The sequence below is a fragment of the Pleurodeles waltl genome, chromosome 4_1 (genome assembly GCF_031143425.1).
Source record: "Pleurodeles waltl isolate 20211129_DDA chromosome 4_1, aPleWal1.hap1.20221129, whole genome shotgun sequence".
NCBI classification, from domain to species: domain Eukaryota; kingdom Metazoa; phylum Chordata; class Amphibia; order Caudata; family Salamandridae; genus Pleurodeles; species Pleurodeles waltl.
The window spans coordinates 208,197,117-209,215,395 of NC_090442.1; the positions used below are offsets into that span (position 1 = coordinate 208,197,117).

General features: G+C 46.3%; 1 protein-coding gene and 1 non-coding gene across 2 annotated transcripts; one reads left to right on the forward strand and one right to left on the reverse strand.

Moving 5' to 3' along the window:
- Positions 1-33,142: 33,142 nt before the first annotated feature.
- Positions 33,143-33,245, reverse strand: LOC138288638 (U6 spliceosomal RNA). The gene has a single exon (XR_011202499.1). It is a non-coding gene; the product is annotated as a U6 spliceosomal RNA (small nuclear RNA).
- Positions 33,246-378,053: 344,808 nt separating this feature from the next.
- LOC138287583 (sodium- and chloride-dependent GABA transporter 1-like) lies at positions 378,054-974,618 on the forward strand. The gene is made up of 15 exons (XM_069228141.1): positions 378,054-378,188; positions 560,235-560,581; positions 663,532-663,663; positions 690,810-690,910; positions 732,117-732,226; positions 760,193-760,325; positions 808,205-808,339; positions 809,234-809,337; positions 809,609-809,733; positions 829,332-829,444; positions 864,243-864,374; positions 874,840-874,942; positions 890,364-890,464; positions 893,708-893,875; positions 974,225-974,618. The coding sequence occupies exons 2-15, from the start codon at positions 560,353-560,355 to the stop codon at positions 974,330-974,332; spliced, it is 1,794 nt and encodes a 597-aa protein (XP_069084242.1). The 5' UTR covers positions 378,054-378,188; positions 560,235-560,352; the 3' UTR covers positions 974,333-974,618.
- The last annotated feature ends 43,661 nt before the right edge of the window (positions 974,619-1,018,279 follow it).

Consider the following 1,018,279-nt stretch of genomic DNA (forward strand, 5'->3'; position numbering starts at 1 on the left):
AGAGTCATGACATTCACTGGTATCTGATTCTGTTCTGACATAGGAACTGGACATGGATTGATCCAGGTAATGTTGGTCACAGATTTAGAGTGTATGAGTCCTGTGCCAAGGCAGCTTGGACAGTGTGTGGATGGAAATCTTAAGTGCAGGATACACTGGTTTGATGTGGTCCAGTTATCACATGTATGCGATCATATGGCCTTGAGATATGTTCTAAACAAGTGCAATCCAGGCATTCTCCCTTCACATTGTGTTGACAACGATCCTGTATGACCTGTTTGTAGCTGTAGATTTGTTTCCTTATTGCAGGCCAGAGTGCCTGTGCCACAACACTGACCCGGATGCTTTGTCAATTTAATGGGATGTACCCATGATTAGGGACTGTTGTACTGCCCTTTGTCTGTGTCATGGCTTATGTAATGTTGGCAGATCTGGTTTTGGTATGTGATAAGGCTAAAGCTGATTACAACATCCACTAATCTGTTAGCCTATTCTACGGGACAAGGTCTGACAAAGCCCTTTCTTATGTGGTCTGGGGGACGGTACTTTGGCATATCTAGCTTGATTCAAAATGGTTCAATCCTTGACTATGACAGTCCAGACATTTTGACAGCATATGTGCTGTACAGTGCACAAAAATGTTTGGTGTCACCAGGCACTTGTATCATTGTTTTGCTATTAATCCTCAGCATGACACTACCTGTGACCCATCCGTCCTTCCATTACCATCTTGTGTCTTCCTCATGTGCATCACAAGGGCTTATATGTCAACATTTCAACATGTGGAACAGAAGCAAGTAGGCAATGTTTTTCTGTTTGGTGAGTTTATTCACATAGGTGTAGGACATAAAAAACTGATGCTACAGTAGGTGAAAGTGAAAGGATTAATCATGGTGGATGTCGTCATATTAGAAGGTGCCACAACATTTCAAGTCCAGTGTCCTACTACCAAAGAAGATGGAACGTGTTTGGAGAACAGTCAACAGAGTGAATAATTGACATTAAAGGAGTGAAATCAGGAAGAGGTCACTTGCTGGCGGTGGTTGGTGTCTTACCATCTGCATTGCCTGGAGTCTTGGGTGGACGTCCCCGCTTGCGGGGGGGTCTGCAGCTACAGAGGCAGCAATGTCTAAAGCAGGGCTTTCCCTGGCAGGGCCTCCCTTCCAGTGGCTGCCACCGATATACAAGGGCCTGGTGTTGCTGGGCCAAAGCATGGGGTGTGGTGTTGCTCACGGTCGCTGATCAGGGGACTGCTAATCTCCCTGAAGATCCCTGATAGAGAGTCCAGAATGGTGTTTGTGCCCTCCCACTTTTCCAATTACTTTCGATGGAGGTCCCTCTGTAGCTGCTTGATTTCCCTGAGTTCGGTAAGTACCTAGCCCATCATGCCTTGGGATTGTTGATAGGCTCCCTAGACTTGACCAATGGTGTCGTGGGCAGGACCCTCCCCAGGGGCTTCATGCCACTTGTCCACAACATCCCTCCAACGCACCCTACCCCTGTGTGTCAGCATCCTTGGCACAGTTTGCCCCCTACCACTGGTTCCAGGACCATTATTGTCGGAGGTCTGTTGCTGTGACTCAGGATCTTGGACTGGGGGCACAAGATGGTAGTCACTGTCCTTGAGACACAGGTTGGTGGGTAAATGGCTGCCTGAGATGTAGATGCAACGTAACTGGGAGGAGTTGATGTGGTCATGGTGAGGCTCACTGGTGTTGTTTGACCAGGTTGCCCTGATGGTCCAGAACTGTCCTCAAACATCCAGACATCCAGGAATGTTGTTGTCACTGAGGGATTCATCCCTGGGGGTAGTGACAGTCTCTTCAATGGTCTTGGTGTTCCCAGTTGCAGCTCAACCTGTTGACAGTGACACTTAGCCAAGGCCATATACATGTTGGATTGGCAGCTTTTCCTTATGTGACTGATACACATGCTATCAATTGTATAGACCTGACATTTCTGAGATATGGCAATTCTATTTCCGTCAACCAGCTGCAGAATGTATGAGCTTATTAGCACTTGGGAGGATGGTCATAGACTTACATCTTGCCAGCAGTGCAGGCAAAACACTGGCTGGGCAGGATGTGGCTTTGATCCTTTTAAGTCCTAGTTGATTGTCATGCAGGCAGACTCTGGACATTGTTGTACATTTGATTGTAGTCATCATGTGTTCAGTGCATTCTGAATGTGTCTGCTGCCAATACCTTTCAGGTGATGCATCTCAAGGCCTTTGGTTCATGTTTTTTTGGGTGCACAAAGGTTGAGCTGTCCTTCGTGACCAGAAAAATGTTATCTTGGCTTACCTGCTCAAGATGGATCTAGGTGTTTAGCCACATCACAGAGTGTACCATGATCTGTCTCTTGGTCTCTCCTGGGTGAGTAAAATTCATGAGAGTTTACAGACAGGTGCATTGTGACATATGTACAGGGTCCTGGTGATTGGAGTTACAGGGACTGGCCCTCCTGGAATTTACAGTAATGTTACCCCAAGTACTACACGGGATACATAAGTTATGGGTGTGTACACTTCCATTGCAAGTTCACAAACAAGGGTACTGGGACAGATGCACACTGGGCTTGTGTTTGGATTTTGTGAGGCTGAGCCTTCTGGCCTTAGCAGACATGTCCCTCCCTGCACGTCATGCAGTTGCTATATGTCATCTCCCCAGATGAGTGTACTTCATGTGGAAATTCCCAAAGAAGGATATTTTGGCAAGAGTATACTGGACTGCTATTTGCAGTCACAGTAAGGGAGCCTCCTGTGAGTTGCAGCCATGTAACTCACTGTATTACACACACTATACTGATGGATTCCTCCCAAGTGAGTACACTTCAGTGATGATTTGGCACACAGGGTATTCTGGGAAGGACACCGTTTTGAAGTCTTAATTTGGGGCAGCAGTGCCTGCTGTGAGTTGCAGTCCTGTCACTCTCACTGCTTCACAATACCTGACAGCTGCAGACTACCCCAGTGAGTACTCAACATATGAGGTTTTAGATACTGTTGTCCTCAGGGAAGGAGACACTGTTCTGGTGTTTGTAGTGTCAGTGACAGTGCCTTCTGGCCTTATCGATTCTGTCAATGCTTGTACTAACTACACACTATACAGATATCAACCTCTCAGGTGAGTAATCTTCAATGGTGAGTTCAGGGACAAGGGTCATTTGAGCAGAGGACACTGTGTTGGCTGAGTGGAGTGATAGTAGAAGTACCTCCTGGCCTTAGCAATCCTGTCAGTGCTTGTACTACCCACACATTATACAAATGTCAATCTCTCAGGTGGGTACACTTCGCTAGGGATTTGCCAAACAAGGTACATTTTAGAAGGATTGTTGGAAATGGCCTTTCTGCAGGGTCCCCCCCAAACATTTTGCCTTCCTCCTTCTCTTTTTCTGACCTAATTTCTGCTGGCTTTAGGACTCTGCACACTTTACCACTGCTAATCTGTGCTAACGTGCATATGCTCTCTCCTTAAAACATGGTGACATTGGCTCATACCCAATTGGCTCATTTAATTTACTTGAAAGTCCATAGTCAAGTGCACTACATGTACCCAGGGCCTGTAAATAAAATGCTGCTAGTAGGCTACAGCACTTGTTGTGCAACCCACATAAGTAGCCCCTTTATCATGTCTCAGGCCTGCCTCTGCAGTGCCTGTGTGTGCAGTTTCACTGCCACTTTGACTTGGCATTTAAAAATACTTGCCAAGCCTTAAACTCCCCTTTTCTACATATACGTCACCCCTAAGGTAGGCCCTAGGTAGCCTATAGGGGAGGGTGCTATGTAGTTAAAAGGCAGGACATGAACATGTGTGTCCTATATGTCCTGGTAGTGTAAAACTTCTAAACTCGTTTTACACTGCTGTGAGGCCTTCTCCTTTCATAGGATAGCACTGGGGCTACCCTCATATACTGTTTGAGTGGTAGATTCTGACCTGAAAGGAGTAGCCAGGTCATATTTAGTATGGCCAGAATGGTGATACAAAATCCTGCTTAATGGTTAAGTTGGATTTTATATTACTATTTTAGAAATGCTACTTTTAGAAAGTGAGCATTTATCTACACTTAAATCTTTCTGTGCCTTCCAATCCACATCTGGATAGGTTTAGTTGACAGCTCCCTTGTGCATTCACTCAGACAACCCCAAACACAGGATGCTCAGTCACACTTGCATATATATGCATATTGAATGGGTCTTCCTGGGCTGGGATGGTGGAGGACCTGACAATTACATGTCTAAGGACAGTAGCCTGCCCTCACACAAAGGACTGCCACACCCCCTACTGGGGCTCTGGCAGAAAGGATGGAACTGAAAAGGGACCTTGTGCACTTCTAAGCCACTCTTTAAAGTCTCCCCCATTTCAAAGGCACATTTGGGTATTTAAGCAGGGTCTCTGGCGCTGCCAACTTAGACACTTCCTGGAGAAGAGAACCTGAACCAGAACCTGCAACCTGCCAAGAAGAACTGCCTGACTGCCCAAAGGACTCACCTGACTGCTTTCTGTGAAGGGCTGCTGCCTTTCTGTTGCCCTGCTGCCTTGTTGCTCTCTGGCTGTGCTGAGAAGTGCTCTCCAAGGGCTTGGATAGAGCTTGCCTCCTGTTCCCTGATGTCTCAGGACCAAAAAGACTTCATTCCTGCAAGAAGAACTCCCTGTGCGGCGGAAATTGATGCACAGCCGGCAGAAAACTACGCACAGCCTGCATCGCAGTGAAAAATTTGCCGCACTCCACACCTGAACTATGCAGCCCAACTTTACAAGGAGAAGATCGATGCAGTGCCAGCGTAGCAACCAGAATTCGACACATGGCCCACTGGATCCACGCACAGACAAGCCGGAATGGCGGAGCCCAACCTTTTGAGTGGAATAGACGCAGCGCCTGCTGTGCGGTAGAAATTTCCACGCAACGTCCACCGGACAGATGCAGCCCCTATGACTTTGTCCTGCCAGCGCTGGATTTCAACGCATCGTCCATGGGGCATCTGAAAACCCTGCAACACGAAGAGGATCCAAGGCCAAGCGCCGGAAATCAACGCAAAGCTTTCCCTCTGTGAAAAATAAACGACGCATCGCCGTGTGTGGCCCGAGAAATCGATGCACACCTCCATGTTTTCCACGCATCTCCTCCTCTGCAGTTCCTTGTGGAGATTTTGAACGCAAACCAGGTACTTTGTGCTTGCAAAAGACATTTATTGCTTTTAAGAGACTAAATACACTTTATATAATGTTTACAGTGATATTCCAAAATATACTTATTGCATTTTATTTGTTTTGACCTGCATTTATCCAGATACATATGATACATTTTTCTAAACACTGAATGGTGTATTTTTGTGGTGTTCTACTGTGATTTATTGCACAAATACTTTACACATTGCCTTCTAAGTTAAGCCTGACTGCTTAGTGCCAAGCTACCAGAGGGTGGGCACAGGATAATTTGGATTGTGTGTGACTTACCCTGACTAGAGTGAGGGTCCTTGCTTGGACGGGGGTAACCCGACTGCCGACCAAAGACCCAATTTTTAGCAAGGATACACTGTTCTGGTTTTTGGAATTGTAGAACAGTGCCTGTTGGGAATTATAGTGATATCAATTCCCCCAGGTGATTCTAGTTCACATGTGAGATGCCATACAGTGGTCTATGGACAGGGATTGGTGAGTGAGGTGACAGTGGAGATGGTCAAAGGCGAGCAGTAAGCATGCTTGACAATACATTTTAGTGATATTTTTGTGTGGTGACTTACCCGACTCTACTATCCCAGGTATTTTTGTCAAGCCCTCAGAATGCAGGATGGGCAAGACCTTCTCCTTCCAGGATGTGAGTTGTAGGGGAGGAGCTGGGGAACTACCGCCAGTCTTCTGGACATGCAGTTGGTGTCTGGATGCCTGAGGTTGTACCTTCCCCCCGAGGTTGTTCCACTTCTTCCTGATGTTGTCCATTGTGCGCTGGGTGGGGCCTACAGAATTCACTCTGTCGACGATCCTTTGTCACATTTCCATTTTCCTGGCGATAGTAGTGTGCTGGTTTAGTGCTCCAAATAAATGTGGCTCGACTCTTATGATTTCATCCACCATGACTTGTAATTCATCATCAGTAAAACGGGGATTTTTCTGGGGTGACATGATGGTGCTAAGTGAAAGGATTGAAATTAACAGCTGGCGGTGAGTTTGTGAAGTTTTGAAGTACGAATGGATGTCCCTTGGAAACAAAAGTGTGAAGGGTGTGGTATGTGATGTGAGAAAAATTGCAGGGATGCCTATTCCAATTCTATATTTTTCCTATTGTGCACTGTGACTACAGTGTTTGGCATTGTAGATGCAAAGGATTGTGTTGTGTGAAGGGGTGTGTTTTACAGTGTGCTTTGCAGGTGTGTTGTGTGTGGCAATGTGTGTCAGCTGTGTTGTTTTCAAATCTATCCTATGTGGTGTTATATATTAGTTTGATAATAGTGAACCGCCGTGGTTCGGACCGCCATTGGTTGACCACCATGTCTGAACAGACACAGCGACTTTTGACTTGTAATACACTCAGTGGTTGGTCGAAGGGCTGTTGGTGCTGGTGGTCGGTCCTCCTCTTTCACGCCCTCCACGGGGCTGACAGTCTTGTATTTTTGGCTAACTTTTGGAGATCATACCTGTGTGACTCGTAATACAACAATCTGTATGAACACTAACATGGCGGTCTTTTTGTGGCAGTCAAAATGTCAGTCTGATGGTCGGACTACCAAACTTGCAACGAGGCCCTAAGTTTAGCTGAATTGCAAAACAATTCAAATATTTTCAATGGCTCAGAAAACCTACTCTCACCCTTCTTCAGTATGCCAGTATTCTTATTGTGAATCCATTCTTCTACCTTCAAATCAACTTCCTTTCCCTGCTGTCTCTCATCATAATTATTATTATAAACTATGAGCATTTGTAATGTTTTTCTGTACTACTTCAGGGGACCATTCTATCTAATTCCAGGCATCCATACTACATTCTCCTCAGTAAATGGCATTCTCACCTTCATGATAACAAATGGACTAAACACACTGACATTACTAGGCATTATTCTATACAACCACAACTTTTTAAAAACCTCTCTTGCACAATTGGCTTTACTTTTCAGGGGTAGGTGAATGACACACTTAGGGGGTGATTCTGACCCCGGCGGTTCCTTACCGCCAGGGCCAGGGTCGGCGGGAGCACCGCCAACAGGCTGGCGGTGCCCCGCAGGGCATTCTGACCGCGGTGGTTTTGCCGCGGTCAGAAGTGGAAAACCGGCGGTCTCCCGCCAGTTTTCCGCTGCCCTGGGAATCCCCCATGGCGGCGCAGCTTGCTGCGCCGCCATGGGGGATTCTGATAGCCCATACCGCCATCCTGTTCCTGGCGGTTCTCCCGCCAGGAACAGGATGGCGGTATGGGTTGTCGTGGGGCCCCTGGGGGCCCCTGCAGTGCCCATGCCAATGGCATGGGCACTGCAGGGGCCCCCGTAAGAGGGCCCCACTTTGTATTTCAGTGTCTGCATTGCAGACACTGAAATACGCGACGGGTGCCACTGCACCCGTCGCACCTTCCCACTCCGCCAGCTCAATTCTGAGCCGGCGTCCTAGTGGGAAGGGTTTTTGCACTGGGCTGGCGGGCGGCCTTTTGGCGGTCGCCCGCCAGCCCAGTGCAAAAGCCAAAATACCCTCAGCGGTCTTGCGACCGCGGAGCGGTATTTTGGAGGGGGGAAGTCTGGCGGGCGGCCTCCGCCGCCCGCCAGACTTAGAATGACCCCCTTAATCACTTTGTTGAATCTCTCAAAATTTCCATTCAATTATGGATAGTAAATAGACTTTTTTTGCACAACTCCATTCCAAGTGTGCATAGGAGAGCCAAAATGGATCCCAGATGCTTGCACAGACCCCAGGAAGATGACATCAGACCAGGAACCAGCCAGGAGGACCCACAGAAGACCCAGGACAGGGAGAAGAAGAAAATAAAGTGTTGCTTCAGTGCAGAGGAGCAGGAAATTCTGGTTAAAGAGGTGACAGAACACCAGCACCAACTGTTTGTCACCTCAAAGTTGCCAATCAGTAGGAGAGAGGCAATATGGCAACAAATTGTTGACAAGATCAACAGTGTGGCAGAGGTACGGAGAACAGTCATTGAGTGCAAGAAACACTGGCATGACTGCAAGCGCAGGACCAAGGAAAAGATGGCCAGGAACAGGAAGGCAGCACTGCAGACTGGAGGTGGGAGTCCAGCACCGCAGGAGGCTCTGGACCACATGGAGGAGATGGAGGCAGCCGTCATCCCTGAGGAGATCGTCACTGGGATTCAATGACAGGACAGCGCAGACTACCAGGAGACAACACACATGCAGGGTAAGTCGCATGGAGAATTAAAATGCACAAATGTTAACTGTAAGCGGGGGTGGACATACCTACTACACAATGCATGTAAGTCATAATATTCTGGGAGTGGAATGGGTAAATGGGCAACGCACGGGGGCATGGCCCGTTCAGAGGAAACCTGGGGCACACTACTACACAACACCAACAACCTTTGCATGGGGGTATACTGCCATGCCAAGGATGTTGCAAAGGTAAAGCCAGGCCAGGAAGGCAGGGTACAATGTAAAACTGGCAGCCCGTCACACGACAGCCAGTATTCTCCCTACAGTAACTAGGGCCCCATTAACAACCTCTGGCCATACCTGCAATTGGAATATAACATTGCCAACAGTTGCCACTACCACCTCTGCTCTGTGTGCAGGTCAAGTAGCTAATGGCAGTAACGTTCCTATGGATCAAACACACCCAAATTAGATGGTTCAGGATGACAACGTTATCAATCCCCTGAAATCAATACAAATGTTCCAATCCAGTCAAATGTTATTTTCCAAAGTTGCTACAAACATCAGCCATTGTCATAAACATTAGGAGGTACACAGCACTAATGCCATACCCATGCTGCATATGTCAGGGTCCACCCTGTAGCCTGGGTCACAATAGCTCCAATGCCACCATGTAACATCCCAAATGTCATACTGCTCAGACAACAGCATTGAGGGGGAGGACACATGTAACTGGTTACAGAAATACACCTGCACAGTCAGAGGATTAAATGGAACACTGCTAGGGCTATCAGTGCAATCCAATGTACCACACATTCCCCAACACCAGCAGTACACATTACCAATGCGGCATCCATATTGTGCCATAACAAAGCTATACATAGTATTTGCTAGATCTCAACAACATATAGGTGGATGTGAAAGATCAGAGACTGGGGCAGGTCCAGATTCTTAAGTGCAGTGCTAGTGCCATCAGAGCACCCACAGCCAGTGAAAGGCCTCACCATGAGAATGGAAGAAGACAGAGGGTTGAGTAGGACAAGAAGATGGCAATTCACAATTTGGTCTGAACCAACACCTAGAGGATGTGATGCTGACAAGTCCACAAACTGACCACAATACATGTGACATGCAGGTGGGGCATAGGCCTGGGAGAATGCTTATATTATGGACATGAACAATGAACAGGAACCAAGATCAGAATGTGAAAATAATAGGAAGGGAGGCATGTCACATTACAAAGCCCACAACATAGACACACTAATTGTACCATATCTCATTGCAGAGGACGAGCTGACAAACATCAGCCAGCAGACCCTCCAAGATGTCCTTGGAACCCTCCAGACCCCACCTTCAGTCACAAGGAGGAACACAGAACTAGCAGCCATCACAGAGGACCCACCCACCACCCCAATTGTGTGACCTGCCAGCTCCAACACAGCTGAAGACTCTGACGACCTTGGCACCAGCTTTGAGAGAACTGTAGTTGGAGTACAGCAGGAGCTCGCCAAGGAGGTGCGGGTGGGGATGCAAACTATGGCAGCCAGCCTAGAGGGGGTGTGTTTGTGCATGATGTCAACTGAAAGACAGGCAGCAGCTATGCAAGGGTGAACAACAATCTTGCAGGAACTTGAAAAAAGGTTGAATAAAATCAGCACAGCTGTAATAGAGTTGGCCCAACACCTACAACAACAATCCTGTTAACGTGTGCACAAATGCAATATTGAACCCCTCAGGGCCGACCTGGTTGCCTATCACCATGATGTGGCTGCTATTCTTAAGAACCAGCAGCTCCTCCTTGCTGCAGTACTGCACTTAAGAGCCCCACAGTTGGCAACTACCGGGATGTCTAACTCCACGTCTTCAAACACTGAGGTGTGTGTTGCCCCTTCACAACCACACCCACCAAGGGCAGAGGAGACAACACACTCATCAGAAGATGAAGACATGGAACAGATCACCTTCACCTGTAAGAGTACCTGGTAGCACTAGGCCCTGCCACATGGCCACTTATTACCAAGGTCCTGTGCTTTGTAACATACCAGTCTTGCAACAACTGTACTCAAGCACTGTTCTTCAACCCACTGTTTATCCTGTCAGCCTGCCCTGAGATTGTCTCTCACTAACTCATTGGCAAATCCTGTCCCTCTGCACTGTCTGACACTTCACCACAGCATGTCCAATGACATGTCCTTTTGCACTTGTATAGGATCACAATGGAATATGTCACACTAATGGACTCCCAATCATGGACAATGTACATATAGCACTACAGCACTTTTAAATAAATAGCACTTACACAACAACTTTGTCTCTGTGTAATGTGACACATCAACCGTGATGGCCATCAGTGATGTTTACATCAGGTCAATGATCATTGATTGTCAATGCACCTGACCTGAACGAATCTTGGCTGATAACTATGCATAGTGGCCTGGATTGTACCATCATCTGCCCTCCCTGAGGGTTATTTCCTAGGAAAATATAAACTATACACCATAATGCTGTGTTGTACAGAATAACGCTTCCTCAAGGGCTGTCTAAGCCAGAAAATAGTGCCTTCAATTTTTACTGAAAGTCAAAACTTACGTATGTGACATTTGCCCCAATTTTTTGCTAACACACACCAACCAGCATGATTGGATGTGTATGAGTTTCCATACAAATAAGTCACTGGGCTGAACATTGTAATAAATGTTAGGTGTGAGTTATGTATACCATACTACATGAGAGCATACTACCATTCACCTTATAAGGATTTGCTTGGACATCAGGCTGCAGGCAGACTTAACACAGTGTCCCCCATACCAAATCTGTGGCAAAGTATGTGACATTGAAAACATACATCACAAAATAACCACACTTTGGGATCCATAGTAACCGTGAGTGGTGGGTGCAATTGATGGCAGAATTTTAGCTAAGTAGCTTTGGTGTAGCTGCCAATGTAACAGCTCAGTTGGGATATGGTGGCAGCATTGGACACAAAAGCTGATACAAAATAGACACTGATCACTCATGGCACGGCCCTGATCTACAAGCATTTGACACATACTGTAAAGGGTTACCTAGATATTTATTAAACAGTAAAAACAGAAGCTATAACCAGGGGAAACACCTTACCTAACCTAAACTACTCTAACTACACATTACCCACAACTGTCCCTAACTAACCTAAGCTAAGCTAAACTTACTCATAACATTTAACGAAACGATCTAAACATCAACCCCGCCCCTCTTATAAGACGGCACACATGGAGGACAACATATACTAACCTAAACACATACTATCTTATACTAAACAAATATATATATTTTTTTGATATATACATTTTTTTTTTAAACACCAAACACCAAAATCCCATCTTCGTCCCCAACCCACCCACCCACACACATAATAAAAAACAGTTGTAAAAAGTATGCTATCCCCACCCCCCACCCACTACTACTAACTAAACTAACAGCCTATACTAACCTAACACTAAGGCCCCTAAACCCACGCATTTAAATAACCAGGAAAGAGCAGGGAGGGGAGGAAATCATGGTTGATTATAAGCCTTCAAGTTGGCCCTCCGCAGGCTCTTTTTGATGGCACGCACCCTCTGATTCACTTGTGCCACCTCCTGCTGCAGCCTGGTTATTTTACATAACACACAGCCCAAGTTCCGTTGCATCTGGTTAAAAGCTGCAGAGTCTATGACTATAGCAGGGGTGGTCTGGGTGCCAGTGGAGGAAGTATGGGCCCTTGTCGGTGCCATGTCTGTAGGCTGAGGTGCAGGTGGTGCTGTGACAGGTCCTGGAGCTGTCGATGGTCCGGCAAAGGCCCCTGCTACTGTTGGTGCCACCTAGGTGTAAGTGGTGGTGCTGGTGGTGTGGACACGGAAGGGCCCCTTGGGCAAATTCCCTCCATACTCCGGAGGCTCCTTCATGGCGATAATGCCTTGCCATGTTGTGGAACCCAGACTCCACATCGAGAATATGGCCGTAACGCATTGCCCTGCGTTGAAACTCTCGAATCTGGATGGGAGTCATATTGGCAGCTGACAAATAGAAAACCAAACATTAGGGGCCATATTTATACTTTTTGACGCAGTTTTGCGTCAAAAAAATTAGCGCCGGCTAACGCCATTTCAATGCGCCGTGCGGGCGTCAAATTTATACTTTGACGTACGGCGGCGCAACCAACAGGTGGGAGTCATTATTTTGTGACGCACACAGCGGCGTTACGTCGTAAAGGAAACCAACGTTAACACGACGCAAATCACTGTGGGTCGATTTACGACAGCGCAAACCGGAAAGCGTTGTTTTTCTTGACGCTATTGCGTCAAATGTTAGCGCGAAAACTGCCCTTTCAGCAGAGGAGAGCCAAAATGGATCCCAGAAGCCAGTACAGACCCCAGGAGGATGACAGCAGACCAGGAACCAGCCAGGAGGATCCATACCGGAACCAGGACATTATTAGAAAAAAAAGAAAGTGTCGCTTCAGTGCAGAGGAGCAGGAAATCCTGGTGAAAGAGGTGACGGAACACCAGCACCAATTGTTCATCACCTCTAAATTGCCACTCAGTAGGAGAGAGGCCATATGGAAACAAATTGTGGACAAGATCAACAGTGTGGCTGAAGAACGCCGCACAGTCCCCGAGTGTAAGAAACGCTGGCATGACTGCAAACGTAGGACAAAAGAAAAAATGGCCAGGAACAGGAAGGCAGCAATGCAGACTGGAGGGGGGTGTCCAGCACAACAGGAAGCCCTGGACCACATGGAGGAGATGGTCGCAGCCGTCATCCCGGAGGAGATCGTCACAGGGATTCAAGGACAGGACAGCGCAGACTACCACGAGACAACGCACATGCAGGGTAAGTCGCATGGGGAATTAAATTGCAATAATGGGGACTGTAAGCAGGGGGGGGGATACCTACTACACAATGCATGTAAGTCAGCACATATATGAAGTGGCATGGGTAAAGGGGCACGGCAGGGGGGCATGGCCAGCACAGACTGAATCTGGGGCACGACAAAATACAGCACCAACAACAGTCCCATGGGGCCATCCTGTAAGTACAACAATAGAGCCAAGGGAAAGCAGCGACAGGTGGGAAGGCCACTACGTCAAACTCACATCCAGGCACTTGTCTTGCAAAATCTATCCTACATCAACTAGGTCCCTATCAGTAATGCAGTAGCCAAAACAACAACTGCAATGTAACTGCCACAACAGTTGACAATAACACCTCTCATCTCTGTGCAGCTATAGTACCAAATGGCAGGAACCTCCCCATGGAACATACATACCTAAATTAGGGGGTGAGGATGACATCTGCAACTATTCATAGAAATAAGACAAAGGCACCAGTACACTCAAATGCCGAATGTCCATACTTGACACATACATAAGGCAAAGTAAACAGCAATAGGAGCCACACAGCACTAAGGACACACACATGCTGCATACGTCAGGGTCTCTCACGTGCCTGGCTAACAAGGCTACATCACTAATGTCATACTGCTCAGACAACAACATTGAGGAGGGGACACAGGCAACTGGTCACTGAAACACACCTGCACAGTCTGACAACCAAATAGAACCTTCATACGATAAACAGGCCAATCCAATTAAACACGCATGACCCAACATCATCTTCAAACATCAACAATGTTTACATCCATACCACATCCTAACATTGACATGCATAGGACATGCCACGTCACATGTACATTTCGGGCAATGTGAATAAAAAGTGTTTGGGGCAGGTCCTGAGAGGCAAGTGTGCTGCCAGGGCATTCACAACACCCACAGCCAGTCAAAGTGTAGTGTTGTAAGTGTAACGTATACTTTGCGCATTAGCTTCAGGCTTTAGGCCTTTGTGCACCTTGCCCTGAATGTACTTTTACTCATTTGCTCACATCTAAGAGCCTCAGAGCACTTTGCACTAAATGCTTATTATTGGCCTTCCTATCAGTTAATTTAGCAAATAGCCAGTCCTACGGTGTTGTTAATTAGTCAAATCACACTGTTTTGCCTACTTCTGCACTGGAGTTTGCCAGAACATATTCACTCTGTGTCCCAGTCAAGGATACAGTCTGGTACATTGCCGATAGACGTGGTAGGGGTTAAGATTTGGCATTCCTGCGTAGGGACACTTTGTCATCACGATGACATATGACTCATAAAATCACTTCCTTGTCCCAAGACACGCAAGAGGCAGTTTCCAAACAGAGAACCACAACTAGACGCTGCCTGCCTTGCTGCAGATGCAGAACCAGATCACAGGCCATTGCTCTGATATGAGGGATGATGTCTCCCCAGTGATTCAGACAGGCAAGCTCCAAGCTTAACATGCTGTGCTATAATAGAACAAGCAGAGGGATAGTAGAAACAGTTAGGCTGCATGATAGCTTTGTACAAATGTTTTACTCTCCTGCTGACTATTCCAATTCTAACAGTTTGTATTATTTGGGTTATTGTGGCTCACACCTAAATATGTACAAGTCAGTTGTACAATGAAATCATCATATTAAACAAATACTGTCGTTGTCATTTGTGTATGAGAACATACTGGAAAAGAGAGAATTGTGTAGGATCTGAGTGACCACGACTTCCCTGAGAAGTTCCAAAGATGTCATGCGCTCGGATGTCTAAACATTCCTTTGCTGTGGGAGACCAGAGGCACTGCTAGTTAGCCAGAGCAAAAAGAAAGAATCAGGGTGACAGAGTTAATTACAAGTGTGTCAGACTTAGTCCCCCACACCATTAGCTATCCTGCTGCCTAGAAAGCCAGTAATCTCATGTAGGATAATGAGAGCCCACCCAACAAAATGTCCCTCCATAAGAATAGTTAAACACGGAGGAAGGAGTAGGACAAAAACATGCCCATTCCTAAATTTTGACAAAGCAACACCTAGAGGCGATCAGGCAGACAAGTCTGATAGCTCCATATCATACATGTGACACACAGGTGGGCCATAGGCCTACAACAATGCCCATATGAAGGACAGCAGATACCAAGACAAAAACAGAGCACAAAGTTAAGGCATCCAAAGGCTTGTATCTTAGTGCAAAATTGTCACAACACAGACACACTAATTGGACCCTGTTTCATTGCAGAGGAACATGGATCTCCTGATGATATGCCTGTCCCTGATTTCCCTGATGACATGGATGACGAGCCCATAAACATTCCACAGGAGACCATCCAAATGGTCCTTGAAAGCCTCCAAACCCCACCTTCAGTCACAAGGAGGAGCACAGAAGAAGCAGCCACCACAGGAGAACCACCCGCCACCCCAATTGTAAGACCTGCCAGCTCCAACACAGCTGAGGACTCTGACGACACTGGCACCAGCTTCGAAAGAACCGTTGTTGGGGTACAGCGGGAGCTGGCCAAGGAGGTGCGGGTGGGGATGCAAACTATGGCAGCCAGCCTTGAGGGGGTGCGTTTGTACATGATGTCTTCTGCTGATCAGGCAGCTGCTATGCAAGGCCGAACATCTCTCTTGCAGGACTTGTCAAAACACAGAAGGAAATCTGCACAGCTGTCATCCAGTTGACACAACAACTACAACTGCAATCCAGTCAATGTGTGCACGAATGCAACATAGAACCCCTCAGGGCCGACCTGGCTGCCTACCATCGTGATGTGGCTGCCATTCTGAAAAACCAGCAGGCCCTCCTTGCTACAGTACTGCCCTTCATAACTCCACAGGGAGCAGCCCCCGGGATGTCTGCCTCCATGTCTTCTAACACTGAGGTGTGTGTTGCCCCTTCACAACCAACAACAACAAGGACAAACCAGGCAACACACACATCAGAAGAAGAAGACATGGAACAGATAACATTCACACGGAAGAGTACCCGGAAGCACTAGTCCCTGCACCGTGGCCTACTTTGACCAAGGTCCTACGTTTTGTCAAATGCCAGTCTCACTACAACTACACTCAATGACTGTTCTGCAATCCACTGTATGACTTGTCCCCATTGCCAGTGAATGTCTCTCTCCTACTATTTGCCAATTCCTGTCCCTCTGCAGTGTCTGTGACATCACCCCAGCATGTCAGGAGCATCATCCACACCCCTTCTGTAGGATCACCATGTAAGAATGCACCAGAACGGACTCCGCAAACATGGTGAATGGACATTTTGCACTACAGCACCTATAAATAAATAGCACTTGCACACCTATTATGTCTCTGTGTTATTTCACACTTCAACTGTGCAGTACCTAACTCCAAAGTGCCTGTGTGGCAACCATGTAGATTCTCAATACTACTGTCCTGATTTCATGTATTCTGAAACATCTGTGCAGTGGCCAGGATTGCATCATAGCCTTACCATCTTGATGAAAATAACTGATGAAGGGACTAACCACACACAATCATGCTGTGTTGGACAGAATGATGCACCGTCTATAGCTATTCTAGACAACTAATGGTGGCTGAGAAATGTAGGCACCATGCAATACTAAAATAAGAAATAATGCTGCAAAATGTAAGGAAACATTAACAAATTACACTGCATCAATCACCCTTACGGAGTATACTTCCATGAAGGAAAGTCATGCAGAATCAGTACACACATGATGTAGGTCAGCAATGAAAGCAACAAGACAAGAGTGTGAACAACTCCTCATCTACAAAGATCTCTCTGAACTTCACACTGCTGTCCGACCTCTCAATTTACCCACAATAACAAGTCTGGAAGCACTCTTTGTGAAGTAGGATACATACCAACACAAAACCTTGGTGATCAATGCACACTACCAATGGTGGGTCTCCCAAATGGTGGATACTTACCAAGTTAGCACACGGGTAGCTGGCATGTTAAACCTCAATTTCCTGGGGATGGCGAGCATAGGACACAAATGTCATACTAAAACATTCAGCTACACTGATGTCAAGGCCATGATAAAGTAGCACCTAACGCATCATGTAAAGGGTTAACTATATATTTATTTCTATTGAGTAACACAAGAGGCAACTAAGGGAAAGGTAAACCTACACTAATCTAACCTGACTACTACTAACCCACAACTGTCCCTAACTAACCTAAGCTAAACTTACTCTACACATGTAACGAAACGATCTAAACATCAACCCTCCACCCACCATTATGAGACAGGACACATGCAGGACAACACTTACTAACCTACACACATACTATACTATCCTAAACAAACATATATTTTTTTGTAATTTTTTGAAAGTTTTTTGTATTTTTTTTTGTTGTATTTTTTTATTTATTTTTAACAGGAATCCCAACATTGGCGTCCACCCACCCACCCACACAAAAAATAAAGATAGAAAGAATAAGGACCCCCCACCCTCTTCCCTAACACTAACTAAGTTAATTACCTATACTTACCTAATACTAATCCCCAAAACCCAACTAACAGTAGAAAATAGGAAAGAGGAGAGAGGGGAGGGGTAAAAGTTCTACAGGGCAAAAGTCCTACAGGTTCGCCCTCCGTAGTGTCCGCCTGATGGAGCGGACCCTCTTTTTAATATAGCCCATATCCTCCCTCAGGTTGTCCACCTTCTTGACAAGCTTGTCCATTTTTCTTGTTAATGCCAGGAAGGCAGCTGGGTCAACAGGAGGGTCTGAGGTTGTTTGTGTGCCGGCGGAGGTTGAGGTTGTGGCAGGAGTTGGTTGCACACTGGACTGTCCTGGTATCACAACACGGCTGGGTCCAGGTCTGAAGGAAGAGCCAGGGTCTATTGTTCCCGACGTTGCTGGGGCCACTTGGGGAGACCTGGTGGATGTGGTGTTGGTGGCTGTTGGTGGCAATGTAGGGGGAGCCTGTGGTGTGGCCCACCACGCCCCGGAGGCCCGATCCGAATGATATTTGCGGGCCATCCTCCGGTACCCACACTGCACTTGCAGGATGTGCCTGTATCTCATGGCACCCCTCTCAAAATGGTTGCGATCTGCGGCACTCATGTTTGCAGCTGTGAAGAGAAAAGGCAAATATTTACCTTTGGAATTGCATTGGGTGGAATAGCACAATGGGTTATTTGTACATTACTAGAAATGTATTGGTTGCAGCAATTGTCACAACATAGTTCACTGAAAGGCTCAGAGGAAGTACATGTGAAGCATGCATACATAAGGCCATCTCACACCTAACATATCCATGTCTCTACGTGATGGATGACATCACCCTAAACTACTCATCCAAATTATACCTAAGGCATCTGACGTTATGGCTGCACCTCTTCCACATACTGACTTCACTAGATATGTCACTCTATGTGATAACTATCACAATCCTCACTCAATGCCATTTGTAATTAGTTGTGTGCTAATATTGAACCCATGGGCCATAACCGAATGTGTACACTAGGGGCCAGATGTAGGAAGATGGAAAATTGCGACTAGCAATTTGCAATGCAGAACGGTGTCTCCGACACCGTCTGCGAGTCGCTATGGGGTCGCTAAGACCCACCTCATTTACATAAATGAGGTGGGTTCCAAGTTGCGCCCCCTTAGCGACTATGGGCACTCACGGGGATGGAGGCCTGCTGGGAACAGCAGACCTCCATGGCCGTGACTGCTTTTAAATAAAGCAGGTTATTTTTTCCCAAGTGTAGGCCGTTTACCTGAAAGGAAAACGAGGTGCACTTAGAAAAAAATACAAAATCTTCAATCTTGGATTATTTCAGGGCAGTTAGTGGTCCCTTGGACCACTGGCTGTTTTGTACATGATGATTTAGGTCGACTCACAAAGGGGAAGAGTTCCTATGGGGACCCCTTCCAGTTAGCAAGTGGGTTACCATCCACTTCAAGTGGATGATAACTGCGACTCCCTTTGCGACCACGTACTCGGTTGCAAATGGAATTGCATACCACTGCGAGTCGCAAATAGGAGGGGAAAACACCTTCCTATTTGCGATTTGGAAAAGCATTTTGCAAGTATGTTCAGAATCACAAAATACATTTCTGAATAGCAAACAGACGTTTGCAAATCACAAAGAGCAATTTATGACATTTGCAACTTGTAAATAGTTTGCTACATCTGGCCCTAGGTTCTAAATCAAGTCGCAAAAGGTCGCAAGTACGTGTAACATACTGGTTGCTACAGTCCTAGGTACCCTGTTTCACATTAACATGGCAGTCTTTGAGGGTGGTGTGGAAATAACAACCAACAATCCCATGTTCAATGCACACCCAGGAGTGTATAGATAGTTCAACAAGTATGTGCCTTCACACACAACACCTATGAAGGGCTAGCAACACGTTGGAGTCAGCCAAACATTGTCACATCCAAGGTCCACACATGTCCAAATGCCATGACTTAGGCCAACATCACATACTATCAGTGAGGCATGTTTTACAACACACACAGAGGAGCAAGAACACCCATTATCATGAGTCGACAGAACACCTAGGCCATTGCACTCAAGTCACACACACTTCTAGTTCACCTTGTGGCAGTACATGCCCCCGGAAGATCCTACCTATAGTGTACACAGTCCATCCTCAACTAGGAAGATGCACTTTTCATCAAAGCCATTTGCCAAAGCTATATGGGAGAATGTCAGTCTGATATGCAGACTCAGTTCATGGCAAGTCCCCGACCAAGTCTTACATTGACCAGTGTATTCCAAATGACTCATCCCATTCCCCATTGCGGCCCAACTGGAATGACCTACAGCCCCTAAATCTGAAAGATGGCTAGGTATTGGTTTACAGAAACAGAAGTGCTATTTGATATCCCACTAAAGCAACAATGCCAATGAACGGCCAGCGCATCAAATCATGAATTCTGTTGAACACACAGTAGTCCATCATGCATCACTAGCAAACAATAAAAATAGCACTCAGGCCACACTCACTGTAGGTATCTGGGTCCTCAAAATGTGCCACCTCTCCCACGGTGTACGGGGCTGGTCCACCTGTAAAGCATGAAAGGAAGAATATACTCAGACTGGGTGCACTGACAAATAATTGCAGTTACAATGACACTGTGTGAATATGACATGGTAATGATACACTTTCCCACATGCTCATACTGCATGGATGAATTTGTATTCAACATTAACATTGGATGAGTCTCCTGCTACAACACCCTACTACACACATGCAGTGGCCAGGACAGTCAGGTGTTGTCAAAGATACCCCTCCATTAGTATGCCCCAACAATAATGTCTTCCATACATCTCAGCATGTGCATCCCAGAGAGACATCCAAAAGCTGGTTACTTGAGGACTGCATGACCCCTCACAATCAAACAGGCTAGGTGGACATGTTCAACACACAGCAACCAGACACACATGTGACATATGTGTGGCCAACATATCTAACTTCATGTGACGTGAAGGCAACACACATTTATAGCATCATCATGGGTTACAAATTTTCTGTCTAGCTATGGCGTCAACATATGTAGGTATGTTGTTTCTACATGACTTACTCACTGGCCAATATGACCTGTAGAGTACAAATAGAGGCATTAACGTGTCGCTTGTCTGACACAAATGCAACACTACATTACATACAGCTACTGGCATCTGGTATGTGTTGAAAACATGAGCCATCTGACTGCTAGCATTGGTCTTCCTACACATTGTGCAACAAATACACATTAGGGCACATATTTATACTTTTGTAGCGCAGCATTTGCATAATTTTTTGACGCAGAGACGGGGCAAGCTAGCAAAATACAAATATATTTTGTAAGATGGCGCCGTTTTTGCGTGAAAATGTGGCGCTAAATCGGGGATAGAAATGTATAAACATGGGCCTAGGTTTCCCTAGCATTACACACAGTCAGCTACTTATCTAGCAGATTGGGTAACTATCATCACATGTCCTCACACAGATTTCTATTATTCCCATGTAATTGATTTGTACTCACCAACATGGCCACCAATCCTGAGTCCAAGGTGGTCCAGCAGGTCCTGTTCCCTGGATATCAGATCTGCCCAGCGGTGCTTTAATTGATGGACATTCCGCATGCTCCCATACACCCGGACCAGGTGATGGCGCACCTTCCCCCACCGGACTTTCCGTGCCTCCGTGTGATACCCCTGTATCACACGGCCCCCAGCCTCCAGCATCAGTGGGAGGAAATGGCAAACTAGCCAAATGAATCCCCCCAATTCATCCTCACCCATCCTGGAAAGGCGAGGCCTACCTGACATATTTACTGAAAAAATTAGACAAATGAAATAATAAAGTAAAAGTGGGAAATGGGGAAAGGTAGAGTTGTGAAGGAAAAAGAAAAATGAGAAAAATAGCCCAACTAACCCCAAAATTATGCTACCCAGAACAGACTCCCACAGACAATACAAACAAAAACAGGATTAGACAAAACTAGACTAAACAGACTGAGACAATATTATGCAACAAGACTAGGATCACAAAAAGACAAAATACAAGGTACACAGGACACAAAAGCAGTTAAACACAGGACAACACCTTTCACACAACCACACAGTCTAGATAAATCTGAGACTGCAAAGTGAAAGTTAACTCCCAGTACAGATTTAGTAAACAGGATATCCTATTACATCACTTCCTGCATAAAATGGCCGCCGTTTTTATTTTCCCGTTATGCGTCATATTTTCACGCATACACAATGTGCATCATTTTTTTATGACGCATAACATTGCACATGATGCTGAGTCAAAAAATAGGATATGAAAATTAATAATTTAATAAGGTACATGAGATGTCCAACATATTGTCCATGTTGCGTCATATTTTCCACGCATACATCATGGGCGTCATATTTTTTCCACGTACAGGAGTGCACATAATGCAGAGTCGAAAAATATGATATGAAAATTAATAATTTAATAAGGTACATGAGATGTCCAACATATTGTCCATGTTGCGTCATATTTTCCACGCATACATCATGGGCGTCATATTTTTTCCACGTACAGGAGTGCACATAATGCAGAGTCAAAAAATATGATATGAAAATTAATAATTTAATAAGGTACATGAGATGTCCAACATATTGTCTATGTTGCGTCATATTTTCCACGCATACATCATGGGCATCATATTTTTGCCACGTACAGGAGTGCACATAATGCAGAGTCAAAAAATATGATATGAAAATTAATAATTTAATAAGGTACATGAGATGTCCAACCTATTGTCCATGTTGCGTCATATTTTCCACGCATACATCATGGGCGTCATATTTTTGCCACGTACAGGAGTGCACATTATGCAGAGTCAAAAAATATGATATGAAAATTATAATTTCATAGCTAAATATGAGAAACAGTTATGAAAATTTATATTTGACTCTGCATTCTGTGCACTCCTGTACGTGAAAAAATTATGTTGCCCATGCTGTATGCGTAGATATTTGAGCAATTTTTAAATTATGTCTTCATTTTTTAAACTTGGGGAAGGTGATTTGTCATGGCCAAACGGTGCTATGTGATACACATTTGTGGTTAGCTATGACACATGTCCGTTGTTGTATGTATAGAAGGCATTCACACTGTAATATTTATGATACGTTAAATAATGTATTAACCATATTTGTCCACATATTTTGGGTAATTGCTGATGGCTATTTTGGAATGATGGATGGGGTACCATGATGTATTCCTTCTCCAAAATGTGTCCACAATTATGATGGTAATGCTTTTATCTATAGTCCGAACAAGGAGTGCAATAGTCACTTACAGTTTTTATGGGGCTAACCATGTCCCATTATGAATTTGTGTTTCTGATTTTTGTTTTACTTTTGACATGTAGCCCACACATGTGCCTTATGCATGTGTTTAGTTCACAAGCACAAGGTTCTTGTATATTTGTGGGGCGGTAGAGGTGGACTTAGGCCCCCAGCACCCTAGGATTTGCCCATCCAGATTAGCTAATGTATCCATGGCTTTTATTTGTTCTGTTATGCAAAACCTGCAGCATCAGGCTAATGTAAGGCCATATGGTATGAATCACTGTTAACCATTCATTCATCTCATTAGCCCATTTGACGTTTGCACTATTGATGAGTTGGAGCAATCTGGCATACCATTTTCCAATGACTATGTTTGCAAAATCTCAGCGTTCCTCATGTGCTGATGACAAATATTTAGTTGATGTCTGTGGCCCTTTCGGCATTACCTGGTTTAGTGGCATGTTACATTCTTCCTGCTAGGTTCAAACTGGGACACTACTGTGATGGGCTGCTTTCAAATATTTGGTTGATTGGATGACATATGTGTACATGTGTGTGGGAATGTGGATCCACTATCACCTGTCTGGGTGTATGTTGTCACTGTAACTTCAAGGTCTCCTCATGAGTTAGTGGCAGCTAATGTTGTTCCAATTGGGTATTGCTCATATCACACACTTGAGAGAAGCTATTGATGACATGGTCACGTACACATGGATGGTCCCACCATGTCTCTGAACACGTGTGATGAGACTTTCAAAAGATCTACATTTTTGGGCTGGGTGAGAGACTGTCTCAGGTGTCTGGATCAGGCATGTGTAATTGCCACATTTGTACTCCTGTTGGCCTCTGTGTATGGTAATGTATCATGTCACATCCTACCCTCTGTGCATACATTTGTGATGTTTATTTTTGGTGTGATGATTGGTATAGCATTCTTGCTCAATGAGATGACATTCTTCTTCAGCAATTTCAAACTAAAGGTGGTCAGAAATGAATAGGCCAAAGCATGATGTGGTGTTTGTTATCTGTGTTTATTTACAATTGTGCAATACGAGTTGTTATAAGAAATTATGAAAAAAAATTATTGACAAGCTGTTGGCGCCTACGCACTCCTGCTGCCGTGTTAGGTTGTTCCCCCTCCTGTTGCAGGGCAGCATCCTCCTCTTCGTCATCCTCAGGCATGTCTGGGGCCGGTTCAAGGAGGGGAATGTTCCTTTTTACACAAATATTGTGCAATATGGCACAACTGAGTATGATCTTACAGACCATCTCTGGGGAATAGAGTAGGCTACCGCCAGTTATGTCAAGGCAGCGGAACCTTGACTTTAGGATCCCAAAGGTCCACTCCACAATGCTGCGTGTCCTCTTGTGAGCGTCATTGTATGCCCGCTCTGCAGCAGTATTTGGGTTCCCAAATGGTGTCATTATCCAAGGCTGGATGCCATACCCCTGATCAGCTGAAAGAAAAACACAGAATGGGATCAATTAGATGTAGGAGGCACTGTTGTACAGATCTTTGATGGCAGTAGTTGTCTTGTGTTGTCTGTGACTCTTTTGTGTACTAATGTGACAACCTATAGTTGTTGGTGAAAACTTTTGCATTGATTTTTTTTCCTTGGCTGAGCAAGTGTTTGTTGGCTAACCGTTTGTCAGCAGTATGTATTTGTTTTTTCAGTACAGTGTGTCCTCCCTAGCATTGTGACTTGTCATACAGGTGTCCGTGTGTCTTCACTGGGGGTGAGATGATAGTTCCATGCAGAGTTGAAACATGAAAGTGTAGTTAACACGTTCATGTGAAAGTACCCAGGCCATCCCATACCTTAAAACTTATGCAATGTATTAGTGTACAGGTTATTGTGAGACTTCCAATTTGCAAGGTGACATTTAGGCAACCACACTCATTAATGTCTTCACATTAAGCTGTGGAGTAAAATCAAATGTGTGACAGGTTCAATGGTGACTTCTGAAACATGGCTAGTGATGTGAGTACCTCAGTGTGTTACTGTCTAGGTGTTGCTATTGTGGTGTATGTGTTGTATGTCCTAGAGGTTTGCTGTGCAGTGTGTATATAAGTAGGATTTTTGTCCTTATCAACAAGTAGTCCATTGCCATACCGTCCATCCTGGAAGTGTTGGTTGATGGTAGAGTGACGGAAGATGAATGCGTCATGTACACTCCCAGGATATTTAGCCACAATGTTGCTGATCAATCCTTGGTGATCGACTATGGCCTGCACGTTGATGGAATGTGTGTGCTTCCTGTTGCGGTAGAGGTGTTCAGTCGCAGCAGGTGGCACAAGGCGTACGTGTGTGCAGTCGATTGCACCAAGGACGTGCGGGAAGCCACTGATGGCGTAGAACCCCTGTTTAGTTTCCTGCTGCTTCTGCAGTGTGTTAGGGAAGCAGATGTGGAGGGGTGTCAGTCGAATGATGGCATCCAGTACTTTTGGCAGGAATGCAGAGAATGATGGTTGGGATATTCCACCAACCAGGGCACCAGTTGTCTGAAGCGAGCCACTTGCCAGCAGGTGAAGTACGGCAAGCAGCTTTGTTTCTGTTGGGATAGTGTGGGGAGTCACTAAAGTGGGGGCCAACTGCTGTTCAATATTTCTCAGCAGCTGCTGAATGGCCTGCCAGTTCAACCGGTACCTCTGGATGATGTCCTGTTCCCTGAGGCCATGCAGGGTTGTTCTTGGGCGGAATATCCTCTCCTGCCTTCTGCGCTGCCTTTGGGGTCCCTGCTGTTGTTGTTGTAGCTGCTGTTGTTGCTGCAGGGCTCTGCGTCTACGTGCACGCTGAATCAAAATCACCTCCATGTCTCCCTGTTGCTGCTCTGCTGCTCTGCTGTATGTTCTGTGTGTTCTGATTAGATACAGGTGTGTTTGCCCCATTTTAACACCTGCCCTGACCCAGGCGTTAAATTTAGACGCTATTCGTGCTTTGCGTAATTTTTTAGCTCCGCCTACCGGCCGGGAGTCATTTTTGCCCAGAAGCATAAATACGACGCATGGCTGTGTGCGTCGGTTTTTGGACGGGAACGCCTACCCTGCATGTCATTAACGCAGGGCGGGGTGCCGCTTCCAGAAACTGACGCACATTGCGGAATTTTCCTTTGCGCCGGCTCGGGCGTCAGTGTTTAAATATGGGGCAACGTTTGCGCTGAATGTGCGTCAAAAGTTTTGACGCACATTCGGCGCAAACGGAGTATAAATATGCCCCTAGGTACTTCATTGTGTGAAATGGCTCAAGAAGTAAATCAGATAATACATCTAATGTACCTGAAACAGCCAATATCATCATACAGATCACTGATTGTCCCTGAGGAGGTACATGCCAAGCCAGCCTACACATGTTCTATCATCAAACAGCACATCAAAACCCTAAAAGATGGGTAACAACTGGAATGACTTTGGCATCATTGTTCAGCCACTTGTCAGGTAAAAACCATGCTGCAAATCCTCCACTACTGACAGGCCAATAAATTACTATGTTCTTGATGACAATCTAGGGCCACAAGATCTGCGAGTTGTAAATGAAATGGCAGTATAGAATGCAGGTGCTAATCATGAGTGGGTATCCTAGGTTTGGACAAGTGATTTACAAATGTACATGTCTGTGTACTTGTCTGTGTACTTGGATCATCAGTCCTAGGTTCACTATTCACAACCCTACACCTGTGCCTGATAGGGGTGGACAAGCAACTAATAATTTCTAACAACAAGGACACCCATGAAGCTTTGGAAAGCTGTACATGGGTTTGGCCAGCACACCACAGGTAAGGAGGAAGTCCAAATAGGATACACCCTAACCTTGGACAATCCCATCAACACTTATCTTTGGAAATGCAGACCATTGTCAACATCATTTACTACCAGTAACCCATTACTTACAACAAACAGATAGATGCAAGCACACCTCTGGCCATGAGCTGCATGCACACCTAGGCCATTGTACTCATGTACCTCATACTCGTAGCTCAACATGTGGAGCTACATGCTGCTAGGAAGTTAAACATACAGTCAAACATGTTCATTATTGAAGAAGGAAGCTGAAGTCTGTGGGTAAGACTTTGGCATCCCTATTCTGGGAGAATCAGGGTCTGACTGGCTGACTAAACCACTAATATGGTCCACTGCTACATTTTCTGATTTCAAGTTTTATCCACATAACTCATCCCTATTCATGTTGCCGTGCCTACAGGACTGACCTACAATCCCAAATTAAGACAATACGATAAGGATTGGCCAACTCAAAGATGGGGAAAATATGATACTCCACTCAAGGAACAAAACAGATCATTGACCAGCACATCACAGCTTGCTATGTGTCTAAGACACAGGAGTCAATCACACATCATCAGCAAACACAACACAGAACAGAAATATCAACACTTACTGGAGATGTCTGGGTCCGCAAATCGAGCGACCTCTCCGATAGTGTAGGGTGCAGGTCCACCTTTAAGGCATGGAAGGGAGAAATGTGCTCAATGTCTGTGCACTGTACAACACTTCCAAATACAATACTATGTCTAATATTAACTCAGAAAGTCAAGCCTCTCAGACATGATAATACTGCATCCTACATACCACTGCAAACATGTACAGACCCGGGGACACCAGTGAGTGATACACACATATCTGCACACATGCAGTGGCCCTAACTATCATGTGGTGGCAAACATGCTTCTTCATTAGTGGGTAGACAAATTCATGGAGTGTATTCCTTTCATCATGTGTATCCATGAGAGACATGCAAAGCCACTTTCCGTGAGGACTGCAATACCAGTCACCCAGACATTCTGACGAAGACCAATTTTAGACACACAGGTAAAATGTACAGAGGGCCAGGGACAGTTGTAAGCCCTCAAGTTGTATCATTTTCTTCATTTGATGTGCCACAGCTATGGTAAGTTGCACCAACCATAGAGATATGAATGCGTGTGCATACCTTTTGCCAGCCATCCCTATTTTAAATGTGGCACTACAAACTCAAAATATCAGTCTAAGATGTTACCTGAGGTAAGCTATAACTTGTTACGTATGTGTCAGAATCCAGTTCAGACATGTATCCGAAAACAATTGAGGGACACATTATTTCTTGAAAAATTCTGGATTTCCAAGATATGTTTCCTGATACACTCACAGACCACACATGAAACATATGTTAGAGCCACATTGCCATCATCAATTGGCGTGAAGGAAGCACTAATTTACAGGCTCCTGTTGTGTTTTGAAAGTTAGTCTAGCTGTTGCCTCAACATATGACGGTAAGTGTAGGAAATATTGTATACCTCACAGGCAACTGTGGCCCATATTTATAAAAAAATTGCATCGCATTTGTGTTGCTGTTTGACACAAAGGTGGCGCAAACTTACAAAATACAATCGTATTTTGTAAGTTTGCGCCACTCTTGCTTCAAAACAGGTCGCAATTGCGGTGCTAACAAAGTAGAAATATGGCCCTGTATGTTTCACTAGCATTCCACATGTTCAAAAACATTGCCAGCAGCATATGAACAAGTCAGCTACTGTCACTACAGAGCATTTAAACGTGCACATTACTCTGATTTGTACTCACCAACAGGGCCACCAATCACAATCCCCAGGTGATCCAGGAGGTCTTGCTCCCTGGCAACAAGGTCAGCCCAGCGGTGCTTCAGCTGGTGGTCATTGCGCGGTGTTGTATATTCTCTGCAGATGGTACAACACCTTTGCCCACCGGAGCCTCCTTGCCTCTGTGTGATAGCTTTGGATCACACAACCACCTGCCTCTATCATTAAGGGTAGGAAGAGGCACACCAGCCAAGTAAACCTACCCAGCTCCTTCTCTCCCATCCTGCCAAGACGAGGCCTACCCAACATTATTGCACCCAAAAATAGAGGGAATAAAGGGGTACAAAGGAGAATAGAGGGAAACTAGGACAGTGAAATGCAAAATAACTAAGAACACAGCCCAACTCTACCCAAACTACCACTACCCACAACAGACTCCCAACACAACAAAGACAAATGTTGACAACACAGATGACCATAAAAACACTCAGACAGGATACTACAGACAGTTATGAAACACAAAAAGACAATTTAAAGACGACAATGGAGACAAAATCACAAAATGCACAGAGATACAAGTCTAAACATAGCCACACAGTCAGGAAATATCACAGAGTGCAAAGTGAAAGTGAAAGTACAACCACTGTACCAATTCTGTAAACAGGATATCCTATTACATCACTTCCTGTCTCAAATGCAGTGCGTTTTTCTTGTTATGCGTCAAAATATTATGACGCTTACAGTCTGTGCGTCATTTTTTTTTAACGCACATGATTAGAAATAACCCTGCATCTATATTGTTAAATATGTTTCATACTTACCCAATTTCCGGGGATACAGTGTGGGAATTATCGCTCAGGGCCAATGGATGTTTCATGGCAATGTGCGTCATATTTCGACGCATATGGGTCATTTTTTGACGCATGTGTGTCTTTTTTGATGCGTATGCGTCACAATTTCTGTCATCAACTGGGTTTGGGTCATTTCTCATTTGTAATGGTACATGGCAGTTGGGACAATACAGAGATAGGCTGATTGCACCCACATTGGGCATTACAGTGTATATGCACATGTGACAGATCGTACTACTGTGGACCATGATCCTCCTGGATTTGCACTGTTCACTGATGCAATAGATGGCCAAACGTGTGGGATACAATTATGTATTACCCAGTTTGGGCATGTTTTGCGTCAAGAGAGGATATCAAGGCGGCCCAACTCAATACAGTAACTCAATGCCTATGGGTCAATGTGTGTGATTTGGCTACTACTATTGTTGTTGTCCCACTGTGTGACCATCACAAGATGCATTTTTGCAAATCTGCTTGTATGCATGTGGAGTCAATGTGTCCAACCCTCAGATGCAAATCAGTGGGGAAATGAGAGAGGACATGTTTTGCTCATACACATAGCAACAACTGCTGTGTGCACTTCCTAGGTTTTTTGGAACATAAACACCACCAATGACAAAGCATGCACAGGATAGATAGCAGATGGTTGTTCATGGCAATGTTCCAAAACTTAGCCATCACATGTCCTGGAATGTTGGATACTACTTCCTAGGCACTTGTTTGTTTACCATCCATGAGTCAGGCATGGTATAATACTATGTGGGTACCGTGTTTGTGACACCGAGCCCCAAATATAATACACAATTGTAATGTTACGCCACAGTTGGAGTCATATAACTGAGCCATGTCTCTCCTGTGGCAGTGGAGGACCAGCAGACCAAGCAGCACGTGTTCACATATTTCCAGTGGAAAAATGCACAGAAGTGTCTGGTTCATGTGTGTGGGCCAATGCTTAGCCTGTATAATTATTTGGGTCTATGTTGTCACAGTTACATGCAGGTCTAGTCATGAGTCTGTGGAGCCATTTCCTGTATCTACAAAGTATCCTTCACAGATGAATAGAAGGAAAGCCAATGAGGAATTGAGAAAACACATGGGGATGGTCCAGCCCTGTCACTGCAGATGTGTTATGAGACTGTCAACAGGGCAACCTTGGTGTGCTGACAAAGTTAATGTCTCAGGATTCTTATACTGGCAGGTGTCCTCACAACATTTGTACACAGGTTGGCCTCTAAAATTCCCACTGCATCTGGGAACATCAGTGCCTCTGTGCTGATTAATCTCACAGCTATTCACCACACAAGCCCCATCAATATGTTGGGAGCAATGTGAATCAGCATGTGAACTGTCAGGGTCCTAACATGTGTAGACATTTCATGCACATTATCTGATGTTGTTTGTTGTGCTGGAGGCACCATACCCAATCCATGCATACAGCCATGGTACACTGTCACTATTTGTCACTCATGCATACATGAAACCCAGACAAGGGATAGGCCATGAATCGGCTATTTGGAGACAAGTTCCCCCCCCCATGGTACGACAAATAAACTGATTATGCTATACAATATATTTGAGTATGCATTGTAGACCCACCTGACACAATACCCCAGGAGGAATATGAGGGTTGGGAAAGCAACTATGATACAAATGTAGGCACAAGGAACCTTTAGGGTAATGCTAAGACAGGAGACAGTCAGGCTAACAGGATGTAGGGTCAATCAGGATCCAAACATTTCACAAGGTGTCCTGTGTGTTGGAACGTAGCGCATTAACCCAAGGGCTGTGTTACACAGCTGATTTATACAGCAGTGCATAACAGTGTTATAGATAAAATTGCAGCTTCTATGCTGTTCCAGGCAGCTGCAAGGGCAGTGCATGTTCAAATGGCTGGTCTCCATGGAGGTGCTCACAGGTGTGTGCAGCATCAGTCTCTCACAAGTAATTTCATTTTATTTAACTTTATTTCGGCAAGTAAAAACATACCATAAAAGTATAGTACAACCATCATACATTTTTGATTTTTTTAAGATTAGTAGAACACTAAAAATATAAGCACAATAAAAATTTAAAAAAGATAATAGGGAGTTAAAATCCAAACAAAATAATCAAAATATATGTCTCCTAAATTTGGAATGTACCACACAGCAAGGACCCTATTTCCTATGCCCATAGGTGTTCAATAATACAATAGGACAATGTAATTATCCTAAAAATTAAATACTAAAATCAGACATCAAAAAGTCAATAAATATACATACATAGATCTAAAAATTAGCTACCCAGTCTTATTCTTTAAAATTGCTAATCTAAGGCGCCAGATTGATTCGAGAAATTTTGCCACTGGTAAAACTACCTGGGCAGATGGATCAGATTTTAAAATTCTCTCAAAATGGAGATAGGACCTGGCGCCTATAGATTTGCAGAGCGGGATGATCCAAAAAGCTCTTTGTTTGTGATATGTATAACAGTAAAAAAGAACATGTGAAATAGACTCTTCACATTGGCAGCCCATCGGACAAAGCTTGGATCTATTAGTGGGACAATGCCATTTGTACGTTAGGGAACACAGGGGGAGGGACCCTATTCTGAATCTAACAAAAAGAGCTCGCGCAAATGGAGATTGTGCTATATCCATGTAAGGCTCAAATTCGTAATGGCATTTAATTGATAAATAATTATCAGACATAGACAGCGGGGCAATCTTAGTAAATTGCACAATCTGAACGTTATGCCAAAAAGCATCCTTCAATAACTGCACAGCATTTTTAGGAATGGAAAGTAGGTCCAACCAATAGGACCCTAAACCTAGATGGGTAAGGACTCTTTGACATAGGCACACCATTTCGTTTTACTAATAGTGTTGCTGCCCACCAGTTTGAGAAGCCCACAGCGAAATGGAGAAAGGGCGTCTATTATCCAAAGCCGGATCCAATATAATAAAGGCCTTCTTAAAGCGGCAATCTGCGAGATAGAAAAAAGATTTAAATCTATACGGATAGGCAGAGATGGAGTGCTAGAGGGAACTTTTAACAATGATTTCAAAAATTTATTTTCCGCCCTTGCCAGATCCACCAGGTTGCAATGGCCCCAAAGTTCGGCACCGTATAGGGCCCCCCCCCGGGCTTGAGATTTGCATATTTCGATGGCGGGGACATTGCAAATTTGGGAGATCTAGAAGCAAATCTTACGATGCCACCCGCCCTTTGCTTCAGGCACAATAAAGATTTCTGGCGGTGTGCATGCCAAAGGTGTGAGTCTTCCAATTTAATACCTAAATAGTCGAAAGTGCCCACTCTTTCCAAGGGAGCGCCATCTAGGTATACCGGTCTCTTCATTTTACACCTATTGTCCCCAAAGACCATATATTTAGTTTTTACTGAGTTAATTTCCAACCCATGGTCCTTGCAAAACTCCAAAAATTGTGATAGCAATCTGGAAAGGCCCATGGCAGTTCGCAACATTAGCAGGGTGTCGTCTGCAAACAAAAGACCGGGGAACTTCTGGCCACCCAAATTCGGAGCATCACCATAACAATCTAAGAGGTATGGGATACAGGCATTAATAAACAATAGGAATAGGGTGGGTGCAAGAACGCACCCCTGCCTCACACCTCGCGTTGTAGAAAAAGCTGGGGTCAGGTCACCAGCCGAACCCCAGCGAACTCTGGCATAGTTATCAGAATAAAGATCTTTGATAATATTAATCAGAGAACCCGGAACTCCGATATTGCTCAAGACCTCCCAAAGCTTAGCACGCGGGACAAGGTCAAACGCAGATAAAAATTATGGAACGCTTCACGAATTTGCATGTCATCCTTGCGCAGGGGCCATGCAAATCTTCTCTGTATCGTTCCAATTTTAGTATATGTGCCGCCAAAGCTCTCACAAGTCATGTAGGTGAGATTCTAGTTCAAAGGGCCAACAGTACCTTTCAAATAGGAAGCAATGTACAGGTGATTACAGGTCCTACAGACTACAAGCCAGTGCATTATTTAACCTGACGTCCATGCAGACAGAAGTACAATGACTATGGCATACCATACTAAAGAGAGAAGAACACTGTATTAACATTGTGAGTCTAGGTGTGTGTAGAAGAGGGATTATCTGGGGACACATATTCCCATTCCAGAGACCTCTGAAGAAGGGTGGGCTGAGACAGGGAACATGGGTGTGGCTGGACTTAGGAAAGGGCTGCCATGTGCAGGGGATGTCATGTGAGCAATGCTAGTCATACCTGGGGCACTTGTGCTATAAATGTGCTGCTTATATGGAAATCTTGTCACACATAGTCCTTGCAAAGATAGGTGATATAAGACTGCTGCCAAGGGTCTGGTCATACATTCCTGTTACCAATGCAATAGCACATCCACTGCCTCATGTATGAGGCATTTTTTTCCCTTATTGACTGATGGTCTCTTAGTTGTGTGCCATATGCAGCGATGACCCATGTTGCCAACATGTATGTGTGAAATAGGTGTGGTCCTCTGCTACTGCCCTTCAAATGTGAAATGTACATGATATATGTAATTTACAGTGTGAGTGAATGTGGCTGTACATTCATACGCATCAAAATAGGATGCCAAAGGTCCTCTCGACTATGGTGCGTGTCCTCCTATGTGCCTCATTATAGGCACACTCTGCTGCAGGGCTTGGGTTTGCAAATGGGGTCATGATCCATGGCTGGATCCCATACCCCTGATCAGCTGAAAGAGAAAATGAGAGAGAACATGTTGATGTACCTTGCACCATAAATGTCACTTTGCATGGCAGTTGTTCTCTTGTGTTCTCTGTGACTCATCTGTGTTTGTGTTATTGTGTGGAATCCTAGGCTTCTAGGATGTACCATCAGCATTGGGTTGTTTCCTTATCTGAACGGCTGTTTGGCTGTTGACCGGATGTCCTCAGTATTTCCGTAGAGTTGCAGTACAGTGTGTACTCCCTTGCATTGTATCATGTGAAATAGGTGTCCCTGTGTCTTAACTGGGGGTGACATCATACTTCCATACACAGCATCAATTTGACAGTGGTGGTAACACGGTTGCATCTATATACCCTGGACATCCCATCCTATTTCACATATGCAATAGAATTATTTAACTATCAGTGAGACCCTTAGATTTTGCAAGGTGACAATGTGCAACACATGTCCGTACGTTGTGAGCACTGACGTGTTAACAATTGACTATGCACTAATTTCTCATGTGTGACAAGTTCCCTGCAGACCTATTTCTCTGCCCTTACCAAGTCGACTCAGGTTGTAATGTGTACCTATACTACTGAACATGCTCTAGTTCAGATGGCTAACTTGGTTGTGAGGTTGTCATTTAGAGTTTCAGAAGGTCCGTATGCCTGTACATCTGTTGTGTGTGTGTTAATTTGTCGCAATGCGTATGTGTAGGAATGTGCACTTTCAATCTTGTCCCATCAAGATGTGTTCTTCGCACAGTCCACTTGCTTATTGTTATTGGGCAATGTGAGAGTAGGAGTGATGTGAGATATTGGTACAGCCTCAATGATTGCATGTGACCTTAATTGGAGTCATCATCATGCTATGTGTGCCATGGTGTTTGACTTGCAGCAAAAAACATTACACACCCCTTACACAGTACGTATTGGTTTGAAGGGTGTTGGATTGAGTGTTATTGATGTGATATTGAAAGATTAATCTTCCAAATTGTACTGCCAGTTGGGGAAATGTCTTTGTCATTGTGTGGTTTTAAATTGTCCCCTTGTGGCTCTGGAGTAGCATCTGTTGTTATTTGGAACTGTCATTTGTCCCTAGGTGTGTATCCCATTGGGTGAGGATATCAAACATGCCTAGCGTTGTGCAGTGTGTATATAACTGGGTTTCTGTACTTACCAACAAGTAGTTCATTTCCATATCGTCCATCCTGGAAGTGTTGATTGATGGTGCGGTGACGGAAGATGAATGAATCATGTCCACTCCCAGGATACTTTGCCACGATGTTGGTGATCAAACCCCGGTGATCATCAATGGCCTGCACATTGATAGAGTGTGTGTGCTTCCTGTTGCGGTATAGATGTTCGGTTGCAGCAGGTGGAACAATGCGGACATGTGTGCAGTCAATGGCACCAGGGACGTGTGGGAAGCCATTAATTTGGTAAAACCCCTGTTTTGTCTCCTGCTGCTTCGCCTGTGTTTTGGGGAAGCTGATGTGGCGGGGTATGAGGGAGATGAAGGCATCCAGTACCTTGGGTAGGAAGGCGGAGAATCATGGCTGTGAGATCCCAGCAACCAGGGTGCCAGTGGTTTGAAAGGAGCCACTTGCCAACATGTCAAGAACAGCTAGCAGCTTGGTTTCTGGTGGAATGGTGTGGGGTGTCTGCAAGCTGGGCGCCAACTGTGGCTCAATGTTGCGCAGCAGCTGCGGAATGGCTTGCCAGCTAAGCCTGTACCTCTGAATGATGTCTTTTTGTCAAAGTCCCAGAAGGGTTGTCCTGGTGCGGAATATCCTCTCCTGCCTTCTGCGTTGCCTTTGGGGTCCCTGCTGGTATTGTGGAAGCTGCTGTTGTGGTCCTGTGGTCTGCGTGCATGCTTGGATGAAAAGCACCTCCACGTCTTCCTTTTGGAGCTCTGCTTTTGCTTCTGTGTGTTTTCATTAAGTACAGGTGTGTTTGCCCCATTTTAACGCCTGCCCTGACCCAGCCATTGTTTTTTTACACAAATGGGCTGTGTGTCATTTTCTGACTCCGCCTCCCGGCCGTGGGGCGTAGGGGAGTTTAAGTCATTTTTTGGACGGGAACACCTACCTTGTATGTCATTAACGCAAGGCGGTTTCCCGCATCCAGAAAATGACGCACACGGCGTAATTTTGACATTCACGGGCTCGGGAGTCAAAGTTTAAATATGGCGCATGGTTTGCACCGATTGAGCATCAACATTTTTTATGCACATTCGGCGCAGACAGAGTATAAATATGTCCCTTGATACTCTTGTCATTACTGCGAGTGAGTCACATAATATGAAGTCACATAATATGAATCTCAACAGTTTCCCAAAACATACTAAGACTTTTAATGGACAAAGGCCCTAATTACAACCCTGGCAGTCGGTGTTGAAGCAGCTGTAATACCGCCAACAGGCCGTTGGTAAAAACAATGGGATCACGACCACGGCGGAAACCGCCAAAACATACAGCCACTTTTAACACACCGACAGCCACGGAGGTAGCAACAAACACCGCGGCGGTAACCGCCAACAGCCAGGCAGAGGACAATGTACCGCCCACCCCATCACAACCCGCCCATCCACCAGATTTTCCGGGGTGGTACCAACGCCATTGAAGGAAAATGGCTCCCTGTTGCAGTTACCCCCTACTTTTTGCCTGATATTGATGCTGACTTGACTGAGAAGTATGCTGGGACCCTTCTAACCAGGCCCCAGCACCAGTGTTCTTTCACTTAAAATATACCATTGTTTCCACAATTGGCATACCCCTGGCACACAGATAAGTCCCTTGTAAAAGGTACCAGTGGTACCAAGGGCCCTCTGACCAGGGAAGGTCTCTAAGCATGTGTTGTGCCACCCTTAGGGACCCCTCACCTAACACATTGCAGATTGTGTGTGTTGGTGCGGAGAAAAAGGCAAAGTCGACATTGCATCACCCTTAGGATGCCATGCACACAAAATGCTGCCTGTGGCATAGGTAAATCACCCCTCTAGCAGGCCTTACAGCCCTAAGGCAGGGTACACTATACCACCAGTGAGGGCATAGCTGCATGAGCAATATGTCCCTACAGTGTCTAAGTCCATATTAAGTATATGGTTTGGGAGTTTGTCAAAAATGAAGTCCCCAGCTCCATAATGGCTACACTGAATACTGGGAAGAATGGTATCAAACTTCTCAGAATAATAAACCCACACTAATGCCAGTGTTGGATTTATTAAACAATGCACACATAGGGCATCTTAGAGATGCCCCCTGTATTTTAACCAATCCTTCAGTGCAGGACTGACTGGTCTGTGCCAGCCTGCTCCTGAGAGATGAGTTTCTGACCCCATGGGGTGAGGGCCTTTGTGCCCTTTGAGACCAGAAACAAAGCCTGCTCTGGGTGGAGGTGCTTCACACCTCCACCCTGCAGGAACAGTAACACCTAGCAGTGAGTCTCAAAGGCTCAGGCTTCGTGTTACAATGCCCCAGGGCACTCCAGCTAGTGGAGATGCCCGCCCCTTGGACACAGCCCCCACTTGTGGCAGCAAGTCCAGGAGAGATAATGAGAAAAACAAGGAGGAGTCACCCACCAGTCAGGACAGCCCCTGAGGTGTCCTGAGCTGAGGTGACCCCTGCCTTTAGAAATCCTCCATCTTGATTTTGTAGGATTCCCCCAATAGGAATAGGGATGTGCCCCCCTCCCCTCAGGGAGGAGGCACAAGGAGGGTGTAGCAACCCTCAATGACAGTAGCCATTGGCTACTGCCCCCATACCTAAACATACCCCTAAATTGAGTATTTAGAGGCACCCCAGAACCCAGGAAATCAGATTCCTGCAAACTGAAGAAACAAGACGGATTGCTAACCTACCAGCCTGTCTCCAACTTCGAAAACCTGCAACCAGCGACTCATCCGACAGGGACCAGCGACCTCTGAAGCCTCAGAGGACTGCCCTGGACTAAAGGACCAAGTAACTCCTGTGAGCAGCGGCCTTGCCCAAAACCAGCTAATTCTTTGCAACAAAGAAGCAACTTTCGAAGACTGCACGTTTCCCATCGGAAGCGTGAGACTTCACACTCTGCACCCGACGCCCCCGGCTCGAGATCCAGAGAACAAACACCACAGGGAGGACTCCCCGGCGACTGCGAGCCCATGAGTAGCCAGAGACAACCTATGTGAACCGCCCAAGCAATGCCTGCAGAGAGAATCCAGAGGCTCCCCCTGACCGCGACTGCCTGTAACAAGGGACCCGATGCATGGAACTAGCACTGCACCCGCAGACCCCAGGACCTGAAGGAACCGAACCTCAGCGCAGGAGTGACCCCCAGGCAACCCTCTGCCTAACCCAGGTGGTGGCTGTCCCGAGAAGCCCCCCCTGTGTCTGCCTGCACCACTAGAGTGACCCCTGGGTCCCTCCGTTCTTTTCTACCTGAAACCTGATGCCTGCTTTGCACACTGCACCCAGCCGCCCCTCTGCCACTGAGGGTGTGTTTTGTGTGTCTACTTGTGTCCCCCCAATGCTCTACAAAACCACCCTGATCTCCCCCCGAGGACGCAGGTACTTACCTGTTGGCAGAGTGGAACCGGAGCACCCCTGTTCTTCATAGGCGCCTATGTATTTTGGACACCGCTTTGACCTCTACACCTGACTGGCCCTGAGCTGCTGGTGTGGAATCTTTGGGGTTGCCTTGAACCCCCAATGGTGGGCTGCCTATGCCCCAGAACTGAGACTTGTAAGTGTTTTACTTACCTCCTAAACTAACCTTTACTTACCTCCCCCAGGAACTGTTGATTTTTGCACTGTGTCCACTTTGAAAATAGCTTATTGCCATGTTTACAAAGACTATATATGATATTGCTTTTATTGAATGTTCCTAAAGTATCTAAGTGAAGTACCTTGCATTTAAAGTGTTTACTACAAATCTGGAACCTGTGGTTCTTAAATTAAACTAAGAAAAGATATTTTTCAATATAAAAAACTATTGGCCTGGAGTAAGTCTTTGAGTGTGTGTTCCTCATTTATTGCCTGTGTGTACAACAAATGCTTAACACTACCCTCTGATAAGCCTACTGCTCGACCACACTACCACAAAATAGAGCATTAGAATTATCTAATTTTGCCACTATCTTACCTCTACGGGGAACCCATGGACTCTGTGCACACTATTTCTTACTTTGAAATAGTATATACAGAGACAACTTCCTACAGCCATCAAAAGCACGGCCGAAATTGTACGTGGAAGGGAAACCACTCACCTCTCGACACTCAACTAAGAACCAGGACGCCATGAGCCCGAGCTGTAGGTCCTCCCCATGCTGGTCTACCTCCTCATCCAACAGGAGTACCAACGGTGGCAGCGACGATGACGGTGAGTACTGCGCCTAGGAGACAGGGGAGGGGGGGAGGAAAAAGAGAGTGAGACACACACACACGCAACACACCACACCCCACCCCCACCCTCACACACAACACCATACACATAAACACATGCAGCAACATTACATTTACACCCCGTAACCCCCTGGAAGAATGCAAGGACAAAAGGAATAGAGTCAAATCAGTGGTATTTTAGAAATAGTCAGATATATGTAATAATTTTAAAAACAGTATTTACAAAAATCGACAATATGTACATGAGGCAGTACATTGTCCACTTAAAATGTCTGTGGGCTACTGGGCTAAAACTCATAGACCAAGCCCACACTTGACTCCTGCCTCAATACAGAGAGAACACTGCAGGGGCATCAGGTCGAAAACACACAGGCACCTCAGGGGGAGGGTGAAGGGGAGTGCACCTCAGCCGGAAGATGGGAGAACACTACTGCTCCTGGAGGGGGCTCCATGCCCACATCATTGTCCTGGGGAGTGCAAGGCCAGTCTCTCATGCTGGTGGTTTTCCCACTGCTTGCTCCTGGGGAGTGCAAAGCCACAGTCTCTCAAGTGGGTGGTTTGCCCACTGCTTGGTCCTGGGAAGTGCAAAGCCACAGTCTCTCAAGTGGGTGGTTTGACCACTGCTTGGTCCTGGGGAGCGCAAAGCCACAGTCTCTCAAGTGGGTGGTTTGCCCACTGCTTGGTCCTGGGGAGTGCAAAGCCACAGTCTCTCAAGTGGGTAGTTTGCCCACTGCTTGCTCCTGGGAAGTGCAAAGCCATAGTCTCTCAAGTGGATGCCTTCTTCCACTGGCTCTGGAGGGGGCTTTGTGCCCAGTGTGCTTCATTCTTCTAAGGATAGGGTGAGTGGATGCCTTTATCCACTGGTTCTGGAGGGGGCTTTGTGCCCAGTGTGCTTCATCCTGGCAAGGATAGGGTGAGTGGATGACTTTCTCTACTGGGTCTGGAGGGGGCTCTGTGACCAGTGATGCAACACTTGGGATGTGGCAGTTCACAGTCCCTCACCTGGGTGTCTGAGGCACAAAATTTTCAGAGACCAGGTTGCATAATAGTCCATGGAGGCAGGGCTAGACTCCACCCAGCGACGGCTATGGCTGCAAACTGGTGGTAATGCCGGGGATGGTGGGGGTGCTGCCAGTGGTGGAGGGACGCTCCATCCCTTCTCCTGCAGCCTTGGAAGGCTGCCCACTGGGGCTGCTGCTGCTGCCAGTGGTGCTACTATCAGCGGTGCAGGTGGTGGTGCTTGTGGCGGGGCCTGCGGCGGTGCTAGCAGCGGTGTAGGTGGCGGTGCTGGCCGTGGTACAGGTGCCAGTGCTGCTAGTGGTGGAGGGAGGCTCGAGCCCTTCTCCTGCAGCCGCAGACGGCTATCCACTGGGGCTGCTGCTGCTGACAGAAGTAGTGCTTACAGTGGTGCAGGTGGCGGTGCAGGTGGCGGGGCTTGCGGCGGTGCTAGCGGCAGGGCTGCTGGTGGTGCTGGCCATGGTGCAGGTGGCGGTGCTAGTGGTTGTGCTGGTACACACCAGGCCTTCACCTCCAGCATCGGACGGCTGAAGTGCCTTGGCTGTTTATTTCTGCCCCTTCCTCACCAGATGGTGGTGTGACCTTCAGTCTGGCAGCTGAAGTCTTTGAGGTGGCATTGCTAGGTGGTTGTGGCTCCTTCCCCTTGCTGGATCCTGTCCCCCTCTTCACCTTGCCAGGTGGCCGAATGGCTTTGGCCTTGACAGGGGTTGGTGGCATATTGGCTGGACTGACGGGTGCCCCCTTTGAACCTTTGATAGCTTCAGGAACCACAGCGGATGACGATTTGGTGGCTGAGGTGCTGGGCTGGGTTCTGGCCACCCCGGCCCGAGGGGAAGGACGTGGGGGTGAAGGGTAGATAAGAAGTTAATGTTTGCCAGGAAAAGCTTCTTTGGGACACTAAGGCGGGAAGAGGGAGAGGGTTTGGGAGTGGAGGAAGAGGGAGTGGTTGTAGGAGGTGTCTGTCTGCTGAGTTTGGGTGCAGATGCATGGGCTGGATGCTGTTGTGAGGTGGATGGCTGTTGGGTGGGTGGGTGCTTGCGTTTGTGTACTTTGGGAGGGGGGGTCACAGACACACTGGGAGAGGACACAGGGGACGGGTGCATGGATGTGGGGGTGGTGACTGTCAGTGAGGGGTGTGTAGTGATGGGCGTGCTGGTGATGGAGGTAGTGGATGAGGATGTAGTGCATGCAGGTGTGAGTGGGGATGCTACTGGGAGGGAGGTGGAAGACGAGGAGGAGGGGGACACAGTGGAGGCAGTAGATGTTTTTGTGTGCATGGGGATGGTGCTTGTGTGAGTGCCTGTGAGATGAAGTGTGGTGCTTGTGTTTGCCTGAGCCACTTTTGTGTGGTGATTTGGGTGAATGCTGGTCTGAAGGTGTGCTTTGGATAGGTTGAGGTTGAGGGGATTGGGACTGGGTAGAGGAAGTTAGAGGGGGGAGGCTACAGACAGGGGCAATGGTTGCCATCAGTGCTGAGGCCAGAGCCTGAAATGCTCTCTGTTGGGCCGCCACACCAGAGTGAATGTCCTCCAGGTATGCATTTGTTTGTTGCATATGCCTCTCGACACCCTAGATGGCATTCAGTATGGCTGACTGCTCAACAGTGAGGGATCTCAGGAGGTCAATAGCCTCCTCACAGCAGAACTGACTGGGGCAGGGCCTGAGGTGCCTGGGGCGAAGGAGATGCCCACCCTCCTGTGTGAGCGGGCACAGGAAACACACTGAGGGGCTGCTGGGAGGGCGGTGCTGGTGGGGGGGTAGCGGCTGTACCTGTTGTTGGGGTGGGCACAGAGGTGTCTACCACCACCATGGAGCTTCCATCTGAGGAGGAGTTGTTGTCTGTGGTGTCCCCACCTGTCCCCCTCGTGGTGCTCCCCTCGCCCTCCGTCCAGTAGTAGATGAACACTATCACTATTGGGGGTGGAGTGCTTCAGAGCCTGCCTATCAAGGGACCTATCCTGCCATGTTAGCCATGGCCTAGGGGCACCCACAGCCCACATCCCCCACCCAGGTGAACCTTAAAGCGCTCAAAGTCATGATTCTGAATCTGTACTCAACCCCTTGTGGCTGCTGTGATGCCTTCAAGCGCCCATCCAACTCTGGCTAGGCCACCGCCAGGATGTGGAACATCAGCGGGGGGATAGGGTATGACGAGCACCCCTTTCTCGTTGGGAGGCCAGCCCCAGCTGGGCTTCCGCTGTCTTCCTTGCCCAGCGGCGCAGGTCCTCCCACCGTTTGCAGCAGTGGGTGCTCCGCCTGTCAAAGACCTCCAGGGTCCACACCTCCTTGGTGATGGCACGCCAAATTCTCTTTTTCTGATGGGCGCTGACCTGCATGGAAAAAGACAGGAGAAAAGGGCATTAGTTAACCGTCCAGACACTCACACTCATGGCCCACCAGATCTCTCCCATCCCCTGACGCACATACATTGACCACCATGCATGCATCACCCTGGCCAGGACGCCTCAGCCCCTCCCTACATGTGGCTTACACACACAGCAATCCATACATTCATGACCCACGCATCATGCTCACAGTGTACTCACCTGTTTTTCTGGAGGACCATAGAGTAACGTGTACTGAGGTAGGACCCCATCCACCAGTTTCTCCAACTCCTCCGCAGTGAAGGCAGAGGCCTTTTCCTCAGACACATGAGCCATTGTCACTTCCATACACAGGCCACAGCAGCACTTGCAGTGTATGTCCTCTCCTGTTGAAGGTCAGGTAGCAAGTGAGTGAACAGATAGAAAATGGCGGTCACGTCTGCGGCGGTGCGTACCGTCAGTGCCGGCGTACATCGCCATTGGCTCCTGGAACCCATAGGGCCCAATAATAACCAATGCTAAGTTGTGCATCGGTCATAGACCGCCGACTGCAACGGCGCACAACACCAGCGGAATTACCTAATTTCTACTTGTCCCTCCTCACAGATCAGGCAGCTGCCATTTCAGGGGGGCACAGGCCATGGCACCTAACTGCGTCACAGCAGACATTTTCACAGCAACTGACTCTCAGATTCACATACAGGTTCTGTAAAGTAAAAGATGCATCATTATTTCAATTGATGTGTGAATAGGACCCTCTGGTCACCGTTTTCCTCCATAGGCTTCTGCCGCTGAGGATGAATATGAGATGGCGACATCCTCCGGTGTACAGACCCCTAGTGGACAATGCGACAATGGAGGACAGACACATTATCCTAACCTACAGACTTGATCTGACCACAATCCAAGAACCATGTGCCCAATTGGAGCCAGACCTGATGTCAGCTATCCAACAGCCCACAGGTATTCCCCCTCTAGTGCAGGTCCTGTCAGTGCTCCATTTCCTGGCAAGTGGTTCATTCCAAACAACAGTGGCCATGGCATCAGGGACGTCTCAGCCAATGTTCTCAAACGTGTTGACCAGAGTGTTGTCAGCCCTGCTGAAACACATGCACAGCTACATTGTATTCCCCCAGGTAGAGGATTTGGCCACAGTGAAAGCTGTCTTTTATGCTGTGGGACATATCCCCAACTTCATTGGTGCCATAGATGGTACACATGTAGCATTTGTCCCACCCTGGAGAAATGAACAAGTGTTCAGGAATAGAAAAAGCTATCGCTCTATGAATGCTCAGATGGTGTGTTTGGTGGACCAGTACATCTCCCATGTGAATGCCAAGTTTCCTGGCTCTGTGCATGACGCCTTTATCTTGAGGAATAGCAGCATCACATATGTGATGGGCCAACTCCAGAGGCACCGGGTGTGGTTAATAGGTGAGCCAAGGTCACCACCCAGTATAAGTTTGTGTCTGGGTATGTGGTTGTCCCTAAGGGTTAGTGTGTGTATAACAGGTATCCCTCTATCTACTGACCCCAGTGAGGAATGCCAGGACAAGTGCAGAGGAACGTTACAATGAGGCACATTGGCGGACAAGAAGGATTATCGAGAGGACCTTTGGCCTGCTGAAGGCCAGGTTTCGTTGCCTTCATCTACCTGGTGGATCCCTGTACTACTCACCCAAGAAGGTCGCCAGGTGCCTTTTCTGCAGGAGGATGAACCTGGAGATGGTCTTGTGGCAGCGGTGGAGCCTGTGGACAGTGAGGAAGAGGAGGCAGAGGACGAAGATGTGGACAGCAGCAGTAATATAACACAGCAGCACTTCCAGTGACACACAGGTAAGACACTGTAACTTCACTTTACATTTCAGTTTTCTGTTGGACATTGTACATGGCAGCCTGATTTCCCTATGTCTATGGCCACTTACTGTACCCTTTGGCTTCTCTATTTTCAGATCTCTGTGGCCCACTCTGGCTCCTGGTATGTTTACTGCTGCCCACTAAAGATCATACTAATGTATATATAACTATATATATGAATTGCAATGTTTTCAGACTATTGTACTAATACATGATTCAATCATTTGATAGACTCAAGATTAGTATTTGTTCCAAGAGTGTTTATTTAAGTACTCATACGTAAAGGGGGATGTGCAATGGGCTTGGATGATGGTGGAGGAATGTCCAGTTAGAGTCCAGTCTCTTTGTATCACAGGTTGTAGGAAGTTGGCTCTGTATATACTATCTCAAAGTAAGAGATAGTGTGCACAGAGTCCCAGGGTTACCCTTAGAAGTACGATAGTGGCAATATTAGATAATTCCAATGCTCTATTTTGTGGTAGTGTGGTCGAGCAGTAGGCTTATCAGAGGGTTTTGTAAGCATTTGTTGTACACACACAGGCAATAAATGAGGAACACACACTCAAAGACAACTCCAGGCCAATAGTTTTTATATAGAAAAATATATTTTCTTAATTTATTTTTAGAACCACAAGTTCAAGATTTGAAGTAAATACATAAAATGCAAGGTACTCCACACAGGTACGTTAGGAACTTTGAATTAGAGAAATAACATATACAGTTTTTGGTAAAATGGCAATAAGCTATTTTAAAAGTAGACAGTGCAAAAATCAACAGTTCCTGGGGGAGGTAAGTATTGGTTAGATTGTGAGGTAAGTAAGACCCTTACAAGTCTCAATTCCTGGGCATAGGCAGCCCACTGTTGGGGGTTCAAGGCAACCCCAAAGTTACCACACCAGCAGCTCAGGGCCGGTCAGGTGCAGAGGTCAAAGAGGTGCCCAAAACACATAGCCGCCTATGGAGAACAGGGGTTCTCCGGTTCCAGTCTGCCAGCAGGTAAGTACCTGCGTCCTCGGGGAGCAGACCAGGGGGATTTTGTAGAGCACTGGAGGGGACACAAGTAGGAACACAAAACACACCCTCAGCGGCACGGGGGCGACTGGGTGAAGTGTGCAAAGCAGGCGTTGGGTTTTGTATTGGATTCAATGGAGGGACCCGGGGGTCACTCTAGCTGTGCAGGCAGCGCACGGGGGGCTTCTCAGGTCAGCCACCACTTGGGCTAGGCATAGGGTCACCTGGGGGTCACTCCTGCACTGAGGTTCGGTTCCTTCTGGTCCTGGGGGCTGCGGGTGCAATGCTTGGTCCAGGCGTCGGGTGCCTTCTTACAGGCAGTCGCGGTCAGGGGGAGCCTCTGGATTCTCCCTGCAGGCGTCACTGTGGGGGTCCAGGGGTGTCACCTCGGGCTACTCACAGGGTCGCAGTCACCTGGGAGTCCTCCCTGTGGTGTTGGTTCTCTGGATCCCGTGCCAGGGGCGGCGGGTGCAGAGGGTGAAGTCTCAAGCTTCCGGCGGGAAGAGTGAGGTCTTAATGGCAGTTCAAGGTGGACAGAGTGGGACAGAAGGGTGACAATCAGGAGAGTCTAATTTCCTGGCGGGGTTCTTGGCAATGTTCTCTGGCTTCTGCTTGGATCGCAGGGACCATTTGCGGGGTGGTTCTCCTTCTGCAGGGAGTGGGGTGCTGGTGGCCTGTTGCCTCCTGTCCACTATCGCCAGCGGAGGTGGAGGGCTGTTCTTCGGTGTGGCTAGTGTCAGGGGCCCATTGGTGTGCACTGCCTCCCTCATGCCCATGTCTGGCAGCACCCCTGAAATGGTGACCAGGATGGTGTAGATGTTTTTGAGGTCCTCACTGCTCCCCTGGTACTGTCCCTCCTGCAGCCGCTGGGTCTCCTACAACTTGTGCAGTATCTGGCCCATGGTCTCATGGGAATGGTGGTATGCTTCCAGGATGTTGGAGAGTGCCTCCTTCAGAGTGAGTTCCCTGGGCCTGTCCTTCCCCTGTCACACAGCAGTCCTCCCAGTTTCCCTGTTGTCGTGTGCCTCTGTCCCCTGAACCGTGTGCCCACTGCCATTGACCCCAGGTCCCTGATCGTCCTGTGTTTGTGGGTTTGCCTGGGGTCCCTATAGTGGTGGACACACTGCTGATTGACGTGTCCTGGGGACAGTGGCATGGGCCCGATGGGTGGGTGCGGTGCTGGTGTTTCCTGAGGAGGGAGGCTCTGTGGTGGGTTGGGACTGTGCCTGGGTCACCCACTGTCCAGAGGTCTCTTATGGGCCAGGTTGGTCATCGTGATCCAGGCGTGCAGAGCTGCTGTCATCACTGTGGGCCTCCTCTGGGGGGGGGCTGGATGTCGATGGCAACTCCTCTCCAGTGACGTTGAGTAGGGGTCATGTGGGGATGAAAATGCAGTGTTATTGTACAGTATCTGCGTGTGCCATCTTGTGCATGGGTTTGTTTCCCTGTATGGTTGGGGTAGCCCTGGCAGCTTAGGCTTGTGTGCTTGGTGATTTTGTGGGCTAGGTGATTCTCTCTAATGGGCACGCTGTGGTGATGGGTGTCCATGCAGGTCTGTGATGGGGGTCCATGGATTGGTGTTATATGCAGGGCTTGGTTTTGGAATGGGTGGGCTGTGATGGTGGGGTATATGTGAGGTGGTGGAGTGATGGGGGTGAGGGTAGGAGTTTGTGATGGCATGCAGGTAGGGTGGGGGATATAGTAGTAAAGATTTGACTTACCAGAGTCCAGTCCTCCTGCTACTCCTGCGAGGCCCTTAGGATGCATTATTGCCAAGACTTGCTCCTTCCATGTTTTTAGTTTTGGGGGAGGAGGTGGGGGTCCACCGCCAGTCCTCTGTACGGCTACCTGGTGTCTTGCAACCACGGAACGCACCTTCCCCTGTAGGTCGGTCCACCTCTTTCTGATGTCATCCCTTGTTCTTGGGTACTGTCCCACGGCGTTGACCATGTCCACGATCCTCCGCCATAGCTCCATCTTCCTAACAATGGACGTCTGCTGTACCTGTGATCCGAATAGCTGTGGCTCTACTCGGATGATTTCCTCCACCATGACCCTTAGCTCCTCCTCTGAAAACCTGGGGTGTCTTTGGGGTGCCATGGATGTGGTGTGAGTGATATGTGTGAGGATGTGTGGGGTGATGTGTGGGGTGATGTGTTGTGGTATGTGGTGTGAGGTGCGTGGATGGTGTGTGGGTGATGGTGTTCTGTGACTTAGATTGAGTGGGTCCTCCTAGCTTGTGTCTCCCTTTGTTGGCAATCTTTTTTTTCATGGAAAGGGTTGTGGGTAAGGGGGGTGTGTGTTTTATATTGGATTGGGTGTGTGGGTGTGGTGTGTGTATGGGTGTCAGGTGTGTGTAGTTTGAATTGTCCAATGTGGTGTAGTTTTGTAAGTGTGTGTGTATTTTGAGTGCGGCGGTGTGTACCACCAATGGTTTACCGCGGTTGAAAGACCGCCGTGGTGATTCATGGGTCTTGATACTGTGGGCGTATTCCTGTTGGCGTAACGGTGTGGGTTTTGATACCGCCAATTTATCACTCTCCTGTGTGTGGCGGACTTGTGTGGGTGTCTGGATAGTGGGGGATTTCTCGGTGTGGGTCTGCGGTCACCATATCTTGGCGGCGTCAGCATGGCGGTAGGCGGCATTTACCACTAGGGTTGTAATGAGGGCCAAAGTGGTGGCCAAAAGGTTACCTGTCACTTGTCAAAATTCACACACCGTACACAATTCCTACAAACCTTCTCCATGCACATATTCAACCCTGGCCACTAATATAAATCTTTAACTCATCTCTTGGTTTTGACAATGCCAAGGCAAGCTTTATAACAAATGTCAATAATTTTCTTATCCAGCTCAACTGGTGGCAGTATCCTAACACCACTCAATAATGTGTCATTATCATAAATAAGCAGTTCTTCCTCATCTGTCGCATTAACAAACCATTCCTCTTCAGTGATACAGTCTGCATCATCAGTCACTGGCACCTTGAAACTCATGCCATGAATTTGTTGCAATTTTGTTTGTAGTTGTAGGCATTCTACTACAAAAATCTGCAATTCTGTTTTTTTCCACCATGAACATACCCTACTGCATAATTGTAATCCAGTTATCTTAAAGATATGCTTTCAATTTGGGGTGTGGTATTCAACATACAAGTAGTAGCCAACACCTTCACTGCTGGTTTATAATCTGATTCTAAAATCACTAAAGCTCGCCACACATATTGTCTAAAATGCTACAGTCCCCATAGACATGCTAAGATTTCTTTTTCAATAGCATCTTTCCTCAGCAGGGTCAAGTAACATGACCACATGCAATAATAAACTCACTGCCATTTCCTTTCTGTATTAGAACTGCTCCTAAGCCCTTATTGCTTGCATCCGTCATCACAATACTGGGGAGATTAGAATCAAAACCCTGCAAGGGTGATGCTGTGCAGATTCGTTTTTATAAGATGAAAACCCTGCTAATATTCTGAAGACCATGCATCCCAGACATGGGTCACTTGCTCACTGTACCACTGGACTCAAGGTAGCCTGGCTGATGAGGTGTGATACCCTGAAATTGGTCCCAGGATGCTTGTTTCCAGTCCAGGGAGGTCCTGGCCTGGAAGTTCGAGCTGGACTGTTCCCATGGGAAGCAGGGTCAAGACTGATTTGCATATGGCTGGGTCCAAACTGGGGTGGCATGCTGAGCAAAAGAACAATGGATTTAACCCAGATCTGTGACGAGGGTGAGTGTTTGAAAAGTTTCAGCACTCTGTCCATTATCCTTTTGGGTTGCTACTGTCGCCCTCAGTGGTCAATGTATGCTCAGATGTGGGTCCCTTGCTCACTCTGCCACTAGATTCAAGCTAGCCTGGCTGATGAGGTGTGATACCATGAAACTGATCCCAGGATGCTTGTTTCCGGTCCAGGGAGGTCCTGGCCTGGCAGTTCGGGCTGGACTGTTCCCAGGGGGAGTAGGGTCAAGACTGATTTGCATATGGCTGGGTCCAAACTGGGGTGGCATGGTTAGCAAAAGAACAATGGATTTAACCCACATCTGTGACTGGGGGCGAGTGTGCGAAAAGATTCAGCACTCCGTCCATCATCCTTTTGTGTTACTAAAGTTGCCATAAGTGGTCAGGGTATGCCTAGACGTGGGTCCCTTACTCACTGTGCTACTGGCTCTAAGCTAACTTGGCTGATGAGGGATGATACCCTGAAACTAGACCCAGGATGCTTGTTTTTGGTCCAGGGAGGACCTGGCCTGTTAGTCTGGGCTGTATTTTTCCCATGGGGAGCAGGGTCAAGGCTGATTTGCATATGGCTGGGACCAAATTGGAGTGGCATGGTCAGCAGAAAAATGATAGATTTAACCCAGAACGGTGACTAGGGGTGAGTGTTTGAAAAGGTTATGCACTCTATCCATCATCCTTTTGTGTGACCACGCAAATTTAGACATATTCTTTGTTAACTGTCTAAACTCTTTTGCTTTTTCTGCAAAATTCTCCACCAAATTCCACTAAATCTAGAAAGGGTGCTACATCATATTTTAATCTTAGTTAAGGTGCATTTTGTAATCCCTCTATAATCCCTCCAAGTAATTACTTTTTCTGTTTAGTCCCAGGTTCATCCATTTCATGACCAAGAGAGGTAGATCACTTTGGGGGTCATTCTAACTCTGGCGGGAGGCGGAGGCCGCCCGCCAGAGTTCCCCCCTCCGAAATACCGCACCGCGGTCAGTAGACCGCGGAGGGTATTCTACGTTTTTCCCTGGGCTGGCGGGCGGTCGCCAAAAGACCGCCCGCCAGCCCAGGGAAAAACTCCCTTCCCACGAGGATGCTGGCTCGTAATCGAGCCGGCGGAGTGGGAAGGTGCGACGGGTGCTGTTGCACCCGTCGCGTATTTCACTGTCTGCCAAGCAGACAGTGAAATACTTGTAGGGGCCCTCTTACGGGGGCCCCTGCAGTGCCCATGCCAGTGGCATGGGCACTGCAGGGGCTCCCAGGGGCCCCGCGACCCCCCCTACCGCCATCCGGTTCCCGGCGGGCGGACCGCCGGGAACTGGATGGCGGTAGGGGGGGTCGGAATCCCCTCGGCGGCGCAGCTAGCTGCGCCACCTTGGAGGATTCCAAAGGGCGGCGGTACACTGGCGGGAGACCGCCAGTGTTGCCGGTCCGACCGCGGCTTTACCGCCGCGGTCAGAATGCCCTGCGGGGCACCGCCGGCCTGTCGGCGGTGCTCCCGCCGACCCTGGCCCCGGCGGTCTTAGACCGCCGGGGTCACAATGACCCCCTTTATGTTTTGTACATTTACATTCGTTAATTTCTGCAGTGAGCTTACCTTTTGTTAACAACTGTTCTCAATGACTCATCATGTTCAGAACATGTGTTTCCCATAATCAGTATGTCATCTTGAAAAAATACAATGAGAACATCTTCAAATAATAAGACAAAGAGCTCCTGCAGCAGCCAAGCCAAATGGTACTCTGCAAGACTGGTACCACTGAAATGTGGTGATAAAGGTAGTTAATCTTTACTTTTTCTATATGGGGAACCAGGTGATAGGCTGATTTTAAGTCTACTGTGGAAAACCACTTAATATTTTTGGTCATCAATAAACTCTCTTGTTTCTTGGGCAAAGGAATTGTGTCAATAAAGATGATTTTATTAAGTTTATGAAGGTCCACACACAATCTAACATTTCCATTGGCGCAGCGTGCCTCTACAAATGCAGATACCCAATTTGATAATTCTACAAGTTCTATTATACCAGCATCTTACGTTTTTTTTAGATCAGAATCCATCACCCCCCTTAACAGTATGGGTATACCTATGACTTTTTGCACACTTGGAACTGCATAGTTTTTTCACACAATTTTACGTACAAACCCATTTAATATTCCAATTTTGTTAAAAAACACCAATGGTAGTTCTGATTTTATACGCACTTCCATCAGGTCACCATCCACCACTGTTAAAATATGTTCTGGACTATTAGGAGTTAAGATCACTCCTAACTCACCTATATCCATTCACCCTAGCACGGAGGGACCTTTAGCAGCCGCATATAACTTCCTTTCTGCTTTTCTCTCTTTAAATTCAAGTAAAAGGCTCCTATAAAAAGTAGTTTTATAGGTTCTGCTGTTAAACTTTCCGGTTTAATCTCTGCAGGCTTCATGTTTTCCCTAATTTATTGGTAAACCTCTCCATCCATACATTTTAATTTATGATCATGTATGGTGAACCTGAGTCTGCTACAATTTACATCCTGCCACAACCCAAAGGACATTTCACACAAATGTGCTTTAGAGACTTTGGTGGCCGTTATGGCATTGGCGGTGACTGGTAATACCGCCAACAGGCTGTCGGTAATTACTGCCAAATTATGACCATGGCAGTGATAAGTCTCACAGACAGCCAATGTACAACACCAACCGCCAGGGTGTTAACACCACTGACTACGGCGTAGCTATCAACAACCAGGCGGAAGACAAAGTACCGCCCACCATATTAAGACATTGTAAACCGCCACAATTTCCGGGGCAGTACCAACGCCATCAAAGGCCTGACAGAAACAGAACACAGAAGACGAAAGACTCACTATCAGAGACACAGAGAAGATCAACGCCTCAATGGACCGGAACTTCAAGACTTCCCGATGGTCTTCTATGCCATGCTCTCCACCTGGAACACCAACACCGACGAAGATGACGACGGTCAGTACAGCCGCCTAACACACAAGGGAGGGAGGGAGGAAAAGAATAGTGACACACGCACAAAATAAACCATTCACATACACACCATACACACAACCAGCTGCAGAGGAAAAACAATGTCATAGGACAGACGTCATAATAATGCAAGGACAACAGTTAGGCAGTACTGATATTGTAATTGTATGCCAACAGTCACCATATTGTCCAAAGTACAAAAGGCCCACAGTCCAGGCGCAACTAGTTCCCTGATGTAATCCGCACTACACTGTGCAGGGGCATCATGTTGTGAATGGCCAGGCACCTCAGGGGGAAGGGGCGGTGAGGGGGTACCTCAGCTGAAGTTGGGGACTTACCCACAGGTTATGGAGGGGGTTCCAGGCCCATTACAATTAGCTGGGGAGTGCAAGGTCACAGTGTCTGAGTTGGGGGACTTGCCCACTGGTTCTGGAGGGGGCTCCATGCCCATTACAATTAGCTGGGGAGTGCAAGGTCACAGTCTCTGAGTTGGGGGACTTGTCCACTGGTTCTGGAGGTGGCTCTGTATACAACAGTCCCTGGAGGGTGGCCTACATGCCCTCTGCTGGTGGTGAGGGCTGATGTGTCCCAGCTGGAGGTGAGGGGTGCTGTGTCCCAGCTGGAGGTGAGGGCTACTGTGTCCCAGCTGGAGGTGAGGGCTGCTGTGTCCCAACTGGAGGTGAGGGCTGTTGTTTTTCAGCTGGAGGTGAGGGCTGCTGTGTTCCAGCTGGAGGTGAGGGCTTCTGTGTCCCAGCTGGAGGTGAGGGCTGCTGTGTCCCAACTGGAGGTGAGGGCTGCTGTTTTCCAGCTTGAGGTGAGGGCTGATGTGTCCCAACTGGAGGTGAGGACTGCTGTTTTCCAGCTGGAGGTGAGGGCTGCTGTGTCCAAACTGGGGGTGAGGGTTGCTATTTTCCAGCTGGAAGTGAGCGTTGCTGTGTCCCAGCTGGAGGTGAGGGCTGCTGTGTCCCAGCTGGAGGTGAGGATTCCTTGCCCACTGCTGTTGGAGGGTGTCTCTTGCCTCTTTTAGTTGGTGGAGTGGGAACCTTCCCTTTCCTGGGTGGTGCAACGGGATCCTTCCCTCTCTTGGGTGGTGGAGTAAGATCCTTCCCTCTCTTGGGTGGTGGAGTCCTCTCTTGGGTGGTGGAGAAGGATCCTTCCCTCTCTTGGTGGTGGAGTGGGATCCTTCCCTCTCTTGGGTGGTGAATTAGGATCCTTCCCTCTCTTGGGTGGTGGAGTGGGATCCTTCCCTCTCTTGGGTGGTGGTGGAGAAGGATCCTTCCCTCTCTTGTTGGTGAAGTGGGTTCCTTCCCTCTCTTGGGTGGTGGAGTGGGATCCTTCCCTCTTTTGGGTGATGGAGTGGGATCATTCCCCCTCTTGGGTGGTGGAGTGGGATCCTTTCCTTTCCTGCCTCCACAACTAGGAGGTGCCTCCACTGTCCCCTTGGACTGTTTGGCTGAGGTTCTGGGCTGGGTAATTGTGACCCTGCTCTTACGGGCAGGACGGGGTGGAGGGGGAGAGAAGAGGTCAAGTTTGGCAAAGAAAAGCTTCTTTAGGATGGTGGGTGGGGATGACGGAGGAGGGATCGGAGTGGAGGTCGAGGGAGTGGTTGTTGGAGGTGTATGCCTGCTGACTTTTGGTGCTGTTGCATGGGCAGTGTGCTGATGTGACGTGGATGGCTCCTAGATGTCTGAGTGCGTGCATTTGTATCTCTTAGGAGGTGGGCAGACAAGGTGGGAGAGGACACAGGGGACGCGTGGATTGATGTTGTGGAGGTGTCTGCAAGTGAGGTGTGTGTGCTGCTTGGTGTGGTGAATGTTGATGCAGTGCATGCAGGTGTGAGTGTGGATGTGACAGTGAGGGAGGAGGAGGAGGGGGAGACAGAGGAGTGAGTGGATTTTGTTGTGTGTGCAACTGTCTGTTGTTTGTGTGAGTGCTTGTGGGCAAAGGTATGCTGCCTGTGTTTGTCTGTGCCACTCTCGTGTGATGTTTTGTGTGCATGTTTGTCTGTATATGTGCATGGGATGGGTTGGGGTTGAGGAGACTGCGACTGGGAAGTGGTAGTTGGAGGGGGGACGGTAGAAACAGGGACATTGGCTGCCATCAGAGAGGAGGCCAGAGCCTGGAACAATCTCTGTTGGGCTGCCAATACACTGTGAATGCCCTCCAGGAATGCACTGCATTGCTGCATCTGGGATGCCAGCCCCTGGATGGCATTCACAATGGTTGACTGCCCTACAGAGATGGATCTCAGGAGGTCAATAGCCTCCTCACTCAGGGCAGCAGGGCTGACTGGGGCAGGGCCTGAGGTGCCTGGGGTGAAGGAGATGCCTACCCTCCTGGGTGAGTGGACACTGGCAACTCAGTACGGGGCTACTGGGAAGGCGGTGCTGGTACGGGGGTGGCAGCTATACCTGTAGCTGGGGTGGTTCCAGAGGTGTCCACCACCACCAGGGAGCTTCCATCGGAGGAGGTATCTGAGTCAGTGTTGTCACCTCCTGTCTCCGCGATGGTGCTCCCCTCACCCTCCGTCCCACTGGTCCCCTCGGCATCAGTGGACTCTGCCTCCTAGATCCTGTGTGATGCAGCTCCCTCTGTCACCAGTGCCCCTGCTCCTCCGCCATATGATGCTAATGCACATATGGACCGGATGACAGAAGAAAAAAGGGGTGAGAGAGAGAAATGGAGCACTGGGTCAATTAAAGCACCAACACCACAGATGGCATACACATTACAGTCACACATAGGGATCAGGATTGAGCACCGTGCATCGCACTGACAGTACATTTGCTAGGTACCACAGCAAGATGAGAGCAAAACACCGCCAACTGCACCCCTCCTGGGAGTCACTAAGCCCTGTCTGACATGGAATGCAACCTAGCTAGGTTACCAGATTTAGCAATACGACCATTACCCTTGAGATGGATCATGCTGCGTTTCCTAAGCTGGCATTAAGGGGCACCCACTAACTGACACCCACCACCAGGTTCCCATGCCACCTACCAATCACAGTTGTAACGCACACTGTACTCACCCCCTTGTGGCTGTTGTGATGCCCTCAAGCTCCCATTCAGCTCTGGGTAGGCCATCAGGGGGGGTCAGGTTCCGACGGGCACCCCGTCCTTGTTGTGAGGCCCTCCCTAGCTGAGCCTCCGCGGTCTTCCGGGCCCAGGGTCTCAGGCCCTCCCACCTTTTCCTACAGTGGGTGCTCCACCTGCTGTAGACCCCAGGGTCCGCACGTCCTTGGCGATGGCATGCCACAATCCCTCCTTCTGATGGGCGCTGACCTGCAGAGGAAACATAGACAGGGGGACACCATTCCCCAAACAATCCAGCCTGTGACACATATGGATCACAAATCCCTTTCTATCCCCATTGGCACACACATGACCCGGGGCCCTCCATGTACACCACCACCAGACATACGACCCCCCAAATGGCATGATGTTTGCACACAAATCTCCATGCAACCTTGTCACATGCCTCGTGCCAAAGGTGTACTCACCTGTTGGTCTGGAGGCCCATACAGCAGCCCATTCTGGGGTAGAACCCCATCCACCAAGTGATGCAACTCCTCCGAAGTGAAGGCAGGGGCCCTTTCCCCAGTCACACGGGCCATGGCAGGATCCAGATACAGGTCACAACGGCACACGCAGTGCAGGTGTTGTCCTGTGGAAAGTCAGGAAACAAGTGAGGTCAGAAAATGGCAGTGTACACTGTCACCGCCTCCGGTGAACCCCATTGGCCACTGTACTCCATAGAGGCAGATGTTACCCAATGAGGAATAGCATGGAGGTGCAAGACCTCCTTCTGCCATGACGTGTAACGCCTGCGGATTTAGCTCACTTCCACCTGTACCTACATACAGGACAGGCGGTCACCATTTTATGGTGGTAGACAATATTCAGATAATCCAGAACTGCGTCATATTTATAATTTACAATTTATGTAAGCATGAAATACGTATGTACTAATTACAATTTATGTAAGCATGAAAAACGTTCAACATCTGCGTTCCTGCCTTCTCAACTTTGCACAAATTTCCCATACTCCATTCTCTCCCATCATCCAACCTAACTACAGATTTAAATATTTTCACTACCTTCTGCGGCTCATAAAATTTACTTTCTCCATTCTTTATTATACCACACTTTTTTACTCTCACCCAATCACCTACCTCTATTCTAATGTCTTTCACCTTTTTTCTCGTATCATAGTTGAACTTGTTACGTTCTTGACAACCCATCACTCTCCACCTCATCCTTTCACGTTCCACCCACACTGGTTTCTTTTCGAGCAACCACCAAGGAGACTCTTTTGTCGCCGGTTCTCTCCCTTTAAGGCCAACAAATGGTGCCACCCCCGTCACTGAATGCGGTGTCACTCTATGTGCCCACATCATCTTATTCAATTCTTCCCTCCATTCCAGTCCATTAGCTAGAGATAATTGAATATTTTCCATAACAATTCGATTTATCCTTTCTACTAAACCATTAGCTTGCGGTCGAAATAAGGCAACATTCTCGTGTTTAATTCCCAATCCGGTGAGGAACTCTGTCATTCTCTCAGACACCAATTGCACCCCATTGTCAGTAACTAAGACTTTGGGTGCACCTTCCTCCAAAAACATTTCCTTAAGGAATTCAATAACATTGTTAGTCGTAATGTGTTCCATGCTCTTAACTACAAACCATTTACTGTGGTAATCCACCAAGACTACTAAGAACCGATTTCTTCTTCCAAGTTTATCCACAGGACCAATAAAATCCAAAGCCAATTTCTCCCATGGTCTTGCAGGAAATTGTACACACCCCAAAGGTGGCTGCCTAACAATCCTAGATTTGTCACTATTTCCACACGCTACACACTCACTCACAATTCACTCTACATCCTTATCCATCCCGGGCCACCAATACGATTGTCTCAATCTTCTCTTTGTCAAACTTCTTCCTAAATGGCCCTTGTGAACAATTTTTATCAGCCTCATTCTTAGCTTCATAGGTGGTATCACTTTCCCTCGTCTTATACCTTTTGACCATGCACACTTAGTTCATCTTTCACTTCTAAATATTGTTTCAAATTCTGCAGATTACCTCTTACATGATCAGAACCACTTATAAATTTCTTTAGCTCATCATACTCCTTATCATCAACCATGGCATCCTTCCACTCTTCTTTTTTTAAGGTAAGTTCATCATCTATCAAAAATGCTTCTACTTCGATCTCACTCAATACTGAAGCTTCCTCAGGATGCTCATCAATCGGCATGCGTGACAAGCAATCAGCCACAACATTCTTCTTGCCCCTCACAAATTCCACATCAAAATTGAAGTCAATGATATTAATCAACCACTTAGAAATTCTGTGCGTCATACTTCCTTCCAAACCTCGACCACTCTTGAAGACTTGAAGCAGACGTTTATGATCTGTATGAAGCACAAAAGGCAGTACCCACAAATAGTATCTATAATGATTGATACCCCAACAACAAGCTAATGCTTCTTTCTCAATTGCAGAGTACGACCATTCTGCCCCTTGTAACCTGCGAGACACAAACCCGATGACTCTTTGTTCCTTGTCCACTACTTGTATGAGAACTGCTCCCAGCCCTACGCCACTGGCATCCGTCATTAAGATTGTTTTCTTGTTCACATCAAAATGTCCTAGAGTGGGCGCACAAACAATAGAACTCTTAATCTTTTCAAACAATCTCATGGGTTCCACAACTCCAGCAAAATCATGCACGAATTTAGAACAATATTCTGCCAACCCCAGAAACAATTTAAGTTGATCCTTATTACTTGGCCTCAGGGCTTCGCTAATCGCCCTCACAATACTCTTTTTTGGTTTTATGCGTTCTGCAGACACTACATGACCTAAATAGTTCACACTACTCTTTCTCAACTGGCACTTTTCCTTCTTCACAGTCAACCCATGATTCTCAATCCTTTCTAACACTCTCTCAATCAATTCATCATGCTCTTTCATAGACCTTCCAACTATTATAATATCATCTTGAAAGCACAAGACATTCTTCATGCCCCCAAAAATGTTATGCATAATACGCTGAAACACAGCAGATGCGGATGCTAGCCCGAAAGGCATTCTACAGTAACGATAGGCACCTAAAGGTGTTACAAAAGAAGTCAATGGACGCAAATCTGGGTGTAGATTAACTTGGTGGTAGGCTGCCGACATGTCCAGAACGCTAAATACTCTGCCACCTCCCATCATACTTTACATTTCCGTGATGTTCGGCAAGGGTTGCCTATCAACCCAAATATTTTTTATAAGGTCTCTTAAATCTATGCACAAACGAATCTTGTTCCCATCCTTGGGTGCTACGACGATCGGTGCCAGCCACTCCGATGATTCTATTGGCTCGATTATTTTCTCCTGCAGCAATCTATCAATTTCTTGTTGAAGAGGTCCTCTCATCATAAACGGTATTGATCTTACTTTGTGAACAACTGGAACAGCGTTCTTTTTTAAATTATTCGGTGCGTAAATTTTTTCAATTCACCTAGTTTCTCAGTAAAAACCTTCGGAAACCTTTCCATTCATTTCTCACTCCATTCCTCTGCAGTTCCTTGAGTTCCCATATATTCTACATTTGATTCTTCTACAACTATGACTAGTTCAGTTGCATTGGGGTTCAGTACAATATTTAAATCCTTCTGATGTCTCCATCCTAATAAATTTGATCCTTCATGAGTCACATATACTTTCCCATGCACTCCGTTCCCTTTGAAGATAATGTCCATCCATTTCATTCCCAGAATGTTGATTCTCTTTCCACCATACCCAACCGCTTTCACATCTGTAGTCTGCAAATCTTCAATTTTTTCCCTCAAGGTTCCTTCATATATGTTTCTAGATATTAAGGTATACAAACTTCCGGAATCAACTAGCATCCTTACAATTTTAGTTTTCAGTGTTATATCACAATTTGTACAGTTTTCTGATTCAGCACCACGCAGATTGTCTTCTGACATGCTGTTGATGGTTAGAACAATCTCTTCCTCGTGTTCCCCTTGTATGCTATCTATTGATTTAACACTTTTATTCCACACCTTTCCTTTTGACCTGCATACTTTGGCCAAATGACCACGTCTTCCACACATTCTGCATGTCAAAGTACGCGCAGAACATACAGGACTTGAAGCGATATGTCCCGGACACCCACATCTGTAGCACAATATATTGAAATTCTTCTTCTCTCCCGTGTTACTACCAGTACCTTTCTCATGTTTTATTGTCTTAAGTTGTTCTATTTCTACTGTGCTCTCTTAGGCTGATTCTCTCATGTGTGTTTTAGATTCAATTCATTTCGTCCAAGCTTCGATATGCTCCATACTTCTTGCTATTTGTATTGACTCCTCTAACGAAGGGTCAATAGATAGTAATCTCTCTTTCACCTTCTTGTTATTTGTGCATCGCACTAGTTGGTCACCGATGAGAGAATCAGTTAAATCATGAAAGTTACATGTTACTGCTAACCCTCTTAGTGCAGCCAAATAAGTCATCACATCTTAATCCAAACCTTGAACGCGCGAAAAGAACTTATGACGTTCGAACACGACACTCATTTTTGGCGTAAAATGCTTTCCAACATTTGTAAAGACATATCATATAGATTTATGGGTTGTCCCTCGCCTATACCCAAAGATACTTCTGGCAAGTCGTCGTATATCCTCCTTCCTTCAGTACCCAAATGATGCAGTAAGATTGCCTGTTTTCTAAGAGGACTATAATTGTCTCCTCCGATTGCTAACAAATAAGTAGTAAAAATGTTTTTCCACCTCTTCCACGGAATGGACGGTTCGCCTGGTATAGGTAAGAAGCATGGTGGAGCGGAAATACTTTGTTCAGCCATACCTGTAAACAAGATAAAAATAACAAACTACCAACATTTACTAAAATAACAATTCAAAATAATTAAGTAAAATAACAATCTAAAATAAATATCTGAAATAATAGTTCTTGATAATTTGCTATTGATCTTATGAGTAGTAAGATCTTTTTTTTCTTTTTTTTTCTGATCGTAGTCTTTCTCTGTAGTCTTTTTTCCTTTTTTATAGAAGTTAGTTCCTGTAGTCCTTCGTTTGTTTCTACAGATGTCTCCTAGCCTTCAAACTGCTGAGAGGAGATGTTTCAATTAGGTAAGGAGCAACGTTTGTTGCTTATTTGAACGTGGTATTTATTTATATTTCTGCTCACTGTGTGTCTGCTTCGCAAAATATTTGCTGCGAGTATGGTAGAATCAAAAATTAAAATCATGGAGTGCACGCGTACCTCACGCATAGTTGCACGCGGTTCTCTTCAGAAGAACTTGCGTCTCTACACACTCTATGGCGCGTGTCGAAATAATCGTTTGCAGCGCTTGTTATTGTTCGAAACCAATCTTGATCATATAAACAATACACAAAGCTTTAAATATTTTTTGAAAAATCACAATCAAAATCGGCATAGTGGCAGCAATGCGAAGGACATTTTATGAAGCAATTAAAAAAATTAAAACAGAAACATCGTTCTGTACACAAAACTCCAACAGTTAAAAGCTTAATCTTAACAGTTCCCTTCCGGAGTATCAGAGTAATGAAAACTCACGATTATGTACACTTCTCTAATAATTTTTGCTTTCGTTTTCTTGGCATGCTGTTCGAATTTCTTTCTTCATTGATCCTTCCTTCTTCCAGGTGGCTGATCCAGGGGTTGGGGGTTATCAGTTCCTTATATTCTCTGCCCCTGCACAGAGTTCCTCGTCCCCAAAATATGTATGAACTCCACAGCACATGGAAAAGATAATCCTCTATTTGAAAATTCTCTGAATAAAGTAATATTGCGATAAACCCCCAGCAAGGGCTCCTCACCCTCCAGCTCCTTCTCTCACTCTCCTATTCTAGAATCTCCACTCTCCTACTATTCTAATCTCATCCTCTAAGATCATCACTACACTGGACAGGCCACAATCACAGAGCTGTGTGCTCAATTGGAGCCTGATCTGATATATGCTATCCGTCATCCCACTGGGATCCCCCCTTTTGTGTAGGTTTTATCTGTGCTCCATTTCCAGGCAACTGGCTCTTTCCAAGTGACAGTGGGCTTGGCAACAGGAATGTCACAGCAAATGTTCAAAATCGTGTTGGCAAGGGTTTTGTCTCCCCTGGTGAAACACATGTGCAGCTACATTACTTTCCCCCAGGTGGAAGATTTGGCCACTGCGGAGACTGGATTCTATGCAATGGGACATATACCTAACATTATTGGGGCGATTGACAGTACACATGTTCTGTTTGTCCCCCGCCAGTATAAAAAGTGTTCGGGAATCGGAAGAGTTTCCTCTCACTCAATGTGCAAATGGTGTGCCTGGCTGACCAGTACATCTCCCATGTCACGGCCAAGTATCCTGGGTCGGTGCATGACGCCTTCGTCCTGAGGAATAGCAGCATCCCAAATGTGATGGCACAACTACAGAGGCACAGGGTGTGGCTAATTTGTGAGCCTGACTCCCCACGAAATGTATGTCAGTGTATGCCTTCTGGTGTTGACCTTATACCATTGTGTAAGGCTAATGTTTGTCCCTCAATACTTGCAGGTGACTCTGGCTACCAAACCTATTGTGGCTCCTGACACCTGTGAGGAATGCCAGAACAGGGGCTGAGAATCGTTAAAATGATGCACATGGATGAACCAGGAGAATTTTTTAAAGGACCTTCGGCCTCCTGAAGGCCAGGTTCGGATGTCTCCATCTGACAGGTGGATCCCTGTGGTACTCACCCGAGAAGGTCTGCCAGATAGTAGTGGCATGCTGCATGCTGCACAACCTGGCCCTCAGACGACATGTGCCTTATCTGCAGGAGGAGGAGACTGGAAATGCCCCTGTGGCAGCAGTGGACCCTGAGGACAGTGAGGATAAGGAGGCAGAGGATGAGGATGTGGACAACAGAATATCAGTTATACGTCAATACTTCCAATGACACACAGGTGAGACAGAGGACCTGACCACTCCTCTGATTAATGATGTTTTCTGTGAGGCTGTAGCAGGATGGCATTCACTTCCTTTGCCTCTCTACATACTGTCCCCTATGGCTTATCATTTTGCAGCTGCTGGTGATCTGACAAGTGTACTGATGTGATGACGAAAGACAGATACAGGTCATAAAATGTATGCTATCACAGTGTTCAGATCATTTGCACATGATGTGACTGTTTCCATATATGCACATTTTCATCACATAAAACACTTTCACTTAGGTTGTGTTCAAGGCTGTTTATTGTAGTGCAAATTATTGACGGAAAAGTGCAAAGGAATGGGGTGATGGTTGAGGAAAGTCCAGGGTATTGTTCCAGTCTGTTTGTACCACAGGTCCAGTGTCCAAGAGGGCATCGGAAGGGGAGCAAAGGCAGTTCAAGTGGACAAGGTGGGACACAAGGAGGACATTCAGGAGGGTCTCATTTACTGGCGGTGGTCTTGGTCTTGGCAGGTGTCTCTGGCTTCTGTCTGGGTCGCAGGGAACGTTTGCAGGGTGGTTCACCTTCTACAGGAGGAGGGGTGCTGGTGGCCTGTGGTTCCTGTGGCAGGGCTTCCTGCCCACTAGCTGCAGTGGAAGTGGTGGGCTGGTCAGTAGAATGGTTAGTGGTAGGGGCCTGCTAGTGTGCTGTCATTCCCTCATGATGTTGGCCATATCTGCCAGCACCCCTGCTATGGAGACCATGGTGGTGTTGAGGGCCTGCAAATCCTCCCTGATCTCCTGAGGGTGTACCTCCTGCAGCTACTTCTTCTCCTGCATGCTGGTAAGGATCTGGACCATCTTGTCCTGGGTTTGTTGGTAAGCCCCCAGGACTTTAGTGAGTGCCTCCTGGAGAGTCGGTTCCCTGGGCCTGTCCTCCCCCTGGCGCACAGCAGTCCTCCCAGTGTCCCTGTTCCCCAGTCCCTCTGTCCCCTGAGCGGTTTGTGCACTTCCACTGACCCCAGGTCCCTGATTGTCTTGGGGGTGAGGTGTGAACTGGGGCCCCTGTACAGGTGGGCACACTGCTGATTGATGTGTCCCGGGGGCAGAGGTGTGGGGACGTTGGGTGGGTGATGTGGTGTTGGATACTGATAAGAGAGGCTCTGTGGTGGACTGTAAGTGGGCTGGGGTGGCCGACTGACCAGTGGTCCCTAATGGACCAGGTAGTTCATCCAGATCCTGAAGTCCAGAGTCATTGTCATCACTTGGGGCACCTTCTGCTGGAGGACTGGTTAGTCGTGGCACCACCTCGCCGCTGAGATTGGCTGGGGCACCTCTGGGGGTGAAAGTGATGTATTATACTTCATGTCTGTGACATATTGTACATCCCTTGCTTCCCCTCTATTGTTGCTGTTGCCCTGCCACCTTTGTTTGTGCATGGTGATGTATTGTGGGATTGTTAGTTTTCCATGCTGTGCATGCTTTGATGATGGGTGTCCATGCAGGGCTGGGAGGGCTGTCCATGCATTGGTATAGCATGCAGGGCTTGTCATTGGGGTTAGTCAGATGTGTAGGTGCAGGTTGTGGGATGGAGTAGAGTGATGGAAGTGAGAGTGAGGGGGTGTGATGGCATGCAGGTATGGGGGTGATAAGTAGTAAATCTTGAATCACCAGTGTCCAGTCCTCCGGCAACTCCAGTGAGTCCCTCAGGATGCAGTATTACCAAGACTTGCTCCTCCCATGCTGTGAGCTGTGGGGGAGGAGGTGGGAGTCCACCGCCAGTACTCTGGATGGCAAGCTGGTGCCTTGCAGCTATGGAATGTAACTTCCCCCATAGGTCGTTCCACCTCTGCTTGATGTCGTCCCTTGTTCTTGGATGTGGCCCACGGAGTTCATTCTGTCCACGATTGTCTGCCATAGCTCTAACTTCCTGGCAATGGATATTTGCTGTACCTGTGCTCCAAACAGGTGTGGCTCCACCCTGACTATTTCCTCCACCATGACCTGCAACTACTCATCAGTGAAACAGGGGTGCCTTAGTGGGGACATGAGTGTTGTGTGGTGTGTGTTATGCAGAGGGTGTTAAGTGATGCTGTTGGGTGTGGGATATGGGGTGTGTGACGGATGGATGGGTGTTTGTGGTCTGTGTGTGTAGTTGTCTCAGTGGTCTTCGTGTTAGTCTTGAGGCGCTTTTTTGGTATTCGTAAAGGGTGGTGTGTAATGTGGGTGTGTGTTTTATAGTGCTGATGATGTGTGGATGTGGTGTGTGTATGAGTGTCAGGTGTGTGTTTTTTGTCTTGGCCAATGTTGTGTTGTTTTGTATTTCGGTGGCCATTGTGAGTGTGCCGATGTGTACCGCCAATGGTTTACCGCCATTCAATGGCTGCTGTGGTGATTCATGGGTCATAATGTAGTGGCCGTTGTTTTGTTGGTGTAACAGTATGGGTGTCTGTACCGCTACTTTAGCACTGACCTTTTGGCTGGCAGATTTGTGTATGTCAATACACATGGAGAGAGGATGAGGGAGAAAGAGGGACAAGTATGGAGGAACCCACCCGTACTTAGCTCCCTAATTCTATAACTCAAAGTACACAAGAAAGTACGGGGTTCTCTAGAGAAGGCGTCGCGGGTACCAGCGTTGCCCTAGGTTGTACGTGTTCCTATTTGGAAAGGTAATGTCAGTGAAATGTCAGTAAGTAACTGCAGAGTGCGGGCGTGGGGAGAGAAACCGGGGGGAGTTGCTTTTACGTGGCTAGGTGGTCTCACACACTATATAGGGGGTCATTCTGACCCTGGCGGCCGGTGACCACGGGAGCACCGCCAACAGGCTGGCGGTGCTCCCACGAGCATTCTGACCGCGGTTCAGCCGTGGTCAGAAGCAGAAAGTCGGCGGTCCCCCGCCGCCTTTCCGCTGCTCGGGGGAATCCTCCATGGCGGCGGTGGGGATTCTGACACCCCCTACCGCCATCCTGTTCCTGGCGGGTCTCCCGCCAGGAACAGGATGGCGGTAGGGGGTGCCGCGGGGCCCCTGGGGGCCCCTGCAGTGCCCATGCCAATGGCATGGGCACTGCAGGGGCCCCGTAAGAGGGCCCCGCAAGGTATTTCAGTGTCTGCTTTGCAGACACTGAAATACGCGACGGGTGCAACAGCACCCGTCGCACCTTTCCACTACGCCGGCTCCATTCGGAGCCGACGTCCTCGTGGGAAGGTAGATTTGCCCTGGGCTGGCGGGCGGCCTCACAGACTACCGTAAACATGCTGATAAACTGGCTATTAAGCTACAAGCCAAGGACTTCCCTACATATCTGGTCAAGAGAGCTTACAAAAGAGCGCGCAATAACAACAGGGACCAACTATTGCAACCACGCGCTAGGACATCTGACACTGAACAAATAGTGTGTGTGACCACTTTTAACCCGCTCTCCAACAAGATTCAGAAAATCATTAAAGAGGAGTGGAAAATCCTCACATCTGGGGGTTTACCTTTTCAGCAGCCACTACATGCCTTTAGGAGAGCCACAAACATACGGGACATGGTTGTCCACACAAGACCCAAAGAAAAAATCAATTCCCTCACCACACAGACCACACTATGGGGTCTTCCACCACCAACAGGCCACTACCCATGTGGCAACTGTCGTGTCTGTCGTTTTACTCAAAACTCGACAACTATAGATCTAGACCTTAAGACCCCATGGGTACAAAAATCTCTAACCAACTGTAACAGCAAGAATGTGATCTACTTGATCAGATGTCCCTGTAACCTCAAATACGTGGGAATGACCCCGAGAAAGGTCGCCACAAGAATCTGTGAACATAGAAGTACGATCCGTTGTAAACGAGAAGCAACGAAATTGACTAACCACTTCCTTTTGAAAAAACATTCTGCAGATGACTTAAACTGGACGGTCATAGAGCAATTACCTCCGTCGACCTCTAATATGACACAGAGATTGCTCCAGACCGAACAACGTTGGGTCTGGAGATTACACACGGACACTGACGGTCTTAATGACGAGATCCCTTGGTTCGCCCTCAATAAATGAGTCCTTTTACAAATCAATGAGTCCTCCAATCTTTCCTCCTCCTCCTGTGCCTTCCTTGCTCCCCCACACCCCTCTTTCCTTGACCCCATGCACTTGTTCTTCCCCCTCCTGGCTTTACTTCCTCCCCCTCCCCCTTTCTGTACCCGGGTCCCTGTTCTATGTTTCCAATCCTTCGACTCCCCTGTTCCCCTGCTCTTCTCTCTCACCCCGTTTGTCAAACCCTCTACCTCGTCTCCTTTGCCCGCCCTCCCTTTACCTTTGCTCTTTCCTTTCTTCTTCTTTTCCATTATCCCCTTCCTCGTCCCCTGACACCACCACCCTACCCTCATTCCGCTCTCTAGACCTCTCCCTTTTGTCTCTCTCCTCGCTCTCCCTTTATTAATTATTATTTTTCTCTCTATCTTCTTTGCCTTTCCGCTGTTTCCTCCTTCTCCTTATTTCCCCACACCGCGTTCCACCCCCCCTTTGCTCCACTCTCCCTACCTCCCCACCCTTTGTTTCCCCCACGTTCCTTTTACCTGCTCTCTCAACTTTCTCTCTCTCTCTCAGCTTTTTCTTCTTCCTTTTCCCTTTCCTCCTTTCTTTCCTTTTTTCTCCCCCTCTCATTACTCTCTTTTGCCCTCCCCATGCCACCCTATTCCCTTCTCGGTTGTTACCCCCTCCCTCCCCTTTCTTTCCCCCCTCCCTCTTCTGTCCCCCGCTTTCTCTTCCCCCCCCCTTTGCTCCTGGCTCCTTTTCTCCTTTATTTATTTCTTTCCCCACTCTTTTACTCTCCGTTTTCCTTTCTTTCCCCGCACCGGGTTATGGGACCGCTGGGAACTACGTTTCCCAGCGGCCCCGTACGGAGCGCGAGGCTTCCGGGTGTGACGCTCCGGCCAGAGGCTTCCGGCCCGGGCTCCACCCGAGCACTCGCATGCATCCATGCCGGCGCCTCGGCACGGCTGGGGCTATTGTGATTACGGCGACCACACCGAGGCTAGAAACGCACCTAAAGGCCCGCGGCGGTGATTCACTCCACATAATCTCTAATTACCGCGCTAATAGGGCGCACCTGGAACATCAAGCAGCCTTAAAAAGACCGTTTTCCTTCAACCACTTGTTCCAAGCGGTCCAAGGAGAGGACGGCATAGGCGCACGGCGAGCGCCCCCTTTGATGTAGTGAGTGACTGAATGGATCGCAGGCAGCACAGATAAGACTTTTCTTCTTCCTCCCCCCTTTCCCTCTATTTATTATCTGTTTTTACTACTAATTGTAGCCATCCCTTGTGACTACTTTACTCACAATGCAGTATCTTTTTATTTACTTTGTAATGACAGTGGGTTCCTAGTGGGAACCTCCTCCACTAGTCCTGTTCTCTCCTTCATCTTTACTGGTTACACCTGTTCCCTTCCCTTTCTCACCTTGTCTTTGTGTCCATTTCTTTCTGTGTTTCTCCTTAGTGTTTGACTATAAGGGGACACTCCCCCTCCTGGATACCAGAGGCCAGTAGCCTCTATGAAAGGAGGGGCCTCTGGTGATAGGTATGCAGTGATAGGACTGTCCACATGTCTAGTTAGATGTACCCACTTGGTCACTCTACGCATGAATATTGCCTATTATGAACATATGTGTTATGTGCATGAATGCATCCCCTTGACACGTGTGTATTTGGTTTGTTTTTGCAGTGTCGTGTGCCACGATTGTTCTAATTGTCTGTTCATTCCCCACAGGCCACCTCAAGGTAACTCCTTGGGTAAGGTAGACCTTTTACTTCACACTCTTTGACCTTTACATAGAGTAAATTTCCTCCAACGTGAGACTTAGGGATCCTAGGCCCTGACGAATGCCCCGAGACCTCTATTGGCTCACTTCTGAGGGCAGAAACATGTTGGCTATTAGTTAGGTGACCCTGTGAGTCCTTATCCTCACAGAGGTGTCCCAACCCCTGTTTTAACCACACCAATCAGACACCACCATTAAATTTGTCACTCCTTACAGGTGTCTGCTTAGGTGTTTTTATTTTTCACTAGATTAGCTGGATCCCGATCTTTCCAGAAACAAGTTTATTTACGCACTCCCTCCTGTTCCTTTAACAGTGAGGTTGAGTCCGCCCAGGTGGCACTGTCCTACATGGGTGGGTCTAGGTGGTCAAATGATGAAGCATGACACTATATAGTGTGTGAGACCACCTAGGGCCAGATGTAGCAAAGGATTTGCGCGTCGCAAACGGCGAAAATCGCCGTTTGCGAGGCGCAAATGCCTCTTTGCTATGCAGAAATGCATTTTGCGAGTCGGAACCGACTCGCAAAATGCATTTCCGACTCGCAAATAGGAAGGGGTGTTCCCTTCCTATTTGCGAGTCTGAGTGGTATGCAATACCATTTGCAATCGTATCGCAGTTACCATCCACTTCAAGTGGATGGTAACCCACTCGCAAATTGGAAGGGGTCCCCATGGGACCCCTTCCACTTTGTGAATGGACCAAAAAATATTTTTTCAGGGCAGGGAGTGGTCCCAGGGACCACTCCCTGCCCTGAAAAAATACCGAAACTAAAGGTTTCGTTTTTTTTTTAAAGTGCAGCTCGTTTTCCTTTAAGGAAAACGGGCTACACTTAAAAAAAAAAAACTGCTTTATTGAAAGCAGTCACGAACATGGAGGTCTGCTGACGACAGCAGGCCTCCATGTTTGCGAGTGCCTATACTCGCTATGGGGCTGCAATTTGCGACCCACCTCATGAATATTGATGAGGTGGGTCATTGCGACCCCATAGCGAGTTGCAGTCGGTGTCTGAGACACCGTACTGCATACCAATTTGCGAGTTGCAAATTGCGAGTCGCATGGACTCGCACTTTGCAACTCGCAAATTTTTTATTTGCTACATCTGGCCCCTAGTCCGTAAAAGGAACTCCCCCCGGTTTCTCTCCCCGCGCACGCACTCTGCAGTTACTTACTGACATTTCACTGACATTACCTTTCCAAATAGGAACACGTACAACCTAGGGCAATGCTGGTACCCGCAACGCCTTCTCTAGAGAACCCCGTACTTTCTTGTGTACTTTTAGATTTGTGTATGTGGCAGTATTCTGTCGGTTTGGTGTGTGTGTGTGTCATAATGTGCCGAACGGATATTCGCCACCGTGGCGGTATGTTGGCGGGCGTCACTGCGGCGGTAAGCGGCATTTACCGCCAAGGTCATAATGAGGGCCTTTGTTCTTAACAGCTTCAATAACTTCAGCTGCAACAACCAGGACACATTCTTTCTCCCAGCCATTATCAGAATCACTACAAGACTCCTTGTCATCTCTAGTACATCTGACTTTAACATATCTTGTTTCTGTCAATAGTGCTCCCTCTTCTACACACTGGAGTGTAATGCCCAATGCTTCCACAAGCAGAATACTTTAAATAATAGTTGTCAACACCCTTGAAACTGTTCTTACCTTTTCTGCATGATCTCTGTACTTTTTAACTGATTATTTACTATTCTTGCAGTCACACTAGACTTGTTTTCAGTAACCGTATTATTATTAATTGCAACTTTGATTGACATACCCTTTAACTCAGCCTTCTACAAAATAACTACTACATTTTTTCAAGTGTTCCTGAACTCTAGTATCATTAAAATGCATTATTACTTGATCCTTTTTCAACTCATCATGCATCCCTCCAAATGTAAACAATAAGGTGAGTTTTTAGGAGGCTACATAATCATCAATGTTTTCATTTGTTCCTTGCTTTCGTTGAAAGAATTTGTAGCAACGTACTGCTATACACACTGAAGAAGAAAAGTACACATCTAAATCCTCCAGGGCATACTGAAATACATCCCCTTACTTCACCTTCTTGTCTACGATTCTTATCCAAAGGAGTGGAGCAAAATTATTTTTTTCTTATCAGGAGGCATAGCTTCATTAACCCCTTCGCTGCCAGGCCTTTTCCCCCTCCTGTGCCGAGCCTTTTTTTGGCTATTTGGAGCAGTTCGCACTTAGGCCCTCATAACTTTTTGTTCACGTAAGCTACCCACGCCAAATTTGCGTCCTTTTTTTCCAACATCCTAGGGATTCTACAGGTACCCAGACTTTGTGGGTTCCCCAGAAGGAGTCCAAGAAATTAGCCAAAAAACAGTGAAAATTTCGTTTTTTTAAAAACAATTGGAAAAATGGGCTGCAGAAGAAGGCTTGTGGTTTTTTCCCTGAAAAGGGCATCAACAAAGGGTTTGCGGTGATAAAATCACCAGCTTCCCAGCTTTCAGGAACAGGCAGACTTGAATCAGAAAACCCAATTTTTCAACACAATTTTGGCATTTTACTGGGACATACCCCATTTTTACGATTTTTTGTGCTTTCAGCCTCCTTCCAGTCAGTGACAGAAATGGGCATGAAACCAATGCTGGATCCCAGAAACCGCAACATTTCTGAAAAGTAGACAACATTCTGAATTCAGCAAGGGGTAATTTGTGTAGATCCTACAAGGGTTTCCTGCAGAAAATAACAACTGAAAAAGAAAAATATTGAAATTGAGGTGAAAAAAACATAAATTTTTCTCTAAGTTTTACTCTGTAACTTTTCCCTGCAATGTCAGATTTTCGAAAGCAATATACCGTTACGTCTGCTGGACTCTTCTGGTTGTGGGGATATATAGGGCTTGTAGGTTCATCAAGAACTCTAGGTACCCAGAGCCAATAAATGACCTGTACCCTGCAGTGGGTTTTTATTCTATGCCGGGTATACAGCAATTCATTTGCTGAAATATAAAGAGTAAAAAATAGCTATCAAGAAAACCTTTGTATTTCCAAAATGGGCACAAGATAAGGTGTTGAGAAGCAGTGGTTATTTGCACATCTCTGAATTCCGGGGTGCCCATACTAGCATGTGAATTACAGGGCATTTCTCAAATAGACGTCTTTTTTACACACTGTCTTACATTTGGAAGGGAAAAATGTAGAGAAAGACAAGGGGCAATAACACTTGTTTTGCTATTCTATGTTCCCCCAAGTCTCCCGATAAAAATGATACCTCACGCGACAGGATATGCCCCAAAACACAACGTGGACACATCACAGAAAACAGACCTGTTTTTAGCAAAGTGACTACCTGTAGATTTTGGCGTCTAGCTCAGCCGCCACCTAGGGAAACCTACCAAACCTGTGCATTTCTGAAAACTAGAGACCTAGGGGAATCCAAGATGGGGTGACTTGTGTGGCTCGGACCAGGTTCTGTTACCCAGAATCCTTTGCAAACCTCAAAATTTGGCTAAAAAAACACATGTTCCTCACATTTCTGTGGCAGAAAGTTCTGGAATCTGAGGGGAGCCACAAATGTCCTTCCACCCAGCGTTCCCCCACGTCTCCCGATAAAAATGATACCTCACTTGTGTGGGTAGGCCTAGCGCCCGCGACAGGAAACGCCCCAAAGCGCAACGTGGACACAGCCAAATTTTTGAAGGAAAACAGAGGTGTTTTTTGCAAAGTGCCTGCCTGTAGATTTTGGCCTGTAGCTCAGCCGCCACCTAGGGAAACCTACCAAACCTGTGCATTTCTGAAAACTAGAGACCTAGGGGAATCCATGATGGGGTGACTTGTGTGGCTCGGACCAGGTTCTCTTACCCAGAATCCTTTGCAAACCTCAAAATTTGGCTAAAAAAACACATGTTCCTCACATTTCTGTGGCAGAAAGCTCTGGAATCTGAGAGGAGCCACAAATTTCCTTCCACCCAGCGTTCCCCCACGTCTCCCGATAAAAATGATACCTCACTTTTGTGGGTAGGCCTAGCGCCCGCGACAGGAAACGCCCCAAAGCGCAACGTGGACACAGCCAAATTTTTGAAGGAAAACAGAGGTGTTTTTTGCAAAGTGCCTACCTGTAGATTTTGGCCTGTAGCTCAGCCGCCACCTAGGGAAACCTACCAAACCTGTGCATTTCTGAAAACTAGAGACCTAGGGGAATCCAAGATGGGGTGACTTGTGTGGCTCGGACCAGGTTCTGTTACCCAGAATCCTTTGCAAACCTCAACATTTGGCTAAAAAAACACATGTTCCTCACATTTCTGTGGCAGAATGTTCTGGAATCTGAGAGGAGCCACAAATTTCCTTCCACCCAGCGTTCCCCCACGTCTCCCGATAAAAATGATACCTCACTTGTGTGGGTAGGCCTAGCGCCCGCGACAGGAAACGCCCCAAAGCGCAACGTGGACACAACAACATTTTTGAAGGAAAACAGAGGTGTTTTTTGCAAAGTGCCTACCTGTAGATTTTGGCCTGTAGCTCAGCTGCCACCTAGGGAAACCTACCAAACCTGTGCATTTCTAAAAACTAGAGACCTAGGGGAATCCAAGATGGGGTGACTTGTGTGGCTCAGACCAGGTTCTGTTACCCAGAATCCTTTGCAAACCTCAAAATTTGGCTAAAAAAACACATGTTCCTCACATTTCTGTGGCAGAAAGTTCTGGAATCTGAGAGGAGCCACAAATTTCCTTCCACCCAGCGTTCCCCCACGCATCCCGATAAAAATGATACCTCGCTTGTGTGGGTAGGCCTAGCGCCCGCGACAGGAAACGCCCCAAAGCGCAACATGGACATAGCCAAATTTTTGAAGGAAAACAGAGGTGTTTTTTGCAAAGTGCCTACCTGTAGATTTTGGCCTGTAGCTCAGCCGCCACCTAGGGAAACCTACCAAACCTGTGCATTTCTGATAACTAGAGACCTAGGGGAATCCAAGATGGGGTGACTTGTGTGGCTCGGACCAGGTTCTGTTACTCAGAATCCTTTGCAAACCTCAAAATTTGGCTAAAAAAACACATGTTCCTCACATTTCTGTGGCAGAAAGTTCTGGAATCTGAGAGGAGCCACAAATTTCCTTCCACCCAGCGTTCCCCCACGTCTCCCGATAAAAATGATACCTCACTTGTGTGGGTAGGCCTAGCGCCCGCGACAGGAAACGCCCCAAAGCGCAACGTGGACACAGCCAAATTTTTGAAGGAAAACAGAGGTGTTATTTGCAAAGTGCCTACCTGTAGATTTTGGCCTGTAGCTCAGCCGCCACCTAGGGAAACCTACCAAACCTGTGCATTTCTGAAAACTTGAGACCTAGGGGAATCCAAGATGGGGTGACTTGTGTGGCTCGGACCAGGTTCTGTTACCCAGAATTCTTGGCAAACCTCAAAATTTGGCTAAAAAAACACATGTTCCTCACATTTCTGTGGCAGAAAGTTCTGGAATCTGAGAGGAGCCACAAATTTCCTTCCACACCAGCGTTCCCCCACGTCTCCCGATAAAAATGATACCTCACTTGTGTGGGTAGGCCTAGCGCCCGCGACAGGAAACGCCCCAAAGCGCAACATGGACACAGCCAAATTTTTGAAGGAAAACAGAGGTGTTTTTTGCAAAGTGCCTACCTGTAGATTTTGGCCTGTAGCTCAGCCGCCACCTAGGGAAACCTACCAAACCTGTGCATTTCTGAAAACTAGAGACCTAGGGGAATCCAAGATGGGGTGACTTGTGTGGCTCGGACCAGGTTCTGTTACCCAGAATCCTTTGCAAACCTCAAAAGTTGGCTAAAAAAACGCATGTTCCTCACATTTCTGTGGCAGAAAGTTCTGGAATCTGAGAGGAGCCACAAATTTCCTTCCACCCAGCGTTCCCCCACGTCTCCCGATAAAAATGATACCTCACTTGTGTGGGTAGGCCTAGCGCCCGCGACAGGAAACGCCCCAAAGCGCAACGTGGACACAGCCAAATTTTTGAAGGAAAACAGAAGTGTTTTTTGCAAAGTGCCTACCTGTAGATTTTGGCCTGTAGCTCAGCCGCCACCTAGGGAAACCTACCAAACCTGTGCATTTCTGAAAACTAGAGACCTAGGGGATTCCAAGATGGGGTGACTTGTGTGGCTCGGACCAGGTTCTGTTACCCAGAATCCTTTGCAAACCTCAAAATTTGGCTAAAAAAACACATGTTCCTCACATTTCTGGGGCAGAAAGTTCTGGAATCTGAGAGGAGACACAAATTTCCTTCCACCCAGCGTTCCCCCACGTCTCCCGAAAAAAATGATACCTCACTTGTGTGGGTAGGCCTAGCGCTCGCGACAGGAAATGGCCCAAAACACAACGTGGACACATCACATTTTTTCATAGAAAACAGTGCCTACCTGTGGATTTTGGCCTCTAGCTCAGCCGGCACCTGGGGAAACCTAGCAAACCAGCGCATTTTTGAAAACTAGAGACCTAGGGGAATCCAAGATGGGGTGATTTGCGGGGCTCTGACCAGGTTCTGTTACCCAGAATCCTTTGCAAACATCAAAATTTGGCCAAAAAACACTTTTTCCTCTCATTTCGGTGACAGAAAGTTCTGGAATCTGAGAGGAGCCACAAATTTCCTTCCACCCAGCGTTCCCCTAAGTCTCTCCATAAAAATGGTACCTCACTTGTGTGGGTAGGCCTAGCGCCCACGAAAGGAAATGGCCCAAAACACAACGTGGACACAACATATTTTTTCACAGAAAACAGAGGTGTTTTTTGCAAAGTGCCTACCTGTGGATTTTGGCCTCTAGCTCAGGCGGCCAGGGGGGGCAGAAATGGCCTAAAATAAATGTGCATCCCCAACCCCCACCCCCCCACCAGGAGCGACCCTCACCTACGGGGTCGCTTCCCCTGCGTGACATTGGCGCCAAAAAACAAATCCCCGGTGCCTAGTGGTTTCTGCCCCCTTGGGGGCAGATTGACCTCAAATCGACCAATCTGCCCCCAAGGGGGGCAGAAATGCTCTAAATACAGTTTGCCCCCCAGGGGAGCGACCCTTGCCTGATGGGTCGCTCCCCATCTCTAAAAAAACAAACATACAAAAAAAAAAACCACACAAAAGAAATTTGCCCTGGCGCCTAGAAGTTTCTGCCCCTCCCCCCTGGGGGCAGATCGACCTAATAATAGGCCGATCTGCCCCCGGGGGGGGCAGAAATGGCCTAAAATAAATTTGCATCCCCAACCCCCACCCCCCCACCAGGAGCGACCCTCGCCTACGGGGTCGCTCCCCCTGCGTGACATTGGCACCAAAAAACAAATCCCCGGTGCCTAGTGGTTTCTGCCCACTTGGGGGCAAATTGACCTCAAATCGACCAATCGTCCCCAAGGGGGGCAGAAATGGTCTAAATACAGTTTGCCCCCCAGGGGAGCGACCCTTGCCTGATGGGTCGCTCCCCATCTCTAAAAAAACAAACATACAAAAAAAAAAAAAACACACAAAAAAAATTTGCCCTGGCGTCTAGAGGTTTCTGCCCCCCCTGGGGGTAGATCGGCCTAATACCTACAGGGGGGGCAGAGATGGCCTAAAATAATTTTGCCCCCCCCACCTTCCCCCCCCCGGGAGCGACCCTTGCCTACAAGGTCGCTCCCCTTGCGTGACATTGGCACCAAAAAAAGATCCCTGGTGCCTAGTGGTTTCTGCCCCCTTGGGGGCAAATTGACCTAAAATCGGCCGATCTGCCCCCAAAGCGGGCAGGAATGGCCTAAATACATTTTGCCCCTCCAGGGGAGCGACCCTTGCCTGATGGGTCGCTCCCCATCTCTAAAAAAACAAACATACAAAAAAAACAACCACACAAAAGAAATTTGCCCTGGCGCCTAGAGGTTTCTGCCCCCCCATGGTGGCAGATCGGCCTAATAATAGGCCGATCTGCCCCCAGGGGGGGCAGAAATGGCCTAAAATAAATATGCATCCCCAACCCCCACCCCCCCACCAGGAGCGACCCTCGCCTACGGGGTCGTTCCCCCTGCGTGACATTGGCGCCAAAAAACAAATCCCCGGTGCCTAGTGGTTTCTGCCCCCTTGGGGGCAGATTGACCTAAAATCGACCAATCTGCCCCCAAGGGGGGCAGAAATGGTCTAAATACAGTTTGCCCCCCAGGGGAGCGACCCTTGCCTGATGGGTCGCTCCCCATCTCTAAAAAAACAAACATACAAAAAAAAAAACCAGACAAAAAAGATTTGCCCTGGTGCCTAGAGGTTTCTGCCCCCCCCCCCGGTGGCAGATCGACCTAATAATAGGCCGATCTGCCCCCAGGGGGGGCAGAAATGGCCTAAAATAAATTTGCATCCCCAACCCCCACCCCCCCACCAGGAGCGACCCTCGCCTACGGGGTCGCTCCCCCGCGTGACATTGGCACCAAAAAACAAATCCCCGGTGCCTAGTGGTTTCTGCCCCCTTGGGGGCAGATTGACCTAAAATCGACCAATCTGCCCCCAAGGGGGGCCGAAATGCTCTAAATACAGTTTGCCCCCCAGGGGAGCGACCCTTGCCTGATGGGTCGCTCCCCATCTCTAAAAAAACAAACATACAAAAAATAAAAAACACAAAAAAAAAATTCCCTGGCGCCTAGAGGTTTCTGCCCCCCCCTGGTGGCAGATCGGCCTAATAATAGGCCGATCTGCCCCCAGGGGGGGCAGAAATGGCCTAAAATAAATTTGCATCCCCAACCCCCACCCCCCCACCAGGAGCGACCCTCGCCTATGGGGTCGATCCCCCTGCGTGACATTGGCGCCAAAAAACAAATCTCCAGTGCCTAGTGGTTTCTGCCCCCTTGGGGGCAGATTGATCTAAAATCGACCAATCTGCCCCCAAGGGGGGCAGAAATGCTCTAAATACAGTTTGCCACCCAGGGGAGCGACCCTTCTCTGATGGGTCGCTCCCCATCTCTAAAAAAACAAACATACAAAAAAAAAACACACAAAAAAAATTTTCCCTGGCGCCTAGAGGTTTCTGCCTCCCCCTGGTGGCAGATCGGCCTAATAATAGGCCGATCTGCCCCCAGGGGGGGCAGAAATGGCCTAAAATAAATGTGCATCCCCAACCGCCACCCCCGCACCAGGAGCGACCATCGCATACGGGGTCGCTCCCCCTGCGTGACATTGGCGCCAAAAAACAAATCCCCGGTGCCTAGTGGTTTCTGCCCCCATGGGGGCAGATTGACCTCAAATCGACCAATCTGCCCCCAAGGGGGGCAGAAATGGTCTAAATACAGTTTGCCCCCCAGGGGAGCGACCCTTGCCTGATGGGTCGCTCCACATATCTAAAAAAAAAACATACAAAAAAAATACACACAAAAAAAATTTGCCCTGGCGCCTAGAGGTTTCTGCCCCCCCCTGGTGGCAGATCGGCCTAATAATAGGCCGATCTGCCCCCAGGAGGGGCAGAAATGGCCTAAAATAAATTTGCATCCCCAACCCCCACCCCCCACCAGGAGCGACCCTCGCCTACGGGGTCGCTCCCCCTGCGTGACATTGGCGCAAAAAACAAATCCCCGGTGCCTAGTGGTTTCTGCCCCCTTGGGGGCAGATTGACCTAAAATCGACCAATCTGCCCCCAAGGGGGGCAGAAATGGTCTAAATACAGTTTGCCCCCCAGGGGAGCGACCCTTGCCTGATGGGTCGCTCCCCATCTCTAAAAAAACAAACATACAAAAAAAAAAAACACACAAAAGAAATTTGCCCTGGTGCCTAGAGGTTTCTGCCCCCCCCCGTGGCAGATCGACCTAATAATAGGCCGATCTGCCCCCAGGGGGGGCAGAAATGGCCTAAAATAAATTTGCATCCCCAACCCCCACCCCCCCACCAGGAGCGACCCTCGCCTACGGGGTCGCTCCCACTGCGTGACATTGGCGCCAAAAAACAAATCCCCAGTGCCTAGTGGTTTCTGCCCCCTTGGGGGCAGATTGACCTAAAATCGACCAATCTGCCCCCAAGGGGGGCAGAAATGCTCTAAATACAGTTTGCCCCCCAGGGGAGCGACCCTTGCCTGATGGGTCGCTCCCCATCTCTAAAAAACCAAACATACAAAAAAAAAAACACACAAAAAAAATTTGCCCTTGCGCCTAGAGGTTTCTGCCTCCCCCTGGTGGCAGATCGGCCTAATAATAGGCCGATCTGCCCCCAGGGGGGGCAGAAATGGCCTAAAATAAATTTGCATCCCCAACCCCCACCCCCCCACCAGGAGCGACCCTCGCCTACGGGGTCGCTCCCCCTGCGTGACATTGGCGCCAAAAAACAAATCCCCGGTGCCTAGTGGTTTCTGCCCCCTTGGGGGCAGATTGACCTCAAATCGACCAATCTGCCCCCAAGGGGGGCAGAAATGGTCTAAATACAGTTTGCCCCCCAGGGGAGCGACCCTTGCCTGATGGGTCGCTCCACATCTCTAAAAAAAAAACATACAAAAAAAAAACACACAAAAAATATTTGCCCTGGCGCCTAGAGGTTTCTGCCCCCCCCCCTTGGTGGCAGATCGGCCTAATAATAGGCCGATCTGCCCCCAGGAGGTGCAGAAATGGCCTAAAATAAATTTGCATCCCCAACCCCCACCCCCCACCAGGAGCGACCCTCGCCTACGGGGTCGCTCCCCCTGCGTGACAATGGCGCCAAAAAACAAATCCCCGGTGCCTAGTGGTTCCTGCCCCCTTGGGGGCAGATTGACCTAAAATCGACCAATCTGCCCCCAAGGGGGGCAGAAATGCTCTAAATACAGTTTGCCCCCCAGGGGAGCGACCCTTGTCTGATGGGTCACTCCCCATCTCTAAAAAACCAAACATACAAAAAAAAAACACACAAAAAAAATTTGCCCTGGCGCCTAGAGGTTTCTGCCTCCCCTGGTGGCAGATCGGCCTAATAAGAGGCCGATCTGCCCCCAAGGGGGGCAAAAATGGCCTAAAATAAATTTGCATCCCCAACCCCCACCCCCCCACCAGGAGCGACCCTCGCCTACAAGGTCGCTCCCCTTGCGTGACGGCGCAAAAAAAAGATCCCTGGTGCCTAGTGGTTTCTGCCCCCCTTGGGGGCAGATTGACCTAAAATCGGCCGATCTGCCCCCAAAGCGGGCAGAAATGGCCTAAATACATTTTGCCCCTCCAGGGGAGCGACCCTTGCCTGATGGGTCGCTCCCCATCTCTAAAAAAACAAACATACAAAAAAAAAAAACACACAAAAGAAATTTGCCCTGGCGCCTAGAGGTTTCTGCCCCCCCCTGGTGGCAGATCGGCCTAATAATAGGCCGATCTGCCCCCAGGGGGGGCAGAAATGGCCTAAAATAAATATGCATCCCCAACCCCCACCCCCCCACCAGGAGCGACCCTCGCCTACGGGGTCGCTCCCCCTGCGTGACATTGGCGCCAAAAAACAAATCCCCGGTGCCTAGTGGTTTCTGCCCCCTTGGGGGCAGATTGACCTAAAATCGACCAATCTGCCCCCAAGGGGGGCAGAAATGCTCTAAATACAGTTTGCCCCCCAGGGGAGCGACCCTTGCCTGATGGGTCGATCCCCATCTCTAAAAAAACAAACATACAAAAAATAAAAAACACAAAAAAAAAATTCCCTGGCGCCTAGAGGTTTCTGCCCCCCCCCTGGTGGCAGATCGGCCTAATAATAGGCCGATCTGCCCCCAGGGGGGGCAGAAATGGCCTAAAATAAATTTGCATCCCCAACCCCCACCAGGAGCGACCCTCGCCTACGGGGTCGATCCCCCTGCGTGACATTGGCGCCAAAAAACAAATCCCCAGTGCCTAGTGGTTTCTGCCCCCTTGGGGGCAGATTGACCTAAAATCGACCAATCTGCCCCCAAGGGGGGCAGAAATGCTCTAAATACAGTTTGCCACCCAGGGGAGCGACCCTTCTCTGATGGGTCGCTCCCCATCTCTAAAAAAACAAACATACAAAAATAAAACACACAAAAAAAATTTGCCCTGGCGCCTAGAGGTTTCTGCCTCCCCCTGGTGGCAGATCGGTCTAATAATAGGCCGATCTGCCCCCAGGGGGGGCAGAAATGGCCTAAAATAAATTTGCATCCCCAACCGCCACCCCGCACCAGGAGCGACCCTCGCCTACGGGGTCGCTCCCCCTGCGTGACATTGGCGCCAAAAAACAAATCCCCGGTGCCTAGTGGTTTCTGCCCCCTTGGGGGCAGATTGACCTCAAATCGACCAATCTGCCCCCAAGGGGGGCAGAAATGGTCTAAATACAGTTTGCCCCCCAGGGGAGCGACCCTTGCCTGACGGGTCGCTCCACATCTCTAAAAAAAAAACATACAAAAAAAAAACACACAACAAAAATTTGCCCTGGCGCCTAGAGGTTTCTGCCCCCCCCTGGTGGCAGATCGGCCTAATATTAGGCCGATCTGCCCCCAGGAGGGGCAGAAATGGCCTAAAATAAATTTGCATCCCCAACCCCCACCCCCCACCAGGAGCGACCCTCGCCTACGGGGTCGCTCCCCCTGCGTGACATTGGCGCCAAAAAACAAATCCCCGGTGCCTAGTGGTTTCTGCCCCCTTGGGGGCAGATTGACCTAAAATCGACCAATCTGCCCCCAAGGGGGGCAGAAATGCTCTAAATACAGTTTGCCCCCCAGGGGAGCGACCCTTGTCTGATGGGTCGCTCCCCATCTCTAAAAAAACAAACATACAAAAAAAAAACACACAAAAAAAATTTGCCCTGGCGCCTAGAGGTTTCTGCCCCCTCCCTGGGGGCAGAACTGGCCTAAAATAAATTTGCATCCCCAACCCCCACCCCCCCACCAGGAGTGACCCTCGCCTACGGGGTCACTCCCCCTGCGTGACATTGGCGGCAAAAAACAAATCCCCGGTGCCTAGTGGTTTCTGCCCCCTTGGGGCAGATTGACCTAAAATCGACCAATCTGCCCCCAAGGGGGCATAAATGGTCTAAACACAGTTTGCCCCCCAGGGGAGAGACCCTTGTCTGATGGGTCGCTCCCCATCTCTAAAAAAACAAACAAACAAAAAAAAAAACACAAATTATTTTTTTGCCCTGGCGCCTACAGGTTTCTGCCCCCCCTGGGGGCAGATCGGCCTAATAATAGGCCGATCTGCCCCCAGGGGGGGCAGAAATGGCCTAAAATAAATTTGCCCCCCGAACCCCCACCCCCCCCGGGAGCGACCCTTGCCTACGGGGTCGCTCCCCCTGCGTGACATTGGCGCCAAAAAACAAATCCCCGGTGCCTAGTGGTTTCTGCCCACTTGGGGCAGATTGACCTAAAATCGACCAATCTGCCCCCAAGGGGGGCAGAAATGGTCTAAATACAATTTGCCCCCCAGGGTAGCGACCCTTGCCTGATGGGTCGCTCCCCATCTCTAAAAAAATACCAAAAAAACAAAAACACAAAAAAAAAAATTGCCCTGGCGCCTAGAGGTTTCTGCCCCCCCCTGGGGGTAGATCGGCCTAATACCAATAGGCCGATCTGCCCCCAGGGGGGGCAGAGATGGCGTAAAATAATTTTGCCCCCCCTACCTCCCCCCCCCCAGGGAGCGACCCTTGCCTACAAGGTCGCTCCCCTTGCGTGACGGCGCAAAAAAAAGATCCCTGGTGCCTAGTGGTTTCTGTCCCCCTTGGGGGCAGATTGACCTAAAATCGGCCGATCTGCCCCCAAAGCGGGCAGAAATGGCCTAAATACATTTTGCCCCTCCATCGGAGCGACCCTTGTCCAAGGGGTCGCTCCCCATCTGTAAAACAAAAAAAGAAAAAAATCCCTGGTGCCTAGTGGTTTCTGCCCCCCTTGGGGACAGATCAGCCGAATCAAAATAGGCTGATCTACCCCCCAGGGGAGCAGAAATGGCCTAAAATAATCCCCCCCCAGGGAGCGACCCTTGCCTAAGGGGTCGCTCCCCTTGCGTGAAATTCACGCAAAAAAAAAACTCCCTGGCGTCTAATGGTTTCTGCCCCCCTTGGGGGCAGATTGGCCTCATCAAAATAGGCCAATCTGCCCCCAAGGGGGGCAGAAATGGCCTAAATATATATTGCCCCCTAGGGGAGCGACCCTTGCCTAAGGGGTCGCTCCCCACCTAAAAAAAAAGAAAACATCACAAAAAAAAAAAGAAAAATAAAAAAGCTCCCTGGTGCCTAGAGGTTTCTGCCCCCCCTGGGGGCAGATCGGCCTAATAATAGGCCAATCTGTCCCCAGGGGGGGCAGAAAAGGCCTTCCTAAAAAAATGCCCCCCCCTGGGAGTGACCCTTGCCCAAGGGGTCGCTCCCATTTGACAGTTTCATTCCAAAAAAAAAAAATCCCTGGTGTCTAGTGGGGTTTCAAAAGCCGGATTGCAAGCAATCCGGCTTTTGAAACCCTGTGAGAGACTTCAAAGGGAAGGAAATACATTTCCTTCCCTTTGAAGCCTCTCGGGGCCTCCCCCATGGGATTGAAAGAGAAATGCAAAAGCGATGGGGGAGACCCTCTGACTAATCAGCGCGTCACAGGGGGGGTTGGGGGGGTGGGGGGTGGGAGGGGAAGGGCTTCCCCTTCCATCCCTGACTTTGGGGGTGTGGGGGGAAGCACACAGAGGGAGCGAGAGCACTCCCTCTGGGCTGTGTGCCGAGGACGTAGTGGTTACGTCCTCGGCACAGCAGCACTGTGCCGAAGGACGTAACCACTACGTCCTCGGCACAGAAGGGGTTAAATGTCAAAGTATAATTAATAAAATATGCCTTACATTCCTGCCATTTCATTACAGGTTCTGGTCCGGAAAACATAAAAGGCCGAGGTGTACTTAGATTCAGGCGTTGAGCACACATATTTGATTTGAAAAATCGAATACAGTTGCTTCAATAGTCATTCTAGACACAGTCAAAACAATTACGATATAGAAGAATAAATAAATATTGAAACCTTATAACAATAATAAGGAAGCATCAAGCGGAATACTCAAATCGTCGTACTCTGGACAAACAGATGGAAATGAAGTACTGCATAGTAGCGCAAAGAGTAGGTAAGTTGGTTGGTCAGTTGACCATTTATATGCAAGCTTGAAAACCAATACGCTATGATGAGAATATTGTTAGTGTTATATTCATGACTCAAAATGGCAACACATATGGTCACACAATGTGTTCTTGTTATTTTGATGCAGAGGACAGACTCTGATTTAACCTGATATGTAGTTGAATTGGTTATACCACCAAGGTGGTAGCACATAGGGTCACAAACATAAGTTTGCAGCGTGCTTACTTTTGGGTGGATTGCGCAGAAGCCATGGGAATGCATGCGCCGAAACTGGTATCGCTAAAGTTCTTTTGAAGTAACGGTAAATATATTTTAAAAATTCCAATACTCTTAGATAGCTGATTCATGATAAATGTGAAGTAAAATGAATACCTATCCGCTGCACTCACCGCAACGCTCAGCAAAGGAATGCACACAGTATTAAGTCTGACCAGATACTTACAGGCTAAAACTTTGGCCCATTTTTATACTTTTTTTGCGCTGCATTCGCGTCATTGTTTGACGCAAAAGCGGCACAAACCTACAAATATCATTGAATTTTGTGAGATTGTGCCACTTTTGCATCAAAAAGTGACGCAAATGCAGCGCAAAAAAAGTATAAACATGGGCCTTTGTTTTTAGACTATGGGCCTGATTATGAGTTTGGCGGTCAGAAAACCCGACCGCCAGACCTGTGGTGAGGAGACCGCTGTGAAGCTGGCGGTCTACCCACCGGCACCATTACGAGTTATCCACTGGGCTGACAGGCGGGTCAGCCCAGTGGAAAATGTGCGGTTTGATTGGACTTGGCTCCACATGGAGCTGAGTCCAATGCTGTTGCACAGGGGGGCCCTCTAGCACCCTCGGAATGTGCACTGTCTGCACAGCAGACAGTGGCATTCTGAACGTGCTGAGGAGGCGGGCCCCTGCACTTGCTCTCCGCCAGCCTTTTCATGGCGTTTGAACCACCATGAAAAGACTGACGGAGAAACTGTTATAATCAGCATGGTTGTACTTCAGCACCACTGTGGCTGATTACAACCACGACAGCTGTCATCCCATTGGGCAGAGATAGCAGTCTTTTGAAGGCACCGACCGCCAATCTTGTAATATGGTGGTCGGACCGCCACAGCTGCGGTGGCCTGACCTCTACTGCAGGTCCGGCAGTCTTCAGACGGCCAGACTAGTAATCGGGCCCATTACGTAGAGTAGAACTCAGCAACACACTTACTTGCAACTGAGGCATAGATTATTTTTCGGGCTGCTGGATCTCGTCACCAGTCTGTTATGAAGACGCTGCTCAAGCAGCTAGTAGTAGTTTATTGCAGCCCTGACAACACACATCCTTTCATCTTCTAGTCCACTGCCAACTGCCCGGTGTCCTGGAACTTTCAGCCCATTGAATTTTATGACAACATAGGCCCTCATTCTGACCTTGGCGGTCTTTTCGCAAGACCGCCGAGTTACCGCCACGGTGAAGACCGCCGACCGCGACGGTATGCCGCTGTGCGCATTCTGACCGCTGGGAGCGTTCCGCCGGAAAACCGCCAGCAGCCACACTGGCGGACGGCGGGAAAGTGGAGACTGGTCAACCTCCACCGCCACGCCAGCAGAACACCGCCCACAGAATTACGACCCACATTTCTGTGTGGCGGTCTTCTGTTGGCGGTCTTCTGTTGGCGGTCACCTCCCCATGGCTCCCGTCGCCTCCCGGAGGACCAACGCACAAGGTAAGTTGACCGTCCGTGAGGGGAGGGGGTGGGGGGGTGTTGTGTGATGTGGGCGTGCATGGGGGTGTGCGTGTGAGTGTGTAGAGGGGGTGTGTGAGTGCGTGTATGCGGGCCGGGGGTGCTGCTGTGTCTATGGGTAATGTGTGCTGTTCGGCAGGTGCGCATGTCTGCATGTATGTGTGCGGGTATGTGTCCCCGTTGTGTATGTGTGTGTAGGGGGTGTGTATATGTGCATGTTGGGGGTGTGTGCATGTCGGGGTGCATGTATGTGCATGTCGGGGTGGGGGTGGGGAGGGGGTTCGTACCACCTCTGGGGGGTGGCAGGGGGGTGGAGGGTGTGGGGGGAGGACTCGGGTGGGTAGTGGGGGGTGGGGGAGACCCCTATCAGTGCCAGGGAAGGAATTCCCTGGCCCCGATAGTGCTTACCGCCATGGTTCGCACGGCGGTTCCCGCCCGCAAGAAACCGCGGCGGTAGGCAGGGTCATAATACCCTTGGCGGTCTTGGGACGACCGCCGGGCCGAAGTGCGCAAACTCCAGCCCCACGGTCATGACCGCCGTGGCGGTCGGAGTGGAGAAGTGGCGGTCGGTCGCGGCGGGGACCGCCGCGGTCAGAATGCCATTTTTAATACCGCCGGTCTGTTCGCGGTCCGACCGCCGTCTCTCCGCCGACCGCCAGGGTCAGAATGAGGGCCATAGTCTGTTACATATGTACATTCTACTTCTGCACTACTTTATTATCACTGTTCACAGGTCAGGGCTCAGCTTGGTCTCACCCCTCCTCAGGTGCCATAACCAATAACAGCTACCACTGTCTGCCAGCTCTCTTCCAATATCACTGAGCCCTTTAGTGAGGTACACTCGCCTACTTATAGCCTAACATCAGGGCAGGGAACTGGAATCTGTAAAAATACCCCCACCAAAGCTATAAAAATGAACTGAGGTTTCCACTCACTGAGCCAATTTCACTCAATAAGGATGGTGTCAAGTTAATATTTTTTACACAAAGTCCTGTTCACTATCTAGAACAGTGATACTCAAAGTACAGCCGGGGGGGCGCATGCAGCCCTTCTGACCTTTACACGCGCCCCGACCCCCAAAAACACCACCCAGCTAGAACCAGTGCAGTCCTAAGTCTCACCACAGACCAAACTTTTTGGCCCCTGGGAAATTTTTGGGGAGTAATATCCTTTTGATGCCAGAGCACTCGCCGTCCTCTAGTGGAAAAAGCTGCTTTCGGGACTTTTCTTGTAAGTTGCCATCACTTAGTGGCATGATCTCAGGACTATTGTCTTATCTCGCCATATTTAAACGTGGGCCCTGCTCTTCTGGAGAACACCAATCATCTCAAGCCCTAAGCATGTCATCACGTCAGTCGCTATTCGAACCTGAAATTACGTACTGTCGCATCACGCTCCAGCTTCCCAAAACCCTCCCACTATGTTTAACTTGGGGTCCTTTAACTCGCCGCCTAGCTGTCCGTCATGCATTACTTTTAAAAGGGCTGCTCTGCAGTTGGAAACATTTCTATCACGGTTCATATTGGCAGCTGTTCTCACCGTGGCTTATCAGAGAGGAGAAATTGTGATTACAAGTCTACAAAAGGTCATTTAGAGCTGACTCTGACACTTCCTAATCTTACGTTTCTTTTCCCGAAAGCTTTGAAAAAAGTCCAGAACAAGCCGTTTCCCCTTTCATATTTCAATTTGCAGAGCGCAGCGCTCTCGGGGAGTGCTCGCTGCTGTTGCCTTTAATGAACTGTGAAAGAACCTGCATTGGCATCCTGTCAACAGAACGGCCTCATTCCATTGCTGTTTCCTCTGCACTGCCTCCGAGCTGCAGACTCTGCACTACGCGTCGGTATTAATAGGACCACTGACGTCACCTCTCGCGCACATCAGCCCTCATTTCGACCCAGCCTTATGCAAGGCAGGCGTGCTGTAGCACATTATTTTCGAAGGTTTTTCAGTGTAGAAAAAGGTCGTCGTGGTGTTCAATATATTAAAACTCTGGTCCACGTAGAATACAGCCACAACACTTAAAGAAAGGTGAAAAAAAAGAACATTCTGAGAATTATACAAATCAGATAACATTCACAATGCGAACAACTTTGCTCTCTGAGTTTTTCATTCAGGGTAGATGCAATTCTCCGCTCGGATCAGAGATGCAGAAAACATGTAAATCATGGCTTATAAATTAATTACCAGCTTAATGGAAGTGTGAATTTCCATTCGGATGTTATTTTCATTACTCTTCTATTAAAAGCAGACATTGGTAAATCAGCTGATCTTGGTTTCTGAATTCTAGTCCTGTGTCGGTATTGATTTTGCCAAAGCAGTTCAAGCCATGGTAAAGCCAATAGTTGTACTAGGCATCTTGGAATGTCAGGGACATATTTACAAGAAAGGGGTGCATCAGCTCTGATGCACCACTTTTCTTGCGTCGCCCTGTGTCCTCACTAACGTCATCATGATAGCGCTGTATTTACTATACAGCACACCATGGGGCACGTTAGCACAACAGTGTCATAATTTATGCCGCTATTGTGGCGCTTTGCTGGACTAGCGCCATAAATTATGGCTGCCCTTGGTTTAGTCCATTCCTTTGCCCTGGTTTGGCCCCTCCAAACGAGCAGCAAGAAAACCTAATCGGAGGCCCTGCCCGGCAGGGAAGTGATGCACGGTGCCCCCGAGCTAGGAGGAGGCACCAGAGAAGCAGGACACTGGGGCGAGGGTGAGCCCCTCTCCCGCTGTCACTGCGTTAGGAGCAGGATTGCTCGTGTAGTGTTTTTTTTTGTTTTTTGTTTTGGCCCCTGTGAGGGTTGGATGAGGCCCTTGCTGTTTTGATTTCTTGGGTCACCTAAATAGGGGGGGGTGGTGACCCTCGACGGAGTTCCCCAGCCTGCTATCTCTCCTATGGAATGGATCGCCGGAGTGCCAAGTGTGGGACACATGAGTGCCGAATCATTGCCTCATCGCCCCTAGTGACCTGTTAGGCTTGATGGACATCTGCGCCTTGTGGTATGTGCATTTGTCTCTGTATCATGTGTTATACCAGGATGGGAGCATTCTTGTTGATGGGGTTATGGCCAGCTAATGTTCCTGTTATGCACATTTATGCTGAGATGTTTTTACGACTTGCTATGTATTATTCTGATGTTCCTTTTATGGCATTCTGGGATGATTTCATGACCTGTGCATTATACTAGTAATGTTTTTCCTGACTACTCCTTATGTTGCAGAATAATAGGTAACTTGTGTGTTATATGTGACTACTGCTGATTTCTGCAGGGTAACAGTACGGTGTAATGGTTTGACTTGGGTAACAGGGTATTACTGACATGTTGTGTTTGGTCTAATAATGTTGTGTACAATACAGTTTATTTTTATATTACTGGGTGTTATGTTTCCTTTATGGTGGGGATAATGCGTAACATGCGTTGTGTGTGTTGTGCAATCGCTTTACATATTGCCTCTGGGATAGGTCTGACTGCTCGTGCCAAGCTACCAAGGGGGTAAGCAGGGGTTATCTTGGGTGTGTAACTCCCTCGCCCTGGCTAGGTTGGGTGGGTTCTGCCTGCATAACCTAGCAAACCAGAAACCCCATTTCTAACAGGCGCCTTCTCCCTCCCAACAGGGTTTATGATTTAAATATCCAAACATAGAGCACACTATTAGTGTTATTTTTTGGGATGAACTTAATTGTGATATCCTATTGGCAGAAAGAGACTTACCACCCGAATACGTCCGTAAGCTTCAACATGAAGAAAATGTCATTTTGCTTTCTTTCTCAGACCTTGTTCTGAAAGTGGTAAAAGAAGCCTATGCTGTTGACTGGGCTTTGATGCAGGAACATGCGCTATTCTGCAACCACTTAGGGTGGTATAAGGATTCACCCCTACTATGTAATACCTATGAGGTCTACAACCCAGCCTCAGCCCTAATATCCTGTTAAACATGAGGCTAAAGCCCTAGTGAGAGAGATCCTCACCCAGCTCGAGTACCAGGGAGTAATAGAGTCCTGTGTCTCTGTAATGAATAACCCGTTATTCCCTGTGCAAAACCAGACCATACATATAGAATAGTATTAGATTGCAGACACTTAAACAATTACACACAAACATATGCAATACAAAATGCACACAGCACAACACTGATAAACAACATAGTGAGTAAAAAATACAAAACAACCTTGGATATTTCCAATGTTTCTGTCTGCCAAAACTTAGTGCTTGAAAGTAAGGACCTGAGTGCATTCTCAGTTGTCTCACAAAAACGGTTTTGCTGGCTTTAAGAACAACCCTGGGATGTTTTACGCCAGTGTAACATCAATATTGTATGATATTGTTCCTGCGGCGCTGTCCTATGTGAATGACATCTATCTCACAGATGACGACCTCAACATTTATCTTGCCAGGGTCGACTGGATTGTTTTAGGATTTGCAGCCCTTGGTTATAAATTTAATTTTAGGAAAACAAAAATAGCCTTTCTCAATGTATTGTTCCTGGGATACAAGCTATCCAATGAGGGTAGGAGCCTGGCCCGCACTTTTTAGAAAATTGTGCTCAACTTCAACCACACAACATGATCAAGAAACTACAGTCTTTACTTTAATTTTGGCAGAACTTACATTCCAGATTATGCGCAACACATCAAACCACTGTATGATTTGTTCAGATTTCTCAAGCATACAATGGACTGTTGAATACACACACATCCTTAGAGGATTGCAGCAAGGCATGCTAGAAGCAAAACACTTACACACACATGAAAACAAAACTAATTTGGTCATCAGAATAATTGCTGGTGCCATCGGGTTCACCTTTGTCACCTTTAATGAGGATGACAAGGTGCCCACAGCGTACAAATCACATTTATACTCAAACACAGAACGAAGTTTTGCACTCACAGAAAACATTCTGACTGCTGTACAGTTGACTGTCATCAAGGAGAGGCCAACTGTGCAAGGGAAACGCATTATTGTCGTTACCTCAGTGCCAGCCACGGAGGCTGTCACCAAAGGAAGCGTACCTAATGCTAAAGCATTGCATCCATGTTGGATTCAATGGGTAACCTCCCTGACTGCCACTGATATTGATTACATCTTTTACCCAAAACTTCAAACACAAGAATTTCTCCAATATGAACAGGAGTACCTCACACCTCTTAACATCTTGCCATTTGACAGATACCAAACTGTCATTTACACTGATGGATCAGCACAACTAGCTGTAGGTACAAAACAGCAATAGTCAGCGGCTTGCGCAGCCGTAAGCGGAGTGATGAAGGATGGTGTATTCCACCCTCAACATACCTTCACACCGACACTAGGGGACTGCACATCACATTTGTCGGAGCTTAAAGCTCTTATCTTGGCAGTGGAACATACATATCCAGAACAGCTCACATTGATCATGTGTAATTCGTACTATTGCGTCCAGTCCTACAATGATTATCTCAATCATTGGTGGTTGAAGGGTTCAGAGACTCAAAGGGGAACACCATAAAACACAGAACTCTGTAGGGGAGGGTGGCTGAACTTAAGGATAAGCAACCAAATGCTCATGTAGTACATACATTGGGCCATCAACTTGTGGAGTACACATTATTGAAAACACTTTGGCTAATGAAGCGGCCAAATCCACAGTAGCTAGGGCTCCTGTTGCTACAGTGACTCGTTCTCACATGAGATGGGATAATGAAATTCAGGCTGTCATGAAAGCTTCGCCTGAGGAAAAGCCTCTTCTAAAAGCATACTCTCCAAAATATTCCTATCATATCAGTGCACAGAATGTTTCCTTTGTGACAATTCCTATGGTGGGAGATCAAGTGATCCCCAACCAAGACCAGAGATTAGATCTCATCAAAGCAGCGCATGAATGTGTTGCATCTGCTCATGCTGGTGTCATGGTCACAATATCACTCTCACAGAAATGCTTCTGGGGGCCGGGTCCATACAAACAGACCAAGCAATATGTCCTTTAAAATGACATTTGCCAGCAAATTAAGGGTTCAAACATCAAATCCCCACAGCAGACATCCCTCTTAGTGTCCAATAGGCCACCACAATGTGTGTACCTGGACCACTGTGGTCCCTTATAACCTGATGGTGCATACAAATACATCATAGTCGCTGTTGATTCTTGTTCTAGATTCCTGTGAGTATTGCCCCAGCGGTCTGCTGATTCTCAAACTGTTATAAAAGACTTGCTGATCTTTATTAGTACATATGCCGTTGCAGCCTTCCACTTGGAATGCTTTGGGGCATTCAGGGACACCATGAGAACGATGGGTGTTGAACTCCATTAGTCTTCCCCATACCATCCCGAGGGTAATAGTATTGTGGAGAGGAGGAACCGTGACCTAAAGCAGTCCTTAACAGCTAGAGTATTAGATTCAGGCCGCAGATGGCTTCATCACCTATATGGGGTCCAGAAAGCATTGATAATCTGCCATCACGGTCCTTGGGAGGATGCACTCCTTATGAGGTCCTCTTTGAGATAGCTATGTATGTCCCAGATCTAGATGGCCCTGGTATGGTGGCAACAGACACACCTTTTGACATAAATGAACATCTCACTGTCTTACAGGAGCTTCAAAAATGTGTGATATAGTTCATCCACCAGTGCTGCCACCTTAGAAATAAGGGATTTGCCAACAGCTTTTACAGGCTGGATTCCTAAAGTTGGGGATCTAGTTTGTGAGAAGATTGCTGTGAAGAAGGAATTGAGCCCATTCTAGGGAGCACTGGTTTCAGCCGTGGGAATTCAAGGCACCAGAACTGTCATCCTACCACTGCTGCCAGGTTCCAAAGGGAACAGATTTGTCTCTATCAACAGCATCAAATTGCATCATGTGGCCGATCTTGCAAAGTAGAGCTAGGGGTCCCTTGGGTACTCCCCAGTCCCATCTCACTACCCAACAGGATATACCTCTTCAATGAAGAAACAACAACTCTTTCCAATACACCAGCTTGTACAACAATGCTAGAAATGCCTCCTTGAGCATGGGGATGGCAGAGAATTAGCTTCTGCTGATTTTTATTACCACTTCACCAACAAGAACTATCCAATATGTGGCTGTATTCTACTCCAACACAACACAAACTGATGATACTGTCTACGAACCTCCACACAAAGTGGATCCATCCACCAGTAATGCGCCAGCTCCTGTGTTTGCAGAGACTGCTTCTGGTTACTTCATTGACATTGATGACTTTTCTTCAACTTCATCTGCACCTGTCTCTGAAACTGTTTCAAAGACATGTAAGTTGTACACATGGCTTGAAAATAACTATTTGGTTTATCCATGGTATTACCTGTGGATATTTCTGACATTGCTTGCCTTTCTGTTACGGCCTGGTTTTGTGACTGTTTTCTTTCTCCAGGTAAATGGCCGTTATCTTCCTGAACGCTCTCTTGTCGAGCCAGTGGATGAAGTTCTAACACCATATCTCTCCTCACATAAGGTCCAAAGAGACTTGTCCCTTTTGAACATTTTGGCAGTACCAATTCTAGATGTAATTATTTGGGATAAAGTTCTTTTTGATAAATGGGGCCTACTGAGGCTATCCAAATTCCACATGTATTCAAAATTTCAATGACCGATGTAATTACACCTGGTGTTTTTTCTGATGACCGGGATGTTAAAGCAGTTGATTCTATGCTTGCTGAGCTGAGGGGAATTACACTGTGTTTGAAAGTGATGATGTGTGCATGAGCACAGCGAATTATGGGGAAATGTTCTGCTGTAATAATTGGGGACATTACTATCTGCACCGAGCATCTAGACATAGATCAGTATTTAATTACACACAGTTTGAACACTGTTCAACTCCACCTGTGGGGAGCCCAATAGCATATATAGACACATTTGCATACTTTTCTAGGCATGACACTACAAATGTGAAGACATATTATTTCAAATTACCACCTTCTAAAATTAGGAGAATTTTGCTAGCGGACACCAAATCGATCTATTCAGATTCCTTTGTTTCCCGACTTGCTGTTGATGGTTATGAATACTGGAAGTGTGCTATTGATGTGAAAAGTGTGTGGGGGACACAAGATTGGAAACTTTAGGGTAGGAAAGCTTTTTTTAGAGCATGCCTTATTCCTGGTCAAATGATATTTTTAAATGACATGGTTCAATGAACATCCTGCCTAGGGTTAGAAAAAACAAAGGAAATTAATGCACTCAGTCTCCCCAAACCAGCCAAATTCACCAATTGGCAATCATTCCTAAATGTCACTGACAAAGAACTGAATGCTTGGGTTCAAGATGGTACCTATAATTCCACACTTTCCAGTCCTGATGGGTGGGTATTGTGGCAATAGACACAAATGGGTGTCTAGCATGTTTTGTTAATTCTTCAGGGGTTTTCAAAATTAGCCAGCCGAACCCTTGCCATGTCTCGGGTGAAAACTCAACTATAGTTACTGCATACAGTGGGGGTAAATTGTGCCAACAACAGTTACACACTAACACCTTAGCAGCAGTTAAAGAACACCTTAGTCTCCTCTCAGATGAAGTAGACTTTCAGGACGTCTTGCTAGTTCCAAAAAACATGCTCAAAACGATTCCTGTATACCATATACAATGAAATATGGACGCTTTCTCAAATGGAAGCAGCTGCATGTTTAAGGCAGATAGATAAGGAAAACATAGAAAAGGCTTTAGCTGTTGTCGATAATGGCATGAATACTCTGTCCAACAGAACACACATTCTGCAATTCACATCTTTCAGAACGACATGTCCCTTTTACAACATGGGCAAACTCAGCTGCGTTCCATCATGCAGTTGGGTTGGACATTACAGATTCTGAAAAATGGTCATGTCCCATGGAAACACATAACAATAGTGACTTGTTTGCTGCTTTTAATTTGTCCAGGGAGCAACAGATAATGGCTAAAAAGGAAGCGAGTTACACCATGCTCAACATAGAAAAGCTTTTGTTTCACAAAATGTTTGAAACATTTTGCTATGGGCAGATACTAGCGGCTAGGCAATAGCTAAATGAAAGAAGAGTGGGAGTTGCCTTTCGATTTCAAATGTCTGAACAGCAAAACAGAGTTCAAATGTCTGAACAGGAAGAATCCTTTCTGAGTGGGAGCGAATGTGAGACTACAGTTAGTCATTCAATGATCTACAAACAGGTATCACTTCACAGCTTTTGAAATATGAAGGTCGCAAACTAAGCATGCTTTCTGAAGGGTACTTCCGTCCCTTTGATTTGTCCAGCATTTCATATACTTTCGAATGAAGTTATGTGGTCCCAACCGATCAGAGATGCTGCGAAATGAGATCAGGAATTGCCTACACAATTTCAGTCTCCCAAATTGTAACCTGCTGTGGACATGTTCTATTCCCCCCAAACAAGAGATGAGAGTAGTAGAAATGTGGCCTCACATTGATACTGCTAATGTAAATTATGACAAGTTGAGCAGACCAAAGGCGCTACTGTTCCAAAAACAAGTGGCATTCACATTGTCCAGAGAGCCGTATGCTCTCCAGATAGTAAGATCATCAGCCGAGATACAATCCCTATTAAATACCAACTTCCTCAAGCATTTTGGAGAGCTGGTCTTCAGAATATTCAACGCTATGAGCACTGCAGGGATTGTACACTTCTTTAAGGCTGTTGAGTCTGGATTTGTTTCCATCTCCCAGACTGTCTTCGGAGTAATTCCATCAGAAATCCATTCACTCTTTTCAAGTGTGTTTGGTGGCTTTCATGTGACTTTGGCACTGAGTGGCTGGATGCTGCTGTTGCTGTTCCTAATATGCAGTGGTTGTGCCTTCTCAGCTAAGTGGAGTGATGGAGCTACTATCACCTGCCCAGCTGTGCTATGATCGCATGGTGCAGTTCTTTGGTGCTCCGTTGCTGGCGGAATTGGAGCATGATTGGTCTTTGTCATTCCAACCAGTCCTGTTGTCCTTGCAACCAGTGTTTCATTGCACCTGGTGCCTCTTCAAAGGTCTACCACTGGTGTGTCTTGCTGTTCAGCCAGTGCCTCCTGTGGACAAGGAACTGCTGATGTTCCCAGTGAGGATTCACTCACGGTGGTGCTACATGGGACTGAGGTTGATTCACAAGGCCACCTATGAGCCACCTCTTGTGAACTATTTGGCTTCACCAGGCACTATGGATGATGCTGCCTTCACGGGCGATCCTGCGCTTGAAGATTCTGCGCACTTCTGCTACATGGATCCATCTGCCAATCCTATAATCGATCTGACATCTGACGATGTGGAGTCATTCCTGGATGCACTCCCATTCAATAACTTCTGAGACATTCTTCAAGATCCCGATTACTGTTAATTAATCTGACTATTGGCCTTATTCAAAAGTCTTAAAACTGTAATGCTAAATTGCCTTATTACATTGATTTGCATTTGGCCTGCTGTGCGTATCATGGTCGACATGTTAGCTCTTTTTATGTTTTTAGACTAGTTTTCGATTGGATTTTTGTGTGATTTTAGCCCAGAGCATTTTAGCTTGGACTCATGCACCCTCAATGGCGTTTGAGCATCCTTGTCATAGCAATGGGGATAGTGTGGTGAATCCATATTAGTTTTTACTGGGAAGCAGGAGATTAGCTTAGCCCCTTGGCTTGCAGGCCTGTGCCTACGTCAATTAGTGACTTTTTAACCTACTTAGATTGCTCTGTTTTAGTCCATTTATTTTATTATTTCTCTTAACCCCTTCGATGCCTGGCCTTTTCCCCCTCAGGTGCCAGGCCTTTTTTAGGGTATTTGGGGCAGTTCGTGCTTAGACCCTCATAACTTTTTGTCCACATAAGCTACCCATGACAAATTTGTTTTTGTTTTTTCCAACATCCAAGGGATTATAGAGGTACCTAGAGTTTGTGGGTTCACCTGAAGGCGACCAAAGAATTAGCCAAAATACAACAAATCTTTTTTTTTTAATGACAAAAAAGGGCTGCAGAAGAAGGCTTGTGATTTTTTTCCCTGAAAATGGCATCAACAAAGGGTTTGTGGTTCTAAAGTCACCATCTTCCCAGCTTTCAGGAACAGGCAGACTTGAATAAGAAAACCACATTTTCAACACAATTTTGACATTTTACTGGGCATACCTCATTTTTACTATTTTTGTGCTTTTAGCCTCCTTCCAGTTAGTGACAAAAATGGGTGTGGACCCAATGCTGGATCCCGGAAAGCTAAACATTTCTGAAAAGAAGGCAAAATTCTAAATTCAGAAAGGGGTCATTTGTGTAGATCCTAAAAGTTTTCCTACACAAAATACAAAATATTGAAATTGAGTTGAAAAAAACAGCAATGTTTCCTCACGTTTTGCTCTGTAACTTTTTACTGCGATGTCAGATTTTTTAAAGCAATATACTGTTACGTCTGCTGGACTCTTCTGGTTGGGGGGATGTATAGAGCTTGTAGGTTCATCAAGAACCCATGTTCCTAGAGCCAATAAATGAGGTGCACCTTGCAATGGGTTTTCATTCTGTACCGGGTATACAGCAATTCATATGGTGAAATATAAAGACTGAAAAATAGGTATCCAGAAAACCTTTGTATTTCCAAAATGGGCAGAAGATAAGGTGCTGAGAAGCAGTGGTTATATGCACATTTCTGAATTCTGGGGTCCCCATACTAGCATGTGAATTACAGGGCATTTCTCAAATAGACGTCTTTTTTACACACTGTCTTACATTTGGAAGCAAAAATGTAGAGAAACACAAGGGGCAATAACACTTGTTCTGCTATTCTGTGTTTCCCGAAGTCTCCCAATAAAAATGGTACCTCACTGGCATGGGTAGGCCTAAAGCCCATGACAGGAAATGCAACATGGACACATCACATTATCCCAAAGAAAACTGACATGTTTTTTGGAAAGTGCCTAGCTGTGGATTTTGGCCTCTAGCTCCGCTGGCACCTAGAAAAACCTGTGCATTTTTTAAATCTAGATACCTAGGGGAATCCAGGATGGGGTGACTTGTGGGGCTCTAACCAGGTTCTGTTACCCAGAATCCTTTGCAAACCTCAACACTTGTTCCTCACTTTTCGGTGACAGAAAGTTCTAGAATGTGAGAGGAGCCACACATTTCCTTCCACCCAGCGTTCCCCCAAGTCTCCCGATAAAAATGGTACCTCACTTGTGTGGGTAGGCCTAGTGCCCATGAAAGGAAATGCCCCAAAACACTATGTTGGCACATCACATTTTCCCAAAGAAAGCAGAGCAGTTTTTTCCAAAGTGCCAAGCTGTGGATTTTGGCCTCTAGCTCAGCCGGCAGCTAGTGAAATCTACCAAACCTGTGCATTTTTTAAAACTAGACACCAAGGAGAATCCAGGATGGGGTGACTTGTGGGACTCTCACCAGGTTCTGTTACCCAGAATCCTTAGCAAACCTCAAAATTTGGACAAAAAAACACTTTTTCTTCACAATTCGGTGACAGAAAGTTCTGGAATCTGAGAGGAGCCACACATTTCCTTCCACCCAGCGTTCTCCCATGTCTCCCGATAAAAATGTGCCCATAAAAAGAAATGCCCCAAAACACTATGTGAACACATCTAAATTATCAAATACCTGTTTTTGCGGGGGTGGGGACCTGCGTTTTTGGTCCTGGGCTCAGCAGCCATATTGGGGAAACCTACCAAACCCAAACATTACTGAAAACTAGACACCCAAGGAAATCCAGGGAGGTGTGACTCATGTGGATCCCCCACTATTTTCTTACCCAGAATCCTCAGCAAGCCTCATATTTAGCTAAAATATCAATTTTTCCCACATTTCTGTGTGGGATCACCGCACCGGGACAAATTTCCTACTACCCAACGTTTCCCTCAGTCTCCAAGTAAAAATGATACCTCACTTGTGTAGGTGGGCCAAGTGCCTGTGACGAGCCAAAAACATGTTGAAATTGAGGGGGAACCAAACGTGTCTGAAAGGGCAGTTTGAAGAAAACATTTTTAGGCTGACAAGTGCGGCAGAATCTTTATCGATATAGATGAGGCAATGCTGAGTCTGCAGATTCCGGAAGGTTGCATCACAAAAATGTGGGAAAAATGTGTGATTTCCAGCAAAGTTGGAGGTTTGCAGGGCATTCTAAGCAAGAAAATGGTGTGGGGTGCTTGTGAAGCCCACCACCCTGGAATCACCCAGATGTTTAGTTTTTAGATGTGTCTACGTCTTGTGGATTTCACTACATGGCAGCGTCCCAAAGTCCAAAAAGTTCAGCCCTCACCATTCCAAGTGGGACAATTTTGAGAGTTAGACAAGCTCTCATGGTCCAAATATAAAAACAAAATCCAAAATAATCAAATATCCTCTTGTTTGCCGGGGGTAAGATGTTTTAGTGTGTGCGGGGAGAGCTGAAAGACGGTTACCCCTTTCAGTTGGGGGTGGGGGCATAACCAGGTCCATACTGGTTGGTAGCCACCACCCCACTATTTTTTAAAAAATTCCCTGTCATCTAGTAGACTTTCTGCCCCTCCCACCGGGTTGGGGATCGGGGGTAATTGCCCCATCTGCCCACTGGTGGGCAGAACAACTTTTGCCCCATTTATTTGGGGTTATGGCCACACACCCCCCACCCTCTTATTTTGAAAAAAACATCATCCCTGGTCTCTGGTGAGCTTTCTTCCCCCCTTTGGGGCAGATGGGCCTTCCAAAAATAGGCCAATCTGCCCCCAATGGGGGCAGGTATGGCCTACAGTAATGTGCCCCCATGGGGAGTGACCCTTGCCCAAGGGGCTGCCCTCCAAACAAAACACACACACACCAATCTCTGGAGCCTATTTGGTTTCTGCCCCCCCCCGGGGCAAATTGGCCTAATAGAAATAGGCTGATCTGCCCCCAAGGGGAGCAGAAATGGCCTAAGATAAATTTGCCCCCCCAGGGGGGGTGACCCTTGCCTAAGGGGTCGCTCCCCTTGCGTGAAATTGGCACAAAAAAAAATCCCCGGGCCTAGTGGTTTTTGCCCCCCTTGGGGGCAGATCGGCCTGATAAAAATAGGCCGATCTGCTCCCAAGGGGGGCAGAAATGGCCTAAAAGACATTTGCCCCCCCCAGGGAACAACCTTTGCCTAAGCGGTCGCTCCCCTTTGTGTGAAATTGATGCAAAAAAATAACAATCCCTTGTGTCTAGTGGTTTCTTCCCCCTATGGAGCAGATTGGCCTAATAAAAATAGGCAAACAGATTTGCCCCCTTGGGAGCAGATTGGCCAAATATAAATAGGCAAACAAATTTTCCCCCTCAGGGGAGTGACCCTTGCCTAAGGAGTCATTCCCCTCCTGTGAAACTGACAAAAACAAATCCCTGGTGTCTAGTGGTTTCTGCCCCTCCCCCAGGAGCAGATTGGCCTAATAGAAATAGGCCGATCTGCCAGCAATGGGAGCAGAAATGGCCTAAAGTAAATTTCACCCCCCCTCAGGGGAGCACCCTTGCCTAAGGGGTCGCTCCCCTTGCATGATATTGGCAGAAAAAAAATCCCTGGTGTCTAGGGTTTTCTGCCGCCCTCCAGGGGCAGATCAGCCTAATTACAATAGGCCAATCTGCCGCAAGGGGGAAAGAAATGGCCTCAACAAATTTGCCTCCCCAGGGGAGCGACTCTTGCCTAAGGGGTCACTCCCCTCACGTGAAACTGACAAAAAAAAAATCCTTGGTGTCTAGTGGTTTCAGCCTCCCTTGGGGGAAGTTTGGCCTAATAAAAATAGCCTCAAAGGCCTTAAAATGGCCTAAAAGTAATTTTGCCCCAGGGTAGCGACCCTTGCCTAAGGGGTCGCTCCCCACATATAGTAAAAAAAGAAACAAAGAAAATAATTATCCCTGGTATCTAGCGATTTCTGCCCCCCGGTGGCAGATCGGCCTAATTATAATAGGCCAATCTGCCCCCAGTGGGGGCAGAAATGGCCTAAAAATAAATTGCCCCCGTGGGGAGCGGCCCTTGCCCAAGGGGCCGCTCCGCTTATTCAATAATAAAAAATAAAAAAAGATTCCCTGGTGTCTAGTGGTATTTCTGATGCCTGATCGCAACACTCCTCCACTTGATCGGAGGAAAAATGCTTTTGCATTTCTCCTCCGATCTGCGCTGGAGGGGTAGGTCTCTGATGAGGTCAGAGCACAATTGCATGCTGATGTCATCAGATGCCTCTGGGGGATGAGGGGGTGGGGGTGGAAGGGGAAGCGATTCCCCTTCCATCCCTGCCCAGAGGAGGGGGATAAAAGGCCCTCGGGCGAGCACTAGCGCTTCCCCCGAGGGCCCCTACTTGGACGTAACGGTTATGTCCTGGGAAGCACCCGAGTGGTGCTGCCCAGGACGTAACCGTTACATCCGAGGCACCCGAGGGGTTAAGGTAGCTGCCATTGTTTATCGTTATAGAAAAGTTTTGATTTGCTTTATCAATGCCACTCTATGAATGCGTCACTATCAGCGTCGTAATCAAGTGATGTATGTAGGTATTCACATCATGTCCCTTTCTCACTTAAGTGGGCAGGAACATAATGTACACTTCTTGGGGATTGTTTGCATAATTACTGCCACTAGTCTGCTTCCTCATCATTTGTTTGGGAACATACCTGCATCAGGGGTCACACATGATCTGTATAAATACATCTCACACAGACAAGGTTAGCAGAGGGATTTCTTCCAGATGCCATTTACTCTGCATGTCACCTTGCTGCAGAAAGCAGCCTTTGTGTCACCACGGAGTCGGACCTAGAGACCTCCTTCCAAGGTAACAAGGGTTGGGGGGTGCTTTTCAGTGACACGGTACTGGAAGATTAGATTTATCACACCTAGCTCTTGTTAGGTTGGAGAGTAAGGGCCAGACGTATCAAAGCTCCATTTTCCATTACCTAAAAAGCAAATTTTAGGTAATGTAACAAATTAGCGATTCCCTAATAGCGATTTCTTAAAATTCGCTATCGCTATTAAGGAATGAGACTCAATTAGTTCCTATGAGGGGGCGTGGCCAAGATGGCGACCGGAGCAGTTGTGTAATTCACAGCTCCGTCGCCCAGCCCGCACAACTATCCTGCCATCGCGGTCCTTGCCCCCCCCGGGGCAGGGTGAAGAGACCGTTCGGGGGGCCCCGCAGGGCGGCATCAACAATCGGGACCGGGAGCGCCGCGGTCCTGAAGACGAATAAAAAACGCTGCCGCGGTCCGCGCTTACCTAGCAGACCTCGGCGACCGCCTGGCCCAGCTGTACAGGGCGGCGCTCCGGACGCGCCGGTGCTGTTACCCGGACCCCGTCGTCAGAAACGAGGTGAGGGCTTGACGCCGCGACCCCGCCGCGTGGGTTGGAGCCGTCCGCTAGTCTGCGGGGAGCTGCCTGGCGCGCACGGGGCCGGCTGAGCCCTCTCGCGCATAGCCCTGCCTCACTGCACGGTGCGCCGGAGCGCGCCTGATTAGATTGATTTCCTTCTACCTGCTGGCAACTACTGTGCTCTTGCGCTCCGTCCTGCGGCACTGCCCTACAACTGGGATCTGCAAAACACAATATAGGCGCTGTTGATGGCCCAGGAGGCAGTCCGGGTAAAAGATATAACCGAACACTTGCAAAAACGGAAGCCGCCATTTTGAGAGCTTCAGACGTAGTTGGGAGTGTGTTCTTGTAGCCCAGGGATACTGCTTCTACCCAACGACATTACCCTAAACTCCACTGCACCTCCATAGAGCATTAGGAAAGCCAATCTGAATGAAACAAATGTAGCTGGTGCAACGGCGCTACGCCAGTGGCAGTGTAAATCGCGCACGTATTACTGGGCCGCAAGCAGTGCAGTTAAAAACATTAGCAGTGTCTCCTGGCGATACTTCCCGTGCTGGTGCTTTATAATACGCACAAACACAGCCCCTGCATGACCTGAAAGCGCCAAATATACGCCTCCTCAGCACCACTATACCCGGCTGACACCACTAACTGCAACTTCTTTAAACAGCTGGCCAACACTTCTAGCTGCTCCTCCCCCAGCTAATCACCAGACGCAAGATCCGCTCGACCGGCTTGTCACACCATCAGATTTGGTAGCTTTCATCGCAGTGTCCTCCAATGTAATACCAACTTACAGACATTGCCGCATCTCTCAAATGGTGAAACCAAAGACCACCCGTGCACCTCTTACCAAAATGGACCACACTACAACACCTCCTCCGGAAAATCATCCCAATGCACAATCAACACTACAGAAGTTGGAACTAACCTTGCAATCACATACTTCACAATTTGAGAAAATCCTACAAGCTATTCTAGACACTAAGACCACCTTGGAAGCCAAAATAGGCTCGGTAACAGAAGAACTCAATATTCTTCGCACTGACCAACACGCTCTAGCTGATAGAGTATCCGAACTTGAAAAAGACACGGCGTCCTTACCCAGCTCTATGAAAGACATGCAACTACAGCTAACGCAGCTGTCAACAGAAGTTGATTTCTTAAAACATAGAACAGAAGATGCAGAAGGGAGGTCTCGCCGCAACAATATACGACTAGTGGGATTCCCTGAACGCGCAGAGGGCTTAAGTGCGGAACTGTTTATTGAACAATGGCTCATAGATACAATCCTTAAAAACAAAATCCCTAAGTTCTTCTCGGTTGAACGAGCACACAGAATCCCAGGCAGACCTCCAACACCTGGTTCGCAACCACGCCCCCTGATAATAAGACTCCTTAACTACCGCGACAGAGATCTTATCCTTCAATTATTCCGCAAATCAGGCTCAGTGTGCTACGAAAATGCTACGATAACAGCTTATCCAGACTTTACAGCAGAAGTGCAAAAAAAACGCAACTCCTTTTACCGAGTTAAAGTATGCCTTCGCAAACATGATATCAAATATGCACTGATGTTCCCAGCCAGACTTCGGATACAAGATGACTCCCGCTCTCTCTTCTTCACCACCCCGGAAGATGCCTGGACCTGGCTAAACGCCAAGGGCCTGGCGGACCCGTTAGACACAAGCACTCAAAGCGACAATAGATCCCTCTCTACGCCGCACCGTAAACAACGCAAGAGACAGGGAGCCAGACCCTCACCTGAGCAGGCAAAATCCGAGCGCTCTCGGCTCCTTCGAACGACATCCAATTTTGTCAACGCTCCCTCCGCCGCTCTACCTCTGCAAACGGAAACTGAACAGGAACAAGATCTAAACTCTGACTCAACTGAGTCCACATGTGGTCTGCTTCTTACACCACGCACAGCGGACGACATCTGATGTATGCACGAACTGGCTCACTCACTCCCTAAAAACCTCATTACAGCTTCTTCATGGCTTCTATACGCTGTCCTGCAATCAACAGTTGCCCCTCGCCCGCCGCGCTTCGCCTTTTAAACCATGTGTAACCCGGGCAGGGTAAGACCGGACCTTGGCATCAACGCTATCTGGCATCCCCCAGCTCCATATGGACAATTACCTCACACTGGAACTTTCCGGTATTGTTTTTCTATATGTTAATAGTTTATTTGTTTTGTGCCGCTTTAGTGTGCATCTTCCCATTAGGAGTAGAGATCTATGGTAGGCGCGACAAGCATAAAAGCAGTAGCAGACACACAAGCGACGCCAATTGCAGTAACAATAACACAGCTCGCAGCTTATCTCCTGATAGCTGGCCAATCGCAGCAACTGAGTCCCATAATAATGTTAACATAGGGTCACCAGATAATTATGATTCCAATTATGTAATGCACATAAACAACAACTATGGCTACTCACAAGCACCCAGGTACCCTAAAATTTAAAACACTCACATGGAACGTTAAGGGTATGGCAAATTCTCGGAAGCGCCAAAGGGTTCACGCCTTTCTCACAAGACATCAAATAAACATAGCTCTGCTACAAGAGACACATTTCACCAAATCTATCCTGGACACCACACGTTCAAAATGGAAGGGGCAACTATACGGCACCACTTTTTCGTCCTTTGCTCGTGGAGTAGCCATCTGGATAGCACCCAATGTCCCGTTTGTACCTTCCCGCACGCAATGTGACCCGAGCAGTAGATATGTAATATTGGAAGGTGCTTTAGACGAGACCTCATTAGCCCTGATCGCACTATACTCCCCAAACACGAATCAGCGTGACTTCTTATCCACGTTAACTACTGGTAATCTTAGCGACCCTACATTGGAATGCATATGGGGAGGTGACTTTAATAGCGTTCCGGACACTCAAATGGATCGTTCATACCCCCCACTCATAGCAGCCCCCGCCAATCGCGCGTCAGAATCTTTGGCGCAATGGGCATCAAACAATGGCCTGAGTGATATATGGAGGGTGCATCACCCCACTCACCGCGAATACTCTTATTTCTCCCCAGTTCATAAACTACATACCAGGATAGATATATTCTTTGTATCCGCCACTGTTAATCACAAAATATGCTTATCTGAATATTTAGCACGCGCGATTTCAGACCACAATCCATTATGTTTGACATTGGTATGGGGACACATACATACTCGTATACCAACATGGCGGCTGCAACCAGAAGTCCTCCTAGATCCTCCTTTTCAAAAAGATATCTCCAAAAGTGTAACCGATTATTTTCTTTCAAATAAAAATACAACATCATCCCGTGTCATAGAATGGGATGCTCATAAAGTGGTGATAAGGGGTCACTGCCTCTCGGCCACAGTTGGGGTCAGAAAGGTACTCATTAAGGAACTACAAGACTTAGAAACAAAGCTTTGTAACGCAGAAAATGCAAATGATAATAGTGAACCTGCATTAGCAACACTGCACTTGCTTAGAGCCTCTCATAAGGAGTTAGATAATAGATTGAGCAAACACGATTACAGACACTATATGACCAGACAACACGCTGAAGGCGACAGATCTGGCAGACTATTAGCTTGGCTGACTCGACAAGCACCACAATCAACACCCATTGGTGCAATTCGCTTAAACCTGGATACGATCGTTAATACCCAGGCAGGCATAAATGACGCCTTCTCCACATATTATCGGACCCTCTATACGTCCCCTCCACAACCTCCAGAACAACATATTATCAACACTCTAAGCCTGGTCCCCAAGAGTCAACTTATCCTTGATAATATTGCTGCACTAGATGGTCCCATCACTATTGAAGAATTGCGTCTTGCACTATCACAAATGGCACGTAATAAAACACCCGGCTCTGACGGCCTGCTGATAGAATATTACAACTCTCACGCTGCCCAATTATTACACCCACTCACAGAAGTATTCAACGAAGCACACAATAAAATACAATTGCCGGACTCAATGCGCGAAGCACTGATAGTCGTCCTTCCAAAAATGGGCCGCGACCCTTTAGATGTCAAATCATATAGACCGCTCTCCTTGCTGAATACAGACTGTAAATTATTAGGGAAAATACTCGCAAACCGCCTTCTCCCCTACTTACCGGCTTTAATACAGCATGATCAATCAGGCTTCATTCCTGGCAGAAGTACTTTCCTGAATATTAGGAGACTCTTACACATAATACATAGTAACACAAACTCGGAAGCAGTGGCCCTATCTCTAGACATAGAAAAGGCATTCGACACACTCAGCTGGAAATATCTTCTACACACACTCAAAGCATTCGCTTTGGTGCCGGCTTCACTAACTGGATTAAAACGCTTTATTCTAGACCCACTGCTCGGGTAAAAAATGGACGTATTATCTCTGAAGCATTTCCTATAGGCAGAGGCACCAGACAAGGCTGCCCACTATCTCCATTGCTGTTCGCTCTTGCTATGGAGCCACTAGCGATTAAACTTAGGAGTTACGCACACATATGGGGTATCCCGGAAGTTAACACCCACCACATTATATCTATGTATGCGGATGACGCCTTAATATATCTGCGCGACCACTCGGCTTATATGGCTGAGGTCTTGCAGCTACTGGACTCCTTCGCTGTCGCCTCTGGTCTACACGTCAATTGGTCCAAATCAAGTGTATTCCCGATTTCTACGTCCCCGGTAGCACACCATATGTTACTGCCGCAATACAAACTACCCTGGTCACACATAACTTTTAAATACCTGGGGGTGCAGATTTATCACTCCATCACGGATCTAAAAGAAGGAAACATAGACAGGGTCCTTGGGTCCGTCCGTGGCTCAATACCCTTCTGGAGTTCACTTCCCCTATCTCCAATGGGCCGAGTGGCAATAGCCAAAATGCTCATCCTTCCAAGGTTTCTGTATTACTTTACAGCACTCCCGTTGTGCTTACCACGTTCCTTTTTTCATAAGCTGCAATCAGTACTAACAGATTTTCTCTGGGGTAAAGATAGACGCAGAGTAGCGCTGTCAATAACACAACATCCGTTGGAGATGGGCGGATTAGGTATGCCTAAATTCGAAAGATATTATGCAGCAGCCCAATTATCATGGCTGTCTAAATGGTTATGCGACACTGCGTCTGCTGAAAGCAGGATGCTACAGTCACATATAGCACCACAGAAGTTGTTACTTTCGATACTAACCAGCACCCCCCACACATCTCCTAGACTAATATTGCTAGTGGTAGCCCGATTTTGCTGGCGTAGATATGTCCAAACAAAGTCCACATCCTCCCTCTACTCGCCTCTGTTTCCACTACTCCAATTGCCGGGCATTCAAGCCCTGTCAATGCACCATGATACACGTGAAATGAACACGCTCCAACTTGGCGATTTATATTCTAGCTCTGAGTTGCGCACTTTTACCGAACTGGTGTCAGAGGGCATTATGCAGAAAGGGGCTTTCCTAACATTTAATGCCATAAAGCTGCTGCTCAATAATATTTGGGGCGCAGGAGATTCGGAACCTCCCGAGTCCTCGCTTCTCCACTATATTGACTATTGGCAGCTCAAAGAGCATTATTACCATATTATATAAAGCATTGCTCGGAGCAATATGCACAACACTGCCACACGCAAAGGCTCGATGGGATGCTGTCCTTCCTACCCCACTACCACAGAAGACTTGGATTACTGCCCTTGCAACAATCAAATCAATATCTCGCAATCCTCGTTTGCGGTACACTCAATTTAATTACCTCCACCAATCATATCTATCGCCAGCCCGCATTCAAAAAATATACCCCAATACAACACCAACCTGCCCTAGATGCGCTACACCAGCAGCTGACTTCTACCATATGGTCTGGAGTTGCCATTCAATACACTCGGCCTGGCAACGAGTGACGGAGGTCACAGCAGAGATCTCCTCTCACACCCTAGTGCCCACTCCTGACTCCTGCTTACTTGGTATAAGACGTCGCACTAAAGCAGACAAACATACGCAAAGATTCATTGACCTGGCATTCGTAGTGTATAAACGCTTGATAGCAATATATTGGAAAGCTCCACACGTTCCCTCTCACGCGACATGGCTACATGACTTACACAGCCGATCTCAAGCTGAAGCCCAGACACTTCACCTGCTACAACAAAGAGGCCTCATCCTAGATGGCCCGGAGGTCTGGGATACATTTGTGGTGGCAATAGAGGCCAGAGACGACATGTATCCCCCATGAACGGGTCTCAACTCACGAACATTACAGTCTGTGCTGATGCTGCTAATACCCTAGCCGCACGGCACTCACTCTGACTGTCCTCACATACACTCATTGCTAATATCCCTCTTCCTACTCAAAAGACATCTCTCAGCTGCGCCTAACTACTCCCCATACGTTCATACAAGCATGAAACATACAACCATAACAGGTAAAATGCTCTTGCCCCTGAACCTGTCAACTCCACAGACACCCTCTACAGCCTGGTAGTGTTTTCTATAATAATCACGGATATCGTCAATGATTGGCCAATCTTATTAAGCTGTAATTGTTTATCATAATAGCTTGCATGCTAAATGTTGTCGCGCTCTCCTTTTATTATGCCCTTAACTCCTACGTATTATTAGGTTTAGTTGTAAAAATCTCTCCTCCCAGCTACCCTTGTTTTTCCCTTCCAATCTCCCTTCTCCTCCTCTCATTTTACACCTTTTGGTGTGGTATGCTGTGTAAATTTATACAAGTATGCAAATATATCGCAAAAGAATGCACAGCTGGTATTGTTGTGTGGAATTTGTGTTCAATAAACAGATTTAAAAAAAAAACTAAAATAGTTCCTATGAGCCTAAGTGTGAATGGTTTTGCATTTCCTAATTTGAGAATTCCTTTTAGGAATTAGGAAATTAGGAAATGCAAAACCAAAGGTGCTGATGGACCAAGGCCCCCTTTGATGCACCCCCAAATAAAATTGTGCACATGTAAAGCACACATATGACTGAGGGGCATGTGTGCACTACATGACACTTTAAAAAATGCATTCCTAATGCATTTTTTAAAATTGCACATGGTTACCACCAACTTGGAGTTGGCCATAATTGCATTTCCTAAATGCCTAGTTCTCATTTAGGAAGTGCTTGCTACATGGGCAAAGGGAATCGCAAATAGGAATTCCCTATTTGCAATTTCCTATTTAGAGAATCACAAATTGAGATTCCCTAAAATGGGACTGTGATGCCTTCCATATATCATGAAAGGCTATTTTGCATTTGCAAATGGTGGAATTTTGCGGTTCGCACCATTTGCGAAAGAAAAATAGTTTGATACATCTGACCTTTAGTACTCTATGCTACGGATTTTACATTTTATGCTTATTGCAAGATGTGGGGGTCTTTGTATTCACGACTCTCATCTTCACAATTATGCTTCTTTTATTTTTTTCTTATCCTAATCATTGCAGCTCATGCATTTTATCGTAGATTGCAGTCTTTTCAATAAACATATTGAAAACTTTCCCGCATCTCCTTTATTGCATGTGTGTGACTGATACTTGTTACTAACATGAGAAAAGGATAAATTCCGTTCCACCACGACTCCTCTGAAATGTCGCAATATAGAGTCCATGTGTAAGGCTGCCAGAAATCACCTTTTACTGTCTGGGTTTTTGGTGAGGTACTGCTTCTGAACCAGGAGAGCTGGGCCGACAGTTGCGACCAACTGTCATCCTAACCCAGATGTGCATTCCACAGACAGGTATAGGCACAGTATGGTTGAGCAAGAAAATTGCCGCTTTCTAAAAGTGGCATTTTCAAACTTACAAGTCAAAAACCAACTTCACCAAAAGATGTATTTTTAAAAGTAAAATATTTTGATAGTGCACCAGTAGTTACAATATATCACAGGAGTCCAAAGAACATATAGTGCCACTTCTGATCATTCAATTTTCTTCTTTTTATTCAACTTCTCATTGGAACAAATTCATAAAAACAGCAGCCACCGTGTTTCGTCCTCAACACAGGACTTCTTCAGGGCTGCAATGCAATAAGAATAATATCCTCAATGCAATTACTTATATATTTATTTAATTATTAGAAAAATATATTATTTTTCTAAATTATACAAAGACAACCATCCTTGATCATATGAGAAGGTAACACATACTTACTAATTGTACTAAAAACAAACTGAAGAGCAAAATGGTGAGGAACAACTATTTGAATATAAAACACCAAGACACACTTGTTAGACCTGACATGCCTTAGGGTGGTCATCCCTAACTTTTTGCCTGCCTCCCTCCACTTTTTGGACCTTGTTTTGCTGGCTTTTAGACTCTGCGCACTTTACCACTGCTGACCAGTGCTAAAGTGCATATGCTCTCTCCCTTTTTAAACATGGTAACTTTGGATCACACCTGATTGGACTATTTAATTTAGTTATAAGTCCCTAGTAATGGGCACTACATGTGCCTAGGGCCTGTAGATTAAATGCTACTAGTGGGCCTGCAGCACTGGTTGTGCCACCAACTTAAGTAGCCCCCTTAACCTTGTCTCAGGCTTGCCATTGCAAGGCCTGTGTGTGCAGTTTCACTGCCACCTCGACTTGGCATTTAAAAGTACTTGCCAAGCCTAGAACTCCCCTTTTTCTACATATAAGTCACCCCTAATGTGTGCCCTAGGTAACCCCTAGAGCAGGGTGCTGTGTAGGTAAAAGGCAGGACATGTACCTGTGTAGTTATATGTCCTGGTAGTGTAAAACTCCTAAATTCGTTTTTACACTACTGTGAGGCCTGCTCCCTTCATAGGCTAACATTGGGGCTGCCCTCATACACCTTTGGAGTGGCAGCTGCTGATCTGAAAGGATCAGGAAGGTCATATTTAGTATGGCCAGAATGGTAATACAAAATCCTGCTGACTGGTGAAGTCGGATTTAATATTACTATTCTAGAAATGCCACTTTTAGAAAGTGAGCATTTCTTTGCACTTAAATCTTTCTGTGCCTTACAATCCACGTCTGGCTGGGCTTGGTTGACAGCTCCTTGTGCACTCACTCAGACACACCCCAAACACAGGGTACTCAGCCTCACTTGCATACATCTGCATTTTGAATGTGTCTTCCTGGGCTGGGAGGGTGGAGGGCCTGCTCTCACACAAAGGACTGCCACACCCCCTACTGGGACCCTGGCAGACAGGATTGAACTGAAAGTGGACCTGGTGCACTTCTTAGCCACTCTTTGAAGTCTCCCCCACTTCAAAGGCACATCTGGGTATAAAACAGGGCCTCTGCCCTACCTCATCAGACACTTGCTGGAGAAGAAACCTGAACCAGAAACTACATCCTGCCAAGAAGAACTGCCTGGCTGCTCAAAGGACTCACCTGTCTGCTTTCTACAAAGGACTGCTGCCTTGCTGTTGGCCTGCTGCCTTGCTGAACTCTTGTCTGGCTGTGAAAGTGCTCTTCAAGGGCTTGGATAGAGCTTGCCTCCTGTTCCCTGAAGTCTCTGGACCAAAAAGACTTCTCTTTTTCACTTGGACGCTCGGTGCGCCGACATTTTCGACGCACAGCTTGTGCCGCGGCGAGAAAAACGCCGCACACCGACGCTGATCGACGCGATGCCTTCGGGACAACCGGAACTTCGACGCACGGCTTCGCAAGGACAACACCACCCGACCTCCAGAGGAGAAATCGACGTGACGCCTGCCGTGAGATCGAAATTTTGACACGCAGCCCCGCAGAACGACGCGCAGCCGGAAAACAAGCAGGAAAATCCACGCACAGACCTGGGACATCTGGTAATCCCCGCGATCCACAGAAAGAGCCTGTCCGCGCGCCGGAAAACGACGCACGACTTCCCCACGTGAAAAATAACGACACAAGTCCGTGTGTGCTGGGGAGAAATCGACGCACACCCCCTTTTTCCACGTATATCTTCTTCTGTGGCCCTCTGCGGAGATTTTCCACTCCAAACCAGGTACTTTGTGCTTGAAAGAGACTTTGTTTGCTTTTTAAAGACTTAAGACACTTTGGGGGTGATTACAACTTTGGAGGAGGTGTTAATCCGGCCCAAAAGTGACGGTAAAGTGACGGATATACCACCAGCCGTATTACGAGTTCCATAGGATATAATGGACTCGTAATACGGCTGGTGGTATATCCGTCACTTTACGGTCACTATTGGGATGGATTAACACCTCCTCCAAAGTTGTAATAACCCCCTTTATATCACTTTTCAGTGATATCCCTCCAAATTCACATTACAACTTTATTCGTTTTGACCTACAATTATCCTGATAAATATTACATATTTTTCTAAACACTGTGTGGTGTATTTTTGTGGTGCTATATGGTGGTATTGTATGATTTATTGCACAAATACTTTACACATTGCCTTCTAAGTTAAGCCTGACTGCTCGTGCCAAGCTACCAGAGGGTGGGCACAGGATAATCTTGGATTGTGTGTGACTTACCCTGACTAGAGTGAGGGCTTTTGCTTGGACAGGGGGTAACCTGACTGCCAACCAAAAACCCAATTTCTAACATTGGTGATCAGCGGTGAGGATAGGACTTGTGTTTGTGCAGTGACATACAGTAGCTAAGTATTTCACTACCTACCCACAGTTGAAGGTCAACTTGATTTTTTTGCAAAATTTCGTTTTTTTTCTTCCTGACAATTTTCAAAAACTAAATCCTCACTCAACATGTCTCTGACTGGGTCTCAAATGGGAGACTTTGACCTAGTCCTGTTGGATACATATACGGTCAAACAGCTAAGAGCGTTCTGCAGGACAATGAGGGTACCCACCCAAGGGGCCTCCAAAAAGGAGGACTTTCAAGTGGCACTGAGGGCCTGGGCAGAAGCCCATTTAGAAGAGGATGATGAGGAAGAGGAGCCAGAAAATGGCCCCTCAGAGGATTTGTTGCTATCTGTGGATGATGTTACCACTGCAATTGTGCCCCCTTCCAGACCAGGGAGCAGTGTCTCTGTGCAAAGCCTGACCGCAGAGGAAAGGAAAGAGGAAAGGGAGTTCCAATTGCAAATGGCAAAACTGAAAATTGAGGCTCAACAGGAGGAAAGAAGGGCTGAGAGAGAAGCCAAGCAAGCTTAGGCTGAAAGAGCAGCCAAACAAATTGAAGCTGAAAGAGAAGCCAAACAAGCTGAAGCTGAAAGAGCAGCCAAACAGGTGGAGGCTGAGAGAGCTTTGGCTGAAAAGAAACTATTGTTGGCTCATGAACTGAGTCTCAAGGAGCTGGAGATCAAGGCGAGACAGTCTGAATCCAGCAATAATGGTGGCAGCATACAGACAGGACCTGCTGGAGAATAGAAGGTTTGTATACCCAAAAATGTGGTGCCCAGTTTTGTGGTGGGAGATGACATAGATAAATGGTTAGCTGCTTATGAAGTTGCACTAAGGGCTCATGAGGTTCCTGAAGGGCAATGGGGGGTAGCTATGTGGGGTTATGTGCCGCCATTGGGGAGGGACACACTTCTCACGTTGGATCAACCTGATCAAAACACATACCCACTTCAGAAAGCCACTTTACTTGCCAAGTTTGGGCTGACCCCTGAGGGATACCGTCAGAGGTTCAGGGACAGCACCAAACAAACCACACAAACATGGGTAGATTTCTTTGACTTTTCCAGTAAGGCACTGAATGGATGGGTGCGGGGCAACAAAGTAGATGATTATAAAGGGTTATATGACTTGATTCTGAGAGAGCATATGCTTAATACTACTTTTACAGAGTTGCGCCAGCACTTGGTAGAGAGTAAGCTGACTGATCCCAGGAAGCTTGCTGAGGAGGCGGACCTCTGGGTTAGCACCAGAGTGTCCAAAAAGGTACCTGGGGGGGACTCCCACAAAGGTGGTCAGGGTTCCCAACAGAAGAAAGAGGGGGGAGATAAACTTACAGATAAGGAACTCTCAAAAGGCCCCCAAAAGAATTCCCAGGGAGGGGGTGGCAACCATTCCTTCTCCAGATTTGGGAAAAAGCCAGGGACATATGATAGGTCAGGGAAATCCAACCTCAAATGTATGGAGTGTTACTAGTATGGTCACTATAAAGGCGACCCCCAGTGCTCCAAAAGGGCACCGTCCACTACCGGACAGACACCTGGGCTGACTAGTGTAGCGCTTGGAGGGGAGATGGACCCAGATAGCTTTGGGGAGCAAGTAGAGATTTCCCTAGTGTCCTTGGGAGAAAGAGAAATGGTGCCCAAAGCCCACATGCCCTGAAATACTTCCAAGTACAGGCAGTGGGTCACCATTAATGGGCAGAAGGTGGAGGCTCTGCGTGACACAGGAGCCAGTATGACTACTATCAAGAGTCAGCTGGTGTCTACAGAGCAGATAGTCCCTAATACATTCCACCAGGTCATAGTCGCTGACAATCGTGACAGTCACCTACCAGTGGCTCTGGTTCCCTTTGAGTGGTGGGGGGTCTCTGGTACTCTGAAAGTAGCTGTGAGTCCTGCCATGCCTGTAGATTGTCTGTTAGGCAATGATCTTGAGCATACTACTTGGAAAGAAGTGGAGCTCAGATCTCACCTGGAGATGTTAGGGTTACCTGAGTGGGTCTACATGACCACACGGTCCATGGCTGCCCGGGAATGGAGTCAAGGTCGCCTGGAGCCTGGAAAGATGGCCCAGACAGCTGCCAAAGAGGGGGGCCTGGGGCGCGGGGAACCCGCCTCCAATGTTCCCACGGTGGTAGACGAGGCCCCTGAGGAAGAGGAGGCCCCTGAGCCAACCGGGGAGGACATAGCTGCCCTGGGTAACCTACCTGAACTTGCTGGCTGGCAAGTAGAGGGGGGGGCAACCAGGGAAGCATTCTGCAAGGCGCTTAAAGAATGCCCCACCCTTGAGGGTCTGAGGAAGCAGGCCACAGACCACGCAGCAGGTGATGCCTCTGGCGCTCACCATATTTACTGGGAGAATGATCTCCTTTACAGTGAGCGTAGGGTTCCAGGTCCTGGGGCATACCATGTGCTGGTGGTCCCCCAGTGTTACCGGAAATTCCTACTAGGCTTGGCTCACGACATTCCCCTGGCAGGACACCTGGCCCAAGACAAGACCTTTGACAGGCTTAACACCCACTTTCATTGGCCCAGAATGAGGAAAGCCTCAGATAACTTCTGCAGAGCTTGCCCCACCTGCCAGGCTAGTGGGAAGGCAGGGAAACGGCTTAAAGCTCCCCTGCTCCCACTCCCAGTCATTGGCACCCCCTTTGAAAGGGTGGGCATCGACATTGTTGGTCCCTTGGACCCCAAAACTGCCTTGGGCAACAGGTTTATCCTGGTTTTGGTGGACCATGCCACCCGCTATCCAGAGGCAATCCCTCTGAGAACAGTGACTGCAAAGGTGGTGACCAGAGCCCTGTTGGGAATATTTACTCGTGTGGGATTCGCTAAGGAGGTCGTGTCTGACAGGGGCACAAACTTCATGTCTGCATACATGAAGACCCTGTGGGATGAGTGTGGGGTGACCTACCGGTTTCCCACCCCTTATCATCCTCAAACCAATGGGCTGGTTGAGAGATTCAACCAGACCCTGAAAGGCATGATTGGTGGCCTGACTGAGGCCATGAGGCATAAGTGGGACGTCCTCTTACCCTGTCTGTTGTTTGCTTATAGAGAAGTGCCCCAGAAAGGGGTGGGGTTCAGCCTCTTTGAGCTTCTCTATGGTCACCCTGTCAGGGGACCCCTAAGCATCGTTATGGAGGGCTGGGAGAGAGCTCCCCAGGCCCCTCCCCAGGATGTGGTCAGCTACATGCTGGCCCTCCGCAAACAAACCCAACGCTTCTGGAAGCAGGCCCAGAGTAACCTCGAGGCCAGTCAAGTGGTACGACCAGAAGGCCACTTTAGTTGAGTTCTCACCTGGAGACAAAGTTTGGGTAATGGAGCCAGTAAAGCCCAGGGCTCTCCAGGACCGCTGGACTGGCCCCTTTGAGATCAAGGAGCGTAAAGGGGAGGCCACTTACCTAGTGGACCTTAAGACCCCTAGGCAACCCCTAAGGGTCCTCCATCACAACCAGCTCAAACCTCACTTTGAGAGGTCTGAGGTCAGCATGCTCCTAGTCACAGATGAGGCCATGGAAGAGGAGAGTGAACCTCCCCCCGACCTCCTCGCTGTCAAAGAAGGGGATGAGTCAGTAGGTGGTGTCATTCTCTCTGAATCCCTGACTCCAACCCAGAGAGGGGACTGCTATGAGCTGTTAGAGCAGTTCTCCCCCCTGTTCTCCCTTACTCCTGGACTAACCCACCTCTGTGTCCATGACATTGACACAGGTGACAGTGCCCCTATAAAGAACAAAATTTACAGGTTGTCAGATAAGGTGAAGGCCAGCATCAAGGAGGAGGTCTCTAAGATGTTGACTTTGGGGGTTATTGAGAAATCCAGTAGTCCATGGGCCAGCCCAGTAGTATTGGTTCCCAAGGCTACTGCCCCAGGTGCGAAGCCAGAACTCCGGTTCTGTGTGGACTACCGGGGTCTCAACTCAGTCACCCGGACTGATGCTCACCCCATCCCCCGAGCTGATGAGCTCGTTGACAGGCTAGGCGCTGCCAAGTTCCTGAGTACGTTCGATCTTACTTCCGGGTACTGGCAGATTGGCCTGACTGAGGGGGCGAAAGAAAGATCTGCTTTTTCCACACCTGATGGCCATTACCAATTCCGGGTGATGCCATTTGAGCTGAAAAATGCCCCCGCTACCTTCCAACGGTTGGTTAATGGGGTCCTAGCTGGTAAAGATGCCTTCTGTGCAGCTTACCTAGATGACATCGCTGTCTACAGTTCCAGCTGGGAGGAACACCTGCTCCTCGTCAAGGAGGTGCTTCAGGCCCTGCAACAGGCAGGCCTCACTATCAAGGCTAGTAAGTGCCAGATTGGGCAGGGTTCCGTGGTGTACTTGGGACACCTAGTAGGTGGTGGCAGGGCTCCAGGCCAAGATTGAAACTATCAAGGCCTGGCAACCACCTAGAACACAGACTGAGGTGAGAGCCTTTTTGGGCCTCACTGGATACTACCGCAGGTTCGTCAAGGGCTATGGTACCATTGTGTCCCCCTTGACTGAACTCGCTTCCAAGAAACAACCTAGGTTGGTGAATTGGACAGAGGCCTGTCAGAAAGCCTTTGATTCTTTGAAGGAAGCCATGTGCACGGCCCCCGTGCTCAAGGCCCCTGACTACTCCCAGGAATTTATTGTTCAGACAGACGCTTCAGAGCATGCCATAGGGGCTGTTCTAGCACAGCTGAATGAGGAGGGCTCAGACCTACCAGTAGTCTTTATTAGCAGAAGACTATTACCACGGGAACAAAGGTGGAGTGCTATTGAGAGAGAAGCATTTGCTGTGGTCTGGGCACTGAAGAAGCTAAGACCCTACCTGTTTGGGACTCACTTCCGGGTTCAGACAAACTACAGGCCCCTCAGATGGCTCATGCAGATGAGGGGGGAGAATCCAAAACTCTTGAGGTGGTCCATTTCCCTACAGGGGATGGACTTTACGGTGGAGCATCGCCCAGGGGTTGACCACACCAATGCTGATGGTCTCTCCAGATACTTCCGCCTTAACGATGAGAGCTCCCAGGAGGTCGGGTAGCTCTCCCCACTTTCAGCTGGGAGGGACACATGTTAGACCTGACATGCCTTAGGGTGGTCACCCCTAACTTTTTGCCTGCCTCCCTCCACTTTTTGGACCTTGTTTTGCTGGCTTTTAGACTCTGCGCACTTTACCACTGCTAACCAGTGCTAAAGTGCATATGCTCTCTCCCTTTTTAAACATGGTAACTTTGGATCACACCTGATTGGACTATTTAATTTAGTTATAAGTCCCTAGTAAGGGGCACTACATGAGCCTAGGGCCTGTAGATTAAATGCTACTAGTGGGCCTGCGGCACTGGTTGTGCCACCCACTTAAGTAGCCCCATTAACCTTGTCTCAGGCTTTCCATTGCAAGGCCTGTGTGTGCAGTTTCACTGCCACCTCGACTTGGCATTTAAAAGTACTTGCCAAGCCTAGAACTCCCCTTTTTCTACATATAATTCACCCCTAATGTGTGCCCTAGGTAACCCCTAGAGCAGGGTGCTGTGTAGGTAAAAGGCAGGACATGTACCTGTGTAGTTATATGTCCTGGTAGTGTAAAACTCCTAAATTCGTTTTTACACTACTGTGAGGCCTGCTCCCTTCATAGGCTAACATTGGGGCTGCCCTCATACACCCTTGAAGTGGCAGCTGCTGATCTGAAAGGAGCAGGAAGTTCATATTTAGTATGGCCAGAATGGTAATACAAAATCCTGCTGACTGGTGAAGTCGGATTTAATATTACTATTCTAGAAATGCCACTTTTAGAAAGTGAGCATTTCTTTGCACTTAAATCTTTCTGTGCCTTACAATCCATGTCTGGCTGGGCTTGGTTGACAGCTCCTTGTGCACTCACTCAGACACACCCCAAATACAGGGTACTCAGCCTCACTTGCATACATCTGCATTTTGAATGGGTCTTCCTGGGCTGGGAGGGTGGAGGGCCTGCTCTCACACAAAGGACTGCCACACCCCCTACTGGGACCCTGGCAGACAGGATTGAACTGAAAGGGGACCTGGTGCACTTCTTAGCCACTCTTTGAAGTCTCCCCCACTTCAAAGGCACATTTGGGTATAAAACAGGGCCTCTGCCCTACCTCATCAGACACTTGCTGGAGAAGAAACCTGAACCAGAAACTACATCCTGCCAAGAAGAACTGCCTGGCTGCTCAAAGGACTCACCTGTCTGCTTTCTACAAAGGACTGCTGCCTTGCTGTTGGCCTGCTGCCTTGCTGAACTCTTGTCTGGCTTTGAAAGTGCTCTTCAAGGGCTTGGATAGAGCTTGCCTCCTGTTCCCTGAAGTCTTAGGACCAAAAAGACTTCTCTTTTTCACTTGGACGCTCGGTGCGCCGACATTTTCGACGCACAGCTTGTGCCGCGGCGAGAAAAACGCCGCACACCGACGCTGATCGACGCGACGCCTTCGGGACGACCGGAACTTCGACGCACGGCTTCGCAAGGACAACGCCACCCGACCTCCAGAGGAGAAGTCGACGCAATGCCTGCCGTGAGATCGAAATTTTGACGCGCAGCCCCGCAGAACGACGCGCAGCCGGAAAACAAGCAGGAAAATCCACGCACAGACCCGGGACATCTGGTAATCCCCGCAATCCACAGAAAGAGACTGTCCACGTGCCGGAAAACGACGCACGACTTCCCCGCGTGAAAAATAACAGCGCAAGTCCGTGTGTGCTGGGGAGAAATCGACGCACACCCCCTTTTTCCACGTATCTCTTCTTCTGTGGCCCTCTGAGGAGATTTTCCACTCCAAACCAGGTACTTTGTGCTTGAAAGAGACTTTGTTTGCTTTTTAAAGACTTAAGACACTTTGGGGGTCATTCTGACCCTGGCCGGCGGCGGAAGCCGCCGGCCTGGCTGGAACCGCCAGAATACCGCTGCGCGGTCAAAAGACCGCCGCGGTTATTCTGAGTTTCCCGCTGGGCGGGCGGGCGACCGCCAGAAGGCCGCCCGCCCGCCCAGCGGGAAACCCCTTCCCACGAGGAAGCCGGCTCCGAATGGAGCCGGCGGAGTGGGAAGGGTGCGACGGGTGCAGTTGCACCCGTCGCGATTTTCAGTGTCTGCATGGCAGACACTGAAAATCTTGGTGGGGCCCTGTTAGGGGGGCCCCTGCAGTGCCCATCCCGTTGGCATGGGCACTGCAGGGGCCTCCAGGGGCCCCACGACACCCCTTACCGCCATCCTGTTCCTGGCGGCCAAAACCGCCAGGAACAGGATGGCGGTAAGGGGGTCGGAATCCCCATGGTGGCGCAGCAAGCTGTGCCGCCGTGGAGGATTCCCCAGGGCAGCGGAAAACCGGCGGTACACCGCCGGTTTTCCGTTTCTGACCGCCGCGGTCAGAATGCCCATGGGAGCACCGCCAGCCTGTTGGGGGTGCTCCCGCGGTCGTTGGCCCTGGCGGTTTTTACCGCCAGGGTCAGAATGACCCCCTTTATATCACTTTTCAGTGATATCTCTCCAAATTCACATTACAACTTTATTCGTTTTGACCTACAATTATCCTGATAAATATTATATATTTTTCTAAACACTGTGTGGTGTATTTTTGTGGTGCTATATGGTGGTATTGTATGATTTATTGCACAAATACTTTACACATTGCCTTCTAAGTTAAGCCTGACTGCTCGTGCCAAGCTACCAGAGGGTGGGCACAGGATAATCTTGGATTGTGTGTGACTTACCCTGACTAGAGTGAGGGCTTTTGCTTGGACAGGGGGTACCCTGGCTGCCAATCAAAAACCCTATTCTAACAACACTTATATACAAAATCACTCCAAAGCAAGAAAAACACAATCATTATAACTTCCCTACATCCATATTTATAAAAACAAACACATTTATATATTACAAAAAAGGAAGACAAAACATTTTTTTATATGTAAAAAGCAAATAACAAACATATATATACATCAACCATTGAACATTCAATAAATGTCATACATAAAACATATAACAGATACAATACATCACCAATTAGCTATAAACACAATCAGTTAAAAATTAAAAATTAATTAACAACTCATCCAAAGATAAATGTCTCCACAAGAGCCACTATTGATAACCATGCAGCTTCTTGCTCTGCTTAGTTATACAATGTTGTGTAACCCAAACAAATTATTACCCAAACTGCCCTAACCAAAATTATTTTTGAAGACTCCATACCTTGTGTATCTGCAGTTTCCATGTTTGTCATCAAAGATTAGATAACAGAGTAAGTATAGCTGGTGTGGTATGAACCGGATGTGGGCCAATTCATACGTATTCTGTGGTTCTCAGCAACTCACTTATTCTTCCTGTGCCTACACAATGAATAAAGAAAATATGACCCATAACCACTTGAGAAACAAACAATACCGCTCCATGAAACAATTTTAATGGGGTTGGCTGTTTTGGCTGAGGAGATACCTCTACCAGCCAACTGAAGTGCAATATTAGAAAGGGTCTGGCGAAGTCCTCCAACAACTAATAGGAGAGCAATACAAGCACTCTTTTAGAGAAAGCCCAACATTTTGCCCAATACAATTGTGTAAACATGGCTATCTACATGTGGGTGTAGCCAAAGCACCTACCCTGGTGATTCTCACATTATTATCCAGGGACAGTTGCTCTAACAAGGTAGACTATAAGAACTTCCTAAAAATACAACAGACAGCAGTATAGAATAGTTAGCAGTTTATCCTACTAAAAGGCTCTAAAGTGACCAAAAGGCGGTCAGTATCAATAAGTAAAATTGCTTACTATACAAATAAACAAATACAAGTTACAGCACCCTGAGGAAGACACATATATTTTAGGACAATGCATTAAATAATACAAATATTCTTTGAAAATTAGAATTCTCCATTTGGTACTGTCATCCATTATGCCTGCTAGATCACACTGACTTATATCTCAAATCGGAAGGGTGTGACTTAGTTGTTCTTCAATGCAGTGTTAACTGGACTGGCCAAGCTTTTTATTCCACTGGCATTTCCCCAGTGAGCTGGAGCTGGTGCCTTTGTCACTTTGTACAGCTCCCGGATGTTATTTGCAGCAGCACAGGGAGGCTTTGAGAGAGAGAAGGAGAGGGTGAAGGTAGAGAGAAAGCGATCAGAGATGAAAAAGAGAGAGACTGGATGGAAGGAGAGAGAAAGCATGAGGAGACAAGGGAAATTGTGGTGTTTTAAGCATTCTTGCCATGGCTGCTTTTGGTTCCTCCTGAATGTTAACCTCAACATACTTTGAGTTATCTTACCTAAACAAATAATCTTGCTAACCACAAGCAATCGTTAAGAATGTGGGAAGACTGGATTGTGACCTGTGTATCCAAATAAAGGGAGTGATGTAAAGAATACACTTAGGGGCCAATTCACAAAAGTATTTAGGAGTATGTGAAGAAGTGCTATAGAAGGACTCATTTATGTATTCATAAATGCCTATGTGAACCAGCCCGAAACATCCTACTTCTTATTGGATCTAGTAGACAAAGGGCACACGCCTTTCTATTTGTATTAATAATACATGAATATTCCCTGAATATTCCAATTTTATTCTCATTTTAGACGTTATCAGCCAATTCACAAAGGCACGTAAGGTACGTAAAAGAGCATTACAGCAGTACTACTTAATATACACCAAAATGCCTTTATGAAGAGGCCCCGTGGTTTCACAAATGAACATCACTTTGTTGAAAACAATTCTTTGTGTACGTATCACAAGCTAACACTGCACTGTGGACTTTGCCTTTATTTACTATTCCGTTTGCACCTGCAAGTCTGCCTCATAGATGCACATTGCTCAATTTACTATTGAAAAGTATCCACAAAAGGTGACCTTAAACTCGTAAAAACTTTTCCTCGTGCACAGTAATACCCCAATATGGAGTAATATGCACATGAGAAGATTCTACTCAAGGAGTGCAGAGTGGGTATTGCGGGGTGGGGCTTCCTTACAAAGTTTGGGAACACCCATAAATTTGAGACTTTCTGCAGGTATTCTCAAAAATCTCCCTGACCACGCCTCACCGTTGAGATTATTAGAGATTTCTTTCCAGTGTTGAAAGCGTGAGTGAACACACTTAAAATTGGAGGGACATAGTAGATAGGGTTTCTTCTTAGTGAAACCAATTTTCTCATGGGCAAACAAAAAAGAAAAAAATGGCCATTCTATAGTGGCATCTTATCATGCATAACATTACAATATATACAATTATTCATGTGAAATTTCCTTTTTAGAAGAGTGTTTGGAAGTCACCGAAATGAACAAAAATCGTAGATAGGTAACAGAGGAAAGAGAAAATTGAATTGTAGCCACCATTTTATTTTGGGGGGATAAAACGAAAGCACGTTCTCCTGGCGTTATGTTTATAGGTCCTCTGCATTATAGTATGAACATGTGTTGGTTCTCGGGGTGTAGTTGAGACATTTGACCCTGTTTAAGGTATAGTTGCCATTTTGAATTCTCTATGAATTTTAAAAAAATGTGGACCTTTGTAAATATATGTGACGTCTACAGTTGTTCCATTGACGCATGTATGGGATTAAAGTGCCATCACTCACTTTAATTAGAAATATTTTTTTGCTGCATTTATGACATGCAAACTGTTACAAAGAATCAAACTCAATTGACACATGATCTGGGTGCAGTGATGAGGCAGGAGTTAATTCCTGTTTTTAGGCTTCGTAATTTATATTCTTGATGGGTTAGTGCCACACCCCTTTGCCTTTAGTGTCAACTTTGGTTAACAGCTGAATCACCCCAAATGTATTATCCAGGGTTATCATACCCAGTCCTTAAGTTGTGAGGATGATTAATATTAGTGTGACCACCGTCTTATCTTGGTATTTTACTTTATGAGAAATCTACCATGACATTATTACAGAAAATGGAAAATGTTAACCAGCATGTCCTCAAGTAACTAAAATGTATGTGCCCATCATGTAGGTGGAACGATGCACACAGTGAAAAAGTTCATAGACTTTAGGGACTAGGGACTCGTTGTCCGAGGTCAACAACTCAGTTAATGTGTGATTAGATACATGCTATTTTAGATAATTTAGTGGTATGTTGTTCATTTAGACAGGTAGAAAACACTAAGGCCCTCATTACAACCCTGGCTGTCGGTGATAAAGTGGCAGTAATACCGCCAAAAGGCTGGCGGTAAATACCGCCAAATTATGACCATGGCGGATAGATCTCAGATAGACAGCCACTTTACCACACTGACCGCCAGGGCAGAAACAACAGCCACCACGGCGGTAGCCGCCTACAGTCAGGCGGAAGACAATGTACCGCCCACCGTGTAATGACAATCCAATCCATCACATTTTCCGGGGCGGTACCAACAACATCAAAAGGCTGGCTGAAACACTGCACAGAAGGGAAACAACTCACCTTTGGAGACACCGGGAAGAACCACGCCACCATGGAGCCTGAGCTGCAGATCTTCCCAGTGATCTTCTACGTCCTGCTCCACCACGAACACCAACGATGGTGAAGACGACCACGGTGAGTACAGCTGCCTAGCACACAGGGGAGGGGGGAGGAAAAAGAGAGTAACACACACACGCAACACACAACACCCCCCGAACACCATACACACAATCAGATGCGGTAAGAAAACATATATACCCCGTGCCCCTCAGGAATAATACAAGGACAACACTAAAAGATGAAAGTAAGTGTAATAATATAAATACATCAAAAATATGTACATCCAATCTAAAAGTATATACATATGTACAAATCAAGGGACACTGCCCGGTCCTCAATGTGCGTGGGCCACAGGGCCACATGGCAAAGTCCAAGGCCCCACTTGTCTCCTGCAACAACACGGAGAGAACACTGCAGGGCCATCAGTTCGAAAATAGGCAGGCACCTCAGGGGGATGGGGAATAGGGAGGGGCACCTCAACTGGCAGATGGAACAACAGCACTGGTCCTGGAGGGGGCACCATGGCCATTGCTCTTTGTCCTGGGTAGTGCAAGGCCACAGTCTCTCAAGTGGTTGATCTTGCCTACTGGCTCTAGAGGGGACAACATGCTGTAGGAAGGTAGCCTCTTTCTAGCCTTGTTACACCCACTTTTGGCCTGTTTGTGAGTATATGTCAGGGTGTTTTTACTGTCTCACTGAGATCCTGCTAGCCAGGACCCCAGTGCTCATATGTTTGTGTCCTATATGTGTTCCCTGTGTGATGACTAACTGTATCACTGAGGCTCTGCTAACCAGAACCTCAGTGTTTATGCTCTCTCTGCTTTCTAAATTTGTCACTGCAAGCTAGTGACTAAATTTACCAATTCACATTGGCATACTGGTGCACCCGTATAATTCCCTTGTATATTGTACTGAGGTACCCAGGGTATTGGGGTACCAGGAGATCCCTATGGGCTGCAGCATTTCTTTTGCCACCCATAGGGAGCTCTGACAATTCTTACACAGGCCTGCCACTGCAGCCTGAGTGAAATAACGTCCATGTTATTTCACAGCCATTTTTCACTGCACATAAGTAACTTATAAGTCACCTATATGTCTTACCTTCACTTAGTGAAGGTTAGGTGCCAAGTTACTTAGTGTGTGGGCATCCTGGCACTAGCCAAGGTTCCCCCACATCGTTCAGGGCAAATTCCCCAGACTTTGTGAGTGCGGGGACACCATTACACGCATGCACTATACATAGGTCACTACCAATGTATAGCGTAACAATGGTAACTCCGAACATGGCCATGTAACATGTCTAAGATCATGGAATTGTCACCCCAATACCATTCTGGTATTGGGGGTGACAATTCCATGATCCCCCGGGTCTCTAGCACAGAACCCGGGTACTACCAAACTGCCCTTCCGGGGTTTCCACTGCAGCTGCTGCTGCTGCCAACCCCTCAGACAGGATTCTGCCCTCCTGGGGTCCAGGCAGCCCTGGCCCAGGAAGGCAGAACAAAGGATAGTGTTACACCCTCTCCCTTTGGAAATAGGTGTGAAGGGCTGGGGAGGAGTAGCCTCCCCCAGCCTCTGGAATTGCTTTGATGGACACAGATGGTGCCCATCTCTGCATAAGCTGGTTCAGGGATCTCCCAGCCCTGCTCTGGCGTGAAACTGGACAAAGGAAAGGGAAGTGACCACTCCCCTGACCAGTACCTCCCAGGGGAGGTGCCCAGAGCTCCTCCAGTGTGTCCCAGACCTCTGCCATCTTGGAAACAAAGGTGTTGGGAGCACACTGGACTGCGCTGAGTGGCCAGTGCCAGCAGGTGACGTCAGAGACCCCCTCTGATAGGCTCTTACCTTTCTTGGTAGTCAATCCTCCTTTCTTGGTAGCCAAAACCTCCTTTTCTGGCTATTTAGGGTCTCTGCTTTGGGAAATTCTTCAGATAACGAATGCAAGAGCTCACCAGAGTTCCTCTGCATCTCCCTCTTTGACTTCTACCAAGGATCGACCGCTGACTGCTCCAGGACGCCTGCAAAACCGCAACAAAGTAGCAAGATGACTACCAGCAACATTGTAGTGCCTCATCCTGCCGGCTTTCTCGACTGTTTCCTGGTTGTGCATGCTCTGGGGGGTCGCCTGCCTTCACCCTGCACCAGAAGCACAGAAGAAATCTCCAGTGCGTCGACGGAATCTTCCCCCTGCTAACGCAGGCACCAAAAGACTGCATCACCGGTACTCTGGGTCCCCTCTCATCCTGACGAGCATGATCCCTGGAACACAGGAACTCTATCCAAGTGACTCCCACAGTCCAGTGATCCTTCAGTCCAAGTTTGGTGGAGGTAAGTCCTTGCTTCCCCACGCTAGACTGCAAACCTGTGTATTGCATGATTTGCAGCTGCTCCGGCTCCTGTGCACTCTTACAGGATTTCCTTTGTGCACACCCTAGCCTGGGTCCCCAACACTCCATCCTGTAGTGCCCAACCCTCTGAGTTGGGATCTGACATCGTGGGACCCTCCTTTGTAACTCTGCATGGACTCCGGTTCACAAATGATCCAAGTGCCTGTTTGGGCACTTCTGCGGGCGCTGCCTGCTTTTGTGGGGGCTCTCTGAGTTGCTGAGTGCCCCCTCTGTCTCCTCCTCTAAGGGGCGACATCCTGGTCCTTCCTGGTCCTCAGCAGCACCAAAAAACCTCTACTGCAACCCTTGCAGCTAGCAAGGCTTGTTTGCAGTATTTCTGTGTGGGAACACTTCTGCAACCTTCATCGCGACGTGGGACATCTTCCAACCAAAGGAGAAGTTTCTAGTCCTCTTTGTTCTTGCAGAATTCCAAGCTTCTTCCATCCAGAGGCAGTTTCCTTGCACCTTCATCCGGGGTTTCCTGGGCTCCTGCCCTCCTGGACACTGTCGCAACTATTGGACTTGGTCCCCTTGCTTTGCAGATCCTCAGGTCCAGGAATCTGTTTTCAGTGCACTGCTGGTGTTTGTTGTTCTTGCAGAATCCCCCTATCACGACTATTGTGTCCTTTTGGGGTAGTAGGTGTACTTTATTCCTACATTTCAGGGTCTTGGGGTGGTGTATCTTGTACACCCTGTTTTCTTACAGTTCCAGGGACCCTCTTTAAGCTCCCATAGGTCTGTGGTCCATTCGTGATTCGCATTCCACTTTTGGAGTATATGGTTTGTGTTGCCCCTAGACCTATGTTCACCCATTGCAACCTATTGTAATTCTACACTGTTTGCATTACTTTTCTGACTCTTACTTACCTGTTTTGGGTTTGTGTATATATAACTTGTGTATATTACTTACCTTCTTACTGAGGGTACTCACTGAGATACTTTTGGCATATTGTCATAAAAATAAAGTACCTTTATTTTTAGTAACTCTGTGTATTGTGTTTTCTTATGATATTGTGCATATGATATAAGTGGTATAGTAGGAGCTTTGCATGTCTCCTAGTTCAGCCTAAGCTGCTTTGCCATAGCTACCTTCTATTAGCCTAAGCTGCTAGAAACACCTCTATTCTACTAATAAGGGATAACTGGACCTGGCACAGGGTGTAAGTACCTTGGGTACCCACTACAAGCCAGGCCAGCCTCCTACACATGCCCTGTGCTTGGTCCTGGGGAGTGCAAGGCCACAGTCTCTCAAGTGGGCGACTTGCCCACTGGCTCTGGCGAGGGCTTTGTGCTCTGTGCTTCATTGTCCTGCTGAGGATGGGGTGAGTGAGTGCCATACCCACTGATTCTGGAGGGGGCATCGTACCCTGTGCTTCTGATCCTGCTGAGGATGGGGTGAGTGAGTGCCATACCCACTGGTTCTGGAGGGGCATCGTGCCCTGTGCTTCAGATCCTGTTGAGGATGGGGTGAGTGAGTGCCATACCCACTGGTTCTGGAGGGGGCATTGTGCCCTGTGATGCAGATCTTGGGGAGTGCAAGGTCACAGTCTCTCAGCTGGGTGTCATAACCACAGGATTTGCAGGGTGCAGGCCGCACAACATCCCATAGAGGCAGGACTACAGACTGTCCGCCGGCGGTGATGGCTGCTCAGTGGTGGTAGTGCTGCTGCTGCTGCTGCTGCTGATGGTGGTGGGGGGAAGCTCCAGCCCATCCCCTGCAGCCTCGGCCGGCTGCCCACTGGTGCTGCTGGTGGTGGTGGTGGTGGTGGAGTGAATCACCTGCCCATACCCTGCAGCCTTGGACGGCTGCCCACTGGTGCTGCTGCTGCTGCTGATGGTGGTGGGGGGAAGCACCTGGCCATCACCTGTAGCCTTGATGGCTGCCCACTGGTGCTGCTGCTGGTGGTGGTGGGGGGAAGCACCTGCCCATCCCCTTCAGCCTCGGATGGCTGAACCACCATGGTTGGTGGTGGGGGCTCTGACTGAGTCCATGCACCAGGCCCCTTGTCCTTCCTGCCTGCTGGTGCAGGCTCCTTCCCCTTCCTGGCACCAGCTGGGGATGGCTCCTTGCTCTTCAGGGCAGCAGCTGGTGCAGGCCCTTTGCCATTCCTGGCAGCAGATGGGGATGGCTCCTTGCTCTTCAGGGCAGCAGCTGGTGCAGGCCCATGCCCTTCCTGGCAGAAGCTGGGGATGGCTCCTTGCCCTTCTGTGCAGCACTTGGGACGGGCACCCTTTCCTGGAGGCCTCCTGGTGCCCTGGATCCTTTCCCACCACGAGTTGCTGTGGACACTACTGGGCCAGTGGACTGGGTGGCTGAGGTGCTTGCCTGGGTTTTAGCTACCCTGGCCAGATGTGAATGACGGGTGGAGGGATAGGGAAGAGGTCAATGGTGGAGAGGAATAACTTCTTAGGGACATTGGGGCGGGAAGAGGAAGAAGGTTTGGGAGTGGAGGAAGAGGGAGTGGCTGCAGGAATGGTCTGTCTGCTGTGTTTGGGTGCAGGTGCATGGGCTGGATGCTGTTGTGAGGTGGATGGCTGTTTGTGTACCTTGGGGGGGGCACTGACACAGTGGGAGAGGACACAGGGGACGTGTGCATGGCTGGTGGGGTGGTGTCTGCCAGTGAGGTGTGTGTTCTGCTAGGTGTGCTGGTGATGGCGGCAGTGGATGAGGATGTAGTGCATGCAGGTGTGAGTGTAGACAGAACTGGGAGGGAGGTGGAGGAGGAAGAGGGCGACGCAGTGGACGTTGGTATGTCTTCATCTGGATGGTGTTTGTGTGAGTGCCTGTGGGATGAAGTGTGGTGCTTGTGTTGGCCTGAACCACTCTTGTGTGTTGTCTTGTGTGCATTCTGGTCTGCCTGTGTGCTTCGGATAGGTTGGGGTTGAGGAGAATGGGATTGGGTAGAGGAAGTTGGAGGGGGGGAGGGTGGAAAGAGGGACAATGGCTGCCATCAGAGAGGAGGCCAGAGCCTGGATTGATCTCTGTTGGGCTGACTAGACAGTGTGAATGTCTTCCAGAAATGCATTGGTTTGTTGCATTTGGGCTGCCAGCCCCTGGATGGCATTCACAATGGTTTACTGCCGTACAGAGATGGATCTCAGGAGGTCAATAGCGTCCTCACTCAGGGCAGCAGGGCTAACTTGTAAAGCGCATGGCTACCCTGAGGCTTCCCAGCGCTAGCGGACCAGACCAAAGATCAAGATTAACATAAATAACAGTCAATTCTAAAACAGCCAAGTTTTAAGTTAATTACGGAGGCTGTATTCCTGTCTTATGAGCCGGAGTCTAAGAGGAAGATAATTCCACAGCTTAGCCCCCATATAGGCAATCGTTGCACCACCCCATCTAACTTTTTAAAATCTTGGTAGGGAGGCCAGAGCTGAGGAGGCTGACTTGAGAGCTGTATTGGGCCTGTAGAAAGAGGCGAGGGCTCTTAAGAGCGGTGGCCCACAATTGTGAAGAGACCTGTGAATACACCACAAAGCTTTGAATTTGATCCGCTGTTCAACCGGCAACCAATGTAGTGAGACTAATGCTGGTTTCGCAGAGGTATGTCTAGGGATATCTAACAGAAGGCGTGCCGCTGCATTTTGTACCCGCTGCAGCTTCTTTATCACATATAGGGGAGAACCAAGAAATATACCATTACCATAATCAAGTCTCGAAAGAATGGTGGCTTGAATGATAAGCATTTTTGCCAAATAAGGAAGAATTGTAAAAACCTTCCTCAGAAGTCTCAGTATGCCAAAGCAAGTGGCCGATATATGTTTGGCATGCTGATCCAACGTTAGCCCGGGATCCAGCCATATCCCTAAGCTCTTAATGCATTTCTTCGGGGATAGAAAGTCAGCTAGGGCACTAGGAATCGTGAGTGACTTACTAGGGCCAGGGTCATACCCCAGAATCATAAGTTCTGTCTTGTCACCATTAAGTTATAGTCTGCTATCCATCATCCATCCTGTAACTGCCTGTAAGCAAGAAGTCAGTGAGGAGCCATCCAAATTGGTGTTATCTGAGAAGGATACCACCAGCTTGGTGTCATCTGCATACGATACCATGGATAGGCCAAAGGATTCAACTAAGTCCGCCAGAGGTGTCAAATATATGTTAAAAAGCATAGGGCTAAACGTTGAGCCCTGTGGTACACCACAACTGGAATAAAATTTGTCTGAGTAATAAGATTGATCAAGGACCTGAAATGTTCTGCCCTCTAAAAAGGAGGTCAGCCATGCATGAGCGCCCCCCTCTATTCCCGTGTTTCTCATCCTTATACTCAACACTTGATGGTCTACGGTATCAAAGGCCGCACTCAGATCCAGAAGTAGAACTGCAGTTGTATGACCAAGGTCCTTGGCCTTCCTTGCCTCTTCCATAACTGCAATCAATGCAGTTTCTGTGCTGTGCCGGGGTCTAAAACCCATCTGTGTAGGATGGAGACAGTTATGTGTTTCCAGAAAAGTAGAAAGTTGAGTATTAATGTTTATCTAGAATTTTGGCCGGTGTCGGTAGTAAACATATTGGTCTAGGAACTAAACCTCTGGATATTGAGGCATTCAGCATGTCCGTAAGAGCCGCACCAATCACTGTCCAACCCTGTGCAATTGTCTGTGGGGGAGCTGGGTCCAAGGGGGATCCCGACTTAAGTGACTTGAGCAACACGTCCGCTTTCTCCTGAGGAAGGGAAGCGAACTGAGCAATCATAGCTATGCCCTTCCTTGTGCTAGTAATCCGCTCTTCTGATATGGGTGTATTCTTAGAAAAGTTGGAGTAGATATTCAAAATGTTATGTTGAAAGAAACTAGCTAACTGATTGCTGTATACTACAGAGGCTTTAGTAGGATTCTCTTCAACCGGGACTTGGAGAATTTCTTTTAGCACCTGAAACACCTCTTTGGGGGAGTTGGCAGCTTCTCCAATTCTATCAGCATAGTAGGAGCTCTGAGCTATTTTTATCTCCTTCTGATACACTATAATAGCTTTCCTATAAATATCTCTATCCTCTGAAGCATAAGATTTTCTCCACTTTCTTTCCAACTGTAGGAAGTTGGCTCTGTATGTACTATTTCAAAGTAAGAAATAGTGTGCACAGCGTCCAAGGGTTCCCCTTAGAGGTAAGATAGTGGCAAAAAGAGATAATTCTAATGCTCTATTTTGTGGTAGTGTGGTCGAGCAGTAGGCTTATCAGAGGCTAGTGATAAGCATTTGTTGTACACACACAGGCAATAAATGAGGAACACACACTCAAAGACAATTCCAGGCCAATAGGTTTTTATATAGAAAAGTATCTTTTCTTAGTTTATTTTAAGAACCACAGGTTCAAGATTTACAAACAATACTTTAAATGAAAGGTATTTCACTCAGGTATCTTAAGAACTTTGAATCATCACAATAGCATGTACAGTTTTGGCAGAAATGGCAATAAGCTATTTTAAAAATGGACACTGCAAGAATCAACAGTTCCTGGGGGAGGTAAGTATTTGTTAGTTTCACAGGTAAGTACAACACTTACAGGGTTCAAAGTTGGGTCCAAGGTGGCCCACCGTTGGGGGTTCAGGGCAACCCCAAAGTTACCACACCAGCAGCTCAGGGCCAGTCAGGTGCAGAGGTCAAAGTGGTGCCCAAAACACATAGGCTTCAATGGAAATAGGGGTGCCCCGGTTCCAGTCTGCCAGCAGGTAAGTACCCGCGACTTCGGAGGGCAGACCAGGGGGGTTTTGTAGGGCACCAGGGGGGACACAAGCAGGCACAGAAAGTACACCCTTAGCGGCACAGGGGCTGCCGGGTGCAGAGTGCAAACAGGCTTCGGGTTTGAAATAGGATTCAATGGGAGACCCGGGGGTCTCTTCAGCGATGCAGGCAGGCAAGGGGGGGCTCCTCAGGGTAGCCACCACCTGGGCTAGGAAGAGGGCCGCCTGGCGGTCGCTCCTGCACTGGAGTTCGGATCCTTCAGGTCCTGGGGGCTGCGGGAGCAGTGTGGTTCCCAGGCGTTGGGTTCTTTGAAGCAGGCAGTCGGGGTCAGGGGGAGCCTCTGGATTCCATCTGCAGGCTTTACTGTGGGGCCTCAGGGGGGTCAACTCTGGCCACTCAAGGGCTCGCAGTCCCCAGGGAGTCCTCCCTGTAGAGTTAGTTTTACGCAGGTCGAGCCAGGGGGCGTCGGGTGCAGAGTGGAAAGTCTCACGCTTCCGGCGGGAAACGTGTGGTCTTTAAAAGTTGCTTCTTTGTTGCAAAGTTGCAGTCTTTGTGGAACAGGGCCGCTGTCCTCTGGAGTTTCTTGGTCCTTTTAGATGCAGGATAGTCCTCTGAGGCTTCAGAGGTCGCTGGACCCTGGGGGACGCATCGCTGTTGCAGTTTTTCTTGAAGTGGGGAGACAGACCGGTAGGGCTGGGGCCAAAGCAGTTGGTGTCTCTGTCTTCTCTGCAGGGCTTCAGGTCAGCAGTCATTCTTCGTCTTCAGGTTGCAGGAATCTGTCTTCCTAGGTTCTGGGTGCCCCTACATACTCAATTTAGGGGTGTGTTTAGGTCTGGGAGGTTAGTAGCCAATGGCTACTAGCCCTGAGGGTGGCTAAACCCTCTTTGTGCCTCCTCCCGGTGGGGAGGGGGTCACGTCCCTAATCCTATTGGGGGAATCCTCCATCTGCAAGATGGAGGATTTCTAGAAGTCAGAGTCACCTCAGCTCAGGACACCTTAGGGGTTGTCCTGACTGGCCAGTGGCTCCTCCTGGTTTTTCTCATTATCTCCTCCGGCCTTGCCGCCAAAAGTGGGGGCTGTGGCCGGAGGGGCGGGCATCTCCACTAGCTGGGATGCCCTGTGGTGCTGTAACAAATGGGGTGAGCCTTTGAGGCTCAGCGCCAGGTGTTATAGTTCCTGCAGGGGGAGCTGAGAAGCACCTCCACCCAGTACAGGCTTTGTTCCTGGCCACAGAGTGACAAAGGCACTCTCCCCATGTGGCCAGCAACATGTCTGGTGTGTGGCAGGCTGGTAAAACTAGTCAGCCCACACTGGAAGTCGGGTATGTTTTCAGGGGGCATCTCTAAGATGCCCTCTGGGTGTATTTCACAATAAAATGTACACTGGCATCAGTGTGCATTTATTGTGCTGAGAAGTTTGATACCAAACTTCACAGTTTTCAGTGAAGCCATTATGGTGCTGTGGAGTTCGTGTTTGACAGACTCCCAGACCATATACTCTTATGGCTACCTGCACTTACAATGTCTAAGGTCTTGCTTAGACACTGTAGGGGCATAGTGCTCATGCACCTATGCCCTCACCTGTGGTATAGTGCACCCTGCTTTAGGGCTGTAAGGCCTGCTAGAGGAGTGACTTATCTATGCCATAGGCAGTGTGAGGTTGGCATGGCACCTTGAGGGAAGTGCCATGTCGACTTAGTCATTTTCTCCCCACCAGCACACACAAGCTGGCAAGCAGTGTGTCTGTGCTGAGTGAGGGATCCCCAGGGTGGCATAAGACATGCTGCATCCCTTAGAGACCTTCCCTGGCATCAGGGCCCTTGGTACCAGGGATACCAATTACAAGGGACTTACCTGGGTGCCAGGGTTGTGCCAATTGTGTAGACAAAGGTACAGGTTAGGGAAAGAACACTGGTGCTGGGGCCTGGTTAGCAGGCCTCAGCACACTTTCAAATCATAACTTCGCATCAGCAAAGGCAAAAACTCAGGGGGTAACCATGCCAAGGAGGCATTTCCTTATACCAACCTTTTAGAATTTTTCTTAAGAAGGTGCAAATTGGAGGTGTACCACTGAGTACTGTCTTTCCTACGCGGGCCGTTTTTAGCCCTTAAAGGCAATACTGCGTCCAAACTCTTGATGATCCAATCATTAAAAGTCTTTACATCAAGGCTCATGTTATTAAGGGGCAGAGGTTTACTATTTTCAAATTCCCTAGTCCAATCCATGATACTAAGCTTATGCCAACATCTACCCACCTGAGCAGGAGGCTTGGGGCTATTCCAACTAATGCCAGTGGCTAAATCGAGTGTGACTAGGAAATGGTCTGACCAAGCCAGAGGCGTGGGGGGTGTAGCGGTGAGGGAGGTCAAGTTACTGAACCCTAGGTCAATAGTATGACCATGTTCATGTGTAGGGCCTTTCACCAATTGCTTTAGACCCAGCGCCTCCATATCACCCATAAGACGTCTTGCTGCTAGCTGAGCCAGGTTCTGGGCATGAATATTAAAATCACCTAGGACAGTAAAATTAGGTCTCCTACATAACAGACCTGCAATATTACTAGAAAGGGAAGTTACAAAGTCCTCTGGTGGCCCCGGGGGCGGTAGAGGAGAAGTCCTGAGAATGTGAATGAGGGGTTGAGCTCCCTGGAGAAGAGCATAGCTTCCCCTTCTACTACCTGAAAAGACTGAAATTGTATTTTCAGGGAGTCCCTGTAGATAATTGCGATTCCTCCCCCTCTAGATATAGTCCTATCTACCCTGGCTATTAAATATCCTGGGGGTAGAGCCAGAGTGATGTACAGCCCTGACCCTTCGTGCAGCCAAGTTTCAGTAAGAAATAAGGCTGAGGGTGCCACTTCACTTAATAATAGGTTTATATCCAATTTGTGGACTGGCATTGATCTAGCATTACTTAGTAAGAGTGTGCTATGACACGTTTTATCTACGTGAGGTGGTAGCTCGTTGAAATGAGGCTTCCATTGACAGGCAGGGCAGCTCCAAATTTTCCCATTCCAGTTTGTACAGACCTGACACTCCAAGAACAAAGGGGGCCTCAAAGCTTGTAGCTCTTCTGATGAGTAAGAGGTAGGGGAAAGAACAGACCCATTTTCGCTGATTTGACCAGGGGGACTGGCCCCATAGCCCGGTCTGGTGCGGACGGGAGCAGACTGGCTTGCCTTTGGCGCACCGTTGGCGCGCCCGCTGAGCGCTGCCGCCACTTCGCAGATTGAATAGGGAATTCCTGGGCTGCGGTATCCAAGAAAACTAGACCGCTGACCCAGAGAAAATGGTGGCCGTACCCGGAACTGGCCCTCTCAATAGAGTGAAAGCCGGTTCGGTGTAGAAAATAGCTGAAAGAGGTCAGAAAACCAAAACTGCCCCCTAATAACTGACTGGCCACTGAACAACAGCCCAATCACACCTACACATAAAAAGTGTACAGCATGTTAAAATTTAAAAAAGCTAAGCTTAGTAAAAGTAAATGAGAAAAGACTGTCGCCTGTTACTTAAAATCTCCTGAGTCCGCTGCGCTGCCGCCGCATCGCGGATTAAATAGGGAATTCCTGGGCTGCGGTATGCAAGAAAACTAAGCCGCTGACCCAGAGAGAATGGGCACCCAGAGAGTTTGCACGGGCAAGTCGCTGAGGGGCTGTTGGAGGGAGGTGCTGGTACGGGGGTGGGTGCTGTACATGTAGCTGTGGTGGGCACAGAGGTGTCCGCCACCACCATGGAGCTTCCATCCGAGGAGGTATCTGTGTTTGAACTGTCCCCTCCAGTCTCTGCCGTGGTGCTCCCCTCAGCCTCCGTCCCACTGGTGCCCTCACCGTCGGTGGACTCGGCCTCCTGGGTCCGGTGGGATGCAGCTCCCTTCACTGCAGATACCTCTGCTCCTCCGCCAGATGCTGCCAATGCACATAAGGACAGGATGACAAAATAAAAAGGGGGGGAGGTAAAGGAAACACTTGGTCAATGGCTGCACCAACACCACCATTGCGCACTCACACACAGGGAACAGCCCTACGCACTATGCAGTGCACTACCAGTAACAATGCTAGTCACCAGGGCATGGGGATGGACACATACTGCCAACTGCAGCATACCTGGGACCCACACAGCCCGGCTCAGTAGTGGATGCCTACTAGCTAGGTAGGAGGAATATTACATCAAAACCGTGCCCAACATGGGACCTACTCTGCGATATCAGGCCTGGCCTAGGGGCACCTACAGACACACATCCCCCACCCGGATACCACCCTACCATGCGTAAGTTGTAATGATGGGAACCGTACTCACCCGCTTTTGGCTGCTGTGAGGCCCTCAAGCACCCATCCAGCTCCGGCTAGGCCATCCCCACTATGCGGGCCATCAGGGGGATCAGAGTTTGACGGGCACTCCTTCCTCATTGGAAGGCCATCCCCAGCTGGGCCTCCGCCGTCTTCCGTGCCCAGCGTCTCAGGCCCAACCACCGTTTGCGACAGTGGGTGCTCCACCTGCCGTAGACCCCTAGGGTCTGCACGTCCTTGGCAATGGCACGCCATATACCCTTCTTTTGATGGGTGCTGACCTGCGGAGGAAATACACACAGGGAAAGGTATTAGTCAGACCGCCCTGCCTCTTAACCACTACAAGTGTCCACTGGTTGACAACTAAATACAGATGCCACACCCATAACATCTAACAAGGAATAGCTCAGCTATGTGAATGGCATTGGCCATGTCAACATAAAGAAAGTCACATGTAGGCAAAGCCCCACATTTGTCATGGTGTAGAAGCCTCTGGCAGCAACAATATCAAATGCCATCCAAGTGTTGCCATCACCAACTACCTATCACCTAGACATACCAGACATACCCATTATTTCCACCTTCACCTGTCTGGTGCATTGTGCTGCACACCTAGGAATACAACATCACCAGCCATGAAAGACCATGTGGAGGGATGGACACCTCACAGCATAACTACAATCATACCAGGTGATTTCACAACTCCCTAACATGATACCAGGGTACCAACAGGGCACCGTGGGAGCTGGACTACTGAAAATGTATTGCGAAAGGCCAGAGATGCATGTGAATGAGGAGACATGGGATTTAGCAGGCATGATCATGCACTGCAGGGCATTGCAGAAAAACATGTCATTACCTCTCCTTTCACACAGGTGTCTGAAAACGCGTGCATACATAACTAAACATACCATACAACGGTGCCACTCTGTGCCCATGATCCACATGCAGATACATTTGCCAGTCAGCAATTGCCAACAACAACACTTTGTGCAAGGAAGCTTTTCCAAGGGAAAACGGGTGGGAATCACATGCTGCACACAAGACACAACACCTGTGTCATGGCACACAACACACAAAATAGGTTCAAGGTCCCAGAACATCACTTTTCTGTAGGTCTAAAGGGAAGGGACTGAGGGCTACATGTCAGGAAAGTGGTACAGCATCAACACCAGCACCATTGTAATTGTGCCTCTTTGTCACACCCTACTGCCACCATGTGGTCCCCATATACAATACGCAGCTCACTAAGGTGCAAAGTAGGTGCAATAGAGTCAAGATAATGGATGCCATAGCTGTACTCTGTAGGAGTATTGAGAACATACCTAACCATTTCATGCACAGTACATATGGACCCATTCAAAATTATGGTGTGCCCCCTCCGAACGCCTGCTCTGTGCAGGTGTTGAAAGTTTCTGTGATAAATCATGTCTAGGAACCCTGGAAAATCCTTTGCATCAATTTTGCTAGTCCTCCTGTTGTATGAATCTCCCCCTTGTACACATGGTGGCTGGCACAGGCATAATCTGCCACAAAGGGTCACTAAGTGTTGCACTCCATGCGTAGTGCCACATGGTGACATGGTGGCCTGAGTTTAACCTTGTAGGGCTACCATAGTGTCAATACAAATGTCGCTATTGGGGTGCAAGGAGGTGGTAGCTTCCTCTAACATTAGGACACAAATATGGACAACACAACACATGATTTGCATGGTCGAACTGTCAGTACAGATTTAATTTTACAATCACCAGGTCTCTGAGCCACAACCCAGATAGTAATGTCCATCACCACACACCAGTGCAACCATTCAACAAAACAGGAACACACACAATACCAGATGCAAGTCTGAGTCACCACTTCACCTAAAACTAACATTTGCCATGGCACATATGAAACCACAAATATGCATGACAGACACATGTTCTCACATTGGTTTGCAGCCGACCAAGGTTACGGCATCCAGCCATGGGTGATGACTCCTTTTGGCAACCCGACAACGGAGGAAGAGCGGGCATACAATGAAGGGCAAAGGACACAAAATGTGATGGAGAGGACATTTAGGCATGTGAAGTCAAGGTTCAGGCCCTGACAGGAGGAAGCCTGCTGTATGCACCACCCCTTGTATGCAAGATGATCCTTGTATGTGCAATCTTGCATAACATATGTATGCAGACTAATGTCCCATGGGATTAACTGGTAGATGTCCTCAACGAGGAGGACAATGGTGCAGCACAGGTGGAGGGGGGAACAAAACTGTCCTGAAGGAGTTTGCAGGAGACAACAAATTGTACTGAACTTCTACACCTGAACACTGTACAACAAAAGTCACCCTGTAAATAGCAGAATTAAATCACTTTGCACCAGGTTGTTCATGGTATACTCATTCTCTGCTATCTATATCGCTTTTTTTTTTTTTAATTATTTTATTCATTTAAACACAAACCAAAGAAACATACATTGATACAGCAGATCTCTCGACGAGAGGGTAAGGATATATGAGAACCATTACACATCATATAACTACTGTGGTATCCCAGATCGCAGACGGGTCTCTGCCAGTATCTCTCTCTATATGCTGATATCAAGGGATCCGTTCCAAAAAAAAACCTCCACACCGGAGGAGCGCAAAAGTCCGCCACCCCAGAGTAGGGCAAGGACAGACACACTCAATGGTATTAATAAATAAATAAATAAATAAAAACAGGCAGGTGGAGCACACAGTCACATCGCGCAGGATTATCATACAACAAGGTAACTTGCATGATCCGGGGGGAATGGAACGCGTTAATGGGAGACATCAGTCACACAGCACCCTGAGTCTGCGTCGCCAGATATTCATTTAGAGGGGCCCAGATATCTTTGGGGCGGGATCCCTCTGGCATAAGTTCCCAGAATACTAACAGCTGATCATGACAAAAAAGCAGCATCACGTAACCAATCAGACCTACGGGGGGCTCTCCCCCGGCCCCAGCACATTGCGACTCTACGCTTAGCCAGCAGCATGAGGAGGCCCACCAAGCGTCTATGCGGGCCCTGAACCTCGTCCATATATCCCAGCAGCGCTATCTTAGGGGAGAGGGGTACCTCCACCTCTATCATTTCAACAATCGACCGTCTTATCTCCTCCCAAAACTTATACACTTCCGCGCACTCCCATGCCAGGTGAAAGAAGCCCGCGTCCCGAGCCCCGCAACGAGCGCAGCATGTATCCGCTAGCAGCCCCATGGAATGTAGTTTCTTGGGCGTATAATATAGTCGGTGCAGAAACTTAAAATGCAGCAGGCGCAGTCTATAATTCGGGGACAGTGTCCTCATATGAGCACAACAGCTACGCCACATTGCCTCCGGGATAGGCTCCCCCACATCTCTCTCCCATGCAGTCCTAGAGGGCACCACAAGGCCACTCCCCTGCTCCTGCACAGCATTATACAGCTTAGTTATCAGCTTGGAGGGGGATCTCGCACTACAAAGTGCCTCCAGAGCACGAAACTCCAAGGGAGCATCCGACACTTCAAAAAATCGATCTCGCAGCAAAGCGCGGACCCGGAGAGCACAAAAACATTGCAACGGGGTGCCATCGCAGTCCAAGAGTGCATCGGGAATATCCAACAGCCGACCGTCCACTACCCAGTCTCCCAGCACCGTCAAGCCAGCGTCTCGCAGAAACCCGCGCACCCCTCCATCACGAAACATCTGGGCATCAGCCACTGCCATAACAGGCAGAGATGGAGCAAAGGGTGCAGGCATCCCAGCCCGCTGCATCAACGCTCTCCATGCTCCCGCAGTGCAGGAGACTGTGTCAACTCCTCTAGAACGGGGACCCGCCCGCCGAGCACGCATACCAAGCCGTCAGGCCAGACAGAATCACTCTCCGGTGCAAGGTGTGGCATATAACGGGTCGGATTCAGCCAATAGTACGCAAAATGCGCCTGTGCACAGTGATAATATAACTCCAGGTCTGGGGCTGCCAATCCGCCCCGCTCAAATGGCAGCGTCAATTTCTCCCAAGCGATGCAGGACTGTCGCCCCGCCCACGCCAGCCGAACAAGCGCAGATCTCAGGCGCCGGAAATAGGCCCTAGTAAGTGGAAGGGGAAGATTCACGAATAAATACAAAAATTTTGGGAGTACCACCATCTTGGCAATAGCAATGCGACCAGTCAGCGAAAGGGGCAAAGCCTTCCAGACCTCCACCTTTTCCTCTAGCCATGTCAGCACTGTCCCATAATTAGCAAGCCGAAGCGATTCCGCGTCGCAGCACAGGTGTATGCCCAGATAACGCACCGGTCCATCTGCCCAAACCAAAGGATATCGCGAGTCAAATCTCTCCGCACTAGGAGTTAGTGGCAGGATCATTGATTTCGACCAATTAATAGTGACCCCAGAAAAATTCCCGAAGCGAACAATTTCATCTAATAAGATGTCTAATTTCTGCCCGGGGTTTCGCACGTATATCGCGATATCATCTGCATATAAAGATATCAAGACAGGGCGTTGCCGGAACTGTAAGCCGCTATTGCTATATTTCTGTCGCAGTCCCGCCGCCAGAGGCTCCATCGCAGCCGCGAAAAGAAGCGGAGACAGCGGGCAGCCCTGTCGCGTACCCCGCGAGACCAGGAATGGGGCCGATACACCTCCGTTAAGGCGTAACCTGGCAGTGGGCAGGGTATACAGCAACCTGATCCAGTTCACAAAACGCGTGCTGAGACCCACTCGATTCAGAAGCGCAAACATATATTCCCAAGCCAGGGAATCAAAGGCCTTAGCTGCATCAAGAAACACTGCACCTACATCATCGTCTGTCTCTAATGATCCCAGCACCGCAAAGAAAGTACGCAGATTATGGCTCGTGGATCTCCCAGGAATAAAGCCTGATTGACCGGAAGCACCATTCTAGAGAGTAGTGGCTGTAGTCGAGTCGCTATCATTTTTGCAAGAATCTTGTTATCAATGTTTATCATGGAAAGTGGGCGATACGAATCGCATCGCGTCGGGTCCTTCCCAGGCTTCAAAACAGTTATTATTAAAGCCTCCCGGAGGGAGGTCGGGAGTGACCCAGTCGCCAGAGACTCCTCATACACCTCCAGCAAATAGGGAGCAAGGATGTCCACATATTCTTTATAAAAGCAGGGGTTAATCCGTCAGTGCCTGGAGACTTATCTCCGGGTAGGCTTCGAATCGCCGCCGCCACCTCCTCTACTGTGAATGGCATATCCAGATACATCCTGTGTGCCTCCTCAAACCATACTAGCGCAATGTTCTCAAAATACTCCTTCATATCTGCCTCCCTAAGACCCACCGGTGGCGCGTATAGCTGTGAGAAATATTCTGTAAATACCTGCATCACGCCTCCCGATCCGGTCACCCTGCCGCCCTCAGTATCTATCACCTCAGTAACGTAATTACTGGCCCAGGGGCTACGCAATAATCCCGCTAGTGTCCTCCCGGCTCTCTCACCCTCACCATACCTGCGGGCCTGTGCGTGTCTCCGAAGGAAACATACCTCTCTTAGAGAGGCCTCCTCATATAGGGACACCTCACCCCCGATTTCGGCAAGTACCTCGCTTGACCATGTCACCTCTAAGCGCTGTTCCAGATCGCCAAGCCTCCTTTCGATATCAGCCATCTCCCGCCTTAAAGCTTTCACTATCCCATGCTGCTTTGCAAGACACACCCCACGGGTAACCACTTTAAATGCCTCCCATACAGTGCCGGGGGAGTCCACCGAACCTCGATTCTCCTCAAAAAATAACCGAACAGCCTCCCGTACTTCCTCTCAGAAGATGTCGTCCCGGAGAGCACCGCTGGGCAGCCGCCACATCACCATCGATTGTAGCTCACTAGGTATCGCCAGGTCTAATAACACCGGTGAGTGGTCTGACAGCGTACGGGGAAGATGGTCTATTGCTCTAGTCCAAGCCTCCACATCTCTAGTGCCCAGCCATCGATCAATACGGGACCAACTGCTATGGAAGTAATTCAAGCAGGTGCCCTCATGCACTCCTATATGTCTCTGCCTCCACAGATCCACCAGCGCACCGCTATCCATTACTGCTGTCAAAGATCTCGCTGAAGAAACATGTTGCATCCTAGCCGCACTCTCTCGGTCCAGCCAAGCATCTAGGACTACATTAAAATCACAGCCCCAGATCACAGCTCCAGCTCCCAGCGACTCCACTAGGCGCCATACCTCCAGGAAAAACTCCGGGTCATCCACATTCGGCCCGTACACAGCCACTAGCCGGCAAGCCCTGTCCAACAACACTCCACTCAGTATTACGTATCTGCCATTGGGGTCAGAAATAATTTCGCGCGTACGCCACTGCAACCCCTTACGGATAATGATTGCAACCCCACGAGCGTAGCTAGAGTATGTAGAATAGTGAGCCTCCCCGACCCAGCCAGCTTTCAGCCTGCCAACTGTCGATGCCATCAAATGCGTTTCTTGTATCATACAGATGTCAATACCATGACGATTAACATAAGCCATCACCAGCCGGGCCTTTCGGTTATCATTAAGTCCCCGCACATTCCATGTCAAGCATCTCACAGCAGAGGTAACATCATCCCCCATCCAGAACCGCAGTCATACAACACTGCACATGAACACAGCTCTCCACCTGCCAAGAACTTAACAAAAAGGGAACCTGAAACATTCCCCAATTAGCCCCATCCTCCCACCACCCACCCAGGCCCCCCAATCGGACCCTCGTAGTGACCCACCCAACCAACCCCAAAGCCCACACTGCAAACATAAAGCAGGTAGTAACCGGACTCATCCGTGGGGGCAGAAGCCTGCCAATCGACTCTCCACCCAGATGTTCTAGGGGAGAGGGGCCCCAGGCCAAGCAACAGCTATACATCAGGGGCCAGATCGCGGAGCGGACCCACACGCCCCCACAGCTTCAGACGTAATGGTGTCCCGCACATGACACTTAATCATTGTCACTGAGAGAGGCGTCCTCAGCACCCACCCCTCTGACCCCCCCGACTGCCTGGGTAATCGTCTAGCGAACTTAGTCGCCTGCTTTGGATCCGAGAAGTACAGCACTTTGCCTTCATGTCGCACCCTCAGTTTAGCTGGGTATAACAGGGCAAACCCAACTCCAGCCTGGCTGAGCAGGCGCTTTGTCGGTAGGAAAGCCCGCCTCTGGGCCTGTACACCTGGGGTATAATCGGGAAAAAAGTTAATTTCGGAGTTCTTATATACTAGAGGCCTTTTCTCCCTAGCTAACCGGAGCACAGTATCTCGGTCCCTATAATTCAATAATCGTGCAATAATTGGGCGTGGAGGAGTGCCAGGAGGGGGGCGAGGGCCCAAGGAGCGATGTGCCCTCTCAATCACCAACAGCCGAGAGAGCTCGCCAGCAAACAGCTCTTGTAACATATTCTCGACGAAGTCCTCCATGCGGCCCATGTCGGTTGCCTCCGGCAGCCCCACGATACAGATATTGTTGCGTCGGGACCGGCCCTCCAGGTCCTCATTTTTGTTTCGTATTACCTCCAGGAGACGCTCCATCTGCGCAATCTGTTCTCTATCACCACTGCGCGCATCCTCTATCTCAGATGTGCGAGTCTCCAGAGTCTCAAACCTGGCATCGTGGTCATCCACCCGGGCTCTGATGCGGTCAAGCTGCTCCGATACATGGTCCAGCTTAGCGTCTATACCTGCCAAGCTGGTCTTAAGTTCCATGAACATGGATCTCACAGACATCTCTGGAGACTCCCCTTCGGCGTCTGCGTCTCCAGGCTGGGAGGCGGGAGGGGCCCCGCGTTTTTCTCCTCCAGAGAAGGAGAGTTTAGCCTGTCGCTTATCTGCCTTGCCCATCTTGCAATACTTCACGAATAGTGCAACTAGCGCCAGTCTAAGTGAACCTAACCAAGACTGCGGGTCTCTGTCTCCGAAAACTCACCTGGCCGGCTACTTCGTTCTCCTCACCAGGCCACCAGGCGGCCCCCAGGCGCACTTAACAATCTCTTCACCTCCCAGGTCAAATCCGTTTCCAGTATATGGGTTCCACAAATCCCACCAGCAGCAGGGAGTTCCACACTGCACAGAAGGAAAGGGGGAGGGGGGGCCAGCCGGGCACCAGATTCCAAAACCTGGAGGTTTAAGCCCCACGAGCCAGGGGAGAACTCAGGAGCACGCTGCCGTACCAGCCGGGGCCTCCGCCCCACGCCTCACCCCTCGCATCTCCCCTCACCTAGTTCTGTGCTGCCAATGCAGTGCAGGGCTCCCGAAGCAGTCCGCAGGAGGCAACCGGGGGCCAAACCGAGGTCCCCCCAGGTCATCCCTCCACCAGGCCCCGAATTCAGGCCCTCGCCTCCTCCAGTCTCAGCGCGCTCCGAGAGCGCCTATTGTCGACCGGGCCCAGCGCGCACCTGCCGGGGGCCCAGGAATCGGAAAGCCCGGAAGGACTCTCTTGTTGAGGGTCGGGAGAGGCCCAGGGGGCCGGCGCCCCCAGCCGCCGCGCACACCAGAAGCAAAACAGCGAAAGAAGGGGGGGGGGAGCCGCGGCCGAAGCAGCCGCCGATCAGGCTCCCCGCGCTCCCCCGCACCCCTGTCTCCTCTCCCCTCGGCCGGGAGCAGCCGCAGCGTCTCTCATCTCCGCACGCACTGCAGGGGTCAGCGCGGGCGGGCGACCGCCGTCGCCAGGCCCCTCAGCACGAATCCAGCTCCCGGGCGCCCACAGCAGCCAAACCCGGCTCGCGTGGCGTCGTTGGGGTCCCCAGGGGGGAGTCTCAGGGGTCCGCTCCCTTCACCGCCGCCTGCAGGATAAGTTATTTCGCATAAATTGCCCGGCCCCGGCAGAGCCTCACAATGTGATGGCCATCTTGCCCGGTGGCCAAGCCACGCCCCCATATCGCTAGAAATTTGCTTACACCTCAGCGAGTAGGAAAAGACCACAACACTTACAAAGAATGTTGGAACATAGATTGTGACGTAAGAGGGTATAGCGCTTCCATGCCACACATCAGTATCACATTACTCACGCTCATCTGGGTCTCTAAGGCCTAGATTCACACACCAGAAATACTAAGTCGAGTAATGTAGGTATTGCGCCAATTCCAACCCCTTGCACCACATCATGGCTACACCAGGCAAGATGTATGCAACGGGTGGACATACAGTAGGGGCTGTTTCAAAATGGTGTACATGAAAATGAGGAACTGAACTGTGTCACATCTCAGGCGGCTAGCTGTAATGCCAGCACTGAGCAGGTCTGACAAGGAGGAACACCATTGGTATCAATGGGCCATCATGGACTGGTCAGGGTAAAGGCCAAAAGTTTGACCCTAACCCTGCACCGTATATCAATGGTGTTAAGTACCGTGCCCTATTGGCCCCAACCCTGCCACATGGTGTGCTGTCTCTTAAATATAGCACACACATGTTGGCTGTGGAGTGCACTAAGGGTCACAAGACAAGTGGAGCAGCAATGAGTGCTGATCCACTCTCCACACATATACCCCATAGCCAGGAGTGATCAATAAAACGGGAGAATGCACCACCACATGAATGTGTGGGTGGAATGTAGGCAGAGTCTACAATGTACATTCTTAGACACATGACACAATTGTATTTTCTTGACATATGCCTGCAGCTAATCTAGAAATACATTTGCAGGCTGCTCTACCGGTGTATGGCCTAGGTAGGAAAGGGTTAGCAATTACCTACAATGGTTGGTTTGTGTCTGCAAGGTAAGCCAGTGTAGTCTGTATGATACCATCACACACCACATTTGAGAACACAAAGTGGGATCAAAACCCTAAAAAGTCTAGGTCTCCCGCATGCCAATCTGGTTTGGGATGTGCATGTAAGTCTAGTAATGTCCAAACATGCCACAGACCCATCCAAAATTGTATGGGTGAAGAAGGAGACAGAAATGTTGCATGTGGCAAATCATATAATCATAGCTGAGATGACTTCACACACTAACAAGATATACTCATGGTGAACGTGACATAGGTTGTGGAATGCAGATACGAGTGCATGCCCATGTACATCAAAGGATGTGGAAGAACAGTTGAGAGACTCCCTCATACACTTGAAGATACATTATAGGGCGGTCACTTGGACACTACACAAGTGCTGTGGCTGGTGTACTGTAATGTGTGTGTGGAAGGCAAGTAATCTAACAAAGCCTGGAAATGGAAGGGATATTATCACATAGCCAGTAGAAGAAGATGTGTACATCTACAAAGTACACAAGTCTCACATAGCATCTTGTCCATGTATGACGGACAATGTTGCAGTAGAAGATGTGTACAAAGGGTAAACAGTCTAAAGAATGCCAGCAATATAGGACCACATCAATTCCAAACAAGATATGCCATTAATGTTGGAGAAGGTACACACATAGACCAAAACTGACTGTGCAACACAACAATGTTACCATGTGATCACCAGACATATATTCATAGAGGATGTCTAGGTCAGTACATAATTCATTCATGTTTGCAACAACAACGATGTAGTTGCCCATCACATACTATTGTGACAGAAGGCAGTGACAGACATAGGCCCTCATTCTGACCTTGGCGGTCGGCGGAGAGACGGCGGTCGGACCGCGAACAGACCGGCGGTATTAAAAATGGCATTCTGACCGCGGCGGTCACCGCCGCGACCGACCGCCACTTCCCCACTCCGACAGCCACGGCGGTCATGACCGACGGGCTGGAATCTGCGCACTCCGGTCCGGCGGTCGACCCAAGACCGCCAACGGTATCATGACCCTGCTTACCGCCGCGGTTTCTGGCGGTCGGGAACCGCCATGCGAACCATGGCGGTAGGCACTATCGGGGCCAGGGAATTCCTTCCCTGGCACTGATAGGGGTCTCCCCCACCCCCCACTGCCCCCCCGAGTCCTCCCCCCACACCCTCCACCCCCCTGCCACCCCCCAGAGGTGGTACGAACCCCCTCCCCACCCCCACCCCGACATGCACATACACGCACCCCGACATGCACACACCCCCTACATGCACATATACACACCCCCTACACACACACATACACAACGGGGACACATACCCGCACACATACATGCCGACATGCGCACCCGCCGAACTACACACATTGCCCATAGGCACAGCAGCACTCCCCGCCCGCATGCACGCACTCACACACCCCCTCTACACACTCCCACGCACACCCCCATGCACGCACACATCACACAACACCCCCCCACCCCCTCCCCTCACGGACGATCAACTTACCTTGTGCGTTGGTCCTCCGGGAGGTGACAGGAGCCATGGGGAGGTGACCGCCAACAGAAGACCGCCACACAGAAATGTGGGTCGTAATTCTGTGGGCGGTGTTCTGCTGGCGTGGCGGTGGAGGTTGACCAGTCTCCACTTTCCCGCCGACCGCCAGTGTGGCTGCTGGCGGTTTTCCGGCGGAACGCTCCCAGCGGTCAGAATGCGCACAGCGGCATACCGCCGCGGTCGGCGGTCTTCACCGCGGCGGTAACTCGGCGGTCTTGCGAAAAGACCGCCAAGGTCAGAATGAGGGCCATAATCTGTCCCCTGGGTTGGAAAACATAAGCAAGTTACACTAGAGATACATGCCCTAAGCAAGGTTGATATGGAAACTACAATGTATAACCATTTGTGTCAAACCATGCAAAATGATGACACATGTTCTACATGAACAAGCAGCAAGTCCCCTGTACAGGATAAGGCAAGCCTGACATCAAGTACCCAAAAGGAAAAAAAAACATGCCAGGCCATGGGATCACATTTGTGCAGGTGTCTGTCTGCAGGGGACTGAGCAATGCGCTGCTGAAGAGCTATCATGATGAAGTTAGATCCCTGCCCTACACCTCCTAACTCCCCTTCTGAGGCTACATTGACTCTTAACACAGTCAGGGGCCTGATGCTTGTTCACAGTGGACTGAGCTGACTGATACATACAGCCATGGGTCTGTGTGGGCACACAAAGTGCCACAGGAGCACTAGGGTGCCATTACTGCCTGACAGCAACCCTGCTATACAGTTGTATGCCAATGTATGTGTTAGAAATTGGGTCTTTGGTTGGCAGTCAGGTTAACCTCTATCCAAGTAAGGACCCTCACTCTAGTCAGGGCAAAGGAGAAACACACCCGGTTAGCCCCCACTCACCCCCTTGGTAGCTTTGGAAGAGCAGGAAGGCTTAACTCAGAAGCTATATGTAAAGTATTTGTACCAACACACACAGTAATACACTGAAAACACTACAAAATGGACACCACACCAGTTTAGAAAAATAGGTAATATTTATCTAAAGCAAACAAGAGCAAAATTACAAAAATCCAACATTCACAAGTCAAGATATGAATTTTCAAAAGAATAAGAATCTTACTCCATAGAAAACAATGGAAATGTTGATTTTACACAAAGTACCTGGTTTGCATCCAAAATAAAGCTGCACAGGTGAGCATGCATCGGAAAACTCAGTGATGCGTTGATTCCTTACTTGCAAGCAAGGCCTTGCCTCATTTCTTCTCCAGTTGGGCCGGCGATGCGTCGTTTTTCTCCTTCGCAAGAAAGTGATGTGTTGATTTTTGGACTGGGCACTCTGATCCATGTAGGGGTGGGATGACTTTGACGCCCATGGATGATGCGTGAGAAATCCAGTCGCACAGTGTTAGAAAACCACACTGCGTGGGGTTTGCGTCGTTATCAGCAGCCGCAAGGAGGTGCTGTGTGTCATTTCTCTAGCTGCAATGCGTCGATCTCCCAGCTGCAATACAGGTGGAGCGCCGGAGATTTCCCCACACAGCATTCTGTGCGTGGATTTCAGCTCTTGTTCCGCCAGTTTCACCTTCAAAGGGCTCAGGGACTGGATAGGACACCACTTGGCAGGGCAGGAGTCTCAGTAGAGAGTCCAGGTGCTGGCAGAGGAAGTCTTTGATGGCCCTGAGACTTCAAAACAGGAGGCAAGTTCAGTTCAAGTCCTTGGAGATTCTTCTCAAGCAGGAATGCACAACAAGGTCCAGTCTTTGTCCCATTTTAGAGGCAGAAGCAGCAACTGCAGGATAGCCCAACAAAGCACAGTCACAGGCAGGGGCAGCACTTCTCCTTGGCTCTTCAGCTCTTCTCCTTGGCAGAGGTTCCTCTTGAATCCAAACGTGATCTTGAAGAAATCAAAAGTAAAGGCTTTTGTGTCCACTACTCATATCCCTTTCTGCCATTGAAGTAGGCAAAATTCAAAGGAAAGTCTGTTGTTCAAAAGATCCTGCCTTGCCTAGGCCAGGCCCCAGACACACACCAGGGGGTTGGAGACTGCATTGTGAGAGGGCAGGCAGAGCCCATTCAGGTGTAAGTGACCACTCCTCCCTCCACTCTAGCACGGATGGCTCATCAGGATATGAAGGCTACACCCCAGCTCCCTTTGTGTCACTGTCTAGAGGAGATTCACAAACATCCCAACAATCAGTCTGACCCAGACAGGGAATCTACAAACAGGCCGAGTCACAGAATGGTTTAAGCAAGAAAATGCCCACTTTCTAAAATTGGCATTTTCAAACTAACAATCTTAAAACAAACTTCACTAAAAGATATATTTTTAAATTGTGAGTTCAGAGACACCAAACTCCAAATTTCTATCTGCTCCGAAAAAGGGAATCTGCACTTTAAAGTTATTTAAAGGCAGCCCCCATGTTAACCTATGAGAAAGATAGGCCTTGCAATAGTGAAAAGCTAAATTAGCAGTATTTCACTGTTAGGACATGTAAAACACATCAGTACATTATCCACCTTTAACATATACTGCACCCTGCCATGGGGCTACCTAGGGCCTACCTTATGGGTGCCTTACATGTATTAAAAGGGAAGGTTTGAGAGTGGGTACACTTGCCAGGTCGAATTGACAGTGCAAGACTGCACACACAGACACTGCAGTGGCAGGTCTGAGCCATTTTTACAGGGCTACTTATGTGGGTGGCACAATCAGTGCTGCAGGCCCACTAGTAGCATTTGATTTACAGGCCATGGGCACTTCTAGTACACTTTACTAGGGACCTACTAGTAAATCAAATACGCCAATCAGGGAAAAACCAATCAACAATACAATTTACACAGAGAACATAGGTGGTATTGTGTATTGGAGTATGCACAACAGCCAACTTTCCACCAATCTGACATTCAGATATATTCCCCTAAAGGGAAACATAAGAGGAAATGATATGAATACACAGCCATGAAACAATGGCCAACATATGTCCATGCTGGAAGATAGATTTGGGAGGTTTCATATTCCATTAACACACCACTTTGGCATTCATTATACATACTACACTACATATATCTTTCCACTCACACGTCACATACCAACATTCATTGGCACATGTCAGTACACCCTCTCCTGCATCATAGATGCATGGGGAACCATATGTTACACATGTAGCATAGCATCATGAACCCTGAACCATACAACACACCACAGTGTGGACACACATTCACTCACATTGCCATGGGTTATGTGAAATCAACCCAGCCGTAGACCACTGCATCCTTTGAGTACGATTGGTTAAGTGTATTGCATGCATGAAAGTGTATTGGACATAGTCCATCATTTCTAAAGTGGTGTTGTCAAACGTATATTTGGAAATCAGACATTACAATGTGGTAGACCCACAATTATGTGTTACATCCCATAAGTACACTTCCAGTACACATGTGGTAGCATGTATGTGAAAAAGTCTACCAACACATGCACATATGCAAACGGTATCAGTCATTGCATGCATCACACACACACATCCAAAAATATGGTAACAATGTTACTGTTACATATATGAATGCACATGCACACACACGTAGCCATGCCATACTGACTACATACATTCATAGCCGCTGTAAGAAGGTATGGGACTTGGGTGCACTGTCAGTCTTTCCAACAAAATCCATGCATTCCCGTTATGCGTCTACATTTTTGACGCAAATGGCAATATTCCGTACTTCACTAATCAAAAAAAAATTACGCCTGGCTCCTGCACGGCAATCGCAAGTTGACAGGCCTTGTCAGCTTTCATGGGAAAAAAATATCACTCATGGTCATCATGTGTCAAATTGTTTCACGCAAATGGCAATACTCCATACTTCACTAATCAAAAAAAAATGACGCCTGGCCCCTGCATGTCAATCGCAATTTGACAGGCCTTGTCAGCCTTCATGGGAAAAATACCACGCATGACCGCCATGTGATGCACACACCCAGGAAGTCATGAAAGAGGACACCCTTGCTGCAAACATGGTACAGTGGTTTCTCTTTCACTTTTACTTTACACTCTTTTTGTCTGTGATTGTGAGATGGTGTGTGGAGCTGGTGCTGGTCGAGGATTGGTGGTTTTTCAAAGTTTTGTGCTAATTCCTGTTGCTGTCCTGTCAATTTTGTCATTTTGCTAAGCCTTGTATAGTGTTTTTGTCCTGTCATACTAATTGTTTTGTTGGGTGTTTATCTTGGGGTAGCGTAGTCTGTTGGGGTATTTGGGGTTAGGTGGGGTAGTGCTTTTTAGTTTTGGGGCTATTTTATTTGCACTGGAGGGAAACTGCAAATTGTTGAGGAAGGGGAGAGCGCAAACAATGAGTGGAGATGAACTGAAAAGGTTCATCTGGCTGGTCAAGCACTACCACTCCATGATGTTGAGTATGGGTGGTCGGGTCATCCAGGGCTACCCAATGAAGGCACAGAAGCTGTGGTGGGGCAAGGTGGTCCACCACCCACGGCGGATCTTTGGTGTTGTGCATACAGACCACCAAATCATACACTATTGGGCAGACCTCATTCCACGAGAGGGAGATGTATTGGATCACCTGGTGATTCGGATTGGTGGACCAGTTGGTAAGTACCCCTTTTGCATTGCAGCATCATCGTTTGCATGTGCATGACAGGGAGACATAAGGTTGGCTGCAGAATGTTTTGTCAAGGGCCAGGACAAGAAGTTTTATGTCATTTAAGAGAGCTTAGCTATGCACCAATTTCAAACAAATTGCACATTCATCTTTGTGTATATTGTGTATCATATATACCCCATAAAGTGTCAAATATCAGACACACATGTACAATGGTGCAAGGGTACTTACATGTTTCCTATGCATAAAATTACATCTGTGTAAATGGTCATTACAACTGTGTAAATGGGGCAAGTAAAGTTGAAGTGATGGGAAACATGATGCAGGAGTATTGCCATGGGTGTGTATGTGTCATGTATGTGCAGAGTGTCATGACAGTTACACAATTGTAAGCAGGAGTGATTGCCTCATGATGCTACATCTGTGTCTAATTTGTTGTAGGTAATGTTGCCAATGGAGGCAACTACTACCTAACCATATGACAACAGTTTGACAAGTGGCAACATTGTGGCAGTGTCAAAGGCTGGGGCCACGTGACGGCAGAACCAAGCCTGAGGAATGCAAGGTGTGTATTCCTGCTGTAGGTTGCAATCAATCAATCAGGGAATTTGTAAAGCACACTACTCACCCGTGAGGGTCTCAAGGCGCTGTGGGGGGAGGGGCTGCTACTGCTCGAACAGCCATGTCTTGATATGTCTCCTGAAGGTAAGGAGGTCCTTGGTCTGACGCAGGTGGGTGGGAAGAGCATTCCACATCTTGGCGGTGAGGTGCGAGAACGATCTGCCGCCAGTGGTTGTTCTGCAGATGCGTGGGACGGTGGCGAGGGCAAGGTCGGCAGAGCGAAGCTGCCAGGTCGGGGTGTAGAAGGAGAGCCGTTTGTTTAGGTATTCTGGTCTGGTGTTGTGCAGTGCCTTGTGAGCGCGGGTGAGGAGTTTGAAGGTGATTCTCTTATTGACGGGGAGCCAATGTAGGTCTCTCAGGTGGGCTGTGATCTAGCAGTGGCGGGGATGTCCAGGATGAGGCATGCGGAGGCATTCTGGATGTGTTGCAGTCTTTTCTGGAGTTTGGCCATGGTTCCTGCATAGAGGGTATTGCCATAGTCGAGTTTGCTGCTTACGAGGGCTTGGGCGACTGTTCTTCTGGTTTCAGTGGGGATCCATTTGTAGATCTTCCGAAGCATGCCGAGGGTGTTGAAACAGGAGGAAGAGATGGCGTTGACTTGCTGGGTCATAGTTAGTGAAGAGTCCAGGATCAATCCCAGGTTGCGTGTGTGGTCGGTGGGTTTCGGTGCGGTTCCCAATGGGGCAGGCCACCAGGAGTCGTCCTATGCGTTGGAGCCGAAGATGAGGACCTCAGTCTTGTCGGTAAAAAATATAGCCTCAATATCAACTTGGTTACACTGTTCCTTTATTGGAGTCAACTTATATTTCTGCCTAAGGCTGGTTGATTACATGACTGTTCCCTTGTTATCAAGAAGCCAATTTCTACTTTGCGCATCTAGCATATTTATGTATGGTGCCAAACATGTCAAGTGCAACCATACTGGCACGGTTCCCAGCATCAGTGTCCTGACATACACCATGGGGTGCCATATGTTACATATTGCATGCACATGATGGAGGTATGTGTTGGTGCTATGTGATTGAAAATAGGCAAGCATCTGAGTGGTTGCCTGCTTCGTCACATAGATCAACTACAAGAGTCAATGTTTTAGCCAATGACCAGTATCCTGTTACCCTATATTGTTATAGATATGTATCTGGCCTGCGTCTACGTGTGCACTGGCACATAACTCTGCAGCCTGCGCCAACGCAGTGTAAGTGTGTCTGCGTTGAGGGGAGTGTATATATCCAGGTAGGTAACCCTTCCTGGACATAAACAGTCTACAATGGTGATATGCCACTTCTATGTGTGCTACAGAATGCAGCACACATAGTAGTGCCAAGACATCTGTTATGATATTTTGTAAATGTGCAGGAAGGGACACCTACGTGAACATAAGCAAACATCCATGGCCTTCAAATGGCGCACACATATAAGAAGCAAGAATCAAGGAGGTATCAATGCATTCCTCAACTCTTTGACATGCTTACACCACCTCTGGGCTATTGTCAGTCTTTTGGTGCTGGCAACAAGTAAGATGTCTTGAAAATCTGGGGCAGCCTCAAAAGCAATCGGTGTTACAATGGGGCGGACAGTGCAACAACCATTGCATGCCCCTCTGACGCAAAATACTGTGTCATGCTGCCCCATATGTTCATGGAGGCTTTATAACACAAAAAGCTGCATAACAGCTCCTTGTACATAGGGAAAGTGATGCTTTGGTGGTGACAGGGCCTCTTTAAACTGGCAGAAATGTATAGGTTGGCAGTAGTTCAGTCCTAACACAAAGTTTACTTGCTAACTCAGCTTAACAAGTTGAATGTGTAACAGTTGTCCATACTCATACATGTTCAAACATCACTGATCTATGTGTTCCTGTCATGTCTTGCAGGTGTCCCTCCACCCCACACAATTGGAGAGGTGTTCCAGTTTGAAGACCCTGGTGCAGCCAGTGTCACTGTGTGTGTCACGTGTCATTTCAGGGTTTTTTTGTGAGACGGTATGATGTGTATAATGCATTGTTGAAATGGCATGTGTGACCAATGAGATAACACAATCTGAGTTAGGATATTGACATCATATCTGATGCAATGTTGAGGATGAAGATTAAGTTGATTGTTCCACAAGTGCCAACCTGTGCTGTTATGGAATTGTGGATTTAGGAAAAGGAAAGCATGCCCACATATACAATCAGTCAAGATATTTGTCAGAGGTGCTGTTTATTTGATTAGCATGTCTGCTGCCAACATATTTGTCACAGCACATTTTACAGCACTGTGTGCCACATGTTGCTTTAAGTTACTTAGGACATGGAATAAATGATGTACATGTGTTGAGGTCTCTAGGCGCTTATGAAGGAGACACTTGCACCACTGGTGCCTCACTACTCTTCAGAAATTAAAGGGCATATTTAAGAGCCACTAGTACCATTCGAATGCCACATTAGCGTAATTTTTTACGCTAATGGGGCATTCGAAGGCAAAAAATGCCACGCCATGTTTACAAAGTGGCGCAATGCATGCATTGCACCACTTTGTAAACTTTTGCGCTATATTATGTGGCAGGCATAATGTATGCAAAGGGGACGTTCCCCTATTAGGGCGGCCAAAAAAATGGCTCAAGGAAATCTAAGAGATTTCCTTGCACCATTTTTTTCATCACTTTTAATGCCTGCTGAGAGCAGGGGTTAAAAGGAGGCTTCCATTGTTTACAATGGGTGTCTGGGTGCTTTGCAGGATTAGCATCAGAATTTATGATGCTAATCCTACAAAGTGGCAGACAGGCGTAAACAATTCTGGCTCTAGTCACCTAACTACCACCATGGTGCACCATATTTTAAATATGGCACACACATGGTGGTGTTAGGGGGTGTTAAGGGGTGCAAGAAAAGTGGCTCTGCACTGTGTGCAGCACCACTTTTCCTAAATATGCCCCCAAGTGAAGCAGCAGCCGTGCAAGAAGCCCTATTGTGCTGAGCAACAGTCAGTTGAGTACACAATGAGATTTCAACTCTGCTCCTGATGGATGTGGGACATGTCTATGGATTGTAGCAAACTAGATGTGTGCAGATTAACCAACATGATCTACCCATCATGATAATTGTGAGTGAGTTTGGTCAAATCACGTGTGTATAGAATGTAGATGCTGAGTGTACACCTGGTACTTAGGAGATGTACAACTTGCATGTGCACAGGTAGTTCAATAAGAAGAAATACTGTTGCTGCACCCAGTGCAGTGACACTCTTCCTTAGGACACCCATACAGCCACCATGTGTGCGCCGCATAAGACATTTTGCACACCATCCCACAGGTTAGGGGGCATAAGGTACAAAATCTGTAGACAATATAGATACACTGTTCAGGCTTAGGGCAAACAATATGGGCACTAAACCTGAACAGTACATAGGGGCCCATTATAAACAATGGTGTGCCCCCTTGTAATGCCTGCTCCGAGCAGGTGTTCACCGAAGGAAACATGAATAATGCATTGGCATTTCTTGGAATTCCCAATGCCATTTTTCCTGCCCCCTAACGGGTGAACCCGACCTTGCATCCATGATGCCTGCCCAAGGCTTAATGTAGCTCAAGGGATGTCAAAGATGTGGAATGCATGAATTGTGCCACTTTGTGACTATGGCACAGGGATTGGGGACTTGTTGGGCCACTTGATCCTTACAAGTATGATGACACAAATGTGGCACAAGGAGGCACTAGTCCACTTACCTCTGGCCCTAATGGTCAACAATGGATAGCCGTTAACCCAGTGACATAAACATGATACCGTAGACGGCTGGTAGGAAGTTTAGTCTTGAATTGGTAATTGACATTGTTGTGGAATGTCTGGTGGGCAGCTTGTGTCATCTGAGGATGCTGTATTTATTGCATGTTTGTTCTACCTCTACCCAGTGCAATATTTGATGCCATACACTCCTCATGTTTTAGCTGTCACTATGACCACAGCACAGAAGCATACTTTTGATAAGAGGGCAGAGCGTTTCTGCCACATCATGGATATACAGGCAGGGTACCAGAAGATGGCCAGGAGATATTGGGGCTTGGCTTGTTTTCCCACATGGAGGGACCCCCGAAATAGGCCGCAACTGTGCAGAGCGCATCAGGGGTGCCTCAGCTGGTTCAACCCCCTCCACATCAATAGCCTACACAGCCACCGCAACAGCCAACTGCAGTAGCCACATCTTTAAACTTTGAGGCGGACATGAGGAGCGACATGGCAGCCATTAGGGCGAGGTTGGACAACTTGAGCAGGACAGTGCTTGCAATTTCAAGTTGTTGAAATATTGCAAAAAAATGCAGAAGAACCTGTAATCATGTAAATGCACAGCCTCCCAGTTCCTTCCCTTCTCTGATTGTATATTGTAATTAGTTTTAGTGGGTTTTAGGTGTGTAGTGATAGGTTAGTTAAATAGATTAGGTTAGTTGTAGGATAGAGTAAGTATAGTTGGGGGGTGGGTTTTAGTTTTTGTTTTTGTTTTGGGGGCTAGGTTGGGGGTTATGCATGGGGCTCTATGTTAAAAAAATAAACATAAAAAAGAAACAATCCATTAAAAAATGTACAAAAACATTCCATATGTCATACTACGCCCACACAACACACAATGCATATGACAGAGCCATCACCACATACACTGACGCATATACAACAACCACCAAGGGTACACAACACCACAATGACACATAGCTACACCAACAATGCATAATTGAGCTACACACATGCATGTACCAAACACATATTGTCAGATGATTACCCATTAAATCAAACTTCCACAGGAGCAGATGCCTTTTACCCAACTCCCTCTAACAAATGTGTGGTCAGACTTTAACTGATTATCTAAACCCTGCATCCGCTATGGGGAAAGGGGAATGGGAATAGAAAATGAGAGACTGCCTCCAGATCCAGATCCAGTTCCAGCCTGTGTTTTCCAGTTGAATATAGGATATTCAGTGTGTGTCTCTGAAAACCTGCACCCTTCTTCTTATTGGGATTTCTTTAAAGGAAGGACCTGCAGTCGGATGATAAGAGCATAGATAAGTACATCCTACTGCGCATTCAACTGTTCAGCCATTCACATTCACCCAATTCTATTGTTCTCCTAACCTGGATCTTTTGAGAGACCAGCCTCTTTCTAACAGAACAATGTTAACTTAATATCTTCTTTTCTCCAGGAGTCAGAGTTTTCCAAGAGTCTCTGGAGAACAGTTCAAAAGTTCACAAATATGTAAACTACTAATGTCTTTTACAGGAAACGAAAACTCCTTCTCAAGGTTAAGGTTTCTCAATTACAGTCTCTAGGAATTAGTCTGAGCACTGAGATTTGTCTCTAAGACTGACAAGTCTGCAAAGTGAAGAGTTCTTGAATATATATGTACATATGTATATTGGCAGGTCTGGAAATCATACAAAAGGATTCCTTACTACAGTTGCTTGAAGTTCTGTTAATTCTCCTCAGAAAGCCGATAGCCAGTTGTTGGAAGAAGGAAAAAGTTCAGCTTCTTCAAAAGGGAAAATGTAGCTTCTTCAAAAGGGAAAAAGAAGCTGGTGTGCACACCGTAACAAGAAAAAGAATGAATTACTCAGAACTCGAAGAATTTTCTATGAAACGAAGTGCCTTAGGAACACTGCTCATTCTCCTCAGGATGACAGTTGAAGTGAAGGGCTTCCAGAGAGAAACAGCTGGAGGGAAGCTTCAGCACGAGACTAAGGTAGAAAAACTAAAGCACTGACCTCACACAGATTTGCAGCCACCATCTTGAGTGACAGTTAAACCTGAAGAAGCTAATTCTAAGTATAGCCTCCGCAAGAGCCACCGGGAGTAAGGACGCCGCTGTAACCAATGTGGGTACAAGGAAAAGGGGAATCATTTTTGCTGAGGGAAGAACTTAACAACGCTGGCAACAGTTTTCCTGATACATATCCTACACACAATACACAGCAATGAAAGTGGGACTAATGGCAGGGCCACACACATGCATCCCAGACACAACAGCTAGCACAACCAACACACACACACATTTCACACACAAACCAAAGCCCACAAACACTAAACAGACATGTAGAAAGAAAGGTAGAACAAGTATGCTTCCATTGAATATAACACCAAGTTGGCCCAGATGTATTATTAAGGTGCAATGGAACAGGTACACCAGTTATTTACAGTCATAAGGCCATTGGCCAGTCCAATATTCAACATGCCAAAGATACAAATGGTTCGTCACTGTATCCCTATTTGGCTCCTGACTACGAAATGACCTCCACAGGGTAGGGGAATCAAGGGGACAGGAAAGCACCTCAGGGATGGGGGGTGGATAAAGGTGGGGGTTTGGCCTTTGTAGGGGGGTCCTTGGGCTAGGGTCTGGGCTTGGCAGGGGGTGATTGGGCTAGGGTCTGGGCTTGGAAGGGGGATCTTTGGCCTTTGCCATGGGAGGGGCAGGCGTCTTTGCAGGGGGAGGGGCATGAGCACTACCAGGGGGTGCATGGGAGGACTTGGAGTTGAAGGTTCTGGTCTTGAGGAGGGAAACCTCCTCTTAGGGGTTTCGCGGGGTGGGAGAGGGGTAGGGAACAGGGAAAACTCTGCAAACAAATGTTTCTATAACACATGGGCCGGTCATGGCAAAATGTTTGGGAGTGGAGGGAGAGGGAGTGGTTGTGAGATGTGTCTTGGTGGATGTCTTGAGTGCAGGTGTGTGCATAGAATGCTTGTGGGTGCTGGGTGTCTGTTGGGTGGATGAGTGAGAGCATTTAGGTGTCTTGGGAGGAGGGGGGAGGAGGTGCAGGGAGATGTGGTGGTGGATCGATGGCTGTCTGTTGGGGTGGTCTCCGCAGGTAAGGCCCATGTGCTGCATGTGGGGGTGTCGGTGGTTGTGGTGGGTGCGGAGGTGGTGATTGCGGTGGATGTCTGTGGGTCTGCTAGAGTGCTGACTATGGGAAAGATGCGACTGGTGGCTGGATCCGTGAATGATGGTGTGGTGGCTGCAGGTATGTCTGGTATAGTGTCTGTGAAGGATGGGGTGGAGGGGGAATCAGTGCAGGGAGTGGATGTTATTGTGTCTGCAGGTGTGTGTTGCTCGTGTGCATGCTGGTGGTGGGTCTTGTGGTCCTTGTGTTTGTCTGAGCTACCCTTGTCTGTTGAGATGGATGCATGCTTGTGTGTACGTGTGCTTTGGATGGGTATGAGGAGAGGGGTTTAGGATTGGATAGAGGTAGTTGGAGGGGGGGCGTAAGACAAAAGGATACTGTCTGCCATCAGAGTGGAGGTCAGAGCCTGAAAGCATCTCTGCAGGCCAGCCATGGCACAATGAATGTCCTCCAGGAACGCATTGCTCTATTGAACTGCCAGTTCCTGGATGGCATTCACAATCGTCGACTGACTCACAGAGATGGACCTCAGGAGGTCAATAGCCTCCTCAATGAGGGCAGCAGGCCTGACTGGGGCAGAGGTGCCTGCGGTGAAGAAGACGCCCACCCTCCTGGGTGAGCTGGCATGGGCAACTGGCTGGGGAGCAACTGGGAGGGTGGTGGTAGCAAGGGGGGGTGGCAGACAAAGATGGTGCTGGGGTGGTTCCAGATGGGTCTGCCACCGCCATGGAGTGTCCACCAGAGGAGGATTCTGAACAAGAGGTGGTAGATCCGGTCTCCCCGTGGTACTCCCCTCACCCTCCATCCCACTGAGTCCCTCGCTGGTGCCAGCTTCCAGGGTCTCGTGGGCTCTTGCTTCCCCACTAGTCTGTGCCCCTTCACCAGATGATGCTGATGCACACAAAGAGAGAGCGAGAGAGAGAGAGGGAGGGAGGCAGGGGGAGAGAGACAGATAGAGGGAAAAAGGACAACACTTACCTCCCATTGACACAGCAAAACATGTTCATTTGTGACAGTACATACCATAGTTAGTCAAGGCCACTTGCAATTACACGTCATCTATGTCATGTCTTTACATGTCACTTCTACCCACACCTGTATGCCATTCCTCACACCTATATCAATACCTAAGTAGGACAGCACTACAAGAGTCAACCCCATGAAGCCACCCAAAGCCCTCTTAGCTGGCACAGCATGGCCTGGATGCACTGTCAATAGCATGCCTGAATACACATCTTAGCTCGCTACACCCCTACACCCATAGGGTGTGCAGCTGACTCAACACAACACATCAGGCCTCTACAGTAACAGCATCTGAAAAGTCCATGTCCTCTGTGACATGTCAATCACAGTGAAGACAACTCAACTCACAGACCACACTGCACCTACCTGTCTCATTACATGGTTGGCCTCAGAGTTTGCTCAAACAGTGGTGTGTACTATGTGAATCTGCGGTATAGCCATGTGATCAGTCAGACTCATCACAGAGCCAGTGCAGCTGACACCCTACATATATAACACTACCAAGCACACTGCTAAGTGTACCAACAATGTGACATGTATCACATATAACACATCCATACACATCCACTGAGTGCAGTATCACTACAGAAGTACCACTGGAACACACATGTAACATCATGGACCACTTCCAATGCCACCACACATGCAGGTACACCAGTTAGACTACACACCATGACAACTCCAGCCTCACACACACCATTGTACATATGGCTAAACAGTCACAGACTCCAGACAACAAACATCTCAGAGGTCTAAGTTTAGCATTCATTAGGCACACATGGACAAACAACACCGCCTGTACACCATTTACACATCCCACTACCACATAAGTCAGTCTGAGGAGACTGAATCCAAATTGTGAATCACATCAACATGCCATGTGTCATGCAAACCCAAACCAATCATTATCTGCCACTACCAATTGGCCAAGTCAAGCTGTAAAAGTCACAGACCATCAGATGTGCCCCCAAATATCCATCTTGACATGATGTAGGCAGTTACTCAGCATTGCATCATAGGAATTACTAGGCCTTTTACATGCATGCCATGTACACACCATGCCGACAAATTAGGGATTCCCAGGGCACTTAGAACCTCTAGTACTATCCCATAGGTGTGAGGGCCACATACCTCAAAGTATAGCTTCTAGTAATGCATGATCTGTGCATTCAGGCCACATATATTCTACATATTGCAGTATCCCAGTTTGGCTACCTACACAAACCCTACAGTCAGCAGATCACTCATATATGCCAAGTCAGCTATCAAGCCTACACTCCTGTCCCATGAGGGCCATTTCTGTGGTGGAACTGTATTGGCATTCCCACAACCTGTCAATAGCAGATACATTACATGATGTACATAGTCCCAGTGATAAAAGAAAGGAGAGTCACACAGTAGCATTTACAGTTTGGCGACACATATGGGAGTGGCCTGACACCTCATAGCCACTAATGCAGATGATGGAGCTGGTCATACACAATGCCTAGGGTAATCCAAACACTCACATCCATTGCACGGCAAGGATGGAGTCAGACATGTGCCTATATCCTAACTGCATAGCCACATTACAGACATGGAGAGGAATGGAATTGTGAAATTTACATCCACTGACAGTACAGCATGGCAACACATCTACTAATGTTACTCTACCAGGTTACTAAATACCCATTGTCAATCGACGATGATCATGTAGCATAAATGACAATGTAAAATTGCCTGCAGTGAGGCACCCAATCCTATTCAAGGGCAGGCAAGTTCCAGGATACAGTCATTACTCACCCCCTTGTGGCTGCTGTGCTGCCCTCAAACACCCATCCACCTCAGGGTAGGCCAGCACCAAAATGAGGGCCATTAGGGTGGTCTGAGTCCGACAGGCACCCCTCGCTCATTGGAAGGACATCCCCAGCTGGGCCTCCATAGTCTTACAGGCCCAGCATCTCAGGTCCTCCCATCGCTTGTGACAATTAGTGCTCCTCCGGGCATGGACTCCCAGGGTCTGCACTTGCTTGGCGATGGCACGCCAGATCCCTTTTTTCTGATGGGTGTTTTCCTGCATGGGTGACACAGACAGAAGGAGAAAGTCATGTAGACTGGCACCATACCAATAGCAGTGGACTACATACAGCAGACTCACCAAATGCCCACACATACCCATTGTCACGGTTTGCACAACCTAACTCCATGCACCCTGCATGCATGTACTCCCAGAGTGCCACACTTATGCCCTTTGCTCTCACACACACTCCTATCACACATGGCTATGGCATTGGGTTCATCTGCTCCTCTGGTGCCCATACTGCTGTTCATACAGGGGTAGGACTCCTTCCACCAGCTTGTCAAGCTCTTCTTTAGTGAAGGCTAGGGCCCTATAACCTGCAGGATGTGACATGATGGCTGGCAGAGACAGTACACAGTAGCTCACGCCGTGGAGGTCTTGCTTGCAAAAGTGTCAGGAGTCAAGTGAGCAAGCCTACACAAAATGGCAGTCACAGCCGCCACGTGCAGAACTGTCACCGCTGGCAGTGATCGCCATTGGCCCAAGTACCCCATAGGCAGCAATGTTAACCAATGAGAGGTTGCATGGCAGTTGCGACTGCCTACCACCATGATGACATACACCGTCTGACTTAGGTCACTTCCAACTGTCCTGTGCAGCAGGACAGGCAGCTGCCATTTTATGCACATATCACGCCTTGCTGCACCAATATAAGTACGCCATACATTTTTTTTTAACCAGAACGCGGGGTAGGCCTACATTGTGCCATCATGGTTAGGCTGATACATGTGAAATGCAGGACACAGTGACGTAATATAGCCGGTACATTACGTGCATGTCCAGATGCTCTGAGCCTCATAGGTGGCGTAACAATACAGGTATATAGCATGACTACATACATGCTCAGTGCAGGACAGCTCAGTGTAGCCTATTTTGAACATTACACAAGTGATGTGTGTCACAAGCTATTGATCTGGGCCAGCAATGTACAACAAGGATAGTAGCCATGCTGCACAGCATGCCTAATATAGTGTGTGTCAGCAGTGCAAGGCATGTTTACAGTGTAAGATGTGTGCGATGAGGACATGTTCAACTGACATGTGTAGAGTGCTTCTCACATTGTACCTCCTTTCCTCTCTATCCTACATGGCCTTTCAGGAGGAGATTGAGACATGCACCAGTGTACTGTCTGCCAGCCAACCTATCATCCAGACCTATTGTCTGAATCGTCACACCATAATGGATCTTTGTACCCAGTTGGAATCAGAACTATTGCCTGCCTTTCATAATACGTATGCCATCCCCCCTCCCACAGTCCAAGTCCTGTCAGTGCTACACTTTCTTGCCACTGGGTCCTTTCAGAATCCAGTGGGCTTGGAAGCAGGGATGCCACTGCCCATGTTCATTCTTGTTTTGAAGGATGTACTGTGTACTTTCTTGAAACACTTGGACAGCTACATCAGGTTCCCCCATTGCGCGGATTTGGCCTATGTGAAGGCAGACTTCTATGAGATGGGAAACATCCCTCATGTGTTGGGGCAATAGATGGCACCCATATAGCTTTGGTCCCTCCCAGCGCCAATGAACATGTGAATAGAAATAGAAAAAACTACCACTCCATCAATGTTCAGGTGGTGTGTGTGGCAGACCAGTTCATCTCCCAAGTGACAGCCATGTTTTCCGGATTGGTGTGTGACCCCTACATTCTGAGGAACAGCAATGCCCCACACATGATGGAACATCTACACAGAGAGAGGGCTTGGCTCATTGGTATGTATGCATTTGGATGTATGTTTCTGTTTTGGTACCTGTCATCACAAACTTCCCTGTATCTGTACCTGTATTGTAACAGATCCCACCTCTGTGCACACAGGTGACTCTGGCTATCCTACCCTTCCCTGGCTGTTGACACCAGTAAGGTACCCTGCCACAGAAGGGGAACTCCATTTCAATGAGGCCCACGGCCGGGCGATGATGGTAATTGAGAGGACATTTGGCCTACTGAAGATAAGATTTAGGTCCCTGTACACTCCCCAAAAGGCATTCCAGATCATAATTGCCTGCTGCATGCTCCTCAATCTAGCCCTGAGACATCAGATACCAATACTAACTGATGAGGAGGAGGCAGCTGCACCAGTGTCTGGTGATGCAGACATGGAAAGTGATAAGGAGGCACGTGAAGAAGGTGCAGATGACTACATGACTGAGCTCATCAATCAGTACTTCCAGGAACATACAGGTATGTTGTGTGTGTACTTGCAAATGTTGAATTGCCACATTGTTTGGTGTCAATAGTCATCCTGATTGGAATCATCAGTGGTGATGTAATGTGTTCCTATCTCTATGTGTGTGTTGTTGGAGGTGACTGATTGCATGTAAGGTGCAGAGTTACAGTGTCAATTCTCTAACATGTGTACTCTATGCAGGTTGCAAAATTGACATTCCTTATGACAGGCATGTATTGTGCTATATGTGCTATATGTCTACCATTCTCCTGTTCGCATGTCATTCCAGCATGCAACTGTGTACTGTGAATCTGTGCATCACCTGCATATTGAGGCTTGAGGCATATGTGTTCATTTGCCTTTGGTAACTGTTTACAGAGTACAGAATAGACCATGACAGATGCCAGCTACATTGTCATGTGATGTATTTCCTGAGACAGGTGATAAAGTATTGTCATCTGTTGTGCCCTGCTAAGTTGGCAATCCACAATGGGCACAACAACTATGATCTGCATATGTGCTTTGTGTGCCACCATGCCTACTATACTGATGGGAGTTTCTGTCATGGTCTTTTTTCAGGTTGGATCAGTCGATTTGCTATGGTGTGTGGCTGGACTAGTGACTCCCTTACATCTGCCATGGAACATGTCGGTTGTGCTGTGTCTCCTGCAGAGGATGTCTCCCTCTGCTGTCCATTGCACTGCCTCTTGGTTTAGGGGGCAAATATATTGCTGACCATACTTTTGTATATGTACAAGTAAAAAAACATATTCATTTGCTCTGTGTTTATTGTGCATAAATTGTCATACAGGTTATGAGCGGGGTCATGGTGGTTGTAATCATCAGAGTAGGTGGCACAGCTGCAGGTAGCACAGGTCCATTGTTCAAGGGCAATGGGAAAATGGAGAAATGTAATTGAACAGTCAACAGGGTGTCTCAGTGGCACAAAAGGGAGAACAAATCATGAGAGGGTTACTTCCTGGCAGCGGATTTTGTCTTGGCATCTGCTGCTGCCGGATGTCTGGATGGACATCCGCATTTGCAGGGGGTTCTACAGCTACAAAGGGAGGGGTGCCTGTGGGCTGTGGTTCACCTGGCATGGCTTCTACTGCACGAGGTGCCACAGATGTTGACAGCTCAGATGTAATGTGGCTAGTGGAAGGGGCCTGCTGGCGGATGGAGGATGCATGTAGGGTGGTGTTAATGTCCTTGAGCACCACTGCAATGGAGGCCATGGTGACACTGTGGACCTGCCAGTGCTTCATGACCTCCAGGTGCTATTCCCTCTGCAGCCTTTGGTTTTCTCCTAACATGTTGATGATCTGGCCCATCCTGTCCTGGGATTGATGGTATGCTCCCAATACTTGGGAGACGGCTTCCTGGTCAGGTGCATGCCTTGGTTGCCCCCTCCTCTAGCCCACATGTTCCCTCCCACATCCCCTGCCCTCATGTGCCTGTGACCCTGGAACGGTGTGCCCATTTCCAGTGTCAGCAGGACCTTCATTGTCTTGGGTGTGAGGGGTCAACTCCGGTCCCTGTACTGTGGGGGCACACTATTGATTGAACAGGTTTGGGGACAAAGGGTTTGCTATGATGTTGGTGCCACAGGGTGGGGGTGGTTTGATGTGGGAAGGTTGATACAGGGAGTAGTAGACTGACCAGGGGTCCTAGATGGGCCAGGTAGCTAATCAGTGTCCAGACATCCAGCAGCGTTGTCCTCACTTGGGCCTTCATCCTGAGGAGGGCTGGCAGTCTCTGGTATCCTCTCCATGGTGGCACTGGCAGGGGTACCTGTATATAGAGTGAGAGACGGTTAAATGGTAGAGGTGTGAATGGTTGTGTCTTAGTCTGACGCATACAGTAGCTTGACTTGATTCCCAGCAATAGCAATGACAGGTGCAGCACTCCTACCACAGTTTGTGGATGTTGGATTGTGACATATGTACCATGCTCCATAGGAGTTGTTGTGGGTCTGGCTTGGTTACTTTAGGACGGTGGTTGGGTTCTGTTCCTGTGTGATGGTTCACATGACAGGTGTGCACTGTTAGCATGTGGCAATTCAGGCTTGCTAGATGTGAGTTGGCATAGCTGTACATTGAAGCATGGTGTCCAAGTGGGAGGGGGCTATGTATGTGTATGCAAGATTGCTTGTCATGTCTGTGCATTTTGTGCACGGTATATCCCTTGTCACCTACAAGCCCATGTTGAGACCATTTCTGGGTTGTTCTTCTAGATAGGTGGCCCTTAGGTTTGGTGACAGTGCTGTGTCTGTGTTTGGTGTGGTTTGACATTGTGTTGTGCCAATACATTACTGTCGATGCCATATAGTGGTCCTCAGTCAAAGCATCCATTTGGTGTAATTGGTGCAATACTCATATGTGCAAGAGATGTGATGTGAGGTGCCCATTGCAGGTTTTGATGGGGATTGGCAGGTGCATTGTGGGAGTCATAGTGATTGTGATTGGCAGTGCTCTCCATGCACTTGGCAGAGACTGTGTGGGCATTGGGGCTGGGGGTGGTGTGGCATAAAGGAGAGGGGCCTTAGGTGATTAGGTAGGAGGTATAGTGGGAGATAGGGTGTACTGGGGAGTGATTGGGTAGTGAGAAGGCATGCGAGGTTGCACAATTTAGTGCCAGAAGAGTGTTAGTTACTTACCAGAGTCCAGTCCTCCGGGTATTCCAGTCAGGCAATCTGGATGCATGATGTCCAAGACCTTGTCCGCCCATGATGTGAACTCTGGGAGAGGAGGTGGGGGCCCACCTCCAGTCTTCAGCAGGGCAATTTGGTGTCTGGAAGTCATAGAACGCACCTTCCACCGTAAGTCATTCCACATCTTCCTGATGTCCTCCCTTGTGCGTGAATGGTTGCCCACTGAGTTGACCCTGTTGACTATTCTCTACCATAACTCTATTTTCCTGGAAATGGAGGTTTGCTGTACCTGTGCTCCAAACAGTTGTGGCTCTACCTTGACGATTTCATCGACCAGGACCCTCAACTCATCGTCTGTGAAGTGTGGGTGCTTTTGACAGGATACAGTGGTTGTGTTGTGGGTGGGGCTGTGTGTTGTGTGTGGGTTTTTGGGTGTGTGGTGGTTGGTTGTGGTGTTATTGTGCAGTTGTGATGTGTGTATAGTGTTGACCGTGCAGTTGTGTGGTGTGTGCTGAGTGTGAGGTGTATACGTGTGTATGGTGCAAATGTGTTAAGTAATGAGTTTGTGGGTCCTCACTGTCTGTGTATGTGGTGTTTGTCGCAAAGGATTGTGTGTTATATAGTGCTGTGAGTGGATGTGTGTGCTGTGTGTATGTGTGTCAGGTGTGGGGTATTCAAACTGTCTAATGTGGTGTTGTGTTCTGTCTGAGGTGAGTTCTTGAGCACAGCGGTTCAGAACGCCAAGGTTTTCCGCCATGTTAGACCTGACAGCCTTAGGGTGGTCACCCCTAACTTTTTACCTGCCTCCCTCCACTTTTGAGATACTGGGGGTTATTACAACTTTGGAGGAGGTGTTAATCCGTCCCAAAAATAACGGTAAAGTGACAGATATACCACCAGCCGTATTACGAGTCCATTATATCCTAAGGAACTCGTAATATGGCTGGTGGTATATCCGTCACATTTGGGACGGATTAACACCTCCAAAGTTGTAATAACCCCCACTGTTTTTGCTGGTTTTTAGACTCTGCACACCTTACCACTGCTAACCAGTACCAAAGTGCATATGCTCTCTCCCTTTAAACATGGTAACATTGGATCGCACCTGTTAGAAATGGGCGACATACACAGGTCAAGTTATGAATTTTTAAAGATTAAACTCAAAAATAGCGCTTAGAAACACAAAGGGGGTGATTCTGACCCCGGCGGTCAAGGACCGCCGGGGTCGGCGGGAGCACCGCCAACAGGCTGGCGGTGCTCCGCAGGGCATTCTGACCGCAGCGGTATGGCCGCGGTCAGAACAGGAAAACCGGCAGTGTCCCGCCGGTTTTCCGCTGCCCTGCTGAATCCTTCATGGCGGCGCAGCTTGCTGCGCCGCCATGGGGATTCTGACACCCCATACCGCCATCCTGTTCCTGGCGGTTCGGCCGCCAGGAACAGGATGGCGGTAGGGGGTGTCGTGGGGCCCCCGTAAGAGGGCCCCACAAAGAATTTCAGTGTCTGCTTCAGCGGGGCTGCAGTGGCGTTGGGCCTGCGAAGGTCGTCGCGTTCCAGTGAAGATCACGGAGTCGGTTGCAGGCGGCGACACCGGATTCACCAGCTTTCCTCTCAAGGGTCCAGCGACTGGATAGGGCACCCCTTCAGGTGCTGGCAGAGAGAAGTCTTTGCTGTCCCTGAGACTTCAAACAACAGGAGGCAAGCTCTAAATCGAGCCCATAGAGATTTCTTCACAAGATGGAAGGCACACAAACTCCAGTCTTTGCCCTCTTACTCTGGCAGAAGCAGCAACTGCAGGATAGCTCCACAAAGCTCAGTCACAGGCAGGGCAGCACTTCTCCTCAGCTCTTCAGCTCTTCTAAAGGCAGAGGTTCATCTTGATTTCCAGAAGTGATCTAAAGTCTGTGGTTTTGGGTGCCCTTCTTATACCCAATTTCTCCTTTGAAGTAGGCCTACTTCAAAGTAAAGTCTCTTTTGAATGTGAAATCCTGCCTTGCCCAGGCCAGGCCCCAGACACTCACCAGGGGACTGGAGACTGCATTGTGTGAGGATAGGCACAGCCCTTTCAGGTGTAAGTGACCACTCCCCCCTCCCTCCTAACACAGAAGGCTCATCAGGAAATACAGACTACACCCCAGCTCCCTTTGTGTCACTGTCTAGTGTGAGGAGCAACCAGCCCAACTGTAAAACTGACCCAGACAGGGAATCCACAAACAGGCAGAGTCACAGAGATGGTATAAGCAAGAAAATGCTCACTTTCTAAAAGTGGCATTTTCAATCATACAATCTTATAATCAACTTTACTAAAAGATGTATTTTTAAATTGTGAGCTCAGAGACCCCAAACTCCAAATGTCAATCCACTCCCAAAGGGAATCTACACTTTAATCAGATTTAAAGGTAGCCCCCATGTTAACCTATGAGAGGGACAGGCCTTGCAACAGTGAAAAATGAATTCAGAAATATTTCACTGTCAGGACATATAAAACACATTACCATGGGCCTGATTACAACTTTGGAGGAGGTGTTAGTCCGTCCCAAATGTGACGGATATACCACATAGGATATAATGGACTCGTAATATGGCTGGTGGTATATCCGTCACATTTGGGACAGATTAACACCTTCCTCCAAAGTTGTAATCAGGCCCTATATGGCCAACCTTAACCATACACTGCACCCTGCCCTTGGGGCTACCTAGGGCCTACCTTGGGGGTGTCTGACACATAAGAAAAGGGAAGTTTTAGGCCTGGCAAGTAGGTACACTTGCCAAGTCGAATTTACAGTTAAAACTGCACACACAGACACTGCAATGGCAGGTCTGAGACATGATTACAGAGCTACTTGTGTGGGTGACACAACCAGTGCTGCAGGCCCTTACTTACTAGTAAACCAAATATGCCAATCATGCATAAGCCAATTACATACACATTTTATAAAGGAGCACTTGAAGTTTAGCCCTGGTTAGCAGTGGTAAAGTGCCCAGAGTAACAAAAACAGTAAAATCAGAGTCCAGCACACATCAACAACCTGGGAACAGAGGCAAAAAGTTAAGGGAGACCATGCCAAGGATGAAAAGTCTAACATGTGTCCCCCCCAGCTGAAAGTGGGGAGCAACTACCCAACCTCATGGGAGTTCTCATCACTAAGGTGGAAGAACCTGGACAGACCATCAGCACTGGAGTGTTCTGTACCAGGACTGTGTTCCACCCTATAGTACATCCCCTGTAGGGAAACGGACCATCTCAACAGGTTTGGATTCTCACCCCTCATCAGCATTAACCATCTGAGGTGCCTGTGGTCGGTCTGAACTCGGAAGTGAGTCCCAAACAAGTAGGGTCTTAGCTTCTTCTGTGCCCAGACCACAGCAAACGCTTCACGTTCTATGGCACTTCACCTATGTTCCTTGGGTAGTAACATCCTGCTAATGAAGGCTACGGGTTGATCTAGGCCCTCTTCATTAAGCTGTGAGAGTACTGCTCCAATACCATGCTCTGAGGTGTCTGTTTGCACAACAAACTCCTTGGAGTAGTCAGGTGCCATCAGCACAGGTGCTGTGCACATGGCAGTCTTCAGGGCATCAAAAGCGTTCTGCCAAGCCTCTGTCCAGATCACTTTCCTGGGTTGCTTCTTAGAAGTCAACCCAGTAAAGGGGGTAACAATGGTACCATATCCCTTAACAAACCTCCTGTAATATCCTGTGAGGCCTAAAAAGGCTCTCACTTCAGTCTGGGTCTTGGGAGGCTCCCAAGCGAGAATTGTGTCAATCTTAGGCTGTAGGGGTGCCACCTGGCCACTCCCCACCTGGTGTCCTAAGTACACCACAGAACCCTGCCCTTTTGGCACTTGTTTGCCTTAATAGTAAGGTCTGCCTTCTGCAGGGTCTCTAACACTCTCCAGAGGTGTTGCAGGTGTTCCTCCCATGTGAAACTAAACACAGCAATGTCATCCAGGTAGGCGGCACTGAATTCATTGAGTCCTGCCAACAACTGGTTGACCAACCTCTGAAAGGTGGCAGGGGCATTCTTTATCCCAAATGGCATCACTTTAAATTGAAAGTGGCATTCTAGTGTGACCTTTCCTTGGCCCCCTCAGTTAAGGCAATCTGCCAGTACCCAGATGTTAAATCAAACGGACTGAGGTACTTGGCAGCTCCCAGCTGGCCAATGAGCTCATCAGCTCGGGGTGTCACGTAGGCTCTTATTATTCTAATGAGACTACTGGATTTGGAGCAGCAAGATCGCCCACGGTGTGGGAGACTGAGTCTGACCCACTGCAGGTAACACCTGTCGCTCTAAATCCGGGTTTTTCTCCGGCTAACTAGCAGTGCCTCATCTCCACCAAGAGATAGAGATGATTGGGCACCTGGGCGCATGACATATTATACTTCTCAGGGAAGTCGTGGTCACACAGGTCGCATCCGTTCTCTCACTCACAATTCGGTCTCATATATAAATGACAATAGGAAGCAGTATGAGTTTTAAAGACTGGTTTAATAAAACGACTGCATTTTAAATACCAAAGCGTGAGCTGCAATAACCAGGACGACACAACATGACAATATTAAAATGGTGATGAGGAGAGTGAAGCATAAGAATAACGCTATCATATTGTCACTAGAATCTATTGACTATTTCCTATCTAAGTCATAATCTGAGCACAGCATGTTAAGCTCTAATTCTGCCTTTCAGGTTCTCCCGGGAGGACATCAACCCTCATACCTGAGCAAAGGCCTGTAGTCTGCATTAGCATCTGCAGCGAAGCATTCAGCAACCAGCAAACAGTTGTGGTTCCCCGGCTAGAATCTCCCTCTTAACGTGTAATGGGACTAGGAAGTGTTTTTATAATAACACAGCTGATGTTCTAAGAAAATGTCCCTATGTAAGGATGTGTATTTCCTATGAATGTTGAAGACTAAACTTCTACCACGTTCACCGGCAATGTACCAAACTGTAGCCTTGACTGAAGCACAAAGTGATCAAGAATGTCTTGTTTGAGAACACAGTCCTGGGCTAAGCAAAAACAGTTAGATAGATGAAAATAAAACAAGACCGTAAAACTGGTTATTGTAATAATAACAATGCGAAGCCGAATAAAATATATCTAGGTCAAAGTGCACAGCGGCCTAGTGTGTTAAACTAATGTGCATGGAGCTATAACTAAAATGGCTACACAACAGGGGGATAGGGTGTGTGTCAGTCTTGCTGACCGCATTGAGTCCATGGTAGTCCACACAGAACCTGAGTTCTGGAGTGGCACCAGGTGCAGCAAGCCTTTGGGACCAATACCACTGGGCTGGCCCAAGGACTGCTAGAGTGCTTAATAACCCCTGGGGCATGCATTTTGAATACCTCATCCTTAATGCATGCCCTGACCCTGTCACTCACCCTGTAAACCGTCTGTTTAATGGGTGTACTGTCCCCAGTGTCCACATCATGTGTGCACAAGTGTGTGACTCTTGGGATCAGGGAAAACAGTGAGGAAAACTGTCCGAACACGTGGCGACAGTCACCTTACTGCTCCTCAGTCAGGGAGGAGGAGAGGATCACTCCCTCCACTAACCCATCTTTTTCTCCTGCAGACAGGAGGTCAGGAAGAGGGTCACTCTCCTCTTCTACCCCATCATCTGTCGCAAGGAGCATGGACAGTTCAGTCTGCTCAATGTGAGGTTTGAGCGGGTTGACATGCAGGACCCTTAAAGGGTTCCTTGGAGACCGCAAGTCCACCAGTTAGGTGACTTCACTCTTGCGTTCCACCACCTCAAATGGCCCAGTCCACTTATCCTGGCGCGCCCTAGGCTCCACTGGTGCCATCACCCACACTTTTTGACGAGGTTGAAACTCGACCAGAGTGGCATTTTGGTCATACCAGCGTTTCATATCCTCCTGGCTTGCTCCCAGGTTCTCCTGAGCGAGACTCCTGAAGCGGGCAGTCTGGTTTCTTAGAGCCAGCATGTAACTGAATACATCATGGGGGGGTTTACTAGGAGCTTTCTCCAAAGCTTCCTTAACCAGACTCAACGGTCCCCTCACAGGGTGGCCATAAATCAGCTCAAAGGGCCTAAACCCAAGTCCCTTTTGAGGCACCTACCTGTAGGTGAACAGAAGGCGTGGCAAGAGGACGTCCCAATTCCGCATCAAGGGCTCTGACAGGCCCATGATCATGCCTTTTAAGGTGCGATTCAGTCTCTCAACCAGACCATTACTTTGGGGGTGGTGAACTTGTAGGTTACCCTACACTCTTTCCACAGAAACTTCATATACGTGGATATGAAGTTGGTACCCATATCAGATACCACTTCCTTGGGGAACCCCATGCAGGTAAAAACCCCGTCAATGCACGACCCACCACAGAGGAAGTGATTGATCTCAAAGGAATGGCTTCTGGGTACCGGGTGGCGTGGTCCACCAAGACCAGGATAAACCTGTTGCCCATGGTTGTCTTGGGATCCAGAGGCCCCACAATGTCAATGCCTACCCTCTCTAAGGGAGTACTGACAACAGGCAAAGGCTGGAGGGGAGCTTTACATTTCCTCCTTCACTTGCCACTTGCCTGACAAGTCTGACAAGACATGCAATGCGCAGCTGAGTGCCTGCACATTAGGGGCCAGTAAAAGTGGGTGACAAGCCTCTCAAAGGTCTTGTCCTGCCCCAAATGTCCAGCTAAAGGCACATCATGAGCCAACCCCAGTAAGAAGGCCCTGAAGGACTGGGGTACCACCAGCACACGGGCTGACCCAGGCTCAGGAACCTTAGGCTCGCTATATAGGAGGTCATCCTCCCAATAAATCAGGTGTGATCCTGGCTCCTTGCCAGCCACCTGGTCTGCAGCCTGCTGCCACAACCCCTCCAAAGTAGGGTATGTCTTCTGTGATGCACAGAATGCTTCCCTGGTGGGCCACCCTTCCTGCTGCCACTGCAACAGCTCAAGGACCTCCCCCAGTTCAGTCATCTGTTCCCCTGTAGGCTCTGGGGCGTCACCCTTAGGCTCCGCCTCCTCCCAGACCGTGGGAACTTCTGGGGCCGGTTTCCCACGCCCCATGCCCTTCCTCTTCTTGGCGGTACCCTGGGCCACTGTTTGAGGCTCAAGGGGCTCTTGATTACCCTGACGGGCTGCCATTGACCGGGTAGATACGCATACCCACCCAGGAAGACCCATCATCTTCAAGTGAGACATGCGTTCCACCTCCTTCCAAGGGGAATCCTCCAGGTCATTGCCTAGCAAACAATCAACAGGCATGGTTGGACTCACAGCTACCCTCAAGGAACCTGAGACCCCTTCCCCCCATTCAAAGGAAACCTGCACCACTCTGCACAGGCACTCTGAGTTGTCCACTGCAACTACTTGGTGAAGTACCCGGGGATCTATCTGCTCTTCAGACACCCGCTGACTCCTCACTGTAGTCACACTGGCTCCTGTATCTCTCAGAGCCTCCACCCTCTGTCCATTGATGGTCACACACTGCCTGTACTTCTTAGTGTTTTCAGGCACTAGGGTTCTCTGGACCATCTCACTGTCCCCTAGTGAGACAAGGGTCATCTCAGCTGGTTCCCACCCACCCGAAACCAACTCCTTCCCAAGCGCTACACTGGCCAAACCCTGGGACGGCGCACCAGTGGGTGCTGGTGTACTTTTGGGGCATTTGGGGTCCCCCCTCACATGACCCACCTGGTCACATGCATAGCACTTACGTGGGGGACCACCTGCCACTGGCTTCCCTTTGGAGAACCATGGCTTCTTTTCACTGGGGGGTTGGGAATCCTTACCCTGGGAATCAGTTTGGGCCCTTTAGAGAACTCCCCCTGTTTACCTTTAACCACCCCTTTCTTCTGAGAGGGACCCTGCCCACCCTTGGCGTGGTCTCCCGCATATCTCTTCTGGACCCTGGTGCTCTCCCAGTGGTCCACTTCTGACGCAAGCTTCCTGGGGTCAGTCAGCTTGCTGTCAATCAGGTGCTGGCGCAGCTCTGGAAAACATAAACTGTCCAAGTGCTCCCAAGCAATCAGATTGTAAAGCCCCTCATACGTAGTTACCTTACTGCCCTTCACCTAACCATCCAGTGACCTGCAATAAGAATCAACACATTCCAACCATGTTTGGGATTCCTTCTTCTTGTAGGACCTAAACTTATCCTTGTACTGCTCAGGGGTAAGACCATACCTTGTAAGCAAGGCTTCCTTCATGCTAGTGTAGGTGAGATCCTGAGCATCCCCTAAGGCTGCCAGTGTATCCCTTCCCTCTACCTCAAAGTGCTTCCACAGACCCGCCCCCCAATGAGCTTCAGGGACCAGATTCATGTGGAGAGCAGACTCATACCCCTTGAACCACAAGTATATGTCATCCTCCCTCTTGTAATCTTTCACAAGGTCTTTAGGAATGTGCACCCTCCTCTCAGGCTGCATTGTAGGGTTGCTGCCACCACCTCTACTGGACTGGCTTCTATGATCCATCTCTCTCAAGCTAAGCTCATGAGCCATCGCTCACTTCCTCTCCTCAAGGGCTAGCCTTCTCTGCTCCAATTGGTACTCCCTTTCTGCCTGTCTGTCTTGTAACTCTTCAGGTGTCAGACCCTTAGATGAGACACTGCTACCTGCCCTGGAGACGTTCTACCTGGACATAACAGGCCCACCCACAATACCATTGTGTACTGAACACTCTTCCTCCTCCTCCTCATCTCCCTCATCCTCTGTGTGCCCTTCAGTGCTCTTGGCTGTCGCCCAGGCCATCAGAGCCTTTTGCAGCTCCTCCTTCCTGGACGAGCTCTTAATGGGACAGTCAAAATGTTTACAGAACTGCTTCAACTGAGCCTTGGTATAACTGTCCAATTTCTCAAGGTCAAAGTAAGCTCCAACTGATGCATTTCCAGCTTGGGACATGATGAAGATTCAAAAACAAGTGCAAAGTTCCAAAGGCAGAAAAGCAAGTTCCCAAATGAAGTTTCAAAGAAAGTCACTCAAGGAATCAGCGAAAAAATGGAAGCAGAGCAAAAACAGTCCCAAAGAGAAAAAATCAAAAGATCACCAAACAAGTAGTATGTGGTCACGTAGTGGTCTGAATTCAAACAGTACTGTACACTTAATCACTGTATGTCAAGTACAAATACAAGTCCAAATCCCAACCGCTGATCACCAATGTTAGAAATAGGGTCTTTGGTTGACAGTCAGGTTAACCCCTGTTCAAGCAAGGACCCTGTAGGAAAGTACCATCTTGCCTGGCATGTTACCCCCATATTTCACTGTATATATGTTGTTTTAGTGTATGTGTCACTGGGACCCTGCCAGCCAGGGCCCCAGTGCTCATAAGTGTGCCCTGTATGTGTTCCCTGTGTGATGACTAACTGTCTCACTGAGGCTCTGCTAACCAGAACCTCAGTGGTTATGCTCTCTCTGCTTTCAAAATTGTCACTAACAGGCTAGTGACCATTTTCACCAATTCACACTGGCATACTAGAACACCTTTATAATTCCCTAGTATATGGTACTGAGGTACCCAGGGTATTGGGGTTCCAGGAGGTCCCTATGGGCTGCAGCATTTCTTTTGCCACCCATAGGGAGCTCTGAAAATTATTACACAGGCCTGCCACAGCAGCCTGAGTGAAATAACGTCCACGTTATTTCACAGCCAGTTACTACTGCACTTAAGTAACTTATAAGTAACCTTTATGTCTAACCTTCACCTGGTGACGGTTGGGTGCAAAGTTACTTAGTGTGTGGGCACCCTGGCACTAGCCAAGGTGCCCCCACATTGTTCAGGGCAAATTCCCCGGACTTTGTGAGTGCGACACCATTTCACGCGTGCACTATACATAGGTCACTAGTTCCTCTGCATCTCCCTCTTCACCTTCTCCCTCTTCACCTTCTGCCAAAGAATCGACCGCTGACTGCTCAGGACGCCTGCAAAACCGCAACAAAGTAGCAAAGACGACTACTGCAACATTGTATCGCTTCATCCTGCCGGCTTTCTCGCCTGTTTCCTGGTGGTGCATGCTCTGGGGGTAGCCTGCCTCCTTCTTGCACCAGGAGCTCTGAAGAAATCTCCTGTGGGTCGACGGAATCTTCCCCCTGCAACCGCAGACAACAAAAGACTGCATCACCGGTCCTCTGGGTCCCCTCTCAGCATGACGAGCGTGGTCCCTGGAACTCAGCAACTCTGTCCAAGTGACTCCCACAGTCCAGGGACTCTTCAGTCCAAGTTTGGTGGAGGTAAGTCCTTGCCTCCCCACGCTAGACTGCATTGCTGGGTACCGCTTGATTTGCAGCTGCTCCAGCTCCTGTGCACTCTTCCAGGATTTCCTTTGTGCACAGCCAAGCCTGGGTCCCCGACACTCTAACCTGCAGTGCACAACCTTCTGAGTTGTCCTCCGGCGTCGTGGGACTCCCTTTTGTGACTTCGGGTGGACTCCGGTTCACTCCTCTTCTAAGTGCCTGTTCCGGTACTTCTGCGGATGCTGCCTGCTTCTGTGAGGGCTCCCTGACTTGCTGGGCACCCCCTCTGTCTCCTCATCCAAGTGGCGACATCCTGATCCCTCCTGGGCCACAGCAGCATCCAAAAATCCTAACTGCAACCCTTGCAGCTAGCAAGGCTTGTTTGCAGTCTTTCTGTAAGCTTCTTCACGACGTGGGACATCCATCCTCCAAAGGGGAAGTTCCTAGTCCTCTTCGTTCTTGCAGAAACCAAAGCTTCTTCCATCCGGTGGCAGCTTCTTTGCACCCTCAGCTGGCATTTCCTGGGAATCTGCCCACTCTCGACATTGTAGCAACTCTTGGACTTGGTCCTCTTGTTTCACAGGTACTCAGGTCCGGAAATCCACTGTTGTTGCTTTGCTGGTGTTGGTCCTCCTTGCAGAAACCCCCTATCACGACTTCTGTGCTCTCTGGGGGTTGTAAGTGCACTTTACACCTACCTTACAGGGTCTAGGGGCGGGCTATTTTTCTAACCCTCACTGATTTCTTACAGTCCCAGCGACCCTCTACAAGCTCACATAGGTTTGTGGTCCATTCGTGGTTCGCATTCCACTTTTGGAGTATATGGTTTGTGTTGCCCCTATACCTATGTGCTCCTATTGCAATCTACTGTAACTTTACACTGCTTGCATTACTTCCTTTTGCTTTTACTGCATATTTTTGGTATTGTGTACATATATCTTGTGTATATTTGGCATCCTCATACTGAGGGTACTCACTGAGATACTTTTGGCATATTGTCATAAAAATAGAGGCCCGTATTTATACTTTTTGACGCAAAACTGCGCTAACGCAGTTATGCGTAAAAAAAATTTGCGCCGGCTAACGCCATTCTGAAGCGCCATGCGGGCGCCGTATTTATTGAATGGCGTTAGCCGACCAGCGCTGCCTGGTGTGCGTCAAAAAAAACGACGTACACCAGGCAGCGCCGGCGTAGGGAAAAATGGCGTTTGGGCGTCCAAAAATGGGGCAAGTCAGGCTGAGGCAAAAAAATCGCCTCAACCCGATTTGCGCCATTTTGTTTTGGCGCCCAGACGCCATTAACATGACTCCTGTCTTAGCAAAGACAGGAGTCATGCCCCCTTGCCCAATGGCCATGCCCAGGGGACCTAAGTCCCCTGGGCATGGTCATTGGGCATAGTGGCATGTAGGGGGGCACAAATCAGGCCCCCGTATGCCACCAAAAAAAAAAAAAAACTTACCCCAACTTACCTTTTCTTCCCTGGGATGGGTCCCTCCATCCTTGGGCGTCCTCCTGGGGTGGGCAAGGGTGGCAAGGGGTGTCCCTGGGGGCAGGGGAGGGCACCTCTGGGCTCATTCTGAGCCCACAGGTCCCTTAACGCCTGCCCTGACCCAGGCGTTATCTGTCTCTAAACCTTTTTCTATTATGTCTGGTGTAGGAACTACTCTTAATTTGGTCAGTACAATTTATGACAATCTTAACTTTAAGAGCCTAAGGAGTCTCTGCATTGATAGAGGTTTAGTGGAGGAAAGAACCCTTCTAGAGAGTTACTGTCTAATATGCTTATTGAGAATGATAAGGCCCAGGGTGGCACCTCATCTGAACAGTTGATAGATAGCTCACACTCTGACTCAGGGGAGCCCATTGAGAGAGTGTTACAGGGTTCCCTTCTTAATCTGCCCCTTAGCAGACCACCTAGCAATGCTGGTAGTAATAGAAGCTCCCATCACAGTAGGGATGTTTTTGTTCCTGTAGGCCAGGTTGTTAGGGTGCCAACTGTTAGGGACAGGTCTCCCTCTGCTCATTCCAATATTTCTTCTGTGTCAAAACATTCCCAACACACCCACCCAGATGACAAAATGTTAGAAAGGGAACTCAATAAGTTGAGAGTGGAAGAGACCAGGCTGAAGCTTAAACAGCAACAGCTGGCTCTAGACAGGGAATCCCTAGACTTAGAGAAGGAAAGACAGAGGTTGGGCTAGGACCCCATGGTGGCAGCAGCAGTATTCCTGATAGTAATCCTGTTAGAGAGCATGATTCCAGGAATCTGCACAAGATAGTTCCCCCTTACAAGGAGGGGGGTGACATTAACAAGTGGTTTGCTGCACTTGAGAGGGCCTGTATGGTACAGGGTGTCTCTCAAAGACAGTGGGCTGCTATCCTATGGCTATCTTTCAGTGGAAAGGGTAGGGATAGGCTCCTTACTGTTAGAGAAAGTGATGCCAATAATTTTACAGTTTTGAAGAATGTACTCTTGGGTGGATTTGGCTTAACCACTGAACAATACAGGATTAAGTTCAGAGAAACCAGAAAAGAGTCCTCACAAGACTGGGTAGACTTTGTTGACTATTCAGTGAAGGCCTTGGAAGGGTGGTTACATGGCAGTAAAGTTTCTGACTATGAAAGCCTGTACAATCTAATCCAGAGAGAGCATATTCTGAATAACTGTGTGTCTGATTTGTTACACCAATATCTAGTGGGCTCAGATCTGACCTCTCCCCAAGAATTGGGAAAGAAGGCAGCCAAATGGGTCAGAACAAGAGTGAACAGAAAAGTTCATACAGGGGGTGACAAGGATGGCAAGAAGAAGGATGGTAAGTCTTCAGACAAGGTTGGGGACAAATCTAAAAATGAGTCTTCATCAGGCCCACAAAAACACTCTGGTGGGGGTGGTGGGTCCAAATCCTCTTCTAATCAAGTAAAAAAAAACATGGTGCTATTTATGTAAAGTAAAAGGCCATTGGACAACTGATGCCAGTTGTCCAAAGACAAGCACCAAGCCTCCCACTACCACAACCCCTACTGCAACCTCTAGTGCCCCTAGTAATAGCAGTGGTGGTGGGAGCAAACCTACTAATAGCCAATCCAAGGGAGTAGCTGGGCTCACTTTTGGTAATTTAGTTGGGGTTGGTCTTGTTAGGGAGACCACAGAGGCTGTGCTAGTCTCTGAAGGTGCCATTGATTTGGCCACCTTGGTTGCTTGTCCCCTTAATATGGATAAGTACAAGCAACTTCCCCTAATCAATGGTGTTGAGGTTCAGGCCTACAGGGACACAGGTGCCAGTGTTACCATGGTAATAGAGAAACTGGTACACCCTGAACAACACCTACTTGGTCACCAGTATTAAGTGACAGACGCTCATAACAACACTCTTAGCCACCCCATGGCTGTTGTGAATCTCAACTGCGCGGGGGGTTACTGGTCCAAAGAAAGTTGTGGTTGCTTCAGATTTACCTGTAGACTGTCTACTAGGAAATGATTTAGAGACATCAGCTTGGGCAGAAGTGGAGTTGGAGGCTCATGCAGCAATGCTGGGCATTCCTGGGCATATTTTTGCTTTGACAAGGGCTCAGGCCAAAAAGCAAAAAGGACAGGGTGACTTGGATCCTGGAGCAATGGACCAAGTGCTCCCTAAAGCTAGGGTTAGTAAGGGTAAATCCCTACCCACTATCCCTCCCTCTACAGATGATTCAACTTCTGAGGAAGAAGAATTTCCCCCCTGTGCAGAACCTTCACCAGAGGAGCTGGCAGCAGACACTGCTGAGCTTTTGGGTGGAGGGGGGCCTGCCAGGGAGGAGCTGAGTGTGGCACAGCAAACCTGTCCCACATTAGAGGGTCTCAGACAGCAAGCTGTCAAACATCAAAATTTGGATGTCAGTGACTCACATAGAGTTTACTGGGAGGACAACCTCTTGTACACAGAGGGAAGAGACCCAAAACCTGGAGCAGCCAGGAGATTGGTCATTCCCCTGCAGTACAGAGAGTTCCTCCTAACTCTGGCACACAACATTCCCTTGGCTGGACATTTGGGTTAGATTAAAACATGGAAAAGGCTTGTCCCCCTGTTTCACTGGCCTAGGATGTCAGAGGACACAAAAGACTTTTGTAAGTCCTGTGTGACCTGCCAAGCCAGTGGCAAGACTGGTGGCACCCCAAAGGCTCCCCTTATTCCACTGCCTGTGGTTGGGGTTCCCTTTGAAAGGGTAGGGGTTGACATAATTGGCCCCCTTGACCCTCCTACTGCTTCAGGCAATAGGTTTTATCTTAGTGGTAGTGGACCATGCCACAAGATATCCTGAAGCTATTCCTCTAAGGACCACTACAGCTCCTGCAGTGGCAAAAGCCCTCCTGGGAATCTTTTCCAGGGTGGGTTTCCCAAAAGAGGTTGTATCAGACAGGGGTAGCAACTTTATGTCTGCATACTTGAAGGCCATGTGGAAGGAATGTGGTGTAACATACAAATTCACCACACCTTATCATCCACAAACAAATGGACTGGTAGAGAGGTTTAATAAAACTCTCAAAGGAATGATAATGGGACTCCCTGAAAAACTCAGGAGGAGATGGGATGTCCTGTTACCTTGCCTCCTTTTTGCTTACAGGGAGGTACCCCAGAAAGGAGTGGGCTTCAGCCCCTTTGAACTCCTATTTGGGAACCGTGTAAGAGGTCCTCTAACACTTGTAAAGCAGGGTTGGGAACAACCTTTAAAAGCTCCTAAACAATACATAGTGGACTATGTACTCGGCCTAAGATCCAGAATGGCTGAGTACGTGAAAAAGACCAGTAAAAACCTTCAGGCCAGCCAAGAGCTCCAAAAGCAATGGCATGACCAGAAGGCTGTTCTGATTCAGTACCAACCAGGACAGAAGGTGTGGGTATTGGAGCCTGTGGCCCAAGAGCACTCCAAGACAAATGGAGTGGACCCCATCTCATTGTTGAAAAGAAGGGAGAGGTCACCTATTTGGTTGACTTAGGCACTGCCAGGAGTCCCCTTAGGGTGCTCCATGTCAATCGCCTAAAACCCTACTATGACAGGGCTGATCTCACCCTGCTCATGGCAACAGATGAAGGACAGGAAGAAGAGAGTGACCCTCTCCCTGATCTCTTCTCTTTCACAGAAGAGGATGCTATAGTGGAAGGTGTAGTTTTGGCAGACTGTCTTACTGCTGAGCAAAAAGAGAGCTGCATAAATTTTCTAGGTCAGTTTTCTGAACTCTTTTCTACTATGCCAGGCACCACTTCTTGGTGTGAGCACACTATAGATACTGGAGACAGCATGCCTGTCAAAAGTAAGATCTATAGGCAGCCTGACCATGTCAGGGACTGCATAAAACAAGAAGTTCAGAAAATGCTTGAACTAGGAGTGGTTGAACATTCTGAAAGCCCATGGGCCTCTCCTGTGGTGCTTGTACCAAAGCCTCATTCCGAAGATGGAAAAAGGGAAATTAGGTTTTGTGTAGATTACAGAGGTCTCAACCAGGTAACAAAAACAGATGCTCACCCTATACCCAGGGCAGATGAGCTCATAGATACACTGGCATCTGCCAAGTATCTAAGCACCTTTGATTTGACTGCAGGGTATTGGCAGATCAAGTTATCAGAGGATGCTAAAGCAAAAACTGCATTATCGACTATTAGAGGGCACTACCAATTCACAGTAATGCCCTTTGGTTTGAAAAATGCACCTGCCACTTTTCAGAGGTTGGTGATTACAGTCTTGCAAGGGTTGGAGGCTTTTAGTGCAGCATATCTAGACAATATAGCTTTCTTTAGCTCCACCTGGAATGATCACCTGGTCCACCTGTGGAAAGTTTTGGAGGCCCTGCAGAAGGCAGGCCTCACTATCAAGGCTTCAAAGTGCCAGATAGGGCAGGGGAAAGTGGTTTATTTGGGACACCTGGTAGGTGGAGAACAGATTGCACCACTTCAGGGGAAAATCCAGACAATCATGGATTGGGTTCCCCCTACAACTCAGACCCAGGTGAGAGCCTTCTTAGGCCTCACTGGGTATTACAGGAGGTTCATTAAGAACTATGGCTCCATTGCAGCTCCACTTAATGATCTCACTTCGAAGAAAATGCCTAAAAAGGTATTGTGGACAGCTAGCTGTCAGAAAGCTTTTGAGGAGCTGAAACAGGCCATGTGCACTGCACCTGTCCTAAAAAGCCCATATTACTCCAAGAAATTCATTGTTCAAACTGATGCATCTGAATTAGGGGTAGGGGCAGTCTTATCACAACTCAATTCTGAGGGCCAGGATAAACCTGTTGCTTTTATCAGCAGGAGGTTGACCCCTAGAGAAAAGCGTTAGTCTGCCATAGAGAGGGAGGCCTTTGCTGTGGTCTGGGCACTGAAGAAGTTGAGTCCATACCTGTTTGGCACTCACTTCATTGTTCAGACAGACCACAAACCTCTACTTTGGCTAAAACAAATGAAAGGTGAAAACCCTAAATTGTTGAGGTGGTCCATATCTCTACAGGGAATGGACTATACAGTGGAACATATACCTGGGAGTACCCACTCCAATGCAGATGGACTCTCCAGATATTTCCACTTAGACAATGAAGACTCATCAGGTCATGGCTAGTCTTATTGTCCTTCGTTTGGGGGGGGGGAGGGTTGTGTAGGAAAGTACCATCTTGCCCGGCATGTTACCCCCATATTTCACTGTATATATGTTGTTTTAGTGTATGTTCCTCTGCATCTCCCTCTTCACCTTCTGCCAAAGGATTGACCGCTGACTGCTCAGGACGCCTGCAAAACCGCAACAAAGTAGCAAAGACGACTACTGCAACCTTGTATCGCTTCATCCTGCTGGCTTTCTCGCCTGTTTCCTGGTGGTGCATGCTCTGGGGGTAGCCTGCCTCCTTCTTGCACCAGGAGCTCTGAAGAAATCTCCTGTGGGTCAACGGAATCTTCCCCCTGCAACCACAGGCAACAAAAGACTGCACCCCCGGCCCTCTGGGTCCCCGCTCAGCACGACGAGCGTGGTCCCTGGAACTCAGCAACTCTGTCCAAGTGGCTCCCACAGTCCAGGGACTCTTCAGTCCAAGTTTGGTGGAGGTAAGTCCTTGCCTCCCCACGCTAGACTGCATTGCTGGGTAACGCTTGATTTGCAGCTGCTCCGACTCCTGTGCACTCTTCCAGGATTTCCTTCGTGCACAGCCAAGCCTGGGTCCCTGACACTCTAACCTGCAGTGCACAACCTTCTGAGTTGTCCTCCAGCGTCGTGGGACTCCCTTTTGTGACTTCGGATGGACTCTGGTTCACTCCTCTTCTAAGTGCCTGTTCTGGTACTTCTGCGGGTGCTGCCTGCTTTTGTGAGGGCTCCCTGACTTGCTGGGCGCCTCCTCTGTCTCCTCATCCAAGTGGCGACATCCTGGTCCCTCCTGGGCCACAGCAGCATCCAAAAATCCTAACCGCGACCCTTGCAGCTAGCAAGGCTTGTTTGCAGTCTTTCTGTGTGGGAACACCTCTGCAAGCTTTTTTACGACGTGGGACATCCATCCTCCAAAGGGGAAGTTCCTAGTCCTCTTCGTTCTTGCAGAAACCAAAGCTTCTTCCATCCAGTGGCAGCTTCTTTGCACCCTCAGCTGGCATTTCTTGGGCATCTGCCCACTCTCGACATTGTCGCGACTCTTGGACTTGGTCCCCATGTTTCACAGGTACTCAGGTCCGGAAATCCACTGTTGTTGCTTTGCTGGTGTTGGTCTTCCTTACAGAAACCCCCTATCACGACTTCTGTGCTCTCTGGGGGTTGTAGGTGCACTTTACACCTACCTTACAGGGTCTTGAGGTGGGCTATTTTTCTAACCCTCACTGTTTTCTTACAGTCCCAGCGACCCTCTACAAGCTCACATAGGTTTGGGGTCCATTCGTGGTTCGCATTCCACTTTTGGAGTATATGGTTTGTGTTGCCCCTATACCTATGTGCTCCTATTGCAATCTACTGTAACTTTACACTGCTTGCATTACTTCCTTTTGCTATTACTGCATATTTTTGGTATTGTGTACATATATCTTGTGTATATTTGGCATCCTCATACTGAGGGTACTCACTGAGATACTTTTGGCATATTGTCATAAAAATAAAGTACTTTTATTTTTAGTATATCTGTGTATTGTGTTTTCTTATGATATTGTGCATATGACACCAGTGGTATAGTAGGAACTTCGCATGTCTCCTAGTTCAGCCTAAGCTGCTCTGCTATAGCTACCTTCTATCAGCCTAAGCTGCTAGAAACACCTCTTCTACACTAATAAAGGATAACTGGACCTGGTACAGAGTGTAAGTACCCCTTGGTACTCACTACAAGCCAGGCCAGCCTCCTACAGACCCTCGTTCTAGTCAGGGTTAAAGAGAATCACCCTCAGCTAACCCCTGCTTACCACCTTGGTAGCTTGGCAGAGCAGTAGGCTTAACTTCACAGTGGTGTAAAGTATTTGTACCACCACACACAGTAACTTAATGAAAACACTACAAAATGACACAACACCAGTTTAGAACAATAGGAAATAATTATATCAACAAAACAAGACCAAAACGAGAAACATCCGACATACACAAGTCAAGTTATGAATTTTTAAAGATTAAACTAAAAAATAGCACTTAGAAACACAAAATGCTTCGATGTGGTGTTAACACGGCATCGTGACGAAGTAATTCCCAACAGTCCGACACCAGCGGCGCCGGACATGGAGTCGTGTAGACCCCCAAGTACAGTACTTTTGGAGTTCCAGGGAAGATCACGGAGTCGGTTGCAGGCGGTGTCACCGAATTCAGCAGCGGCGTCGGTTCGAAGTCGATTTCCTTGGATTTCCACCAGCTTTCCTCTCAAGAGACTCCAGAGACTCCAGGTTCTGGCAGAGTGAAGTGTTTGCTGTCCCTGAGACTTCAAACAACAGGAGGCAAGCTTTAAATCAAGCCCTTGGAGATTTCTTCACAAGATGGAAGGCACACAAACTCCAGTCTTTGCTCTCTTACTCTGGCAGAAGCAGCAACTGCAGGATAGCTCCACAGGGCACTGTCACAGGCAGGGCAGCACTTCTCCTCAGCTATTCAGCTCTTCTCCAGGCAGAGGTTCCTCTTGATGTCCAGAAGTGATCTAAAGTCTGTGGTTTTGGGTGCCCTTCTTATACCCAATTTCTCCTTTGGAGTAGGCCTACTTCAAAGTAAAGCCTCTTTTGAATGCGAAATCCTGCCTTGCCCAGGCCAGGCCCCAGACACTCACCAGGGGGTCGAAGACTGCATTGTGTGAGGACAGGCACAGCCCATTCAGGTGTAATTGACCAGTCCTCCCCTCCCTCCTAGCACAGATGGCTCATCAGTAAATGCAGACTACACCCCAGCTACCTTTGTGTCACTGTCTAGTGTGAGGTGCAACCAGCCCAACTGTCAAACTGGCCCAGACAGGGAATCCACAAACAGGCACAGTCACAGAAATGGTATAAACAAGAAAATGCTCACTTTCTAAAAGTGGCATTTTCAAACACACAATCTTAAAATCAACTTTACTAAAAGATGTATTTTTCAATTCTGAGCTCAGATACCCCAAACTCCACATGCCCATCCACTCCCAAAGGGAATCTACACTTTTAATCATATTTAAAGGTAGCCCCCATGTTAACCTATGAGAGGGACTTGCAACAGTGAAAAACGGATTTAGAAATATTTCGCTGTCAGGGCATATAAAACACATTACTATGGTGGTCATTACAACCCTGGCGGTCAGTGTTAAAGCGGCGGTAAAACCGCCAACAGGCCGGCGGTGAAAAAAAATTGGAATCACGACCGTGTCGTAAACCGCTAACATAGACAGCCACTTTAACACTCCAACCGCCAAGGCGGTAAAAAACAAACACTGCGCTGGTAGCCGCCAACAGACGGAAGACAAGGTTCCGCCCACTATATTACAACAGGCCAATCCGCCAACTTTTCCAGGGCGGGTTCACCGCGAACAAACACACAGCAGAAACAGGACTTGGAAGGGAAAACGCTCACCTCTACACACCCCACGAGGAATCAGGGCGCCATGGAACCCGAGCTCCAGATACTCCCAGCCTTTATTTTCCTGCTTCTCTACCAGGAACAACAAAGACGGCGGCGAAGACCACGGTGAGTACTGCACCTACGACACAGGGGAGGGGGAGGGAAAAAAAAGTGACACACACACACGCAACACGCAACACTCCCACCACCACCCTCACCCACTACAACACACACACAAGTACATGTTGATACATTACATTAACAACCCCCAACCCCCCCTGGAAGAATGCAAGGACAAAAGGAAATGAGTCGAACGTTTGTAATCTATTCAAATACAGTAATCAAAAATATATATATATATATATTTTTACACTACAAACAAATATATACACCAAGAATACAAGTCCAAGGTATTCCACCATCATAGTCCGTGGACCACTGGGCCCAAAATGCATGGGCGAAGCCCACACTCAATACCCAATCAAAACAGAGAGAACACTGCTGGGGCATCAGATATTAATACAACAGGCACCTCAGGGGGTAGGGAAGGGGGGGCACCTCAGCCGGATGAGTGCACAACGCCAGATCCATGAGGGGGCTCCATGTCCACTGCTTTATCCTGGGGAGTGCATGGCCACAGTCTCTTAAGTCTCTCCAGTGGGTGGTTTGCCCACTGCTGCATCCTGGGGAGTGCAAAGCCACAGTCTCTCAAGTCTCTCCAGTGGGTGGTTTGCCCACTGCAAAGCCACAGTCTCTCAAGTGGATATCAATCTCCCCTGGTTCTGGAGGGGGCCTTGTGCCCACAGTCCTTCATCCTGCCAAGGACAGAGGTAGTGGATGTGATACTCCACTGGTTCTGGAGGGGGCTTTGTGCCCAGAGTGCTTCGTCCTGCCAAGGACAGAGGTAGTGGATGTGATACTCCACTGGTTCTGCAGGGGGCTTTGTGCCCAGAGTGCTTCATCCTGCTCGTGGCGGCCTCAGTAGCGAAAGAAGCTTTGGCGCTCACTGGCCGGCAGTGCTTGTTGCGGCGGTGTCCTGTTCAGCGGTGCTGGTAGCGGCGGTGTTCTTGGCTGCGGTGCTTGTTGCGGCAGTGTCCTGTTCAGCGGTGCTGGTGGTGGCGGTGTCCTGTTCAGCGGTGCTGGTGGTGGCGGTGTCCTTGGCAGCAGTGCTTGTTGCGGCGGTGTCCTGTTCAGCGGTGCTGGTGGCGGCTGTGTCCTGTTCAGCGGTGCTGTTGGCGGTCTTGTCCACCGTGCAGGTTTTCGCAGACTTGCCTGTTTTACTGTGCCCCTTCCCCACCTTGGATGGTGAAGCAGCTGTCTTCACACTCCCACCTGTACCCCTGGGAGAGGCTTTGGTGGAAGATGTTTTGCCTCTCTCCCGCCGGGCACTGGCCAACTTTTTGTGCTTTTGAGGTGGGGGACTGTTCGTGGTCTGGCTCCTTGGCACACTGGCTGCCCTGCTGCCTGGCGCACTCCAGAAGCCGGTTACTGCTGGCACCACTGTTACCGCTGATGTTGTGGCTGAGGTGCTGGGTTGGGACCTGGAAAGGCGGGCCATAGGAGACTGAAGGGGTGGGGGAGGTGAGGGGAAGAGGTCAAGGTTGGACAAGAAAAGTTTTTTGGACACACTGGGATGGGTAGATGGAGGGGGTTTGGGAGTGGAGGAAGAGGTAGTGGTTGTCGGAGGTGTACGTTTGGTGACTTTCGGTGAAGGTGCATTGGCTGGAGGCTGTTGTGAGGTGGATGGCTTTTGGGTGGGTGTGTGGCTGCGTTTGTGTACCGTGGGAGGTGGGCTCACAGACACACTGGTAGAGGACACAGGGGATGTGTGAATGGTAGTGGGGGTGGTGAGTGCACATGAGCGGGGTGTGGTGGTGGGTGTGCTGGTAATGGAGGTAGTGGCTGACAATGTAGTGCATGCAGGTGTGAGTGGAGACGAGACTGGGAGGGAGGAGGGAGATGAGGAGGAGGGGTACACAGTGGAGGCAGTGGCTGTTGGTATGTCTGCATGGGTATGATGCTTGCGTGAGTGCCTGTGGGATGTGTGGTGCTTATGTTTGCCTGAGATTCCCTTGTGTGTTGATGTGTGTACATGCTGGTCTGATGGTGTGCTTGGGATAGGCTGAGGTACAGGGGTTTGGGTCTGGGTGGAGGGAGTTGGAGGGGGGAGGCTAGAGACAGGGACAATGGCTGCCATTTGTGCTGAGGCCAGAGTCTGAAAAGCTCGCTGTTGGGCTGCCTGACCAGAATGAATGCCCTCCAGGTAGGCATTGGTCTGTTGCAACTGCCTCTCTACACCCTGGATGGCATTCAAAATGGTAGACTGCCCAACAGTGAGGGACCTGAGGAGGTCGATGGCCTCCTCACCGAGGGCAACAGGGCTGACTAGGGCACGGGCTGAGGTGCCTGGGGTGAAGGAGATGCCCTCCTGGGTGAGCGGCCACAGGGCACACGCTGAGGGGCTGCTGGGAGGGCGTTGCTGGTAGGGGGGTGGCGGCTGTACCTGTAGACGCGGGGGGCACAGAGGGGCCAGCCACCGCAAGGGAACTCCCATTAGAGGAGGAGTCGGTGTCGCTGGTCTCAGCTCCTGTCCCCGCCGTGGAGCACCCCTCGCCCTCCATCCCACTGGTGGCTTCTGACTCCGTTGTGTCACCCTCCAGGGCCATGTGGGATGCAGCTCCCTCCTGCTCCGGTGGCACTGCTCCTCCGCCTGATGAAGCTAATGCACACAAGAACAGGGAGACCACAAAACGGGGGGAAAGACAGAAGAAAGACATGTTGAGTGCATCCAATACCTCTACCGTTGGCGAACACTACAGACACAAAAGTCCCCTGCACTACACCGTACACTTAGAGTTCCCTAATTAATCACAGGGACATGGCTTACAAGGCCTTTGCCCGATTGCTGCACACATGAAAGTCACAGGAGCCTGACTAGGTGTAGTTGGCTCTGAACACAGGTGGGGTGGGGTGCCACAGGGCCTGCCTTAAGAAGGGACCAAGCCTACTAAACCCGCCCCTTTCAGGGGAACCCACAGCCCACCTCCCCCACCCAGACATCTACAATGCACGCTGAATCAGCAGAATGAGAGTGTACTCACCCCCTGGTGGCTGCTGTGATGCCCTCAAGTGCCCATCCAACTCTGGATGCCACCGCCAGGATCCGGAACATCAGGGGGGTCATGGTGCAACGGGCACCCCTCCAACGTTGGGAGGCCATCCCCAGCTGGGCCTCTGCCATCTTCTTGCTCCAGCAGCGAATGTCCTCCCATCTTTTCCGGCAGTGGGTGTTCCGTCTGTGGTGGACCCCCAGGGTCCGGACTTCCTTGGCGATGGCACGCCAAACATCCTTCTTCTGGTGGGCGCTGACCTACAGGAATAGTACAGGGGAAAAGGAGAAGATATAACCGTCCGCACCGTCACAGTCATTGGCCCGCATCCCTAACCTTGCCATGACGCACATGCACTCACCATCGTATCACGCACGCCTCATTCTCCCCCCCACTATCTTTCATCAACACCACTCCAAACATGCATTGCCCATACAGCATGCTCACAGTGTACTCACCAGTTTGTCTGGAGGACCGTAGAGTAGCGTGTACTGGGGGAGGACCCCATCCACTAGTTTTGCTAACTCCTCCGTGCTGAAGGCAAGGGCCCTTTCCCCAGACACACGAGCCATTGTCTCTTCCAGACTGAGGTCACAGCAGCATTTGCAGTGTAAGTCCTCTCCTGTCGAAGATCAGGTATCAAGTGATTGAACAGAGAGAAAATGGCGGTGACGTCCGCGGCGGTGCGTACCGTCACTGCCGGCGTACATCGTCATTGCTCCTGGGACCCATAGGATCCAAAGTTAACCAATGCAGGATTGCGCTGCGGTCTTCGACCGCCTACCGCGACGGTGTACAATGCCAGCGCAGTTACCTCATATCCCCTTGTCCCACATTATAGGTCAGGCAGCCGCCATTTCAGGGGGCCACATGGCATTAATTTTGACTGCGTCACACATATCTAGGCCTTGCTTAAACACTAATACAGCCATATGTCGATTTTCAAACATTTTCTGATAAAGTTGTGTTTACCTACCTCAGTGTTCATTGACTCTCTGCTCACTGTTCTCTTCCATAGAGCACATCAGCTGGGGCAGGTGAGGAGATGGCGGCATCCTCCGGTGTAAAGACCGCTGGTGGACCTGTCGACAATGGAGGAGCGATATGTAATTATCACCTACAGACTTGATCATACCACAATCCTGGAACTGTGTGCCCAGTTGGAGCCAGACCTGATGTCAGCTATCCGCCATCCCACAGGTGCTGTCAGTACTCCATTTCATAGCAAGTGGGTCTTTTCAACCAACAGTGGCCATAGCATCAGGGATGTCCCAGCCTATGTTCTCCAACGTGTTTTCCAGAATGTTGTCTGCCCTGCTGAAACACATGGGCAGCTACATCGTTTTCCCTCAGTTGGAATATTTACCTACAGTGAAAGGTGACTTCTATGCCCTGGGACATATCCCCAACATCATTGGTGCCATTGATGGGACACATGTGGCCTTGGTACCCCCACGCAGGAGTGAACAGGTGTACAGAAATCTGTGCAGATGGTGTGTTTGGCCGACCAGTACATCTCCCATGTAAATGCCAAATTTCCTGGCCAGTGCATGACGCTTACATTCTGCGGAATAGCAGCATCCTTTATGTGATGGGGCAACTCCAGCGGCACCGTGTGTGGCAATTAGCTGAGGACATGGACCCAATACAGTGTGACTAGGTGTCTGGGTATGGGGATGTCCCTAAGAGTTCGCGTGTGTCTAACAGTTGTCCCTCGCCATTTGCAGGTGACTCTGGTTACCCCAACCTGTCATGGCTACTGACCCCAGTGAGGAATCCCAGGACAAGGGCAGAGGAACGCTACAATGAGGCCCATGGGTGGACTAGGAGGATTATAGAGCGGACCTTCGGCCTCCTGAAGGCCAGGTTCCGGTGCCTCCATATGTCAGGTTGTTCCCTATTCTACTCACCAAAGAAGGTGTGCCAGATCATCGTGGCCTGCTGTATGCTTCACAACTTGGCTTTGCGACGACAGGTGCCTTTTCTGCAGGAGGATGGTCCAGATGGAGGTGTTGTGGCAGCTGTGGAGCCTGTGGACAGTGAAGACGAGGAAGCAGAAGAAGAGGACATAGACAACAGGAACACGGTGATCCAGCAATACTTCCAGTGAGACACAGGTAAGAAGACAACACTGCCTGCTACATCTGATTTAATTCTTCTACCTCTCAACTGTCTGTCATTTTCACCCAGTGTATGGACACTCAGTTGTCACTTTCCCTTTCGAATTCACAGATGTGAGTCCCACTGTGTGACCTCTGCTTTGTTTCCGCATGGACTAGAGCTGTGTGACATAGGTATGTTGACATTACATTGGATATAGCATTTTGCCACAGTTATTGCTAATACACATTTTCGAAAGCACAGACTGACTCTAGATTGTTTTGTGATTTAAGGGTGTTTATTTAAGTGCTAAATAGTGGAGGTGGTTGTAAAATGGTCAGGGGTGATGGTGGAGGAATGTCCATGGCAGAGTCCAGTCTATTAGTCTCACAGGTGCATTGTCCATTGGTCTCATTTCTTGGCGGGGGTCTTGGCATTGTTCTCTTTCTTTGTCCTGGATCTCAGGGACCGCTTGCGGGGTGGTTCTCCATCTGCAGGGGGTGGGGTGCTGGTGTCGTGGTCCTATGACGGTGCCTCCTGTCCACTAGCGCCGGCAGAGGTGGTGGGCAGTTCATCATCCAGGCTAGTGTCAGGGGCCTATTGTGGTGCCACAGTGTCCCTCCTGGTGTTGATGAGTTCCTTAGCACCCCTACAATGGTGCCCAGGGTGGAATTGATGGATGTGAGTTCCTCCCTGAACCCCAAACACTGTTCCTCCTGCAGCCGCTGGGTCTCCTGAAACTTTGCCAGTACCGTTGCCATCGTCTTCTGGGAATGGTGGTAGGCTCCCATGATGTTGGAGATGGCCTCGCGGAGAGTAGGTTCCCTGGGCCTGTCCTCCCCCTGTCACACAGCAGCCCTCCCAGTTCCCCTGTGCCTCTGTCCACTGAACTGTGTGCCCACTACCACTGCCCCCAAGTCCCTGGTGTTGTTGGGGTGGTGGGTTAGCCTGGGTTCCCTGTAGTGGTGGACACACTGATGCTTGACGTGTCCTGGGGACAGAGGTATGGGCCTGCTGGGGAGGTGCTGTGCTGGTGTTTCCAGAGGGGGGAAGCTCGGTAGTGGCCTGTGCCAGGGTGAGTGGAACCGACTGTCCCGAGGTCCCAGATGGGCCGGGCTGCTCATCTAGATCCAGTTGGACAGAGCTGCTGTCATCACTGTGGGCCTCTTCTGTGGGTGGAGTGGACATGTCTGGACCCTCCTGTCCGGTGACGTTGCGTAGGGGTGCTGCAGGGGTGTAAAGGCATGATTATTGCATCTGTGTGTGCCATGGTGTGCAATGGGTGGGTCACCCTGTACCACAGTGCTTCCATTCTTGTGTGATGGGTATCCATGCTTTGGTGTTACATGCAGGGCTTGGGTTTGGGATGTGTGGTTTGTGATAGTGGGACATGTGTGAGGAGTTGGAGTGATGGGGTGAGGGCGAGGGTGGGGGTATGTGATAGCATGCAATTGTTGTCGTAGGGGTTTGTGGGTGATGTGGGTGTGTGTTTCATAGTGTATTGGGTGTGTGGGAGTGGTGTGTGTATGTGTATCAGGTGTGTGTATTTTGAATTGTCCAATGTGGTAGTGGTTTGTAAATGTGTGTGTATTTTGAGCGCGGCTGTGTGTACCGCCAATGGAATACCACGGTTGTAAGACCGCCGCGTGGATTTGTGGGTCATGATAGTGTGGGCGTATTCCTGTAGGCGTGACGGTGTCAGTTTTGTTATCGCCAGTTTATCACTGACCTTTGGTGTGGCGGACTTGTGTGGGTGTCTAGATTTTGGCGGATTCTGAGCTGTGGGTCATAACGGCAGTGGCGGAATTCCGCTGCAGTGTGTTGACGGTATTCTACACAGCGGTAAGTGGCTTTTACCGCCAATGTTGTAATGAGGGCCTATATGTCCTACCTTAACCATACACTGCACCCTACCCTTGGGGCTACCTAGGGACTACCTTAGGGGTGTCTGACATGTAAGAAAAGGGAAGGTTTAGGCCTGGCAAGTGGGTACACTTGCCAAGTCGAATTTACAGTTAAAACTACACACACAGACACTGCAATGGCAGGTCTGAGACATGATTACAGAGCTACTTGTGTGGGTGGCACAACCAGTGCTGCAGGCCCCCTACAGGTCCTGGCACCTCTAGTGCACCTGACTAGGGACTTACTAGTAAACCAAATATGCCAATCGTGGTTAAGCCAATTACATACACATTTTGTAAAGGAGCACTTGCACTTTAGCCCTGGTTAGCAGTGGTAAAGTGCCCAAAGAAACAAAAACAGTAAAATCGGAGTCCAGCACACATCAACAACCTGGACAACAGAGGCAAAAAGTTAAGGGAGACCACGCCAAGGATGAAAAGTCTAACAACACCCAATTGGGCTATTTATTTTACTTATATGTCCCTAGTAGAGTGCACTATATGTGCCCAGGGCCTGTAGATTAAAAGCTACTGTAGAACTGGTTGTGCCACCCACTTCAGTAGCCCCTTAACTCTATCTCAGGCCTTGCAAGGTCTGTGTGTGTAGTTGTACTGCCAATTCGACTTGGCATTTAAAAGTACTTGCCAAGCCTAAAACTCCTCTTTTTCTACATATACGTCACCCCTAAGGTGTGCCCTAGGTAACCCCTAGAGCAGGGTGCTGTGTAGGTAAAAGGCAGGACATGTACCTGTGTAGTTTACCATGTCCTGGTAGTGTAAGACTCTACTGTGAGGCCTGCTCCCTTCATAGGCTAACATTGGGGCTGCCCTCATACATTGTTTGAGTGGTAGCTGCTGTTCTGAAAGGAGAAGGAAGGACATATATAGTATGTCCATAATGGTAATACAAAATCCTGCTGACTGGTGAAGTTGGGTTTACTATTACTATTTTAGAAATGCCACTTTCAGAAAGTGAGCATTTATCTGCACTTAAATCTTTCTGTGCCTTACAAAGCACGTCTGGCTGGGTTTAGTTGACAGCTCCTTGTGCATTCACTCAGATACACCCCAAACACAGGATACTCAGCCTCACTTGCATACATCTGCATTTTGAATGGGTCTTCCTGGGCTGGGAGGGTGGATGGCCTGCCCTCACACAAAGGATTGCCACACCCCCTACTGGGACCCTGGCAGACAGGACTGAACTGAAAGGGGACCTGGTGCACTTCTCAGTCTCCGCTACTTCAAAGGCACATTTGGGTGTAAAAACAGGGCCTCTGCCCTACCAACTCAGACACTTGCTGGAGAAGATACCTGAACCAGAACCTGCACACTGACAAGAAGAACTGCCCGGCTGCCTAAAGGACTCATCTTACCGCTTTCTGAAGAGGACTGCTGCCTTGCTGCTCTCTTGATTTGCTGCACAAGGGCTCTCCAAGGGCGTAGATAAAGCTTGCCTCCTGTTCCCTGAAGTCTCAGGCCCAAAAAGACTTCTCTCCTGCAGCTGAAATCCCCATGCAGAGAAAATGTGATGCACAGCCTGCTTGCGATGAAAAATTTACCACACGCCGAGTCCGGAATGAAGCAGCCCAACTTTGCAACAGAAGATTGATGCAACCGGAACTTCAACGCACAGCCCTACTGGATGAACACAAGCCCACTCAGAATGATGTAGTCTGACGACGCAGCGCCTGCTGTGCAGAAGAAAATTCCACGCATCGCCTACCAGAATCGACGCAGCCACTGTGACTTCGCTCCACAAGCCCAGGATTCCACACATCGTCCCCGGGCCGTCTGAAAACCCCACAACCGAAGAGGATCCGAATACGCGTGCCGTAAATCGATGTAATGTCTTCCCCGCGTGGAAAATAATGACGCAAGTCCGTGTGCGAAGGGGTAAAACCGATGCACACTCACCGTTTTCCACGCATCCCCTCCTCTGCGGTCCTTTGCAAGTGTTTTTCAACGCAAACCAGGTACTTTGCCCTGCAAGAGACACTTGTTGTTTCTAGGAGAACTTAACACACTTTTTATTTCTTTTACAGTAATATTTTAACTCTAAAGACACTTTCAGTGATATCCCTACATTTGCTTTTTTCATCTTTAATCGTTTTGACCTGCATTTATCTAGATAAATATTATATATTTTACTAAACACTGTGTGGTATAATTTTGTGGTGTTATATTGTGGTATTGTATGATTTATTGCACAAATGCTTTACACACTGTCTTCTAAGTTAAGCCTGACTGCTCAATGACAAGCTACCAGAGGGTGGGCACAGGATAATTTGGATTGTGTGTGACTTACCCTGACTAGAGTGAGGGTCCTTGCTTGGACAGGTTGTAACCTGACTGCCAACCAAAGACCCCAATTCTAACATTGGTGATCAGCGGTGGGATAGGACTTATATTTGTGCAGTGACATACAGTAGCTAAGTATTTCACTACCTACCCACAGTTGAAGGACAACTTGATTTTTATCTCTTTTTCCAAATCTGTTTTTCCTGACAATTTTCTAAACCTAAATCCTCACTCAACATGTCTCAGGCTGAGTCTCAAGCAGGAGGTTTTGACCTGGCCCTGTTGGAGACATATACTGTCAAACAACTAAAAGGGTTCTGCAAGGAGATGAGTGTTCCCACCAAAGGGGCCTCCAGAAAGGAAGAGTTTCAAGTGGCGCTGAAGGCCTGGGCAGAAGCCCATTTAGAGGATGATGCTGAGGATGAGGAGCCAGAAGATGGCCCCTCAGAGGATTTTATGTCATCAGTGGATGAAGATACCACTGCGATTGTGCCCCCTGCCAGACCAGGGAGCAGTGTCTCTGATCAAGGCCTGACCGCATAGGAAAGGAGAGGGATGAGGGAGTTCCAATTGCAAATGGCAAGACTGAAAATTGAGGCTCAACAGGAGGAATGGAGGGCGGAGAGAGAGGCACAAGCAGCTGAGAGAGCCTTGGCTGAGAAGAAACTCCTGTTTGCTCATGAACTGAGTCTCAAGGAACTGTATCTTAAGGTGAAGCAGTCTGAGTCCAGCAGTAATGGTGGAAGCATACAGGCAGGATCTGCTGGAGAAAAGAAAGTTCGTATACCCAAAAATGTGATGCCCAGTTTTGTGGTGGGAGATGACATAGATAAATGGCTAGCTGCTTATGAAGTTGTACAAAGGGCTCATGAGGTTCCTGAAGGGCAATGGGATACAGCTATGTGGTGGTATGTGCCAGCACTGAGGAGGGACACACTTCCACGTTGGACCCAAAGGATCAAAACACATATCCACTTATGAAAGCCATTTTACTTGCCAAGCTTGGGATGACACTTGAGAAATACCGTCAGAGGTTCAGGTACTGACTCTCAATTTGCGAGTCGCAAAACCTGTATTTCGTACATGTGGCCCTTAGTGTTTTAAAAAGAGCTTGTTATAGCCATAAACAGGGTTAATTTGAGAAAGATCAGGCTTGTTGATGTCCGCTATTCCAGATTTGCCTAGCTCAGCAGATTCAAAAATGTAAATACTACTCGAACCTGAATGGCCAAGGAAGATTTTGCAATCATTGGCCATATTCGGAGTCAGATCTACAAAGTCAAAACAATCTGATTGGATGCATCGGAGAAAAACATTGTGACTGCCATTACAGGTTGTAGAGATTCAAAGGCCGATTAACGAGGCAAAAATTGCAACTTTACGACCGCAAAAAAAACAGGTGCGTTCTACCATCCCTATTTTGCGAGTCAGTACGCAGTTACCAACTTGCTAAATAGGGATTGTGTTTTACAATTAGGAATGGGTTCCCGAGGGCATCCCGAGGGCGTCCCTTCCTGATTGCAACTCGTAGGGGATGTATGATTGTTTTGTGACCGTGAAAGCGGTCGCAAAACAAACACAGTTAACACTAATTTCCAATTGGTGTTAACCCATTTGCAAACTGGAAGGGGTTCCAATGGGACCACTTCCCCTGTGTGAATGCATGTGAAAATATATTTTCCTACGGACCACTGCTTACTCTGAAGAAATGGAAGGAAAACTTTTCATTTTTTTTTTTTAAATGCATCCCATTTTCCTTTAAGGGAATCAGGCCTGCATTTAAAAATAAAACTGCTTTATTGAAAAGCAATTACAGACATGGTGGTCTGCTGATCCCAGCAGGCCACCATCACTGTGAGTGTAGTCATTCCCAGTGGGGTCACAAATTGCTACCTACCTCATGAATATTAATGAGGTACGTCATATGCGACTCCATTAGGAATCGCTAAATGTGTCTGAGACACATTTGTAAATTTCATTTCATGAGTCTCTAATCGCAATTCCAAAGAATCACAATTAGAGACTCACAAAATAAAATGGTTGTACATCTGGCTCTCAGTCCCTGCGTTTTGATAAAAATGGAAATGGCAAATTAAGGGGCATGGTAATTACACCCAGACCAATGGTGAGTTCAAAGAGATCCCACTTCCAGCGTTTGAAATGAAAAAATATAAAGTTTGCTTCGGGGTTCCCGATCCTCTTGCTGGTTTCACAGTCCCCACCATGACACCCAGTTCAGCGGATCCCAGCTGGGGACTCCAAACCTAGTGCAAGCTTCATAGGCATGCAACTGTGAATCCAAAGCAAGTTTTCTGACCAATGCTGACCCATTTTTGTATTGACAGATCTGGTTTCTGACCTGCGCATACAGCAATGGTCAATGAAGCTTGGCCTGGTGTCACAGTACCAGACATTGAGGCCCTCATTATGAGTCTGGCAGTCCTAGGACTGCCAGACTCGCAGTGGCGGTCCACGTGCAGCCAATGCAGCGGTTCGTCCTCCACATTACGAAGGTGGCGAAAGCGCCATGGTCGGACCCCTGGCACTGCCACATTTGTACCGGCGGACGACCTGGCAGTGCCAGCAGTCTGAAACCACCAGCACAGCGCTGCTAACAGCGCTGCCCTGGAGATTCCGACCTTTGTGTCCACCAGCTTTTGCATGGTGGTTCGACTACCATGCAAAGGCTGGGGGAGACGGGGTGCCGGGGGCTCCATGGGGGACACTGCACTGGCCATGCACTTGGCATGGGCGGTGAACGGGCCCCCATGGACAGCCCGTCATGTTTTTAACTGCCTGATTTACAGGCAGTGAAAAGCAAGATGGGTGCTGTCGCACCCGACGCAACATTGCTACTGGGTATATTACGAGTCTGCGTCAATGTTGTGGGTGGTTCCTCCTTGGGGCCGGCAGGTGGAAACGCTGTTTCTGCCCGCTGGCCCAGCGGGAAACTCATAATAGGGCCAGTGGGTGGAAAACCAAACTGGCAGTCTTCCGGATGCGCCAGTTTGGCGAGCGGCCTCTGCCGCCCACCAACTCATAATGAGGCCCTGAATCTTGCCAAGGATATTGCTCTATGTACCACAAATGGATCCACGTACCAGGGGTGGGCTACCAGCAGCAGGTGGGTCACAGTGCCTAACTAGAGGCCAGAACCTGCAGCCAGCCCCTGCTGCATATGGTCAAAAGCTGTGCACAAGTGGTTTGGCAGCTCACTGCAGGTTGGATGTAGGTTTAGCCAGAATCTAGCTCCTGTAGCTAACTCTTGCTGCACTCAACTGTGTTAAGAGGTGGTTGTGCACCATGGAGAGTAGGACGTGGGGCTTGCCAAGAGCCAGGCCCTGAGGCCAACTCTCTCCCCCTTTAGCGTTGGGTCTAGCAAAATCTTGAATGTCTTTTCTGGGTAAAAAAAACTAAAAAACTAAAATGTTCACAGATAAAAATCAAAGCTAAAGTGAAGTCAAAGTTGGCATGGTTATCACACCACAAAGTATAGTTAATAAATCACTTAAACAAAAACTGTTAAAGTTCAGTTATGGTTATGAATTAAAACTGAATAATCACTTAAATTCCAAGTATTCGTTAGGACCACGGTCCATTACTCGCACAATTGTAATGCAGAATATAACTTGCACACCAAATGTAATACTTATGATCTCACAATAAATATACAAATAAATAACAACACGAGCAAAATGTGCTTAAACAACACATAAACCAATAAACGATACTATATTCACAATTGTCTCTGTCAAAATGGTAAGCCTATTGGTAGTAGGGCAGGCCTCCATGCTCCAGTGCTTGAGCCTGTGTGTTAAATTGGTCAGAGACAAAAGATATCTGACTGGCAGTTTCTTCACTTCTAAATGATGCGGGAAAACCACATTTTTTCAGAGCTGTGCAGCAACTTTTTTATAGCAATTGTGCCGCTTTCGCCAAACCCTACATGCGTAAAAAAATGGCAGCTCTAAAACGCCGCTGTTCAATACTTTTCAAAGCATCAGTCATCAGGGAGTGTCAAGTCCTCCATCTAGGCGTCTAGACTTCTCTATTCAAGGGAGTAGCATTCACCTTTTATAACTGATTATCAAAAGGCTCCAATCTTGTGACAGCAGAAAGGGCAACAGCGTAGTATGGAACAGAATGTCCTTGGTGTTTATCATCAAGGCATAGAAACTGCAAGAAATCTTCCAGGTAGGATTAAAGCTCAAAGAACAAATTGGGCAATTTAGACTGTGCAGAAGCTACAATCCTAAAAAGAAAATATATGCACATTTTCCTCGAGGTAATGTGGCAGATGCTCCCGAAATGAAATCATTGAACGACGTGGATGACATTATGATTTATAAAATATTCTCCCTTTCCAATACAGTTTTTCATTTGACATCATAAATATTAAATATTTCGTTTTAAATTGAGAGAAAACGAGGGGTAAGGTCACAATGCGGTTTTGCATGTTTTATGGAGTTAAATTAAACCGTGTCGATGAATCAAACCCTATTTTGCAGCAGGGACAATGGTGCCGAGGAAAGGTGCTACCAGTTTGAGGAGGCGTCAATGTGATGGGCTCTTTTTGCCACAGCTGGCGGATGATTAAGTTCTAAAATTGAAGGAATATGAAAATAGGCTCACTAAAAAAACAAGAGCATCAGAAATTATGTAAATTCTTTGGGCAATTAGATGTAGCAATTAGTGGTAATGCAACTAATTCTGAATAAATGTTTTGCTGGGAGATCACATATACGCATCTAAATAGCTTTGTTTGTCATTCAGACATACTCCACTTCAGAAAAGAGCTTAAGAGTCGTTTAGGGACAGACAGTGATGAGGCATCTGGGAACAATGGCAGGGACCTCGTACTCCAACCTCTCACATTTTGCATTGTTGTAGGACTTAGGACTTACCTTTAGCCTCCATTTTCGTTTTCTTTTCTTTTTAGCTGCACAATCATAGGTGCTGAAAGTAGGTGTGCTGTGGGTGGTGAAGCAGCCCCAGAAATAATCATGTTGGAGTTCAGAAGGTGAATGAGCAATTAAGATGCCTTTACATTTTATATTTATCTTACCACATTTGCTGAGAGTTCAAAGACAAAGTTTAAATATCAGCTATGTAATCTGGCAAATTGCTACCTATTTAGAAAGCGGAACGTTCTTTTATTTTTCTGAGTGCAAAATTAGAGGATTTTGTGAGAGTGATTTAGCGGACAATCCTATTAAGTACAGGGAACAAAGAAAAGGCTACAATATGTCACTTTTTTCCTAAAACTCAACATTTAAATATCAAGGAACTATACGCATGTATTAAATTATATAAGCTATTAGAAAAGCACAAATTAAGCATTTTTTGTATTCTAAAGTGTGACGGAAACAAATATTTTAATATGATCAAAACAAATCAAGACTCTTTAATTGGTGATGCACACATGAAAAATAGTCACTGAATCCCGATTGCCGCTCATTTCCACTTTTGTGCTATATAAAACTGCATGTCTTTGTAAATTTTGTGGCTAATTCAATAGAAAATGTGCTGTATATAAGTGAAAGTGTGCAAACACACAAGTACCCCAAAATGCACCACTGGCTAAGTACCACCCCCTACTACTCTCATGCTGGATGGGTGTGGCATATTTGCTACACTTGTTTTTGGTAGGAGGGGGATTTTGGCCAATTCCTATGAATTTAGTGATATGCCATTAATAGCAGTGTAGTGTTGGGGGCCTTAGCCACTCAAGAATGTCCAAACGGACACATACTTAGGGTGGTGGCAACTGGAACTGGCCCAGGGCACAGGGCACATGCACCCGGACCCTTTTATTAGCAGGGTCACCTGACTGGTGACACCTGTGATGGATGGGTGTTGGGTGAGTGTGGAAACCAGACCTCAAGGAATGTCCGGCAAAAACATATCATCGTGGAGCAATGGTATGAGTCCGGCCGGACTCTACATCCCTCCCAAACATTATTAAGACAAAACAAACAATTCCAACATGCGGAAGAGAATAAACACTAAAATAAACACCACTGAATAATTTCAGGCAGTCCGCCGGACATGATGAGTGGACAGGTACTGCTGGGGCACCCGGCATCATGGCACGCCTCCGTAGATTAACCGGACTACTCTGGGCATGAATGGCAGTATTGATGAAGTCCGGATCCCTCAATAAACTGTCCATAAGATTACAGTTAATTCGGGCAATGTTGGTCCTGTCCAGCCTGGGCTCACGGTGTTGGAGTCTATTTACAAAGCCCACTGGGATGTTGCATCCTGAGCAGTAGTGAAGTCTATCTACAGAGTTCAAAGTGGGTGCATCAGGAGTGGTGGGGAGTCCACTGCAGGGATCTCTTTGAAGATATTCAGGTTCTATGGATGGCAAACCTACAAAGATGGAGGATGACATGGATGAAAGGGCACCTTCCCTGAAGGCCTTGATGCTTCCTAATGTCCGCTGGTAGAGCAGCTTATGTCTTCCCTCTCATGCCAGGACTCCATTGCATAGGAGCCTCCTGTAGGCCCTTTTGACGAGCTGCCACAGGACCCTGGGGACTCAGCAGGGCCTTTCGCAGGCCAAGCAAAGGTGTTGCTGAGAAAAAAGTCAACAGGACCACATCCAAGTCGCTCATGCAGCCACAAAGGGTGGCTTTCTCAGGGTCTGTTTGCTCTGGCCATCATGATTCAGGTTCACAGGCCTTCATCAGATAGTCTTTGGGTTACCAGTCTCAGTCCCCGACCTCAGTGCTTCCCGGTGCCTCTGACACATCTCTCTTGTTGGGATTCCCCTCTTACTGAAATACCCTTGAGGCCCTTGCCACTGGATTGTCACGGGACTGCATGGGCTGTGCGGGCCTCTCGTATGCCGCACCAAGGGGGTCACTGAGGAACTCCCAACAAGGCCACATCCAAGCCTTGTGCAATCCCAAGGGCGGTGGATCCAAGTATGCTCTCTTCGGCAGGTCTCAGGTTCACGGGGGCACATGGCAGATTTCTGGGTGGTCAGCCTCCCACAGTGCAGGGGATGCCTTGTCAATCTCTGGTCTTTTGGCAGACATGCGGCTCCACTCTGTTGGTGCAATGCTCCTTAGGTGGTTCGGGTGATGCACCTGGTAATGATGATGATCTTACCAACTAAAAGTTTGATCAACAGGTGGCGGTGTCTTGCTTGTAGAAGGGATGACTCGAGGAACTTCGTAGATGCTTGCGGTTCTCCTTCAGGCTGTGCAATTACTCGCAGGGATGCCATCTCTGTCAATCAGCCAGTAACGTGTGTCTGGACGGTTGCACTCTGAAGCATGGGGCCTGGACGCAGTTCACGCTTGCTGGCAGCTTATAGTCGGTCTACCTGCGGGGATGTCTCCATTGATGTCTGTTCACCGAGGTGGCTGGTTTGTGAAGGAGGATGCCCTCTCCAGTATGGTATGAGTCCTTGGTCTTATCGCCCTTCTCCTTTTTCTCTTGCGCACCTGTGGTGTTCCTTATCTTATGTGTGTCAGGTATGTCACACACTTTTCTTTGTCAAAACCTTCTTTGCGTTGTGGCATCATGCCACTTTCCTCTCTCTTCTCCTCTCTATTTTTGTTCATGAGGTGGTGTTGTGCCACGTGTCACATGTTGTGTCACATGGACCTCTCGTTGGTTGTGTGCTGAACCTCGGACGGTGCATCATCTTTTGTTGAGGCCTTTCACAAGCTTAGTCCTGTTGATAGGACTTGATTCCTTCTCCTTATGGACCTCTCGCAGGTCCTGTTCCTTCTGGGATCTTCTTGGTGGGCCACTCCCTGACTGAAGGGTCGCCTCTTCCTTCTTCCTATCTTTACTCGAGGGCACATCGGTTGCGCCTCAAAACTGCACCGTCGCATCGCTGGTTTTGCCTCCATTCCAGTTTGTCTGGCAGGGTCTGTCACTCCTTGTGACATGCTCAAGGATTGGCCAATGCTAGCAATCCGTTGCTTGTGTGTGGCGGGCTGGTGCGTCCGTGTTCTCTCAACATTTCTTCTCACTCTCAGAGGGCTCTCTCTTTTCCTGGGTTCCTGTCAGTTCTGTCATGTTCGCTGGTCTGGCCCTCTCAACACTTCTGATGTGCGCTCTCTGGGATTCTTCCTTTTGGAGAGCTCCCCTGTCCAGGGCTTCTCCCCTTTCTGTCTGATTGCCAGGTGCGGCCGTCTGTGCACCTCTGATAGTCGCTCTGTCTTTCTCCAAGGGCACCCTCTGCTGGTGCCTTACATGCCTGTTTTTGGGCCTTCAGTGGTGCCTATGTACCACCAGGGGCATTTGGCGCACTCATACGTGACTTCGAAGTGGCAGACAACTACAAGGGTGGGGTTTGCACGCTTTGCTCATATCCTTCTTGTGCTTTACGTGGGGTTTGCTGTCTTCTTAGGCTTTGCTGCTTGGCTGGAGCAGCTTTGGGCATCTTGAGGGTATCAGCATTCTCTCCCCCCACATCAAATGGTAGCTACTGAGGCCGTGTGGAGCTTTCTGTCTATGGAGGTTCACAGTCTCTCCACTATCAAAGTGATATGCAGTCATTATGTGGAAGTTGTGCTCTTCTGGCTAGTCTCCTCCTGTGGTGTAGGAGACTGGGAGTAGCTCACTGGGTGCAGTAATTGCAAATGGCCCGTGGGTGGCACTGCAGCCCTCTCTTTGCAAGCTGCAAAGGCCTCCATGTTGCTTCGGGCTGGAAATGCTGATGTGAGGCTTCCTACAGTCTGGTGTGGCCATCCGGGAGGAAGCATATCTCGCACACTCGCCTACAACACACAGCTTCTCTCTGAGGTGGGGACGGCAGGAACAGGCGCTGGGCTGCACTGTGCCGGTACAGCCTCAGGATGTTTTCTTCTTTCCTCGTTGTGGGAAAACGGTGCTGCTTCCGTGACTATAAGGGCTGTGGCACCCTCACAGTGTTTTGAGCCATGCTTTCCTTACCAGCTCAGTTCCACTCGCTGCAGGGAGCTGTGCTGTGTGTGTGGGCATTCACTGTATGCAGCCGCTCTACTTGTCCCTCTCCTTCAGGGCGGCAACCAATGGTCGGTGCTCTGTACCATTCTTACCTCTTACCTCAGGGCTGCTCCTGCAGAGGTGGCAGTAGGATGGTCTGTGACAGACTTATTTCTGAGCCTTGTCTCACCTTGAAGGGGTTCAGGGTGATTTCTGTTCTTGGCATCTATTTCTTTTTGTCGTCTGCTTGTCTCGTTGGTCCTAGATTTATGCAGTCACTCAGCAGATGAACAAAAGTGGTGGCATCAGACAGTTGCTGGTCAACAGACTCTTCTCTCTCCTCTTTTCTGGCAAGGAGATGATTCCCCCTCTCTCCATGGGGTATTGTTGGGGTGCCTCATGCTCTGGTTACTCTTCCCCCCCACAAACAAGAGCAGAGCAGCGGCCAGCGTGCACGTGGGGTTGGACCCATTTGTCATCACCATTTTAATGTTGGAGGACCTCACACTACTCAAGAATGACCACATGGACACATACTTAGGGAGGTGGCAACTGGAACTGGCCCAGGGCAAATGTGCCCAGCCCCTTTTATTAGCAGGGTCACCTGACCTGTGACACCTGTGATGGATGTGTGTGGGGTGAGTGTGGAAGCCAGCCCTCGAAGAGTGACTGGTGGAAACACTTCATCATGCAACACTGGTATGAGTCCAGCCTGTCTCTACAGGCGGCACCCGGAATCTATAAGTTGTTCCAGCACCACTGTGCGCAATATTTACTTTAGGTACAGAATATTCCAGTCATGATTCACAGAGCAGATGTTTACACTCTCAAAGAGCAGCTGTCGAACTCCATAAGAATAACAGTGTCAGAAAGAGACTAGGGGGACATACATAAAAAGACCAATTAGCTATTACCAAACCAAAAAGTGAATCCTTGCAAATCGCTATTTGATAATCGGTAATTAGTATGTATGTAATAAATAAAAAATTGTGATTTGTGATGTAGTTGTTCGGCATTTAGAAAATCATTAATGGAGTTGCAAATAGTGACCATCACATTTGCCATACAGTGGTGGAATCAGCAGTAGGAAATAGACCTCACTGTAAAGCTGGAGAGAATTGGTTGTGCAGCTCCCTAGGAAAATCCATTTTGGATCCCAGCATGTGTTTGCTATCCAAACTTTTACCAATAGAATATGTCCTGAAAGGACAATGAGAAGGATGCTGGCAACAGGAGACGAAATTGAAGTTTTTCAAAAAAGGACATGAAATCCTCACAGAGGAATGTGTTGGGTACCTTGACCAACTGTTTTGTGAGTCATTGCTTACAGTTCCTGACGCCCAGAAGGAAAAAATATGGAACGGAATGCAGGTGAAGATCCCAGAGATCAATTGAAGAGATAAGAAAGAGATGGTATGATCTCAAATCTTGCCCCATAGACAAGGTGGCAAAGCGCATGCGTGAGTCATGAGGAACAGGAGGAGGCCCCCACTGTCCCACCACCAACTGCCATAGAGGAACTTCTGCAAAGCACCCTCCAGCCAGAAGCCATCAGTGGTTTTGGTGCAGTTGATACCTCAGCCCTTCTTGGAACTTCACAAGGTCTGTCAAACATGGACTTGAAATACTAAACAGTGTATGTGAGGGGTGTCAGTATGACAAAGCTATTGCTAACCCATAGTAATGAAGTGACATCAAAAACCTAAAGTCCCAATTTTAGATGTACAATAGTGCTAGGCAATGTGCTTTCAACGTGCATTATGGGATATGTAGTATAACAGAAAAAACAGCAAATAAAAGGACAATAAAATACAATAGTAGATTTTATAAATATAGTTAAAGTATAAATCACTAAAGTCTTCTCAATCGATGTTTACATAGAAAATCCACATCCAGAAACCGACCACTCAGAAGGGGAATGTCCAGAAGACATACACTGCATGTAGCTGTTTCCAATGATAGTTACAGTCAGGCCAGTCCAGCACATGCTGTGAATCTAAGCCCTGCAGCTATAGAGCACAGAGAGACAGTGGAAGAATGGAGTGAGGACATTACAGCAGTTGTTGCACAGAAACCTGTAATGAGGCCATGACAAATGCAGGGAAGATGTTGACTTGGCACTCGATGTCCTCCACTCACGTAAGCACAGTTCTTTGTTGCAAATATGATAAGCTCAGAAAAACAACAATTGCTTAGAGGTTTAGAAACCCCTCTGCTCAAGGTTCAGTGCCTAAAACAGAAGCAGATCAAAATGATTAAACAAAAACTGGTAACCCTAGCTAAAACAATCACAATTGGGTTTGAAAGTGTCACAAGTACCCTAACTGCCAATCAAATGGCAATGAATGACAATTGCTCAATTCTCACATATGCCAGCAAACCCTTATGCCAGCAACTGTACCATGAAAGCATCCAGCAAAGGCGTAGTGAGCGCTATACAATGTCTCGCATTGATGGGGTAACTCATGCCATCAGCTGTCTGGCAAAAGCCACAAACACCTTATCTTGAGACCCATTAGTTTACAGGTGGAAATGAGGCACTAGAGTGTGGATGAGACAAGAGGCCTAATCCAGGTGGCCAATGCAGTGGTGACAATGCAAACAACGAGAGTTGCAAGTGGCATACAGGATGGAGTAGAAGAAAGAGGGGACAATAAAGTGTCAGCAACATCTCAGCTACAGACAGTCTAAATCTGCAGCGAAGCAGGAGTCACAGTGGTGCTGCTGAAATTATTGGAGGAAAAACATCAGCTCGCAATGAAAGCAAGCCTGACTAAAAAGGAGAACTGTTACATCCTAACATAGCATTTACATTTCAGATCATTTTGTTTCTCAAAAACAACCATCTGAAATAGAAGCATCTATTCAGGTTGTTACTTGAAAATAATTGTATATTCAGTTACACAGCCTACAATCGCTCTTTCGAATTCTGTATGTAAGATTGAATGTATTTACATACTTAGGTGGTCATTCCGACCGTGGCGGTTGGCGGTGAAGCGGCGGTAAGACCGCCAACAGGCTGGCGGTCTTTTTTCATGAATTCTGACCATGGCGGTTACCGCCATGGCCAGCCGCTGCTTCACCGTTCCGACCACCAAGGCGGTAGCGACCACCGGGCTGGAGACCTGGGTCTCCAGCCCTGCGGTCGTCACATACCGCCAGCGGTATTCCAACCCACCTGACCCCGGCTTACCGCCATGGATTTCATGCGGTTTGGGACTGCCATGAAATCCATGGCGGTAAGCCCTATCGGTGCCAGGGAATCCCTTCCCTGGCACTGATAGGGGTCTCCCCCACCCCGAACCCCCACCCCGACTCCCTCCCCTACCGCCCTCACCACCCCTGCCACCCGCAAAAGGCTGCAGGACCCCCGTCCCCACCCCGATCCCTAACATATACACACACATGCACACACCCCCCCCGCATTCATGCACGCACTCATGCACATACACACCCCCCGCATTCATGCACTCACTCATGCACATACACACCCCCTCCTGCATTCATGCATGCACTCATGCACATATACACCCCCCCGCATTCATGCACGCACTCATGCACATACACACACCCCCACGCCCCCTCTACATACACACACGCACACCCCCATGCACGCACACAACTCACAACAACCCCCCAACCCCTTCCGTAGCGGACGATCACCTTACCTGTTCCGGTGATCCTCCGGGAGGGAACGGGACCCATGGGGGCAGCTCTGCCGACACCGCCACGCCAACAGAACACCGCCACAGCGAATCACAGGTCGTGATTCGCTGGGCAGTGTTCTGTTGGCGTGGCGGTGGAGGTGGAGCTACCTCCACTTCCCCGCCTGCCCCCAGTATGGCTGTTGGCGGCTCTTCGTCCAGAAACGGGCAGAGCGCTGCCAACGGTCATAATGGCCCGTGCGGAAGACCGCCAGCACTGGCGGTCTTCCGTACGGCGGTCCCTCAGCGGTCTATTGAAAAGACCGCAGAGGTCGGAATGACCGCCTTAGTGTGAAAAGTAATCTTTGGTTACATTGGCACTTCTGAAATGCCCTTCTTCAGTACGGAAACTGGAGGGACTGACTCTTTTTCTTCATCTGAGTCTGTATGAGAGTTTTGTAGGGCACTTCCACTCTTATGCAGACAAATAAAGATACTTTTAGTATTCCAAATGTAATTTTCATGATGTTTCTGTTTCTATGGTGTGCCACATTGTAACAACGTTCACTGGGAGTAGTGGCCAACAGATATGGTGTCATTATCCAAAGGCATATGCACTATGACCTAAAACAGACAAAACATACTTAGCTATAGAATAAATTGAAATTTAAGCTCTATATTATATAATTCTATGTGTATTTACCCAATAAATATTCTTCATCAAAATCTCCTCTTTGTAACCTTTGGAAAATTCCTCTATGTCAGAATATGAAGGAGTTGTGGGTGCTCCCTGGAATTCGGGCAACAGCATCCGTTATGACACATTTTTGCATCACAAACAACTCGAAAGTTCAAGGAATGAGTATTTTTGTAATTCCTGAATAAATACACAATGTCAGATGGTGGGCATGTACGCACATGTATACCATCTATACATCCAATGGAATGCAGAAAGTTGGCAATCCTGTAGAACTGGATTTTGGCGATGTTCAAATCCTGTGCATTTCTGGAGAAATATATAAAGGTCAGAAGGTCAGTTAACATTGCATTTAGAAATGCACAAAAACTGGAAAAGGACACTTTATCAGCTGCTGCAATCCCACCTTGGCAGCTACAAGAAGCAAAGAGATGCAAACTACACAACACCTGCACATCAAGAAATCAATCAATCAATCAAGAAATTTGTAAAGCGCGCTACTCACCCGGAGGGTCTCAAGGCGCTGGGGGAGGGGGAACCGCTACTGCTCGAACAGCCAGGTCTTGAGTTGCTTCCTGAAGGAGAGGTGGTCTTGGGTCAGACGGAGGAGGATGGGGAGGGAGTTCCAAGTCTTGGCTGCCAGGTAGGAGAAGGATCTTCCTCCCATGGTGGCTTTTCTAATGCGTGGCACGGCGGCGAGGGCGTGGCAGGTCGATTGTAGCTGGCGGGTGGGAGTGTAGAAGGTCAGGCAGTTGTTGAGGTACCTGTGGCCCAGGTCGTGGAGGGCCTTGTGTGCGTGGGTGAGGAGACGGAACGTGATTCTCTTGCTGACGGGGAGCCAGTGCAGGTCTCTCAGGTGTCCGGAGATGTGGCTGTGTCGGGGGATGTCAAGGATGAGGCGTGCGGAGGCGTTCTGGATGCGTTGGAGTCTTTTCTGTAGTTTGGCCGTGGTTCCGGTGTAGAGGGTGTTACCGTAGTCCAGTCGGCTGGTGACAAGTGCCTGGGTGACCGTCTTCCTGGTTTCGGTGGGGATCCATCGGAAGATCTTTCGGAGCATGCGTAGGATGTTGAAGCATGATGATGAGACGGCGTTGACTTGTCTGGTCATCGAGAGGGAGGAGTCCAGGATGAAGCCCAGGTTGCGTGCGTGGTCCGTTGGTTTGGGTGCGCTGCCCAGGGCAGGGGGCCACCAGGAGTCATCCCAGGCAGAGGGTGATGATCCAAGGATGAGGACTTCCGTCTTGTCTGAGTTCAGTTTCAGGCGGCTGTTCATCATCCACTTTGCTACGTCTTTCATCCCTTCGTGCAGGTTGGTTCTGGCGGTGGTTGGGTCGTTGGTGAGGGAGAGGATCAGCTGGGTGTCGTCGGCGTAGGAGATGATGTTGAGGTTGTGTTGGCGTGCGATGGCTGCGAGGGGGCTCATGTAGACGTTGAAGAGGGTGGGGCTGAGTGATGATCCTTGTGGTACGCCGCAGATGACTTCGGTGGCCTCGGATCTGAACGGGGGGAGGCGGACTCTCTGGGTTCTTGCGGCGAGGAACGAGATGATCCACTCTAGTGCCTTCTCTTGGATTCTGATGTTGCTGAGGCGCTGAACTAGGGTGCGGTGGCAGACAGTGTTGAACGCTGCGGAGAGGCCCAGGAGGATGAGGGCCGCTGTTTCCCCGTTGTCGAGCAGGGCTCGGATGTCGTCAGTGGCTGCGATGAGGGCGGTCTCGGTGTTGTGGTTGGCTGGGAAGCCGGACTGCGAGTGGTCGAGGGATCCATTAGTCTCGAGGAAGGCGGCTAGCTGTCGGTTGACGGTCTTCTCGATGACTTTGGCCGGAAACGGGAGGAGCGAGATGGGGCGGTAGTTCTTGAGGTCGGTGGGGTCTGCTGAGGGTTTCTTCAGGAGGGCGCTGAGTTCGGCATGCTTCCAGCTCTCCGGGAAGGTGGCGGTGTTGAAGGAGCAGTTGATGATGTCCCGGAGATGGGGTGCGATGACGGAGTCGGCCTTGTTGAAGACGTGGTGGGGGCATGGGTCGGTTGGTGATCCGGAATGGATGGTGTTCATCGTATGGATGGTGTCTTCGGTGCTGACCGGGGTCCAGGCGCGGAGGGTGGTGTTGGGGGGCGTCGGTTTGGTGGTTGGGTGCGTGGTCTGTGCGCTGAAGCTGTTGTGTATGTCGGCGATCTTGCGGTGAAAGAACGAGGCGAGTGAGTCGCAGAGGTCTTGTGAGGGAGTGATGTCGTTGTTTCCGGCGCTGGGGTTGGAGAGCTCTTTGACGATGCTGAAGAGTTCCTTGCTGTTGTGTGCGTTGTTGTCTAGTCGTTCTTTGAATGCTGTCTTCTTGGTGGTGTGGATCAGCTGGTGGTGTTTGCGGGAGGCGTGCTTGAGGGCGGTCATGTTGTCTGTAGTCGGGTTTTTTCGCCAGGCTTTCTCGAGGGTGCGGCAGTTCTTCTTGGAGTTCTTGAGGTCATTGTTGAACCAGGAGGCTTTCTTGCTGTTGGGCCTGATGGGATGGGTTTTCAGAGGTGCGAGGTTGTCAGCGCAATTAGTGATCCACTGTGTGAGGTTGTTGGCTGCTTGGTTGGAGTCCGCTGAGCTGGCGGGAGGGTTCTGGCTCAGTGATGTGGAGAGCTGGTCGGTGGTGATCTTGTTCCAGCTCCTGCGGGGAGCCTGTTGTGGGTGGTGGTGAGTCGTGGTCCTTCTGAAGCTGAAGTGGACGCAGCTGTGGTCTGTCCAGTGGAGTCCGGTGGAGTGGCTGAAGGAGATGTACTTGCTGGAGGAGAAGACTGGGTCAAGCGTGTGTCCGGCGTAGTGGGTGGGGGTGTTCACCAGTTGCTTGAGTCCAAGGTTGGCGAGGTTGTCCAGCAGGGTGGTGGTGTTGTTGTCGTTGTTGTTCTCCAGGTGGAAGTTGAGGTCCCCTAGGAGGATGTAGTCAGCGGAGGGGAGGGTGTGTGGGCTGATGAAGTCTGCGATGTCTTCGCTGAATTGTGTGCGGGGTCCTGGGGGTCTGTAGATGAGGGTGCCTCTGAGTGTGGTCTTGGGGTCGGTGTGTATCTGGAAGTGAAGATGTTCGGCGGCTGTGAGGGTGTCGTCGGAGTTGGTCGTGATGCAGATGGTGTTCTTGTGGACGATGGCGATGCCTCCTCCTGTCTGGTTGACGCGGTCCCTCCGGGTGATCTTGTATCCGTCCGGGATGGCGATGGCGATGTCGGGCGCTGAGGAGGCGTTCATCCAGGTTTCTGTGAGGAAGGCGACGTCTGGAGATGTGGTGTCGAGCAGGTTCCAGAGTTCCACGGCGTGTCTGTGGATGGAGCGGGTGTTGAGCAGGATGCACTTCAGGGGGTTGCTGCTGGTGCTTGGCTTGACGGGTGCGGTGCGGGTCCGGATGCAGGAGAACTTGCAGGATTGGCAGGCGAAGGGTCCGTGGGTGCGTCTTGGGCCGGTTCGGCAGCACCCGGGGATCCGGCTGGTGTTGAGTGCGAGGAGGGTGGCGCCGTCGTAGGTCCGGCGGGTAGGCTGGCAGCGACGGGGGCCAGGGGGTCTGGCGCTGGGCGCGGTCGGGCGCAGACGGGCTTGCCTTTGGCGCGCCAGCGGCGTGCACGTGGCCGCTGCGCGGCCTCCATATGAGGGGAAGAGGGAGGGAGGAACAGCTGGGAGGTGGAGCGGGGTGGCCAATGGGGTGCAAGGGGGCAGAGCTACCGGGACGCAGCGGCGGGAAAACGGGCGGCGAGGGGGTGACGCGGCGAGACGAGGGAACAGAAAGTAAAAGGGAGCACAGAGAGGGCAACAAAAGTAAGGGAGAACAAATCAGGGCAACAATACCAGGGACACAGTCACTCGGGGTACAGAATAAAAAAAAGCGGACACAGGCACTCGGGGCACAAGTCAGAGAGGACACTGGCGCTCGGTCACAGAAGGCAGGCACAGGCAGTCAGGGCACGGCAGCGAGAGCGGTCACACTGGGGGCTGCGTGGCGGTGAGGGGAGCGACCTGCCTGGGAACCAGGGTCAGAGGTCGCTCTCTCTACCGCTGCGCGGCCTCCATATGAGGGGAAGAGGGAGGAAGGAGCAGCTGGGAGGTGGGAGTGGGGCAGCCAATGGGGTGCAAGGGGGCGGAGCTACCAGGACGCGGCGGCAGGAAAACGGGCGGCGAGGGGGTGACGCAGCGAGACGAGGGAACAGAAAGTAAAAGGGAGCACAGACAGGGCAACAAAAGTAAGGGAGAACAAATCAGGGCAACAATACCAGGGACACAGGCACTTGGGTACAGAATAAAAAAAGCGGACACAGGCACTCGGGGCACAAATCAGAGAGGACACTGGCGCTCGGTCACAGAAGGGAGGCACAGGCAGTCAGGGCACGGCAGCGAGAGCGGTCACACTGGGGGCTGCGTGGCGGTGAGGGGAGCGACCTGCCTGGGAACCAGGATCAGAGGTCGCTCTCTCTACCGCTGCGCGGCCTCCATATGAGGGGAAGAGGGAGGGAGGAGCAGCTGGGAGGTGGGAGCGGGGCGGCCAATGGGGTGCAAGGGGGCGGAGCTACCGGGACGCGGTGGCGGGAAAATGGGCGGCGAGGGGGTGACGCGGCGAGACGAGGGAACAGAAAGTAAAAGGGAGCACAGACAGGGCAACAAAAGTAAGGGAGAACAAATCAGGGCAACAATACCAGGGACACAGGCACTCGGGATACAGAATAAAAAAAGCGGACACAGGCACTCGGGGCACAAATCAGAGAGGACACTGGCGCTCGGTCACAGAAGGCAGGCACAGGCAGTCAGGGCACGGCAGCGAGAGCGGTCACACTGGGGGCAGCGTGGCGGTGAGGGGAGCGACCTGCCTGGGAGCCAGGGTCAGAGGTCGCTCTCTCTACCGCTGCGCGGCCTCCATATGAGGGGAAGAGAGAGGGAGGAGCAGCTGGGAGGTGGGAGCGGGCGGCCAATGGGGTGCAAGGGGGCAGAGCTACCGGGACGCGGCGGCGGGAAAACGGGCGGCGACGGGGTGACACGGCGAGACGAGGGAACAGAAAGTAAAAGGGAGCACAGACAGGGCAACAAAAGTAAGGGAGAACAAATCAGGGCAACAATACCAGGGACACAGGCACTCAGGGTACAGAATAAAAAAAGCGGACACAGGCACTCGGGGCACAAATCAGAGAGGACACTTGCGCTCGGTCACAGAAGGCAGGCACAGGCAGTCAGGGCACGGCAGCGAGAGCGGTCACACTGGGGGCTGCGTGGCGGTGAGGGGAGCGACCTGCCTGGGAACCAGGGTCAGAGGTCGCTCACCTGGGTGGGTATGGGCTCACTTCTCAAGATGTGTCTCTTAAGCTGAGGCTTCAAATCAGATATGAGCTCCAGGATAACCTAGCTTGTACTTAACCTATATATCTTCCTCAGTTTGATCCAATAGTGTAATCCTCAATCTGAAGATCCTCTCCCGTTTTCTAATCCTTCTCTGCAAACCAGCCAGAATATGCAATCTCCTTGTCATTACATACAGAGCAGCCAGTTTGGAAAACCACGGATGCCTTCTAAGCTACCCTTTAATGGATTGCACACATTTACCACCTGGTTTGATATGGTGGTGAATTGCATGCTCAAAATGGTATTTGTGAACACGATGAGCATAAGAATAGCGGTTCGCTAATAATGATTTCGTAATAGTGAATCTTTATTTGGAGTCAGTAAAATGGCAAATAGTTATTCATTTGCATTGCAAAGGTTACGGATGTAAATGTATTTCTTATGAAGCAAATATATGTTTTAATGACCATTCACCAGTCTGTGCCTTATTACCGAGTCATAAACTTTTTTTGTACATATTGACCTAAATGCCCACCTAGACAAGGTCCTAAATCCAACAAGAGATAGATTTATGCTAACTACAAGGAACCAGGGGCCAGATGTAGAAACGAAACATTTTGCGACTTGCAAATAGCAAGTCATAGCGACTCGCTATTAGCAACTCGCAAAATGTTATGCAGTACGGTGTCTCAGACACCGACTGGGACTCGCTATGGGGTCGCAATGACCCACCTCATGAATATTCATGAGGTGGGTCGCAAATTGCGGCCCCATAGCGAGTCAAGGCACTCGCAAACATGGAGGCCTGCTGTAGTCAGCAGACCTCCGTGTTCGTGACTGCTTTAAATAAAGCAGTTTTTTTTTTTTAAGTGTAGCCCGTTTTCTTTAAAGGAAAACGAGCTGCACTTAAAAAAAAAAAAGAAACCTTTAGTTTCGGTTTTTTTTCAGGGCAGGCAGTGGTCCCTTGGACCACTGCCTGCCCTGAAAAAAATGTTTGGGGTCCATTCACAAACTGGAAGGGGTCCCATGGGGACCCCTTCCAATTTGCGAGTGGGTTACCATCCACTTGAAGTGGATGGTAACTGCGATACGTACGCGGTCGCAAATGGTATTGCATCCCACTCAGACTCGCAAATAGGAAGGGAACACCCCTTCCTATTTGCGAGTCGGAAATGCATTTTGCGAGTCGGTCCCGACTCGCAATATGCATTTCTGCATAGGAAACTCACATTTGCGACTCGCAAACGGCAATTTTTGCCGTTTGCGAGTCGCAAATCGTTTCCTACATCTGGCCCATTATTCTTTAGTCCACATTTTGAGATATCCTGGCTGAGTGTGTAAAGTGTCTCTTGGAGGGGCAGAGTGTCGAGTGTAATACAATTTTATAGAACAAAAATAATTATGCTTTGAGTAAATGAGACTGAAAAGTGGTATTCCAAGACGCATGGAAGGAAACACGCTCCTCACACCAGTAAAAACCTTACTAAATGATGTGTATCTGCCATATTTTGGGGTGTCAATCTAATGTGCTGTTCGGAATTCTGTTAGATTTGTGATTTTTTTTTATTTATCAGATGTGATAACTGTTGTTAAAGACCTTCCCTTAGCCCTGAAGAAGTCCCTCTTTGAGATGAAATGCGTTGGCTTTGCATTCAAATGTTTGGTGATAAGAAATAAAGAATACCTTTAGAATCACATATGTTCTTCTGGACTTGTGGATTTCAAACTTGAACTGCTGGATTATAATGTGAATGGACTCTGTTTTGGTGTAGTAGCTTTGTGGTGTGCCCTTCCCACCCTCTTGTGATTTCTGTAATAAAGGATGCCCGGGCTAAATAGCACTGAGAAACCAACAAGAGTAAGACCATTAGCGTAGCTCCTACCCAAACACTCAGATTGCATTGCATTGGCCCTTCAATTTGTTTTTGAATTTGTAAATATTCTGTACTCTTATTGTGATCTGTTGCCAGTAAAGACTACTTAGAAAGTGGGCAAAATGTTCTATATATAGTGGCAGAATTGCTGCATTTATTAAGGCGGTAGACAACTTTGACAGACTATCAGTGTCATAAAATGGAATTGTTCTGTACCTTTTCAATCACATATAAAGTGTTCATTTGAGATCTTTGGTACATGGATTTTGAACCCTGGTCAGAGATAGTCCTCGGCTGCAGAACTTGCTTACAATTGTCCCCTCACCACCCTAAAGGTCTCATATGTGGATCTTTCTCTCCGCCAACCCATATACAGTGCTGTGTTTAAGGAATGTTATTAACCCTGTTTTGTGAAAGTTTAAGAGTTGAGGTTGGCTCTTTACTGCATTCCCCTCCCCATCCAGGTGTGGGGATTAAGCACTGGACTATGGCTTAGACTGCCAGCAATGGCCTCACGTGCTCTAACAAATGGTTGCAAGCACGCTGGTGTCTTGTTGACCTTTCACCCCGTACATATTCTGGAGGTAAATGCTGACCACTTAACTTTATGCCATCCTTCCTTTCAGCAGTGATTGTTCATTCGCAGATGTGTGCATGCTTGCCATTGCACTTTCAGCAGGTTGTTCCTGTATTCAGTTTTATTTGGGCAGAAACTGAGATCTGTTTCTACTTATATGTTGTGCTTTGACGCCACATTATCTCTCAGTAGTCTTGGCGTCTGAGAGCTCCCAAGCTCGTAGTGTTAATTTCTTCACTGATGATATTAGGTATAGGTTCACATTTTCCTTATTTTGGCTGCTGGTCAGTAGCCTCCATGCACTTCTTCGGGTTAATGTTTAAGAAAATGAGAGGTTGCTTTTGAGGTGTCCTGGGAGTGTTTAGGGCATTCATGGTAATAGAAAATGATCTCAGCTTTGCATTCTACCAGGTAACTATGCTTGATGATACCAGACTGTCTGGGTGGCAGACTTGATATGTATCACTATACATACGTCAAAAGTTATGCAAAGTAATATTATGCATGCTTTTTCTACTTTGCTATTAGTTTGTAATATTTTTCAGTAAAGATGTTGTGTGAAATAATTATTTTTTCTTACTTCTCCCTCAGGGCCCAGGGGTTTTACTCTCATGTGACATGTTCATGATCAGCACAACATGTGTATCACTGGCTCACGTGACTACAAAGCATGTGTTGTTTGGATGTCTTCTTGATGATGAGATCTTCCATCTTGGACACTTTGGTGTGGTTGCAGCTTCTACCTTTCTGGACATTTAAAGTGTATTCACCTTCTGGTAAAATGATTGGTTTATGCCCTGTGAACTAAACTGATATGTCAACTTTGGATAACACTCTCCTCCTTTGACAGTGTTTACAGACCAGAGTCCTACTCTTTCTTTTCATAGTTGTGTGTTCTCTCATTCCCACCCTCCTGTACAATTTGTGTTTATAACCATTAACAATATCGGGTTAATCATACAGGCATCCTTCCTGTGGTCAAGCGTGCAGCTTAAAAATGCCTTATCTCTTTCTACATGTCATAGGCATCAACATACAGGTTTTATTTGATATGGAAAAGTTCTGGATTACACCCCATTGTATTGCTGCTTGCTAGACCAACAAGGTGCAGCCATGCCTTTTTTAAACAGAAACCCGTGTACTTTTCTGATACACAACAAGCTGCAGTGCATGCCCTCAGTAAATTAAATCCCACCTCCCCACCCCCCCAACAATAATAGATACACACGTCTCAAATGCTGGTATATACTTCTGGAGTCCTCAAAACAGATTTAGGGAGCACAGTTAAAAGTTGACCCTTGAGGACAGAGACAGGAGGCTAAACATATTCTTCATATGACAGTTTAAAGTATGTTTTTATTCTTCATGAATATTGATCCAACATTTGCAGTCATGACTGTGTGACAGTAAAGTCAACAGGAGACCTATGAGTACATAATGTGCTTGTTGAACATAGAATCCCCTAACTTCCTGGAAATGTAGCATTATTATGAACTATTAGTAATTTCAACACTCAGATTTCTCCCAAAGTACAGTCTGTTGTCCTTTTCTTTCTTCATTGGGAGAAGTAACACACTTCTTGCACTGAGATTTCAGGATATGTGAGCCAAAAGGTCTACTTACACAGCTGGATTTTTTCCTTGATAAAGTAATTCAGATGAAACACGTGTCAGATGCCTTACTGCTCAATTGTGATAGTAATTGTAAATCAGCCTACATGAAGAATAAACAAATACTTTAAACGATTACATGAATGTGTTGGCATGCATGCATATGTTACATCTGTTATTTCATTTATTATTAACATTTTAGTCTGCTTCCTGCTTCCCATCTCAAAATGTTTGCCCCTAAGGTCTAGCACAATTAGGACAATATTTATAAAAAATGACGCACAACTGTGCTAGCGCGGTTGTGCATCAAAACAATTAGCTTGAGCTAGCACCATGGCGCTAAGGAATGGCTAGCGTCATGAAAAATGACTCTAGCCAGAGTTGGATGGCAGTAGAAAAAATTGCGCTAGGCAGATTAGTGGCAAAATATCTGCTGCTAGTCAGTCTAGTGTCATTTTTTCATGCACAAGCAGCCAAAAAAATTACGCCTGTCTAAGTATAGATAGGAGTCATTACCACAACCCCAATGCCCAACTCTGGGGACCAGGGTCCCCAGGACAACCCCAACATACCCAGTGCCAGGCAGGGGACTACATGTAAGTGGCCCCCAGTGACACATAATAGTAAAAAATATACTAACCTAAACTTACCTGGGATGGGCTACCTCTACCTGTAGTGTCCCTGTGGTGTGGGTGGGGGTGATGCGGGTGGGCGGTTGGGGTGGGAATCTATGTGCCCAAAATAGGGCCACCATGGTGTTTCCCTAAGGAAATGGGCCTACATGCACATTTACGCCTCGTCTGACCAGGCGTTAAATAATGGTGCTAAGCTGGCTTAGTGGCATTATTTAGGTCCGCCTCCTACTTGAGCTTCGTTTCAGTGTCAGGAGTTAAATATGGCGCTGGGGGGCCTGCATCTTTTTTAGGAAGGGAACACCTAACTAGCATCTGATTGATGCAAGGGTGGGTTGGCGCTTCCTAGAAATGCTGCTAACTCCAATATTTGGACGATAGACAGGTCTAGCGTCACAATATAAATATGGAGTTTGGTTAGTGCCGCTTTAAAGTCAAAATTAATGACGCTAGGGTGACGCTAACCTTCCATAAATATGGGCCTGAGTTTGTGGCCACAGTGTGTAATTGGATACCTTTAAGCAACAGGTTTCTGTTGGGTGCAGCACCATGAACACCTCATTACTTAACTACAACACTGGGACTTTGTAGTGAATGCGCTATTCTGACCACTCACAGCTGTTTTTCTTGCAATAGTTTAAGCTTCCTCAAAACTCTGAGTGAGATCATTACACTGGGTCACTAGGGCAAAAGTCAATGTACGGTATGCTGATATGGCAATTTCAATCACTGGTGTGTTTGAAGTGTGTTCACCATCACCCAGCATTAAAACCCAAAAACTGCGAGTAGGATCGTGTAGAGCACAACTTCCTCAAAGTGTTGATGTGACTGTGGCACGATGAAAATGTCTCTGCTAAAACTGTGTTGTATAAACAGCCAGGTTACTGCTCTTTCTCTCCCCTTATACTTGTAGACGGCCGCCACCCTCAGCAGATGTCAGCAGAATGAGTGTAACATCATCTGATGGTTCTCCTGGGGAAATAAGAATATCTAATGATGAAAAACATCGCTGAAAAGGCCAGCGGGTAACGCAGCTTACACAGGATGCATAAACATTCCACTGGAAAAGGGAACATGCATGCAGTTACACAAAATATCATAATGCATTATCCCATTTTGAAAAGGTTATTTCAATCCACATTTTTGAAACGCACACAACCCAAAGCTCGTGGCCTGGCACAATAAAATAAAAGATGCACACTGCGATTCACCACAAAAAACATATATTGTAAATAGGCATTTCCATAACCTCTTTACAAACTAACTCTGAACATTTCAGAGTCATAGCAAATGTTCACCCCATATATTATCGTCATCCTTTCATGTCCTTGAGAGTTGATTAAATGTGTAACATTCTGTCGATTAAAAAACATGTTAGCAGGAATAAATATAAAAAGGGATCAGGCTGAGACCTTCAGTTAAGGTCTGCCATCTCTCAGAAAAACTCATATAGAGCATGTTTGCTTTCTTTTATTTTGTTGATTAGGACATTATTTTTTCAGAGCTAGGGTCCAATTTAGAGGAAGTGGACAGGACACCAAAACCTTTCGTTCACCCATCAGTTGCCATGGAGGTCCTTCCATCCTATTTAGGGCATGGCGGTTTGACAGACCAAATTTCATCATCCGTCTGCCAACTCCGCTGCAGTTTCCTTACTCCTTCAATAGTGGAACTTCCTAAACACATCAGAGACAGTGATGGAAAGTCAATACTCCATCCGCCGTACATAGGGGCATATTTAAGAGACCCTAGCGCCTCCTTGTGCCACATTAGCATCATTTTCTTAATGCTAATGTGGCCCAACAAGGCCAAAATCGCCGCACCAGGGCCAAGATTTAAGGAAAATGATGCACAACTTCGCTATCACAGTTGTGCGTCAAACAAATTACAGCGAGCTAACACCGTTCTGTAGCGCCATCTGTGCACCATATTTACAAAATAGCTCACAATGGCGCTAAGGAATGGTTAGCATAAACAAATCACGCTAACCACAGTGACATGCTGTAAAAAGTGGCATTAGAACGTTTTGCGGCACGTTTTTTAACACAAAACAGATTTGCTCCATATTTAACAGCATTAGTGTAAAAAAAAATGCACTAGCAAGAAAAACATTTGGGAAGATAAGATGGAGAATGCAGGCCAGGAGAGACCCCAAGGAGAGCCCAGTCAGCCAAGTACCAGCCAGATGGGTCCAGAAAAGTCCCAGGAGAAGGAGAGTGAGGAGGAGCATGACATCTTGGTCAGAGAGGTGACGGAGCACCAACACCAGCTCTTCGTCACCTCCACATTCCCAATAGGTAGGAGAGAGGCTATATGGAAGGCAATAGTAGATAAAGTCAACAGCATGGCTGAGGTGAAGACGACTGTCACCGATTGCAAGAAGCGCTGGCATGATTGTAAGTGCAAAATTAAGGAGAAACTGGCCAGGCACCTAAAGGCAGCACTACAGACTGGAGATGGAAGTCCCGCACCCCAGAGGGACCTGGATGAGCTGGAGGAGATAGTGGCAGCATCATCCCGGATGAGCTGGCCACTGGAATCGCAGGACAGCACAAACTACCAAGAACTACCACAAATGCAGGATAAGTTGCAGGGGGGAACTATCTGGAATCTCATAAATGTCAGAAGGGTGAGGCACATAGGGCACACTCAAAGCATGCTAAATGGTTGCATTGGGACACATAGGGCCAGAATTAAAATGCCCCATCGCCACCCAAGCCTCACTTATAGTGATGCTCTGGTGGCGCAATTCACTCCAACATATACCCAACGTAGTCTTAAGCCACTTATTGTGGCTTTACACCACCTTGAAAGTATGCAGCACATTGCCTGGAAAGGACATGCAATTAGTGTGGCTGTGCCACAACAACACCCACTGCATATTGTTGTTGCCCCAGATCCAAGACATGTTCACCAGAGACTGTGACTGAAGTTAACACCACCCCAGGGGCGGTGTCTGGATGGCGCAGCAAGGCAAAATGCTTTCCATCCTCCTCGTGTCATTGCCCTTCTCATATGTACTGCATCTTACAGCACACATAGAAATGCCACCTTGTCATAATAGATGGTTTATGTGCAAAAAGGGACACTTTCCTGCATTTAAATGATCCGTCCCCTTTGGTGCAAGGATGCCTGTGTTGGTGCTGGGAGAACAACTCTGCGCAAGCTCTGGGGAAACGCAGGGGTGTGCTGTATTCCAGTAAACATGGCGCATCCCTGCATTTCAAAAGTGGCACAGCACCATGCAACAAATATCGCTGCTTCATCAAACTGTGCCACTTGAGAAAAGTGTGCAACCTGTGAAACACAAACTACACAGGGTGGACCAATAACAACTCTCACCCATCTCCATGCACCATTTGGGAATGGGCACAAAAGTGAACTCATACAACACATGGAGCATGTCTGAGACTATCATTTGGGCTGCTGTAAAAGTGGCTTCAATGTTACCAGGTAACAAGGTTGTCTGTGTTGTGTGAATGGTTGATGCTCTGCATAAAGGGACATCTACATGCATAAGAATTGCCACAAGTGGCATCAATGTTGCACTACCCGCACAATTTTACTATCCTATAATGCAACTGTACAATCATACAAATAGTTGCCCATGTGGATCCAAGCTGCACGTTCCCCTTGTGCCACATAAACAAAGTCTCAAAATGCATGCATTGATCCACATTTTACATATTTACACAAACATGCCTATGGCAGATGTTATGTACAAAGGAAAATGTCTCAAATGTAGTGAGGGACAAACGAATGGGGCAGACAGTCCATAATGGTTGCACTCTCCCATCCAATTAGCACATGTGTGGGGCCTGCTAAAGGCAGATGACAAAGTAACACAAGCATTGTAAACATTGGACTTACCTGTGCTTTGCTGCACTAGGGCCATCATTTGTGGTGCCAATGCATTATAGCACCAAAAGAGGGACAGCAACATTACACTACTGTGGAAATGTCCATCACGGTGAATAGGAAGGTAAATGACCTATTATCATGGTGACAGTGGCAAGGGGCCTGCAAAGAAGATGGTGGAGTGGGATCAATGCACAAAATACCTTGAAAGTTTCCCCATTTGTGATGCACAATGCAACATATAATTTACAACTACAACCTAGGGTCTGTAACATGTCACTGAGTCTCCGGTAGCAAGTAAATGATGAGCCATGTCAACAGCAACAACAGTCAAAAATTGACATTTCATTATCTCATTGCAGAGGATGATGCCTTACCTCCTGCCAACGTGCCTGTCCTGGATTTTACAGATGACATGGATGACCAGCTGCCAACCATCAATGAGGAGATTCTCCAGGATGTCCTAGGTTCCCTCCAGACACCGCCTCCAGTCGCAGGAAGGACACACAGCATTGCGGGGTCTCCACACGAACCACCCAGCTACCAACACAGAGCATCAACCTGTCCTGCCACAGCCCTGGACTCCTAGGACCCAGACATCACCTTTCAGACAACAGTGGTAGGAGTCCAGCGGGAGCTGGCCAAGCAGGTGCAGGTGGGGATGGAGACCATGGCAGGTGGCCTATAGGGAGTGCAGAGGTGCCTCAGTCCAAATAAGGACAACTCAGCTGCCATCAGAGGCACCCACTCCCCATTACGTGGACTCCAGCAGTCTCTGGCCAACATGGCTGCTGTCATGAGGCAGAGGGTTCAACAATTGCCCTCCCAAAGTGGGAGTAGCATGATAGACAAAAGGCCGGGGGCTATTCAGATTACCTTGGTGTCCATACAGTGGCAAGTGGCCTCCCTCAGAGAAAAAATGGCTGCCTACCACCGTAATGTAGCTGTAGTGTTGGGAAATCTGCGGTTCCTCCTTGCTCCAGTGATGCCTTATGTGTTCCCACAAATGGCAGCTGTCAGGATCTTTAACTCCAGGTCTCTATCCCCCGATGTGTGTGTGGCCCACTCAACTTCAACAACAACACCGCCCATGGCACAGGAGGTACCATACACACCAGAGGATGAAGATGTGGAAGGAACAACATTCACACGGAAAACCACCCGGTAGCACCAGTCTGTGCCACATGGACAGTATCTCCTTAGTTCTGTGCCTAAGATCCTGACAGTGTTGTGACAGCTGGCAAAGTGCCCTCTTCACTCAACTACTGTCGACGTTCCTGCTATGGACAGTCATTGTCTCAATTCCTACCTATTGCCTATTTGGACACCTCCTCATGAATACACACTTCTCCTACTCATGTCTCAAGACATGTCCCTCTCCCTTCGACTCTGAACGTTCAACAAATGGCTCAGGATCTCTCATGGGGCTTGTGAACTGGACATTTTATTGCACTGGAATATACACTTGCACATGTAAATAAATCTCCATAATTACATGTATCATGTCAACATTTACTGTGATCCATTAACACATCTAAATGTATGCATTGTGTGAAGCTATGTCAATGAGAACAGAACCTAATTAGCTTACTGTCAGACACAAAGCCACACACTAGGCCTGATGGTGTTGTGGGCTACAACCAAGTTACAGAGCCTTAAAAACATATATTAAACAGATATCCATGCAAGTTGACATATGGCGTTTATGGGTCAGAATGAAGTGTTTGGAACTTTACCGAATGAGAGCACCGGTACAACTAATATGTGTGGAACGAAAGAGGTCAATTTAATCAGTGACGGGCAGCTGTCGGTGTGCCAGGATACATACCTTAAATTAGTTGATGTAATATGCGCTACACTTTCTAACATTATTTCTGCCACACCTCAGTGATGATAGTTGAATTTCCATACTTACCTATCAAAGATTCTGTATACATGCACAATGTGAATGTCTGGGACTAGGGATGACAAATGTTTTGAATAGCAGATGTCATATTGCAGCCAATCTGATAGCTCCTTGGTTATAAGGGATACACATTGTCATACATGTAAATCAATACAGAAAGCATACCCTGCGACATTCCTCTAATTTGGCCAGTGCACACATGAGAACATCCAGACACTGAATCAATATGGAGACATAATTGTCTAAAACTAACTGGATTTATTTTAACATAAAAAGAACACCTTATTAAAGCCTATTTAGACACTACCTTACACTAAACTAACCTATACTAACTTTTCTTAACTTACCCTACAGCTATCTATCCTATTTTAAACTTATCTTAAACATTGAACGCCACACACTAAACATTTTCCCCACTCCCCTTAATAGATACGATTAGGACAACATAAACTAAGGCTACACATATACTAACTTCACCTATATCCTAAACAATTATATATGTATATATATTGTTTAATGGAATGTTTTTTTTTTTTTTTTTTTTTATAAACATAGAAACTCATACATAGCACTCCACCCAACCCCTCCCAAAAAATATTAAAACTTACCAATTATACTTACTCTATCCTACAACTAACCTACTCTAAATAACTATCCTATAACTAGCCACCTAAAACCCACAAAAAACTGTAACAATGTAAAACGGGAGAAGAGAAGGAACTGGGAGGCTGTGCAACAACATTTTTACATTCTTCTTAATTTATTTTGCAATACTTCAACAACTTGTACTTCCTAGCATTGTCCTTCTCAAGGTGGTCCAACCTTGACATTATGACTGCCACGTCCCTCCTCATGTCCACCTCAAACGTCGATGATGTGGCTGCTGCAGGTGGTTGTTGCGGTGCCTGAGTACTGATAGGTGCAGATGAAGTGAAGGGCGTTGGACCAGCGGAGGCCCCCCTGGTCCCAGATGTTGTGGTCAATGTGGCCTGCACAGTTGCAGCCTGTAGCGGACATTCCCCGTGTTGGAAGGCAACCCATGCCCCTGAAGATCTCTCCCAGCGATACTTCCTGCCCATCTTGTGGTATCCAGCCTATAACTCCGTTAAGTGGTGAAAAGGTTCTACCCTTTTTTCAAAAGCATGTTTCTGTGCTGTGGTCGTAGTGGCAGCTAAAACATGAGGAGAACATGGCATCAAATACAGCACTGGGTAGAGGTTGAACAAACATGCAATTAGCATAGCATCTTTAGATGACACGTGCTGTCCATCAGACATTCCACAACAATGTCAATCTATAAATCAAGGCCAAACTTCATACCAGCCAACTACGGTATCATGTACATGTCAGTAGGTCAATGGCTATCCATTGTTGACCATCAGGACACAGAGGTAAGTGGACTACTGCATCCTTATGCAACATTTTTGTCATTATACTAGTGAGGATCATGTGGCCAAACAAGTCCCAAGTCCCCGTGCAACAGTCAAAAAGCAGCACAATGTAGGCAAGCTCCCACTTTGACAACCCTAGCACTACATCAAGGCTTGGCCATGCATCATGGATGCAAAGTGGGGTTCATCCGGTAGGGGGAATGGAAAATTGGCACCCGGAATTCCAAGGAATGTCAATGCATCATTCATGTGCCCTTGGGTTAACACCTGCTCACAGCACGTGTTTCAAGGGGACATGCCATTACTAACAATGAACCCCTCTGTACAGTTCAGGGTTAGTTCCCATACAGTTTGTCATAAGCCTGGACATTATATCTATATTGTCTACAGACTTGTACCTATTGCCCCCTACCCTGTGATATGGTGTGCAACATGTCTAATGCGGTGCACTCATGGTAGCAGTATGGGTGCCCTAAGGAAGAGTGGCACTGCATTGGGTGTAGCTACAGTATTCCTTCTTATTGAACTACCTGTGCACATGCATGTCTAACATCTCCTAAGTACCAGCTATACACTCAGCTTTCACATTTATGCACACGTGATGTGACCAAGCTCACTCACAATTATCATGATGGGTAGATCATGTTGGTAAATCTGCACACATCTAGTTTGCTACAATCTGTTATCATGTCCCACATCCATCTGGAGCAGAGTTGTATTCTCACAGTGTACTCAACTGACTGTTGCCCAGCAAAATAAGGCTCCTTGCACGGCCGCTGCTTCACATAAATTCTGAAGAGTAGTGAGGCACTGGTGGTGCAAGTGTTTCCTACATAAGTCCCCTAGAGACCTCATCACATGTACATCAGCTGTCCATTCCCTGAGTAACTGAAAGCAACGTGTAGTACACACTGCTGTAAAAAGTGCTGTGACAAATATGTTGGCAACAGGCATGCTATTCAGATAACCAGCACCTCTGACACATATCTTGTCTGACGTCACTGTGTATGTAGGCATGCTTTCCTTTTTGTAACACCCACAGTTCAAAAGCAGCACACGTTGGCACTTGTGCAGCAATCAACTTGTTCTCCAGCCTCAAGATTGCATCAGACATGATGTCCACATCCTAACTCAGATGATGTAATCTCATTGGTCACACATCATATTTTAACATTGCATTGCACACATCTTGCCCTCTCACACCAAACCCTGGAATGACACATGTGACGCGCAAGGTGACACTTACTGGCTGCATCAGGGTCTTCAAATTGTGACACTTCTCCAATACTGTAGGGTGGTGGCCCACCTGCAAGACATGACAGAAACACTTAGCGTACTTAGCGTGTGCATGGACAACTGTTACACATTCAACTTGTTAAGCTGAGTAAGCAAATCATCTTTGTGCTAGGACTGAACAACTGCCAAACATTAAAAATCTGTTAGTAAGACAAAGGGCTAGGTAATAGAAGCCCTGGCACCACCAAAGCATCACTTTCCCTGATGCTCCAATGGTGCTTTTCAATGCGGCAGATGTACAAGGATTTGTCATGCAGATTTTTGTAGCATTACACCTCCATGTACATATGGGGCAGCATGACACAGTATTCTGCATCAGTGGGGCGTGCAATGGTTGTTGCAGTGGTCATCCCATTGTAACACCCATTGTTTTTTAAGCTGCCCCAGATGTTGAAGACATCCAGGGTTGGTGTAAGCATAGCAAAGTGTTGAGGAATGCATTGATGCTGCCTTGTTTCTTCCTTCTAATATGAGTGCCATTTGAAGGTACACACAGTAGAGCTAAAATGCCAAGGATGTTTGCTTATGTGCATGTAGGTGTCCCTTCTTGAACAATAACAAAATACCATAACTGATGTCTTGGCACTGCTATGTGGACAGCCATTGTCATCATTGTAGACTGTTTAAGTCCTGGAAGGGATACCAACCTGCACATACACACTCCCCTCAACATAGATGTTGGACTTTTTCCCTTTTGCATGGTCATCTCCAATCTTTTTGCCCCCTTCCTCCTATTTTTTCTGACCTGTTGTTGTTGGCCTTAGGACTCTGGGCACTTTATCACTGTTAACCAGGGCTAAAGTGCATAAGCTCTCTGTGTAAATTGTATTGCTGATTGGTTTATCCATGATTGGCATATTTGATGTACTAGTAAGTCCCTAGTACAGTGCACTAGAGGTGCCCAGGGCCTGTAAATCAAATGCTACTAGTGGGCCTGCAGCACTGGTTGTGCCACCCACGTTATTAGTTGCCAGGGCTAAACCTTTCCCTTTTTATACACATAAGGCACCCCTAGGTAGCCCCATGGGCAGGGTACAGTGTACGTTAAAGGTGGGACATGCACTTATGTGTTCTACATGTCCTAAAAGTGAAATACTGCCAAATTCGGTTTTCACTGTTGCAAGGCCTATCTCTCTCGTAGGTTAACATGGGGGCTGCCTTTAAATATTATTAAAGTGCAGATTCCCTTAGGGAGCAGGTAGAAATATGGAGTTTAGGGTCTCTGAGCTCACAATTTAAAAATACATCTTTTAGTGAAGTTGGTTTTTAGATTGTGTGTTGGAAAATGCCACTTTTAGGAAAGTAGGCATTTTCTTGCTTGAACCATTCTGTGACTCTGCCTGTTTGTGGATTCCCTGTCTGGCTCAGTTTGACCGTTGGGCTGTTTGCACCTCTCTCTAGACTGTGACACAAAGGGGAGCTGGGGTGTAGCCTGGATATCCTCATGAGCCATCTGTGCTAGGAGGGAGTGGAGGAGTGGTAACCTACACCTGAAAAGGCTGTGCCTGCCCTCACACAATGCAGTCTCCAAACCCATAGTGTGTGTCTGGGGCCTGGCCTGGGCAAGGCAGGATTTCACAAACAAGAGAGACATTCCTTTGAAGTAGGACTACTTCAAAGGCAGAAAGGCGTATAAGAAGAGCACCCAAAACCCTTGAAAGTTAGATCACTTCTGGAATCAAGAGGAACCTCTGCCAAGGTGAAGAGCTGAGATGAAGTGCTATACTGCCTGCGACTGTGCTTTGTGGAGCTATCCTGCAGTTGATGCTTCTGCCTGTAAAAGGGAGCAAATACTGGACTTTGTGGTATATTCCTGCTTGAGACGAATCTCCAAGGGCTTGGACTGAGCTTGCCCCCTGTTCTGAAGTCTCAGGGCCATCAAAGATGTCCCCCATCAGCACCTAGGCTCTCTGCTGAGACTCCTGCCCTGAAAAGTGGTGCCCAATCTAGTCCCTGGGCCCTTGAAAGGAGAAGCTGGTGAAAATCCAAGAAAACCGATTTCGGACAACTCCGGACCGACGCCGCTGCCAAATCCCGTGACACCACCTGCACCCGACTCCGTGGTCCTTGCTGGAGTGCCACGACCCTCGCAGGCCCAACACCGTTGCGGCCCCACCAAAGTCAGACACTCCATGGAATTCATTGCACCACGTCGTGACCGCCGGATATCGACTCCACCCGAAGTGTGCTGATTCAACGCTTCGCACCGCCTCACGGCCACCACACATTTCTAACAATAGACAAATTTGCGTTGGCACAGGCTGCTGACTTATGTGCTGGTGCAGGCGCAGACTCAGGCCCGTACTCTTGGTAATGCGGGGCAGGCCTGTGTTACTAATTCAGCTCATGTTTCTGATATTTGACACTTTATGGGGTGTATGTGATACACAATGTATGCAAAGAGGAATGTGCAAGTAGTCTGCACCCAGTGCATAGCTGATCTCACTTAAATGTTGTTTGCTTAAGACACAAAGGGGCAGATTAAAAAAAGTGGTGATGCACCTTTCATGCCCCCCTTAGCGACCACATATCACCACCGTGTGTGTGCCGTAATTACACTACGGCACACCATGGCACAGGGTAGGGGGCAATAGCGTAATTCTTTTTTGTCGCTATGGATGTACTCTGCAGGAGTAGCGCCATAAATGAGGCGCTACTCCTGCGGAGTAAATAGAGACCCATTATACATAATGGTATGCCCCTTCTTCATGCCTTCACTGAGCAGGCATTAAAAGTGCCCAAAAAAATGGCACCTGGAAATCTCTTAGATTTCCTTGTGCCTTTTTCGAGCCCCCTTAACGGGGGAATGCCCCCCTTGCACACATAAATTCTGGCACAGGCATGGTGTGGCACACGTGTTCACAAAGTGGCACAATGCATGCATTGAGCCATTTTGTAAATATGCGGCATGGAAAATGCCATTTTAGCGCCACCTTAGTGTAAAAAATAATGACGCTAAGGCGGTGCTAAGGGGACACTATGGGCTCTTAAATCTGCCCCAAAATTTCATGTCCTGACCCTTGACAAAACATGCTGCAGTAAACCTTATGTCCCCCTGTCATGCACATGCAAATGAGGATGTTGCAATGCAACTGGGGTATTTACCAACTTGTCCACCAATCTGATTCCCCAGGTGACCTATTAGATCTTGCTCTCGTGCAATCAGGTCTGCCCAATTGTGATTGATCTGGTGGCTGGTGCGCACTACTCCAAATATCCTTCTTAAGTGGTAGATCACCTTGCCCTACCGCAGCGTCGGTGCCTCTTTTAGGAAGCCCTGTATGACCCGTCCACCCAAAGTTACCATCATGGGAAGGTAATGTCTCACCACTTAGATGAACCCTCCCAGTTCATCAGCACTCATCCTCTGAGCTCACCCTATCCCTGACATTTTGCAGTATCCCCTTACTACAAACCAAATAGCCCCAAAATAAAATAATAAACTACCGCACCTAACCCAAACAGAATACACTACTCCAAAACAAACACCCCACAATACAATTACAATAACAGGACAAATACATTACACAAGACTCCGTAAAATGACAAAATGCACAGGACAGCAACAGGACACAGCACAAAACTCGCAATAACCACCACTCCTCCACCAGCCCCAGCTCCACACACCCTCTCACAATCACAGACAAAAAGACTGTATGGTAAAAGTGAAGGGGGAAATCACTGTGCCATGTATGCAGCAAGGAAGTCGAATTTCATCACTTCCTGGGCGTGGGCATCACGTTTTCTGCTATGCGTTGGTTTTTTGATGCATGATGGTCATGCGTGGGTTTTTTCCCTTTAAGGCTGACAAGGGCTGGCGACTTGCAATTGACACACAGGTGCCAGGCGTATTTTTTTGGAATAGCGTTGTATGTAGCATTGCCGTTTGCCTCAGAATTTTTGACGCATAACAGGAATGAGCGATATCCCTTCCCAAGAAGGTTGAAAAGGCCTGTTGATCTGCGATTGACTCGCAGGGGCCAGGCGTCATTTTTTGGAATAGTGTAGTATGAAGTATTGCTGGTTGTTTCAAACATTTTGACACATAACAGGAATGTATAGATTTTGTTGAATAGACTGACAGTGCACCCATTCACATACCATGTCACAGGGGCTATGCCTGTATGTAGTCAGTATGCTATGACTACGTGTTTGTGCATGTGCATTCATATTGTAACAGTAACATCGGAATGTCTTACCATATGTTTGTATGTGTGTGATGCATGTGATGACTGTTATCATTTGCATATGTGCATTTGTTGGTAGACCTTTTCCACATACATGTTACCACATGTGTACTGGGAGTATATATATTTGATGTAACACATATGTGTGGCTCTACCACATTGGCATGTCTGATTTCCAGATATACTTTTGACAACAAGACATTACATATGGTGGGCTATGTCCAATACATGTTCATTCAATTGATATCCTTAACTATTTGTACTCAGAGGATGCAGTGGACTATGGCTGGGTCGATTTCGCATAACCCATGGCTATGTAAGTGCATGTGTGAACACACTGTGGTGTGTTATATGGTTCAGGGTTCATGATGCTATGCTACACGTGTAACAGATGGTTTCCAATGCATCTATGATGCAGGAGATGGTATACTCACATGTGTCAATGAAGTTTGGTATTTGACGTGTGTGTGGAAAGACATGTGTAGTGTAAAATGGTAAAGAATGCCAAAGCGGTGTGTTAATGGGATGTGAAACCTCACAAATCTATCTTTCTGCATGGGCATATGTTGGACATTGTATGATGACTGTGTAGTCATATCAGTGCCACATGTTTCCGTATGTCGGAATTCATCTGAAGATCATTTAAGTCTATGTATGATCATGTGATACAAATACACTTTCATGAGTAGAAAGTAGACTTTTGTGCATACTCCAATACACAATACCAGGCCTGTTCTATTGATGTGGTATATGTGTGCAAATAAATCAGACATATGTGTGCAGGGCAAAACCTAGGTACATGCAATCAACCACAACATGTTTGATGTGACTGTTACATACAATGGCATACAATTGTGTAGAAGGGATGCAGCCAGGCAATGATGACACCCTAGTCATCAATACTCCTGTGGGACTTTGTGTGCCCACACAGAGCCATGGTTGCATGTTTTGATACAGATTGATGGTGATCCACTCAGTTCAGTCCACTGTGCACATGCATCAGGCCCCTGACTGTGTCAAGATTCAATGTAGCCTCAGCATGGGAGTTAGGGGGTGTTTGGCGGGGATCTACCATCATCATAATAGCTCTTCAGCAGCACTCTGTGAACATATGTCAGGTGCTCACATGGTAACATTGTTGTGTTGCACAGTCAGCATTGGTCTATGTGTGTACCTTCTCCTACATTAACAACATTTCTTGTTTGGAATAGATTTGGTCCTACATTGTTGGCATTCTTTAGGCTGCATACACTTTGTACACATCTTCTACTGCAACACTGTCCGGTCATACATGGACAGGATGCTGCATGTGACTTGTGTAATTTGAACATGTGCACATCTTCTACTACTGGCTACATGATAGTTTCCCTCCCATTTCGAGGCTTTGCGATATTACATGACTTCCACACACAGATGACAGTGTACCAACCACAGCACCTGTGTAGTGTCCCAGTGCCTTTCCCATGTTGTATATCCAAGTGTCTGAGGGAGTCTCTCAACTGTTCTTCCACATCCTTTGGTGTACATGAGCATGCTCTCACATCTGCATTCCACAACCTATGTCACAGTCACCATGAGTGTATCTTCTTAGTGTGTGAAATCATCTCAGCTATCAATTTTTGATTTGCCACATGCAACATATCTGTCTCCTTCTTCACCCATACAATTTAGGGTGGGTATGTGACATGTTTGGACATTGCTAGACTTCCATGCACATCCCACACTGGATTGGCATATGGGAGACCAAGACATTTAGGGTATTGGTCCCAGTAGGTCACTTTTTCTTGGGCAGGCATGTGAGTGTCAATGAGCTGTATATTTTCACATGTGGTGTGTGATGGTATCATGCAGATTATACCGGGTTACCTTGCTGACACATATCGACCATTGTAGGTAATTGCAAACCCTTTTCCTACCTAGGCCATACACCCGTACATCAGTCTTCACATGTATTTCTGGATTACCTGCAGGCATATGTCAAGACAGCACAATTTTGTGACATGTCTGTTAGAATGTACACAGGAAGTGCTACAGACTCTCCCTACATTCCACCCACACATGTGGTGGTGCATTCTCCCATTTTATTGATCATTCCTGGCTATGGGGCATATTTGTGGAGAGTGGATCAGCACCCATTGCTGCTTCACTTGTCTAGCGACCCTTGGCGCACTCCACAGCCAAAATATGAGTGCTATATTTGGGGTACTGCACACCATGTGGCAGGGGTGGGGCCAATAGCACTCACGGTACGTGATGCCATTGATATACGGTGTCCCTAACCCTGTTCAGTCCATGAAGGTCCATTTATACCAATAATGTTTGCCCTTGTCACACGTGCTCAGTGCTGGTGTTACAGCTACCCGCCTGAGATGTGACACTGTTTATTTCCTTATCTTCAAATACACCATTTGGAAACAGCCCCTACCATATGTACGCCCCCCTTTGCTTACACCTTGTCTGGTGTAGCCATGATGTGGTGAAAGGGGTAAGAATAAGCACTTTGCCTACTTAACACCACTTACTTTTTCTGGTGCGTGGATCTAGGCCTTCGAGAGCCACATGAGCGTGAGTTATGTGTCACTGATGGATGGCATGGATGCACTAGACCCTCTTACATCACAACCTATGTTCCAACAACCTTTGTAACTGTTGTGTTTTTTTCCTGCTCTCTGAGGTATGAGCAACATTCCAATAGTATATGTAGTAGAGAATTAGTACACCATGGACAATCTGGTGCAACGAGATTTAATGGTGATATGTACAAGGTGATATTAGTTGTACAGTGTCTAGGTGTAGAAGTGCTGTACAATTTGTTATCTCCTGCCAACTCCAGCAGCAGTGTTTTGTTGTTACCCCTCCACCTGTGCTGCACCATTGTGATCCTCCTCCTCATTGGGGACATCTACCAGTTCATCCCAGGGGAAATTAGTCAGAATACATATGTTATGCAACATTGAACATACAAGCATCATCCTGCATACTAAGGGTGATGTATACAGCAGGCTTCCTGCTGTCAAGGCCAGGCACCTGAACCTTGACTTCAGAAGCCCAAATGTCCTCTCCATCACATTTTGTGTCCTTCTGTGCCCTTCATTGTATGCCCGCTCTTCCACTGTTGACGGGTTGCCAAAAGGAGTCATCACCCATGGATGGATGCAGTAACCTTGGTCGGCTGATAAGGAATGAAAGAACATGTGTCTGTCATGCATATTAGTGGTTTTGTATGTGCCATGGCAGATGTTATTTTTAGGTGGAGTGGTGACTCAGACTTGCTTCTGGTATTGTGTGTGTTCCTGTTTTGTTGATTGGTTGTATTTGTATGGTGGTGGTGGACAATACTATCATGGGTTGTGGCTCAAGGACCTAGTGATTGTCAAATTAAACATGGACTGACAGTTCAACTATGCAAAATATATGTTGTGTTGTGTTGTAAATATTTGAGGCTGTATCCTATTGTTAGTGGAACCCACCACCTCCTTGCACCACAATAGTGTCACTTGTATTGACACAATGCTAACCCTACAAGGCCAAACCTCCAGGTTGCCATGTGGAACTAGGCATGCAGTGCAACACTTAGCAACCTTTTGTGGCAGAATATGCCTGTGCCCGCCATCATGTGTACAAGGGTGAGATTCACACAATAGGAGGAGTAGCAAAATTGGTGCAGAGGAATCGCCAAGGTTCCTCAACATGATTTATCACAGACACTTTCAAGACATGCACAGAGCAGGCGTTAGGATGGGGCACACCGTAGTTGTGAAAGGGACCCTATGTACTGTGCATGAAATGATCAGGTATGTTCTCAATACTCCTACAGAGTCCTACCATGGCATCCATTATCTTGACACTATTAGACCTACTCTGCACCATGGTGCGCCATTTATTGTAAAGGGCGCACACATTGTGGCGTTAGGGGGGTGCTAATGGGTGAAACAAAAGTGGTGCTGTACTAGGTGCAGCGCCATTTTCATATATATGCCCCATGGTCTTTCATGGCTGGTGATGTTGTATTCTTATGTGTGCGGCACAATGCACCAGACAGGTGAAGGTGGACACAATGGGTACGTCTGGAATGTTTAGGTGATATGTAGTTGGTGATGGCAACACTTGGATGGCATTTGATATTGGTGCTGCCGGAGACTTTGACACCATGACAAATGTAAGGCTGTGCCTGTATGTGACTTTCTTTATATTGACATGGCCAATGCCATTCACATTGCTGAGCTATTCATTGTTAGGTGTTATCTGTGTGGAATCTGAATTTAGTTGTCAACCAGTGGACACTTGTAGTGGTTTGGGCCCAGCTTCTCAATGCAAAGATGACATACCTCGAACCGTCCTTCACGTGCTGTGCCAGTCAGGTTCTGGCTGTGTTATGTAGATGAGCTAAGAAGGAAGGTGGTTATGCTTTAGGGTTCACACTTCCTATATGTGTATATACTTTATAGGGAAAGTAGTGTTTAAAGGTCACAAATAGTACTAAAAGGGTGCCTTACCCAACCACCTCAGGTACGGTTGTGCAGATTGAAGGTCCAATCAACACTGAAAGGTTTATTACTGAATTACCAAGGTACATCAGAATAGTCCATAGAGTCCATATCGTAGTGAAGTATATCAATCAAAGGTCTGAAAACGTAACTTTGAATAGTTGGAATTCATTTATCCAAGGCACAGTGAATCCAAAGAACAACAGACGACACGTGTTTCGTCATCAAGACTTTCTCAAGGCTGCAAGATGGATATGCAAAAAGAGTAAAAATGAGATATAATGTCAGTAAAAAGGAATCATGACTGTTGTTTGAGTTTCCATCACAACCCTTGTAAAATTACCAATCGTGTGAGAAAACTTTGAAAAAAGAGAGGGGGGATGTACAAGAGTCCCTCAAAGGTTTTGGTTTATAATCTCACGAGATGACAGCACTTAGTTGTTGTGTCATGCTTGTGCACGGTAACACTGAGCAGGAGATTATAAAGATCCTGTGTACATGCAAAATAAGTAATGGTGTCTCAAATCTTTAAGGCCGTAATACCGGTAAGTCACCAAAAAGCAAGTAACAGTGATGTTAGTCATAAGCAAACCACACCCGTCCCTAATAGTAATTTTGAAGTCCTCATATTGTAAACCCGGTGAAGTCAAGTCAGAAGATGTATTATATATGAAAAAGGGACATACCGCAAGATAGTAGGAGCAATACCCAAAAAATAAGGCAACATTCATGGTAGCAAGATAATGTTCTATAGTAGGCTGTCTTGCCAGATACGGAAGGGTTAAAAAGTGTTCCATGCAGACATGGCCATGATAAGCCTACAGTAGAACAAAATACCCACAATAAGAAGGGCAAATGTGGTAGTGAAAATACACTCATCCCTTGTTGCAGATGATTGAAACTTCTAGCATTTCCCATGGCTATAAGGACACATGAATTAGAGTGTCCTAAACCGAAAGGTATGGCACAAACAGTCATCCATGCCTACTATAAGAGAGGCCAATATGTTACTGTCCCCAGTACACTCAATCTTGTCTATCATAAATGAATCCAGAGTTATAGGTATAGCTGAAAACATAATTCACAATTAAAATGTCAGCATTGCTAGGAGGTGGACACAGTGATTAAAAAAGAAAGGTAAAAAACACAAAATAGTAGTATCGTACTAGTACTAGGACTAGTATCCTTGAGACCCTCACAGGTGAGTAGTGCGCTTTACAAATTCCTGATTGATTGATCCTAATAAGTATGTTTCGTGCAAAAAAGTGTTAGAAGTGCCTCCACTTGAAAAGCCCTAATTTATGCCCGTAGTACCATAAAATCATAAAATCATAAATAAGACCAAATATAAGGCATTCTCCAACTAGCATATCAAGCATATGGCTTTTGAGATGCTCGTTTCACAGTGCCCGACTCACAGGTAAAATAGCGCTAGGTGAAGAGAACAGTGGGTGAGGCAAGAGGTGATTTGTATTATAATCGAAAGTTGCCAGTAATGCTGAACCCGGGGGGGATAGCACACCGGTATTTGAAACCCCAGGGGCAGGAAGATAAAATGTAGTCAGTTGATATGGAGATATCGCGTTTATACAACGAAGCATCATCAGCAAAGTCAAGAAGTAAAAAAAAAAAAATAGGGACTGTAGGGTCGGTAGTAGAATGTTCACTGTTCCCGAATGCCTTGCGCTGGGATTTCTGCACGCGCTGGTTGTTGTTAGAGGCATTCGAGAACGATGGGAGAGAGACGGTTACTGAAGCAGACGGAGCAACTGCACGTCTCCCTTCTACGATGTATCTGGAATGAAATAAAGTAATTTCTTAACTCTCACATGGTGTTGGCAGATTCCTACAATTGACGACGAGCGGTGAATAAACCCATCCACCTCCATGTCATCAGCGCGACGAGTGTGCCACATATTTGAGAGCTGCCATTCCGGTGAGTCAGGGGCTGTGCAGTATTCACACTGCAGCTGCAGATCGTCTTGGAGTGGCGCAGTGGCAGCACTGGGTGGGTGTGCACTGCTACCGGTACAGCCTCTAACTTTTACGTTATTCTTAATCAGCAGCCATTTAAGATTGGTCGAAGCGGCAGCCATTTTAAATTGGGATAGTTCCTGCTAACTAAGAGGCAGCCATTTTAATCCACACGCCATCTCAAAGCGACAGCCATTTTTAATTGGGACAGTTTCTGCTAAGAGGCAGCCATCTTAATGTTGGTCTAATCTAGCGGTCATTTTGACCTTTCCTAAAGGTGATAATTCTAGCAGCAATTTTTATTTAGAAATTGGCTCATTAGTGGTTTAAATACATCATTGGGCCATCGATTTTATTTCTAACATATAGGACAAGTGGACAATTCTAGTAGGGAGGCGGTGCAAACACATGGCGGCGAACAATCCTTGGAACTTATCACCTCCTCAATCATTTATTCCTGTTTCTGGTTCACCAATATTAAAATGGGAGGAATGGAGTGAATATTTCAGAAATTATATCTCTGCCATTGAGGAAGAAGAGGAACCTTCTGCTGAGAAAAAGTATAGGATCCTTTTACATTGTTTAGGACCAGGTGGTCTGAAATTTTTTAAAAATATTAATAAAAAACCTAGGCAAGCGGTGATGGCGACCTGTATAAGAATGCGCTTGAAGATTTAGATAACTATTACAGACCTAGAGTTTGCATAGCTGTGGGTCACTATAAGTTTTTTCATCGGAAACAGGGGAAGGAGGAACCAGTAGAGGATTACGTGTCTGCCTTAAAGAATTTAGCAATTAATTGCAGATTTGGTGATTTACATGACAAGCTCATTCGTGACCAGATTGTTATGCAATCGTCAAACTCGAACATTCAAGACAATCTGTGGGCCAAAGGAGAAAGCTCTTTGCAAGAAGCCATTGACATTGTAAAAAGGGCAGAATTGACGGGAAGGTGTGCGAAGGAAGTTTTAAATGAAAATAAAAGGGAGGAGACCATAATTGCAAGAGTGAAAGGAAAAAAACACACTAAAGAATTTAAAAAGAGAGGCACAGGAAGAACAGGAATTGAACCAAAAAATTATAAGTCAGATGATAAAAAGAAGTGTTACAGATGCAGCAGTTATGACCACTTGGCGAATGATAAATTGTGTCCGGCAAAGAAACAGAAATGTTTAAAATGTGGAATTGTAGGTCATTTCCAAAAAGTGTGCCAGAGGAAGAGTGGATGTAGTAAAGTTTTGGATCTAGAAGACACAAACTCTTCAGAGGATGATGATTTGAACATGTGTATTTTGTGTGTAAATTCTTCTGACGAAGACACTATTCTATGCACGAAGCAAGAGGAGAAAAATAGAATGAAAAAAACAAGTTGTGAGATTGTGTTGGGAGGAGTGACTATGCGCATTGTAGTGGATTCGGGGTCTCCATATACTATTATTAATCAAAATGTGTGGGAAAGCAGTCTCAAACATATTGTGAGTGAAGAGTTATGCTGACCAGACATAACAATCAAGACATTTACTGGTGAAATTATCAAATTGTTAGGCTTCAAGGAATTGGAATTCCAATATAAGGACAGACAAATGACCGGAAAATTGTATATTGCAGTCACTGGTCCTTCCGTTTTGGGATGGATTGATCAGAGGAAATTGGGTATAATATTAGACCCCAACAATCCTGAACCAGTATTGTCTATAGAAAAAGGGTTAGGAATTGGTCAACTAGTACGGCAGAGATTCTCCAAAGTATTTACGGTTAAGAATGGAAAAATGAAAGGCTTTATGCACCTTATTCATTTAAAAAAGGATGCTGTGCCACAGGTGCATAAAGTAAGGAACATTCCCATTCCCTTAAAGGAAGATGTTAAACTGCAATTGGATAAATTGCAAGAAGAGAAAATTATAGAACCCATTGAATCATCAGAGTGGGTGGCCCCATTAGTCGTGGTGAAGAAAGCTAATGGGAGTTTACGATTATGCATTGACTTGAGAGATCTTAACAAGAACATACTAGTTGATCAATTCCCCTTACCACATATTAGTGAAATGTTATCACGCACTAGGGGAATGAAATGGTTTTCCACCATTGATTTAAAAGCGGCCTATCATCAGGTACGGTTACATCCCAGTAGTAGGGACCTGACTGCTTTTGTTACACCCTTTGGGTGTTACAGATTTCGGAGAGTACCATTTGGGTTGGTGTCAGCAGCAGCCATGTTCCAAAGGTTAATGAGCTCAATCCTTGCAGGAACAAATAATACGATGGTCTTCCAAGATGATATCCTGGTGATGGGGAGGTCAAGGGATGATCATGATCAGACTTTATTAAATTTAGTAAATGCAAATTTGCTTGTGACCATGTCAATTACTTGGGGCATGTTGTCTCCGCTCAAGGAACTAAACCTAAAGGAGGAGTTATTGTCTGCAATAAGCAAGGCACCTAATCCTCACAATAAGGATGAGGTCCGTGCTTTTCTAGGTTTAGTAGAATTCTACTCCAAATTTGTCAATAACTTTTCTACGAAAACGTATGATTTAAGGCAATTGCTTAAAGCAAGAAACAAGTTTTTGTGGACAGATGCGTGTCAAAATGCTTTTGACTTGTTGAAAAATGATATCTGCAAAGCTCCACCATTGCAAGGCTTTGATTCAAGTCTTAAATGTGTTATTACAACTGATGCTAGTTGCAAGGGAATAGGAGCAGTTCTTACCCAAATTAATAAGGAAGGGTATGAAGATACAATTGCCTTTGTCTCACGTTCATTAACTCCTACTGAAGAGAAGTATTCAGTTATTGAGTGTGAGGAACTTGCATGTGTATGGGCACTGGAACACTTTAGACAGTATGGCCCTCATTCTGACCTTGGCGGGCGGCGGAGGCCGCCCGCCAAAGTCCCGCCGTCAGGTTACCGTTCCGCGGTCGAAAGACCGCGGCGGTAATTCTGACTTTCCCGCTGGGCTGGCGGGCGGTCGCCTTCAGACCGCCAGCCAGCCCAGCGGGAAAGAGGCTTCCACGATGAAGCCGGCTCGGAATCGAGCCGGCGGAGTGGAAGCTGTGCGACGGGTGCAGTTGCACCCGTCGCGTATTTCACTGTCTGCGCAGCAGACAGTGAAATACATGTAGGGGCCCTCTTACGGGGGCCCCTGCAATGCCCATGCCAGTGGCATGGGCACTGCAGGGGCCCCCAGGGGCCCCGCGACCCCCCCTACCGCCATTCAGATCTCGGCGGTCCGACCGCCGGGATCTGGATGGCGGTAGGGGGGGTCGGAATCCCTGCGGCGGTGCAGCAAGCTGCGCCGCCGCGGAGGATTCAATGGGGCGGCGGTACACTGGCGGGACCCCGCCAGTGGTGCCGGTCCGACCGCGGCTTTACCGCCGCGGTCGGAATCCCCATTGGAGCACCGCCGGCCTGTCGGCGGTGCTCCCGCGGTCCTCCGCCCTGGCGGTCAAAGACCGCCAGGGTCAGAATGACCACCTATGTGTGTGGTACTACAGTCATCTTAAGATGTGACCACAAACCACTTGTGAAGGTTTTAACCACGAAGGGGTTGTATGAGGCGTCTCCTAGGCTTGCGAAAATGTCTGTACGCTTGTTTGACTACAATTATGTGGTGCAATACTTACCTGGAGTGAAGAATACAGTTGCAGACTTCTTAAGCCGCATGCCCTTGCCATCCAAAGATACCGATGAGTTTCAGAATACCGATGAAGATGGAAAAGAAGACATGTGGGTGGCTATTGTGGAGGAAGGTATATGCAAGGGAATCATGCGAGATGAATGGAATACAGAGCAGAACTCGGATGAAGTGATGAAGGAATTGAGTGTCATGATTACTAAAGGGTGGTTGTTAAAGAAAATGGTTAATAAAACTTGTTACCTTTTTGGGAAGTAAGGGACGAACTAACCATGGAAGAAGGTCTATTTCTTAGGAATGGAAAGGTAATACCTCCCATCACCTTAAGGGGGAAAATTCTTGAGATTTGCCATGAAGGTCATCTAGGCATCGGTAAAACTAAGAATAGAGTGAAACATTGGTACTGGTGGCCGGGGATAGATAAGGAGGTAGAAAGAATGGTGAGAGATTGCCTTGTTTGTGATAATGCTGATAAAACGCATGTGATGTTAAGACCGCCTTTACATGCCATTCCTTCTCCCAACATGTCATGGGAAAGAGTAGGTATTGATGTCATGGGACCTATTGGTGAAGGTGATGAGCAGACCTTCCTATTAGTACTTGTGGATCACTTTTCCAAGTGGCCAGAGGTAGGAATTGTAAGGAAAGCTGATGTAAGCAGTATCATCAAATTTATGGATAAACTTTTTGTAAGAGAGGGTTTACCAAAATGTATTGTGTCGGACAATGGGACACAATTTACGTCTTCTGCTTTCCAAGATTATGTGGGAAGGAATGGAATAAAACATCATACCACTTCAATTTACCATCCTGCAGGCAATGATTCTTTAGAAAGGTTTAACCGCATACTGAATGGAATGATTCAATGGTCTAATTGCAACAATTTGGTTTGGAAAACAGAATTATGGAAAACCCTGTGGGCTTTTAGGATTACTGCATGTAACAGTACGAATGCTAGTCCGTTTGAACTCATGAGGGGTAGACCTCCCATGTCAAAAGATAATGTTGGTTGGCTCAAAGATGCCAAAAGAGTAGAATGGTGTCCGGAGGAAGTGAAGACAAATATTGAGAAAGCTCAGGATAAATATAAGAAGCATTATGATGACATCCACAAGTGTAAGGAGTTTAACTTATGTGTTGGTGATGTTGTGAGAGTCAAGAGCAATAAACACACTATCAAGGGCCAAAGTAAATGTTCTTCCCCCATGAGAGTAATTGCAGTATACAATAATTCAGCGCGACTCAGTGATGGTAAAGTGTGGCATGTATCCGCTTTGTCACTGTGTAAGAGTACCAGAGTTGACTCGGAATGGAGATTAGTAATCCGAAGAGTTACATGTGGAAAGAATGGTTGGAAGGGAAGAATGAGGGGAGAGAAGAACATGATCATCAATGTCAACAAAGAGTTGATTCAGGGAGCACCGGTGATCGCCATCTTCCATCAAATGACCTGAGGTCATCTAACAGTTCCAGAGACTCTAGGAACTTGGAGGGAATCCAATGTAGGAGTGGAAGGTGGAGTAGATCTGGCAGGAGAATTGTAAAACCAATGAAGTTAGATGACTATTATTCATAGTAACGTTCTTCAAGGTGGAGCAGATCTGACAGGAGAATTGTAGACCAAAGAAGTTAAATGACTATTATTCATAGTAATGTTTTTTAAGAACTGTTTATTGGGATATGTTCAACTGTTTTGTTTATAGGAATATATATTGTTTATTCTCATATTGTTTTTATTGTAAAGAGAGACGATATGTAGTGTCGGTAGCAGAATGTTCACCGTTCCCAAATGCCTTGCGCTGGGATTTCTGCACGTGCTGGTTGTTGTTAGAGGCATTCGAGAACGGTGGGAGAGAGACGGTTACTGAAGCAGACGGAGCAACTGCACGTCTCCCTTCTACGATGTATCTGGAATGAAATAAAGTAATTTTTTAACTCTCACATGGTGTTGGCAGATTCCTACAGGGACAAAAAAAGCGAAGGACTTACCACAGAAAGTTGGTGCCACATAATGCGAGGAAATGTAATTGTGGTCATGCAGGAGACGCCATTGTGCACGTTGTAATTATATGTGCCATGGTGATAGAAAGAGGACTTGGCTAGCAAACGGACCCATGTAGTCAGGTTCGCGAGTGCTGAGGCACCATATTAAAATGTGTCTAATCACATGCAGAGCTATAATTATGTATCATAGCTTGTAAAATTAGAGAATGTGCAGCAACGTATTTCGTGTGTGTTGGACCAAATAACAAACAGGTTTCCATGTTACTCGTAATTCGTATCAACAACAAATGAATGCAAACAAAGGTATCTCAAACACAAAGAGCATATTCAAGGCATGAAAAAAATGAAAAAATGGACGAGAAAGCATACATCTTAAGAGAGCATTCCAAGTATACAAAATTGCAAAGACCTGTTAATTGCACAAATCATTGTAGTAAGTACTCAATATGTTATCTTTGTGTGGCAAAAAAGGGGTAGAAAGTGGTAACGTACACATGCATATGTATGGAAAATTGTACGTAACATAGAGATAGGAAAAGATATTGTCCCAAGTGTCGTAACAGAACAGTAATAACATGAAAAATAATATGCACATATAGGACGGAAACTAACAAAATAGTTCTAAGGGTTGATTGCTTTAACCAGTAACAAAAGTCCATCTATGATGAATAATCTGAGAGTCCTCATTGCAATATAACATGAAATTGTAATGGCAAATAATGCTTATTTTTAGGTTCTAATACACTGCATCATTTGTTATGACTTTTACAAAAAGACAATGTGAAGGGCTGAAGATAAGGTGGCATGTAACAAAACACATACATTGCTGGACATACAATTTATATGCTTCATAGAAACACATGCACGTCTTTCTCAATGTTAAGACCCTCTTCAACCGCTCTGAGTTTAATGATTCATTTACTTTCCATATGCCTTAACATTAAAGTCCTGTCTCCACCCCATGGACAGGCACCTATTGTGTCGATGCCATGAAAAGTAATCCCCAAGACCTCTCTTTGTCCATGGACAGAATTGTAATGTGTTGCTCAGGGATAGTCTGTGTTGTTATTTATATGTTCTTGAATTCTTTCTTTTAAAGGCTGTATGGTGCTGCCTACATAAATGTGCATGCAAACACATATTAAACAACAAACCACATATTTGGTGTTACAATTCATACATTTTGAGATCCTATAGGAAACCTTGGTATTATATTGAAAGGTAACAGTTTTGTCCTTGGCATAACAACAAATATTGCAATGTCCACATTTCTGAACGTACCCCGCAACCCCGCAACAGCCACATCTCCGCACACCTGAGACACCTGCACTGGCTCCCAGTCAGCAAAAGGATCACCTTTCGACTTCTCACCCACGCACACAAAGCCCTCCACAACAAGGGACCGGAATACCTCAACCGACGCCTCAGCTTCTACGTCCCCACCCGCCTCCTCCGTTCCTCTGGCCTCGCACTCGCTGCCGTCCCTCGCATCCGCCACTCCACGGCGGGTGGGAGATCTTTCTCCTTCCTGGCGGCCAAGACCTGGAACTCCCTCCCCACCAGCCTCAGGACCACCCAGGACCACTCCACTTTCCGGAGACTCCTAAAAACCTGGCTTTTCGAGCAGCAGTAACCCCCTCTTTCCCCTAGCGCCTTGAGACCCGCACGGGTGAGTAGCGTGCTTTATAAATGTTAATGATTTGATTTGATTTGAAAACCACAGAGTGGTTTGGGAAACCAGGTTCTGTTGATCTCAGGTGGTAAGAAACTGGGGCATAAATAGTTCAGTGACGTGCGGCCCCTACTGTGTGTAATACTTATACTAGCAGTGATCCCATTGTTTAGGGTGTTGTCAGCTAATAAAAAGGACCAATGTTTGAGAAGAATCTTGTAAACCTGAGGACTAAGGGCACGGTAGGGGGTGGTGAAGGACAAATTCTTGCATTCCTTGAGTTTGCCTTTACTCGGGTAGTAAGGAAAACATCACCTTTTTTTTTTTATTGTATTACTAGCGTCCAGTAAAAGGCCCCGGGATAGCCCCGTCTTAAGAAGCGCTGTTCCATCATATGTAGTTCACTTAAGAATTCATTATCCTGACTGCAGTTCCGTCTAATCCTAGTAGCTTCTCCATAGTGGATGGCCTTGATTTGTGAATGAGGATGAGCACTCTTAGCATGTAGTACAGAATTACAGTCTGTCGGTTTCCTATACATCTTGGAACATATTCTTTTGTTACTAATGTACAGGGTAATGTCTAGGAAGTCAACTCGAGTAGTGCTATGTTGACTGGAGAATTTGATATTAAAGACATTATTGTTTAGATGTTGAATAAAATGACATAAAGAATTGAAATCACCAGACCAAAAAATGAGTACATCATCTATATATCTGCCCCAGTATACAACATGTTGAATTAGTTCTGGAGAAAAGTTCTGCCATAAATACACTTTCTCAAAAAAGCAGATGTAGAAATTAGCGAAAGATGAAGAGAATTTTGCCCCCATAGCTACTCCTTGTAAATGATGGTACCATGAACCATTGTGTGTAAATACGTTATTGTCTAGAACAGTTTCAATGAGATCCATCAACATACTAGAATGTTCCAGCAAGGTCGCATCCCATTTGTCTAGATAATGTTGTATGGGGACCATGCCCTCAGCTCTGGGGATGCTGGTATATAGTAAGGCAACATCAAGAGTGACTAAAAATGGCCTTCTGTCCACTCAAAGTCGCTGACTTTGCATAATAGATCCTTCATATCTCTAACATATGAGGGTAGATTGCATACAAATGGTTGTAGAAAAATATCAATAACTTCTGGGAGTTTTTCTGTGGGAGATCCTATCCCTGAGATGATAGGCTTACCTGGTGGAAAGGAGTCTGTTTTGTGTATTTTAGGAAGAATGTACATGCACTGTGATTTAGGTGTGGGATTATAGATGTAACAATATTGTATTATGTAGATATGGGCGTGTGTGAGTGTGATGTGCAATGAATGCGGTGTAGTGTGGCATGTGGCATTTGTGTTGTGGTCTGTCCATGTGTGTTTAGTGTGGTGTATGTATTGTTTGTCTACAAGCTTGGTGTGTTGTCTGTGTAATGATTGGTATGGTGGCTTACCTACGAGTATCCCATTGCCATATTGTCCATCCTGGAACCGCTCATTGATGGTGCAGTGCTGCAATATGTAGGGCATCATGGACGCTGTTGGGATATTTGGCTAGGATGTTTGTTATGAGCCCACCGTGGTCCACAATGGCCTGCACATTTATAGAATGGATGTGTTTGTGGTTCCTGTAAGGTGTTCTGTTGCAGCAGGTGGCACAAGTTGGACATGGGTGCAGTCCATTGCACCCAGTGCATGCAGGAACCCAGCAATTTGGTGGAAACCTTGCTTGGTCTCCTGCTACAGTTACTGGGTGTTGGGGAAACAGATGTGGTGGGGTGTGAGGTGGATGATTGCATCCAGAACCTTTGGTAGAAAGGGTGAGAAGGATGGCTGGGAGATACCAGCCTCTTGTGCGCCCGTTATCTGTAATGTTCCTGACGCCAGCATGTGGAGGACAGCCAGGAGTTTGGTCATGGGTGGAATAGTTGTAGGAGTTTCCACCCTTGCTGTGAAGTCTGACTCAATGTGGTGCAGCAGGCGTACAATGGACTCCTGCTTCATATTGTAGGTTCTGATGACATCTTGTTCCCTGAGCGCAAGCATGGTTGTCCGCTGTCGAAATATCCTCTCTAGCCTTCTGTGCTGCCTTTGTGGCTGCTGTGATAGTGTTTGGGGTTGCTGCAGAGGTGCTGGGGGGACCTGTTGTCGTTGCTGTCATCTTCAGCGTGTGCCAAGCTGAAACATTAACAGTTCCATGTTGTCCAGGGGGTTGCCAATGCTCCTACTGTGTGTTTTCCTTGAGTAGTAGTGTGTGGGCCTCATTAAAATTTGACGCTAATCAGACTTTGCATCATTTTTTGAGACTGGTTCCTTTATGTGCGTAGTTTTTGTGTCGAGCAGTAAATATGGTGCTGCACGGCTAGTGTCATTTGTTGGGAGGGAATGCCTACTGTTAGAAATGGGGTCTTTGGTTGACAGTCAGGTTACCCCCTGTTCAAGCAAGGACCCTCAATCTAGTCAGGGTAAAAGAGAATCACCCTCAGCTAACCCCTGCTTACCCCCTTGGTACCTTGGCAGAGCAGTAGGCTTAACTTAAGAGCGCTAGGTGTAAAGTACTTGTACCAACACACCCAGTAACTTAATGAAAACACTACAAAATGACACAACACCGGTTGAGAAAAATAGGAAATATTTATCTAAACAAAACAAGACCAAAACGACAAAAATCCGACATACACAAGTCAAGTTATGTTTTTTAGAGATTAAACTAAAAAATAGCGCTTAGAAACAAAAATGCTTCGATGAGAGGTTAACACGGCGTCGTGACAGAGTCGATCCCAACAAGCCGACACCAGCGGCGCTGGACACGGAGACGTGTAGACCCCCAAGTACAGTACCTTTGGTGAAGAGTGAAAACAAGCCGATGCGCGAAGTCGGGGATCGCGTCGTCTGTGCGAAATGTTGAATTCACGCACTTCGAGCGGCATCGGTCACGACGTGGTGCGGCGACTTCCACGGAGTCGCGGACTTCAGCGGGGCTGCTGCGGCGTCGGGCCTGCGAAGAGCGTCGCGTTCCAGCGAAGGTCACAGCGTCGGGTGCAGGTGGCGTTACCGGATTCAGCAGCGGCATCGGTCCGGAGTCGTCCGAAGTCGATTTCCTTGGATTTCCACCAGCTTTCCTTTCAAGGGCCCAAGAACTGGATAGGGCACCACTTGTCAGAGCAGGAGTCTCTCCAGAGACTCCAGGTGCTGGCAGATAGAAGTCTTTGCTGTCCCTGAGACTTCAAACAACAGGAGGCAAGCTCTAACTCAAGCCCTTGGAGATTTCTTCACAAGATGGAAGGCACACAAAGTCCAGTCTTTGCTCTCTTACTCTGGCAGAAGCAGCACTGCAGGAAAGCTCCACAAAGCACAGTCACAGGCAGGGCAGCACTTCTTCCTCAGCTATCAGCTCTTCTCCAGGCAGAGGTTCCTCTTGGTTCCAGAAGTGTTTCTAAAGTCTGTAGATTTGGGTGCCCTTCTTATACCCATTTTAGTCTTTGAAGTCACCTTTCTTCAAAGGGGACTCACACCTACTTGTGAAATCCTGCCTTGCCCAGGCAAGGCCTCAGACACACACCAGGGGGTTGGAGTCTGCATTGTCCGAGGCAGGCACAGTCCTTTCAGATGAGAGTGACCACTCCACCCCTCCCTCCTAGCAGAGATGGCTAATCAGGAAATTAAGGTTACACCCCAGCTCCCTTTGTGTCACTGTCTAGTGCGAGGTGAAAAACAACCCAACTGTCAAACTGACCCAGACAGGGAATCCACAAACAACGCAGAGTCACAGAATGGTTTAAGCAAGAAAATGCTCACTTTCTAAAAGTGGCATTTTCAAACGCACAATCTTAAAATCAACTTTACTAAAAGATGTATTTTTAAATTGTGAGTTCAGGGACCCCAAACTCCACATGTCCATCTACTCTCTAAGGGAATCTACACTTTAATCATATTTAAAGGTAGCCCCCATGTTATCCTATGAGAGAGACAGGCCTTGCAACAGTGAAAAACGAAGTTGGCAGTATTTCACTGTCAGGACATATAAACCACATTACTATATGTCATACCTTATCCATATACTGCACCCTGCCCTTGGGGGTACCTAAGGCCTACCTTAGGGGTGCCTTACATGTAAGAAAAGGGAAGGTTTAGGCCTGGCAAGTGGGTACACTTGCCAAGTCGAATTTACAGTGTAAAAATACACACACAGACACTGCAGTGGCAGGTCTGAGACATGATTACAGAGCTACTTATGTGGGTGGCACAACCAGTGCTGCAGGCCCACTAGTAGCATTTGATTTACAGGCCCTGGCACCTCTAGTGCACTTTACTAGGGACTTACTAATAAATCAAATATGCCAATCATGGATAAACCAATCAACAATACAGTTTACACAGAGAGCATATGCACTTTAGCACTGGTTAGCAGTGGTAAAGTGCTCAGAGTTCAAAAACCAACAGCAACAGGTCAGAAAAAATAGGAGGCAGGAGGCAAAAAGATTGGGGATGACCCTGCATAAGCAAAAAAGTCCAACACCTACCTTGAATATCATAGTCGCATAACGAAGCAAGATGGGGTAGCGTTCCCAAAAAATGACGCTAATTTAGTAATTTTGTCACTAGACGGGTCTAGCAACAAAATACAAACATGGAGCTAGGTTAGCGCCGCTTTTGCATCAAAAAAAGGCACTAAAGTGGTGCTAACTTTTCTTAAATATGGACCCAGATTTACAAAGTGGCACAATGAATGCATTGCGCCACTTTGTAACCCCTTGTGCCACATTATTCCTGAGCCAGGCATAGTGTATGCAAAGGGGGGCTTCCCCCATTGGGGGGGCTGAAAAACGGAACAAAGAAATCTACAAGATTTCTTTGAGTCATTTTTTTGGCATCTTTAGCACCTGCTCAGTGCAGGCGTTAAAAAGGGGCATGCCATTTTTTTCAATGGGCTCCTATGTACTGTTCAGGATTAGCACCAAAATGTTGGCACTAACCCTGAACAGTACATCAATAGGGTCAGAAATTCTGATGCTATTTCCGCCTACCCTGTGCTATGGTGTGCTGTATTTTACATACGTTGCATACATGGTGGTGGTAGGAGGGTGCAGGGGGCCACAAGAAAAGTGGTGCTACATGTGTTATAGTGCCACCTTTCTAAACTCTGGCCCATAGAGTATAATGTCTGTTGACAGGAACATGCCAGTTTATCTTCTACAACTGTGTTGGAGGTAAAAGTCCATAAATAGTCAAACCCTGCTCACAGCAATGTCAAAACCTACTCATTCGATTTGCCCCTGCTACTCCAAGCTCAGGGACTGTATCTGGCAGAATGGATGAATAGCAGCACAATGCATTAACTATTTAAGCTGTTCTAAATGTACTTTGTTAACTATCAATTGCACTAAACTTAAGTTTATGTACACCAATATCTAACATCAATTTACCCTGTCTCCCTGTCTAGCCACACACCTAAAACAACTTTACAACACCCACACCTTAAATCAGTAAGTGAATGCACATTTTTTTAATTTACATGCTCAATCATATAATGCTAACACTGTATATCAATCTGTCTAATTTTACAAAAATGTATGTGTACTATAACGCTAAAATGAAGTGTTACACAAATCACACAACTAGTCTGAGGATATCATTCATCTAAGTTTACCCAATTATCGCACACTTCGCAATCACATGATGCACCCATGTATCCCAAGTTGAAAGTTCCACAACACAATCACTGCTATGTTACATCTTTACATCTTGCACATAATATGAAGGGCGAGACACACACTCACATGGTAGAGACTGTTTTAATATGATGTATAGCATGTACTCCATGTGCACCTCTATATCTGCGGTTATTCCTACATTTTAACATACAAATAATGAAGTAAAATGTAGTCTCACACACACACACACACACACACACACACTGAATGTTGCACACATTAGTCTCACTCAACACCACTACCTGTTCTTTCTCCTATAATGCAACACATAGAAAATTGCAAAACCTGGAAATGGAAGTACATGATTAACGTAGGTGACATGTTGAAATAGCACTTACATATGAAAAACATTATAACATGTTCAAAAACAAACTATGGGGGTTATTCTAACTTTGGAGGAGGTGTTAATCCGTCCCAAAAGTGACGGAAAAGTGACGGATTTACCACCAGCCGTATTACGAGTCCATTATATCCTATGGAACTCGTAATACGGCTGGTGGTATATCCGTCACTTTACCGTCACTTTTGGGACGGATTAACACTCCTCCAAAGTTAGAATAACCCCCTATATCTGCAAGTAAACAACATACACAAAAGGTTGAACTTTAGGTTTTTGTAAACGTGAAATGAAAAGAGACAACAAAAATCAGGAGGAATAAGTCTTTCAACAAAAAATGAATACAATTAAATGTCCGGGAGTGGGAAGAAAAAAGTAGTGCCAACTCACAGTTTTTTCATCAGTCTCCAGGTCTTGCGCATGCCTTCACACCTTTGCAGCAATGTCCTACTAATGGGGCTCCCCAATCTTTTTGGGTTGGAGTGGGGATTTAAGAATTTTATTTAGAGAGAAAAGATCCTGGGGCTTCTGGGGAATAATATCTATGGGAATGGTGAGCTTTATGGGTATGCAGTGTTTCGGGATATAGAGTGATTTAGGGACAGGTGGAATAGTGGGGGGACGTGGAAGAGCTGGATCAGCAGTAGGAATTGGAGTGGACTTTGGAGGAGGGTCATGGTTTTTAATGGGGTAAGAAAGAATGGGTGATAGTTTGGCATGGAGACAGAATGAGGAATAGAGGCAGATTTGCCAAAAGCATCGGTGTCAGCGTAGCCAGTATCACAGACACGATTCCTCTGTGTGGCAGACAGGGCGAGGAGGCCCCAGTCCATTTATCAGTGCTGTCTTGGTACCAGGGGAACAGGAGCACGTGTTGTACTGTGGTGGCCGAGGTGTAGTGTGTTGTGATGTTTCAGCAGCTACCACAAAGGGCTGGCCTCAGAATGAGATAGTAAATTTGCCTCCTAGCGAGGCCCTTAACCCCCAGGCCAGCGTCTCCCTTGTCTGTTTCAGAGGAAGCTGAAAGCAGACGATTACACACATCTGTTACATATTACAGATGGAAATACCAGAATGTGAATACATCAGAGGTCAACAATGTATACATTGGAGGCTAATAATCTCAAGAAAAGGCACACAATGTCACATGACAAAGGGCCTTATTTAGAATTTGGCAGCCTGATTGCCCATTATAAACGTTACGGATATCCCGTTTGCATCATTGCAAGTATTTTATAACACTAGAAAGAAGGTGGATAAGATATTCGTCACTTTTGTGATTTAGTATTCATCTACAAACTCTAAATAATGCTCAACATCTTTTAATGTACCAATTCCAAGCAAAGCTAAAATGTACTAACTGTTTACCAGTCTAAAACACTGTGTGAACGGGACGCTCCACCACAAATGTGAGTCCAACCGGCACTTTATTACACTTGTAATACAGTGCTGTGTGTGCTGCCATGTTTGTGAAGGAATAACTCATCTTCCAAACTTAAAATCAGGCACATATTATTATTTTTATATTAGAAATATTCTTAGCAGCAATGCTAATGCTAATTTCTTTATGCACCAGAGGAATGTGAGTCTCAGGAACCACTTGACGAGCCTGGTTTCAAGTTGGGTTAAAGTTTGAATTCTTTTTTCCCCAAAAATGTTCTTGTAGGGCGAGAACGCCCCCCGCACCCTCCTTTTGCACTTCACGCTCCCTCGCTTTGATCGCTAGCTTATTATAATTGGGTATCTGATTTCCACAACACCACTTTGAAAATCCACCAGCCATCACTGAACAGTATATCATTAAACTTTTCATGCACCATTCCAATCGTAAAAACTGTACAGAAGGCTTAAAAGTAACATATTTATTTTTTCAAGTGATTAAACGTAGGCACTTGTCGTTGCTCCATGACCTTCAGCTTGCCATCCAAGTAGGGGTATGCAGCTGCCAGAATGGGACACATCATGGTCACAGTGACCCACGCAGTCACTTTTTTCTGCCGAGAGGACCGTCCCACTTGGTTTAAAGCAAAGAGGCAGGTCCACCTCGAAAGGTACTCCCAACGTTTGCAACAGTAGGTGGTGCAATACCTCAACACCCCTTGCATTTTTTAGAATTGACTGCCCAATCTTTTTCTTTTGATGGGTGCTGGCGTACACAATGGGGAATGAGAAAACAAAATAAAATGCTATGATGGGCTATCTGTCACATTGCGATGGAGAAACATTTCTGGCAAACTGGAAACTCAGGGCCTTTGGGTTATATGGAGGGGGTGTTCCCTATCCACACATATTACAGTATTGTTGTTATCATTAAGAATCGCCCGTGTTCTGTGCAATAATAAATAAGATTACTTTCACAGCCAGGGCCACCCCTGGCTCATATAGTGGTATGTCCTCAATCACTAATGAAATTAGAAAAAACATTCGATGCAAAACATAACATGCTCGTGCTTTGTGAGACTGTGAATGTTATTTAGTTCCTCCCTGGATTGCTGTTGCTCTGGTCGACCATACAGCTTTCCCACTCCAAAGAGAGCTTTGCATGCCCTAACCAATGTTGGACAAATTAAATTTTTGTGATCATTTATCCAGTTTCTGTTGTGCAATCGGTAAGGTTGGGGGGTACATTACAAATCCTGACCTGCTACTGTCTAAAAATATAAATTGGGCCTAGATTAGAGTTACCGACAGATCTTTATTGCCTGAAAATATTTCTGTGGGCATTTTGATCAGGCATTGGATTTTAATTGTGAAAGCTGGGCGGTCACTCAGAGCACTATGTTTTGAATATTTCAAAGGAAAAGTAAATAAAGTGATCAGACCGAAATTCTAGGCACACGAGATACCAGCAATTAATTGTTTGCAGTATCTTGTGTGTAAATAGCACATTTGGTGAATCATTGGGTATATGACACTTTTAATATTTCGGATATGGCATTCAATACTTTACGGTATGAGTGTACAGACACTGACAATATTCTTAATAACAAATTATATGTGACTTTGGGTAATATCCATGCATGTAGCTTACCTGACTATCCTCTGGTCGATCCATCTGGCTATAGTTGGTCAGGACTCCCTCTGCAAGGATGTTGAAATCTTCAAGAGTGAAGTTGGGGCCCTGTCAACTGCACCTTCAGCTACGGTGGGTCCCAGCAGAAGGGCAACTGCGGAGGAGATCTACTACCAATGGTGGTTAGGAGGTAAAGTAACTCTTGGACTTAAAAACATGTAGTGATGGCACAATAGGTGCATTTGAATGGGACTCCTCTGCCTCTCTGACAACGCAGCTGCCCATGGTGCTCCCAGTGCATCCACTTCACCCCCTGGAGAGCTGAGCGTGCGGGGAGCCTGGGGGTGAGCCCCAGGGACCAGAGGAGATGCGCCCCCTGACAGAGTTCTAGCCCTGTAATCTAGCAGAGGAGATGCGGGGCCCCTCGGCCGGCTGTCTAAGCGTGACCCGACTGCGCCCCTGTTGCTGCAGCTGCCCACCTGCCGGTGCTGATCATGAGGGTGCTGGCTGGGCAGTGTGCCACTGACACCGCGGCGCTACACAGAACAGCGACTGAGAGATGGCCTGTGCATACTGGCAGCCCGCCGGCGTGGGGTCACTCCCGACGAGGCCCTGCCATCTTAAAGGTGGGCGGAGAAGACCCCAGTAGGCTGTGATTCGACGACGGGCGCCTCCCACAACTGACAAAGTGGTGGGAGAGATGTTGGAGGGGAATCGAATCGGCGACTGGTTCCTATTGACTCACTGCGTGCGCCCTCACAGATGACAGAGTTGTGGAGGGCTCCTGTGGCCTACTAAAGTCTACCTTGCATTGCGCGAAGAGCCCCGCTTTGGAGATTCCTACCCTCCACTTTGTGAGTGGGAGAGTGACCCTCAGGGGCTGGTAGGCTGGGGACAATGCTGCCATCCAACCTGACAGGCCCGTGCCTTTGCATGTACACCGGAACGCTTCTGGGATGGTGGTAGTGATATTGTCTTGGCCCTCTTGGTAACCCCTCTGCAGACGCATATCGAACTATGGGCCATATGTACTAAAGCATTTTCCCATAGCCACAGAATGGGTAAAATCCTTTGGTACATCTGGCCCTATATACCTTCACCACCGGGGCTCAGGACCAGGACCAGCACCGGAAGCAGGAAGGATGCTGCATGACGAGCCGCACTACAGGGAGGAAGCATCCCACTAGGAGTGGAGGGTCCTCACAAGAATGGTCCTGCATGCTATCCACCCCCCCCATTATCTACATCCTAGCCTTTCCTCACCGAGAGGGAGCAGCTGCCACCTCGACGCACACCGGGTGCTGGACCCAATGACCTCCATCGTGGCCCATTGACAAAAGAAAGATTCCTCCCTGAAGGACCTACTTTCCAAGGCTGCTACTAAAAAACAGGATTTTCAAACTTTCGGCCGCCATGGATGCACGGCACTGGCGATGCTAGAGGTCACACCCAAGGTCAGAGAGACTCCAGCCCTCCTCACTTGCACATTTATGGAGGCGCTCTTCAACAGACTTTGGTAGGACATAGCCATCCTTCGGGAAGAGGTCTCCACAGACCTTAACGAGGTTAAGAAGGATGTGATTAAACTGGGCCAGTGGGCAGTGGCATTGGAAACCAGTGAAGATGCCAGAGAGGAGGAACTGGAGTCCCATAGACACAAGCTGCTGGAGATGCATGGACGGAATGAAATTCTGCAGCTCCTCCCGGAGAATCTGGAGAACAGGTCTTGCTGATCCAGGATCAGACTTAAAGGGGTTCCCCTCCAGGCAGACTCTGGGGACTTCGAGGCCTATGTAATTTGACTCTTTCATCATATAGTCCCCGACCTAGCCAACAAAATAATTGTTCTGGACCATACACATGTGGCTGGCTGGCCCTCCAATGTCCCTGGCTAGCCTCAGGACATCCTTACCTGTGTACACAGCTACTGTCTGAAAGAAACCATTCTGAATGCTGTACGGGAGAAAAGCTCAATGTCGTTCAAAGGTGTCAAAATATGGCTATACCAGGATCTGACCCCCTCCACACTGCAGCAAGGCGTAGCCTCAGAGTGACAACCACCTTCCACAATGATAAAGGGGTCAGATGCATATGGGGCCATCCTCTCCGTCTGACCTTTTTTTTGTTGCTATAAAGAGATCCACACTATTCACACTTTATAGGAGGCCAACTCTGTCTTGGGTCTGCATTCTGTGCTGAGCAGCTGTGACTATGCGCCCCCTGCATGGCACCAAACAGCAGAAATCATCCCATAACTACCAGAAGGGGCTCAATCAAACTTTGACAAGAGGATAGCCATCTGGAATGGCCACACTACTTCAGCACCTCCAGGATTGCAGCAAAGGCCAGGATCAGCAGTCAGACTGAATGCTGACCACCCATCATTATATACTGCCACCCCAATGCACCTAAAGGGCGACCAAGGTGGACTATGCGCATGCCCTCACAGCAGCCCGGAAGGTGGCCATTGCCATTGCATGTTCCCTTTCGACACTGCCTGGCTGCAGGAGCCACCTCAGTCCAGAACGACGATTCATCTTATGAATGACTTCATACCCCTATTCCTGTATAGAGGCCTGAATGTACGGACGAAGCAGCTGGCCCTCCTGTCCCTTCTTTGAGACTCTGCCTGTTACTTAGCACTCCTACAAGAGACCCATCTTTAAAGAAATGACTGGAACCAATTACAGACCAGGTGGTTTGTTAGACAGCACTTCTCCTCAGGTCTTAACAAGAAAGCAGGGGTTGCAATTTTGCTAGTCAACAAATTCCCCGGCCAAATCACACAGATGCAAGCAGATAAACCAAGAAGGTTTCTCTCCCTGAGAGTCACTGTAGCACATACTGCTTCACAATAGGCACACTGTATGCCCCCAATGACTACCAGGAACAGTTCTTGCTCCAGGCTCTGGGCCTGGTAGCAGCTTCCCCGGATGTGGACATAACGGTGGGGGGGCAACATTAACCTTGTCATTAACGGGGCGTGGCCAAGATGGCGGCCGGAGGGGCAGCTTAATCGCAGAGATCCGCTCTCGGCCCACCGTTATACCAAAATCCTGCGCCCTGCTATGATCCAAAGAGCCTGGGATCACAGCGTGATCATTGCCGGGCATAAATAAAAGCTCCAGGGGAGCGGCGCCTCGGAGGGCGCGGCCGCCACGGAGGACCCGGCGTTCCCAGATCGGAGCGGCCGCTATCGGAGGGGATCGCGGCCGTCGCCCGAGCGCGTTGCGCGCAGAACAAAGAGGAGGTAGGGAGAGCGCCCGGCCCCCTCGCCCCTCGTTGGGCATCTCCAGACCCCAGCACCACGACATTAGAAGCGGGAGGCGCCCTTCGTGCCGCACTTCCCCGAGGAACATTGGGGAGCGGTGGATGCCGGCACCAGATGCTCGGGGCCCGTCCTGCTGCCTACGCGGCACCGTCGCTCGAGCACACAGTGTGCCGAATTAAGAGGGGGTAGGGCGAGCGCCTGGCCTTCTCGTCCCTTGTTGAACGTCCCCCGAACCGACGCCTGAATAGGGGAGCGTGAGACACTCCTCGTCCGATTGATAGTGGTAGATGCCAGCATTGAATTCCCGGGGCCTACCCAGCTGACCACGAGGGGAGAAACATCGTTCCCTATCACGGCGCCACATGTGAGCCCTAGACCCAACGTGCATAGATTAAACCTCCCAAATGATGAACACCTAATGCACGGCCTCCCACAGCCCACAGATTTCAATGGTGGAGCCCTTGGTGGTCACTGCTACAGGCTCCCCCGTAGCATCGGTTTACGAATAGCCCCCCCACCGGGCGCAGGGCACTGCACGGGGCGCCGGATCCAGCCGAGCTTTTCACACTGCCCGGGAGGCCCGCTGCCGCACCGCTAGGGGCATTCATGAAACAAATAGGGCCCTAGCCCACGGAGGTGAAACAAATTCAAGAACATCAAAATGGAAACCATAATAGCAAGAGCCATGGAACTCCTTAATAAATAAGGAAACGACTGGAAAGAATATCGGAGGTATAAGTGGACCCTCCCAGCAAACCCCCAACCACCATCCCCAGTGGAACGGCTCAGTACAGAACAACAAGGAAACATGGTCAAGCCAAAACACCCCAAGACAGGGCCGATAGGAGATGGCGATCCTTCCCCGCCAACCGGCCACCCAGACATGCAACTGACCACCTCCCTGCAACTCGCTGAAACACTCCGTACGCATTCCCTCCAATTTGATAAAATAATCCAAGCAATAATGGACACTAAATCCTCGTTGGAAGGGAAAATTGACGCTGCAGTACTGGAAGTCTCACTGCTACGCGCTGACCACCGCAAATTAGCAGAAAGGGTCCACAACACTGAAACGACTCTGAAAACCGTCCAACCAGAAGTATCGGAAATGAAAACTAAAATGCAACAAATGGAACTGGACATAGCTCAATTACAACGCAGAGCGGAAGAAGCTGAAGGACGCTCCAGACGCAAAAACATCAGATTCCTTGGAATCCCGGAGCATATGGAATCCCCCAAAGCAGAGGTGTTTTTGGAGTCCTGGCTGAAAAACATACTCACAGAACAGTTCCCTGGTACAACACCAGTGATCGAAAGGGCGCACAGAATCCCGAGCAATCCGGCCCCGCCCTGGGGCTCCGCCACGACCACTAATAGCACGCTTCCTAAACTATAGGGAAAGAGACCTAGTGCTCCAATGCTTCAGAACCTCAGACCAGATCCAGCTGGAAAATAGCAGGGTCACAGCTTACCCTGACTACACTATGATGATACAGCGCAGAAGAGGGGCGTATAACAAGATCAAGCAGCTGCTGCGTGAAAAAAGCATTACCTACTCTCTCATGTTCCCAGCACGACTACGCATAGTAATGGGCGAGACAACCCTAATGTTCCCTACACCTGAAGATGCATGGACATGGATTCACGCAAAGGGCTTGGTAGACCCAACCAAAGAAGACACACCAACCGAAGAATGGACTACCGCTCGCCCCCGAAAGAAAAGGAAAAAACCTAAAACGTCCTCTCGCCCCACTAAAGCGCAAATGGCGTTAGACCAAGCACAAATACTAAAAGACGCTAACTCTTTTGCCCGTGCGATGACGGACGCTAGGAGCGAATCGGATACCAATGACACTACCTCACATGGGGGAGACACAAGCCCGACCCCCTTCCCACTGCTGGTGGGCCCAGACCTTACCCCACGATCTGCTGACGAACTTTAAATTAAAGGATCGGCGTCCGCGGTTCTCCCCAAGCGGCGGCGACAACTGAGGTGCAACCCGCCTTCTTCATCGGGGCTTACTCCTGGGAACCTTCAGCGGACTGCAGCCCTCAACCTAAGAGGCAATGACTGAATCCTTGAAAAACCGAACAAACGCGCTTGGTACAGCAGAGGCAGAGGCATATCCTGAAGGTGGGTCTCTCATGGGCCCGACCTCATCCAATCCACGACCCCCTAAACCTGAACGGTTTCCGAACGGACCTGACTTCCCTGAAAGTCATCTTATGCACCGGTTGTGCCACTTCGTTTAACGATCGGACACTGTCCGTAATATCCTTTTGGTTGGAATATTTTCTCTTTTCTCTTCCACTCTTAACCCACTATGGGTTTCTTCTTCCTCACTGACACGCGGGAGATGGTTGGGCACTGGATGGGGCTATTTGGGACGGGCGGGCGCGGGCGGGGCGCGGGGGCCCCATGGGGTGGGGGGTCGAGCTAACACAGATTGGATGGCCCCCTTCAACTCCCATACAATGCAATGAACAAGGAACCTATTTATAACATAATAACCTGGAATGTGAAGGGCATGGCCGGCGCTAGCAAACGTCATAGAATCCATGCATTTCTAAAGCGCCACCATACACACATAGCAATATTGCAAGAAACTCACATTACAACTGCTGAGGCAGCCCGGTTGGAAAAATGCTGGTCGGGCTCAATATATAGCGCGGGCGACTCATCCTAAGCTAGAGGAGTGCTGATCTGGTTGGCCCCGGGGGTCCCCTTCACAGTACAACACAGCATAAAAGACAAGGAAGGCAGGTTCATACAATTAAAGGGGTTGTTGGACGGGGAGGAGCTCATGATAAATGGACTATATGTCCCGAATATCAAGCAAGGTGAATTTTTACAATCGATGATATCACAACTAACCAACGATTTAACATTTGGGGAGGAGACATGAACTGCGTTCCACAAGTTGATAAAGATAGATCTCATCCCCCATTAGTGGCCACCCTTCCAACGAAAAATTCCCTAGCATTAAGCACATGGATAGAAGAGCGAAGGCTGACTGATATATGGAGGCACGTACATCCACATAAGAGAGAATACTCTTACTATTCCCCAGTACACCAATTGTTTACCCGGATAGACCTCATCCTCACCTCACAGAACATAACACATAAAATAACGAATGCAGAGTACTCTGCCAGGGTACTCTCGGACCACTGTCCACTCAAAGCACAAATCCGATGGGGCAAGCCCCGCTCATGTATCCCAACCTGGCGACTGCAAACGCAATTATTACAAGACCCGCCCTTCAGGAAGGACATAGCCACTCATATATCAGCATACTTTAAGTCGAACGCTGGGACAACTAGCTCTAGAGCTATTGAATGGGACGCACACAAGACAGTCATAAGGGGGGGTTTGTATCTCAACCACAGTCGGAGTACGTCAGACTTTAGTGTGCAATCTCCAAACATTGGAACAAGAAATCCAAACCTCTGAATGCGAACTTGCTAAAGGCACCATAACTCTAGCGAAAATTACTGACATGCGCTCTAAATGGACCGACACAGATAGCCGCCTCAGGCATTACGACTATCGTCACTATTTAGCTCGCACACACGCTGAAGGTGACAGATCTGGCAAATTATTAGCATGGCTCATAAACAATGAACGCCGTAATCTCCCCATAGGAGATATTCGCCTGGAATCTGGGCTGATAGTGAATACGCAGGTAGAGATAAACAAGGCTTTCCGAGAGTACTACAGCTCACTATATCAACCACGTCCACCTCCCTCCAATACTCAACTAGAAGACTTCTTCGGTGGTATTACCCTGACTTGTCTATCTGCCGCCCAAGCGACAGAGTTAGACAGCCCAATAGAGATAGTTGAAATTCAGCGCGCACTACAACAGTTAACGGATGGCAAAGCACCTGGCAGTGACGGTATTCCCATCGAATACTACACCACGTTTCAACCCCAGACTTTGACTCCATACCTAGCAATGTTAAGGGAGGCTCTAGATCGAAAACAGCTCCCCGACACGTGCCGGGAGGCGCTGATAGCAGTACTGCTGAAGGCGGGCCGCGATCCATTAGATGTTCGCTCATATAGGCCATTATCACTGCTAAATACTGATTGTAAGTTACTAGGCAAGATCTTAGCCAACCGCCTGCTACCACGCATAGCTGAACTGGTCCATCAATATCAGGCAGGCTTCATACCCGGGCATAGCACCTTCAGCAACATCAGGAATCTGCTACGCCTAATGGGAAACTCCCCAGCAAACGAGGAGATGCAAGTCTCCCTGGATATCGAAAAGGCGTTCGATACATTGGGATGGCCTTTTCTAATAGAAACACTTAACCGAATGGGCTTTGGGCGAATATACATTGGCTGGGTGGAAACGCTATATGCAGGCCTAGTGGCTAGGGTTAGGACAGGGGACACGATTTCAGATAAATTCAACATCGGCAGAGGTACCAGACAAGGATGCCCACTATCCCCCTCTTATTCGCACTAGCCATCGAGCCCCTGGCCGCCAGACTACGGGTAATGGCCCCTATATGGGGCATCCTAGATGGCCAGTCACACCAGATAGTCTCCCTATATGCAGATGATGCGCTGATTTTTCTACGCGACCATGCTATGTCCCTCCCGGGCTTGCTGGAACTTCTCAAAGAATACAGTGCAGTAGCCGGGCTAACAGTCAATTGGGCAAAATCCTGTATATTCCCCTTGCGCCCGGTTACCGAGATACTCAGAACGCAATCAAGTCTGGGGGGCCTGAAATGGTGTTATATCACATTCAAATACCTAGGTGTAAACATATATCACGACAACCAAGATCTAAGAGATGGCAACCTTGGTCAAGTGATCAGATCAACGAGGGGTTCCTTGCCCTTCTGGTGCTCACTCCCATTGTCTCCTATGGTCAGAACCGCCATTGCAAAGATGATAGTACTCCCACGCCTCCTTTATTATTTCAAGGCATTGCCCTTAATACTACCGAGCTCCTTTTTTAAACAACTGAATAGCCTATTAACAGACCTAATATGGGGCAAGGGACGCAGACGCGTCGCATTAGCAAAAATAACTCAACCACTCAATCTAGGGGGGCTGGGCGCACCCAAGTTTGAAGCGTACTATGCAGCCTTCCAGGTACAATGGATAACCACCTGGATGGGAAACCCTACCTGCGCGGAGGTACAGAAGGTGCTGGCGGATATCGACGGTACGGAAGTACTGCAATACCTTATGAATCGGACAAACCCTAGACACACAAGTAATATGCTACTGACCACTGCACACTGGGCCTGGGGACGCTATGCACTGCGAAGCAGTAAAGACCCGCAGTACTCTCCCAGGATACCACTATTGGCACACCCGACGCTGGCGATTATTGCGGTCACTCTGGGTTTGAACGCCTGGGTCAGCAGAGGTATACACACACTTGGAGACATTTACCAAGACGGGCAACTTCAACCATATGAAACATTAGCCGACAAACACGAATTGGGTCAGGGGGGCTTCATAGCCTATGGTGCAATCAGACAGGTAATGCGCGAGTCATGGAAAAAAGGCAACGCGGAACCTGAGGTCTCCCCAATGCTCCATGAGCTACTGGGGAACATCACCGTCTCATCAAGCATTTCAAATATATATAGCATCCTCACCACCCAAACCGAACACAAACAGGAACAGGCAAAAAACAGATGGGATAGTGTGTTACCAGAGCCTGTAACACTTAATTCATGGGATCAGGCGATGAGAATGACCCGCGAGGTCTCGCGCAATCCCCGCTTTCGATATACACAGTTTAACTATGTACATCAGACTTATTTAACTCCACACCGTATAACACGCATGTTCCCCCTTTCACCCCAGACATGTCCCAGATGCAATACCGAAGAAGCCTCCTTTTATCACATGACCTGGAAATGTCTCCCTGTCAGGAACACATGGATAGCCATAACTTAGTTATTGACTGAATGGACGAATATCACGCTATCCCCCACTCCTGAAGTATGTTTACTGGGTATAACACCACACTCCAAGAAACACAAACGATCATATAAATGCATCGCCCTGGTCTTAGTGCTATATAGATGCCTTATAGCCATGCACTGGAAGGCCCCGGGCGCCCCTACGGTTGCCCAATGGCGAGAAGAGGTAATACGCTGGGCCAAGGCAGAGACGCAGACCCTACAAAATTTGTCGGTTAAAGGTATTCTAGTAAAAGGCCTAGACGTATGGAACACATTCGTGATAGCTGCAGAAAACAAAGATGACGTTCGCCCTCCCTAAAATAACTCAATACCAATTCCCCCGTCACTTCCGCGGAAAATGGAATAATTACCACATTGGTTGACCGACACGCTCAGGGTAGTGATACACCAATACAGAATTTGCAATAACCCGCGAAGGAAGCCCCAGAAGGTTCGCTGGAGAATAGGAAAACGAGTGGCGCTGCCTCTTCCCCTCCCGGCATCTGGCCCGCCCCACTGCGGCCTGCCCCCCCCCCCACTCCCGTCTGCCTCCTCTCCCCTCCCCTCTTCGGCTGTGCCTGCCGTCCCCACTCTATTTCTCTGCTTAATGTCCTTTGCTACATTTCTCTGTTCAACTACCAACTTTGCACATACTAAAATTACTGTATAATTCAAAAATATAATCTGTAATGCCCAAATTGGGTTGCGGTTGAACTGAGACATGCAATATGTGCATATAACGTTTGGTATGAACAACGCGTGTCGAATATACTGTAATCTCTGTTATATTATTTGTAAGTTACCACCTGGTTGATAAAACAATAAAAATATATAAAAATAAAAAAAAAACTTGTCATTAACAACACACAGGATAGATCAACTCAGAGAAACAACTAAACTGGGGAATTCTCAGACTCTGGCAAACATTGGCTGGAAGACATTGGATTGATTGATGCCTGGTACTCCAGGCACCCCTCCATTATGGTCTAAACATTCTTTTTGGCCTCTCACCAGACATATACCCACATCAATTATTTTCTAGTCTCCCCATCATTCTATTCACTATAGACCATACAGACAAAGAGGTGGTGGCGCTCTCCAACCACTCACCCATCACACTCACCCTCTACATTCCAGGCTACTCTACTCCCCACATCAATGGTGACTTAATGACAAAATACTTTCCTGTGACTCCACCAAGAAGGAGATCATTGCAGCTAAACAACACTTTTAGACTGTTAATGACATGCCAGTCAATCTCATCTCCCTCCTTTCGGAGATGTTGAAGGTGGTATTCTGGGAGACATTAATGGCTATCTTTGCTCACCTCAGCAGGGAGTGTTGAGATAAGAGGGCTGCCATGGAGGCCACTGTGAGGGCTTTGGGGGAGTCTCATAAGTGTACGAGCTCCCATAGAATTTGGCGACAACTTACATCGGCCAAGAATCAGCATAAATGGTTGGACTGGAATAGGGCTGAGTATGCCCTGCTCCACACTAAACAACAGTGTTACACAGGTGGCAACAACCCCAGTCACCTCCTCACCCATAACCTGTGGCCCCAAATCCAACAGCATGAAATCTCGGAGATCCAAGGGATTGTGGGTCCTGGGGGACAAAGTGGCACTGCAATTGCTCAGGCATTCACACAATTTTTTGAGAAGAACTTATATTTAACAGAAGAGTCAGACTTTGAGGGGATCCAGAATTTCCTTAGCACCTTACCTGTCACCACACTGCCTGAGAGGAGCACCCTCTTCCTGGAGGCCAAAATATGCAAGGCAGAGGTTCTAGTGGCTATCTCCAGGTTTTTCAAAAGACTTTGAGTCCCAACTCACCTGCATTCACAAGCATCTGTATAACTTTTTTGGCGAGACAGGTACTCTCCCCACCACGATGTGAGAGGCCATGAAGATGACGCTATTGCCTAAGGTCATTTATATATCATGCAGACCACTAGAACACTAGGTAGACTCCAGCACTTTCTGGCCTTTAGCTCACATAGGAAATGGCCTTGAATGTCCTGGCAGTAAGCATACCTCCCGGTAGCAGGCGGAAGTTTGTGTGAACCCATCCTACTTATAATTACTTGGTAGATGAGCTCCACTACCTGGTGGAGTGGAACAGGCTAATGACAGAAAAGCACTGGTGCTTTTGCAATCAATCTGTAGCAGGAAATCATACATGGAAGGTCCCTTGGTTTCTCGAAAACAAAACGCCCGATCAGGGTTTACATCTGGCCCATGGCAGCCTGGGACAGTGGCCTTCACCATCCCCATCTCCCTCCTGACGCCCATAATTGGAAACCCGGAGTTCCCACCAGCATACTAGAACTCAGTCTCCCTGTTAGAAATAAGGGTCTTTGGTTGGCAGTCAGGTTACCACCTGTCCAAGCAAGGACCCTCATTCTAGTCAGAATAAAGGAGAATCACCATCAGTTAACCTCTGCTCACCCACTTGGTAGCTTGGCACGAGCAGGCAGACATAACTTCAGAAGCAATGTGTAAAGTATTTGTACCAACACACAAGGTAACACAGTGCACACACCACAAAACGAAAATCACAACAGTGTAGGAAAATAGATAATATTTATATAGATCAAATAAGACCAAAACGACAAAACTCCAACATACACAAGTCAAGATATGAATTTTAAAAAGAAGAGTCTTAATCCTTAGAAAACAGTGAGAATGCTGTTGTTACACAAAGTACCTGGTTAGCATCAAAAATAAAGTTGCACGGGTGAGCGCGTGTCAGAAAAGGGTAGCGATGCATCGATTCCTTACTCACAAATGAGGCCAAGCGTTGTTTCCTTCTTCGGTCGGGTTGGCGATGCGTTGTTTTTCTCCCCCGCAAGAGAGCGAAGCGTTGATTTGCAGACAGGGCACCTTGGATCCTCGCAGAGTAAGGTTGACTTGGACACCCATGGACGAAGCGTGGAAAATCCGGTTGCACAGTGTCAGAAAACTGCACTGCGTGGGGTTTGCGTCCTTATCAGCCTCCGTTAGCCGGTGTTGCACGGTATTTGTCCAGCCGCGATGCATCGATCTCCCAGCCGCGATGCAGGTGGAGTGTCGACTTCAGCCACGAAGCTGGTGGCCCGTCATTTATCAGCCGCGTTGCGGGAGGTGCGTCAAAAATTTCACCGCACAGGGTTCTGTGTGTGGATTTTCAGTTCTTGTCTGCCAACTTTACCTTTCAAGGGCCTAGGGACTGGATAGGGCACCACTTGGCAGGGCAGGAGTCTCAGCAGAGAGTCCAAGTGCTGGCAGTGGAAGTCATTGATGGCCCTCAGACTTCACCAACAGGAGGCAAGCTCAGTCAAGCCCTTGGAGATTCTTCTAAAGCAGGAATGCACAGCGAAGTCCAGTCTTTGTCCCCTTTCACAGGCAGAGGCAGCAACTGCAGTCACAGGCAGGGCAGTACTTCTCCTCAGCTCTTCAGCTCTTCTCCATGGCAGAGGTTCCTCTTGATTCCAGAAGTGATCTAATTTTCAGGGGTTTTGGGTCCACTACTTATACCCCTTTTTGCCTTTGAAGTAGGCAAACTTCAAAGGAAAGTCTCTCTTGTTTGTAATATCCTGCCTTGCTCAGGTTAGGCCCCAGACACACACCAGGGGTTTGGAGACTGCATTGTGTGAGGGCAGGCATAGGCCTTTCAGGTGTGAGTGACCACTCCTCCCCGCCCTCCCAGCACAGCTGGCTCATCAGGATATGCAAGCTACACCCCAGCTCCCTTTGTGTCACTGTCTAGAGGAGAGGTGTCAACAGCCCAACTGTAAAACTGACCGAGACCGGGAATCCACAAACAGGCAGAGACACAGAATGGTTTAAGCAGGAAAATGCCTACTTTCTAAAAGTGCCATTTTCAAACACACAGTCTAAAAACAACCTTTACCAAAAGATGTATTTTTAAATTGTGAGTTCAGAGACCCTAAACTCCTCATTTCTATCTGCTCCCAAAGGGAATTTGCACTTTAATCATTTTTAAAGGCAGCCCCAATGTTAACCTATGAGAGAGATAGGCCTTGCACGGTGAAAACCGAAATTTGCAGTATTTCACTGTTAGGATATATAAAACACATTAGTATATGTCCTACCTTAAACACACACTGCATCCTGCCCATGGGCTACCTAGGGCCTACCTTAGGGGTGCATTACATGTAGGAAAAGGGAAGGTTTAATCCTGGCAAGTGGGTACACTTGCCAAGTCGAATTGGCAGTTTAAAGCTGCACACACAGACACTGCAGTGGCAGATCTGAGCCATGTTTATAGGGCAACTCATGTGGTTGCACAACCAGTACTGCAGGCCCACTAGTAGCAATTGATTTACAGACCCTGGGCACCTCTAGTGCACTGTACTAGGGACTTACTAGTAAATCAAATATGCCAATCATGGAAAGCCAATTACACATACACTTTAGATAGGAGCACTTGCACTTTAGCACTGGATAGCAGTGGTAAAGTGCCCAGAGTATCAAAAACAGCAAAAACAGAGTGCAGCACACATCAACGACCTGGGAAACAGAGGCAAAATGTTAGGGGAGACCACGCCTAGGATACAAAGTCTAACACTTCCTGACAGGGAAAACTGTCAACTGCAAGTGCATCAGTGACATATTTGATCATGGGGGACTGATCGTCTTCCTCCAACTTCAGTTCAACGACGGCCTCAGTGCCAATACACAGCAGTCACGCACTGGGTTGCTCTTCATTCTCCCTGACACTTCCAGACCACTCACAAAGTTTTAAAAGTGTCTGTTCACTAATTTGAATGACAAGCGTCTACTTTCAGAGATACATAATTTTCTGAACTTGATACTGGTGGCTAGCAAGTTCCCAGCCCAGAGTTGCTGGGTGGGGGAGCTGGAGTGCATGTTTACACCTAAAGAGTGGACTAACATCCTTCGAAGGGCTTTTACTTCCTCCATTGATGCCTAATGGGAAGTGATCTATGTTGAAGTTTGCAAAATATTGGTATCACACTTCTGCCCACCTGTCTAGATTGAAACCTGGAGTCATGGCTACATGATGGCGGCGCTGTGGCCAGACTGGGCATTCACACAATTGCTTTGGCACTGCCTCAAACTCCAGGGATATCAGGGGGAAGTGCTTAGGGACATCGATAATATCTATGAGACAAATTACCAGCTTTTCCAGCTACATACTATTGGGTCTCCCGAACCGACTAACACACCCACTTCGCTCTGATAGGGGGAGGACAATGACACTGGTGCTCTGTGTTTCCAGACAGGTGATCACAAATTAATGGGGCCCGGATTCCCCTCCCTGCTCACATGGACTGGCTTCATAAATTGTGGGACACCATGGCCATGGAGAAACTCACAGTCTCCCTAGACCAAAACTTGCCTCACTTGAACAAAATGTGGGTCTCGTGCATTCACTTCCTCGCCCAAGAATTCACTGAACGCACATGCCCCCACTACCTCTGAGTACTCCGGCTCACAGGGAATGCAACTTCTCACACTCACTGAATGGACCCATACCAATGAAGGGAGGGCCCTTGTAGCATACTCCGACAGTGCTAATCATGGTGCTTCCTCAGAACAGATGGATGGGACCGCACCACACAGCTGTTATCCATCCTGAACCCACTCCTCCTCCCACTTCCTCCTTAGTTATGACCTCTCCTCCTGGTCTCCCTCCCCTGATTCTCTTACTTTTGTCTTTCTCTCTCTCTTTCCTCACCAGCCTTTTGGTTGTAGGTGAGTCTTTCTGTTCTTTAAAAACCAGTGAAAAGATTTGAAATAAAAAAAACACTCACACCATTGTGGCAGGTTCTGTGTCAGTGGACGCTTACATGGTGGACAATGGATTCCATCAATCACAAACCATTCTAACCAATGGGGACAACGGCTGCCAGAGGAGTAGTGACTAGTCCATCGTCCACATCGATGCATCAGGCATCCGCCATATTTGAACTCCCATCGCATTCAACATTTTAACTGGTTCTGTGCCGAGGACGTAGTGGTTACGTCCTTCGGCACAGTGCTGCGGTGCCGAGGACGTAACCATTACGTCCTCGGCACACAGCCCAGAGGGAGCGCTCTCGCTCCCTCTGTGTGCTTCCCCCCACCCCCCCAAAGGCAGGGATGGAAGGGGAAGCCCTTCCCCTTCCACCCCGACCCCCCCACCCCCTCTGTGACATCAGCGTGCGAGCGCGAGCTGTTTGTCACAGGGCCTCCCCCATCGCGCTGGAAGCTCAGCTTCCAGCGCGATCGAAAGAGAAATGGTTGCACGATCGAAAGAGAAATGCTTTGTATTTCTCTTTCGATCACGTGGGAGAGGCCTGGAGAGGCTTCAAAGGGAAGGAAATGTATTTCCTTCCCTTTGAAGTCTCTCCAAGTGTTTCAAAAGCCGGATTGCTTGCTTTTGAAACGCCCACTAGACACCAGGGATGTTTATTTTTTTGGGGAAATAGACATAAGGGAGCGACCCCTTGGGCAAGGGTCGCTCCCAGGGGGGGCATTTTTTGGGAAGGCCTTTTCTGCCCCCCCGGGTGCAGATCGGCCTATTATTAGGCCGATCTGCCCCCAGGGGGGGCAGAAACCTCTAGGCACCAGGGATATTTTTTTTTGTTTGTTTTTTGTTTACTTTGTTGTTTTAGGTGTGGGGAGCGACCCCTTAGGCAAGGGTCGCTCCCCTAGGGGGCAAAATATATTTAGGCCATTTCTGCCCCCCTTGGGGGCAGATTGGCCTATTTTGATGAGGCCAATCTGCCCCCAAAGGGGACAGAAACCACTAAACACCAGGGAGTTTTTTTTTTTTTTTACGTGAATTTCACGCAAGGGTCACTCCCCTGGGGGGGAAATTATTTTAGGCCATTTCTGCCCCCCTGGGGGGTGGATCAGCCTATTTTGATTAGGCTGATCTGCCCACAAGGGGGGCAGAAACCACTAGGCACCAGGGATTTTTTGTTTTTTTTGTTTTACAGATGGGGAGCGACCCCTTGGACAAGGGTCGCTCCCCTGGAGGGGAAAATTGTATTTAAGCCATTTCTGCCCCCTTTGGGGGCGGATCGGCCGATTTTTGCTACGCCAATCTGCCCCTAAGGGGGGTAGAAACCACTAGGCACCGGGGATTTTTTTTTTGGCGCCAATGACACGCAGGGGGAGCGACCCCGTAGGCAAGGGTCGCTCCCGGGGGGATTGGGAGGGAAATTTATTTTAGGCCATAGGTGCCCGGGCAAATTTTTTTTTGTTTTTTTTGTTTGTTTGTTTCTTTCTTTAGAGATGGGGAGCGACCCATTAGGCAAGGGTCGCTCCCCTGGGGGGCAAATTGTATTTAGACCATTTCTGCCCCCCTTGGGGGCAGATTGGCCGATTTTAGGTCAATCTGCCCCCAAGGGGGCAGAAACCACTAGGCACCGGGGATTGTTTTTTGGCACCAATGTCACGCAGGGGGAGCGACCCCATAGGTAAGGGTTGCTCCCGGGGGAGGTTGGGGGTGGTGGGGGGGGCAAATTTATTTTAGGCCATTTCTGCCCCCAGGGGCAGATCGGCCTATTGTTATTAGGCCGATCTGCCCCCAAGGGGGCAGAAACCTCTAGGCGCCAGAGCAAATTATTTTTGGTGTTTTTTTTTTTGTTTGTTTGTTTTTTTAGAGATGGGGAGCGACCCATTAGGCAAGGGTCGCTCCCCTGGGGGGCAAATTGTATTTAGACCATTTCTGTCCCCCTTGGGGGCAGATTGGCCGATTTTAGGTCCCACTAGGCACCGTTTTTTTTTTTTTTTTTTTTTTTTTTGGCGCCAATGTCACGCAGGGGGAGCGACCCCGTAGGCAAGGGTCGCTCCCGGGGGAGGGTTGGAGGGGCAAATTTATTTTAGGCCATTTCTGCCCCCCCGGGCAAAATTGTTTTTTTGTGTTTGTTTGTTTTTTTAGAGATGGGGAGCGACTCATTAGGCAAGGGTTGCTCCCCTGGGGGGCATATTGTATTTAGACCAAATGTCACGCAGGGGGAGTGACCCCGTAGGCAAGGGTCGCTCCCGGGGGGGGGGGGGTTGGAGGGTGGGGGACAAATTTATTTTAGGACATTTCTGCCCCCCATGGGGCCGGCTGAGCTAGAGGCCAAAATCCACAGATAGGCACTGTTTTCTATGAAAAAATGTGATGTGTCCACATTGTGTTTTGGGCCATTTCCTGTCGCGGGCGCTAGGCCTACCCACACAAGTGAGGTATCATTTTTATCAGGAGACTTGGGGGAACGCTGGGTGGAAGGAAATTTGTGGCTCCTCTCAGATTCCAGAACTTTCTGTCACCGAAATGTGAGGAAAATGTGTTTTTTTGGCCAAATTTTGAGGTTTGCAAAGCATTCTGGGTAACAGAACCTGGTCAGAGCCCCAAAAGTCACCCCATCCTGGATTCACCTAGGTCTCTAGTTTTAAAAAATGCACAGGTTTGGTAGGTTTCCCTAGGTGCCGGCTGAGCTAGAGGCCAAAATCTACAGGTAGGCACTTTGCAAAAAACACCTCTGTTTTCTTTCAAAAAATGTAATGTGTCCACGTTGCGTTTTGGGGCATTTCCTGTCGCAGGCGCTAGGCCTACCCACACAAGTGAGGTATCATTTTTATCAGGAGACTTGGGGGAACGCTGGGTGGAAGGAAATTTGTGGCTCCTCTCAGATTCCAGAACTTTCTGTCACCAAAATGTGAGGAAAACTTGTTATTTTAGCCAAATTTTGAGGTTTGCAAAGGATTCTGGGTAACAGAACCTGGTCAGAGCCCCACAAGTCACCCCATCTTGGATTCGCCTAGGTCTCTAGTTTTCAAAAATGCACAGGATTGGTAGGTTTCCCTAGGTGCCGGCTGAGCTAGAGGCCAAAATCCACAGGTAGGCACTTTGCAAAAAACACCTCTGTTTTCTTTCAAAAAATTTGATGTGTCCACGTTGCGTTTTGGGGCATTTCCTGTCGCGGGTGCTAGGCCTACCCACACAAGTGAGGTATCATATTTATCGGGAGACTTGGGGGAACATAGATTGGCAAAACAAGTGTATTGCCCCTTGTCTTTCTCTACATTTTTCCTTCCAAATATAAGAGAGTGTGTAAAAAAGACATCTATTTGAGAAATGCCCTGCAATTCACATGCTAGTATGATCACCCCGGAATTCAGAGATGTGCAAATAACCACTGCTCCTCAACACCTTACCTTGTGCCCTTTTTGGAAATACAAAGGTTTTCTTGATAGCTATTTCTCACTCTTTATATTTCAGCAAATGAATTGCTGCATACCCGGTATAGAATGAAAACGCACTGCAGGGTGCAGCTCATTTATTGGCTCTGGGTACCTAGGGTTCTTGATGAATCTACAAGCCCTATATATCCCCGCAACCAGAGGAGTCCAGCAGACGTAGCGGTATATTGCTTTCGAAAATCTGACATTGCAGGGAAAAGTTTCAGAGTAAAATGTAGAGAAAATTTTTTGTTTTATTCACCTCAATTTCAATATTTTTCTTTTTCAGTTGTTATTTTCTGTAGGAAACCCTTGTAGGACCTACACAAATGACCCCTTGCTGAATTCAGAATTTCTGGGATCCAGCATTGGTTTCACGCCCATTTCTGTCACTGACTGGAAGGAGGCTGAAACACAAAAAATTGTAAAAGTCTGGTATGTCCCAGTAAAATGCCACATTTGTGTTGAAAACTTGGGTTTTCTGATTCAAGTCTGCCTGTCCCTGAAAGCTGGGAAGCTGGTGATTTTAGCACCGCAAACCCTTTGTTGATGCCATTTTCAGGGAAAAAAACCACAAGCCTTCTTCTGCAGCCACTTTTTCCTATTTTTTTGAAAAAAATGAAATTTTCACTGCATTTTGGCTAATTTCTTGGGCTCCTTCAGGGGTACCCACTAATTCTGGGTACCTCTAGAATCCCTAGGATGTTGGAAAAAAAGGACGCAAATTTGTCTTGGCTAGCTGATGTGGACAAAATGTTATGAGGGCCTAAGCGCAAACTGCCCCAAATAGCCAAAAAAAGGCTCGGCACAGGAGGGGGAAAAGGCCTGGCAGCGAAGGGGTTAAGCATAGGGTATGCCTGACAATATGGCAGATCATTAGTATGTTATTGACAAGAGCATCCCTTTTCCTCGATGTTGCTTCTGTCAATATGTCCGCATCACAAGCAATGGATTCATACCATCTGTTGCACAGTATTTTTTAACTTTGATGGATTTCTCCTAAAATGATGATGAAATTAAAAACCTGAAATGGAATATTTGTCAATACATACTATCAATCAATCAATCATTAAATTTATAAAGCGCACTATGTACCTGTTAGGGTTTCAAGGCGCTGAGGGGGGGGCAGCTGCTATTGGTCGAAGAGCCAGGTCTTGAGGAGTCTCCTGAAGGTGAGGAGGTCCTGGGTCTGGCGCAGGGGGATCGGAAGGGAGTTCCGGGTCTTGGCGGCGAGGTAAGAGAAGGATCTGCCGGCGGAGGTCTTGCGTTGGAATCGGGGAACGATGGCGAGGGCGAGGTTGGCAGAGCGGAGTTGGCGGGAGGGGACGTAGAAGTTGAGTCTGTTGTTCAGGTAGGCGAGTCCGGCGTTGTGTAGTGCTTTGTGCGCGTGGGTGAGGAGTTTAAAGGTGATCCTCTTGTCCACGGGGAGCCAGTGGAGGTCCTTCAGGTGGTGGGAGATGTGGCATCGGCGGGCTATGTCGAAGATCAGGCGGGCGGATGCGTTCTGGATGCGTTGGAGTCGTTGGATGTCTTTTGCTGGGATGCCTGTGTAGAGTGCGTTGCCGTAGTCAAGTCTGCTACTGACGAGGGCCTGGGTCACTGTTTTTCTGGTTTCCGTCGGGATCCACTTGTAGATTCTACGGAGCATGCAAAGGGTGTTGAAGCAGGAGGAGGAGACTGCGTTGACCTGTTTGGACATGGTGAGGGCGGAGTCGAGGATGAAGCCGAGGTTGCGTGCGTAGTTGGCTGGAGTGCGGGGGGGTCCCAGCACGGTGGGCCACCAGGAGTCGTCCCAGGCCGAGGGGGTGCGTCCGAGGATGAGGACTTCCGTCTTGTCAGAGTTTAATTTCAGGCGGCTGTTTCTCATCCACTCGGCGATGGATTTCAATCCCTCATGGAGGTTGGCTTTGGCGGTGTGTGGGTCATTGGTGAGGGAGAGGATGAGCTGGGTGTCGTCGGCGTAGGAGAGGATGCTGAGGTTGTGCTGACAGGCCAGTTGTGCGAGGGGATGCCATGTAGACGTTGAACAGCGTTGGGATTAGCGAGGAGCCTTGGGGGACGCCGCAGATGAGGTTGGTGGCTTCGGAGCGGAAGAGTGAGAGTCGGACTCTCTGGGTTCTGCCGGAGAGGAATGAGGAGATCCAGTTGAGGGCTTTGTCTTGTATTCTGGCTTCGTGGAGACGAGTTAGTAGGGTGCAGTGGCAGACCGTATCGAAGGCAGCGGAGAGGTCTAGGAGGATGAGGGCTGAAGTTTCGCCGTTGTCCATTTGCTGTCTGATGTCATCTGTGGCGGCGAGGAGCGAAGTCTCGGTGCTGTGATTGCGTCTGAATCCGGATTGGGAGGGGTCTAGGATGGAGTTGTCCTCGAGGTAGTGGGTGAGCTGGGCGTTGACGGTCTTCTCGATGACCTTCGCTGGGAAGGGGATGAGGGAGATCGGGCGGAAGTTTTTGAGGTCGTTGAGGTCAGCCTTGGGTTTCTTGAGGAGGGCTTGGATGTCGGCGTGCTTCCAGCTGTCCGGGAAGGTCGCAGTATCGAAGGATAGGTTGATGATCTTACGAAGTTGGGGGGCGATGGTGGAGTCGGCTTTGTTGTAGACGTGGTGTGGGCAGGGGTCTGAGGGGGATCCTGAGTGGATGGAGTTCATGGTCTTTCGGGCTTCGGCGTCATCTACGTGGGTCCAGTAGGTGAGGCGGTCGGCGTAGGAGGAGTTGTCGGGGGTGGGGTCTGGCGGAGGTGTGGTGTTGAGGCTGTCATGGATGGCGGCGATTTTCTGGTAAAAGAAGGTGGAGAGTGCGTCGCAGAGTTTCTGGGATGGTGGGACGTCATTGACGTTGGCGCTGGGGTTGGAGAGCTCCTTCACGATGCAGAAGAGCTCCTTGCTGTCGTGTGCGTTGTTGTTTAGGCATTCTGTGAAGTGGGAGCGTTTGGTGAGCCGGATAAGTTGGTGGTGCTTGCGGGTGGCTTCCTTGTGGGTTGCCAGGCTGTCGGGTGTGCACTCGAGAAGCCATTTTTTCGTAAGTTTCTGGCAGGTGCGTTTGGAGGTGATCAGTTCGTCTGTGAACCAGGCTAGTTTTTTCTTTTCTTGGTTGACGGTGGGCCACTTGAGTGGTGCAAGGGTGTTGGCGCAGTTGAGTATCCACTGTTGGAGGTTGATGGCGGCGGAGTCCGGGTCGGTAGGGTCGGTGGGCGGGTTCTTGGCGAGAGTGCTGGTTAGTTGGTCCTCAGTGACTTTGCCCCAGCGGCGGTGCCGTGGTAGTGGGGTGCGGTGGTGTTCGGTGTGTTTCTTGAATGTGAAGTGGACGCAGTGGTGGTCGGTCCAGTGGAGTTCGGTGGTGTGGCTGAAGGAGATGTGGTTGCTTGCAGTGAAGAGTGGGTCTAGAGTGTGACCGGCGATGTGGGTGGGTGTGTTGACCAGTTGTCTGAGTCCGAGGTTGGAGAGGTTGGTGGCCAGTGATGCGGTGTTGGCGTCGTTGTTGTTCTCCAGGTGGAAGTTGAGGTCTCCAAGGAGGATGTAGTCCGTTGAGACGAGGGCGTGGGTGCTTGCGATGTCGGAAATGGTGTCACTGAAGGGGGCTCTTGGTACTGGAGGTCGGTATATGAGAGTTCCTCTGAGGGTAGTGTTGGGGTCCGTGTGGATCTGGAAGTGAAGGTGTTCAGCTGTCTTGAGGGTGTCGTCCGTGTGGGTGTTGATCTTGAGGGTAGATTTGTGGACAATGGCTATTCCTCCACCGATTCCATTGGTGCGATATCTTCTGGTGATCTTGTAGCCGTCAGGGATGGAGATGGTGATGTCTGGGGCCGAGGAGTCGTTCCACCAGGTTTCGGTCGGGAAGGCTACGTCTGGGGCGGTGGTGTCGAGCAGGTCCCAGAGCTCGATGGCGTGCTTTCGTGCGGAGCGTGTGTTGAGGAGGATGCAGTGGAGGTGGTTGGTGTTGGTTGTTGCAGGCTTCCTTGTTCTGTTACAGGTGAAGTTGCAGGTGTGGCAGGAGAAGGGTCCTTTGGTGTGCTTCGGAGTGGCCTGGAAGCAGTCTGTGGAGGAGCCAGGGTTGAGGGCGAGGAGTTCGCTGGCCGAGTAGCGAAGGCTGATGGTGCGCGGGGCGTGCGGGCCAGGGGGGGTGACGCTGGGCGCGGTCCAGGCACGAACGGGCGCAGACGGGATTGCCTCTGGCGCGCCTCTGGCGCACCAGCGACGCGGACGCGCAGCACCAGCCATTAAGAAGGGAGAGGGGAGGGAGGAGCAGCTGGGAGGTGGGAGGCAGGAGTCGGGAGGGAGCGGCGAATGGGGGCGCGAGGGGGGTGGGCCACAGGGAGGCAGCGGCAGGGGAAGCGGCAAAGGGGAGCGCCTAAGGGGCGAATAACCAGGTAAAAAAGGCACAAAAGTGAACGATAAGCACAAGTCAAAAACAGTCACAAATATGGTAAAAAGGCACAAAGTACAAGCGGAAAACAGCAATCAGAAGGGGCACAAATGGGGGCAAGAGCTCAATGAGGCAAGGCGCTGAAAAGTAAAAACACTTACAGATACGGCAAAAGCGGCAGATTGCACACGGGTCTAGCGAAGCTTACCAGAGCCCACTAGACACCAGGGATGAGGCGCAGGAGGATGCCTGCGGGTTGAGGAGGGCCTCGAACACGCTAGGAGCAGAGTGGGCGGGGGTCAGGGTCAAGAGACAGCAAGGTGGTGCTGCGGACGTAGGGGGCGAGCTCTAGACCAAAAACAGGTCAGAGGTCGCTCACCCTCGACGGTCAGCGCCAGCCATTAAGATGGGAGGGGGGAGGGAGGAGCAGCTGGGAGGCGGGAGGCAGGAGGGAGCCGAGAATGGGGGTGCGAGGGGGGCGGGGCCGAAGGGAGGCAGCGGCAGGGGAAGCGGCAAGGGGGAGCGCCTAAGGGGCGAAAAACCAGGTAAAAAAGGCACAAAAGTGAACGATAAGCACAAGTCAAAAACAGTCACAAATACGGTAAAAAGGCACAAAGTACAAGCGGAAAACAGCAATCAGAAGGGGCACAAATGGGGGCAAGAGCGCAATGAGGCAAGGCGCTGAAAAGTAAAAACACTTACAGATACGGCAAAAGCGGCAGATTGCACACGGGTCTAGCGAAGCTTACCAGAGCCCACTAGACACCAGGGATGAGGCGCAGGAGGATGCCTGCGGGTGGAGGAGGGCCTCGAACATGCTAGCAGCAGCGTGGGCCAGGGGCACGAGACAGCAAGGTGGTGCTGCGGACGTGGGGGGTGAGCTCTAGACCAAAAACAGGTCAGAGGTCGCTCACCCTCGACGGTCAGCGCCAGCCATTAAGATGGGAGGGGGGAGGGAGGAGCAGCTGGGAGGCGGGAGGCAGGAGGGAGCGGCGAATGGGGGTACGAGGGGGGCGGGGCCGCAGGGAGGCAGCGGCAGGGGAAGCGGCAAGGGGGAGCGCCTAAGGGGCGAAAAACCAGGTAAAAAAGGCACAAAAGTGAACGATAAGCACAAGTCAAAAACAGTCACAAATACGGTAAAAAGGCACAAAGTACAAGCGGAAAACAGCAATCAGAAGGGGCACAAATGGGGGCAAGAGCGCAATGAGGCAAGGTGCTGAAAAGTAAAAACACTTACAGATACGGGAAAAGCGGCAGATTGCACACGGGTCTAGCGAAGCTTACCAGAGCCCACTAGACACCAGGGATGAGGCGCAGGAGGATGCCTGCGGTTGGAGGAGGGCCTCGAACACGCTAGCAGCAGCGTGGGCGGGGGTCAGGGGCACGAGACAGCAAGGTGGTGCTGCGGACATGGGGGGCGAGCTCTAGACCAAAAACAGGTCAGAGGTACTAATGCATACATTTTTTCTAAATATGCATGTGACTAGTTAAAATGAAATATTGTTTCTAAAAGAAAAAAAAGTACAGAAAATGTATTTATTTTTGTTGAGTTTTGAGATATTTGATGAAGTTAAATATATTTATGTATATCCCAAAATATTTTTGGAAACAAAATGGTATATAAGTTGTCATGCTTACCATGCGTGTCTGTATTTACACATATGGCTAAATGTGTTAATATTTTTATTTGTCCAGCAAATGTGTGTCTATCTATAACATTACACATTGTAGTCATATGTTGCCGACATGTCCATTAACCAAACCTGTTAAGGCAGAGAAGGAAATGTCAACTTAATGCACATGTGCACAAACCCCATCTCGATCTAAAACCATGCAGGAAAAACAACATCAAGAAAAAGTGCAGGCTGAACTGTCATGCAATTGGGGGTTTGGCCCAACAATTTCAATCTAACCTTTCACTGAACATCAGAATTCAGACTATGGTGAAGGTTATGGGAGTGCTATGTTTCTGTGCCTCTACCTCTTTCCAGTACACAGCACTGAACTCAGGCCTGAACTCATTAAAATATATTTGCCTGGTGCTATAAAGTAATTTAGGAATGAGAATAGTAAATTCAAGCTATACAATGTCCAACAGTTTCCCTACTGTTGTTTAGGGTGCAGTGGGAATATTAAATCTGACCCCTCCAAAATCCAACACTTTTCCTACTGTTACTAAGGTTGCATTGACAATATTAAATCAAAACCCTCCAAATTCCAACATTATCCTTGCTGTTGTTTTCATTGGAGTGGGAGTGGTAAATCCCAGAATCCAACATATTTTCTTTTTTCGTATAACCACATATTATTGGTTTTCAGCTTTAGACTAGTTCAGCATACAGAGTACAGATGAAGTAGCTTTACATATATAACAGAATTGTGATCAAGCCGTTTACTTTCCAGACCCACAGATGTGTCTGAGCATTCTTATATTATTTAACATTGATGATGAACAGCAAAACCCTATCCCTCTCCCCAATCCCCTCTCTGCTTCTGTCATTTAATTATAGGAGTTAAGCCATATGGGTCGCAGTTAACAATGAGCTTCTCCGGAATACATCTCCTTGAAGGGAGGGCTGACGTATGTAATCTTCTTAAGAACAATACCACTCCTTGCAAGACATATGCGGGGAAGGTGAGGATGTAAACTCCCTGGGTCGAAATATGTTTAAACCTCAGATTTTCTGCTCACATTCTCCTCACAGCAGTTTTAAGGAACGCTGCTTGCCACAGTGCACTTAATCCTGTGTCTCACTCTGTGCCCTAAATGCTTCCACTAGTGCGTCCCACTGTAGAGATACTGGTTTTCTTCTCAGCCCTCTGTATTCTTCTCTTCTGAGAGCCCAACTTTCAGCCTGGCTCCAGCGTAATACTTCTTACCTCCATGAGAGGAGAGATGGGGCATGGGGAGAGTTCCAGTGCCTCGTCAGCTGTCGTTTCGCCAAGAGCATAGCCAGGCCCATGAGGCGTAAAAGTACCTTAGAGCTACGTATTCTAGGGTGTAGTCCCAGGAGGAAATAAGTGGGCGTCAGCTCCACTGTCACCTCCGTGACCTCTGTCAAAGTGGCTCCTATTGCAGTCCAGTACTGTGAGCGGGGCGGACATGTCCAGATCATATGGAGAAGGTCGGCATCAATGGTCTGACACTGAGGACATTGCTGTTGTAGTGTGATAAATCCTATTGAGCCTATGCAGAGTGAGGTACATTCAATGAAACAGGTAAAATTGTATCAGCTTAAACCTAGAGATACTTTTTTAGCATATAGTAATAGGAAAGTCCACTCTTTAGCAGTAATGTCTCTACCTATATAATTTGCCCACTTAACCTTCAACCTATCTAAGGATGTGTGGAGATATGCTCAGACCCCGCGGGATAACCATCTAATAAGATGCCTGCTGTGTCTCATTGTGTGAAGAGCCTGAAGGGCTTTGTGTGTTACTGGTTCAGTACCCTGTGGTGCCCGATGATTGCGTATGTATGACAGTATTTTAGCATGGGTTAAAAAGAGAGTCTCAGATAAACCATGGACTTGCACAAAGTCTGAGTGTGGCATTAACATACCATCTTCAAACAAATCTCCTAATGTAAGTGGACGCAGCTGCTCCCAAACTCTAAGCATAGCTGCTGTGATAGTTTGTGAGGGTGTAGGGAGCCCACACAGTGGTATGTTGGACGCATAGGGGGTTGATAAGGCTGTGTAATGTATAGTTAGTTTCTAATAAGCCAACGCCATTCGCAATTGCAAGGCAGCCCCGTGGGGTAATTTTGGGGACCCAGGACAGAGAAAACGATGAATGAAACCCTTCTTCCACATCACAGCTGTACAATTTATGTCTTCCAGATTATGGCAGGCTAGCCAGTAGGACAGCCATTGGAGTTGACCCGCTATACAATAGGCCTTGAAACCTGGAGGGCCCAAGCCACCCATGTCTGGGGGTAACTGTAGTTTTGCCAGGCCGATTTGACGGTGACCCCTCCCCTGTATTAAATCAATCAGTAAGGAGTTCAATGCTCTGAATATGCAGGGTGGTACCATAAGCGGCAAGTTCACAAAATGGTATAAGACACAGGGTAACAGTACCATTTTCGCCATTTCTACCCTCCCTGCCACCGAAAGGGGTAGAGTGATCCAGAAGTCGACCTGGGACTGGAGCAATGCAATCGTCCGGCTCAAATTACCTTCTAGCAAATCCGCACGGTCCCGGTATACACGAATACCAAGATAACGGAAGGATACAGGTGCTATTGCAGTGGACATGGATCCAAATCGGACTTCAGGTTCCGAATTGGTGCCCCGGAAGGGGTATGTATATGATTTATCTGGATTAATTTGGAACCCTGAAATGAGTGCAAATCAAGAAACAATCTGCGCTGTCCTCTCCATGTCCTCTCTCAAATCCCTATATTAAAGTATCATATCATCTTCATATAAGGAGCAAGAATGGGTAGTGGGGTTGACCACAATTCCCCAATCATTCGTGCTGTGGCGAAGGTGCTGTGCCAGGGGTTCCAATGCCAATACAAACAAGAGGGTGCACAGAGGGCGGCCCTGCCTAGTTCCACGGTAAATGGGGTAAGAGGCAGATATATGTGCTCCTGTCTTGGCTCTAGCAGTCGGGCCGTGTATAAGAGCTTAACCCACCGTATAAAATCTGGGGGTATGCCACAGGCTTCCATAGAGGCCAACATATATTTCCAGCTGAGTTTATCCAATGCTTGTCGCATGTCTAAAGAGATGCAGCCAGCATGCGGATATTGGTGTTTTGTCTCATCTATCAACTGAAATAGGTGGCGGCTATTCATTGATGTATCACGAAGTGGAACAAATCCACATTGGTCCATGTGTAGTAGACGCAGAAGTAGTGGGAGTAGTCTACATGCTCATACTTTACTGAGGAGTTTATATTCTGTATTTAAAATAGACAAGGGTCTATAAGAGGACATATGTGTAGGAGGTCTATCTGGCTTAAGATGCGAGGTCACCATTGCTTCTCGAGTTGTGGCTGGAAGCATTCCTTCTTCAAGAGATCTCTTATATAACTTCTCTGGCAATCTATCAAAGCCGGGGGTCTTATTACGTGCCGTATCTTCCAGTGCCTCATAAATCTCAGTGATCGTGATTGGAGCTCGCAGCGCCTCTAATGCTGTCACCTGCGAAAGCGGATGTTGGTGCGGAACGGTGTATATGGTGTGGTGGTATACAGGCGGAGGTGCAGCGTACAGCTCAGTATAGTATAGACGAAAGACATCGTTGATGGTAGTTTGATTATTTACTGTACCCAACTGTGGAGATTGTATCGTTAATATAGGCGTAGGAGATTGCTATGGCCTGATTAGCTTGGCAAAAAGGGCACCCAGTTTGTCTACCTCTGCATATGTCTTCTTGGTGTAAGATCTGTTGTCTACCACACGACACGCAAGCGCTCTAAGAGTTCCGCAAGACGGATCCATACTGTTTGTAATTGTGCTGCCTTGGTGTCGTCTAGAGTTGCCTCTTGTTCCAGAGCACCCAGATTATTTTCTAGGTGTGTGAGGTCTTTCAGAATTTCGGCCCGTACTTCCACCCGCATAGAAATGGAGGATCCCTGTATTATCACCTTAAAGGCCTCCCATTCAATCAATGGAGAGGAGGCAGTGTCTGTGTTTTCTGAAACTTTTTTGTCTATCGTAGTAGGTAGTGTATCTCTTTATACCGTGTCTTCCAAGAGCATAGGCTGTAGGTGCCATGTTGGTATCGGGGTGGGTACCTGTCCCCAGTCCAGCTGGATCTTGAGCGGATTATGGTCAGACAATATCTTACCTAAATACGTAGCATGAGTTATGTGGGATTGCAGGCTGGAAGTGCACAGGTATCAGTCTAAGCGGGAATTAAAGGAATATTACTTCACGTCCTCATTATGGTTCAGCCATACATCCACCTGGTCCCACCCCTCAACCCATTGTCGCAATGCTCTGGCCTGGTGAACCGGTACGGCGCTCGGAAGGGGTGGGTGTGAGTGGTCGAGGAGGACATCAAGTTCCGCATTCGAGTCCCTCCCAACACCCATGGGAGGGGAGCCCAGTCCGATAACATGGTAGATAAGCGTGCATAGAACGCATCTTGTTCTTGGTTTGGTGCATAAAAGCCTCCTAGTACTATCTGCTCTCCATCCAAGAGTCCCATGAGTGGTACATATCTATCCTATGAGTCAATTTTTGTATCTTGGACTGAAAACGGAATCTCCACCTTTATCCACATGGCTGTCCCCAGGTGTACACCAAGAAGGAGGTATGAATCAATTGTCCCCGCCACTTGTGCTGTAGTTTTAGGGCTTCTGGTGTAGTAAGGTGGGTTTCCTGTAGGAAGGCAAGGTGAGCGTGGCATCTGTGCAATTGTGCCAGCACCCTGTGTCGTTTATAGAGTGATCCCAGTCCTCTAATATTCCAAGTAATTATATTGTATGACATAGTGATCGTGGCCATTGCAATTAATTTAGGGAGTGTCAAGCAATTTCAACCCCATGGCTCTACTGCATTCCCCCAGTGTTTCAGTGAGGATGGAAGCATACCAATAACAAACAACAACCCTACCCAATACGCGGTCCAGCACGGGCAACTGAGCTCGACCAATGTAACTAATACAACAAAACTGTATAAACATCAAGATAGCAAGGCGTACGCTAGTGGGGTGCCGTGGCTCATACACCAAGATATATATTTTGCACCACAAACATAACACATAATAAAGGTCCGGACCCAGGTCGCATCAGTAATTATTTACTGTTGGATGGCCTTCAGCTGACTATTACGTGCCTGCCGTGGGGACGGGACTCCTCCTCTGTTGTTTGTGGCTTCCTGTTTACGACAGGCGCGCTGAGTTCGACGGTCCAAGTTCTGTGATGTAAACTCCTGGTGTTGGTCATTCCATGTACAATGAAAGGTCAGATCTAGCCATTCTCTGGCTGCCGTTGGAGAATCAAAAAAATGAGAGTGTCATTCATGTATAACTTTCAACTTCACCAGAAAGATCAATGCATAAAAAAGGCAGCGTGCTCTGAGGTGTTTCTTAACTTCTTGGATAGAAGACCAGCGCCGTTGTACTAAGATCATGTAATGTGGATAAAGAGATACTCTGGAGCCATCAAACATGATCGGCGCACGTTCCTGTGCAGCCCGAAGTAAGATGTCTCCGTCTCTGTAGTTCAGTATTTTCGCCGCTATTGGCTGCGGTGGGGCCCCCGGGATGGGTCTCCTAGCAGGCACACGGTGCGCCCGTTCTACTGTGAAGTGGGCAGATAGGCCCTCAGGCACCACCTTCGACTGTAGCCAGGTCTCGATGTAATGAGTGGGGCGATCTCCCTCAGTGCCCTCCGGGATGCCCACTATATGGATGTTATTCCTGTGTGCTCCGCCTTTGGCATCTTTGGCTCGGTCTTGGAGTAGTTCCACTTGTTTGTGCAGTTGTTTCAACATTGAGTCATGCTCTGCTTGCTCCAGTTATAAGGTGGCCAATGTTTGCACCGTCAATTTGACTCTGTCCGCCAGCTTGTGCTGGTCATCTTTCAGCAGGCTGAGGTCCGTAGTAATAGCGGCAAGTCTCTCTTCCACAATTACTCTGGAGTCACAGATTTCCTGCAAAACAAGATCTAGCTTGTCCCCTGATGTCTCTGCTCTTGTGGGGGAAACACATTCAGATGGCGCAGAGGCAATCGAGTCTTTCGAGGGTGAGAAGTGCTGCTGCTCATATTCTTCTAACCTAGGAGGCTTGTTTTTGTTGTGCCCCATCTCAACAATGAATTGTCACTGTAAGGTCAGGGGGCCCTTCTCACTGCTCCAGATGTTTGCCCCCTAGCGTTTTGTGTGGGCCCTCCAGTAGACCTCAGTAAGTGCTCCATTCCCAACATTGGTGTAGGCACCAGGCCCTCCTCTAGCCTATCTTTTTTAGAGCAGGCAGCCGCCAGCACCCCCAGGGGACGCAACAGGCTGCAGCACTCCACTTGCGGAGACCCGTGTCCCTCTGAGGCCTTCCGCCATATTACCAGTCAAACAGGTATGACCGCCGACTGCCAACCAAAAAAGGCAGACCACTAGTGGCATGGAGACCCGGAAATAGGCGGTCCGATCACCAGCCCCGTGGAGTCTGGTAAGTAACAACACTAAAAAGGTCACAAAAAAGCTATGTCATGTATGCTCATAGCTCACCTTTTTCCTAATTTACTTTTAACCCACTCACCAGCCCTTCAAATACTCCAGTATGTGAACTCCCAATGGAAGTGTACCCACCTGGGGTATATCTGTATGTATAGAGTGCGTAGTACAGGGAGTGACAGGGCTGCAAATCCCTGGAGGCATTGTTACTGTAACTCCAAATATCAGCACATTGTTCTCTTGTCCAAATACTTTTTTGGTAATCTGTTGAGTGAAGTCTACTCACCTGCGGGGTTCACATATTTATAGTGTGTGCACTAGAGGGACTGACAGGACTGCAATCCCAGTAGGCACTGTTTATATAACTCCAAACACAAGCACAGTGTAAATTGCTTCAAATTCCCTTGTCTGGCAAGTCTCAAATGAAGTCTACTCACCTGGAGGAACAACATTTGTAAAGTGTGTGTACTACAGGCACTGATAGAACTGCAAAGGCAAGGAAAGCCCTGTGTCTGTGAATCCGACCATCACCATAGTGTTCACTGCTACGAATAACCTTGTCTGGCTAGTGTCAAATGAAGTCTACTCACCTGGGGGTTTCACATCTGTATAGTGTGTGTACTACAGGGACTGACAGGACTGCAACTCCAGGCAGGCACTGTTTCTGTAAGTCCAATCACCAGCACAGTGTACACTTTTACAAATACTCTTGTCTGGCAAGTCTCAAAAGAAGTCTACTCACCTGGGTGAACAACATTTGTATTGTGTGTGTACTACTGGGACTAACAGGAATGCAAAGGCCAGGAAGGTCCTGTGTCTGTGGATCCAATCACCAGCCCAGTGTTCACTGCTACAAATAGCTTTGTCTGGCAAGTCTGAAATGAGGACTACTTCCCTGGGTTGGGGGAGTGGGGGAGGTTCACATATGTATAGTGTGTCTAGGAAAGCATGCTCCACCTCGACAACCACAATAACCCAAACACCTCATCCCTCTTGGAGAACACTGCCACCCTCGGACTCAAACAGCTGGTCAACCTCCTCACACACTCAGCATGACACACCCTCGACCCCGTCTTTTCAGCAGGAAACAGTGCCTCCATTTCACACACCTCAAACACCACTGGACCAACCACCACTGCATCCACTTCTCATTTACTAAGACCACCGTATGCCACCACATCCTCCCTACAGAAACTAGAGCAAGGTTACTGAAGCCCAGCTCACCGACGCACTCAGCCATTCCCCACCTCCAGACTCTACGTATGCTAATGCCTCGGACTGAAACCTCCACCACTGAATCGCCGACCGTGCCATCACCCAACCCCTCCTAAGGAAACTGCCAGCACTACAGGAAACCCAGTTGGTTCTCTTCCGATCTCCAAGAATCAAAGTGGACCTGCAAATGACTAGAACGAAAGTGAAGAAACAGCAAAAGCATGACAGACCGCAAAGCCTACAAAGACGCAGTCACCTCACACGACTAGTGCATTAGATTCTCCAGAAAGTCAGCCATTCAGGAGTGCATTAACACCAACACACACAAAAGCAAGGAGCTCTTCACCATAGTTAAGGAATTCATGAATCCCAGCACGTACACCACAGACATCCCCGCTTCTCAGGACCTCTGCGACAAACCACCACCCACAGCTCTGAAGATCTTCAAGTGGATCCCCATCCATGCAAGAAGGACAGTCATCCATGCACTCATCAGCAGCCAATTGGACTATGACAAAAGAATCTATGCTGGCATCACGATGAAACTTCAAACAACACTTTAGAGAATACAGAACGCAGCAGCCAGACTCATCCTGGGCATCTGCCACCACAGCCACATCTCCACCCACCTGAAAAACCTGCACTGGCTCCCCATCAACAAATGCACCACCTTCAAACTCCTGACACACGTTTACAAGGCCTTGCACAACATCGGACCATGCTACCTCAATCACCGCCTACCGTTCTATGCCCCCTCCACACAACTCCGCTCTGCTCAACTGGCCTTCGCTGCCACCCCTATAATCAGAAAGAACACAGCAGGAGGTGTATCCTTCTACCTCACCGCGCAGACCTGGAACACGCTGCCACTCTACGTTAGACAGCCCCCCTCGCTGAATCAGATCAAGAAGGACCTAAAGACCTGGCTGTTCTGCACCCCCTCACCAGCGCCTTGAGACCCCATGTGTGAGAAGTTGTGCTATACAATGACTGATTGATTGAGTGTGTGCATGACAGGAGCTGACAGGACCCTAACTCCCAGCAGGCACTGTTTCTGTAACTCCAAACACCAGCACATTGTACCCTTGTCTAAATACACCTGTCTGTCAACTCACAAATGAAGTGTGCACTGAACTCCTCAAAGTGAAAACACTGCACCCCTACCTGGAGTTCCACTAGCAGGTGGAGTGCTTGGTTGCGCCCGTTGCAGTTGACATCACACACAACGCGAAGTGTGTACTTGCTTTCAAAATCTGGCACAAACGGCACCATGTGGTTTGCAAGGGTGTGGCCATCTTGTTTTTCACTCTATTTATGGTGATGGGACGTCTACTTCTATCTACCCCCAATCTTTGCCATCCTCTACCCCATCCTTCATCTACACCTCTTTTTTTTTATTGTATTAGTGTTTCTTTTGTGTCTCATTATTTTTACATTGTTTACATTTTTTGGTGTTTTTTTAGATGTTTTGTATTTTTGTCTATTTTACCCTTTTTCCTTTATATTCCTCCTGTTTCTTTTTCTTTTCTCCTACCCTAACCACCCAGCACCATGACAGAGCAGCAGCGGGACAAGAGCAGCAGCCTGCCTTGTAGCCGACGCTACTGTAAAGGGGTGCAGCGTTGCCTGATCTCCAGCGAGGAGGAGGTGACAGCAGTTGTTTATTATGTGCAGCGCCACCTTCCCTCCATGCTGGCAGCGGCCCTGGAAGAAGGTACCCCCTGCTGGAGCATCAGCAGCGCTGGGCTACAGTGTGCCAGTTGGTCAGGGCTGCCACCCAGGCCCAGCACACCACCCAGCGGCTGATGCACCACTGGCCAGATATCGACTGCAAGAAGGATCTGCCTACCTGCTATTTGTGGAGATCCCGGGGAGGTTGGTGAGTATTATATTTTTATTGTGTTCTACAATGCTTACTTTTTTTACTGAATAGCATGCAGCCTCCATTCAGAGGTAAGTTACATTTAGTTTAAGTTTGATCATTATTTATTATGTGATTCAGTAGAAAGAGTTATACAGGTGCTCTGTGCTACATCGTTGAGCTTTATACTCATAGGCAGGCACTCACTTTGACGGATTATTTAAAAAGTCATTGCAAAGCAGACTCTTCTGTCATCCTCCTAACTCCATAGTGGATTAGTGATATCAGTAAGTTAGCATTCTTTGTGACTTTATATAGTGCGTACAGTCTCAAGCAATTTCACATTGATGCAAGTATGCATGCATTGCAAAAAAGGGAGACTGAGTTGGTGGATCAAGAAGCCTGAGAAATGTAAATAGAATGAAAGATCATTCATTGCAATGCATTTGTTCTAAATGTAGATTTTCTTAAGGAAATTTGGATAGTGATTTTAGGGGTATAGCCAACTCAACAATAGTTGATCATACTAGTATGGTAGCATAGGCGATCTGATTTAAGTGAAATGGTATTGCATTTGCCTGTTATATAATCATTTTGTGGAGATTAACAGTGCAACTAATGTATTTTTTCTTATCTTCTTTCTAATCTTACATTAGCACTCAAGGGCAAGAAGAAGGGCACTGCACCAGCGGGTCTGGCAGGAGATGGGGAGGTGCTGACCACCAGGGCCGATGCTGATGGCTCTGCTTATCGCAGTAAGTCCTATTATTTAAAATTATTATTATTATTATTTCCCTAACTTTTACCTCTCTCCACTTTTATACTACTTTTTTTTAAAATTCCTGTTGTCCCTGCATTATCTTTTCTCCCTGTCTTTCATAAAAATAGAGTTAGAAAACAAATAATCAACAATTAACAATGTTTGTATGTGAGCCTATGTCAACCCGAAGACACACTGGGTGCACACTGTACGCACAAAATGTCTAACAGCAAGCCACATGGTCTAACAACAACAACAAGGAGAAAGGAGAACAAAGAAACATACATGCAAGCCTATGGCAAAGGGACACTGGCTGCATGCACAAAATGGCTGCTAGCCACAGGGTCAAACAAAAACAACAAGGAGCAAGGAGGCATGGCAAACAAAGAACACATACAACCCTATGGCAAAGGAAACTGGTTGGATGGACAAAATTGATGCCAGGCAGCCACATGGTCAAACAGCAACAACAAGGAGGAAGGAGGAAGCATGGAGAACAAAGAACACATGCAAGCATATGGCAAGGGACACTGGCTGTATGTACAAAATGGCTGCCAGCCAGCCGCATGGTCAAACAACAAGAACAAGGAGAAAGGAGAACATAGAAGAACACATGTCAGCCTATGGCAAAGGGACACTGGCTGCATGCACAAAATGGCTGCCAGCCACATGGTCAAACAAAAACAACAAGGAGTAAGAAGGCATGGCAAACAACAACAAGGAGAAAGGAGAACAAAGAAGAATGCATGCAAGCCTATGGCAAAGGGACACTGGCTGCATGCACAAAATGGCTGCCAGCCACATGGTCAAACAAAAACAACAAGAAGCAAGGAGTCATGGCAAACAAAGAACACATACAACCCTATGGCAAAGACACTGGCTGGATGGACACATTCGCCGCCAGCAAGCCACATGGTCAAACAACAAGGAGCAAGGAGGAAGCACGGAGAATAAGGAACACATGCATGCCTATGGCAAGGAACACTAGCTGCATGGATAAAATGGCTGCCAGCCAGCTACATGGTCAAATAACAATAACAAAGAGCAAGGAGAACAAAGAAAAACATATGTGAGCCTATGGCAAAGGGACACAGACTGCATGCACAAAATGGCTGCCAGCCACATGGTCAAACAAAAACAATAAGGAGCAAGGAGTCATGGCAAACGAAGAACACATGGAAGCCTATGGCAAAGGACTCTGGCTGGATGGACAAAATGGATGCCATCCAGCCACATGGTCAAACAACAACAACAAGGAGCAAGGAGGAGGCAGAACACATGCAAGCCTGTGGCAAGGGACACCAGCTGGATGGTTAAAATTACTGCCAGCCAGCCAAATGTTCAAACAACAACAACAAGAAACAAGGACAACAAAGAAGAACACATGCAAGCCTATGGCAAAGGGACACTGTCTGCATGCACAAAATGGCTGCCAGCTACATGGTCAAACAACAACAACAAGGAGCAAGGAGTCATGGCAAACAAAAAACACATGCAAGCCTACGGCAAAGGACACTGGCTGGATGGACAAAATGGCTGCCAGCTAGCCACATGGTCCAACTACATTCTCCTATGCCTTCAAATATTAGCACCCCACAATATATAAACTTTTTGCAAAAAAAATGAAATGCACTCAATAGTCAACATGTTAAATGTAAATTAATCCAATGCCATCCCTGCTCTAAATGAAGTTTTAAAAACATATACCCCTGAAAACATTTTTCATGCACTGATGACTACTAGTACTGGCCTGAGATGACTGGCTTCATGGAGCTTTTGGAAATCTAGGCCACATACTAAATTAATATTGCAAATGGAAACATGTAGAAAAGATACTGAGCTGTGCAACAATGTTCCTTTACAAATGGTGAAAAATAAATGAAATGCAAAATAAATAATAGCTAGGCCCATATTTAAACTCCAGGCTACCCACCACTATACATTTTTATATCACATTAAAGTATAAAGAAATACTGGTGCATGCCCAAGCAAACAAACAACAACACCCTTATTCAATATCGTTTTAGAACTTACTTGTGTGATGATTTCACAAAAACAAAGTCCTTAAATCCAAAAGTATATCTAGGACACAAAGAAAGTGATCCTTCCACCTTGAAATCCAAGTGAAAAGTGACCAGGATATGGACAAAGCACTGGGAGGAGCCTGCTGGACAGGAACAGCGAGTTGGAGTCTCTGACAATTCCTTCCTGTTTAAAAAAAAAGGCTTCTTAATCTGAAAAACAAAATGCAGGGTCCATTAGAGAAGAAAATCTAGTCAAAAAGCTCTTTTTAATTAGATTTAGTGGCTCTGGGTTAGAAAATCTACTTCAGAAGTGAGTTTGCGCTCCTGAGCAGCCCGTTTTGGCCCCTGTCATGGCTGGAAGCAACGCAAGAGAACAGGAGGTCCCAGTGCGCTCACTAGCGGCCCAGGAGAATCGTCACTCCTGTGGGAGAGCACAAAAACCCAATCTCAGGAGCGCAAACTAACTCTGCTCTGTGCCAGAGATCAGAATTTGGGAACTCTACACTACTTCACATAGTGTGAAGTGCCCGATTTCCGCAAACTCCAGCATTGAAGCGGAGCTCTACGCCCAGGCCTAATGTAGTGCACTCACCTTGGGGGATGACATTGGTCAGGTGTGTCAAGTACCTAGACTTACCTAATTTCAACTTATAGGAGGCACTGACTACAGCACACACATTAACACTGCACTCACCACATGATGAATACTGACACTCCTCTGTCTGCCTGTATCACATTCAACTAGGCCTCAAAATGCCCAAAAACCTAACTTGCCTAACCACTGTGCAGCCTGCACTTGTGGAAAGGTGACAGATCTAGGCCATCGCCCCCAAGGGACATTGTATTGCACATCTCACCAGCACTCAGCTGTGACAGTCAAGGAGAGCTGGCATGCTCGACAAATGTTGTGTTAAAACAACCATCTCCATGTGTACCTGTCACAATATGTTTACATGCTACACGATTATATATAAGGTCTCTGAAAATACACTTTAAATGATTATAGGTAGAAGACAGTCCTGGACATATGGACATTGCGAACGGTTCTGGCCCATCTGGGCAACCTGGCCAGGCGCCAACAGTGAGTCTCACTGTGGCCACATCAACACCTCCCTGCCCTGTTGCCTCAACATTTCAGGCAACCATATGCCCCTAACCTTTGCCCCAGAACAATGAAAAACATATCATGCCCCTCAGCCCAGATCCTGAGACTCAACACAACATCTCTGAGAATGATGGCCCAGGAACCAGTGGGAGAGGGTACACTGTGGCAAGGACACAGACATGTGGGGGTAGGGTACATGGGAAGGATGCTGTGTGCCAGAGGGGTAAGGCCACATGGGATGCTCCTGGCCAGGGTACCTTCAGCCATGTCTTGGGGGTCTATCAGGAGTCCCAAGGCCTGATGGGCCAGGTAGTATTGATCTCCGTGAAATGAAGCAGCTGCGGAGGGAATTATTCCAGGAAGTGCATGCACAGTGGGAGGTACACAATACCAACATGGCCTGGGAAATCAACACCACCCTGAGCAGGGATAAACAGCAAGACTCCTTACCTTCCCATGTCTACATGTGGCACCTCAACATCGATGCCAGCCACTGGAAGGGAGGCCCTGCCAGTGGAAGGACCCACCTCAGACACCCCTGCCTCTGTAGCTGCAGATTACATCCCATGCAAGTGGGGACGTCCAATGAAGTGTCTAAGAGGTATGGATGGCAAGGCATATACCACTGCCAGCAAGTGACCTCTTCCTAAATTACCTCATTTGTGTGCCATATGTTCACACTGTTGACTGTTCTTCAACCACCTTCCCTTTCCAATGTGAGGAGTACACTGGACTTTGGACTTACAATGCTGTGGCATCTACTACAATGCTTTCATCCACCATGACTGAACCCTTCACTAATCTGTTCCATCATATACCAATGGTTTGATCTATTCACACATTTACAATAAAAACCACATATCACAAAGTTTGTGTCAGTTTGCTTCAGTTACTACATTTGCTATGTTGAGATGTAAGACCAGGTGAAGCAAATGATGAAGACAGAAGATACTAGTGCAAGGAGGAATGTGTTACAGGTACAGTGTCCTGCTAAGGATTAAAACCATCACATACAAACACATTGGTACAAGTGTCTGGTCACACCAAACATTTTATTCCACTGTAAAGCACATAGGCTGTCGAAATGTCCAGACTGTCAAAGCCAAGAATGGGTGACTCAAGTTGTGTCAGGGTACACAGACTAAGGTACAACTCCCCCCAGACCACGAAGGGATGGGCCTTGTCAGACATTGTCCTGTAGAATAGGCAAACCGAAAAGTGGATGGTGATACCAGCTTGAGCATTATCACATACCACACCAAAAGCAAAACATCACATATCCCAAAGTACAGACAGGAGGCAGTACAACAGTCCTTGATCACAGGCGCATCATGTTGCAATCACCATGCATCTGTTGGTGTGACACAAACATACGTCAGTGTTCTGGCACAGGCTCTGTGGCCTGCAACAATGAAACACATTTACAGCTACAGGTCATACAAGAAGAGTGATTAGCCTATATGAAGGGTGAATGCCTTGCTTGCACATGATGACAACAGATTTCATGGCCAAGTGATCACACCCCTGATGCAGGTGACCAACCACAGAACACTAAACAAGTACAATCTGCACTTCAGACCTTCCACCCAAACATTGTACAAGCTGCCTGGCACAGGTCTCGTACACCCCAAATCTGTTACCTACATTACCTGGAACAATCAATGTCCACTTTCAATAAGGGATGAGCATCAGAAACTTGCCAATGTCACAACTCTGAAATGCCCACATGAGGATGTCATGGTGAAGTTACACGGACAAAGAAAAAGCAAGGAGTATGTGTTTTAAAAATGTCTATTAGCCAATTCATATGGCAAGCTTCAGGAGAGGAACTTACATTGCAATGAGAATGACACAAATGATGTAGCTACATCAAGGTGGGGATATGTCATAGACTAACCCTTCACACACCCTTTGGCTGAACATTGTAGAGTAATAGCTCCCCAGTTCTTCTAAAAGTACTCTGCTAAACAAATTTTAAGAACTACAGTTCTTTGTACAGTCACAGTCATTATGTCACATGACATACTTACACTCAAGAAAAGTAATTGTCAATGCAATCTTCTCACAAGTGAACTCCCTCCTTTTCTGCATTGTCATCCTCACTCGGCATTTCATGGGTTTCACCTGGTGGCACTGCAGGCTGCCCCTCCTCTGGGATGTACGGATATTCCTCCTCAGGGTGAGGTTGTGGAGCATGCAGAATGTCACAGTGATCATATACACTTTTTCGGGTAAGTAGCGGAGGGCTCTATCAGTTCGGTCCAGACAGTGAAATCTGGCCTTCAGGAGCCCAAAAGCCCACTCCACTACCTGCCTTTGTTCTTGCATTGGCCTCATTGAAGCAAACTTCCCCTGACATAGTGGGATTCCTCATTGGTGTCAACAACTCTGGGTATAGTCATGACATCGGCTGGGGGATCATGTTGTTCCACCTAATGAAGGAATTAGGGACTAAACCTGGATACTGGGAACAGACCAGTGAAATGTATAGGTACGCCAAACATACAACTTGGACGTTGATGGAATGGAAGTTCTTTCAGTTGCAGTATACTTGTTCATTGGCATGCGGACCAAGCCAACGTGTGTGCCATCAATAGCCCCACCACATGTGGGAGGGCGTGAAAACCATAAAAGTCAGCCTTCATATGGGCTAAATATTCACTTTGGTGAAACTGGATGTAGGTGTCAATGTGTTTTAACATTGCTGAGAGGACATCCTTCAAGACCACACTGAACATAGGTTGGGACATGCCAGCAGCTACGGCCACTGTATGTTGGAAGGACCCTGTGGCTAGGAAGTGCAACTCACATGACTTGTACAATGGGTGGTATGATGGTTGGATAGCTAATAGTTGGCATCAGCATTCTTCCATGCTCTGTAGATCTTGCAGTGGACAGTAGGCAGGTAGTTGACGCATCTTTCCTCGCCCTGGGTACCTATATAGGACAAGAAATGAGTTCTGACATTAGTCATTGTGTCCCCAGCTACATACATGATGCATGTAAATGATAACATGTGACAAGACATTTTAGAAGGGATGAACATGGCTACCAGTACACACCACAACTGCTAATGACACAAGGATCACATGTGACCCCCTCCCATGGTTTTCCACGCATGTGTACACATCATGTATCTGTACCTAACTCAAAGATGTGCATCACAAATGCCCCCAAAATGTGGCTGGGTATCCGTGCTCTGCAACATTCTACAATGGAGTTTGAGTAGTAGGACTTACATGACAAGACAGAATTAGCATGTTTGTGAGGTCAAAACAACAGTTTCCGAGGTGTGACACAGTTTTTGAAGCCCAATACCTCATTTCAGGCCTCTAAAATTGCAGATGCCTGACCTACTCCACTGGATATTAGAAACTGCCAGCGATTGCTGGCGGAAGTGGTCATGGCAGTAGGCAGTTGCAACCGCAGCGGACACAGCGCAGACTAGCATTTTTTGCCAAGGACGGTCACAGGCCGACAACCGCATACGTGTCGCAGGTGACCACCATGTTCCTCAGATTCCCTCACTTGACTCCTGACACTGCTGCCAGTCATACCTCCACTACCTGAGCTGCTGTGTCCCCTCTCTGGGAGCAATCATGTTACATCCAGCAGGTGATAGGGGCTCTGCCTTCTCTCCAGAGGAGCTGGAGAGGCTGGTGACTGAGGTCCTTCCCCTGTATGGACAGTTCTATGGTGTACCAGAGGAGCAGGTAAGTGCCTCATGTGCACATATTTATCTGCCCTTCACCATCCTTTCCCTCCTCATAGGCTAGATTGTGCCAATGTTTACCAGATTGACTACTCATTTGCCTGTAGATGCAGTTTGGGTGGTATCCATTGGGTGTACAATGTACAGGTGTTTCTGGCCAGTGCCATATGTTTAGTTCATTCACATTGTGGTGTGTGTGTGTGTGATTTTGTGTTCCTAGATCCACCTTGTTATGGATGCACATAACTAGGTAAAGTGACATTACAGCCATCCACTGACCTCTCTTTCCTCATGAATGTTGTATATGTGAGACAACATGAATGTGCATGACAGCAGGAGCTGGGTATGATGTATGAGTCAGTTGAGAGTAATGTGAGCAATGTGTATGGTGCGCCAGAGATTTCTTTACACTTCTGCCCTTGCTGAACTGTTGTTTGAAAGGCATATCATGACTGACTCTGCCCTTCAGGTTGCCACACAACCGACAAGTCAAATTGCTGTTGGCTACTTGATGTACTGTCATGCATGTGAGTAATGGAAATAGGGTTTCATGTAGTTTCTGTCTGCTCAAAAATTTATCTCCCAGTATGGGTCCCAGTCTAGGCTGAGGTAGAGTCACTGTGGCTATGCAACTGTGGCATTGTGCCCACTCCCTGTACCCCAGCAGATCCTGTCATGTGGGAAATATGAGTCTCTCGTGTAAAATTGTGCCCAGACTGCCTCATTAATGTGATTAGATTAGGAATGGGTACGGAGGTAAGTCATTAGGCTAGTCCATATGTGCATTTTGCCTCATTGTCAATGTGTCTTTGGGTCATGACAGGTCCCTTACTCCCACGGTTCCGTTGTTACCTTCCCACAGGTCATATTTTTTCTTATATAGGCTTATTGCATAAATGACAGTCCCACAGTACAAACAATGTTTTGATTCCTGGGAGGCCATGGTATGCGACTCAGTAGTCTGGTCACATGGAAGAAACTGGACAACACATGCCTTTGTATTTTTTAATGTCACCTCTTTAGGATGGACACACATGTCCAAAGGAATGTTCTGCACAGCTGCATACCACAGAATTTCACCCCCTGAAGTGGCATGAGTATGTATTTGTTAGTCAACATATCCACACATGGACAGGGATGACACTTTCTGTACCCACCATTCTAGTCTCTTCATTATTACCCATGTGTGATGTTTGAGTATGTACTCTGACAGTACCCTGTAGGTACTGTATGCAGAAAGTCATCTTCACAGAGTGTGAATGTGTTTTTCCATTCATGCCTCAGGAGTTTACCCTTCAGAATCAACAGAGGTGTGATGTATCTCATAGTGGCTCACATCTCAGCCGGGTTGCCAGAGCATGGGCTAGATGATGTCAGAGAGCTTGCTTAGTCATTGTAGGGCCTGAGGAGGGTGTTGGGTTGATCTGCAGATTGTGAAATGTATGTCTGTAGTCATGGCCCTGTTCTTCTTGGCTTGTATGTGTCACAAATTGACAAATTGGAAGGTTCTAGTTTGCTGTTTCAGACATGTATGTGATAAAACTTGTGATCATAATCTTTTGATTTGTCTTTTGCATCCATGCAGGTCAACGCCCATCAAAAAAAGGGGATATGGAAAGCCATCGCCAAGAAGGTGCAAACTTTGGGGGTCCACAGCCGGCAGAGCGTCCACTGCAGAAAAAGGTGGGAGGACCTGAGACGCTGGGCCCGGAAGATCATGCAGGCCCAGCTGGGACTGTCCTTCCCAACCTGGGCAGGGTGCCCATCGGACCATGACCCCCCTAATGGCCTGCATCCTGGCGGTGACCTATCCAAAGCTTGATGGGTGCTTGAGGGCAGCACAGCAGCCACAAGGGGCTGAGTACAGGGCATATTCCTGCCTGTGCCATTGCCTAGTGATTGAGTTAGGTTCTGACAGCCCCCCTGACAATTTGAGCTGAGCAATGTGTCACACAGTAAATGAGAGACTGTCTGTGTTGACATATCATGTGTTTTATATTGATGTACCTTGTCTATTGGACCAGGGACCTAGGACACAACTGGGTGGAATCTACAAACCACTTGCTCTACAGGGTCCACATATGGCTGTGTATATGGATCAATCATATAATGTTTGTTGTTGTAGTAGGTGTAATTACAATGTAACAGACCACTACCCCTCTATGCCCCAGGCCAAAGGTAAGTAGGTGATGGATCACTGCCCTTTGCCATGTATCTGGGTAATTGTGTATATTGGCATCTGCCACCCAGAAGATAGTTTTCTTCAGCATATTATGAGTGCTGTTGCCTCACTGCAGTCTGTAATGTGAAGGTGTCCAACATACATGTGACAGGACGTACATTGTTCTTTGGATGCAGTTATAGGTCACTACTTTCCCTTGGTAAGTGGCGACTTTCCATTGACATGATTCATGTGCTATCACTGTTCACGACATTCCTTGTGCCTGCATGTCAGCACGTGTCACTTTCTCTTGAGGAAACATTTGTAACCTGCAGTTTCAGGCATGGTCTACCTGTGTCAGTGTTGGCTTTAGCGCTGGTGGCGCCCTGTGAGTCAGTCTTTTTTGGAACCCCCACCCCATGACCACCTCCTCGGATTCACTCACTACTACCCGGGGCAAATGTGCCCCGCATCTCTCCACAGCCCAGTGTTGTAACAAAAGCCCCTGTAGCCCCTACAGAGTAGGGGTGGGGCAGCTCCTGGGGCCACCTTCAGCACATTACACAGAGCTAGGGCTGCAGGCCCCTGACTGGGTCCAGGGAGGAAGGAGCCCCGTACAGGTACTTTGCAGGGGGCCACTGCCATAGCCCCCCTTTCACATACATCCAATTTTTTTAAAGCAACTATAAAGGCTGGCATTAATCCACTCAGCTATCCACATAAAATATAGTTCTGTTCTTTGCAGCAGGCATATTAACCCTTTACACTACTTTGTGGCGAGTGAAAGCTGCACTAGACAAAACTCCCATCTCTCTCCCTAGTAGGAACATTAATCACAAAATGTTTCTTGACATTTTAATTGTTTCCTGAAGGCTAGATGCACAAGGAACTTTACAGCAGGTGCTTTTAAATCGCAGGTATTGAATGTTATTGCTAAACACAGTGCCCCCCTGAGGTCAGCACCGCTCACACACCCCTAAAGCCGGCCCTGACCTGTGATGATGTCTGTATTCCCTCAGATATATGGCATGGCAAACTGTTTGTGGAAAAGTACATTTACAATGGGGGTACATTTCAAGTTGTACCACAGACATGATTGTGTCACCATTGTTTATTGGTTGACACATACCTTCACCCGTCACAGCATGACGTTTGGCATGTACAACTGCAGTAGCAATGAAGGAAATTACTGGGAGGCCTAGAGTATAGAGCCACAATTTGAATATCTACGCCCTTGATGTGGCATCATGTGGCAAAGTGCCTTGCACATGTGCAATAGTTAAGGTTTGTAACCTGACTGTTGGTATGCATCATGGAGTGACTTGCGGTTATGTTGAAATCACATGTGTTTGGGTACATCCATTCATTCACAGACATCTGGATTTTCATGCATGAGCAAAATGGGGACAGTGATGTAGCTTCCCATTGTCAACATGCTGAGGGCCTTCTACAAGTCCTTGCAAATTTCTGTCTCTCTCCAACATGCAATGGACTAATGACTTATACTGAAGCACTCAGAGTAAGGAGTGCCAGGCATTAGTGGTTATGGCCATAGGGCTTGCTGATTCATTGTGTTGTATATTTTGAGGACATTTCTTCCTGACATCTTGCATATGATGTCCACAGTGTTCATTTCCATGCCACGTGTGGCCAATCTGAGCAACAGTAATACTACTTCCTTGACTCCACTGGGACAAATATCACTAGGTGAAGTGTGCATTGTTGATATTTTTCCAGTGTGACATGGGTATTTCCATGTCACCTTCTCGAGGATATTGTACTGTTGTCTTCAACATGGCATGCTTTTGTATCATCAGTCTGATTGTTGGGTCATCATGTATGTGACAAAGAGATGTGTGCATGACTTCATGTGGGATCTCTGGAAATGCATTTTGTATTGGCCTACTATTGTATGCCAACAGGTGACTGTGGTCTGCTCCATGGAGCAAAGCTTTGAGGGTCATGGTGTCTCCTGCATAACTTCAGCCAAGCAATTGTAGTTGTGTGAGATCCAATTGTAGTTGTGTGAGATCCTGCATTTCCTGTGGGCAACAGTTGCCAGTTCAGATGGCATTTATGCATTTGGTATGGCACATGTATGTGCCGCTCAGGTGGAATTTGTTGCTGGGCCAACTTTACCTGATGGTAATGTTTGCTAATCTGAGCGGGATCATGGACATTCGATTACCCTATTTCTCTTTGGATTCGCACCATAAGCATTGGCAGCAAAGGAGATAGGGCAGAGCTGAGTGGGGAAGCATCTGGACACTGGACCTCAGGTCAAGACACCATTGACACAGAGGGACTCAGTGGCCCGGAGGGCGAGAGGAGTGCCACGGGGGAGACTGCAAAATCATCCTCATCATCATCAATCCCTCCTCCAATAGACACTCCATAGTGGTGGTGGACCCATCGGGGCATCCCCAGTACCATCCTTGTCTGCCACCGCCATTCTATCACTGCCCTCCCTGTTGCTTGCTCCCCACCCAGTTGGCGGTGTCCGCTCACCCAACAGGGTGGGCATCTCCTTCACCACAGGCACCCCAGCCCCTGTTACACCTGCTGCCCTAAGTGAGGAGGCTATTTACCTCCTGAGAAGTATCTTTGTGGGTCAGTCAGCCATTGTGAATGCCATCAAGGGACTCCACACTGATGGCAGCCAGTCACCCCCCACCTCCAGTCCTCCCTCTACCTCCCTCTTCCAAATCCAAATCCCCACTTTCCCTACCTACCCAAAGCACTCAGACAGATCTGCACGTATCCACATCAACACACAAAAGAGCACACACAAACACAAGCACCACAAAACACACCAGCACATAAGAAAACTACATCTACCCACAGACCTAACAACAGTCATGAATTCCCCACACACCCCTACCACCACCAGCATCACACACATGGCATCAGGCATACCAACAGGCATAACACTAACAGTCACTGACACACCCACAATACTCATCATACCCACAGCCATCACCCCAGCAGACCCCCAGACATCCACCACAGGTACCATACCCACAGACACCACAACTATAGACACTTACATCTACCACTCCATCACCAGCACCTCCACCTCCCAGTCCCCCAAGACACACAAACACACTCTCTCACCCACCCAACAGACATAGACCACACATCCACACCAACCCTTCCCTTGACCTACAAATCCTGACACCCTTCTGATGACCATCCCCCTGTCCCTAAGAAATTATTTATGTTTTACTTTGCCCTTTCCCCTGTTCCCTCCGCCCCTCGCCCCAAACCCAAGTGCCCGCCCACTGCCAAGCCCCTCCTTTCCACCTACCAGGCCTCTCCTGCCCCCCCTGCAAGCACCCATACCTCTCCCCCAAGAAGAAGCCCACCCCTCCCAAGAAGAAGACCACACCTCCCAAGTCCAAACCCAATACCCCCTCCCAAATCCAACCCCCCAGATAATCCCTGAATACCTGCCTGCCCCATTGATGCCCCTTCCTGTTTAGGTTCCCTGGCAGTTGGGAGTCAAGTTACAGCACAATGATGTGCCTGTGCAGGACCAAAAGGACTGTCCAACTGCCTTGGACTATGATACCTTTGTATATAATAAACCCAAATAGTTGTTTGATTGGATATACATTTGCCCTGCAATTCTGTTTCTACCTTACTGTGGTTCCTGTGTGACTTGTGTTGTTTGGCTACAGTTGTATGTGTTTGAGCCTGCGTGCTGCTCCATTTGCTGTTGTTTGCAGTGTCTGACTTTGTGGACTGTGTTGGTGTCCACCAAGAGAAGGGTATATGTTGGGTATATAGATATGTGGGTGCAAATGCAATTGTGATGTCACGGCATTGTGCACTGTTTGTTATGGTAAGTATTTCATCTTATGTGGTTCAATGTGAGCATGTATGGGTAAGACCTGTCCCCTGACATGGCTTATGGATTCATCTGATGTGTGCTTGAGTTTTGATTGTGCAGACATGGTGTGTGTTCAGTTGCGTTAGCTTTGTTTGCATTTGAGTGTGCATGTGTCCATTTAGCTGTGTGTCCCTTGCACCTAGTTCATGTCAAGGTATGTCCCATGCATTTGGAGTTGTATGTGCTTTTTTGACTTGCTCTTCCACATTGTGCATATTGTCCTGACATTTGGGTCTAGTACTGTTTGTCCATGAGATACATGTAGGGCCATTTCCTCTGCACATGTTTTTTTTAGGGGCCTGTGTGAAGGTATATGTGTCACAATGCAGCCTCCTTCCATAAATGCTCCTGATGCCCCATCCCTATTGTGCAGGTATTGTTAGCATAGTAATGTTTGTTTTTTTGTCTTTGTAATTATTGTGCATCCCATTGTCCTTCCATTGTGTTGCAATGTGGCCGATGTGTGTGACCATTGCAGGGCTGTTTGCTGGTAGTGTTGTTTGTGTTCCATGCCACATTGATACATATGTGTATTGTCTGTGATGACAGTCCCTGGCCTCTGTGGAATGTGAGTGTGTGAGTTCTATTGGTAGATCTGATGATTGTCTGTTGTTGGTGATGCGTGTGGCAATATTGTGTAGCCTTCACTATCCCTGTGCCTGAGATGTGTGGACATGTGTTTTTGTGTAGTTTTGTTGTGCAGGGTGAGGGCCCAGCCCCAAGGGGACTTATAGTGACTGTGAATGTGCCTGTCTTCATGTATGATTTGGACTGTGTACATAGTGAGATGTGTACTTCATGCCCATACCTTGACCCCATATGATGTTGACGATGGAGCTATGATCTGCAGTGAAGGTTGATGACAAAGGTAGGTGTATGCACTTAGGTCAGTTTTGCCTACAGTGGCATTGATTTTGTGCTTCATTGATGATCAGCAACAGCAGCAGAAAGTGTGTGATGAGTTCCATGGCGTCACCGGACTTGTGAGGCTGTCTGCAGGTGAGTTTCTCCCTTTATAGCCCCCGTTTTGCTTTCTGGGATGTGGTAGTTGGACCGCCACGGTCACATTGGCGGTGTGCACCCTCATAATGTGTTTGATGGAAACACAGGCTCCGCCGGCCTGTTTGTGCTGCCTCGTGACCGTGGTGGTCTATGCTGCTTGGCGGTGCTGGCAATACCACTGTAGTCATTGCTTCATAGGACCTCATGATTCATAATACGGCGGTCTGATCGCTATCTCGGCGCCGGCTGGCTTCCATCGCCATCCATGGCGGTCGGCGGACCGCCAGACTCGTAATGATAAGACTTTTATTCACTATATATTAGATTTGCTATTTATTCATTTATCTTAAAGTAGATATTTTTATTTTATATTTATAAGTTATAAAATTTAATTTTATCATTTATATATTATATGTATTTTTAAATGTATTCAATTAAATATATTTTTTAAATCAATAGAATGTTTAATATAAAAAAATTGATATATCCACCTATTTTATGACAATATTTTGCTATTCTGTTTTTTTTTATAGTCACTCTACTACCGTGACCTCCCACACAACCCTACTAAATTTTCCCACATTTATCTCACCCTGCTACTATGCTCTCCCTAACCCTTCCACATACTCTTCCCTCCTCCATCTCCCTTTACTCATCCCAAGCCACTGGGTTGAGTAAATTAAGGATATACTCCCAATTAACACTTCTGGATTTCTTTCCTCCTCCACCCCTCCATTACTCCAGTCAATCTAACTAACAAACTCTCACATCCGCGGCTCAAATTAACTCATAATAATACTAAAACTGTACTAATTATTTCCCGATACTAATCCATCACTAATTCTTGTTGGGTTCCAGAATAGCGTGCTACTCACCGAAAAGTGCTTCGACGCCTCGTCAGGGGTAGTGAGCGCTATATAAATACGATTACAATACAATACAATACAATACAATACAATATTGTGTCCTTTACATAAAACTAATACAAAGTCACTTTCTTTGCCTCAATACTCTTTGAATGAGACTTTTGTATTTTGGTAATTTGGCTCTGATATTCCTCCTTCTCCCTTGCTGGGCTTTTGGTTGCCTAACATTTTCATAGTCAAATTAACATTTGTCAAGCCAGAACTTATGTTTTTGTATATGTTGGTCTTTCTTTAATTATATTTTATCATGAAATGTGTATTATGTGTATAATCTAATTGAGTAGCAAAAACAGCAATTTGCATGTCAAGCATGTATGAATTGATAACAAAGGGTTTTTATTTATGGCCATTATATTAAAAAGAGCTAATTTCACACATTTCTGATCATTGATGTATTTTTTAATAATGCTCACAAATGAATTGTAGCATAATTTCAAACCCATTAAAAATTCTCAGAAAATAAGTTAATTTCTGTAAGAAATTGGGTTACTGGTAGAGGGGGGTGAAGCCGTAGTCAAGCAGGAACCACAATCCTTGTCAGGTTGAAGCCAGAAGTGAACCCTAAATGTATCTGTGCTCAACCCTCTGGTAGCGTGTAACAGAACAGTGTGGCTTAACTTAGAGGCAATGTGTAAAGTATTTAGGCAACACTTTAAACAGTAATAAAGTTGAAAGACAACACAAGTACAATTTAACACCAGATTAGAATAGAGTACATTTTATTAAATAAAACAAGAACAAAACAACAAAAATACAACCAATAGAACTGGAGAAATGCAATTTTAAAGGTTTGAATGAAAATAGTGCCGAAAAGCACAAAGCCCCAACTGTGGCTAAGCTAGACTGGGACAAAGTCAAGCCAACTGCGATGGAGCATGGTCCGACTACAGGGATCCACTTATGTCCACTGAACAGGAGTACCTTAAATCCTGATTGTGGAGTGTTGCAAGGTCCAGTGTCCAGGATGTGTCATGCAGCCGAAGCAATGCGTGCTCCGGGTTGTAGATGCATCATGCAGCGTTGGTTCCGGGGAGGTGAGAGGCTGTGGTGTGAGGTACTGCATCATCATCGAGGAGGCTGTTGACCTGGCGGGGCTTGTAATGCGAAGCCCCACATCAAGGAAGTGTTGCACACAGGCTGGTTCTGAAGAAGCTGCAGGGCTTGGAATGCAAATTTCTGCATCGTTGTTGAAGCTACCGTCGATGAGGGGTTTGCAATACCAGGGTCTGAATAAAAGATGTGTCATATTGAGGCGGTTCCGATGAGGCTGCGGGCTGCAATGCAAAGTCCTGCCCCTGGGAAAGTCTATGCAGCAGAGATGGTTAATCGGTTCTGCTCAAGATTTGCTACATAGCAGAATATATGCATAATTTCAGCTGGATCCGCAGCTGGGCTGGCAGAGCACCTTTAGCTCCCCTTCCAAGGGTCTAGTACTGAGGTGGCACCACTTGGCAGGATAGACCCACAGTTGCAGAATCCAGGTGCTGGGTACAAGAGACTAGCCCTTGGAGTCACTCTGGTGGTCCTGGGTACAGGTTGCAGGTCCAACCTTTCTGAGCCAGGCAAGAAGGCAGCAGACAGCAGCCAACAGTCTTTTAGGGCTGCAGTCCATCAGAGTGGCAGTACTTTCAGCAGCATAGCATTCCTTCTTCCTGGCAGAGTCTCCATAGTTCCAGAAGTATACTGAAGAGTTGGTGTCTGAGGTCCAATATTTATAACTAGGGCCTTATTTGAAGTGAGAGAAACTTCTAAAGGATTCCCTTTGAAGTGCTCAGGTTTCCTGCCTCCCCTGGCTCCAGACTAACTAGAGGTGGTATGTGATCCTTTGTATGAAGGCAGGACACAGCCTATTCATGTGTGAGTCTGTGCCTAACTCTGCCCTCCCATCCTGCTACCACACCTATGTTCTCCAGAGTGGTAACGGCCGCTGGGCTGGAGACTTCGGTCTCCAGCCAGGCGGCCGGCACATTCCCACCCTCGGGATTATGACCCCCCGTACCGCCATGGTTTTTGTGGCAAGCGTACTGCCATGAAAACCATGGTGGTAGGCACTATCAGTGCCAGGAATTTCCTTCCCTGGCACTGATAGGGGTCTCACCCGCCCCCGTCCCTCTCCCCAGAACCCTCCTCCTCCCTCTCCTGCCCCGCACATTTACACACCCACATACTCACACATACACAATCATACACACACGCATTCCCACATCCACCCACGCATGCACTCATACACACCCACACACTGCAACACACACCAACATACATTGTCTCACACACACGCATTCACAACACACAACATACACGTACACTCACATTCAGTCATTCACACACACATTTCACGTGACTCACACCCGCATGCACGCATACAAAAACAAACACACACACACAACACCCCCATACACAAACACACCACCCCTACCCCCTCCTCTGTCAGAGATTCTGACTTACCTGCTTGCAGGGGGTCCTCCGGCAGGAGACGGGCTGGCAGCAGCGTCCCCCAGCAAAACACCGCTAGGCCGTATCATTGCTCATGTTTTACTGGTGTATGTTGATGGCCGTCGCCCTGGCGATAGGCGGCAGTTACCGCCAAAGTTGTAATGAGGGCCTAAATGCCGTATGCCGGAAAATACTAACTTTCTAAAAGTGACACTCCAGAGACACCGAACATAAACTGTGTACTAGCTCCCATTTGGACAAAACAGCTTAATAAATGTAATAAGGTAACTTCAATACTATCTTGTCGGAGAAGCAGGCCTTGCAGTAGTGAAAAACTAATTTAAAGGTTTTTCAGTACAAGAACATGTAAATCTTAAAATGGCATGTCCTACTTTCTCAATACATTGCACTCTGCCCTGTGGGCTGTTTAGGGTCTGTCTAAGGGATGACCAATATGTATTAAAAAGGCATATTTGAGCCTTGAAAAAGGTTTACATTGTCAAATCAAAATGGCAGTATAATGCTGTACCTGTTGGATATTTGTTGGAATGTTGGGTATGTAATGTTGCTGGGCAACATAGTGGGAGGGAATGTTGAGACACTTCTATCCTGGCAGTTGTCCTTTGTATCTGCCAGGGTTGGTAGCATCTTCTTGACTGAAATAAAGCTTTGGAAAAAGGAGCGCTGGTGGCGTCTTTTTAGTGGCAACGAGGTTGGGATGCCACAGGTGACCAACCCTGGTGTAGCTACACCCCTATGTCACGAAGAAGAAGGTGTGTACGAGTTTCATTGCTCCAGCTTACGAGTCCGGCGTCTGTCAAAATTTTTTGGCTGTTGATAAGCTCCGTGTTGTGTAACTTGGGCGACTTCTAAAGATATTTGCCTGAGGAAGGATAACCGTTCTGGACCTGGATGTGTCCGTTGGGGTCAAGTATGCCGAAAAATTAAGGTACTGAAGTGCAAGACGGCCATCGCTGTAGTGTTTTTTTGTTTGACCATTGATCACTGTACAACTGTGAAATATTCAATTGCCGACTTTTACTTACGTATGGAGCAGCCGCTGGAGTGAATCAGAGTGGATTGTTTGCCTTTAAAAGCTGACCGTTAAGTACAGGCGCGCGCTGCGGATTTGCTCACGCCTGTCCTACAGGCGTACTGCAACCGCGCCCCGAGACTGGTCAATGCGGTTTTCGATCTGCACACGCGCACTGGATTCATGCGCACCTGATTTGTTTGGAGAGTCACGCTCTAGAAGCTTCACGCGTGCGCTGTTATTGACGTAGTCGGTGTGTCTAGGCAGCCACGTTGGTGTCACGTTGTTTCTCGCTACTTAACAAGACAAGGGCAACTGACTGGCGAAAACGATACAAGTCTTCCTTTGAAGTTGATGTCGACGCCATCGAATTTTCCTGGATCGATAAAGGATTGAAAGGGTACATTTAAACAAGCAAAGAAAAGGAGCATTTAGACAAACAATAAGGGACTGTAAAGGTACATTTAAACAAGAGAAGGAGCATTGAGACAAATAAATACTAAGAAAAAAATGGGGGGAAATGTGTGTCTGATTTTAGCAGCTGTATAGAGGTAACATATTCACACATCATTCACCATGCAGTCCATAGCGCCCCCACCTGCATTTTTACCGCTTCCAGGTGATCCCATTATGCCATGGGAAGATTGGCAAGAGACTTTTGAAACGTATCTGGAGGCATTAGGAGGAGCCATATTCACTGCAAAGAGGAAATTAGCCTTATTGAAGCATAATCTAGGTGTTGAAGGCAGGAAAGTATTGAAAACCTTGCCATTTAATGCTGTTGTTGAGAATGATGACGGTTCTGATGAAGAGGGTGAGGGTGATGATGTGTATGTGAGACCTATACAAGCGTTAGAGTGTCATTTTAGTAGAAAAGTGAGCATTGTGGTTGAACGCCACAAGTTCTTTTCCAGGGTACACGCTCATGGTGAATCGATTGACCAATTTGTGAGTGCATTAAGAACTTTTGCTAATACCTGCAAATTTAGGGACTTGCATGAGGAAGTAATAAGAGACCAATTAATTAATCGCACAAAGAATAAAAAATCCAAGAAAAACTTTTGAGTCTAAAGGACCCATCCTTGGAAGAAGCTATACTTATTGTACGACGTATCGAAGACACATCACGTTATATAAAAGAATTGAACAAAAACACAGCAGAGAATGTGACTGTGCAAGAAGTAGACAGAGTTAAAAGCACCAGTAACGATTGTAAATTGAAAGAAAAAAGAAAAAAATGTTATAGATGTGGTAGCGTGAAACATCCAGCATTTTCTGGAAATTGTCCAGCTACAAATGCAAAGTGTTTCAATTGTAACAAAATTTGTCATTTTGCTAGAGTGTGTAACCTGAAAAAGGGGGGATGGGAGTAAAAAAGAAAAGTGTAAATTGTTTGCAGGGGGACAGTAAAAAGGTGGAAAGAACATCTTTGGATGATGATGAAGATCACATACAAATATTAATATTGAACGATGCCCCTACGGAAGAAGTCACACTTGGGGACAGTGTAATGCAGTTAAGGAATGAATGTTATTGGCCTCCAAAATGCAGTGTAAGCTTAAATGGTGTAGTAGTTGATATGTGGGCGGATTCGTGTTCTCCACATACACTGATTGACAAGGACACATGGTTCAAGTTAGGAAAGTTGGAACTATCCAAATCTATGATTGAACTAGTGGGATATGGAGGTACTAAATACCGGTTGTCGGATTTTTTCTAGGGAAAATTGTTTTTAAACATAGGGAGATCATGGCTTGTGTGTATGTTGTGGAGAAAGGGAGATGCTTATTGGGCTGGAGTGAGCAAAGAGCATTAGGCATAGTGCTGAACCCTAATTCAGAGGAACAGGTATTAACTGTGTTACATGATGACCCTAAGGTGGAGAAATGGAGGTCGAAATTCCTGTTGTTGTTCAGGGATAAGTTGGGTTGTCTTAAGAAATTTCAACATAGGATTGTCTTGAGGGACGGTGCGGTACCCAGAGTGCACAAGGAGAGAGCTGTACCATTGGCATTAAGGGATGCGTTAAAGGTTGAGCTAGCAAGGTTGTTGCAGTTGGGGGTAATAGAAGAAGTGTAATCTTCGGAGTGGTTAAACCCAGTGGTGCTAGCTCGAAATTCGAATGGCAAAATCAGGATGTGCATTGATTTGAGGGATTTAAATGAGAACATATGGATAGACAGACATCCCATTCCGAACATAAATGAGTTGCTGGCCAGTATTCATGGGGGGAAGGTGTTCTCCACCCTTGATTTATCAAATGCATATCACCAGATTTTATTACATCCAGATTCTAAACATCTCACGTCGTTTATCACGCCTGAAGGAGCATATAGATTTGTGCGGATGCCATTTGGCTTAGCATCTGCTTCTGAAGTTTTTCAAAGAGTGATGCAGCATTTATTGGGCAAGGTTAAGAATGTAACATTTTTCCAAGATGATGTGTTAGTGTGGGCAGAAGATGAGGTGGAACATGATGGGGTGTTGAGTAGAGTGTGTTCAATTTTTGGAAAAAGCGGGTTTGAGTGTTGAGACGAAAAAATGTAAGTTTGAATGCCATAGTGTGGAGTATGTGGGTCATACGGAGTCTGGTGAGGGAATAAAACCCAGGATACGATTGTTGGATGCTATTGAGAAAGCGCCGAATCCGAGGGATAAGGATCAACTAAGATCATTCTTGGGTTTAGCGGAGTATTATGCAAAATTGGTGAAGGATTTTGCAGACATGACCCATCCATTACACGCATTAATGAAGAAAAAACAGAAGTTTGAGTGGTCGGAAGTATGTCAACAGGCATTTATAGAGCTTAAGAAGAACATTATGAACGCCATTGAACTAAAACCTTTTGTCACAAATGATCATACCATTATTTATACTGATGCTAGCATGTATGGTTTGGGGGCGGTTTTGGTACAAGTGAGAAAGGGCAAAGAAAATGTAATCGCATTTGCCTCAAGGACACTTAGGGGGGTGGAAACTACCTACTCGGCTATCTAGAAAGAAGTTCTTGCTTGTTGGTGGGGGGTGCAACATTTCAGGAACTATGTATGGGGAAGAAAATTTGACTTACGGACTGACCACAAACCATTAGTGGATATTTTTACAACCAAAGGTGCCAGCCGTGCATCACCTCGCAGAGCAAAGTGGTTATGTAGACTTCGGGAATATGATTTTGCTGTTGAGTATGTTCCGGGAGTGGCAAATGTGAATGCCGATTGTTTGTCTCGATTACCAATGGAGGGTGTAAAATATGATGAGGGTGAAGATTGGGTTGTGGCGGACATACACCCTGTAGTGACAAAAGCTATAAAGGAGGAAGTTTGGAAGACAGCAGTGTTGGAGGATGTAGTGATGCAAATGATATTAACTAACTTGGATAAACATTGGGGGGAATTGGATGAGAATGTTGTGGAGATGGTATCAAATTTCAAATTTGTGTGGTCAGAGTTGTCTGAGCAGGGAGGAGTGTTAAGAAGGGGCGACAAGATGGTTGTGCCGCACAGGTTGAGAGAAGATATTTTGGAAATCCTGCATGAGGGCCACGGGGGTATGTCAGAGAGGAAGGCGAGGGAGGATTTTTGGTGGCCGGGAATGGATCGAGATGTGGAGAAGTTTGTCAGGAATTGTTTGAGTTGTGCGTGCAGTGACAAGACGCTTATTGGCAAGGGTACTTCTGTGGTTCCCCTACCTTTTCCACATAAACCATGAGAAAGGGTAGGTATGGATATGTGTGGTCCACTTAATTTGGAGGGGGAAGGAAAAACTTTTGCCATTGTGATGATGGAATACCACTCGAAATGGCCTGAGGCCAGTCTAATTTGTGACGTCAGATCTAGTGTGATGATTGAGATGTGTGAAGAAATTTGGAGGCAAGAAGGTTACCCTGAGGTACTGGTGACTGACAATGGGCCACAATTCACATCTGGAGAGTTTGAAAATTATTTGGAATGTAGTAGGGTTAAACACATCAAGACGGCTATAGCGCATCCTAGGGAGAATGGATTGGTAGAGAGATTCAACAGAGTGTTGGGGGAAAACATCCAGTTAGCGTTGCAGGCCCACCAGTAGCATTTAATTTAGAGGCTGCGGGTACATGCAGTACCACATTTATTTGGGATGTATAAATAAATTAAATATGCCTATTGGAGAAAACCAAATGCTACCATGCTTTAAGGGGTGAGCACACACACTTTAGCACTGGTTAGCAGTGGTAATGTGTGCAGAGTCCTAAGGCCAACAAAAACAGGATCAGAAAAATATGGACGAGTAAGGCAAAAGGTTTTGGGGAAGACTACCCTAAGGCTCACAGTCTAACTAGTTGTATGTTGGATGTGAAATATTAATGTTCCAACAGTTGCTTCCAGACAGCAATAAATGAATGGATGTGAAATATTTGGACATCAAGAGGATAAGACGAATAGTTCAGAAGTTCACATTAGGACATCACTTTTTTTAGCTCTTGCTGTTAGGTTTGTTGTGTTGTTCTTAACCAGGCTATATTATTACACCCCTTCTGAATGTTCAATAGGGGTGATGATGACAGATTGCTCCATGGGCAGCAGTTTTCCTCTTTCATTGGAGCTGACAATTTTAGATGCTTCTAAGACCAAACTGGCAGCAGGTGGCACTTGATCATGGAAAGCTGCAGGTAAATCAGGCACTAATGCAGTCAATATTCTGAAGCCATCCGGCACCACCCAAGGCATTTCAGGAGATAATTTTAAGTTATTTGGATACCATTCAGGTCGGTGGGAGAACCGAGGTTGTCACGTGGGGTCTCATTATCCTAATGAGACTGCTGGATTTGGGAAGCAGTATCACCTGAACTGTGGGGAACTGAGTCAAATCCCACACTATGTGACAACTGTCGGCCTAATCTGTTTCCGGCAAACTAGCAGCCCCTCATCTCCGCCCAAGAGCAGGGATGATCTGTGTCAACTGGGCACATGACAATAACGACTTCTCAGGGAAATCATGGTGTATCAGATCTCATCCTTTTTCTCTCAGTTACATTAGTCCCACACATGCAAAAACAGTGGCACAAAATGATGGTTCAATAGGATTTATTAAATCAGCTGTGTCTTCGATAAAATGGTATGTATTGCAATAGTTAGAATGATGAAACATGCTAGAAGCAAAATGGTGATGAGCAAAGTCTAACACAGGAAAAGTCCCAACATACTGTCACTATGCGTGTAATAAATGTGGTTCCTACATAAGCTATGTTAGAGCACAGCGTGAAAAGTCCTAATTCACCCTCAGGACCCCCCTGGGAAGACATCATCCCCCATACCTGAGCAAGGAAGCCTGTTGTCTACAGAGACACAATCCCCACGTAGGCCAGAAAACCTGTAGTCTCAGCAAGCAGCTGTAGCAAAGTCGATCAGCATGCGGTCGTGGGTGGAATCTCCCTCTAACATGCATGGGACAGAGAAGTGTTTTTATAATAAAACAGCAGATGTTCTGAGAAAATGTCCCCATGTAAGGGTGTGTATGTTTCTGTGAAAGTTGAATACTCAGTGTACCACGTTAGCGGCGACCCTATCTTGGTGTAGCCTTGAGGAAAGCACAAAGTGAAAAGAATCTCTTGCTAAGAAATGCAATGCTTTCACAGGCTAAAGAACAACTAGATAAAGAAAATGAAACAGCACCGCAAATGAGGCTGACTCTGAAATAATAAAAATGAAGCAGAATAAAATGAAACTGGGCTAATGAGCACAAGTGTCAGGCAAAGTTGCTAAAATAACCTGCCTAGAAACATCATTAAAATGTTAGTACAACACGTTAGCTAAAGGAGATAGGCCTCTGCTATACATTACAGGTCTTACATCCTCAGGGAGTAGGAGAAGCCTATGGCACTGGCCACACAAACCTGATGGGTCAGGCTGGCCTTCAACATCAAACTCATTGGCAGGAGTGCTACTCCCACTGAAGGCTTGTGATCTTGTTTCCTCCAGCAGAGTGGACAGCACAATTGACGATAAGAACTATGATCTTTCTGTTTTACGTTTAATAAAAATGTTTAAAAATATATTTTTTGCTAAAATTATATTTGTTGCTATATACATGGCAATTCTACGCTAAAGATTATTTGCTCTTTATTGTGATTTATTATGTTAAACTGTTAATCAATGATTTTGCTCAACGTACTGATTGAATTGATGGGCCTGATTTAAATTTTAAGCTTTATAGCAAAACAATGTTATGTAAAATATTTGTGCTAAGTGAGGTGAAGTGATTTGGTGGTCACAGGACAGTGGTGCCCTTGTGTGTCTGCCAGGGAATCAAGGGCTTTTGGTCTCTCTTGTTTCAGGGTGCATCGTACTATGTCTCAGCAACACTATGCGAAGTAGAATCCCTCAAACACCTTGCTGCCATTATTATTAATGTGAAACAACTTTAGGCCTCTTAGAGAGGTTAGTGTGGGCATTCAACACACTCATACTGCAACATACGGGCTAAAGTCCATTACAAATATTTAGCTTCAATCGATCTCATCAATAATGCATGGCAAGGAAATAAGGAATAAGGTAATGTGTGGCGCCGCTGGGGCCCATGGCGTCTTACTCGTGGGCCGCAGTGGGATCGGCGGGTACACAGTGTTGGGTCTCGGGCCACGCCTCTTTCAAAGTGTGGCCTGACGGTTGCTGCTGGGTTCGGGCGGAACCTCTCTCCATCTGTTGTCACTTACCTGGAGTCTTGGCATGTGACATTTTCTTCCTTCTTTTCCTTCATTTTTCTTCTTGGGACATGTTATCTTTTTCCCAGGAGTCTGTGGTTTTCCCTGCATGCATGCTTTTTTTACCTTTCTATGATGGTGTGTTTTCCTGTTTGTTCCTATGGAGTTATAGTTACTTGAAATAACTATAACTGGTGAATTTCTAAGGTTTTGTATGAGTAAGTTCAGAAGCTAACTATAACGTCCCTTTAATCTTTGTTTTCTTAAGTGAATTTCTGTGTTTTAAAAAATTATATTTCCTAACTATAACGTCCCTGTAACCATTGTTTTTTTTCAGTGAATATATATATTCATAAATTATAATACCCTTCCCCGCCCAATACACCTATATCCCTTACCTCTGTCCTTAATTGTTAGCTTTATAGACTGTAAAATAATTTTTAATGTCTTAAAAATTAATACTAGGGTATTAAAATAAATATCTCAGTTTTAATATGCTTCACCATGCATTATCCCTATGTCCCTTACATCCCGTCTCTAAAGGTTAGTTTTCTAGTTTCTAAAGTATTTTTTATAAATATTTATTGCATTTAAAAATATCTTAATTCATAGTTTAAAATTAATACTCAGGTATTAAAAGTAATACCTGGGTATGAATATACTTCGCTACCCAATCACCCTATTTCCCATACATTCCATCCCTAAAGGTTAGCTTTCTGGTTTCTAAAATAATTGTTATAAATATTTTAGCAATTCAAACCTCTAAATTCATGTTTTGAAAATTAGCACTCAGGCATTAAAATAAATACCTCAGTATTAATACACTTCCCTACCTTCTACTCCATAAACCTTACTTCCCATCCCAAACCTAATTTCAAAAATATTTTTTTTAAATATTTTTGGCATTTCAAAAAATATAAAATCATATTTACAAATTAATACTTGGGCATTACAATCAATACCTGAGTATTAATACACTTCCCCACCCAATACCCCTATATCCCTTACATCCTGTCCATAAATGTTGTTTTTCTAGTTTAGAAATTATTTTTACATAATTTTTTGCTGTTAAAAAATCATAAATTAATATTTTAAAAACTAATACTCAAGTATCAAAATTAGGACTGAGTATTATTACACTTCCCCACCCAATACCCCTATATCTCTTACATCCCATCACTAAAGAGTAATTTCTAGATAAAACAAAATCCTTAAAAATAACTAATGTAGAGATATATAGTGGCGGTTGCCACTAGGTAGTTATAGTTAGGACCTGGTTTCAATATAAAAAGTGTTTTATTACTTGCCTATATTTTTGACACTGCTTGACGAATCTTCACAAAACTTTCCAAACAAATTTGGCAGTCAGGTCAGCTGCTGTCTGGAAAGTTTTTGGGTGATCCGTTCAGTGAGGGACAGAGAAAAAGGGGGGTCCCAAAACAGATTTTCCCCATTCATTTTTCAATAGGGATTTTAAACAGCAATAGCGCTGAAACAACTGGACCGAATTACACCAAATTTGACAGAAATTTAGATACTGGTCCAGAAAGCGACCTTTGTTTGATTTGGTGTAATTCTGTTCAGTAGTTTCAGAGAAATTTAAGAAAATCCAAATTTGTAGATACTTAGGGGCACAAAGGATTTGCAACCCCTCCCGATCTCGAGCTGAGATCTGATTGGCTGATAGCACTTCACCTACAGAAGCCGTTGAAGTGTTGTTAGCCATTTTGGGACTCGGCTTCAGCCAAGTCCCAGAAAAAAATTATTACAAAATAAAAAAGGGGCCAGGGTATGAACACCCTGCCCCCGATGCTAAAAATAGTTTTTAATTATTTTTTTTTACCGCGAATGCATGACATGGGTCATGAATGCATCCAATTTTTTTTTTTAAAGTGTGGCCTCCCGCGCTTTTTTTCAATGAAGACCCTAGGTGGAGCAGGTCCGGGGGTACTTTTAAATGGAGGGGCCTCCTGGCCCCTCCACAGCCCCGGGGACCACCACCTCACTGGAGCAAATTGTAAAATATGAGTGGGGGGCTGCAGGGCCCCCACAGCCCCAGGGACCACCACCACCCGGGCTTTATGAATTATAAGTGGGGGCCCCCCACCGCACCATGGGGTCCACCACCGCCAGGGCAAAAATGTTTTTTACAGATGGGGAGGCGATGGCCTCCCCCACAACCCTGGGGACCACCACCTCCCCTGGGCTACATTGAATTATGAGCGAGCAGCTGCACAACGGAGACCAACACCCCGGAGACCACCACCCTCTGGGGCAAAAATGTTTTTATATGTGGGGGGTGGTGCCTGATGGCCACGCAGGCCCCTCATGGACCCACTGATGACCCTGGGGACCACCACCCCCTAGGGCCAGCTCCTGCTATGTCATGAGGTGCCGACCCCCGGATCATAGCTGTTTGCTGTGACTCGGCTGCAGCTCTGCAGATGCACCTAAGCCACAGTAAACACTTTGGGTTTTGTCAGAGGGACCTGTAAAGCCGGTCCGGCTGTAAAAAAACTGCGCTTTCATCTCTTTCCCCTGCACGCATGCAGGGGACGGAGATGAAATGCTTCAGCAACCACTGAAGCAATGTGAACACGGGAGAGGCCTTGAGGCCCCAGATAGCCCATAAAGCCCTAAAAATAACAGGCTGAAAAATAAAAAAGCAACAGCTCAGCATGAAGGTCAAGGACTTTCACAGTGAGCACTGAAGGTTTGAGTCCAAGAGGACTCGTTTCCATCTTTTTTTTTTTTTATTCAAAATGTTTAAATAAAAAATAAAAGGTGATTTTTGAAAAAATATATATTTTCATTTTTGAATTAAACTAAAATAGTGCAAGTTATAGTTACCTTAGGACACGAGTTAAAGTTACTTGAGGTAACTCTAACCATAAATGGTGACTTTCTATGGTTTCGTACGTTTAAAATGTGAGCCTAACTATAACGTCCTTGTAGCCTGTTTTTTAAAGTGACATTTTATATATATATATATATATATATTTGAAAACAAGTCTGGTAACGTTGTATCACGCGCACTCCAAGCGCGTGCTAGCCCTACCGCGAACCAGACATAACGCGGAACAAAAATATTCAGAACAAATGGTGCATTTTAAATCGCACACCAAGGGCTGCACATCATCCAATACCAGCTGGTAAAATACTCAAAAAACCACTTTTATCGATAAATTCATCGGCTGCTATTTTATTATAAAAGGATTAGATTGCAGGTAAATCAGAACCAGCAAAAATTGGTACAGAAAGCACAAAAATCCAATTTGGTTGGGACAGCGTGTGTGTCTTTTTGAATGGTGAGCACATTGTCGATTTTCTTTTTGTGCTTTCTGTACCAATTTTTGCTGGTTCTGATTTACCTGAAATCTAATCCTTTTATAATAAAATAGCAGCCGATGAATTTATCGATAAAAGTGTTTTTTTTAGTATTTTACCAGCTGGTATTGGATGATGTGCAGCCCTTGGTGTGCGATTTAAAATGCACCATTTGTTCTGAATATATATATAAATATATATATATATATATATATATATATATATATATATATATATATGTAAATATATATATATATATATGTAAATATATTTATATATATATGTACATCTATAAATGAAATATAACATGTATAACTATTTTTTTTAAATATTTCCCAATACACCCCAACATTTTTAATCAGACACCTGCCCCTACTAACAGATACTTAACTATATACTTGGTAAAGGTATGTGTGTTAAAGACCTACGTGGTAAATGCATTTGTGGTAGAGTTATGTGCCTGGTAATGGCATATGCATTAGAAAGACTGTGCGGTAAGTGTAAAGCGTGATAATGACTATGTTGTAAAGATTGTCTCCCACAGAGTCCTAGGCCAACAAAATAGAATTCAGCAAAAAGTCAAAAAGGTACAAAGTTTGGGGGTGACCCTACAGAGATGGTCAGGCAGTTCTTAATTTAAGCCAGTGGTTTCTGGTGCTGGGCACCAGCACTTAATTGTCAACACTGACACTTATGACAGTTGCCACATGGCAGTGTTGGTTGTGCAATTTAGATATGAGTGGAACAACAGTTGTTTACTAATTCAAAATATATTAAAAACAACTGATACCTGCCACCCAAGCCGTTCTTATAGCTTTGAGTGTCTAGAACAATCTGGACTGCCACACTTGTAGGTGTGTGCCTGTTAGTAGTTGTGTAGGTACTGTCATTGGCAGTGGTGGCAATGGGTGGTGCAAGCTACTGTGGCCTCCTCACGAGGGCCCTGGTACTTATCTTTTTACAAATTAGGCACTGGGGCCAGGTCCAACACATGTACATGAATATGAAACAACTTTACAATGTCTTGGCTTGTACGTATCATTTGAATCATATGCTTTAGTTCAATAGTCCAAATACAATAATACAATTAAACACCCAGAATGTAGCGATGTGTTACTTCAAAAGCCAGACCTGGAACATTTTTCCCTTTATCACATGGATCCACCTGATCCAACATGTGCTACCAGAAACTTTTAATATGACCTTGTAGCATATCAAAGTATAAAAAAATTAATTACAGTGTTATGAATAACTTGATAAAAGCTATTTTTACATATGGGGAGGTGATTTGTGGCCCAAATGTAAGATTACACTTGTTTAATTGTATTTCCAATATGAATTGTGTTAGGGAGAATGGTGTGCCAGACTGAGTAAATGGTAGATTGTGATTACTTGGGAAATATAGTGAGTTGTCACAGACATCAGGTAGCATACTTGTGTGAATAGATTGTCATTAGTGAAGAGATCTGATTTACGGAATAGCGGTGGCAGACTTTAGGAGGGGTAAAGTAAAGAGTAAATGAATTATTGGGAGAGAGGGATGGTGTTGGACTTGGCCTTTTCTTTCGGGTCATCCTCAAACTTTTCGCCCTCAAGCTTATGTTATTTAAACTCATTTGTGTTTGTTTTGAGGACTCTGTGCCCTATTTCACTGGCTAGCCGGTACTAAAGTACTTGTGCTCTCTCTCTTAAGCATGGTAAAACTGGCTTACACCCAATTTCCACATTTAATTTACTTGTAGGTCCTTAGTAAAATGGTACTATGTGAATTAAATGGACCACAGGACCTGTGAATTAAATGCTACTAGTACGCCGGCAGCACTGATTGTGCCACTCACTTAAGTAGCCCCTTGAACATTTTTAGGGCTGCCATTGCAACTTGTGTTTGCTGTTTAAAATGCCATTTTGACCGGCAACATAAATGTTTTGCAAGTCCTAAAACTTCCTTTTAAAATATATGTCACCCATAGGGCAGGGCCTAAACAGCCCATAGGGCAGATGTGTAGTGTATTTAAAAATTTGGAAATTAACTTCTCTCTTTTTCTAGTTCTTTTCAGTACTGTGAGACCCACCTCTCCCATAGGATAACATTGGATTACCATTCTACATTTAACAAGTGAAAAGTTTTAACTGAAAGTAAGTATGTCGAGTTCAATGTCTACATAATTGTAATTTAAAACCCTATTTATTGGTAAAGTTGGATTATACCTGACAAATTTAAAAACCGCACTTTCAGAAAGTTGGCATTTTCTTGTCCCAACCATTTGGTGCCATGCTGGGTCACATGACTAGGTGTAGCTGTCGGTTGGTCTTTGTGTACTGTTCCCAGATATGAGACAAATGGGTAATAGGTGTTGGCAGGATGGGCCATCTCTGACTTGATGTGAGGGAGCAGCTGTCACTTATACTTGCACACCCCAAAGGCTAACCTTGATGGAGTGGTGTCTGACAACAGAAGACAGGAGCACCAGTGACAGAGGTCTGAAACTCAGTCAATGAATCTTCTTTCGTCACAATGGATGGCAGTCTGTCAGGCCAAACTATAAATAGGGAGGACAGGGAGACAGATCAGATCCTCCATAACAGAGGAATTACAATCTGTCCACCATACTCTAGATTAGGCCCTTAGTGTCTCCTAGATATTTTTGTGCATACTTCTAATGATGGGACTGAACCTATTTCCTAAACTAGTGTTAGGCATATGTAGGTTATTAGCTATCAGAGCCTTTTAGCATTTCCTTTAATAGTTTATGGACTCATAGCTTTTGTATCTTTAGTCTTTGCTTTTTGGCTGTTGTCCTTTAGCTATGAACATAGAGGATGAATTTACACAAAAGTAGGGATGTTGTTGAGTCCGGTGTTTTTTCTCTGTCACGTTCACCTTAACTAACCCCAGGGCCTAAGTAGAAGGTGGGTGCCTTTACCATTATGAGTAGAATCACATACTAGTGTCATTCATTATAAAACTATTCTCAATGAAAATCATTGATTTGTTGTGACGGGGATTTGTGATTGTTGGGCTGGACTTTGTACCAATTATAAATCCACCTCACAGACATAGTCCATGACCACTGGGCCATCAGAAACTAGACCCTCATACCTGAAAATGAGTCATGCAAAGTTGTTCTTATAGCCACAAGTTGTGCAACAATTCATAAACCACTGCACGTATTCATACAATGCCTTTTTTTAAATAAAGTATGTTAAGACTTCATTCCAGGCCCTCCGGTGGTGTTCCAGGGTTTTCTTAAAATATTATGGCTGTATAGAACTGTTTTTCCTGATAGAAAAAAGCCAATTATTAGGTTTTGTGTTATGCTGAGTGACCTGACCCACTCACACAATCACATAAAGAAGAACTTGCACGCATGCAGAAATTCAACAAGACACTGATGCACAGAAAGTGGCACACACACGTTCATAGACACATACGTCTGCAAAAGTGCTAGTGTACATACACACAGCAACACACAGAAACACAGAAACTGACAAATAATAGAATCACACATTCTGGCTCTATCTTCATTCTACTTGCAGACTTTTACTGTGGCTACTCTGACACTATAGGTAGTGGTGGAGGAATGTTTCATTACCCTTGTGGAATTGGCCACATTTTGTTACTTGTTATTCTTGTAACAGAGAGTTCTGGGAAAAAATGTCCTGCTCCAGAAATCCACATGCGAGAGAGATTTGGCTACCCTTGTACCATTTTCTAATGCAGGTGGTTGTGGGAGGTAAATTTCCAACTCGAGCATCAGCAAAATTAACTTGATTGGCTGTGTGTGCTTGTGCACCACATGGTGTCCTACCTGCTAATTTTCCAGTGCTGCTTGTGCTACTGGTGCTAAATTGCAGCATAAGCAGCGCAACATGCATATTTTCTGTCTGCTGACAGATCTGTTTTGAACCTTGCCGAGTTTTTATAGAACACAGTGGTATTCCATGGAGTGAAACTCTGTGAGTTTCGCCCACTCCTAACAGTAGGGTGCTCAAACATTCACCACATACTTAACCCCATCCGAAAAAAAACTCTCTAGTGCAGGCCACAACCACTAGTGGACACCAGGGAGGGCTTTTAACAGGCAGATTTAAAAAAAAACCAAAGGGAGACACGTAAGATTTTCCGTGTCTCTACCCGCACCCCCCACCCCCATCTGTGATGTCACCACGTCAGGAGGCACGCTGACGTCATATTTGTTTTTCCCATCGGAGCAGGAAGCAGCAGGTACAGCCACTTTCTACTCTGGTGGGGAAAACAAGCTCAAAAGGACCTCCTGAGCTTTCAGGAAGGCCTTGTTTGAAAGGAGAGGCTCTCCACTTTTAAACGTATCCTTTCTGAAAGAGTTTTCTGGTCAGGGATCGCGGCCGCACTTTGATCCAAGGGCAGAACACACCACTAAAGAGCAGGGATTTACTCCTGGGGGTCGTCCCTCATAGGAATGGGCCGGCCCCCCTCTGGGGAATACGTTAGCTTACCTGGGGGGAGGGGGTGCGATCACCCCTTCAGGGGTTAAAAATAAAAATTAAGATAGAAAAAAACTGAAATTAACAGGGGTTTACCATGAGCAGGCTTGACCTCCTGTGGTTTCCCTGGGGGCCACAATCTACACAAAGCTATAAAAAAACAGTGATCTCTGAAGTTTGTGGATCCCTGTATATTGCTGTAGTTTACGTCACAGAAATGCAAGGGAAAACACTGTTTTTATTCAATGTTTTACCTTTGCAGGGTCATTCTGGATAAAAAAACTTTGGGTAAGCCCCACAAGAGATATCTCCCTGCACTCCCCATGATGCCTACTTATCAGAAATATCTGGGTTTGATAGGTTTCTCTAAATGGTTCCCAATCCCAGGACTAATTAGTACACGCACCGTAGTCATCATTATCACCACAATACATTTTGGCCCTTCCCTGTCGTGGGCACTTGGCCTACCTACACAAGTGAGGTACCATTTTTATCGGGAGACTTGGGGGAATGCTGGGTGAAAGTAAATTTGTGGTTCCCCCAGATTCCATAACTTTCTAGAGCCGAAATGTGAGGAGAATTTGTTTTTTAAACATAGTTGAAGTTTGCAAACGATTCTGGGTGGCAGAACCTGGTGATAGCCCCACAAGTCACCACATTCTTGATCTCCCTATGTGTCTAATTTTAAAAAATGTATAGGTTTGCTAGGTTTCCCTAGGTGCAGGCTGAGCTAGAGCACAAAATCCACAGCTAGGCACTCTGCGAAAAACAAATCTATTTCCAGTGGAAAACTGTGATGTGTCCACGTTGCGTTTTGGGGTGTTTCCTGGCACAGGCACTGGGCCTACCCATACATGTAAGGTACCATTTTAATTGGAGGACTTCCGGGAACACTAGGTAGAAGGAAGTTTGTGACTTCCCTCAGATTCCAGAGCTTTCCATCACCAAAATGTGAAGAAAAAGTGTTTTTTAGCAAAATTGTGAGGTTTGCAAAGGATTCTGGGTGACAGAACCTGGTAAGAGTCCCACAACTCACCCCATCCTGGATTGCCCCTGGTGTCTAGTTCTCATAAAAGTACAGGTTTGATAGGTTTCCCTAAGTGCCGGCTGAGTTCTAGCTCAAAATCCAAAGCTAGGCACTTTGCAAAAAATGTGTTGGTTTCAGTGTGAAAATGTGATGTATTCACTTTGTGTTTTGGAGAGTTTTCTGTTGCGGGCACTAAGCCTACCCACACAAGTGAAGTTCCATTTTAATTGGAAAACTTGGGGAATCGCTGGGTGGAAGGAAGTTTGCGGGTCCGCTCAGATTGTAGAACTTTCTCTCACCTAAATGTGAGGAAAATGTGTTTTTAGCCGTATTGTGAGATTTGCAAAGGATCCTGAGTGACAGAACTTGGTGAGAGCCCCACAAGTCACCCCATCCTGGATTCCCCTAGGTGTCTAGTTTTCACAAATGTACATGTTTGCTAGGTTCCTCTAAGTGCCGGCTGAGCAAAAGCCCAAAATCCACAGCTAGGCACTTTGCAAAAAAAGCATCATTTTTCAGTGTCAAAATGTGATGTATCCACATTGCGCTTTGGGGCATTTCCTGCCGCAGGCACTAGGCTTACTCACACAAGTGAGGTACTGTTTTAATCAGGAGACTTGGGGAAATGCTATGTGGAAGGAAGTTTGTAGCTTCCCTCAGATTCCAGAACTTTCCATCACTGAAACGTGAGGAAAAAGTGTTTTTAGTCAAATCTTAAGGTTTGCAAAGGATTCTGAGTAAAAGAACCTGGTGAAAGCCCCACAAGTCATCCCATCCTAAATTTCCTTAGGTGTCTAGTTTTCAAAAAGGTACAGGTGTGCTAGCCTTCCCTAAGTGTTGGCTAAGCTACAGCCCAAAATCTACAGCTAGGCACTTTGCAAAAAAAACGCCCGTTTTCAGTGTGAAAATGTGATGTGTCCACATTGCGTTTTGGGGCGTTTCCTGCTGTGCGCACTAGGCCCACACACACAAGTGAGTTATCATTTTAATTGGCAGACTTGGGGGAATACTGGGTGGAAGGAAGTTTGTGGCTCGCCTTAGATTCCACAACTTTCCATCACCGTAATGTGCGAAAAAAGTGTTTTTTAGGCAAAATTTTGAGGTTTGCGAAGGATTCTGAGTGACAAAACCTGGTGAGAGCCCTGCAAGTCACCCCATCACGGATTCCCCTAGGCATCTAGTTTTCTAAAATGTACAAGATTGCTAGTTTTCTCTAGGTGCAGTTTGAGCTAGAGCTCAAAATCCACAGCTAGGCACTTTGCCGCAAACGCATCAGTTTCCAGTGGAATAGTGTGATATGTACATGTTGCGTTTTGAGGTATTTCCTGTAGCGGGCACTAGGCCTACACACAAAAGTGAGGTACCATTTTAATCTGGAGACTTAGTGGAATGCTAGATATATGGAAATTTGTGTTTGGAAAGGATTCTGGGTTGCAGAACCCAGAGAGAGACCCATAAATTACCTTATCCTGGATTGCACTAGGTGTCTAGTTTTCACAAATGTACAGGTTTGCTAGGTTTCCCTAAGTCCTGCCCTTGAGGTTAACTAGGGCCTACCTTAGGGGTGACTGATTTGTAGAAAAAGGAAGTTTAAGGGTTGGCAAGTACCTTTAAATGCCAAGTCGAAGTGGCAGTAAAACTGCACACACAGGCCTTGCAATGGCTGGCCTGAGACATGGTTAAGGGGCCACTTATGTCAGTGGCACAATCAGTGCGGCTGGGCCACTAGTAGCATTCAATCTACAGGTTCTGTGCACATGTAGTGCACTTTACTAGGGACTTAAAAGTAGATCAAATATGCCAATTGGGTATGAGCCAATGTTACCATGTTTTAGGGAGAGACCATATGCACTTTAGCACTGATTAGCAGTGGTAAAGTGCGCAGAGTCCTAAAGACAGCAAAAATGAGGTCAGAAAAAGAGAAGGGAGAAGGCAAAAAGTCTGGGGGTGACCCTGGATAGAGGCCATTTCCACAACTCTCTATACAATTAAAACCCATTGAAATGTGCAGCTGATTTATTGGGTCCGGGTACCTTGGGTTCATGATGAACTCACAAGACCTATATATCCCCACAACCAGAAGGGTCCAGCAGACGTAACAGCTTTCAAAAATCTGCCACAGCTGGAAAATGTTTTTTTTCAACTGCTACTTTCTATAATTTGAAGGATTTACATAAATGACCCTGTGCTGAATTCAAAATGATTTCTACTTTTCCACTGCCTGGGATCCACCATTTGTTTCACACCCATTTCTTTCACTAACTGGGAGGAGGCTGAAAGTACAAAAATAGTAAAAATGGGGTAAGTCCCAGTAAAATGGCAAACTGAGTTGAAACATTTGGTTTTCTGATTCAAGTCTTGCTGTTTCTGAAAGCTGGGAAAATTGTGATTTTAGCCCTGCAAACCCTTCCTTGAGCCCATTTTCATGGAAAAAACTGGTGTTTTCTTCTGCTGCACCTTTTTCACATTTTCCCCCCAAAAAACAATTTTAGCTGTATTTTAGCTAATTTCTCGGTCTCCTCCAGGGAAACCCACAAACTCTGGCTACCTTTAGAATCCCAAGGATGCTGGGAAAAAAGGATGCAAATTGGCACGGAGAGCTTATGTGGACAAAGAATGTCAAAATATTAAGAGGCTGCACTCTGACACAATTCACATATCACTGACAAATTGTGACACTACTGTCCTGATACTACTAACTTTGATACTCTTGGAACAGTACCATTGAAGTGTGCATTCACTCAGGGCACAACTGTGCTCCTGTTTAATGCAATTGAACTATCTATAGGTCATATAATTAGGTTGAAGGTTATATGCCTGGGTTTAGAGCTTCACTCCACTGGCAGAGTTTGTGGAATTCGGGCACTCTGCGCTACGCAAAATAGTGCTGAGTTACTGAATTTCGCTCTCTGGCGTGGAGCGGAGTTAGTTCGCGCTCGTAAGATTGGATTTTGGTGCTCTTTCATAAGCGCAACGATTCTCCTGGGCCACTAGCAAGCTCGCGCAAGACCTCGTGTTCTCCCCCGTCGCTTCCAGCCACGCCAGTGGCCAAAACGGGCTGCTCGCAAGTGCAAACTCACTTCTGAAGTAGATTTTCTAATCCAGAGCTACTAAATCTCGTCAAAAAGAAAACAGCTTTTTTGATTAGATTTTCTTCTCCAATGCGATTTGTTCTTCAGATTGCGAAGCCTTTTTTTTCAAACAGGAAGGAGGTGTGTATTAGAGACTCAAACTTCCTGCTCCTGTCCTACAGACTCCTCCCAGTACTCTGTCCATCCACTGGACACTTTTCACTTGGATTCCGAGGAGGAAGGATCATTTTCTTTGTTTTCTGGATATACTTTTGGATTTAAGGAGTTTGTTTTTATGAAATCATCACACAAGTAAGTTCTAAAACTATATTAAATAAGGGTGGTGTTTTTTGTTTGCTTGGGCATGCACAGTATTTCTTTGTACTTTAATTTGATTCAAAACTGTATAGTAGTGGTGGGTGGCCTGGAGTTTAAGTATGGGCCTAGTTATTATTTGCTTTGCATCTCATATATTTTTCATCTTTTGTAAAGGAAAAGCGTTGCACAGTTCAGTACCTTTTCTACATGTTTCCGTTTGCAATATTATCTTAGTATGTGTCCTAGATTTCCAATGGGCCATTAAGTCAGTCATCCCAGGCCAGTACTAATAGTCATCAGTGCTTGAAATAAATGTTTTAGTGGTATATGTTTTTAAAACTTTGTTTAGGGCAGGGATGGCACTGGATTAATTTAAATTTAAAATGTTGGCTATTGTTTGCATTTCATTTTTGTACAAAAAGTTTATCTATTGTGAGGTAATAATATTTGAAGGCATAGGAGGATGGAGTTTGATGATGTGGCTGGCTGGCAGCCATTTTTTCCATCCAGCCAGTGTCCTTTGCCATAGACGTGCATATGTTCTTTGTTTACCATGCCACCTTGCTCTTTGTTGTTGTTGTTTGGCCATGAAGCTGGCAGGCATTTTGTGCATGCAACCAATGTCTCTTTGCTATAGGCTTGCATGTATTATTTGTTTGCCATGCCTCCTTGCTACTTGTTGTTGTTTCACCATGTGGCTGGCTGGCAGCCATTTTGTCCATGCAGCCAGTGTCCCTTGCCATAGGCTTGCATGTGTTCTTTGTTCTCCATGCTTCTTCCTTGCTCCTTCTTGTTGTTGTTTGACCATGAGGCTGGCTGGCAGATATTTTGTCCATCCAGCCATTGCCCTTTGGCATGGGCTTGCATGTGTTCTTTGTTTGCCATGCCTCCTTGCTCCTTGTTGTTGTTGTTTGATCATGTGGGTGGCTGGCAGCCATTTTGTCCATGCAGATAAGGTCCCTTGTAATAGGCTTGCATTTGTTCTTTGCTTCCTCCTTGCTCATTGTTGTATGACCATGTGGCTGGCTGGCAGATATTTTGTCCATCCAGCCAGTGTCCTTTGCCATAGGCGTGCATGTGTCCCTTGTTTGTCATGACTCCTTGCTCCTTGTTGTTGTTTGTTTTACCATGTGGCTGGCAGGCATTCTGTGCATGCAGCCAGTGTCCCTTTGCCATAGGTTTGCATGTGTTATTTGTTTACCATGCCGCCTTTCTCCTTTGTTGTTGTTGTTTGACCATGTGGCTGGCAGACATTTTGTGCATGCAGTCAGTGTCCCTTTGCCGTAGTCTTGCATGTGTTCTTTGTTTGCCATGCCTCCTTGCTCCTTGTTGTTGTTGTTTGATCATATGGCTGGCTGGTAGCCACTTTCTCCATGCAGCCACTGTCACTTGTGATAGGCATGCGTGTGCTCTCTGTCCTCCATGTTTCCTCCTTGCAACTTGTTGTTGTTTGACCATGTGGCTGGTTGGCAGCCATTTTGTCCATCTAGCCAGTATCCTTTGCCATAGGCGTGCATGTGTTATTTCTTTGTCATGCCTCCTTGCTCCTTGTTGTTTGACCATGTGGCTGGCAGCCATTTCGTGCATGCAGCCAGTGTCCCTTTGCCAGAGGCTTGCATGTGTTCTTTGTTTGTCATTCCTCATTGCACCTTGTTGTTGTTTGACCATGTGGCTGGATGGCAGCCATTTTGTCCATACACACAATGTCCCTTACCATAGGCTTTCATGTGTTCTTTGTTCTCCATGCTTCCTCCTCACTCTTTGTTGTTGTTGTTTGACCATGTGTCTAGCTGGCAGCCATTTTGTCCATCCAGCCAGTGTCCTTTGCTGTAGACTTGCATGTGTTCTTTGTTTGCCATGCCTCCTTGCTCCTTGTTGTTGATGTTTGACCATGTGACTGGCAGACATTTTGCGCATGCAGCCAGTGTCCCTTTACCATCGGCTTGCATGTGTTCTTTGTTTGCCATGCCTCCTTGCTTCTTGTTGTTTTTGTTTGACCACGTGGCTGGCTGGCAGCCACTTTGCGCATCCAGCCAATGTCCTTTGCCATAGGCTTGCTTGTATTCTTTGTTTGCCATGCCTCCTTGCTCCTTTTTGTTGTGTGTGCATCTGAGTGCCACTGCCAACCTACAGCAAGTTAATATGGTCCCAAAGAAAGGTGCTCCCCAAAAAGTGGCCAGTGAGAAGAAGCACCTTTCCACCATTGGCGTTGCCAACCCCAACCTTTTTCGGGAGACGTGTGCCTGCTGCCACACCTGCCTCCGGGTTGGAACCTTGGAGCACTCCTGTATCAACAAGAGCACCACCCCAACCCATGACGGTATCTGTCAGTGAGGCAGTCACTGCAATCATGACAACCCCAACGAGGAGTTATGGTGAACTGGATTTGTCCCTTTCACAATCTAGTACCCAATCAGTTCAGGAAATAGAGCAAAGTACACAACAGCCGCAGCCAGATCTTCCTGGAGTTGGAGCAGAACAGGAGGCCGAGCTTTCTGTCAAGCAAGAATCGCCTCTTTTAGAATCAAGGGCTCTCAGATCTCCAGCAAGAAAAAGGAAAGGTAATACTCCACTGTCTTCTCCAAGCCCCACTTCTAATGATGATGATAGGGACATGAAGTGGACCCCGTCAGAGTCCAGGAGATGCCAGAAGAGGCAAGGGAAAATAAAAGTTCCAAAATGCCTTAGAATTATGGAGGGGGATGATGAGGAGGATGTTGTCCACGCCAAGGTCACTGTAGAAGCTGGCACAGAGGAGTCCGACATTATTATCCAACCTGCTCCGAGGGATGTGGCACAGGCAGCACCGCCAGCTCCCATATTTGTAAGACCCCAGCAGTGACCTGCACCAACCCCTATCTCAGTACAAGTATGCACTGCAGAGATGCAATTGACATACCCACAACCACCTGCATCCAGTCCTTCTTCAGGCATTGGCAGTGGCCCAATAAGAAAGTTCTCTTCCACAGTTTGGGACTTTTTTACAATTTGCAAACAGGAGGAGAACATTGCAAAATGCTCCATTTTCCACACAAGTGTTTGTCGAGGTAAGCCTGTTTCACATTATGGTACTGGAGGCCAGACGACTCGTATGAAAAATCATCATGCAATCCGGTGTGAGTAGCACCTTAAACAAAAGGCTCAATGTGGTTGCAGTGAAGGTGAGGCGAGCCAGGAAACATCAGCTACACCTGGACAAATCACAGTGGAAGGTGAGGAAGAAGAGGGTGACATAATCTTCATACAAAGCAGCCCTGTCCCCAGCAGTGCGCCATAATCACCCACCTCATCAACTTCACAATGGCACTGGAAGACTCAGAGTCAGATGGATACACCACAGCATATGGTGACTCCAGTACTACAATGTGCATTAAGTCTACCACCACCTACATCTGAAAAGTCAGTGGCCCCACAAAGGAGAAGAAAATCCTGGCTACGATTAAGAACATGTTCAGGCAGGAGGGGCCATATGACTGCAACTACCCAACAGCACATTTGTACAATGGCAAGCTGGAAAAAGTGTTAGCTCTGGACCTCCGCCCTTTTTCTTTTGTGGAAGAAGTGGGATTCTTAGAGTTTTTGGCAGCCCTCTGCCTGAAATGAAAGGTTCCAAGCTGGACCTATTTTGCCAGAGTTGCTGTTCCAGCACTGCATCATGATGTGCTGCAATGTATTGGACAAGCTTTGCAGCAAAGTGTTGTCCACACTATCCACCTGATGAAAGACATGTGGACCAGTTGTCCGGTGAATGATTACATGTGCATCACTGCACACTTGATCTCTATTCTGGGGGTAAAACAAAAGCTATCTACAGGTCTTGGCCCTGAAGAAATTTTTAAGAGGGTTTAGGGCATGCTACAATAGCCATGTTCACCATGGAAAAGTCACACACAGCTGCAAAAATCTTGGAGGAATTTAATAGCAAGATGTCCGAGTGTCTGCGACCCAGAGGTCTTCCAGTTGGATTTGTTGCCACAAACAATGGCTATAACACAGTGAAGGCCATGGCAGACAGTGGCTATTTCAGTGTTTGGCGCAAGGCATCAACCTGGTTGTGCAAGACTTTCTTAAAAAAGAAGATATATTCAGCAACACACTTACCACCTGTAGACGCATCTGCAACCATTTCAGCCATTCTTTCAAAGCCTGGAAACAGTTGCGGATTATTCAGTGTCATGACAGAGTACCAGTTAAGACCCTGATACAGGAGGTGCCAACACGTTGGAACACAACCTATTATATGTTGCAACGTCTGTTTGAGCAGTACAAACAGATCAATGAATATGTCATTGAAAGAAGAGCTGATACAATTAGAAAAGCTATGACCATGGATGCGGACAAATGGGGCCTAGTTAAATGCCTCAAAGAGATGCTGCTTCCTTTAGAGGTTTTCTTGCAGGAAGTTAGCAAGGAGGACAATACAATGGGCCAAGCTATTCCATTATTGCATCTGCTACAGGAGCAGCTAAAGAACATGTCTGAAAGGTTTGCATTCGGTGGTGAAAACAAAAATCCAGAAGCGCATGTCTTGGTTACTAGCCTAAGCGATTGCTTGACTTGTAATGCAAGGCTGCAAAATGACATAATCTCATCCAAAGACCAAATCTGCGGCAGCCTACTTGATCCATGCTACAAAAAAATTCTTCCCACTATCATTCTTTTTTCTGAAGGGGATGTTTCACAATACATGAGATGGATTGTTGAGCAAGCAGGAGAACTGGAAGAAGAATGGCTGGAACTTAGAGTCCTACTCCGCAGTTCTGGGGTGCTGCCTTCGACATCCAGAGAGGGCAATCTTGTCTCACATCCACCAACCCAACCAACAAGAAAACCAACAGCAACAGAAGAATCAAACCCAACCTCTGCCTTGGCTTGGTTTCAAGTGGCAGGTTTTAAGTCCAGTGCAGAGGCAAAGGAAAAAGCGGTTGAGCAGGTGGCTGCACCAGTAACCATTTAGAGGATGTTCCAGGAGTATGTGGATGACCCAAAAGAGGTGTATGTGGATCACAACCCATTGTTGTATTGTTATGGGAAGATGTCCCAATGGCCAGAGCTCAGTAGGCTGGCAATAAAGTTTCTGGCTTGTCCTGTAGCCAGCAGGTCTGCTTAAAGTGTGTTCAGTGCAGCTGGTGCAGTTGTTACAGTAAGATTGACCAGTCTCTCTCCTCAAAACGTGGAGAGATGGACCATGATCAAAATGAACCAGCATTTCATACCACCTGATTATACCATTCCTGAAACACCACAGGAGGAGGAAGAGGCTGATTGGTCTAAATCAAGTGTGTTAGCTGACCAACTTCTGGGTGAACTACCAGAGTTTGAGGACAAAGTCTATTTCCCGGACTGAGTATGCCAGTTCCACCACAGAACTTTTTCATTATTTCTCGATCAGCTTCTTTTTCTCTTTCTTTGTTTAAACAAAATGCTAGTGCAACATTATGTTTGTGTTGGATTTATGCTGCACCACGATTGATTTTATAGTCACATACAAGCCCGGAACGTTGGAGATGCTGCCTGCCTTCCTCACATGCCATCACCTATCTCATACATCACCTAGCAGGGCTGCCCTAGAAAATCATTGATTAAAAGACTGCGAGTGTCAATGTCTAATTCCAATGTGTGGATACCATCAAAGAGGAAGTATTTTCTTCAACCACTGTGCTTGGATTAGAAGAGGTAACTAAGTAATTATTGTACCAAACAGTGGTGATATGTTGATTGATTGTGATTGTGGATTTGTGAGTGATAACGGATGTGGTGGCTGACAGTGAGGTAGCGAGTTCAACAAAACTGTAAACTTGTTTCTGATGATTTGCAATGTTTAGGGGCTGATGGGTGATCACTTTTTCTTCAAAGTGAATGGCCTTTCAAAAGTAGTGAACTTTTCTTGCAGGGTCTACTCCTTTATTCTGGTTCCTCGCAACAAACAAGCCACTTTACTTACAAAACACAAATCTGCACAAAAAAATACAAGTTCAGTTTCTCTATTTGTTCTTCAACAGTAGTGTACTTCACAAGTCTACCTGGCTCGGGTTGGGACTGGGACACAGTTACTCTGAATCTGGAGGAAGAAGATGATAGGACTCAGGGGGGTACTACCTCACCAGTTAGAAAGGAGAAAGTTTTCGACTTCAAAGATGATCCATTATGAAGGTAAAGACTCTGAGGCCTAGTACTCACTCAGCTCAGTGAACTGAAGAGAGGTGCGTTGATTTGGAAATGCTGTATGTGGTTGGTGCATTGCTATCTCAAACATGAAACTCCTCTTATGTTCTTGCATGCCTCTGAGTCTTCTTGGTACACTGTTCAGTCCTCCTGACTCCTCATGAAGATTACCTTGTTTTATTTTGTTCTTTTCCTTTACTCTATAATACAGCTACTGTTTTTTTCAATACACAGGCCTTATCTTAGTCCTCTCCTGCACAAACAAAAATTGCAAACCTCAAGACTCCAGCTTTCCTACCAGACAGGTTCAGACAGGCACCACAGTGATGGACATTCCAAGAAGAATGGTGATGCATCACCAAATTTGGCATTACAGTATAATTCTCCATTTAAAAATCATAATTTTTGGCACTTGGTGGGTTATATTCAATCTTCTATATTTCAAAACTAGAAGACAGACACCTAAGATATACTATCTGGGATCTCTCTGGGACAGAAGGTCTGTTTACAATGAAATTACTGAACTGTCTCATACTTCCTTACTTATCCCTTTGTTTCCTTCCACAACAGATTGATGATGGTATGTTGCTCAGCTGTCCGACGAATATGGTTGTGGTTTCTTTTGTGATGTGTTTGTCTTTGTCACACCTTTTCCCAAATCTCTTTTCCCATCCTTTCATTGAGCCCCTAACCCTCTTCCCCTGGGTTGTGTGACTTATTGAGGTGTGACCTAATGTTACACCATAAATGAATCACACATTTGCTGCGGCAGATTTAGTGAAAGCAAGTAAGCAAAACCAACTCACTGCATGACCTTCTACCTTCTATTATCTGGGCAATATTCCATACCGGCCCCAACAACACCTTCATTCATGCCTTGCGTGTATGTTCCAAAAATGCTTAACCTGGTCCAAACACTCTTGAGTCTGAGCCCACATCTGACTCCATTATCTCATTTCCTAAGTTTAGTTCTATTATACTACAGCTCTCCACCGTTGCTTAGAAGGAATTGATATTCCTATACTTTCTTATCATATCAGGTCTTCTTCTTTGCTGTGTGTCAATACTGCCATTGTGGTAGTCAGGTCTCAGTCTTCCTACAGTTATGATATATGATGATAACACACTAATGCTCTATTTTCTTTCAATCAAGTTGACAGTGATGGATAACCCTTTGATTATTCATGTATTTGGAGTTTGCATAGGTGGAAGCGCCACTTTTTGTAAAGTTCTGTATTCCCTATTAGTGTGCTAGCCTGATACTACTACTACCTACCTACCACCCCCTTAAGATGCCATCTTGGGAAAACCCTTCAGTAAGAAGAAGACTCCCTCACTTCATCTATTCAGGTAGGAGAAGTACTACGGATTGAAGTAAACTTGTTTATTTAGTATATGACTCCAATGAAGAAGATGTTGTCTGTGTGTACTGGTTTTTTGTAGGAAAAATAGGCATGGGCAATCATCTCCGAGTGGTCAATAACAGTTGCAGGTGACAATAGAGCAAGCGTCTAAGTAAATTACATTCACTTTTTTTTAGCAGATTAAAAATAACAGACTAACCTAAAAGACAGCAGTTCAAACTAAAAGTCTAAAAAACCAAAATAAAGATTTGAGACGCAAATGAAGTAAAAATATAGGCCCTCATTATGACATTGGCAGTAAATCCCGCTTACCGCCATGGTGACGGTCGTCAACATACTTCTGCGGTGGCGGATATCCGTTTGCCTTATTATGACACACACACACCAATTTGACAGAATACTGCCATGTACACAAATCCGCCAGCCCAAAGGTCAGTGCTAAAGTGGCGGTATCAACACCCATACAGTTACACCAACAAAACAATGCCCACCACATCATGACCCACGAATCACCACGGCAGACATTCAATGGCGGCAAACCATTGGCGGTACACACCGGTGCGCTCAAAATGGACAGCCAAATACTAAATTACACAACATTGGCCAATACTAAATGCACACACCTGACACTCATACACACCACACCCACCCCCCACAGCACTATGAAACACACACACACATCACTCACAACCCTTTACAAATACAAATTATTGCCACCAGACTGGCATCAAGACCACTGTTACAACTAGACACACACACCCATACATCCCTCACACACCCCACTTCGCACACCCAACCACAGTACCCAACACCCACACACTTACACACACCACACAACACCCATGCCCCACAAAGGCACCCCTGTTTCACAGATGAGGAGTTGCGGGTCATGGTGAAGAAAATAGTCAGGGTAGAGCCACAGCTGTTTGGGGCACAGGTTCAGCAAACACCCATTGCAAGGAAGATGGAGCTATGGCAGAGAATCGTAGACAGGGTGGACAGCGTGGGACAGCATCTATGTACAAGGGACGACATCGGGTATAGGTGGCTGCAAGGCACGAGCTCGACATACAGAGGACTGGCGGTGGACCCCTAACTCCTTCCCCACAGCTCACAGCATGGGAGGAGCAAGTCGTGGCATTACTGCATCCTGAGGGACTCACTCCATCCCACACACTGCACCTACACATATGACTAACCCCAATGCCAAGCCCTGCATGCTATACCAATGCATGGACAGCCCTCCCAGCCCTGCATGGATGCCTATCACAAAAGCATGCACAGCACATTGGAACTAACATTCCCACAATATATCACCATACACAAACAAAGGTAGCAGGGCAACAGCAACGATAAAGGGGAAGCTAGGGATGTACAATATGTCACCGACATGAAGCATAATACATCACTTACATCCCCACAGGTGCCCCAGCCAATCTCAGCGGAGAGGAGGTGCAATGACTAACAATTCCCTCAACAAAAGATGCCCACTGTGATGAAAGTAACTCTGGACTTCAGGATCTGGATGAACTACCTGGCCCATCAGGGACCACTGGTGATTCGGTCACCCCATCCCACTCCCAGTCTACCACAGAGCCTCCGCCATCAGTATCCAACACCACAGAACCCACCCAGCATACAAACACCTTTGTCCCCAGTACAGGTCAATCAGCAGTGTGCCCACTTGTACAGGGACCCCTGTCCACACCTCACACCCAAGACAATCAGGGACCTAGGCTCAGTGGCAATGGACACACCGTTGAGGGGACAGAGGCACAGGGCAACATGGACACTGGGAGGACTGCTGTGCGCCAGGGGAAGGACGGGCTCAGGGAATAGACTCTCCAGGAGGCACTCACCATTGTCCTGGGGGCCTACCAAAATCCCGGGACACGATGGTCCATATCCATAACAACATGCAGAAAAACATGCGGCTGCAGGAGGAACATCATCTGGAGATCAAGGAGGACTTGCGGGCTCTCAACACCACCGTGATCTCCATAGCAGGGGTTCTGGCAGACATGGCCAACATCATGAGGGAATGGACAGCACACCAGCGGGCCCTACCACTAGCCAGTCTATTGACTAGCCCTCCACTTCCGCTGCAGCTAGTGAGCAGGAGGCCCCGCCCTCACCCCTCCCCCTGCAGAAGGTGAACCACCCCGCAAATGTTCCCTGCGACCCAGACAGAAGCCAGAGACACTTGCCAAGACCAAGACCACTGCCCAGAAATTAGACTCTCCTGATTGTCCCCCTTGTGGCCCACTTTGTCCACTTTGAACTGCCTTTCTATGGCCACTTGGACACTGGACCAATGCTACAAACAGACTGGAACAATACCTGGACTTTCCTCTACCATCACCCTATTCCATTGTACCTTTCCCTCAATTATTTGCACTACAATAAACACCCTTGAACACAATTTGAGTGAACACGTTTTATGTGTTGAAAATGTGGATTTTTGTGAACCGTCACATCTAGTGCAAATTATCTGAAAACAGTGAAAGCATACAAATAATGACCTGTAGCTGTCTGAAGTAAACACATCAGGACACTGTTGTCATATCACCAACATCTGTAAAAGGACAAGCCATAGGTGACAGTAAGTTGAGATGCAAAGGACGTGAATGCCTTCATGCTACAGCCACACAGAAAACATCAATAGTAGAGTACTGGTTAGTTGCACTGTCTCACCTGTGTGCCATCGGAAGTATTGACATACAACTGATGTTCTGTTGTCCACATCCTCATCCTCATCCTCTGCCTCCTCATCCTCACTGTCCTCAGGGTGCACTGCTGCCACAGAAAAGGCACATGTCATCTGAGGGTTAGGTTGTGCAACATGCAGCATGCCACTACTATCTGGCAGACCTTCTCAGGTGAGTAGCACAGGGATCCACCTATCAGATGCATGCATCTGAACCTGGCCTTCAGGAGGCCGAATGTTCTCTCAATTATTCTCCTGGTTCGCCCATGTGCATCATTATAACGGTTCTCAGCCCCTGTCCTGGCATTACTCACAGGGGTCAGGAGCCACGACAGGTTTGGGTAGCCAGAGTCACCTGCAAATATTGAGGAACAAAATGTAGCCTTACACAATCCTATGGGGATAACACTTGAAGGCATACACTGACGTACAGTGGATGGGGACTCTGGCTCACCTATTAGCCACACCCTGTGCCTCTGTAGTTGGGCCATCACATTTGGGATGCTGCTATTCCTCAGAATGAAGGCGTCATGCACCGACCCTGGATTCTTGGCAGTGACGTGGGAGATGTACGGGTCCACCAGGCACACCATTTGCACATTCAGTGAGTGAAAACTCTGGCAATTCCTGAACACCTGTTCATTCTGGCGGGGGGACAAACGCAATGTGTGTACCGTCAATCGCCCCAATAATATTGGGTATATGTCCCATTGCATAGAATCCAGCCTTCACAGTGGCCAAATCTTCCACCTGGGGGAAAGAAATGTAGCTTCACATGTGTTTCACCAGGGCAGACAATACCCTTGGCAGCACAATTGAGAACATTGGCTGTGACTTTCCTGCTGCTAAGCCCTCTGTCACTTGGAAAGAGCCAGTTGCTAGGAAATGGAGCACAAATAGAACCTGCACAAGAGGGGGGATCCCAGTGGGATGACGGATAGCTGACATCAGGTCAGGCTCCAATTATGCACACAGCTCTATGATTGTGGCCCTGTCCAGTCTATAGGTGAGTATAATGTTCCTGTCCTCTAGTGTAGCCAAGTCCACATGAGGTCTGTACATGGGGGTTTTTCTCCTCCTCCTATTAATCTGCAGTGGTAGGTATCTAAGGGACACAAGAGTGGGTAGGCTGTCAAAATTTGAACAATGGAACCACCACCTCAGTGTGCATACAGCATTAATGCGATGGGACAGTGGGAATGTCAATGTATGTGCAATTTTCGGCAATGACGCAGTTATGGAAGATCTGTATGTAGTCCACCACTATGAAATGGCGACCGCCTGTCCTGTACCTAGGGAAAGGTGGAAGTGAGGTAACTCCGCCAACGTTGGGCGCCGTTTAGGAGCGTGTTCTTCCACGGCCGTGCAATTCCTCATTGGCTAATATGGGTCCCTATGGAGTACAGTGGCCAATGGAGATCAGCTTTGGCTGTGACGGTGTACACTGCCGTGGACGTGACCGCCATTTTCTGCCTATACCCTCACTTGATTCCTGACTTTCCACAAGAGAACACCTACACTGCGGGTGCTGCTGTGACCTGTGTCTGGAACCTACCATGGCCTGTTTGACTGGGGAAAGGGCTCCTGCCTTCACTTCGGAGGATTTGCAGCGCTTGGCGGATGGGGTCCTACCCAAGTATAGACAGTCGTATGGGCCTCCAGACCAACAGATAAGTACACCTTGGGCCCGATGCATGTGGGAAGGTTGCATGGATATGTGTGTGCAGGCATCGTGTCATTTGGGGGGATGTCTGTAGGTAGTGTATATGGTAGGTGCCGGGCAATGTGTGTGCCAATGGATTTGGAAACGGGATTTGTGCGCCATATCTGTGACAGGCTGGATTGTATGTGTAATGGTGTCATCCTGTCTGCATTGCCTCTGCAGGTTACCACCCATCAAAAGAAGTGATTGTGGATTGACATTGCCAAGGACGTGCGAACCCTGGGGGTCTACATCAGGCGGAGCACCCACTGCAGGAAACGGTGGGAGGACCTGAGACGCTGGGCACTGACGACCGCAGAGGCCCAACTGGGGATGGCCTCCCAACAAGGAAGGTGTACCCTTCGGAATATGACCCCCCTGATGGCCCGCATACTGGCTGTGGCCTACCCAGCGCTGGATGGGCGCTTGAGGGCATCACAGCAGCCCAGTGGGTATTACTACATAAATTGGTGGGTGGCATGGGATCCGGGTGGTGCACGTGAGTTAGTGTGTTCCCCTTAATGTCAGGCCAGACATTGCAGCATGATCCAGCTCAAGGGTAATAGGTGTATGGCAAATGCAGGTAACCTAACTCGGTTGCATTCCATGTCAGTCAGGGCTTTGTGGGTCCCAGGAGGTGTGCAGTTGGCGGTGTTTGGCCCTCATCTTTCTGTGGCATCTAGCTAGTTCAATGCCAGTGCAATGCATAGTGCTCTATCCTGACCTCTGTGTGTGACAGTGTTGTATATGGCACCTGTGGTGTTGGTGCTCTAATTGACCCAGTGGTCCCTTTCTCTCTGTCCCCCCTTTCTCCTTATGTCATCCTGTCCATGTGTGCATTGGCCTCATCTGGCGGAGGAGCAGGGGCACCGGCGACAGAGGGAGTTGCATCCCACAGGACCCAGGAGGCAGAGTCAACCAACGCCGAGGGAACCAGTGGGATGGAGGGCGAGGGGAGCATCACAGCGGAGACAGGAGGTGACAACACTGACTCAGATACGTCCTCCGATGGAAGCTCCATGGTGGTGATGGACATCTCTGTGACCACCCCAGCTGCAGTTACAGCCACCACCCCCTGTATCAGCATTGCCCTCCCCGTAGCCTCTCAGAGAGTTGCCTGTGCCCGCTCACCCAGGAGGGTGGGCATCTCCTTCGCCCCAGGCAACTCAGGCCGTGCCCCAGCCAGCCCTGCTGCCCTCAGTGAGGAGGCTATTGACCTCCTGCGATCCATCTTTGTAGGGAAGTCAACCATTGTGAATGCTATTGTGAATGCTGGCATCCCAGATGCAGCACTGCAATGCATTTCTGGAGGGCATCCAAAGAAGATTGGCGGCCCAACAGAGATCGATTCAGGCTCTGGCCTCCTCTCTGATGGCAGCCAGTGTACCTGTTCCTACCGTCCCCATTCCAACTGCCACTTCCCAGTCCCAGTCTCCTCAACCCCAAGCCATCCCATGCACACATACAGACGAGCATGCACACAAGACATCCCACAAGAGTGGCACATTCAAACAAAGGCACCACACTTCAGTCCACAAGCACTCACACAAACAACAGACAGTTGCACGCACATCCACATCCACTGCCTCCACTGTCTCCCCCTCCTCCTTCTCCTCCACCTCCCTCACAGTCATGTCTACACTCACACCTGTATGCACTGCTTCAACAGCCACCACCAGCATCACCACACCCAGTAGCACACACACCTCACTAGCAGACACCTCCACAACATACATCCACGCGTCCCCTGTGTCATCTCCCACCCTGTCTGTCCCCCCTCCTAAAGGACACAAATGCAGGCACTCAGACACCCAACAGCCATCCACCTCACATCAGCACATTGCCCATGCTCCTGCACCCGAGACATCAGACATACTCCTCCAACAACCACTCCCTCAACCTCCATTCCCACCCCTCCTCCCTCATCCTGCCCCACCATCCCTAAGAAGCTTTTCCTTGCCCAACTTGACCTCTTCCCCCCCGTCCCGCCTGTAAGAGCAGGATCCCAACGACCCAGCCCAGCACCTCAGCCAAACAGTCCATGGGGACAGTGGAGGAACCTCCTAGTCGTGGAGGCAAGACAGTGAAGGATCCCACCACACCAGCCTGGAAAGGGAAGGATCTCACTCCACCCACCAGGAAAGGGAATTTTCCCATTCAACCATCCAGGAAAGGGAAGGATCCCACTCCTCCAGCCAGGAGGGGTAATGTTCCCACTCAACCACCAATGCAAGAAAAGGTTCCCACTCAACCAACAATGCATAAAAAGGTTCCCATTCAACCACCAATGCAAGAAGAGGTTCTCACTCAACCACTAATGACAGGCAAGACACCCTTACCTCCAGCTGGGACACAAAAGCCCTTCCAGCAGAGGCTGCCTAGGTGACACATCCCCCAACAGATACCATGCAGCCCTCACCTTCAAATGAGACTAAGCAGCCCTCACCTTCAGCAGAGGGCATGTAGGCCACCATCCAGGGACTGTTGTACAAGGAGTCCGCTCCAGGAATAAGCGGACAAGTTCCCCACCTCAGTGTCTGTGATCTTGCATGCCCCAGCATTGGGAAATGGGCATGGAGCCCCCTCCAGAACTAGTGGGCAAACTCCTGACTTCAGCTGAGGTGCCCCCATACCCCTTCCCCCTGAGTTCCCTGTCCACTTCTGTGATGATGCCCCTGCACAGTTTTGTGCATAGTTAGTCAGGATCAAGTTGGGGCTTGGGCTGTGGCTATGTGGGCCTCATATACTTTGGACTGGGCATTGGCCCTTTCTGGACAATTGTTTATGTCTATCTGTTCAAAATTGGTTCATATGGTGTTTTTGCCTTGCAAATACATTTTCATTACTTCCGAACTCTAGTCCTTGTATTAATATGCCGTGTGTCGTGTGCCATTGGTTATCCTCTGCAGCTGGTTGAGTGTATGGTGTGTGTGTATTGTGTGTGTTGTACTTCTGTGTTTCACTCTCCTTTTCCTCCCTCCCTCCCTCCCTTGTGTGCTAGGCATACTCACCATCGTCGTCTTCGTCGGCGTTTGTGTTCCAGTCGGAGCATTGCGCAGAACAGCATCGGGAAGACTTGAAGTTCCGGTTCCATGGCGGCGTTAAGCTTCTCTGTGTCTCTGTTGGTGAGTCTTTGGTCTTCTGTGATGTGTTTCTGCCAGACTTTTGATGGTATTGGTACCGCCCCGGGTATCGTGGCGGTGTGGTGTGTCATAATGTGGTTGGCGGTACCTTGTCTTCCGCCTGGCTGTTGATGTCTACCACCATGGTGCATGGTGTTTACACCCTAGTGGATGTTATGTTATAATTGTTTATATAGCGCCTAACTGCCCGGAGGCCTCGTAGCGCTTATACTGCCATAGCGGAAATGTACTGTTTATGTTCATGAAAAAGTTTAGGTTTTACATAGCCAAGTCTTCAGATCCTTCCTAAAAGAAGTCTCTTGTGAATTTGATCTTATATTGATAGGAAGGTTATTCCAGAGCAAGGCACCTTGATATGCCAATGATCTTCCTCCCCATCTTGCTTTCTTCACCGTTGGCACTATGATCAAGTTAGCTGAGGAGGATCTGAGTGGCCTGGCTGGAATGTAGACCTGTGCCAGCGTTTTAAGCATTTCAGGACCATTATCAAATATGGCTCTGTGAATGTGGCATAGGGCCTTGAACTGAATCCTTTCCTCTACAGGGAGCCAATGTAGGGACGCGATTCCTGCCCGTATAGAGTGTTGCTTAGGGGTATTTAAAAGCAGACGTGCAGCTGCATTTTGTACCCTTTGTAATCTTTGAATCACATATCTGGGTGATCCTATAAACAGGGCATTACCATAATCAATCCGAGAACCTATCAATGCCTGAATAACCAGTCTTCTGGCCAAAAACGGTAATATAGTTAACACCTTCCTCAAAGTCCTGAGCAGGGCAAATGAAGTTCCTGCTATTCTATTGGCATGTTGGGCCATTGAAAGTAGGGGGTCCAACCATATGCCCAGGCTTTTAATGAGACACTTAGGGGGGGGAAGGGAGGGTGCTCCTCTTAATAGGCTAGAATTAACTAAGGGCACTTTTTCCCCAAAGAACAAAACCTCGGTTTTTTCGTCGTTGAGCTTCAGTTTGCTTCCCGACATCCAGGTAGCAACTGCTTTCAGGCAGGGCCCTAGTGCCGTGCCCATATCTGGGTGAATATTGGAGAAGGAGACGACCAGTTGAGTATCATCTGCATAAGATACCAGGTTCAGTCCAAATGGCTCCACGATCCCTGCTAGAGGCCGCATGTAGACGTTAAAAAGTAGCGGACTCAAAGCCGACCCCTGAGGGACACCACAACTACTGAAAGTGCGCCTAGAGGTATATGATCTATCCAGTACCTGAAAGGATCTTCCATGTTTAAATGAAAGAATCCATTCTAGTGCAACTCCGGCGATTCCACATCCCCGCAATCTGTCTTTGAGGATATTTAGATCAACTGTGTTGAATGCCGCACTCAAGTCCAAGAGGAGGATTGCGGTTTCAATTCCTTTGTCCATCCTCTTTTTTGCTTCTTCTGTAATGGCAATCAATGCGGTTTCTGTCCCATGCTTAGGCCTAAAACCCATCTGGGTAGGATGTAGAAGCTTTCTTTCTTCCAGAAGCGTATACAACTGAGAGTGTACATGCTTCTCCGTAAGTTTAGCCATTAGAGGCAGCAGTGAAATTGGTCTATAATTACTCAGTAGCCTGGAATCCAGATTGGTTTTTTTTAGGAGAGGCTTAACAATAGCCTGTTTCCAGGAGTCTGGTACCATGCCAGAAACTAATGAAGTGTTAATAAGTTTAGTAATTATTGGGCCTAATACTGATGTTCCCATGGATAGCACCTGGGGGGGGGGCAGGATCCAGCGGGGAGCCTGATTTCGTTAAGTTCAATAGTTTAACAACTCTATCCAAACTAATGGGAGTAAAGTTTGTTAGGAAGATTTCCTCTCTAGCCTCCTGGTTCATCGTCCCCTGATCTTTGATTGGGGGGTTGGGAAAAGCTTCATAGATGTTCTGAATTTTACTTAAAAAGAAGCTTGCCAGATTCTCTACATGTTGCTGTGGGAAGTCCCTAATTTCTGACTCCTCAGTAGGATGAATAAGATCTTTTAAGGCGTTGAATATCTCCTTGGGTGAATTAGCTGCTGCTTCAATTTGTTCAGAATAGTATGCCGCCTGTGTTTTTTTAATTTCTAAGTGGTATTCTCGAATCATATTCTTGTAATCCCTTTTCACAGAGTCATCTTGAGTATATCTCCATTTCCTTTCTAGCTTCCTGCATCCTCTTTTCTTCTCAAGAAGGCTTGTATTAAACCAGGGAGCCGATTTCTTTCGGGGTATGTTTTTGGTATAGGAAAGGGGTATGATTTCCTCCAGGCTATCCTCTATCCATTTATTCACGGAGTGCGTGAAATCTGTTATATTGTTTGTGTTTATATTTCCTTGTCCCTTTTTCTCCAGTGCGTTAATAAACTCTGTGGCCTTTAGTTTGTGTCACTTCCTTCTGCGTGGAGGGTCAACAGTATTCATGCTCTTATAATGCGCAGTGGATAGTTCTAACTCTAGAAGGTAATGATCCGACCATGCTAGCGGACGTGAGGATAAAAATTCTAGACCTGGTACATTAGAAAATACCAGATCGAGTGTATGTCCTCTATTATGAGTAGGTCCCTGAATTAACTGCACTAGGTCACATGCATTCATGTCTGCTATCACAATCTTAGTAGAAGCATTATCTAAATTTTCCGCATGTAGATTAAAATCTCCCAGCACTAAGAAGTTTGATTTAGTATATACTGATTGCGAGATATATTCTGCCAGTGAGATCATAAAATCTCCCATTGGACCTGGTGGACGGTAGATCAAAACGCCGGATAGGGTGTAATGAGGATTCACGCTAATGGAGAAAGACATACTCTCGCAGTCTTTAATTAAATTGGGTGCTGTAGTGATCTTACATGTGTCTCTATAGATAACTGCTATACCACCTCCTCTATTAGGTCTATCAATTCTGCGGATCTTATAGCCAGTAGGGCGTGCCATTGCAATATCTGGATCAGAGCTTTCATCCAGCCACGTTTCTGTCAGAAATAAAGCCAGAGGTTCTATTTGTTCCACCAGAAGGTGAATATCCATTATATGAGCTCCTAACGAGCGACAGTTAACTACTAAAATGGGTAGTTTGTCAGAGTCCTTAACCTTTTGAGAGTCCGTATGCATTTGGAAATGCCAGGCACAAAAAGGGCATCTATACTTACCAATATAAGGGTCTATGCTCTTAACACACAACTTGTGAGATTTAGGGGGTCATTCCGACCCCGGCGGTCAAGGACCGCCGGGGCCGGGGTCGGCTGGAGCACCGCCAACAGGCTGGCGGTGCTCCACAGGGTATTCTGACCGCGGCGGTTCAGCCGCGGCCAGAAAGGGAAAACCGGCGGTCTCCCGCCGGTTTTCCGCTGCCCTGTAGAATCCTCCATGGCGGCGCAGCTTGCTGCGCCGCCATGGGGATTCTGACCCCCATACCGCTTCGGCCGCCAGGAACAGGATGGCGGTATGGGGTGTCGTGGGGCACCCGTCGCACATCCTCCACTCCGCCGACTCCATTCGGAGCCGGCATCCTCATGGAGGGCTGTTTCCCACTGGGCTGGCGGGCGGCCTGTTGGCGGTCGCCCGCCAGCCCAGTGGGAAACCCAGAATACCCGTGGCGGTCTTTTGACCGCGCAGCGGTATTCTGGCGGTTCCCTCCAGGCGGGCGGCTCCCGCCACCCGCCGGGGTCAGAATGACCCCCTTAGTGTTTAAGATGAATAATTCCTCTTCGGAGTAGGTAATAGTTACCTTCTTTGAGGAGTTTTGGGCATAGTTTCTTCGCTCTTGGCCGCGTTCGTGGCGTCTATAAATAGCTCTCTAACAAAAAGAGGCTAGAGTGCTAACCCTCAAAAATGGCGGCGGTTTTTCTGATCTGTATTGGAAGGGAGTGTCCTATTTTTAGTATTGTTTTACCCCCGATAGTTGTGTAGAGGATAAGTTATTTAACTCAAGTCAGCTTTAATTATACCAGCATGCCTGTCTATAATCTAAAAAACGATTTCATTGTGACTAAAAACGACTAAAAAACGAGCGTGTACATCGGCAAAGTGCAAAGTGCCTAAACATATAAAATTCAGTACATCAGATTCAATGCTAACTTTTCACAGATGAAACTCATACAAACAGTAGCTTGCCGCAGGCAAAAAGCGTAGGTAGTAAATCAGAAAAACTCTGCCTACCTTCTGCTGCGCGCCGCGTTCATGGCGTCTATAAATAGCTCTCTAACAAAAAGAGGCTAGAGTGCTAACCCTCAAAAATGGCAGCGGTTTTTCTGATCTGTATTGGAAGGGAGTGTCCTATTTTTAGTATTGTTTTACCCCGATAGTTGTGTAGAGGATAAGTTATTTAACTCAAGTCAGCTTTAATTATACCAGCATGCCTGTCTATAATCTAAAAAACGATTTCATTGTGACTAAAAATGACTAAAAAACTAGCGTGTACATCGGCAAAGTGCAAAGTGCCTAAACATATAAAATTCAGTACATCAGATTCAATGCTAACTTTTCACAGTTGAAACTCATACAAACAGTAGCTTGCCGCAGGCAAAAAGCGTAGGTAGTAAATCAGAGAAACTCTGCCTACCTTCCCATGGTGTGGTACATTGTCATAATTTGGCAGTAATTACTGCCAGCCTGTTGGCGGTATTACCAGCACTTTAACAGTCACCACCAATGTCATAATGACAACCATAATATCCCCTTCATTCTTTATAAATATAAAACCCTCCCTCTCCACCCACAACAGTCCCCCCTCTGAACAAATATAACATTGTCCTCAAAAAGTCCAATGAAAAGTCCAAACTTGAAGTCCATCCCAACTCCACCCCCTCCCTCTCCACCCACAGCAAGTTCCTCCCACTAAAACAAAAAATGTAAAAACAGGGCTTAAGAAAGGGCACTGTCTATAGGGGTCCGGAGCTGGTCGATGCTCTGCTCTCTCCTGATGAGACGGCTCTCAAATGGTCAATCTGCTGTAGGATGTGTCTTTGAAATGCCCTGGTGGAGCAGAAGGGTTAAGCAGCAGATGTAGTCAGGGACCCTGACTGCTTATGGCGGCGCCGGTGGTGTAGTGGCTGGGAGGCTGGGGGATGGCGTGCTTTTCAGCCTGGTCCTGGGTCCGAGGCAGCTGTTTCGGCATCTTCCTCCTCCAGGATCACCAGGTGCTGGTACTCAGCCTGAATATTCCCCAGCCTCTGCTGCCACAGACGGGCTGCTACCTCCTGCCTAGTTGGTGGTGGACATCAGCAGGAGTAGCTATATTGAGAAAAAGAAGAATAACAAAAGACAAATTGTAACCAATGGTCTGAACAAACACTTGTTCAAATGAAAGATAGTGGGTGGCACAGCAGCACTACATTGCTGGTTCCCTATAGACAATGGAATTTTTTGTGATTATTATTTATGATTAGGAGAGTCACAGGACCAATATTTTATTTATTACCTACACATGCCTCACATACGAAGCACTAACTCTCTGGTAGAAAAGAATTCATGAAGAATAAGACCAGATCAAAAAGCTGGTGATTTCCTTTTTTTCTTTTAAAGGCTTTTCTAGTAACTCATTAGACTTATTTAGTGAAAAAATAAAAAATAATTTCTTCTTATTATAATGAGTAAGCCATTATGCACTATGGAGTACAAGTCGCAAAATATTGGAGAAATGCTAGCCAGTGCTTAAAGTATGTTGCTACTGTCTGCAGCCTGGGCAGCTGTAGCTGACAATTATCTATCTTTCATTCTGATGTCCCTGCTTATCCCCACATGCCTTTCACTTAGTTTAGATTCTACCATGACTCCAAAGAGGCAGATGAATAAGTATATAAGATACATTACACATGTCAAATATAACATTCAGACATATTTTCCTGTCTCCCGTAAGTAGATGGGTGGAGGTGGATGTTGCACTGCACTACAGGCAAAGGAATGGGCTACATTGATTGTATTTGGCACATTCGTCACAGAGTATCCCCTGCGCCAAACATGAAGTCAAATCAGGCACTTACTAGTCCCATTTTACTCAGTGGTCTCGCCCACCATCACAAATTCTTTCCCAAAAAATTGATTTGTTGGGCAGTAAGGAAAGAAAAGAAACTTGACTTACTCTACCGCAGAGTAAGGCAGATGGATTAGGTAGGTAGGTAGAGCTTTTGCTATAGAAAAATAGAGGGACGTCACAGATCTGTCTACAAAAGAACAGCTCCCTTCTTTATTCATCCAAGCAATTATTCAATCGTACTTGTGTTCTTCCCCTATTTACAGCATACACCCACAGCAACCATGAGTTAACCTTTACATTCTCTTATCCAGCCTTCCACCCAAATTCACAATCCTTTATCCATCCATTCAGTACCCACAATATCCACCATGTATTTCAATCATCCTTTCACTCATCCATCTATTTACCCAATACCAATACTCACCCGCATCCTTTTTCATCCACCCATGCATCCTTGCCTTTCACTCTTTTCACCCATCCATTTCTTTTAACCTTCCGTTCTTTCCCATTTCCATTAAGCCATCATTTTTAGCATATATTGTGTGTGCTTTTTCTGAGTTGCAGATAGAAGAGGCCCTAAGTAACCCAACCACCTTCATAGCTGTAATGCAGGGGGTTCATGAATCCGATCATGAAAACACCCTTTAAGCTAGTGAGTAACAGTAATTGTCAATAAGCAAGCAATTTCACTTACCAGCTCCTGTCCCTGCCACTGTGTCTCCCCCAGCTGCAGCATCGATTAAGTTGAGCCGGCTCCTCCTAGTCTACTGGTGGTTGGTGTGGCTATAAAAAAACAGTATACAGTTTTTAGATGCCAGATCTCATTCTTAATTTTTGAAATAAAAGAAATGCAACCACAATTATTACAGTTTGGTAAGCACTGCAGAATCTTCTGTCAAAAATATCACTCTGGGCATTTTGTTGGAATATTAGAAAAGCCAGGTAGACAAGCCAACCAAAAGCTTTGTGTAATAGATGGGCAGACAAGCCAACCAAAAACTTCACGTAATAAAGGGGCAGAGCTATTGCCTATGATTTACAATGGCACGAAATCATTGAAGAGCAACAAAGGGGTGGAATACAAAATGGTCAATGAAAGACAAAACAAAAAGATAATGCAAGGATAACAGGAATTAATTAAACAAAACTTGGGTGGGGAGTTGAAAAAAAGGGAGACGTTTAGAAAATGTAAGCAAGGCAAAATGAAAAGTAGTATAAAAGTGGGGAGAGGTAAAAGGTAGGGAAATAATTATTATTATAATAATTATAACAATTGTCTGAACAACTAATTTTAAGGTAAGGTTTTCTTTTTGGTTTTTATGGTTTATTAGTTGTTTAGTATATATGTATATATATATTAGTTGTTCAGGCAATTGTTATTCAGGCACAATTGTTGTTTAGAAAGTAGTTGTTCAGTACTTAGTTGTAGAGACTTTTTAGTTGTTTAGCATTAGTGGTTTAGGCTATAGTTGTTTAGGACCTAGTTGTTCTGTCACATATTCGAGCCATCAACTTCAGCGCTGGTAGTCAGCGCCTCCTGAGCTCCTGCCAGACTCGCTGGTGCAGCGCCCTTCTTTTTTCAAAATTAAAAGTAGTATAAAAGTGGGGAGAGGTAAAAGGTAGGGAAATAATTATTATTATAATAATTATAACAATTGTCTGAACAACTAATTTTAAGGTAAGGTTTTCTTTTTGGTTTTTATGGTTTATTAGTTGTTTAGTATATATGTATATATATATTAGTTGTTCAGGCAATTGTTATTCAGGCACAATTGTTGTTTAGACAGTAGTTGTTCAGTACTTAGTTGTAGAGACTTTTTAGTTGTTTAGTATTAGTGGTTTAGGCAATAGTTGTTTAGGACCTAGTTGTTCTGTCACATATTCGAGCCATCAGCTTCAGCGCTGGTAGTCAGCGCCTCCCGAGCTCCTGCCAGACTCGCTGGTGCACCGCCCTTCTTTTTGCCCTTGCGTGCTGATATAAAATACGAAAGAAGATTTAAAAAATACATTCGTGGTACCGTTAATCTCCACAAAATTATTATATAACAGGCAAAGGCAAATGCAATAACGTTGTACTTAAATCAGATCGCCTATGGTACTATACTAGTATGATCAACTATCGTTGAGTTGGCTATACTCCTAAAATCCCTATTCCAAATTTCCTGAAGAAAATATACATTTAGAACTAATACGTTGCAATGTTTGATCTTTCATTCTATTCTCATTTCTCATGCCCCTTGATGGACCAATGCACGCACACTCGCATCAATGTGAAATTTCTTGGGATTGCACGCGCTACATAAAGTCACAGAGAATGCTAACTCACTGATATCACTCATTTACTATGGAGTTAGGAGGAGGACAGAGGAGACTGCGTTGCAATGGCTTCTTAAATAATCAGCCAACGCAAGTACCTACCTACGAGTATAAAAATCAATGATGTAGCACTGAGCACCTGCTAGCTCTAACTGGATAACATAATAAATAATAATCTAAATGTAACTTATCTCTGAGCGGAAGCCGCATGCTATTCGGAAACAAAAGTTAGCATCGTAGAACACAAACACAATATAAACATAATACTCAGCAAGCCCTGGGATCTCCACGCCTATTAGGTTGAGCAGATCCTGCTCATGGTTGATGATATTCACCCAGTGGTACGTCAGCTGCTGGGTGGTGCGCTGGACATGTATGGCAGCCATGACAAATCCGGCGCGCCCTAGCTTATCGCTTTCAACGCTCCCACAGGGTGTACCCACTTCAGGTCTACCATCTGCTGCTAGCGTGGCGGGGAGGTGGTGCTGCACATAAAAAAACAAGTGTTGCTACCTCCTCCTCGCTGAAGATCAGGTGAGGCTGCACCCCGTTGATGGCGGCACAGCCCACTATGCAAGCGGCCGCGGTTACCCCCCGCTGCTCTGCCATGGTGCAGGGTGGGTAGGGTAGGATAAAAGAAAAAGGAACAGGAGTAAAAGGAAGGGAAAGGGGAAAAATAAACAAAAATACCAAAACACAAAAAAAAAAACAACGTAAAAATAATGAGACACAAAAAGAAACATTAACACAATAAATACAAAAATAAGGGTAGATGAAGTATGGGGTAGAAGATTGCAAAGACTAAGAGCAGATAGAAGTAGAAGTCCCAGCACCATAAACAGGGTGAAAAACAAGAAGGCTGTGCTTTTGCGTACCACCTGGTGCCATTCGTGCAAGATTTTGAACGAAAGTATGCACTTTGCTTTGCGTGTGTCATCAAATGCAACGTGAACGGGCGCAATGGAGAACTGCGCCTGCTACCACTATCTGTCCACCAAAAATGCTGCATTGAAGTTAATAAAAGAAACTACAACCAATGAGACATTTTTCTAAATTATATATGACAATAAATTTATGCCAGAAAATATTTCTGTCCACATAATTCGTACATTAAACCTCATGATATGAATCGTGGCCTTAACACTGCACATTGACACTGGTCACCTTGACACAGTGCATTCTGCTACTATTTATATTTTACATACACTAGCACTTTCCACTTTTCTTGCAGTCTTCAAGACACCAACCATCTTGACAGTATCTATCCTGCCTCTGCGCACTCTGACATCACACCTAAACAAAATATAGGGCCTGATTATGAGTTTGGCGGTTGCATCGCCCTACAGCTGTGGCGGTGATCCCACCATATTAAAATTTAACAGCTGGCCTAGTGGTGGTGTTTGTGATAGTGGTGGACGCGGTCAGCAATACAAGGTATATTTCCATATACGTTGATGCAAGTGTGTACATTTTGACCAAATAATTCCAAAATATACACATATGCATAACACATGTGTTGCTGGAACCTGGGCAATATATGCACAGTCCAGTCAATGACAGAAAATGCGACAGGTACTTACCTGGATTTTTTAGTCTTTTGTTTTGGGGTGGAGTTGCTGATGTGAATGGGGGTGGCTAGACAAAGGGGTCCATGTCGGAGACTGAAGAGAATAGAAGGGAATGGAGGAGCTAGCACCCCATTTACTTTTATTACGCCATCTCAAAGCAGGCAGTCTTCCTGCCACAGTCGACTCGACTGGAATGCACATCGTTATCTGGATAGCGGTCCCCTTATCTGCACCGCCCTCTGACAGCTGCTATTTCCAGCTGCTGTCTAGGTGGTCGGAAAATGGCTGGTGGTGTCGGCGGAACTCCGGTGGTCTGTAGTTCAGCAAGCCAGCATCATTGCAATTCGGTTGGCGCACCGCCTAGTCTGCGGTTTGGTTTCCAATGTCACTTTGATGGCAGTGACAAGACCCTCAATCTCATAATCTGGCCCATACACTGAAAATGTCCAGTTGCACAAAGGGGGTCGTTACAACCCCAGCGGTTGGCAATAATGTGGCAGTAAGTACCACCAACAGGCTGGCGGTACTTACCGTCACAATATGACATTGGCGAATTGGCTGAAGCCAGTCCGCCAATGTCCCACTCGGACTGCCAAGGCGGTAACAGCCCCTGGGCTAGAGATATCCATCTCCTGCCTAGCAGCTGCCATTGGTCCGCCTGTGGGATTATGACCCCTCCTACCGCCTTGGTTTTCGTGATATTCATAACGCCACTAAAACCATGGCGGTAGGCCATTTCAGTGACAGGGAGTTCCTTCCCTGCCACTGATATGGGTCTCCCCCCACCTCTCCAGTTAACCCCCCACCTCTCCAGTCACACCCCACCCCCTACATCCACACCCCCTTCACACACACACACACGCATACACACACTCATTCACACATACATACACGCATGCATACATCCAATCACACACACATCCACGCACACTTCCAAACATACAAGCAGACACGCATTCACATTTCACAACATACACGCACTCACAGGCCCGTACATGCACATGTGCATTCAACACTCATCACACATCCGTATTCACGCACACACATACGTTCCCACCCCCCTACACACACACAACACCCCCATCCCCCTCCCTGTCAGAGGTCCGACTTACCTGGATCCAGGGGGTGCTCCAGCAGGAGACAGGACAGGGTGCTGCTGCCGCCAGCAGCACCCGCCAGCAGAACACCGCCAGGCCGTATTATTTCTCATAATAAGGCTGGCGGTGGTCTACTGGCGTGGTGCTGCTGGTGGTAGCAGGGCCACCTTACCACCATCCGTCGGTATGGCCACAGCCGGATTTCTGCCATTCTTGTGGGGGAAATCCAGCTGTGGTCATAATCTGACGGACAGCTGGAAGCTGCGGTGACGGTCTTTTGGCGTCCGTCGCCGCGGCAGTAGGTGGTTTTTACCGCCATTGTTATAATGAGGGCCAAAGTCAGGTATGATACTGCCAGTGTAAAAATGCAAACATGTAGGAAACTGGCTTGTTAAATAGGAAACAAGATACTTTTGCCCTGATTTATATTTTTTGACACAAACCTGCGTTAGCGTAGGTTTGCATCAAAACGTTTACCGCCGGCTAACACCATTCCTGGACGCCAGCCAGGCATCATATTTAAGGAACGAGCGACAGTTAACTAATAAAATGGGTAGTTTGTCAGAGTCCTTAACCTTTTGAGAGTCCGTATGCATTTGGAAAGGCCAGGCACAAAAAGGGCATCTATACTTACCAATATAAGGGTCTATGCTCTTAACACACAACTTGTGAGATTTAGGGGGTCATTCCGAGGGGTCCAACAGGCTGGCGGTGCTCCACAGGGTATTCTGACCGCGGCGGTTCAGCCGCGGCCAGAAAGGGAAAACCGGCGGTCTCCCGCCGGTTTTCCGCTGCCCTGTAGAATCCTCCATGGCGGCGCAGCTTGCTGCGCCGCCATGGGGATTCTGACCCCCATACCGCCATCCTGTTCCTGGCGGCTTCGGCCGCCAGGAACAGGATGGCGGTATGGGGTGTCGTGGGGCCCCTGGGGGCCCCTGCAGTGCCCATGACAATGGCATGGGCACTGCAGGGGCCCCCGTAAGAGGGCCCCACCCTGAATTTCAGTGTCTGCTTAGCAGACACTGAAATTCGCGATGGGTGCCACTGCACCTGTCGCACATCCTCCACTCCGCCGACTCCATTCGGAGCCGGCATCCTCATGGAGGGCTGTTTCCCACTGGGCTGGCGGGCGGCCTGTTGGCGGTCGCCCGCCAGCCCAGTGGGAAACCCAGAATACCCGTGGCGGTCTTTTGACCGAGCAGCGGTATTCTGGCGGTTCCCTCCAGGCGGGCGGCTCCCGCCGCCCGCCGGGGTCAGAATGACCCCCTTAGTGTTTAAGATGAATAATTCCTCTTTGGAGTAGGTAATAGTTACCTTCTTTGAGGAGTTTTGGGCATATTTTCTTGGCTCTTGGCCGCGTTCGTGGCGTCTATAAATAGCTCTCTAACAAAAAGAGGCTAGAGTGCTAACCCTCAAAAATGGCGGCGGTTTTTCTGATCTGTATTGGAAGGGAGTGTCCTATTTTTAGTATTGTTTTACCCCCGATAGTTGTGTAGAGGATAAGTTATTTAACTCAAGTCAGCTTTAATTATACCAGCATGCCTGTCTATAATCTAAAAAACGATTTCATTGTGACTAAAAACGACTAAAAAACGAGCGTGTACATCGGCAAAGTGCAAAGTGCCTAAACATATAAAATTCAGTACATCAGATTCAATGCTAACTTTTCACAGATGAAACTCATACAAACAGTAGCTTGCCGCAGGCAAAAAGCGTAGGTAGTAAATCAGAGAAACTCTGCCTACCTTCTGCTGCACGCCGCGTTCATGGCGTCTATAAATAGCTCTCTAACAAAAAGAGGCTAGAGTGCTAACCCTCAAAAATGGCAGCGGTTTTTCTGATCTGTATTGGAAGGGAGTGTCCTATTTTTAGTATTGTTTTACCCCGATAGTTGTGTAGAGGATAAGTTATTTAACTCAAGTCAGCTTTAATTATACCAGCATGCCTGTCTATAATCTAAAAAAAGATTTCATTGTGACTAAAAATGACTAAAAAACTAGCGTGTACATCGGCAAAGTGCAAAGTGCCTAAACATATAAAATTCAGTACATCAGATTCAATGCTAACTTTTCACAGTTGAAACTCATACAAACAATAGCTTGCCGCAGGCAAAAAACGTAGGTAGTAAATCAGAGAAACTCTGCCTACCTTCCCATGGTGTGGTACATTGTCATAATTTGGCAGTAATTACTGCCAGCCTGTTGGCGGTATTACCAGCACTTTAACAGTCACCACCAATGTCATAATGACAACCATAATATCCCCTTCATTCTTTACAAATATAAAACCCTCCCTCTCCACCCACAACAGTCCCCCCTCTGAACAAATATAACATTGTCCTCAAAAAGTCCAATGAAAAGTCCAAACTTGAAGTCCATCCCAACTCCACCCCCTCCCTCTCCACCCACAGCAAGTTCCTCCCACTAAAACAAAAAAATTAAAAACAGGGCTTAAGAAAGGGCACTGTCTATAGGGGTCTGGAGCTGGTCGATGCTCTGCTCTCTCCTGATGAGACGGCTCTCAAATGGTCAATCTGCTGTAGGATGTGTCTTTGAAATGCCCTGGTGGAGCAGAAGGGTTAAGCAGCAGATGTAGTCAGGGACCCTGACTGCTTATGGCGGCGCCGGTGGTGTAGTGGCTGGGAGGCTGGGGGATGGCGTGCTTTTCAGCCTGGTCCTGGGTCCGAGGCAGCTGTTTCGGCATCTTCCTCCTCCAGGATCACCAGGTGCTGGTACTCAGCCTGAATATTCCCCAGCCTCTGCTGCCACAGACGGGCCGCTACCTCCTGCCTAGTTGGTGGTGGACATCAGCAGGAGTAGCTATATTGAGAAAAAGAAGAATAACAAAAGACAAATTGTAACCAATGGTCTGAACAAACACTTTTTCAAATGAAAGATAGTGGGTGGCACAGCAGCACTACATTGCTGGTTCCCTATAGACAATGGAATTTTTTGTGATTATTATTTATGATTAGGAGAGTCACAGGACCAATATTTTATTTATTACCTACACATGCCTCACATACGAAGCACTAACTCTCTGGTAGAAAAGAATTCATGAAGAATAAGACCAGATCAAAAAGCTGGTGATTTCCTTTTTTTCTTTTAAAGGCTTTTCTAGTAACTCATTAGACTTATTTAGTGAAAAAATAAAAAATAATTTCTTCTTATTATAATGAGTAAGCCATTATGCACTATGGAGTACAAGTCGCAAAATATTGGAGAAATGCTAGCCAGTGCTTAAAGTATGTTGCTACTGTCTGCAGCCTGGGCAGCTGTAGCTGACAATTATCTATCTTTCATTCTGATGTCCCTGCTTATCCCCACATGCCTTTCACTTAGTTTAGATTCTACCATGACTCCAAAGAGGCAGATGAATAAGTATATAAGATACATTACACATGTCAAATATAACATTCAGACATATTTTCCTGTCTCCCGTAAGTAGATGGGTGGAGGTGGATGTTGCACTGCACTACAGGCAAAGGAATGGGCTATATTGATTGTATTTGGCACATTCGTCACAGAGTATCCCCTGCGCCAAACATGAAGTCAAATCAGGCACTTACTAGTCCCATTTTACTCAGTGGTCTCGCCCACCATCACAAATTCTTTCCCAAAAAAATGATTTGTTGGGCAGTAAGGAAAGAAAAGAAACTTGACTTACTCTACCGCAGAGTAAGGCAGATGGATTAGGTAGGTAGGTAGAGCTTTTGCTATAGAAAAATAGAGGGACGTCACAGATCTGTCTACAAAAGAACAGCTCCCTTCTTTATTCATCCAAGCAATTATTCAATCGTACTTGTGTTCTTCCCCTATTTACAGCATACACCCACAGCAACCATGAGTTAACCTTTACATTCTCTTATCCAGCCTTCCACCCAAATTCACAATCCTTTATCCATCCATTCAGTACCCACAATATCCACCATTTATTTCAATCATCCTTTCACTCATCCATCTATTTACCCAATACCAATACTCACCCGCATCCTTTTTCATCCACCCATGCATCCTTGCCTTTCACTCTTTTCACCCATCCATTTCTTTTAACCTTCCGTTCTTTCCCATTTCCATTAAGCCATCATTTTTAGCATATATTGTGTGTGCTTTTTCTGAGTTGCAGATAGAAGAGGCCCTAAGTAACCCAACCACCTTCATAGCTGTAATGCAGGGGGTTCATGAATCCGATCATGAAAACACCCTTTAAGCTAGTGAGTAACAGTAATTGTCAATAAGCAAGCAATTTCACTTACCAGCTCCTGTCCCTGCCACTGTGTCTCCCCCAGCTGCAGCATCGATTAAGTTGAGCCGGCTCCTCCTAGTCTACTGGTGGTTGGTGTGGCTATAAAAAAACAGTATACAGTTTTTAGATGCCAGATCTCATTCTTAATTTTTGAAATAAAAGAAATGCAACCACAATTATTACAGTTTGGTAAGCACTGCAGAATCTTCTGTCAAAAATATCACTCTGGGCATTTTGTTGGAATATTAGAAAAGCCAGGTAGACAAGCCAACCAAAAGCTTTGTGTAATAGATGGGCAGACAAGCCAACCAAAAACTTCACGTAATAAAGGGGCAGAGCTATTGCCTATGATTTACAACGGCACGTAATCATTGAAGAGCAACAAAGGGGTGGAATACAAAATGGTCAATGAAAGACAAAACAAAAAGATAATGCAAGGATAACAGGAATTAATTAAACAAAACTTGGGTGGGGAGTTGAAAAAAAGGGAGACAGTTTAGAAAATGTAAGCAAGGCAAAATGAAAAGTAGTATAAAAGTGGGGAGAGGTAAAAGGTAGGGAAATAATTATTATTAAAATAATTATAACAATTGTCTGAACAACTAATTTTAAGGTAAGGTTTTCTTTTTGGTTTTTATGGTTTATTAGTTGTTTAGTATATATGTATATATATATTAGTTGTTCAGGCAATTGTTATTCAGGCACAATTGTTGTTTAGAAAGTAGTTGTTCAGTACTTAGTTGTAGAGACTTTTTAGTTGTTTAGCATTAGTGGTTTAGGCTATAGTTGTTTAGGACCTAGTTGTTCTGTCACATATTCGAGCCATCAACTTCAGCGCTGGTAGTCAGCGCCTCCTGAGCTCCTGCCAGACTCGCTGGTGCAGCGCCCTTCTTTTTTCAAAATTAAAAGTAGTATAAAAGTGGGGAGAGGTAAAAGGTAGGGAAATAATTATTATTATAATAATTATAACAATTGTCTGAACAACTAATTTTAAGGTAAGGTTTTCTTTAAATTATTTTAAATGTTTTATTTAAAAAATACATTTGTGGTACCGTTAATCTCCACAAAATTATTATATAACAGGCAAATGCAATAACGTTGTACTTAAATCAGATCGCCTATGGTACTATACTAGTATGATCAACTATCGTTGAGTTGGCTATACTCCTAAAATCCCTATTCCAAATTTCCTGAAGAAAATATACATTTAGAACTAATACGTTGCAATGTTTGATCTTTCATTCTATTCTCATTTCTCATGCCCCTTGATGGACCAACCTTTTTGCAATGCACCCACACTCGCATCAATGTGAAATTTCTTGGGATTGCACGCGCTACATAAAGTCACAGAGAATGCTAACTCACTGATATCACTCATTTACTATGGAGTTAGGAGGAGGACAGAGGAGACTGCGTTGCAATGGCTTCTTAAATAATCAGCCAACGCAAGTACCTACCTACGAGTATAAAAATCAATGATGTAGCACTGAGCCCCTGCTAGCTCTAACTGGATAACATAATAAATAATAATCTAAATGTAACTTATCTCTGAGCGGAAGCCGCATGATATTCGGAAACAAAAGTTAGCATCGTAGAACACAAACACAATATAAACATAATACTCAGCAAGCCCTGGGATCTCCACGCCTATTAGGTCGAGCAGATCCTGCTCATGGTTGATGATATTCACCCAGTGGTACGTCAGCTGCTGGGTGGTGCGCTGGACATGGATGGCAGCCATGACAAATCCGGCGCGCCCTAGCTTATCGCTTTCAACGCTCCCACAGGGTGTACCCACTTCAGGTCTGCCACCTGCTGCTAGCGTGGCTGGGAGGTGGTGCTGCACATAAAAAAACAAGTGTTGCTACCTCCTCCTCGCTGAAGATCAGGTGAGGCTGCACCCCGTTGATGGCGGCACTGCCCACTATGCAAGCGGCCGCTGTTACCCCCCGCTGCTCTGCCATGGTGCAGGGTGGGTAGGGTAGGATAAAAGAAAAAGGAACAGGAGTAAAAGGAAGGGAAAGGGGAAAAATAAACAAAAATACTAAAACACAAAAAAAAAAACAACGTAAAAATAATGAGACACAAAAAGAAACATTAACACAATAAATAAAAAAATAAGGGTAGATGAAGTATGGGGTAGAAGATTGCAAAGACTAAGAGCAGATAGAAGTAGAAGTCCCAGCACCATAAACAGGGTGAAAAACAAGAAGGCTGTGCTTTTGCGTACCACCTGGTGCCATTCGTGCAAGATTTTGAACGAAAGTATGCACTTTGCTTTGCGTGTGTCATCAAATGCAACGTGAACGGGCGCAATGGAGAACTGCGCCTGCTACCACTATCTGTCCACCAAAAATGCTGCATTGAAGTTAATAAAAGAAACTACAACCAATGAGACATTTTTCTAAATTATATATGACAATAAATTTATGCCAGAAAATATTTCTGTCCACATAATTCGTACATTAAACCGCATGATATGAATCGTGGCCTTAACACTGCACATTGACACTGGTCACCTTGACACAGTGCATTCTGCTACTATTTATATTTTACATACACTAGCACTTTCCACTTTTCTTGCAGTCTTCAAGACACCAACCATCTTGACAGTATCTATCCTGCCTCTGCGCACTCTGACATTACACCTAAACAAAATATAGGGCCTGATTATGAGTTTGGCGGTTGCATCGCCCTACAGCTGTGGCGGTGATCCCACCATATTAAAATTTAACAGCTGGCCTAGTGGTGGTGTTTGTGATAGTGGTGGACGCGGTCAGCAATACAAGGTATATTTCCATATACATTGATGCAAGTGTGTACATTTTGACCAAATAATTCCAAAATATACACATATGCATAACACATGTGTTGCTGGAACCTGGGCAATATATGCACAGTCCAGTCAATGACAGAAAATGCGACAGGTACTTACCTGGATTTTTTAGTCTTTTGTTTTGGGGTGGAGTTGCTGATGTGAATGGGGGTGGCTAGACAAAGGGGTCCATGTCGGAGACTGAAGGGAATAGAAGGGAATGGAGGAGCTAGCACCCCATTTACTTTTATTACGCCATCTCAAAGCAGGCAGTCTTCCTGCCACAGTCGACTCGACTGGAATGCACATCGTTATCTGGATAGCGGTCCCCTTATCTGCACCGCCCTCTGACAGCTGCTATTTCCAGCTGCTGTCTAGGTGGTCGGAAAATGGCTGGTGGTGTCGGCGGAACTCCGGTGGTCTGTAGTTCAGCAAGCCAGCATCATTGCAATTCGGTTGGCGCACCGCCTAGTCTGCGGTTTGGTTTCCAATGTCACTTTGATGGCAGTGACAAGACCCTCAATCTCATAATCTGGCCCATACACTGAAAATGTCAAGTTGCACAAAGGGGGTCGTTACAACCCCAGCGGTTGGCAATAATGTGGCAGTAAGTACCACCAACAGGCTGGCGGTACTTACCGTCACAATATGACATTGGCGAATTGGCTGAAGCCAGTCCGCCAATGTCCCACTCCGACTGCCAAGGCGGTAACAGCCCCTGGGCTAGAGATATCCATCTCCAGCCTAGCAGCTGCCATTGGTCCGCCTGTGGGATTATGACCCCGCCTACCGCCTTGGTTTTCGTGATATTCATAACGCCACTAAAACCATGGCGGTAGGCCATTTCAGTGACAGGGAGTTCCTTCCCTGCCACTGATATGGGTCTCCCCCCACCTCTCCAGTTACCCCCCCACCTCTCCAGTCACACCCCACCCCCTACATCCACACCCCCTTCACACACACACACACGCATACACACACTCATTCACACATACATACACGCATGCATACATCCAATCACACACACATCCACGCACACTTCCAAACATACAAGCAGACACGCATTCACATTTCACAACATACACGCACTCACAGGCCCGTACATGCACATGTGCATTCAACACTCATCACACATTCGTATTCACGCACACACATACGTTCCCACCCCCCTACACACACACAACACCCCCATCCCCCTCCCTGTCAGAGGTCCGACTTACCTGGATCCAGGGGGTGCTCCAGCAGGAGACAGGACAGGGTGCTGCTGCCGCCAGCAGCACCCGCCAGCAGAACACCGCCAGGCCGTATTATTTCTCATAATAAGGCTGGCGGTGGTCTACTGGCGTGGTGCTGCTGGTGGTAGCAGGGCCACCTTACCACCATCCGTCAGTATGGCCACAGCCGGATTTCTGCCATTCTTGTGGGGGAAATCCAGCTGTGGTCATAATCTGACGGACAGCTGGTAGCTGCGGTGACGGTCTTTTGGCGTCCGTCGCCGCGGCAGTAGGTGGTTTTTACCGCCATTGTTATAATGAGGGCCAAAGTCAGGTATGATACTGCCAGTGTAAAAATGCAAACATGTAGGAAACTGGCTTGTTAAATAGGAAACAAGATACTTTTGCCCTGATTTATATTTTTTGACACAAACCTGCGTTAGCGTAGGTTTGCATCAAAACGTTTACCGCCGGCTAACACCATTCCTGGACGCCAGCCAGGCATCATATTTAAGGAATGACACTAGCCGGTGGTAAGGCCCGGTTAGCGTAAAAATAAATGACGCTAACAGGATGGGGGAGGTGTAGGGGAAACAGGAGGTTGTGCATCAAAGAGTGGCACTAGTCAGGTTAGAGTCAGAAAAATTACTCTAACATGACTAGAGTCATTTGTTGACACACAACACCCATGGACATGACTCTTGTCTAAATAATGACAGCAGTCATGCTCCCCTGCCCAATGGTCATGCCCATGGGACTTATGTCCCCTGGGCACCATGCCAGAGGGCTTATGTCCCCTGGGCATGGCCATTGGGCACAGTGGTATGTAGGGGGGCCCAAGTTAGGCCCCCCTATGGCACTTTAAAAAAAAAATGAAAACCTACCTGGACTTACGTAGGATGGGTCCCCCCCATCCTTAGGTGTCCTCCAGGTGTGGATGAGGTGTCCCTGGGGGCAGGGATGGGCACCTGTGGGCTGCTTCCATGGTCTCCGACCATGGAAATGAGTCCACAGGTCTCCTAATGCCTGCCCTGAACCAGGCGTTAAATAATGGCGCTAAGCAAGCTTAGCGCGATTATTTAAGGCCCTCCTCCTCCTGTGCATGATTTTTGCACAGGAGGATAAATAAGAGGCCTTAGAGTCATTTTTTTCTTGGGAACGCCTACTTTGCATCTCATTGACACAAGGTAGTTTTCCCCAGGCAAAAAATGACGTGAAGTCCAATATTTTGATGCTAGACAGGTCTAGCGTCAAAATATAAATATGGAGCTAAGTTTGCACCAGATTTGCGTCCAAAAAAATGACGCAAATTCAGGACAAACAGAGTATAAATATGCCCCTTCATGTGAGCTGTAATGAATCTTGCACAAACTTTAAAACCTAGGGGTGTGATGTACAAAGTCATTTTGTGGTCGCAAAGTCTGCGTGTTACACAATCACAGGGTTTGTGACAGCAAATTAGCTTTTTAGTTTGTCTGTTCTAAACCCATATTCTAGTTTGGTAACATGTTACTGCATCACAACATGGGTTTAGAAACCCATGCCAAATCACTATTTGGAAAGGGTGTGTAGGGCATCCCTTCCACATAGCAATTCATGAAAGTAAAAATCTGATCGCAATACATTGAAATTTTAATGACATCTCAAAGGAGGTGTATGACCATTTGCAAATGGGAAGGGCAACTTCCCATAGCTTCCATTACTGCAGCAGGAGCAGATGCCTGAGGGACCCACTGAACCCTGATTATTGTAGTATTTTAGAGGTCAAACACCAGCCATGGTGCCCATTTCCTTCTTTGCACTAGGGCCCATGACACACTGGCTATTCCACTGGGGGTTGGGTTCCTTCTCCTTTGTGAATGCTATAAAAAAGCTTGTTGGGGTGTGGGCAGTGGTCTATGGGTCCACTGACAACTCTCAAACAAACAAAAACCTTTTCTTTTAAATGCAGTTCTGTTTCCTTTAAAAGGTTGATTTTATTTAAAATGCGACACAGATATGATGGCCTGCTGACCCCATCAGGCCATCATCTCAATGATGACATCCAAGTACAGTGAGTCACAATTTACAACCTACCTAATGAATATTTATGAGGTAGGTCACATTACGATCACATTACCACCCACTGGAATTTGGAATTTGGTGAACTGACCTACGTGTACATAGGTTGGTTTACAAACTCCCTTTCTTTTCCACTTTTTGTGAATGGAAATTTTGTGCATTATTTTGTAAGTACCTAAAAAATTAAAAGCTGGTTTCTGTGAACAATCTTGGACTTACAGTTAGTAGCTGCATGCTTAGCATGTGAGTGAGGGTTCTTTAAGAACACATGCTATGTGCCTGGTAGTGAGCACTATGGAGGAAGGCATAGTGACTGCTTGTTTTGGGAGACACCTTCTACTTTTGGTTTATGTATAACAGTTCAGGGAAACTAAAGGCCTTTCCCATTTAACTGTTCCCCTCCCTCTCCTTGGTTTTGTAATGCTGATTATACACACAACAGTAAGTTTCTTGGCTGCTTGAAATGTTCCTTAAAGCCCCAAATCATGAACAATCTGTTCTGATATCATAGTTGTCTCTATGGTATTATGAATCCAAGCCCCTAATATATTTGAATTATACTAAGTGGCTAGAAATTGCAAAAAAAAGTATCTGTCCTCTCTACCCAGTCTCTAGACCAAGATACGTAACTATGTGGTTTGAACACAATGCATACTTTGTCAACAGGCCTCTGCCATCAGCCTATGCAGTGAGGAACTTTGAGTGCAGTTCCCACTGAAATGTGCAAGCTTAACATAACTTGCATACATCATTTCTGAATATTGTGAAACTGGTCATAGCGTGATACAAAGCACCTAACACTGGTGCTATATGTCATTTTGAAGAAAAGCTTACATATGTCAAATACACTTTTCATCTGGAATATTAGCACATCAGCTTGATCTTCATGTGTTCAGTGATGCTTACCAGCCCTTCAATGTATTTTTAAATCCCACATACGAATGGTGTAAAGTCACAATTCATCTCGCAATGAGGTTTGACATTTATGCCCCCGTGCATGTTGAAGTTTTTACAGTGAGCCTACCTAAAACTTAAATATGCCAGTTATTAAGTACCAATTGTGAGTCATGATTTGACAAAAAAGCTCACAATGAGAGTAGTGTGGCATAGCTAAATTCCCTGAAGGTCCAAAATGCTCGCAATATAGGGTCCTAAAATATAAAAATTCAAGAGAAACTACACAGAAAAGTGGATCCCTACAGCTCCCTGCAATTCAGCCCTTCAAACTAAACACCCCCATACTACACACACATTGAAACACTCTTGTGACTTACACTTGTGAACAATTTACGCATGTAATTTACTCTTCCACTTTTGATTAACTTTAATATTTTTGGCTATTATCAAAATCAGAGTGTTAAGTTACCCAAAGTGCAGATCTATATGTCTCCACCCCCTGAGAAAGGGGATGCAACGAAATTTATGAGTGTAAGATACTTCTGCCAAAAAGGAAAGTAAGTCCAACACCACAAATCAACAACCACTGGTACTACAGCTTCTGCCATACAAATTAATGGAGATAGAGACATAAAATAAGACTTGCTAGGAAATAATACTGAATTAAATCAAGTTATTTACAATGGTTAAAATACAAAAAATAAAACAAAATCAATGGTAAAACATATCTAAAAACAGTACATACTTATTATTTAGTTATAACATATTGTGTTTTTTTTAATTTTAATGAAAATAAGTGACAAATTAATTGTATACAGCATTTTAAATAATAATAAGTTTAACCTTTGGTGGGAAAATATTTTAATATAAACTTCAGAAAAATACTTTTTAATTTAATTTATTATATTTAAATTACATAAAGCTTTAAGTAAAAATTAAGTAAGTACTGTGCTATTTTCTTTTTGTTCTACAATTAAAATAAATATACAAAATTAATTTGCAATCACTCAGAAGAGTTCTGGGTTCATACTACTGCCCATCAAGGCTAAAAACAGCTCCATGCCCATCAACAGGAAGAAGATAAGCATAGTTTATGTGTTTTTACCATGAATGTAATATAAACTAATATACTCGATTATTTGTGTTGAATGGTGATGTTCTGAATCCTCTTCAATAGGGACTGTACAAAAACACATCAAAGGAAGCATGGTAACAATCTCACCACTATACCAATCTGTTGGCTATACTGCATATATTTTTCTTTGACTTTAACTTCATGCTGGTTATTTTGTGCGATTGTTAGATTGTTTAAAAATATGACTTTCGGCTATTGTGACAAGATGTGAATTACAAAGCATGGTGAATCATCATTTATATAAGCCTAAATGCACATTAACAATTAAAAGTCCTTTTTAACATACTACCAGAATCACTATATACATCACTTGGCAGGTATACAAGCTGCGCACATTGTCCAACAACTAAGTGAAACACACCACAGACTCTCTTGAACTCCCTTCAATAGATCAAATCGTCACTCTCCTGCAGTGCTTAATTTGTGACTAAAAAGGTCCGGGGGCCCAGAGTCCTCATCTTAAACACATGGCTGCTGCAATTATACGTGCGAACACGGAATACTGAGGCAGCGTAATCCCAAAGTCATCTTGGACCTCTTCAATCCATTTACAGCCACTCCCTGCCCCTGCAGCTCACACCTGCAACTTTCTGCTTTCTCTCAATTGTGACGCTTTTTTGTTTTTCTCTTGCTCCATTTTTCCCAAACTTGTCTTTTGCTTGCAGCAAATGCTTGAGGCAGAAGACTAAGCACCGGCCCTCAAAATTAAGTGCCGGTGCTCAGCACCGGAAACAACAAGCACAAATTAAGCACTGCTCTCCTGTGACCTAACCCATGATTACATTCCTTTCTCAGGCTTAATTTCACTGGGTACGATGTATTGTATTAAAATGGTGTACATCCACAGTTTTGTATATGTCTTTATTAACACTAACCGTCCAGGCTCATTACACAGCTGATTCTAGCCAACACGTGTTTCTTCTAGTCAACTAAGACCTTGACTTCCTCAAGACTCTTCTTGCTTGAGCCTTAATCTTAACTCTAGATTCTGTGACACATGAATGTATGGTGACAATATTTTCAAGCATTTTAAGGCGTCATTAAGGATGTACTTACATCCCGAATTACTTCATATTGCAAAAGTTACCCGTTGAGCAGGGAAAGTCCAAAAAACTGCACTTCACTGAGTTACAGATAGTTGGAGGCACATGGAAACCACTTCCTGGTTACACGAAAATGTGTACTTGCAGATCGAAGCACTAAAATTTGAGGTACATAATTTTTGACTTTCCAGCTTGATGTCTGTTGTTGAAAACTTATTGTGTACAATACAATTCATGGAGTGGTCTTTGGGTCATTCACTTTCTCATGATTGGAGAGTTTCAAATTGTATCTCTGTTATATGATCGTGATTGGTTAGCTTTCTTTCCTATTTTCGTGTTTGTCCCACCCCTGTAGTACGTCTTCTTTGCCATCTGCTTGCCGTGAAGATTTGTATCCTTCCACTGCTGACAGAATTATTTTATCCTCTTTTAGCCCCCCCCGTAAAAGCATGGCTATCTTCTCTCTTTTCATTTGCCTTTTAGACTTCTGTTCTAGCTCATCTCTCTCTCTCTCTATCTCTCTCTCGCTCCCTTTCTCTTTTTCTCTGTCTCACACATTTCCAAAGTCTAAATACAATCCCTTCTCTCCCCTTACACATCCATTGGCCCTGCCCCTACCTCCATCTTCATTTTTTTATTTTAAAATACTTTGTGCAAGAGGCCAACGGATTCACACTATTTTTAGCCCGCTTGCTTCCCCATTTGTCACTGCTATCCACCACTAATCTTCCATCCACAGGTGTTTTCTTTTCAGTTGGTTTTTCCACATTCTTTCAGCAAGGTCCTGGCAGCAGCACAATGCTGCCAGGCTGTTCCCTTCTCTCCTTCTTGTTGCTATCCATCACTTCTTTTCAATTTGTGCTTTCTTTATTTTATCATTTCTTGTACATTCCTTCAGCACACTGCTACCTGGTCGTGCAATTCTTTTGTTTTGCGCGATATCTTACGTCCATGTAATCAAGCTTTGCGAAGATAATAGTTCAGACATTTGGTTTTGCCAATGCTTATTTGCATTTCCATCACAGACTGTGGAGACTGTACATTGACCAATCAAGACTAAAAACACCAGGTTACAACTGTGCAGGGTGAGGGAGGGCCCTGCTGGGGAGCCTGTGTGTGCACTGTATTGAACATTGGGAAATAGAACATTTAGCGCCCAAACGAATTACTACAAGGGTGAAATGAAGTGAGTTGAGAAGTTTTAGGACTTTGGTGAAAATGTAAAGGCAAGTTTGCCATGTGAACTTGTGGTAGAGCCGGATGAATACATCCCTGATTGCCTTGGTATAGTAGATGACTTGTTGCAGCAAAGCGCTGGACTTCCTTTCTCAACAAAGAATAAATTCCTTCCCTATATTTAAATAGAGCAAAGAGCAAACTAATCAAATGAACCGCATTTTGAGTAGAATATGGGGGTACCTTTCCTCATCAAACTCAAAAGTGACAGATGCCCTGCCCAGAAGTGATGTCACAGCAGGTTACCAGGACTTCCGGTCCCCTGAGACCCCGCTCCATAACTGTTGTAGGTGTAGGCAGGCCACGTGGGTTGTGACATCATGCCATCACGTGATAGTCATATGTCAGGGTCCTACCACGTGGTTGGGGTGATGCATCAACCCTCAGCGAATCAGAGATACCATGGAGAGTAGGTGTCCGTGATGAGCTATTGAGGAGTATGCCCGTTTTGATCCGTAGAATGCATATAAGGAGCCTCCTAAGCAGCCTATGCCAAACCCAGAGCCCTAGCCTGAAAGAGATTGCCATGTCATTATGAAGAGATACAACCCCATCACCAAAAAGGCATCCTCTGCGGACAGCTTGAACACTATTGATATCATCATACTCTAATACAAACAGTATTGGATAAGAACGCGCAGCAGGGAGCCCGTAAAGATGGGGGTTACGACATTACGGGTTTTCAAGAGGACCTCTGCCATAGGCTTGAAAAGCTCAGCCTCAAGGATTTAACCCATCTGATATCCCCAATTAAGGCTGGCAGCAGCGGCAGTATTGCCTTGAGCGGTGAATTAAATGTTGGGAACAAGTTAATGGGCAAGGAAGATGATGAAGAATCTACAGCGCATCCTAACTCGCCGGTCTATGAAGATATGGGGATTCAGGAGGAAACTGCTCTTGAGGCAGTTGTTATACAGCAGCCATGTGTAAACTCCGATGCCACTTTTACATTGATGGACCTATGAGACTCTAAAGACTTCAGAGCAACCACTGAGTGCCACGAAAATGAAGAGGTTAGTAAAAAAAAACTCTATAGACAATTAATGTATATACTGCGATATTTTACTTTTAACCAATAGTTTGTTTTACTTTCTTTTTGTTCGCACTGTAGAAAGCAACAGAAAAAAAAAAAGCGGTAAAGGGGTCGTTGTGAAAGGTTGTCCTAACTGATGGGGCTAAGGAGAGGTCTGCATTCTCCACACCAGATGGGCACTATCAGTTTATGGTGATGCCCTTTGGGATGAAGAATGCCCCTGCCACCTTTCAGAGGTTGGTCAACCAGGTGTTGGCTGGACTGGATGATTTCAGTGCCACCTACCTGGATGACATTGCTGTGTTCAGTTCCACATGGGAGGAACACTTGCAGCACCAATGCAAAGTGTTGGAGGCCCTGCAGAAGGCAGGCCTCACTATTAAGGCAAACAAGTACCAAATAGGGCAGGGTTCTGTGGTGTACTTGGGACGCCAGGTGAGGAGTGGCTAGGTGGCAACCCTACAGCCACCAATTGAAACTAATCTAGCTTGGGAGCTTTTGAAGACACAGACTATGGGAAGCCTTTTTAGGCCTCACTGGATACTATAGGAGGTTTGTCAAGGGGTATGGCACAATTGTTGTTAATTGAGTTAACTTCCAAAAAGCAGCTCAGAAATGTGATCTGGACTGAGTCTTGTCAAACGGCTTTCGATGCCCTGAAGGCTGCCATGTGCACAGCACCTGCGTTGAAGGCAACTATTACAAGGAATTTGTTGTGCAAACAGACACCTCGGAGCATGGTATTGGAGCAGTAATCTCACAGAATAAACAAGAGGGCCTAGATCAACCTGTAGCCTTCCTTAGCAGGAGGTTACTTCCCAGGAAACGTAGGTGGAGTGCAATTGAGCGGGAAGCTTTTGTTGTCATCTGGGCACTGAAGAAGCTAAGACCCTACTTGTTTGGGACTCACTTCCGGGTTCAGACAGACCACAGGCCCCTCAGATGGTTAATGCAGATGAGGGGTGAGAATTCCAAATTGTTGAGTTGGTCCATCTCCCTACAGGGAATTGACTTTAGGGTGGAACACTAACCTGGCAGTGACCACGCCAGTGCTGATGCTCTGCCCAGATTCTTCCGCCTTAGTGATGAGAACTCCCAGGAGATTGGGTAGTTGCTCACCACTTTCAACTGGGGACACGTGTTATACTTGGCATCATTGGCATGGTGTGTGCTAACTTTTTGCCTCTACTTCCCAGGTTGTTTCTGTGTGCTGGACTCTGTTTTTGCTGTTTTGTTTGCTCTGGACACTTTACTACTGCTGACCAGTGCTAAGGTGCAGTGTTCCCTGTATAAATTGTATGTGTACATTGGCTTATTCATGACTGGCATATTTTATTTACTAGTAAGTCCCTAGTAAAGTGCACTAGAGGTGCCTGGGGCCTGTAAATCAAATGCTACTAGTGGGCCTGCAGCACTAGCAGCCCTGTAAACATGGCTCAGACCTGCCACTGCAGTGTCAGTGAATGCAGTTTTAAACTGCCAATTCGACTTGACAAGTGTACCCACTTGCCAGGCCTAAACCTTCCCTTTTTATACATGTAAGGACCCCTAAGGTAGGCCCTAGGTAGCCCCATGGGCACGGTGCAGTGTATGTTAAAGGTGGGACATGTACTTATGTGTTTTACATGTTCTGACAGTGAAATACTGCCAAAGTCGGTTTTCACTGTTGCAAGGCCTATCTCTCTCATAGGTTAACACGGGGGCTGCCTTTAAATATTATTAAAGTGCAGATTCCCTTTTGGGAGCAGATAGACATATGGAGTTTAGGTCTCTGAACTCACAATTTAAAAATACATCTTTTAGTGAAGTTGTTTTTTAGATTCTGTGTTTGAAAATGCCACTTTTAGAAAGTATGCATTTTCTTGCTTAAACCATTCTGTGACTCTGTCTGTTTGTGGATTCCCTGTCTAGGTCAGTTTGACAATTGGTCTGATTGTACCTCTCCTCTAGACAGTGACACAAGGGGGGCTGGGGTGTAGCCTGCATACTATGATGGGCCATCTGGGCTGAGGGGAGGAGTGGTCACTTACACCTGAAAGGGCTGTGCCTGCCCTCACACAATGCAGTCTCCAACCCCCTGGTGTGTGTCCGGGGCCTGGCCTGGGCAAGGCAGGATCTTGAAAACAACAGAGACTTCTCTTTGAAGTAGGCCTACTTCAAGGGCAGAACGAGGTATAAGAAAAGCACCCAAAACCCCTGAAAATCAGAGTACTTCTGGAACCAAGAGGAACCTCTGCCCGGGAGAAGAGCTGGAGAAGCTGGAGGAGGAGTACTGCCCCTTTGTCTGTGCTTTGCTGGGTTGGCCTGCAGTAGCTGCTTCTGCCTGAGAGAGGGCAAAGACTGACTTTTGTGTGACTTTCCACTGCTGAAGAATCTCCATGGGCTTGAACTGAGCTTGCTCCTGTTGTTGAAGTCTCAGGGACAACAAAGACTTCTCTATGCCAGCACTTAGGCTTTGTGCTGAGAGTCCTGCCTGCCAAGTTGTCCCCTTATCTGCCTCCAGGCCCTTGAAAGGTGGAGCTGGTCGAAAAGGACAGAAATCCACGCAAAGACTGCCGTGCAGGGAAACTTTTGACACACCACCCGCCTCGCGGCTGAGAATTTGATGCACTGCCTGCCTCATGGCTAAAATTGCCAAACCATCTGCATCATGGCTGGAAGATCGTTGCAACTCAGCTGGAGAAACGATGTGTGACACCCGCAATGGCTACTGTTAACGATGCAAGCCCCCATGCAGCGCAGTTTCTTGACACCGTGCAACCGGATTTTGACGCAACATCGCTGGGCATGGAAATTCAACGCAAAGCCTGTCCGGACCCGAGGTGCCCGTTTGGATCAACACATCGCTCTCTAGCGGAAGAGAAGAAACTGCGCATGGCGACTCTACGCAAAGACTGCCGTGCAGGGAAACTTTTGACACACCACCCGCCTCACGTCTGAGAATTTGATGCACTGCCTGCCTCACGGCTAAAATTACCGAACCACCTGCATCATGGATGGAAGATCGATGCAACTCGGCTGGAGAAACGATGCGCAACACCCAACGGCTACTGTTAACGATGCAAGCCCCCATGCAGCGCAGTTTCTTGACACCGTGCAACCGGATTTTGACGCAACATCGCTGGGCATGGAAATTCAACGCAAAGCCTGTCCGGACCCGGGGTGCCCGTCTGGATCAACACATCGCTCTCTAGCGGAAGAGAAGAAACTACACATGGCGACTCGACTGGAGGAGGAGCGACGCACGTTCTCGCTTGCGACTGAGAAATCTACGCATCGCTGGCCTTTTCCGACGCACGCTCGCCCGTGCAGCTTTATTTATGACGCTACCCAGGTAGTTTTGCACACTAACAATGTTCTCACTGTTTTCTAAAGGATTTAAGACTCTTTTTTTTTTTTTTATTCATCACTTGACTTGTGTATGTTGGATTTTTGTCATTTTGGCCTTGTTTAGTTTGGCTAAATATTACCTATTAGTTCTAAACCTGTGTTGTGTCATTTTGTAGTGTTCTCACTGAGTTATTGTGTGTGTGTGTGTACAAATCTTATACACCTTCCTTCTTAAGTTAAGCCTGCCTACTTGTGCCAAGCTACCCAGGGGGTGAGTGGGGCTTAACTGAGGGTAATTCTCCTTTACCCTGACTAGAGTGAGGGTCCTTGCTTGGATGGGGGGTAACCTGACTGCCAACCAAGGACCCTGTTTCTAAAATGTATGCTGTTCAAAACAGTCTGAAAGTTTTATAAGCCAAAACAAAGATCCATGTCAGAAATGTGTTTGTGTCTATAATAGTACAAATTTTGAAAAGGAAGCTCTGAGCGTCCCCTACAATGCCATTTGGCATGTTAAAAGATTTGCTGCGACTGCTGTAAATACATGTGTTAAACATGACTGTTATAACCTTTGTTACAATCATAAAATTAATGATCCACAGAAGGAGGCTCACAAGTGTCTATACAGATCGTACACATCAAGAACAATCAGCCACATATGTATCAGGCTAAACCCATACAAGGTATGTAAGCTGTTAAGGATTGTGTATGGGCTGTATGAGGAAAAGAAATATGTCCACCCTGATATGATTAAGGTCTTGTCAACAACGCTCCAAAGAGATCCCATATGCTCAAAACTCAAGCATATGCAAGGGTTGTGTATGTATTTTGATAGAAGTATGATAGAAAAGCCCATAGAAAGATGTATGTGCAATATTTATTTAAAAAATAGAAAAAATCGACTCTTTAGCCCCATGAAGAATGTCTTATTTGACATTACATACTTACTCACTTTTAGGACGAGCATCAGAATGTTGTGGCCCAAGATGCAGTTGAGTTACACCCAGGATGCATATGTATTGCCAGATTGGTATATGTGCTGCTTAAAGAAAGAATAGCTGAAATACACCCTGTAACGTTGCAGTATCTGAAGCTTTCTGAACCATCTGCAGCGATGCTGTGCGACAACGGATGAATACTGAAGTGAATACAAAGGTCGTATGCGGCAGTTAAGACTGTCGCCGATGACAGGGTTAGGTAGCACCTTGGAGCTTCTGAGTGAAGATTATTTCATAATTAAAGGTTTTGTATTGTCCAGCGTAGAACTGTACGAACTTTTGAATGCCTTCAGTATCCTGAGTGTACAAATTCATTGGAGGGGGTGAGTGGGAAGTCTTGTCTAGAGCCATTGAGTGTATATTTGTAAAAATATCAAAACTTGTCACTCTGAGGTTGGTTAGCGACCCGGCCCCAAATGTAATGTATGTAGCTTGTGTCATACTATGTATACGTAGTGAAAAAAGGACAGCAAACTGTTCAACAACAACGAGTGTACCAAGAAACTGTACATTATGCCGTATTTATGTTTTGCTAGCATTCTTTATTTTTAACAAAATGTCCTCCACAAAACAAGCGTCTTTCATTTCATGGGTTGTAGCGTCTGATAACATGTCGGTGGGCAGGTTAAGGAAGCTTTATTATTACACAAGAGGGATTCAGCAACTTTGGGGGCGTTGAAGCATTATTTAAAAGGGCTCTAGTTGAAAATGAGCAAGTAAACAGAGCACAGGTGAAGACCTGGTTATCTTTGGAAGAGGGGTATTCACTTCACAAACCAGCCAGGAGACGTTTCAAGAGGAGACCTACCATTGTTAATGCACAAATAGGTTATCAGTTGCAGGCGGACATAATCAGTCTTCAAGATTTAGCAAAGCATGATAATGGTGATCGATATATATTAACAGTGATAGAGGTATTGTCCAAGTATGCCTTTGCAGAAGCGCAAAGTGATAAAAGTGGGACTGACGTCATAAAGCCTTTAAAGCCATCTTGAGGAAAGGTCGAACCCCTCAAAAACTACAAACAGACACAGGAAAATAATTTTTAAACAAATTGTTTCTGAAATTATTAAAACATCACACTGTTCACCATTCTGTTATGCACACGGAGGTAAAAGGAGCTGTTATAGAGTGTTTTAGCAGAACCTTAAAGTCTAAGATGTGAAGATATTTCACGGCCTACAACACCTACCGATACGTGGATGTTCTACAGGCTTTTATAGATGTTTATAACGCCAGTTACCACAGAATCATCAAAACGTCTCCCATAGACGTAATGCCAGATAATTCTTTAAAGTTATGGAGAACGGTGTATGGGAGCCAGTTTGCCACAGTTGTAAAGAAGCCTCTTCAAAAAGCACATGACCATGTTAGGGTTTCAAAGTTGAAAGGGGTCTTTGGGAAGGGTTAGCAGCAGACTTTTAGCAATGAGATAGTTTAATTGGAAAGTGTGGGGCTTAAAGAGGATGCATATATTTACAGGTTAAAGGACTACAACGGGGAAACGGTGCTGGGAGTCAAGGGGGAGTTACAAAACGTACCTGACGGTCCGTACAGGGTTACAGGGTTGATAAGATTCTGAAAAGGAAAGGAAGCAGGGTTAGCAGGCAGTTCTTTGTCAAATGGAGGGGATGGCCTGAGAAATTTAACAGTTGGTGTTGGCCAATTCCCTGCAGGGTGAGTGAGTACGGGGAGATATTGATGGAGACGTAAAATTTGGATATGATGTCATTTTATGTTACTCTGCCATCCAACACCTCAAAGGACATACTCCCTGACAATCAAATTTCTAATTAGACATTGAAATTAGCTAAACCTGTTGACCTGAAAGGGAATGGGAGCTACCCCTAAAAGAAATCCAGCACCCTAGAACATGGAATACATTTTCAATGCTCAAGTCCAAAATTACTATAAAGCGTGATCAGGACCCTTTCAGAAGCCACACCAGCTTTCCTCACGGCTATTACCCATCTGTTGGTGTGATGGTTAAAGCCATCAACATATACATAGCTAACATTGAAACACATACAAATATTCAGCTAGTGTTAGGCAACGTTAGAAGGAAGGTGTTTCTTAAAGCTCCAAATTGCGATAATGTGTTTAGCTGTACAGGTAAATTAAGGAGGTTTAAGAAACAGTAAAACATATAAAATGTCAAGTAGAAGTGGACCCATCATGCCCCGATATTACCAGCGGCTTCTATACACTCTACATGTATAGGGACATTGTAGAGCCGCAGAGGATAGGTGTAGGAGGCTGGCCTGGTTTGTAGTGGGTACCACAGGTACTTACACCTTACACCAGGTCCAGTTATCCCTTATTAGTATATGTAGTCAGTGTCTAGAAGCCAGGCTCTCGAGTGGTAGTGTGGATGATCAGCCAAGGCCTAACTAGGAGACAGACAAAGCTCATGCAATATCACTATAGTCATACAGTACTTACACACAAGAAAGAAAATACTCAATGGAACTAAAATAAAGGTACTTTATTTTGGTGACACACTTTTCCATAAATACAATAGAGATAATACTCCCTTAGAAGGTAAGTAAAATACACAATATATACACTAGTATCCAAAAACAGGTAAGTAAACAGTTGGAAAACAGTGCACATAGTGAAAATCACAATAGTTAGAAATGGGCCTGGGGGAACACAAACCATATACTCAAAAAAATAGAATGTGAATATCGGTGTCCCACCTAGGCAAGTGCAGTGTGTAGAGGGGCGCTGAGAGTATTAGAAAACACCAAAGGTAAGTAATAGAACTCACCCCAGAGCCCAAGAAAGTAGGAGTAAATCACAGGAACTTTCTGAGAACACACAAGAAAATGAAAAAGAAGATAATGCAAGAACAAGAAGAGACTGCAAGACACCAACAGTGGATTCCTGGACCAGAAGACCTGAGAAAGAAGGGGACCAAGTCCAAGAAGTACAGAAGAGTCCAGGAAGAACAGGAGTCCCTGCTAACCCAGATGAAGTTGCAAAAGAAGAACCACAGGTGAAGAACAACAGTCTGTACTGCACCCAAGAAGATGGATGTGGGTTTCTGGTTGGTGTAGATGATGTCCCACGATGGATGGATGAATGCAGTCTGATTTGCATTGCTGGATTCTGCCAACAAGCCTTGGTAAACGCAAAAGTCGTGGTTAGTGTTAAATGGTGTCCAGAGAGCCCACAGGAGACCAGGCAGCATGCACAGGAGTCCCTCAGCCGGGGGACAAAGAAGGTGCTAATGGATGCCCATGCAGCATGACACAAAGGGATACCACGCTGCCGGAGAACCACTCAGGAAGCTGTGCGTCACCGGAAGGACTGCTGGGGCCTGGAGCTGTGCTGAAAAACTTTGTGGTGGGTCACACACAAGCCTTGGCAACTGCAAATCACGCGGTGCACAGAGGTACTGTCTTGAGTGGGGAGGCAAGCTCTTACCTCCACCAAAGTTGGACAGCTGGATGGTAGGACCGTCAGGACCACTTCAGTCCATGACCCATAATGCTGGATCCATGCACTTTGTCAGGAAAGGGGACCCAAGCCACCGGTCGTTGCTGCAGAGGGGTGCCTGCGGAAGCAGGGAAGTGACTCCTTCACTTCAAGGGAGATTCCTTTGTTCTTCTGGTGCAGGCTGAAGACAGGCAGTCCTCGGAGGCTGCACGACATGGAAACAGTTGTAGTTGCTGTCAGGAGCTGAAGATACAATGTTGCAGAAGTCGTCTTTGCTTCTTTGTTGCAGTTTATAGAGTTCCCAGAGGGTCCAGATGCAGTTTCGTCGGTAAGATGGTGAAGTAAAGGATGCAGATGATTCCTGCTGGAGTCTTGCAATCCGAATCTGAAGAACCACCCAAGAGAGAGACCCTAAATAGCCATGAAAGGGGGATTGGTCAGCTACACAGGTAAGCACCTATCAGGGGAGGGCTCTGACGTCACCTGCTGGCACTAGCCACTCAGATGCTCCCAGAGTGCCCTGCCAACTTGGAATCCAAGATGGAAAAACCTAGGGACACTCTGGAGGAGCTCTGAGCACCACCCCTGGGGTGGTGATGAACAGGGGATTGGTCACTCCCCTTTCCTTTGTCCATTTTCGCGCCAGATGAAAGGACTGGGGGTCCCTGAAACGGTGTAGACTGGATTATGCAACAAGGACACCATCTGTGCCCTTAAAAGCATTCCAGAGGCTCTGGGAGGCTACCCCTCCCATGCCTGTAACACCTATTTCCAAAGCTAGAGGGTGCAAGACCCCTCTCCCAAAGGAAATCCTTTGTTTCTGCCTTCCTGAGCTCGAGCTAGTTGAGCAACAGGAGGGCAGAAACCTGTCTGTGAGGTGGCAGCAGCTTGGGATGTCTGGAAATCCTCCGAAGGCTGGTATGGCAGTTCTGGGGGTCCACTGTGGAGCCCCCAGAGTGCATGGAATCATACAACCAAGCCTAGAATTTGCATTGGAGTATAATTCCAAGATGTTAGACACCTTACATGACCATATTCGGAGTTGCCATTGTGAAGCAGGACATAGGTATTGACCTAGGTCCACTGCACACATAAAATGGCATCCCGCACTCACGAGGTACGGGAAAATGGTCCTGGATGACGTCAGGCACCTCTGTTAGTGCATGGGTGCCCCCACACACAGGTACTCTGCACCTAGCCTTCAGGGCAGAAGGCCTAACATATAGGTGATTTATAAGTGACCTGGTGCAGTGTAAATGGCAGTGAAAGTAGTTTGCAGACTGTTCCTCCTAATTCTGAAATACTGTTATTTTTCCAGTTTCATGCATTTTGCAGAGTTTTGATATAATACGGGAAACTTTTCAAAAGTGATAACTTGCAATTTTTCCACAAACCTACGCCACCCTGAGTTTCTGATTTTAAAAGGGTGTAAAAAGAGAATAGGAACAAACCTGTGTATTTCAAAATGTTAATTTACCCTTATTCAGACTTTGAAGCCCAGACACTAACATGGTTATCTTTGGAGGGTAACCTAGCTAGACATGCACTTGAATAAAGCGCTAGGAGGATTGTCAGCTAGATACCAGGGACTAAAAAAAGCTTTGTGAATGTCCATTTCTGTGTGATTCTGTCATTTGCCCAATGATGCGAATGTCCTTACCAATGATTTGATCAGACATGAGCCCGGATCTCATTAACTTCTCGCTAATAATAGTATTGATGGCCAAGAATATGGGCTGGCGGGTGGACAGTGGCTCACGCAAAGAAGTAGTTTGTCTACAGAAGGGGTTCAAAGTGCTCCTGTTTAAGCTCACCAAGGTCAATGAGGATTTAGTCCTGGAGGAAGCCTTCCAGAGCCGCGATCACCTTGTTCGGTCCGGGATATACTGACTGGTACACTGAGAGGTAACCTGGTCTACCAGAAATCTTACCGGTGGGGGAATTAGAAAGGGCGAGGAAGTAGAAGCATAGAGCAGGCCAAACATGTAATTTTATTCAAAGCCATGTTATGATATGTTAAGTTTTATATTTTCCTACACTCTGCTATATTTTATTTCGAGCTATGATATATTATACCCTCATGGTAGGCTATGCTATCTTACGTTTGTTTTATGATATGCAGTGCCATATTGTGTCATGCTATCCTGTGTTAGTCTATAGTGTTATGTTGTGTTAGACTCTGATCTTTGAGGATGTTAATTACATTTTGTCACATATATGCTATTCTAGGCTATTTTATTATTACATGATGCTATGTTTATGTTATGTCGTTTGGATATTATTAGCCCGTATCATGTCATGTTGTCAGGTCATGTGTCTTAATATATGCTACAAAACTGCATTTTTAAAATACCTGAACAAGACATGAAGCAGCAATGTACTTTTGATACTGTCTCCGTAGTGTGAAGTGTTGCTTTTGCAGAATGATTATTAATGCGCTCTCACGTAGGTAACTAGAGATAAACAAAACTTGTGTTATTTTAACTGAGGTTTGTGTAGCATTGTACGGCCGTCACTGTGTCCTCTCCGCACTGTCGCGTTCGGCTACTATCACCTGAGTCTGTTTTCTGTTTCAATGGGATCATCCGTCGTGTCGGTGTTTGTGGGTATATAAATAGCAGACCCCTCAAGGTGATCGCTTATCAGTTGCTTTGACACGGGTTCCCTAAGTGGTGCACTTGTGGGTATGGTCATGGCACGCTCATGATGCCATGCTTTTCACGAGCTTCTAGACCCAAAATGTGCAAGTCTCACATTCTCAAAATGTCCATAAAGAGGTTGTGAGTCATGTGCATCAATTAACTAAAATGCCAGGGGTAGGTGAGCGAGATCACGGAACCCTTTAACTCAAGATGACGTGAGAGGGTTGACGCCCTGTCCCATACTTAGCACCGCAAAACACCTCCTGTTTGCAGCTTTGGGGCCGATTGAAGAGCATGGAAATTGGGCTCAAAAGTCCATGTTTGCTCTCTACCCCATCCACGGGTTTCTTGACCCATGGGACCATGGATTAAAAATAGAAGCGAGATGAGAGTTAATGGATACGCAATAGGTAGCAACTATCAATTTACATCTATGCCATGAGGCTTGTCACTCTTTGGTCAAACAGGCTATCCGCTGCATTAGCATACGCTTGCATTTTTAATGTTTTCTCCTCAGTCATGCACGAACACACTGGTCACTGAATTGCTTGGTGTATGATCTTGCAGTTTCTGTAAAGAACTGAGGGCCAGATGTAGAAAGCGCAGTTTGCGCCATGCAAAAAGCCTTTTGGGATGCACATTCACAATTTGCGAGTCGGTACCGACTTGTAAATTGTGAATGCGGCTCGCAAATAGGAAGGGGTGTTCCCTTCCTATTTGCGACTCGCATCGCTATGCTAAATTGCTTTGTGACCGCGAATGCGGTCGCAAAGCAATTCGCAGTTACCACCAGTGTCAAACTGGTGGTAACCCATTCGCAAAGCGTGAATGTGAATGTTGCCCAAAATGTTTTTTCAGAGTAGGCAGTGGTCCAATGGACCACTGCCTACTCTGAAAAAACGAAACCAAATGGTTTCAGTATTTTTTTTATTTTGCAACTCGTTTTCCTTTATTTAAAAAGCAGTCACAGGCATGGAGGTCTGCTGTCTTCAGCAGGCCACCATCCCTGTGAGTGCAAGGACTCGGTATGGGGTCGCAAAATGCGACCCACCTAATTATTAATATTAATGAGATGGGTCTTTGCGACCCCATAGCGAATCGCAGACGGTGTCTGAGACACCGTTCTGCATCCGAATTTGCGATTCGGAAATTGAGAGTCGCACTGACTCGCAATTTCCGAATCGCAAAATCGGAACTTGCTACATGTGGCCCTGAGTTATTTCCTTTCCCTGAGCGGTACATGTTTAAGGGTCTAATTCATTGGTGGGGCACAGCTTGCATGAGCAGAAAAGTAAAAAACTGATGAATCCCTCTAAGAGGTGTAAGGTTGCCTCTTATGCCAGAGAAGTCCCTCTAACCAGCAAGTTCAAAAACATCGGGAAATAAACTAGCAGCATGTCCTCTATAAGTAGGTATATGTAGGTCATTCAGCTGTACCTGTTAACATACTGGCCACAAACCAGTTGCATAATTAAACATCTATATATGACAGCAGCGTTAAACGTGTTAACATCAGAGACACGAGTAAGTACTTGTGCCAGGCATCAGTTAAATCAATGGTAGAACCAAACCCCAAGACCAAGGACATTTGCAGAAGGTAGACTATTGTTTTAGTGACTGTTCTGAACTTGTCAATATCATTACCTTTCATTTTTGGGTTTGCTCTGTAATGTTTTACCCTATTCCTCACGTGTTGTCATGTCAATATCCCCTTTTTATCAACACGTATGAGATTAAATGCTTTATTGGACCCAGTGAGATTCATATTTTTAGCAGGTAGGCTACACGTTGAATTCTATGGCAAATTCGACAATGCACAGTGAATGGCTATGGCTCCAGCTTAAATTAAGCTTCCATTTCTCGAAAAGTTTTGAGTGATGGGAGGCTGCTACTCAAAGAAGTTGCAGTTCCTAAAGCTTGAATAGTTTCACTTAAGTTCTTCACTCAGACCATAATCTTAACTCTCTCACTGGACGAGCTAATGCTTTGGTGCCTTGTAATAGAGGCTGTGAGGAGTGGGTCAAAGGCCAGCAGCAGCTTGAGGTAGGGCCGGTGCTGCTGCACAGCGACTTGATGTTTAAGAAGAAAGCAGGGAACTAGACAGGTGGTGGAGACCAGGGCTCTGAAGGTGAAGAAGTTGAAGCTGTGGAAACTGAAGGGAAATTAACTGATACCAGCAATAAATGATTTTTAAATAGAACTCCATGAAAAAGGAAAAGACACAACACTTATCACAACAGGGTGACATTAAGATCACCAAAAGTGAATAAAAGTGGGCTTTTCGCAAGATCCACAAAATGTATTAATATGGGGTACCAGGAACCTGATTCTAATGGGATAGCCTCCTGGCCTTCTCAATTGAGTGAAATGTATAAATGCTGAGGTACAATACTGTTAGAAATGGGGTCTTTGGTTGACAGTCAGGTTATCCCCCTGTCCAAGCAAGGACCCTCACTCTAGTCAGGGTAAAGGAGAATCCCCCTCAGTTAACCCCACTCCCCCCCTTGGTAGCTTAGCACGAGCAGGCAGGCTTAACCTCAGAAGCAATGTGTAAAGTATTTGTACCAACACACACAGTAACTCAGTGAAAACACTACAAAATGACACAACACAGTTTTAGAAACATAGAAAATATTTATGTAAACAAAACAAAACCAAAATGACAAAAATCAAACATACACAAGTCAAATTATGAATTTTCAAAGAATAAGAGCCTTAATCCTTAGAAAACAGCGAGAATGCTGTTATTTCACAAAAGTACCTGGGTAGCGTCAAAATAAAGCCACATGGGCGAGAGTGGATCAAAAAAGGCCAAGGATGCGTAAATGTTTCACTCGCAAGTGAGACTGTGCGTCATTCCTCCTCCGATCTGGGTGGCTTGTGCCATTTTTTCTCTCCTGCAAGAGAATGATGCGTCGATCTGGGCAAGCACCTCAGGTTTGGGCAGGCTTTGCGTTGTTTTTCTGTGCCCAGCGATGTTGCGTTGAAAATCTGGTCACACGATATCACAAAATCATGTTGCGTGGGTTTTGGGTCATTATCAGCCTCCATTAGCGGGTGCTGCGTTTCTCCAGCCTAATTGCGTCAATCTTCCAGCTGCAATGCAGGTGGAGCATTGATTTCTGCTGCGAAGCCGGCGGTGCGTCGATTATCAGCCGCGTCACGGAAGGTGTGTCAAAAATTTCCCGCAAAGCGGTCTGTGCATGGATTTTCAGTCTTTGTCTGCCTACTTCACCTTTCAAAGGCCCAGGAACTGGATAGGGCAGGAGGGCAGGTGTCTCAGCAGAGAGTCCAGGTGCTGGCAGGGGAAGTCTTTGATGGCCCTGGGACTTCAACAACGAGAGGCAAGCTCAGTTCAAGCCTTGGAGGTTCTTCACAAGCAGGAATGCACAACAAAGTCCAGTCTATCCCATTTCACAGGCAGAAGCAGCAACTGCAGGATAGCTCCACAAAGCACAGTCATAGGCAGGGCAGCACTTCTCCTCAGCTCTTCAGCTCTTCTCCTTGGCAGAGGTTGCTCTTGATTCCAGAAGTGATCTAATTTTCAGGTGTTTCAGGTGCTCTTCTTATACCCCTTTCTGCCTCTGAAGTCTCTCTTGTTTGCAAAATCCTGCCTTGCCCAGGCCAGGCCCCAGACACACACCAGGGGGTTGGAGGCTGCATTGTGTGAGGGCAGGCACAGCCCTTTCAGGTGTGAGTTACCACTCCTCCCCTCCCTCCTAGCACAGAGGGCTCATCAGAATATGCAGGCTACACCCCAGCTCCCTTTGTGTCACTGCCTAGAGAGAGGTGCAAACAGCCCATCTGTCAAACTGACCCAGACAGGGAATCCACAAATAGGCAGAGTCACAGAATGGTTTAAGCAAGAACATGCCTACTTTCTAAAAGTGACATTTTCAAACACACAATCTAAAAACCAACCTCACTAAAGATGTATTTTCAAATTGTGAGCTCAGAGACCCTAAACTCCATATTTCAATTTGCTCCCTAAGGGAATCTGCACTTTATTAATATTTAAAGGCAGCCCCATGTTAATCTATGAGAGAGAAAGGGCTTGCAACAGTTAAAACCGAATTTGGCAGTATTTCACTGTTAGGACATGTAAACACATAAGTACATGTCCCACCTTTAACATACACAGTACCCTGCCCATGGGGCTACCTATGGCCTACCTTAGGGGTGCCACACATCTATGAAAAGGGAAGGTTTAGGCCTGGCACGTGGGTACACTTGCCAAGTTGGATTGCCAGTTTAAAACTACCCACACAGACACTGCAGTGGCAGATCTGAGCCATGTTTACAGGGCTACTAATGTGGGTGGCACAACCAGTGCTGTTGGCCCACTAGTAGCATTTGATTTACAGGCCCTGGGCACGTCTAGTGCACTGTACTAGGGACTTACTAGTAAATCTGATATGCCAATCATGGAAAGTTAATTACAAATATATCTTACATAGTTGCACTTGCACTTTAGCGCTGGATAACAGTAGTAAAGTGTCCAGAGTAACAAAAACAGCAAAAACAGGGTCCAGCACACATCAACAACCTGGGAAACAGAGACAAAAAGTTAGGGGAGACCACGCCAAGGATGTCAAGTCTAACAAATACAATATACATTGATGTGGAATTGGGCATTTTGAGCACAGTGCCATTTCAGATCAATCAGAAACAACAGATATTCTAGAATATTCATTCACTTGATGATGTCATTTTGGGTTCTGAGACGTTTTGTGGCATCATTCACCGGATGAAGACTGAAAGTAAAAATAATTGTCCTAGAAATTCCTTTGTGGATGGAGAAATTGCATTTTATAAACAAATCGTAATGGTTACCATTAGGTAGATAAATAGTTTCATTTTTCATTTTGTGTTCTGTAAAAGCTATACAATAGCTTTACGAATTGGACAGATTTTGGTTCAAAAGGGAATGTGAGGTAAATTAGAATCTCCCTAAAATATGCATTCGTAAAGAGTAATGGAACTTTATTTTGAAATACCAACCATTTAATTTAAAAAGCAATCATTTATTAAAAAAACAATCATTTATTTAAAAAGAATGACTCCCTGTAGGGTCCAAATTCCATGACTGCATGTTAGCAGTCAGTCGCTGGATGAATAGTAATTGTCTACAACTAAATTCGTAAAACCGAAGTCTTGCACTTTGGTACCTAAACTGCCTTCTTGTCCCCGAGCTGGTGGCCCCATGATCTGGGGGTACTCCAGTCACCAGTGAGGAAAACCCGCAATCTTGGAATTGTCTTAGAAGATAGGTTGACGTTCACTGACCAGATAAACTCAGTTACTTTATCTGCATTTTATGCACTTAAAATAATAAAGAAAATTCTTCCCTACATTCTTCGGGATTGCATAGGTTGATGGTTTCATCACTCATTCTCTCCAAACTAGATTACTGTAATAGCCTGCACGCTATACAATAGCTTCACAAATTGGACAGATTTTGGTTCAAAAGTGACTGTGAGATAAATTAGAATCTCCCTACAATATGCATTTGTAAATAGTAATGGAACTTTATTTTTAAATACCAACCATTTAATTTAAAAAGCAATCATTTACTCAAAAAGCAATCATGTGTTTAAAAAGAATGACTCCCTATAGAGTCCAAATTCCATGACTGCATGTTAGCAGTCAGTCAATGGATGAATAGTAATTGTCTATAACTAAACTCGTAAAACCTAAGTTTTGCTGTTTGTTACCTAAACTCCCTTCTTGTCCCTGAGCTGGTGGCCCCATTATCTGGGGGTACTCCAGTCCCCGGTGAAGAAAGACCGCAATCATGGAATTGTCTTAGAATATAGGTTGACGTTCACTGACCAGATAAACTCAGTTACTTCATCTACATTTTATGCACTAAAAATAATAAAGAAAATCCTTCCCTACATTCCCCGGGACTGAGGAGGTTGATGGTTTCATCACTCATTCTCTCCAAACAAGATTATTGTAATAGACTGTACGCTTGTTTGCAGCAGCAACTAATAAACAAACTACAAGTTATTTAGAACAAGGCGGGCCTGCCTTCTTTTAAACATGTTTACATTTCAGTCAGCCTCTAAGGCCTTGAGGGATCTTCATTGGCTCCCAATCAAGAAAAGTGTTATCTTTAACGTCTTATGTATTACATTTAAGACATTACACAGTTTGGCTCCCGCATTCCTGAAGGAATGTCTGGAGTGGTACACTCTATCCAGAACACTCTAGTCAGCAAAATCTAAACATCTGTGAGTCCCTAGGATTAAGAAAGCTTCTTGGGGTGGAAGAAGTTTCTGTTTTATGCTCCCAAGGAATGGAAAGCCTTACTCATGGAAATTAAGGAGTTACCCAATCTCTTGATATTCAGGAATGCCTTAAAAACTTGGCTTTTTAACCTTTAAATGTGGCTCAGTCTCTTGGTTCAGCAGTTCAGCACCAAGACACCCTCTGGTATTTGAGAGCTTTATAAGTCTACCTAACATTAATATAAAACAAGTGTGACTCAATTATTCAAATAACTAGTTGATTAGTCAAAAAGGTATTCACTTTACCAATGAAAAAATTGCTGTTAAAATTCTAAATATGGCAGAAAAAAAATCTCCAAGTAGCAATGTTGTTGTCATTCAGCAGAATGTTTTAGAGTAATTCACAATTGACACTATTCATCTTACTATGCTAATTGAACAAAGTGCTTTAAATCGTGGTTTACAGAGCTTTGCAAGGGTCTGCATTGAAGAGGCGTCGCACAGCTGAAGGGATGCGTCGGTTCCTAGATGTGATGAGGCTGTGGTGAGAGGACTTGTGTCATTGTCGGTGATACCATAGATGACGGTTTATGATGAGAAGTCCGACGTCGAGAAGACATCGCACAGTCAGGGATGCATCGGTTCTGAGGAGCTGTGAGGCTGCAATGAGGAGTCCAGCTTTGTTGTTGAGACTGCTGCCGATGAGGGATGTGAGGGTCTGTGCCGGGAAATCTTTGCACAAGTGGTGGTTTCAATGTGGCTGACGGGTAAATCGTAATCCTTTGAGTCGGGTGAACCCTCGCAGCAGAGGTGATGCGTATGTTCTGCTCAGGTTTGCACCACATAGCAGAGCTTTTAAAAGCACCTTCAGGCTCACTTTAAAGGGTCCAGGCTGGCTCCACCTCTTGTTGTTCATGGAGGCTTCACTGACGGGCCAACCGTTCACAGTGAGTCCATTTGTTGGAGTTAAATTGAACACTTTTTGATGTTATCGACACAAACATTTTCGTATTCACGGCAGCAGTCTAATTGCTGCACCGTTTCACAGAGTTGTTTGATTTAGTGGTTAGGTAAGCTTCACTTTTCACTTTTGACATGGAGTTCACATATTGGTCCTCATTGGTTACAGTTTTTAATCAAGATGAAAATGTACATTTCAGTAGAACCATTCATTATATGTCAATTTCATCATTTTTCCTTGGGCTGGTCTGGCGTCTATCACTTAGTACTGTTTTATAATGCATAGTATATTACATAAACGTATTTATATTTTAGGTTATTGTGCTCATTGGTTTGGATGAGGGTTTTATGTTAATATTTTAGAGCTGCATAGGATGCATGTGATACTGATATTGGTACAATTATACTATTTATAATTGATTAACAACATGTTGTCTACTGTTGGTTCTGACAGGACCTATATTCATGTTTTTTATATCACAGTTACCCCTGACGAACAGTTCGTCCCGAAATGCATTGGGTTGATGATATTATGTTTTTTTCTGATGAATCTTGAACACGTCACATGCTGCAGAAATAAGTTTGAAATGGCATTTTGCACAATGTGTTACTTTGTGATCACCATATTTCTAATAAGGTATTGAAGTTTGAAAAAATTAGACTAAGTTGCACACAATGGGCCTGGCACACCGCCTGGGCACCAGCTCATGTTAATAGTCATGCATGTTTTGGCCAGAGCACGCACCAGGGCTGCACACCAAAACTTCACCTTTGAGCATCTGAAAAAGGTAATTGATAATTTCATGTTTCTTATTGGTATCCATTTTATCATTCATACCATTAATATTAATATGTCAGTCCCATCCACAATTTGCACCTTATAATAGTGTTTCATAAAACAATATCTATCTTTGAAAAGGAAGTAGACACTTCAGTACATATGTTAGAAGAGCACTGCAGATTCACGTATTGTTTCAAATATTGAGCTCATTCAGTACATCAGTAGGAATCATTTATAATCACTTTAACAATGAGCAACTATAGTTTGATTTTTCGGTCGTACATGTTAAACTTATTACCCGTTAAGCTAATATCCACATATGCATTTAAATACGTCAGATGAACACTGTTTAACAGATGTTATTATGAATTTTGTGCCCGGTTCCAATGTTGTTCAAGACAATGTTTGCCATTTTCAGTGTGATTCCGCTATATTGTCAAATTACAGGCACTTGTGTACGCTTTCTTTCACTTTTAAGCATGCAGTGCATGGTGTGATATCAGTATTATGTCTATTCCTATTTTTTCATTGGGCTAGTTCCGGGACATGTGGCATATAGTAACCTCACTGAGGCCTTCATTGCGAGTTTGGCGGGCGGAAAATGCCGTCCGCCAAACTCCCACATTCAGAAGACCACTAGTGCGGAATCCTTCCCGCAGCCTGTATTACCAGTTTCCAGTTGGCCCAGTAGAAAACAACCCACATATTGACACAGCTCATAATCGAGCCGGAGGCAATGTTGCGATGCGTCAGGTGCAGCAGCACCCATCGCGCCTTTCACTGTCTGCTAAGCAGACAGTGAAAAGCATGAAGGGGCTGTCCATGGGGCCCCTGCACTGCCCATGCAAAGTGCACGGGTAGTGCAGAGGCCCCAATGGGGTCCCCGGCACCCCGTCTCCACCAGCTTTTACATGGCAGTGCAACGGCTTGCAATCCACAGGGCTGGCGGATTAAGACTGCCGCCACCACCAGGCCATCAGCTGGTAAAAAATTGGCAGTGTCGGCAGTCCAACCGTGGTGCGTTTGCTGCGGTCATAATATGGAGGCTGGACCACTGCATTGGCGACAGTCCAACTGCCACCGTTAGTTTGGTGGTCCTACGACCACCAGACTCGTAATGACGGCCTGAGTGTTCAGCAGGCAACCAGCACACCTGTTGGTTTTCATGGAGGTCTCACGGACAGGCCGACCGTTACCAGTGAGTCTATTTGTTGAAGTTAATTGAACACTTTTTTGAGTTATTGATGCAAACGTTCTTTGTATTCACAGCAGCAGTCTAATTGTTGCACCTTTTCATACAGTTGTTTGATACAGTGGTTGGATGAGCTTTGCGTTTCACTTTTGGCATGGAGTTGATGTAATGGTCCTTGTTAAAAATGGGGTCTTTGGTTGGCAGTCAGGTTACGCCCTGCCCAAGCGAAGACCCTCACTCTAATAAGGGTAAGTCACACACAATCCAAATTATCCTGCGCCCACCCTCTGGTAGCTTGGCACTGAGCAGTCAGGCTTAACTAAGAAGGCAATTGTGAAAAGTATTTTTGCAATAAATCATGCAATAGCACAGTAGAACTCCACAAAAATACACCACAAGTTGTTTAGAAAAACATATCATATTTATCTGGTAAGATGCATGTCAAAACGATCAAGATTCAATAAGTATAGGTTGAGATATCACTGTAAAAATTATATAAAGTGGCTTTAGTCTTTAAAAAGCAACAAATGTCTCTTGCAAGCGCAAAGTACCTGGTTTGCGTTCAAATTCTCTGCAAGGGACCACAGAGGAGGAGTTGCTGGAAAACGGGGAGGTGTGCGTTGATTTTTCCAGTGCACACAGATGATGTGTCGTTGAGTTTTCACACAGGGCAGGATTTGCGTCGATTTCCGACGTGCAGACTGGAATCCTCTTTGGGTTGTGGAGTTTTCGGATGCCCCGGGGAGGATGCGTTGAAATTCTGAGCGTGCAGGACGAAGTCACAGGGGCTGCATCGACCCGGTGGGTGATGCGTGAAAATTTCTGCTGCACCGCAGGTGCTGCGTTGAGTCCTCTCAGGAAGTCGGGCTGCGTCATTCCGACTTGGCTTTGTGTCGAATTACCAGTTGCAACGCTGGTGCTGCATTGTTCTCCTCTCGGGAAATCAGGCTGGGTCAATCCAGTTCGGTGTGCGGTGATTTTCTCACAGTGATGCAGGCTGTGCATCGTTTCTTGCAGGCTTTGAATCAAAAAAGAGTTATTTTGCAGGAATGAAGTCTTTTTGGTCCTGGGACTTCAGGGATTAGGAGGCAAGCTCTATCCAAGCCCTTGGAGAGGACTCCTCAGCACAGCCAGAAGACAGCAGGGCAACAGCAGGGCAGCAGTCCTTTGCAGAAAAGCAGTCAGGTGAGTCCTTTGGGCAGCCAGGCACTTCCTCTTGGCAGGTTGCAGGTTATGGTTCAGGGTTTCTTCTCCAGTGGTATCTTGTCCAGAAGTGTCTGAGTTGGTAAGGTCAGAGACCCTGCTTGAATACCCAAGTGTGCATTTGAAGTGGGGGAGACTTCAAGGAGTGGCTTAGAAGTGCACAAGGTCCCCTTTCTGTTCTATCTTGTCTGCCAGGGTCCCAGTAGGGAGTGTGGCAGTCCTTTGTGTGAGGGCAGGCTATTGTTCTTTGACATGTAAGTGTCAGGCCCTCCACCCTCCCAGCCCAGGAAGACCCATTCAATATGCAGAAGGGAGCTGTCAACTAAACCTAGCCATACGTGAATTGTAAGGCACAGAAGGATTTAAGTGCAGAGAAATGCTCACTTTCTAAAAGTGGCATTTCTAAAAACAGTAACATGAAATCCAACTTCACCAGTCAGCAGGATTTTGTATTACCATTCTGGCCATTCTAAATATGACCTTGTTACTCCTTTCAGATCAGAATCTACCACTCAAACAGTATAAGAGGGTAGTCTTATTGTTAGCCTATGAAAGGGGCAGGCCAAACAGAAGTGTAAAAGGAATTTAGGAGCTTTACACTGCCAGGTATACGTCCTGCCTTTTACCGCAATAGCACCCTGCCCTATGGGTTACCTAGGGCCCACCTTAGGGGTGACTTTTATGTAGAAAAAGGGGAATTTAAGGCTTGGCAAGTACTTTTAAATGCCAAGTCGAAGTGGCAGTGAAACTCCACACACAGGCCTTGCAATGAGAGGCTACGTATGTAGGTGGCACAATCAGTGCTGCAGGCCCACTATTAGCATTCAAGTAGTGCACTTTACTGGGGTCTTACAAGCAGATTAAATAAGCCAATTGGGTATGAACCAATGTCACCATGTTTTAGGGGAGAGAGCATATGCACTTCAGCACTGGTTAGCAGTCGTAAAGTGCGCAGAGTCCTAAAACCAGCAAAAAACAGTGTCCAAAAAGTGGAGGGAGGCAAGCAGGCAAAAAGTTAGGGGTGACCATCCTAAGGCTGTCAGGTCTAACAGTCCTCACATACGATAGTGGATATTTTTACCACATAACAAATATAACATGAGTGAACTATTTGTTTATATATAGGAGTGTTTCTTTCACCACCACACTTTTTTTGGCACGGAGCATGACTTTCTAAACACAATTGACACAAATGGGTTACATTTTTTATTCACAATGAAGATATACATTTCAGTAGAACTATTCAGTTTAAGTCATTGGTTATTTTTCCTATGGCTGGTCTGGAGTCTGTCAGTTAGTTGTGGTTCTTCATGCATGTTATACAAAAATCTATTTAGATTTTAGGTGACTGCGCTCATTGGTTGCTTTGGTCGAGGGTTTTGTGTAAATATTTTAGAGCTGTATGTCATGCATGTGATGTTGAAATTGGTATAATTAGACTGTTCATCACTGATGAATAACATGTTGTCTACTGTTGGTTCTCACATAACCTGATTTAATATTTTATTTTTATCATAGCTACCCCTGACGAAGGGTTTATCCTGAAATGCATTGGGTTGATGATATTATGTTTTTTATGATGAATCTCGAAAATGTTACATGTTGCAGATTCAAGCTTGGAACTGCATTTTGCATGAATGTCTAATACTGGGGTCACCATGTTTCTAATAAAGTATTGAAGTTTGAACCAATTGGGCAAAAATGTATGAAATTGGACTAATATCGCCTATGGACCTGCCGTTTTTGCATCTTGGGTCGGGTGCACTGCCTCCCCACAAGCTAGTGTTAATACTGATGCATGTTTTGGGCAGAGCAAACACCAGGGCTACACACCAAAACTTCGCCTTTGAGCATCTGAAAAAGTTTATTGATGATTTCATGTTTACTATCGGTGTGCATTCTACCACTGCTTGGGCACCAGCTAGTGTTAAAAAATATATTTTGCCATGTTGAGATCACAGTTTAAAACTGCACACACAAGCTGCAATGGCAGGCCTGAGGCATGCTTAAAGGGCTACTTAAGTGGGTGGCACAATCAGTGCTGCAGGCCCACTGGTAGCATTTAATTTACAATCTCTGGCACAAGTAGTGCCACTTAACTAGGGACTTACATGTAAATGTAATGGACCAATTGGGTAAAAGCCAATTCTACCATGTTTTAAGGGGAGAGCGCAAGCACTTGAGCACTGGTTGGCAGTGGTAAAATGCGAACAAAAATTCAATAAAAAGTTGAGGTTAAATCAAAGTGTTTGGGGGTGACACTGCAGAGAGGGCCAGGTCCAACATCACCCCCCGGCCTAAAGCCAGGAGAAACTAATCAATACCTTGATGGACTTCCCTGCTTAGGCAATAGAACAGTGATGAAGGCCCTGTCATTCAGAGGCACTTGTCAGTTCTCTGTTTCTCTGAATTCAGTAGGTCCACTCTGTATGTGCTATCTTGAGCCACTGGACTGACCCATGGGGATCCCTTCACTGTGGATTCCATCTGTGCAGCACCTAACCTTAACTTGCTCACAGATGCATCCCAGTAGGCAGACAGTACCACCATGGCCCAAAAAGTGATGTGGCTCACTCTACCCCTTGGATCAGATGTCTGTCTCCAACCCAAGGAAAATTCTGTCCATAAACCCCATAAGGAAACAGTCAACAGAGGCCCCTTACAGCTGTCAATGTCAGGAGCCAGGCCCTTGACAACCCACTGCCAGGTGGAAGCTCTAAGCAGGGACATTAGGTAGGCTTCTCTTTCAGACTGGAGGTTAGCAAGAAGTTCCCTATGGGCTCCTGAGGTTTCATTGACCTCTGAGGTTCTCAGAGAGGGGGGCAACAGAAAGGGTATTTGGCACCTGATTTCTACTCAACCTCCCATTATTTCAGGGGTGGTATCCTGAAGCTGGTTCTTCAATCCAGGATCTGTACCCAGAGGCTGAACACGAGACAGGGGTGAGTCTTCCCTCACCCCGATTCTCCATCTGGGCTCCTGTACCCTGTGCTTGGGAGTGGTACCCACAGACAAATGAACTGTTAGGGCACGATGTGTGGTGGCCCCTCTCAGTTCACCTAAAATGAGGGGCACCTCATTCCCCAGAATGCAGCATATGGGCATCTGCGGAATAACTATGACCCTCCTCTGGGTTACCTCCCCACCCACTCCAGGGATACCAGGGCCATCAGGCAGAAAAAGCCATTCCCATGGGCCTGAGCTACACTACACAACTGGCAGCAGTACTGCTCTAGAGAAACTAGCCTTTCCACTATCATGGTCTGGCTAGCCCTGGTGTCCCTCAGAACAGTGACATGGACCCCATTCGCTTTTACCTGGTGGAAGTGATGACTCCCACCCTCAGGGATCACCAGCTCAAACGCTGAGCTTATTTTCCAGCAAAGGGTGATCATGGTATGGTCTTTGACCTGACCCTGGGGATACTTATGCCCTAAGGTCATACTGGCTATCCTTGTAGAGGTCCCATCAGTGAGTAATTTCTTTGGCCAGACAGAGTCCCCCTGCTTGTGTCCTAACTGTGAGCACTCAAAGCAGCAGGGTTAGAAATGGGGCACGAGGGGCCACTGCCCACCAGAACCACCCCCCGTTTCTCAGATGGGGTATGGAAACCATTTCCTCCCCCCTTATAGTGGAACTTGTCTGAGTAATCTTTAATCCCCCCCCTCACACTGGTGGAGAAACCTGAACCACCATTCTTGGGGTCACTCCCAGATACCTTAAAGGACAATCTCGTGCTGAGCCTGAGGTCTGTCTCCTTGGCAAGGTTACAGGTGTCAGTCAGCCTGCTGGCAACTAGGTGCTGGTGCATCTCTGTAAAACATGTACTGAACATGTTCTTTCTTAAAATTAGATTGTACAATCCACTGTAGTCAATAACTTTACAGCACCACATCCAGCCATTCAGTGCCTTGCTAGAGTAGTCCATAAAATCCACCCAAGACTGACTGGGGAGCTTCTTACTGTCCCTGATCCTCTGGTGGTACTTTTCAGGAGTGAGCCCAAACTTAGCGATCAAGATGGCTTTCAAAGAAGTGTTCTTAGTTTAGTCCTGTGCCTCTAAAGACAGAAGTGTGCCCTGCCCCACTTTAAGCATGTGTTTCCACACCCCCACCTCCATACCTTTATGTTGTGCACCCTAAGGGACTTCCCTAAAAATAGCACACAGCTTGCCATTGCAGACTGCGTGTCAGGGTGCAAGCCTTGCGAGAAAACACGACAAGGCACACTCCTTGTGTTCCATGCCGAACTCACTACATTTAAATATATTTAAGTCACCCCTACAGCAGGCATTAGAGCCCTAAGGCAGGGAGCAGTATGCTTGATGGTGGACACAGATATGCTGCTGTAATGTCTAGTTCGATCACTAGATATTGAGAGTGAACAGGAAAGCCATCTCAAGATATGTACTGGAGGTTCATCATTACAAGTTACCCAGCTTCACTGAAACCTACGGAGTTTGGTATCAAACACAATGTTTTAATAAATCCAGACTGATACCAGTTGTGGATTTATGATGACATGCACCCAGAGGACATCTTAGGGATGCCCCATGAGACCTACTGCTCCTCTAGCGTGCTGGCTGACTGGTATCGACCAGCCTGCCACCACAGTCATGTTTCTGACCCCATGGAGGTGGGAGCCTGCACTCTCAGAGGCCAGAAACAATGCCTACTCCGGAGGAAGGTATTATTACCTCCTACAGGAGGATGGGTAGTGAATCTACATACCAAGGCCAGAGACTTTAAAGAGCCCAGCCGCATTTGGTACATGACTCCGGCTTCCCCCAGACCTGGGAGTTGCCACCTCCTGCCCTGAGGCCCATTTGTCTCCAGGGCATGTGGGAAATTAGCTTTGCAGGTAGGTGTGGTGCAGTAACAGGCTATTCACACCCCTACGGTAAGCAGCCTGATATGCTCTACAAAAGGAGGGTTCCACCATCTTGCTTTGGTGGAACTAGGAACTCTGGGACAGGGTTATGCCCACTCCCCACAGGAAGTGGTCATATAGGGGGTGTAGTCATCCCAAGAGTGAGTAGCCAATTGGCTACTACACTACACTCCTCTAAACACCCCTAAATTGAGTATTTATTTGGCCTCCTGACACCAGAAGAACAGATTCGTCTTACCCAAGAAGAAGGACCAAGAAAAGCCAAAGAAGCATGAATTGCGGACTTTTTGGTAAAAACTCTGACTGCCTACCTGCTCTTGTCCCGACAATCACAGCAGCCTGACTCGTCCTGCAGCTGTGCATCCTCCAAAATCCTCAGAGGATCTTCAGTACTTCACCAAGCCGCCAGCATCTCCCTTGAAGTGGAAGAGCCACTTTCCTGCACCCTGCAGGCACCAACCACAACGTCCGGCTCACTGACCTGCTGTCCACTGGATTTACTGATGGAGCAGCCACCCAGGAGGAGATCACCACACTCCAGGAGGTCCGATCTGTCTCCCTACCAAGTGGCAAAACACCAAGACACACCGGAGTGTGTTCTACACCAATAGCGGGGTACCAGACCACATGTAGCAATCAATGCGTGGTTGTAGTCCAATCCAGAACCCAACACCAAAACCAAGGACCAGACATTGAGGGATGTCAGCAATGCAGAGGACATCACAGAGAGTGGTACCTTACACTTTATCAATAAGTATCTGCAGATGATCCAGAACACTGCAGCTACTTCTACATATTTTCTAAATACCAATCTGTCTCTTCACAGCTTTCAGCCTTACATTGGTTATCAGTGGAAAAAAAAGAATTCAATTCAAGGTTCTCTGTATCACGTTCCAGGCCTTTTTCTGGATCTGGCCCAATATATCTCAGACATCTGATGTAGCCTTGCCACCCTTCCAGATTATTGCATTTAAAACATAGCTATTTTGCCTAGGTTTAGCAGAACAAAATAGGGTGGACGCTCAGTCAAATACATGGCTGCAAGACTGTGGAATGCTCTTTCTCTTCAACTCCGCCAGAGTTCTAACAAAATCACTTTTAGAAAACTGCTAAAAACATGGATTTTCAAGTGCAGATGAGCTTATTTGTGTTTCTTTCACGGTCCTCGGTGCTAGGAAGCCCTGTTTGGGTAGCTACGGCTTAAACAAATGAGAAACATAAGCACCAACCATTCTTGTTGTACCCCTTGCCAAGCGTATCATCTCCACATTAACGAAACAACTAATATTCATTCCACCTCGGAAGTAGCATGCATCTGATGTCATTAGTCTAAGTAACTGTAGGCTGATGATGAAGCCACAAGATGTTATTGAATAACAAACACTAATAAAAGTCTACTGTAAGGAAGTAGCCTCTTTCTAGTATGGTTACCCTCATTTTTGGCCTGTTTGTCAGTGTGTTTAACTGTGTCACTGGGATCCTGCTAACCAGGACCCCAGTCCTTATGCTCTCTCTTTTCCCAAATGTTTCACTACATACTAGTAATCCAGTATTTCATCCAAAATTGACATCATGGTCACCCCTTAAGTGTCCCTAGTATATGGTACTTAGGTACCCAGGGCATTGGGGCTCCAGGGGATCCCTATGGACTGCAGCATTACTTTTGTCACACATAGTGAACCCATGCAAAGGCTTCTGCAGGACTGCCATTGCAGCCTGCGTGAAATGGTGCATGCACCCTTTCACAGCCATTTTCACTATGGCTGTGGTCATTACCACAGGTCAATACCTATGTCCAGCTTCACAATGGTAACCCTGAATATGGCCATGTAAGGTGTCCAACAACTGGGAATTGTACCCTAATACTGTCACGGTTTCGGGCAGGGCTGATCAGGACTTTGGTTGGGACACCCCTTGAGGTCACCGAATATCCTACAGAGGTAGTGTACTGGGGCAGAAGAGCAGCTAAAGGCATACACGGAAAGGACAGCTATGGATAGGCACAGGAAACAGGAAAGTAAAAGCAGAGCAACCCTTGTGTGAACAAACAGGAAACGGATTACCAGTGGACAAACACGCTGGGGTTGTACACAGAGTAAGGCGCAGAACCTCCCACAGTGACAGGGAATCTCAATGCCTCTGTGCAGTTTGCTCTTACAGATAGTCACCCTGCCAGCCCCATAGAAAGGAGGCAGCAGAAGTGATTCTGTCTCTGGACCCTAGAGCACAAACAAGGATAGTACTTACATACACAGGACACGCTCTTGTGGGTCCAGCTGGAAACACAGTGGCGATTCCTGAGAAAACAGCAATAGCACACTGTCAGGCACGAAATACAACGTATAACACTGGACAAGGATGGGGGCTGGAATTGCCTCCTGGAAACCAGGAGCCAACCCCAGTACACGTATACACTGGTGAAGACTGATAGAACACTTACCAGACACAAAGAACCAAGAAGAAACAGAAACAGAAGGGAACAAACAAAGAGGCAGAGGCAAGAACTAGGAACAGGCTCAGGCTGAAGCAAAGGTGGGACTAGGACTTGAAAACAGGGCACAAACTTCTGGCTGGGACAGACAGAGACGGGACTGGGAAACTGAGAACAGGCTCTGGCTGGAACAGGCAAGGACAGGACTGGAATACAGGGAGTAGGAAATGAGCAGTAAACAGGACTGGGAAACAGAGAGAAGGTTCAGGCTGAAACAAGGCAGGAGCAGGGCAGAGAAACAGGGAGCAGGCTTTGGAAGAAACAAACAGGTACAAGGCTAAGAAGTAGGGAGCAGACTCTGGCTGGAACAATCAGGAGCAGGGCAGAGAAACAGGAAACAGGATCAGGCTGGAACAGAACAGGAACAAAACTGGAACACCATCCGACAAGGGGTCTGTAACACAAAGGAATTGAAGTCCGATGCACGACAGGGAGCTTGAGGAAATGGCTGCTTATAAGCAGTTCCAAGCTGGGCTGCACAGGAGAGGTTTCAGGTGTTTGTAGTTTCGGACACTTGCAAGTCCTGGAGGAGAAGATCCAGTGAAAAGGAGCAACTGGACTTCTCCCATTGAAAACAATGGGAAACAGAATCCGGGTTTTCCTGACTACCAAGCTGTGCATTATGGGATTTGCAGTCCCAAGAAGCAAATGTAGTACTATACAAGTGAACCATAGAGAAAAGAGAAACAAACAGGGGTCAGCAAGGGACTCTAGATAGGTGCTCAAGGTGATTCCCAGGCTTCTGACAGTCCCCTTACAGCTCCCCCTGGAGATGGGACGACCGAGTCGTAACAGTATACCCCCTCCCACCAGTCTGCTCAAGAAGAGAAGGCGATCCTTTGGCTGAAAAAAGTTGAAGAGGAAAAGCCACAGCAAGAAAATCCAACACCAACCTTGGTTGATAAGTTTACAGTCCTGCCATAGGTGAAACTTCCAATGAGCAAAGCATGTATAAATACCCATATGGGCTCCGATGTCTTTCCTCTTTATTGTTCGAGTGACACAAGAGGAGTGCATGGAGTTGGTTTCTGGTGAAGTGGATTCAGGAGCAAGGAGATCTGGAATTGCATCATGGGCGGTGTTCTTTAGGACTTTAGTTTCCTGTTCAGTACTGTCTTCTTTGGAGGAGATAATTGGCGTATTAGTAACTGTAAGGTCTGTAACTCCTTCTGACAAGCAGGATATGTCTGTTTCTGCAGCAGTATTTGCATTAATTGTGGTCTGAGGCTTGCAAAGCATAGAGACTTGGGAGACATGGGTAACTGGTGTTCTCAAGGTAAAGATGAAAAAATCAGAATTTTCTTTAGTTTTGGATGACTTCGGAGTATCAATCACAGGATCAACAAGAGTTTTTAAGTCTTTAGAAACTGGATTAACATCTGAAAATGTAGAAGTTCCACAAACTAATTCTTTAGGGTGATCTTCAGACAAGACTGGGATTTCTTCATTACAAGTGCTCTGTGGTGTGTTCGTGGTATCAGAAATGGTTTCTTTGCAAAGCATTTCTACTACAGGTAGTTTATCTTCAACTCTGTTAACATTGAAAGATTGTTCATTGGAAAGAAATAGAACTGGAGTCTCTTCAGAAATCACCTTTACACTGTTACCTACATTTTCAGCTCTAGCCTTTGAATTGATGATGGTTTCTTGCAATAAAACACTAAGAACAGTACTTATCATCAGATCTTCGAATACAAGATACAAATTCAAGTCTTTAGTTTTAGTGGGACATAATATATTTTTCAGTACTTGAACTTCGGTTTCAGATTGCTGGTTTTCAGGAGTCTTTAATTTCAGAGACACAGCAGGTGGCATTGGTGTGGCTGATTTTACATCAAAATCAGATACTGGTAGATCAGAGATCTGTTCTTCACTAACCGTTGAGTTGGAAACAGGCAACGCAGTGGCAGGGAACAGCAAGTCAGAATCAGTGGTTGAGGCTGCAACTGGGTCCTGTTCTAGGAGAAGGCTCTCATTTCTTATGACAGGCTGTTTAGTTTCAGATTGCTGGCTTTCTTCCTTGTCTGAAATCTCCACAGTTTGCTTTGACACAGAAGAGATTTTCAAACTTTCTGAGAAGTCCATTACATTCTTAGTAATTGCGGGTATTTCTTCACGGTCAGAAAAATCCATTAGTTCACTTGAAACAGGAACTGTCTCTTTATTGTCTGAAAATTCTATGATATTGTTTGAAAGGGCAGGAGTATCCCCACAATCTGAAAATTCTGGTGTGTGCGCCATTTGAACAGCAATATCTGCAGGTTTGTTCACGGCAAGGCAGGAACCACTGTCATCACTAGATTCAGACTCTTCAACACTGTTGCACAACTTGCCATTAATCTCCAGAAAAGTCATTTCTTGGTTTCTTAAGGTGCAGCTATGGGAGTCTGTATCATGACTCTCTTCTTCCTTTGGCTTTATTTGTTCTGATAGAGGGGCTGAGACACTTCCTTCTGAAGACTCTGATCCATCCTTTGAATCAATAGGTGTCAAATCTCTCAGAGATTCAGTCAATTGTACAGGGATATTCTCTGGAAAACTACTAGCTGAGAGAGATTCCGAAGAAGAGGCTGATATATTTATAACTGGAGCAGTCTTTTGACATTCATTCATAGCAGGGAAAATCTGCTCTATAGAAGTCTTTGGAAAGGTAGCATACTGTTCTTTAAGCCAAAGCTGGTGATCATTTTCTTTTTTCAGGTTTTCAAATTGCTTTGCAGTAGTTTCCATCAGCTGCTCTGTTACTTCTTCTACCTTACAGATAAACAGAATGTCTGGTTCTGGCAACAGTGAAATATGCATTGATGAAAAGAGCCCACGTGCACGATTTCTTGTGTATGTTACAACATATTCATCATAGAAGTCCAATATCTGCCTTTTAATCTGCCAAAACTGCTCTTTTAGTGTGTGTATGTCCATATTGTTATCAAACCCACTCAGAATAGAAAAGGGTTTAGCAGAGCTTTTAGGGATTGAGACTGGTGTATTATCATCCAGTTTGGTAAGAGCACAAGCCTTTTCAGTTGAACTAAGGAATCCCACAGTCTTTACCGATCCCTTTGATACAGGTTCTATCCTGCTGACTTGAAAGCACTGAGGGACTGGTAGATCCTTATAAGAGTCAGCACTGCACTTTGAATTCTGAGAAACTGGCCTAGATGGGCTGAAGCACTCAACAGAAAACAAGGGAATCCCTAGTATGGCTTCTTGAACAGTGTCAGGGTTCTTTGTTTTGACAGAGTCCTGGAAGTGAATTTGGGATGCACTAGCATGAGGCAAGGAATTAACCAGGTTTTCTTGAGTGTAAATGTCTTGTGCAGAAGTAGCAAAAGCACTTTCACTGTTAGGAACATTCTCCCCTGTTTGAGGTAATAGAACCTCCAAAAACTCATTATTACTTTGTAATTCTTCTACAGACAGGGATTGGGGGTCATAATCACAGATATTATAATAGTTGAACATTAATGGATCAGCAAGCCACGCAATGTAGTACTGCATTTGCAATCTTTGATTTTCTTTAACAAGTCTATCCTTTAAACTAAGGCCTTTTTTAGAGGTCTTCAGAGAATGTCTAGGTTTAGAAAGGGGTGTCTTAACATGACAGGAAAGCATTTTAGGTCTGGGTGTGCCTTTACTGCCTGGGGAGCTTGACATTTTTGGGTCGTGCATTCTGTCACGGTTTCGGGCAGGGCTGATCAGGACTTTGGTTGGGACACCCCTTGAGGTCACCGAATATCCTACAGAGGTAGTGTACTGGGGCAGAAGAGCAGCTAAAGGCATACACGGAAAGGACAGCTATGGATAGGCACAGGAAACAGGAAAGTAAAAGCAGAGCAACCTTTGTGTGAACAAACAGGAAACGGATTACCAGTGGACAAACACGCTGGGGTTGTACACAGAGTAAGGCGCAGAACCTCCCACAGTGACAGGGAATCTCAATGCCTCTGTGCAGTTTGCTCTTACAGATAGTCACCCTGCCAGCCCCATAGAAAGGAGGCAGCAGAAGTGATTCTGTCTCTGGACCCTAGAGCACAAACAAGGATAGTACTTACATACACAGGACACGCTCTTGTGGGTCCAGCTGGAAACACAGTGGCGATTCCTGAGAAAACAGCAATAGCACACTGTCAGGCACGAAATATAACGTATAACACTGGACAAGGATGGGGGCTGGAATTGCCTCCTGGAAACCAGGAGCCAACCCCAGTACACGTATACACTGGTGAAGACTGATAGAACACTTACCAGACACAAAGAACCAAGAAGAAACAGAAACAGAAGGGAACAAACAAAGAGGCAGAGGCAAGAACTAGGAACAGGCTCAGGCTGAAGCAAAGGCGGGACTAGGACTTGAAAACAGGGCGCAAACTTCTGGCTGGGACAGACAGAGACAGGACTGGGAAACTGAGAACAGGCTCTGGCTGGAACAGGCAAGGACAGGACTGGAATACAGGGAGTAGGAAATGAGCAGTAAACAGGACTGGGAAACAGAGAGAAGGTTCAGGCTGAAACAAGGCAGGAGCAGGGCAGAGAAACAGGGAGCAGGCTTTGGAAGAAACAAACAGGTACAAGGCTAAGAAGTAGGGAGCAGACTCTGGCTGGAACAATCAGGAGCAGGGCAGAGAAACAGGAAACAGGATCAGGCTGGAACAGAACAGGAACAAAACTGGAACACCATCCGACAAGGGGTCTGTAACACAAAGGAATTGAAGTCCGATGCACGACAGGGAGCTTGAGGAAATGGCTGCTTATAAGCAGTTCCAAGCTGGGCTGCACAGGAGAGGTTTCAGGTGTGTGTAGTTTCGGACACTTGCAAGTCCTGGAGGAGAAGATCCAGTGAAAAGGAGCAACTGGACTTCTCCCATTGAAAACAATGGGAAACAGAATCCGGGTTTTCCTGACTACCAAGCTGTGCATTATGGGATTTGCAGTCCCAAGAAGCAAATGTAGTACTATACAAGTGAACCATAGAGAAAAGAGAAACAAACAGGGGTCAGCAAGGGACTCTAGATAGGTGCTCAAGGTGATTCCCAGGCTTCTGACAGTCCCCTTACAGCTCCCCCTGGAGATGGGACGACCGAGTCGTAACAAATACTGAATCTAGTATTGGTTGCACAATTCCATGCACTCTGGGGACTCCACAGTGGACCCCCTGTACTGCCATACCAGCCTTCTGAGGTTTTCCAGGCAGTCCCAGCTGCTGCCGCTGCACAGACAGGTTTCTGCCCTCCTGTTGCTTGAGCAGCTCAAGCCCAGAAAGACAGAACAAAGCATTTCCTTTGGTAGACGAGTGTTACACCCTCTCCCTTTGGAAATAGGTGTTACAGGCATGCGAGGTGTAGCCTCCCAGAGCCTCTGGAAATGCTTTGAAGGGCACAGATGGTGCCCTCCTTGCATAATCCAGTATCCCCCGGGTCAGGGACCCCCAGTCGCTGCTCTGGCGCGAAAATGGACAAACGAAATGGGAGTGCCGAGAGTTCCTCCAGGCTGTTGCAGGGATTTTGCCATCTTGGGTTCCAAGGTGGTGGAGCACTCTGGGAACATCTGAGTGGCCAGTGCCAGCAGGTGACGTCAGAGCCCTCACCTGATAGGTGCTTACTGGTGTAGCTGACCAATCCCCCTTTCAGGGCTATTTAGGGTCTCTCCTCTAGATGTTCCCTCCGATTCGGATTGCAAGACTCCAGCAGGAATCCTCTGCATCCTTGACTTCATCTTCTACCGACGAAACTGCATCTGGACCATAAGGGAACTCTATAAACTGCAATAAAGAAGCAAAGACGACTTCTGCAACATTGTATCTTCAGCTCCTGCCGGCCACTGCAACTGTTTTCAGGTCGTGCATCCTCCGAGGACTGCCTGTCTTCAGCCTGAACCAGAAGAAGCAAAGGAATCTCCCTTGAGGTGAAAGAGTCACTTCCCTGCTTCAGCAGGCACTACTCTACAGTGATGACTGGTGACATGGATCCCCTTTCCTGATGATGAGAGGGAATCCACCAGCATGGGTGGTGGACTGAAGTTACCCCAGCTGTCCAAAGGTCCAGCTGTCCAACTTTGTTGGAGGTAAGAGCTTGCTCCCCATGCAAGACAGTACCCCGTGCACCACATGATTTGCAGTTGCCAAGGCTTGTGTGTGACCTTGCACAAAGTTCTTCGTGCACAGCATAGCTGCGGCCCCAGCACTCCTTCCTGTGATGTACAGCTTCCTGAGTGTTTCTCTGGCGGCGTGGGATCCCTTTGTGTTGGCTGCATGGGCCTCCATTTGCACCTTCTTTGTCCCCGGGCTGTGGGACTCCTGTGCACGCTGCTGGGACTTCTGAAGGTTCTATGCATTGCTGAGAGCCTGCTCTGTCTCCCCCTCCTGGGTAGAGGCCTCCAGGTCCCTCCAGGTCCCTCCTGGTCCCAGACAGCACCATTTTCTGCTAACATTGAGCTTTGCATGTGCCAAGGCTTGTTGGCAGAATCCATTGACACAAACCAGATTGCAATCATCCATCCAGCGTGGAACATTATCTGCACCAACCAGGAACACACATCCGTCTTCTTGGGTGCAATACTGACTGTTGTTCTTCACCAGTGGTTCTTCTTTTGCACCTTCATCCAGGTTAGCAGGGGGCTCCTGTTCTCCCTGGACTTTTCAGTGCTTCTTCGACTTGGTCCCCTTCTTCCACAGGACTTCAGGTCCAGTAATCCATTGTTGGTGTCTTGCAGTCTCTTCTGGTTCTTACATTATCTTCTATCATGACTTCTTGTATGTTCTAGGAAAGTTCCTGTGATTTACTCCTACTTTCCTGGGCGGCACTGGGGTGGGTTCTATTACTTGTCTTTATTGTTTTCTAATACTCCCAGCACCCCTCTACACACTACACTACACTTGCCTAGGTGGAAAACCGGGATTCACATTCCACTATTTTAGCATATGTTTTTTGTTCTCCCAGGCCCATTTCTAACTATTGTGATTTTCACTATTTGCACTGTTTTCTAACTGTTTGCTTACCTGTTTTTGGATACTGGTGTATATATTGTGTATATTACTTACCTCCTAAGGGAGTATAGTCTCTAAGGTAAATTTGGCAAGTGTCACAACAAAATGAAGTGCCTTTATTTTTGTATCACTGAGTATTTTCTTTCATGTGTGTAAGTACTGTATGACTGTAGTGCTATTGCATGAGCTCTGCATGTCTCCTAGTTAGGCCTTGGCTGCTCATCCACACTACCACTAGAGAGTCTGGCTTCTAGACACTGTCTACATACACTAATAAGGGATAACTGGACCTGGTATAAGGTGTAAGTACCTGTGATACTCACTACAAACCAGGCCAGCCTTCTACATCTACTGAATCTACAATTGGTAGTCTGGCTTCAGGTCGACGAGTAACACTGAAAATGTAACAGTAATCTACATGAAACGCTTTCCTGCAACAGGCAGGCCCAATTCTCCTTGGGACTTTGGTGCACAGTGACACCTTTCACCATGACATGCTAATAAAAACACTGAAGCAACTGGTATCAACCTCCAGTACCACCCTGTATTAAATACAAACATTATTCAGTAATCACTAGCTGAATCTCAGCATTGATGCTCTCAAGTCTTCTAATTGGGTAGGGAGGGTCATTATTCCCCCACAGAATGTACATCCACATGTACCTTATGGAGAAGTCTTTCCCAGATGGAATTCCAAATGTATGCAGATAATACACAAATTCTGCTTCAGCTGGAAATAAGGAAAAAGCGTCAAACATCACACATGGCTAGTATAACTTCTACAGCTGTATGATCTGAACACATTGTTGAGAATACAGAGAACCATGTGCTTAGCAGCTTTGCCAGAAGCACACCTCCACCGCTTGAGTGGCCAGCTCTGTGGACCATGCCGGGGAATGTCAGAAACCTTTTGATTTTACTTGATTTGGAGTCTGACTAATGAATAGCATGGTTAAAGAGACCTTCTTTCAAAGCTTCAAAACCTTTTGCTTGTGGAATGATCTAGATCCTTACTTAAAGACAAAGGGGGTCATTACGACCTCGGCGGTCTTTTGAAAAGACCGCTGAGGCCGCGGGAGACAGAATACCTCCATTGCCGGCGGTATTCCTGTCTCCCTATTATGACATTCCCGCTGGGCCAGCGGAAATGTCACATCAACATTGCAGCCGGCTCATAATAGAGCCGGCGGCAATGCTGATGTGCAGCGGGTGCAGTAGCACCCGACGCGCATTTCACTGCCCGAAATTCGGGCAGTGAAATGCGCGACGGGGCTATGCCTGGGGACCCCCTGCACTGCCCATGCCAAGTGCATGGGCAGTGCAGGGGCCCCCAGGGGCACCCCAAGTCCCCTTACCGCCGGCCTTTCAATGGCGGTGTGTACTGCCACGGACAGGCCGGCGGTCGGGGACTCATAATCCCCAGGGCAGTGGTGCTTGCACCGCTGCCCTGGGGATTATGACCGCCAGGCAGAATCCTGGCGGGAAAATGGAGGGGCCGGCGGTATGGCCGTGGCAATTCCGCCACGGTCATTATTGCTGGCGGAACACCGCCAGCCTGTTGGCGGTGTTACCGCCAACATACCGACGGCCGCCAGGGTCGTAATGAGCCCCAAAGCGCCCTAATGCAAAATGGTTTGCACAAGCCTTCAAAAGAATCTGATAGTCCAAGATGAGTGCTGCCAGTAAGAAAATAAATATGATTTAACCTTTCTGACTATGATTCTCCTTTCCTGGCCAAGAGCTTATTAATGCTGAATTAACCTCACTAGATAGGCACCCCATTGCCATTTTTTATGTTTAACTTAATTCTTCAAACTTTTCACTTAAGCCCTTTGCTTGCAATGGGAGGCGCCTTAAAATATATAAATTGTTGTGTAACTGTTCACTCAAAACAGGGCTTAAGACAGAAGCATATTCAATAGGGAGGATGGGTCATAAATACTTGGACAAGGAAGGAAGAAAATGAATACTGAAAGTTACCTGTAAACAATATGTGCATTTCCCCTACATTTATTTTCCAATTACAGTCTTCTAGTGAGGATGAATATGATTGACACATATTCATGTTGACTATCTGAACGAACACACAAAAACGCACCAGATCATCAACTGCATATACACAGATCAATTTTATTGTGCATAGAAAAGAGCATTGGTATACGTGATCTAAAGGCAAATATTCCTAGTCTCAAGGGGGTTCGGTAAGGCTAACATAAGACCCTAACCTTGGCCCATAGACTGAGGCACAGTACTAAGGAATGGGAAGCCTCCCAGTAGATGACTTTTGCCATCGATAATTACAAGATTGACACCAGGCTCTGGGATACTGTAAAAGTAGTCCACTGCACCTCAAAAGAGATCCCTGTTAGCCATAAATCAAAGTATTCCTGGGGAAACTGAGATACACCATCAAAAGGTCTAATCCCCTAATGCCCTATACCAGAAATGTAGAATCAATTAATGTTTATTAGAACATTGGAATGTTTGCGCTCCATTGGAGACAATGGAGTGCTCCGGGCTTTTACTGGCCAGTAAAAGCCCAGAGCACCAACATTCCAGTCTTCTTTGTTCACAGCAACTGCTGTGAACAAACTCTCATGGAGCCTGAGGGGATTTTAATCCCCTCCCTTCCATGAAGCCTTTGTTTTATTTATGAGAACATTCTGCCCTCTAATGGCAGAATGTTCCAATAGCCTTAGAACCCGCCGCAGCTGGGCTATAGTGGCAATTAAAGTCACACTCCTTTGTTAAAGACCCTCACCTTCAGCTTGGGCCTTTAACGCTGGAGGGGGCCTTTAATGGGGGTGTTTAATGGCTGGTATAGCCTGATATAACGGGTTCTAAGGCTATATTATATGACTTCCTTGTGGAAGTTCTGCAGTTGGCTTAGACAGCCACCCTAGGAAAGCCCTAACTGTTAAAGCTGTGTCCTCTGTAACTTCACATCACACAGCTAAATTGACAATAAAGTAGACAACCCAAGACAGAAAAGGATTGAGGAGCTCAGGCATAACACCTGTTATGGTTACTGTAAGCTGTAAGAAGAAAAAACAACATCATCCACCTCCAGAAGCAGCACTGTCACCTTAATAGTCTCCTAAAAAAGGAAAAGGAGAAAAGCAATGCAATCACATACACCACCCAACAGGAAATTAAAGAGGAATAGGAGGAGCACTGCTTTAGTCTGGACTACAAAGACGTAAATCCCTAGGTACCGAGATGCACATGAAGAGAGTCAGGAAAAATAAAAATGACATAGGTGGGAGCTGCCTTCTAGGGTTCACCCCTCTGATATGTGCATCTCAGGATTCTTTCTAAACAGATAAATACTGCTGTTCAGTCAGGAGACAGAAGCCTGGGTAGAATATGCCATATCGCTGCCATCTGCTTTCAATATAGATTGAAACAGAGCGGCAAAGATAATCTCCTCTGGCCAAATGTGGGTTGTATAGCCACTATTGCATTCAATTATAAATGTTACCAGAGATAGGAATCAGCAGTTGTGTGTCATGAAAAGCCATATCCAGCATAGTAAAAGATGCCGATCAAGGGCCTATGTACAGCCTCTCTTATTTCACCATGAGGACACCTAAAGCCTACAAAGATATAAAATAAACACCCAAATCATGTCAAAGTGACACTGACTAGACTCTGTCTCAGCACTGAATTACTGAAAATAATTAAACACCTTCTGTAGTGCATGTGAATCTATAAGCCTGGTACACGTCTGCTGTCTGGTTTTATCCTGTAAACTCATTCTTCTGAGTGAGATATCGCCTACATCTGCAGCCTGAGTCAGTATTGAGTAGGCATTGCAGACTTGCAGGAGGACATGAGTTAATTAGTCACCCTGGAAAGGAAAATGAAAAATCCACTTATAGTGCTGCACACCAATATTTTTTCCAGAACTCTGGTCGCAAATGAAATCGCAGTTACCATCCACTTGAAGTGGATGGTAACCCAGTTGCAAACGGGAAGGGATCCCCATGGGACCCCTTCCCCTTTGTGAATGGAAACAAAAACAATTTTTCAGAGCAGGTAGCTGTCCTATGGACCACTGCCAGCTCTGAAAAATACGAAACAAAAGGTTTCGGTTTTTTTTCTAAGTGCAGCTCGTTTTCCTTTAAGGAAAACGGGCTGCAGATAGAAAAAAAAAAACTGCTTTATTAAAAAGCAGTCACGGACATGGTGGTCTGCTGTCTCCAGCAGGCCACCATCCCCGTGAGTGCCCATACTCGCAATGGGGTCGCAAACTGCGACCCACCTCATTAATATTAACGAGGTGGGTCTTTGCGACCCCATTGCGAGTTGCAGAAGGTGTCTGAGACACCTTTCTGCTTAGTAAATTGCGACTTGCAATTTGCGAGTCGCACGGACTCGCAAATTGCAAGTCGCAATTTCCTTTTTTTGCTACATCTGGCCCTTAGTTACTTTCCCACCTTTTGCACCTCCAGAGGAGGTTCAGAGGTTTACCCAAGGAAGTGGTACCTCAAGATGGAGGACGGCTTTTCACTTTGGGTTCTGTAGCAATGTGGATGAAATCTGAAATTTCTGCGTGATCAGCTGTGGTTTAATGCCTTTTTGTGGATCCTATGTTAGCAGGTAATAGAATACTGTGCTCTTTGATGTTGTTATTCAATGCCACAGTGTGAATGGTATGGCCCTAGAATGGTATTGATAAAATTGGTTTAATCCAATTGGTCTATTTAAATTTGCAGTGAGGCCATAGTAAGTAGCACAGAACAATGGCATGGACATTAATTGCGACATGTGTGCTGCTGTGTGTATTTACACCACATAAGATTGCTCGGTTCCAACCACTGTGCTCTTGCTGGGCTGCAACTTAAAGACACTACAGTCGCTCATAGCAGGAACAGTGCCTCTGTAATGTAAGTAAACTTATGTTTATACATAAATAATTCACTCCTGAAGAGTGCCTTGCAAGCTCACATGGTAGTGTGCCTAATGTATGAAAAGGTATCATACTATATATTTGAAATAGATGCCCTCAAAGTGATCCAAGGCCTAAAACCTGTTAACCTGTGTAGATTAGAATAGATATGCCAGAGACAGGCCTAGGTTTGCAGGAGGTAGAGAAAATCAGCACTTAGTTACTTTCCCATGTTTTCCACCTCCAGAAGACTAAGACAAGGGTCTGAAGTTTGCCCAAGAAAGTTTTATACAAGATAGGCAGGTAAACCAGGTTTATGTACTACTCTGAGCATTTTGCCCTGCTGAACACAGATTAAGCGATACCTCACAATAAAGGCATCCTGCCTCACAAAGCCGTGCCCTACTACAACATCCATCTTTGTCCCATTGGAGGATTTGGAGAACCAAAAAAATGTCTATGGACCTTATTTTGAACTCAGTGGACAGGTTACTCCATCACAACAGTGACAAATATCCTGTCTGCTGAAATCAAATTACCATAGGATAGAATGGGATTTAGATTTGAGTAACCAGTCTGCCCAGTTCTAAATCAGGCCCTAAGTCTGAAGGTAAAACCTTGGACTGAGACAAAGCAACATATGCATCTCAGTGATAAAGCAACCTTGGTAGTTCTGAAATCCGGTTTAGCTCTGCTTGGACAATAAGACCCATATTTATGTTTTTTTAGCACTGCATTTGCGTCATTATTTAATGCAAAAGTGGCGCAAACTCACAAAATACAATTGTATTTTTTACGTTTGCGCCGCATTTGCGTCAAAAGCGGCGCAAATGAGGCGCTAAAAAAGTATAAATACGGGCCTAAGTGCCAAAATCAATGGCTTCAGTGGGAGCTTGATGATATTGTGTCTAACTTCAGGGGATCCTCATTAGCCTCAGCCTTGGAACTTCCTACATTGAAGAATTTTTCACATCGGAAATCAAGGGACTGATTTGTAACCTGGATGACGGCCTGCTGCCCTGCCAGATTTATAGATGCCCACCAAGCTGGTGGTCATCAATGAAGGATTGTCAGCAACCACTGTGACGAAGGTTCTTGTCGATGCATTTCACTGTGTGGTGCAGGGCTCTGTCAACATCAGGGCTTTCCTGGCAGTGACAGGCAGTGAAAACTGCCCCCCCTAATTTCACCCATCTTAATCAGGTGGGTGGAATTAGAGGTCTTCCTCAAACAGCCCTTACTCTGCAGGGCCTTTGGAGGGTTTTTTGTAGACAGAGTAATCTCCACCATGGTTAAGCCTATGATCCTCCCGCACCTAAATCAGGCAGGCAGACCATTATCTTGAAAATATAAATACTCTGACGCAGGTGTGACGGAGTGTCTATACTGCCAACATATAAACTGGCCTCTAAGTCAGAAGGTGTGTCAGACCTCTGCTCCGTCATGATCTACCTGAATCACACCTGGGTCCCAATTAACCATGAACTATTGTATTTCCATGGTGATTGCTTGCTCTAGGCAGATTTTGTCAAAGACCTGGAAGCTCTACATTGAGATGAATGGAGATGTAGCATTGGAGTCCAGGGGGGCCTTAAATGAACATGAAGAAACTGTAGAATGGATAGAAAGTCAGGTCCGGGTGTGTGGTGAAAAATACAAAGGGACTTAAAATTAATTATTTGCTTAACCAGGAGCCAATAAACTGAAATAAGGGTGACCTACTGACCAAATTCAGGGTTCTCTGCAGCTTGGGTGCCAGGGACCCAGTGAATAAGGCCCAAGACATTGCTGTAATCAAAGCCCAGTACAGTTGAGCAACTCGTTGTGCAGGATTATATGAAAAACATTCCTTCAAAGTTATTTCAGTCGGAGAAGATGTTGCATCGTTCCCAGTGTAGTAAATAAGGTCCTGACTTAACACGAATATTTTCTAGAAAGAAATAAGAAATCCGTTAACTGTTTCGACTCTCCATTACAATCTTTCCCATTTAATTCCTCATCATAATTGAGTTCCTCTCCCTGTGGGAGCCTCTTCTAATTCCTCTATTTCGAATTCTGTCTTACTTTTGTTACCGTTTCTCTTTTAATTCGATGGCGCGAACAAAAACCGTGAGGGATGGAATAATTAACTTAATGACATCCACAGTCGTCTTGGTCCATTGACGGTTCTTTGAAATTTTGTTTTCGATCACTGTGCCGTTACACGGGGGAACCATTCATCCTTCACATCTTTCGCTCTCCCCTTCTAACTTTCCTGCCCTCTAAATTCTTCTTCTTGATTAAACTTATTTTTCTCTTTTTCTTGTAATGCACAATTTGTTTCCTTTTCCATCTCTGCCGTTTCTTCATTCCCATTCTCCCTCTAGTTTATTAGCTACTGCTTCCTATTTCCCGAAACTTTGTTGCCTCACTTCCACGTATTCTTCTTATCTGATTTTCCCAAAATCCACTTCTCTCTTGGCACCACGTGCCCCGTTGTTCTCTCTTCCCCATTATATATACTCTCTGAGCCCCCGCCCCTTTATCCATCCAGTACCCTCATTTAAGTCTTGCTGTATTTTATCTCCGCCTTGCCCCCAGTGCTTATTTCAGACTATTACACCATCACGTTATGTACACAAATGATGATCCCCAGCTAGGTTCGATTTCTAAAGCACAGTTCCCACAACATGTCTCCCTTTTAATTATATTTTTCTTCACTCTGTATATATTTTACTGCATCTTTCCTATCCAAACATGTCCCTTTGTTCCTTATCTTTCATTCTAGAGTTGTGCTTTGTTTCAGGCGTTATCATTTGTGTTGCTGTTATGATTATTGTTGTTAACTGTTCTTTTCCTCTCCATTGGTCTCCCCTCTTTCCCTTGCAGCACTCTCCACTCCTCTTGTTACCAACTTCTGTGTTTCCATGTCTCCTTTCCTTACCCCTCCTCTCCCATTGTGTGCTGCCATGCAAGCTCTCGCTCTTCAATGCTTCCTCTACTCCTGGCCCCTGCAGAGAACCAGGTGCAGCCATGGTCTTCGCTCGATGGTACCTAAGCCACGTGAGAGCTGCTTCTCTCTCTTTACATAATTGTGTTTACTTCCTGTGCTGCACCTGGGCTCTGCGATAGCAGAGCACTGCGTGCACCAGGTACTGCAGCACCCCCAGGCGGCCAGCGAGAGTTCGACAGGATAATGGGCATTGACGAGGCTTTATAAAGCGTTGTTCTATTTTTCTCTGGCACCATCTGTATGTGTTCAAAGACAGTTAAATGTCAGATGTAATTTATCCGAGCCCTGGGAACAACGTCTGTCAAGCTAATGTTTATTCTTTGGCTGTTTATATTTGTCGAGCAGCAAAGTGAGGGCATTTTGTAGCTTTAACTTCGCAATACATGTGCTGGGATTCAAGGGAGGAAAGCGGAGACGGTGCCAACTTTATCCCAGCCGAGATTAAGCATTTTAAGCTTTTTATTTGTCTGAAAATATAGATCCACCATGTTAGATGGTGCCAATGGAGCACATTAGGTCTAGATGGTAACGCATGATGGACAGATGGCAAATGGGGTGAAAGGAAACCGATAAACATAAATCTTACTTCTAGTGATGCATACAAGGTTAAATTCCCTCAGATGTAATACAGTGGGTTTTTTACTACCTTTTCAGTTGAAATTGTCAAAATGGAATATAGATTAATTAGTGTCTTTTGATACTTGTAGGTCAGTATCTCTGTTTTGTGCCACACTATAGAAATGGTCTTCAATATTGTGTTCCTCTAATCTATTTTAGAACTTTCACCTTCATTTCAGTGTAGATTATTGCTGTGCTTAGTGATGATTTTTTGGCCAGTCCCACCTTAAGTAACCAAGGGCCAGATGTATCATCACGGCCCTTTGCGATTCGGAAATAGGGATTTTTAAGAAATCGTTATTTCCGACTCGCAAAGTGCCATGTATCACATTTGCGAATCGGTAATAGCGATTTCTTAAAAATCGCAAATGTTATTATCGAATCGCAAATTGCGATACCGGCCCCATTCGCAGCTATGGGCCTGTTGGCCCATATCTGCAATTTTTTTGCATTTTCAACATTGCGATTTCTGAACCAGAAATCGCAATTTTGGAAATTAAAAACCCCAGGGTGCTGGGGGGCTAAGGCCCCCTCTGCTGCACCCCAATTTTTTTTGGGGGGGCATGTAAGGTGCACACAGGCCCTTGATGGTAGAAATTACATCCTACTTGGAGAACTGAACTTCCACCTGGAAAACCATGCCAATCCCAACTGAAGAGCAGTCATTGAATGCCTTGGAATCCCGGGCCTGCCGTCTCACCAAGTGAGTAAAAGGACCTACCCACATCATTGGATACTTCCTCAACACTCACTATTTTTACAACCACTCAGTCTGGTTTAAGGCCCAACTACAGTATAGAAACTGCCCTTATTGCTGCCACTGATGACATCCGTCATGACTCTGGACACAGGAGATACAGTGGCCCTCATCCTCCTGGACCTCTCCACAGCATTTGACACAGTTTCCCACACCACCTTTATCCAACATCTACATGACATTGGAATTCAAGGACATGCACTCCAATGGATCTGCTCCTTCCGGAGTGAAAGGCTGCAGTCAGTCATCCTGGCACCCTACACTTCTGACAAACCGTGACCTTACCAGCGGAATTTTGCAAGGATCCTCCCTGAGCCCGACCCTCTTCAATGCATACAAGATCCGTCTAGCCAACATCATCCGCTCTCACAACATCAATGGTCTATTACTGTTACTCTGCAGCCAGAAGTGATGCACAAGGGTGGACGAGGTACAGCATGGGATGTACATCAGGCAACAAAATGTCTTCTAGGCACCACTTCACCTCATGGCTTTGTACTACACACATACCTTTTTCAAGTGGAACATTAGGGGGTTAGGCCAAATAGCTAAGCAACATTGTGTGTACACATTTTACCCCAGCAACACAAAACTCATTCTTTCCCTCATGGAAAAGACACCAGGACCACGTCCAATGCCTGCATAACTGAAATCATCCTCTGGATAAAGACCAACTCCTAAAGTTAAATATCAACAAGACTGAAATAATGATCTTTGGGAAGAGCACATCACTGTGAGACTACACCTGTTGGCCTGCAGAGCTAGGACTGACACCCACCTCCACCACCCACGCCAAGAACCTTGAGATCATCATCAACTGCAAACTCAACATGACCCCTCCAGTCAATGCTGTCACCACCTCATGCTTCCATACCCTGAAGGTGCTGTGGAAGATTTTCAAATGACTCCCAGTCAGCAGCAGGTAAACGGTCACACGTGCCTTGGTCACATGCAAGGTGGACTGCGGCTATACCCTCTATGTTGAGATCAACAAAAACTCACTAAAAGGCAGATGATCATTCAGAACCTGGCAGCCAGAATCACTCTCACCCTCCCAAGCCACACTCACATCATACCACAGCTGACGCTCCACTGGCTCCCCATTTACAAACAAGCACAATGCAAACTCTTCACCCACACTTTCAAGGCGCTACATAACACTGACCCAGCATACCTCAGCCATTGCATCTGCTTCCACAAACCATCCAGACTCCACTGCTTGTCTGGACTCCTACTTGCACAAATCCCAAGCATACAACACATCAGATCCAGTGGTTGAGCTTTCTCCTACGTTACTCCTAAAGTGTGGAATGACCTGCCACTACACACAAGAGCCTCCTCCTCATTTCTTGTATTCCAGAAGAATCTGAAGACCTTTTTTTTTTCATTAGTCCCACTAGACCTTAGGTGTGCCTTGACTCACACCTGCTTAGTGCTAGGATACCCTACCTGGATGATACTGCACTATACAAATCTGCATAACATCACATAACACTGTGTTTGTTAGGCCGATACATGTTTGGGCAAGGGATAGTTTATAGTCCATTCATGGAAAAGGTGTCACATTTGGGTATTGTGTTGGTTTGTTTTTTCGGTCATGGGTATGCATGGCATCACTTTACAGCAGGTTGACAGAGCGTCCTCAGCGTTCTGCCCTATTACTGTTACTCTGCAGCCAGAAGTGATGCACAAGGGTGGACGAGGTACAGCATGGGATGTACATCAGGCAACAAAATGTCTTCTAGGCACCACTTCACCTCATGGCTTTGTACTACACACATACCTTTTTCAAGTGGAACATTAGGGGGTTAGGCCAAATAGCTAAGCAACATTGTGTGTACACATTTCTGAAGAAGCAAAACATACACATATCATTCTGCAAAAAACACACCTCGCTGTGGCCAAGGGCCAGAAGCTCCATTACCATTGGAAGGGCCAGTTGCTTTAAACTACATTCTCAGCATCTGCCCCGGGGCTTGATATGAGTGTATCCAAGTGTCCCATTCTAGTTGGAAATGCAAGAAGTTGACCTCAAGGGGAGGTTCATGTGTGTTTCTGGCTTGTGGAATGGTACCATAGTTTATACCCTTAGCTGTTGCTGCCCCAAAACATGTAAAGCTGCGCATGAGCACATGGTGGCTACGTTAAATACCCAGGCTAACCATGTACCACTTATGATAGGAGGGGATTTTAATTGCACACTTGACACTTCATTAGATGGAACCCTATTTCCGGTGCACAGGTGCAGGAAGCCACAGCTGAGCTAGCCAATTGGACAAGTAATTGGATTTGTCTAATGCTTGGAGAACATCCACGATTGAGCATTACTTCAACACAATTTGTGGTCTGTTTCTGATCCGTTGGTTGAATGGGACATCTTCAAGGTGTACATATGAAATGTCAATATCAAAGGCACTACTGTTCTACTTGAAGTACTCAAGGACTAATTAGTAGGTCTAAAGGAGGATTTGTTCCACCTCCAGTCAAAGGCAGTAGAATCAAGCTCCAGGTAATAGACTGACAAAGCATGACTATATCTATCTATCTATCTATCTATCTATCTATCTATCTATCTATCTATCTATCTATCTATCTATCTATCTCTACATATATATATATCTATATATGCGCTCAGTCATATGGAAGGGGACAAGTCCAGCCATTTCTTAGCAGGTTTGATTCAAGTGGAGAAGCACAAAATGGCCATAACAGCCATCCATCACCTGATCAGACATCAATGCAGTGTTCAGTGCATATTACCAACAACTATATTCACAACCAGACCAAATGGATGCTACGTCATAGACCCTTCTTGGCATCTACCCAGTTGTAGAAGCCTACAAGCTATCATATGTTCAAAAGGGAAGGGCCACTCTTCCTCAGCTGAAGCTGAGATTCAGCTCAAATGCAGCCAAGTGCCTGCATACATAGCGCTGAACTCATGAGCAGATAGAGGTGAGACCGTGAACCCATAGGTATTTTTTTTCATTAAGCCGGAGCTAAGTTCCTGGATACATAGTGCTGTGGCCTTGGGCAGAAAGAGCTGAGCTCCTATAAGTATGCAGCCGAGCTCTATTGCAGACAGTGTTGAGCCCCTGTGTAGACGTAGATATAGGTGAGGCAGTTCACAGACAGAGCTGATCTCTTTCAGCATTCATTCCTTAACGTAAAACCTGAGGTTCTGTGAGGACAGAAAAACCAGGACCAGTTAATATTCTGTGGGGGTATCACAGGTCTCTCACCTGGGTTAATCTTCTACATTGCCTGTTTCTGATAGAAAATAATGAGGAGAAGGTGGAAGGGAGGATGAGAGTAAGAGAGAAGGGATTGAGAGAGGCGATTGAAGAAAGAGCAAGAAAGAGAGAGAGAAAAGGTAGACAGTAGTTAAAGAAAATTAAGTATGTGTGAGAATATACACAGAGAAGTGAGAAAGAGAGAAAGAAATCAGAGATTGAGTGTGACTGAGATGGAAAAGAACAGAGGCTATGTGTGAAACAGGAGATGCTAGAGACTTTTGAACGATAGCACAATAATATTGCTATGGCAAACGTCATGTTGTTATGTTAGGAGTATTTGTAAACTCCACAGCTCACACTGGAGATTATCCTGGTGCTAAGAAAACCAGATTATGTTGCCTGTAACTGGCCCTTGTCCAGATGAACAGCTAAGTTTTCAGTTTCTTGTGGAGCTCAAGTACTGAGAAGGCAGCTCTAATGTGTGGGGGCAAATGTTAGTGAGATTTCAAAATGTAGAACTCCTCCTACCCTAAGATAACCCATGATTCCGGTACAGGAGTGACAGGGCAGCCAGAGATAAGCCACACACTAAGAACAAAATGAATTGGTCAACAAAACATGTAACCCAAACGAGAAAAGGCGATATTACAACAGAACAATGGCCAATGATCGTTAATATGGAAAGCTAACTGCTAAACGTATTGCAGCTCCAAAACCAATTAATAGTCGAAAGTCAGTTCCCTTAAAAGGTGGTAAAAGTAGTGTAGATATATCAGTTACACAAAATAGTTACACGTGACTTCCATTAAAGTAAGAGAGAATATATATGACACACATATAACATCAAATAATACATTAATTTAGGATCAGCAGAAGTTAGGCTCCAAAAATGGATGTTAAGGGTTTTCTTCACTGAGGGTGTGATTACATGTTTGGCGGCCTGACTGCCGAAACTCCAATACGGTGGTGGTGAGGCAGTCGTCAAGCCGGCAGCCTCACCGCTGCCATATTAGGGTGTTTCCACTGGGCTGACCATCGGGAACGTCGCTGGACACAGTGCGGCAGCAATGGCGTCACCTTCCTCTGACCGCCAGACCGCAGTCTGTCAGTCGGACCCCCAGGATATATTCTAAATCTATTGATAAGAGTGTTTTTGTAAAAGTGCTTCTCAACCACAGTGGGGATTCAGAAGAAAGCCTATTGACATGAAGGATATCTTTTATCAACCCAGCATTAAGCTATTGTCACCACCAATGGTGAGATATTCTTCAATACTTGATACTCAAACATCATATAAAAATAAAGAAATGAATATCCATGAAACACATATACAAATTAGGGAATATTTTATTTAATTCAGAAGAAATGTGAAAATCAAAATTGTAATTTGAGTGTGAAAGGTGTAGCTTTTCAAAACGTAGTTTTATTTCTACAAATGGAGCAATGTGCTAGATTGCAGTACATCCCTTTATTTTTTTTTGCTCCTAATACATGCTCTCTTTTTGCCTGCACATACCAGTGCTGCTTCATTTGAAGCCACCAATTGTCCCTGCTAGGTTCTGTTTGCTGTACTTGTGTTGCTCTCATAAATGGGATAAGGATACCAGCTTAAATTTTTGTTTACAAGTTAAAACATTGTTTTTTGTATATTTACTTTATTAATCTGCTAATAGTATTCAGTTCTCAGAACAGCCTCGGCCCCCACACCGAGAAGGCTTCGCGTGGCCCCTGGTGTCGACTGATCACAGGTTAGGAACCACTGCTGTAAATCAGCAACAGCCTTTAACAGTGATAGTGCCCTATACAATTGGTGGTCAGGAGCAGCAATTGGTGCCCAACTTCCTAATGTAGTTTTTGACCTCTTCACCCACTCTTTGACTTTTGGTTGAAATAATCTATCTTGCATACTGACACTTGAATACTGATATTAGTATATGAATTTAAACATTGTAGGACCCAGAATACAAGATGTTGCTAAGTTGACAATACCAGTATGACAGAGGGAGTTTTATGTGGCAGAAGACTTAAGTGTCAGGAGACCTCTGGGCAGCTATATGTGCATGTAAGAACCCATGGAAGTAAAGTATTCAAAGTAACACAGTAGATTCATCAGGTTATCTGTCGGCATCCAGACAAAGGGCCTGATATAGATCTTGGTGGTAACGGTCTTGACGTCAAATTTTTGACTGACGGTACGGCCACAGTATTTAGATGTTGGCGGTCTAATAGATGAAAGATGACCCGTGTCCTGCCAACTCCGCCCAGAAACGTCACCCACATTGATGCCGCCATTGGAAATAGTGGCTGACAGCAGGACCCCAGCTACACTTAACACAGAGAAAATTTGGATCTGTGTTACTGCAAAGAAAATGGCCGTACGACCCCCGCCCCCCATGTCTGAGTTGGCAGATTGGGGAGGAAAAGGGATGAAAACTTACCTTATTTCCCTTCCCCAACCCGTCTTCGACTGGACACGACTGGACAAGACCTGCCGTCACTGCTGCCATTGACCTACGGAGAAAAAACAACACTCCTCCCCGACAGACTCGAAGGTTGGGATCCCCACATTGCCAGCGTATGTTGGGTAGGCGCTGCACAGGAGGTGGGAGTGTCACAGTAATTTTTTTTAATTACTCTGACATGCATATGTGAAGTACATCTCTAGGTGGATGCCAAGCTAATTTTTCCTCTTTTTAAAAAAATAACCCCAGATGAGTTCTGGTCGTTGGTCTAATGTATATTTATAAGAAATGTTTTTCTCTAATTGCACTGCAAACCTTTCTGGAGAAGGTCTGCATGGAAGATATATATTTGCGCTTCTGTGTGACACAGGAGGGGTGAAAGTGGTGCACTTTCATGACGTCATTTACAACTGTCCTGATATTGATGTTGTTTTGATATGAGTGTGCATATGAGATTGAATAAGACACCCGTGAGTAGAATATAAATGAGTGCACATCCTTTAGCATGCAAATTTTACACGCAAAGAGAGGATACATACATGTCATGGATGGCGAATCCCATGATGGCCAACATCCTCATGCCACGTATATGTTTATTGGCAGGTATATACCTGAATGGCAGGTATTACATATTCTGTGCATGCTTTGAGTATTTTGCATGCCGCACATAAAAAAGACACGTCACTGTGGAAGTGACATATTTGCAAACCCATCCTGATAAAAGCCCAGGACCTCTTTAGACCATGAGTTTAGGGCTGAAACATGTGGGTGATTTAGGGTCATAGGACCATTACATCCTAATACCACTACATAGAGTTTCTTTTTTAACCTTCCCACTAATAAAGGGTAACCTTGAGAGTGGATGAGGAATTTCATCTTTAAAGTTACGCCCCTTACCCAACTATCTTCATGAGTGCTTGTAGGAAAGTACCATCTTGCCTGGCATATCACCCCCATTTTTACATGTATGTAAGTTTGTTTTTGCCTGTCTCACTGGGATCCTGCTAGCCAGGACCCCAGTGCTCATAGTTTGTGGCCTGAATGTGTATACCTGAGTAGTGACTAACTGTGTCACTGAGGCTCTGCTAATCAGAACCTCAGTGCTTATGCTGTCCCTGCCTTTACATTTGTCACTATAGGCTAGTGACTACTTTTACCAATTTCAGTTGGCACACTGGAACACCCTTATAATTCCCTAGTATATGGTACCCAGGTACCCAGGGTATTGGGGTTCCAGGAGATCCCTATGGGCTGCAGCATTTATTTTGCCACCCATAGGGAGGTCGGACAAACCTTTACATAGGACTGCCACAGCAGCCTGAGTGAAATAACGCACACGTTATTTCACAGCCATTTTCACTGCACTGAAGTAACTTATAAGTCACCTAAATGTCTAACCTTCACTTGCTGAAGGTTAGGTGCAAAGTTACTAAGTGTGAGGCCACTCTTGCGCTAGCAAAGGTGCACCCACATTGTTCAGGGCCATTTCCCCAACTTTGTGAGTGCGGGGACACTATTACACGTGTGCACTACATATAGATCAATACCTATGTGTAGCTTCACAATGGTAACTCCGAATATGGCCATGTAACATGTCTAAGATCATGGAATTGTCCCCCCATTCCAAATCTGGTATTGGGGAGTCAATTCTATGCATCCCCGAGGCTCCACTATGGACCCCTGTTACTGCCAAACCAGCTCTCTGGGGTTTTCTCTGCAGCTACTGCTGCTGCCATCCCACGGAGAGGGTTCTGCCCTCCTGGGGTCTGGGCAGCCCATTCCCAGGAAGGCAGAACAAAGAATGTCCTCTGAGAGAGGGTGTTACACACTCTCCCTTTGGAAATAGGTGTTAAAGGCTGGGGAGGGGAGCCACCCCCAGCCTCTGGAAATGCTTTGAAGGGCACAGATGGTGCCTTCCTTGCATAAGCCAGTCTACACCCGTTTAGGGAACCCCCAGTCTCAGCTCTGGTGCGAAACTGGACAAAGGAAAGGGGAGTGACCACTCCCCTGTCCATTACCACCCCAGGGGTGGTGCCCAGAGCTCCTCCACTGTGTCCCAGACCTCTGCCATGTTGTTTCCAGAGGTGTGAGGGCACTCTGGAGGCCTCTGAGTGGCCAGTGCCAGCAGGTGATGTCAGAGATCCCTCCTGATATGTGCTTACCTGACTAGGTGGCCAATCCTCCTCTGAGGGCTATTTAGGGTCTCTCCAGTAGGCTTTTCCTCAGATAATGACTTGCAAGAATTCACCAGAGTTCCTCTGCACCTCTCTCTTTGACTTCTGCCAAGGATCGACCGCTGACTGCTCCAGGACGCCTTCAAAACTGCAACAAAGTAGTAAGAAGACTACCAGCGACATTGTAGTGCCTAATCCTGCCGGCTTTCTCGACTGTTTCCTGGTGTGCATGCTTTGGGGGCTGCCTGCCTTCATCCTGCACTGGAAGCCACAAAGAAATCTCCCGTGGGTCGATGGAATCTTCCCCCTGCTTCAGCAGGCACCAAACTTCAGCTTCACCGTTACTCTGGGACCCTTCTCATCCTAACGAGCGTGGCCCCTGGAATACAGGTGGTGGACCCAAGTGACCCAGACTGTCCAGTGGTACAGCTGTCCAAATTTGGAGGAGGTCAGTCCTTGCCTTCCCTCTCCAGACAGTAATCCTGTGCACTGTGTGAACTGCAGCTAGAAAGAGCTTCAGTGCACATTTCCACAAAATCCTGCAGACACAGCCAAGCCTAGGTCCCCAGCACTCTGTCCTGCGCTGCTTAGCTCCCTGAGTTGATATCTGGTGTTGTGGGACCCTCTTCTGCAGTGTTGAGACCTCCGCCGTGTTCAGACTTCTTGAACCCGTGTTCAAGGATTTCTCTGGGTGCTTCCTGCTTGTGCGTGGGCTCTCTAAGTTGTTGAGGGCCCCCTCTGTCTCCTCTCCCAAGTGCCGACATCCTGTCCTTCCTGGGCCCAGGTAGCACCCTTTTTCTCTAACCACGGCTTTTGAAGCTAGCAAGGCTTGTTTGCGGTATTTTTCCAAGGAAACAACTCTGCATCCTCCAGCACTCCGTGGGACATCTTCTGCACAAAAGAGAAGTTCCTAGCACCTTTCATTGTTGCAGAATCTTCAGCTTCTTCCTTCCAGAGGCAGCCATTTTGCACCTTCATCCAGGGTTTACTGGGTTCTGCCCCCCCGGACACTTTGGCGACTCTTGGACTTGGTCCCCTTCCTTTGCAGGTCCTCAGGTCCAGGAATCCGTCTTCAGTGCTTTGCTGTCTGTTGTGGTCTATGCAAAATCCCTTATCACGACTTTAGTGTGTTTCTGGGGAAATAGTGGTACTTTACTCCTACTTTCCAGGATCTTGGGGTGGGGTATCTTGGACACCGTTGTGTATATTTTATGTATTTTTCTTACCTCATAAGGGAGTATATCCTCTGAGATATTTTTGGCACATTGTCACTAAAATAAAGTACCTTTATTTTTAGTAACACTGAGTATTGTCTTTCTTATGATATGGTACCTATGTGATATAAGTGGTATAGTAGGAGCTTTGCATGTCTCCTAGTTCAGCCTTGGCTGCTCTGATATAGCTACCTCTATCAGCCTAAGCTGCTAGAACACCAGTAATCTACTAATAAGGGATAACTGGACCTGGCACAAGGTGTAAGTAACATTGGTACCCACTATAAGCCAGGCCAGCCTCCTACAGTGCTCCCTGAGATAAGGTGGAGCCCCGACCCTTAGGAGTCAGGGTGAACCAATGATGAAGCATGCCACTATTAGAATGGGTGAGGGTTGTATTAACAAAGGTTTTTTTCCCTTCCCCACTCCAGTAGGAGTGGGGCATAGGTGTGGCACGTAACAGATTCTCTCCCCTTCTTCTTTCTTGTGGAGGCACTCCAAAATGGTTAGTAGTATTTACACAGGGAGGGTGTATCCTTTCATCCTTATTCAAGAGGACTTCTCTACCCTTATGGGCCATTAAGTTCCTTGAACCTCTAGACCCCCATTGTTTTGAGGAGTGAGTCCTGTACACATACACACACACACACACGATATGTAGGCTAAAGAACTAGCTGCATACCAGGATGTTTATGCGTACACATGGTGATTCGAAAAACATGCTCTGTTCAGAAAGTTAAAAGAGGCAATTCAATCTGAGGCACGCAATATATATATATATATATATATATATATATATATATATATATATATATATGTATATGACATAATTTATGTGTGCCATCGGTGTCCAGGTGTCCAAAGCAGGTAAAGGAAGCTCCGCTCCATGCCAAAGTTTTAACACCACAAAAAATAGATTTAAATGGAATTGATATAAGTGCAGCTCAGTTACAGAATCAGTGTTATTCCTAAAATATTGACTTACTTTGGGCTCTTCTGGTATAACAAATTACATTTTAATGTAATTCAAAGGGAGGTATAAGTTACACAAAAAGTGATTAAGCTAAAAAAGGCTTCCCAGAACAGTCACACTTATTTCTTGTGCATGCAGTCAGATGTGACTGGCCAAAAAACAAAATATTTGGATGAGCAGAGTGACTGTGTTTTTTATGTGTAAATGGGGTTGAGCAGATCCATTCTGTGGGCAGACTGCCTCCTATAAGGAGAGCGTACACATGAATACCACCCATGGTCAACCTTTAATTGACGATAATGCTATTATGAGTCAGCACATGCATATTAACATATGCCTGAACATCTACTGACTTTACCTTGAAATGTGGAGATTCTGCCTGATCTTTTGCTACAGTGTTTTGATATTTGAGGCTATGTCTGAAGCATGTTGTGTTTGTACCTAGGTAAATTATGATTGGCTTACAATGGCTGAGCCCTAGGAATATGAGCCTATTCCTGAGCATTTGAAGTTATGTTTAAGAGGATGATGACTGCAGCTGGTCAATTATGGCTGTTCCCTTTTGTGGTTGCTCCAATGAAACATCATCAGTAGCCTAGTCAATATGTGGCTGATAACTAAAGTACACTTTTATCTACTTTAGTATACTTTTGATGTTTTTCATTACCAGTTATTGTGTTTTAAAAAAATATTTCAATGACTTACATTGATGACAGGAGGGGCAATGGTTGCGTAACCTCAGTTCCTCTGACATCGCCAATGTCCAAGGAAAAATGATTCACTTCCTATGATGTCACTGAGGTCAAAGGGGAAGTGATGTCACTTTTGCTGGCCCTGGAACTTTGGTGAATTGACGACCATACCCAGATGTGGCAGTTACCCAACAGGATTTACCCCACAACCTCGACATGCTGGGCTCTCAAGTCTTTTTGGAACGGTGTGTGCACTCTGCTCATATAACTCACAGTCACACAACACATTCTCACAACCAAAATATGCATCCTCGGTTTGTTGCCTCAGCCCAAATCAACAGGGGGTCACTATACTTTTATTGAACTTGCCCTGGCCCTCACAAAGCAAGGATGTTGGAAATCCTGTTTCCCCCATCTGTTGCACTCTGAAAATGGAAACGTTGGCAATGTGCCCAGGTGGACGATGAAACTATTAGGAGCCTAAGCCCATGACAACTGCGGGAGACACCATTCTCCTGCCTTCTCCCCCCCCCGCCTGGATGATAAACCACCATAGCCTATACCCGCATAGAGCCAACAACACTGGCACATGGCACACCCAGCCACCTCCAAGTCAATTTCACCCTCCACACATGCCCACCCAACTCATGTACTCTTCATTTAGGCTCTCATTGCAACCCTGGTGGTAAGTGATAAATTGGCAGTAATACCGCCAACAGGCCGGCGGTAAACAAATTGGAATTATGACCACGGCGGAAACCGCCAACACAAACAGCCACTTTAACACTTTGACCGCCACGGCGGTAGCAACAAACACTGCCGAGGTAACCGCCAACAACCAGGTGGAAGACAATGTACTGCCCACTCCATTACATTCGCCTATCCGCCAGCTTTTCTGGGGCAGTACAAACGCAATCAAAAGCACGGCGGAAACAGAACACTGAAGGGAAACTACTCACCTCTCGAAACTCAAGGAAGAACCAGGGCACTATGGAGCCCGCACTGCAGGTGTTCCCCATGCTGGTGTAGCTTCTCATACACCAAGAACATGAATGCCGGTGAGGACGACCACGGTGAGCACTGCACCTAGCACACAGGGGAGGGGGGAGGAAAAAGAGAGTGACACACACACGCAACACCCCCACCCTCACCCCCAACACCATACACACAAACACATGCAACACCATTACATATACACCCCGTAACCCTCAGGAATACTGCAAGGACAAAAGGAATGGAGTAAAAGAGAAATACGTTCCTTAAGAAATAAACATTATGTACAATATATACAATATACACTAAAGGAGGGACAATGCCCACTCCAAAATGTCCGTGGCCCACTGGGCCAAAACACATAGGCCAAGGCCACACTTGACTCCTGCCTCTATATGGAGAGAACAATGCAGGGGCATCAGGTCAAAAACACACAGGCACCTCAGGGGGATGGGTAATGGGGGGTCACCTCAGCCGGAAGATGGTATAACACCAATGGCCTGGAGGGGGCTCCATGCCCACTGCTTGGTCCTGGGGAGTGCAAGGCCACAGTCTCTCAAGTGGGTGGTTTGCCCACTGCTTGGTCCTGGGGAGTGTAGAGCCACAGTCTTTCAAGTGGGTGGTTTGCCCACTGCTTTGTCCTGGGGAGTGCAAAGCCACAGTCTCTCAAGTGGGTGGTTTGCCCACTGCTTGGTCCTGGGGAGTGCAAAGCCACAGTCTCTTAAGTGGGTGGTTTGCCCACTGCTTGGTCTTGGGGAGTGCAAAGCCACAGTCTCTCAAGTGGGTGCCAGTTTTCCACTGGTTCTGGAGGGGGCTTGTATCCAGTGTGCTTCATCCTGGCAAGGAGGGGCTGAGTGGATGCCTTCTTCCACTGGTTCTGGAGGGGGCCTTGTGCCCAGTGTGCTTATTCCTGGATGGGGCAAGGTCACAGTGTCTCACCTGGGTGTCACACCGACAGGTGTTGCAGGGTCCAGGACGCACTGCAGCCCATGTAGTCACCAGTACACACTGCTCGCCGGCGGTGACGGTTGCTCAGTGGATGCCAGTTGCGCTGCAGGTGGTGGTGCAGGCAGTGGTGGTGGTAGCCTCCAGTCCTTCACCTGCAGCCTCAGGCGGCTGCCCACTGGGGCTGCTGCTGCTGGCAGTGGTGCTGCTGGTGGCGGGGCAGGTGGCAGTGGTGCCTGCGGTGCAGGCGGCGATGCTGGCCGCGGTGCAGGTGGTGGTGCTGGCAGTGGTGGTGGTAGCCTCCAGGACTTCACCTGCAGCCTCGGACGGCTGAAGTGCCATGGCTGGTGGTCTGTGCCCCTTCCTGCCCTTGGGAGATGGTGGTGCCTCCTTGCTTCTGCCAGCTGGAGACTTTGTCTTGCCCTTGCTGGCTGGTTGTGCCACCTTCCCCTTGCTGGCTGGTGTCCCCTTCTTGCCCTTGCTAGGTGGTGGACCCTTCTTGGCCTTGGCCGGTGGTGCTGGCACACTGGCTGGGCTGACGGGTGCCTCCTTGGAGCCTCTCACAACTGCAGAAACCACAGTGGTCATGGACTGGGTGGCTGAGGTGCTGGGCTGGGTTCTGGCCACCCTGGCCCGAGGTAAAGGACGGGGTTGGGGTAGGGAATAGGTCATTGTTTGCGAGGAAAAGCTTCTAAGGGACACTGGGGCGGGAAGAGGGTATAGGTTTGGGAGTGAGGAAAAGGGAGTGGTTGTAGGAGGTGTCAGTCTGCTGTGTTTGGGTGCATGGGCTGGATGCTGTTGTGAGGTGGATGGCTGTTGGGTGTGTATGTGCTTGCGTTTGTGTACTTTGGAAAGAGGGGTCACAGACACGGTGGGAGAGGACACAGGGGACGTGTGCATGGATGTGGGGGTGGTGACTGACAGTGAGGGTCGTGTAGTGATAGGCATGCTGGTGATGGAGGTAGTGGATGAGGATGTAGTGCATGCAGGTGTGAGTGAAGACACTACCGGGAGAGAGGTGGATGATGAGGGGGGGAACACAGTGGAGGCAGTGAATGTTGGTGTGTCTGCAAGTGGATGGTGCTTGTGTGAGTGCTTGTGAGATGAAGTGTGGTGCTTGTGTTTGCCTGAACCACTTCTGCATGTTGATTTGGGTGATTGCTGGTCTAACGGTGTGCTTGGGATAGGCTGGGGTTGAGGGGATTAGGATTGGGACTGTGTAGAGGAGGTTGGAGGGGGGAGGCTGGAGACAGGGACAATGACTGCAATCAGTGCGGAGGCCAGAGTCTGGAAGGCTCTCTGTTGGGCTGCCACGCCAGAGTGAATGCCCTCCAGGTATACATGTGTTTGTTGCAAATGTCCTGCTACACACTGGATGGCATTCAGTATGGTTGACTGCCCAACAGAGAGGGATCTCAGGAGGTCAATAGCCTCCTCACTGAGGGCAGCAGGGCTGACTGGGGCAGGGCCTGAGGTGCCTGGGACGAAGGAGATGCCCACCCTCCTGGAAACAACCCTACGCACTAGGCCACGCACTACCAGTTACAATGCTAGTCACCAGCCCCTGGGGTAAAATGACTAATGCCATTAGCTGCACACCTGAAACCCACAGACCCTGCCCAGTAGTAGATGCCCACTAACACTATTGGGGTTGGAGTGCAACTGATCTTGCCCATCATTGAACATACCCTGCCATGTTCGCCCTGGCCTCGGGGCACCCACAGCCCACATCCCCCACCCAGGTAACACCTTAACACGCGCAAAGTCATGATTCTGAATCTCTACTCACCCCCTTGTGGCTGCTGTGATGCCTTCAAGTGCCCATCCAACTCCAGGTAGGCCGCCGCCAGGGTGCAGAACATCAGGGGGATCAGGGTACAATGGGCACCCCTTTCCTCGTTGGGAGGCCAGCCCCAGCTGGGCCTCCACCGTCTTCCTTCCCCTCCTCCCACCGTTTGCGGCAGTGGGTGCTTTGCCTGTCAAAGACCCCCAGGGTCCGCACCTCCTTGGCGATGGCACGCCAAATACCCTTTTTCTGATGGACACTGACCTGCAGAAAAAAATACAGCAGAAAAGGGATTACTCATACCGTCCGAACTGTTATACTCATGGCCCACCATATCCCTCCCATTCCCTTACACACATACATTGACTACCATACATGCAGCACTCTGCCCAGGACCCCTCAGACCCCCCCTACATGGGGCTTACACACACGGGAACCCATACATTCATGGCCGATGCATTATGCTCACAGTGTACTCACCTGTTTGTCTGGAGGACCATAGAGTAAAGTGTACTGGGGTAGGACCCCATCCATTAGTTTCTCCAACTCCTCGGAAGTGAAGGCAGGGGCCCTTTACCCAGACACTCGAGCCATTGTCGCTTCCAGACACAGACCACAGCAGGACTTGCAGTGTAGGTCCTCTCCTGTTGAAGGTCAGGTAGCAAGTGAGTGCACAGATAGCAAATGGTGGTCACGCCCGCGGCAGAGCGTACCGTCACCACCGGCGTACATCGCCATTAGCTCCTGGAACCCATAGGGCCCAATGATAACCAATGCGATGTTGCCCGGCGGTCATTGACCGCCGACCGCAACTGCACACAAAGCCAGCGAAGTTACCTAATTTTCACTTGTCTCTCCTCACAGGTCAAGCAGACGCCATTTCAGGGGGGCACAGGCTATGGCACCTAACTGCATCACAGCAGACAGTGGCACATCAACTGACTCACAAGTTCACATACTGTTTCTGTAAAGGAAGAAATGCATATTACTATTGAAATATGTGTGAATATGACCTTCTGCTCACCGTTTTTCGCCCTAGAGTTCAACCGCTGAGGATGAATAGTAGATGGAGACATCCCTCCGTGTACAGACCCCTGGTGGACTTGGTGACAAAGGAGGACAGGCACATTATCCTGACCTACAGACTTGATAGGGCCACAATCCAAGAACTGTGTGCCCAATTGGAGCCAGACCTGATTTCAGCTATCCGCCACCCCACAGGTATCCCCCCTCTAGTGCAGCTCCTGTCAGTGCTCCATTTCCTGGCAAGTGGTTCCTTCCAAGCAACAGTGGCCATGGCATCAGGGATGCCTCAGCCAATGTTCTCAAACCTGCTGACCAGAGTGTTGTCTGCCCTGCTGAAACACATGCGCAGCTACATCGTATTCCCCCAGGTGGAGGATTTGGCCACAGTGAAGGCTGACTTTTATGCACTGGGATATTTACCAACCATCATTGGTGCCATTGATGGTACACATATTGCATTTGTCCCCCACCCCCACCACCTCCCCGGAGAAATGAACAAGTGTTCAGAAATAGGAAAAGCTTTCACTCTCTGAATGTGCAGATGGTGTGTTTGGTGGACCAGTCCATCTCCCATGTCAATGCCAATTATCCTGGCTCTGTGCATGATGCCTTTATCTTGAGGAATAGAAGCATTCCATATGTGTCTCAACTCCAGAGGCACAGGGTGTGGCTAATAGGTGAGCCCATGGTACCCACCCATTTGATGTAGGTATAAGGATGAGTGTGTGGCTAACAGGTATCCCTCGATATCTACAGGTGACTCTGGTTCCCAACCTCTCATGGCTACTGACCCGCAGTGAGGAATGCCAGGACAAGGGCAGAGGAACGTCACAATGAGGCACATGGGTGAACATGGAGGATCATTGAAAGAACCTTTAGCCTCCTGAAGGCCAGATTCCGGTGCCTCCTCTGACAGGTGGATCCCTGTACTACACACCCAAGAAGGTGCGCCAGATCATCGTTGCATGTTGCATATTGCACAACCTGGCCTTCAGACGCTAGCTGCCTTTTCGGGAGGCGGATCAGCCTGGGGATGGTCGTGTGGCAGTGGTGGAGCCTGTGAACAGTGATGAAGAGTGGGCAGAGGAAGAAGAAATGGACAACAGAAGTACACTAATTCAACAGTACTTCCAGTGACACACAGGTAAGACACTGTAACTTCACCTTCCATTGCAGTTTTGTGTTTGACATAGAACATGGCAGCCTGATTTCCATATTTCTATGGCCACTTACTGTATCCTTTGGCATCTCGATTTTCAGATCTCTGTGCCCCACTCTGGCTCCTGGTGTGTTTACTGCTGCCCTCTACAGGTCATACCTATGTAAATATTACAGTACTTTTGAATTGCAATGTTTACAGGCTGTCAAACTAATACATTTGTCATAGAATTCACAGACTCCATACTTGAATTTGTTCCAAGGGTATTTATTTATGTGCTAATAAGTGTAGGGGATATTACAACGGTCTGGGTTGCTGATGAAGGAAAGTCCGGGGTAGAGTCCAGTCTATTTGTAGCACAGGTGCCTTGTCCAAGGGGGCATAGGAAGTGGAGCAAAGGCAGTTCAAGGTGGACAGGGTGACAGAGTGGGACAGAAGGGTGACAAGCCGGAGAGTATTATTTCCTGACGGGGGTCTTGACAATGTTCTCTGGTTTCTGTCTGGATCGCAGGGACCGTTTGCGGGGTGGTTCTCCTTCTGCAGGGGGTGGGGTGCTGGTGGCCTGTTGTTCCTGTGGTGGGGACTCCTGTCCACTAGCGCCGGCGGAGGTGGAGGGCTGTTCATTGGTGTGGCTAACGTCATGGGCCTGTTGGTGGGTCAATGCCTCCCTCATGGTGTTAGCCATGTCTGCCAGCACCCCTGCAATGGTGACCAGGGTGGTGTGGATGTCCCTCAGGTTCTCCCTGATCCCCAGGTACTGTCCCTCCTGCAGCCGCTGGGTCTCCTGCAACCTGGCCAGTATCTGGCCCATGGTCCCTGGGAATGGTGGTTTGCTCCCAGGATGTTTGTGAGGGCCTCGTGGAGAGTTGGTTCCCTGGGCCTGTCCTGCCCCTGTCGCACAGCAGTCCTCCCAGCTTCCCTGTGCTTCTGTCCCCTGAACCGTGTGCCCACTGCCACTGACCCCAGGTCCCTGATCGTCCTGTGTCTGTTGGGTTGCCTGGGGTCCCTGTAGTGGTGGACACACTGCTGATTGACGTGTCCTGGGGACAGAGGAATGGGACTGCTGGGTGGGTGCTGTTCTGGTGTTTCCTGAGGTACAGTCCAGAGGTCCCTGATGGGCCAGGTTGGTCATCGTGATCCAGACATGCAGAGCTGCTGTCATCACTGTGGGCCTCTTCGGGGGGGACTGGATGTGGCTGGCACCTCCTCACTGGTGACATTGAGTGGGGGTCCTGTGGGGATGTAAATGCAGTGTTATTGTATGTGCGTGTGCCATCTTGTGCATGGTTATGTTTCACTCTATGGTTGTTATTGGCAAGGCAGCTTTGGCTTGTGTGAGTTGTGCTTGGTTTGACTAAGTGATTGACACTAGTGTGCATGCTGTGGTGATGGTTGTCCATGCAGGTCTGTGATGGGGTCCATGCATTGGTGTTGCATGCAGGGCTCGGTTATGGGATGGGTGAGTTGTGATGGTGGGGTATATGTGAGGTGGTGGTATGATGGGGGTGAGGGTAGGGGTTGTTGTTTGTGATGGCATGCAGGTAGGGTGGGGGATAAAGTAGTAAAGGTTTGACTTACCAGAGTCCAGTCCTCCTGCTACTCCTGCGAGGCCCTCAGGATGCATGATCACCAAGACTTGTTCCTCCCATGTTGTTAGTTGTGGGGGAGGAGGTAGGGGTCCACCGCCAGTCCTCGGTACAGCTACATGGTGTCTTGCTACCACAGAACGCACCTTACCCCATAGGTTGTTTCACCTCTTCCTGATGTCATCCCTTGTTCTTGTGGTGCTGTCCCGCAGCATTGACCCTGTCCACGGCTCTCCGCCATAACCCCATCTTCCTAGCAAAAGATGTCTGCTGCAAATGTGATCCAAATAGCTGTGGCTCTACCCAGATGATTTCCTCCACCATGACTCCTCCTCTGAGAACCTGGTGTGTCTTTATGGTGCCATGGCTGTAGTGTGAATGGTATGTGTGAGGGTGTGTGAGGTGATGTGTTGGGTGTGTGCTGTGTGGTGAGTGTATGGTGTATGGGTGTATGGGTGATGGTGTTTTGTAGCACAGATTCAGTGGGTGCTCCTGGCTTGTCTCTCTCTCTCACTTGCCAAATTGTTTGGGTTGTAAAGGGTTGTGGGTATTGTGGGTGTGTATTTTATAGTGTTATGGGTGTGTGTATGCGTGTCAGGTGTGTGTAGTTTTAATTGTCCAATGTGGTGTAGTTTTGTTCGTGTGTGTGTATTATGAGCGTAGTGGTATGTACCGCAATGGCTTACGGCGGGTGAATATCCGCTGCAGTGATTCGTGGGTCATGATGCTGTGGGTGTATTTCTGTTGCCGTAACGGTGTGGATTTTGGTACTGCCAGTTTATCACTGACCATTGGGCTGGCGGACTTCTGTGGGTGTCCGTATAGTGGTCGATTTCTTTTGGTGGGTCATGATACGGGTAGCGGTATACCACCGCGGTCACGGTAGGTTGGCGGCTGTCAGCATGGTGGTAAGCAGCACTTACCGCCAATGTTGTAATGAGGGCCTTAGTGCACTAATACACTATCCCTCCATAATATACAATGCGTCTCTAACTTTATTCCCAGCATGGACCCAACCAGGATTATTCCTGCCAAGTTCTTTGATCTTCGGTTGTTTTCCATGCTGGCCTTGTTTACCTCTCACAATAGCTCCCCTGCACAGGGCACTGTCAAAGAAAGCCGTTGTATTATCGTATGTCTCTCTGTACACAAATAAGCCCAATAGAGAGCTATTTAAAGAAAATACCCCCCCCCAACCTCCCTGAGAAGTAATTTAATTCAATTAAATTCAAGACACTTAAAAGAATCGGCACAAAGAGAATTCCAAACCTACTCACATGTGTGCATGCATGTGCATCTAGACATACATAACACACACACAGATCTACCCACTCAAGCTAGGGCAGGGAAGTGAAAACCATGGGCCATACACATTGTTGGTAAATGACAGTATCTGCAAAGTCATAGGCACAGTAGGGCTAAAATCATAGCTACTACAATAGAAAAACTATCCACCAGAATATTGAGATAAATAGGAACTAGAGTACTTGCAATTCAATTACTAACATTTTATGCAGGAGTTCACGTGGTGTAAAATGATGCAAAGCTTTGCATCAATTTACTTACATTAAAGCAGTTTGAAGGCACATCACAAAATTGTTCAGTAACCCATTCCGCTCACACAATACTTAGTAAATCTAGGCCATTGTGTCCCAGTACATTTTCATGCTTTATTCAGGTGTGGACCTGTCTGTTTAGTTCGTAACTTTTATACTCATTATGTGTTCACTATTTTAAGTGCAATCATGTATTTGTGAGATGTTACTGATAATGATCATTATTAAGAGCCTAATTTAAAGTTTTCCGTCACAAACTTGACAGATATCCCGTCTGCTGTGTCACAATCGTGATGGATAGCCCATCTGCCGTATTACAATTTCCATGGATATAAGGTAATCATAATTCGGGGGACGGGATATCTGTCACATTGTGATGGATTAACCCCATCTGCCAAACTCCAACTCAGGCCCTAAGTGATTATGGACACTAGCAGGTAGTAGTTTTAAATAAGTTGTATTATCATGAGTAGCACTCTTGGCAAGTGTGTGTATTATTGGCATTAGAGTTGCTTTAATGTATTTTATATGGGATAAAGTACCACTTGCTGCACATTATAAGAACAGTGAACATCTCAGAGGAGTTCAGTGACTATGTACAGGACCAAGGCCGAAGGCAGAGTTTGTTTATAAGGTCACAGAGCTCCGAGGTAACTTGCAATAACATTATACTGTACATCAGCAGGTACTTTACTCTTTATAGTACTTGGTCACACTATCACCCTTCCCACAATCTGCTTAAATCAGTTAGAAATTTGTTTCAAAAAGATATCTAAATTAGTTAAATAGAAGTAGGATTAAAAAGTTGCTGATTAGAATGTGTAGAAATAGGCAGGGAGATTCTATCTTGAATTTAATCCCCTCAAGCATGCATTTTGCCATAAATAGTTCATTTGTGCTAATTGTGTGAAGAAGGAAAATAAGTTAAAGACGGGTTTTGTTTTTGCTGTTTAAATTGTAGTTTAAATTATGCTCCATGACTTGCTATTTTGCAGGCATTGTGATGTCACAATAAGGAATTAAGGATAGGATTTTAAATATAGATTGCAGGGTCCCTTGTATATATCAGCATGGGATATAAAGTACCACATGCTGTACAATATAAGGGCATCAAGACAACGATCAATGAGGAGGCCCTTGATGATACAGAGGAACTATTTTTAAATTTGAGTTAGCCATTGTTTTTTATTTACTCTATTTCTTTTATATAAAATAGTGGATTTTTTTATTTATACCTATACATTTTTAAAACATATATTTTTTTAAATCTTTTTCAAATCATGAATTGGTGCTTTTTTCAGCAGTCAATGATCTACTGTGGTGCAGCAGTCGGAAGTCTGCGTATTCACTAAAAATTTATGAAGCGTGTGTGAATGTATTTATTTCTAATCGGGTCCCCTTCCGATCCCATGCAACACCTCTGCAGGACTTGGCAGCTCATAAATGGCCTTTGTTTTGGAGTGATATCTCTCTCTCTCTCTACACACATATATATATATATATATATATATATATATATATATATATATATATATATATATATATATATATATTGCAATTTTTTTATCACAATAATTTGATGCCATATACCCTATCATACAACAGAACTGAGTAGAAACATAAATAGAATCTATTCAGTAACACAGTAAAGTCACAATGATAGAAAAGGTGAATGATAAGTACTTCTAAATTCATATTGCACCACTGGATCCTTGCACATGGTCAGGAGACCATAATTGCAAAAATTGATGAGTTCAACCTATTACTACTGCATTGCCACCCTATGGATTTGACATGTTATTTTTATTTAACCAGTAGAGCTGCCCTTCTGTATTTTACCTGATTTGGAATGTGATGACATGTGGCATGTCACTACTTTTAACTGGAGTTGTCATTGTCAGGTGGTTTGCTCATGCAATGTTAGCGGGGGGAGACTGAGACTGAATAATCCAGTGCATCTTGTTAGAACTTGTACTGCATGTTGCTGAAGAAAAGTTATTTAAAGGTGCTCTGTCCTCTAGTTAAACAAGGGGGTGATCCTTAGACTTTTAACAGTGGCATACGCCTCTTTGAAGAGGCTGTTTTCAGATTTCTCTTGAAGGACTTCAAGGTGCATAGATGCCTTAGGTCTGGATTTAGTGAGCTCCACAGGTGCACAACTAGTATTCTCATTGTGCATTGCTTGATCTGAAGGCCTGAGTAGGTTCCAGAGTAAAGTGAGGTTCTGTAGATATTTCAGACCTGATCTCTCCTGATATTTGAAGATTGTACATATGAATTTACATTAGATCCTCTGCTCACTTGAGAGCCAATGAAGGTTTTTTTTTTTAGGGCAAGTATGATGTAGTTTGATTTTTTTAGACTTAAACTGTTTCAGGAAACTTGATTTTCTGCCTCCTGATGTTTCATACATTCATTTTATGGGCCCCTATGCACACTGTGATTCGGTAGTCGAGGCGATCAAGGATCCATGCATTGGCAATTTCAATCTGGTGACTACATTTGAAAAGAGCGGCAATACTTCTTATCATTTATAAGTTGTTGTGTAATAATTTTGACTAATGTGGTATGATGTTTGAGGGAGAGAACTTTGTTAAACAAGATCCTGTGGTTTCTTCCTGACTGAGTAGGAGATCCCTTGGTCATTCAAATTGAAAGCTGCTTCTTTTGATCTTGTTGGTTATCTGGATTTCGTTTTTTGAACCAGTTAGGTGGAGGTAGCTGTCCTTCATCCAGTGGCAGACGTTTCATGCATGTTGTCATGTTCATGCCTTGGTTTGAAGGAGGTGGATTTCAATGTCATCTGCACACATTTGGAATCAAAATTGGTATTGGGAGATGATCTGTGATAGGGACCTGGACCCCATGTAAATGTCAAACAGTAACAGGGGAGTCCTTGAGGAACTCCACAGGTAATGGGTTTTGTGGAAGAGAAATACAAACCCATTTCATTTCTTTACTTTGACCTCAGAGGAATGATTTACACCACTAAAGTGATCTCCCATTTATCACTGCCCTATTTTCTAATCAGTTTAGTAGGAAAGTGTGGTCTATTGTGTCAAGGTGAGCCAGTTATAGGTCAAGTAGGATGATATTTTCTGATTCTTCTGTGTGAAGGGAGCACAAGAGATCTTCTCTGATGTCCGAGGTGGTAGTTTCTATGCCCTTGCCATGTCTGAATACTGATTGGCTTCAATGCATAATGTTGCTTACCTCTATTAATTCTAGAAATTGCCTTGTGACCTCACCTTATAGCTTTTGTTAATGAAAGGTTGTTTACAGAGCGTCTGTAGTTTGATGGCTCTTATGGTTTCGCAGATTACTTCTTCAGTATACACATTATTATGGCTTGAAGTCTAAGGCCTTTAATTTGTCTGCTGTTCTCAGAAGTTGATCGAGGCTCATGATAGAAGGCAAAAAAAAAAATGACTAAGAACTAAGAATTTTGGTGGGGGAAATGGGGATGACTGCTGAGTTTTGTGAATGTCGGCTAACATCTTTGAGATTTTATTCTTAAAGAAGGTTGAGGTCTTCACAGAATTGAATGGATTTGATGTTGTTTTTTATAGCTAGCCCCTACCAGATATTTAAAGATAGATTTTAAACAGGTCTTTAGTTCAGTTCACCACTCTATTGATATTTTTTCCATAGTATGACTTTTTTGTTTTCTGGATGGCCTTGGGTTAATTTCTGATGTGCTATTTCCAGACTTCTGTCAGCGGGATCTTTTATTTTCCCACATAGTCACTCCAGTTTGGAACGCTGACTTTTTAGGTTAGGCAGGTTTGTGTCAAACCACTTCCTGAAGGATTTTGTACTTGGTTTGGGTTTTGTTTGAGTTTAAGAAGGCCCAGGGTGTGGAGAGTCTGGGTAAGACTGAGGTGGAAGATGTTGATGAAGGAGCCTACGGTTAGTGTCATCAGTTGAAAAGAGTAATATCTCAGTCAAGGCTTCTAGGCATTTTGGGAGAAAGCCTTTCTCTGAAATTAATAGAGAGAGGCTTCAGTATCCTTTGACTACTGGCCCCATTGTAACCAAGAAATGGTCTGACGTAGAGGTTGGTTTAACTATTGGTTCTTGAGTAGTCAGGCCATTTGAGCAGACAAGATTGATAGTGTGTACTGATCTTTGGGTGAGACCCGAAACTAATTGAGAAAAAATTGGGGAGTATAGGTTTTCCATTACTTCAGTTGCTTTGTTAGAGCTTGTGTTGTTTAGCCCATAGACTGGAAGCAGGATTTTTTAAATCTCTTTTGGATGGGATGGGTTAGATCTAATATGTCTGTAAGAAGCGGTGAGGGGAAGCCTGGTTTACAACATATCCGGGGGGGATAAAGGGTGCGTTTGAGCATTAAAGAACCACACTGTTAAATTGCAGAAGGAGGAGTAGCTGGGCTTTTTCAATCTCCTGGCAAGTAAGTGAATCATGCTAAATGATAGCCAGACCTCCTCCACCGGTTCTGTTTTTGAATGTGGTCTCATATTTAGCTGGAAGTAGGTTATCTAACAGGGTTGTTGCATCAGAAGTGAACTATGTTTCAGTGATGCCTAGAATAGAGCAGTTCTATACTTCAGTTAGCTTTTGCATTTCTAATTAGTGCTTGGCTGTGGAATGTGCATTTATAAGCCCAATTTTAAGCATTATGCACCTGAAATTGAGGTATCTAAGGTGTTTAGCCTCAGAGGATTCCAGTATGAGGGTATGTCAGAGGAGGGCAAGCTGGTCATATGGCTGGATCACTTCTTAACCTGATGGTTTGAAGTGTGATGGGTGTGTGTGTTCTCTGGAGGCAGGGATCCAAAGAATCAGGGTGTGCATGGATGGGAAGTATAGGTCTTCAGATATGATTTGTGAACATGGTGAATGGGTAGGTGAGTCATTAAATTAGGGATTGCGCAACGGTGTGATGTTGGTGTCAGGATTTACAATATTGTGACCTGGGTTGTGGGATATGGTGGTTACTCTCATCAGTTTTGTTTTATGTGTTTTCAAGTAGTGGTATTTGGAGTCAAATGGATTTCTGTGGTCTGCCTGAACCATGACAGTCCCTGTGTCCTATAGACTGATTGTGAAGACTCCCTTGAAGGTGCTATTTTCTTTGGATTTTAATTTTACTCCTGTCAATAGTCTTTGTGTTTGAATGTTTTTGAGGAGGTTGAGGAATATCTCCCTCCAGACACAATTGCCGGGCTGGAGAGAGCAGACCCAGGCTCCCAATCTGTCTGGGAGCGCTCTGGCTGGGCGCTCCCAGTCCTAACAATCTGTCTGGGACTGGGCGCTCCCAATCCTAAAGCTGCCCTAAGCAGCATCAGGGTTGGCCGCAGGGCAGTCTGGGAGCCCGTGCCTGCACTATAAGACAGAGGAGGGGTGGCGCGATGAGAAGCGGAGCAGAGGTAGATACATTTTTTTATTTTATTTTTATGTTCATTAAAATTTCTCTCCCCCTTTAAACCCCTGTGCCGCACTTCCCCCTGTAACTCTGGTGAGACGCAACTGAACAGTTTATATTTTTATACTTGTAGACTGTAGTTTGGTTTACGCTCTTCTTTAGTGCAGAAGCCTAGGAAGCTGTGTCAGAATCTGCTGCCTTAGAAGAGTGGGTGAAGCTGCTGAAATCTTTGCACCTTATTGACTTGCACTAAAAACACTTTTATCTTTGCCTGATTTTAAAAATGAAACTGTTTAATTGAATCTGAGCGTCTTTGCACTTTAGAATTGAATGTTAGTAATGCCTGGGGGTAACCAATCAGGACGCTGAATCGCTTTGGAGGGAGCAGGGATACAAGAAATATCAGCCACAAATGACTAAAGCAGCACAGACGCCCAGCAGCACAAGTGGGTGAAGCTGCTGAGATCTTTCCACCTTACTGACTTGCACTAAAACACTTTTATCTTTGCCTGATTTAAAAAATGACACTGTTTAATTGAATCTGAGAGCCGCATTTGCTCTTTAGAAATGAAATTGAATGTTAGTACTGCCTGGGGGCAACTAATCATGATGCTGATTTGCTTTGAAAGGGGTGGGGCTACAAAACCTATCATCCACAAATGACCAAAGCAGCCAGCGTGCTGAAAGCGAATTAAAAGCAAGCCCGTCAGCACCTGGCCCTGTCCAGCCGAGGCCAGGGGCTAGTTATTATGCTCCAAATCATCAAATTCTGACTCACTCCTTATCAGAGATAAAAACAAAACTTCACTCAGTTGATTATAAATTAGCCCTTTCCCTTTTGCAGAAACTAGGCTGTTTAGGGATCTAAAAAAGTAAAGTCTCTACCACCGACCTCATAGCGATTCATTATTCTATTCTGAGTGTGAAAACTGCAATCTCCGATTTTAGTCCCAGCACCCACGGGTCAAAAACTAATCAATTAGCAGTCATGTATCTAAACACGTCATATGGTGAAACATAAACTAGAAATTTATACTCTATTAGATTCAGAATCTCCAGATATATTATCACTTACAGAAACCTGGCGTACGGAGGACTTGACACCTGACATTCTCCCGCCCTGCCTAATATTTACTCTATTTTACTCGCCAACTGCTCAACTTGTGAAATAGGAGGCAGAATAGCTGCAGTAATAAAGAAACACATAAGATTGACTAAACTCACATCTCTAGACATTCCAGCGATAGAGAGTCTCATTATCAAAATGAATTCACAAACTTCCCCTCTCTTATGTGTCCTAACTTACAGACCTCCAAACTATATGCAACACTTTCCTCAGTTGTTTTACGAGCTAATTTCCCCTTGCTGTATGGATTTTGAAATAAATTCTCTTGATTGGTGATTTCAACTATTGGGTGAATGATGATTAGGGAGGACCTCAAGCTATTGTTTTTGATGATCCTCTCAAAAATCAAAAATGTCAACAACATGTGCACTCCCCCACCCTCATCCAGGGCCACACATTAGATCAAGTTTGGTCTATTCACCTAACTATTAACAATTTAACAGTATTCCCTTGCTCTTGGTCTGACCACAGCTGTACTAAGTTTTCATTGATAAGTGGGTTTCCACAAAAACCTCCCTCCAACCAAAAACATTAACCAGGAGCTGGTCAAGGGTTGACCTGAACCAATTCTGCGATGATCTAGCCATGATCCTGCTGATGTCAAGTAATAACATTGATGCCTACGCTAAAGCAGTCTCTGACTGGCTAATTACAACTAGTGAGATCCATGCTCCCTTTATCTACCTACACAGGTTGGGCACCATGATGCCTCTGAATAGTTCACAAATAAGCTGAAAACAGGTAAGATTGAATTAAGACTATCAGAGCATACATGGCGAAGAAATTACTGCCCAGAAACAAAGGAAACCTACTCAAAACACCTCAAAGAATATAAAATAATCCTCATTCTTCAAGCAAAGGCTGCCTTCTTCACTAACAAAATTCTTTTATCCATAAACAAATCCAAAGAGATCTTTGAAATTGTCTCTGCAACTGTCTAATCCAAACAGAGTTACTTTACCAGTCACTGTTTCTTAAACCTTATGTGATTCCCACAACAAGTTCTTTATTGAGAAAATAAAAATAATTAAAGACAGTATCCCAAAATGCCCACATGTAACCAGTCTGAGGGCTGCAGATAGGAACCTATTACCCTTTCCTCATTTCCTCTTATCAGCGAGGATTGTTTCAATGAGCTGCTGGTTAAAGTAAAATCAGGCTCCCCTAACGATGTTTGTTCTCCTAAAATACTTAAAACAGTGTTCTACAATTCCCAGATACTGCCCTTTCCCTCCACAACCATTCTGTCAGTTTGGGGTCAGTCCGAGCACGTTTAAAGAAGCATTTGTGGTATCCCTTCAGAAGAAAATTGGGGAAGACCCTCCAATTTTGAAAAATTACCACCACATATCCCTGTTGCCATTTTTGGCCAAGATGTTGGAGGTGCACGTAGAAAAAAGCTTATGCTCCTTCTTAGAGAAAACTGAATTTTTAGACCTTTGTCTGGCAGGCTTCCGCCCAGATCACTCTACTGAAACAGTCATTGTTTCAGTGGTAGGAGACCTACATAAAGAATACAACAAAGATACCACCTTGACTTTAGTCTTTTTAGATCTTTCTGTTGCCTTCAACACGGCTGATCACAAGCTTTTATTGGACCGTGTCAAGACGCAGGACTGCGGGTCCAAGCAATGGATTGGATCTATTCCTTTCTAACCAATCAGACCCAATCAGTCTGCTTACCACCTTACAATTCTTCTGAGGTTCAGCTGGATTGTGGAGCCCCTCAGGACTCCTCTCCCAAGACTTGTTTAGTTTATATATTCATCCTCTCATTCATTCTCTTAAAGAAAGGAAGTGTATGATCTATAATTATGCAGACGTCATGCAGTTATTATCCAAAACTACCATGCTATTCATTCATAACTGGATGAATAGCAATCACCTTAAACTCAATTCAGGTAAAACTGAAATCATTATTATGAAAAGTAAGGTTGATTACTGGTCTCCATCATTTTGGCTCTCTGAGATGTGAGGTCCTCGGTCCCCAAGAAGCCTGTAAAGAGCCTCAGTGCGATCTTCAATGACAACTTATCAATGAAACCTCAAATTGGAGCAGTAGTTACCAGCTCCTTTTATATGTTTTGACGTATCAGAAAGATAGCTACATTTCTAACTCCTGAGGCTCTCACTCAGGTTGTCATTGCTCTGGGGATTTCCAGGATAGACTATACCAACTCCCTATATGATGGCATTCCTAATTGCCTCACGAGGATGTTACAGTTGTCCCAAATCAGGCAGTCTGACATATATAAACTTCCCAATCGGTGCCACATTACCCCCCCTGCTGAAAAACTTTCACTGGTTACCAGTGGTTGAAAGAACCATTTTCTAGTTATACTGCATTATCTATAAATCTCACAACAACAAAAGTCCGGCCTTTATTTCGTTCAGAATTCTGAAATACACTCCCAACCATGCTTTGCGCTCAGCTCATTCAAACTACTTGTCGGTTTCCAAATTTAAGAAGAGGACTGGCAGAGCCAGATTTTCAGTTCTTGTGCCTAACATGTCTAATTCTTTCCCCCCAGAATCATATTTGGCACCTGTTATCAACTATTCGGGAAATTGCGAAAAATCTGGTTATTCCCTCAATCTTATAATTAATGACTTAGTTTCAGCACCTTCTGAACCACCCCGTCCTCAGAGCCATGAAACCGAATGGTGAACAAGTGCTTTACAAAACACACTGACATAACACATAACATGGGTTGCATAGTCACATTCACAGCTTTTTCTCTGGGCCAACCATCCACTATATATTGGGTTACTGTTTTTAATAATGTATTTTTGTCAGTGGCATTTTCCCATTCTACTTCTGAGAATGGACTAACATTCTCAACTTCTACAGACGCAATTAGACAATATTCATCTTCATTATTTTCACGGCCCAAACCTCTTCTTTAACTGGAAATCTTGATAGGTAATTAGCTCTCATATTCTTTCCACATGACATGTGTACTGTTGGAGTGTAGCTTTTATAATTAAAATTAACATGAACTGCTTGCAAAATAATGTGTAATGAAGCTGCATAGAAAACGCATTAATATGTTTCTAATGTACGCATTTGAGATGTGCCCACGGGGAGTGGCCACCAATGTATATGATGATTGATGAAATTGACTAATAATGAATGATTAATGTACTAATGTATGATTCTGTTTAGTATTTAAGAATTATAGGTTAAGGTTTTGTTGAATAAATCATTAGGCCTTAGTTAACAAGAGTCTGGGCCTAGCTGCCTGGTCTCATATTAAAAGTGTTTTCTAACGTGCACTGTGCTGTCTTCCTGAAGGACACAAAGCTGTACTTTTCCAGGAGCTAGAGATGTGTGTAGCCATAGTAAATTCCTTCTCATGAGTCCCGACTTGCTCAAGGAGACATTCTTGTTTAATGCAACAGTGTAATTCACAACAGGTACAAGGTCGCCTGAACTGGTAAAGACAATGGAGCTACTGACTGGAGTTGTGCGTGTAACTTGTTTCTACCTGCCATCTCACCCGAAGAAGACGTAAATCACAGGAGCCAATGAACTGTATGAGAACTGTCTTAGATTCAGTTACCTCTTGAAATTGCTGTGGTGAAATGCAATGCTCATGTAAAATCACAAGACTTTGGGGGTGATTCTGACCGCGGCGGACGGCGGTCGCCGCCCGCCAAGAGGTTCCCGCCGAAAGACCGCGGCGGTCATTCTGGCTTTCCCACTGGGCCGGCGGGCGACCGCCGAAAGTCCGCCCGCCAGCCCAGTGGGAAACACCCTTCCCACGAGGACGCCGGCTCAGAATGGAGCCGGCGGAGTGGGAAGGTGCGACGGGTGCAGTTGCACCCGTCGCGAATTTCAGTGTCTGCAAAGCAGACACTGAAATTCTTCGTGGGGCCCTCTTACGGGGGCCCCGCGGCACCCCCTACCGCCATCCTGTTCCTGGCGGGAGAACCGCAAGGAACCGGATGGCGGTAGGGGGTGTCAGAATCCCCATGGCGGCAGAGCGCGCTCCGTCGCCATGGAGGATTCTCAAGGGCAGCGGGAAGTCGGCGGTACACCGCCGACTTTCCGTTTCTGGCCGCGGCTGAACCGCCGCGGTCAGAATGCCCAGCGGTACACCGCCAGCCTGTTGGCGGTGCTACCGCCGACCTCCGCCATGGCGGTAATTACCGCCAGGGTCAGAATGACCCCCTTTGTGTCAATGGGAAATGGATATGCAGATCAAGTCGCAAGGTTTTGCGCATTGAACTGTATATCGTTCAAAGATCAGTGGGAATTGTTACCTGAAACAGAAAATGAGACATGCACAGGTTACGCACTGAGGGTGGTAGACACGATGGAAGAATTAAAATTGTTGCAGGGACGTGCCAGCAGAGAAGAGAAACGTTCTTGGCTTAAAATGCAGTGTGTACAAAGACCAGATGATTTGTGGGTTTCAGACAAAGGGAAAATGATTTTGCCAAACAGTCTTTTGTCGCAGTTTTCGAGGTTTTACCATGGTCAAGCACATATTGGGAGAGATGCCATGATCAGGTTGTTCAAAATTGATTGGTTTAACACGAAATTCAGACAAGCCGCAGAAGTGATCTGTCACAGTACTACATTGAAATGGAATTGCAGGAGTCTAACCGTACATCTGGCCAGCCTTGGTGTACTCGTTTTGGCATTGGTACCAATGAGAAGGGAGACAAGTGGCTCAGGATCCTTCTGAAGGACAAAATGCCTACGTCAGGGTAACTTGTAAACTTTTCAGCTGGCCAGCAGCACTCTAAAAGTTATTTTTCCATTGTGCGTATTACCAGATTTGTATGTCCCTGAGAACCCTGAAAATAAAGCCAATTGTGAACTCATGATCACCAGCCTTTTTGTGATAGTACTGAACCCAAACACAAATTGCATGCATCAGCTGTCAAATAACACAGTGGGGCCAACATTACGACCAAGACGATCGCAAGTTACTGAGCTACAGCCCGGCTCACCAACTATCCTGAGATATCTAGCTGGGCCTGTGTGCTCTTCCCCTGGGCGAACATTGGAATGGTGCCTAATACAAGGGCGGCACTGCTAGGTAACCTGGTTGCAACCCTTGAGACGGCTTGCAAGCCGGGGTGCTTCCTGAAGATTGCAGCAATGTCGATCTTCCATGCTGAGGGCTGCCGGTATATGGATGCTGTCAACCACACCATGGCGGCGGCGGTCTGAAATACGCAGAGCCTGGGACACCCGTTTGGCGGTCTAAGCCAAGGCAAGACCCTATCGGTGTCTGCAGAGTGAGGCCGGTGTGGAGGGTGGCATGCGTGGATCTCAACGCCCAGGAAGGACGGACCCTCCAGTGGTGTGGACCTCGGACTGAAGAGCAGGAGCTCCCAATCATAGACTTAGGGGGTCATTCTGACCTCGGCGGTAAAAGGCGCTTACCGCCGGTCAGAAGACCGCCATAACACCGCCGCGGCCGCGGTAAACCGCCACGGTCATTCTGACCCGCAACTGGCAAACTGCCAAAAACCCGACATCCACAAAAGTCCGCCACACCAAAGGTCAGCGAAAAAAAGGCGATGACCAAACCTCCACCGTCACGCCAACAGAAATACGCCCATACCATTACGACCCACGAATCCACGCGGCGGTCTTTCAAACGCGGTATTCCATTGGCGGTACACACCGCCGCAGTCAAAATACACACACCCTTACAAAACACAACCACATTGGACAATTTGAAATACACACACCTGAGACACATACACACACCACTCCCACACACCCAATACAATATAAAACACACACCCACATCGCCCACAAACCCTTACTTCCACAATTTCGAATCAAGGACAGAGAGAGACAGCACTGCTTAGAGTAGACCATCACACAGAGGCTAATCACAACATCACCCACACAATTACAATGCACAAAACACCATACACCACCACACTCACCACACTCCACAACACATACAACATCCCTCACCTCATCCACACCACCCCATGGCACCCCAAAGACACCCCAGGTTCTCTGACGCAGAACTCAGGGTCATGGTGGAGGAAATAGTACGTGTAGAGCCCCAGCTCTTCGGGGCACAGGTGCAGCATACAACAATTGCTAGGAAGATGGAGCTATGGCAAAGGATAGTCGACAGGGTCAACGCGGTGGGACAGCATCCACGCAATCGGGAGGACATCAGGAAGAGATGGAACGACCTACGGGGGAAGGTGCGTTCCATGGTATCAAGGCACTACATTGCGGTGCAGAAGACTGGTGGCGGACCCCCACCTACTCCCCCAGAATTCACAGCATGGGAGGAGGAAGTCTTGCACATCCTGCATCCTGAGGGCCTCGCAGGAGTCGGCGGAGGAATGGACTCTGGTAAGTCTAATCTTAACTCCTACTTCCCACCCCATCTGCATGCCAGCACATAGCCCCACCCTCACCCCCACCCCCATCACACCAACTCCTTCCAAATGTACCACCATCACAACCCACCCATCCCAACACCTAGACCTGCATGCGACCACAAAGCATGGACACCCATCACCAAAGCATGGACACTGCACATAACCATCTCCCCCACAAGCCACCCTCACAAAAGGCCCCACACAGGAATGCCTGCACTTGGGTACACGGACACCCATCCATCCCACGAAAAGCCACACACAGAACCAATAACCATACCCTTATACCCCTGCAGGACCCGAACGCCACCACACAGCCACGGAGGGTCCAGAGATGTCCATCCCACCCCCAGATGAGGCCCCCAGCGATGACAGCAGCTCTGTCGACCTGGACCCTGATGACCAGCCCGGCCCATCGGGGACCTCTGGACAGTCGGTTCCCCACAGACAGCCACAGGCTACACCAGACCTAACCCCCTCTGGGAACACCAGCACAGCTCCCACCCAGCGGGCCCATGACTCTGTCTCCAGTACACGTCAATCAGCGGTGTGTCCGCCACTACAGGGAACCCAGGTTGACCCACCACCCCAACAACAACAGGGACCTGGGGGCAGTGGTAGTGGGCACACCGTCCAGGGGACAGAGGCCCAGGGAAACAGGGGAACTGGGAGGGCTGCTGTGCGACAGGGGGGGGACAGGCCCAGGGAACCGACTCTCCAAGAGGCCCTCACCACCATCATGGGAGCATACCACCACTCCCAGGAGACGATGGCGACGGTACTGGCCAGGTTCCAGGAGATCCAGGCACAGCAGGAGGAACGGTACATGGGGTTCAGAGAGGAACTGAGGAACATCGGTACGGCAATGGGGACCATCGTCCTGGCCCTTAACCAGATAGTTACCACATTGCGGGACCATGTGGCACCCCAAAGGGCCCCTGTCACCAGCCCAGGCCAGGAACAGCCTACCACCTCCGCCGGCGCCAGTGGACAGGAGGCCCCCACACAACGTCAGGCCACCAGAACCCCACCTCCTGCTGAAGAACAACCACCCCGCAAGCGGAACCTGAGATCACACAATAAGACAGAGTAGGATTGCAAGACCCCCGCCAGCATAAGATACCCCCTGATGTCATCCCACTGTCCCACATTGTCACCCTGTCCAAACTTGAACTGCCCCTGCTCCATCCTTCCACAGGAATATGGACAATGCACCTGTGCGACTGAGAACTGGACTCTGCCATGGACATTTCTCCACCCCCACCCATCACCGTTTTACTATCCTGTACCTATATGTAGCACTTAAAATAAATCACCTATTGCACTTACAATTTCAGGAGTCTGCTTTTATTTTACTATTATGTATCACACATAACGGTGCAATTATGTTCTGTTACATTGTAATGACAACATACCAATCACAACAAGCTGTAGTCCATGGGCAAACAAAGCAGGTGTCACGCAGTTGGTCAAACAGCTCTGAAAAGTGAAGGGAAAGTCACAATTCAGCTAAAAGGAAATGGTGGGAAACACAGAAAGTAGAGACGAAGGAGGCCTCAAGTAAATGTAAAATGGCGTGGGTGAATCTTACCTGTGTGCTACTGAAAATACTGTTGGATAACTGTATCCCTGTTGTCCGTGTCGTCCCCGTCGTCTTCCTCCTCTTCACTCTCCACAGGCTCCACAGCTGCTACAACACCACCATCTGGACCATCCTCCTGCAGGAAAGGCACCTGGCGTCGCAATGCAAGATTGTGAAGCATACAGCAGGCCACGATGATATGGCACACCTTCTTTGGTGAGTACATTAGGGATCCCCCTGTCATATGCAGGCACCTAAACCTGGCCTTCAGGACCCCGAAGGTCCTTTCTATTATCCTCCTAGTTCGCCCATGGGCCTCATTGTACCGTTCCTCTGCCCTTGTCCTGGGATTCCTCACTGGGGTCAATAGCCAGGAGAGGTTGGGGTAACCAGAGTCACCTAATAACCACACGGTGTCTCTGTAGCTGTTCCATCACATAGGGGACGCTGCTATTTCGCATAACATACGCATCATGCACTGACCCAGGGAACTTGGCATTCACATGGGAGATGTACTGGTCTGCCAAACAGACCACCTGGACATTCATAGAATGATAACTCTTTCTATTTCTGTACACCTGCTCACTGCCGTTGGGGGGTACCAAAGCCACATGGGTCCCATCAATGGCACCAATGATGTTGGGGATATGTCCAAGGGCATAGAAATCACCCTTCACTGTAGCCAAATCATCCTCCTCAGGGAAAACAATGTATCTCCGCATGTATTTCATCAGGGCAGACAACACTCTGGACAAAACCTTAGAAAACATAGGCTGAGACATCCCTGATGACATGGCCACTGTTGTCTGAAAAGACCCACTTGCCAAAAAATGGAGTACTGACAGAACCTGCACCAGAGGGGGAATCCCTGTGGGTTGGCGGATAGGGGACAACAGGTCTGGCTCCAGCTGGGAACACAGTTCATGAATAGTGGCTCTGTCAAGTCTGTAACGAAGTATAATATGTCGTTCTTCCATTGTCGACAGGTCCACCAGCGGTCGGTACACGGGAGGATTCATCCTTCTCCTCGCAAGTCCCAGCGGACGGTGCCTAGGAAGGACAACATGGAGTACAGAGTCAAGCAAGCCACAGGTTCGTTCAAACAGCTTGCACAGTAAATGAATCGCAATGCAGTGAAAGGCGTGTAGGAGTGGCAATGCACGGCCTAGGCCTGTGTGACGCAGTAGAAATTAAGCCATGTGGGCCTTTGAAATGGCGGCTGCCTGACCTGTGAAGTGTGACAATGGGATTTGTAAGGTCAATGCGCTGGCGTGGCACACCGTGGCGGTAGGCGGTCGAAGACCGCTGTGCGAAGCCGCATTGGTTAACAGTGAACCCTGTGGGTCTCAGTAGCCAATGACGATGTGCGCCGGCGGTCGCGGTACGCACCGCGGCGGTACGCACCGCCGCGGGCGTGACCGCCATTTTCTAGCTGCTTAATCACTCGAGACCTGATCATCCACAGGAGAGGACCTATACTGCAAGTGCTGCTGTGACCTCAGTCTGGGAGATACTATGGCTGCTGCGACTGGGGAAAGGGCCCCTGCCTTCACTTCTGAAGAGTTGGAGAAACTTGTTGATGGGGTCCTCCCCCAGTATGCGCTACTCTACGGTCCTCCAGACCAACAGGTGAGTACACTGGGTGCACGTTGAATGGGCTATGCCTGTGTTGAGTGGGGTGTATGTAAGATGGTGGGGAGGGGAGCGAATGAGGAGTGCAACGCACGACAGATGAGAGCATGTGCCACATGCCAAGGTTGGGGAGGGGGGGCCACTCACATCTACCATGCAGAAAAGTGATGATATTTCGTTTCCCACCCTGTACATGTCACATAGGTCAGAGCCCATCAGAAGATTGAGATTTGGCGTGCCATCGCCAAGGACGTCCGGGCCCTGGGGGTCCACAACAGACGGGGCACCCACTGCCGCAAGAGGTGGGAGGACATCCGCCGCGGGACCAGGAAGACCGCCGAGTCTCTGCTGGGGATGGCCTCCCAATGTAGGAGGGGTGCCAGCCGCCAATTGACCCCCCTGATGTCCCGGATCCTGGCGGTGGCCTACCCCGATTTGGATGGGCGCGTGAGGACATCACAGCAGACACAAGTGGGTGAGTATCAGCACATTCTGCTATCTTTGCGCGCAGTGGAGGTGTCTGGGTTGGGGAGGAGGGCTGTGGGTGACTTTAGGCCAGGGCGCTTTCTGTAGGCTAGTCCCCTCCTTTAGGCATGGCCCTGTGCCCCCACCCCCCACCTCTGTAGGGTGCCAAGTAGAGCTATCCATGGTCCTGCATCGCCCATGTGTGCATTTGTTGTCCATAGACCTGTAGGCCTAGTCACAAGTACTGAGTAGTGTACCCCGATTGCGCGGCGTAGTGCAGGGGTCTTCTGTGTCTGTCCTCTCCGCCAACGGTGTTGCCAATGCATGCACTCAACCTGTCTTTATTTCTCCCCCCCACCCATTTTCTTTATCTTCCTGTGCATGTGTGCATTAGCATCATCAGGCGGAGGAGAATTGCCATCGGAGCACGAGGGAGCTGCAACTCACATGGCCCCGGAGGGCCATGCTACAGACACCGAGTTTACCAGTGAGACGGAGGGAGAGGGGAGCTCCACAACGGGGACCCGTGGAGACGTCAGCGACACCGACACGTCCTCGGAAGGGAGCTCCCTTGCGGTGGCGGCAACATCCGTGCCCACCGCCACAACAGGTACAGCCGCCACCCAGCGCACCAGCCCCGCCCTCCCAGCAGCCCCTCGGCCTTCCCTTCGTGCCCGCTCGCCCAGGAAGGCGGGCATCTCCTTCACCCCAGGCACCTCAGGCCCTGCCCCAGTTACCCCTACTGCCCTCAGTGAGGAGGTCATTGACCTCCTCAGGACACTCATTGTTGGGCAGTCTACCCTCTTGAATGCCATCCAGGGTGTAGAAAGGGAGGTGCATCGGAGCAATGCATACCTGGAGGGAATTCATTCGGGTCAGGCTGCCCATCAACGATCGTTCAATGCTCTGGCCTCAGCACTGACGGCAGCCATTCTCCCGGTTTCCAGCCTCCCTCTTCTAACTGCCTCCACCCAGTCCCAGTCTCCTGTTCCTCTGCCTATCCCATCCACACCATCAGACCAGCCTGCACACACCTCAACACCCAAGGGCAGCTCATCCAGACATAAGCACCACAGATCCCACAAGCATTCACACAAACAACATCCAGATGCAGACATGGCAACAGTCACTACCACCTCTGTGTCCCCCTCCTCCTCGTCTCCCTCCTCCCTCCCTGTGACGTCTCCACTCACACCTGCATGCACACCACCATCAGCCAGTACTTCCATCACCAGCACACCCTCCAGTACAGTCTGCACACGTGCAGTCACCACCCCCACTGCCATTTACATGTCCCCTCTGTCCTCTCCCAGTGTGTCTGTCACCCCCTCTTCCAAACCACACAAACGCAGGCAGCCACCCACCCAACAGCCATCCACCTCACCACAGCCTCCGTCACAAGCACCTGCACCCAAAGACAGCACACTTGACTCTCCTACAACCACATCCTCTTCCTCCACTCCCATACCCACTACACCTACCCGTCCCTGTCCTTCCCAAGTGCAGTTCCTTTCCAACCTTGAGCTCGTTCCAGTCACTGACCCACCCCCTCCATCTGGTAAGAGTCCTAAGAGCACCTCAGCCACCACCAGCCCTGCATCGAGGGCGACCATTGTGCACGGGTATTGGAGTCCACCTTTTCCCAGTCCAGATACATCGGCCAGCAGCATGGGGACAGCCAGCCCACCCCCTGGAAAGAGAATCCGGAAGACAAATGGCCGGCGCGAGAAGGCTGACACGGCTGCCACCAAGGAGCGTAGTCGTGGGCCGTCACCTGCCACAACATCAAGGGGAGGCAAGGGCCAGAAAGCCTCATCGAAGGAGGGCAAGGGCAGCAGGGCGGAGAAGTCAGCCAGCAGGTGCGCGGACCAGGAGGGCCCCACCAGCCCCATACCGGGTGTGACGGAGGACACCCACTGGCCCAGGACTCCATCACAGGAAGGGCCAGCAACTGCACGGTCGGAGGGCGACTAAGCAGGGAGTCCTGGCCAGGTCTGGCTCCCTTGAAAGACAGGACAAGCACCGCTGAACAGGGCCCCGCCGTGAAGAAAGGCACAGCTGAACAGGGCCCCGCCGTGAAGACAGGCACCGCTGAACAGGGCCCCGCCGTGAAGACAGGCACCGCTGAACAGGGCCCCGCCGTGAAGAAAGGCACCGCTGAACAGGGCCCCGCCGTGAAGACAGGCACCGCTGAACAGGGCCCCGCCGTGAAGAAAGGCACCGCTGAACAGGGCCCCGCCGTGAAGAAAGGCACCGCTGAACAGGGCCCCGCCGTGAAGACAGGCACCGCTGAACAGGGCCCCGCCGTGAAGACAGGCACCGCTGAACAGGGCCCCGCCGTGAAGAAAGGCACCGCTGAACAGGGCCCCGCCGTGAAGACAGGCACCGCTGAACAGGGCCCCGCCGTGAAGAAAGGCACCGCTGAACAGGGCCCCGCCGTGAAGAAAGGCACCGCTGAACAGGGCCCCGCCGTGAAGAAAGGCACCGCTGAACAGGGCCCCGCCGTGAAGAAAGGCACCGCTGAACAGGGCCCCGCCGTGACGACAGGCACCGCTGAACAGGGCCCCGCCGTGAAGACAGGCACCGCTGAACAGGGCCCCGCCGTGAAGACAGGCACTGCTGAACAGGGCCCTTCCTGTCAAGCACCGCTCCGCTGGGCCCCGCCGTCTCAAGCTCCGCTCCGCTGGGCCCCGCCATCTCAAGCACCGCTCCGCTGGGCCCTGCCGTCTCAAGCACCGCTCCGCTGGGCCCCGCCGTCTCAGGCACCGCTCCGCTGGGCCCTTCCTGTCAAGCACTGCTCCGCTGGGCCCTTCATCTCAAGAACCGCTCCGCTGGGCCCCGCCGTCTCAAGCACCGCTCCGCTGGGCCCCGCCGTCTCAGGCACCGCTCCGCTTGGCCCTTCCTGTCAAGCACCGCTCCGCTGGGCCCTTCATCTCAAGCACCGCTCCGCTGGGCCCTTCCTGTCAAGCACCGCTCCGCTGGGCCCTTCATCTCAAGCACCGCTCCGCTGGGCCCCGCCGTCTCAAGCACCGCTCCGCTGGGCCCCGCCGTCTCAAGCACCGCTCCGCTGGGCCCTTCCTGTCAAGCACCGCTGGCCCATTGACAGTGCCGGTTCTGTGTGGAGCTGGTGTTCACGCTGCACTCTGGGCACCCTGCCCCTCCAATACCAGTGGAGTCGGGTATCCATCCGATGGACTGTGGCTTTGCACTCCCCAAGATGGCACAGTGGGCATGGAGGCCCCTCGTGGATCTGGCGTCGTGGACTCATGTGGCTGAGGTGCCCCCCCTTCCCTTCCCCCTGAGGTGCCTGTAGTTTTATCATCTGATGCCCCAGCAGTGTTCTCTCCAACGGAATCTGGTCTCCTGTGTGGGCTTTGCCCATGTGTTTGTGGACATTGGCCCACGGACTGTGGAACTTTGACAAACTGAGCAGGACTTATTGACTATGTACATACCTTTCGCACTGTTCATATTTTTCATTTTTATATTTCATATAGTTAATTTTCCATGACTTCAATGAACCTATTTTATACATAAATATAAATAATAATTTTTATTTTGTCTTTGCATTTTTCCAGGGGGTTTGGGGGGTGCCACTCTGAGTTGTTGCTCTGCATTGGTGTGTAGATAGTTGGAGGGGGGTTGGGCGGTGGGTGGGTGTGTAGCGTATGTGTGTGCACGTAACCTTTTCTCGTCCCTCATCCCCTGTGTCGTAGGTGCAGTACTCACCGTTGTCGTCTGCGCCGGAGTTCGTACTCGTGGTAGATGAGCAGGTAGACAATAGCTGGTAGGATGTTCAATTTGTGTTCCATGCTGTCCTCCTTCCTCGTGGAGTGTGTATAGGTGAGCGTTTTCCCGTTCATAGTCTGTTTCCGCTGTGTTTCTATCGGCGGGGCTCCCGCCCCGGAAAAGGTGGCGGATTGGTGAGTTGTGATAGTGTGGGCGGTACATTGTCTGCCGCCTGCCTGTTGGCGGTGACCGCCGCGCTGTTTGTTTGTCCCGCCGTGGCGGTCGGAGTGTTAAAGTGGCGGTCTGTGTTGGCGGTTCCCGCCAGGGTCAGAATTCTTTTTTTTTTACCTTCCTGCCTGTTGGCGGGTTGGCCGCCGCTTTATCACCGACCGCCAGGGTTGGAATCACCCCCTTAATGTGGAGTTACATCTACGAGCGCAGCTGAGAGAAACAGCATACTGAAAGCAAACACAGTGCTGTTTCAGTAGAACTACGGTGAACACATGCAAGGCTTGGGCCGTGGGGAGTGAAGTATCCTGAATGTGGGATCCTAAGAAATAAAAGACACAGACAAGGTTATTGCCTGAAATTCTGTCTTTCTGACTACTGGATAAACTGGAACAGTAGGTTGGTGAACCCCACGCCTGGGAAGGTGTCCTTGAAAGAGTTAGTGATTATGACTGTACTGACACATATGAGGGCACTTACGCCCCCTACCTACTTTAGTTGTGCTTTATGATCTGGTTAAGCTGTTAGGGCTGACTATTTTACATCAATCATCACTGCTGTAATCACATGAATATACAGCGCACTATGGAGTTAGCCACATACAACCTGATTGCGACTGTTGAATAAGAAGGCATACTGCTCAACATGATGGTGCGCTCCAAAACCCCCAAAACCCATTAGGCAGGACAACTCAGGCTCCACAAAGTAGGCTCCTCAGGTCGCTGGGCCTGGAGATTCACTCACTCGACTAGATGCCACCCTTTGCAGTCACTGGGCACAATTTGCTATGATTTTACTGGCGATAGCTGACTCTAAAACCACATTAGAGGCTAAGATTGACACGGTCTCCATAGAAGTTAATCTACTTAGAGCAGACCACTGTAAGTTAACAGAAAGGGTGGATGATACGTAATTGACGCTCAGCGGCATGAGACCCGCCCTCCAGGGTTTGCAGACACAGCTGCAAGAATTACAAACAAAGGTTGAAGCTCTGCATCGGCAAGCCGAAGACGCAGAGGGTCGATCCTGACGATTTTTGGAACATGCAGAGGGACACACCCTTGAGTTGTTCTTGAAGAAGTGGCTGCTGGCAACAGTACTTAAAGACAGGGTACAAAAAGTTTTCTGGTGGGGAGGGCACATCGTATATATCCGCTATGATTGCCCGCGTTCTCAATTACCGGGTTCAGGACTTGATTTTGTACTTGTTTCTCTCACAAGGTGTTTGACAATCTGTAAATGTCCCAATTTTGGTGATCCCTGATTTCACCACTGAGGTCTAAAGACATTGTAACTTTTACAGCGCCATGGAACTGAAGCTCCAAGAGCTCTCCTTGAAATATGCCCTATTTTTTCCAGTCAAACTGAGAGTTATTTACGATGGGTCCACTCATTTTTTCTCATCTCCAGAGGACACCTGGACTTGGCTTCATGCCAAGGGCAACAAGCCATAAAGGAATGGCTGATACCCCATCGTCGACAGCTCATAAAAACAATGCATCAGCCAGGTCGGGAACAGAAGGCAAGAGAACAGGAAAAAGCAGTGGAGGAGGTGCCCCTCCTCAGCGCAAATTTGTTTGCGCCACTTGACCCTTTCCACTCTTCAGGGGCCAGCTCTGTGGCCAGTAGCTCAGAGGCACCATCAAGCACTGGAATCCAGGGCCCCAAGCTGATGCCCAGACCTGCTGTAAAAAAGGTGTTGAGCACCTCCCACACAGCTCCTGGTCCACTGGAGAACCGGACCTATAACAATAGGAGCAGAGAGGGGTGAGCATGCAGTCCTGGCATGCTACTATGTTAACCAGCGGGATGACAAGAAGACCTAGTGCTTCCTGGAGAGTGCCACGCCTCCGAAGAAGAACTGAATCGTATAAAGTTTATACCTGATAAAAGTCAGATTCCATTGCTTGTTACTAATGTTTATTTCGGGCGATTAGGCCGGAGACTCTCTGTATTACCGAAGAGGGGGACATTCAGTTTACTATGTTTGCTTTCTGTTCTCTTTCTCATCTATATACCAAATCTATCTCAGTGTAATGTGATATATGGGACCATCGGCACATGGTGGGGACAATGACTGAAGTATTACACTATCACCACAAAGACATAGGGCCTCCGATACTAAGGAGCAGTTGTGGGTTCTTAGTCTCTATATTCAGTGGCTCGGTGTGGAAACAGCAATGGCACATACACAAACAGATACATGGGCGAACGTCAGACCACTTCCACCCCTCAATATAAATTCCTAACATGGAACGTACGAGGTATGGCCAAAATAGCTAAGCGATTAAAATACAAGCATATCTTAAACTCAGCTATGCACATGTGGCGATACTACAGGAGACACATATCACGCACTCAACGTTCATTGAGATACAAACCAGGTGGAGGGGTCAGATATATAGTACTACTGTGTCTGCCAATGATAAAGGGGTATTGATCTAGATCACTCCCAACATGCCTTATGTGGTGAAAGTGACACAGATTGACCGAGATGGCTGATACGTGATTTTAGAGTGACACCTTGATGGCCTCTCACTGGTGATTACAGGGATTTAAGCCCCTAATGTTGGTTAGTCTATTTTTCTTGATACTCTTACACCTGCACTGCTACATGATCATCAGGATCGGGGGATTTGGGACGGTGATTATAATTGTGTGCCTGATACATTAATAGATATATTGGCTCCCACTTGCAGGGTTCGGCGTCCACCTGGGAGACAAGCCGCTTGCGAGAATGGATGATGGAACACTGCTTACGTGATATTTGGCACCTTCACAGCCCTTTAGCAAGGGAATATTCCTACTACCCACCAATCCATGACATTCACACGAGACTAGACCAGTTCTTATGTAGTGTTTAACTGGGGCGGAGAACTAAAGGCACTGAATACCTGGCGCGCACACTCTCCAACCACTCCCCATTGATGTTTACACTAATAAAGGGCAGGGAGCAGTCTGTGATGCCCACCTGGCAGCTCCAACCAGAGGCTCTATTGGACCCCGCTATACAGAGAGGAGCTTTCTACACTGCTGGTCACTGATTTTGGACACAATCACATTACGGCAACATCCAGGGCCCTAGAATGGGAGGCTCACAAGGTAGTAGTGCAAGGTCATTGCATGGGGTGGCCTGGCGACATGGGAGGTTAGAAGAGCACTGACTGCTGAATTGACTTGATTGGAGACGGAGATGAGGGCTCTGGTAATGGAACTGGTGAGCCAAAAAAAAAAAAAAACTGTCAATTAACATTTTAGGCTATGATCATAGGGTTTTGGTACACCTACATTGGACAATTGGTGCTTGCTGTCAGCAAATACAGCAGTACAATCTGAACTCCAATCAAAATCCATCCTGGCCTTAAGTAAATTTGAAATGGGTGTGACCCCGGACACAAATTCAGAAATATATCATGAATAGAATTCACATAGATCCAGGAATAATTTGACACCCACCTTATCTGTAGGAGGTGGTGTGTTCAGTATTGCATCAATCAACCCTTGTTTCGATGGAACCCCATCACGAAACATAACATGTCCCAAATATTCTACTGAATCTTTCAAGAATTCACATTTGTCCTTTTCCGGAATAACCCCAGCATTTTCAAAGATAGTGAGGATTTTTCTGAGAATTTTATCATGTTTGCTGCGTTCCTGCACATGTATCAATACCTCATCTTGAAAAATAGACACATTAGTATGACGGGGATGACTGCATGGGTGGGTCATTGTCCTAGCCTGTCCCCCCCTCTTTGTATCACAAAATGCAGCTGTCTTTATTTTACAGACTGCTTGGGCAAAAATTATACATATATGAGAAACACAAACGATAAAGAAAACTATGGACATTTAATACATGACTCAGAGTAAATCCTTTACTGGACAACTTAATCACTTGCAGTAAGTGTGACAAGTGGTGGAGAATGCAGGTAACTTCTGTATGACACAGGATGGGTCACGTTGTGTATTAGTTCCGTGAAAGGAGCACCCATAACTACATTGTTGGATTCTAGATGAACGCAATCTGTGGTTAGGAGTGAGTGGGTTCATCCCTCCCAAATGGTGTCGAATAAGAAGGTTGGGATATGATCGGTCCATGGTGATGCCAAAATATATCCAGTGGCAAGGTTACAACTTTTCAACACCTCATGGTTAAGTATCATAGTTGAAGTAGGGGTTTTACCTTGCCTCCCGAGCATCTTATTTTGGGTACAAGCAATCCTTACTTCCTTGATTTACTGTTAGGAAACCTGTTAAAAAAGATTCCAACCACATCTACCCAAAGCACATCGGAGTCATTTGTCCATGACTCTCTTCTTACTCCGGAACCATGAGTACTGATAAATGATTTGCACTTTCACAACTTAATGATAGCACACTTCAAAATGCCTGGCAAAATGCCAAGGGCAATCAAGCCTCCTCCTACCTGGTGTATCCATGCTTCATTATACAAAAGAACCTCTTTTACCGATTAGGCAAAGCTGATGATAGCCCTCAGTTGTTAGTTCCTTTGGAGTACAGTGACCAAGTGCTGTTCTCTGCACATGTGTGTCCTGGCTGGTCATTCTAGAACAAAAAAGACCAGTCAGGCTATCTTACAGACTCTCCTTTGGCCTGGAATATGAGCGCAGGTCAAACAATGTTGTCAAGAGTGTGCCGTATGCCAAAAAATGAACCCCAATCAACCACCCCAGATACTCATGCAAACATTACCAGTAATAGGTAAACCCTTTGACCGTATCAGTGTGGATTTGACAGGTCCCCTTCCCCGGTCCACAAAATGTTTCCAATATATATTAGTAATGGTTGATTACTCTACTCAGTATCCTGAAGCCATTCCCTTATGGTTAACCACATCAAAGGTTATTGCCCAGCACCTCATAGAGGTGTTTTCCCGAATGGGATTTCCTCTTGAGATTTTCACGGACTAGAGTAACCCCTTTGTGTGTATAGTAATAAAACAAGTATGCAAACAGCTTAATATAAATCACCTAATCACCTCTGTCTACCTTCTTCAGACAGATGGCCTCGTTGAGAGGTACAACGGGAGCCTCAAATTAACGCTAAAGAAAATTTGTCTAGTGATGGGAAGACATGGGACCAGTTACTCCCTCTTGATTTGTTTGTCCTATGAAGCCAGATCCAGAGTAGTTTGGGAGCTTCCTCTTTTGAACTGTTCTTTGGGCAGCGACCACATACCATTTTGGAAATAACAAAAGAAGCCTGGGAAAGGGACTGAGGAAACGATGCCTGTTCTCTGTTGTAGTACACCAAGCAGCTCAAATCCCGAATAGGAAAATTGAGAGCACCAGCCCATGAAAACTTAGAGAAGACTCAACAAAAACAAAAGTATTTTTAAGATAAGGGTAAGCGGCGGAGAGAACATGCTGTAGGTGACTTGGCTCTTGTACTTTTACCCAATTCCAGTGCTAAAATGAAGAAAGAGTGGCAAGGACCTTGTGAGATTGTCTAAAGAGTAGGACAAGTTACCTATCAGCTACGCCTTTCCCAAAAAAGAAAACAGTTATATCACATTAACATCCTAAAAAATGGGTAGGACCCCCTCCCACCAATGTGCAAACAGTGAATTCCGTAAGAGAAACAAAGACCACTATAAACAAGACAGACATAAATAGTTCTCTGCCAGAAAAGGAAAGGGAAGAGCTTTTTACTGTGTTGTTGTCCAATGCGGACATCTTTTCGGATTCACCTGGTAGGACCGATCTCAATTGGTCCGTTTCTGTATAAATAGTTTTTCTGTAACAATAGTGATCTTGGCACCAGAGTCCACTAATAGCTTTGCTACTTTATCACAAACCCGCATCTTGACAAAAGGATTAAAACACTGTCTGGATCACCATGTTTCATTACATCTTCACTTAAAACAAGAACTATGTCCTGTACTGCATCAATCAGATCATCCAAATTGCACTCAATCTCATCATCCACTGCTGTGACATTGGTACTCTTGTGTTTGGTCTATCACCTATTTTTCTACATAGACAACATGGAATTATTTTGCTCGACTAGATTTCCCTCCTTTTACATGGGATGGATTTCTACATCTAAAGTAAACGTTGGACTGTTTGAAAGAATTATATTGACCGGGTTTAGTCATGGGAGGGTTTGATTAAAAAAATTGTTTCTTTTCCATCTTTGGGTCTAAAAAGATTTACTTGTTCTGGGTTTTGCCATCCAATCCCTTCACTGCTTTGATGGAAGTTTCCATGCTTGTGCAAATTAGTTGTTCACTAAAGTTATCATACTGGCATTCTGCAACCAGCTTACATAGCACTGATATTTATGTGCCAGCATCTTCATTGTCTTCCGTTATTGGGTGAAATAGGTTTCAAACGCATCATACCACTGCTTCTAAGGTATGGGTGGATCACCTGGTGCATCTAAGAAGGGTAGTGGTGGACTTACAGACTGTATTTTTTTGTAATTGCCATATATAGTGAAGCAAGACACCACTATAACAAATTAAAACAAACCACGTAGTTTATAGGGCAATATTCACATGCGTCACCTCAAGCTGCTTTCAGGTGTAGCTCCAACTGTTACCCACTTCCCAACATTCTCAGAATCCCTATAACCACAAGTTCTAATTGTTCTGATGTGGAATCTTGAGACCATAAACCATGGCAAACACCAGTTTATAAATACGACGTGCTTTACATTACTACTAGGATTACCACACAGTGCCTGCCCGGGGGGCTGGGAGAAGAGCCCGCTGCAGCCCGGCCAGGACCTCTGACATTGTGGATGGGTGTGTCACAATCTGAATGCTTCTAACCGCGATTGTTTGTCAATCTCGAGGCACCACCTGGTCTCTTGCTGGTTCTGGACTGACCAACGTAAGGGTGACCCTTTCCAGTAGTCACGGTGCTGCTGATGGAGTAACACCAAGCAGACAGTGACCTCGAGAAGGAGTCCCGGAGGAAAAAACACAGTCCTGGGAAAAACCTCAGAAGCAAGGAACTCCTGGAAAGGAGGTAAGAAAAAAGAGAAGCGTAATATAAACTGAAAACAGCAATACTGCAGCCAAGAAAAAACAGGAGAAGTCCAAAGATCACCGGAAACAGGAGCGAGGAGAACCACCAGAACGGAAGTGTTTGCAACACAAGGAACAGAAGACCAACTGTGGTTAAATACTGGAAAACAGGAAGTGACACGCAGGAAGTTCCAAAAATACCATCTAGAATTGGGAAAAGCCACATTGGAGTGAATGGAAAAATAGCCATGGTGTAAAAGAGGAAGAAAAGCATGCAGGGAAGGAAACACAGACTCCTGGGACAAAGAAAAGATGGCTAAGAGGAAAACCATAAAGAAAGAGAAAACAAGAAAAAAGAAAAAAGACAGAAAGAATAGGTAAGAGAGATTATAAGGGCGAAAAATGGGCCCAGCGCGAAGCAGCACCCAATGAAAGATTGACTGGTCACGCTGCAGAAACCGCTCTCCAGGACTCGGACCCCCGATCTGACCGGGCTCTGCAAGTGGGGCGCCGCAGGTCCTCGCGGCGTCGCAGGGTGATCGTAGGCCCCACGAGGTGAAGTCCAGCCCCCAGGGGACTAGAGAGTGAAGGGAACCTGGTGTTGCCCCAACCAGCACGAGATGAGGCGGCGGTTGCCTCAACTTTGGCTGACCTGATGGCAGAGATAAAAGGGTCCCGGGAGGTGACGCTGCTTAAGATAGACAGAGTGCCCATTGAGGTTAACCTCCTCCATACTCACTTTTGCAACACAGCTGATAGGGTTAAGGAAACTGAGGGGAATGTCAAGGTGCTCCAGCAGGAGATGACCTCCTTGAGGCAAACGGTTGCTACGATTCAATCCCAATCGGCCAGATTGGAGGAGCAGATAGAGAACTCAGAGGGGTGTTCCGAGAGGAATAATTGGAGATTAGTGGGGGTTCCTGGAGTGTGTTGAGGGGCAATCTGCGGAAATGTTCATGGAAGACTGGCTCACAAACACCTCAAAACCCAAAGAGTCTTTTCAAGTTTTTAACTGTAGAGGGAGATCCCACTGGGCCTAGCCACGAGCCATAATAGCCTGCTTTTTCAACTACTGGGACAGTCATGCTATTCTTTAACATGTACGGGTACATAGAGTGGCACAATTCGAGATTAGAGATTAATGGTATTCCCAGATTATACTTGAAAGGTACAAGACCTCAGGAAGGACTATGAAATTGCAGAAACAAATTGACAAGATTGACTAGATTCTACCTAACCAAACGGAGGACAGGCAGATGAATATGAACCACAGACTCTCAAGTATAATTTTGACAAGAAACAAATTTCATGTGGCGTTAATTTATTTTGTGTGCCACTTCTGGTTTCTTCATGGTATGGTCTTTAGTGATTGGTCCGTGTCCAGCTATTTCTTTCTCCACTTTCTTTTAGGTTGTCTGTTTTTTTAATCTGTTTTAACTAAAGTGAGAACCAGCATATACCTTGAGTTTGAAATCTAATGGATTTTTTTAACATCTAAGGTGTCGATAACCTGTTGCCATGCAGTGGAGAAACATGCAAGAAGTTCACGGAAGTTAAAGAGATACAAGTTACCTCTCAGAGATTGAAAAATACCACTAAGGGCCTATTTACAAGCCACTGGTGCCAGTTTGCGCCACCATAGCATAATTTAGTTTTACGCTAAGGTAGCTTTTCCCCTTTGCCGTATTTACAAAGTGACACAATGCTTGCATTGTGCCGCTTTGCAACCCCTTGCACCACATTATGCCTGCATAATATATGCAGGAGGGGCGTTCCAACACAGGGAGGCATACAAAAATGACACACTGAAATTTACAACAAGGCATTGAAATGACACACTCATTTTAAACAATGGGCTTTCCTGTGCTTTGCTGCACTAGAATCAACATTTTTTACACTGGTGCAGCAAAGCGCCACAGTAGCATTAAACAATTTGACGCTATTGTCCTAACAACCGCCATGATGCGCCATACTGTAAATACAGTGAAACAATTGTGTCGTTAGGTGGAGTGTCATTAGGTGGGGTAGGGGCGATGTAAGAAAAGTGGTGCATCGAGGCCGGTGCACCACTTTCTGGTAAATATGCCCCTAAGTTTTAAGAATGGTGTTCCATTTTCTGTTTCTGTAACTGCTATTTGTAGATCTGGTTTGACAGCTTGCTGTACGCAAATATCCAGTCAGTGCGAACACACACAACACTTTTTTAGGTCGCCATTTGGAATGGGTTAGAACGAGGTGTTACTCTTCCACTTCTCCATTTTAATAAATTAAATGATGAAAATAAGAAATGCCGAGGCTTCATATTTAATGTGCTGACTTCTGCAACAGTCTTTGACAGTTGTACTTTCTAATCTGGGAATGATGTGGAGCACACCTTCCATAATGTATTGGAAGGGATGTAACAAAGTAACTTTTTAAATAATTTGGAACAGGGAGGAGAGGCCATGTACTGTTATATATAGTTCTTTAACAATTAAAGGGCTCCAGCTAGGTAGACCTTGGACAGGGCTTAGAGTATGTCTGCCTATGACAATTCCTGTGTGGGTGAATGCCAAATGCCCAAAAAAGATAGGACTTATTAACGGGAAGGTGCAGTCATAGATTTCCTACGGCAAATAATAAGATAAGTTATCACAATTGAAATAAAGAATGTAGTTGCTTGTAATAATCACAGCAGGACTGAGAAATATTACTCTTTTAGACTACTTCAACCCTAAGGTCTTCTGGGACTTCCTCCACTTTTTTTCTAACAATGCCCTCTGCCGTCAATGACCGGATCGGGAAGTGACTCCTCCAACTTTATTTCCCACGATGCCTTGGTCTCACCGACTCCATAATCCATCTTTTTTATGCTAGGCTTGAGGGGCGGCTCCTCAGTTTGGGCAGAGGAGCATCGCCCCCTGCCAGCAGCGGTAGCTACAAACCTTTAACTGAAATCAATAATAAACTATGTGTATTATCGTTTTTTAGTAAAAGGGGCGGGGCCACGGGGTGACAAGCAGTAACGGGGAGTGCACAGCACTCCCCCTCACTTCGCATGTATGTTTGGCCGACCATTTCAGGCCGGCCAAAAATACATGCGCACTGGGCTGTCTCTTGCTGGAGAGAGCCTGCACAGGCTCCCTGTCTGCCTAGGAGCACCCTGGCTGGGCGCTCCCAGACAATCCCGATGCTGCTCTAAGCAGCATCAGGATTGGCGCAGGGTCGGCTGGGAGGCTGTACCTGTTTGCAGCCAGGGACGAAGCAGAGGAGCGGAGTAACGTACAGTGGCAAAGGTAAGTTTATTTTCTTTTTTTAATTAATTATTTTTTTATTTCCCCCTGTGCGCCGCCACGCCCCTTCTGCGCTTAGTGAGCCGCCACTGCTAGCCTTGAAAAAGCCACTGCCCTGTGCACTATAAGGGACACTACATGTGCTGGCTCATCCCGTGTACACCCTGCTTATTTGGAATAAGAAAATAGTATAAATAAAGGCAAGACAAGAACGAGCCCTTCTTTGATTATTGCAAACAACTACTTCATGTGTGATATCTTAGCTTGTGATATACTCTATGAAAAGTACTGACGTTCCCTGGTGTTATGTATGGCTCTCCCATTACTCCCCTATCCCTGCAAAGCAGTTGTAAGCAGGGGCAGAAGATTTTGGGGGCCACATGTATATGTTAAAATTATGGATGGGTAAAAAATGAATAACAGCCCTGCTTTTCACTTTGGGATTCCGAGAGACATCATGCAACTCAAGCTTCACCTTCATCTTGTTGATGTGATTCAGAACGCCTTGTAAAATGCATCCCAGTTTTCACTGCTACCCATCTGCAACTCTATAGATTTGATATTGGTTGTTTCAACAAAATAACCACTTTTCGTCAGAAAATACATACTTGTGTTTCAACGTCAGATATTAGCTATACTGGGGATGGGAATGCCTTCCTCCGAGACTCCTGAGGTTTGTCCATTGACTTGTGAAGAGGTTGTGAGTATAAAATGTCTTCATACAAACCTCTAACCATGCTGTGATCAGAATGGAGAACAGAACATTTAGGCCCATATATGTGAAACTTCCATTTTGCATTTCCTAAATAGAGAATCCTGCGTCACAACTATTTAGGACATGCAAAATGTAATGTACGAAATTTGCAATTTCCTAATAGCAATTCCTATGGAGTTGCAATCGCTCTTAGGAAATCGCAAATTTGGAATTGCAAATCCATCTGGCACATAAGACCCTCCTTAAATCTATAGGAAAGGAAGTGGTGCTTGTGGAAAGCGCTGGAAATCGCAATAGGAAATCCCTATTTGAGATTTCTTATTTTGGTAATAGCAGAATGCGATTTCTACTGGGTAGAAGTTGCAGTTTGCGACGCCCCAGAGCCCTTTTGTACATTTGAAAAGGGAGTGTTGCATTTCTTAACAGGCCGCAATTGCGATTCAGCCCGTTAAGAAATGCAAATCTGCACTAAACACTGAGGCCAGACCAGAAAACCACGAACAGAGGTAACAGTAAGAGAATTAGACCACCTATCTAAAGATTGTAACTATTTCTGATGCTGACACGTCTGGGGTAAGTAGTTCTGTGGTGCAGGGTATTTTTTGCACATACAAGGCCATGCCCTCATGGCAGCCTACATCTGATGATGTCACCATCCTGTGGAAATGGCATTGCATGCGCCATGGATTCCTAAAGAGTGCCCTCGAAAGGAATCATGGAGGAAATACGAACGTGTATTCTTCCTCTGCAGTCACTACTTTCATCAGATGTGTTGTAGCGAGAGTACGACCGAACTGAATTAAAACTACACCGCACATGTATACACTTTATATGAATATTTATTTGAAACAGGCCTGATGGTGGCCAGGCTAAAAAAAAATCCAATAAGCAATGGTAAAGCCATTAGGGCTGGCTTACAACTAACAGTGTCTATATATTGACTTGACTGGGAGAGTTTGAATGCCAGATACTGTGGATGGGCGAGTGAATGAATGCAAGAATGAGTGAACGGGTAGATGAATAGATGCATGAATCTAGGTATGTGTGGCTGAGTGCAGTGGTAACGTAGTACAGTGAGCGTAAGTCTACCTTGGTAAATTCCAGTAAAAAAAGATTGTTTATAGACACATCGTTTGTATTTAATGCCTGGGAGCTCTAAGGCAAATTATAATTTTCAAGCATTTATGACTGGCAATAAACCAGTGAATGTATGTAACAAAATTAGTCAAATTCATAGTAGTTTGATCTATTAACATACAAGCAACAAATGTCTATGGGAGAGATCTCCAGTTAACTGAATTTGATTCCCAACATCCAACTGCACAGGCTGTGATATCACTGCATTTCCCATCATCCAGCTGCACAGGAAGTGACATCACTTCATTTTCCATTGTCCATTTACACAGGTAGTTACATTATGGTTTCCTGCCAAAACCATCCTTAGATGCAGGAGCTTCCTGACCCCTACCTAGGACTTTTCTGTGCCTGGTCCTCCTACCAATTAATACAAGAGGGCTAACCAATAAAACTCCAGGAGACTGGGTAAAGACTTAAAGTAACCAAACAAGAAGCTCCTGAAGGAGTAATTAACATTGAATTATTTGAACGTTTTAAAATCAATCTATATGGAAGGTATCACATGAATCCAACCAATCACAATCTATGAAATAACTACAGCAAATTAACCATTATAATAAGGACTACTCTAAGTAGATTATCAAAAATATATTTATTCAGCATAGAAGATGATTCACTACAATATATTCAATTAACACACAAATATGTCAAAATTCACTAAATAACCATGAAGGGTCATAAAAGCACAACTGTTACCTAATAATCACTAGTTGTTAATTGCAATTAATTGAATAGTAATCATTGACAATGGATAAACCCAACCAATTTATACAGCTCTTAAACCATAATTCCAGCAGAGATGAATGTCCTTTGAAATGATGGTGGTTTAAATGGTAGTCCGAGTGGATTTATCATTGATTTTTCTGTCTATTAAGACTAAAAAGTCCATGAGATCATCTTCAGGACAAAGTGTCAAAGAGTGCCAACAAGGCCGACTCTAACGAACCCTAGTAGAGCAAATAAATGTCAGTAAATCTGATATTTACATAATTTAATACAAACAAGTAGTACGCCCCAGTGAAACACAAAAAACAAAAACCATGATGTTGATCAATCACCAAACACAGGATGAACTGCAGCACCGAGACATGTGGCAATATGAAACTGTGTCACAAAATCTTACACCAACAAGGTGAGAACAGACCAGGGAGAAAGATTACTACTCACAACTTACCGGTCCCAGTTTCAGGAAATGAACAAAGTAACAGCAACAAAACAATCAAACAATCTAGACATTCAGCCTGAAGGAAGCAAGAGAATAGGCAAAATAGATGTTAGTACTCAGGAAAGTTATACCCAAAATAACAATCTCTTGAACATACTGAAAGATGCTTACCTAGTACTCACAGGCCCCTAGAATCACATCTCAAATGTCTAGAGTATAAACACAAAACCAAGCGGATTTGTTAACTCCAAATGAGAAATACCATAGTAAATGAGGCATCAACGACATAAGTGCAAAAGCCAAAACTTACTAACAGAGTCAGGGCTTAATGGATCAGGACAGCAGCAGTCACCGGGAACAGGAATTGATCAAGACTGACCTTCCCACCAGTCAAGTCCCTTGAAGACCACACTCCCCTCGCATGTGAGGCTCCCTGCCTCATTGCCTGCTCCTTCCCTCTGCTGTCACTCTCTGCCTCACCCCTGTCACTCCTTGCTGCATTCCCTCTCTGTTTTTTGCTTCTTTTGCCTGCCTCTGCCCTATGCTACTGTTCCTTTTTTCTTATTTTTCCGCTCTTGCACTGCTACTGTTTTTTCCTAAGTGTGATTCTACTGACATTGATGCCTTGCCTCTGCCGTTTTTGCACCCGTAGCAATCTTTTTATTACTCTGTCTTGCTCATCTCGCTCTCATTCCTCCGTGTGTGCTCCCTCCACTCTCTCATCACTCTTTTGCTGCACCCATTTTACTCATTTTCCACATTTCTCCATGCTCTCTCAGCCCTTTTAAGCGCTTTTCTTTTTTACTCATTTTACTCTGTTTGCATTATTTTCTCTTGCCCATTCCAATCTTTTTGCACTCCATTTTTCGTGTTCTTTAGCTTATTTCTCCTCTATTTGCCTCCCCATTTGCTCCTTACTTCCTCCTGTCTTTTCCCATGCTGGTTACTCCTGCCTTCCTCCTCACAAAAATACCTGCTTCCCGTGCCCAGTCCCACCCACCACTGCTGGCTCTCCTCCCCCTCCCGGTCCTACTTAATGGCTGTCGCATCATGAACCAGCCATTAAGTAGGAACTTCCTGGCCCCTAAGTAGGCCTTATCTGCACTTGCTCCTCTGTCCCAGCAGTGCACTTGCCGACCCCACTCCTATGCCTGAGGCTCCCTGCTGCTTCTTTCTACTGTTGCTCTCTCTCACCCTTTCATTTCAACTCCACTCTCTCTCACTTCTGTTTGCCCGTTTTTGCTTCTTTTGCCTCTGTTTGCTTTTGGTTTTCTGTTACTTTTGCCTGTTTTTCTGCCTCTGTTGCACTGCTTATGCCACCTCTCAAGTGTGACTCCGCGCTGACCTCCCAGTCTTGCCGCTGTCTCTCTTGTGCCTCTAGTGATCTTTTTTCCATTTGTCCTTGTGCTCATCCTGCCCTCTTTCCACCCTCTGTGTGTGTTCATTCCACTCTTTGATCCCTCTTTAGCTGTACCAATTTCACTTATCTCTGGCCTCTCTCAGCCCCTCTAGCACTGTTTTTCTTTGCTCATTGTGCTCTTCTTGCTCTATTTTTCTCTTGCTCATTCCTCTTTTTTTGTGCACCTTTTTTTCCTATTTTTAGCTTGTTCCCCCTTTTTTGCCTCCCATGCTCCTTACCTCTTCCCACCTTCTCCCACGCTACACCCACCAAATCCACTCATCAAAACTGAAATAAACTCTTATAAGCATCCTGGACATCTGAACTCCTTGACTGTTGACCCAAACACAACAAAACCCTTTCAGACTCCATCACCATCTTCAATGACTGGATCACCGCCTTTGTAGACATCAACAATACCACAAAATCTACACAGCAAGCCAGCTGGTACACAGCAGAACTCAGGGTGACCAAGCACCACTGCTAACAATTGGAGCATAGTTGGAGCCTAAGCCCTGACAGAATTGACAGGAACATCTTCAAAACCACTCTCAGACACTAGCACCAGCAGATATGAGCCATAACATGCTCCATATTCGCAAACTGAATTGACAGTAGCACCTACAGAGCCAAAGAGATCTTTGTCATTGTGAAAGATTACTCCTCCCCAGCATCCAGCTCCACCTGCATAAGACCCTTATTGGACCTCTAAACCAAGCTATTTCTATTTCTCCTCTTCTGCAAAAAGATAACCAATGTCTAAGACAACTTCGAACTCCAACCGGGCTCCTCCACCCTAGCTGCTCTCCTACCAATATTAACCAACACCGAAGAAGCCACAATGACAACCTGGCCCACCATCACCATGGAAGAAACATGACACCATGCAGTCTGCCCGTTCCAGATCCGCCTGAGACACTTGCTCCATCATGTCTTCATCAAAGGACTAGACCCCATCAGCTCAGCAATCACCCTGATTGTGACTACCTTTATCTCCATTGCCACCCACTTGGATAACTAGGGGCACACTACAGTTCTCCCCATCCTCAAGAAACCCTACTCAGACCAAACAATGCCAGTCAACTACTGATTTATACCACTGCTACCCTACCTAGCGAAAGTACTAGAGAAACTGATCAATAAACACCTGGCCGCTCACGTAATCGAAAACCAGCTCCTCAATGCCATTCAGACCGGATTTAGGCCAAACCACAGCACAGAAACAACCCTCATTGCCACAAAAGATGACATTCACATAACCATAGACAGAGGAGACACTGAAGCCCTCATCCTCCTAAACCTCTCCACAGATTTCAACATCATTTCCATCCCTATTCTCAGCCAATGCTGCACGAAGCCTGTATCCATGAAGTTAGTCAGTAAGATGGCTCCCTATGGCTCTGATGCCAGCAACCGCATCTGAGGAGTACCTCAAACTTCTCAAGGTTCCTCACTTTGCCTGACTCTCTTCAACACCAACATGACCCCACCCTCCCCAGCATAATTCACACCCACAAAATTAACATCTTATCCCACACCAAGGACACAGAGCTGTTACTCTCAATCTATGACAAAACATCTAACATTTTAACCAAGTTCTCCACCTGCATGAGCGAAATTGCCAAGTGGATAAAATGTAACTATCTTAAACTGAACCCTGACAAGACAGAAGTTGTGATCGTCAAAAGACACTCCTCATTGTGGAACTTCACCTGGTGTCCGGCAGAGCTCAAACTCACCCACGCCAAGATTCTCGCGATGGCTCCTGATGAATACCTGCACAACTGTCACCCATGCCCTCATCACCAGGAAACTGTGAATGCCCTCTACTCTGGAATCAACACACAACTGACCAGAGAACGTCAAACCATACAGAACGAGGCAACCATGCTCCACCTAACCTACGTTGCTACACACACATCATTCTGCCTCCCAGGGAACTCCACTGGCTTTCCATCCACAAACAAACTTTTCTCAAACTCCTCACGCACACCTTCCAAACCCCACATAACATGGGCTCAACATACTTCAATGACCACAGCAACTTCCACAAACTGACCAGACACCTGTGCTCATCTGGACTCTACTCACAAATATCCTGCACATCAAAGAACCGGAGTTGGCGGTCATGCCTTCTACTACCTAGTTCCTAAAGCCTGGAATGACCTGTCCCTGCAACTAATCAATTTGTGAATTCCACAAGCAGCTGAAGACTTTCCTGTTCATATCGGGCAGTGCTTTGCTGGGCCCAGATTGCTCCTACATCAGCACCAGCATACCCCCTGGCTAATATTGTGTTCTACATGTTAGCTTAAGGGTTAGCTAGTCATCAAAATGATGACTATAGCCCCTCCCCTTTTAGCATATTCACCCCCATGTTCCTGACTGATACTGATGGTAACTGATCCTGACTGTGCCCTGGGCTCTGCTTAACAGGCCCAGGGCCAGTGCTCTGAATAAAAGGTGTATGGTCAAATGGTACAATGTTATAATTCCAATTGGCAATGACCGACCCTGTAAGTCCCTAGTAGATAATAGGGTAAGGGGGTATTCAAACTGCCTATAAGTCCTACTATCAGATTTCTTCAAATGAAATTCAGTTTAACAATTGAATTGCTATATTCACTACCTACCTTAAAAACAACCTAACAACTTTTTTGGCTTCAACGATCAAGTGATCTGTTTGTGGTTCTTAGTATTTACAGTGTGTAGAAATCCAAAAAGACAAATTATTACTTATAAAATTATGCCATGCAATTAGAGGTGGGTGATAAACTCTGCTCTGGCGTCGGAGTTGCGGGGTTTTGGCCACTCCACATTACGCATGTAACACGGAGTTCCGGCCAAATTCCACTGACCGCTGTGAAGCTGATTGTTTTCTCAAGCATGGCTCACCAATGATAAATTGGTGAGCGCAAGCCAGAATTGGCGTCCTCTAGCATGCTTTTCGGTGCTAAGATGACAACTGGTGATTTTTTCCAATGCGGGCGGTCACAACAGTTAGCATAGGGAAAGCTGCCGCTCAAGTAGCGAATCTACTTGAGCGACACTCAAGTAGGAAATCTACTTTAGCAGCAGTAAAACCAACTCGAGCAGCAGTGCCCTTTGGTGCACCACGTGGTGCAGTTCGTGCTGATTTCTCAGTGTGAAACAAGCTTCTGGAGCTACAAATCAGTGTCAGGTACCAATCTCCGCCAGCCCGCAGGACTCCACAGAATCTTAAGGAGTCTTTATGAAACTCAGTGGAATTCTGCTAAGTGAAACCCCGCAAGTTCTACCCACCCTGATGTAATCCATTAAGCTGCAGTTTTGCAAATTCATGCCAAAGCGTAGCGAGGTCTACAAATGATTCTTTCTCAATCAGTGCCTTTGTAAGGGATATAATTACCCTGTCTGCTTTTAATGGTGACTTGCTTTGATATTGAAATCGTTATCTACATCTGCAAAGGATGGTGATAACCAAAGCATGCTCCCAAATGTGTCTTGGAGCTCTCTATCCTCTATGGAGACAAGTCATTTTTAGAACACTACTTGAACAGTTTGACTTCTAATTTGATTTTGTGAAAGAAGACTACATGCACATATGTTTCAATTAACACATATTTTTGAAAATGTATAATAAACATTTTAGTTTTTGGGATAAAGCTGGCATTTGGACAGTGGTTAAAAAAACAACTGCATTTTCTCAAAGTCCTATCTGTTTTCCATTTCAGGCAGGGAGTAAAGTTTAAATATAAAGATTGTCTTGATGTTGGGATTCTCTAGTCTTTCAGGATATTCCCAGCCTTGAGGTGAAAGGTTTGAAATGGTAATGTTAGTCCTATACCACCCAGTAAATAATGTTTTACTGAGCAAGGGAAAGAACCAATTTGATCTGCTACTTTGGAATAGAAAAGCATGCATCTTCAGTGCTATTGCTGTTTATGATATACATTTTGCAATTTATATTCACGATCTGCCTGCCTGCCTGTCTGAGAACCTTATCTACTAGCAAGGTACGATATTATTTTACACTGTTAGGAATACTACAAGGAAATATGTAGTATTATTGCAACAATCCAAATGCAAGGCTTATCTGTGGGATAGCTCTTGCTTATGCAGGAGATAATTTATGTAATTAGCACATTCTCTTTCTATATGGAACCTAAAGCTATTCAAAGTTAAAAACGTTTTTGTCTTCTCCGTTAACAATAAGAAAGTATGTACTGAGATATGGTGCATATAGAATTACCAATATATTTTGGGAAAAATAGACAATATGCTAGAAGATTCAAATCATCAACATTTGCATGCTAAAAGTTGTGGGCAGGACATTGAGGGAAGAAGCTCTGGAATATCTACATCAACAATCCATTTCCCAAATAGGTATGTTAACAGTGGTTTTATAGCATGCTAATCACCCATGAGGGTATGTATATGGTCCATAGCAGGTGTGTGAGGCCAGCCCTTGAGGGCTTACTCGAAAAGCCAGGTTTTCAGCTTTTTGCAAAAGACAAGAAGAGAGGAGGAGGCTCTGATGTGTTGCAGGAGGTTGTTCCCGGCTTTTGGAGCCAGGCATGAGAGAGCGTGGCCCCTTGCTCTGTTTTTACGTAGGCATGAGGTGTGTGCTAATAAGAGACTGGCAGAGCGGAGGTGTCTGAAAGGTTGGTAGAAGTGAATGCAGCTGTTCAGTTAAGCTCCGTCTGTGTTGTGGGGTGCTTTGAAGGTGTGGGTCAGGAGTTTGAAGTGTGTACACTTGTGCACAGAGAGCCAGTGGAGTTTCCTAAGGTGTGGTGTGATGTAGGCTCGGAGTCGAAGGCTCAGGACTAATCTGGCTGCTGTGTTTTGTATGCTCTGCAGTCTTCTTGTTAGCTGGTTTGTTATTCCACTCACTGCAAAACTGTATGAGTATTGTTGAAAAAACTTATGATATCTGTACAAGCAATTTGGAAGCACCAATACCATGTTTGCTTAATCTATGCTGTGAACTAACGGAGTAATAGTTAGCAATCTTGGATAAGTAATTTTCCCCAAGATTTCTATTTACAATCTTCGAAGGAGTGGTGCTTATAGATCTCAGATCAAGTAGTTTTCCCGAAGAGGTCTAGTCAACATCTATTACAGGAGTAGTGGTTATAGCTCTCTGATAAAGTAGTTTTCCAAAGTGGTCTATTACACATCTATGATGACATCCTGTCACCTGTCTCGAAAATCAACACTTAATAATCATGGAAGAAAAGCTTTTGATTACATCCTATGGTTATTGCATGCCAGATCATCATTAAGAGGTGGATAAATATAGAAACAGCAAGTGAGATGAATACTGATGTAGGATGCTACAAACTATTGTGTTTAATTGAGGTCCTGAATCTGATAATCTGTTCACAAAAGAAAATATGGGATAACATTGATGATATAATCGAAATAAATGACAATTAAAAACAATGGGTGTCAGAATATCTGAAGCAGAGTACAACTAGTAGGTAATTTGAATAAATATAATGAATGATAATGTTAAATAGATTAATGGAAATACGTTTGAAAAAAGAAGTTGAGAAAGTATGACACTTTCTAGAGACATACTGCAATTTAAAAAATTACCAAATGTAATAAAATAGAATACAATAAAAATTAACATATGTCATTTTCTTATCCTCATGCATCAAACACCTTGTCAGATGGGCAGACTCCAATGACAGAAACATCTGGCCTATTGTAAGACTGAGGTAGAGTATAGAAGAACTTAAAGATGATTGGAATCCTCACAATTGTTTCAACGTTGGCATACTACCTTTTTTATCTATTGTATATCAAAAGAGGAGGTTATTCATTTAGACATAGTTATGTTCCAATGTGGAGTTGTAACTACCATAATTCAGAGCGAGGGAGGAAACCATGAAGTGGGTTGGGAACTTTGAGTTTAGGACAGGGATCCTGAGCAAAAAATCAAAACCATGGTATAGAGTTTAAGAAAAGGACATAAATGTTAACCTCATTAAAGGCTCTTGTGATAAAGAAAGAATCAACATTCAATGAAGGAAGATTAAGCTAACAGAAGGAATCCTATGATAATGGAGAACAGATATCAATTACACAGAAATGTGCCTTGAGTTAAGGGTAGGTCCAGGCCTAAGGGAGGTTTCCAGAGACAAAGGATGCTTAATCCACTAGAAACGTAAGTTAAAAGTAAACTTCAGGTTCAGCAGAAGGACTCTCAAGCTATTCTGAGGTATCCTGATTTAAGGGTGAGTTCTTGGCCTACTTCAGACACTTAATCCTGAGTTAAGGGCAGAGGTCATGCCCTGACCGAGGCTTCCTGAGGCATATGTTATTAATAGAGCATTTTTCTTCCTAACAGTTGGACCTGGCCCTCTCTGCAGGGTCACCTCCAAACTGTTTGCCTTTACTCCCCACATTTGTGCAGAATTCATTTTTATTTAGAACTCTGCACACTTTACCACTGCTGAACAGTTCTAAAGTGTATGTGCTCACCTCTTAAAACATGGTAGCACTGGCTTATCCCAAATTGGCATAATGAATGTTCCTATAAGACCCTAGTAAAGTGGTACTACCTGTACCCAGGGCCTGTAAATGAAATGCTACTAGTAGACCTGCAGCACTAGTTGTGCCACCCTTTCAGTAGCTCCTTTGGACATCTGAGGTCTGCCATTGCAGCTTGTGTGTGCAGTTTTAAACTGACATGTCAACCTGGCAAAATAACCTTTGAATGATATGAATGATAGAATGCACACCGATGGTAAACATGAAATCATCAATAAACTTTTTCAGTTGCTCAAGAAGTTTTGGTGTGCAAACCTAGTGAGTGATGTGCACAAAACACGTATAACTATTAAAACTAACTGGTGCCCAGGCAGTGCACCAGACCCAAGGTATACAACTAGCAGGCCAATAGGGAATATTATCCCAAATTAATCAATTTTTGGTCAGTTTAGTCCATTTTTTTCAATTTTCAATATTTTTTTAGAAACATAGTGATCCAAATTTCACACATTCATGCAAAATGCCATTCCAAGCTTGTTTCTGTAGCATGTGATGTTTTCGAGATTCATCAGAAAAAAAATATATATAATCAACCCAATGCATTTCAGAATAAACAGGGCTAACTGTGATATAAAAAATATTAAAACAGGTAATATCAGAACCAACAATAGACAACATGCTATAATCAATTGTTAATAGTCCAATTATACCAATTTAAGTACCACATACATGGCATGCAGCTCAAAAATATTAAGACAAACCCTCATCCAAACAAATCATTGAGCACAATTACCTAAAATCGAAACAGGAGTTTATATAACACAACATGCATTAAAAACCACCATTAACTGATAGACTCCAGACCTGCCCGAGGGAAAATAACTAAAGTGACTTATACTGGATAGTTCCCTGAAATGTACGTCATCATCATGATTAAAAAAATATAACCCATGCATGTCAATTGTGTTTAGAAAGTCATGCTCTGTGCCAAAAAATTGTGGCGGAAAAAGACACAAATAGTTTACTCATGTTATGTTCATTATGTGGCACAAATCCACTAATGCATGTGAGGATCAATGCGTCACCTCCATGTCAAAAGTGGGTTGTTGTTATGTTTTTTCTGATTAATCTCAAAAATGTTACTTGCCGCAGAAATAAGTTTGGAATGGCATTTTGAACAAATGTGTAATATTGGGATCACCATGTTTTCAAGTATTGAAGTTTGAAAAAATTGCACTAAGTTGGACAAAAATTGATGAAATTGGATTAATATAGCCTATTGGCCTCCCGGTTGTGAACCTTGGTTCTGGCGCACCGCCTCAGCACCAGCTATTGTTAACAGTTATGCATGTTTCAGGCAGAGCACGCACCAAGGTTGCACACAAAAACTTTGCCTTTGAGCATCTGAAAAAGTTTATTGATTATTTCATGTGTACTATCAGTGGCCATTCTATCATTCACATCAAACTACACCATTTGTCAGGCCCAAACCTTTCTTTTTAATACACATAAGTCACCCTGAGGGTAGGCTGTGGACACCCCAGAGGGCAGGATGCTATGTATTTGAAAAGCAGGAGATATTCTTTAAGTTTTACATGTCCTGGTCTTGAAAAAGCCTTACATTTGTTTTTAACTACTGCAAGGCCTATCTCTCCTTTAGGATATTATTGGAGTTACCTTATTACATTTTATAAGTTTTGTTGGACTTTTTCGTTTTTTCAGGGTCATCCCCAATCTTTTTGCCTCCTGCCTGTAGGAAAGTAGCATCTTGCCTGGCATGTTACCCCCACTTTTACATGTATGTAAGTTTATTTTTGCCTGTCTCACTGGGATCCTGCTAGCCAGGACCCCAGTGCTCACAGTTTGTGGCCTCAATGTGTGTACCTGTGTAGTTACTGTGTCACTGAGTCTCTGCTAACCAGACCTCAGTGCTTATGCTCTCTCTGCCTTTAAAATTGTCACTATAGGCTAGTAGGTTAAGGTTGCTGAAGGTTAAGTGCAAAGTTACTAAGTGTGAGGGCATCCTTGCACTAGCAAAGGTGCCCCCACATAGTTCAGGGCCATTTCCCCAGACTTTGTGAGTGCTGGGACACCATTACACATGTGCACTACATATAGGTCAATACCTATATGTAGCTTCACAATGGTAACTCCGAATATGGCCATGTAACATGTCTACGATCATGGAACTGTCCCCTCATGCCAAATCTGTTGTTGGGGTGCCAATCCCATGCATCCCCGGGGCTCCACTATGGACCCCGGGTACTGCCAAACCAGCTCTCTGGGGTTTTCTCTGCAGCTACCGCTGCTGCCAACCCACAGACAGGGTTCTGCCCTCCTGGGGTCTGGACAGCCCAATCCCAGGAAGGCAGAACAAAGAATTTCCTCTGAGAGAGTGTGTTACACCCTCTCCCTTTGGAAATAGGTGTTAAAGGCTGGGGAGGGATAGCCTCTCCCAGCACCTGGAAATGCTTTTAAGGGCACAAATGGTGCCCTCCTTGCATAAGCCAGTCTACACCGGTTCAGGGAACCCCCAGTCCCTGCTCTGGCATGAAACTGGACAAAGGAAAGTGGAGTGGCCACTCCCCTGTCCATCACCACCCCAGGGGTGGTGCCCAGAGCTCCTCCAGTGTATCCCATACCTCTGCCATCTTGGATCCAGAGGTGTGAGGGCACTCTGGAGGCCTCTGAGTGGCCAGTGCCAGCAGGTGACATCAGAGACCCCTCCTGATAGGTGCTTACCTGACTAGGTGGCCATTCCTCCTCTGAGGGCTATTTAGAGTCACTCCTGTGGGCTTTTCCTCAGATAACGACTTGCAAGAATTCACCAGAGTTCCTCTGCACCTCTCTCTTCGACTTCTGACAAGGATCGACTGCTGTCTGCTCCAGGACGCCTGCAAAACTGCAACAAAGTAGCAAGAAGACTTCCAGCGACATTGTAGCACCTAATCCTGCCAGCTCTCTCGACTGTTTCCTGGTGGTGCATGCTTTGGGGGCTGCCTGCCTTCATCCTGCACTGGAAGCCACGAAGAAATCTCCTGTGGGTTGACGGAGTCTTCCCCCTGCTTCAGCAGGCACCAAACTTCAGCATCACTGTTACTCTGGGACCCCTCTCATCCTGACGAGCATGGCCCCTGGAACACAGGTGGTGGACCCAAGTGACCCAGACTGTCCAGTGGTCCAACTGTCCAAAATTAGAGGAGGCAAGTCCTTGCCTCCCCTCTCCAGACAGTAATCCTGTGCACCACGTGAACTGCAGCTACTAGGGCTTCTGTGCATACTTCATGCACAGCCAAGCCCAGGACCCCAGCACTCTGCCCTGCAATGCTCAGCTCCCTGAGTTGATCTCCGGCTTCATGGGACCCTCTTTTGCAGTTTTGAGATGACCGCTGTGTTCAGACTTCTTGAACCCATATTCAAGTGCTTCTGTGGGTGCTACCTTCTTGTGCATGGGCTTTCTACGTTGCTGAGGGCCCCTTCTGTCCCCTCTCCCAAGTGGCGACATCCTGGTCCTTCCTGGGCCCAGGCAGCACCCTTTTTCTTTAACCACAACTCTTGTAGCTAGCAAGGCTTATTTGTGGTCTTTTGCCAATGAAACAGCTCTGCATCCTCCAGCACTCCGTGGGACATCTTCTGCATGAAGGAGAAGTTGCTAGCACCTTTCGTTGTTGCAGAATCTTCTTCCACCCAGAGGGAGCCATTTTGACCCTTCATCTGGGGTTTATTGGGCTCCTCCCCCCCTGGACACTTTCACAACTCTTGGACTTGGTCCCCTTCCTTTTCAGGTCCTCAGGTCCAGGAATTCATCTTCAGTGCTTTGCAGTCTGTTGTGGTCTTTCCAAAATCCTCTATCATGAGTTTAGTGTGTTTCTGGGGAAATAGTATTGCTTTACTCCTACTTTCCAGGGTCTTGGGGTGGGGTATCTTGGTCTCCCTTAGTGTTTCCTTACACTCTCAGTGACCCTCTACACACTACACTAGCCTAGGGGTCCATTTGTGGTTCGCATTCCACTTTCTTAGTATATGGTTTGTGTTGCCCCAGGCCTATTGCAACCTATTGTATTCTAAAGTGTTTGCATTACTTTCTGACTGTTTTACTTACCTGATTTTGGTTTGTGTGCATATTTTGTGTATTTTACTTACCTCCTAAGGGAGTATATCCTCTGAGATATTTTTGGCACATTGTCACTAAAATAAAGTACCTTTATTTTTTGTAACCCTGAGTATTGTCTTTCTTATGATGTAGTACCTATATGATATATTGGCATAGTGGGAGACTTGCATGTCTCCTTGTTCAGCCTAAGCTGCTCTGCTATAGCTACCTCTATCAGCCCAAGCTGCTAGATCACTACTTATCTACTAGTAAGGGACAACTGGACCTGGCACAAGTTGTAAGTACCATCAGGTACCCACTACAAGCCAGGCTAGCCCCCTACACTGCCTATTATTTTTTCTGACCTATTTTTGTTGGCTTTAGGACTCTGAGCACTTTATCACTGCTAACCAGTACTAACGTGAATATGCTCTCTGTGTAAATTGTGTTCTTGATTGGCTATCCATGATTGGCATATTTGGTTTGCTAGTAAGTCCCTAGTAAAGTGCACTAGAGTTGACCAGGGCCTGTAAATCAAACACTACTAGTGGGCCTGCAGCACTGGTTGTGCCACCCACATTAGTAGCCCTGTAAACATGGTTCAGACCCGCCACTGCAGTCTGTGTGTGCAGTTTTAAACTGCCAATTCGAGTTGGCAAGTGTCCTCACTTGTCAGGCCTAAACCTTCCCTTTTTACAGGTAGGCCCTAGGTAGCCCCAAGAGCAGGGTGCAGTGTATGTTAATTGTAGGACATGTACTGATGTGGTTTACATGTAATGACAGTGAAATACTGTCAAATTCGGTTTTCACTGTGGCAAGGCCTATCTCTCTCATAGGTTAACATGGGGGCTGTCTTTAAATATTATTAAAGTGCAGATTCCCTTTGAGAGCAGATAGACATGTGGCGTTTGGGGTCTCTGAACTCACAATTTAAAAATACATCACTTAGTGAAGTTGGTTTTTAGATTGTGTTTGAAAATGCTACTTTTAGAAAGTAGGCATTTTCTAAAACCATTCTGTGACTCTGCTTGTTTGTGGATTCCCTGTCTGGGTCAGTTTGACAGTTGGGCTGTTTGCACCTCTCCTCTAGACAGTGACAAAAAAGGAGCCTGCATATCCTGATGGGCCATCCAAGCTCATGGTAGGGGAGGAGTGGTTACTTACACCTGGAAGGGCTATGCCTGCCCTCACACAATACAGTCTCCAACCCCCTGGTGTGTGTCTGGGGCCTGGCATGGGCTAGGCAGGATCTTGATAACAACAGAGACTTCTCTTTGAAGGAGGCCTACATCAAAGGCAGAAAGAAATATAAGAACTGCACCCAAAACCCCTAAAAACCAGATTACTTCTGGAACCAAGAGGAACCTCTGCCAAAGAGAAGAGCTGGAAGCTGGAGGAGGAGTACTGCACCTTTGCCTGTGACTGTGCTTTGCTGGGTTGGCCTGCAGTAGCTGCTTCTACCTGAGAGAGGACAAATACTGACTTTTGTGTGACTTCCATCTGGTGAAGAATCTCCAAGGGCTTGAACTGAGCTTGCCTCCTGTTGCTGAAGTCTCAGGGACATCAATGCCTTCTCTCTGCCAGCATTTGAGCTTTCTGCTGAGAGTCCTGCCTGCCAAGTGGTGCCCTAACCTGTCTCTGGGCCCTTGAAAGGAGAAGCTGGTGGAAAAGGACAGAAATCCACGCAAAGACCACCGTGCATGGAAACTTTTGACGCACCACGGGACATGCGGCTGAAAAATGACGCACTGCTGGCCCCGCATCTAACATCGACACTTCACTTGCATTGTGGCTGGAAGATTGACACAACGCAGCTGGAGAAACAACGTGCAACACCCGCAGCTGCTGCTGTTAACGACACAAGCCCCCACGCAGCACGGTTTCTTAACACCGTGCGACGGGATTTCGACACAACATCGCTGGGTGCGGAAAAACAACCCAAAGCCTGCCTGGACCCGAGGTGCCCGTCCAGATCGATGCAGCGCCCTCTTGCAGGAGAAAAGAAACAGCACACGCCGACCCGACCGGAGAAAGAACGATGCATGTTCTCACTTGCAGGTGAGAAATTGACGCATCACTGGCCTTTTGACACAAACTCACCAGTGCGGCTTTATTTTTACACCACCCAGCTACTGTTGTATGCTAACAACGTTCTCACTGTTTTCAAAAGGATTTAAGACTCTCTTGCTTTTTGAATTCATAACTTGGCTTGTGTATGTTGGATTTTTGTCGTTTTGGTCTTGTTTAGTTTAGGTAACTATTACCTATTTCTCAGAACCGATGCACCGCCTCACCTAAACAACACATCTTCTACATGGATCAATGCAACACTCCACAAACCAGGATTTCAGGTACTGTGGTCAGTGGGCCTACCTGGGTCCCTGTAGCTGGCCCATGCTCCATTGCATTCAGCCTGAATATGTAGCTTTGTCCTGGTCTGCTGCGCCCTGATATCCACAGTGGGTGCTTTATGCCTTTTAGAGCTATTTTTATGAAAAATCTTAAAATTAAATATTTCCAGTTCTACTGATTGGATTTTTTTAATTTTTACCTTTTTGTATTTATTACATTTTGCTCTATTTATCTAACCTGGTGTGGGGTTGTTTTTGTGCGGTGTTTTCACTGTTCCTTTTGAAGTGTTGAACACATTCCTTACAAAGTGCCTCCAAGTTAAGTCTGACTGCTCTGTGCCAAGTTACCCAGAGGGGGTGAGCACAGGTTAATTTGAGTTTTACTTGTGCCTTACCCTGACAATGATATTGGTTACTGCTTACCCAAGGTTCACATTCCAGTCAGCCAGTAACCCAATTTCTTAGTTTGCACCTGGAGTTATGGTCACAACCCATTGATACACAAGGTACCGAAACACAACTTGAAAGGAATGCCCCTCTAACTTGCGATCTATTATCCATTTCTAAAACCTATTTAGCAATTAAGAAAAATGCTTCTGAATAGTTACAAAATAGATTTAATACAATAAAAAAGGGTTATATTATTTACAAACTCTCTGGTATACCAAATTGGAAGGTTTGAGAAAGTTATAATCCCCTGTACATATGGCTCGCTTAGCCCCACAACATTTCAATGTTTCTGCACTGCGTAAATGGGAGAAAACTGAACAGTAACTTATTCACCCACTGCTCTATCTGTGCTGGTTCACTTGAGAGTGCCTAGCACCAACACAGGAACCCGTGGCATCATGGTGCAATGATGCCTGTGCTATGGTCAGGACTGACTTTGAGCACAAAGAGATATATTCCTGCACAAAAACAATCCTAAGAGGCATTTTCCTTGTTCTTTGTGTAATGCATAATCATATTTTATCTCGCTATGCCATAGTAGGGGTGGCATAATATTTTGCTGCAATGCCAGGTTTACTGATTTCAGCAAATCTGAAATTGTGTAAAATTCAATGGATGAGTGCATAGGAATGACCTTGATCCTCCCATGGAATGCCTACCACTATAAAATCTGAAGCAGCACAAGCCACTGCTGTGCATTTCATTTAAGAGATAAAGTTTATTTTATTTGACCTTGGCCTTAAATCATCATAGAAACCACTCATCTAAAAATTATCCAATCACATATTAAATCGGACATTACATAAAACGACATTTAAAATTAATTTACTCAAAATCCATAAAAATTCGGACCTCCCATAAAAACATTAAAAACCTTATTTTTAGCAATCAGATAAAATACTTTTAGCGGCCAACATATATCTTCCAAAGCACATATCACATCCACGAAGCACATTGCTGTTAACAATGATACTACGTGGTTCCGTTCATAAATACCATATTTTAAGATAAGTGGCATTAGGATTGCTTTCCAGGATTCCTGCATCTTCAGACAATCTACCAGGATGTGCAGGCAATCATACTTTACCTGTAACCACATTTTCCTTGCTCATCCATCATTGCCGCCCTCCCATTGCTACTATTGTGGTACGGTTTTATTCCAATTCATAATGTTAAAATCTCCACTCTTAATCTGCGATTTGGTAGCGTGTCAGTGTAAGCAAGTATGCCAGGACATAAATTGAACGGAGGCTTTCCCCTGGAGATACTGCATGTCCTAGTCTATTGCCTTATTCCTTATTAAGATGAACAGAGCCTGATGTATTAAACTATTATGCATTCGCAAACGGTACGAATCGCAACAGTCCACCATTTGCAAATGCTAAATAGCCTTTCATGATTTATGAAAGGCATTCGCAGTGCAATTTTAAGGAAACGCTAAAATAGCGATTCCCTAAAATTGCAACTCAATTTTGCGAATCACAATTTGCGATACCCTAAATAGGAAATCGCGAATAGGGAATTCCTATTTGTGATTCCCTGTGTTCATGTATCAAGCATTTCCTAAATGTGAACTGGGCATTTAGGAAATGCAATTATTACCAACTCCAAGTTGGTGATAACTATGTGCAATTTAAAAAAATGCATTAAAAATGCATTTTTAAAAGTGCCATGTAGCACACACATGCCCCTGTGGCATGTGTGCACTTCACATGTGCACAATTACATTTTGGGAGCATTCGGCCCCCAGCACCCTTGGTTTTGCATTTCCTAATTTGCGATTCCCTAATAAGGAATCGCAAATTAGGAAATGCAAAAACATTAGTTGAATGGAGTTGCATTTCTTAATAGCGATTCCCTAATAGCGATTGTTAATCTGTGGGAATAGCCATTAGGGAATCTATATTTTCTTACATACCATTTTGAATTTCTTAAAGAGCGATTTAAAAAACCCCGCTATTTAAGAAATGCAAATCAGTACTTTGATACATCTGGCCCTAAGCTCCCTCTTTGTAATCCCTAACCAGGCATTATAGTTAAAGGGATCTTCTTTAGACTTCACCCAGGTTTCTTTTCACTTGCTTGTCTCACTCCAGCTCGCTATGTAAGATCTAATTTTTACACCTCAGTGGAATCTTTTGCCCTCCCTCTATCTCTAGGTTGTGCCAAAATCTTACTGTATGGGAGTAAGCTAAATAATTCCAGGAAGTAAGACCTGTTTCCATTCTAATTGCCTGATTCATTGCTGACCTCAGAAGCAACAACAAGCTTTTCAGGCATTTCCCTTCCTCAGGGTCCCAATTCAAGTTGCCACCTATACATAATAGTTCAACTCCATAGTGAGTCTACGCAGGCGGTCACCATAGGTCATAGCGACATGCCTCCATAATATTTGTTAAACATCTTTGAAGCCATTTATTGATGCTAAGAATCTCATTGTAGTGGCCTTATTATGTTCTTTCCAAAGCAGATTTTTTCCAAACCAGACCTCTAGATACTCATATTTATTCCCATTGTCGAATGTATACTGCCCCAGATACCATGCAGTGTAAACTGGTTGTTTACCAAATGCCAACAGCTTGGTCTAATCCGTATTGATCGCCAACCGTTTCCTATTCCAGTACTAAAAATATTCAATTTATTTTGGAGACCTCTTTAGTCATATCCTCCCTTTGCTTCTACCAAGGTGGCTGGTAAATCAGTAATAAATAGAGAGAAAACCAAAGGGGCCAGTACACATCCCTGGCGTAAGCATTGTTGGTTGGAATTTTGTGTTGGTCAATCTGTCATCTACATCAATAAATACCTGGGTCCCATTTTGTGAATGCAAGCACCGTATAATAGAAAGGAGGCTTGGGGGAATTCTCCATTTTATCAACGTTTCCCATAAACATGTCCGATGCACAGAGTTGAAAGATGTGCCACTTCCTTCCTTGCACAAGCCCACTGGCTGAAACAGTGGTCAATTGTTGAATGACCTTCGCTAAAAACCCCTGTTCAGGTGGCACCATCTTATGGAGATCTGCTCACTCCTTAAGGCTTCCTAGTATGATCTTTGTGAACAATTTTCACCCACATGAAGGCGGTTAATCAATCTATAATTTTAGGGCCATTCATATCATTTATCTTAAGTATGGGTCTAATGATTGAGCCATTCCATGTTTCAGGAAACCTTCCCGTTGAAAGGAATCCCTGGAAAGCATAATGAAAGAATTTCGCCCACGAATGGCTTCTAGTTTTATGATGGAGGGTAAGTTATGTGGGCAAGCAGCTCTAGTCAATTTCAGGGCCCCTATAACATCTTTAATATTTTGCAAGGAATATTGTTCTTTAAACTCCTCCCCAGGCTGTCATGCCTTCATCCTCCTGACCTTTCCCATATAGTTCTGTTAACTAATTTGGCCCTACACTTTTTCTACCACTACACGTCTTATGGTATTTTGCTTCTTCCCGCAACCTTGTTGCACAAGCTGCCAAAACTTTTTTGTGTTATTGGTTTCAATAGATCCTAACATATTTTTCCAGCATTCCTCCTCAAATGCCCTTTTCTTATCAACTATAAATGTTTGGTACTTTCTGTTTAAATTCTGGAGGTATGTGTGCCTCTCATAAACATATACATTACATTTTTTCACAAAGTCAACCAAGACAGCGCAAATTATCGCTTGTGTGGCTTTGTAAATCTTACTTCAGCCTTTGCATTCCCTTATATCTCATTGTGCAATGCATTAACAGCTCCAAGTTTTTGTAAATCGGGGCCCTCATTTGATTATGAAAGTAAGTATTCTGTTCTGTTTCTTTCCAAAGTTTGGTTAAAGTATCTGAAGGGGGACAAAGTTATTAGCAAATCAAAAATGGGTTTTCCTATGAAGTATAAGGCAACCTTAGCAACAGAGGTGTAAGTGCTATGGTTTGATTCTCAAAGGTAAGTTTGCATGTGTCGATAATCATATGTATAGCTCTACTACACATACTTGTAAATCTCCACTTGTTTGCTGTAGGCCATTTCTGAGTGGGAATTTTAACCTAGATGTTTACTGAAGAGTTTCCAGTCCCTCAAATGAATGGGTGTGGACTCCTACTGTCCGATTGACAAATGTGTATTTGTATGTGCACCTTTACTTGCTTATAGATGTACTCCTACACCCAAGTGTAAATCTCCACTTTGCTATTCTCCATTTCCAATAGGATGATATTTCTATGAACGAATTTACAAGTGTAAAGTTACTAATAGTGACTTTCCACCTGTTTGTGAAGATCACCACCACCGAGGCGGAGATAACCCCATTGAAAATTAATTGAAGGAACATTAATAATGTGTTTTAAACAAATACAATTAAAATAAATGTAATGTAAATTAAGAATGCAACATAATTATAAACAACCAACATAAATGATACAAGACACTACCTCCTAAAATTAACTTTGCATTGAATTGTAAATTCTATGCAATACATTAATCTTTTAAACATTATTTTTAATAATATTTTAAAATTAAAATCACTCATCCTAACTCACATTTTCTTTTTATTTATTTTGTACCAGACTTCTTAAAGTAAGTTAAACTTGATTATATTTTATTTTAAATTTAAGAATAATATTATATTGAAAAACTAATGCAATTTTACATTATTTATACTTATTTTAGGTTTTTTTGCATTGTGTTTTTATATATATTAAATTCACAACAAATTTACTTTATTGTACATTATTTTCTAAGGGGTGTTAGAGTCATAACCTTCTTTCATTTTATTCAAAGAGAGAGTGTTCCAGTGCCAGTAGTTGGCTATGTGTGGTGCTTGACTTACTTCAAGGCTGTGTGAGAGTACATTTAATCATGTGCTGTCATTATTAGGGTTCTTGTAGAATAAGAAGTATATTTTATAAATAGCAGTTGCTTTACTCTTATCTGGGTGTGTGTTTTGTTGCATTATGTCTCTCCCTAAGACCCATCTTACATTTCTCTTAACAACCATCCATTTTATAGTAATTATTTCCCATTTCCCACCATTTCCGTTTCTCCTTCCCATTTTTACTACTAAATCTGATACTGTGTTGAGAGATCTCAACCACCAGTATGAAGTGCTCTGTAAACAAATTACAGGAAAGGTGGAGATCTCTGGCTGTAGGTTAGCCAATTTTGTAGGGTTTGAAGAAGTACTACTGGAGTAATTATTTTTGTACTTCAAAATTCCTTTTGTAAATCAGGTCTAAACTCTCTAAATTAAGGATTTATAATTGTTTTACATTGATGCTAGCCATCCAGCTAGTCAGTCTCGGGCACGGTAGGAGCAATGTAGCTAGGACAAGACCCCCACCAACCCCAAGCGGCACATAACAGTGGTGTGAAAATCTTAGCTTCATATTTTAAAATTTGGGAACTGCCTCTGCTACTGAAGATTATGTATTTCTGTGTTTAGATGTGAGATTGGCTAGAACCTCTCACTTTATATTCCTTGAAGTGTGGAGGTGGGTCTCTCCTCTATGCTTCTTTATCTTGATCTAGGTAGAGAGGGGCAGGAAAAAAGTTCAGAATTGATTGGCTAATACCTTTTTTAAATTAAAGGGAGATGTGTTGCAGTTGAGGTGACATTTTTACTTGTCCCTGTAGGGAATGAGATCCCTGTCTCAATCAAAGGTGGAGATCTCCTAATTGTAAAGTATAGGGAAAAGTAAAAATGTTTATGACTTTTGAAAATAATTTTATGTAAACTATTAATTTAAATTAATTTTATATATTTATTTTAAATGTAGAACTAAATAAAAAATTGCTACAGCTCTGTTAACGTAATTTGAACTTAAAATGTAATTATTTTGAACATATGAAATTAAACTAAAATTATTTATCTGAAGATTACATTTTAAAAAAACAGCCCCCCATGATTTTGCTGCGCAGATTAGCAAATTTTGTGGCACAAAAATATACATTTTGTGGCACACAATTGCACTTTTTGCTGCATTATTGCGGCACTTAATTTTACTTGCAATCATTTATTTTCAGCCTTCAATTATAGGAAACCACTGCATCAGAATACTCCACCTTGGTATAGGCATGTTTAGGGTATTTGAGGGTGTTTGTTTGCTATTGTCATTAATTTTATCAACATCAGAATGATGAAAGCCTGAACTGATTCTGCCAGGATTCAAACTCATAACCCGCTAGTTATCCTAAAAAGTAAACCACAAGGGCTTAACTCATCAAGTTACTTTGTGCTAAACCACCTCGGCCTAGATTTCTGAAGGTTTTGCACTGGGTTTGTGCTACTTTTTAAATGCATATCTAATGCAAAATCCTAACAACACTCCCTGCAGGGACTCTGCTGCATACTCAAATGTTCCTTGCAAGAGCTGACAGCACCTCCTCACTGTCCACTCTACAGCAGGCCACTGCACTCCTCACTCTCCATCCTGCACAAACTCACAACACTCCATCACTACACGAGCTCCCTGCCCCCACCACAGCTCTCACTAATCTCCCAGAAGGAGCACTGTCAACCCATCCCTCTGTCCCTGCAGGAGCTCCCTGCACCCCTCACAACACTCATTACAGGAGTTCCCTACACCACTAATTCTCCTCACTGCATTAATTCGATGCAACCTCCCAACCCTTCCTGCAGGAGCACCCTACTACCCTCACTCACTTCCCTGCATCATAGCATCCCTTACTTCCCCTGCCGACAGGAGTCCATTGCATTCCTTGCACTAGTCCATGTATGAACAGAAGTAAAGTACTCACACATTCCCTGCATCCCTCAATCTACTCCCAACAACCCTCAGAGCTATCACTGCAGGAGGAAAGGGCTATGGTGCAGTGACCGTTGTCTTGGTCACTTGTTCTCGGCCATGCATTCTTTCCCACAAAAGAATGATATCTATGTGTAGAGGTGGGTGAGCCGCTGAAAGCTCGAGCCAGGATCGAGCCTGAAGGCTGGCTTTGGCTCGGCTTGACAACCTCAAGGCCACTGACAAGCCAAGCATTCAAATCTTTCTGCCTGCCACCTTCATCTGCATTCATGCACCAAGCGGTAAAAACAGAACAGTAACCTTTGAGATAAAAAGGAGAGACATTTAGTAGCAGATTTGTACAAGGTGAAACCAAAAAACCTGAACTAATTGCGGTTTACCTGCTTAACCAAATTGTGTGATCTTAGGCAATATTTTATTTTAATGATCCTCCTGTTTCTTTCATTTTTGGAAATCAAAGCACCATCAAATATATGACTTCAGAATGCCAGCTATACAAAAACCTGTTGCGCCTGATTTAAAAGACTAATGTTGCTCTGTCTACAAGAATCTGAGCAACATACAGGTCTCACAAGACAACTGTCTTGCCGCTTAGTTCACTAATGGCACTGTCGCCATGGTGGGGGCGGGAGCAGGAATGGTTCTATGTTCATGTTTAAAAACTAACTTTAAATAAATATTCTCAGTGCAGTGCTATAATGTGAAGTATTAATGTGAAAGCAACCACTTGTTAACATTACATGTCATTTCTTCCTCAGCATTGTGCTGATCCACTAAGACTGAAGACTGTCATGTTTTTTATGCCCTGAAGGTGACACATCTTCTGTTATTAGGCTTCTTGTCATGCTCCTGGCTTTCTGCTTGGGTCAACTGTGCTGAAAAAGGAAGCAGCTACTGTTCACAGCTGTATCAAGTTATGGGATTCTGTTCAGAGCAATTAATTATCTTAAGTAAATAAAGCTCTCTGAGACGTGAAAGAGTTTGTTTTCACTGCTGTGACACTATTTTTCTTTTTTTGCACCCAGTATATTCAATATTGCGGCCTTCGTGATCCTCAACTGACAATTATTTCGTGAAGTGCAAAATTGCGATATGCTGGAGGCTCTGAAAAACATTTGTATTAACAAATATTAAATAAATACATTAGTAAAAACCAGTACATTCATTAATAAATTAAAAAATATTATTGAAATATTTAAAAAATAAATTGATAATTTCAATGTATTTATATTTCTTACTAGTATTTGTTACTAGTTCAAATAATTTAATTCCATTTAATAGAACATTATACCTTGCTGGATTTTATTTTAAGTCCTTACCTCCATTACCTTCTATAGGAGGTTGTTGCAATACCAGTTGTTAGGCCTAGGTGATGCTGGACTTACTCCAGCTCTGAGATAAAGTACATTTACTATTGTTTTGGGTAACCTTTAGTCTTTCAACCTCTTTGACATCTGTCCTGTGACATTTCTGCTGTAATGTGTCTCCTGCTGAAGGACCATCCGTCTGATGACCATTACACTGGCTGTTTGATACAGGGGGCATGAACAGACCACATTTGGCAAGCATGACCACTGTTCATGTATTATAAACAGTGCTTAATTTGTAAATAAAAAGGTGCTGGTGCTCAAAGCCCTTCTCTTAAACACGCGGCTGCTGCAATGAAATGTCCGAACACAGAATCCTGAGACAGCTTAATCCTGAGGCCATCTCGGGCCTCTTTAATCCATTTAAAACCACTCCCTGCCCCTTCAGCTCACTCTTGCAGCTTTCTGCTTTCTCTCATTGTGACGCTATTTCGATTTTCTCTTCCTCCGTCCGTCCCAAACGTGTCTTTTGCTCGCTGAAAATGCTTGAGGCAGAAGACTAAGCCCCAGCCCTCAAAAATAAGTGCAGGTGCTCAACACCGGAAATAACAAGCACAAATCAAGCACTGATTATAAAGGGCACATACACAGTAGCTGTGTTTAATTGTGAATTATTGTGCATAACAGAATACTATCAGTTACAATTAAAGTGCACAAATGAAAATAAAAGTGATGAGTGAAGTCATGGTTGATGTATTCATCCTGGCAGCTGCTACACCAGTTGGTCACACAAGTCGAGGGTCCTTGTTCCATGGGAAAATATAGTTAGATTTCTGAACTGTCAACAGGGTGTTTGTGTGGGGAAAATGTTTTCTAGTTAATGAAGAGAATGTTTTGTGCTCCCTAAGTCTGTCACATATTCGAATTGTTGTGAGACGGGTTCCCTTTGAGATGGCCCTGGACCCCTACAATTCCCAACATGCCCTATCCTACACCCCCAATGAACACCACACTGAATGTTAAGGTCCCAACATGGAATGTTAGGGGATGCGCTCAATGGCTAAATGAGATAAAGAATTTTCACATCTCACTAGGCGGGGAATCCATATAGCTCCGTTGCAGGAGATACACTTAGATGCCATGGAGGGGTGCGCTCTCCAACGGAGGTGGAGAGGCAAGGTACTCTACACTACTCGGAGTACGCCAGTGTGTTTCAAACCCGGGGTTCCTTATCAACGCACTGCGTCCATCATAGACCCTCTGGGTCGCTATGCCATAGTCATAGTACCCAGGAGCATCTATTGCCCTAACACTGACCAATCAGGATTTCTGGCATCCCTCTCCGAACGCCTGGCCATGCACTTCATGGGATCTGTATTGTTGGGGGGACTTTAATTGTATCGCAGATACAACATTACCCTCTGCTGCCATCCTTCCCAATTACCTGGACTGCCAACTTGTACCAAAGCTGGCAAAGGGAATGGGGTCTGATTGACTCCTGGCAAACTCACCACCCGGAGAATAGAGACTACTCCTTTTATTCACCAATGCATGACCTGCATGTGCACCTGGACACCTCTTTGTGTTAACCAGATGTACATGAGTTGGCACAGCTGACTGAATATCCGACCAGGACGATCTTAGATCATAATCCATTATTGCTAAGGCTTGGGTGGTCCCACATCCGTTCTCTGATACCCATGTGGCGGCTCCAGCTGTTGGAGGATCAGGCTTTTAAAAACACTATTGGCTCTGACATGACTGGTTATTTTGAGACAAATGAGGGTTTGACAAATTCAAAGCTGATAGAATGGGATGCCTTTAAGGAAGTGATTAGAGGGCAGTGCATCTTGGCGGCCAAAGGGGAATGCCAAGCGTTACTACATGACATAGAGAAGGCTGAACAGGAGTTATGCACACTAGAACAGAGGCGCCTAGGTGACCAAGATCTTCAGACATCGCTTCTCGCCGCCTGAGAAAAAGTGGCGGTAGCGATCGAGAGACTGTGCTGCTACGACTACAAAGCCTACACAGCATGCACACACTCGGAAGGTGACCGTGCCAGCTTCAAACTGGCATGGCTGGTGAATCCTGCACACAGAGGCTCAGTTATAGTTGATCTAACTATGCCCACGGGTCAAGTCATATACACCCAGGCTGCCATTAATCGAGAATTCTATAACTATTATGCTGATCTTTATACAAGCAAAATCCGACTAACAGAGACGGACATCCAATTTTTTTTATCACATCTTGCCCTCCCAACAATGTCAGAGCAAGAGGCGACCACCTTGGGAGCAGCAATCACGCTTGATGAAGTGAGAGCTGCCATCACCAGTATGGCGCAAAATAAAACCCCGGGACTGGATGGTCTTCCAGTTGAAGTTTATTCAGCATACATGATGAAGCTAGACCCGAGATTGGTCGAGATGTATGAACAGGCCAAGAAATGTGGCACTCTTCCCGTATCAGCTTGGGAAGCCCTGATTGTCCCTCTCTTGAAACCGAGGAAACCATCCACTGACGTCGCCTCTTACCACCCCTTATCGATGCTGTTGGTAGACTATAAGATTCTAGCTATGCGCCGATTGTGGCATGTGCCACACCTGATCCACATAGATCAAGCTGGGTTTATCCCCAGGCAACACACAGCCACTAATATACGTCACCTCGTCTCTCTCCTAGATAGTGATGCTTACGATTAATAGGAGGCGGTGATCTTCACTATCGTCTTTGAAAAAGTTTTTGAATTCCTTTGTAAGTTTGACCTGGGTGACCATTTGGTCGCATGGACCCAATTATGCCAAGCCGAGGGCCAGAGTCCGCACAGGTAGCATCATCTCGGAGAGCCATCGGGTGGAGAGGGGGACCATGAAAGGCTGCTCACTCTCCCCCCTGCTTTTTACTCTTTCTATTGAGCCGTTAGCCTGTATAGCTAGGAAGGGAAGCGCCTATAGAGGTCTGAGGGTGGCGGGTCATACCCACTACATTGCACTATGTGCAGACGATCTTCTACTCTTTTTTGGTAGATGCAGGTGACACCCTACATGGGGCTCGGCGCCTGTTGGAGAGGTTGGGCGCTATATCCGGGCTCCGAGTTAACTGACAAAAATCTAGCCTATTGCCCGTGATGGAAGGCAGAACAGTTCCCCCAGACCTTGATGAACTACAGTGGAAACTGCGTTGCTTGGCTTACTTAGGAGTCCATGTCTATCATAATCGTCTCGACCTACTGGAGGGGAACATAGAATGGGCACTACAAGGGCTTTGCCGTAATATTACCTTCTGGGCATCCTTGCCGCTGTCGGTTGCGCTACTGAAAATGATAGCCTTACCCCGCTTAATATATTTCTTTGGCACTCTCCCATTGTGGATCCCAAGAGCTTTTTTCAAGGAATTGAACTCTCTGGTGACTCCTTCATCTGGGTTCTCCAGTTGCATCCAGTCCCACTGAATTGAAGGTGATGCATAGCTGTTGGCTGTGATATCTTCGCAGGTCGAAATGTGTTGCGCCTTACGCCCCTGAAATTCCATTACAATGTTTGCTGCAGCTGCCACATGGGGGGATTGGAAGAGAATTTCAAGTTGGGTGGAAGCAGGAGCGACCTCTATGGGGACCCTGTATGAAACTGACTCCCTCTTACCATTTGAGGACTTTCGCATTCAATATAATCTTCCCCCAGGACACTTTCTCCTATGTAGAGTGGTCACCGAGGCGGTTCTCGAACATTGGCAGGAGGGACAGGCAGAACCTCCGCTATCAGTAGTATTCCAGTATCTGGTGAGTGCCACGGGCACCCATAAAGCAGTGACATGCTTTTACAGGAGAATATGGGTAGCACTATGCCAGCCACTCACAACTCTTAAGCAAGATTGGGAAGAGGACCTGGGCACCTTAATTAGAGACAAAGATTGGGGGGAAATGCTAACCCAGATTCCCAAGGGCTCCAGAAATGCTCGGTTTAAGCTCATAAATTTGTATGTCCTGCACAGATCATACTTGACACCAGGCAGGCTTCGAAGACATTTCGGACTGGTAAAGGGCAGGTTCCTGAGATGCGGCGAAGAAGAGGCAGAAATTTTGCACATGTTTTGGACTTGTCTAACATTGCCGGACTTCTGGGGCTCTGTCATTAACTCCTTAACAGAAGTGACAGAATGGGATGTTCCCTACGATCTCAGACACTGTTTGCTCAGTGGATATAGGCACACGACTCGTCATAAGGTAAGCAACCAGTTCCAGGATTTAGCATTTTTACTAGCTAAGAGAGAAATAGCGATGATCTGGAAGGTGGCTCGTGATCCCCAGAAGGAAACATGGAGAAGGGAAGTACTGAAATGGGCAAAAGCAGAGGAGACAGCGAGATACTGGGAGGCTAGACGAGGTCAGGGGCTGATGGAAAGAGCTTGGGCTTGGGGAACCCTGGTATATGATTTGGAACATATGAGAGACACGCCCCAGGAGGAGGCACCATCTCCCTGAGGAACGTGGGACGACAGCTACCAGAAAGCTAACTCCCCAAAACCTGACGATCATAAAGTGGAAGGCGAAGTGAAGGGAGGTGAAGAAAACCCACCAGGGGACACCCACTACAGCAACAGACATTAGGTACACTGAGACAGCCTGAAACAACTAGGCACACACAGGGGAGGGGGGGAAGGAGGAGGTTAGGCAACCCTTCTGGGAACACCGAAATTGAGGGATGATGGGAAGAAAGAGATGCAAACCCACACTGGTTTACGTAGATGATACCTACAACAATGTGCCAGAATTAATGTCTCATACTCAATATGTGTGCCCATACCATTGATGTGTGCAATGATTACTGAAATCATAACAGCAGCCATTATGAAGTTGCAATGAGTGATGGTCGGAGCTCCCAAGGGGCTTAGAATGTTCTAAACAAAATTCAATAAAATGTGTTTAAAAAAAAAAACAGGGTGTTTGTGTGGCGCACAAGGGCGACAAATCAGGAGAGGTTCACTTCCTGGCAGTGGGTTTGGTCTTGGGATTCTTCAGCCACAGAGGGTGGGGTGTCGGAGGCATGTCCTTCCCCTGGCAGGGCCTCCATTCCAGTAGCTGCCGCAGATGTAGAAGGGGCAGATGTAACATTGCTAGTGGAAGGGGCCTGATTTTGTGTGGAGAAACTAATCAGGGTGGTATTGATGTCCCTCAGCACCCCTGCAATGGTAGCCATGTGGGCATTTTGTGCCTGCCACTGCTGCATGACTTCCTGGTGGTGTTCCCTCTGAAGTTTCTGAATTCCCCCCAAAATGATGATGATTTGGCCCATCCTGTCTTGGGAACTTTGGTAAGCTCCCAAGACTTACGAGATGGTTTCCTGGACACTTGTGTCTATTTGAGGCCTCGTCCTCTGGCCCACAGCATCCCCCTCCATGCACCTTACCTCCACATGCCTGTGCCTCTGGCACAGTGTGCCCACTCACAGTGGTTGGAGATCCATCATTGTCGAGGGTGTCAAGGTTAGACTCAGGTCCCTGTCCTGTGAGACACACAATAGATTGAACAGACCTCGGGACATAGGTTTGGGGGCGAATGGTTGCCTGTGATGTGGATGCTACAGTTTTGGGAGGAGTTAATGTGGGCAGGGTGAAGCTGAGAGTTGTTTACTGACCAGGTGTCCCAGATGGGCCAGGTTGTTTGTCAGTGTCCAGACATCAAAGTGTGTTGTCCTCACTGGGACTTTCATCCTTAAGGGGGCTGACAGTCTCAGGTATCCTCTCCATGATGTCAATGCCAAGGTTACCTGTAGAGAGAGTGAGACACAGAGTTCAGGTTAGAATGTGTGTTCGGTTGCTTTTTTGTGCGATGCAGACAGTGGCTTAACATGATTCCCTGCAATGACACTGACAGATGCAGCACAGCATACCTTAGTTGTATATACAACTCTGTGACTTGTTTACTTGTTTCCCTTACTCCATATTGAGAGCTGTCATACTAATTGTGTGCAGAATTATGCACAGATGCAATCTGATTATGTCTGATATATGACATGACTGTTCAGCACTGTTACTTGGTGAATAGTCAGGCTTGCTATATGTCACATATTAAAACTGCACAATTCAACATGGTGTACTAGCGGAAACACAGTATGTGAGTATGCAGGGGAAAATGTCATGTAACTAAATGTTGTGCATGTGCCATCTTACTTACCAACTCAGGTCTGTCTATTTCTGGTTTGGGATATTTGATCGGTGGCCATTGGGAATGGTCACTCAGCTGTAGCTGTGTTTTACTTTGATTGCTATTGTGAGTGTGCCAGTGCCAGGGTCCTCACTAGAACATTCTAGATGGTGTAGCTGGGAGTTTAGTTGTAAAACGTGATGTAATGTGCACAGTCCAGGTTTTCACAATGATGGCTTAGTGCATTCTGGGAGTCATATTGATCTGATCAGCCTGTAGTTAATGTGCCATTTCCAAGGGCTGTGGGGCCAGTTGGGGCCAGTTGGGCTCAGTGCAGAGGCGGCATGTCAGAGAGGGGCTTTAGGAGATTAGGTGAGAGGTGTGGTGGTGAGGAAGCATGCAGGGCTAGTCAATTGTGTGACATGAATGTTGGTGGTGAAGAAGCATGCAGGACTAGTCAACTGTGTGACATGAATGTTGTAGGTACTTACCAGACTTCAGTCCTTCAGGTATTCATGTCAGGCCCTCAGGATGCAGTATGTCCAAGACCTTCTCCTCCCGTTATGTGAACTGTGGGGTAGGAGGTGGGGGCCCACTGCCAGTCTTCTACACGGCCATCTGGTGCCTGGATGCCATGGGACGCACCTTCTCCTGTAGGTCATTCCACCTCTCCCTTACGTCGTCTCTTGTGCGTGGATGACTGCCTACAGTATTGACCCTGTCGACAACCCTTTGCCACTGCTCAATTTTCCTGGCAATCGATGTTTGTTAAACCTGTGCTCCAAATAGGTGTGGGTCTGCCCTGACAATTTCATCCACCATGACCCTCAACTTATCGTCAGTGAAACGTGGGTATTTTTGTGGGGACATGGTAGTGGTTGTGTAGATGTTGTGTGGGGGTGTTATGCATGTAAGGGTGCAGTGTTAGGTAAATGCGGAGGTGTGGGTGCTGCAATGTGAGTTGGAGACTGTTGTTGCGGATTGTGTGAGCTAGTGATGTGTGTATTGTGATAATTGTGCTGATGTGGGGTGTGTGCTGTGTGAGATGTATATGTGTGCCTATAGTGTAAACAAGCTAAATATATATTTGTGGCTTCTTGGAGTATCTGAATGGTGTTCTGTTTGCAAAGGATTGTGGGTTGTGTTGGGATGTGTTACATAGTAAAGTTAGTAGATGTGTTGGATGTGTAGATGTGTGTCAGGTGTGGGGTATTCAAACTATCCAATGTGGTGCGGTATTCTGACTGTAGTGAGTTCTGACTGCCGCAGTTCGCTCTGCCAATGGTTTACCGCCATGGAAGAACCACTGTGGTGATTTGTGGGTGGCTCGTAATCTGGTGGATGGATTTTTGTTGGGGTGGTGGTGTTGGTGGTGGGCCCACTTCTTTTCCATCCTCCTGAGTCCTGGCGGTTTCGGATTTTTGGCTGTTTTTTTTGCGGTCTTCACAGTGTGAGTCATAACACAGTGGTCGGAATATTGGCAACATAGTGGTCTTGCCAAAAGACCACCAGACTCGTAATAAGGTCCTATGTCTTGAGATGCCTTTTTATGCAGTGGAGAGACTAATGAGATCACGTGGGCCAACAAGTGGGTTTATCTAGCTTTGTACCACACGAACAGCTTTCGTAACATTATCTTCATCTTTTTCAATTTCTGACTTATGTAGGTCAGAATGGGTAAGATCTCAATGTTATGAAAGGTGCTTCTGTGTTCAGCCATCATATAATATCTTTTCACAGCACCCACCTTGAGGATGAACCTTGTTGTACCACCCGGAATCTGCATGTCTTTGTTGACTGTTACCTCTATTGCTTGATCGACCGGAATTCGTCCAAATAGATTAACATCTGACAGTTGAACTGAAAAGCATCCATTGATGAAGGTGTGTTGTATTTCTAGATGTTTCACTGCAAGTGTATGACATTAAAATGTAAATGCCAATTTCTTTTATGAGCAGCATGCAGAAGAGCCAGCAAGACATTTTTAACAATATCCACATACAGCATCCAAAATGCAGAGAGATTTCCATTATCATGACGAAGATGTTCCAGGAATACATCCCAAAGCTGTTTTATTCGGCAAAGGCAGCATTCTGCAAGAGGTCATCTAATCTCTGTTGCACAGGTCTTTTTCAAACTCATTAACACCCTTTTGCAAAGTAATTAACAACTGATGAAGGAATAGACTACCTGAATGTTCTCTTCGTAATTCTTCTCCACCCAGGGCATAAATATCAACCAGGTCAGTCTCAACATAACTTCATACACGCACTTGTGTACTTTAACTGCACAATTCAACATACAATTGTCTAGTACAGATGATATTGATCCTTCTGCTATCATGTCTGCTTCAATGCAAAGGTCGTGAAAGGCCAGCATCTTGAAAGCTTTTTCCAAGAATGGACATGACATTGCAAAGGGTGTGAAAAGTGCCCATATGAAGAATGATTCTGTCGTATATTGCTTTATGCTTCCACACGATCTCAGTTGCTTTTGCGTAGAGAGCTTGCTCCATGACCACTTCAATTTTCGCCAAGTGCAGTGATTCCCTTATCAGCTCTGACTGTTTCAAAATTTCAGAAAAAGTTTTCAACTCAGTTGCAGGGGCATTAATGGTGGGCAAGTAGCCAATGGAATCCTGTGATATACTAACTAGGTCTCTAGTACTGATGTTAGATCCTGTCCAGCTTGGTATTATCTGTGCAAGGCTTGCTTCTTGTCTTGTAACAACCCACATTATGTTCTTATTTTGTGGAAGCTTCAATCGGGCAACAAATTCCGGCCTGACTTGTACACTTGTCATCAGTGGCTGAGGCTTAACTCGTTTACCAGAAACATACATGAACAATTCTTCAGTATTTGTGGTCGTCAATGTACTTTGCTTTTGTTTCACAATGCTTGGCAGAGGAGCTTTGAAAGATTGTGGTCCAAACAACTTGGGCTACAAAGCTATACCGTTTACTTGATGTTTTGTCTCCTTACCAGTAAGAGTCTCTTCCAGCCTATTAATGTTATCCCATGCTAAGTTAATGAAGACATGAGGCTGAATGTCGGCTTGAAGAACAATTTGCTCATTTAAGGTAGCAGCAAGTTTATGAAGACACAAGGAGGAATCATTTTCTTCCAGTTTTGAGTATGAAATCCCATGACCAGGTCTGTTTATGGCATATGGGAGCAATAATTGATTGAGGGGCTTCTGCTGGCACTTTACCACTGCTATCCAGTGCATGTGCTCCTACCTACAGTATATGCGTAATTGACTTTCCATGATTGGCATATTTGATTTACTAGTAAGTCCCTAGTAAACTGCACTAGAAGTGCCCAGGGTCTGTAAATCAAATGCTTCTAGTGGGCATGCAGCACTGGTTGTGCCACCCACATTAGTAGCCCTGTAAACATGGCTCAGACCTGCCACTGCATTGTCTGTGTGTGCAGTTTCATTCTGCCAGTTCAGCTTGGCAATGTACTCACTTTCCAGGCCTAAACTTTCCCTATTCTTGCATTTAAGTCACCTCTAAGGTAGGCCGTAGGTAGCCCCATGGGCAGAGTGCAGTGTATGTAAAAGGTGGGACATGTACTTATGTGTTTTACATGTCCCAACAGTGAAATACTGCCAAATTTGTTTTTAACTGTTATAAGAACTATCTCTCTCATAGGTTAACATGGAGGCTGCCTTTAAATATTATTAAAGTGCAGAATCCCTTTGGGAGCAGATAGACACTTCGAGTTTAGGGTCTCTGAGCTCACAATTTACAAATACATATTTTACTGAAGTTGTTTTTTAGATTGTGTGTTTGAAAATACCACTTCTATAAAGTAGGCATTTTCTTACTTAAACCATTCTGTGACTCTGCCTGTTTGTGGATTCCCTGTCTGGGTCAGTTTGACAGATGGGCTGTTTGCACCCCTCTCTAGACAGTGGCACAAAGGGAGCTGGGGTGTAGCCTGCATATCCTGATGAGCCATCTGTGCTAGGAGGGAGGGAAGGAGTGGTCACTTACAACTGAAAGGGCTGTGCCTGCCCTCACACAATGCGGTCATAGACCCCCTGGTGTGTGTCTGGGGCCTGGCCTGGGCAAGGTAGGATCTTACACACAAGAGAGACTTCCCTTTGAAGTATGCCTACTTGAAAGGCAGAAAGTAGTATAAGAAGAGGACCCAAAACCCCTGACGATCAGATCACTTCTGGAATCAAGAGGAACCCCTTCCAGGGAGAAGAGCTGAGGAGAAGTGCGGCCCCTGCCTGTGACTGTGCTTTGTGGAGCTATCCTTCAGTGGCTGCTTCTGCCTGTGAAAGGGGACAAAGACTGGACTTTGTGGTATATTCCTGCTTGAGAAGAATCCCCAAGGGCTTGGAATGAGCTTGCCCTCTGTTCTGAAGTCTCAGGGCCATCAAAGACTTCCCCTACCAGCACCTGGTCTCTCTGCTGAGACTCCTGTGATGACAAGTGGTGCCCTAGCCAGTCCCTGGGCCCTTGAAAGGAGAAGCTGATGAAAATCCAAGAAAACTGACTTCGGATGAACCTGAACTGACGCCGCTGCCGAATCCCATGATGCTGCCTGCAACCGATTCCGTGGTCCTCGTTGGAGTGCTATGACCCTCGCAGGCCCAACACCGATGCAGCCCCGCCGAAGTTCGTGACTCCGTGGAAGTCGCCGCACCACGTTGTGACCGAAGCCGACCGAAGTGCACGGATTCAACGCTTCGCACCGACTCCACCTCACCTCTACCGCTCCGAAGCAAGGACCCGACGCCTCTTCGTGACACCTCCGCTCCTTCGCCCCGCAGCACAGGAAACCGACACAGCCTCAGATCCAGCGACGCCGCGATCCCTGACTTCACACACCGATCTGTTCTCACAGTTTACTAAAGTACTGTACCTAGGGGTCTGCGTGACTCAGTATCCGGCACCATTGGCATCGGATTGTTGGGAACGACTCTGTCACAATGCTGTGTTATCACCTCATCAAAGCATTTTGTGTTTCTAAGCGCTATTTTTGAGTTTAATCTTTAAAAATTCATAACTTGACTTATGAATGTCGGATTTTTGTCGTTTTGGTCTTGTCTTATTTAGATAAATATTGGCTATTTTTCTAAACCTATATTGAGTCATTTTGTGGTGTTTTTACTATATTACTGTGTGGGTTGGTACTAATACTTTACACCTAGTCTGAAGTTAAGCCTGCCTGCTCGTGCCAAGCTACCAAGGGGCACGGGGTTAACTGAGGGTGATTCTCCTTTACCCTGACTAGAGTGAGGGTCCTTGCTGGGACAGGGGGTAACCTGACTGCCAACCAAAGACCCAATTTCTAACACCAGTCCTGCTGGCTCGTCAGCGCAACTCCAGTTGGACATTTGATCATAAATGAATTATACACAGGGAATCAGAGGGACAGGATTTGGTTGTTTAAGTCTTCTCCATGAACCGGTCATTCACCACCAGCTCTGGAAAAATAAATTAATAAATTTTTTTATTAATTTTACTTGTTGTACCGAATACAATCATAATTACTATTATGATTATTATCAATTCATATAGTCACATTTTATGTAATTGAAATATGAAATAATAAAATTCACAATCATACAAATTATAAAATAATTCCACTTACATCAAGTTATCTTGGGCGTAGAGTGGTAACTCAGAAAAGGCATAGAGTTATGACTTGCTGTCACATATTTTCCATCTCTAGGTGTCCATACCTTACCAATAAATTATATTAGGACCCATCCCTCCAAGTGGTGCCAATAACATGGTTGGCTCAAGGCCTATTAGGTCTCAAACGGCCTGATTCTCGAAATCAGACCATTTGTGACAGCTACAAACCTTTGTACATGCGGCCCTTGATGTTTACTATTAGGTGCTTGTGATGAATTATTATGTAAATAATTATATATATTTGTAAAATTTCTCTTTCCTTATTTGCCCTTTATTGCTTTTTAATTTTGTGGCTATTGATTTTAGGTTGTTGTATATTTGTTCTGTGTCAACCTTTTCATTGAGGAAACTTTTAAACTAATCCTTAATTCCGTAACACATTTATCTTATATCTGCATTAGCTCCCACATGGAGTGCGGAATGCTGAATCTTGTTTTGTGATTTGATCGTTGTGCTACTGATTTGTATAATTTATGTTGCGTTTGTTCAAAGTAATTGAAAAAATTGAATAAAAAATATGCTTTCCTCTTATTTGCAAGATAAACATTAATAATAACTCTATCAACACTGAAGATTAGCAATGTTATTTCAACTCGACCATTTTGTCACATCATCAGTCTCCTTGAGCAGACATTACAATTAATCAGCAGTATTTCAGCTCTGTGTCGTTTTAGACAAAAGGCGTGATTGCTCCAGGTATGTGATTCATGCTTGCAGCAGATTATGAATGACATGTATCATTATTTTACATTCCAGTATCATTAGGTTTAAGCCTTGATCGGAATGTGTGTTATCCAAGTCTAGGCCACTGGCACTCACACATTAGGCTCATCCTAAAGCCAAACGGAAATAATTGATTTTTTTATTGACTTTAGTCTAGTTAATAAAATATTTAAATGTTGGGCCTGCTCCATGGCCTTTGTGGAGATGTTGATTGAGTGCCTCAGGGAACCTCATTTTTATGTCAGCATCTGCCATAATTGAAGGGCATTGGAGGGTCTGATTATACCAATAGACTTTGTTGAGCTTTGGGCTCTGAATCCCCCATATATAGAGAGATAATTGGCAGCTGGCTTTTATTCCACACAAAACAGGTCACTGCACGCTTAGGACCTTATTACAAGGATTTTGGCCACCTTAGCGTCATTTTTTTCACACTAAAGCTGTGCAAAACAGTCCCCCACCCTACGCCATATTTACAAACTGGTGCAATTTCGGCATCGCGCTAGTTTGTGAAGCTTTGCGCCACATTACACCTGCGCCAGGTATGCTGTATGCAAGATAGGTGTTTTCCCGTTAAATGCCCTGTCGAAATGGCGCAGTTAAATCTACAAGATTTTGCTGCACCAGCATAGTGTCATTTTTTTAACACCTGCTCAGGGCAGGCGTTAAAGGTGATGCTGTTGTTTATGGGGCCCTTTATCATGTCTGGACTAGCGTCAAAATGTTGACACTAGTCAAGCAATGTTAAGGTTTAGCACCACAACAGCATCAGAATTTCTGACACTGTTGTGGACACTTTGCACCACGGAGCACTTTATTATAAATACAGTGTTCCGACGGCGTTGTTATCGGGGCGCGGGGGGCATAAGAAAACTGGTGCATCGATCACAGTGCGCCAGTTTCTGGTATATGAACCCCTTCAATTATTCAGCAAGGTGAACCTAAAATGCATTGCCTAGAATTGCAAGCAGTGTGAAAGGCCCTTTGTCAAGCAGAGAAGAAACATGTAAAAAAGCACTGAAAATGCCATTAGGTCAATCAATCAATCAATCAGGAATTTGTAAAGCGCACTATTCACCCGTGAGGGTCTCAAGGCGCTGAGGAGGGGAGGGGGGAGAATGTGTGGGGGAGGTGCTGCTACTGCTCGAACAGCCAGGTCATGAGAAGTTTCCTGAAGGTAAGGAGGTCTTTAGTCTGGAGCAGGTGGGTGGGAAGAGTGTTCCACGTTCTGGCGGCAAGGTGTTGTAGTTCTGGGGACGCCGCGTGGGACGGTTGTGAGGGTGAGGTCGACGGATCAGAGATGCCGGGGTCGGGGTGTAGAAGGAGAGTCGTCTGTTGAGGTATTCTCGTCTGGTGTTGTGCAGTGCTTTCCGAGCGTGGATGAGGAGTTTGAAAGTGATTCTCTTTTTGACTCGGAGCTAGTGCAGGTTTTTCAGGTGGTCTGTGATGTGGCAGTGGCGGGGGATGTCCAGGATGAGGCGTGCGAAGGCGTTCTGGATGCGTTGCAGCCTCTTCTAGAGTTTGGCTGTGGTTCCTGCGTAGAGGTCATTGCCGTAGTCCAGTTTGCTGCTTATGAGGGCTTGGGTGACTGTTTTTCTGGCTTCTGTGGGTATCCATTTGTAGATCTTTCGGAGCATGCAGAGGGTGTTGAAGCAGGAGGAAGAGATGGCGTTGACTTACTGGGTCTTGGATAGTGAGGGGTCAAAGATGAATCCTAGGTTGGGTGCGTGGTCGGTGAGAGTCTGAGTGGTTCCGAGAGTGGCAGGCCACTAGGATTCATCCCATGCTGAGGGGGTGGAGCCGAAAATGAGGACTTCCGTCTTGTCAGAATTGAGTTTGAGGCAGCTGCTCTTCATCCATTTGGCGATGGCCTTCATTCCTTCGTGGAGGTAGGTCTTGGCAGAGTCCTTGGTGAGGGAGAGGATCAGCTGGGTGTCGTCACCGTATGAGATGATGTTGAGGTTGTGGGATCAGGCGATGTTAGCGAGCTGTGCCATGTGGATGTTGAAGAGGGTCGGGCTGAGGGACGAACCCTGGGTATGCTGCAGATGATTTTGGTGGCCTCAGAGCGGAATGGGGGGAGGCGCACTCTCTGGGTTCTGCCGGTGAGAAAGGAGGTGTCCAGTCCAGGGCTCAGTTGTGGATTCCAGTATGGCTAAGGCGTGAGCGTAGGGTGTGGTGGCAGACGGTGTCGAATGCAGCTGAGAGGTCCAGGAGGATGAGGGTCGAGGTTTCACTGCTGTCCAGTATGGTTTTGATGTCGTCGGTGGCAGTGATGAGGGCGTTGGTGCCGTGGTTGCTGCAGAATCCGGATAGGGAAGGGTAAAGGGTGCGGTTCTCCTCGAGGAAGCAGGTTAGTTGTCTGTTGACAGCCTTCTCGATTACTTTTGCCGGGAAGGGGAGCAGGGAGATAGGCTGGAAGTTCTTGAGGTCCTTTGGGTCCGCCTTGGTTTTTTTGCGGATGGCGCTGATCTCGGCGTGTTTCCAGCTCTCCGGTAAGGTCGGCAGACTCGAAGGAGCTGTTGATGATCTTCCGTAGTTGGGGTGTGATGACGGAGCTTGCTTTGTTGAGGATGTGGTGAAGGCAGGGGTCAGTTGGTGAGCCGGAGTGGATGATGCTCATGATTTCGATGGTGTTGTTGTCGTTGGCGGGGGTCCAGGAGAGCAGGAGGTTGGTCGGAAGTGAATCTGTGGTGTTGGAGGTTGCCGGGGGGGTCTGGGTGCTGAAGCTGTTGTGGATGTCTGCAATCTTGCGGTGGAAGTAGGAGGCTAGGGAGTCACAGAGGTCTTGGGATGGCGGGATGGCGTTGGAGCTGGGGTTGGAGAGTTCCTTCACAACGTTGAAAAGCTCCTTGTGGATGTGTGCATTGTTGTTGATTCAGTCTTTGAAGGCGGTTCTTTTGGAGGCTCGGATGAGTTGGTGGTGTCTGCAGATGGCATTTTTGAAGGCTGTGAGTTTTCCAGAGTCTGATCTTGGCGCCACTTTCTTTCGAGTCTTCGCCAGCTTTGCTTAGATTCGTGGATGTCGGCGGTAAACCAGAAGGGCTTTCTGTCAGTGCGTCTGTTGGAGGGATTCTTGATTGGGGCAAGTGTACTGGCACAGGTGTTGACCCATTGCCGGAAGTTGCAGGCAGCTGCATCAGTGTTGGTGGTGTCGATGGGTAGATTCTGGGAGAGGGTCGCAATAAGTTGGTCTTTGGTGAACTTGTTCCAACTGCGGTGGGGGATCCGTTTTGGGTGGTGGTGTGTTGTGGGTTTCTTGAAGGAGAAGTGGATGCAGCAGTGGTCTGTTCAGTGGAGTTTGGTGGTGTGGCTGAAAGAGACGTGATTGCTGGTGGAGAAAATAGGGTCGAGTGTGTGTCCTGTGGAGTGGGCTGGTGTCGTAATGAGCTGTTTGAGGCCGAGGTTGGAGAGGTTGTCGAGCAGGGTGTTGTTGTCGTTTGTGTTCTCAAGGTGGAAGTTTAAGTCACGAGGAGTATGTAGTCAGTGGATGCGAGAGCGTGCATGCCGATGTTGTAGGCAATGGCGTCGCTGAACTGCTGTCGTGGGCCAGGGGGCCTGTAGACGAGGGTCCCTTGGAGGGTGGTGTTTGGGTCAGTGTGGATTTGGAAGTGCAGGTGGTCAGCGGTGCTGAGGGTGTCATCGCTGTTGGTCGTGATCCTGAGGGTGTTCTTGTGGATGACAGCGATGCCTCCTCCTGGTTTGTTGGAGCAGTCCCTGCGGGTGATCTTGTAGCCGTCCAGGATGGCTATGGCGATGTCAGGCGCTGAGGAGGGGTTCATCCAGGTCTCGGTCAGGAAAGCGACATCTGGGGAGGCTCATTCAAGTAGATTCCATAGCTCTACTGCGTGCTTGTGGACGGAACGGGTGTTGAGGAGGATACATCTGAGATGGTTGTGTCCTGTGTTGGTGGGTGGGTCATTGGCATGGAGGTTGGTGAAGGTGCAGTTCCTGCAGGAGAAGGGTCCGTGGGTGGTCTACGGGGAGGCTTGAAGGCAGGCAGGAGAGCGGCTGGTGTTGAGGGTTCAGACGATGACGGCGTCATAGTGAAGACATGCATGGCGGCGGTGGGGGGGACGGGAGCCAGGGGTTCTGGTGCTGGGCACAATCCAGGTGCGGACTGGCGCAGACAGGCTTGCCTTTGGCACGCCAGCGGCGTGGCCACCATTAAGTAGGGAGGTGGGGGGAGGAGAGGACAGCTGGGAGGGGAGGGGGGCGAATAACGACGCGAAAAAGGGGCAGAGCCAAAAAGAGGGCGGGGCCACGGGGCAGCAGCGTCAGTGGAGACAGAGTGGGAGAGCGAAAGTGAGGGAGAGAGAGCGGAGTGAGAGAGAAACGAGGAAAAGGAGCACTAAGGGACAGTAGTGAAGCAGAGCAAAGAGCAAAGCAAAGCAAAAGGAGGAGAAAGGCAGAAGGTAGCCTAGTAGGAAAGCAGAGCTCTCCCAGTAGACACCAGGGATAAGGTGCAGGCAGAAGCTTGCAGGTGGAGGAGGGCCTCGAACTCTAGACAGGGGTCAGGAGTTCAGAGGAGCCAGGGAAAGGGCTCTACTTACAGGGTGGGGCCACGGGAGGCAGAGCAATGCACTGACCAGGTCAGTGGTATTGCTCAGCCTACCACGCAGCGGCCGCCATTAAGTAGGGAGGAGGGGGGAGGAGAGGACAGCTGGTAGGTGGGAGGGGGATGAAAAATGGCACAAAAAAGGGGGCGGAGCCAAAAAAAGGGGTTGGGCCCCGGGGGCAGCAGCGGCAGGAGAGAGAGAGAGAGGAAGAGAGAAAGTGAGAGAGAGAGAGAGAGTGGAGTGAGAGAGAAACAAGGAAAAGGAGTACTAAGGGAGAGTAGTGAAGCAGAGCAGAGAGCAAAGCAAAGCAAAAGGAGGAGAGAGGCATAAGGTACCCTAGTAGGAAAGCAGAGCTCTCCCACTAGACACCAGGGATGAGGCGCAGGCAGAAGCCTGCGGGTGGAGGAGGGCCTCGAACTCCAGACAGGGGTCAGGAGTTCGGAGGAGCCTGGGAAAGGGCTTTACTTACAGGGTGGAGCCACGGGAGGCAGAGCAATGCACTGACCAGGTCAGTGATACTGCTCAGCCTACCACGCAGCAGCCGCCATTAAGTAGGGAGGTGGGGGGGAGTAGAGGACAGCCGAGAGGCGGGAGGGGGATGAAAAACGGTGTGAAAAGGGGGCGGAGCTGAAAAAGGGGGCGGTGCCACGGGGGCAGCAGTGGCGGGGGAGAGAGAGAGAGAGGGAGCAAAAGTGAGAGAGAGAAAGCGGAGTGAGAGAGAAATGAGACAAAGGAGCACTAAGGGACAGTAGTGAAGCAGAGCAGAGAGCAAAGCAAAGCAAAAGGAGGAGAGAGACAGAAGGTACCCTAGTAGGAAAGCAGAGCTCTCCCACTAGACACCAGGGATGAGGCGCAGGCAGAAGCTTGTGGGTGGATGAGGGCCTCGAACTCTAGACAGGGGTCAGGAGTTCAGAGGAGCGAGGGAAAGGGCTCTACTTACAGGGTGGAGCCACAGGATGCAGAACAATGCACTGACCAGGTTTTTCATGTACTTACACGTGCAAATAGTATTTTTGCATGCCCATGTTTAAATAATTTAGCACATTAAAGACAGGCCTGTCGCCCTTGCTAAAGCTTGTTTCATTTCCAGCACTGAACGGATTAAAAAAGAATGTAATTAAGAGACACATGATTAATCATAGTGCGAATGAGAAACAGAGCTGGATACTAAGAGACTCATTTCAACCATCCACGGAGCTTTTGGCAGAGACCTCTGTTTCTTTAGAGGAGCTGGTACTGCGGCGGCTCCTCTGAAGGCACTGAAAGTTTTGCTGAGTGGCTAAACAAACATTTTGTTTTACAGAACAAATTCGCAGAGCTTGAGTTTTTGTAAAGCAAGCAAATAAGGACCCTCAACGCTATTAGTTTTCTCCCAGAAAATAGGGGTAATCTTTTTATTTTTCTGGCATTCTTCAGTCCTGAACAGAAAAAAAGTACATTGGACTGTCTGCGCTTCATAAGACTGACTGAGGTGCTTAGACTAATGGCACCAAGTCCGTCAGGCTGTCCAAGTTTGCTGCCTGCTGAGCATGCTAGTACACTGCTGGCAGAAACTGAGTGGTCTATCTGACTCTAGGTAGAATGGGTGGACTTTCACTTGGCTGGACAGGTCACTCCGCCATATTGTGACAAAGTACCCTGTCTACCAAACTCTAAATGAGGAGTGGCGCGTGTGATGCTGAAGCAAAGATGTTGCATGCTTGAGCTATCTTAGATGTGAAAATGTACGTATTCCTAAATCTATGAAATGACCATTAAATTAAATTGTTGTTCAATAGAGTGTTCTGCCATGCATCAACATTCCTCAAAAGAAAGATGAGTCACATGGTTTCTTGCTTGGATAAAGCTCAAAAGGGCTGCATGTGATCAGACCGTTTGTGCAGATGTGGCAATGGCTCCTAAGTATTGTGAAGAACGGATTGTGGTCTGTTAGGCAGAAAGAAGACAGATTGAGTTGAAAAAAGTGATGGACCTGGGAACAATGGAGTAGCCAGAAAGTAAAAATACCCCCACCTTGAACCAACACTCTTTTGTCACCAAGCAAACGAAGCAAGTCATCATGACCCTCTTCAGAAGAGCTCTCTTGTCTCTTTAATTCAAGCATCAATCCATTCATCCATTAATCCTTCCATTTACCTACTGATAATTACAATTTCACCTTTTTATTCTGTCATCCATTCATTCTTTCATCTATCATTCAGTCATTCATTCACCATTGTGTCTGTCCACCCAGCCATATCCACACTTAGCATCTATTTCCAATCCTATCCATTAAACCTCTCCATCCATTTACCCACCCATTCATTAATCCACCTCTCTATCCACCCTTTTACAGCATCAATCCATCTTCTCTTTCACTCTCCATCCATCCTTCCATTCACTCATCCATTTACGCTCACTTTCACTCATTCTTCTGTTCATTCAGTCATCTATCACCCACCCTTTCATCTACCCCCTCTCCTTTTCTCTCATCCATGTTTTACTTATCCACCTATCCCTTTATCCATCTATCCACCCATGCTCCCTTTCACTCATTCATCCATTCTTTCACTCAGGCATCCATCCAATTCTTTCACTCATCCATCCATCATATCGTTCACCCATCCATCCACCCTTTCTATCCATCTGTCCATCCTTTCCCTCCATCCATTCTTCCTTTCACAAATCATATCCATCCACCCTCCCTTTAACTCAGCCATCCATCCCTTCACTCACTTGCCCATCTATCCTCTCATCATCATCCATACACCCTCCCTTTTACTCACTCATCCATCCATTCTCTCATCATCCAACCTTTCATCCATCAATTCACTCTTCCTTTGACCCATCGATCTGTCCATCATTTCAGCCATCCATCCACCATTCCTTTCACTCACCCATTCATTCTTTCACTCAACAATCCTTAAATTCAAACACCTAATCGTCTATCCATCCTTTCACTCACCCATCCATCCACCCTTTCACTCACACGTCCATCCTTTCACTCACTCATTCACATTTGTCTGCTTAGTTGCAGATAGAAGAGGCCGTCAAGAAGTCCACCCTCTCTACAGGTGCTAAAGTTGGGGAACCCCAATGCCACAGTTCCATTCTTTCACTCATCCATCCATCCTTTCACTCATCAATCTATCCATCTTTTTGCTCATCCATCTACTCACCCTTTCATTTTGTTTCACTCCACCCAACCCACCAGCATTTCACTCATCCAGCCATCCTTTCTTATCATGAATCCATCTTTTCATTCATCCATCCATTCCCACTTTCATCCCTACATCTATTCGCCCTTTCATTCATCCAGACAATATTTCAGTTATTTTTCCATCCACCCTCCCTTTCAATAATCCTAATCCACCTATTATCTCACTCATCCATTCTTACACCCATCCGTTCACTCGTTCATCCATCCATCATCAACCAAACCACCCTTTCACATACTGAGTCTCCCTTTCACTTACACACCCATCCATCCGTCCTTTCACTTACTCAGCCCCTTCACGTTATTTATGAGTCTTTGTCTGCCCAGTTGCAGACAGGGGAGGCACATCAAAAATTCCAACCCTGCTGTAGTTGGTAAAGCTGAATGTTCACGGCAACCCTGCATCCATCCATCTTTTCTCTTGATCAATCCGCCCTTTCAGTCATCCATCCATTCACTCTTTCATCCATCCATCTACTCCACATTCATCCATCCATTCATTCTTTCACTTATCCATCCACCTTCCCTTTCACTAATCCGTCCAATCTTTCACTCATCCACCCTTTCACTCATTCATCCATCATCTACCAATCCACCCTTCACATACCTATCCACCCTTTCACTCACACCCATCCACCCGTCCTCCCACTTACTTAGCTATTCAGGTTTTTTATGAGTCTTTGTCTGCAAAGTTCAGTTCACAACGCTCCTGCCTGGGAACATTGTTAATAGATTCTTTAGAAGGTGCACGAAAATTAAACAGAATTGAAAAGCGAGTACAGTCTGGTCCAAGGCCAGGTAATACATTTCATTTCATTCAGTGAGAGATGCCTCATAGTTGCTTACATAACCCTTGAAGTTAATTTGTCTTCTTCAGAAAAAACGATTGCAGCCTGTAAATTACTAATATGATTGCTTTTCTTCCTTGTATGGAGGATAAGAGTAACACAGATGAGTTGGATAATAGCAGCATCTGATGATTGCAGCTGGTCATGCACAGAATCAAATGCTAACGGAGCTCGTGTCTCCTTTCTACTGTATTCATTTTTGTCTGTAGTTCAGTAAACTCATCCTAAAGGATTATTATTATTGTTGTCGTTATTATTATTATTATTATTATTATTATTATTATTATTATTATTAGTGTTATTATTATTATTATTATTACAATAATGATGATGATGATAAGGATAATAATAGTAATAGTGGGAGTACTAATAGTACTTATACCACTATTAATATGACTAATATTTAATCTTTTAAACTAGATATATAAATAATTGTTTTAGTAATAAATGAAAACAATAATGTTTACATTCAGCTAAGCAACATAAGTATTGGAGGTTTACATTTTAATCTATTTAGAACATCTTTACATGTTTAATTGTTCTAAAGATCTGTATGAAATAATAAAATAAAAAATTTAATTGAATTAATAGTTTAATAATTTGTTTTCTAATTTATGATTATAATCTAATTGGGAAAATAATTATCATTTTATACTGATAATATAAACTAAATTATAGTTATTATGTCATACAATTGGTAGAAATATGTAACAATATTGAAGTATGTTTGGTGATCTATTTGTTAATAATTTAACTGATTCAAAACAACAATAATAAATAATGCTAAAGAAGGATATCGATTAAGACTTTTTCTGACGTTTGTGTGATTGAAGTTAGACTACCAAACATACTGCACAAAACGTATGCAGTATCACAATTGGGTTGAGGATTGGGTTACAATAGACTATGTGACCATGTCAAATATTTGCATTTTCTCCATTGTTTTTGGCATTTGAGTTAGATTTGTGACTCTCTCTGCTTCCAAATGTAGGTACTCGTTAAACATATAGTGTGACTGGAGTTAGAATAGTCAATTTTACTCCCTCCAAATATGTGGTCTTTCACCTTCACCAATGTATGTTGAAAGGGGATAGAATATTAAATCTGACCCCTAATATTTGAAGTATTGGTTTTAAAATAGCAAATCTGCCTGATCCCCATCCCAAATGTAGGCACTCTCCCTAATGTGTGTGGGACTGGTGTTAGAAAAGTTGGTTGAACTGAAGTTAGAATAGTTAATCTGACCCCCATGAAATACATGCACTTCCTCCAGTGTTTGTTGGACAGGAGCTAAAATGGTAAATTTGACCCACTTCAATTTTTTTCGATTCCTCCTTTGTTTGTTGGACTGAGGGTGAAACAGTAATTCAAGTCAAGTCAAATCAACTTTATTCGGTTATATGAAGTAGACCTCAAAAGTATATAAAAAAGTACATCATAAAATAAAGTATAACACTTTTAAACAGCCCCCACCCGAACTAGAATCATAGTACACACAAAATACAGTCCCAAGTGTTCAGTTCCAAATGTAATGCTAAAAAGGTAATACATCTGCCATAAAATGTTAACAGTAGATAGACTAAAATGCAGGTTTACAGTCTAGAATTGTGCAATCAACGCATCTAGACAGGATTAAAAATCAGTGTGTGGTCATCATATAGCAAAATATTATTCTTATTGGCAGAACTGCCCGTGCAGTTTTCTTGCACCAACCTCGAAAATAAATAATAAACTGTAAGAACAATCTCCCTTGATCCCAGAGATTGTAACAGAAAGTCTGACACACCTCCTAATATATGCACTTTAACTGGTGCCTCCTAGAGTGGAGATAAAATAGTAAATCTGTCCCCCGCTCTCTCCAGTGTGTGCATTTTCCTCAGTGTCTGTGGCACTGCAGCTAGAATGGTAAACTTGGCCCTTCCTAATACATACACTTTCCCTAATATTTCTTGGTTTAGAGTTACAATATTTATATTTGTTCTCAAATTATATGTACATTTTCTGTGAGAAAGGAGTTACATTAGCTTAATTTACCTACTTTAAATATGCTATGTGTAGGAAATTGGGTTACTGGTTGAGGTTGAGGGGGGAGAAACCCTGCACCTACAATTCTTGTCAGAATGAAGTCACAAGCAAACCACAAATTAACCTGTACTTAACTCTCTGGTAGCCCACCACAAAATCAGTGCGGCAATGTGTAAGGTAAATAAAGTAACATTTAATACATTTTTTGAGACACAAATGCCAAAAATCCAATTAGTAGGACCAGAGATATGCAATTTCAAAGGTTGAGGTAAAAATAGCACTTAAAAGCACAAAGCACCAATGGTGGTTGTCTGGTTCCAACGGTCCGGAACAAAGTCACAAGTTCAGGCCAACTGCGATGGGGTGTGGGTCAGATACACCGACCAAATTAGGTTTGCAGAACAAAGTATCTTAAAACCTGCTTGAGGAGCGCAGCGGCAATTATGGCCGGTAATGTGAAATCCCATGTGAAGGATGCGTCCTGCAAACAAACACAAATGATGGACTGAATGCGGAACCAATCAGACATTCTCCCGCAGTCACAGATATGGATTTAATCCATCAATTCTTTTGCTCACCATGCCACCCAGTTTGGACCCAGCCATATGCAAATCAATCTTGACCCTTTTCCCCATGGGAACAGTCCAGCTCAAACTGCCAGGCCAGGTCCTCCCTGGACTGGAAACAAGCATCCTGGGACCGGTTTCAGGGTATCACCCTTCATCAGCGAGGCTAGCTTGAATCCAGTGGCACAGTGAGCCCGGGGCCCACATCTGAGCATACCGGCGCACTTATGGTGACAAAAGCAAACAAACAACAAATGATGGACGGAATGCGAAACCAATCAAGCGTTCACACCCAGTCACGGATCTGGGTTTAATCCATCAATTCTTTGGCTCTCCTTGCCACCTTCATTTGGACCCAGCCATATGCAAATCAGTCTTGGCCCTCTCCCCCATGGGAACAGTCCAGCCCAAACTGCCAGACCAGGTCCTTGCTAGACCAGAAACAAGCAGTTTCAGGTTATCACCCTTCATCAACCAGGCTAGCTTGAATCCAGTGTCACAGTGAACCCGGGGCCCACATCTGAGCATACCCGGCACACTTATGGTGACAAAAGCAAACAAACACAAATGATGGACAGAATGCGGAACCAATCAAACATTCACCCCAGTCACAGATGTGGGTTTTTGCTCACCATGCCACCCCACTTTGGGCCCAGCCACATGCAGATAAGTCTTAGGATTAGGGTGGCACCACTTGCAGGTAAGACACAGCAGGCAGAGTCAAGGTGCAGGGTTCAAGGTGTTTGGAGCCTTTTCTGTCCCTGAGGCTGTGATCAGAAGCAGAGCAGTAGAGTAGCAGAGTAGCAGGCAGCAGAGTGGTAATCCTTCATGCAGCAGAGCAGCACAGCAGTCCATCTTGTGAGTCTTCCACAGGTCCAGATATGTACTGAAGAGTTGGCTCTGAAGGTCTAGTACTTATACTTGGTACCAGATTTGAAATAGGAGAAGGTTCAGGAGATTTCCACCCTCTGATGTGCTTGGAATTTCCTGCCTCCCTGCCCTGGCCCCAGCTTGTTTGAAGGCACAAAAGACTACTATGAAACTCATTGTAAGTGTGCTGATGTAGAGCCTTTGTGATGCGTGGTAGGTGACAGCTCTTCCTTCACCAAGTCAGAGATGGTCCATTCTGGCAACACCTTGTCCCACTTTGCCTCACTGTCTGGGAGGAATACACAAAGACCAGCTGTTGCTACACATAATCATGTGACCCGGGATACAGACTGCAGACATCAAATGGAGCAAAAAATTCAAAATTTCTAAAATTGGCATTTCCAGAAATGTGACTTAAAATCTGACTTTACCATTAAGGAGGGTTTTAAATTACAAAGATTTAGTCACCACACTCAACATCCCTACCTGCTCCCAATTGAAATCTATCACTTACTAAATGTAATAAGGTAACCCAATTCTATCCCATAGGAGAGACAGGCCTTGGAGTAGTGAAAAACAAATGTAAGAGCTTTTCTCTACCAGAACATGTAAAAGCTAAAAGTACATGTCCAACATTTAAACACATTGCACCCAGACTATGGCTGTTTAGAGCCTACCCTGCGTTTCAGTTGAGGACACATTTTTACTTGTCCCCGTAGGGACGGAGATCCCTGCCTCCATCAATGGTGGAGATTGCCTAATTGTAAAATATAGGGAAAAGTAAAAAGGTTTATTCAATTTGAAAATATTTTTATGTAAACTACTAATTTAAATTATTTGTACATATTTATTTAAAATATAGAACTAAATAAACATTTGACAGCACTATTAACTTAATTTTAATTTAAAATGTAATTATTTTGGACATATTACAGTAAATTTAAATTATTTATCTCAAGAATAAGGGGCTGGTCACGAGTTTGGCTGTCAGAAAAACCTGCTCTCCAAACTCCTGATGAGGAGACAGTCACGGTGCTGGCGGGCTCCCCTCCGGCCCCATTACGAGTTTTCCACTGGGAAAACATGCAATGGCATTAGACACGGCTCCAATGCCATCACAGAGGGGGCCTTACTAGCACCCTTGGAATGCTCCAATGGAGCTGGGATGGGGGGCCCCACCACTACCCATGCCATTGGTTCTCCGCCAGCTTTTTCATGGCTGTTCAACTGCAATTAAAAGGCTGGCAGAAAATATGGTTGTAAACAGCACTGTGGCGCTAACTTCAGCACTGCTGTGGCAGAATAAAACCAAGACAGGCGTCATTCCATCAGTACCAAAGATCCTGGTGGAGATGGTGGTCTTTTGACGGTCCGACCGCCAAGTCGTATTGTGGCAGTCGAACCATATGACTAGTAATAGGGCCTTACAGTTTAAAAAAACAGACCCTCCCAGAATGTTGCAGTGCACATTATGTGGCACAAAAATGTACATTTTGTGGCACACAATGGCACTTTTTGCTGCATTATTGCAGCTCTTTATTTTATTTGCAATTGTTTCTTTTGAGCCTTAAATTAATGGAAACTACTTCATCAGATTACCTCACCTTGGTATACCCACCATGGAGCAGGTTCAGCTCTAAAATAAAGTGATAAGGTGGGCAGGAGAGCCCAATGAGATCTTGACCAGAATTCCTGATATTCCAGATACAGAGAAAAAATAAATTGGAAGAGAACAAACAATAATCATCTAGCCAGAATACATCTCTGGGAGATCATGGGACACTATCAACAGGGGAAACATTCTGAAACTATATGTCAACAGAACAGGCCTGGCAAAAATTTGCTCCTCAGATATTGAAGGGGTAGCCTTCCTTTCCCCAGGATGGGGCAAGATCAGTTAGCGCACTGAAATCATCTTTCAAACCCAAGCTTTGCAAAGGCACTGTAGGAAAGTAAGAGTCAGTTTGAGCAATGGGGCATACAATTGATTGAGCCCACAGTAAACAAGTACCCAGCATGCTTCTGGGAGACGGGCATCAGTTTAAACACAGTGGTAGGCCAGGAGGATAACCAAAAATCTAGGAATATGCTGGTCACTGGTTTAGTACTAATGGGCATCACAAAGAAAAGCTGCTAGAAGGAATACATGGATAAGAAGCTAATAATCTGACCACAAGGATCTCAGGGGAAGGATGGCTATCTACCTCACAGAGCTAGGCCCCAACGGAATGGGCATGGATTTCAAGTGCATGACATTCCAATGTTTAACATCGGGCCTCAAAAGAATAAAAGATTCCAAAGAACGAATGGCCTGAAAATAACCTCAAGGAACTTAAGCAGGCTAACTGGCTGCACAATCAAGGACAAAGCGACTGAAGAATTGAGGAAATCTGATATTATTGCTCTTCAGTAAACATGGGCAATAAACACCTCTCCCTGACCCGACTTCACCATATACGAATCTCCCGCAATTGCATTCCAAGTAGGGGGCCACTCCTCTAGGGGGATGTCAATTTATGTAAAAAATTAGCTGGTGGTAACAACCAAGGTACTAAAAGCAGGAATTGGAATTACATTAATGTGGAAATAACCCTCACCTGTAATAGGCATATGAGTCTAAGCAAAACCCTTATTGTAGGCAGTATATACCTTCACCTCTCTAGGCCAAGAAGAGATGCAACCCTGATGCAATTACTCTCAATGATCCGGGACCTTAGCACCTCCCACCCAGATGAGATTTGGTTAATCATGGGAGATTACAACTGCAATTTAATGCAAGATGACCTGAATAGCAGCCTTGTTGATCTTAACGATGATCTCTGGGATATTCAATCATTAATGTTGCAATATCAGAGGAGTGACAAACAAGGCAGAGAGCTGGCAACACAATTAAATCAACTGGGTCTTCGCCTCTTAAATGGCAGAGTAGCACTGGATATTCCAGTGGCCTACACCCACTCCTCTGTTTTTAGAATGGCTACCCTCGACTATGTCTGGGTGTCCATGGCCCACTCCCACCTGATAGGCAACCTCAAAGTATGCATGACATTAGCAAGTGATCATGCCACCCTCAGCTGTGAAGTTTAACTTTTGCAACCGTGCCGCCCAAATGCGATCCTCATCGGTGAACAACATGAGCTGGAACCAATCAACAGGGTGAAGTGGAACATGGAAAATCAAGAGGAGCATGGAACATGCGTGGATACATTCCTGGAGATGACTTTGAGCGAGGAGGAGACACCCCCCACACCTAATTCTTTAGGGGCGTCTGGCACTTTCCCTAAGAGAAATGGATGCTCCGCTCACAAGAAGCACAAGCGGTAAGGAATCACTCCAGCCCACTTTGATAAGAACCAGCCCAAGTCAAATACAGGCCTTGAAACAGTAGTTAAATAAAGCTCTGGAAAACAAAACCCACAGCAAAGGCTGCACTCCCAAAACTCTACCATAAGGAAAAAATACAGAAAGGACCTATACACCCAAAAAAAGGACGAAAAAACAAGGAAATGGGCTGACTCACACCAAATCATAAAAGCAAAGGATCAAATAAAATATTGGCGATGGATTAACAAATCTTTTACCCCAGAGCTTCAGCTGACAGGCGGTAACATTGCTCCTTCTGATTGGAAATCATATGTATCAAATTTATACAAGGAACAAACCAAAGTCACCTCCACATTAGGTAACAATGGAATGGGCCTTGACAGGTCCTGGCATCTGCCCCCAAGAGCATCACAGACTGCGGATAGGGATTTGACAACAATCAGTGTGACACAACTTATGAAGACGATCAAAGTAATGTGCACAGGAGGTGCCCCCGGTCCAACCGCAATATATAAATGATCCCACGGACATGGGCCTCAGTCATGGCCCCCCTTTTCCAACAATACCTGCTGGAGTCAGCTATTCCTGAGTCATGGAGGGGCTCATTACTGGTACCTATGTGAATAAAGGGGCCCAGGTCAGCCCCTGGGAACTATAGGTTAATCGTGCTCCTGGACACAGAAGGGAAGTGCTTTGCCAGAGTCTTAAACTCAGAGCTTCAAGCTTGGGCCGAAAGTACAAATATAATTCCATTGAACCAGTTGTTCTTTCAAAAGGGGAAGCTGTATTGAGGACAATCTCTTATGTCTGGCTCACCTGAATGAATTTTTATTGATTTCCAAACAGTCTTCGATAGTGTTTCAAGACCAAGCCTTTAGCAAAAACTGAAGGCCTGGGCAATTCCAACCAATTTATTGAAAGCCATTATTGCACTATATACAGACACATGAGTGAAAAAAAAGATCAGCACTAGATGGTCTACCACAGCAAAACTCAGGACCGGCAAGAGCCTAACATAAGGATGCATATTGGGAGCGCTGTTATTCAATCTGTATCTAATGGACCTGCCAATCCATTTAGAGAGTGTGAGCGCATTCCCTCCAAAAATGGCAGGCGCCGGAATACAATCTCTACAGTACGCAGATGACACTGTGCTTATGGACCATTCACCAACAGGGCTTCAGCGACTTCTCAATGCCCTTGTGGCTTATTGCCAAGAAAACAGCCTGAAAATAAATGTAAAAAAAACTAAAGTTATGGTAATTTCATCACAAATGAAGAAGCATTGGGCCTGGTTTACTGAGGGATGCCCTGTGGAAATAGTAGAAGCCTATAAGTATCTGTGTGTCTGGCTGGACCACAGGGGGTGCAACTCATCACATATTCAGGCCCAACAAGCAGCTGCAAACTCATTGGAGTGGGCCTTTTATAAGATCCAGAAGTAATTGATGAATACCGACTTAAGTCCCCTGCTAAAAGTGATGGGCTGTAAACTACTGCCAACCTTAACACATGGTGCAATTATATACAGACAGAAAATGGCTAAATGGCTGGACAGGACACAATCAATATGCTACGTTAGAGTATTTGCTCTACCAAAATGTACAGCACATGCCCAAGTCTGTCAAGAGTTTGGCCTGACATCACAACATTGGGTTCTGAAAGCCAAATTGTTAACATATTGCGTTAAAGCTGTTAGCGCATCAGAGCCTTAATAAGTAAACTTGCAAGGAGACGCGTTTAGGTCGACAAACCTTTGGACCACGTTCGGGGACTTCCCAGTACGAGATGTCTTCTTGGCATCACCAACCAATAGATCAATAAACCAATCAATAATTACAATATCTAATCAACAACTAATCAATAACATTTAATAAGAATCAATAAGTTGAACACACCATGACCCTTCAGTCATGAATAACTACACCAATTCGTTAAGTGTTAGGATATTTATTTCCCTATTGGTTACAATCTAATGTCACCTCTGTTAATTTCATTAGCAATAAATCTCATTAGAAACTCTTTTATTAGCAATTAGAACGCAACTAATCAATGCATAGAAAATGTTCATTCAGTATTTAGGCACATCATTAATATAAAGCAACTTAGCAAAGTCTCAGTAATACATGATTCAACAAAGCATAAACTCAGTCATTTGTCTATTTGCACTAATTTATTAGTGAACGCCTTAACTAACCTCAAATTAGCATTAGCATGTTGGGCCTCATGCAAAACATTTACAAAACACGAATTTGGAAAACATCTAAACTAAGGCCTCTATCAAAATAGCAGTTGGTACCTAGAAAGAAAAGGCAAACAGACAATTAAAATTTTGCATCAGATAATTACCAATCCAACGGGTCAGCAAACAGCGTCAGTCTTCGTCCTCAGGACATCAGCCGATTCACCATCAGCAAAGATAGGATGGGGCAAAGCATAGCTAAGGAATAGGACCCTTCCCTCATATGGAGGAGAAGTAAGTATCAAGCAAAGAATGGGGTAGAGGATGGTTTTAAAGTACTCAGAATAAACTCAAAAAAATGCTAGAGTAATAGGAATGACAAAATGGAGATGGCAAAATGACTGAATTTGGAGTGAAGTGAGCCCGTTTCTTCTTGAGTCACGCTGTTAAATCAAAACTATCTAATTAGCCCTTAAATCCTCATTGGATAATAATTGGTGCATCGTTATCTCTGTCCAATAAAGCATCTTGCCAGAATTTTCCACTAACCACAGTTCTCATGTCGTGGATTGGTCCGTGTTATTGACGTCTTCATCGGTTGGAATGTCAGGTAGGAAAAGTTACACTTCGCGCTCCAGTCAGTGTCTCCATTGTTTTCTCCTACTACAGTTAACCTTGCAGCTGTTACAAATTACACTGTTGCATTCAGCAAGAACGTCGCCTTGAACAAGTCGGTTCTCATGAGAAAGAATTTACTACGGCTACACACCTACAACTTCTGGAAAAGAACAGCTTTGTGTCCTTCAGAAAAACAGCACATTACACGTTAGAAAATGCAGTTTAATATGAGGCCAGGCAGCTAGGCCCAGACCCCCGCTAAGCTAAGTCCCTCTAATTTAATAAAGCAAACTCTTAACACATAACTCTAATTAAGATATACTGATACAAATTCAAAACATTATTGCATAATAATTCTGAATTAACAAGCTTTTCATTAGTCTTTGTATAAATTGGTAGCCACTCCCCGTGGGCACATTTCAAACTTGTGCATTATTTTCCATGTTAACACATTTTCTATGCAGCTTCATCACAATAAATTGCAAGCTTTTCATGTTAATATTGTTTTAAAAGACACACTCCAACAAAGCCAAACAACCAAAATAAGGTACATTAAAATACACAATCTCGGAAATAATAAGAAAACCTAAACCAATTGGCACAAGCACTTCAGCCAAGCACTGGACACTCTCGAGGCTGAGGAGATCTGGGAAAGTAGTCCCCCAGGACCAACGATCTGCAGACTTCTGATCAAGCAGGCGAAACAAATCTCCAGGGAGCCAGACTGGAAGACAATTAAGAAACTCACCCATGGCAGCCACTCTCTATGAATCAGGAACTGAGCCTAACTGCCTATCCCTGCCATTCAATGTGGCCCTCAAACCAAAGTTAATGAGAGTGCTTTCGAGGCTCATGCCACTAAAAACATATCAATATGATTGGAGACACTTTGAATCCCACGATAGGCAGTTCATACTTTGCACAAGGCAAGAGGAACCTTTAACCCACATCATGTGTATATGTGAGAAGCTTCTACCACTTAGAGTATTTTGGCTTCGACCAATATGGCGCGCCCTACATATCTGCACCTGAAGCGCTGCAGTTGAAGCATGCCTGAAATGTGAGTGCTCACAGCTGGTGGGAAGATATACAAAGCTTCTGAGAGTAGCCTGCACATAGAAAGAGGAAAAAGTGGGGAGGAATAATGTTTTTTCTCCCCGTTGCCCACTCTTATACCACCCCTTGGGAGGAGTAGTTTTTGATGCATTCCATGGTTTACAAAACCTTGTAAGTTGGAGAATGTGTCAAAATCCATGGGTGTTGCATTGAAACACCGACACAACACCCATGGAAATGCCTGCCTAGCAAAAAGTAACGTAACTCAGTGACTTGCCCTGCTTTGCCTTGCTCTTTATCTACAAGTCCATGTAAAGATACGCAAAGTGGCCTTGTGTGGCTTTGTAGATATGAGTGTGCAGCCTGCACCGCCAGTTCATCATAAAAAGTGATGCACCGGCAGCGCAGACTGCTTGTAAATATGGGCCTTAGTCTAGGCCATAATATGGGCCATCTCTGATATTTTTGGCCATTCCCAATGAGTCGCAAATTGCAACCTACCTTATGAATGTTCATCAAGTAGGTCCATTTGCGACCCACTGGGAATCGATAAATGCTTCTGAGACCCATAAAAACATCACTGTTTGCGACTTCCTAATTGCAAATCGCATAGTTTCGCAATTAGGAACTCACAAACATAATTCTTTGTACATGTAGCCCTAAATTTCAATGACTAGTGAGTATTGCATTTGCAAGTTGATTTAACTATTACATAGAAGTTAAACCATTCTTGAGCAAATGCAGCCATGTCATCCTATTTAAGTTGCTCTTATCTTTTTCCAGAGGAGTAAAATGATTCTTATGGCCAACAGTGAGCTTGAGGAGATCCAAACAGGTGACATTACAGTACAGCAAGCAAACAAAAGGTGATGAGAGGATTGCTTGCAATTTGTCTAATGACTGGCAAGTTCTTTGGGTAGCATCCCAATCAATCATTCTTTTTGCTCACTATGCCACCTCAGTTTATTCCCAGCCTATGCAAATCAGCCTTGATTCTGCTCCTCATGGGAAGAGTCCAGCTCAAACTGCCAGGCTAGCTCCTCACCGAACCCGACACAAACAACATAGGACTGGTTTCACCCTGATAAGCGCTCATCAGCCAGGTATAACTTAGGTCTAGTGGCACAGCAAGCATGGAAACCCACATCGGGCCATCCCCTTCCAACAGGGCGGTACATCAAACAAACACAAAGTGATGGGAGGAATGCTTGTAATTTGTCTAACCACTGGCAATCGCTTGAGGCAACAGGTCAACCCATCATTCTTTTGCTCAACATACCACCTCAGTTTGGACCCACACATTTGCAAATCAGCCTTGACCCTGCTCCTCATGGTAACAGTTCAGTCCCAAATGCCATGCCACATCCTCTCCGAACTGAAACACAAGCAACCCTCGAATGTGGTGTCTAGTAACACCCATCATTCTGTTTCCAGTACAATTGTTAAGGATGGCAGGGGTTTTAAGAGGTTCTATGACTTTGAAGCCTGACAATAACCCAAATATCACAAATAAAAACATCGTAATACAAGTCATATACAATAGGTGCACATCAAATACTTGGGGCTGACCAGGACTTTGGCGGGCTGCCCGACGACCTGCCAGTGCAAGAGATGCATTGTAGTCATAGCTTACTGTGGATTAGATGCTGTTTTTTGCCTCACACTACATTGCTTGTTTGATGCAGAACAAAAACCAATGGCCTTGACATGCAGGGAGTTTGCATCAAAGTTTGTTTTTTTCAGGCTCCACCTACCTAGAATGGTGGAACCGGGCAGGAAAAAACAGAGATCACAACTTGTTCTAATAGGATATGACTAATAACACAGTGACACAGTGGTCCAGTGGTGGGTGGTCCACCTGGTTAATAGTTTCTAGTATCAGAGACTATGCCATTGGAACCTCAGGAGTTCGCTCACCTCTGAAGAATGTCTCTAATGAACAGAGTTAACAGTGTTTCTTGGCGTGATATTGAGGAGGGCAGTTAAAACAAAAAAGTCTGGTTTACCCCCTGTATCTCTTAAGAGTAACCCTGGTGGATAACGATTACAGATCTGGTTTGGCTCTTCCTAGTTAATTTGCTGCTCCACCAGTTATAACAGGTATAGTGGTGGATTAAACTCCTAATCTAGGATGACTGGTCTACTAGCTACAACCCCTCTGCTAAAGCCATGGTCCTAACATCCAACAAGTAAAAAAAATAAAAAGAACCACACCAAATCAGTTATGCAATTCTCACTTCAAGACATGGTCATGTTTACTATTGACCCGATGCACAAACTGCATTTTGTAGCAAGAAGTGCTAGTTACTGCAAAATGCAATACACAATTCTATGAGTGTAAATCTCCACCTTGAGCTCTCCTATCTTTTCTATGGGAAGTTCCTCGCACATGTGAGTTTACTACTTAGTAGTGAATATAGGAGGAACACCACACACAGAGCTTGTTGTAAGCGTCTGTACTCATCAACGTACAACATGTGAGTAACTCTTAATATCCCAATAACCATTAAGACCACACCCTGAAACCTCCTAAATTTATTATGTAATTTCCTTCATAAGTCCGCCTCTAGTCATCGGGTCCGAACATGTACAGTTCAAAGACAATACAATGCACCCACCAACTAAAGAGAAAGCCAATTGCTCTTCACAAACTACACTTTTAAAGTTACTACAGACAAAAGGTTACCCAAAACATAAGCAAATATACTCTAGCTCAGGGCTGGAGAAAGTCCAGCACCACCCATGCCCAACCACTGGTATTGCAACACCCTGCTATAGCAGGTAATGGAGATAAAACCCAGCAAGTAATAATGTTCAATTATAAAATTAAATGATTTAAACCAGTAACAAATACTAGTAACACATATCAATACATTTAAATTATTTATTTTTTAAATATTTTACTAATATTTTTTAATTTACAAATCTACGTACTTTTTTTAAACTAATGTACGTTTTGCTAATGTATTCAATTCATATTTATTAATATGGGTGTTTTTCAGAGCCTCCAACTTTTCACAATTTTTGCATTTCACGAAATATTGGCAAAGTCAATTAAGGATCACGGATGCCGCAACATTCAATATACTGGCCACAAAAAAAGAAAATAGTCTCACAGCAGTGAAAACAAAATGTTTCACCGTTTAGGAGAGCTTTATTTGCTTAAGTTAATTAATGGCTCTGAACAGAATTATCTGACTTGATACAGCTGTGAGCAGTAGCTGCTTTCATTTTTCAGCACAGTTGACCCAAGCAGAGAGCCAGGAGAATGACAAAAGGCCTAATGACGGACAGAGGATTTTGAGAAGTCACCCTCAAGACAAAAAAAAACATGACCGTCTTCAGGCTTAGTGGGTCAGCACAATGCTGAGAAAGAAACTGCATGTAATGTTAAGATGTGGGTGCTTTCACATTCATACTTCACATTATAGCACTGCACTGAGAACTGGGCAGATTTATGAAAAGTGGCGCTTCATCTAGTGCAGCAGCACTTTTCTAGCACCCCTTAGCTCCCCCCTAATGCCACCATGTGTGCTTGGTATTTCATATAAAGGACACCATGGCGGTAGTTCCGAACTAGCATCATCATTTGTTATGCTAGTTTGGAAAAAATGTTGACGCTAATCCTGCAAAGCCCATTGAGGACCATTGTAAAACAATGGTGTGCCTCTTTTACCGCCTGCTCTGAGCAGGGGTTAAAGTGGCGAAAAACACTGGCATTCTGAAGTCATGTATTAGACGGTGCTTTGATTTCCAAAAGTGAAAAAACACGAGGATCATTAAAATAAAACATTGCCTAAGATCACACAATTTGGTTAAGCGGGTAAGCTGCAATTTCTCCAGGTTTTTTGGTTTCACTTTGTACAAATCTGCTACTAAATGTCTCTCCTTTTCATCTCAAAGGTTACCCTTCTGTTTTTACCGCTTGGTGCAATAGTGCAGTGCCAGATTAAACCCAGTGGAGGCCCCTAGGCAGTCAAAACTTCGGGGACCCCCTTGCAAATTATCTCCTAATATGTTTTTAATTTTACTAGCCAACAATTTTAATAAACTCTTTTATTACACAAAACTAAACATTGCACATATGGAGTTTGCACCAATTTATTTTACGAGCTGACAAAAGATGAGCTTTTAAGAGACAAACTTATATGAATCTGATGTCTCTGGTTTATGTACTTTAAGTTGTTAATGGTTACATTACATTAATACACTATTGCCTCTATTTCCACTAAACATTGCACATACGTAGTTTGCACAAATTATTTTTACAAGCTGACAGAAGATGACCTTTTAAGAGACAAACTTATGTGAATCTGATGTCTATGGTTTATGTACTTTAAGTTGTTAATGGTTACATTACATTAGTACACTATGGCGGTCATTCTGACCCTGGCGGTCAAAGACCGCCAGGGCGGAGGACCGCGGGAGCACCGCCGACAGGCCGGCGGTGCTCCAATGGGGATTCCGACCGCGGCGGTAAAGCCGCGGTCGGACCGGCAACACTGGCGGTCTCCCGCCAGTGTACCGCCGCCCCATTGAATCCTCCAAGGCGGCGCAGCTTGCTGCGCCGCCGAGGGGATTCCGACCCCCCCTACCGCCATCCAGATCCCGGCGGTCCGACCGCCGGGAACCGGATGGCGGTAGGGGGGGTCGCAGGGCCCCTGGGGGCCCCTGCAGTGCCCATGCCACTGGCATGGGCATTGCAGGGGCCCCCGTAAGAGGGCCCCTAAATGTATTTCACTGTCTGCTGCGCAGACAGTGAAATACGCGACGGGTGCAACTGCATCCGTCCCACAGCTTCCACTCCGCCGGCTCGATTCCGAGCCGGCTTCATCGTGGAAGCCTCTTTCCCGCTGGGCTGGCGGGCGGCCTGAAGGCGACCGGCAGGCCGCCCGCCAGCCCAGCGGGAAAGTCAGAATTACCGCCGCGGTCTTTCGACCGCGGAACGGTAACCTGACGGCGGGACTTTGGCGGGCGGCCTCCGCCGCCCGCCAAGGTCAGAATGAGGGCCTATTTCCTCTATAGAGTCTTTAATGTAAATTTTTTGTTTCTTTTGAGTTGATTCATTTTTTCAATCTTTCGCAAGCAATTGAAAAAAGCTTGATTGTAATTTTCTTTCAAGGTCAAATCAATATTATTTTGATCCATTGTCACAGAGCCCCTAAAAGGAAGTGGGCCCATAGGCCGTTGCCTACTTGGCCTATTTGGTAATCCTGCATTGCATAAGGTGGCAGGCAGAAACATTTGAAAGCTTGGCTTGTCAGTGGGCTCGTGGTTCGAACAGGCACTTCAAGCCAAGCCACAGCTCGAGCTTTCAGTGGCTCACCCACCTCTACACATAGATATCATTCTGTTTTGGGAGAGAATGTGTGGGTGAGGCAGAGAACATGTGACCAAGACAAGGGTCACTGCACCATAGCACTTTCCTCCTGCAGGGAGGGCTCTGAGTGGTGTTGGGAGGAGATTGAGGGATTCAGGGAGTGTATGAGTGTGTTACTTCTGCTCATGCATGGACTAGTGCAAGGAATGCAATAGGCAAGGGGATCTATGAGTGCAGGGAAGTCAGTGAGGGTTGTAGGGTGCTCCTGTGGGAAGGGTTGGCACACATAGAAGGAGGAAATTGCATCATTTGATTGTGTTTATGCAGGAAGTTGTCCCTTCCTGCACAAAAACAATCATGCCCACATTGCAGGCACCCCCTGAAATGATTGGATTAGCAACCATAGCTGAAAAAAAATTAAAATAATGTTTTTCATATTTGTGATAAATAGCATACAAATTCATCATAATATGTGGAAAAATAAATCTAATTCCACCAAATTGGTTAAATTCAATATAATTTAGAAATAATTATGATTAATTGTAATAATAACAGTATAGTCCTTAAAATAATACCAATAAAACGCCATTGTATTCCTCATATATTGATATAGATTATATGAATAATTTTCATTCACAATTTCAATTAATGATAGTTGTCACATTTTACATAGGCAATGTATGTCATGAGTGAACATAAACACAATTTTATCATTCACATTTGTTGTCATCATCTTCGACTTCTGAATAGTTGTCATCATTTTCTGTGTCTGTTTGATTTTCACAGGCGGGAAATCTGCACGTCAGTTAATTTGAGGTAATTGAGACAGTAGATACTTGTTGCCAGTTTGCAGTTCCTAATGGAGTTGCAAGCTAGTTTATCTAACACAACATGAGGTGCTGGCTGTCCCTCCACCAGGCCACTACCAGTTGCTCTGCTCCCTTGTGCTTTTCCAACTTGCACCCTCTCCCGATTGGGCTAGGTGTCTGTAGATCATTTAGAAGACATCTATTACTTATAGTGGCTTGATAATTCCCATGTTCAGCATGTTTCTTCAGACAGTCCCTGCAAGGAGGAAGTTGATGACTGTGTATCTCACAACTTTTTGAGCAGAATAGGTGATTTCTCAACTAATTCATGTGATGAACCAAAGATTTTGGTGCATACAACAAGCACAAGAATTGCTCCAATTTGTCCATTAGTTCTTCAGAGAGATCCCATTTCTCTCCAAGCTGTGAAAAGATTTCCAATCTCGGTCTGTTGGCAGATAGGATTTTGAATATACCTACTTTTCCCCCAGATGCACTTACTGTGTCACGTCAGGAAAATGTATGGGGACTTATCATAGCTCGACAAACATTTTCACCAAGAGTTGAAGCTATTTTCCCAATGTCAAGGACTTGCATGCATATTTTAGTATCACATTTCAGAAACAATTTAGCCATGATCCTGTCATGGAATCCCAAAAACATAATAAACACATCACTGTCAATTACGCTTATTATTACCTCCTCCTAACCCTCATTAGCAGCGTGTGCAGCATGCAGCAACAAACGACTATCTGCTTCTTCGTGGGTAGTGTTAAGAACCAGCACTTCGTGGCTCCTTTCAGATGTGATTTTGTGGCATTTATTTTTCCAGTTCGCTAACAATGTTTTATTCTCAAATTTTACAAAACACTCTGGTTTCCTCCATTTGTTAACAAGAATGCAATGAGAGCTGTTTTATTCCTTATGTGGCTTAGAAATTTCCTCCACTGTCTGACAATCTAGGAAGGGGAGATGCTCTGTAACGGGTGCCCGAGTACTTCTCCTCTGGTTGTCCTTTCGCTGTTCTTAATAGACATCTCACTGCACGTATCAAACACCACATCGGTTCTTTGACTTCTATTTCCTTCCTGCAAAGCCATGGACAAGATAAACATAGCCACCTCACTATAGTTTGATTTCTCTCCTTTCACTCTCTGAACAAGAACCATACTATCAATTAGCGTGGCTGAATTTCCAGGTATTTCCTCAGCAGGAGTAACATTTTTCTGCAACAATATTGCTAAAACAGCTTTGTTTGTCTTACACAATAGACCTTCTGAAGTTGCTAAAGCCGATGGTAAAGGTCCTAACGGATGAAAGAGTACATCCTCCATTTGAAGGTTCCGGTTCTGTGCTGTCACAATGATTCAACCAAATAGTGCTTTGTATGCTTTCATGATGATTGTCCTGCCATTGCTGTTCACTGCATTCATGTAGTGAAGGTTTTTAGTTTGTTCATTTTCATTGGGTCATGAAACTTCTTAACAGGTGGTTTATTCTCAAGTCGCTCAAGTTTGAAGTCTGTATAGCACTGTTCACCTATTTCCATGCACCCCCATTATGTCTGATACTACGTATTGAAATGCCTTTTTACTGTGGAGAGACTAATGAGATCATGTGGCCCAACAAATTTGTTTATCTAGCTTTGAACTAAAAGCTCTCGTAACAGTATCTTCGTCTTTTTCAATTTGTGACTTATGTATTTCTGCATGAGTAGGATTGGAGCTATTGTTATAAGCTATTTCCCTTATCTGACCCAAGAAGCACTTCTGTGTTCAGCCATCATATAATATCTTTTCACAGCACCCGCCTTGAGGTTGAATCTTGTTGTACCACCCAGAGTCTGTTTGTCTTTGTTGACTGTTACCTCTATCGATTGATCGACTGGAATTCGTCCAAATGGATTAACATCTGCCAGTTGAACTGAAAAACCTCCTTTGATGAAGTTGTAGTGTATCTCTGGAAGTTTCGCTGCAAGAAGTGTCATTTCGGCATAGTATACAGGAAGTTTTCTAGTGTAGTTCATCCTGTCAAATGCAAAATACCATGAAATTATAGAGCATATGATTGTAAGATGTAAATACCGATTTCCTTCTCAAGCAGCACGCAGCAAGACATTTTCAACAGTATTCACATATGACATCCAAAATGCAGAGAAATCACCATTGTCATGACGAAGATGTTCCAGGAATTCATCCCAAAGCTGTTTTACTTCAGCAAAGGCAGCGTTCTGAAAGAGGTCATCTAATCTCTGCTGGCATAGGTTTTTTGAAATGTCACTAACAACCTCAGTGAAGTAGTAGACTACCTGAATGTTCTCTTCATAATTCTTCTTCACCCAGGACATAAATTCCAACCAGGCCAGTCTCAACATAGCTTCATACATGCACTTGTGTACTCGAACTGCAGGATTGTACATCTAGTACCTCTAGTACTGTTGATACTGATCCTTCTGCTATCATGTCTGCTTCAATGCAAAGGTCACGAAGAACAGCATCCTGAAAGCGTTTTCCAAGAATTGACATGACACTGCAAATGGTGTGAAAGGTGTCCATCCGAAGAATGATTCTGCCATATGTTGCTTTATGCTTCCACACAATCTCAGTTGCTTTTGCTTAGAGAGCTTGATCCATGACCACTACAATTTCCACCGAATTCAGTGATTTTCTTATTAGCTCTGACTGTTTCAAAATTTCAGAAACAGTTATCAACTCAGTTGCAAGGGCATTAGTAGTGGGCAAGTAGCCAACGGAATCCTGTCATACACTAACTAGGTCTCTAGTACTGATGCTAGATCCTGTCCAGCGTGGTATCTGTACGAGGCTCGCTTCTTGTCTTGTAACAACCCAGATTATGTTTTTTATTTGTGAAACCTTCAATTGGGCAACAAATTCTGGCATGACTTCGGTATTTGTCATCAATGGTTAAGTCTTAACTCATTCACCAGAAACAATCATGAACAATTCATCAGTATTTGTGGTGGTCAATGTACTTTGCTTTTGTTTCTCAATGCTTGGCATAGGAACTTTAAAAGGTTGAGGTCCAAACAACTTGGGCTGTAAAGCTATAGCGTTGACTCAATGAGTTGTCCCCTTACCAATAACAGTCTCTTCAAGCCTATTAATGTTATCCCATGCTAAGTTAATGAAGACACAAGGGTGAATGCCGGATGGAAGAACAATTTGTTCATTTAAGGTAGCAGCAAGTTTCTGAAGACACAAGGGGTATAATTTTCTTCCAGTTGTGATTAAAAAATCCCATGACCAAGTCTGTTCAGAGTGCGAATGATTTCAACATTGCCTGTCAGCGTTTATACGGAGTATGGAAACAACTATTGCTTGGGGGGGGGGTTCTCCTGGTCATTTGTGACTGCATGTACAATGTTCTGACTGAATGATTGCATAAGTAAGGCAACCCTATTGAACGGCTGTGTGTTTTCTGGATCTCCAGTCAGAAGTCCTAATAGGAATCATTTAAGGTAATCAGGCACTGTAAATTAACCTTTATCAACGTCTGATGGATGATATGGTCATGGTGTTGATGCCAAGTTTGTTTTAATCATTGTTCTTATGTGCAATGATGTTTCATCAATTATCTTGTTCAAGTCTGTTGCCTTAAACTTTAAAACTGATAATTCTCTTTTCAAACTCTGGTTTTCTATTACAACATTCTGTATGACAATATCAGCGTTGGTCAATAATTTTCCTTGGTTGTCTGGGAATATGTGGAGGCTATCACCAACTCGGAGTCCATTTTTCTTCTAATATGCTTCCTGGTTGATTTATCTATTGTCTGTATTCCTCTGCATGTAATGAGCGTTTTAAACCTTTCAGAAAGAGTCGTCACACGTATTACCTCTTTGTTAGGAATAATTACAGTTCTTATGTATTGAAATAGTTCATCATATGCTGTGTCTGTCACATTTTTGTAGTAATCACTGGTTTGAATGCTAGATGCATGATCTTCCTCCTTTGCTTTAACTCTTGTAACAAGATGCACAATAATGGGCTTCTGCAGCCACTATGTTACTACTATAAATTGCTAAGATATTTGAATCATAATTAAGGGTTGCACTCTCTCAAAACCTTTTGCCAACTCTAAGCTCTATGGCCTTGATTAATTTCTCATGCGTTGATGTTCCCTTTTAGCATTTTAACTTTCCACATAATATACATTCTTCGCATACACATTTGACTTTCATGATGTTCTTCTGTTAAAGCATTTACTTGTGCACTCACTTGTTCCAGCATCATCACCAACACTTGCTTCAGCTTTTCGCTTAATAGTCTGTAAATCTCTCTTCATAGTAAATAGGCTACTGCCCTTCCTGTGGTAAAATACTTTGGGAACCGTGTTGCTTTCCACATTTCTTGCAATGTATAACAGAGGAATGTGATTCCTTACTTGAGCTGCCTCTAGCAAAGTTTTCCAATATGAGTAGTCCTGCGGGCTTGTCAGCACAACTCCATATTGGACATTTGACATAAATGAGTTATACACTGGGGTTCAGAGTGACATTTACCACCAGCTCTGGAAAAATGAATTAATTTAAAAATGTAAAAATTGTATTTGGTGTATGGAATATAATCATAATTACTATAATATCGATATATAATTACATTTACTGTAATTGTAATTTTTAATCATAAAATTCACAATAATACAAATTATGAAAAAAAATCCTTTTACATCAAGGTATCTAGGGAGTGGAGTGGTAACTCACAAAAGGCAAAGAGTTATGACTTGCTATCACATATTTTCTTTCTTTAAGTGTCCATAACTTGCCAATAAATCATATTAGAACTCATCCCCCCAAGAAGTAACAATACCATGGTTGGCTCAAGGCGTATTAGGTCAGCCCGATTCTGCAAATCAGACTGTTTGTAAAAGCTAAACACCTTTGTACATGTGGCCCGTAATGTTTACTATTAGGAGCATGGGTTGAATTATTAACTAAATTATGAGATATAGTTGAAACCTTTCTCATTTCCTTATTTGCCCTTTGTTAGGAATGGGGTCTTTGGTTGGCAGTCAGGTTACACCCTGTCCAAGCAAGGACCCTCACCCTAGTCAGGGTAAAGGAGAATCACCCTCAGCTAGACCCCGCTCACCCCCTTGGTAGCTTGGCACGAGCAGGCAGGCTTAACTTCATAGATCTAGGTGTAATGTATTTGTACCAACACACATAGTAACTTAATGAAAACACTACAAAATGCCACATCACAGGTTTAGAAAAATAGAAAATATTTATCTAAACAAAACAAGACCAAAACGACAAAAATCCAAAATACACAAGTCAAGATATTAATTTTAAAAGCAAAAGAGTCTTAAATCCTTCAGAAAATAGTAACAACACCGTTAGCACTGAAAAGTACCTGGGCAGCGTCAAAATAACTCGCATGGGTGAGTGTATGTCGAAAAAGGTAAGCAGTGCGTCGATTTCTCACCCACAAGTGAGATCGTGCGTCGTTTCTCCTTGTTGGATCGGTGTGCGTTGTTTTTCCTCCCAGCAGGGGATCGATGCAACGATCCGGGCAGCACTTGGGTCCGGGCAGGCATTGCATCGTTTTTCCGCGCCCAGCTAGGTTTGCGTCGAAAATCCTGCTGCACGGTATCTGCATAACCACGCAATGTGTGTTGCGATGTTATCAGCCTCTGTCAGCGGGTGTTGCGCGTCATTTTTCCAGCTACGTGCATCAGTTTCCACAGCGAAGCCAGCGGCACTTAGTTTTTCAGCTGTGTCTCGAAGTTGCATCGATATTTTCTCTGCAGGGTGGTCTGTGCGTGGATTTTCAGTCTTGGTCTGCCAACTTCACTTTCCAAGGCTCCAGGAACTGGATAGGGCACAACTTTAGCAGGGCATGAGTTTCAGCAGAGAGTCCAGGTGCTGGGAGGAGAAGTCTTTGATGGCCCTGAGACTTCAACAACAGGAGGCAAGCTCAGGACAAGCCCTTGGAGATTTCTTCACAAGCAAGAAGTCACAAAAAGTCCAGTCTTTGTCCCCTGGCACAGGCAGAATAAGTAACTGCAGGATAGCTCCTCAAAGCACAGTCTCAGGCAGGGCAGCACTTCTCCTCGGCTCTTCAGCTCTTCTCCAGGCAGAGGATCCTCTTGATGTTCTGAAGTGAACTACAGTATGTGGTTTTGGGTGCTCTTCTTTTACCCATTTTGGCCTTTGAAGTAGGCCTACTTCAAAGGAAAGTCTCTCTTGTTTGTGAACCAGAGGGATGGAGGCTGCATTGTGTGTAAGTGACCACTCCTCCCCTTCCTCCTAGCCCAGATGGCTCATCAGGATATGCAGGCTACACCCCAGCTCCCTTTGTGGCATTGTCTAGAGAGAGGTGCAAACAGCCCAACTGTCTAACTGACGCAGACAGGGAATCCACAAACAGGCAGAGTCACAGAATGATTTAAGCAAGAAAATGGCCACTTACTAAAAGTGGCATTTTCAAACACACAATCTTAAAACCCCAAACTCCACATGTCTATCTGCTCCAAGCGGGAATCTAACCTTTAATCATATTTAAAGGTAGCCCCCATGGTAACCTATGAGAGAGATAGGCCTTGCAACAGTGAAAAATGAATTTGGCAGTATTTCACTGTCAGGACATATAAAACACATTAGTATATGTCCTACCTTAAACATACACTGCACCCATGGGTCTACCTAGGGTCTACCTTAGGTGTGTCTTACATGTAAGAAAAGGGAAGGTTTAGGCCTGGCAAGTGGGTACACTTGCCAAGTCGAATTGGCAGTTACAATCTGCACAGACAGACACTGCAGTGGCAGGTCTGAGCCATGTTTACAGGGCTACTAATGTGGGTGGCACAACCAGTGCTGTAGGCCCACTAGTAGCATTTGATTTACAGGCCCTGAGCACCTCTAGTGCACTGTACTAGGGAATTACCAGTAAATCAAATATACCAATCATGGAAAGCCAATTACACATACATTTTGTATAGGAGCACTTGCACTTTAGCACTGGATAGCAGTGGTAAAGTGCCCAGAGTAAAAAAACAGCAAAAACAGAGTCCAGCACACATCAACAACCTGGGAAACAGAGGCAAAAAGTTAGGGGAGACCACGCCAAGGATGAAAAGTCTAACACGTGTCCCCACAGCTGAAAGTGGGGAGCAACTACCCAACCTCATGGGAGTTTTCATCACTAAGGCGAAGAATCTGGACAGACCATCAGCATTGGCGTGTTCTGTGCCAGGACGGTGTTCCACCGTAAAGTCCATCCCCTGTAAGGAAATGGACCACCTCAACAGTTTTGGATTCTCACCCCTCGTCTGCATTAACCATCTGAGGGGCCTGTGGTTGGTCTGAACCCGAAAGTGAGTCCCAAACAAGTAGGATCTTAGCTTCTTCAGTGGCCAGACCACAGCAAAATCTTCACGTTCTATGGCACTCCACCTACGTTCCCTGGGAAGTAACCTCCTACTAATGAAGGCTACAGGCTAATCTAGGCCCTCATCCTTAAGCTGTGAGAGTACTGCTCCAATACCATGGCTCTGAGGCGTCTGTTTGCACAACAAACTCCTTGGAGTAGTCAGGTGCCTTCAGCACAGGTGCTGTGCACATGGCAGCCTTCAGGGCATCAAAAGCCATCTGGCAAGACTCAGTCCACATCACCTTTCTGGGCTGCTTTTTGGAAGTCAACTCAGTCAAGGGAGCAACAATTGTGCCATACCCCTTGACAAACCTCCTATAATATACAGTGAGACCTAAAAAGGCTCTCACTTCAGTCTGGGTCTAGGGAGGCTCCCAAGCCAGAATGGTATCAATCTTTGGCGGTAGGGGTGCCACCTGGCCCCTCCCCACCTGGTGTCCCAAGTAGACCACAGAAACCTACCCTATTTGGCACTTGCTTGCCTTAATAGTGAGGCCTGCCCTTTGCAGGGCCTCCAACACTTTGCAGAGGTGCTGCAAATGTTCCTCCCATATGGAACTAAAGACAGCAATGTCATCCAAGTAGGCGGCACTGAACTCATCCAGCCCAGCCAATGCCTGGTTGACCAACCTCTGAAAGGTGGCAGGGGCATTTTTCATTCCAAAGGGCATCACTTTAAGCTGACCGTGCCCATCTAGGGTAGAAAATGCAGACCTCTCCTTGGTCCCCTCAGTCAAGGCAATCTGCCAATACCTTGACATTAAATCAAACATGCTGAGGTATTTGGCAGCTCCCAACCAATCTATCAGCTCGGGGGATGGGGTGCGTGTCAGTTTTAGTGACCGCATTGAGACCCCGGTAGTCCGCGCAGAACCAGAGCCTTTGGGACCAAAACCACAAGGCTGGCCCAAGGACTGCTGGAATGCTCAATAATCCCTAGGGTTAACATCTTGGATGCCTCATCATTGATGCTAGCCCTGACCTTGTCAGTCACCCTGTAAACTTTTTGTTTAATGGGTGTACTGTCCCCAGTGTCCACATCATGTGTGCACAAGTGTGTGACTCCTGGGATCAAGGAAAACAGTGAGGCAAACTGTCCCAACACATGGTGACAGTCCCTCTGCTGCTCTGCAGTCAGGGAGGGGGAGAGGTTCACTCCCTCCACAGACCCATCTGTCTCTCCTGCACACGGGAGGTCAAGAAGAGGCTTGCTCTCCTCCTCCACCCCGTCATCTGTTGCTAGGAGCATGGACAACTCTGTCAGCTCAAAGTGTGGCTTGAGCTTGTTAACATGCAGGACCCTTAAAGGGTTCCTGGGAGTCTGTAAGTTCACCAGGTAGGTGACTTCACTCTTGCGCTCCACCACCTCAAGTCCACTTGTCCTGGAGCACCCTTGGCTCCACTGGTGCCATCACCCACTCTTTTTGTCCAGGTTGAAACTCGACCCGAGTGGCATTCTGGTCATACCAGCGTTTCATGTCCTCCTGGCTTGCTTCTAGGTTCTCCTGTGCGAGACCCCTGAAGTGGGCAGTCTGGTTTCTCAGAGCCAGCATGTAACTAAATACATCCTAGGGGGGGTTACTAGGAGCTTTTTCCAAAGCCTCCTTGACCAGACTTAAAGGTTCCCTTGCAGGGTGGCCATTAATCAGCTCAAAAGGACCTCCCTGTAAGCAAACAGAAGGCATGGCAAGAGGAGGTACCACTTCCTCCTCAAGGGCTCTGAAAGGCCCATAATCGTGCCTTTCAAGGTGCAGTTGAATCTCTCAACCAGACCATTACTTTGGGGGTGGTAAGGTGTGGTGAACTTATACGTTACCCCACACACCTTCAGCGGATACTTCATATAAGTACATATAAAGTTTTTACCCCTATGAGATACCACTTCCTTGGGGAACCACATGCGGGTAAAAACTCCCATCAAGGCACGGCCCACCACAGGGGCAGTGAATGATCTTAAAGTAATGGCTTTTGGGTACCGGGTGGCATATTCCACCAAGACAAGGATAAACCTGTTGCCCATGGCTGTCTTGAGATCCAGAGGCCCTACAATGTCAATGCCAACCCTTTCAAAGGGGGTACTGACAACAGGAAAAGGTTGGAAGGGAGCCTTACATTTCCCCCCACTCTTGCCACTCGCCTGACAAGTTGGGCAAGGCCTGCAATGAGTATCAGAGTGCCTGCACATTTGGGGCCAATAGAAGTGGGTGACAAGCCGCTCAAAGGTCTTGTCCTGCCCCAAATGACCAGCTAAAGGCACATGATGACCCAGACCCAGTAGGAAGGCTCTGAAGCACTGGGGTACCACCAGCACACGGGCTGACCCAGGCTCAGGAACCTTTGGCTCACTATATAGGAGGCCATCCTCCCAGTAAATCAGATGTGATTCAGGCTCCTTGCCAGACACCTGGTCTGCAGCCTGCTGCCGCAAACCAACCAGAGTAGGGCATGACTTCTGTGCCTCACAGAATGCTTCCCTGGTGGTCCCCCCTTCCTCCTGCCACTTTGACAACTCAGTGACCACACCAAGTTCAGCCACTTGTTCCCCTGTAGGCTCCAGGGCCTCCCCCTCAGGTTCAGCCTCCTCCTGGACCGTAGGAACTTCTGGGGCCAGTTTCCGGGGCCCCATGTCCTTCCTCCTTCTGGCAGACACCTGGACCACTCTTTCAGGCTCTAGGGTCTCCTGATCACCCTGATGGGCTGCCATAGACCTAGTGGATACGCATGCCCACCCAGGCAGACCCAACATCTCTAAGTGTGACCTGTGTTCCACCTCCTTCCAAGGGGAATCCTCCAGGTCATTGCCAAGCAAATAATCTACAGGCATGGTCGGACTCATAGCTACCTTCAAGGAACATGAGATCCTCCCCAAATTCAAAGGGAACCTGCGCCACTCTGCACAGGGGCTCTGAGTTGTCTACCGCAACTACTTGGTGAAGTACCCGGGGATCTATCTGCTTTTCAGACACCAGGTGACTCCTCACTGTAGTCACACTAGCTCCTGTGTCTCTCTGAGTCTCCAACCTCTGTCCATTGATGGTCACCCACTGCCTGTACTTTTTAGTGTTCTCAGGCACTAAGGTTCTCTGGACCATCTCACTGTCCCCTAGTGAGACAAGGGTCATCTCAGCAGGCTTCCACCCACCTGGAACCAACTCCTTCACAAGCGCTAAACTAGCCAAACCCTGGGTCTGCACACCAGTGGGTGCTGGTGTACTCTTGGGGCATTTGGGGTCTCCCCTCACATGACCCACCTGGTCACATGCATAGCACTTACGTGGGGGACCCCCTGCCGCAGGTTTCCCTTTGGAGAACTGTGGCTTCTTCTCACTGGGGGGCTGGAAATTCTTACCCTGGGAATCAGATTGGGGCCCTTTGGAGAACTCCCCCTGTTTACCCATACCCCCCTTTCTTCTGAGAGGGACCCTGCCCACTCTTGGCGTGGTCTCCCCATACCTCTTTTGGACCCTGGTGCTCTCCCAGCGGTCTGCTTCCTGCGCAAGCTTCCTGGGGTCAGTCAGCTTGCTGTCAATCAGGTGGTGGCACCCCTCTGGAACACATAAACTGTTCAAGTGCCCCCAAGCAATCAGATTGTAAAGACCCTCATATGTTGTCACCTTACTGCCCTTCACCCAACCATCCAGTGACCTGCAGAATGAATCAACACATTCCAACCACGTTTGGGATTCCTTCTTCTTATCTAAACTTGTCCTTATACTGATCAGGGGTGAGACCATACCTAGTGATCAGGGCATCCTTCATGATAGGGTAAGTGAGCCCCTGGGGATCCCCTAAGGATGCCAGAGCATCTCTTCCCTCTGCCCCAAAGTGCTTCCACAGACCCGCCCCCAATGAGCTTCAGGGACTAGATTCAGATGGAGAGCAGACTCATACCCCTTAAACCACAGCAGAATGTCATTCTCCCTCTTGTAATCGTTAACAAGGTCCTTAGGAATGTGCACCCTCCTCTCAGGCTGCACTGTGATGCTGCTGCCTCCATCCCTACTAGACCGGCTCCTCTTATCCAGCTCCCTCAAGCTGAGCTCATGAGACAACAATAACCTTTTCTCCTCTATGGCCATACTCATTTTTTCCAACTCCAACTGGTGAGCCGTCTCTGCCTATCTGTCCTGCAACTCTTCAGGAGTCAGACCCTTATATGAGACACTGCTACCTGCCCTGGAGATCCTTCCCCCAGACAGAACAGGCCCCCCACAATACCAGTGTGAATATTCTGCACCTCCTCCTCACCCTCATCCTCATCTTCTGTGTGCCCCTCAAACTCCTTGGCTGCCTCAGTGCCTTTTGAAGCTCCTCCTTCTTGGTGGAGCTCTTAATGGGGCAGGCAAGATCCGTACAGAACTGTTTCAATTGGGTCACTGTGTAACTCTCCGGGTCTCCCTAAATCAAAAGCAGCTCCAGCTGATGCATCTCCAGACTGAGACATGGTGAAAAAGTCAACAGAAGTGCAAAGTTCCAAAGGCAGAAATCAAGTTCCCAATGAAGTTCAAAAGTCAATCAAGGATTACCACAAAATGGAAGTAGGGAAAAATCCCAAAAAAGAGAAAAAGCTAAATCACAGGACAAGTAGTATGTGGTCACGTAGTGGTCTGCACTGAAAACAGTAGTGTTCACTTAATCACTGTATGTCAAGTACACATACAAGTCCAATCTCAACTACTGATCACCAATGTTAGAAATAGGGTTTTTGGATGGCAATCAGGTTACCCCCTATCCAAGCAAGGATCCTCACTATAGTCAGGGTAAAGCAGAATCATCCTCAGCTATCCCCCGCTCATCCCCTTGGTAGCTTGGCACGAGCAGTCAGGCTCAACTTCAGAGATCTAGGTGTAAAGTATTTGTCCAAAAACACACAGTAACTTAATTAAAACACTACAAAATGACACAACACAGGTTTAGAAAAATAGAAAATATTTATCTAAAAAACAAGACCAAAATGACAAAAATCCAAAACACACAAGTCAAGATATTAATTTTAAAAGCAGAAGAGTCTTAAATCCTTCAGAAAACAGTAACAACACTGTTAGCATTGAAAAGTACCTGGGTACTGTCAAAATAACACGGCCGGGTGAGTGTGCGGCAAAAAAGTTAAGCGGTGCGTTGAATTCTCTCCCGCAATCGAGACTGTGCGCCGTTTCTCCTTCTCTGAACGGGTCGGCGTTTTTCGTTTTTCCTCCCCACAGTGGAGCGATGCGTCGATCCGGGCAGCACTCGAGTCCGGGTAGGCGTTGCATTGTTTTTCTGCACCCAGCAAGGTTTGCGTCGAAAATCCTGCCGCACGGTATCAGCAAAACTGCAAAACTGCGAAATGTGGGTTGCGATGTTATAACCGTCAGCGGGTGTTGTGCGTCGATCTTCCAGCTACGTGTGTCGATTTTCCAGCTGTGATGCCGGTGGGGCATCGATTTCTGCTGCAAAGCCGACGCCGCGTCATTTTTCAGCTCCATCTTGGGAGGTGCATCGATATTTTCCACACACAGCGGTCTGTGCATGGATTTTCAGTCTTGATCTGCTAGCTTCACCTTCCAAGGCCATAGGAACTGGATACGGCACCAGTTGGCAGGGCAGGAGTCTCAGCAGAGAGTCCAGGTGCTGGCAGGAGAAGTCTTTGATGGCCCTGAGACTTCAACAACAGGGGGCAAGCTCGGGACAAGCCCTTGGAGATTTCTTCACAAGCAGGAAGGCACACAAAGTCCAGTCTTTGTCCCTTGGGACAGGCAGAAGCAGCAACTGCAGGATAGCTCCACAAGCAGAGTGTCAGGCAGGGCAGCACTTCTCCTCAGCTCTTCATCTCTTCTCCAGACAGAGGGTCCTCTTGATGTCCAGACGTGATCAAAAGTCTGTGGTTTTGGGTGATCTTCTTGTACCCATTTTGGCCTTTGAAGTAGGCCTACTTCAAAGGAAAGTCTCTCTTATTTGTGAAATCCTGCCTTGCCCAGGTCAGGTCCCAGACACACACCAGGGGGTTGGAGACTGCATTGTGTGAGGACAGGCACAGCCCTTTCAGGTGTAAGTGAACACTCCTCCCCTGCCTCCTAGCACAGATGGCTCATTAGGATTTGCAGGCCACACCCCAGCTCCCTTTGTGCCGCTTTCTAGAGAGAGGTGCAAACAGCCCAACTGTGAAACCGACCCAGACAGGGAATCCACAAACAGACAGAGTCACAGAATGGTTTAAGCAAGAAAATGCCCACTTTTAAAAGTGGAATTTTCAAACACACAATCTTAAAACCAACTTTACTAAAAGATGTATTTTTAAATTGTGAGCTCAGAGACCCCAAACTCCACATGTCTGTCTGCTCCCAAAGGGAATCTACACTTTAATCATATTTAAAGGTTGCTCCCATGTTAACCTATGAGAGAGATAGGCCTTGCAACAATGAAAACCGAATTTGGCAGTATTTCACTGTCAGGACATATAAAACACATTAGTATATGTTCTACCCTAAACATGTACTGCACCCTGCCCATGGGGCTACCTAGGGCCTACCTTGGGGGTGTCTTACATGTAAGAAAAGGGAACGTTTAGGCCTGGCAAGTGGGTACACTTGCCAAGTCGAATTGGCAATTACAATCTGCACAGACAGACACTGCAGAGGCAGGTCTGAGCCATGTTTACAGGGCTACTAATGTGTGTGGCACAACCAGTGCTGCAGGCCTACTAGTAGCATTTGATTTACCAGCCCTGGACACCTCTAGTGCACTGTACTAGGGACTTACCAGCAAATCAGATATGCCAATCATGAAAAGCCAATCACATACACATTTTATACAGGAGCACTTGCACTTTAGCAATGGATAGCAGTGGTAAAGTGCCCAGAGTACCAAAAACAACAAAAACAGAGTCCAGCACACATCAACAACCTGGGTAACAGAGGCAAAAAGTTAGGGGAGACCATGCCAAGGATGAAAAGTCTAACACCCTGTACCTGCTTTTGCATTTTGTGGCTATTGATTTTAGGTTGTTGTATATTTTTTCTGTGTCAAACTTTTAATTGAGGAAAATTTTAAACTAATTCTCAATTCTGTAACACTTTGTCTTACAACTGCATTAGCTCTCATGTTGTTTTTGTGAGTGCTGAATGCTGAATCTTATTTTGTGATTTGATCGTTGTGCTACTGATTTGTATTTCATAGTACTTCATGTTGAGTTTTTTCAAAATAATTGAAAAAGTGGATTAAAAATATGCTTTCCTCTGATTTGCAAGATAAACAATAATAAAAACTCTGTTAACACTGAAGATTAACAATGTTATTTCAACTCAACCATTTCGTCAGGTCATCAGTCTCCTTGAGCTGATATTACAATTAAGCAGCAGCATTTTACTTCTATGTCGTTTCAGACAAAAGGCGTTATTGCTCCAGATATGTGAATTATGCTTGCAGCAGATTATGAATGACATGTATCATTATTTTACATTCCAGGATCATTAGGTTCAAGCCTTGATCAGAATGTGTGTTATCCAAGTCTAGGCCGCTGGCTCTCGCCCATTAGGCTCATCCTAAAGCCAAACAGAAATAATTGAATTTTTATTGACTTTAGTCTACTTAATAAAGTATTTAAATGTTGTGCCTGCTCCGTGGCCTTTGTGGAGATGTTGATTGAGTGCCTCGGGGAACCTCATTTTTATGTCAGCATCTGCCTTGATGGAAGGGCATTGTAAGGTGAGATTAAACCAATGGATTTTGTTGTGATTTGGGCTCTGATTCCTCCATACAAAGAGATAATTGGCAGCCTGCTTTCATTCCACACAAAACTGCACACTTAGATTCGTCAACAAGGTGTACCTAAAATGCATTGCCTAACATTGCAAGCAGTCTAAAAGGCCTTTGGTCAAGCAGTGAAGAAACATATGTAAACAAGTACTGAAAAGGCCTTTAGGTCAGGTTTTTGATGTACTTACACATGCAAAAAACATTTGTTCATGCCCATGTCTGAATGTTTTACCACATTAAAGATAGACTTGTAGCCCTTGCCCATGCTTGTTTCATTTCCAGCACTGAACAGAATTTGTAAAAAAATGTAATTAAGAGACATGTGATTAATCTTAGTGGACCGCCAGGACCACCAGCCTCGTGATGGCGGTCAGACCACTGCGTCTGTGGCAGTCCGACCACCACATTACAAGTTAGGCGGGTGGACCAACTTAAAGACTGCCGTTCCAAACGGGATCACAGATCCTGATGGGGTGACGCAAATCTTCGTTGTAGTCAACCAGGAACCAGGGCGGCACTGAACTCAACCTTGTTCTCCACCAGGTTTTCATGGCAGGGTCCCTGCCATGAAAAGGCTGGCAGAGAACAAGTGTTGGGGACCATCGGGGGGAGGCCTGCACTGCTTGAACTTCATGGCATGGGCAGCGCAAGGGCCTCCCTGCCCAGCACCCTCAGAATGTGCACTGTCTGCTTTGCAGACAGCGCGCATTCTGAGGGTGCGGGTCGGCCCTCTCAATGCTATCTTGTAGCACAGTTCCCACCGGTCTGACCAAGGGGAATGCTCTATTGCAATATTCCCACCGGTCAGACTGGTGTGAACATTGTAATAGGGTGGGGGGATGCCACAACCATTGTGGTGGCACCCTCCCCACGAGTTTGGTGGTCCCATGTTGGGACCGCAAATCTCCTAATGAAGCCCTGAGAGACTCATTTGGACCGCCCAGCGAGTGAGGGTAGCAACCTACGCTGCCCTCCTAGTGGAATACTGGCTGCTATATTTAGGGATTTTCACCATTCTGGCAGAGATCTCTAATAGTACAAAGGAGCTGGTGCCTCAGCAGCTCCTCTGAAGGAATGGAACGTTTGCAACGTGGCTAAGCAAACTTGTTGTTTGACAAAAACAAATTCGCAAAGCTGGAATTTCTGTAAAGCAGACAAATAAGAACCCTGAACGCTACTAGTTTTCCCTCAGGAAATGGGGGTAATTTTTTATTTTTCTGGCATTCCCTGTCAGTCCTGAACAGAAATGTTTTACATTGGACATCTATTTTTATTAGGACTAACTGAGGTGCTTAGACTAATGACCTCAAGTCCGTCATAATGTCTAAGTTTGCTGCCTGCTGAGCATGCTAGTACACTGCTGGCAGAAACTGAGTGGCCTATCTGACTCAAAGTAGAATGGGTGGACTTTCATTTGGCTGGACAGGTTACTCCTCCATGTTTGTGACAGAATACCCTGTCTACCAAACTATAAATGAGGAGTGGAGCGTGTGATGCTGAAGCAGACACAAACCCAAAAGGCTTTATAGGCCTGAGCTTTCTTAGCTGTGAATATGTACATATTCCTCAATCTATGATATGACATTTAGCTAAAACTGTTGTTCAATAGAAGAATCTTCCGGGTATCAACATCTTAAGGGTCCCTTGCCAATGAAAACCTCAAAAGAAAAATGAGTCAAATTATTTCTTGCTTGAATGAAGCTCGAAGGGACTGCATGTGTACAGATCGTTTGTGCACATTTGGCAATGGCTCCTATGTATTGTAAAGAAGAGTGTAGTCTGTTAGGCAGAATGAAGACAGATTGAGTTGAGGGAAGTGATGGACCTGGGAATAAGGAAGTAGCCAGAAAATTAAAAAGCCCCCTCACCACTTCGAGCTCACACTATTATGGCACCAACCAAACGAAGCAAGTCATCACGACCTTCTCCGGAAAAGAGCTCTCTTGTCTCCTCCATTCAAGCATTAACCCATTCATCCTTACATTCTTCCATTCACCCGCTGATATTCACAAATTCACCTTTACATTCTGTCATCCATTCATTCTTTCATCTATCATTCAGTCTTTCACCATTCTGTCCATCTCTCCATCCAAATCCAAACCTATCCATCAAACCTATCCATCCATCTATCTAGTCATAAACCCCCCATTCACTCATCCATCTTTTCATCCACCCTTTCACTGCATCAAACCATCCTCCCTTTCACTCTCCAACCATCCACTCACTCATCCATCTATCGATTTATCCACTCACTCATCCATGCACATGCAAGCTTTCACTCATCCATCCATTCACCCTCCCTTTCACTCATCCATTTGTTCTTTCAACCATATAACCACCCTTTCAGCCATCCACTCTCCTTTTCAATCATCCATTTTTCACTCATCTATCCATACTTTCATCCATCTATCCCTCCACGCTCCATTTCACTTATCTAACCATCATTTCACTTACCCATCACTCCACCCTTTCACTCACACATCCATCCTTTCACTCACTCATTCACACTTGTCTGCTAAGTTGCAGAGAGAAGAGGCTATCAAGAGCCCTCCTCCCCCACAGCTGCTAAAGTTTGGTGTTCACAATGCCACAGCACCATCCTTTAACTCATCCATCCATCCTTTCACTCATCGGTCTATCCATCCTTTTGCTCATCTATCTACTCACCTTACCATTCTGTCCATCCATCCACCCTTTCACTCCATCCATCCACCCTTTGACTTCACTCATCCATCCTTTCACTTATCCATCCATCCTTTCTCTTCCATGATCCACTCATCCATCCATTCACCCTTTCACCCATCAATCTACTCTCCCTTTCCTTCATCCAGTTATTCTTTCATGTATTGCTCCAGCCACATTCCCTTTCACTACTCCCTCCATTCTTTCACTCATCCATCCTTACGTGCATCCTTTCAATCATTCACCCATCATCAACCAATCAACACATATCCATCCACCCTTACACTCACATACCCATCCATCCGTCTTTCTACTTAGCCATTTCACATTATTTACGAGTCTTTGTCTGCCGAGTTGTATACAGAAGAGGCCCATCACAAAGTCCACCCTGTTATATTTGCTAAAGCGGAGGGTTCACGACGCTCCTGCATCCATCCATCCTTTCTCATCATCGATCCACCTTTTCACTCATCCATCCATTCAGCCTTTCCTCCATCCATCCGCTCTGCCTTTCATTAATCCAGTCATTCTTTCACATATCCATCCACTCTCGCTTTCACCAATCCATCCAATATTTCACTCATCCATCCTTACATTCATCCTTTCACTCATTCATCCATCATCTACCATTCCACCCTTTCACGTACCCATCCACCCTTTCACTTACACACCAATCCATCCGCCTTTTCACTTAGTCAACCCTTTCACGTTATTTATGAGTCTTTGTCTGCAAAGTTCCATCAAAAAGCCCACTCCAGTTGTAGCTGCTAAAGTGGGGAGTTCACAAGCCCCTGCCTGGCAACATTTTTAACAGATTCTTTAGAAGGTGCACGAAAATCAAACAGAATTATAAAATGAGTGCAGTATAGTCCAAGGCCAGGTAATGCATTTAATTTCATTCATGATTTCTTACAAAAACCTTTCAGTTAATTTGTCTCATGCAGACAAAATGCTTGCAGCCCATAAATTACTATTTGTATTGTTTTTTTTCTTTTTTGTATGACGATAAAATTTACGCTGATGAGCTGAATAATAGCAGCATCTGATGTTTACAGCTGGTCATGCACACAATCAATTGCTAAAGGAGCTGGTTTCTCCTACTTACTGTATTCATTTTTGTCTTTAGGTCAGTAACCTCACCCTAAAGGAACATGATGTTGATGAGTATTATTATTATTGCTATTATTATTATTAGTAGTAGTAGTAGTAGTATTAATATTTGTAATAATAATAGAAATAGTACTCATATTAAAATCACTGATATTTAATGTATTTAACTAAATATATAAATAATTGTTTTAGAAATAAATAAACATATTTTCATTCAGCTAAGGAACATTAAGTATTGGGGGTTTACATTTTAATCTATTTAGACAATGTTTACATTGTAATTGCTCTAAAGTTGTATATGAAATTAATAAAAAAATGAAAAATATAATTGAATTATTAGGTTAATGATTCGTTTTCAAATTTATGATTATAATCTAAATTGGAAAATAAATATGTTTTTATGAAAATAAAACTTAAAATATAGTAATTGTGTCATACAGTTGGTAGAAATATGTAATATTATTGATATATGTTTGGTTATACATTTGTTAATAATTTAACTTATTTATCAACAATAGGAATAATTAATACTAAAGTAGGATATTGATTAAGAGTTTTTCTAACATTTGTGTGACTGAAGTTAGAATAACACACAAACTCCACAAAATGTATGCCCTCTTATCATTGTTTTTAGGATTGGATTACAATAGAAGATGTGACCATGTCAAATATTTGCATTTTCTCCTATGTTTTTGGTATTGGAGTTAGATTTGTGAATCTCTCTGCCTCCACATGTATGTACTTGTTCAACAAATTGTGTGATTGGAGTTAGAAAAGTAATTGTGACTTGGCAAAATGTATTCACTTACCTCAATGTTTTTGGACTGGAGTTACAATGATAAATGTGACTCCCTCTAAATATGTGTACCTTCACCAATGTATGTTGAAATGGGATAGAAAAGTAAGTATGACCCCCTCCAAATATATGCACTTTTCCAGATGTTTGAGGTGTTGGTTTTAGAATAGCAAATCTGCCCCTCATCCAAAGTGAAGTCAAGTCAAATCAACTTTATTCAGTCATATGAATAGACTATAAAAGTGCACATAAACAGTGCATCATAAAATCAAGCATATCAATTTGAAACGGCCCCTAAAAACAGAATCATATTACACACAAAATACAGTCCCAATGGTTCCATTCCAAATGTAAAGCTAAAAGGATAAAACATAGTCCATAAAATGTTAACAGTACATAGATAACATTGCAACTCTACAGTCAAGAATTGTGCTATCAATGCCACTAGAAAGGATTGAAAATAAGTCTGTAGCCACTGTATAGCAAAATAATATTCTTGGCAGAGCAGCCCATGCAGTTTCCTTGATTTGAGCACCAGCCGCAAAAAGGAATAAATTATAAGAACAATCCCCTCTGATCTTTAACAGTAAATCTGTCCCAGCTCCTAATATATGCACCTTCCCGGTGACTCTAAGACTGGAGTTAAAATAGTAAATCTGCCCTCCCCTTGCTCCCCGCCTCACTCAAGTATGTGCATTTTCCTCAGTGTCTGTGGGCCTGGAGGTAGAATAGTAAAGCTGACCCTCCACAATACGTACACCTTCCCTAATATTTCTTGGTTTAGAGTTACAATGCTCATGGTTTTTCTTCAATTATATGTACTTTATCTTTGGGAGAGGAGTTAAATTACATATGCTATTTGTAGGAAATTGGGTTATTGGTTTAGGGGGGTGAAACCCTACCCGACCAGCAAAGACAATCCTGACAATTCTTGTCAGGATGAAGTCACAAGCAAACAAAAATTTACCTCTGCTTAACTCTTTGGGAGCCTGACAAAAAAGCAGTCTGGCTTAACTTAGAGGCAATGTGTAAAGTATTTAAGCAGTACTTAAACCAGTAATAAAGTGAAAACAAAACACAATAACACCATATCAATTTAGAAAAATTGAGTAATATTTAGTACATTATTTGAGACCAAAATGACAAAAATCAAATTAGTAGAACCAGAGATATGCAAGGTTTAGGCAAAAATAGCACTTAAAAGCACAAAGCATCAATGGCGAATGTCTGGTTCCACCAGACCGAAACAAAGTCACAAATTCAGGCTGACCACGATGTAGCATGACTTGGAGAAAGGACCCAAGTTATGTTTGCAGAACAAAGTACCTCAAAACCTGTTTGCAGAGCATTGCGCTGTGCAGTGGCAGTTCTGGCCAGCGATGTGAGATTTCTTGCAGAGGATGCATTGAGCAGCAGCGCTTCAGAGGGGGTGTGATGAGAGGTCCTACATTGGAGATGTGTCATGCAGCTGCAGTTCTGATGAGCTGTAGTCTGTGATGCGAGGTTCGTGTTGGGAATGTACTGTGCAGTTGCGGTTCCGATGCGGGGCTGCGAGGAATTGCATTGTGCTGTGTCAGAACTGACAGAGACTGCAGCTGGGCAGGTAGAGCACCTGCAGACCCACTTCCAAGGGTCCAGGACTGGGGTGGTACCACTTGGGAGTAAGACGCGCAACAGGCAGAGCACAGGTGCAGGGTTCAAGGTGGTTGGAGCCTTTTCTGTACCTGAGGATCTGATCAGAAGGTCAACCAACTAGCCCTTGGAGTCATTCTGGTATTCCTGGTTTTAAGATGAAGGTCTAGGCTTTCTCACTCAGTCAGAAGGGCAGCAGGGCAGCAGAGTAGCAAGCAGTAGAATAGCAGTCCTTCCTGCAGCAGAGCAGCACAGCAGTCCTTCTTGCAATTCTTTCACATGTATACTGAAAAGTTGGCTCTGAGGGTCCAATACTTTTGCTTGGTACCAGCTTTGATATAGAAAAAAGGTTTTGGAGATTTCCACCCTCAGCGGTGTATGGAACTTTCGGCCTCCCTGCCCTGGCCCCAGCTTGTTTGGGGACACAAAAGACTAGTATGAAACTCTTTGTGAGCATGCTGAGTGTTAGAAATGGGGTCTTTAGTTGACAGTCAGGATACCCCCTGTTCAAGCAAGGACCCTCACTCTAGTCAGGTTAAAAGAGAATCACCCTCAGCTAACCCCTGCTTACGCTCTTGGTAGCTTGGCAGAGCAGTAGGCTTAACTTCAGAGTGCTAGGTGTAAAGTATTTGTACCAACACACTCAGTAATTTAAAGAAAACACTACAAAATGACACAACACAATTTTAGAGAAATAGGAAATATTTCTCTAAACAAAACAAGACCAAAACGACAAAAATCCACAATACACAAGTCAAGTTATCAATAAAAATGCAAAAAGAGTCTTTAAGTAGTTTTAAACACACACCCAATGTACCTGGTGCGCATCAAAAATAACCCCGCACGGGTGGGTGTGCGTCAAAAATAACTCCGCACGGCAGTACGTGAGTCGGAAATCCAGCTGCACGATGATCCGAAATCCCCTCAGCGCAGGTTGTGATCTCCCAGCCTCCGTCACCAAAGCTGCACGTCGTTTCTCCTGCTCCGTGCGTCGATTCTTCGGTAGTGTTTCCTGCAAGCATTGTTTTTTCAGCTGCGGAGCTTTAGGCTGCCAGCTTCTCCTTTCAGGGTCCCAGGAACTGGATGGGCACCACAGGGCAGAGTAGGAGTCTCTCCAGAGACCCCAGGTGCTGGCAGAGAGAAGTCTTTGCTGTCCCTGAGACTTCAAACAACAGGAGGCAAGCTCTAGATCAAGCCCTTGGAGATTTCTTCTCAAGATGGAAGGCACACAAAGTCCAGTCTTTGCCCTATTACTCTGGCAGAAGCAGCAACTGCAGGATAGCTCCACAAAGCACAGTCACAGGCAGGGCAGCTCTTCTTCCTCAGCTATTCAGCTCTTCTCCAGGCAGAGGTTCCTCTTGGTTCCAGAAGTGTTTCTAAAGTCTGTGGTTTTGGGTGCCCTTCTTATACCCAATTTCTCCTTTGAAGAAGGCCTACTTCAAAGTAAAGTCTCTTTTGAATGTGAAATCCTGCCTTGCCCAGGCCAGGCCCAAGACACTCACCAGGGGGTCGGAGACTGCATTGTGTGAGGACAGGCACAGCCCTTTCAGGTGTAAGTGACCACTTCTCCCCTCCCTCCTAGCAAAGATGGCTCATTAGGAAATGCAGACTACACCCCAGCTCCTTTTGTGTCAAAGTCTAGTGTGAGGTGCAACCAGCCCAACTATCAAACAGACCCAGACAGGGAATCCACAAACAGGCAGAGTCACAGAAATGATATAAGCAAGAAAATGCCCACTTTCTAAAAGTGCCACATTCAAACACAAAATCTTAAAATTAACTTTACTAAAAGATGTATTTTTAAATCGTGAGCTCAGAGACCCCAAACTCCTCATGTCCATCCGCTCCCAAAGGGAATCTACACTTTAATCAGATTTAAAGGTAGCCCCCATGTTAACCTATGAGAGGGACAGGCCTTGCAACAGTGAAAAACGAATTTAGCAATATTTCACTGTCAGGACATATAAACCACATTACTATAGTTCCTACCTTAACCATACACCGCACCCTGCCCTTGGGGCTACCTAGGGCCTACCTTAGGGGTGTCTGACATGTAAGAAAAGGGAAGGTTTAGGCCTGGCAAGTGGGTACACTTGCCAAGTCAAATTTACAGTTAAAACTGCACACACAGACACTGCAGTGGCAGGTCTGAGACATAATTACAGAGCTACGTATGTGGGTGGCACAACCAGTGCTGCAAGCCCACTAGTAGCATTTGATTTACAGGCCCTGGCACCTCTAGTGCACCTTACTTGGGACTTACTAGTAAATCAAATATGCCAATCATGGATAAACCAATTACATACAATTTACACAGAGAGCATATGCACTTTAGCACTGGTTAGCAGTGTTAAAGTGCTCAGAGTTCAAAAGCCAACAGCAACAGGTCAGAAAAATTAGGAGGCAGGAGGCAAAAAGATTGGGGATGACCCTGCATAAGCAAAAAAGTCCAACACTGAGGCAGCACCTTTGTGATGTCTGGTAGGTGACAGCTCCTCCCTCTATCAAGTCAGAGATGGCCCATCCTTCCAACACCTACTCCCCCTTTGTCTAACTGACTGAGAGTAATACACAAAGGCCAACTGGCAGTTACACCTAATCATGTGACCCAGGATACAGGCTGTAGGTGGGACAAGAAAAGTGCCAGCTTCATAAAAGTGGCATTTTCAGAATTGTGACTTAAAATCCAACTTTGCTATTAAAGAGGGATTTAAATTACAATTCCTTAAACACTAAACTTGACATTCTTGCCTGCTTACAATTTGAAGTTATCACTTATTAACTGTAATTAGTCAACCCAATGTTATCCTATGGGAGAAGCAGGCCTTCGCAGAAGTGAAAAACAAATTTAAGAGCTTTTCCCTACAATGCAATCCAATCAGTATTTGTTTCAAGGTGCTGGGAGGTGACGCTGTGTGCTGGCTACCTCTCATCGAAAAGCCAGGTCTTGAACTTCTTCCTGAACTCGGGGAGGGACTGAGTGGTTCGAAGGTGAGGTGGAGGTCATTTGAAGCATAGGTGGCAAGGTGCGAGAAGGAGCAGCCTCCACAACATCTCCTGTTGATACGTGGGACATGTGAGAGGGCGAGGGATGTTAATCTGAGTTTTCTTGTTGGTTGGTGGAAAGTCCGCCAGTGGTTGATGTGTTTGAGTCTGATGTTGTGAAGGGCTTTGAAGACGAGGCTCAAGACCTTGAATTGACATCCCTTGTTTACTGGCAAGCAGTGTAGATTTCTGAGTCGTGGGGTTATGCTGGTGCGTTTAGGAAGATCTAGGATTGCTGGGGAGTTCTGTACAGTTTGGAGGAGGTTTAGGAAGTGGTTGGTAGTTCTGAGGTAGAGTGAGTTCCCATAGTCAGGTCTGCTGGTGATTAGGGCCTCAGTTACCGTGCTACGAGTGTTGACTGTGATCCATAGGAAAATCTTTTGTAGCATGCAGAGGAGGAAGCGTGAGGTGGCAACTGTGTTTATCTGTTGCTTGAAGGTGAGTTTGTTGTCAAGGATGATGTCTAGGTTGTGGGTGTGGATCTTCGCGTATTAGATTGTCCTAGGGTGGTGGGCCGCCAAGTGCTGTCGCAAGGTGATGGGTTGTTTTGAAAATGATTACATCTGTCTTGTCCGCATTTAGTTTCAGGCAGTTGGTTCTCATCCATACAACCATGTTGCTCGTAGCATTCTGGAAGTTGGCACTCTGGGAGGAGTGGTCTTCGGTAAGTGATTGAATGAGTTGAATATCATTGGTGTATGAGATGATTTTGAGCTCATGGCTGTGTAAGATGGCTGCCAGAGGCATCATGTAAGTGTTGAAGAGGGTGGGGCTGAGCGAAGAACCTTGGGGAACGCCGCAGATTATGTTCTTGTGCTCTGAGGTGTAGGGCGGTAGGTGGATGCTTTGGGTGCCTCTCATATGAAAGAGTGGATCCATTTAAGTGCGTTGTTCTGAATTCTGAGATAGTGGAGCCTGGTTATGAGGGTATAGTGGGATACGGTGTTGAAAGCCACTGAGAGGTCGAGGAGAATTAGGGCTACTTTTTCTCAATGGTCTACGAGGGTTCTTATGTAGCCCATTGTGGCGATAAGGGCAGTCACTGTGCTGTGGCTGGCCTGAAAGCCTGCTTGCGAGGTGTCCAAAAGATTATGTTCTTCTAGGTGTTTGGAAACTGTTGATGGCTCTTTCTAGGACTTCGGTGGGGAAGGGTAGCAGAGATATCGGGCAGTAATTCTTGAGTTTGCAGGTTCTTGAGGAGCTGTTTAACTTTTGCTTGCTTCCAGGGGTTGGGATGGGAGGCCGTCAAGATGGCTATGTTGAGTATGGGGGTGTGGGAGCTGCTGATCTTTCTCTGTCCTAGGTTGTAGATGTGGTGTGGGCACGGGTCGTTGGTTGATCCGGAGTGTGTTGCGCTCATGATTGTGGATGTTTCCTGAGCTGTTAGCAGCTTCCAGTTGGTGATCAGGTGACCATGGGTTTCACCAGAGTTAGGAGGTGGTCGTTGTTGGTGGTTTGGGTGCAAAGTTGCTGTAGATGGCTGCTATTTTATCATGGAAGTAGTCTGCCAGTGAGTCGCAGAGGGCCTGGAAGGGTTTGATTTTGTTCTTGGTGGCCTCAGGGCAGGAGCACTCTCTCAGAATGCTAAGAGCTCCTAGAACATGTAAAAGCTAAAGGTACATGTCCAACATTTAAATACACTTCACCCTATCCTACAGCTATTTAGAGCTAATCATGGGGGTGACTCATATGTAATAAAACGGAAGGGTTAGGCCTGGCAAAAGGTTTATTTTTCCAGGTTGAAATGGCATTTTTAAACTGCACTTACAGGCTGCAGTGGCAGGCTTGAGGCATAATTGAAGGGCTATTTAAGTGGTTAGCACAGTGTGTGCTGCAGGCTGATTAGTAGCATTAAATCTGGAGGCCCTGGGTACATGTAGTAACACTTTAATGGGAATGTATAAGTAAATTAAATGCAGCAATTGGGGGAAAGCCAATTTTACCATCTTTAAAAGAGCAAGCACAGGCACTTTAGCAGTTGTTTAGCAGTACAGTCTTAAAAGCCAACAAAAACGGTCTCAGAAAACATAAGAGAGAAGGCAAAAAGTCTGGTGATCCCTGCAGAAAGGACCAAGTTCAACACTATTTAATCAATGTATGATGTGACAGTGTTAGTTTAGCAACTATGGGGGTCATTCTTACTTTGGCGGGCGGCGGAGGCCGCCCGCCAAAGTAACCCCGTCAGAACACCGCACCGCGGTCGAAAGACCGCTGCGGTGATTCTGAGATTTGCCCTGGGCTGGCGGGCGGCCGCCAAAAGGCCGCCCGCCAGCCTAGGGCAAATCAACCTTCCCACGAGGACGCCGGCTCAGAATTGAGCCGGCGTAGTGGGAAGGTGCGACGGGTGCAGTGGCACCCGTCGCGTATTTCAGTGTCTGCATAGCAGACACTGAAATACTTTGCGGGGCCCTCTTACGGGGGCACCTGCAGTGCCCATGCCATTGGCATGGGCACTGCAGGGGCCCCCAGGGGCCCCGCGGCACACCCTACCGCCATCCTGTTCATGGCGGGTTTCCCGCCATGAACAGGATGGCGGTAGGGGGTGTCTGAATCCCCATGGCGGCGGAGCGCGCTCCGCCGCCATGGAGGATTCAGAAGGGCAGCGGTAAACCGGCGGGTGCCCGCCGGTTTACCCTTTCTGACCGCGGCTGAACCGCCGCGGTCAGAATGCCCTTCGGAGCACCGCCAGCCTGTCGGCGGTGCTCCCGTGGCCGGTGACCCTGGCGGTCACCGGCCGCCAGGGTCAGAATGAGGCCCTATGTTTTTTCAAAAAATGCATTTTTTCAAATATTAATCACATTTCTTCACTATTAATAAATATGATTGTTCAATGTTTTTGCACAGTTAGTAGAATTTACTAATACATGCAAGTGTTCTATATTTTTACACAGTTAGTAAAATTTGGCGTCATTTATTAAACGAATTTACTTTTCTTTTTTATTAGGATTCTTTTAATTATTTTAAAATATTTTATACATTTGTAATAGGGTTCGGACATCTTAAATTATTGTTTTAACTATTGTATATGTATTTGATGTTGAGGTTAACTATAATAATTTTAATATAGATTTATATTTTATTTCCGAACTTTAGTTTGAAAACTATATTTCATGTAAAATTGGAATATATTATATTATATTACAATGTATAAAATGTTTAGAAGTGGAAGACATACAGTATTTAAAAAGCAAGTGAAATGCTGGATTTGTGTGGGCCACAAAAGTAGACTTGCTACAGGAATCAGGTGCTGTATTCTTGATTCCTTAGGTAATTTCCATTTATTGGGGAACCATCTCGTACACCATTGAAATATTTTGGTATTCTCCCATCCCAGGTATGGGATGGGATGTGGTATTTCTACATGACACAATGGAGCTCTTAATATGTCTGCTTAAGAACAATCCACATGAAGTGTCAAAGTGTATTGCAACTCAACTCCTCATAGCCATTCACTTAATTTAATTGCACGGGTTCATATCCTAAATATCCTAATAATAAAGGCTACTGTCTCTGCTTATACTCATCCAGGAAAACTGCATGTGCTCATAATGTTGAATGCTAGAGCTGCAACATTGTTGAACCCCCAGCAATCCTGCAGGCCCAAATTCTACAAACCATATGGGTTTTTCTATTGTCACCACGAACTGTTGAGCAAGAATTCACCAGACACCACCCTTATTTTCCACTCTCTATATGTCCATGTAGATAAATGTTCGTAGTTCACACCACTTGTGTCTTCCCAACTAGCAAAAGAAATCAACAATGGAACCTCAAAGTTTCACGTGTTGTTTGAAGCTCACTACCAATTCTGAACCGTTTCACAATGCTGAATTCTGTTTCACACTCTTAATTATACTACAGTTTGCTCAACAATAAAGATAATCCATTGATTCAAGTACGAGAAGACTGATTGATGAGATCATAAGGTAATACTTGAAATAATGACTTATGACCTGATTTAGATGTTGACGGTAATGGACCCTCCATCAACTTTTCACTGGAAACCTGTCTGCTGCATTGACAGTCCACCCTCCGTGTTTAGATGTTGATGAGTCCATAGACAAAAACTTTCATTTGAACCACCGTCTCTGCCAAGGAATACCACCAGCGTTAATGGCAGACGAGTGAAAAGGGGATGCTGGAGGGACACCAGACACCCTTCCCCCCATGCAGATTTGAATGTGCCTTACCGCCAAGAAAAAAGTGATGGTCCAACCTCCACTTCTGAGTTCTCTGACTGGGGGGTGAGTGGGAAGGACTGAAAGCTTACATTTTTTCCCCATTCCACCCCCATCTCCAACTGAACACGACTGGACAGCACCTGCTGTCTGTGCTGCCACTGACCTATGGGAAAAACACAACCCTGCTTCCGTCCCCAGACTCTCAGGTAGGGACGCCATATTGCCAGGGTACATCGGGTGGGCACTGCACAGGAGGCTGTGGCCACTGCAGACATAAACATGTCACAGTATTTTTTAAAGTTACTGTGACATGCATACGTCAGGGACACAAGTGGGTCAGACACAAACCAGGATACACAGGTACACAACACATATCGCACACATACACAATTGTCATTATGGTGCCAGTATTCATTGGCAAATGAATACTGGCACCACAACGATAGTACATTGACACCTGTCAACTGTGTCCACGTGTACACATTGCCAGGGGACCTGTACCTGTCATGTTGTGCTGCGAGTTGTGTGTGGGAATCAGTACATTATTGTGTGTAAGCGATGTGAGTGGCTGGGTGAGGGGGAGGGAGCTGGAGTGGAGTGGGTGCTGTGGCTGTGTCAGTATGTGTGCCATCTGCATGTGGCTGTGATGTTGTTGTCTATGTTGCATTGGATGTTGTGTGTTGCTGCATGCAACATTCAGGTGAGTGGTGTTGTGTGGTTGCCATTTTTGTGCCTAGTTGTGCTTGTGTGTGAGTGTGTTTGTGTAGATGGGTGTGGTTGTGTCATGTGTGAATGTATTTGTATGGTGGATGTCCATCAGTGTTTGTTTGCGGCATGTATGTGTTGTGGTGGAATGGCAATGGATAATTGTGTTTATGTGGTGTGTTGTGTAACATGCAGGGGTACACATATGGCAAAGGTATAGTGCGTATGTCACTTACCTCCACTGCCGTTTTTTTGTTGTCCATTTGGTCCCTTGATGTCCTCCCTCCATCAGTGAACCACCACCAGAGCTGTAACATCTAAATACAGCGGGCGGAACACGATTGACTTGAGGGTCATCTTGGGTCTGCTGCTGATGCGGCTTGGCGATGCATCCAAGATCTAAATCAGGCCCTTAGTTCTCAAAATTAAAAGGTTTTGGAATTATATTCAAAAAGAGATACATGAAGCTTCATCAGCCTACATGTTTCACGGCTATAACTTTTACTAGATGTTGCTTCTTCAGGGCCTTCTAGTTGAGCTGACTTGCTTGCATTGAATTATTAGGAGTTATCATGCTCCTCACAGTTCAAAAGAGGCTCTCACGAAGTATCAACTCACGCCTTTCAAACACTTACTACCATGAGTAAATATTTTGTCAATTACTAGAAGGCCCTGAAGAAGCAGGATTGGGTGTACTGGGTCTCTAACTCTCTGCATCTGCCACACTATTTATAGCTATACCCCTGTGTTCTGAGCAGATATTGGTTAGCTACATAAGAAACACTTAACCAGCGACATGGCTGACTTCTTCAGCACAGGGTGCGAACACGTCATCTGTAAACTTTTTAAAAACTGATTATATACCAGGTGCTTTTTTAATCTGCACAAACAGTAGATCCCACATGTGAGCCCTGTCAAGGCTTAATAGCGTGGTTGTAACCATAACACCAACTACAATCAACACATTTTACACAAACTCCTGACTATTACACTGCTTGGGTCTTCATATTATTAAAAATAAGCAATATTACACATGTGCTTCATGTATGCTCCCTACATTTAGGAGTGATTTGGTATATCAAATCAACAATTTGTGCATAAATAAGCATGGCTTTAAAAAGATATCGCATTTGAGTGTCAAAAGCTACAAATGTCTTGGCTTTAAAGATGTACAACTTGGTTAACTAGATAATTTAGACGCCCCTCAATACTGTGGAGTTGACCTTAGATCACACATTTAGAACCACAATGTCTCTCTTTAAAATATAAAAACTAAATCATACCCAAAAATATAAACTCGGACATTGTGGAAGATTTTTATTTTACCAGCATTTTGTGCGTCCTAATTAATGAATGGTTCAATACTTATTAGCGAGTTTTGTTGAGGACTGCATGTTACCTTGTTATTACTTGCAAGAACTGATCATTTATTGAGCTCGTGTTTCTACATTAAAATTATTGTTCTGCATGGCTTCCATAGTTAGTCACTGTCATTTACACCAGATTCTAAATCTAGTAACTCAATGCTGTGATGGAGCAATCATAGCACGTGTTACCCACTGTTGCTATGTCCAGGCCAGATTGACAAAGCTCTCCTGAAAACCTGTCAATGCAGTGCTGTTTGTTGGCTTTTACTGAAAGACGAAATCACAGCTGCAGGAAGGGAAAGGAAGGCAGGGAATGTGGTGGAGTCTGTTAAGGATGGCAAGTAAAGTATTTTTCTACACATTTAGAACGGGGTCAGCGACCATGTTATGTATGGCTCTTCCATCACACCTCTGCCCCTGCGTAGCAGCAGAAAGAAGGGAAGATGATTATTGGAGCCATATATGACATAAAATTATAGATGGGTAAAAAGTGAATCATGTGGATGTTTGTTGATAATTGCATATGGTTCCTCTGTCTTAAATCCCGGCTAAAAAGCAACTTTGACTTGTCACTTGCAGTGTGTTATTCTCACAGCTGGATTGGAGTACGTTGTGTTCTGAAAGCAAGTACATGCATGCTACACTTTTAAAAAGAAGCACCTGAGTAATTGAATGTTGGGACATGTGATGTGATCTCTGCCCAAACACTGCAATAGCTCATGGCATCCTCTTTAGAACAGACTCTTGCCATCCCAACATTCCTCACTGGTAAAAGATTTAGATTGTGAAGAATGGCCAAAGATCCTCTGAAACAACAAATATTAAGCACAGGAGTCTATCTGTGAGCATAGCATGGACTCCGTGCAAAGTGCATATTATGGAGAGTGCGAGGCCTTCAACAACAGACATGTTCTAGGTGAAAAAGGACAGTGTAAATCTCCTGAAAAAATATTCCCAAAGACCGAAAATCCTGAAGATTAAAATTAAAGACTCATTTAGGATACAGGGTCCTAAAATGGTGGCTTATTGTGTGGCATGAATTTCCTAATATTATGGCATCCATTTGGGTTTGACTGCCACTAATAGTGGTGTGGACTGAGACCCTTGGACATCAGCAAGAGCTGGCAGGACATTCACCAGAAGAATTGTGACAAGGGAGCAATTCCCACTTATTACTTTTGCTGTGATGCAATTGAATGGACAACCCCCTACTAGTTTTTAAGACAAAAGAAATGCAGTTCAAATATTGTACTTGATAGTGGTAAGCTATTGCTTACAATATTTAAGAACGTACAATAGAATTACTGATCTGAATGCCAACATTATGCATTTTAGAAGGTTTATTTGTGTCACAACTCATACTTCAGCTGCATGATATATCTTCTTTTGTAATTGTATAGTTTCCTTGTGGCCAAGTGACTTAGGACACAATTACGAGTACAGTGGTCCATGCACCACGGTACCCACAGTGGTGGTAGGACCAGTGCAACCTTGGTGGTCTGACCACATTACGATGCTAGTGGTCAGACCTCCAGCACACTGCCAGGATCAGATATCCCAATGGGTTGGTAGTGGTGCAAGTCATGGTCAGCCAAAGCGGTGCCGAGTTCAATACCGCCATGCAGATTACAACTTGCATTTCCGCTGGCCTTTCCATGGCAGAGGCCCATCATGGAAAGGCTGGAAGAAAGGCAGGGGCAGCGCCGCAGGGGGCCTCTGCACTACCCATTCTCATGGCATGGGCAGTTAAGGACCCCCCCCGTCAGCACCCTCGGAATACAATGGCAGACAGTGGGCATTCCAAAGGTACTAGTGGCACCATCTGTGCGTCAGCATTGGCCTCAGGTCTCCCAGATAGCTGAGGCCAATTCCACCACACTGCTCCACCCAAAAAAACATAATCAGGCCCTTAATCTGTAATATCATAACAGGAACACCTGTAATAGTGATCATGGGGTATGGACTTCATTGAGGCAGATATTTGGTTGTTCTCTTAATTTCTAAAGGAGATCCTTAAAGAACTTTGGACAAACTGCAAAGACAAACTGAAAATGTGCAGGATGGAGATGTATAAAGTCCTGCAACTGTAGTAGATCAGTTTAAACTTGTTTTCAAGCACCATGCACCACACAATTAATTTATAATTCTATTGGTCGGGCATAGCAATACTGTGAGATTCTCACAATCTCTGTCTCAGTATGCAGATGATAGATCTGTACTTATAGATATCATAGCTCCGTCCTTGGTGGCAAAATATGGTTGAGATAAAATGCATGAAGACAGTTTCTCTTTAACATCACTCTAAAACATGTTCCTGGTTTATGTCTTCTCTCTCATTTCAGATTTCAGCATTGGACTTCTAAGATCTTGGAATTTTCAAAATTTGACAGCCATAGATCAAAGCTCTTGTTCTATCTTTGGCACATGTGTCCTGTGTGAGACTGTTGTGTCTGAAGTGTGATGGGGAAAACAGACCGCACATCTGTGGAGCTTAACTCCCCCTCTGAGGCGAAGCTGGCAGTTCCAGAGGAGACAATCTCTTTAGTGGAGGAGAACCCTAGCAAAGATGAACTCCCAGACCGGGGTACCTGGAAAGGAAAGTTTGACTTCTTACTCTCCTGCGTGGGCTATGCAATTGGGCTCGGCAACGTTTGGCGTTTCCCATACTTATGCGGTAAAAATGGAGGTGGTAAGAAAAAGTTTTTGCATAGACCTTTTGTAAGCCGTTACCTTCTGTATACCCAAAAGACAAAATGAAAATTTTCCTCTGAATCCCAGCCTACAAAGTGTTAATACCTAAACATGTGTTAGTCTTATTATTGATCACAATTCCTAAAAAAAAAGCGCCTTTGTGTTATTTATTATTCCTCACAAATTTGCCTGAAATATTTTGCTGGTTAAAGGCATCTTTTAACATCTGAGAGTCAATTTCACCTTTTAGATTTACTGTATTTAGAACTGCTCTTGACCATGATGTGTTCCTCATTCACCATTTTGCCCTGGTCTGAAACCTGACAGAAATAATTATTTTCTTGCATGACTGTAAGAGATATACAATTACATCTAGCCTAGCAGGATGTTGGGGGACTTGAGTTTTGACAAACTCTCAAACTGTTTTTGTCAGTCGATCTTTAATAACTTCGAACCCTAAATGTGCATTTTCCGATGTATAAATAACAAAGAACATGATATGTTATTACAAGTACTATTAGAAAACAGATTTAGAGGTTGAAAAACCTCAAATATATTTGTATTGATGACATTAAATTACATTTTTCAAATAACTTTGAGGAGATGTTACATTTGAGTTACTAGGGGCATTTTATACAACGGTATCTTGCAGTTTCAAAACCTGCATTTCACAAAATCACAAGGTTTGCACCTGCAAAATATATATTTTTTTTACGAGTCGGAAAAGCCCCTTCGACTCCTAAAATGGCTTTCGCAGCTCTGTCTGACTAGCCCAAACGAGAGAGGATGAGATGGACACAAACGGGGAGAGGTATTTTGAGTGAAAATAGGAAATCTTCCCCCTGGGGAGTAATACAACGGCCTCGGGGAGGAGCAAGTCAGAGGACCACTGCTCGTTCCTCTCGATGACTTCCCAACAGGTTTTTTTTCTATTATGAAAGCAGCACTGGTCGCTTTAATGGACATAGGCTGCTTTTATAAAAAATGCTTCCCGTTTGGGAATGGAAATGCAGAGAGGCCGTTCTGCTGTTTTTTGCAGGCTTCCATCTCTGCGTTCACATGCAATCAGAGTGGGGCATAAATTTGAACCTGCTTACTTAATATCAGTTAGGGAAGTCGTTGGTGACCCACAGCAAAATGTACATTTGCTATGCAGCTTCTTAGTACATAGGGCACATCGCAAATTGCATTTCTATTTGCATACAGTTGTGTACAAAATGCACATTCATTATTTTCAAATGGGAATAGTATATCAGGCACTAGATTCACAGCATCCCATGAATCTCGTTACTTGTTGGGAAATTTGATGAATCCCATAAACCACGAAAATATGGTTTAGTCCAGGACCAATACTAAGTCAGCACTATCAAGATCCAGGGCCTCAAGGACTAGGTACCAAATGAAAGCCAATTATGTATATTTCAAAATCACGACAATATTACCACTTATAATTTCAGCTGTATTTCTTCTTGTCCTTGGTAAATGTCATTAGGTGTGGAAGTTCTGTGAGTACCTAGGAGATTTCTGTAGTACACAGTTTCCTCCCTCCAACCAGTTCAAATATTTTTACTTTCTCTTCACAATTACCACTATTATATTAGGAATAAGTTATGTGTCATATCACACAATATTTCATATTCCCTAGATGGTGACATAGTTATACTATTACTTAACACTTAGATATGCCTTAGATATGCCTGTGTTTGAACAACTAATTGGCGCCTGGGTTTGCAAATGATGTCCATCAAAGAGTCCTAGAGATCTATTGTATCGCAAAGATGCCAAAGATTTGCACGATAATGCATACCCACTCCTGTAAAATGTGTTTGCAAATTTTCTCCTATCATTAATGTATTTTTAAAAGAAATAAGGGGCAATAGAGACAATTTTAATGCTTGCTAGTACAGACAATTGGGGGCCTATTCACGAACTGCATTTTGTATTACTGTAGTAGTATTACTTATGTACTACATAATGCTATTCCCTAACCTACTGGTGGAGACATCTGCCTCTTTTTCTCTTATATTTTCTGTTCAGGGATCTTTCCCATGGTGACAGAGCAGGGCTGCACCCATAAGTTTATGTTTTGTAGTAAATTTGGGAGGGATAAGGGGAGTGGCTAGAAATAATTTTCTCTATGCTTTCCCATAGTGAGATCTTCTCCACTGTGGTAGCACCTTTACACTCATAAATCCTATTGTAGGAGGCTCCACAAGGGCATGAAGACATGTAAGTCTGCATATAACTGTATATCTACACTCAATTGGTGAATGGCTACAAAAGTGTAGATTTGTCCCTAGGTGCAGTAGCAGATGTACATATGAGTAAGTCTACTTGTGTAAATTTACTTTTGTGAGTCAGGCCCCTAGAACATACATCAGTGACCCATGCAGTATAAATCTCATTCAGACCTTATAATTGTGCAGTTTGCTGCATGGATATTATTTAGCACTGCAATGCTGCAACGATGTTAATGACATTCAGTTATTGTCTGAACAATATTAAAGAAGAAATTAATTTCTGAGAGACATATGTTTTTTGTAAAGCAGCTTTGTTCCATGTAGTGTTTGCTTTTAATTTATTTATTTTTGTTGTATAAAGTGCTACTTAGCCCTTGTTGTTTCAGACCATTTTACAATAGTATGATACTAATTTTAAATTACTTTTTTAGGTTTAGCTTGAAAGTGCAGCTGTGGACCAGTCTTATGTGATCAACAACAAAAAGATCTTACAAAAATACCTTTAAAAAATACTACTGAGAGAGAGACTTAGGCTCCACCCACAAGTTGATTTTTTTTAAGTACACCATTTGATTGAAAAGAAGTTGTGTGCTTCAATTGGAAAACAATGCATCTGTTGCACTTTTTGGCTTGTGCTGGAGCTTATGATCGATGAAGCAGGACTATATTGGTTATGGTGGCAGACAATGATCAAGGCGATAGGCCTGATCTGTTCAGGAAAAATTATGATAAAGGCAGCACGCCTTACGTATTTATTGTGACAAACTGCAGAAACATTTTATGTTACCTGGTATCTAGCAGATTACTGTAGGAGGCAATGGTTTTTGGTGTGAGTTGCCCCTTCTGATAAAGCTGTGGTGATAGCAAATTTGCACTGCAATAATCCTGTTAGATCCTCTTCTGGGAGACAGGATTTTGTTTTGCTCGCTGTAATTTTGTATGTAGTTGTAATGTTATAACTGCATTCCGATGGTTCCGATGGAAGCACAATTGGCAGTGTGGCAAAAATACAGTAACCTAGGAAGCACCCGTCTCCTGGCCATTGTCACCCGCCCCAATGCGGACAGGTGCAATGAGCACCAAAAAGGGAGAGAGCCAAGCACTAAACGCACTGCCCGATACACATTGCCCCTTTATGAGGGTCCTGTCGGTATGATAGATTTTGGCACTAAGATTTTTAAATGTGCCATAGCACCTTTTGAACCTACGTTCAGAAGAGGCAGCCCACTGGGGGTCGGGAATTGGGATGAGGGGAAACAGACAAGATCGGGGCTATTTGACTTTTAGGCCCCAAACTGTACCAAAGTTGTCAAGTAGTCGCATGAAGTCTGACAGTGAAGCATCAACATCGCCCTGGAAGACCAATGGATCTTCTGCATAAAGGGATACAATGTGGTGAAAGTTCAGTTTCAGAATTCCCCAGACTTGTGCTTATTGCCACAGGCAGCAGGCAAGCGGTTCCATGGCAAGCGTGAAGAGCAAGGGTGATAAAGGGCACCCCTGTCTAGTGCCCTTCAGAATGGGGAAACTGTCTGATATGAACTGGCCTGTCCTGACTCTAGCCGTCAGGTTTGAATACAATGTGGCAAAAGGCTCACTTCATTGTTGGCTCAATACCTGACCAAATGGTAAAAAATCAGACTGCATTACTAGTCTAAACAAATGCTTGATAGAATTTGATCATTCCAAGGTTCTTGTTGGAGGAGATTGAGATATAAAATTGGATGCTGTTATTAATCATTCTGCAAATCTCAATAAGGGACAAAAAGAAGGGACAAAATGGTGATAGATGCCTTATTTCATACTTAATGTCCAAACATGACTTATCTATCTATGATGCACAACAAATCCCAAGAACAGACAGTACACATTTCTCACTTGTGTCCATGGCACAGAAGCAAGAATTGACTACTTCCTCATTACCGGTTCATTAGTCCCTAAAGTGAGATGCAGCTGATATGAGTACTCATTATGCCAGATTAAATTGAACCTAGAAAAGTTACTCCATATAAGTCAAAGACGTACAGTGTCCACAATGAAAGTCAAGAGCCCTGAAGAAAAGAAAAAGATACAGCTGTACCTGAAAGATTACATGACTCTAAGGAAACATTAGGTCACAGAGAGCCAAACTTTGTAGGCTCATGTAAAACTAACATGAGGGGTCAATTACAAAAATTCCCAAATCTTACTAGTGGAACTTAGAAGAAGATCAGGGGTTCTTATGGCACACTTCTAATTTTGACGGTAGGTAATATCGAAGGCCAAGTTGAAGCTAAATTCCATTTTCTCTTCAAAAGTGGAATGAGCTTTGGCTAGGATTACATCACAATTTCTACTTTTGACGATAGGTAATATCGAAGGGCAAGTTTAGGCTAAATTCCATTTTCTCTTCAAAAGTGGAATGAGCTTTGGCTAGGATAACATCACAACACTACAAGTAGTGAGAAAACTCCACCTGAATCCTAGTACTGCAGCTGAATGAATACGAATCAAATAAAACAATACCCACTATCAAGAACTCAAATGGTCACTTAGGCCTTCATTACGACTTCAGCGGTCTTTTAAAAAGAACGCCGAAGTCGCGGGTGCTACTATACCGCCAGTGCTGGCGGTATTGGTGGCTCCCTATTATGACATTTCTGCTGGGCTAGCAGACGGAAACAGCTTTTCCGTCCGCTGGCCCAGTAGGAAAAGTCACATCAACATTGCAGCCGGCTCAAATTAGAGCCAATGGCAATGTTGATGTGCAGCGGGTGCAGCAGCACCCGTCGCACATTTCACTGCCCGAAGTTCAGGCAGCGAAATGCGAGATAGGCAGTGCAGGGGCCCCCAGGGGCACCCCAAGTCCCCCTTACCACCAGCCTTTCCATGGCGGTGTTTACTGCCATGGACAGGCTGACGGTTGGGGACTCATAATCCCCAGGGCAGCGCTGCTTGCATAATACACTGGCGGAACACTGCCAGCCTGTAGGCGGTGTTACCGCCAGTGTACCGCCGGCCGCCAGGGTCATAATGAGGCCCTTAGTCCCTAAACCTTTTAAGATTTATAAGGAATTTGCTTCCTTCCTCATCTGCCTCTAAACTCCAGATACTGAAGAAACAGCACAACGTAAGCATGACTTTCTAAGAGATCTCCTTCATTTGCAACCAGGCATATCTGATTTACTAGGTGCGACATTTAAAAAAGAAATGTTTTGGGGAAAAACACTAGGATAAAATTAATTCTTAATCTAATTCTCCAAATTAAATGCACCTGAAGTCATTTCCATACTTCGCAAATTCTTCATGGAATCTCATGAGGACACTGATGCAATTGATGTCAGTTAAGAGATGATTGGCAACACAAGGTAGCTGTTTCGCTGGATGCAGAAAGTACCTTCGACTGAGGCAAATAGGAGTACCTGTTTCGCAACTTGGTCAGGACTGACTTAGAAACTAAGGGCCAAATGTATAAAAGTTTAGCATAACAATTTCAAAATAGTATTTTTTTCAAATCACTATTTGGCAATTGCTACTCTTTATTTTTAAATTAGTGATTCCTAGTGGGTTGCAAATTGAACTACCTGATGATTATGAATGAGGTAGGTTGCAATTTGTAACCCATTAAGAATGACAGCCATCACTGGCATTTTGGCCTGTTGGGCTCTGCAGGCCACCATGTTTATGATTGCTTTTAAATAAAGCATTTTTTAAAATGCAACCTGATTTTGTTAAACGGAAATAGAATGCATTTAGAAAACAATGAAAAGTTAAACTAACATTGTTTTAAGAATAGAGCCTACTCTTAAAATATATTTGTTTTAACATTCACAAAGTGGGAGAGGTCCCTTGGGGGCCCACGTGGATTCTGTTGCAAAACATTAGTACATGTGAGTACAAATTGCTGTTTGGAAGAGACACCCTAAACACGCCTCTTCCAAATAACGATTGTGCATGTAGTCTCAAACCCAAATTGACAGTTTCATACATACCGAAATATCTTTTTCCAGTCGCAAACAGGCTGATTCTATGAATTGGCCCATTTGTGAGCACAAAAAAGCTTAGTACATCTGGTCTCAAGCTCATGCAGAAGATCAAATGGCTCTTATGGGATTCTACTGCATCTGTGAACTGTGGTGGTTTTATCTCTGAACACTTTAGCATGCACACAGGCACAAGGCAAGAAGGCCCCCTATTACCTGCCTTTCTCTACTTGCAAGGAAACTTCTGGCAGCCCCACATTGAAACTGAATAGAGGTTAAAGGCATACTGATGGCTGAAGATGAATTGAAACAACTTTTTAGGTTTTGCCTGCACAATGCTTGTGCTGTGCTTGTGAGATATATTGTATTTAATATGTATCTTAAGAGGGGCTTACATCCCGCCTACTTGCTTTCCTTGCTGTTCATTGGTTCCAGTGCTTGCCACTTACTTTTTCTCCATTTCTATTGGCTGTACCACTATTTCCTGCATTTACCAATAATTGTTCCTCCTGTGTTTCCTCTTATCAGTGTCCAAGGCCCAAGTACACCTTTTCATCCGTGTTTGTAGGTGGAACTCCTTTTATTCGGTTTCATCTGCACCACCTTTTTTGTTTAGGTTTACCAAATTTATCCCTGACTGCACACATTTGAGGCGTGCTTGTAATCTCTCCCTGCCTGCACGCATTTGAAGTGTGCTTGTCTTCTGCATGGTTTTCACAGTATCCACTCCGGTATGTGAAGCCCCTCCCTTTCATGTGCACTTGTTTGTAGCCCTACATTTATTTCTATTGGCTGAAAGGCCACAAGAGCTGCTCACGAACCAGGCTCATGTTTTTGAAGATTGAACCATCCACCATGGGGTGCAGTTGCTTTCTTTTAAGGAAGCATTCACCATGAATCCGCAGCTCCATTGGTCGCCTCCACTATGGTTCTCCTGTGGTCACCCACTGTAGCAACAAATATAGCACCCCCTGGTGACACTAACATCTTGCCTCTCTCTTTTTCTTAATTTGCTTCTTAATTTGCCTTTTACCCATTATGTACAGATCCAATAACAGCTCCCCTCGACATACAAGAGAGTTCTGTGAGTCTGTTTTTTCAATACAATGTGTTAGCCCAATCTCAGCATACCGCCAATATGGAGCCCTCTGGTTCCTCATACTCTACAACTTTGTTGACTCTTGTGGTTAGCTCCGCTGTTTCTAAAATCATGTGCAATGCTGACTTCTAGTAATAGCCCCCCCCAAATGGCCGACTATAGCAAGCCCTATACTTGTTTTACCTCACATAACTCACCCGATTTCTGCGTTCTCTAACGGCTTCAAATTAACATTAAATGTTGATCAAGACAGACAGTTTTTGCCTTGACTCTGCTAGGACTAGGACTAGGAAGTATCTGCCAGTCTCCTAAGTAACTCTGTACGTAGAAAGGCGGCATTTGTGCTGCACATTGATAGGTGTGCTTTCCTTATTTGCAGCCTTGGCCAGCACAAGCATGGTGATTTCTCACTGAGTGAGTCAATTCAATACTTTATTTCGGCATCCAGTGCCATAAATGTCACACAGAACGACAATAAATAGCAGACTTCATGATAAAATAACAATAAAATAATATAAAAAAATGTGGCAAGGGCGATGGTACAGTACAAAGTGCAATTCATAAATTACGAGATGAAAACTAGGAAGTGCGGGTGCATCTATAGGACGGAATTTAAAGGACTAGGGATGCATAACCAGCTTCCCTCTGACATGCCACATGCCTCCAAGAAACTTAGCAACAGCAATAGCAATAGGTAGGCTGGGATCTGATTATAGAATCCTCATAGCTATGGCATGATCACGAGTTCCCAGCTGTTTGCAGGTTGGGACAAGCCATTTCCTACTTGGGGAAGCATATGAGGGGCATGCAAAGGAAACGTGGGCTTTGGACTCCTGCCATAGATTACAACTGGGGCAGTGCGAGTTAGGGGAAGCCCTGTTCTGCCATATGGAAGAGAAAGTATGAAGGGGGGAGGCAGCCAAATGGAAATTGCATGACGAGCTTCCTATCGCTCAGCTCTGTGATGCCATCGAGATAGTGCTCTAACAGCCTAGTGGGTTTGAAGTCCAAGAACTCGGTGGTTAGTTGTTCTGCAACAAGAGGGAGAGGCGTTAACTGCGCTACCCATTCCCAGTAGCAGGACTTCACCCTTTCTTTGGAAAGTAGAGGCCCCTATGGGAGGCAAGTTCAGAAGTCTCCCAGCCTCATGGCAATCAAAGATGTTTTGACTGAATTGATCCACTTGATCTTTTTAGAAGTATCCAACAGACAGGCTTCCCTAAAAGTGGTAGTGTAGGAAGACAGTTTGGGAGTGGCCATGATTCTCCTCCAAAACCCCAGTGGGCTAAGTTTAGCTGTTTCTGCCAATGGTTTGCAAGCCATATCCAAGAGCAGGGGAAGAAGGGGAGTGCTTGGGGACAAGGACACAAGCTTTCCCAGGAACATGTGTTCGGTATGAATGAGATCATTTATATTCTCAAATCCCCACAGTTCCACCTCGTAAAGTGCTGCACTAACAGACTTCATGTCATAGATCTGGAGGGCTGCAGCTATAGGTCTGGTAGTAGATAAGTGGTGCTCCCTTGAAAGGACCCCAACCAGTTGGCTAAACTTCAGGGACGTAGAGTTGATGTGTGTTTTCCAGGACATTTTGTCCAAAAATTTGATCCCAAAGTATTCAAAGGTTTTGACTTGTTCTAGATTGGAACCATCCAAGGAGGGATACCCCCATAAGATCTCTGCTGATTGATTACCATGAACTTGGTTTTGGATGTGTTTATTTCTAACCCTCTCAGGGAGCAAAAATCGTCAAAACAATGGAGGCCCTTTGGGGTTTTAGACACTATCAAGGTGTTGTCAGCAAACAAAAGTGTCACAATTTCATCCATACCTAAGGATGGAGCAACTAAGGGCTGGGAAGCGGGTGAGTCAATTTGTGTCCCCTTTTTTTTACTCCAGCGAACACAGCTTTTTCAGCGTTCTTGTAAATACTTATGTATGGTCTGCGTTGCAGCTAGCATGGGATGACTATAGCTTTATTGCGTGTTATCCACCTGACTACAATGCCTGTAATGTTTTGGGATGTCACATTGTATGGAGAGCCATCCACTAGTTTATTCATGGTACTTCTCCATGCTGCAACCTGATACTTAACACCGCTGTGTGTTCTATTTTATCACACGGTCCACCTGTATACTTAATGCACTTTAGAGTGTGTTTTCAGCTGCACTGAAGATTACAATGGCAAAGTCATTAGACAATGTGGCATAACGGCTAGAGCTGCTGACTTTGGAGCTGGGAAACCAGATTCAAATCTCGGCATTGGCTCAACATCCTGTGATTCTCGGAAATCAATTAAGGGGTCATTATGAACATGGCAGTAAACACCGTTGTCCACCATGGCGGTGGTGAACAGAAGACTGCCATTGGCGGTGAACAGAAACCCGCCATATAAAGATGCCCAAAACAGAAACCGCCAAAATTTCTGTTTCCACCAGCCACCGCCAGGGCCTTGTCGGCCAAGCACACAAATCCTCCCCCCCCAAATAATGATGCACAAATCAACGCAGTGGTTAGTGGATGCCGAACGACCATTGGCGGTACAGACCGCCACAGCCAGCAATGGGACCCAACAGCAATAAATGCACACATTGGCAAGTTTAAAACCCACACACCTGACACACATTCACAACACTATAGAACACTCACATACACACTGCACATCCTTTGCAACACCGATAGGATAAGCCAGACTGACAACAGTACACGCAGACACTGAACGCCACAACACACACCATGGCACCCCCTAAGCACCCACCCTTCACAAAAAGGGAGCTAAGAACAATGGTGGATGAGATGCTGAAAGTTGAGCCACAATTCTTTGGGCACAGGTACAGCACACACCCATCGCCAGGAAGATGGAGTTATGGCAGACCATAGTGAACAAGGTCAACGCAGTGGGAAACCATCCACGCATGAGGGACGACATCCGCAAGAGATGGAACGACCTGCGTGGGAAGGTGAGGTTCATGGCATCAAGGCACCACATTGCTGTCCAGAAGACTGGTGGAGGACCCCCACCTACACCCCCTGAATACACCGACTGGGAGGAAAAGGTACTGCCCGTCCTGCACCCTGAGGGCCTCACTGGACTCACTGGAGGAATGGACTTGGGTAAGTAACCTACAATTACCCCATATCCACCACATTTTGAATGCATTCACCACCTCACCCCTCCAACTACCACCAGGATCACACCCCACCCTGGCCTCAATCACCACATCCAATCACCTTGCATGCCCACAAACACACCAACAGGCCCACATCCCTCCTCCTGTGCACAGCCACCCACCCCTGCAATGGCACTACACCACCCACAATGCACCACCACATCCCATGAAAAAAGCAATGGCAACCCCACAAAAGGTCCCTGCATGTCCCAACAGGAGAATAAACTGCACAAAATATGCCATAGCTGTGCACCCTCATCCGAATTAGTCAATGTAACATACATGTCCATTCTCCCCCACAGGCACCACCACCCATGCCACCCTGACTGAAAGGACAAGGAGTGTCAGCGCCCCACATGGAGACAGAGGCACCACTCAGGACACTGGAGAGGGAACTGTGGACATTGAGGAGTACCCTGGTCCGTCACACAGTCCTGGACTGTCACCCTCCAGCAGCCCCACCCAGGACACCTCTGACACCCCTACCACCCAGGCAACAACATGTGCACATGTCAATCGACCTCACACCAGTGTATCCAGGCCATAGACTGGTGGAACACAGGTACAGAGGCCAGAGTCTCCAAATACCAACAGGCAGGATACCGATGGCCCCATTACAAGTGGTACTGCCAGACCTGTGCAGGGGACACAGGCGCATGGGGGTAGGCCCAGTGGGAGGACATCAGTGGCCCGGGGGGGGGAGGCCAAAGGATGGATGCTGCAGCCAAGGAGGTGATCTCAGAGGTCCTGGGAGCATACCATCAGGCCCAAGACAGGATGGGCCAGATCCTGGCCACCCTGGATCAGAGTCAATGGCTGCAGGTAGCCCAACACCAAGAGAACATGGAGCAGTGGAAACAACTCAATGCCACCATGGCCATTATTGCAGGGGTGCTGCTGGACCACAACCCAACCCAGCCTGAGACCCCCACAAACCAGAAAGCCCCTACCACTGCCCAGGACACTGACCAGCCATCAACATCAGTAGCAGTGAGTCAAGTGGACTGGTGTCACTGTCTGAGGTCACACAGAGACCAGCACCACTACCCGTACAGCCCAGCACCAGACACTCAAACGGTCCCTCAGACCTAGATATGGCACTGGAACACCTGCCAAGACCAAAGCACCCTCAAAAAGTGATTTTGACACAAACTGTCTCCCAAGTGTGCCACTGTGCCACCATCCTCCCAGGCAAATAGCAAACCAACAACTTGCAAGGTACAGATGGATCAATACCCACTGCCACCAATTGTTGAGACCATGTAGCCAGTATGGACATCCACCATCAGCCCACTCCCTAACACTGTAAAGAGCACCAATGCTTCCTTGACAACTATTAAAACACATGCAAACTAATTTCAATGTCCCCTGTCATTATGTTGATTCAATTGTAAGTGTGAATGCATTTGCCAGTAATTATAAAATTCATACCTTTATTGCAGGAATGGCACCCCACTCACAACATTGTGTGGAGTGAACAGAAATGTACATAATGTTAGTTATCATGTCACATGGCACCTGAAATTCATGTAAAAGTGTCAATGGGTACAGACCCCACACCCCCATAGTGAATAAGTCAGACTGATATTATGCAGTGCAGATAACATCATCAGTGAACAGTACCTCATAATCACTGGAAGTATAGTTGGATCAGTTGGTTCCTGGAGAGAACATCTTCCCCCTCTTCATCATCACCCTCACTTTCATCCCCTCTCAGAGGAAGCTGGTCTGGATATACACCACCCTCCTCCTCCAGTAGGGGGATAGATTTCCTCACAGCCACGTTGTGCAGCATGCAGCAGGCCACCACTATTCTACCCACCTTCTCAGGGCCATAGCACAGGGATCCCCCAGAGAGATGGAGGCCTCAGAATCTAGCCTTCAGGAGAGCTATAGTAGGCTCTATCACCCTCCTAGTACGTCCATGGGCCTCATTGTAATTCTTCTCAGCATCTGTTATAGGATTCCTCACTGGTGTCAGGAGCCAATGCATGTTGGGATAGCCAGAATCACCTGCAAAAGTGGGCGAAACAGGACTGACTGTCAGCTATGTACAGTAAAAGTGTTAAACACACTCACCTATGATCCATTCTCTGTCCCCTTGTAGTTGTTCCATCATGTGTGGCGCACTTCTGTTCCTCAGCACAAATGAATCATGGACTGATCCAGGGAACATGGCATTTACATGTGATATGTACTGGTCTGCAGTACACACCAATTGTATGTTCATTGAGTGGAAGTTCTTCCTGTGTCTTTCTCTTCGGGGATGAGAGCTATGTGGGTGCCATTGATGGTTCCTATCACATGGGGAATGTTGGCAAAGGAACAACATTTTGACTTGATGGCAGGTATGTCAGCACTTTGGGGAAACCTCACATATGTCTGTAAGTGTTGCACAAATGCATCCAGAAATCTGGACAGGATAAGGCAAAACATTGGCTGTGAAAACCCTGCATCAATGCCCACTGTCACCTGAACTGAGCCCATGGCCAGGAAATGGAGTACAGAGAGCACCTGCACTTCAGTAGGCGATGGCATGCTGATTCTGATTTGGTGGTCTCAGTACAGGATCCAGTAATGCACAAAGTTCATGGATAGTAGCACGAGTGAGTCTGTATTTGATAATGATGTGAAGTTCCACCATGGTCTCCAAATCAACAAGTGGTGTGTACAACGATGGGGCCCTCCCTCGCCACATAGGTCTGTACCTAGGAGGAGTAGAGAACACATGTGAGGGACACTAATTCATTTGCACATCCTGTTGTGTATTAAAAACTGGTGTCCAACATGTAGGTTACACATAGGCAGTGTAGAATGTACAACTGGAGGGACATGTCTTAACTGATAGGTCTGGACTGTTGTGGTGAGTAAATTGTCATGTGTGCATGCAAATGAGGGCTGGGGTCCATAGGGCCTGCATGGGGCTCATGACCTAAACATATCTGCATAGTACTTGCAAAATGCCAGCCCCCCCTGTCATCCTGATTTGTAGCATTGGAAGTGACCTAATACCACCAGCGGTTGTTGCAATGGCGTAAGTCAGTGTTCCCCACCGTGCACCCATTCATTGGTTAACATGGATGTCAATGGGGAATATGGGCCAATCATGATTGCCGCCGGCAGTGGCTAGCGTGCGCCATTTTGTCACCACAGGTTCACTTGACTCCCGGATTCCGTGCATGCAAGTACTCCACTGAGTGTGCTGCTTTGTCCTGACTCTGGTTTCTCAAATGGCACAAGTCACAGGGGAAAGGGCTGGACAAGCTGGTGGACGGGGTCCTACCCCTGTATGCTAAGTCATACGGGCGACCAGAGGTGCAGGTAAGTAGGCGGATGGAGTGCATGGATGTGTGTGATGTGGTGGATGCCTGTATGCATGTGTGCACGATTTGTCACTTCACAGGCATTGAATGTTTGACAATCAGCATGAGTGAGGTGGTGAAATGATGTGTCCGGCCCATAGGGGACGTATAGCCAGCAGTATCAAATGGGCATAGTCTGACCTGCGTTTTTCTTTTCTGTGTGTACCCTACAGGTCACTGCCCATCAGAAAAGGGGACTCTGTCAGGCCATCGCCAGGGAGGTGCGGACCATGGGGGTCCGCAACCAGCAGAGCACCCACTGCAGGAAGCGGTGGGAGGACCTGCAGCGCTGGGCCAGGAAGACCTGCGAGGCCCAGCTGGGGAAGTCCTTGCAACGAGGAAGGGGTGCCTGTCGGGCCCTGACCCCCCTGATGTGCCACATTCTGGCGGTGGCATATCCAGACTTGGATGGGCACTTGAAGGCTGCACAGCAGACACAAGGGGGTGAGTACCGAGACCAATTTATGCCTCCTTGATGGATGTCAGAGGGTGCTGTAGTATGTATGCTGTCTAGTGGCAGGGACTCTGACTGGTGTCTCATAGCAATACGGCCACCATGGACAATTGGATGATAGGGGGCAGGTCTGCAGTTCCTCAGTTCCTTCTGTAATGTGGGAGAAGGTTGTATACTAGGGTTGTGGCCACTAGTCAGGGGCATAGGCATGACTATAGGTGTAGGTGCTGCATGTTGGTGTATTAGCTGGGTGGGAGGTGTTAATTTTTTTCTCTACAGTTTTGGCTCCCCACCCCTGTACTCCTGTGTTGTCTGTGTACATCAACATCATCTGGCGAGGGAGCAGTGGCACCGGCGAGTGGGGATGCAGTGGCCCAAGGTTCCAAGGAGGCAGAGTCTACCGACGCTAAGGGGACCAGTGGGTTGGAGAGCAAGGGGAGTACCACGGGGGAGGCAACTACCACTGGAGGTAGTGACTCTGATACCTCCTCCGATGGGAGCTCCCTGGTGGTGGCAGACCTTAGTGGGCCCACCCAATCTTTGACATCTTCCTCCACCCCCATACCATCACCACCCTCCCAGTTGGGCCCCACCCATTTGCCTGTGCCTGCTCACCCAGAAGGGTGGGTGTCTCCTTCGCCCCTTGAACCTCATCCCCGGCCCCAGTCAGTCCTGCTGCCCTCACTGAGGAGGCTATTGACCTCCTGAGGACCATCTCTGTAGGGCAGACAACCATCGTGAATGCCATCCAGGGGCTAGCATCCCAGATGCAGCAGTGCAATGCATACCTGGAAGGCATTCACGGTGCCATGTCTGGCATACAGAGATCTTTTCAGGCTCTGGCCTCCTCTTTGATGGCAGCCAATGTCCGTGGTCTTTCCGTCCCCCCTCCAACCGCATCTACCCCTTTCAGCACCCCACTCCCTTCACCCATTCCAAGCACACGTTCAGACAGCCATGCACACACCTCAACACACATAAAACATACCGAAAAACACAAGCACCACACTTCCCACCACAGGCATACACACAGCCAACATACAAAGGCACACACAACAACATCCACTTCCCCCACTGTGTCCACCTCTTCCGCCTCCCTGTCTGTCACCTCTACATGCACACTCACAAGCACTGCACCCTCATTCACTGTTGCTGGCCCCATTCTTGAAGTCACCACATCAGACATCCAGTCATGCACCCCAGACACCACACCTGCACTCATCACAACGACTTTGAGTAACACTTGCAGCACACTCACCAAACTTGCAGACGCCCAGACAACATCCATTTACACTGGCAACCTGTCTTGTCCCACTGTGTCCACCCCTCCCATTACACTCAGACGTCCCCAGACACCCAACCAACACACATCCACCACACCTCAGCATACTGTACAGGCACCTGCATCCACGTCACGCACACCTACCCCTCTTACAAACACTCCCTCTACCTCCACTCCCACACCTTCCTCCAGGTCCACCCGACTGCCCCTAAAAAACGCTTCCTGTCCAGTGCAGACCTTTTTGAACCCACTGGCCCACCCCGTCTCGTCCCTAAATGTGCACACCTCTTTGCCCTTTCCACTCCTTCCACGTCCAAGTCCGCCCCTGTCCGCCCTTCCCATTCCTGTACCCCTTCCCCAGTGAGCAAGAGCCCCTGTGCTGGCCCTGGTCCATTTGCCACCCCCCAGTCCATGCCTGCTCCCCCACCTTCCAAGGCTAAAACCAAACCCCCTTCACCTCCCAAACCGAAGCTCAAACCCCCACTCCCAGACGTAAGTCCCCACCCCCGCCACTCCCTGCCCCTGTTCCCCGAGGTGCCTGGCTGCCCCATTGATGTCCCTTCATGGTGGAGTACCATGTGCACATGTGGGAGTCAAGTTCAAGCCATTTGGGCCCATCAGCCTTTTTGATTTGGACTGGCGAATGGCCTAATTTGGACAATCTGTTGTTACAAGAGCTGTAATAACGTTTGTCTGGCCAGTGTTGGTGTTGGCACACTCAAGATACGTGATTCATCATTTCATTGTGGAGGGGTGTTGTGCAAATGTGTGTACTTTGGGCAGGTTGTCTTGGCCTTGTGTCGGGTAAGTACCTCTTTCTCAGTTGTGTATGGCTTGTGATGTTGTGAGGGCTTTTGGGTGTGTTGCGGGGTGGGTGGAGTGGGTGGGTATGTAACTGTGCCCCTTCTTCCCTTGTTTAGTAGGTTGCAGTACTTACTATTGTCTTCGTCTGTGGTCACGGTCGCAGAGGTAAATGGCAAGGAGCAGCACTGGAATGATTTCTAATTAAAAAAACAAACACTATGAGGTGATCACCGCTAAATTTCAATGCGGCCAATATTGGCCACGGTTTTCTTTTTTTAAACTATAGGGCATTTCTAAAAAAACACTTACAAAACCAATAGATTTCGTTGAGGCGAAACCTAGTGGCTTTGCCAATGCTTGTTTTATGAAAAAGACATCTTTCGGCTGCTCTTTAATCCAAACTTATCTGTGCCTGATGATTTTGTGATTCTCCATTTTTTCGGGATGCAAAATAATATGAAGAAAAAAATGAAAGCATTCCCTATGAGTTCATTTAAGTCTCAGTCTTCTACTGCTGGCCTACCTTTTAAATGGGTTCTAGAAAACTTGCAATCACTAAGCGTTTTGAGTGCCCACAGTGATTTCAGACAACAGCTTAACTCCTGGACAAAACGACGCTTCACTGTGGGAGATGGAATACATTTCCACTATCGTTATGCAGCAGCGTGCACATGATACCCACAGCCGTAGCTCCCCAGTTCAACTACATCTTCATCATGTTGCCACTCCAGATGCTTCATTTACAATTGCTCCCCAATGACTGGGCAATAAAGGGATAAATATAGGACAATTAATGTCAAAGACTGAAAATGTGCAAATCATAGGCAGCCACAAAAAAATTGTCTCTCTCACATTAAAATGTACTACATTTGTAGATTAAGAGGGCATCAAAAAGTCATCTGGCAAGAAAGGCTAGCTGAGTCAGCAGTGGGAGCAGTACGAGGACAATATAGCAAGACTCAGATGAGCCAGTGTTACAAGAGAGGCTTTGACTAGACCCCTGCGCATAAAATCGCATGGATGAATGGCTTTGTACACTCTCAAGTGTCAATTTGGAACAAATCTGACGTCATAGTAAATGTCTTTTAACATTCAGAATCATGCAGTCGGTGATCCAAAGGCATATTTACATCTGAACAAATTCTAAAAGAAGGAATGATAAATACCCTTTAGCAACTTGCAGCTATGATTTTACATCAGCACTGGACAAGCGTGGTGATATATACAGCTGAAACACTAATGACTAACTAGTAGGTGGAGCGAAGAGCGGTGCGAAGTGCTGCGAGGAGGGGGAGCTCGCTACTGCTGTAAAGCAGGTAGTGAGCAGAACACATATGTCCCAAGGGCCCAGACTGGACTACAGGGGCCATAGAGGGTGAGCTCAGGTGTTAGACACTAGTGGTGGAGCAAGGAGAATTGAAGGCAGTGGGCAGGAGCTCCCCACTCCTTACTCTATGCCCTCTCCCCAAGGTGAAAACACCCGAGTGGAACAGAAAACGCCAAAGGAGGGGAGGATGGAAGCATCTTGAGATCTCGGAGGGCAGTGGTCGGAAGCGCAGTGCAGAAGGACATTTAGATGATGCTTCGTTCCAGATTCAAGCTAGCCTGGCTAAAGAGGGCTGATACCCCGAAACCGGTCCCAGGGTGCTTGTTTTTGGTCCAGGGAGGACCACACCTGGCAGTTCGGACTGGACTGTTCCTATGGCGAACAGGGTCAAGACTGATTTGCATATGGCTGCATCCAAACTGGATGGCATGGTGAGCAAACAAACTGATGGATTTAACCCAGATCCGTGACTGGCGGTGAATGTTTGATTTGATCTACATTCCATCCATCAACTATTCTTTTTGCATTTGTCATTCTAGCCCCAGTCTTTGATGGGCAAACTGCAGTGGATTTCTGAGCTAGTCCTTTCTGACCCAGATAAGAGAAAAGAGACAACCCCTGACTTGTGGCTGTCCCGGTGCAACTGGCATTTGGCAGTTAGTGGAAGGAGGTGGTGTGTCGGGGAACAAAGGCGGAGGTGAGTCAGGCAGTGCCACCCACAGGCCTAGATCCAGGAATCTTTATCTGGATGGGCCAAGGGTGCATTCGGGTGGGCCACTGCGGGCCCAGTTTTTATCGCTTCTGTAGATGGCCCATAATCCTAAGATTACATAATTTCTACGCCCAAACTCGTGCCATGGTACAAACAATAGATACTGTGTCTAGGGTAGTGGTAAATGGAGCTAAGGGTGATTTTAGGGTTATCTGGTGAGTAGTGGTAAAGGGATGTAAACATTTTGGACCTGATTTAAGAAAAGCGGTGCTGCACCCAGTGCAGCACCACTTTTTTTTGCCCCTTAGCGAGCCCCAAACGCTACAATATGTTTGCTGAATCTAAGATATGGTGCACTGTGGCGGTAGTTAGGGAAACTAGCATCACATTTTGTTTACGCTAGTTTGGAGCTTTGCAGGATTAGCGTCAAAAATGTTGATGCTAGTCTTGTACAGCCCCTTTGAGGCCTATTGTAAACAATGGTGTGCCTCCTTTTAACACCTGCTCCGAGCAGGTGTTAAAAGAGCCAAAAAAATGACCCAGAGAAATCTCTTAGATTTTTCTGTGCCATTTTTTCGGTTCCCCTCAAAGGCGAATGCCCCCTTTGCATACATTAAGCCTGGCACAGGCATAATGTAGTGCAAAAGGTTACAAAGTGGCGCAACACATGCATTGCTCCACTTTGTTAATTAGGTGCGGCGATTTTGGCCTCATTGGGCCACAATAGCATTAAAAAAATGACGCTAATGCGGCGCTAGGGCTCTTAAATCTGCCCCTTAGTGTGTTCCAGTCTTAGTTTGCTTTTATCAAATTAATTAGACAAACCCCAAGTACCAATGATTTGTGATAGAAAAGTGTAGGACCAAAAACAATGTCCGTGATTACATGGAGGGAAGCAGTCATTCTACACACAGGCAAATGTTTTCAGTACCTCCAGATTTGTGTGGCCGAAAGCTTCCTAAATGGAAGGGGTCCTACAGAGAACAGCTGGAATTGAGATGGAAATCACCAACTCTCCAGGCTGCATTCCTCCTGTCCTTTGTGCAGGAGTTTGTGAACTCCATATTACAAGAAAGTGTTAAAAAATAATTTCTCCCATCTCAAATAACCAAGTGAAAGGAGTAGGGAAGGTAAGCAAGAGTATGTTAACATCACAGAAATCTACAAGACTGCTGGCAAAGCAGAGATTCAAAAAGTGAAGATGTGCAGAAGAAAGTCCTTAAGATCAAACATTAAGGGTAAAAAAGAAGTGAGTAAACCCAGATTAATCACTATCTACCCCCCAAAGGCTTCTATCCTGTGAAATTCAGGATGCCACTCAATCATAATTTCCAGATAAGGCCCAACAACAAGATTCCTCCTTTCATCTCAAACAGACTGGAAGCTGGTTGCCAGCAGTGTAGCACCCAGCCATCAAGTTATAGGAAGCTCACTCTGGGACAATCTCTCCTTTAGTCTAATAGTGCAACTGCACAAAACAGAAACTTTGCAGTGATGCTGACTGTGGAGTAGAGCCAAAAGCAACTCATCACCACAAGCACTAGGCCTGGAACTGTCTCACATATCGTACCAAATCAACTTTAGGGTGAAGCCTCCTTCACAAGAATTGGTTGTCACTCACCAGTGGCAGTTGGTGAACTTTGAAGAGAGTGGGGCGTAGAACCAAATACTAAATTTGCCTCCATGAGGTAGCACAGCTGCCCCATGCATGATGAGATTATCGACACCAGCTAATTACTAAGAATTGTGGGACTTTTAGTTCTAATTTCATAATGGGCTAACTTATAAGAAGTTCAAGAATGTAAGTAAAAATCCCGATCTGGGTGAGCTGCTCATGCATGGGCCTTGGAAACGTGAGGGTTCTGCATTTGTTCACGTCTTTATGGCCCCTTGCAGATGTAATTGGGGGAGTTTACCACGTGCAGTACCATAAAGATGTAAGATCCTGCTCTTGGCTGGGACTGCAGCATCTTTTTCTTACGCATATTGTTCCTCTCTCCTCCCCAATCCTTACTTCAGTGTCACATCACTCTCAGCCTCAAAGGGGCAATAGAAACGCAGTCCTGCAGCCCCCACTAACACTGCAGTGTGGTACAGTCATTGGACAAATTATTGCGCATACTCCAAAACTGCATTGGGGAGGGAAAGGTGGGAGGTAATGTCAACCTCCTGCCTCCTATTTTTTCTGACCTGTTGCTGTTGGCTTATGAAATCTGAGCACTTTACCACTGCTAACCAGTGCTAAAGTGCATATGCTCTCCGTGTAAATTGTATGTAATTGGTTTATCCATGATTGGCATATTTGATTAACTAGTAAGTCCTTAGTAAGGTGCACTAGATGTCCAGGGCCTGTAAATCAAATGCTGTGCCACCCACATACGTAGCTCTGTAATTATGTCTCAGACCTGCCACTGCAGTGTCTGTGTGTGCAGTTTTAACTGTAAATTCGACTTGGCAAGTGTACCCACTTGCCAGGCCTAAACCTTCCCTTTTCTTACATGTCAGACACCCCTAAGATAGGCCCTAGGTAGCCCCAAGGGCAGGGTGCGTTGTATGGTTAAGGTAAGACATATAGGGGGTCATTACAACCCTGGCGGACGGTGGAAAAGGTGCGGTAATACCTCAAACAGGCCGGCGGACAAAAAAAGGGAATCATGACCCTGGCGGAAACCGCCAACAAAGACAGCCACTTTAACACACCGCCCGCCACGGCGGTACAGACAAGCAGCGCAGCGGTCACCGCCAACAGACAGGCGGGAGACAATGTACCACCCACACTATTACACCAGGCCAATCCGCCACCTTTTCCGGGGCGGATTCACTGTGGATAAAAACACAGCGGAAACAGCTTCTGCAATGGGAAAACGCTCACCTCAACACATCCCACGAGGAACGACGACTCCATGGACCCGGAAATCCAAATACTACCTGCCCTTGTCTTTCTGCTCGTATACGACCAACAGCGACATAGGCGCAGAAGATACCGGTGAGTACTGCATCTACGACACGGGGGAGGCAAAAGTCAGGGGGACACCCACCAAACACCCCCACCCCCACCTTCGCATATTACAACATACACACCAATGCATTCACAAAAAAACACAGTAACAACCCACAATCCCCCCGGAAGAATGCAAAGACAAAGCGAACTTCGGTCAAACATTGTAATGTGCCAATATACATGTCATACAAAAATATACAGATATATATCTCTAAATCACTCATAATTATATATACAATACAAGAAGTAGTGCAGATACGTACACAACAATGTCCATGCACCAACAGTCCAAAAATGCATGGGCGAGGCCCACAATAGATACCTAACCAAAATCCGAGAGAACACTGCCGGGGCATCAGATAGACATACTACAGGCACCTCAGGGGGAATGGAAGGGGGGGGCACCTCAGCCGGGTGACTGCAAAGCCACATCCACGACGGGGCTCCATGCCCATTGATGTATCCTGGGGAGTGCAAAGCCACAGTCTCTAAAGTCTCTACAGTGGGTGGTTTGTCCACTGTGCCATCCTGGGGAGTGCAAAGCCACAGTCTCTCAAGTGGATAACAGTGGGTGGGTTGCCCACTCTGCCATCCTGGGGAGTGCAAAGCCACAGTCTCTCAAGTCTCTACAGTGGGTGGTTTGCCCACTCTGCCATCCTGAGGAGTGCAAAGCCACAGTCTCTCAAGTCTCTCCAGTGGGTGGGTTGCCCACTATGCCATCCTGGGGAGTGCAAAGCCACAGTCTCTCAAGTGGATAACATTCTCCACTGGTTCTGGAGGGGGACTGGTGCCCAGACTGGATGAGTCTCCCCGTGAAAGTTCCTGTCCTGTCACTGTCACAGCTGCACATGGGATAACGATGCTTGATGTGGCAGTACATTCATTCATACACGGTGCATGCCCTGTTCAGCGGTGCTTTGCCATGGCGGTCTTTGCCCTGTTCAGCGGTGCTTTGCCATGGCGGTCTTTGCCCTGTTCAGTGGTGCTTTGCCATGGCGGTCTTTGCCCTGTTCAGCGGTGCTTTGCCGTGGTGGTCTTTGCCCTGTTCAGCGGTGCTTTGACATGGCGGTTCAGGACTGTTCAGCGGTGCTTTGCCATTGCGGTCTTTGCCTTGTTCAGCGGTGCTTTGACATGGCGGTTCCGGACTGTTCAGCGGTGCTTTGCCATGGCGGTCTTTGCCCTGTTCAGCGGTGCTTTGCCATGGCGGTCTTTGCCCTGTTCAGCGGTGCTTTGACATGGCGGTTCAGGACTGTTCAGCGGTGCTTTGCCATGGCGGTTCTGATACTGGACATTGGTGTGTGGCATGACGATCTCCACACTGGACATTGGTGTGTGGCATGACGATCTCCATACTGGACATTAGTGTGTGGCATAACGATCTCCACACTGGACATTGGTGTGTGGCATGAGGATCTCCATACTGGACAATGGCGTGTGGCATGACGTTCCATCATTGGCCAGCGGGGCTGTGGGCTACTGTCCCCTCCTGGGCTGTGACTCCGGCGGTGGTCTCTGGACCAGTGACGATACTTGTGCCCTCCAGGGCTGTGACTCTGGCGGTGGTCTCTGGACCAGTGACGATACTTGGACCCTCCTGGGCTGTGACTCTGGCGGTGGTCTCTGAACCAGTAACGATACTTGGACCCTCCTGGGCTGTGACTCCGGCGGTGGCGGTGGTCTCCTGACCAGTAACGATACTTGTGCCCTCCTGGGCTGTGACTCCGGCGGTGGCAGTGGTCTCCTGACCAGTAACGATACTTGTGCCCTCCTGGGCTGTGAATCTGGCGGTGGTCTCTGGACCAGTAACGATACTTGGACCCTCCTGGGCTGTGACTCTGGTGGTGGTCTCCTGACCAGTAACGATACTTGTGCCCTCCTGGGCTGTGACTCTGGCGGTGGGCTCCTGACCAGTGACGATACTGGGGCCCTCCTGGGCACTGACTCCGGCGGTGATCTCTGGACCAGTGACGACGGTGCTGGCGGTTGTGTCTGGACCGCCGGAAATGATGGCGCACTTCTCCGCCGTGACACTCACAACAGGCTGGGGAGACTTCCTCTGGACCTTCCCCACCTTCTTTGGAGTTACAGCTGACTCACCAATCGCCTTGGATCCCATTTCACTTGTTGTCCTACCAGGAGTCTTGACACGGTCCCGTCGTCCACTCCAATTTCAGAGCCTTTACAGGGGGTGGGCTGCCAGTGCCTTGGCTCCGGGTCTTACTGCCTGCCCTGGTGGACGGTGCACTCCAAAAACCTGGAACACACACCACTGGTACTGGAGGCTTTTTGGCTGAGGCGCTACGACGGGACTGATGAATTGGAGGGGGCGGTGGGGGCAAAAAGGTCAATTTGACAGAGGGACAGTTTCTGACTGACACTGGGATGGGTAGCTGGAGGGGGTCTGGGAGTGGAGGAAGCGGAGGTGGTTGTAGGAGGTGTCACTTTAGGTGTTTTGGGTGCAGGTACTGGAGGCTGTCGTGAGGTGGATGGATGTTGGGTGAGTGATTGCCGGCGTTTGTGTACTTTGGGAGGGGGCCTCACAGACACACTGGGAGAGGACACAGGGGACGTGTAAATGGCAGTGCAGGTGGTGAGTGCAGGTGAGCGGCTTGTGGTGCTGGGTGTCCTGGTGTGAGTCCTAGTGCCTGTAGATGTGGTGCATGCAGGTGTGTGTGTAGACGAGACTTGGAGGGAGGAGGGAGAAGAGGTGATGTTGTAGTGTCTGTATGTGGGTGAGGCTTGCGTGAGTGCATGTGGTGTGTGTGGTGCCTATGTTTGCTTGAGCTACTTGTGTGTTTTGACTTGTGTGCATGCTGGTCTGTAGGTGTGCTTGGGATGCAGGAGATTGGGTCTGGGTGGAGGAAGTTGGAGGGGGGAGGCTGGACACAGGGACAATGGCTGCCATCAGTGCTGAGGCCAGAGATTGCAGGGTTAGCTGAAGGGCAGCCTGACCAGAATTAATGCCCTCCAGGAATGCATTACCGTGTTGCAACTGCCTTTCTACACCCTGGATGGCATTCACAATGGTAGACTGCCCAACAGTGAGTGACCTGAGGAGGTCAATGGCCTCCTCACTGAGGGCAGCAGGGGTGACTGGGGCAGGGCCTGAGGTGCCTGGGGCGAAGGTCATGCCCACCCTTCTGGGTGAGAGGGCACGGGGCGAACGCTGAGGGGCTGCTTGGAGGGCGGGGCTGGTAGGGGAGGTGGCGGCTGTACCTGTAGAAGTGGGGGGCACAGATGGTGCTGCCACCGCAAGGGAGCTCCCATCGGCGGACGAGTCCGTGTCGCTGGTTGGTGATCCGGTGGCCGACGTGAAGCTCCCCTCGCCCTCCGTCCTACTGGTGCATTCAGAGTCTGTGGTGTGGCCCTCCATGGCCATGTGGGATGCATCTCCCTCGTGCTCCGATGCCACTCTACCTCCGCCTGATGATGCTGATGTACAAAAGGACAGGGAGAGCAGGAAAAGGGGGGGGGAGACAGAACAAAGAGAGTTTAAGTGCATGGCATACCGCTACCGTTGGCGGACAAGACAGACGCAGCAGCCCCATGCTTTACGCCGTGCTCCTGGCCTCTGCACATGCAATTTCTGGGATATGGCCCACATGGCAATGCTGGAAATCTGCGCACATGGATGCCACAGGGGCAACTATACCTCAACTTGGCACTCTTCTGAGGTGGGTTAGAGTGCCACATGGCCTACATTACGGAAGGGCCTTGGCTACCTAACTCGCCCTGGCCTAGGGACACCCACAGCCCTCCTCGCCCACCCAGACCCCTCCACTGTGCGCAAAGTCCGCAGAATGAGGTTGTACTCACCACTTTGTGTCTGCTGTGATGTCCTTAAGCGCCCATCCAACTCCGGGTAGGCCACCGCCAGGATCCGGAACATCAGGGGGGTCATGGTGAGACGGGCACCCCTCCCACGTTGGGAGGCCATCCCCAGCTGAGCCTCTGCCGTCTTCTTGCTGCAACGGCGAATGTCCTCCCATCTCTTACAGCAGTGGGTGCCCCGTCTCTGGTGGGCCCCCAGGGTCCGGACCTCCTTGGCGATGGCACGCCAAATGTCCCTCTTCTGGTGGGCGCTGACCTACATGACATGCACAAGGAAAGAGGAACAGTCATTACCAACTGCACAGTCGTTGTGAGTGGCCCACTCCCTACTCTGGCCATGTGGGCCTTTTATTCCCATGCTTTACTGTAGTATCAACTCTGTCCCCTACCCTCTTCCACCCAGCCATGTCCACCCCGGCCTAGCCCATACAACGTGCTCCCTGTCTACTAACCTGTTGGTCTGGAGGACCGTAGAGTAGCATGTACTGGGGGAGGACCCCATCCACAAGTTTCTCCAACTCCTGTGCAGTGAAGGCAGGGGCCCTTTCCCCAGACGCAGCAGCCATCGTCGCTTCCAGACCGAGGTCACAGCAGCACTAGCAGTGTAGGTCCTCTCCTGTCGAAGGTCAGGTATCTAGTGATTGAACAGATAGAAAATGGCGGTGACGTCCGCGGCGGTGAGGTGCGCGGCGGTGCGCATCATCACCGCCGGCGCACCTGTTCATTGGCTCCTGGGACCCATAGGGTCCAATGTTAACCAATGCAGCATTGCGCCGCGGTCTACGACCGCCTACCGCGATGGTGTGCAACGCCAGCGCAGTTACCCCACAATCCCATTGTCCCAGTTTAGAGGTCAGGCAGCCGCCATTTCAGGGGCCCACATGGAATCTTTTTCAACTGCGTCACACATACCGAGGCCTACACTCAACACACATCCAGGAAGGGTTTATTGTCTGGTGTAGTCTTGTGTGTGACTGTGGGTACATACCTGGAGGAATAGTGACTGTTTTTTCGCTGTTGTCCTTCTTAGGCACCGTCAGCTGGGACATATGAGAAGATGGCGTAATCCTCCGGTGTACCGACCGCTGGTGGACCTGTTGACAATGGAAGAGAGACATTTAATCGTCACCTACAGGTTTGACCGTGCCACTATCCAGGAACTATGGACCCAGTTGGAGCCAGATCTGATGTCACCGATCCGCCATCCGACTGGAATCCCCCTTCACGTGCAGGTGCTGTCAGTGCTCCATTTCCTTGCAAGTGGGTCATTTCAGACAACAGTGGCCATGGCATCAGGGATGTCCCAGCCTATGTTTTCCAAAGTCTTGTCCAGAGTGTTGTCTGCCCTGCTGAAACACGTAAGGAGATACATCATATTCCCTCAGGGAGAGGATTTACCTACAGTGAAAGGTGACTTCTATGCCCTTGGACATATTCCCAACGTCATAGGTGCCATTGATGGGACCCATGTAGCTCTGGTCCCCCCCGCAGGAGTGAACAGGTGTATAGGAACAGGAAGAGTTATCATTCTATGAATGTCCAGATGGTCTGTTTGGCAGACCAGTACATCTTGCAGGTAAATGCTATGTTCCCTGGCTCAGTGCATGACGCCTACATCCTGCGCAATAGCAGCATCCCTGATATGATGGGTCAACTCCAGAGGCACCGTGTATGGCTATTGGGGGACTCTGGTTACCCCAACCTTTCCTGGCTATTGACCCCAGTGAGGAATCCCAGGACCAGGGCAGAGGAACGGTACAATGATGCCCATGGGCGGACTAAGAGGGTTATCGAACGTACCTTCGACCTCCTTAAGGCCAGGTTCAGGTGCCTCCATATGACAGGTGGATCCCTATTCTACTCACCGAAGAAGGTGTACGACATCATCGTCGCCTGCTCTATGCTCCATAATTTGGCATTGCGACGCCAGGTGCCTTTTCTGCAGGAGGATGGTCCAGATGACGGTGTTGTAGCAGCTGTGGAGCCTGTGGAGCCTGTGGACAGTGATGAGGATGAAGCTGAGGAAGAAGAAAACGGCAACAGGGATTCAGTCATACAGCAATATTTCCAGTGACACACAGGTGAGAACATTTTCTGGTTTCACATTACATTAACTTTCACACGTCTACCTCTATCCTGTACCTACATTTCACTCACTATTTGTTAATTGAGTTGTACCATTCCATTTCAGTTTCCCAAGTGTGGTAACCTACATGTCAACTGCTTGCATCCTTCAAGGGCTTGTGATGTGTGACATAGGTATGTTAGCCTTACAATGGGTAACCCATTATGACACTGTGATTGATAATACAAAGTACCAAATCATAGACTGACTCCAGATTTTTTGGTGTTTCAAGGGTGTTTATTTAAGTGCTAAAAAAATGAAGGGGGGTTGTAAAATGGTGATGGGTGATGGTGGAGGAATGTCCATGGCAGAGTCTCACAGGTGCACTGCCCATCTTGGCATAGGAAGTGTAGCTGGGGCAGTTCGAATATGGACAGGGTAACAAAGTGGGACAGTGGGAGGACAATCAGGGTGGTCTTATTTCCTGGCGGGGGTCTTGCCATCTTGCTCTGTCCTGTTCCTGGATCTCAGGGACCGCTTGCGTGGTGGTTGTCCGTCTGCAGGGGGTGGGGTGCTGGTGTGGTGGTCCTGTGGCGGGGCGTCCTGTCCACTAGCACCGGCGGAGGTGGTGGGCAGTTCTTCGTCCATGCTAGTGTCAGGGGCCCCTTGGAGTGCCACGGTGTCCCTCAAGGTCTTTTGAATGTCCGTCAGCATCCCTACGATGGTGCCCAGGGCGGAGCCGATGGTCCTGAGCTCCTCCCTGAACCCCAAATACTGCTTCTCCTACAGGCGCAGGGTCTCCTGCAACTTGTCCAGGACCGTGGCCATCGTCTCCTGGGAGTGGTGGTATGCTCCCATGATGGAGGAGAGGACCTCATGGAGAGTTGGTTCCCTTGGCCTGTCCTCCCTCTGTCGTACAGCAGCCCTCCCAGTTCCCCGGTGTTCCTGTGCCTCCGTCCCCTGGACCGTGTGCCCACTACCACTGCCCCCAGGTCCCTGTTGTTGTTGGGGTGCTGGGTTAGCCTGGCTGCCCTGTAGTGGTGGACACATCGCTGATTGACCTCTCCTGGGTAGGGAGGTTTGGGCCCGCTGGATGGGTGCTGTGCTGGTGTTACCAGAGGGTGGCAGGTCGGTGTTGGGCTGTGGCTGGGCAAGGGGAACCGACTGTCCGGAGGCCCACGATGGTCCGGGCTGGTCATCAAGATCCAGTGGGGAAGGGCTGCTGTCGTCACTGTGGGCCTCTTCTGGGGGTGGAGTGGTGTTGTCTGGACCCTCTGGTGTGGTGACGGTCCTTCGGGTTCCTGCAGGGGTATGAGAACATGATTATTGCATGTGTGTGTTTCATGGTGTGCAATGGGTGGGTGTTTGTGTACCCCAGTGCAAGCATTCCTGTGTGGAGGCTTGTGTGATGATGGTTGGGGGGGTGTTCTGGGTATGTGCAGTGAGCATGCTTTAGTGAGGGGTGCCCATGCTTAGTTGTGTCATGCAGGGCTTGGTGTTAGGATGGGTGGTTTGTGTTATGGGTACATTAGTGAGGATTTGGGGTGATAGGGGAGGGTGTGAGGGTGGGGGTGTGTGATAGCATGCAGGTAGGGTGGGTGATGTGATAGTTAAGATTTGACTTACCAGTGTCCCATCCTCCACCGACTCCTCTGAGGCCCTCAGGATGCAAGATGGTCAAGACTTGCTCCTCCCATGTTGTTAGTTGTGGGGGAGGAGGTGGGTGTCCGCCGCCAGTCCGCTGCACCGCGATGTTGTGCCTGGATACCGTGGAACGCACCTTCCCCCTTAGGTCATTCCACCTCTTCCTGATGTCCTCCCTATTTCTTGGGTGCTGTCCCATGGCGTTGAACCTGTCCACTATTCTGCGCCATAACTCCATCTTCCTGGCTATTGATGTGTGCTGTACCTGTGAGCCAAATAGCTGTGGCTCTACCCGTAGGATTTCCTCCACCATGACCCTGAGCTCCTCCTCGGAGAAGCGGGGGTGTCTTTGGCGTGACATGGGGTGGTGTGTGTGAGGTGAGGGGTGGTGTATGTGGTGATGAGTGTGGTGAGTGTAGTGGTATGTGGTGTTTTGTGCGTGGATGTTGTGTGGGTGATGGTGTTGTGTGCCTCTCTGTGATGGGGTTGTCAATAGCTGTGCTCTCTCTCTGGCCTTCTCTCAGAATTTCTGGTTGCAGGGGTTTGTGGGTGATGTGGGTGTGTGTTTTATATTGTGTTGGGTGTGTGGGAGTGTTGTTTGTATGTGTATCAGGTGTGTGTATTTGGAATTGTCCAATGTGGTGGTGTTTTGGAGATGTGTGTGTATTTTGAGCGCGGCGGTGTGTACCGCCAATGGAATACCGCGGTTGAAAGACGTGGATTCGTGGGTCGTAATAGCATGGGCATGTTTCTGTTGGCGTGGAGGTGGAGGATTTGTTTCCGCATGTTTATCGCTGACCTTTGGTGTGGCGGTGTTGTGTGGGTGTATGAATTTCGGCGGATTCCCTGATGTGTGTCATAATATCTGTGGCGGTCTACCGCCGCGGCGGCGGTGTATTGGCGGTCTTCTGCACGGCGGTAAGCGCCTTATACCGCCAATGCTGTAATGACCCCCTATATCTCTAGTATCTGTCAGTGTCATAGCCAGTGTATCAACGGCCCTAGTGCAAGAAATCAAATGGGCCCCCTGTTTGAACTGTGAAATATTACCATAATCAGAGTTCCGTGGTCCCCTCCTGCTTCTGCACCCTGGTGCCACTACCCCTGCTGCACCCTGGTATCACTTGTCTTCTGCCTACCAGGGTATCGGTCCTATCCTCAACCCAACATCCCTAGCCTCGACCCAATTTATCCACTCACTCTAACATAGAACACTGCCTCGCTGCCTATATCCTGCAGCTGAATATTCAGTCATTAGTTGGGTGTTATATCCTACTCATGGGGTTGCTGCATAGCCACTTTTACACCGGCATGACCGGAATGCAAAAATTAGTAAAATAACATAAGGTCAGTATTGTTTCCTCTTTCATACTTAAAACTAAATATAGGAAGAATACAATGTAAAATGTGCTCATGGTTGCACAAATTACCTGATTGAGAATTAAAGTAAACAAAATCAAAAAGGGAATGTTTCAAATGAAAATGAAACAAACAATTTTATATTAAGTTCTATATATGGATCATGCCCAAACCTCTGCAGAATCTCAACAATGTGGGAAAGGTGTCAGCCTGACCCACACACCCCCACACAGCTATGCCCCCACAACACAACTTGTTTTTACTTGCTTTGAACTTTAAAATCAAAATGTACCTGACAGCATGATCCGATAAAACAGTAGCTGCAGAGCTCAGGAAAGGTGCATGAATGTATCAGGCTTAATTTCTGTCTTCCAGGCTGGAGAGCAAAGGTGAGGCCCACAGACTAGAAGGTACAGCAATAGTTGGAAAAGCTGCTCTGGAGCCGAAAAAACAGAGCAGCTGGAAATCGAAATCACTAGTGTGAAGATAGAAAATTATTTATTCCCTCACCAGGCCCTAATGTACCTGCACTTGTGGGTGAAGACAAAGCCCTCCTCTTTTAATTGGGCCTCCTTTGTGACAGAGGGCCAGATGTATCAAACTATTTTGTATTCGCAAACTGTGCAAAATTTCACTGTCTGTGAATGCAAAATAACCATACAGAATGTATGAAAGCCATTCGCAATGCAATTTTAAGGAATTACTAAAATACTGATTCCCAAAATTGTGACTCAATTTTGTAAATCGCAGATTGCGATTTCCTATGTAGGGAATTCCTATTTGCGATTCCCTATGTACATGTATCAAGCATTTCATAAATGTGAACTGGGCAGTTAGAAAATGAAATTACCACCAACTCCAAGATGGTGGTAACCATCTGCAATTTTCAAAAATACATTAAAAATGCATTTTTTAAAGTGCCATGTAGCACAAACATGCCTGTAGGGCATGTGTGCACTTCACATGTGCACAATTAAATTTTGGGGTGCCTCAAAGGGGGCCTTAGACCCTCTGCACCCTTGGTTTTACATTTCTTAATTTGCGATTCCCTAATAAGGAATCGCAAATTAGGAAATGCAAAAACATTCGCAAGTATGGGCCTGAAGGAACGAATGGAGTTGCATTTCTTCATAGCAATTCCCTAATAGCGATTGCAACTCTCTGGGAATCGCTATTAGGGAATCATTATTTCCTTACATACCATCTTGCATTTCATAAACTAGCGATTTCTTAAAATTCACCATCTAAGAATTGCAAAACAGTACTTTAATACATCTGGCCCAGAGACCCTGCCTCGAGCACTCATCTCCAGTACCAGCTAACAGGAACTAGGAAAACACCACAAAGTTTGTTTGTCGGATGACACAGAAAAGGTAATTGAACAGATGCATTTTGCATTAGCAATTATGCTGTGACTGGGAGGGCCAAGGATCATGTTTGGGTGGGCTTGGCTCATCCAGTCCACCCACTAGAACTGGGACCGGGCCCCCACAGGATCAACGAGGCACCGGAACCGGTGCAGGTTGATTCAGGCTGCCCCATGTCGTATGAACTCAGAGGTGAAAGGACAGTTTTCCTCTTCTTGTTTAAAGCACTCCCTACCCCTCCAGCCATCCCACTTCCAAAAGCGTTTTGTCATCCTGTGTCTCCTGAAGGTCAGTGGGGGGGCAGTTTGGGGGGAGAATTTCTTCTGTGCTTCACCCCCAACTGGCCGAGTACATGTGTCACACCCTTGATATCAGAGCTCTGGGAAACTCCCCACTGCACTTGGCCAGAGGTAAGTGAATGGGCACATGGATAGGTACAGATAAAAATATAACAATTCCCATGAAGTAATTAGCAACAGGAGGATAACTAACAGTTTTCTGTGACTTATCACTTTGTGCACACAAAATGCAATCCCATATGGTTTGATCATCATTGCGATCTGGAGCGGGCAACCAGTAGTCTCCTCTTATTTGCTGTTTGGTGGCAATCATGCCAATGTGACTTTCCTGGGCTAAATTTAATCTCAACGCCTGTGGCACAGCTAACAGACCTTTCCTTAGCATGAGATCTCCTGAGCAAGACAACTCCACGTTCACTTCCAGAAAAGCCACTACTTGCGCTGATAATTTAACTTTTTTTGGGCAGCCCTCTGTTAGATATTACTTCACTTCCTGCCACACAGCATCTCCTTGCATAACGTTCTTCCACTCCATATAGAAAATGTGCTCTTCAGTTATACTGCAAACACTAAGAACTAAAATATTATCCTCCTTCTCATCTGCCTGAACATCAAGCACTGGCAATTATTACAGGCAATCTGCCAACACATTTTTTCCCAAGAACACACTGAACAGAAAAATCATACTCCACCATCTTAAAATCCATAGTGCAATTCTCTCAGAAGCTCGACCCGACCCATGCATTGTAAGCACATCCACCAATGGCCCATGGTCAGTATACACAAAGTAAATCTTGTACCCCCAAGCAAACTTGTTGAAATAACCTATGCTAATACGAAGTCCGATTGGGAGCAAACTGCTTAACATTCCAGTCGAGTTCGCCCCTTACATCCTGGTACATGCAGTTTAAACAATTAACGATTGCTTGAAAAAATCTGTAGTATTTCACTAAAGTTAGTGCAGATAGTACTGTTCATCTCTAGACACGTGTTTCTGGATTAGTGCCCTTCATCAGTACAGACCAAAGAACAACAAAAATATCTGGGGTTGCTAGAAATGCCGCCAATATCGTCTCAGGTTTAGGACCACTCCCCGGCTCACAGGTGCGTCTCCATAGCTCGTCAGCTCAATAATTACAGGGAGCCTTTTAAACATGAAGTCCTATTGGGAGCACACTGCCTAACACTCCAGTCGAGTTCGGCCCTTGCATCCTGGTACATGCAATTTGAACAATTAACGCTTGCTTGAAAAAATCTGTGGTATTTCACTAAAGTTAGTGCAGACAGTACTGTTCATCTCTAGACACGAACTCTGGAGATGCACCTGTGAGCCGGGGAGTGCTGCTTACTGGTGTAGGTGTATTTTTTATTACTATCACAGAAATGCCACTTCTAGAAAGTGCGCATATATCTGTGCGTATAACTTTGGTGTTTTGCAGCTTGTCTCCAATCAACGTCTGGGCAGACTGACAGTTGGGGCTTTGTGCATACTTCTCAGACAGCCTGAACACAGGGAGGGTGGAGGTGTCACAGAGGTGCATCTACATATTGTAAAGCCTTCCTGGGCTGAGAGAAGGGAGAGGCGGGGCACACCTGCATTTGTAAAGGCTGTGCCCTGGCCTCACACAATAGGGTCGTTAACCCTCCACTGATGTTTGGAGCCTGTGCTGAAAGGAGGAGGGGGGAGCACACCCAGAACCAGTTGTAACTGACTGGAACCTCCTCTCCCTACCATTGGAAAACACACTGTAACCCTAGTATTAGTACAGGGGAATTTTCCCCACAATCTGAACATTCTTGGACCTTGAACCTGGACACACAACACTGATGAATGGACTCACCAGGAAACCACCTTGGACTGCTGCTGCTGTGCTGATCTGTGACCTCCCTGGTCACTAGAAGGAACTGCCACCATCTGCAACCCTTGTGCTGGCCTGTAGCTGGGCCCACCAGCCCTGTGCTTCCTTGTGTCCTGTTTGCTCCCAGGGGCAGGGTGCTGTGGCCCCTGACCCCTGCACCGATCTCTGTAGGCTCTGGCTAAGCGCTTGGAAAGAGCGCTCTCTTTAACTGCAGAAAAAGATCACCGCCACAGCCCGGGCTTTAGCTTTGCCCTAGCGCTGTGAAAAGCGCATTATCTCTGCCAAAGATCATCACTGCAGCCCGGGTTTATCAAAGGGCCGTCGCGCTTCCCTAAAGCACTATACCTTGATTTTAGGACCCTAAATAACCGCCGCGACCCGGGCTCCGTATGTTTTCTTGAGCGCGAGGATCGCGCTGTTGTTGGTGTCCCTGGGCACCCAGAAAGAAGGACAGGAGCGAGCGCGCTCCAAACAGTGCCCCCGGGGCGAAGCGCGCTTCTTAAACATGCCCCTGAGGCTCTTGCAGGCACCACCATCGGTGCCGGCTTCTCATTCCAGCCCCGGTCAGGCTGGGAAGCGGCTCGTGCACCAAATCGGGTGTGGCCGCTGGCGGAAGCAGGAGGACAGCCTCATCGGAGGCTCCTGCTTCCTTTTACCTCCATTCTTGGGCAGCCGCACCGTGGACAAGGGCGGCTGCCTAGCCCTAAGCAGGACATGGGGAGAAAAGGGACTCCCCTTTTTCCCCGGTCACTGCGCTAGGGGCGCGATCGCCCCATACTGCCATAATCTTTGACGCGTTGCCCCCCCTCTTCGGAGAGGGCCATTAGAGGCTGGGGGGGCCCCAAGGATCACGGGTCCCCAGAGGGGCCCAGTCTTTTCATAGTAGAGGGGGTGCAGACCGCCCCTCTCTACCAGGAACCCTCAGAGGCCCCCGTTTTGCGCATAGGAGCGCCAGGGGCCCCAATGCTCATCTTTTAGGCATGAGGAGTGCCTCCTCTTCAGAAACAGGTACTCTCTTGGCCTACATGTGTTACCAGTGTTCTGGTTACGGGCATTAGGGATGTGTATTTTCATGACCTTACATATATGTGCTAATGTTTCTTTTTATGGGCATGTCTAGCTGATATGTATTTATATGACTTGGGAGATATTTTCTAATGTTCCTTTTCTGGGTATTTAGGAATTGTTCACGACAAGTGCGTATATCTTTTACTGTAATTCCTGACTACTGCTTGTTTTGCAGAATTCTGAGTACTTACGTGTTCTAATGTGACAACTGTATATTCTTGCAGAGTATTAGTAACTTGTGTAACATTCTGACAACTGCTAAGGTAGCAGGGTATTACTTACGTGTAATGTTGGTCTAATTATGTTTTGTGCAATACAGATTATTTTTACATAGCTCAGTGTTGTGTTTACGTTGTGGTGTACATTTTGCGTCACGTTTGTTGTGTGTGTTGTGCAAACGCTTTACACATTGCCTCTGGGATAGGCCTGACTGCTCGTGCCAAGCTACCAATGGGGTAAGCAGGGGTTATCCTGGACGTGTAACTCCCTAGCTCTGACTAGAGTGAGTAGGTTCTGCCTGGCTGAGGTACATACCCTAGCCAACCAGAAACCCCATTTCTAACAACGAGTTATAGTCAGATCCATTTCCTGACTTGACGGGTCCGGTAATACATGCTTTAGCACCAGTTCTGTGATTACTTTGGTTACTGTAAATCCTGATTCTTGATCCTCCGGTACTTCTACAAACATTAAATTCACTCTCAGGAACCTGTTTTCCACATCATCCAATTTCAATTGGAGAGCTTCCAATTCTTTCAGCATTTTTGAAATATTGGTTTCATCTATGCCTTTGGAGTCCTCCAGATCTGATACTTTGTTCCAAGCAGGAGATACGGGAGGTAAGTTGCATGATACTATTGTTGATCTGCCCCAATTTCTCATTAGTTTTTTATATGCTTTCAGATGTGACAGCTTCAGTTCTCAGAGTTCCAGTAGTATTTGACCCAGCATCACTTCTATAGGGAAAGCTGTCTTGGAGCCGTCTACCGTTCCATCCGCAAGATTGAATGATTCCCCCTCTACACTAATGCTCTGAAAGTACGACCTGGACGAAAGCCAGCTTGCCGTGTTTCTTAATCTTTCCTGTGCTATGAGACCAGTAACTATGGATTTTATAGGGGCTTCTGTTCTGTCTGAAATAGTCTGAGTTTTAAGGGCTTGCTCCCTCAGTTGCTGCTGGCATTGTTGCGGACGTTTCTACTGCCTGTGCAGCTCCCTTTGACTGAAAGTTGCCCATGCAGAATAAGGGGAATGTTGTTTTAATTTGGGGGACTTCGTTTTCCTTAGATGATATACCTAATGCCCAGGAGATTTCAGCCGATTGGTTGCCTTCTTGTGAGGGGGGCTATCCTCTCACCCCATGCCTGGCATTGCCGGTTCTGTCTTTGTTGATGGAAGTGGACTTGGCTCCCAAGTGGCTGACTGTAATGCTTCAAAACTCATTGTTGGTGTTGGTAAGGTTAAAGTAATCATTTCCTCAGGTATGCATCAATCAATCAATGTATTTGTAGAGACCACTACCCACCCGTAAGGGTCTCAAGGTGCTTAGGGGAGGGGGGGTGCTGCTACTGCTCAAATAGCCAGGTTTTGAGGTGTTTCCTGAAGGTCAGCAGGTATTTGGTCTGTCGTAGGGGCAAAGGAAGGGTGTTCCAGGTCTTGGCAGCGAGGTGGGAGAAGGATCTGCCTCCGGTGGTCGTTCTTCAGATGTGGGGGACGGTGGCGAGAGCGAGGTTGGTTGAGCTGAGTTGGCGGGGCGAGATGTAGAAGGTGAGTTGTCTGTTGAGGTAGGCTGGACCGGTGTTGTGGAGCGCCTTGTGTGTGTGGGTGAGGAGCTTGAAGGTTATCCTTTTGTTGATGGGGAGCCAGTGTAGGTCTCTCAGATGGGGAGTGATATGGCTGTGGTGGGGGGCATCGATGATCAGGCACGCAGAGGTTTTTTGTATGCGTTGCAGTCATTTGAGGAGTTTGGCCGGGGTTCCTTCGTAGAGGGTGTTTCCGTAGTCAAGTTTGCTGCTGACGAGGGCCTGGGTGGCTGTTCTTCTTGTATCGGTGGGGATCCATCTGTAGATCTTGCAGAGCATGCAGAGGGTGTTGAAGCAGGATGAGGAGACGGCGCTGACTTGCTTGGTCATGGAGAGTGTTGAGTCGAGGATGACGCCCAGGTTGCGTGCGTGGTCGGTGGGTGTCGGGGCTGCTCTCAGAGCGGTCAGCCACCAGGAGTCATCGCAGGCTGAGGGGTTGGCGCTGAGGATGAGGACCTCTGTCTTATCTGCGTTCAACTTCAGTTTGCTGTTCTTCATCCATTTGGCGACGGGCTTCATTCCTTCGTGGAGGTTGGATTTGGCGGTGAGGGGGTCCTTGGTGAGGGAGAGGATCAGTTGGGTGTCGTTGGCGTAGGAGATGATGTTGAGGTTGTGTAGCCGGGCGACGTGGGTGAGCGGGGCCATGTAGACATTGAACAGCGTATGGCTGAGGCATGATCCCTGGGGAATGCCGCAGATGATCTTGGAGGCTTCGGATTGGAAAGGGGGGAGGCGGACGCTCTAGGTTCTGCCGGAGACGAAGGAGGTGGTCCACTCCAGAGCTTTGTCCCGGATCCCTGCGTTGTGGAGGCGTGTGCGTAGGTTGCGTGGCAGACGGTGTTGAAGGTGGCAGAGGGGTCCAGGAGGATGAGTGCCACGGTTTTGCCGTTGTCCAGCATGGCCCTGATGTCGTCGGTGGCGGCGATGAGGGTAGTTTCGGTACTGTGATTGCTGTGGAACCCTGACTGGGATGGGTCCAGGATGTTGTTTTCTTTGAGGTAGTGGGTCAATTGTCTGTTGGTGATCTTCTCGATGACCTTGGCCGGGAATGGGAGCAGGGAGATTGGGCAGAAATTCTTGAGGTCTCTTGGGTCCGCCTTGGGTTTCTTGAGTAGGAGATTGATCTCAGCATGCTTCCGGCTCTCAGGGTAGATCGCGGTCTCGAAGGAGATGTTGATGACTTTGCAGAGGTGGGGTGCGATGGTGGCGCTTGCTTTGGTAAAGATGTGGTACGGATATGGGTCTGACAGAGATCCAGAGTGGATAGTGCTCATGGTTTTGATTGTGTCGTCTTCGTTCACGTTGGCCCAGACGAGCAGGGGGTCGTAGTTGAGGGTGGGAGGAGAGTCTGAGGAGTCAGTAGTTCGCAGGGTGGTATGGCTGTTGAAGCTGTCGTGGATGTCTGTGATCTTGTGGTGGAAGAAGGTGGCGAGGGAGTTGCACAGGTCTTGTGATGGTGGGATAACGTTTGTGCTGGAGCTGGGGTTGGAGAGTTTCTTCACGATGTTGAAGAGCTCCTTTCTGTTGTGTGTGTTGTTGTCAAGGTGGTCTTTGAAGGAGGTTTTCTTAGCAGATCTGATGAGGTGATGGTGTTTGCGGATGGCCTTCTTGAAGGCAGCATGGTTGTCCGGTGTCTGGTCGAAGAGCCCCTTTCTCCCCAGTTGCCGGCAGGTTTGTTTGGAGGCTCGAAGGTCCGAGGTGAACCAGCTGACTCTCTTGTTAGCACCTCTTTTGAAGGGTTTATTAAGCGGGTGATAGTGTTGGCGCAGTCGTTGATCCAGCGCCAGAGGTTGCAGTCTGCGAGGTCAGGATTGGTGGGTTCGGTGGGTGGTTTTCGGGTGAGGCTGGTGTTCAGCTGGTCTTGGCTGACTTTGCTCCAGTTGTGGTGGGGGATCTGATGGGTGCGGTGGTGCACAGTGGGTTTACGGAAGGTGAAGTGGATGCAGCAGCGGTCGGTCCATGGGAGTTCGGTGGTGTGGCTGAAGGTGACGTGGGGGCTAGCGGAGAAAACGTGGTCCAGCGTGTGGCCGGCGGTGTGTGTTGGAGTAGTGATGAGTTGTCTGAGTCCTAGGGTGGCTAGGTTGTTAATTAGGGTGGTGGAGTTGGGGTCGTTGTTATTCTCCAGGTGAAAGTTCAGGTCGCCGAGGAGGATGTAGTCGGCGGAGGCTAGGGTGTGTCTGCTGACGAGGTCGGCGATGGAGTCGCAGAACTGAGGCCATGGGCCGGGGGGTCTGTAGATGAGAGTTCCTCTGAGGGTGGTGTTTAGGTTGGTGTGGATCTGGAAGTGCAGGTGTTCGGTGGTGCTGAGGGTGTCGTCTGTGCAGGTCGTGACCCTGATGGTGTTCTTGTGGACGATAGCGATTCCGCCACCGACTCCATTGGTGCGATCCCTGTGGGTGATCTTGTAGTCATCCTGAATGGCTCTGGCAATGTTTGGGGCCGAGGAGGCGTTCATCCAGGTCTCCGTCAGGAAGGTGACGTCCGAGGTGGAGGTGTTGAGTAGGTCCCAGAGTTTGACAGCGTGTTTGTGTGCGGAACAGGTGTTTAGTAGGATGCATCGGAGGTAGTTGCGGTCTGTCTCGGAGGGTGATTTGGCAATTTGGAGGCTGGAGAAGCTGCAGTTCCAGCAGGTGAAGGGTCCCTGGGTGTGATTAGGGGAGGCCAGGAAGCAGGCGTGTGCTGGTCCGGTCTTGAGTGCGAGGAGGGTGCTGGTGGTGTAGTGGCGTTGGTTGCCATGGTGTTCTTGGGGAACAGGGGTCCTGGTGGTGGGCGTGGTCCGGGCGTGGATGGGCACAGACGGGCTTCCCTTAGGTGCGCCTTTGGCGTGCCAGAGGCTCGCCCGCTGCGAGCGTCCACTGCACGACCACGCAGCGTCTGCCATATAAGGGGAGATGGGAGGGAGGGGCAGCTGGGAGGTGGGAGCGGGTCGGCGAATGGGCGAGTGCGGGGCAGGGCCGCAGGAAGGCAGCGACGGAAAAAGGAATCGAGGAAGAGGAAGGGGGCGGGGCCACAGGGACGCAGCAGCGGGGATATGGATCAAAAAAATAAAGTGAGGAAGTCTGGTAATTGAAGGAGGAAGCCTGGACTAGCAGCAACTGGCACAAGGTGCAGGGAGAGTGACCTGCTTGCTTGTGCCTGATTCTGTGTCTGTAACAGCACTATGTTGCTGCACCCCAGGTCTGTTGGTATGGGAGGCATTCTTACACTCTAAGGCCTTCTGAATCAATATTGTACATCCCTTATCCAATTTCGTCAGTTTAGATGGAGCACGTGTTTTCATTGGCTCATCCTTGGATAACCGCTTCATTCCTTGGTTCTCCTGTGCTCTATAATTGGACTTGTGACACTTATGCAGAAATAGAAAAGAACCGGGGTGTCATGAGAGGATTTCAAGCCTCATCCGTACTGCATGAACTGCTTCTGCAACACCTACTCGATCTACCCCCATCAGGGGTAACCTAGTGTTTTCCTCCTGGGTTAACTTCCCATCTTCCCTAGCTTTGTTGTTCTGATTTCATGAATGAGGACCAAAACTTCCTGTTAAATGGTGCCTGAAGATAAAGTCATCTAGCATGTTTCTCTATAATCATTGTAGGGGTCTCACTTACACAGTTCATTTATATAGAACAATGTTCAACATTAACATCCAACAGCTGTTATGATGAGATTATGCTATCACAATTGTTTTCAGCCTCTGGCAATTTTCTTAATGTCTCCCTGGTTGCTGAAGACTCTGGTACCAACCGCGTAGACTTAGGGGGTCATTCTGACCCTGGCGGTCATCGACCGCCAGGGCCAACGACCGCTGAAGCACCGCCAACAGGCTGGCGGTGCTTCCATGGGCATTCTGACCGCGGTGGTACAGCCGCGGTCAGAAACGGGAAACCGGCGGTGTCCCGCCGGTTTTCCGCTGCCCCAGGGAATCCTCCACGGCGGCGCTGCTTGCAGCGCCGCCATGGGGATTCCGACCCCCTTACTGCCATCCTGTCCCTGGCGGTTTTCACCGCCGGGAACAGGATGGCGGTAACGGGTGTCGTGGGGCCCCTGGGGGCCCCTGCAGTGCCCATGCCAATGGCATGGGCACTGCAGGGGCCCCCTAACAGGGCCCCACATTGATTTTCAGTGTCTGCCAAGCAGACACTGAAAATCACGACGGGTGCCACTGCACCCGTCGCACGCCTTCAACTCCGCCGGCTCCATTCGGAGCCGGCTTCCTCGTTGAAGGCGCTTTCCCGCTGGGCCGGCGGGCGGCCTTCTGGCGGTCGCCCGCCAGCGCAGCGGGAAAGCCAGAATGGCCGCCGCGGTCATTTGACCGCGGTGCGGTCATTCAGCGGCTCCCACCGGGCGTGCGGTTACCGCTGCCGGCGGGAGTCAGAATGACCCCCTCAGTGCTCTTCTCAAATCAGGCACACATCAATTTGAATGTCTCATCCACTGAGGCCCTAAGATTTTCTGTGGGTTCTACTTCCTCCTGCACCGCCCCATCGTTATGTGGATTGCCATGGTGGGCTTTGCCTTCTTCTGAGCTTGGGACCCTACTCTGGCCAGCGTCACGTTGTCCTCTGTCTGCAGAGCTACTTTTCCTCCGTTCTTACTTTGGGGCCCCCTCCCGGCTCCCGAGCTGCTCACAATCGGTCAGCCGATTCAATCTGTTTGGCCCGGCAGCCGGCAGTGCTCTGAGAGCTGCAGTTCTAATGAGCCGGTGCTCTGAGTTATAGCAATCCTTCCCGTTGCGGGTGAGAACAGTGCATTGCCATGCCCTGGTTCCTCTCTCATGGGTCCAGATCGATCGTGCAGCACCACTCAATCTTCCATCACCATTGCCATCTTGCTTCTGTCTCTCTCTTGTCAGTCAGCAATAGAGCATTACAGAAGCTCTACATGGCCTCCACCTACAAAATGTTTTTATTAACAATTGCTCAGCATATACCAACAGAGTTACACATTCACTATCCTGACTGGCATAACAGGAGAGTAGTACAATCAGTTCTCAGCAGCTTTAAAGTCTATACATTCAAAAGGCGTGTGATATATAGACACTCACTGTCCAGTACATATCATATCAAACAGTTCTTCGGCCCCAATCAGGCCCCTGACCTCAATCTCGGCTCATCTTCCCTTTGATGTCCTCTATAAGCAGTCCAATGATTCTACTCCTTCCCCCACTTCTTTGGGCACCCTCAACTCTGGTAAATAACTTTTTCAGCTCTTTGGCACCAGTCCAGGTCCGCCTCCCAGTCCTCCAATCTCAGAGGACGATCTGCTGCCGATGCCCTGGCTAAGTTTCTCTTGTCTACTCCTGCCAACTGCATTAACCATATCTTTTGATACATGGGCCACATTTCTTCCCCAGTTATGCAATATATATGGCACCTCGCCTCCAATGGTATAACAAGGCCCTTGACTCTGGACATGACCTGTATATGACTTGTACTATCTCTTTCCACTATTGTTGGATTCTAGGGCACAGTCATAGTGTGTGAAAGAGATCATAGAATTTAAATCGCACAGATCCACATACAAAGCAAATCTCCCCACTAGCTCACTTTGCTATCACCACTGGGGCCAACCATTCCAAAGCCTCACTTTCCTCTATGATGACGTCACCACACAGCCATTGCAACTTCTTCCTCAAGGAGTCTTTCATAATAAAGGGAACACTACTCTCTTTGTTTTCTTTGGGAACTGCACTGCTTTTCAATATTATTGCATGCATGAAACCTTTCAGCAAGCCCAGGTCATCACTAAAAACCTCTGGAAATTCATTCTCCTAAGATTTATGAAGTACTGTTCTTACTTCTGACTTCACCCCAACACCTGGTGGATTAGGATCAAGACATATCAATACATCTTATTATTGCGGCCAACCCCACAAACACAACCCATCCCTGGCAAAATATAATTTTGAAAATTCCTTGACTCCTTGATACACTGTGAGGTTGCATCTATACATTCTACCAAGTCTATGGGTAAATTTCCGTACGCTACTAACCTTACATCAAAAGCATTCAATTTGTGTTTAGGGAAGTTGGCCAAACACTCTTCACCAATCAGACTGCCTCAAGCACCAGAACCAGCCAACACATGTAATGTCTCACCATCAACCTTTATCTCATTCGGTTTTCTAATTTTAAATATTTGAAGGATGAAATTCTTTACATCAGGGTCATTCTCAATATAGTTTTCTGAGCTCATGGCTCTGCCATGTGTGTTATTAGATCTTCCCTTATGCACCCTGGCAAAATGTCCCCTCATTCTGCATCCTACATTTCCTGCATAGTTGCCCAATCACAGGGCAAATACCATTGTTGGCCAAATGTTCCTTTAAACTACATTTGCAGCACACTACACCCATTGTGCTGCTGCAGACAACAACATCAACATTTGAGTTCTCTTTATTGCCATCTGAAGTAGTGTTTGTACTGCAGTTCTGCACAATTGCAATCTTCTCATGAACCTCAGGTGGCATTTCAATCATGAATTCATCTGTAGTCTCTGCTTTTTGCACAGTATCAATTGTTTTCTTGAATGTCACATTCTCAGTGTTATGTAGTTTCTCCTGGACTTTCTTGCTGTTGACTTTGTGTGACAACTGTAGCATATAATATAGGAAATCTTTGCAGGTGCACATAGCAGCAAGACATCTCAATGTGCCCACAAAGCACTCTTAGGTTATCCAAGAAGCTGCCCTCCTTTTATGAACCTAAACCTCTCCACAAACTCATTTCTTCTTTGGCCAAAATTCAGGTCAAGTTGTTTTAGTGCTTTGTCACATTTATCTGTCAATGTCATTGTCATCCTCTTCCTTCTCAGGCAGTGGAGGAAGATGTTTCCAAACGGGATGTCCTTCCGCACCTAGGCAATGTTTTAATAGCGCCAACTTCCTATAGACATCTACTCCAATCACTTCAACATGTGTCTCAAAGCCCTCATGCAAGTCCTGCCATGTAAGTGTAGGTTCTCCTGGAGGTTCTCCAGAAGTCAACAGGAATGATGGCAGCTCAGTAATTCCATCCATAATAGACGTGGATAATGTGAAGGTCTCCTGCTAAGTTGATACTCAAATTGCCACCAGTAAACTTACAAGGTAAGACTTCTCTTAATCATATTTAATATAAGATCTCTAATACCACAAACTATTTTTAGGTCACTTATTAGTCCATTCTTCCCTGTTTATCCATTCAAAAGACTTATACGTCCATTTGCCATAACTAGATGGCTAAGACCAAATTCAAACTGATTTCAACACAGGACAGAGTAAACAGCATGTGTTACCCTGGAGACGTGTTGTTGACTAAACATTCCACAGGAACCAATTTGCTTAAAGTGGGCATAGTTTGAAGTCATTAGACCATGCGTTTTTTTTTCTCTTCAAGACATGGGTGCAATGCACCTCTGACAATTGCTGGATACAAGTGTCTCTCTCTGCTATATCAACACCGTCTGAGCCTTAATTTGCAATGATCTCCAACAAAGAGGACAGGTACGTCTGGGGCTCTTCTCCCTATACACACTGCTAGTGAAAAGAACATCACCAGTGAAAAGAAGATGTAGACTTCTTTTATAAAGGAAAAAGTTTAATTCAAATCAGTAATGTGGACGTGTAAATGCATCGCAGGGGTCTCATAGGCTCCAGAGAGTCCTTTCTACCACAAAAACGGCAGCTAAAATTAAAGGACTGCCCTTTAATGGTAGCACTTCAAACATTATTCCAAACCGTAGAGGAACTTTATTAATTGCAATCCTGAAGTAATATCTGCAAAATTGCTTCCGACCCTAGCCTATAGCACCAAAGCACTGTGTGGGAGGGATGCAACAGTACTCAACACTATCATCTGCACAAGTAAAAGCATCTTGGGGGATCATAGGCTGCAGAGGCTCCTTTCTATTACAAAAACTAAGAATAAAAGGCTGTCCTTTAATGGTAGCTCTTCAAACAGTATACAAAACCCTAGAGGAACTCTTACTAATTGCAATCCTGAAGTAATATCTTTAAAATAGCTTCAGACCCTAACCTACAGCACCAACTGTGTGAGAGGGATGCAACAGTACTCAAAACTATCATCTCCAAAACATCCATTTATACTTTTTCCATTCAGAAAAATGCATCCCCCATTCAAACCCTTTTGGAGTTTGGGATAAGCAAGCAAAGAATAGCGAGACAGGGAGTTTTAGAAATTGTGTGTTTGGTTAGTAGGGGTATGCACTAGACCTAGGCCGGGCTTGCGGAGGTCTGCTCTGCGGAATTTTGCAAAGTGGGCCAAAAACTCTGTAAGCTTTTGTGGAACTCTGTCAGTGGGCAGAACTCCTTGACATGACCATTTGTGCTGTATTGTTGACATTTAGCAGCATGATGTGGGTCTTGCACTGAAAACTGTGCACCATCAGTACCACGTTGTCCGCATGTGCGCGGCCAGTTTGTTTCCTTCTGTTTGTGTGCATGGTGCTCAGCCTAACTTTAATCCACACTTAGGGCCTCATTACGATTTCGGTGAACGGAAAAGCCTGTTGTGGCTGTATCCCTGCAGGGCCCATTATGTGTTTCCCTCTGGGTCAGTGGATTAGGACCACCATGACCGCCGGGACGACTAACCCTGGCAGTGCTGGCGGTCTGACCATGCGCCAACTGTCACGGTCATAATATGGCACTCGGACCGCCGCATTGGCAACGGTCCGACCGCCACCACAAACCTGGTGGTCATGAGACGGTCAGGTTCATAATGAGGGCCTTAATTTTTTCAGTCCCATCCCTATCTAATTCATCCACCCCTCAGTTTCCTTTATTGTATCAGTGTGTGTCTTTGTGTATTTTACATTTTTGACAATTTTGATACATTTTTCTTTTCCTTTATTGCTTTATTTCTTTCTTCCTTCCTTTCTTCTCCTATTTCTTCACCTTTTTCTTCCCTGCACCATGGCAGACCAGGGTGGCAGAAGAAGTGGCGGTGCCGGTGTGGCTGTGGCTGCTAGTTGCACACCTTGCTGTCATCGACGCCACCAAGGAGTGCAGCCCTGTCCCATTTTTTCCAAGGTGGAGGTGGCAGCACTTGTGTTTTTTGTGCAGCACCACCTCTCCTCATGCAGGCTGCAGGCGGCAGGCCTGGGAATGGGTATGTTTTGCAGGAGCGTCAACTGCTGGAGGAGGATGCATCGGCACACTGGGATCCAATGCACACAGTAGCAGTTGACTCACTGTTAGGAAGACCTACTGGACTTCAAGCAGGACCTGCTTGATATCGAGGCATTTGGGCTCAGTGAGTTTCATTATTTATTTGCTCTGTGTGTTCCATAATGAAAATTCATTTTTCAAATAGCAGTGCTGACTATTAGAGGTAAGGTAAGTTTATGTTACAATGAAAAATATGTGATCCAGTTTGAGCTAGCCAGGTGCTCCGCCCTACCTAAATGTACGCAGCAGCGCTCATTTGGGCTGGTTATTTAAGAAGTCATGCAGACTCCTTTGTCTTGTCACTAAGATATTGGTAGTATTAGTAGTAAGTAAAGTCAGTTAGTTAGCGTTCTCTTTGTGCCTTTTTTATGTGGCTTCTGCAGTCCCAATTGCAATCTCCCAGTGATGTGTAAAATGCATCTTTACATTGAAAAGGGAGACTGAGTTGACCCATCAAAGGTGTTTGAGAAGCAAAGATTATTAGTTGCAATGCATTAGTAGTTCCAAAAGTAGTTTAGATTTAAGAAATTTGGAATAGGGCTTAGGTTTTGTAAAAACATAGGTCAACTCATTACTAGTACTATAGATGATCTGATTTACAAGAGTACAATGCTCCTGCATTTGCCTTTGCCTGTCAAGATATTTTTTGTGAGATGAACTGTACCACTAATCTATTTTTTTATCTTCTTTAGTTCTTAACTCAGCACCCAAGGGGGACATAAGAGGGCAAGTTCGGAGGCAGGCTGGGGAGAAAAGAGAGCCACCACCCGTGCGGCAGCTGGTAGATCTGCTAGTCCCAGCAAGTCCTCCTGTTATATTATTATTATTTCCCTAGCTTTCACCTCTGCCCATTTAGAAGAAGTTTTCTTTTTATTTAACATGCCTGTTATTCTTTTTTCTTACTCATCTTCATTCTATTTAAGCTTTGTGAAATTCTTGTTATCCATGCATTGTCCTGGTTTTTTCTACATTTCATATTTCTGTAGCTGATTTCCTCCTGTCTCTACTAGTATGTAGCTTTCTTCTGCTTTGTTAGTAAGCTTAGCTTTCCTTTCTCCACATATATATCTTGGGAACTGGTACTATAAGACAGAGGACAGATTTTTGGACAGGTAGTCTACCATGCCTGAGTCAGCTCTTCTATGCAAGTTTGTTGAGGAGACTTTCCTTGTATTGCTCATGCTCAAACAGTGAACAAGAGAGTGGCCAAGGTCATGGTGCCCCCCATGTAGTGCTGTATATATTATTCATTTATTCGGTAGTATACCATACTAGCAGTTTCTATGACAGTGCATGACTGGAAAGTAGTATGAGGACAGCCCCATTGCATTTGCCAACTGTTAGAAATGGGGTCTCTAGTTGGCAGAAGTATATATCCTTGTCCAAGCAGGGACCACAATCCTAGTCAGGGTAAATCACAACACAACACAAATAATCCTGTGCCCACCCTCTGGTAGCTTGGCATAGAGGAGGCAGGCTTAACTTAGAAGGCCATGTGTAAAGTAGTTGTGCGATAAATCATACAGTAACACAGTTAAAACACCTAAAAAATACACCACACAGGCTTAGAAAAATAGATAATATTTATCTGAATAAAATAACGTCAAAACAACAATAATCCCATAAGCACAAGTTGAAATATTACTTTTTAAAGATTTAAAAGAGTCTCAATCCTTAAGAATTAGTTCTTCATTTATAACACACAGTACCTGGGATGTGTTGAAAAAATAATGACGCAGGGGGACCGCAGAGGAGGAGATGCGTGGAAAAATATGGTGTTGCTTTGGATTTTCTGCAACGGCACAGACGATGCATTGTTTCTTTCTATGCTGCAAGGTGATGCGTTGATTTCCAGGAGCGCAGCCTTGGTACCTTACTGCGATGCGGGGATATTTTGACACCCTGGGACGATGCTTTGAAAATCCTTGATGCGCAGGTAGAAGGAGTAGGCGCTGCATCGATCCGGTATGAGATGTTGCAAAATTTCAGCCATGAGACGGGGCTGCGTCGATTTCCATTTGGGGGTCCGGTGCTGCATCGTTCTGGTTGGCTGTGCGACGATTTTGCAGCCGTGATGCAGGCATTGCATCAATATCTGCAGGTGTTGCATTGATTTTCTGATGCACAAGAATCTCCTCAAAGGGTAAAGTCTTTTTGGCCCTGAGACTTCAGAAACAGGAGGCAAGCTCAATCCAAGCCCTTGGAGAGCGCTTCAGGAGCAATTCATCGTCCTTCCAGCAGAGTCAGGAGTACCAGGCAGCAGGGCAACAAGCAGGAAAGCAGTCCGTGAGCAAAGTAGTCCAGATGAGTCCTTTTGGCAGTCAGGCAGCCTCTCTGACAGAGTCCAGGTGTAAGTCCAGAAGTGTCTGATTTGGTGGGGTCAGAGATCCAGTTTATATACTCAAAAATACCTTTGAAGTGGGGGAGATTTCAAAGAGTGGTTTTGAAGTGCACAAGTTCCCCTTTCATACCCAGTCCTGTCTAACAAGATTCCTGTGGGGGGTTATCAGTCCTTTGTGTGAGGGCAGGCCCCTGGCCTTTGAAGTGTAAGAGAGAGTCCCTCCATCCTTCCTGCCCAGGGAGGCCCATTCAGTATGCAGATGAATGCAGATGTGACTGAGTGTCCTGTGTTTATGGTTGTCTGGGTAGAATGCACAAGGGAAGCTGTCAACCAGCACCGACCAGACATGGATTGGAGACAAGGCTGTGAGGCACAGATGGGAGTAAGTGCAGAGAAATGCCCACTTTCTGAAAGTGGCATTTCTAAAATAGTAATATTAAATCAAACTTCACCATTAGGTAGGATTTTAAATTACCGTTCTGGCAATACCAAACATGACAGGACTGCTCCTTCCAGATCAGAATCTATCACTTAAAAGTATATGAGGACAATTCTAAATCTAGTCTATGAGAGGAGCAGGCCTCACAGTGGTAGAAAACAAATCTATGTGTTTTTCACTACCAGGACATTTAAAACTCATAGGTACATGTCCTGCATTTTACTTACATTGCACCCTGCCCTCTGGGTTACCAAGGGCCTACCTTAGGGCTGGCTGACATATAGAAAAAGGGAGGTTTAAGGCTTGGCAAGTAGTTTTAAATGCCAACTCGAAGTGGCAGTGAAACTGCACACACAGGCATTGCAATGGAAGGCCTGAGACATGGTTATGGGGCTACTTATAAGGGTGGCAGAATCAGTGCTGCAGGCCCACTAGTAGCATTTAATTTACAGGTCCTGGGCACATGTAGTGCACTTTACTAGGGACTTACAGGACAAATACATATGCCAATTGGGAAGGAACCAATGTTGCCATGTTTAGGGGAGAGAGCATATGCACTTTAGCACTGGATAGCAGTGATAACGTGAACACAGTCCTAAAACCAGCAAAAACAGGGTCAGAACAATGGAGGGAGACAGGCAAAAAGTTGGGTTTTGACCACCCTAAGGCTGTCAGGTCTAACACCAACCAAGACCTCACCATATGTCCTTGCTAGACCAATTATTCCACCCCTTCATTGTGCTTCAGTGACTTAGCTCTGCTGTTAGAAATTGGGTTTTTGGTTGGCAGTCAGGTTACCCTCTGTCCAAGCAAGAACCCTCACTCTAGTCAGGGTAAGTCACACACAATCCAAAATTATCCTGTGCCCACCCTCTGGTAGCTTGGCACGAGTAGTCAGGCTTAACTTAGAAGGCAATGTGTAAAGTATTTGTGCAATAAATCATACAATAACACAATATAGCACCACAAAAATACACCACACAGTGTTTAGAAAAATATATAATATTTATCTGGATAATTGCAGGTCAAAACGAATAAAGATGCAATATGAAATTGTAGGGATATCACTGAAAAGTGATAGAAAGGGGGTCATCGATGACCGCCAGGGCCAACGACCGCGGAAGCACCGCCAACAGGCTGGCGGTGCTTCCTGAGAGAAGGGAAACCGGCGGTTTCCCGCCGGTTTTCCCCTGGCCAAAGGAATCCTCCATGGCGGCGCTGCTTGCAGCGCCGCCATGGGGATTCCGACCCCCTTCCCGCCATCCTGTTCCTGGCGGTTCTTACCGCCAGGAACAGGATGCCGGGAACGGGTGTCGTGGGGCCCCTGGCATGGGCAGTGCAGGGCCCCCCTAACAGGGCCCCATAAAGATTTTCAGTGTCTGCTGTGCAGACACTGAAAATCGCGACGGGTGCCACTGCACCCGTCACACCCCTTCAACTCCGCCGGCTCCATTCGGAGCCGGCTTCATTGTTGAAGGGGCTTTCCCGCTGGGCCGGCGGGCGACCTTCTGGAGGAATGACCCCCTAAGTGTGTTAAGTCTTTAAAAAGCAAACAAAGTTTCTTTCAAGCATAAAGTTCCATGGTTTTAAGTTGAAAAATCTCCGTAAAGGGCCGCAGAAGAGGAGACACGTGGAAAAATGGTGTGTGCGTCGATTTCTCCCCTGCACACACAGACTTGCGTCGTTATTTTTCACACGGGGAAGTCGGGCGTCATTTTCCGGCACGCGGACAGTCTCTTTCTGTGGTTCGTGGGATTACCAGATGTCGTCGTTCCGGTGGGCCGTGCGTGGAATCTTCTCCTTCACGGCAGGCGTCGAGTCGATTTCCTTTCTGGAGTCGGGCGGCGTTGTTCAGGCGAGGCCGTGCGTCGAAGTTCCGGTCGCAACACAGGCGTCGCGTCGAGCAGCGTCTTTCCGGATCGGTATGTGGTGAATTTTTCACCGCGGAGCAAGCTGTGCGTCGAATTTTTCGCCGCACAAGGCGTCCAAATGAAAAAGATAAGTCTTTTTGGTCCTGAGACTTCAGGGAACAGGAGGCAAGCTCTATCCAAGCCCTTGGAGAGCACTTCAGCAGCAAGGCAAGAGTTCAGCAAGGCAGCAGGGCAACAGCAAGGCAGCAGTCCTTTGTAGAAAGCAGTCAGGTGAGTCCTTTAGGCAGCCAGGCAGTTCTTCTTGGCAGGATGCAGGTTCTGGTTCAGGTTTCTTCTCCAGCAAGTGTCTCATGAGGTAGGGCAGAGGCCCTGTTTTATACCCAAATGTGCCTTTGAAGTGGGGGAGACTTCAAAGAGTGGCTAAGAAGTGCACCAGGTCCCTTTTCAGTTCAGCCCTGTCTGCCAGGATCCCAATAGGGGGTGTGGCAGTCCTTTGTGTGAGAGCAGGCCCTCCACCCTCCCAGCCCAGGAAGACCCATTCAAAATGCAGATGTATGCAAGTGAGGCTGAGTACCCTGTGATTGGGGTGTGTCTGAGTGAATGCACAAGGAGCTGTCAACTAAGCCCAGCCAGACGTGGATTGCAAGGCACAGAAAGATTTAAGTGCAAAGAAATGCTCACTTTCTAAAAGTGGCATTTCTAGAATAGTAATATTAAACCCAACTTCACCAGTCAGCAGGATTTGGTATTACCATTCTGGCCATACTAAATATGACCTTCCTACTCCTTTCAGATCAGCAGCTACCACTTCAATACTGTACGAGGGCAGCCCCAATGTTAGCCTATGAAGGCAGAAGGCCTCACAGAAGTGCAAAAACAAATTTAGGAGTTTTACACTACCAGGACATGTAAACTACACAGGTACATGTCCTGCCTTTCACCCACACAGCACCCTGTTCTAGGGGTTACCTAGGGCACACATTAGAGGTGATTTATATGTGGAGAAAGGGGAGGTTTAGGCTTGGCAAGTACTTTTAAATGCCAAGTCGAGGTGACAGTGAAACTGCACACACAGGCCTTGCAATGGTAGGCCTGAGACAAGGTAAAGGGGCTACTTAAGTGGGTGGCACAACCAGTGCTGCTAGCCCACTAGTAGCATTTAATCTACAGGCCCTAGGCACATATAGTGCACATTACTAGGGACGTATAAGTAAATTAAATAGTCCAATCAGGTATGATCCAAGGTTACCATGTTTAAAGGGAGAGAGCATATGCACTTTAGCACTGGTTAGCAGTGATAAAATGCACAGAGTCTAAAAGCCAGCAAAAACAGTGTCCAAAAAGTGGAGGGAGGCAGGCAAAAAGTTAGGGGTGACCACCCTAAGGCTGTCAGGTCTAACATCTGCCCTTCCATTATGACACGTTTGCGATTGAATTGACTAGACAACCTGGCTTTTCTAACATACTCAACCAACAAAATTCCTAAAGTGAAGAAGATAGAACTGTAGTGATATACTGCGGTTGTATTTTGTTGAATTAGTTCTTAAAAAATAACAGGGAGATGCATATCTGGCATCTAAAATTTATAACGTCTTTCCCAGCCTCACCAACCACCAGTCCTGGGGTCAGCAGAAGCACCAGTGTGCCAGACGCAGCAGTAGTCAGCGAAGGAGAACCGGCTGCAGCAAGGAAGAGCACTGGTAAGTCATACTGCTTGCTTAATGACAATTACTAGAATACTCACAGCAAGGGTGTTGCTTGTGAACTCCCTGCTTTAGCAGTTATAGCGGGGGTTGAGTTCTTATTAGTTTCTTTTGTCTGCAACTCAGCAGGCAAAAGCTCATAATGAACGCTACAAATGATGGGTTGATGAAAAAGGGAAAGAAGGATGGACAGTTAAAAAAAGGATGAGTGAAGTAGTCTATGAGGGAAAGGACGTATGAGTGGGTGAAAGGATGCATAGATGGGTGATAGCAGATGCATAGTTAGGTGAAATGATGGATGCAATGGTAGATGGGTGAAAGAATGCCTGGGTGGGTGAAGGGTGGATGGGTAAAAGGATGCTCAGGTGGATTAAAGAATGGGTGGATGGTAACAATGCAATGGTAAATGGATGGCTGGGTGAACGGAGGGTTGAAAGGGTGGATAAGTGAGTGTGTGTTTGAATGAGTGGATATACGGATGGATAGATCGGAATGGTTAAAGACTGGATGAGAGAGAATGTAAAGCTTACATGGTGCGTATCATAGGGTGAATAGAACAATGAAAAAGGATGAATAGATAATTGCTGGATGAAGAAATAAGGGAGCTTTTCTGGAGAGGGACATATACAGCTACTTTTCTTGGTTATCAAAGCTTTGGTTCGAAGTTGGCGTATTTTAATTTGCTGTCTACTCCCTTAACTCACTGTATTTGCTAAGCAAAGCGGATATGTATCCCCCACCCATTGTCATTCATTACCTCCCTGCCCATGGCATTTAGTCACCCATGCTATGACGTAACTGCAGTGTGGTTCAATTCAGCATTATAAAAGTGTTATATGTGCAAGGTGCATCTGCTTCAGTTAATGCAGCATTTACAAAGTTTTCAAACGCATTGCAAACCAAAAATAACGTGTGTTTCCCTTCCCTCTCAGTGCCCTCTCAGCCACCTCCTAGTACTTCAGTCCTTTATTCTTTCCTAAGTTCTGTCCCAATCACCCAAAACATATTAAAAAATCCCTTTTTGGCATGCACCACATTTTTCGTTATAAGTAATTTATATTTCGTGACTTCCATAAGAGAGTCATGCCAGTTCAAATTTTCCCTTTTGACATTTGTTAACTACAGTGAGGCCTGTGTGGTTAAAAAAATTACCTCTGTGACTCGCAATCAGCCACATCACATTCTGGTGGTCTTAGGGGACAAGCGATGTACTGCTACTGTGCCACTCTATTTTTAAATAATTGCTTGCACAGAGCACTGTTCACAATTTGTTTTTTTTCTTTTTTCTTTCTTGCTAGAGCTCCTCTTGGTGGACATCCTACATGTCAGGAGATAGCAGCCTGGTTGTGGTGCCAGAGACTGGAGGCCATCCATTGCTTCTGACAGCTCTACAGGAGGAGGAGGAGGACAAGGCAGCAGCCATGACTGTGGGTCACAGCCCCTCCAGCCAGTCACCAGTGGCTCCAGACTCCCAGCGGCAATAGCACCACCACCAGCTGGCAGCAGCCTGTGCATGTCAGACCACTGCTGTTCCCACACACTCAGACCGCATATTCCAACACCACGACATACAACACCTCAAGCGCCTGGACCACAGTATGGCACAGGTTGAGGCAACCCTCAATGATCTCCAGACCCGCATGGAGAACGCCATCCTTTAACCCTTTTTAAAATGTTTGTTTTGGTGGTAGGAACACTTGTTGTGAAGATGGGACCACCGGGTTTTTTACTTTGTACTTTTTCTTTGGACTTTGGATGGGGACAGAGTGATTTGTTTGGGGAGGGGGGGTGATTGCTATTGCCTATATTGGCTACAAAAACCTAGATACACACAAATAACATGTTCAGTAGAATCAATTTTTCAAAATGTATAAAGCATGGCAAATCACCCATGAGGGTCTCAAGGTGCTGGTGATGCAAGCTTCTGCGTAGTGCTCTGTTTGTTCGACCACCATGTCTTGAGTCCTTTTCTGAATTCCCAGAGGTGCAGGGGAAGGTCATTCCAAGCTTTGGGTGTCTGCGAGGAAAAGGGAGGCAGATCGCAGGTGTCTGGTGGAAGGTCATTCATTTGTTGATGTATGGTGGTCTTTATTATGCAGGGCTTTGTATCATAGGTCAGCATCTTAAACTGCCATCTCTTCTGGAATGAGAGCCAGTGGAGCTTCTTGAGGTGCAGGGTGCTGAGAGTCCATCCAAGTGTCAAGGCTGAGCCTGGCTGCTGAGTTTTTATTGTCTGGAGTCTCTTCAGGAGGCATGCATTGATTTCCCACATAAGGAGTGTTACTGTAGTCCATCCTTCTGGTGACAAGTGCTTGAATGATGGTCCTTCTGGTGTCAATTGGGAGCCACCTACAGATCTTACAGAGCATGCACATGATGTGGAAGCAAGTGGACAAGACTGCATTTACCTCTTTCTGCATAGATAACTTGCTGTCCAAGATGAAGCCGAGGTTGCAGTGTGGTCTGTCGGGATGGGGGAAGGGCTGAGTTCAGCGGGCATTCCATGGTGAGGTGTTGTTCTCAATGATGAAGACTTCTGTCTTGTCCGTTTTGAGCCTGAGACTGTTGTTCTTCATCCAGTCGATGATGCTCACCATACTGCTATGGAAGCTGAGTCTGGTAAGGGAGGGTTCTTCTGACAGTGAGAGGATGAGCTGGATGTCATCAGCATAGGAGATGATGTTGAGTCTATGAAATCAGACAGTGTTGTGCAGGGAGGTCATGTGCGTGTTGAAGAGAGTAGGGCTGAGAGACGCTCCTAGTGGAATGCCGCAGATGATCCCCTTGGGTTCAGAGGGTAATCGTGGGAGATGGTTTCTCAGTTTTCTTCCAGTGAGGTATGAGGTGATGCATTTGAGGATGTCTCCATGGATACCGATTTGGTGTAGTCTGTTGATCAAGATGTTGTGAGAGACGGTGTTGAAGGCAGCTGCCAGGTCCAGGAGGATAAGGACTACTGTTTTGCCATGGTCTAGTAGGGTCCAGATGTCGCTGGTGGCTGCAATGAGGTGTCACAATTCACCTTTGGCTTACTGCCCTGATCAGATGGGTATGACGTGTGTCTTCGGTTCTTGTAAGTCCTGCTCTGGCCGAAGTAGGGTCGACCCCTTCTGGTAGCCACGGTGCTGCTGACAGTAGTGCACCACCACAGTCCATGCCCTCCAGAAGGAGTCCCAGAGGAAAAACCCAGAAGGGAAAAAACCTCTAGACAGGAACTCCCTGGAACAGAAAAAGACAACACAAGAAGATCAGAACTTCAACGCCTGGAATATCACTGGAAAGGCAGAGGAAAAACAGGAGCAAAAACTGGAATCCAAGAGAAGACCAGCCGGAGCGTGACCACCACAGGAGAAGTGTTGCAATGCAAAGAGAAGAAGAATCTAACCCCTTATATACCCCTTAACAGGAAGTGACATGCAGGAAGAACTAGTAACGCCATCTTGGATTGGGAAAGGGGCTATAGAACAAGATAGGAAAGACACCATTGTAGTAAGGAGAACAGATGCATGCAGGGAGGGGGAAGGAAAATGGTATGCTGGAAAAGGAAAATCATGGCTCCCCAAAGAAGAAGAAAGAAGAGAAGGCCCTAGATTGGGGCACCAGGTAAGTGAAAGGACCGGGGAGCACAAGCACCCCGCGACAACACCCGCGCCGTGCATTGTACGCAACGAGACCCGATGCCCAAACCTGGGCCTCCGGCCTCGCCGCAGCAAAGGAAACCAGCCGTGGCCAGAAAAAAAGGGCTGCGGCAGGCCCTGCGACCTGTAATACGGACGCGGCCCCCACCGTGGCCCGAGCAGGAGATGCCGCAGAAGCCCGCTGCATGACATCAGGGCTGTCTCAGTGGTGTGGTTGGCTCAGAATTCAGATTAAGAGGGGTCCAGGAGATTATAGTGTTCCAAGTGTTTTGTGAGTTGCTCATTGATTGCCTTTTTGAGAACCTTTTGCCTTTTTGAGAACCTTTGCTGAAAACAGGAGCCGAGAGGGGGGCCAGTAGTTCTTCAGATCTGCTGGATCAGTGGTTGGTTTCTTCAAGAGCGGCCTCACTTCAATGTGTTTCCACTCTTCAGGGAAGGAGGCTGTGGTGATGGAGACATTCAGGACTTTCTTGATTTCATCACCAATCGTCTTGCTACCGAGGTTGAAGATGTGCTGGAGACATGGGTCCGTGGGTGCTCCTGAGTGTGTGGGGTTCATAAAGGAGATTGAGGCTTGAGTTGTGAGAGGGTCCTAACGGGTGAGCAGGTGTTCAGGGTTTGTGTTCATGTGTGTGAGTAGGCTGATGCTGTTGGCAGTGGGGGGTTGGGGTTTGAAGTTTTCGTGAATGGCTAATATCTTGTTGTGGAAGAAGTCTGCCTGGGTGTCAAACAGATCTTGGGAAGGGGTGATGTAGTTCTCGGTTGCCCGGGGTTTGGAGAACTCCTTCATGATGGGAAAGAGATCCTTGCTTTGGTTTGTGCTGGCTTCTATGCGGTCTGCTAAAGTGTTCTATTTTGTTTCTCTCAGGAAGCAGCGGTACTGGTTGAGTGCTGTTCTGAAGGCGGTATGGTCTTGTGTCTTTTCACTAGTACACCACTTCCTTTCTAGTTGCCGGCAGTTGCGTTTGGAGGATTTCAGCTCCACAGTGAACCAGCTAGCTCTTCTGGCCCGTACTTTGGGTTTGGCTGGCTAATTACTAACTAACCGATTTAACTTCACTATATAGTTCTCTTACCTGAATAGATGAAGCGAGGGATGCTACCTCTCAGTCTTCTTACTGCACGGTTTCCCAAGGTGCCATGTTATGGTGGTGGTAGTAGTGGCAGGCTAGCACGCTAACAGTGAAGACAAAACAAGCGAGGTTTCACTCCCACCTAGGTGAATTCCAACTATAGGATTTATCAAAAGGTTATCCATTAAAGGCAACCAGATTACAAGAAAACACAGAGTTAGTTGTGAATCAGGCCCAATGTTCCAGTAGCTACATCTTTTTTGTGTTTGTTTTCGGTCAAAGAAAGAAGCTCAATGATAAATAATTAAAAAGTACTATGGTGGCAGTCAGGGAAGGAGAGTTTGTTCTCAAACTCATATGGTTCACCCAGAGGTTGGTCAGCTAACACACTTGATTCTCACTAATCCTCCTCCTCCTGTGCTGTTTCAGGATTGGTATAATTGTGTGGTATGAAATGTTGATTCATTTTGATTATGGTCAATCTCTCCACATTTTCAGGGGAAAGACTGTCTTTCTTACTGTGACAACTGCACCAGCTGCACTGAACACACGCTCAGTGGACACACTGGCTACAGGACGGGCCAAATACTTTATTGCCTGTCTGCTGAGCGCTGGCCATTGGTGCATTTTTGCAAACCAATACACTAATTGGTTTGAGCCACATAGACCTCTTTTCGGTCATCCATATACTCCTGGAACATCATCTCAATAGTCATTGGTGCTGCTACTTCCTTTTGCCTTTGCCTCTTCACTTGGCTTAAGACCCGCCACTGGAAACCAAGCCAATGTAGAGGTTGGGGCCAATTCTTCTATTCCTGTAGTTGTGGTTGTTGCTGGTATTCTTGTACCTGGTTGTGGCTGCTGTGAGACAAGACTGCCCTCTTTGGAAGGTAAAGGCGGCACTCTGCCCAAGAGTGTTAATTTCCAACCATTCTTCTTCCAAGTCTCTGGTTTGCTCACCAAACCTCTTGTACTTTGAAACGTCCCTCTCAGAAAAGGGAATGAAAGTGGGCAGATTTATTTTTTTCCCATTGACCAAGCACTGCGGACAGATGTACTCTTTGATTATCATGATGTTATTTGTAATACAAGTCAAGAAAATAATTAGGCTCTCAACTAAGGCATGCACTTCTGGGCTTTCATTCACACATGGGACTTAGACACCTTCTTTAGCTGGTCCTATATCAGATGCAACAATGGGATAGCTTGGCCAATTGTACTGTCTTTCTTGCTAACTTCTCGTGTGAAAACCTCAAAAGGTAGGACCGTCTGTGCCAGAAGGTTAACTAGGCCCCATTCGTCCACATCCATGGTCATAGCTTTCCCCATTGCATCCCCTCCTTTTTGAATGACATAATAATTGATTTGTCTGTACTGTTCAAACAGACATTGCAACATGAAATAGGTCAATTTCCAACATGTTGGCACCTCCTGTCTGAGGGCTTTAGCTGTTGCTCTCTTAACATGCTGAATAATCAAAACAGCGTCTGGGCTTTAAAAGAATGGCTGAAATGAGTGTAGATTCTTCTGCAGGTGGTCAGTATGTTGCTGACTATAGGGGTCATTACAACCCTGGCAGTCCAAGACCGCCAGGGCTGTTGTGACTTTCGCACCACCAACAGGCTGGCGGTGCATTCCGGGTCATTGCGACCGCGGCGGAAGCTCCGCGGTCGCACCGCCAGGGCTGGCGGTTTTCCGCCACAATGGCCCTGCCGGTCCTAATCCGCCAGGGCAGCGCTGCTAGCAGCGCTGCCCAGGGGATTACAAGTCCCCCTACCGCCAGCCTGTTCCTGGCGGTTTGAACTGCCAGGAAAAGGCTGGCGGTACGGGGAGTCGCGGGGCCCCTGGCGCATGGGCAGTGCAGGGGCCCCCTGACAGGGCCCCGTGCAGCTTTTCACTCTCTGCTATGCAGACAGTGAAAAGCGCGACGGGTGCAACTGCACCTGTCGCACGGCCGCAACACCATCGGCTCCATTTGGAGCTGGCTCCTGTGTTACGGCCGGGATCCCCGCTGGGCCGGCGGGCGGAAACCAGGTTTCCGCCCACGGCCCAGCAGGGATCTCAAAATGACCGCGGTGGGAGTGCGGTCGCATTGGCGGCCGCCCGGCGGTCAGATCTGCCAGCCAAGGTCATAATGAGGGCCTATGTCTTCTTTTTTGAGAAACGTCTGCACAACCAGGTTGCTGAAATGCGGCAAACACAGGACCCTGAAATAGCCACTGTCTGTCATGACCTTGACTATATTATTGCCTTTGTCCATGGCAACAAATCCAATTACGAGATCTCTTGGTTACAGCCATTCAGACAATTTGCTGTTAAATTTGTCCACATTGTTTGTGTTTGCAGATGTATTTGATTTCTCCATGGTGAACATGACTACTGTTGCATGGCACCAAACACTATTAAAACTTTCTTGAGGGCTAAGACCTGTAGATAGTTGTTGCCTTACCCCCACAAAAGACCCTAATCCACTACTGGATTTCCTAGGTGCTACCGACCAGATTTTATTCCCAGTCCTGATGATGACCCACCATTGATTCATATCTACATTTGGGGTTGAAACGTCAACATGATTTTGAATGTGGATTAAAAACTGTAAAGAAGTTTTATCTGACTTCAGGGCTTCCTGGATTGACGGAGCTGTTGGAAGTCCATATTGTTCTTAAACCACCTTCTGTACATTTTGTACATATCACCTTCACTTCTCTGCACAATATTCACCTTCACTGTGTTTTTCAAATTAGGAGCACCTATCAACACAAGTATAATCTTTTTCCTGTGATAAAATGTAATGAAGAAACATAACAAAAGCAATAAATCACTATTGATGCTACATAGATTGTATATTTATAATTATTTATTTATTAGATTACCGTGGAAGTCTAGGTGCACTTCCCCCTTGCTCTGACCATTAATAAACCAATCAGCACAGCAAAGAGGAAACGACAGTCAGGCTACCAATGACAAACACTCTCTAATGATCACAGCAGTGCTAATTATAGTGACTAATTCTGCCAGCAGAGTGAAGCAGTGGAATTTATTAATTCCGTATTACAAGAGTAACGCAGAATTAATACATTCCTCCAATTCCGCCGATGGAGTTAAAAACTCCACCCACCCCTAGTAATCAGTCACCTGACAGCTGGTCCATGTCTTTCATAAGGTGGATAGTGTGAACAGCACATTTCTGCAAAGCTTGTCCACTCAATTGCAGCACATCATGATGGAGCACTAAAAACAGCAACTCTAGCAAAAAAAACTTCGATTTCGGGCAGATTGCTGCCATAAAGTGTAAGAATCCCATTCCTTTCACAAAAGAAAAATGGAGGAGGTCCAGCATTAACATTTTAGCCAGCTTCCCATTATACAAGTGTGCCGTTGGGTTGCTGCGGTCATAGAGCCCCTCCTGCCTAAACATGCCAGAAACAGTAGCCGGGATCCTCCTCTTTTTTGTGGCTACTAACGCAGGTGACTTCCGAGAAGTAGGAGGTGGTAGACTCAATGTATGTCTTGGGGCAATCACTGTGTGCTGTGGTGTCTCCAACTGACTCTGAGTCTTTTGCCATTATGAGGTCTCAGAGGCCGGCGATGCTGATGCGCTGATGGGGACAGGGCTGCTTTGTGTAAAGATGTCATCCTCTTCTTCCTCGTGACCTCCCACCGTGATTGGACTTGGAGCTGATGTTTCCCAGCTCTCCTCATCCTCACCACTACACTTTCAGCAATTTTTTATCGATACTCCTCCTACAGGATTGTGCGATGTTGTGCGATGTTGTTTCATATTGGTTGTTTCTCCTCCAGTACCATAGTTTGAACAAGGCTTACCTTGATGAACACTCATGTGGCAAATGGGGAATATTGCATTATTCTCCTCCTGCCTGCTAAGCGTAAAAACATCCCAAACTGGAGAGGCGCATTTGCTTGGTTGGCCAGTGCCAATGCCTGAAGAAGAACTGGAGGCAGGTGGGTGTATCATCGAGTGCCTCTCTGCAGTGTATACTGCCACTGAGGTAGGGGTTGGTGCAGGTCTGCGGACAGGCAGTGCTACCTGTGCCACATCCCTCTAGGCATGTTGAATAGGATGGGTAATGTTGGACTCCTCTGAGCCAGCTTCCATAACAATGACTGGCTCATCGTCATCCTCATCTTCATCCCCTCCCATGATTCTAAGGCTTTCAGGATCTTTTCTTTTCCCTTGCCTCTCCTGGCATTTCCCACACTCAGCCGGGGTCCACTGCATGTCCAGATCATCATCATTACAAGGGGTGCTTGAAGAAGATGCTGGAGTATCCTTCCTTTTTCTTGCTGGAGATCTGGGAGCCAATGATTCTAAAGAGGAGGTTCTTGTCCTTGTCTTGACCTCCTGTTCTGTTCCAATTTCAGGAAGATCTACTATTGTTGGATGTCACTGCTGTCCACTTTGCTCTGTTTCCTGAAATGATTGGGTGCTACTTTGTGAAAGGGACAAATCCAATTCAATGTCACTGCTTGGCGGCTGCCTCACTGACAGACATGGGCTTGCGCTGAGGTTGGGATGGTGCTGTTAATGCAGAAATGCTGCTCCCAGGATCCTCCCTGGATGCCGAGTTTGGCAGACACACGTCTCCCAAAAAACATTGTGGGTGGCACGCCAGTGGTGGAAAGATTATTCTTCTCACTGGCCACTTTCTTGGTAGCAACTTTCTTTGGGGACATCTTAAGGCTGTCAGTTGGCAGTGGCATTAAGCTGCACAATTTGAAGAGATTGGAGGACTGACATCAGGTGTATTTTATACAGGCCTTCTCTTTAGCAGTACTGTGAGTGATGTATTTTCTTCTCTTGTGCACCTAAAAGCAAACAAGCAAGAAAAAACATTTAGTGAAACATAGCATTGTTGCAGTGTGAATTAGTACAGACAATGGCAATATAATTTAGCGTGGTTGGTTACTTAGGTAATAATTAACAACAATCTATCCAACTATTTTAAAGTCAAACCACACCACCATATCATATAATTCCATTTCCAATCAGGATAATAACACAACATACAGATATAGCTATTTGCTTTACGTGCATCTATTTTAAAAGAGACACTTGTGGCAGTCAGAGAGGTGCATGGGTAAATGGACTAATCCTTAAAAAAATGAAGGATAGTTTGCACCTATGGCAGGCAAAGTGGCCCAAGGGGAAATGGAATAATCATTAAAAACAATTCATGATGCCAATGTGTCTGCAGTGTAACTACTCTATGGCAGACAGGGTGTCCAGGAGGAAATGGAATTATACCTAAAAAAAAATATGATATTGTGCGACTGTGCCACCCAGGGTGGATGGATCGAGGCAAAATGCAAAAAACAGAGACTAGAAAAATATTAAAATAAAATAAATAATTAAAATAAAAAGTACAATAATAGGAATGTAAAACAAATTTAAAAAATAACATAAAATAAACATTCTAAAAAATAAAATAAAATAAAAAACTTAAAAAATGTCAAAATTGAAGTAAAATAAAATTAAATAAACAACAATAATGAGTGGCTGATGTTTGTTTGGGATTATGAGAAACATATTGTGAGGCAAAAGGTGTAGATGAAACATGAAAAAAATGCATGTAATATAAAGCACTGTCCAGCATAATTATATTCAAAATAATATATATACACTACAATGATCCTCAACCATATTATTAAACTGATTTCTCAACCATGCAAGCCTATGGCAAAACCATATTATTAAACTGACATCACATCTATGCAAGCCTAAGGCAAAAGCATAAAATAACAACAGTGAGCAAGGAGGCATGAGGAACAAAGAACACATGCAATCGTATGGCAAAAACATGTTGGCTGTAGACACAAAATGGTTGCCAGTCACATGGCCGAACCACAACAGCGAGCAAGGAGGCAAGGAGAATGTTAGAACTACTAGGTTCTCTGGTTGGCAGTCACTTTGCACTCTGTCCAAGCAGGGACCCTTACTCTAGTCAGGGTAGGTAGATACACCTCTAGGATAACCCCTGCTTATCCCTTGGTAGCTTGGCACAAGCAGGCAGGCTTATCTCAAAGGCAATTTGTAAAAGTATTTGTACAAACAAACACAGTAACACAGTGAAAATACTACAAATGGACTCCACACCAGTTTATACTAATAGCCAATATGTATCTAAAGCAAACAAATCCAAAATGACAAAAATCCAACATACACAAGCAAAGATATGAACTTTTAAAGAAAAAAGACTCATAATCCATAGAAATCAATGGATGCATTGTTAGCACAAAGTGCCGGAAATGCGTCACAAATAAAGTCCCACAGGCAAGCATGCATCAGAAAAGCAAGTGATGCATCAATTCCTTACTCACAAGTGAGGCCGTTCATCGATTCTTTCTCCTCCGGCGCTGTGTTGCTTCTTTCCTCACAGGGAAGAGATGCGTAGATTTCATGCTAAGCAGCCTCAGGTCTGCGCAGTGATGTTGTAGGTTTTGATGCCCAGGGACGATGTGTGGAAAATCCGGATGCATGGAAGCGCCTAATCCGCGCTGAGCTGGCGATGCGTTGATTTTACTGGTAATGCATTGATTTTTTAGCCATGGTGCAGGTGTTGTGTAGCCATTTTAGTTATAGCTTCATATACGTTATTTTACCAAACTAGGCCTGACTCTGTGCACTTAACCTAGATATATTTTATACAGCTTCTTTTATTATTTTAACAATAGCCACATTTGCGGTCTTGTTTTATTTTCTCTATTTAGCTGTTCTTTGCCTAGGCCAGCACTGTGTTCTTAAACAAGACATTTCTTTCACTCTGTGCTTTCCTCAAGGCTGCAGTAAGATAGGTGGTAACGCTCTGTCTGTTGTGTTCATAGAAACATACACACTCCTAAGTAGGGACATTTTCTCAGAACATCAGCTGTTTTATTATAAAAACACTTCTCAGTCCCATATACATCAGAGGGAGATTCCAGCCAGAAGACCAGAACTGCATGCTGATTGCTGAACACTTTGCTACAGCTGCTTTTGTAGACTACAGGCCTTTTGCTCAGGTATGAGGGATGATGTCTTCCCACGGGAACCTGAAGGGCAGAATCAGAGCTTAACATGCTGTGCTAAAAAAAAGCCTAGGTAGGAATTATTTTAATGACTCTAGTGACAAAATGGTAGCGTTATTTTTATGCTTTACTCTCCTTGTCACAACTTTAATCCTGTCATGCTTCATCGTCCTGGTTATTGCAGTACATGCTTTATTATCTAAAATGCAGTTGTTTCATTAAAGCCTTATTTAAACATATACTGCCTCTGATGGGAGACTAATGTAACTGAGAGAATCGGACGTGATCTGAGTGACCACGATTTCCCTGAGAAATCAATTGTGTCATGTGCTTGGCTGCCCAATCATCCCTGCTCATAGGTAGAGATGAGCCACTGCTAGTTAGCCAGAGGAAAACCCGTATTGGGCCGACAGGTGTCACCTGTAGTGGGTTAGACTCAGTCCCCCGCACCGCAGATGACTCTGCTGCTCAAATCCAGTAGTCTCATTAGAATAATAAGAACCTACGTGAAATGGCACTGCCAACGTTTGGTCAGGCTCTAATTTTCCGGTCCTCATGAGTATCTCTGTCTCACTACATACAAAGACACCTCAGAACTATAAACGGAGATGTCCGGGGTATTGAGGATTCTCCTCCTCAGCTTAGTAGGGAGTACCTAACTCACGCTGTAGGTTGTTCAAGCTTGAACCATTAAAAGGATAATCCCCATTTGGTGTCTCTGAACAAAAGTTACCATTCATTATGGCGAACCCGCAACACGTACAGTAGGCATTGCAGTTAATATGCGCCCACCCCTTACTGCACATTTACACAAGAAAAGCTGGCTCCGATACTTAGAGCATATATAATGTATACCTAGAAACAATTTTCTAACTTTCTTAAAAGTTATTTAAACTTTGCAAAAGTTTTTACAAAGTTCCGAAAAGTGTTCTTCTTTCTCTAAAATGTTAGCTCTGTTATTCTACCAACTTTTTACTCACTTTCCTAAACTTGTTTTTTCTTTCAGTATGTCTTCTGTAGAAGCCACCCCTACAGCTGTCCATACTACCTATGACAATTTAAACCATAAAAGCTTGAAGGGGCTCTGCATTGAAAGAAATTTAGGAATTGGGAAGAACCCCAATAAGGAATACCCCTTAAATCTCCTCCTACAGGATGATCAGGGAATCAGCACTGAGAAGGAGGTAGAGGATGACTCCAACCAGGAAGGCTCAGAGGAGCAGAATGACAATCCTTGGGAGGGTCCTTCCACAGAATTATCTGTAAACAAGCCCCCTAGTATAACTGGTAGTGGGAAGGTTTCACACACAAGTAGGGCTCCCTTCACCCCTAAAGGCCAGGTCACTAGAGTGGCCCCTGTTAGAGATAGGTCTGCTCTGCAAACTCTCATGCTACCTCTGTTTCAGAGACTTCACATAATTCTAACCCTGTGGGCCAGTCCCTAGATACAGAACTCAGAAAGCTGAGGTTAGAGGAGGCCAGACTGAAGCTAATGCAGCAGCAGTTGGCCTTAGAGATGGAATCCCTGGCTGTGGAGAGAGAGAGGCAGGGTTTGGGGTTAGTTCCCCATGGTGGCAGCAGTAGTTTTAGAAATACAATTGTTAGGGAACCTTCATTTGATTCTAGAAATCTGCACAAAGTTGTCCCTCCTTACAAGGATGGTGATGACATCAACAAGTGTTTTGCTGCACTTGAGAGGGCCTGTAAAGTTCAGAGGGTCCCTCGTGTACAGTGGGCTGCTATCCTTTGGTTATCCCTCTCTGGCAAAGGTAGAGACAGACATCTTATTGTCAGAGAGGATGATGCAGATAATTACCAGATTCTTAAAACCACTGAACAGTACAGACGTAAGTTCAGAGAGACCAGAAAGGAGTCATCACAGGACTGGACAGACTTTGTGGACTGTTCTGTGAAGGCCCTAGAAGGTTGGTTACATGGCAGTGAGGTGACTGATTATGAAAGCCTATTATAACTTGATTCTGAGAGCATATTTTGAATAATTGTGTGTCAGACTTGTTGTATCAGTATCTTGTGGACTCAGATCTGACTTCTCCCCAAGAATTGGGAAAGAAGGCTGACAAATGGGTCAGAACAAGGGTGAACAGAAAAGTTCATATGGGGTGACAAGGATGGCAAGAAGAAAGATGGTGAAAAATCTCAGGACAAGCATGGGGATAAAAGTATACACAAAGATCATTCTTCAGGTCCAAAACACTCCTCTGGGGGTAGGGATAAAACTTCTTCATCTTCTTCTAACACTTCACACAATCAGAAAAAGCCTTTGTGCTATGTGTGTAGAAATAAAGGCCTTTGACCAGGGGAGAAGTCCTGCACAGGTAAGGCCCCTGAGCCTACCACCACTAAGACATCAGACTCTAGTGCCCCTAGCAGTAGTGGTAATAGTGGTGGGACTACTGGCAATAGTCAAACTAAAGGTGTAGTTGGGTTCACTTTTGGGACCATAATAGAAACTGGGGTAGATAGTGCCCAGACAGTTTCTGTCACACCTGGTGGAATTGGCTGCTTGTCCCCTTAACATGGATAAGTACAGGCAGTCAATCTTAATAAATGGTGTTGAGGCCCAGGCCTACAGGGACACAGGTACCAGTATCACTTTGGTGACTGAAAACCTGGTGTCACCTGCACAACACCTCCTTGGACAGAAGTACCAAGTTACTGATGTCAATAACTCCACTCAGTATCTCCCCTTAGCTGTAGTTCAACTTAGTTGGGGTGGAGTAGCAGGTGGTGGTATCACCTAGCTTACCTGTAGATTGTCTCCTAGGGAATGACCTAGAGGGTTGGGCTGAGGTAGAGTTTAGTACCATGCATCCATGCTGGGTATCCTTGAGGAATTGCTTCCTCTCATTTCTAGTGAAATGAAAAAGCAAAGGAGAGAAAAAGGCCTGAAATCTCAGGATCCCTCTCCACCAACAGGTAGACAGGGTATCAAAGTATCCCTTTCCCACCCTACCACTAGGGATACTATTCCTGTGGTGGGAGAAACCTCTCCTGGGATGGAAACTGTCACAAGGGAGCCCTCAGCTACCACAGCTGGACTCCCAGAGGTAAAAGTACCTCTCTGTGGAACTACTAAGCCAGATGTGCAAAAATGCACCATTTTAGTAAATATGGAGCATCCCTCCGGCCCTCCCAGAGAAACCTTAATGCAGCAGACCTGCACTACCTCTAAACTCCTAGGATAGCAGCCCTGTCCTGGTGTGGAGCTTATAGGACAGCAGCCCTACTCTGCTCCAACTCAAGAGAAACAGCAACCCTGTTCCCGCTTACAGAGATATGGACAAAGTTTTTGCCCAGCTATGGCTTTATTGAGATAGCATCCCTGTCTAGCATTTCCTGCATTTGACATAGGCCCAGTGGACCAATCCCACTGCTCAACTTTAAAACATACTAATAGGAACTCTGATAATTTACACTCACACTGTTGGTTAGCTATAAATCTCCAAACAGGGTGGTTTACATCCCCACAAGGAAGTAATTTAATAGTGGATGATAAAGGGAGTAACCACTCTATTGCAGATCTACTCTCCACTTATCACCACTTAGAGAATAAAGTTTCAACTGCCCAAGGTTAGCCTGATAGTCCTTTGTTTGGAGGGGGTTACATGAGAAAGTAGCCTCTTTCTAGCATGGTTACCCCCACTTTTGGCCTGTTTGTGAGTGTGTCAGTGTGTTTTTACAGTGTCACTGGGATCCTGCTAGCCAGGACCCCTAGCTAGAACACCAGTGCTCATAGATAAAAACGTATATATCAGTGTGTTTGCCTGTCTCAATGGGATCCTGCTAGCCAGGAGCCCAGTGCTCATAGTTTGTGGCCTAACGTGTATGCCTGTGTAGTGCCTAACTGTGTCACTAAGGCTCTGCTAATCAGAACCTCAGTGCTTATGCTCTCTCTGCTTTTAAATGTGTCACTGTAGGCCAGTGACTTCATTTACCAATTTCAATTGGCACACTGGACCCCCCCTTATAAGTCCCTAGTATATAGTACCTAGGTACCCAGGGCATTGGGGTTCCAGGAGATCCATATGGGCTGCAGCATTTCTTTTGCCACCCATAGGGAGCTCAGACAACCCCTTACACAGGACCGCCATTGCAGCCTGCGTGAAATAGTGCACACACCATTTCACAGACATTTTCAATGCACTTAAGTAACTTATAAGTCACCTATATGTCTAACCTTCACTAGCTGAAGGTTAGGTGCAAAGTTAGTAAGTGTGAGGGCACCCTTGCACTAGCAACGGTGCCCCCACATAGTTCAGGGCCATTTACCGGAACTTTGTAAGTGCGGGGATGCCATTACATGCGTGCACTACATATAGGTCAATACCTATATGTAGCTTCACAATGGTAACTTCAAATATGGCCATGTAACATGTCTAAGATCATGGAATTGTCCCCCCATTCCAAATCCGGTATTGGGGAGTCAATTCCATGCATCCTGGGGGCTCCACAATGGCCCCCAGTACTGCCAAACCAGCTCTCTGAGGCTTGCACTGCAGCTACAGCTGCTGCCACCTCACAGACAGGGTTCTGCCCTCCTGGGGTCTGGGCAGCCCAGTCCCAGGAATGCAGAACCAAGCATTTCCTCTGAGAGCAGGGTGTTACCCCTCTCCCTTTGGAAACAGGTGTTACAGACTGGGGAGGGGTAGCCTCCCCCAGCCTCTGGGAAGGCTTTGAATGGCACAGATGGTGCCCCCCTTGCATTAACCAGTCAACACCGGTTCAGGAACCCCTTCTCCCCTGCTCTGGTGGGAAACTGGAAAAAGGAAATGGGAGTGACCACTCCCCTGTCCATCACCTCCCCCAGGGGTGGTGCCCAGAGCTCCTCTAGTGTGTCCCAGACTTCCGCCATCTTGATTTGCATGGTGTGGGGGCACTCTCGAGGGCTCTGAGTGGCCAGTACTAGCAGGTGGCATCAGAGACCCCTCCTGATAGGTCCATCCCTGACAAAGTAGCCTATCCTCCTCTCAGGGCTATTTAGGGTCTCTCCTGTGGGTTTTCTTCAGATTCTGCTTGCAAGTTTCCTTCAGGAATCCTCTGCAACAACTTCAGACTCTTCTGACCTCGGATTAACCACAGCCTGCTCCAAGAAATGCTCTAACTGCAACAAAGTGTCTACAAGAGACACTTTTCTTCAACAACCTCAGCTCCAAGTCAGCAACTGCAACAGTTTCCATGGTGTGCATGCTCTGTGGACTCCCTGTCTTCATCCGGCACCAGAAGGACTGAAGAAATCGCCCGTGGAGTGACGGAGTCACTTCCCTGCTCCAAGCAGGCACCTTCCAAGACGATGACCGGTACCCTAGGACTCCTCTCACAGTGACAAGCATGCTCCTAAGGACACAGAGGGTGGACATTATCAACATAGACTGTCCTGAGGTCCTGCTGACGCAATTTGGAGGAGGTAAGACCTTACCTTCCCCGAGAGCAACGGTACCCCTGTGTACTGCGTCGTCTTCGCCTCCTGTGGCCTCTGTGCACTCTTTGTAAAATTCCCTCATGCACAGCCTGGCCCAGATCCCCAGCATTCCATCCTGCGACGCTCAACTCGCAAAGTTGTTCTCCGGCGGCGTGGGACCTTCTTTTGTTGTGCTGCATCAACCACGTTTTGCACCTCCTTTGAACCCAGATCCTGCGGCTTCTGGGAGTGTTGGCTGGCATCCTGAGGGCTCTCTAAAGTGCTGAGAGCCCCCTCTTCCTCCTCAAGCAGAGTTGAGGCCCTCAGGTCCCGCCTGGGTCCATCCAGCACCATTTTGACACAAAACACACCTTTGTCTTAGCCAAGGCTTGTTGGCGCCTTCCAACACAAAATCTCATCTGCAACATTTTTCATGCCGTGAGACATATTTTCCATCATGCAGTAACCCACTGCCATCTTCCGATGGTAAATTTCTGCAGTCTTTGACTAACCGGGGACTCTTCTATTGCACCCTCTTCTGGGTTGGCAGGGGCTCCGGTCCTTCCTGGAACTTCTCTCAACTTCTGGACTTGGTTCCCTTCCTTTGCAGGTCTTCAGGTCCAATAATCCAGCAGTTATTCTTTGCAGACTTGGTTGGCTGCTGCACAATCACAAAAACGAGGTGTAGTGTGTCCTAAGGAAACTTGCAGTACTTTACTCCTGCTTTTCTGGGCTCTGGGGTGGGGTAATTTACTTACCTTTACTGTATTCTTACTCTCCCAGCGATTCTGCACACACTACACTTGTCTTGAGGGGATTTTGTGATTTGCATTCCACTTTCTTAGTATATGGTTTGTGTTGCCCAAGACCTATTTTCTCCCTTTGCATTCTATAGGATTTCCTTCTGTTTGCATTGTTCTATGACTACTTACTTGTCCAATTTTTGTGTCTAGCGTATATATTGTGTACAATACTTACCTCCAGAAGGAGTATTGTCTCTAAGATATTTTTGGTACTGTGGCACCCAAATAAATACCTTTATTTTTGGTAACACTGAGTATTGTCTTTACTTGTGTATAAGTACTGTGTAATTATAAGTGGTATTGCATGATCTTTGCATGTCTCCTAGTTCAGCCTAAGCTGCTCTGCTATAGCTACTTCTATCAGCGTAAGCTGATAGAACACTACTACTTCACTAATAATGGATAACTGGACCAAGGTACCCACTACAAACCAGGCCAGCCTCCTACAGGAACACACATACATTTCCTCACTCTACACCTGCAAATATACCTGCACAATATAGAGCATATGCATATCTAGAAATACCTCTATCTTATCAAGAACATAATAATTGGCTTGATGACGCTCTACCCCATACAATTTCACACGTTAGGTTAGGTCCTCTAAGTAATGACCGTCCTACCTGGCCTTTATTGGTCACATATACACCTCACCCTGATGCAGCAACCTTGGCGGTCGCTGAAGTCCGCTGCTTATACGCTGATCTGACAGAAATATGTGGCCGCTTAGTACAGTTTGTAATGCAAACATTGAACACAAACCCAGCACATGCTGCTCCGGCGCAACTACCTGCAGTAACGCCAGGCATTAACCCAGCAACTGTACATTCGATCCTGGGTAAAGTACCTGCCAAATGAGAAGAAATTCCGTTTTGGTTAGCTCAAAAACTGAATGCACTGGAAGCAGTGTTTCCCCATACAGGACCTCAGGATAACCATAGAATATTAACTGTGTGTTTGCCATTTGGGATGGTTCCCACTATAGATTACTGCAATACTTGGGGCATGGTGTTTGCCACGCTCTATACTACCGCACATGGTACACCGACACTTGCCAACTTACCGGAAGTGTTGAAACAAATTCAAGATGAATACATGGCTGCCCCAGCCCTGGACATGGGGATGCCACTAATGGGCAATTTTGCCACAGTATCCTCAATTATATAAAGTATAAGTAACCTCAAAGGGGAAGCGGTCGCACTAGCGGTGTGCATGTGCCTCTGGGACCTTCCTCCACAGGATCAAGAGCGTGAGCTGCCAAAGATTATTGCACAGACCTACTCTAGCATTGATCGAGACAGTCTAGGGGCCTGACCCACAAAACCACAACTTCAGGATAAATCTAATATTCCACCAGGGTACTAAGAAACACTGGGATAAAAGACAACAAACACCTAAAAAAGAAAGGGGAGATTCTCCGCATACGGAGACCCCACAGAATAGATACAATCTCAGAAATAGAGATAATATAAAAATATCAATATACTGATACACTCCAATCTTTCAGGACTCACCAAAAAACGCAGTGAGAGAGGTGGGCAGTCAGATCGAAGAACTGAGTATATGAAACCAAGACAGGAATCACATCGCTCATTAGAAGTTTCTGTTAAAAAAAGAAGAGAAACTTCCCCAACAAAAACCCCAATTCAAAAAGAAAAAGGTGGCAGCAGTTGCAGTCCGACATGCCACTTAAGAAGAGGGCTCTATTCAAGAACAAGAAATGGCCTTTAGCGCTATCAGAGAGCGCGGCAGAGGTCACAATAGTTCACCGGAATCTTCTAGAGCATCTGGAGGTGAAGGCAACTGAGGACTTCCTACAAGTAGAAACGTTAAAGTTAGAAGAAGACATTGAGCGCACAATCAACGCAATCTTTTCAGGCCACATCGTAAACATATATGATATTCTACTGGCCAAAAGGAATTGGCCACCTCAAGTTGTCCATACTTGCCCATATGGGGAAAATGTTATCAAACCTTCTTTCTCACCTCTTGTTCCCGAGGAGCTCACAGAATACTATGCCATCGATTGGGCATTGGCGTAGGCACCCGTGTTATATCACAACCACGTAGGATGGGCTAAAGACTCCCCTATCATGTAATAGCTAATAAAAATCAACCACAACCACGGTGTCCAATAAAACATGATGCTAAAGCACCCGTGAGGGAAATCCTCACACAACTGGAGTACCAGGGCATAATCGAACCCTGTGTCTCACCAATGAATAATTCCTTATTCCCAGTAGCTAAACTGGACCATTCGTATATGTCTTAGACTACAGACATTTAAACAGTCATACATGCACATACGCTATACAAAACTCACATAGCACAGCACTCATGAACAACATAGTGCGCAAAAAATACAAAACAACACTGGACATGTCCAATGGTTTCTTCTGCCAAAATATAGCGTCTGACAGTAGAGACTCAACAAGTTTCAGCGCACTAGGCTCCCTGAAAAAATTCTGTTGTTTAACCCAGGGGTACAAGAACAGCCCAGGACTGTTCGTGGCTCATGCGACTTCAATATTGCACGACATTGACTTTGAAGCATTGTCCTTTGTAGATGATATTTATCTCACAGATGATGAATTACTACAACATTTAAGACGGGTAGCCCTCATTATTGTAGGATTTGCAGACTTCGGCTACAAATTCAATAAAAAAAAAAAAAAAATAGCCTTCCTTAGCATCCTGTTTTTGGGATATGACTATCAAGTGAAGGAAAGAGCCTAGCACCACAATTCTTCGAAAATAGCGCACAGTTACAACCTCCAAATACAATTCAGAAACTCCAATCCCTATTGGGTTTCCTAAATCTTGGCAGAAATTCCTGATTACACATCACGCATAAAACCTTTATATGACTTGACACGTCCTGACTCTTCAAGTAAATTTCGGACAGTCGAACACACACGGATTCTCAGAGCTTTGAAAACAGACATGCTTGCAGCACAACACCTACACACAAGGGACAATAAAAACATCTAGTCATCAGGGTAATTGCTGGTGCCATTGGTTTCACCTATGTAACTTCTAATGAGAGTGAGACAGTCCTGATACTATACAAATCACATTTGTATTCAGCAGCAGAACAACGCTTAGCTCCCACTGAGAAAATTCTCACTGCTGTTCAGATGGCTGTCATTAAAGAAAGACCACTAGCCCAGGGGAAACACATTATTGTCATATCTCCAATTCCAGCCCTTGAGGCTGTTACTAAAGCCAGCGTTCCAAACGCTAAAGCATTACATCCATGTTGGATTCAATAGGCAACGTCTTTGACAGCCACTGATGTTGACTTCATTTTTGACCCAAAATTACAAGCTCAAGAATTTTTGCAATATGAACAAAAATACCCAGTCCCAGCAAATACACTGCCTATTGATCAATATCAAAGAGTCATGTACACGATGGCTCAGCACAACCTGAAATTGGCACAAAACATCAATACTCCGCTGCTTGCGCAGTCGTAAGCGGCTACAAGGAGGATAATACATTTGGTTCCCAACATACATTTACGCAAACCCTACTAAACAGCACAACTAACAGAGCTAAGGGCTTTGGTGATTGCACTAGAACACAGGGACCCTAACACTGATTGTTTGTGATTTAAACTATTGTGTCCAGTCCTTCAATCAATACCTGCATTACTGGCTTCAGAATGGGTTCAGAGATTCTAAAGGCAACACCATCAAACACAGACTTCTGTAAACACTACCAAACGTCCATGTAGTACATACACTTGGACACCAGAACATTGGAATACACTTTGCTGGAAATACACTGGCTGATGAAGCAGCCAAATCAGGAGTGGCTACGGCTGCTGCAGTAACCTGCTCTAAAACGAAACCGGACAATGTCATGTGGGTTGCCGTGAAAGCTACGGCTGAAGGTACGCCTTATCCAAAAACATTTCCTACTAAATATTCCTACCGAATGGGAGGCTGCCTTGACGCTGAAGTAAAAATACCAGGAGTGGGGGTTCGAGTAATTCCCAACAAGTAAATGAGATCAGAGTTGAGTGACACGTTCATTTATCTCAAAAGGTGTTTCTGCCGCCTCCATGCTAGGACCATCAAGATCTGATTCATACATTTGAGTTCCAAACAGGCACTCGTATGAAGTAAGACCCACTAGGGACCTTCTAGGCAGATTGTTAAGTGCTGTCTGAACTCCATACAGGTGATTAAGCCAACTACAACCCGTACCTAAGATTCTGGCTGTTAAGGATTGCTTTAAATCACGGTTTAATCGCTCAACGACACTATTTCCCTCAAGATGAAATGAAGACGAGTACTGGAGTTGGACCCCCAATGAAGCCATGGCATCCCTGAATGCTCTTGAAGCGAAAGCAGTGCCCTGGTCCGAGTGGAAAGCCGCAGCTGCAAATGTACCAATAAAGACTCGCAAATCTTTAACAACAGTCCGAGCGTCAGCCGAGTGTTGTGGCCACACCAATAAAAATCTGGAGCAAGAATCAACAGCGACAAAAATACACTTCTATGCACTGTCCGGTGTTAGGGGACCACAATGATCCAAGTACACACATTGTAATGGTTTATTTGAAATTAAGATGGGTGTCTGCTGCGGGTGTTTGGCAGTGGAAACTTTGATTTGTTGGCAGATGTCACAACAAAGGACATACTGCTTGGTCTCTTTGTAGAGGCTGGCCACCAATAGCGGGCTTGCAAGATTGATATTGTAGCCGCCACACCAGCATGGGCAGATGGCACCCCTTCATGCGCTGCTTTAATCAATTCTGATCTTATATCTTTATTGGGAATATATCTCACGCCTACACCTGGTATCCTAACCTTAGCATTCAGGCGATCTTCCATTCGGTAGGAATATTTAGCCAGAAACGTTTTAGGATAGGGCGTACCATCAACCGTAGCTTTCACGGCAGCCATTTGTCTGCGTCCGGTTTTGTACTTAAATGTGTTACTGCGGCTACAGCAGCCGTAGATACTGCTGACTTTGCGGCTTCATCAGCCAATGTGTTTCCAGCCATGTGTATTCCAATGCTCTGATGTCCAAGTGTATGTACAACATGGACATTTGATAGTATTTCTTTTAGATCTGCTACTTTCCCCCACAGTAATGGCGTTGCCTTTAGAATCTCTGAACCCATTCTGGCACCAGCAATGTAGGTATTGATTGAAGGACTGGATGCAATAATACGAATCACAAACAATCAGTGTGGGCTGTGCAGGATCTGTATGTTCCAGTGCCATCAACAGAGCTTTTAGCTCTGCCAATTGTGCTGTGCAATCCCCAAGGGGTTGCGTGAATGTGTGTAGGGGACAAAATTTGTTGTTCTCTATATAGCCGCTTACGACTGCGCAAGCAGGAGAATATTGGTGTTTTGTGCCAATTGCAGGTTGTGCAGAGCCATCAGTCTACATTACTCTATGAAATTTCGATAGGCAGTGTGTGTGATGGAACTGGGTACTCTAGTTCATACTGCAAAAACTCTTGATTTTGTCATTTGGGGTCAAAAATGTAGTCTACATAGGTAGCTGTCAAAGACGTGGCCCATTGTATCCAACTTGGATGTAATGCTTTTGCGTTTGGAACGCTGGCTTTTGTGACAGCCTCTATGGCTGGGATTAGGGAAACAACAATTATGCGTTTGCCCTGAGCTAGAGGTCTTTCTTTAATTACGGCCATTAGTACAGCAGTGAGAATTTTCTCTGTGGGAGCAAAACTTTGTTCTGCTGCTGGGTATAAGTGAGATTTATATGCAATCGGGACTGTTTCACCTTCATTAAATGTCACATAGGTGAAACCAATCGCACCAGCAATTACTCTAATAACCAAGTGTGTCTTGTTGTCCCTTGTGTGTAGATGTTGTGCTGCAAGCATGTCTGTCTGCAGATCTCTGAGAATGTGTGTATGATCAATTGTCCAAAATGTACTTGAGAAATGAGAATGTATCAAATCATATAAAGGTTTTATGCGTGTAGCATAATCTCAAATGTAAGTTCTGCCAAAATTTAGGAAACCCAATAGAGATTGGAGTTTTTTGATCGTGTTTGGAGGTTGTAGTTATGCGCATTTTTCTAAGAATTGTGGCGCTAGGCTCTTTTTTTCACTTGACAGCTAATATCCCAGAAACAGGACGCTGAGGAATGCAATTTTTTTTTTTTTAAGTTCAATTTGTAACCAAATTCAGCAAGTTCGACAACAATGCGGGCCACCCATATTAAATGTTATATTAATTCATCATCCGTCAGATAAATATCATCCACATAGGACAATGCTTCAGGGCCAATCTCGTGCAAAATTGCAGTGACACGAGCTGCAAACAGTCCTGGGCTGTTCTTATACCCCTGAGGTAAACAACGGATTTTTTTCTGACAGCCTAGTGCGCTGAAACTTGTTAAGTCTCTACTCTCAGGCGCTATATTCTGGCAGGAAAAAACATTGGAAGTGTCCAGTGTTGTTTTACATTTTTTACGCACTATATTGTTCATCAGTGCAGTCCTATGTGAGTTTTGTATAGCATATGTGCGTGTATGACTGTTTAAATGTCTGTAGTCTAAGACTATTCTGTATGAGTGGTCTGGTTTAGCCACTGGGAAGAAAGGACTGTTCATTGGAGAGACACAGGCTTCAATTACACCCTGGTATTTGAGCTGTGTGAGTATTTCCCTCACAGGTGCTTTAGCATCATGTTTTATTGGATACTGAGGTTGTGGTTGGGGTTGATTTTCAATAGGAATTACATGGTAGGGGGATTCTTAATCCCATCCTACGTGATTGCGATGTAACGCAGGTGCCTGTGCCAAAGCCCAATCAATGGCATAGGATTCAGCGAGTTCCTTCGGAACAAGGGGTGAGAAAGAAGGTTAAATATGGGCAGGTACAGACAAATTCAGGTGGCCAATCTTGTTTGGCCAACAAAATATCACATATTTTACTACGCCATCCCAAAAGATTGCATCTATTTTGTGCTCAATGTCTCCTTCTAACTGTAGCGCTACTTTATACACCCTATCAGGCGTGGAGACACTCATGTCCGCAGTTTCTACTTGTAGAAAGTTATCAGTTGCTTTCACCTCCAGATGCTCTAGAAGACTCTGGCGAACTATTGTGACCTCTGCCGCACTGTCTAGCAGCGCTAGTGCCCACTTCCTGTTCTTCAAGAGGACCCTCTTTCCGAGTGGCATGTCGAATTGCGACTGCTGCCACTTTTTTCTTTTTAAATTGGGGTTTTTGTTGGGCAGGTTTCTCTTCCTTTTTGACAGAAACTTCCGATGAGCGATGTGATTCCTGTCTTGGTTTCACGTACTCTGTTCTTCGCTCTGATCGCCCACCTCTCTCATTTTGTTTTTCCGATGAGTCCTGAAAGGAACGAGATTGGAGTGTATCAGTATATTGATATCTATCAGGCGTTTTTATGTTATCTCTATTTATGAGATCATATCTATTCTGTGGGGTCTCCGTACGCTAATATTATCCCCTCTCTTTTTTAGGAGTTTGTTGTTTTTTATCCCAGTGTTTCTTATTACCCTCAGGAGGTTGTTTGGAAAAATCTTTGTTAGATTTGCCCTGAAATTGTGGTTTAGTTGGCCTGGATACAGAACTATCTCGACCAATGCTAGAATAGGTCTCTGTGATGATCTTAGGCAGCTCACGTTCCTGATCCTGTTGAGGAACGCCACGGAGCCGCACGCGCACTTCTAGTGCAACTGCTTCCCCTTTAAGAATACTTAAAATAATTGAGGATACCGTGGCAAAATTACCCATCAATTGCATCCCCAAGTCCAGGGCCGGGGCAGCCCCGTATTCATCTTGAATTTGTTTCAACACTTCCGGTAAGTTGGCAAGTGTCGATGTACCATGTGCGGTTGTATAGAGCGCGGCAACTACCGTGCCCCAGGTATTACAGTTATCTACTGTAGGGACCATCCCAAATGGCAAACACATTGTTCGAATTCTATGTTTATCCTGAGGTCCCGTATGGGGAAATACTGCTTCCAGCACATTTATTTTTTGTGCTAACCAAAAAGTTTCCTCTCGTTTGGTGGGTACTTTACCCATGATCGAATGTACAGTCGCAGGGTTTATACCTGGCGTTACTGCATGTGGTTGTGCTGGTTTAGCACTTGCTGGGTTTGTATTTAATGTTTGCAACACAAATTATACTAACCGTCAATATGTCGCTGTTAATTCAGTATAAAAGTAACGAACCTAAGCTACCGCTAAAGTTGCTACTGCAGGGTGTGGGATAGAGGTGGCCAATAAAGTCCTGGTAGGACCATCATTACTTTGAGGATCTAACCTTACTGGTAATATTGTGTGGGGTAGGGCGCCATCAAGCCAATTATTATGTTCTTGATCAGATAATGGTATTTCTAAATAGTTATATGCCTTGTATTGTCCAGGTACGTTTGCATGTGTATAGTGATCAAATGTATTTGTGTTCCCATCTACTGCTGGAAATGTGACCCAAGAATAAAAAAGTTTTGTTCTATAAGCTGGATGGGCGTCCACAACAAATGTGACTGGAACCCCGGGGCCGTTAGGCCATTTGCTAGTAGATGTGCAGTCAGAGGTTGTCTCATATTGACTGCTATTGCTATCTGCTGTGGATTTGCCATACTAGAACGAAGAAATGTTCAGAGAAGGCACACCAAATAGGGGTTTTCCTTTTAAGGTACAAGCTTGAACAACCTCCAGCACCAGATAGGATAACTTACGTAGCTGGGGCGGAAATCCTCAGTACCACGGATGGCTCCGTATACGGTATTGAGGTGTCATTATATATAATGAGACTAAGATACTCAGGAGGACCCGAAAATTAGAGCCTGACCAAACGTTGGCGGCGCCATGTCGCGTAGGCCCTCATTATTCTAATGAGTCTACTGGATTTTGAGCGGCAGAATCGCCCGCGATGTGGGAGACTGAGTCTAACCCACTGCAAGTGACACCTGTCGTTCCATCCTGGGGTTTGCTCCGGCCAACTAGTAGTGCCTCATCTCCACCTACGGGCAGGGATGACCGGGCAGCCGAGCGCATGACATAATTGGTTTCTCAGGGAAGCTGTGGTCACTCAGGTCTCATCCGTTTCTCTCAGTTACCTTAGTCTCATAAACTGCCTCTGTTTGTCAGTATATGTTTTAATAATGATTTCAATAAAATGACTGCATCTTAGATAGCAAAGCATGAGCTGCAATAACCAGGACAACGCAGCATGACAATATTAAAATGGTAACAAGGAGAGTGAAGCATAGAAATATTGCTTTTATATTGTGGCTACAGTTGGTGGACTAATTCCTACCTAAGCTATAATAGAGGACATCATATTAAGCTCTAATTCTGCACTTCAGGTTCCCCTGGAAAGACATCATACCCCATACCTGAGCAAAGGCCTGCAGTCTGCGTTAGCATCTGTAGCGAAGCATTCGGCAATCAGCATTCAGTTGTGGTTCTCTGGCTGGAATCTCCCTCTAACGTGTTAAGGGACAAAGAAGTGTTTTTATAATGAAACAGCTGATGTTCTGAGAAAATGTTCCTACGTAAGGATGTGTATTTTCTATGAATGTCAGAGACTAAACGTATACCACATTCACTGGCAATGTACCATGCTGTAGCCTTGGAAGAATCACGGAATGAGCAAGAATGTCTTGTTTGAGAACATTGTGCTGGCTTAGGAAAACAAGTAGATAAACAAAAAATAAAACAAGACCGTTAAAGTGGCTATTGTAACAATAAAATGAAGCTGAATAAAATATATCTAGGTTAGAGTGCACAGCGGCTTGGCCTAGTGTGTTGAAATAACGTGCACAGAGCTATAGCTAAAATGGCTACACCATAGCCCTACGGAGGTCATTCAAATGGCACATTTGTTTAAACTTTCAATGAACAATGTAATAATACCCGGATTTGTTTCTGATGACTGGGATGTGAAAATAGTTGTTTCTATGATGACTGAATTGCAATATTTTACTGTATTTGAAAGTGAGGATGTTTATCAATCTAAAGAGAATTATGGTGATATGTGTTGCTATGATTATTATGGCACCATTTCATTCACAGAGCCAGTACCCCAAAGACTATTTTTAATTACACACAATGGAAACATTGTCCGACTCCACCACAAGGGAGTTCTAAAACATATTCTGAAAGGTTTGCATATTTTTTGGACACATTGTTAAAAATGTTGAGTCATATTATTTTAAATTGCCATCAATGGAAAATGTATATATCTTATTGACAGATACGAAATTCATTTATTCAGATTCCTTTGTTTCCCGGTTGGCTATAGAAGGCTATGAATATTGGTTGAAGTCGATTGACTTAAAAATTGTGTGGGGAACAAGAAATTGGCAAATAAGGGGGAAGGAAGCTTTATTTAGAGCATGTCTGATACCTGTTCAAATTACATTTTTAAATGAAACTGTACAATAAACAAGTGGCTTAGGCTTAACAAAGATTAAGGAATTGAATGTGCCCAGTATTCCTGCCCCTGTAACATTTTACAAATGGCAAAAGTATATAAATACAACTGAAGACCAGCTCGACTAATGGGTCCAGAATGGCACGTTTAATGCTTCACTGTCACATCCTGGCGGGTGGTTATTGTGGCCAATAGATACTAATGGGTGTCATAAATGTTTAATAAACTCCACGGGGGTTTCAGAACAAGTAGGCCGGACCATCGTTATGTTTTATCCAAACATGCGGGTATAGTAACATCATACAGTGTAGGGAAACTATGCCAGCAATGGTTGAATCCGAGTGACCACAATTTCCCTGAGGAATCAATTGTGTCATGGGCTCGGCTGCCCAATCATCCCTGCTCCTAGGTAGAGATGAGGCACTGCTAGTGAGCCTGAGCAAAACCTGGATTGCGCTGACAGGTTTCACCTGTAGTGGGTTAGACTCAGTCCCCCACACTGCAGGTGATTCTGCCGCTCAAATCCAGTAGTCTCATTAGAATAATGAGAGCCTACGCGACACAGGCACTGCGTCAATTTTACTGCCTCCCGGATCTGGTGTGTGAATTTTGACCTTGGGTTTCCCACCTTCTCATTTCAAGGGCCGAAGGACTGGGTGTGGCACAACTTGGCAGGGTAGGGGGTCTCAGCAAGAGATCCCAAGGGCTTGCAGATGAAGTCTTTGATGGCCCTGAGACTTCAGTACAGGGGTCAAGCTGAGTTGAAGCCCTTGGAGAAACTTCAGAAGCAGGATACACAGCAAAGTCCAGTCTTTGTCCTTTTGAAGGGAGAAGCAGCAACTGTAGGCCAACCCAGCAAAGCACAGACAGCAAAGGGGCAGTACTCCTTCTCCAGCTCTTCAGCTCTTCTCTGTGGAAAAGATTCCTCTTAATCCAGAAGTATTCTAAAAGTCTGGGGTTTTAGGTCCACTACTTATGCTCGTTTCTGCCTTTGAAGTAGGCAAACTTCAAAGAAAAGTCTCTGTTGCTCACAAGATCCTGCCTTGCCCAGGTCTGTCCCCAGACACACTCCAGGGGGTTGCAGCCTGCCTTGTGGAAGGACAGGCACAGCCTTTTCAGGTGCAGGTATCAGCCCCTCCTCCCCACTGTAGCACAGGAGACTCAACAGGATATCCAGGACACTCCTCAGCTCCCTTTGTGTCACTGTCTAGATGAAATTCACAAACAGCTCAAGTGTCAGTTTGACCCAGACATGGATTCCACAAGCAGGCAGAGGTACAGAATGGTTAAGCAAGAAAATGTCTACTTTCTAAAAACTGCATTTTCAAACTGACAATCGAAAAAACAACTTTACCAAAAGATGGATTTTTAAACTGTGAGTTCAGAGACCCCAAACTCCACATCTCTATCTGCTCCCAATGGGACACTGCACTTAAAAGATATTTAAAGGCAGTCCCCATGTTAACCTATGAGAGGGATAGGCCTTGCAATAATGAAAAGCAGATTTAACAGTATTTCACTAGCAGGACATATGAAACACACCAGTACATGTCCTGCCTTTTAATACACTATACCCTGTCCATGGGGCTACCTAGGTCCTACCTGAGGGGTACACTTGCCAGGTCGAATTGACAGTGCAACACTGTACACACAGACACTGCAGTGGCAGGTCTGAGACATGTTTATAGGGCTCCTCATGTGGCTGGCACAATCAGTGCTGCAGGCCCACTAGTAGCATTCAATTTACAGGCCCTGGGCACCTCTAGTGCACTTTACTAGTGACTTACTAGTAAATTAAATATGCCAATCAGGGACAACCAGTCAGGAAGCAGAGACAAAAAACAGGAGAAACCACGCCAAGGATGCCAGGTCTAACAGGGAACATAGAACAGATGCAAGTCTATGGCAAAAGCACACTGACTGGCCACACAAAATGGCCACCAGTCACATGGCCAAACAACAATAGTGAGCAAGGAGGCATGGATGACAAAGACACATGCACGTCCATGGCAAAATCAAACTGGCTGAGTATACAAATGGCCTCTGATTACCCAGCCAAACAACAGCGAGCAAGAAGCCTTGCAGAGCAAAGAACAGATGTAGGCATATGGCAAAAAACACACTGGCTGGCTGCACAAAATGGCTAGCAGCCACATGGTCAAACATCAACAACGAGCAAGGAGGCATGGAGAACAAAGAACACATACAGGCTTATGGACACATACTATACAAAATGGCCTTTGGCCACATGTCCAGAAGGAAAAAGACAAATGGTGGTCAATAGCAAACACACACACACTGGCCAGCCAAGGAAAGCATGGCAACACTGAAGAAAACACTCCCAATAATCCAGCAATGCCAACACAAAAAGTAACTGGGATAAAAAAAATGTACAACAACACACATCCTCTTATGGCATCACATATACACATTTTTCAGAAAATAAAAATGAAATACAAACAATAACCAACATTTTTAATTTCATCCAAAGTAATCCCTGCCCTAAAGTATGTTTTATTTAAAACAACAGAAACAGTACTTTTATGCACTGATGGCTAGAACTGGGCCTACTGGCTGGATGGTCCCTTGGCAGACTAGGCCACATAGTAAAATAATTGAACATTGAAAATGTAACAAACATGGAGAAAAGGCACTGTAATTTGCAACATTTTCTTTACCAAAGCTGGAAAATGAAATACAAAGAATAACTAGGCCCCTACTGAAACTCCAGCCACCCACCACAATGAAATTTAAAACTCCAAAGGTATGTATCCAGGAGAGAATGATAATTCCACCTCAACATCCAAGTGAAAAGTGACCAGAAGATGGTAAAACACTGGGAAGAGCCTGGTGTACAGCAACAGGAAGTTGGAGTCTGTGAGGCACTTCCTCCCTGATTGAAAAAAGGCTTCTTGTGCTAAAAAACAAACTTGAATGGTCCACAGGAGTGGAAAATCCATTAAAAATGTTCTTTGAGTAGATTTAGGTGCTTCTGGAATAGAGAACCTACTCGATGGGCACCCGCAGATGCTCATGCTTGCATACGTAACTATATAGGCACCATCACGGTGGGAAGCCATGCAAGCGGGCATGAAATCTTGTACGCGCTCGCTAATGGTCAGAGAATATTAAGGTGCGAGCAAGTGAGCACCAAAAACAGTTCTCATGCAAGCTAACTGATGGCAGAATTTTGGAAACTATGCATTATTCCGCATAGCACAGAGTGCCCAGATTCCGCAAACTCCGCAAGTGAGTGGAGCAGATTTGCCGCCCAGACCTAGTCTGCACCCTGTCCAAGCAGGAACCATAATCCTGGTCAGGATAGGTCACCAACACACCCTAAATTAACTCATTCTCACCCTCTGGTAGTTTGGCACAAAGCAGTCAGGCTTAACTTAAGTGGCAAGGTGCAAGTATTTGTGCCCTACTTCAAACAGTAAAACAATGAAATCACCACACACAAAAGACACCATGCCTGGGTAGGAATATAGAGCTTAATTTAAAAAATAAAACAAGACCAAAATGAAAAAAATCCAATAACTAGAACTTGGGATATGGTTTTTTAAAAGAACAAACTGTAGAAAAGCGCTTAGAAGCAAGAAGTGGCAATCCAGGATATCTGGCCATGCCGAACCTGGACAGAGTCAAGAGTTCAGGCTGACCGAGATGAAACACAGGCCTGATATAGGGACCTACCTAGGCCCAATGAACAAAAGTACCTTGTCTTTGATCCTTTTTGCATCAAAGAAGATGCAAGATGCAGCCGAGACGGTTCGTCTGGTCTGATCCCACAACAGAAGATTAGTTGCTTTTCTCTACGTAAAGTTGGCAACGCATTGGATCCAAGGGTGATGTGCTGGTCCGGAGTGCAATGTCTCTGTTTTGCTCTGAGGCACAAAATGGGTCAGTTCTGAGGGCGATGCTCTGGTATTGAAGGAAAAAGGCAATGAGCCAGGCCTTCTCTATGCGGCGACAAGGATGCAGTGGTTCCATTCTACATAACGGTGTAGGTGCACTGTTTCCAATCCACACAATGGCGAAGATGCACCAGTTCTGATGAAGATGCGTGGGCAGAATGAAGACGCACCTTAGGCCTCACTTCCAAGGCAGACTCACAGATGGCAAAGTCCCAGTGCAGATGCAGGCCGTTGGAGTCACTCAGAAATTCTTGGGTGGAGAGATGCAGGTCCAGTCCTTCTCACTCCCAGACAAAAGGAAGCAGGCCGCAGGTCAGCAAAGCTGGTGTCCAGTAGAGCAGCAGCCCAGCAGAGTGGCGTTCCTGGTAGCAGCACAGAGTAGTGTTGTGAGACTAGGGGACAGATGTAGCAAAAAGCCAATTTGCGACTTGCAAATTGCGAGTCCCTGCAACTCGCAATTTGCAACTCGCAAATTGGTATGCAGAACGGTGTCTCAGACACCGTCTGCGAGTCGCTATGGGGTCGCAATGACCCACCTCATTAATATTAATGAGGTGGGTCGCAAATTGCGGCCCCATAGTGAGTCTAGGCACTCGCAAACATGGAGGCCTGCTGTAGTCAGCAGACCTCCATGTTCGTGACTGCTTTTAAATAAAGCAGTTTTTTTTTTTTAAGTGTAGCCCGTTTTCCTTAAAGGAAAACGAGCTGCACTTAAAAAAAAAAAAAGAAACCTTTAGTTTCGGTATTTTTTCAGGGCAGGTAGTGGTCCCTTGGACCACTACCTGCCCTGAAAAAATAGTTTTGGGTCCATTCACAAAGTGTAAGGGGTCCCATGGGGACCCCTTCCAATTTGCGAGTGGGTTACCATCCACTTGAAGTGGATGGTAACTGCGACACCCTTTGCGACCGCATATGCGGTCGCAAATGGTATTGCATACCACTCCGAATCGCAAATAGGAAGGGAACACCCCTTCCTATTTGAGATTCCGAAATGCATATTGCGAGTCGTTCCCGACTCGCAATATGCATTTCTGCATTGGAAACTGCAATTTGCGACTCGCAAACAGCATTTTTTGCCGTTTGCGACTCGCAAATAGTTTCCTGCATCTGGCCCTAGGTGCGCTAGATCCCTGGTGGTTCTGGGAGGACTTAGAAGAGAGGTTGTGTAACCTGCTGGGACGTGTTAAGGTGTGGTTATTAATGGTTATGATGTAATCAGTGATTCAGTCTTTGCTTGTATGTAGAGGAATAAAGACATCTAATCAAGAGCTTTGTGTGAGGCATGGCCTTTGCATGCTCCTGGGCATGGGAGGACGATACAACTAGGAACAAGTAAGGGGATATGTGCCCCAATGGAATGTGGCTCTTCTCCATTAGTGTTTGCAACAACCCAGCAGGATGCTCATGTGTGCAACGTGCACTCAGCTCGATCTAAAACAGGTCAGAGTTGGCACATGTGGAATCGATTTGCCACTCCAGTCCTTATACGGCCCTCGAGGAAGTGGACAGCACTATGGAGGAGAGCGTTCCAAAGGTCCAAGAGAGTTTAGTGTTGAGGCAAAAAGAAGAAAGACTGTGGTGCGCCACAACACAGAGCCATTATCGGCATGATGCAAAAAGCTAAAAGAGGCAGTGACCAAGTGTGAGAGACAGAATCATTACTTACCATCAAGAAAGACAGCAACAATTTATGACTTTTGCTCAGACAGGGCAACCCAAGCACAAGCAAGCGGCCTGTGCTTGAGGAAATTGCAGTTACCACTGGTGAGCAGCTCCTGCCACCTGCACAGCACATACTCTCAGCAGCAGTAGAAAAGGGTGTGAAGTTTGATGCGGCTGCGTCACAAAAAGCAAGTACAAGCACCAAGCAGATGCATATAAGTCAACATCTTTAGGAAAGAAAAGGTGTGTTTCTGATGTGGGTTTCTTATCCTCACGAAGATGAGTGTCCAGCCATAGGCAAAACTTGCAAAGGCTGTGCAAAAAAAAAACAATACTTCATAATGGCTTGCAAGGCAAAATAGAAACCAAAAGCATCACAGTGCGAAGAGAAAATGGATGCCAGAAAGTTCCAGAACTATTCTCGCCATGCTCACAAGGCCAAAAAGTAACATCAATTACGACAAGTAGAAACCTGACAAGGTTGATCATTGTCAAGCTCGACCCACAAAGGCTCATCAATGTCACCACCAAGCGCCTGTGAAGAAGATGGATGTGTGATATTGATGTCAACCAGATGATGCCAGGCACCTTGGGTTGGCTGCGTCTGAGGAAAAACAAATGACAAAAATAATTCATCAAATGGAACAACCACATTTCTTTGAACACTGTCCCAATATCACAATAAAAGTTAATAGTTGTCCCATGACCTTACACATAGATAGTTGCATGTCAATTAACATCATGCCAGTTGAGAACTGTAATAACTTATTTCCTGTGCCATGACTAGACCCATCAAACATTAAGTTTTACACGTGTGCTGCTTCTAAACCATTGCAGTATCATTCATAGCGATCATGAAATATAAAGCTGTCTGTGCAAGTACCAATTCACGTACTTCCAAGAACTTCATCCAGAGCATGCCTGCTCAGCTTCGCCACTGCTGCTGACATGGGGCTGAAATCTCTCAATTACACTTAACATACTCTGTCTGAAATTGTAAGCCAGTTTCCAGTTTTATTTCATGGCGTTGAAAGACTCAAAATCATGAAAGTGCGACTTAACATTAACAAGGACATTGGACCTGCTGCTAAGCTGCACCACCAAATTGCCTTTCATTTTCAAGAAACTGTTGAGAAAGAATTGAAAACGCTGTTGAAACATGACATCATCAAGCGCTCTGCTGGTCATATGCCCTGGGTTTTGCACATAGTGGTGGTGCCAAAAAGAGACAGAGAAGGTGCTGTGCGCATCTTTGTTGATATGCACCAGGCCAACAACGCAATCAAGAGAGAAAGACATCCTGGTCCATACATACAGAACATGATCATGCGATTGAACGCTGCCAAAATCTTCTCTTGTCTTGGCCTGAAAAGGGGTATCACAAACTCGAGCTGGAAGAGAACTGCAGGTGCATTACCACATTTTTGACTCATGTTGATTTGTTTAGATGTAAAAGATTGAGCTTTGGCGGGCCAGCAGCTGCAGAAATATTTCAGGGTGTTATACGCTGCATAATTCAATCAGTCATGCATGCTTTCAACTACAGTGATGAAATACTGGTGTTTGGAGCAACAAGGGAGGAGCATGACAAAGCTCTTACACAAGTGTGTAAATTGCTCAACAATGCCAGTTTCTGAAAGCAGCAAAGTGTGAGTTTCATACGAACAAGCTTAAATTATTTGGACACATATCCTCAGATGGGGCAATGACTACTGACCCAGATAAAGTGCTATCACTATCAGCTACTTGGCCCCCATGAGATGTCACAATGCTGCAGTCCTTCTTGAGCATGGTCAGTTATTGCTCAAGGTACATTCATGATTTGTGCTCAAGGTACATTCATGATTTTGCCACAGTGTGGGCCCCATTGAGAGAGTTGACAAAATGAGACATTCCTTTTCAGTTGAAGGCAATCAGAGTTTCAAAAAAATGAAACATGCAATTAAGAATGTGACTGAGATGGCCTATTTAGACCCCAAGCTATATACTGAGAACACCGTAGATGCATGGGGTTGGGAGAAATCCTTGCTCAACGTAAGGGGCATCCAAAAGCTCAGAGACACATTGTGGTCTATCCCAGCCAAAGTGCAACACAAAAAGATGATGGATGGAATGCTGAAGATTGTAAAACATTCACCCCCAGTCACAGATGTGGGTTTAATCAATTGTTATTTTGCTTGACACGCCATTCCAGTTTGGACCCAGCCATATACAAATCAGCCTTGACCCTGCTACCCTTGGGAACAGTTCAGCCTGAACTGCCAGGCTAAGTGTGGGCAGAATGTTTAATTCCACCAGCGGAATTGGAGGAATTTAGTAATTCTGAGTTACTCTTGTGACATGGAATTACTAATAAATTCCACCGCTCTGCTGACGGAATTAGTCAGTAGTAGCATAAATTAGCGCTTGAAGCTGGTCACATAATGATCCTACTGGTTCCAGCTATGGACAGGGAAAGGGAACTGATTTTTTAAGCCTCATGCACAAAGGACAAATGAAATGCAAGGCAGGAAGCCCCTTTAGAAACATGTTTATCCAATTTGCCTGCACAAAGAACATTGAAAGAAAGGTACTATTTGGTAAATTATTTTCATTTTTGAAACTTTTAGTAGTGCCTGTTAACGACCGCGCGACTAATGGAAATCTACATAGTTTAGCCTGATACATTATTACTCGCCATTATTTACAAATCTTTGTAAAGACATTTCTGCACATAGGAATATAAATGTAGACATATGTAGAGTGGATCTACTTTGTGCCTAATATCCCTCCCTCCCAAGATGTCTGCTTGTCATTCTGCATGGGACAGTCTCCGTTTGTGCCAAATGACTCTCACATGTGAGCTTCATTCTCTCTCCAAACTCTTGAGTTGCCCAAAGTTTTCGAGGCACGCGTGTACAGCTCCTAGGTTGCTGTTATGAGCAGATACTCTTTGGGAACCGGGTGGAGTAGCTCCATGGCAGGTACAGCATGTGCTGGAAAGCACGTTATGTTTCTAATGTTTGGCTTTGAGCTAAGCTTCTACAGTGTTGTGCCCACATGGTGCATTTTCTTGTTAGGCCGCCACTTTCCTGTTCTTTCAACATACTCTGGTGTTTTAATATTATTGGGACACTTGCCTCTGGCATATGTCTGTAGGACATCACGTTTCTCAGCGGTGCAGTGTATTTGTCACGGGTCACATTTGTCTGTGTTTCCGCACATCCGTTGTTATTGTGTGCTTTATTAACCATCTCTGAGTGCTGTTCTCTACTAAAATGTTTTCCTGGCCAATTGACAAGAGCTTTCTTGCGCACACACACACCCCTACCCTCTTTTTCTCCCTCACGTAACGCAGTTAGAAGAAATTGCTTATTTTTTAATGCTTTGCTGTGACAAAGCAATCCTCATTTTCAAATAGCTTGAATCTATTTTCAAACGGTGTTTATTTACTATGTATAGCGCTGAGCTGTCTCTCGATAACCTTCGGAGCGCTAAATGTGCAGGCACAATAAAGTGGAGGAAAGAATGATAAAAGAAATGTAAATGTTTTCTGCTTCACATGGAACCTTGCTAACAATTGTAACTCAAAACTCCATGTACACGCCTGAGTCAGCAACAAGTTAATCAAAAAAGTGTGGCTCCGACCACATCTCTCACCCTGAGAGTCTCCCCCATTCCATATTACTACAAGAAGAAGAGACCCTGCCCCCACGCCACTCCACGCCACCTCCGATCCTCTAGCCCCAAAGTGTGGTGAATGGATTAGTCAGGGCAGCTACTCTAACCATTGCTGCCTCATGTGCATGATGCTGAGCACCAGCATGGTGCTTTGAAGCCTGCTCTACAACGTCTTGCATCAGACCTCATTTGTCCAGTAACTAGGGGAGGGTGGACCTCCGCAGAGTTTCATTTTATGTAACTCTGTGGAATTCCGCAGAATAAGACTCTGTCAGCTCCGGCCACCCCTAGTTCTGACTGCAAGACTACAACTATGTGATTGTGCACAAGCCGGGTAAAGATCAAACCCTACTGATTACTTTTCACGAGTGCCTCTACACAGAAACAGTTCGACGTCTAAAACAGCTGAAGAATATATCGATTTCATTGAAAGTCCAGCACACCAGCAGCTTTTCCATTGAACAGATCATTGATACTACTAATGCTGATAAGAAGATGCTCATTCTTAGAGACATAATTTCAACTCAGTAGGGGAAGGTGAGAGTTCAACCTTTAGAGCATGACACTGAATTTCAAAAGTATAAAAATATACAGCATTAACTGTCTGTATCCAAGGAAGGCGTTGTGCTGAGAGGCTCAGCAATTGTCATTCCTAATTGTCATACCAAGTCTTTGAACTGGCTCATGAAGGACATTGGTGCATCATAGCCACCAAAAGAGCCCTAAGAGACCAATGTGGTTCCCGTACCTAGATGAACGAGTTGAGAGGGAACTGAAGTGCCATCATTGCAACCGTCTTTACTCTAAGTGACTCGACATCCATTGACAATGTCTGACCTTCCTACACAAGCTCAGGAAAGAGTTGCTGTTGATTCCTTTGAGCCTTTGGAGAACAGGCATCATCTCATGGTAGTCACTGATGAGTATTGACACTTTCTGCTAGTAGAGGAAATGTCATCGACCAACCATGACAAGGTCATCGAGCAGCTGGACGATCTTCACGGTGTGTGGTATACCTGCCATCCTAAAACCTGACAGTGGCCCACCATTCAACAGCTGAGAGTTCAAAGAGTTTCTAGTCAAACTGAATGTTGAGCATCAAAAGAGCATACCTCTGAGGCCTAAAGATTTATGGCCACCCTCAAGAAAGTGATTCAGCAAGAGGCGATGGAGGGAACTGCACTGAAACAAGCCCTGTGCCAAGCCCTCTGTGCTTATCACTCAACTACTCACTTCCCAACTGGTGAGAGTCCTTCCACGTTACTGTTTGGGAGAGCTATTCGGACCAAGCTGCCACAGGGAACAGAGGAATGACCCTTGGATACTGACAGAGTTAAGACCCTGGACAATTCTCAAAAATGCAAAATGAAGATGTATGCCGAACAGCATCGATTAGCTCAGGAAATAGTCTTTGATGTAAATGACTGGGTCCTAGTTACACAGAAACATAAGTGGGAAACAGATACTCCATTTGGTGGTGACGTGCAAAAGACACATGGTGACAGCACAGTGTCTCAGAAAAACCATCACCCAGGACTTGTCACTTTTCAAGCACCTACCTAAATGTTTGTCAGCTCCTGCAATCTTCAATGGGGTGACTCCACCTGACAGTCCAAATCAAGCATATGAATCTACATCATTGCTGCTCAACCAGAGTACATCTCCACCACCTTATACCACTTGACCCGACCGACTAGTGTGAGCGCTTCGACAACTCATTGAAGAGATCAGATGTAACTATTGTTTCTACTTTTTATTTAGCAATGGGGGAGATGTAGTGTTGTAAAACTAGGTGCATAAGGATCCTCGCGGTTCTGGGCGGGCTTGGAAGAGAGATTGCGTAACCTGTTCAGAGGTGTTTAGGTGTGGTTATTAACGGTTATGATGTAACCAGTGATTCAGTCTGTGATTCTATGCAGAGAAATATGACATTTAATCAAGAGCCCCGTGTGTGGCGTGGTCTTTGCATACTCCAAGGCTGGGAAGGACACTACTCATAGCAGTCCTTCTTCCTGGCAGAGAATCCACAGGTCCAGAAGTGTACTGAAGTTATGGTATCTGAGATCCAGTACTTATATCCAATTGTGCCTTTGAAGTGTGGTAGACATCAACAAAAGGTCTTTGAAGCGCATAGAGGTCCTCACTTCCTGCCCTGGTTCTAGTTTCACTACGGGGGTATGCAGCCCTTCGTGTGGGGAGAGGACACAGCCTACTCAGGTGTCAGTATGAGGCAGTGCCCAACTCTTCCCTTCCATCCTGCCCAGGATGGCCATCAGGAGGTGGATGGCCCATCAAGTCACAACTAAGCTCCCTTGTGTGGGGCTGTCTAGAAGGAAAGCACAAAGCCCAGCTGTCACTGACTCCCAACATTTATCCAGATACAGGCAGCAAGCACCAAATTGCTAAAGCAAGAAAATGTCAAATTTCTAAAAGTGGAATTTTAAGAACTGCAACTTAGACTTCACCATAAGTTGTTATTTTAAACTGTGAGTCCAGAGACACCAAAATTGAAAAATGTATCTCTTCCTGGTTGTGAATAACACTTATACGATGTTATAAGGTAATCCCAGGGGTATCCTATATGAGAGCTAGGCCTTACTGAGATGAAAAACGACTTTGGAAGACATTTCCTGCCTTTAAAATATATTGGACACTGCCCTCTGGGCTATCCAGGGCCTACCTAAGGGGTGACTTATATGTATTAAAAAGGAAGTTTGGGCCTGGCCAAAGGCTTATTTTACAAGGTTGACATAGCAGTTTAACACTGTAGGAAAGTACCATCTTGCCTGGCATGTTACCCCCATATTTCACTGTATATATGTTGTTTTAGTTGTATGTGTCACTGGGACCCTGCTAGCCAGGGCCCCAGTGCTCATAAGTGTGCCCTGTATGTGTTACCTGTTTTATGACTAACTGTCTCACTGAGGCTCTGATATCCAGAACCTCAGTGGTTATGCTCTCTCATTTCTTTCCAAATTGTCACTAACAGGCTAGTGACCAATTTCACCAATTTACATTGGCATACTGGAACACCCTTATAATTCCCTAGTATATGGTACTAAGGTACCCAGGGTATTGGGGTTCCAGGAGATCCCTATGGGCTGCAGAATTTCTTGTGCCACCCATAGGGAGATCTGACAATTCTTACACAGGCCTGCCAGTGCAGCCTGAGTGAAATAACGTCAACGTTATTTCACAGCCATTTACCACTGCACCTAAGTAACTTATAAGTCACCTATATGTCTAACCTTTACCCGGTAAAGGTTGGGTGCTAAGTTACTTAGTGTGTGGGCACCCTGGCACTAGCCAAGGTGCTCCTACATTGTTCAGGGCAAATTCCCTGGACTTTGTGAGTGCGGGGACACCATTACACGCGTGCACTATACATATGTCACGACATATGTATAGCGTCACAATGGTAACTCCGAACATGGCCATGTAACATGTCTAAGATCATGGAATTGTCATCCCAATGCCATTCTGGCATTGGGGAGACAATTCCATGACCCCCCGAGTCTCTAGCTTAGACCCGGGTACTGCCAAACTACCTTTCCCGGGGTTTCACTGCAGCTGCTGCTGCTGCCAACCGCTCAGACAGGTTTCTGCCCTCCTGGGGTCCAGCCAGGCTTGGCCCAGGAAGGCAGAACAAAGGACTTCCTCAGAGAGAGGGCGTTACACCCTCTCCCTTTGGAAAAAGGTGTCAGGGCTGGGGAGGAGTAGCCTCCCCCAGCCTCTGGAAATGCTTTGATGGGCACAAATGGTGCTCATCTCTGCATAAGCCAGTCTACACCGGTTCAGGGATCCCCCAGCCCTGCTCTGGCGTGAAACTGGACAAAGGAAAGGGGAGTGACCACTCCCCTGACCTGCACCTCCCCTGGGAGGTGCCCAGAGCTCCTCCAGTGTGCTCCAGACCTCTGCCATCTTGGAAACAGAGGTGCTGCTGGCACACTGGACTGCTCTGAGTGGCCAGTGCCAGCAGGTGATGTCAGAGACTCCTTCTGATAGGCTCCTTCAGGTGTTGCTAGCCTATCCTCTCTCCTAAGTAGCCAAACCTCCTTTTCTGGCTATTTAGGGTCTCTGCTTTGGGGAATTCTTTAGATAACGAATGCAAGAGCTCATCAGAGTTCCTCTGCATCTCTCTCTTCACCTTCTGCCAAGGAATCGACTGCTGACCGCGCTGGAAGCCTGCAAAACTGCAACAAAGTAGCAAAGACGACTACTGCGACCTTGTAACGCTGATCCTGCCGCCTTCTCGACTGTTTTCCTGGTGGTGCATGCTGTGGGGGTAGTCTGCCCCCTCTCTGCACTAGAAGCTCCGAAGAAATCTCCCGTGGGTCGACGGAATCTTCCCCCTGCAACCGCAGGCACCAAAGAACTGCATCACCGGTCCTCTGGGTCTCCTCTCAGCACAACGAGCGAGGTCCCTTGAACTCAGCAACTGTGTCCAAGTGACTCCCACAGTCCAGTGACTCTTCAGTCCAAGTTTGGTGGAGGTAAGTCCTTGCCTCCCCACGCTAGACTGCATTGCTGGGAACTGCGTGTTTTGCAGCTAATCCGGCTCCTGTGCACTCTTCCAGGATTTCCTTTGTGCACAGCCAAGACTGGGTCCCCGGCACTCTAACCTGCAGTGCACGACCTCCTGAGTTGTCCTCCGGCGTCGTGGGACCCTCTTTTGTGACTTCGGGTGAGCTCCGGTTCACTCCACTTTGTAGTGCATGTTCCGGCACTTCTGCGGGTGCTGCCTGCTTCTGAGAGGGCTCCTTGTCTTGCTGGGTGCCCCCTCTGTCCCCTCACGCAATTGGCGACATCCTGGTCCCTCCTGGGCCACAGCAGAATCCAAAAACCCTAACTGTGACCCTTGCAGCTAGCAAGGCTTGTTTGCAGTCTTTCTGCACAGAAACACCTTTGCACGACTCTTCACAACGTGGGACATCCATCCTCCAAAGGGGAAGTTTCTAGCCCTTGTCGTTCTTGCAGAATCCACAGCTTCTACCATCCAGTGGCAGCTTCTTTGCACCCACAGCTGGCATTTCCTGGGCATCTGCCCACTCCCGACTTGATCGTGACTTTTGGACTTGGTCCCCTTGTTGCACAGGTACTCTCGTCAGGAAATCCATCGTTGTTGATTTGCTGGTGTTGTTCTTCCTTGCAGAATTCCCCTATCACTACTTCTGTGCTCTTTGGGGAACTTAGGTGCACTTTGCACCCACTTTTCAGGGTCTTGGGGTGGGCTATTTTTCGAACCCTCACTGTTTTCTTACAGTCCCAGCGACCCTCTACAAGGTCACATAGGTTTGGGGTCCATTCGTGGTTCGCATTCCACTTCTAGAGTATATGGTTTGTGTTGCCCCTATCCCTATGTACCCCCATTGCATTCTATTGTGACTATACATTGTTTGCACTGTTTTCTATTGCTATTACTGCATATTTTGGTATTGTGTACATATATCTTGTGTATATTTGCTATCCTCATACTGAGGGTACTCACTGAGATACTTTGGCATATTGTCATAAAAATAAAGTACCTTTATTTTTAGTATATCTGTGTATTGTGTTTTCTTATGATATTGTGGTACTGTAGGAGCTTCACTCGTCTCCTAGTTCAGCCTAAGCTGCTCTGCTAAGCTACCTTTTCTATCAGCCTAAGCTGCTAGACACCCCTCTACACTAATAAGGGATACCTGGATCTGGTGCAAGGTGTAGTACCTCTTGGTACCCACTACAAGCCAGGCCAGCCTCCTACAAACACTGACCACAAAACCTCCGCAGTGGCAGGCCCGAGACAGGCTAGAGGGCTACTTTAAGTGAGTGGCACAATCAGCCCTGCAGGAGCGCACGTAACATTTAATTGACAGGCCCTAGGCACATGTAGTGCACTTTACTAGGGACTTATAAGTAAATTAAATATGCCAATTGGGTATTAGCCAATATTATCATGTTTATGGGAGAGAGCACAAGCAACCTAGCAGTGGTTAGCAGTGGCAAAGTGCACCGATTCCTAAAGTCAGCAAAATAAAAGATCAGAAAAGTGGAGGAGGAAAGCAACAATTTTGGAGGTGACCCTGCAGAAAAGGCCATTTCCAACAGAGAGCTTATAAAGTGCTGCTATAAGCTAAAAGTAACTACTCAAATATTGTTTAATCAGGTTTTGGGGACAGAAATAACAAATGGTTCTGAAAGCACACTCACTAGAAGTTACCTGGAAATCGCCCCAGATACTTCTAATACAAAGCCTGACTTTTGGACCTGCCATGTATTTATTCCTCTTTGAAGAAATCTTTCACTGATGGAGGACAAGGCGGCATGTCAAAGCTAAATCATACATGCATGCTGATGGAAACCTATAACATCCTAAAACTTCAACCATGCTTTGGGGCAGCTACTCAATTTCTTGTAAAACACAGATTTCTGAACATCCCCTTTGGGAACCTTCTCTCATTAGATTATACTCTATATCATTGCAAACTATGGAATATCCTAGCCTTTAGAAGAGCAATAATAGAATGCTGTGATTTATCTGACACAATTTTCAGCTGCTGATTCAAATAATTCTTGGCTAGAACGGAAACCATGATTAAGAAACCTACAAAACTAATCAAGCTTCCAAAAAAAATTACAAACCTCAGTTGGTCATATTCAAATTTTCTATTTCTAGCTAGACAAAATTGTGCATAGCTTTTTTCTTTTGTTTTATATGGATTTTTACTTTACACCATACATTGAATTTTATGAAATTTGCTCAAATGCATTTTCGTTTACAAAAATGTCTAATTAGAAAGATAATGTTTTAAACTGTGTAGTGTATTTCCTATGCAATGATTTTAATTGATAATGCAACCTCAAACTGCTGACTAACTAAGTGGAGTGAAAAGTAGTTTAGCATTTAGGAGTCTCCACTGATTCTGTAGTCAAGATATGATGTATTTTCCGGGGTTTCATATCAGGCCTTAAAGGTGCATATTTATCCTTTTTGGTGCACTAACGCAGTTTTGCATCGAAATGTTTTGCACCGGTTTGCACCATTCCTGAGTGCCAGCTAGGCACCATATTTATGGAATGATGCAAGCCGGTGCAATGGGTGGGCTAGTGTAAAAAAATAAATAACGGCAGCCAGGTGGGGGTAGCGGTATGGGAGAAGGGGATTTTGAATAAAAAATTACGTTAGGCAGGTTAGAGTAAAAATAAATGACTCTAACCAGCCTAGCATCATTTTCTGATGCAAAACTATCCATACCACATGACGTCTGTCTTAGAAATGACAGGAGTCATGCCCACCACCCCAATGGCCAGCACAGTGGCACTTTAAAAATGAAAATGAAATACTTACCTGTACTTACCTATACTTACCTGGGATGGTTTCCCCCCATCCTCCGCTGTCCCTCTGGTGTGGGTGGAGGTGACCCTGGGGCCTGGGGAGGGCACCTGTGGGCTTAGTGTTCCACTATGGAAATAGTAAGCTTTGCACCATTATTTGACCCCTCTTCTCCCTGTGCATGATTTTAACATGGGGGAATAAATATGGCGCCAAAGCCATAGAGTCATTTTTTGCACGGGAACCCTACCTTGCATCTAATTGACGCAAGGTAGGTTTCCACGTCCAAAAATGACTTTAACTCCACAACTCTGGCGCTAGACGGCTCTAGTGCCATAGTATAAATATGGAGTTCGTTTTGCACCAAATTTGCGTAAAAAAATAACAAATTTGGTGCAAAACAAGTATAAATATGCCCATCTGATTGCAAAAAATCACTTTAAGTCAGAGAGAAAATTCCTTAAAGACAATCAGCAAAACAGACTTTCCAAAGAAAATATTAATATTGGTCCACTTAACGGGAAACTGCATGCTTTGGTCCTCACAAAAGCTTGACTGGGTAAACTGATTACAATTGTTGAAGATGTGGGGGCCCACAGGTTTCAGTGGACCCTCACATGTTACATCTATTATGGTCCTTTCCCAAACTGCATACATTTTAGTAGAAAATATGGTCTGCAATGAAAAGCACAAGTGGCCTTGCCCAGGCTCATTCCTCACAATATTACACAACACATGTAGAATATCGGGTATTACTTATCACTGAAAGAGATGGATAGATATGTCACTTGCTGTAACTAATATGTCTGTTCTGAGAAGGAAGCTTTGAGTTTCCCATGTGATGATTAGCTTAAATATTTGGTGGCTCTACGAACTTACAAACAACTGATATGCCGCTTACTATTCCAACAACACCTCTTTGAAACAATATGGAGTCCCTTCATGATAGGATAAAAGATCATGCATTTAGAAAACACAGACTTTAAGACCCTGTATAATACACTTGCTTACACAATACTGAGTTAATTATTGTTTCTTGCAACTGTTATATGCCCTGAGCTGTAACATATAAATATGAGTAGCTGCATATAAATGCATCTCCCAAAGCACATGGCCTTTCTTTTGTGATGATTCATAACCTGTTGACATGTTTAGAACATGTTTAGAGCAGCTCATTGTATAGCCATGTCTCTACTAAGTGGTGCAACAGCGATGCGGTATCCATACCGCTAACACTGTGGTCTGCTTACCAGATTGACATGCGGGCGGACCTTTGGTTTAATCAAGGCAGAGTCTACTACGCTGTGATTAAAACCCTCAAATGGCCCTACGGAGTAAGGGCAATCAGAGGCAGACTTTAAGAAATTGTGTTACTGGTTGGGAGGAGGAGCACTACTCAAGCAGCAGGCACAATCCTTTGTCAGGGACAAACACAAGCAAACACCAAATTAACCTGTGCTTAACCCTCTGGTAACGTGGCACAAAGCAGGCTTAACTTAGAAACAATATGTGAAGTATTTATGCAGCACTTCAAACAGTAGTAAAGTGAAAACACAACATAAGACAAACCCCTCAACAATTTAGAAACATATTTATTTAATAAATTTTTTAACACCAAAACAACAAACATGCAGTCAGTCGAACCACACATGTATAACTGTGGTTATCTAGTTGCGCTAGACTGAAACAAAGTCACAAGTTTAGGCCGACTGCCAGATAGAGGGACCAAGTTAGGCTTGCTGAATAGAGTGCCTTCTTACTGGTTGTGGAGTGCTGTGAGATACTGCAGTGCCAGTTATACGGGATGCATGGGTGTGAAGCAAGGTCATGTGTTAAGAATGTGCCATGCAGCAGGGGTTCAGATGAGCTGTGGGATTAGAATGTGAGGTCCTTCATTTAGGATGCAATGCACAGCAGTGGTTCTGGGGAGCTGCTGGACTGTGATGCAAGGTCCTGCATCTAGGATGCATTGAGGATGAGTCGCGCAGCAAAGGTTCCCATGCAGAGCTCTGAGGCATTGTTTTGCGCTGTGTCAGTTCAACTGGGACCACAGCTGGGCTAAGAAGACACCTTCAGGTCCACTTCTAAGGGTCCAGCACTGTGGTGGCATCATACTGTAGGGAGAGTCCAGGTGCAGGGTTCAAGGTGGTTCAAGGTGGTTGGAGCCTTTTCTATCCCTTAAGCACTGGTCAGGAGGCCAGTCCAGTAGACTTTGGAGTCGCTCTGGTGGTCCTGGGTTCAAGCTGCAGTCCACTCCTTCTCACTCAGGTAGCAGGGTACTAGAGTAGTAACTCTGCTTGCAACAGAGCAGCACAATAGACTTCTACTGAGTCTTCCAAAGGTCCAGATGTGTACTGAAGAGTTGGCTGAGAGTGTCCAATATTTATACCAGGTGTCCACTCCGAAGTGGGAGAAACCTCTGGAACCCTCTCTTACAGAGGTGCCTGGAATTTCCTTCCTCCCTGCCCTGACCCCAGATTGTCTGGAAGCCCTAAGGACTAGTGTGAAACCCTTTCTGAAAGTGCTAAGGCAGAGTCTTTGTGATGTGCAAGTGGGCCCATCCTGCCAACACCTATTCCTCCTTTGCCTCACTGTCTGGGAGTTCCACAAAAAGACCAGCCCCCAGCTTCACCTAGTTATGTGACCCAGGATACAAGCTGCAAGTACCAAATAGTTGGGATGACAAAATGCCAGCTTTCTAAAAGTGTATGAAAGCACCAGAGCAAACCTGTAAGTCCATTTGGGCGTGGTTTAATACATATTAATTAAAACAATAATCCTGTGGAACTCATTTTAAAATGGGAACCTCATGATATTTAAGAGGGATCCCCTTAAATAGTTTACTATTGTATACCAAATCTAATTTGAAAAGAACAGGACATAAAAATAGATTTCCATTTCATTAATTACAGTCATATATTAAAAAGAAACATTAATGATCATAGTGCAGTCGATGCAGTGCTCAAAATTGATTCCATTTACAACATACATGGACAAAAACACTAACCAGTTTTCAATGGTTGGCTATAGTACTACAGTAAGCAAAAAGGCTGCATCAATTGGTATATCCTCCCTTTAGAATGAATCACAACCAAAAGGCTTAAAGGGGGGAATTGTTGATGTTTCGACCCCGTGTGAGTGTAGGGGTCTATTTAGGACATAGACACCTGACTACCAACTGCCCAATTAATGGAACACTTGTAAACATGAAATGAATCGTAGAACATTCGGAACAATCTGAGGCTCTCACAACTCCATCAAGACAAACAAGAAAACAGCCTGATGGGCATCTCCGTCAACCAGCATTGACAGGAACCGCATTGACGGTGGTTCATGACAATGGTTTAGAAATGACCGCCAGCTAGGAAGTCATTTCTAAATTTGGCAGGTGGAGAAGTCTCGCTCTAGCAGACGTTAAGGCCTCTGTCAGGCCAAAAGAGATTAGTCCATCCACCAAATTATAAATTGTTTTATGGTTTTGTCTTTCTGGTCGAAGCTCTGATCAGTGACCCAGCTTTAGTGCACAAAAGAATATAGTAAGTTGACCAAATGTATTTATTCATGTTTATTTGATGGAGATTTCAAATTGTGATGGTGGATTTCTCTTTTTTTTAAATTTAATATTTTGTTATTTTATGAGAAATGCTAATATTTGTTTTTTAAAAAGGTAAGAAAGGTATATGGCTGCGGTAGGTTTCCCTGTGACCCTGAGTTAATTCCAAAGAAACAGCAGGATAAAGGCAACATAGCTACAAAGGCTAGTGTGAAAGGCTTCATTTCTGTGGCGATGAGACACAGCACCCTATCTGCAACTATGCATATCAGGTATCCTGACAAGACCTAGAAGAAACTCAGAAGAAAAGAAGATATTTTACCCACCAAACCTCCTTACATTTTCTGTGAGGAAGAAGACCACAGAAATTCTGAGGCATTATGGAAGTTCTTACTGAAATGTTGAAATTTCATCGACAATGTGATCTCCAGACCAGTTAATCAGCAAATGAAGTGGCATGTCACCCGACAAGGAAGCTAAAAAATGACTTGGAAAGCTTAATATTTAGAGAATGTGGGCAACAGGTCAATGGAAAAGCTAGACAGGTAGAGAAAGGGCAAATACTAACAAAGTCAGGCCTATATGTGAGCTGCAAGATCCACACTAGGATCACTAGGACCTGACAGTAGCACTTCCAGGCCAGTAGTAGCAGAGAGTGTATAAAGGTCTACTCTGTGCAGAAGTAACTTTTTAGCAACAGCGGCTCAAAAAGTGCCAGGAGTGGTGCACAGCAACAACAGTTACGTTATGTATACAGGTTCGTTTACAGAAGAATGAAACACTACACAGTATAAAGTGAGCAAATTTAGAAACCTCGTAAATTGGTTACATGGTGCCAGCACATGTGAAAGTATAGGGCATGAAGAGAAACATGTGTGAGTAGAGACAATTATTGTAGTGCAGCGTACCATCTAAGAAGACGGTATCTTAATATATAACTTGACATTACAATGTGAAATGGTAGTAGGGTTAAAAGTGTACCTATTTTATCCAACCAGATACAGTGGAAACAAAATTGCTGCTATTTACTTTGCTTTTCTGTCGATTCCAGGATTTTAATGGGGCCAACACTGACAGCAAGGGAGGCTTGTCCATTATCTGTTTAAATATTTACAAATTGCAGCTGAATTACCCATAAGTATGAACATTAGGAATAGCGACTTCCTAATTGTGATTATATCCGATTCATGATTAGGAAATCGCTGTTCCTAATGTTTGACAGTTTGTATTTTAAAATAGCGATTCCTAGTGGATAGCAAATCAACCTTCCCCTTGACTATTAAGGAGGAATTAATTTTCGATCCACTATAAATTGCCTCCATCACAGGGATGGTGGCCTGTTGGGGGTCAACCAACCACCATGTCTGTTATTGCGTTTTAATAAACCAATCTTTTTTTATGCAGTATCGTTTCCTTAAAGGAAAATGGGGTGCGTTTCAAAAAAGAAAAGAAAACACTTAAGTTTTATTTTTTAAGAGTAGGCAATGGTCCGTGGGACTACTACCTTCTCTTAAAAATGATTTTGTTTAACATTCTCTGAGGGGAAGGGGCCCAGTGCGGGCTCCTACCCATTTGTGAATGGGTAAAGTATTACTGTTTTGCGATAAAAATTCAGTTGCAAAATATTAATGCTTGCCCTTCTGATTCGGTATTTGGATGGAAGGGATGCCTCTTCCAAATAACAAAACAAAATGATGATGGACGGAGTGCTGACAATGCAACACTCACCCCCAGTCACAGATCTGGGTTTAATCCATCCTTTTTTTGCTGCCCATGCCATTCCAGTTTGGACCCAGCCATATGCAAATCAGTCTTGACCCTGTTCCCTATGGGAACAGTCCAGCCCGAACTGCCAGGCCAGGTCTTCCCTGGACTGGAAACAAGCATCCTGGGACCGGTTTCGGGGTTTCACCCCTCATCAGCCAAGCTAGCTTGCAAATAACAAATCAGCATTTGGTAGCAAATACAAATTGTTATTTGGTAACATGTTACTGAATTAAAATATGATGAGTGCACATACCAAAAAGCTTTTTTGCAGCCCAATTGGCAATTCTGACCATTTGCAAAATCAAATAAGCTATATACATCTGGCCCTTAAAGCAAGGGAAATGCATGAAGGTAAACACTTGCACTGTGGCTCGACACATCGTGTACAAGCAGATTTTAGTAAGGTTCTCATAGGCCTTTTTCACAATGTAACCTGTAGTGAGAGTAATGACTTGTTTTGTATTTTTTTTTCTTCGTCAGGTGCGTTCCTGGTTCCATATGTTTTGACTCTGATCTTTGCTGGGATCCCTCTCTTCCTGCTGGAGATTGCTCTTGGCCAGTACACCTCTATAGGAGGACTTGGGGTGTGGAAACTGGCACCGATGTTCAAAGGTAAATCCACAAAGCTCTTTGCTTTATTTAAATGCTGTTACATTTTTAAACAAGATTATCTGTTTCTTAAATCATCTCTTAAAAGGGCCATCCAGGGTATAGAAGAAAACCCAATCCCAAATCACCAACAATAGGGATTTTCTTGAATGTTCCGTTGTTTGATGCTATCTGCTTCTGTTTTGAGATGTATTGTGACATCATGCACTGTATGGTCCTTTTAAGGAAAGCTCAAATTAAATGCTCTGATAAATTCCCCCTGTGAGTATGGGTATAGCTCTCATGCCATATCTGAAAGGTCTACCTGCCAATTTACATTTTCTGTTAGAGTACATATATTTGTTTCAATATATGACAAGCATCCATTCCCATTATATGTGTCCTAGTTAGTGACATTTACAAGGCTATGGGCATCTTAGATACATTTTCTCTACATGTTATGCAATTTGATACATAATGTTCTGTTTAAAAAATGTGTATCACCTTGTAGTATTCCTCTGTCAGTCAGGCACTGCTGTGATCCCCAAGTACACACAGTTGAAGACCAAGCACAACAAGAGTTGTCTTCTTTGATAAGTTTGGATAGTGGCCGTGTAGAATGTAGCTGAACTATACAGTTAATAGAAAATAAAAACCTTAGTGGTAAATTATGCTCATAACACATTAACATTTGTTTGAATGAAACCTCACAAATATATTTAAAACATCACACAATTGTAATAACATAAAGTCCTGCCATGGTAACCATAACTTCTTCTGTACGTGGACTGCTCATGATCTCATTATTTATTATATAAGGGATCACTTACCCCTGTTGTACATTATAAAGATATTACAAGACATGGAGGAGTTCCATGGCCATATAGAGTAACAAGGTGGAAGGCTGTGCTCTTTTGTAAGGCTATGAAATTCTCTCAAATTGAGTTTCCCTTTCTATATCTGTCATGATAGCCAATGAGGGAACAATATATGTTACCCTCAGACTTAATCATGAAGAAGCTACTTAGGATTTTCCCATTATTTACACAAAAAATAAAAGCCATTCCAAATTTATTCCACTCAAGGTGAGTCATGAGTTGCCGTCCAATAGGATTGTCTCAACCTTTCATCCTTCCAAGGTTGATAACTGTAGTACTGTTGAAATGGGTGATAATAGTATTGTTTATTCACAGCTTTCAAAAAGGATAAAAACTGCAGTATTAGGTACTACTGTTAAAGATGATTATTATTATTATTGTGTGGGAAAACATTGTTTCTTTGTGTAACTTTTTAAAAAATCAGGTACCCTCTTATGTACCTAAAATCCAACATAAGATAAACATTATAAATAAAATACATAAAAAGAAAAACAACAAAATACAGAGTTTTGCAGTATTGTAGTATTGTTTTTACAACTGTACAGTGATGTCTGCCTGAGATATCAAGGGTAGGGGTGGAGGGACAAAGGGGACCGGGGAAGGCGGGAATACATTCAAAATAAATAAAAAAAGAACTTACCATTTGTCACCGCTGCCATCCACTCCCACTACCTCGTTCGACCCCCTTTCCTGTTCTGGTGTCCCAGCGCTCCAAGGAATCCTGGTGCTGCTTACATGCTAAACATAGCATGTAAGCAGCATCAGGATTGGTCTGAGCGGCAGTGACTGCCACTCAGACACATCCCCGGGGCTTGTACACTTTCTCTAGTCCAGCTGTGTACACTGCCGGGCTGGAGAAACATAAGTGTGCATGTTTTTTTGTCGTCCGTCGATATTCAAATATCGTTTTATTTTTCTGCTGCTGGCTCTTAGCCAGTGGGGAGATGCTCCTCCGCCATTGCGGAGAAGCCAACCCTGCAACTGTATTGATTATTAAAATCATTACAGTCAATGAAAAACTTGGACTGTTCACAGAATCTAAAATCCATGATTATTCAAGCTCATATGAAAACTAAAATATGCATTTGAAATCTACTATATAAATACATATATTCAAATTGACACAACCATTACAAAATGATGCCTATGTAGGTGAGATATATGGGTTACTAAAGATAGCGCCATACATTGTGTCTATTCTTTAAACTAGTTGAGAAAAATAGACCTTCACAACTTAACACGAGAACAATGTTAGTATTGAGGAGGAAGCGAGCAGCTGTAGGAGGCTGGACTGGCTTGTAGTGAGTACCAAGGGGTACTTGCACCTTGCACCAGGCCCAGTTATCCCTTATTAGTGTATAGGGTGTCTAGCAGCTTAGGCTGATAGATAATGGTAGCTTAGCAGAGCAGCTTAGGCTGAACTAGGAGACGTGTGAAGCTACTACAGTACCACTTAGTGTCATATGCACAATATCATAAGAAAACACAATACACAGTTATACTAAAAATAAAGGTACTTTATTTTTATGACAATATGCCAAAGTATCTTAGAGTGTACCCTCAGTGAGAGGATAGGAAATATACACAAGATATATATACACAATAGCAAAAATATGCAGTATAGTCTTAGAAAACAGTGCAAACAATGTATAGTTACAATAGGATGCAATGGGGAAACATAGGGATAGGGGCAACACAAACCATATACTCCAAAAGTGGAATGCGAACCACGAATGGACCCCAAACCTATGTGAACTTGTAGAGGGTCGCTGGGACTATTAGAAAATAGTGAGAGTTAGAAAAATAACCCTCCCCAAGACCCTGAAAAGTGAGTGCAAAGTGCACTAAAGTTCCCCTAAGGACAAAGTAGTCGTGTTAGAGGAATAATGCAGGAAAGACACAAACCAGCAATGCAACAACTGTGGATTTCCAATCTAGGGTACCTGTGGAACAAGGGGACCAAGTCCAAAAGTCACAAGCAAGTCGGAGATGGGCAGATGCCCAGGAAATGCCAGCTGCGGGTGCAAAGAAGCTTCGACTGGACAGAAGAAGCTGAGGTTTCTGCAGGAACGAAAAGGGCTAGAGACTTCCCCTTTGGTGGACGGATCCCTCTCGCCTTGGAGAGTCGTGCAGAAGTGATTTCCTGCCAGAAGGATGCCAACAAGCCTTGCTAGTCGCAAATCGTGCGTTTGGCGTTTTTGGACGCTGCTGGGGCCCAAGAGGGACCAGGAGGTCGCAAATTGGACCTGAAGAGAGAGGGGACGTCGAGCAAGACAAAGAGCCCTCACTGAAGCAGGTAGCACCCGGACAAGTGCCAGAAACAGGCACTAAAAGGATGTGTGAAACGGTGCTCGCCGAAGTTGCACAAAGGAGTCCCACGTCGCCGGAGACCAACTTAGAAAGTCGTGCAATGCAGGTTAGAGTGCCGTGGACCCAGGCTTGGCTGTGCACGAAGGATTTCCGCCGGAAGTGCACAGGGACCGGAGTAGCTGCAAAGTCGCGGTTCCCAGCAATGCAGCCCAGCGAGGTGAGGCAAGGACTTACCTCCACCAAACTTGGGCTGAAGAGTCACTGGACTGTGGGGGTCACTTGGACAGAGTTGCTGGATTCGAGGGACCTCGCTCGTCGTGCTGAGAGGAGACCCAAGGGACCGGTGATGCAGCTTTTTGGTGCCTGCGGTTGCAGGGGGAAGATTCCGTCGACCCACGGGAGATTTCTTCGGAGCTTCTGGTGCAGAGAGGAGGCAGGCTACCCCCACAGCATGCACAAGCAGGAAAACAGTCGAGAAGGCGGCAGGATCAGCGTTACAGAGTTGCAGTAGTCGTCTTTGCTACTATGTTGCAGGTTTGCAGGCTTCCAGCGCGGTCAGCAGTCGTTTCCTTATCAGAAGGTGAAGAGAGAGATGCAGAGGAACTCGGATGAGCTCTTGCATTAGTTATCTAAAGTTTCCCCAGAGACAGAGACCCTAAATAGCCAGAAAAGAGGGTTTGGCTACCTAGGAGAGAGGATAGGCTACTAACACCTGAAGGAGCCTATCAGCAGGAGTCTCTGACGTCACCTGGTGGCACTGGCCACTCAGAGCAGTCCAATGTGCCAGCAGCACCTCTGTTTCCAAGATGGCAGAGGTCTGGAGCACACTGGAGGAGCTCTGGACACCTCCCAGGGGAGGTGCAGGTCAGGGGAGTGGTCACTCCCCTTTCCTTTGTCCAGTTTCGCGCCAGAGCAGGGGCTAAGGGGTCCCTGAACCGGTGTAGACTGGCTTATGCAGAATTGGGCACCTCTGTGCCCAACAAAGCATTTCCAGAGGCTGGGGGAGGCTACTCCTCCCCTGCCTTCACACCATTTTCCAAAGGGAGAGGGTGTCACACCCTCTCTCAGAGGAAGTTGTTTGTTCTGCCATCCTGGGCCAGGCCTGGCTGGACCCCAGGAGGGCAGCTGCCTGTCTGAGGGGTTGGCAGCAGCAGCAGCTGCAGTGAAACCCCAGGAAGGGCAGTTTGGCAGTACCAGGGTCTGTGCTACAGACCACTGGGATCATGGGATTGTGCCAACTATGCCAGGATGGCATAGAGGGGGCAATTCCATGATCATAGGCATGTTACATGGCCATATTCGGAGTTACCATTGTGAAGCTACATATAGGTAGTGACCTATATGTAGTGCACGCGTGTAATGGTGTCCCCGCACTCACAAAGTTCAGGGAATTGGCTCTGAACAATGTGGGGGCACCTTGGCTAGTGCCAGGGTGCCCTCACACTAAGTAACTTTGCACCTAACCTTTACCAGGTAAAGGTTAGACATATAGGTGACTTATAAGTTACTTAAGTGCAGTGTAAAATGGCTGTGAAATAACGTGGACGTTATTTCACTCAGGCTGCAGTGGCAGGCCTGTGTAAGAATTGTCAGAGCTCCCTATGGCTGGCAAAAGAAATGCTGCAGCCCATAGGGATCTCCTGGAACCCCAATACCCTGGGTACCTCAGTACCATATACTAGGGAATTATAAGGGTGTTCCAGTAAGCCAATGTAAATTGGTAAAATTGGTCACTAGCCTGTTAGTGACAATTTGAAAGTAATGAGAGAGCATAACCACTGAGGTTCTGGTTAGCAGAGCCTCAGTGAGACAGTTAGGCACCACACAGGGAACACATACATGCACACCTATGAGCACTGGGGCCCTGTGTGACAGGGTCCCAGTGACACATACATATAGGCCACAGACCTATGAGCACTGGGGTCCTGACCAGCAGGATCCCAGTGACACATAACAAACATACTGAAAACATAGTGTTTTCACTATGAGCACTGAGGCCTGGCTATCAGGATCCCAGTGAGACAGCGAAAACAGTGACAAACACCCTGACATACACTCACAAACAGGCCAAAAGTGGGGGTAACAAGGCTAGAAAGAGGCTACCTTCTCACACAACCCCCCCCCCCAAACGAAGGACAATAAGGCTAACCTTGGCCAGTTGAGACTTTATTGTCTAAGTGGTGATAAGTAGAGAGTAGCTCTGCAATAGACTGGTTACTCCCTTTATCATCCACTATATGGTTACTTCCCTGTGGGGATGTAAACCACCCTGTTTGAAGTTTTTTAGCTAAGCAACAATGTGAAGATGTATTTTCAGAGTTTCTATCAGTAAGTTTTAGTTTAGAGCAGTGGGAATTGTCCACTGAACCTATTTGTAGTGATGGAAATGCCAGACAGGGATGCTGTCTCAGAAAAGCCATAGCAGGGCAAAAACTTTGTCCATATGGCTGGAAGAGAGAACAGGGATGCTGTTTCTCTTGGGTTGGAGCAGGGCAGGGATGCTGTCCTATCAGCTCCACACTAGGGCAGGGATGCTGTCCTAAGTGTTGTGAGGCAGTGCAGAGTTTCTGCACTAAAGTTTCTCTGGGAGGGTTGGAGGGATGCTCCATGTTAACTAAAATGGTGCTCTTTTTCTCACCAATGTTAGTTATCCCACAGAGAGGTACTTCCACCTCAGGGAGTGCAGTTTTGCCAACTGATGATTCCCTTGGAACAGGTGCCACCCCAGGAGAGGTTTCTCCCACCACAGGAATGGTATCCTGAATGGTAGGGTGGTTAGGGGATACTGTGATACCCTTTTTACCTGTTGATGGAGAGGGTTCCTGAGTTTTCAGGCCTTCTCTCCTTTGCTTTTTCATTTCAGTAGAAATGAGAGGGAACAATTCCTCAGGGATGCCCAGCATGGCTGCATGGGCATAAAACTCTACATCAGCCCAACCTGAGGCCTCTAGGTCATTACCTAAGAGACAGTCTGCAGGTAAGCTAGGTGATACCACCACCTGCTTAGGGCCAGTAACTCCACCCCAACTAAATTGAATTATAGCTAAGGGAAGAAACTTAGTGGAGTTATGGACATCAATAATCTTATACTGTTGTCCAATGATGTGTTGTTCAGGAGGCACTAGGTTTTCAGTCACCAAAGTGAAACTGGCACCTGTGTCCCTGTAGGCCAAGGCCTCAACACCATTTATTGAAACTGTCTGCCTGTACTTATCCATTGTAAGGGGACAAGCAGCCAGTGTGGCAAGGCCAGTGCCACTAGGTGTGATAGAAACTGTCTTGGGACTGACTACCCCAGTTTGTACTATGGACCCATAAGTGAACCCAACTACACCCTTTGCTTGACTGTTGCCAGCAGTCCCACCACTAGTACCACTACTGCTAGGGGCACTAGAGCTTGATGTATTAGTGGTGGTCGGCTCAGGGGGTTTACCTGGACAGGACTTATCCCCTGGCCTATGGCCTCTGTTTTTACACACAAAGCACCAAGGCTTTTTAATGTGTGCAGGTTGGGAAGAAGAGGAAGAATTTGTTTTATCCCCACCCTCTGAAGAGTGTTTAAGATTTGAAGTGGGATCTTTGGTTTTACCCTTATCCCCATGCTTATCTTGAGATTTTTCACCATCTTTCTTCTTATTGCCATCTTTGTCACCCCCTGTATGAACTTTTCTGTTCACCCTTGTTCTGACCCATTTGTCTGCCTTCTTTCCCAATTCTTGGGGAGAGGTCAGATCAGAGTCTACCAGGTACTGGTGCAACAAATCAGACACACAATTATTAAGTATATGCTCTCTCAGGATTGTGTTATACAGGCTTTCATAATCAGTAACTTTACTGCCATGTAACCACCCCTGCAAGGCCTTCACTGAATGGTCAATTAAATCAACCCAGTCTTGTGAAGACTCCTTTTTGGTCTCTCTGAACTTTATCCTGTACTGTTCAGTGGTTAAGCCATAACCATCCAGGAGTGCATTCTTAAGAACTGTAAAGTTATTGGCATCATTTTCTTTCACAGTAAGGAGCCTATCCCTACCTTTTCCACTAAATGATAGCCATAGGATAGCAGCCCACTGCCTTTGAGGGACATCCTGTACAACACAGGCCCTCTCAAGTGCAGCAAACCACTTGTTAATGTCATCCCCCTCCTTATAAGGGGGAACTATCTTGTGCAGATTCCTGGAATCATGCTCTTTTGCAGGATGACTATGGGGAATACTGCTGCTGCCACCATGGGTATCTAAACCCAACTTCTGTCTTTCCTTCTCTAATTCAAAAGACTGTCTATCCAAATCCAGCTGTTGCTTTTTAAGCTTCAGTCTGGTTTGTTCCACCCTCAACTTATTGAGTTCCCTCTCTAACATTCTGTCATCAGGGTTGGTGGGAGGGACATTTCTAGAAACAGAGCTATGATGGGAATGAACAGAAGGAGACCTGTCCCTTACAGAAGGCACCCTAACAGCTTGGTTTACAGAAACATTACTACCAGTATGGTGAGAATAAATGCTTTTGCTATGATGTGAGACAACACTATTTATTTGGTGTGGCTCATCATCATTACCATCTATGCTAGATTGTCTAGTAATGGGCAGGCTAGGAAGTTTCTTTCCTGAATCTTTTCCTGGGGGAGTCCCTGAATCAGATTGGGAACTATTAGGTACTTTTTCAACAGATGGGGCACCTATGGCCTTATCCTGTTCTCTAAGCATGTTAAGTAACAGTTCCAAGGAAGGATTCTTCCCTACACTCAAACCTCTCTCTATACAGAGACTCCTTGCTCTTTTCCAGCTAAGGTTGTCATATGCAAGTTTGGACAGATCAACACTTTGGCCTGTGCCAGACATTTTTTAGAGAGAATTAAAGTGATAGAAAAAGAGAAAAAAGTTTTCAGAACTTTTTGGAAAGACAGAAAAAAACTTTTTAAACTTTTAAGAACTTTTTGAAAGTTTAGAAGTACTTTTCAGCACTTTAGAAAAGAGTGAAAAGAGGAAATGCAAAACTTTTTGGCTATGTGTATATACACTGACCTTGTTTTGTATATTTTTCTCTTATGAAAAGTACAATGACAAGAGTGGTAAGTAGTCTCAAGCACTTATCCCACCACTGCACAACCAATGTAGGAGGCTGGACTGGCTTGTAGTGAGTACCAAGGGGTACTTGCACCTTGCACCAGGCCCAGTTATCCCTTATTAGTGTATAGGGTGTCTAGCAGCTTAGGCTGATAGATAATGGTAGCTTAGCAGAGCAGCTTAGGCTGAACTAGGAGACGTGTGAAGCTACTACAGTACCACTTAGTGTCATATGCACAATATCATAAGAAAACACAATACACAGTTATACTAAAAATAAAGGTACTTTATTTTTATGACAATATGCCAAAGTATCTTAGAGTGTACCCTCAGTGAGAGGATAGGAAATATACACAAGATATATATACACAATAGCAAAAATATGCAGTATAGTCTTAGAAAACAGTGCAAACAATGTATAGTTACAATAGGATGCAATGGGGAAACATAGGGATAGGGGCAACACAAACCATATACTCCAAAAGTGGAATGCGAACCACGAATGGACCCCAAACCTATGTGAACTTGTAGAGGGTCGCTGGGACTATTAGAAAATAGTGAGAGTTAGAAAAATAACCCTCCCCAAGACCCTGAAAAGTGAGTGCAAAGTGCACTAAAGTTCCCCTAAGGACAAAGTAGTCGTGTTAGAGGAATAATGCAGGAAAGACACAAACCAGCAATGCAACAACTGTGGATTTCCAATCTAGGGTACCTGTGGAACAAGGGGACCAAGTCCAAAAGTCACAAGCAAGTCGGAGATGGGCAGATGCCCAGGAAATGCCAGCTGCGGGTGCAAAGAAGCTTCGACTTGACAGAAGAAGCTGAGGTTTCTGCAGGAACGAAAAGGGCTAGAGACTTCCCCTTTGGTGGACGGATCCCTCTCGCCTTGGAGAGTCGTGCAGAAGTGTTTTCCCGCCGGAAGGACGCCAACAAGCCTTGCTAGTCGCAAATCGTGCGTTTGGCGTTTTTGGACGCTGCTGGGGCCCAGGAGGGACCAGGAGGTCGCAAATTGGACCTGAAGAGAGAGGGGACATCGAGCAAGACAAAGAGCCCTCACTGAAGGACAAGTGCCAGAAACAGGCACTACGAGGATGTGTGAAACGGTGCTCGCCGAAGTTGCACAAAGGAGTCCCACGTCGCCGGAGACCAACTTAGAAAGTCGTGCAATGCAGGTTAGAGTGTCGTGGACCCAGGCTTGGCTGTGCACGAAGGATTTCCGCCGGAAGTGCACAGGGGCCGGAGTAGCTGCAAAGTCGCGGTTCCCAGCAATGCAGCCCAGCGAGGTGAGGCAAGGACTTACCTCCACCAAACTTGGGCTAAAGAGTCACTGGACTGTGGGGGTCACTTGGACAGAGTCGCTGGATTCGAGGGACCTCGCTCGTCGTGCTGAGAGGAGACCCAAGGGACCGGTGATGCTGAGAGGAGACCCAAGGGACCGGTGATGCAGCTTTTTGGTGCCTGCGGTTGCAGGGGGAAGATTCCGTCGACCCACAGGAGATTTCTTCGGAGCTTCTGGTGCAGAGAGGAGGCAGGCTACCCCCACAGCATGCACAAGCAGGAAAACAGTCGAGAAGGCGGCAGGATCAGCGTTACAGAGTTGCAGTAGTCGTCTTTGCTACTATGTTGCAGGTTTGCAGGCTTCCAGCGTGGTCAGCAGTCGTTTCCTTATCAGAAGGTGAAGAGAGAGATGCAGAGGAACTCGGATGAGCTCTTGCATTCGTTATCTAAAGTTTCCCCAGAGACAGAGACCCTAAATAGCCAGAAAAGAGGGTTTGGCTACCTAGGAGAGAGGATAGGCTACTAACACCTGAAGGAGCCTATCAGCAGGAGTCTCTGACGTCACCTGGTGGCACTGGCCACTCAGAGCAGTCCAGTGTGCCAGCAGCACCTCTGTTTCCAAGATGGCAGAGGTCTGGAGCACACGGGAGGCGCTCTGGACACCTCCCAGGGGAGGTGCAGGTCAGGGGAGTGGTCACTCCCCTTTCCTTTCTCCAGTTTCGCGCCAGAGCAGGGGCTAAGGGGTCCCTGAACCGGTGTAGACTGGCTTATGCAGAATTGGGCACCTCTGTGCCCAACAAAGCATTTCCAGAGGCTGGGGGAGGCTACTCCTCCCCTGCCTTCACACCATTTTCCAAAGGGAGAGGGTGTCACACCCTCTCTCAGAGGAAGTTCTTTGTTCTGCCATCCTGGGCCAGGCCTGGCTGGACCCCAGGAGGGCAGCTGCCTGTCTGAGGGGTTGGCAGCAGCAGCAGCTGCAGTGAAACCCCAGGAAGGGCAGTTTGGCAGTACCAGGGTCTGTGCTACAGACCACTGGGATCATGGGATTGTGCCAACTATGCCAGGATGGCATAGAGGGGGCAATTCCATGATCATAGACATGTTACATGGCCATATTCGGAGTTACCATTGTGAAGCTACATATAGGTAGTGACCTATATGTAGTGCACGCGTGTAATGGTGTCCCCGCACTCGCAAAGTTCAGGGAATTGGCTCTGAACAATGTGGGGGCACCTTGGCTAGTGCCAGGGTGCCCTCACACTAAGTAACTTTGCACCTAACCTTTACCAGGTAAAGGTTAGACATATAGGTGACTTATAAGTTACTTAAGTGCAGTGTAAAATGGCTGTGAAATAACGTGGACGTTATTTCACTCAGGCTGCAGTGGCAGGCCTGTGTAAGAATTGTCAGAGCTCCCTATGGCTGGCAAAAGAAATGCTGCAGCCCATAGGGATCTCCTGGAACCCCAATACCCTGGGTACCTCAGTACCATATACTAGGGAATTATAAGGGTGTTCCAGTAAGCCAATGTAAATTGGTAAAATTGGTCACTAGCCTGTTAGTGACAATTTGAAAGTAATGAGAGAGCATAACCACTGAGGTTCTGGTTAGCAGAGCCTCAGTGAGACAGTTAGGCACCACACAGGGAACACATACATGCACACCTATGAGCACTGGGGCCCTGTGTGACAGGGTCCCAGTGACACATACATATAGGCCACAAACCTATGAGCACTGGGGTCCTGACCAGCAGGATCCCAGTGACACATAACAAACATACTGAAAACATAGTGTTTTCACTATGAGCACTGAGGCCTGGCTATCAGGATCCCAGTGAGACAGCGAAAACAGTGACAAACACCCTGACATACACTCACAAACAGGCCAAAAGTGGGGGTAACAAGGCTAGAAAGAGGCTACCTTCTCACAGCAGCACTAAAGCATAACAAGTTGCCCTAGTGAATAGTATACAATCACTTACCAGAGTGTATCATTTTGATTGCTAAGTGAAGCTCCAGATACATTTTTAAAAGCTTAATGAAAATATTTAGCCACAATTTAGCACTAATACATTTCTAGCATTAAGACAAAAATTGGCAGCTCTAGTGCAAGTCTTAATTCCTTGAGCAATGAAGTGCTTATGCAATACCTCTCTTTTCTCAAATGCTATTGCTGGACAGCAACATAAAATATATTGGAGGCTCATGTTTACATTGACTGAAGCTTTTTCACCCACTCTTACATTAATAAATTAGCAACAGCAGGAAACGCATGCTTATTATAATTCACGACTGGTTATGACATTGATTGACTCTGTTGAGTAACTTTTGCCATTTGATTGGCATTGATTGACTCCATAACCTACATGTATGCGTTTTCTGCTCAAAGACAGTGTAGTCTGTGCACTAGAGATGTCCATCTGTCAAGTTATAACAAAGCAAAATACAAGTGATTTTCTTTCCATATATCTTTAGTCCTCAAGATATTGATTGTTGGAGCCAATCTTCTCATAGATTCTCATAGACCCCATTCATGTTATCCAAAATATGCCATAAATTGTGTTATTTAAAGACAATACTTAAGAAAAGCCTTGCTAACTGCTCCAATTGCTATTTGGTAATCACTATTCTAAATGCAGAAATGTTTTCATTTTAAATTAGTGATTCCTCATGGGTCACAAAGAAACCTATGTCATGAATATGAATGAGGTAGGTGTTAGACTTGACAGCCTTAGGGTGGTCACCCCTAAATTGTTGCCTGCCTCCCTTCACTTTTTAGATACTGTTTTTGCTGGTTTTTAGAATCTGCGCACCTTACCACTGCTAACCAGTGCTAAAGTGCATATGCTCTCTCCCTTTAAACATGGTAGCATTGGATCTCACCCAATTGGACTATTTGATTTACTTATAAGTCCCTAGTAGAGTGCACTATGTGTGCCCAGGGCCTGTAGATTAAATGCTACTAGTGGGCCTGCAGCATTGATTGTGCCACCCACTTAAGTAGCCCCTTAACCTTGTCTCAGGCCTGCCATTGCAAGGCCAGTGTGTGCAGTTTAACTGCCAATTCGACTTGGCATTTAAAAGTACTTGCCAAGCCTAAAACGTCCCTTTTTCTACATATAAGACACCCCTAAGGTATGCTCTAGGTAACCCATAGTCTACAGCAATAAGGGGAGACCTGGTAATCCCACTGTATCTGGACCAAATCTCAATACCCCTTTGTCAATATACAGAGGGGATAAATATGTATATAGAAATATATATCCCACAAGAAAACCCATGGGGCAGGGTGCTGTGTAGGCAAAAGGCAGGACATGTACCTATGCAGTTTACATGTCCTGGTAGTGTAAAACTCCTAAATTCGTTTTTACACACTCCCTTCATAGGCTAACATTGGGGCTGCCCTCATACATTGTTGGAGTGGTAGCTGCTGATCTGAAAGGAGTAGGAAGGTCATGTTTAGTATGGCCAGAATGGTGATATAAAATCCTGCTGACTGGTGATGTTGGATTTAATATTACTATTTTAGAAATGCCACTTTTAGAAAGTGAGCATTTCTTTGCACTTAAATCTTTTGGTGCCTTACAATCCACGTCTGGCTGGGTTTAGTTGACAGCTCCTTGTGCATTCACTCAGACACACCCCAAACACTGGATACTCAGCCTCACTTGCACACATCTGCATTTTGAATGGGTCTTCCTGGGCTGGGAGGGTGCCCTCCCAGCCGCCTGCCCTCATACAAAGGACTGCCACACCCCCTACTGGTACCCTGGCAGACAGGATTGAACTGAAAGGGGACCTGGTGCACTTCTAAGCCACTCTTTGAAGTCTCCCCCACTTCAAAGGCACATTTGGGTATATAAACAGGGCCTCTGCCCCTACAAACTCAGACACTTCCTGGAGAAGAAACCTGTAACCAGAACCTGCATCCTGCCAAGAAGAACTGCCTGGATGCCCAAAGGACTCACCTGACTGCTTTCTGTGAAGGACTGCTGCCTTGCTGTTGCCCTGCTGCCTTGCTGCTCTCTGGCTGAGGTGAAGAAGTGCTCTCCAAGGGCTTGAATAGAGCTTGCCTCCTGTTCCCTGAAGTCTCGTGACCAAAAAGACTTCATCTCTTCAAGAAGGACTCCTTGTGCTTCGAAATTCGATGCACAGCCTGCCAGAAACGATGCACAGGCTGCCCTGTGGTGAAAATTGCACTGCACGTCGAAACGGAATGATGCAGCCTGACTTCACGATCAAAAGATCGACGCAGCGCCAGCGTAGCAACCAGAATATTTGATGCACTGCCCACTGGATCGACGCACAGCTGACCCAGAACGACGCAGCCCGACTTCCAGCGAGGAATCGACACAGCACCTGCCGTGTGGGAAAAAATTAGACACAACACCCACCGGATCGATGCAGCTCCTGTGACTTCATCCTGCCAGCACAGGAAATCCACGCACCATCCCCGGGGTGTCTGAAAACCCCATAATCCGAAGAGGATTCACGACCGAGCGCAGGAAATCAACGCACAGCTGCCCCTGTGTAAAAACTAAATGACGCAACGTCGTGTGCGGCCAGAGAAATCGACGCACACCCCTTTGTTTCCACGCATCTCCTTCTCTGCGGTTCTTTGTGGAGATTTTTCATGCAAACCAGGTACTTTGTGCTTGAAAGAGACTCTGGCACTCATTACAACCATGGTGGTAAATGCCGCCTGCCGCCGTGCTGACAGCCGCCAACATACCATGACTGCGGCGGTAATCCGCTACCGGTATTATGACCCACACAGAGAAATCCGCCACTATACAGACACCCACACAAGTCCACCAGCCCAAAGGTCAGTGATAAAATGGCGATAACAAAACCCACACCGTTACGCCACAAGGAATACGCCCACAGTATCAGGACCCATGAATCACCGCGGCGGTCTTTCAACTGGGGTAAACCACTGGCGGTACACACAACCGCGCTCAAAATACCCACACATTTACAAAACTACACCACATTGGACAATTCAAACTACACACACCTGACACACATACTCACCCCACTATAAAACACACCCCCACATTACCCACAACCCTTTCAACGAGAAAAAAGATTGCTAACAGAGAGAGAGACAAACCAGGAGCGCCCACTCAATCAGAGGCACAATACATCATCACCCATACACCATACACGCACCCCACAACACAACACCCCACACATCCTCACACATACCACTCACACCACATCCATGGCACCCCAAAGACACCCCAGGTTTTTAGAGGAGGAGCTAAGGGTCATGGTGGAGGAAATCATCCAGGTAGAGCCACAGCTTATCGAATCACATGTGCAGCAGACGTCCATTGCAAGGAAGATGGAGCTATGGTGGAGGATCATGGACAGGGTCAATGCCGTGGGTCAGCACCCAAGAACTAGAGATGACATCAGGAAGAGGTGGAACGACCTACGGGGGAAGGTTCGTTCCGTTGCAGCAAGACACCAACTCGCTGTACAGAGGACTGGCGGTGGACACTCACCTCCTCCCCCACAACTAACAACATGGGAGGAGCAAGTCTTGGCGATCATGCATCCTGAGGGCCTCACAGGAGTAGCAGGAGGACTGGACTCTGGTAAGTCAAATCTTTACTACTATCCCCCACCCTACCTGCATACCATCACAAACTCCTACCCATCACTCCACCACCTCACACATACCTCACTATCACAACCCACCCATCCCAATACCAAGCCCTGTATGTAACACCAATGCATGGACCCCCATCACAGACCTGCAAGGATACCCATCACCACAGCATGTCCAGTAGAGAGACTCACCCAGTGCACAAAATCACCACGCACACAAGGCAAAGCTGACAGGAAAATCACAACCATACAGGGAAACACACCCATGCACAAGATGGCACACGCAGATACACTAACACTGCATTTGCATCCCCACAGGACCCCTACTCAACGTCACCAGAGAGGAGGTGCCAGCTACATCCAACCTCCCTCAGAAGAGACCCACAGTGACAACAGCAGCTCTGCACGCCTGGATCAGGATGACCAACCTGGCCCATCAGGGACCTCTGGACAGTCGGTTCCCCTGCCACAGTCCCAACACACCACAGAGCCTCCCCCTCAGGAAACACCAGCACAGCACCCACCCAGCGGGCCCATGCCACTGTCCCCAGGACACGTCAATCAGCAGTGTGTCCACCACTGCAGGGACCCCAGGCAACCCCACAAACCCAGGACGATCAGGAACCTGGGGTCAGTGGCAGTGGGCACATGGTTCAGGGGGACAGAGGCACAGGACAATAGGGAAGCTGGGAGGACTGCTGTGCAACAGGGGGAGGACAGGCCCAGGGAACCGACTCTCCAGGAGGCACTCACCAACATCCTGGGAGCATACCACCATTCCCAGGAGACGATGGGCCAGATACTGGCCAAGTTGCAGGCGACCCAGCGGCTGCAGGAGGGACAGTACCTGGGGATCAGGGAGGACCTCAAACACATCTACACCATCCTGGTCACTATTGCAGAGGTGCTGAGTGACTTGGCCAGCACCATGAGGGAGGCAGTGGTACACCAACGGCCCCTGACACTAGCCAAACCAATGAACAGCCTTCCACTTCCGCAGGCGCTAATGGACAGGAGGTCCGCCACAGGAACAACAGGCCAGTGCTCGAGATGAAGGGCCCAGCGGAGCGGTGCTTGACAGGAAGGGCCCAGCGGAGCGGTGCTTGACAGGAAGGGCCCAGCGGAGCGGTGCTTGAGACGGCGGGGCCCAGCGGAGCGGTGCTTGAGATGAAGGGCCCAGCGGAGCGGTGCTTGAGATGAAGGGCCCAGTGGAGCGGTGCTTGAGATGAAGGGCCCAGTGGAGCGGTGCTTGAGATGAAGGGCCCAGCGGAGCGGTGCTTGAGATGAAGGGCCCAGCGGAGCGGTGCTCGAGATGAAGGGCCCAGCGGAGCGGTGCTTGAGATGAAGGGCCCAGCAGAGCGGTGCTTGACAGGAAGGGCCCAGCGGAGCGGTGCTTGACAGGAAGGGCCCAGCGGAGCGGTGCTTGACAGGAAGGGCCCAGCGGAGCGGTGCTTGAGATGAAGGGCCCAGCGGAGCGGTGCTTGAGATGAAGGGCCCAGTGGAGCGGTGCTTGAGATGAAGGGCCCAGTGGAGCGGTGCTTGAGATGGCGGGGCCCTGTTCTGTGGTGCTCCTCCTGGCGGGGCCCGTTCAGCGGTTCTTGTCCCGGCGGGGCCCGTTCAGCAGTTCTTGTCCCGGCGGGGCCTGTTCAGCGGTTCTTGTCCCGGCGGGGCCCGTTCAGCGGTTCTTGCCGCGGCGGGGCCCTGTTCAGCGGTGCTCCTCCCGGCGGGGCCCTGTTCAGGGTGCTCCTCCCGGCGGGGCCCTGTTCAGCGGTGCTCCTCCCGGCGTGGCCCGTTTAGCGGTTCTTGTCCCGGCGGGGCCCGTTCAGCGGTTCTTGTCCCGGCGGGGCCTGTTCAGCGGTTCTTGTCCCGGCGGGGCCCGTTCAGCGGTTCTTGCCCCGGCGGGGCCCTGTTCAGCGGTGCTCCTCCCGGCGGGGCCCTGTTCAGGGGTGCTCCTCCCGGCGGGGCCTGTTCAGCGGTTCTTGTCCTGGCGGGGCCCGTTCAGCGGTTCTTGCCCCGGCGGGCCCTGTTCAGCGGTGCTCCTCCCGGCGGGGCCCTGTTTAGCGGTGCTCCTCCCGGCGGGGCCCTGTTCAGCGGTGCTCCTCCCGGCGGGGCCCGTTCAGCGGTTCTTGTCCCGGCGGGGCCCGTTCAGCGGTTCTTGTCCCGGCGGGGCCCGTTCAGCGGTTCTTGCCCCGGCGGGGCCCTGTTCAGCGGTGCTCCTCCCGGCGGGGCCCTGTTCAGCGGTGCTCCTCCCGGCGGGGCCCTGTTCAGCGGTGCTCCTCCCTGCGGGGCCCGTTCAGCGGTTCTTGCCCCGGCGGGGCCCTGTTCAGCGGTGCTCCTCCCGGCGGGGCCCTGTTCAGCGGTGCTCCTCCCGGCGGGGCCTGTTCAGCGGTTCTTGTCCTGGTGGGGCCCGCTCAGCGGTTCTTGCCCCGGCGGGCCCTGTTCAGCGGTGCTCCTCCCGGCGGGGCCCTGTTTAGCGGTGCTCCTCCCGGCGGGGCCCTGTTCAGCGGTGCTCCTCCCGGCGGGGCCCTGTTCAGCGGTGCTCCTCCCGACGGGGCCCGTTCAGCGGTTCTTGTCCCGGCGGGGCCCGTTCAGCGGTTCTTGTCCCGGCGGGGCCCGTTCAGCGGTTCTTGTCCCGGTGGGGCCCGTTCAGCGGTTCTTGCCCCGGCGGGGCCCTGTTCAGCAGTGCTCCTCCCGGCGGGGCCCTGTTCAGCGGTGCTCCTCCCGGCGGGGCCCTGTTCAGCGGTGCTCCTCCCTGCGGGGCCTGTTCAGCGGTTCTTGTCCCGGCGGGGCCCATTCAGCGGTTCTTGTCCCGGCGGGGCCCGTTCAGCGGTTCTTGTCCCGGCGGGGCCCGTTCAGCGGTTCTTGCCCCGGCGGGGCCCTGTTCAGCGGTGCTCCTCCCGGGGGGGCCCTGTTCAGCGGTGCTCTTCCCGGCGGGGCCCTGTTCAGCAGTGCTCCTCCCGGCGGGGCCCTGTTCAGCGGTGCTCCTCCCGGCGGGGCCCGTTCAGCGGTTCTTGTCCCGGCGGGGCCCGTTCAGCGGTGCTTGTCCTGTGTGTCTAGGGAGCCAGACCTGGGCAAGACTTACCGCTCATTCACCATCCGAACTTGCGGTCGCGGCGCCCTCCTGTGATGGAGTCCTGGGCCCGTGGGTGTCGTCTGTCACACAATGGGGCTGGTGGGGCCCTCCTGGGCAGCTCGCCTGCTGCCTGACTTCTCCGCCCTGCTGCCCTTGCCCTCCTTCGCTGGAGCTCTGTGGCCCTTGCCTCCCTTGGATGATGTGGCAGGTGACGGGGCAAGGCTACTGTCCTTGGTGGCAGCCGTCTCATGCTTGTCGCGCCGGGCCTTTTTCTTCTTTGTCCTCTTCCCAGGGGGGGGGCTGGCTGTCCCCTTGCTGCTGGCCGATGTTCCTGCCCTAGGATCTGGTGGACTCCAATAGCCCTGCACTATGGTCACAGTAGATGCAGGGCTGGTGGTGGCTGAGGTGCTTTTTTTGGTCTTACCAGATGGAGGGGGTGGGTCAGTGATTGGAACGAGTTCTAGGTTGGAAAGGAAAAGGACTTGGGGAGGACAGGGACGGGTAGGTGTAGTGGGTTTGGGAGTGGAGGAAGAGGATGTGGTTGTAGGAGAGTCATGTGTGCTGTCTTTGGGTGCAGGTGCTTGTGACGGAGGCTGTCGTGAGGTGGATGGCTGTTGGGTGGGTGGCTGCCTGCGTTTGTGTGCTTTGGAAGAGGGGGTGACAGACACACTGGGAGAGGACACAGGGGACGTGTAAATGGCAGTGGGGGTGGTGACTGCACGTGTGCGTACTGTAATGGAGGGTGTGCTGGTGATGGAAGTACTGGCTGATGGGGGTGTGCATGCAGGTGTGAGTGGAGACGTCACAGGGAGGGAGGAGGGAGATGAGGAGGTGGGGGACACAGAGGTGGTAGTGACTGTTGGCATGTCTGCATCTGGATGTTGCTTGGGTGAATGCTTGTGGGATCTGTGGTGCTTATGTCTGGATGAGCTGCCCTTGGGTGTAGAGGTGTGTGCAGGCTGGTCTGATGGTGTGGATGGGATAGGCAGAGGAACAGGAGACTGGGACTGGGTGGAGGGAGTCAGAAGAGGGAGGCTGGAGACAGGGACAATGGCTGCCGTCAGTGCTGAGGCCAGAGCGTTGAACGATCGCTGATGGGCAGCCTGACCCGAATGAATGCCCTCCAGGTATGCATTGCTCCGATGCACCTCCCTCTCTACACCCTGGATGGCATTCAAAAGTGTAGACTGCCCAACAATGAGTGTCCTGAGGAGGTCAATGACCTCCTCACTGAGGGCAGCAGGGGTAACTGGGGCAGGGCCTGAGGTGCCTGGGGCGAAGGAGATGCCCGCCTTCCTGGGCGAGCGGGCACGGAGCGAAGTCTGAGGGGCTGCTGGGAGGGAGGGGCTGGTGCGCTGGGTGGCGGCTGTACCTGTTGTGGCGGTGGGCACGGATGTTGCCGCCACCGCTAGGGAGCTCCCTTCTGAGGACGTGTCGGTGTCGCTGATGTCTCCACGGGTCCCTGTTGTGGAGCTCCACTCGCCCTCCGTCTCACTGGTGTACTCGGAGTCTGTCGTATGGCCCTCTGGGGCCATGTGAGATGCAGCTCCCTCGTGCCCCAATGCCACTTCTCCTCCGCCAGATGATGCTAATGCACACATGAACAGGAAGACAAAGAAAATGGGGGGGGTGGAGAAATGAAGACAGGTTGAGTGCATGCATTGGCAACACCGTTGTCGGAGAGGACAGACACAGAAGCCCCCTGAACTAGGCCGCGCAATGGGGGTACACTACTCAGTTATTGTGACTAGTCCTACGGGTCTCTGGACGACAAATCCACACATGGGTGAGGCCGGACCATGGATAGCTGTACTTGGCACCATACAGAGGTGGGGGGCGGGGGCACAGGGCCGTGTCTAATAGAGGGGCCTAGCCTACAGAATGCGCCCTGGCCTGGAGATAGCCACAGCCCTCCTCCCCCACCCAGACACCTTGCCTGCGCGCAAAGATAGCAGAATGTGCTGATACTCACCCCCTTATGTCTGCTGTGATGTCCTCACGCACCCATCCAAATCGGGGTAGGCCACCGCCAGGATCCGGGACATCAGCGGGGTCAATTGGCGGCTGGCACCCCTCCTACGTTGGGAGGCCATCCCCAGCAGAGACTCTGCGGTCTTTCTGGTCCCGCGGCGGATGTCCTCCCACCTCTTTCGGCAGTGGGTGCCCCGTCTGTTGTGGACCCCCAGGGCCCGGACGTCCTTGGCGATGGCACGCCAAATGTCGATCTTCTGATGGGCGCTGACCTATGTGACATGTACAGGGTTGTAAAAGAAATCGCATCAGTTTTCTGCCTGGTCAATGTGATTGGCCACCCCCCTCCCCAACCTTGCCATGTGGCACATGCTCTCATCTTTCGTGCGTTGCAGTCCTCATTCGCTCCCCTCCCCACCATCTTACATACACCCCACTCAACACAGGCATAGCCCATTCAACGTGCACCCTGTGTACTAACCTGTTGGTCTGGAGGACCGTAGAGTAGCGCATACTGGGGGAGGACCCCATCAACAAGTTTCTCCAATTCTTCGGCAGTGAAGGCAGGGGCCCTTTCCCCAGTCGCAGCAGCCATTGTATCTCCCAGACCGAGGTCACAGCAGCACTTGCAGTATAGGTCCTCTCCTGTGGATGATCAGGTCTCGAGTGATTAATCAGATAGAAAATGGCGGTCATGCCCGCGGCGGTGCGTACCGCGGCGGTGCGTACCGCGACCGCCGGCGCACATAGTCATTGGCTCCTGAGACCCAAAGGGTTCAATGTTAACCAATGCTGCTTTGCGCTGCGGTCTTCGACCGCCTACCGCCACGGTGTGCCACGCCAGCGCAGTGACCTCACATCCCACTGTCACACTTCACAGGTCAGGCAGCCGCCATTTCAAGGGCCCACATGCCATGATTTCTACTGCGTCACACAGGCCTAGGCCTTGCATAGCCACTCATACAAGCCGTTCCATGCATAGCGATTCGTGTACTGTGCAAGCTGTGTGAATTGACCTGTGGGTTGCTTGACTCTGTGCTCCATGTTGTCCTTCCTAGGCACCGTCCGCTGGGACTTGCGAGGAGAAGGATGAATCCTCCCGTGTACCGACCGCTGGTGGACCTGTTGACAATGGAAGAACGACATATCATACTTACATACCGGCTTGACAGAGCAACTATACATGAACTATGTGCCCAGCTGGAGCCAGACCTGATGTCCCCCATCCGCCAACCCACGGGGATTCCCCCTCTGGTGCAGGTTATGTCAGTACTCCATTTTTTGGCAAGTGGGTCTTTTCAGACAACAGTGGCCATGTCATCGGGGATGTCTCAGCCTATGTTTTCTAAGGTTTTGTCCAGAGTGTTGTCTGCCCTGATGAAATACATGCGGAGCTACATTATTTTCCCTGAGGTGGGCGAATTGGCTACAGTGAAGGGTGATTTCTATGCCCTTGGACATATCCCCAACATCATTGGTGCCATTGATGGGACCCATGTGGCTTTGGTTCCCCCCAAAGACAGTGAGCAGGTGTACAGAAACAGAAAAAGTTATCATTCGATGAATGTCCAGGTGGTCTGTTTGGCTGACCAGTACATCTCCCATGTAAATGCCAAGTTCCCTGGGTCAGTGCATGACACGTATGTCATGCGAAATAGCAGCATCCCTTATGTGATGGAACAGCTACAGAGACACCGTGTGTGGCTAATTGGTGACTCTGGTTACCCCAACCTGTCGTGGCTACTGACCCCAGTGAGGAATCCCCGGACCAGGGCAGAGGAACGGTACAATGAGGCCCATGGGCGATCTAGGAGGATCATAGAAAGGACCTTTGGGGTCCTGAAGGCCAGGTTTAGGTGCCTGCATATGACAGGGGGATCCCTCATGTACTCACCAAAGAAGGTGTGCCAGATCATCGTGGCCTGCTGTATGCTTCACAATCTTGCATTGCGACGCTAGGTGCCTTTTCTGCAGGAGGATGGTCCAGATGGTGGTGTTGTTGCAGCTGTGGAGCCTGTGGAGAGTGAAGAGGAGGAAGACGACGGGGACGACACGGACAACAGGGATACAGTCATACAACAATACTTTCAGTAGCACACAGGTAAGAAACAGCCACCCCAATTTACTTTTACTTGAGGCCTCATGCGTCTCCACTGTCTGTGTTTCCCCCCAGTTCCTGTTAACTGATTTGTGACTTTCCCTTCCCTTTTCAGAGCTGTATGACCCACTGCCTGACTTCTGGTTTCTTTGCCCATGGACTAAAGCTTATTGAAATTGGTATGTTGTCATCACAAAGTAACTGGCCATTATTGCACCGTTATGTGTAATACATTTGTTAAGAATACAAGCAGACTCCTGTTTTTTGAAGTGGAATAAGTGATTTATTTTAAGTGCTACATATAGGTAAATGATTGTGAAGCGGGGATGGGTGGGGGTGGAGTAATGTCCATGGCAGAGTCCAGTTCTCAGTCGCACAGGTGCATTGTCCATATGCCTGTGGAAGGATGGAGCAAGGGCAGTTCAAGGTTGGACAGGGTGACAATGTGGGACAGTGGGATGACATCAGGGGGTATCTTAGGCTGGCGGGGGTCTTGCAATCCTACTCTGTCTTCTTGTGAGATCTCAGGTTCCGCTTGCGGGGTGGTTCATCTTCTGCAGGAGGTGGAGTTCTGGTGGCCTGTCGTTGTGTGGGGGCCTCCTGTCCACTAGCGCCGGCGGAGGTGGTAGGCTGTTCCTGGCCTGGGCTAGTGACAGGGGCCCTTTGGGGTGCCACATGGTCCCGCAATGTGGTGACGATCTGGGTAAGGGCCAGGATGATGGTCCCCATTGCGGAACCAATGTTCCTCAGTTCCTCCCTGAACCCCATGTACCGTTCCTCCTGCAGTTCCTGGATCTCCTGGAACCGGGCCAGTACCGTCGCAATCGTCTCCTGGGAGCGGTGGTGTGCTACCATGATGGTGGAGAGGGCCTCTTGGAGAGTCGGTTCCCCGGGCCTGTCCCCCCCCTGTCGCACAGCAGCCCTCCCAGTTCCCCTGTGTTCCTGGGCCTCTGTCCCCTGGACGGTGTGCCCACTACCACTGCCCCCAGGTCCCTGTTGTTGTTGGGGTGGTGGGTCAACCTGGGTGCCCTGTAGTGGTGGACACACCGCTGATTTATGTGCCCTGGAGACAGAGGCATGGGCCCGCTGGGTGGGAGCTGTGCTGGTGTTCCCAGAGGGGGTTGGGTCTGGAGTAGCATGTGGCTGTCTGTGGGGAACCGACTGTCCAGAGGTCCGTGATGGGCCGGGCTGGTCGTCTGGCTCCAGGGAGACAGAGCTGCTGTCATCGCTGGGGGCCTCTTCTGGGGGTGGGATGGACATCTCTGGACCCTCCGTGGCGGTGTGGTGGCGTTCGGATCCTGCAGGGGTATAAAGGTATGGTTATTGCTTCTGTGTGTGGCATTTCGTGTGATGGGTGGGTGTCCGTGTACCCATGTGCAGGCATTTCCTTGTGGGGGCTTTTGTGAGGGTGGCTTGTGGGGGTGATGTGTGTGTGCAGTGGGCATGCTTTGGTGATGGGTGTCCATGCTTTGTGGTCGCATGCAGGGCTTGGTGTTGGGATGGGTGGGTTGTGATGGTGAGCCTTTTGCTAGGTGTTGGTGTGATGGGGGAGGGGGTGAGGGTGGGGGTATGATTTGGCATGCAGGTGGGGTGGGGGTGGGAAGCAGTAGTGAAGATTTGCCTTACCAGAGTCCATTCCTCTGCCTACTCCTGCGAGGCCCTCAGGATGCAGGATGTGCAAGACTTCCTCCTCCCACGCGGTAACTTCTGGGGGAGTAGGTGGGGGTCCGCCGCCAGTCTTCTGCACCGCAATGTTGTGCCTTGATACCATGGAACGCACCTTCCCCCGTAGGTCATTCCATCTCTTCCTGATGTCCTCCCGATTGCGTGGATGCTGTCCCACCGCGTTAACCCTGTCCACTATCCTTTGCCATAGCTCCATCTTCCTGGCAATTGTGGTGTGCTGCACCTGTGCCCCGAAGAGCTGGGGCTCTACACGGGCTATTTCCTCCACCATGACCCTGAGTTCGGCGTCACTGAACCTGGGGTGTCTTTGGGGTGCCATGGGGTGGTGTGGTTGAGGTGTGGGGTGGCGTTTGTGGTGCTGGGTGTGGTGCGTGTGGTGGTGTGTGGTGTTTGGTGCGTGGATTCTGTGTGGGTGATGGTGTTGTGTGCCTGTGTGTTGTGGGATTCTCTATTCTGTGCTCTGTCTCTCGCCTTCATCAATGATTTCAGGTCGTAGGGGCTTGTGGATGATGTGGGTGTGTGCTTTATATTGTGTTGGGTGTGTGGGAGTGGTATTAGTATGTGTATCAGGTGTGCGTATTTCGAACTGACCAATGTTGCTGAGTTTTCTATGTGTGTGTGTATTTTGACCGCGGCGGCGTGTACTGCCAATGGAATACCGCCTTTGAAAGACCGCCACGTGGATTTGTGGGTCGGAATGGTATGGGCGTTTTTCTGTTGGCGTGACGGTGGAGGTTTGGTCAGCGCCATTTTTTCGCTGTCCTTTGGTGTGGCGGATTTTTGTGGATGTCGGATTTTTGGCGGTTTGCCAGTTGCGGGTCAGAATGACCGTGGCAGTTTACCGCAGCTGCGGTGGTGTTATGGCGGCCTTCTGGCCGGCGGTAAGCGACTTTTACCGCCGAGGTCAGAATGACCCCCTCTGTATCACTTTTCAGTGATACCTCTACAATTACTTATTGCATCTTTAATCGTTTTGACCTGCATTTATCCAGATAAATATTATATATTTTTCTAAACACTGTGTGGTGTATTTTTGTGGTGCTATATGGTGTTATTGTATAATTTATTGCACAAATACTTTACACATTGCCTTCTAAGTTAAGCCTGACTGCTCAGTGCCAAGCTACCAGAGGGTGGGCACAGGATAATTTGGATTGTGTGTGACTTACCCTGACTAGAGTGAGGGTCCTTGCTTGGACAGGGGGTAGCATGACTGCCAACCAAAGACCCTATTTCTAACAGTAGGTCACAGTTTGCGACCCACAGGTCTGTGGTTGCTTTCTGATTTTTTCTTTTTAAATGCAATCCATTTCCCTTAAAGAAAAATTTAATGTGTTTAGAAAGAAAAGTTCATTTATTTATTGTGTTTAAGTTTAAGAAGAGGATCACAGGGCAACCCTTAAGTTAGAAGCAAGTGTCCTCACACACCCAATCGGATGTCATTCTTCATCATCGGGCAAGCTCCTCGTCAGACTGGCTCTGCAATGTCTGATGGGCACCCCTCTAAGGGGGCTCTTTGCCAGAGATCTTTTCTGAGTAGCACTGTGCCGTAATGGAAAAAGGTAAAGTGAGTAATGCCCGTTTGTAGGCACTGCAGAAGTGAGGAGAGAGGAAAAATAAAAAAGATAAAATTGACTCAAAACCTGAATGGGACGCTAAATTTTAATGAACAAGAAAGGGTGATGGCCAAAGTGATAAAACAGAAAGGAAGTGAAGGATCAGATAATGCTCAAAACACTCTCACACTACACCTGAAGATAGGGGTTAAGGAACTGGCCTAAACCCTAAGTAAAAGGTCAACAAGTTTTGTGTCTAAACGGTCCGAAAGGATCCACCGACACTTCATCAGGACCAAAAAGCATAACTAAATACTTCTCCTAAAGAATACAATTCAGGGACACAAAGGGGGTCATTCTAACCCTGGCGGTCGTCGACCGCCAGGGCTAAAATGACGGGGGCACCGCCAACAGGCTGGCGGTGCCCCGCAGGGCATTCTGACCGCGGCGGTTCGGCCGCGGTCAGAAGTGGAAAACCGGCGGTCTCCCGCAGGTTTTCCGCTGCCCATTTGAATCCTCCATGGGGATTCAGACAGCCCATACTGCCATCCTGTTCCTGGCGGTTCGCCCGCCAGGAACAGGATGGCGGTATGGGTTGTCGTGGGGCCCCTGGGGGCCCCTGCAGTGCCCATGCCAATGGCATGGGCACTGCAGGGGCCCCCGTAAGAGGGCCCCACAAAGAATTTCACTGTCTGCATTGCAGACAGTGAAATTCGCGACGGGTGCCACTGCACCCGTCGCACCTTCCCACTCCGCCGGCTCCATTCGGAGCCGGCGCCCTCGTGGGAAGGTAGTTTTGCACTGGGCTGGCGGGCGGCCTTTTGGCGGTCGCCCGCCAGCCCAGTGCAAAACCCAGAATACCCTCAGCGGTCTTCCGACCGCGGAGCGGTATTTTGGAGGGGGAAGTCTGGCGGGCGGCCTCCGCCGCCCGCCAGACTTAGAATCACCCCCAATGTGGCCAAAACTGACAGTCACATTAAACTCCAGTCACTTACAAAAAAGGCTGCACGTCAGGCTAGTCTAATGTAAGGGTCAACCTGTTAAGAAAACAGAAGAGCATACATATGAGATCAATTGTAATGCAATCAAATCCATGCACACGCAAACTATCGGTGGCACACAGTGAACACACGGTGGTATCATGCTTAGTGGTAGGGTGTGGAAACAAGGTACATTAGCCTACCATCCCATTAAATGGATTGGGTTCCATAGGAAAACACGCGCCCAGAGGAGAGCAGTATCACTAGAATGATATAGCACATGATTAGTAGGGTGAAAAACTCTAAAGAGTTGGTCATAGACATTCCCTTTGTGTCCATCCCCATGTATAAAGAGAAAGCAGGGGACAGCCTCCACTTCCTACTAGTGTCCCCATTAATGGTGTAAAGTACAACCCAAAACTAGCAAACTGCTGAGTATTCATATCAAGGAAAAATGCCTGTATTTAAAACTACATATAGAACCAATCGAACTACGAGGCTGTCCCCTGCTTTCTCTTTATACATGGGGTTGGACATGATTTTAAATTGAATTTAGAAATTATTTTTCTAGCACTTAATTTTTTTACGTTAATTCCTCCTTCGCCTTGTGAAATCCTCTGTTCCAATATTAAATACATTGTCTACTTCCTTTTTCTCAGGGGTGGGCCTGGCTGCGGTGGTCCTCTCATTCTGGCTGAATATCTACTATATTGTCATCATCGCTTGGGCACTGTATTACCTCTTCAACTCCTTCACTGCTGTAAGTAGTAAACTTTATGACTGGCACACTACCAAAATATATTCAACAACCTAAAATATGTAATTCACCCTAGGCATCACTTCTCAATATTCAAGGATGTGGCTTCAAATTCCTATTATTGATTGGGGGGAATGTATCATTCCTTTAGAATAAATCACAACCAAAAGGGGGGATGTTGATGTTTTGACCCCAGGTGAATGTAATGTAGGGGTTTATTCAGGACATAGTCATCTGACCATAGGCCTCTAAAGGCATGTAGATCAAGATTTTTAGAAAATTAAAATATTGTAGCTTTTTTCCGAAACAGTATATTTAAAAGGGGGCACCCAATGCAGAGAAAAAAGCCGTCTTGCATCACTAACGATCACAAACAATATGCATTCTAGAATTTTTCTTTGTTTAATGGCGTCAGCTTGGGTTATAAGTTAATCCATAATGTCATTCACCAGATGGCATCTTTTAGAATGTGTTGTCAGCTGTTCTTTAAAAATGATAGCATCACACAAAAATAGTCACCTTTCTCTACTAGTTCTTGTAGGAGGCTGGCCTGGTTTGTAGTGGGTACCTAAGGTACTTACACCTTATACCAGATCCAGTTATCCTTTATTAGTGAAATGTAAGCAGTGTCTAGAAGCCAGGCTCTCTAGGGGTAGCTGTAGCTGATCAACCAAGGCTTATCTAGGAGACATACAAAGCTCATGCAGTACCACTGTAGTCACACATTACTGACACACATGAAAGAAAATACTCAGTGTTACAAAAATAAAGGTACTTTATTTTGGTTACACAAATGCCAAAAATACCATAGAGACTATACTCCCTTAGGAGGTAAGTAATACACACACTATATACACTAGTATGCAGAAATGGATTTAAAAACAGTTAGAAAACAGTGGAAATAATGAAAATCACAATAGTTAGAAATGGTCCTAGGAGGAACACAAATCATATACTAAGAAAGTGGAATGCGAATGTTGGTTTCCCACCTAGGTAAGTGTAGTGTGTAGAGGGGTGCTGGGAGTATTAGAAAACACCAAAGGTATGTAATAGAACCCATCCCAGAGCCCAGGAAAACAGGAGTAAATCACAGTAACTTTCCTAGAACACACAAGAACACAAGACAGAAGAGTATGCAAGAACCAGAAGAGACTGCAAGACACCAACAATGGATTCTTGAACCTGAAGACCTGTGGAAGAAGGGGACCAAGTCCAAGAAGCACACAAGAGTTCAGGGAGAACAGGAGCCCCTGCTAATCCGGATGAAGGTGAAAAAGAAGAACCACCAGTGAAGAACAACAGCCAGTACTGCATCCAAGAAGACCGATGTGGTTCCTGGTTGGTGCAGATAATGTCCCATGCCGGATGGATGATTGCAGTCTGGTTTGTGTCGCTGGATTCCACCAACAAGCCTTGGCACAAGCAAAGTTTGCGGTTAGCGGGAAATGGCGCTGCCTGGGACAAGGAGGGACATGGTGGACTCTACCCTGGAAGGAGAGTCAGAGGGGGCTCTCAGCAACTCAGACAGCCCGCAGAAGGCCAGGCAGCACGCACAGGAGTCCCACATCATGGGGACAAAGAAGATGCAAAAGGAGGCCCATGCAGCACTACAACAAAGGGTCCCACTCCACCGGAGAACCACGCAGGATGCTGAGCTTTGGTTACAAATCTGGTACTGCTTCACAATAGGACTTCATATGATGTTGGCACCAGTGGTGCAGGGAAGTGGATTTTCTGTAACACCATAGTCGCTGACAGGTTCAGTAAAAATACATTTATGTGTAGATCTCCTACTCACAGGCTGGTTGGGTCTCTACAGGTCTTGTTTTGGATTTTGGTCTGACACTCCACCAAAATATCCTGTTAAAGTAACACAGCACTGAGTTCCATAGCCCTCCTAGTTAGAAAGCAGGTGTATGTGAAAAACCTCTTGATGTTGTTAGGTCCCAGGTAAAGCTGATCTGTCTCCAGAATTGCCTACTAATAGGGCTGTGGTTTTAGTAGAGGTCATCTGCTTCACTTCTGCACTTGTACTATGTGGTAAGGACTCTCGTATCCCTACAAGACTGCTGGATTAGAGGCAGCAGCACCTCTGCTTGTAAGCAACTGAATCATTCCTACATCAGTTGGCAGCTGTTGGCCCAATCCTTCCGGCTTTCTAGCAGCACCTCACCACAACCCAAGATAGTAAAGATGATTTCTGGCAGCCTAGCCCTTGGACTCTGAAAACCTCTCGGGGTAATCGCGGTGGAACAAGTCTTACTCTTTTCTCTTGTTAGCAATGAGTCTCTTACACACACAGGCAAGAAAGAAGATGCAGGATAGTTTTCAATATATTTATTAAAAAGACTGCAATCTGCGATAAAATGCATGAGCTGCAATGATTAGCATAATGACAAGTGACAAAATCAGGATTGTGAAAAAATAAGCAAAGTAATTATGAACAACCCCAACGTATTTTCTACCCTAAAGAGAGCAAGGCATGATAAATCTAATCTGCCCATGCGATCTCCATGAGAAACGCCTCAACCAAGTTACCTTAGAACAAGGTCCTCCTTCAGTCTCTAAATCACACTTCATAGAGACACGAAGGCTGAGATCTGCTGCAAAGTTACGTGCAGCATATATGGAATATTCTGGGTGGAACCCCCTCTAATGGCCTTGATCTCACAAGGTGTTTTTATAAGGCACATGTCATTGTTCGTGCAGACATCCTGCTGTGGGTATGTACCTAAATGTTAGATTGTGTGCGCAAATTGTATCAGCAAAATCATAATAAAATGCCTGACATGTTCACATTCTATTATTTGTCAAACGTCAGGCAAAAGAACATGATGACAATCTAATATGTACATTCCTGATAATGGTGCTTTCACGGAATGGCAACTGATTATATAATAATAACATTTCTTCTAAAATACAAGAAGCACTAAAATGAATAAAAATGAATAATGACAATAGAGCATGTTATTTAGGTAAAACGACACAGGCCTACAAGCTGAAGCTAAGCTCCGGTACCCATGCAAAACTAAAATGGACCCACAACAACTACAGGTTTTAGCTGAACTCCCTCATGGATGCTCTGTGGCCTCCTGGCTTCAGATGTTCCCCATAGTGGAGTGAGAAACATGTGATGGCTCATGCAGCTGTGAATTAGTGTGAACAGTCTACATTAGTGCAAAGTTGAACATTTAGATCTACAGTGGGACATTCTGTCCTAATAAGCACATAACCATTTCAATGTTGCAAAGGTACAGCTACACCACATTCCCAGCATATCGTTGTTGAAATGCTGATTCATAATTTAGCACTTAGCAAGACCAGAGAATGTGAAGGAAGCGGCAGAGTATCATTTTTATAGCTGTATTCATTACCTTTCAAAATGTGGAGTGCACATTGTTTGAACATGTGGCTTTAAAATTTTTGTATTGGTATTTATATAAAGCAAACCCAGCAAGGAAGCAATGGAGCACCATACATTACATGAGGTGTTGGGAGATAATCTCAAGATCATGTACATAAAGTAGGGCAACAGAGAGATTTAAGTGATTTGCTTAGAATCCCCCAATGTTTAGTCAAGTAATGAGTCTGGGAATTGAGTTGAGTATGGGTCGACAGGTTCCAAAGTCAGCAGCTCTAGCCAATAGACCACATCCCCACTCTTAGGTGCACTAGATAACAGTTTCTTTATTTAGATAGGATCCCAAGCCTTGTCAGGAGTAATTGTGGAAGATTCCCCTGCTCCTGGAAGAGCTGGATCATCATAGCAGCATTGTGATTGTCACCACTGATTTCATCTTGCCAAAATACCAGGATCCCAGTCTGAAAGAACTACGTTGATGCAATTAGTGATCTTGAAGGAGGTCACCATTATCTCAGATTCATTCCTTACAGCCTCTATTTGCTAGAAAGCTATACCCAGCTGCTCTTTTAGGCCTCAGATTAAACTGCCACTGTTGGACTTTTGCTTATGCAGGGTCATCCCCAGTCTTTTTTGCCTCCTGCCTCCTATTTTTTTCTGACATGTTGCTGTTGGCTTTTCAACTCTGAGCACTTTACCACTGCTAACCAGTGCTAAAGTGCATATGCTCTCCTGTTTAAATTGTATGTAAGTGGTTTATCCATGATTGGCCTATTTGATTTACTAGTAAGTCCCTAGTAAGGTGCACTAGAGGTGCCAGGGCCTGTAAATCAAATGCTACTAGTGGGCCTGCAGCACTGGTTGTGCCACCCACATAAGTAGCTCTGTAATCATGTCTCAGACCTGCCACTGCAGTGTCTGTGTGTGTATTCTTACACTGTAAATTCGACTTGGCAAGTGTACCCACTTGCCAGGCCTAAACCTTCCCTTTCCTTACATGTAAGGCACCCCTAAGGTAGGCCCTAGGTAGCCCCAAGGGCAGGGTGCAGTGTATGGATAAGGTAGGACATATAGTAATGTGGTTTATATGTCCTGACAGTGAAAATACTGCCAATTTCGTTTTCACTGTTGCAAGGTCTGTCTCTCTCTCATAGGATAATATGGGGGCTACCTTTAAATATGATTAAAGTGTAGATTCCCCTAGAGAGTAGATGGACATGTGGAGTTTGGGATCCCTGAACTCACAATTTAAAAATACATCTTTTAGTAAAGTTGATTTTAAGATTGTGCGTTTGGAAATGCCACTTTTAGAAAGTGAGCATTTTCTTGCTTAAACCATTCTGTGACTCTGCCTTGTTTGTGGATTCCCTGTCTGGGTCAGTTTGACAGTTGGGTTGTTTTTCACCTCACACCAGACAGTGACACAAAGGGAGCTGGGGTGTAATCTGCATTTCCTGATTAGCCATCTCTGCTAGGAGGGAGGGGTGGAGTGGTCACTCTCATCTGAAAGGACTGTGCCTGCCTCTGACAATGCTGTCTCCAACCCCCTGGTGTGTGTCTGAGGCCTTGCCTGGGCAAGGCAGGATTTCACAAGAAGGTGTGAGTCCCCTTTGAAGAAAGGTGACTTCAAAGACTAAAATGGGTATAAGAAGGGCACCCAAACTTACAAACTTTAGAAACACTTCTGGAATCAAGGGGAACCTCTGCCTGGAAAAAAGAGCTGATCGCTGAGGAACAAGTGCTGCCCTGCCTGTGACTGTGCTTTGTGGAGCTTTCCTGCAGTGCTGCTTCTGCCAGAGTAAGAGGGCAAAGACTGGACTTTGTGTGCCTTCCATCTTGAAGAAGAAATCTCCAAGGGCTTGATGTAGAGCTTGCCTCCTGTTATTGAAGTCTCAGGGATAGCAAAGACTTCTGCCTGCCAGCACCTGGAGTCTCTGGAGAGACCCCTACTCTGCTCTGTGGTGCCCTTCCAGTTCCTGGGACCCTGAAAGGAGAGGCTGGCAGCCTAAGGACAAAAATACACGCACCGAGTGCCGTGCGGAGAAAAGATCGACGCGAATCCGATCGCGGCTGAGAAAACGACGCGACGCCGGCTCCGCAGCTGAGAAACGACGCCGCAGGAAACGCGACCGGAGAATCGACGCCCGGAGCAGGAGAAACGACGCGCAGCATCGCTGACGAAGGCTGAGAGATCGCAACCAGCGCCGCGGGACTTTCGGACCGTCGCGTGGCTGGCTTTTTCGACGCGCCTCGCCGTGCCGAGCTGTTTTCGACGCATATAACCGTGCAGGGTTATTTTCGACGCACACCGCCCGTGCGGGGTTATTTTTGACGCAAACCAGGTACATTTACACGCTAGCAGCGCTAGTGTGTTGTTACAACTACCTAAAGACTCTTTTTATTTTAAACCTTTAAAAAATCATAACTTGACTTGTGTATGTTGGATTTTTGTCGTTTTGGTCTTGTTTTGTCTAGATAAATATTTCCTATTTTTCTAAACTGGTGTTGTGTCATTTTGTAGTGTTTTCATTAAGTTACTGTGTGTGTTGGTACAAATACTTTACGCCCAGCACTCTGAGGTTAAGCCTACTGCTCTGCCAAGCTACCAAGGGGGTAAGCAGGGGTTAGCTGAGGGTGATTCTCTTTTATCCTAACTAGAGTGAGGGTCCTTGCTTGAACAGGGGGTAACCTGACTGTCAACCAAAGACCCCATTTCCAACATTGGTGACCAGCGGTCGGGATTTGGACTTGTATTTGTACTTGACATACAGTAATTAAGTGTACACTACTGTTTTGAGTTCAGACCACTACGTGACCACATACTACTTGTCTTGTGATTCTGCTTTTTGTTCTCTGATGTCCTCCTGGAAGTATTGCTAATATTTTTGGACTTTGTTTTTTTGGTTGTGTAGCCTTGGCAGAATGGAAGTCAATTTCTGGCACCTATTTATGTATAAAAAGTGGCAGCTTAAAGCATTCTGCATGGAAAGGGGACTGGCTGTGAACAGGAAATCCAGAAGGGAGGATCTTGAGTCAGCCCTGTTTCAGTATGAATTGAAACGTTGTCAGGCAACACCACCAAATGAGTCTGAGGAGGATAACTACTCTGAGGAGGAGGACTACTCCAAAGAGGAGGGCAGTGGCCCTGAGGAGGGAACAGAAAGAGATGATTGGCTCCTAGCTCTAATCCGGAGTCTGGAAGAGCTAGATGCAGAGCTTGAGAGGGCTGAGGAGAAGAGAGCCTTAGTCCTGGAAAAAGAAAGGATTGCAGCTCAAGAGCTGAGCTGTGAAGAGCTGAAGCTGGAGGCCATGAGGGCTGAGTCCAGTTCAGATGGTGGCAGCAAAAATCTTGTATCCAGTACTGCTGAAGAAGTGCACATGCCCAGGGAGGTGGTGCCCTACTTGAAGGAGGGAGTTAACACACGCCAGGAGGTTCAGGGGTATGAGGTAGCTCCAGTGATGCACAGGGTCCCTGAGGTGGATTGGGGAACTGGCATGGGGAGTCATATTCCTACTGGTGGGAGGGACACTCTACTGACTCTAGTTGAGAGTGACAGGGAGAGGGGTTCCCCCCAGGTAGAAGTCCTGGTTATGGAGTGTGAAAACATCCCAGAAGAGTGTGGGTTGAGTGTCAGGGACAGTCAGGTACTGTCTCACCAGTCTCAGGAGGGTGATGTGGGGTGCTTTGTCAAAGCAGAGTCACTGGATGGTTGGGTGAAGGGTACTTTGGTTAATTCATGTGAGGGGCTGAGTGATGTAATTGCTGGAGAGCATATGTCTAGTCCTTATTTTCCAGAGCTATGCCAACACCAGGTGGAGTGTGAGTTCTCTGACCCCAGGGAGCTTACAATGGAGGCAGACTTCTGGGTGAGTACCAGAGAGTCTGAAGAGGCATTTGGGGGTGCTCCTGAGAGGAGTGGTCTAGGTAGTTCCCAACCAGGTGAGGTAGGGAAGGATTGTAGTGTCCCAGGTAGGTCCCAGTGTAGTGGGATGGGTGAGGGACCCCATGTCCAGTCTCAGAGGAGAGGGAATGGGGATGGGTTGAGGCCCAAGGTGCCCGAGATCCGGTCCCAGGTCCTGGAGGGTTCCCTGCGGGAACCCCAGGAGGGGAGCCTAGCCTGTACCATAGGGCCATCTGTTGAGGGAGACCCCACAGTGTCAGGAGAACTTGGGGGGGCGGCTGTAGCCAGCGTCCCACCAGTTCTGGTGTCTGGCAGTACCACTCCTAGTGAGGGGGTGCAGAAGTCCAGACAGAGGGTTGAGAGGGGGTTGCGGACCCCAGTGGAGAACCTGGAGGGTCAGGGGTCAGCTCTGAGAGCAGAGCCCCCCATGAATGACCTTGGTGAGACCATTTTTGGGCTGGGGGGAATCCAGACTCTGTCACATGGGCAGAGGTCAGGAGACCTGCGCCAGCCAGACTCTTGTGTGGCCCTTCGGGACAGTGTGTCCCTTGAGGGGGGTAAGTGTGCCCCCCTGGAAGTCCTGGTGTGCCAGGCAATGGTTCAACCGCAGGGTGGTGACTCTGGGTTGAATAATCAGGTTCAGGGGGTAAACTCTGACCTGATGGGGGGTAAGTGTGCTCCCAAGGAAGTCCTGGTGTGCCAGGCAGTGGTTCAACCGCAGGGTGGTGACCCTGGGTTGGATGACCAGGTTCAGAGGGTAAACTCTGACCTGGTAGGGGGTAGGTATGCCCCCCAGGAAGTCCTGGTTTGCCAGGCAGTGAACCAGTCTGTGGGTACAGACCCTGGATTGGGAGGCCAGGTTAAGGGTGTCCCCCCTGACCTGGAGGAAGGGGCTACTACTAACAGTGCCCCTACCATGTTGTCTTCTGGGGGGGCCACTCCTAGTTGGGTGGTTCAGGACCCCAGAAGAGAGGGCAGGGGGAGGGAAGCCTCACCCCTGGCCCTGGTCCAACCTGAAGGTACAGACCCCAGGTTGGAGGATCAGTTGCAGGTTAACATCCCTGCACTGGTGGAAGAATTGTGCAGGACTGCTTCTACAAGCACCCTGACAGTTTTTGACTCTGGGGGTGCCACTTCTGCAGGGAGGTTACAGAGCCCCAGAGGGGAGGACCAGGGTCAGGTTGTCATCCCTGACCTGGTGGAAGAGAGAGTGGTCAAAGGGTGCCAGGCACCTGGGGCTACCACCCCCCACTCTCCACAGTCACCGTGGTTAGAGAGGCCTGAGGTCGGGCTCTCATCCCTGACAGTTGTCTGGGGCCACTGTGGCTTGCTGTCCTGGTGGACAGAGTTGCCCCTGGGGGGGGGAGGACGAGAGTCACACCCCGGGGGTGGAGTGGGCAACACCACTGTGTTGGCCCTGGTGGTACTATCTGCCCATTGCAATACATCTGTGAGCAAAGTAAAGTTAGGTGTTGCACAGATGGTGTCTGTAGATGTGGAGAAGGGTTCCCCATGGGTTAGCTTAGTGGGCCCTGAGAGTATGGACAGAGGGATCCAACTGGAGTCAGGAAGGCGTAGAACTGGAACATGCCCCTGCTGTTGTGGGCCTGGGTCCCTGTTCTATCGCCCCAATCAGGGAAGTACATCAAGGTATTGATTGTTCTCCCCTGGCTTTAGGCTGGTAGGGGGTCGTGTTGGACTTTTGCTTATGCAGGGTCATCCCCAGTCTTTTTTGCCTCCTGCCTCCTATTTTTTTCTGACATGTTGCTGTTGGCTTTTCAACTCTGAGCACTTTACCACTGCTAACCAGTGCTAAAGTGCATATGCTCTCCTGTTTAAATTGTATGTAAGTGGTTTATCCATGATTGGCCTATTTGATTTACTAGTAAGTCCCTAGTAAGGTGCACTAGAGGTGCCAGGGCCTGTAAATCAAATGCTACTAGTGGGCCTGCAGCACTGGTTGTGCCACCCACATAAGTAGCTCTGTAATCATGTCTCAGACCTGCCACTGCAGTGTCTGTGTGTGTATTCTTACACTGTAAATTCGACTTGGCAAGTGTACCCACTTGCCAGGCCTAAACCTTCCCTTTCCTTACATGTAAGGCACCCCTAAGGTAGGCCCTAGGTAGCCCCAAGGGCAGGGTGCAGTGTATGGATAAGGTAGGACATATAGTAATGTGGTTTATATGTCCTGACAGTGAAAATACTGCCAATTTCGTTTTCACTGTTGCAAGGTCTGTCTCTCTCTCATAGGATAATATGGGGGCTACCTTTAAATATGATTAAAGTGTAGATTCCCCTAGAGAGTAGATGGACATGTGGAGTTTGGGATCCCTGAACTCACAATTTAAAAATACATCTTTTAGTAAAGTTGATTTTAAGATTGTGCGTTTGGAAATGCCACTTTTAGAAAGTGAGCATTTTCTTGCTTAAACCATTCTGTGACTCTGCCTTGTTTGTGGATTCCCTGTCTGGGTCAGTTTGACAGTTGGGTTGTTTTTCACCTCACACCAGACAGTGACACAAAGGGAGCTGGGGTGTAATCTGCATTTCCTGATTAGCCATCTCTGCTAGGAGGGAGGGGTGGAGTGGTCACTCTCATCTGAAAGGACTGTGCCTGCCTCTGACAATGCTGTCTCCAACCCCCTGGTGTGTGTCTGAGGCCTTGCCTGGGCAAGGCAGGATTTCACAAGAAGGTGTGAGTCCCCTTTGAAGAAAGGTGACTTCAAAGACTAAAATGGGTATAAGAAGGGCACCCAAACTTACAAACTTTAGAAACACTTCTGGAATCAAGGGGAACCTCTGCCTGGAGAAGAGCTGATCGCTGAGGAACAAGTGCTGCCCTGCCTGTGACTGTGCTTTGTGGAGCTTTCCTGCAGTGCTGCTTCTGCCAGAGTAAGAGGGCAAAGACTGGACTTTGTGTGCCTTCCATCTTGAAGAAGAAATCTCCAAGGGCTTGATGTAGAGCTTGCCTCCTGTTATTGAAGTCTCAGGGATAGCAAAGACTTCTGCCTGCCAGCACCTGGAGTCTCTGGAGAGACCCCTACTCTGCTCTGTGGTGCCCTTCCAGTTCCTGGGACCCTGAAAGGAGAGGCTGGCAGCCTAAGGACAAAAATACACGCACCGAGTGCCGTGCGGAGAAAAGATCGACGCGAATCCGATCGCGGCTGAGAAAACGACGCGACGCCGGCTCCGCAGCTGAGAAACGACGCCGCAGGAAACGCGACCGGAGAATCGACGCCCGGAGCAGGAGAAACGACGCGCAGCATCGCTGACGAAGGCTGAGAGATCGCAACCAGCTCCGCGGGACTTTCGGACCGTCGCGTGGCTGGCTTTTTCGACGCGCCTCGCCGTGCCGAGCTGTTTTCGACGCATATAACCGTGCAGGGTTATTTTCGACGCACACCGCCCGTGCGGGGTTATTTTTGACGCAAACCAGGTACATTTACACGCTAGTAGCGCTAGTGTGTTGTTACAACTACCTAAAGACTCTTTTTATTTTAAACCTTTAAAAAATCATAACTTGACTTGTGTATGTTGGATTTTTGTCGTTTTGGTCTTGTTTTGTCTAGATAAATATTTCCTATTTTTCTAAACTGGTGTTGTGTCATTTTGTAGTGTTTTCATTAAGTTACTGTGTGTGTTGGTACAAATACTTTACGCCCAGCACTCTGAGGTTAAGCCTACTGCTCTGCCAAGCTACCAAGGGGGTAAGCAGGGGTTAGCTGAGGGTGATTCTCTTTTATCCTAACTAGAGTGAGGGTCCTTGCTTGAACAGGGGGTAACCTGACTGTCAACCAAAGACCCCATTTCCAACAGCCACGTACACTGGCAGATCCAGAAAACTGTGCTAAAAATCATAAAAATAAACACCATCATCATAATATTAGCATGCTCCTTTGTAAAACCAGACAAACTGATTGGTTAGTGTATCAAACAAGTGGTTAAGACTATTTGCCACTTACAGACAAAACATTTGTTTGTCATATAACGATCAATTGTCTTAAACTATTGGAGAGGCAGACAGTGACAGTGGCATCTCCATATTCATCCGACACAGTTTTACTGTGATTAGTTGTAGAAATGTTCCATGGGCAACACTGATAAAATGAGGGATACTTCAGTCTTCAGTAAGTTTCAGTCAGACCTCCAGGAGTTTGCAAGCAATTTTTTCTCATTGCAAAGTGGATTGTGAATACCACAATTGATAAGCTCAGCATGGTTGGGTCCACTTTAGAGGTTTGCCCAAATAGATAATAGGTCTCCGAGGACTGACCTTAATTCTAACGGAAATGCTTATTGACTCTCTTTGGAAGGTTTTGATCATGAATCCATACTAAGACGAGCATTTGCAATGTTATGTTATGTTATGTTGTACAGTTTGTAAAGCGCATGGCTACCAACAGGTTTCCCAGCGCTAATGGAACTCACGGACACGACAGGCCAGTAAACAGAGACTACGAAAGGGGACTAGAAAAGCCAGGTTTTGAGTGCCCTGCGGAACATCAGTTCCTGATTCATCAGACGCACCCTAACAGGAAGGGAGTTCCATAGCTTGGCTCCCAGAAAAGATAGAGTGGACCCACCCCATTTACTTTTCTTGACTCTGGGAATTCTGGCTAGAGCAGAGGAGGACGATCTAAGGTCTCTATTCGGCCTATAGAAAGTACCCAAATTTTCAAGAAGCGGAGGACCCCTGTCATGGAGGGACCTGTGCACCAGGCATAGGGCCTTGAATTTGATCCGCCTTTCTATTGGCAGCCAATGCAACAAGATCAGGCCAGCCCGAACTGAGGCACATCTTGGAATATCAAGTATCAGGCGAGCTGCTGCGTTTTGGACTCTTTGTAGTATTTTCTTGACATATAATGGAGATCCTAAAAAGAGTCCATTTCCGTAATCAAGCCTGGATAAGATTGTGGCTTGAACAATAAGTCTTTTGGCCAATACCGGAATAATATGAAACACCTTTCTCAATAATCTAAGAAGACCTAAGCAGGTAGCCGATAGATGCTTAGCATGAATATACATTGTCAGAGCTGGATCCAACCAGAACCCCAGGCTTTTAAGCTGCTTCTTAGGTGGAGGGAAGTCATCCATTACTAATGGGAGAGGATGCGGGATTCCGAGTCTTGACTCCGGGCCTACAATCATCACCTCGGTCTTGTCTTCATTAAGTTTCAATTTACTCTTACTCATCCAACCAGATACCGCATGAAGGCATGAGGATAATCTAGAGCCTTCCAGTGTCTCATTGGCCGAGAAAGATACCACCAGTTGGGAGTCGTCGGCATATGACACCATGGCCAGACCAAAGGACTCAACCAATGTGGCTAGAGGGGCCATATAAATGTTAAACAACATCGGGCTCAAAGAAGAGCCCTGCGGTACCCCGCACTTACTCTGCAGTATGTCTGATAGGTGAGATCTGTCTAACACCTGGAAGGTTCTATCCTTTAGAAAGGATGTGAACCAAGCCAACGCCAGATCTTTGATGCCAACATCCCTCAACCTCCCAATGAGTACCCGGTGGTCAACAGTGTCGAAAGGTGCACTAAGATCCAGCATAATTACAACTGTGGTTAGACCCTGATCGACACTCATTCTGGCCCTTTCTAAGACTACGATGAGTGCAGATTCCGTGCTGTGACCGACCCGAAAACCCATCTGGGAGGGATGGAGAAGACCATTTTCTTCCAAGAACACAGAGAGTTGGGAGTTAATGTGCTTATCCAAAATCTTGGCGGGGTGGGTAGCAGAGAGATGGGCCTGTAATTACTCAAAACAATGGGATCAAGGGTGGATTTGTTTAGAAGAGGCTTAATTATCGCATGTTTCCAGGTCTTGTATACGTGGCCTTTGGTTAAGGATGCATTAAGCAACTCTGTAAGTACAGGCATTATAACTTTAGCACCCTGTACCAGAATCTTAGGGGGAGCGTGGTCGAGGGGGGAACCTGATTTAAGAGTATTTAAGAGAGCCAGAGCACATAAAATGAGAGATGGAGGCAGTATTATCATTAGTCAGGCTCTCATCTTCTACCAAGCTCTGACTATTATTGCCAAAGCTGGCATAGATGTCTAAAATCTTATCTTGGAAGAAATAAAGTTAAAATCTTATCTTGGAAGAAATTAGCTAATTGATTGGAGTATTCTAAGGAGGCATCCTTAGAATTCCCTTCAGCTGGTGTATGGAGGATCTCCTTTAGAATCTGGCAATGCAATGGGTCTCACGTTTGCTCAAGTTAGAGCTATTAGCATTGTAAACTCCTAATTGGAATTTTCTTGCCACAGGAAATGAAAAGATACAGTTTAACATAAGTGAGCCGACGGCCACCATGAACGCGAAGCAAAAGGAAACAGTGAAACATATCGACAAAAATGCAATTATCTGTGTTACTGCAAATGTGCAATTATCCAGGTTACCAGCAAAAGTGCAATTATCTATGTAACAGGGTGGATATCATGCAAAGCGCACCACTACTGCCCAGCGACATCGCGCAGCCTACGAAATAAAGAGAAAAGGTAGTACAGTAACCATACGGAAAACATGGAGTCTTGTATGTTTTTAGTAGTTGGCCGGTGAGCTTGAGGCGGGCTTAACACCGGAGAAGGCATGACGTATGCACGCCTTTCACTAATCAAATCAAGTGAATTTTAAAAGGGAAGCCTACGAACCAACCAAACTGCTGAGCATGACATGGGTGTGGTTACAAGCCCGTAGAGAGTTTCCACAGGGACAGAGTGCTTTGCAAGCTCGACCCTAAAAAGGAGAATGACAAGAAAACAAACCAAAGTTGAGCAATGTGATAGCTGTAAACCCACTGTAAATTAACATTAGGTCTTTGGCAAGCACACAGCTTGTGCGGTCATAACAAGAAAGCTTTTAGTATCCAGATACTGCATCAATTTTGTGTCTTTATTCGGGAACCTTGCTGGCTTAAATAAGGTTCATGCCAGAAATTAGTGCTATTGATGGACAATGTATTTTTACTTGACAGGTTTCCATTTGTGGACTCATCTGCGCTGTTAAATCTGGGTCCCGTCTTTAAAATATGGCTGTATTATGAGTTTGTCAACCACAGAGCTGGCGTTTGCGCTGTTTAAACTTGTGAGCGCTGAGAAGTGTTAATGTTATTTCTGATTTGATGGTTTTTAGAGTTGGCCTCAATAAAACCAAAAAGTATAAGTAGCAAATAACGTGGTTCTCAATTGCTGCACAATTCCAGCGATGCAGCTTATAAAAAAAGGTGATGCATTGCTTGCAGCTGAGCCTTCACTCGGTGCTACATTATTTATATATTGCCACGGGTGGGGGACAAAAAAGCGAAAGTTTAAAAATTCTTATGGTTGTGCTGGTGACTAGCAGGCAGAGAACTTTTTCCTGAAAAGACAAGAGTGATCAAGGTGGTTTACGACAGAAAACCTAACGCCTAAAATCTGCCATCTTAGAAAGCGATGCAGTCTCATGCCTTCACTCATGAAGTTCCAGGCGGCATGGTTAGTGAAAACCCGGCGCCAGGGATCCTGTTGAAGGGGTCAGATCCTGCTGCGTAGAATGTAAAATCCTTCCCAGCAGGCAGTGGGGAAGAGGTGCTGACAGCGGGGCCCGGCTAAAGGCAAGCATCTCAGCAGTAATGGCCGTCGACCTGTTTATAGTTACAGGCAAAACTTTACCTGCCAGTCCAACAGCAAATGTTCCCGCTTTACATAGGCATCTCACATTCTGAGCGATTATCACAATTTACTGAACAATAACGGAGTGGCACGTTTTTGAGAAAAATAGAACATTGTCGATGAAAAGAGGGAAGGAGACATCTTAAAATAACACAATTTGAAAATCGGTGCACCACAAAATTACAATACATTTCACAGAAGCAGACCCAAGGGTGAATGGAAAGGAATGCGTGGTTAACTTCTTTGTAAAATAAATACTTAGAAGGGCATAAATCTCAGGGAATCAAAGGCAGATTACTCAGTAGCAGGGGAACAGCAGTACAAAAGGCAGCCATATTTCTTCCAAATTCCACGCTCTAAGTTGGACTGCAAACACTGATGACTTTGTGGCTTCATCTTTCAGACCCTCAAGGCTTACACAGGGCTTGCTTTCTACACGGTCCTGCTCCTCCATTAAGCAGGAAAAGAGACACAGCGCATATTCACAATTGCAACTGGGCCCGAGTCACTTATTTATCTGACATCATAACGCAGAGCAATGACCCTGGGACGATAAGCAGTTGTAAACTCCTAACCGGACTTTTCTTGCCACATTAAATGGAAAAAAAGAGCTCGATCGCGCTGCTACTTTTCACTCATAGTGAAATCTATCGGCAAAAGTGCAATTATCTACGTAACAGGCAAAAGTGCAATTAACTATGTAACAGGGTTGATGTCATGCAAAGCGCTCAACTTCTGCCAAGCGAGATCGCACTGCAAAAAAAGATAAAAAGTAGTCCACAAACCAGATGGAAAACAGTGAGCCTCGTATGTTAAATGCTTGAGGAGGGCTAACCACTGGAAAAAGCATGACTTATGCATGCCTTCCACTAATGAAAGCAAGCAGATTTTAAAAGGCAAGACCACGAACCAATGAAAGACACTGACGTGACAAGGACCGGGCTCCGAGCCCCTTTCTAACTACTAAAGCATCTCACAAGCGATACACATGCACAAGCGCATGCTAGCGGAGGCTCGACCCTAATAGGCTCTGAGTTCTCAAATATTAAATAAGCATAACCATGGTAAACCACCATCCAAGCACGAGAAGCACTCCTGGTACAGCAACACCACTTTAGACATATATTCATTATTACCAACAGCCGTTTGTCCTCTATCATTGCCAGTGCAGTTGGATTTGACTTTCCTTCCCCAAGAGAGTGCAGCCCTACACCAGCACAGCCCTGAGAAGACTTATGAATCACCATCAAAGAACTCCATGCAGTCTGGAAACAGGCAGCAAAACTGACCTCACTGAGGCCTACGGGTCATATCACTGACCTGTGAAGCTGCAGTAGGTGCCAGTGCAGTAATCAAACTGCTCGGTTGGAAAACATGTACGGAGAACCTTTTGCCTCTTAAGGGCTGTCTTTTCTGTCAATTTCCAACAAACTGACCACCAGAAGAGGATTAGTCAGCGTGCCAAAATGTAGCTGTTCAGGACCTCCCTAAGACTGTCAGGTCTAACGATATAGAATATAATTCAATTGCTTAGTTACATGAGAAGGTTTTTACTTTGTAACTAAGGTCTGATAAATTTAAATCCGCTGACAATATCTTTTTGCGTCTCCTCCGTTGACATTCAGATAAAGCATTAATAAGAACAGAAATTATGGTTACCTAGGTACAATAATAGTACTTTTTGGGTCCTATTTGATCTCTCACTGTTTTTTCCAGGGTGAATGGCGGAAGGTAACATGCAGAGTTTGTCTCACAAAGAAATATCACAATCAACTATAATTGAATGATGATCCCCGTGAACAAATATACTTGAACTAGTAACACTATGATGTCCCTCCTTTGCTCTCAGTTTAAAATGTTGATGGTCTGAGTAAATGAATGTGCCATGTCCACGGCTGGTAGAGATGGAATTTTATTCAGCACTACAGTACTAAAGATGAGAGAGGGTGAGTGTTGGGCATGGCTCTTCTGAGGAAACTTCCTGAAACTTGTTGCTTTTTTCTCCCAGTGTTGACTCTTTGTGCATTAGCTTAGGACGCTGGGCACTTCACCACTGTCTAGCAGTGGGAAAGTGGGTACGCCCATCCTACCCATATTAAGGAGGGCTGGGCGGGGACATGGTTGAGATGCTATACCCAGGAGGGCCTAGTGAAACAGGTATAGCACATACCCGGGGCAGGTACGGTCCTGGCTACTAGGGGGATGTGCGCCAACTCCTACAAGACCCCTTTAACCATGTCCTAGGCCTATGAAAGATACCTGCAGGGGTGCTAGTATGCTGGCGCTCAGAGTGGTAGTCACAATGCAGGGGCAAACTCTGAGCTACCTTACACCTTCCCCGGAGGGCCACGACAGCTGGGATGGTGGTAGGCAGAGAGCAAGGCGGGAATACAAAGGTGTTCCATCTGGGTAGGGGAGCACCCCATGTGGGCGTCCCCTACTCAAAGGGGAGGTTGGCTGCGTCCATAAGGCCAGGCTGGTCCCCTATTAAGTGGCCGTGGGCCAGGGGCACTGTTCCTGCAGATGGGCAGGGGGGAAGTGCGAGCGCATGTACTACTCGGAACGGAGGTGGCGTGGACCAGCTTTTGGGGGCCACACCATGGCAGAGCTCACGGTGTGCACAGAGGCCATGGGGCCACAATTACATTATAGGGGATTATATGTTTGTTGTACCCGGCACAGATTGCCAATAGTGACACCCTTGTCAAGTCGCACCAGTTCATAGCGTGAGCCAGGCCCAGGGGGCCTCTCCATGCCCATGTCAATGTGCACGTGGGAATTCATATATATGGGGAGCCTGGCATAGCTGACCTCGAGGGGCCTATGTGCACCAGGGCGTCCTATACTTAAATGAGACTGGCCCAACTTGTCAGTGTGTGCATACTTGCACACAGGTTTAGCCATATGCGAGTGGTGACTAGGAACACTCGCACAGGTGAGCATTCTGCATCCAGGTGGTTTTCCTATATAGATGCTGGATCTGGCATTACTTGCCTGGGTGTGCATATTTGAGCACGGGTAGTCTACTATAGGAGCTGAGTCTGATAGAACAGGCCAGTAGTGGCACACCTGCACCTTTGCAGTGTCTTTATCAAAAGTGGCCCACATTCCCCAAAGAGATGAGTGTGCGCCACAGCATATGTGCCCAGGGACGAATATGACACTAAACCACTACTACCTAAACAACTACTACTTAAACAACGACTTCCCAACACCGAAAAAACCTATAAAATGAATTATTTTACAACGAAGTCTAAACAACGAAAAAAAACATTAACTAAATTATTCCTGAACAACGAACACCTATTTAACGACTACGAAAACCACTAAATCACGAATATTCCACTAAACCACTACTATGTAAACCACGACTACCTAAACAACGACTCCCCAAATAACTACTACCTAAACAACGACTACCCAAAAAAAATATTACCTAAATAACGACTACCCAAATAACGAATACCCAAACAAACTACTACCCAAACAACGAATACTTAAACAACGAATCCTAAAATAACTACTACCCAAACAAACGACTAGCCAAACAACGAATACCCAAACAAATACTACCCAACACCGAAAACACCTAAACACCTAATATATTTAAAACGAACTCCAAACAACGAAAAATATTAATAATTAATATCACAACTAAACAATAACGATTAATAAATAAAATATTAAAACCACTACAGTACTGCGTAAAAAATAAACGAAATCGAAAATAACAATATATTTCCTACATACAAAAAACAAAACATCACAAAAATCCAAAACATATAAACACCGTTTTAAATCAAAATAAATAATACTTAAATAATTATAAAACAAACACAGCACTAAAAAAAAAAACTAAATAAAACGATAGTCCTACAACACTTTCTAAAGGACCCATGAAGTACTTCCTCTACTAAACAAACGAGAACGAACATAAAAAAAAATACAAACTACAAAACAAATACACTCCACAATTATATATATCTAACATCACAAACGAATTCATAATAAAAAAACACATCGAAAACACATTCAATTTACAAATAAAACAATACTTACAAAAACACATATAAATACCAACGACCTCCATTTTCTACTCATTACTACACAGAACAACTTACAGAGAAGACGAGCATATCACTACGGAAAATAATTAAAATATAATTTATCCAACACCGCCATCTACTGAGATAACAAGGTAAAATATCCATAAATAAATATAAAGAAATGTACTAACCTATACCACAGCTAAAATAATATATAATTAATGTACCTTTCGTACTATTTTGTTACAGGCATAAATATCAAGAATCTGACCAAAAAAATAAACACCACACCTTCACCATCAAAGGTGAACCATTACCATTATCCAAAAACAATTTCACTAAACCATAAACAATTGCATTAAAAAAATTGTTAAATAACGAATACCATAATATAATTAAAAAATATATATAAAATATTAAATCTACAAATTAGTTACAAATAAAAATTAATTCACCTAATAAATTTAACCAAAAACCAAATATTATTCACCAAATTTCAAACCTACTAAAAAAATTACTTCTAAATCAAAAAATTTATAATTAATTAAACAAAAGAATAAACTAAATAATACACTCTTTCTTATTTCTTACAGACTCCAAGAACCCCCAAAAACACCAGAAGACATAAAAGAGTGAAATAAACCAATTAAAAAAAATATAACATCTGAAATAAGAAAATAAACTCAAAGTAAGTATAATATTTTCATTATAACATACAACCAGATTTTCTAGTTAAATAAAACTAAACAAACATTCTTATTCAAATACCCCTTAACTTAACACCAAACACATAAATTCAATGAAATTAAAAACACTTCACAAACACAGTACATATATTATATAAAAAAAATAACTATTACAACTCCACCAAACACTTACCTCTAAACAGCTGCTGGACTATAAACATAAATAAATTTCACAACAAAACACCAACTTCCAAAACAACTAGTACCTTAACAACAAGGACAGAACACCAACCTTGTTCTTACTACTAATAATTTTACCACAAATACCTTAACAACAATATTTCATTGTAAAAGCATTCTTAATAAAAGAATTACTAATAATCACCATTCACCCTACATCCCTCACCCCACCCCCCAACCACACCCCAAAACCTAAAACCCCCTGACCCCCCACCGCCTCCCCAAGACCAAAAACGCCCCACCCCCCCAACCCCACCCCAAAACCCCCTAACCCCCACCTCCTCCCCAATACCAAAAACGCCCCACCCCCCAACCCACCCAAAAACCTAAAACCCCCAAACCCCCCACCCCCTCCCCAAAACCAAAAACACCCCACCCCCCCAATCCCACCCCAAAACCTAAAACCCCCTGACCCCCCACCCCCTCCCCAAAACCAAAAACGCCCCAACCCCACACCAAAACCAAAAACCCCCTGACCCCACACCCACTCCACAAAACCAAAAACACCCCACCCCCCCAACCCCACCCCAAAACCTAAAACCCCCTCACCCTCCACCACTTCCCCAAAACCAAAAACGCCCCACCCCCCAACCCCACCCAAAAACCGAAAACCCCCTACCCCCCACCCCTCCCCAAAACCAAAAACGCCCCACCCCCAACCCCACGCCAAAACCTAAAACCCCCTGACCCCACACCCACTCCCCAAAACCAAAAACGCCCTAACCCCACCCCAAAACCTAAAACCCCCTCACCCTCCACCACTTCCCCAAAACCAAAAACGCCCCACCCCCCAACCCCACCCCAAAACCTAAAACCCCCTCACCCTCCACCACTTCCCAAAACCAAAAACGCCCCACCCCCAACCCCATCCCAAAACCTAAAACCCCCTGACCCTCCACCCCTCCCCAAAACCAAAAACACCCCACTCCCCCAAACCCACCGCAAAACCTAAAACCCCCTCACCCCAACCCCCTCCCCAAAACCAAAAACGCCCCACCCCCCCAACCCCACCCCAAAACCTAAAACCCCCTTACCCCAACCCCCTCCCCAAAACCAAAAACGCCCCACCCCCCCAACCCCACCCCACCCCAAAACCTAAAACCCCCTAACCCCCCACCCCCTCCCCAAAACCTAAAAACCCCCACTAACCTAATTACCTCAATAAATAACACACAATCACCAAATATAAAAGATAACAAACCACCTACACCAAACACTTACAAATAGAACACATTATATTTTCATTATAACATACAACCAGATTTTCTAGTTAAATAAAACTAAACAAACATTCTTATTCAAATACCCCTTAACTTAACACCAAACACATAAATTCAATGAAATTAAAAACACTTCACAAACACAGTACATATATTATATAAAAAAAATAACTATTACAACTCCACCAAACACTTACCTCTAAACAGCTGCTGGACTATAAACATAAATAAATTTCACAACAAAACACCAACTTCCAAAACAACTAGTACCTTAACAACAAGGACAGAACACCAACCTTGTTCTTACTACTAATAATTTTACCACAAATACCTTAACAACAATATTTCATTGTAAAAGCATTCTTAATAAAAGAATTACTAATAATCACCATTCACCCTACATCCCTCACCCCACCCCCCAACCACACCCCAAAACCTAAAACCCCCTGACCCCCCACCGCCTCCCCAAGACCAAAAACGCCCCACCCCCCCAACCCCACCCCAAAACCCCCTAACCCCCACCTCCTCCCCAAAACCAAAAACGCCCCACCCCCCAACCCACCCAAAAACCTAAAACCCCCAAACCCCCCACCCCCTCCCCAAAACCAAAAACACCCCACCCCCCCAACCCCACCCCAAAACCTAAAACCCCCTGACCCCCCACCCCCTCCCCAAAACCAAAAACGCCCCAACCCCACACCAAAACCAAAAACCCCCTGACCCCACACCCACTCCACAAAACCAAAAACACCCCACCCCCCCAACCCCACCCCAAAACCTAAAACCCCCTCACCCTCCACCACTTCCCCAAAACCAAAAACGCCCCACCACCCAACCCCACCCAAAAACCGAAAACCCCCTACCCCCCACCCCTCCCCAAAACCAAAAACGCCCCACCCCCAACCCCACGCCAAAACCTAAAACCCCCTGACCCCACACCCACTCCCCAAAACCAAAAACGCCCTAACCCCACCCCAAAACCTAAAACCCCCTCACCCTCCACCACTTCCCCAAAACCAAAAACGCCCCACCCCCCAACCCCACCCCAAAACCTAAAACCCCCTCACCCTCCACCACTTCCCAAAACCAAAAACGCCCCACCCCCAACCCCATCCCAAAACCTAAAACCCCCTGACCCTCCACCCCTCCCCAAAACCAAAAACACCCCACTCCCCCAAACCCACCGCAAAACCTAAAACCCCCTCACCCCAACCCCCTCCCCAAAACCAAAAACGCCCCACCCCCCCAACCCCACCCCAAAACCTAAAACCCCCTTACCCCAACCCCCTCCCCAAAACCAAAAACGCCCCACCCCCCCAACCCCACCCCACCCCAAAACCTAAAACCCCCTAACCCCCCACCCCCTCCCCAAAACCTAAAAAAACCCACTAACCTAATTACCTCAATAAATAACACACAATCACCAAATATAAAAGATAACAAACCACCTACACCAAACACTTACAAATAGAACACATTATATATTAATTAACTTACTAAGTAGTAAACTAAATCCACCACAAATTTAATAATAAAAACTGCAAACTTCTTTTAACCTATTTCTTTTATATTATTTACAGATATTTCACAAATGGCATTGCAAGGAGAAGCAAGTTACATAACCTCAAGAACCGGAAACCAGCTACTAAAATATGAAGGTTATCTTTATTGCAGAGACAAGGTTGTCAACCTCAGGAGCCATTGGAGGTGTGTACAATTCTACTCTTCACATTGTAGAGGCAGAGCTGTAACTCTAGAAAACACAGTTGTTAAGACATCAGATCACAACCACTCTGCCTCTGCAATAGAAATTGAGATAAGAGAAAACATACAAAAAATAAAAAACATTGCACACACCTCCAATGACTCCTGCGGACAAGTTATAAGGGAGGTAGTACAATATATTCCAGTACAGATTTCTGGTAGCATGCCTTCTGTACCAAACCTTAGGAGAATATTTCAACGAGAAAGACTGGCAAGTAATCCCCAACATATAACACCACAAAGCTATGAAGACATTAACATCCCCCCAGAACTAACAATTACCTTCTCCCAAGAAACTTTCCTCATTCACGACAACGAAAACCCTCAAAAAAGAATTTTAATATTCAGCACAACATCCAATTTACTAATCCTACAAAATAGTGAAATTTGGATGATGGAGTGAACTTTTAAATCTACACCCCATCCATTCACTCAAATTTACACCATACATGCCACAAAAAATAACACTACAATCCCCCTAGTGTATGCATTACTACCTGATAAACATTCCTCTACATACAATGAATTTTTATCAACAATCAAAAACAAAACATTAAATAAAACACCTAGAAAAGTAATACTAGATTTCGAATTATCATTGATAAATACAATACTAAAAATATATCCACAAACCCAAATTCAAGGATGCTTTTTCCACTTTTCACAAGTATATTGGCGTAGAATACAAAAATCATCCCTAAGTAGAGAATATTTCTCAGATTGCACACTACAATTTGAATTAAAAAAACTCACACCATTATGCTTTGTACCACCTACAAAAGTAGATGAGTATTACACCACAATAACAGAGTCTAACTATTATACACAAAATGAAGACAAATTGGAACCCTTACTAAATTACTTCGAAGAAACCTGGATTGGACACCTAAACAGATCTGGTCGCAGACGAAAACCAAGATTTCCAATAGAATGGTGGAACTGCTACCAAACCTGTTTAGAAGGTGGTGCAAAGACTAATAATGCCATTGAAGGATGGCACAACGCCTTCAATAAAGTAATAGGTAAACCCCACCCAAACCTGTATCATTTCATGGAAATTTTGAAAAAGGAACAAAGTTTCCAAGAAATGAGACTTGCTCAATCACTGTCAGGTAGCCTGAACCCACGCACAAGTAAAAAAAGCAAAGAAATGACCGAAATAATTTTGGCAAAAATACAACAATTTGATACAATAACACCATCAGAGTACCTCAACAGTCTAGCATATATTCTACATTACTAACAACCACTAACCTACTGAAAAATTACTTGCCAGTTCTAAAAAACACCAAACACCATCAATTAAATTGGCATTTTTTAAAAAAAATTTACACTAAATTTACACAACAAAAATTGTTCTTACCTTTCAAGTTTTCATGTCTTTATCCAAACATGTGATGCTGAATAAATCTTCTTCATTAATATAGAAAGAAGCATCTCATACTTAGAAAAGAAAAAAAAAAACATTAGTCATCCAAAAACAAATAAAAAATATTCATATTGCATGGATGATACAAAAAACAACTCTATATACTATAAAAACAATGAAAGAAATAAAATATAATACTTTACCAAACCAGAAATTCGAGAAATATCTAAAAAACGTAAAATACCAAATATACTTTTTTTACCAAAAAAAAGTAAAAAAATTAATCACCTACTAACCAAAGCCACATCATTAATTAAAACATTAACTATCAAGAAAAAGACATTAAAACAATATAAAGGATACTACTAACACAAAAAAAAAAAATAATCACAAAACCTATTAATCCCAAAACTAAATTTATCAAAAAAATATACATTTCTTTCCAACTACTACAAAAGCAGTATAATCATTTGTAAGATAAAACACTGCTAAACAAATTTGTTTACTTTTACGAAACCACTATCGTATTAAAAAATATACGATAACAAATAATTAAACGTAAGAAACATAACAAACACCGAAAATCTACTACCTACCTTATAACTACCTCCAACAACTATTTCTGTAATAAAAATATCCTACTGCATACTGTAAAAAAAATTATAATCCCACTTACCTGAACGAGGTCTCCGCTTCCGTCCTATCTTGACCGCGACGCTCCACTGACTGAACACAGAAGACGTCAAACAACGTAAACATGGAAGAGCACTAAAAATAGAAAACGGACTATTTCACTCATAGACTATAATAGGGAAAATAAGAAAATACCACAGAAAATAGATAAAGAAATATAAAAAAAAAAAAAAAAAAATTCTATCAATCTGTAAATATCAAACAATAATTGTAAAAAAATGTTTTGCATTTTTTAAACTTGATTATGTTCAAAATAAAAAATATTTAAAAAAAAAGAATGGTATTTTTATTTTAAAAAAATTACATTTACATGAAAAAAAACATTCTTGCAAATGCAAACATTTCTAACACCCCAAAAAAAAAATTCTATATATAATCTACAAATAATTATTTAATTAATACATTTTTAGAAATAATATTAAGACAAATTAATATATGTATACAATTATACGTCCCAAAAAATAATTACCAAATATGAATAATATTAATTACATCAGATCAACAACAAAAAAATCAAAATAAAAGATAAAAAACCTTTTAACAAATTTTAAAAATCACAATTTCTTTTTTAAATCTAATAAATATTTAAAATAAAAAAATGTAACATTATTATATTCCAAAATCTACTATACCAACTACTATACTATTAAAAACTCAAATATAAATTTTTAAACATAACTATTTTTAAACACAATTATTTTTACACCATCAATAACAACAACAAAAAAATACAAAACCTAAAAATATAACACAAAAAAATAATTCACCCATAATAAATAATTATAAACTATCAATACATATCCAAATCATGATCCACCAATAAACCAAATTGCATCCCCAAAAAAATAAATAACATAAAAAAAAACTCAAACATAGAAAAAAAAAACTAATCATAAGAACAATACCCCAACCATAATCCCTACATCCCCTATATCCCACCCCTAATTCTAAATATACTTTCAATAAAAAAAAAAAATAAATAACCAAATACAATAAATAATACCAGACTACTAATATACTTCCCACCCATAACTCCTAGATCCCATATGTCCCACCCCTAAACCCACAACATAAATTCCAAATTTTAATAAAATACAATAACTTAAATTAATACCCAAGTATTAATACACTTCCCCACCCATAACCCCTACATCCCATATATCCCACACCAAAACCCACAACATAAATTGCAAAATTTAATAAAATACAATTACTTAAATTAATACCCAAGTATTAACACACTTCCCCACCCACAACAACCACAACCCATACATTCCAAAAATTAATCCACAATATACCCTTAATAAAAGATAAAAAAATACTTAAAGTCCTAATAAAATACTCAAATATGAATATACTACCCCACACCAATTTCACAAAACAAAAAAAATATACCCAACTATGTAAATTAACACCCAATTACTAATACACTTTACCACCCATAAGCCCTACATCCTATATATCCCGCACCTAAAACCACAACATAAACTACAATATAAAAAAAAGACAAGTACTTAAATTAATACCTGAGTATTAATACACTTCCCCACCCATAACCCCAACATCCCATATATCCCGCCCCTAAACCCACAACATAAATTACAACATATAAAAAAACACAAGTACTTAAATTAATACCTGAGTATTAATACACTTCCCCACCCATAACCCCAACATCCCACATATCCCGCCCCTAAACCCACAACATAAATTACAACATATAAAAAAACACAAGTACTGAAATTAATACCTGAGTATTAATACACTTCCCCACCCATAACCCCTACATCCCACATATCCCGCCCCAAAACCCACAACATAAATTACAACATATAAAAAAACACAAGTACTAAAATTAATACCTGAGTATTAATACACTTCCCCACCCATAACCCCAACATCCCACATATCCCGCCCCTAAACCCACAACATAAATCACAACATATAAAAAATCACAAGTACTTAAATTAATACCTGAGTATTAATACACTTCCCCACCCATAACCCCGACATCCCATATATCCCACCCCTAAACTCACAACATAAATTACACCATATAAAAAAACACAAGTACTAATACACTTCCCCACCCATAACCCCTACATCCCATATATCCCGCCCCTAAACCCACAACATAAATTACACCATATAAAAAAACACAAGTTCTAAAATTAATACCTGAGTATTAATACACTTCCCCACCCATAACCCCTACATTCCATAAATCCTGCCCCTAAACCTACAACATAAATTACAACATATAAAAAAACACAATTACTTAAAATAATACCTGAGTATTAATATACTTCCCCACCCATAACCCCTACATCCCATATATCCCGCCCCTAAACCAATAACATAAATTACAACATATAAAAAATCACAAGTACTTAAATTAATACTTGAGTATTAATACACTTCCCCACCCATAACCCCTACATCCCATATATCCCGCCCCTAAACCCACAACATAAATTACACCATATAAAAAAACACAAGTTCTAAAATTAATACCTGAGTATTAATACACTTCCCCACCCATTACCCCTACATCCCACATATCCCGCCCCTAAACCTACAACATAAATTACAACATATTAAAAAAACACAATTACTTAAAATAATACCTGAGTATTAATACACTTCCCCACCCATAACTCCTACATCCCATATATCCCGCCCCTAAACCAACAACTTAAATTACAACATATTAAAAAAACACAATTACTTAAATTAATACCTGAGTATTAATACACTTCCCCACCCATAACCCCTACATCCCATAAATCCTGCCCCTAAACCTACAACATAAATTACAACATATAAAAAAAAACAATTACTTAAAATAATACCTGAGTATTAATATACTTCCCCACCCATAACCCCTACATCCCATATATCCCGCCCCTAAACCAATAACATAAATTACAACATATAAAAAATCACAAGTACTTAAATTAATACCTGAGTATTAATACACTTCCCCACCCATAACCCCTACATCCCATATATCCCGCCCCTAAACCCACAACATAAATTACACCATATAAAAAAACACAAGTTCTAAAATTAATACCTGAGTATTAATACACTTCCCCACCCATTACCCCTACATCCCACATATCCCGCCCCTAAACCTACAACATAAATTACAACATATAAAAAAACACAATTACTTAAAATAATACCTGAGTATTAATACACTTCCCCACCCATAACTCCTACATCCCATATATCCCGCCCCTAAACCAACAACTTAAATTACAACATATTAAAAAAACACAATTACTTAAATTAAAACCTGAGTATTAATACACTTCCCCACCCATAACCCCTACATCCCATATATCCTGCCCCTAAACCCACAACATAAATTACACCATATAAAAAAACACAAGTACTTAAAATAATACCTGAGTATTAATACAATACCCCACCCATAACACCCACAACCCATAGAATCCATTACTTAATCCACACAATATACTTTAAAAAACTAAACATATAATAATTAAACCCTAAACAAATAAAAAACAAAACACAAAACTCACCTTAAAATTCATCAAAAAATAATTCACTTACTTTAAAATTAGTTGTTCTGGCATTAGTTGTTAAGGTAAAATCGTTGTTAAACCAGTAGTTGTTCAAAACTTCGTTGTTAAGACCCAGTAGTTCTTCAAGATTCGTTGTTAAAGCAAGTAGTAATTCAAACGTAGTTGTTAAGGTTGTTTCCCCCCAGGGACTGACAAACACCCATGCGTTTTTGCACTACCTATGAGTGCTGCTTTCCCCATAAGGTAACATGGAAAAAATGAATCTTATTAAGTCTGATTGCAAAAGTGGATTGCAGGGGAGCATCCTCATGATGTTTAGCATCGTTGCACTCAGCATGACAAACCCCTTCTGATGGTAAAAGTGGTTTTGTCATTGATGCCCTAGAAATGCCATTTCTGGGAGGTGGGCATTTCTAGGTGCTGAAGTGGTTCTGGTGTATTGTAAATTAGGCTTCATTATATGGGTCACAGGGGTAGCGCACATCTGTGCATTCCCCAGGTGACCACTATAACATTTGGGCATCCAGAACGACAGATCCCTGTCATTTGGGGCCCAGATAAATAGATTGGGTGGAGAGGATTTTGATGCTTGGCCTCTCAAAGCCAGGGTATAGCCCTACTAAAGATAAAGATCTTTATCCCATAGCTTCAGGATGGACAAGTAGGAAATTTAGGGGAGACATCTGTGGTTCAAAGTAGAACCCTTTGAATCACCCCAAACTTGAAAGGAGCCATCTATTATAACTAGAAGGTACTCAAAGTCTGCAAGGCAGAGTAACCTATACAGCTACGCAGGACTGGTGCTGCTGGACCAAATGGGCACACTGCCGGAGGCATCTGCTGTGCTCAGAGAGATAACTGTTCGAGGAGGGGATCTACGTTCCCCTTTCTGCTTAGAGACTGGCCTGAGGCTGATTGTCTGCTGCTGTGTAGCACCTTGAAGGGCAACTCTCCAAGTGCACTTTGACTTGACCCCTGCTCTAGGAGGAGGTCTCAGGGACATCAGAGACCTCCTGAGAGTGGCTCACATTGACAACCAGTAATATCTGAAGAGCAATACCCTCTGCTACATCTACATCGTATGCTGGACTTCACGTGGCAACAGAGGCATTAGCATAGCCTAAATATTGTGTCTGGAAAACAAAATTGCCTGGTACGGAGCCTGCAAAGGACTGCCTGCACTACAGTTGAGTGGCTCTCCATCATGAGGACCACTACACGCCGAAATGTCTTGTTGATGTGAACAAGATCACTTGGTGCGGGATCCTGTGGAGCCCGCTATTATTGAGTGTGTCGCAGTTCTCTTGTGTGAGCCTCAGCTGCATGCTCATTGTGTGCAGTGCCCTGTTCATTGGTTGCAACCCTTGGAGGTGGAGGTGCAACCTGAGTTCTGCTGTATTTGGCCTCGGGTGGCACGACTAAACGTGTATCAAAGTGTGTGACCAGGAACTATGGTGTGACTACAAGTCATGTACTAGGCAGTGTGCCTCATTCCAGAGAGGTACAGAAACGAAGTTCCGAGTGTGACCGGATGGTTTAGTGCAACTCAAGTAATTATGTGCTAGATGTTGTGCATCCCAGAGGGGTGCAGTATTTACATCCTTTGTGGGAGAGTCTGGGAGTGTGGTGTGGTTAAACTCATCGCGCACCAGGCTGGTGCCTCTGTCTGAAGGGGTACCATCTTGGGAAGTGGCTTGTAAATGATCATACGGTCAGGGCAACAGAAATCAGCAGACCCTTGATATTGTGCCTCCTTTTTGTGGCGGTACAGCACTGAGCACTTTTCATGCTGAAACATAACCGTCAGGGTTCACTTAAGTCTTCGTGCCCCAGACGCGGCATCTCCTGGTACAGGAGGTGCAGGTCTAGTAACTTGTCATGTGCAACTGGAAGTGTTGAGGGTGACTCACATCAACAAGCCCCAATGGTGCCTCTCCGTTCCAGATGTGCTGAAATTGACAACTATTTGATAACATTGAACTATCTGGCTGGGCTGGGTGCCTGGGTGTCTAACGGTGGTCCCAGTGACCCTCCACCTGGCTTTGCAGACCTCTGAGTGAACCTCCTGTGGGGAGCCCCAGTGACTCCTCCTTAAATGTTTACCAGCTGTTGTCTTTCCTTTCTCCCACCTTGACCCCAGAACCTTGACACTTGTGACTTAGCTGTGAGTAGACCAGTAACCAGAAAAAGTTTGATGACATTTTTGGTTTGTGGAGGGGCGAGATCGCTGAAGCTTGCTGGTGAGTGAAGAGCAGTTTGGGAACGAGGTTGCTTGTAAACACAGTGGCATCCACTATCTGGATATCAGGACACCGCATTAGGATGCCGGGAGTGGTTGCGTAACAGTGAGTGTGTGCACGCGGCGACTGATACATGTGGCACTGCACAACGGTGCACAGTGGATGTGTGGGAGTGAGTGCGAGTGAATGCGAAGGCAGTACCGTGGTACTGCTGGTCATGTTTATCGTTTCAGGGAATTCGTTCAGTTGGCATTGTATCTCACTACTGCTGCTTCGGCCAAAGTGCTACGTAACAGTGTTGTAAACTTGTATTTTACTTTTGCTGCTAACAATGGGAAGCGGGTGTACCCTGAATTTATGTGTTACACTGATTGTGGGGAATTCTAGGGTGGGCTTTGTGCTGACGTTTGCCACCTCATATGGGTGTGGGAAGGGAATGTGCCATTTTCCTCATATTTACATGCAGTAGTAGTCTTTAACACAGTTGGGCCTCATATTGTGACTTCCATTGCAAATTGGGACATAGGCCCAGAGTTATATTGTATCCGTACTGTGTTGACAAGGTGTGTGTTTATCACAATCTATTTATGCATACACTGTTTGTGAAGTCTCCTTTGTGCTGCACAGCATGGTTGAGGCGGGTGTTAGAAATAGGGTTTTTGGTTGGCAGTCAGGTTACCCCCTGTCCAAGCAAAAGCCCTCACTCTAGTCAGGGTAAGTCACACACAATCCAAGATTATCCTGTGCCCAGCCTCTGGTGGCTTGGCACGAGCAGTCAGGCTTAACTTAGAAGGCAATGTGTAAAGTATTTGTGCAATAAATCATACAATACCACCATATAGCACCACAAAAATACACCACACAGTGTTTTAGAAAAATATATAATATTTATCAGGATAATTGTAGGTCAAAACGAATAAAGTTGCAATGGGAATTTGTAGAGATATCACTGAAAAGTGATATAAAGTGTCTTAAGTCTTTAAAAAGCAAACAAAGTCTCTTTCAAGCACAAAGTACCTGGTTTGGAGTGGAAAATCTCCTCAGAGGGCCACAGAAGAAGAGATACGTGGAAAAAGGGTGTGTGCGTCGATTTCTCCCCAGCACACACGGACTTGCGTCGTTATTTTTCACGCGGGGAAGTCGTGCTCCGTTTTCCGGCGCGCGGGCAGTCTCTTTCTGTGGATCGCGGGGATTACCAGATGTCACGGGTCTGTGCGTGGATGTTCCTGCTTGTTTTCCGGCTGCGCGTCGTTCTGCGGGGCTGCGCGTCGAAATTTAGATCTCACGGCAAGCGTTGCATCGATTTCTCCTCTGGAGGTCGGGCGGCGTTGTCCTTGCGAAGCCGTGCGTCGAAGTTCCGGTCGTCCCGAAGGCGTCGATCAGCATCGGTGTGCGGCGTTTTTCTCACCGCGGAACAAGCTGTGCGTCTAACATTTCGGCGCACGGAGCGTCCAAGTGAAAAAGAGAAGTCTTTTTGGTCCTGAGACTTCAGGGAACAGGAGGCAAGCTCTATCCAAGCCCTTGGAGAGCACTTTCACAGCCAGACAAGAGTTCAGCAAGGCAGCAGGCCAACAGCAAGGCAGCAGTCCTTTGTAGAAAGCAGACAGGGGAGTCCTTTGAGCAGCCAGGCAGTTCTTCTTGGCAGGATGTAGTTTCTGGTTCAGGTTTCTTCTCCAGCAAGTGTCTGATGAGGTAGGGCAGAGGCCCTGTTTTATACCCAAATGCGCCTTTGAAGTGGGGGAGACTTCAAAGACTGGCTAAGAAGTGCACCAGGTCCCCTTGCAGTTCAATCCTGTCTGCCAGGGTCCCAGTAGGGGGTGTGGTAGTCCTTTGTGTGAGAGCAGGCCCTCCACCCTCCCAGCCCAGGAAGACCCATTCAAAATGCAGATGTATGCAAGTGAGGCTGAGTACCCTGTGTTCGGGGTGTGTCTGAGTGAATGCTCAAGGAGCTGTCAACTAAGCCCAGCCAGACGTGGATTGTAAGGCACAGAAAGATTTAAGTGCAAAGAAATGCTCACTTTCTAAAAGTGGCATTTCTAGAATAGTAATATTAAATCCAACTTCACCAGTCAGCAGGATTTTATATTACCATTCTGGCCATACTAAATATGACCTTCCTACTCCTTTCAGATCAGCAGCTACCACTTCAATACTGTATGAGGGCAGCCCCAATGTTAGCCTATGAAGGGAGCAGGCCTCACAGTAGTGCAAAAACGAATTTAGGAGTTTTACACTACCAGGACATGTAACCTACACAGGTACATGTCCTGCCTTTCACCCACACAGCACCCTGCTCTAGGGGTTACCTAGGGCACACATTAGAGGTGACTTATATGTGGAGAAAGGGGAGGTTTAGGCTTGGCAAGTACTTTTAAATGCCATGTCGAGGTGACAGTGAAACTGCACACACAGGCCTTGCAATGGCAGGCCTGAGACAAGGGAAAGGGGCTACTTAAGTGGGTGGCACAACCAGTGCTGCAGGCCCACTAGTACCATTTAATCTACCGGCCCTATGCACATAGAGTGCACATTACTAGGGACTTATAAGTAAATTAATAGTCCAATCAGGTATGATTCAAGGTTACCATGTTTTAAGGGAGAGAGCATATGCACTTTAGCACTGGTTAGCAGTGGTAAAGTGTGCAGAGTCTAAAAGCCAGCAAAAACAGTGTCCAAAAAGTGGAGGGAGGCAGGCAAAAAGTTAGGGGTGACCACCCTAAGGCTGTCAGGTCTAACATGTGTCCCCCCCAGCTGAAAGTGGGGAGAGCTACCCGACCTCCTGGGAGCTCTCATCGCTAAGGCGGAAGTATCTGGAGAGACCATCAGCATTGGCATGGTCAACCCCTGGGCGATGTTCCACTGTAAAGTCCATCCCCTGTAGGGAAATGGACCACCTCAAGAGTTTTGGATTCTCACCCCTCATCTGCATGAGCCATCTGAGGGGCCTGTGGTCTGTCTGAACCCGGAAGTGAGTCCCAAACAGGTAGGGTCTTAGCTTCTTCAGTGCCCAGACCTCAGCAAAAGCTTCTGTCTCAATAGCATTCCACCTCTGTTCCCGTGGTAATAGCCTTCTGCTAATAAAGACTACTGGTTGGTCCAGGCCCTCCTCATTTAGCTGTGCTAGGACTGCCCCTATGCCATGCTCTGAAGCGTCTGTCTGCACAATAAATTCCTGGGAGTAGTCAGGGGCCTTGAGCACGGGGGCCGTGCACATGGCTTCCTTCAGGGAGTCAAAGGCTTTCTGACAAGCCTCTATCCAATTCACCAACCTAGGTAGTTTCTTGGAAGTAAGTTCTGTCAAGGGTGACACAATGGTACCATAGCCCTTGATAAATCTGCGGTAGTATCCTGTGAGGCCTAAAAAGACTCTCACCTCAGTCTGAGTTCTAGGTGGTTGCCAGGCCTTGATAGTTTCAATCTTGGCCTGGAGTGGCTGAACTTTGCCACCACCCACTAGGTGTCCCAAGTACACCACGGAACCCTGCCCAATCTGGCACTTACTAGCCTTGATGGTCAGGCCTGCCTGTTGCAGGGCCTGAAGCACCTCCTTGAGGTGGAGCAGGTGTTCCTCCCAGCTGGAACTGTAGACAGCTATGTCATCCAGGTAGGCTGCACAGAAGGCATCCTTGCCAGCCAGGACCCCGTTAACCAACCGTTGGAAGGTAGCGGGGGCATTTTTCAATCCAAACGGCATCACCCGGAACTGGTAATGGCCATCAGGGGTTGAAAATGCGGATCTTTCTTTAGCCCCCTCAGTCAGGGCGATCTGCCAGTTCCCTGAAGTAAGATCATACGTACTCAGGAACTTGGCAGCGCCCAGCCTGTCAACGAGCTCATCAGCTCGGGGGATGGGGTGAGCATCAGTCCGTGTGACTGAGTTGAGACCCCGGTAGTCCACACAGAACCGGAGTTCTGGATTCGCACCTGGGGCAGTAGCCTTAGGGACCAACACCATTGGGCTGGCCCAGGGACTACTGGATTTCTCGATAACCCTTAGAGCTAACATCGTGGAGACCTCCTCCTTGATGCTGGCCTTCACCTTATCCGATAACCTGTAAATTTTGTTCTTCACAGGGAGACTGTCACCGCTGTCAATGTCATGAACACAGAGGTGGGTCAGTCCAGGAGTAAGGGAGAACAGGGGGGAGAACTGCTCCAACAGCTTATAGCAGTCTCCTTTCTGGTTTAGAGTCAGGGAGTCAGAAAGAATGACCCCTTTCACTGACCCATCACCTTCTTGGGCAGAGAGGAGGTCGGGGAGAGGTTCACTCTCCTCTTCCATTCCTTCATCTGTGACCAGAAGCATGTTGACCTCAGACCTCTCAAAATGAGCCTTTAGTCGGTTAACATGGAGCACCCTTAGGGGGTTCCTAGGGGTTTGGAGGTCCACTAGGTAAGAGGCCTCCCCTTTCCGCTCCTTTACTTCAAATGGGCCAGACCAGCGGTCCTGGAGAGCTCTAGGCTCTACTGGCTCCATTACCCACACTTTGTCTCCAGGTTGAAACTCTACCAGGGTGGCCTTCTGGTCATACCAGCGTTTGATTACCTCTTGACTGGCCTCAAGGTTACTTTGGGCCTCTTTCCAGAAGCGGGTCATCTGGTTGCGGAGGGCCAACATGTAGCTGACCACATCCTGAGGGGGTGCCTTTGGAGCTTTCTCCAACCCCTCCTTGACAATGCTTAAGGGTCCCCTGACAGGGTACCCATAGAGAAGCACAAAGGGACTGAACCCCCCCCTCCTCTGGGGGACCTCTCTTTAAGCAAAGAGAAGGCATGGTAAGAGGACGTCCCACTTACGCCTCATGGCCTCAGGGAGGCCACCAATCATGCCTTTCAAGGTCTTGTTGAATCTCTCCACAAGACCATTAGACTGGGGGTGATAGGGTGTGGTGAACTTGTAGGTTACACCACACGCATCCCACAGAGACTTCATGTATGCAGACATGAAGTTAGTGCCTCTGTCAGACACTATCTCCTTTGGGAATCCCACACAGGTAAATATCCCCATCAGAGTTCTGGTCACCACCGGTGCAGTTACGGTCCTCAGAGGGATTGCCTCTGGGTAACGGGTGGCATGGTCCACCAAAACCAGGATGAACCTGTTGCCTAAGGCAGTTTTGGGGTCCAATGGTCCAACAATGTCGATGCCCATCCTTTCAAAGGGGGTGCCAACGACAGGAAGTGGAATCAGGGGGGTTTTAACCCTTTTTCCTGCTTTACCACTGGCCTGGCAGGTAGGACAAGATCTGCAGAACTTATCTGAGTTTGTCCTCATTCTGGGCCAATAAAAGTGGGTGACAAGCCTGTCAAAGGTCTTGCCTTGCCCCAAATGTCCTGCCAGGGGAATGTCGTGAGCCAGACCCAGTAGGAAGGTTCGGTAACACTGGGGGACCACCAGCGTACGCGCTACCCCAAAGGCCGGAACCTTAGGCTCACTGTAGAGGAGATCATTCTCCCAATATATGTGGTGATCACCAGAGGCTTCACCTGCCGCCTGGTCTGAGGCTTGCTTCCTCAGACCCTCCAGAGTGGGACATTCTTTCTGCGCCTTGCAGAATTCCTCCCTGGTGGGTCCACCCTCAACTTGCCAGCCAGCAAGCTCAGGTAGGTCACCTAGGGTGGCAATGTCTTCCCCAGTTGGCTCGGGAGCCTCCTCCTCAGAAGGCCCGTCAACCACTGCGGGAACTTCTGGGGCCGGTTTCCCGCGCCCCTTGCCCCTCCTCTTGGCAGCTCTCTGGGCCATTGTTCCAGGCTCCAGACGCCCTTGACTTCCCTCTCGGTCAGCCATGGACCGTGTGGTCATGCAGACCCACTCAGGTAACCCTAACATCTCCAGGTGAGATCTGAGCTCCACTTTTTTCCAAGCAGTATGCTCAAGATCATTGCCTAACAGACAATCTAGAGGCATGGCAGGACTCACAGCTACTTTCAGAGTACCAGAGACGCCCCCACTCAAAAGGAACCAGAGCCACCGGTAGGTGACTCTCACAATTGTCAGTGAATATGACCTGGTGGAATGTATTAGGGACCATCTGCTCTGTTGACACCAGCTGACTCTTGATAGTAGTCATACTGGCTCCTGTGTCACGCAGAGCCTCCACCTTCTGCCCATCAATGGTGACCCACTGCCTGTACTTGGAAGTATTTTGGGGCATGTGGGCTTTGGGCACCATTTCTCCTTCTCCCAGGGACACTAGGGAAATCTCTACCTGTTCCCCAAAGCTATCTGGGTCCATCTCCTCCCGAGCGCTACACTAGTCAACCCAGGTGTCTGTCCGGTAGTGGACGGTGCTCTCTTGGAGCACTGGGGATCGCCTTTATAGTGACCATACTGGTAACACTCCGTGCATTTGGGGTTGGATTTTCCTGACCTATCATATGTCCCAGGCTTTTTCCCAAATCTGGAAAAGGAATGGTTGCCACCCCCTCCCTGGGAATTCTTTTGGGGGCCTTTGGAGAGTTCCTTATCTGTAAGTTTATCTCCCCCCTCTTTCTTCTGTTGGGAACCCTAACCACCTTTGTGGGTGTCCCCCCCAGGTACCTTCTTGGACACTCTGGTGCTAACCCAGAGGTCCGCCTCCTCAGCAAGCTTCCTGGGATCAGTCAGCTTACTATCCACTAAGTGCTGGCGCAACTCTGTAAAAGTAGTATTAAGCATATGCTCTCTCAGAATCAAGTCATATAAACCTTTATAATCATCTACTTTGTTGCCCCGCACCCATCCATTCAGTGCCTTACTGGAGAAGTCAAAGAAATCTACCCATGTTTGTGTGGTTTGTTTGGTGCTGTCCCTGAACCTCTGACGGTATCCCTCAGGGGTCAGCCCAAACTTGGCAAGTAAAGTGGCTTTCTGAAGTGGGTATGTGTTTTGATCAGGTTGATCCAATGTGAGAAGTGTGTCCCTCCCCAATGGCGGTACATAACCCCACATAGCTACCCCCCATTGCCCTTCAGGAACCTCATGAGCCCTTAGTGCAACTTCATAAGCAGCTAACCATTTATCTATGTCATCTCCCACCACAAAACTGGGCACCACATTTTTGGGTATACGAACCTTCTTTTCTCCAGCAGGTCCTGTCAGTATGCTGCCACCATTATTGCTGGATTCAGACTGCTTTACCTTGAGATCCAGCTCCTTGAGACTCAGTTCATGAGCCAATAACAGTTTCTTTTCAGCCAAGGCTCTCTCAGCTGCAGCTTCAGCTCTTTCAGCTTCAATCTGTTTGGCTGCTCTTTCAGCCTCAGCTTGCTTGGCTTCTCTCTCTGCCCTTCTTTCCTCCTGTTGAGCCTCAATTTTCAGTTTTGCCATTTACAATTGGAACTCCCTTTCCTCTCTCCTTTCCTCTGCGGTCAGGCTTTGCACAGAGACACTGCTCCCTGGTCTGGAAGGGGGCACAATTGCAGTGGTAACACCATCCACAGATAGTAACAAATTCTTTGAGGGGCCATTTTCTGGCTCCTCTTCCTCATCATCCGCTTCTAAATGGGCTTCTGCCCAGGCCCTCAGCGCCACTTGAAAGTCCTCCTTTTTGGAGGCCCCTTGGGTGGGTACCCTCATTGCCCTGCAGAATCCTTTTAGTTGTTTGACCGTATATGTATCCAACAGGACTAGGTCAAAGTCTCCTATCTGAGACCCAGTCAGAGACATGTTGAGTGAGGATTTAGTTTTTGAAAATTGTCAGGAAAAACTAATTTGCAAAAAGAGATAAAAATCAAGTTGACCTTCAACTGTGGGTAGGTAGTGAAATATTTAGCTACTGTATGTCACTGCACAAATACAAGTTCTATCCTCACCGCTGATCACCAATGTTAGAAATGGGGTTTTTGGTTGGCAGTCAGGTTACCCCCTGTCCAAGCAAAAGCCCTCACTTTAGTCAGGGTAAGTCACACACAATCCAAGATTATCCTGTGCCCACCCTCTGGTAGCTTGGCACGAGCAGTCAGGCTTAACTTAGAAGGCAATGTGTAAAGTATTTGTGCAATAAATCATACAATACCACCATATAGCACCACAAAAATACACCACACAGTGTTTTAGAAAAATATATAATATTTATCAGGATAATTGTAGGTCAAAACGAATAAAGTTGCAATGTGAATTCGTAGAGATATCACTGAAAAGTGATATAAAGTGTCTTAAGTCTTTAAAAAGCAAACAAAGTCTCTTTCAATCACAAAGTACCTGGTTTGGAGTGGAAAATCTCCTCAGAGGGCCACAGAAGAAGAGATACGTGGAAAAAGGGTGTGTGCGTCGATTTCTCTCCAGCACACACGGACTTGCGTCGTTATTTTTCACGCGGGGAAGTCGTGCGTCGTTTCCTGGCGCGCGGACAGTCTCTTTCTGTGGATCGCGGGGATTACCAGATGTCCCGGGTCTGTGCGTGGATGTTCCTGCTTGTTTTCCGGCTGGCTTCGTTCTGCGGGGCTGTGCATCAAAATTTCGATCTCACGGCAGGCGTCGCGTCGATTTCTCCTCTGGAGGTCAGGCGGCGTTGTCCTTGCGAAGCCGTGCGTCGAAGTTCCGGTCCTCCCGAAGGCGTCGCGTCGATCAGCGTCGGTGTGCAGCGTTTTTCTCGCCGCGGAACAAGCTGTGCGTCGAACATTTTGGCGCACGGAGCGTCCAAGTGAAAAAGAGAAGTCTTTTTGGTCCTGAGACTTCAGGGAACAGGAGGCAAGCTCTATCCAAGCCCTTGGAGAGCACTTTCACAGCCAGACAAGAGTTCAGCAAGGCAGCAGGCCAACAGCAAGGCAGCAGTCCTTTGTAGAAAGCAGACAGGTGAGTCCTTTGAGCAGCCAGGCAGTTCTTCTTGGCAGGATGTAGTTTCTGGTTCAGGTTTCTTCTCCAGCAAGTGTCTGATGAGGTAGGGCAGAGGCCCTGTTTTATACCCAAATGTGCCTTTGAAGTGGGGGAGACTTCAAAGAGTGGCTAAGAAGTGCACCAGGTCCCCTTTCAGTTCAATCCTGTCTGCCAGGGTCCCATTAGGGGGTGTGGTAGTCCTTTGTGTGAGAGCAGGCCCTCCACCCTCCCAGCCCAGGAAGACCCATTCAAAATGCAGATGTATGCAAGTGAGGCTGAGTACCCTGTGTTTGGGGTGTGTCTGAGTGAATGCACAAGGAGCTGTCAACTAAGCCCAGCCAGACGTGGATTGTAAGGCACAGAAAGATTTAAGTGCAAAGAAATGCTCACTTTCTAAAAGTGGCATTTCTAGAATAGTAATATTAAATCCAACTTCACCAGTCAGCAGGATTTTATATTACCATTCTGGCCATACTAAATATGACCTTCCTACTCCTTTCAGATCAGCAGCTACCACTTCAATACTGTATGAAGGCAGCCCCAATGTTAGCCTATGAAGGGAGCAGGCCTCACAGTAGTGCAAAAACGAATTTAGGAGTTTTACACTACCAGGACATGTAAACTACACAGGTACATGTCCTGCCTTTCCCCCACACAGCACCCTGCTCTAGGGGTTACCTAGGGCACACATTAGAGGTGACTTATATGTGGAGAAAGGGGAGGTTTAGGCTTGGCAAGTACTTTTAAATGCCAAGTCGAGGTGACAGTGAAACTGCACACACAGGCCTTGCAATGGCAGGCCTGAGACAAGGGAAAGGGGCTACTTAAGTGGGTGGCACAACCAGTGCTGCAGGCCCACTAGTAGCATTTAATCTACTGGCCCTATGCACATAGAGTGCACATTACTAGGGACTTATAAGTAAATTAATAGTCCAATCAGGTATGATTCAAGGTTACCATGTTTTAAGGGAGAGAGCATATGCACTTTAGCACTGGTTAGCAGTGGTAAAGTGCGCAGAGTCTAAAAGCCAGCAAAAACAGTGTCCAAAAAGTGGAGGGAGGCAGGCAAAAAGTTAGGGGTGACCACCCTAAGGCTGTCAGGTCTAACAGCGGGTAAGTGCTGTATCTTTGCTTTACATATTTCCTCTGTGATAAGCCTGACTGCACTGTGTCAAGCTACCCAAGGGTGAGCACAGGTTATACAGTGAGTGTAATCACCGACCCTTGACAGGAGTGACGGGTTCTGCAGAGCTAGGGTCTTACTACAGCCAACCAGAATGTGCCGCCCCCAACAGTGACAATCAAAGTCAGGTGTGTTTAGCTATTAAATACATACATGCATCCCCTGTTAACCCCAAAAACTGAATTTGTTGCATGGATATCGGGGAACACCGGGAACACTTCTAGGATGACAGCATAAAACTGCAAATAGATGGAGCCTTCACATCCATATTCCACTTAATTATGTCCTACGCATGTCAGATCCCCTGGGGTTGATCTCAGTGCCCCAGACTCTCTCTGGTGGCTCAAGCCACACATTTGATATTTGTTCTTCTTCTCATAAAGACAGCACTGTGCTGGACCAATAGCCATTGTCATCTTCCTAAATCCATTAATGATTCAAAAGGAATAGCCTGATTTTCACTCTTATCTTTCCCTAGGATCTCCCGTGGCAGAGCTGTGACAACAGCTGGAACACTGACAGATGTTTCTCCAACTACACCCTCAATGATACCACCAACTTGACCAGCTCTGTGGCTGAGTTCTGGGAGTATGTCTTCAGGCTGAGTCATGTTTTATTATCGCTGGGTTAATTTGGGGGGGATTGTGATGGCCTGGGGTCATTTTGGACAAAGTTCAATATCAAATTATTTTGATCACTCCTCTATGCTCAAAATGCTCCATCTGCATCTTCTAGGTTTGAGATCATTGATCACTATGGAATCAAAGTTTTATTTATTGATTGACTGGAAACTCTTGCCCCGGACACACCTTGTGCAGTCTCCAAATTTATATAGTTTTTACCCCAGCCTGTCATGTCTAGTTAGGGATCTACGAAGTGTGACCACTCTAATATAATTTGATTCGACCTAGCAGATGAAATGTAGTAAATAATGTAGTAAATAGGATAATTCAATATTTGCAACCTCTTCAGAGCAATACTAGCAATTTGTATGGAAGCTTCGCTTCTCCTAGATAAGATTTGCAATAACAAATGGTTATTTTTTCGCTCTAATTGGGCCGTTGTGCTTGAAACAAAATACAAACGATATAATGTTGAAATGTACCACGAAAGTGTTGCTAATGTATTAAAAGGCACAATTTTGTATTTTACCTATCCGTCGCCATATTTACTTAGCTTTAATTAGTCGAATACCAAAGGCAATATTATAAATCTGAAGGCCATAGCACACGGTCACTGCAACACTTTAATTAATTACATGCATTATTTTACTCTGTTCCAATTTACCGTCCATCGCTAAACTTTCTGAGGATACTTGCACTGCTGCACTATTCCTTAAACACGCAAGTGTGTTATTTAATAAAAAGTAATTGAAACGCAATCTATTTTTTTGCAGTTATATCTTCTTCCTCTTGACGCAAAATAAAATGCTGATATTTTGATAAACTGCTTATTTTCCCGTTTATGGGATATAGGTAGTTTAGTTGCTTTTTTGGATATCTTTATTCTGCTAAATTGATGCATTATTTCGTGGGGAGTGGGTGACCCCTACCAACTTAATAAACACAATCTGGTTATGTCAAAACACAAGTTTGAGAGAATCTCTGATGACCGCCTTTTAGCTATGGCACAAACAGGAGGCAATCCCCCAGTGAAGAAAAAAACATGATGAGCAAGACATCTCAAGATTATTAAAATTTGAGAAGGGAAACTGGACATATGGGTTTTTAAAATTTTAAGACAAACATCATTTAGAAAAGTCAAAATATGTACCTTTAGACTTAGGGCCTGATTTAGATGTCAGCAGAGGGGTACTCCATCGCTATGGTGATGGATATCCCATCAGCCAAAATCTAAATGCCATAGAAAACAATGGCATTTAGATTTTGGTGAACGCGATATCCGTCACCATTGCGACGGAGTAACCCCTCCGCTGAGATCTAAATCAGGCCCCTAGTCTCTAGACTGAAAGCCAACATCTTCCAGCGGGGCAAGGTCCAAGTTTGTGACTAGCAAGGATCCCTCAAAATCAGTTATGTTGTCTCCGAACTCCAGCTAAAGCCTTTGGTTTTGGCGCCAAATGTTCTGAGCAAAGACAGAGGCCCTCATTACGAGTGTGGCAGTCTCAAGACCGCCACCCTCGTGATGGTGGTCTGACTGCCGCAGACAGAGCGGTCCGACCGCCCTATTATAACCGTGGCAGATGTGCCACAGTCTGACTACCGGCACCGCCTGTCGATAGCCTGGCAGTCACAATCCGCAAGGCAGCGCTGTCTTTGCATGGCGGTCTTACCACCATGTAAAGGCTGGCGGAAAGGGGGTGTCGGGGCCCCGATTATGAGCCGGCGGCAATGTTGTGGTGAGTTTTCCGCTGGGCCAGCGGGCTGAAATGCTGTTTTTCGCCTGCTGGCCCAGTGGAAAACTCCTAATAGGGCAGGCAAAAGACCTCCATTACTGGCGGTCTTTTGCCTGCAGCGGCTTTGGCGGTCCTGTGAAAGGACCACCAAAGTCGTAATAAGGCCGAGTTTTTAGCCGCCAAGGGTGCTTCATCAGGGAAATAGATTTGCTGCATAGCCCTAGTCCAAGGCTTTACCTTCCGACTTAGTCACTGTTTTGGAAGTCAGAATCCTATAGTGGGGCAAGGTTTGAAGCTGTAGCTATGTACGACCTCACCGGGGCTGAATATCTTTACCACAAGGTCCTGTTGAACCTGTTTTAAATGTGATCTGGTTTTCTTGTGCCCCTTTGGGCACTACCTTCCTGAGCAACCTCAAACCTTCAAGATTGGAAAATAATTGGAAAAAATGACTAATGGCCTGATTACTGCCAGAAGGCTGCAGCAGCCTCCAGGATCAGAGTTCCCAATGGGTTGGCGGTGGTCAAAGTTGTGGTCAGCCATGGCGGTGAGAGTTCAGCACCGCCATGCTGATCACGACTTTGCTTTGCACCAACCTTTTCATGGCGGGGTCGACCATGTCATTGACAGATCAGGGGCTCTCCTGCACGCAACCTCAGCTATGGCAGACAGTGCGCATTCCAAGGGTGCTGTGTGTGATGGCATTATCCTTGGCCCCCTAAGGAAGCCGAGGCCAATGCTACCACACTGTTTCTGTTGGTCAGCCGGCGGAAACATCATAATATGATGTTTCTGCCGGTAAGCACGGTGGAAACATTGTAATACGACAGGGGGAGGTGGGCCGGCATGACAGCGGCCAACTCCATAATCAGGCCTTAAGTCATTCTTTTCTGCTGGAAATGTATTTCTGCTCAGGCAAGCAGCCCATGGCATAGAGAGCAGACTTCTATCCACCAGATCACTCTCCTGCCAGGTGTCCTGCAGAGTTCAGTCCTCTGTGGTCAGCTAGGCTCTTTAGGAGTCAGGAGTTATTCTGCTTTTTGCATCCCAAAAGCAGGCAAACAGGAGGCCAACCACTTGACCCTTGGTGAGCAGCTCCAGTCTCTAGGTTTCTGCAGGAACTGAAATCCTTGAGTGAGCCCTCTCCTTCCAGCAGGAGTCAGGACACTTTTGTATTTCAAACAGGGTGTTTGTCCACAGGTGGATTTTTCCCAGGTTCAAGAATGTTCTCAGAAGGGGGTAATTGAGCTGACAGAATTGCACTAACCAGGGATTGGAGAAAGTCTGCCACCAAATCGTAACTCGTTTCTCACAGTCCCCAACGTCCTTTTGCAGCAGTTCCTGTTTGCCTTATTGTAAAATTACCTAGGAGCCCTTGTTCTGTAGTAGAACCCAGACTGGCCTGTATTCAACTACTTGGCCTCTCCACTTTGTAGATGAACTCATCTACCACATGATGTGATCCAAACTGGTGATCTTCACCCATGTGACAGTAGTCTGGATGTCTAAGAGGGTCCTGGGAATGGGAGAAGCCCTCTGTTGGAAATGGCCCTTTTTGCACGGTTATCCCCAAACGTTTTGCCTTCTTCCTCCTATTTTTTTAGGTCTGTTTTTGCTGGTTTATTGTCTCTGCGCACTTTACCACTGCTAATCAGTGCTAAAGTGCAAGTGCTCCCTATAGAAATTGTACTGTGGATTGGTTTATCCATAACTGGCATATTTGATTTACTAATAAGTCCCTAGTAATGTGCCCTAGAGGTGCCCAGGGCCTGTGAATCAAATGCTACTAGTGGGCCTGCAGCACTAGTTGTGCCACCCACATTAGTAGCCCTGTAAACATGACTCAGACCTGCCATTGCAGTGTCTGTGTGTGCAGTTTTAAACTGACAATTCGACTTGGCACGTGTACCCACTTGCTAGGCCTCAACCTTCCCTTTTACTACATGTAAGGCACCCCTAAGTTAGGCCCTAGGTAGCCCCAGGGGCAGGGTGCAGTGTATGTTTAAGGTAGGACATATACTAGTGTGTTTTATATGTCCTCACAGTGAAATACTGCCAAATTCGGTTTTCACTGTGCAAGGCCTATCTCTCTCATAGGTTAACATGGGGGCTGCCTTTAAATATGCTTAAAGCGCAGATTCCCTTTGAGTAGATAAAAATGTGGAGTTTAGGGTCTCTGAACTCACAATTTAAAAATACATCTTCTAGTGAAGTTGGTTTTTAAATTGTCTGTTTGAAAATACAACTTTTAGAAAGTAGGCATTTTCTTGCTTATACCATTCTGTGACTCGCCCTGTTTGTGGATTGTATGTCTGGGTCAGGTTGACAGTTGGGCTGTTTTCACCTCTCCTCTAGACAGTGACAAAAATTGGGCGGGGTGTAGCCTGCATATCCTGATGAGCCATCTGAGCCATCTGAGCTAGAGAGGAGGGAGGAGTGGTCGTTCACACCTGAAAGGACTGTTCCTGCCCTCACACAGTGCAGTCTCCGACACCCTGGTGTGCGTCTGGGGCCTAGCCTGGACAAGGAAGGATCTTGCAAACACTTGAGACTTTGCTTTGAAGGCAGAACTGGGTATAAGAAGAAGACCCAAAACCCCAGACTTTTAGAATCTTTCTGAAATCAAGAAGAACCTCTGCCCAGGAGAAGAGCTGAAGAGCTGAAGGAGGAGTACTGTCCCTTTGCTGTATTGTTTTGCTGGACTGGCCTGCAGTTGCTGTTTCTGCCTGAAAAGAGTGCAAAGGGTGAACTTTGCTGTGTGTCCTGCTTGAGAAAATTCTCCAGGGGCTTGGAGTAGAGCTTGCCTCCTGTTGGAAGTTTCAGGGACACCAAAGACTTCAGTTTGCTCAACCTGCAGCACTGAGAATTGTGTGTTTTGTGCTGTTCAAGAGGAGAAACCACTGTGCCGCCGCCAACGACACCGCTGGCCTGCACCGTGACCTGCCGATGCCACACGGAGTCGCATTGCCCCGCTTCGCACCGTGACCCTGGTCTCCCCCACGCCATCATCGGACGACTTCACCGAGCCGCTGTCACAACGCGACCTGTGGGCCCCGCACTCCGGCATTGCCTGCTCACACCGCAGCCTGGGCTTCCCCGACGATGACGCTCCTCCTGACACCGGTGCCGCTGCCTGCACCGTGGCCTGTGGACACAGCTCGTGAGGTACACAACGCACCATCCCATCCCGTACTGCAGCCCCGGTCCACAGACGCCAGCACCATCAACTCCTGTGTCATCACCAGGCATCCTGCCTGCACCGTGCCCTGTGGACACCGCTCGTGAAGGTCACAAAGCACCGTCCCGTCCTGCTGGCTTGGGCCTACTGATGACAGCGCTTCAGCAACGATGACGCGCTGCCTGCACCATGACCTGTGGGCACCTGATGTCGCACGCCCCGCTTCACACCGCAGCCCTGGTCTCACCGACGCCGCTGGACGCCATCACCGAGCCGCTGCCTGCACCGTGACGTGTGGGCATCGCATGTCGTATCATCCCGCTTCGCACCGCAGTCCCGACACCATCCACGCCGGCGCACCTGACTTCATCAGCTTGGAGTTTGATCTGCAACGTGTGTGACCTCAAGGGCCCGACTACTCCTGCACCGATTCCGGAACGGACACCGTGACGTCAGTGATGCCGCTCTCCGGAGCTCACCGCAAGGATCACGACGCCCTGCAAATCCAAGGTATTGTTTGCGGGTCTTCCTGACACCGTAGCTGGCCTGCAACGCCACAGCCGGCCTGAACTGTTGTTTTTGTTCATCACAACGCTGTGATAGCCCCAGGTGGAGCTATCGACTTCAAGGAACTGTAGTTTTGAGTAAATCTTGCAGAATTCATATTTTTTTACTGTATGATAGATTTTTATCATATTTGGTCTTGTTTTATATAGCTAAATATTGGCTATTCTTCTAAAACTGGTGTTGTGTCCTTTTGTAGTGTTTTCACTTATTACTGTGTGTTATATGCAAATACTTTACACATTGCTTCTGAGTTAAGCCTCACTGCTCGTGCCACGCTACCAAGGGGGTGAGCAGGGGTTATCTGAGTGGGTATCTCTCTATCCTGACTAGAGTGAGGGTCCCTACTTGGACAGGGTGCAAACCGACTGCCAACTAGAGACCCCATTTCTAACACCCTCCCTGCCATCTCCAAATCAAAAGTGACAGCGCTAAGGCTAATACTTCTTTGGCCCACTCTTTTTGTCCACTCTCAGCTAGCTACTCCCTGCCTATTGGCCATCAGTTTACACTCTCTGTCCTTCCTGTGCTAGAGGCAGACCATCGCCTTCTGAACCATTGCTGTTAACCCTCCTCGCCAAGGTTGCATATTCCAGGTCTGGAAATAGTAATGAGTGGCATAACTGGTTTAAGGATGTTAAGACTCAGGTAGCCTAAAGTACATTTTTAATAAAGTTATTTGTACACGTAAGTTATCAAAACTCTAATTTCACCATTCAATCAGATTCCAATAATTAACAAATAGCTTTGAAAGACATTGCTAACAATTTCCCAGATGGAGATAGATAATTAAATATTTTAATACAACATAGGCCTGGGAAATGGAGCTAAACCTATGCTGTAAAATAGGATTAGCCCTTCGGTCATTGTGAGGGTACAATTTTGAAATACAGAGTGTACCTTTTTTATATATATTTGGCATCCTTCCTTGTGGGCTTACAAGGCACATTTTAGGGGTTACGTATTAATGTATACAAAAGGATTTCCTTTGTGAAGAAGGCACCTTTTAAAGCCATCATTCACTATGGCCCCTTTAAACTGCAGCCCAGTCACAGTACAGTGATAGTTCTGACAACCTCATATTTTGGTCAGGTAATGTAAGTACACTATGAATCCCGCATATGATATCTAACTCCTGTGCAACTTTGCCATTTTCTGTCCCATCTACTATGGAGTCACTGGAAAGTTAAGTAGGACAGTTAAATAGGCCAGTTGTGTGTGCACAAAGTCCTAATATCAGCATAAATAGGTTCCTGAAAAAGATGAAAAGGCAAACTTGTTACAATAATACCCCAAAGTTCCCGTTAAATTGTCAAATTGTTAATACTCAGAATAGTAGGTATTTACTGCACCTATGGTATTTAATGGATGTGATATTTCCCGCTCATTCCTATGCATTCATAATTGAGACATGTGTAAGTGAAAACATGCTAACCTGTGTGTTGTTAGCTCTTCACAAATCTGTAGAATGCACATTTCCTACCATGGATACAGCCAAAGTTATATTATCATCCAGGACAGGTGTTAGTCACTATCTAGAGTTGAATTGGGAATTAAAATCCTGGAAAACCAATAGTGGTGAAGGATTTTATGTGCAAATATGCTTTTGTTTCATATTTATGCATGAACAAATGAACAACGGTTACATTTATGTATCTGTATTGTTCTATGCATGAGAGTACTCCTGGAAAGATGTGGAAGTCACAGTTACCCAGGATTATACCTACAATGTTGTGTTCTTTCAAGAAAACACAGAAATGGACTCCAATTGGATGTGAGTTTATGGGATAAATGTTCTGGTTGTCTTCATAAACTATGCCCAGAATAATTACATGCTCACTGTAGTGTCTTTGATATCACACGCACTAGGACCCTTGTGGTCCTGGGTGGACTCTAAACATGAATTACGTAATCTGAGGGGAGGTGTTAAGGTGTGGTTCTGAAATTTATGTCGCAATGAAAGCAGAGCCTGAAAGTATGCGAGTGGAATAAAGATGTCTGTTACAGAACTCCCTGCATGGCATACTTATTTGCATGCTCCCGGGATTGGAAAGATGCTACAACTGGTGACAAGTAAGGGATACATGCCCCAAAGAAACAAGGCTGCTCTCCCTGAAAGTTTGCAAAGGTGCAGCAAACTGCTTGTGCATGCCACATGTGCCACAAATCAATGCAAAGCGGTCTGCGATTGGCGTGTGTGGAATCAAAGCCCTAATCGAGCTCATACAAGGCCATTAAAGAAGTTGAAGGCCCTGCAGAGCAGCAAATTTGAAAAGCCTGCCAAAACCTGCTGGTAAAGCTGAAAGAAGAGATACTGAGCTGCTCCAAAACATAGAGCCATCAGCAATATGAAGTAAGCACTAAAGACAGTGACGACCAGGTACGACAACAGAAACATACTTACTTGAAAAAGTGAGTAAAGTGCTATACAACCTTGAAAATCAGATGAGACAACCAGACTTAATAAATGAAGTGTTGCTGGAAGAGGCTGCCAGTCCTGCTTTGCAAGTAGAACGCTCCCTGAAAAGCACATGCTCTCAATGTCGACAGAAGGGAGTGCCAAGCATGACGAGGCTACATTCCTGAAGCCTCCACCTTCGTCTGATACAGCGAAGAAACAGAACATTGGTGCCAAGTGTACTGCATGGATCAAGACTTTCAATGACTTCATAGATGCACTAGGAGAAGAAGACAATAAGAAAATCATTAAATATTTGAAAAACCTTGCCAGTAATGGAGTGAAAAAAGTGCTAAAGAAAGTTCCACAAGCTTTTGCAACATCATACAAAAATATAAAAAAAGCATTGGATGCCAAGTTCAATCCAACGCCAAATGTCCACTACGAGAGGTACATCTTCAACCAATCATTACACCAAGCTGGTGAAATGATGGATGAATTTGTTGAGAGACTTTATGCACTTCTCAAACACAGTAAGTCCTGTAACTTTAATGAGGAAGAAGCCATGCACCCACAAGTTATTGATGGCTGCCTTTTAGACTCGTTCAGAAGACGCATGTTGAGAGAGCCATTCAGTTTAGAGAATATGCTGGGCGGAGGATAAGCAGATCGACAAGCTGCTGATATGGAAGCAGGAATAGTGTGTAATGACTAAGCATTTATTATGAAAAGCAAGGAAAAGCACAAAATAGATGAACACAAAGTAAATATGCAGCCATAGAAGACATGCAAAGGCTGCAGGGAAGAAAACGACTTCATAAACGACTGCAAAGTGAAAGAGAAGCTAACTGCATCACAGCAAGATGAGAAAATGGATGGCAGATGGTTCCAGAAGCAATCTCGCCATGCTCACAAGGTCAAAAGGCAACACCAGTTAAGACAAGTAGAAACCAAGCCCTGTCGATCATCACCAAATTCATCATATAAAGGCACTTCATCATCATTATCAGGCACTAGCAAAGAAGACAGATGGGCATTGATGATATTGACTAAAGAATGGTTCACTATCATTACAGACAAGCAGGCATTGCTCACTATCTTTTTAAGCACAAAAGCTAATATGCCCTTCAGATTAAGGCGGGGGTTGCGACTGCAAGAGTACAACTACATGACTGTACACAAGCCAGGGAAAGACAAAAATACAACTGATTACTTTTCACAAGTGTTGCTACACTGCCACAGTTTCACACTCAAAGCGGCTGAACAGTATCTCAACTTCATTGTGAGGTCCAGTACATCAGCAACTCTATCCATTAAACAGATTACTGCTGGTACCAAAGCAGATAGAAGACATGCTCATTCTCAAAGACCTCATTACCATGCAATCTTGGAAGACAAGTCATAGACCTTTTGCTTTCGCTGATGATGTTGAATTTCAACAATTCAAAAATGTATAGGATAAGCTATCCATCACCCGAGAAGGTGTCATATTGAGAGGCTTGAGAATTGTCATAATCCCGGTCCCCTGATATACCGCTCTTAAAAATTGTTGTTCAGAGATTTTCATTTTTGATATGTGTTTTTGAATCATTAGAGAAGTAATTTAGCTTGGGTAGACATTGCTGATCTGGGTCGAATTTCTCTGGACAATATTCTTCATTTTGGTATCAAAACAAAGGTTTTGGGGATCAAGCAGTCTTATAGAGACATAAAATAACTCCTCAGAGCAACCCTTCTGCCATTTTCCAAAATGCAAGCTACAATAGAGGAAGAAGAGACATGTGTAGAAATGAAAGAAATATTAATGTTTTTTAATACTTTCATGTATACACCAAACAATGTTTATGATTTGAATAAGAAAAAAATGTTTATCACTTCTGTTTTAGACACATTTTCATAGTTCACTTTATTTGTTTTGGCACTCACTTGTGGTATATTTACAGAATGTTGAACTTTTGAGAAGAGACATCTTTTTTGTAGCACAGGTTTTTCAAGTACACGTATGTGTAATTTCTGTGGGTAGAGGTTTTAGAAATTTCATAGGTTTTAGCACCACATCAATATCTTCCCAACCAAATTCACACGGGTCTTTCTCTACATATGCATGACCCAAAAGATTTACACATCTCAGATCAAGTAGAACCCTCCTTTAATGTGTCCACGCACAGAAAATGACGTTGGTGAAAGGTCACTTAGAGGGACTGATCTCTTGAACTCCCTGTACCGAGGATCGGCAAATGTGTGACAGTCAGAACTCATTTTCCAGATAAGCACAAGGTATTTTTCTATGTCTTTAAAGTCACATTCTTCTTCTGTCTCAACAAATCCTTTTAGAAACTTCACAGGTTCAGGAGTCAAAGCTCCAAGCTTCTCCCAGTTTTGCTCATAGTGTCATCACACATAAGAATATGTGCCTTGATAAGAACATTAGGCATCTCTGGGTCAAGTTTCTTGTACAGAATATGAAGCAGGATTAAGTGTCTTTTCTCGCTTTGTCCCTTACGTATCCATAACTCTGACAATCCTTGACTAATGAACATTGCAACAAATCTAAGTAGCACAAAAATAACATCTATGTCATTTGACAGTTCAATGACTTGATTGGAACCATTTTGAACAGCCCACTCAACATGTGGCACAATATAAAGATCAGCTTCCTCCAATTTGCTGTTAAGTTATTGAACAATATGTCCCGTACTTTTTGAGTATATCTCTGAAGGCACCAGGCACAACTTCTCATTGACAATCATTTCACTTGCAATAATTAGAAATTCAGTGTTCACTGAATCATCAGCAAAGTTTTAGCGAGTTAACATCTCCAAATTCATCTTGTTTGTTGTTGATGACTGGGTTTATCAAGTTGCACAGGTATTAGGTATAGGTGTCAAATTTTTGATGCAGGCAAGGTCAATTGTTCCACTTGTGCACATTCATCTGATTCTCTCACATTCGTTGACAGATAGTTCAAGATAACTGTCAAAGACAATGTTTCAGTTCTTGCAAGGTGCACAATGACTTTGATATCTGTAGAACAATCTGAACTACCTCTCTGAAGTTTTGCATGGGTGAAATCTTGACCATTTGCAATTGTGACATGTAGTCCACACCAACAGCAGTTTTCAATGAGGACAGCTTTCTGAATTGAAATTCTTCAGGTGAAAGGTTTTTTGAGCTCTTGTATGAGTTGATCCTTCACTGGTTTGGTTGAGGCATCTCCATCAAATAATGCGTTTGTCGGAAAAAGATCTTACAACAGAATGTCCTTGATAAATAAACCCCTTTGTTTTGCTACATCCATCTTTCTATGTGCCTGCAAAAGTTGTTTTTTTGTATCCTGTTTTGTAGTGGCTGGTTGGACGAAACTCTAAAGTGTGGAAATTTAGCTTAAGTGATTATGTCAAACAGCTTTTTCCCCTTCAATACAAATCTCTCCTGGTCGGTTTCTGTATAGAGTTCCATTCCATGTCCCAGGTCATCTAGTAGGCATGTCTTTTTATTGTTATCCACATATTGTTTGGTCACGAAGTTGTGTAGTCCACAGGCTCAGTCATTTCCAAAGGGTTTCCTTACTGCTGCATGAAACGAAGAAGGCTGTCAACATGTTTATTAACATTTTCCTCTCTCTTTCCCACAAGTTTGTGGTGAGGAACAGTTTCACAATGGCCCATTCATTTTGAATTTGCCATCCTTCTGAAAACATTGCAAATAGAAAGGACTTTGTGGTAAACTAGGTGCCATTGTGCAACATGTTCACTTTTACGTGTCTGACCAACAATTCCCTTGGAGCTTTTTTGTGATCTATGGATCCTCTGTTCCAGTTTCATATCTGGAGTCACACATTGAACCTTCCCTCTTTGTCTTTCACCACAAAATGTCTTTGGATACATTTTCTGTAGAGGTATGGTTTTAACACCTCTAGCTTCTTCACTCTTTCCACATACCAGGACCCATATCTCAGGTAGCTTATGCAATCAAACTCACGAAACACAGTAATCAGTGACTCCACAGTCATCACATGCAGTTCCCAATCACCTTCCCGATCAGCATTGTTAGAAATGGGGTCTCTGGTTGGCAGTCAGTTTGTACTCTGTCCAAGCAGGGACCCTCACTCAGTTAGGGTAAGGGAGTTACACTCCTAAGACAACCCCTGCTTGCCCCCTTGGTAGCTTGGCACAAGCAGTCAGGCTTATTTCAAAGGCAATGTGTATGTATTTGTACCAACAAACAGAGTAACAAAGTGAAAACACTACAAAATGGACACAACACCAGTTTATGAAAATAGCCAATATTTATCTAAATTAAACAAGACAACAATGACAAAAATCCAACATACACAAGCAAAGTTATGAATTTTTAAAGTAAAAAGAGTCTTAATCCATTGAAGTCAATGCATGTGTTATCTTTACACAAAGTACCTGGTTTGCGTCAAAAATAATGCTGTATGGGCAAGCGTGCATTGGAAAAGCCAGCGATGAGTAAATTCATACTTGAAATTGAGGCTGTGCATCGTTTCTTCTCTGGTCAGATAGGTGATGTGTCATTTTTATGTCCTGCAGAAGAGTGATCGATTCCAGACGAGCAACCTCAGGTCAGTGAAGATTTCACAATGATTTTGACACCCAGCGACGATGGACATGGGTGTTGCATCCATTTCCTAGCCGTGAAGCAGGTGCTGTGTCGATTTTTCTCCCGACCAGCTCCTGTGCGTGGATTTAAGCCTTGGTTCCTTTCAAGGGCCCATGAACTGGAGACACACACCAGGGGGTTGGAGACTGCAGTGTGTGAGGACAGGCACGGTCCTTTCAGGTGTAATTGTCAGCTCCTCCCTCCCCACTCTAGCCCAGGAGATTCATCAGGACATGCAGGGTACACCCCAGCTCCCTTTGTGTCACTGTCTAGAGGGAATTCACAAACAGCCCAAATGTCAGTCTGACCCAGAGGTGAATTCCAAAGGCAGGCAGAGGTACAGAATGGTTAAGAAAGAAAATGCCCACTTTCTAAAAGTGGCATTTTCAAACTGACAATCTAAAAAACAACTTTACCAAAAGATGCATTTTTAAATTGTGAGTTCAGAGACCCCAAACTCCACATCTCCATCTGCTCTCAATGGGAAACTGCACTTAATAGATATTAAAAGGCAGTCCCCATGTTAACCTATGAGAGAGATAGGCCTTGCAACAGTAAAACCGAATTTAGCAATATTTCACTGTCAGGACATGTAAAACACATCAGTACATGTCCTCCCTTTAACTGCATCCTGCCCATGAGACTACCTTGAGCATACCTTAGGGGTGCCTGACATGTACAAAAAAGGAACGTTTGGGTTTGGCAAGTGGGTCCACTGACCAAGTCGAATTGGCAGTTTAAAACTGCACACACAGACACTGCAGTGGCAGGTCTGAGCCATGTTTACACGGCTACTCATTTGGGTGGCACAATCCGTGCTACAGGCCCATTAGTAGCATTTGATTTACAAGACCTGAGCACCCCAAGATCACTTTACTAGGGACTTACTAGTAAACCAAATATGACAATCATGGAAAAGCCAATTACACATACAGTTGACATTGAGAGCACTTGCACTTTAGTGCTGGTCAGCAGCGATAAATGCCCAGAATACCATAACCAACAAAAACAAAGTCCAGCACAAGTCAAAATTACAGGAAGCAGGGCCAAGAAGACGGGAAACCACGCCAAGGATGTCAGGTCTGACACGCATGTACAAAGTTTTTTTCTAGAGCTGTCATGTACAAAACATTTCCACAGTACTTCCAAAGTTCTGAATTTTCTTTGCATTCTTTGAAAAACTTCACAAACTTGTTTTTCTGGTTGAGAGCTGAGTGTATTGAACATTGCTTGGCTTTGCATTATGTCTTTTGAATGGCGTGCACCCTGTGCCTTATTCACTTCTGAGATAAGATATGCAAAACCTAAGTTGTCATTTCTGTTCCAGAAAGCATTCCAACGCAATGTTTCTAAAGCCTCAGATATGATGAGCATACCTTGTAATGAACAAACAGTTCCATGCAGTACTGACTTGACAGTCTTGCTTCCAAAGATTTCAGCCTCTATAAGTACATTGTCTAGGCCTCATTCAATGCGATAACTTCTTGCACACCGCAGTGCAACTTTTATCATGTGAAAAACAGCCATCTTTGGATAAAAATCATCACATTTTACTGGATTGCTCATTAAAATGTCAGCTACAATACGAAAAATACCTTCATCACAGAAAATTGGCAGGATAGGCTGGTCTTCAAGCTGAGAATGCACATTTTGGAAAATTTTTAGAGCTGTGCATACTTTTGCGTAGTTTGTGACTGGAGATGGTATTGCTGGTAAAAACCCAATCTTCTTCAGGTGGGCATTATTCTGGAAGATCAGAGCATGAATTCCAGCCCACTGAGGAACTGGTCTTTCTCCATCCTTCAGTCCTCACCGAATAAGCAATATTATAAATTCAGTTAAATCAGCTTTGCGGACCGCAGCATCAGGGAGAAAATTCTTGCCCTCGGCCAGTTTGAAACTTTCTGGTAGACTGGAATGTGTTGATGGCTTGTAGTGATTTTGCACACGTTGGCAAGGCAGTTGGATTATAAGTTTGCAGCTTCATTTGTTTATGCCTAAAGCTGACATAGCTTGTTGTTCAGCAGCTACTACATTGGTTCAGTCTTGAAAAAGCACAATGGCAGTAGCAGGTGTGCTAGATGTTCCAGACAAAGAAGAGCTATATTTAAAATCTAAATTATCAAGGTAAATTATCTGGTAAAGTGACTTGGAAGTGGTGTGCTGTCGGATTCATAAGATTTGACAGAATGAGCTGCTAACAAGTTCCTGCTCCATACTATGTCATCATAACTTGTTGATACTCCAATCCTATACATTGAAGTGATTAGCTGTCTACTTTTGCACTTGTTATAGATTGCACGGGCAGTCATCATATGTAATGGAGTTTTCTTTTTGCCGTGATGTAATTCACAAAACATAATTTGGAAAAGACAGTACATTTGCACAGCATAAGCCTGTCGGTTCAAGGGACTGCCTTCCACTTCTTCACTAATATCTTCACAGCCACCATCAATGTTCCAAACTCAAGAACTTTAGTTTCTAACAGTTTTGGTTTTCTGATATTAAACAATGATTTAAAAAATGTTAAAGCAACATCAAGCATTCTTATTGAATCTTATGATTTGCGGAGTTCTGGATCATCACAAAATTTGTTATTAAGTCCAAAATCTAAACCTTTCAGGACGTTTCTGAAAATGTTTCCTGTTGATTTTGCTGCATCCTGGGGTCTTATTATGGCAGCAAAATCTTCAGGAGTCGAATCAGCTAAGAAAACTATAAGTGTCTCATCCTTTTTGTTACACTAACAAAAACAAATTCTGTTACTGTACTTTGTCACCAGAAAAATCTTAATTTTTATTATTATGGATCAATGCAGTTTCATCAATGTTGACCATTATTTCTCTGATCCTGTAGCCAGCACTCAAGATTGGCTTTAAAACTCCATTTGCTTTTTCAAAGAGTGCAAACTTAAATGAAGACTGGTGGTTACGTTGCTGCTGGGAGCTCATTGTACATTCATATTTTCAAATGTATGCATGCATGCAGTTCAGTGGGCATACAAATCCACTGCAAATACATTCAGTTTACTGTTTAGATCAGCTACTCAGCCACAAAATTCATCTTGAGAGAAACTAGCTGCAGATAAAAACCTGTTTGCCCTTTGAGACTCACATACTCTGTTCTTTCTTCAATTCCTTTAGCCCTTGTTCTGGCTGAACCACAGATAACACATTGAAGATCCTCCGCTTTCTGATCAGTTGTTGGAGGTGGATGAGGGTTAGCCATCGATCTTCTAAGTGGATAGGCATTGTGCTTGGCTGTCGTCGCTTTCTCAGAAGACTCAGATTCTTCTTGTGATTCACCGGTTTCTGCTATTTTTTGACAAATGTTTTCTAGGTTTTTCCATTGTATGATTGTAGCACGTGCTGCTACAATGATTAAATATTTGACCCATCAGTTCAATCTTTTTTTAACTTCGTCTTGCTGTATTTCTGCGGCATCTCAAACTCTCTTCTGTCCAGCTGCAGTTGATTTTAGCTTTTCTTTCAGATTAGTTTGGCATATGACAGATTTTTCTTTGTTTGAGGAATCCTCAGATTTTGTAGTTAGCAACACTCTGTCAGGAGGTAAAAATCCTCTGCTACCACATGCTTCGCTCATGTTTACGAATTTGAATCAACGGAAAACCTGAAACAAAAACAATATTAAAATGAATTACCAACATGATGGCTAAAACACATCATTATAGACACATCATTTTGGAAAATAGTGGAAGGGTTGATCTGAGTAGTTCTTTTCTGTCTCTGTAAGTCTACTTGACCCCCAAAACCTATGTTTTGACACCAAAATGAAATATATAGGTCTCATAGTTCCTGAAATATGATACCATCACTGCAACACATTCACCATTTATAAAAATGTTGCCCAGAAAAAAACGGCCCAGATTAGCAATGCCGACCCAAGCTAAATAACTTCTCTAATGATCCAAAAACACAAATCAAAAATGAAAATCTCTGGGCAACAGTTTGTTTTCAGAGGTATATCAAGAGGCCAGGACTAGGCCTGGGTGGAGTTTGCAAAGTTTTGTGTAGCGGCGGAGTGTGTTAGCTCTCTTCGTTTGCGCTGATTTTTAGCCTGTGCTGTGGTAGCCACCACAAGAGCTCCTAGAGACAGAGTGTTATTCCTTTGCCTAGATCAGAGTTATTCAAACTTTTTGATGCTGGGACCCCCTCCCAAAATGTTTTAGGTGTAAGGACCCCCCCTGACAAAAATTTCTAGAACCTAGTACTCCTCATTGACAATCATAAACGTCTCCAATTCCCACAGCAAATCATTTTTACCGTGAGGAGATAATATTAAACAGTGTTTAGCAAACCAAAGGTCAGTAGTGTGGGGGCCTGGTTAAAGATGTGGCTGAAAACTAAGGTCCGAATATATGAGAAATTGGTGTAGGGCAGGGTCGCAGGTCTTCTTGCTACACTGCCCTACGGCAATAAAAAAGGACAGGAATGGACCGTAGTTATGAAATACAGTGCCTTCCTGTCCTTTCCCCCTGTTCTTGCGCACAAATTGCTGCCTAGCGCCAATGAAGGCAGGATTGTTTTCATGCAGGAAGGGGCACCTTCCTGCACAAAAACAATCCCGAGAGGCATTTTCCTCTTTCTTTATGTGAGGCAGATAGCAACACAAATGGAAAGAGGAAAAAACAATGAGAAATTAAAAAAAAATTCCTCATTACACCTGCTCTGGGGAGGCATACGATTTTGGCACCGCTCCAGTTTACGTGATTTTGTAAATCTAGGGCAGCGTCAAAATCCATGGGTGTTGCATGGAAACACCCACCACAATGCCCAGGTAATGCCTCCTTGACGCAAAGTAAGGCAACACAGTGGCTTGCGTGCTTTGCCTTACTCCATATCTATGAGGCCATGCAGGGTGGCTTTGCGTCGCTTCATAGGTATGATTGAGAGGCTTGTGCTGCCAGAGCGTCAAACTAGTGATGCTCTGGTGGTGCAAGCCTCTCATAAATAATCCCCAAAATATTCTGTAAATTTTCTTAAAGTCTTTCACCATCAGGTAGCTACATATAAAATAGCAGTGAGCTTAAATGGAAAAAAAAAGAAAGTTGTTTTTTCAGTGGGCAGTGCACTGTAGTGCATTATGAAACCTCTATTAGTTAGTGCACTGAAGAGGTCTGTGTGTAAAGGAAAATCAAAAGAATTAAATCTTGGTTGGTGCAGTGAAGAATGGTGACTTGTGTACTGTTAGTGCCACGAGTTCACACCCTGTGACAGAAAGCACCTGAATATGTAAGGCATTATTTTATGCTTGCATTACACACAGTGTAAGATAGGCCACTACAAAAAAGGTTTAAGATAAAAGGGTGCTTTCACAATGTAGATTTAAGTAATATCTGAGCATATGAAATGCCATATTTAATAGCTGTCCCTGCAACACCTCCAGGTGAAGTAAGCGCTATGTAAATAACACTACAATTAAAATCACACACTTCACAGTACATTTGTTAACTCTGCACTACTACTCATAAAGGATAAATGTTTGTCGTAATAACGCTTTGAGTGACTGGATCATTTAAAGCCAAGAACCAGCTCCCAAGCATCCTTTACAGTTGCAGAGCAACTCGTAGCTACGTTTGCATTTCATTCAGGAAGCAGGCACCCTGGCATGAAAGCGTTTTTAGCTGTATGGCTTTATTTCCCAGCACAGGAAACTCAGTAAATCAAAGTTCAGCTGATGCACTTTAATGTTGGGAGAAGTGAGGCTGGGGGAATGCACGACTCCCTGCCCATGTCTACATGGCCCCCCGGGGGTCACAACCCCCAGATTGAAGACTCTGGCCTAGATGAATGGATTGAGAGAGAGCTAAAGCATGCCATCTTTGTAAGTTTACCGCCAAGGTGACAAAGCATCTATTGATGATGTCTGATCTTCCTGCACATGCCTGGGAGAGAGTTGCAGTTGCTTTCTTCGCGCCTCTAGAAAATGGAAATCATCTCCTGGTAGTCACTGATGAATGCTCAAGTTTTCCTTTGGTGGAAGACTTGTTATCTACAACCCATGATCAAGTAATTGAGCGGCTTGATGACATCTTTTCAGAGTGGGGCATCTCTGCTATTCTCACATCTGCAAATGGCTATCCTTTCAATAGAAAAAAATCCAAGGAGTGTCTTTTTTGACTCAATGTCAAGCATTAAAAGAGTATTCCTCTCTCACCCCAATCCAATGGTGTTGTTGAACGATTTATGGGCACCCTCAAGAGGGAAATTCAGTGAGTGTTGATGGAGGGAATCAATCTAAACTAAGCCCTGTGCCCAGCCCTTATGCCTATCAATCAACTCCTCACTCCACAACTGGTGAGAGCCCAGCCATCTTGCTATATGGGAGAGCCATTGGAAACAAACTACCACAATGGGCATCAGACCGATCGATGAATGCCAAAAAGGTTCATGTCACAGATACTTCTCAAAAGTGCAAAATGAAAACATGTGCCAATCAGCACCGTTGCGCCCAGGAAACAGCCTTTGAGAAAGGGAACTGGTCAAGAAGAAACAGAAGTGGAAAACAGACACTCAATTTGCTGTCAATCCTTTGAGGGTTGTGATGTGCAAAGGACACATAGTGACAATGCATTGTCCCAGAAAATCCATCACATGGGACTCGTCACACTTTAAACACTTACCTCAATGTTCGTCAGCTCCTCAAATCACAAGTGAAGCAACCCCACCTGAGTGTCCAGATCACACATCCGAGCCTATGTCATCAATGCATAATGACAGTGCATCTCAACTACCTCATACCACCCCATCTGGCAGACCAGTGAAAGTATGTGGAGGAGTGAAAGAATGTGGTGGAATAAAGACATCTGTTACATAGCTCTGTGTGTGGCTTGTTCATTTGCATGCTCCCAGGCTGGGAATGATGCTAAATTAATCATGGAAAACAGTGGGACCTCAAGGCATGTGTGTTTGGAGGACCTAGGGTTCAGGAAATGATACACAACCAATCAAGGTTTTTTATTGGCTGCGTCGAAGTTCTGAACTTTTTTTACCCTTGGTTCACTCCTACCCCTCTTGGTCTTTAGAAACTTTTAAAACCTTCTTGTTCAAGCACGTTCTTTTTTGAGTGAATATTTTCTAATTTTTGCTTAACAATATAGTGGAGGTATGTTGTGTTACCTACATGTTTGCTTCTATGTTCATTTGTTATTTAGCATTACATATTATGATTGTACATGGTCTGCCAGCCTTTCTGCAAGGTTTGCACTTCATAGTTACATGACGTTGTTATGCAGTGTTTGGTCAGAAACCTTTTACCACTTCATCACAAGAGTGGGTTTGTGGCGGTTGTGATGTGTGTTAAGAATATGTGTGCATGTTTAAGGAGCAGTACAAAATAACACAATAACAACCAACAATTCATTATAGCAAAATTCTAAATTACAAGACGACAGTGCAATAGAACTCCACAGAAAAGAATAACAACAGCAATAACATAGTACGTCTCTTATAAGATACCAACACAAAGCAATACAGTACAAAATATCAACACAACAATGTAACACACAAACACAACAACAAACATTGAAGCATTCCAACACAACACAATACAAAAACACAACACCACAAAACAAGAATACAACCACCCAACAAAGCAACACAACACCAAAATAACACAACACTAAAGCAACATCACAGCAGTGCAAGTGTGTTTGCTTTGCATTGCGTTGTGGTGTTGCTTTGTGCTATTGCAGTGTTGTGATTTTGTTGTTTTCGCGAATGATGTACGGGGTCAAAAGCAAACATAAAACCAATGAATAATGGGAGGGATAGGTGGGTTTTGAGACTGGAAATTAGGAAGTTAAGCTAAAAGAATAGAATTAGTGATCGAAAGGAAGGTGGGGAAAGGGAAGCAGTGAGAGGAGAACTACAAGACTGATAAGGGATGGTGGTTCGAGGTCACTACAAAGTCACATGGGGAGCACAGCCAAAATGGAGAGATGGGAAAGAAGGAAAGGGGAGGGGGAGACAAGAAGGAAGGCAGAAAGGAAAGCTGGCTGACTCAGTGGGGAGCATGAACAGAGAAGAATGTGGAGAAAGTCGAGTGAAGTGTAAAATTACAGAAATGAAATGAACAGAGTAGTAAAGGTATTCAAGCAAAAAAAAAATGGAAAGGAGGCGAAAGTGGATTTGTAGTATTCTCCCTCCAGTAAAATAATTTTAGGTATCTGAAGATGCACAGAATGATTTTACACTCAGAGAAGACCATAAAGGGCAGAATAAATAACCATATATATATATATATATAACTATATTGCATTACCTGTGAACCGTCCAAGTTTCGGCAATAAATGTAAACTAGTAAGCCATGCCAATAACACGTTATTGAATTGAATTGAATTAAACTGTATACAATTAAATAGAATAAATTCAGAGCAAGAGGAGAACAGGAAGAGGACTTGAATGGATAAAGAGAAGAACGAATGTGCAGTAGGGGAGGTCTGATGTGCACTTTGAATGTCTCAGAGATGGAAGACTGGGTGCTGCCAGGCAGGACATTAGTTTGGCTGTGTGTGCTTCTCAGGACCGGAGGAGAAGGGCCCTCTTTCATTTGTGCAGATATTTCTATCCCAGTAAACCATCATGTGGGTATTAAGGAGGGGTGCAGATATGCAATAGTTGTTATGTGTAATGGAAAAGCAAGGAAGCTACTAGTAAAGCATTACCAAATATTTTGCTGAGAGAAATAGAAATGAAAACAGAGGCAAGAAGAAAAGAGTGATGTGAAAGATAATGGGGGTGTGCGTGGAAAGGAGAAATAGGGACGAAAAAAGGAAAAAAGCGGGAGAGAGGAGAGCAACGAGAGAAATAGAAATCTCTGGCTCGAGACACTGTGCGCGTCTGTGTGTTTTGTGTTTGGACGGCATCTCACAGCCTACGGGAACCAGACCCCTTTTCATAGCACTGGTAAACCAGTCAAACATCATCAGTATTAGGTCTTGGACATTATGAGGTCCAGCCCCCTTGGTGGGTTCAGATACTTTAGAACAATTGTACTGAAAAAATTAAAGTGCAGAAACGTTCCCGCAAAATCATTTACCAGTATCACATGGTCCATGGAATTCAGTCCTGGAGAGATCCACGGAATGAGATGGACACACGATTCGTGCTAGTCCCAGTCAAATGTGCTGACTTTGTCCTGGGGTGCGGACTCAGCAGAGCCATCGGTCTGCTTGCTCCGAATGGGGAGCAGCCACTGCAGGGTGTGAGGAAGGTCTGTTATTTTCAGTTCCGGCTGAGCCCAACACACGTTTCATTTAAAGGGCAAGCATCACTCCTTTTGTGGGATGCTCATCCTGCAGGGAGCGCGCTGGAAGGAAACACCTAGAAACCAATGCCAAGGAGGCCACACAGTCACTGAGTTTGCCACTACACAGGTGCCCAGTGGACAAATTAGACTTTGGGGGGCAGGCTGGTGACTATATGGTGACGATATGTGAGAGATGTGCAGGCCCGTAAGGATGACAGATGTATCTGTCTATATGATTGATTACACTAATACCTATTGGTATAGCACTTACTAATAAGTGTTTATTCCTATGCAGAAACCATTTTTACCAACCAAAACGTGTACTAAACGTATGCCTGCGGTTGGCATGCAGCTCCTTGATGCTGTTTCAAAACTCATTTAGCTACATTAAACGGACGTCTACTTGTGACATGCAAGAAACACGAGGAACTCTTTAACAAAGTCAGTAACTTACTGAGTTATCTCCAACATGTTGCTCACTGAGCTATGCAGCAATGAGATTAACCTACTATACTGTTTCACAATGCATCAAACCTGTGAGTAGACTGCATATATATATATATATTTATATATATATTGGGAAGTGCATTAACCATCAGTGTTATCTTATGCCCATTATACCCTAGAATTTGCAGGATACACAAAGATCTCTGCAGGTGGTGGTACAACCCTGTGAGGCATTTTAAAATGCACCCTTCGTGTGACCAATTAAATAAGCAAGAACAGATTTACTATCACGTGTTCTTTTTGCCAGCTTCTGTGCGTCAGAGGTTTAAAAAAATAATGAAACTGCACTCCTTATGTTGCACCTGCATGCAGGTGTGCATGCGCAAGTGCACCCGCCGGAGCAATAAGCATGCATTTACAGAAATCTTGTGAGCTCTGTTACTGAAATTACATTGACTAATAAAATGCATCATTGTTAAGCATTGGTAGACCTGCAGGTAGGTCGTATTAATTTAATTCCACAGAGGCAACAAGCCTGGACAAGGGATCAATGGTTATATTGTGTTGATTGTAACACTGGAAGATAATTGTGTGCCACAAGCTGTGATGGCAGGGCTGTGTATGTCTCTCTGTTGGAATAAGAGCAAGTTCCAAAAGTTAGGATTATGGTTTACTGTCAGAGAATTTGGTGAAAGAGCAAATGTGCTGCAGATAAGGATTAGACTATATTGACTGGGCTGTAAAATACATGGCTCCTTGTAGTTGAGTGAGGAATTAGCTTAATGGAAGGATGGACGCTGATTGCCAAAGCTGTCTGTGCGTTTCAAAACTGGGAAAATACAGGGTTCCATTCTCTAGACCAGAATTGGGGTTCATTGGCAGAATTAAGGCCAGGACTCGGGAACCAAAAGCAGGCTTGGTAAAAATGTTCAAACTAGCCACGCTCCCTTCGTTCCCACACACAGTCTTCTCTTTACATCTATTCATTCTCTCTTCCCCTTCTCTTCTCCTTCTCTGATCACTTTGTCTCTACCTTCACTGGCTATCCCTCTCTTTTTCTTTCTTCTGCACCCACCCTGTACCTACTGCAGTTACTTTTGGGGAGCTGGAAAAAGTGACAAAGGCACTCCCCTGCAGCTACATATAAGCCTAGCAGGGAAAGGGTTAAACAAAAACACACAGGTTAAAGGTAAAACAAAATAAGGGACTCAGCCTCACTGACTTGTGAATTAATCAGTTTATAGGAGTAAATTCATGTTTTGTGATTACAAAATGTGAATTTACACTCTGTGCCAAAAAGGCTTCTTGACTTAAACCCACGGACGTCATGTTTTCAGACTTATTCTACATTATCAGGTACACTTTTCAAGCAAAACAGAGAAATCACAACTTCAAAATAATGTCAAATGCAACCTTGAGCCATCTTGCTTTTTTTTTTGGTAATGTAGGGGTATGTGCCGCCCAGATTGAGCATGGCAATGCCCCCCAAAACAAATGGGCACAGTTTTCTGCCCCCCCTGGGGGAGCAGATGGGGATTATTACCCTGAATCTGCCACCCAGGGTGGACAAAAAGCCCACTAGACACCAGGGAAGCATTTTTTATTAAAAATAGAGGGGTGGGGCCTGTCACCACCATGGGCATGATTATGCCCCCCATCCCAACGGAAGGGGGCAACAGTCTTTCTGCCCCCCCTGCGGACTAAAGCATCTCATTCCAATGGCAAGTAAGAGAACATCTGACTCTTTTGGGTTTTGATTTTACATATGGGCCAAGAGAGCTTGGCTAACTCCCAATATTGTCCCACTTGCAATGGTAGGTGGCTGCACTTTTTGGACTTGGGTACGCTGCCACCTGGTAAAATCTACTGGACTCAGACACTTCTGAAAACTAAATATCTGCAGGAGTCCAGGGCGGTATGCTCCACATGCACTTCATACCATATTCTTACCCACAATCCACTGCAAACCTCCAACTTTGTCTGAAATTAGCCATTTTCCCTACATTTTTGTGATGGTAACTTACAGGACCTGCAGGAATCCATAAAATTCCTACCAGCCAGCAATGCCCCATCTGTACTGATAAAAACTCTACCCCACTTGTGTGGGTGCCCAATCAGAGTCAGCTTAAAAACTGCCTTTTCGACCCGCTTTGTTTCCCCCTCGATTTATATGTGTTTTTGGCCCTTCCCTGTCGCAGGCACTTGCCCATCTACACAAGTGAAGTATCATTTTTATCGGGCGACTGAGGGGAATGCTGGGCGGTAGGAAATATGTGCAGTTGCAGTGATCCCACACAGAAATGTGAGGGAAATTTGAATTTGCAGGGGATTCTTCGTAAGAAAACATTAGGGAATCATGCAAGCCACACCTCCCTGGAGTCCCCAGGTGTCTAGTTTTCAGAAATGTCTGGGTTTGGTAGGTTTCCCTAGATGGCCGCCGAGCCTGGGACCAAAACCGCAGGTGCCACCCCTTTGTAGAAATAGGTTGCTTTCCGATAGATAATTTTGATGTGTCCACAATATGTTTTGGGCCCTTCCCTGTCACGGGCACTTGGCCCACCCACACAAGTGAGGTAGCATTTTTATTGGGAGGCCTGGGGGAACGCTGGGTAGTAACAAAATGGGTGGCTCTTCTCAGATTCCAGCACTTTACATCACTGAAATGTGAGGTAAATGTGTTTTGGTTTTTAGACACCCTCTGAGTTTTGCAAGTGATTCTTGGTAACAGAACTTGGTGAGAGCCACACAAGTCACCTCATCCTGGATTACCCTGCCTAGTTTTTAGAAATGTATGGGTTTGTTAGGTTTCCCTTGGGCCAACTGAAGTAGGGCCCAAAAACCACAGCTACCCACTTTGCAAAACAATTTATGGATCCATGTTGCCTTTTGGGCCATTTCCTGTCGCGGGCACTTGCCCTACCTATTCAAGTGAGGTACCATTTTCATCAGAAGACTTTGGAGAATGCTGGGTGGAAGTAGGTTTGTGACTTTGTACAGATTCCAGAACCTTCCATCAAAGAAATGTCAGGAGAATGTGCTTTTTAGTCAAAAATTGAGGTTTTCAAGGGATTCTGAGTAAAATAAAACCTGGTGAGAGCCACACAACCCACCACATTCCGGACTCTCCTATGTGTCTACATTTTAGAAATGAACAGGTTTGCTAGGTGTCCATAGTTGCCAGCTGAGGTAGGGCCCAAAAACCACAGCTACCCACTTTACAAAAATTAGGTCCATTTTGTGTGGAAAAATTTGATTTATTCATGTTGTGTTTTGGGCCATTTCCTGTCACAGGCACTAAGCCTACCCAAACAAGTGAGGTACCATTTTCATCAGAAGACTTAGAAGAATGCTGGGTGAAAGTACGTCTGTGGCTCTGTGCAGATTCCAGGACTTTTCATCACAGAAATATCAGGAGAATGTGTTTTAAGTCAAAGTTTGAGGTTTGCAAGGGATTCTGGGTAAAAGAACCTTGTGAGAGCCATACAAGTCACCCCACCCTGGATTCCCCTAGGTGTCTAGTTTTCCAAAATGTATAGGTTTGCTAAGTTTCCCTCGATGCCAGCGGAGGTAGGGCCCAAAAACCACAGCTACCCACTTTGCAAAAAACGAGTCCGTTTTGCCTACAGATATTTGATGTATCCATGTTGCATTGTGGGCCGTTTCCTGTCTGAGCACTAGGCCTACCCACACAAGTGAGGTACCATTTTTATCGGGAGACTTTGGGGAATACAGAACAGTAGAACAAGTGTTATTAGCTATTGTCTTTCTCTGCATTGCACCTTCCAAATTTAAGACAGTGTGTGAGAAAGAAGTCATTTCGAGAAATGCCCTCTAATTCAAATGCTACTATGGGTAACCCCAAATATACAGATGTGCAAGTAACCACTGTTTCTAAACTCCATATCTTGTGACCATTTCAGAAATATATAGGTTTCCTTGATACCTGTTTTTCACTCTTTATATTTTACCAAATGAATTATTGCACACCCGGTGCACAATGAAAAACCCTTGCAAGGTGCAGCTCAGTTATTGGATCTGGGTGCCTAAGGTTCTTGGTGAACTTACAAGCCCTATATATCCCCACAACCAAAAGGGTTCAGTGGACGTACAGGTATGCTGCTTTTGAAAATCTTCCATAGTTATAAGTTACATACAAAAATGTAGAACCAAATGGCTGTTTTTTTAACTCAATTTCAATATATTTTTTTATTTCAACACCTGGTTTCCTTGGGAAAACCTTGAAGGATCTACATAAATAACCCCTTGCTAAATTCAAGATTTTGTCTACTTTTCAGAAATGTATAACTGTTGGTTTAATACTCATTTCTACCACTAACTGGGAGGAGGTTGAAAACACAAAAATAGGAAAGATAGGCTATGTCCCAGTAAAATGCCAAAACTGTTGTTGAAAATTTTGATTTATGAATCAAGTCTGCCTGTTTATCAAAGCTGGGAAGAGAGTGATTTTACAACTGCAAATCCTTTGTTGGTGCCATTTGCAGGGAAAAACCAGGGGCCAGATGTAGCAAAATAACATTTTGCGACTTGCAAATAGCGAGTCATTGCGACTCGCTGTTTGCAAGTCGCAAAATGTTATGCAGAACGGTGTCTCAGACACCGTCTGCAAGTCGGTATGGGGTCGCAATGACCCACCTCATGAATATTCATGAGGTGGGTCGCAAATTGCAGCCCCATACCGACTATGGGCACTCGCAAACATGGAGGCCTGCTGTAGTCAGCAGACCTCCGTGTTCGTGACTGCTTTAAATAAAGCAGTTTTTTTTTTTTTTAAGTGTAGCCCGTTTTCCTTAAAGGAAAACGAGCTGCACTTAAAAAAAAAAACGAAACCTTTAGTTTCGGTATTTTTTCAGGGCAGGGAGTGGTCCCTTGGACCACTCCCTGCCCTGAAAAAATTTTTCTGGGTCCAGTCACAAACTGGAAGGGGTCCCATGGGGACCCCTTCCAATTTGCGAGTGGGTTACCATCCACTTGAAGTGGATGGTAACTGCAACACCATTTGCGACCGCATATGCGGTCGCAAATGGTGTTGCATACCACTAGGAATCGCAAATAGGAAGGGAACACCCCTTCCTATTTGCGATTCTGAAATGCATTTTGCGAGTCGGTCCGACTCGCAGAATGCATTTCTGCATAGGAAAATGTGATTTGCAACTCGCAAACGGCAGTTTTTGCCGTTTGCGAGTTGAAATTCCTTTCCTACATCTGGCCTCAGATGCTTTCTTCTGCAGCACGATTCCCCATTTTTCCCAAATAACCCATAATTTAGCTGTATTTTGGCTAATTTCTCAGTCCCCTCTACGGAAATCCACAAACCCTGGATACCTTTAGAATCCCCAGGATGTTAGAAAAAAAGAAGTACATTTGGCATGTATACCTTATGTGGACAAAATCTTATAGGGGTTAAAGTGAAAACTACCCAAAATAGCCAAAAAAAGCTTAGCACTGGGTGGGGTGGAGAGGGATGGGGGTGGAGACCTAGCAGCAAAATAATTAAAAAAATCACACAGGTCAAAGGTAAAACATAACAAGGGACTCAGTCTCACTGGCGTGTGTAAATTAACAATAATTTAACACCTATCTTGTTACATTGAAGTCTGCTTAGGTGTATATCTTTGGATCTCTAGAAGAAGACTGTAGTCGAGAGGTAATGCATTGGGCCCAGTCTTGCTTTTCTCACCTTTGTGCTCTCTGCAGGAGGAACATGCACCAGGTCACAGGTGGTCTGGGAGAGCCTGGCAGTGTTCGCTGGCCACTTGCCTGCACCCTAGCCTTGGCCTGGATCCTGGTCTATTTCTCCATTTGGAAAGGCGTGGAATGGACTGGAAAGGTAAAGGAAGGGAATTGTTGGAATACCATCATGTGGCATGTCTGAGTTGATGTTGTTTGAAGAGTAACCATGGGGGTCGGTCTACTTGAGGGCAGTGCCTTGTCTTGGATGCAAATTGAACATGTCATAACACATTTGCCTGTTAGGAAATTGATTACATCTTGGGTTTTCAATTGTTACCCAAAGTATCCATTTTATCAGAGGACAGTCTGTTGCAGTCTAGGTGAAGACTACCTTCTAAAGACAGAAAATGTAATTAAGTTAGTTGGACAAGTCCCAGAATGCCATGGGTTGTTAATGGAAAGCTCAGCACTAGAACACGGTGTCCTTGAAATAAGATACGCTCATCCTATGTTAACATATGCATTCAAACGACACAGAGAAACCTTAGGTCACTGCCAAAGTTGACAGATCGCCATGTTTTTCCTAAAGGCTGAACACTTGAAGATAATATGCACAACTCACAAAAGAAGTCTTCAGAAGAGGTGCGGTCTCCAATGGAGTTGGTGTGTTGGCATTGCTGTGTTTGAAATTCTAAATAATGGAATGTAATTTATGGAAAATATTTTTTGCTCGAAGAAGTTGCTGCATGAGCCCTTTTAAAATTAGATTTAAAAGAAAGAATGACTAGTTTTGTTCACGTGTCCACTGCACACAGGAGCATGTGTCACAGTGTCTGATTTGGAAATTTCGCCATCTCTCTTGTCTCCAGGACCCCTCAACAAGACTTTATTTGCGCAAATTACATTGCCCCCCCAGAATCATAAAAACTCCCCGCCCTTTTGCAAGAGCTTTTTCCCAAACTAAATACTCGTCACCTGTATCTGCCGGGGTGAAGGCTGAGTTGCTGATGATATGTGTAAGAGGGGAGGGAAAAGAGCTCTATCCCCTGGAGATGAAGACTCCGTCCCAGGCCTTCAGTGTATTTGGAATGATAGAGGATGAATACACACACTCTGCCTATCCTTCTTGAGTCATCAGGGCACCTTACAGATCTGCACCAATCCTATGTTTTGGCCCATAAGATACCAATCTTTTTTAAAGGACGTTCCAATCTATTCTAGTAAGTATTGTAATTAGACAGCTAAATTGTGATTAGAGGAGTTGGGTATGCCCAGACCATCTCACCCTGTAGCTAGTATGTCCATGTCCTCACCATGCAGGGTTTCTTGCCTACCCAGGTGATTGGTTCAATCATTCATTGTAGCTTATCCAGAAGCTTTGAGGTAGGTTGTACAGGGAGTGTTTGCATGAAATTGAAGATTTAGCTGCTGCAATTATGAATACCTAGGACAGCTTGCCTGGCTGCCAAGCATGTAGGTCTGCCTTTGCGTTGGAGCGGTAGTCAGCATAGTTGCATTCAGCAGTTGTTCCTGCCAGGTTAATATGTCTTGTGACTTACTAGGAGGGCTGACCTATTGGACAGTTCTTTGTGTTCTTTTTAGGTGCACGTCAGTTTCTACCAGTTCCAGAAGGATGTGCCTAAAGTGCCTCATCACATAGACTTCACTATCCCCTTGCTCTGCAGTTCTTGGGATGCATCTAATCCTGATGTCAGAATGGCATGATCTGTTCTTGAGGTCTTCTCAACATCAGCAGAGATTGGCAAGTTCAGATACCAGAGTAATTGAGAGAGGCTCCTACTCATGGCCATCTTACCATGCCCCCTCTAAGTTGGCTTTAAAGGGTTAGCACTTTTGTATATCTCTGCTGTTTGGGACATGTGAATGACTATTGACGTTTAAAAAAAGAGGTCTCTTATGATGGGAGGGAGGTGAGTCATGTGATTGAGTTACTATGTGTGAGATGTTCACAATTTAGGCACTACAAAGTATAATTCATTGGCTTGTGAAATACACTATGGGGGTCATTACAAGCTTGGCGGGCGGCTACCGCCGCCCGCCAAGCGGTAACCGCTGTGCGGCCGCCAATGCGGCCGCACTCCCGCGGACCCCATTACAACATCCCCGCTGGGCCGACGGGCGCAAACCTAGTTTACGCCCGCCGGCCCAGCGGGGATGCGGCCGCCACATAGGAGCCGGCTCCTAATGGAACCGGCGGTGTTGCGGCCGTGCGACGGGTGCAGTAGCACCCGTCGCGCTTTTCACTGTCTGCTGTGCAGACAGTGAAAAGCTGCACAGGGCCCTGTTAGGGGGCCCCAGGACTCCCCTTACCGCCAGAAACAGGCTGGCGGTAGGGGAGTCATAATCCCCAGGGCAGCGCTGCTTGCAGCGCTGCCCTGGTGGATTATCACCGCCAGGGCTAAAACTGCGGGAAACCGCCGGCACTGGCGGTGCGAGCGCCGCGGTCGTAATACGGGTCTCCATACCGCCAGCCTGTTGGCGGTACGGACGCCGCGGTCGTAATACGGGTCTCCATACCGCCAGCCTGTTGGCGGTACGGACGCCACATTACCCCTGGCAGTCCCCTATATTGTCTATATCTTGGATCAATGGTGTCTCTTTGCTCCTTCCTTTTCACTAATATGCCCATTCTTGGACGATTCCTCTATAATTACACAGTGTATGTATCAGTTTGAGCAATCAAAAACTTCAATAGAAAGATTTGTGAAAAAAGAGGTCTCATTGGATGAGGGAGCCTTCTCTCTCATTGCCCTTTCTGGGCCATGGATCAAACAGATCTGATTGGCTGCTCTTAGAGAAAAAGTTCTCAAACAGCAGCTGTTAAGGACTTGGACACTACACACCCTGAGGGGATAAGATAGACACATTCTGACCCCGAGGCCACAGTGCAGGACCCTTTAAGCAGCCACCTTAGGTTAAAATGTCAAACAATTAAAAATAAAATCACATGATTTGTGACTCAGGTTTCTTACTGGCAAATACCTGACACCTAAATGGAAGGTGGGGACTGCAGTACCTTACTCCGTACCTCAGACCTTTTCAGCCATTTTAGAAGTTGGGGATTTTCAAATCAGAAATTTTGCTTACAATCCAATACAGGATTCATGAAACCAAAAAATATTTGAAAAATGCCATGGCCAAAACCCAAGAAATGTAGCCTTAGCCTTGAGCATCAACAGGTGGCTAGGCCCACCACCCAAACCCTGCTGCTCAAGGCTGAAGGTTGTGCCTAGTGTGGGTTGGTTACCCATGGCAAGTTGAGGGCAGAGCTGCAGGCCAATTCAATACCCAACCCTGGCAGCACATGGTAAAAGGCCATGCTTAGCAGGGGTTGAGCACTCACTGCAGAAGAGGTGTAGCCTGAACACCGGAAAAATCTGCTCTGCCCATTGGCAAAAACTGTGCATAGCTGGGGTTGAGCACTCAACCCCGTGCTGTACATGGCTGAAGGCCATGCACCGAGGGGGTCATCCATTTTCATAAATAAGAAAATTCACTGAAAAATATATGATTTAAAAAGTTGTGGCCTAAATGTGCAATGAACCTGAAATTCGCCAGTTATGGTTATTAATGCGCACAATACATGGCATAACCTGTGGCATCAACTATGCACAAAACACCAACTTGCCGAGGACACAGACATGCAAACACATTTGGTGGGTGGCATGAGTCATGGCATGTCTTGTGTGCATTGATTACCATAACAGGTGAAGTTCATTGGTTTTAAATATTTTAAACAGGACCATAACTCAATTATTAACTGTTTTTAGTAGAAATTTTCCACAAAAGAGTCTCATTCAACTCAGATCCTTGCTGAAAATATTTGGGGCGATCAATCAAGTGACCGCTGAGAAAAAGGAGTCCCCCTTTATCTAATTAATTTTTCCATTGGTAAGTTGAACAGAGATACCACAAAAACTGCTGAATGAAATTACATCATATTTAACAGAAAGCTAGATCTTGGTCCGGAAAGTAGGCTTTGTTTGATTTGGCATAAACCCATTAAGTAGTTTTTGAGAAATTAAGGCTCAAACATATAGGATTGGCTATATATGATTATGTTTTTTTGGCTTATGTGTTTTCTTTGCTAGTACTGCACCTAGGAGGGGTAGGGGCACCCTGATTTTTTTTTTAATGTTCTGAGAGCTGCAAGGAGTACGGCAGTCCCCTCCCCACAACAATATTAAAAAAACACACTAAAGCTCCTGGGTCATTGAATCCATTACCTCAAGAGAGCTTATCATATGCTTTATAAAACGCGTTCAGTTGGAGTTGCATACAGTTTATCTGGAGTGCAGAGACTTCTAGTGGTTGGTTCTATGGTTGCAATTTGTAGTGTGAAAAAAATTGGAAACGTTCTCAAACACTTCAGTGTTTTCTTTTTAAGGGCTTTATTAAAACCATTTTTTCACAATCACTATTATTAAGCTTTCCAATGTGTGAATCAATTAAATATGCATTTGATTATGGTTATTAGTGATTTTAACACAGCCAATAGTTCTGCTTTATATATGTTATTGTACTGATCCCTTGATAAAGCCAATAGACCCAGCCACTATTTTTTGTGTTTTTGAGCCTTCAACAAAGCCAATAGGTCTGCCTTACTTAAGTTAGTGTATTGTTACATGATTTAGCCAGCCATGTGCTTGGAGGGAGATGGGCACACCGGCATTGCGCAGCTTGCGGTTAGGTGTGCTTAACTAACTATAACTTGTGCCCTCGCAATGCAATGCTAATTACTTTACATATTACTCATGAAATTATCTATTCTACTCTTGATAACCTCACTGCAACATCTGAAATTACATCATTCATGACAACGCTGTGCATGGAGGGGGTGCAAGTTATAGTTATTTTAGGGCACAAGTTACAGTTACTTGAGATATCAATAACTGATGTATTTCCATTGTTTTGTTCCTTCAAGAAAGTATGTTATTTATAGAGCAACTGTACTAATAAACACACATTCACACATATATTGCTGCAGTGCAAAGGTGAAATGTGAGTTTATTCCCACAGTACAACACAATTAACCAAACATAAACACTTTTTCCTGCATCACATATTGTATGCTACAATTAATTTAAATAGAGGAAAACCTGTAATAATTGTCATGAGGTCTCTTGAATGATAATTTGCCATGCTGCACAAATGTATTCCCTTGTGTTCTGGTTTCAGTTAAATAAATTTTGTTAAAACAAGTACATATGAACACAATATCAAGGGAAAAACAATATATTGAGATGCGTAGATTATAAGATTCTATTTGATTTATCGTTTTTGTAGTGGGAGGGGGAGGAGCATCATGACCCATCCTCACACTCTACAATGGTAATAGTGTACTCATACACACACTCTCACACACACACACACACACATATATTCACTTAAAAAAACAAAGGTTAAGGGGACATTATAGTTAGACTCAAATTTTAAACGTAAAAAAACATAGAAATTCAGCTGTTACAGTTAGAGTTATCGCATGTAACTATAACTCGTGCCGTAAGGTAACTATAACTCAAGCCCCCGCAATGCAGTTTTTATCATAAAAAATTTACTGCAAATATTACCTTGATATTATCAAAGATGTCTTGAGTGCCACAATTTGTGGGGTAGGCAACAGTGCATGGCACGGGCATGAGTTTTAATTACCTTAGGCGATGAATTATAGTTACTTGGCTTGACCGAGTGGCCCCCCTACATCGATTTTGTACAAATCCCCAGGGAGGTGGCAGTTCCAAGGCAGCGGGGGGAGGGGAGAGGTGGCCCTCCTGTATTCATCATAACTAAAGGCCTTAGGAAATGTTTTTGTTCTCTGGGAGGTCCCTGTCGACCCAATACCAGAGCTAAGGGTTCAGGGTGTTCCTACCCTGGCGCCTCTTCTATTTTTTTTTTTTTTTTAATCTGGAACTCGGCTGAAGCCGAGTCTCAACATTGCTGCCAACACTTCCTGCTTGAAGTGTTGTCAGCCAATCAGATTTCAGCATGAGATTGAGAGGGTTCAATAAGTCTTTGCGCCCCTATCTATGCAAATTTGTTTTTACTTTCATTTCCCAAAAACTGCTGAACATATTTACACCAAATAACAAAAGGGCACTGTCTGGACCAAGAGCTACCTTACTGCCAAATGTCGTTTAATTCTGCCCAGTGGTTCAGGCTGTAGTCGTGATCAAAATCCTTCAGGGAATTAACATGAGCAATGCACCTTTTTTGACCCCCCCTTTTTCTCTGCCCCGCTTAACAGATCACCCCAAAACGTTCGAGGCAGCAGCTGACATGGATATAGGCAAGTAATAAAGTGCTTTTGCTATAGAAATTAGGTTCTAACTATAACTACCTAGTGGTGACCGCCACTAGGTAATAAATATATACATATATATATATATATATATATATATATATATATATATATATATATATATATATATATATATATATATATATATTTATTTATTTATTTATTTATTTATTACCTAGGTCACCACTAGGTAGTTATATATATATATATGTAGGTAATCACTGGAAACACTAAAGGTTACAGGGTTGTTGTAGATAGGTTGACGTTCATCTACACAAAACCATAGAAATTCAGCAGTTATAGTTATACTAATGTTAAGAATCTATAGCTTGTTGCCTAAAGTTCTTCAGATGAGTATAACTCTATGTATAACTATAACTGCTGAATTTCTGTAGTTGTGTATGGGTGTAACATCAACCTAACTATAACGTCCCTGTAACCTTTGGTTTTTCCAGCGAATTTCTATTTAGCTCTCACTGGTTTAGTAAGATTGGCTTTCAGGTTGTTTGCCATTGTGCTCATCTCAGAAATGTGTATATTGTATTTTACTAAACTACAGAGAATTGTCCTTAGGGCCTATCAGACATTGGCCCTCATTACGACCTCAGCGGTCTTTTCGCAAGACTGCCGAGGTACCGCTGTGCTGAAGCCCGCCAGTGGTGGCGGTCTTCCGTCCTGCGTATTATGACCGCTGGCAGCCCTCCGTCCTTTTCCGCACGGAAAGCCGCCAGCAGCCATACTGACGGTCGGCAGGAAAGTGGAGGCTGCTCAACCTCCACCGCCACGTCAACAGAACACCGCCCACAGAATCACGTCCCATGATTCGGTGTGGCGGTGTTCTGGTGCTGGTGGGCTGGTGGCGGAGCTGCCCCCATGGATCCCCTCCCAGAGGGCCAACGGACTAGGTAAGTTGATCGTCCGTTAGGGGAGAGGGGTTGGGGGGTGATGTGTGTTGTGTGCGTGCATGGGGGTATGTGTGAGTGTGTAGAGGGGGTGTGTGAGTGCGTGTATGCATGCGGGGGGTGCTGTGTGTATGGGAAATGTGTGCGGGTCAGTCGGTGTGCATGTCTGTTTGTATGTGTGCGGGTATGTGTTGTTGTGATGTATGTGTGCGTGCATGTATGTGCATGTTAGGGGTGCGTGCGTGTAGGGGTGTGTATATGTGTATATGTGCAACTTGGGGTGTGGGTGGGGGGGTTGTGCCACCTTTGGGGGTGGCAAGGGGTGTGGGGGGGAGGACTCATGGGAGGTAGTGGGGATGGGGGAGACCCCTATCAGTGCCAGTGAAGGAATTCCCTGGCACTGATAGTGCCTACCGCCATGGATCTCATGGCGGTTCCCAATCCCCTGAAATCCATGGCGGTATGCAGGGTCCTGATACTGTTGGCGGTCTAGTGACGGCCGCCGGGCTGGAGACAGAAATCTCCAGCCCAGCAGTCATCACCGCCATGGCGGTCGGAATGGTGAATTGGCGGATGACCTAGGCGGTAACCGCCGCAGTCATAATTCAATTTTTTTTCCGCCAGCCTGTTTGCGGTCTTACCACCGACCGCCAGGGTCGTAATGAGGGCCATTGTCTTTTCAATAGCAAATGTATCCATGTTGACCACTTAATTTATAATTGCAGGTCATATGAGGGTAATCTGATTAGGATGAATAGAACGTTGTTCACGGGTGGGGAATGTTGAATTACTTAAACTCCATAAACCCTAGAAGACAGGTGTCACAATCACTGCATGATGTTGTCAGCGTTGTCATCAACGATGTCATTAGAAATTTCATTGATGATGTCATCATTGATGTAATTTAAAAGTGATGCAATATGTGAGATCATTAGCAGTGCATGTAGGGGTGCAAGTTATAGTTAGCTCAGTAATCTACAACTGGAGAAGTTCTGTGTTTTTTGGGATTTTAAACATTAGTTTTTATCTTCCACACCTAACTAGAACGTCCCCCTAACCTTTGTTTACCTGAATTTCCAGGTTTTTTTTTGCGTAAACAAGACTCCTATTATCAAATCTAACTATAACATCACTTTATCCTGTAGCCTGTTCAGTGATGTTCTAGCTATTTGCAACATATGGAAAGAGTTTATCACCATACCTTACTTTTACTTCACTTTAAACTTTGTTTTTTTTCAGTGAATTTGTGGGGTTTCCAGATCATGTTTAGCCACCTCCAGCCAGGCCCTGAGCCAACCCTCTGCAGCAGGTCCACCCCCTGAAGACAAATAACCCACATTAGGGCCCATATTTAAAGGAAAATGATGGAGAGTGACGCTGCGTCAAAATTGGCACTCTGACCTAACCATAACTACACAGTGATGACCTCCACTTTGTCATATATTTCATTTTTACAAATCTTTACTATTGTAAGGGCTATTAGGATAGGATTATGTGGCATGGAGGTCCTAAGTATGCATAAAGCTTATTCATGTTATGCATCAAAAAATTAAAACTATCCCTAACAGTATTATTTTTATTCCCTTGAGCTAGAAATAAGTTTTTTTTAAATTTGCATATTATGCAGCAAGTTTATATAAGCGGTTTATATATATTACAAACATCTAATACATGTATAGAAATATGCATTTTTTTTCACTAAAAAAAGGTTACAGGGATGTTGTAGTTAGGAAATAGAATTAAAAAGACTTTTGAAATTCACTGAAAAACCAAAGGTTTCATGGACGTTATAGTTAGGCTCAGATTTTACACACACTAAACCATAGAAATTCAGCCGTTAGAGTTATCTGAGCTAACTATAACTTACTCCCCTACAATGCACTGCTTATAAACCCACATATTACATCACTCATGACATGGTCAGTGACATTACTGATGACATCATTCAGTGAGTGTAAGTGTTTCGTAAACATTTCTGAGACTTAAAGATATATATTAAGCTACCGCATCAGTTAGATTAGTATTCTTTCTGTACTACTGAGTGATACTATTTGTAACATTTGTCATCTGATCTATAACCCCGTTTTTTGAGTGAGTGTACTATTTAACAGTGAACTAGCCTCTACACTGACACATGTTCCCTTCTGATGTGTGTGTATGATAGTGCTTTGCGACAGTCCAAGCTGTTCACTGAAGCTTCACTCCACAGTGATGGCTGAGTATTGTTTTATTTTATGTTATACTGGCCAGTTTCCTTAGACTTCTCTACTTTGTGATGAATGACTGTAGTAGTAGATTGCAATAAATTGATCTGTTCACTTAGACCTTTCTATAAGTTGATGGCTCAGTGTAGTAGATATTTACAACAGACTGACCTCTCTGCTCACACGTGTCTCCAGGATTACTAGTGGTTTGTGACACAGTGGTCTGTCCAATAAGACTTCTATACTGATTATATGTTGTAGAGGTTTGTGTAACTCTAATATTTGCACTAAAACCTCTTTCCAGGTTCATGAATGATATTGTTGTGGTTTGTAATAGACTAGATTATGTTTTACTTTGGTCATGTTTAGAGTAGTGGTTCAGAAGAGAAAGGATTATCCACTGAGAATTTAGGTGTCTTAGGTGATAAGTGAGTGTAGTAGTTCACAAGCTTACAGTCACCTCTACAGCCAACTCTGTGCTGTATGACTCTCGCCTGTGTCGTCTTCTTATTTAAAAAAAAATATATATATAGTATTTTACAAAGTATGTTGACATTTACTTTGTTGGATGATGCTGTCAGTGATGTCATTGGAGATGTAATTAGTGATGTCAACAGTGATGTCACTGACCATGTCATGAGTGATGTAATATGTGAGGTCATAAGCAGTGCATTGTGGGGCCGTAAGTTATAGTTAGCTCAGATAACTATAAATGCTGAATTGCTACGGTATTATGTATAGAAAATCTGAACTTAACTATTACGTCCCAGTAACCTTTGATTTTTTCAGTGAATTTTTAAGTTTTTCTTAATGCTATTTCCTAAGTATAAAGTCCCTGTAAAATTTTGTTTTTTTCAGTGAATTTCACCATTTGTTTTTTAATGCAAATTGCACTACAATTTCACCCATACATTCAATAATGTAATATATATTCTCAGAAGTTTTTAACTACATTTTATTACACACATTACACATTATGTTTATACTTTTTAAAGGTAACAAGAAAACAACATAAGGTAAGTTATGTAAAATTTATGTAAATACAGTACAACAAGCCTTTGTCTTTTTTGTATTCATTTTTATGGATCCACAGATCCAATGCAATGCCACTACAAATGTACTGCCATTCCAGGAACACATCCAAACATGAATTTTACATTGAATACACTAGGGGCCAGATTTAAGAAGCCCCTGGCGCCACCTTGTGCCACATTTCTGTCATTTTTTTATGCAAATGTGGCGTTAAGGTGTCATTTCCTCTGCACTATATTTACAAAGTGATGCAATGCATCCTCAGAGCAGGTGTTAAAATGGCGCACCCATTTAAATCAATGGGCCTCCTTCACTTTGCCACACTAACATCAAAATGTTTGACACTACTGCCACAATAGCGCTAAAATTTTTGACACTATTGTTTTAACTACCACCATGGTGCGCTATGTGTTAAATACGGCGCAACCATGGTGTTGTTAGTTGCCGGTAAGGTGGCACAGAAAAAGTGGCACCTCAGAGCTGATGCGCCACTTTTTCATAAATCTGGGCCCAAGTCTCTACCCTTTCACATTGCATACCAAAATCAGTTCTTTGGGTTTCGCATCTCTCTGGAGACAGACTCAAAACAACAACTCCATCATATTTCTGACTTTCCTTGAAAAAAAGAGAGTTTCAAAGTTATAGGCCCTCATTACAACCCTGGCGGACGGTGTTAAAGGTGCGGCAATACCGCAAACAGGCCGGCGGACAAAAAAAGGGAATTATTACCCTGGCGGAAACCGCCAACAAAGACAGCCACTTTAACACACCGCCAGCCACGGCGGTACAGACAAGCAGCGCGGCGGACACCACCAACAGACAGGCGGAAGACAATGTACTGCCCACACTATTACAGCCTACCAATCCGCCACTTTTTCCGGGGCGGATTCACCGTGGATAAAAACACGGCGGAAACAGTGACTGCAATGGGAAAACGCTCACCTGAACACATCCCACGAGGAACGAGGACTCCATGGAGCCCGAATTACACATTCTACCGGCCCTTGTATTCCTACTCATCTACGAAGACCAGCGCGGGCGAAGACAACGGTGAGTACTGCACCTACGACATAGGGGAGGGAGGAGGCAAAAGTTAGGGACACACACACGAAACACCCCCACCCCCACCCTCGCATATTACAACACACACACCAATGCATGTCCAAAAACCACGGTAACAACCCACAATCTCCCCGGAAGAATGCAAAGACAAAACGAAATCAGTTCAAACATTGAAATGTATTAATACACATGTGTCAAAAATATACAGATATATTATAAAATCAAACAGAAATATAGACATTGCGAGAAGTAGTGCAGATATGCACATATCAATGTCCGTGCACCACTAGTCCAAAAATGCATGGGCGAGGCCCACAAAAGATACCTGTCCACAATCGGAGAGAACACTGCCGGGGCATCAGATAGAAATACTACAGGCACCTCAGGGGGAAGGGAAGGGGGGGCACCTCAGCCGGATGATTGCAAAGCCAGATACACGGCGGAGCTCCATGCCCATTGATGTATCCCGGGGAGTGCAAAGCCACAGTCTCTCAAGTCTATACAGTGGGTGGTTTGCCCACTGTTAAATCCTGGGGAGTGCAAAGCCACAGTCTCTCAAGTCTCTACAGTGGGTGGTTTGCACACTGTACCATCCTGGGGAGTGCAAAGCCACAGTCTCTCAAGTCTATACAGTGGGTGGTTTGCCCGCTGTACCATCCTGGGGAGTGCAAAGCCACAGTCTCTCAAGTCTCTACAGTGGGTGGGTTGCCCACTGTACCATCCTGGGGAGTGCAAAGCCACAATTTCGCAAGTGGATGACAGACGCCACTGGCTCTGGAGGGGGACTGGTGCCCAGACTGGATTAGTCTCCCCGTGAAAGTTCCTGTCCCGTCACTGTCCCAGCTGCACATGGGATAACGATGCTTGATGTGGCGGTCTTTTCATTCTTCCCCGGTGCATGCCCTGTTCAGTGGTGCTGTGCCATGGCGGTCTCTGGACTGTTCAGCGGTGCTTTGCCATGGCGGTCTCTGGACTGTTCAGCGGTGCTTTGCCATGGCAGTTCTGGACTGTTCAGCGGTGCTTTGCCATGGCGGTCTCTGGACTGTTCAGCGGTGCTTTGCCATGGCGGTCTCTGGACTGTTCAGCGGTGCTTTGCCATGGCGGTTCTGGACTGTTCAGCGGTGCTTTGACATGGCGGTCTCTGGAACGGGCATTGGTGTGTGGCATGACGTTCCCTGGACTGGGCATTGGTGTGTGGCATGAAGTTCCCTCATAGCCCAGCGGGGATGTGGCAGCCAGGGCCCTCCTGGACACTGACTCCGGCGGTGGCAGTGGTCTCCTGACCAGTAACGATACTTGGGCCCTCCTGGGCACTGACTCCGGCGGTGGCGGTGGTCTCCTGCCAAGTGACGATACTTGGGCCCTCCTGGGCACTGACTCCGGCGGTGGCGGTGGTCTCCTGACCAGTGACGATACTTGGGCCCTCCTGGGCACTGACTCTGGCAGTGGTCTCCTGACCAGTGACGATACTTTGGCCCTCCTGGGCACTGACTCTGGCGGTGGTCTCCTGACCAGTGACGATACTTGGGCCCTCCTGAGCACTGACTCTGGCGGTGGTGGTGGTCTCCTGACCAGTAACGATACTTGGGCCTTCCTGGGCACTGACTCCGGCGGTGGTCTCCTGACCAGTGACGATACTCGGGCCCTCCTGGGCACTGACTCTGGCGGTGGTCTCCTGACCAGTGACGATACTTGGGCCCTCCTGGGCAATGACTCTGGCGGTGACCACGGTGTTGGAGGTGGCGTTTCGACCGCCGGTGAAGAACCAGAACCTTATGGGCCTGGCGGCGCAGGGTACGCCTGAAATCTCCTTGGATTCACCTGCCTCAACTAACAGAGACACGGGACACTCTGTCAGGCGTAAAAGATCAGATTTTATTAGCTGCAGCTAGTACAGTTGTCCAAGAAGTACACAAGGTATGTTCTCAGGAGACTGCCACTTTACTTTGTGGCGCACAATCTTATATACCGTATAAAAACCATTTATTAACTACATACACTCCCAGAACACATAGAAAGGAGCCAGTAAGAATAACGTAAAGATAGAACAGAGCCAATAGAAATGTCGGAAAACAAGACAGCACCAATAGAAGGAATTGGAAAACAAAGTATCAAGTGACTTAAGGTTGCCTCCCCTCCAGCTGTGTTTGTCACCCCTCCCTTGAACTAATTCATTAACCGATCCACAACGAAGTTGCATGTGGTGCGATAAGTTTGTGTGCGTTTGGAGGACAGTTGTGAAATGAGAGAATACTAGCAAAGGACAGCGAAGGCCAGACGATAAGATAAGATCGGCGGAGAATAGTGTGAGCCTACAGATAGTTGAAACAAGGATTAGAAAACCAGACAGGGATTAGTGTACTCGGTCAGACCTTAATACCAGCCTTGTAAAGATAGAGGCAGAAGGCTGTTTTGAACACCATGTTGCAGAATAAGCAGAAAAGGCAGAATGGACTTCGTTCGCTGTGCTGCCTGAGTGAAGGCAACATAAAATGGCGGCGGGCCACAAAATGGCGGGTCGATACGATCGTATTAAAAATCGAATTTCCTCAGACCCTCCTTTTGCCAGAACTCAGGCAAGATACACAAACTCATGTTAATCTGAGTCGATGTCTATGGCCATGAGGTCATCAAGCTGTTGCTGTACCATCATTTTGATATTCTCTGCTCTTTGTGACTTGGGTTTGGGAATACATGCAGTAGCACATAGGTTGCAGATGGCAGGACCGCAGTGCATACAAAGACAACAAGAGAATATAAAAGCTAAAATTACTCCAAAGAATGTCAATACCTTCCAACCCCATTTGGACAGTAATCCCCAAAACCACTCTGAAAAGGACCAATCTCCTTCGTCCTGATGAATCGACTCGGAGATTATGTGTAACTTAGAGATAGCTTGGTATACTGTTGGAGCGTCATTAGGTATGAAAATACAGCAACTTGATCCGATCAATTTGCATACTCCACCACGGTCCGCAAGAACAAAGTCTAAGGCAACACGGTTCTGCAAGGTCATAAGACGATCAGCCTGTAGTTCAGCTGTAATGTTACTTAAAGCTCCTACAGTGATGTCTATGGTGGTTTCTACGACACGAACCAATTGCCTTATATTTCTGCTGTTGGCCATTGGACCCCAGAAGGGAAGAAATCCTTTGAGGAAATCTCCTCCCTCTTGTCCTGCTGTGTCTTTCGAATCCACAATCCCTCTGCCATATCTATTTTTATGATGGTTCGCAGGAGCGGTGTATGTAGGGGGAAGAAGAAAGGCTATATAACAAGTACCAGAGAAATCAGCTGGCAACCATGTATAAGCCCTATCGTGGCAAACGAAGTATGTACCTTGAGATGGTACTAACGGCGGTGAATTCAAGGCTGAATAAACATATGTATGGGAACATAAACTTTCTCTTTGTCCGGTGTTTGGAGTTCTACCATTTATTTGCAGACAGAAATTTCCTTGTTGGGGTATGACCCGTATCGGAGGAGATTTTCCTTGCTCAATCTTATCATTGAGGCTGGAAATGTAATTAGTTATGTTCCAATTGGTATATGCTTTTCTTTCATCTATGGAAGCTTCACTTTTTTCCATGATTTTAGCCATAGCTACCATTCCCTTTATCAATAAACTATGACTGAAATCTGAACCAACACTATGTGAACTGACAGGTTGTTTAATTTTACTTTGATATGCATTATTGAAAATGACAAAATAAGCCCAAGCGGAACCTTCATAGGAGAATGGAAGAACTAAATATGGCATTCCTTTTTCTACCGTATGTGGTATGAGTCCACACACCCAACAGTCAGTTGTATTGATCACTAACTGATGTTGATGTAACAACTGGACGAAGGAATTGTTAAAGTATTCAGTTCTTCTGATGAGTTCATGCTGGGGAAGAGTGTGAAATAGGTGCGGAGAGATAGTAGAAGAAGATGTAGAGGTAGGAGAAGAGACAACTTTTTGCTGCAGAGTAATAATGATCCAGTTTACAGATGCCAAAAGAATACACGACAATATAATGACGCATAGAGCAATACTACAACGACTATATATTTCTTTACAATTATTCTTTACATTTTTACTTTCTCTTTTATCTAATGTAGCCTCCATCTTTCTAAGTGGATGCTCACGGCAATCTTCCTCAATCACTGTAGTCACGATTATCTACCGTCCTATGACACTGTGAGGTCCTGCAGGCCTATTGCCACTTACTCAGGTCGTGACTAAGACTCCTACCGTGACCCTGCAACCGGGATAGAGTACTACATAGGAGAGAAATTTACAAGTTCTTTGGTCTTGGTCTCAAATTATAGCGTTCCTGTCCAGAGGCAGTCTGGTTTTGAAACAATGTTCCTGGATTTGTCGTGTTCAAGCGACGATGCGATGGTATTGCTTCTTGAAGGACGTCGTCGTTCTCTTTCTCAGAAAGTGTTCCAATTAGACGCGCATCACTGAATGGTACAAATTGCGGAACTTTCTCACTTTCAGAGTCACTGATGCCTCTACGGACCCACTGATCGAAAGGCAAGGGCAAAGGCACTTTCTTGCAGTGCACGGCATGCACCCAGTTTTTCTTTCCTTCAACTTTAACTGCTGTTCTTGTGGTCAAAAGAACCAGGCGTGGCTCTCTCCATCTGGGCTCCAAATTTCTCTGTCGCTGGAAATTTTTCGTGCAGACCCAGTCACCTGGTCGGATGGAATGACCTGGGTCTGTGGAAGCCTCTGGTAGAGCACTCTGAACCTGTTGATGAAGAACACGCAATTTAGTTGTAAGGTCATGCAAGTAGTCAATCAACATCGGGTATGGCAAGTCTGAGTATTTCTTAGGGCGAGGAACTCCCCATACATTAGCTGGGCGACCAAATATCACTTCGTAAGGGCTAAGCCCCAAACGAGAGTGTACTGCTGTTCTGGTGGACAGAAGAGCCAATGGTAAAGCATCAGGCCAATTAAGTCCTGTGCTAGCTTGCACCTTAGCAATTTTAAGCTTCAAGGTTCCATTGTAGCATTCTACTAAACCAGCCGACTGTGGGTGATTCGCCGCGTGGAACTTCTGTTTTATGCCAAGACCTGCACAAACTTTTTGCATGACTTGACCCACAAATTCTCTCCCATTGTCACTCCAGACAATGCGCGGCAAACCAAACCTAGGGAAGAATTCTTTCAAAAGTATTTTGGCAGTTGATAAAGCAGTATTGTCCTTCAAAGGGTAGGCTTCTACCCATCTAGAAAAAGCACATACTACCACCAGAACATATTTGAGGTTGTTGCATCGTTCCATGTGAATATAATCGATCTGCAACACCTCAAATGGATATGTCGGAGGAGCAAAATGACCTGCTGGAGTTGGGGTTCCCTTTCCCGGATTGTACATCAAGCAAACAATACAATGTTTTACTACATTATTTGCACACTTTGGGATCCCCTCATTTTGCCACACTGGAGCCAGAAGTTTACATATTCCTTTTGCACTTAGGTGAGCTGGACCATGTGCCATAGTAACTACAGGTAGTACATAAGCATCTGGTAACAGCCAACGTTGATGTTCTGATAATTCAACCCAACATCCCATCTCATCTAACATTCCTGTACTTTCCTTCCACTTTCTCAACTCATTCTCCGTAGCCTCTCCTTGAATTGATTTCACACTCTCTACTGTATCTTCACACATTCCCTTTTCTCTTACGCAGTTTGCGGGACCTGCAACATACATTCGACTTGTGTTGTCTCTGGCTGTCTTTTTCGCTACCTCATCTGCAAATGCATTTCCTCGACCAACATCGTCCACAATCTTTTTGTGTGCACTACACTTCACGATCGCTATCTGAGTAGGCATTGTAAGTGACTCAAGAAGTTCAGTCACTAATTGACCATGTTGTATCTTAGTACCATGGGAAGTAAAGAATCCTCTTTCCTTCCATAAACGCCCAAAGTTAAACGCTACACCAAAAGCGTATTGGCTATCAGTGTACACGTTTACTCTTTTTCCTTCGGATAACACACACGCTCTAGTTAAGGCTATCAATTCAGCTGCTTGAGCTGAATTATGTCTAATGCGTGCTGTCTCCACAATCGTATGCAAAGTAGTAATAGCGTAGGCTGAAACTGTATCTCCATTCGGGAACTTGAAACAAGAACCATCTACCCATAGTGTTCCATCTGGATTCACTAATGGCGTGTCTTTTAGGTCAATTCTACCCTTAGTCTCTTCTTCAGTACGGAGAAAACAATCATGCTGTTCAGAGACATCTCTCTCTTCTGGAAGAGGCAACAAAGTAGCTGGATTCAGGGTATTACATCGTTTGATGTGTATGTGACTAGCCAAAAGCGTCAGCTCATATCCGGACAACCGAGCACTCGTAAGATGCTGCGTTTTTGTCCTATTTAGTAAAATATCCACTGCATGTGGCACCATAACAATGAGAGTATTATCTAGCACTACTCCAGCAGACTGTCGAATAGAAATTGCTGCTGCCGCTGTCGCCTTAAGACAACTAGGCAATGCTTTAGCTACTGGATCTAACGTAGCTGAGAAATATGCGCATGGTCGCTGTTGATCTCCAAAACGCTGCGTTAAGACTGACAATGCACAACCCTCTCTTTCGTGGACATAGAGCGTAAAGGGCTTACTGTAATCGGGAGTACCCAATACAGGAGCAGAACACAAAGCAATACGCAAATCAGTAAAACTCTTCTGACATTCGTCAGTCCACGGAAGAGGCTGAGGCGTATCTTTGAAAGTTAGCGCCAACAGCGGTTTAGCCAATAAAGAGAAACTCGGAATCCACTGTCTACAATAAGAAGTAATGCCCAAAAAGGCACGTACCTCTCTTTGTGTGGATGGCACTGACATTTGTGCAATTGCCTGAATTCGTTCGGGGGTCAATCGTCGTCCCTCCTTTGACAAGAGATGACCCAAATAAGTCACCTCGCGACAGACATATTGTAATTTAGAAGGAGAAACCTTGTGATTCAGATCAAACAAATGACGCAACAGTGCAACGGTCACGTTTTTGCAAATCTCCTCTGAATCAGCGGCAACTAATAAGTCATCCATGTACTGAATGAGAGCGGCACCGGACGGTAAGGAAAAGGCATCAAGATGACATTTTAGAGCTTGACTGTAAACAGAGGGACTTTCACAATAACCTTGAGGTGCGCGTTTAAACCGGAAGCTTCGGCCTCCGAGGGAAAAACCAAAAATATCTCTACTCTCTTCGGCGATGGGAATACTAAAGAAAGCATTCTTTAAATCAATAACTGAAAACCAAGTCGCTGTAGAAGGTATCATCGTCAACAGAGCAGTGATATCTGGGACTACAGGAAACTGCGGTACGACAATCTTGTTTACCTCCCGAAGATCAATTACAAAACGATAAACAGGAGGCTGAGAAGGATCAGTGCGTTTAAGAACCGGAAGAACAGGGCTGTTACATGTATTTCCTCTCGTTTCCTCAACCACACCCTTCTGAATCAAATCATGGACAATTTCCAGAAGTGCTTTCTCACCTTCAGTAGAGATTCTGTATTGCGGAATACGTGGCATTTCAGCATTGGGCTTAAGAGTAACAACATAAGGTGGGATCTCAAGACAACCAACGTCATTCGGACCCGTAGCCCAAAGCGTTTCGGGAAGAGAAAGCAATTCAGGTGGGAATTGATCTTTTGATAAGTACATTGGACTAGTCATTTTCTGTCCTAGAGTGAGGTATACACCAGAAGGTGAACAATATATCGTAGCATGCATTCTTTTTAATAGATCTAAACCCAACAGATTTTCACCACAACCATTCGTCAGAAGAAGCGAAGCTTCTAAATCATAAGGGCCTATTGAAACAGGCAAAGGGCAAGAAATTGGATTGCGAACAGGGGCGCCAGAAAATCCTACAGATACATTCGTTAAGCCAGACAAAGGTGCGCCAGGGAGTTTAGAATGAATGATAGAGCTTCTCATGGCACCAGTATCTAAAAGAAATGGCTCTGAAACACCCATTGTAGTGACATTAACATAAGGTCCATTCTGATCCACTGGAATTGACGTAACCCCCTTACTTTGTCCATGGCTGTCCTATTCAAAATGAAGACTTTCATTCCCTCCTTCAATATACTGATCCTCACTGTAATACTGTGTAGACCTAACATTTTGCTGGTCAAAGTAATTTCCGGAATTTGGAGGAACAAAAGAACGCTGCTCTTGGGTTAACACACCTCGACCTCTACCTCTATTTGCTGACTGAAGACCACCACGACCTCGTGAAGCAGATGTTGCTCCATTACGCTGCAACAATGCCGGACAACTGTTCTTAAAATGACCTTTCTCCCTACAATAAGCACATTGATTGGGACCTAGCAAAGGTTTTGGAATGAATGGTTCAGGCTTTTGATACAACCTCTGAAACTGCGGAGGCTGTTGAAACTGAGGCTGAACATAACGAGGAGGATAAGCCTGTTGCAAGAGAACTTTAGTTTTTAATTCTTTCGTCTTTTTCTCTTGTTTTTCCCTTTCTTCTTTGTCTCTATTTTCATAATATTGTGCAGTAGCCAATATCTGGGCGGAAGAAGAAACTGCCCATGAACTCTCGGAGTCTTTTAGCTTGTGTGATAGTTCAGGAAGCAAGTTATATACGAACTTATCCACAAATAATCGCTGTCCCCCTTCTGTAGCCATATCTTGACCACTGTGATCAATGAATGTCTCCTCGAATCGGGTAAAGAAATCGGAAACACTTTCATCTTTCTTTTGTTTACATGCTGCTAGCTTATCCCAATTAACTCTCAAAGCAGGCATCATTGTTTTCATTAATGTAATAATCCTACCAGGGAGTTCTGAGATCAAAGCGTCGGGCTTTGCACCACCTACTTGACCTCTATCTGCGGCAATAATAGCGTTCCAATCGCCGCCTAATTCTTGAGCGTGATCCTCTCTACGAATTTTAGCCCATATTGTCTGTGGAACTACATTTCCCATCAACATGTCAATATCTGCTAGATTCATAGTACATGCATCAACTGTTTGCGACAACTCTTTATAGTAACCAGCAGGATTTTTGCGTGGATCTGGTAGTGACTGTTTAAGTGCTAAAACTTCAGACCTTTTCCAGGGGACATGTATCCATATGCGCTGAAAATGCGCAGGAATAGCTGGATTAGCACCTGCTGCTGCAACTTCTTCCTTCCATATTGGAGAAACCTCTCTCATGGGATAGTTTTTCAGTGCTGTCCTAACTGAAGGATCAGAATCAGGAAAAGTCTGTGAGAACAATAGGGATCTGAAAGAAATAAGTGTTCTGACAGCGTTTTCAACCTTAGGACCCACAATAAGTCCTTTGTCAAAGTCAGCCTGAATATCTAACAGATCCTGTGGGACCGAACCCAAATTCATATCCTCCCATTCTTTAGCGAGAGTATCGCACATAACTTTAAAAACATATCTCTGCGTAGGTGCATTCCATTGCAGAAAGGTGGACATAATATCAGACGTACTATATTGGGGACCCTTCTTGATCCATCTACAAGCAAGTGAGTCCAATTTTTCTCGCTCTTCGGAGTCTGGGAATTGACTACGAGACTGTCTTCGAGAAAAAGCTGGAGACACGTTTAAAGCTTCAAAGAAAGGTGATAAGAGACCAGAGACAGTATCGGTAAATCGCTTACGCATAGATGGAGAATTTGACATAAGGATAGGGGACAAGGTATTAGGTGAATTAACTAAAGGAGCATTAGGAATTGCCAAAGGAGCAGAAGGCAAAGGAGTTAAAGGCAAAGCTGGCATAGGCAATACTTGAGGAGGCAAATGTGGAAAAGCTGGAGCAGGCGGAAGCACAACTGGCGGCTGAACAGGCTGTAACATCGAGGGTGCATTAGCACCTTGTACATAGGGCGGAGGCAATTTCAATAAGTGGGACATTAAGTCATCTTCCTCAAAATCTTTTCTCTTATCAAGGGAAGAGATAGGCAACGTCGGATAGCATTTATCTATTGCCATTCGATGCTGTCTGTCTGAAATTTCCATTGCATTATCTATTTCATCATCTTTGAATTGCTGAGCAGCCTGTATAATCGTCATTCCCTGTGTTTTCCTATCTCGTTTCGCTTGTTTAATTTCTCTCTGTTTGGCTTCCTTACGCCAAAGGCGAAAAGAGTCAAACATTGCCGGCCGGGCTTTTCTTTTAAATAACGTTGCTTCTAAATTATCTAGCACATCAGTTTCGAAACTACCATTTTCTGGCCATTTTAAAACACCATCTTTCTTTGTATATCGGGTCCATGTCTTATTAAAGGCAATAGGACCAACACCATGTTTAGAATAGAGCTCATATGTGGGAGTTCCAACCGAAGGAATCGGACAGGAGTCCTCAAGCTGGGAGTCCCTATTACAACCAAAGCAACAAAGTTTTCCAAACTTAGTCAGACCAGACATCTCACGATTTTTACTGGCTGTTCACAAACATCAAGGAGGTAAAACTTTCAGTTTACACAGCACAAATGCACTTACCCCTCGGCTTTGGCCACTGCAATGGCCAAATCTAAGGACCTAAGGACAAAACAAAGACCAAAATTTGTGGGCGCGACCCACCAAATACTTAACTAAGGATGTCTTCTTACACCAACAGAGGCCCGTCTATCGTCTCGCTTTACCATACATCATCAAAGAAAGGGCCAAGGCAGGGCGGCAGTCAGGGCAGCAGTCGTCAGTAGCCGTCAGGAAGGAGTAACCGCGCTGAAAAAGACCTTCGGACCACTTCGACATACAGGGGTCGCTTGACGTGGCTCGCGATTCCTCCAGAATTTTCTTGCGGGGTTCCTCACGACCTTCAGGCAGAACCGGTACCGCTGAAGCCGCCCCACGTTGGGCGCCAGTTGAAGAACCAGAACCTTATGGGCCTGGCGGCGCAGGGTACGCCTGAAATCTCCTTGGATTCACCTGCCTCAACTAACAGAGACACGGGACACTCTGTCAGGCGTAAAAGATCAGATTTTATTAGCTGCAGCTAGTACAGTTGTCCAAGAAGTACACAAGGTATGTTCTCAGGAGACTGCCACTTTACTTTGTGGCGCACAATCTTATATACCGTATAAAAACCATTTATTAACTACATACACTCCCAGAACACATAGAAAGGAGCCAGTAAGAATAACGTAAAGATAGAACAGAGCCAATAGAAATGTCGGAAAACAAGACAGCACCAATAGAAGGAATTGGAAAACAAAGTATCAAGTGACTTAAGGTTGCCTCCCCTCCAGCTGTGTTTGTCACCCCTCCCTTGAACTAATTCATTAACCGATCCACAACGAAGTTGCATGTGGTGCGATAAGTTTGTGTGCGTTTGGAGGACAGTTGTGAAATGAGAGAATACTAGCAAAGGACAGCGAAGGCCAGACGATAAGATAAGATCGGCGGAGAATAGTGTGAGCCTACAGATAGTTGAAACAAGGATTAGAAAACCAGACAGGGATTAGTGTACTCGGTCAGACCTTAATACCAGCCTTGTAAAGATAGAGGCAGAAGGCTGTTTTGAACACCATGTTGCAGAATAAGCAGAAAAGGCAGAATGGACTTCGTTCGCTGTGCTGCCTGAGTGAAGGCAACATAAAATGGCGGCGGGCCACAAAATGGCGGGTCGATACGATCGTATTAAAAATCGAATTTCCTCACCGGGAAGGATGCCGCCCTTCTCCGCCGTGATACTCACAACAGGCTGTGCAGACTTCCTCTGGCCCTTCCCCACCTTTGGATGAGTCACAGCTGACTCTGCAATCCCCTTGGGACCCCTGTGAGTTGTTTTCCCTCCAGTAGTCTTCAAAGGGTCCCGTCGGCCACTTTCCAATTTCAGAGCCTTTACAGGGGGTGGGCTGCCAGTGCCTTGGCTCCGGGTCATACTGCCTGCCCTGGTGGCCGGTGCACTCCACACACCTTGAACAGGCACCACTGGTATTGGAGGCTTTTGGCTGAGGTGCTACGACGGGACTGATGAATTGGAGGGGGGGTGCAAAAAGGTCAACTTTACAGAGGGACAGTTTCTGACGAACACTGGGATGGGTAGTTGGAGGGTGCATGGGAGTGGAGGAAGAGGAGGTGGTTGTAGGAGGTGTCACTTTAGGTGTTTTGGGTGCAGGTGCAGGTACTGGAGGCTGTTGTGAGGTGGATGGATGTTGGGTGTGTGGGTGCTCACGTTTGTGTACTTTTGGAGGGGGCGTCACAGACACACTGGGAGAGGACACAGGGGACGTGTAAATGGGAGTGGAGGTGGTGAGTGCAGGTGAGCGGGATGTGGTGCTGGGTGTTCTGGTGCGAGTCCTGGTGCCTGTAGATGCAGTGCATGCAGGTGAGAGTGTAGACAACACTGGGAGGGAGGAGGGAGAAGAGGAGGAGGGGGACACAGTGGAGGCAAAGGATGTTGCTGTGTCTGTATGTGGGTGATGCTTGAGTGAGTGCCTGTGGGTTGTGTGGTGCCTATGTTTGCTTGAGCTTCCCTTGTGTGTTGACTTGTGTGCATGCTGGTCTGTAGGTGTGCTTGGGATGGGCTGGGGTACAGGGGATTGGGTCTGGCTGGAGGAAGTTGGATGGGGGAGGCTAGACACAGGGACAATGGCTGCCATCAGTGCTGAGGCCAGAGTTTGCAGGGTTCGCTGAAGGGCAGCCTGACCAGAATGAATGCCCTCCAGGAATGCATTACCGTGTTGCAACTCTCTTTCTATACCCTGGATGGCATTCACAATGGTAGACTGCCCAACAGTGAGTGACCTGAGGAGGTCAATGGCCTCCTCACTGAGGGCAGCAGGGGTGACTTGGGCAGGGCCTGAGGTGCCTGGGGCGAAGGTGATACCCACCCTCCTGGGTGAGCGGGCACGGGACGAATGCTGAGGGGCTGCGGGGAGGGCGGTGCTGGTAGGGGAGGTGGCAGCTGTACCTGTAGAAGTGGGGTGCACAGATGGTGCCGCCACCACAAGTGAGCTCACATCGGCGGACGAGTCCGTGTCGCTGCTTGGTGATCCGGTGGCCGACGTGAAGCTCCCCTCGCCCTCCGTCCCACTGGTGCCTTCTGAGTCCGTAATGTGGCCCTCCATGGCCATGTGGGATGCAGCTCCCTCGTGCTCAGGTGCCACTGTACCTCCGCCTGATGATGCTGATGGACAAAAGAACAGCGAAAGCACAAAAAGGGGGGGGGGGGGACAGAAGAAGAACAGGTTGAGTGCATGGCATACCGCTACCGTTGGCGGACAAGACAGACACAGCAGCCCCCTGCACTACGCCGTGCTCCTGGCCTCTACAGATGCAATTCCTGGGATCTGGCCTACATGGCTATGGTGGACATCTGCAGACATGGATGCCACAGGGGCATATATACCTGTCCTTGGCACTCTACTGCGGTGGTGTAGAGTGCCACATGGGCTGCATTACAGAGGGGCCTAGTCTACGTATTTCTGCCTGGCCTAGGTACACCCACAGGCCTCCTCCCCCACCCAGACCCCTCCACTGCGCGCAAATTCCGCTGAATGAGAGTGTACTCACCCCCTTGTGTCTGCTGTGATGCCCTCAAGCGCCCATCCAACTCACGGTAGGCCACCGCCAGTATCCGGAACATCAGGGGGGTCATGGTGCGATGGGCACCCCTCCCACGTTGGGAGGCCATCCCCAGCTGAGCCTCCGCCGTCTTCTTGCTGCAGCGGCGAATGTCCTCCCATCTTTTCCGGCAGTGGGTGCCCTGTCTCTGGTGGGTCCCCAGGGTCCGGACGTCCTTGGCGATGGCACGTCAAATGTCCCTCTTCTGGTGGGCGCTGACCTACATGACATGCACAAGGGAAGACAAAAAGTCATTACCAACTGCACCGTCGATGTGAGTGGCCCCCCTCCCTACTCTAGCCATGTGGCCCATTCATTCACATGCATTAATGTTCCCTGAACTCTGCCCCCTTCCCTCTTACAACCAGCCCTCTCCACCCTGGCTTAGCCCATACAAAGTGCTCCCTGTGTACTAACCTGTTGGTCTGGAGGACCATAGAGTAGCGTGTACTGGGGGAGGACCCCATCTACCAGTTTCTCCAACTCCTGAGCAGTGAAGGCAGGGGCCCTTTCCCCAGACGCAGCAGCCATTGTCTCTTCCAGACTGAGGTCACAGCAGCACTTGCAGTGTAGGTCCTCTCCTGTCAAAGATCAGGTATCTAGTGATTCAACAGATAGAAAATGGCAGTGACGTCCGCGGCGGTGACGTCCGCGGCGGTGCGTATCATCACCGCCAGCGCACCTGTTCATTGGCTCCTGGGACCCATAGGGTCCTATGTTAACCAATGCAGCATTGCGCCGCGGTCTACGACCGCCCACCGCGACGGTGTGCAACGCCAGCGCAGTTACCCCACAATCCCATTGTCCCAGTTTAGAGGTCAGGCAGCCGCCATTTCAGGGTGCCATATGGCTTCATTTACTTCTACGTCACACATAGCTAGGCCTACACTCAACACACATACAGGAAGGGTTTTGTGTTTGGTGTAGTCTTCTGTGTAACTGTGGGTACATACCTGGAAAAGATTTGACTTTATCGTCGCTGTTGTCCTACGTAGGCGCCGTCATTTGGGACATTTGAGAAGATGGCGGAATCCTCTGGTGTACCGACCGCTGGTGGACCTGTTGACAATGGGAGAGCGACATGTAATCGTCACCTACAGGTTTGACCGTGCCACAATCCAGGAACTATGTACCCAGTTGGAGCCAGACCTGATGTCACCAATCCGCCATCCCACTGGAATCCCCCCTGATGTGCAGGTGCTGTCAGTGCTCCATTTCCTTGCAAGTGGGTCTTTTCAGACAACAGTGGCCATGGCATCAGGGATGTCCAGGCCTATGTTTTCCAACGTCTTGTCCAGAGTGTTGTCTGCCCTGCTGAAACACGTAAGGAGAGACATCATTTTCCCTGAGGTGGAAGATTTGGCTACAGTTAAAGCTGAATTCTATGCCCTTGGACATAACCCCAACGTCATAGGTGCCATTGATGGAACCCATGTAGCTCTGGTCCCCCCCCACAGCAGTGAACAGGTGTACAGGAACAGGAAGAGTTATCATTCCATGAATGTACAGATGGTCCGTTTGTCAGACCAGTACATCTCCCAGGTTAATGCTATGTTCCCTGGCTCAGTGCATGACGCCTACATCCTGCGGAATAGCAGCATCCCTGATATGATGGGTCAACTCCAGAGGCACCGTGTGTGGCTATTAGGGGACTCTGGTTACCCCAACCTGTCATGGCTATTGACCCCAGTGAGGAATCCCAGGACCAGGGCAGAGGAACGCTACAATGAGGCCCATGGCACGGACTAGGAGGGTGATTGAACGCACCTTCGGCCTCCTTAAGGCCAGGTTCAGGTGCCTCCATATGACAGGTGGTTCCCTCTACTACTCACCTAAGAAGGTGTGCCAGATCATCATTGCCTGCTCGATGCTTCATAATTTGGCTTTGCGACGCCAGGTGCCTTTTCTGCAGGAGGATGGTCCAGATGACGGTGTTGTGGCAGCTGTGGAGCCTGTGGACAGTGATGAGGAGGAAGCTGAGGAAGAAGACAACGACAACAGGGAGTCAGTCATACAGCAATACTTCCAGTGACACACAGGTGAGAACATTTTCATTTTTACCATTGCATTCACTGTCACACGTCTTTCTCTATCTTGTGTGTTATTTCATGGGATTATTTGGTAATTGAGTTGTTTCTTTCCATTACGGTTTCACAGGTGTGGTTACCAACGTGTGTCATCTACTTGCATCCTTCAAGTACTTGTGATGTGTGACATTGGTATGTCGCCTTTACATCTCACAGCGCATTTTGACACTGTCATAGATATTAAATTTTACCAAATCATAGACTGACTCCAGATTGTTTTGTGTTTCAAGGGTGTTTATTGAAGTGCTCAAAAATGGGAGGGGGTGGTCAAATGGTGATGGGTGATGGCAGAGGAATGTCCATGGCAGAGTCCAGTCTATTAGTCTCACAGGTGCACTGCCCATATGGGCATAGGAAGTGGAGCTGGGGCAGTTTAAGTATGGACAGGGTAACAAAGTGGGACAGTGGGGGACAATTAGGTTGGTCTCATTTCCTGGCGGGGGTCTTGCCATCTTGCTCTGTCCTGTTCCTGGCTCTCAGGGACCGCTTGCGTGGTGGTTCTCCGGCTGCAGGGGGTGGGGTGCTGGTGTGGTGGTCCTGTGGCGGGGCGTCCTGTCCACTAGCGCCGGCAGAGGTGGTGGGCAGTTCATCGTCCTGGCTAGTGTCAGGGGCCCCTTGGAATGCCACGGTGTCCCTCAGGGTCTGCTGTATGTCCTTCAGCACCCCTACGATGGTGCCCAAGGCGGAGCTGATGGTCCTGAGCTCCTCCCTGAACCCCAAATACTGGTCCTCCTGCAGGCGCTGGGTCTCCTGAAACTTGACCAGGACCGTGGCCATCGTCTCCTGGGAGTGGTGGTATGCTCCCATGATGGAGGATAGGGCCTTGTGGAGAGTGGGTTCCCTTGGCCTGTCCGCCCCCTGTCACACAGCAGCCCTCCCAGTTCCCCTGTGTTCCTGGGCCTCCGTCCCCTGGATCGTGTGCCCACTACCACTGCCCTCAGGTCCCTGTTGTTGTTGGGGTGGTGGGTTAGCCTGGGTTCCCTGTAGTGGTGGACACACCGCTGATTGACGTGTCCTGGGTACGGAGGTATGGGCCCGCTGGGTGGGTGCTGTGCTTGTGTTACCAGAGGTTGGAAGGTCAGTGTTGGGCTGTGCCTGTGCAAGGGGAACCGACTGTCCCGAGGCCCACAATGGTCCGGGCTGGTCATCAGGCTCCAGTAGGGCAGAGCTGCTATCGTCACTGTGGGCCTCTTCTGTGGGTGGAGTGGTGTTGTCGGGACCCTCTGGTGTGGTGACGGTCCTTCGTGATCCTGCAGGGGCATAAGAGCATGATTATTGCATGTGTGTGTGTGATGGTGTGCAATGGGTGGGTGTTTGTGTACCCCAGTGCAAGCATTCCTGTGTGGGGGCTTGTGTGATGATGGTTAGGGGTTTTTCTGGGTATGTGCAGTGGGCATGCTTAGGTGATGGGTGTCCATGCTTAGTTGTGTCATGCAGGGCTTGGTGTTGGGATGTGTGGTTTGTGTTATTAGTACATTAGTGAGGAGTTGGAGTGATAGGGGAGGAGGTGAGGGTGGGGGTGTGTGATAGCATGCAGGTAGGGTGGGGGAATATGATAGTTAAGATTTGACTTACCAGTGTCCCATCCTCCACCGACTCCTCCGAGGCCCTCTGGATGCATGATGGTCAAGACTTGCTCCTCCCATGTTGTTAGTTGTGGGGGTCCGCCGCCTGTCCGCTGAACCGCGATGTTGTGCCTGGAGACCGTTGAACGCACCTTCCCCCGTAGGTCGTTCCACCTCTTCCTAATGTCCTCCCGATTTCTTGGGTGCTGTCCCACAGCATTGACCCTGTCGACTATTCTGCGCCATAGCTCCATCTTCCTTACTATGGATGTGTGCTGCACCTGTGAGCAAAATAGCTGTGGCTCTACCCGGACAATTTCCTCCACCATGACCCTGAGCTCCTCCTCGGAAAAGCGGGGGTGTCTTTGGCGTGCCATGGGGTGGTGTGTGTGATATGTGGGGCGGTGTGAGTGTTGATGAGTGTGATGATGTGTAGTGGTGTGTGGTGTTTTGTGCGTGGATGTTGTGTGGGTGATGGTGTTGTGTGCCTCTGTATGGTGGGGTTGTCTTTGATGTGCTGTCTCTCTGGCCTTCGTCTAAATTTCTGGTCGTAGGGGTTTGTGGGTGATGTGGGTGTGTGTTTTATATTGTGTTGGATGTGTGTATGTGTATCAGGTGTGTATATTTTGAATTGTCCAAAGTGGCGGTGTTTTGGAGATGTGTGTATATTCTGAGCGCGGCGGTGTGTACCGCCAATGGAATACTGTGTTTGAAAGACCGCCACGTGGATTCGTGGGTCGTAATAGCATGGGCGTGTTTCTGTTGACGTGGAGGTGGAGGTTTTGTTTTCGCCAGTTTATCACTGACCTTTGGTGTGGCGGAGTTGTGTGGGTGTCTGAATTTCGGCGGATTCCGAGTTGTGTGTCATAATAGCTGTGGCGGAATTCCGCAGCCGCGGCGGTGTATTGGCGGTCTTCTGCGCGGCGGTAAGCACCTTTTACCGCCAATGTTGTAATGACCCCCATAATGTCTTCTGCTGAAAATAGAATAGAAGGAGAAGAGCAGAACGAAGAAGGTGAAACCGCCAAAGAATTCCTCCAACGTTTAAATATATCTGTCTATCCCTTTTGGAGAAAAGAAAGTTCTTATAAAAATTGTCCAATGCAATATAAGCTGCAAAAAACTGTCAAGAGGTATGATGAAGAAGTATTCATATGGCACATCCTCTACTGGGAAACACCTGAAAATCATACATAGGACTTAGCACAACATGAAAAGAGAGAGAAGGTGGTGCATCATCATCAGCAACTAGATCATATGTAGAATCCTTACTTCTTGACCATATGGTTATCATTCCTATTGTTTCATCAGAACTGGAATACGTGGTCACTCGTAGCAAATTCCATATGCCAGTTGCACTAAAAATGTCATCAGTTGACCAGTTTATAGATGCTGTCAACAAGCATAATTATGTTTTTTTCATTTCACTGTACATCTTCCATTCCTCTTTAAACACAAGTAGGTATGTGAAAAGCAAGTATAGAATACATTTACCTTTACATCACATACTATTACATTACATCATTACATACTATGAGCAATTCGGTATCTACCTAAATGATTATGTGTAACAGGCTGTGTAAATGTCTGAGAATGGGTGTATAAATGGATATATGAGTGGCTGTATGGGTGGGTGACTGGGTGCGTCAGTGGTTGAGTGGATATGTGAATGAGTGTATCGGTGCCTCTATGAGTGTGTCATTGGATGTATATGTAGCTGTGTGGGTGTGTGACTGTATGTTACTGCCTGTATGGGTGTCTAAATGGGTATGTAATAGCTGTATGGATTGGTAATTGGCTATGTTAGTGGATGTGTGGGTGTGTAACTGTGTTTGTAAGTGGCTCTTTTAGTGGTGGATAGATAGGTGGTATGTGGGTGTGTGAATAGATATGTAAGTGCCTCTGTTCCTGTCTCACTGGGTGTGTGAGTAGCTCTATGCTTCTGTAAATAGTAATGTGAGTAGCTGTTGGAATGTAACTGGGTGTATAGGTATGTGAGTGTGTGTGTAACTGACTGACTGCTGGGTACATGAGTGGCTGTATAGGTGTGTGAGCGTGTGTGACAGTGCCTGCATGGGTGCATGATTTACTATGAAAGTTGATGTATAAATAAGTAAATGCGAGTGTTAATGGTCTAATAGTTATGTGACTATGTTAGTAACTATCTGTGTATATGAGTAGTGGGTACATAAGTGCTTTTGTAAGAGAGTAACTGGAGGTGTAGGTCTCTACTTGACTGTGTGAGTGGGTGCAAATTACATAGTATTAGACTATATGCTAACAGCAAGTACCCACATTTAATTGCAAACACATTCATTCATACTGGCTTAATTATACAACTAAAGTTTCAGTATAGCAAATCCTCTTCCTCCGTTGTTTACTCACTATTTTCTACTTCATGTTTTCTACTAATCTCCCTTATATTTTTCCTTTTACTGTAGTGTCTAAATGCTACACATTTTCTTTCAGCTTATTAACACTCATGTTTTTTTTTCTTAAATAGACTTTTTAGAGTACAACCTAATTAACATACTTGTCAAATCTCTTTGCTGTTTGTGCATCAGTTATGTTACTATCTCTTAAAATCTTTTTTCCAGTGCAAATCTCTAGTCAGAAATATGGCACTCCTCCTCCACTCTCAGTAGAAAAGTACCAGTAATGGATAGCCTTTCTACTTTGCTCTCACTCATGCTGGTGGACTTAGCAAATTGCAGACTTCCTTTAATCTCTTATTTGTGTTATATCATTCCTAATTGGTCACTAGTTGTTAACTCTTTCCATGATTCCTGTAAAGAAGCCCAATTCAGTAGGTTTTTGTTGGCTCCACGGATCCACCGCGGTGCTCAGTGCAGCCCCCGCTTTGTGGCCCACAGTGAATCCGCAGATCTGCATAGCAGTACTTAAAAGTATTCAACAATCTGCTGCCAATGCTTTTCATTTATATTTTGTTTTGTAAAATATTGTCAATTACAAGACATACATGCACTACTAATCAATTTTATGTACACCAGCCTGCTTTTCAGTTTCAATTAACTCTGTTTCTATAGCAACCATGTTTCCAATAGTCTCTACCTACCAATAGGTAAAAAGTTAACAAGAGGTTCTCTCAACAGCATGCTAGCTTAATATTAACTGTAGCAAGTGTGGTTGACTGTTTGCAATTCAAAGCATATCTCAAACAACATACCTTTTTTATTTTCTACAGCCAATCATAGAGTCAGTTACTTTTTTCCTAAAGGCACTACCTAGTTTAGTTCCCTCCACCATCCAATCAAATATGTTCTTTTATATTTTACTTGCTGTCTTCCATTTTAACAGACTTTCATCCTCCAAACTGCTTCATTCTGCTTCAGCCTTTTCCTGTGTGCTACTTCTGCTTGTCTTTAAAATGGTTAGAGCGTGGATTGTAGGCCACAGTTTTGTGTTTTGAGCCAGTAAGAGTACTAGAAAGAGTGGCATTGACAGGGACCTATGTCAACATTACTTGGGTTGGCCAGAGGGGGTTATATGGCATCAATTGCTGCCTTTGCGCAAAAGCTTTGCGTGTTGCCAACATCCAGCCCTCATGACTGTGCACTATGGTGGCACTGACCTAGGCACAATTACTGGGTAGGACTGGAAATCCTAATGAAGGATACCTTTGGTAAATTAATGACACTTTTGTCACATACTGCCTTGGTGCTCTCCAAAATTTGGCAAAGACATTAAGTGGCAGTGGTCAACCAAATTGTGTTCCCCTACCATGCACATTTTTTTCGTCAAAAACGTTCTTGCAAATATTATATTGCTATTATCAATGTTGTTGCCAAAGATGTCGTGAGTGTCATAATTTGTGGGGTAATTAGCAGTGCATGGTGATGGCAAGACTTATAGTTGCCTTAGGGCAGGAGTTATAGTTACTTAGGATAACTATAACTATAACAGGTGAATTTCTATGGTTTTGTACCTTTAAATTGAGAGCCTAATGTCCCTGTAACCTTTGGGTTTTTAAGTTAATTCCTATGTTTTATTTAATTATATTTCCTAACTATAACATCCCTGTAACCTTAGTTTTTTTAGTGAATTTGTTCGTTTTTTTTTCACGTAAAGTAATCTTCATTACTGTACGTTAATCTAGCCACCACCGCGCACGGCCTTTGGCTGTGCATGCCAGTGGTTGGCTGCACTCCCCAGGCTGATCTCGACTCCGAGGACCCAATCCCCCGGGTCCTGACCTAAATTTTTATTTTTTGGGGTAGAGGAGGGCGCGCCCCTCCCACGCCGATCTTGGTCCTGGGGGTTCCTGTAACTGTAATTCTATTTCCTAACTATGAAGTTCGTGTAACCTTTGTTTTTTTTCAGTGAATTCCTATGTTTTTTTAAAACATAAAGTAATGTTTGATACTATACCTAATCCAACCACAAAAGGTTGTGCGCGGCAGCAGTTGTCAGAAAGGCCTGTAGCCAACCCCTATAACCTGCCAACCCTATGCTGCGCATGGTCTTCAGCTATGAGTTTGTAGAGGTTGGCTGCAAGGCCCGGCCTGTGGCTGGGCTCTGCAGCCAACCCCTATAACCAGCTAAACCTGCACTGTGCGGCCAGGCCATGCACCCAAGCCCCTGTAACCACCCAACCTTGCCTGCGGCCAGTCCCTGAGGCCAACACTCCTAACCACCTAACCGCATGCTATGCACGGCCTTTGCTCATGTGCAGTGGGATTGGCCGCAGGTTTGCTTGGCCCCCCTCCCTTGGCCAATGTCGGCCCCGGGAACCCCTTTCCCCGGGACCCATGCTTCTAAAATGTATTTGTTGGGAGCGAAGTCATGCGGTCCCCCTGCCCCAACTGATTTCAGCCCCCGGGACCCCACCCCCCGGGGCCCATCGTCAATATATGTATTTTTGGGGGAAGGAGGGGCCATTTGGACCCCATCTCCCAGGACCCAGCCTTCATAAAAATCTTTTTGGGCAGGGGAGCCATGCAGCCCTCTCCCCTGGCTGATTTAGCCCCAAGGTCCCCATCCACTGGGGCCAGGCCTAAACATTTAATTTTATTTTTGGGGTGGGGGCCCCCTTAACCAGGCCAATCTCAGCCCCGGGGATCCCATCTTTGAGGCCTGGCCATGCTACCTGCGTATCCTCCAGGGCACCCATTCACAATGTTTGGGACCTCAAGGTGAATCCGAAGGCCCCTCCAGTCACAGCCAGCTCCCCACCTCCTGTGGGATCTAGCATTGCTGTCACAGAGAGGGAGCTCCAGAGAACATGCAGGTCCCTCTCTGTGGGAGCAATAGTTTCTCTGTTTCTATCCCTGCATCTCCCCCCTGGGGGCTGGCAGTCCCCAGGTCCATCTATGTTTCCTCGAGGGGGCCATGCAGCCCCCTCCAACTTAAACAGCCCCATGGCGGTGGTGGTCGCCAGGGGCGGGGATCTGAAACGGACCCCTATCGAACTTGAATGTATTCCTGGGGAGGTGGCAGTCCCTTGGGCTGTTGGAGGAGGCAAATGCCCCCCTCCCAAATTTATTGGACAATCTGCCCAGGGAAGCCACAGTCCCCAGGGGCAGGGTTCCGAAACAGACCCCTATCTTATATAAATGTATTCCCAGGAGCTGGCAGTCCCTGGGAGTGCAGGGGGGTAAGGCTTCCCTCCCAAACTTCATTGGCAAATCAACCCCGGGGAGGCGGTGATCCCAAGGGATATGGGGGAGCCAGGCACTCTTCTGCATTTCATTGCACAATTTTGCCCCAGGGAAGTGGCAGTCCATGGGGCTGCAGTGTGGCTGGGTGGCCCCTCCACATTTTATTGCACGATCTGCCCCAGGGAAGCAGAAGAGCCGGGCACCCCCCAACATTTAATTTAGCATTCTATCCCTGAGAGGTGGTGGTCCCTGAGCTGCGGGGTGGGCAAGGCACCTCCCATATTTCATAAAACATTAGCCCCGGGGAGGTGGTGGTCCCCAGGGCTGCAGGGGAGCCAGGTGGCCCCCATGCATTCAAAATGTAAATGCGTCTAGTACCTGGCCCACCCGGGGGATGAATTTGTACAAGCGCGAGAGCCCATGCTTCTTTCAGTGGATCTATGAATTTGCTGCGTCTCCCGATGAAATTTAAAAAAAATATACTGTCTTGATCTGGAGGGTGTCCCTCTCTCACCCCAGAACCAAACCTAAGGGGTCAGGGTGTCCCTACCCTGGCCCCATTTCTTATTCTTTACATACTTTCTGGGACTCATCTGAAGCCAAGTCCCAACATGGCAGCCAAAACTTCCTTGCTGAAATGTTGGCAGCCAATCAGATCTCAGCACGAGATCTGGAGGATTTGCAGAGCCTTCACATCCATATATAAACAAATGTGTTTTTTCTTCAATATTTCAAAAACTACTGAACGGATATGCACCAAATAACAAATTTGAAAACAGGAAGAGTGAAACTGTGCTGAAAAAATGCACTGGTACAGTTTGACTACTGATAATGATTTCAAAAGTGATATTGGAAATAGACTTTCAATGTGTTTTGGTTAAGCAAACATCAATAAAAGGCACCGTGGTAAGGAAAAACTTAAATATGGATATCAAAGAGAAGAACTGGCTGGATAAGAAAAAGATGGGATTTTAAACAACCACAAAATACAAGTCCTATGGTAATGGCTTAGAATATGCTTATTTAATTATAGCTAACCGCAAAATTAAATTCAGAGAAGTCTGCATGTGATTATGTAATATATGCCTTAAATGCCCCTCTTCCACGTTTTACATACATTGGGGGTGCAGAATTTAAATAAAATAAAATAAATTTAGAACATCTACATGCTTTTAAAAAGAAATGCTTTTCACACAACAGGACAAAGCATTAGCACTAGATACATGACAACATCTCTTTGCAATCTAGAGGAATAGAGCAAGGGAGGAGACAGATTGGAAATGTAAGACTGGAATCTAGCTAGATTGATTTTGCATTTCAGCACGTTACAATCACAAGTACAAATGATAGATGCTGAGATATGTATAAACTTGAATGAAAAATGTTAATAGGAAATAGTGTGTGACATATATTGCATCTGATTTTTTTAAACAAAAGGGCCACCAAACAGCATAAGTGAGGCGGATGAACTTGTGGATAACTATGTTGACAATCATTCGCGATAACTTACTAAAAGGTTAAATGGAATAAGATTTAAATAGATATATATAGTAAAAAATATCACAAACAATGATTCAATCTCACTATTTTGTCATGGTGAATGTGCCCTATTAGCTATTTAGGCAGATTTCTTAAAACGTTGAATAACTACCCAGATGTATGGGAATATAGGAAGAAAGAGTGAAAGAGCTATTAACATCCATTATTAAGTCATACGGACTAAAACACATCAACACATCAGTACAAATATATATATAGATTATCTAGGGTAGGTAGTTATAGTTAGTTTCTATAGAAAAATCATTTTTGTTGCCATTTGATGAATCTTCACAAAATTTTCCAAAATACTACAATGCTCACTTCAGCATCTGTTTGGAAAGTTCTGGAGTGATCCATCAAGCGGGGGACAAGGGGAAGTACCAAAGCCCTTTTTCCCTATGCAATTTTCCATAGGGAGTTTTGACAGGAATTGCGCCCGAACCACTGGGCAGAATTATACCAAATTTGCCAGAAAGGTAGCTCTTGGTCCAGAAAGCACTGTTTTAGTTATTTGGTGTGAATCCATTCAATAGTTTTTGAGAAAATAAAAAAAACAAGTTTGTATATATAGGGAAGCAAAGGCTCTGTGAACCCTCCTGATCTCATGCTGAGATCTGATTGGCTGCCAACACTTCAACAAGGAAGTGTTTTGCAACCATGTTGAGACTCAGCTTCAGTTGAGTCCCAGAAAAAAAAGATTTTAAAAAATAAAATGGGCCAAGGAAGGGACACCCTGACCCCTTAACGATGGTGCTGGGTCCCAGAGGGCTCCCCTTGAGCAAAAAAAACAATTTTTTAACATTTTCATCAGGAGATACAGCAGATCCGGGTTTGCCAGGTCCCAGGGGCATCTAAATTTTGAATGTGTTGTGGCTTCCTGGCCTCCCTGCAGTCCCGGGGACCACTACCGCCCTGGGGCAGACAACTATTGAAATGTGGGGGGCTCCCAGCCATCCCGCAGCCCCGGGGACCACCACCATCCCAGGGCTAAGAAAGAATTAAACGTATTGCGCCACCCACTCCCCCAGCCCCTGGGACCACCTTCTCACTGGGGCTAGCAACTAATGAAGTGAGGAAGACTGCCATGCACCACCGGCAGCCCTGGGGACCACCACCTCCCCAGAGCTAAGTTTAAATAAGTTTGGGGGTTTGTTTCAGACCCCAGCCATGAGGACCACCACCTCCCCTGGGCTAATTGAAATTTTTGGGGGGGCACACAGACCCCCTCGTGGAGCCAATAGTGGTCATAGAGGCCACCACACTCTAGGGCTGGCTTCTGCTATGTCCCGGGGTGCCCACCTCCAGGACATAGCTATTTGCTGTCACTTGGCAGGGGCTTTGAGAGCTCCCACCAAGAGAGAGCAAACACTCTGCTTTCTGCAAGTGGGAGCTGTCAAACAGCTGCTCCTTGCAGAAAGCTGAGTTTGCATCTGTTCCCCTGCACGCAAATAAGCAACATAAGCTCCCACAGGACGTGGTGAGCCCTTGAGGACCCCAGGGGCCTTCAGGTCCTGTCACTCTCTCATAATGGGATATAATAAAGAGAGAGAGAGAGAGAGAGAGAGAGAGAGAGAGAGAGAGAGAGAGAGAGAGAGAGAGAGAGAGAGAGAGAGAGAGAGAGAGAGAGAGAGAGAGAGAGAGAGAGAGAGAGAGAGAGAGAGAGAGAGAGAGATTATTATTGCAATGGTCCTTCCATAGAATGACTAGAAAGTATCACACTAGCAAAATGTTTGGTTCAAACATTATAGTAACGTTTTGATGGACAACAGACCTTGGTCACTTCTGGCCTAATGGTAATGCTCTTGGACTGTCGTTGGGTGGTTAGGGGAGATGGTCACAGGGTCTGGTCGCAGACCACTCCCTGCGGCCAACCTCACCCTTCAAAGCCAGAGGTTGTGCATGGCACAAGTTTCGGTGTTTATAGGGGGCTGGCTGCAAGGCATGGCCACAGGCCAGGCCCTGTGACCGACCGCTGCTGCACACAGCCAAAGCCAAAGGCCATGCACAGCGGTGGTTAGATTAACATGTAGAAATGAAAAAAACATAGAAATTCACTGAAAAAAATAAAGGTTACAGGGCTGTTATAGAGAGGAAATATAATTTAAAAACCTTCGAAATTCACTGGAAAAAGTAAAGGTTACAGGAATGTTATAGTTAGGTTCTGAATTAACTTGTACAAAACTATAGAAATTCACCTGTTATAGTTAGTTTTCTAAAGTATTTCCTAACTATAACATTCGTGTAACTTTTGTTTTTTATATATATATATATATATATATATATATATATATATATATATATATATATATATATATATATATTTTATATATATTTATATATAAATAGATAGATACATATATTTATACATATAGATATATATATATATTTATGTGTGTATATATATATATATATATATATATATATATATATATATATATATATATATGCATAACTTAATAATACTTACCTGAAATAGACTTTCAATGTGTGGTGAAGGCATGCATGTTTTTTTGCGAGTTGTAACATACAACTGATTGCAGGGGTGCCCTGGCTAAGGATCTTGTGAACTTCACCCAGTTGTTGTGAAGAAGATAAAGGATTTGCTTGAGAATGGATGGCTGCATCTTAATATCCTTGACTAGTGATCTCGCTTGAGGAGAAAGCACAGTATGAGTCAGAGACTCTCCCTAGTACTTGCTTTTAGTGATGCAGCTGGTAATATTCCAAGGCCTGTGTCCAGACAACTGATAGTGAATGGAACTTTGGATTGGAGCAGGGCTAAGTGTAAACTTTGACCAAGAACCTAGGCCAAGTCAGGAAACGTCGATATTCACTATGCCAGATAGTTTCCCTCCTTTATTCAAGTAAGAGGGAGGCCACGTTTACCCTTGGTTTCCTGACTCTGCCATGATGAGATGGCGGGCGGGGTTTTGCCAAGGTGATCTTAGTGCACTTGCTTCCAGTTAATGGTAGTGAAAATTGTCTCCCACTCCATCACTGGTTCTTTAAAATATCAAATTAACACAAAACGGCAGAAGAGAAAGAGAGGGGAATAACTGTACTATCTAAGTAAACACAAAGATGAATGCAATGATGGGTATTTGCATGAACAGCAGGCACGGTTTGGGCAGACTCAACTGTGAACACAGTTAATATCTGCCAATACTTTTAACACTTCTCTCTGTCATAGTTCCACCTGAATGGTGTTGCACTCTTCACTGTATCTTTACAGTAGACAGCAATGAGAAACAAAACAGATCTTGAGGTATGCCTTGGGGAAATTCATTGCATGTGAGTGTTCTACTTTGGTCTGGGTGATATATGCATCCATTCAATATTTAGCAATTTAATTTTTTCTGAAGCAGGAGTGAATCACAAGTGTCAACAGCTGGCATTTGCATTTGGCACAGGCAGCACCCAGGGCTTGACTGGCTGCATAAAGATGCAATCCTCAGAGAATAGATTTTTTACTGTGAGCTGAGGCCCACGAGGCAACCCATGGACTGAGTCGCCTGCCAGTGGGACTGTCAAGTGGTGGATAAGTGTGCATTAACCCTGCCACCGAGCGCAGAGTACTGCTCTTCGTAATGAGTAATGACGGGCTATTACTAGAAACATAATGAATTAATGGCCTATTTACAGCAGCGAAGTAAGTGGTTATATTAAGAATATTGCATGGGGGCGGTGGAATGTGGCAGGAAAGGGTAAATCCCAGGGAAAGGGTCTACTTGGTTTAAGCTCCATACATGCTAGTCAATGTAGGACCATTTATTCACGAGCTAAAGTTCTCCCCTTATACATTCTTTTTAATAGTATCGATTTTCATGTAGCTTTCACCGTTATAATTCATTCAACAGTAAAAGGAGGAAAGCGAGAACATCTTGCCATTGTCACACAAACATACACAGGTTATAGACCACCAGCGAAGTCTTTTAAAAACTACCAGAAGCTCACATGCAATAACAATCCCTAAGTACCAGTTCCTGCTTATTCCATTTTTGCAGATTCTTCCTGATGGGAAATCATGGGTTTATCGCATCTTTTCTTTTGCCACAATACTTTTATGTCTGCTATAAGGCTTAACCGGCCCATCAGACCACTCTGACTTGTTGAGGTTTTAGCTTGGCGTGGGCAAAATTTAAATTACAGTTGCATAATTTTGGAACTTCGAATTATGCCTGTTATGCAAAATTCCTGAAATTAGACCATTATGCCACATCTCACAATTATACACAATTTAGGGTAACATTTACTATGAACGTGAGTGCCTATTTGCCATGCTTTTGTATAATTGCATTTTTTGTTCCACAGAATGTGTCTTTGCGCCAAAAATTGACACAATTACGAATTTCGCACTAAGCGATATAGTACGGAATACTAGAGTTGCATTTTGTGTAACTACCCATAATTCCACTAGTCAGGTCTTTCAGAGATTTTTCCATGTTGACCCTCAGCACAACCAGCTAAGGTACTGTTATAGAGATCAGTTTCCCATATATTCTACCCATGTAAAAGATTAAAGGTGTTTTTGTAGGAAGTAAACGTCGGTACTGTACTTCGACTGAAGCTGGGCCACTTACTGTATGGATGGAATGGGTCTTGTTTGTAGTTAATCCATTAACCTGCCTGGAATAATGTGAAACTCTGGAGGTGGGGGATCTTCGGATTCAGTAATCTGATGTATTTTAGTGGTTTACAGAATCAAGTGTCACACAGACGCTCTAGGGTGCTGTCAATACCCATACAAAGAAGACAGAAGTGCAAAAGGCAGACGATCGACAAGACAGAAGGGAAACAGACAACAACACATGAGAGCCTCCGACAGAAGCAAGCAGATGGTAAGGAAAGCCAGTAAAAGCAGCAGAACAAACGGTAGAGAAAAGGCCACCCGCCACAACCGAGAACGGCAAAGAAGGCAAAGGTTCACTGCATTAGCTTCAGAGCCCAGGAGTGCTTTTCACAAGAGAAGAGGCTCACCCACAAAATCCCTGAAGTGACCCAGGTGGGGGTACAGAGAGACCCAGTCAATCACAATCTGAGTGAAAGTCCATCTGAAGAACAAACGTTCAGAAGTAAGCCACTTGGAAGGCAGAAATGAGCACAAGACCGCAGGCCCCCAAGGCCTGAAGCACATGACACACACTGGAACAAGGAGAACCAGCCACTATTGTCAAGGCACACCTGCACAGCCCAATCTGAGCCCAGGAAGGCAAGCCATGGCATCACACATCACTAGAGTAGTCCACACCCAGAGGACACAAGCATCCAAAACAAAATGGGGGCCGCAAGGCCTTCAGAATAAAAAAGGGAGAAAAGAAGGACAACTCCCACACTCACAAGCAGTAGGGAGACTAACACAACCAGGAGCCAGGAGTCTACAAGACTAAATGCAGAGTGACCCCAGACCCAGTTATGCCAGACCTAGTCATGCCGGTCATTTATAACTAGGACAGGAAACAAGCATTGGTCTACCATGACACAGCAGGAACAAAAAGAAACAATTACCCGTAAACTTAGCATCTGTAGCCAAGAAACAAGAAAATCGAATTAAGGAATGGAAACCATCATGTGCACACTGACTTTGGGCCCATAGACACCAGGTGGCACACATGAACCAAGTTGATCAGGCACTGGAAAGCTAAAATCCGATACGAGGTCCGAGGGCAGGAAAAGCCACAGTAGGGTCAATGGTGCCACCAAAAAACAAGTTGGACCTGCAGGAACCACACAACAAAAATACCAACCGGGAGCTTGCAACAGAAAGGTGGTGTTCTACACCACTGAGCGCATCAGCCATTCCTAGGTGAGACCAGAAGAAACACATGACCTCATCAACATCCCCAAAGAGTCTTTGTGAAAAGCACCTCAGAGGGCAGCACTGGAAGCAATGTACTGGAATATCAATGGAACATTAACACACCCCAACATGGCAATACCCGAACTAAAAACAGTAGAGGAGAATGACTCAATATTCCAAGTGGTGGAAGACCAATATCACTCTGTAAGGTCACCATTCTAGAACACAAAACACATAATGAGAGTGGGCCACAGAGCGATAAACATAGAAGCCGGACCTAACAGGAGAGTGTTAGACTTGACAGCCTTAGGGTGGTCAACCCCCAACTTTTGGCCTGCCTCCCTCCACTTTTCTGACACTGTTTTCGCTGGTTTTAGAACTCTGCACACTTTACCACTGCTAACCAGTGCTTAGGTGCATTTGCTCTCTCCTTAAAACATGGTTCATCCCCAATTGCATATTTGATTTACTTGTAAGCCCCTAGTAAAGTGCACTACGTGTGCCCATGGCCTTTAAATTGAATGCTGCTAGTGGGCCTGCAGCACTGGTTGTGCCACCCACATAAGTAGCCCCTTAACCATGTCTTGGGCCTGGCATTGCAAGGCCTGTGTGTGCAGTTTCACTGCCACTTCGACTTGGCATTTAAAAGAACTTGCCAAGCTTTAAACTCCCCTTTTTCTACATATAGGTCACCCCTAAGATAGGCCCTGGGTAAATCATAGGGGGGCAGGGTGCTATGTAGGTAAAAGCCAGGACATGTGCATGTGTGTTTTATATCCTGGTAGTGGAAAACTCCTACATTCATTTTCCACTGCTGTGAGACCTGCTCCTTTCATAGGATAGCATTCGGGCTACCCTCATATACTGTTTGAGTGGTAGATTCTCATCAGAAAGGGGTAACCAGGTCATATTTAATATGGCCAGAATGGTAATAGAAAATCCTGCTTATTGGTGAGGTTGGATTTTATATTAGTATTTGAGAAATGCCACTTTCAGAAAGTGAGCATTTCTCTGCCCTTAAAATCCACATGTGCCCTACAGCCTGTCTCCGATCATGGTCCGGGCTGGGCTGGGCTGGTTGACAGCTTCCTTGTGCATTTCACCCAGACAACCACACACACAGGACACTCAGTCACACCTGCACTCATCTGCATACTGAATGGGTCTTCCTGGGCTGGAAGGGTGGAGGGCCTGACACTCACATATCAAAGACTAGTGGACTGACCTCACACAATGGACTGCCAACCCCTACTGGAATCCTGGCAGACAGACCTGTACTGAAAGGGGAATTTGTGTTCTTCAAAACCACTCTTTGAAGTCTCCCCCACTTCAAAGGCATTTTTGGGTATATAAACTGGGTCCCTGACCCCACCAACTCAGACACCTCTGGATCAGAACCTGCGACCTGTCAAGAGGAACTGCCTGGCTGCCCAAAGGACTCATCTGGACTGCTTTGCTGAGAAGAACTGCTGCCCTGCTGTTGCCCTGTTTCCGTGCTGCCCTCTGACTTTGCTGAGAAGTGGTCTCGAAGGGCTTGGATTAAGCTGGCCTCCTGTTTTCTGAAGTCTCAGGGCCAAAAAGACTTCATCTTTTCAGGAAACTCCTTGTGCCCTCAAAATCGATGCACAACCTGCTGACGCACAGCCATTTTGCGACTGAGAAATCCCTGCACAGCCGATCCAGAACAACGCAGCCTGACTTCCCAAGTGAAGAACCAATGCAGCGCCTGCCTTGCGGCCAGAAATTTGACGCACAGCCTACCGGATCAACACAAAGTCAAACCGGAATGATGCAGCTCGACTTCCTGAGTGAAGAATCAATGCAGCACTTGCCGTGCAACAGAAAATTCAACGCATTGCCTACCAAATCGACGCAATGCCTGTGACTACTCCCGGCATGCCCAGGATTTTCCCCGCACCGTCCCTGGGTGTCAAAAAGATCCCCGCATCACAGTGAGAAACCATGGCTGCATGCCTGAAATTGACACAAAGCCCCTTGCAACGTGGCAAAAAACGACGCATTGTCTGTGCCGTGCTTGAAAATCTAACACTCACCTTATTGTTCCATGTATCTCCTCCTCTGCGGTCTTTGTGCGTGTTATTTTTTGACGCAAACCAGGTACTTTGTGCAAACAAGAGACAACTGTTGATTTCTTAAGACTCTTTTTAATATTGCAAAAGTAATATCTCAACCAGTGCTTATTTCTTTTTTATTATTGTCCTCATAGAAGCCCTTATTTCCAGACGAGGGTCATCAACCCCCGCAAAGGAAGGCACATGTATTCTCACCTCTCCCGGTCTCGACTAGATCCCCAAGCCTGTTGATCGGCGCATTATATTATATAGGCCGTCCAGACTTATGGGGTTAACCCTCTGGACAGGGGGCCAATAATCATTGGACCATAGCGAAAAGGGGATCGCCACTTTGCTGAAAATGTTCCCATGTGGCCCAGCAATCATCCCTTTTACAGAGCGGGCCGAGACCCTCAAGACGACAATAATAATTTACCGATGTCAACCAGCCAGATACGGGGGGGAGAAGAGGTCCACCTGAAGCATATTTGTCTTCTAACCAATAGAATCAATAAAAACATCAGATCCTTATAAGATTTGGAGAGTTTTGACACCCCAGGCGTTACCCCAAAGATCACTAATGGAAGAGTTACCTCTATATCAGGGTCTGTAGTATGTTTAAGAAATCGTCCTATAATGGCCCAAAAACCTCTGAGGCTAACGCAGCTCCAAAACATATGAATATAATTTGCGTTAACCTCCCCACAATGTGGACAACTTCAATCTGACTTTCCCAAAGCTGACAGCCTCTGAGGGGACCAGTAGGCCCTGTACAAGGTAAACAAGTGATTTTTCTTTAACGGGGCTGGCCTAATAGCAGACCAAAGCATAGAACAAGAGGTTTCCCAAACTTTTGCCACATCCAAAGTTGGTGGCACAGCACCCCATTTCTTCTCAGGTAGAAGGAAGCTTGAATCAGAGTCTTCTAGTAGCGCTTGGTACCAGACAGCGATCTCTTTATGAACTGAAACCTCAGCTAATTTCTCCTCCCAAGCATTCTTCATAACCCCCTCATCCCGAAGAGTTGCAGCCCAACTAACTAACTGATAATATTTAAACTTTGAAATCCTCTGTTCGGTTAGTTTCTCGAGCCTATACCATGACACCAACTTTGAATCTTCCAGGATTTGGCCCCAACATGCCACCCCTTCTAATGGAATTGCTAATTTATCAGTAAGACATTCTGGGGTGTCAGGGGAATCCCAAACCGGGGCCAGGGAGTTATAGTACTTAATTTCTAATGCTTGTCGAACCAACCACCATACACTAGCGGCATCCTTAAGGATCTTCAAACGAATCCTTTAAAAATATTTAGGATGATCAAACTTGTACAAAAAATGCCTGACGGCCTCTGACAATTCCTGAGTCACTGCAAACCAAAAAAAGTATATTCCGATCTATCACGTAGCAAAATCCATACATTCTTCAAATGAAAAACTAAATAATATTTATAAAAGTCTGGAGCCGCAATCCCGCCTTTTCCTTTTGTCCTACATACTCTCTGCCAAGCAATCCTAACCCCCTTGGATGACCACACAAACAAAGTTAAATCTGCCTGTATTTTTGTGAACCAACATTTTTAAACTCCAGTGGGATTGCGTTGAACAGAAAAGTGAACCTTGGGAGGATGATCATTTTAAGAATATTAACTCTTCCAAGAAAAGACAATGTAAGGCCCGCCCAAGTTCTAAGCAGTCTACGAGTCTCTATATACGCCTTAGCAAAATTTATCTTAGCTATTTCTTGAAGGCAAGCGGTAACTTGAATCCCTAAATATCTAATCTGTTGTTTAACTAGGGGACTATTATAAGAAGTGTTCAAACACATAATTTCCATTTTCTCTGGATTCACACAGTTAACCTGACACCTTACCAAAATCATTTAAACGTATGATTCTAGGAAAGACATGCGTCAGGTCACCAGTATAAATCATCAGATCATCAGCATATAAAGCAACCTTCTTTGTCCAACCAACCAGTGCTTATTGAATCTTTATCCTTTTGACCTTAATTTAACCAGATAAATATCCTATATTTTTCTAAACCTGTGTGGTGTATTTTTTGTGGTGTTTTCACTGTGTTACTGTATGATTTATTGCACAAGTACTCTACACATTGCCTTCTAAGTTAAGCCTGACTGCTCAGTGCCAAGCTACCAGAAGGTGGACACAGGATAATTTCGATTGTGTGTGACTTACCCTGACTATGATTGTGATCCCTACTTGGACAAGGGTGTATACCTCTGCCAACCAGAGACCCCATTTCTAACAGAGAGTAAACCTAAATAATTGAAACATGCAAAGGCCTCCTCATTTGTAATTAAAAGAAAACCAAATAGGACGGAGCAGCCAGGGCCAGGTAACTGCTCCAGTCAAACCTAAATCACACCATGGAGACCAGGGAGCAACACAGGAGAAACACTATACTGATAGTCACCTCACAGAAATAGAAATTCTCAGCAAGTCCTCCTCTAGACGAAGGAGCACAGAGGCTCCCAGACCAGTGCATAGATGGAGACCTACCTGTGGTCAGACAGCCCGAGGAAAGTGATCCACCACTGCCCAGCCACCAGTTTCCACCAGTGCCTTTTACATTATCCCTATTTGAAGGCTAAACAGCCATGACAGACCATGGCACCCCTCAAGGAGCAATTGACCCTCTCTTGTACAAAACACTTTCTCCACTATTGGGTTAGGGCCGGATATAAGCGGTTAATGTGCTCTAACATTTCATACTACAAAGCTACATTTTCTACACCAGAGTCCTTTGATAGTATTCTACCTCAACATTATTTTAAAGGAGAGCTCAACAAAGCTACCTTCAGAAGTCTGCTCTTGTGTCTGCAGACAGCACTCGAATTTAGGCCTGTACTGTTGCCTGGAATTGTCCAAATCCCAATTTGGAGGCCTGACATTGAGCTACATCAATCCAAGGGGTCAGCTTGCCTGAAACTGTATCAGCCCATAGTTTGATGGCGTCATCAGTTCCAATAACATATTTTGCTCAAGCGCACTAAAGCCACATTTACCACTGCCAGCTTTGTTGTGATGAAGACCTGATGAACAGGGAAGCCATGACTTTCTTCAAACTGTAGACCCTTCCATTGTAGGCTGCAAGCCGTTACAACAGCAAGCCGTTCAAGTGCCATTGACCTAATTTCATTGGTTTAGGGCCAGATACTCGAATTTTAGTTTTATCGTCATTGATCGCAAAGGAAATGTGTTAAATATGACCCATTTACCGTAGTTGAACATGCAATCTTTAGTGCTGGTATATGGAATCACAAATCGAATTAACAGGCCGCTACTTTCCAAATAGCTGTAACATAATTAAGGAGTTGAGTTTATTGGAGCAACCATATTGATTTATTAAAGATAAACCGTGAAATTGACTGGCTGCATTTGGAATCGTGATCTGAGAAATCCACTAAACAAGCCGCATAATTTGCGTGGGTGCTTTAAGTTACAATTTTCTCAAACAACACACTGAAGGCAAGCTGATCCCCAGGTAGTGGACTGAGAAGCAAGATAAAGGAAAAGTTCAACTGTATCACCAACGTGACTGATTTTTGGGGCGCCCGAAAGCGAAATGATGGGATTATCCTCCTTTTTTTGATATGGTGGATTTTACAGAACTGTACTGCATCTCCTCTACACACTCCTAGTTTTTGGTGTTTTTTAACTTACAATTTCACTGTTGATTTTGCGTATTTATGCAATCAGTTTTTACTGTACTTTTGTTTTTAGTGTGCATAACTGTTTTTGACGATTGTGATACATCTGAAAATTTGCAATTTGAGCAGGAAGGCGTTCCATGGCAACACGTGCAGTACCTGTAGCATATAATTCCCCAGTAATTACCACATATTTTTAGTAAATGCAATGAATCAAGTGCCTGTGTCTTAACATTTTGACATTTATTCTGCTAATGAATTATCTATTACCTAAGATATCGACCATTCATAAAATACAAGAGGCACACATTATAACATGAAAAATAATAGTACTCATGAGTCAGTATACATAGGCAATGTTTTGTCATATATTTCTGAAAATTAATAGGATTATTTCCAACATAATCCCCAATTACAGTATCACTGTCCAAATCCAAATAGTTGATATTCACCTTGCTACCCAGAGCGCCTAGTTTTCTCCCAGTATAATACACCCACACGTAGTTAGAGTATCGACCATTCATGTCTGTGTGAGGTCCTCTACCTGCCTCTATCAGTCTTAGTCTTTCTTTGATTTCTATTATCTTTCTTCTTCTGCCCAGGTGGTCTATTTTTCAGCTACCTATCCATACGTCATGCTCGCCATCCTCTTCATTCGGGGAGTCACTCTGCCAGGAGCCAAAGAAGGTATTCTCTTCTACCTCACGCCGAACTTCAGCAAGCTTTCCCAGTCCGAGGTATGACCCTACGTCTGAGACATACTCTGTAACCCTATCATATTCAGTTCTATAACCAACTTACTTCAAAACATCAAACAAATATAATACAAACGCGGGAATTCGCTTTTATGCAATAGTGCTTACATGACGGAGCAGCAATTTCACATGATTATTGACAGGTGAGGAGTCAGAGGGCCCGAGGTAAACCCAAAGGTACTACTCAACCCGCTGGTCAGTAACTAACTGGAAGTGCCTCCCTGCCCCCAGGCACGTTTGAAAACAACTACAATTGAAAATCAAGCCACTGACATTTCAGGTGTAGTTCTCAACATTGTGTGTGTTTTATTACGGCACTATTTTAGGTGGAAGGTTACACACAGAGTGGTTTTAACCTCACAGAGCTTTCCTCAAACTTCAATGTCTTTCCCCATACCTCCATTTCTGTCTTCATGTCTGGGTCACAATCCTGAAACGTCTAATTCTGTAACTGAACTCGCACCACTAACCCAATGAACCCAGTTCGGCCACTAAACGCCTCAGATATCCAGCTTTGTTGCTATTTAACAGCACACCGCAAAGTATCCAGCCTTGGGAGCAAATCCAGTTTGTATTCCATTGACAGTCAACCCTATCAGGATAGCTTAGTTCAGCCTTTGGACACCCCATAGTTTATTCACACGCTTAAAACAGCATTCTAAAATCCAGCAGCCTTTTATTCTGACTTTCCACTTTCCCCACCTCCCTCTTGAAAGCAAAAACCACTTGCAAGTGGAGAAAGGTTTCAAGAGATGAAGGCTCATTGGGAATGGTGATGTATTGGGATCCACCAAATATGATATTGCTGTAAAGCAGTGGGGGTGGGGGCGAAGTGCTACAAGGATGAAACCACTAAAGTCGGCTTTTTTTGTGCAGGTCTGGATGGATGCAGCCACACAAATCTTTTTCTCATATGGGCTTGGTCTAGGCTCTCTTATTGCTCTCGGAAGTTACAACTCATTCAACAACAATGTCTACAGGTGAGCTGCATTGATACTGTTTGAAATTAGCTTATAACTAAAGTCAATCATGAATCCTCTAAGCCTCATTCTGAGAGCCTGCGATAGCCTTTGTGCTATTCTTTCCTCTAAATCTCAATCTTACAACCTGCCATAGCCTTTGTTCTGTTCTATCCTCTAAACCTCAGTCTTTCAACCTGCTATTGCCATTGTTCTATTGTCTTTACAAATGTACCCATGCTGCCAGATAGGACACACAGTGGCTTGATATTAAACATCTTCTGTCTTTCAGGGATGCCATCATTGTGTGTGGCATAAACTCCACCACCAGCATGTTTGCAGGACTTGTCATCTTCTCCATCGTTGGGTTCATGGCTCACATCACCAAGAAATCCATCTCTGAACTGGCAGCTTCAGGTAAAGCCAGTGACACGACGCCTGGCAATGGTGCAGCTCGTAGCAGAAATAGGACTGAATATACCTGGCCTAAACTAAGCAGATTGTTTTATAGTAATGGAATTAATATATCCCTTTTCTTGTCTTTTGAAGGCTTGAAAACTCAAATCTAATTGCATAATAAATGTAATGATTTTGGGGAATAGATATTGCCCTTATAGACAAGGCAAGCTTTGTCATGGGATTGTTGTTTACGACTTTGACATCATTTTCGTCAGCACCAGATTCACATATTGCTTGTTATAGTGTATGGCCCTCACAACCCCTGCCTCCTTTATGCATGGTTTGTAGAGCCCCTTAGGAACATTAGGTAGGGCAGATGTTAATCCGATTCTTCCCTCAGGTTTCCAAGGGGGTATGGGGGGAGTTGGAATGGAGATGATGAATATCATCTCTCTTGCTTTCCTCCTTTTCCCTAGAATCTCTGCCCTCTCAAGTGAGGTGGGCATGGGACAATGTTGGATACACTTTAGCAGCATCAGCTGGTCTATCCCCTTCCTCTGGGTGCTCAAAGCAGTGGAGGTATTGAATGGGAGCTGTTCTTTGTCACTGAGCCCCTGCCAAGTGCAGTGCCGCATAGCTCTCACTTAGTATTAGAGTCGTAAGTTCATGTTCTTGGATGAAGGAAAACACATGACAAGATACCAGGTATTAAAAGTGGTAGTGTGGGGGAGGGAGGAGGAGCCTCAAAGAATGTGGGGAAAAGAGGAGGGATGTGATTTAAAAAAAAAAAAAAAAAAAAAATATATGTGGAAAAGGGAATTAAATGCAAGTGTTGGCGGGGGAATGCTAGAGGGGGATATCAGGATACCAGGTGTTTCTTTCATATTTAATGTGATGGTGGAGGAGTCGAGAAATAAAAATGACACAAGGACGTATTGTGTGTGGCTACCCCTTAAAACACACCCCCTGCCCACCTTTTCCATGGGATGAGCTTAAAGTGAGGGTGTTTTTGGGGTTGCACACAATATAAATTTTAGATGGGGTAGCTGTCAATAATGAGGAGGTTTCCAATGCATGTCTCCAAGTGACAATATGGGCAACTCATCCTTCGTTCTCACTGTATATGATGTCACTTTGAATCAATGTGTGGAAATCAGACCTCTTATTGGAAGCTGCCTTTTTGTAGTTTTGTACAATGTGAACCTTCTTCGCAGAGCTGTGCATAGACAATAGGCATTCACAAATGCAGTACCACATTATAGCTCCCCAATGTGAGACCATATTTTGTTACAGTTGTATTTTTTTTTTTTGGCAAAGGCCTTCTAGCGGTTAAGCTGTACATGGTACCATGGTGGGACAAAAGAATAGAAACAATGTGGCATAGTTGTGAGGGGAAAAGACTTAGTTAAAAAAAATACTCTACAATCATGTTTGGGGCATCAGGTTTACATAAACATATATATGGATGTCAAAGGATGTAGGATGAAAAGGGTAGTGATGGAAGTCAAAAGGAGATCTATAGTAGGCCATCCTTGCTGGATGTAGCATATGTGAAGTTAGGTTCCTTATGAACTCTAGGACTGAGGGTAAAACATTAAAGGCACTGTCTAGCAGGTATAAAGGAGGAAGAAGAATTCCCTCCTTCTTGGTGTTAATATAGAATTCAGGTTGATTGATTAATGTTCTAGTAGAAAATATATACCTTTGTCAAGAGCAAGAAGGTAAAGTAGTGTTGTGTCAGACGCTTGAGAAAGTTGGTGTAACAGTCCAGCTCACTTACCTCTACACTCTTAATTAATTGTTTGTAAGTCATTAAAATAGGAGGTAGGAGTCACTGTTTCTAATATTTAGCACCATTTCAGCTCTGTGAGCTCTGTATTGTATTGTATTGTATATTGATTTGCATTTCCCTGCTTGTTGTGCATAGCCTTCTGGTGAGATCAGCCTGCACCATGTTAGACTAAAGCGGACAGTGCTTCTTTCCCGGTTTGTTCATCTCCAAATGTATAACTCAGTTCTTCCCTCGAATTTTTGTTGGGAGCATGCCATAATGACAGGCCATTGACTCTGGAAGTGTAATGAATGGAGACAGGGGCTATTACTTTACCTTCTTGCCTATACCCCCGGTTTGAACACTTGTATCCTGTGTTAATAAATCTTCCATTATTTTCAGGTGCACAAGCTGGATTACAGAATTTAGATTATTTTATTTACAATGCATTAGATACCAGTTTATGTAATTTTCTTGTATACACACGTTGAAGAATCTGGTGCAATGGTGCTAAATATAAAACCACCTTCTAGGATGATTGATCTTCACTCATCCCCATGGAGATGCAAGTCATGCTAATGTGAAAACCTTGTCCCATATATAACTAGATTTCTGAAATTTGTAAAAAAAAGTAGCAGCCAAAGAACTATGTGTGAACAATGAGTTTCTCCAAACAATAATTCAAGATGGAGTGCAAGGGAAATTCTTTATTGGGCCTGATCCTATCATTAAATCAAACACTAGACACTAAGGAAGTACTGAAGGAGTCTTTACTAGTTTACCTTTGAAAGTGAAGAACTGGGTGGCAGTGGATTCATCAATTTTGCTTGTTTATGTATTTGACTAATTTACCCTCTTTGCTTCCCTGTTAATTTGTTGCCCTGTAAATCTGTTCTCTCCCATAGGTCTTCCCCTAGGTTTTTTAGGATATGCCACAGGAGCAGAAATGTGTTGGATTGGAAAGTGTTTTGAAAATGGAAGGTTGGAATTCAAGGTTGATTATTTTCACAATTAGTGTTAGAACTTATTTTGCATCACATTTGTGCAAGTAGTGGCCAAGGCAACATTTGTCCTAGTTCTAAAGCAATTATTCTGAACTTAAAACATGTTGCCTTTTCACTCAGGCTTGGGCAAAATGTTTTGATAAACCCCTAATAAAGCATCAAATAAAAGCAAGTGTTGGCAAAGCCAATATGTCTGTCTATAAAGTTCCAACTCATTTAAACACAGACAGTCACAAATGTTATTTACATGTGTTGCATGAACAAGTACTGTTCACCCTGTTAAAATCTAGTGCTTGCACACAGATGGAGGCATAGTTATTTCCTACTTTTCATTGCATTTCAGTTGACATTAAAACTATTTACAATAATGTTCCTAGAAAATATCATCTAATTTCAATCAGAGGACAACAAGGCATTTGGTGAATATTGTGTAGAATTCATCACATCACAGCTTATTGTGTCTAACAATAATAATAGCTTCTTTTGAGAGATTTTAAGGTCAACTCACACCAAATGTTTTCTTAATCTCTGATGGATAATGACTTGATTCAAAATTCTCTAAAACTCATGCAAATCAGGGCTACTGTTTTAGCTCTGTTTATTGCTGAACATGATCTGATCCATATCATGACCCTAATCCAATCAACTGATCTGATCATTACCAAGTCCATCAATCCTACCTTTCTCTGAAACAGCGACTAGCAGTCAAGTAAGAATATTAACAATCCTGATTAGGAACAGAAATAAACACCCTTGAAGCATGTCTAGCATCCTCTCCTCCATGTCACATGATTTATCTATACTTTAATGCAGTAATTAACTACATTAAGAACATCTTAGTTGAGATCATAAGTAGCACCACTTCTCTTAAACAGAAAAGGACAAAGAGAAAAAGATTTTCCTTATGGTACATGAAATAACTCAAAGAAAAAAATATTCTTTACACTCATTTCGGCATTAAAAACTCACAAGAGTAACTTGGAATATTTCTGTAGTGTTCAGTGGCGGTTTCTGTATATGGGCGTCGGGGCTCCGCCCCCTTTAAAAACACAGCGTACATTTTTTTTAAATTAAAAAAGAATACCCTCTTGTAACTTTATAAAACTTTATAAAACAGGGGGCACTATCTCCCCCACTCACCAACACCAGTCCAGCATTATTGTGCTCGACAAGTGAAGTGACGTGACTGACGTCACGTGCTCACTTCAACAGCTCCCTTGTAGGCAGGCCCAAAGTGAGTCTATTTGCTGGGCTGATAATCTCACAGCCCTGAGGCCTGTGAGGTCATCAGCTCAGCAAAGACCCAGCATCAAGGCCCAGTCGCCACCCCCTGATGACGGAGAGGCCAAGTTAGCCCCAGGCGTTTTTATTCACGCCCTGAAGCGCTTAGCCTCCACGTCATTCAGGGAGTGGAGAGCATTGTCACCCCACCCTTTCCCAACTTGCCAGAGGTGTGGGTGGGACCTCTCACCCTGTGAGGAGCTGGGAAAGGGTGTGGCAGGCGGGAAGACTCGCATCAATTTTTGACGAGAAAAACAGTGCTTCGAACGTTTGATGGATTGACTAATTTGACTGAATCACTGAATGGAGGTATGTGAATTAGTGAATATCAAATAATATAGCCATAAATGTCTAAATCAAGCGCTGATTGGTTCCCGTTTGGTCTCCGGCAGGATGTCCCTTTCTAGACACCACATAACATTCACAAAACAATATGAAGTGCAATGTGCTTTGCGAGGACTGCGGGCTGGGGAAGGCATGAGGTGGAGTCATGGTTGGAGTGGGTGGCCTCTGTGGGCTGGGCACGGGTGCTGGAATCCTCCCATTGTTATGATGTTATTACTGGTTGGATTTGCAAGGGCCTTGAGCGAAGTTACTGTGCATATGGAGTCTTGGGAATTCCGTGGTTCACGTGTGGCGCCTTGTGATTTTTTCAGTGGCTAGTAGAAATTCGCTGTGCATGAATGATTGAGTACTGTTGATAGGCCAGCTTTTTTATCCATGGCATGGGGTTCTCACAGAATGTTTACAGCAGGTGCATCACAACTGTGCTGTGTATGAACATCACAGCCATTCAGCCTTCCTTTACGCTGCCACATCGCAGGTTCCTTAACTGTCTACAACATGGAGCACGACACCAGGGGTCAGACTGCTTTGTGATTTGCAGTGGTTGAAAGTAGGGGTGGGAGGTAACCTCTGCTCCGCCGGCAGAGTTCACAGAGTTTTGCCTCTCCACGCTCGGCTTGGAGCACGTAGTTCAACAAAAACTCTGCGGCGGTGCTCACCCCTACTTAATAAAATTTTCAAGCAGCGGGTTCTATTTAGGCTGCTAAACAAATGCATGTCTGCATTTTCCAACCTTATTGTCCCTGTCACATTTTGAAATATCCACTTTGAAAATAAGACGTACAGGACAGATCAGTATGTCCCAAAAGTAACCCCGCAAATGTGTGGATTTAACAAGTCGAAAGTTTCTTGTCTGGTTTGAAGTTCTGTACTTCATTATTCCCACCCAAAAAAACAAAAGAGTCATCAGCTTCAGTAAACATGCACGAGGAAGAGCGACCATGCCTTCTTTCCGCTATGACCTAATATCTAGCGCCGAGAAAGGGGTCTGGCTGTGAACAGCTGACACAGGATGAGGAGAGCTCCTCTCCGCACAGACCGCAGCAGAATACAGCAGCGTGAGCTTGACAGCATGCCAGGACAGTTCATGAGAACCATCTTTTGTCTGGAAAATGCAATATTGTCCGTATGTGGGAGACATCAAGTAGGTCTCAGCGAGGGGTAATTATTGTCTCGCGCTCCTTTGTGCACGAGCACAGTAATAGTACCGATCTCAAAGGTGCAATCTTTACATGCATGAACGTAGCCACTAATAGCCACCCAGAGATCTCGACTCGTTAATGAGTAAATGTTTTTCTCCAAGAAATCCTGAGATGTTGCGACCTGACCTTCATGCCCGGCTGAGCGAACTACAGGGCAAGCCTTCCATTGTTGACACGAGTTACTTTCTACAGGTATGTAATCTAGAACTTCTAATTTGATGCGACAAATGGCATGAGAGCCATGCGGCCTGTACTTGTATCAAGTACGTGTCTTCAGCTAACTCCCTTCTGCAAACCTCAGCAAACCTCCTGATCCATAGATCTTTCTTTTCCACACCCTTTCCCACCTGTCTCTGCTGTGTGCTTCTCTGTGTTGTACAGTTGCGCACTGACTATCTGACTTCCCTGTTTATTCCCTGTCTCTCTGGTGCCTCTACGAATGCGGTGAGTGTTGTATCTGGCCCCACAGGGCCCACCCACCTCAGGGATAGATTTAACTGTTTGGAAATTATAGTCCGCACAGTGTCAACCTGGGTGCTCAAGTGTTACCCTTTTATGGTATTGTAACATCCCACTGAAATGTAGTGGACATGAATCCATGTGCGCAACCCTACTTGGGGAGCATTATGGGTAGGTGGAACTCTGCTGAATCTTGCAGAGTTTTTATGTAACTCCATGGAATTCCCTGGAGTAAAATTCCACAAGCTCCGCCCACCCCTAATTAAAAGTGCATTGCCATGTCTGGTTTCGTGCTCTGTGTTGCAGTCTTTTCAGAGAGAAGTGAGCCTGCCATACAGTAGACTAAATGAGTGCTGGCTTCTAACTGGCGTTGATGTTTATAACAGTGACTGTGTGTGTGTGGTGAAGCATCATTCAATACATTTGAATATTACAAGTGAGAAAGTACATTCCTCCTACTTCATAGAAGGTCATGTAACTGGTGCACTACTCATGTAAAGTGCTCCTATAACTTCGGGTTGAGTTTGCACTATATAAAACTCCAAAAACAAAAAACAAGGAGTAGTTTATCTTACCTTTTATAAATAAATTACACAGCAAGAGTTAATCAATGACGTGCTGTCAAGTAGGGGCAATAAGTTAAAGACAACCTTATATATCTTTATTGCTGGTAAATCAAGTGTAAAACCACCAAGCACCATATGGGACCTCCCCAGAGCCTGCATTAAAAAAGACTGGCATGTCTAGACTGCGTCAGACAGCTGTCTCATGCTCCAGATCAGTACAACATGCCAGAACCGGCCAGTATTAACTCTAAGTCATGAACACCAAAGGCACAAGAGACCCTTGTTTTATTCCTACCAGTGAATACCCAAACCACCAAAACATAAGTGAAATCAAATCAACTAGAGGCCAGCAGGACATGAAAAACACACGAGGAATTTCTTTTGGTTAAGGTTAGCATGAGTGGGTTTAAAGTGCACTGAGAATGGAAAAAACTGCTAATAGGAGGCCTTTGCCCGATTTATTCATAGCAGGGTACTTTTAATTCCACAGTGGGCAGTACTAGGTGCTACCACTTGGATATAAAACAAAGGCTTTCAACAACATGTGGAATCAAATTTACCGTTTCACAATCATGAACAAGCAGAAGGTAATCCAAAGAATTTCAAATAATACAGGCAAGTAAACTGTAAAATGAAATGTAAATCACGCATCACTGCAAACGGTATGGAGAAGACCTATCTTTACACTTCGTTGCCTAGTGAGTGCAGAGACAATGGGGGTTATTCTAACTTTGGAGGAGGTGTTAATCCGTCCCAAAAGTGACGGAAAAGTGACGGATTTACCACCAGCCATATTACGAGTCCATTATATCCTATGGAACTCGTAATACGGCTGGTGGTATATCTGTCACTTTACCGTCACTTTTGGGACGGATTAACACTCCTCCAAAGTTAGAATAACCCCCAATACCCTTTGTTGTTTTTGTATCACTAACTGAAGCATTTGCATTACCCTGTGTAGAGGGTGTAAGCTAGAATTCTCTTTTGATAATAAAATGCCTTTTTCCACAAAGCCCTATTACTCACCCACACACTTTTGTAATGTACACGTGGATCCGTTTGGTAATACGTATAAAGTAGTTCAATCACTTATTTTATTGTGTTTAATACAGAGCTGATAATTTGCCTTTCAGCATGGCAAACTATTTGCTAACATTTACACTCATGTAGTCACACATAAAGCTACTCTATCTACATTGGCATGCCTGGTGAAATGAAAACCATGTTCTTCAGCAATACTCTATTTGTCCTGATTATGTATCATCACAATCAATGGAATGCTATAATAAAAAACATATATTAGGACCTGGCTAAAATTCATTGCTCACTCCTTTGCCCCTTTATAGCTTTGAGCCATTGGCTTTTATTTACTTCGCCTACTGACTTTTTCAGTGCCACCGGCCTTGATTTTCTGTAATCCGAATTGCCTTCCCAAGCCTTAGATTTTTATATGAATTCTTTAGCTTTTTGAAACTCGGAATCAACTATTATACGCCCCTCCACTTTTAAAAGTCACCAGCCGCCACTGGTAGTGTTAGAAAATCTTAAATATCTTTGAAGCTGAATCGCAGCCCATTAAAGCACACAACCAGCTGGCCAAACATAGACCAAAGATCTTAGAGGTAGTCAAAGCTGGGCAAAGTCTGCAGTTCTGTTAGAAATAAAGAATCAGAAAAGTAATGTGAAGAATTTGCTCCTTCTCATATACCAAGAACACTGTATATCGAAGCATCTCTTTCTTCACTCCCAAGAATCACCAAACTAGTCCATTTTTAAATACAGTACATATCTCAGACTAAACTTCTCAACACAATCTCCAAGCTCAATCATTTGGTCCATTTCTCAGATTTTTGTATATGCTAACTTGGCCAAAAATCTGTGATAGTCCCACATTGCTCTAGCCTCATTAACCTACCCCTACAGGGATTATTTTAGTTTAGATTTGTTTTATTTAAAAAAACACATAAGCAGGAATAACGAAAATATGCAGGTTAACAAATAAAAAGTATTTACCTCAATATACAAGAATACATCTGCATTTGAGTGTATAAATAGACATATGGAGTACATCAAAATAAATTAAAATAGTCTGGTATTTCAAAAAAACATTATGGGCCTCATTACAACCCTGGCAGTCTTTGAAAAAGTGGCGTTAGTACCGCCAACAGGCTGGCGGTACTAAAGCCTGCATTATGGCCGTGGCAGTCTCGCCACGGACATACCGCCGGGACCACCAGACTACCGCCATGACGGTCACAGCAGTTGTAATCCTCCAGGGCAGCTCTGCAAGCAGCGCTGCCCTGGGGATTACGAGTCCCCATCCGCCAGCCGTTCCATGGCGGTAAATACCGCCATGGAACGGCTGGCGGAAAGGGTGACTTGGGCTCCCCTGGGGGGCCCTGCACTGCCCATGCACTTGCCATGGCAGTTCAGGGGCCCCCATCCACAGCCTCTTAGCGCAATCCACTGCCCGAATTATGGGCAGTGGATTGCGTGATGGGTGCTGCTGCACCCGCCGCACCACCACATTACCACTGGCTCCATTAGGAGCTGGCTGCAATGTTATGGCCGTACTCCCCGCTGGGCCGGCGGGCGGAAACTTTGTGTCCACCCGCCAGCCCAGCAGGGATGTCAAATTACAGCCGGCGGATTCAGGCTGCATTGGTGGCCTGATGGCAGTACAATATTCCACCAATGTTGTAATGAGGGCCTATGTGTGAGAAAAGAAAAGGGGAGAAAAGAGAGACTGATAATATTATATTGCAACAACCAAGAAACAGTTTTCATAGTATCAAAGAATGTAAGCACTAAAGAGAAGCAGATAAGTTAACAATTGTGCAAAAAGTATAAGTCTTGCATATATACAATTCAGGGAGGTTTTGAAAATTCTTCAGCAATAATATCTGTCGACTTACTATGGTAGTTTGAAGTATCAAGAAACAATGTTAAAGGTGACCAAATACATTCTCTTTAGTTGGCTAATGTAATAGGATGTACATAGGCTCTATTCAATCTATTGATTATGCAAGTAATGATTTAGGCATCTTAAAAATAGGTCAAGTGTTTCCCCTACTAAAAAACCCACAGCTGATCCAGAGAATCTTAGTAATTGCTGTCCAGACACTGAACTTCCATTCCGTGACAAAATCCTAGAAAGTTGTGTCAATTGTAACAAAGGGAATTTGTAAAAGTTAACTTTGTCTAAGAGCTCATGTCCCGAAATAGAGCTGGCCAGAGCACCAAAACAACTTTCAGGCAAATCATTGATGTTGCTCTTTGCATGCTGTATAATAGGGATATGTACCTGCTAATTTTTTAGGTGTGTGCACAATTTGCGGAATTTGCTTTCACACAACGTGAAATTTCAGCAAAAGTTCATGAAATTATGCTTAAATATGACAAATGCAAATCAGTGATTCAGTGCTAATTTTTTTAAGTGAAATGTGTCCTTGTGTCAGTTTTTGATGCAAGGATGCATTTCACAACAAATAATGCAAAAAAAAGCACTGGGATCAACAGCCTCTTGTGTTCATCGTTCATCTTTAGTATTTGTTTAGCTCAAATGGAGTGAATGAAGTAAATTGTTTTCGGAAATGGCATGTGTAATTATGTGAAGTGGTGTAATGGCGTAATTTTAGAAATTACATCACAAGCAATTCCCCCCTCCAAAATTATGTAAAATACTCCAGCGTAATTTATATTTCACCAAGGCAGACTAATTTCACTTGATCTTTCGGTGGCAATATATACTGTCAACCATAATATCCTTATATACACCGTAACTCACTGCATGGACTTTGAAGGGGAAAGTCCTGGATTGGTTAGAATACCTAGCCAACCACTCACAATTGATCACATTGTCTAATCCAGTAGCTGCCTCTTAGTGGATACCCCAAGGCTCTGTTTTAGCCCCTGCTTTAATTAATGTTTACCTTGAACCACTGGGTTATATCAAACAATCAGGAATATACAATCACCAATATGATGATGACACCCAGCTGTAATTGAAAGTTTCATGTCTCTCGACTGGCTTCAACCCTGGCTAATATTCAGTGCTGGATGATGATGCCCCCACTCAAAAGACAAAAGTTTCTTCTTTTGCCACAGGCAACATCTACCTCATAACAGGAATGGCTAGACTCTACATACATTCTGGACTATTCTTACTGTTTACAAAAAAAATCTCGGTTTCAATTTAGACAATAGACTGGATTGTTACAAACACATTAATGAATTGGCAAGAAATGCATATTAACATCTCAAGCTCATTCAGGGCATCATCACCTTCTTACATGGACAAGACCTAAAAAAGTAATTGATGTGTTGGTCTTATCCATGTTAGACTACAGGAATGCTATCTTATCCATCAAATTCATCTACTTCCTCTTACAAGCCTCCTTATACACTGCAGTTCATTTGACCACAGAGGTCGACCACCTTGATTGTACCTCCCCATTCCTGAGCTTGTTGAGTTTACTGCCAATTGTGGTGACATCCTTGGGCAAAGATGCCTCTATAGTTCATTAAATCATCCACTTGGATCAGTCACATGCTAGCTATGATACAGAAGTTCTCCAGTGACTCTTGTCAACTTCATAGTACAGAGTTACTCTTTCCCGAAATTCCAGTTTTCAAGAAAAAAGCGATTCTAAACAATCTTTTTAGCCTGCGCCCCAAAGTGTGGATCTCTTTCCCAACGGAAATTTGGACTTTATCTTCTTTACCTTTTAAGAAACAATTTGAAAGCTTTCACCTCAACAAATACTTCTCAAGCTCCTCTGCCAAACAGTAGCTTACTTACATTTAGGGGACTGATGTATACCTTGTGGATACCTATTTCTTCGTTCTTCTCACCACCTCACCTAATTCAGTAGTGAGGCTATTGATTGTTGTGTGTGACTAGAATGATTGTTGATGGAAATTACTTTTGCTCTATGCTAAGCAGCAAAATACTTTTGGCCTCGGCAGGCCATGCAGGCTGTAGCATGTGTAGCGAGGCCTATGGGGGGGGGGGGGATGCTGCGAGCAATCAAGTAGACACAGGACACATATTTGTGAGTTACTACCACCAAGAGCATCGCCCAGGTTCTTTGTTATCACTGGTCCTCATGTGATGGTAAAGACCATCAGAATGTATTTTGTTAGGGGTTTCATCCTAATCCCCCTCTCTTTGGTTAACTATATTGTGAATTCCATTGCACAACATAACATCCCTCCCCAACCAAAGGAAAAACCAAATGAAAAGAAAAAAAAAAAATGCAGGGTTACCACATGGCACAAATGACTCCCGAGTACACATCAAACGAATCTTAGATTTTGCTGGCACATCACCATTTCACTACTGAACCTGTTAGTTATTCCAACACAAATTACTCTTGGTGGAATAGTTGAATGGGGCCACAAGTCGATGGAAAGCAGTATTGAGGTTATACCTCAATACTGCTTTCCATCGACTTGTGGCACTGTTCTCAGGGTGCTTGTTCTCAGCATTGGCAGTGAATGTGTGCTCAAGGGGGTGTCAGTGACTTCTGTCCTTGTTCAAACGTATTGGTGCCCTCTAATAGACTCTCGGGCAAACTGGAGGCATTCTGTGGTTCTTCCTCAGGAATGTTCATGCCCAGGTCTGGATCCTCATTGCAAGGCAGTTAGGAGTTCTCATCGGCAAGATGACCTGATGGTTTGTAGCATCTAAAAAAGGCAATGTCTCTGGTGACTGTCTCTTCAACCCTGGTGGCTGTGATCATTGTTCCCCGTATCCTGATGACCTTCCATAGATGGGGTTTAAAAAGGTAAACAAAATTTACTTCCTGGGTGTCGATTTCTAACAAGAACCACATCATCCACTTGCAGATGTAGGTGGCGTGCTTTTTGTTTGGAAGGAATCTTGTTGTTTTGGACCTTTCATTGATGCAGGCCATTGGACACTTCATTTCGGATAGTAGAAGGGCCCTCCACAGTCACCTACAATACGATTGATGCACAATGCATTGGGGCTGACTCTCGTGGTGGTGTGTGGAGTAAGTATGTACTCCCTCAGAAATGCATACAGGGCACATTCCAAGTTCTGGCCATCAGCCAGTGCAATGCAAAGTATTTTGTTCAAAGTCTTCATAAAATGTTCCACTTCTCAGTTTACTTGGGGCCACTTGGGTGTGATCTTCCGGTGGGGCATGCCTCTTCACTTCATGTGTTCTGCGAACTCTTGGCTGGAAAAAAGAGGTTTGTTGTTGGTGCAGAGTTCATGCAGAAAGCCATTGGTGTCTATAATTGTCTGGTTTGCTGTCACTGGCTCAATTTTTTCTACTTCTGGATATTTCAAAAAGTTATCAGTTACAACTAGCACATGTAGGCTATCTTGGAGGCTGCCAAAATCTGCACTACCTTGGTGCCACAGAGGAGAAGTAATGGGTGTTGTAATGATGGGTGCTGGTGACTCAGTGGGACTGGCAGCTTGGCACATAGAACGTTGGCTCACGGTTCATTCCACCAAGTTGTCAAGGTAGGAAAACCATACTTTGCACCAGAGCCTGGACTTTGTTTTGACTACACCTTGATGTGCGGTATGTGCCAAATCCACTATGCATTTTTTAAGGTTCCCCGGGATTCCCAAATGAGAACCTCACAGCAAACATCATTCCACAGAGATGGCCAATTTGTTGTGAACATGCTGCCGGGATAGCAGAGCCTGCCCTGCCTCCGTTGTGCAAAAAGACAAATTCCTGGTCACTTGGTACTAAGTGCCTGACACAACCAGAGATATCTCCAGCTGGAGGCACTCATCCTCTTTCATTGTTTTGAAGATTTCTGATAAGGAAATAGGCAACAGTTGCAACCTCTTTACTAACAGTCTCATGTATTCTTCTACCTCCCCCACTTCTGATTCTTCACCCACAGTGGCAGGTCTTGCATGCCTGGAGAGATAATCTGCTGGGCTTTGGGTCCCCAGTCGATAGGCCACAGATAAGGCACATTCTTGTAGTTGAAGAATCCTTTTCTCAAACCTTGGGGCGGGCTTGGAGGAGAGCAGAATGAGTGGTTTATGATCAGTATGGACAGAAAAACGGTGCCAATAGAGCTATAGATGGAAAGGACAACACCCTCAATGAATTGCAATGGCTTCCTTCTCCATATATGAGTACCTCTGTTCCGTTTCTGTCAAAGCACGACTGGCATATGCCACCAGGGCTCACTCACCGTTGTCTTGTTTTTGTAATAGCACAGCACTTGAGTCCCGTGAAGCTAGCGTCTACAGACAGTTCTGATTCATGGTGTGGAGCAAAACAGGCCAGCATTGTGTTCTCCTTGAGTGCTTGTTTGGTTGCTAGGAAGGCCTCGTCTTGTGAGGGGCCCCGTTCCCAGTCAGCATTGGCCTTGGTCAATTTATGAAACGGGGCTGTGAACGTGGTGAGACTGGGAATAAAATGGACAATAGGTCACCATCCCCAGAAAATTACGTACTCCTGTAACGTTGGTTAGAGAAGGAGCTGAGCAGATGTCCTGGACTTTTGATGTGTCAAGCATGACTCAGTTTTCTGAGAACCGGTTTCCAAAGAAACTCATTTTGTTTTGAAGGAAAGCACACTTTTCCTTGTGGAGGGTGAGGCCATTGTCAAGAAGGCACGAAAAAGTAGCTTGCAGTGTCTCAAAGTGCTCAGCTAGAATAGGGGTATCTATCAGAATGTCATCACTGACTTTGACGACACCAGAAAGCCCTGCCAGCACCCCTCAAATGGTGTCCTGGAACATCTCAGCAGCATTTAACACTCCAAAACTGGGGCTACGTGAGTGGAGAAGGTGATGAATGCTCTCGATTCAGGAGTTAACATCAGCTAGTGGTATCACAACCTGAGATCTATTTAGAAAATCATTTTGAACCGCTTACTTCTGCCACTATGTCATCTACTGTGGGTGTAAGATGTCTTTCTCGTCACATAGCCAACGTTGGGTAGACTCATATCTATGCAGATTCAGACTTCTCCCACCTGCTTGGACTCGCGAGTGACCACTATGGGGGACACCCAGGGGGGGTCAGGCTGACTATCTTCTTAATGGTTCCTGCTTCTGTCTTTCTTAGGATTTCTGTGACTTTTGGGGTAAGGTGGAATACTGCTCAGCAATGACGTAGGCAAACCAGTTGGATGGACTTGTCAATATGGAGATGGACCATGCGATTCTTCCAAAATCTAATCCCTTCAAACAGTTGTGGGAACTTGTCTACTAGGATAACGATTGCTGACAGGTGCACACTGAATGCAACGGTGACTAGACTGAGGCATTTAGCCATCTTGCAGCTCAGGAGCATTCCCAATCCCCCTTTGGTGACTTAGACGTTCGCTCTGGTCATGCTGTATTGACGTCAAGGAGCCAAAGACATGTCCTTGAGTTGCTGTGGGGCATATTACCGGTTCACATGGAACAGCCTGGAAAAACGGTTGCACCATGATATTCATTGAGGCACCTCTTTCAGTTCACACTGGAATTGGGTATCCAGCAACGGCAACAGTAGACTTCTGGATGCGGCACCCTCTATATTCTTCTGGTTGCATAGCATTTATGACACCATGCCTTCGACATTATCAACCATGTCTTCTTCAGCCTCTTGGGTATCTGGTGTCAGCACGCATTCACTGACTTGGTTACTGTCTTGTTGACCATGGACCGGCAAGCTTTTGCAAAGTGGTTCAGCTTGTTGCAGGACGTACACCTTTTGCCTTGTGCTGGACAGGTACCTTGGTGTGGGTAAGGACCTCCACACCAGTGACAGACTTTTGGAGCCATGGTGTTTTGGGGCAAGCTTTTCATTTGCATGTGTTGGTATTTGTTATTGTATTGACTGATTCAGTCTTTATTGGCTGTTGTAGAGCTGCTTGCATATGTGCAACGTGTGCCTTAGAGTGTTCCTTAGAACAGCCAGCGTGAGTATGTTGGCCATGGACATTCCCAGGACTTGGAGTATATTCTTTCTTAATTTCGCGGCGGAGCAACCCTAGATGAATTGAGCCTTGATTTTATCTTCCGCATCAGCCAGCGTGCACGTGCTGGCCAACTCTTTGAGATAGGCATAGAAAGCGTCAACTGCTTCCTCAAGTTGTAGTCTAGTTTATCGTAGCAGGAAGCACTTGTAATCTAGATTGCCAAGCGTCTCAAAATATGCTGTCAGTTCTTGTTTCATAGTAGTATCTGTGAAAGGCGGTCACGTCTCTGTCCCTGATTTTACAATCTTGTGTATTGCAGCAACCCCTAGGTGAAGGAGTATGGGACGTCTCCTGTCATTGCTGTGGGCCACTGCAGCAAAATATGTTTCTAGAGGGTCTACCCAGTCCTTCCATTTTGACGCTTAAGAGGATGGGGGGACCATCGCACACAAAAGGCTTGAGAGTGGGAATCAAGACCATCCCAATGCTTTACCTGGCAGTTGAAGTAACAAAGTGCACAGGAGCGGCTTTTGAGGCTAGTTGAAGGTGCTTAGAATTTTGCTGCCATGGCAGTGAGGGGTGTGGTGAATGTGCTGCAGTTATCTCAAACTGTATGCCATGTACAGATATCCCTCCAGGGATGGGACACTCACAAAACTTCTCACCTCCAACTTGGGCTGAAGAGAACTGTGGCAAGCAGCAGAACATCACATTACAGGCAGTGAGAGGGTCCCACATCACAGCGTTGATAGAAAACCAGCTAAACAGGGAGGATGGCCTGTAGGGAGGGCTGTGCTGGCAATGGCTATGCTGCTGGTACAGTTCAAGTGAGGTAGGCACAGAATGAGCATGCAGGGTTCCTGTAGAGCAAGGCAGGTACACAGCTGAAATCTTTTTTTCAGAGCTAGTTGTATGTGCAGGAGCACTGCAGGGTGTATCAGGCAGAAGAGGAATTGCAGTGCATGGCAGGGGCAAAGCAAGAATAGTTCTAGGGCTAAATATTATGGTAGGAGCACTGCTGAGTGTATCAGATAGTAGAGGAAGTATGCATTCAGGCTGGGTCAGCATTTATTAGCCTGTGTGGCTGAGGACAGTCATCCCTGCAGGTCCTCTGGGGCAGGGAGTGTGGTTGAAGGGAGAGCAGTGAGGCCTATGCTGCTGGAGCACTGCTGGAGAATTCAGCAATGCTGGTAGGGCCGCTGCCCAATTGGAGTGGCACGTAGGCGCGTCAGGAGGGCTGCAGAGAGGTGTTGACTCAGCAGTGGGCTTCTGGCTTCATAGGAGAAATCCTGAGGTTGTAGCCGGGTCAGCCGCTCGATGGTGAGTTGTGAGATGGTGAGGATTAAAGCAAGAGGCTGCTTGGAGCGTGGCTGTATGGCGGACATGCTTAGGCCCCCTTGTTGCTAGTTGCTATGCAGTGAAATACTTTGGGCCTCAGCAGGCAGTAACACGTGTGCGAGGCCTAAGGGGGCAGCTGTGAGCAATCAAGTAAACAAAGGACACTTACTTGCAAGTTACTATCACCAAGCGCATCTTCAAGGTTCTTTATTATCGCTGGTCCCCACGTAACGGTAGGGATGATGTATTTTGTATATCCTGATTCCCCTCTCTTTGGTTAACTGTATGGTGAATTCCACTGCACAACATAACAGTGCATGGAAGACAGTTATTTGATGAGTCTGCCACTACTTCTATAATCACTTGATCAACCTGTTTACAAATCCAAATAGCAAATATTGGTTGCATTTATTTTTCAAGGACTACTTGTAACTCACTGTGGTCCAAGATCCCTTTGCTTCTCCAAATCCTGGATATATATGTTTATGTGGGTGCTATGGTAATGGGACACCAGTTTATAGTGTGTTACTTATTGAATTTGCTGCTGTTTTGCTACTCTTTCCTACAATTCCTACTTTTCCTCTATATTTTTAGACTATTGCATTCCTGTACAGTCTTATTTGTAAAGCTATGTGATGTGCAGGGGACTAGTGCACCGTGCAAGAAAACCAATCTATCTATCTACCTCTTTATCAATGTATCTTTCACTCTCTGGATACCTATCCATCAGTCTACATACCTCTTGTGTTATGCCTACCTCTCAATAAACAATTGAACAAATTAGTATTGTACCTCAGACTCATCAATCTGTCTATCCATCCCTCTGTGCATCAATCCATCCATCCAACTGTCTAATCAATCTGTAAATCATCTGGAAAAATGTTACTCTATGGTGACTCTGGACATTGGCAGAGAATAATTCTACTTCATGATGAATTGAAGTCGTTATAGGTGAAATTCAGTGACTGTGGTTATCTCAGGATTTCAGGTGATGCCAACAGGGATTGTGATTTCTAAATTGTGATTCTTACCAAATCACAATTAAGAAACCACATTTCCTAATGTACGAAAGAAGATATTTAAAAATGGTGAGTCTTAGTGGGGTTCCAAATCGACCTACCTCTAGGAATCGCTGCCATCACAGAGTTGGTGGCCTGCTGGAGTCAGCAGACTATGATATCTGTGATTGCTTTTAAATGAAACATTTTTTAAAATGCAGCCCATTTTCCTTGATGAGTAGGCTGCTCTTAATTTTTTCCACATTCTAAAAGGGGAAGGGGTCTTCTAGGGACCCCTTCCCATTTGCAATTGGGTTACCACGTCCTTCAAGGTAATGGTATAATATTAATGTTTTATGACCGGAATTTGGTTGCAAAACATTAGTACATACCACTGCGAACTGGTATTTGGCAGGGACGCCCTAACATGCCCTTTACAAATACTGGTGCGCAAATCCAAATTACAATTCAGTAACAAGTCAACAAATCACAATTTGGGTTTTGTGCATTTAAAAATGCTTTTTTGTGATTGTAAACGTTGTAGACGCCCTCAAAAAAAGCTTTGTACATATGGTCATAGTTCCAGTTTGCCAGAAATAAGCACACTGTATTTAACATTAGTGGAGTTTAAAGAAATGCATCTACGTGTCATTGAAGTCAATGCACAGACCTCAGAAGTTTAGGAATGCTTGGTGGTTTGTGGGTACACTTGCAGACTAGACTTTCGCTACTAAGGTGAGGGCTCCTTCTCCAGAGAAAAGTTGTCCAATGTTTGTCAATCGTGGGCTGATCCACGCAATATTTCCAGGCTGTCAAACCGAGATAACCTTTCAGTAAATAAAAGCATCAGTAGTTTAACTAGTCATTAGTTAGTCTGAAAATCTGGAAATGGCCCCTACTTCCTACTCGGGAGCTGCGAAAATGAGATATGAATAATTTCCTGGATCCAAAGGACATAAAGGTGAAACTCTCTTCACCCCAGCTTGTCCTTTTAAGCTGATCTCATCAGTTGTTTACATGAGGTATGTGATTTCCCAGTTTAGGACCCATAGCACGAGGGCACTTATGGGAGGGTCTACGATTGATTTCAGTTAGGACTTAAATCTCAGTCCTTGAAGGACCTGGGATATGGGTAAAGTCCGGTATATTCCTCGGCAATAGGGACAGCTCACAAGGAGAGTTTTCAACCGCAGGCCTGCACAAAAGTTGAATGTGAAAGGATGGATTTAGTGCAAACATATTTAGTGAACCAATCAGAAAAGGACAGGCTGGTATAAATCAGAGGTGTGCGGTGCTCACTTGAGTATTTTCCTTTGCAGCCTGCCAGGTAAATACTGTAGATAGAGGAAGTCACTGAGTATGCAAGCAGTATGGAGCTGAGTAATTTTCCTTTGGGGAACATCGGCTAAGTGGGCCCATGCATCCTTGAAATGCCATGCAAGGCGGCAACAGGCGATGGATTCCCACAGGCGCCCGCCAGCAGATGTTGCCATAATTGTCTCGTAAACATTCCGAATACCTTATCCATTCATCACTGCGCTCGACGCAGCTCCTTTTGGGAATTATATCCGGGCAGAATGGAGCAGACACAAAGGAGCCGCCTGCTACAAAGTAACTATGTTAATCACGGGAAGCGTCCCTTAGCCACTGCTTTGATTTTCATCTTCCAGCCACCTGTGTATACAGCTCCTGAGATCCAGCAAAGAGCGCAACTGACATTGCTTTTTCATTGGCTAGGTCCAGGACTGGCGTTCCTTGCCTATCCCCAAGCGGTCACGCAGCTTCCGATGTCCTCTCTATGGTCAATTCTCTTCTTCTCCATGCTGATGATGCTGGGTCTCGACAGCCAGGTAAGAGAGATTTTGGACCTACCGTGCATTATGGGGAAAGACTCATCCCACAAGGTATTTATTGTATCAGTTGCCGTGCTTTAGTAACAATTTGCGGTTAAATGAATAGCACGATAGGCTGGAATTTAAAGTGTTGGTTTACTTACATAATGCACCTGACATTTGCTGAAATAAGACGTTAACAGTGACTTGCATGTTGCATGGCCTTTTGATACAGAGCCAGATAAAGCAATATTCATAAGTACCGCCAAAATACTTAGCGCAGTAACAGTAACCTGGCCATGAAATACGCTCCTTATGATTTCGTTTGCTCATCATGACAACATTTAGGCACTAGTTTACTGTTAATAAATTAACTGCCGTATGTTTAGCGCTGAAACGTAGATAGCCAGAGCCAGGAGTGCGAAAGAATCAAGAAAGACAATATACTCCTCATAATATTGCACCAACAAAACTGAGATAAATATAAAGCCTGAAAACAGTGGACCATGAATGTTGAAAATGGAGAATTAAAAAAATATATATTTACATGAAAAATGTAAAAAGAACTGGTTTTAAGTAAAAATTTAATAATAAACCTGCCGATGGCGAAGGAAGGAGAACCTGGCTGTCTTCAGCTACAACCAAACTGCACTTATATAGTTCATGAAAAATACGCAAACAATGCATCTAAATATCTCTCTAGAGGATGCGAATGACAGAATCTGAATTGTGTTGTGCCACCTACATTCCCATTAACCAGATGAACTTGCCACCTGTACCTTACATGAACAGATCATTGGCTGCTGATAGTGAAAGAAACACCTGTAAAATGGTGAAAGGATATTGAGCAATGGTGCCTCCCACAAGTTGCACATTCAAAAGGGGAATTGAGGATCTGAGAACTCCAATCTTTTCTGGGTCTGCTGCTATAGACATGTAGCTTCAGAGAGACTCATACCATCTCTGTCTAGGAAGTGGAACATCGCGAGTGCAACACGGGTGTGTAAGCGCGTCTGACCGTAATAATTAAACTTACAAGGGGACATGAATAAGTCGATGAACCTTTTGACTTGCAATTAAGTCTTTCCTACCATAACTCCAGTACATGCAGATCAATAATCAATAACCCTTACTCAATATCAACAATCAACAATATTCAATAACAATATTAATCAATAAAGTCAGTAATTGTCACACACTATGATTTTTTAGTCATGAATAACCACACCTTTTAGTAAAAGTTAGAATATTTATTTCCCATTATTAACAATGCTAAAATCATGTAGATTAATCTCAAAATCAAATGAAACACATACAGAAACATTACTGGCTGTCCAAAGTGGCGGAAGAAACGTAATCTAATCAAAGCTTGAACTACAACACATTCTGATGGTGCAAATTAATAACAAAGTCAACTGTGTCAGAGTGATTACAAACATTCGAGTTCAGCAGAGAAGTTCATCAAGCATTATTCCCTATTAGCAGAATTTCCTTAGTGAGGATCCTTAACTAACACCAGATCAGCATCAGCATGTTGGGCTTCATGCAAAACAATTTAGTAACATTAATTTGGAAAAACATCTACTTATGGCTCTATCAAACAGTGCGGTTGGTACCTAGAAAGAAAAAGCAAACAGACATAATAATCAACAGTCTAATTCATAATACCTATCCTCAAAGTGGATCAGCAAGCAGAGTCAGTCGTCGTCCTCAGGATATCAGTCATTCAACAAGGCATCAGGATTCAGCATCAAAGTTCAGAAAACGCAAAGTCTTTAAGCAATAAAGTTAAGCACGTCTCTTGTCAAGACGCAAAATAGGCAAGAATTAGCTATAGGCAAATGCGGAATGCTTAAGGCAAAATGCAAAAGGCAGAATGCTGGGTTCTTCTCAGCGCAGTCTTGTTAAATTAAAACCACTAAACTATGTCTCAAATCCCTATTGGTCAATGAATCACATGTTCACACTTTGTCCAATAAAACTAAAACTCCAAATCTTTGAATTCTACTATTACTCCGTTCACATGTTGCTGATTGGTTGTCCTGCAATGTCCTCATCATCCGGCTCATCAGGTAGCAATATTGTTGCAGCTTCTTCTCCAGTCAGTGTCTCCATTGTTCTCCTCCTGAGAAAGTCAGTCTTACACACATTGCACACAGAATGTTATATTAGAAAGAAGAGCATCTTCTGGCAGTCGGTTCTCATGAGAAAACCTTTTCAGCTATGAGCACATTTAAACAATACAAAGGAAAATCATTTTTTAATGTTAAGAAATACAGCTTTGACATGAGGCCTGGCAAGTAGGTAAGTAGTTAAGGCCTACAATTAATAAAGCTAAGACATAATGCATAATCCTTAATATGACATGCTACTACGTTAGTCAAACATACATTCAGCATTTCACAGCATTAGAATATTAATAAATACACTTCATGAACATTGGCGGCCACTCATCGTAATCACATTTTCAAATGCGTGCATTATTTTTTCTACGTTATTATATTTTCTACACAAACCCATTATTAAGAATACATGAACATTCATTAACAATCTTTATTAAAATACCTGTGCTAGCAATTCCTCCTCTGATGACTAAGGCCCTCATTACAACCCTGGTGGTTGGTGTAAAAGTGACGGTTATATACCAAGTGGCTGGCGGTAATTAACGCCAAAAAGTGACCATGGTGGATAGATCTCCGATAGACAGCCACTTTACCACATTGACCGCCAGGGCGGAAACAACAGGCACCACGGAGGTTGCCGCCTACAGCCAGACGGAAGTAAATGTTCTGCCCACCCTATTATGACATGCCAAACCTCCACCTTTTCCGGGGTGGTACCAATGACATCAAAAACCTGGTGGAAACACTGCACAGAAGTGAAAGGGCTCACCATTGGAGACACAGGGAACAACCACGCCGCCATGGAGCCCGAGCTGTATGTCTTCCCTATGGTCTTCTACGTGCTGCTCCGCCACAAACACCAACGCCGGCGAAGGCGATGCCAGTGAGTACAGCCGCCTAGCACACAAAGGAGGGTGGGAGGAAAAAGAGAGTGAAACACATATGCAACACACACACACCCCCAACACCATACACACATTCAGCTGCAGTACTAAAACATATTTACCCGGTACCTCGGATGAATAATGCAAGGACAAAACATTTTAGAAAAAGTTAATGTAATGAGAGCAACACATCAGGGTAAATAAGTGCAGCAAGATCATAGATTTATACATATGTACAGAAAAAGGTACACAGCCCAGTCCACAATTTACGTTGTCCACATGGCCACAGGCCAAATTCCAAGGCCACACATGGCACCAGCCTCAACATGGAGAGAACACTGCAGGGGCATCAGTTGGGATATAAGCAGGCACCTCAGGGGGATGGGAGACGAGGGGGCACCTCAGCTGGCAGATGGAACAAGACCACTGGTTCTGGAGGGGACAACATACAATGTGCTTGGTCCTGGGGAGTGCAAGGCCACAGTCTCTCAAGTGGGTGACTTGCCCACTTCCTCTGGAGGGGGCAACATGCCCTGTGCTTTGTCCTGGGGAGTGATAGGCCAAAGTCTCTCAAGTGGTTGTCTTACCCACTAGTTCTGGAGGGGGCATCGTGCCCTGTGCTCTTGATCCTGGAGAGGCTGGGGTATTTGGTTGTCTTACCCACTGGTTCTGGAGGGGGTATCATGCATTTGTGCTCTTGATCCTGGGAGGCTGGGGTAGGTGGGTGTCTTACCCACTGGTTCTGGAGGGGGCATCGTACCTGTGCTCTTGATCCTGGGGAGTGCAAGGTCATAGTCTCTCAGCTGGGTGTCATACCCACTGGATATGCAGAGGGCAGGCGGCACAGCAGCCCATGGATGCAGGATTACAAACCGTCCGCCGGCGGTGATGGCTGCTCAATGGTGGTGGTGGTTCTGCTGCTGCTTGTGGGGGGAGGCCCCAGCGCATCCCCTGCAGCCTCGGACAGCTGCCCACTGGAGGTGGTGGTGCTGCTGGTAGGGGGGAGGCTCCTGCCCATCCCCCTGCAGCCTCTGATGGCTGCCCACTGGAGGTGGTGGTGCTGCTGGTGGGGGGAGGCTCCTGCCCATCCCCTGCAGCCTTGGACAGCTGCCCACTAGAGGTGGTGGTGCTGCTCGTGGGGGGAGGCTACTGCCCATCCCCTGCCGCCTCGGACGGCTGCACAACCATGGTTGGTGGTTGGGGCTCTGTCACAATTCCTGCCCCAGGTCCCTTGCCCTTCCTGCCTTCTGGCTCCTTGCTCCTCCTGGCAACTGGGACAGGCTCTTTAGTCTTCTAGGCAGCAGCTAGGGCAGGCACCTTTAACTTCTTACCAGCAGCTGATGCAGGCTCCTTAGTCTTCCTTGCAGCAGCTGGGGCAGGCTCCTTTAACTTCTTACCAGCAGCTGGGGCAGGCTCCTTTGTCTTCCTGGCAGCAGATTGGGCAAGCTCCTTTCCCATTAAGGCTGCCTGGTGCAGGCTTCTTCACCCTCAGGACATGTGCCCTGGATCCTTTCCCACCACGAGTGGGTGTGGTGACAACTGGGCCCGTGGACTTGATGGTTGAGATGCTTGGCTGGGTTTTTGCCACCCTGGCCAGATGTGCAGGACGGGGTTAGGGGTAGGGAAGAGGTCAATGGTGGATAGGAAATGTTTTTAGGGACATTGGGGTGGGAAGAGGGAGAAGGTTTAGGAGTGGAGGAAGAGGGAGTGGTTGTAGGAGGTGTCTGTCTGCTGATTTTGGGTGCAGGCGCATGGGCTGGATGCTGTTGTGAGGTGGATGGCTGTTGGGTGTCTGTGTGCTTGCGTTTGTGTACCTTGGGGGGGGCAGACACAGTGGGAGAGGGCACAGGGGACGTGTGCATGGTTGTTGTGGAGGTGTCTGCCAGTGAAGTGTGTTTTCTGCTAGGTGTGGTGGGGATGCTCGTGGTGGATGATGGTGTAGTGCATGCAGATGTGAGTGTAGACGGAACTGGGAGGGAGGTGGAGGAGGTGGGGAAGACAGTGGAAATTGTGGATGTTGGTATGTCTGCATCTGGATGGTGTTTGTGTGAGTGCCTGTGGGATGAAGTGTGGTGCTTGTGTTTGCCTGTGCCACTTTTGTGTGTTGCTTGTCTGTCTGTCTGCTTGGGATAGGTTGGGGTTGAGGGGAATGGGATTGGGAAGAGGAAGTTGGAGGGGGGATGGTGGAAACAGGGACAATGGCTGCCATCAGAGAGGAGGCCAGAGTCTGGATCGATCTCTGTTGGGACACCAAGCCAGTGTGAATGCCCTCCAAGAATGCATTAGTCTGCTGCATCTGGGCTGCTAGCTCCTGGATGGCATTCACAATGGTTGACTGCCCTACAGAGGTGGATCTCAGGAGGTCAATAGCCTCCTCACTCAGGGCAGCAGGGCCTGCTGGGGCAAGGCCTGAGGTGCCTGGGGCGAAGGAGATGCCCACCCTCCTGGGTGAGCAGGCACGGGAAACTCAATGAGGGGCTGCTGGGATGGTGGTGCTGGTACGGGGGATGGTGGCTGTACCTGTAGCTGGGGTGGTCACAGAAGTGTCCACCACCACCAGGGAGCTTTCATCGGAGGAGGAATCTGTGTCCGAACACTCCCCTCCAGTCTCTGCCATGGTGCTCCCCTCGCCCTCCATCCCACTGGTGCCCTGACCGTCGGTGGACTCCGCCTTCTCGGTCCTGTGGGATGCAGCTCCCTCCGTTGCGGGTGCCTCTGCTCCTCCGGCAGATGATGCTGGCACATAAGGACAGGGTGTCAAAACAAAAAGGTGGGGAAGAGACAAAGGATACACTTGGTCAGTGGCTGCACCAACACCACCATTGACATACACAGCACCCTCACACACAGGGAACAGGCCTATGCACTATGCATTGCACTATCAGTGATATTGCTAGCCACCAAGGCATGGGGAGGGGCACACACTGGCAAATCCAGCACACCAGGGACCCACGCAGCCTTGAGCAGTAGTGGATACATACGAGCTAGGTAGCAGGATTATCTCTTCAGAACACTTGCCACCAGGGGACCTACGCTGCAATGTCAGGCCTGGCCTAGGGGCACCCACTGACACACATCCCCCCCGGATACCTCCCCACCAGGCATTAGTAGTAATGCTGGGCACCTGTACTCACCCTGTTGTTGCTGCTCTGATGCCCTCAAGCGTCCATCCAGCACAAAATAGGCCATCCCCAGTATGCTGGCCATCAGGGGGGTCAGGAATCAACAGTCATCCCTTCCTCATTGGGAGGCCATCCCCAGCTGGCCCTCCGTCGTCTTCCGTGCCCAGCGTCTCAGGTCCTCCCAACGTTTCTGACAGTGGCAGCTCCGCCTGCTGTAGACCCCCAGGGTCTGCACGTCCTTGGCAATGGAATGCCATATAACCTTCTTTTTGATGGACGCTGACCTGCAGAGGAAATACACAGGAAACTAGTATTAGTCAGACAGTCCTGCCTGTTACACTTATGGCCCACCATACCCCTTCACATCACCATTTTCACACACATGGCACAGCACACAAGCAAAACACAGCCCAGGGGACATCCACCCACCCCCTTTACACAAGGCCTTCACACACCACTCCATGCATTCATGCCACATGCATTGTGCCCATAGTGTACTCACCTGTTGGTCTGAAGGCCCATACAGCAGTCCATACTGGGGTAGTACCCCATCCACCAGTCCCTCCAACTCCGCCAAAGTGAAGGCAGGAGCCCCTTCCCCAGTCACATGGGCCATGGTGGGTTCCAAACACAGGTCACAGCAGCACATGCACTATAGGTTCTCCCCTGTTGAAGGTCAGGTAGCAAGTGAGGAATCAGATATAAAATGGCGGTCACGTCTGCGGTAGTGCATACTGTCACCACCGGCATACATCACCATTGGCCACTGTAACCCATAGGTCCCAACTATAACCAATAAGGAGTTGCACAGCGGTTCCTGACCGCCTCCCGCAACAGCGCACATCAGCAGAATTACCTCACTTCCACCTGTCCCTCCACACAGGACAGACGGACGCCATTTCAGGGGGGGCAGGCCCTGGATAATTTCTGCGTCACTGTTTAAATTTGGGCATACAGGATAATTCTCACTGACCCATTACAAGTTAACAGCATGCAATGTACTGTTCTTGCCCCATTGTTCAGTTTGTGACCGCCTCCTCACTCTTTTGCCCCAGAGATTGCTACCACTGTGGTTGAATATGAGATGGAGACATACCTCCGTGTACAGACCCCTGGTGGACTTGGCAACAATGGAGGACAGGAACATCATCCTCACCTATAGACTGGACAGGGCCACAATCACAGAGCTATGTGCCCAATTGGAGCCTGACCTGATATCTGCTATCCATCACCCCTCTGGGATCCCCCCTCTTGTGCTTCATTTCTTGGCAACTGGTTCTTTCCAAGTGGCAGTGGGCTTAGCAGCAGGAATGTCACAGCCAATGTTCTCAATAGTGCTGACAAGAGTGTTTCCTGCCCCGATTAAACACATGTGCAGCTACATTGTATTTCTGCATGTGGAAGATTTGGCCACAGTGAAGGCCGACTTCTATGCAATGGGAAATATCACCCAACATAATTGGAGCGATTGATGGAACACATTTTGCATTTGTCCCCCCCCATCAAAATGAACAGGTGTTCAGAAATCATAAGCGTTTCCACTTGAATGTACAGATGGTGCGCTTGGCGGACCAGTACATCTCCCACGTCAAGTATCCTGGGTTGGTGCATGATGTCTTTGTCCTGAGGAATAGCAGCATCCCAAATGTGATGGGCCAACTACAGAGGCACAGGGTGTGGCTAATAGGTGAGCCCTGGTCCCCACCCAGTACATGTTAGTGTATGGATATGGTGGGGGGCATATAGGATAGTGTGTGGCTAAATGTTGTCCCTCAGTATTCACAGGCGACTCTGGTTTCCCCAACCTATCTTGGCTGCTGACCCCTGCGAGGAATGCCAGGACAAGGGCAGAAGAATGTTACAATGAGCACATGGGTGAACCAGAAGGATTATAGAAAGGGCCTTTGACCTCTTGAAGGCCAGGTTCAGGTGCCTCCATCTAACAGGTGGATCCCTGTGCTACTCATCCAAGAAGGTCTGCCAGATAACAGTGGCATGCTGCATTTGCACAACCTTGCCCTGAGAAGCCATGTGCCTTTTCTGCAGTAGGAGGAGTCTGGAGATGCCCGTGTGGCAGCAGTGGACCCTGTGGACAGTGAGGATGAGGAGGCAGAGGATGAGGATGAGGACAACAGAACAACAGTAATCAGACAATACTTCCAATGACACACAGTGTTACTTCACATTTCATTGTCATTATTTTGAATTTCTTTGGCACTGCCATGCTGTTATTTCCCACTTCTATGCCCACTTACTGTACCCTTTGGCAATTCATTTTACAGATGTTGATGCCTCACAATAGCTCATGGTGTGATCACTGCAGCCAGCTACAGGTCATTAAAATATGCCCATTAACTGTACAGTTGAATTGCAATGTTTGAACCTGGTTAAACAAATACATACTTAAAACATTTGACATACTCCATACTTCTTTTTTTTTCCAAGGGTGTTTATTGAAGTGCTAAGATATTGAGAGGCAAGTGCAATGGGATGAGGTGATGATGGAAGAAAATCCAGGGAATTGTTCCAGTCTGTAGCACAGGTACATTGTCCAAGGGGAAATAGGAAGGGGAGCAATGGCAGTTCAAGGTGGACAGGGTGACAGAGTGGGACACAGAGGCAATAGTCTCTGGCTTCTGTCTGTATCGGAAGGGAACATTTGCAGGGTGGTTCTCCTTCTGCAGGGGGAGGGGTGCTGGTGGCCTGTTTGTCCCGTGGTGAGGTCTCCTGTCCACTAGCGGTAGCGGAGGTGGAAGGCTGTTCAGATGTCTGGCTAGTGGCAGGGGCCTGCTGTTGTGTGACTGCCTCCCTCATAATGTTGGCCATGTCTGCCAGCACCCCTCCTGTGGAGACCAGGGTGGTGTTGATAGTCTGCAAGTCCTCCCTGATCCTCTGGTACTGTCCCTCCTGCAGCCGCCTGTTCTCCTGCACATTGTCCAGGATCTGGCCAATCGTGTCCTGGGAATGTTGATATGCTCCCAGGATCTTTGTAAGTGCCTCGTGGAGAGTCGGTTCCCTGGGCATGTCCTCCCCCTGGCGCGCAGCAGTCCTCCCAGTTTCCCTGTTGGCCTGTGCCTCTGTCCCCTCAACCGTGTGCCCACTGCCACTGACCCCAGGTCCCTGATTGTCCTGGGTATGACGTGTGCCCTGGGGTCTCTGTAGAGGTGGACACACTGCTGATTGACATGTCCTGGGGACAGAGGTGTGGGTACCCTAGGTGGGTGCTGTGGTGGTGTTTCCAGATGAGGGAGGCTCTGTGGTGGTGTGTGACTGGGCCTGGATAACCGACTGTCCAGAGGTCCCTGATGGGCCAGGTTGGTCATCCAGATCCAGGAGACGAGAGTTGCTGTCATCACTGTGGGCATCTTCAGTTGGGGGACTGGATAATGCTGGCACCTCCTCTCCAGTGACATTGGCTGGGGTACCTGTGGGGATGTAAATGATGTGTTATTGTTTCTGTGTCTGACATATTGTGTATCCATGGCTTGCACTCTTTGGTTGAATTTTCCCTGGCAGCTTTCACTTATGTAAGTTTGTATGTGGTGGGCTAGCTGATTCTCTCTAGTCTGCATGCTTTAGTGATAGGTGTTCATGCAGGGCTGTGAGTGGTGTCCATGCATTTGTATGGCATGCAGAGCTTGGCATTGGGATGAGAGAGATGTGATGGTGGGGTGTGTGGGAGGTGGTGGAGTGATGGGAGTGAGGGTGGGGGGATGGGATGGCATACAGGTAGGAGGATGATAGTAGTAAAGAGTTGATTTACCAGAGTCCAGTCCTCCTCCTGCTCTGGCCAGGCCCTCAGGATGCATGATTGCCAAGACTTGCTCCTCCCATGTTGTTAGTTGTCGGGGAGGAGGTGGGGGTCCACCGCCAGTCCTCTGTACAGCGAGTTGGTGTCTTGCTGCAATGAAACATACCTTCCCCCGTAGGTCGTTCTACCTCTTCCTGATGTCATCGCTAGTTCTGGGGTGCTGTCCCACAGCGTTGACCCTGTACACGATTCTCCGCCATAGCTCCATCTTCCTAGCTATCGATATCTGCTGCACCTGACCTCCAAATAGCTGAGGCTCTACCCTGATGATTTCCTCCACCATGACCCATAGCTCCTCCTCTGTGAAGAAGGGGTATCTTTGGGGTGCCAAGGGTGTTGTGTGAGGTGTACAGTTGAGGGTGTGTTGGGTAATGTGTTGGGGTGTGTGAAGTGGGGTACATGAGTGGTGTATAGATGTAAGTAGTGTGTGGCTCTGGTTGTGTCTGTGGTATTGCTGTCTCTCTCTGTTGGCAATTGTTTGTAATGGTAAAGGGTTGTGGGTGATGTGGGTGTGTATTTTATAGTGGCGTGAGTGTGTGGGTGTGGTGTGTGTATCGGTGTCAGATGTGTGTTGTTCGAATTGTCCAATGTGGTGGTGTTTTGTTTGTGTGTGTGTATTTTGAGCACTGCGGTATGTACTGTCAATCGTTTACCACCATTGAATGTCTGCTGTGGTGATTTGTGGGTCGTAATGTGATGGGCGTGGTTTTGTTGGCGTAACGGTGTGGGTTTGGATACCGCCAGTTTATCACTGACCTTTGGTGTGGCGAAATTGTGTCTGTGGCTGAATAGTGACGGATTGGTGTGTGTGTGTCATAATATGGTGAAAGGATATTTGCTGCCGCGGTGGTATGTTGGTGGCAGTTAGCGTGGCGGTAAGTGGGATTTACCACTAATGTCATAATGAGGGCCTAAGTGTGTCATCACACTAACTACCATCCTACCACTAACTTCCCTCCTTTGATTATTCTTTGACCCTTTCAATGTATTACTTTTGCATAATTTACACAGTCCCCATATTCCAATTAGGCAGACCACAATAATTAATATCCCCTGCAATATTTTCAATAGTATTCCATTCCAAATGTTGCTGAGCCAATTTCCCACTGAAGCAAAACCTTTGCCAATCTTTTCCCAAACACCTGGTTCTTTCAATTTTTTCAAATCAGCACTTTCATTAGTCAGATTAGTAATTAAGCCTCTAATTCCCTTACTATTATTAGGAATATACGAACAACAATGCCTGGAATTAATCATTTTACAGACTCCGCCATCTGTCGCTAAAAGAATGTCTAAAGCAGTGGCCTTCAAACGTTTTAATGCCACGCCCCCCAGTTGAAAAATAGAAATAATTGGGCCCCCCTTCAGAATTTTTCACAATTATTTTATAAAGATGGCAATGTTTAAATATGTCTAGACCTATTTAAACATTGCAGTTAAGTACTGTTATATTTGTTTAAATGCAATAACATGCTTCTGCTTAAAACAAAGTCCTGTTATCTGTATAATGCTTCTTTTGGCCAGAGCCTGGTGCCCCCCCTCCCGAGATCACTTGAGGCCCCCCTAGGGGGGCGCGCCCCCCCAGTTTGAAGACCTCTGGTCTACAGCAAGACGATTCTGAAGAGTCATACCCCTATCAGCAACTGAGTATCCATCAGGAGTATGGCTTCTGAAAAAATTGTCAGCATGTTATCCACAATAGTAGACAACTTTTGAATCTTTATAGAATTCAGAATGGCTCCCACTGAAGGAATCACTGCTCCAAATATATCTCCCACTATACCAGAAGAGGACTCTCTCCTCCGTTTCATATGATGTAATTCGGTCACTTTCAGAAACTTCTTCTAATTATCCATTTGATAAATCTTTGGGAAAACTATCCTCAAATAACATGCCCCATACCATCCTCTTGGAAGACAGTAATAAGCATTAAGACCACAGACATAATAAATTCCGGGAATCGCCGGGTCCTGTCCATTCAACATAGTCGTACATTTACTCTGAAAGAAAAACAAATGCTTACATTTACTCGTTCCCACAAATAAAGTGTCAGTGCATGATTTAGGCCTATACATACAAAGTTTTCCTACATGTTGCGCATCTGAAGCGAATTTCCTTGCGTTTTAATTGCACTATAAGCATAATCATTCCTGTAAGTCCTTTTCTCTAAGCCTTTTTCTAACTTCTCCTTCAAAGCCTTTTTTCTGTCATCTGTGTGATCTAAGAAGCTTTTCTCTAAAGGTGTAAGCAAGCATGTTAGGTTATTCCTGTGAGTACAAGCTGTGCCAAACGTCAATGGAGGCTCAAAGAAACCTTTAACTATTATTATGTCATTATCCCTAGCTACTCTACTCCAATACCTAATTATAGGGACAAACGAAAACACAACATCATAGTTTGAATAAAAGTACTGGATGTACTCCTGGTTATAAAATCTTGTTAGTAGCAGACTACAACTTATTCCATATGCTAAAAGAGAGCTATGATATGTAACTCCTTCCTCAAATGATGAAGGAATCTGCATACACACATAACAATTCCTCGCATCCATCGTCTCAACATACTCACTCAAAAAGTGAGAGAAGACATTAGAAGAAAGTTCTCCTTGCTCATTAGTATCCCATGCAAGTACTTCTCATCTAAGCTAAACCTCTCTATTGCCGTTAGTGCAGTAATTGTCTCAAAAGTGGGAGTATGGTGGGCTTCACTCTTATCAAGAGCAGATATACCAATAATCAACACCACAAACAGTATCCCACACATAATCGCCAAACCAATACTCATATATTTACAGTACCTAGTATTCCTACCCTGCTGGCTATTATTACTCATGATCTGTAAAGAATCAGAAAGCAGAAGAATTTTTTTTAAAAATACAGCAAAAATAAAAAACAAAACAATTCTTCTTTCAGCTGTTATTTACAGATTTCGGTCTCACTTCCAGGATCCCTTGTCACAATCAGGTTTCAAAAGTCAAATCAGGTTATCAATGTCTCTTCCAGTTACTTTCAACAGTCTTTTTCTCCAAAAATGATCTCTCAGATTGTTTCAATAGTTCAGTTCATCACGTCCTTCAAGTGCCAAAATACTGACCTGAAATGTCTCTATCAAAGCAAAAAGACAAAACTTATTTCTGCCTCTCGCTTGTAGTTGCATATGCCCATTCAGGACCTGCGTATCTTCGACTTGCTATTCTCTTCCTTTTCAACTTTCAATCATGATTCAATCCTCCTTCACTCAGATCTTCTCTCCTTGTTACATCGAGTTCTTCCTAGATTGTTACCTCAACAACCACTTCCTTTTCTCTTTCTACTTGCGACTCCGGCCACTTATCTCCTTTCAGTGGACCTTTTGTCAGTATTCTCTTCAGAGTCGAACTTGAACCTTCCCATTGTTCTACAGTGTTTTCTCTTGACGGACCTGCAACCGGTTCAGGAGGAGTCAGATCACAGTGACTTTGATCCACCTCAACTCCCTTCCCCTCTGGGTCTGGCAATTGCTCTGTTTGTCTCTCAAGATCGTCTACTTCTGGGAAAGCCCTCCTCTTACTAGGCTCTCCTGCTGTCTCAATTGAGATAGGCTCTCCCTCACCCTCCTGGAGGTCTTCTCCTTCGTCTCTCACAGGAGTGTCTGAACCGTCCTCAGCGGCCCCAGATCCGGGCTTAGTTCCCCTTTGTTCTCTTTCCTGCCCTGAGACTTTTTTTACTGTTGTTGGTACTCTCAACAACTCTTCTTCTTCATGATCCAGTGGACATGCCACTTTCTTTGTGTGACTCGCATGGATCCAATTCAGAATTCCAGCGCACTTAACAGTTGTGGTAGTTGTCAGAACTACCTGGAAAGGTCCTTTCCAACGAGGCTCCAAACACGTTTTCCTCACGTGTTTCCGGACCACAACTCAGTCTCCAGCTCTCAGGTTGTGCCCTAAGTCATGGATTGGTGGCAATATGGTGGCTTCCACCTGATGAGAGAAAGAGCGAACCACATCAGCCAGACCTTTGCAGTAGTCCACCACCATATCATCTGTAATGTTGACAAGTGCCGTTGCAGGTGCCGCTGACAATCTCATGGCTCAGCCCATAAGGATCTCATGCGGTGACAATCCTGTCTTCCTGTCAGGTGTGTTTCTCATTGACGTCAAAACTAAAGGCAATGCGCCAAGCCATTTCAAATTCGTGGACACACACATCTTTGCAACTCTTGACTTCAAGGTACTATTCATCTGTTCCACAAATCCTGATGCTTCAGGGCGGTAACAACAATCCAACTTCTGCTCAATGTTCAATGCTGCACACAGTAATTTAGTTACTTCATTGTTGAAGTGACTTCCCCTTTCTGATTCTAAAGAGATCGGAAACCCAAAATGCGGTATCAGTTCCCTAAGCAGTAGTTTCGCTACTGTGAGACTGTCATTTCTTCGTGTAGGGTAAGCTCCAATCCAGTGAACAATAAAGAAAAATAATCACCTACACATATCTCAAACCTCCACACACAGGCATTTCAATAAAATCCATCTGCATTCTGATGAATGGACCTCCCGCTCTTCCAAATGTGGCTCAAATTAACCACTGTCCCTGCGTTCAACTGTTGGCAAATGACACAACAATGGCAAACTGCTTCAGCAACCTGTCCAGTCATGGTTGAACAACTGAATCATTGCGTTCCTCCCAATATGTGCATGACCATGATAGTACCTAGCCATTTGAGACAACAGACTATTTGGCAAAACCAACTGACCCTCTTCTGAAACCCACAATTCATCTTCTCTTTGTACACATTTCATTTTGCTCCACAAACGTTTTTCTTCCCTGTCAACATTATTCTGCAACATTTTCAATTCCTCCAAGGTTTCAACTACTTTCAACGCATAGCTTGGAAATGTTTCGTCTTCTTCAGGTAACATTTCCCACTTATCTTTGAACAGTTCAATGTGCAAAACCTTGTGACTTGATCTGCATATCCATTTCCCAATGATAGAAAGTCCTGCGACTTCAGGTGTGCACTGCATTTCACCACGGCAATCTTTTCAGGCATTTGAATAGCATGTAACAGTTCTTTAATCCTTTCACCATCTCTCACTGGTGAACCAGAAGAGGTCATGAAACCTCTCTCTGGCCACAACTGGCTAAAATCATGGACTATTCCAAATCCATACTGGTTATCCGTATAGATTGTAACTTTCAGCTGAGCAGAAACATGGCATACTCTAGTACGGGCTACCAGTTCCGCTACCTGGGCAGAATACATTCCTCGAAGCCAAGAAGCTTCCAAAATACCAGTAATTGTGCACACAGCATATCCTGCTGTCAGTGTCCCTGCATTGTCCCTCAGACAGGAACCATCAACAAAGATAATTTGGTCATTTTCTTCCAATCAGGTGTCTCTAATATCAGGTCTTGGTTTTGTGCACAAGTCAGTTACTTCAAGACAATCATGTCTTCTTTTCCTGTCAAATCCCATACTTTCTCCTTAACCGTCCCTCGCAAATCAGGATGAAGCTCTTTCACAGTGAACATCGGGAAAACTTCAATCAGAGGGTACTCCTCATTTGTAGTTTCCCCCTCTATCTCTGGGATTTGGTCATCTTCATCATCACTATTCGTCTGAATCTCAATTCCATCATTTGAACAAGTAATCGAACATTTCATTTTACATAGCAAATCTCTTTCCAGTAGGGATCCCGGACACGAATCGCAGACTAGAAACTTGTGCAATCCCTGAAAGTTGCCAATTTTAACCTGAACTGGTTCTGTAATCGAGTTGGTCAAATACTGATTCGCCACTCCTAAAATCTAAACTGTTCTACCTGAAAGGGGCAAGTTTGCAACTTCTACACTTCTCACTGTAGAGCGTGTAGCTCCTGTATCAACCAAGAATTAAACTATGTGACCCATAACCTTTCCCTTCACATAGGGACCTCTCTGATCTACTTCTAAGGAAGTTGCAAGCACAAATGGCTCCTCATCTGAACTGTCACTCATCCAATCATCATTTATTTCATTCTCACTGTGTAACGGGAATTGTTGCATTGGGTTATTACTTTGGTTAAGCCTCTGACCTGTGACCTGTTGATAAAGCATCATACGTTGCTGTTCCATTGGGGCTTGAGGTATTTGAATTTGCTGTCTGGGTACCATAGGAACCTGCTGTTGCATTGGCTGCAACTGTGTCATTGTTACAAGTGACATTTACACCTTCTGCATGGGTTGAAAATTCTGCACTTGATTCACATTATTCTGAAAATTTGAATTAGGACCTCTCACTCTCAGCCCTCTCATATTCTGGAATGAATTGATGTCATTACTTTGCTGGGTGACACCTTCCTGCACCATCATCAGACACTCCTGCTTCCAATGTCCAACGGCTCCGCAAATGTGACATGGCAATAACTTCTTCATTCCCTGCACATCATTCTACACTCCTACAGTACCTAAGTCTGGACCACGATGCACATTACTTCCACGACCTCTACCTCTTATCCAAGGATCATACATTATATTCCCTTGCTGCTGCTGTGGCAATTGTTGTGGAAAATTCCTTTGCATACCCATCTGAGCTGCTTTAATCTGCAGCATCATTGCCTTAGCTTTCTCTGCTTCAACTCAATCTCATGACTGCAGTACTTTGCATACTGCGACACCTCATAAATCGGCTTTGCTTGCCAGCAAATCAAATGACTCTTAATCATCTGGCCAATTTCAGGTCTCAACTTTTCCACAAATCTGAACAAAAAATGAATCATGTCTCTTGCCTCAATTGTGCACCCCTGTAATGCTTGAACGCCAGCAAAATCTCTCATAATACTCATGTATCAACTCTTTTGCTTCCTGAGCTGTCCTGTCAATCCTCTGCCAATCAATATTCTTGGACGAAATTCTCATTTTCAAAAACTCAATCACCTTATAGTAATATTTAATTACCTCAGGAGATGGTGCACATGTATTCTTGTCTCTCTCTGGCTCGCTTGTTGACCAATCTACACTCCTCTTACACTCGATCGACAGATCAGCTGGAACCGCTGTCTCCAATAATGTGTTCAAGTCCTCCCACAGGCACTTTGCAAGTTTCTCAAACCTGTCTGTTTGCTGATACCACTCTACTGGCTTCTCTCTCAATCTTGGATAATCATTTGTAAACAATAGAATGCCACTTCTGCTCCGAGGGTCATGAACAAAGTTCCCTCCTGGAATCTCTCTCATTGGAAAAGATTCTCACTAGATCTTTATCCTGCTGCACATTTGCAGCCAGCTCCACAGAATCCCTTTTCCTCTTGTCTCTTTTCTTTACCCACCTGCCTTCCCATTTGTTTTATGCTCCCCAGGTCTGGCCACTTTGAAGCAATTCCGTAAGGTGTGCTTTCATTCCGGCAGATTTCATGTGTTCAAAATCTTTAGCCTCAAAATCTATTCTGTAACTCCTTTTCAAATGCTTTGTTTTCTATATTTCTACGCCATACTTCTCTGCCAGGTCTGCTAGTTTCTGATGCACATTGCTCACTTCCCTCGTAATCTTTGGGCACAAATATCCAAATTCTGCCTCTGTGTTGGATTCTAACCTGTTCACACCCATAGTTCCCTCAATGAGTTCACCCGCTTCTATGCTTAGCCTGGCATAGTTCAAACACTCCTCTCCCTTTGGAATACTCTGTGGCGTATTCAGCTTGTCTAACCATTCAGTCAACTGCTGAGCTGTCAAACCTTGCAACAACATGTTACTGGCTTGGACTAGTGGCACCTGCTGTGCAACTTCATTCAGGGTCTTCGGTGTCAACAATTTCAAACTCTGGCTAAAGTTTTACCCTGCCATAGTATCTGGAAATGCTACAAATGGACTGAGGTCTAACAGTGATCTTGATCCATCAAAGGTCTGTCCCATAGGAGAGACTACCTGGACATTTTCATTATGTCCTCCCCTTATTGTATTCTGGGATATGGCTCCCTGTTCACCTACAGTACATTTCTTCTGTGCAAATAAGGGTACGGCTGGACCAACAGTAATAGATGGCGATATAGCATCTGGGGTTGGTTTGTCACTTACGCTGTGTTGGAGAGTAACTCCCATGTTCTGATTAATCATTGGTGACATATCTGACTGTGTCCCTGGTACTGGAAATAATCTTGGCATTACCTGTGGCTGCACTTGGGGCAGTAAAAGCGGAGTTGGTTCAGTCTGAACCAACATCGGCCTTGGGCAAATCTGTTTCGTAGCCACCATTAAGTTCGAAGTTGTTTCCATAACGGGCACATCAGGGCAAATTCTCTGAACCTGTGGCAGTTGCACCTGATTTTGCACTACAGGAGTAGTAGGCACATTAAGACCACCCTGCATCGCATTCTGTGTCAGGCTAGCATTAACCTGCAATGGACTCACTGTCCCATTAACCTGCGTCGGAGCTGTCAGATCAGCACTGGTACTTGGACTACTCTCATGTGCTGTATATGGTGGTGGGTGATTTCTCAATAACTGTGTAATAAACTCAACATCATCCAATTCTTCCTCCACTGTTGAAGACTTTCTAACCTCCCTACTCTCGGATGGAATTCTGTTAGTCTTTCTAGTAGCTTTTCTTCCTTCCTTATTTTGGTTCTGCGCAATTGCCAGAAAAAAATGAATTCTGTGCATCCTCCAAACCCTCTGAGCACTGTCCCATCTAGCCTCTGCTAAACTCTTTTCTGCCTTTCTCATCCTCCTCTCGAATTTCTGTTGCTGTTACTGTCCGGTTACTAGCTCCCAAATCACTAATGCCTCAAATTGTGCTGGTCTCGGAAGGGGCTTCGATTCATGTAGCACAATCCTTAAATGCTCCAAAACCCTCAAATTGAACGTCCCATTTGTAGGAAAAGCTAAGTTCCCATCCTTTTCTGTCACTTTGCACCATTGCTTTAGCCAAAGACATGGCACAACACCCTTCTCTTCCATTACAATGTAAGCTGGTGTACCTTCTGGCAGTGTAGCCTCGCCTATACTCATTGTAATGTACGTATCTCTCCTTAAAGCACTGTTTAAAGCTTTTAAAAATTTAATCTTTTAGACCTTTTTGTAATTCAAATCAAATCAGGAAGTTACTTTTAATCCCAGAATTCCTTTCACCTACTTTCTCAACCAATTGCCTCTCACGGATGGCTGCCAATCCATGCGCGTCCCTTCTCACTAACCGACCTATCCGAGCGCGGCTCCAATGACGTCACACTCACATGTACTGCAGCTGACAAGGTCTTGCGGCTTGTCCTCCCAAACTCCGATTCACACAAACTACTGCAAAAATTGCGAGCACAAATCAAAAACAAAAAAACAAATCTGCTGGTTTACTACAGGAAAGGTAACACAATCGCTTCAGAAACCTTACAGATTTTTCACTGACGGCTCTCGCTTTAACAGCTATTCCTTCTTTCTCAGTCTCCCAGATTTGCAAGCAAAATTAGAACAGCAAATTTTACTCTCAACTGATCAGTGGGTCTGTCCTGGTACACATAGGACTTGCCAAATCTCAGTTGCAATTTTCTTTCACTCACTTTGACTCACACTCGGACTTGTCGACCCCGCCCGATCGACCTACTAAATCTGCCAGATTACAACATAAAACCCAAGTGTCTCATACACTTTTCAATATACTCTGGAGTCTTAGATCACACAGGGTCCGTACATCAACAACCAAGTGGAAAATGTTTGAGCACAAAGCGCCACACACATGTGAAGTTCGACAACTTCCCTACTCTCACACTGTGGAGTATGCACACTCCTTCTACAACTTCACTTGGAATACCCAAACTCCCTAAACCCTTACAAACCTCACAATTCATCTGCGATTTGCATGAGCTGTGCAAGCACAAATTACTTCATTCACACTGTACTAGAACACCAAGAACATTCTCAAATAACCATTAGCAAGATCCGGGATTCTGGGAAAGTCATTTCTGGACTTAGGGGAGCATTTTCTCTCCAATTAGCATCATTGAAAAATAAAATCCAAATCTCAGTAATACTGAACCTTCACCTCTGTTACTATCTCTGGACCTCTATGATGGGTTCTTAAGGAAACTAACCATTACCTCTCTTTACAAACACTGTTAACAGCTGTTATTCTGTACCGTACATCTATGATAAGCTCTTAAGGAGACAAACCATTACCTCTGTTACCATCTCTGTTAGCGCGTCTGATCTTAATAAGTAAACTTACAAGGGGAAGCGAATAGTTTGATGAACCTTTTGACTCCCAATTAAGATGTTCCTACCAAAACTCCTGTATATGCAGATCAATAATCAATAACCATTACTCAATTTAAACAATCAACGATAATCAATAACATTATTAATCAATAAAGTCAGTAATTGTCACACACCATGACCTTTCAGTCATGAATAACCACACCTTTTAGTAAAAGTTAGAATATTTATTTCCCTATATTAACAATGCTAAAGTCATGTAGATTAATCTCAAAATCAATTGAAACACATACAGAAACAAAACTGACTGCCCAAAGCGGAGGAAGAAACGTTATCTAATCAAAGCTTGAAATACAACACATTCTAAGGTTATGGTGCAATTTAATAACAAAGTCAACTGTGTCAGAGTGATTACGTACATTCAAGTTCAGCAGAGAAATTCATCAAGCATTATTCCCTATTAGCAGAATTTCCTTAGTGAAGATCCTTAAGTAACACCAGATTAGCATCAGCATGTTGGGCTTCATGCAAAACAATTTAGTAACAAAAATTTGGAAAAACATCTAACAATGGCTCTATCAAACAGTGCGGTTGGTACCTAGAAAGAAAAAGCAAATAGACATAATAATCAACAGTCTAATTCATAATACCTATCCTCAATGTGGATCAGCAAGCAGAGTCAGTCTTTGTCCTCAGGACACCAGTCGTTCAACAAGGCATCAGGATTCAGCGTCAAAGTTTAGAAAAGGCAAAGTCTTTAAGCAATAAAGTTAAGCATGTCTCCTGTCAAGACGGAAAATGGGCAATACTGTGCTATGGACAAATGAGGAATGCTTAAGACAAAATGCAAAAGGCAGAATGCTGGGTTCTTCTCAGTTCAGTCTTGTTAGATCAAAACCACTAAACTATGTCTCAAATCCCTATTGGTCAATGAATCGCATGTTCACACTTTGTCCAATAAAACTAAAACTCCAAATCTATGAATTCTACTATTACTCTGTTCACATGTTGCTGATTGGTTTTCCTGCAATGTCCTCATCATCCGGCTCATCCGGTAACAATATTGTTGCAGCTTCTACTCCAGTCAGTGTCTCCATTGTTCTCCTCGTGAGAAAGGCAGTCTTACACACATTACACACAAAATGTTACATTAGCAAGAATCTTCTAGCAGTGGGTTCTCATGAGAAAACTTCTACAGCTATGAGCACATTTAAACAATACAGTGGAAAATTATAGTTTAACTCTCTAGGACAGCCATTTACTAAACGTTAAGAAAAACAGCATGAGACCTGGCAAGTAGGCCAAGACCTTCGCTAAGTTAAGGTCTACAATTAATAAAGCTAAGACATAATGCATAACCCTTAAAATGACATGTTACTACATTAGCCAAACATATATTCAACATTTCACATCATTAGAATATTAATAAGTACACTTCGTGAACATTGGCAGCCACTCATTGTAATCACATTTTCAAATGTGTGCATTATTTTTAATACGTTATTATATTTTCTACACAACCCCATTATTCAGAATACATGAACACTCATTAACAATCTTTATTTTATTAAAACACCTGCGCTAGCATGTGCCAAGTGCCTGGCATACCCAACTGCGGCCAAATGACTAAGGTGACTAGTGACACATCACAAGTGAAGAGTTCAGTGTGCAGCAGAGCGCATGTGGGAGCAGAGGTGAGCATAGTACTATGAACCTCTGGAGCCAGAAGAGATGGCGCAAGTGGCATGAGGCTCAAAGATGAATGCAAGAAGGTAAGAGACGAGATGCGGATGGGTACTCACTCATTTTGGGGAGCAGGGTTAGGAGGCCAGTCCCTTTAATGTATCAGACTTGAAGCTAGGAGTCCCTGGCATAGCAAGCGGGCGCCTGCGTCAAAGCTTACGGTAAGTGCCAAGGATCCAGATGGCACAGTCATGATGGGCAAGGGAACTGTGCGAGAGGCCAAATGCACAGCCAACATTTTATACCAACAGCTATAAATTAGAGATAAATTATGAAGTGCTTTAGCCCAGGTACTAGTTGATGAAGTGAGCATGATGGGATGGTTAAGCAACATGTTGCCTTGATGCAGTTTGCCCCTTGATGCCTCTTGCACTCTCCTTTGCCTTTCTCTTACCGTTTGCTCTTTGTTAGCTCTTTGTATTTTTGCAATCTCACTGCCTTTCCATTGTTTGCTTCCTGCACTCTCCTTCGTGACTTTTCTGACCTTGTTGCTCCCACTTTTTCACTCCCACCATTCCCACCGAACCACCCCCAGCGCCTTCCCTGCTTCCTCCCTTCCTCCCTTTCTCCTCCCTATGTGCCTTACCTGCATTCATGCATGCTTCTCCTGCTTCTTCTTCCCATCTTTCCTTGTCTTGCCCACGCACCCCCGCAATTCTCCCACCTACCAGGATCTAATTAATGGTTGCCACAGCGCAGCTGTGCAGCGGGTACGCTGCTGGCACGCCAAAGGCAAGCCCATCTACGCCTGTCTGTGCCTGAACCACACTCAGTGCCAGGAACACTAGTCCTGCTCCCCACCACAGTCAATCTGCCACTGAACTACGCACTCGCAGGTAACACCAGCGATCTTTGTTTCTGTGCCTCCCCCTGCTCCACGAAGGCACTTTCTCCTGCATCCACTGCAGCGTCACCTGCCTCAGCACAGTCTTACCCCCAGCACCAAGAAGACCTCCCACTGCACCACTACAGCACAAGTCTACCTTCAAGTCACCACAGCACCTCACCACCAGCTTGCGTGCATCCTCTCAACACATGCTCAGTGCGCAAGCACACCACAGAGATACAGAATCTTATCTCAAGCCTAACACCTGGCCTTACTTTCCTCACAGAAACATGGCTCAACCCTCATTCACCCCTGACATCACCACAGAACGATGCAAGATCATCCACAGGGACTGTACCAACAAACCTGGAGGAGGAATCACCATTATCCACAAAGAAACCATCCAATGCACCACCACTACGGATGCCCTCTCCCCGACAATTGAACACCTGAACTTTAAACTCCAACCAGATGAAAAGTCAACCATCTGAGGCATCCTCACCTCGACCGACCATTCCATCATCCACTTCAACATCATCAGAACACCAACCACTGCCCGCACCCAAGAAAGAACACCCTACCGCGGCTGGGGCAGAATAACCAAAATCCAATGGACTAATGCTCTCAACCACTCCAACCGAGATCCCGCAACTTCTCTCGACCAGGGAGTTAAGAGCTTCAATATATGGATCATGAACTATGCAAACAAAACTGTCCGCATCAAGAGCAATCGCCACAAAAGGTACACCAAACAGGCCAGTTGTTACACTTAAGAGCTCAGGATATCCAAATGTACCTGCAAACTGTGGGAGAGACGATGTTGCACAACTAAGGACACATCTGATAGAAACTCCCTCAAGACCTCCTAAACTTCTTCCATTGGCTTCTACAAGAGAAGAAGAGAGAGACCTTAGCCTCCTGCATTGGCTCCAGTACCAATAACACCAAAAAACTCTTCAACATCGCAGTGTGGTTCTCCAACCCCTGAGCCACCAAGAACTACATTATGCCCTCTCAGTAAACTCTACGACAACCTCACTATCTACTTCCATGACAAGATCGCCCCATCTACACGAACTTTGAATGCCATACTGACCCCACCAACTTTCTCAACCTACACAACCTCACCACTAACAGAACAGAACCCACCATACCACCTCCCAGGAACCTGCAACCATCATGAACTCCACTCACTCAGGAGCACTGAATGACCCCTGCCCACAACACATCTTCAACTTCGGAGAAGACAAAATCAGCCAAGAACTCACCTCTCTGCTCAACACCTCCATAGTAACGGCCACGTTCCAGAAGATTGGAAGCACACCAAGATCAAACCCTTACTCAAAAAAACATCAGAGGACACCAGTGAACTCATAAACTACTGACACATCTCCTTGCTCCCCTTTCTTGCCAAAGTACAGGAAAAAGCCATTACCATACAACTACCCACCCACCTCAAGCAACACCAGCTTTCCCAACTCCTCCCAGTCCGTATTTCACAGCAACCACAGCACCAAGACTACTCTCATCATGGCAGCAGATGACATCCTAGCCCTCCTCAATCAAGGCCCTGATCTTGATTGGCCTCTCGGCAGCATTAGATATGGTATCCCACCACATGCTGATCACCAGACTATACAACATCGGTATCCAAGGGAACGTCCTCAAATGGATCTCCTCCTTCCCCGCCGGAAAAACCTAGAAAGTCCACCTATCTCCGTTCACCTCCAAACCCAAGGACATCATCTGTGGGGTCCCTCAGGGCTCTTCCTTCAGCCCCACCCTTTTCAACACCTACATGACATCCTTGGTCAACATCATCAGATCCCACAGGCTCAGCATCATCTCATAAGGAGACAACCCTCAACTTATCCTCTCCCTCTCCAGGAACCCCACCACCACCAAAGCCATATTCCATAATTGCCTGGGTAATGTCAGCAAGTGGATGAGGGACAACTGTCTGAAGTTCAACACCGACAAAACAGAGGTTCTGATCTTGGGCAAAAACTCCACCCCCTGGAATGATTCCTGGTGGCCGCGGAATTAGGACAAGCACCCTCCCCATCCGAACCTGCCTGGAACCTCAGCATCAACCTCAACAGCAAACTGACTATGAAATCCCAGGTCAATGCAGTCTCATTAGTGTGCTTCTTTACTCTGCGCATGCTACGGAAAATCTTCAAGTGGCTCCTCACCAACATCACATGCATTGTCACACAAGCCCTCCTCATCAGCAGACTCAACTATGGCAACGCCCTTTACCACAGGATCTCGATACATCTCCTCAAGAGACTACAGCCCATCCAACACACCTCAGCCAGACCTCCCCAGCTGGACCCACATCTTCCCCCCACCTCAAGGAACTCCACTGGTTCCCAGTAAATAAGAGATGTTTAGTCAAGCTACTGACCCACGCATGCAAAGCACTTCACAATCGGGAATCTGCCTACATTAACCACCGCCTGAACTTCCACCAACCAACCAGACTATTCCGATCCTCCTTCCTATTCATCGCCCACACTCCCCGCATCCACAGAAGTACTAGCAGAGGATGCGTCTTCTCCTACCTTACAGAGTAATGACCTTGCCCTACAACTTTGCTTCTCCCATTCTCTTATGGAATTCCATAAAGCTCTCAAGACCTGCCAATTCGAGGAAGCCTATCACACCCTGCAAGCACCTGGATAGTCTCACGGGTGATTAGTAGTGCTCTACAAATCGACTGATTGATTGATTGATTTAAAAGGTCATGCAAGATAGATCATATCATCAGAACAGTGGCTGCTGTTTACGTGGCATGAACAAAGTTGAATACCAAATTAGGGCAAGGGAAACTGCTAGGCTCATAGGGGCAGAGCAAAGGCAAAATAGTTCTTTATTTATTTGAATGTACACATAACTTCACATCCTGGGCGTGTCTACATTTGAAAATAACAGAGTAAAAACACAGAAAAACAGGATCTCACCTCACTGAGAAATTAAAAGCACTACAGTAGTGAAACGGCTGTTAACTGTTTATACAGCTGCATAGGCACTGCTAAGGCTAAAAACGGTTTTATTACAAAAATAAAAAGACAACTAAGTAATTACAGGTCGAATATTCCAGTCAAGTATGTGGGGGTGACGGGGACGTGACTGGAATTGGTTATATCCGATAAGCAGAAAATAAGGGCCGACCCGGGGGCTGGCTGTACGCAGCCTCTATCTACCCTTGACACGGAATAATTAATCGAAATCTCTTAGGAGGCCCAACCAGTGCAAAAAAAAACTGCTCTCTCTACCCAGTTCTGCATCTCTAACAATCAGCATTAGTAGGCTTTCTGTAATGTTGCTTAGTTTGATGATGTCTACTTTTGAGATGAACTGTGACTTGATACAATTGTGGCCCATATTTATACTTTTTTAGCGTCGCATTTGCGTCATTTTTTTTACGCAAAAGTGGTGCAAACTTACAAAATGCAATTGTATTTTGTATGTTTGCGCCGCGTTTGCGTCAAAAAGCAGCACAAATGCGGCGCCAAAAAAATTATAAATCTGGGCCTGTATTTTGTAACTTTGCGCCTCTTTTGCTTAAAAAAACGGCGCAAATGCGGCACTAAAAAAGTATAAATATGGGCTTAAATGTGTTTACATCTAACATTGAGGGACAGTGTTATGTGTTTTCAATATTATAATACAGCAGCAGCTCACTAATATTGCAATTAATCTTTGTGACCCCCCTAACATTTCTCATATGTCAAGTTCTGTTTTGATCTAAAAAAAACTTTATTTATCCATGTTGCATGGCGTGGAAAAACCAACATTTCTCTGCAAAATGCCTGTAGTAGACTACCATACATTACCCACATTAGAATAAATTAAAGGAAAACGATATTTGAAATATTCTGTTTAAGAATTGTTCAAAGTCATCAGGGCAAGAGAATCTGCAGAGCAGAGTTGACTCTATCAGCGATCTCAGCCCCCCCACCCACCCACCCTCCGAAAGGCTGGTGCTCTGGCCCAGGGCCCGATTTACCCATGCCAAAACGTCACTGCATAATATATTTTTTAATGCTACCTTTTTCACTTTGACGTCGCAAACTTTAAACGCACATTTTGTCGAACACTTAGTCGGGCTAGCCTTTGTAGCCAGGTGGACCACTGCTGGGATTATTTGACCAAATTTAACATCTGGGCCTTTGTTATGGATCACCAATAACTTGTGCGCATTCAGCTAGCCTGACGTCATTCAGCCGTCTCCTCTTCCTAGCCTTCTCCACAGATGCAAACCGCTGCTGACTCCCCTTGTGTGACTCACCTGCCACGTCTCCTCGGGCTTCCGGGAGGATGTTTTCTGCTAACTCTATTCTGAAAGGCCAACCAAGCGCGAGAAAACGATTCAAGCAGAAGGAAGTAATTGAGGCTGACAGGCAGAAAGATACCTGTGTTTGGTGACAGCGTAGAGGCTGCTGCTGGCCCAATCTCACCGTTCAGAGGAGGCTGTCACCGCATCCAGGAGCAGCCTAGGCCATTCACAGCTCCAAGCCATGCAGGCGAGCTTGCAGCTGGCCACAGAGACGTCTTAAGGCAAACCACACAGCATGTGGGTATTATTGTTGAGGAGAGAGCGGAAGATGTGGATGCTTTTTATAACAGCACCGGGAGCTTTTCAATAGCAGCTTTTTAAACTACCTTTATGGAAAAGGGATGGACAAGTTGACTTTCAGAGTTTCAGTTCGAAACAAAATACATTGTCAACCTGGTCCTTTAGTTATGAATAGATTAGGACAGGAACATATTTTTATTCTATTGGCGGTAATAGAAAAAAGTTTGCAATGTGTGCGCTGTTTGAGTTTGCAAATTTATAACAATTTTGTCCACTTACGCCAAGTGGTGCATAGTTATAGGAAAATGTTAGAAATGGGGTCTTTGGTTGACAGTCAGGTTACCCCCTGTTCAAGCAAGGACCCTCACTCTAGTCAGGGTAAAAGAGAATCACCCTCAGCTAACCCCTGCTTACCCCCTTGGTAGCTTGGCAGAGCAGTAGGCTTAACTTCAGAGCGCTAGGTGTAAAGTATTTGTACCAACACACACAGTAACTTAATGAAAACACTACAAAATGACACAACACTGGTTTAGAAAAATAGGAAATATTTATCTAAACAAAACAAGACCAAAACGAAAAAAATCTGACATACACAAGTCAAGTTATGAATTTTTAGAGATTAAGCTAAAAAAAATAGCGCTTAGAAACAAAAATGCTTTGATGAGATGTTAACACGGTGTCGTGACGGAGTCGTTCCCAACAAGCCGACACCAGCGGCGCCGGACACGGAGTCGTGTAGACCCCCAAGTACAGTACCTTTGGTGAAGAGTGAAAACAAGCCGATGCGCGAAGTCGGGGATCGCGGCGTCTGTGCGAAATGTTGAATCCACGCGATTCGAGCGGCGTCGGTCACGACGGGGTGCGGCAACTTCCACGGAGCCGCGGACTTCAGCGGGGCTGCAGCGGCTTCGGGCCTGCGAAGAGCGTCGCGTTCCAGCGAAGGTCACGCGTCAGGTGCAGGCAGCGTTACCGGATTCAGCAGCGGCGTCGGTCCGGAGTTGTCCGAAGTCGATTTTCTTGGATTTCTACCAGCTTTCCTTTCAAGGGCCCAGGAACTGGATAGGGCACCACTTGTCAGAGCAGGAGTCTCTCCAGAGACTCCAGGTGCTGGCAGAGAGAAGTCTTTGCTGTCCCTGAGACTTCAAACAACAGGAGGCAAGCTCTAAATCAAGCCCTTGGAGATTTCTTCACAAGATGGAAGGCACACAAAGTCCAGTCTTTGCCCTTTTACTCTGGCAGAAGCAGCACTGCAGGAAAGCTCCACAAAGCACAGTCACAGGCAGGGCAGCACTTCTTCCTCAGCTATCAGCTCTTCTCCAGGCAGAGGTTCCTCTTGGTTCCAGAAGTGTTTCTCAAGTCTGTAGATTTGGGTGCCCTTCTTATACCCATTTTAGTCTTTGAAGTCACCTTTCTTCTTGCCCAGGCAAGGCCTCAGACACACACCAGGGGGTCAGAGCCGGCATTGTCAGAGGCAGGCACAGTCCTTTCAGATGGGAGTGACCACTCCACCCCTCCCTCCTAGCAAAGATGGCTAATCAGGAAATGCAGGTTACACCCCAGCTCCCTTTGTGTCACTGTCTGTGTGAGGTGAAAAACAACCCAACTGTCAAACTGACCCAGACAGGGAATCCACAAACACGGCAGAGTCACAGAATGGTTTAAGCAAGAAAAGGCCCACTTTCTAAAAGTGGCATTTTCAAACGCACAATCTCAAAATCAACTTTACTAAAAGATGTATTTTTAAATTGTGAGTTCAGGGACCCCAAACTCCACATGTCCATCTACTCTCTAGGGAAATCTACACTTTAATCATATTTAAAGGTAGCCCCCATGTTATCCTATGAGAGAGACAGGCCTTGCAACAGTGAAAAACGAAGTTGGCAGTATTTCACTGTCAGGACATATAAACCACATTACTATATGTCCTACCTTATCCATACACTGCACCCTGCCCTTGGGGCTACCTATGGCCTACCTTAGGGGTGCCTTACATGTAAGAAAAGGGAAGGTTTAGGCCTGGCAAGTGGGTACACTTGCCAAGTCGAATTTACAGTGTATAAATACACACACAGACACTGCAGTGGCAGGACTGAGACATGATTATAGAGTTACTTGTGTGGGTGGCACAACCAGTGCTGCAGGCCCACTAGTAACATTTGATTTACAGGCCCTGGGCACCTCTAGTGCACTTTACTAGGAACTTAACAGTAAAACAAATATGCCAATCATGGAGAACCAATTACGTACACATTTTACACAGAGAGCATAGGCACTTTAGCACTGGTTAGCAGTGGTAAAGTGCTCAGAGTTGAAAAGCCAACAGCAACAGGTCAGAAAAAAATAGGAGGCAGGAGGCAAAAAGACTGGGGATGACCCTGCATAAGCAAAAGTCCAACAGAAAATATTCAAAAAAAGCTGCGTTTTTTTTAGCCAAATAGGTGAAAAGGCTCCCATTGACATTTCGCCTATTTTGCTGAAAAAGTAGAAGCTGGAGGAGGCAAACACCCATCTAAGTGCTCTGTTCTGACAGAATGCAAACACTCCAGGAAAACTGAAAAAGACTCAGAACTGACCTTATAAAAGTAGCATCGACACGGAAAAAAAAGCTATCTAAAAATTCCGATGACTGCCAGATTTACAATCAGTGCAGTCACACAGCTCTAAGCCAATCCAAACTGATCAAACAGAGACTCTTGTGGACCAAAACTGGCACTATATGCAGCAAGCTCAAAATCCTGAGGACCGAGCTAATGAAACTCATCTTCGGCATTTATGTAAACAAGGTAGCTATTATTCATATTTCAACTGCAAACAATACAACAAAGTAAGCGATTCAAGTGAGCTTGTCCATTTCACATGGCCGGCAGCAACAGACATGACAACTGTATAGATCAAACAAACACAAATGATGCACAGAATGCGGAATCAAACAAACATTCACCCTTAGTCATAGATCTGGGTTTATTCCATCAATTCTTTCGCTCACCATGCCACCCCAGTTTGGACCCAGCCACATGCAAATCAGTCTTGACCCTGTTCCCCATGGAACAGTCCAGCCCAAACTGCCAGGCCAGGTCCACCCTGGACCAAAAACAAGCATCCTCGGCCCGGTTTCAGGTCTTAGGAAAGCAAGTCAGGTACACACTAAAAGTTTTTCTGTGCTCTCTCTCTGGTAGCTGGTCAGGCTAAAGTAAAGACTCAATGTGTAAAGTATTTGTGCACACACGCACAATAATACAATGAAAACACCACAAAATGACCAGTTTAGAAAAATAGCCAATATTTATCTGAGTCAGCCAAGACCAAAAGAACAAAAATTCAACATACACAAGTCATGTTATGAATTCGCAAAGATGAAATAAAAATGCAGTGCTTAGAATTCAGTAGCTCCAACTGGGGCTATCTGATCACGCAGGACCGGGGCAAATCCAGAAGTTCAATTCAACCACGATGAAATGTGGGCCAGGTACAGAAGTGACTCAGACCCGCTGACAGTACCTTTATTGCATCGATGCTCAGTGACGATGCGTTGATCCAAAGGAGGGGGTGTGTTGCGCTTGCAGGTGATGTGTCATTTCCTGATCAGGCAACTTCATTGATATGTCGATGTCCAGAGCGATGAGTACTGGTTCTGATGCATCGGTACCACACCGGCCAGGTTGAGGCTGCATCGTCAGTCGTGGTCCTTGCGTCATGCAGTTGGTGAGTCGTGTCTGTGGTTTTGGTGCAATGCAGTGGCAAAGATGCATTTCTGCAGCAGGATGCATTGGTTCCAAGTGACGCGTTGGTGTTGCTCTGTCAGTTCCTGCGTTGCAGCACAACACTCAACTCCAGGGGCCCAGGATGAGATTTGGCATCACTTAGCAGAGCTGGACACACAGCAGTGGAGCCCAGGTACTGGTAGCGAGATGCAGGTGAAGTCTTTGATATCCCTGAGACTTCAGAAACAGGAGGCAATCTCAGTCAGGCCCTTGGAAAAACTTTAGATTCCAGGAAATAGAGAGTTAGGTCCAATCCTCTTACTCCCAGGCAAGAAGCAGCAGGCAGCAGACCAACACAGCAGAGCAAACAGCAAAGTGACAGTCCCTCCTGAGAGCCAAGCAGTCCTTCTTCCTAGAAGAAAGTCCTCAGTCAACAAATGCTCTGAGTATATGGTATCAGAGGCCCAGTACTTATACCTAAAAAGCCTTTGATGTAGGGGTAACTTCAAAAGGATTCTCTCAAGTGCACAAGGATCCCTTTCAACCCAGCCCTGGCTCCAGCTTACCTGTATGGGGTAAACAGCCCTTTGTGTGAGGGCTGGACACAACCTATCCAGATGTAAATGTGAACTACCTCTCTTACACAGATGTATCTCCTGTCACACTCAGACCTTCCTGTTTGTGGCTGTCTGGAGAGATTGCACAAATATACCTGTCACCTAAACCCAGATGTGTATTCAGAGGCAGACTAAGGCACAAAATGTATAAAGTAAGAAAATGCCAGCTTTCTAAAAGTGCCATTTTGAAACCTGCAATGTAAAAACCACCATTACCAAAGGATGTATTTTAACCTATGAGTTCATAGACACCAAACTCCATATTTCTATCTTTTCCCAATTGGAAATTACACTTCAAAGATGTTTTAAGGCAACCCCAATGTTAGCATATGGGACAGGTAGTCCTTGCAATATTCAAAACCTAATTTAGGAGTTTTTCACTACCTGGACATGTTAAAATCAAAAGTACATGTCCAACATTTTAAATGCACCGCACCCTGCCATTGGGACTAACCAGGGCCTATCTTAGGGGTGACTTACATGTAATAAAAAGGAAGGTTTGGGCCTGGCAAGTGGGTACACTTCCACATTAAAGCTAGTACACCGAACAGGTGCTCTAGTCCTAGAAAACACCACTTTGATGCCTGGAGGCTTACAACATGAAAAACTCAATTGCTCCTGCTAATCAGTGTTTCTAATTTGTCATGTGCTACAACACCTTATTTTATTGTTGAACAAGCAATTCATTATTCCAAATAATGACCAGTCCAAATGTTACTTCACACTTGAGCTTGTGTTTGTGCAGAAGTCTGACAAGATGACACACAGATGAAAATAATTTCAAGCTGAAACCGAATGCATTTCAGGTATGAAACCTTCATCAGGGTAACTGTAAAAAAATATCATAAGCAGAAATCAGGTACAGACCAATCCATGATTTTGGAAAAACATATAGTGACCATCAAGCTGCCCATTTGAACCAAAATGAATGCCTTAAAAATTGAGAGTATTTCCCACCTCAGTATGCACAGGCTATCAAGGTGAGCATGTACCATGCAGTGCCCCAAAGTTGTGTTTCATCGCGCTAATGCGTGACCCTTATGTGTCCCCGCATATGTAAATTATTCAGATGAACTATGCTGTGAAACTCATGTGAAAACATGCAGAAGAATCTATGCAAAAAAGTGAGTGTGTCAATGATAAATGAACCGGGAAATATGCTTAAACATTTATGATAAATGGATAAAAGCAGACATGCTAACAAAAACTATCCAACGAGTAAAGTGAACTGTATACTTGCCAGGTCAAAATGGCACTTTAAACTGCACACACAGGCTCTGTAATGGCAGGCCTGAGACATGTTTGAAATGCTACTGTAGAGGGTGACACAACCAGTGCTGCAGGCCCACTGGTAGCATTTGACTTACAGGCCCTGGGCACATTTACTGCCTTTTACTGGGGCCTTACAGTAATTCAAATAGGCCAATCATGGAGACACCAATGTTACCATGTTGTAGACACAGGGCACATGCATAGCACTAGATAGCAGTGGTGTAGTGCCCAGAGTTCTAAAGTTAACTAAAACAGGGTCAGAAAAAGAGGAGGAGGAAGGCAAACATCTTGGGATGAACTGCAGGAAGGGCCATTCCCCACAAGGGCATTCGCACTTAGTGATCCCCAATGACATCATGCTCTGCAGTGATATTTAAAATAAAGATCTTAAACATGTTGTGCTAACAAAGCTCTCTGTTTTTCCTGGTCCAAGCATGAGAAGCTCACCCAGCTCAGAATTTATCTTTGGGTTCTTGGACTTGTAGTCATGTGTAATCCACTATGCAATCAGGAGCACACATACCAGAATGCAAAAAGACTGGGACGGATGAGCTGCTCACATATGAGAATGGCAAACGAGCACTCAATGCTAATTTCTTCTTATGTCTAAGAAAGGTGAAATGCTGTGTCATTGAAAGTATCACATTTTCTCTGTAAATCTACGCAATATATATTAAGGCCTGTGTGCCTCAACCAGCTAACCCATTTTCAAGCCCACAGTTCCACTAGGCTTACAGTGTCTCAGGTATTTTGGGAAAGGACATCTTTTTGAGTGTTCCTCCCATTTGTTTTGGATTGACTTTTACTGACATTATGACTCTGAACTATTATACTGCTATTCAATATCACAGTGTGATTGATCTGTTGCTATAAGCATAAGGTGCAATTGCTTAAACCCAACTGGCTTCTTTAACTTTCCAACGAGGTTATGGTAAGCCCGTGGAGGAAATGCACCAGTGGAGTGGAAGTAAATGTCACAAGGTGAGTACAGGTTAATTTGGAATTTGCTTGTGCCTTACCCTGACAAGAAGTGTGGTTGTTGCTTGACCGGGGCTCACACCCCAGTCAACCAACAACCCAATTTCTCACAAGTACAAAACAGTTATTCAGAAGGATTCATACAACCCTTTCTGCGTTTATATTAGTGAGGCAGAATTCACTCTTTGAATGCAGGGATTGGTGCCAGCATGGGATGAAAGATGACCATCCCCACATTTGCCTGCACAAGATGGCGATATTGGAGGCCTAGTCTCACAGAAGATGGGCTACATTGCTATTTTTAATTGGCATGATGTGATGGGGCATTGCATAGCAGTCACAGACCATTGATAACCATTGATAAACATCTCTGCCATTCACGAGTAAAGCGTGCCCCTTTCACGCCTTTATTTCAAAGTTACCTGGACTCATAATGTGGACATTGAGGGTCACAGTTCTATTTGTCACTTCTAATGTTCCTTTAGTACACTGCCAGTGTTCGGTTTACACCTGCAAAGCCTCAATTTATGTATGCAACGTATGCTTTGTGAGTGCCAAAACCTTTAATACAGCTGGCCAAATTTTTTATATTTCTGGACGGTGTTTGTGTTCTTCATTTATCAACAGCCCAGATGTGTCTGCTGTCACTTGTTTCCAAACATGGTCATGCGGTAAAACAGGATGTAAAATGGGTGCATCTATTGCGAAAATGTACTGGATCAAAAAATAATGGCATGATCATTTTTGTTACAATTCCGATCAGACCCATTCTAGCAAATTCTCATCATCTCCTGGTAAATACTCTGATTTTTACTGGGAAAGACTCTGGAAAACACTTGTTTCTCCCAGGAGGAAGTTAAAAGTAAATGAATTCGAAGATGGTGACGACTATAACTATTAACCATATTTGTATTTGGACCTAAATTAAATTGTGAAGTAGCTGAATCTTTCAGGCTTCTGGTCTGAGTCTCTCTCTGGCTCTGTTTGTAGTTTTGCACCGTGGAGGGATTCATCACAGCCTTAATGGACGAGTATCCGCAGGTCCTGAGGAGGCGGAAAAAGCTATTCATTGCGGTTGTGTGCTTCATTTCTTACATCATTGGATTCTCCAATATCACCCAGGTACGTCAGATGACCAGGTAACCATAACTTTTATGTGTAGCAATTCATACAAAAACATGTGTTTTCTATAATGGTTGCTACTGTCCAATTCAATATTGCACAATTTAACGACTTCAGATAGATGAAAGGCTGCATTTTTTGGCAGAGTGCAAAACTTGCGATTTTCAGAAACTTAGGCGACGTCAGCAGTGAGCGTTTAACTTGTGGAGCCATTCTTTCAACACAGTGACCACACACTCTATTTATACTTGTTTTGAGGTTTTAGTGGACTTCAGCGAAATGTAGGTAAAAAAGAACAAGACAGTAATTTGTTAAATAAACACAGTCATTGTTAATGTTGTTTCCTAGTTTGAGATAGATTCCTACAATCAGTTCCAATAGAGAAGGACTGAAATAATACAACCACAAAAACAGGATTGGAGCAGTTCAATATTGCATTTGATCGGCTGTTAGCTAGTAATTTAAATTTCAATGGGTTATATTTGCTTGGGTACCAGCCCTCCTATACGGGATGCAAGAGAATTTGCTCAGCTTTTGTGCCAGTGTTTGCCATGCTAATAGAGCAGGATGCGTCTAGGGAGTAGCTGTTTAACATTTGTGGAGTGCAAAATGAGGAGCTCTCTCTCAGCACCCTTCACACAGAGCTCTCTCCAAGTCCATCCAACATCCAACATCCAACACAAACATCGTCTATTTACTAAACATAGTACCAGGTAGCACCAGACAAACCTCTCAGTGATATCTTTTAAAAGCACATCAACAAGTTTCAAATGAGCTGAGCATGGAGCCAAACAGACTTATATACATACAGGCTATGTTCAAAATAAGGCTGACTATATTCAAGATAAGGTTTCTGTCAGAAAAACGAAGTGGCATATTTAAGAAAAGTGGCGCTCAACACAGGACAGCGCCACCTTTCTTGCGCCCCTTAGCGCCCCCCTAACGCCACCATGTGTGTGCCGTATTTAAAATATGGCGAACCATGGCAGTAGTTAGGGGACTAGCATCAGAATTTTTGATGCTAGTCCGGCGCTTTGCAGGATTAGCATCAAAAATTCTGACGCTAATTCTACAAAGCACCCAGAGGCCCATTGTAACCAATGGAAGCCTCCTTTTAATGCCTGCTCTTAGATTTCCTTGTGCTATTTTTGTGGCCACCCTCATGGGGCACTGGCATAATGTAGCGCAAAGGGTTACAAAGTGGCGCAATGCATGCATTGTGCCAGTTTGTAAACATGGCACAGCATTTTTGGCCTACTATCGCCACATTAACGTCAAAAAATGATGCTAATGTGGCATTTGAATGGCACTAGGGGCTCTTAAATATGCCCCCAAGAGTGGAATTATGCACAAAGGAGGTAGATATATAACAGGCACTATTTGCAGTAGATGCTTCGTTTATGACCTTTGGAGCACGTAAGATGATTGTTATTGCATCCATTTTGTCTAAAATAGCCTATGGGAATTAATATATGAATATGTCTGAAACTGTGTTGTATCGACTCCAGGAGATACAGAACAAAGCACCCAGGCTGGTTTTCAGGGTGGCTAGATATAGAGGTTACCCCTTTGATGAAAGAACTGCATTGGCTCCCAGTCAAACAATGAATACAATTTAAGCTCTGCCGCAATTTTTTATAAGCTTAAATAATTGAGCTCAAAAATTAGTTTCAGACAAAATTAACAAACACGTTCTGTTACACAACCTGAGGTTAACATACACTAATTTAATAACTGTTCCAAAATACAGGAAGAGTAGATCTGAAGGCTGATTTTTTTCGGTTTTACCATCTACTATGGGGAATCTCTTGCCAAGAACAATTCGGCTTGTGATGGATACTTCCTCCTTTAGGAAAAGTTTGAAGACTTTTGGGGCTAGATGTATCATCATGGCCCTTTGCGATTCGGAAATAGCGATTTTTAAGAAATCGCTATTTCCGACTCGCAAAGTGCCATGTATCACATTTGCGAATCGGTAATAGCGATTTCTTTAAAATCGCAAATGCTATTACTGAATCGCAAATTGCGATACTGGACCCATTCGCAGCTAGGGCCTGTTGGCACATATCTGCAAATTTTTTGCATTTCCAAAATTGGGATTTCTGAACCAGAAATCGCAATTTTGGAAATGCAAAACCCCACGGTGTTGGGGGGCTAAGGCCCCCTCTGCTGCACCCCAAAAAAAATTGGGGGGACATGTAAGGTGCACACATGCCAAAAGGGCATGTGTGCTTTACATGTACAATTTAAAAATGCATTCTAAATGCATTTTTGCATTTTGCACATGGTTACCACCAAGTTCAACTTGGTGGTAATTAGCGATTCCTAAATGCCAAAATCGCATTTAGGAATTGCTCCATACATGTGCTAAGAAATCACAAATAAGGAATCCTTATTTGCGATTTCTAATTTAGAGAGTCGCAATTTGCGATTCTCTAAACAGGGTCGCAATTTTAAGGAATTGTTATTTTGGCGATTCCTTAAAATTGCGTTCAGAATGTATTTCATGCATTATGAAATGGCATTTTGCATTCGCACCATTTGCGAATGCAAAATGCTTCAATACATCTGGCCCCTGGTTTTTTAAACACGCATTTGGGATCTAACTGAGTTATTCTATGACCCTTCAATAAGCTAGTTATCTAGTGCCAAGAGATCATTGGTGATTGTGCGCTTTATAAGCTCTCACTAACATTAACATTAACAATATGCCACAAAATCATCTAAATAATGGATTTTCAGCCTTCTTTGCTTTGAAACATTTTCACCACAAGAAACACTATCCATCAAAATTAAACATTAATGCTGACCATCTCCATCATTTAACAAACTCTCTGCTTCATTGCATCTGGCAAAACGTCTAATTTACTTTTACTGTCCAGAATCCAACACTGCAACATCTTTCATTATTTAATCAACCTTCTGCTGCACACTGAATCTGTTCTCAACTTTGCGAGCCAAACCCTAATAACTTATCTCGCTATTTCCCGAAACTTTACTTTCACACCACTGTTTCCTGTCGTCTTGTATTTGTCTTGGACAGCATACCTCACATCACTCACATGTTTCAAGTGGTCCTGGTCAACCTTCTTTTACCTTCCCATGCCTTGTACCTATCATCCTTCCCTCTAGAAGAATGAATAAAGCTAATCCCACCCTAGCACTTCACTTGAATTTCATTTCTTTGCGATCTCGCCACCTGACCAAATAATAGAAGTGAAGCTTCCAGCAAATAAAAATAAAAAAAATTTGTCTCCAATGACTCAACAGGATTTACGTCTATTAAGAAGGCAAATTACTACAATATTCTAATTGAATTTCTAGTGGCAAATGCCTTACAAATGCATTTCACAAGATTCTCACCAAAGTCTGCAATCTGAGTGCATCACCCAAAAATATTCCCTAAAATCTTAGTTACTAAGGCGGTCATTCTGACCGCGGCGGTCGGCGGTCGCCGCCCGCCAAGCGGTTCCCGCCGAAAGACTGCTCCGCCGTCAAAAGACCGCAGCGGCCATTCTGGCTTTCCGCGCGGGGCCGGCGGGCGACCGCCAGAAGACCGCCGGCCGGCCCAGCGGGAAAGCCCCTTCAACAATGAAGCCGGCTCGGAATGGAGCCGGCGGAGTTGCAGGGGTGCGACGGGTGCAGTGGCACCCGTCGCGATTTTCACTGTCTGCACAGCAGACAGTGAAAATCTTTGTGGGGCCCTGTTAGGGGGCCCCTGCACTGCCCATGCCAGTGGCATGGGCGGTTCAAGGGCCCCCGGGGGCCCCACGGCACCCGTTCCCGCCATCCTGGTTCTGGCGGTGGACACCGCCAGAAACAGGCTGGCGGGAAGGCGGTCGGAATCCCCATGGCGGTGCTGCAAGCAGCGCCGCCATGGCGGATACCCTGGGCCAGCGGGAAACCGCCGGCTCCCCTTTTCTGACCGCGGCTTTACCGCCGCGGTCAGAATCGCCCAGGAAGCACCGCCAGCCTGTTGGCGGTGCTTCCGCCGCCCTCCGCCATGGCGGTCATGGACCGCCAAGGTCAGAATGACCCCCTAAGCGTTTTATGATGAAAGACGAGGTACTAGAACAACACCTTTGTAGCACAAAACAGGACACCCAGACCACTCAGACCATGATTATGAACAGTACTCTGGACCCTGCAATCTTTGAATTACCTGTTAAAGACTAATGGACTTACAGACTCACTATTATGTCCCTGTTTAGGATAAACGTTCAAGAACATCCTTCTCTCATTGATTACTGCTAGCCTATTGTCAACAACATTCCATAATCAGGCAGTTTCACTCTGACCTCAAGACCCCCTACATACCCTACTCATCATGACTAATCTAGATCCATCAGACTCAAGCTGCTGCAGACTAATCTCACATGACTCATTCTTAGGAAAACTGATTTAAACAACAGTGTTCACTCAGATTTGCCACTTTCTGGATGAAACCATTCTATTTTCTGACCAACAATTCGGTTCCAATCTGGAAGAGGAACCAAATCAGCCCTGACTTCCAACTGGAACAATCCAAAGACTACTAAGGACAGCAACAATATTATAACACTTCTAGGGCCAGATGTAGTAAGCCGTTTGCATGGTGAAAACTGCGAAAATCGCAGTTTGCGCCATGCAAACAGCCTTCTGCGATGCACATTCACAATTTGCGAGTCGGTACCGACTCGCAAATTGTGAATGCGACTCGCAAATAGGAAGGGGTGTTCCCTTCCTATTTGCGACTCACATCGTAATGCAGAATTGCTTTGTGACCGTGAATGCAGTCGTAAAGCAATTCGCAGTTACCACCAGTGTCACACTGGTGGTAACTCATTCGCAAAAGGGAAGGGGTCCCCATGGGACCCCTTTCCCTTTGTGAATGTTGCCCAAAAGGTTTTTTCAGAGCCGGCAGTGGTCAAATGGACCACTGCCTACTCTGAAAAAACGAAACCGAATGGTTTCGTTATTTTTTTTATTTTGCAACTCGTTTTCCTTTAAGGAAGACGGGCTGCAAAATAAATTTTAAAAAAACAGCTTTATTTAAAAAGCAGTCACAGACATGGAGGTCTGCTGATTTCAGCAGGCCACCATCCCTGTGAGTGCAGGGCAAAATGCGACCCACCTCATTAATATTTATGAGGTGGGTCTTTGCAACCCCATAGCGAGTTGCAGACGGTGTCTGAGACACCGTTCTGCATCTGCATTTGTGATTCGGAAATTGCGAGTCACACAGACTCGCAATTTTCGAATCGCAAATGCGGAAGTTGCTACATCTGGCCCCTAGTGTGTTACATGTCTACTGCTTTACACACAACTTACTCCTCTCCATTCAGCTAAGAATAAAATAAAGTGGTAAATAAGGGAACACATTTTGGTGCATCTCTTCCAACCTCTCAGACAGAGCCAGAATCATCCTCACAGTTCTCATTTATATCACTACCTTGCAGCACCTATACTGGCATTCATCAAGAATTGCTCATATCACAGCCCCCCTTCAATGCTAACCTCAGCTCCCCCCCACATCCCATCAAATCCTACAACCTGAGATGCTAAGGCTTTGTTGACAAAACTCAGGTCATCTTAAAACTATCAAACCTCAGCGCCTAGACATCTGAGGAATATGCCTCTGCCTCCAAGCTGCAGACCAGTGAATGCTGAAGAGTGACCCTAAATTTAACTCAAACAAAACAGAGATCCCAAATTGAGGAAAAGGTAGAACTACCAGGCTCGGATCATCTGACCCCAAGAACTCCTTGTACCACCAGTGGCATAAATGGAAGTGAGAAATCTTCCCCCATCTATATTTCAAACAGAAGCTCTAAGCTACCATCCCCATAGTTCTCTTTTGTCATAAGTTTGAAAATGAACACTGCCTGAGGGAACTGCTCTTGATGCCTTGAACACTGCAAATAATTCAAATTTAGCAGCAAGATAAATACTACACATCCATCTATGGGATCACATCTCACCTACCCTTCTAGTGTTCCGCTGACTTGCCCATTACCAGACCACCAACTTCTAGGCTCCCTGCATCACTTACAGGTCACCCTTCATACAAGTAAAGATGTAAAGAAATTCACTGAACAGAACCCTCTGCCCTAGACTGGCATATCCGGTAACCATCCCTCCATGCTTGAATAAACGCATCAGTGGATTGGATTCTCTTTGTTCAAACATCATAACTCTGGAATTCTCTAGAGGCAAAGACAAGGCATATCCAGGACTACCTGGAATTGAGGAAGGCAGTGTAGATTTGATTCTTCCCAAGGTGGTCCTAGTTTGAGCAGACAAAATGCCATGTCATCAGTGGGAGGGAATCTCAGGACTCAGAATCATATCCATCCAAAACCTAGGGAGCACAATCAGGGATCAAACACCCTTTTTTGCTCTGCCATACCCAGAAGCACAGCTATACATTGGCAGCTATACCATGAGCTGCATCTGCCTCAAAAACACAATACCAAAATATTTCCCACATTGGCCACACTGTATTCGCACAATTTCTGTTCATACACTAGCACCTTAAAGTCCTATGTGCCCAATCTCCTGTTGCTTTCACTTAACAACTTCCTAGGAAGCAACAACAAAAACACAACTCAAGTACAACTCTGATCCACATGCATGACATGCCAACACTACCCTGGATGTCCACACCAGATCAAAACACTTTTAAACCTAAGTATGCCCATGAATTGCATGCTACCCATTCGTAAATAAAATTCATCAGGGAAGCACTATGTATTTGACTCTACAATACAATACAATCTTAGAGAGGAAGTGAGTGAGGGGGGGTAGCATGTAGCATGATGTTCTTATGATGCCCATAAGAGCTTCAGAAATCTATCCTTGGTTGAAATAAATCAAATATGCTACAATGCAAGTGAGCAACTGCAATCAGTTTGATTTGGCAAAAATTACACTCCACACAGGATTAGTCCTATCTGTGCCTTATTGGCTGAAGAGAGGGCATTGTGTCATTTTTGTGTGTTGGACCAGTTGGTGTGTTGTGCAAAATACTTTGCTACACATGTACAATTTTTTACTATAAAACAATCTATATTTGTACCCACCACCACAAATTATTTGGGGCTCACTGGGAGAACCATGCCCAGTAAAGATGGACATTTTCACTGTATGTTGGGATTCAAAAAGTTTTTCATTTTCAGCATGCAAGCAAGTTGCGTTTTTTCAACAATGCATCTATGTTGGAAATTGCCTCTCTGCAGGGTCATCCCCAATTTTTTACCGGCCTCCCTCCACTATTCTGACACTGTTTGTGCTGGTTTTAGGACTCTGCGGATTTTACCACTGCTAACCAGTGCTAAAGTGCATATGCTCTCTCCCTTAAACATGGTAACATTGGTTCATTCCCAATTGGAATATTTGATTTACTTATAGGTCTCTAGTAAAATGCACTTTCTGTGCCCAGGGCCTTTAGATTAAATGCTACTAGTGGGCCTGCCGCACTGCTCGTGCCACCCACATAAGTAGCCCCTTAACCATGTCTCAGGCCTGCCATTGCAAGGCCTGTGTGTGCAGTTTTCACTGCCACTTCAAATTGCCATTTAAAAGTACTTGCCAAGCCTTAAACTCCCCTTTTTCTACATATGTCAACCCTACGGTAGGCCCTAGGTAACCCATAGGGCAGAGTGCTATTTAGGTAAAAGGCAGGACATGTGCATGCGTGTTTTATATGTCCTACTAGTGGAAAACTCCCAAATTCGTTTTCCACTACTGTGATGCCTGCTACTTTCATAGGATAGCATTAGGGCTACTCTCATATACTGTTTGGGTGGTAGATTCTGATCAGAAAGGGGTAACAAGGTCATATTTAGTATGGCCAGAATGGCAATAAAAAATCTTGCTTATGGGTGAGGTTGGATTTTGTATTACTATTTTAGAAATGCAACTTTTAGAAAGTGAGCATTTCTCTGCACTTAAAATACATCTGTGCCTTGAAGCCTCTCTCCAGTCACTGTCTGGGCTGGGCTGGTTGACAGCTTCCTTGTGCATTTCACCCATGCGACCACAAATACAGGACATTCAGTCAAACCTGCACTCACCTGCATACTGAAAGGGTCTTCCTGGGCTGGAAAGGTGGAGGGCCTTACACATACATTTCAAAGGCTAGTGTCCTGCCCTCACACAATGGACTGCCAAATCCCCTACTGGGACCCTGGCTGACAGAACTGTAATTAAAGGGGAACGTGTGCACTTCAAAACAACTCTTTGAAGTGTCCTCCACTTCAAAGGCATCTTTGGGTATATACACTGGGTCTCTGACCCCATCAACTCAGACATTTCTGGACCTGAACCTGAACCTGATACCTGTCTAGAGGGACTACCTGGCTGCCCAAAGGACTCATCTGGACTGCTTTGCTGAGAAGGACTGCTACCCTGCTGTTGCTCTGCTGCCCTCTGATTTTTCTGAGAAGTGCTCTCCAAGGGCTGGGATTGAGCTTGCCTCCTGTTTTCTGAAGTCTCAGGGCCAAAAAGACTTCATCTCTTCAAGAAACTCCTTGTATGATGAAAATCACTGCACAGCCTGCCGGAAATGACACACAGCCTTTTTGCGGCCAAGACATCGCCTCACAGCAAAGCCGGAATGATGCAGCCCGACTTCCCGAGTGAAGAATTGACGCAGTGCCTGCCTTGTGGCTAGGAATTTGATGCACAGCCTACTGCATAAAGGCACAGGCGAACTGGAATGACGCAGCCCAACTTCCAGAGTGAAGAATTGACGCAGCGCATGCTGTGCGACAGGAAATTCGAAGCATCGCCTACCAGATTGGCGCAACACTTTTGACTTCTTCCCGCACGCCCAGTATTTCCCTGCATCATCCCTGAGCATCAAAAAGATTCCTGCATCGCAGTGAGGAACCAAAACTGCGTGCTGGAAATCGACACAAAGCCCCTTGCAGCGTGGAAAGAAACAACGCATCATCTGTGCCGCGCTGAAAAATCAGACACACCCTCTATTTTTCGATGCATCTCATCCTCTGCGGTTTCTGTGAGTGTTAATTTTTATGCAAACCAGGTACTTTGTGCAATCAACAGACAACTGTTGATTTTCAAGATTTAAGACTCTTTATAATCCTGCAAAATTCATATTTCAACTTGTGCTTATTGAATCTTTATCTTTTTGCCCTTAATTTAATCAGAGAAATATCATATATTTGTCTACATCTATGTGGTGTATTTTTGTGATGTTTTCACTGTGTTACTGTATGATTTATTGCACAAATACTTTACACATTGTCTTCTAAGTTAAGCCTGACTGCTCATTGCCAAACTACCAGAGGGTGGGCACAGGATCATTTGGAGTGTGTATGACTTAATCTGACTAGGATTGTGGTCCCTATTTGGACAAAGGTGTATACCATCTGCCAACTAGAGACCCCATTTCTAACAATCCAGATAAGAATGTTTCTTATCATTCAGTGTTTGCTGAAATGTGTAGTATACACTAATGAGGTAACTGCTTGCTCTCACAAAGTGTAATTTGAAATATCTACAGGTATACTTGAGACTAATCCAGAATAGACAAACGGTTTGGCTGCACTACTGCATTTTATTGGATGCTGCTAAGCAAAGTTCGTGGACTTCGTTATCCGATGTTTCTAGGACTAGCTGATCACACTGCTCTTTTAACGCTCAAAACTAGTTTCTATCAAGCAATTCCATTTGCCTTATAGTCCATGCCCATTTAAGCATGATCATTTACCTAAATTCGCCTTAAGGTCTTCAGCATGTGGATCCTTTTAGCCTCTCTTGCTCCTCCCTGCAAATATTCTACATCCTCTGAATAAAAACAGTAGTTTGCTAGAGTACCACCTTTGATGGCCCATCACGTTCTCCATTCTGACCACCCTTTCATCAACCACGTTCATCATCAGGTGGTAAGGATTCTGACGTGTTGGGTTTTACTTAGATGGTGGAAATGTAGTTTCTAGAATCCTGGAAACTGGAGGTGGTCAGTAGTTGGTGCCAAGGTGTGGAAGCTGTGATCATGCTATTACTTATCGAATTAACAGAATTAAGTCCACTATTGTGCAGTTGCAGATGCTCCTTCATTCCCAGTCAGTCATGTCCAGTTTTATGTTATTTAAACTAATCTCAAAATTTAAGTTTTCTGTTTGAATCATCTTCATTTAAATCCAGGTAGCAACAATCGATTTCACATAACAATTGATACACAGCCCACTGCCAGTCATGTGCCTAAATTACTATCTGCTCTTTCTAGTCATTGGCCTCATCATGTGCATCTCAACACAGTACTACAGATGCAAAATGACATGTTTTCTAATCATAATAATCATAACATTTTGAATATTTTATGGATCACAATTGACACAAGAAGGCTGCGCTGCTTGTAATACATTGGTCATGCAAATAATGAATTTACGTTTTTAAGTGACTATTTAGGCAATCATTCTACATTAACCTGTTCTTTTCTGTTTTCTTTTCTCTCCAGGGTGGAATATATGTGTTTAAGCTATTTGACTACTACTCGGCCAGTGGGATGTGTCTACTTTTCCTGGTTTTCTTTGAGACCATTTCTATTTCCTGGTGTTACGGTGAATTTTTAACTCCCCTATTTTACATTTGGTCTTATCTTTTATATTGTTATTGTTAGAAATTGGTTCTCTAGTTGGCAGAGGTATGTACCCTGTCAAAGTAGGGACCACAATCCTAGTCAGGGTAAGTCAGATACACAACCTAAGTTAACCTGTGCTCACCCTCTGGCAGCTTGGCACAGAGCAAGAAGGCTTAACTTAGAAGGCAATGTGTAAGATATTTGTGCACCAAAATGACAAAAATCTAACCAGTAGAAGTCAATATATGAAATTTTAAAGATGAAATGTGAAAACAGTGCTGAGAAGTCTTTAGCAGTAAAAAGGTTACTTGAGATCGTGAGGGACCGGTGTAAATCCAAAATCCAGGCCAACTGCGATGGAGGGTAGGCCAGCTACAAAACCCACACAGGATCCGCTGAACAGTACCTTTCTTTAGGGCAATGTGTTGACAGCGAGGATATGATGTGTCAATATTTCTGCTGCAACACGTGGCGATTTGTCATCGCCGGGCCCTGTAGAAGTTGATGCAATGTGTTGTTGGCAGGCCGTTGCTAACCGTTGTCGTCGGGCCACGCAGTTGGTGATGCCACTGCGTCACTATTGGAGTTTTTCTGCTGCTCTCGGGACGATGTATCGCTGTTCAAAGTTTGTACCTCCAGTACCCACTTCTGAGGCCCAGGGCTGGAGGGGGGCACCTCAGGCAAGAGTAGGACTCACAGATGTCTCACAGTCCAGAAGCACCAGGAGAGTTTCAAGCAGACTTTGAGGTCCCTGAGACTACAAGAGAACAGGGGGCACGCCAACAAGCCCTTGGAGACATTTGGGTGCAAGGATGTAGAGAGCAAGTCCAGTCCTTCTCACTGCAGGACAACAAAAGCAGCAGGCTGCAGGCCAACACAGCAATGCAGTTGCAGAGTGGCAGTCCCTCCAGGCAGCACAGCAGTCCTTATCCCGGCTCAGTGTCCTGGATTCCAGTAGAGATCTGATTTAGTAGCGTTTGGGGTCCAGTAGTTATACTTTGGTGCCCTGGTTCTGAAAGGTGGGAGAAATTTCCAGGCCTTCCTTTGGAGTCCACAAGGTCCCTGTCCTGCCTGGTCCCTGTCCTGCCCTCCCTGGCTCCAGACAATCTACAGGGGATTATGTAGGCCTATGTGTGGAGAGAGGCATAGCCCTATTCAGGTGTAAGTGAGGCAGTGCTAAGCTCTGCCCACCATCAAGCCACTTAATGGCTCATCAGGTTGGTGATGGGCCATCAGGATGCAAATGTCACACCCCGATGCTCTTGTGTGTGACTTTCTGGAGGGAATGCACAAAGCCCAGCTGTCATCCACCCCAGACGTGTATTCAGAGACAAGCAGAGGCACAGAATGTTTAAAATAAGAAAATGTCAACGTTCTAAAAGTGGCATTTTCAGATTTACAATTTAAAATCCAAATTCACCATAAGTTGTGATTTTAAATTGTGATTCCAAGGACACCAAGCTACATATTTCTATCTTGTTCTAATTAGAAGTTACATTTAAAAGATGTTTTAAGGTAACCCCAGTGTTATCCTATTGGAGAGATAGGGCTTGCAAAAGTGAAAAAAATAGGAGTTTTTCACCATCTGGATATGTTAAACTTAAAACTACATGTCCAACTTTTTAAATACACAGTACCTGGCACTTGGGGCTAACTAGGGCTTACCTTAGGGGTGACGTACATGTAATAAAAAGTAAGGTGTGGGCCTGGCAAGTGAGTACACTTGCCAGGTTGAAATAGCAGTTTAAAACTACACACACAGGCTCTGCAGTGGCAGAGCTGAGATTTGTTTGAAAGGCTAATATAATGGGTTGCACAATCAGTGTTGCAGGCCCACTTATAGCATTTAATTTACAGGCCCTGTGCACATATAGGGCCTCATTCCGACCCAGGGCCGGGGACGGAGGAAGCACCGCCAACAGGCTGGCGGTGCTTCAGGGGCAATTCTGACCGCGGCGGTAAAGCCGCGGTCAGAAAAGGGAAACCGGCGGTTTCCCGCCGGTTTTCCCCTGGCCCAGGGAATCCTCCACGGCGGCGCTGCAAGCAGCGCCGCCATGGGGATTCCGACCCCCTTCCCGCCAGCCTGTTCCTGCCGGTTTACACCACCAGGAAGAGGCTGGCGGGAATGGGTGTCGTGGGGCCCCTGGGGGCCCCTGCAGTGCCCATGCCACTGCCATGGGCACTGCAGGGGCCCCCTAACAGGGCCCCATTAAGATTTTCAGTGTCTGCAAAGCAGACACTGAAAATCGCGATGGGTGCCACTGCACCCGTCGCACACCAGCAACTCCGCCGGCTCCATTCGGAGCCGGCTTCATCGTTGCTGGGGCTTTCCCGCTGGGCGGGCGGGCGGCCTTTTGGCGGTCGCCCGCCTGCCCAGCGGGAAAGTCAAAATGACCGCTGCGGTCATTTGACCGCGGTACGGTCAATTGGCGGTCTCCGCCAGGCGGGCGGCGCCCGCCCCCCGCCGGGGTCGGAATGACCCCCATAGTCTAGTGTGGAGTCCTTTTGTAGTGTTTTCACTGTGTTACTGTATGTGTTTGTGCAAATTCTTTAGACATTGCCTCTGAGATAAGCCTGACTGCTTGTGCCAAGCTACCAAAGGGGTGAGCAGGGGTTATCTGAGCTATGTACCTCCCTTACCCTGACTAGAATGAGGGTCCCAACTTGGACAGGGTGTAAACTGACTGCCAACTAGAGACTCCATTTCTAACACCAGCCTATGACTCAGCACTCAGCAGGCGTGGGCTCTGTCACTGGGGCCATCATCCTCGTTTTGCACTCATAGGGTGTGGGGACACAGAAGAGAGTGGACAGCACAGCTGCCATTTTATGGTTGAGTTGCTATTACTTTCTCCTCTGATACAGAGTTTAAATCTAGCGCAATATTTGTTGAGGGATGGTTTCATATCAGTAGGGCTTTATCACAAGTGAAGCCTAAACATTGCATCTGTAATTCCAGACTGGTTTGGTGAAGTTTTGCACTTCTGGCATACTTGGCAGTTGTCTGCCAACATATTCCACAACACCTTACCTGATCAAATATGTTTGCAGAATTATTAAATTTCTTGTAATACCGAATCACGTTTCCAGTCTGTTGGGATGGAAACGTCCTCTGCATGGTGAAAGATGTGTATCCTACCCTAAGTATCCCCACTGAACGTATCTCTGGATCCCTGATGCTGATTTTTGTTATCATAGGCATCACGGATCATGCGTGTGCACCATGACATAGGTCTGTCTCACAGATTACAGTGTTGTTGGACCAGGAGGATTGACCAAAGCACTACCCTCATAGTGGTGGAAGGCTAATGCCTTCACCAACAGTTAAGAAGCACAAGTGCAGTGGTGGCAACATAACATGTAGTGATCAGTAGTAATGAACAGGTTTTTTTTTCCTTGTCTCACTGTAGTGAGGCATGCAGGCTCACTCACCATTTTTAAAGTTCTATTGCTGTGTATTTAACTCACTCCTGACCTATATCGGGTTGATGTGGAAATGCGTGCATGATGAAAACATGTGCTGAGTGCATGTGTGGTCGCAAGAAATGCACTACACAGAAGATAAAAAGTGGTACAGTGCGCACACAGTAAATGTGTGTGCTGGCAGTGTGCTGTAGATATATTCTGAGTGCAGAAATGCCTGCAGTGGTACATTACATGAAGGACCTTGGGTTCAATTTTTGTAAACACAGCCAGCTTTGTGAAAACATGAGGAGGAGAGGAATCCCATTAGACAGATTTGTGCATTGTTGCATTACTGAAAGCTGGGGGTGAGGGGGATCACTTGATCAGGTGAGAGCCAGACAAAGAGCTCTTTCATTCAGTGACAGAAAATAAGGAAGAGGCCTGGACACATCTCAGGAAGATAGAGATGGGACTGATAAGGGAATCATTAAGAGTAGGGTTGAGGGCCCAGGATTAACATTTTGATTCACATATCATTGTGGCTGACATCCAGGTGTGAACTCTGGTTACTCCCATAAATCTTGTGGGTTAATCAGTCCTGCCTGATCTGACAGATATCCTTCAGTAGGAAGAAGAAAGGGGAGCGATGTCCATTTCAAAGAAGCAGAACCCAACATAAAACTTGAAAGATCCAGACACTAAGGGCCTCATTACGACCCTGGCCCGCCGAGGACGTGGTGGTGGTCAGACCGCTACCAATGGGGCGGTCCAACAGCCACATTACGACCGTGGCGATTGCAGTGCGGTTGGACTGCCAGCACCGCCACTTCTCTTCCACTGAAGGGGCTGGCAGTCCTAATCCTACTCTGCCAGGACAAGCAGCACTGCCCTGGGGATTACGAGTCGCTTCTCTGCCAGCTTTTACATGGTGGCAGAACCGCCATGTAAAGGATGGCAGAGAAAGGGTTCAGGGGGCCCCATGGGGGCCCCTGCACTTCCCATGCACTTGGCATGGGCAGTGCAGGGGCACCCATGGCCAGCCCGTCATGCTTTTCACTGTCTGATTTCCACCGCAACATTGCCACCGACTCTATTATGAGTGTTGTGGGCTGTTTCCCACTGACCCAGCAGGAAACTCATAATAGGGGCCGCGGGAAGGGGACCAGACTAGCGGCAACCTGGCCACGGAACTTCGGCAGATGGCCTTTTCCATCCGCTGAAGCCATAATTAGGGGCTAAGGGCCATATGTACTTAAGCATTTTCCCATAGACACAGAATGGGTAAAACCGTGTGATACATCTGGCCCTAAATCACATCTTGTGTCAGGAAAAGTACAGTAAGTAGGAGAGTTCGTGTTGGACTTTTTTGCTTATACAGGGTCATCCCCAGTCTTTTTGCCTCCTGCCTCCTATTTTTCTGACCTGTTGCTGTTGGCTTTTGAACTCTGAGCACTTTACCACTGCTAACCAGTGCTAAAGTGCATATGCTCTTTGTGTAAACTGCATGGTTGATTGGTTTACCCATGATTCACATATTTGATTTACTAGTAAGTACCTTGTAAAGTGCACTAGAGGTGCCCAGGGCCTGTAAATAAAATGCTACTAGTGGGGCTGCAGCACTGGTTGTGCCACCCACATAAGTAGCTCTGTAATCATGTCTCAGACCTGCCACTGCTGTGTCTGTGTGTGCAATTTTAACTCTAAATTCGACTTGGCAAGTGTACCCACTTGCCAGACCTAAACCTTCCCTTTTCTTACGTCAGTCACCCCTAAGGTAGGGCCTAGGTATCCCTATGGGCAGGGTGCAGTGTATGGTTAAGGTAGGACATATAGTAATGTGTCTTATATGTCCTGACAGTGAAATATTGCTAAATTCGTTTTTCACTGTTGCAAGGCCTGTCCCTCTCATAGGTTAACATGGGGGCTACCTTTAAATCTGATTAAAGTGTAGATTCCCTTTGGGAGCGGATGGACATGTGGAGTTTGGGGTCTCTGAGCTCCCAATTTAAAAATGCATCTTTTAGCAAAGTTGATTTTAAGATTGTGTGTTTGAAAATGCCACTTTTAAAAAGTGAGCATTTTCTTGCTTATACCATTTCTGTGACTCTGCCTGTTTGTGGATTTCTGTCTGGGTCAGTTTGACGGTTGGGCTGGTTGCACCCCACACTAGACAATGACACAAAGGGAGCTGGGTTGTAGCCTGCATATCCTGATGAGCCATCTGTGCTAGGAGGGAGGGGAGAAGTGGTCACACACACCTGAAAGGGCTGTGCCTGCCCTCACACAATGCTGTCTCCAGCTCCCTGGTTAGTGTCTGGGGCCTGGCCTGGGCAAGGCAGGATTTCACATTCGAAAGAGACTTTACTTGGAAGTAGGCCTACTTCAAAAGAGAAACTGGGTATAAGAAGGGCACTCAAAACCACAGACTTTAGAACACTTCTGGAAACAAGAGGAACCTCTGCCTGGAGAAGAGCTGAAGAGCTGAGGAAGACGACCTGCCCTGCCTGTGACTGTGCTTTGTGGAGCTATCCTGCAGTTGCTGCTTCTGCCAGAGTAAGAGGGCAAAGACTGGACTTTGTGTGCCTTCCATCTTAAGAAGAAATCTCCAAGGGCCTGATTTAGAACTTGCCTCCTGTTATTTGAAGTCTCAGGGACAGCAAAGACTTCTCTCTGCCAGCACCTGGAGTCTCTGGAGAGACTCCTGCCCTGACAAGTGGTGCCCTATCCAGTCCCTGGGCCCTTGAAAGGAAAATCTGGTGAAAATCCAAGGAAATCGACTTCGGACGACTCCGGACCGACGTCGCTGCTGAATCCGGTGATGCCGCCTACAACCGACTTTGTGATCTTCGCTGAAACGCGATGGCCTTCACAGGCCCAACACTGCTGAAGCCCCGCCGAAGTCCGCGACTCCGTGGAAGTCGCCGCACCACGCCGTGACCGACTCGCTCGAAGGGCGCAGATTCAACGTTTGGTACAGACGCCGTGATCCCCAACTTCACGCATCAGCTTGTTTCCATTCTTCACCAAGGTACTGTACCTGGGGGTCTGCGTGACTCCATGGCCGGCACCAATGGTGTCTGATTATTGGGAACGACTCCGTCTTTCGCACTAAGCGCTAATTTTGAATTTAATCTTTGAAAATTCATAATTTCACTTGTGTATTGTGGATTTTTGTTGTTCTGGTCTTGTTTTGTGTAGATAAATATTTCCTATTTTTCTAAACCTGTGTTGTGTCATTTTGTAGTGTTTTCATTAAGTTACTGTGTGTGTTGAGACAAATACTTTACACCTAGCACTTTGAAGTTAAGCCTACTGCTCTGTCAAGCTACCAAGGAGATAAGCAGGGGTTAGCTGAGGATGATTCTCTTTTACCCTGACTAGAGTGAGGGTCCTTGCTTTAACAGGGGGTAACCTGACTGTCAACCAAAGACCCCATTTCTAACAGTTGGAAACCCCAAAACGTTGTCATCTGCCAAGCAGCCAGCCAGGCTGTGTGAAAAGGGGAAGCTCTGCAATACTTCTGCCTCTGACCAGGACTAGGGACCCAGTCTGCTAGTCTCCCTAATGGGTGAGGGGACATCACCCAGGTAAGCCACAATCACCTGCCCTGAAGCCTGGAGTACCAGCATCTGCCTGCTTGCAAAGACCGGTGTGCCTGTGAGGAAGAGGAGGGGGTTGGAAGGAGTGAGGTCCAGAAGGGAGCCCCGGTGTGAGGACTCCCTGTGCAAGAAGAAAGGAACCCATCCCTGCAACGATTGGGCCATAGCCTGTGTGATGGATTGAATCGGTAACCCTCTATGGCATGAGGGTCAGCTGTGAACTGAACTGAGGAGTAAGTGGAAGAAACCAGCTTCCTGCATCGATCAGGCCGTAACCCATGGGCTGGATTGAATTGGTGACCTCGTATGCCAGGAGGGATGCTGTGAACTCAGCTTGATGAGTGAGGTGATAGAAAATCTGCTACCTGCCCCAATCGGGCCGTCACCCATGTGTCAAAATGACTTGGCAACCCCGTGTGCCAGGAGTGGCCGCTGTTACGGGAAACAAGAAGTGTTCCGGGAGAAACTGTTCTCTGCACCAACTGCGCCATAGCCCATGTGCTGGATTGCCTTGGCGACCCCATAAGCCAGGTAGGACTGCCGTGGATACCAACATCAGGCCAGCCAGACCAGGGTGTGAAAACACAAGTGGTGACCCTGCATTCCAGAAGGGGCCACTGGAGATGCTGGAGCTGAGAGATCTTGGTCACCCAGGACCAAGAAACTGCTGTGAACAAAGTGGAATCCACCCACATTGTGTGGACTGCACCAACTGAGCCCCGTCAGGGCAAGGAGACTACCCTTACATCCCTGTCAAGTGAGAAGTGACTTATTGCGTGACCGCTGGAGCCACAGCACCTTGTCCTTCTGAATCCGCAGGTATTATGGCTCAAGGGAGAGAGCTTGGGCCTGCCAGGTGTTGCCCCGGGTGATTGTGCGCGGTCCAACTCAGCAGATCCAGAACAGGACTGCAATGCACAGCAGCAGGGTCCTTTACCGCCAGAGTGGGTTAGCCGAGAACTGGGCCTTTGGAGCCCCAGAAGGACATACCACCATTTGTGCTGCTAACTTCTAGACTTTAATGACTGAACTTACTAGCAGAGCCCAAGGGAGGAACTCTTGACTACGGCCTATTAGTTTACATTCCGTGGATGCGGCAATCAGTGAATGGGTAATAACACTGATTCTGTTACACCAACGGTGATAGGACAGAAAGTGTTGTGAAGACTACTAAAGCCCCGACCTCAAGGGGATTGTGTTATTGTTTTTTTGAATGTCATTTGCCTTTGCATGTGTAGAGTTGGAATTAAAAATACTTCTTTTTATACAAGAACAAGTATTTGACTGGTCATTCATTTATTGTTGCACTACCTGCACATTGAGTTATGAGTCGTGTTCACTGAAAATTTTCGACTCAAGAAATCGCCTTACTAAGCTTTTGTACTGTTAAAATTAAACACAGGCTTGCATGTTTGTTGGTATCTAATTAACCATCCAAGAAAACATTTTCCTTTATTTCTAAATCATCAACTAGAACTCTCATTGCGAGTGGCCCAGTTTATTGTGAAATGTGCTGTACATTTGACACATACTTCAATAAGGAGTTTGGCGAATAACACAGCACTCCTTCAGTTTTCCCTTAATACATTTTGACAGACCCAACCTAACCTGCAAGAATTCAGCAGGCGAAAATTGCCCAGTAATTACCTGGACATGAGGATTTTCATATGTCAGGTTCCAAAATATGAATGTATGCTTTCATTATCGGGTACAATTTCATAACTGGACGTTATACATTGGCCTGATACATTTTAACCTTGTAGACTCACGTTTTATGGAGTCTGATGACTATCAGTCAGGGCAGCTCGTGAGGAAGGCCTATGGAGGTGAGAAGTCCACTAGGGAAGTGGGAAGCATATGGCAGAGCTGAAAAAGGGATGACAGCAGAACAGAAGGAAAAAAACCAAGCATTTGCAATGCAATAGGTCTCGCATTTGCTTGAGTTAGAGCTATTGGCATTGTACATCAATAACTGGTCTTTTTTTGACACATGAATAGGTCAACCCTGCCTCATAATGACGTCTTTTCCTGCCATATAATTCCAGTGTCCCTGCATATAAATAAAGCACTTCCAGAAGAGGAAAGGAAGGATGAGAAGAGGAAAGGAAGGATGAGAAGAGGAGGACAGGAATTATGAGAAGAGGAAGGATGAGAAGAAGAGGAAAGGAATGATGAGAAGAAGGAAGGAAGGATGAGAAGAGGAGGAAAGGAAGGATGAGAAGAGGGAAGGATCAGAAGAGGAGGACAGGAAGGATGAGAAGAGGAATGATGAGAAGAAGATGAAAGGAATGATGAGAAGACGACGAAAGGAATGATGAGAAGAGGGAAGGAAGGATGAGAAGAGGGAAGGAAGGATGAGAAGAGGAAAGGAATGCTAAGACGAGGAGGAAAGGAATGATGAGAAGAGGAAAGGAAAGATGAAAGGAATGATGAGAAGAGGGAAGGAAGGATGAGAGGAGGATGAAAGGAAGGATTAGAAGAGGAGGTAAGGAATGATGAGAAGAGGAGGAAAGGAATGATGAGAAGAGGAGGAATGATGAGAATAGGAGGAATGGAATGATGAGAAGAGAAGGAATGAAGAGAAGAGGAGGAAAGGAAGGGTGAGAAAAAGAGGAATGATGAGAAGAGGAGGAAAGGAAGGATGAGAAGAGGAGGAATGGAATGATGAGAAGAGAAGGAAGAGGAGAAAGGAGAGATAGACTAGAAGAGAATAAGAAACTAAGGAAAAGGGAGGAGAATGAGGTAAAGCTTAAGAGAATGTGAGAAATGGAGTGAGAAATGGCCAGTTATGTGAGTTTGATGACACGTAGGAGGGAAGAGTTAAAGAGAAGGGAAAGGGAGTGAGAATCGTGGGAGGAAGAAACGTGAGGTAAATGAGGGAGAGAGCAAAATGGAGACAGAGGAGAGAAAAAAAGAGTAAGGAAGGATAGAGAAACAAACATTCAGTGTGAGGGGTGTTGATAGTCCTGTAGCTAGTGTACAGCTTAAGATAAACACCCCCCACCAGTCTGGGGGTGGGGGTGGCAGCAGGATATACAGTAAACAGGAATCAGAAACCTGCTGAGGTTAAAAATACAGAGCAGAAAGTAGTAACTACTAACTACAGACATAGTGAAACATAAACCAAAAGATGGTCCTGAAGGTATTCCTTCACAGACAGTCACAGGTACCGCCCCTTGATGTGGTGGGCCTTTACAAAGAATGCTAATTATGGACAAAAGACTTTGGTGAAAAATAATTGATAATTTATTTCCACAAATAAAGGGACTCCATGAATCTGCCAGGAACCAACTGAGAATCAGTTATTTAAAACGGAGAACTTTGATTCCACAAACGCACCACAGCCAGAGACAAAATATACTAAAGTGTGCCGAGAGACACCTCAAGACCATCAAACTAGTCCAAATACTACAAAGAAAGCAAAAAAGGACTCAAGGGGCAGTTGTGGGAAAGTACACAGCACTCTCACTGGTAAAGATTCCACGTCTTTTGAAACACCGAAGAACCTATTTACGAACACACTATGTAACGGTTGTATGGCTCAGCTGCTCCCAGTACATTTCACATGACGCCAGTAAGGAGCATGCCCAGAAAGTGTGTATTTGTCCAGAAATTAGTCTTAAAAACAAATGGAAACTTTTCAGCCAAAAATGAGATTAAGAGAGAGATAGGGGAGGAAGAGATGGGAAGAAGGTTAGAGACTGAACAGATAAATAATGAACAAAGGAGGGTGCGATATGACAAGCAGGCAAAATGAGGAGAGAGGGACAGAGCAATGAAGGTAGAGAGAGGAAGAGATATGATGGAAGGAGAAGAGAAAGGGAGGGAGAGACCAAAGTAAACAGAACTCACTCATAGATGTAGTCTTGAGCAGTCCGGGTGTGAGGGAGATGCTCGCAAGCCACGTTATCTGCAGTGTTATGGAAAATGAAAACGGAGAGCCATTACAGCAAACACCTAATCCAGGTTCAGTGGATTGTGGCTGACATCTTTGAATGGTTGTGCTGCCAATTTCCCCACACTGCATTATTATTACAAGAGTACGTAAATAAAGCATTTGTTACCATTACAAATTTAATCAGTAACTAAACAAAACATAATACAATTAGGTGAGCAGGGGGACAGATGCAAAAATAACACGAGCGAGTGAGGGGGGTAACAAATGCAAAAGCAACATCGGAGGAAGAGGAAAACAGACGCAAAATCAAACTTGGAGGGGGAACAAATGCGAAAACAACACAAGGGAGTCCAGGAGCAATGGGGAAAAAACACAGAGTGCACAGGAGGGGGAGGCAATGAGGAGAAGCATATGAGCAAGCACAACAGGAAGGTGACAGACAGCAACAAAGTGAGAGAAGTACATAAGACGGTTCGAAAACACATGCACTCTTGAGGACACAGCACAAAAGAAACAAGCAACAGCGAGCAAAAGAGACGGCGTCATCATGACGTAAATTACATCATCGCGCATGACGTGTAGCAACCATTTTGAATTGGGGGAATATACTTTAATTATTGTAAGGGTAGCGATTTTCTCTACGCATCGGCAGTGCGTAAGAAAATCAATTGTCTTTGCACCGGGGAGGCAGGAGGCAGAAATAGGCGCCCTCATAAAACAGCCTCTAACATTTGACCTTGGTCTTTAAATTCACAGCACATATAACTAGGGAAGAACATGCTTTAGAGCCCTGTTAACAAAAACAGACTGGAGCCACTGGAAACATCCAGCACTCTGGTCAAATTCTATTAGCCTCAGAAAAAGTAGTCCCCAAGCACATGCTACATTGGCACAAGTGGAAGGGTACAAGTACTAGGGCCATGCTCCAGGGGAGTGTACAACTGTGAAAAAGGTGAGACAAAGAACAAGGATTGACCACTAACTAGCAAGGATTTTATAAGGACACTGAAACAAACCAACGAAAAAGCAGAGAGCCCACAAAAAAGTATAGAAGTATATACTGAAGTATATACAAGAGGTCTCGAATGCTCGACCTCAAAACGGGGAATCAAAGATTTGAAAGCAAAAAAATGAACATCGATCGCGCAAAAAAAGATGGGAAAATGAGAGCTGATTGTCCTTTAACATAATTTTTTGCTCTCTCGGAGGTCTTGGGAAGGTAGAGCAGCATGAGAACAGGAGGGGCAGTGCCAGAAAGTGTTGGTGCACAGATAGCATGCACGTCCCGGTAGGCTTACAGTATCTGGACCGCTCTCCAGTCGAAGGTTCACATGGTTCTGCATTTGATATGTTGCAACATGCGCGCATCATCAACCTCTACATACCTGTTTATTTTCTTCTTCTTAAGTGACTATGCCGTTATCTATGTGTTCTACTGTCACGCTAGCATTAATTTAAATTGATGAAATGAAACACAAGAAAAAAATTTGTTTGAACCCCTGGCAAGTGGACTAGGCCGCAAAGTGCACCATGTTTTTTTCAGATTTCATCCTTCTGGTTTGCCTGTTCTGTTTGAAGATTGTTCAAGTACTGCCATCCACTTCTTGAAAGCCACGTGCTTCCTTTCTCTGTCGAATCCTTTTTCACATTTCCCCATCAGCACTTCGTTCTCTCTCTGCAAGCCTTTCTCCCCCTCTTTGCTAATAATTAACTATAGCAGCAGGTACCTTCCCTTTTTATAATGCTCATCTTCGTAAGTAAGTAAATTGCTCTTTGACAAGTGCTCATTCCCACCAAAAACTTTTCATACTTCCTAAACCACTTATGCCAGCAATGCTCATAACAAATGTACAAGAAAACGTGTATTTAGTGTTTAATATTGTGTATTTTTGCTTTTATTATCGTTATTATTTTTACACCTCTTCAGATGATTGTCTCTAATCTGGGGCCTTCAGTCTCCACCGTTTCCCATTCATCATTATATCATTTTTCACCAGAGGCTAGGTTCTATGAGCTATGATTGAGCCAGTCGTGTTCTGACTTGGTTTCCTTGCCAAAGATATTGCTGTGCTAGCATGAACAGGTGTGATGGGGTCATAGAATGCAGCGAAGATGACGTTTTCATAAAACGCCCCTGTACCCGCTTTTGAAATTTGAGTAAATAATATTGCTGGCAGATATCACCCTGCCAACTTCACATGCAAGGATTCTTCCTAATATGCCCATTCATAATCATCGTTTTGCAGGTATTGCCGTCGTATGCCTGGCATTACTCTCATGTATCAGGGATTCCTATCATGTACCAGGGATTGCCGCTATAGGTCAGCAATCTTAATGAAGTTTGAGTGACACCATCACGTGTGAGATGGCACAATAGTTTGCCATTCTACTGCCACTGCATTCCAAGTATATTCCTAACAGGCCAGGTATGACTAACAGATACCTAAACGCTTCTACAGACAGAATTTTTCCCAAGGACACCTGCCAGCATCCCCCACCCCCCACACACACACATAGCCACATACACACACACACACACACACACACACAAACGCACTAATACACACAAACACACAGACAGAGAGAGAAACACACAAGCACATAGACACGTGCAGGAACACTAGCCACCCAGTGCCGTCATTTTAATTGAGTCTGTATTTGCAGCCAGTCTCGCGTTTAAGTATGCTCCCAAAAAAGCGCTTGGGCAAATGCCATTAAATTCCCCTGAATGCTGCCAATAAATTCTTTCCTAGAACAAAAAAATGAGATTTTTGATGAAACATTCCTGAAGCACTGTAGTTTGTATGCAATATATTGCAGGCATTTGTCCACAAGAATTGTGTTAGATGTTATTTGAACACCACAACAAGATCCCGGTTATGTTGTATCACAATCTCTTTTTAACGAGGATATACCTCACTGCTCCTGATCCTTCAGATGAGACAATTAACAAACATATATCCTTACATAAACTCAGTGCACATAACTTAACAAGCATATAAAGGCATTAGCATAGATTGCCATTTGAAGTCTTCTATATGAACCGCTAAATATGCTTTGGTCTGAAAGTAAGTTCAAGATCCTCATTCGAATCACCAATGGAATTCTTTAGACAAAAATATTCATTAACAAGCTGCTTTATTCCTTCTATTGTCCAATATGATTTTGCGGGAAAAAACAGTAGTGTGATAAATGGAAGAGGGCCCTACTGGACATTAGACTTGGGCAAAATTCCAATTACATCAAAATTCAAACAGGGGAATGAGAGAGTGTTGTCACTCTGTCACATGTCCTCCCCAAACTATACCATGTACATAAAACGTGATGTTATGTAAGATTCCTTAGCCTACATTGAGGGTAGAGAATAAGAGGACATTTTTATTATACATAGATCACCGGAGATATCATTTTGAGAATGCACAGACCCTCTTCCACCACTGGTCGTATGCTTCGTTATTTGGTCCTGCTCCACGCTGGGCAGGCTGGCAATGTCCGGCAGGCCCCTCAGCCGAGGGATCTTTGTTGGAGATCTTTTTCCTGTCATTGGTGTCTGGTCGACATGCTTAATGCCATGCGGCCTAGCTGGACCAACTGGCGGCGTTTCTTCAGGAAGTAAATTTATGTAACCATACATTTTTTCTAAGTAGCTGAGTCTATGGTATGGATTACTTTTATTTAAAATGTATGGCTGCAAAAAGTGTCCCAAATATTAGCAAATCAGATGCTCTAAAAACAGTGAACTCATATCTTAGTTTGTCAGGACCGCCGTGGGATGCAGAAGCTAAGCTCCAGCTCTGTTTGTTGACTAATTTTGATAGATGTACCTGCAGTTTAACCTGGGCCCCCACTAACTTAGGGAGTTTTAGTAAATGAAAAAATGTAAATTACTCCAGAGTAATTTGCACAATTTATTGACATTTACATTACTCTTGTTAAATGAAATTTCCAAAATTATGTAATCCTACCACATTGTGCCACCATTCTCCGCAAAAGTATAATACAGGAGTGCAGGAACAATGAGAACAATCAGAGCACAAGCAGATATTGCTTGTATCAACGTTGTTTTTTTAGTTATTTTTTAGCGCAATATGTTTCTTTGTGCTGCAAATTTACAGCAGTATGTATTTCATGCTAAAATATGTCTGCAAGTGATAGATATGCTTTTTGCGTTATTATAACCAATTTCATATAATTTTGCCCAAAAAATTGCATTATTACACAAAAGCAAAGTATGCAAATTTCACACACACCTACAATCTCCCAAAAGCCCACCATAGCCTTTTCATGAGAGGGACGTTACTGGGGATTTATTCCAGTATCTCTGTAATGATATTTGTGTTGTCTATGTATACAAAAATTAAAACATGGCAACTGCTCATGCAGAACAGAGCTACGTGGCAGGCTCCTCTTTGGACTGCTCCTAACACATTTTCACCATGTATTACTGAGTGACAAGGCTTGCCCCTTGTTTTACTTTGTTGTCACTTGTTTTTCACCAGGTGTGGACAGATTTTATGACAACATTGAAGAGATGATCGGGTACAAGCCATGTGTCTGGTGGAAGCTTTGCTGGACCTACTTCACTCCATTTGTCTGTCTGGTAGGACATTACTATAGCATTAAAGTTCCATTTTGACAACAGCAAATGTTGGTCTTACACAGTTTTTAGCTATTGTATTCTAGCATTTATTTTAATGTAGTGTCTCTTTGTTCTTTTGGAATATGTATTTTTGATGAGGTATACTTCACTGACTGAGAATCCTCCAATTAAAGATTTACCACTGCCTCCACAAATCAGATTATTTTTTTTTGCAACCAATCTGTAAATCAGGCTCTAAGTCTAAATATTAGCCCGAGATGTGGGAAGGAGGAGAGTTCTTTTGAAAAAGAGGGTAAGATTCCTTAACTGAAAGTTTTGGAAAAGCAACGTATATCATACAAGTGAAGATTGACACCACCAGGGAGAAAGCAGGAGAAAATTGAAGGATAAGAGAGGACAAGAATGCTATTAGTTAACAAGAAATAGTTTTATAAAGCAGACCAGCTAACATTCATCAAATGAGATTCATAGAAGAGTAGGGTATCAAAAGGCATAAGCCTGCAATCCATTTGCTCCCGTTATGGGAGAGGGGAGAGGAATTCCAAAGTGTCTTCTCCACACTTTACACACACTTCCCTTCCCTGGAGTGATTTGGCGCTCATCTGCTGCTGTTGTTATGTGCCCAAAGCTGCTGGCCTTCCTCACTGCTCCCACTAACACTGGAAACAATAGCTGGAAGCAGGTTTCTAACAGCAGACCTGCTCTCCACATGAAAAGAAGACATAAGTGGTTTAAGGCTTCTGATATCTAGCAGCGGTTTAAGATTCCTGGTATCTAGCAGCAGACCTGCTCTCTCAACATGAAAAGAAGACATCAGCAGTTTAAGAATCCTGGCTTGTCACTTTAAGGTCTTCTTTGGACATTGGGTGAAGTGGAAGGTTAGGCTGATCCCAGGGCAACAGAAGCGATCATAAAATAATTTGCTGGCATGGGGTCAGGAGATCTCCTGCTGTTACCAAGTAAACCCTCCTCTGAAAGCATAATATGGCCTTCTCTGCAGCCTTCCAGTATGTATGTGTGTGTTTGTGTGTGTGTGTGTGTGAGCGTGCACACTTTTGGTCATGTCATGCCTATTTTACTTGTACTGGATACCATGAGATTGTTTTTTTTTAATGTTCTTATTTATTAAGTGTCTTTGTAAAGGTATAAAACACAATTTGGTGGCATCACAGCACCTTTGGCAGTAGACATATATGAAGGTGAACAGACAGAAGAATAGTGCTCTGCAGAACCTGATGACATAAACCCAAATAGCTTGCCGAGCTCACCTGCCATTGCAAATGTCCCAAAAGATGATTCAGCTTTTTAAAGTAGTATCTTGAAAACCAAAATAGAAGAAGCCATGCTGCTACAAGCCATCTGACCAGGCAGAACTTTGAGATCTAATGAACGAGGATTGTCTTGAAGAGCACTGGATTATTCAGTAAAATGAGCTGTAATATGTGTTCCCACGAACGTCCACCAGATATTAGATCACAGCCAGAAGCAGATTCTGTTGACCTATGTTTGATGAAACTCTGTGTTAAACACTGATTGTAAATTTCCATTATCACCAGAGAGGTTGACCAAAACTAGCCCCAAACCTTTAAAAACCATGACCAACATATGGTGTAGAATCATGGGCAGTTTGTACTTAGGCCGTCAGGTGGCACAATGATGCATCTGTCAATCAGAGATACAAGCTTAAATCAGCCTTCTAAGCTTCTGAAGGAGGTTCCATTGAGTATCATTGATTTAGATATTGGTAACACATTATTTTTAGTGCTTAGTTATGTCAGAAGAGTGGTATGAAGTGGCATCGAAAAAACAAGTTACTCTTGTTTGCCAGAAAGGCGCGGCAGAAACTAACATGGCCACTAGCATATGCTACCCATTTTTGGTGGACCTCTCTGATAATTGTGCGGCTGCAGTCTGTGACTTTAAAGCTGATCCTCAGATCCAAAGGACAAGTGCTTCATGCCTACAGAGACATTCAATAGACTCACACAGAAGGGAAGTATTCTATTTTCACAAATTCTCAACACTATTACACAACGACAACAGTTTGTACTAAAAACCGGTCCACGAAACAGGGACAAGCAGTAGAGAAACACTAAAAAATACAATGTGCAGCCAGAGATTGTGTTTATGAGGACAGTCTAGAAAATAAAAAACATCACTGGATTTCCCTGAAGCTCGATATCATAAAAGATCCCACCCTTAATAACTTTAGATCCATCTCTTCCAACACATTGCTAGTTTAAGGTCCCCAAAAGGTGTGTAATTTCACACAATTTGTGCTATGCTAATGGTATTATAAGTTCTGGTCCATTCTCTAACCTATTAAATTAGCAATGGGTTTAATGCTTACTTCCATAAAGTTTAATGTAATGCTAATTTTATTTACACGTAAAGTGCATGAATATAAGCAGTCGAGCAGAGTTTTCATTAACGTTAAATAAATATAATAAATACAATCTGCAAGTCACAGTGATCTGTCTTCTGGGATAAGCTGCTGCCAACTCGTGTGAACTGTTCACAAAGCATGGGCCTAATAATTCGGGTACAGTGGCAGCAGTTACCGGCCTCATCGGAATCAGAGGCGTTTGAAGAAGAAGATGTCTTCTTTACTTTCACCTGGAGACTTTGATTGCTGAATACATCTGGAGTCTGTGTGAGAGGACAAGGAGAATATGAGGAACTCCTAGGGGAATTGGCGCAGAATTACATTATCAATCGGTAATTCCTTATTTCTTAGTAGACCCTCGGAATCCAGCTTGTAATGGGCAGGTATTTTCCATCCCCAGAATAACTGATCGGGAAAATCCGGCCCATTTGCTGAATGTCATAGTGATTCAAGTAATATTTCCTAGCATCCCTGAATACAAACCAGTGTTCAAAAATCCACGATTACACTTCAGCCAATTAAATTCTGAGTTTTGGTTTTCCATCGCAGTCACTGTTTTCAACTTAAAGTGTCCAAATACCTATATAGCCCACTAGCTCAATAGATATGTAATTCGAAGGAACTCCTTGTCAGATTTTGAGGTGCTCCATTTAGGCCTTTTTGTTGCATTGTCATTTCCTAATCAAACGCTCTTGAGCACAGAATGGGAAAAATCTTTTTCTCCTTCCAATAACTTCCCTCTTACCGGGCTTTGATTATTGTCTTGTTCCTCTTCAAGAAGCACAAACAGGTCATCAAGTAGAAAACCTTCTTTAGAACCTGTCAATACTGATTTATCTCATCTTATCTTCATTCAGGGGGTGTTCCTATTCAGTGTGGTAGAAATGACACCTCTGACTCTTGGCAAGTATGTCTATCCTGCATGGGGACAAGGAATTGGCTGGCTGATGGCTCTCTCATCCATGGTGCTCATTCCAGGATATATGGTGTATCTCTTCCTCGTCTCCAAAGGGACCATCCGGCAGGTGAGGGGAGCTGATGTTTCTGTTTCTGTTATGTGTAAGATCATGCCAACTTCCATTCTTGGTAGGAATCATTCTCTTCAACTAAATATTCATATTGCAAACTACTTTATGTAACCCACAGCCCATGATGGGGAATCTTAACCAAATACTCAATGGCATCCAGTGGTGTTCTCACAACTAAAGGCTTTTTTACCTCAATATGTTGTGCATGATGCACGCCCAAGAAAAGGTATTCCAGTCATCAGCCACACATTAACTGCATATACCACTTGCAGAACACACCACCCAGCTCCACTTGCTAGTAGATTATAGGAGGATGCACATTTCCATATTGCATCCATTTTTAGGCCTGAGGGCCAGATTTAGAACTTGGCTGATGGGTTACCCTGTCACAACGGTGACAGATATCCCGTCCACCGAAATCTAAATCTCTTTATGTTCTTTGCAATGAAGATTCCGGCAGACGGGATATCCATCACCGTTGTGATGGAGTAACCTGTCCACCGATTTTTAAATCAGGCCCTAAGTCATCACACATAAAGTTGCTTTATAAGTGTTCGAAGCTACAGAAAGCAGCGTCGGCCCGTCCTTTAGTGTGGAGGGGCCACGCCTCCCCACCTTTTGCCCCTCATGAATAGTGTCTGTCAGGCCGAACAAAGGTCAGCCTGACAGACACTCTCCATGTTCAGCTCAGGCAGCCAGGAGCAGACATGCGTGATTTGCGCACACTCCTGGCTGCCTGAGCTAAACTTTGCTGGTTTGAGGAGGTCACAGCTCCTATGGGCGTGACCTCCTCAGCGCAGCAAAAGTGCCTCGAGGCCCTCCCCTGGGTGATGAGGAAAGCGTCACCAATTGACACTCTCCCTGGGTGCTTCAGGTTTAAGCCCTGAAGTGCCCAGGGCGAATGTCAATCAGAGACACTTCGCCACAGAGTGGGGTGGGGTCAGCAGTCTCACTGACCCCATCCCACTCTGTGACGAGGCTGGGGCTGCTGCCTTCCCGAGGGAAGGCAGCAGTCCCATCCCTCCTGTGAACTGGAAGCTGAAGGTAAGTGTGTGTGTGTGTATGTGTGTGATGTTTTAAATTGAATGTTTGGTGCGCGCATGCATGTTTGAGTGTTATGAGTGTTGTTAATTGATGTGCGTGCGTGCGTGTGTGAAAGAATGAGTGTGTGCGATCTTTTAAAATGAATGTTTGGTGCGTGCGTGCATGTTTGAATGGTATGAGTGTTGTTAATGGACTTGCGTGCGTGCGTGCGTGTCTGTGTGTGAAAGAATGTGTGTGTGCGTCCCACCCGCCCCCTCCCTCCTAAAGCTGCCGTCCGCCACTGACAGAAAGGTACAGTGCAGGATAATACCGCCACCTCATCTTCCATAACTCTCCTGCCCACTGAGATATGCATCTCCTTCTTAAACTGCATGCAACCCAGTTCCGCATTTATAGGATAGGAATGTAAAAAAATGTAGGGATGTAGACTCATCCTAAATATACTTCTAGTGTCTTCAATGTGGATGCATGGATAATTTAAATGTAAGATACCACCACAAATTTCAGTGTCGATGTTTTCTTTCTTTTGAGTCAGATAAACACAGTTTTTCCTTCATAAATATTACTTAATGCTAATAAGAAATGTAATAACATTTCCCGGAAGTCTACTCGTATTGAGGGACAAAATTCAGAGAGAATATTATAATGTAAATTAAGGCCATTGTCTATAATAACTACTGAAGCGACTCAGATACTCAGATTCACATTCATAAAGCTCTGTTACCTTTCCTCTGCATGGTACCATTTCGAGCAACAGTTATTAAAAACAAAGATATTATTCTGGTACAAGAAATTCAGATAAATTGGAGGATTCTTCAAGTCCTGTTGATGGAGTGGCATGTAGTCTTCCAGAATGCAGCTGCTTTAGGGAAATGTATGATGTACGTAATGAAAGGGGATTCTTTTCCATGGCCCTGCTTGGTATAGTCTTAACATCTTATGACATTGGGAAAATTATATTCTGAATGTCCATGGATACACTGGCTTTTGAAATAATCGACATATTCAGAATATTTTTCTGGAGTCATTCTTAAATGGATGGTGACCATGACCTCTTCACAGAGAATCTATCACACACTTAAAGATTCCAAATTATAATTCCTGCCCATGTTTGAGAAATGTGGTATATCCTCTACAGCGTGGTTAAAGTAAGCGTTGTATAACTAATACATCCCTTAAGTGGACCATTAAAAAATGATCACAGTTACACAATATTAGTACTACATTATAAAAGAAGGCCATCTGTTGTTCAGATTGGACAAACACTAAGGCCCTCAGTATGACCCTGGCGGTCACCAGACTGCCAGGGGCATGGTCGCGGTTGCACCTCCACCAAAGTGTCGGTCTGACGCGACATTACAACCGTGGCGAAAGCGCAAGGGTGCAGGCAGTCGACAGCCTGGTGGTCTCGGTGGTTGTAATCCACCAGGGTAGCACTGCTGCCCTGGGGATTACGAGTCCCCTTTCTGCCAGCCTTTGCATGGCGGTAGTCCGCCATGCAAAGGCTGGCGGAAAGGGGTTGCCCGGAGGCCCCATGGGGCCCCCTGCACTGCCCTTGCTTTTGGCATGGGCACTGCAGGGGCCCCATGGACAGCCCCGCTGCGCTTTCCACTACCTGAATTACAGGCAGTGGAATGCGCAATAGGTGCTGCTGCACCCTCCGCACCGCGACATTGGTACTGGCTCGATTACGAGCCGGCATTAATCTTAAGGCCCTGCGGTGAATTCCTAATAGGGCTGGCGGTGTTCAGGCCACACAGGAGGCCTGATGGCAGTACAAGTAGGGCCTAGGTAACAGTAGGAGATGTGTTGGTTTAATTGCCAAAATACATAATCCATGACAACCACAACATTTTGAATGCAATACTTTTGGATACTTTTGATCCATAAATGTACTCTGGAGCATTGTTCTATAGGAATTAGGTAAGAAATGTTGAGTGGATGGTTGTGATTAAGCTGGAAGTCTGAGTTAATGTACGTTATGGTAGGAGAAAGGAACACAACCTTATGTTTATGATTTATACTGATACACTTTCCCTAGTGATAGAGAAAACGAAGAGATGTCTTGTAGATTCAATCAGTTGAGTTTTCACTTAAAAATAGGGATTAGTAGATAAATAACAGGATCTATACAAACTATAGCTAAACTAAACTGTCTTCTATCAGCCCCCCAAAAAGTTGGTGTAATAAAGGAATCACCTGTGTGAACCAGAGTGTTGATCACAAGAGAAGAATGATCGTTTTACACATGTGGTTTCTCCAAAAAGTATATAGGCAAGCTAATACCCAGTGCATTGCCATAGCCCAGCCTGAAGCTTACAGATAGCATCTACCCAGTGCTTAGTTTGTGAAAGAATGAGTGCTGGTGCCAAAAACTCTGCTCAGAAAAACTCGGCTTTCTCCATCCCGGATACCACAGCTGGTAGTCTTGATTCCTCCTCATACCGCTTTAATCCACTACCAGATATTCCCTGCCCCCTTATCTCACTCTTGGAGGTTCCTGCTTAAACCCCATTTTGACGTTTTTTCCATGTTGCCCTTCATCCTTCTTCCCCCTTCTGTGCTTTTCCTGCTTGGCTTCGAGAAATGTTTGATGAGGAAACATAAGTGCTATTCCCCAGAAATGAGAATCAGTGGCTCCCATCCACAACCACTGGCTCAAATTAAGCACTAGCATACCATAGGTTTATAACTCTCTATACATGATATATTTGGTCCATTCATTTTTAATTGAAAGAAGCAATTGAAAGGAGCAGCATTAACTTGCGCTCCATAGTACCACAAAATTCGAAGTTTTCTCACAATGTTTGGGGAACCCATATTTGGACGCTCAAAATATTGTTCCACATGTTCAACCTTGCTCACTAACCAGTGCCTCAGCTTCCTTTAGTCTCATATTGTAGAAGGTTTTTCCTTTTAAACTGCAAGCAAATGTAGGACATGATTGATGGGGTGCATGCATTGCACACAGATTCTCCCCTTAATTCAAGGAGATTCTAAACATCGTCAGGATAGGAGGAGTAGAGATGGCAAATTTAAAAACTCGCTTGAAAGTCATGTGCACACTAAGGAGCATATTTACAAGCCCCTAGCACTACCTTGTGCTGCCCTAGCCTAATTTTTACGCTAAGGCCAAAAGAAGGAGGATTTTCTCCCACATACTTTCAAAGTTGCGCAATACTTGCCAGGCATAATGTATGCAAGGGGATGGGGGGGTGTTACAACGCAGGGAGGCTAGGGGTGGGCAAAGAATTCTGCTCTGCCGGTGGAGTTTGCAGAGTTTTCCTCACTCCTCACAGTGTGCGGAGTTCCAAAAAACTTCACGAAGTGACGCAGAGCCAATGGTAAATTGGTGGGCACAATTTTGAAACATGAGCAGCCGTGGTAGGCTGCGACCGCTTGCAATGAGAAAACTGCCACTCGCGTTGAGGAAGCTGCCGCTTGAGTAGAAAATCTCCGCGTGATGCCGTTCACACTCCTGTGCTGAAAATCAGTGTGAACAGCGCACCTTACCAAACTCCGCCGCTCACGGAACTCCACGTAGCGCTGCAGAGTTTTTTCAGCACTTTATTCACTCTAGACAGTCAAACAAAGGGAGCTGAGGTATGCCCTGCATATCCTGATGTGTCTCCCTGAGCTAGAGTGGTGGGAGGAGCTGACACTTGCACCAGAATAGGGCTGTGCCTCTCCTTACACAAAGCGGTCTCCAACCCCCTGTAGTGTGTCTGGGGTCAGGACAGGAAAGGCAGGGTCTTGTGCACTGCATAGACTTCTCTATGATGTTTGCCTACTTCAAGGACAGAAATGGGAATAAGTACTGGACCCCTGACCCCACAACGTTAGAACACTTCTCGACAGAGGACATTCTGCCAGGCTTTTGAACTCTGAGCACTTCACCACTGCTAACCAGTGCTAAAGTGCATTTGCTCTCTGTGTAAATTGTATTGTTGATTGGTTTATCCATGATTGGCATATTTGATTTACTAATAGGTCCCTAGTAAAGTGCACTAGAGGTGCCCAGGGCCTGTAAATCAAATGCTACTAGTGGGCCTGCAGCACTGGTTGTGCCACCCACACAAGTAGCTCTGTAATCATGTCTCAGACCTGCCATTGAAGTGTCTGTGTGTGCAGTTTAACTGTAAATTCAGCTTGGCAAGTGTACCCACTTGCCAGGCCTAAACCTTCCCTTTTCTTACATGTCAGGCACCCCTAAGGTAGGCCCTATGTAGCCCCAAAGGCAGGGTGCAGTGTGTGGTTAAGGTAGGACATATAGGGCCTGATTCTGACCCTGGCGGCCGGTGACCGCCAGGGTCACCGGCCACGGGAGCACCGCCGACAGACCGGCGGTGCTCCGAAGGGCATTCTGACCGCGGCGGTTCAGCCGCGGTCAGAAAGGGTAAACCGGCGGTCACCCGCCGGTTTACCGCTGCCCTTCTGAATCCTCGCTCCGCCGCCATGGGGATTCAGACACCCCCTACCGCCATCCTGTGAACAGGATGGCGGTAGGGGGTGCCGCGGGGCCCCTGGGGGCCCCTGCAGTGCCCATGCCAATGGCATGGGCACTGCAGGGGCCCCGTAAGAGGGCCCCGCAAAGTATTTCAGTGTCTGCTATGCAGACGCTGAAATACGCGACGGGTGCCACTGCACCCGTCGCACCTTCCCACTACGCCGGCTCAATTCTGAGCCGGCGTCCTCGTGGGAAGGTTGATTTGCCCTGGGCTGGCGGGCGGCCTTTTGGCGGCCGCCCGCCAGCCCAGGGCAAATCTCAGAATCACCGCAGGGGTCTTTCGACCGCGGTGCGGTGTTCTGACGGGGTTACTTTGGCGGGCGGCCTCCGCCGCCCGCCAAAGTAAGAATGACCCCCATAGTAATGTGTTTTATATGCCCTGACAGTGAAATATTGCTAAATTCGTTTTTCACTGTTGCAAGGCCTCTCGCTCTCATAGGTTAACATGGGGGCTACCTTTAAATCTGATTAAAGTGTAGATTCCCTATGGGAGCGGATGGATATGTGGAGTTTGGGGTCTCTGAGCTCACAATTTAAAAATACATCTTTTAGTGAAGTTGATTTTAAGATTGTGTGTTTGCAAAATGCCACTTTTAGAAAGTGGGCATTTTCTTGCTTATACCATTTCTGTGACTAAGCCTGTTTGTGGATTCCCTGTCTGGGTCAGGTTGACAGTTGGGCTGGTTGCACCTCACACTAGACAGTGACACAAAGGGAGCTGGGGTGTAGCCTGCATATCATCATGAGCCATCTGTGCTAGGAGGGAGGGGAGGAGTCGTCACTCACACCTGAAAGGGTTGTGCCTACCCTCACACAGTGCAGACTCCAACCCCCTGGTGAGTGTCTGGGGCCTGGCCTGGGCAAGGCAGGATTTCACATTCCAAAGAGACTTTACTTTGAAGTAGGCCTACTTCAAAGGAGAAATTGGGTATAAGAAGGGCACCCAAAACCACAGACTTCAGAAACCCTTCGGGAAACAAGAGGAACCTCTGCCTGGAGAAGAGCTGAATAGCTGAGGAAGAAGAGCTGCCCTGCCTGTGATTGTGCTTTGTGGAGCTATCCTGCAGTTGCTGCGTCTGCCAGCATAAGAGGGCAAATACTGGACTGTGTGTGGCTTCCATCTTGAGAAGAAATCTCCAAGGGCCTGATTCAGAGCGGCCTCCTGTTGTTTGAAGTCTCAGGGACAGCAAAAACTTCTCTCTGCCAGCACCTGGAGTCTCTGGAGAGACTCCTACTCTGCCCTGTGGTGCCCATCCAGTTCCTAGGACCCTGAAAGGAGAAGCTGGCAGCCTAAGAGGAAGAAATCCATGCACAGAGCGCCATGCAGGAAAAGATCGACACAACTCCAATCTGCGGCTGAAGAACCGACACGGCACCAGCTCCACGGCTGAGAATCGACGCTCGCTGGGAACGCAATCGAAGAATCGACGCACGGAGCAGGAGAAATGACACACAGCATCGCTGACGGAGGCTGGGAGATCGCAACCCACGCTGCGTGGTTTTCGGATCATCGTGCGGCTGAATTTCTGACGTGAACCATTGTGTGCGTGTAAAAACAATGCAAGGCCTGCCTGGACCTGTGTGCGGACCGAATCGATGCATCGCTTTCCTACGGAGAGAAGAACCGACGCACGCCGACTAAACAGAAGGGGGAAGCAATGCAAGGTCTTGCTCGTGAGCAACATCGACGCACCGCAAGCCCTTTTCGACGCACACCTGCCCCGTGCGGGGATATTTTTGACACGCACCAGGTACATTTTCACGCTAGCAGCGCTAGCGTGTGTTTAAAACTACATAAAGACTCTTTTTGCATTTTAATTGATAACTTGACTTGTGTATTGTGGATTTTTGTGGTTTTGGTCCTGTTTTGTTTAGATAAATATCTCCTATTTATCTAAACTGGTGTTGTGTCATTTTGTAGTGTTTTCATTAAGTTACTGTGTTGGTACAAATACTTTACACTTAGCACTCTGAAGTTAAGCCTACTGCTCTGCCAAGCTACAAAGGGGGTAAGCAGGGGTTAGCTGAGGGTGATTCTCTTTTCCCCTGACTAGAGTGAGGGTCCTTGCTTGAACCGGGGGTAACCTGACTGTCAACCAAAGACCCCATTTCTATAAGGTGCTATAAGAAGAACATCCACACACAAACTCACTGCGTCATTCTGAACCAATACATTACTGTAAGGATTTGACACATTGCTGCTGCCCACACAATAGCATGGTCTTGGCTTGATGCAATGACCTTGGTTTCCACGCAGGCACCAGCTTACAGTCGCAGTGCGCCAGAAGAACCACTGCTGCATGAGTTTTGAGCACCACATCACTTAAGTCTGTGACACACTACCCTGACTTTGGCACAGCGCCTGCTTCATCGCTGTGAGATCGACTCTTCACAACTTGACTTTTGACACACCACGATGCATCATCCCAGAGCGCCATTTTCTTCATCGACATCATACCGCAGTAAGGAACTGATCCTTTGTGTCCCATACGATGCATCACCTCCCATATGGCAGCAAGGAGCCACCCAGCTCCACTTGCTAGTAGATCATAGGAGGATCATCACCTCCCCTGCATCAGTAAGGAACAGACGCATCAACTCCTCTGTGGCCCACGTCGTCTTTGTTTTTGCTGCATCTCAGGTACTTTGCCTCAGTCAAGCGCTTCATTGATTTCAAGGAACTATGATTATTTTTAATCTTTTAAAAGTGATATCTTTTCTTGTGTATGTCCGATTTTTATCGTTTTAGTCTTGTGTTCCTCAGATAAATATTGTCTATTTTTCTAAACTGGTGTGGCATACATTTTCGGTGTTTTCTCTGTGTCACTGTGTATGCGTACAAATACTTTACACATTGCCTATGCGATAAGCCTAACTGCTCATGCCAAGCTACCAAGGAGGTGAGCAGGAGCTATCTTAGCTGTGTTGCTCCCTTACCCTGACTAGAGTGAGGGTCCCTACTTGGCAGGGTGCAAACCACTGTCAACTAGTGACCCCAATTCTAACATTGGTGATCAGCGGTGAGGAAAGGACTTCAATTTGTACGTGACATACAGTGATTGGTGTACACTACTTCCATATCACAGACCATTACACAACCACATACTGTTTTTTTTCTTTTGGCCTTTTCTTTGTGCCCTCTGGAGTTCTTGTGCAACCTCTGGGTTTCATCCACCCACCATCATGTCTCAATCTGGTGAGCCATCAGCCGGTATTGTAGATTTGGTGTTTGAGCAGGAGACACTGGAGACCTATAAATTCTGCAAGGAGTTCAGGTGTACTCTTTAGTGCCTCACTAGAAAGGAGGAGCTGGTAAAGGTGCTGAGGACCTGGTTGGCAGCTAGTCAGGCTGGTGAACATGCAGATGTGGGCAGTGCGGATCTGGAGGAGCAGATTCTACATGGTGATTTTGTGGCATAACAGGGTCTGCCTGAGAGAAGGCATCCCCCAGGGCAGGCAGCAGTGTTTCTTCAAAGGGTCTGGCCCCAGAGGAGCTGGTGGACAGGCAGGAACCTAGAAAGCACACTTTGGAGCTTGAGAGGCTCAGGCTGGAAATTGAGGCAAAGCAACTGGCCTTAGAAGAAAGGAAAATTACCTTGGCTCTCAAGAGGAGATTAAAGGACCTGACCTTGAAAGGCAAGGCAAGCACAGATGGTGGCAGCATTTCGTCAGTGCAGTCTGAAAGAAGGGTCACCTATCCAAGAATCTAGGGGAAGAGTACGTTAAGGAGGATGACATACACAGGCGTTTTCAGGCTTACAAGGCAGCTCTTCACATGCAGGGGGTCCCTCAGAGAGATTGGGGGGCAGGTCTGTGGAACTACTTCACGGTGGAAGGGAGGGACACAATATTGGCACTAGGGGCAGCAAGCGAGCTCAACTACACTACCATGAAGAATGCCCTTATCACTAGGTATGGCCTGACACCAGAGATGCACAGAAGGAAGTTTAGGGAGAATAGGAAACTTGATTCCCAGACCTGGCTTGAGTGTATAGATTCCTGTAGCACTGGATGGTTGGATGAAGGGCAGTGAGGAAATAGATTATCAAGGGCAGTACAATTTGTTTGTATGGGAACACTTGTCTAGTCTGTGTTTTCCAGAGCTGCACAAGCACTTAATTGACAGCAGGCTCACTGACCCCAGGAATCTTGTTCAGGAGGCAGACCGCTGGATGAGGACCAGGCCCCACAAGAAGTTGCATGGGGGAGACTCCACCAAGGGTGGGCAGGGTCCCCATCAGAAGAAGGAGGGGGAGGTCAAGGGAGACACAGACGGGTCCCAGGATGGGGGGGAGAGAAAGGTTCCCATGTCCCTTCTGACAGGAAAGAGGGAGGTTATGGTGAGTAGTGGCCCAGGGCACCCCATTTTCAACCCTGTTGCTTTGAGTGTTCCCAACTAGGACACAAGATATGGAACTCTGTCCTAAGAAACCCCCCACTGGTTGTCACTCTACAGGGGTGGCCAATGTTGCCTTAAGGGGAGATAATCCCAAGGGCAGGTCATAGACCATGCCGTAACTTCCCTTAGTTGGGAGGTGAACTTAGATGGTGAGTTGGTGATCCTAGAGGGTAGAAATCGTCACTTCCACCAGGTGGAAGCGGAGGGGGTCCAAGTCACTGCTCTGAGGGACACCGGGGCTCACCGGACCATGGTTGTGGAAAGGCTAGTTTCCCCAGACCAGTACACCGGCCAGGTGTGTAGAGTGACTCCAGCCCAAGGGCAGGACTTTTTCAGCTCTATGGCATTGGTGTGCCTAGTGTGTGGCAGGGAGGTGACCCAGAGAAGGGCCATAGTCCCCAGATGCCCATAGACTGCATTCTGGGGCATTAGTTACCCCTGGTGTCAGAAGAAGTGGAGGGGTGGCTGCCAAAGACGCCCTAACAGTTCAGTTTTCTGGAGGTACCACTCCAAAGCAGAAGGTACCGGACTCCAGCAAGAGGGACAGGAGGAGGAAGAGCACACCCCTGTCTTCTGCTCAGCCTCAAGGTACAGGCCCTGAGTTGAGTGACCAGTCTCAGGATACCACCCCCGAACTGGTGGGAGGTGAAGTGGAAAAAGGGCTGCAGGGCACCTGGGGATATGTCCCTCCATTTTTCAAAACCACAGAGGCGAGAGAACGCGGGATGGCCTGAGGCCTGGCTCTTCACACTGACAGCTGTAAGTGGCCTCTGTTACTTGTTGTCCTTGTGGTCAGAGTTTTCCCTGGGCTGGGGACCAAAGTGAGACCCATGGGGTGGAATGGGCCACATCACACTGTTGGCCGTGGTGGTACTGTCTGCCTTCTGTGATGCCTCTGTGACTAAGATAAGGTTAGGTGCAGCACAGATGGAGTCCACAGATGAGTAGAATGGCTCTCCTGGGTCATTTTACTGGCCCTGAGAGTGTAGACAGAGGGAACCGCCTGGGTTTAGAGAGGCGTTGCACTTGCAAGAGCCCCTGCAGTAGTGGGCCATTGTCCAGGTTCTATCACCTTAATCAGGGACGTCTGGCAAGGTTTTTATTGGCTTACCCTGGCTTTAGACTGGGAGGGGGTTGTGTTGGAAATGGCCCTTTTTGCATGGTTATCCCCAAACATTTTGCCCTGACCTCCTGTTTTTGACTGTTTGCTGCATTTCGCTTTTGCTGGCTTTAGGACTCTGGACACTTTGCCACTGCTAACCAGTGCTAAAGTGCAAGTGCTCCCTGCCTAAATTGTATTGGTGATTGGTTTAGCCATGATTGGCATATTTGATTTGCTAGTATGTCCCTAATAAAGTGCACTGCATGTGCCCAGGGCTTTAAATCAAATGCTACTAGTGGGTCTGCAGCATTGATTGTGCCACCCACATAAGCAGCCCTGTAAACATGTCTCAAACATGCCACTGCAACGTCTGTGTGGGCAGTTCCAAACTGCCATTTCGACTTGGCATGTGCACCCACTTCCCAGGCCTAAATCTTCCCTTTTATTACATGTAAGTCTCCCCTAAGGTAGGCCCCAGGCAGCCCCACGGCAGGGTGCAGTGTATTTAAAAGGATGTCCTGATAGTGAAATACTGCTAAATGTGGTTTTCACTATTGCAAGTACTGTCTCTCCCATAGGGTAACAGGGGGATTGTCTTGAAATATGTTCTAAGTGTAATTTCCAATTGGGAGCAGATGGAGATGTCGAGTTTGGGGTCTCTGAACTCACAATTTAAAAATACATCTTTTTGTGAAGTTGGTTTTTAAATTATGAATTTGAAAATGCAATTTTTTAGAAAGTGTTCATTTTCTTGCTTAATCATTTTGTGCCTCTGCCTGTCTGTGGAATACACATCTGGGATAGGATGACAGTTGCCTTGTTTGTGTTTTCACTCTAGACAGTCACACAAAGGGAGCCGAGGTGTGCTGTGCATATCCCAATGGGTCTTTCTGAGCTAGAGTGTTGGGAGGAGCTTATACTTTCACATGAATGGGGGCATGCCTCTCCTTACACAAAGCAGTCTCCAACTCCCTGGAGTGTGTCTGGAGCCAGGGCAGGAAAGGCAGGGCCCTGTGCACTACAGAGACTTCTATTTGACAGAAATAGGTATAAGTACTGGGCCTCTAAACCCACAAAGTTAGAACACTTCTGGACTGAAGACATTCTGCACGGAAGAAGAGCTGGATGCTGCAGGAGGGTCTGCCACTCTGCCTGTTGCTTTGTTGGGCTGGCCTGCTGCTTGTTGCTTCTGTCCTGGCAGAAAAAGGACTGGACTTTGGTCTCTACATCTTACTTTCCAATGTTCTCCAAGGGTTTGAGTTGGGCTTGCCTCCTGTTAAGAAGTCTCTGGGACAGCAAATACTTCATCTGCCAGCACCTGGGCTCCTCTGGTGAGAGCTCTGTCCTGTAAATTGGTGCCACATCCAGTCTGGGCCCTTGGAAGAGGTTTTTGGTGCTACAAGAAGAAAATCCACTCATCGACTCACTACATCATTCCGAACCAAGGTATAGCTGTAAGGATTCAACACATCGCCATTGCCCGCACCAGAGCGTACCCAGGGCTTTCCACGCAGGCCCCAGCTTTCTGTCGCAGTACGTCCAAAGAACCACTGCTGCGTAAGTTTAGAGCACTGCATCACTAAAGTCTGTGACACACCGCCCTGACTGCAGTGCATCAACGATGCATCGTCCCTAGGAACCATTTTCCTCAAAGACACCGTACCCCAGTAAGGAACTGATGCTTTATGCCATAAACGACTCATCACCTCCCCTATGACAGTAACAAATAATATATCATCTCCCCTGCCTAGCAGTAAGGAACCGATGCATCACCTCCCCTGCAACTGTAAGGAACTGACGCATCTTCAGCTGTTTTGACCTGTAGCCCACATCACCTTTGTTTTTGATGCGTCAGAGGTACTTTTCCTCAGTCAAGCGCTTCATTGACTTCAAGGAACTACAACTACATTAAGGGGGTCATTACGACCCCAGCGGTCGGTGTAATAGTGTCAGTAGTACCGCCAACAGGCTGGCGGTACGTACCGCCACTATTATGACTTTGGTTCTTTGGCCAAAGCCAAACCGCCAAGTTAACACACCAACCGCCACAGCGGAAACGACCGCCGGGCTGGAGACAATAGTCTCCAGCCGGGCCGCCGTCACAAGGCCGCCCATGGAATTTTGACCCCGCCCACCGCCATGGTTTCTGTGGTTTCTATACCACCACGAAACCCGTGGCGGTAGGCACTATCAGTGCTAGGGAATTCCTTCCCTGGCACTGATGGGGGGCTCCTCCGCTCCCCTCCCCAGAGTCCTTCATGCCATACCGCCCCGATCCCCCCACATATACACACATACACGCACATACATACACACCCATACACACACGCATTCCCACATTCACCCACGCATGCATACATTCATACACACTCACAGCAACACTCACTAACACACATCCAGGCACTCATGCAATCACACGACACAACATGCACGTACACACACACCCATTCATGCACAGATGCATTACAAATGCATGCACACATTCAAACACAGTCATATACACCCCCACACACGCACACAACAACCCCCGCCCCCCTCTCCTGTCGGAGAACCTGACTTACCTGCTTGCAGGAGAACCCGACTTATCTGCTTGCAGGGGGTCCTCCGACAGGAGACAGGACACTGCGCTGCTGCCAGCAGCAGCGCCTGCCAGCAAAACACCGCCAGGCTGTATCATGGTTCATGATAAGGTCGGCGGCGTTCTGCTGGCGTGGTGCTGCTGCTGGCAGCAGTGTCACCTTACCGCCGTCCGCCACCATGACTGTAGCCAGAATTCTGCCAGCTTTCTGGCGAAATTCCGGCTACGGTCATAATTTGGTGGATGGTCGGTAGCCACGGTGACGGTATGTTGGCGGCCGTCGCCGTGGGTGTAGGTGGCAAATTTGTCGCCAATGTCATAATGAGGGCCTCAATCTTTTAAAAGTGATGTCTTTGCTTGTGTATGTTGGAATATTGTTGTATTGGTCTTGTGTGCTCAGACAAATATTGGCTATTTTTCTAAACTAGTGTGGAGTACTTTTGTGGTGTTTTCACTGTGTTACTGTGTTTGTGTGTGTACAAATACTTTACACATTGCCTTTGAGAGAAACCTGACTGCTCGTGCCAAGCAACGACAGGGGTGAACAGGGGTTGTTAGAAATGGGGTTTTTGGATGGCAGTCAGGTTGCCCTCTGTCCAAGCAAGAACCCTCACTCTAGTCAGGGTAAGTCACACACAATCTAAAATCAGCCTGTGCCCACCCTCTGGTAGCTTGGCACGAGCAGTCAGGCTTAACTTAGAAGGCAATGTGTAAAGCATTTGTGCAATAAATCATACAACACCATAATATAACACCACAAAATACACCACACAGTGTTTGGAAAAATATATAATATTTATCTGGATATCTTCAGGTCAAAACAATCAAAGTTGCAATATGAATTTGTAAAGATATCACTGAAAAGTGATATAAAGGGCCTGATTCTAACTTTGGAGGACGGTGTTAAACCGTCCCAAAAGTGGCGGATATACCACCTACCGTATTACGAGTTCCATAGGATATAATGGACTCGTAATACGGTAGGTGGTATATCCGCCACTTTTGGGACGGTTTAACACCGTCCTCCAAAGTTAGAATCAGGCCCAAAGTGTCTTAAGTCTTTAAAAAGTAAACAAAGTCTCTTTCAAGCACAAAGTACCTGGTTTCTGGTGGAAAATCTCCTCAGAGGGCCACAGAAGAAGAGATGCGTGGAAAAAGGGTGTATGCGTCGATTTCTTCCCAGCACACACGGACTTGCGTCGTTATTTTTCACGCGGGAAGTCGTGCGTCATTTCACGGCGCGCGGACAGTCTCTTTCTGTGGATCGCGGGGATTAACAGATGTCCCGGGTCTGTGCGTGGATTTTCCTGCTTGTTTTCCGGCTGCGCTTCGTTCTGCGGGGCTGCGCGTCGAAGTTTCGATCTCATGGCAGGCGTCGCGTCGATTTCTCCTTGGAAGTCGGGCGGCGTTGTCCTTGCGGGGCCGTGCGGCAAAGTTTCGATCTCACGGCAGGCGTTGCGTCGATTTCTCCTTGGAAGTTGGGCGGCGTTGTCCTTGCGAGGCCGTGCGTCAAAGTTTCGGTCGTCCCGAAGGCGTCGCGTCGATCAGCGTCGGTGTGCAGCGTTTTTCTTGCCGCGGAACAAGCTGTGCGTCAAAAATTTCGGCGCACGGAGCGTCCAAGTGAAAAAGAGAAGCCTTTTTGGTCCTGAGACTTCAGGGAACAGGAGGCAAGCTCTATCCAAGCCCTTGGAGAGCACTTTCAAAGCCAGACAAGAGTTCAGCAAGGCAGCAGGCCAACAGCAAGTCCTTTGTAGAAAAGCAGACAGGTGAGTCCTTTGAGCAGCCAGGCAGTTCTTCTTGGCAGGATGTAGTTTCTGGTTCAGGTTTCTTCTCTAGCAAGTGTCTGATGAGGTAGGGCAGAGGCCCTGTTTTATACTAAGTTGTGCCTTTGAAGTGGGGGTGACTTCAAAGAGTGTCTAAGAAATGCACCACGCCCCCTTTCAGTTCAATCCTGTCTGCCAGAGTCCCAGAAGGGGGTGTGGCAGTCCTTTGTGTGAGGGCAGGCCCTCCACCCTCCCAGCCCAGGAAGACCCATTCAAAATGCAGATGTATGCAAGTGAGGCTGAGTACCCTGTGTTTGGGGTGTGTCTGAGTGAATGCAAAAGGAGCTGTCAACTAAACCTCACAGACGTGGATTGAAGGGCACAACAAGATTTTAGTGCAAAGAAATGCTCACTTTCTAAAAGTGGCATTTCTAGAATAGTTATATTAAATCCGACTTCACCAGTCAGCAGGACTTTATATTACCATTCTGGCCATACTAAATATGACCTTCCTGCTCCTTTCAGATCAGCAGCTGCCACTTCAACAGTGTATGAGGGCAGCCCCAATGTTAGCCTATGAAGGGAGCAGGCCTCACAGTAGTGTAAAAACGAATTTAGGAGTTTTACACTACCAGGACATATAACTACACAGGTACATGTCCTGCCTTTTACCTACACAGCACCCTGCTCCAGGGGTTACCTAGGGCACACATTAGGGATGCCTTATATGTAGAAAAAGGGGAGTTCTAGGCTTGGCAAGTACTTTTAAATGGCAAGTCGAAGTGGCAGTGAAACTGCACACACAGGCCTTGCAATGGCAGGCCTGAGACAGGGTTACGGGGATACTGAAGTGGGTGGCACAACCAGTGCTGCAGGCCAACTAGCAGCATTTAATCTACAGGCCCTAGGCACATATTGTGCACTCTACTAGGGACTTATAAGTAAATTAAATAGCCAATCATGGATAAACCAATCAATAGTACCATTTACACAGAGAGCATATGCACTTTAGCACTGGTTAGCAGTGGTAAAAGTGCCCAGAGGTCAAAAGCCAACAACAACAGGTCAGAAAAAATAGGAGGAAGGAGGCAAAACGTTTGGGGATGACCCTGTCAAAAAGCCAGGTCCAACAGGGGTTATCTTAGCTGTGTGGCTCACTTACCCTGACTAGAGTGAGGGTCCCTACTTGGACAGGGTGCAAACCACTGCCAGCTATATACCCCATTGCTAACACTATTCAAGCTGGCATTGGCAGAAAATCATTAGAAAGTCATGTCATTAGTATAACGTCTGCTTGCATACAGCGGATGTTGATACTGGCATGGTAGTCAGTATGGCGGAGCATAGAACTGTCCAGTGTCCTCATTAAAAGTGACAAATCAAATAACAAGCAAGATAAATTGCCTTTTGAGTCTAAAGAAAGAAGCAGAGCACAGGAGCAAGAAAGCGACCAGAGTGATACAAACAAATCCCATTCCTGAGCAAGGACTGTGGTTTCATAGCTGAAAACCCTCCTGCAGTGCAGCCTGACCTTGATAGCAGTCAAGATCAACACAACAAATGCAAGTCTTAATGCTATGGCTACCAACTAGATATGTACATATCAAGACTGGATGCAGCAGGCGAAAAAATATCAATGGTGGAGGATAATGTGCAACAAAAAACTGAGAAATAGCTAAACATGGAAACGTTTCTCCCCATGATAAATGGCAAGAATGAGGATTAAGAAGCCCTGTCTTGCCATAACAGTCTACACATATTGGGCATCTTTGAGTCGATCGATACAGGTAAAATGGAAAAGTTTGTAGAAAGGCTGTTAACATTTGTTTTTTGAACAACTTTGTCCCGTCTGCTAGTGGTTAAGCAGGACCGCTGCTGCGGGGAACAACTGTCTGCCAAATTATGACCACAGACGGATTTCCGCCACGAGAAGGGCGGAAATTCGGTATGTCCATGCTGGCGGATGGCGTTAAGGTGGCGCTGCTACCACCAGCAGCTCCACGCCAGTAGTTCGCCGCCAGCCGTGTTATGAGAAATAATACGGCCTGGCGTGTTCTGCTGGCGGGCACTGCTGGCGGTAGCAGAGCCCCATCCCGTCCCCTGCCTGAAGACCCCCTGGATTCAGGTAAATCGGGTTTCCGACAGGGAGGGGGTGGTGGTGTTGTGTGTGTGTGTGGGGGGGGTGTGCATCAGTGTGTGAGTGTGTGCGTGAATGCAAATGTATGTGTAGTGTTGTGTGCGTGTGTGTATGCATGTGTGAGAATGCGTGTAAGTATGAATATGTGAATGCGTGTCTGTGTGTCAGTGTGAATGTGGTGCCGATGTGTGCATGAATGAATGAATGCATGCGTGTATGAATGCATGTATGCCTGTGTGAGTGTCTGGTTGTGTGTGTGTTTAGGGGTTGGGAGATTGGAAGGGGGAGCGTGGATGGAGGGAGAGGTGGGGGGCATCTGGGGAGTTGTTGGGGAGGTGGGGCCTCCTATCAGTGACAGGGAAGGAATTTCCTGTCACTGATAGGGCCTACCGCCATAGTTTTCATGGCATTACGAACGCCACAAAAACCATGGCGGTAGGCAGGGTCAAAATGCCTGCGGCGGTACAATAGCAGCCGCCGGGCTGGACATTCTTATCTGCAGCCAGGCGGCTGCTACCACCATGGTGGTCGGAGTGGTACATTGGCAGGTTGACTTCAGCAAACCCGCCAATGTCATAATGTGGCGGTATGTACCCCCAGCCTGTTGGCGGTACTACCACCACATTACCACCAACAGCCGGTGTCATAATGACCCCCTATGTGTTCCTGGATCACTGGAATGGAATGAGAGCTCTATAAGGTATTGGAGTATATGGGTCAATTGAAATATTGATACTATAATGAGGGAAATCTATGCTTGTGCGCTACCCAAACTAGATCGAAAAATTAACAGATAGATAAGATTTCCCTTTTCAATAGTGGGAAGAATTGCATAAGGGAAGATGGTTATACTTTCACAATGCTATATCTTTTTCTCAACATTCCCATTCCATAAGCTAGGTAATATTTCCATACATTGCGATCCATGCTAATTTGATTCATCCATGTTGGCAAGCAACCTCAGCTCAAATGGGAGACATTGACAATAGCCTATGCACAGGGTGATTTTGCTGCACCTGACCTAGAAAAACATTAAGGCCCAGATTTAGGAAAAGTGGCACTTCACATCGTGAAGCACCACTTTACTTGCGCTCCCCTGCACCTCCTAATGCCACCATGTGTGCACCGTATTTAAGATATGGCGCACCATCGCGGTATTAAGAGCAATAGCGTCAACATTTTTGACGCTACTGTGGCGCTTTGCTCCACTAGTGAAAAAAATTCTGACATTAGTGGAGCAAAGTGCAAGGAGGCCCATTGATTCAAATGGATGCATCCTTTTAACAGCTGTTTTCATCAGGTATTAAAATATGATGCCAAAATGGCACAATAAAATCTTGTAGATTTTACTGTGCTTTTTTGCAGGCCTTCTTGCGCTGGAACACCCCCTTTACATACATTATGCATGGCGCATGCATAAAGTGGTGCAAAGGGTTGCAAAGTGGTGCAATGCATGCATTGCACCACTTTGTCGGTATGGCATGCTTTCATTGCACCATTTTTGCAGGCCTCCTTGCGCTGGAACATCCACTTTGCATACATTATGCATGGCGCATGCATAATGTGGTGCAGAGGGTTGCAATGCGGCACAGCGTTTTTGGCACTCTAACGTCACATTAGCGTCAGACAAATGATGCTAATGTGGCGTTAGATGGCGCAAGGCCATCCTTAAATTTGGGCCTATGTGTGCATGCGCATTTTGCACTCTATTCCATTTACCTAAAACCCTACCTACTGCATTTAGCTATGTAAGCTGCTAATGCATCTCCTACGCCACTCAACACAATTCTTTACAGGCAGGCCTGCAGGTAACAACTGGACATCCTCATTTCTCATTGCACATCGCTGGCCTTGGATAGCTCGAGGCAGAAGGCAGGAGTGAAGCTGCTTTATTCACCCTCAGCTCCTCTAGCAGGACATCCAGACATGCCCTTAAGTGGGAAAACAAAGGCACAAGTGTAACTAGTCAAATGAAGCATTATAAAATGGAGAGATCTATATCAGGCTGGCAGCTTTCTAGGCATAAGCACATTAAAAATCGGCCCAATTGTACAATACTTGACTGGGTTGTTTAGTATCGCCTTAGGGCTAAAATTAAATCACTTTCTCCATTCATTCTGCGTAAGCCACGTGTATTAAAATCCCTGGAAGAATTAATAAACACAAAATGCCTAAACAGTTCAAAAAAACTATATAACTCCGTGGGAAGAGAAATTACAAATCACTAGTGCTTAATTTGTGCCGGTGGTTGCTGGTGCAGGGTACCAGCACTTATTTTTGAGGGCCGGCACTTATTTTTCTGCCTTAAGCATTCGCTGCGAGCAATAGACACATATGAAAAAGATGGAGGAAGGGAAAAACTAAAACGTTTCTCAAATGGAGAAAGCAGAAAGCTGCAGGAGTGAGTTGAAGGGGCAGGGAGTGGCTGTAAATAAACTAAAGAGGCCGGAGATGGCTTCAGGATCCCTTGCCTCAGTATTCCGTGCTCACATATTTAATTGCAGCAGCTGCGTGTTTCAGAGGAGAGCTTTAGGCTCCGGCAAGTTTTTATTGACAAATTAAGGCCCATATTTATACTTTTTGACGCACAACTGCGCCAACGCAGCTGTGTGTCAAAAATGTTACCGCCCACTAACGCCATTCCAACGCGCCATGCGGGCACCTTATTAATGGAATGACGGTAGCCAGCGCTGCGGACTGGTGTGCGTCAAAAAAAATTACTCACACCAGGCAGCGCCGGCGTATGGGAAAATGGGGGTTGTGCGTCAAAAAATGGTGCAAGTCAGGTCTGAGGCAAAATTCAGGCCTCAAACCGGATTTGCGACTTTTTATTTGACGCCCAACCTCCATTGACATGACTCCTGTCTTAGCAAAGACAGGAGTCATGCCCCCTTGCCCAATGGCCATGCCCAGGGGACTTATGTCCCCTGGGCATGGTCATTGGGCATAGTGGCATGTAGGGGGGCCCAAATCAGGCCCCCCTATGCCACAAAAAAAATCGGAAAAAAATACTTACCCAAACTTACCTTTACTTCCCTGGGATGGGTCCCTCCATCCTTGGGTGTCCTCCTGGGTTGGGCAAGGGTGGCAGGGGGTGTCCCTGGGGGCAGGGGAGGGCACCTCTGGGCTCCTTCCGAGCCCACAGGTCCCTTAACGCCTGCCCTGACCCAGGGGTTAAAGAACGTTGCACATCAGGCTGTGCGTCGTTTTTTAAGGCCCACCCCCTCCTGTGCATCAAAATGACGCCAGAGTATAAATAAGGGGCACAGGTCTTAAAGTCATTTTTTGGAAGGGAACGCCTACCTTGTATATAATTAACGCAAGGCTGGTTCCCCCTTCCAAAGAATGACGCACATGGTGGAATTTTGGCGCCCGCGGGGTCTGGCGTCAAAGTATAAATATGGGGCATGGTTTGCGCCGATTGTGCGTCAAATTTGTTTACGCACATTTGGCGCAAACAGAGTATAAATATGCCCCTAAGTACTGCAAACCTCCATTTCAGATAAGGATTGGGAATTCTGTTGCTTACAGACACCTGCCTTATCTCCTAGTAGCAGACTCTGGCCCTCATTCTGACCTTGGCGGGCGGCGGAGGCCGCCCGCCAAAGTCCCGCCGTCAGGTTACCGTTCCGCGGTCGAAAGACCGCGGCGGTAATTCTGACTTTCCCGCTGGGCTGGCGGGCGGTCTCCTTCAGACCGCCAGCCAGCCCAGCGGGAAAGAGGCTTCCACGATGAAGCCGGCTCGGAATCGAGCCGGCGGAGTGGAAGCTGTGCGACGGGTGCAGTTGCACCCGTCGCGTATTTCACTGTCTGCGCAGCAGACAGTGAAATACATGTAGGGCCCCTCTTACGGGGGCCCCTGCAATGCCCATGCCAGTGGCATGGGCACTGCAGGGGCCCCCAGGGGCCCCGCGACCCCCCCTACCGCCATCCGGATCTCGGCGGTCCGACCGCCGGGATCTGGATGGCGGTAGGGGGGGTCAGAATCCCCGCGGCGGTGCAGCAAGCTGCGCCGCCGCGGAGGATTCAATGGGGCCGCGGTACACTGGCGGGACCCCGCCAGTGGTGCCGGTCCGACCGCGGCTTTACCGCCGCGGTCGGAATCCCCATTGGAGCACCGCCGGCTTGTCGGCGGTGCTCCCGCGGTCCTCCGCCCTGGCGGTCAAAGACCGCCAGGGTCAGAATGAGGGCCTCTGTCTAATGTACTTTCACTATCTGCATAGACTATATCATACACTACTCTTTCTATGGAAAGAGGTATTGTGGCCCATTTCAGTATAAGATGCGGAGTCCTAAACTTTCTACATTGGCCTCAAGCTGCCCAAATATATATGATTTCACAGTGGATGTTCTGCATACACCTTCTAACATGACAGGTGACTTCATAGAACCAGAGCCGAAGTTGGTGCTGTTTTGCTGGGTACATCTAATATCCATATCAGTTGTTAGGTTGGTGGCGATCTCAATGCTACCAACATCAAGAGGCTGTGTAATGGGGCAGGGTTAAATTGCACATACACGTCATGTGGATATCTGGCCCCACCTACTGTAGCAAGCAGCTTGACACATATGCGTCTCCCTAGCCCGGGAGGCTCACCTCAAAGCTATATGGGCACCTTTTTGACTATACTTACTAAACTGTACTATGGATGCACAGTCCTCTCACTCTGGACAGGAATCCTCATCAATAGAGCACCCGTGAACTTCAGGAAATTACGCTTAGTGCTACATTGTATGTTTCCAGATGACTGTGTGTTAGAAAGTGGTTTATTAGTAGATGCACATAGGTAGCTACAGCTAGTAATAACACCACAATCACAAATAAGGTCCAGTCAAAATCTTAATAAATTAATCCTTGCTCAACCCTTAGTAGCTTGACTGATGAGCTGTCAGGCTTAACTTAGGAGACAGGTGTGTAAAGCATTTAATATCAACAAAACAGTACATCAGTAACACGCAAGACACAATAAAAATCTTACACAATTTATACAAATATAGAATACTTTTATCTTTAAAATTACACCAAAATAACAAAAATTCAAAGTAGGGAATCAGAGATATGAATTTTAAAAGATTAAGGCTCTAAAAAAATGAAATTACAAGCATGGCGGTGACCGCCATGCCTAACCGCCACTTTCCCACTCTGACTGCCAGGGTGGTAACGACCGCTGGGCTGGAGACATCGGTCACCAGGCTGGCGGCCGGCACTACACCGCTGCCGGTATCACGACCCCGCATACCGCCATGGATTTCGTGGGGTTCTGTACCGCCACGAAATCCATGGCAGTAGGCACTATCAGTGCCAGGGAATTTGTTCCCTGGCATTGATAGGTGTCTCCCCCAACCCCTCCCCAGGGTCCTCCCCCCAAACCCCCAACCCCCCTACAACCCCCAAAGGTGGTAGGACCCCCCAAACATGGACACCCCCCCTACATGCACACTCACACAACTACTACACATACATGCACACATACACACAGACATAAACGCACAAATTCCCCATACACACAACACATCCCCTGCATGCATACACGCACTCACACACCCCCTCCACACACTCACACGCACACCCCCATGCACGCACACAACACACAACACCCCCCACCCCTAACGGACGATCACCTTACCTGGTCCGGTGATCCTCCGGGAGGGAACGGGATCCATGGGGGCTGCTCCGCCGCCAGCACCCCGTCACCAGAACACCGCCACGCTGAATCCAGGGGGAGGATTCGGTGGGCAGTGTTCTGATGACGTGGCGGTGAAGGTGGAGCAGCCTCCACTTCAACGCCGACTGCCAGTATGGCTGCTGGCGGCTCTCCATCCAAAAAAGGGCAGAGGGCTGCCAGCAGTCATAATATGCTCTGCGGAAAACCGCCTGCACTGGCGGTCTTCAGGATGGCGGTACCTGGGGGTCTTGAAAAAAGACCGCCTAGGTCCAAATGAGGCCCTAAATGTAAAATGTGCTTTCCAGCACCAAAAAGCAACAAGCATTTGCAATGCAACAGTTCTCGCATTTGAAAGAGTTAGAGCTATTGGCGTAGTAAATGCATAAGTGGACCATAAGTGGACTTTTATTGCCACATAAATTGGTCAACCCTGCCTTATAAGTTGAACCTTTCCTGCCACATAAATCTGCTGAGCAAGCAGCTCTGCAAGACCATCCGTGACAAAAGCAAACTTTTATTGAGAAACAGTGAAACAAGAATTGTCAAAGATAGGGTATCACAGCTCTATACAATGATGAAGAAAATGAAAGTGCAACTATAGTTAAAGAAGCTTCGCGCTGCTATTTTGTGAGCTGTGAACGAATGGGATGCACTGTCTTCACCATAAATGTGACGTGAGTTAACTAAGATACAATGTGAAGTAACTAGTAGTTATGCATATCGCTCCAATACTTCCCATTGCGCTGTGTAAAACTCGAAAGCGTCATGGCCGCCATGAGCATAACTGAAAAACAAAAACAATGATAAGTAACTGGTAGTTATGCACATCGCACCAATACTGCTAATTGAGAGAAGATCGACCTAAAAAAAAGTAGTCCAGAAACCATATGTAAAGCATGGACGCTGCATATGTTAGCAGTAGTTGGCAGTTGTTCCTCTGTAAAGTGTGCTATAAACATTTATTAAATATAAAAAATAATGACTAAAATCAGAAAAATGTAAATTTGAAAAGCAAATAAATATGTTTTGTAAATAAAAATATTTGAATCCTACCAGTGATGTAAAGATCCTATGGTCTATTTAGGGTTATCATCCTGGTCCAGGTCGTTATGACAACATACCTCTGGGCTTTTCTAATCCAAATCACTGAACCCAGATTTGGCAGAGTTAAAGTGCTCAATAGAAGCAGCCCATGACACACTCCGCAGAGGACCACCGGCGGTATTATGAGCTGGCCTACCGCCATGGTTTTCGCACAGTAGCACCCCAACGAAAACCATGGTGGTCGGGCTACTGGTGACAGGGAATTCCCTCCCTGTCACCATAGACACCTGTCGCCCCCACCCACCCCACAGTCACTGCGCCCCCCCACTCACATAGCACTCCCAACCCCTACTCACATAGCACCCCCTCCCCGCATACATGCACACAGACACCCACATGCACCATGCATACACCCATTCACCTACACTTCCAGACATGCATCCACTCACACTGATCCATACACGCATTCACTCACACATATACACATTCATACACGCATTCACTCACACGCACCCAACCATGCATACACCACAACACTCACAGTCGCATTCACACACGCACACACACATTCATACACACACGCAGGCACCACACACAACCCCCCCCCCCCCCTCCTACCACCCTCCCCTGTCAGACGCCCGACTTACCTTGTCTGGCGAGGAAATCGTCCGGCAGGGAATGGGAAGGGGCACTGCCACCGCTGGCAGCGCCCTGCCTGCAAGACACTGCCAGGCCGTATTAATGGTCTTAATACAGCTGGCGGTGTCCTACTGGTGGGTCGATGCAGGTGGTAGCAACGCCAGAGCACCACCGCCTGCCAGCATGGCTACTGATGGATATCTGCCCACAGTGTGGCAGAAATCCGGAAGTACCCATTATATGGCGGGTGGAAGACAAACCAGCACTGGCAGTCTTCTGGCGCCCATAGCTTTGGAGGTCTCGCTCAGAGACCACCAAAGTCATAATGAGCGCCTATGCCCTGAAGGGTCCAGAGCTAGGTGGCCACCCTAATTATACTAATATGTGTGCATTCCTGGAATTTGCAATAAATGTCCGCCATCCCCTTAATTTCCAGAGTTTGCAAGGGGCTGCATGCATGTTATTTGAGACACCTAGACTTAGTCCTGGAGTTTTAGTGCACAACATTTCTGGGTTTAACACATTTTTCTTTATCGCCATCGCAATAGCATAACAAACACACAGGGAAGAATAGAAAGCCAGTCCGACTGCAGTTGTCACACATGATGTGAGGCCACCTGGCAGCAATTCACCTTTCTGCCAGGTGGCACTATCTCATTTTAATGCTCACCTCCTTGGGTCTTCCACCTGTCATACTTACTCCAGTGCCCCTGTTACACAACAATTGAACATAAATTGCCTAGGACTTATGTAAATAATAAAATAGGTAAGTCGTATGCGTATGTAATGAAACGCATGATGCAAATAAGAAAAATACTAGCACACACCTATGGTACCTTTGTAAAACGGCTGGGGAAAAAAGTTTGTCAATCCCAAAGTAATTGTAGTTTGCCTGAAGCATCCAACAGCCATTTGAATAGTAGGTTTACTGCAGCTTCCATAGCTTTAAAATACTCTTTTAATCTGCATTTTTCCTGTTATTTAAATAACGGTAAAGTACGAGTCTGTATGTACCTCCAAAATGTTCTCTCCGTCTTCCTCCTATAATACAATGGAAGCAGTTACAAGATGACTACATCATCAATGCCATCATTTACTAGTCCTGGGGTTATATTATCAACCTAATGCATTCTGGAAGTTGTAGTTTTTCATTTTAACAGTTCTACGTTGACTAAAACACTTGCAAACAATCTTTGCAAGAAAGGAAAGCCCACAGCTGTTAACTGGTGGTACGGGGCCAAGTGGTCACCTTACAGTACTGTGAGTTTGAAATACAAACACCTACATTTCCAGGCCAGGACGGAGAATCTGGAAGTGTTTTACCGCCACCAGAATTCTCCAGTTGGAGTGTTGGGCTTCGAAGACTGTGCCGTTAGGTCCCTGGCTGATGGTGCGCCTGATTTACAGCTCGGATTGCGTCGGATTGCGGGAGAAATGGAAGAGACCCGCCCATCGTTCCAGACAAGTTTTGACTGTCCCCGTCTGAGGAGTCTGACGTAGACGATGAAGAGCATGATGTATTCTTACTGCTTTCCTGGCTCCAGTTCATGTTTACAATGATGCCCTACTGAGCTGCTACACGTGTACGGTTCAGGGCCCAGAATACATGTATGTACACATCCAGTACAGCAGTGACCAGTAAACCCCGGTATCTCTCCTTAAACTGAAGCGTGGGTCTTTGTTGGCTCTTACTGGCATAGACCAGCAAAACTGAGAATGAAAGAGGTCATCCAATCTGTCTCCCTGTTGCTTTTCAAGCTCCTCAAACCTAGCCAGTAGTCTTTGCCTTTTTAAACAATCAGAAGTGGCATTTGCTAAACAAGCATTTGCAATACAATGGGTCTCGCGTTTGCTCAAGTTAGAGCTATTAGCTTTGGAAATTCCTAATTGGACTTTTCTTGCCACACAGACTGAAAATAAAAAGTAAAACAGTTGACATAAGCGATCCACTTTAAAGCGCAGCCGTGAGCACGAAGGAGAGACACAAAAAGAAAAAGAAGTTTGCTTGCAGTCTAAGTTATCAACAAAAGTGCAATTATCCATGTAACGGGGTCGATGGCCAAGGCGGTAGCAAAACCGCCCAAAGGAAGGACAAACATGGAGCAGTTACCAATGATAACAAAAGGATTTTGAAAGGCAAGCCCATGACCGAGTAATAGTGATGAGCGTGGGTAAAAGCCCAGATACATGCCAACACATAGGAAAAGCAGGCCCGCTGCTATGCTCAACCTAAAAAGGTCCTCCTGTGCATAGATGCAAGACAATAACATATTTTTTGGTACTTAACATCAAATAGCATCTCTGAGTGGGTATGTTCTTTTTAAGAAACTGAGTTTTTATAGGACTTGGATTGCTTTACTGTTAATGTGTGTAAAAATGTTCCATTCATTAGGTTATAAACCCAAAGAATGTGGCCTACAATTTGCCATTAATTCAGTCAAACCTGACATTTGTTGCATGAATTTCCTTTCCTTGCTGCACAATTTACCTTTTTTGACCTCATAATTTAGCCTACCCTGCTGCAGAATCTGGTCCTCCATTTCTACAGTACGTTCATTGGCCCGCAATAAGGAACCCTTGTGGAAATTCAGTGGAAAAGAGTTTCTATTGGACCCAGAGCAGTGCTTTATTTGTAAAATAAGAAGTGCCGATGCTCAAAGCGTTGCTCAGACACCAGCGGCTGGCGCTATAAAATGTCAGAGTGTGAATAGCAAGGGGTGCGTAGTCCCGAATCAACCTCAGGCCTCTTTAATTCACTGCCAGAAACTCCCTGCCCTGATATATCACTCTTACAAGTAGCTGATTTTTCCTGTTGTGACTTTGTATTTATTTTCCTCCGTCTTTTCTTTTTCCCCTGTGTTATCCTTGGGAACTGTCTGATGTAGAGAAATTAGTGCCGGTGCCCCCCCACCAGCAACCACCGGCTCAAATTAAGCACTGAGCCAGAGACTGGCGTATAGATTTACTAAATGTCTCAGGGAGAAAGCTATAATGTGTATTAGAATTGTCCATTTTTGTCTAACAATTATTTTGTTTTTTTATGTAACAAGAAGAACGGCTCCTTTCTGTTCCAGCAGGTACTGTCATTGTTAGTACAATCTGCTATTACCATGATGTGGTCCAAAGTCCATGCTTCATTTGACTCGGTTAGAAATTCTTTGTTGTTAATGCCGCATTTCCCGAATTAGAACGGAAATTAACTCACTTTTTAATCATAAATGTTAATCATTCCCAACTTATGTTTACCTTCTCTCTACTGAAAAACCACTGACTCCAATGCAAGTTAAAAAGCAAAGCCCTTCTATTCTCATCTGTTACCACAGCACAAACAGCAGGTTGACTCTTCCGGAGAAGCAGATTGAAAATATATCTCACTCTGCTTTTCCGTAGTGCTTCACTGTAAAGATGTGTGGTGAAAATGACATCTCCGATATATTAATATAAACAAATGAAAACCAAAAATACGCGAACCAAAGAGAGACTGCCACACATGAAGTGAAGACAGATGTTCAGACGTGGCGCAGCGCCCCTGCCTCTATGATGGGGGTGGGCTCACGGCACCTGCCCCTTGAGTGAAGCATGATGAGAACCACACAGGCTGCACCAGGAAACCTGTCCCTTCACTTACTGGGAACAATCTTAAATGCTGCTCCGGCAATTAAAACATGCGTCCAACTTATCGTCTACCTGCCTACTGATGTTATTAAACATTTGGTGCTTGTCACATCAGTCGTCTGCTTTGCAGTAACTTGCCCATGTGCAGCCACCCGCAAATATGTGAAGACCGACAATTAGGACTGATAAAAATACCACACTCCACATGCTGCGTACTTTTACGATTACCATTAAGACTTAACCGTAGTTTAATGACCTAGGACCTTTCTATCTTTTCTGTTTCGGGAAGTCAAAAATGTTTAGTTGATCTTTACGAGAAAATGCATGTCCCAGAGAACAAGCCGTAAAAAATGAAAAGTAAAACAGTTTCACATAAAAGTGACCGTTTGGAAGTCTCTGGCCTTCCAAAATAAACTTTTGTACTTACATTTACTATGGGGTGGTTAGGGGAATAACACGCTATTGTACCGATACGCACAGGTAGACATTGAGGAAACAGTAGTTCGCTCGAAGTCAAACGTACCGGCAAAAGTGCAAGCATCCATGTAATAGGGTCGATGTCATGCAAAGTGCTCAACAGTGCCCAGTGAGATCGCGCTGTGCAGGAAATAAAAAGAACAAGCCAGACATAGTAGCTAAGATAAAGGAGGGGGACTGGAAAAGCCCCTCTCTGCTGTTGGTTTTGTTTGCAGAGGGAGCTGGTGGGGAGGAGGGACTGAACACGCACCCACAGTGTAAGACCAACAGGCAAATTCTAAAGAAAAAAGTCCCCTACAGAAGAGATAAACCGGACATAGCGAAATAAGACAGTAGTTGGTGCTGCTCCCACAGAGAAAAAGGCAGGACAAAGAAGCAGAACTGACCACTAGCAAGCAAGGATTTTTGAAGGACACTGGAACCAACAAATGAAATCACTTGAATTCGCTGAAGCCCATATTATAAGTATACTTAAAAGTATACAACACGTTGAATGCTACACAACCTAAAAATGAGGAATGTATACAACAGCTCTGCTGACTTCACCCTTCCGTTTTTGCTTATATAAAAAGCAGTTTCTTCTCTCTGTCATTTAACGATCACAAATCACATTGTATTACTTATTCCCTCCTTGCCCAGAGAAATCTGGAGATTCCCAGTGTCTTTACCAAAAGCCATTCAGTAATTAAAATAACTAAAATCACAAAAAGTTGTTTAGCTAAATATCTTTTTGCTCTAAAATAAACTTCATGCATGCGTTTCATTAGGGTGACCACCTGGCATTGGGGCAAATTTTGGACAGGACTGTAAAACATTCAGGTCAAAGGGTCAAAATTCAGAACAAAAATTAAAGAACAAACGTCACTTTTACAGACACACCCAAGAGAGGCCATACCCCATTACGCTATCAGTGCATTTATTTCCTTAACATAGTACTACTTATTCACTGTAGTCTTTTTGAGATCACCTCCTGGTATGCTACATTCAGGTGTTACATTACATCCTTGTTCAATAGTAAGTTAATGCCCCTCAGCACTGTGTCAAGGCCATCACCCCTACCCAAACCTACCCAATCTTTCTTGGAGAGAAAACTTTTGAATTTGTTTAAAAAAAATGTTAAACCCCTGGCAAACAGTTTGGAAAACATTAAGGTAAGTAGCCTTATGCTAGTTTCGACAAATTAAACAAAAACATCGGGCTCACCCCAACTGCACATGGACTTTCAATCTAATTTTTTTTTAATGAGGCAGGACAGATGGTGTGGGCGACAGTCTCACACCTAATGTCAGGATGTGAGGTGCACCTAACTTGTCTGTAGTCTCACAGCACTAGAGTGTATGTTTGGGACTCTACATTTATCTCAGAACTGGGAGCCTGGACTACCAATCAAAGATAATAAAAGAGGAGGATGAATTTGAGGTCAAATGGAAGATCCACGGCAACTGATTCAAAGGATTGTTGCTAAGAACTGGATAAATAAGGAAGAGATGAAAAAGGTGGGAAAATCCTAAAATCAGTCAAGATGGGTCCACCAAGACTATCAGAAGGTATTGCGCATCTCGGGAGCTGTCTCTGCAGACAGGAGAGAAACAGAAGAGGCACTATCAAGTGGTTGAACAAGCAGCACCCACCCATCTTGGCAAAGTCTTCTGATGCAATGGTCTGCTGTTCATGCTTGTGAAGGGTGAGCAGGTTACAGACCCCTTGCAAGATTGTGCAAGACATTTGCCCGCTTTGTCCATTTCTTAAAATGGTTTTGCGATTGAGCAAAAGCAAAACTAGTGATCTGGGTTATCCCTAAGTGTCAAGTACACATAGAATCTTCAAAATATTTGGGATGTAAATTGCACAAACAAAATGTAAAAAATGTAAAATGTAACTGTTAGACCTGACATGCCTTAGGGTGGTCACCCCTAACTTTTTGCCTGCCTCCCTCCACTTTTTGGACCATGTTTTGCTGGCTTTTAGACTCTGCGCACTTTACCACTGCTAACCAGTGCTAAAGTGCATATGCTCTCTCCCTTTTTAAACATGGTAACTTTGGATCATACCTGATTGGACTATTTAATTTACTTATAAGTCCCTAGTAATGTGCACTATATGTGCCTAGGGCCTGTAGATTAAATGCTACTAGTGGGCCTGCAGCACTGGTTGTGCCACCCACTTAAGTAGCCCCCTTAACCTAGTCTCAGGCCTGCCATTGCAAGGCCTGGGTGTGCAGTTTCACTGCCACTTCAACTTGGCATTTAGAAGTACTTGCCAAGCCTAGAACTCCCCTTTTTCTACATATAAGTCACCCCTAATGTGTGCCCTAGGTAACCCCTAGAGCAGGGTGCTGTGTGGGCAAAAGGCAGGACATGTATCTGTGTAGTTTTATGTCCTGGTAGTGTAAAACTCCTAAATTCGTTTTTAGACTACTGTGAGGCCTGCTCCCTTCATAGGCTAACATTGGGGCTGCCCTCATACATTGTTGAAGTGGCAGCTGCTGATCTGAAAGGAGCAGGAAGGTCATATTTAGTATGGCCAGAATGGTAATACAAAATCCTGCTGAGTGGTGAAGTCGGATTTAATATTACTATTCTAGAAATGCCACTTTTAGAAAGTGAGCATTTCTTTGCACTTAAATCTTTCTGTGCCTTACAATCCACGTCTGGCTGGGCTTGGTTGACAGTTCCTTGTGCATTCACTCAGTCACACCCCAAACACAGGGTACTCAGCCTCACTTGCATACATCTGCATTTTGAATGGGTCTTCCTGGGCTGGGAGGGTGGAGGGCCTGCTCTTACACAAAGGACTGCCACACGCCCTTCTGGGACCCTGGCAGACAGGATTGAACTGAAAGGGGACCTGGTGCACTTCTTAGCCACTCTTTGAAGTCTCCCCCACTTCAAAGGCACATTTGGGTATAAAACAGGGCCTCTGCCCTACCTCATCAGACACTTCCTGGAGAAGAAACCTGAACCAGAAACTACAACCTGCCAAGAAGAACTGCCTGGCTGCTCAAAGGACTCACCTGTCTGCTTTTCTACAAAGGACTGCTGCCTTGCTGTTGCCCTGCTGCCTTGCTGAACTCTTGTCTGGCTGTGAAAGTGCTCTCCAAGGGCTTGGATAGAGCTTGCCTCCTGTTCCCTGAAGTCTCAGGATCAAAAAGACCTCTTTTTCACTTGGACGCTTTGCGCGCCGAACTTTCGACGCACAGCTTGTTCCGTGGTGAGAAAAACACTGCACACCGACGCTGATCGACGCGACGCCTTCGGGACGACCGGAACTTCGAGGCACGGCCTCGCAAGGACAACACCGCCCGACCTCCAGAGGAGAAATCGACGCAACGTCTGCCGTGAGAGCAAAACTTTGCCGCACAACCCCGCAGAACGACGCGTAGCCGGAAAACAAGCAGGAGAATCCACGCACAGACCCGGGACATCTGGTAATCCCTGCGACCCACAGAAAGAGACTGTCCACGCCAGAAAACGACGTACGACTTCCCCGCGTGAAAAACAACGACGCAAGTCCGTGTGTGCTGGGGAGAAATCGACGCACACACCTTTTTTCCACATATCTCTTCTTCTGCGGCCCTCTGCGGAGATTTTACACTCCAAACCAGGTACTTTGTGCTTGAAAGAGACTGTTTGCTTTTTAAAGACTTAAGACACTTTATATCACTTTTCAGTGATATCTTTACAAATTCACATTGCAACTTTATTCGTTTTGACCTACAATTCTCCTGATAAATATTATATATTTTTTTAAACACTGTGTGGTGTATTTTTGTGGTGCTATATGGTGGCATTGTATGATTTATTGCACAAATACATTACATATTGCCTTTAAGCCTGACTACTCGTGCCAAGCTACCAGAGGGTGGGCACAGGCTAATTTTGGATTGTGTGTGACTTACCCTGACTAGAGTGAGGGTCCTTGCTTGGACAGAGTGTAACCTGACTGCCAACCAAAAACCCCATTTCTAACAGTAATTAATGTTTCTTTAACATATGGCGCTGTTTTCCCCTTTATACACAATTAGACTTTAATTGAACTGGGAAACAGTTACCTTTCTCTATCTAGTGATGAATCTCTACCATTCCCCCACTGTTTTGAACAATGTAAATCTCGGCAGAGCATCACGGTCCCTCCGAGCCCAGTTTGCTTTTTGGTCGTCTCTTCTGCTTTCTGCAGTGACCCGATTGGCACTAGTAAAGTTGGTGGGCTACCCTGATGATATTATTATTTTGCAAATCTTCCCTGCTTGTCCTTCGTTCCTTTTATAGACATGCCACACATCTGATTTGGTCGCTTGGGCGTCGTTGGGTAGCTCTTTCCACTCTAAAGCTACCCATGACTGTGGATGGATTAGGCCTTCTGGACTTAAAACGCTATTATTCAGCTGCACAGGTCCAATGGGTTGCTCGCTGGCTGCCTGCCCGTCCCCCTCCATGAGATGGCATTTATCTGTAAAGACTGCCCTATAGGCCACAGCACTCTACTCTGCACCACTGTACTCTATTCCACTGCTCTCTATGCCACTCTACTCCACTATACACCACTGTACTGTGACACTCAACTCTGCATTCCTGCACTGGCCGCCACTATACTCTACATCATTCTACACTGTACTATTACAATCTGCACCAATACACTCTATTCCACTGCACTCTATACCTCTCTACTCTGCATAACTCCACTCAACACCACTGCCACTGTACTTTACAGCACTATACTCTACTCTGCAATGCACCACTCTACATTACTCCACTCTGCACCACTCCTCCCCACTGCACTCTATGCCACTCGAGTCTACTCTGCACTCTATGCCACTGCACCACTCTACACTACTGCACTCTTTGCCACTCTATTGTATGCCACTCTACTCCACTGCACTCTATACCACCCTACTCCACCCCATGCCACTCTATGCCACTGCATTCTAAACCGAAGCACTCTACGCCAATGCACTCTAAACAATTGCAATGTATGCCACTGCACTCTACTTTGCACCACTGTACTCTACGCCACTACTCTTTGTGCCACTCTGCTCCACTCTACACCACTGCACTGACACTCTACTCTGCAACATTGCACTATCTGCCACTGTACTCTACACCACTCTACTCTGTACTACTGCATTTACGCCAATATACTCTATGCCACTGCACTCTATGCCACTCTACTCTGCATCACTCCACTCTACACCACTGCAATCTACAGCACTATAATCTGCTCTTCACTGCACCACTCTACACTACTCCACTCTGCATCACTCTACGCCACTGCATTCTATGCCACTCGAGTCTACTCTGCACTCTATGCCATTGCACCTCTCTACACTACTGCACTCTCTGCCACTCTAATGTATGGCACTCTACTCCATTGCACTCTATGCCACTCTACTCTGCCCCACGCCACTCCATGACACTGCACTCTAATCTACTGCACTCTACGGCAATGCACTCTAAACAACTGCACTGTATCTCACTGCACTCTACGCTGCACCACTGTACTCTACACTACTACTCCTATGCCACTCTACTCCACTCTACACCACTGTGCCACTAACTTTTAGCCATACTGAACAGCAGCCAATCTGGTGTATGACATGGCTTTGCCAACGTTTGTTAGAACGATGAGGTACTGAGGTTCCTGAAAGAAGTGTGAATGTGCAAGTCCTTATTTTAAACATGCATTGCGTACATCATAATATAGGCTGCTACAAAATGCACAAATACATTTTGATTAACTAAAAGTCCTTCTAAAATACAGATTTGAATAATATACAGTTTATACCTAGTACTAACATTTTTAATAACAGTCCATTAAAACCACACACTCCACAGCTCACCTTGGAACACCCTTACAGTACCTCTCTAAAAGAAAACATCTTTGTCATCTGAAAGTGACTCCTCTGATTAAAGTCAAAACAGGTTTCCAGGCCCCTTTGCATTTGCAGATTTACCAGTTGTGCACATTTGCGTTTCTTAACAGAAAGAGACACCCTGGCTAGATGGCCCATTTCTTATATGTCTACCCCTCCCTCCCTCAGAGCACACAAGACTCCCTGACTTTCAATCCAGCTGGGGAAACTCATCTGTCCTAATTACATTTTGTACTTTAGCTGAAAGTCTACAATTACGGACAAATGCTGTTTGTTAAGACTTTCGTCACGGACAACGGACAGTAGTGCTAAATTACAGGCAGTCCGTGAAAATTACGGACAGGTGGTCACCCTAGCGTTCATCACCTTAAGCCTACCTATCTGAAAGCTTACAATTCTCTAATGTTACTTCCTGTTGCAAAATACATTTCAACAGAATCCTTGACTTGAAGACGTCCCCTGGGTCCTTCATTCTGCAGTGTTCATTTATAGGCAAGGTACACGTGAAGGCCGTCATTAGGTGTGGGCATACAGCATACATTTAAAAAAAAAATATTTTTTATTGGCTATTTGTTGACAACAAAAACATACACAAGCAACATCTTGGATAAACTATACCCCCTCTGTTTCCCCTCCCCCTGCATCTGCTCCACCTCTTGTAATTTCCGCCCTGGTTCTTTCGGGATCTCCCTTATTAACTGGTTGAGTTCAAAGTCAAGATCTGTCCGTACTATTCTGGTTGTGCTCTTCATCGCTGCCTGGCTCACCAGAGGAGGAGGGCAGGTCCCCCGCCTCTGTGTTTGGTTTCTTTAGGCAATCCAACAGATTGTCCCATTTCCTTGCCACTTCTTGATGTAGTGCCCGCCCTTCTGCCTCGGCCCATTTTATTAATGTGTCCCTCCATCTGTTTCAGTGTGGTCCCCCGGGGTCATTCCAGTGTAGTGTGATTTCTGTTTTAGCCAGTATCAGTGCTTGGTCAATATATTTATTCGTAATATTTTGGGCGTTGGGGTGGGGGAACTCTCCTAGTAGGGCCGTCATCGGGGAGGTCTGAAGCCTTTGTTCTGTTACTTCAGTTATGCTCTGGAACACTCCCTCCCAGTAGTGCCTAATCCTGGCGTATCTCCATAGCATATGGACGAGGTCTGCATCTTGTACAGTGCAGTGGGGGCATCCACTATCCCTAGTTTCAAACATCTTTGCTAGCTTATGGGGTGAGGTATGCTCTGTGGAATATGTAGACGTTGATCAGTTTAAAGTGGCATTTCTAGATACCGTGTATACATATGCTGTGATTCTTGTCCACTGTTGTTCATCTATGGGTGCCCCTATGTCGTCTTGCCATGCAATTCATAGTTTATCTAAAGGGAGTAGAGTGTCTTTCTTCAATGCTTTGTAAAGAGTAAATACAAATTTTCCCTCCCCGCCTACTGTGCAGATGGCCTGGCATCCCGTGTGTGTGGGCGGTTCGCCCAGCCCTTGCTTCCAATGATGTATGAGAGCTGTCAGTGATCTGTGCATAAGAAACAGCCCTGGGGGGACGTCAAATTGTTCCATTATGATGTTAATGGTCAATAATTTCTGTTGCTGAACAGATCCCCCAGTTTAGTAATGTTGTACTCTGCTAGTCTTGATATTCACGTCATGGCTTGACCACCCGTGAGCGCAGTTAGTCTGCTCAGTGGCATGTCTGGTGTGTATGGTGAGGCGGTTCTTGTGTGTTGTACGCTGTGCAGCAAGCAGCTGCACAGTGTGAGTAAGTCGGGCTGATTCAATGTAAGCTGCCCTCTGGGGTTCATTAGGACCCCTAAGAGGTCTTTTACAGAGTGCTCTGTTTGATGGTCCATGGTCGAGTCTGACAGTGCGGTATGTATTGCCTTTGCAAGCCATTGTAACTGGCATACCAGATAGTAGAGTTCTACATCCGGTGTCGCCATCCCCCCTTCGTCTGTAGGTCTTTGGAGCTTATTCCGTGCTATCCTGCGTCTGCCCGCCCCCCAAATGAAACCAGTCATGATGGAATTAATATCCCGGAATAATGATCGAGGAATGAATAATGGTAGGGTTGAAAAATAGTACATTAATCTAGGCAGGGGCACCCATTTTTGAGCGTGATTCTTCCTGCCAGCAACAATGGAAGTGTTTTTCAAAACAGGACATCTGCCCGCAGCCTCTGGATCGCCCGGCCCACATTACCCTCTAGTAGGTCCTCAGGTGTTTGATATATATGTACTCCTAGGTATCAGAAGGTGGAAATAGTCCACCCAAGACCTTGTGTATTTCCTACCCGTGGAGTCCCCCTCCTCAGGGGTAAAATGTGAGATTTCTGCCAGTTAATCCGTAGTCCTGACAAGTCTCCAAACTTCTCCAGGAGAGCCATTGCTCCCGGCAGTTCTTTTTCTGCATCACCTAAAAAAAGTATCATGTCATCTGCATATAGTGCGATTCGGTGAGTTTGCCCCCTAATGCATAACCCGCTGTAGGCTTTGTGCATAACAGTTTTGTCCACTTAGTAAAGCCCTGGCCCAAGCCCATCTGCCTCATTACATGGCCCAGAAAATCCGATTGAAGACTATCAAAGGCTTTTTCGATGTCTACTGCTATGATCACCGCATTTTGTAGATTCGGGAACCTAAACTGTAAGATCGAGACCAGTCGTCTGATATTAATAGCAGTGCTACGGTGAGGAATAAACCCTGTCTGGTCTTGGTGAATCAGTGTTGGCATATGAGGCAGAAGCAGTGTGGCCAGGATCCGGCTAAGTATTTTATAGTCCATGTTTAGCATGGGCAGAGGACGATATGAGCACACATCTGTGGCGGGGAGACCTGGTTTTAGGAGTGGTATCACTATAGCTTAGTTTGTAGACGGGGGCAGTACTCCTGTCTTAAGCACCTCTGAATAGAGTGCGCTGAGTTGAGGGGCTAGTAAGTCTATATTTGCACTATGAAACTCCATGGGGAGTCCGTCCACTCCTGGTGCCCTCCCTCTAGCCATCGCCTTCACTGCCGTGGCTATGTACGTGGAGGATATTGCTTCCTCCAGTTCCTGTTGAGCTGCCTCCCCCAGTCTAGGGAGCTGAAGTTCTTCCAGGCTCTGCAATTGTGCAAGGGATATTTTTTCTTTCGGGGAGGCGTACAGTAAGGAATATTAGCTAGTAAATCTTTATTTCATTTCCCCCTCCCTAAAAAGCTGCTTCCCTTTGTCATCCTCAATTTCCATTATCAGAGAATGCTGCCGGGGTGGAGCCGAGAGCCAAGCTAGTAATGCCCCAGCCTTGTCCTCTTCTACATGCTGTCTGGTCATATAGCTTTTATAATCGAAGCACCGTAATTTTTCAATTGCTACTGCAACTTTCTCCCTAGTCTCAGTGATCAGTGGGGACTGCTCCGGGGCACCAGGTCTCCTCCGTTCTAGCTCTCTGAGTTTTCCCTCATTCTGTCCGATCTCCTTCTCCAGTGGTTTCCTGACCCCCATCACTCCTGCCATTCACTGGCCTCTAATAACCGTCTTAAAGGCCTCCCATTCTATTGCGCGGGATGATGCAGTTCCCTGGTTTCAGGTCCTGAGCACGCCCCCCACGACCGCAGCACCAACCTGCTGCCTTCTGCCTCTGTCCCACGAGCACGCTGCCGTTTGCGTGTTCGAGGCCCTCCTCCACCCGCAGGCATCCTCCTGCGCCTCATCCCTGGTGGCTAGTGGGCTCACTTGACCCGTGTGCCGCTTCCGCCGTCCCGTAAGTTGTTTTTCGTTTTTTTCGCTTTTTTCAGCGCCTCGCCGCCGGCGCTTATGCCCCCTTTGTGCCCCCTGATTACTGTCTCCCCGATCGTGTATTGTGCCATTATTGTATTTCTGATTGTATTTCTGATTGTATTTTCTCATTGTAACTGCTTGTAGTTTTGCTCGTTTTCAGTGTTTTTTGCCCCTTGTGCGCTCCCCGTTCCCTGCCGCTGCCTCCCTGCGGCCCCGCCCCCCTCGCGCCCCCATTTGCCGCTCCCTCCCGCCTCCCGCCTCCCAGCTGCTCCTCCCTCCGCCCTCCCTTCTTAATGGCTGGCGCTGCGCGTCGCGAGTGAGCGAACTCTGACCTGTTTCAGGTCCTGAGCTCGCCCCCCACGACCGCAGCACCAACCTGCTGCCTTCTGCCTCTGTCCCACGAGCACGCTGCCGTTTGCGTGTTCGAGGCCCTCCTCCACCCGCAGGCATCCTCCTGCGCCTCATCCCTGGTGGCTAGTGGGCTCACTTGACCCGTGTGCCACTTCCGCCGTCCCGTAAGTTGTTTTTCGGTTTTTTCGCTTTTTTCAGCGCCTCGCCGCCGGCGCTTCTGCCCCCTTTGTGCCCCCCTGATTGCTGTCTCCCCGATCGTGTATTGTGCCATTATTGTATTTCTGATTGTATTTCTGATTGTATTTTCTCATTGTAACTGCTTGTAGTTTTGCTCGTTTTCAGTGTTTTTTGCCCCTTGTGCGCTCCCCGTTCCCTGCCGCTGCCTCCCTGCGGCCCCGCCCCCCTCGCGCCCCCATTTGCCGCTCCCTCCCGCCTCTCGCCTCCCAGCTGCTCCTCCCTCCCCCCTCCCTTCTTAATGGCTGGCGCTGCGCGTCGCGAGTGAGCGAACTCTGACCTGTTTCAGGTCCTGAGCTCGCCCCCCACGACCGCAGCACCAACCTGCTGCCTTCTGCCTCTGTCCCACGAGCACGCTGCCGTTTGCGTGTTCGAGGCCCTCCTCCACCCGCAGGCATCCTCCTGCGCCTCATCCCTGGTGGCTAGTGGGCTCACTTGACCCGTGTGCTGCTTCCGCCGTCCCGTAAGTTGTTTTTCGTTTTTTTCGCTTTTTTCAGCGCCTCGCCGCCGGCGCTTCTGCCCCCTTTGTGCCCCCCTGATTGCTGTCTCCCCGATCGTGTATTGTGCCATTATTGTATTTCTGATTGTATTTCTGATTGTATTTTCTCATTGTAACTGCTTGTAGTTTTGCTCGTTTTCAGTGTTTTTTGCCCCTTGTGCGCTCCCCGTTCCCTGCCGCTGCCTCCCTGCGGCCCCGCCCCCCTCGCGCCCCCATTTGCCGCTCCCTCCCGCCTCCCGCCTCCCAGCTGCTCCTCCCTCCCCCCTCCCTTCTTAATGGCTGGCGCTGCGCGTCCGCGCCGCTGGCGCGCCAGAGGCAAGCCCGTCTGCGCCCGTCCGCGCCTGGACCGCGCCCAGCACCACACCCCCTGGCCCTCGCGCCCCCCGCATCCGCTACTCGATCAACGAACTCCGCGCCTTCAACCCCGGCCCCTCCACTGAATGCTGCCGGGCATCCCCGAAGCACACTAAAGGACCTTTTTCCTGCCGTACCTGCAACTTCTCCTGCATCAGAACGACCAATCCAACTACTGAAACATTCAACCCCAACCACCTGAACTGCATCCTCATCAACACCCGCTCCGCACGAAAACACGCCATCGAGCTCTGGGATCTGCTCGACACCACTGCTCCTGACGTGGCTTTCCTGACCGAAACCTGGTGGAACGACTCCTCGTCTCCGGACATCGCCATCGCCATACCGGACGGCTACAAAATCACCAGAAGAGATCGAACCAACGGAATCGGCGGCGGAATAGCCATCGCTCACAAAGCTACCCTCAAAATCCACACCCACTCGGACGACACCCTCAGGACAGCCGAACACCTCCACTTCCAGATCCACACGGACCCCAACACGACCCTCAGAGGAACCCTCATTTACCACCCTCCAGGACCAAGAGCCCCCTTCAGCGACACCATCGCCGACCTTGCAAGCACCCACGCCCTCGCTTCCCCGGATTACATCCTCCTGGGAGATCTGAACTACCATCTGGAAAATGCCAACGACGTCAACACCGCGTCACTGACCTCCAACCTCCTCAACCTCGGTCTCCGCCAGCTAGTCAACACGCCCACCCACATCGCCGGACACACCCTTGACCCCCTCTTCACCTCAAGCAACCACATTTCCTTCAGCCACACCTCCGAACTCCACTGGACCGACCATCACTGCGTCCATTTCACCTATAAGAAAACCACAGAACAACACCGCATCCAGCTACCTCCCCACCGCCGCTGGGGCAAAGTCACCCAAGACCAACTGACCAGCACCCTCATCAACAACCTTCCACCCGACGCAACCGACCCGAGCACAGCCGCCATCAACCTCCATCAATGGATCCTCGACTGCGCCAACACCCTTGCCCCTCTCAAGAAACCCACCGCCATCCAAGGAAAGAAAAAACCAGCCTGGTTCACAGACGATCTCACCACCTCCAAAAGCATCTGCCAGAAGCTCAAAAAGAAATGGATCCAAGAACGCACACCCGACAACCTCGCCGCCCTCAAAAACGCCAACCGCGAACACCACCAACGGATCCGCATCGCCAAGCGCGCCCACTTCACCGAACGCATCAACAACAACGCCCACGACTGCAAAGAACTCTTCGGCATCGTGAAGGAACTCTCCAATCCAAAAGCCAACTCCAACGACATCCCGCCCTCCCAGAAACTCTGCGACGACCTCTCCACCTTCTTCCACCAGAGAATCGCTACCATCCACGACAGCTTCAACACCGGTCCACCGCCAGACCCCACCCCCGACGTCTCCTCCCGCGACTGCCGCCTCACCGCCTGGACCCACGTGGACGAGGCAGAAACCATAACAACCATGAACACCATCCACTCAGGCTCCCCCACGGACCCCTGCCCCCATCATGTTTTCAACTCAGCCAACGCCACCATCGCCCCCGAACTCCGCAAGATCATCAACCTCTCCTTCACTTCTGCCTCCTTCCCGGACAGCTGGAAACACGCAGAAATCCAACCCCTCCTCAAAAAACCCAAGGCCGACCCCAACGACCTCAAAAACTTCCGTCCGATCTCTCTCCTCCCTTTTCCAGCGAAAGTCATCGAGAAGATCGTCAACACTCAGCTCACCCTCTTCCTCGAAGACAATTCCATCCCGGACCCCTCACAATCCGGATTCAGACGAAACCACAGCACTGAGACTGCCCTCCTCGCCGCCACAGATGACATCAGACATCAAATGGACAACGGCGAAACCTCGGCCCTCATCCTCCTCGACCTATCAGCCGCCTTTGACACCGTCTGCCACCGCACCCTACTGACCCGCCTCCAGGAAGCCGGCATCCAAGATAAAGCCCTCCACTGGATCTCATCCTTCCTCTCCGACAGAACGCAGAGAGTCCGTCTCTCCCCTTTCCGCTCCAAAGCCACCAACCTCATCTGCGGCGTCCCCCAAGGATCCTCCCTCAGCCCTACGTTGTTCAACGTCTACATGGCCCCCCTCGCTCAACTGGCCCGCCAACATCATCTCAGCATCATCTCCTACGCCGACGACACCCAGCTCGTCCTCTCCCTAACCAAAGACCCGCTCACCGCCAAAACAAACCTCCACGAGGGACTAAAATCCATCGCCGATTGGATGAACAACAGCCGCCTGAAACTCAACTCCGACAAGACGGAAGTCCTCATCCTCGGGCGCACTCCCTCGGCCTGGAACGACTCATGGTGGCCCTCCGTCCTCGGACCCCCGCCCACCCCCGCCAGCCACGCAAGAAACCTCGGCTTCATCCTGGACTCCGCCCTCACCATGTCCAAACAGGTCAGCGCCGTCTCCTCCTCCTGTTTCAACACCCTTCGAATGCTCCGCAGAATCTTCAAGTGGATTCCAACTGATACCAGAAAGACGGTGACCCAGGCCCTCGTCAGCAGCAGACTTGACTGTGGCAACGCACTCTACACAGGCATCCCAACCAAAGACATCAAACGACTCCAACGTATCCAAAATGCCTCCGCCCGACTGATCCTCAACATACCCCACCGAAGTCACATCTCCCCTCACCTAAAGGAACTCCACTGGCTCCCGGTAGACAAGAGGATCACCTTTAAACTCCTGACCCACGCTCACAAGGCACTTCACAACACCGGACCCTCCTACCTCAACACCAGACTTAACTTCTACACTCCAACACGTCAACTCCGATCCGCCAACCTCGCCCTCGTCATCGTACCCCGAATCCAGCGAAAGACATCCGGCGGCAGATCCTTCTCCTTCCTCGCCGCCAAGACCTGGAACTCTCTCCCCACATCTCTTCGCCAGACCCAGGACCTCCTCGCATTCAGAAGGCTCCTCAAGACCTGGCTCTTCGACCACTAAATCAGCAGCGCTCCCCCCCCCCCCATCAGCGCCTCGAAACCCTGACGGGTACATAGCGCGCTTTATAAATACTATGATTGATTGATTGATTGGTTATGTTCAAAGTAATTTCGGATTGTGTCATTAATCGATTGCCGAAAGGCGCTATCTTCAAGTGATTCCACTTTGAGTCACCAATCCGGTATTCGGGGGCGTTCCCTCCTCCAGGTCAACATGAGTAATAAAGGGCTATGGTCCGAGACCGTGCGACATAGGTACTCAGCTGCTAATGCTGTGAAATTGACTTCAGGAGATGCCAAAAAGACATCTAGTTGGACATACAGGTCATGTAAGTGCGAATAAAAGGAGTAGTCTTGCACTGCAGGGTGGTGGTGTCTCCAACAGTCTGTGAAGCCCCAGTGTTGTTGCCAGTTTGCAAATGGCTTGGCTAGCCTATGTGTTGGGGACTGTTGCAGTGGGGGGTGGGGTGGGATCTATCAAGCGCTGTATCAGCAACACAATTAAAATCGCCGCTGATGATGGTTGCCTGAGTGAGGTGCGGTCCCAGTGTATGTGATATTGATGTCAAGAAGGCGCCCGCTCTTGATTTGGTGCATAAATTCCCCCCAGTGTAATATCTCTACCCTGTAATCTCCCAGATACCAGAACATAGCAGCCTTCCTTATCTATTATTTCATTCGTTTTTGGAAAGGGACTCCCGGCCGAATCCACACAAGGACCCCTCTGGCATAAGCTGAGTAGGTTGTAGTGTAGATCTGACTGCTCCATCTTTTGGTTATAGCCTTAACCTCCGGACCTGTAAGGTGTGTTTCCTGGATAACAGCTATGTGTACCCCTTGACTTTTAAGTTGACCTTACATCTTTTGGTCATGCTGTTCAATCTCCTGACATTCCAAGTTAGGATCTCATAGGTTAGGGGGGACTCCATACATTGTTTTTAAGCAAGGTATACCTATCCTCTCTCCCCCATGTCCCATCCCTGCAAACCAGTCAGGATATGCCCTTGTGTGTCAATGGATGTGGTGGAGCTGATACTTCTCTAGGTGTCAATACAATAGTGAACAAAACAGTTTCCCCAATATCCCAACTCCCTCTCCCCAGGACTGGCATAAAAACTATCCCTGCCCAAACTTTCAATAACTTTGTTAGCATTATACTTGGGGGTGAATTGCAAAAGGCCAAGAGCAGGCTCAACCTACTGTGCTCTCCACCATCCAGTAAATCAGGTTAAGTCTCTGTCTCACAGCCGTAGTGCAGGATGATCTTGTGCGGATCCTGTGTAGGATGTATTATTACCTGGTGGTGTTTATAGGGCCTTCCTTCTGATCTCTGCAAATTCTGTATGATTTTCGACTGTTCAGCAGTGTTAGATCAAGGCCCACTCAATGCCATCCATTGTGTCTGGTTAGGCTTACCCACTCTCCTGGTGTGGGAAGAATTGGTTTGGACGATAGAGGACTGGTGCCTATTATATTATTTCATCCGAGGTACCCAGAGTCACTTTCGTCAGAATGTCTGAGGCATCTTGAGATGAAAATGATGCCCTACCAGACGTAGATTCATTGTCAGACAGAACCTTGGAGAGGTGCGATGACCCTGGGCCCCGTCTGTTCACAGCCTCCCTCATTTCTTGTAGTGCTTGTTTACGCGGCAGTGCTGTGGTTGTTGTCAGTCGCCCGGTTCTCCACCATGCTCCGGCGCGCTATCGATTTGGATTTTCTGTGGTCTTTGCTGTGGTTGGGTCCATCGATTCTAGCCAGTCCCACACCTGCTGCGGCTCAGTGAAGAAAAGAACTTCATTGTTCGTGGCTACCCTTAGCTTAGCTGGGAACAGCATAGCATATTGGATTCCTCGTTCCCGGAGCTGTTTCTTGGCCTCCGCAAAAGAATCCCTTTGCTTCTGAGTGTCTTTGGTGAAGTTGGGGAAGATCATTATATGCTGGTCCCCTATTTTAAGCTCCCCTCTCAGTCTCGCCTGGGTAAGGATGTGGTCTCTGTCCTTGAAGTGGAGCAGCTTGGCGATTTCTGGTCACGGTCTCCCCCCTGGTGGTGGAGGCCTTGCCGGCACTCTGTGAGCACGCTCAATTGCGAAATATGGAGACAGGCCTTCGGGAGCCACTTCCTTGTGTATCCAGCGTTCTAAAAATGTTGCCATGTTTGTCGCTCCCCCTTCTGCTTTTTCTGGGAGCCCCACTAGTCTCAGATTACTTCTGCGTGCCCTGTTTTCTGCATCTTCTGCTCGTGCCTCTAGAGTGAGGTAAATTCGGACATATTCTTTGTTAACTTTTGACAGTTTGGAGCGAGCTGTTCAAGAGATTTGCTGTTTGTGACAAATTTGTCCGTCAGGCAGTGATGGTCATCTCTGCGAAGGGTCAGGTCCATGGCCAATGTATCAATCTTCAGTTCCAGGGCTTCTCGGGACGCCTGTATAGCCTGAAGTATAGTTGTTTCCGCCCGGCCAATCTCACCCTCCTCTGGGTGGGGTCCCACTGATGTCCCTCTCTCTGGGCCATCCCCTTTTTTAATCTTGCCCATTGTGGTGATTACTGCACCCACGCTTGTTGCAGGTGTACCTCACGGGGATTAGTTTGTGCTTTCCAAGGGACAGTCTTGCATCTGTACTGGCGAGGGGAGGCCGGCTGAGGGATCTCTCCAGGTGCAAGCCATATGTTCTGTTTGTTGTGTGTTTGTGCTCGCTCCAGATCTCTGCTGCTCAGGCCCGCGGCATTCAAGTGGGCCACTTGGGTACTCAGTGGAGATCAGCGCAAGCCCCACAGTTCGAGCTGTCAGTAGTGGTATAATGCCTTTTCTGCGGAGGGTGGGTCTGAGAAGGTGGGCCTGCGGAGGGTGGGCCCCTCCCCCCCACCTTTTGCCGATTTCACCTGTTCCAGGAGGGTGAGGGGGGGAATCAGTGGCACCCACAGTTCTTCAGTGCAGTAGGTATTGAGCAGTTCTTATGCTGTTCCCTTCCGGCCGTCTAACTCCACCACGCCGTCGCTAGCAGCCACTCACCCTAGTCGCCGGCCACCTCCGAGACCACCGATGGGAGGGTGATCTCAACGCCACAGCCGCTTTGTAAAATATCAGAGGGTCATCTCGCACTCGGCCCTCCGCAGCGCACCAGAAGTTCCATTCTCTGCCCCCAAGTCCTGGCACCGCTACGAAAGCTCTGCACCGTCTTTCAACTCGGGAGCCATCGTGTGTTGTGGGCATCTGCTGTAAATCGTCCTTTCAGGCTCACCAGGGCTCCCCAAGCCCCTGAACCTCTATGTTGTGTTGCCCACTGGATGCTCCCTATGTTCCGGTGTCCTGGTCCGGGTTTCGGTCAGCCGGGGGTGCAGGATAATTATAGATAAATGGAGGCCGCCGGGAGCTCCGCTTTAAGCGTGCTGCTCCATCGGCCTCAAGCCACGCCCCCCTGGCAGACAGCATACATGCCATCATTTTAGTGGGAGATTTCGAAAAACAATTTGAGAAATGCATTTTTCCCAATGACATACATTGAATCAGAAGCAACTTCAAGCGAGAGATGGATAAAACTAAAGTTGTTTTGTTTAAAAAAGCGGGAAACTCCAGTCTCAATCGTCTGGCATGTACGAGGCAGTAACTGCTATTTCAGCACATATTACAATTATGATTTTACCAGTTACTTTTCATTGTTTGTTTTGTTTTTCAGTCGCGCTCATGGGGTTTTCAAGTTTTATACAGCGGGAACTCGATCAGCAGTATTGGAGCGCTTTATGAAATCGCTCCAATACTGCTGATCGAGCGCTTTATACAAATCGCTCCAATACTGCGCCATGAGCAGGACTGAAAACAAAACAAACAATGACAAGTAACTGGTAGTTATGCACATCTCTCCAATACTGCCGATAAAGAGCAGGTCAACCTAAAAAAAAAGCATTGTCCAGAAACTATCCATAAAACATGGACGCTGCGTATGTTAGCAGTAGTTGCCTGGAGCTCTTGAGGAGGGATAAACACTGGAAAAGGCATGACATATGCGTGCCTTTGACAAATTAAGTTGGGGAAATTTTGAAAGGCAAGCCCACGAACGAATTAAAGTGATGGGCATCAGATGGGTGTGGTTAAAGCCCAGAGAATAGATTACAAGAGGTCAAAAAGCAGTGCTTGCGCTTCCATATGCTCTACCTAAAAAGCACCAACCGTAGGTATCTGGTCGTATCTGACTGGGACAAAGTCAAAGTTAAGGCCGGCTCGATGGAGTGCACGTCAGCTACACTGAGTGGTGGGCCTCTGTCAAAATGTTACCTTCACACTTAGTCACTCTACTGGTTCTTTTTCTCTCGACATTGAGCAAGTCTCCTCAGCAGGCTGGGTTGTAGTTCAATGACGCCAGCTTGCTTCACCGCAAGACCTCAGTGATTACTGAAGATCATGATTCTCGTTGTTGATGACGAAAAGATCTGGAGATCCAGTGGGGCAAATCTGAATTTCAGGCCTAGTTGTGGTTCAACTTTGACAGTTTGACTCTCGACTACCGGTTGTCAACTTATTGAGCTTTTTACCAAAAATTCTCCAAATTATTTCAGACTTTGGGAGCTTCTTCCAGAAGATCCTTTGGGGGTCTGTACACATCCACAAGACCAGCCAAGGTCCTGTAAGCTCTGAGTTGCTCCTTGGAGAGTTGCACTTGACACTGGTCAGCTGGATTGTTCTTGCAGAAGTTGGTGCAGGTGACTTCTTGTAGCACTTTTATACCTGTTGCCTTCAGGGAGTCTACTTCTAAGCTTTAAAGCAAGGTAAAGTTTGCTTGTGTGAAACCCAGAGGGTAAAGCAGGAGCAGTCCTTCTGAGTGCAGTCTTCTTGCAGTGCAGACCAGGGGTTCAACAAGGCAGTCCTTCTTCTCTTGATGTTTCCAGGCAGGGATCTGAGTTGCTGAGAAGCTCTCCCATATGTATCCAGGTTTCTGGACTGGCTTGCAGGGAGTCACCCCTGATCAATAAGGTACAGGGTGCCATCCTCTGTGATGACAACTTCATTAGATGTGTGGCATATTCTTGTCCCAGAAAGCACTGTTCCACAAAAATCCAAAATAGAGAAAATCTCTCCCGGAGGTTAAAGTCTAGCTGAGCCCAACAACAGCTGTGGCTACCTTTCCCCCTCTTCCAGCCCCTCTCCTAAACTAATAAGAGAGGCTTGCATCAGGCTGGCCATGCCAGATATGGGGGTGGGCCTGGGTCCTGCACAATCTTGTCCTGGCATCTACAACAGCAGATCTCCTCCCACCAGATGGCCACTTTGTCTCATCCCAGGCCATTTCACACCTCATCAGAGCAACCTGGCTCAGCCTGCGAAAAGCTGACCACTCCGGAGAGGCTGCTACAGGGCTGGTTTTAGGGATCTTTAGAAAAGCAGTTCTAAAACTACTTTCCTGCAATAGTTATAATACATCTATCTAACCTTGCTGGATTTATTATAAATATTATTTTGACTGTTCTAGCTCACTCCTGTCAACAATTAGACTTTATTAAAGTTTAATAAAGTCTTCCTATGTTGGCCTATGGAGTTAGCAGTGCTACAATGGGGAAATGAAATTTCCCTCACCAGGGCAAATAAAAAAAAATTATAATGTCCCTGCTTATTGTTACAATGCACCCTATCATTTTGGCACCTAGGGTAGACCTTAATGATGACATATGTAAATATAAGGTAGTTTAAGACTTTGGAAGTACTTTTAACTCCAAAGTCGAATTTGGACACAATTTTATTTTAAAAGCAGCCTGCAAGGCAGGTCCAGCTTTAAAAATAACAGCAGACAACACAGTATTGCACACTTAAGTGCATTAAATCTACGAGGCCTCTAAACCTACATGCCCTACAGTATACTAGAGACTTACATATAGGTTGTCAGAGCAAATTGTAATTACACCTAATTACCATACACTTTTTAAACAGAGCACTAGCCCGGACCTGGTTAGCAGAGCCCAGGGCACAATCAGGGTTAAAAAAATACCATTATCAGTCAAAATCAGGGGCAACAAGTGGAGGGACACTGCAAAAAGCCACGTTTTCTCACACTGCGTCTCTACGTGTGGTGTTGAGAGGAGGGGAGCATGCTGTTATGTGAAGATTCTGAAAGTTTTGGTTCTTTAGTGATGATGTGAGGTCTGTCTTTCAAGTGCTGTTTGGTGCATTCTAATCTACCTGGAATTGTATTTCCTGCTATAAATATATAAAAAAAAAATAATAACATTCATAATCCCCATAGCTATGCTGGTCTCTCTGTCTGACCCTGGTTGTAAAATATTGTAGAAATTGAAGGTGTGGCATTAATACTACCATCCCCAATTTCCTCATTATTTCAAGTGCTTTTGGGCACAACTGCCCCTCGTTACCACAAAAGCCCTGGGAGCAAAAGGTTGCAAAAGTCGCCTGAAATATGTCCAGAAAACAAGTGGAGGTATGTGGTAGTCATAATAATTTCTGAAATACCTGTATTGCTCTGAGGAGGGAAAATTGTCAAAAACCTGATTGCTGGCCATTTATCCATTTCCGGAGCATTACTGGCATGTTTAGAATGAGGGGGGAAGGAGGGTACAACAACTTGAAGGACGCCCTGGAAGAACCCATGGATTATTGTGCTGTGAGTTAGTATGCAGCTAAAAATTAGTGCCTTGAACATGCTCAAACTCTGGAACAGCAGTGAGGGGCAAGCAACAAAACATAGCTCAGGAAAACATAATATAAACTAAATTCTGCTAATATTGAGTAATCGACTTTCACTTCTATCCATTAATGATGTCTGTCTCTCTAACACTGATACACTGTTACCCGAAAGCTACAGGCCGCATGTGTACTACAAACCATGCATGAATACTACAGGAGTACCGCAGCTCGTGATATTTCACTCCAGCATGTCTCCTGCTCACGAGAACAACAATTTATGATAATAAACATGTGGCAATTAGAGCCAGTCTCTGCATGTTGCTCCCCATTCCAGGAGCCAAACTCAGAATTACCTTGCATTGATATAGTCATACTGGACTGTATTGGTGATATTGGTTGTGGTGTCACAGTTCCACGTTAAGGAGGACTTTAGTGGGGATAGCTGTTATCCAATGCCATGCTTGCATGCCTGGCATCAGAAACTGTGTTGGTTGACACTGGACTGGAGCAAAGACTCTGAACGAGAGGCACATTACTAATTATTATCAGTAATTATGTTTATGAACTAATAATCTTTTGGCTCACCCAGATGTTAATTTGGTGACTTCTGTGGACCCTCACCATAGCTGCAACGTTTCCCAGATCCATGAGTGACGTGCTGCTCCAGTCCAGGTTTTCCCCTCTGAATTCTGAGACTTGTAGTCTTCTTTTATAATGGAATAAGCAAACTACAAGTCCCAGAATTCAAAGAAAAAAACTGGACTGGAGCTGCATGTCACTTTTGGACCTGGGATACTTGGAAAGGCTACTGGAAGCCAGGGAACACCTCCTAAGCAACTTCCAATATATAAATTTCAAAGCAATACACAACAATAGAAAGTAGTATTCATCAAACAAATACACAAATTATGAAATATTTATTTTACAAACAAAAAATCCAAAAAGTGTACATTTAATTTTAATGGGAAATTTGCAGCTTTTTAAAATGTACCTTTATTTCCAGAAACAAAGGTAAATACTAGACTGTAGCCTATTATTTTTTCTTTTTTTTCCTCCTAACGCAAGCTCTGAGGCCATCAAAGCTATTTTTGCTGTACTTGCGCTGCTCCCACAAATCAACATGAGAATACTAACTTAACATTTACAAGGAGTTTTGAAATTTTCAATTTTTCTTTTTTATTTACATATATCCTTTATCAGTCTGCTAACATTATTTATTTTCTGAACAGTAGCAGACCCCTGAGTAGGCATCGTGGAGCCCTGGGAATCAGCTGACCCCAGGTTAAGAATCGCTGACTTGATTCGGCACGCCCATGTGTGTCCTGCCATGGCATGGCATCACCCTGATCCTGAGCCCACAGAGGGAGCAGCTCCTGCATATGTTATCACCATGGTTGATAAAGCAATTTCTTTCGCGTTTTAATCTGCTGTTTTTTCACCCAAGGAATCAGGGCTCCATCTGGGGAGACTGAAACTTGACGTATTGGAGCAGACAGGGCCAATGCATCCAGGGCTGAAGGGTAACAAGCCTTGTAAGCGCGCGTACCTGGGATCATTGAGGCTGCTCTCAATATGCAGCATTTAACGTCGGCTTATGCAGAATCTAAATTTGTGACATCTAGTATGATCTTGAGTAGTGCATACTAAATTATTTGTCATAGCCTCCTGCCCTTTTGTGCTTGCAGGAATGAACGTGATGCAATTTCGTCCACTTAAGATGAATCAGTGACTTGAATGCAGATGTTCGCGATGCGCGAGAGGTTGCTTAATCAAAATCACTTGGCAAATTCCCGTTGACGTTCTTCAGCCAAGGAGAACTTAAAAGGATAATAGTGCAGTTATCCTTCTATAATCTCTTTGCCCTTGTCCCTAATGCCTAAAACCCATAGTCGGTAATATCACCGGCTGTGTGTATTAGAGTGGCCAGCAACATCTTTAGGGATGTGCTTCCTCTTTAGAGCTTTTGGGGCACAAAGAAGATTAACGTATCTTCTATCTGTCCCGCCGCTCAAGTGGACATGACATGATGTTGCTCATTCAAACGGTTCATTTTTAGTCGTCCAAGCCCTCAAAATCATCAATGGGTGATTGCTCGTAACGCAGGTATCAAAGTAGCTGGTAGGACAATGAAACAGATATCCGCCAAAAATAAACTCCTTAAAGAAAATCTGGCGTCTATCCAGGCCGTGTCTAGATAGAAATGTAGCAGCAATGGTGAAGCAAATGATGTCAGGACAATCTGCGCCTTCCTTGTGCCTCGTCCGTCACCTCAGTGACGCCCCTCACTCCCTGCGTTTGACAGTGTTTCTAATGATGAATTGTTTAATAAAATGGCCTGCAATCTGCCTTTCTACACAGCTTAATGAATTCTTGGTGAATCACTATTCAGAGGTTTCACTGACCCCTAAAAGTCGTCGCTGACCAAACATAGTGCCTGCCTCTGTCATGTACATTCTGGTTTTGGCATAGAATTAAAAAAAAGTACATCTCCCAGATTTTATAGGCACCAGTAGGATGCAGAACAAGCACAGACAACGACAACCGTTTTTGCTTTTGTCCAGTTGAAAGCAGTGCTTAAAATAGAAAAATAAAAGTGCAGGTACTGTGTGCCAGAGTACCTGCTTATTTCTGAGAAGTGCAGGTACTCTCCAATTAAAAGAATGACTTTTTATTGAGAAGTGGAGGTACTCTCCCTCTTAAACTAAAAAAGTGCTGGTACTCCGTACCGTATAGTACCGGCCCATTTAAAGCACTGGCTAAAAGTATAAATCAACTTTCAGTAAGACACACGGGACATATACCACAGAGGCAGCAGAAGTGCAAGCATCTCTTTCTCTGTCTCTCATTCTCTCTCTGTATCTCTCTCATGTGCTCGCGCACACGCACGCACCCATGCACGCACACATACACACTCAGTAACACACGCACAAACACACACACCGCATCAAGCCATCCCTCTGAGTAGTTGCTTGCAACGTGTGTTACTAAATACCTTTATAGTTGGGTGGTATCGTCATGACGTCAGTGGCTTCCAGCAGTTTTAGGAGGGAGGGGGGGCGGGCGAGAAGCACACTCACACACTCACACACACGCAGGCACATCCATTAACAACACTCATCAACATTCAAACATATACGCACGCACCAAACATTCATTTAAAAAGATCTCACACACACACACACACTTACCTTCAGCCTCGGAGGTCCCATGAGGGTTGGGACTGCTGCCTTTCCTCATTGACTGACATTAGGTCAGCCAATGAGGGAAGGCAGCAGTCCCACCCTCGTCACAGAGTGGGATGGGATCAGTGAGACTGCTGACCCCACCCCACTCTGTGACGAGGTGTCACTGATTGGTACTCACCCGGGGCGCTTCAGTGCTTAAACTTGAAGCGCCCAGGTCGAAGTCAATGGGTGACGCTTTCCTCTTCACCCGGGGGAGGGCCTTGAGACACCTTTGCTGAACCGAGGAGGTCACGCCCATAGGAGCTGTGACCTCTTCAGCCCAGCAAAGTTCAACTCAGGCATCCAGGAGACTGCGCAAATCGCACATGTCTGCTCTTGGCTGCCTGACCTGAACATGAAGAGTGTCTGTCAGGCTGACCTTTTCTCAGCGTGACAGACACTCTTCATGAGGGGCAAAAGGTGGGGGGCGTGGCACCTCCACCCTAAAGGACGGGCCATGCCTGCATGATGTCACAAGGATAATGGTGGGGTGGGGCAAGCGTTGTAACAAGGAGTGACAGGGAACCCAAGGACAAGCACCCGTCACACAAGTATATGCTCCTCTGTGAGGCAGTGGTTAAAAAGCGGTGAATAGGCAGGTTGCTTGGTATCTTGGTAGTCTTTAGAAACATTTTGTATGAAGATTCATGGCTGCTTTAGGGGATTCTGTGTGAGTGTATTTCTTTTTTAATCAGGCACTGCATCCTGTTTACGAGTTGTTCTTGTCATAGAGTTTTCTTGATGTACTGCTCCTCTAACAACCTTCACCTGTATGAAATGTTTTATAGATATTATGAAGGCCAAGCAGATGAGAAAACATGAAATGCATTCCCAAGTTAAATCCAGGACTGAAATTAAAACGAGGATTTTTTCCAGTATTTTGAGCAGAGAAGGTCTTTCTTCCGCCCATTCCTATAGGTCCATGAAACCAGTTCTATTATACCTGTGTCGATAAAGTTATTTGACATAACACAACAGGTCATACCATGACAGAATGTAAAGTATCATACAGCAGTATAACAAAGTGATGTGGCACAGCATTACGAAACATCATCAGGTAACCTAAATTGGTGTTTGAAAGAGGGATCCATCGGCTGAATGAAGACTGATTTATTGAACTCATAATGTGTACTCTACCTGAAAGTTTAAGCGAGAGAAGGTCCTTTCAATTTTTAGACATCTGTTAAGCCAGGAATTTGGAGCAGAAGTTATGAGCTAGAAAAAGTGTTGTAATTAAAACACAACAGCGTCTTCTTATTATGTTTATTAGCAGTAGGACATACTTTGTCTCATACACCAGACACCTTGGCAATGAACCTCACAAGCGCTCTGGAAACCCATGACATCACGTCCCAGAACCCAAGTACATCACCCGTGACATGTGTAACATTCTACTCCCTGTTTCTCAATAGATGAGAAGTCCACATTGCAACAAAGAGCTACTGTTTCAGACTGCTTGGGGCACGCTCATGAATACACGTAAGGATAAGGTAGCCAGTCCTACAAAGAATGTTCTCTCCCAGGATACCCAGCAAAGGGTGTGTGTAGTCTGGGTGACATGGTCTTTCTGGGCAGAAATAAATCAGGCAATGGCATTTTGGGCTTTCTGTTGCTGATGAATTCAGTATGAGAGCCACACAGAACAAATCGTGCTAATCAAATGTGGAGTTGCCAGTTGCCTCCACCACTAAAGCCCGCATGGGCTTTAATTGCTGGAGATGGCTGCAGAAAACAAAGGGTAGCTGTTATGGTGTCCCTAGATGTGATGGAGGGCACACAAAGGTATAAATAAAATTGTCATGGCCACCTACAACATATATATATTTTTATTTTTTTACCCATTGTTGGTTGCCACTGGATAGTTACAGTTAGGACCATGTGTCCATGAGAAATGTAATTTTTTGTTTTGCTTATAACTTTGGCGCTGTTTGACGAATCTATACAAAATGTTCCAGAAAAGAGTTCACCCACCTCACCTCCTTCCTTGAAAGTTTCAGGTTGGTCTGTTAAGCAGATGCTGAGAGAAAGGGGTGTCCCAAAATGTGTTTTCCCCATGCACTTTTCAATAGGACAATTGAACAGAGATATGACAAAAAATGGCTGAACGAAATCACACCAACATTTGCCAGAAAGCTAGTTCTTGGACTCGAACATGTGCTTTTGGTGGTTTGGTGTAAATCTGTTCATTAGCTTCTGAAAAATTAGGGTTATTAAGGTTATCCCTACTGTTGGACTTTTTTGCTTATGCAGGGTCATGCCCAATCTTTTTGCCTCCTGCCTCCTATTTCTTTCTGACCTGTTGCTGTTGGCTTTTGAACTCTGAGCACTTTACCACTGCTAACCAGTGCTAAAGTGCATATTCTCTCTGTGTACATTGTATGTAATTGGTTTATCCATGATTGGCATTATTGATTTACTAGTAAGTCCCTAGTATAGTACACTAGAGGTGCCAGGGCCTGTAAATCAAATGCTACTAGTGGGCCTTCAGCACTGGTTGTCCCACCCACATAAGTAAGTAATCATGTCTCAGACCTGCCACTGCAGTGTCTGTGTGTGCAGTTTTAACTGTAAATTCATGTACCCACTTGCCAGGCCTAAACCTTCCCTTTTCTTACATGTCAGACACCCCTAAGGTAGGCCCTAGGTAGCCCCAAGGGCAGGGTGCAGTGTATGGTTACGGTAGGACATACAGTAATGTGTTTTATATGTCCTGACAGTGAAATATTGCTAAATTCCTTTTTCACTGTTGCAAGGCCTGTCCCTCTCATAGGTTAACATGGGGGCTACTTCTAAATCTGATTAAAGTGTAGATTCCCTTTGGGAGCGGATGGACATGTGGAGTTTGGGGTCTCTGAGCTCACAAGTTAAAAATACATCTTTTAGTAAAGTTGATTTTAAGATTGTATGTTTGAAAATGCCACTTTTAGAAAGTTAGCATTTTCTTGCTTATACCATTTCTGTGACTCTGCCTGTTTGTGGCTTCCCTGTCTGGGTCAGTTTGACAGTTGGGCTGGTTGCACATCACACTAGACAGTGGCACAAGGGGAACTGGGGTGTAGTCTGTATTTCCTGATGAGCCATTTGTGCTAGGAGGTAGGGGAGGAGTGGTCACTTACACCTGAAAGGGCTGTGCCTGTCCTCACACAATGCCGTCTCCGACCCCCTGGTGAGTGTCTGGGGCCTGCCCTGGGAAAGGCAGGATTTCACATTCAAAATATACTTTACTTTGAAGTAGGCCTACTTCAAAGGAGAAATTGGGTATAAGAAGGGCACCCAAAACCACAGACTTTAGATCACTTCTGGACATCAAGAGGAACCTCTGCCTGGAGAAGAGCTGAGGAGAAGTGCTGCCCTGCCTGTGACTGTGCTTTGTGGAGCCAACCAGCAGTTGCTGCTTCTGCCAGAGTAAGAGGGGAAAGACTGGACTTTGTGTGCCTTCCATCTTGTAAAGAAATCTCCAATGGCTTGATTTAGAGCTTGCCTCCTGTTGTTTGAAGTCTCAGGGACAGCAAAGACTTCTCTCTGCCAGCACCTGGAGTCACTGGAGACGCTCCTGCTCTGACAAGTGGTGCCCTATCCATTCCCTGGGCCCTTGAAAGGAAAGCTGGTGGAAATCCAAGGAAATCGACTTCGGACGACTTCGGACTGACGCCGCTGCTGAATCCGGTGACGCCGCCTGCAACGTACTCCGTGATCTTCGCTGGAACGTAACGACCTTCGCTGGAACGCGACGACCTTTGCAGGCCCGACGCCGCTGCAGCCCCACTGAAGTCCGTGACTCTGTGGAAGTCACCGCACCACGTCGTGACCGACAGCGCTCGAAGTGCGCAGATTCAACGTTTCGCACGACTTCGCGCATCGACTTGTTTTCACTCTTCACCAAAGGTACTGTACTTGTGGGTCTACGCGACTCCGTGTCTGGCGCCGCTGGGGCAGCTTGTTGGGAGCGACTCCGTCACAATGCTGTGTTAACACCTCATCGAAGCATTTTGTGTTTCTAAGCACTATTTTTAAGTTTAATCTTTAAAAATTCATAACTTGATTTGTGTATGTCGGATTTTTGTCGTTTTGGTCTTGTTTTGTTTAGATAAATATTTCATATTGTTCTAAACTGGTTTTGTGTCATTTTGTAGTGTTTTCATTAAGTTACTGTCTGTGTTGGTACAAATACTTTACACCTAGCACTCTGAAGTTAAGCCTACTGCTCTGCCAAGCTACCAAGGGGGTAAGCAGGGGTTAGCTGAGGGTGATTCTATTTTACCCTGGATAGAGTGAGGGTCCTTGCTTGGACAGGGGGTGACCTGACTGTCAACCAAAGACCCCATTTCTAACACCTACCATTGCTCAGCAGAGAATCCACAGCTTCCAAAAAAACACGGTGGTGAATATCCTTTTATTAAAACCCCCTCACCATACACCCCTGGGGTGGGCCAGAGCCCGGGGGTGGGTGGTAGCAGATTTTCAGGTCTCCAGTACTGTTAAAAAAAGACAACCTCCTGTCCTATTTAGTTTTATTCTGAGCTGGGTGGGCGTGGGCCACAGGAGGTGAGTTATTTTTATTTTTAATAAAGGGGAGAGGGCCCCTTCCCTCCCTGAGCCACTGTCAGGCCCCAGGAACACAAACCCCTGGGGCTGCAATACATTATCAAAGGTCAAAGGGTGTGGCCACCCTCCCCAGGCCATTACAAGGCCCTGGGGACTACATCCCCAGATGCCGCAACACATGTAAAAATGTTGTTGGTGCACCGGTCTCACCCAGAACACCCACAGCAATTGCTGCCCATGTAGCCTGGGGGGGTAGAGCCCAAGGCCCGTGGCCCCTGATGGCTCACCTGCCTGCCTCCATTAAGTGTGTGGTGGGAGGCAACTAAATGTTTTTGCTCCCGGTGATGGGACAACTTTTCTCTGCTCCAGTTGGACAGGAGCAAGCCTGAGTTCCTTGACTAGGGAGGGGAGATATACATCCCCCTCCCCATTAAGAAAACTGATTGGACCTGCAGGATGGGGTTCCCAAGGCCTTCAGAAGGCTCAGGGTTGAGAGCCGCACATACCTTCCCTAAATAAATAAAAAAACAGTGAATGTGAAATAAGCTGAGTAACTACTCATTTCACATACACTGCTCCAGCTAGAGAGTGCCTGCATAAATATTCTTCGAGGACTTTAAAAAAAAACATTTTTCAATGCTGGTGATGACCTAGAAGTAACAAGTGCGCCACCAAATGTTTTTTTTTATGGTTGTGGGAGCTGCAGAGACGTTAGTAGTTCTCCAGCAACATTAAAAAAATACACTGTTTTATAATGTTGCTGTGGGGCTGCTGTACTCCCAGCAGCCCCCACAACATTTAAAGTATGTTTGGTGGTGTCCCTGATACCTCTAAAGTCATTAAATCCTCTGCTTCACACACATAGCCCTCACACAGATCCCTTGCAAATGCTGTGTGCCAGAGGATGCTCCTCCCATCTTTCTGCAAAGCCTGGAACAGACCCCTCCATCTCCACAACTGTTCTGCTTAGCTTCAAACTAAGTGGGAACAAAGCCAAAGAATGCAGCACTCTTAGGGGGTCATTCTGACCCTGGCGGTCCATGACCGCCATGGCGGAGGGTGGCGGAAGCACCGCCAACAGGCTGGCGGTGCTTCCTGGGCGATTCTGACCGCGGCGGTAAAGCCGCGGTCAGAAAAGGGGAGCCGGCGGTTTCCCGCCGGTTTCCCGCTGGCCCAGGGTATCCGCCATGGCGGCGCTGGTTGCAGCACCGCCATGGGGATTCCGACCGCCTTCCCGCCAGCCTGTTTCTGGCGGTGTCCACCGCCAGAACCAGGATGGCGGGAACGGGTGCCGTGGGGCCCCTGGGGGCCCCTGCACTGCCCATGCCACTGGCATGGGCAGTGCAGGGGCCCCCTAACAGGGCCCCACAAAGATTTTCACTGTCTGCTTTGCAGACAGTGAAAATCGCGACGGGTGCCACTGCACCCGTCACACCCCTGCAACTCCGCCGGCTCCATTCCGAGCCGGCTTCATTGTTGAAGGGGCTTTCCCGCTGGGCCGGCCGGCGGTCTTCTGGCGGTCGCCCGCTGGCCCCGCGGGAAAGCCAGAATGGCCGCCGCGGTCTTTTGACCGCGGAGCGGTCTTTCGGCAGGAACCGCTTGGCGGGCGGCGACCGCCGACCGCCGCGGTCAGAATGACCCCCTTAGTTTGAGTAATTAATTTATCAAGGCACTTCCCATATCTCAAACAAAAGCACACAAAAATATGAACATGAGCATGAACTTGAATGCAGTAAAACATGTGGAGATATCAAAATAATCACAACAGTTAAACAATGATAGGTAGAAAATGTGCAATACATCAACAATGGGTATGTACAGTGCATATGTATATATACATAGTAAAGCTAGATAACTAAGAATTAAAATTAATCACTGTTGGAAATGGCCCTTCTGCAGGGTTATCCCCAGACTTTTTGCCTTCCTCTTTCTCTTTTTCTGACCTCATTTTTGCTGGTTTTTAGACTCTGTGCACTTTACCACTGCTAACCAGTGCTAAAGTGCATATGCTCTCTCCCCTTAAACATGGTAACATTGGATCATACCCAATTGGACTATTTAATTGACCTATAAGTCCCTAGTAATGTGCACTATATGTGCCTAGGTCCTGTAGATTAAATGCTACTAGTGGACCTGCAGTGCTGGTTGTGCCACCCACTTAAGTAGCCCCTTAACCTTGTCTCAGGCCTGCCATTGCAAGGCCTGTGTGTGCAGTTTCACTGCCACCTCGAATTGGCATTTAAAAGTACTTGCCAAGCCTAAAACTCCCCTTTTTCTACATATAAGTCACCTCTAATGTGTGTCCTAGGTAACCCCTAGAGCAGGGTGCTGTGTGGGTAAAAGGCAGGACATGTACCTGTGTAGTTTACATGTCCTGTTAGCCCCTTCGCTGCCAGGCCTTTTCCCCCTCCTGTGCCAGGCCTTTTTTTGCCTATTTGGGGCAGTTCGCGCTTAGGCCCTCATAACTTTTTGTCCACATAAGCTAACCAAGCCAAATTTGCGTCCTTTTTTTCCAACATCCTAGGGATTCTAAAGGTACCCAGACTTTGTGGGTTCCCCTGAAGGAGGCCAAGAAATTGGCCAAAATACAGTGAAAATTTCATTTTTTTCAAAAAAATTGGAAAAAGGGGCTGCAGAAGAAGGCTTGTGGTTTTTCCCCTGAAAATGGCATCAACAAAGGGTTTGCGGTGCTACACTCAGCAGCTTCCCAGCTTTCAGGAACAGGCAGACTTGAATCCGAAAACCCAATTTTTCAACACAATTTTGGCATTTTACTGGGGCATACCCCATTTGTGCAATTTTTTGTGCTTTCAGCCTCCTTCCAGTCAGTGACAGGAATAGTCATGAAACCAATGCTGGATCCCAGAAACCTAAACATTTCTGAAAAGTAGACAAAATTCTGAATTCAGCAAGGGGTCATTTGTGTAGATCCTACAAGGGTTTCCTACAGAACATAACAGCTGAAAAAGAAAAATATTGAAATTGAGGTGAAAAAAACATCAATTTTTCTCTACTTTTTACTCTGTAACTTTTCCCTGCAATGTCAGATTATCGAAAGCAATATACCGTTACGTCTGCTGGACTCCTCTGGTTGCGCGGATATATAGGGTTTGTAGGTTCATCAAGAACCCGAGGAACCCAGAGCCAATGAATGAGCTGCACCCTGCAGTGCGTTTTCATTCTATACCGGGTATACAGTAATTCATTTGCTGAAATATAAGGAGTAAAAAATAGCTATCAAGAAAACCTTTGCATTTCCAAAAAGGGCACAAGATAAGGTGTTGAGGAGCAGTGGTTATTTGCACATCTCTGAATTCCGGGGTGACCATAGTAGCACGTGAATTACATGGAATTTCTCAAATAGATGTCTTTTTTACACACACCCCTATATTTGGAAGGAATAAATGTAGAGAAAGACAAGGGGCAATAACACTTGTTTTGCTATTCTATGTTCCCCCAAGTCTCCCGATAAAAATGATACCTCACTTGTTTGGGTAGGCCTAGCGCCCGCAACAGGATATGCCCCAAAACACAACGTGGACACATCACAGAAAACAGAGCTTTTTTTAGCAAAGTGACTACCTGTAGATTTTGGCCTCTAGCTCAGCCGCCACCTAGGGAAACCTACCAAACCTGTGCATTTCTGAAAACTAGAGACCTAGGGGAATCCAAGGAGGGGTGACTTGTGTGGCTCGGACCAGGTTCTGTTACCCAGAATCCTTTGCAAACCTCAAAATTTGGCTAAAAAAACACATGTTCCTCACATTTCTGTGGCAGAAAGTTCTGGAATCTGAGAGGAGCGACAAATTTCCTTCCACCCAGCATTCCCCCACGTCTCCCGATAAAAATGATACCTCACTTGTGTGGGTAGGCCTAGCGCCCGTGACAGGATATGCCCCAAAACACAACCTGGACACATCACAGAAAACAGAGCTGTTTTTAGCAAAGTGACTACCTGTAGATTTTGGCCTCTAGCTCAGCCGCCACCTAGGGAAACCTACCAAACCTGTGCATTTCTGAAAACTAGAGACCTAGGGGAATCCAAAGAGGGGTGACTTGTGTGGCTCGGACCAGGTTCGGTTACCCAGAATCCTTTGCAAACCTCAAAATTTGGCTAAAAAAACACATGTTCCTCACATTTCTGTGGCAGAAAGTTCTGGAATCTGAGAGGAGCCACAGATTTTCCTTCCACCCAGCGTTCCCCCACGTCTCCCGATAAAAATGATACCTCACTTGTGTGGGTAGGCCTAGCGCCCGCGACAGGATATGCCCCAAAACACAACCTGGACATATCACAGAAAACAGAGCTGTTTTTAGCAAAGTGACTACCTGTAGATTTTGGCCTCTAGCTCAGCCGCCACCTAGGGAAACCTACCAAACCTATGCATTTCTGAAAACTAGAGACCTAGGGGAATCCAAGGAGGGGTGACTTGTGTGGCTCGGACCAGGTTCTGTTCCCCAGAATCCTTTGCAAACCTCAAAATTTGGCTAAAAAAACACATGTTCCTCACATTTCTGTGGCAGAAAGTTCTGGAATCTGAGAGGAGCCACAAATTTCCTTCCACCCAGCGTTCCCCCACATCTCCCGATAAAAATGATACCTCACTTGTGTGGGTAGGCCTAGCGCCCGCGACAGGATATGCCCCAAAACACAACGTGGACATATCACAGAAAACAGAGCTGTTTTTAGCAAAGTGACTACCTGTAGATTTTGGCCTCTAGCTCAGCCGCCACCTAGGGAAACCTACCAAACCTGTGCATTTCTGAAAACTAGAGACCTAGGGGAATCCAAGGAGGGGTGACTTGTGTGGCTCGGACCAGTTTCTGTTACCCAGAATCCTTTGCAAACCTCAAAATTTGGCTAAAAAAACACATGTTCCTCACATTTCTGTGGCAGAAAGTTCTGGAATCTGAGAGGAGCGACAAATTTCCTTCCACCCAGCATTCCCCCACGTCTCCCGATAAAAATGATACCTCACTTGTGTGGGTAGGCCTAGCGCCCGCGACAGGATATGCCCCAAAACACAACCTGGACACATCACAGAAAACAGAGCTGTTTTTAGCAAAGTGACTACCTGTAGATTTTGGCCTCTAGCTCAGCCGCCACCTAGGGAAACCTACCAAACCTGTGCATTTCTGAAAACTAGAGACCTAGGGGAATCCAAGGAGGGGTGACTTGTGTGGCTCGGACCAGGTTCTGTTCCCCAGAATCCTTTGCAAACCTCAAAATTTGGCTAAAAAAACACATGTTCCTCACATTTCTGTGGCAGAAAGTTCTGGAATCTGAGAGGAGCGACAAATTTCCTTCCACCCAGCATTCCCCCACGTCTCCCGATAAAAATGATACCTCACTTGTGTGGGTAGGCCTAGCGCCCGTGACAGGATATGCCCCAAAACACAACCTGGACACATCACAGAAAACAGAGCTGTTTTTAGCAAAGTGACTACCTGTAGATTTTGGCCTCTAGCTCAGCCGCCACCTAGGGAAACCTACCAAACCTGTGCATTTCTGAAAACTAGAGACCTAGGGGAATCCAAAGAGGGGTGACTTGTGTGGCTCGGACCAGGTTCGGTTACCCAGAATCCTTTGCAAACCTCAAAATTTGGCTAAAAAAACACATGTTCCTCACATTTCTGTGGCAGAAAGTTCTGGAATCTGAGAGGAGCCACAGATTTTCCTTCCACCCAGCGTTCCCCCACGTCTCCCGATAAAAATGATACCTCACTTGTGTGGGTAGGCCTAGCGCCCGCGACAGGATATGCCCCAAAACACAACCTGGACATATCACAGAAAACAGAGCTGTTTTTAGCAAAGTGACTACCTGTAGATTTTGGCCTCTAGCTCAGCCGCCACCTAGGGAAACCTACCAAACCTATGCATTTCTGAAAACTAGAGACCTAGGGGAATCCAAGGAGGGGTGACTTGTGTGGCTCGGACCAGGTTCTGTTCCCCAGAATCCTTTGCAAACCTCAAAATTTGGCTAAAAAAACACATGTTCCTCACATTTCTGTGGCAGAAAGTTCTGGAATCTGAGAGGAGCCACAAATTTCCTTCCACCCAGCGTTCCCCCACATCTCCCGATAAAAATGATACCTCACTTGTGTGGGTAGGCCTAGCGCCCGCGACAGGATATGCCCCAAAACACAACGTGGACATATCACAGAAAACAGAGCTGTTTTTAGCAAAGTGACTACCTGTAGATTTTGGCCTCTAGCTCAGCCGCCACCTAGGGAAACCTACCAAACCTGTGCATTTCTGAAAACTAGAGACCTAGGGGAATCCAAGGAGGGGTGACTTGTGTGGCTCGGACCAGTTTCTGTTACCCAGAATCCTTTGCAAACCTCAAAATTTGGCTAAAAAAACACATGTTCCTCACATTTCTGTGGCAGAAAGTTCTGGAATCTGAGAGGAGCGACAAATTTCCTTCCACCCAGCATTCCCCCACGTCTCCCGATAAAAATGATACCTCACTTGTGTGGGTAGGCCTAGCGCCCGCGACAGGATATGCCCCAAAACACAACCTGGACACATCACAGAAAACAGAGCTGTTTTTAGCAAAGTGACTACCTGTAGATTTTGGCCTCTAGCTCAGCCGCCACCTAGGGAAACCTACCAAACCTGTGCATTTCTGAAAACTAGAGACCTAGGGGAATCCAAGGAGGGGTGACTTGTGTGGCTCGGACCAGGTTCGGTTACCCAGAATCCTTTGCAAACCTCAAAATTTGGCTAAAAAAACACATGTTCCTCACATTTCTGTGGCAGAAAGTTCTGGAATCTGAGAGGAGCCACAAATTTCCTTCCACCCAGCGTTCCCCCACGTCTCCCGATAAAAATGATACCTCACTTGTGTGGGTAGGCCTAGCGCCCGCGACAGGATATGCCCCAAAACACAACCTGGACATATCACAGAAAACAGAGCTGTTTTTAGCAAAGTGACTACCTGTAGATTTTGGCCTCTAGCTCAGCCGCCACCTAGGGAAACCTACCAAACCTATGCATTTCTGAAAACTAGAGACCTAGGGGAATCCAAGGAGGGGTGACTTGTGTGGCTCGGACCAGGTTCTGTTACCCAGAATCCTTTGCAAACCTCAAAATTTGGCTAAAAAAACACATGTTCCTCACATTTCTGTGGCAGAAAGTTCTGGAATCTGAGAGGAGCCACAAATTTCCTTCCACCCAGCGTTCCCCCACGTCTCCCGATAAAAATGATACCTCACTTGTGTGGGTCGGCCTAGCGCCCGCAACAGGATATGCCCCAAAACACAACGTGGACATATCACAGAAAACAGAGCTGTTTTTAGCAAAGTGACTACCTGTAGATTTTGGCCTCTAGCTCAGCCGCCACCTAGGGAAACCTACCAAACCTATGCATTTCTGAAAACTAGAGACCTAGGGGAATCCAAGGAGGGGTGGCTTGTGTGGCTCGGACCAGGTTCTGTTACCCAGAATCCTTTGCAAACCTCAAAATTTGGCTAAAAAAACACATGTTCCTCACATTTCTGTGGCAGAAAGTTCTGGAATCTGAGAGGAGCCACAAATTTCCTTCCACCCAGCGTTCCCCCACGTCTCCCGATAAAAATGATACCTCACTTGTGTGGGTAGGCCTAGCGCCCGCGACAGGATATGCCCCAAAACACAACGTGGACACATCACAGAAAACAGAGCTGTTTTTAGCAAAGTGACTACCTGTAGATTTTGGCCTCTAGCTCAGCCGCCACCTAGGGAAACCTACCAAACCTATGCATTTCTGAAAACTAGAGACCTAGGGGAATCCAAGGAGGGGTGACTTGTGTGGCTCGGACCAGGTTCTGTTACCCAGAATCCTTTGCAAACCTCAAAATTTGGCAAAAAAAACACATGTTCCTCACATTTCTGTGGCAGAAAGTTCTGGAATCTGAGAGGAGCCACAAATTTCCTTCCACCCAGCGTTCCCCCACGTCTCCCGATAAAAATGATACCTCACTTGTGTGGGTAGGCCTAGCGCCCGCGACAGGATATGCCCCAAAACACAACCTGGACATATCACAGAAAACAGAGCAGTTTTTAGCAAAGTGACTACCTGTAGATTTTGGCCTCTAGCCAAATTCCCAGGAAAGGCCCAAAACACAACGTGGACACATCACTTTTTTTTATAAAAAGCAGTGCATACCTGTGGATTTTGGCCTGTAGCTCAGCCGACACCTGAGGAAACCTAGCAAACCAGTGCATTTTTGAAAACTAGAAATCCAGGGGAATCCAAGATGGGGTGACTTGCGGGGCTCTGACCAGGTTATGTTACCCAGAATCCTTTGCAAACATAAAAATTTGGCCCAAAAAACACTTTTTCCTCTCATTTCGGTGACAGAAAGTTCTGGAATCTGAGAGGAGCCACAAATTTCCTTCCACCCAGCGTTCCCCTAAGTCTCTCGATAAAAATGGGAAACCTACCAAACCTATGCATTTCTGAAAACTAGAGACCTAGGGGAATCCAAGGAGGGGTGACTTGCGGGGCTCGGACCAGGTTCTGTTACCCAGAATCCTTTGCAAACCTCAACATTTGGCTAAAAAAACACATGTCCCTCACATTTCTGTGGCAGAAAGTTCTGGAATCTGAGAGGAGCTACAAATTTCCTTCCACCCAGCGTTCCCCCAAGTCTCCCGATAAAAATGATACCTCACTTGCGTGGGTAGGCCTAGCGCCGGCGACAGGAAACACCCCAAAGCGCAACGTGGACACATCCTAAATTTTGGAAAAAAACAAAGGTGTTTTTTGCGAAGTGCCTACCTGTAGATTTTGGCCTCTAGCTCAGCCGGCACCTAGGGAAACCTACCAAACCTGTGCATTTCTGAAAACTAGAGACCTAGGGGAATCCAAGGAGGGGTGACTTGCGGGGCTCGGACCAGGTTCTGTTACCCAGAATCCTTTGCAAACCTCAAAATTTGGCTAAAAATACACATGTTCCTCACATTTCTGTGGCACAAAGTTCTGGAATCTGAGAGGAGCCACAAATTTCCTTCTACCCAGCGTTCCCCCAAGTCTCCCGATAAAAATGATACCTCACTTGTGTGGGTAGGACTAGCGCCGACGAAAGGAAAGGGCCCAAAACACAACGTGGACACATCACTTTTTTTTATAAAAAGCAGTGCATACCTGTGGATTTTGGCCTGTAGCTCAGCCGACACCTGAGGAAACCTAGCAAACCAGTGCATTTTTGAAAACTAGAAATCCAGGGGAATCCAAGATGGGGTGACTTGCGGGGCTCTGACCAGGTTATGTTACCCAGAATCCTTTGCAAACATAAAAATTTGGCCCAAAAAACACTTTTTCCTCTCATTTCGGTGACAGAAAGTTCTGGAATCTGAGAGGAGCCACAAATTTCCTTCCACCCAGCGTTCCCCTAAGTCTCTCGATAAAAATGGTACATCACTTCTGTGGGTAGGCCTAGCGCCCACAAAAGGAAATGGCCCAAAACACAACGTGGACACAACATATTTTTTCACAGAAAACAGAGGTGTTTTTTGCAAGGTGCCTACCTGTGGTGTTTGGCCTGTAGCTCAGCCGGCCCCAGGGGGGTGGGGCAGAAATGCCCTAAAATAAATTTGCCCCCCCAACCCCCACCCTCCCCCGCTGGGAGCGACCCTTGCCTACGGGGTCGCTCCCCCTGCGTGACATTGGCGCCAAAAAACAAATCCCCGGTGCCTAGTTGTTTCTGCCCCCTTGGGGGCAGATTGACCTAAAATTGGCCAATCTGCCCCCAGGGGGGCAGAAATGGTCTAAATACAATTTGCCCCCCCAGGGGAGCGACCCTTGCCTGATGGGTCGCTCCCCATCTCTAAAAAAAGAAACAACAAAAAAAAAAAAACACAAAAAAAAAATTGCCCTGGCGCCTAGAGTGTTCTGCCCCCCCCCCCGGGGGCAGTTCGGCCTAATAATAGGCCGATCTGCCCCCCGGGGGGGCAGAAATGGCCTAAAATAAATTTGCCCCCCCAACGCCCACCCTCCCCCGCCGGGAGCGACCCTTGCCTACGGGGTCGCTCCCACTGCGTGACATTGGCGCCAAAAAACAAATCCCCGGTGCCTAGTGGTTTCTGCCTCCTTGGGGGCAGATTGACCTACAATTGGCCAATCTGCCCCCAGGGGGGCTGAAATGGCCTAAAATAAATTTGCCCCCCCAACACCCACCCCCCCCCCCGGGAGCGACCCTTGCCTACGGGGTCGCTCCCCCTGCGTGACATTGGCGCCAAAAAACAAATCCTCGGTGCCTAGTGGTTTCTGCCCCCTTGGGGGCAGATTGACCTAAAATTGGCCAATCTGCCCCCAGGGGGGCAGAAATGGTCTAAATACAATTTGCCCCCCCAGGGGAGCGACCCTTGCCTGATGGGTCGCTCCCCATCTCTAAAAAAAGAAACAACAAAAAATAAAAAACACAAAAAAAAAATTGCCCTGGCGCCTAGAGTGTTCTGCCCCCCCCCCCCCGGGGGCAGTTCGGCCTAATAATAGGCCGATCTGTCCCCCGGGGGGGCAGAAATGGCCTAAAATAAATTTGCCCCCCCAACCCCCACCCCCCCCGGGAGCGACCCTTGCCTACGGGGTCGCTCCCCCTGCGTGACATTGGCGCCAAAAAACAAATCCCCGGTGCCTAGTGGTTTCTGCCCCCTTGGGGGCAGATTGACCTAAAATTGGCCATTCTGCCCCCAGGGGGGCAGAAATGGTCTAAATACAATTTGCCCCCCCAGGGGAGCGACCCTTGCCTGATGGGTCGCTCCCCATCTCTAAAAAAGAAACAACAAAAAAAAAAAAACACAAAAAAATAATTGCCCTGGCGCCTAGAGTGTTCTGCCCCCCCCCCCCCGGGGGCAGTTCAGCCTAATAATAGGCCGATCTGTCCCCCGGGGGGGCAGAAATGGCCTAAAATAAATTTGCCCCCCCAACCCCCACCCCCCCCCGGCAGCGACCCTTGCCTACGGGGTCGCTCCCCCTGCGTGACATTGGCGCCAAAAAACAAATCCCCGGTGCCTAGTGATTTCTGCCCCCTTGGGGGCAGATTGACCTAAAATTGGCCAATCTGCCCCCAGGGGGGCAGAAATGGTCTAAATACAATTTGCCCCCCCAGGGGAGCGACCCTTGCCTGATGGGTCGCTCCCCATCTCTAAAAAAGAAACAACAAAAAAAAAAAAACACAAAAAAATAATTGCCCTGGCGCCTAGAGTGTTCTGCCCCCCCCCCGGGGGCAGTTCGGCCTAATAATAGGCCGATCTGTCCCCCGGGGGGGCAGAAATGGCCTAAAATAAATTTGCCCCCCCAACCCCCACCCCCCCCGGGAGCGACCCTTGCCTACGGGGTCGCTCCCCCTGCGTGACATTGGCGCCAAAAAACAAATCCCCGGTGCCTAGTGATTTCTGCCCCCTTGGGGGCAGATTGACCTAAAATTGGCCAATCTGCCCCCAGGGGGGCAGAAATGGTCTAAATACAATTTGCCCCCCCAGGGGAGCGACCCTTGCCTGATGGGTCGCTCCCCATCTCTAAAAAAAGAAACAAAAAAATAATTGCCCTGGCGCCTAGAGTGTTCTGCCCCCCCCCCCCCGGGGGCAGTTCAGCCTAATAATAGGCCGATCTGTCCCCCGGGGGGGCAGAAATGGCCTAAAATAAATTTGCCCCCCCAACCCCCACCCCCCCCCGGCAGCGACCCTTGCCTACGGGGTCGCTCCCCCTGCGTGACATTGGCGCCAAAAAACAAATCCCCGGTGCCTAGTGATTTCTGCCCCCTTGGGGGCAGATTGACCTAAAATTGGCCAATCTGCCCCCCAGGGGGGCAGAAATGGTCTAAATACAATTTGCCCCCCCAGGGGAGCGACCCTTGCCTGATGGGTCGCTCCCCATCTCTAAAAAAAGAAACAACAAAAAAAAAAAAACACAAAAAAATAATTGCCCTGGCGCCTAGAGTGTTCTGCCCCCCCCCCCCCCCCCGGGGCAGTTCGGCCTAATAATAGGCCGATCTGTCCCCCGGGGGGGCAGAAATGGCCTAAAATAAATTTGCCCCCCCAACCCCAACCCCCCCCCCCCGGGAGCGACCCTTGCCTACGGGGTCGCTCCCCCTGCGTGACATTGGCGCCAAAAAACAAATCCCCGGTGCCTAGTGGTTTCTGCCCCCTTGGGGGCAGATTGACCTAAAATTGGCCAATCTGCCCCCAGGGGGGCAGAAATGGTCTAAATACAATTTGCCCCCCCCCCCCAGGGGAGCGACCCTTGCCTGATGGGTCGCTCCCCATCTCTAAAAAAAGAAACAACAAAAAAAAAAAACACAAAAAAAAAATTGCCCTGGCGCCTAGAGTGTTCTGCCCCCCCCCGGGGGCAGTTCGGCCTAATAATAGGCCGATCTGTCCCCCGGGGGGGCAGAAATGGCCTAAAATAAATTTGCCCCCCCAACCCCAACCCCCCCCCCCCCGGGAGCGACCCTTGCCTACGGGGTCGCTCCCCCTGCGTGACATTGGCGCCAAAAAACAAATCCCCGGTGCCTAGTGGTTTCTGCCCCCTTGGGGGCAGATTGACCTAAAATTGGCCAATCTGCCCCCAGGGGGGCAGAAATGGTCTAAATACAATTTGCCCCCCCCCAGGGGAGCGACCCTTGCCTGATGGGTCGCTCCCCATCTCTAAAAAAAGAAACAACAAAAAAAAAAAACACAAAAAAAAAATTGCCCTGGCGCCTAGAGTGTTCTGCCCCCCCCCGGGGGCAGTTCGGCCTAATAATAGGCCGATCTGTCCCCCGGGGGGGCAGAAATGGCCTAAAATAAATTTGCCCCCCCAACCCCCACCCCCCCCCGGGAGCGACCCTTGCCTACGGGGTCGCTCCCCCTGCGTGACATTGGCGCCAAAAAACAAATCCCCGGTGCCTAGTGGTTTCTGCCCCCTTGGGGGCAGATTGACCTAAAATCGGCCAATCTGCCCCCAGGGGGGCAGAAATGGTCTAAATACAATTTGCCCCCCAGGGGAGCGACCCTTGCCTGATGGGTCGCTCCCCATCTCTAAAAAAAAAAAAAGAACAAAAAAAAAAAACACACAAAAAAAATTTGCCCTGGCGCCTAGAGGTTTCTTCCCCCCCTGGGGGCAGATCGGCCTATTATTAGGCCGATCTGCCCCCAGGGGGGGCAGAAATGGCCTAAAATAAATTCCCCTCCCCCCCCAGGGAGCGACCCTTGCCTAAGTGGTCGCTCCCTTTGCGTGAAATTCACGCAAAGAAAAAACTCCCTGGTGTCTAGTGGTTTCTACCCCCCTTGGGGGCAAATTGGCCTCATCAAAATAGGCCAATCTGCCCCCAAGGGGGGCAGAAATGGGCAAAATATAATTTTCTCCCAAGGGGAGCGACCCTTGCCTAAGGGGTCGCTCCCCACCAAAAAAAAAAAAATGAAACAAAAAAAAAAAAATGGGCCCTGGTGCCTAGAGGTTTCTGCCCCCCCTGGGGGCAGATCGGCCTAATAGTAGGCCGATCTGCCCCCAGGGGGGGCAGAAAAGGCCTTCCCGAAAATATGCCCCCCTGGGAGCGACCCTTGCCCAAGGGGTCGCTCCCTTTTGTCAATAACAATAAAAAATTAAAAAAATCCCTGGTGTCTAGTGGTTTCTACCCCCCTTGGGGGCAGATTGGCCTCATCAAAATAGGCCAATCTGCCCCCAAGGGGGGCAGAAATGGCCAAAATATAATTTTCCCCCAAGGGGAACGACCCTTGCCTAAGGGGTCGCTCCCCACCTCAATAAAAAAAAAAAAAAAAAAAAATGGTCCCTGGTGCCTAGAGGTTTCTGCCCCCAGGGGGGGCAGAAAAGGCCTTTTCAAAAAAATGCCCCCCCTGGGAGCGACCCTTGCCCAAGGGGTCGCTCCCTTTTGTCAATTTCTAAGAAAAAAAAAATCCCTGGTGTCTAGTGGGGTTTCAAAAGCCGGATTGCAAGCAATCCGGCTTTTGAAACCCTCGGAGGGACTTCAAAGGGAAGGAAATACTTTTCCTTCCCTTTGAAGCCCCTCCGGGCCTCCCAAGTGATTGAAAAAGAAATGCTTTTGCATTTCTTTTTCAATCGCGCTGGAAGCAGAGCTTCCAGCGCGACGAGGGAGGCCCCTGTGACACATCAGCGCGCGCGCGCGCGCTGACGTCACAGGGGGGGGGTGGGGGGATTCGGGGGTGGAAGGGGAAGGTCTTCCCCTTCCATCCCCGACTTGGGGGGGGGAAGGGGGGTGCACGGGGGGCGCGCTAGCGCGCCCCCAAGTTCCCCTGTGCCATGGACGAGATGATCTCGTCCAAGGCACAGGGGAACTGTAGCCTTGGACGAGATCATCTCGTCCAAGGCACAGAAGAGGTTAGTGTAAAACTCCTAAATTCGTTTTTACACTACTATGAGGCCTGCTCCCTTCATAAGCTAACATTGGGGCTGCCCTCATACATTATTGAAGTGGTAGCTGCTGATCTGAAAGGAGTAGGAAGGTCATATTTAGTATGGCCAGAATGGTAATACAAAATCCTGCTGACTGGTGGAGTTGGATTTAATATTACTATTCTAGAAATACCACTTTTAGAAAGTTAGCATTCCTTTGCACTTAAATCTTTCTGTGCCTTACAATCCACGTCTGGCTGGGTTTAGTTGACAGCTCCTTGTGCATTCACTCAGACACACCCCAAACACAGGGTACTCAGTCTCACTTGCATACATCTGCATTTTGAATGGGTCTTCCTGGGCTGGGAGGGTGGAGGGCCTGCTCTCACACAAAAGACTGCCACACCCCCTACTGGGACCCTGGCAGACAGGATTGAACTGAAAGGGGAACTGGTGCACTTCTTAGCCACTCTTTGAAGTCTCCCCCACTTCAAAGGCACATTTGGGTATAAAACAGGGCCTCTGCCCTACCACCTCAGACACTTGCTGGAGAAGAAACCTGAACCAGACCCTGCATCCTGCCAAGAAGAACTGCCTGGCTGCTCAAAGGACTCACCTAACTGCTTTCTACAAAGTACTGCTGCCTTGCTGTTGGCTTGCTGCCTTGCTGAACTCTTGTCTGGCTGTAAAAGTGCTCTCCAAGGGCTTGGATAGAGCTTGCCTCCTGTTCCCTGAAGTCTCAGGACCAAAAAGACTTCTCTTTTTCAATTGGACTCCTCGTGCCCCGAAAAATTAGACGCACAGCTTGCTCCGCGGTGAGAAATTCACTGCACGCCGATCCAGAAAGACGCCGCTCGACGCGACACCTGCGGTGCGACCGGAACTTCAACGCACAGCCTCACATGGACAACGCCGCCTGACTTCCAGAGAGGAAATCAACGCAACGCCTGCCGTGAGAAAGAAAATTCCACGCACAGCACCCCGGAACGAAGCGCAGCCAGATAACAAGCCGAGGAATCCACGCACAGACACTGGGACATCTGGTAATCCCGCGATCTACAGAAGGAGATGGTCCGCGTGCCCGAAAACAACGCACGTCTTCCCCAAGTGAAAAATAACGACGCAAGTCTGTGTGTGAAGGGGCGAAACCGACGCACACACCATTTTTCCTCCCATAGAACGACACACGTCTCCCCGCGTGAAAAATAACGACGCAAATCCGTGTGTGAAGGGGCGTAACCGACGCACACACCATTTTTCCACGCATCTCCTCTTCTGCGGCCCTCTGCGGAGTTTTTCCACTCCAAACCAGGTACTTTGTACTTGAAAGAGACTTTATTGACTTTTTAAAGACTTAAGACACTTCATATCACTTTTCTGTGATATCTTTACAAATTCATGTTGCATCTTTGATCGTTTTGACCTGCAAATACCCAGATAAATATTATATATTTTTCTAAACACTGTGGTGTATTTTTGTGGTGCTATATTGTGTTATTGTATGATTTATTGCACAAATGCTTTATACATTGCCTTCTAAGTTAAGCCTGACTGCTCAGTGCCAAGCTACCAGAGGGTGGGCACAGGATAATTTGGATTGTGTGTGACTTACCCTGACTAGAGTGAGGGTTCTTGCTTGGACAGAGGGTAACCTGACTGCCAACCAAAAACCCCATTTCTAGCAATCACCATGGGGGTTGATTTCTTCATCTTTGCCAACATCAACCAGAGGAGCACTGGATGGCTGAGGCAGTAGGAGATCCTTCCAGCATGGGATATTTTAACCTGAACCGTGCTTCCACTTTCAGGAGAACTCCTTCTAACTCAGTGCCAAGCCTCACCACCTTATATACCTTAATCAAATCCAAGTGGAAAGTTCTGGCAATCTCCCACTTCCTTCGCATAAGTTATGAAATCCAAGTGCAGGCAGTGCTCGGTCTGTGTCAAAAACACGCAAAGGAACGAACCCTGCCCTAATGCGATTTCTGAGACAGAGAAGCTGTACTTTTTCTTGATGGAAACATTCCCAAGTTGAAGCCTTCTCTTATCATGTATGTTAGAAATGGGGTTTTTGGTTGGCAGATAGGTTGCCCTCTGTCCAAGCAAGAACCCTCACTCTAGTCAGGGTAAGTCACACACAATCCAAAATCAGCCTGTGCTCACCCTCCGGTAGCTTGGCACGAGCAGTCAGGCTTAACTTAGAAGGCAATGTGTAAAGCATTTGTGCAATAAATCATACAACACCACAGTATAACACCACAAAAATACACCACACAGTGTTTAGAAAAATATAGAATATTTATCTGGATAATTGTAGGTCAAAACGATCAAAGTTGCAATACGAATTTGTAAAGATATCACTGAAAAGTGATATTAAGAGTCTTTAAGTCTTTAAAAAGCAATAAAGTGTCTTTCAAGCACAGAGTACCTGGTTTCTGGTGGGAAATCTCCTCAGAGGGCCACAGGAGAAGAGATGCGTGGAAAAAGGGGTGTGTGCGTCGTTTTCCGCTCAGCACACACAGACTTGCGTCGTTCTTTTCCACGCGGGGAAGTCGGGCGTCGTTTTCCGGCGCGCAGACAGTCTCTTTTTGTGGATCGCGAGGATTACCAGATGTCCCGGGTCTGTGCGTGGATTCTCCTGCTTATTTTCCGGCTGCGCGTCGTTCTGCGGGGCTGCGCGTCGAAGTTTCGATCTCACGGTAGGCGTCGCGTCGATTTCTCCTTGGAAGTCGGGCGGCGTTGACCTTGCGAGGCCGTGCGTCGAAATTTTGGTCTCACGGCAGGCGTCGCGTCGATTTCTCCTTGGAAGTCGGGCGGCGTTGTCCTTGCGAGGCCGTGCGTCAAAGTTTCGCACTCACGGTAGGCGTCGCGTCGATTTCTCCTTGGAAGTCGGGCGGCTTTGTCCTTGCGAGGTTGTGCGTCGAAGTCTCGATCGTCCCGAGGGCGTCGCGTTGATCAGCGTCGGTGTGCGGCGTTTTTCTCGCCGCGAAACAAGCTGTGCGTCGAAATTTTCGGCGCACGGAGCGTCCACGTGAAAGGAAGAAGTCTTTTTGGTCCTGAGACTTCAAGGAACAGGAGGCAAGCTCTATCCAAGCCCTTGGAGAGCACTTTCACAGCCAGACAAGAGTTCAGCAAGGCAGCAGGGCAACAGCAAGACAGCAGTCCTTTGGGGAAAGCAGACAGGTGAGTCCTTTGAGCAGCCAGGCAGTTCTTCTTGGCAGGATGTAGTTTCTGGTTCAGGTTTCTTCTCCAGCAAGTGTCTGATGAGGTAGGGCAGAGGCCCTGTTTTATACTAAGTTGTGCCTTTGAAGTGGGGGTGACTTCAAAGAGTCTCTAAGAAATGCACCAAGTTCCCTTTCAGTTCAATCCTGTCTGCCAGAGTCCCAGTAGGGGGTGTGGCAGTCCTTTGTGTGAGGGCAGGCCCTCCACCCTCCCAGCCCAGGAAGACCCATTCAAAATGCAGATGTATGCAAGTGAGGCTGAGTACCCTGTGTTTGGGGTGTGTCTGAGTGAATGCACAAGGAGCTGTCAACTAAACCTAGCCAGACGTGGATTGAAGGGCACAACAAGTTTTTAGTGCAAAGAAATGCTCACGTTCTAAAAGTGGCATTTCTAGAATAGTAATATTAAATCCGACTTCACCAGTCAGCAGGATTTTATATTACCATTCTGGCCATACCAAATATGACCTTCCTGCTCCTTTCAGATCAGCAGCTGCCACTTCAACAGTGTATGAGGGCAGCCCCAATGTTAGCCTATGAAGGGAGCAGGCCTCACAGTAGTGTAAAAACGAATTTAGGAGTTTTACACTACCAGGACATATAACTACACAGGTACATGTCCTGCCTTGTACCTACACAGCACCCTGCTCTAGGGGTTACCTAGGGCACACATTAGGGATGACTTATATGTAGAAAAAGGGGATTTCTAGGCTTGGCAAGTACTTTTAAATGCCAAGTCGAAGTGGCAGTGAAACTGCACACACAGGCCTTGCAATGGCAGGCCTGAGACAAGGTTAAGGGGCTACTGAGGTGGGTGGCACAACCAGTGCTGCAGGCCCACTAGTAGCATTTAATCTACAGGCCCTAGGCACATGTAGTGCACTCTAATAGGGACTTACAGGTAGATTAAATAGTCAATCATGGATAAACCAATCAATAGTACAATTTACACAGAGAGCATATGCACTTTAGCACTGGTTAGCAGTGGTAAAGTGCTCAGAGGTCAAAAGCCAACAACAGCAGGTCAGAAAAAATAGGAGGAAGGAGGCAAAAAGTTTGGGGATGTCCCTGTCAAAAAGCCAGGTCCAACAATGTACCTTCCACATCCCCCATATTTTGTTCCAACACAATGTAACCTTGTGCTGGGAAGAAGAGCACAAACACATTCTGGGTAGAAAACAAGCTGTGCACGGAAAAACCCTGAACCACCGATGTGACAGCGGGCACCTGAAGCTAAGCTAAGCACATAATGGAGTCAGTGGTCAAGATGGAATCAGTGGTTAAATACAGATAGAATTACAGCACCTCCCCCTCCCTGATCCAATTCAGGAAGAGGCTAAAGACCTGGCTCTTTGAATGAGACTTACATCAAGCGCCTGGATACCCTCGCCGGTGACAAGCCACACTTTTCAAAGACCTGATTGATTGGTTGAAATCCATGACCCTCAGGAGAATTTACCATATTGTTCAAAATCACTCCTAGCAGGTGCTCTATGCCCTTCAGCTAAAATGAGAGACTTCATGGGTTTGCTTTTATGATTGCATTTTATGGGCTGAGAATAGGCTTAACCCCAGCTGGGGGTGGATATAGTTAAATGCTTACTTCTGAGATCTGCTGCATTCCACCTTTCATTTGTTTGGATTCTGCCAAATCCAGCTCAGCTTTGCATCCTTCAAAGATCAGTAAAGTAGGTACAGTTAAGTGGCAATCATAACTGTGATTGTATGCAAAAGCGTGTGAAGGAGGTACACAGCAGTCAAAATATTGACAGGGCAAAATGTATTAAAGGCAGTGCAGTACATAATGCGAGAGGGTGTGTTGTGTGTATCCCTACCCTACCCCATTTATGTTTTTTCAATTATTATTCAGGACAAGGGACTGCGTCCCAGAGTCCTAAAGCGGCTGCTGCTGCATCTTTGTTGATGTGGTGACAGCCAATCATATCAAATCTTTTGATCTGTGGATCCATGGATTCTCCACTGATTTATATATACAATTATATTTAACCTCAATTTCTAAAGAACTATTAAATGTATTTACACCAGATCACAAAAAGCACACTTTCGGGACCAAGCTTTAGTTTTCTGCTGAATTTAGTGTAATTTTGTTCAACTGGTTTAGCTGTAGCTGTGTCTAATTTTTCCTAGGGAAAACTGAAAGGGGTAAACTTATTTTTTGTGCTCCTCCTTTTTTCCAGCCCCCACTTGACAGATCACCCGAAGATTTTCAGGGAGGAGCTGAAGTTTTTTTTGAAAATTTTGTGAAGATTCATCAAATAGTGGCAAATCTAAAAACAAACCAAAAAAGTCCATTTCCTGAAGAAATGTGGTCCTAAATATAACAAAAGTTCTATGGACGATATAGTTAGGTGAAAATGTTCATTAAAACACATTGTTTCAAATGAAAAAAACACTGAAATTCACTGGTTATAGTTATCTCAAGTAACTTTCAATCAGTCAGGGATTTGTAAAGCGCACTACTCACCTGTGAGGGTCTCAAGGAGCTGAGGAGGGGAGGGGGAAAAAGTGGGGGCCGAGGGGTGAGGGGAAAGGGCTGCCGCTGCTCAAACAGCCAGGTCTTGAGAAGTTTCCTGAAGGTAAGGAGGTCTTTGGTCTGACGCAGGTGAGTTGGAAGAGTGTTCCACATTTTGGCGGCGAGGTGTGAAAATGATCTACTGCCGGTTGTAGTTCTGCGGACGCGTGGGATGGTTGCGAGGGCGAGGTCAGCGGAGCGGAGATGCCGGGTGGGGGCGTAGAGGGAGAGTCGTTTGTTGAGGTATTCTGGTCCAATGTTGTGGAGTGCTTTGTGAGCGTAGGTGAGGAGTTTGAAGGCGATTCTCTTGTTGACTGGGACCCAGTGCAGGTTTTTCAGGTGGTCTGTGATATGGGAGTGGTGGGGGATGTCCAGGATGAGGAGGCGTTCTGGATGCTTTGACGCCTCTTCTGGAGTTTGGCCGTTGTTCCTGCGTAGAGGGCATTGCCGTAGTCCAGTTTGCTGCTTTACGAGGGCTTGGGTGACTGTTTCGGTGGGTATCCATTTGTAGATCTTTCGGAGCATGTGGAGGGTGTTGAAGCAGGAGGAGGAGATGGCGTTTACTTTCTGGGTCATGGATAGTGAGGGGTCCAAGATGAATCCTAGGTTGTGTGTGTGGTCGGTGTGAGTGGGAGCGGTTCCGAGAGTGGCAGGCCACCAGGAGTCATCCCATGCGGAGGGGGTGGAGCCGAAGATAAGGACTTCCGTGTTGTCCGAATTGAGTTTGCGGCAGCTGCTCTTCAACCATTTAGTGATGGCCTTCATTCCTTCATGGAGGTAGGTCTTGGCGGAGTCCTTAGTGAGGGAGAGGATCAGCTGGGTGTCATTGGCGTATGAGATGATGTTGAGGTTGTGGGATCGGGCGATGTAGATGTTGAAGAGGGCCGGGCTGAGGGACGAACCCTGGGGTATGCCACAGATGATTTCTGTGGCCTCCGAGTGGAATGGGGGAGGCGGACTCTCTGGGTTCTGCCAGTCAGAAAGGAGGTGACCCAGTCCAGGGTTCTGTGTTTCAATTGAAGCAAGAGCTGATTTTGGTAGAAAATGGCAACATTTTAGATTTCTTCTGCCATAGTCTTTTGTCTATAAATCTCCTTATTAGGCATTCCCAAATGTTGTAATGTAAGCCAACAGATTTTGGGAAGAGACTAGATATTAGGTGATACTTCTTAACATATGTAGGGATATTTTCGGGGGACTCTAGCATTATCAATCAATCAATTAGGATTTGTAAAGCGTAGCTAATCACTCAAGAGGGTATCCAGGTGCCTACAGGTCCTGGAGGTTCATTTGAACAGCCAGGTCTTGAGGGCCCTTTGGAATTCCAGAAATGAGGTAAGGATCTGGAGTTGCGTGGGGAGGTTGCACAAAAAAGGGGGGAAAAGCAAGGAGAAAGCAGTGAAAACAAGGCAAAAGTAAAGAGAAGGCACACAGAAAATGGGGAAAAGCAAGAAGGCAGGAAGAACAAGGACAAATCAAGCAGAAGGTACTAAAAAAACCAGGGGAAAAGCAAGGAAAAGACAGGGCAGATAGCACAGGGACAGCTTGGCCTTGGACCCGCCCAGTGGAGTCATGCTGCGGCTTCCATTAAGTATCAGAAGGGGTTAATCTTAGAAGTAAGGACATAATTTAGTCTCTGCGTTCAGTTCACCATACAGTGCACTTAAAAAGATGGACCCTGCAGACCATCAGCTCTGTTTACTAAAAATATTTTGAAATACACACTGTAGTACTACTTTGCCTTCTTCAAAAAGTAATTCATAAACTCGATCTCTGCCTCCAGCTCCTATCTTTTGTGTACAGAGATCCACACCTGGTGATGGAGATCTCCGCCCCAGGGGCAGAGATCTCCACACACTTAGGTTTAGGACCTGGTAGTAAATTAAAAAGGTACAAGGTAGAGTGGTTGGAAAATGTGGAAATTTACTCCTAACTTGGTGAGATTAAGAGAAATTGATGGGGGAGTTTGTGGGGGGGGGGCATAATACTGTAAAATACCCATAAACGAGCAAAACAATTGCAAATCAAGTAAAACACTTCCAATTCTACCACCGCTCTACTACTAATAAAATAGGCTCACTTGCAGCCTAGCCTTGGAGAAAGTCAAGCACCATACATGATCAATCAATTGAGGTAGACAATAACACTAACTCATAAGGAGATAGATAAAAAATAATATTAAATCAAACAAATTATTAAATGTTATAAAATTTAATTTAATAAAAACATTTTGTTAACATTTAATAACATATATTAGTGCAGGTGTGTTGTCTCTTTTTATAGTGGTGGCTCTAGTTGAATAGGAGATAGGGAAATGTGGTTTAATAATTTTAAAACAATAAACAATACTTACTGTTTTACTTTAAAGTTCATTCTTACCTGTCCCAAATACTTTGTAAGGGAATATCTCTGCCTCGGTGCTGACGTCTAAGCAAGTGGCAGATATCTCCACAAAGAGGTAAAAAGTAAAAGTAACTTTCTAGACATAAATTGATTTGTAGAATCTCCAAACCCCCTTTTTAGAAGTATGGAGACGCATACGCCTACAACTAGGTGTAAATCTACATGTGAAAATATCGAATTTCATCCATGCGAAGATTTACACCTAAATGTTGCTTTTCTACACGTGAGGAGATTTACTCATGCAAATTATCTTTTTGAATATTGCCTCATAGTTCTAAAGTGACGACCATCACAAATGACAGTTAAGACCATTTGAGGTATAAAATCTGAGATGGACATGTAACGCTTTTCGTCATAACATGGTAAAGTACAAATAGCTTGTTTCTCGCATTTGCTTTTGTAAATTACGTTTCTTCGTTTGTGTTTTCTGGACAGCGCTTTCAACAGATGACACAGCCCCGAGTGGAGGGCAGCCCTGACAAGAATGAGCTGAAGCTGAGGAGCCTGCAGAATGGAAAAGACTCGGATCCCACTGTGGTTTAATCAGAAAATGAAATGAAAAAAGTAAACTTTGAACTTGGTTCCTAGCTGCTACCCGTTGGTGCTTCTCGAAGATCATCTTTATCCTGTCAGCTTACTGAGACTCGCTCCCATCGTCACTTCCGTCCGATGAGAAACCCCCTAATTTACGTCCTCTGTATATAGAGTAACTACCATAGGTGTGAATCATCTCAACACAAACTATATTTGCAGATTTGTACATAAATAAATATTGTCGTTTATTGTTCACCTCAAACCTGTTGTTCTAGTTTTAATAAAAGTCATATAAGAGGATATTACATAGGTATGTGTACAATAATTAATATTGCAGGTTCTAACCCAAAATCAACATCACGGTTGATTTCATTTGATCGCCCCACACCATCTTCATGCCGATTGCTGTGCTGGGGTCCTGTTGTTGTCATAAAACTAAGTAATTTCGTTCAAAGTGTAATAATGTCAAAAATCTTCTAGATGGCACTACATAATTTGAGCCAATGAATTGGACATCAAGCCAACCGGTAAATGCCATTCTGGCTGTGGGTGGCATCCGAGCGATAGGTGACGTTAGTAAGAAATATCTACTCTGATTTGTCTACCCAGTGAGAAGTGGTTGCACACCCTCTACAGCAAGTTCGATCAGGAGAAATGAAAATCAAGAGTAGGAAAAACCATTTCTAGAGGAAAATAAGTCACTGGTTGCTGCTTGGACGTGAAACTAGTTGGAAAGGACAGATGGAGAGATTCGTTGACTCATCAGGCCCTATATAGTATGAACTAATGTTTACTAGTATCAAAATAATTTCCTCTGCAGATGTCGTTCATTTTCTATCCAGGCCTGTGCTAAAACATGATAAGGTCCTAAAAAACAAAACAAAATAGATGGCTGGGTGGGTGGAAATCAATGGACATGCTTACTTCTTCACTTGAAACATTTGGTTGCCAGCACTTTCGACATTAATCAAACACTGAAAAGAATTGGCAATAGATTTTCAATATTAGTTGCAGACAAGCAGGTATTCACAGAATCCATTGTTACTCTCAGTCCTAGCGAAATAGAACTGACGGTGAAGAAGGCACTCTAAAGAACACTATACATTCTGATCATATAGGTGAAAGCTTGAAAATAAATCCATATCCTGGATAACGCTCTTTTCTTTCTCTTTCGTTGTCCTTCCAATAGTTAAAAAGCAATACATTTAACATTTTTGTTGCAAAAACACAGGAAACAGAGAAAATGTCTCACGTTTGTGTATGAATGAAAAACATGGAGTAGTTAACTAAAGAGATATCATTTAGAATTGAAGATGCTATGAAGTGATACAAGAATAATTATGTATTGTTTCAACATTCCAGTCAGTCAATTATCTTTATTCAGTAAATTGCCATAAAAGTACAAAAAACAGAAATATACAATTCATAAAAGCAGTAGCAATTTTAGCTTTATTTTTAAAATATGTATTTCAAATACTACATACAATACATTTCATAAGATCCTGTGCAAAATAACGTCCTAGAGACAATCATGCAAATCTTTATAAGGTTTCCTAATTACTAAAACTGCTCTTATAAAATTTATATCTGCATGCAAATGTCAATTGTGTGTAGATGCTGTCATTCTTGTAGTGTCTAATATTAGCGCTACATAAGATAGGGGTCAGGAAGGACAACCGCAGTGAAGCGAACAGTGCCAAAGCAATAAAAAGTGTGCTGTGCATTGTTTGGAAAGTGGCACATCCACATGGGGGAAGATTCTTCAGCCCGGTTCCTTGCAAGGGAAAAGCTACCTTAAAAGTGCAAAGTCTAAAAAGAGTTAAGTAAAACTGATAGTTGAGATTCGTTATCCACTTTAGATAGGATTCCCTTGTGTTTGCTGTTGACACAGAGGAATACCTAACAACTGTTTCCTCGTATTGTGCCTTCTTCAACCGTAACTTTGTACCATAATCAAGGTATTGCAATTTAGCATCTCTTTTGCAACTAAAAGTTATTGCTTATGGGTTGTAGAGCAGCTCAAGGATACCAATGGTAACAAATGTTTTCTTAGGGAAAAAAGCCATGGTATTTCAACTCTGTCAAGTATGAGGCAATTGTTAGGAAAGGTTCTAACCAAGGATGCCTCAGGTTTGCCCCAGATATTTATCTATAACATCAATGGCGCCAATTCAGTAATATCTTCCAAAGAGGCTAAAACCTAATTCTTAGTAGCAATGCCTATGGGTAGTAGTCTAGAAATAAAACAATTTTCGGCACATTGCAAGATTTCCACTTTTATACTATATGCCCATAAGCCTGCTCTATACACCCCCATTAAGATACATTTACTTTTGTAGATACTTACCAGCTCTGTGACTGGTTTCTAGTGTAATGCATGAGCAAACCTATAGATGACCTTGATAGTGCTACTAAATTGTTGTAGTTTTAGGTTCAAAAGGGTGGTCCAACTTAAAGAAGAGGTTAAAAAAATCTCCAAGTAATTAGAGGTTTTTGTTTTTTCAAGCTTGACACCCCTCATATAGTAGCTTTAGGACTTAGTATTAGGGCTTTCAAACCTACGACCTCCATAAGGTTAAAAAGGAATCCAGCAGGGCTTGTAAGCCATTTGTTGTACAGACGATGAGGATTGCATCATCTGCATAAAGTAGGATGGGTATTAGCTGGGTTCTCATTTGGGGCATATCTTTTCCCTTGCATAGTAGGACATTGTTAATACCATTTATATAAAGTAGAATTAAAAAGGGGGCCGGAATGCACCCCTATCTCACCCCTGAGATGTTCTAATATGGGATGCACATTCACCTGATGGGATATAAATGCTCACACTCGATGTATCCTGATGCAGGAGTCTTAGCACGGTAAGCAGCTCCTTTTCAACCCTGTCTGTTCCACTGGGACCCAGAGTTTGGAATGCTTTACTGCATCAAAGGCACTGGAAAGATTCATGAAAGCCAGATGTATGGCACCCTCCTTAGCCATAACGTATTTTAGCTGTCATGAGATAAAGGCTGCAATGCCAATTCCAGGTCCTTACTCTGTTTCTGTTAATATATTACTTTCCTTGGCCCAGACTTCCAGGCGGGACAGGAGTACCCATCCCAGAATTTTCACACTGGAAGCGATTAAAGATATTGGGTGATAACAGGACAGTAATGACCTATCCCCCTTCTTAAAGATGGGCATCATAATAGCTGTCCTCCATAAGTCAGGGGTGGGGCCTGTCACTGTAATTCTTAAGACATTTGTTAACAGTTTTGCCCATAACTCAATGCTGGTTTTACAAATGTCGACTGACACACCATCTGGCCCAAGAACATTTCCTGAAATACTCTTTTGAATGGCTAAGGCTACATCCTTGACTTCTATTGAAATAAGAAAAACCTGCTGATTATGTATGTACATATGGGACATGGTATCTGTTTCTTGTAGTTAAAGTTCCCTGATCTCTGATTGGAATATAGTTGGGAAATAGGTCATCCATAAGTCAACAGGAATTCAGGACTAAACCCTCAGCAAGTTATGTTCAGAAAAGAAAGGGCAGTTCACTATCTCCCAAAATCTTGTGTAATTTGTTGCCCACCCTGCCTCTAAGAGGTCATCCCAGGCTTTGCTTTGCACTTCATCCTTCCTTGCTTTTAGAGTGGTTTTATAAAGGAGCCTGATATCTTGATTGTGGAACAGCATGAAGTACAGCCTTCAGTTGTTTGAATGACTGTGCACACTGAATTGAACCATCTACAGGACAGTCCCTCAATAGAGACCAGATTAGGGGTTATTTTGCCTGAGATATTCTTGCATAGCTCTGTGAAAACATTTTGGATACCACCTAGGATCAAATTCGCTAGACAATCATATAAACATTTGGTCCATATTCCCTCCAACTACTTTTTGGGTATAATCTATTGGATCTACATTGTCCCACTTTGTTCCTAATCCTTTATTTTTGGTGTACTTTATCCCCTGTATTCCTCTTTCCAAACCCATTGGTTTCATAAGTGAGTTCTATACAGCAGTGAGGTGATTATGATCACTTCGACATTTAGGCCCTCATTCTGACCTTGGCGGTCGGCGGAGAGGCGGCGGTCGGACCGCGAACAGACCGGCGGTCCAAAAAATGGCATTCTGACCGCGGCGGTCACCGCCGCGATCGACCGCCACTTCCCCACTCCGACCGCCACGGCGGTCATGACCGACGGGCTGGAGTTTGCGCACTCCGGCCCGGCGGTCGCCCCAAGACTGCCACCCGTATCATGACCCTGCTTACCGCCGCGGTTTCTGGCGGTCGGGAACCGCCATGCGAACCATGGCGGTAGGCACTATCGGGGCCCGGGAATTCCTTCCCTGTCACTGATAGGGGTCCCCCCCACCCCCCACTGCCCCCCCGAGTCCTCTCCCCACCCCCTCCACCCCCCTGCCACCCCCCAGAGGTGGTACGAACCCCCTCCCCACCCCGAAATGCACATACACGCACCCCGACATGCACGCACCCCAACATGCACATCTGCACACCCCCATGCACGCACACATCACACAACACCCCCCCGCCCCCTCCCCTCACGGACGATCAACTTACCTTGTGCCTTGGTCCTCCGGGAGGCGACGGGAGCCATAGGGACGTGACCGCCGACAGCACACCGCCAACAGAAGACCGCCACACAGAAATGTGGGTCGTAATTCTGGGGGCGGTGTTCTGCTGGCGTGGCGGTGGAGGTTGACCAGTCTCCACTTTCCCGCCGACCGCCAGTCGAACGCTCCCAGCTCCCAGCGGTCGGAATGCGCACAGCGGCATACCGCTGCGGTCGGCGGTCTTCACCGCGGCGGTAACTCGGCGGTCTTGCGAAAAGACCGCCGAGGTCAGAATGAGGGCCTTAGTCACAACATTAAAATCAGCACATAAGGGCGAAAGATTGGCCAACATCATTATAAAGTCAATTATACTACATTTAGGGTTTCCAGTAAAAGTTGGAATTTGGAATCTTGGAATTATAGCTCTAGGAAAATCTAGATTAATTTTCCAAAATTAATATATTCAAAGCTCGCTGTACACTGTGGGCCTGATTCTAACTTTGGAGGACGGTGTTAAACCGTCCCAAAAGTGGCGGATATACCACCTACCGTATTACGAGTCCATTATATCCTATGGAACTCGTAATACGGTAGATGGTATATCCGCCACTTTTGGGACGGTTTAACACCGTCCTCCAAAGTTAGAATCAGGCCCTGTGTGTTTGAAATTAGTCATATTTCCATTATTCAAGTCGAAAAACCACAGACGGTCTGACTGTTAAAATCCCACAAAAGGATGTTAAAGTCCCTTACCCAAATTAGTAAAAACACAATTACTGTCTAGAAAACTATCAAAGTGGTCTATCACATTGCTAATGCTATGATTAAAAATATTATAATAAAAATTAATCAGCAGTATTTCAGGTTCATTAGGAAAAGATACTCGGTAGCCAAAAAAATGAGAGGAGGACCAAACGTCTGAAGCTCTCAGTGTGCAGATTTGAACAGAAATTAACATGGCCAGGTCTCCTTTGGCCCTTGCAGCAGCTGACGGTGAGGCTTGATGAGTGAAAGTGTGAAAGCCATCAATGTGCAACTTATCTTTCATCCAGGCCACTTGACAACATATGATGTCAAAGTTGCTCACATATGACAACCAATCTGGGTTTGCAATTTTGGTGCATGACCCAGCTATGTTCCAAGAGATGAGACTTAGACCCCTAAGAAAAGAAAGTGGCTGTTTATCTGAAGAGTTCTCTTTTTTCGACCACAGGTGTATGTAGATTCTGGGACTTAACATCCAAAACAGACACAGGCTCTGGATTAAAAATGGCCGCCTTTGTGTGTCGTGACAGTCAATCGGGCCTATTCATCGTGTCAAATAGCTCAAAGTGGTTTCAAACTGTAACATTGTAACAATCCTGTATTCTAAATTGTGGTCTAATAAATCTCCTGTGTTTATTACAAATGTTTGTTGGGAGATGGTGTGATCTATGAAAGAAACCCTGTATTCCATCTTAATTTCTAGACAATGAAGTAAATCTTGGATTCCTAAAATTAATCACAATACAGTCCCCTTTTGATTTCCTGCTAGATTTACCTACCCATCCAACATTACGGGTTGAAAGAAGCTCATTAAATAGATCGTGGTGATAGCCCGTTTTGGTGCTTAACCATTGTCTAGTCTTCTGTTATAGAGCATTTTCATGCTCGTTTAACCTGTTTATTGCTGCGGGTGTCATCTTGTAGCACGATGACAAAGGGGGTACACTCTAGTGATGATTGCAGGGGCTCTCTGCATGTAGGAAGATGAGAATTTTCCCACTCAGGATGTTGAGAATTTGAAATAAGGTCATTTATCTGAATAGGTCCCCTTTGCTGGGACACACCTCTTTTATTTTAGGATAGTCAGAATCTTATCGTCCAATTATGTACAAAAGTAATTTAATATGGATTCCATCTTTTTTATGAATTGATTAGATAGATCTACAATACAGCTGTGAGTATCCATTGTTATGGTATTGCACTTAGGGCCTGATTACAACTTTGGAGGAGGTGTTAATCCATCCCAAAAGTGACGGTAAAGTGACGGATATACCACCAGCCGTATTACGAGTCCATTATATCCTATGGAACTCGTAATACACCTGGTGGTATATCCGTCATATTTGGGACAGATTAACACCTCCTCCAAAGTTGTAATCAGGCCCTTAGTATTCTCCAATCTGCTATCTAAGGGTGGACTACGATGAGGTCATGGGTTACTTGAGACTCGGTCAAAAGAGTGTGGTATACCAGCAGCCTTTCTAGAAGTTCTAGTGTTTACCTCTCTTATTTTCTTTTTTTGGGATGGTGGACTAGCTAAAGAGATGCTGTCTCTATAATCTTCCTCAATTCCCTGTCTTTTGCCTGTGGTAGAGAATCTATTTCCACTAAATATTGTGTCCCCTGCTTTTCACCTGGCCATTGCTCTCAGCACTCCTCTGCAGATTGCCGTTGTACAGCATCAGCTCTTCCCTCAACATTTTCTCATTTGGATATCACCCCATAACAGTTGGAGGTAATTATCAATAGATGTCTGTTGGGGTAGCGGGCCCTCTTTACTTTCTTTAAAGGATGTGGCCTTTGTTTTCTCCATAGTTGCAGTGAAAGACACAACACAGAAAGTTTTATGCCTACCGGGATAATTTAAAGAATGAAAGCCAATAGGGTGGCCCAGCCTCTTCCAAGCTCTAAATGGCACAGACGGGCTCATTCTTGGCCCAATCTTCACCCAGGCACATGCCTTGGCTCTTCCTGCACACTTCCCATGCTGTGGGAAGAAAGCAGCAATAAAATGGGTCCAAGCGGTGCAATGGTCTCGAGCCTCTGCACCGCCCTTGCAGATTCTTACCGGGCATTGCTGTCCGGGCCCTTCTACATCCCCATCATGCAGAAATCTAGAGTGGCATTGCGGGTGTACTGTTTTACATGTGGGTCACTGAAGTAACTTAGCTCATTTGTGGTCATCTCCAGTAGCCCTTTGAAGGTTTGCTAGAAGGTCATTAACCAGAATTTTGGCAAGACAAAGCTATGCAAAGAGTAACCTTAATTGGCATAGACCACTTCTTTAGAGTTCCTTTCTATCTGTTGAGGTCTTCAGAAAACAGAAATGCTTGAATTATTTTGTGTGAGCAAAAGATGAAAAAATTGTATTGGCGCAGTGTATTTCTCTTAAATCGAAGAGCACAACTTTGCCTTGTGGGAATTACCTTGAGTGATTACCAAGCCCTCGTTTTCTCTCATCGTGGAATATTTGAACATGTTTATCTAGCTGTGAAATCATCAATTCACACACAGTGTTCTTGGGTCTTGCCTACACTGTGGATTTGATGTGGGTATAAATCACCTGGGAAAGTGGGTAGATGCTTCTTTTACTCCACTTTCACCTGACCTCTTATATATCCTTTGCATACAATGAAGATTTTAAAGTAGTTCTCATGTCTACGTGGGCCATTTTCAAGATTTTAAAAGATGCAATAGAATGTGACAAGTGAAGAAATACGATAACAACCTTGTAATTCAACAAACACTGGTCAGACAAGTAGAGTGCATGATGCCCATGCTGGAAATATACAATAATGAATATAACGCATCCAGAACACCTCCACACGCCTCATCCTGAGCATCCCCCACCACTGCCACAACTCAGACCACCTGAAAAACCTGCACTGGCTCCCAGTCAACAAGAGAATCACCTTCAAACTCTTCACGCACGCTCACAAAGCACTGCACAACACCAGACCAGAATACCTCAACAGACGACGCTCCTTCTACACCCCGACCTGGCATCTCTGCTCCGCCGCCCTTGCCCTCGCAGCTGTCCCATGTGTCGAACTACAACAGGCGGGAGATCATTCTCGCACCTCGCCACAACAACGTGGAATACTCTTCCCACCCACCTGCGCCAAACCAAAGACCTCCTTACCTTCAGGAAACTTCTCAAGACCTGGCTTTTCAAGCAGTAGCAGCACCCTCTCCCTTATCCCCCTACCTTCCTCTGTGCCTTGTGACCCTCACAGGTGAGTAGTGCGCTTTACAAATTCCTGATTGATTGATTGAATATACAAGTGGCATTTTTTGACCTCAACTTTACCAAGAAGACATTCTCAAATATCTTCATCAGAGAAAGATGAGGTGTTGATGAAGGAGACACAAGTCTAGGGTCTCCTATCAATTTCTCTGGGGAATTACTGGAGCCATGAGTAGTCAAACAGGACCAATAGTGCCTCATAATGACCAAGCAACAGTCAGAAAGTTCACTTCTTGTCTTCTTCAGTAATTTACTGTCCAGTGGTGACAAATAAGAGCCACACTCTTTTACTATTTCAAACATCTTAAATTGTGTTTCCTTTTATAGCTATTCTCTAACTTGACGTGTTTTTAATTTTTTGAAGATAGAAAATAGTCTTAGTTCTATATTTTATTCATAGAGGTCCCCACCTTCTTATGGGGAAAACACCAGCAGCACTGGCAAAAATGCTCAAACTAGCCCTGCTCCCTTCATCTCCTTGCACAATCTCACTCTTCATTCATCCATTCTGTCTTCCTCTATATATCTTCTCTTCCTTCCGACTGGTATCTTACTATCTACCTTTCCTCCCTTACTCTCTTTCTCTCTTTCTTCAACCCTCCCCATGCCTGCTGCATTCAACCTTGGGGAGCTGGGGAAAGGGACAGAGACAATAAAAGTGGTCCTGAGCTTTCAAACTGGCCCCCAAAGTCTCTAACACACGGGGAAAATTCCCAGTGCAGTAAAAGGCCTCTCCAGTCATGAATGCCAGAGCTCTGGTGGACCGGCACAAGCAGAAACAAGCATTTGCAATGCAATGGGTCTTGTGTTTGCTTGCGTTAGAGCTATGAGTGTTCCAAACTGGACTTGTCTTGCCAAATAAATTGAAAATGTAAAGTAAAACAGGTGACATAATTGAGCCGATTCAAAGCACCACGGCCTCCACGAGCATGAGCACGTAGGAGAGACACAAAAGGAAAAAAAAGCTCACTTGCAGTCAAACGTACCAGCAAAACATAAGCATTTACCAATGATAACAAAGTATTTTTGAAAGACAAGCCTGTGAATGAGTGATAGTGAAGGGTGTGCATTGGGCATGGTTAAAGGCCCACAGATAGATTGCAAAAGGCCAGAGTGCTTGCGTGCTCAGCCTAAAAAGTGAGCCCCCTTGCCCTTAGTTTTTGTTGTACCCGCGGGGTGCCATTTTGGTATAAAACACCAGGGGCACCTGAGCGCCACCACTGTGTAATCCCCAACTCCCTGCACTCATTTCTGCAGGGAGGGGCAACACACCACCTTCAAGGTTCACCCTGTGCAGATGTGAGTGGGACACAGGAATCTGCAAGCTCTCGTGCCTTCTGTCAGAGCTCCACCATCGAGGTGAGGAGCCAACAAAGTTGCACAGTTGTGGCCCAGGAAAGAGCTTCAATCCAGTTGCTCCATAGAAAAGGGCGGTGGGACCCATATTAAAAAGAAAAACGAGCACCTGAGAGCACAGGTAAAACTGAAAAAAAGAAATTTGTTCTGCAGCATGAGGCTGCTCGGGTGATTTCAGGCAAAAGGAGCCTCCTTAATCCCCTGAGGGGTATTTACAATTTGGATAAGTTTCCTTCAATGATACCTCAGGAAAGAAAGGGCACCACCAATGTTTGCCACATATTTTGGGGGTTTCCGAGAGGAAATTTTGAACTTTTGTCCCTCATTTGCATTAGCCACCTGGGGGGCCTGTTGTCTATCTGAACCCAAAAGTGAGTCTCAAACAAGTATGGTCTCAGCTTCTTTAGTGCCCAGACCACAGCAAAGCCTTGTCTCTCAAGAGCACTCCACCTCTGTTCCTTGGGATGCATGCTACAGGTTGACCCAAGCCCACCTCATTTAGGTTTGGGAGACAGGAGCCTGGCAAGGTTCCATAAGAGTTCTAAGGCCAACAAAAATACATTCAGCAAAATGGAGGAAGAAAGGCTAAAAGTTTGGGAGAGAACACCTTAAGGCTTATAGGTCGAACATGTGTGCCTCTCAGCAAAAAGTAAGGACGAACTACCCAACCCTTTGGGAGTTCTCTTCACTAAGATGGAAAAACCTGGAGGAACCATTCAGCATTTGCATGGTTTCGCGTGGTCTGACCCAGGGGGGTGTTCCACAATAAAGTCCAGCCCCTGGAGGGAAATGGGCCACCTCAACCATTTTGAACTTTTGTCCCTCATTTGCATTAGCCACCTGGGTGGCCTGTTGTCTGTCTACCTCTATACCATGCTACGAAGCATCTGTTTGTACAATAAACACCTGAAAAATGTCAGGGGTCTTGAGCACAGGTGCTGTGCACATGGCCTGTTTTAGGTAGGCCTGTGTGGAGTTCGTGTAGCCACGCAACGTGGAACTCCACAAAGTCGCAAAAAACCTCTGTTGCGGTACGTGGAGATCCGCTAGCAGGTGGAGTTTCTTGCTGCACCTATTCGCATGACGTTTAACATCACTGGCAATGCGAAGTACATCCTTGCATGGAATTCTTGCACAAATGGCACCATGCAGTTCACATGGGTGTGGCCATCTTGTGTTTTTTGCTTGTTATGGTGCTGGGGCCAACTGATATCCCTCTCTATATATCTTTCCCATCCCCCACTTTTAAAACCTGTTTTCCCCTATTTAAAAAAAATATATAATACATTTTCTCTTTCTCTTTTTATATTTGAACTTTTCTCCTAATTTTTGTGTGTTTTTTTGCAACTTTTATACTTTTTCATGTTTTTGCATTATGTTTTTTTCCCCTTCCTTCTTCTAATCCTTCCTTATCTCTTCCCTCCCAAGTCCCCAGCACCATGGTGAAGCAGAAGAGCGGCAGCGCCAGGCCCCCAGCTGCAAGCGCCAGCCGCCTTCCTTCCAGGTGGCGGCGTAAAGAGGTGCAGCCCCACGCCATATTTTCTGAGGTGGAGGTGGCTGACTTGGCCCTCATTACAACTTTGGCGGTCTTTACAGAAGGCCGCCAAAGCCGTGAGCGCCAGAAGACCATGGGTCTGCCACGGGTACTGCCAGATTTCCACCACAATTTGGGTGGAAATCCAGCAGTAGTCGTGCTGTCGAGAGGACGCGCTTGGGCAGTTCCACCACCGGCCTGCTAGTAGGACTCCACCAGCTGTGTTATGGGCAATAATACAGCCTGACGGTGTCCTGCTAGCAGGGCACTGCCGGTGGTGGAAGTGCCCTATCCCGTTCCCTGCCGAACAGCCTTCTCCCTGGACCAGGTAAGGTGATCGTCTGACGGGCAGGGGGTCGTAGGTTGGGGCGTATTGTGTGTGCATGCATGAATGTGTGGTGTCTGCGTGTGTGCATGAATGTGTGTATGCGTGGTTGTATGTGTTTCTGAATGGAGAAGTGAGTGCGTGTCTGCATGTAAGTGTGTATGCGTGTTTGGATGGGTGTAAGTATGCATGCTTGAATGGGTGTGAGTATGCATGCTTGAATAGGTATGAGTATGCGTGCTTGAATGCATGTATGAATGTTGAAGTGAATGCGTGTATGGATGCGTGCAAGTGAATGCATGTATGCAAGTGTAGGATCAGGGTTATACAAAGTTGGTCCTGGAGAGCCGGGTCCATACCAGGTTTTTAGCATATCCACATGTAGAAAAAAGATGCTTCAGAAATCTACATTTTTCTAACTGTGGATATGCTAAAAACCTAGCATGACCCGGCTCTCCAGGACCGACTTTGCAGAACCCTGGAGTAGGTGAATGGGTGTATGAATGGTGCATGTGGATGTCTGTGTGCATGTATGCGGGGAAGGGGACAATGTCTCTGGAGGCTGGGAGAGGGGTCTAATGCTTGCTGGGTAGGGGGGAGTCATCTATTGGTGACAGGGAAGGAATTTCCTGTCAGCGGTAGCCTTTCCACCATGGTTTCATGGCAGTGCTACCGCTGCAGAAACCATGGCGGAAAGCCAGCTCCTAATATCGCTAGCGGTCTTCCGTGGACCAGTCATGGCGGTATGTGAGGAGATGTGGCGCTCTACACCGCCAGCCTGTTGGCAATGGGACTGTCACATTTACCCCGGCGGTCAACAAACCGCCAGGGTGAAAATGAGGGCCAAAGTGTTCTATGTGCCTTGCCACCTCCCCTCCACCTTGGCAGCAGGCCCTGGTCTGAGTATGGCCTCTGGGAGTGCCAGCAAAGCTGGGAAAGGGTACACCAGGCTGTGTCCCGCAGCTCTGGGGTCGAACGCACTCAGCAACAGCTCATGCACCAGTGGGCTGATATCCTGGACTGCAAAACAGACCTGCTCAACCTGCTAGGCGTCGAGGTTGCGGGGTTCGGTGAGTAATTTATTTGTAGTTGTGTTCTATCATGCTAATAGTTTCTTCCCAAATAGCAAGTATTCTGCTCACACACAAGTAAGTTAACTTTATGTTACAAATATATTTTATTATGTAATTGTCATCTAGACAGGTGCTCGGTGCTACCTAATTGTACTTGTTTTTGGCTCTTGCTTGGGCTGATTAAGAAGTAATGCAGAGACTCCTCCTGTCACTGTGCCCTGTCTAAGGTAGTCATCGTTAATATTAGTATTAGTGACTTTGCATGTTCTCTTACTTCTCTGTGCCTTTGTTTTTTTTGTAGCTCATACATTGCCAACTGCCAAGCTATTTCCCAGTGATGTGTAGTAGTTTTGCATGCATCCAATCTATGCCTTGAGGAATTGAGAATGAGATGAGAACTGTAGAAATCATTCATTGCAATTTATTAGTAATTCCAAAATGTAGTTTAGGAAATTTGCAATAGAGTTGGAAAATTTGGAATAGGATGGTTCATGACACTAATATTATTATTATACAAGCACCCTGAACCTCTGATGTAGAAATGACACTGCGTTTGCCTTTTCCTTTAAAAAAATAATATTTTTGGAGAGATTATTTATTAACAGTACCACTAATGTTTTCTAATTTGTTTTCTCACATCTTCCAGCATCCAGGGGCAGGAAGAGGACTGGTGGTGATGAGGTAGGCGAGGCAGCTGAAGGTGGCCCCTCTGCAAGTGCCAGGGCAGATGGCTCTGCTGGCTCCAGTAAGTCTTCCTGTTGTTGTTAATATTTATTTCCCTAACTTTTACAGCTATTATTTTCTACTTTTTACTGGGCCTGTCTCCTAATTTGTTTCCAACTTCACTTCGATTTATCTGTTTTGTAAATTCTTCTTATCCATGCACTATTCTAATCACTTATTTTCTATATTTCAAGTTTCTTTACTTCAAACTGTCTGCCTGTACTAGTCTGTCTGTAGCTTCCTTTCGTCTGCTTTGTCAGTGAGCTTTCCCTCTCCTCTTATGTATCTTATCTTGCGGAGCCGTGGTAAGGCTCAGAGAACACATGTATTGAAGATTGCATCCCATGCAAGGTATTCTACACATGTCTCATGAGAAGGTTTTCTTTTTCTTTCTCCAGCTCAATCGTTAAAAAAAGGAAAAAAAGGTGTTTTGAACATGGTCATGTAATTGTTTGCACCCTCCAATGTTGTGTATGTATTATTAGCATACTAGCAGTTGATGACTGTGCACCATGGTTGGAAGTTTGAGGAGGATGGCCCCATTGCATTAGCCAACCAAGAGGATATGTCCTTCATTGACCAATTATTGCACTCTTTCATTTCTCTTGAAAAACTCAGACTCATCAATAGCTAGTTCTGGCCCTCCTTTACCAATGTTGCTCTTTAGTTGACTACCAGGCTTTTAAAAAATTGCCAACCAACAAAATGCCCTCCTGATATTTTGATAGAAGAGAAGTCTGTAACCAAAATATAGGGGGTCATTCTGACCCTGGCGGTCGGTGATAAAGCGGCGGCCAACCCGCCAACAGGCAGGCGGTCCAAAAAATGCAATTCTGACCCTGGCGGGAACCGCCAACACAGCCCGCCACTTTAACACTCCGACCGCCAAGGCGGGACAGACAAACAGCGCGGCGGTCACCGCCAACAGGCAGGCGGCAGACAATTTACCGCCCACCCTATCACAACTCACCAATCCGCCACCTTTTCCGGGGCGGGAGCCCCGCCGATAAAAACACGGCGGAAACAGACTACGAACGGGAAAACGCTCACCTCCACACACTCCACGAGGAATCTGGACAGCATGGAACCCGAATTAAACATCCTACCAGCTCTTGTCTACCTGCTCATCTACCACGAGTACGAACGCCGGCGCAGACGACAACGGTGAGTACTGCACCTACGACACAGGGGAGGGGGGAGGAGGAAAGGTTACGGGCACACACATACGCGATACACCCACCCCCCCACCCCAAATGCCTACACACCAATGCAGAGCAACAAGTCACAGTGACACCCCCCAAGCCCCCTGGAAGAATGCAAAGACATAATTAAAAAGAAGTTCCAAATTTATGTATAAAATAGGTTCATTTAAGTCATGGTAAATATGCCATATGAAATATACAAAAGAAATAATGAACATAGTGCAAAGTATAAACATATGCAATAAGTCCTGCACAGTCCGTTAAATGTCCATAGTCCGTGGGCCAATGTGTACAAACACATGGGCAAAGCCCACACAGGAGACCGGATACCATTGGAGAGAACACTGCAGGGGCATCAGATGATGAAACAACAGGCACCTCAGGGGGAAGGGAAAGGGGGCAACCTCAGCCACATGAGTCCACGACGCCAGATCCACGAGGGGCCTCCATGCCCACTGTACCATCCTGGGGAGTGCAAAGCCACAGTCCATCAGATGGATAACCGACTCCACTGGTATTGGAGGAGGCATGGTGCCCCGAGTGCTCCCTGAAGCCCTGCTCGACACTGAACCAGCACTGTCAATGGACCAGCGGTGCTTGAGACGGCGGTGCCCAGCGGAGCGGTGCTTGACAGGAAGGGCCCAGCGGAGCGGTGCTTGAGATGAAGGGCCCAGCGGAGCGGTGCTTGACAGGAAGGGCCCAGCGGAGCGGTGCAGAGACGGCGGTGCCCAGCGGAGCGGTGCTTGACAGGAAGGGCCCAACGGAGCGGTGCAGAGACAAAGGGCCCAGCGGGGCGATGCTTGACAGGAAGGGCCCAGCGGAGCGGTGCTTGAGATGAAGGGCCCAGCGGGGCGGTGCTTGACAGGAAGGGCCCAGCTGAGCGGTGCTTGAGATGAAGGGCCCAGCGGAGCGGTGCAGAGACGGCGGTGCCCAGCGGGGCGGTGCTTGACAGGAAGGGCCCAGCGGAGCGGTGCTTGAGATGAAGGGCCCAGCGGAGCGGTGCAGAGACGGCGGTGCCCAACGGGCGGTGCTTGACAGGAAGGGCCCAGCGGAGCGGTGCTTGAGATGAAGGGCCCAGCGGAGCGGTGCAGAGACGGCGGTGCCCAGCGGGGCGGTGCTTGACAGGAAGGGCCCAGCGGAGCGGTGCTTGAGATGAAGGGCCCAGCGGAGCGGTGCAGAGACGGCGGTGCCCAACGGGGCGGTGCTTGACAGGAAGGGCCCAGCGGAGCGGTGCTTGAGATGAAGGGCCCAGCGGAGCGGTGCAGAGACGGCGGTGCCCAGCGGGCGGTGCTTGACAGGAAGGGCCCAGCGGAGCGGTTCTTGAGATGAAGGGCCCAGCGGAGCGGTGCAGAGACGGCGGTGCCCAGCGGGACGGTGCTTGACAGGAAGGGCCCAGCGGAGCGGTGCTTGAGGTGAAGGGCCCAGCGGGGCGGTGCTTGACAGGAAGGGCCCAGCAGAGCGGTGCTTGAGATGAAGGGCCCAGCGGAGCGGTGCAGAGACGGCGGTGCCCAGCGGAGCGGTGCTTGACAGGAAGGGCCCAGCGGAGCGGTGCAGAGACAAAGGGCCCAGCGGGGCGATGCTTGACAGGAAGGGCCCAGCGGAGCGGTGCTTGAGATGAAGGGCCCAGCGGGGCGGTGCTTGACAGGAAGGGCCCAGCTGAGCGGTGCTTGAGATGAAGGGCCCAGCAGAGCGGTGCAGAGACGGCGGTGCCCAGCGGGGCGGTGCTTGACAGGAAGGGCCCAGCGGAGCGGTGCTTGAGATGAAGGGCCCAGCGGAGCGGTGCAGAGACGGCGGTGCCCAACGGGGCGGTGCTTGACAGGAAGGGCCCAGCGGAGCGGTGCTTGAGATGAAGGGCCCAGCGGAGCGGTGCAGAGACGGCGGTGCCCAGCGGGCGGTGCTTGACAGGAAGGGCCCAGCGGAGCGGTGCTTGAGATGAAGGGCCCAGCGGAGCGGTGCTTGACAGGAAGGGCCCAGCGGAGCGGTTCTTGAGGTGAAGGGCCCAGCGGAGCGGTGCAGAGACGGCGGTGCCCAGCGGGACGGTGCTTGACAGGAAGGGCCCAGCGGAGCGGTGCTTGAGGTGAAGGGCCCAGCGGGGCGGTGCTTGACAGGAAGGGCCCAGCAGAGCGGTGCTTGAGATGAAGGGCCCAGCGGAGCGGTGCAGAGACGGCGGTGCCCAGCGGAGCGGTGCTTGACAGGAAGGGCCCAGCGGAGCGGTGCAGAGACAAAGGGCCCAGCGGGGCGATGCTTGACAGGAAGGGCCCAGCGGAGCGGTGCTTGAGATGAAGGGCCCAGCGGGGCGGTGCTTGACAGGAAGGGCCCAGCTGAGCGGTGCTTGAGATGAAGGGCCCAGCAGAGCGGTGCAGAGACGGCGGTGCCCAGCGGGGCGGTGCTTGACAGGAAGGGCCCAGCGGAGCGGTGCTTGAGATGAAGGGCCCAGCGGAGCGGTGCAGAGACGGCGGTGCCCAACGGGGCGGTGCTTGACAGGAAGGGCCCAGCGGAGCGGTGCTTGAGATGAAGGGCCCAGCGGAGCGGTGCAGAGACGGCGGTGCCCAGCGGGCGGTGCTTGACAGGAAGGGCCCAGCGGAGCGGTGCTTGAGATGAAGGGCCCAGCGGAGCGGTGCAGAGACGGCGGTGCCCAGCGGGACGGTGCTTGACAGGAAGGGCCCAGCCGAGCGGTGCTTGAGATGAAGGGCCCAGCGGGGCGGTGCTTGACAGGAAGGGCCCAGCGGAGCGGTGCTTGAGATGAAGGGCCCAGCGGAGCGGTGCAGAGACGGCGGTGCCCAGCGGGGCGGTGCTTGACAGGAAGGGCCCAGCAGAGCGGTGCTTGAGATGAAGGGCCCAGCGGGGCGGTGCTTGACAGGAAGGGCCCAGCGGAGCGGTGCTTGAGATGAAGGGCCCAGCGGAGCGGTGCAGAGACGGCGGTGCCCAGCGGGGCGGTGCTTGACAGGAAGGGCCCAGCGGAGCGGTGCTTGAGATGAAGGGCCCAGCGGAGCGGTGCTTGAGATGAAGGGCCCAGCGGAGCGGTGCTTGAGATGAAGGGCCCAGCGGAGTGGTGCTTGACAGGAAGGGCCCAGCGGAGCGGTGCTTGAGATGAAGGGCCCAGCGGGGCGGTGCTTGACAGGAAGGGCCCAGCGGAGCGGTGCTTGAGATGAAGGGCCCAGCGGAGCGGTGCTTGACAGGAAGGGCCCAGCGGAGCGGTGCTCTTCAAGGCGGGGCCCTGTTCAGCGGTGCTCTTCACGGCGGGGCCCTGTTCAGCGGTGCCTGTCTTGGTGGGGCCCTGTTCAGCGGTGTCTGTCTTGGCGGGGCCCTGTTCAGCGGTGCTCTTCACGGCGGGGCCTTGTTCAGCGGTGCCTGTCTTGGCGGGGCCCTGTTCAGCGGTGCCTGTCTTGGCGGGGCCCTGTTCAGCGGTGCTCTTCACGGCGGGGCCCTGTTCAGCGGTGCTCTTCACGGCGGGGCCATGTTCAGCGGTGCTCTTCACGGCGGGGCCCTGTTCAGCGGTGCCTGTCTTGGCGGGGCCCTGTTCAGCGGTGCCTGTCTTGGCGGGGCCCTGTTCAGCGGTGCTCTTCACGGCGGGGCCCTGTTCAGCGGTGCCTGTCTTGGCGGGGCCCTGTTCAGCGGTGCCTGTCTTGGCGGGGCCCTGTTCAGCGGTGCTCTTCACGGCGGGGCCCTGTTGAGCGGTGCTCTTCACGGCGGGGCCATGTTCAGCGGTGCTCTTCACGGCAGGGCCCTGTTCAGCGGTGCTCTTCACGGCGGGGCCCTGTTCAGCGGTGCTCTTCACGGCGGGGCCCTGTTCAGCAGTGCCTGTCTTGGCGGGGCCCTGTTCGGCTGTGCTTGTCCTGTCTTTCAAGGAACCCAGACCTGGCCAAGACTCCCCGCTTAGTCGCCCTCCGACCTTGCGGTAGCGGGGCCCTCCTGTGATGGAGTCTTGGGCCCGTGGGTGTCGTCCTTCACACCCGGTATGGGGCTGGTGGGGCCCTCCTGGTGCGTTCGCATGCTGCATGTCTTCTCCACCCTGCTGCCCTTGCCCTCCTTCGCTGCAGCTCTCTGGCCCTTGCCTCCCGTAGATGATGTGGCAGGTGACGGGGCAAGGCCACTCTCCTTGGTGGCAGCCGTCTCAGGCTTTTCGCGCCGGCCCTTAATTTTTCTTGTCCTCTTCCCAGGGGGTGGGCTGGCTGTCCCCTTGCTGCTGGCCGATGTTCCTTCCCTAGGAGCTGGTGGACTCCAATAGCCCTGCACTATGGTGATACTAGATGCAGGGCTGGTGGTGGCTGAGGTGCTCTTTGGACTCTTACCAGATGGAGGGGGTGGGTCAGGTGATGCAAAGAGGTTAATTTTGGAGAGGAAAAGTTTTTTAGGAGCAATGGGAGGGGTAGGTGCAGTGGGAATGGGAGTGGAGGAAGAGGATGTGGTTGTAGGAGAGTCAAGTGTGCTGTCTTTGGGTGCAGGTGCTTGGGCTGGAGGCTGTCGTGAGGTGGATGGCTGTTGGGTGGGTGGCTGCCTGCGTTTGTGTGTTTTGGAAGAGGGGGTGACAGACACAGTGGGAGAGGACACAGGGGACGTGTAAATGGCAGTGGGGGTGGTGACTGCACGTGTGCTGACTGTAATGGAGGGTGTGCTGGTGATGGAAGTACTGGCTGATGGTGGTGTGCATGCAGGTGTGAGTGTAGACATCACAGGGAGGGAGGAGGGAGACGAGGAGGAGGGGGACACAGAGGTGGTAGTGACTGTTGGCATGTCTGCATCTGGATGTTGTTTGTGTGAATGATTGTGGGATCTGTGGTGCTTATGTCTGGATGAGCTGCCCTTGGGTGTTGAGGTGTGTGCAGGCTGGTCTGATGGTGTGGATGGGATAGGCAGAGGAACAGGGGAGTGGGACTGGGTGGAGGGAGTTAGTAGAGGGAGGCTGGAGACAGGGACAATGGCTGCCGTCAGTGCTGAGGCCAGAGCGTTGAACGATCGCTGATGGGCAGCCTGACCCGAATGAATGCCCTCCAGGTATGCATTGCTCCGATGCACCTCCCTTTCTACACCCTGGATGGCATTCAAAAGGGTAGACTGCCCAACAATGATGGTCTGGAGGAGGTCAATGACCTCCTCACTGAGGGCAGCAGGGGTAACTGGGGCAGGGCCTGAGGTGCCTGGGGCGAAGGAGATGCCCGCCTTCCTGGGCGAGCGGGCACGGAGCGAAGGCCGAGGGGCTGCTGGGAGGGCGGGGCTGGTGCGCTGGGTGGCGGCTGTACCTGTTGTGGCGGTGGGCACGGATGTTGCCGCCACCGCAAGGGAGCTCCCTTCCGAGGACGTGTCAGTGTCGCTGAGGTCTCCACGGGTCCCCGTTGTGGAGCTCCCCTCGCCCTCCATCTCACTGGTGAACTCGGAGTCGGTTGCAATGCCCTCCGGGGCCATGTGAGATGCAGCTCCCTCGTGCGCCGATGCCACTTCTCCTCCGCCTGATGATGCTAATGCACACATGCTCAGGAAGAAAAAGAAAATGGGTCGGGGGAGAAATGAAGACAGGTTGAGTGCATGCATTGGCAACACCGTTGGCGGAGAGGACAGACACAGAAGCCCCCTGCACTACGCTGCGCAATCGGGGTACACTACTCAGTTATTGTGAGTAGGCCTACAGGTCTATGGACGACAAATGCACACATGGGTGATGCAGGTCCATGGATAGCTGTACTTGGCACCCTACAGAGGTGGGGGGCGGGGCACAGGGCCATGCCTAACGGAGGGGACTAGCCTACAGAAAGCGCCCTGGCCTTGAGTTACCCACAGCCCTCCTCCCCAACCCAGACACCTCCACTGCGCGCAAAGATAGCAGAATGTGCTGATACTCACCCCCTTGTGTCTGCTGTGATGTCCTCACGCGCCCATCCAAATTGGGGTAGGCCACCGCCAGGATCCCGGACATCAGGGGGGTCAATTGGCGGCTGGCACCCCTCCTACGTTGGGAGGCCATCCCCAGCAGAGACTCGGCGGTCTTTCTGGTCCCGCAGCGGATGTCCTTCCACCTCTTTCGGCAGTGGGTGCCCCGTCTGTTGTGTACCCCCAGGGCCCGGACGTCCTTGGCGATGGCACGCCAAATGTCGATCTTCTGATGGGCGCTGACCTATGTGACATGTACAGGGAGGGAAAGGAAATATCATCACTTTTCTGCATGGTCGATGTGAGTGGCCCCCCCTCCCCAACCTTGCCATGTGGCACATGCTCTCATCTGTCGTGCGTTGTACTCCTCATTCGCTCCCCTCCCCACCATCTTACATCCACCCCACTCAACAAAGGCATAGCCCATTCAGCGTGCACCCTGTGTACCAACCTGTTGGTCTGAAGGACCGTAGAGTAGCGCATACTGGGGGAGGACCCCATCAACAAGTTTCTCCAATTCCTCAGATGTGAAGGTAGGGGCCCTTTCCCCAGTCGCAGCAGCCATAGTATCTCCCAGACCGAGGTCACAGCAGCACTTGCAGTATAGGTCCTCTCCTGTGGATGATCAGGTCTCGAGTGATTAATCAGATAGAAAATGGCGGCCACGCCCGCGGCGGTGCGTACCGCGACCGCCGGCGCACATCGTCATTGGCTCATGCAACCCATAGGGTGCAATGTTAACCAATGCGGCTTCGCACCGCGGTCTTTGACCGCCTACCGCCACGGTGTGCCACGCCAGCGCATTGACCTCACATCCCACTGTCACACTTCACAGGTCAGGCAGCCGCCATTTCCAGGGCCCACATGGCATAATTTCAACTGCGTCACACAGGCCTAGGCCGTGCATTGCCACTCATACAAGCCTTTCAATGCATTGCGATTCTTTTACTGTGCAAGCTGTGTGAACGAACCTGTGGTTTGCTTGACTTTCTGCTCCATGTTGTCCTTCCTAGGCACCGTCCGCTGGGACTTGCGAGGAGAAGGATAAATCCTCCCGTGTACCGACCGCTGATGGACCTGTCGACAATGGAAGAACGACATGTTATACTTAGATACAGACTTGACAGAGCCACTATACATGAACTGTGTGCCCAGCTGGAGCCAGACCTGATGTCCCCCATCCGCCAACCCACAGGGATTCCCCCTCTGGTGCAGGTTCTGTCAGTACTCCATTTTTTGGCAAGTGGGTCTTTTCAGACAACAGTGGCCATGTCATCAGGGATGTCTCAGCCTATGTTTTCTAAGGTTTTGTCCAGAGTGTGTCTGCCCTGATGAAATACATGCGGAGCTACATTGTTTTCCCTGAGGAGGATGATTTGGCTACAGTGAAGGGTGATTTCTATGCCCTTGGACACATCCCCAACATCATTGGTGCCATTGATGGGACCCATGTGGCTTTGGTTCCCCCCAGTGGAAGTGAGCAGGTGTACAGAAACAGAAAAAGTTATCATTCGATGAATGTCCAGGTGGTCTGTTTGGCTGACCAGTACATCTCCCATGTAAATGCCAAGTTCCCTGGGTCAGTGCATGACGCGTATGTTATGAGAAATAGCAGCATCCCTTATATGATGGAACAGCTACAGAGACACCGTGTGTGGTTATTGGGTGACTCTGGTTACCCCAACCTCTCCTGGCTATTGACCCCAGTGAGGAATCCCCGGACCAGGGCAGAGGAACGGTACAATGAGGCCCATGGGCGAACTAGGAGGATCATAGAAAGGACCTTCGGCCTCCTGAAAGCCAGGTTTAGGTGCCTACATATGACTGGTGGATCCCTAATGTACTCACCAAAGAAGGTGTGCCATATCATCATGGCCTGCTGTATGCTTCACAACCTGGCTTTGCGACGCCAGGTGCCTTTCCTGCAGGAGGATGGTCCAGATGGTGGTGTTGTAGCAGCTGTGGAGCCTGTGGAGAGTGAAGAGGAGGAAGACGACGGGGACGACACGGACAACAGGGATACAGTCATACGACAATACTTTCAGTAGCACACAGGTAAGAAACAGCCACCCCAATTTACATTTACCTAAGGCCACCTGCGTCTCTACTGTCTGTGTTTCCCCCCAGTTCCTTTTAAGTTAATTGTGACTTTCCCTTCCCTTTTCAGAGCTGTATGACCGACTCCGTGACTACTGCTTTGTTTGCCCATGGACTAAAGCTTATTGACATTGGTATGTTGTCATCACATTGTTACTGAACATAATTGCACCGTTATGTGTAATACATTTGTGAAAGATACAAGCAGACTCCTGTTATTTTAAGTGCAATGAGTGATTTATTTCAAGTGCTACATAGAGGTAAATGATTGGGAAGCGGGGATGGGTGGGGGTGGAGTAATGTCCATGGCAGAGTCCAGTTGTCAGTCGCACAGGTGCATTGTCCATATGCCTGTGGAAGGATGGAGCAGGGGCAATTCAAGGTTGGACAGGGTGACTATGTGGGATAGTGGGATGACATCAAGGGGTATCATATGCTGGCGGGGGTCTTGCAATCCTACTCTGTCTTCTTGTGAGATCTCAGGTTCCACTTGCGGGGTGGTTCTTCTTCAGCAGGAGGTGGGGTTCTGGTGGCCTGTCGTTGTGTGGGGGCCTCCTGTCCACTAGCGCCGGCGGATGTTGTAGCCTGTTCCTGGTCCTGGCTCGTGACAGGGGCCCTTTGTGGTGCCACATGGTCCCGCAATGTGGTGACTATCTGGTTAAGGGCCAGGACGATGGTCCCCATTGCGGAACCGATGTTCCTCAGTTCGTCTCTGAACCCCAGGTACTGTTCCTCCTGCTGTGCCTGGATCTCCTGGAACCTGGCCAGTACCGTCGCCATCGTCTCCTGGGAGTGGTGGTATGCTCCCATGATGGTGGTGAGGGCCTCTTGGAGAGTGGGTTCCCTGGGCCTGTCCCCCCCCTGTCACACAGCAGCCCTCCCAGTTCCCCTGTGTTCCTGGGCCTCTGTCCCCTGGATGGAGTGCCCACTACCACTGCCCCCAGGTCCCTGTGGTTGTTGGGGTGGTGGGTCAACCTGGGTGCCCTGTAGTGGCGGACACACCGCTGATTGACGTGTCCTGGAGACAGAGGCATGGGCCCGCTGGGTGGGAGCTGTGCTGGTGTTCCCAGAGGGGGTTGGGTCTGGTGTAGCCTGTGGCTGTCTGTGGGGAACCGACTGTCCAGAGGTCCCCGATGGACCGGGCTGGTCATCTGGCTCCAGGGAGACAGAGCTGCTGTCAGCGCTGGGGGCCTCATCTGGGGGTGGGATGGACATCTCTGGACCCTCCGTGGCGGTGTTGTGGCGTTCGGGTCCTGCAGGGGTATTAAGGTATGGTTATAGCTTCTGTGTGTGGCATTTCGTGTGATGGGTGGGTGTCCGTGTACCCAAGTGCAGCATTCCCTTGTGGGGGCTTTTGTGAGGGCGGCTTGTGGGGGGATGTGTCTGTGCAGTGGGCATGCTTTGGTGATGGGTCTCCATGCTTTGTGGTCGCATGCAGGGCTTGGTGTTTGGATGGGTGGGTTGTGATGGTGAGCCATTTGCAAGGAGTTGGTGTGATGGGGGTGGGGGTATGTGCTGGCATGCAGGTGGGGTGGGGTGGGGGTGGGAAGTAGTAGTTAAGATTTGACTTACCAGAGTCCATTCCTCCAGATACTCCTGCGAGGCCGTCAGGATGCAGGATGTGCAAGACTTCCTCCTCCCATGCTGTAAATTCTGGGGGAGTAGGTGGGGGTCCGCCGCCAGTCTTCTGTACCGCAATGTTGTGCCTTGATACCATGGAACGCACCTTCCCCCGTAGGTTGTTCCATCGCTTCCTGATGTCATCCCGATTGCGTGGATGCTGTCCCACCGCGTTGGCCCTGTCCACTATCCTTTGCCATAGCTCCATCTTCCTAGCTATTGTGGTGTGCTGCACCTGTGCCCCGAATAGCTGGGGCTCTACACGGACTATTTCCTCCACCATGACCCTGAGTTCTGCGGCAGAGAACCTGGGGTGTCTTTGGGGTGCCATGGGGTGGTGTGGATGAGGTGAGGGGTGGTGTATGTGTTGTGGAGTGTAATGTGTGTGGTGGTGTATGGTGTTTTGTGCGTGGTATTTGTGTGGGTGATGTTGTGATTTGCCTCGGTGTGATGGTCTACTCTAAGCAGTGCTGTCCCTCTCGGTCCTTGATTCGCAATTGTTGTCGTAGGGGTTTGTGGGTGATGTGGGTGTGTGTTTTATTTGGTATTGGGTGTGTGGGAGTGGTGTGTATATGTATCTCAGGTGTGTGTGTTTCAAATTGACCAATGTGGGGATGTTTTGTAAAGGTGTGTGTATTTTGACCGCGGGCGGTGTGTACCGCCAATAGAATTCCGCGGTTGAAAGACCGCCGCGTGGATTCGTGGGTCGTAATGGCATGGGCGTATTTCTGTTGGCGTGACGGTGGAGGTTTGGTCATCGCCATTTTTTCGCTGACCTTTGGTGTGGCGGACTTTTGTGGATGTCGGGTTTTTGGAGGTTTTCAAGTTGCGGGTCAGAATGACCGTGGCGGTTTGCCGCGGCGGTGTTATGGCGGGCTTCTGACCAGCGGTAGGCGCCTTTTACTGCCGAGGTCAGAATGACCCCCATAGTGATGTATTGCGGTTGTATTTTGCTATTATAAAAAACAATGGGGGGACGTATGTTGCGTCTAAATTGTGTAATGTTTTTTTTCCAGCCGCACTGACCACTAGTGCTGGGGCAGCAGCGACAGCAAAAGCGTCAGCACAGACGTGGCTGCAGAAGTGGATGAGGGGGTAGTCTCTGCGGTGGCATTGGCGGGCGGTGGTAAGTCCTATTGCTTGCTTATTGACAATTAGTAGTGTAGTCACAACAAGGATGTACTAGTGTTGTTGTTGACTCACTCATCAACACCCTGCTTTAGTAGATGCAACGGAAGTTAATTAAGCAGTAATGCCCTCTTCTATCTGCAACCCAGAAGACTAAGGTTCATAAAATGAACATGAACTATGATTTGTTTAGGAAAATTGAAAGAAGGATGGAAGTAGAATGGACGGGTGAAATGCAGCATGAGTGAAAGGATGTGTGTGTGTGGATGAAGGAGTGCATAATAATCATATAGGTGGGTGATGAGGAGGATGATAGGATGAATGAGTGGGTGAAGGATGGATGAAAGGGTATAAGGGTGAAAGGATGCTAGCCCAGCTAGGTGAAAGGGTATGGGTGAAAGAATTCCATGCCTGGATAAGTGAACTCACTCCTCAGGTGGGTTAGATCTCTTGGAAGGGTTAATGAGTGAAAGGATGCATGGTTGGTTATTGGGTAAATGGATGTTGGTGAAAGGTTAGTAGAGAGCCATGTTTGGAATTTGGATGGTTTTAAATGGTGAAGAACTGGATGGGAGAATGTAAAGCTTAGCTTAAATGGTGTGTATCAAAGCCAAGGGTGAAGAATAAGAGTACTAGAGGAACACATTTGCAATGACAAATAGATAAATGATTGGAATGAATAAACAAGGGAGCTCTTCTATATAGGGGCATTCTTCTCACCTACTTTACGCCCTTGGAATTGTTTTCATCAAAGGTTTGAAATAGAGGTTTGAATGATATTTCAGAATAGTTCCTTGATTCACAGTATTTTTCAAGGGAGGCAAGTAATATGTATCCCAGCATCCATTTACCATTGCCTCCTTCCCTCACTATGGCCTTTCAACAGTGCCACCTATGATGACCTAACAGCTGCATGGTTCAATTCGGTAGAATTTGCACCGCAATGTTGGCTGTGTAATGTGCATCTGTCAGCTTAAGTTAAGTTAATATGTCAAACACTTTTCAGTGCATGGCAATGTAGAAACAAGGTGTGTTTCCCTTTGCTCCCAGTGCCAACTGTGTTGGTCACTTCCTGGTATTTCACTACTTTAATCTTTCTTAAGTTCTGTCCCAGACTTCTGTATAATTTGAAAAATCCAATCTTTGCTTGCGCCACATTTTTTCAAGCCAGGTGATAAATATAATTCATTGTGGCTTCCATAACGGATTTTCTTCTGTTCTAATTTTTCCCTTTTGTTATTTGCTAACCACAGTGAGTCACACTACTAGCCAAACCTTAGGCACATGATGATGACGATGAGAAATTGATTGATCAGTGAAGTGTGTACTCTACCTACCCATCCTAATCCCCTCTACCTTACCCTGCAGTTGAGTACATTAAGAAGATTCCTTTCCTTATTGCAAATCAAATGTATTTTTGGGGAAAGAACTAGTTATTAAAAAGAGTGGTGGAGAAGGGGCATGAGGACAGTGAGTAAAGTGTACCATAAGTAAGCGCCTTGATCTTCCTGAATGGGATAGTCCGTGACGATGTGAATGTGCCAAATACAATCTGTATTGCATTCCTTAGTCCTTTTCCTGTACTGCAGTGCATCGCTTTTCCCACCTCCTACTTATGGCAGACAGGATGTCTGCATGATTGATTATATTATATTACGTGCCGTGTTTCATTCTTAGTATTCATTGGCCTTGTAGTCCAGGTACAAAGAAGAACAGGGCCATTGAAATAAAATAATTTTCTAGTACAGCTGCCCCAGCTACAGACAGTAAACAAGTATGACTAGGGCCACAGCTAAGTTAGCAATGCCACTATTAATTTAGCACAACAGGAGAGAGAAGAATACTTGTACCCCATAGTGCATATTATGGCTGTAACAGTTATCTTATCACCTTAAAATTGAATGGCCTGAGGTGAAAACCAAATGTACTGCTACTGTGCCACTACACTATATGGTTTTAAACAAGTGTTTTGCTCAGAGTATTGTTTACAATTTCTCTTTTTTCTTTCTTGATATAGCAGTTCCTGCTGGTCCTACATCACGGCAGGAAATAGCATTCTGGCTGCGGCTGATGAAGCTGGAGGCCATATGGGTCAAGTACCAGCGGCTGGTGATCCTTGAGGAAGAGGAGGAGGCAGCAGTTGCTGCCAGTACTCAGGGTCCCAGCCAGGCCCTAGCACTTCCAGCCCAGCCACACCTCTGCTGCAGTGCCAGGGCAACTGCCCACCGTCACATCATCCATGCTGCCCCCTCAGACACTGTGTTCCAATCCTGTGTCCTTCAGAGGCTGGTGCTGATCGAGGCCTGTCAGGCACCTATGGAGGGGCTCCTCTTAAGAACCCTGGCCCACCTTTATTCAAGTGCCCTCCTCTGCCCTTTTTTTTTGGTGGGTGGAACATATGGGTGGAGAGGGAGGGAATGGGTTTTTATGGAACTTTTCTTTTTCACCATGACAAATGGACAGGTTTATTTTTTGGAACATTGGTTGGGGAAAGGGACATTTGCTTTGGGATAGGGGTGGGTCAGATGTGGGTAGAAGGGGTGGATAATTGTTTTTGTTAGGGACAGGGGAAAATCAGTAGTTATTTACAGTTCTTTATGGCTAAAATCTTTTTTGGGGTGTTTAACTTCACACTGCAGCCTTTTTGCTGCATGTTTTTCAAATCTGCTGACACTGTATTCCTTTTAGTGAAGCATGTTTTACAAATCTGCTGATAGTGTATAACAATTATTTATGAGGTTAATTATGGGTAACCATGTCCTAATACTCTTCTAGTCCCTGCAATGCATTCTGCAAAATTTGACTCATAGGAGTGGGGTGTAGAGATTTGCCATTGCCAATTATATTGCCTAAACTAAAAGTACAACAATGCTTCATAATTCTCTTACCTGAATGGATGAAGAACGGGGTGCTTGATTTCTCAAGGTACCAAGGTGGTTAAGTAGTAACATGCTAGCGCACTAACAGTGAAGGCTTTGGAAGCGAGGTCACACTCCACATGGGTGAACTCAAATGAAGATCTTGCACACTGAGTTGAAGTTGCTTCTACCACATCTGCCCAACCAAGTGTGTGATTACTCAATGGCATAAATTATTAAGTAACACCTCAATAAGTCCCACAGCCCGGGGGAAGAGGGTTAGGGATTTGATGAATGAATGGGAATGGGATTTTTTGGAAAGGTGTGACAAAAAGACAAACACTACATAAACATAATATGCATGTGGGAAATGATCAGCAGCCTGTTGTGGGAAGAATAGAAAAACATGAACATGTATGACACAGAGATAACTTTTACATTCTGTCAGCCCCAGTGAGATGTATATATCTAAAAATGTTTGTTCACCTACGCTTGCAAAATGGTACATATAATTATTCTTGGGGTAAAGCTAACACACACAGTTCTAAAAAAAGAATATGGAAAGACTAATTATACTAGTCTGTATTGCCAAATTGTGTGATGCATCTGCAATCTTTTTTGATTGGCCCGCCAATCTTCTTGGGTGCCTGCCTGAAGCAATCTGAGAAGGTAAGCATGAGTGTCATGGTGCAGGAGAAGGGAAGGCCTAAGGATTGTAAAAAAAGAAATGATTATCATGATATTGTAGAATCAAGAGGTGGCAGAGCAAGGGCAAAGACCTTTGTGAGCAATCATTTTATGAATGATGTCCGATCAATTAAATGAGAGCAATTACAACAACCAACAATCATACACAAGTGTCAGCATCTATCAGGATGATCAAACTCGCAACTGTCATGATCATCATAAATAACATTTAGCCTATGGCACGGGTATAATATCACATTATCATCCATCACATGTCTGTCTCCTCCAGTTTCTTAAAACAGGCCCCCCCACCCAATCATATAGTTTCAAGTTTGATTCAGCCAGCAGATGCATACAGCAACATTGCATTTCCCAAATCAAGTAATCAATGCACCTCTCACCACCAGTCTACAGATTGGAGTAGGTCTCTTAGACTCATCCTCTCATCATCCTTGTTGATGCCCATGAAGTTGATAACTTCCTTCTTCTGGCAGTTGTTTAAGTTGTCAAATCACGCTCTGATTCCTTCCATCATAAACATTATTATGTCCAACTCCATACCAACTGCTCCCGAGAGCCACAGTCCTCCGACCCAATTGAGATAGAGCTACCTGTAGCACATAGCTGTGTTTAACAACAACAGAAGAGAAACAATGAGAAGTTTTTGTTTTCTGGATCAGAATTGTGTTTGTTAGCTAAATGGACTGGTGGGTCTTTTTTTGACAAATGTGAACCAGAAAACAAAGCACAAGAAAACAAAGGTTTGTGAAAACACCGGCAAGCAAATTTTGCTAAGTGTCAAAGGGGAAGGGGAAAAAAGACACCTTCGGGAAAAAAAATATCACACATTATTATTATGCCACCAACATTGTAAATCGATCATGACACAAACACAGCCAGCGTATTAATATTGTTAAACAATAAAAACACCCACTCTCACTATTTGCCACCACTAGACATGAGTCACATGAACCATCTCAACATTGAAACAAGTATCCCTCATATCAATCATTGAGGCATTTAGCAATACGTACCTGTTCCAATCAAGCATAACGGCACATTGCTGATCCTCTTCATTTCAGGAAACGAAACACACATTTGCCAGCAAATTGTAAATCAAATATCTGGGGCTGTCCTGCAAGGGGACAAAAGAAAGGATAGGCACAGAATGAAGGCAAGTATTGTCCCTCAAATCTCCTTGAACTGATGTTTACAGCTGTATGGGATTTCTTCATGGCGAACATAGCTACGGTTGCATGCTTCCAAGCACCATTAAAGATTTCAGCTGTGTCAACACCTGCAGATATAATTTCTCTAACCCCCACAAAAGAGATCCGGTGTGTAGTGATGCACACGTAATCAGTGGCTTAGTGACTGGAACACATGTCTGTTGTCAGGTGGATTGTGTAGACAGCACTCTGCTGCAAAGCTTGCCCAACCAATTCCAGCACATCATAATATAGCACTGGAACAGCAACTCTCGCGAAATAGGTCCAGCTGGGAACTTTCCATTTTGGACAGATAGCTGGCACAAATTCTAGAAAACCCACTCCTTCCACAAAAGAAAAAGGGAGGAGGTCCAATGATAACTTTTTAGCCAGACTCCTATTGTACAAACGTGCAATTGGGGGTTGCATTCGTACTGACCCTCCTGCCTAAACATGGCAGTAAAAGTAGCCTGGATTCTTTTCTTTACTGGTGCCACTGATGCAGGTGACTTAGAAGGTGATGGTAGGCTCAATGTGTGTCTTGGGGGCTAGCCACTGTAGGTTTTTCCCTTGGTGTTTCGACATGACTGAGTCTTTCTGTGCCATTGCGATGTTGCTGATGTGGGCGAAGATAGTGCACTGCTGGGGCCAGGGCTGATTTGTGTAACACAAATGTCACCCTGTTCTTCACCTTCACCTTCCAACATGATCAGATCGGCTATCCTGCTCCAACACCTTCACTAACACCACCTGCAGGCTTTTCCTTTTGGCCGCTAAGGGGTGCCTCCCAGCGCATTGTGTGGTGTTTTCTCAAATGGATTGTTTGGCCTCCGCTTCCATAGTTTGTACCAAACTTTCCCCTACTAACACTTGCTCGGCAAATGGAGCATATGGCAATGTTTGGCTCCTTTTCACTCACCGTAAAGAGGTCCCAAAGTGAGGAGGTCAACTTTTTAACACTGGGGCCCCTGCCAATGTCTGCATGAGTGGTGATAGGTGGGTGTTGTTTTGATGGCGTTTGCCTCTCTGCAGTGCCTTCTTCTACTGAGGTGGCTGTGGATGTAGTTCTCACCCGGCACCTTGTAAATATGGAAGCTGGTGGAGGTGGAGGTGGTGGTATCAGTGTTATATCCTTCAGAACAGGTTGAGAAGATGGGGTCATGTTTGATTCCACTGGGGCTGGGCTAACATCCATGATGACTGGCCCATCGTCAAACTTGTCATCCTCCTCTTCTTCATCCATAACTCTCAGGCTCTCAGGAACCTTCCTTTTCACTCCTTGCCTCTCTGGCGTGTCTCAGACTGAGGTGGCATCCCAGTGGATTCTTGATCATCAGAAGGGGGGCTTGAGGAAAAAGATGGCGGAGATCTGGAAGACAGTGGATCTTGTAAAAGAGGGGCTTCTTTGGCTTCCTCTGCATGAAGCTCAACATCCTGATGTTTCCTACTTCGGGGGAAACTGCTATTGCTGGCTGCAGCTGTTGTCCACTGGCCTGAGTTTCCAGCAAGGATTGGGTACTACTTTGAGAAAGAGATAAGTCCAATTCAACGTCACTGCTCATCGGCGTTCCTGTGATTAGAAAGGCTGCCTCTGTGCCAGTCATCGGCTTGGACCTAGTTTAGAATGGGACCCCTGATAGGGGAGTGGTGCTCCCAGCTTGCTCCCCAGAGGCTGGTGAAGCAGGCACACATTTTTGCCCAAAAAAGGTCTGGGGCGACATACCAGTGGTGGGAAACGTATTCTTATCACTGGCCGCTTTCTTGGTAGCAATGTTCTTTGGGGCCATCTTGAAGCTGTCAGTTAGCAGTAGAACACTTCAAAAGCTGAAGAGATGTCCTTGTGGTCGTGAGTGTGATCACGCGTTACATCGTGCCCAGGCTTTCTGTCTGGCAGTACTGTGGGTGATGTCTGTTTCTCCTTGTGCACCTAAAACCAAACATGCAAGACGGATCAGTGAAACGTTTCATTGTTGCAGTTGCATTAGTAGTAGAAACAAACCATATCATTTAATGGTTACTTAACTAAGCGTATAAATAATTATGAAATACAGTGTATCCATTTGTAAACCCAAACCAACATTAACGTTATCATGTACAGTCATGAAGGATAAGAAAGAGCAACAACTACAACATACAGAATGTAACTGTTAGCTTTATCTGTCTGCATAAAGTTGGCATGTGGCACTCAGGGAGGTGCTGGTGACAAATGGAATAATAATCCTTGAATAATGTAATATAATGTAGTGCAACTGTACACCTATGGCAGACATGAGGCTAATCTGGAAAATGGAGAAAAAATAATTTAACATTTTTTTTTAAACAAAAATTGTAATTTGTTTTAATACAATTCTAAAACCAAGGAAAAAAAGGAAAAACATGTTTTTTTATATATTATTATTATGAGACTGTTATTATAAAATTAAATAAAATAAAGTTTGTGCAACAAATTAGAATTTTTTAAAAAGAAAAAATAGATTTCAATTGCTGATGTACTATGGCAAGGGGAATGCTATGAAAAACCATAGGGATTTGGGAGGCAAGGAGTGGTGGAGGTGAAAAATGCCAAAAAAAAGTATAGAATAAAATATTTAAAAACTGCTCATACAGTACATTTTGTAATAAACATTCTCCTACTAGGCCTGAATAACACACAAAATGGCGGCCAGCCACATTGTCAAATAACAACCAGCCAGGAGGCATGGCCACCACAACAAAGAAGAACACATGCAGGCCTAAAGCATGCTGGCTGCCTACACAAAATGACCACCAGCCACATGGTCAAACAACAACCAGCAAGGAGGCATTGCCACCACAACAAAGAAGAACACATGCAGACCTAAAGCACACTGGCTGCATACACAAAGTGGCCACTATCCACATGGTCAAACAACAACCAGCAAGGAGGCAGGGTCACTACAACAATGAAGAACACATGCAGGACGACTGACTGCCTAAACAAAATGGCCACCAGCCACATAATCAAACAATAAGCAGGATGAATATAAAGCAAAAGCCACACATAGGTATAGGATTATAATTGACTATACAAAAAGGGCCCCTGGCCACATGGCACGGGGAACAAAGACAAATGGTGGCCCATGACAATCATTCTCACGCACTGGCCAGACAAAGAAGACATTGGTACAAGAAGAAGAAAAACAGCATTAAGTCAGTCATTCCAAAAACTAAAATTAACGGGGCAAAAATTTTTACAAAAACACACAGCATACAAAGGCATCAAGTACTATAAACCCACCATACACTGTTTGCAGAAAAAAATTTGAAATACCGCCAAACAACATTCTGTTACCTTTAATCCAATTCCACCCATGGTGTTTTAGTTCCATAGACACCACAAACAGCTGTTTCATCATGCACTCATAACTAGCACAAGGGCCTACAGGTGGAAGGACTTTTTCATTAGCAAGCTAGGCCACTTAACATTAACATAGCGAATTTAATGAATATTGCAAATTTACAAAACAAAACACTGAGAAAATGAAGTGAACTCTAAACATTTTACCTTTGTCGAACAAAAATGACAAGTAAATCTATAACTATGGGTTCCAGATGCAGGCTGGCCGCCAAAATACATTTAAAAAATGTAATAAAAGTACAGATAAATCCTGGTGCACACTCCCTATCAAACAAACAAGTTGTACAACACCCTTATACAGGGACCAGGAGATGGACAAAGCAGTGGAAGGAGCCTGTTGGACAGGAACAGGACGTTGGAGTCTCTGGGGCACTTCCTGTTGTTGGAAAAAAGTACTATGTGTACAACAACATCAACACAGTCAATTAGAGAAGATTTTTCACTCTAAGTTGTAGTTTTCTGCCTCTTCAGCTTTGCCAGATTGCAGAAGCAGTTGATTGCACGCACTAGCACAGGTCACAAAAGAAGAGCAGGAAGTCGCTGGCGGAGCACTAACTCTCGCAAGCGGGTAAAAAAATTTGTTTGTGCTCACTCAAGACCGGAAGTCTCTCATCTCTCTTCTTATGCACCCGAAATGACGGAAAGCGCGCGTCAAAAGGAGAAAAACAGAAAACAATCTGCAATGTTGCACAGTGCGGAGTCTATCAGTAACTCTGTGTTCTCCGTGGAACACGGAGTTGCCGAATTCCGCAAACTCCGCCAGCTGAGTGGAATTTTTTACCCAGGCTTAGTTTTAGGGAGTCAAAGGCTTTCTGACAGGCCTCTGTCCAGATCACCTTCCTGGGCTACTGCTTGGATGTCAGCTCATTCAAGGGGGCAACAATAGTGCCAAACACCTTGACAAACCTCCTGTAGCTCGCAGTGAGGCCCAGGAAGGCCCTCACTTCTGTGCCACCCACCAAGTAGACCGGAAATACCATACACTGTCTGTTACTTATTGGCCTTGATAGTCAGGCCTGCCTATTGCAAGTCCTGAAGCACTTCCTGCTGGTGAAATAGGTGGTCCTTCCAGTTGCTGCTGAAGACAGCTATGTTATCTAAATAACCAGCACTGGAGGTCTCCATCACAGCCAAGACCTGGTTCACCAGCCTCCGGAAGGTGGCAGGGCCATTCTTGACTTTAAATTCCATTGCCTTCAACTGAAAGTGGTCCTCTTAGGTAGAGAATGTGGAACTCTCTTAAGCCCCCTTCGGCCATGATAATCTGCCAGGACCGTGAAGTAAGATGGAAAAATGCTCAGGAACTTGTCAGCCCCAAATGGATCAATGAACTCATCAGCTCTCGGGATGGGGTGTGCTTCGGTTTTGGTGACTGAGTTGAGTCTCGGGTAGTCAACACAGACCCTGAGGTTTGGGGCAGTGCCCTGTAAGACTGCTATTGTTACCAGCACCACAGGGCTGGACCAGGGACTACTGGAGGGCTCAATGTCCCCTAATTACAGCATCTTACTGACTTCTGCTTTGATGTTGGCCCTCACTTTGTCAACCAGCCTGTACACTGTTTTGTTGAAAGGTAGCCTGTCCCCAGTACCTATATCATGGGTATTCAAGTGTGTAAATCCAGGAGTGAGGGAAAATAGGGATGCAAACTTTTCCAGTAACTAGTGACAGTCCCTCTGCTACTCTGTGGTCATTGTATGAGAGAGGTTGACATCTTACACCAACCCATCCTTCTCTTTAGATGACAGGAGACCCAGGAGTGGTTCCTCATCATCTGTCGCCAACACCATGGTGACCTCAGAGCTTTCATAGTGGATTTTGATATGGTTGAGATGAAGTACCTTTAAGGGCTACCTGGGGATTCTGAGATTCACCACGTAGGCTGACTCCCTCTTTCTCTCCACCACCTCATAAGGCTCAGTCCAGCAATCCTAGAGAACACTGGGTTCACTGGCTCCATCAACCACGCTTTCTGCCCAGGTCGAAACTCCACAGGAGAGTTTTAAACTGGTCATTCCATTGTTCAAAACCTCCTGGCTAGCCTCCCATTTCTTAGAAGCTTTCTTCCAGAACTTGGTCATCTGTTTCCAGAGGGCTAACATGTAGCTAACCACATCCTGGGGGTGGTAGATGGTAGGATGTGAAGAACTTATAAGTAACCCCGTGCTCCTTCCACATAAACATCATGTACACGGACATGAAGTTGTTGTCCCTGTCTGACACCACTTCCTTGGGGAAACCCTCTCTGGTGAAAATCCCTATTTGGACCATAGCCACTACACAGGCCTCAGAAGGATGATCTCTGGGTACCTAATGGTATGGTTCACCAAGACTAGACTAACCTATTGCCTAAGACTGTCTTGGGGTGCAGGGGTTCTGCAATATAAGTTCACACCTTCTCAAAGGGTGTGCCCTCAACAGGCATCTGTGTAAGGGGATCTTTTAGCTTGTCCCCAGGTTTCCCACTAGCCTGGCAGGGGAGACAAGTCTTACAAAATACAGAAGAAGCTGCCCTCATTCGGGGCCAATAAAAGTGGGTGACAAGCTTGTCAAAGGTCTTGTCCTACCCCATGTGTCCTGCCAGGGGTTTCTCATGAGCCAACCCTAGTAGGAAAGCCCTGTAATATTGGAGCACTTCCATTAAACGAATTGCCCCATGCTCAGGAGCCCTAGGCTCACTATAGTGGAGGTCATTCTCCCAATATATAAGGTGATCTCCAGAGGCATGACCAACTACCTGGCTTCGGCTTGCTGCCTCAGGCCCACAAGGGTTGGGCACCCCTTCAGCACCTTTCAGAACTCTTCCCTGGTGGGCCCTCCTTCCACTTGTCATCCAGCAAGTTCAGACACAGTGCCAAGGGAGACAATGACCTCCCTAATAGTCTCCTCGGGGGGCCCCTCCGGCACCCACCTACCTGTTGTGGGGGACATTCAGGGGCTGGCTTCCTATGCCTTTTGCCGCCCTTCCTTTTCCTGGTATATATCAAGGCCACTCTTCCATGCTCCAGACTTTCTTCACGCCCCTCCTGGGCAGCCAAGGACATGGTGGTCATATGGATCCACTCAGGTCCCCCTAACATTTTCACTTATGACCTGACCTCTGCCTTATTCCAGGCAGTGTGCTCCAAGTCATTCCCTAACAGACAGTCCATGCACCTTGCTTGGCTCACAGCAGTTTCAGAAGACCTGATAGCACTCTCATCCCCACACAGAGGGATCAAGAGCCACAGGTTAGTGGTTCTCCCCAATTGTCTTGTACCACAACCTGTTGAAATGTGTTGGGTATCACCTGTTCTAAGGACACCAGATGACATACTGTCTTCTGGGTCCCTCAGATCATCCCCCTTCTACTCTTTGATGGTGACCCACTGCCTATACTTTGAAGCATTGGAAGGCATATGGGCCATTGGCAGCATCACTTTAACACCCAGTGACACTAGTGCAACCTCACTAGTCTTGTCCATACTAACGAGGGCCATCTCCTCCCCAGGTGCTACACTGGCTATCCCCTGTGGCTGCCCGGGCACTGTCCTCTTGGAATACTTGGCATCTCCCTTCATATGCCCATAATCATAGCACTTTGGGACAAACTTTCCAGTTTTCTGGTCTGTGAAGCCTTTCTTCTGGTGGCCAGATTGGGAGTGGGACCTTTTCACCTGTGAACTGTCTTGACAGCCTTGAAAGAAACCCTGGGTTTTACCTTTATCTCCCCCTTTCTACAGTTGACAACCCTGACCACACTTTTTAGAGTTCCTCCAAACCCACCATTAAACACTCTGGTACTGAGCCAGCCCCCTGGGCAAACCTCCTGGGATCAGTACGCTTGTTATCCACTAGGTATTGGCGCAGCTCTGGAAAATAAGTATTGAACACATGCTCTCCCAGAATTAGGTTGTACAGCCCAGTAAAATCACCCATTTTGCTTCCCTTCACCCAACCCTTCAGTGCTTTCAAATCACCCCAGTACCTGTTTGGGAGCGTGTGACAATCCCTGAACCACTGACAGTACTTCTCAACTGGATTTACTTCATGAGGTTGTACATGGTCTGGTTCTCCAACTCTAGTGTCAGGAGCATGTCCCTCCTCACAGTGTGCATGTGTAGCCACAGGCCACCCCCTACCCCCTAAACCAGTACTCATCTGGGACCTTATGTACGCTGCAAATTCCTAAGAAGCAATCTGCTTTTCTATATCATCTCTCATCACATAGTTTGGAACTAGCTCTTTGCTTATGCAGACGCTCCCCTGTCCAGCAGACACGTTTGGTATGCTGCCACCATCATTGTTGGATCCTGTAGATTGTGTTGCCTTTACAACAGCTCCGTCATGTTCTTTTTATGCTTCAACAGTAGCTCCAGTCTCAGCTCCGTGAGGAGCACTTGACTCTACAGTGAATACATTGTTGCTGTGCACTGCCATCTGTTACAGAGTTACATTTTAATTTCCTTGTAGCACTCTGTTGTGCTGGAGTTGCCTTGCTCCATACTTTTAGGTTAGGCTGCCCACATTGTTTTCAGTACTTTTATGTTTTTGTTTCTCACCTTTGGTTTGCTTTAAAGTTATTTTCACCAGTTCTTCTCCCTGGTGGAGAAGCATTCCAGGAGGATGGAGAGCCGTGGGGATTCATTTTGTATTGCTTTGGTCTAAATGCAACACAATAAAAAGGTTGGATGGAATGCTGAACATTGTCAAACATTCTAATCCAGCATTACTGAACTTCGAGACCAGGTCCTCCCTGAACCGGGAACCAAGCATCCTGGAGCCAGTTTCAGGTATCACCCCTTATCAGCTTAAAACCGGTGGTGTGGCGAGCACGGAACACACAACTGGGCATACCCTTCCCACTTAGGGCGAAAATGCAACACAAAAATATGATAAATGCTGAACATTGTCAAACATTCTCCCCCAGTCACATATCTTGATTTAATCCATCGTTATTTTGCTTGCTACACCATTCCAGTTAGGACCCAGCCATATGCAGATAAGCCTTGACCCTGCTCCCTATGGGAACAGTCCAACTCGAACTGGCAGGCCAGGCCCCCCTGTTTTGGTCTCCCCATTTTTGTTGCTTGTTACGCCACAGCCATGACACATTTAGAGGCAGGCTATTTAAACATGGAAGGTGCGTGTCTGCACACTGGAAGCGTGCAGCAGGCATGCCGCTGGTCTGCTAAAGTCAAGCCCATCTGTGCCCATCCATGCCTGGACGGTTCCAGGGGCCAGGACCCCTGGTCATTCTGGGTCAGTCTTCAGGCAGTATTCCTCAATTAATCTGGTGGCTACTTACCTAATGATTGCCACCATGCACTGGACCTCACCCATAAGGCAATGCGCTGTGGTAAGTGTGGGTTCACACCCTCGATCACGCCAGTCTTAAATGTGAAGGTAAGTACCACGCTCTAGCCTTTGCATGCTGCTCATTTTCTTTCTCTCAACTGTAGAACATCAGTCAAGCACAAACTTGAAATTCATGACTTCCGGGTAGACCACTCACCTGACCTGATCTTTTATAAGAAACTTGGCTTACTGAGAACTCCATGCCAGACATTCTTTGAGCCATTCCCCAAGGCAATAGCACAATTGGATAGACAAACTCAGAGGGGGTGCAGGATTGCCATTATAATTAAACAGACTGTGCTCTGCTCTTTTTCTGAATTGTCAATTGCGGAGTGTGAAGCAGATTTCTTTTCATTAATGCTTTTCATTTATTTCACCCTAGCAGGGACCCTGATTTACCACCCACCGGGCCTGGCATCTGTGTTTGCTACAGCACTAGCTGATTGCTAGAAATTTGGTCTTTGGTTGGCAGTCAGGGTACCCCCTGCCCAAGGAAGGACCCTGACTCTAGTCATGGTAAATAACACACAATCCAAATTATCCTGTGCCCACCCTCTGGTAGCTTGGCACTGAGCAGTCTGGCTTAACTTAGAAGGCAATGTGTAAAGTATTTGTGCAATAGATTTGCAATAACATAGTATAAACACCACAAAAATACATCACACGGGTTTAGAAAAATACAGAATATTTATCTGGATAAAATAAGGTCAAAGCGATCAAGATTGGATAAGTACAAATTGAAATATCACTTTACAAAATGATAAAAAAAGAGTTGTAAGTTCTTAAAAGCAAGAAGTGTCTCTTGCAAGCACAAAGTACCTGGTTTGTGTCTAAATTATCCACAAGGGACCGCCGATGGAGGAGATGCATAGGAAACTGGGAGGTGTGCGTTGGTTTCTCCAGGCACACACAGATGATGCGTCGATATTTTCCACACAGCAAGTGCCTTGCATCGATTTCTGGAGTGTGGACTTGGATCCTCTTTGGGTTGCCGGGTATTTGGACACCCCGGGGATGATGCAGAGAAGTCATGGGCGTGCAGGACGAAGTCACAGGACCTGCGTTGATCCAGTGAGCAATGAGGGGAAATTTCGGTCACACGGCAGGCGCTGCGTCGATTCCTCTCACAGGAAGTCAGGCTGCGTTGATCCGGTTCAGCGATACGTCCATCCAGTGTGTCGAAGTTGCGGTTGCAACACTGGCGCTGCACCAATCTCTACTCAGGGAGCCGGGTTGCATCGTTCTGGTTCGGCGTGCCGTGGTTTTCTCACCGCGGTGCAGGCTGTGCGTCGATTTTGACAGCTGTGCATCCATTTTTCACCACACAAGGAGTTCTTTGCAGAGATGAAGTCTTTTGGCCCTGGAACTTCAGAAACAGGAGGCAAGCTCAATCCAAGCCCTTGGAGAGCACGTCTCTGCAGAGCTAGAGAGCAGCAAGGCAGCAGGGCAACAGCAAGACAATAGTCCTTTTCACCAAAGCAGTCAGGTGAGTCCTTGGGTAGCTAGGCAGCTTCTCTTGGCAAGCTGCAGATTCTGGTTCAGAGTTCCTTTCCCAGTAGGGATCTTGTCAAGAAGTGTCTGAGTTGGTAGGGTCAGAGGCCCTGTTTGAATACCCAAATGTGCCTTTGAAGTGGGGGTAGACTTCAAAGAGTGGCTCAGAAGTGCACCAGGTCCCCATTCAGTTCCACCCAGTCTGCCAGGGTCCAGGTAGGGGGTTTGGCAGTCCATTGTGTGAGGGCAGGCCATTGTCCTTTGACATGTAAGTGTCAGGCCCTCCACCCTCCCAGCCCAGGAAGACCCATTCAGAATGCAGATGTGTGTAGGTGTGACTGAGCATCCTGTGTTTGGGGTTGTCTGAGTGAAATGCACAAGGAAGCTGTCAACTAACCCACCCAGACGTGGATTGTAGGGCACAGAAGGATTTAAGTGCAGAGAAATGGTCACTTTATAAAAGTGGCATTTCTAAAATAGTAATATTAAATCCAACTTCACCAGTAAGCAGGATTTTGTATTACCATTCTAGCCATAATAAATATAACATTGTTACTCCTTTCAGACCAGAATCTGCCACTCAAACATTATATGAGGGTAGCCCTAATGATAGCCTATGAAAGGAGCAGGCCTCACAGCAGTGTGAAACGAATCTAGAAGTGTTAAACTATGAGGACATATAAACTACACAGATACATGCCCGCCTTCTCCTTACATAGCACCCTGTCCTATGGGTTACCTAGGGCCTACTTTATGGGTGATTTGTATGTAGAAAAAGGAGGGTTTAAGGCTTGGCAAGTACTTTTAAATGCCAAATCGAATTGGCAGTGAATCTGCACACACAGGCCTTGCAATGGCATGCCTTAGACATGGTTAGGGGTTACTTATGTGGGTGGCACAATCAGTGCATATGTAGTGCACTTTTACTATGGACTTATAAGTAAATTAAATAAGCCAATTTGGCATGAGCCTATGTCACCATGTTTTAAGGGAGAGAGCATATGCACTTTAGCACTGCTTAGCAGTGGTAAAGTGCGCAGACTCATAAAACCAGCAAAAACAGTGTCAAAAAGTGGAGGGAGGCAGGCAGCAAGTTGAGGGTGACCACCCTCAGGCTGTCAGGTCTAACACTGATGTGCTCTCACCAGTCATTCTGTGCTACTCCAACTTTGTAGTCATTGAAAACCTTAATATCAACTTTGATGACACCATGGCCCTCATTGTAACATTGGCGGTAAAAACCACCTACCGCCACGATGACGGCTGCCAAAGTCCATCGCTGCAGCTTCCAGCCGTTCGCCATATTATGACTGTAGCCTGAATTCCGCCAGAAGGATGGCGGGATTCCAGCTGCGACCATGGCAGCAGATGGCGGTAAGGTGGCGCTGCTGCTAGCAGCAGCGCCACGCCAGTAGACGCCGCAGACCGTATCATGACACATTATACAGCCTGGCGGTGTTCTGCTGGTGGACACTGCTGCTGGCAGCAGCACCCCGTCCCGTCTCCTGCCGGAGGACCCCCTGAAATCAGGTAAGTTGGGTGCTCCGAAAGGGGAAGAGGGTGTTGTGTGCGTGTGTGTGGGGGTGTGTGTGTTTGTGTATGCGTAAATGCTGGTGTGTGTTGTGTGTTGTATGTGTGTGCATGTATGGATGTGTGAGTGCGTGTATGTTGTGTTGTGTGAATGCATGTGTGCTTGTATGTATGTCAGTGTGTGTGAATGGATGTATGCATGCGTGGGTTAATGTGGGTTTGAGTGTGTGTATGAGTGTGTACCATGGTGCATGACGGTGCGTGTATGTTGAGGAGTGGGTCTGGAGTGGAGGGTGTGGGGGACAGCCGGGGAGGGCGGAGGGGGGCGGGGAAGACCCCTATCAGTGACAGGGAAAGAATTTCCAGGCACTGATAGTGCCTACCGCCATGGTTTTCGTGGCGGTAAGGAAGCCACAAAAACCATGGCGGGAGGCAGGGTCATAATCCAGCGGGTGGGCTAGTGATGGCCGCCTGGCTGGAGACTGAAGTCTCCAGTCCGGCGGCTGTTACCGCCGTGGCAGACAGAGTGGTTCATTGGCGGTTTGGCTTAAGCCAAACCGCCAATGTCATATTATGGGGAAAAGTACCGCCAGCCTGTTGGCAGTACTTTACTCCATTTTACCGCCATTCGCCTGGGTTGTTATGAGGGCCTATGTGTCCCATGGTAGCTGCTTTGGCCGCAGATTTGGAGTGCCTTTAGCTCTCTGACTCTGTCTCTTTGCCTACTCACATTGTTTCTAATGTGACCAATTTGTCTACTGATTCCTTGATTCCATTCCCATGGTCTGACCACTTTGCTATTCCTTTTCTTGTCCGCTTTGCAAAACCCTCACCTGTTCTTTCTTCTGGCCAGACAGTAAGGACATGTAAGTGGATGAGGATGACCCCTGCCAGTGTCCCCCAGGCAGTTGACTCAAATCGACCCATCCTTGATAGTTGTGTCAACACAGCTAATCTGCAACTGGATAGTTGGATATCTGGAACACTGGATCAAATGAGTGATTTGGCAAATCGGGCGCTTAATTTAGTGACTAATTGCTCTCACTTAAAAAGACCTGCAAGCACCTAGAGCACCTGTGGTGTGAGACTTTGGCCCTGCCAGCAAAATTAATTATTGGTCATTCTTCAAGGTATATCACAGCTGTATTAAGAATGCCCGTCGCGATTTCCATACCAACACAATCGCTGCTGCCCAGAACTCATCTCAAGAATTTTTCTCTATTGTCAAGTCTTTATCCTTATTGGCCCGAGTTTCAGCCTCCACTGCACCTTCAGAGGAGGGCTGTAGTACTATTGCTCAGTTCTTTTTGATAAATTGCCATCTATTGATTCACCCTTTGCAGAGACGCTTCATGTCTCAACTCATGGTTTGAACATTCAGGCGACCGTACTAGGATATCAAACTTCAAGCCTATTGAATCTGCTCAATTGTCCCCTCTGATTGCATCAGTCAAGTCTGGCCCTCCACTTGGTCCAGCATCCCCCTCCATCCTGGAGCAAGGAAAGGATACGGTGTAGCCTGTACTTTGTGATCTAATTAGGAGCTCTTTTGTGTCAGGCCACGTTCCACAGAACTGGAAGCACGCTATGGTAATCTCTCCTTAAAAAACTCTGCTAGACCCAACTAAGCATGACAATTATCGGCCTATCTCACTGCTCCCTTTCTCTTCTTAGTTAGCAGAAAGTATGTCAACCAGCAGCATTCTGTCTTTATTGAGGCTAAGGACTTACTTCACAGGATGCAGCTGAACTTCCACTTCTCCTATAGCACGGAGTCTGCTCTGTTGCATGCCTCAGAGTCCCTCCACCAAATCCTTGACCAAGGGTGACATCACAGCACTGCTTATGTTGAAGCTCAGTGCAGCTTTCAAAATCATGCCCCACAACCTCTAAATAGAGCATTTGTGGAGTTGCGGTGTGTGCTACAGATCTTTCCAGTGGGTTGCCTCTTTCCTGCAGGAGCTC

What these genes read in the sequence shown, in the direction of transcription:
- LOC138287583 (XM_069228141.1), top strand. Translation starts at nt 560,353, where the DNA reads ATGGGGAAAACAGACCGCACATCTGTGGAGCTTAACTCCCCCTCTGAG. An exon ending in TCTTCAACTCCTTCACTGCT is followed by an intron (nt 690,911 to 732,116) that starts GTAAGTAGTAAA and finishes ATCTTTCCCTAG; the next exon opens with GATCTCCCGTGGCAGAGCTG. An exon ending in CCAAAGGGACCATCCGGCAG is followed by an intron (nt 893,876 to 974,224) that starts GTGAGGGGAGCT and finishes TTTTCTGGACAG; the next exon opens with CGCTTTCAACAGATGACACA.